Source organism: Pelodiscus sinensis, chromosome 6 (assembly GCF_049634645.1).
Source record: "Pelodiscus sinensis isolate JC-2024 chromosome 6, ASM4963464v1, whole genome shotgun sequence".
NCBI lineage: Eukaryota > Metazoa > Chordata > Testudines > Trionychidae > Pelodiscus > Pelodiscus sinensis.
In genome coordinates, this window is record NC_134716.1 from 116,312,837 (window position 1) to 117,466,269 (window position 1,153,433).

General features: G+C 45.5%; 3 protein-coding genes, 1 long non-coding RNA gene and 1 other non-coding gene across 17 annotated transcripts; 4 read left to right on the forward strand and 1 right to left on the reverse strand.

The window, feature by feature from the left end:
• Positions 1-63,692: 63,692 nt before the first annotated feature.
• CTIF (cap binding complex dependent translation initiation factor) lies at positions 63,693-483,962 on the reverse strand. 8 transcript variants are annotated; one of them, XM_075932695.1, is made up of 14 exons: positions 483,833-483,917; positions 464,155-464,224; positions 452,970-453,052; positions 288,214-288,426; positions 271,024-271,146; positions 262,723-262,796; positions 260,840-260,944; positions 256,191-256,266; positions 200,788-200,864; positions 147,248-147,692; positions 145,422-145,751; positions 84,073-84,228; positions 68,429-68,482; positions 63,693-66,527 (listed from the first exon to the last, which is right to left on the reverse strand). In XM_075932695.1, exons 4-14 carry the CDS (start codon positions 288,391-288,393, stop codon positions 66,312-66,314), a joined length of 1,836 nt encoding a protein of 611 aa, XP_075788810.1. In that variant the 5' UTR covers positions 288,394-288,426; positions 452,970-453,052; positions 464,155-464,224; positions 483,833-483,917; the 3' UTR covers positions 63,693-66,311. The 8 variants fall into 8 exon arrangements, with proteins under 8 accessions (XP_075788810.1, XP_075788811.1, XP_006136807.2 ...); XM_075932696.1 differs by lacking the exon at positions 464,155-464,224 and having other exon boundaries at positions 483,833-483,962; XM_006136745.3 differs by lacking the exons at positions 452,970-453,052; positions 464,155-464,224; positions 483,833-483,917 and adding an exon at positions 384,239-384,425.
• Positions 428,872-428,944, forward strand: TRNAT-UGU (transfer RNA threonine (anticodon UGU)). The gene has a single exon. It is a non-coding gene; the product is annotated as a tRNA-Thr (tRNA).
• A 1,183-nt stretch (positions 483,963-485,145) lies between the features above and the next one.
• On the forward strand, positions 485,146-805,393 carry ZBTB7C (zinc finger and BTB domain containing 7C). 5 transcript variants are annotated; one of them, XM_075932699.1, is made up of 5 exons: positions 485,146-485,481; positions 646,703-646,835; positions 653,169-653,230; positions 787,820-789,016; positions 800,258-805,393. In XM_075932699.1, the coding sequence occupies exons 4-5, from the start codon at positions 787,836-787,838 to the stop codon at positions 800,892-800,894; spliced, it is 1,818 nt and encodes a 605-aa protein (XP_075788814.1). In that variant the 5' UTR covers positions 485,146-485,481; positions 646,703-646,835; positions 653,169-653,230; positions 787,820-787,835; the 3' UTR covers positions 800,895-805,393. The 5 variants fall into 5 exon arrangements, with proteins under 5 accessions (XP_075788814.1, XP_075788812.1, XP_075788815.1 ...); XM_075932698.1 differs by lacking the exon at positions 485,146-485,481 and adding an exon at positions 630,961-631,407; XM_075932697.1 differs by lacking the exon at positions 646,703-646,835.
• Positions 805,394-852,663: 47,270 nt separating this feature from the next.
• Positions 852,664-942,547, forward strand: SMAD2 (SMAD family member 2). 2 transcript variants are annotated; one of them, XM_075932702.1, is made up of 12 exons: positions 852,667-852,733; positions 868,415-868,608; positions 880,407-880,692; positions 919,362-919,451; positions 920,532-920,725; positions 921,914-922,048; positions 925,550-925,624; positions 931,126-931,179; positions 932,932-933,144; positions 934,704-934,841; positions 935,001-935,145; positions 940,643-942,547. In XM_075932702.1, exons 2-12 carry the CDS (start codon positions 868,572-868,574, stop codon positions 940,764-940,766), a joined length of 1,491 nt encoding a protein of 496 aa, XP_075788817.1. In that variant the 5' UTR covers positions 852,667-852,733; positions 868,415-868,571; the 3' UTR covers positions 940,767-942,547. The 2 variants fall into 2 exon arrangements, with proteins under 2 accessions (XP_075788818.1, XP_075788817.1); XM_075932703.1 differs by lacking the exon at positions 919,362-919,451 and having other exon boundaries at positions 852,664-852,733.
• A 25,925-nt stretch (positions 942,548-968,472) lies between these two features.
• Positions 968,473-987,292, forward strand: LOC112543665 (uncharacterized). Its single transcript, XR_012904526.1, has 3 exons — positions 968,473-969,100; positions 978,587-978,679; positions 985,299-987,292. It is a non-coding gene; the product is annotated as an uncharacterized LOC112543665 (long non-coding RNA).
• The last annotated feature ends 166,141 nt before the right edge of the window (positions 987,293-1,153,433 follow it).

Consider the following 1,153,433-nt stretch of genomic DNA (forward strand, 5'->3'; position numbering starts at 1 on the left):
TGCCTAGGTAGACCATAAGCTCTTTGGGAGAGGGACCATCAAACAAGGACTCTGGCTGTACAGCACCTTGCACAGTGAATCCTTAGGCACAATTGGGGCTCCTGGCACAAATGGGGCTGTTTTAATACACATCAATAACAACAACCTCAACAGCTTGAGCTCCTGGCCATAAACTTATGGAGATTAAGGCCCCAAGAGGCCATTTGATCAGTGACTCTGCCATCCTGTTTTTCACAGTCCATTAAATTTCACCCAATTACCCCTGCATTGAGCCCAATAATTTGTCGGACTGTAGCATGCTGTCCAGAAAGGCATCTAGTCTGGAGCTGAAGATATCCTCCACTTCCCTTGCTCATTTGTTCCACTGGTTAATCACCCTCGTTGTTACAAATGAATGCCTCTGAATTCAGCTGGCTTCCGCTTTCAGCCAATGGTTCTAGTTCTGCCTCTCTCTGCTAAATTTAGTCCTTGGTATTTTCTTCCCATGAAGGTATTTATATTCTGTAATGAAGTCACCTCTCAATCTTCCTTACAATAAGCTAAGCAGACTCTCACTTCGTCATTTTTTCCGGGCCTCACATCATTTTTGTGGCTGTTTGCTGCCCTCACCAATATTTTATAGTCCTTTTTAGAATGAGATCAGGAGAAATGGATTTAGTAGTCCAGTATCGGTCTCACAGTGCTATGTACAGAGGTAAAACCACCTTCCCATTCCTCTATCTTAAATGCGTTCTTTTTTCCAAAACATGCACTGGGATTCCAGCTACATCTAGACTACAGGCTTCTTTCGGAAAAAGCTTTTTTTTTTGGAAGAGATCTTCCAAAAAAATTTTCTTCTGAAAGAGAGCGTCTTCACTGAAAAAGTGCATCGAAAAAGTGATCTGTTCTTTCGAAAGAGAGTATCCACACTGACTGGACGCTGTCTCGCATGTAAGCTGTGATTGCTATGGATGGAATGGCTACCAGGGCACCTGTGCTTTTTCCTCTTTCCTCTTCTTCCGAAAGAGCTCCCTCTTCCCTGTCCACACTTGCCTTTTTGCGAAAGAGCTGTTTCGCAAAAAGGCTGCTTCCTCGTAGAATGAGGATTACCAATGCCGGAAAACCCCCTCTGTTCTTTCGATTTTCTTGTGGAAGAACGCAATTGCAGTGTGGACGTTCCTCAAGTTTTGTCGGAAAAACAACTGTTTTTCCAACAAAACTTTGTAATAGACATACCCTCCATGTGGCATTGTTTGTCCACTGTGATTCAGCAAGATCTATTGGATCGCTCTCCACCGGGCAAAACGTGGGTATCTCTGCAAGACAGCGACAGGAAATACTTCCCTTTGTTAGTGTACGGTATCTATTCTAGAGATTACAATCAGGTCTTTCCGGATGTATTTATACAAACATTGCACGACTGTCAGAGGTGTAAGTGGGCTGGTGCGGCACACTGGTAAGAACCAGCTGCCAGACCAGCGTGCACACGGGCGACTTTTTGCTCCCCTCTGTTGGCAGTCCTGCTGGTAGGGTCTGGCAGTGCTGCTGCGGCAGCACTTCACTGCTCCTTTTACCTGGGGGCAGCAGCGGGGGCCATGGGCTCTTCAAATCACCACCAGAGCTCCAGCACCCTCTGCTGCCTCTGTTGCAGCCCCAGAATTCCTGGCTGCCAGCCATGGAGGACTGGCTGCGGTGTGTGTCTTCCCCAGCCCCTCCCCTTCTGCCTGAGGCTCCACCCCCTCTGGGGTCCCAGAGCTGCCCACCCCACTAAGGACACCAGGCCTGGTGCAGGGCACACTGGTAAGTCTGGCGTCCACTTAAACCCCTGCCACCTGCATATTAAAGAGGAAAGCTGAGTGCCTTCTAAGGGTAATATTCCACGTTACTGAGGTCTAAAAAAGAACTGTTGTTTTGTTGTTATTGCTGCTGCTGTTTGTGAAACCCACACTCCAAAAGAGAGACTGTGGCACCCTTTCCTACAAGGCAGCAGGGAGGTGACATGCACTTCCAGTGCAGACTTGCCTCCAAGTTTGCTAAAACCACGTCCTATTAATCTATGTAATTATGTCCTGGCTCTAAACAACCCTGTCAACAAGTTTAAACACGGGGAGAACTGGAATATCCAAAGCTGGCGTGTTGCATACTGAACATCCCTCAAGCCTACGGTTCCCCATTGCGGTTATGTCTCACAAAATCCACTGTGTCCCTACGTCGAATTCCAGACAGGGCCAAATCTCACTCTCAATTCCTCCAGAGTAATTTCACCCTTTTCAATGGACTAATTTAGATCATAAGCTTCCTTTTGTGCCCTCCAGGCCCAGCCAGGAAAAAGAAAATTCACTCTTTCTGATTCTACCCTTTTTCATTCTTTTTTCTTCATCCTCCTTCTATGTTGTAAGTAATTAGAAGTAAATGAAAATAATTGAGGGGCCTCAATTGTTTTGTTGTCTAACTTTTTTTCACAGACGACTTGAAAATTGCTGAGGGTCTCGGTGGACAACTTAATGATCTTTCCAAATATTCTTTGTACCATTAGGTAGCTATTGTACAGTGCTTTGGATAAGAGCACTTTATTAAAATAAACATCTCCATGGCCGCGGAGGACAGCTTCAGGTGCCCCCGTGACCCTGCGTTGGCTGGCCTGCAGAAGTGGGCAAAGACCTACATGTGCGCTACCTAAAAATGAGGGGGGGGGGCACAGTTCCATCAGCCATGTGCCGGGCTCACTGGCTGCTCTTCCCCTGGACTGCAGGCAGCCGCCACTAACCAGGTGGCAGGCAGCAGCATGAACACAGGCTAGAAGGCTTCAGAGGGGTGCTGGGGACCTACACCGCGAGCAGCCGGAGAGAAGTGGGGCTTTCCCTCTTCAAAGTGCCGCTTTTCTCCTGCCGGCTGTGCGGCTGCCCCGTGCTCCTCTGTAGCCTTCCAACCTGTGTTCGTGCTGCTCACCACCTTCTTCCGGCTGTCCCGAAGCTGCAGCCTCCCTGCTCTCCTGTCCCACCCCTAGCCCTCTCTGCAGAGGGACTGTCCACCCCCATAGGACAGCTGCCCCCTGCGTGGGGGGTGTTGCTGATCCCAGTGCTGGATAGCTCAGCCATGGGGTCCCGTATCGCTGGGGAGGGGGCGGGGGGAGCCGTGCCAGGGCACGGTATGCTTCATTGTAAATCTGCCCCTGGCTTGGAGGGCTGGGCAGGCCCAGCGCTGTGCTGTGGGTGGTACTGCGGGCTGCCCCCTCTGCCTAAGGCCCTGTTCCTTCCTGGGGGGTGCAGAGCTGGCTCCCCCACACCTTGCCTAGGGGGCCTACAGAAGCTGTCAGACCCCCAGTAAATAGTTGGTAAATACTTGAGGGGCAGTAACAATAAAGAAAGAGGAATACAGCCGGAGAGTTAAAGACAAGATACTGACTAATGGCCTGAATGGGCCCAATGCCAAACCCAGGACTTTGAAAAAAAGGTGGAAGCAGATCAAGATACAGAGGTGAATCCCTTGGTTGGACCCTGAATCTAAAAGCAGAACATAAGAACGGCCATACTGGGTCAGACCAAAGGTCCCTGTAGTTCAGTGTCCTGTCTTGTGATGGTGGACAATGCCAGGCACCCCAGAGGGAATGAACAGAACAGGGAATCATCCATGATCTATCACCTGTCACCATTCCCAGCTTCTGGCAAACAGAAGCTAGGGATACCATTCCTGCCCAATAGCCATTGCTGGACCAGCCAAGTGGGAACTCTGAATGCAGCCCTCCCAACACGTTCATGCATTTTTAGAAAGCTTGGATCTGGATCTAAACATCGAAGCCTGGGCCCTTCTCTCCCTGCAACTAGAGAAGGGGAAACTGGAATTAGATACTGGAGAATTTTAGCCTGTGGGGTCACTTAAACAGTAGGACTATATAAGCCAGGGACATCACTGAAACTCCATAGCTAGCAGTGCTCAGGACAAAATGAGATGTAAAACTCGGTGGAAACAGCACAGAAAGCTTCTTGCTGTGCTTGTGGGCTACTGGACTAGATGGTCCACGAGGTCCCGCTCAGCACTAATGTAACATTGGCAGATCCCAGTCACCTGGGGAACAGAATCAAACCTGGGCCCTCTGGAGCTTAGTTCATGAGCCTCAAACCAGCTGCTTGCTAGCTAAGGCACTAGAGCAGACTCGTTATTCTCTCTGTAAGTGGTCTCAGTGGCATAAGATGGGACAGTGCACCACCCCTAGGAAGTGTGTGGGTTAGGCTATGTCTATACTACAGAACTTTTCTGGGATACTGGAAGTATCCCGGAAAAGCTATGCCATGTCCAGGGAACACGTCCGCTTTTTTGGAAGAGTTTTTGAAAAAACGGATGTGTTCTTTCAGCATCCCTGTATGAAGAAGAAGAAATGTGTCGGAAGAGGAGGTTTTTCCGAAATTTGGCCCCGTGTAGACGGGCCAAATTTCGGAAAAGCCTCTTCCAAAAAAAGCAGAAAAAGATACACCAATTGTGGTTCGCAATTGGTGCATCTTTTTCTGACTTTTCTTTGCAGTCTAGACTAAGGCCCACCAATACAAGTCTCAATTGTTTAGCCCTGTGCAATACTGAGGGCTCATCTACACTTAAAATGCTGCAACAGTGCTACCAGTGAAGATACTCACTATGGCAGGGGTGAGCAATAATTTCTGAAGGGGAGCCACTGCATAAATTTCTGAGGTGGTCCCAGGCTACCCCGGAAGGGGCAGGGTCTCGGGTGGATGGGGCAGAGACAGGAAGCTTCCCGTGCTCCCCTGCATTCAGACCCTGATTGGTCTGGGGGTGGGAGAGTGCCTGCAGTTTTCCCCCCACCCTGCCAGGGGTACACAGTGCCTAGAGAGAACTACCAGCTGTTATGCAGATCTGGCAGTTCCCTCTAGGTGCCACACATCCCGGCATCAGGAGGAGACTTCATGTGCCACCCCGCTTCCAGGCCAGTCAGGGATGGGGGCATGGAATAGCGTGAAATATCTTGGCTCCCACAGTCAGGGGCGTGTGGGGCCTACAAGGAACTGCCAGCTGTTTTGAACAGCTGGCGGTTGCATCTGGTTCCACACACACCTGGTGGGAGGAGGAAACTTCACGCGTTCCCTTGTCTCCAGGTCTCAACTGGCCTGGGGTGGGGTGGCGGAGCGCAGGGTGACTATGGGCCAGATCAACCAGCTTGGCAAGCTGTATCTAGCCTGTGGAGGTTGTCTTACCCACCCCTGCCTTATGCCTTCATAAGGTCTTCTCCATCTCATGGAAAACCGTAGCTCATGGGAGAATTCTCCTGTCAACCTAGTGCTGTCTACATTGACGGTTAGGTCGGTTTAACTACATTGTTCAGGGCTGTGGGTTACACTGACAGTTTCTTTATGTAGGCCAGGCTTAAGACTGAATGGGAAAGCATCAGAGGCAACGACAAACAGTCGCAATCACTCAAAGGTACTAAAGAAACCCTGCAACCAGACAGAGAAACGCCTGTTTCCTGTATAACAGCATGTGGAGAAAGATACTCACATCCATTCACTGAGGAAATCACTTGTAGCATGTGTGGGACATTGATCAATGCTTGGATCCTGGTTTGTTTGAAAGCAGTCAGCTCTGCAAAAGACCAAACTTCTGAGGAGCAGGGGAAATCGACTTGTAGACAAAGGTTTGCATTTTGTGTTACAACCACTTATTTCCACCCCTCTCTTATTTCTAGGTAAACCGTTAGACTAGGGCTACTCAACTTTGGAAGCCCCAGGAGCCACAATGATACTCACAGCACATGCTGAGGGCTGCAACGGAAGGCATATACATGCAAATATGTATGCAAATATATGCAAATAGGTTCTTTTACACTATGGGCACGAATACAAAGATTAAGCCTTAAGCTGTGGTGCTGGACCCAAACGTGGCCAAAGTGAGCCAGTCAGCCCCTCCAGGTTCTGCCACAAGGCTAAGCAGCCAGCAATTCCCACAATGCCCGGCGCTTCCGGCACCTCCTACCTGGGGTCTAGAAACACCGACACCCTTTAGCCGCCTGTTCCAGCCAGCCCATGGACTTGCCTGGGAGATCCCTCGCCGTTGTGGAGGCCATGTTCAAAGGATCCCACCCACAGGCCATGTGTTGAGCCCTGCGTAAACCCAAACCACACTGCGAACTGCAAACAAACAGGCCGCGTGTTGTGTAGTGTTGCTTTAGACTTACTTGAATAGACCTTATTTTGAGTTACGGTGAGAACTCACAGGTGCTGTGTGGTTGACGGGAGCAGTGGCGTCAGCTAAAACCGGTAAACTGAGGGACAGTGCAATTTTGCATGCAGAGGATCTTCACCAAAAAGCAGCTGCAGAAAACAGGTCTATACCTTCAATGAGGTAACAGCAAGGGACACCATTACAATAGAAAAGATCGAAGGGATGCTATTTCCATTCTTAGGTCACACATCCATTGGCAGTATATGGGGATACAGAAAACACTTCCTCTAACCACACTGCAAATTTTAGCCCATCAGAGCAAGTTTCCCTTGCACCTGCTTCACAGGCCAGGCAGAAGATCTTCCCTAAGCTTCATTTTAGCCATTTTGTTTTAATTAGCAGCACTTACGAGTCATTTGTCAGTGACCGATTTTCTTCCCCACTCCCAGCAGCTGCTGGACTAAATGAAAATTCATTAAATTTCATGTCCTGATACTAATGAATCAATTTTTTTGCCGCTCTCATTGCAGTCAGTGTATCAGATTTATTTCATTAATCAGCAAAGTCACTGTTCATCCTCCTTCAACCAACATATCGGCCTAGGGCTAAGAGAAGGGATTCTCCAATCTGGCTTCCATGGGACCAATGCAACACTCAAACTAGGTGCTACTAAAGGTTTGTTAATCGTTTTATTGCTGGGGGAAGGTAGAGTTTGTGCATGGTCCTGGAAACACCTGTCCTCTGTACATCCATAGACCTGGTGCAGAGTGGGCAGCAAGTAGTACAAAATTCTCAACAGCCTGCCACTAAGAAGGCATCCGCTGGAATTGAAAGGACTGCCTCTCATAGAGATAAAATTGTGCATTTCTCCAGGAGCACCGTCCATGAGAGGCACTCAAAGCTCTCTACTAATACCAGCAAGTTTAGCTTCATAAAAGTCCTGTTGGGAAGGAGGGTAAATGTTTTTAGCCCCACATAGTTCAACTGAGGCAGGGAGTGGGTAAGTGTCTTGCTCACGCACACACAGGAAGCCAATGTTGGAGCTGGGAGAGGGCCTGATCCCAAACCAACTGAAATCAATAGGCATCTTTCCATTGATTTCAACAGGCTGGTAATATAGATCAGAGCCCAGACCTGTGACTTCACCACACAAGCATTCTCCCTCTAGTGTAAGAGGTTAACTTAGGTGCCAAAGCCCATACTGCCTTTTTGTTTCTTACTGAGGTTGAAAATTCAAAAGACTAGGTTGGTAGTGATGGGTTTTTTTGTGATTTGGCAACTTGTTCTGTAGAACCTGTTCTAAAATTAACAATTCATTTCACAGACAACTCAGAGACCAAAGGGTCAACTAATTATGGAGATTTATGAAGGCAAAGAAGAGAGTCTTCAAAAGCATTTTCCTTTAATGTGGTGGTGAATTGGAATCCACTCCAGTAGATTTGTTTTTATCATCAGTGTTAGACCAACATAGTCTACTTTGAATCCCATCCATGGTGTTTAGCTGCTCTGTAGCCTCATGACAATGGAATAGTCAACCTTTGTCTTTGATATGACACTCTCCTTGACGTCTCCAAGCTACTGATAGTAATAATTTCTGCATTGCTTTGACTATGCAAAATATTACTACAGGTTGGGCCTCCCTGATCTGGCCCCCTCGGGTCTTGATTGATCCCGGATGAGGGATTTTGCCAGACCTGGGGAGGTCATTTCAGACTCCCCTGCTGCTGGTCCACCCTGCTGCCAATCCACCCTGCCCTAATCCCCCCCGCCCCGCACTGGCTCCCATGGGCAGCCCATTGAGCCACATGCCAATTCCTGCCCCCTCACCCTGCAACCCAACTGAGCTGCATGCCTGCAGCCCAGCTAAGCCCTGCACTGTCACCTGGCCCCCCCAGCCGCAGCCCAGCTGAGCCGTTTGCCAAAGTTGTTGGCTCCCTCCACACCCCCCCTTCAACCACTGCATCGCACCGGGATCCTGGCCTCCCCACCCTTTGCAGCACGCTGGGACTTTCTGATCCTGGAACATCTGTGGTTCTCCTGGACCACAGATGTTGCCAGTCAAGAGAGTCCTGGTTTATAGAGGTGCAGCCTGTATTTAATACTGTTTTGGTTAAGTGATAACATAAAGAATGAAGGGTTAACTCAATGAGCTTTTGACACAGAATCCCATTATAGTGCCCTAGGACACAGCTATCTTGTACCTTGTTAATTAAAAGCCTACGGAAGGAAGAGACTAATGCCCCAATAAAGCTAGTGATTCCTAGGGGAAATTTAACGCTATACACTAGCGTTAGGCAAATAATAAATTACTGGGTTTGCTTGAAATTCCAAAAATAAAAATAAAAACACAAAAACAGAACCTCAAATCCAGCTGAGACTGAACTGGAGAAAAAAATTCTTGAAAATTTTGGCAAATCAAAAATTGTTTTGGATTATGTCAAACAAAACACATTCAATTTCGAGCATCTTGTAATTGCCTTGTATTTTTTTAAATGGCATGGAAGATACATCAAAACAAAAAGTTGTTGACAACTGAAGAAAATCAAGACCTCCCATTTAAAAAATTTCAGAACAAAACATTTCAACTTTTTCAGATTTTTGTTGTTGTTGTTGCTGACATGAGCAATTTGGTCCAAATGGCACAAATTCTACAAAATATTGTACTTTTCACCAAAAAAAGTTGCTGCTGAAAAACTTGGCTTGGCTTTGCTGTTCACACCTGGCTTGTCTGTCTCCATTCATGGGGTTCAAGGCTGAGTATTTATTCTGACACACCAATTTCCAATCTCACTGAAATGTGCCTCTTAAGAGTTGCTCCACAAAAAAAACCAAAGATGAACAGGGCAGTGCTGATCCTGTGTGTTTGGCTGAAAATAACAGACTTAATTTTGAGCTGTTGTGAGATGGCTGATTAGGCAGCAGTCTTCTGTATGCTCCAAAACTTATGCTTAATGGTGAACTCTGGCCCTTTACAGGAGTTCAGTTTGACAGACAGAGGCAGCTGGACCAGCTGAATTGGCCTCCTTGTCCTTATCTCCTTCCTCCACCTTATCTATTTCCACTAGAAATTGGATTTGAAACATGTGCCTCTAGATTGAAGCAGGGAGCTACTGTACCATCTTGCTACTCAAAATGAGCCTCGGATGAGGGCTGCTGATAACATCATACTGTTTCCTGGAAACAGAGCACTTGGGCAAGGACTCGTAGAAACAACTGCTTGCAGACACGGAGAAAGCTGAGATCGGAGCGATAAAAGCATTTTGCAGCAGTGGGCTCGTAATCTGCTTGCAAAATAAGCCGAGAATCATCGACTTGGATTGGGGCCAGCAAGCACCTACCTCCTATCTGACACTTCCGAGACATAACAAAACAGAAAAAGAGAGACACCAACAACCTGAGATGACCCTGAGAAACGGATACAGGCAAGGAGATGAACGGGAAGGCCAGGTGATGCTTTCATTGAAAACGTCTGCTCCTGGGCACGCATCTTCAATTTCTGCATCATTAATAATGCTGAGGAACTTACAAAGAGACTCTAATGCAGAAGCCTGAGGTCCTTCAAGGAACAAATGCATCTGGGTCACAGCTGACCATGCAACTAAACAGAGCAAGGAAACGAAAAAAAATTAGCAACACGTAATAAAGTAGGCACATTTTATATGGATGATATGCCCTTATAGGAGACATTAGCATCCCTGGAAGATCCACACATATGGGGGCCACTCTGAGGATATGCAGGGGACATCTACAGTGCACACGTCTTTCAGAGGTGTGCAGATTATGCGTCCAGGGAGAACCTCCAACACGAGTTTAAGTAGCACCCTAGACGGTGAGGAACAGAGGACAGACACACCTGAAAGTACCGAAGTACATGCTTTACAGGGTTCTCTACTTGCCCAAGCCATTCCTCCCTGTCTAGCGGGGTTCTGTCTCTCTGCCTCTCCACTGCTGGAGCCATTCCCCATTGGAGGGAAAGACTCTGCCAGGGGGAAAGGCACTGGCAGACAGTGGGGCTGAGCCATTCCCCACTGCATAAGAGCATAAGAACGGCCGTACTGGGTCAGACCAAAGGTCCATCTAGCCCAGTAGCCTGTCTGCCGACAGTGGCCAGCACCAGGTGCCCCAGAGAGAGTGGACCAAAGACAATGCTCAAGCGATTTTTCTCCTGCCATCCCTCTCCAGCCTCTGACAAACAGAGGCCAGGGTCACCATTTCTATCCCCTGGCTAATAGCCTTTTATGGACCTAACCTCCATGAAATTATCTAGCTTCTCTTTAAACTCTATTATAGTCCTAGCCTTCACAGCCTCCTCTGGCAAGGAGTTCCACAGGTTGACTACACACTGTGTGAAGAAGAACTTTCTTTTATTAGTTTTAAACCTACTACCCATTAATTTCATTTGGTGTCCTCTAGTTCTTCTATTATGTGAACTAATAAATAACTTTTCTTTATCAGCCCTCTCCACACCACTCATGATTTTATATACCTCTATCATATCCCCCCTCAGTCTCCTCTTTTCTAAACTGAAAAGTCCCAGTCGCTTTAACCTCTCCTCATATGGGACCCATTCCAAACCCCTAATCATTTTAGTTGCCCTTTTCTGAACCCTTTCCAAGGCCACTGCCTCTCCCCTGCCAGAACCTTTTGCTGACACATGTAGTTACAGGCAGCAATGTAGACACAGCCTGTTTCTCATTTCAGCACTCAGATACATATGCTACACCAGAGCTGGCACTAGGCCTAAGTAGGCTCAGTGGGGTAGCAAATAGGAGATGGGGGGTCAGTTGCCCCCGGGTGCCATGCTGGGGGGCAATTTAGTTCCCCTCCACTCCCCCTGTCATCCTTCAGCTTGCCTGCTCCTCCTCCGCCTACCGGTGGCAGCTGGAACCTCCTCCCCACTCCTCCGCCCCCAGCCTGCCCCTCCTCCATCTCCACCGGCGGGTTAGTGTGTGCGAGGGCCCGGCCCCAACTGGAGGAGGTGGGGGATGACATGGTACAAGCTCCCCCCTCTCTTCCCAGGGTTGGGCTCAGATGGGCACCAGGTTTGGGGTGGGAGGCGTGTGTGCAAATTTTGCCTCTGCCCCTGGGCGCATAACACCCTCGCTACACCTCTGAGCACAAGCAGCTTAAGGGGCCCCATATTTGCTTTTGCAGTACGAGTTCTCGGTGGTGGGCCCAAACGTATTTTTGCCTAGGGCTCCCCATGGGTTGGTACTGCCTCTGCCCCCCGGGCGACAAGTGTCATAGACAACAGGAGGTGACTCCCCAATCAGCCTAGTGCAACCCAGCCCTTGCTCGAGCCCCAGACAAGGTGCCCTCCTGCTGTTCCCTGTGCTCTGCTTTGGCTGGCCCAGGCTGGCTGGGACTGGCTGGCCTGCCACAGGCAAGGGACTTGGGATGTCTTGTCCTGGGGTCATACTGCTCACCCAGTGCTCAGACTGTGCTGCCCAGTGCTCTGGGGCTGGGGCGCAGCGCCCACACAGTCCAGGATCTTGAGGTGCAACTAGGAGCTATAGGGAGAGCCGCTGCTTTTGCTGCTACCTCTCCCCATGGAGTTAACGCTCCCCCTTGCAGTGCCCAGCTCTTTGCTGCTGCCTCTCTACACAGAGCTGGGAGCTGCAAGGAGGAGCCACTGTGGATAAGAGCGGCGTGGGGTGCCTGCACAGTGTGTGACTCAAGCTGGGTGGGGGGAACTTTTAAATTGTGCTCCCCCTCCCACTTTCAGCAGGAAACAGACAGACGTCGCTATCCCCACTGTCCTGACACAGGGCAGAAGACTGGAGCCTCCCCGCTCCCTTCCATTCTGGTAGGCAGAGAAGTGGGAAGGCTTGGGGGGAGCCATGAGCTGCACGTTGACTGTAAAAGGGCCCCTGCAGTTTGACCACCCCTACTACAGAGAGAGAAACCCTAAGCAAAGTCATTTCATACACCCGTGTCCTGCATGAGTCAGATTGGAAGTGACACTAAATCCAAGACCTACGTCTACACATAAAACCCTACATGGCACCACTCCAGCACTTCCATGTAGGCACTAGCTATACCGACGGGCGGGCTTCTCCCATTATTGTACGTAATCTCTCTCCTCAAGAGGCTGCTAGGGTTGATGGAAGTATTCTATCTATAGGGATTCACCTTAACTACATCATGGAGGTAGTCATCACCTTAACTACAAAATGGTGGTCGACCTAATGTTCAGCACAGACCTCCCAAAATTACCACAGCTTTGTTGACTTATGCTGACTAGGTTTCATGGGGTTTGGAGCATGTCCAGCAGCGAGGGAAAGATCAGGATGCCAAATTGATTCCTGGTGACTTCATTGGAGCTACTTGAATTCAGCCCTAGGCTCTTGGATTTTCTGACCAGTTTATTGTGGGTCCTTAGGGAAAATTGCTTTTGGCAAGTCTTATTTTCTGAGGAAAAAAAAGAAAAGAAAAATCAGACTCCTCACTGACATAATCACAGAATCTGGATGTAGATAAGGCCTTAAGCTCCTCCGTGCCCAAGTCAGTTTTGAAAATGGGAATTACCACTTTTGAAAATCCCACCAAGTTAACCACATCTAAGAGTGTGGGTCATCAGTAGCTCTGAAGACAGCGTACCACAACTTCCTTTTCTGTGAAAGGGAACTAGCAACACTGACCTCCCAGAGGGGTCAAGCCTAGTTGGAGATCCCCAGAGGAGAGGTTCTGTAGAAGAGCAGGATGTTACTAGATTGCACGTCTTGTAGATTCTACGGGCAGGGTTCATTGTACACGTCATGGGCTCCATTCCCCTCACGAGCTCTACTGCCAAACTGCCTTCCCCATCTCCTCTATTTCAGGAACTTCCTACGTGTCCCAACCTATCCCCTGCCAGGAACTGTATTTGCCACTCCCCCATATCATGCCCCACCCAAACAAGGAGTTTTGTGCCCTCTCATGTGCTTCTCCCCATTCCAAGACCCCCATTTTCCCCAGGGCCTCCATTCCATTCTTCCTTTCCCCTATACCAGGGTCACTTCATCACACTATCACCACCAGGTGCCCCATTCACATCATTTCCATCTTTCCCTGCCCCCTTGCCAGGGGCTCTGTGTGTGATTCTATTCCCTTCTTTCTTTGCACATCCCTTCCTGCAGGCTTTCGGTGTGACCCCATTTCCTAAAGTAGAGTGCTCTAATCTACCTCCCTTCCAGGGGTTCTCGTGTGCCCTATTCCCCCCCTGCCTAGAGACATCTTCTCCCCCAGAGCTGTTCTTATCTGGAACAGAAATGATCCACAGTGGCAACATGTTAAAGAGGAGCTGGGGGTATTGTTATGATGAACACATTAACGGTTACCCTCAACCAGTTATTTAACCTATAGACAATTGCAGAGGTGCTTGCAGGGGAGGCTGTGCTAATCAGATGGCAGGAGCTCCACCCCCCTCCCCCTTTTCAGTTTTCCAATATTCCCAAAAGAGTATAAGGCTCCTAGGAAATTTTGGAGTTCCTCAAATGGTGTGTTCAAAAGTTATCACGTGATAGCCAGAGAAATGCAACTGAGTTGAGTGTAAAGTCCTTCACAATCTCAGGCAATGTGTTTTGCACTGAGCAATCAGGTGAATTGAAAGAAGAAACTACAGGCATGAAATTACGTATGTTCGTCCATCATCTTTAACTAAGTAGGAAATGTGTCATAGTCTGAAGCCAGTCTAAAAAGAATCTGTCACCCAAGTGCTTCCACTCCAGGAATGAGTATGCTCTATATTCCCTATGTCACTATTGCACTCTTCTTTGTTAACATTAGTGTACCCTTTTCAGTCAGCTTTCTAATAAATGCTGGGTAATCTAGGAAGTGAAGTAACTGCACTACATCACACATTTTTTCCAGGAAGAGAGATTTTGAACTCAGACATTTTCAGAAAAGCAATGCCTAGGAAATGATGCAAACTCAGAATTTATCTGACCAATGGTGCCTCAGGTTAAAAAAAAACCTTCCTGACCCTTGCAGGTGATCAGTTGAAGCTCCGAAGCATGAGATTTGATTGTAGTCACTGACTTAGTGCTGAGCTACAAGAGTTGTGAGCATGAGGGGAATGCTGGCAATTCTATTCTCCTGAACAATCCATGGATCATCCAGCCATAACCCTGCTGCCCCCACTTCACACACAAGGCATGGAATGTCTCCTAGAAGCTGGATTAAAGCATATCTTTTTTTAAAACTAGCTACTCTTGTCTTTACTCTTGGTGGTTGGTTTGAATGTAGACCAGGGCAGTCATCCAGGGGCTATGGAAGTTCCTTAAAATTAGGGGGGGTACTTGTGCCCAAACCATGGCCTGCCTGCTGCTCCTTCACCCCAAGACCTCAGCTTAGCACCACCTCTCCCCCTCAAAACTCCACCCCCTACTTGCTCTTCTCTTCCCACTGGCCCATCACTCACCGTTATGGCTCATCAAAAGTGGCGAGTCTAGCCCTCCCACTTTTAGAAGTGATGGGGCTATTACTGCTTGGCATCCTGTGATCTGGAGCTCCTGGTCATGTTATTATCATCCAGTAGCTATTCAGTTAACGTTGTGAAATGAAATTGGTGGAGCACATTTCTGGCCCTCAATCAATAGTGCAACATCATCACAAAAGCCATCACCACAATTGGCAGACACTGGTTGCCAGTTGATAGTCACTGGCAACTGCATAAGCATCTGATGCAGATGGGGAAGGAGAGGCCAGAGTTATCTAGCTTCCTCTTGCTGCTCCCTCCTGGTCGACAAAAAAGCAGGCTGACAGGCGCTGCGCTATATGGTAGATAATAAACAGGGGACTTCATTTTTCCAGGGCTGTTAATTTGATACCATTCACAAGCTGTAAATTCACATTGCCATGAATTTTAATGGTGGTGAGAATGGAAACACATTAAATGTGAGCAAAAAGTTCACCCTGGAACATTTCTGCTTTTAAACAGACTTTTTTTTTTTTTTGCCATTGAGGCCAATATATGATGACAGGAAGAGACGTGGATACACTGTTAAGCACATAGCACACAGCTTCCCCAGCAGTTCTAGTTACCTTCATGGTCTGAGCTTCTGTGCTGTGCTCCCAGAGAGAAGGAGGAGAGACAAGGACCATGCCCTGGGGAAATTCTATGCTCCTGGAAGCACAGTGCTGGCCCCTCGATGCTGTTGTGGCCTGGGATGGGGACAGGATCTGTCCAGTGGCGTGTCACATGAGTGTAGGTGCTGAGCGGATTGCAGGATGAAGGCAATGGTAGACAGCTTCTGTACGAAAATCACCTGGCTGGCTCTTCTGTAGCATTTTTCCTCAGTAGACCTCAAAGCTAATGTATTTTTCCTTCCCACACCCCTGGGAGATAGGCAAATGCTGTAATCCCCTCTGACGGGTAGGGAACAGAGGCACAAAGAAACCTAAGGGTACATCTTCACTACAGAGGAAGATTGAAGCTGCTGCTGTCCATCTTCCAGGGTTTGAATTAGCGGTCCAGTTAAGACAGCTAATTCGAAGTGAGAAGGGCACTCTGGTTGATGCTGGTAGTCCTGTTTTCATGAGCAGTAAGGGAAGTCGAGGGAAGAGTGTTCTTCCTTCAACCTCCCACAGTGTAGACAGCGCCAAAAGCCGAGTTAAGTTACTTTGACTTCAGCTACGCAATTAACATAGTTGAAGTTGCGAATCTTAATTTGATTTTGTCCTGTGTGGACATACCTCTTATGACTTGCCCAAGATCACATAGTAAGGCCTTAGCAGACCAGGGTTCTGAGCCTAGGTCTGCTAAGGCCAATGTTTTCTCTATTTTTTTCCACTCATGTACAGAATAAATTTTATTACATGCACTGAGGCATGTGTGAATGTGCACCACCAGTAAGAACACATGCTGCTGGCTGTGGGCATTGTGGGAGCTTTGGTGATCAGCTGGGAAGCATTTGAATCTCTCCTGGGTGGCCATGCAATTGCCTTGCATACAGGAAACACTGGTCCCAATCAACTCCCCTTCCTCCTTCAGTGAACAGAAAGAGGCAACTAGGAAGTGAGGGCAGCAACAAAAAGGGGCAATTGAAGAGGAAAATCCTGGGGCAGTAAAGGAGGGCAAGAGACCAGCAGCAAAGAGTGGGAAGGAAAAAGGCATCATTAGAGGAGTTGAGAGCAGGTCTGGGGAGGAGGCAACTACCCTAAGGAATATGAATATGTATCAGTGAGGGGTTCTGGTGTCAACCTAAAGTACTAGAGCTTGAGAGGAACGACTGTGGGTTTCCTATGAGTAGCCAGTGTGCCGTCCCTGCTGCTTCATTTCTCCTGCAAACACAGGCTTTTCTCCGAGGAGTCGCAATTCACCTGCTACGGGAAACATGCAAGTTGCACCTGTCACAACACAGAACCCACACGGTGAAATGGAGCATACTTAATCCGCCCGCATTCCACGCTGCTGCTGGAGACAAACGCCAGGGGAACGGGAAGGATGCTGAGCCTTGCCGACAGCGTAAAGATGTTCTTCTTAGCTGCCAACCAACAACAAGCACGGCCCTGCTGCGGGGGGAGGCAGGTTGATTCAGAGAGAAACTGACACTTCATGGCAGATCTTCTGTGGAGAGGCAGCGCAGTATCCCTTCCCCCCTTCCCTCATTTATTAGCATGAGGGATTTGTCTGCTGGCCTGCCGACAGGGGTGGGGAAGTAGGAGGGGAGGAAGAATGGGGGCAATTGTCACAGTGCCTGGGGGGGGCAATTGTCACAGTGCCTGGTGATACAAAGAGGTACGGGGCCCCTTTGAATCGCCACTGGAGTGCTGCTCTGTGTGGCCCTGAGGGCTGGCTGCCCCGGCCCCACCTTTCCACTCCAGGCCTTGCCCTTTCTCTGGGTGAGGTCCCCCCACAACTTTCCCTGAGTCTTGCGGTGCCTGTATGTCTGGATGAAGGCAGGAGCCTCCTCTCTGATGAGCTGCCCCTACTCCTGCTCTTGAAATTACGCTCCTCCCTTTGTGATCTCATCATCTCCATAGCAACCCTACGAAACATGGCTCCAAAGTGGGGAGACTACGCAAGGGGGCAGATGTGCTTTTAAAAAGAAAGGGGGAGGGCCACGGTGCAAAGGAGGAAGAACAGGCCTGTGAATCAGAACAGGGAAGCTCCAGTCTCAGATCTGCTGGCTAGTGACTCTCTGAGTGACCTCGACCACGTCATTTACCACATTGTGTCTCAGTTCCCCTATCTGTAAAATCGAGGCAATGATAGACGGTTAGTTCACGAGGTGTGAATACCAGAACGAGTCACAGTGTTCCTGTAACAGTCTCACTTAATGCTGTTCACAGAGGAAATACCACCTGCCTACTCCTACTGGAGATGCCCCAGTTTATACTACTCAGGATTCGCCCTCTTGGCTACAGCTTTGCGCTGGGAATTCCTATTCCACTGGTTTACTAAGACCCCTGAGTACTTTTCAGTGTCACTGCATTCCAGGATACAGACCCCATGTTACAAGTGTGACCAATTATTATTGTTAATTTTATGACTACTATTGTTATTTATTCCCATAGCACCTAAGAGCCCAGCCCCATTCATGGCCCAGGACCCCATTATGCAAGGTGCTATACAAACACAGAACAAGGCTTCTGTTCTCAAGCGCTTACCCTGTAAATACAAGGCTAGCAATAACAGCTGGATGCAAATAGATGGGGGGAGCAGTGTTCCCTGTAAGCTAAGCACTTGTGCAGCTACTCAGGAAAGATTCAAATACCACCCAGCTGATTAGCAAAGCACCCACAGCTAGGGTTTGTTTCTACCGGTGGTGCACATTCGTGCATGCCTCGGTGCACATGAAAAAATTATTCTTCACACATATGCAAAAAATCCACACGTGGATGAACGATTAGAAGGAACATTGCAAGGGAGTACAAAGAAATAGTAAGACCATATGGATCAGCACAGCAGCCTACCCGTCATCAAGTTATTCATAAACCTACATTCTTTGTTCCTGGTTGTATGACCTTGTAACTGGCTGTATTAAAACTCACACGAATCAAAGGCATTCATCATATCAAGCAAACCAGGCTGGCTTTTCCTCCTCATTGTTTACCACTCTACCAGTTATTATGCCATCTGCACATTTTATCAGCAATTATTTTATATTTTCTTACAGATTATTGATAGATGTTGAATAGCATCAGGCTGAAAATAGATCCTTGCAGGACTGCACAAGAAAACCCCTAGTTGGCTGATGAGTTCCCATTTGCAATTGCTTTTTGCAATTTAACAGTTATTCAGTTTTTAGTCCAGTGGTCACCAACCAGTAGATCGGTTGGCATATCTTGGAGTCTCTGATAGGTGACCTTGAGAGGTTTGGCCAAGAGGTTATCAATCCCAGCATTTCAGATACCCTTCCCCTCCCCCAACTGCCGCACATCTCCTGCCCTTTGCTTTGGAGCTGTCCCCTCGGGAGTCTCTGCTTGCTGTGCTGGGCAGGGAAGGAAGAAGGGGCGGTGATGTCAAGGTGCCCCCCTCCCACCCTGTATCTCCACAGAGCAGAGAAGGGGCACAACAGGACTTGGGATGGAGTTTTCTGGCTGCTTTTGGGAGTGATGCAGGGCCAGGACAGGGGTGAGTCTGCCTTAGCCCCACTGCACCACCACCCAAGAGCCACCTGAGGTAAGACCAGCTGGTGCCCACATCCCAAAACCCTACCCCAGTCATGAACCCCCCTCCTGTACCCCAAGTCCCTGCCCCAGCCCTGAGCACCCCTGCATCCAAACACCCTCCCACAGCCTGCACCTAGAACCCCCTCTGACACTCCAAATGCCTGCCCCAAGCACAGCTCAGAGCCCCTCTCACACTCCAAATCCCTTAATCCAAGACCAGAGCCCGCACCCCAACCCTCTGCCCCAGACTAGTGAAAGTGAGAGAGGGCGGGAGAGGGAGGGAGGGAGGATGGAATGAGCAGGGTTAGGGGCCTCACAGGAGCACAAAGGAGGCGGGGCAAGGGTGTTTGGGTTTGAGGTAGATCTTGGATTGCAACTTAAACTAAAAAAGTGATTTCGTGCTTAAAAAGGTTGGAGACCCCTGTTTTAATCCATTTAATATGGTCTACATATAACTCTGCCTAGGAAGCTTGTAAAGGGTGAGTGCCCTACCCAGCTATCACGACATAAGACAATAACTAAGCCACGCTGCCTGTAACTCACTGATGGTTCTGGTTATGAAATCATGGTTTTACTTGTTGTGTGGATGAGCCCTACAAAATAGTTGCTTCACCTCCCAGACCCGAAATTCCAATTTGTTCACTCCAATGACCTGGAAAGACAAGCAAAACAGCCACCTCAGGGAACACCTTGAGAGCAGCCCAAACTGGTACCAAGAGGAATATGTTGTTTTCATTATACATGATAGATGCAGCCAAAGAATGTCTCCAGATGAGGGAGGTTCAGCTCCACCCAGACCCGGACTTAGGGCCAGGTGAACAAGTTGGTTGCCTTGGGCCCTGCGTCTTCAGGGCTCTGCGCTGCCTGATGCCCGCCCACCTGGCCACTTGCTCTCTGCCCTACCTGGGAGCCACCCAGCCACATGGTGCAGCCAATCACAGAGACAAACTTTGCCAGCCCCCGCCCTCCTTCTCCCTCCCACAGGCACCATGGGGAGGCACTGGGCTCCGGCCCCACAACTCCACAAAAAGGAAGAGACAGAGATGGCCAGTGGCCCATCTTGTGACTGCTTGCAACAGACCCCTGCCCACACCTGGAGCCTGCCCTGTGGAGGGGATGCCCTGGTCAGGTAGAAGAGATTATACCCAGTCTGGGATTATCCCTGTTTAGGGGGCAGAGTGAGGAGAAGAGAAACCCTGCTCCACTGAGAGAATCCTCCCCAATGTCCTGTAATATGATGGGGGGGGTCTCTCACATAAGAGACAGGAATAGGAGAGTGAGACCCCAGAATCTCACACATGGTGTAAACTTACACCAGCTTACTGAAACACGGAGTTGACACAATCATCTTCAACTGTATTGAAAATGCTCTCAAGTCAGAAAATTGTGCAATAACCTCCAAAACAAACAAACAAACAAACAAACAAACAAAAAATACCTTCAATACAAGTCTTTAACTCTGTTAGACGCTGGGAGTACTGACCTGATGTTTTAATAGAGGCTGTCAAATAAATTCCATTTGGGGCTTCTATTGGAAGTTTTATGGTAGTGTATAATGACATCATAGTGAACAGTAAAAGCATGGCAGATGACATTGAAATAGACACCAGTTAAAATGGGAGAGGGCCTTTAAACTTTGCCATCCATGTGCAGAATAAATTTTTATAAGCACTCAGGCATGTGTGAATGTGCACCAAAGTAGAAACAGAGCCTAGTGGTGGGCGTTCTGTTCTCCTGAGCAGCTGTACAAGTGCTTAACTTACAGGGAACACTGAATGTCATTCTCAGTCTCCAAGGAGTGGGAGTGTAAACTAGCAGCTGACGCTGTTATGGGTCACAGAAAAGCACAATGGGCAGGACTGAATGGAACTGGAGTGCTGATGAGGAAGTTGTGTCAGGCGTACCCCATCCAGGGAATAGGATGTCACATGTACTAGCAAACTAGAAAGGGGCATCAGGTCTGATCACAGGGCACATGATAATTTGTGGTTTAACATTCACCCACAACAGTGTTTTCAAAGGACCTAGACAGACAGACAGGCAGGAAATTTGCAGTTCACACGTACCTTCCTTCTGAGTACTGTTACACCACTTGACAGCCTTGGAGAAGGACTAAGTTTAATTATTTTCCTTCAGCTTCACTAACGCACTGGAGAGTTTGTAATGTGCTCGGGACATGCTGTGGTCCCTAATGTCAGCAATCTCTGGGCCTGATCTTGTCAATCCTTACTCATAAGAGTAGTTATTACTCAGCTAATCTGTCCCACTGAAGGCTAAGGGTTTGCAATTTCTGGCTCTATATTAGGACTGTTTGCTAAATATAAGACCCTTTCACATCACCCACACAGTCTGCAGCCTTGGGCCAAATTCCACTCTCAGCAGCGCTGGTTTAAAACTGGAAACACTCCACTGACATTAGTGAAGTTGCCCCAGGTACAAAAATGGTGTCACTGATAGCAGGATAGGGCCAACTATTTGTGTTAGGGTTTAAGCTCTGAACAATACAACATTTTATACAAAGTGAGAAGTAAGAATAGAATTTTTTAGAGGGAAAGCAGGTAGCATACCTACAAGAGCATATACAGAATTCCCTGCATTGACACTACGTGCCAGATTTTGCTCATTTTACTCACACAAGCACTCCAATAGATTTAATAGGATCATTTGCATAAGAAATCTGATCAGGATTTGCTCTGTTATGGCTGTAACATCAGCAAGTTCACGTGCAATGTCTTAATGGTACCACATGTACCACATGAAACTTGTCCTTTAAATCAGCTTCTGTACCTAATGATTGGAAGACAGCTAATGTGATGCCAATATTTAAAAAGGGCTCTAGAGGTGATCCTGGCAATTACAGACCGGTAAATCTAATGTCAGTACCAGGCAAATTAGTAAAGAATAAAATTGTCAGACACATGGATGAACATAATTTATTGGGGAAAAGTCAACATGGTTTCCATAAAGGGAACTCGTGCCTTACTAATCTACTAGAGTTCTTTGAAAGGGTCAACAAACATGTGGACAAGGGGGGGAGGTGTCCAGTAGGTATAGTGTATTTAGATTTCCAGAAAGCCTTTGACAAGGTACCTCACTAAAGGTTTTTAAGTAAAGTAAGTTGTCAAGAGAAAAGGGGGAAGGTCCTCTCATGGATTGATAACTGGTTAAAAGAGAGAAAACATAGGGTAGAAATAAATGGTAAGTTTTCAGAATGGAGAGAGGTAACTAGTGGTGTCCTCCAAGGGTCTGTACTAGAACCAATCCTATTCAACCTATTTATAAATGATCTAGAGAAAGGGGTAAACAGTGAAGTGGCCAAATTTGCAGATGATACTAAACTGCTCAAGGTAGTTAAGACCAAAGCAGACTGTGAAGTGATTGGGCAACAAAATGGAAAATGAAATTTAATGTTGGTAAATGTAAAGCAAAGCACATTGGAAAAAATAATCCCAACTATACATACAATATGATAGGGCCTAATTTAGTGATAACTATTCAAGAGAGAGATTTTGGAGTCATTGTGGATAATTGTCTGAAAAACATCCACTCAATGTGCAGCGGCAGTCAAAAAAGCAAAAAGAATGTTAGGCATAATTGAAAAAGGGATAGAGAATAATACAGAGAACATCTTATTGCCTCTTTATAAAACCATGGTACGCCCACATCTTGAATGCTGCATATAGATGTGGTTGCCTCATCTCAAAAAAGATACCTTGGCATAGGAAAAGATTCAGAAAAGGGCAACAAAAATGATTAGAGGTTTAGAATGGGTCCCATATGAAGAGATTAAAAAGACTTGGACTTTTCATCTTAGAAAAGATGAGACTAAGGGAAGATATGATAGAGGTCTATACAATCATGACAGTTGTGGAAAAAATGAATAAGGAAAAGTTATTTACTTGTTCCCATAACATAAGAACTAGGGGGTCACCAAATGAAATGAATAGCTAGCAGGTTTTAAACAAACAAAAGAAGTTTTTCTTCACAGAGCGCACCATCAGCCTGTGGAACTCCTTGCCAGAGGCTGTTGTGAAAACCAGGACTTTAACAGGCTTCAAGAAAGGACTAGATACATTCATGAAGGTTAGGTCCATTGATGGCTATCAGCCAGGGTCAGTAGGTATGATGTCCCTAGCCTCTGTCAAAAGCTGGGAATGGGTGACGGGAAAGGGATTGTTTGAAGATTCCCTGTTGTGTTCACTCCCTCTGGGGCATCTGACATTAGCCACTGTCAGAAGACAGGATCCTGAGGTAGGTGGAGCTTTGATCTGACTCAGTATGGCTGTTTCTATGTTCTTATGGAATTTAATTTCACCAGACTGTACATACAGCATGTTACCAGTTAAGCCAAAGATTCTCAGTTTGTGTGGGTTGAAACTCCGCTGAATAGGGTCACATGAGCATCCTACCCTTCACTCCCTCCAGGATGGGGTACTGGCTGGGTGGAAGGGGATTTCTGAGGGGGACCCACTATGCAAAAGCTCAAGAACACTTGCACTAGTCTATAAACAAATGTCTCACATGATGATGTAGCAAAAGGATCTCAACCACAATTAATGTTTATTTCCATAGCAGTTTGCTTCAGATAGAAGTTCTGGGAAAACACTTAAAAAAGCAGGAGTGGGGTGGGGGAGAGTATGTGTGCGTGTGTGTGTGGGGGGGGATGAAGGGCAGTTGGAGTGACATGTATAATCTGCCTCCTGAATCAGGCTGTGGATCTTGACAGAAAACAGTCTCTCAGGAGTTTTGAGGTCTGACTGATTCCTGTAGAACCAGAAATATTACGAGAAGAGCCACTTTTGCAGCATTCTAGCACCTCCACCTCAGGAAGTAGAGGTGCAGCAAAACAACAAAAAGAATGAGTTTAAAAAACCCTTCAGCCCTCAAAAACAAAGTGAACTCTCTTCTGAACCTCAAAATAAATAAATAGCCTGCAGACAGCTAACTAACTAACTAAACAATTGTAGCTTACAGTTCAGCCTCGTTCCAATTTTATTCAAAGTTTAATATTATTCAAATTTGGATTCAAATTCTCATAAAAAAGTACTCCCGTGTTCTACTGTTACTCCTACTATACTGTAAGAGTTGCAACTTTCAGCAGTACCTGATCTGACTTGCATCAGTCCAAATCTGGAGTGCTGCCTTTAAAGGCTATGGAGCAACACTATTATAAAACCAGTGTGAGTGTTGAATCTGGCCCTGTGCATCTTACAACAGAAAGGAATAGCTGTTGACTACAGACTACAGTATACCAGAGTAACAGAATGAGTGAGCCACTTGCAGTGACTTTTTTGTACAGCCGCTCCCCGAGTTGCAAACGGTCGAGTTACGACCGTTCACACTTACGACCAAAGCTCCCAAGGAGCGGTCGTAAAGGCAGTCCCCGAGTCTCGAACGCGACCCACGCTTACGAACAGCGCAGTCAAGTGTAACTCAATGGGGTCCGAGTTACAAACAGATCGAGTTACGGCCAAGTGTTTGGTCCGTAACTCGTTCGTAACTCGTAGAGAGGCTGTATGTTGTCTTGTTTTGGAGCATTGCTATGGAAAGTTCTATAGCAGGGGTGAGGGACCTTTTTGGGGTTGGGGGCTATTGACCCACAGAAAATCAGTTGAGGCTGCACACAAGTGAAATGTAAAAACCCTCCAAAAGACAAAGAAAGAAAGAACCCACCTTTCTGACATGGCCCCGACTGAGAAGAAAAAAGAAACTCCCCCACATTCTCCTCACATGCCAGTGCCTGGGGGGGGGGGGGGCAGGCTAGTAGATTTTGTGGGTGAAAAGCCTCCAGGCAGCACTTTAATGCACCAGCTGGGAGGAAGGGGAGCGGCAGTGCACAGAGCCACTTCTTCCCCGCCTCCGCCAGGCAGAGCCTGTGAGTCGCATCCAGCACAGGCACTCCAGCCCCACAGGGGGATCTGTGGGGTGGGATGTGGGGCTGGAGTGCCAGCATGGGCTCTCCAGTCCTTGGGCAGAAGCCCCAACTCCCAAGCCTTGCACCTCGTAGGACAGATCCAGGCAAGCTGGGGGCCAAATGTGGCCCCTTGGCCTTAGGTGCACCATCCCTGTTCTCTAGTAATGAACATGGACTAAGAACAAGGTCTGTGCTATGTGCTAAATGGAGATATCTTGGTTCACCAGGTGATCTTAGGGACCTCACAAAGGGTCCTGTGGTAGTTTTAAGAAACAGAGAAATCAGAAGGATAGCCTCAGTGAAGTGGTCTCTCATAAGTCCCTATTGGCTCCGTAGCCCTCAAGGGGATGAGAAGGAGGGACTAATGGAAGAATGGTGATGAGGGACTCTGTGCCGATTTTCTCCTCATGCCACTTCCTGCAGTATGTGAAACATCTCAGCCATCAACGGCCCCTACAACACAGAACTGTAGCCCCAGCCCAGAGCCATAGAGATAAACAAAGATTTTTATCTGCAAGCAAGTTATAAACACTCTCGACTGTGCTAAGGTCAGCTCAGGGTTCACCACCTCCCTGGAGGCTACGGGTCTATCAGAGATCTCCGCCGTCAGCCCGCCCAGACCATGTGAGATAGGCAGAGACTAAAGCAGATACTAGATATAATTCTCTGCCATCGTCAGCACATCCTGTAACGCACTGCATCTCAAAGATTCATCTCAAAGGAGCCACCATAGGCCCACTCCCATTCACGGATTCTCATCTGACTTGACTGCTCCTGCTCTGTAGCCCCTTCTACAATTTGTTTCATGAAAGTGACACCACCTTCAAACACAGTGAGCCACAGCTGTGCTTGGCAGTGTTCTGTGCTTTGCCTGGCCCGGTTGTTTTTGTGTGCCGTGCTTGGGGCACTCCTGTGACTATAACATTGTCAGTGTGGCTATGTAATTGTGCAGTGCTTGCTGTACATCTATGATTGTTACACTCAGTTTGCCACTGGCTCTGTGAATTGTGTTACACTGTGCCGTAACAAGTAGGTGCTTTCAGAACTGTGAGGCACTCTGCAGCATCTGTCGCGCACTGATACAATTCACTTATTTCCCACATAATAGAAATTGTATTCGGTAACAAAAGCACCGCAAAGAAAAACCAGTGCAATTTTAAAGCAAACACATTAAAAGCATAGTACATCAATGGAACAGAATAAATTCAAGGAAAAGAACATGCTCATTTTACCTATGCATACCGCAACAGTGGCTTTCACAGGGCAGTGTATGGGAAACTGTCGTTGTCCTCGTCCCTCTGGATGGAGCGGTAGGAGTATGATGCAGCTAGGGTTGCCAGATGGTTGAAAAAAAAAAACACCGGGAAAAAATTTTCTTGGGGGAGGGAGGGAGACCAAAGTTGTTGAGCAAAAAAAAAAAAAAATTTAAATTAAACAGCATTAAAAAACATGTCCCCTTTAAGAGTTAGTGCAAGGATAGGAACAGGGGAGAAGTTGAGCACTAAGACCCAGAGGAAGCATTTCTTCCCATAGGTCTTTTGGCCGGCAGCCATTTCGAGTCAGGAGCCTTGGCTGGGGTCAGGGGGATGGGGGCCAGAGGGAATGAGGGGGAGGGGCAGGTACTGAGTGTTTGTAGGGTTGACAGGTGCCTGGGATTTTCGTCTCCTGGCCAGGGAAAAATTCAGAAAATACTGGATGTTTTAGGTGCCCGGTATTCTCTGAATTTTTTTTACCAGACAGGAGGTGAAAATACCAGACTGTCTGGGTGAATACCGGACACCTGGCAACTCTAGATGCAGCCCCTGGTGCCTTGTGGAACATTGGAGGTGCATTGTAGGGGTCTGTGATGGAGTTCTCCCTAGGTGGCAAAGAGAAGCAAACATGGGTTGCTGAATCTGTAGGTCCACAAGAGTCTGCAGCAGTTATGTTTGCTGCTGGAGAAGGCCCCCTCATACCCTGCATCTCCCTCTCCTTTTCCTGATGGGATTTTCCTGATCAGCTGTTTGTTGGCTCAGCGCGGCAACCATGTAAATTTAAATGAAGCCGCGATCATTTAAATTGCGGCTTCATTTGCCTTTGCCAAAAAAACAAATCTACATGGCTCCGTCGACGGAGCCATGTAGTTTAGACGTACCCTAGGGGATGATCTCAGAAAACTATATTGCACTGGGCGGGACAGAGGAGGGAATCATTCCTCTAACCCAGCGGTGCGCAACCCGAGGGTCGTGACCCCCTTGGGGGTTGAGGCTGTCTTCCTGGGGGGGTTGCAGTACTGGGCTGTCCGCCATTTTGTTTTCCTGGCTCAATGCCTGACATACGCACAGTGGGGGGAGTGGCAGGGGAGCAGACTGGTGGTTTAAATTAAAGTGGCCACAGCAAAATGTTCCTGGAGTTTTACCCTGGGGGTTGCAAATTAAAAAAGTTTGAGCACCACTGGTTAAGCTTTTAAATGTAGACCAGTCCTTAAGATGAGATTCCGGCCCCACCGAAGTCAGTGGCAACACTCTAATTCAGTTTCATAGGGTCAGAATTTCATTCTGTGTTCTCTCCAACTCCTTTTTCTTGTTTCCTTCAGGAGCAGGAATGAGCCATGCTTTCCTATTGGGGTTTTCCTCATGAGCTGGAGCTCCTATTGCTCCCACATGGTAATAAATCCTGTATGGATTGCATAGGCTTCCAGCTAGAAAATATGATACCACTGGAATTCTGTATATTGTTCTCAAGTGATATCTTTTATGGCTCAGATCCAACTCCCTGTAAAGTCAATGTACTTCAATGGGAATTGGATTGGACTTTATGTGAATTACTGTAATGATCCCTAGGAAGGAAGAATTAATCCCCATTCTTCCAATACATCATTGACAAGGATTTACAGCTGAGATAAAATTATGACTTTAGATAAAGACAAAATACATGGGCGTATTTGAGTAACTATTGTAAAAACAACCCTGATACAACAGTGAAGAGTGGTAGATCAGTGCTGGTAATAACAACATCACAGTAATAAAATCAGACTATTTTGATTTCTCCCCCTTAATTTATCACTGGAAAGAGCAGGTTTCATCTTTATTCTGTAGCACTGTTTGGAAAATCAGCTTTTACGAAGCAAGCAGTGTACACTGACATTCTTTTTCCACCTCATTTTTATTCATTAAAAAACACAGAGCTTCAAAATAGGGATTGATTTCAAGCAATAGCTGCAAAATATTGCCCTTAGGGTAGAAGTTATCTTGGTTGCAAAATAATACACAAACTAAATTTCACAAGCTCTGTAATTTTTCCTCTCCCCAGGGCAATATTTTATAATGATGGTCCTCAAGCCAATTTTTCATAATACAAAATGTTCCGGTACCACAAAGTTTATTTTTTCCATAATCTGCCTTCTTCCACCACACCTATGAATCTCTTTCCCACTCTAACTTCAGCATGATTTTCTTCAGACCCTCATTTTTCTCAACGTGGTTTGTTAAACCAGGATCCCCATTTCTTCCTCTGAAACGTGTGTTTAACCTAAAGATTCAATAATACCCAGCACCCAGAAAGTTTTCCATTATTCACTATGGTTTGAAGACACCATTAGAAGGAAAGTTTGATTATCCCCATTTTAAAAATGGGAGAAACTGAGGCCCAAAAGTCTAGTTACTTAATTGAGATCACAGAAAAAGTTGGTCAAAACCAGAATTAGGATTCAGGAGTTCTATATTTCTAGTCCTGTTCTCAAACCCACTCTGTCTTATGTCTCTAAAATTCACAAAACACTTAAACTAACAACAAGTGATTTTAAGCTATATAGAGCAGCTGTTGAGAGCACCACTTTGTTAAGGGTTCCCATTTCAAGTGAAATTTTCTGGTCTTACAATTCTGTCATAATAATTAATGTCACAATTATGAAAATACTGAGGATAATGTCTAGACGTGCTACAGATGCACAGATGCATCACTGCAGAAGCACTGCTGCAGTGCTGTAGTATAAGCAAGTACTACAGGATGTCTTCTGTCACTGTAATAAATCCCTGTTTCTAGAGATGGTAGCTAGGGTGATGGAAGGATTCTTCTGTCACCTGAGCGCTGTCTACATTGGTAGGTTGACTTAATTACATCTCCTAGGGATATGAAGTTTTCACCCTCCATGAGCAATGTAATTAGGTCGACCTAACTTTCTAGTGTAGACTAGCCTTCGCACACAGGAGCAATCTACAGAAGTAGATCCATGTGTGCAAAATTACTCATGGATTATGTTTGTAAAGGCTTGTCTTTGCTGAGAAGACACATTAGTATAGCAGCAACTTTCTGAGGAGTGAAAAATACACACCATTGAGAGACATAGGGAAGCCGACTGAAATTGCGGTGTAGACTGCACTACATTAAAAGATGCATTCTTCCCTCCACTTACCTACCACATCTCCAGGAGGTTGATTACCTACAGTAATGGGAGGGGTTCTCCTGCCCCTGTAGGAAGTGTTGACAGTCCCACAGCTGTGCTGCTGTAATCTGTTAAGTGTAGCCATAGATTTGGTATTCATAGGACTGAGGCTTAGACTATAAACTCTGTGGAACAGGGACTGGCTTGTTGTTCTATGTACAGCACCTGGCACAGTGCAGTCCTGGTCTATGATTAGAGCTTCTAAGTGCCACTGCTATAAATACTAAATAATAATATAAAGGGGGACTATCATGCTAAGCATCAAGGGCCTTATGAGAAGACATCTGTGTCTTAATGAAAAAATGAGATTCAGGTCTCGAGTATTTAATAAAAACATCCTTGCCAGGAACAGCTACGGAAAGGAATTTTGAAACATTCAGTGACCTTTAAATGCTCTCGCTAGCAGCCTAAGCAAACATACACTTGGTTTTAGTACTGGCCAGCGTTCCCTGTAAGCTGAGTGCTTGGGCGGCCACCCAAGAGAGATTTAAATGCCACTTACCTGATTAGCAGAGCACCCACAGCACACAGCCAGCAGCACCTATTTCTACTGGTGATGCGCATCTGCATGTCTCTGTGCCCATAACAAAATTTATTCCACTCATTAATGGAAAAAATTAGAGGAAACACAGGTACCAGTAGAGATGTGTAGAGGACTTGGTACGTGGAGATGTTTCTTTTCACAGCTTTTGGTTACAGATGCTTACTTCATCTGGACCTTCCTGGGTATAATATGATTTATTTATGGTGTTAGCAGCAGTTCCAAAATTACTAATTAATTCAGCACTTTGTTTTCTTCAAATCAAAGTTTAATCTGGAAAGTGGCCCTCTAGAAAATGATTGGAAATTTTAGAGGCACACGAAGACAATGTTATTCTGAGTACAGAGTAAACGTGGAAGATGATTGTTCCTACTTCTTCCCTCGCTCTGTGACCTTATCTGCCCAGTGTATTTTTGCTAGCTGCCTTTATGCTAGCAAACCTCTGCATGAATTCTGGGTCAAACAAATGTTTTAGTATCATATGATCCAAATACATTTATTTGGGATCTGATCTGAAGTATGATTTTGAAGGGATGGTTCTTCTGAGGTTCTCTCGTGGCAGAGCTGTCTGAAGAGACTGGGGGATTGTGGAAAGTGGCACCAGCAGTTCCCACCAAGACACCAAGAAAAGAAAGAGTCAGATATAATTTTTGCATTTTAACTCTTTCTATGCCATCGAGATTTTAACCAGTTACAAGGTTTTCCTCAGAAAAAGTCAGGGCACATGGCACACAGTTCTCCCTCTCTTACCCATGCTGTATGAGGAAACTAACAGGGTCACATGCAAGTTGGCTTAGGTCCCATGTTTGGCTCTGTTGCAATAAATCCATGGCTACCCATGACACTACACGTGCCATGGCCCTACAGAATGACATAGCAACAGCCAGGTGAGAACTCAGATGATCCATCTCTGAATCCCAGTCTCCACATACTAAAGGAGAATCTTCACTGGAGAATCGCACATGGCCTATGACATGCAGCTGAGCAATTCAGATTCCTTTCAACAGTGCATGGTGATAGTTACATATGCACACTAGTCATTTCAATTACAAAGCCTATATATTTGCCTCCAACAGTCAGCAACTTGGGGTATAACCAGATGGCATGAAAGAGGATTTCTGTCTGCATACAATGTGTCCAACATATACCAGACACATTAGGATTAATAGCATGTTATCCAAACAGGATATATTCAATGCAGATCTTGATTTTGTAGTGCAATTCCACCGAGGACAAAGAAATGAAGCGAAGTCCATCCTCAAGCTCCTAAGTCCAGTTCTAGCCAGATGTTCCTCTCCCAGTGACTCATAAATTGCTGCTTACCCAATTTAAATCCAGCTAACGAGAGCTTTTTTAAAAAACAAACTTGAAAATTTGACCTTTCCCCTCTCTATTTCTCAATTTCTCCATTTGTGATGGGGGGAATAATACATCCCTTTGCCAGGAGTGTTGAGCCTCTCAGATAATATAAATTCAAAGCACTATTAATTTATTATTTATCATTATTATGATCATTATCATTATCATTCATAATAATAATAATAATAATAATAATAATAATAATAATAATAATAATAATAATATTTCCTGCTACATAAAACTCAGAGGTCTGATTTGTGCAGTAGATTATTTATCAATGACAGGGAGCATCCGTAGCCCTCTGCACCAATCAGAAGTGTGAGTAATCTTCATTCATGCAGCCACAATGGCTCCTTTGCCACATCCCTCTTTAAAGCTTCATGATTCTGCTTCCCTTGGAATGGAATGCACTTTGCAAAGCATTGTGAGGGGCTCACCTAGTGCAGCTGGGAATGGGAGCCAAGATTTCTGACATCCAGAGAGTGACGACAGAAGGGAATTAATTGGACGCAGTTGGCTCATTCGTCCTACAGACCATGGCATGGTGATGAATCCACTCGCTTGGACTGGAGCCTGAGAACAGAACAGACACACAAAGCTAATCTGAGCAGTCTGTCTTGCCTTGCCCATCTGAGCACAGTGCCCTTGCTCATGGAAGTGGCGGGGAGGGGAGGGAGCTATTGCTCTGTATGCTTTGATGAAGCACAGCAGGGTATATCTACGGCCATGGAGACCTACCGGTATGTCTTTTTGGGTGGCTCCTGTGTGTTGTGTTTTAAAAGGATGGCACTCTAGGATTTCTATCTGGACTTCCTCATTCATGAGTGCACAAAAGGTCCTATAAAGCAGAAGTGGCAGAGAGACAGGCCCACGAACCAAATATGCCCCAGCCAGGCCCGGCCTTTGGGCAAGGCGAGCGAGGCAGTCACCTTGGGCCCCACGCATGCAGGGCCCCACAGCTCCGCGCAGTCAGGGCCCCACTCCGCCCAGCTCCTGGCCCCGCCCACACTGCCGGAAGCCGCACGGCTGTACAGCTCAGCATGCTGCCTTGGGCCCTGCACACTCTTTGGCCAGGCCTGGCCCCAGCTGTTTTAACCCAAGTCCCATGACTATCTTTAAAGAGCCAAGGTGGGTGAGATAATATATAGACCAACTTCTGTGGGGGAAAGAGACAAGCTTTCAAGCGGCACAGAGGGTAATATCCTGGTATGAACATGGCTCCAACTGCACTGCAACAACTCTCTTCAACACAGAGATGTGTCTCACAAAGACCAAACCTCTGAGCACAGGAAGATCGTAGGTTTTTATGGGCTAGACTGCCATGTTAAAGATGAGGTGTGCTCTGGGGTGGATAGTCATTTTTATCTGAGGTTTAATAATTAGTGTTAGTTGAGCACTTTGAATATGGAGAGTGATAGATATCATGTGAAACAGATCAGGATTGATGATGTCTGGCAAGTTACCCACATGGCCTCCCACTGGGCATAGTCTGAGCATCCCTACTGTCAAGTCAGTATTAGTGTTGTTGTTATTATTTATTTGTATTACTGTGTGCCTAGGAGCTCTAGTCATGGATATGATTGCACTAGCATGAAGTCCAAGAAAGTCCAGTGAAGTGACTCAGGTGCAATTCAGAATCTGGCTCAGCATCTTTGAAATGTTTTAATTACGGCCAAAGACAAGGTGGACGAAGAACTTTCCAATTGAAAGAAAATGCCAGTTTTCATTAAAATAAGTGTTGAATGAAAACGTCTGCCTGGCGCTGGTCACTGCTGCCTGACAGCTGTTCATTGCCACGATTGCACCTCTCCCACGATGCACTGCAATCTTCCCTCCTGTGGCATCAGGGAGGTCACATGACTGTGGTGCATCAGCGGAGATGGAGTCCAGGCTCCATGTATGGCATTGCAGCACCATAGGCAGATGCAGTTTGATATGGCATTGACTCAAAACAAAAGTGCTTGCTTGGGTTCGCCACACCAAAACATAACTGTGACAGATTGGGTCACAGAAAACCTCTTGAGACTGTCACTTGATGGGCTCATCATACCACTGAGCCTGCCTACTTGCTTTCTGGGGCTCCTCACTTCCCTGTCCTGCTGAGCCAGAAGCTCTGGTCTCCCCCAGCAAAGGCACAACGTTGAGGTCACAGCCCCCTGGCAGAGTAACACAAACATTGAACAAGCTCAGTTCTGAGTCTTGAAACAGCACCCTGATGCTTAGCCCCAGTGGGATCAGAATCCCAAATAAATCCGTCTTACTTTGTATAAAAGTTTCATACAGAGAAAGCTCATAAAGTTCACTCCCTTTATCAATGAAAGGGAGATATGCACAACTGTTGTTCCTCCCTCAGGCAACAATTATTACACTGGGTTGGTTATTAAACAAAAGTGATTTCATGACCTATAAAAAAGTAGGATTTAAGTGGTTGTAAGTGATGACAGACTGATCAAAGGAAGTGACTAAGCTAAAATAAAACAAAATGTGCCAGCTAAGATTAAAACTGTAAGAAACTTTTTACATACAATTTCTTACCCTAACAGTAGTTTTAATGATCTTTTCTCTCAAGCGAGGCAGCTTCCTAATTTGGTCTCAGTCCTTCCCACTGTTCAGTCTTAGATGTGTCATCTGGGTGGTAAGCAGAGGCTGTCTTCCAACTGCCAACTTCCCCTTTGTTTGGTTCTCTGCCTATAAATAGATTTTGCCCAAGGTGGGAATCCTTTGTGTTCAGCTTCAAGCCTTTCACGCCCCTATGGAAAAGTGCAAAATGGTTTCCAAAATCTGGTGACCTGGCCTCATGTCTTGACAGGACTAACAATAGTACCGTCTTTCAGAAAAAACAAGACTATGTACAGATCATTGGTTTGAGCACTGGGCCATTAAATTCTTTAAGTACCACTAATGGCTTTTATTATAAGACCTAGATTAATAAATGGGTTTACCCTTCATATTTCCAACTTAACATACAAGAATGAAACAGGTACACAAATATAATATATACATTCAGTGGATTACAAGCTTTTCAGTGAGAGATTACATGCCAGATTTTGCAAAAAGCATATTTGAGTTATGCATATTCATACTCAAAAACACATTTCCTTAAAAATATGAGGGCACAACCTCACAAAAACATTCAGTGTTATTGGAACAATTTGTGTAATGGGTGTGCTGAACCTAAGCTAGTGAGCAGACCATGAGTGGCTCTCCTTCATCTCAAGATTGTTGCAACCAAGACGGTCTCCTGGACAAGGGTAGTTTTGCTAACTGTACTTGCGCACCTGGAAATTGCAAGATGTGTTGATTGAACCATAGCTGTGCTTTGATTGTATGCAGAGGGAGCACATGGCTCTCACAGTCAGTGTTGTGTGCAATCAGCAACCCCCTCATTTCACATGCCCTTGCTTTACATGCGTATCATTAATACCAGTAGGAAAAAAACGGTATGAAGGGAAACCAGTGGAATCTGGCAATCTTGTACCTGGGCAACAGTAACCTGTTTCAGGGGCCACACTTAGAACCCCAATGGGCTGCATGTGGCCCACGGGCCACAAGCTGCCCATCACTCCTGTATATGATGGAAACACCTTCACATTAGAGGGTGTAGCATCACGCCTTGTTCCAGGAACCCCGAAAACATTCCAAAAATTTGTAATTCAGAGATGTCTACATTTTTCATTCCATGGAAAGGTTCAGAATTTCAACATTTCCTCCCAGTTCAGGACAAAAATAAAGACCAACATTTGGAAGAAAAGAGTTTGCATGAGTCCTGCCCAGCTCTACGGCTGTGTCTAGACTGGCAAATTTTTCTGCAAAATCATTTGATTTTGCGGAAAAACTTGCCAGCTGTCTACACTGGCCGCTTGAATTTCCGGAAAAGCACTGACGATCTCATGTAAGATTGTCAGTGATTTTCCGGAAATACTATGCTGCTCCCGTTTGGACAAAAGTCTTTTTCCGAAAGACTTTTGCGCAAAAGGGCCAGTGTAAACAGCACAGTGTTTTCCGCAAAAAAGCCCTGATTGCGAAAATGGCGATCGGGACTTTTTTGCGGAAAACCGCATCTAAATTGGCCACGGACGCTTTTCCATAAAAAGTGCTTTTGCGGAAAAGCATCCTGCCAGTGAAGACGTAGCCTGCGTGTTTTGTGAATAAAGAGTACTTCAGCCATTTGTGCTGCAAATCTAACCTTTTCCCAGCATTCCTATATACAGAGACACACAGATACAAATACTGTGAGCCAATTCCTCAGCTGATGTAATTCCATATATCTGCATCGACTTCAATGGTCTTCCCCTAATTTACCTCAGCTGAGAAGCTCGGCGGTATGTTTTCTGTGTTTTCATAGATACATAATTTATTACTATTATGGCATTTTAATTGGTCTGTGCAGTATCCTGCCTGTCTTGGCTGAGAGAAAACATGTTTAGCAAATTATTAATATATTATTATATACTTTAAAATACCCAGTAATTATGTTCATGAGGAACCAATGCAAAAATCAGGAGAGAGTTGATCTCTTGCAAGCCTTACACAGTGCAAGTTTAATTGATCACATTGAACTTGACACTCTTTGAAATCACTGACAGCACTTCCCACTGGCTTTGATGGGTAGGAGTAGCAGTAGAAGAGGACCCGAGTAATGCTGATCTAAGAATTTTTGCTTTAAGGGCATTAATATCGTTAGATTGAGACTTTTAGTTTCTAGTTTGGTTTGGATGAAGTAGAACCACACCACCAGCTGGAAATTCTCCAGTGGGTCATTTCCCTCCTGTTTACTATTTTGTTTCTTTCAAGTTTGACAGATCAGAGTGATGCAGGTTAGAGTTTATGGCAAAAACGTTTTCAAGACAAAGTCTGTGACCCACTCACCACTGCCAGCTATTTCACACAGAGCCATCATTGCTCCAGATCAGCCACAGCAAAGTAGAACTTGGCAAAACTTTTCCAACTGAATGTTTTTTCCATCTGGAAGTGGCAATTTGATTACATAGAAATAGTTTTAGGGAAACATATAGCTTTTTTTCCCACATTTTAACAGGAAATTATCAAAATATTTAGTTTAAAAAAAGTTGAAATGCTTTGTTTCAGCTGAGTTTTGGCTTTAAATACTATATTAATTGTAATAATATCAAATAAAATGTTTTAACTTTTATATTATAAATTGAAATGATAATGTCAAAAATAAAACTTTTTGATCTTATCAAACCTAAACATTGTGGTAAAGTTGAAATGAAATATTTCAGAATATTTCATTTAATAAACCCCCCTCAGATTTTGACTTCTCTTTCTGGTTTAGAACAAAACAAAATTTGAAATCTTAGGAATTTCCTGGAAATTCCATTTTTCTATCAGCTGTACTGCTGAATTATTATAACCGGATAGCTAACTAGCTTGCAAGATTGATTTAAAACATCACCTAAGGGTATAATTCTCTACTGCCTTGCATTTTATGCCTGTACAAAGTGAGAACAAAGTGCTGCAATTGTATGTTTTGCATAGGTGTAAATTACAATATAAAAAGCAAGAGACCGAGAAATCAAACTCTCTCGCTCCATCTAGTCTTTAAAGTGCTACATAGTCCTGTATTTTGCTCCATCTAGGTTTTCCTAAGGTCTAGCTCAGCAGTAAGCTCCAGCAAAAGTCATCCATCTACAGCAAAGGATCAAAATGGGCAGCAGCAATGCATGCTTGTTCACACAGCCTAGCCAGGATACCTCACTCCTCTGTCCTGGAGGAACGTGTGATAGGGTCCATCAGCCTTTATTTTTGCATTCCATCTTTGGACAATCCATGGAGGCTGCCAAGAACACATCAGCTAGGATGGAAACATGCCTTCCTGGGCTCAGACCCACCAAACCCATTTCACACCCTGATACACAGAAGGCCATTGTATAAATCTCAGCCTAGTGTAAAGATTAATTTCTAGTCTTTCCCCTCATGGTTCTGTCTCATATGTCATAGGGTTCAAATAGAAGATGCCAACCGTCTCTCTCCTTACTGACAATGAGTAGTGTTATTTATTGGGCAGCACCTAGAGGCCACCTATCTGGGACTCATTGTGCTAGGTACTGTATGTACATCTATGGAAAAGATGGACACTGCCTTAGAGAGCTTATCAACTAAATAAATTAATATAATGTATTTACTATCAAGTGGGTTTAGCAAAATCCATATTCAAGAACTCTCAAAGAGTTTGTTTGACCAGCTTATGCAGTGGGACTATTTTGACATGTCTCTGGAATAAATATAATGGAGCTATTCTCATTATAACCCACTGGCTTAAAGTCCACGTGAGGCTCTAAGAAGGCCTACAGGCCCCCAAAATGATTTGCACGAAAGGCTTTTGTTTATTGCTGGCTCTGCTTGGGGTAGTTAATTGTGGGTTCTGCGCATTCCATCTGTGAGGGATTAAAAAAGCAAAACAAAAAACAGTCCTCAGCTAGTCATATAAACACAGCTGTACACCCTGGCGAACATACCCACTCTGACAATATACAATCTTTGCTGGAGCACCCAGGAGGCGTTGCCAGTACGCACTTTCTGTCTCTCTTACGTATAACCCTTCCTCTTGGTTGGGGTATCACTTACTTAGCATCATAAACATATATGGTGCTGTATATATAGCCAAACTATGCCCTCACTGGAATCAATCTTGCTTTTTCTATGGACAGGATTTAACCCAAAGAGTAAGACAAGTTCCTTACCCCATAGCTCTTACAATGGAGATAAGATAAAGATGAGATAAGAGCCTCGACTCAGCTGTTCACAGTGTTCCAGCTCTGCGAGGGACAGGGAGGAGCAGGCAATTTACACACTCTGAAAGTGCTGGAAGGGAGGGGGAGGAGCAGGTAAGTGCAGGGCTTTGGTACTCCACTGTGTGAGAGGTGCCTGGGGGAGCAGGGAAACCATTGGGGTCATTAGCCCCCAGATAGAACCCCCAGTGGGCCATGGGCTGCCTGTGGCCCATTGAGGTGAAGAAGGGCCACTCATGCGCCCATTCACCATTCCTAGTTCATAGAATCATAGAACACTAGAACTGGAAGGGACATCAAGAGGTCATTGAGTCCAGTCCTCTTCCCTTACGGCAGGACCAAATACTATCTAGATAATCCCTGACAGATGTCTGTCCAACCTGCTCTTAAATATCTCCAGTGATGGAGATTCCACAACCTTCCTAGGCAATTTAGTCCAGTGTTTAACCACCCTGACAGTTAGGAAGTTTTTCCTAATGTCCAACCTAAACCTCCCTTGCTGCAATTTAAGCCTGTTGCTTCTTGTTTTATCATTAGAGGCCAAGGAAAACAATTTTTCTCCCTCCTCCTTGTAACACCCTTTAGCTACTTGAAAACTACTATCATGTTCCCGCTCAGTCTTCTCTTTTCTAAACTAAACAAGCCCATTTCTTTCCATCTTCCCTCGTAGGTCATGTTTTCTAGACCTTTAATCATTCTTGTTGCTCTTCTCTGGACCTTCTCTAATTTCTCCACATCTTCCTTGAAATGTGGTGCCCAGAACTGGACACAATACTCCAACTGAGGCCTAATCAATGCAGAGTAGAGCGGAAGAATGACTTCTCGTGTCTTCCTCACAACACTCCTGTTAATGCATCCCAGAATCATGTTTGCTTTTTTTTTTGGCAACAATGTCACATGGTTGACTCAGAATTAGCTTGTGGTCCACTATGACCCCTAGATCTCTTTCTACAGTACTCCCTCCTAGACAATCACTTCTCATTCTGTATGTGATTGCTCATCCCTGCTCTAAGGACTGTGCTGTCTCAGTGGCAGGCAGCAATTTTGTTCCACTCTCAGAAGAAATTCTTCCAGAATCCCAGTGTGGCTTCCGACCATTCCGAGGAACAGTGGACTTGATCTTCATCGCTTGGCAATGGCAAGAAAAATGTCGTGAACAAAATCAAGCATATACATGAGTTTCATCAACCAGACCAAGGCGTTCGATTCAATCAGTCGTAGCACCCTGTGGACCATTCTCTCAAAGATTGGTTGCCCCCCAAAATTTGTCACCATCCTGAGGCTGCTTCATGACATTAGGACTGCTACAGTGCTGAGTAACAACGGATCCCGAAGCAACCCTTTTGAGGTCAAAACGGGAGTCAAACAAGGCTGCGTCATTGCTCCAGCACTGTTCTGCATCTTCATCACTATGACCCTTCATCTCATTGACAGCAAGCTTCCAGATGGCATTAAGATTGCCTTCAGAACTAATGGGAAGCTTTTCAACCTCAGGAGACTGAAGGCCAAAAGCAAGACCTCCACGACTTTGATAACGGAGCTCCAGTATGTGGATGACAATATGGGCACGGCTCTTTCACCAATAGCTCTTCAGACCATCTTAAGAGCTTTTACTGAAGCGTACGAGAATCTTGGCCTCACACAGAACATCAAAAAGACCAAGGTGCTCCATCAACCCTCACCAATGGGACAATCTCATGTACCACCTATCAAAGTCAATGGAGAACTGCTGGAAAACGTGGAGCATTTCCCGTATCTTGGTTGTCATTTCTCTGCCGAAGTTGACGTTGACACGGAAATCCAGCATTGCCTGAGCTGCGCAAGCTCTGCTTTTGCCTGCCTGAGACAAAGGGTCTTTGAGAACTGGGACATCAGTGTCAAGACAAAGCCCCTTGGGTACCGTGCAGTGATTGTTCCAACACTGCTATACGCATGTGAAACCTGGACAACATATAAGTGTCACATGACAGCACTTGAACAATATCATCAAGCTGCTTCAGGAGAATCCTAAATATCCCTTGGGAGGATAGGCGCACAAACACTAATGTCCTGGAAGAGTCAAACATGACCAGCATCGAAACTATCATCATCTACTAACAACTTCTCTGGACTGGTCATGTGGTCCAGATGCCTGATCAGTGCTTCCCAAAACAGATTTTGTTTTCTGAGCTGAAAGAAGGACGGAGGAGTGCTGGGGGCCAGAGGAAGCAATTTAAGGACATGTTGAAGGCAAATATGAAAAAGTGTGGCATCGGTGTGACACCTGGGAGAACTTTGCCTGGGACCATCGCCAGTGGAGAGCGGTAATCCATGAGGAGCTGGTGCAATTTGAGAGGTCCCGCCATAACGCAGACAAGGAGAGAAGGAGAAAAGAGTGGCAAAGACTGCCCTGCATCCTTCCAATAGCCACCAGCACCTTCCCCTTCTGTGATAAGACCTGTGGCTCCAGAATTGGGCTGGTTAGCCATCTACAGATCCACAAATAGGAGGGTGACAGGAAAACGTCCCTACCCAGAGGGACTACTAAGGAGGTGGCACAAGGAAGAACTTTGCACCACAGTTCGGAGGGTTGAGGAACCAAATGGAGCATCCTTGAATCAGGGCTTGTGACTGGTAAACGTCAGCATGGAGGTCCAGGTTGCTGGTTCAGATATCTCAGAATGGGATCCTAAGTGGGATCCTTCAGGCCTCCTGTTGGTTTGCCAGATAAGCTGTAATGGTGATGGACCAATTACCCTTTCGTAACACAGGGGGATGCAGCAGAAAATCCATTCTGAAGGTGCCTGGGAAGGCGTTGCTTCTTCTTTCCTCCTATCTGCTGTGGAGGTGATGATACCTCACCCTCGTGCAAAGATCTCCATCCTATGCAGGTGGGAAGCCAGTGCTCTGCTAGGCAGTGGAGCTTCATGTCTTCCCTAGGTTTGTGATACTTCAGGCAAAACATAAATCAGAGGACATTCAGGTTAAATGAAAATCCGAGGAAACCTGGGGAATGAATTTGGGATGCAGCCTCAAGGATTCGTTGTTTCTCTGGAAGATGGAATAAGGCAGATCGGGCATAAGGATCTCAAGCTCACCTCCCCTGCTGGCCAAGGTGAGAACTGTGAAAAATACCTTCACCGGTAAGAGCAATAGAGAGCAGGAGGCCAAAGCTTCAAAAGGCAGCGGGCACCAGGTTCAGGTCCCCTGCTTGTGCTGGCCTTTACGCTACTGGGAATGTTCTCACTACACTTGTTAAAAATATTATTCTTGTGGGGTAGGTGACAATCAAGCAGTTTTCCACCTGGGTGTGGAAGGCGTTAGAGATGGCTAAATGTACTCACAGTGAACGGAGCGAGAGCCTGAAGTGCTCCACAATAGTGAAATAAAGGGACTATTAGTGGAAGTGCTCAGGAATAAAGGGACTTCTGGCCTCCTCTGGAGGTAATTGACGCGCATGGTGCCCTAGGGAAAAATACTTCCATTTGTCACCGTAGCCCTTCCTCATACATTCTGGTACTGAGCAGGACAGCCTGGACCTCCAGCAAACAGGATTCATTAATCCCACTGACGATCTGGAATCCAGGCTGTCAGAAGGAGGGATGCCAGGTTGGGATGGCTGGTTCCGCCTCTGTTCTGCTACAGTCGGCTCAGCAACATTTTGGAGTGGATGCAGGAGTGGCAGGCCATGTGAAGACCCCTCATGAACTAGAATGGTCTCCGCCACTAAGGAGATGTTAAGATTCCCCTTGCCTTGTCTATCCAGATGTTCCTATGGATGCTTAGGAAGAGAGGAACAGGAGGAAAGGAAACATCAGTGGATCACATCACCGCTCTAGGAAGGCATTCCCCTGGGAGAAGCATCCCAGTGCTTTCTGAAAGCAGAAAACTTGGCACTTCTTGTTTGGCTGAGGGACAAAGAGGTCTCAAGATGGGACTCCGCACTGGCAAAATACCTGCAGGATCAGTGGTGAGCAGAGCTCTAACTTGTGGTCCCTGTGAGTCTATTTGCTAGAGAGCTCTTTGCCCTAATATGTGCACTACCGAGAGAGTGATGTGGGAGGCACCAATTCCCCAGCTGTACTGTCTCCCTGCAGAGTGGTGTGGACCTTGCTCCCCCCTCTTTGTTTGTATAACAAACAGCAAGCTCATTGTCTGATGGGATTTGGGCATGAGTGGATCAGAGGAAAGGCAGGAAGTGGTAGCATGCTCTGCATGCAGCTCTTAGCTGGAGAAGGTTGATGTGGACTATGGACCCTTGCAAGAGTTGAATGATCCTGAACTTCATGATGGCCCAGGTGTGCTCCCCAACTTCGAAGAGACGTGTCTCTACTGAGTGTTCCTGTGGGTGGGTGTCTTCTCCCAGCAGGTGAGAAAGGTCCAGATGCTGGAAGGAAGTGAGATTCTTGTCCAAGGAGTCCCTGTTCAGAACATAGATCTATCTCCGCCACGCAGCTGATCAGGAGCAACAGGAGGTAAGTCTGTTCCCTAACCCTGCACCCCAATTCCCTGCCACATCCCTGAACCCCCAAGCCTCAGAGCCCCCTCCTGCACTCAAGTCAAAAGATATAATTGTGTTGGGTCACAAGCATCAACAATTTGCTTTAACTGGGTCACGAGAAAAAAAATTGGCAAACCACTGCCTTAGAGGCATGAAAAGTCTAAAGGGGTGAACCATGTACTGGGGTTGGGGTGGATTTGCCAACACTGGCAATTTCAAAATCAAGACTGTATGTTTTTCTCAATCATCTAGGAATGATTTGGGGGAAGTTTATGGGAAGTGTTATACAGGAAGGCAGCTTATATGATCACTTCTGGCCTTGGAATCGAAGCGCCTATAGAAGTGCTATGAGCTCCCTGTAAAACACGAGAATTTTCTGTGTGCGGGGTGGGTTTTGATATGAAAATAAGCATCCTTTAAATGAAGAATTGCAAACCAGTTGTCAGCATTCAGGGAGAAGATTATACCTGCGAGGGTAATCCCTCTGACTCTTGAGTAGCGTATGAAAATGCTGAACTGCCTGAAATTCAAGATGGTTCCCCAGCCTCGTGTCTTTTGGGAGATTAGGAAATAGTTGGAGCAAAACCTGTGTGGAGGAGATGCCATCTCTCTCATCCCCAGCTGAATCGGGGATTCTACTTCCTGCTTGAGAATCCTCTTGCAACAAGAGTTCCTGTAAAGAGAAGGGGATGGGAGTTTTGGGAAGGGATAGAGAGGAATTTGGTTGAGATGAAATCTGGAAGTTAGATTTTGGAAGGAAATGGGCCAGGTGATCAGTGGAGGTGGGGGTGGAGACTGGCTGTGTTGGGACTGGTTGATGGCTTTCACAAATTCTATCAAAATGTCTTCTTTGTAGGCAAGGTGATCTGGAGAGGGGATGGTAGTGGGGCAGTATATCTGCCACACTGTACCCTCTGCCGTTCTCTCGGTTGTTCATAGAGCCTCTGATTATAGAATGCCTGTGCTAACTAGGTAATCTGTTTTCATCTAGAATAGCCTGGAATTGGGACTGCTTTTCTATGGCAATTTATTGATGAACTTTGGTAGCTTGTTGCAGTTAATAAAGTTGTGCTTAGACACAAGTGCCAGGTTAGCGACTGGAGAGACTAACAAAAATATATAGGATCATGAGCTGTCATGGGTAAGACCCACTTCATCGTAGGAGTCTGAAGACAGACTTGCTAAATATTTTCCAAATGACTCAGGTTTCATTCTAAACATCAGAGCGATGAATTCTGCATAGCTGTACCATCGCAACTTGAATTTGTCCAATTCAGGGCTTGGGCTGGATGACCTCTCGAGGTCCCTTCCAGTCCTATGATTTTCTAATTCACTCTGGGCACATCTGTGAATGATGCTGAAATGCCCAGTGCAGCTTCCTCTCTGTCCTTGAAATGAGAAAAAGCTGTTAACAAATCCAGCCCCAGAGAAAGGAACCCACAGAGCGAGGGATCCCACATGGTGCCACATTTGTTTAACGCTCTCTTTTAACTTTTGCCAAAGCAACAATCATTTAAGCTACGTTTCGGCTCACCAGCACGGCAACAATGTCATTACATCGAGCACGAGCTTGCTTTGTCACTTCAACAGGATTTATCTTGGCTAGCCAGGCTGCATGAGCACCAGCCTTCATGCATTATTAAGGGTTGAGCTGAAAAGTGACTGAGCCCTGATTTGTAAATGTGTCACATTGAAAAAGGCCAAGTTTGGATTGCCATGATTCAGGGGCTGCTGGTATTGGTAGTCCAGGTTTTTGGACTGCAACTAGGAAGTCATAAAAATGTTTCCAAATCTTGACATTTCTTATTTGCACCAATGATTATTTAAGGCCAATTCAAACTAGTGATGTCCTAGAGATCATAAGATTAGGAGGGATGGGATGAAACTGAGGAAAGGAAAGGTTAGAGTCCCCACATGGAAAACTTCCCTTTGGCCAGTTCAGATAATGGAATATTCCCCCTCACAGGGAGTAGTTGGAGGCCTCCTCAGATAAAGCACTAGAAAGTGTCCTGAAGGAGAAAGGCCTGTGTTTATGGGAAGGCCAAGCATACTGAGGTGTCCTCTGTTTTTATAAGCAGTTTTGTGCCTGCAAATAATTGCGCCTGCATTTCTATGCTGGAAGATCAGACAGATGCGTCACAACAGTCGCTGATAGTCACAGATTATTTGGGCACAAGATGACACCCGTTGAAAGGGAGGCCAGATGGAGGCCTGGCAGCAAATCTGCTCCAATGGGTCTTGTCAGTCTCTAGCTTTCTATTTTATCATCTTGATTTTCCTTAGAATTCAGAGCACTACCCAGGTGTGTATGCATTGAGTTATATCGCACTCATAACCATGGCAGCTGAGTGACTCTGCTGTTAGTAATGCACATCTAAATGTGTCTAGAGATTGTCTGGCCTTCTGACCCAGAGAGATCGAGAGTGCCAATGCCATTGTCTGCTTGGCCTATAGAGGCCTCTTTTATTCCTTTGCTATAAAGAAGTCCCAGGCTTGCATTCATGTTTCAGTATATACTTTGATGGGCTATTTCACATGGCACATTTTATTGTTTCTTTGGGGCAGAAGGGAGCCGATTTTGAATGTATCTAATTTTTGTAAGATAGTTTAAAAAAATCTGCATACTTAAGGTGGCTGTTTTGGTATAGAAGGATTCAATTCCCATAGAGCTTGTGAAAAAATAAAATGTAATTGAAATTCAAAATTTTGTCAACATTTGACAGATTTCAACCTGGATTACAAAATGTACATAAAGTGCTATCATGTCCCCTGTTTCTTTTCAAAATTTCATTTTGTGTCAAAATTTCAAAATTATTATTTTTTAACAAGCTCTGCATGGATTGAAACAGCTTGAAATCAGGAAATGGGAAATCAGGTTTAGGGTGTCAAACTTTATGGTTCTTATTATGTTGCTCCTATCTTTGGACAGTTCATCCTTGCCTGGGTTAGATAAATGTCTATCAGGGATGGTCTAGACAGTATTTGGTCCTGCCATGAGGGCAGGGGACTGGACTCGATGACCTCTCGAGGTCCCTTCCAGTCCTAATATTCTATGATCCTATGATCCTATACCCAGTGAAATGTAGGGCTTTAAACCCATCAGCTGACATGGCACTGATTTAGTCATGGTCAAAATGCCCAGGGAATTTAATGGGAGTCTTTCTGCTAACTTGGATCAGATCCTTAGGACTTGTTGTTTATAAGAATCCCATCAACGGCCGGGTGGAGAAGAGAGGTTGGTGGTGGTGGTGGGGGGGGAACGACTGATTGTTGCATCTGTTATCAGCTTTAAATGTTGTAGAATGCCCATATGCCCAGGATGGGAGTCTCAGGAGCGAACGATGAGTAAATGAAGGAACACAAACAACTACAGACAAAAGTCCCTCCCCCTCCCCCCCATCTGTCTCCTGGAGTCAGGGCAGCTTTCATGGGAAGGAATGAAAAGATTTTAATAGTTCAGTGGCTTACCCTCTGAAACTCCTTGTATAGCACAGGAGCGGATGGATATCTTCATGACGCTACTGACAAGGCAATACTGCACTCTGTCTTAAATAGTACACGTTTCAGGTTTAATTCCTGCATTTCTCCTCTCATGTCCTGGGCTGATAGGAGCTCAGAAGTTCTGCTCTAAGGAGGGTTCCCAATCATGCTGCAGTCCTGGCACTCATCGATGATCTGTCGGTATCTGGTCTCTAGTCCTCCTCGACTGGGTGGAGTAATAGCACCTGAGGGTTGGGGTAGTAAGGATGGACAATAAGGACTCTAGGAAAGAAGTTTCATCTTGGGGATCTATCTGTCTGTCTGACCTCAGAACATATGGGGGACCACCTCTTTTGCTGGTGAATGTGGTGTAGGTAGCTATGTAACTAAAGTGAGTTTGTTTTGTATACTTTACCTTGACATTTCTAGGCTATCTTCCCACGAGCAATAAGTGGGGCATAGCTGATATAGCATATAACTGAGAAGAGACACATGAAGAATCTACTTTTGTCCTGGTTCTCTTTAGTGTAAAATAAAGACTTGTCAAAGTGGACTCCTCCCCAGTGCAAACCCCATTTTAGATGTGCTAATCATTCCCCTCCTCCAAAGAAACTGCTGTGTAGGAATATGTCAACCAGGCTGGAAGTATTTGCTGCTCTGTGTACGCATGGAAAAACAGCAGCCTGTGCTTCTTGCTCCTCGTACATCATGAAATAGCCCATCAATGAGAGAGGAGCAGGGATGCTCACAACCAGCCAGTAGTTGGATTTAGCCTTGACAAGGGGACCTGTGAAGGGGCAAATCGCTTTTGAGTTTCCCTCAATGATGAGGTTTTTGAGGTTCCCTCACAGAAGAAAATGGTGGTCTGGATCTCAAAGCCCGGCACCTCTCTGCCTATTAGAGACACACTAACTGTGGCTGACCCTGAGGCCTTCTCAAAAGGGGGATCCACTTCTGGCTGTATTACATTCCCTGAGATATACAGGGGACAATGTGCTTCCCTCAGCCATACTCCTGGACTATTTATATTAGAGCTGCCATCTTGGTGACACACCAGGGATTGAACAGGCGACCCCACCCACCCACCCAGGGCAAAAAAGCGTAGCTCAGGCGATAGCAGCTCATCTGCTGGCCAGGGCTGGAATAAACACTCCTTTCTGCATCTCAGAAATAAAGGGGGGGGTCCTATGAAAACACTCCCCAGTGGGTTATTTCCCAGCCCTCTCTGCATTGCTGTGAAAGTGCTTGAGTCTGTTTTCTGCAGGAGAGTGGGAAATCTGTGCACAGGGAGCCCTCCAGTACTACGGAGGCATCCCTTAGGCCGCTCCCATGCGTGCACTGAGACAAATCAGCCCAGCTCGTGAAGTCTGACAGGACCACAGTACAAATACCTGAGAATGAAGACAACGGGGAGGAGTCTGCTCAGAGGCACCTTTCCCTTCTTAGGGCCTGAATGGGTGAGCTGTTCCAGGAGGCTCTGCATGAACAATATGCTGAAACTACATGAGGTAAAACATGCCTAGAGGCCTGAAACTCGCAGCCAGCTCCAGCCCTTTCAAATCTGATTCAGTGCTTTATCGCCACTGTGTTGCAATGGTTTCCTGGCTGCTGACCCAATGCTAGGTTAAGAGTCTCAGAAGGATAGCCATGTTACTCGGTAACTTTAAAAACGAGTAGCCCTGTGGCACCTTAGAGACTATATATATATATATATATATATATATGAGCTTTTGTGGGCAAAAGCCACTTTTTCAGATGAGATTGTCTTGACTGGAGGGAAAAAAGGGGGACCCTCAGAGTAAGGAGGGAGAGCTAGGTTGTGGGTAGCCAGCTCTCCCAGCCTGAACGCCATTGGTGCAAGCAGTGCCCGGTCGTCCATTCGGGAGAGTAGGCTACTAGGTAGGCGAAGGGCTGCAGCTGCAAGCTGGCTGCTGCTTCTGCTTATGGGTGTGTGTGGAGGAAGCCGACCAACTCATGATTTCCTTCAAGTGACTGTGCTCAGAAACTGCATTATTGTCCTGCACCATGGGGTACAAGTCCATGAATGTCCTCCATTTGTCTCAGGGAGAAGAGGCGGAGGGGATGGAATAGGAGAGAAATGTCTCTACAAGCCACATTAAACATGATCATAAAAAAGGAGGGTCTTTTTCCAGAGGACTCTACTGCACTTACCTGAAAACGCTGTCATGGATCCCTCCCTCCAGCCACACCATTGTCCCCTTGGTAGGGGCTGCTGCAAAGACGTCTGGCTTGCTGGGAAAAAGCAAAAGGAAGAAGCAAAGCACCAAGGCTGTTGGCCATTTATTCATTAGGCCTGGAACCTGGGCAGCTTGGTTCTGATCTTTGCTACACTGTGAATGTTTCGCTTCAGAGAAGCGGTGCTGCCTGCTGGTTTAAGCAGCCCTGGGTCTTGCTCCCAGTTTTGCCACAGACTCTCTTCTGCGAGTCATGTAGCCTGTTACAAGGGGATAATAGCACTGGAGCTGCTGTGAGATGTAATGCTTAGAAGTCTAGTGATAGCCCCGTGTCCTGGAATCCCCAAGGGTAGGAACGCTGAGGGACAAGGCTAGTTTGGCGGGGGAGAGAGAGACAAGGTGTCATTTTACGCCAAGTGTAAAACTCTAGGGTGATGTTACGGGGCTCATTCAGACTAGCAGGGGGGTCTGTCATCAATTGCCCTGTAACTTGGATGCCTTTATGCCAATGCTGCAGCCCTGACACCAGTAGCCAGCCCAGTAGCATAGAGGTCTCTCCCTGGCATCCACCAACCTTGTCACTTCCTTGCAAGATGACTCCAAAAGCCTGTTCCATCCCGAGTCGCCCCAAATCAACCTACCGTGGGCAGCAGGTATTGTAGGCCATGGAAGGCTAAGCCTCCCCTAACTCAGGCCATGGCTCTGCTCACACACTGTCCCCTCTCTTGCTCTCTTCTCCTATGAAGCTGACAGAGGCTCTGCTCCAGCTAACAGCCAGGGGTGGCTGGCCAGAGGAGGGGTGAGCTGGGGTGGTATTGGGCTTGGTACTTGGGTTGGCCCGCATGGCTGACGTGGGCTAGCTGGCGGCGTGGCATAGCTGAGGCAGGCAGCTGGGGGCCCCTCTGGCCATGGGGGTGAGAGGGAAGTTGGGGACTCTAGCCATGGGGGAGGAGGCCTTGGGGCTCTCACAGAAGGGGGCAGAGCCTTAGGCAGAAGGGAGGCAGGGGCTAGCCTCCTAAAAGAGGGGGTCCACCTGCCACCCATGCTTTTCCATGACAACCAGACCCTTTTCTTAACAACCAGACCCTGGGAATTTTCCCATCTGGTTTGTCACCCCAGAAGGCACAAAACCCTACACACCAGCTTGCTTGAGGCCACACTCCACACAGTTTGCACACCAGAAATCTGTTTGGGGTAAAATAAATAAACGGTTTATTCAATAGAAAACTGACAGATTCAAAGCTGAAAGAGCCAGGGAAGCAAACACATACAAGATACACAGAAAACAAACCCAAAGACACTACTTCTGGCTTTACATACTCACATTAGATCAAAACCTTCCTTTACTAATACAAGTTACCTCTGAACAGTTTCCCATTCTTCCAGCCTTTCGAAGTGACTGTCCCTCAGTTTCTGGATAGATTTCACTTCAAATCCTTTCCCCTGTAAGAAGGGTTTTCAGCCTTTTTCCTCAGTTACTACAGATATTCTAAGTGGGGAAAGCTCCATTTTTGGAGGAACAAATGACAGGACTATTCAGCACTTTAAAGACTAACAAGATGGTTTATTAGGTGATGAGCTTTCGTGGGCCAGACCCACTTCCTCAGATCAATATGCGAAAGAAAATTGGCACGACCATATATACCAAAGTGATACAATAAAAAAAAAAAGTGAACACATATAAAATTGACGAATCAGATTTAAGATTGTATCACTTTGGTATATATGGTTGTGCCAATTTTCTTCCACATATTGATCTGAGGAAGTGGGTCTGGCCCACGAAAGCTCATCACCTAATAAACCATCTTGTTAGTCTTTAAAGTGCAGCATCGTCCTGTCCTTTGTTTCAGCTAGACCAGACTAACACGGCTGCATCTCTATCACTATTCTTGGAGGAGACTGGGATTTTCTTTCTGGTTTCAGGTTACTTCAGTGTTTTCCCATTCATTTTGATGCCCCATCATTTGTCTTTGCCTGGTTCCTACGATGCTACATGCTCACAGCTTGCGGAGGCAGTCCCCCTCCCCCTGCCCCCGTCTGGCTGCCCACCTCCCTGCTGTGAATGCTCCAACACCATTCATGAGCACAGTTTTACATACACACAAGTACATACATTCATAACCACGGTATGCACACACATCGCTTAGAGGCCATCAAGTCCAGCACATCAGAAGCTTTCATAGAGGACCTTACTTCACATATTTACATACCCAATAACATTGCAAATGATCAGTTGATTCAACTGCTTACTCTTTAAGGTTCAACCCTCTCTTCCTTCCTAGGTGGACGTTGGACCCTGAATGTTACTTCTCACCCCACTGCAGTGAATGGCAAAATTCCCCTTGACCACCGTGGGGCCAGGACATCACTCGGGTTTTTATGAAAAAGAGTTATCAAGTTGGCAGGAGAATGGGACCGGTGCTGTGGTAGCTAGGTGTGATTTTGGCTTGGGAGGGTTCATATGTGTAGGCAGGAGGGGGTCTTGCTGAGGAAGGGTGGCCTTTTGTACAGGTTTTGCTGTATATTTAATGTCTGGATCCCTTCCCCATATTCTGCTGAGACCCTGCAGAGCTCAGCGGAAACTGTGATGTGGCTCTGGAGCTCCAGAGCTGAATGCAGGGGAAGTTTTTCAAAGCCAACGTGGGGATTTTGCCACCCAACTCCCATGACATTTCAATGTGTCTAAATCTCCCGCAATGGCTCTGACAATCTTCAGTTGGGTGCCTGCTCCTGCTCACGTTGAAATCAATGAAAAAACTCCCAGAGACTTTCACGGGATGGGGATCAGGCCCTGGACATAGAATCATGGAACACTAGAATGGGAAGGGACCTCGAGAGGTCATCGAGTCCAGTCCCCTGTCCTCACGGCAGGATCAATCACTGTCTAGATCATGTCTGAAGTGCTTTGTCCCATCTTGATTCCTCAGCAGGCAGCACTGGGACGTGATGAGCAACGGGAGCTACTGCGGTGCCAAAGCAGTTAGGGCTGGATTTACAAAGAGGTTTAGGCACCTAAGCCCAACTTCTAGGTACCACTGACATTCTCGAGACCCCCATTCTGCAGCTGCCTGACGCCATAGGTGCCTACACTTCCATTCTCGGGCAGGCACAATGCCACCTACATCCCACTGATGCCCCAGAGCTGGCAGCTCTAGGGCAAGCCAGAGCACTACCCTGCCCGAGACACCTGAGACTGAAGCCATGAGCTGAGCAATTCTACAGAATTGGGCCCTGCACAAAAGAGAGTGGAGGGAGGAGAGCGAGAGCACGAGCGAGAGAGAGACAGTGTCCTTAGAGTACCCCATAGCCCAGTGGTTAGGGTACTTACTGGGTAGGGAAGAGATCCAGGTTAGAATGCCTGTTCTTACTGATTTGGGGCAGAATTCGACCCTATAGCCCAGGGGAGCACCTGAACCACCAAGGTGTCTTTCTGGTTAAAGCTGTTCAATTTGTGTAAATATTTGAGGATTTGAGTGTAAGACCCACCCCTCTTTCCTCTGCATTTCACTCCTGTCTAGTTAGGCAGAGCCCTGCTCAGTTTGCTGCCTCTGAGAATCCCTTTAAGTGGCTAACTCTCCCCATACAAGGCATTGTGTGTGGGGGAGCTCTGGATGCCTAACAGCATGGATCTTAGGGGCTAGGCCTTGCAATGCCTAAGTACCTCTGTGAGTCTAGTCCCTTCCCCACTCCCAGCTAGGCTCCACCAGCCGAAAAATAAAAGGGTGCAGCTTGCACCTGCATTACTACGGTTAGTGCAATCGCTGGGAATCCATCAAGCTGTAGTTTACATGGGAGCTGGTTAGCCAATGAGGTCTATGCACTGGTATGTATAGACTGGTTAGTCTATGCACAGAAGTTGCAACTCTTTACACAGACCAGAATAGTTACAGCAGCACAACCCTCTTATCAGGATGCGGTTATATGTAGAACGTTATAGCTGGTCCAGTATAAAAGGGGAATACGTTGCAGCAATGCAAGACACCTTTACACCAATATCACTGTGCACACGGAGGGTGTGTGCTCTAGTACAGGTTGAACCTCTCTAGACCAGCACCGTAGGGACCTGACCAATGCTGAACTAGAAAATCTGCCAAATCAAGGGAGGTCAATACTGTGTAGCAGCACTGCCAATATTTCCACTGCTTATTGGGTTCTTAGAAGACATTTAGGGGTAAATTAGAGCTAAATAACAGCACAGAACACGGAGAGCCAGGATGGGTGAGTGTGAACAAACTTTATGGGACTGCAGAAAACTTGGCCACACCCATGATAAGTGGATGTCCAGCTAACTACAATCATGACAGCCCAGTGAATGCCAGACTAGAGGTTCTACCTGTATAACTGTATTATTAAAACAATTACCACCCCTCCCCAACCAACATGGTTATACCATTAGAAGAAGGTATGCATAGGCCTAATTGGTTGTCATTTACTACTCTTTAAATTATTTCAGGACAAGTCTCTGTGTGGATACTATTTCACATTGTGTGTCTTATTTCAATTTAAATGGTGCCTATCTTTTTCTGACCTAAGTTACATTAAACATAACTCTCTTAGAAGCAGGAATGGATCCACTGAAAGGAAAGTATGAGTAACTGCTGATTTAGTATTTTTCTGCTCACCGATGAATTGAAATAGTAACAATATAAGGGTGTCTACATGGGGGCTTTCACCAGTTTAACTAAGGTGGCCTACATACCATTTATACCAGTTTAGTTAAACCTATATGCATACATAGTTTGACTTATATTATTTAAACTTTTTTCTGATTTAAACTAAGCCTCCTTTAAACAGAATCAGGAGTGCCCACCTAAGGGTCTGCACCTGCACAAAATCCCACCTCACAGGTGCAATTCTGTAGCTAAGCAAGCCTTCAAGTGGCTTTTAAACTATTTTAATTAAACAGGTGCAACATATTTGTGTGGACAAGGCACTAGGAGGGAGGAAGGACATAAAGAGATGTGAAATTCATTATGGCAGCAACCAAATAACCCTGAAAAATCAACCCAACAACCTGACAGCGGGGGTCTCATGCAGCCCAGAGCACATTGTGCCTGTGCTCTCTGAGCACTTCACAGTCCCAAATTATCAACAGCAAAATATCTCATTTTCCCTTGCTTGCTGCCTTACATCAAGCGGTCTTAAAGGAGTGGATCTCTACCTTTTGGGACTGAGGACCCTAACCCTGGAGGGCCCCCTGCAATCCAGGAAATAGCTTTAGGGCAAGAAGAATCTGGATTACTGAGTATTCCCTACCCATCACAGGTAGTATGCCCATTCTTGTGGTAAGGCCTGAATTAGTACACCAGCGTTGCTCAGGTTGGGCCCAGCCTCCCTGACAGGCAAGTGGATGGGCACAGTGTGTCAATGGCATTCTGACCCAAGCATGGGGTTGTGGCACCACTCACTGAAATTTGGTCTGACGGGGTGAGAGAGAGGTGGCTGGACCACTGCAACCCTGAGCACGTAGCCACAATGCTCAGAGCGGGGAGCCGAGAACCAGTCCTGTGGGACAGGAGCCACTGCTGTGCGGTGAGTGTGGGCAGGCTGTGCACGCCCCTCCACAGCTCTCCTTTAAGCTTCCTTCTTTCCCTGGGGGCAGGTCCCACCTCACCCCACAGCCCAGGCCTCCCCTACGACCCTTTGATGCGTTCCGGTGACTCGGTTTTGGGTCCTGCCCCCTGGGTTGCGAAACTCTGCCTGAAAGAACTTGGCAAACATTAGCAGAGCCTCACAATCCCTCCCACCCGCTTCACTCCCCACTTTGCCAAGGGATATTCTCAGATGCGGAGATCAGCCTCAGGTAGCAAATCAGTGGGAGGGCCACTGCAGAAACCCAACTTCCTGTCCCCTGAGCCCTCCCTGCCTTGTGTGGCATCTCCCTCCTTCGCTCTACGTCTCGGGACCCCCCCACAGCACAGAGCCTTGTGCAAAGGAGCGGAGAGCCGGGTATCGTGCTGAGCACTGCAATGACAGTAATGCACGGGGCCACAGAGCAAGAAGAGATTTTACTGGAAAGAGGAAAGGAAATTGCATCTTTAATAATTTACTTGGGCAGTTCAGAGGGAGCCAGGTTGGTGGTATCAGCGCATTCAGAAAATCCCACCATCTGTTCCTGGGAATCTTGCTGGCTCCACTGTCCAGCCAGAAAGACCACAGGGGGCTCCATTTTCTCATTAAAAAGGGACAGTGGATACTCAGTGGTGTCTAGACCAGGGTGAAAGGTTAAAACACAGTAATCCCTGGAACCTGTTAAACTGATCTCCCCTAGAAAAAAAGAAAAAAGAAAATCAATGCAACCGTAACGGAGGTAGGCAGCTAAGAAGCACTGCTCTGGAAGTGTGTGAATTTAATAACTCCCGCATTGGACTGAGTACCTTGCCTTCTGTGCACGTTATTAATGATGCGTTGGGTCGGTAGTTTTCAGTGGGATCATCTCTACCCTCCTGGGTAACACAGGCTTACAACTTCCCAACAATGATTCCTAAAACTGATCTTTAGAAAAACAGCCAGTCCTGATTTAAAAATTGCCAGTGATGGAGAATTCAACACAGCCATTGATAACTTTTCCAGTGTCTAATTAACCGCCCCGTTAGACAGTTAGGCCTTATTTCCAGTCTGACTTCCTCTAGCTTCAGCTTCGAGCCATGTGGGTGTTTATAGGTTTTCTTGCTAGCTTGAAGAGCCCTTTACTAAATATAGGCTCCCCATTTAGGTACTTACAGACTGTGATCAATTCACCCATTAGCCTTCTCTTCGGTAAACTACATAGATTCAGCTCATCGAGTCTAGCACAAGAAGGCAGGATTTCTAACCCTTTCATCATTCTCATGGCTCTTCTCTGAACTCTCTCCAATTTACCAACATCTTTCTAGAGCTACGGACAACAGAGCAAGAAACAGGATTCAAGCAGCGGTCAAACCAGTGCCATAGAGAGAGGTAAGATAACTAGAGTGTCCTTTTTATGCATCCCAGGATTGCACTAGCTCTTTGGGTCCCAGCATTGCACTGGGAGCTCACCTATAGCCAATTAGCTGCCTCCACCCCCAAATCTTTTTCAGAATTGCTGCTTTTAGGATAGAGTTCCCCATTGGGTAAGTCTGGCCCACTTTGTTCCTAAGATGTATACAAGTTACATTTAGTCATATTAAAATGCATATTGACTGCGTGCAAGCAGTTTATCAAGCGATCTAGATTGTTCTGTATCAGGGACCCATGTTCTTCCTTATTTACTACTCCCATCAAGTCCCAGGGGGGAAAGGGCCAATTGCCCTGGGGTCCCAACAATACAAAAGTGTCCACCACAGTCCCAAGCCCTTTAAATCACTGCCGGAGCGCTGTGTGGTGCACTCTGGGTAGCACCGAGGGCTGCCTGAGGGAGGCATGCCTCTCTCTGGACAATGCTGAGGGCTGCCTAGCCTTGCCTTGCCCCTCCCCTTCTGCCTGAGGCCCCGCCCCTTCTGGGGTGCATGAAGAAAGGTCTCTCCATCTTGCCCCAGGCTCTGGCAAGGCTTTCAGCAAGGCTGATTGTCACACATTTTGTGTCATCTCGTCTTAATCAGTGATGGTTTTATGTTTTCTTCCAGGTCACTGGTAAAAATGAACCAGCTTTTAATCTATTTAATGTGGGCCAGATTAATTTTATGTTGTTATATTTTTAATCAGAATGGCAAGTGGTACAAACTTCCAAGCTTTTTACAGAAATCTAACATCACCACTGTGAATCCTTACAGCCAGCTTTGTACATTTGCACCAGTTGTAATTCCAGGGCAGAGCTGGGGCCATGCTGCACAGTTTGTCTCAGAAACGGAACTTTCCCACCACTAGGGCATATCTGGATCCTTGTTTTACCAATTAAGACTTTGGGGCCTTACCCTCAAAGGAGCACTGGGAATTCCAATAGAAGCCAATGGGAGATGTGGATGTTCCATGTAAACGGCCCTTAATTTGGGCCTCATCTCCAGTGAGGTTAAGTGACTGTTCTATAGGAAACCAGCAGTACTGGATAAACTGTGGATGCTGAATTATTCTGTGTGAGGGACAAGGGGGAGGGGTTTATTTTTTGTAGAGCTGAGACATGAAACAAGTGAAGAACAGGAACACTATGAAAACAAAACATTCCCTCCCCCCCGCAAAAATGTGGCAAAATAAGGAGGCAATGGAAGTTTCTAAACATTGATTTCAATATTTATTCTGTGATTAATATCACAATTCACCATAATAGTTGCACTATTTGTCATCCATTTTGATGAAACCATAATATAATAAAAATGATAGTTTCAGCAAGTGAGTTTTTGCATATATTAAAATGCAGACTTTTACAATAGCAACAAAAATGTGCAAACCCCTCCCCAAAGTAACAAAACAAAACAAACCCTTATACTGAGGTATTTAGTCATGCTATCAATTTCAACAGAAGCAGGGGAAAAGAATCTAATGGTGATAGCTTTGGATGCCCCTGCGCTGTTTTTTTGGGACCAGATCAGTAGCAGAACCCGAAGACTGGGCCTGATCCAATGCCCACTAAAGTGAAATACAGTCTTTGCATTGACTTCAGTGGATGCTACATGGACTTTAGCAGCCCAAACTTGTTCCCACTGAGCCCAATGGCAAAACCGTAATGACTTTAATGGGAGGATCCAACCTTCTAAAGCCTGATCATGTGAAAGGCGAGCACCCTCAATTTTCTATTCAAAGCCCGCATAGGGCACAGGATACAGCCCTCAGAGAGGAGCACATAACAGGGCGATCAATGCAATCAAAGACATGCAGCACAGCCTGCTGTACCAAACAATAAAGGAAGGAAAAAAATAATCCCTCCTTTAAGTTTCTAATCAGACAACTATTTTTAAAAACATCGTCCTTTTCTTCCATACTTAGTTCCAAGCTCAACAAAATAAACATCTTAGTAGACCACCAGAACTGATATCACATATCAACAGAGAAATGGTGAAATGTTAGGCTTTAAACATTTATTACTCAGATCAGATGATGTATTTTATAGCATACAGTGGTTCTGGATGTTCTATAAACAAGACTGAATTGCCATAAAGAGTTATCTTCGTTGTCTTAACAGTCTAGGAAAAGCTGAAAATGATGGTGTTTTTCTCCCCTAGTACAAATATCTAGCCTTTTCCTCCCCCCCACAATATTTTTCCTTTTCTCTTTTTAAAAAAGCGCTTAGTTTAACAGGATAAGTGATTAAATTTTCAAACACAATAAATACATTTTAAAAAATCATTGTTAGCACGACCATGTACTGAAGGAAACCACAACTCCCTTTGCTTTTGACACTGAACTTCGAAAGCTTTAGTGTTTTTTCTTCTGGAGATCAAAAAAGGATCTAACTAATAATAACAACAACTATTAGTGTAAATCTATAGAACACTCAGAGGGGGAATAAAAATCAAGTTTAAGATTTTGAAACTTGCAAGTGAGCGGTGTTTGTAAAAATAAGGCTAAGCTTTAATAGGAAAATAAATCACAGGGGCTTCTGACAATTTTTCTTTCAAAGTCATTCATCACGCCAAGAATAGATTTAAAGTAATATCCTCCAGGGAAAATGGGAGAACCAAGCATATCATTTTCTTCACTGCTCTCCTCCCTTTTTGTATTTCACCTTTCATATAAATGATGTCTTCTCCAAACAGTGGTGAAATCCCTCACGGGAAAACACACAAGACACTTTGTGGAAAACTAAAACCTTCAATTCGGAAATGATTTCACTAGGAACTAGCCTAATCTCATGCCATACAGATTCTGGGAACATGGCTAACCATTTTGAGACCACAAGTCTGTTCTTCATTTGAGCTTCTCTTTCCCCCTTCATCCTCCATGGAAATTTAGTTACTGTAACTTGGAGAAAACATTTTGTGCCTGTGCAACATCACCTCAGGGATTTCTTAACGGCTCTTCTCCTCCTGGATCTTCACACAGTGAGGAGATATCGTCTCAGGGCAGAGGGAAAAATTCAATGATGTATGGAAGAAGGGCCAGATTCTGAGCTGGTGTGAACCGATACAGCTTGAATGAAGCTACTCTGACTCACATCAGCTGATGATCTGACCTAACATTTCTAAATGGACTTCCCTCTGCCCTTTGATTTTATTTTAAAGGAACGATTTTTAAAATTTACTTTTATTGAGAAAACAAAGGTTGAAACAGGCCAATAATTAATGAAAAGATAGAAAGGGATTCTCATGTTCATTCAAAGGGTAATTCGATGTGCACTAATGGGCTACGTCTACACTAGAGAGCTGAGAGTGGCATAGACCTCTTGTGTAGCCACTCTATGCCAATGGGAGAGAGTTCTGCTGCCCACCTAATTAACCACCCCCAATGAGCAAGCTCTCCAGCCGACATAACAGTGTGCACATGACCACTTATTCTGGCAAAACTTACGTCACTTGGGCAATGTCTAGACTGCAGGCTTCTTTCGGAAGCAGCTTTTCCGGAAGAGATCTTCCGAAAAAACTTCTTCAGAAAGAGAGTGTCTACACAGCAAAACCACATTGAAAAAGTGATCTGCTTTTTCGAAAGAGAGCATCCACACTGAATGGATGCTATCTTGCATTTAAGCTGTAATTACTATGGATGAAGTGGCCACCAGGGCACCTGTGATTTTTCCTCTTTCCTCTTCTTGCGAAAGAACTCCCTCTTCCCCATCCACACACGCCTTTTTCCGAAAGAGCTCTTTCAGAAAAAGGCTTCTTCCTTGTAGAAAGAGGTTTACCAATGTCGGAAAACCCCCTCTGTTCTTTCATTTTTTTTCAAAAGAACATGATTGCAGTGTGGATGTGAGTGAGGTTTTTCGGAAAAACGGCTGTTTTTCTGAAAAAACTCTGCAGTGTAGACATACGTTTGGTGGTGGTGGTGGTGGTGTGCTTTTTCAGATCCCTGAGCAACAAAAATTTTGCTGACTTTTGTACTAGTGTAGACGTGGCCTTAATAATTACTGGCTTTGGTGACTGTAAATAATGGAACAACCAAACACACTCACCTGGATTTCTATACTTAGCCTTACTATGAATTTGTGAAAATATTAAAGAAAACAGATGACTTCACAATGCTGCTTTAAAGACATATCTAGTGAACCTATACTATGGGTTCTAGTTGTATCTAAGTCCCACTGCTTTGCTGATGACTTCCCACCACAGAGCATCTTATAGAATGTATATCATACATACTGGTGGTACTGGTGATGCTTTCACATTCACACGGTAGACAGTCTCTTGCTTTGAAAAACTTGGAAACGTAAACTGGTGACCGCTCTGACGGCATGTCTACCCTAGGAAACTATAACTAAATAACTAAAATCAATTTAATAACTCCTAAAATAACAGTATCGAAATAGCGTGTCCACACTACAGGGAAGCCTTGAAATTATTCCAAGGCAGGCTCCATTAATGTGGATGCACTACCTTGACATAGTGCTCCAGGAAGCACTGGGGACTAATTGGTTCAAAGTACTCTGGGGAGTAGTTATTTCGAAATAGCAGCACTGACGTGTCCACACTACTGCAATTTTGAAATAAATATTTCAAAATTAGCCTTATTTCCCTAGGAAAGCAGGAGTTCAGATTTAGAAATAAGCGTCCATTTTTTAAAAATAACGGCCTTGGTAGTGTGGATACTCTGCTTATTAATTCAACCTAAGGGGGGTTACTTTGAAATAAAGCTTCCCTCGTGTAGACCATTTTAAATTACAAAGCAGTTAATGACGGAATGAACATACTTTAATTGTCAGATACAAATCACAAATCATTGAAAGATGGATCTTACATCACGAGAAGGTCTCACTATTCAAATAAGACTGGGGTGAAATCTCCGGGCTACAGAACAAAGTAACAGGCCAAATCCATTAAGCCTGTGTATCTGAGTACATGACTGCAACTAGAAGGCAATCTCGATTAAAGGAAAACTGAATAACCCCCGTTGGCTGGTGGTAGGGAAGCATTTGAGCAGAGTTACTGTCATGTGGCTTGGCTTTGCCATTTAGTACTCCAAGAAAACTCCCTGTTATTAGGTGAAAATTCAAGTCTTAGAAATGCAATTTTCAATTCTCCTCTGGGTTCTTCTCCCCCTCCCCTCTTCCTTTGATACATTCAGAAGTCATTTTGAAAATGCTGTAGATTAAGATTATGCCAGGTGAAAGACAGGAGCCACAAAAGTTGGCATGCATACTAGGAGAGCTGGGAATAGGTGCTATAGATTATGGTTACCAGAAGTCTCAGTTAGATCACTTGTACATTTCCTCTTAAGGCGCTGGTGCCTGTAAATTAGGGGTTGTTTTTCTTTAAAAAAAAAAAAAAAACCCACCACAAAACAAAATAAAAGATCACTTTAACATTCTTTGACCCAGTCTGAAAAAGTAACAGCAGCAAGTAGCAACCAAAAGCTGCTTACGTAATTATTCTGATTGGCTGTGGACGTTAGAAAACAATCAGTCAACGGTGAACAAGCCAAATACCTGAAGCTTCTATCCCATTAGATCAACCTTGAAGAATTTGGTTTTCCATCTTTAGCATGATCTCAAAAAGGTGAGGAATAAGGTTGGTAAATGTTCATGACAATTCTGTGAGGCTGCACTAAATCTTGTCTTAAGCAGCTGCATCTTTCACTCCCCAAGGGGGCAAGGTATCAGAGGGCAAACACCTTATGGAGGGTTTAGATTCAAAGGCTACAACTCTGAATCTTAACACTGCTGGGCTTTGTTGCTTAATATATAAAGTTCAATCTCTCACAGATTCTCACTATAAACCATTGCTATCCTTACTATGACACATTGAGGTACTCCAAGTGGTAGTTTTCAGAAGGCTAATCTCCCATCATCCCCAGACTGTTTCTGGAACTTAGGGTACGTCTACACTACAACGTTAATTCGAACTAACTTAGTTCGAATTAGTTAATTCGAACTAAGCTAATTCGAACTAACGCGTCTAGAACTAAAAACTAGTTCGAATTAGCGTTTTGCTAATTCGAACTAGCAAGTCCACATTGAGTGGACCCTGAACAGGGCTTAAGGATGGCCGGAAGCAGTGCCGGCAGGGCATCAGAGGAGGACTTAGAGCGTGGAGATGCTGTCTCAGGCTAGCCGAGGGCTGCGCTTAAAGGGTCCCGACCCCCACCCCGGACACACAGTTCTAAGGGGTGCCCCGCTTGCAAAGAAGTTCTGGCTTGGAGTGCCCGGAGTACCCACACTGGGCACATCACACCACTCGGCCATCAGCCCGGCTGCACTTGCCGCAGGCTGCCATCTGGGGAGAGGAGGCAATCGGGGGGCTGCAGGAGAGCTTCCACCCCCAGAAGCCCGCAGAGCCAGCCCAGTCCTCCCCATCGGGGGCTCGTACCCCATTCCTCCCTCACCTCCTTCCACTTACCCTTCCCTAGCCCCCCTTCTTATTGATGTACAAAATAAAGATAACGTTTCTTCCAACATTGACTCTGTCTTTATTGAACAAAACTGGGGGAGACTGGGAAAAGGAGGTGGGAGAGGGGAAGAGAAAGGCTGGGAGAGGGGAGGGCAACTAACATGATCAGGGGTTGGGAACAGGTCCCAGATGAAGAGAGGCTACAGAGACTGGGACTGTTCAGCTTAGACAAGAGGAGACGGAGGGGGGACAGGATAGAGGTCTCTAAAAGCAGGGGTTGGGTGGAGAGGGTGCATTCAGAAAAGTTCTTCATGAGTTCCCATAAAGAAGGACTAGAGGACACCAAAGGAAAGGAATGGGTAGCAGGCTTCAAACTAGTAAGAGACAGTTGTTCTTCACAAAGCAAATAGTTAACCTGTGAAACTCCTTTCTGCAGGAGGCTGTGACGGCTACAACTAGAACAGAGTTTAAAGGGAAGTGAGATCAAGTCATGGAGGTTGGGTCCATGGAGTAGTCTTAGCCAGGGGGTAGGAGTGGTGTCCCTGCCCAAAGTTTGTGGAAGGCTGGAGAGGAATGGCACGAGACAAATGGCTTGTTCACTGTCTTCGGTCCATCCCCTCCAGGGTCCCTAGGGTTGGCCGCTGTCGGCAGACAGGCTACTGGGCTAGATGGACCTTTGGTCTGACCCAGGACGGCCATTGTAAGCTCAGGGCTCAGGGTTGGGGGTCTCAGTGGACCACCTTGATTTTCAAGCACACCTGCTCCTGGGTGGCCAGGCTGGCAGCTCTCCTGCCCTAGACGGCCACTTTCCTGTGCCTAGTGCGGAGATCGTGGACGAGGTCCACGATGTCCGCACTAGTCCAGGAAGGTGCCCGCCTCTTGCGGTCCAGGGCAAGCTCCCGGGAGCCGCCAGCCTGGTCCCAGGAAGAGGGGGTGGGCTGGGGGACATCGGGTGGGTGGCTCTGTGCCGTGCCAGGTGCAGGGTCTGCTGGCTGGGTGGTGGCAGGCTTGCACCTGGCACGGGCATCGTAGCCATCCCGTGCCTCTTTAAGGGGTCCGGGGCCGGGAGGGGGACATAGAGTTTCCCTGGTGTTGGCCAGAGTGGCCACCAGGGAAAGCTGGGGAGGGCTAGCCTCCCACTAGTTCGAATTAAGGGGCTACACACCCCTTAATTCGAACTAGCTAGTTCGAACTAGGCTTAATCCTCGTAAAATGAGGTTTTCCTAGTTCGAACTAAGCGCTCCGCTAGTTCGATTCAAATTCGAACTAGCGGAGCGCTAGTGTAGCGGCTATGAATGTTAGTTCGAACTAACGTCCGTTAGTTCGAACTAACATTGTAGTGTAAACATACCCTTAGAGATCAATCTTTCCAGAGAAGTCCAGGGCATTAGGCAGTTTTTTATAGCTGAATCAAGGTCTTCTCTCTCTTTCTTGGACACGCACTGTTGAGGTTCCTGTTTCCTGCTGTTTCCCCTTGCTTTGTGTGCACCTCAGAAAAGACCTAAGCAGAGACATTTCAAATTCTTGTGAACCATAAAACAAATCTCCTCTCTTCTTGTGGTATTTTCTCAGTTGGAAATGTCTGCCCTCAAACTTGGCTTCCTGGAAATAATTTTTCCTCAAGTAACACGACAGATTTGTTTTTCTCTTTCACCTCCATAAAACATACGGAACATCCAAAAAAAGATCCGGACCAAATCTTTGCTCGCATCTATAAGCAGGCAGCAATTAAACCTACTGGTAAAGGAGACAGCTCCAAGTTGTGGATTTTGAATCCAGATCTGCAATGCATCAATGCTAGTGGGTATCTGGATTTGGGGGTTTTGTGTTTGGGTCTCATATTTAAACAGGAGCTGGACTCCAGTTTCATGGTGCCATAGGTGAGTTTGCCATATTCATACCTCTCATTACCAGAGAAAAGGGAAGAACAAAAGAAAAGTGGAAAAAATGGGAATATACTACATTTTTAAGCACTGATGAGTAGCCCTAATCACAAACTGCCTTTTGGAAAAGAGCTAGTGAGTGTTACAAACACTAAAACAGATTTTCCAAGTGAGTTTCTGAGACCTGCTGCAACAAGGAAATCAGGCCGATATGATATAAAAATATTAACGGTCAGATCTACCCAACATTGGTAGCTATATTCGGATCGCAGGTGCCTGGCAGGAGGGTTATGTACTGCAGCTTCCTTCTCTCATCTACCACTGAAATAAGTGCTGAACAAATAAAGGGAATTTTCTACCCCCTAATTTTGTTAGACTTCATCAAGTAAGCACCAGAAGTGATTTAATAAATAAAAGCATCCATACAGAAACAACTACTAAGCCATGGCATCATGTCCTGGTCACCATACAGGAAATGAGGTAATGGCCTGCCAGTCCCTCTTTACCAGTACAAAGCTACTGAAATAAGTAACTTTTGAGCATGTTTCAAATACTGGGCTTGAACAGATCTCCTTTTCCAGAAAAAGAAACGGACATTAGTCACAGGCTCCATAGATCAGGTTGTTACTCAGCCCCCAAATGATAAATATTGTGTTTATGTAGATCTCTCCCAAGTCTCCAGCCTTACACAATACATTAAAGCCTGCAAATTGCTAAGCACCCACAAATCCCGCTGGCGTCACAGGGAATTAAAGCCATGCCCCTCTCTAGGATTGCCCCCTCAGGAAGAGTTCAGTAGGGAGCTCGGCTCTTCTGAGGAATGACAGATTTGCCACAGAATACTTCACAAAATAAAAGAATCACATGTTTAGAAGCTGTAGTTTCTCTGCCAAAACTTTAATGTGCTTCAGACCTAATACTTGTTTTATGACGGACAGGCATCCATCTCTGTCTAACAGCACGTTGCATGCTTACTGCTCACCTTCCCTGATCCAGTCAAGTTACTGGCCTCACTTCCCACACTAGACTGATCTGCCTTAGGGGCAGTTTGCACACACTCCTCAGCATTGCCGACACTTCAGTGCCTGGGTGCGAGCACTGTTGAGAGCACTAGAGTCAACGGAGCACTAGTGCTTTGAAGCACCTGTATCACCTAATCCAGTTTGGATCTGGTCACGTGAACACAGAGCTTAAATTGTTGATACCAGCCTCTCGACACAGGCTCCCCATGTTTTTCACACCAGTGAAACGGCACTAATGTCAAATATGATGGGACATGTAGATGTGGTGGCTGCCACCTATGCCAAGATGCTGGAGACTGAACAGGGCACCTCCAGAGCTTAAAAAGTATGAGCTGTGACAACTTGCGCTACAGAATCAAACCTCTCTAGCTGGGGCTGTAACAGACTCATCTTGTCTGTGCATTGGACATGGAGGTGAGGGACCAGTAATGCACCTCACCAGAGGAGTTACATCCTTCCTCTGATCCATGGAAGCTCATCCTCATTGTTGGAGGCCCACAAGAGTCTGAATTTCAGACAAGGTTTCCTCTGTGTGACAGCTGCCATCCTGTCTGACCCACCAGGAATGGAATCAGAGATGGCCAGAGCTAAAAGCATGAGTTGCTACAGTTTGAACGAAAAGTCCCTAGCTAGGACTGTACCAGACTCATAGCCTCTGAATTGCACACAGAGGGGGAACAGTAACACACACATCAGTGGATTATATAGATAAGGCCAGTGAGATGCACTGTGGCTTCTTTCTCATGCTCCCTCTACCTGCATCGCTAGCCATTTGCATTGCCTTCTCTTTACTCTTCATTTAGTGGAAAGAAAAAACTCTCTCTGACCCACCTCCATATCAGAGGCTGTATTAGTGACATTGACTAATCAGACTCTGCTTCCCGGCAAAGCAAAAGACAGGGACAGTCTCCTTCCTAGTTCCACATCTACACAATGCAAACCGAGAGACACTGGTTAGGAAAGTTTAGTTAATTAGAAGCCAAACAAACTATAGTTTTGGCTTTTCTTTTTTCCTTTCCAATGCCAAATACTTGTCACCTTCTATTTACCGATTTCAGAAGAAGAACTTCAAGTCTTAACTTTTCCCTCTCCCCGTCTATTATTAGGCCCAACCATAAGGGACCTGGTTTAAATGTATAATTACAATGTGACAGTAATTACAATAAAGCACTCTTTAAACGAACAAACAAACAAAATTACAAAAAATAATGGATTATAGTTTAGTGGATGAGGAATACTGCGTCTTTAACAGCAAACAGCTGCAAAATGCCTGTGTTTCTTAAGAGTTACCAGCTCAAAGCGGACATTTTTCAATTACCTTAAGAGGTTACTGGCAAGAAGACTGTGGCTATGATACTTCTAAAGTAGCTTTTGGATATTTTTTTAACTTCTCCTTCCAATTTAATATCCTTGTGCCACCCATTCAAGCACTCACATTATAATGTTATTTTCATGTTTCAAAGTTGATAGCAATTGTCCATTTTAAAAAAGACCTAATAAAACAACAACAAAGAAAAATGAAAACCCAGTGCAAATAAAAAAACTCATTGTGTGAAGTCCTAATCTAAAATCAGGTGTTGGAGGGGATGCGAGGATGGGGGAGGTTGGGGAGAATAAAATGCTGAAGACCAGAGGAGAAAAAAATAATGAAAGCTTCGCTTTGACAAAAGCCGTCAATTACCGGCGTCTGGTGTGGAACGTGTCTTTCTTTGTCCTCCCAAGACATCTGCTGTGTGTTGTCTCCTGCCAGTTGGCTGGTGCAAGCCAAGAGAATGGCGTGAAAACAATGCTAGCCTGCACTTCCACTTGCTTTTCAGCTTCTCCGTGTTCTTTCTAAAGCCAAACAATGACACGGCGGGATGCGCGGCTGCATGAGCAATGATTTAATAAAAGAAACCTGAAACAAAAACTCAGCAGGAAAGAGGGGTGGCCCTCCGCAACACAGCTGAAAAGAAACATGCTCCCCCGCCCCCCAAACTCATGAACATATTCTTAAGCATGCTGGGGTTTGTCTTCTTAGGTATTTTCTCATAAAGGTTCTTGCTTCTCTCTCCAGTAGCTGATCAATTTGTAGTACAGTTCCTTCCTGTTTCCTTTTAAGGTGCATGTCTTCTTTCTGCTCCCTTCCATTCCCACCTCCCCGTGGTCTCAGGCTGTCAGTTTCTGGATTGTCTTGTTGTAGTACTGTGTGATGGTGGGCATCAAGGGGTTCCAGTTGTTGGCATGCAACTCAATGACCTCGAGGAGGAGGGACCGTGTCAGCATGGACTCCGAGGGGCACAGCATCTTGTCACGTGCTATTGCCAGCAGCTCTGTCATCATCTCAGGCAGCTGCTCCTCCAGCAGCCGGCCTGTGCTTTGCAGCTGTCAAGAGAGAAGGGTGGAAAGTTGCATGTTAAAGTGCAAGTCACCACTCCGGTGCTTATTTTTGTTCAGTTTTAAAACTATCCTGGTTGCAACTATGGTGTCAGCTAGGGCTTGTCATGCGTGTGTGCGCGTGCGTGTGTGTGTGTGCATGCACGCACGCTCAAAGGAACTATAAAGCTCCATTAATCACAGCAATGCTACCACAATCCCTTGGGGTATGTCTACACTACCCCCCTAGTTCGAACTAGGGGGGGTAATGAAGTCATACGGAGTTGCAAATGAAGCCCGGGATTTGAATTTCCTGGGCTTCATTTGCATAAAGCCAGCCGGCGCCATTTTTAAATGCCGGCTAGTTCGGACCCTGTGCACCTCGTGGAATGAGGTGTACAGTTAGTTCGGATTAGGAAGCCTAATCCGAACTAGCTAGTCCGTGCCGCGTGTAGCCGCGCGGCACGGGGTCCGAACTAGCCAGCATTTAAAAATGGCGCTGGCTGGCTTTATGCAAATGAAGCCCGGGAAATTCAAATCCCGGGCTTCATTTGCAACTCCGTATGACTACATTACCCCCCCTAGTTCGAACTAGGGGGGTAGTGTAGACATACCCTTGCTTTGTGGAGACCCTTCTGGAATGCTATTCCGCTGGCACCCATGTTTGTAAATTATTAAAAGAGGAGGAAAGTTCAGAAGTGGATGCAGACAGACACTCCCTCTGAAAAAGTGATGTTGGCTGCAGAGAACAGTGGAAGAGCCACAGACAGTCTGCTGTTTGCTGTCATGTAACAACTGGAGGGCTTGTGGAGGCTACATTAAACAGCATTTAGTTACAGAGAGAAAATATTTACATAGTAGGGCTGATGTTCAAAAGTGCAGCCACCCTTTCTGGAGGCAAAGCCCTCACCTGCAGTTAGCATCTGCAACTGAGATACGAGTGTAAATCTTGAGACCTTGCAAGCTGAATTACTTGGGAATGGGTGCAAATGTGACATAGTATGTTGTGCTAAGAAAGCCTACAAATGTAGCCTGTGAACTCAACTATAAGAAAGTTTATGAAGTGTCACAATAACCTTGGACAATAAAAGTTGATGGGAAAAGAGGCAAAAGCGATGCAAAGACTGAATAGGTCCAAACTAGGCCCACTGATGTAACTCAAGACCATGCCCGGGAAACCAAAAACCGCAATGGTCGATAAATGAAGCAAAATTGGTGTGTTGGAAATTAGGTCTAAATGGTGTAGAAAATAAAAAGGGGATGGGCTGTTATACCCATCACTCCCCTCTGGGTCTTCAGAAAGAGACTGTGGGGAGAAAAAGCTGGCTGCCGCGATGTTGGCTGACTGAAAGATGAGAGAAGGGGAAAGAGAGAGCTTTACCAATGTGGCTGCCACCCCCGCCATTTCCTGGCACCTACTTCATCCGAATCTTGAGAGATGTCCTGACTAGGGATGTAAAGGGTTAACTGATTAACCGGTTACCCAGTCAGCATCACCCTTACTGGTCAACAGCTTGGCTGGACCCACCGCACTGTGCCACGGGCTACAGCAGCCTCCTGTGGTGCAGTGGGACCCCAGGGGGATGTGGGTAGCAGGAGCTTGGTTTCACATCTTAGATTGGGTCATGCGGTGCACACGGTGCACACGGCAGTGAGGCTGCACTTGTGGTCCCTCTTGAGAACTTTTTGTTTTTGCAATGTCTCTCAAATAAACCAACAAGTTAAAATATATATAAAAGAGGGTCGAATTCTGCACGGCTGTTTGCTGTTTGCCCTTCTATCACCATTTCGCCTTGCACAGCACAAGTGCAAAGGGGGAGCTGTAAACAGTATTGTTCTGATTTTACAAGCACTGGGCACAGGTGTAAACAACGACACAAGAAAATCTGAAGTCCCAGCCCCCTCCATACCTCCATGGAACAGCAAAGGACAGCATCTTCTTTCACATCCTGAGATTGCAACAACTGAAAGAGAGGAGGGACAAAAAAGAGTCGCTGGTTATTAAAGCATGCCCTGTTTCTACTCCATTACAATCGCCCCCCAACAGACTGCTCCTTCCCTCCTGTGTTTGCTTTACCTACAGCCACAGGGGAAAACAAGGAAAGAAGTCTCTGGTATGAATGAAGACTCAGAGAATCAAGCATAGAATGCAGCATTTCCTATGATGAGATCAAGGAAGCGGAGCAGCACATACGTAATAGATGGTAACTCCTATGAAAAATTTTAAGTATGTAATGGTGGTTTTTATGATGAAGATGATTGTACACGAGGAAACGTGCTGAGTCCCCTCACTCATTTCACATACTTAGGCTACTACTAAATAGCCGTCATGTGAACATTTTCAGCCATTAGTCTGGACAGCAAGTGAAGCAGTAACTAGAAGCGAAGGGCCCTCTATGCACTTTCCAAATGAGAAAGCACAGAAGCATAAGAGTTTGCATCCTGAGCCTGATGGTCACCTTCAGAGCTGTTTTTCTGAAAACAACTTTGCAGAAGAACATCATTTCCTACACACACGATTCTATTTCCATCATGTTGATTTCACGCTCATGTAATTTCACTGACTCCCAACTTCACCCACTTGTAGAATCACTCCCAGTTGTGGAGAACTGAACTCACAACTGTGTCTTAGACCACAACTTCCTCCTCAGTCACTAGTGCTTAGCAAAGATAGTAAAGTGGGTTTTCACCGAACCCTGTCACAGGGGTGATGGGACTGGGGGAGTATCCACTAAATGGAAATGTTGAGGTGGGGGAGAATCTATGTTCCCACCTTCCTCCCCCAAACTTTTTGGCCCCTGCTACTCTCACTGAGGCAGGAGAGGAACGGGACAGGAGTGACTGACTGCAGCAGCTCTGGCAACGCATAGGACGGGGCAGGCAATAAGCAGCTGGTGGGACGGTTTGATGCTGCTGACCAATGGAAGCTAAGGGTAGAGGCGCGGACCAGAAAGGGAGGGCTCTCAGGGTATGTCTAGACTGCATCCCTCTGTCAGCAGAGGAATACAGATTAGGCAGTTTGACATTGCAAATGAGGCAGGGATTTAAATATCCCATGCCTAATTTGCATAAAAATGGCCACCACGTTTTGCCGACTCAGCATTTTGTTGACAAAAAGAGGCAGTCTAGAGAGGGATCTGTTGAGAAAGAAAGCCTTTCTCGACAGATCCTGCAAACCTCCTTGCAGGAGGCATAAGGGATCTATCAAAAAAGGCTTTCTTTCTCGACAGATCCCCCTCTAGACTGCCACTTTTTGCTGACAAAGTGCTGAGTCAGCAAAACGTGGTGGCCATTTTTATGCAAATTAGACAAGGGATATTTAAATCCCTACCTCATTTGCAATGTTGACCTGCCAAATTTGCATCCCTCTGCCAGCAGAGGGATGCAATCTAGACATACCCTCAGTTACTACAGGGAATTCTTTCCTGGTGTCTGGCTGTTGGGTCTTTCCAAACATGCTCCAGGTCTGACTGACTGACATGTCTGCGGTCAGGAAGGGACTTGGCGGAGTCCTGATTGGAAGAGACCCTGGGATCTTTTTCCCCCTTCCCTGTAGCTTGGGGCACAGGTCACTTGCAGGCTTAAACTAGTGTAAATGGTGGATTCACTTTAAATCATGATCTGAGGATTTTAGTAACTCGTTTCAAGATTAGGGGCCTATTACAGGAGCGGGTGGGTGAGTTCTGTGGCCTGCAACATACAGGAGGTCAGACTAGAGGACCACATCCATCCCTTCTGGCCTTAAAGCTTCTGTTTCTAAGAGCTGGTAGCTCAGGAAATCCAAGGGTTAGGAAGGACATTTTGGGCCCATCTGCACTGACCTCCCAGCTGCCTTCAAAGACCAGATTTATACCTGGCTTCTGCTAAACCTGTTTACCACATTGAAGAGAGTCAGACAGTTAGCTGGTCAGTGTGATGTGGGTCGGACCACAGTTGGCCTTGCGGTCAGACCAATGGACTTGAGACTCAGCCGGCAATCTGGATTTAATTCCTGGTTTGATTGTGGGCATGTCACTGAGGGTAAGATTTTCAAAAATGCTGTATCAGCCCAAATCTGTGTCCAGGGAAAGTCAATGGGAAAACTGCTGTCAGCAAGAGCCAAGTTATGCCAGTGCTGAGCACCAGCCTTGATCGCTCTGTGCCTCAGAAATGGGGATAACCATTCTTCCCTGCCTTATAGGACTCCTGAAGTGTTTGTGAGGTGCCACAGAGACGGGGCCCAGACATGCATGTAGGCAGACAGACTCTAGTGCCTGCTTTTAAACACTGTTTTGGCCCCATCTACTCAGCTGACTTCAAAGTGTTGTAAATCGGTCTAGTGGGAACTGTGTTTAAAGCCAGCTGATAAACATGGCCGTGAGGCCAGTCAAAACACAGCCGCTAGATAGGTGGGAAGGAACAGCACAGACACGGAGCAAAGGTAGTGATGAACGGGGACTCTTTAAATGCTGATCTATGGAGAAGGGACAGAGGGGACAAGAATTAGAGAGGGGACTCTTCCCACCTGCTATCATAACAAGCTAATAAGAAACATGGAGCATTTACGGCCTCCTCGCGAGATATATTTTCAAAAGTATTTTCATGGACTTAGGAGGGAGTGCAAGGATTCCGAGATGCAGTAGTTTAGCCACGTTATGTCCTGTCTGCGCTGGGGTCTGGACTGTGCTAGATAAATCCATTTCAGCAATGGGTGATTTGTGTAGCATAGACAAGGCTGAATTCCTCTCAGGCCGCCTTAGATGGCTGCACATGAATCTCCCCTCCAACAGAAATAACAGATCTCTAAGCTACTCCTCAAACCTAAGGAGGCTAAATTGGCTGACACAGCTCACATTTGCTTGCTAGGGCTACTGACTGGTTAGGTCTATGCACGTTGGGGCGGTAGGGCTCAGGACCAGGGATTTTGTTATTTGGCCAGTGATTTTGTAACCCTTGTCAAATGAATGGTATTCTGATGCTCCCTAAGCAGCTCTCTGTCTTCCTGGGTATCCTAGGCATAGGAGAAGAGACCATGGGGCTGGCGCCCCTGCTACACTGCACCTCCCAGTGGGTCCTGAGCATAGGCAGGATGGTACATCTGTCAACAATCATGTTACCCTTGTTGCCTGCTTGACCCTTGGAGATCTCTTCTGTGTCTACCCTTTGCTCCAAAGCCCCATCCCAGGAGTGCATACGAATCCCCATAGCATGTGGGACACCCTGTCCACAGGAAATCCCGTCAGCAGGAGTCACATGCATGCATCAGAGTACACAGTTTGACCCTGAAGCGATAAAGTGTGCACCATTCCACTGCAGCTGGAATTGCAACTTTGAAGTGTCTGACTTTTGGGTGATTAAAATCTCAATCTACTTAATTGCATTTGAAGTTTAATGTATTTTATCCAACTGTATTATATATGCCTATTATGTAAGCACCCCTCCTACTTTATAATTATAGTCTATATTTAACCATTTATAACTCACACACGGTATATGCTACGTTTGCAGAAATACTGCCACAGAAATCAGTCTGTCATTTCAAAACAGGCACTCACATCTTTCAGGACAGCTACAAAATGCAGAAGGAGGTTAACAGAGTACAAGACACAGTAATGGTGAGGAGGCGCAAGAGGCAGACAACACCACAGGTGAGAGGAGATTCACTTCTCTGGCTAATCTGGACCAGCTGGAGGGGTTAATAACATTGTGTACTATGAACATTTTTAATTCAATAATTTCTGGTGCTAACAGCTTTGTAGAATGGAAGGAGAAACACCAAGAGCTCTCGTTTAGATCGCTGGAAGGGAAGGCTTCTGATTCCAAATTTCTGTGCTCCTCTGACACATACAGCATATGCCAATCTGTTTCGGAAGGTCTGGTAGGTTTCAAGGTGTTACAGGTTTTCATAAACAAATGAAAATACATTTTATAGGCTCTATGCCTGGAAATAATGTGTGTTGTGCAGCAATAGTGATTCTATGGGAGCTGTACTGCATTTTTCCTTGAGAATTCATTAATTTTTCGCGCGCCAGAAGTAAAAGTGCACAATTTCCTTTACAAAGTAGTCCAGGAAAAGATGCCTTACAACCACTGACAAGTTTTTGTATGGCAAAGAAGCAAAAGCAGATTATGTGCCTGGCATGTGGCGATGACAAAATGCCACTTGTGCCAACGGCATGCAAGCAGCCTTGAGTCCATGCTGGCATTTTTATCACCCACTTTGGGGCAAGTCAACCTATTTCTTTCAGAACCTGAAAGCACATCTACACTAGGGGTTGTACCTTTCAACAAAGGAATCTAACATGACTTACAAATGCAGCTAACATCCTCCCATTCCCCTGTGAGGTAAGGAAGTATTATTATTTCCATGTTACAGAGGTAAACTGAGGCACAGAGAAGTTAAATGTCCTGCTCAGTGTTATCTGAGACACTAGCACTGGCACCATGAACAGACTCTATGAACCTTGACATGCAGTCTCATGTTTTATCACTAGAACACATTCCATGAACATTTAAACACACTGTTTAATTCCATTCATTCTGTGAAACACAGCAGGAACAGTTTGAAGTACAGAGGCATTAACTATACACTGCATGCTTATTGACATTACTGATGAAGGCAGAGTGCTAATTACTAGAACTGTGTAAAATATTTAATCAAAAGAAAAAAAATCACCATTAGCCACATAGCTTCTATTATCACACAATGGGCTTGGTTAGGAATGTGAGTAATCAAATACTCAACTACCCGATAAGTCTAAATTTACTGGGTAGTTGAGTTGAGGTCTTGACTACTCACTTTCCACGCTCTTTGCTGCCTCTGTATCTGAGGCAGCAAGGACGGGGGTGATAGGAGTGGAGTCGGTGCTGAGGAAAGCTGGCTTAAAAGCTGGTTCCCCACAGCACTGTCTCCATGGTGCCACCTGCCCCAGAGGGGAAATGGGGGGGAGGGGATGGACGGCGGGCAGGGGGGAGGAAAAGGGGGAGAGGAGGAGAGGGGAGGCTGCCACTAAGACAACCATGAATGTTTCAGCATGTTTCAAAATGATGTATATTGTGGAGGTGAAATTGACTGAACTCAATGATACTTCTGTTGGTTCCCCAAAAGGCTGAGCCTCCCTCGTGCTCAGCAGCTCTAGCAAATGCCACGTAGGATGTGTCTACACTAAATCTGGGATCAAGCCGCCCAGTCTTGGTCCACAGACTTTTGGTAGGGCTCATGCTAGTGCTTTATCAGCCCACAGCTCAATGTTAAAACAACATGCATGCAGCTCTTGTGAGTGCACTAGTGCAAGCCCTGCTAACACAAGTCTGAGGGGCCCAGACTGGGACACTCCTTCCCAGATGCAATACAGCCACAACCATGACTCTACTTTTATGGAAGAGGGGCTGCCCTTTGTGTGCTCACTCCAAGCCAGTCAGGGGAACCCTTTTTCCGCCTCCCACCCCAAAAACTCTAGCGATCTGTCATTTTTCCAGGGGCCATTTGCCTAGTGACCGTTGGAAGGCCTTACAGAGCATGCCTGTGCCCTGATTTCTGAGAGCCAGTTGTGCACGAGGGAGGATCACGTACTTAACTGGGCCAATGAGATTTGTTACAATGCCATCTCCAGCTGTTATTGTCACAAGGAAAACAGACCACTGGGAGGGCGGGGGGGTATGTGTGTGGGGGAGGGGGAAACTGCACAGTGCAAACCAGGATGCAGGGGATGAGTGACCAGCAAACATCCTAACAGCAAGTCCAGTTTGAAGACCTTCACGGACTGTCTCCATGCGGGATCAACTTGGAAATTTACCAAGGCATCAGAAGAGCCTGCTCCTTGCTCTCATGGAAGCCAGAGTTAATCTGCCATTAAATTCAATGGGAACTGGATCAAACCCAATCCCTCTGATGGGATATTTGACTCGGTGCTAAGGCTGAGAGCTAAGAAAGGTTCAGTGGTCTGGGGGCTTAGCGCTTCTGAGGGAAAATGGGACCACTGGGAACCACTGTATCTCTGAGGTCCATGGTCTTGTGTTGTCATAGGAACTGCCCCGATCTCCCCCAACACCAGCGGCAGCAGGTCCCCAGAGTAAAGCGACTCATGAGTTTCCTATGAGGCCGCAGAACAAATCACGGTGGCCCCACCTTGGCCTGCAAGACATTCCTGAAACTCGTAAGAGAGCATGGAGCTAGGGCTGGTGAATGGGGGCAGGCCGGGGGCTGGTTACATGTTGCCTCTTCTGCCTACCACTGGCACTTCACATGCTCCCCCTCTCACCATCCTCTCCCTTCTGTGTTCCTTCACCCCCTCAGCCCCACTGCTGTTTGTCTGCCCCCGGGAGGGCACATCCCAGCACCGTGCAAAGAACCAGCCCCTGGTCAGATCATTCAGCTCACCAACAGCCTGGATCAGGGGGGACTGGTGAGGAGGGACACAGGCGGCCCGGGACACATGACCGCCCCTGGGGACGTGCCAGGACAACATCCCCTCTGCCCCTGGCCCTCCTTCACCTGCCCCTGCTTCCCCCTCTCCCCGCTCCTCTTCTTCCCCCAACCCCCTCCACTGAGCAGTGTGACCCAGGGACTACCAGAGCGAGGGATGTGGCACCGACAGCAGGGATCTGGCCCCCCTGCACTCATCGGCAGTGGCAAAGTCGAGCAACTCAGCCCTAGCTTGCTCTGCTCCTCTGGCCACCTCGCTTTGCTTCCTGCCCGTGCACTCTGCCCCTCCCCTAAGCAGCGTGGCCTGGAGAGAAGTGAGCTGGAGTCGCATTGCTCCACTCCCCTCACTACTGACAGTGAGTGTGTGTATGTGTGGGGGGGACGGATCCTGTTGTGGGCTCCAGGCCCCACTGCTAAGCCCCTGGGATGCCCCCGGGCTATGGCTGCTGGTTGCCCCTGGCTGCTTCTGCCGGTGGCACTGGGAGCCTGTGCAGAGCTCCAGGACAAAGTGGTTCTGGAGGAGGAAGGTTTTTGAATTGGAAAGATTTTAATAGGTATTGACTAGCATTCTGGAGGCGAGATGTGAAAATCTAAACCACTGCCGCTAGCAGCCATAGAGAGGTGAATTGTGACACTGGGATTTCATGGTTGCTCTATCTACATTCGTTATGATCAGTACTAGATGCTAAAAATCAGGCTCTGTAAGGTCACAGTTAGCTAATCAAAGTGCACGTCGTGGAAGCAGACCGACAACAATTGCTGTCTCTTAAGCTGCCGGGCTGCAATATCTGATGCCCCTTCCTTGACCGCTTCCCACAGCCTTCCAGCGCTGTTTAAAAATGTCTCTTAAAATGCACTGCTGTGTCAGGGAGACAGGGACAAGTCTCAAGGGACCCTCACTGTTAACAGAAAGTGGCATGAAAAACATTAAAGTTTGAAGACATCTCCGCTAGGAGCTGGGCTGTGGCATTCACGCCACGGAGAATAAGATCTGAGACACAGGGTGAGCAGCTGGTCAAAGGGGAAAGCCGGGACACATGCTGCTGAGGTGGAGAGAATTCTGGAGACTGGGCGGGGGAAAACGAGGGAGAAAGGTGAGCAGAGAAAGGTTTGTCCGGGGAGGAAAGGAATGAAGTAGTTCATTCCCCATGCGTCAGCCAAGTCGCCTCTTTTCTCTTTCCTCACACGCAGAATAAAAACCAGGTCCTCCATGCCTCCCTTATTACACCTTTTAGTCTTTTTTTTCCAGGGGCCAGTCTATTCACTGTATCCGCAGGCCCAGCTCGGCTGTATCTGTGAATCTCTACTGCTCCAATCCGCTCGTCTTTCTTTCCCATGTCTAGATTTTACATTCTCCTCCTCTTCTTCCCCTGTTCTTACATCTTCGGTGCTTTTTTCTCCTTTTCCTCACATGATCATCCCTCCCTTCTTGTTCCTCCTCTCAGCCCCACTCCCAGCCCTCAATCTGCTCCCCCTTTGCCATTTTCCCTGTGGAGCTCTCACTGACGCCCCCCCCCCACAGGGAGCGTCAAACCCATTAACCCCCCCCCCCCCCATTCATTCCTTTGTTTCTCTCCTTTCCTCTTAGAAACAGCCTTCCTTTTGTCTCCATGTCTGGTGCTCCCCCTCATGGGGAGAAGCCAGTATCTGCCCACCAAGGCAGAACGGGGCAGAAGTGCAGCTCATGACATGGAATAACCGAAAAGTGACCTGCTGAGGGCAGGAAGCAGGGTAGTGACAGTTCTGGTGGGAGAACAGCCTCTGAGGTGCATTAACAGTCAGCCTGCTATCAGTTTCACTGGCCAGAAGCTTTGTCAGGCAGTCAAAGGCCACAGAGATTTAGAGGAACTGGGACAAAACACGAGTTTTATAAACAGATGGGGATACCAGGAATAGCTCTGAAAGAGACAGTGCTGATTTTCAGACACAAGCCACCCTACAGAGGCTAAATGCAAACAAACAGATACAGCACAAATCTATTTCCTCCCCCTTCGGATGAAAGTGTCTGATTTTTCTCCCCTACATGTGGATCGTTTTCTTCCCGACATAAGGCCTGATTGTGACCTCAAGCATTATGGGGTGCCTCTCTATTGAGGTGCACGGCATAACTGGTGTAAAAGCAATGTGAAGTAAGAATCACACTCTGCCCCATGTCTTCAATGCTACAATACACAGAGGCAAATTCTATCTCAGTTTATTACTAGAAGAACAATCTTAAAATTATACCATCTTATTATATTGACAAGGATCCTCATTACTTTCAAAGGGTTGATTTTTTTTCTAAATGTGAAAGATTAAAACAACAACAACAACAACAACAACAAAGACAACCCAACACTTGAACAGCTGCAATTTTCTTCTCCAAACAGCTTCGCCCTCTAAGCTCTTCTGACAGAAGTTGGGAAGGTTCTTCCCCTAGTCTTCCTCTAAGAAAGACAGTGAAAAAATGGTGGAATGGAATGGAATGACGACGGTGCTACCTCCCCACTCCCAAAGACAAGTGCCGGTGTGAACAGCGCGTCACGCTCTCCTGCTAACAACGTGAACACTGCTCATTGGGGGTGGAAGTATTTTGTCAACAAAAGACCTACAAACAGCGGCTCTACGCGGCCCAATTTGTAAAGACATGGCTGTGTTGACGTGGCCGTGTCACTAAAAGCAGGGTAGTGTAGACAAAGCCTTGGTAATGGCACTCCTTGCCCGGAGAGAAAAGAACAAGGCAAACCTGACTGTGTTCAGACTGAAATGTAAGACAACCTGAGAGAAAACCTTTTGCTAGGAACCTTTCCCACCCACCCACACAGGCGCCTCCTCCTGCTGCCCTTGGAACATTCACACATACCCTGCAGCCTAGGGGGATGGATGGGAAGAAAATATTTTCATTTATTTATTATTTGAACTTTTGTGCTTCATTATAATGTTGTCTGGTGCCTGTCGCATGCTCCTTAGATTGGACATTTCCTACAGCCCTCCAAAGTTCCCTTTTAATCTTTTCCATCCATATGCAGAATAATTTTTTTTATGTGCACCCAGGCATGTGCACCACCATGAGACACAAACCTAGATGAGGGCGCTCTTCTAATCAGCTGGGTGGCATTTGAATCTCTCTTGAGTGGCCACACAAGTGCACAGTTTACAGGGAACACTGCAGCTCTCCTTGTTTTTATCTGCAAAATGCCCTCTTCCCTCCTTCAAATCTACTTCTTCGAACGATCCTTTCCATCTTCTCAATAAATCCCGCACCAGCCCAACCCTCATCGTTGTCTGAGGTCCTTTCTTACATTTGCCTTGTCCACTTTAGACTGTCAGCTCTTCTGTAGCGTACGTGTTTTTCATCCTGGTTTGTAAAGTGCTTTGGAAATTCCCTGGGCTGTGTAACAGATTTTTTTTGTAACAACAATAAATAAAAACGATCAGAGGTAAGAACTCGGAAGGTGTTACTCTGAACAACATGTAATACTCCTAGCCCCAAGCAGAGAGAGCCCCACTTCTCTTTTCCTTTTCTGGAGCCCAAACAACCCCAACTGAGATGATGCATAGTGAAAAAGTGTGGCTTATTTGCTACTGTAGAAGTCCATTTTCCTCTTGTTGAGAAAGGCTGCTTTGGTGACCTCTGAGTCATCCGTCCTCCTCATTAGCCAGCAGCAGGAATTCTTTCAGACTGGCCCACCCAGTACCAATGTCATCAGCCTCCCTCTGCCATACTCACACCCCCTCCCCACCCATTCTGTCTAGCCTAGCATAAGCTTAGGCCATTACTGAAGGTAATGCTTTTATTGGGGGAGGAAAGGAAGGGAGCTACAGAGAGGAAGCCTCCCTGGGGGAAGGGAAATGACATTCCTGCCACAGCCATCATACAACATTCCCCTTCCTCTTGCCCCTCCCTTGGTGACCTCTGGCTCAGTCTTCCGAAGCTATGAAGGAAAAGCGGGGTGTGGGGAGGAGAGGTTAAGATGCAAGAAGAGCTGAAAGCACCATGAGACAAAGATCTTAGCTTGTCTCCAGTGATCTTTACAAAGGACTACAATGTAAAGGAACTGGGTGGAGGAGAAAAAGCAAGCACAAGTATTTGAAGGGTGTCATCAAACAGGAGGGCGAATCATAGAGCCAGTATGGACCACTGGATCATCTGGACTGACCTCCTCTCTAGCACAGGCCACCAAACCCACCCACACTCATGTTCCAAATCCAACAAATGAAACCAGACCAACGTATTACACCCCTAGTATGTGCCACAGGCAGAGAATAGGAGGGGCCAAGGTGCACCACTGCCCAAGACCCCCTCCACGGCAGGAAAGCAATTAAGTGAGATATAATCCTGGCATGTGACCCCCCACCTACATGGTGCAGATAAACCCTCCATGGTTACTGCTTATCTGAGCTGGGGGACATGCCATCTCAACCCCACATGGTGCCATCTGTCAGACCCATGGCTGGATTTACACCTTGTGCTCCCTTAGGCACAGTATCTTCAGTGCCCCCTCTGCCTACAGCTGACCTTCGTGTTGCACACAACGAGAAGTCCTGTGGCACCTTAGGGTGAGTCTACACTGCACTGTAGCTCAGAATAAGATACATAATTTGAGCTACGCAAAGTGCGTATCTTATTTTGATCTCATTTCAAAATAGCTTATTTCGTAATTTCGAAATAACCCGCTATTCTGAAACGTCCCTTACTCCTCGTGGAATGAGGTTTACAGGGACATCAGAATAGCGAGCCCGAAATAACGTAGCCTCTAAGACTAATGGATTTATTTGGGCATAAGCTTTAGTGGGCAAAACCCCACTTTGTCAGATGCATGGAGTGGAAATTCCAGAGGCAGTCATAAATATATAGACTGTATTGTGGATCCAGACTAACATGACTACCCCTCTGATACATGTTGCACACAGTTTTAGAGAGGTAAAGTGCCCTAGACCCTGGTCAGACCCCAGCATGTGAGCAAGAACTGAGCACCTGAGAGACACTGCTCAATACCATCTCAGACCCCTACCAGTCACATCTCCAGTCATGGTCATTTCTGATACTTCTGAGGAAGGAGATGAGACAAAACAAAACAAAACAAAACTACCTCCCCACACTCTCCAAGGGGGAACAAGCAGGAGAGATGGGGCAAGGTAACACAAAGGAAAATTTCAGATGAATATCAGGGAGAGTATTAGGCTGTGAAAGTGTCTCTCGGGGAAGTGGTATAATTCCCATGTTCTCAGGACATTCCAAACCGGACAGAGCACCAGAGAAAACACACTACTGTATTGGGAACAGTCGTGCACTGGTGGGAAAAGTGAAAGATCAGGCTACTTTTTTGACTAAGCAGAAGGAAATGCAATATGCAAAGAACATGAAAAGCACAGAAGATTTAAACAGTCCTGCCACTTGTAAGAATTCAAGCTGTGATGGTTAACACAGGCCAGGTTAACACAGGCTGTCAGAGACACTTAGATCTGCCTTTCATTGCCTGAGCTACTCTGATCTGGCTTTATCTTCAAAGAGATCTGAAAAGGGTAGAATGTCCCGGAGGGAAGAAATGATGCCGGCATAGCATCACCTCCCCCTGGAAATCCACAAATGCCATTTCTGCTCCCACTGTTGGACCCAACAGGTCCTGGGTACTGGGAAGGGGACAAGATGCTCCTTCAGGGAAGAAGATGCCTTTCCAGGGTATGCATCCTGCTGACCAAGCAGATCTCTCTTCATCTGGCTTCCAACATCGCTAACCCTCCTGTGGAGCTCCAACTGGAGCTGCTACCGAGCAGCATGAGATCTGGGCTGAATGGGAGCAGGAGCCCCACAAGAGCACAGCAGGGCAGCTGTAAATTAAGGACCACTACAGCTTGCATAATGCCACGGGGTCCCAGTAACCAGCCAGGCGCTGGTGATCTGTTTAGGGTCACCACCTCTTGAAAACGCCAACTGGGTGAGGCCATTCTCATGAGTTCGTCCTGCAAGACAAGGTTAGAAACGGGACTGAGAACAACCACAGCTGTTCATTGCCTTCCAAGAGAAAGTAAAGCGCAGAGACTGGCCTGTTTGGGCAGATTCGCTTGCTAGGATGCCACAGTGCTGGCAGTGAGCTGCACAGCCTGGAAAACCCTAGGTCGGGAGGGAGAGAGATGTGGGTCTCTACCTAAGAGAGGTGACAGCTGATAAGCCAGAAGCCTGAGAGTGTCTGATCTCGAGGGACCACAATGGGGGAACACGGGGCAGCTGCCCTGAACTGTCACACTATTTAATAATTTGTTCTGGTGCGTCGTCAATTTGTAAGACCTAATAATAGGGTTATATGGAATAGCCAGCATGGATTTGTCAAGAACAAATCATGCCCAACCAATCTGATTTCCCTCTTTAGCATGGTTACTGACCTAGTGGAGAGGGAGAAGCAGTAGCTGTGATTTTTTCACATATTGTATGTGAGTCAACAATTTGAGTCAACAAATGTGAACTGGCATGTCATATGTAAGACATGGAAGGTAACTGTGCTGTTCTACTCTGAATAGGAGGAGCCTTACCTGAAGTAATGTGCCCTAGATCTGGCACCAAGCATTAGGAAAGATGTGGACAAATCAGAGAGAGTCCAGATGAAAGCCATAAAAATGATAAAAGGTTTAGAAAACCTAACCTAGGAGGAAAGGTTAAATAAACTGGGCATGTTTAATCTTGAGAGAAGAAAATTTAGAGAGGACCTGATAACAATCTTCAAACATGTTAAGAGTAGCATGAAAGGGACTGTAATCAATTGTTCTCCAGATGCATTGAAGGTAGGATAAGAAATAATCAGCTTAATCTGCAGCAAGGAAGATTTAGGTTAGATGTGAGGAAAAACTTTTCAGCTAAAAGAATAGCGAAGCACTGGAGCAGATTACCAAGGGAGCTTGTGGAATCCCTTCCACGGAGATCTTTGCGAAAAAGGTTGGACAAACACCATCAAGGATGCTCTAGGTTTACTTGGTCGGTCCCACCTCAGCACTGGTGGCCTCTGAAGATCCCTTCCAGCCCTGCATTACTATGATTAACATCACATGGGGGATGTTGTCTAGTGGTTGAGGGAACATTGTCTAATTTGTGTCACAAGTGTGACTCAGTGGAGAATAGGTGATAAACATTTTCCTCTGTGCTGATGCATAGAGGATATGAATTGGTACAGGCCCCATAAGAGTAGCCTTAGAAGTCGTGTTTTTAGCTCTCAATGTCCCCGGGTCAATTCCCAGTGTGTTGATTAAGATGGCAGATATTGTAGAGCAGTCATGAGGGAGTAGGATGGCAGAACCAGACTTAAAGGCTTTCCTAGTTTATAATAATGACTCACTTAATTTCTCCGTGCCTCAGTTTACTCATCTCTCCACTTACTAGGGTGTTGTGACGAGTTTAATGTTTACAACATGTCCTGGCACGTGCAGATAAAAGTTGCTATGTAAACACAAAATAATTACTCTTAGTGCTTCTGTTTTTTGCTGCTATGTTTTTGCTTCACGGGCAGAACTTATCTTGCTGCCAGTTGTTTAGCTCTGTTGTCGTATGGGACTACAGAGACACAACTGGTAAAATCGAAATTCACAGCTCCTCTAAAGGGGCCATAAGACTGCTTTTCCTAAGAATGTCATTTACAAGAAGCAGAAGGTATAAAAGAACAATTCTCCAACCAATTTAAAAGCTCTCCCTTTCCCTTCAACATTTAGATAACATTTTAACACTTTACCTTATTTTTGTATTTGCAAATCTGAGGCTTCTGCCAAAATCATTAAAGGTCAGGGTTCCACCATGCTTTCTATCAATCCCCCATCTCATTTCTTCACTCAGCACACAGTCAATCTGGAACTCCTTGCCAGAGGATGTGGTGAGGGCTAGGACTTTGACGGGGTTCAAAGGAGAGCTAGATAGATTCATGGAGGTTAGGTCCATCAGTGGCTATTAGCCAGGATGGGTAGGAATGGTGTCCCTAGCCTCTGTTTCCCCGGAGGTGGGTGAATCACATGGGGATTACCTGTTGTGTCCCCTCTCTCTGGAGCATCTGGTATTGGCCACTGTCGGCAGACAGGATACTGGGCTGGATGGACCGTTGGTCTGACCCAGGATGGCCGTTCTTATGTTCATTTACTTCACAGATGTCAGTGTTGTCTAGCCGATCACACATTAGCCTGGAGAGTCTGGAGACTGGGGCACTGATCCTACTGCTACCACAAACCTGCTGTGTGACCTTAAGCAAGTTTCTTCATTTATCTGAGCCTTTTTTCCCTCCCACCTTTTGTCTGTCTTGACTATTTGGACGTCAGATTCCCCAGGGCAGGGACTGTCTCTTCTTATAAACTATGTGGTATTACCCCAGCAATGGGCCACCAAAGCTAGACAGTGGTTGCATGAGTGACCCTCCTTTTTCTCAGTGGGCTGAAAGATTAACATAACGAAGACGTTCTCCCAGCATGAGGTAGTTTTGCTAACTGCACTCATGTAGCTAGAGGTCACTGGGGGCGCTGACTGAACCGTAGCAGTGCTTTGATTGGATGCAGAGGGAGCACATGGTTCTCACTGTCAGCGCTGTGAGCAATCAGCATGCTCCTCACTTGACCTACCCCGGCTTTACATGTGTGCCACTTTAGTGATACCATTAGGAAAAAAACTACATGGCTAGAAATTAGCGTGGGCAACAGTAAACAAAATTCCTTGCAAGCCACACATAGAACCTGGTGGGCTACATGCGGTCGGCAGCCTGCAGGTTGCCCACCACTAGTTTATACAGGGTCCTCCACGATACAGCCCTGATCTTGACTGGGATTGCTAGGTGCTACTGTAATATAATATAGATTAAAAACCAATACCTCATTCTTGCTTTCCTTAATCTCTGCTCTCTCTGAGGTAATTCTGCATGTCCTATTCCCGTGTGGTTTGGAATTGGGTATTATTTCCTTTCAGAACGAACACTTTTTGTACAGCTGGATTTTGCATATTTGGTGTTCTTAAGGATGGGGGTGGGGATGTCTCGGGACTCTGAGCTTTAATTCAAAGGACAGAAGGATACAAAAGCTCACCCAAGAATGGAATAATTCAAAGGGATAGATAGAAGAGGGAAAATGTTAATAAATGAAAAGAGAGAATAAAAACCTTGGACACTCAACAGCCTGGCCAAATACATAGGTGGAAAACAGAGTTATTACCTCCCTGAGGCAAGTATAAATGGGACAGACAAGGACTCGGAAGGGCTCCCCAGTGTTGCTCCTCATGGTGCCGAAGACTTCGCAGAGAAAGGTGATGAACCCCAACCAACGCTCCACGTCACGCTGCTGCAGCTCCTCCCGCATTGTGAAATCTTTCTGCAAGGGGGACAGACAACAGGCAGCATCAGCAAAACCACATCACACTAGAAGAGGCAACGGCTGTGTAGGGAGGGAATTAAGAAAAGAGGAAATTGAAACGAGGGGGAGAGAGAGCAAGAGAGACAGACTGACCCTTTAGTAATGAGCATGCTGATTACTCAAAGTTCAGTGGCTGAGATTTCAACACAGCATAAAGCAGGTACTGTAGAAATAGCAGCAGCAGCTGCACAATGCAACAGAAACAATTTCCCTTTGGCCTGAAACAAAATACAGGACTATGTAGCACTTTAAAGACTAACAAGATGGTTTATTAGATGATGAGCTTTCGTGGGCCAGACCCACTTCCTCAGATCAAATAGTGGAAGAAAATAGTCACAACCATATATACCAAAGGATACAACTAAAAAAATGAACACATATGAAAAGGACAAATCACATTTCAGAACAGAAGGGGGATGCGGGGTGGGGTGGGGGGAGGTAAATGTCTGTGAGTTAATGGTATTAGAGGTGATAATTGGGGAAGCTATCTTTGTAATGGGTAAGATAGTTAGCGTCTTTGTTGAGACCGATGCATAGAGTGTCGAATTTTAGCATGAATGGCAGTTCAGAGAATTCCCTTTCAAGTGCAGATTTAAAAGGCTTCTGAAGCAGAATGCAGGTAATTAAGTCGTTGAAACAGTTTCTTTTCTGGTTGAAATGACAAGAAACTGTTTTTTCTTTGTGATCCTGTCTAATATCTGTTTTGTGGGCATTGATCCTTTGGCGAAGTGTCTTAGACTTTTGTCCAATGTACATAGCAGACGGACACTTTCGGCACATGATAGCATAAATTATACTTCTGGATGCGCAGGAATATGTATTCTTGATCTTATAACTCACTTGGTTAGGTCCAATAATGGTATCAGCAGAGTGAATATGTGGACAAAGCTGGCAACGGGGTTTGTTGCAAGGGAAGGTACCAGGGTTGATATTAGTGTGGTATGTCCTGTGGCTGTTGGTAAGAATCATCTTGAGGTTAGGTGGTTGTCTATAGGAGACCATGAGTCTGTCTCCCAGAGCCTCTTGGAGTTTAGTATCCTGTTCCAGTATAGGCTGTAGTTTATTGATAAATGTGTTGGACAGGTTTAAGTTGGGGGCTGTAGGTGATGACAAGTGGTGTTCTATTGTTGGTTTTCTTGGGTCTGTCTTGAAGTAGATGGTTTCTAGGTATTCATCTGGCTCTTTCCATTTGCTTTTTTATTTCTCCGGGTGGGTAGTTGAGGTTTATAAATGCTTGGTAGAGATCCTGAAGTTTCTGGTCTCTGTCAGTGGGATTAGAGCAGATGCGGTTGTATTGAAGGGCTTGGCTATAGACGATGGATCGTATGGTGTATGCTGGATGGGAGCTGGAAGCATGTAGGTAACTGTATGAGTCAGTGGGTTTTCTGTAGAGGGTGGTGTCTAATTTTCCATTGTTGATTTGTACTGTGGTGTCCAGGAAATGGATCTCTTGTGTAGAATGGTCCAGGCTGAGGTTGATGGTGGGGTGTAGGTTGTTGAAATCTCTGTGGAATGTCTCCAGTGTTTCTTGGCCATGCGTCCAGATCATAAAAATGTCATTGATGTAGCTTAAGTAGAGAAGGGGTAAAAGGGGACAGGAGTTGAGGAAACATTCTAGGTCAGCCATAAAGATATTAGCATACTGTGGGGCCATGCGTGTACCCATGGCTGTGCTGCTGATCTGGAGGTATAAGTTGTTCTCAAACTGGAAATAGTTGTGGGTGAGAACGAAGTTACATAGGTCTGCTATCAGGTTGGCAGCGGTGTCCTCTGGGATAGTGTTTCTAATTGCTTGTAATCCATCTTCATGTGGGATGTTGGTGTATAGAGCTTCTACATCCATGGTGGCAAGGATGGTGTTATTGGGGAGGTTATCGATGTTTTGTAGTTTCCTTAGGAAGTCTGTAGTGTCTCGGAGATAGCTGGGGCTGTTGGTTGTGTAGGGTTTGAGGAGAGAGTCTACATAGCTGGATAGACCAGTAGTGAGCGTGCCAATACCAGAGATGATGGGACGTCCTGGGTGTCCAGGTTTATGGATCTTGGGAAGCAGATAGAACAATCCTGGTCGGGGGGTCAGAAGGTGTTTCTGTGTGGATTTGTTCCCGAGTAGCTGTAGGGAGGCTTTTAAGGAGACAGTGTAGTTTCTTTTGGCCTGTCTGTAACATATGTGAGTGTTCAATATGCAAAAGAAGGGGGCTGGTTTAACAGGTGTGGCAAACACAAAAGGCACAAAAGCATGAGAGGGATAGCTGAGATAGTCTGTAATTGGAAAAATGTAAAAAACAATCAATAGTCTTGCAGCACCTTAAAGATTAACAAAACATGTACAGTAAAACTCCAATTGTCCGCTTCCCCAAGTCCGCCGCTCGTCAGTTTCAGCAGCGGCAGCGGAGGACTTGGGGAAGCAGCGGAGCAGAGCAGCTAGGGTGCTGCCGGGTTGGTCCCGCAGCGCCACCCCTCACCTCTCTGCTTGGCGATAACTACTGCAGTCTGGGGGGTGGGGAGCCTGCTCCCCTCCTGGAAACTCTCGGCGGTGGCGTGGGGCTTCCTCCGCCTTCCTGCAAAATGGCGGAGGGTTTGTCCCTTGCCACGCTGTTCCCCGCCCACCCCCCAGCTGGACGCAGTGTGGGTCCTGGCTGGAGTACCTCCCGATACTCCAGCATATCCGATAAACCAGCACCACCTAGGTTCCAAAGGTGCTGGATTATCAGAAGTCTACTGTAGATGGTATCACGCGCTTTTGTGGACACAGCCCACTTCTTCAGATGAATGGAACATTACAAGTCCAGATCCAAGAATAAATAAGGGAAGGGGTGGAGGAAAGGATGGGGGAAAAGGAGCCATAGAGGCAGCATACTTCTGCCTGACTTTTTTTCTCAAGGGAACTCATATCAGCACAGATAAGTTCAGTCTGTCTACGCCTTTCTCAGAGTTAGCACCAAAAGGGACCACGTTCTCCCCTGCACTGGGACTAGGGCTTTCTTGGGCTGCTGGTGAGTCCTGCCTGCTGCAACTGTTCCTTGGCACCCTCTAAATTACAGCAGGGGACTGGCCTGCTGCCCGCCTGGATGAAGACCAGGAGAGTACAATGTTGGCATTCAAATGTCCCTCCCTCCTGTGTCATACTGTTGCCACAACCAAGGATTGTGGGAATTACACAACTCCAGAAGCAAGGTCAGGATCAGATGCACAGTGAGTTATGTGTCTCTCCCCCGGCCCGCTAGTCTAATTCATAACAGAAATGGTGGCTGCCCAAAGCAAAGACAGCAAGAACAGAGACGTCTGGGAGACGGGGAAGAAAAGAATGACAGAGAAAAACGAAAACACAACCAAACAAATTTGGTCCTTTACTTTTACAGAGATGAAATAATAAATTATGATCCTATGATCCAAGTGTACATAGTGTTCAGGACCAGGGGCTATTTCCCCAACTCCTTTTCGATGTTACAGCAGCTCATTTCAAGAACTATCATACCACTCTGCTTATTTCCACTCTTAATGGTTATAACTGAATCAACATAATGCAGGAAAACATTACAAAACAAGGCTATTTTCAAGTATAACATAAAACATTACAGGCGAAGTATGTGTTGAATGTGTGTGCCGCTCCATATATAATATCTAGCAACTAAAATGCTAATGAAGGATCTTTTCGACATCAGCTTATTCCTATTGACGAAAACTAAAAGGCTATATCTACTCTACAGGGTTTTTGCGCAAAGACCCGCAGAGCATCCACACCTCAAACGTGTTTTTACGCAAGAAAATTTACAATAAAATGGCAGAACAGAGGGCTTTTTGCGGTGTAGGTATACCTCTTTCTATGAGGCATAACTCCTTTTTGCGCAAGAGTTATTGTGCAAAAAGGTATGTATGGACACAGAACAGGGGTTTCTTGCGCAAAAAGAGCCTATCAGAAAAAGCACCGGTGCTCTGATGGCTATTCTGTGAATGGCCATCAGAGCTTTCTTGCGCAAGAACGTCCATGCAGTGTGGACACTCTCTTGCGCAAAAGCACATCGCTATTGCGATGTGCTTTTGAGGTGTGGGGGTGCTTTTGCACAAGAAGTTTTTGCAGATTTCTTCTGCAAAAAGCTTCTTGCGCAAAAACCCTGCAGTGCAGACAAAGCCAAAAAGATGTTCTGTTGCACCCAGTGCTCTCATCTGCAGCTGCAAAATATCGAGATGGAGCTGTTCGTAAAAGCTCTCCTCTAGTGGTGGGTAGGCCACCAAGAGATTGATGAGTTCGCTACAGCCTTGGTTCTTTCCTCTCAGGCAGTAGAGGATAATTCATTAATATCCAAAGATCCCAGGTTTTATGTCCACTGCCAACAGCCCATCCCGAAGCGTCGGCATTACAGCAGCCTAGGTCTTAGGTTCTCTTCCAGTTCCGTAACATCCGGAAACACTCCTATGTCACAGTCTCTGTAGGCAATGATATTTTTGAAGTGTGCCATTTCCATGAGGTTATTTAATGGCTTGTTCTGGAGCTTTCTCTCCACTTTCAGTTAAAAAAATATATTGACAGAACAGAAATGTCAGAGCAACTATTGAGCAATTAAAAACAAAAACACAAGCATTTGGCCACAGGCCTGGACGTCTAAACCACTTCCCTTTGAAACTGGATCACTCCACTATCCCTCCTTTCTCCAGAGAAAGGCAGAGCATGGTCCAGACTGCACCTCCGAGCCCCTGTAATGCTTACAGCTTTGTGCTGAGGTAGAGAGGTTTCTTTGATGTTCTTAGCTTTCAATGCTTCCTCCAGCAAGACGACGCCAGTTCCATGAAGGCAGGGACTTTTTCAAGACTTGGGGGTCCCTCTGCAAGAGCCTGACATCTCTCCGTAGTAACGTCTGTTCCACTCCCAGGTCAGTCTATCCCTTGGAGGCTTAGAGGCATGTCTCCCTGGTATGAGGATGAGCTGTACTGCAGCAGGGGCAGCTCTACTCTACATAGCCTGAGTTCCTCCTAGGACCTAATCCTCTCCCATCCCTTTTTGGGAGTACAGGCTCTACTTTCACATGGGGCCTACACCGCCCAGGTTCACTATGTGTATGGCGTAGCAAAGGAAGGCTCCTTGCACTCCCATTATCTCTTTACACTGCCAAGCAGCCGGACTAGTTCAATCTTTAGCATTTTGCTGCAGGATCTCACACACCTTCCACCAACCCCAATGTCTTCCTCTTCAAATCCAGAGACTCCAATGTAAACCACAGTTTCCTGCCTTACCATGTTTACTGAGGCACTGATATTTCCTGCATGGGACTACATCAATCCAGATTGAAAGCCATTGAAAGTGTAAAGATTCCCAAGACATTCTGGGAAATTCTTAGCTGCTTGGGTCACCTGCATGAACTTGGGCACTGTGATTTAGATAGCAAAGCCAAAAAAGGCTCAATGCAAGAACGGGGGTAAAAAGAGCCACATGTATATTCCACTCCCCTGTGGATTCACCTTGAGAGATGCACTGGCTCTATTCACAAACTTAATTTTGTATTTTTAAACTTCCTTAAGTAGACAGTCCCTCTATCAACCTTAAAAACCATAAAACACCTAGGCTGGGATACCATACAGTTTAAATTAGAAATTCCAGGAGATTTATGTCTTGATTGTGTCAGGAGAAGTAGGTTTGTTGCCAGCTCAAACACTTCAAGCTGAAAATACACCTTTCCTTATTTACTGAAAGGAATTCACAGCGGATTACTGGGAAACTGCAAGGAGAGATAGGATTCAGTTTTGGAAGCGTGCAGAAAACACCCAAGGGCCATTGCACAAAGAATCCTTCCTTCAAATTCCTGCTTAACACACTCTCTTTCTGCAAAGCCTTTGTGAGAAACTTCTCCAAATAAATTCATTACAAAAATACAAACACATGCTCTGCTTTGAGATTCACTCTGGCTGTGTCTACATTGGCATCCCTTTCCGGAAAAGGGATGCTAATGAGACGAGTCGGAATTGCAAATCCGCGGGGGATTTAAATATCCCCCGCGGCATTTGCATTTACATGGCTGCCGCTTTTTTCCGGCTTGGGGATACTTGAAAGTAGGAATAAGAAATCCTCCAGAAAAGGCTTTATTTTCCGGAGAATCACGTCTAGACTGGCGCTTTTCTCCGGCTTATCCCCAAGCCGGAAAAAAGCAGCAGCCATGTAAATGCAAATGCCGCGGGGGATATTTAAATCCCCCGCGGATTTGCAATTGCGATGTATCTCATTAGCATCCCTTTTCCGGAAAGGGATGCCAATGTAGACACAGCCTCTGACTATTACTGGATAGCTCTGAACTGTGGTATCTATCTTTGTAGACTGTAATTTCTGTGAAGCAGAAACATCTTTTCTTCTTTATCAAGGGCACAAAAATAATTGGGCCAGGCCTAAAATAGTTTGGTCATAGACTGCCTTTGATTTATAGCAAAGCTGCCATTGGGACAGTTGAGCAAAGATGGAGATGGTTAAAACATTGGTCCAGCACTAAGGAGACCTGGTTTCCAATCACAGCTTTTTCACTGCTTGCTGAGTGACCTTGAGCAAGTCACCTCACTGCTGTGTGCCTCATGCAAGGGGACTGTTAGCCCCTTACTAAAACTCAGTGGGAGTTTTTGATTGGCCAGCTCTCAGTACCAAAAAGTCCATGAGAAATCAGGGCCCTGAGACTGACAGTCCCCAGGGACAATGCGAAGAGGCTAACACTCCAGGTCAGCCTGATTGACAGGTTGGACAGAGCAATGAGGGAATTAGGAGGCCTGGTACCCTCCTCCATTTGAGCTGGGATTTTCTGGGTCTCTGAGTCAAAGCGGGAGAGCTAAGAAGAGCAGTAAGGAGTGCAAGCTGTGCTGAGGAGCAGACCTGCAGTGACAGAACCAAAGGCCCACACAGCCCAAAGAGCGCAGACCTTGTGGTGAGAAGCCAGGGGCGGCCCGTGGCTATAGGCCGACTCGGCCATCCCCTAGGGCGCCACCTTCAACGGCTCTTGATGATGGCGTCACCCCATTGACAGCCCATTGACGGCCGTGCAGGCGGGGGCGCTGATCACGCGTTCCGCCTGGGGCACCAGCTGCCGCAGCCCACTTCAGGCCGCTTCTGTGAGAAGCAGACCTGCAGTGACAGAGCCAGAGGCCCACACAGTCCACAGAGCACAGACCCTGTGCTAAGAAGCAGACCTGCAGTGACCAGAGCCAAAGGGGTCAGAGAAGCAACTCAAGGAGCTGGAGGCTGGCAAAGCAGCATAGTCTGGAGCTGGGTCCAGTAAAGGGGGGAAAAGAGGCTCTGGGCAGGGAGATGCCACCCACCAAGAGGCCCTGCAGGCCAGACTTGGAGAGGGATTGTAAATCCAACTGGGAGAGGGGTCCTGCCACCTAGAGCCTGAAGTCCTGTGGTCATTACCAGAGCAAGTGTGTCCAACCTGCAGCCCCCCCTGCAGCACAGCCAGGGCCTGAGAGAGAGCCCTGGGATCTATAAGGAACAGACTGTACTGTCCTTACACTCTGCAAACTGCTGTTTGTGATATCCCCATGCTACAGAGTGAGGCTGTGTGTTCTCTTTTAACCTTTCTCATGTTTTCCTTATTCTTTTCTTTTTAATCAGTTGCTGTTTAATAAATTGCATTTGCTTTGAACTGTATGTAATGATCACTGGGTCAAGAAAGCATCCAGTGTGAAGAGAGCACCCCAGAGTGGCCACACCCTAGCCCCCTGCCCTAAGTGACTACGAGGTCAGGAATTCAGCCCCAGAAAACCTGGGCCCAGCTGTGTTGGGATTTCGAGGACTCTGCTACTCAGGAGAGTGGAAGGGGAGCCCTCAGGGTCAGGGATGCCTTTGGGCAAAGGAAGTGGGAGCAGGGACTCAGATCCTTTTGCTGGTCCATTTCACCGGGGTAGTATAGAAGCCAGGAAAGTTCCCCACAATAGCGGGACCATTCCCCTGCTTACACTCAGTTTCTCCATCTGTAAGATGGACATAATAATACTACCTTCCTTAGTAAGGCACTTTGGGATCTACGGATGACAAGTGCTAAATAAGAGCTAGGGCTGATGATGAAGACCAAGGTTGATGAAGATCCTTCTGAAGTAAATAAACTTGTATAAGTAGTTACTACTGCTTTCCGCAGTAGGAGGGAATGGAGGGAATGATTCAGGATACTTAATTCAGTAGCGATTTCTATCCCTGGTTTATCTGGGATTTGCATGCACAATTGCACTGCTTGTTTAAGCTGTAAAAAACCTGGCCTGAAAAGTGTAATCGTTATGCTTCAGAGTCATCCACCATTTAGATGAGGTTCCTCCTCCAGAGCTCACACTTCCCTTAGACCTATTTCATATTTCAGGGACACCGTTTGGTTCTGCCTATTCTACAGCTTTAAACCAGAGTAATTAGGTCCCCTCATTGTTGGCCTACACATAGCCTCAGTCAGACAAACAAAAAAAGTAATTTTCAATTTCACCTACTCTCTAATGAACTCTCCCAATAAAACCTGCACAGACTCATTGGCCTGATTTGCATCCTTTGCTCTGGAGAAGATCGAAAGTGGCACAGGCGAGTTTGGGAAACTCTGCGTGGCACGTACCAGCACTATACCTTGTACCCATACAGTATTGTTCTTCTAAGCCAGGGCTGAGCAAAATATGGCCAGGAGGCCGAATCTGGCCCGCCAAGCCACCAGATCTGGACCGCGGATCCCCCTGCTGGGATCCTCAGGCACACAGCTGCTGCGAGTTAAAACTCAGTCCCTGCAGCTCTCTGATCTGCAGGAAGGGGAGGCTTTGTGCGATGTCCTCAGCTCCTATTGGCCAGAAACAACCGGCCAATAAAAACTGACCTCAGATGGGAGCTGAGAGATTGGCCTTGAGAGACTGGGGCAGTGCAAGGCTCTTCCCCTATCCTGAGCTGAGAGCCATGTGGAGGGGGCAGCCTGTATTTTCAAGCGCGCTGTGGCTGCAACAGGCTGGGAGCCCAGCCTACCTTGAGAGTGCTGCAGCCTGCTGGCCAGCAGACACTTAGGTAAACTCCTCCCAACCAAAGCCTGGCTCTGGCACCCCAGCCCCTCCTACAACCCCTAGTCCCTTCCCTAGGTCACCATCCAAACCCTCTGCACCCCCTTTCCCAGGTCACAACTCCCTCCCTGACCCTGTACCTCCTCCTACACCCCTCCCCCGAATCCTCTCCTGCACCCACACCCCCTCCCTGACCTTACACCCCAATTCCCTGACCCAGGTCACAAGCCCCTCCTCCACCCAAACCCCCTCTCAGACCCCACGCCATCTCCTGCACCCCAATCCCTCACCCGGTGTGCCCTTCTGCACCCAACTGTAATCTCAACCCTGCACCCCCTCCACAGAAAAGTGCGGCCCTTGACTACTTACCAAAATCTTGGAGTGGCCCCAACAACAAAAGTTATTGCCCACCCATGTTCTAAATGTTGACAGTGTGTGGCTGTGACAGAAATAAAACTCCGCTGTCCCAAGGAGCAAGCAAAGCCCATACAATCAGCAGAGCCTCTTGTGCAGAAAAGCAGCTGCAAGCTTTCCTGTAACTATGGTCTGGCAACACTGCAGCCACTCAACACCAGGACCTATCGGTTTCAAAAAGCATCCAGCGCTTTCATGAGAGCAAATCCCTTGTTCCAAGGGACACAGGAAGCCTCACTGGATCACTGCTGATTCGTTTCCCACCCGTAAGAGCCCACATCAGCATCTCATGCCCTCCTCCACCTAGGAAGGCGAGGGAGCTCTTTTGGACCACAATCAGCCATCAGTCCCATTTGTCGAGAGTACAGCCAGCCTCCAAGCCACAATCCACATGGCAAGCAGCTGTCGCTGAAACACTCAAATGAGAACTAATGTGCTAAGTCAGTGCGGCTACCTTTTCCAGCTGTTCTGTTATTCTAATGGAAGCGTCCCTGCTGACACTGCCTTTACGGAACCCATCTTAAAAACCCCATAGTGCTTTTAAAATCAATTTCTTCTACCACTTGTTTTTAGCAAGGAGGTCTGCCTTGGGCCTGTGACTGCATCGGTGTGCAGGGCAAACTGCAGGGCAAAGTATGCAGTTGGCATGCAAATAAATGCTACTTCTTAATGCTTAAGTAGCACGTCTCTTCTTCTGTGCACTTTAGTAACATTCAGGGATTCATCTTGTTATGGGCTCCCAGATACCAGACCAGTTAAGGGTTCTTTCATCAGCATTTCCAAAGTTTAAAGCAAGATTGCAAGCAATGTTTGATGGAGAAGGATAACTAGCATGAGAGCAAAATGTTTGTTTTTATTTATGTGGAGCCTATAAGCCCAGTTCTGTTTATACTGGTGTAAATCTCAAGCAACTCCCCTGGAGATAGTATGAGTTTACACTGGTGTAACTGAGCAGAACTATCTGTGTAAGGAAGTATCAGAGGGGTAGCCGTGTTAGTCTGAATCTGCAAAAGCGACGAGGAGTCCTGTGGCACCTTATAGACTAACTGAAGTGTAGGAGCATAAGCTTTCGTGGGCAAAGACCCACTTCGTCAGACCCACTTCGAAGTGGGTCTTTGCCCACGAAAGCTTATGCTCCTACACTTCAGTTAGTCTATAAGGTGCCACAGGACTCCTCGTCGCTTGTGTAAGGAAAACTCTATTTGCTCATAGGAAAATGAGAACATTTCTGGAGGCTCTCTTGTCTCTCATCTGCAAGGTTAAGTATAAGAGATTTAAGTCTTCACTGTGATGTTTCTGTATCTTTCAGTACAAGCCATTCTTCACTCTACCAGTAAGCAATATATATTGATATACAGAGAGCAGTATACACTTATATACACCTGGGCTGTGTCTAGACTGGCCAGTTTTTCCAGAAAATCATCCGCTTTTCCGGAAAACTTGCCAGCTGTCTACACTGGCCGCTTGAATTTCCGCAAAAGCACTGACTTCCTACTGTAAGAGATCAGTGCTTTTTGCGGAAATACTATGCTGCTCCCGTTCGGGCAAAAGTTCCTTTTGTGCAAAAGTTTTGCGCAAAAGGGCCAGTGTAGACAGCTCAGATTTGTTTTCCGCAAAAAAGCCCCGATCACGAAAATGGTGATTGGGGCTTTTTTGCGCAAAACCGCGTCTAGATTGGCCACGGACACTTTTCTGCAAAAAGTGCTTTTGCGGAAAAGTTTCCGTGCCAATCTAGACGCTCTTTTCCAAAAATGCTTTTAACGGAAAACTTTTCCGTTAAAAGCATTTCCGGAAAATCATGCCAGTCTAGACGTAGCCATTGGGAAGATGTCAAAAAAGAGCCAATTCCTACACTTTAGCCCAGGGCTACTCAACTTTGGAAGCCCCCGGGACCACAATGATACTCACAGTCACAGCACATGCAGAGGGCTGCAACTTAAGTGTAGCTGCATATACATGCAAATATATGCAAATAGCTTCTTTCACACTGACGGGCATGACTACAAAGATTAAGGCAAGACTACACAACACACAGGCACCATTTTAAGTCAGTTCTGCTGATATTAATAAAATGGAATATTTATCTGATTTCCACCCATGGGTACATCTAGACTACAGGTTTTTGTCAACAAAGCTTCTGTCGACAAAGAGCGTCTAGACTATAGCCAGTTCTGTTGACAAAGCAAGCCACTTTGTCAACATGAGAGTGTAGACGCAAAGGACAGTGTAGATGCAATAACGCCTTCTGTTGACAGAACTCTGTCGACACAAAGCATTATTCCTCGAAGAATGAGGTTTACCGCCATCGACAAAACTGCCGAGTTCTGTCGACATTATGTCGCTAGAACTCGGTGGTAGTGTAGACGCAGGTATAGTTTTGTCGACAAAAGGTCACTGTTGTCAACAAAACCCTGCAGTCTAGACATACCTATATGACAGCACTTTTAATAAGCAATGACAGTCCAGGAATTTAACTGCAAAAATGCGTATCAACGGAAGACCATTATATTGACTACTTTTTTGTTTTAGCTCCCACCTGTGGGTTGCAAATAAATGGGCCGCATGTGGCCGGCGGGCCGCGTGTTGAGTAGCCCTGCTCTAGCCTATATAGACATGCCTTTTCACACAATGCACTTTTCAAAGATCCATGCAACTTTAAAATCTACATTCCTAGCTTGACAAGATTTTTTTTTTTGTAATAATAATAATAAAAAAAAACCCGTCCTAATTCTGTCAAATCCTATTTCTTCTCTCAGGCACTGCAAGGCACATCCATTTTAGAGAGCCGGTTTTGGCAAAGTCGGGTCTGATTGTTAAAACTGAATACAGGCAGTCCCCGACTTACGTGGATCCGACTTATGTCGGATCCGCACTTGCGAACGGGGCTTTCTCGCCCCAGAGGTCGAGGTAGCGGATTGCTACCTGCGAGCTCCGGGGCGAGAAAGCCCCGTTCGTAAGCTGCTCCGGTGCCCCTGGTCTGCTGGAGACCGTCTCCAGCAGACCAGGGGCACCGGGCGGGTTCCCGCGCTTCTGAGGCTTTGCCAGAGCAAAGCCTCAGAAGCGCGGGAACCGCTGCTGCTGCCGCTTGAGACCCGGTGCCTGTGGTCTGCTGGGGACGGTCCCCAGCAGACCACAGGCACCGGGACCCAAGCGGCAGCAGCGGGCGGGTTCCCGCGCTTCTGAGGCTTTGCCAGAGCAAAGCCTCAGAAGCGCAGGGAACCGCCGCTGCTGCCGCTTGAGACCCGGTGCCTGTGGTCTGCTGAGGACGGTCCCCAGCAGACCACAGGCACTGGGACTGAAGCCGCAGCCGCAGCCGCAGGGGGGAGGGGTCCCGCGCCTCTGAGACTTTGCCAGAGCAAAGCCTCAGAGGCGCGGCACCCCGCTGCCGCTGCTGCTCTGCTCCCAGTGTCCCTGGTCTGCTGAGGGGGGGGGGGGGGGGGGCGGATAGTGTGCCCCCCCCAGCAGGCCAGGCTTTTGTTTTGGACCCTGGAGCAGAGTAGCTGGGGCGCTGCGGATTGGTCCTGCAGCACCCGCTCTGGGCACTACTGGACCAACCCGGCAGCACCCCAGCTGCTCTGCCCCAGGTCCTGATTCAGCCGCTGCTGGTCAGTTTCAGCAGTGGCTGAATCAGAACGCCTGGGGCAGAGCAGCTGGGGTGCTGCTGGGTTGGTCCAGTAGCGCCGAGGGGTGCTACTGGAGCAACCCAGCAGCACCCCAGCTGCTCTGCCCCAGGCGTCCCCAAGTCAGCCACTGCTGAAACTGACCAGCGCTGACTACAGGAAGCCCGAGGCAGAGTTGCTCTGCCCCAGGCTTCCTGGAATCAGCGCTCATCAGTTTCAGCAGCAGCTGACTTGGGGAAGCTTGGGGTTCTTAAGTTGAATCTGTATGTAAGTCAGAACTGGCGGTCAGTTTCAGCAGCGGTTGAATCTGGACGCCAGTTCCGACTTACATACAGATTCAACTTAAGAACAAACCTACAGTTCCTATCTTGTACGTAACCCGGGGACTGCCTGTAAGTGCTGATTTAATGTGAACTAAATTAGGGTTTAGACTGGATTTGGTTGCTGACCTATACTCTGCAACCCTTTTACCGGATCAGGATCATGGGACTTCTTTTCAGATCTGCATGTGAAAGAAGATGAAGATATCCCACCACTGAATCCTCATTCTGGTTCAGAGAAACCAGGTCCCAGGCATTTCCAAGCCCTGGAATGTGTTTGACAGTATTTAGCATGCCGCCAGAATGCTTTGGACACCTGAGGATTAGAGGCAGCAGTGACATCCACCAATGGATGGAGAAACCTGCCCCAAATTCCATAAGCACTAAATTAGCGGAATGCATTATTTGTATCAAATTAGTCACTCGGCTCTGTTTATCACAAAGTGTCCTCCACACACACGCTAAGCGTTTATGTGACATTGTGTCCACACAACTTTATTTAATGCAGCATTTTCTGTCTGTGCGGTGCCTCATAACGCTTTCTGCTGCTAAATAATAAATGGCATCTGAGATGGAAATCCAAGAGGGAGAGAGAGCTTAGTGTGCAGACTGGAGATGAGCTGGTGAGGTCAACGAGGAGTTGAGGTGCAGGGAGATTGTTTCAGGCTACATTAGAGAAGGCTCTCACATCACCCATGTGCAAGGAGCTGGAATTAATCCTTCATAGATTTTAAAATACATTACAAGTAGGCGCCAAGTTTTTCAAGCATGACTGCCTAAAGTTAGACACCAAATAGCTGACCTGAACTTTCAAGTGTGTTGAATGCCAGCAGTTTCCATTGGCTTTTCTGGCTTATCCCCATGTTGACTTTCTGCTCCCGTTCCATATGCACAACTGGAGAGAATAATTCCATAGCACACAGGGCTGCTTAACCTGTCAAACCCCTTGTGTAGTCTCTATGCTGGGCTTAAATGGCATGGAGCTTCTAGTGCCTATGCGAATCTGGCCCTTACACTGCAGCATTCACTAGCAGCATGGCATTTATGAGGATGAACAAAACATCACACTGCAGACATTGGGAGAGAAGGACATCATGCCATTCAGATTGTAAAAAACAACTTAACTGGCCACAAAATTCCCAACAAGCAAAACAACTGCATTACAGGAGCACATAGGGCTTCCTTTGAAATGTAGCTCCATTGTGCTAGGAATGTATGAATGCAACAGTCTCACTAGACAAGACCAAAGAACAGTGGGAAGTGGAGCAGAGACACAATGACTTGACCAGGGTCATCCAGCATGTCAGTGGCAGAGCTGAGAATAGACCCTGTCCCCCTGCCCCACCCCTTCGACTCCATCCAGCACCCTAACCATAACTGCTCTTATGTGCTATGCATTAGCTCTGCTGGAAGAATGGGCCCTCAAAACAATGGGTGTGGAGTGTGCCATGAAAACATCATTCTAAAGCGGAACAAAAGAGGTGTAGAACTCAGGAGGCTCAGATACACACTGACTGTTACAATGAAACAATGGAAGCATACTGTCCTCCTCCAATAAAATTTAATTTACCGCACGAATGCTTTCTTAATGATGAAAAAATAACCTCTGGGAAGCAGATTGGCTTGTCCCGCATGTTCAGGTTGGGATATCAGCACAACGCGCAAGTTATCTTTCATCAGCTTGACTATATTTTTAAATGCAAACTGTATTATGACTCTGAAGATGTCTTGGACTCCAGATAGTCCAAATACGTGTACCAGATTGCTTTCCTCCAACGCCCACAGCTTAAAATACATCCTATTTATACCAGGTAGCAGGTTTGCTTTTACATACCCCTGTGAACTGGAGAAAACATTGCTACAAAACCATGAAGCGAATGGGGAAGAGGTTCCAGATTAGAAGGAAGAACCCCGATAAGGCAAATTATATAGTTCTCTACCTACACTACAGAGGTATGAACAAGATGCCTCAAAATCCAAGCCAACAATGCATTTCATTACCTTTGGCTAACAGTGGCTGTCCTGCCAAGGGTGCTCAAAAGGGACAAAAAGCATAAGGAGGTGCCCTCGCTTTCTTGGACTTCCTGTGGACAAAGACTGGGAGAAGTTAGCATAGCTGGCAGAGCTGGCCTCTCCATAGGACCAGAGAAGGAAGATTCCTTAAAGGTGTCTGAGTCTCCAGCCAGGCCAATCTTTCATGACCAGGAAGGAACGTTGCAACATCTTTTAATACGGTTCCCAAATAGTCTTGTTCGGTGCCCAGTAACTCCCTGCCGAGTTACTGAATCAGCACCAACTTGGAGGGTAAAAGTTTACAGTGGCTTCAAAAGGAGGGTTAATTTAAGCATCGGCACTTATAAAGGAAAAAAATAAATCGCACATTTGAGCTTGTTGCTTGTTGTGGTCTCAACACATGGCTCTTCCTCTGGCAGCAACGCTGTTTGCTCACTTATTGGCATGGAAGCAGGAAATACTGAGTCAGAAATGCTGTGTAAAAACCCCACAGGGCTTCGATATCACGGTGATAGGCAGTATATACAGACTTGAGAGAGTGTTCTAAATACTTGATCTTATTGCCAATGTGCAGCAAAAGGTTGGAGCCTTAAATGGCTGGTTGGAAAGTGTCCGCGATATATAAAACAGCTCTGAGGAGAGAACTGGCTGAGCTAGCAAGGACGGTATCCACCCTTTGTTATTTTCACCTCCACTACTGATCGCTATTAAAAACCGTTTCCAGTTATTACAGCTCCCTCCCACTGCTTTCCAAAAGAAACCCTCTTCAGACATTTACTGAGGCAAACGCCGCTCTGTATTCCTCCAATCCCACCCCACCACTGGATGCTGATGGACTTCATCTATTATGGACAGAAGCACCTAGGGATCTTAACCAAGATTCAGGCACTGTCGTAAGTAGTCCCGGCCCTGGAGAGCTTACAGTCAAAACAGGCAAAGGGCGTGCAAAAGGACATATCTCCATTTTACAGAGGCAGCGAGTGAGCTGCCCAAGCCCACACACTGGGGCTATGTCTAGACTGCAAGCCTCTTTCGAAAGAGCGCGTCTAGACTGCACGTTGAACTTTCGAAAAAGCGGCTTGCTTTTTCGAAAGAAAGCATCCAGTGAGTCTGGATGCTCTCTTTCGAAGAAGCCCTATTTACATTGAAGAACGCCTTCTTTCGAAAGAGGAACTTTCGAAAGAAGGTGTTCTTCCTCGTGAAATGAGGTTTACCGCCATCGAAAGAAAAGCCGCGTTCTTTCGATTTAATTTCGAAAGAACGCGGCTTGAGTCTGGACGCAGGGGAAGTTTTTTCGGAAAAAGGCTACTTTTCCCGAAAAAACCCCTGAGTCTGGACACAGCCAGAGTGTGTAATGGAGAAGGAAACTGAACCCAGCTCTCCTGAGTTCCAGCCCAGTGCCTTAACTACCAGGTCATTCTTCCTGGCTCTCTCAGGACAACCCTTCCCCCTTCCTCAGTCAATCACACAAATAGACACGCTAGCTCTCCAATCCTTCACACAATGGTGTCCTGTGACTCAGAAGAGGAACAGATGATCCTAAGTGCCTCTGCGTGTAGGCATCTGTTAGTTCTGAGAGGCAGGGCAGATCACTGACAGTGTGTCCCAATGTCTGAGCCATAAAGTCCCTCAAAGGATTCTGGAACCTCCTACTCTCCAAGGGTAAACCACAAAAACAGGTCTACCTGCCGGATGGCATCATGGAAAAGCTAGACTCTCAAGTGGAGGGATGAGGGCCAGGCCAGGATGGTGGTGTCATAGAGTCCTAGGGTTGGAAGAGACCTTAGGAGGCCATTGAGTCCAAACTTCTGCCCAAAGCAGGCAGGTGTACTTCAAAGCACAGCCTGCTGCCAGCCGCACATTGAAAATGAGATCAACAGGGAGTCCCCACCTCTCCCTCCCAAGTCGTAAACAGAGATAGGTAATGGCTTCAGAGTCTTTCACCTCTAAGCTGGCACTTCAAATCCAGGCTAGATGGGAAGTAACTGAAAGCAGTGGCCACCAGAGGCCTCTTTGTTGGTGTGTAAGTGACTTTCCTGGCTTTAGTCTGGGTCTCAGTGAACAAGTGCCACTTGTAAGACCAAGCTGTATTTGGATCATGGAAAACCTCCCTTGAACCTGAAAAGCTGGCTCCACTGGCTCATGGTTAACATACACAATGGTTTTGCTGTACTCACTCTCTGGATCAACCCAAGACATTAGTCAATGGGGCCATTAATCTGTTTGCTTCACCACTTGCCCCCCAAATTTCATACAGAAAATACAGAGGAGGAGGAAAGAGGTGCCACTTATTTTGATGAGCAAAACTTGCATCAGCAGCTTACCAGGTGCCTGCTCCTTCGGCATTCACATATTGCAAAAGGCCAAGCCTGTCGAGTCACTGTAGTTATTTTGCTTAAAAAGCAGAAGAGAGCAGCAAGGAGGGGGAGGGGATTGCTCTTTTGAAAGTTCCCTGCCACCTTGGAGCCAACCGAGTGGCAGGGGAGACTTTCAGGCTTTTTTAGACTGTAAAAACAGGTCTACAAAAATATATAAATCTACTCTTCTGTTCTGCAAGAGTAACCAAAATGACAAATGCAGTATTTAGAGAGGGGCTGTAATCTGATGGGGGAAGAGAGTAGAGAAAAGGGAGAGCACCAGTTTATTCATCTTAATTTTTTTTCTTAAAGTTACGCAGCAACCAGAGGGGAGCCGAGACTGGATTTATTTGTGGACGTTGCTTTCGCCCTTGCAACCGCGGATGGATTTTCTATCCTTAGTTTTGTGGGGGCTTGGAGTGCAAGTGATGAGTCATATTAAAATTCCAGGCTTCGGAGAGCACTGTGCCATTCCTGTCCCAGGGATTATTAGCACTCTAGAGCAAAAGGATAAACAGGGTTGGATGGGGAGCCTGGACGAGAGAGAAAAGCCACTGTAACTTAACGATTAGGGAAGCCAAATCAGAATAAATCACCATCTCAGAAATAGAGCAGCTTTATTTACAGATGGAGCAACTGTGGTCTAGTAGACAGATCATAGGAACGGGAGGCAGGAGACCTGAGTTTTATTTTCAGCTGTATCTTGGACTCCCTGTACAAGCATGGCACCTATGTGCCTTAGTTTCCCCTTCTGTAAAATGGGACTATTACTATGCCCATGAAGTGCTTCGGGACTTATGAATGGAGAGTTTAACATAAAGACATGTTATTATTAGCCCCTCAGTAAAGGAGAGTTATTGAAAACTTGGTGCAGGAAAACAATCAAAACTTCTGGGTGCTGTTCTGAACCTCAACTTTGCATTTTCTCACCATTCCTATTATGTTTCACTCCACCAGACTTTCAGCACTGTGTTTCCCCTAAGCTATAATTACATTTACATTGTCACACAGTTTCCTCTCTTCTCCTCTTAGCGTATGTTCCATCTGCTTTGGCAGGACCTGCAAGAGTAAGCAGCTGCCTTTCATGCGTACCTTTCAGCACCATCCCCACCCCTGTACTCTGCGTTCCTACAGCGCCTTCCAGCCAAGGATCTCTAAGCACTTTCTGAACATTAATGAATGAAGCTTGACAACTACCCTATGAGCTGGCAAATAGCACCAGCATTAGTTTTCAGAGGAAGAGAGGTCTGAGGCGACTTGCCCACAGTCACACAGCTGGGACTACAACCACGGTCTCAGGCAGCTATGACCAGAGGCAGATATGAAAGAAGATCCCGAGGAACAACCTGATGATATGTTCAGCCCCCTTAGCATCATCAGATGGCAGGACAGAAGAGGATTATGGGATTCCTACCAAGGTGCTCTTCATTGACCTTGCTTGTAGGCACCATCTTTGCTATCTGCCTCGGGTTAGTTAGTGTCTAATAAATATGAACCTGCTGGAAGGGAAAAGGAGTTTTCTTCCTCTTCCACACACGCCAGGGCTCCTGAGCAGTATTGAAGGGCGAGCGCTCTGCTTTGTTAGCCTTTCCCAGAACATTTACTGCAGAGAGAAGAGAAGTTCTTCACTCCTCTACTCCTGGCTGAGGTCTCTACTAAACAATCTCTCCACCCCCCAGTCCTTTTCCTCTTGTGACTAATTCCACTGCTTGCCCCTGCCCACGCTCAGAGCTTTCCTTAGCAGCACAAAGCCAATGCATTCCTTTTGCAACTTTGTGGCTACGCGGAGGACAGGGAAGCAGTGACCCGTCTTGTCAGTTTCATTCTGCATGGGGTTGGGAAAGCTACGAACACCAGCTGTCTACAGGCTCAGGAAAACAGCACGCGGTCAGGAGACACCGAGATCAAAATTCAGGATTTTTCCTATTACCGAAATGCTGTGAATTCTCCAGAAGCGGCTTGCTTAGGGCTTGTCCACATTTGAAGCACTACACTGGCACGGCTGCAGCACTCCAATTGTGCTCCTGTAGTGCTTTAGTGTAGCCACTGCACTGACAGGAGGGGTTCTTCAATCGGCATAAATAATCCGTCAAGAGGCATAACAGAATTCTTCCATGGACTTAGCGCTGTCCACAGCGGGGCTTAGCTGTTTCACCACATCACTCAGGGATGTGGATTTTTCAGATCCCTGAGTGATGTGGCTATGCTGACCTAAGTTGCCATTAAGGACCAGCCATTAAAATCCCATGGTCACCAAAGGAATCTTCCAACTGGGATGCGGACTTTTAGGGTGTGTCTAAACTACATGCCTCCGTCGACGGAGGCATGTAGATTAGACAGATCGGCAGAGGGAAATGAAGCCGCGATTAAAATAATCGCGGCTTCATTTAAATTTAAATGGCTGCCCCGCTCTGCCGATCAGCTGTTTGTCGGCAGATCGGGGCAGTCTGGACGCGCCGCGTCGACAAAGAAGCTTTTCTTGATCGGCACAGGTATGCCTAGTGAAACCAGGTTTACCTGTGCCGATCAAGAAAGGCTTCTTTGTCGACGCGGTGCGTCCAGACTGCCCCGATTTGCCGACAAACAGCTGATCGGCAGAGCGGGGCAGCCATTTAAATTTAAATGAAGCCGCGATTATTTTAATCGCGGCTTCATTTCCCTCTGCCGATCTGTCTAATCTACATGCCTCCGTCGACGGAGGCATGTAGTTTAGACGTCCCCTTAAAGTCCTGCCTGTACAGGACACTTTGCTCAGCGAAGAAATGTTACTTGCTCGTCTCCATTGCACATGGCTATGAGTAGGGTGAGGGTGGGTAGGAGGCCAAGGTTAGAAGCTCTAAGATATAGCTCCTGACTCTGCCAAAGGACCAAATTTTCAAAACCATGCATTAACTTTAGTTTTTTCAATTGTCTAGGTGCCTTGAGACACTAAGGGCCTGATTTTCAGAGATACAGTGACTGAACTCAATGGCAGTTGTGGGTACAGGCATCCAGATGTCTCTTGGGCAGGGGTGGCCAATAATTTTTGAAAGGGCGTCACTTCACAAATTTCTGAAGTGGCTGTGGGCCGCCCTGGAACAGGCAGAAGGGGTGGGGTCAGGGCAAGGAGGGTTCCCGTGCTCCCCTGCCCACAATCCCTGATCACCCTGGGAGCGAGGGTAGCATGTGAATTCTTTGGTCCCGCCCCTCAGTGCCTAGAATGAACCACCAGTGATTTTGAAGAGCTGGCAGTTCCTTCTGGTGCTGCGTAGGGATGTTAAATATCGGTTAACTGAATAGTTGAGTAACCTCATGAATTCTTATCGGTTACTCCACTATTCGATAGTCCCCCAGGGTGGGGCCAGCAGCCAATAAGCTCTGGCCCCACTCCTGAGGTGCCCCCTGCCACCCTGCCTCTGTACCGGTTTAAAAACCAGCTCCCTTCGCAGATCAGTTGTCTTTTGCCCCATGCTGCTGCCTCTGATACAGAGGCAGCAGAGTGGGGTAGCAGCATCCCCTGTCCGGGAGGGCTGAGAACCTGGACACAGTGCAAACAGGAACTGAGTTGGGTTGCCTGCCCGCCTAGCTCCTAATACACTTTAAATGCAGAGCTGCAGCAGAAGTAGGTCCTGGAACTGGCGTGAGCCAGGACTGAGCCGGGCTGCCTGCCCGCCTGGCTCCTAATACACTTTAAATGCAGAGCCACAGCGAGGGTAGATCACAGACCCAGCGCGAGCCAGGACTGAGATGGGCAGCTGACCAGCCTGCTAAAAAATGTATTGGTGGGGAGGAGGGCAATGTTTGTAGTCTATAGCATTAACCGATAAGCCGCTTTTCTGAGTGGTGTGCAGAGGCTGGCAAGCCAGGGAGTCTGCCTAAGGATATTTGCTGCCTCTGCGGGCTGGATCCAATCGTTTGGCGGGCCAGATCCAGCCCACGGAAGGCGTTTTGCCCACCCTTGCTACTGGGGCACTCTAACATTGAGGTCTCAAATTTAGTGGACACAAGTAAATTTTGGTCGTAACCTCTCTGTGTCTCTGTTCAGCTGTAAACTGGGGATTATGACAATTATCCACCTCACCTGGCATGATTCATTAATGTTCCCGAATTCTCTGAGAAGAGTGCACAGCCAGCTGGTTAATTATTAATTTTACAATACTTGAGTGGGAATATAAAAAATGGATGTTCCAATACAAAAGTGTTGGCATTAACCTCCCAGTGCCAGAGATCCAGAAGCCCTCTCACTCTCAGATGAATAAGAGAACAGGGCAGACACAATCTGGGTAAGAAGACCAGTAAATACCAGGTATCGTGCTAAGGTGTTAAAATTCTAAACAAAATCTCCCCCAATGACCCTCTCTCTGAAACTATGTAGATGGTCTGCAAAGGGACTCTTATATGGGCAAGGAATCCAAAGAAAAAGCAGGAAAAGGGAAAAGACCTAAGCCCCATGCAAATCAGCTTGTATTCGCAAAAACAACAAGGGTTTTCGCCCATGAAAGCTTATTTCCAAATAAATTTGTTAGTCTTTCAGGTGCCATAGGACTCCTCATTGTTTATGCAAATCACAGATTCTCTATTGTTTTTCTTTCAGTTGCAGTCAAATCTGAAAAAGAACACATCACTCAGGGGTGGGAAGAAATTGTGGTTAGCTTGGGCATTGTTACAATCCCTGTTTCAGCTGCAAAATATTAGCATCTGTAGTAAGTGACAAAAGCAGATAAATTATAGCGAGAGGTACTCTTCAGACTGTTTTAAAAGAAAGATAATGCATGGAGAGTTATTGCTATAGCAATTCTTTGGAAACAGATAGTTAATCGCTGAGAGAAGGGTGGGACTCCTCTTCTAATTGAGTTCATATTGACTGAATGGAAAAATCTTTTTCCATTCTTTAAAAAAAATTTCTCCACCCAATTTTGCCACCTCATAGAAAGAGAGTGCGTAATTCCCTCCCCCTCCCCGTTTTTATTTGCTCTTATCCCCCGCTTTCCAGGTCCTGGATTAAGTTAATACAAATTCTTGTCATATTCCAACTACTGGGGAGAAGGCAGGAGTGCTTTTGGAAGTTCAAGATGAACTGTCCTTTCCTAGTTCCTTGTATAATGTAGGCAGAGCGGTGCCATCTTCCCCACATACCTTTGCCAATCTTGACCTACAAGATGCCCCTATTATTTCCTTTTCTGGGCTCTTCACAAGTACAGATGGGTAATGATGTCCAAATGTCCTGTACACTAAGGGTACGTCTACACAGCAAGGCTAAAGTCGAATTAAGCTATGCTATGCAACTTCAGCTACGTCAATTGCGTAGCTTGAGTCAAAATAGCTTAATTCGTTTTTTTGGCGCTGTCTAGACAGCAGGAAGTCGAAGGAAGAACACTCTTCTTTCAATTTCCCTTACTCCTCATGAAATGAGGTTAACGGGAGTCAGTTAGAAGTCCTCCAGCTCGACATTATTTCACAATAAAGGCTTGTAGTGTAGACACACATAACATCAGAATAACATCAACAATGCTGCTGTGTAGACATACCCTCGGTGATGAGAGCCATTTCTAAAATGGAACAGGTAGCAGCCTTTAAATCAACCAAGGGTGCGTGGGAGGCTGCAGTGCTTAATTTGTAATCAAAGAGATGTCATAGAATCATAGAACACTAAAACTGGAAGGGACCTCAAGAGGTCATCGAGTCCAGTCCCCTGCCCTCACAGCAGGACCCAGTACCATCTAGACCATGCCTGACAAATGTCTATCTAACTTGCTCTTAAATGTCTCCAGAGACGTTGGGCTCAAGCAATTAGGACCTGGGGCAGCAAGCCCAGAAGTGCCACACTATGGACTACCAAGGTTAACACAAATTAAACACTAGGAAGCTGGCTTTGAAAAACAGTGATATACTCCCTTAAAATGCAGGCCCATGTCAGAAACAGCAGTGGAGACCTTGAAATGATGAGACAGACAGAGGGAGGAAAACACGTCTGATTTCTTGGGGATGGAGGCAAACAAGGATCTAAAATCAGTTCTGTTACTAGAAACTGAATAGAATGGAAAGATAACCTCTGGAGAAGGACGAGACCAGCAAACGAGACTGGACTACAGGCGTCCAGAGGTGAAAGTAGACACCGTGTCACTTAAACTGCCTCTATTTAGGATTACTCCACTATATAATTAAACTGTCCAACTGTTATATTCCACTCCCTGCACCCATCCACTTAAAGTATAATTACAATATCACAGCAGTCACCTTTGTGATGAGCTGTAAAACAGGGGTCATGACCACTGGTGTTCATAGAAAGAACATTTCATAGAAGTAAGGCCGCTATTTGGGACATGTTTAATTTACCTAAAATCCTTCCAAGAGTTTCAGCTGGATTCTTCTTCACCTTGCCTGCCATAAAATATGGTAGGTATAACAAATAGCTGCCATGTTCCACCCTAGTGGTGGCTGCTTTTCAACTTAGGGGACAATTACTCATAAAACAATGTGGCTATGTCTAGACTGGCATGATTTTCCGCAAATGCTTTTCACGGAAAAGTTTTTCCGTGAAAAGCATTTGCGGAAAAGAGCGTCTAGATTGGCACGGACGCTTTTCCTCAAAAGCACTTTTTGCAGAAAAGCATCCATGCCAATCTAGACACGGTTTTGTGCAAGAAAGCCCTGATCGCCATTTTCATGATCGGGGCTTTTTTGCGCAAAACAATACCGCGTTGTCTACACTGGCCCTCTTGCACAAAAGCATTTGAGCAAGAGGGCTTTTGCCTGAACGGGAGCAGCACAGCATTTCCTCAAGAACACTGACAATCTTACATGAGATCATCAGTGTTCTTGCGGAAATTCAAGCGGCCAGTGTAGACAGCTGGCAAAACTTTTTTTTTTTGCGGAAAAACTTGCCAGTCTAGACACAGCCCGTGGGTGAAAATGCTGTTATAAAAATGAGATATGGTTATGATAGTTGATATTTCTAAGGAAGAATGCAGATGTATTAATGATACTGATAAATAAATACAAATGCACAAGGATTTTTCTCTCTCTTTCCCTTGAGGTATTACCTTTATTTTATGGCCACGTAATATAGCCATAACCCACTCTGGTACAGCATTTTGAAAGATAACACTGATAGCACAGCAGCCCCTTGGTTTGCATTTTGGAAGAAAACCCGCCTTATCAATATAGGTTTTGTGCCTGGAGCCTGTATTTGAAACTCTAGAAAGCCATATAAGACAAGTCTACACTGTAGTGTGAAAAGTCAGCCTGTTGCCAGATGCAACACAGAAATGTACAGATATTTCAAAAGGTTGGGGCATGTATGAGGCATGGTGGTGGTGGGGGGGGGGAGGAGGAGGAGTGGAAGGCTGAGAGGAGGGAGCAGAAAGCATTTCTGACTTAGGACATGACAGTTCCGTCAGGTTCATAAGTGCTTCCTAATGTGCTCACAAAAACGCCAGGACAGCTTCGTAAGAAGCTGCGAGTTCTCAGCAGTAGGTGACAAAAGGAACTCGGGAAGGGGCTGCACTCAAAAGAAACTCCCCCAATGCTTTTTAACAAGCAACCAGAGCTTCTTTGGGCCAAGCTGGGAGTGTCTTGCCAAACTGGGGTGGACGTCAAACAGCAGGACTCAGTAATCCACAATGGCGACACACATAATCAAGGTAATTAGAGAGGCTCCACTGAATGAATGATTGCACAGGCTGCTTCTGCAGCCCTGCAGATCTCCGCTGCTCTTATTCTGACCCTATTGCTCACAGTTGCACAGAATTTTTCTCCACTGGGGTTGGATCATTGCCCCAAACTGCATCTCTGACATCCCTACTTTAATCCTTTGTACCTTTCACTTGTACCTTCTTCTGCCCCCTCAGCATGCAGATTACACTTAGACCCCTTATGCACTTCAGTAGAAGTAGGTGCAGGAGTCCAAACAAAGCAACAGTCCAGCATCTAGGAGGAGCTTAGAGGAGACCCAGCTGATCCCCATGAAATTGGTGAGCTAAGGGAAGCAGCTAGAGGAGTTGGCACAGCTGTCATTTGTACATCAGGTATACCATGTCCTGGGTATCCCCAAAGCCCAAGGAGTGACCACAGGCAAGAGGGCATCTATGTCCTATCTACACAGGGCAAGCTGAATGAGGTGTTTTTCTTTCCAACACGGGGGCCTTGGAATATCCCTCCATGCCTCTGTCATCTGCTACTATGCACCCTCTACATGGGACTACATACCAAACCCACTTAGAAGCCTCAACTAGTGTACAACGTCATGAGCTCTTCATTAAGTGCATCTTCCCAACAGCAGCATATTACTGCTAATGCCCATGGGTCAGCACGGACTCCTGACAAGTGAGAATTCAAGGTGCTCCTTTAACCCTCTAATGCCCTCTCTCATTTGGGACTTGTCACTGGCAGGATCTCTCCTTTGGAAATCCAGGTAGCTGCTTGGACTGGGTTCCTCTCACTACCAACAGGAGAGACCTGCTGGCAGGGCATTCTCTGAGAGGGATCCTTAGCCTTATAATTCATTCACCACGTATGCCCAGCCCTGCTAATTTCCCAGGCACACTGTCAAGCCCACCTTCTCCAGACACTCAGGGAGGGCTAGAGAGGGCATGTGATTTTCCTGGGAGGAGTCCACTTGATGGCATGTCCTTGCTTTAGAGTGATCCATTGTATTTGAGATTTATTGCGACAAGACATCTGTGTCAGGGTTTGGGGTGGGATCATTTCAAATGACCTTATATACTTGTTCATTGGCCCATTTGCGCATAAGCTGACCCCTCAAGACGAATAAATAAAAATGGCAAATTGCTATAATCCTTTCATAAGCGGCCCCTATATTTCAGTCGTTGGCAAACTTTGGTTCCCGGCTCATCAAGATAAGCTGACCTGGAGCATCTGCAGGCATGAAGCCCTGCAGCTCCCAGTGTCTGTAATTCACCATTCCTGGCCAACAGGAGCAGTGGGAAGTGGTGGCTAGTATGTCCCTTCAGCCTGAGCCGCTTCCTGCTTCTCCCACGGCAAATCGCAGAGTCTGGAAGCTGAGAGCTCCATGCCTGTGGATACTGCAGGTACACAAAACGTCCCGGCGTGCCAGAGGCTAGCGCTGATAGGCTGGGGACTGATGTTTACCAGCCCCTGATCTACGATGCCAGCGTAGACCCGTAGACAAGCTGACCCCCCCCACTCTTTGATGCATCACTTTTTGCCAAAAAGTTTGTCTTATGCACAAGTATATTGTAATTATGTGGAGGTGAGGCAATGTGGGCTGGAGTAAGGGCCTCTGCAGTTACCCCTGGGCATGGTCAGTATAGGTGCTAGGGGAGAGCCCTGCCTTCAACCCACTGTCTGTCAGTAACCAGAGAGACAGGTGAAGCCCTCGGCTCCTGTTTCTCTCTCTTGCACTCCCGCCTGCCTGTCGCTGCCTCTTCTGAGCACCGAGTTCCTTGCCGGCATTTGCTGGCACACACGGCCCTGAGAAATACCATTGCAGAGCTCTCCCAGTGACAGCCATTCATCAGCAGGCAAATACAAATCCCACCGGAGTTCTCCGTCCCCTTTCCTAGCCCCTCTATGCCTGGCGATCCTGAGAATTTCATCACCCCACCAAGGTTGCTCAGGCTGTCCGGAGGGGCAAGGGGCCAGTGGTGGGTCTCAGGAATCCCAGACTTACAATCTAGGGAAGCAGAGAGCTCTGCAGGCATTTGTCAGCACACTGCATTCTTTTTCCTTAAGCTTCACACATGCAATGTGTCCCCTCCATAAGGCGGAGGTGCCAGGGAGTCTACAGGGTGCAGCCAAATCAGCAAGAAGAGCCAGGGAGAGAGAAGGCAGCTATATGTTTGCACTTGTCACAGGGTTTTCCCCTTGAGCCCCCTGTTGCTGTGACCCAGGGACCTAACCAAATGACAGGGTCTCCAAAGGTCAAAACCCCAGCGAGTGGGGAAAGAGGTGGAGCACTTGGCGCTTTAAGGGGTGACTCACTCCGGATTTATGCCTGCTGAACGTTGGATGGTTTTAAATAGCTTGCCCCCTGCCCCCCCTCGACCCGTGCTCCTGTCAGCTGAGAGGCAAACTTGCCTCTGATTCGGAATTATTTGAACTCGTGTTTTCTCCTGGTGTTGCCTTTCTCCCTCACATGGACTCTTGACGTCAGGCAACCCGACGTCACCAGCGGAGGGCCTGATCCTCAGAGGTGCTGATCAGTGTTCCTGCTAAGATTTTCCATCCGTAAGTAGAGTGAGTTTTGTCTTGTGCACCAATATTGAAGTCAAGCACGCTTGTTCGGCTATGTGGCACCCAAGTTACTAACAAATATCTTTTATATATATTCGTAAACTGTCAGGGGCGGATGAGAGTGCCGCAGGGCCCTGGGCAGCGCCGCGGGCAGCACAATTTTGCTGCCCCCCCCCGGACACGGCGCATGCACCGTGGCGCCATAGTGCATGCGTGGGGCTTCTGCAAGTGCGGGGGCCGGGGCAGCCACCCCGCTCGCCCTGCCCCAAATCCGGTGCTGTAAACCGTTATGGAAGAAAGAATACTAAAACAAGGGAAAATTAACAAGTTGTGTGACTTTAAATGTTTAATATGAAGCCAAATAAAAATAAAATTAATATTGCAAAATTTTCAGTAGCCAACTTCCTCTGTTTATAGCCCTCTCCCGGACTCTCCCCGAGCTCGGCTTCCTTCTCAATTAAATCTGACTCTCCTTTCAGGGGACTATGTTAGTTGGCTTTTCAGACTAACATTTCTGAGCGGGTGTAGGAAAAACTCTCCATTGCACACCTAGACAACAGCTTATTGAATATTCCTCCCCATTCACATTGTGTCTCAAGGCTAGATTTCATTTTGGATCAGAGGTGAAGACAATCCCAAGTGCTCCAGATTTCTTTCCTGAGGTAATATTTGCATACATGCTCATAAGATACCCCAAACAACTAAGTGCAGACAAGCCCAAAGCGCGTCACCTTCCCATCAACCAACCACTTCTGGGGGGACAGGTTTCTGGAAAAATAAAGCAGCGCTCAATAAGGTTTTTCATAGCTGTGGTCCCCTGTTGTTCCATAGGCAAGTCCCTGATTCCCCAAGCCAGGTCAGTCACTTCACCCATCTCTCATGCTGTAGTTAGTATCTGATGCCTGTTCAACAAGTGGGCACTTCACCCCTACTGTTCTCTGCGGGTTTTTATTCTCCTGAAGAGAAGGGTCTTTCTTATACCAGCTACCCCAGTCTCCCTTCAGTTCCAGCGCTGCAACGGTACCCAGCTCTTTGGTGTGGCCATGTTTCCCTGTCTCTGTCTCTATCCATGGGGGAAGACAAACTCCCCCATGGATAGAGGGATCACTAACAGGGATCCTGCTCCTGGCCTTCTCTGTGTTTGGAATCTTTGGGTGCCTCATTTGGCTGCTGCTGCATCACACGCAGGGTATGTCTACACTACAAAGTTATTCGAAATAACAGCAGTTCTTTCGAATTAACTTTAGTGGCTGTCTACACATACAAACCGCTATTTAGAAATACATTCAAAATAGTGGAGCCCTTATTTCGAATTTGGTAAACCTCATTCTACGAGGAATAACACCAAATTCGAAATAGCTATTTTGAATTAAGTGCTGTGTAGACACTTAATTCGAAATAGGGGGGGCTCCACTATTTCGAATTTATTTCGAAATAGCGGTTTGTATGTGTAGACAGCTACTAAAGTTAATTTGAAAGAATTAGCCCTGGTGGCCACTCTAGGCACAACTAGGAAAACTTACTCTCCTCTCCCCCAGCCCCAGAGCCATTAAAGAGGTAGACCCTGGCCACAGAGCCTGTGCCAGCTCCAAGCCTGTCAGCCCATATTCAGCAGTGGCCACTGATAGCCTGCCCTCCACTGCTCCCCAGGAGCAGTCTGCCAGCTTCCAGGAGCCTGACAGGGGTTGGAGAAGGCGGGTGCCTTCCTGATCCAGGGTGGAGATCAAGGACCTTATTCAGGTTTGGGGGGATGCCCCCAACTTCCATGATCTCAGCACTAGATGGAGGAACACGGCCTTCTATGGTAGGATAGCTGCCAGCCTGGCCACCAAAAGCCACATGTGAACCCAGAAGCAGGTCTGCATGAAAGTCAGGTTGGTCAGGTGAGACCCCCAACCCTGAGTGTCCTCTGCCCGTTTTCCCTTTTACTTCCCCCTTCCAGCTCCGTCCTCCCAGGTTTCCCCCACCCCTCTCCCACCCTCTCTCTTCCTCTTTCCCACCTACTTTTCCCAGTCTCCCCAGAGGCCCGTCCCCCCCCCCCCCAGTTTTGTTCAATAAACCCAGTTTCTATTTTTGAACATACGTGTCTTTTATTTGACATCAGGAAGGGGGCTAGGGAGGGGTAAGTGGAAGGACGTGAAGGAGAAATGGGGCATGAGCCCCCAGTGGGGAGGACTGGGGAGGCTCCGAGGGCTCCGAGAGGTGGACGCTTTCCCTCAGGGACTCCTGGATCCTGACAGCCCCCCAATGAACCCCCCAGATGGCAGCCTGCAGCAAGTGCAGCCGGGCTGATGGCAACGACCTCACGAGATGCACCAGCGTGCCCAGGGGCAGCTCTGGCTCCATGTGGCTGAGTGCTGTGGTGTCCTGAGTGCAGGCACTCAGGGCACTCCAAGATAAGACTGCTTTGCTGTCCCTCATCGAGGTAGACAAGCAAGCAGAGAACCCTGAGAACTGTCTGTCCGGGCTGGGGGTAGGGTCCCTTTAAGCACAGAGCTCAGTTAGCCTCAGGCAGCAGCCCCACACACTACATCCTAACCTGATGCCCTGCTGGCACTGGTTCTGGCCAGCCTTAACTTCAGTTCAGGGTCCACTCAGTGTGGACGCACTATTTCGAAATAGCAAAGTACTATTTTGAAATAGCTTTTGTGTATAGATGCATTATTTTGAATTAGCTTAATTCGAATTAACTATTTTGAATTAAGTTAATTCGAAATAGCACTGTAGTGTAGACATACTCGCATAGAGCAGTAACTGGGAGGGGTATGTTATTTCCCTGCACAGGATAACTCGTTATAGGAACTTTGCCTCTTGGAAAGGAGCTGGAGCAATTTGTGTCCAACATCCCACTAAGCAGATGCAAATTGATTCACAGGTTAGGGATGCAGATAACTGGTTTCACTACTGTATATCTCTTGACAGCTTCCCCTACTCCAAAGAATGAGCTAGACGGCTGTATCTGTTACTGACCCCATTCAATGTAAGGGCTCCATCCTGTTCATACTTTGTGCCTGAGCATGCTCCTTGCTAGGGTGAGCAGTTCCACCGGCTTCACTGCAGCCCTGCGTGTGATCAGAGGCACCCAGAGTTGCACTGTGCAGCTGCAGACAGGCTGAGAAGGGTGGGAGCCAGCTGAAGTTTGCCAGCAGGCTACATTCTTTTTTTAAGCTTCACACATGAAGTGCGGCCTCTCTATAAGGCGGAGGTGCCAAGGAGTCTATGGGGAGCAGCCAAGTTTGCAAAGAGAGACGTAAGAGGAACTAAAACCGAGGAGAGGCAGGTGCATGTGGGGGCTGAAAGCGTGTGTGCGCATGCGTGCTGCAGTTTCCCCTCCCTCAACATTTTAACATTTTGTTGAGCCACTTGTGACACCGGAAATGTAACTTGCATTTGAAAATAGGTTGCCTCCATTAAAAAGTCAACATCTCTAAAACTAAAATAAGATAAAAAAGCAGTAACCAAGCCCATGTAGAATTTGGAATAGTGCCTCTGATTTATGCAACCTCAATCTTAGGAAAGGTTCCATAATTAAATTGTTTTTTCCATACTTCAGAGGTAAAGGATGAAAGAACTACAGAGATGTGTGGGTCTACATGAAGAGAGAATGTCTCACTCAAGTCTTCTGTCTCCTTCCCTCTGATGGCCTCTCCCACAGGACATGAGAAGAAAACACAACAACTTACATTCCTCTTTCAAGGCTGTCCACCTTGCATGCCAGCAGCAGAAATTCGAACCAATCCATGTTACATTTTGTTCTCATTTCCAAACATTAAGTACGCATACCCATGCAGTGTACTAATGTGGCCACACACAAAGAATCATGTAGAACAGACTCCCATCTCTTGGCTGAGTAGCAAATACTGTGCGTCTTTCTATAGCCCGGTCTCACACAACAATCTGCAAATCCCAAAAGAGGTGTTGAAAATCATTTCATGATTGAAGACTGCGCTGGAGCACACACAGGGCTTCCAGGCCAACTCATTCTTTTCACAGCACTCAAGAGCCAGTATTTCTCTGCAACTAGATTTACAATTTGCCCATTTTGTGCACCAAATCAATGTGGGGCTCTCCATCTACTTGCCAGTTTCATGGTGGGGGAGGGAGGATGGTTTTCCCACTCTACGTACAAAATATAACAATCAAACATAAGAGGGGATCGAATAGGAGGAGACAGAGTTAACAGAATCTAAGCCAGAGAGATTCATGGCACCAGGGATTTGTGTAAAGTTTCATACTGGAACCCTTTTCTAAATTCTTTTGGTCATGAAATGATAGAGGGGAGGAAAAACATTGCAACTATTTAGTCTGCAGGGGAGGTGGCTGTGGCCCAGCACTCTGACTATAGTGTTGCTCAGCAAGCATTTGAGAAAGGACTTTAACAGATGACTCTGTGCTCCTGCCACCTCTTTAGGCTCTGTCTATACTTACAAGTGTAAAACGCTACTGAGGCAGGGCTTTCAGCGCACCAGTGCTAGGAGAGAGTTCTTCCAGCGCTCTAGATAATCCACCTCCACAAGGGGAGCAGCTAACAGCGCTGGAAGCCTGTTCACACTGGCACTTAACAGCGCTGTAACAAAAAGTTACAGTGCAGTAACTTGCCAGTGTAGACAAGCCCTCAGTGTCCCACTGACGCTGCTGACCTACCTGATTGTTCAACATTTATTTGTTTTATTTAGTCAAAATATTTTTACCCTGCCTCTCTATTTAAAATATTCAAGGTGGCATGCACAATTTTAAAAACACAATACAGTGAAACCTTTGTTATCCAGCACTCTGTTAACCAGAAAACTTTGTTAACCGGCATTGCCCCCAGCCACAGTACTGTCACACCTTCAGGCGCACAGGCCTGGCTTGGTTTACCATGATTGGCTTCACAGTTTTTTATTTAAGAAGTACTAATTATCTTTAACTCAAAATAGAAATGTGAGACCAACTGCCTCACATGACAAAACTACCAATATTAAAAACATGAGTTTTACTATTATTGTCCATTGTTTTTTTCTAGGTTGACGGGACCCTTAGATAACTGGAATTTTTAGATAACCGAACGCCCTAATCCCCGAGTGTGCTGGATAACACAGGTTTTACTGTATAAATATATATCAAAAAATTAAAATACGAGACCCCAGGTGGACATAAAACCTGCTAAGACATCTCAAGAGGAGAGACACACACACACAGACTCAAAGACCAATAAAAGCACAAGTAAAAAGGTTGGTTTTAGCCTGGCACAGAAACAATGCTAATGTTGGTGCCATGCGAATATCCCGGGGTAAAGAATTCCACAGCATGGGAGCAAAAGCTGAGAAGGCTCTGTTCCGTGTAGATGTTAATTTTATCTCCACAAGTGGAGGAACACGGAGCAGAGCCTCTCCAGCTGACCTCAATCCCTGGGCAGGTTGATATGGGAGAAGATGGTCCTTCAGGTATCCCAGACCCAATCCATTAGGGTTTTATAGGTCATAACCCAGATCTTAAATTGTGCCTGGAAACATACTGGAAGCCAGTGCAGCTGCCAAAGCACCGGCATAATGTACTCCGTATAACGAGTATTAGTTAAAACTCGAGCAGCTGCTTTCTGGAGCAGTTGAAGTTTCTGAAGGCTCTTCAGAAGCAGCCCCATATAAAGCGCATTGTAATAATCCAATCAGGATGTAACAAGAGCATGGATCACTGTGGCCAAGTCATGCTTATTGAGGAAGGGTCGCAGCTGGCGGATCAGCCAGGAGGACTCCCAAACTGAGTACCTGTTCTTTCAGGGGTAGCGTAACCCCGTCCAGAACAGGTACCACACCACATTCCTGAACAGATGGACTCCGGATCCACAGGGCCTCAGTCTTATCTGGATTCAGCTTCAGCGTCTATTGACTTGTCAACAGGCACAAGTTCTATCATTAGTGCTCCTTGCTAATGATGCAACTGGGGATACTGTGAGGGACAACCGTTGCCAATTTTGGCTGGATGTAATTCCTGGAGATTTCATCACATGACATAACCTTTAATTAAAACTCCGGTCATCTGAAGAAGTGGGCTGTGCCTACAAAAGCTCATGATACCATCTACATGTTTTGTCAGTCTATAAAGTGCTACCAGACCATTTGTTGTTTTTTCCCATACAGACTAACTCGGCTACCCCCTGAAGCTTTCATTCTTTAATTCCTGGAGACTCCAGGCCAGTCCTGGTGGGTTTGCAGATTCCTGGCCCAAAAGCTCTGCCCCACCCTACCAGGACCCCTGCATCCTGCAATAACTGGGAGGACAGGAGTGTGGAGAGAGCTCCATGGAGCCCTGCTGTCATGGGAGGGAGTGGACAGCACCTTTACTGTGGAGCAGCAGAGGGCTCCCTGCACTGCTGCTCCCGTTTCCTCACTTATCCAAATAAAATCCGTGTCCTGCCACTCTCCATCTAACCAGGAGAATACTGCAGTGTATTGTGTTAGAATGATGTTTCCTTACCAGTTTTACAAACTGCATACCTAGAAAGGGGCAGATCTGGGTTACAGTCTCTTAAGAACGGTGCCCGGGAAACGCTAAGCCAAGCGGAAAACCCTCCGATTACTATAAGACAATGAATTTTAAAAATCTCATTTACTTTTCCCCGCCGATGCTAACTGTTCACTCGATGTGTTTCAGCCGGTTGGAGGGTCAAGCCTAACTAGTTCATTTTGCTCACTTCATGCAGTCCGCGGTTTCACTTTGTGGTGCTCCTGCACAAGCACCGCGTAGCTGTGTCAGGGATCTCCACGCCTGGCAAGGAGAGCTTTCCAGAGGCTCCCCCACTCCGGAGGCTGTGTGGGTGAAAGGGAGCACATGCAAAGTTAATAATATTGATGCCAGGAATAGGAGGGGCACCGAGGTGATTCCATTACTTGCAGCATGTTCTGTTAATCCAGAGGATATATTGCAAAGTGAAAGCAGCATCACACTATGCTTTGTTTCCTTCTCCCTCTAAAGAAGCCTTTGTGTCCTCAGAGCTGAGGTGTCGTACTTCCCACTATTTCATAGGCTATTTGCTATCCAGGCAATGTTTCCTCTAATTTTTTCCATCCATGTCAGGATTTTTTTCCATCTATGTATGGAATAAACTTTATTCTGTGCACTAAGGCACGTGCAAATGTGCACTACCTGTAGAAATAAAAAGCCTAGCTGTGGGGGCACTTAGCCAATTAGCTGGGGCAGCATTTGAATCTCTCCTAAGCTGCACAAGTGCACTGCTTACAGAGAAAACTGTATCCAGGTACAGACGTCACCCTGTCATGCCACAGGAAGAGTTTTCATATATATGAGAGTGAGAGAGAGAGAGAGAGAGAGAGAGGCTCCTTGGTTTAGATCTTTTCAGGCCAGACTTTTAGCCTGGAACAAATTATTGTGTCTAATTTATAATGACTAAAGAATAGGTTGCCAGAGGAAATGTTGAAAGATCATTAGCTACAGCAGGACTGAATACAGTAATTCCTCATTTAACACTATAGATACATTTCAGAAAATGACCGTGTTAAGTGAAAACGTGTTATGCGGGGTCAATTTTCCCATTGAAAATAATGGAAAAGGTGAGAGTTGCATTTCAAGCGGTGGTGGTCTGTTGGGACCGGGACATAAGGTTGGGGGAGAAAGGGGCCTGGGTTACAGCAGGGAGGGAAGGTGTTTGGCTCTGGGGAAGGGAAGGAAAGGAGAAGGGAGGGGGATTAGGTTGGGAGTATGCCCGTGACGGGTCTGCCGGGACCCGCACTGCGTCTGGCGAGGGGGGGTCGCCGGGGAACGGCGCGGTGAGTGGCGAACCCTTCACCGCTTTGCAGGGAGGCGGGGGAAGCCCCACGCAGCCACTGCCACCGGGCTGGCTGGGGAAACCCAGCTGACGGCCTGCAAGTGGGGGCAGAGAAGAGGGGGCAAGGCGTCCGGCGAGGGGGAGTCAAGGGGGAATGGCGCAGCGAGCGGCGAACCCTCCGCTGCTTTGAAGGGAGGCAGGGAAAGTCCCGTGCAGCCACCGGCAATGGGCCGGTTGGGGAAATCGTGTTATTCCGGGGACGGTCGTGTTATTCAAAGAATGTTCCCTAAAAAAAAAAAAATCATGCTATTGCGAAAACGTGTTAAGCGGGCACATGTTAAATGAGGAATTACTGTACTTTAAAAACAATATTTTTGGAAATACATGCAATAATGCAGGGAGTGAAAGGAGTCTCTAGTCCATGTAAAATGTTAATTTGCACTTAATTTTATTTTTTAAGACAAGAGGACATTAAAAAACTGCAGTGCCACTATGGGACAGACACTTACAAACTATATGGAGGAAAGACTCTCTATGTGGGGAGTTCAGCCATTCCTAGTCTAGACTGGCTCTTCCAGCAATCCCTGCAGTATAGTGCCACCTACAGGGCAGTCTGCATCTAGCTGAATAGAACAACCCACATACCAGATAAAGTGTTCAGACTTACAGGCTACGTCTAGACTGGCATGATTTTCTACAAATGCTTTTAACGGAAAAGTTTTCCATTAAAAGCATTTTTGGAAAAGAGCGTCTAGATTGGCACAGACGCTTTTCCACAAAAGCACTTTTTGCAGAAAAGCATCCATGCCAATCTAGACGCGCTTTTCCGCAAAAAAGCCCCGATCGCCATTTTCGCGATTGAGGATTTTTTGCGGAAAACAAATCTGAGCTGTCTACACTGGCTCTTTTGCGCAAAAGCTTTGCGCAAAAGGGACTTTTGCATGAACGGGAGCAGAATAGTATTTCCGCAAGAAGCATTGATTTCTTACAGTAGGAAGTCAGTGCTTTTGCGGAAATTCAAGTGGCCAGTATAGACAGCTGGCAAGTTTTTCCGGAAAAGCAGCTGATTTTCCAGAAAAACTGGCCAGTCTAGACACAGCCACAATGCCTTGGGCAGGTCATGTCAACTCTTAAAGGAAAAGAACCTACACAGCTGGTTAGGAAGAAATATTAGAATGCTTTAAAAAAAAAAAACCCAACAAGATCAAACTAAAGGGATGAGGAAACGGATACGTCCTTTCTGGTGCAGATGCTTGAGGGCATAAAACCACTCTCACGTGTTCGGTGCTTCACACTACCAGAGATGCTTGCAACATTCCTTGTGATGTAGGTTGGCATTATTATTCCCATTTTATGGATTGGGAAATGGACACGGATGGGCTAAGGACTGCTCAAGGTCACTGAGGGAATCACTTTCAGAATTAGGAGTCAGCCGTGTCCTGGCTCCTAATATCTTCCCCTCCCTTTTCTCTATGTTCCTTTTCCAAACCTCCGATTTTTCGAACCTTTGTAAATTAGCCCCAGAAGGCCAGATTCTGTTGAAACAAGAGGCTTAAAGCAGAGGATGGGGGAGAGAAGAACTTGTCTTCTAGCTGAATGAAAATGGGATTGACAATTGTTAAAGTCAGACAAATGCATTCAATGAACTAATGGGTTTAAAGCCTTTTTTTTTTTTTTTTTTTTAAAGGGAATGGAATCAAAAGGAAAGACTCTCTATCCCTTTTGGTGCTGGTTCTTATTGCAGTCTCGACACTAGTGAGGGGCAACCTAGGCTAGTGAGTGGGCCGAATGAGCGGCCCTCCAGCTCAGTGATTGTCGTAACCAAGACAGTCTCCCAGGATAGGATAGCTTTGCTACCTGCGCTTGTGTACTTAGAATTTGTGGGGTGTGCCAGCTGAACCAGAGCAGTGCTTTGATTGGATGCAGAGGGAGCACAAAACTCTCACAATGTTGTGTGCCATCAGCACCCACCTCACTTCGTGTGCCCTTCCTTTAAGTGTGTATCACTTTTGTAACACCGTCAGGAAAAAACCTACGTGGATGGAAACCAGTGGAATCAGGCAACCCTGCACGTGAGCAGTGGTAAACAACGTCTTGTGGGCCATACACAGAGCATCGATGGGTCCTTGGGTGACAGGTTGCCCACTACTGCTCTAGGCCAAATTCACTTTCCACAGAAGTCAATGAACCCCCAATCAATTTCAGTGGGAGAGGATTTGGCTCTCTGAGCACCGAATAGATGCTCTACAGTACTGACATGTCTGATCTAGAGGTGAGCAGGTGTCTTTTTCCCGCCAGTAAATTAGACAACTGAGTAACTAACTAGACATTTAGAAGAACCACTAGTGTGTGCCAAAACATGGACTATGTCTTAAAAGAGGCTGGGGGTGGGGGATTCAATACTGTAATTAAACGAAAGAACTCTCTAATTAAAATCTGAGTAATGTTTAATTTCAGTTTGCAATGCACATCCTTAAAGCAACTGGGGGCCTAATTATTTGTTACATCTCACCATACCCAGCTGAGTCAGTTACGATCCACTGAGATGCACTTTGTGTCTGATCCTTCAGATTAACTTCTAGGCTCAGCATTGTCTACAGAAGAGCTTTCAGTCCATCAGAGCTAGAGATCGGTGACTTTCAGCACAAGGCTCTTTAGTTTTGAGTGATACCAAACTAGCACCACCAAGCCAGTCAAGGCCCAGGTAATGACTTACTGGCAGTTAGCTAGTGGTTAAAGCCATAGGCACAAGATCATGTAACATGAATGCAGGTAAATAATGGGGAAATATGGCTGAATTATCTTTATTTGGAAAAGTAGCATTTGAGCAGTGGGAGCTGCCCCCGGAGATGTCACAGGGGTCAGGCCTGTGCACCCAGTAGAAGGTACCACTTCACTATTCCATGCCTTCTACAGTCCGTCCCAGCTGGTCTCCAAACAAGTGGCGCCAACTTACCACGGCCATGCAGCGGAAAGCACCTGCAAACAGTTTTAGCGGGTTGTGCTCATGCAGGCAGGATCCTGGCAACGCAGACTGACAGGAAAACGGAGCGGAGAAAGACTTGCCAGCCTGATCAGCAGCGGTGCTGACTCAAAATGTGGCAAATCAGAACTACTGGGCAACCAGTAGTAAAATGGCCAGCTCATACTGGAAACAGCCACTTCGCTGTGGAGTGCTGATGCCATCCATTCCTTTGAAAGAACATTGGGGAGGCCCTGCTTTGGGCTGCTTGGACTGGTCTGGAAGAGAGTTCATGAACCTGACGAGCACGCCAGTTAGCCCTAAGTAGAGGTATATGCTGTGCCAATCTCAGCGTGCAAGGCCTGGGATATTGCAACAGCAGCATTAGCCCTGCCATTTGTTCAGGAGGTCCCCTTTTGATTCAGAAATTCCACAGACTATCAGGGATGGAGGCAAGAGCCACGTACGGTTGAAAAACCTTGCTATGAAAAAACCTTCTTCAATGGACGGTAGAGAAAAAAGTTGTGAATCTCTCTTCAGGCTAAAGTTTGTTGTGGATTGGGAGGGGAAACCATTTGGTCTGATTCAACTCTTGGAGAGGCATTACTACAAATCCAGGATGAATCTGAGACTTGGTATTGCAGCAATAGACATTTGTGTTATTCATTTATCTGCATGCCCCACTATACTGCTCAGCAAAGCCAGAGCAGGGCGGAAGCATGAAATATCCCATATCACTCTGTTCCCAAACAGAAAAGACACCCCTCCATCCTGGCAGACTTTTGCTCGTCATCCAGTGGCCATTGATTGCTGGATTTTTTTCCCTCTATCAGTACATACTTGGTTCTCAACTTGCAGACTGCAGGCCACTTGTGCCCGAACAGCACACTGTTGCAGCCCATAAGCTATCCCCAGGGCCACACAGGTTGTATATTTATTCTGTGGATGGAGCCCACACAATAGATAGTGCTGCAGCCTACATTGGTAAACAAAGTTGAGAACCACTGGGCTAAATGGAAACAACATGCCCCCAACACAAACCACTCCTACAACACATTCTCTTTGCTCCTCCCTTACCCTGTCATCAGGCAAATTGGACTTTAAGAATTGCCTGCTCCCATGCCCTTTGGGATTTTCCTAGATCTTGTCTACAGTGGGGTTTTTGTCACCAGCGTAGCTGTGCCCACGCAAGCCCAGACCACATGCACAGTTTGCCCTGGTCCAGCTGATTCCAGTTTCAAACCAGCTGAACATAAATGGTGTCTACACTAGCAGGACTGCTGGTGCCTAATGTGCAGACTAGTTTGATGCTAGGCAAACAAAGTTTGAGTCAGTGGCCTGTTTGCATTATACTCTTTTAATTGTCTCTCTGCATATAGTTTATGCATACTCCCCTCTAGTCTTTAAAGTGCTACATAGTCCTGTATTTTGTTTCAGCTACACCAGACTAACACGGCTACATTTCTATCACCCCTCTACCAGGCGCTGGAAGGCAGAGGCTAGTGCAGCATATTTCCCAGGCAGTAAGGCTGGTCTGTGGAATTTCCCCACCATACAATCCTTCTGTTTACAGTTCCTTGTGGTGTCAGGGCTCTGCAGAGATAGCTGCCCATACAAACGCTCACCGCCCCAGCCCAGATTTGCAGATAAGCATGTCAGCTAGCACCTCAGGCCAAGAGAGGCCCCTTTCACCACAGCCCATTACAACAGCTTTCCCAGGCCCAAGGAAAGGAAAGCATTTGAAAGCAATTACATCAGGGGCATTCTGGGTTGGAAATAGCACTGTGCTTTCAGCAACCACTTGAAATGCATTGGGGATGCTGTGTTTTTGGATAAGGAGAGGAGGCGTAAAATCTCTCTGCACCCTTGCTCCTCAGGATAAGACCCAGGTGACAGGGGAATTTATAGTTTCAACACACACATGGAAGCAGCAAACAACTCACCCTGCACTGCCCAATGCCAGGTGAAGGGATAAGCTGAGGGACAGGTGGGGTGGGGGAGGGAGAACAAGTGCTTTCTGGCATTAGCCTTCTGGTGCCAGGAGCCGGGATTTCCCAACAATGCAGACGCCAATGTCCGTAAAACCTCTAAACTTCAAGCAGTTCTAGCAGAGTGACATGGATTTAAGCTGGAACGCTCAGGAGCAGATGGTCGGACAGACTAATGCATTAGACTGGCTGAGTCCCTGACCTGGCAAGCGCACACGCTCTGGCCTAGGCTAGGATGTGTGCCTTTTGAATGAAAATGGATCCTCGCTCTGCATCAATCCAAGAAAGTCCCCTTAAACACCTCTTCTCTCTCCGTACCCCTGTGCTCTGAGGGATCTCCGAATAGGAACGATTTTGTGCCTGTGTAACAGAGATCTTTTGATGGCTCTTTACAAAATAACTTCTTAACCTTCAACTCAGGAAAGGGGCTGGGAGTGCAAGTGGCTTCACGCAATTTTTATGCTACATTGTCCCTGCCTAAAATCCTGGGGCTGCCAGTCAGAAGGTGCAATTTAAAGCAGCCTCACAGCAGCACTAAACCGTACTGTGGCTATGATGACAACTGTGGATTGGCTGAATGCAGCAGCCCCCAAGCCCTGCCCTCTGACTAGGACAGTGGTCCCCAACCTTTGTAAGCATGAGATCGCTTTTTGAATTTAAGTGCAATCCAGGATCTACCTCAAACCCAAACACCCTTGCTCCACTTCCTTCCCACCCCTTCTTGGAGGCCCCAACCCTGCTCATCCTCCCTCTTCCATCCTCACTCACTTTTATCAGGCTGGGGGCAGGGACTTACGCTGCAGGAGAGGTTCAGGGCTGGGGCTAGGGTTTGGAATGCAGGCTCCAGCTGGGCACTGCTTACCACAGGTAGCTTCTGGGTGGTGGTGCAGGTGGATAAGGCAGGCTCACCCTATCCTGGCCCTGCACCACTCCCAAAAGCAGCCAGCAAACTCTCTCCATCCCTACCCCTCCTCTGCTCTGTGGAGATGGGTACAAAGTGGAGGGATGGGCACCCTGATATCAGCACCCCCCCTTTTTCCCGTGCCCTGCACAACAAGCAGGAGGCTGCCAGGAGTGAGGGGCAACCACGGCAGAGGGCAGGAGTAGTATGGCAGTGCTGAAGGGCAGATGAAGGGCCGGCACTTGATAGCCTCCCAGCCAAACCTGTCAGGATCACCTGTCAAAGTATCCAAGATCTACCAGTAGATCCTGATTTACTGGTTTGTGACCACTGAACTAGGAGCTGGGAGAGGACCTGCTTAGCCTGCCTCAGGGCACCTGTAGATTCCTCCATACCAGGGCAATCCTCAGGTAGCCTGACCCTCTGACTTTTCATTCTTGATGGGGGAGGAGGGAGCGGGGCGGGGGGAGAGTGGAGGTAGAAGCAGGTGAGGGAGGAGAGGAGATAGGCAGGGTCTGTCCCGACATACATTTTCCCATAGAAGAACTAAATTCTAGGCGGCGGTTCACCATAATCAGAATTACAGTAATCTTCTCAAGACTGCTGGGGCTTGCACTCCAGTTTACACTGCACCCGGGTTGACTGCACACAGCTGCCACTACACGCCCAGATGCTCTGCAATTCTGTCTGGGTCCTTTACAGAAACAATAGGTTACCCAGAAAAAAATCCCACAAAGTGAGGAAGAGAAAGTTTCTGCTAGGAAAGGGGAGCAGCACATGGCTTGCTGTGCACATTCATTCTGAGCCTTGGGAGACCACTCATTTTTAACTCCTCAGAGGACTGATAACAATTCATGGTTGGAGTCTGCCTGGATCCCGATACAATAAGTATCAGCAGCCACCAATCAGATGCACTCCCACTGAGAGGCATCAAAGTAGTGGCACTGAAGGGAACTGATAAATCTCACGACACCCCGCAGCTGACCGATATACATTCCCAGTTCACTGGGTCCCCTTCCTTGAAGAACAACAGATTTGGTGTGTATGCAAAGGCTACATGTTTAAGACAATTTACTACAGGTTGGACCTCCCTGGTCCGGCACCCTCGGGACCTGACTGGATTCTGCCGGGCCACGAGAGGTCATTTCTGGATCCCTGCCACTGGCCTGTCCTGCTGGCCTCCCAGCTAGCTTCCCACCTCCTGCAGGCCCCACTGTCCTACCGACCTGGGTGGGCAGCCATCGCTACGGTGGCTCCAGGACCCACCGAGCTACTGTGGCTCCCAGTCCCACTGGGCAGCCACAGCTGGGACTCCCAATCTCCCCAGGCAGCCCCATTGTCACACGCTGGGTGGAGCCGCCATCAGCTCACTGCGGGCAGCTCACTGCCCTGCTGGTCCCACTGGGATCCTTGCCGCTGGCTCTCCACCAGGACTCTCTGGTCCTGCAATATCCGTGCTGGACCATGGATGTTGCCGGACCAGAGAATCCCGGTTAAGAAAGTTTCAACCTGTACATAGCAAGTGTGCTATTATACTAATAGCACACTTGCTATTTAGGGTTGGTCCTGCTTTGGGCTGGACTCAACCTCCTGAATCTTTTTCAGCCCTGGTATTCTATGATCAATAAACAAAAAGAGGAAGGTCCCCGAGTAGCTGCTGTATGATCTGGCATGTTAATAACTGCAGATTATACAAGCATAACCAGTAAAAAAAAAAGGTCTTAAACACACAAATGGAGAGAGAGAGAGAGAGAGAGAGAGAGAAAGAGAGAGAGAGAGAGTTATTACACACGAACATTTACTCATGATCCTTAATACAGGCATCTGAGCAATTATTAAACCTTCTACAGAATAAACAGATTTTTATCATTATACTTAATGATTCCTAGTACTTCTATAGCACTTTGCATCTTCAAAGCACTGACCGACATCCCCATTTTATAGGAAGATGCATGGAGACACGGAGAGATTTAGTAAAACTTTCTCAAGGCTACAAAATGCATCAGTCTCAGATCTGGGCCCTTATCCTCTTCATTCATACACAAATAACTCGTGGCTTGTTCTTCTTCAGACTGGAAATGGAGCTAGAAGAATGCATAATCCATTTAAAGGATTTCTTTTATTTATAGAGGAGAGGAGAGACCCTGAGGTTTCTTTTCTTGACAAGGCCGAGGTGGGAGCAGTGGACTATAAATCATTTGGCAGCGCATTCAGTTCAACACAAGCCTATCATTCTTTTGGATCTGAAAGCCCTTCCCGCAACTTGGATGTTCTGATCTATCCACAATTCACCCTCCACAATACACCTGTATCAGAAATTAAACATTTCCCTCGTCGGGCAGCTGGATCAGATGGATTCCAACCACCGTCCTGCTACTCCTTAAACCTGAACCAAACAGCATGGGATGGTACAGAGAGACTGCTAGTCTCATAAGAGTCATTTTGTGGATTGTCCCACTATGCAGGACATTTCTGGAACAGTCAAATTTAGGTTCAGCACAGATGCTCCAAACCCACGGGCCCCCCGCAGCTTGTGTTTTTTCCACCCTCTGGTTCAATTGCTGTTTGTCTCCCTGGTGCCCTCCACTAACACCCCATGTTTATCCCCACTAGCCTCAGAAACCGTCTAGGTACATTATTACATAATGCCAAAGCTTTTTTTCCATGCTGCTCAGCCACTGCCAGTTTTTCCATTCACCGACCCAGCAGGTACGCGCCCTGTTCCTGCTGCCAGGCATGCCTGTGCTAGGCCGAGAGTCCCTGCTAACTTGCGTGGTTTGAATTCCCTCATCTGACTGACTGCGCAGGAATCGATCTTACACACAGCCTTCCCCTCCTGCTCCTTCCCCCCCACACTCGTAATGGAAAGGATCTACAAACTGACTGTGCCGCTTGTACAGTCAGAGAGGTGCCACTGCTCCGCTTACAAAGAGGAAAGTTTAAACCATGCAGCTTGACATTTAATACGGGGTTCTCCAATAACCCACTTATCTGCCTGGGACCCGTTTCAGAGCAGCTCCTGTAACGTTAACAAACACAGCAAAGCCTGTCAAGTATTATTACTATCAGGAGATATGCAAAGACTACGGCTTGGCCAGACTGGCGGGGAACAGTGGAACATTCCCAGGGCTGAGTGAAGCTACTCCAGAGCCGGCCATATAACAGTAATTGATTTTAAACTCTCATCTTCACCTGCCGGGTCAGGCAGGCAGCCAGAACTGCCTCCCCCGCTCTCATTCCTCCCAAGTGGAATTTTGATCACTGCAGACGTTTGGACCCTGGCTACTATGCAGTGTGGAATAAACACCCTGTTACAGAATTACAACATGTCTTCAGAGACGCATCAACAAGTACCTGACAGCAGGCCCTGTGGTTCAGAGGAAACAAAAAATGGGAACTTACCCTCTTCTCCCATCTTTTTCTAATTTTAAATTTGAGTGAATAAGATTTGTCCATGCTGACCACTGACTCAGCACAGTGGCTTCTCCGAGCAAATCTAAACAAGCTCACATGCTTCCCGGAACCATTCATGTGTAAATTCCTTTCTCTGCACTCAGACAGCTATGCAGACATAACGGCCTGATTCAGCTCTCCCCTCCACTACTGACTCTGGGGGGAGCTAGTCCTGATGAATGTCAGCACATGCAAGCTCAGAGTCAGGCCCGATGAAACAGATGAATAAACTAGTTGGTAGGCTGCACAATTTGCAAAACAATATAAAAATCATAGAATTGAATCGTAGAATCATTGGAGCGGAAGGAACCTCGACACGTCATCAAGTCCAGTCCTCTGCATGGGGACCAAGCACCATTTAGATCGCCGGTTTTGAAACCTGGGTCGCAGGCCCATCTGGGTAAGCCCACAGTGCTTCGTTCATTCAAGCGTCTGTAGCCACGGAGCCTCACAGCTGTTTCAGCCAAGAGGAGCTGTGGGAAGCAGTGTGGCCCAGGGCCGCTGCTTCCAGAAGCTCCCCATGGCTGGAAATAGCGAACCACAACCAAAGGGAGCAATTTTTTTAATCATCTTGACCTTTCCCAGCTGCAAAGAAAACGAAATTATATTTGCAACATGAGAACAACATGAGTGCTTTGCACTTACAAAGCAACTTTCACCTTGGGATCTCAGAGGTTTACAAAAGGAGAGTCATTATTATCATCTCCATTAGGTGTGGAAACGAAGGCACCCAATGTCTGAAAACTTACGCGTGCCCCTCTAAAGCCAGTGTTTCCACTTACACAGGACCAGTATGTTCAACCCACCAGAACCTCTAGAGACAAGGACATCTACCTCTATGTCACGGAGGATCTCTACCTAATCAAAGCAATCTAGAGCTGAGCTGATTACAGTAGAAAGGGACCGATTATTTAGCGGTCTGAGCAACAGGCTGGGAGTCAGGATGTGTGTGGTGAAATCCCAGCCCTATTTTGAAGTCAATGGGAGTTTTGCCACAAAACATGATAGGGCCCAAATTGCATTCCTGAATTCTAATCTCTCTGCTCCTGGTTGTGTGAGTTTAGGCAAGTCACTCAGTCACTATGTGACTCTGTTTTCCCATCTGTAAAGTGAGAAGTATAATGTCGGCTCGCTCTCATAAAGCCCTCTGGGATCTACAGATGAAAAGCACTGTATCAGTGATAATTTTTAGTGTAACAGGCTATTTCTGCACACACATCTGCACCCGCGGGGGAGATTCTTAGGCTATTACAGCAGATGATCCTTCTGCAAATTATTATCTTGCTGTTCATCGTAACCTTTTACTGAAAAAGAAGTGTAGTGTAGACATAGCCTAAGAGGCTCATATTTTTTAATGCTGTGGGATCTCTAGTTGAAGAAACCTCTGACATATGGGCAACAGCTTTTCATAGACAGCTCTCATTACTGAACTGCCATACCGTGTTTCCAGTATGTGGAGAGGGCAATTGTCATCCTCTACTTAAATGAAGTGAATTAAAAAGAAACCAATGGCTGGACATTTGGATTCCTGTTACATGTCAGTGCTATGGGTTAGGTCCTCATTCCAAGCTGCATTTTGGTTCTCCCATCTTCACTTCTTTCAAATTTCGAACAACTACTCATTCCTTATTTGGAACATTTAAAAGGCAACATGCTGCTTTTAAACGGTGTCTGAGGAACTTACATTGTCCCTATTAACACCTATACTAGGTGGGCCTTCAGGTGCAGTGCCGACTCGGGTACTGGGACAACTATTATAGAAGCAGTTGCAATTCAGCAGCATGTCCTACCTTTTAGACTGATCCTCACAAAACCTCTGAACCAGGGGTGGGGAACTTCAGGCCTGGGGGCCGGATGCGGCCCCTGGCTTTCCTGGATCCAGCTCCTGAGACTCATACCCCCCCTCCCCAGGACAGGGGAGCCCATACTGTGCTCCAGTCCCACCGCTACCCCACCAAGGGGCTGGAGCACACAAATCTACTAGGCCCCCCCCCCATGTGTGAGGGGAATGTGGGGAGCGTCTTTCTCCCTCTCAGTCAGGGTCCACATCGGTGAGCGTTTTTTGGTTTTTTTGCTTCTCACTTGTGTGCGGTCCCTGACTGGTTTTTCTGTGGGTGGGCAGCCCCCGACCCAAAAAAGGTTCCCCATTCCTGCCCTAAACACTCTCCCAAATATATAGTAGATAAGGTATTAGCATTCCATCTTGTGCTAGTTTACCCACCGACTTTACTGTCAATGGAAGAGTTTGTTTTACTTCCCCATAGTCTCTCCCCAGGATCTGTTGCCCTGAAGTTATCAGATACAGTGGAATCCACTGAAACACAGTATCTTTTAATATATTATATGGAAAATGAATTAAAAAAGAGGCCAATGTTCATTAAAACAAGGATAAGATACAGGAATAAACCTACAGCGTGAAGACATTTTCAGGGTTTCAAGAGATAAAAACCACGATAATTACTTTCTGCCTCTCAAAAATGTGCCGTGTTTGTGAAAGACATTAGATGGGATAAATAAAAGAATTACGTGGCCTGCCATGGACAAAGTACATTCTGGGCCGTGGCACCTCCCCCACACATCAAAGCTGATGTTTCACAATCCTGATCATAATCTTTATTCCTTGGCTTTTCCATCTCACTCATCTTCATAATATTAGAGCAGCTCACAAAACAGCCATTAATTTAGCCCCAGGTGGACAATTATCATCATCATCACCCCATTTTATGGATGGGGAAACTGAGGAATGGAGAGCCACTAATTTACTGAAGGTCACACAGCAACAAGTTTGATTCTCCACCTTGTGCAATCCTTTACACTGGCATGAGACGGGTTTTACCATACCAATCAGCCTGGCTGTTCCAAAAGGCAGGGATCAGCCAAGTTCAATGTCCATGGCTGAGATGAGGACAGAGCGATCATCTACCCATTCCCAGACCTGTGTCTGAACCACAGACCATCCTGCTGCTCTCAAGGAGTATGGTCAGAACTAGGGGATGGGAGGAAGACTGTCCTGTTTCCATGCTCTCTCAGCCATTGCTCCTCTTGGGTTATACCAGTCAGCAAAATGGACTGCTGACATGCATCTTCCAGGCACTGTACTCAGAACACCATATACTTCACAAAAAGTGCTTTCAGTGAATACCTCATATAAGCAATGGCTTGGTTTAACAGAGGGGTCAATGGTTTGACTGAATAGGGTTTTCGGGTGTATACTTGAAATAGCTCTGCTACCACGACCCAGAAATTTATTTCTAAATGCAGGGACATACCACATTTTGAATCTGACTGGATTCACGTAACCTTTCCGCAGCAGGCTGGCTGTGTCGATCTGTGTGCATAGATGTGTATTTTTTTTAAAGGTATCACATCCTTCTGTTTGATGTGTTGTTGGGAACCGTTGCTAAGGAAAGCAGTGTACAATTACAGCCACGGTGATGTCCACTCTAATAATATACTTTGCTATGCATAGTTCAGATGCAGACACCTCTCTGCTATAAAGAGCATACAGATTTCAACAGAGGAATACTCTAACTTATGTTACAGGCCCAAGGTTTGCAGTAGATCTAGTTTTCAAAGTGCGGGGGCTGCGTAAGCCTGAGTTTAAAACTATGACAAGCAAAATTCTCTTGTGGGAGACAAATCACCCACAGACTAGGAGACAAAGCAAACACATACACAAGCTCTGAAATGTCTTTCAATTAACTCTCCCTCTCCAATACTCTTTAGGTACAATGCTGGTACAACATCTCCTGGAGGCAAAACCTAGGGTCAGCCATGGAGTCTTCTCCTACTTTCAATCTCCTTGTTACAGCATGTTTTCTTCTACTATGGAGAGCATTTGCCTATTTCCCCTGCATTGGGATCTTATGTTTTGGAGAAGACCCTTATTATGGAAAAAGAACTCGTATCAATTCATTTTGTTTAGCAGAATTACTGCTTCTGAGGAAGGAAGATGATATTAGAACTCTGAAGGATAACCTGTACTAAAGGCCAACAAAAGTCTCTAATCCGTAACTCCAGCGTCAATGTTACATGATCTGTTATGTCTCAGAAGGGTAGCCGTGTTAGTCTGTATCTGCAGAAACAACGAGAAGTCCCTGAGACATCTTAAGGACTAACAGATTTATATGGGCATAAGCTTTCATGGATAAAAACCATTTCGTTCAATGCAAGATGGAAGAACTGGACTCTGCTGTGTTTCTGCACGATCTGTTATGTGTGTTGAAAAGACACACTCCAAAACAAAGCCTCAGCCAAATAAAACTCTCCACTGTACACACAATTATCTCCTTGTGGAAAGAATGAACCACAGGTGACAGAAGGGAATCATGACACTGTGTGGTCTATCCAAAGGTGATCCGCTGCTGGGCAAATAGAACTACTTATCATAGAGAATACAGTGTGCTCTGCATAAATGCATTTACTTCTATTTGCAGCTTGGGTGGAAGAATCAAGGTGACAAGGAATGACACCTACCCTGTGTTGAGTGGGGTTCAGCCCCATGGTGATGACAAACCACAAAAGTTGGCAATGCATCCTACGGCTGCACGCGTCTTTATGTAGAAACACAAATACCACAGATTAGAAGGCCTAGAACAGAATGCAAAGCTTCATGGCTCACAGAGGCCCAATTCATGTTGCATCACATGCTGGGACCTGCCCCACGTCCCTAGTAAAGATGAAGGCAGATGCAGATTGCTCCATTTTGTGCCATGGTAGCCCCCTCTGTTGGGTGATATTTTGATGACTCTCATTTAACCCATTTCACTCCTCTAAGAATTTCACTGATTTAAAAACAAAGAACAAGAATGCTGTATCCAGAAATAGCCACATTTCCCCAAGGACAATCAGGCATCCGTTGCATTATTTTGTTTTACATGTGCCACTGAAGTGCCTTTAAAAGTCAACATCATCCAGATTCAAGAGCAAAAACTGGATTCACAGCCAAAATGCAGGGCGGGCAAAATCCAAAGCACAGCTTTCCCGAGACAGTCAGTCCCTGTATTTCACATTAAGACAGCTGCTACTTTAGACACTGGTTCATTTGCAGCCAGGGTAATTAAGTCAGAATATCTGTATGTCTGCCAAGGGAGATACTCCTCAGAGGTGCTGTCTTGGGGGTGGGGGTGGATTGTGGCGTCTTTGTGCCACCGAACTGGCATATGTTTCAGGATCAAAAAAGTCTCACGAGATAAGCTATGAACATGAGCAGTTCCTGAAGTGAAATCTAAGCAGGTCCCTCTACTAAGGCACGTGCTTGTCAACAGCTAAAAATAAAAAAGGAGCCAGGTTGAAAAGACAAAACCACATTTGTTCATTAAGCAGTACTCTTAGAACTTTAGCTGCTCTGTGCCTGCTTTTATCTCACAAGGATCAGCTGAGGTTTAGGGACATGATCAATATACATTGACCAATGCTCAGAGGGCAGCTCAGTGGGTTAACACTCTAATCTGTTAGATCCTCTGGTTCAGGTCTGGGGGTTGCAGGGCTGGCCGAGCTGCAGAGATCTCAATTTGCAGTCAGTTGTTCCTGACAGAGAGGGACAAACAAATCCACACAGCTCCTTCAAAACAGGAGCATCTGTTGGGACCATATGTGAGGGGCTTGATCTGAAGTTATCGGGTCTGCCTTTGCGGTCAGTGGCCAATAGTATTCAGAGGATGAGTGGGCATGTTTATCCCTATTTATCACACCCTTGTACAAAGACTCTGGGGTTTGGCCATGTACAGCTAGCAGAGCTCTTTACACTTTGGGATAAGCTTGGTCCAAAAAGTGTTACTGACAAATAAGTCCAGGTCTAGATCAGGCATTTTAGAATAGTTATCAATGAATTGTAAAAAATAACGTGTGGGATGTGATTTGGAAACACTGGTATCTTGGGGGCTGGAGATGGTCAGAACTCCTGTGTTGGATTCTGTTTGCAACTGATTTCTTGTGTCTCTTTGTGCAAGACATTTAGTCCTCTGTGCTTCTATTTCCAATATGGTTATTAGGTGCCTTACAAATCACACAGAGCGTGGGAAGGCTTCCTGTGTGTAAAGCACTTTGGAACTGTAGTTACTACGTTCCTACTTAATAGCATATTGGGCTGTCAAGCGATTAAAAAATTATTCACAATTCATCCCACTGCTAAACAATAATAGATTACCATTTATTTCTACCATTTATTTCAATATTTTTGGATGTTTTCTACATTTTCAAATATATTGATATCAATTACACAGTGTATAGTGCTTGCTTTCCATTGTTTTTTATTACAAATATTTGCACTCTAAAAACCAAAAGAAACAGCATTTTTCATTCCCTCATAACAAGTACTGTAGTGCAATCATGAAAACTAAACTTACAAATGCAGACTTGTGTACAAAAAATAACTGCATTCAAAAATAAAACAATGTAAAGCTTTAGAGCCTAGAAGTCCATTCAGTCCTACATTTTGTTCAGCCAGGCGCTCAGACCAACACATTTGATTGCAATTTGCAAGTGATTATGCTGCTCACTTCTTGTTTTCAATGCCACCTGAAAGGCGGCACCACGGAGCAAGTGCTGGAGGGTATCAGGTTTTAAGCTGACTGTACCCAGCACCAGCTCCTGCTTCCCCCCACTTGCTGTCTCTGATACAGAGGCGGGAGGGGCAATGCAAGTAGTTGAGAAGAGTAACCGGTAAGCCTAGGCTTATCCGTTAATCATCTATTCGACTAATCATTTACATTCCTATCTAAAACAAGACAATCCTGTCATCTGTTCAAAGTTTCACCACCATTTAAACTGATTCAGGGCCTCTCTCTACCTGCTCACACTACTTCTTTAACCATCCCTAATCTGAAGGATGGGAAATCACTTACAACAAGTAACTACAATACTGGTCACAAAGTAAATCCCTGAGGCTACGTCTACACTGGCATGATTTTCCAGAAATGCTTTTAACTGAAAAGTTTTCCGTTAAAAGCATTTTCGGAAAAGCACGTCTAGATTGGCAGGACGCTTTTCTGCACAAGCACTTTTTGCGGAAAAGCGTCCATGGCCAAGCTAGACGCGCTTTTCCGCAAAAAAAGCCCTGATCGCTATTTTCGCGATCGGGGCTTTTTTGCGGAAAACAAATCTCTGCTGTCTACACTGGTCCTTTTGCGCAAAAGTTTTTCGGAAAAAGACTTTTGCCCGAACGGGAGCAGCATATTATTTCCGCAAAAGCACTGACAATTTTACATGAGATCATCAGTGCTTTTGCAGAAATTCAAGCGGCCAGTGTAGACAGCTGGCAAGTTTTTCCAGAAAAGCGCCTGCGTTTCTGGAAAAACTGGCCAGTCTAGACACAGCCTGTGTGTGTTAATGCATCACGTTTAGCCATAAACATAAGCTCAATAATTTTTCAGTTGTGGTAACAACAAATAAAAAATGATGGATGCCTTCCTTGAGCTACTGTCAGTTGCTGAGTTTTATAAGTCTCAAAAATGAGTTTAAATGTTTCCTGGTCTTGCTGTATGAGAACAAAGGGACCAATCCTGCCAGTTGTTGTGCACATCTTATCTTAGAAGCTGCCAAGTGTCTTCAACTCCCAGTGACCCAGCAACTTGCAGCATCTGATCCAAAAAGATGAAGGGTCTAATCCAAAGCCTGCAGAAGGCAATGGAAAGACTCCCATTGACTTTGATGGGGTCTGGATCCAGTCTATTCCTTAGAATACCCGCTTTCTTCTCCCCACAAAAATCACTGCTGGAGGCAGGTTCTGTGATGAATAATGCAGAAAACTTGTCACACAGAATCCCTGAGTCGCCCCACCCGAAGTATTTCTGTTGACTGGATTAGAGGCACATCTGTCAGTCATTGACACCTGATGTCAGCTGGGCAGCTGTTTCCTTGTGGAAGAAGATCTGAGATTTTTTTATCTCCTTTTGGACCACTGGCCCTCACGCTGAACTCCACTTCATCACAGGAGAGAACCTGACTGAAAATAGCTGGTGCCAGCTCTGATTGCCTCTGACTTTACCAGAAGGACGTGCAGCATAGCACACAAGACGGATATCCTCTCCTTGGCTCTGTGCATTCGCCTATGTGGGTGTTCCAAGCAGCGCTCACAAACCCCACAGGCAGAGGCAGGATTCATAGCGACAGGAGCAGAGACAATTCTGGATGTGAACCCAAGCTGGCTGCCAGGCTGGAAAGGAAAAGGCTGGCTGGAAAGGAGGATTGTGCAGCTTTCAGAAATATTACGTTTAACTATCAGAGCCTTGATTTTCAGAAATTCTACGTTCTCTCTATTCTATTCTAAGTCAATGGGAGCTGCAGATGTAGGCCTCACAGCTGGTCTTCAGATTTTTTTTTAAAATGAGCCTGCAAAATTATTATCTAGCCTCTACCTATGCTACCGCTGTCACTATGATCAGCCCTGTCACTGACAGCTGAGATCATCTTAGAACTCTCCAAGGGAAGGGGCCCATAGCCACGGGCCAGATTCAAGACTAACGCAGTATCGCGGAGGTACTGTGTGTGCTGTTGTTTCTGATCACAGTACACGTTATTCCTGGGGGTGGGAGCTGAGCCCAGGGCAGCGTCTTGCTTATATTCCTGCCATATTGCAAAGAATTATTAGTACTTAAAAAAATAATTTTCTGCTCCCAAATGGTTTATTTTAAACACAGCGAGAAAAGAAGAGTGTTTGTGAAACTGGACTTTGAAAGAAACTCATTTAGGACCCTCATGGTGAGCTGATACTGCCTTGTAAGAGATCTACAGTGAAATTCTGGCTCCATTAAGGCAATAAAAAACACCCATTGACTTCTGTGTGCAGCATAACCAAGGCTGGTGAGAGCCATGGTGTAACTGGGGGGCTGCTGTTGCACGCAGGCTGTGGCTTGCATGCTAGGAAGCGGTTTATGAGAGGCCCAGGCAGGAGCTATAGAGCAGGGCATTGTCAGGCACTTAAGGTCGCAGCGCACAGGTGACACAGCCCCCCACTAATCTGGGTTGTATCCCGGTACATCACAACCCCACAGCAATGGCCAGGGGAGCCAACAGCTTCGCTGGGCCCCTGGGCAAGGAGTGGGGGGGCCCCGGCTCTGTGCTCCCGGGAGAGGCAGTAGTGGCAGTGGCAGCTGGGAGTCCTGGGTCCTTTTGAAACTCTGGGTCCTGGGGTAACTGCCCCCTTTTTTCTCTCTCCTATCAGCAGGCCTGGCCATTGCCAGGGGGCCAAGTTGAAAGGATGGGTCACCTGTCTACATCCCTCCTTCAGTTGCAGGCTCCCCCCAGTCTTCAGAATGGGGTGTGGCCCAGAATGCAGACAGCCTCTTTACCCTCCAAAAGTTCCCCCAGACATGAGACCTACAGAAAGAGTCTCTCCAAATCAAGTTCAAATACAATCCTAGGATCAGTGGGGCCGACAGCCACCATGGGCCTCAGGGAAAGGCGTGGGGAGGCCCGGCTCCATGCCCCCAAGTGGGGTGTACCCTTGGGCGGAAGGGGTGGTTCTGAGGGCAGTAAATCCTCAGAGTGTGGCGCTGGGCTCTCGCCCCAACCCCTCACCGCTGCACAGAGCAGCACTCCCTTGGCAATTCAAAGGGACCCAAGGCTTCGGCCACCACCACGGCCACAGTGGCAGTAGTGGTGGCCAGTAGCTTCGGGCTCCTTTGAAATTCCAGGCCCCTGTGCAATTGCCCCTGTTATCCCTGCGGCTGGTGGGCCTGCAGTTTCCACCAGTCCTGATGATTGTAGCAGCTTCCCTGGCTGCTGGAGTGTTCAACAATGCCAGAGTCTATGTTTGTACTACAGTAGCCCTTCTGCCAGGTAGTGCCGGCAGCACCCAGGGCTGGGTTCAATATCTAGGGGTTCCTTTTCATCCATCCAACACAGAACTGGCTCGAGTGCCTACCCAGTAACCTGGAAAATTCACACACACCGCTGGGAGCCTCTGGGAGGCAATGCTTCCCCACTCGCAAGCAGAGACTGAGCGTAGAAAAGAAACTTTTAATAAAAGAGGAGAGAAGTGACGTGCAATTAATTTGGGAACACACCACAGAGAGTTCATACCCAACTCACGAGTAAACATCCCAGCTCGAGTAGGTTGGGCAATGTCCTTTGGCTCTCAGGCTCACAAGTCCAGCAACGTAAGTGTCCCATTCGCTGCCCAACCCTTCTCTGCACCCAACTCACAGTTGCTGCCCTTGGTCAGGGCAGAGCAGAGCTCAGCGGTGATCTGCAGAGTTCACCTCTCATCCTGTGAGTGGGAGGGTGCGATAGGAGGCATCTCACCCACCCCGTACGTCACTAGCCATCCAGCTGCTCCCTGCTCTCTGGTGCTCCTTTGCTGGCCACTTGCCGCTGCTCCCGCCAGACGCCCGCCGCTGCTCCCACCAGCTGCTGCTCCTACTGCCTGCCTGCCAGCCACTCCTCCCAGCTGCTGCTCCTGCCAACCTGTGATGGATTTGGCTTTGGGTCAAACCTAATGATTTCAGCTCTTTGTGATTTCAGCTTCTCAGTGATTTCAGGTCTTGGCCCGCAGCATAGTCCAGCCAAAAGATTTCAACATCCACTGGAATAATTTAACATAATAAAGAGACTCCTTATAGAGTCTGTTTTAGTTCTATCATTAGAACAAGGGATGGGGGGAGGGCAGAGAAACAGGCTGAACCAGTTTTACAGCTCACTGCATGTAGCCCTTTACCCCAGTCAACTTCACAGAGTTTGGAAGAGGAAGCCTTGTCCATCTGGGATTCTTTACAATGACAGTGTCTCTCCTTTGAACTGAGCTAAGCACAGTGGCTGTGTCTACATTGGCATCCCTTTCTGGAAAAGGGATGCTAATGAGACACTTCGGAATTGCAAATCTGCGGGGGATTTAAATATCCCCCACGGCATTTGAATTTACATGGCTGCCGCTTTTTTCTGGCTTGGGGTTTTTGCCGGAGAAAAGCGCCAGTGTAGATGCGATTTTCTGGAAAATAAACCCTTTTCCAGGAGATCCCTTATTCCTACTTGAAAGGGCTTATTTTCTGGAAAATCGCGTCTACACTGGTGCTTTTCTCCGGCAAAAACCCCAAGCCGGAAAAAAGCGGCAGCCATGTAAATGCAAATGCCGCGGGGGATATTTAAATCCCCCGCGGATTTGCAATTCTGAAGTGTCTCATTAGCATCCCTTTTCTGGAAAGGGATGCCAACATAGACACAGCCAGTCTGCTTTTCTGCATTTCCAATAACTGCAAGCATTGGTGGTCATATTTTACAATTCCTACATTTAAGGTTAGCATGGTTTATGACCCCACAACAGCCAAATTGGTTACAATAGACAAAATATCATTCTAAGAATTGGATATCTAGCAGGCCTAAGCAATTGAGTGAACTACAGGCAGTCCCCGGGTTACGTACAAGATAGGGACTGTAGGTTTGTTCTTAAGTTGAATTTGTATGTAAGTCGGAACTGGTACATATTGTAGGGGAAATTCTAGCCAAACATTTCTCCAGAGCTCAGTTTTATTCTCCCACACCTCACTTCCCTCGGTCCTTTATTCTCAAGCTGAGGTGTCTGTTGAGAAAAGCCACTCCGCGTCTCCCTGGTCTGCTTGGTGGGGGGGCGCTAGCTTCACGTCTCCCTGGTCTGCTGGGGGGAAGCAGCTAGTGCGGGGTTGCCTCACCCCGTTTGTAAGTAGGGATCCGATGTAAGTCGGATCCATGTAACCCGGGGACTGCCTGTATATTTACATAACCACACATGGGATTTCTTTCCCATTCCAGCTTGAACTGTATTTACATAACAATAGTTGAATACCTAGGTCTAAGCAACAGAATGAACCACACCTGGGATTCCTTTCCCATTCCAGCTGGCTGTAATAGAAGCATTGATTCAGACCCTGTTTACACTACATATAGGCTCTTAGAGAAACATGAATGATCCAGTTTCCCATTTACAGCTCTGGGGATAGTAAATCACTGACCCTCGCTGAGAAGTCCCCACAGATCATGTTTAGGATTTCAATTAGTTCTGTCTCCAGAGGTGTCGAGAGTTTGGGTCAGGTTTGTTGGGTAAGAGTTGTTAAATATCAGAACATGAACGTTTTAGGGATTTGCTCATTTAGTTTAATCCTGGATGTGGCTGCCAGAAAAGACTGAAAAATTTCATGGGAAAGAGTCATTCATAAGTGCCCCTGAAGGAATCTCATCTGCTGTTGAGTTAGGTGCTAGAGTCTCATGGGCTTGCTGAATATTTTATACCAGCATTTTAGGCTACCTCCTCCTCTTGCTTATGATCAGGGCTCTGAGTTATTTGCTGGGATTTTTTACTCAAAATCATGGACTGCTTGTGGATTTTGTTTTGAGGAAAGAATATTTTTTCTTCTGTTTTTTAGCCTTGGCGATAATCTCTATGGCAAGTTCAGCCTTTGGTGATTCTTGGGAGTCAAGTTTTGCAAGAGGAAGCATGGACTTGTGATTAAGGCACTGGGTTGGAACATGTGTCCCTGGGACAACTCACTTCAGTCTTCTGTGTCCCAGAGCCCTGGTAGTAAAATGGAGACTATGACTTTGCCTTTTCCCCCGCCCAAGGTCTCTCTCGTATATTTAGACTATAAATTCTGTGAGACAAAGCTCGGCATGGTCCCTAACATTACTACTAATCAGCTACACCTTATTTCTTCCCAGCCTGACTAGCACTGCTTCCTCAAATTCCTGCTCTTGATGCTTCCATCTTGACCAGTGGGATATACTCCACACTGCAAGGACATACAGCAGCACAGTCACCTCACATCCCCTAGGGCAAAAACCAGAGCAAGAAGGGAAACAAAAATCACAAGAAAAAAGATATATAAAAAAAACCCCAATATGACTCAAGGGAAAATTCAAATATTCAAAGGATCAGCGATTCCCATATGCCTGTGCTCAGCTTGGGTACGAGAAAGTAATGGAAAGAAGAAGCAAGCCCATAAATTGTTTCTGATATAATGCCAGTTGTTGATAGTCTATGCAACTTCTGAAGCCACAAAAACTCACCTGAGAAAAACTGGAAGTTTCCTCATTCAATAGCTGAAAGTAGGGACTGGTACATAATGATACAGTGAGGGAGCATGGACTGCAGCTTAAAGCAAGTTCTGGGTTTCAGGACTGCTGGGTCCTAATCTCAGCTCCATTATAGAGTAAGATATCACAGTACTAGCACTGTCACGAACTTGCTGCATGACCGTAGATGAGTTAGTTGCACTCCATGGCAACATCCCTCACTAAGTTTAATTAGTTACATATTTGTGGAAGTGTCTTGAGATCCTTGAATGATACTTAACAACATGCAAGCGCAGACCGTGATCCCAATCCCCCACCATTGGAGTGAGCTACAAAACAAACTCCTTGAACAGCACTTGCGCATTATATAAATGACCTTGCTGCTGGAACATGTACATTTACAAGGGGATAAATAAGGACACAGTTTAACATCAGCTTATCTAGCTATAGAAGTTGCAGGTGACACATTACACTCTCTCTCCTTCTCTTATTCCTTCAGACTCCTCCTCACTCTGAGATTTGTTCATCAACAATCCAGTCTTAGGTATAATTCTCATTATACATGCCTGCCTTCTCACTGACCCGGAGTTGTGAAAGCAAAGTCTCTTTTCTTCTAAATCCATTGGAAAACAAGAATCATCGCTTAAAGCTTTGTGTGATGGAATTTCTCTGTTACTATAGTCAAGACTTCCCCATCTGTTAGCATGAGCAGGAAACAAGTGCTGGGTCTACAAGTTAATTTTCATGTTTACCATGTTAATATAACAGATACTTAATACAGAAAACAATATACAGGAGCTTCATCCCATTGAATGATTTCTGTTGGCAGCTTCAAAGATGTGGGGCAGATTCCTTCCGTGTGCAATTTCCTTTCTTCAGCAACATAGTTTCATGAGAGCTGCTAGTTCCTGAGATCTGGTTGAGCACAGGGTGAACCAAAAAGGGACAGGCAGCTTACTAAATAGATTTTTTTAAATTTGTACTTAATATTGCACCTTCTAATGTGAAAGTGCCTCACACGAGTTAACTGGGGAACAACAAAACAAGCAGGTAGGTAAGTCGGTATTATTATTCCCAGTTCACATACCTCCAAGTATTTCACTCCAGCAAGTCAATGCAAATGGGAAATTGAAGTTCAGCAAGACATAGTGACTTGCCCAAGGTCAGCTCATGAGTTGGTAGCACAGCAAAACCCAGGAGCCATGACCCCTCATCTCCAGGCATTGGCTAGAATTCTACCCAACTCCCATGTAAACAGCATGTTCATCTCACTGGAAACCTCCCAACTCAGAAAAATCACAAAGAAAGATTCAGCTCCACAGAACCCTTATTTTCCATAACAAAAGACAAGAAGCAAATGGATAAGAGGGAGGAAACTTCCAGGATACTCCCCCACTCAAAATACTGGAGAAGAGCTCTTCTCCAGGGCTATGTCTAGACTGCAAGCCTCTTTCGAAAGAGAGCGTCTAGACTGCACGCGGAACTTTCGAAAGAGCAAGCCGCTTTTTCGAAAGAAAGCACCCAGTGAGTCTGGATGCTCTCTTTTGAAGAAGCCCTATTTACATTCAAGAACGCCTTCTTTCGAAAGAAGCACTTTTGAAAGAAGGCGTTCTTCCTCGTGAAATGAGATTTACCGCCGTCAAAAGAAAAGTCGCGTTCTTTCGATTTAATTTCGAAAGAACGCGGCTGCAGTCTAGACGCAGGTGAAGTTTTTTCGGAAAAAGGCTACTTTTCCCGAAAAAACCCCTGAGTCTGGACACAGCCCAGTACTCCAGTGATCTACAGGAGCCAGTCATTAGCTTCACTCATTCACGCCAGCTGAGCATCTGGCCTACTGCACAGCAGAAGAGCCAACAGCAGACAATCCAAAAACGACGGTTACTAATCTTGAGAAAGAACCTCTAATGTTAAAGAGCAAAGGTGGGAGCTAGAACTCCTCAGTTATATTCCTGGCTCTGCCAATTGGTCACTTTTCTGAGCCTCATCTGAAAAATGAGGATGATATGGCAGGACACCAAAGGAGCTGAAGCCCTGGGGTTTGAAGTTGATGCCTGATTATCCTTAAGCTCATAATATCAAGTATGCACAGTTCTTAACGCAATAAGAAGCCACCCTTGTTATACAATCTTGTTCCTTAGGAAACTGGCCAGAAGTATCCCAACCGTCATGCAGAATGAATACACTTTTGCCCCCATCTTTATTAGAAGATCATCACCATGAACTGACTGACGCCCGTCCACACTGGAGTATAGTACTCGAAAGGACAGCATTCTCCTGCATTTGTTTCTTGGAACACAAGCACCACCACCGTAGGTTAGTGAAAAATCAGCTAGTGACACAAATCCCACCAGATAAGGATACCAGCTTCAGGCCCCAGAGGTCAGATGCAGGGGAGCGACTATCTGCCTCAAGCATCATGCTGGACTCAGGCATGAGATAGGCCACCTAAAAGCCTGTCTGAGCCAATAATGTGCTTGGCCCAGGTAGAAATGTAGATGCCTGGGGGTCTTTTACAGGTAAAATGTGGGGGCCGAGTGAGTTCAGGGTCAGGCAAGTTGACGGTTCTGTGGATTTCAGCAGAACATTCTGGGCTTCGGGTACCTTTAGAGATCTTGGCCTTCATCTCCCTGAGCCTCACCTTCCAGTCTGTAAATGGGATAATGAGCCTTCCTGTCTCCTCCTGGGCCTGTCTTGTCTATTAGACCTTAAGGTCTTCAGGCCAGGGACTGCCTAGGTCCACTCCCAGCACACAGACTCGGATGTTGGTCCAAGGCTGTTGGTGCTATCGTAGTAGTAAACACTAAACAATAATCTCAACTGCTGGGGAGTCGCGAAAGCAGAGAGGTCATTTCTGACGCACTAAGGATTCAAACCTTTTAGAGCATTAGGGGTTAAAGCTAGGTGGAGATTGTGCCGGGGGATGAGCATTTGTTAAACCGAGCTTTTAAAATAGAAGGGGAGTGAGAGATGGATATTAACCGGATGGTGCCTATAAAATTATATCGGTCAGTCGTAACCATGAAACACTTGTATAAACAAACAGAAAAACCATTGCCCTCTTCCCACTTACACTTTTCTTTTCTATAATTAATTGGGCAAGAATGGAACTTGGGAAAAGCTCAACTATGGTCAGAATTCCTGGACTTCTTTCTAGTAATAATAACACACTGGGAGCAGCTGCAACTATCTAATTACCTGCAGCATGTTGAGAAGCAGGCTTCGGAACTTGGTCCCTTCCACCATGAAGAGCGCCATTTTGTCACAGAGCTTGGCGGCCGTGGAGGCGAAGCTGCGGTCTGTCACCGCTTTCTGGTAAATGGTCTTGACTATCTCGCCCAGCATCTCCTCCGAGTTGGTGGAGTTCTGGGCCTCCTCCATGAAGGTGGTGAGCTTGGAGTCCACGTCACTACTGTTGTTCCTCATGCTGTTGAGGATTTCAATTAATTTGTCCATTTTGTTCTTTTGGGGATTGGTCGCCTCCACCGGCACTTCGTCCTGGTCCGTGAAAAGGGAAAGACAAGGCATCTGTTACACAAGGAAAAAACAGACATATCAGCCCTTGTTCTCTCACAGAAAACAGAGGGGAGGGGGTGATGGGAGTCATACAATCAGATCTAAAACTATGCATGTTCTACGGGTACACTGGTCTGAGGTCAGGACTGGGAGGGCTAATTACTGCTCTGAAAGGGACTCCAATGCAAATCACATCACATCTCAGTGGCTCAACATCCCCATGGGGTAGATATACCTCTGTACCTCAGAGGAGTGACATTTGCCTGTGAGCCAGGTTTGCCTGCAGAGAAAAGCTAGAGCATGTTGACTCAACATGACTCTGCTTCCCCACCCAGAAAGACCCAGGTCACACTGGGTATATGGAGACATTAGTGTATTGCAATAAACTTACAATAAAAATCCGGCTTCCTCCAGGATGCACCTGGATGGATTATCTATTAAAACCCTCAAAAAATTGAAACTGTCTCCAAAGAGAATTCTCATCCATCATTTGGGCACAATAGTTTTGTTGTTGCTGAGTGTTCAAGGGAAGGGGGAAAGAAAAGGTGCTTTTAGAATCATAGAATCATAGAGCTGGAAGAGACCTCAGAAGGTCATCAAGTTCAGTCCCCTGCTCTAGGCAGGACCAATCCCAACTAAATCAATCCAGCCAGGGCTCTGTCAAGCCGAGACTTAAACACCTCTAGGGATGGAGATTCCACCACCTCCCCAGGTAACCCATTCCAATGCTTCACCACCCTCCTAGGGAAATAGTTTTTCCTAATATCCAATCTAGACCACTCTCACTGTAACTTGAGACCATTGCTCCTTGTTCTGCCGTCCGTTGCTACTGTGAACAGCCTTTCTCCATCCTCCTTGGAACCTCCCTTCAGGAAGCTGAAGGCTGCTATCAAATTCCCCCTCACTCTTCTCTTCTGTAGACTAAACAAACCCAAATCCCTCAGTCTCTCCTCATAGGAGGCATAAGGGATCTGTCAAAAAAGGCTTTGTTTCTCGACAGATCTCCCTCTAGACTGCCGCTTTTTGCCAACAAAGTGCCTAGTCGGCAAAAGGTGGCGGCCATTTTTATGCAAATTAGGCATGGGATATTTAAATCCCTGTCTCATTTGCAATGTCGACCTGCCTAATCTGCATCCCTCTGCTGACAGAGGGATGCAGTCTAGACATACCCAGAGGGTGCTGGACTAGAGAAAGTTCAACCTGCAGTGTTTTTTGCAGGTTGGAGTCCACAATCTCTCCTTGCAAACTTTATCTTAACATGAACCCCATACAACTGGCCTGGTGCAATTAGATCAAGAAACTCAGCAGCGTGCCACCCACCAGAAGAACTACAAAAACCCAGCCACCCCACAACACCAGAAGTAGTGTTGACTTTAAGAGATGAGACAGTAAATTTGGGTGTGCTCAGGAACAAGGCCCCTTGTTACTTTGCCACATGTAGGTGTGTGAAATGATCGACGTCTGGGCTTTTTATGAAGGGAAATTCAGCTCTTAAGAGGGAATAGTACCTTTTCTTTTAGCCTCCTTCGCAGTCTGTCTTTGGAAGACTGAAGCAAATTGACCTTGGGCCTTTCCCCACTGCGCTCATGAACACTGTCTCTCCGCTTGGTTTCTGGCTCCTGAATGTACTGCTGAGACTGTCTGTCCACGACCTCTGTACTCCGGTGCATCTCCAGGGGGATGTGCACCGTGCAGACGGAGGCATCCTCGATTTTCAAATTCTCAGTCTCTTTGGCATTTCTGTGCGTTTCCTTGTCGTTGGGCGAGTGCTTCTGGTTGTGGTGCCATCGCCGGTTTTGGCTGTAGCCATGGTGGCTTTGCCTCCCTGAGGAGTGAGGTGCTTGGCCTCCCTGGTAGAGTTTCTGGTGTTCCCTGTTGTGTTTGGCAGGCCCTTGCTGATGATCCGTGTGCTGCTGCTGCGCTTTGTTTCCTCCAGGAGGCCTTGGTTGTCTCCTGAAAACACAAATGGAAAAGTCAGCGTGCTCAAGCCCCTCACCTTTGCTGACGTTTATCTGCACCTGGAGCATGACAAAATTGGCCACAACAGCTCCCAGAAGAAGAGCTTTTCCATTGGGGTAATTTGGGGCAATGAGTATTTCTCTGATCATTACTGATAGAGAGAATGATTTACTGGAGAGCTGCTCAGCTGTGTAAAGTAACACAGCAAGCCATTCAATTGGGACACCTTAAAAAACGATCCCGAACAATTATAATCCAGCCATCTTCACATTATCCAAGCCTGCAACGCACCCTCAATACATCCGTGAATCCCTCGATCAGTGGTCCCCAACGCGGTGCCCATGGGCGCTATGGCACCCACCGGGGCATTTATGTGTGCCCGCCTAGTTGGGGTTGCGACGCAGGATGGTTGGGGGAGGACGGGCCGCATGCGCTGTCGGGTCGATCTTGTGCCATGATGGGATGTGGGGAAGTGGCGGCAGCAGGAGAAACTGCTGGGGAGCACGGTGGGGAAGCCACGGGTGCAGGGTGGCCGGTCTGGGGTGTCTGGCGCCAGCGCCGGCGCACTTGGCACGGGGCCAGCCGGCCGGGCGATGCAGTGGGATGACATCACCCACCGGTGTGGTGCCCACCACACAAAAAGGTTGGGGACCACTGTCCTGGATGATCACCCAACAACTGTCTTTTATGTGGTTTCGGTGCCCCTGACGGACCTTTCCCTGGGGCCTTGCTGCAGGGAGCTAGACAGCGTTAGCAATCTCTTGTGTGTCCTTAGCATTGTTCTCACATTGCTATTCCTCCCCCCCCCCCAATTTCTGTCTGTCCTCCCTCACTGGAGTCAGCTGCTTCCTCTTGCTCTCTGGCACCTGCCCATGACTGTCCCAAACAAATCCCTAAGCCTAGTAATTGTATTTGTCTTAAAATACAAATAGGTTTTATTGACAGCTTACAGAAATGGAGAGAAAAAGTATGAAATCCAAAGGAACGTGAGAGAAAACACAACGAGACGAGGGATTCTCAAACCTCACTGCATTGTGACCACCTTCCAACAACAAAAATGACTATGTGACCCGAGGAAGGGGAACAAAGACTGAACCCTACCACTCCGGATTGGGGAAGGGACAAAAGTCAAAGCCCAAGGGATTCAGCTCCATATGGGCCTGTAAGCTGAGCTTGTCGCCCTGGGCCCCAGCAAGTCAGTCAGCCCTAGCAACTCTATTAAAATGGGGCTGTGACCCACTTTGGGGTCCTGGCCCCCAGTTCGAGAACCACTGAACTAGACAAGTGCTGCAGAATGTGTTTATGTGGAGGAAAGGTTGTTCCAGTGGTCAGATTCCCAGCCTCCGCCTTGGGAGGCTGGGTTCAAGTCCCTGCCTTTGCCACAGACTTCCCATGTGACTGTGGCAAGTCATTTACCCTCTCTGTGCCCCAGTCCCCATCTGTAAAATGGAGTTAATGGCACTCCCCTACCTCACAGAGACACTGGGAGGATAAATACATTATAGAACAGGGGTGGGCAAAAGGGCCTCCGCAGGCCGGAGCCGGCCTGCCAAGTGGGTTGATCCAGCCTGTGGAGGCCCTGTGACACTTCCTCCCACCATGCGAGGAGCATGCCGTGCTTTGAAGAGCTGCGTGTTCCTCGCAGGGCGGGGGTAGGGCCGGAGGAGGCTTTGGGTGCTCCCCCCACCCCCAGGCCAATCAGGGCCTGGGGGCAGGGGAGCTGCGCGACGCTTCCTTTGCCCTGCCCCGGTCCTGTGAGGAGTGCATGGCACATCAAAGTGCCACGTGCTTCTCGCACGGTGGGAGGAGCCTTCGAGCACTCCCTCGCCCCCAGGCCCTAACTGGCCTGGGGGCAGGAGGAGTGCTGAAAGCCTCCTCCCGCCCTACCCCCGCCCTGCAAAGAGCACACGGCATGGTCTGTGGGTGGGGTAGCCAATCATGGTCTGTGGGTGGGATAGCCCAGAAGCGTACTGGCCTCACCCCTCCAGTTTAGGCCCCGCCCCTTTGGGGCAGCCCAGGCGCACTTCAAAACTTTTTGCAGTGGCCCCCAGCCAAAAATTATTGCCCACCCTGTTACAGAATAAGGGATCCAATACTACAATAATGGACCCCAGACAAGACAGCTAACCCTAGGCGTGAGTAAATAAATAGCTTTATGACACTTGAGAAATCAGTTCGAACTAGGGAGGCTAATGTAGGCATTCAAACTTGCAAATGAAGCCCAGGATTTAAATATCCCAGGCTTCATTTGCATGTTCCTGGGCAGGCGCCATTTTTAAATTCCCTTAGTTCGAACTGACTGCCCACAGCTACACGCGGCAGTCAGAACTTAATCCAAAGTAAGTCCTTAGTTCGGATTAACTGTTACTCCTCCTGCAATGAGGTGTAGCTGTGGACAGTCAGTTCGGACTAAGGGTATTTAAAAATGGTGCCTGCCCAGGTACATGCAAATGAAGGCTGGGATATTTAAGTCCCGGGCTTCATTTGCAAGTTCGAATGCCTACATTAGCCTCCCTAGTTCGAACTAGGGGGCTAGTGTAGACCATACCCCCAGTGTATCTGCTCCCTGTCCACTGGGTCTGCATTTCAGCACTGACTTTGCGGGGTAAGCCACCTGGCTGGAGATAGTCTGTGTGACTCACATCTCACTTCGAAAGTCTTCCCTCTTATAGGGAAGAGCTCTGTGCGTCTTCCCAACAAATCAGGAGAGAAGTTACTTTGCCATCCAAGATGGCACAAACCTGACACACATCTCTGAACTTCCTCCAAGAAGCTGGGCTGGATTTTCGAGAGATTTGGGTGGCCGAGTCTCAGTGAATGTCTAATTGCTTTGGTCCCTTTTGAAGAAGTCCATCCTTGTTGCTATGTCGGTTTAGCAGTCCAGTCTAGAACAAAGCTCTACCGAACGGTGGCTTCTCCCACCCTCTGCAGTAAAAATGTCTCTTTGGCTAGAAGCCAGGCAAGGAACCGATCTTGGGAAAATCTAGTTCCATACATTTCTGACAAAAGAAATTTTGGCTAAACCCCTGCACTGTTCTACCAGCTCTGAGTTCTTTACACTGTTCTTGCTCAGGTTGGAAGTTTTAAAAATGTAACAGAAGTTGCTAAAACTCAGCAGCAAGAGACAAAATTAGAAAAGAAAAACTAACAAGTGTCAAATCCAACACCTGCCTGCCAACTCACCCTCTATAGGTCTTATCTTCAGCAAAGCCTCAACAGTTTTCACTCTGTGCCCTACAAAACACACTCCCGTTTCTAAATATTTCAATAGCATTTTCTCCCCAGATGCTCCTATTTATAGCATTAACATGCTGGCATGTTTGTACGGCAACACTTGCTGAACATTAGCAGGTTCCTGTGAGGGCTCGGGGAGGAACAAAAGAGTGTCAAATGTGTCAAGCTTCTGCTCATTCCTCACATAACCCCTGTTACGTTACGTTACGTTACGTTACGTTACGTTACAGTTGAGTTATTTACTTTCCAGTGAAAAAGGAGGGAGTCATTATTGGCTCAGGCCAAAGAGACACGTTTTGCCTTTCTACAGAACATGCCATCCAAAGCTTTAAAGACACAGCCATTGTGTCTTGCAACACCCTTGTGATGTAGAGGAGAACCTATACCAACATTTTATCCACATGGGGAAACTGAGTCCCAGAGAGCTATGGTGGACATGTACCCAGACACATATGGAAGTAAATGTTCACAAATGACCTGCCCAAGCTAATGGGAAGGGGAGCCATTAATACAACCCACAATCCAGGCTCTTAGCCCCTTGCTCCAACTACGACGTTAGATTACGTGTCTCCGTGAAATGGTAAAACAGATGAAGTTCTATTCCATCTATCTACTTGGGCCACAGTCTGCATTTGCTTTAGTATAGCAAATGTATTTGCCGTGGGATGTTTTCCACAAGCAGACACGGTTATCCTAAACAAACAAACAAAAAAGTGTGTGCCTGTTACATTGGAAAGTGAGGCCATTTTCCCCTTGCTCCTTTCTAGAGGAAGCTAAAACTTGAGGAAATTCCTGCCAGCAGATGCAGCCAAAGGGTATCTCGCATTCTCCATCTGAACTTGGACATTTCGTATTTCCAAACAGGCTGTCAAGACAAGATTATCAGTGTTTGCAACGCACACAAAAAAATGGAGGAAGTTTAAAAGCCTTTTTTCATATGAAAGGATAGCATCCTATGACCTGCTTGGTTTTCCATTGCTTTAAACTAGGTTATCTTCAAGGCAACAGGGGGGAATGGAGTTTAAAGAGATGCATAGGAATTTTAAAAAGTATATCACATTGCATCCAAATCCCATTTAGAGGTTGTGAGCCTTTTACAAGGGTTATTTCCTTTACCACACTCTTGATTATCCAGACATCTGTGTGTCTTATCTAATCTGACTCTCTCCTCCAGTTGATTTGCTCACCCAGTCGGCTTCCCCACGGCAGTAACATGTGAGGTCACCAGTGCTAGGTTGAGAATGCATCATGATGGGAGGAGCAGATGGTTCTAAAAAGGAGAAGAGCCTCTATTTGCAGTTCTGTCCTCTTAAAACAGCGGTTCCCAACCTTTTCCAGATGGGGACCCATTTTGGCAATTCAGGAAGACTTGGTGACCCAAGGCAATTCAAAAATGGGGGGAAGAAGGGGGGCAGAGTCACCTGGGGAGACACTTGGCGACCCTTTTGAAATGTAATGGTGATGCATATTTGGGTCCCGACCCATAGGTTGGAAAACCCTGCTTTAAAACAAGATACCCTGGAGCCCTGGATTGTGCTAGCTTGCATGCAGGACTGCACAGGGCTAGCAGTAAAAACAGCAGCAGTTCTCAGCATAACCACTGTCCTTTTAACATTTGCTACTTTGTTTAAAAAGCATGCTGGATTGGCAATGTAAAATTCAGCAATTTTCAGCAGGGATGGAGTGTCACAATCTGCACTGACAAAAAGAGAGGGGTTGTAGGTAGTAGGGCAGCCATAACATTCATGAAACTGGCTTGTAATGTTAAGTGCCTTTAGCCTTCTTTCTAGGCCCTCGGCAGGGTGGATCCTTTAACTGTTCATTGTCAGTTTTCCCAAGGGAAAGAATTCTATAAAGAACATGCAATTTTGAGTGTAAGTATTAGCTGAAAGTCAAGGAAACATTTTTGCCTTGACTTTTATTACAGCAAAGATTTTTGTTTGCAAACAGATGTTTTACATGTAATTTAAATGGTTTTTTTATTACCTGGGTCATTCCCCTGCAATATTTGCAACCCAGACTCAGGAACTTCAGACTGCTTCATAAGAACCAGAAATAGAAAGGAAAACTAACCACTTAAATAAGGGGTGAGCAAGACACCTTCTGCGGGCAAGATCCAGCCCGCCAAGCCATTGCATCCAGTCTGTGGCCGCCCTGCCACTCCCCGGCCTCCAGGCCAATCAAGACCTGGGGACGAGGGAGCACGCAAAGTCTCCTCCGCTCACCAGAGGCAAAGACTCCATGCACTTCCCCACCCCCAGGCCAACCAGAGTATGCGGGCAGGGGAGCATGTGAAGTCTGCTGGCCCCACCACTTCTGCCTGAGTGCCCGTCCCTTCTCAGGTGACCCGTGACCACTTCCAAAATTCTGGAGGCCCCCCCCCAAATTATTGCCTACCCCGACTTAAACTCAGACGTTCAAGTTCAGGGAACTGTAAAGCAATCAAGAATGAAAGTAAGTTAGGGTATGTCTACACTACAGAGTTAGTTCGAACTAACTTTCATAGGCGCTACACTAGCGCTCCGCTAGTTCGAACTTAATTCGAACTAGCGGAGCACTTAGTTCGAACTAGGAAAACCTCATTTTATGAGGATTAAGCCTAGTTTGAACTAGCTAGTTCAAATTAAGGGTTGTGTAGCCCCTTAATTCAAACTAGTGGGAGGTTAGCCCTCCCCAGGTTTCCCTGGTGGCCACTCTGGCCAACACCAGGGAAACTCTACTGCCCCCCTCCCGGCCCCGGACTCCTTAAAGGGCCACGGGCTGGCTACGGTGCCCGTGCCAGGTGCAAGCCTGCCAGCACCCAGCCAGCAGACCCTGCACCTGGCACGGCTCAAGCCAGCCACCCGATGCCCCCCAGCCCTCCCCCTCTTCCCGGGACCAGGCTGGCGGCTCCCGGGAGCTTGCCCGGGACCGCAAGAGGCGGGCACCCGCCTGGGCTAGTGCGGACATCGTGGACCTCGTCCACGATCTCCGCACTAGGCACAGGAAAGTAGCCATCTAGGGCAGGAGAGCTGCCAGCCTGGCCACCCAGGAGCAGGTGTGCATGAAAATTAAGGGGGTCCACTGAGACCCCTGACGCTGAGCCCTGAGCTTACAATGGCCATCCTGGGTCAGACCAAAGGTCCATCTAGCCCAGTAGCCTGTCTGCCGACAGCGGCCAACCCTAGAGACCCAGGAGGGGATGGACCGAAGACAGTGACCAAGCCATTTGTCTCGTGCCATCCCTCTCCAGCCTTCCACAAACCTTGGGCAGGGACACCACTCCTACCCCCTGGCTAATACCACTCCATGGACCCAACCTCCATGACTTGATCTCACTTCCCTTTAAACTCTGTTCTAGTTCTATCCTTCACAGCCTCCTGCAGCAAGGAGTTCCACAGGTTGACTCTTTGCTTTGTGAAGAACAACTTTCTGTTACTAGTTTGAAGCCTGCTACCCATTCCTTTCCTTTGGGCTGTGTCCAGACTCCATGCCTCCGTCGACGGAGGCATGTAGATTAGCCAGATCGGAAGAGGGAAATGAAGCCGCGATTAAAATAATCGCGGCTTCATTTAAATTTAAATGGCTGCCCCGATCTGCCGATCAGCTGTTTGTCGGCAGATCGGGAGAGTCTGGACGCGATGCCCCGACAAAGAAGCCTTTCTTCATCGACACAGGTAAACCTGGTTTCACGAGGCTTACCTGTGTCGATGAAGAAAGGCTTCTTTGTCGGGGCATCGCGTCCAGACTCTCCCGATCTGCCGACAAACAGCTGATCGGCAGATCGGGGCAGCCATTTAAATTTAAATGAAGCCGCGATTATTTTAATCGCGGCTTCATTTCCCTCTTCCGATCTGGCTAATCTACATGCCTCCGTCGACGGAGGCATGGAGTCTGGACACAGCCTTGGTGTCCTCTAGTCCTTCTTTATGGGAACTAATGAAGAACTTTTCTGTATGCACCCTCTCCACCCAACTCTTGCTTTTAGAGACCTCTATCCTGTCCCCCCTCCGTCTCCTCTTTTCTAAGCTGAAAAGTCCCAGTTTCTTTAGCCTCTCTTCATATGGGACCTGTTCCCAACCCCTGATCACTGTAGTTGCCCTCCCCTCTCCCACCCTCTCTCTTCCCCTCTCCCACCTCCTTTTCCCAGTCTCCCCCAGTTTTGTTCAATAAAGACAGATTCCATTTTTGACCACAATTGTCCTTTATTCTGTACATCAAGAAAAGTAGCTAGTGAAGGGTAAGTGGAAGGAGGTGAGGGAGGAATGGGGTACGAGCCCCCGATGGGGAGGACTGGGCTGGCTCTGCGGGCTTCTGGGGGTGGAAGCTCTCCTGCAGCCCCCCAATTGCCCGCTCTCCCCAGATGGCAGCCTGCGGAAAGTGCAGCCGGTCTGATGGCCAAGTGCTGTGATGTGCCCAGTGTGGGTACTCCGGGCACTCCAAGCCAGGACTGGTTTGCAAGCAGGGCACCCTTGAGAACTGTCTGTCCGGGGTGGGGGTCGGGTCCCTTTAAGTGCAGCCCTTGGCTAGCCTGAGACAGCATCTCCATGCTCTAAGTCCTCCTCTGATGCCCTGCCGGCACTGCTTCCGGCCATCCTTAAGCCCAGTTCAGGGTCCGCTTAATGTGGACATGCTAGTTCGAATTAGCAAAACGCTAATTCGAACTAGTTTTTAGTTCTAGACGCGTTAGTTCGAATTAGCTTAGTTCGAATTAACTAATTCGAACTAAGTTAGTTCGAATTAGCGCTGTAGTGTAGACGTACCCTCTGATATCTAACACTCTTTCAATTTTAACCATATATTGAATTACAAGTAACCTAGATAAAAATACTTTTAACTCATTTTTATATTAACATTGTCCTGTTAATGGTTAAGTTTAGCTCTCAAGTAATTCTTTATATATTTACAAAACAATGTATAACTGTATTCATTAATGGAATCAAATAAATATTATGGAGCCTTGTGTGGAGGATGTATTTCTGTAAAATGATTGTAACTTACAGCAAACAGGAAAGTTTGCCCCGGTTTTCCTCTCCTCCTTTTTATTTCCTTTCCCATTCAGTTTGAAAAAAAAATAAATGAATGTCTCAAACTTAAATTCAGTGGTCTGAGACTAAACACAAATTCTTTCCATTGCCATTGAGAACAAATCTGTTCTTCCTACATTTAGCCAAATATAAGCCTTCAGTCTTCATGGTTAAGAGCCAGTTGGCCTCGGAAAGTAGCTTGAACTAATGCAGGTGCCAAGGAATACAGCTGTGATGGGCAGACTGGTTTGGCAGACAAATATGGGGACTGTTTAGCCACTGACGATTGTAATATATTTGTGAATGGCCACTTCCTTCGTCAGAGCACATTTAGCGGATCAGTGCAAATTTGTTCTAGGAAAAGTAAAATAAATTGCTATGTGAAATGTTTTAAATAACCGGTGTTATTTATCCAGACAGGGATTGGTGTGTAAGGATGTGGATGACACTGAATTCTGGAGAGGGGATTATTTGCAGAACTAGGACAAAAACAATAACAAAATGCAATCTTATTGGTTTCCTGCTACAAGAAGTGTGTTTCTCTCCCCCTTTACATATATGAACATTTCTTCTGAATGGGTCTGGAAATTTTAGAATATTAGAAAAATGTCTCTCATTTAAGATGCAGTTTTGGGCTGCAACAATAAAGCAGATACATGAAAGGCCACTCAGGATCATCAATCTGACAGTTAAAAAGACAATATTCATCTGGCAAGCAGCTGAACAAACACTAATGAAATTTGCAAAGAGCGTCACCAATTATGGCTGAAAACACTGTCATTAAACCAGTAAGGAAAAAAGTTTACAGAAAATAAAGAGGCAAAGGAAAGAAAATGTCAGACAAAAGCAAAGCTATTGACTTGGCAACAAGCAGAAGCAGGGAAACTGTTCAGCATTCAGGCAAACATGGAGAGATTGTAATGAGTCCCATCTCTTTGCAAAACAGCCCAGACAAAGAGGAAAGATGTCTGGGTTAAAACTAGAATGGGGGATTCTTTAAGTGATGGATAGCTGTTCATAAAACTCAGTAAAGAAGCTCCAGAATCAAATGAATGGTTAATAAAAATGCACAGGGGGGGCTTGGTCCTCCTCCTATGCAGTCAATTGGCAAAGTCCCATTGGCTTCTATGATGTAGGATTAGGGCCAGAGCTTTCATTCACAGATTCATATTGATAGCGTTTAAAGGACAAAAGGGAGCATTAGAACATCTAGTTTCACTGCTTGTAAATCAGAAGCCATTAAATATCACCCAGTTGCCCTAAAATTGAGCCCAGTTTGGCTAACACATACCTTGTGTTTGGTTAAAACATCATTTCTGAAAGGTACCCAGTCTGTGTGTGAAGATATGAAGAGATGGAGAAGCCACCGCTTCCTTTGATAATTTGTTCTGATTGATTGATCACTATCACCATTAACCCTCTTCTCCCCCTCCACCCCCGGTGTCTATGTACAATGTGAATGTATCTGGCTTGGCCTTCCAGACACTAGTTCTTAGGTCTTTTTCTGCTAGATTAAGGAGCCCTTTTCTCCCTGTGAAGATACTTATATGCTGCCCTACCCAAGAAGATCATCCTTCCTCTCTCCACTTTTGGATGCCATACATTCCAGAGAAAAGATCTACCCTCAGATGAGATCTGGCATGAACAACTTCTAGGAAATCATTTCCTGCTGGAGAAACTCGGGGACAAATGAAAACTGTACTTACAAGTGGAAGTAACTTCAACCTTACCTGGAGAGTGACTACCACACCATAATAACTGCACTAACCCGTTTACCTGATCTCTGGTAAATCAGATGTTTTGACACACTGAAGTTCTCTCTTCAGTGAATTTGCCCCAACGTAACTAATCAGTGTAGTAATACATGTAAAACCCAACGACAGGTGTATTGCACCATGGTAAAGAGGAAATAACACCACTGCAGATTAACCAGTTAATATTTCAAAGTACGTGGCCCCAGTGTAAGTCTGCTTTGTGCCAGTGCAACATGTCTACATTACCCCAGCACACCAGTGCACATTATAGCTACAAAAAGGTGCATGCTTTCCTAGGCTGTGTCTAGACTACATGCCTCTGTCGTCAGAGGCATGTAGATTAGACACATAGGCAAAGTCAAATGAAGCCGCGATTTAAATGATCGCGGCTTCATTTAAATTTACATGGCTGCCGCGCTGAGCCGACAAACACCTGATCAGCTGTTTGTCCGCTCAGCGCGCTAGTCTGGACACTCCCCTGCCGACATCAAAGCCCTTTGTCGACAGCCCCGTTATTCCTCATGGAATGAGGAGTAATGGTAGTTCGAACTAGGAAGCCTAGTTTGAACTACCTAGTTCGTGCCGCCTGTAGCCGCGCGGCACGGGGTTCGAACCAGCCGGGATTTAAAAATGGCGGCGCCCGGCTTATGCAAATGAAGCCCGGGAAATTCAAATCCCGGGCTTCATTTGCAAGTGCGGTATGCCTACATTACCCTCCTACTTCGAAATAGGAGGGTAGTGTAGACATACCCTCAGTAAGTAGGCAAGTAGCTGACTACCTGATAAACCTAAGTTTATCAGGTAGTTGAGTCAACTACTTGCTACCTCCCCCCTATGCTGCCTCAGTATCAGAGGCAGCAAGGGGGGGGAGGGAAACAGGAGCCAGTGCTGGGGGGAGGTGGCTTTAAAGCCAGTTCACCCCAGTACCATCTCTGCGGTGCCAACTCTCCCCCCTGCTGCTGCCTCTATCAGGGAGGCTGCCATGAAGCAGCCTCTGCCTGTAGCGAGTCCAAACTCATGGCGGGCAGAGGCTGCTCCGGCAGCAGCCCGTTTGTGGCAGCAACCCCTGTCCATGAGGGATCCCAGATCCCCCTGGGACCCGCCGCAAACAGTGGCTGCTGGACCCGGTTTGAGCTGGGACTGAGCAAGCCCGGTTCAGCCCTGGCTAACGCCAGTCCAGTATCGCTGCAACTCTGCATTTTAAATGTAGCAGGAGCCGGGCTGTCTGCACGCCTGACTCCTATTACACTTAAACTGCAGAGCCGCAGCGGAGCTCGCTCCTGGACCAGCACGAGCCAGCACAGAATGCCTTCCCTTATTGACTAATCGTGTAGTCGATACACATTGTAATGACTACACAATTAGTCAATTGCCCGCCTCTTAACATCTTTTGGGAAAGTGTGGGATGCTTACTGAATGAGCAACCTAGTGACAAGATGATGTGGGAAAAGCTGAAATACTCAATTCTTTTTTTGCTTCACTCATCACACACAAGCTCAGCTCAAGACTGCTGTACTGGTTAGCACAGTATGGGGAGAGGTGAGAAGCCCGCAGCAGTGAAAGAACAGGTTAAGGACTATTTAGAAAAGAGGGACATGCACAAGTCCATTGGGCTGGATTTAATGTATCTGAGGGTGCATTGGGCTGGATTTAATGCATCTGAGGGTGTTTACTGATGTGGTTGCAGAGCAATTGGCCATTTTTTAAAGAGGTTAGTGTTGCCTCTTTGTATCCCACCTCAGTGTCCGTTAAAGTGCTGCATTGCAGAGACTTCCCCTCTGGCTGGAGAGAAAGGATTACTAGGTCATGCTGTGCCATGTGTTGATCATGGACCATTCTTCTGGGAAAACTCAAATTCATATTCTTTGCAACACTGCAGTGTATTTCCCCGAGACTCCATCTGTTCCCTAGCCTGAGTGACCCGATAAAACATCAGCTCCCACAAAGGCTATGTCTAGACTGCAAGCCTCTTTCGAAAGAGGCTCTTTCGAAAGCATCTTTCGAAAGAGCCTCTTTAGAAAGAGAGCGTCTAGACTGCACGGAGAAATTTCAAAAAAGCGGCTTGCTTTTTCGAAAGAAAGCATCCAGTGAGTCTGGATGCTCTCTTTTGAAGAAGCCCTATTTACATTGAAGAACGCCTTCTTTTGAAAGAGGAACTTTTGAAAGAAGGCGTTCTTCCTCGTAAATTGAGGTTTACCGCCATCGAAAGAAAAGCCGCGTTCTTTCGAATTAATTTCGAAAGAACGCGGCTTGAGTCTGGACGCAGGGGAAGTTTTTTCGGGAAAAGGCTACTTTTCCTGAAAAAACCCCTGAGTCTGGACACAGCCAAAGAGACACACCAGAGCCATCCAACAAACGAAAATATAGGAATTGCTAAACGCCATTTGGAAAATACCTTTCTTGTGTTCTTACCCAGGCAATGTTTATTTTGCTATTTAAGGCTTGAGCACTAATGGCTGCATTGTGCCTTGAGAGGCTGCCCAGCGCTCCATGGACTAAGTTACCCTAATGCATTTCCTTTTGAGGCAATCCAGCTCAGAACGAATATCAACCCCAGACAGAATTGCCCCTTCAACCCTGCTTAAGAAAATGCTTCTGTTAATGCAGCCACGTATGCAGCAGTTTGGTGCAGTTATTCTTTACAGAGCGATTTTATGGTTCCCTGGAAACGGAATAACTGTGTACACTTGGTCCTCGAGTTGAAAAAAGGAAAAATAATAAGGACAGTATGATGGCCTGTTTTCCCTTTATTTTTTTGGCTTTAACGTCATGTAACTATTTTCCCTTTAAGGGTCAAATCTTGCTTCAGCACAAGTCCCTGACAGAGCTCCCATTCACTTCAATGGCACTAGGATTTGGGATATAAATCAATATGTCAACTAAAGAGACATGCAGAGTTACAGGCTAATTGAATAAGTATGAAAGCTGACAGAATCCTTGTAAGCTTAAGCTAAGCTTAAAATACAATGTTCCTTTAAGATGGCACATTTTCATTTGTACCGTTGCCCTACACTGATTTTTTAATTAATGTATTCTACTCTCCGGGGGACCCTCCACACACAAATCTAAGACTCCAGCAGTCTCAGCAATTACCAGAATGTCACTCAAAAATATACAGGATGCTTGTAAGTTTCAACATGAGGTTTGTGTAACTCACCCACCTACTGGGTGTGGGTTGCTGTCCCATGTAGTGGCGCTCAGACCACTTACAGAGAAAAAGAATGAGTCTGCTCTACAGCCTTAGCGGAGAGGCAGCTGGCTTTATAACTCAAGCTATAGAGCCTCGTGCACTAAGCTCTTAAGCGGTCCCAGGTTCAGTTCTATAGGTCAGTGTTACATTGCTCCCAAAAAAAGGTGGGGCCAGAAGACGTACTGGTGGGGAAACCCCTTCCCCCATACGAACGTGCACAGCTGCGATCTAAAACACAAATGCTGTGCCCCATCTGCCTTGCCTCACATCCCCTTAGCTACAGGAGTATTCTGAAGGCTCACCCCATTTGTCTGGCATGTGGAAAGCCCCGGACAATCAATGGGTGTGTTTTCATAGTGACTGCATGGCCATTTGGTCAGGAAATTCCCATTAACTCTAGTCAGAGTTAAGCAGCTTTGTCTCTGAAAAAGCATTTTGGAAATTTAACCTACAATGCACACCAACTCTTTTGGAGGAGAACACCAACATCCTGACCATTTACTTACCCACCCTGTGAGCTCTTCGGAACAGCGAATGTCTTCTTCTGTGCATCTGAACAACACCTAGCACAATGGGGTCCTGAACAATGATTGGGGCTCCTGGGCACTACCCCAAAACAAATAATAATACTTGCAGGTACTGGTGATCCCAGGAACATTTTTGCAAGAATTAGAGCATTCATGCTACTTTCCTGCCCAAATTCCAACATTTTTTCTACAACTGTTCTGTGGTTTTGAGTAAAGCATCTCTCCCTTTCTTTCTCAGAATACTGTATAGTTGTGTTCTGTGCTGTAGTTGGTTACACAACAACAATTTGTCTATGGCTAGATCCAGAGCAGAGAGCAAACTTACATTAATCCTTGTTTCAGGGCAAATAGCGTCTCCTTCCACCTCTATAAGTCTTCTTGTGGGAGGCCAGCTTTAGTATGGCCAGTTTTGAGAATGGAAAGAGGTAAATAATGGTGTTTCTCGGGACTGTGGTGGGATCAGTCTTATTCAACACATTCACAAATGAACTGAAAAAGGGGGCAAACAGCGAGGGGGCAAAATTTGCAGATGATACAAAGTTATTCAAGATAGCTAACCCTCAAACAGACTGCCAAGAGGTATAAAAGGATCTCATGAAACTGTGTGACTGGCAACATCATGGCAGATGAAATACATTGATGATAAATGCCAAGTAGTGCACACTGGAAAACATAATCCCAACTACACATATAAAATGATGTAGTCTAAATTATCCGTTATCACTTAAGAAAGAGATCTGGGAGACATTATGGATAGCTCTCTGAAAACATCTGCTCAATGTGCAACAGGCGGTCAAAAAAGTGAACAGAGTGTTGGGAATCATTAAGAAAAGGATAAATAAAACAGAAAGTATATCGTGTCTGTATAAATTCATGATATGCCCACGTCTTGAATACTGTGTATAGACAAGATTATCCCATCTTAAAAAAACACCACCACATACTGGAACAGAAAAGGGCAACAAAATGATGAGGGGGTATGGAACGGCTTCTGTATGAAGTGAGATTAATAAGAATGGGACCTTTTATCTTGGAAAAGTGACAACCAGGTGGGGAGCTATGATAAAGGCCTATAAAATCATGACTGGTGTGGAGAAAGTAAATAAGGAAGTGTTATTTACTCCATCTCTTAACTAGGGGCCACCAAATAAATTAATAGGCAGTTCATTTTAAAACAAACAAAAGGAAGTATTTCTTTACACAATGCACACTCAACCTATGGAACTCTTCGCTGGTTGTTTGCACCCAAGCAAATTCTGTCTGAAATACTTATATGGCCCCGATTTCCACAGGATCTGAGCATCTCACAGGTTTTAATGTATTGATTCTCAAAATACTCCTGTGAGGGGCAGCAGTATAAGTGCCCCATTGTATAGACAGAAATAACAGTACAGGCAGTCCCCGGGTTACGTACAAGATAGGGACTGTAGGTTTGTTCTTAAGTTGAATCTGTATGTAAGTCGAAACTGGCGTCCAGATTCAGCCGCTGCTGAAACTGATCAGTTTCAACAGCGGCTGAATCGGGACGCCAGTTCTGACTTACATACAGATTCAACTTAAGAACCCCAGGCATCCCCAAGTCAGCTGCTGCTGAAACTGATCAGCGGCCGATTCCAGGAAGCCCGGGGCAGAGGCTTCCTGTAGTCAGCCGCTGGTCAGTTTCAGCAGCGGCTGACTTGGGGACGCCTGGGGCAGAGCAGCTGGGGTGCTGCTGGGTTGGTCCAGTAGCGCCGCTGCTCCTCGGCGCTACTGGACCAACCCAGCAGCACCCAAGCTGCTCTGCCCCAGGCGTCCTGATTCAGCCGCTGCTGAAACTGACCAGCAGTGGCTGAATCAGGACGCCTGGGGCAGAGCAGCTGGGGTGCTGCCGGGTTGGTCCAGTAGCGCCCAGAGCGGCGCTACGGGACCAACCAGCAGCGCCCCAGCTGCTGTACCACAGGCGTCCGGAGCAAAGCTGTGGAGCACGGGGGCAGCGGGACAGCCCAGATGCGCCGTGGCTGTCCTGTCCACTGCCCACGTGCTCCGCCGTTTTGCTTCCTCTCCCTGGTCTGCTGGAGACCAGGGAGACGGCCCTGTTCGTAACTGTGGAGCCGACATAAGTCGGATCCGCGTAACTCGGGGACTGCCTGTATTCAAAAACGAGCTGGAGAAGTTCATCGAGGATAGCTGCATCAATGGCTGTTAACCAGGATTGGCAGGGCGGTGTCCTAGCCTCTGTTTGCCAGAAGCTGGGAATGGATGACAGGGAATGGATCACTGTTCTATTTATTCCCTCTGGGGCACTGGCCACTGTAAGAAGACAGGGTACTGGACTAGATGGTCTGACCCAGTATGGCTGTTCTTATATTCTTAACAATGTGTTTACTGTTCATCAGGCATTCCTATTAATGGGGATGAAAAGCCCGCCATGGGGACATTTTTATGGTTAAAGATGGTTTAACCTATCTGATGAGGTTTCTCCACTCCCCCACCTTCTCCCAACCTTTAGGGCTTTTCTGAAAATGTCTAGTATAATTTTGGTTGAGTGGGGAAAGGAAAGAAGGTGAAAGGGAAGAATTTTTAATTTTTTTTCTATCAAGAGCCATCAATATAAGAGTAAATGTTATGGCATCTATGATACCAATGGGGCAAGATGCTTTCTCCATTATCACTCTGTTAGCTACCTCAATAAGGCTTTCCAGAAAAGAAAGAATCAGAAAGAAGCAGAGACCCTTAAATATCCTCTTGAACAAAGTGATTTCTCTTGGCCCAGATTTTGTGAATTAACTGTTTCACTCAGCATGAAATCTGAAGGGAACCCATCTCCAGCAAAGGAGGTGACCCCTTGACAACAGAAATAATACAACTCCCCTGAGATGTATGATTAATCTAGTTCTTTTGAAGGGGAAACATCTAGGCTTGCCAACCTCTTCCATATCTTGATAAATCAATTAGCTTAACTCTGGCACTGCTGGGCATAACATCCTTTTATTCCCGCAGAACAACACGGGATACCTAAACAGTCTTCTCCCTGCAGCAGTTGTGATTAATTGGCAAGATCTGGCCTCAATACAATACTGTTCCCTGCTGTGCTGCATTATTTGCTTAGGCCCCTGTCCCAAGTAATGTCAGGCACATGCAGAAACATTTACAGGATTAGGGCTTTGGGGTTAAATCCTGCTTCACTGGAGTCACTGGCAGGTTTGCTATAAATTTCAGTAGGAGCAGGCCCTTAATTTCCATTCTAGAGGATGTGACATTTCACCAAACATTGCCCTTGGCACCCAAGCAAATTCTGTCTCAAGTACTTACATGGCCCCAATAACCATAGTATCTGAGCATCTCATAGGTTTTAATGTATTGATTCACAGAATACTGCTGTGAGGGACAGCAGTACAACTGCCCCATTTTACAGATGGAAAACTGAGGAAGAGAGAGGCTAAGTGGCCCAAGGAAGTCTGTGGCAGAGAAGGGAATAATCCTGAATCTCTCAAGCACGAGCAACCCATAGTTCATCCTTCCTTTCTAGCTCCATCTTCGTTTTAAGCAATGTTATCGTGGACATTGAATGCTACTTCCAGGATGCAGTTTATTAAAGACCAGCTCTGGCTGCTTGATATTTTTGTTACTGATCAGAATGGAAACATTCACATGAGCTTGATGGTTCCACAGCTTTTAATCAAAATCTCAATACCCAGCGAAAAGGCAACCACAGACACGAACTATGAGGAACTGAATGAACTTCTGTTCACTCTTTCCTTTGGCTTCCCCCACCAGTGGTTTTGGTTGGCTAGGGTTCCATTTTTGTTTGCCTTCTTATCGCATGAGAAACACCACAAGGAAACGCTAACTTATGACTTCAAAAATGAAAACGTTTGTTCGTTAGTTATATATATTCATTTTCATTAAGAGATTCACACACACAAAGTACCTCTCACCTCAAACTGCTTTCATGGACTCTCAACGAGGAGTCCTGTGGCACCTCAAAGACAAACAGATTTATTTGGGCATAAGCTTTTGTGGGTAAAAACCACTTTGTCAGATGCATCTGTTACAGTCTTTAAGCCCTGGCTGCATAGCTTAATTCGACTTTTGCCCTGTTGTGCAGAAGTGCCCTTAGTTATTATAAAACCCCCAAACATACATCTGCTATAGGAAAGTGTAATACACCTTTTAAGGCTGACATCTGAAGACCTGTTAGGGTTGATAATTTAATATGCTGCAAAAGGTGGCTTAGATTTTGGTAGTACCCATACTGAGGTTGGTGTTTTCAAACACAGGCAAGTACAAATACTGTGTGTCCTTCTCTCACATCACTTCTCAGCTTCAATTCCAACTCCCTTATGCCCCTTCCTCCATATTAATCAGCAGTTTACTTAATGAAGTAAGTCAGTGAAATAGACAACTAGGTAGGCTATGGGCTACATCCAGTGATCATCAAAGATAATAGACATGCCACCATTGATTTAAAAGGGGTACTGGATTTGACCCACTGGATCTGATTCGGCAAAGCCCTTCAGCACATAATTATGATCACTGAAGTCAAATGGGATTATCCACGTGCTTAAATGAGTGACTGAATTGAGGCCTTAGTCTTCTAGGGTATGTCTACACTACCCCGCTTGTTCGAACTAGCGGGGTAATGTATGCATACCGAACTTGCTAATGAAGCCCAGGATTTGAATTTCCCGGGCTTCATTACCATAAAGCCGGCGCCGCCATTTTTAAAAGCCGGCTAGTGCGAACCCCGTGCCGCGCGGCTACACGCGGCACGGGGTTCGCACTAGCCGGCTTTTAAAAATGGCGGCGCCGGCTTTATGGTAATGAAGCCCGGGAAATTCAAATCCTGGGCTTCATTAGCAAGTTCGGTATGCATACATTACCCCGCTAGTTCGAACTAGCGGGGTAGTGTAGACATACCCCTAGTCTCTCATAAGAATCATGAAAGTGAATCTTGAGGCAGGATTTAAACAAAGTGGGTGCAGCTGCTTTGCAGACCAGCTCAGGGATGGGTCCCAAGTACAGATAACATGAAAGATGGAAAAAAAAAATTTCTAAATGCTTTGCTTGGTTTTTCACAACTTGTTCAGGATGCCCAGGTGTGACCCTCTTCCTAGACACATTGCCTGCTGCCAGCTTGAAAGCCATCCCTGCCTTTTGTGTGTGTGTGTGTGTGTGTGTGTGTGTGTGTGTGTGTGTGTGTGTGTGTGTGTGTCAAATAAGCTGAAGTAGTTAAATATCTAATTTAGAACATGCTTATCAATGGTTGCATTAGTGAACTGCAAGCGCTCTTACTCAGAGTTATGTTTTGACCATTTGGGCTTTAAGAAATGTAATAGCAAATACTTTCAGAATGCCTTAAAAAGAGCATGTGATCCAAGTGAAAACCACTTCTTTCTAACAGTGGTTATTTAACCACAGTACGCACTGACTAAACGGGGGTCTTGGACTACTGCCGAAAATGTGAATTTAATTAAAATTTATATTATTTTACTATTCTACAATAAAAGAGCTCCCATCGCAAGCTCTAAGAACCCTTTAAAAGCTTTTAATTTACCCAAAGTCCAAATGATCCTGTAAAAGAGAGAGATAAAATTTAACTTAAACTCCTAGCAACATATACACACAGAATCCCAACCAGACTACATATCATCACCCCCAGCCCTACCCATCACCTTATGTCCTAAATAGTCTGGATAAAAATCCCACCCACTGCCCTTTTGTTACAGCTGTTTTTATTTAGATCTCCATGACTCTTTGACCCGCAGGCAAGAGACATCCGACTGTATGTTTTTTCCATAACCTATTTATACCAATGCTTTTTAGTCAACAAACATTGTATTTCCCTCAGCAGCCCATGCAAGCTTCAGCAGGACCTCCTAGCGGCTGTCCAGACATGTGAATTAATTCTGATCCCACAGCCAACAATTATTTCCGACTCAACATGTTTGTAAAATATCAGTCCAAATAGTGAAGATGCTTTTGAGCTACACCTGCCCGCATATGACGGTGGCCCATTGTAAGCACATTAAATGAACTCATATTGATAGAGCATAATATAGTACGTGAGGGTTATAGGATTGGGAGTCAGGACTCTTGGCTTCTAAGACCTATTCTTAGGAGTCATTTATTGTTCTCGTTCTTGGGAGTGAAAAATGAAGCCAAAGTGAAATCAGTTCTGTTGGTTAAAAGCAAAAAAGTAAAAATTTCATTCATGCCTTGATAATTGATGAGCCTAAAACAAGACATTACCAGACTTGGAGCAGATATTCCACATCTTCATGCCTGTTAATGACCTCTGCCTCTTCCCACTCAATCTTGGGAACATCTTTGCAGACAAATCCAGCTCCGGCATTCATAAGAACGAATGCAATAAAACCAATTAAAAATATTCACTAATCGTGTTTGCTTAACTCTTTGTTTGCTTATATAGGAAACCACATTATGGGGGGTGGAAAAACAAGCGATTTTTATGCCAAGTGAGATATCAGTTCCGTAGAATAGATGTCATATTTTAATACTAATATTTTGGGCAGAGACTCAGAGTGGGAATGGAAAGTATTTCCAGTGCCATGACTTCTTTATTTTGCAAACATCAGTTGCTAACTGGGGTCAGACAGAAATACTGTTCAGAAATAAGAGCCCAAAACAACTCAAGCTGTCAGCTTCTCCACAGTAAACATGCCCTGAGGCACTGAGAAGATCCTACAGGTTGCTGACTCTTAGGTCTCCTGTGTCTAGACTATGCTCCACTGCCCAGCATATTAAGGAATTGTTTTAAACAGTGTGCTAGAAAATTGATGTCAGGTGAGACTATTGCACAGGATGTGAATTGGCTAGGACAGATTTTGAAAAGTTTGGAGGCTGTTCTTGAGGTTTTTGTTTTAAATGGTAAAACCACTTTTATCTTACAAAAAGTCATGCTCTGCCCACAGCTGTGTTAGCTGAACAGGTTTGTAAACGGCCTCCTAACTACTGCAGATGGTCTTCAGCTCACTTCTCAACTGCATAAAGCAGCTTCCAAACTACTGTAGCCTCATTTGTCCTGCGTACCCCAAGTTTCACCTCACTTGAAAATCCGACAAAAAGGCCAGTGTCACAGCACACTATTACTGAAAAATAGCTGATCTTCTCTATTTTACCATACAATTATAAAATAAAACAATTGGAATACAAATATCGTATTTACATTTCAATGTATAAGGTATAGGGAGGTAAAATCCAGTTCCATTGGCTAACTTGTTTAACTGGGTAACTGATTAAAGTGGGTGAGGGGGAGACCATTCCAGCCTGGCTGGAATGCCCCCCACCGCTAGGCTTGAACACCCCTCCCTCTGGAGCAGCCCCTGTCCAAGGTGGGCCCCCCCAAAAGGCTGGAACAGCTCTCTACCCCTCACAGGCAGGGAGCTGCTCCAGCCCCACAGGTTAACTGGTTAAACCTTCACATTCCTAATATGGTATATAGAGCAGAATAAACAAGTCAGTGTAAGCAAATTTGAATTTGTATTGATTTGTACTTGTATTTTTATATACTGAGTTGTAAAACGAGACTGTCTAAATATGTTGATGTACCCTCTGGTTATCTCTGTGTGCCCCTTAAAGGAACACTTCTTAGGAACACAAAGATCCCCTGGCCCCCAAACACAACATTTGGGCTTGATCTTCCATGACTCACATGCAGGGTGTGGCATCTACAATCTGACAACAGACCAAAAGGTCGGCTTAAGGTACACCACTCCAGCTACGTAAAGAATGTAGCTGGAGTCAACATACCTTAAGCCAGTGGTCACCACCCTGTCGATCGTGATAGACCGGTCGATTGTGGCGTCTCCAAGAGTCAATCTTCAGTTCAGTCTGGACTGCGTGCCTGCACACAATAAATTTTAGGTCTGCCCTCCTCATTTGCGGACTAGCACACATAGAACAGAAGGTGAGTGGTGGTGGGAACTTGGTGGGTTCTGCTGGGGCACCCTCGGCATCTGAATGCCATGGCTAGCTAGCCGTGCCACTGCCCCTCTTTGCTCCAGCCCTGGTGGAGTGCGGCACAGTGCCTGCCCCTCTTTGCTGCGGCTGGAGCCGGGGTGTGGTGAAGTTGTCCCTGCTAGGTTCCAGCTCCGGGGGACTATATACTGACTGGCAGGGAGAAGTGTACATTTGCCTGTTTTTGACCCTTTGCTTTCATGATTTATTTATTCACACTAGTGAACCCGTGGACTTATTCTATAATTATTGGATAAAGCTAAAATTTTTAATTCAAACAGCTGTTAAAGCTTTCTTCAGTCTGACCATGACAATTCTACCACCACACTGTACCAACACACAAATACCACACATTTGGTAATTAGTGCTATCTTGCCTTTTATTTTAGCTATACATCCCTGGCTAGCGATAACAATGAGTGACGAACCTGGGCCATCTAAGAAACCAAAAATGTACAACCTACATGTGGAATGTACAAGATAAGAGCATATACAACATTATTCTAGGAGTAGATCTTAGGGGTAGATTTTGGGTTGCATATAAATTCAAAAAGTGATCTTGAGCTGAAAAAGGCCATCTTCACTGTAGGAAGTTGTCAGGAGCAAACTCTCCCATTGGCTTTCCTTACCCCTTATGACTGCTAGGAGTACTGGTGCCAACTAGGGCTGCTCTCAGAGTTTGATTTTTTTGGTCTTTACTAGACCTGCTAAATCGAATCCAGAAGATCAATCTCTAGCACAAGAGACGTGGCTTTGCACAAGAAGAAATCATGTAGCCAGTCAGTTAAAGTGCCATGGAATTTTTCTGAATCAACCAGGTTTCATTTATGGGTCCACCTTACAAAATCACATATGAAGTTCTAGGTTCTGTCAAACCTTCTTTACCCTCTACCTAAGAGACTAAGAAGGGAAATCTCTTGTCCAGAAGAGGCTGATCTTTAAAATAAACAGTAACAGAGACTTTAATTTAAAATGGATGTCTACAAGAAGACTTGATCTATTAGTGAAGATCCTTCATTATGATTTCACTGCCCTGTATTCCTGTGCATCTTTCATCCCGCAGTATCTTCGTAGAAATTACAAACTGCAATCAGAATTTATGTGCAAGTCAAACCTCCTAATGCTAATTTAACGCTTGTCTAAGTAGGGATATCCAGGAAAATTAATCTGAAATAACAGAGGGTATGAATTTGAAGTGGATTAGTTAAATCACATGGAACCTCTATGTCAGTGGTTCTCAAAATTGTTGGCCTGTGGCCCTCCTGGCTCAATGCAAGCCTTTCTGCAGACCCCCAGTTGCTAATGGAAACTTGCCATTAATTATGCCCGAGCCATTTTGCTAGTGCTGCAGCTAGGGAGAATGGTTTAATTTAACCTGTAAGAAAGGAAATATTAATTTAAATTACTAAACAGATTAAGCATTTTAACGTTCTCATGTTAGTTTAGCAAACTTCATTTTAAATAAAATAAAATATTAATTTATGTCCAACACAAAAGGTTTCAATGTTGTCTTTATTTATGGCAGGCGTAGAGACCTTTTTTGGGTTGGGGGCCACTGACCCACAGAAAAATCAGTTGAGGATCACACAAGTGAGAAGCAAAATAACCCCTTCAAAAAACCCCAAACCTCACAGGTGTGGCCCCAAACTGAGACACTTCACTCCTCTGGTGCTCCAGCCCCACAGGGTGGGGGGGAAGAACAGGGAGGACTGAGGTTCAGGGTTTCCCATATGCCAGATTTACTCTTCTGGGGTTCCGGGGTTAGTGGATTTTATGGACAACCCGATGCTCTGGGGGACGAGGGGGACACAAAAAAGAGGGGTTCAGTATGTGGGACAGGGCTGCCAACGAGTGGGATAGGGATGGGGTGCAGGATCTGAAAGGGGATGGGGTGCAGGAGGGCGTGAGAGTGTAAGATCTGCATGGGAGATAGGGCGCAGGACCAGTCTGGGAGTAGGGTGTCTGGCCAGGAGGGAGGGGGCAAGAGCAAGGGAAGGTGCAGTGTGTGGCCAGGAGGGAGGTGCAGGAGCAAGGGTGGGTGCAAGAATAGTTTGGGGGTAGATTGTCTGGCCAGGGGGGAGGGTGCTAGAGCAGAGTCTCAGTGGAGGAGGTGAGTTGAGGGGTGGGGTGCAGGTTCTGAACATAAGGGGAAGAGTGGCACTTACCTACCCTCACACCCCACGCTGCTCTCAGGCATCGTGTCCCAAGCATGACTTCCTGCTGCTCCCATTGGCCGGGTACGTCCAGGCCGTGCATCCATGCTGCTGTTCCCCCAGCCGGGGAAGAGGAAGTGACAGCATGTGGAGCCACTTCTGGCTTGACTTCTTTCCCATGAGCTGGGTCTGGCAGGGAGGTTAAGGGCTTTCTTCCCCTTCCCCCCAGCTCCTGCGGGAAGCAGTGAGTGCCAGTGCAGGCTCCCTGCTGTGTGGGGAGGGAGGGAGTGAGGGAAGAAACGGGAAGGGGGCTGAGCTTGAGCCGCGGACGACCTGGAAGGCGGCCGTGGATCGCTGGTGGTCCACGGACCACAATTTGAGAACCACTGCTCTATGTGAACACCCTCATTCAGAAACAAAATGAATTAAACAATCATATAAACACCCCTTTAAATCTGAATAGCAGAATCCACCCAGGGATTTAATATGGTTTAGCTAATCCACTTTAAAATTCACACTTTTAGTTAATTCAGATTAATTTTCCAGGTTGCCCCCTTGTAGACAAGCCCATAGACTCTTACAGTCAGATTCCTTTAGAACTTCTTACTGGTATTCTTTCTCTCCCAATCCCTACAGGAGTTTAAATTGCCACAACTTTCATTCTAAGAAGCTGGGAGGTGTACAAAAGGTAGCTCCTTTCTCACCAGTTACAGTACATCATAGTAATGCAACTGAAAGAGGAGAAGAAAGGAAAACAACTTATTATGTAAGTGTAAAAAATAAGAGGCTATGTATTTATACACCTGTTATTATATACTAAAAGTCCTTCTGTACTGAGGTCCTGATCAGCTACAGACAATAATTGCCATGAATTAAATGGACACATACAGGAAACACTCCAGAGAGACAGCCACTGTGGGTACAAGGTCAATTTCTTTCAGCAGATGAAGCCATATTGTATCATTTCTGCATTTCCTTCTCTCAAGCGTGATTGGCTAAAACAGCATCACATGACCATTTATAGTCTGAACTACCAGTCACTAATCCAGCAGTTTTTCAGGGTAGCACCGTGATACAGAGGATAGTATGATGGACTAGCAGTCAGGAGAGAAAGGGTTTATTACTGGCTCTTTCACTGAGCTGCTGTGTGACCATGGATGAAGTCACTTCACCTTTATTTTGTCTCGGTTTTCTCTCAGTTGGGGATAGCAGCACCAACCCATCTTTGAAAAGCATGTTGAGGTCTAAGAACGAACAGCACCATATTATCATTTGAACTTCAGAGAGCTGTATAAATTAAGAGAAAACTAATCATTGTGACTCTGGAAGAATTTCATAGAATCGTAGAATCCTAGGGCTGGAAGAGAACTCAGGAAGCCCCCTGTCTAAAGCAGGGCCAACCCTAACTAAATCATCCCAGCCAGGGCTTTGTCAAGCTAGGACGTAAAAACGTTTAGGGATGGAGATTCCACCACCTCCCTAGGTAACCCATTCCACTACTTTACCACCCTCTTAGGGAAATAGTTTTTCATAATATCCAACCTAGACCTCCCCCCCTGTAAGCTTAAGACCATTGCTCCTTCTTCCGCCATCTGTCAACACTGAGAACAGCCTCTCTCCATCCATCCTCTTTGGAACCTCCCTTCAGAAAGTTGAATGCTGCTGTCAAATCCCCCCTCACTCTTCTCTTCTGCAGACTAAATAAGCCCAAATCCCTCAGCCTCTCCTTGTAGGTCATGTGCTCCAGCCCTCTAATCATTTTTCTTGCCTCTGCTGGACCCTATCCAATGTGTCCACATCCTTTCTATAGTGGGGGGCTCAGAACTGGACACAGTACTTCAGATGTGGCCTCACCAGTGCCGAATAAAAGGGAATAATAACTTATCTCAATCTGTTGGAAATGCTGCTCCTAATGCACCCTAATATGCCATTAGCCTTCTTGGCTACAAAGACACACTGTTGACACATATCCAGCTTCTCACCCACCGTAAGGACCCCCAGGTCCTTTTCTGCTGAACTGCTGTTCAGCCACTTGGTCCCCAGCCTGTAACAATGCTTGGGATTCTTCCATCCCAAGTTCAAGATTCTGCACTTGTCCTTGTTGAACCTCATCAGATTTCTTTTGGCCCAATTTGTCTAGGTCACTGTGGACCCTATCCCTGCCCTCCAACGTATCTACCTCTCCCCTTAGCTTAGTGTCATCCGCAAACTTGCTGAGGGTGCAATCCATCCCCTCATCCAGGTCATGAATAAAGATGTTGAACAAAACTGGCCCTAGATCTGATCCTTGGGGCACTCTGATTGAAACCGACTGCCAGCTAGACATTGAGCCATTGATCACTACCCGTTGGGCCCGACAATCTAGCCAGCTTTCCAGCCACCTTACAGTCCATATATCCAATCCATACTTCCTTAACTTGCTGGCAAGAATATTGTGGAAGACTGTATCAAAACTTTGCTAAAGTTAAGGTATACCACATCCACCAACTTCCCCGTGTCCACAGAGCCAGTTTTCCTGCCTTCTTCATGTAGTTTCCTCTGGATCAATTTACCTTGGGTCCCACATAAGGTCTTGTCTACAGTACGAGAGTATTGCTGGTTTACCATCCAAACCCTCTAGCATGGACACAATTATACTGGTATAAAAGCACTTATACTAGTCTATCTTACACCAGTTCCTTTCGCTAACTTAAGCCATACCTGTATAAACAGCTACCTGTATAAACAGATACCAATATATCTGTGCCCACACAAGGGCTTATACAGAAAAATATCTGTCAATTAAACAAACAAAAAAGGTAAAAACCAGCCCCTTAACCAGCTTACCTATGAGAGGCCCAAGAGAAGTATGTGATTTTGCAAACTGCTCTAAGTGCCCACGGGGCTTTCACAGTGAAAACCTGATGACCCTTTGGAGCCGCCTTGTTTAGCAGCAGCGCAGGCCAGTTGTAAGGCAGTAACTTTAATGAATTCCTTGCTTCTGGAACTTCTGGAAGCAATTTTTCACTGTCTGGTCTGGTGGCTCTCCAACAACTCCAGCTTCCTCTGCTAGTTACCTCCAGCTGCCATGGGAATCTTCTCCCCATCTTCTAGCGTCCCTGCTAGTCGGTCTTTGAAAAACACATTCTTGTGGTTTATAGTGTCACAAAAACAAAAATCCATCCTTCTCCCACACAGCAATTTATCCTGTCTGAATGAACATGCATACATGCACGTGCATGATACAATTGCTTTATGTGGGTCATAGTCTCATGTGGAAAAAATACACTAAACCCATATTGTACTCCTGAGGTTGGCAGCTCAAGAAAATTAATTTAGTAAGATAATACTGTGCCAATAAAAATGTTATAGCTCCTCAAGGTCTGTGGCACCAAAGACAGTCGAAGGAGAAGAAGCATCTATATATTTCTAAATCACTTCTAACCAACAGCTTAGATGATACAATATTTATGTTCACCCTTAGGCACAAGGTGGTTGTAGCTGTGACCACAAACTGTGCTCGTTCGGGATGGATAAAAGGAGGTAACAAGCACTGATCTTACATGCTGAGCTGTACATACACACATTAGAGTGTCTCTATTTTTATGTTTGAAGCTTCTCAAGTATAAACACTTACTGTTGAAGAACTCTCATCGTGAGGAACAAACACTTTGATAAGTAGTTCTTTATTTTCTTCCTGAGAATGACAACCCTCAATTTACTCCGATTTCCCACGGTAAGGCACTTATTTCTGAAGATGTTTCATTAACATGATGGCTTCTATAAACACAACTTGTCTTTGACCAACAGTTCAAAGTTTTTAAATCTCCAAGCAGAGAAGTAATTATTAGAACAATGAGGCTATAATTAGTTGATTTCAGTTGTTTAAAAACACTTTTACCAGAGTGCTCTGCATCTCTAAATTCTCATATTATCTATGTAGATTCTTGTGTTGGCACCCATTACCATAGTACTTAAACAAAGGTATATTTACGTCTTTCTTTAAAAGCTCTGGGGTCCTGGATCTGTTTCTGATTAGGGGTGTGTCTAAACCACCTGGCTCCATCGATGGAGCCATGTAAATTAGGCTGATTGGCAAAGGGAAATGAAGCCGCGATTTAAATAATCGCGGCTTCATTTAAATTTAAATGGCTTCCACGCTGAGCCGACTGATCAGCTGTTTGTCGGCTCACGCGCTAGTCTGGACGCTCCCGTGCCGACCCTTTATCGACCTCCCCGTTATGGCTCGTAGGATGAGGTTTACCGGGGAAGTCAATAAAGGGCTTTCATGTCGGCGCGGGAGCGTCTAGACTAGCACGCTGAGCCAACAAACAGCTGATCAGCTGTTTGTCGGCTCAGTGCAGCAGCCATTTAAATTTAAATGAAGCCGCGATTATTTAAATAGTAGTTTAGACATACCCTAGGGGTCCAGAGTTGTCAGAATCTACCTCAAGACACAATACTGATCCCACGTTAGTGTAAAGGGCAGATTCCTCCTGTCTCTGGCAAATTTCCTGTACGTTTCCTGGAGGGGGTTCTCTCACTAGTTCACACCTCCTGCTTTCCACTTGCATCAACGGCTGTGAAATCTCTTGATGGGTTCCAGCTCCAGCAGTGCCCTTTGGACAACCAGTGACATCATTTACAATGGCGTCAAACAACCTCTTTAGTCAGCATCTTCCTCTCTTGGCAACTCCCAACCGACATGTTTGTCTGCATCAACTAGCGCCATTTTGTAATGCCTTTCCCTCCCACTCCCTATGAGGTTCAGTCCAACCTACAAAGGTCTACTATTGGGTGGCAGCAGGGGTCCTTGTGGTTCTGTCTCTAGAGGTGCTGAGATGGAAGGTTTCTTCTGTCCAAACTGGAAATGGGCAGCCTAGTTGCCCAACCAGACTAGTGGCCCTTTCTGATCTGTAGTGGTCAATTTGGTCTGGTTCTTACTCAGCCCTTATTACTGTATGGCCCCTGGGGTTTACACAAGCTCCTGGAATGGGGTTAGCCACAGCACAATTCTTTCTGGGTTAGGAGAGGTGGGCACAAACCTGTGTGTTAAAGTGGAGGTCTGAGGTGCATAGCTGAGGTCTAGATCTTACCAACCTGGGACTATTAATAGTTGTGTTCCCATAGCACTGAGGAACCCCCTCCGCCCTTTGCCTTCTCTCAAGATTGTCGCCTAGAGCAGGAAACAGATTCTTCCTGCTGGCTGGAGAGGCAGGTGGATTGGTGAACACAAATAATGAAGAGTCAGGCAGATTCCTGTAAAGTGCTTCCTAGAAAAGCTGCTAAACAGTGGTCAGGAGCAGCCATCTGCTCCCCTACAAGTGAGGTGGCTCTGGGGTGAGATGGAGAGAGAGGACTGGGCACTATGCCACTAGCTCACACTGTCGGGGGACAAAGGTTGGGGGGGAAGTCAGGTCACATATTCTCCCTAGAGGTGTTTAAGTCCCGGCTTGACAAAGCCCTGGCTGGGATGATTTAGTTGGGGTTGGTCCTGCTTTGGGCAGGGGTCTGGACTCAATAACCTCCTGAGGTCTCTTCCAGCGCTAGAATTCTGTGATTCTTCACCTTCCTAATTCAGCAGGGATTTTTTTACATGTATAATTAACTATTAATAGCCCCCAGGGACTGAGGAAAGTTACTAAACCTGTCTGATAACTTTTGTTTCCAGGGAAAGTGGGATAAAAGACATAGCAGGCCTTATAAAAAACACTTGTAGCTTTTACAGGGCAATTCCAAGTCCCTACTATCCTGCCTCCATCTAAATACCACTTAAAATGAATGAACCCATGTACAGTAAAGATTCAAGAAATGGATCCCAGCGACCTGTAGGATCCAAACAGATGCTACATGTAGATAATCAAGTCCAAGTACAGATTGGCACCGCACACCATGTAAGACCCGGTTCTGGGACCTCTCACTTATATCTGCGTCTCTTCCTTCTTGGCCCACACAGGCTATGCTCCGTCACGCTTTATGCTCTTCCACCAGCAGAAAAGGACAGCTACAAATCTGCTTCTGAGAGATGCTGAGGTGCTCCTCATTCCCCATGCACAGTCTGAGCAGGGCACCCATGGGGCAGAAAGGTAGCTGGGAGAGGTGCCTTTATTGCAAAATAAATATATAATGAGGCTTCCAGACCATGTTTTAATGTATCCATGTGTAACCGCCACCAGGTGGATTTGAACCTGGGCTCTCTAGAGCTGTGTATAGGAGCCTCTACCCTCTGAGCTAAAAGCCAGCTGGCTCCCAGCCCATGCTGTAGAGGTCTCTTGACCTTAACTGTTACTGTGGTCTAGGTGCCACTGCATGGTAACCACAGTAGGTGTGTGGGTTACACATGCATCTAAAAACACATTTTATTTTGTTAGCAGGGGTTTTATTATGTCTGAGGCTGCAGGGAACAGCAGAGAGTCTTTATTTATGTGTGCCCAGCTAGGAGATTATAAACTTTCCTCTGTTTCCAATGTGGGTCTTACCCCGATTATCCATGTCTTCTTATCAGCAATAAACTGGTGATAATAAACTTATCAGGGCAATTGTCCATACTTGAGGCTACACCCAGAAGACCAGCCTGCAGCTGCAGGTAGTGGAGTGTCACTGCTTCCGTCTTTATGCATTTGCGCACATTGCACCTGCAGACTGTAGTTTGCACTGGTACAAAACAGTGTTGAGATGCTCAGAGACCACAGTGCTGGATGCCGAATAGATAACACCTCTCATCTATTACATCCCTTCCTGGTGGGCACAGTGGTCATCTTTATGCAGAAAGCTTGAATCAAATTTCAGAGGGACTGGCTGGCTGATACAGTGAGATGAGCCTTATCTGTGCGAGTGCAGTGCAAAGTCAACTCTGGTCAAGAGTGGGGAACAGCCTCATTTGAATCCCATGGAAGTGTTCTCGGTCAGAAAGCAGTTTGGTGTTCGCAGGCTAGTCACTACGTGACCAAAGGAGAGCCGGTGTCATTCTCCAATGGCCAGAGCTATGGATCTGGATGTCAGGAGCCCCAGGTTCCCTACTTGCAGATGTATCAGCTCAGACAAGAGATATGGGCTTGAGGCAGGAATCCATGTGTAAAATTCTATGGCTTGTGTTATGCAGGAAGTCAGACTAGATTATCACAATGGTAAGTCTCTGATGCTATTTCCAACTCTAACTTTCTGTCTGACTTCAGCCAGGGTTCCCCTTCCCATGTCTCCGTTTCTCCACACAGCTTTTACTGCTCTGCACTACTGTAATATAGGTCACAATCACAAAGTACCACCCCATGTCTGCATCATCAGCGTCCCTCTTGGCAGTCCTCACTCAACTGGCCTGGAGAATGAACTACATTCTCAGGCATGCATGTGGGTCTGCCCGGTCAAGGGGGAGGCATGAGGAGACACTTGCATCATGGCAGCCATGCTCTACCTGCTCAGTGGATAAGTCTCTGGCTCTGCATATCCAGTTCTTTTCCCTTAAAAATAGAAGAAAAAAATCAAGTCCCCCCACCCTTTCCTTTGAGATCGTCCTCTTTCCCTTGTTGTGACCCAGTCATTTAAAGCCTACACGAAAGAGTTCATGGTTCTAAAACAGGAAAGTCATAGGCCAAAGCTCTGAAATTTGGTTAAAATACAAACGTAGGCTCCTAAATAAAAGTGGCCCAATCTGCAGAGGTACTGAGCATCTACAATACCCACTAACAGGGCCAGATTAACAAAGGGGCTCTAGGGCCTGCAGCCCTGGGCCCCATGATAAGGAGAGGCCCCACAAAAAGACCTCTAGGACACCAAAAGTTCAGATCTTTTTGCTAGGTCCCTTTAGCCTGGCATGGAGGGAGGATGTGGTTCTATATGCCATGTCGCTGTGAAAGTTGGGGGAAGCGCTGTCCCTGTGCTGCCCTCAACTGCAGGCTCTGCCCTGAAGCTCCCATTGGCCAGGAATCCCAGCCAATGGGATCTGCAGGGGCGGTACCTGGAGGTGAGCGCAGGGCAGAGCGGTGCACACTGAGCTATGTGCTTTACTCCCTCTCCCCCCACCAAAGGGGAACTGCTCAGGTAAGAGCCCCACACCCCATCCCCTTGGCCTAGCTGAGTCCCCTTCTGCACCTAAAGTCCTAACTCTCTAGACCCCATGCCCCAACCCAGAGCAACCCTCCCTCACCCTGACTCTTGCTGAGCCCCCTTCCATATTCCAAACCCTTTGCCCCCAGCCTGGAGCCTCCTTCTACACCCCAAATGCTTTATCCTCAACATCACCCACTGCCCCTCCTGCACCTACTCTCCTGCCTCAACCTGCAGCCCCCTCCTTATTTTTGATGCCACCCTGGAGCCTGGGGGGGGGGCTCAAAATGTAATAGTCCCAGACCCCCAGAAGAGTTAATCCAGTCCTGTCCACTGATCTCTATAAGTCAAGCCATTTTTATTCTGGAGCCAAAATATAGATTTCTGAGATTACCCTTAAACATGTAGGTTTCAATACTTGGACCTTTGTCTTTAACATTTGGTTTAGTAGCATTATTCTGTGAGAAGTAATACTGTACCAAAATAGCACCTAGTTCACTGAACATCCTCTTCCCTCTGCCCCACAAAAAATCCTGTGAATATGTGGCCCTGCAAGAACAAAAGATATTTTTCTTTATTGTTCCAAGAGCTCCTTCTTTCTGAAGAACCCGGAATATAAAGATGGAAACACAAATATGTCCGTGCTATAAACTTTATTAACTATTTCCATTTCACTTTCCCAGCTGAAGAGATTTGCCTTATTGACCGTTGAGAACAGATTTCTGTGGCTTTTTCAGAATTTCACAGCATTAAAAATGACATATTAATGTCAGCTGTAAAACATGCTCACTTTCACATTCACCAAGAATAACGTGCTATCTTGAAATCTACTGCTAGTGACATTCCTATTGCTATTTATACTCCTGAATTAAGTGCTACCACTTGTTCATGAATAGAACAGTATGGCAGCAGCACTACAAATAGTGCAACTTTAAAGATAGCATGAAAATTTCATGAAACAGGCCTTTAATGCCAACTCATTACAAAGTGATTGGAAATAAATAAACCACACAAAGCTATTATATAGAGGGGAGACCAGGCTTTTCTAACTGAGCTTATCAATATCTTCATCACAAAGCCCAACTGTCTCAGAAGGAAAAGCATCCTTTTAATATTAGCATCATGTCACTTATCTGCTGAAATAAAGGGTTTTATTTTAACATCTACCATTTGAATACAACTTTACAGATTGAAATACTAAGGCAACAGAGTTAAATTATACCTATGACCAGACAGGGAAAAAAGAAGTCCAAGAGGTGTAGGCCAAGAGAATAAGTTGGGGTTTTTTTTAAATGAAGATTTTCTAAAATGCAGATTTGATCATGTGAAGAGAAGCACAAAGTCAGCATCAGATTGTGAGCGATGCAGAGTGGAAGACTCACAAACCAAAAGATGCACCACTATCCACAACTGTTAATTATTAAAAACAACAAGCAGTTCTGTGGCACCTACACTATAGACTTTATAGTGGTGCAACTGTGCTGCTACAAGGTCTCTTGTGTAGCCACTTGATGACAACAGGAGAGAACTCTTCTTTGATAATTAAACCACTCCCAATAACTGGTGTGCTTTTCTCCCCCTACAATCAACTGACAAAAGTACTAGTGTAGTACTTTTTCGTAAAAGGGATGCAAATTAGACGTATCGCAATTGCTAATGAAGCGGGGATTTAAATCTCCCCCGCTTCATTAGCATAAAAATGGCTGCCGCTTTTTTTCGGCACGGAGCTTTGCCGGAGAAAAGCGCCAATCTAGACGCTGATCTTTCGGAAAATAAAGCCTTTTCCGAAAGATCCCTTATCCCTTATTTTAAGAGGGATAAGGGATCTTTCAGAAGAGGCTTTATTTTCCGAAAGATCCGCATCTAGACTGGCGCTTTTTTCCGGCAAAGCTCCGTGCCGAAAAAAAGCGGCAGCCATTTTTATGCTAATGAAGCGGGGGAGATTTAAATCCCCGCTTCATTAGCAATTGTGATACGTCTAATATGCATCCCTTTTACGAAAAAGGGATGCAATCTAGACGTAGCCAGGGTGTGCCTAGACTACAGGGTTTTGTTGACAAAAGTGAACTTTTGTCAACAAACCTATACCTGCGTCTACACTGCTGCTGAGTTCTGTCGACATAACGTCGATAGAACTCAGCAGTTTTGTCGATGGCTGAGTCATTCTACGAGGAATAATGCCTTTTGTCGACAGAGTTCGTTATTGCATCTACACTGTCCTTTGCGTCTACACTGTCATGTCGACAAAGCAAGCCGCTTTGTCGACAGAACTGGCTGTAGTCTAGACGCTCTTTGTCGACAGAAGCTTTGTCGACAGTATCTGTCGACAAAACTTCTGTCGACAAAAGCCTGTAGTCTAGAAGTACCCATAGAGACTAACAAATTTATTAGGTTGTGAGATTTTGAGAGTAAAGCCCACTTCATCAGATGAGTTGGAGTGGAAGTTAGTTTTACCCATGAAAGCTGATGATACTGTATATTTTGGTTAGTCTCTATAGTGCCACAGAACTGCCTTTTGTTTTTTAAGTTACAGACTAACACGGGTACCTCTCTGAGACTTGTTAATTATTAAATGAGAATTGGAGCATGGTTTTACAATTCATTCATAGGAAATTACCAGGGTCCTATGTTCTATTCTTGACTGCCACTGACTTCATGTGTCACTTTCTGGAAGTCACATGACTCCTATGACCCTCAGTTTCCCATTTATTGATATTTATTCACCACAAGATGGTGCTGTGAAGACTAATGACTTCATATTTACAAAGGACTCAAAATCCTTGGCCAGAAGATGCTAGAGTAGCGAAAAGGCTATTATCTTGCTTTTTTTAAAAAAAATATTATTTTAAAAGGGACATGTTCAACTTGAAATCTAGTCAATTTAACAAATACTTTCTGCTCCTGTATCAGCCCCATTGGTCTTCCCTGCTAATATTTGTGGGTTGGTTTACAGTATCCCTGCTATTATGTGAAAGATCCATGCAAACAAAAGAGGGAAACTTAACTGGTTGACTATTCAAGGGAACTAGTGAAATAGACTATACATAATTGCTGGCAAATGCACAAAACAAACACACACAAAAAGGAGGGCTGCATTCCTGGCAGTCTCTTTTTGGTTATAGTGATCATGGGTATTAATGTTTATTATTAGAGGTAAAAGAGTGTTCATTAAGAAATGTGACTTTTTTTTATAAGTGGATGGTGTCTCTATGAATGTGTGTATGGCATGGTTGGAGAGTGGGGGTAATTATTTGCATGTTTCATAATAAAACTATGAAGTATGCATACATGGTATTTGTGCACACTATTTGGCTAAACTGGCACCCCTGCCATGAATGCAACAGGCATGGATTTAGCATGGGTCTGGTGATAGTGATGACAGATACCTTCTCGAGTATCATGACTGTTGCTGCAGTGGATACACTGAGCGTCTGAGAATAAGGATGAGCCCTGTTGTCTCTGCCAAGGCTGTATCTGTAGGGCTTCCAGGAAGGGGTTGGTATGTACATCTATAGACACATGGCAGGGCAATGGAAGCTGTTACAAAGACTGGCGTGCTTAGTCCATTGTCTTGCTGAAGAGCTCCATCCCATGGATAGTGTCTTGGATCACGCTCACTACTCCAAATGCTAATGGCGGCACAACCCCTGATTTTGGGGCTGTGCTGGAAACATCCCAGGACTGCCTGCAGGGCTATTTTGGGGACAATTGGGCCTTTTTAAATCTCTGTTAATCTCTTTTAAGTCCTCCCTAGTGCCTTGCGGTGCTTTCGACACAAAGAGAGTTATCCTATCCCAGGTCAGGAAATTATATTTGTCCTGCAGTTGCAAAGAGGCAGACAAATAAGCTTGCACCTGATGAAGTGCAGTTCTTTGGAGGCCTTGCCCTCTGGCAAGTCTTTTGTAAATTTCTATTTCTGCTGCACTGTTGAGGGTCGGTGTGGGAGAAAAAGCACGTGGAGCTCCACAGAAGTAGCTGATGATACTTCTCTACGCGTTTAGAAGGGGCTGGACCGTGGCCAAGATTTGCCAGAGTCCCATGGTTGGTTCTAGCATGCCCTCATTGATGGGGAGAACTACACTGGCTGGGGATGGTGCAGTCACAATGCCAAAGTATTAATTTCTCTTGTATGATTTCTGCTTTGGAATGTAGTTGTGACACTTTCTCGGGCCACCAAAAACAATGGTAATTGACTGAGCCCCCTCTGTGTCAAGTGGGAGAGATTTGCTGGTGCTAAACTGGGTGATATCTCTCTATCCTTCCAATCTGTTAGCCACCCCACACAAAATTTCTCAGGACTCTGACACCCTTTAACTTTGCCCCGCTGTTAACGCTTGCTGCACCCCAGTTCCTGAGCCTCTGGTAGAGCTGTCCCCTGGACACTGGTCACTCACAGAAATGATCAAGTCTGTGATCTCTACAGAGACATCATACACTCCAGCTTGTTTGATTCAGCTAAGAGTTCATTCTTCCTTAATATTACAGCATGGAAGTCTACTTATGATACAACCAAAAAAATGTATTAGCAGAGACAGAGATTTAACTAATTCTGAGTAAGGTCAGTAGAAACAGATATGGTTACAAACAAACGTGTAACATGCTACTTAGGGTATGTCTACACTACAGCGCTAATTCGAACTAAGCTAAACTAACGCATCTAGAACTAAAAACTAGTTCGAAATAGCGTTTTGCTAATTCGAACTAGCATGTCCACATTAAGTGGACCCTGAACCGGGTTAAGGATGGCCGGAAGCAGTGCCAGCAGGGCATCAGAGGAGGACTTAGAGCGTGGAGATGCTGTCTCAGGCTAGCCGAGGGCTGTGCTTAAAAGGTCCCGACCCTCACCCCGGACAGACAGTTCTCAGGGGTGCCCCGCTTGCAAAGCAGTCCTAGCTTGGATTGCCCGGAGTACCCACACTGGGCACATCACAACACTCGGCCATCAGACCGGCTGCACTTGCCGCAGGCTGCCATCTGGGGAGAGGGTGCAATTGGGGGGGCTGCAGGAGAGCTTCCACCCCCAGAAGCCCGCAGAGCCAGCCCAGTCCTCCCCATCGGGGGCTCGTACCCCATTCCTCCCTCACCTCCTTCCACTTACCCTTCCCTAGCCCCTCTTCTTGATGTACAAAATAAAGGACAATTATGTTGAAAAATGGAATCTGTCTTTATTGAACAAAACTGGGGGAGATTGGGAAAAGGAGGTGGGAGAGGGGAAGAGAGAGGCTGGGAGAGAGGAGGGCAACTACAATGATCAGGGGTTGGGAACAGGTCCCATATGAAGAGAGGCTAAAGAGACTGGGACTTTTCAGCTTAGAAAAGAGGAGACGGAAGGGGGACAGGATAGAGGTCTCTAAAAGCAGGAGTGGGGTGGAGAGGGTGCATACAGAAAAGTTCTTCATTAGTTCCCATAAAGAAGGACTAGAGGACACCAAAGGAAAGGAATGGGTAGCAGGCTTCAAACTAGTAACAGAAAGTTGTCTGGATTTGATCATTTCTCAAGGTCCCTTCCAGCCCTACATTTCTAAGATCCCATGTCCCTGGAGAGGAATCTTGACTGTCTGGTAAAAGTGTCTCTTGGTCTCATACTTGGCACCGTGGGGTAGCACTGTTGTCTTGGCTGGCTTACTGAACACTGCTTCAGTCTGAGAAGTCCTGTCCTTAAAGGAATGATGCCTCTTTCTCCTCCCCATAGGAGAGTGTCCCTTGATGTTCAGAGCCATGTTTTGGCTCTGCTCGGCCCTGCTTCTCAGTCTCTTTTGTGCTAGAGAGTCAGAGCTGGCTCCACTGATGAGTGTTGCCATTTCAGTCTCTCAGCTGATGCGGAAAACCCGGAACTCAAGTGGTCACTATTGTCGTGGCCACCGACAATTTTGGGTTAGCACAGGAACATGAGGCAGCTCAGGGTCCATGTGAGACCCTAGTGAACACTGCCAGAAAAAAGAATCTGATCGATTGTGTCTAAGGCAAGGCTTCTCAAACTTTATTGCCATACAGTCCTCTTCTCCCGACAAAAATTACTGCACGACCCCAAGAAGGGGAACCGAAGCCTAAATCTGCACCACCTTGGGCAGAGAGGCCAAAGCCCAAATTCTTCAGCCCTGTGCAAAGGTTTGTAACTTGAGCCCCACACCCAGAGCTGGGGCCAAAGCCTGACCCCCATTGCTCAGGGCTGAAACCCTAGGACTATAGTTTCAGCGGTAGGCTTGGGCTTTAGCTTCATCCTTGGGTCCCATCAAGTTTAACAAAAGCTTAGTGACTGCACTGAGATGGGGATGTGATCCACTTTGGGTTCCAATCCACAGTTTGATAACCGCTGGTCTAAAGTGAATGCCCACCAGCAGTGGAATCCACATTGGCATTCTCAAAGAACAATACCTATTCTTAAATCCTTAAATCAATTGTGTGCATACGTGCATGAAACCAGGATTGTGAAAAATGAATGTTAAGCTGGGGATTATTGATTGGAATCATTTTACTTTCCATAAAGTGCTATCATAAAACCCTGAGTTTATACAACACACCATTATGCATCTATTGAGATGTCTACGTAGAATATTTTGCGAGTTGTATGCAAGCCTTTCAACCAGCAGTAGCAAGAGAGAAAAACAACCTGAAAAAGAGACCTGATGTCATAAAGTATATCTGCAGCTTGGCAACTTGGGCTGAATTTAGTCTAAAGGACAGGGAGCATTACAATCACCAAGGTCACAAAAAATTAGAATAAAAATTCTTGTGTTGTACAGCTTTTATGTAATGACAAGGTCACTTTTAGCATAGAGGTGATAACCCAACCATCTGTGAAACGCACTGGGCTCTTTGCTTCCATGGGCTCTTGGCACAGAACAAGGCAAACAATGAAAGGAAAGGATCTGATTTTCTTAAATGAATACAAGTTAACCCCTTTCTTGCCACCACCTCAGAATGTGGGGGAGTAAGTTTTGGAAAAAGTAATATTTACTGAATAGTAACGTTCACCCATACAGTCCCGGGACTGGCTGAAAATCCAACAGATCTCGTTGATCAAGCAAAAGGCCCTGTATGTCTTTTCATCTTGTACCATGCTAATTCTGCTACCATTTTATAGATGTAATTTCAGAGACCGCAAACATTTATATAGGTACATTTTCTCTGTATCTCAAGATAGACAGCTCCTTAAACTGTCATTAATGTCAGACAAATGACTTTAAACTTGGCATCTTCCTTTGCGGCTCCTTTCATTGATAACGTTTTATATCTGCTAGCAGTGCAGTGGCTATGCCAAGCTAGAAGAGCAAGCTGGATTCTATTGCCCATCATGAACCACCACAAAACCACCAGCTAAGTTCTTATCATGAAATCTTTTACTCTGGATGGTTGTTTTCCAGATAGTAAGAATACCACTTGATGTATAGATCATAAGCGATGTTGCCACTATTGGCAATTAGAAAAAAAAAGACATCTCTTGGCTTGAAAATTGATCAGATTCAATATAGAAATATACTGACAAGACGCAAAACATGGAACATCACAAACTATTTTAATTAACCACCCATTAAAATGAACCCGAACGCTGGAGCCAGGAGAAAGAGAGTCCATGGGAATGGGGATTAGATTTATGCCAACAAACCTACATGAATTTATCATAATAGTATATGCATAGGTTTAGGCTCACTATAGTACTAGAACAAAATGCAGATTGCCTTCTTGCTCACAGAAAGATCACAATATTCTTATGCCATCTAGCTTGTTCTTTTCGGCCATGTGTTCATTTGAAAAAAAATTTAAAAACAACCAATAGTCTTGCAGAACCCTAAAGACTAACAAAACATGTAGATGGTATCATGAGCTTTCGTGGGCACAACCCACTTCTTCAGATGAAAAGCACATGGTACCATCTACCTGTTTTGTTAGTCTAAGGTGCTGCAAGACTATTTCTTGTTTTTTAAGCATTTCCAGTTACAGACTAACTTGGCTACCCCTCTGAAACTTTTGTTCATTTGAAGACATGCATGTTTACCGCTGCCCTGTAGAGCCTCTTTCTGCCTGTTCATTGCTGTAGCCACATCTCCATTCATGACCACTGGGAACCGGTCAGCCTTATTATTCCAGGCTACCTTTTGTTACACTATGAACATACCAAGATGGGTCTATGGTTCTGCAAATCCAGAACTGCCTTTGGCAGTAGTCTGATGCTTAGAAGGAAGGGAGCAAAAAGTGGAATGCAAATGCACCTGGCCAATTGTGGAGTACTGCATGGGTGTAGAGAAGGAGGGCTCATTCCTGATCCCTGCTACACGCAGCTTAGCCCTGGAATTACTCCGATGTTCCCTTGAGCACAACAAATGTGATTATTAGCTAAAAATGATGCAGACTCTTCATAAATCCAGCAGCAGTATTGGATTCTGTGACCTGTGGCAGCAAAATGAACAGAGTACACAAGTATCTGATGTGTGAAGAAGCATTTCCTTTTCATTGTTTTAATTTACTCTCTCATTAACTTTACTGGGTGATCGGCATGACCTTTTATTAGCAGACGGTGAAAAACAAAGAAAGCTGTTTTCACAATGCATTGTCATCATTTTACAATCCCTCAATGAAGTCTCCACTTACATCACCTAGGCCTAGAGCTCCACCTCTATGCCCTTCTAGGTTGTCTGTATCTAACTTTTCCACTTACTGTTCCAGCTCCTCTGTCTCTTCCCGTTGTTTACCACACACACACTGCTTGCTTAATTCCCCCCTGCAGCTGCCCAGTACTTATTAATTTTTACTCTACAGCATTTATGGTGCAAATGGCACTTCCTGTCATAGTTATTGCACAGTAAATTGATCTAGTGGCCTTTATGGTATTTCCAAAGGAAACAGTTCAGGAATAATGTCCCTCGCGGTGTCTCCACTGAAAATACTTTACAAAGGGAGTTTGCCACAAGAGGAAAAGCAGCATAATCATTCGAGTTATTATCGTAGGCAGTTGAGTGTCCCTCAGGGTCTGTAAAAGTCTGACATAGAAATAGGTCAGAGCTCCTTCCCTCTTCACCAGAGCTGATGTAGGATCTCAGACATTCACAGCCTGACTCAAAGCCTACGGATTTCCAATGGGCTTTGGATCGGGCCCAGTCACTCTGCAGAGGCTAATCAGAACATATTCAATAACGATTGTTTAACAGGACTGTGTACTTCTAGAGCTGCATGGATGTCCATAGTACACACAACCACATATCCTTTCTTCGCCCCCCACACAACCATGCTACCAAAGTGGACACAAAGTGGATCAGCAGCAGCTTACAAATCACTCATATTTCAGAATGAGGCAACACTCTCTGGCAGTCACCTGGGGTTTTAATGGGAAAAAAGGATATCACACACCCTCCAGTCTGAAATGAATTACTAGGTGGGTACGTCTACACTGTGGAGCTATTTCAGGATACCAGAAGTATCTTGAAATAGCTATTCCATGTCGATTGAAACAGCCCATTATTTCGAAATAGATTGCAAAATAACTTTCAAAATAGATTTTGAAATAACAGGTGGCTTATTCCGACATCCCGGTAAACCTTCATTCCACAAGGGTTGGGGAATTTTGGAATAGTTTTATTTTGAAATTTGGCACTATGTACATCACACCCAATTACGAAATAAACTATTTCAAACTACACTACACAATTTGCATAGCTTATTCCGAGCTAAGGCTGCTCTACAGACGCACCCTAAATGTAAAGCCAAGTTAGCCACAACAAAAAAACTGGGACAATAAAAGGGAAAACTTAACTGAATTACAGGCAGTCCCCGAGTTACGCAGATCCGACTTATGTCGGATCCGCACTTACGAACGGGGCTTTCTCGCCCCGGAGCTCGCAGGCAGCGGGACCGCCCAGAGCACAGTGGTCCCGCCACCTCGACCTCCGGGGCGAGAAAAGCTGCTCCGGGTGCCCCTGGTCTGCTGGTGCCCCTGGTCCCCAGCAGACCAGGGGCACCGGGAGCAAAGCGGCTTTGCTCCCCGTGTCCCTGGTCTGCTGGAGGGGGGGGCCGCAGTTAGTGTGCCCCTTCCCTCTCCAGCAGACCAGGCTTTTGTTGTGGACCCTGGGGTAGAGCAGCTGGGGTGCTGCCGGGTTGGTCCTGCAGGGACCTACCTGGCAGCCCAGCTGTTCTGTCCCAGGCTCGAGATTCAGCCACTGTTGAAACTGATCAGTGGCTGATTCCAGGAAGCTGGGGGCAGAGCAATTCTGACTCCGGCTTCCTGTAGTCAGCCCCTGGTCAGTTTCAGCAGCAGCGGCTGAATCTGGAGCCAGTTCCGACTTACATACAAATTCAGCTTAAGAACAAACCCATAGTCCCTATCTTGTACGTAACCCGGGGACTGCCTGTACTGAAAATTCCCTATCAAAGGCAACTGTTATTCAGGACAGCTGTTTTAGATACTGGAAAGCAACAGGGAAAGGTAAAGAATCACATCACTCTCACTCCTTAAGGAAATAAAACTATAGGATTTCTCATCATCCAGAGGCCACTCTTGGGAGATCCTTAGGACAGTACTGTTTGGCCTCTCTGGTATCTGTTCTGTCACCCTCTGGCTATATTGACACTTTTAAGTGAACATTTGATGACACACACAAATGCAGGGCGTACATGACAAGTTGAATGAATCTTGTGTAGGAGGCCTGGCAACCAGCATGTAAACTCCTGCTTCAGAGAGGCAGATCTGGCCCTTTGGGTCTCTGGTTGCCTTGAAATCCAGAAGGGCTAAATGGACAGGAAGAATGCCTGGAAAGGATTGTTAGCCAACAGAGCTACTTAGCATCCTGCCGCTTGTTTCCAAGAATGCAGTAGAAAGGGGACATTAATGAAATCAGAGGAAGTCCAAAGGATTCAAAGCTTTCATTCAGAAAAGAAGCAGAAGCCTCTTGAGAAGAAGTGATGAGTTGCTTTCCAGTGAAAGAGTAACTTTTGTGCCAGACCTTTAAAGCCTATTTATTTTTCAATAGGTGGTATCTGCCTCTATGCCATTGCCACAAATGAGAGAGACAGTTGCCCCCATACTTGCAGCTTCAGATACTCAATGTACTGGCCAATGCAGAGGCTGAACTGACATAGCATTCTCTTGCCATCAAGGAAAAACAAATCTCTTGGCTTCAAGAACTCTAACAATTGTCCCATAATCCCCATGCCTCCAGCTCCATTCTCCTTTCACCACAGGAAAAGCAAAGCATAAATCTGTCAGCCTCTTTTTAAGTGTCCAGAGCCCACCAGCAGTAATGGATAATAGCATCGATGCCTATGCAGGTTACTTACATGACACGCATTACCAGGGTACCTTAACACCTCACAGTCTTTGCTGTATTTATCTTCACAACACCCCCATCTGGCAAAGCAGTGCTAGTCTTTAATTAGCTCTGCATATTCACATGCTGCTGCTTGGTGCTGTCCAATTCCATTTATCCCCATTTTAAAGATGGGGAACTGAGGCACAGAGAAATTAAGTTTGCTGCAGAACAAGGACCTAAACCCACGTCTCTCAGTTCCTATACTAGTGCCCAAACCACTGGGCTATCCTTCTTCTTCTAAGCACAGATGTCTGTTAAGGCTTGTTTGTGCAGCACTGAACCCTGGCCACACAGATTATTTCAATGGGAGTTCTTACTCAGCAATACAGGAGCATTTCACTCAGTATGAACTTTTAAAAATTAAATTAATGCCAAATAGAAAAAGCACAATCTTTCTGTTTAACAGAATCTGTACTGAAGAACCAGATTCCTCCACTTAATTTTATCATCCCAACTAAAAGCTGCATTATTGTTCAGACAGATTCCAAGGAAGATGGACATGCAAGAAACATTTCAAACCCTGACAGATGTCACCATGGATTTTATGAATAGAAGCACTTCTCTTTTCTAAACTAAACAAACTTGGGTCAGGAATGATTTAGATGGTGCTTGGTCCTGTTGTGAGTGTAGATGACTAGACTTGATAAACTCTCGATGTCCCTTCCACTTCCAGTATTCCATTGTTCTAGAACAAAATTAAAATCAAACTATGGAGAAGTCCCCCAAATAACTGGTAGGATATCTAGCAGAGCTACTTAAGAACCTAAGAACTACCATACTGGATGAGATCAAAGGTCTATCTAACCCAGTCTCCTGTCTTCTCACAGTGTCCAAAGCCAAGTGCTTCAAAGGGAATTAATAGAATAGGCAACCATCAAGGGATGCATATTCTGCCACCCATTTCCAGCTTCTGGCAAAGTGAGACTAAGAATATGATAGAGTCCTATAAAATCATGACTGGTGTGGAGAAAATGAATCAGGAAGTGTTATTTACCCCTTCTCATAACACAAGAATTAGGGGTCACCAAATGAAATTAATAGACAGCAGGTTTAAAACAAGCAAAAGGAAGTATTTTGTCATACAACACACAGTCAGCCTGTGGAACTCTGTCAGAGGATGTTGTGAAGGTCCAGGCTATAACAAGGTTAAAAAAAGAACTAGATAAATTCATGGAGGATAAGTCCAACAGTGGCTATTAAGGAGGATGGGCAGGGATAGTGTCCCTAGCTAATGAATACAAGAAAACACTATTTAAAAATTCCCCAATATTCTTATGGTTCATCATTACAAATGCATTTCTCCTCAGCTGGTCCAGTGACAGAATTAGCTCAGTGCTCCACTAACCCAGAAGACCAAGTATCTGGCATGAACTCTGCTGCCTTGGCTAGCCCTTGCTGAGAGGAAAATTACCAAAAAAACCCAGACCATTCTCCTCCATGAAATGAATGCTATCCCCACAGTGCTCACTTGTTCAGGTCCACGCTGGCAGATAACCGACAGCAGCTGTTTTTCTGAAAAAACTTTGCTGTGTGGACACACTCTAGCTGACCATGTAATTACAGATTGCAATGAATGCACAAGGGGGGAGACAACTATAAATATGGCGTTTTCCAACTTTTTGTAAAAAATGAGAAAAAGGGAAATTATTTTCACCTTTTGCTACTATTTTTCTCCGGAGAAAAATGGAGAAAGTTAGACTCCTTAAAATGAGAGAGAGGGATTTTTTTCAAAACTTTCAACACAACATTTTAAAAATTCTGTTCCAAATGGAGTAGAAAAATGACAGATTCTGGCAAAAAAAATCCCCTTCTCTCACAAAAACATACTTTTTCTATGAAAATTAGTGTTTGTTATCTACCTCTCCCCCTGTTTTTTTATAATGTTATTGTCCAGTTACTAATTTGGCACATTGACAATATTTTCCTAAAGAAAGCATGTGTGAGAAAGAAAGTGACACTTTTTAAATAGGCTGTAATTCAGCCAAAACTGAATCATACTTCCCGGGTCAAAAAAAAGGAGTCATATTGCTAACCCCAAGTCTTTGTAATTCAGGGCTGCAATTAATGGAGGAGGCAGAACTTATTTTATAGGGAGAGTGTTAGACAAAGTCCATATATGGGTTGCTATCAGCTCCTCATACAAAAAAATAACCTTGAAGGCTAAAAATATCCAGCGTAGTGGGGCCAGGAGAATCCTTGGATTTATGAAATAAACAATTCATTGTGTCCAGCGCTGGTCTTAGAATTCCAAGCACAAGTCTGATAACTTCCTCCTAATGGCCGTTTATCAACATGACAGAAAAAACCCCACCACGTAATTTGTCATTTTTGCTCAAACAAGGCAGGCAGCAGACAGGAACAGCAGGCAGCATGTCAGCCAGAGTGGAGGGAAACTGCGTGGGAAGACTGCACTGCACCTGAATGCAATATGCCTGGCTCCAATTGGTGCTATTAGTTCACTTTCAAGAGGACAGGAAATCACGCAGAAAACAGAATTTAATCCAGGCCACCAAAAACAAACAAACAAACAAACAAACAAACAAAAACAGCTCATGTCAGGGTTGTGGGACCAAACTTATTTCTTTCAAAGAATTCCCTTCCACCCCTGCATTTCCCCTTATATGTGTCAATTCCACAAACCACCACCATCCTTGCTTCCACGTTCCTCTTTAAGAGCTCAATGAAGTCAATGGGACATTGGTTCAGGCCCTTCGACTTGTTTCTTCTGTGATGCCCATCAAAATGATCCAACCCAAGCATGACAAATCCTTCTAGGTTATTCCTTCCTGTGAGCTTCCTAAGATGTCCTACCTTGTCTGTGTCTGTCTACGAGGCTGTTATCTCCTGCCCTTGAGTTTATGTTCTGAACAGTGCAGAGCTCACACTGTTAGGGTACGTCTACACTACAACGTTAATTCGAACTAACTTAGTTCGAATTAGTTAATTCGAACTAACGGATCCAGACTAAAAAACTAGTTCGAATTAGCATTTTGCTAATTCGAACTAGCATGTCCACATTAAGTGGACCCTGAACCGGGGTTAAGGATGGCCGGAAGCAGTGCCGGCAGGGCATCAGAATAGGACTTAGAGCGTGGAGCTGCTGTCTCAGGTTAGCCGAGGGCTGTGCTTAAAGGGACCCGACCCCCACCCCCGACAGACAGTTCTCAGGGGTGCCCCGCTTGCAAAGGGGTGCCCCGCTTGGATTGCCCGGACTACCCACACTGGGCACATCACAGCACTCGGCCATCAGACCGGCTGCACTTGCCGCAGGCTGCCATCTGGGGAGAGAGGGCAGTTGGGGGGCTGCAGGAGAGCTTCCACCCCCAGAAGCCAGCAGAGCCAGCACAGTCCTCCCCATCGGGGGCGCGTACCCCATTCCTCCCTCACCTCCTTCCACTTACCCTTCCCTAGCCCCCCTTCCTGATGTACAAAATAAAGAAAACGTGTGGTCAAGTATAGAATCTCTCTTTATTGAACAAAACTGGGGGAGACTGGGAAAAGGAGGTGGGAGAGGGGAAGAGAGAGGGTGGGAGAGGGGAGGGCAACTAAAATGATCAGAGGTTTGGAACAGGTCCCATATGAAGAGAGGCTAAAGAGACTGGGACTTTTCAGCTTAGAAAAGAGGAGACGGAGGGGGGATAGGATAGAGGTCTCTAAAAGCATGAGTGGGGTGGAGAGGGTGCATACAGAAAAGTTCTTCATTAGTTCCCATAAAGAAGGACTAGAGGACACCAAAAGAAAGGAATGGGTAGCAGGCTTTAAACTAGTAACAGAAAGTTGTTCTTCAGAAAGCAAAGAGTCAACCTGTGGAACTCCTTGCTGCAGGAGGCTGTGAAGGATAGAACTAGAACAGAGTTTAAAGAGAAGTGAGATAAAGTGATGGAGGTTGGGTCTATGGAGTGGCATTAGCCAGGGGGTAGGAGTGGTGTCCCTGCCCAAAGTTTGTGGAAGGCTGGAGAGGGATGGCACGAGACAAATGTCTTGGTCACTGTCTTCGGTCCATCCCTTCCAGGGTCCCTAGGGTTGGCCGCTGTCGGCAGACAGGCTACTGAGATAGATGGACCTTTGGTCTGACCCAGTATGGCCATTGTAAGCTCAGGGTCGGGGGTCTCAGTGGACCACCTTGATTTTCATGCAAACCTGCTCCTGGGTGGCCAGGCTGGCAGCTCCCCTGCCCTAGACGGCCACTTCCCTGTGCCTAGTGCCGAGGTCATGGACGAGGTCCATGATATCCGCACTAGCCCAGGTGGGGGCCCGCCTCTTGTGGTCCTGGGCAAGCTCCCGGGAGCCGCCAGCCTGGTCCTGGGAAGAGGGGGAGGGCTGGGGGGCATCGGGTGGCTGTCTCGAGCCGTGCCAGGTGCAGGGTCTGCTAGCTGGGTGCTGGCAGGCTTGCACCTGGCACGGGCACCGTAGCCAGCCCGTGCCCCTTTAAGGGGTCCGGGGCCGGGAGGGGGGCAATAGAGTTTCCCTGGTGTTGGCCAGAGTGGCCACCAGGGAAAGCTGGGGAGGGCTAGCCTCCCACTAGTTCGAATTAAGGGGCTACACAGCCCTTAATTCGAACTAGTAAATTCGAACTAGGTTTAATCCTTGTGGAATGAGGATTACCTAGTTCGAACTAAGCGCTCCGCTAGTTCGAATTAAATTCGAACTAACAGAGCGCTAGTGTAGCGCCTATCAAAGTTAGTTCGAACTAACGGACGTTAGTTCGAACTAACTTTGTAGTGTAGACATACCCATAGTGTTTAATGGAGCAAATCCAGCTCATCTTCCACATGCCAAGTAGCCACTCTTACCAAGTAGGGTGTGTCCCCTACTCATGGTCCCACAGATAAAGCTGTTTCACACTACTTTTACGTTGTATCAAAATAAAGGCAACTGTAGAATAGGTATCAAATGCTTTCTCAGCTGTCACTTAGGTGGATCTGGGAGGGGAATGTGAGCTTGATTTTTCAAGGCTAGGTCTTTTCTGCACCCAGACAACGTTTAAACAGATGCCAAGACTTCCCAACAGTTTCACTAGCAGTGGCAATAAAATGCCTCCTCTACTGGTTGTACAGCAGAGGGATACTGAGCCCTCCGCATTACCCTATTCCATAACCAGTAAATGAATCTTATATATCCACCAACAAAATGCCTGGACTGATAAGATAACTACACAGCAATGAAGTGTGAATATCTTTGCAACCAGTTCTATGTTCCCATATAATCTGGCAAATACACTGCAAACAGTTTGTTTAATTGATTTTTTTAAACTCCCAGTCTACCATGTTTTTCCACACAAAATAACCATTTTGAGACCCTCACTTACTGCAGATCAATTGTATAGAAGGAGCGCTCTCTTCGGGGCATCATTAGCAACATTAAAATGATGAGTAGCTAAGGCTTCCATTTTATTTCGCGACACACTGAGAAGTGAGATGGTTCTAGAGTATACAGGCTGTTTATATGAAACCGCTGATAGCATGAGTCTAGCCATATGGTGGGAGAGCATGTGTCAGTGGCTAGGGCCAGCCAGCCATTAAAGTCTGGGGGATTAGTCCAGGCCCTCTCAGTCTAAACAGTTTGCTGAGAGGTGCTGATGGGAGAATCAATACAGTTTCACTTGTTCTCCTCCCTTCGTTGGAACACATTGCTTCAGTGCTCAGGACTGATCACTGCCTAAGCTCTAGTAGGAGACAGACTGAGAGAGGTTTACTGAGGACCGCCATCCCCATCAGTGGGGCTCCAGCCATGGCAGCAGTTCCATTCAGACTGTAGATACGCTTCAGGTAGAACAGTAAGCACTATAGGGAACACAACAAGGCCAGGTAAAGTAATATAAGGATGCTGTGGCATCTAGGGGTCCCTGTCTGGATCATAATCCCAGCCAAGACTTCCTTGAGGGAGTTCGTCTGAAAAATCTGCTCTCCTGCACCATGCACTCAGGTGGCTCTCTCCTTTCAGCTGCTCTCTCCACACCTCTCAAGCTCTTGCAGATGAAGCAAGCTGGGAATGACCGAGATCATGGCAGCTCATTAACCCTTGCCCAGCCAGTGTGGTGTCTGTACCCCATCACACGCTCAGACAGTTGTTTCAAGCATTCTACAATGAAGATTAAAAGTGCACTTTCCAAATTCAAGGGCACTGTCTGTCACAGTCCCTTACAAGTGTTTTACTCACACTGAAGGTCTGAACTTCTCTATCCCCATGCACAGCACATGTTACCTTCCCTTCACAGATGGGGAAATTGAGGGTCAAAAAGGTAAACAGAAAATTGATGGAAGAGCTGAGACAGGAAATCAATTCCAGGCTCCTCAGTCATGCACTGTGAATATAACACCTAACCTAATCTAATTCAATTCTAGGAATTTCTATATGCACCGTCACATCATCTTCTCAAGATGGCACTGCCTGCCTCCCAGAATATTGGGTCACTGTTCAACAAGCGACTGGAAGTTTGTCCTGAAATAACTCCTAATAAACCCCACCACCCTCAGCCTATGTTCCTACAGCTAGTAGCAGGGTTGGTCCTCTAGCAAGGTTCTTAGTACACTTTAAAATTCTGGTGTTTGGGGATGCACTAAGAAAATGTCCTGTAAATACCATAATCTTATTATGAAGTCATCTTTTTTTCTATAAGGAGAAGGGGAAAATCAGATTCAGTCTAACAGAAAAAGGGATGGGCCAAAGCATTAGGAACTAGAGGGGGTGGGTTAAATTGCATCAATCTCAATCCCTGAAGTCACGAACCAAAAAGCCTTGTGTGGCTACCAGATTGTGGGATGGTGTATTTTGCGGGGAATCACACGATGGCCACATCTGAGAGTTCAACTTACTTTTTCAACTTACTCTTTCAAGCATTTGCGTATTTGTTTTTTAAAGGGGCTGAAATGAACTGTTGTCCCTCCTCCCTATGGATCTGACTCCCCATGTTGCGTTATTGACTGAAATTTAAAGTGCCCCAGTGGATTTCTTGCTTTTGTCCTAATTCAATATACATGGTCCATTGCTCCGTTAATCTAGCATGAATAACATACATTATAAATGTCTTTGTAATTCACAGGTTATCAGATCGTCTCTTGGGATATTTATCACAGTTCCTTTGTAAAACCTTGGACTAGGCTGCATATATTATCTATATTTTATCTCACTATGCGGTCTTCCAACAAGGCAGTTTCACCTGCTATCAGTTCTTGTCATCTGTGGGGAGGAGGGCAGAATGCACTCATGAAAGCTAAATGCTTATGTGTGCTGACAGCTTATCCAGGGTAATCTGAACAGAGCAGGAAGAAAAAGAAACACCTCTAATGTGACTGTTTTACAGCTGCACAACAGGCTAAATGATCAGCTGGATAAATGGAACTACACATGTTTACACCAGCTAAAGACTGGCCCAACAGTTGTAAGTACTGTACAGAGGCACAGAACTGTCACCATTTCAAAGGCTTCTTTAACAGTGATGGCTTGTAATAATGCTGAATGGTTCCTATCCTGAGCTGCAGAAAACCTTCAGAAAGACAGACAGTTTTACACAGCCATAGCCTTTTACATAGGTGTAAAAGAAGGAAAATCAGGCCCACATTCGGATTCAAGAAGGCCCATTTTATCTGAGTCCCACTCACATGGCAACGGCGCAGCCATATCGTGTTATAACTTCATGTGACTTAGTTCAGCCACTTGTTATTCTGCTCAGTGCTGGAATTAGTGGATGAAATGTTTGTAACCTGAGATATGCACAAGGCTCTTCATTTTTGGTATTTACCAACTTTCCTCATTTGTTTTTCAAATCCCTCCCCCCCCCCCCCCCCCCCCGGATTTTGAAAGATCAGTATTCAGATTTGATTGATTTTCACCCAAATTTTGGCTTGTTTGGAACCTGGGAATTTTGTTTGCAGCAGAAGCAGAGTGAAGTCTCCAGCTCCCTGCATGCCAATCACTGCAGCTCTTGCTTCCTCTTCCTCCCCCACTACACAAAGGAAGCAGAGAGGGATGCACTGAAGGGCTGGGCTCAAGAGGAGAGCAGATGGCTGCACTCAGTAAGGACTGCCCCCCTCCCTCCAGGCAGAGCCGCCTCCTAAGCTGGTTCTTCACTACGGTCCTGCCACTAACTCAGCATGGTGGGGGAGTGAGACAGGCAAGGAGCTGGGTCTCAGCAGCTGAAACCACCTAATCACTGCAGCAGCAGGCCTGCAGGGAATGAGTACTTCCTCATGTGCTTCATCATGAGTACACCCCACTGCCCTCCATGGAGTGCCGGGCAGGCTCTCTCCACCTCTCCTCCTGCCCTTCAAGTTCACACATCACTGGAAAATCCAGACCCTAGTTTCTACTGAATAACACAATTTATCACCATAACTTTGTACCACCGGCATCCTTCGCAATACTCTTCATGACCGTCCTTAGTTATTCACACTGCTTTTACCTCTTGGCTTCATTACAGCAATGAGATACACCTGGGCACAAAACCATCAGCACACAGGAAACGCTAGCTAGTACAGAGAGCACAACACATCAGTCCATTGCTCTGTCTGCTGGCTTTCCATAGACTTTCAAAGAAGGTCAGGCTCTTGGTCTTTATCTGCAATGTGTTCTCTGGCTTGGGTCCAGGGTACTATAAGACTATCTTGAAAGCTCTAGGACGAAGACCACAGCTGACAACTTTGTTTCTCTGGCCCAATGGAACTCTCAACAATAAGAATAAAGCTTGTTTGTGCCAGAGATGGAACTTTCCCCGGGGTTGCTCCGAGACTGTGGAAGGAACAGGCTGTAGGCCCCAGGATCGAAGGACCATCACAAACCTCACCCCTTTCCGTTTCTAGAACAAGGCACATTTCTTTGACCTTGCTTTCTCTGACAGTGGACATGCTTCTCTCTCTGGGGAAAGAGGTGGGAGAACAAACTGCACGTGACAGATGTGCAGCCACGTTATTTAATGCACAGCTGGAAGGCGCTGTAGTACTATGATGCTGAGATCAGTATAAAACACTTATACCGAATAGAACAGAACTGAAAAAACAGAAATCGAAAATACCACTTGCGTGTGCAACATGAACACATTAAGATGAACCCCTGCATTTCCTGATTTGTTTTGAAATGTGAGTTTATTTATTATTTTAAATCTAAATAAATAAAATTTAAATAAAGATGCCTATCCAAGGCTTTTGGTGTTCACTATCGTGACACAATAAATACAATTACATTAAATCTCCGTAGCTTTAAAATGATCAGTTCCACAGGAACTCAAACCAGCCGTCCGGTCACCTATTCCCCTTTTGATGTGTGCATACTGCAGTTATACTCCAGGGCTCAGGCTGTGGAATTATAAAATTGCAGTGTAAGTGTTTCGGCTTGGCCTGGAACCTGCCTGTATTCTGGGACACCACAAAGGGCTCCAGCCTGAGCCCAAACTTGTACCCAAACTTACAGCCCCATAGCCTGAGCCCTGCAAGCCTGAATCAGCTGACACAGGTCAGCTGTAAGCATTTTCATTATCTAGGATGCCCACCCCTCAAGCCCTCTCAAAAAATCCGGATTCTTTTGCAGAGTGCCAGAAAGACAGCAAATTCAGACTCTCCCGCACTTGGGGGAACAAGTTCTCCAGTCTCAACACTCTCACAGAAAACATCTCACCAGTTGCCGCTTCTCTTTCATAAAAAGGGGGATCCGGCTAGCTAACCACAGCTGTGACAGTATGGTACAGGGAGAAGGGTAGTCTGCCAGGTAGGGTATCCCAGACCTTTTAGGGCTTAATTAGGTCACACGACCAACACCTTAACCTCCACTTAGAAGCCCAGGGGTAGCCAGTGCAGATCCCAGCTCACTGGTGTCATAATGTAGCATTTTTCATGCAATAAATATTTCAGCTAAACACAATGTAATTGAAAAACAACATTCAAAGCAGTGGGGAGAAGAGCTGCAGGAGAAGTAAAAAAAAGGTCAAAGACATGTTGGACAGATCTCTCCTACCTCCGGTCGTTTCTCCTTCTTCTGAATAATTTTTTGGTGTGTGCAATTTCAGCTTCATGTGGCAATGGATGATAACCCTGGTAAAAAGAGGGGGGGAAAACACAATTGTGAAATGTGAGAACTAGGAGGCAGTGATGTTTAAGTAGTCAGAACAGGGTACGGTGTTCGAGTCCCGTTCCATGGATGCGGCTAAACAACATATAGCTTTTTAAAGAGACAAGGAGTGAGATAGAAGAGCTTTGCGTCACTCGAAAGCTTATCTCTCTCACCAATAGAAACTGGTCCACTAAAAGATATTTCCTCTCCCAGCCTGTCTCTCTAATATCCTGGGACTGAAACAGCTACAACGACACATGTGCTGCTCCTTGTCAGTCCTATACAATATGAAAATTGGTAGAACAGATTAAATCTTATAAATGCCTCTCTCCCTCAACTTGCAGATCTGTAAAACCATGCAAAGGCACAATTATTTCAGGTTCTGAGGCGAGTTAATCTAAGCCATCTGAAACACTCAGATGAATATTGTTCACCAACACACATTTAAGAGACTGTTATTAATGGCACCCGATATCTTATTCACTGGGAATTCGGATGCTCATGCCACTGACATACCATTTTTACCACTCTGCTGCTATGCTTTCATGACAAGACATCCACTCTTTTTTATTTTAAACTCAGCAGTAAAAATTTACAACATTTCTCTGGAAACATGAGGAACTAAATTTAGCCGACAGAGCACTGGCATGGGGGTTCAGCATCAGGGTGACATCTTGTGCAACTTCACGAGTGACACTGTCCTCCTCCCGTCCCCACAACTTCATTTTCAGATTATGGTTCCTTGGAAGACAGCAATACTTCTCTCTCTGTGCCCTAATCCACTCCCCACATGCTTCTGTGATAGGTTAACTTCCACATGAACTGCAGATGCTGTATACTACAAGACAATGCAGACATCACCCTTGTAACTCCTTACAGCACCTACTATCTGGGATAACTAGTTAGGGAGACTGTGTCGCTTAGCTATCAGAACAAGCCACTCAGAATCAGCACACTCCTAGGCTCTATTTCCTGGCACCCCACTTATTCACTCTTTTAGCACAAGCAAGTCAATACCCAAGTTATATACTTAGTGCTCACAAAGCATTTTTCCATCCTCACAGTGCTTTACCGTCATTAATTCATCTAGACAACACCTCTCTCCCATAGGGACAAATTATCCCCATTAAACAGATGGGGAAACAACGAGGGCCGTCAATCAACCTGCGTTAATGCCTGCAATTAACACAGGACAGGATTAACGCATTCTTTTTTTAATGCGTTAATGCTGCACTGCCCCTTGGAAGTGCCAAGCGGAGCTGGGAATCAGCTGCAGTCCCCAGCTGACCCCCTGCTCCGCTGTTGCAAAGCCCCTTTGAAGTGCAGGAGCAGAACTTTGCAACACGGAGCCGGGGATCTGCTGGAGTACCCAGCTGATCCCAGGCTCCTAATGCACTGCCCCTTTAAGGTGACAAAACGGCACTTCACAAGGGCAGTACCCAGCTGATCCCCGGTTTCGTGCTGCAAAGTCACTTTGAAGTGCTGCTCCGACACTTCAAAGGGGTTTTTCAACAGTGGAGCCGGGGATCTGCTGGAGTCCCCAGCTGAACCCAGGCTCCTCATGGCTGCCCCTTGGAAACGCCGCTCCAGCTGATCTCAGGCTCCATGCAGTCCTGCCCCATTGAAACGCCACTACGGCGTTTCAAAGGGGAGGTGCATGCGATTAAATTTTTAATCACTTGACAGCCCTAGAAACAACCAATGCACAGGCTGATAAGTGATTTGCTCAGCCAAGTTAATGGAAGAGCTGGGATTATAACCCAGGGTCCTGACTCTCAATTCTGTCCCCTATCCAGTAGACTACGCTGTGCTTGCTTGTTGACTCAATTTGCCCATGGGAATATGGGGATGACTTTACTTACTTTCCTCCTAGGGGTATTGTGAGGCTTCATTAATGCTCGCAGAGAGCTTTGAGGTTCTTGGATGAAAGGCACTATCCCACAAAGTGTTATTTATTTTCTTTGATCTACAAAGCCATGATAACCACCAAAGGCAGTAAAAATCTTTTATTTATGCACTAAATACTTCCCAGGCTGGCAATAAAAACTCTGTAAAAATTACTCTATTTCCATAACAATCCATCTTTTCCGCTGAGTTACAGTCTCTGCCTCAAAACTAGTGAATTACCACGTATGAGAGGCTACCAGAAAATGACATGCATATGGGAACAGTATATCTCAGCATGCAACCACTTTTTGTTACACTGGCATGACACCACACACCTACCACACTTCACCAAGTGCCCTTTCTCCCAACACATCCTTAAAATTATTAGAGTTTACTTAATAGCAACAACACTTTGAGAAAGAGCCTCATAGGAGGCTAAAGAATTGCAATTTTTTAATGAACATTAATGAATTTAGCCTCACAACCTGCCTGTGAGCTAGGCCAGCATCTTAGCATCATGCATTTTATGATAATCAGGAGTGTTATGATAATCAGGTCTGAGCACTTGGGTAACACAGTCCGGAGAACTTCATCAAGTGGTACTAACTTTTGTTTGAGCTACAGTACTTGTTTAAGAAAGACATCCTGTCCTAATCTGAAGGCTTCACATGAGGAAGAATCTATCACATCTGTAGGTAAATTATTCCAAAATGTTTACACTTTGGCTGCGTCTAGACTGGCATGATTTTGCGGAAATACTTTTAACGGAAAAGTTTTTCCATTAAAAGTATTTCCACAAAAGAGCGTTTAGATCGGCACGGATGCTTTTGCACAAAAGCATCCATGCCCAGTATAGACACGCTTTTGCGCAAGAAAGCTCTGATGGCCATTTTAGCCATTGGGCTTTCTTGCACAAAAAAGTAAGGTCCTGTCTACAATGGCCCTCTTGCGCAAATATTCTTTTTTTGCGCAAAATCTTGCCAGTCTAGACGCACGCTTTGAGTTTGCCTAGCTTCAATTTCCAGCATTAAGATCATGTTATGTGTCTGTCTGCTAGATTAAAGAATCCGCTGCTACATATTCCTTATGTAGCTATAGCTCACATGAAAGTCATACAATCACAGACTCATAGAATCATGGAATTGGAAGAGTCCTCAGGAGGTCACTGAATCCAACCCCCTTCCCAAAGCAGGACCAACCCTACATTATTCCAGCCAGGGCTTTGTCAAGACAGGACTTAAAAACCTCTAGGGATGAAGATTCCACCACCTCCCTAGGTAACACATTCCAGTGCTTCACCACCCTCATAGTGAAATAGTTTTTCTTAATATCTAACCTAGATCTCCCACACTGTAACTTAAGACCATTGCTCCTTGTTCTGCCCTCCATCACTACTGAGAACAGCCTCTCTCCATCCTCTTTGGAACCTCCCTTCAGGAAGCTGAACGCTTCTGTCAAATCCCCCCTCACTCTTCTCTTCTGCAGATTAAGTAAGCCCAAATCCCTCTGTCACTCCTTGTAGGTCATGTGCTCCAGCCCCCCTAATCATTTTGATTGCCCTCTGCTGGACCCTCTCCAATGTGTCCACATCCTTTCTATAGTGGGGGGAGGGCCCAGAATTGGACGCAATACTCTAGATGTGGCCTCACCAGTTTCGAATAAAGGGGAATAATAACTTATCTAGATCTGCTGGCAATGTTCCTTCTAATGCACCCTAATATAATATTAGCCTTCTTGGCTAGAAGGGCACACTGTTGCCTCCTATCCAACTTCTCACCCACTGTAAGGACCCCCAGCTGACTTACTGCTTAGCCAGTTGGTTCCCAGCCTGTAACAGTGCTTGGGATTCTTCTGTGCCAAGTTCAAGATTCTGCACTTGTCCTTGTTGAACCTCATCAGATTTCTTTTGGCCCAATCCTCCAATTTGTCTAAGTCACTCTGGACCCTATCCCTATCCTCCAACATATCTTCCTCTCCCTCTAGGTTGGTGTCATCCACAAACTTGCTGAGGGTGCAATCCATCCCCTCGTCCAGGTTATTAATAAAGATGTTGAACAAAATCAACCCTAGAACTGATTCTTGGGGCACTCTGCTTAAAACCACTGACAGCCAGCCATCGGACCATTGATCACTACCCATTGAGCCCGACAATCTAGCCAGCTTTCCAGCCACCATACAGTGTATTTAAACAATCCATACTTCCTTAACTTGCTGGCAAGAATATTGTGGGAGACTGTATCAAAAGCTTTGCTAAAGTCAAGGTATATCACATCCACCGACTTCCCCATGTCCACAGAGCCAGTTCCCGCATCATAGAAGCTAATCAGGTTGGTCAGGCATGACTTGCTCTTGGTGATCCATATTGACTATTCCTGATCACTTTCCCCTCCTCCAAGTGCCTCAAAACTGATTCCTTGAGGAATTACAGGCATCTTGATACAGGCTAATGTGCCTGTAGAAATCTTTCTTGTTACCCTTCACATCCATTGCTAGTTGCAATTCCAATTGTGCTTTCGTCTTTCTGATTGCTCCCCTGTATTCTCGAGCATACTCTTCCCTAGTCATCTGACCAAGTTTCCACTTTTTATACACTTCCTTTTTGTGTTTAAGCTCGCCAAGGATTTCCCTGGTAAGCCTCCCTGGTCGTTTACCACATTTGCTTTTCTTAGTGTGCATCAAGATGATTTGTTCCTGTGCCTTCAATAAGGCTTCTTGAAAATACTGCCAGCTCTCCTGGACTCCTTTCCCCTTCATGTTAGTGTCCCAGGGGATCCTGAACATCAGTTCTGTAAGGGAGTCAAAGTCTGCTTTTCTGAAGTCCAGGATGTATATTTTGCTGCTCTCCTTCTTTCTTCCTTTGGTCAGGATCCTGAACTCGACCATCTCATGATCACTGCTGCTGCCCAGGTTACCACCCACATCTACTTCTCCTACTAGCTAAGTCATTTCTTAACCTCCTCTTTCATCATTTTCCGGACTGAGACACTGATGGAGAAACAGGTTACATGACTCAGCCCAGGTATAAGTAAATTTGAGGAAGATCTAGGGCAAGAAACCGTTTCCCCAATTTCCTATTATGTATTTAACCACACGATCTTCTCTCCTTTCTTGAAATCCATATCAAGATGCCCGTAATACACAGATGTCACAATCTCCGCTACAACATACAAGTAGTGACAATATGTGTTGCTAAAACCCAACATGAGATGACCCTGTGTTTGTTTGCCAGCAGATTAACCTTGGACCAATGGGGCTGCTGTGTAATTCAACAAAGTAAAACATCATGGTGTTCTGCAGTAACTTGCCATAAGGCCATTCACGTAGCATCACAAATACCGTACTATTCATGCTTGCTAGATCTTGCCTCAACTCCACACAGCACACCACTGATTAAAGGGAAAAATACTTTGCTGACAAACCCTGTAGAAAGGCAGCAGTGCTGTGAAGTTTGAGGACTTTACACTATGGCAATTATATAAAACTCAGATTAATGGAGGCAAACAGTTAATATTCCTCTCTGGCAAGTACAAAGCCTCATAATCCAATTTCTGCAGGATTTAAAAGTTTTCATTAAATATTTAAGACTCCAGCCCTTCCAAATGTAAACTCAGCATAAACTGCTGCACTGCTGCATGTCTTCCTCCTCACATGGCAGCTCCACTGTTCCTTAGGACTTTGCCAACCAGCAGTACAGCGACATTAACAAAACTCTGGTCATAGCGTGACATGCGTAAGACAGAACAATGACATTTGAGGGGGCCTTTTATTCTACAAAGGATCTGGACATGTCTAGAGTGGAGAAAATTCTAAGTCCCTCTGGCTGTGTCTAGACTGGCAAGTTTTTCCGCAAAATCACATGATTTTGCGGAAAAACTTGCCACCTGTCTACATTGGCCACTTGAATTTCTGCAAGAACATTGACAATCTCATGTAAGATTGTCAGTGTTCTTGCGGAAATACTGTGCTGCTCCCATTCGGGCAAAAGCCCTCTTGCACAAATCATTTGCGCAAGAGGGCCAGTGTAAACAGCACAGTACTGTTTTCCACAAAAAAGCCCTGATCGTGAAAATGGCGATCGCGACTTTTTTGCGGAAAAACGAGTCTAGATTGGCCCCGGACGCTTTTCCGCAAAAAGTGCTTTTGCGGAAAAGCATCCTGCCAATCTAGACGTGCTTTTCCGAAAATGCTTTTAACGGAAAACTTTTCCATTAAAAGCATTTTTGGAAAATCATGTCAGTGTAGGCGTAGCCTCACAGGACACAGAATCCCTTTCTCATGGGGCACAACTCCTGTTTCTAGACCTAGTCATGAGACTTTTATGTTTTCTTGGGGAGGAGGAAGAGAGAAAGCCACTGCCCTGATTGTACCTATTCTAGGTCTCTAGCAGGGCTAATTTTGAGGAAAGAAAAATCTAGTATGGGGTGGGAGAAAGGGCACTATAGCAGGCTAATTTTTTTTTTAAAAAAACAATAACTGGCAGTAGCTGCTCAGATATCTGGAATGTTAGAATAATTCTTGGACAGATGGTTTAGTGAACAGTCAAAAGGTGCATAATTTATCTGATGGTACACCATTTATCAGATGGCCATTGTGTGTGGCACACTCATATTTTTACACACAAACACATGTTCATGTACTTGTTTTTAAGGTGACTTTTCTGATGAAAACCTAGAACTAATGCATAGTTTTCCAGAAAACAAGGCAGGCCCATTTTTGGTAATCACACCTAATTGGGCGCACTCTTCCCATTCAGTATGAAGATGCAACTGACTGATGGGTAGCCAAATGGGCAAGTTTAGCAAAGCAGTGGACCAGGCAGGCAAACACTCTGTATTGTCTGCTATAAGAAAATCGGGATAGGAGGAGACCAGGTTAGTTTACAATCTCAAGGTGAGCACATCAGTGAGTCAGTGGCTTCTCTGGTGGTCAGTAAGCAGCATGTGCTGGTCCACACAACAGTTTCAAAAAAAGGGGTTGGTTCAGTTCCTCTCAGGCCACAGAGTAGCTGCCATCGAAACTAACAAGCAGCCCCTACTGCTGCTGGACAAAGTGATTTTTTCATAGCCTGTTCTCATATATAATTTTAGATAAGATAAACATGTGTAACCTAGTGTGATTACTGAGCAATGCAAGTGGCACCTAGACCACAGCAACAGTTAAGATCAAGAGAACTCTACAGCATGGGCTGGGAGCCAGCTGACTTTTAGCTCAGTGGGTAGAGGCTCCTATACTCAGCTCCAGAGGTCCCAGGTTCAAACCTGCCCGGTGGCGGTTACACATGCACACAGTAAGAGGGTGTTCTGTCCCCTTTAAAGATAGTGGGCATCTGGGGCCAGTCAATGCTATCCCAAGGCTTGGCTCCCTGAGAAGAGCAGGTGTGTACTGACACACAGTTCCCTTAGGAATCTGGTGCACTGATGTTCTTTTGGGTCAAGTGGCAGTCTCATGACCAGCCACCATGTACATAAGACAAATCTATAACTTAGCTTAGCAGAATAAAGATCATACCCCAGAGTTCCCAAGCAGAGGACTTAGGAGAGAGACCTGTAAGGCGTACAGTCTGCTGAGAGAGAAACCCAACTAAGAGGCCTACAAAGGATTGTGGAGCTCTGGCTGGGGGGTTGGAGGGACACTCTAAGGGAAATGAAGCCCTGGCAAAGGATGGGTAAGACATTTGAGCCTGGAGGGAAGACTGTAAAAGTGCTGAAGCTCACTGTAAATTGGAAGGGCTAATGGAGCCTAAGGAAGAGGGGTGGCAGGTTACGAGCATTATTTTATGGTAATTAACCAGACCCAGAAGGGGAGCAGTATTGTAAAGACAGCAGGTGTGGTGCTTTGATTGATCTGAGATAGGAAGGGAAACTGAGGCAGGAGACGGGTCTGAGGATGGACTACGTGAACCACGGCTATGTACAGAGGCATGCGTGCGCACACACGTCTGTCTGCATTTTAATCACATCATGAATCTGAGCAAATCTTAACTCCCAACAGCCCACACATCTGAGAAATGGGACAGCTTTCTATGTTGACACAGAACCATTTACATACCAAGTCCCATAAAGAGAATAAATAAAATCTTTCAAGAACATGCTGACATTCGGCAGCAGCCGTGAAATCTGCCTCTTCTCTCCTCCCTCCCGCACCCAGCAAACCACACTCAATGCTGCATTGTCAGACTCATGAACTTATTAACTCAGGTTACCCTGGTTACTTGTTTGGGAAAGACTTAATGAAGTGGGGGTGGGAACATTTAAAGCCACTCTTACGGCATGTGTTGTTCCAGCATTTGCAGGCTTCATGTTCCGTAATGTCTGCATGGGAAATTACACTAATTCAACCACTCCTTCTGTCCATTTCACTTACAATGGTAAATCACAGGAAGAAAAATAGAATAAGCCAATTATGCCATCTACCTTCATGAAGTTAACATAGCCTGTCTGATTCCAGGGGCTCAGTCAAGGGACTCCTAAAAGCTACTTCCTTACAAATTAAATGGTCTTAACTCAGCCATATCTGATTACCATCCCCAATCTACCTTATTGAAACCTCAAGTGTAAATTTATTCTGTGGTGGATGGTTTTGACAAGGTGGTATACCGGGCATATTGCAGATCTGGTTGAAATTTAAGAGGATGTGAAAGGTCAGTTTTTGACATTTTGCCCCTCTACTGTTAGGGTCCATTTTACTCATTATGGTTTTCAGATGTGTGTTTTCCTGTGGGAGAAAAAAAGAGGTGCCTTAAATTATTACTGATGTCTTTTCACACCCATGAGAATTATGACAAAAAGGTGGTGAATTAACCAAGTAGCATCTTAGTTTAAAAAAGCCACATTGGAACCAGAACAGCAGAAAAGAGCAAGAGAAATAGCAAGGCTTGTCAGCAAAAATTATTGATGCTGAAAAATCATTTGGCATTACAAAGGTATTATTGGATGCGAGCTTTATTTCAGTGATATTTTTACCCCTTTCCTGCTCCATGCAAAGAGACATTTTACCTCTCAGCTTTTCATAAAGAAATGGCTGCAGAAGGCTGGAACTAAACAGGTGGGTTAAATCTACAGTAGATCCTAGTAGTCTTGCTCATTTTATTTGTACACAAGCCTCAGGTTGTCTTTTTTATTTTACTTTGAAGACATTGTCGTTGTTATTACAGAGGCTAGCAATAAAAAATCATCAGCTGTAAGCCAGTACAAAAAAAGCCACAGTTCCAGGACTGACCTAAAAATATAAACAAACCTGAACTGACACAGAAATTCATGAAACGTGCAAAAAAGGTGTTAATCTGACTACAAAAGGGCAGGTCCTGGACATGATAAAACCACAGCTATATTTATTTATTGAGATTTTACTTGTGAATGTTGCTCTCTCGGCCTTTACAGAATTTAAAGCAACATTCAGTACCAAAATAATTCTACCCAGTAACTAACATTTGTCGAACTCCCATGTGAAAGTCATAGCTCAACCTCTTCCCACTCCATCTCCTCCCTTAAACATCCTAGTCATCTTCTCACCAAAGCACTGTAAAGTACATCAACTCTACATTGACATGAGGCTCAGGAAACAGAAATGCACTGTGCAAGGAGAATACACATAATTCAAGAGTAAAATCGCAACCAATTCTAGCGACACTACATATGACTCTTTAATCAACATTGCAAAATTGTAACAAAAATGTATTTGTGATCATACACGCTACTCACTCACTTTAGCTACTCAAGTGGGTAGGGCTTTGTTTGTGGTTGGAATTTGGAACAGCACCATATGCTCCCTCCCACACCAGTTTGACCCTGATCGCCTTCCCTCCGATTTACATGATCAAGGCCAATACTTTTCAAAGCAAAGAATAACTATTGTTTGTGTTTTGGCTGGAGATAGTTCCTTGGAGACTACCTGCTATTCCCTCCTCCCATTCCAGGAATTTCCACAGCACTCAGCCTTTCATTCGCTTATGAATGTTACAGAAGGGGATTTTTTTTCCCCTGAAGAAGATGGCAGTGTCACAGCTCAAACCCTTGACCTGATTCATATGCCACAGGGTAGTACCAAACAATGACAGGAAGCCACAAATAAACTATTTCCCTTCTATGAAAATTCAGATGATAAATGTATTCCTTCAAATTCCAAAGTGTTCATTTTTTTGTGGGAAGGTGTCTAGAGTAATACAGTTGCTTCTGTATAAGGAATCAACCGGTTTTCTTCACTTCACTGAACTGGAAATCGAAGGGATAAGCCACCATAAATGGACCACAAAGCGTTGCAAAAATGCTCTGATCCAGCAAAAGAAGAAGCTGAATTGTCAGAGCACCTTCACTAAAATAGGACCCCTCCCTTCCACCAAGACCATTATAAACTGGATGACTTCTTAATCCAGCTAATCAACCTTCTCCCAACTTTACTGCTAGGTATGGGGCTAGATCAGAGACCAGGACAGAGTTTCCAAATCTTCACAAGAACTGGAACAGAGCTTAGGAAATCTGCAGCTGTCTTAGAAAAACCAGGAGCTGCCTCCATCTTCACTGCTGAAAGCCTTACAAACTCTGCAACAGCCAATGCAGAAGTTGATAAGCTGTCCAGCTGTCCAGTGGAGCTCAGAGGCATGGTAACAGGATGTGATGTGCATGCCTATTGACTGGCTCTTCATCCAAATGAGATGGCTGGGAAGCTGCTCCTTGAGAGATGTTCTGATTTAGAGGATTTCCTGGTTAACCACTTCCCTATTAAGTGGAATATACTGTAAATGTGCATTTACCGCTAAAGGCGAAGAGACATATAAAACAACAGTAATGTTTAGCTGCAGCAGGAATGCAGTTTTTAGTTTCAACAGGGGAACGTCTCTTTAAGGCACAGGAAAGCTAAGAGGGAGGTTACAGAATGTACAGTGGCTCTATAATGACCATTTTCATGGTATATATAAATAAAACTCTCTCTAGTGCGCTAAGGTATTATACATGGAACCATTTCAACACATGGCCCTACTCTCCCCGTTTGCCCTAAAGAATCAGTGCTTTTCTGGGGAGCCACAATGAAGCATTCAGCTTGGAAGCCACATGGATTTTGCAAGCTGACTGCTAGGGACAATTTATGTCCACCTTTCACCAAACTCCAGGGCTGTGTCTACACTGGGCCACTTATTCTGGAAAATCAGCCGCTTTTCCGGAATAAGCTGCGAGCTGTCTACACTGGCCCTTGAATTTCCGGAAAAGCAACAATGCTCTACTGTACAAAATCAGCCGCTATTCCTGAAAAACTATTCTGCTCCCGCTTGGGCATAAGTCCTTATTCCGGAACACTGTTCCGGAAAAGGGCCAGTGTAGACAGCCCAGTAGTCTTTTCCGGAAACAAGCCCCGATCGCGAAAATGGCGACTGGGGCTCTTTTCCGGAAAAGCGCGTCTACATTGGCCACAGACGCTTTTCCGGAAAAGCAGCCTGCCAATGTAGACGCTCCTTTTCCGGAAAAACTGAAAACGGAATAGTATTCCGTTTTAAGCATTTCTGGAAATTCATGCCAGTGTAGACACAACCCAGTAGTATTAATGCCTTGCAAACTGTACAGTACACCCATAGAGATCAGGTCACTGCATCCCACTAGTGCAGGGGTGGGGAACCTTTCTTGAGTCGGGGGCCACTGACTCACAGAAAAATCAGTCGGGGGCTGCACAAAGTGAGAAGCACAAAACCCAACCAAACCCTCACTAACATAGCCCTGACCGAGAAGGAGAAAGACACTCCACATATTCCCTGCACACACCAGAGCCTGGGGGGCCCAGGCTAGTAAATTTTGTGTGCTCCAGTCCCATTGGGGGTCAGCGGGGGATGGAGTGCTAGAGTGGGCTCCCTGATGCTGGGCAAGGAGCCCTGAGCTTCGGAGCAGGATCCAGACAAGTGTGGGCCTCATCAGACCCCCAGGTCTTAGGTCCCCTGCACTGTGAATCACACAAGCCAAATTAATGGCAGGAGCCTCTCTACGCAACATTGCTGAGGAGGCAGCATGAAGAACAAATCTGCAATTAACAATTTAGGGATCATTGGACAGGCAAAATATAATAGCCCCTCACAAGAACTCTCGTGCAAAAAGGAGTTATGCCTTATAGAAGGAGGTATACCTACACAGCAAAAAGCCCTCTGTTCTGTTGATTGACTGTAGATTTTCTTGTGCAAAAACGTGCTTGAGGTGTGGACGCTCTGCAGGTTTTTGCACAAAAACAGCAGTTTTTGCACAAAAACCCTGTAGTGTAGACAGAGTACAATTCAGATGTATTAAAACTTTAAAAATCCAGAATGTCTATGGTCCCATACCAAGAACTGCCACTGGAAACCTCTTACAAGTGCTGGCTGCCATGCGCATCACAACACATGGCCTACAGAGGTTCCCAAGTCTAAAACAAAGGAAAACTACACCAACTCCAATCAGAAAAGTGAGGTATTAATGCTCTGGAAATGGACTATTGGAGTCTCTTCTTTGTTGTACAGAAACAGGACTCTGCAGAGGGGTCTCATACTTCATAAAGTACCATAGGAAGAATATAAATAGACAAAAGAAATCCTGCTTTGTTACAAGTATCTACAAATGCAAAATCTGACTTAGGAAACACAGAGTTTTTTTTCCCAGGTTACAGAAAAATGGGAACAATACCTCACGAGTGGAAGTAACTGTAATTGTTTTAACTGATGTTATTTTAGTGTTGTTTACATTTATTGTTTATTTGTATGCGTTTCCTTTACTCACGTCATGCTCAAAAACAGACTTTACTACCGGTGTAACTGCTCTGTCTACAAATAGACCTGCACGTTCAATAGATAAGGATTCAACCACTGCAGTGCTGCTTGCAGCCATTCAAATGCACCATGTTAGAGAACTAGAGTTTCTTCCAGGCAGTCAGGTCTTTGTAATACCATGATGCTGGTTTGAATGATGCTCAGGTCACCAATGGCCAAAGTTCATTACTTTCCAAAAGCTGTTTTGTGGCCTGTTTAAAATGCATTTTCATGTCAACCAGCACTTCTTCGAAGGTATTTGCATGACAGGCACCTGGGAGCATTCAGCCAGAAGGTGTGTGGGTTATGCACTGCACCCTCCAGTAGCCCTTCTGGCCCCAGCACCATCCGTCTCTGTGGGAAGTCCTGCTGATCTACTCCTTCCCTGCCTCCCGGTGCCTCCCTCTGCCTGAAAGATAGGACCCGGGAGGGAATGGGAGAATCAAGGACATGTCATGCATGGGGGTAGGGGAAAGAGACAGGATGGGGGCTTGAAGGAAGGGGTGGGACTGGCCGTGGGACCCGGAGTAGGTCGAGCACCCCCCCCAGCTAGGGCAAAAGTCAGCGCCTATGCTCAGTCAGGCATGAGACCTAGGGTTAAGTGGACCATGTAGCCTGAGCTCTGCTGCTACAGGTTGGACCACCCTGGTCCGGCAGCCTCGGGATCTGCCCAGGATGAAGGATTTTGCTGGACCATGGGAGGGCATTTCTGGCCCCCCTGCCACTAGTCTCCTCAATTCTGGCCCAGCCTGCTGGCCTCCCGGCTGGCTGCTCACCTGCTGCAAGCTTTGCTACCCTGCTGACCCCTGTGGGCAGCAGTGCACTGGGCTCTTGGCTTCCCTGGGCAGTCGCACGCTACTGCTCTGGGCCCCCCGGACAGCAGAGTGCTGGGGCTCTTGGCCCCACTGGGTAGCCGTGTGCCAGGGCTCTCCCCATGCAGCTGCACACCGCCACTACAGGACCCACCAGGCCGCTACGGTGGCAGTGGCTTCCAGCACCACTGGGCAGTTGCCACCACTGCTGTAGCTCCCAGCCCCAGCAGACAGCCACATGCAGGGTCTCCCAGCCCCACTGGGCAGCTCCTTTGCTGTGCAGTGTGTGACTCCACCGGCAACTTGCTGTCGGCCTCGCAGGGCTTCCTGTAGCTGACCCACCACTGGGACTCTCTCTGGTTCTGCAACGTCCCTGCCGGACCATCGAAGTTGCCGGACCAGAAAGTCCTGGTTTAGAGAGCTTCAACCGGTACTTCTAGAGACGGTCCGTTATGGGGTGGGCCACCACTGCAAGTGGGGAGACCCAAGGGGTAAGAGAGTGGTGCAAGACTAAATGGGTACTTTGTATTCATTTCCTTTAACTCCCAAGGGAAATGGGAGGGTAGAAACCAACGGCAAGGTGTGCTCTGGAAATGTGGTTTCTCCTTCCCTTGGAGCATGAGGGTTTACCTTAGGGTAGAGACGGGCAAGATGCAGCCAGTAGGCCAGACCCAGCACTCCAAGCCGCCAGATCTGACCAATGGCCACCTTGCCAGGCCCCTTAAAACCCTCTGGCATCCTACACCACTTCAAAGAGCTGGCTGCTCTGTGCTCTGCACACTAGGGAGGGAGGGGAATGCTTCACGCGCTGCTCCCATCCCTAGCAAAATCTCTCAGCTCACTTTGGCCAGTTTTCAGCCAATAGGAGCTGAGAAATGTTGCCGGTGGCAGGGTCAGTGTGTGAAGCTTCCTCCTGTATCCCCCTTGCTTCCTCTGCTGGAGCACAGCCAGCTGGAGCAGCGAGCCCAGCAGCCTGGGACTGCAGCAGACAGGCCTGGAGCTTGCTTCAGGTTCCTGCAGGGCTGCTGGCTGGGAACCGCCTAGGTATGCACTTCCTAGCCATAGCCTGCCTCTCGCACCCACCTCCTCTTTCCCCCCCAACTTCCTTCCCTAGGTTACTACCCCCTCCTGCCCCAAACTCTCTGTACCCTTTCGTGCACCTCCTCCAGGTCACAACTCCCTCCTAGATCTTGCTCCCTCTCTTACACCTCTCCCACAGGCCAGAATCTTCTTCTGCACCTATATCCCCTCCCCCAACACTGCACCCCAATCTCCTGCCCCAGGTTACCACCCAAACCCTCTGCACCATCTTCCCCCAGGTCACAACTCCCTCCCATACCCTTCACCCTTTCCTATACCCCTCTTCCATGCCAGAATCCTCTCCTGCACCCATATCCCCTCCCAGACTCTGCACCCCAAGGCTCTATCTACAGATCATAACCCCCTTCTTCACTCAACTCCCTCTCAGACCCCACACCTTCTCCCGCACCCCAGTCCTCTATCCCAAGTAGGGATGTAAGCGACTAGTCGACTATCCAATAAGTATATGCTTAACCGATATTCAGCTAGTGACTTGACCAGTTGCCCGCCCCCCCCCCTTTGCTGCTTCTATCAGAGAGAGGCAGTGAGGGGGGGATAGCAGGAGCCAATGCTGGGGTGAACCGGCTTAAAAGCTGTTTCCCTGCAGCACCATCTCCATGGGAGGGGAGGACAGGGGGAAACTGAAGTGCCCCATGCTCCCTGCTTTCGAAATGTACAAGAGCTCCAGGGGGCTTGAGTTCCCTGCTGGAGCTTAGTTTAAGCAGAAGTCTGCTCTATCTTTGGAAGACCTAGCTAATCTGGCCTAAACAGAGGCCAGCTCCAGCCTTGAAAGACAGAGTACAGCTTCAAAGAGGCTAGTCTGCAAAGGCCTTGCTAAACAATGGGCAGTTTATTCCAACTCTTAGCAGGGGGTAGGGAGAATTACTTAAAATGGGAGCTACAATGCTATGATGTTAGTATGGGAATATTTTTCATGTAAGTTATTTTAGTTCCTCTGGGATCTAAAATTACTTACAGTATGATTTCCCTGTACTTTTAGTGTTCCTGGGTTGGTTTGGGTTGTTGTTGTTTTTTTGCCTCTGACTCCTTCATGGTATTTGAGCCAATGACCCACAGTTCACACCCTTCACATCACTGTAGATAAAGGACTTCAATCTCCTCAGTTTTCAATCTGGCCTTTCTCAGCAGCATACTCAGAGTAGTGAGCGGAGCTTACATCACCATTCATAGTTTTTTAAGTTAATTCACTGGTGTACCACCATATTGGACCTTAGTGTAGAAGCTGACACAATGAGAAGAAGCGCGTGCTTACTAAAATAAGAGGGGAGATTATCTTTCATTCTTGCTTGCTTTAGAACAATATTTCAGCACATGCATTTAGTGCTGATCAAAAGGGGCTAGACGGTTAACTCAAATATTTTATCAAGCCTACCTGTGCCCTACAGAAATCCCCTCACCCTGGAAAAGCCTTATAAATTTCATAAAGAATGAGGACTTCCCTAAAATAATATTAAAACTAACCTCCAGTTGATATCAGTGGACTTTGAACCAACCTCCGAATCATCCTCCATGTTCAAGACAGTAATGCCTATTAAATCCTATTGATTTGGGGCCCTAATGAATACCACAGGACTTTTCCATTGGCACAATATCAGCAGAGCCCTGCATGGATACAAAATTTGTGTCTGCATCCAGATATGTATTCGCAAAAATGAGCCGCGGATATTTGCATCCACATCCACAGGATGCATGGATTTGAAGGGTTCTACACAGAAAATTTATATCCACATTTGCATCTATTTCTGCAAAAAAATAAGTTGCGGATACCCCTGGATATAAAGTGGGTATCTGTGGATTTGCAGGGCACTCAACATCAGCTTTCACTGGATGTGGTCACTCCAATTTTTTTATTCAGCTTTTTGCTCCCAAGACTGCAAAGATTTGAGAAACTTCATCGAAGTCTCTTTTGGTTTCATCCTCATCCAACAAACCCCTTTTCAAATGTGTGCACTCAGACACATTCCCCCATCTTGGTTAGGCTGGAGTTCTGTACTATCGAACTTTCAGTTCACAGAATCCATGTATTTCTCAGTGAAGGCTGCAGCATTCACACTTAGGGGGAAGTCACTTATTAGCTGAGCAACTACTAAATTACCATAAAAACAACATTACAAAGTTCACGCTCTCCTTTCAGCATGAATGAATGTGGTGAGATTGACTGAAGGTGTTTGCAGCACTATCAATAGTTAGCACTCCTAAGGCACCTTCCAGCTGAGAATCTCCACATGCTATATAGACATTAATAAATTAAGCCTAAGACCCAAGGAAGCAGATCTGAAGGGTTTCATTATGTATTTTCCTGCTCTGATGTCTGGCAGGGAAAACAGGCAAGCTTTTCTTTAGAGGCAGGGAGATGTGCTTGAGGAGGGTCCTCAATGCTTGATTGGTCTCCTGTCCTGCTCAATGAATAGAGCTGCTGTTGTCAAAACATCTATTCCAGTTCAGGTGAGCAAGAGCAATCCCTAGAACCCACTATGGCCATAATCCTGTACCATGGAAATCCATGGGAATTTTTCTGCCAACTTTAATGGAAGCAATATCAGGCCCCTGAAGATCCATGCTCTCATGCTGCCAATGGCCTAAGCAAAATACAGAATTGGGGGCAGGTCATTATGCAATTCTTTAGGCTCCCTTACCAGTTAAGCCAGCTCACAGTCCCCTCTCTGAAGACCGAGTCAAGTCTTTCTTCCTGGAATTTTCTGTCCATGTCTCAAGCAAATCTTTCTGACGCTTTCTTTCCCTTCTCCAATCCCTGATTACCCAACATTGGGCAGCAGAGGTAAAGCAAAGGACTATCTTCCAAACTTATCTGCTAAACCCAGGGATCAGAAAAATCTGACAGGACCCCTAAGCAACGTTCCCTCTAATCTTTTCCATCACAGGCAGATTTTTTCCATCCATGTGCAGAATAAATTTTGTTATTTGCATTGAGGTGTGTGAATGTGCACCACCAGTAGAAAGAAACCTAGCTGTGGGCACTCTGCTAATCAGCTGGGTGACATTTAAATCTCTCCTGAGTGGCCACACAAGCGCCCAGCTTATAGGGAACACTGCCCCCAAGGGTTGAATTTTTCCACCCCTCTTTGACCAGGCTTTCTTCTTTGGGAAAAGTGTAGGAAACCTTTATACAAGGCATCACCTTTTCTGTTTGCCAGAAGAATCCTTTTGGGCTTTGATCCGAAGCACACAGCCAGAAGACATGAGCACTGAGAGTATCTTTACTGAAGATGGTTTACCACAGGGTGTGGTATAGCTGGTGAGGGCACATGCAAGGGTGGATACAGCTGCTTGTTGAACATATCTGTTTCCACCCCGGGATGTTCCTGTCATGCTTCAAAAGCAAAGATTCCTCTGTTTTTAAATGCAGGAGCAAATACAAGAAACACAACAGCCAAAATAGTGCACTTTTCACAGTGACTAAATTGCATCACACTGTATGCTATTTACTATCCCAAGAGCATTCCAACAAACATTAGTGTGACCAACCACCCTCCTACATGTACCTGGGTTGAAAGCCTGAGAGACAAGTCTCCTCATTTCCTAGCCTCAGTCCAGGCTAACAGTCTCGAAGAAACCAACTAGAATGTGTTGGTGGGAATTTGTTGGTTTATTCATAACTCTTTTTACCATATTTCTTAAAGAAAATCACTACTGATATCACTTTAATGGCAGCATTAAAGACTGAAAATCTGCTGTTTACTCCAAAAGCAGATGCAGTAGCAGCACAAGCTTTCCTTAGTGCCATCCCACAATCTTGACCACCCTGAGGGGTGAGAAGTTAGCTCATTCTCAATGGACCAACCAATCTGCTGAGTCTGCCCCTTGGCACCACTTTTGTGATCCACTAGAAACTGGGCTGAATGTTCACTGTAAGCTGTGCATTTGTGTAGCCACTGAGAAGAGAGTCAAATGCTGTCCAGGTGATTGACAGACACCCACACTTAGTTTTTTTGTTTCTTCTGGTGGTTCACACTGGCATGCATTTGGCGCACCCAAAAAGTTTATTCCGCACATGGACAACAAAAATTCCACACGTGAATGGAAAAAAATGAGAGGCAACATTGAGGCCCCTCCTCTCAATTCACTTCACACAGGACTCCAAATTGCCTCAGGTAGTAATGCCCATATGGGTCAGAGACACCAAGCGATTTATTTAAAGCGAATCTGTGGCAGGTCTGGGATCTAAACTCAAGTCTCCCAATCCCAAGTTCCATTCCAGTGAACCTTAGCCATAGGGGCAGTTTTCCTATTCATACAGCAGCAGCATTAAATAAGGTAGCCAATAACTTAAAGCAATTATAGGCTTCTTGGTTCACATGCTCCCTTCACCGATCATCGCTAGCCACACCACCAGGCCAAGATGCTAAAGGCATGTTTGGATCCTCTCTCCAGTCTGCACTTTCAGTGCGAATGAAAACATCCTGTGAGTCTGAATGACTGAGGCTGTGCTTCCTGAAATAAATAAATAAATAAATAAAATCTTATGTCTGTGTGGCTGTCTGTCTCTGTGTTTGGCAACTCTCTTTCCTTATCAACACCAAAAACATTCCTTTAAGAGCCAGGGATTCTTGCCAGGCAGAACACCACACTACAAGCACAGCCACCTCCTACCCCCTCTATCAAACCAAAACAACAAAAGCCAGGCTCTTCCTACAGTCAAGGAAAAAATAGATTTCCCACCAGCTATGAAAAGCTAGAGGTTAATATAAATTCCATGGCTTTGAGGGGGAAATGGAGCTGCATTCAAAGACTCAATGGCTAACCACGTTTCCTTCGTCTGGCAACTGGAAGCTCCGCGAGCAGAGTTATTGAGGAAATTAGATGAGGGCTATATTTGTTCCAGCTGCAGTTTTCCCTTAACCCCTTGAAGTGGTGTTTCCCAAAGAAGGATTTCATTTTTAATGCTTGCTTTTCATTTTCATTCATGCAATGCTAAAACTATTTGTTTTAATCGCTGTCATTCATGAATTAAAAACAAAAAAGCGCTTCACCATAAAAAAGCACAATCTGGATGAATTGAGGATGGGAGGAGTCTAAGAAAAGAAATTTCAAGAATAAAATTATAAAAGGAAAGGGAGATAAAGCACACAAAAAAATTACCACCAGAATCTTTCTTGCTTTTAAATGTTAAATGCAGCCATGCAAAACTGCTATGAATGTTACCAGCCAGGTCATGAAATCTTTCCCCCCCACTCACGTTCAAATGCTGAGAAAATGAATGATATTTCACTCCTGCAATATTTTTTTTATTCATCTCAAGTGAGAGAGCATATTTTTTCAAGTTTGTATTTGTGACACACATCTGAGATCAGTCGATGTCTTTAGAACAACTAAATACCTAATGACTAAAATATTATGTCGGAAGGATTAGACTGTGATGAATAAACCTCAGTGATTTCACCACACACACCCTTCTCTCCCAGAGGAAAAAAATATTTTCGATTGCGAACGATCAAAATGTACACATAGGCAAAGCAAGAAAAATGCTGCTTGAGAACTATTAGAATAGACTTTGGCTTAAAGAATATTTAATTTGTACATTTTGACATGGAATGTTGACAACTGTGTTTTAATGGTTATAAAAACCGTTCACATTTTGAATCTCAATATCTGCTGTCATTAAATAATTATTGTCTGATCTAAACATTGCCTCACACTCCTCCCATAATTTTATGCAACTGTGAAAATTTAAATAAATTAAACTAGGGAAAAATGATCAAAACAAGCATCAATATTATCTATCAATAGTATAAAAATTTTAAAAAAATCTAATTTCACCAAGCCTAAAAATATTTTGTTTAGCTTCTATGAGCTCTTTCAAGGCTAGCATCTAGCATCTTGTACAATGCCAGATATGTCACTAATATTTAATAATAATAAACAAATTGGGGATATCTAAGCAGCTTTCAGTATCATAGAATCATAGAATCATAGAATAATAGGACTGGAAGGGACCTCAAGAGGTCATCGATTCCAGCCCCCCACCCTCAAGGCAGGACCAAGCTCCATCTACACCATCCCTGACAGATGTCTATCCAACCTGTTCTTAAATATCTCCAGAGAGGGAGATTCCACCACCTCCCTTGGCAATTTATTCCAATATTTGACCACCCTTACAGTTAGGAATTTTTTCCTAATGTCCAATCTAAACCTCCCCTGCTGCACTTTAAGCCCATTACTCCTTGTCCTGTCCTCAGAAACCAAGAGGAACAAATTTTCTCCTTCCTCCTTGTGACACCCTTTTAGATATTTGAAAACCGCTATCATGTCCCCCCTTAATCTTCTTTTTTCCAAACTAAACAAGCCCAGTTCATAAAGCCTGGCTTCATAGGTCATGTTCTCTAAACCTTTAATCATTCTTGTCGCTCTTCTCTGTACCACTACCTTTGTCTAAGGACAGTGCCCTTACTCATGTGGAGTAGTATCTTACTCTGCAACTGGACTATCATACAGTAAAATACTACTTTACATGAATCTGGCCCTAAATCCGTTACTCATTTAGGCCACAATCTAACTAAGGGTATGTCTACACTACCCCGCTAGTTCGAACTAGCGGGGTAATGTATGCATACCGCACTTGCAAATGAAGCCCGGGATTTGAATTTCCCGGGCTTCATTTGCATAAGCGGGGCTCCGCCATTTTAAAATCCCCGCTGCTTCGAACCCCGTGCAGCGCGGCTACACGGGGCTCGAACTAGGTGGTTCGGACTAGGGTGCCTATTCCGAACTACCGGTACATCTCATTTCACGAGGAGTAACGGTAGTTCGGAATAGGAACCTAGTCCGAACTACCTAGTTCGAGCCCCGTGTAGCCGTGCTGCACGGGGTTCGAAGCAGCGGGGATTTAAAAATGGCGGAGCCCCGCTTATGCAAATGAAGCCTGGGAAATTCAAATCCCGGGCTTCATTTGCAAGTGCGGTATGCCTACATTACCCTCCTAGTTCGAACTAGGAGGGTAGTGTAGACATACCCTAAGCATTTAAGCACATGCTTAAATTTAAGCATGTTAGTAAACAGATTGAATTCAATGGGACTAATCATGGACTTAAAGTTAAGCACGTGCTTCACATTTTACTTGATCAGGCCTTTTGGTATGCCAAGTTTAAAATATAACTTGTAAGAATATCTGATTTGTAGCTATCTTCCCCAACTACAAAACCAGCTGAGAACCTGATTTAAAAGGAAGCGTCTCTCGATCACAGGCACGCTATGTCTCTCTGTAATTATACCTGCATGTAAAATACCTTCCTGAAATCCCCACCCAAACAAAACCTTAAAAAGGAAACAATGGAAATGCTTGATGTTTCCACGAGGAAAACATTCTAAGCAGTGACAAAAGGGGCACGTACGATTGGGCTGATGTCCATTCTTACTGTTCCCAAACCAGACTTGTTTCCACAATATCGAACAGCCTGGAGAGACACCTATTTATCACATACCTGATTTTTTAAGCCAGAAGCTTCCTCATCCCTCAATTCCTAGCATGTATTCAAATCTCACCATAAAATTCTGCAAAGCCTTCCAGCACTGACAGAAAGAGCATCTTGATGGATAGAGGGGGAAAGCCTCACAATGTGAACTCCATGAAGCAAACAACTCCTCATTTCTGTTCCTCGTGGAAAAACTGGGCACCCAGAGCCAATCTGGCACCAGCTCCTACTGGCTTTTATTGTAAGGAACTGAGGGCACCTCTCAGAGCCAGATCCCAACTAAAGGAGCTGTATACACCCCTCCTTTGTCCTCTCTGCCCTGTCTTATTCAGCATGGCCTGTCATTTTGATTTGTGATTAGTATTTCACAGCATCTCTATGGGCACTGGTGCTGGGCCTATTGTACCAGGTACTGTACAGATAATCCCTACCCCACCTACACTTTAGACTAGACAGAGAGAAGGTGGACGAATGCGATAAAGCAGGCAAGCAGAAGATGCAGAGAATGAAATTTTGACAGTGATTTCAATGGGGCCAGGATTTCACGCACACGTGTGAAGGACCACACACACCAATGGCACCACAGAAATAAAAATCAAGTTATTTTGACAAACCAATCTATAATGATGGCTGGGTTACTGGATCCAGATCTCAAAGAGGTCCATTTTATTGGCTATTTTCTCAGACAAGTGGGAGGTCACTGATTTCTACCGCGGAATGTAAAATGCTGAAAGGAATTTAGCTACTAAGACACTTTTCTTTCAGTCAGATCTCCTATCATGAGAGGTGCTTCAGACCTAATATAAATAGGTCCAGATCCTTTAGCAGAAAGAATGTGTCTTAATTTGTACACTACCACAAGACATCACCAGTAAGAGCTGTGCATTTCTCATGGAGATGGTTTTCTTTTTGCAGTAAAACTTCATAGTAAATCATTGGCAAATGTAAAGGCTTCTACTTTTTTACCCAAAATGCTTTAAATGGCAAAGCAAATCAACTCCACAAAGCACTACAATGTGAAGGAGGGTTTTTTAAAACAAGGTATTTACATTTAGTAATCTAAAGGGTAACTGATAATATGGGAAAGGGATTTTTCTCCCCAACAAAAGATACAGGTCAAGATTTTGAAAAACAACAAGTGATTTAGTGTGCCAAATTTTCTCGCTGAGCATCTACCCTCTGAAAATTGGTCCCTTTTATAGGGACCCAAAATCATAGTCACTTTGCAGAATCGTGGCCTGATAGTATCCTTTAATGCAAATGGAAGATAAAGTTACCAACAGAACATTATAGCAAAGAACTAACATTGTTATTAGAAAGAAATTTATAGGAAGTGTCATTATAGAGGTTCTTGCAGGTTGCATGTAGACAAGCATGGGGGAGTCATTCATGATAGCAATGACTGCCAACACAACCCCGAGAGTACCAACAGGCAGGTATGTTAAGGCATAATCAATACAAACCTAGGCCTGTATTGACAGGGACCTGGGTTCTCACAGCTTTGCTGGAGCCAAGTTCAGTTTACCCCGTGACACACAGCAGCTTCTCAGAGCACTTGCAGAATGGGAGGAGGGAGGTTTGTATATGTGTGTAGTGGGGGGAAATAAGAGAAGTTGCCATGGTGCTTTGCAGAACATGTCAGATTGCACGTACTTAAGAGGATAGCGGCTTACTTCTCGTCAGTGAGGATAAGCCCTTTAATGGTCACTTCCCCCACCAAAGCAGAGCTGATCCTCAGGAAAGTCCTTTAGTGCGAGGAAATCCTGACCACTAGCACCAAGGTGTTATCAACATAGCAAGACGATAGTGGCAGCTGGATCAGACACATGGTGGTCACCTTTGTATTTATGCTTCTAATCAGATCTAGAGTCCACTCCAGGTCCTGTTTCCACACCTCCACTTTGAGATATAATCAAGCAATAAAGCACTACCTAGTCATTGTGATAAAAGAGCAGATATTTTCTAGGGTAATTTTACAAGCACAATCCTCTTCTCTGTGGCTATTTAATAAACTCTTCAATCCAGGTTGTGCTTAACAAATGGGGAAAGGTTTTTTCCTCCTCTCTACACAATGCTAGCTTTAAAAGAAGACTAAAGAGAAAGCCCTAATGCAAAGCCCCATATACCATGACACTAACAGTTACACACGTGCAGAGCCTTTCATCTTCAAAGCACTTCCACATATTAGTTAGGGGCTGCAGCATGTAGATTATGGTGTTTCTCTGTGAATCTCGTGTAGTCATCAAGCAATCATCAAGAATGTCCTCCCAGCCAATTCTGGCTGATGCCTCTCCATGAGCAATAACAGCTTTTCCAGGTGTAGGCCAGGCAGCCACTTACATGACATCAGTCAAACTGGACACCTGCCAACCACCTTACAATAGGAGGAGTTTACTCTCCTCTTGATCAATCTGTTCCTGTAAGTGCTACAGAAACAAACTCTTTTCTACTGTGTTCCGCTGCTGCTTCTGTGAAGCTCCCTACATGTACAACCACTTAGAAATACCAATGTCCTGCCAGATCCCACTACGAGTATGTAATGATTGTTGGAGGCAGCCTCACGTATGGGATGCAGGGTAGAACTCCAGCAGTTAACAGGCATCATAAACACACCCTGAGAGCAGAACTGTTCCCTGCTATCGTGGGTGTTCAATCACAAAACAAAGAGTGAAGAGACGATGGACTGAGCAAAAAAGGATACTACTAAGACATTCCTCATCTGAATAAGTGTCCCCTCCAGGTGAGGCGATAAGGAAGAATAACGGTAGAGTACTGTGGAAGAAGCTGCAACTTCTGTCCAATAGAAGATCATCACTAATAACTGGACAGATGCATTATAAGAGCCCGGGGCATTATATGAGAAATGTAAAGACTATCAAAAAGTTGCTTTGGTACCTTTCATAAGCACTAGCTTTACACCAGAACAGTAGAAAAATTCAAGGGAATGATGCTTTGTCTTGTGTAACACAGATTATAAATTTCACTGTGTGACTCCAGACTCTAAGAAACTTTCTATGTCATGTCACATGTGTTACTAGAACTCTCCTAGGGCCCTGCAGAAGCAGAGGTAGCCTGGGATATTTGCACATACCCCTCACAATGGAAGGAAGAGGGTGTAGGAGGGAGGATCATACTGCTGACCCCTTTATTGTTCTTGGGCCAGAAGAAAGCTTCCTCCTGGCTTAAGAACCTCTGTGCTGAAAAAGTTTTCCAGCCACGGAGAGTCATACAGAGTCACAGTTTTCCCCCCCTCCCTGTCGGTCAAGCGACTGGGAGTCACAGGGTTGTGATCCATTCACAAATACCTGCTGCACATCACGTAGTCTTTCCCCCCCGCTGCAGGGCAAGGCGCTGAGACCCAAGCAAACTAAAATAAACCATTTTCTCCAAAGATTTGAAAAAGAAAGGAAGAAAGGACCTCGCTCCCAGACTGACGCCTCTAGCGAGCATGTGTGTGGGGAAATGAGACGACAATATGAAAAACAAAACAAAAAACAGCAAATTCTGCTAATGAGGAATAAATGGAGGATTTCCAAAAAAACACAACAATCCACCAATATATAACAAGGTTTAACTGAGAGTCATAGGGGTCACACGATGCAGTAGACTGGAAAAACCAAAGTGCAATGTAGCCTTTTAATTGTTAAACCAACCATTAAAAACTAACATAGAAAAACGATATTGGAATTGTAAAACAAGGTAGCTGCTCACACACTAATGGGCTTATTTTTGTCCCCTTGGTCTTTCTGAAAGGCCCATCAGCTAACTTTCCATTTCTCCCCTTTCATATTTCTGGTCAGTGATCTATTTAGTCTAGATGAATCTGGGGTCAGTCCTGGCCTCCTCCTCACTTGGACAGATGGGCTCTTGCTGCTGTGAACTTTGAAATACGTCTACACTAAAAGTAGAACAGTATTAAAGGACTCAGATACCACACAATAGCGCTAGGATGTGGTGAACAGTCCATTCCACTTTGTACAGATCCTAGCTCCTGAATCAATGCCATTTCAAGAGACTTAAAACACAGTGAGATCCAATTCACAGTCCAGAATGAAACAATGCCGTGTCTCTGTTGAAGCCGGTTACATCAAACACAATTCTGCTTGTAGTGTAGATGGGCTCTCAAGCTGTCCATATTGGGGACACAGGAACCACTCTCAGGTACTAACGTCTCAGTCAGCTTTTATTATCAGTGGATGTTATTTACAGAAGAGCCTTCTGCATTCAGATCTATTTTTATATTATCTTGGGTAAATCTGCTGGAAGCTTGTCCAGTCAACAGTCTGGTAAAGCAACCTATCCTACACACTCAAGTAACCCCTGGTTCTAAACAGTCTTCTACCTGAAGTGGCATTAGACCCAGAAGAAATCGCTTTGTAAATCTCTTTAGTACAAACAAGATCCTAAGATCCCGTTTATGCGGGAGTTCAAACAGAAAGGAGCAGCCACATTTAATCTCGGCTCCTAATAAACCAGTCCCCATGACTGTTTACCTAGGATGAGTGGACGGGGACAAACCAAACTAGAAACATGTTAGAAAGCACATTCTAGCACAAACTATGTATTAAGACTGGTAAAGCCTGATGTAGCAAGTTACGAACATGTCCGTTATAAACAGAAAACATTCCGTATTATTTCTGCAGGTATAGCTTGTGATGCCGTTTATTAGCATTTTGCCATTGAATCCTACTTCACCTCTTCTTCTATTCTTAAGAGTAGAATTAAGTGTTCAAGAGCTTGTCTGCATGGCCAATCAGTGAGCAGCAAGGCAAACTGTGAATCTACAGCATGATAGCCTTCCAGCACTAACTTGATATGTGGACCCTAAAAGTTCAGCAGTAAGCTCTGATCTACTCCTGTTTCAAACCGCATATGTCAAAGCACACTATGGAACTGCAGCGGGATCCCGATGGTAAGCCAGTGCACTGTAGATTGCAACACACGCAACATTCCTATGTAGATCAACCACCACCATTAGCCACCTGCAACAATGGCAGTACAGTGTTACTGTACCTACAAAGAACCAGTATTCTTAAGATGAATGAATATGAGAACAGACATTCACTGGAGTAATGAGAAAACAATTGCTTTGTTTACTAATCTTATTTGAGGTGAAGGCTTAGTTCAGAGAACAAGACCCAATGGCACATGGATTGGTAACAGGATACAGAAGAGCAATGTTCCCTCTAATTTTTTCAATTCATGTGCAGAATAAATTTTGTTATGTGCACCAAAGCACGTACAGATCTGCAACACCAATAAAAATACATGCTGCTAGCTGTGGGAGACTGTGGATGCTCTGTTAATCAGCTGGGTGGTATTTGAATCTCTTCACATGGGAGGCCACCCAAGTGCTCAGCTTACAGGGAACACAGCAGTAGAGAGGATTTCATCTGTAAATTACTGGTTCAAATTAAGTCCAGATCACTAGTAAGTTTTTTCATTATCATCTAGCAACTGTATTTTGGCCATAGTCCTGTTCCTACTGAATTATTATTTGTACATAGCACTTCAGAGTGCTGCACAAACAAAAACCAAAAAAGAGCTTGCAACGTAAGTGTAAGACAAGAAACAGATGGATATAGACAGATGATGGAGTACTAGGAAACAATGAAACAATACTGGCTACCAAATCAGGCAGAGATCTCTGCATCCCAGAAATCTGTCAAGATTTTTTGTGGGAATCATGGAAAAGGAGCAATTTAAGAAGGGTTCTGAAGTGAAGAGATGTCAGCATCATTAGCAAGGCTGGCAGTATTTAACCATGGCTAGCTTTAGGGAATAATGGCATCTACATCTGTGATCAAGTGAGATTTGAAGGTTCTTTTCCTTTAACTTGAACGCAAGGATCACAAGCAGCTAGCATCTTGTAGGATACGTGGGTGTTCCCTCAGTCCAGAATCCTCCCCCGCGATAAACATACATATATACACTGTCTGGAAAAGTTGCCTAAATAGAATACACAATGAGACTGAAATAATCAAGGCGGCCACAAAAGCAGGAAGAAATGCAGCTTGATGATCCTCTAGAGGTTTCACTGCTCACACATTACACAAATAAAAAGCAACAATGAACAATTTCTTCTTGGTTGTATTAGTACCAGCAGGTGAAAGGGCTCTGGGGTTCAAGAATCTGCCATTAGGGGCATCAGCCATCACTGTTGCTCATGACTGGAATGCAGGGTTGGTGGGTCATAGTGAGAACCTTTTTAACAGGCTGAACCAAAAGTTTCTATTTCACAGTCTTACTTGATGGCAGGAGTACGTAGCTCTGGACTAACTGAATTCAATCTTGCAATAAGATGAGGAATTACTGAAGCAAAGATGGGATGCACAACACAATAATACACAAAGATATGAAACACAGACTACGTCTAGATTGCAGGCTTCTTTCGGAAGAAGCTCTTCCAGAAGAGATCTTCCAAAAAAAATCTTCGAAAGAGAGCATCCACAACAGCAAAAGTGCATCGAAAAAGCGATCTGCTTTTTTGAAAGATAGCGTTGGATGCTATCTTGCATTTAAGCTGTGATTACTTTGGACGGAATGGCCACCAGGGCACCTCTGCTTTTTCCTCTTTCCTCTTCTTTCGAAAGAAACTTCCTCTTCCCCGCCCACACAAGTCCTTTTCCAAAAGAGCTCTTTCAGGAAAAGACTTCTTCCTCGTAGAAAGAGATTTACCAATGTCGGAAAAAACCCTCTGTTCCTTCGATTTTTTGTCAAAAGAACACGATGCAGCGTGGACATAAATGAAGGTTTTGTTTCTGAAAAACGGCCGTTTTTCAAAAAAAACCTCTGTAGTGTAAACATAGCCACAGCAGTGTATAATGATAACTAGAGAAAGAAGCCCATATCAGGTTAGCAACGTAGCCCAGTACTCTAGAAGACCAGAGTCAGAGGTTCTAGTCCTATCTCTGCTATTGATGTGCTGGGACTTGTTGGAAAAGTCACTTCCCTTATCTGGACCTGAGTTTCCTATTCTTTTATATAGCTAGAGCTTTGCTAATATTGTAGGGCACCCCATGTATTAAACACATTTATATACAAGTGCCCAAATACTACACAGATGGACTCAGGGTAGTAACAACTTACGTATACTAACCTCAATTCAAATGTTTAGTCTCCTAATTCAGCGTTTGAAATTTCAAAGAAGAGATGCATAGACTTTTTTAATTGACTGCCTTATACTTTCATGCTCATGTTTGAATGACCTATTGTGTCTGAAAAAGACAATCAAAAGAAAGGTATACAAGTTGAACCTTTCTAGTTAGGCACTCTGGTCCAGCAGTATCTGTGATCCGGCATGATTACAGCTAGCCACATGCCCACCTGTGATGGGGGTGGCCAAGTTTCCCACAGTCCTATAAAGTTTGTTTACAGCCACCAATTCTGGTTCTCAGTGTTCTGTGCTGTTATTTAGCTCTAATTTACCCCTAAACGTCTTCTAAGAGCCCAGTAAGCAGTGGAAGTGTTGATAATACTGCTAGACAATATGGATCTCCCATGGTCTGGTAAATTCTCTGGTTCAGCACTGGTTAGGTCCTGAGTGCCAGACTAGAAAGATTCAACCTGTACTATATACTTTTAAACAGAGATGAAAGTAAGGTGGTGCACACCGATGCATTGCTCCGACAAAAGCTGGCTGGGGGACAGGGACCTGTCCATCAGCCAGGTAAGGTAACCCAGCCCTTGGGGGCCACCCCTACTCTCTCCCCTCCACTTCCAGCCCCCTGCCCTCACTTCTGCAGTCCAGTCCCTTGCCCTGATTTCTGCACCCCAACACTCTGCCCAGAGCCCCCTGCACTACACCCCATACTTAAATTTCTTACAAGCACTGTCATATTGCAACCACTGCACCACCTGACCTCAGATCCCCATCCCTGGGGGGCAGGTTGTGATAGGACAGTACTTGAAAGAAATGTAAGTTACTTTCACCCCTGATTTTAAAATATGTTTAGTTGAAAATAAAATAAGAATGTGTAAGATCTCATTCCAACTTCCATGGTACAGACAAAAATTTAGGGACAATCTTTATCTTCTTTGAGTTCCACAAACCCCTCCCCCCCCCCAAAAAAAAAGACACAGAGGTGAAATGAAGTGATACATTTTCCAGTTATGGGACAATCTCTCCCAGTAAAATACCTTGCATTATAATAAACATTTATCCAGCTACTGAATACATACATATTATACATATGGGGCTCGTCTACACTGGCCCCTTTTCCGGAAGGGGCATGTAAATTTCACCAGTCGTCGTAGGGAAATCCGCGGGGGATTTAAATATCCCCCGCGGCATTTAAATAAAAATGTCCGCCGCTTTTTTCCGGCTTTTAAAAAAGCCGGAAAAGAGCGTCTACACTGGCCCCGATCCTCCGGAAAAAGTGCCCTTTTCCGGAGGGTCTTATTCCTACCTATTCCTTTGAAGTAGGAATAAGACCCTCCGGAAAAGGGCACTTTTTCCGGAGGATCGGGGCCAGTGTAGACGCTCTTTTCCGGCTTTTTTAAAAGCCGGAAAAAAGCGGCGGACATTTTTATTTAAATGCCGCGGGGGATATTTAAATCCCCCGCGGATTTCCCTACGACGACTGGTGAAATTTACATGCCCCTTCCGGAAAAGGGGCCAGTGTAGACGTAGCCATGATGGCTATGTTTACACAGTAGCATTATTTTGGAATAATTGATGTTATTCCAAAATAACACAGTCCACGACTACACACAAGCAGTTATTTCGAAATAATGTCAAAATAATGTTGAGCTGGAGGACTGTTTACTCCAACTCCTGTAACCCTCATTTTATGAGGAGTAAGGGAAATCAGAGGAAGAGTGCGCTCTTTCTTGAAATAACTGCTGTGTAGACTGCGCCAAAAGCCGAAATAAGCTATTTCAACTTAAGCTACACAATTAGTGTAGCTCAAGTTGCGTAGCTTATTTCGAGTTTAGCCCTGCTATGTAGACGTGTCCATACATATACTCATATCTCCTTTCGCCTGCATATCACATTTAAGTACAGGACATAAGTGGATTTACTTATGGGCTGGCAACAGACAGGAAACATGAGTTTTAAGAACTTCTGGTCTCCTTTTTTGTATCACTTGTTATTTTCATAACAGCAGAGGAAACACTTAGCAAAAGCGGGGGGTAGGAAGGGTTTTGCTGGCTGAAGATTAATTTTAAATCTTATGGGAAATGGTTTACCCGTTATTCTGTCAGATAAGAGATGTGACATTAGCAAAAGTTTAACATAAGAACTCAGCTCCTTTGTAAAAGAGGGTCTGATTTTAAAAAGAGGATGTACAAAGAGGGGAAAATGGCTTGAGACTTTTTTGGCTCTTCTATAACGTATTTAAAAAGCCCAAAAGTCTTTTTTGTTTGTGTTTTACTTATTACAAATTCATGATTTTCATCAAAGACTCTACTGGACAACTGGGAGGATTATGACATTGGAGATGTCATTCAAGGAGATTGCTTAAAAAAGGAACTGGAGTTTGAATCAGCCTTGTCAAAACTCAGATTTCTGTTTGCTTTTATTAGCTTTTTAACTCAAATACCGAGACATATTTGGGAGAAAAGATTTTTTTTTTTTTTTTTTTTTTTAAGATTCAACATCATTGTCCCTGAAGGCCAAGAAAGACATCTCAGATTAATAACTCTTCTAGGTAAAGAAGGGAAAATAAAATATCCAACATTCTTGATATTTCTAAAAGAAAAAAAGAAGCAGTTTATTTGGGGTAGGAAGCTGGAGGAAGATGAAGCAAACCTTCTGTCTTTTCTCTAAAAATTAAAAAATTGCAAAAAACCCACCTTTTTTTCTTTTGAAACACACCTATAAGTTGGAGAGGGAAAAAATGATTTCTTCTTTCATAAGGAAACAATCATACTTACGAGTCAGTATTTAATTTGAGACAATTTTTTAAAGTTTCCTATACAGGCAGTGCCCGGGTTACGTACAAGATAGGGACTGTAGGTTTGTTCTTAAGTTGAATCTGTATGTAAGTCGGAACTGAATCTGGACGCCAGTTCTGACTTACATACAGATTCAACTTAAGAACCCCAGGCGTCCCCAAGTCAGCTGCTGCTGAAACTGATCAGCGGCTGATTCCAGGAAGCCCCGTGGCAGGGGCTTCCTGTAGTCAGCCACTGGTCAGTTTCAGCAGCGGCTGACTTGGGGACGCCTGGGGCAGAGCAGCTGGGGTGCTGCTGGGTTGGTCCAGTAGCGCCAAGGAGCGGTGCTGCGGGACCAACCAGCAGCGCCCCACCTGCTCTACCACAGGCCCGGGGCTTTGCTCCACGTCTCCCTGGTCTGCTGAGGGGGGGGGGCACTAGCTGCGCCCCCCCCCCCCCCCAGCAGACCAGGGACACGGGGAGCAAAGCCGCAGCGGTGGCGGGGTGCCGCGCCTCTGAGGCTTTGCTCTGGCAAAGCCTCAGAGGCGCGGGACCCCTCCGCCTCCCGGCTTTGCTCCAGGAGACGGTCCCCAGCAAACCAGAGGCACCGGGAGCAAAGCGGCAGCGGCGGCGGAGTCCCGTGCCTCTGAGGCTTTGCCAGAGCAAAGCCTCAGAGGCGCGGGACCCCTCTGCCTCCCCGGCTTTGCTCCAGGTGTCCCTGGTCTGCTGGAGACTGTCCCCAGCAGATCAGGGGCACCCGGAGCAGCTTTTCTCGACCCGGAGGTCGAGGTGGCGGGACCGCTGTGCTCTGGGCGGTCCCGCTGCCTGCGAGCTCCGGGGCGAGAAAGCCCCGTTCCTAAGTGCGGATCCGACATAAGTCGGATCCGCGTAACTCGGGGACTGCCTGTATCTGCAGAATTGTACTGAATAGGCCATTCCTCATGCTCATTCCCAAGTCATCTCATTTCTCAAGAATGCCCCAAGTGTGGCAAAAGCTACTTGTGGACTTCTAAAGTGTGACCCAAAGCAGTCCTTGCCTTAGAGAATGGCCTGTGAAAATGGTCAGGACATGCAAATCTCTGGTGACTAATCCTCATCTCCTCCCTCCCCACTTCCTGGAGGACCCTGGCCATGAAAAACATCAGCCAACTCGGACTGTCACTACTCTGCTGTCACTTCCCACAGAGCCCCACTTCTCAGTCACATCTTTTTTCTCTTCTCCAGTTCCTTTGATTCCCCTTTTTCAGCCAATGTTCAGGCTCCTTCTTGGTTTATCCTAAGCAATTCACCAATAAGATGTGGACCGACCCCCAAATTCTGGCAGCAAACACCCCTAATCTCTGTGGCTAGGCTCATCCATGGAAAGGAAGGATGATGAAGCCGTGAGGATACTAGAGTGGGGTATAGGAAACATGGGTTCAATTCCAGACTCTAGATACAGATCATGCAGTGTCTGGCTACTTGGGTAACGTTTTCAAAAGCAGGTAAGTTGCATTTTCAAAAGAGTAGTAGACACATTTCAGTGAAAGTCAAAAAAATGAGGAATCCTGTGCCATATTAAAGACTAAGGGCTTAATTGCGTAGCTTAAGTCAAAACAGCTTATTCCGACTTTTGGCACTGTCTATACTAAGGATGTTAAAATGTGGTTATCAGGCTAATTGTATAGTCGATACAATTTGTATCGACTATACAATTAGTCAATAAACGCTGCTCAAAGTCCCCCGTGCTGCAGCTCTACATTTTAAATGTAGTAAGAGCCCCTTGGCTCTTACATTTAAAATGCAGAGGTGCAGCGATCAGTGCGAGCTGGGACTACTCGGTCCTGGCTAGCACTGAGACCAGCAGCCTGATTGCAGCGGACAGCTCTGCTGCCCCTGGCTGCGGCCAGCCCTGTCTGCCATAAACAGGGATTACTTGGCAGCAACAGTCCCTGTCCATGTGGTGGGGGGAAGCTACCCACTGGGACCCCTGCAAACAGGGGCTGCTTTGCAGCTGTGTGCTCTATCCCCTCACTGCTACCTCTGATAGAGGAAGCGGGATGGGGGCAGCCAGAATCCTGAAGACGGCTCCTGTCCCCCCCACTTTTTGCCTCTCTCGGAGAGAGGCGGCAAAGGGGGGGGGGGGGAGCAACTAGTCGAGTCACTACTTGACTATCCGATAAGCATTTGCTCATCAAATAGTTGACTAATCACTTACATCCCTAGTCTACACAGCAGTTATTTCAAGATCGATCACTCTTCCCCTATCTTCCCTTACTCCTCATACAATGAGGGTTACAGGAGTCAGAATAAGCAGTCCTCCAGCTTGACTTGTCAAAATAACTGCTTGTGTATAGACACGGACTATGTTATTCCAAAATAATGCTGCTGTGTAGACATAGCCCAACAGATGGATTTGGGCATAAGCTTTCCTGGGCAAAACCCCACTTCATCAGATCTAACAAAAGTGGGTTCCAGCCCATGAAAACTTATGCCCAAATAAATCTGTTAGTCTTTAGGGTGCCACGGGACTTGTTTTTGCTGATACAGACTAACATGGCTACCTCTCTGATAAATGAAAGTTAAGGGCACTAAAACACCGAACTCACTTGAACACTCTTGAAATGTTTACTTTTAGTATCTCTGGCCCAGATTCTGAAAGGTACTTAAGTGCCTAACTCCCATATACGTTAATAGGTGTTAGGCAGCTTGAGGATATGGCTACCCTGGGCCTCAGTTTCCCATCTCTGTAAGGAGGAGAATAGTACTGCCCTATCTCAGAGGACTGTAGGGAGAATTAATACAGTAAAGACTGAGGTGCTCAGATATTACAACAATAGGAACCATAGAAAGATCTAGTATTTTAATCCTGTGTCATCCATATGGCCCAATCTGCTTTGCTCAGCAGAGCGACTCACCCCATTTCCCACAAAATTCTAATCAGTTTCATCCCAAAATTCAGACAGAGACAGAAATACTTCTCCCGTCCTCCTGACCCCTGGATCTAGTGACCTCTATGTCCCACTATGCAGTTCACAAGCCTGTGTTTGGATGCATGATGGGAGGTAGTCTGAGGTCAGCTGAAATGAGTTAAGTGGGAACAGAGAGTGGCATGACCCTGGTTCAGGATGCATACGGAAATGTAGCAACCATACACAGTATATTTTAGTATTTGGAAAAAGTGACAAAGTCAGCCTCTGGTACTGCTTCCCCTGTGCCTAGCTTTGTTTAACCATGGGGAGGCCACAGTGCAAAAGGCCTACAAGTCCTTCCAGGGAAATGCTGCAGTGCCCTCTAGTGCTGAGAGATTGCCACGTAACGTTCTGTGTCCTTACACCAGCCAGATTAGTCACAGGTTAGAGTGACTCCACATGGCTACAGTTCACACAGGCCCTCCTTTCAAATTGATTCACGTGCCTTTGCCCCCTACGTTCCGCTTTCTGCTTCATGTGCCTTTGCTCCTTAAGTTTGCCTTTCTGCTTTAAATGCAGCCCAAAACTCTGAATCTAGGCTATGGCTTTACCTGGAATTCCCCACCCCTCCTTTCTCAGCCAACAGGCCGCAGGCTTTCCTTCCCTTCCCTTTTACTGTCCTCCATGGACAGTAAGGACAATGACCTGCAACCTAACTCTCAATTACGATGTGTTCAGGGTGGTGTCTGGGGGTATGTCTAGACTACAGGCTTTTGTCGACAGAAGTTTTGTTGACAGACACTGTCAACAAAGAGCATCTAGACTACATCCAGTTCTGTCGACAAAGCAAGTCGTTTTGTCGACATGAGAGTGTAGATGCAAAGGACAGTGTAGATGCAATAACGCCTTTTGTTGACAGAACTCTATCAACAAAAGGCGTTATTCCTCGGAGAATGAGGTTTACAGCCGTCGACAAAACTGCTGAGTTCTGTCGACATTATGTTGACAGAACTCAGTGGCATGTAGACGCAGGTATAGTTTTGTCGACAAAAGTCCACTTTTGTCAACAAAACCCTGTAGTCTAGACACACCCCAGCTGACTACATCCTCCTGGATCTAGTGGAAGCCAGTAGGCCTAGTCTGATTTTCGGGGGGCAACCAGGGCAATCTCTCTCTTGCCCTACCAACTCCACTCTTGCTCAGAAGCATCAGGACTCAGACAGTTCCAATGCTGTCCTTATCATAGCCCATGGCCGGAGACTTCCCAGATTACACACTGGGGTCCCCACACTAGCACCCAAATAGTTAGAAAACAGCCAGCTGCTGAAGTCTGGGCCTGCTGTGAGGAGGGACAAGCTGCTTAGAACAGAACTGAATGTCCAGTGAACCTCTATGTGCTCAGGGGTGGCCTACTAGATAGTGCATAGGATCAGGAGATTAGGGTTCTATTCCTGATTCTAGCCCTGGCTTGCTAGGTGACTGTGAGCAAGTTGGCTTTCGTGTCTATAAGACACCGATGATACCAACCTCATTTATAAAACAAGAAGACACCTACTGATTGAAAGCACTCTAAAAGAGCTAAGTATTATTACAGGTTTCTCAGAACTACAACCCTTAAACCACAGAGGGTGGACTGGACTGGCTCCATGAGCCAGAACCTATTAATGGTGGTATTCATACCATCTTGAGCTATGGAACATACAATACATTCCCTCCTACTTTGTGGAAAACCTTCAAAATACGAGCCAGGCATAACTAATGGAGTGCTGAGTCAGCTGGCAGCCAGAAACGATAGATCTCAGGTATATGAACTGCTCCTATTGCTGTAAATAGGTGGGTGTCACTGAACCTCAACAATAGCTACCTGAATGTTAAGTGTATTGATTATTTATTTCCCTGATGTTTGCTAAAGGGGACCCAGCAGTGTTCTGTATCTGCAAGATTTCAAAGCGATCACTTTGCAAATATGCCTCCAAAAATGAGGGTAAAATAAAACCCACACTTTGAAGTTTTCAATTATTACTGCTGTTGAGAGCTAGGTTAAACTTTGTTGTTCGTTACGTTAAAACCTCACTGAAATGGATGAGTATGAACACATCCTTCATTTAAGACAGCAATAAAAGGCAGGTAAAGGGCCCTACCAAAAACAAAACATAATGGAGTCTGCTTAGACTGCACCATGTGGTTAGCTATTAGATACTGTTCTGAACAGCTTGGGGATGGGGGTGGTTGAGGAAAACAAAACTGGAGGGAAAAAAACTCAGAGACACTCAAAGGAAGAGCAAGAAAGTCAAGCAGCACCTCTGTAAAAATGGTGTGGTCCTTGAAGGAGCCCAAAGAGAGGTTCTGGGACTGAGGTGCTGGTTGAAAGAAGCTGGGGTTGAAAAACTAAAAGAACTACTCCTGATTTTGGTTCCTCCTGCATTCGGAAAAACAGGGATTGTTACATTCCTTGAAAATAAGATTACCCCTAATGAAAATAACATATTCCTTTATTGGATTCTACTCTCCACTGGAAAAACCTGCAAGACCCCAAACTTTGACTGGCTGGTTGGTTTGAAAAGGGGCCTCATAGTTACCATTTCTATTGAGGGAGCACAAGGTTGGTTCTTGTAACATTTTCTGCAGATTTGGGATAAAGAATGAGCTAACCTCCTCCCTGCCCCCTCTTCTTTATTTATTTGGCCCACATACTGTGGTTTTACAACAGGGATGGTCAATTATTTCTTGTAAAGGTCCAAATTTCTTGAGCAAGGTGTGGTCAAGGTCCAGACTCCAGAGAAAAGACTTTTCACATCACAGTAACACCACCGCCACCACCATCATGGGTGAGTTTATACTACAAAATTAAGTAGACCTAAATTAAGCTGGTGTTAAGCCACTGCCGTAATTACTGAATACCCACATTCTGATCCCTCTGTTGGTGACATATGTCCCTACCAGGTACTCTTCCTTTGTACAACTGATAGTCTGGGGTGCTTGGAAACTTGGAGCCCCGTAGCATAGGGTTCTGGGAGCCTGGAGTCATGCACTTACTTAGCCTGTGGCTGTCTTTGACAGCCCGAGCCGTCTGTAAGTATAAGTAAAGAAAAAGATTTTGCAGTCCATTCAAAAGTGTCTGGCAGGCCGGATTTGTCCCAGGGGCCACCTATTGACTTTCCATGATTACAACAAGTCCTGTATGCAGTTTAATAAACAAGTATGGAAGAGACCCTCTCACTACAGGCTAAAAACAGCAAAAGTTACCATTTTTTGCACCTCGAATAAGCCATGATGTTATATTTCATAGAATCATAGAATAATAGGACTGGAAGGGACCTCGAGAGGTCATCGAGTCCAGCCCCCCGCCCTCAAGGCAGGACCAAGCTCCGTCTACACCACCCCTGACAGATGTCTATCTAACCTGTTCTTAAATATCTCCAGAGAGGGAGATTCCACCACCTCCCTTGGCAATTTATTCCAATATTTGACCACCCTGACAGTTAGGAATTTTTTCCTAATGTCCAATCTAAACCTCCCCTGCTGCACTTTAAGCCCATTACTCCTTGTCCTGTCCTCAGAAACCAAGAGGAACAAATTTTCTCCTTCCTCCTTGTGACACCCTTTTAGATATTTGAAAACCGCTATCATGTTTATCATTTGAAAACCCCTTAATCTTCTTTTTTCCAAACTAAACAAGCCCAGTTCATGAAGCCTGGCTTCATAGGTCATGTTCTCTAAACCTTTAATCATTCTTGTCGCTCTTCTCTGTACCCTTTCCAATTTCTCCACATCTTTCTTGAAATGTGGCACCCAGAACTGGACACAGTACTCCAGCTGAGGCCTAACTAGTGCAGAGTAGAGCGGCAGAATGACTTCACGAGTTTTGCACTAGTTAGGCCTCAGCTGGAGTACTGTGTCCAGCAAGTCACATAGTCTGGAGTACTATGTGATGCAAGTCACATAGTTCAACTGTATACATCATAGCCAATGCTTCTGTTCCCTTGCAAAAATATTCAAGTTCATGAAGGCAAGTAAACTCTGTGACCTGAAAACCACACTCATCCATGACTTCTCTTTTTTTAACGTTCCAGAGACAGCAACGGAACAAGCAGCTTCATCTACCTTGACCTGTAAATGACCTGACCTCTGATTTAGCAGCTGCCCTCTCATTAAAGGGGTCAGAGATGATTAAGCCAGTCTATTCACTGAGCCCTCAGCTTCTCCCATATAGCTCCTCATTGACAGTGAAGGTAAATGGCATGTAGGTAGGCTTGACAGAATTCTATGTTTTTAATAACATTTTAATGGATAATGTTTATTGACGCTTTCCCTGCATTTTTAGCTATTTAAATTTTCATAATTATAGGAAATTATGGGGAGGAGAATGTCAAACAATAATTATTTCATGACACTCCCCAGTCAGTTCTTTAGTAGCATAATTCTTACCTTTCGTCTGTAAATTTAGATCTTCATCAATGGAAATATTTGTGTGTTGGTTTGCATACGTGCGGTAAAATCACTTACTGACATTTACAGATAAAAAAATCAAATCTTTCCAAACTTAAATATTGGTGGGTGGTGAAAAGCTCACCCCCTAATTGAAAGTCACAAAATAGCAAAATACATTTCACTTGGCAGGGGAGATGTGACTTGCAGTACAGTCCTTTGGTGATGTACATTGTGACCCATATTCAATACAGCTTGGCTTTCTGACAGGGACTTTCCAGTCATTTTAGTGGCTACAGGATGGGAAAGACCCTGGGTATATGAGAAGATAGCTTTGTTAGACTGAAATGCCATATGCTGAGTCAAATTCAGTGGGGACATAAACCAGCACAAAATTACAGAGTAGACGTAAATCAGTCAGACAACTGGGACCAGTTTTAACCTAGAGTAGCTTGCTCTAATATGGCAGTAAGTGGGTGTGCAAAAGAAGAATGACTCATAAACCAAAGGAAGGGAGGTTTGGCATCAGAGGAGTAATTGTTAGAAATTGCTGTACGAGATTGGGTCAGTGGTCCATCTAGTCTAGTACCCTGTCTCTATCCTAACCGGGCTAGTTCCAGATGCTGAGAGACAGATGACAGAATCCCCAGTAATAGACAATGAAGAAATAATCTGTCCAGGCCCGGCCAAAGAGTTCACGGGGCCCAGCACGCTGTTTTTGGCTGAGCCGCATGGGCATGCGGCTCCCAGTCAGGGCAGCAAGTTGGGGCTGGGAGCGGGGCAGTGAGCTGGGCCCTGAATGCGCAGGGCCCAAGGCAACCACCTCACTCGCCTTGCCCAAAGGCCAGGCCTGAATCTGTCCCTGGGAAGCTGCATGGGAGGGGATTGCTTCAGCAATTCAATGGCAGATCTGTTTACAGCAGATCTCAATTTCACCAAACACCTCTTAGAATCACAGACTACTAGAACTGGAAGGACTTTGTGAGATCAAGTCCAGTCCCCTGCCCTCATGGCAGGGCCGTACACCAGCTAGATCATCCCTGATAGATGTCTATCCAACCTGCTGTTAAATATCTCCGGAGTTGGAGATTCCATAACCTCCCTGGGCAATTTATTCCAGTGTTTAACCACCCTGACAGTTTAAAAGTTTTTCCTTATGCTCAGCCTAAACCTCCCTTGCTGCAATTTAAGCCCATTGCTTCTTGTCCTATCATCAGAGACCAAGAGGAACAATTTTGTCCCTCCTATTTGTAACACCCTTTTAGATGCTTGAGAACTGCTATTATGTCCCCTCTCAGTCTTCTCTTTTGTAAACAAAACAAGCCTAATTCTTTCAGTCTTCCCACATAGATCATTTTTCCTAGGCCTTTAATCATGTTTGTTGCTCTTCTCTGTACTTTCCCCAATTTTTCGAAATCTTTCTTGAAATGTAGTGTCCAGACCTGGATGCAACACTCCAATTGAGGCCTAATCAGTGCAAAGTAGAGCAGAAGAATGACTTCTCGTGTCTTGCTCACAACACTCCTGCTTTTTTTTTTTTTTTTTTGCAACACTGTCACACTGATGACTCATATTTAGCTGGTGGTCCACTATGACCCCTAGACCAGGGGTTCCCAAACTTTTTGACACGGGGACCAGTAAATCTATTCACGAACTTTTGGAGGACCAGTAATGTTCATTTGTATATTTGCATGTTCATTAATCAAATGATGAATATTCAAATAGGTTGTTTCTGGTCCTCCCAAATCTCCCAGTGCCAGCTTTAGCAAAGCTTTTGATATGGTCACCCACAATATTCTTGCCAGAAAGTTAAGAAATGTGGATTGGATAAATGGGCTGTAAGACAGACAGAAAGCTGGTTAGACCAGGGTTTCCCAAACTTTTTACTTTAATTGGAACCCTTTTTTTCAGTTCTGCTTTTTGTAGCCCCAAAATATAAACACATGAAAAACAATCTGAAGAAATACCAGACATATAACATGTCTGGTATTTTCTCAGTACGTAAGTTGCATTATTACTAGATGTATCAGTTTGTAGTTTCGAACTGCCTGGCTGGTAAATGTGCTCAGGCTGCATAAGTGCGTCTACCAGCCAGATAGCTCGCAACTACTTGGGGGGGGGGGGGGGGAGACAGTAGAATCCCTGTGCCGGACTAACTTGTGCTTTGTGCTTGAGGGGGAGGACGGAATGGGTCAGTCCCGATTCATTCCTCCCCCCTGCTTCCCTTGCTGCACCTCTGGCCAGACCCACTTCCCCCAACTCCCTCCTGGGCAATCAGTTCTTTCCCGCTTCTCCTCCCAATCTACTTTGGCCAGCCCTGCTGCCTGCGTCCAGTCCTCCTTCCAGCGGCCGCTTCTCCCACCCCGCCCACATCTTCCCCGGACAGCTCCCTGCCCCCAAACTCACACACACACACACACACACACACCGGCAGCCCTGCTTCCACCAGCTCCCCAATCTGCTCCCGGTGGCCAGCTCTCCCCTCCTCCTCACCGCAGAATCCCCTGGCACCTGCACTTCCTGGTGCCTCCCTTTGTCCTCTTTTTCCCTAATACCCACGTCCTCACCAGTCTCTGCCCCATTCCCCTCCGCCCCTCTGTGCCCTCACACACGATTTGCTCCATCCTGACCTTTCTCATGCCCCCCCATTCTTTCATGCCTTCTCCCAGCATCCCCCCTCCCGCCCTTTCCCTCATGGTCTGCACTTGGCCCCCTGGCATTTGTCTCTCTCTACTGCACCCCTGTCCCTGGGTGCCTTTCCCTCCCCCCCGCCCAAGCCCCTTCTCCTCCCTCCCCTGCCGCCGCCGCACGAGCCGGTTCCCCACCTTCTCCTTGCACGCTGCGGGGCCGGGGTCCACGCTCAGGCCCCGGAGGCCAAACCCGGAGCCAGACAGACCCCGCCACCTGCCTCCCGTGGGTTTCAAAACCCCGGGCCGTGTCGTCACGTGCAACGCCGCGCATGGGCAGCAGGGACGTCCGGGGCTGAGGGGGACGCTCTGGGGGCGGGGAGGAGGACGCGCGGGGCCCGCTCCAGGCGGAGTCGGGGAGAGACCCAGCTCTACATAGCGCTGAGCAGGGCCCCGGTTCTTAACTTGCCGGCACTTCCAGGTGCAGGGGCGTGGGGTCCGATTCGACCGAATGGGTCGAATCGGCTTAAGGGCCGGCAGCCGCCAGGCACGCTGAGGCCCAGCATTTTTTTTCCGCGGCCCGGTACCGGGCCCCGGACCATAGTTTGGGAAACGCTGCCCTAGACCCTTTTCTGCAGTACTCCTTCCTAGACAGACACTTCCCATTCTGTATGTGTGAAACGGATTGTTCCTTCCTAAGTGGAGTACTTTGCATTTGTCCTTATTAAACTTCATCCTAATCACCTCAGACCATTTCTCTAGTTTGTCCATATCATTTTGAATTATGACCCTATCCTCCAAAGCACTTGCAACTCCCTGCCACCTTGATATCATCTGCAAACTTAATAATTGTACTCTCTATGGGTATGTTTACACTACAGCGCAAATTCAAACTAACTTAGTTCGAATTAGTTAATTCGAACTAAGCTAATTCGAACTAACGCATCCAGACTAAAAAACTAGTTCGAATTAGCATTTTGCTAATTCGAACTAGCATGTCCACATTAAGTGGACCCTGAAGCGGGGTTAAGGATGGCTGGAAGCAGTGCCGGCAGGGCATCAGATGAGGACTTAGAGCGTGGAGCTGCTGCCTCAGGCTAGCCGAGGGCTGTGCTTAAAGGGACCCGACCCCCACCCCGGACAGACAGTTCTCAGGGGTGCCCCGCTTGCAAAGCAGTCCTGGCTTGGAGTGCCCTGAGTACCCACACTGGGCACATCACAGCACTCGGCCATCAGACCGGCTGCACTTGCCGCAGGCTGCCATCTGGGGAGAGGGGGCATTTGGGGGTTGCAGGAGAGCTTCCACCCCCAGAAGCCCGCAGAGCCAGCCCAGTCCTCCCCATCGGGGGCTCGTACCCCATTCCTCCCTCACCTCCTTCCACTTACCCTTCCCTAGCCCCCTTTCCTGATGTACAAAATAAAGAAAACGTGTGGTCAAAAATAGAATCTCTCTTTATTGAACAAAACTGGGGGAGACTGGGAAAAGGAGGTGGGAGAGGGAAAGAGAGAGGGTGGGAGACGGGAGGGCAACTACAATGATGAGGGGTTTGGAACAGGTCCCATATGAAGAGAGGCTAAAGAGACTGGGACTTTTCAGTTTAGAAAAGAGGAGACTGAGGGGGGATAGGATAGAGATCTATAAAAGCATGAGTGGAGAGGGTGCATAAAGAAAAGTTCTTCATTAGTTCCCATAATAGAAGGACTAGAGGACACCAAATGAAATGAATGGGTAACAGGCTTCAAACTAATAACAGAAAGTTCTTCTTCACAAAGCCACGATGTCCGCACTAGACCAGGCGGGTGCCCGCCTCTTGCAGTCCCGGGCAAGCTCCCGGGAGCTGCCAGCCTGGTCCCGGGAAGAGGGGGAGGGCTGAGGGGCATCGGGTGGCTGGCTCGAGCTGTGCCAGGTGCAGGGTCTGCTAGCTGGGTGCTGGCAGGCTTGCACCTGGCACGGGCACCGTAGCCAGCCCGTGCCCCTTTAAGGGGCCCGGGGCTGGGAGGGGGCAATAGAGTTTCCCTGGTGTTGGCCCGAGTGGCCACCATGGAAAGCTGGGGAGGGCTAGCCTCCCACTAGTTCGAATTAAGGGGCTACACACCCCTTAATTCGAACTAGTAAGTTCGAACTAGGCTTAGTCCTCGTACAATGAGGTTTACCTAGTTCGAACTAGCGGAGCGCTAGTGTAGCGCCTATCAAAGTTAATTCGAACTAACGAACGTTAGTTCGAATTAACTTTGTAGTGTAGACATACCCTATGTCATCATCTAAATCGCGAATGAAAATATTGAACAGAACAAAACAGACCCCTGTGGAACCCCACTTGTTATGCCCTTCCAGCATGATTGTGAACCATTAATAACTACTCTATGAGAATGGTTATGCAGCCAGTTATGCATGCACCTTATAGTAGCCCTATCTAAGTTATATTTGCCTAGTTTATTGAGAAGAAGGTCATGTGAGATGTTATCAAATGCTTTATTAAAGTCTAGGTATGTTACGTCGACTGCTTCTCCCTCATCCACAAGACTTGTTCTCCTATCAAATAAATCTATCAGATTAGTTTGACATGATTTGTTACAAATCCACGCTAGGTGTTACCTATCACCTTATTATCTTCCAGGTGTTTGCAGATGAATTCCTTAATTACTTGCTCCATTATCTTACCTGGCCCAGAAGTTAAACTAACTGGTCTGTTAGTTTCCTTCATCTGACAATTTTTATATTTTTCCTCCTTTGTAAGACAGGCTGCAGTTCACCACGCAGACCTTACCTGATCCGTGTTTTACCCCTCTCAGGAATGCTTTACTGCTCCTGCTCTTTCATTTAAGAATGGTGTGCTATCTAGGCAGGACTATGAATTCGCAGCTATGAATGGTGTACCATAGACTTCCAATCTATTTGAAAGGACTTATGTGTCCAATCTATTCTAAAGGAGTGTGTGTCCTTACAATAATCAGCTAGCTTAGTACAGGCAAGCATGTTTCCCCCCCAGAGGCTGGCTGCAGCACTGTTAGTGACAGCTAACAATTATTCCCTTCGCTCACCCACAAGCATAATCCATTGTTTTTAGGTTCTTATACCACACTTATTACCCTGGCTCCAGAGCACACATACTCAGGTGGCTCTAGGAGCAGGCACTGCCAGTTGTACCACTCAGCAGTATGACCTTTGTGATCCAAGCTCCTGCATCCTCCCCCTCATCACACTTGGCAGGTGTAAAGGCAGCTAGGAGTGCACTGCTGGGAGAGGTTGCCTACGGCAACCACTGGCTGAAGGTGAAGCTAGCTTGCAGGAGAATGCTGCACAGGGGCATGTTGCTTAGCAACTTCAGGCAGCCAAGATACCTAATCAGGAACTATCCAGTTGTAATTGGGAAAGGGATGGGGTGAGCTAGAGTTAGTGGCACTGAAAGCAAGGAACAGGAAAGAACTACCTGGGGTTGGAAGCCCTTTGAGGTAAAAGTAAAGGCCCGTGGTGGCCAGGGGGAAATCAGGAGAACAGTATTCCAAGCGACGTGTGCTGTACAGAGAGGAAGAGGTTCAAGGACTCTGAAGCAATCAGCGCTACACTGATAAAATTATGTTATCCACTGCCTCTCCATGAGCATTGCCTACCTGCTCCAAAGAGATCTGTGCCCAGACCCTGACATGCCCTGCCTCATGGAAGGAAAGAAATCTGCATTGTTCACTAGTGAGACCTCCATGCCAGCATGGCACACACGTAACTTTTCACGACGAGCAGTGTCACTCCACTAGGGTGGCAGCACGGGGAACCCTAGTGCAGACAGCAGTGTGGGTGTTTTAACCACCATGCCACCTAACCCTGGTTTGAGCAAATCTAAATGACATGGTGGTTGAACTTCCAGCAGCACCTCGTCTACACTAGCGCTCCTACAGTGCTGCTGCTTATCCAGCTCCACTGGTGGTAACTAATGGGATTCTACAGGAAAAGTCTGGCATACACGAGACCTTAGTTGCTGCTTCTTTAATGTAGCAACAGCCGTCACTGATAGTTTTACAGCAAAAGGGTTTGTAGCTCTCAGGCCAGATCTAGCAGACTGGTGTCCATATCACAAGACCCACTACCACAATGGTTATCTTCACTGGCAGCCTGTTGGGAGGGCAAGGACTAAATGCATAAGAGAGTAAACCAATCACTTGTCCCTACATGTAGTCCCTCCAATCAGGGTTGAGATGTGATGGATACTCTCACTCTGACCTGTTCTAAACGCACAACGGCTGTTAGTTTAACGCTGCTCATGAAGGCAAAGATTGATTTTTTAAAAAGGAACATAAGGAGCATAAGGAATTCCCCTCTTCTGGTGCAGCTGGGCCATAGTTCCTTACCCAGTAAGGAAGCTGAATGGCAGCTGTATTCATTAACTGTCTGTGCAGAAGTGAGACAACCCTCATAATACTCAAGGCAACTTCCAAAAAGTCAGAAAAGGGAAGTTACTTAACGGACTGTCACTATTCATTAGCTACACTAACAGAACTAATGATAAACTTAGAAATATTTATATTTGAAGGCCAGGATTGGGCTGAAGAGAAAGGAGAAAGGCTGAACACAGGAGGAGTCTGCTTGGGTGATGCCAAGATAAAACGGAACCATTGAGACAGTTGGTCCATCCCATCATGAGAACCTTTTTTGAGGAGCAGGAGGAGAGCAGGATGTAGACATGAATGAGCGGACGCTGCTTGCAAGAATTCTCCAGTCTCAAGTGCATGCGTACCCCATCGCACAATACTCATAAGGTATGTCTACACTTGCACCCTATTTCGAACTAGGGATGCAAATGTAGGCATTTGAAATAGTCAGTGAAGCCGGGATTTACATATCCCGCACTTCATTAGCATAATCTCAGCTGCGCGCTATTCCGAACACCAGCTGATTTGAAAGTGAAAGTGCGCTCCAGGCTGCGTTAGTTCGAATCAAACAACTTGGTCCGAACTAACATTACATGAGGAGTCTAGACTACATGGCTCCGTCGACGGAGCCATGTAAAATAGTTTACTCGGCATAGTCAAAGAAGCGGGGATTTAAATAATCCCCGCTTCATTAATATAAAAATGGCCACCGCACTGTGCTGACAATCAGCTGATCCAGCATAGTGTGGCAGTCTAGATACGGCGCAGTCGACAAGGGAAGCCTTTGTCGACCGCTCCGGTAAACAAGGTGCAGTCGACAAAGGCTTCTATTGTTGACTGCACCGCGTCTAGACTGCTGCACTGTGCCGGATCAGCTGATCGTCGGCACAGCACGGCGGCCATTTTTATTTTAATGAAGTGGGGATTATTTAAATCCCCTCATACCCACAATGATTAGTCATTCAGACACTGAGCCAGATTACATCAAATTCATGCTGATACCTAATGTTTACCACACATTATAAAGCGAAGCAAAACACACACATCTACTGAGATATGTGAAGTACTGTACTTCTTAGATCATAAAATAAGTTAACCATTTACTGGAGATTTAAAAGTGTATGTGGATACACTGGGGAAGATCTGTAGGTGGGAGTTCGACCAACCTTAAGCCAGCAAACATCCAAAATGCCAGCTGTGTAATTCTCTTGATCCTTCCGGCATTTTCTATAAAAGCTTTCAAACCCTCCCCCAGAATACTTGCCATAAAACATTGTACTTTACTCTTGTAACACTGGCAGGTCAGGTGCTAGCTCTTACCAAGTCGGGAGGCATTAGATAAGAACAAACAAACTTATAGCTGGAGACCAGACCAGTTCACTTTTCTGTTAGTATTGCTCAGAATAAGTATTAATCTTATGAGAATGTGTTTAGTGCTTAGATTCTATAGAGTTTTTACAAGTTGCTGCATCTTACTTGTAGTTGTGAAAAGTTAAATCCTAGTGAGGAAAATAGAAAGGAACATAAACTCTATCAAATGAAGTGTAAAAATATAATTAGTCCAAAAAGGAATTTGAAGAACAGCTAACCAAAAACTCAAAAAATAACAGCAATTTTTTAAGTACATCAGAAGCAGGAAGTACTGCTAAACAACTAGTGGAGCCACTGGGCAATTGAGATGCTAAAGGAGCACTCAAGGATAATATGGTCATTGCAATGAAATTAAATGCATTTTGTGCATCGGTCTTCATGGCTGAGGATGTGAGGGAGATTCCCAAACCTGAGCCATTCTTTATACTAGGGAAGTTAAATATTAGTCAATTGAATAGTCAATTAACCTCATGAAATCTTATTGGTTACTCGACTATTCTATAGTCCCCAGGGGTGGGGCTGGCAGCCAATGAGTGCCAGCCCCACTCGTGAGGAGCTTCCTGCCACTCCACGCTGCTGCCTCGGTACCAGAGGCAGCAGCGCGGGATGTCAGGTGGGAGCTGGTCCGCAAGAGGAGCCAGTTTAAAAATCAGCCCCCCTCGCAGACCAGCTGCCTGTTGCCCCACACTGATGCCTCTGATATAGAGGCAGCAGCACAGGATGGCAGCAGCCCCTATTCAGGAGAGGAGGGAAAGGCTGAGCTCCCAGACCCAGCATGAGCCAGAACTGAGTCAGGCTACCTGCCTGCCTGGCTCCCAATACACTTTAAATGCAGAGTTGCAGCAGAGGTAGGTCAAGGACCTGGTGTGAGCCAGATCCTAGCCAGGCTGCTGGCCAGTCTGCTAAAATATTTACTGGAAAATGTGTGTTTGTGTGGGGAGTGGGAATGCTTGTAGTCTATGGCATTAACCAATAAGCTTTTGCTTATCAGTTATTGGACTACACTATTACGTCCCTACTTTGTACATGACAATTCTGAGGAACTGTCTCCGAATGAGGTGTCATTAGAGGAGGTTTTGGAACAAAATTAAACAGTAATAAGTCAGCAGGAGCAGATGGCATTCACCCAAAAGTTCACATTTGAGTTCCTTCAGAAATTGCAGAACCACTGATCATGGTTTGTAACCTATCCTTCAAATCATTTTTTGCACCAAATGATTGGAAGAAAGCTAATGTGATGCCAATTTTTAAAAAGGGCTCTAGAGATTATCCTGACAATTACAGACTGGTAAATCCAACTTCAGTACTGGGCAAATTGGTTGAAACCATAATATGGAAAAGAATTGTCAGACATATAGATGAACATAATTTGTTGGGGGAAAAGTCAACATGGTTTCTGTAAACCATGGGAAAGGGAAATTGTGCCTCACTAATTTACTAGAATTCTTTGAGAGGGTCAAAATGTGGACTAGAAGGATCCAGTGAATAGTGTACTTAGATTTTCAGAAAGCCTTTGACAAGGTCCCTCACCAAAGGTTCTTAAGCAACGTAAGCAGTCATGGAATAAGAGGGAAGATCTTCTCATGGATTGATAACTGGTTAAAAGATAGGAAACAAATGGTAGGAACAAGGATGCAGATGTGGTCACCTTATCTCAGAAAAGATATTTTAGTACTGGAAAACGTTCAGAAACAGGGCAGCAAAAAAGAGCATGCAACAGCTGCCACATGAGTTGAGATTAAGAAGACTGGGACTTTTCAGCTTGGAAAAGAGATGACTAAGGGGGGATATGATAAAGGTCTATAAAATCGTGAAGTGTGGGAAAAGTAAAGATGGAAAAGTTATTTACTTTCTCTCATCACCAAAGAACTGGGGGTCACCAAATGGAATCATTTGGTAGTAGTTTTAAAACAAACAAAAGCAAGTATTTCTTCACACAACGTATAGTCAACTTGTAGACCTTCTTGCCAGAGGATGCTGTAAGACCAGGACTTTAACAGAGTTAAAAAAGAATGAGATTAAAAAAAAAAGATTGAGGACAAGTCCATCAATGGCCATTAGCGAGAATGGACAGGAATGACGTTCCTAGTCCCTGTTTGTCAACATGGTTGACAGGATCATTTGACGATTACCTGTTCTGTTTATTCCCTCTGGGGAACCTGGTATTGGCTACTGTCAGGAGACAGGATACTGGTCCTTTGGTTTGATCCAGTATGGTCGTTCTTATGTACTGTCTATATGCCATGCTATAAGGAAACATGTAAGCTTTGTGAAATTGAAAATGTTTGCTCTAAACTTGTGAACACAGATGGGAAAAGTGCTCTGCCTCATCTATCCAGGAGAACAATCAAAATCAGATGGGCCACCAAGAAACATCACAATGCAAAGGCATGGTGAATGGCCCGAATGTACCTTGGAAATCCTATGTGCAAGAAAGGTTCTCCTATGGACTTGGAAGGCAAATGAAAGAAATAAAATTAAAGACACAGGAAAAACTGTCATCTCTTTGCTCTTTGAATTCTCAATGGGGCCAGAGATACTAAATTGAAGCCAGAGATCCAAGAGAGTTACCCTTGGGTCCGCCTGAAAGACTTTTTGAATTGACAGATCACTGCAACTCTGAAACTTAGGATTCAAATTGCAACTAATTTGTGAGCATATGTTTGCTTGTTTTAATTTGTTAATAACTAATTTATTTTTCCTCGTTAATCTTTAGATAATTTATTACAGGATTAGTCACAGATGTTGTCAGGGTATCAACAGATCTCTTGGGACTGGAAGTATTCTGAATAGTTTGTGATTTTTTTGGTCTAAGTGACCATTTTATCACTAAATCCAGACTGCTTAGGTGGCAAGATAGACTAGAGAATCTAAAGAGATAGTCTGTGAGTCCATGCTAAGACTATTATAGTGAACCAGGAGTTCACATTTGTCACTAACTTGGTGAAATCTCATTATAGAACACACCACCACTTTGGGTTGTCTGCTCTGAAACAGACACTCACAGTCACAAGCCACTTCAGAGGGCACATGCAGCACTGTAATGCATTCTAAGCTATCAGCTTGTTGGCTGCTCTCACAAAAAGTGACGATTAAGAGGCAAGATTAAGTTTCTGAAATTGTCTTGTAATTTTTGGGATGGGAAAAAACTTAGCCCACCTATATAAATATACACACAGAGAATCATAGAAATCTAGGACTGCAAGGGACCTGGAGAGCTCTTCTAGTTCAGTCCTCTGCACTCACGGCAGAAGCAAGTAGTTTAAACTCCCCTCTCCCCAATTATAAGGACATATAGTATTGCTGATCTTCCCTCCAATGACTCAAAATCATCATAGTTCTATTAACAGGCACAGGTGGCTCTCCACTGGAGTGGTGCTTTCAGACACAAAATTTACGTGAGAGGATCTTTGCTTCATGGCTGAGCAGACAGAAAATGTTACGGTCCCCTTTGCCTAAACCACAACAGACAGTGCAGTTTCCCTTTTTTAAAAAAATAGGGGAACTGAAAGAAATTTGCCTCTTGCCTGATTATTTTAACATTGCGAGTTGCTGTGAGAGTCTCTATCACTGGTTTCTAGAATGTGCACCAACAAACATAATTTGCGCACACAATGATATAGCTTATAACCCACTGCCATCTAATGGCAGCAAAAAAAAATGTCACGGCACATCTACATTGGAACTGGAGAACTATACTTTGCTACGTTTCTGTTTGGAAACAAAGGGCCTGTGTGCTGGAACAGTACACTTTGTCACAGTATGGTGTTAGATAATCATCTACCTCTTTGTACTCAGTTTCCACATTGAGGAACAGGTAATCAGACTTCACCAGGGTGTTTCAATTATTGGAACTATATACCACTTTGAGGATTTCTAGTCATATTATACAGCACCTTTCTCACTAGCACCAATGCCTGCCATGACATGCGACTTTTAAAGTATACCAGGCCAGGAAGACATTTAGCTGCTAATCACTATTTGCAATGCTGTCCCTTTAAAATCCCTTGATAGTTCAGAACTGCTCCTGCCTCACTGAAGTCATCTTCTAAACTCCCAAACTCTTCAGCAGGAGCAGGATTCAGTTTAGACTTCTAATCATCCCCTGCCCCCTTCTGCTCCCTAATCCAGCGCCTGATGCCTGAAGCAAGGACTGATTCCTCACCATATTCTTTGCTCCTGTCTAAGGAATGTGATGTAAAATGATATTTTACAGACAACTCTGCATTCTAAGAATATGATGTTCTTTCAAGCCTCACTGCTCTGGTTATTGCAAAGTTCCCTCTTGAAGATTGCATAGTTATATTTCTTATTGCTACTCATATAGTTTCTTCTCTTGCACTATTTGTAACTTTGATTTGTGAGCCAGAGACAAAAATGACTTGCTCAGGGAAGTTAGGAACTCCCTTGATCCAGTCTTGGGTCTGCAACTCACTTGCTGGGACCTTGGACAAAATCACCTAACCTCAGTGATACAGTCTGCATATCTGTGAAATAGGCATAAAATCATTGTATGCTATTTGTAAGTCACTTCTGTATTTACTCACCAACTCCTTAGAGAGAAAACTTTATGTGTTGGGTCACCAATATTTCAAACAGAATTAGGTCAGGAAAGTTATCAACAAGGGACAAAGTGTGTGAAAGATCCAGGGAACCTTGGCAAGGTTTAACTCCAGTTTTTCTAGAACCCAGTAAAACACAGCCCTGCTGTGAAGGAAGTGGTCAAAACACATTTTAAATGCATTTATATTACAAGACAAGCTTTGAAAAATGTTTATTTCTGTTAATTTAGAGGGATTGTGCCATTCTTGTTCTTTTATGAAGTAAAAAAATTGCACTGAATTGTGGGGTTTTGTTGTTGTTGTAGAGAAAGTGGACAAACCTCTGCCTATGGACCAGCACCTTCCCTGAGAGGAGAGCGACACTGAGAGCAAGAAAAGATGGCCTCTTTGTGCTTTAATCAGGTTGGTATTCATTTGGTTAACTTCTAGATTGCCCAGGTTTCACCACTGGCAGAATTCAGTCAGCTGAGATCACTGCCATCAGTGATAACCATTTCCAGGGTCCCCAAACTTCCCATGCATTTGCCAATGGATGGGAAAGCACAGCACATTCTACATACTCCTGCCTCAGGCTAAGCGCCACACCTGATGATATTTCCATGTCAGGCAAGTCATTTGGTCTCTTTGCCTCTGTCAAAGCAGCTGACAAATGAGGTAAAAACTAAATGGGTGACGAAAACCGGACACTGCATCCGAGCTGAGCTGCTCTGGGCAAACTCGGCACCCAAAAACCAGGCAATAAAAATGTGAGTCCTGTGAACAGAGACTATTTACCTACTTTCAAAACATATTTTTCCCCCAAAGACTATTGACTTTTAAAAGGCATGTTGGTGCCTAAGTCACTTGATTTTTGAAAATTTCACCTTCTGTCATCACAAATGGAGTATTACCCACAACCCATCAGATTTCTACAACAAAAGGCCAATGTTGCCTCTAATTTTTTCCAAACATGTGTGGAATAAATTTAGTTATGTGCACCGAGGCACGTGCGGATGTACATCACTGATAGAAACACATGCTGCCAACTGTGGGCACTCTGCTAATCAGCTAGAAGGCACCTGAATCTCTCCTGTGGGGCCTCCCAAGTGCTCAGCTTACCAGAAATACTGCACAAGACATACCCAATTGTTCTTTGTTCTTAGTAGTCTCTCCAAAGTGCTAGACACTGTACAAATGAGAAGGAACACTCTTATCTGTGTTAATCTTACTCTTTTACTTGCTACAAACATTATTGTTCATCTTTTAAAAAAAAAGATGGATTGTTAACAAAAGCAGCAGATCAGCATGGCCCTAAACTGAAAAAAGACAGAAAAAAAACCCCTAACTTAAATCTATCTGCACTGTTGAGAACAAATTTTAAAGAGCACATAGTACCCTGCTTTGGTCATGTCCTAATGTAAATGTCCACAAGGTGGCAGAATGCACCATCACTCAAACCTTAATCTAACCTATTCTTCTGAGTGGGAGTGGTATACGTATTTCGATTTCAGAGCAAAAGGTGAGGATATTGGAGCAAAGGAAAGGAAAATTACCCAAGAAAACTGTCAATGCAGACTTTTTCTTAGTTCATCTTTGTTCTGTTTTCTAAGCCTATTCTAATAGATACTGCCAAACAAATGCAGATGTCTTTTGTGATATCTCCTGCATAAACCAGAGATGGGCTCTTCCAGCAGAACTTAAGATCCTGAATATCTCAAAAGATCCACAGTGTTCGGATCTCAAGTGCACAAAAGCCAGCACACTTGGCACAGACTGGGAGCCCCACACCTCTTGTGGAGACAGGCAGGCAGGTTGTAAAAGGGAGCCTATCTGGCACAAGGCCTTGGGATGCACCTAGCAGATAGGGGCCCCCAACATGAGGTGGGGAAGGGGCTCATACACAGACATTACATTATCCCAGAGGGTGCTTGACCGCCACTCTGCCTCAGGCCCTGCCCACACTCCACCCTTCCCCTAAGCTGCCACCCCCACCCTGCCTCTTCCTACCCCACCCTTGCACCTTCCCACTCTCTCTGCCCCCATTCTACCCCTCCCCATGTGTGCCCCACTCTTACTTAACTCCCCTCCACCCCTGCCCTGTGCCTCCTGCATACCACTAAACAGTTGATCCACTGGGAGGGAGAGAGAGGTGCAGATGGGTGGGACAGCCAAGAGGTGGGAAGGCTGAAGGGAGGGAGAGCAGCTGATGAGTGGTATTGCCGATAGGTGCTGAGCACCTGTTTCTTTTTTCCCCGCAGGTGCTCCAGCCATGCAGCACCCACACAGCTGGTGCCTATGGGTGAGCTAACACCTACCTTCCAGGTTCATAAATCGCACTGGGGCTTAAGCAGGAGCAAGGTGTCCAGGGGCTTAGACGGAGGCACCAGCGCACATGCTCAGAGGCAGTAACACAGGCACCAACGGGAATGTTTGCCCGGGACATTTTGGTACTAAGTGAGTTTAGGCACCCACAGGATTTGGCAGGAGTTTGGGGATCTCAGTGGAGCCTAAAACTGGGACATAGGCTGCTAACACCACCGTAGGTGCCTAAGTCTGGAGTTGAGGTGGCAAAGGTTTTGCAAATCTAACCTGATATTCCTAATCATTTAAAACCAGAGAGTGATAAATAGCAAACCAGTCATCACTGGTGCTGCATGAACACATTCAAATCTAGTTAACTATGATATATTAGGCTTACACCAGCTGCCGGTAAGTATTTCACTTGTCAACACTGCACGCGAGCAATTCACAGCAATAACTGCACAGCTCTTAGCTTCCATATGCACAGGTGACAATACATCCATAGATAAGCAAGTCTTTGAAATAAACATAATAGCCTACTAGTCTGCCTACAGGCAAAACGAATACACAAAATTAAACACTTATACTAGGTGGTTATGATGGGTCTTCGACTGAATAACAAGTCAGGACCCCAAATAACGTATCAAAAGTCATGTCTCAATAAAGCCATTATTAACCTGAAAGCTTTCTCCCCACTTACCACAAAGGCTGCTAAAATGGGGACTTAGGTGCTTCTATGAATCCTGTGTTCCTTAGCTGTCAAAATCAGCCACCAAATGGAGACAAAAGCAGCATATCTACCCGAACACATGACTTATATTTACAACAGAAAGTGCAAGAGATGGGGCCATCTTCATCAGCAATGCGAACAAATGGAAACCAGCAATCTATCAGCAATATGGTGTCACCAAAACATACCTGCCAGACGGGAAGGACTTTCTCGATGTCGTTCAGGTTGATTCCATCTCCTTCCTCATGCTTCCCTTTTCCAAGCCTGGGCCAGCAACAAAAAACAAAGCCAATGGTTATTTGCTTCTGTGTGCATGAATGTTTTTTGCATGAGCAACCTTGGAGCAGCTATCTTTATCCCTCATGTTTCCTTGTGTCTTGTTAATTCCCAGCACTATGTCTGTGGTGTTTTTCTTTTTTCTTTTTTTTTTTTTTTAAAGAACAGAATGGGAAATAAGGTTAAAAGAAGAGCTTGGAAAACTGCTGAGTTTGAGTACAATGGGAGATTCACACATGGAGCACCTTTATCTCTCACTGAATGTTCACTGTCCATCCTCTGCAGACATATAAGCCACTGTGGTTTTTCAAAACCCATCACCATTTATCTGCATTTCCTCTCTTTGCTATTTCAGTTTAATGAAACGTCCCAAGTGTACCGGTTGGGTGCAGAAAGGAGCTCAGGGTATGGGATTGGGGGGGGAGGGGGGAGAGCAGTGTCTGGGACAGAGTTTGGTTGAAAGAGGTGGTTGTAGCTAATGTTCCCTCTAATCTTTTCCATCCGTGTGCAGATTTTTTCCATCCATGCATGGAATAAAATTTTACATGCACCAAGCCCTGTACAAATGTGCACCACCAGTAGAAACAAAAAACCTAGCTATGGACACCATGCTAATCAGCTGGACAGCATTTGAATCTCCCTGGGGTACTTTACAGGGTGTACAGCTTATAGGGAACACTGGCGGTGATCTGGGGCAGGAGACTGAGGTGAGGGAGGGGGTACAGGTTCTGGAAAGGGGTATGAGTGCAGGAGAGGTTTCTGACCTGGGGCAAGGGTGTAGAAGGAGAGTTGTGACCTGGGGTGGAGGTGAAGAGGTTTGGATTGTGACTTAGAGCAGGAAGGGGTTGTGACCTGAGGCAGGGAACTGGGGTACAGGAGGAGGTGCAGGGTTTGGGGGATTGGGTGCAGGAGAGGATTCTGATCTGGGGGAGGGATATAAATAGGGGCTGCAGGGTCTGGGAGGGAGTTGTGGCCTGGTGCAGGGCTGCAGGATGGGGTGCCCCAGGGCAGGATGTTGAGAGGAGGGAGGGGATGGGGTGCCAGATGCAGGTTCTTGCCAGGAGGTGCTTACCTTAAGTAGCTCCCTGCCAGCAGGACCCTTGGGCAGGTCCCCTGCTTGTCGCATTCCCGCTGCATGCCATGCAAAGTGGTCGGCGGTCAGCTGCAGGAGTCATGTGTGTCTGTGTGGCGTGTGCCATGAGAGAAGGGAGGCTCTGTACACTGCCTGCACTGCAAGCACAGCCCAGACAACTTTCATTGGCCAGTTTCCACGCAGGGCCTGGGACAGGGAGCCCCAAGAGTGGCTGCTGCTGCTCCATGTGGGGCCAAGCAGCCGGGGAAAAGGGGGGCCCTGGGAGCAGCTACCACTCAGTGTGGGGTCAGGCAGCCAGGGGCAAGGAGCCCCAAGAGTGGCAGAGCCTTTCTCTGTCACAGACCCACAGAAAAATCATTTGGGGGCCACACAAGTAAGAAGCAAAAAAACTCCTCCAAAACCCCCCATCAGTCATATGGCCCCCAACTAAGACACCTCACTCTTCTGGCGCTCCAGCCCCACAAGGGGAAGGGACAGGGAAGACTGAGGTTCAGGGCTGCCCAAAGGCCAGATTTACTTTTCTAGGGTTACAAAGTTAGTGGATTTTGTGGACCCCCATAGGCTATGAGGTAGGGACAAAAATGAGGGGTTCAATGTGTGGAACAGGGCTGCCAGTGAGGGGGACAGGGATGCAGGAGGGCAGGAGGTGGGGTGCAGGACAGGGTGAGGAGGACAGAGTCTGGAAGGCAGCAGGAGAGGGTGTAGAGTACGAGAGGGAGTTTGGCGGTAGGAGGGAGTTGGTGGAGCAACGCAAAAAAGGTGAGAGGGTAAGAACTCAGCCAAATAGCTAGTTGGGGAGGGAGGCAAAGAAGTGGGGAGTAAAGGAAAAAGTGCAGCTTCTGCAAAGTAAAATTGTATCCCCCCCCTCTGCTCCAGCCTCGCTACCCTCATCCCCATGATCCCCACCAGCCTGATTCCCCTGCAGCATCCCATGTCCCTCAGTACAACCCCTGCCCCCTCCCATCCTGCCCCCGAATCCTCCTCCTGTGCCCCCAGTGCACTCTCCAGCAGGGCAGCAGCACAGGGACCTGCAGCCCTCTGGGAGCAGCGCTGGGGGTGAGGAGAAGTGGGGGGGCAGAGTGTCTTCCCTGCCCAGCCCAGTCCCTTGCCTGCAGGAACTAACAACTGTGGTTTGTAACCTATCCTTTAAATCAGCTTCTGTACCTAATGACTGGAAGATAGCGAACGTGATACCAATATTTAAAAAGGGCTCTAGAGGTGATACTGGCAATTAAAGAACAGTAACTCTAATGTCAATACCGAGCAAATTAGTTGAAACCATAGTGAAGAATAAAATTGTCACTGACATGGATGAACATAATTTGTTGGGAGAAAGTCAACATGGTTTCTGCCTTACTAATCTGCTAGAGTTCTTTGAGGGGATCAACACACATGTGGACAAGGGGTGGTCTAGTGGATAGAGTATATTTAGATTTCCAGAAAGCCTTTGACAAGGTCCCTCACCAAATGCTTTTAAGTAAAGTAAGTTATCATGGGATAAGAGGGGAATGTCCTTTCATGGATTGATAACTGGTTAAAAGTCAGGAAATAAAGGGTAGGAATAAATGGTAAGTTTTCCGAGCGGAGAGAGGTAAATAGTGGGGTCTCCCAAGGATCTGTCCTGGGACTAATCTTATTCAACTTATTTATAAACGATCTAGAGAAAGGGGTAAACTGTGAGGTGGCAACATTTGCAGATGATACCAAACTGCTCAAGATAGTTAAGACCAAAGCAGACTGTGAAGAGCTTCAAAAAGATCTCACCAAACTAAGCAATGGGGCGACAAAATGGCTAATGACATTTAATGCTGATACATTTAAAGTAATGCACATTGGAAAAAATAATCCCAACTATATATACACAATATGATGGGGACTAATTTAGCTACAACTACTTGAGAGAGATCTTGAAGTCATTGTAGATAGTTCTTTGAAAAACATCCACTCGGTGTGCACAGGCAGTCAAAAAAGTAAACAGAATGTTAGGAATCATTAAAAATGGGATAGAGAATAAGACATAGAATATCTTATTGCCTCTATATAAAAGCATGGTACGCCCACATGTTGAATACTGTGTACAAATGTGGTCACTTCATCTCAAAAAAGACATCTTGTCACTGGAAAAGGTTCAGAAAAGGGCAGCAAAAATTATTAGGGATTTGGAACAGATCCCATAGGAAGAGAGATTAAAAGGACTTGGGCTTTTCAGCTTAGAAAAGAGGAGACTAAGGAGGAATATGACAGAGGTCCATAAAATTACGACTGGTGTGGAAAAAGTGAACAAGGAAAAGTTATTTACTTATTCTCACAATATAAGAACTAGAGGTCACCAAATGAAATTAATTCGCAGCAGGTTTAAAACAAACAAAATGAAATTTTTCTTCACCCAGTGCACAGTCAACCTGTGGAACTCCTTGCCAGAGGATGTGGTAAAGACTAGGACTTTAACAGGGTTCAAGAGCTAGATAGGTTCATGGAGATTAGGTCCATCAATACCTATTAGCCAGGATAGGTAGGAATGGTGCCCCGAGCTTCTGTTTCTCGAGGTAGGTGACAGGGGAGGGATCATGTGATGATTACCTGTTGTGTTCCCTCCCTCTGGGGCATCTGGTATTGGCCACACTTGTCAGACAAGATACTGGGCTGTATGGACCTTTGGTCTGAACCAGTATGGCCGTTCTTAGGACTGAATGGTTGGGAGAGAGAGGAAAGACCACCCACATTAAGATCTGGCGACCTCTCAATTTTCGGAAATCTCGGGCACTGACTTCTTTCTATACCACAGTGTAAAAGCATTCAGATTGTGTAAATGCCTAGGACAGAGCAGAATGGTTTAATAATATACACAGGTTTATGGCTAGGCGAAATAGGATGAAATTATGGTCAGGAAATTTTATGACGAATATTTTCATGTTCCACTATCATGTAATCTACACACCTACGGGGTGTGGTTCACTGTCCCATGCTTACAGACCGAAAGAATGAGTGTGCTCTACAGCCTTAGTGGAGAGCCAGCTGGCTTTTTGCTCAAGCGGTAGAAGCTGATGAATTAAGCGCCAGAGGTCCCAGATTCGGTTCCATCTCTCGGCATTACAATAGCACCATTAAAGATTTGCTAGGGGAAAAGGTGGAAGCCTTGTCACTTTTTAAACCAGAGATGGACCCAAGTCAGAAAATAGAGATCTTAGTCCTTCCTATAGTTAAAGAGTGTTTGAACCAAAAGGATTTAGCTTGGCCCCACACCTGGTCAAAGCAATATAAAAGCTCATAGAGGGAACAGTTCCACGTTAGCCTGCCACCCCAGGAGAGGATCCAAGCTTCCACCTGAAATTTCTAATATCTGCCATGTGAGCTAGGCATGCTTCCTCACCCTGAGGCCATGCACGGCTCAGGAACTGTGCCACCAAACCAGAACTCTTCCAGAACACACACACCCACACTTAAAGAAGATGATGTCGTGGTACTTACCCTTCTCTGTCTATGTGTGGGAGCGGGTGTTTAGGGGTGTTCCGGAGCTTCCTGTGAAACTGTGTGAAGTCCAACTTTTCAGGCTGTAAATCCCAGGTTGCACCACTGGGGGGAGGGGAGGGAGAAGACAAATAACACACTATAAATCAAATGTGTTCGTATTGGAAAGAGAATATCATATACTTGCCCTTTATTTTCCAAAGGCTATTGTTTCAAGAGACATTGTTTCTGCTTCCAGCCGCCCCTGACCAGGCCCCCACAACTTTTATACTGCCACACTTAACCGCCCTAAATAAAAACGTTAGGTGCTGCACCTACACCTTCTAAGCTGCACAAGCTCTTAGCCTTGGAAAAGTTCCCCTCAGTCTTTCGTTGCAGCAGCTAGACTGGTCCATGCAATAGACCAGGGGTGGGCAAAAGGGCCTTCGTGGGCCTGATCTGTCCTGCCAAGTGGGTGCATCTGGCCCACGGAGGCCCTGCCGCTCTCCTGCCCCCAGGCCAATTAGGGCATGGGGGCAGGGGGAAGCACACGAAATTTCCTCCACCATGCCAGGAGCATGCGGTACTTTGAAGTGCCGTGAGCTCCTGGCAGGGTTGGAGGAAACTTTGCGTGCTCCACCACCCCCAAGCCTTGATTGGCCTTGGGGTGGGAGGAGCATGCGAAGTTTCCCCCACCCTGCCCATGCCCTGCGAGGAGTGTGTGGCACTTAGAAGTACAGAGCGTTCTTGGCGGGGGGGAGGAGGCTTCTCGTGCTCCCTCTCCCCCAGACCCTGATTGGCCTGGGGATGAGGGAGCACGGGAAGTCTCTTCCCACTGCTAACGGTATGGTGCTTAGTGGGAAGGGGGGGGCAAATGGGCTCCCCCACCCCCAACCAATCATGGTCTGCGGGTGGGGAAGCCCAAAGCATCCTGGCCCCGCCCTTTCCATTTGAGACCCCGCCCCTTCCGGAGCAGCCCGGGGCTACTTCAAAAATGTTTGAAGTGGTCCCCGGCAAAAAATTATTGCCAACCCCCGCAGTAGACAGAGACACCCTCTTAAGCAGCCTCATCTGTTGCTTGGAAGCTCCCTGCTGGAATGTGCATTACATAAGCTGGGGCATGGATCAAGTGCCAAGGAGGAACTCTCCCTCCGGAAACTGAAGCCTGTAGTGCCCTATGGATGGGCACAACATGGAGCGCAAAGCTGTGAGGAAACGTTTATTGTATTGTTTTCAGCTTCTGAGGTTGATTGGGGCAAAGAACCCTCATGGCCCATGTGCTGGAAGGGAAACTGAAGCTCCTGCCACTACTGGTAGTGCAAAATGCACGAGCGCACTGCCAGTATATAGACAAACAACTGGATTCTCCCAAGTCCTTGAGAGGTTATTTGGTTTTGTATGTCAGGATTCCTCGACAGATAAGCCCATGCCAACACTGCCACTGGAGGTGTGATTGCAGCTCAGGTAGCCAGCACAATCAAAAATAGCAAGGAAGACATGGAGCCTGGACCATAGTGCAAGCTAGCAATAGGAGTATGTACCTAAGGTTCTGGGATGGCTTGTATGCCACCAAATCTTCCCTGGTATTTTTAGTCAGGCTGGCATGGGTATCCCTCCACATCATGCAATCTCACCTCCACACACATACCTTTAAATTAGTCAAATTAGTGCACTTTTCAGATGCTGAGTATGCAAACAATACCACCAACCTCCTTCAGTTTGAACACCAGCATAATGATGCATGTTATACATAGGACCCGGAACTGGACTGGGGGAGAGGAGGAGGAAGTATGACATTCGTTTCCAAGTTGCAATGCTTACTTGTTTGTGGAAGAGCCCTGAGAAGAGGTCTAAATAAGGTCATATTCCATGTGTCTTGTAAAATGACTTTTAAATGAGATTACCTGAAGGAATCAAAGGTATTGGCTGCCCAGATATCTGTCCCCAACATGTCCAGGGAGTTGTCTTTGTTGCCATTCTAAAAAGGAGGGGAAAGAATTGTTATTCTTGAGGAGTTGTGATGAGCTTCCTGACCTGACATGTAACTTTGCCACTGAGTACTCGCAAGGCTCTTCTTCTGAGTGAAATACACACTACAGGTTCAACCTCTCTAGTCTGGTATCCCCCAGGATCTGACTGGTACTGAACCAGAGAATTTGCCAGACCACCGGAGGTCAATATTGTCTAGCAGCATTACCAACACTTCCACTGCTCACTGGGCTCTTAGAAGACATTTAGACTTAAATAAAAGCTAGAACACTGAGAGCCAAGACTGGTGACTATAAACAAACTTTATGGAACTGCAGGAAAACTGGCCTCAACCATGATAACTGGACATCCGGCTAACTAAAATCATGCTGGACCATGGATGTTGCTGGACTAGAGAGGTTCAACCTGTACAATGAACAGCATTCTGGGTGGGTCTCTCATTTCCCTGATTGCTTCTTAAGAACAGGGTCAGACAAAAGATCCATCTAGCCCGGTATTCTGTCTTTCAACAGTGGCCAATGCCAGTACTGTATAGGTAATACTATAGGTAATTGTGAAGTGATCTATTCACTGTGGGCCACTCCCAGCTTCCGATAGAGACTATAAACAGCATTCCTTCCCATCCTGGTTCATAGGTATTGATGAACCTATCCTCCATGAATTTATCTATTCACTGCCTTTCTGCACACCCATCACAGTGGGAACCTCAATCATATCCCCCTCCCCTTTTGTCGTCTCTTTTCCACACTGAAAAAAGTCACAGTCTCATGGATCTCTCCTCATCTGGAAGCTGTTCCGTACCCTTAAACATGTTCTTGGCCCTGTTCTGAACCTCTTCCAGTTCCAATATGTCTTTGTTGAGATGGAGCAACCACATCTGCACACGATATTCAAGATCTAGGCATATCATGGGTTTATATAGAAGCAACATGATATTTTCTGTCTTCTTCTCTATCCCTTTCTTAATTATTCCCAACATTCTGTTCTTGTTTTTGACCACCACTGCCAGAGCTGTCCTATCCAGAGGACAAACGAGGCTTTTGGGGATCCCCTTGGTGGTTTCCCCAGCCATTCTTTGGATGAGAGGGACAGGGGATTACAGAGGCTTGGTGCGGCGGCAGCAAGGGGTCACCTCATCTCCACTCACTACACAAGTGGCAGGAGCTGGAGTGGCCTGGCAGCCTACTCTGCCCCAGCCCGCCGCCTTCTCCTGGCCTGCTGCATGACTTCTCAGCAGCAGTACGAAGCAGAGCACCCCCACGCCCAGCATTCCTATTCCCGGCACCAAGGGTTTGGATGAGGGGTTGCCCCAAGTACCATGCCCCCCTCAAGATGGCCCTGGCTTCATAAAGATTCCAAGATCTCCTTCTTGAGTGCTAACACCTAATTTAGACCCCATCATTTTATATGTATAAATGGGTTCATGTTTTCCAATGTGCATTACTTTGTTTTAATCAACATTAAATTTCATCTACCATTTTGTTGCCCAGTCACACAGTTTTGAAACATCTTCTTCTAGGTCGAGACAATTATCGGGAGTAATTTTGTATCATCTGCATTTTGCCTCCTCACTATTTACCCCTTTTTCCAGATCATTTACAAATTTGTTAAATAGGACTGATCCCAGTTCAGAGGCCTGGGGGACATCACTATTAACCTCTCTCCACTCTGAAAACTGACCATTTCCTAACTTTCATTTCCTATCTTTTATCAAGTTACCAATCCAGGAGAGGTCCTTCCCTCTTATCCCATGACCGCTTAACTTATTTAAGAGCCTTTGGTGCAGGACTTTGTTCAAAGATATTCTGAAAATAAAATACACTATATCCACATGCTTGATAACCACTAAAGCATTCTAGTAGATTGGTAAGGCATGATTTCCCTTTCTGTAACCATGTTGACTCTTCACCAACAAATTATGTTCATCTATGTGTCAGACACTCTTGTTCCTTACTATACTTTCAGCCAGTTTGCAAGGTACTGATGTCAGACTTACCAGCCTAAAAGAGCTTACCGGTCTATAAGGGGTCACTTCTGGAGGCCTTTTTAAAAAATTAGCTATCTTCCAATCATTTGGTACAGAAGCTTATTTAAATTATAGGTTACAAACCACAGTTAGTAGCTCTGCAATTTCACATTTGAGTTCCTTCAGAACTCGAGTGAATACCATCTGGTCCTAATGACTTATGACTGTTAAATATATCTGTTTGTTTATAAACCTCCTTTAATGTCACCTCAGTCTGGCTACATCTAGACTACAAGCCTCTTTCGAAAAGGAGCGTCTAGACTGCAACCAGTATTTTCGAAAAAGCAAGCCACTTTTTCGAAAGAGAGCACCCAGGCAGTCTGGATGCTCTCTTTCGAAAAAGCACAGTTTGCATTACATAGCGCCTTTTTCCGAAAGAGCACTTTTGAAAAAAGGTATTATTCCTCATAAAATGAGGTTTTCTGCGGTTGAAAAAAACTGTTGCCTTCTTTTGATTTACTTTTGAAGAAACGCGGCAGCAGTCTAGATGTAGGGGAAGTTTTTTTGAAAAAAGGCCACTTTTTTCGAAAAAACCCTGTAGTCTAGACACACCCTCTGTGTCGTTCCTCAGATTTGTCACCTAAGAAGGGTCAGGCTTGGGAATCTCCCTAACACCCTCAGCTGTGAAATTGGATGCAAAAAAATCATTTATTTCTCTGCAATGGACTTATTGTCCTTCAATGCCCCTTTAGCATCTCAATCATTCTGGGGCCCTACAGTTTGTTTAGCTGGCTTCCTACTCCTCATGGACTTATAACTATTTTGCTGTTACTTTTTAAATCTTTGGCTAGCTGTTCTTCAAATTTTTTTTTTGGCACTTCTAGTTATATTTTTATACTTCATTTTCCACAGTTTATGTTCCCTCCTATTTTCCTCACTAGGATTTAACTTCCACTTTTTAAAGGATGCCTTTTTGCCTCTCACTGCTTCTTTCTAACTTTGTTATTTAGCCACAGTGGTACTTTTTTGGTTCTCTGTTTTTTAATTTGGGGTACACATTCAAGTTGAGCCTCTATCATGGTGTCTTTGAAACATTTCCATGCAGCTTTTGGCTCTGTTCCTTTTAATTTCTATTTAACTAATCTCCTTGTTTTTGTGTAGTTTTCTTTTCTACATTTAAATGCTACAGTGCAGGGCTGTTCTCAAGATGTTATACACACACACACACACACACACACACACACATACATTCCGGAAAAGCAGCCGCTTTTCCGGAATAAGCTGCGAGCTGTCTACACTGGCCGCTTGCTTTTCCGGAAAAGCAACGACGATCTACTGTACAAAATCAGCCGCTATTCTGGAAAAACTATTCTGCTCCCGCTCGGGCATAAGTCCTTACTCCAGAACACTGTTCCGGAAAAGGGCCAGTGTAGACAGCCCAGTAGTCTTTTCCGGAAAAAAGCCCCGATCGCGAAAATGACGCTCAGGGCTCTTTTCCGGAAAAGCGCGTCTACATTGGCCACAGACGCTTTTCCGGAAAAAGGGCTTTTCCGGAAAAGCAGCCTGCCAATGTAGGCGCTCCTTTTCCGGAAAAACTGAAAACAGAATAGTATTCTGTTTTAAGCATTTCCGGAAAAAGGTGCCAGTGTAGACGTAGCCACAGAGTGTGTATGTGGTGCCACAGGACTAAGGTGCCACAGGACTTATTCATAGTTTTTAAAGTTACAGACTAACACGGCTACCTCCTGAGACTTAATTGTATTATAGTCACTATTACCTTGCGTTCCAGTTATATTCACCTCTTGGACCAGATTCCATGCTCCACTTAGAACTAAATCAAGAATATCTTCCCACTGCTGGGGTCAGAAAGAGTGGGAAAGGGAGCTGCGTGAGTCATGTGCAGAAGGGACAAGAGACAGAACTTGGAAGTGAGGGAAATAAATCAGAAAAAGGAGCCGTGGAAGTGGAAGGAAAGGAGTGAAACAAAATCCTCTCACCACTCATCTCTAACTACACTATCACTAACAACCAGCCTTACTAACTAATCCTAAACAAACTGCTGTAGAAACTGTCAATAGTAGACACGAGAGCTACAAGTACGAGATTCCCAAACCAGTACATAAAGTTTAATGTAGACCACTCTATAAGGGGTCTTGTTGCCCCTTGATGGAATAGTACACCACACTCAGAAAGTGTGTAAGTTACACCAGAAATTCAACCCAATGGGTTCTTTGGGTCAAGAATTCTCAGTACAGAAGACATAGTTTGCAACATGAATGCCAGTACAAAGTAGTCTGATAGCCTATCATGGAAGCTCAGTTCATGATTTTAGGATGATCAGCTGTCAAAAGGAGACACGCTCCTTCCCTTTTCCAAGCAGTCAGAACCAATCCTATGAAATCGCATATTTGTCTCATTCTATTTCGTATCAGAAATACACTATCATGATTGAAGTAATCGGGTTTATGGCCAGAAAGAGCTAAAAGATCATCTCATCTGACTCTATTCTCAAAACTCTGTGTGCACAAATTCAGGGTGGACCAAATTTACATCAATCAATTTACATCAATGTGAAAGTCACAGCACATATGCCCATATAAACACAGCGATGGAACAAGCAAACGAATAGCTATGAGACTAACTATTCATGCATGCAATTGCAATAAATTTGACCAAATAAACTAGACATTTAAAATGCACCCAAAGTTTTTTTAATCAAATTTTAAAATTTAAATTAAATACAAATTCTTTCTAAAACTTACTATGAAATTATAACCTGTGTTAAAGGCCAAAACTTATGATCTATTATGTCATCTATATCAAAGAAAAACAATAATGTTAAGCAGTATATAAGAATGGCCATGCTGGGTAAGACCAATTGTCCATCAAGCCCAGTATCTTGTCTTCCAAAGGTGGCCAATGCCAGGTGCTTCAAAGAGAATGGACAGAGCAGGGCAGTTATTGATTCATCCACCTCATGTCATTCAGTCCAGCTTCTGACAGTCAGATGTTTAGAGACACCTGAATTATGGGGTTGTGTCCTTAGTGATCCTAGCTAATAGCCATCGGTGGACCTATCCTCCGTGAACTTACCTATTTCTATTTAGAACTCAGTTCTATTATTGGTCTTCACAACTACCCTGGCCACCAGTTCCACAAGTTGACTGTATATTATGTGAAGTACAGTACTTCCTTTGGTTTGTTTTAAACATGATGCCTATTAATTTAATTGGGCGATTGCTGGTTCTTGTGTTATATGAAGAGACAAACAACACTTCCCTATTCACCATCTCCATATTGTTCATGGTTTTATAAGATCCTATCATATCTCCCTTTAGTCGTCTCTTTTCTTCATAAGAACAGCCATAGTGGGTCACATCAAAGCCCATCTACCTCAATACCCCATCTTTTGACAGGGACCAATGCCAGGTACCCCATAGGGAATGAACAGAACAGGCAATTACCAAAAGATCCACCCCTGCTGCCCACTCCCAGCCTCTGGTAAACAGGCTGGGGACACCATCCCTGCCCATCTTGGCTAATAGCCATTGATCTATTCGAAGCCAAACAGTCCCAATGTTTCTAATCTCGCCTCATATGGAAGCTATGCCATATCCCTAATCATTTTAACTGTACTTCTCTGTACCTTTTCAAATTCTATTTTTTTTTTTAAATGGTGAAGACCAAAACAGAATGCAGGATTCAATGGAGTTCTGTAATTTTATTATCTACCCTTCTTCCCAATGGTTCCTAACATTGTTAGCTTTTTTGACTGCCACTGCACACTGAGTAGATATTTTCAGAGAACTATCCACGATGACTCAAAAATCTCTTTCTTGAGTAGTAACAGCTAGTTTAGACCCCATCATTTTGTATCCATACTTGAGATTATTTTTTCCAATTTGTATAATTTTGCACTTACCAATGCTGAATTTCATCTGCCACTTTGTTGCCTAGTCACCCAGTTTTGTGAGATCCCTTTGTAATTCTTAGAAATCAGATTTTGATCTCTTAAAGAGCTTTTGTCTTAATTTTGTATTGTCTGAAAACTTTGGCACTTCACAGTTCACCCCCCTTTTCCCGACCATTTATAAATATGTTGAACAGCACTGACCCCAGCATACATCCTTTGGGGACTTCTCTAATTATTTCTCTTTACTGTGTAAACTGAGCATTTATTTCCTATATTTTAAGTAGTTACTGATCCATGAGTGGGCCTTACCTCTTATCCCATTACTGCTTACTTTGCTTAAGAGCTTTACTGAGGAACCTTGTCAAAGACCTTCTGAAAGTCCAAGCACACTAAATTCTCTGGATCATCCTTGTTCACATGCTTGAAGACTCTGCTTAAAGAATTCTAATGGACTGGTGAGGCATGATTCCCCTTTACAACAGTTATATTGAATTTTCCACAGTATAGTGTGTTCATCCACGTGTATGACTGAAACTATTGTAAAGAACAGAACAATCATTTTTTCTGATGCTGAAGTTAGGCTAACTGGCCTGTAACTGCCCAGGTTCATCTCTGGAGCCCCTTTTAAAAAATTGGTATTACATTAGCTATCCTTCGTCCTCTGGTACAAAGGCTGATTTAAGAGATAGGTTACATACCCCAGTTAGTAGTTCTGCACTTTCATATTTGAGTTTCTTCAGAACTCTTGCGTGAATATCATCTGGTCCTGGAGACTTATTACTGCTTTATCAATTTGTTCCAAAACTGCCTCCAATGGCACTGCAGTTTGGGACAGGTCCTTAGATTTGTCACGTAAAGAGAATGGCTCAGGTATGGGGCTCTCCCTCACATCCTCTGAAGTGAAGACTGATGCAAAAAGTTTGTTTAACTTCTCCGCAACAGCCTTGTTTGCTGCCACAGTTTTAAAGCAAGTCAAACCAAGAAGTCACTGATTAAACACCTGGAACTAGTTTATTGAAGTGCTAACCCAGCTGTGACTACCGGTTGCAGGTATGTAGAGAATATATTTTTTAAATTTCAGTTTATTCATCTAATTCAGTTCAATGATTATATTTCATTCAAAGTGAAGGAATTAATTGGGTTTGGAAAAATAGCAAAGCTTGTTTTCTGCTTCTATTCTATAAATAATAATTAAGTGTGAGGATGAGAGCTACTAATTCTAAAGCCTGAAGGACACGAGGACCTGAAACAATTAGTTCAATTCACTAGCTACAGATAATGCTTCCCTTATTTAATCCATCAGTTGGTTTTATGTATTCAGAACATTTTAAAATGCTTTTTGTGTAATTGTAAATGAATTACAATTTCCAGCCAAAGAGAGATTGACAGAAATTGAGTAAAATCTAATAAGAAATGAATCATTCACCATTTTCTGATATAACACAAATGTAAATATAATGTGAATAAATAAATGCATATTAAACTACATAACTGCTTAAATAAATATGTATAAATACAGTGTATCACATGGTTAGCAAAAAACAGTATCAAACTTAGCATCAAGGCTATATTTAGTTGCAAATCAACTTTATTAATAGGTACCAATCAGTGAGAAACAAACTTTTTTAGGAAAATAATTGAAAAGCACACATGCAAAACAAGACTAAGATTGATTTAAATCAAGGTTCTTGACTTGCTGATTTAAATCGCTTAGATAAGTACTGCATGTAAAATTGATGTACTTTCCTATTACCATAAATAGGGTAAACAATTGACTGAGTTTTAACCTTCCCAGTCTCTTAAAAACAAGGATTATCCGGGGTACCATGCTAGGTTCTATGTCTTTAGCACCTGGCAAGTTTCCCATGGATAAGAGCCTTTACCACACAGCCTTACCAGTTGTCCATTGACCACCAAATGTGCTGTAGCTCCCATGGGCCTCCAAAACAGGAACTGAGCCTGGAACCAGACCTCAGCATCTGTCACTGATTGGTTGCACATTTTGACTTTTAATGGTGATCTGCAAAAATCTTTTTAAAGCCACCTCTATAAAACCCCAAAACTAAAGCACTACCAGATTTCAAGCACAAATGAATTCCCTCTAAATTAAACCAACCAGCAGCAAACTTATTTCCCCACATTAAGGCACTCACTACTACTAAAAAGTAGCCTTGAAATGTAGAGAACAGAGACATACATTCCAACCAGGTCTTTAGCAGTTGGAATAGATACATGCACACACAGTCATTAAAAGAAAAAGTCCATGATTAATAGCAAGCGGAGCACATGATTTCAGCATTCCTCAATTGGCTTTCACCAATCACTGCCAGTTTATACCTTGGTTGAATGACTGAACTGGCTGCTTCTCCCTTGGCTGTCAGACCTTGATCCAGACCCAGGCCTGGAGCCTGAACTAGGCCGGGATCCTGAACTGCCACTGCTGCTGTGATCCCAATCTTCCTAGAAACAACAAACAGCTCACTTTAGTCAGGTGCAACTTAATTTCTGCCCTAACGAAAAATGCCGACCTAATACACAGAGTCTTGTGCAGTCGAAGTCTCGTAAGGAAGGCACTACAAGCCAAAAATTCCCAGGAATGTGTGGCACAGCCCACAGTATACTCGGTTGCTTTAAATAAGTCCTTGAACATCTTTGGACCAAATTCTGCCGTTATTTACACACTGTGCAACCCAATCAACTACAACGGGGCTGGCTGATGTTTGAGTCAAGTCAGGATTTGGCCTTTCATACCTCAGTTCCCATATCTATAAAAGCAGGATAATAATGCTTGTGTCCCTTATTGTCATGAGGACTAATGAATGTTTATTCAGCAACACAATGTACTACGTCACTACTTAGTATAAGTTACAAAAAAAAAAAAAAACCCCCACACACACACCACCCCAATATAAACTTATCTAGTGCATTTTCTTCTTTCTCCATTTATTTCTTGGACACTCAGACTTTACGTGCTCACCCACTTTGAAAAAATCTAGGCTCCACCTCTGGATTGTATTAAACCATGGTCACTATTTTCATCTGTGAAACAATTGTTCCAAATGTGCTATCTTTATCATCATTATGACTATAATGTCAAAGAACTGGTAGGTTTCTGGGCGTGCCAGGGACAAGAGGAATCATTACAAATTAGAATAACCGACATGGTCACACATTTACCCACAGAAACCTGGAAGGGGATTTTTTTCAGGGTAATGGGGGAAGGGGAAAATGTCTGCAGGCTAACGTCTTACAGGGCTTCCCAAGGTTTGCTTTGAAAAGGCCTTTGAAGTGGGTAAATATGCAAAAAAGATTATGTAGTGCAGAATGCTGAACTCTGTAAAGTGTTTTCAGAAACTGGAAAATAAAATGAGGCATTTGCACTAGAAAAAAGATGTTAAAGAGGGCTTTGGAGAAATACTGACTGGGGCTACTGAAGTCTTAATTCATCATAGGCTGTCCGTGCACTAAGAGGAGAGAGAGGCACTTTTACCTTTAAGAACCAACAGGACAGCAGGTACAGGCGCCTGTCCTTTGGCACTCAGGCATGATGGATACAGTTTCTAATCTGGCACAATTGTATCAATTAGGAGGGCGATTGTTTCTAGTGTAGATGCTGTCATAGCGGTATGCAAGTGCCTTTCACCAGTCTACCTCATTCCTATTCTTGCACAGGAATAAGCTGTACCAGAATAAGCACATATACAAGTGTGCCCACATTAAATGGGTATAGTTAAATGGATACAACTTTGGCATGTAGACAAGTCCTATCCTATCCTAACCTAGCAAGGCCTCCATAGCCTGTGCCTGGAGAGTATGTTTGTTCCTTATTCATTAAACAAACAGTACTTTGCTTAAATGCTGTTACAATTTAGACTTGACTGCAGCTGTGGAAAACAAGAGTTGACCCTCCACCTCCAGAATTGGAAGGCATGGCCCTCAGAGGAAAAAAAGCAAACAAGCAAGGTGAACAGGTTCTGACGTCATAAGGAGATGGGCTGAGGACTCTGCCCAGGGATGTTCCACAGACAGAAAACAGATAGAGACCTGTACTGACACCGAGTGAGGCCTCTGGCTTTCAAAGCACCTAAAACCTTAGGTAACTTCCACTGTATGTCACCTGGGACTTAGCTAATTTCTGCTATTTGGGAGAAGGCTGGTTGGGAATGCTAATCAGAAATAGTAAGGACGAGCGAAAACACTGTCAGGTGACCAAGCTAGGATGGAGTAAACACATTTATGGAGCAAACTGCCAAGGATACAGCAAGGTGGCAGCTGTACAAAATGGTTAGAGACTATGATGCATGCAGATATCTACAGAACTCAGAAGAAACTCATTTTGTCTGGGGAGAGCTTAAGCAGAAACAAAGGCTATGAGTAGAACAGGGTGAAATTATTTACCAAAACTGCTCCCATTCTCCCAAAAACCACAGATTTGGGTTGACCAAAACATTTGGTGAATTTGAGTCTATTTCAACAAACCGTTCCTGTAAAAAAAAAAAAATCAAACCAAACCAAACCAAACCAAACAACCCCTCAAACTTGAAACAAACAATTCTGAAAAAAAAAATCTAATCTAAACAATTCAGTTTGATATTTCTTAAACTAAAGCATTGTGCCTTTTTGTTTTGAAATTACTATTAGACTTTCTTTTTAATTATTTTTAGAGGAGAAAATACTGGAAATTAAAACAATGTTTCATTTTTATCAACAAGATTTTATTCCCCATTTTTTGGAGTTGCCAACAAACAGAAAACTCCATTATTCACATAGAACTTAATAGGGCAAGAACTGTGGACTTCGCTCCTATGTTCTCAGAACCAGGGCTACAGCAGCAGATGAGAACGTCTTTGGAATGTAGGCGTCCAGTTAGACAAATGCCAAAGAGAGCAAATCCTACATTCTGTTAGCACTGGCTTTTGAAGTCTTTAAAAATCATGGACTGCGCACTGGTGGCAATCCTACTGATGCTTATGAGGTCATATTCTGGGATAACATCTGAAAACCAGGAAGTACTTAAAGGATTTGAGAGATAAGAAAAACATTTTACTGTACCTCTGTAGAATTCCATTTCTGTGCTGAATACCCCCACTCTCAACAGTATGTAGTGCTACTTTAAGGGTATGCCTATACTACCAAGTTTTATTGACAAAACTTATGTCGACATAAGTTGTAAGGGAGTAAGGGATGTAAGGGAGTAGTCAACTAGTCGATTATGTGATAAGCCTAGGCCCTAGGCTAATCAGGTAGTCGACTACTTGCATTCCTGTCCCCCTTGCTGCCTCTGTATCAATCCCTGTCGCGAGGAACCCCTGTCTTTGGGGGGGGGGGTCCAGCTTTCTCGACTGCTCCCCCTCTAGACTACCGCTTTTTGCTGACAAAGTGCTGAGTCAGCAAAATGCGGTGGCCATTTTAATGCAAATTAGGCGCAGGATATTTAAATACCTGCCTCATTTGCGATGCTGACCTGTCTAATCTGCATTTCTCTGCCAACAGAGGGATGCAGTCTAGACATACCCTATGATTAAGTGTCCTCACTTTCCTATTATTTGTCTGTATGATCTCTGTCTGGTTTGTAACGGTTTCTGTCAGCTGTATAATTAATTTTGCTAGGTGTAAATCAATTAAAGTGGTGGGGTAGGATTGGCTAGGTAATTCTGTTGTGATTGGTTAGTAAGATTATACTAAAATAATTGGTTACGGTATAGCTAAGCAGGACTCAGGTTTCACTATATAAACTGGGGTCCAACAGGAGACCAGAAGAAGAGCAGAAGGAAAGAAGCAAAAGGCTGGAAGAAGACCAAAGGGAAACAAGGAACACCAAGAAGAAAGGGGAAGACCTGGAAGAACTACTCACCTCCAAGACACAGTCTAAGACTAGAGCTGCCAGGACCCCTCTGCACAACCCTGACGTGCAGCAGCTAGGATCCAGAGAGAGACTGACCTTGCCTGGCCAACAGGGGAAGTTTGCCTGTATCAGGATTGGTGAGCATGACTGTGCTTAGTATGTGTATACTGCTTGCGTGGGAATTGTCAATAAATAGAAATAAGGATATTACTGTGTGAGGCTCTTTCAGTGATTAAAGATCCAGAAAAACCTGCAGGAAGTTACGCCCTGAGCCCCAGAAATTGGGTAAGGTGAGCCCTAGGAACTGGCTAACGGTGTATGTACCTAAAGTGTGGAAGGGATAAAGCATTTTGTGCAGGGTAACACCTGGCTGACGTGGGGCTGGCGGAGGCAGGAGGCCGGAATCCCCAGCAGCAACGGGACAGCCAGGCAGCTCTGGAATCCTCAGGAACACTCTGTGGCAGCAGGACAGGCAGCAGCCAAGCAGTCCCTGCCAGGAACCCCGGGAGAACTTGGGACAGCAGGCGAGCAGCAGGGTGGGAAGCCGTGCCGGGCCAGCTTTAGTGAGCCCCAGGGAGAGGAGCTGTGGAATGGGACAGCCAGAGGGGAAACACTGACCTCCCCTTGTCCAACAAACTCGCTGGTCCAGGACAGCTCAGGTCCAACCTGTAGAAAGCCATTCTTTGAACCAGACACCCTAACAAGAGAAGGGGAAGTTTCTAAAAAAGAATGTCTCTGTTCATAGGGGCAACTGCAGATAGTTTTAAATTGCCCACAGATAATTGGTCTTAAAAGAGCCAACACAGCCCCTCCCCAAAAACCTATGTGGCAAAACCTATGTGAAGCCAGGTGAATGGGAAAACTGTTGCACAGCAAGGAGAGAAAAGGCCTTGGGGAAAAAGAAGGCTGGAAATAAAGGTACATTGTCTCCTGGCCTGCTGACAGGGGGTCCAAAGGGGGAAGTTGTCCTGGAGCTGGGCAATTCAAAAGGGTCTAGCGCTCCCAGCTGCTGCCAATGGCACTGCAAGGGAGTTTTCAGACAGAGCGTCTGCACCTGGGGTGTGTGCCTAGAAGCCAAGAGTCAGAGAGAGGCAGCACCTAAACCTCCCCTGCCAAAGTTACAGTACAGTGGCCCGGTGATCTTCCAGGAGTGGGAGCTCACCTGGGTTGTAACCTTATGGACACATGACAGTGATAGCCATGTGATCTTTTGCAGAACTATGTGATAAACGTATTTATCACCCGCCTTTGCCTGTCTCATTTGCCCTCTGCCATCTCTGCTGGGACCACTTCTAACATTCCAAGCCATTCAATAGCTTCCAAACAGCCACCAACCTCATTTTATTTTATAAATTGACTTTGCTACAAAAAATAATTCCTGCCTGGCTTCAAATGTAAGTTCCTTCCCCCCGCCCCCCCCCTCAACATATTAGTCCGAAACTCAGGCTAGGCAATAGAGTTTATTCTGGATCAGTGACAAGGTTAGCAGTCAAATATATTGTTGATCTTTCACATGTATAAACAGGATAGGTGTCCCTTTAATGCAATGAACCAAACTAGCTCTGAATATCAGGCTTTCCACCATCAGTACTGTCAATCCTAAATTAGGGATGTAATAGTGTAGTCAATTAACTGATTAACCGATAAGCAAAAGCTTATAAGTCAATGCTATAGACTACACGCATTTCCCCCCTCCCACTTGCCAGTAATTTTTTTTTAGCAGGCTGGCCAGCAGCCCAGCTCAGCCCTGGCTTGTGCTGGGTCTGGGACCTTTCCCTTCTGCAGCTCTGCATTTAAAGTGTATTAGGAACCAGGTGGGTAGGCAATCTGGCTCAGTTCCGGCTCACGCCGGATCTGAGAGCTCAGACAGGCAGCCGGTCCGCGAAGGCAGCTGATTTTTAAACTGGCTCCCCTCATGCACCAGCTCCCACCTGGCACCCCACGCTGCTGCCTCTGATAGAGAGGCAGCAGTGCGGAGTGGCAGGGGGCTCCTCAGGAGTGGGGCCGGAGCATACTGGCTGCCGGCCCTGCCCCCTGGGGACAACAGAATAGTTGTGTAACTGATACGAATTCATGAGATTAATTGACTGTTCAATTAACTGATACTTAACATCCCTACCCTAAATATTTTTTAAAAAATCAGGAGTCAGCCCTCTCCCAAAACCATGAGATCATCTTTACAATCACAAGTTCTTAAAATTGTATTCACATTCTTTCATGCTGCATTCCCTGTCAGTTCCTGGCCTGGGCCAGAAAAGCTAATGATTTAATAAGCCTGTCAAGAAGATGAAGAACTGCCTTCTGCTTTTTGGGTCTCTAGATTACATTTTTAAGCTTTTTTGTGCAACCACAAGCACTAGAAATTCTTTTAACAAGGGGGGCGGGTGGTAGAAAGAGAGAGTCTCATCTAATAACAGTAGGCTAAGAGCTGGAGCTTTAAGAAAACATCAGATATCGCGAGACTGATGATGAGATCGCAGTTACATGCATATGCCACTATATATTTTCGTGGTTTCTAAAATGTACTAGTTATATGGAGATATACCTATCTCACAGAACTGGAAGGGACCTCAAGTTGAGTCCAGTCCCCTGCCCTCATGGCAGGACCAAGTATCATCCCTGACAGATTTGCCCCAGATCCCTAAATGTCCCCCTCAAGGATTGAACTCACAAGTCTGAGTTTAGCAGGCTAATGCTCAAACCACTGAGCTCTCCCTCGCCTGATGGAGCACTCTGAAAACTAGGAGTCCAACTATACAAGCCACAATGGGTGTCTGTTTTCACAAAATGAAAACTACCACTATTTTAGAATAAAATGCTGAACTCTCAAACATTTCTAAAATATTTTCCTGTGAACATGTGACGTACATGATATATTTTGATATAAAGATTTTATTGGCACTCACTTGAGATGATCTGCATAACTCATTGTTACACCACTCTCCTGAGACAGGATAATTTTGCTAACTGCCCTTGTGCACCTAGAAATTGTAGGTGTGCCGACTGAACCATAGCAGTGCTTGAAGGGATGCAGAGGATGCCATGGCTCCCACTGTCAATGTTATATGCACTCAGCATGCACCTCACTTCATGTGCCCGTGCTTTACATGCGTGTCATTTTAGTAATACCGGTAGGAAAAACAGTATATAGATGGAAACCAGCAGATTCTGACAATCCTGTGCATAGGCAATGGTAAACGGGCCACACGTAGAACTCCCACGGGTTGCATGTGTCCCACTGATCATTGTCCATCACTGTTCTAGTGGCTACCAAATCAAGTCAGTCCCTCCCGCCAAAGGACAGTCTAGCTTTATGACAGACGCAACAGGTGGCATCCAGCACATTTTAGCACCATAAGTAGCATAGGTTATACCTCCCTAAACTGGGACTCTGTGGTCTGGCTGCTGGACCACGGAGGTTCCTGGACCACAGAACCCAGGGACAGGGAAGTCTGGCAGCACGACCAGGGAGCTCCGACCCCAGGAAGCCCTGGCCGGCTAGTGGCAGCCAGGGAGTTCCAGCCCTGGAAAGGTCAGAGGTGGCAAGGGGGGCTGGAGCCTGGCAGCAGCAGAGCTGGTCTGGTGGTTCAAACTCAGGGGCAACAGAGCTGGGCACAGGCTAGAAGGAGCGAGCAGCAGGGAGGGCGGTGGGCTGGAAGGCCAGTGGCAGGGGTCTGCTTCCCCTGGTCTGGCAAATCCCCTCATTCAGGACCAGTCAGGTCCTGAGAGTGCTGGACCAGGGTCCAACCTGTAGTCATTTCGCCTTCTGGAGTGAAGAGGCAATCCTAAATTTGTACCAACAAACCCCCATACAAGAACCATTTCACACACAGTTGCCAGTCCTTCCATGTATGAACGCTTCTGTTGCACTTTTAAAAATACGTAGTCTCAGAAGCCTTTCCACTTAATGAATTTCTCTCAAAAATACATCAAAGAGTTCCTCTTTGCAAGAGTCCTCACCAGTGGAATACAAATAAAGTATTTTAAATAATCTTCCCAGTAGGCCTTTTCTTTACAATTTTTTTCCAACTGAAAAAGATTTAAATTATTATATTAGCTAATCTTTCCTCATTTACATTGGATATGTGTCGCAAAGACGACATTTTACATACAAAATGCAGGACAATGTAGCACTTTAAAGACTAACAAGATGGTTTATTAGATGATGAGCTTTCGTGGGCCAGACCCACTTCTTCAGATCAAATAGTGGAAGAAAATAGTCACAACCATATATACCAAAGGATACAATTAAAAAAAAATGAACACATATGAAAAGGACAAATCACATTTCAGAACAGGAGGGGGATGCGGGGGGAGGGGGAAGGAAGGAAGGTAAGTGTCTGTGAATTGATGATATTAGAGGTGGGGAGAGTGGGATGTTTGTGAGCTAATGGTATTAGAGGTGATAATTGGGGAAGCTATCTTGGTAATGGGTAACAGAGCTGGCCCCAGACTAACACGGCTACATTTCTATCACTATTTTACATACAGTGATGTAGTAGTTTTCACCCTTGAGGCTCCCAGGGTGCTATACATACTATAAGGAGATCATTTAGCTCACCACTCAAATACAGCGGCTGTTTGGAAGGGCCCAGAAACATGCAGCAAACTAGGTCAGGAAGTGAGGGCGATATTCAACTGAAACTGCAGGGGGAATTTTAGATAAGCAGAACGCAATTATCTGATTGGCTCAGGCCAAGAACACACCAGGAGTTAACCTGAAAATGTTAATGAGCTCTTTAATAATTATAAGCAGGAAAAGTCTTAGGCCAGATTTGCCACTGCCTTTACACTCTGCGTTGTCACTTACATCTGTACAGAGGATGGGTGCAAAATGATACCGACTCAGAATTCTCCAGGCACACCAATGGCTGTTTACTACCTTTTTGCACAGGGGTTACACAAGATGCATGACAATGGAGAGCCAGGCTCTTCACAGCTTTTCCAGCAGTACTCTGCCCCCCTGGAGACACACTGGGGATCAGGTTTTCAAAATATATGTAGGTACCTAAAGATGTTGTTAGATGGCTAGTGGAATTCTCATGGACATATAGGTGCCTAATCTGCTTTGGCACTTCTGAAAATCCCCGTGGGCCCCTATCTACATCATTAGTCATCTAATGCCTTTGAAAATCTGTCTCTGTATTTCTACCAACTCAGAGGAAAGAGAGCCACCTATTGCGTGAAAACACCTTAAACTATTCTGGGTTTTCCTTCAAGGTCTCCCATCTCCAAGGCAGAGCTTTCTTGTCTGAGATCTCACAGATAAAAAACAGATTAGAGAAAATGCACATTTGCATAGGGATTAAGGCACATCTAAATATTTAGTTCAATTTTTTTTCCAACACAGAGCATTTCTATGAAAATGGAATTTGCAGTAGGAGAGGCTCATTTTCAACATTTTTTCCAACTAACAAAAACTTGGAAGAGTACTGATTTCTTTCATTTTTTCAATAATCCCCTCCAACAGTTTAAGAGAAATGTCTATGTTAATATCAACGTTTTTTAATGGGAAATAAACATTTCCTGGTCATGTCACATAGGGTGTGTCTAGACTACATGCCTCCTTCGACGGAGGCATGTAGATTAGCGAGATCGGAAGAGGGAAATGAAGCCGCGATTAAAATAATCGCGGCTTCATTTAAATTTAAATGGCTGCCCCGATCTGCCGATCAGCTGTTTGTCGGCAGATCGGGGGAGTCTGGACGCGATGCCCCGACAAAGAAGCCTTTCTTCATCGACACAGGTAAGCCTCGTGAAACCAGGTTTACCTGTGTCGATGAAGAAAGGCTTCTTTGTCGGGGCATCGCGTCCAGACTCCCCCGATCTGCCGACAAACAGCTGATCGGCAGATCGGGGCAGCCATTTAAATTTAAATGAAGCCGCGATTATTTTAATCGCGGCTTCATTTCCCTCTTCCGATCTCGCTAATCTACATGCCTCCGTCGAAGGAGGCATGTAGTCTAGACACACCCATAGTGATTTGTATTTCACGTTTAAAACCTACATCTTAGGAATTAATGTTTAAAATGCTGACAGCTACATGTAAAAAAAAATAAAAAAAATCAACAGCCAGCAACAACTACGAGCGGAGCACAATCCTCATGATAACTTCTTAGAAAAAAACTTGCAGATCTTTTTCAGCACCAGGGAAAATTTGTCACTAATAATTAAAACAAACTGGGGAGAGGGACCACTATTAGCTCTACTGCAGGCAGGGAGAGAACCCAAAACGTAACAGGAGCAGATCAGAAAGGACGACTTGGACATGTGTGTGAATGTTATTTGTTTATACAAAACAAGATCACTACTGGAATAGGTCAAAAAGCTTTACCACCATCCACAAAATGACAAAGCACAAAGCAGATGAAATATGTGCTGATGGATACAAAAGAGAAATGTATTCCTTGTAATGACCTACTGCTCCCCACACTCCACTCTACTCACAGCCCTTCATGTCAGCCCATCAGCTGAACCAGACATGCCAGTTGCTATTCATGTGCTGGGGAAGCCAACCTGAGAAAGTAGTACCCTGTTAATATTCTCAGCAGTCCTAGTAGTGTAATGACATCAGCAAGACCTGAATTAGAATTGCGAGCTAGCTGCACTAGCATTCAGAGCAGATTCAAATGAGAGAGGTGAAAAGAAAACATATATCGCACCAGGGAATCGCTGCTAAATATTTCAGAGACTCCAGAAGGCAGCAGATCAAAGTTACCATACACTGAATTATAGTTATGTTTACCACCTTCAGAGGTTTTTATCAGTGTCTGTAGCTAAGTCTTTGGATGGTGTCTCTTCATGCTGTAAGCTTGTAGTAGGCTATAATACTCTAGCACCCCCTTGGGGACAGGATGAGCACTGTTTATGACTTGGAGTCCAGGGTACACTCTCTGGCTGTGATGCTCAAGGTCTCTGACCCATTGTGTGGGTCAGCACCAATATCCTCTCCCAAACCTCAACCCTCTGCCCAAGCCCAGTAAAAGTGACTGAGGATGGGGAAGAGTGAGTGACGGAAATGGGGGGGCGGGATGGAGCGAAAGGGGCAGGACTTTGGGGAAGCGGGTGGGGGGCCTCAGGGAAGGGACAGGATAGATCTTGGATTGCCCTTAAATTCCAAAATTGATCTTGGGCATAAAAAGTTTCGGGGCCACGGCCCTAATGGATACAGCTTTATTAGCTCTTCCCCATATACAGCTTGAATACAGGCAGCCCTCGCTGTAAGTCCAAGATATGTTCTAAAAAACTTGAACTTACAGCAAAACAACTTAAATCAGGGAATTTTTTCCCTGTGGCTGACTTCCATTTGTACAAACTGTTTTTATTTGGGGGAGGGGGGCGGGTTGAGCGCAACTTAAGAACAAGAAATGGGAGGACATATAAGACATCACCAGTTCCTAAAAGCATCGACTGTGGTGTGGAACGAATTAATACTGTGCAATTGATAGTGGGGACATCCTGTACCTGAAGAAGGAGCTGAACGGAAGGACAAGAGCCAGCATCACATTACTGGACGGTAATCAGAGAATCACCATCCAATGCCCTGTTGAGCCCAGTTTGGGAACTAAGGCTGTGTCTAGACTACATGCCTTTGTCGGCAGAGGCATGTAGATTAGACAGATCAGCAAAGGTAAATGAAGCCGTGATTTAAATGATCGCGGCTTCATTTACATTTACATGGCTGCCACGCTGAGCCGACAAACAGCTGATCAGCTGTTTGTCGGCTTGCCGCTAGACTGGACATTTCCCCTGTCGACATCAAAGCCCTTTGTCGGCAGCCCCGTTATTCCTCGTGGAATGAGGTTTACCGGGGCTGCCGACAAAGGGCTTTGATGTCGACAGGGGGAACGTCCAGACTAGCGCGCGAGCCGACAAACAGCTGATCAGCTGTTTGTCGGCTCAGCGCGGCAGCCATGTAAATGTAAATGAAGCCGCGATCATTTAAATCGCGGCTTCATTTGCCTTTGCTGAACAAACAAATCTACATGCCTCTGCCAACAGAGGCATGTAGTTTAGATGTACCCTAAGTGGTTTATACAGGATTGGCTGATGCTGGAGAAATCTTTGCTTTTTAACTATGAATTCAACCTCAGCTGCTATTTTCCAGTCTCTTTGTTCTTGTAATGCATACACACTCATTTTACATCATACCATATGTGAAATGTTGCAGTCCCACAAGACCCTTATTTCCAAGACCCTTTTAGCTGGTGAGGAGTGATGCCCATGGGGAACTGCCAGCAGGAGAGATGTATTTATTTAACCATATGCCTAAACCAGGGGAGGGCAATAATTTTTGAAGGGGACTACTTCATTAATTTCAAAAGTGATCGTGAGCCACCTCAGAAGGGGCGGGGTCTTGGGTGGAAGGGGCGGGCTGAATGAGTGATCTGAAGATTTCCACTGAGTCTGACTGTGCCTTAGTATTTATAACGAGGCTAGTAAGGTTCCCCATCTAGTCTGCTGTGTCCCATTTGAACCAAACGGGCTTGTTGAGGCTGTGTGTATCAGCACAGGCACACACAAAATGGATTTTGTAAGCTCTTGCGACAGGGTGAATGAACTCCGTATTACTGTTCGTCTTTGACCAGAATAAGACTTCCCCAACTCTGCTGCTTAATTGTCTGTTCAGAGTGCCCTTCGTGTATCTTTTCCAGCATTGGCTTCCAAACAGTCTGGGAACTCCTGTTTTTAAATCTTTCTTGAGTATGCCCAGAACTGTTGAAACAAAATACAGGACTATGTAGCACTTTAAAGACTAACAAGATGGTTTATTAGATGATGAGCTTTCGTGGGCCAGACCCACTTCCTCAGATCAAATAGTGGAAGAAAATAGTCACAGATCAAATAGTGGAAGAAAATGTGACTATTTTCTTCCACTATTTGATCTGAGGAAGTGGGTCTGGCCCACAAAAGCTCATCATCTAATAAACCATCTTGTTAGGCTTTAAAGTGCTACATAGTCCTGTATTTTGTTTTAGCTACACCAGACTAACACGGCTACATTTCTATCACAGAACTGTTGAAAACTCATTGTATAATGCAAATGCTCAGGTCAGAAGCATTGATTTCGCTATCCACTACTTATACCTTGTAATGTTTTCCCATCCTTAGCTACTTGCTCCTGATAGCTTACCCTACACTTTTCGAAACACTTGATGCCTTTCTCACCTTCACTTGTACCACTTGATTATGACACACTATTTTAGAAACTATCCAGAAAGAGTGATACCTGCAGTTACCATCATATCTGCTGAAGTCAAACACATTAAAACCATTTTTGCAAGTCATAGATTTTGAAGGCTTATAATAATTGACTTGAGCTCCCTAAGCTACTATTTGCTCTTCCCAAGCCTCATTTCTAGCCCTCTGACTCACCCTCTCTTCTTCTCTTATGTGTTTGAGTTTTTCAGATCAGCTTGCTGTTTGTTTTGCGTGTGTGGCATGCAGAGAAATCAGAAAGTACTGCTGGTGTTTGGGTGGTTTAAATGGTCCTGTCTGAACCATGTACCTGGCAGAATGTGTCTAGGCTTTTGAAAATGTCAATTTAGTGTTTAGCCTGGCCCTGATACTGCCATCTTGAAAGCTACGCATCTAAAACATTTAGGCTAGGTCTACCCTGCAGAATTCTTGAGCAAGAATGGCCGTTCTTGAGCAAAAACTTTCAGAGCGTCCACACTACAAGCCCATTCTTGAGCAAGAAAGTTTACAGTAGATCGTCAGAAGAGAGGGCTTTTTGCGCAAGAGTTATTCCTCTCCCCACGAGGAATAAGCCTTTTTGCGCAAGAGCTCTTGCGCAAAAAGGCTAGTGTGGATGGGAACAGGGGTTTCTTGCGCAAGAAAGCCCTATGGCTAAAATGGCCATCAGAGCTTTCTTACACAAGAGAGCATCCACGCTGCCATGGACACTCTTGCGTAAAAGCACATGGCAGTGTGGACGTGCTCTTGCGCAAGAACTTTTGCATAAATTCTCTAAGGCTACATCTACACTGCAGGCTTCTTGTGCAAGTGCCAGCCCCAGTTCCCAATATTAGCCCCAACCCCAGAGCCCCAGTGCCAGTCCTGCCCCCATATGCCCCTCACTACTACCCCCGCCCCAGAGCCCCTCAGAGCCAGCCCCCCCAGAAGCCCCACTATCAGTTCACCACCTTTTAGAGCCTCCACCCCCAGAAGCCCTTAGCACTAGCTCCACCTCTGGTACCGCCAGTGCCTGCCCCACCCTTTCACCTAGCCCTGTGCTTTCTCCCAGCCACCAGCTCAGCACTGCTGCCCGGGTCGCGGCTCTTCTGTGTCTGGGAGAAGACCTCACCCCTCCCAGCACTAGTTGGCTGAGAGGTAGGGCAGGAGATGCTTCTCCCAACAGCCGTGGCAGGAAGGGAGGCGCTGGGTGGTGTACCTGAGCCCTGGCCCCCAGAGCTGCCGTGGCCCAGCAGCCAGTGGCTCTAGCCTAGTGCCGGTCCATGGACCAGCGGTTAAGTTCCTTGGGCACAGCAGAAAAACTAAATACAAGCTCCCCACAGGCAGCGGAACTACAAGATCAAGTCTTTATATGGTGACTGGAAGACTCAGACAGCAGAGCAGTTAAAGGTGGGAATAGGTCTTCTATTCCATCCCTCTGCCAGTGTGGGGATTCCTCCTGCGAGTATACTCACCCATATAGCCAACGGGTTATTTATATTAAAACAAATAAATAAAATAATAAAAAATATAATGCAACATTAAAATAAATTATAAATATTATTCGTATTAAATCAAAACAAAAATCTTTGGCACACATATTGTATTTTTGTCTTGTGTTCGTACAGCGCCAAGCACCTAGGTCCAGGAAAAGGGTTCCTAAGAGCTAATGCAAGATAAAAATAATGGTTGTAACAGACGGACCCAACCACAGCTTGACCTTGGTGTATTCAATATCTAGACCCAAACCTAGGTCTGGAATTGGATGCTAAGATCCACTTTAGATGGTCACAGATGGCAGTACCGTTAGTCAAAGATATGATCTTTGAGGCAGGGACTGCACCTGCATATTAGGGGTGTTAATTATCGTTTAAAATGTGGACCGGTTAAATGGTAGGTCCAACTGGTTAACCTTGGAGCAGCTGACAAGAGAGGCAGGAGGCTGCTCCAGTCCAGCCAGACCATCAGTTAACTGGTTACCCATAGGCATCATCCAGTAAGGTAACCGGTTAACACTTTATATCCCTATTGCATAGTGTCTTAGGTACTTCCAATGGCCCCCTCACCATTGCGTCTGAAAGCCTCACACTTTCCCATGCATTTATCTACACAGCATCCCTGTGAAGCTCCTGTTGTGCAGATGGGGAACTGACACACAGACTAATTTGCATAAGATCATACAGGCAATCTGTGACACAGCAGAGACTTGAACCCAGGTTAGTCTAGCACCTAACCACTAGACCATCCTTCCTCTCTAAACGTATCTCTGCCATTTTACATGTTTAGAATGTGCCTCACCTGGGGTAGCTTCCTAAGACAACCTACAAGTTCACTCAGGAGATAGCTCTTGGTTTTCACGACATTCAGCCCAAATTGCCCATTTTGAAAAGTTACATCCCATTATTTCTAGTTGCACCCCTTTCACTGACCGTTCCAAACCACTCCCTCCATAGAGAATCCCCTCTCCTAAGGGCCTTCACACCTCCCCCAAACCAAAAATGTATTCAGAGTTACAGCAAAAAGTGTCAATTTTGCAAAAAGCTCACAGGTCACTGGATAAGCAGCAGCCACCCACATCCATGCATGGAATTTCTGGGCCGTTTGCTGCCTTTGGTAATGAAACAGCTTGCTCCCAAATATCAGCGGGAGCCACCCTTAGGCTATGTCTATACTATACGGTTTTTCTGCAAAAATGGCTGTTTTTGTCCATACCCTCAAGCCCGTTTTTGCGCAGGAAAATTTACAGTAAAATGGCAGAACAGAGGGCTTTTTGTGGTAGAATTATTCCTCTTCCCACAAGGAATAACTCCTTTTTGTGCTACAGCTTCTGTGCAAAAAGGCATGTGTGGATGCTCCGCAGGGGTTTCTTGCACAAAAAGAGCTTATCAGAAAAAGCACTGGTGCTCTGATGGGCATTCTGTGAATGGCACTCAGAACTTTCTTGCGCAAGTGCGTCCATGCCATGTGGAGGCTCTCTTGTGCAAGAGCACATCGCTTTTGCAATGTGCTTTTGAGGTGTGGATGCACTTTTGCACAAGAAGTTTTTGCAGAAGATCTCCCACAAAAAGCTTCTTGCACAAAAACCCTGCAGTGTAGACAAAGCCTTAGAATCAAGGCAGCACAGGCCTTTAGGTTCTAACAAGCACTTCTCAACTGCTCAGCGCATCCCCTCGCTTAATACCCCCCAGCCCAGTTATTGCAACACATCCCATTCTGACTGGTGAAATCCATATGAGGCACCGGCTCCTGTGTTTTTGCTGGTGGTGCCGTGTGGAGGGGCAAAAAGGGAATTGCACAGAGCTATGCACACCCACAAGAGACTGCTCTCGTCTTTGCAAAACGATTGCTTTCTTGGCCCGTCAGCTACCAGCAGTACACTTGCATTACAGAGCAGTCACGCATTGCTCACAATGCCCTCAGATTTCCACTCTGTCTTCCTCCCAAGCAGATTTTCTTCTCCCTCCCACCAGCAGGAACAACTATTTCCAATCTCCGTTCATCAAAGCAGAAACTGCAGACATGTATGCCCAGGAAGCTGGTCTTGCTGAGAAGACGGAATTTCTCTTCTTTTCAACTTCAAACTCAGAGGTGTTTCTACAGAAGCTAAAACAATGAGGATGCTTATGGCACCTTAAAGACAGAGGGTACGTCTACACTAACTCGTTAGTTTGAGCTAGGTAGTGTAATTAGGGCAAGCAGAGTTGCAAATGAAGCCCCCGATTTAAATATCCCGGGCTTCATTTGCATGTTCCCAGGCGCCACCATTTTTAAATCCCCCTTAGTCCGAACTCCGTGCCAGTGGCTACACGCGGCACGGAGTAGGTAGTTTGAATTAAAGATCCTAATTCGAACTACCGTTACTCCTCATCCCACCAGGAGTACCAGTAGTTCGAATTAGGATCTTTAATTCTGACTACCTATTCCGTGCCGCATGTATCCGCGGGCATGGAGTTCGGACTAAGGGGGATTTAAAAATGGCGGCACCCGGGAACATGCAAATGAAGCCCGGGATATTTAAATCCCGGGTTTCATTTGCAACTCCGCTTGCTCTAATTACCCTACCTAGCTCGAACTAACGAGCTAGTGTAGATGTACCCTAACTGATTTATTTAGGCCTAAGTTTTTGCAGGCAAAGACCCACTTTGTCAGAGGCATCAAAGTGGGTCTTTGCCTACCGAAGCTTATGCCCAAATAAATCCATTAGTCAGTAAGGTGCCCCAGGACTCCTCATTATTTTTGCAGATACAGCTACCCCTCTGATACATAAAACATTAGGGTTATTTTGGGAACATCTGATGAAAAGCGTAATTGACAAAAAGATCTTTATTAGCCGTCGCAAAGAGTAAGAATCTGCCCCTGCACTATCCCCCAGATGTTATGCTAACAAGACCTGCAGGTGCCTGCTTATCTATGCGTTCAACCTGGAGGGTCCATCTCCTAGAGCACAGGATACCACAACATGGTAATCCCACATTTTAGCTTAACTCCTCATGTTCAGTCACACTAACCTGTGAGAGGTTGGACTGCGTTTTCTCACTCTCCCCGTCCCCTTCTGTTTTGTCAGTCAGCAAACCTTGGACTTGGTACTCAAGGACGTAGCTGTCAATGAACCTCTCCAGCTCTTCGATTTCCTGAGATCGGCTACTCCCTGCCTCAGAAGAGGCAGATGCCACAGAGGAGTTTTCCATCACTCCAGGGAAGAAGCTGAGAATAGAGGGGGCCTTGAAAAGAGAGAAGATACAAATTAATTTCTTGTCCTTTATCTACACGTGTGCCAAGTAAAATACTTTACATACATACACACAATCACATATAACATGAGCATCCTTTAGCTCACAAACATGAGCGTCCATATTCTAAAACACCTACTAAATAAAGAAAAAGGTCCAGTTACAGAAGGAGCATACCAAGACCCCAGCAGACTGGTTAGTGCTTACAGGAGCATTCAACAAAAGGCACCGTGCTTACAATTACACTATCTTCCAAAGGCTGGGCTAAAAGAGAACAGAAGCCTTCATAATACTCATATCTTTCCCTCACAAGAGCTCAAGTGGCAGACACAAATATTCTAAAGCAGGAGATGAAGACTTCTATTCTCCATAACCGGGCAGTGAAAGATACCCTGGTCTGAGACTGCTCTTTGCAGCTAAACTAGTACCAAAGAAGGGCTGCTAGAAAGGGAGAAACAATGACAGTTACAAATTCCAATACAGAACAAAGAAACTGAAGGAAAAAGGCTAGAAATGCTTCCCACCCTTTTCCTACCAGAAAGCTGAAAACAGCCACACCCCTGCACCTGTTTTGTACAGCATGTAAACCAGTATGTATTACAAAGAGATCCAAGGGAAGGAATACCGACAAAGATTTAAATGTAAACTTCTCATTAAAACATCTTCTCCTGTTAGGCTCTATGTATAGTAGAACAGAAGCGAGGAAGAGACTGCCATTACTATTCTAGGTGCACTGATGTCAGGTGAACAACAGGGCATCAGGTCACAGCTGGGAATGACACACAGGAAAGTGAGGAGTCCAAGCAGAGCACAGATAATGAAAGGAACCTCTAGCATAGCGGTACAAAACAAAATGCTGTTTCAGCATCTGTGCCTGCAAGTGGAACAGCCAGATCAAAGGTGCACCGAGTGGAACAGAACAGAAAGGTCAACCTAAGTTCTATTTTGCATGTTTTTGGCAGATAAAAATTTAACTTGGGGATGGGGGGGACAAAATTTCTTCATCAGTTCATTTCCTGAAAACCACAGAGGAAAGCAGTGAATGGGTTGGATCTCATTACTCTCAGTCTGAACTAACACACCAGAGAGGCACTCAGAGGTGAGCGATTTACTGCTGTCTTCAGAGAAAGAACACACAATCCCCTTTACATGTAAAACCTTGTTCAGTGGTAAAGATACTTTTATCCCTGGGATGAGCTAGAATGGTGCTGAATAGTGTAGCCAATGGAAGCAGGCTACTTAGCTCCACTCAAAAAATCAAGCCTTCATGTTATACATTGTGGGGCATACAATACATTTACCCTTTTGGACAATGCCCCTCCAGTTAGAGCCTGACTTGAAAATCCCACAAGGAAACCTTGGATTTAATTTGAGGTTGGTGCAACTCATTTACAAAATCATTCCTGAGTTTGCTAATTCATAGACAGGGGCTATAACTGTTCTAAAGGAGCTGCTAATTCCATAGCCCTTCATTTTCACCCAGGGAAATATGCTGCTTCCCTGCCTTTAAGTCTGTCTTTGTGATTGAAACATTTGCCAAACAGGACAGACTCAGAGAAATGCAGAGGTCCTCTAGTCACTCCAATGTTGAGGCAGGATTAAATATGCTTAGACCATGACCAACAGATGTTAGTGTAAACTGTTCTTGAAACCATCCAGTGATGGGGATTCCACAACCTTTTTTAGATGGTATGTTCCAGTGCTTAATTACTATTATAATTAGAAAGCTTCTTCTAATATCTAACCTAAATCTTCTATGCTACAAGCTAAACCAATCACTTCTTGCCCTACACTCACAGGACAAAAAGAACAGTTGATTACGGTCCTCTTTTTGGCAACAATATTTGAGGACACTCATGTCCCCCTTCAGCCTTCATTTGTCTATATTAAACGTGTCAAATACTATCAATTTTCCTTATAGGTCAGAATTTCTAAGCCTTTTGTAAGTTTTGTCGCTGTCCTCTGGGGACTCTCTTCAATTTGTCAACATCTTTCTTAAAGTGTGGTGTCCAAAACTGTTCTCCAGACCTCCACTGGAGGTCTCACCAGGGGGTGTCAAGCAGGACAATCATCTTTCAGGTCTTACATGTGACACTCCTATGATCACACTCCAGAATCAGATTAGCTACTGAAATTTTGTTTGTAATTGGTGGGTGCCACAGTGGTGCACACCCGAAGAAGTGCACAAGACAAAACTCACTCCACTCACGGATGGGAAATCTTAGAGGGAACTCCTTTCAAAAGTGGGAGCTTCAGTAACTACAAGTGATTTAATTTTTGAATCTCCTCCTCAAGCATGTCTAGCAGCTCCCTGTGCACTGATGGCATGTGGGTGAGCATTCGTCCCACGTGGATTAAGACGAACGGCACTATCTATCAGCAGCAGCTTTGATGATCTCTTATTCAAGTATTGAACCTGTCTGCCCTCAGAGGATCATAGCAATAACTGTCTTTTTGCTTCACAAATTATATGAGGCTATATCACAGTATTAGAAACAATACTAAACCAATGGATAATTAACAAGGTGCATGACCCTGAGATACAGGAATCAGGGCAGGGAATGGGAGTTATTGGGGGGCTCAGGCCAGGGGGGTACAAGATTCAGCGCAGGGGGGAGCTCACGAGGAGGGGCTGAGAGGTTGAGGAGGTGGCAACTCCCCACTGGGGGGAGGCTGGAGCTTGGCTGCCCATTCCTCCAGCAGTTCCTTGCAGGGGGTGCACCCAGGACTGGGCTGCCTGACCCCCCAGAAGCTGCTTACTGGGGGGAAGCAGAGCTGGGCTGCCCAACCCCAGCCAGCCCGCACCTCTTTGTGGGAGGAAGGGCTGGGGCTGGGCTGCCCGGCTCCCTCAACCAGTGGGTGAGGAAGAAGCTGAGGCTGTGTTGCCCAGCACTCCAAGCCAGCTGGCTGGCAGCTCCTGGGGTAAACGGGCCCGGGCTGCTGGATAGCAGCCGCCCACCTGGCCAGTACTGGAAAGTGAGTGGTGGTGAGTGCTGTTGCACAGCCCTGCAGGTGAGGTGGGCGGGTGTGAAATTTCTTGTGCACATGAAATCTCTTGTGCACAGCCAGCAGCTTAGCAGGAACCCTGATAGAGGGATGCACACACAATTCAAGCTTTGTAAGAGACTTAACATTTCATTGTCTCGCCGTGCTGCCCTGCCCCATTTTATTCAGTAAATGAAAAAAACCCTTCACAGCCCACAATTTTCCTTTATCAAATTACTGCATGGCAAGTATTTGGAGGGCTGAGTTTTAATCCCCTGAAAACCTGGGGTTATAAATGGAAAGATGACAGAGCTTAGCTCTAGTGTTACTAGCAGGTGCCATTCTAATTATTTTAAAGGCCTCTTGCCTAACAGCCACAACTTGCATTTACATAGTTCATTTATCACAAAGGATCTGAAAGCCCCTTACAAAATAAAACTGATGTATGTTACAAATTACTTGCAAGAGTCTCTTCACACCCCACTGAAACACAACCACCTGTGGCGCAGAAGGTGGCAGATGTTTAAACAGCTCTCAGCAATACCTATGTGTGATGAGAAATGACGGCAATTACCATCTCCAATTGCAACTGCACAAAGACTTGTATGAAGAATGTAGTGACTTGAAATGGAATATAGCTAGGCCACATGGACTATCTTCACTCCTATGAAAACAGTAGTGGGATATTTCTAAACAAGAAATGGTCAGAACATCTGTGTTGCATTTCCACCAAAGCACAATACCTGCTGTAGTAAAACGCCCTGTCCTATCTGCCTGGGTCACTGACTTAAGAGAGAACTGAATCAATCATTGTTGATAATACTTTGTGCCATTGAAGGAGTGACCAGAGCAGATTCTGCTTAGCTTGCAAACTATTGCTGAATTCACCGTATGGAATTGCATGCCTGCAGCTAGTTAAGCACACAGTATGGTCTACTATATCTTTTCAAGTTCCAGTCTCCAGAGATCCTTCACAAATAAAAAGAGAAACAGGACAGGGCTGACAAAGATACTACTTGTGAGGAAAATGCCTTGAAGACTCAAACACAAATACAGGCAGTCCCCGACTTACGCGGATCCGACTTATGTCGGATCCGCACTTACGAACGGGGCTTTCTCGCCCCGGAGGTCGAGGTAGCGGATTGCTACCTGCGACCTCCGGGGCGAGAAAGTCCCGTTCGTAAGCTGCTCCGGTGCCCCTGGTCTGCTGGAGACGGTCTCCAGCAGACCAGGGGCACCGGGCGGGTTCCCGCGCTTCTGAGGCTTTGCCAGAGCAAAGCCTCAGAAGCGCGGGAACCGCCGCTGCTGCCGCTTGAGATCCGGTGCCTGTGGTCTGCTGGGGACCGTCCCCAGCAGACCACAGGCACCGGGACTGAAGCCGCAGCCGCGGGGGGGGAGGGGGAGAGTGTCCCGCGCCTCTGAGACTTTGCCAGAGCAAAGCCTCAGAGGCGCGGCACCCCGCTGCCGCTGCTGCTCTGCTCCCCGTGTCCCTGGTCTGCTGGGGGGGGGGGGGGTGTGCGGATAGTGTGCCCCCCCAGAAGACCAGGCTTTTGTTTTGGACCCTGGAGCAGAGCAGCTGGGGCGCTGCGGATTGGTCCTGCAGCACCCGCTCTGGGCACTACTGGACCAACCCGGCAGCACCCCAGCTGCTCTGCCCCAGGTCCTGATTCAGCCTCTGCTGGTCAGTTTCAGCAGTGGCTGAAACAGGACGCCTGGGGCAGAGCAGCTGGGGTGCTGCTGGGTTGGTCCAGTAGCGCCAAGGCTCCAGGCTTCCTGGAATCAGCGCTCATCAGTTTCAGCAGCAGCTGACTTGGGGAAGCTTGGGGTTCTTAAGTTGAATCTGTATGTAAATCAGAACTGGCGGTCAGTTTCAGCAGCGGCTGAATCTGGACGCCAGTTCCGACTTACATACAGATTCAACTTAAGAACAAACCTACAGTCCCTATCTTGTATGTAACCCGGGGACTGCCTGTAGCTCTTAAGAGCAAATATGTACAGCTCTCAAAAACATTGCAATATTCACTATCAAGCATTACGCAGCCCAAAGAACAATCAAAACCCAAGCCAGACCAGCTAAAGCAGAAAAGTTGAAAGCACACAAGTCAACCACTATGGGTATGTCTACAACTGCACCCTCTTTCAAGAGAGGGATGCAAATGAAGACATTCGACATTGCAAATGAAGCCGGGATTTAAATATTCATTTGCATATTTGCGTTATAGCGCTATTTCAAAATAACAGAGGCTGTTAAGATGCAGTTATTTCGAGAGAAAACCCTTCTCTCGAAATAACTGGTAAACCTCATTGCATGAGGAATAAGGGTTATTTCGAGAGAAGGTTTTTCTCTCGAAATAACCGCATTTTAACAGCATCTGTTATTTTGAAATAGTGCTAGGGCCAGGGCAAGCAGACAGTGAAGGCCTGGCCACATGTGCCCCGCTCGGGCTTCGGCCACTCGCCCTGCTCTGCCCCCTCGGGTTGCAGCGCCCACACAGTGCCCACCTGGGACAAAGCCCCGGCAACTGACAGGCTCTGGTCCCTGCCCGCGAGCCCAGTGGGCTGCTGCCGCCGGTGCGCAGGGCTCAGCACCCAGCCACACCGGCTCGGCTACCAGAGCCCACGGGGTGTGGCTGGGCTCTCCGAGCACCAAGCCCAGCCAGCGGCCCTGCCCCCACCTGTTCAGCACACACAAAGCCCCAAACGCCGCAAGCCCAGCCTAGGGCTCTGCACCGCGCTGCCGGCAGCATCGGCCCAACTCGCCACAGGAAACCCACCGGCGGAGCCCCGCCAATCTGGCTAATGCAGAGAACCTGCATCTCCCAGAGCCCAGCCTAGTCGCATCAAGCTTGCCTGGTCGCTGCCCTCTGCCCACCCAGGTTTCAGTCCTTAACTCCTGGCCCAGTGCTGGGTAGGCCTGGGCGCATACCCAACGGCCATGCATGAGTGGGGCTCGCGGGAGAGCGGTACCAGCCCGGCACGTGGAATGGTTGAGAGCGGAGCTCTGGCTAAGCCACCCCCAGAGCAGACGGCTCGTCCTGGGTCCTAGGCGGGAGGTGGGGCAGGGAAATGCAAGTCAAGTACTCGACTGACTACCCGATAAGCCTACTCGACTCCTCTCTTTGGGTACATCTACACTAGCCCCCTAGATCGATCTAGGGAGGCTAATGAGGGCGACCGAAATTGCAAATCAAGCTCGGGATTTAAATATCCCGCGCTCGATTTGCATGTTCCCGGCCGGTCGCCATTTTGACTAGCCCGAAGTAACTGCCCGCGTCTACACGCGGCAGTGAAACGGGATTCCAAATTAAAGCCCTTATATCGAATTAGCTGGTAAACCTCATTGCAGGAGGAATAACAGCTAATTCGATTAAGGGGCTTTAAATCAGAATCCCATTTCACGGCCTGCGGAGGCCCTGCCGCTCCTCCACCCCCAGGTCAATTAGTACCTGGGAGCAGGGGAGCACACGGTGCTTTGAAGCGCCATGTGCTGTTCATGGGGTGAAAGGAGACATCCTGCGCTCCCTCATGCCCAAGCCCTAATTGGCCTGGGAGCTGGGGGAGCAGGCGAAACTTCCTCCCACTCTGCGAGGAGCAGGTGTAGGGTGGGAGGAGGCTTTGCAGGCTCCCCTGTCCACAAGCCCTGATTGGCCTGGGGGAGGGGAGCGTGTGAAGCTTCTTCCCATCCTACCAGGGGTGCCTAGTGAGAAGGGGGGGCAAAGAGGTTCCCCCACCCTCAGACCAATCATGGTCTGGGGAAGCCCAGAAGCATCCTTACCCCACCCCTTCCAATTTAGGCCCAACCCCTTCTGGGGCTGCCTAAATTTTTAAAGTGGCCCCTGGACAAAAATTATTGCCCACCCCTGATGTAAGGTTTCCGCAACTGAAACATCTTTTAGTTTTGTATAAACTTAAAAGCACGATTTGTTAGTCTATAAAGTGCTACCAGACCTTTTGTTGTTTTTTAAGTTCATGCTATACAGACTAACTCGGCTACTCCCTGAAAGTTTTTGTTTCGTGTTGGTCAAGTGCGTCATGCAGGCTCCTGTCCACAACTGACGTTTGTACGTGCAAGAGAGATAAGTGTTAATAATCATACACCTGTCATCTCTTTCTAATCCATCTTCCCCTCCTTGCAACATGTATTTTAGTACAGGCAGTCCCCGGGTTACGTACAAGATAGGGACTGTAGGTTTGTTCTTAAGTTGAATTTGTATGTAAGTCGGAACTGGTACATATTGTAGGGGAAACTCTAGCCAAACATTTCTCCAGAGCTCAGTTTTATTCTCCCACACCTCACTTTCCTCAGTCCTTTATTCTCAAGCTGAGGTGTCTGTTGAGAAAAGCCGCTCCGCGTCTCCCTGGTCTGCTGGGGGGTGGGGGGGGGTGGCGCTAGCTTCGCGTCTCCCTTGTCTGCTGGGGGGAAGCAGCTAGTGCGAGGTTGCCTCACCCCGTTTGTAAGTAGGGATCCGATGTAAGTCGGATCCGATGTAAGTCAGATCCATGTAACCCGGGGACTGCCTGTATGTGTTTAATGTCCGGGCATAGCCAGCCAGCCAGCCTTCTCATGTGTTCCACTAGGGGGAACATGGAAGCAGCATCAGTAAGTCCACTTAGCAAGCCTTTTGAGTGGCTGCTGAAAAACAGGGCTGAGAGAGGAGAGAGGCCAGACAGAGAAAGTGCCCCAGGGTCCCATCCCCAGCTAGGCTGTCTCAATACTTGCACCTAAGTGGAGGAGGATGAAGAGCAACTAGGCTAAGCAGGAGGCTGAAGGGAAGAAGAGGACAAGACATAGGCTATGTCTACATTGTGGGGGTTTTCCGAGATACCTCTGGTATCCTGGAAAAACCCCGCTGCATCCAGGAAACATGTTTGCTCTTCCGCTTTTTTTCCATGGAAGCGCAGATGCGCTCTTTTGGGGAGCCCTGTAAACCTCATTCTATGAGGAATAAAGGCTCCTCCAAAAGAGGAGGCTTTTCCTCCATTTGGCTCTGTCTAGACAGGGACAAATGGAGGAAAAGCCTCTTCCGGAAAAGCAATCAGAAAAAGCTATGCAAATTTTTTTGTGTTGGTTTTTTTTTTTGTTGTTGTTTTGGAAAAATCCTATAGTGTAGACCTAGCCATAGAGAATCCAAGCAGGAAAAGACAAGGGGTAGAGGAGGAACCACCCACGGGGACTTTGCAAGGGGATGCAAAGCAGGAGAATTAAGGTGGAGTGAATTATGACAAAGATAGAGGAGGTATTTAAAAAACATTTTCCCACTCCCCTCACCTTGGGAAAGGGGATCCAAACCCTCCCTCCACACCCAGAGGATGTTCTGGCATTTACTTTCTCTCCCTCCCAAAGTCTCGTATTGCAGCCATCCCCATGGTTCCGGAACCGCCAGAGAGTTGCTGTGCTGCAAAGTGGCAAGAGATGCTGAGTCCCACTAAGTCCGAGCAGCCACTTGGATTTCTCTGCTTCTGCCACAGTCCTGGCTAATCCATCTCCATCTCCCTGGTCATTAGGCCAAGAAAGCTGCCGCCTTAGCAATCCCATTGGCTACTATGAAAAATCCCATTTAATTAGTTAACCAGTTAAAAGTTAAGTTTAACTGATTACCTGATTAAATGGGGGAGGTGAACAGGGCAGCCGTTCCAGCCCGCTGGCTGGAGTGCCCCCCGACTTGTTGTGGCCAGACTGGAGCAGCCCCCATGCTGTGGTTTGGGCCGCTCCAGCCCTGCGGGGCTGCTAGCTCCCAACCTACGCGGGCTCGTGGGCTGTGAGTTGGCTGCCCTTCCTCCGCCCCCCGACTACCACTTCTGTTCCCCCCCCCCACATGCAAGGCTGTAGACTCGCATGGGGGGCTTCTCCTGGTTAATGCTTAAAGGTGATGCTTACTGGGTAACCGGTTACCTGTTCACATCCCTATTGGCCAGCTCTTTCTGCTTTCTCTGGCTGATTTCTTTTGCCATCACTCCATGCTCCAGCTCAGCATATAACAAACCAAACCAAACTCTAGCACATGGCTGTTCTCCAAACCTAGCATGTAGCAAACCACTGCACTCTTGCTTCCCTGCGCCTATCAGCAGCTTGATTACAGTTACGATGTCCGCAATAATGACAGGCGCTAATGGCAGTATCACCATCAACCTTACCCTGTCTCTGCACCAAAAACAAATAAACTGTTTGTAACATGTCAGAAACAAACAGCAATTTCTTACCAGCCAGTAACATACAACTGAATGCAATCAGGCAGCCCTGTGCTGAGTTCATTTTCCATACGGGAATGCCAAGTGGAAACAGCCACCAGAACAGAATAATTTCTGTTGCTTAGCAGGTGGGTGGAAGTGCTTGGCAGTGCAATAGAAATGTTAAACACTCGCAGCTGGTGGGGGGAGAGGGATTAAATTAAAGAGGACGTAAACCTCCTGTGGTTTATACTGGACAGCCTACCCGCGAACAAAATCATAAAACAACTTAACACTTCCATCGCACTCTATGGCCTTGTCTTCACCAAGAGATTTACTGGAGTTGTAACTAAATGCTGGGCCGCATTCTAGTCCTGTCCATAAACCCACCCTAATTTTAGACCAGTGGTGCTTTTAACTTCAGTCTCTAACCCCAAAGGAGCTACAAACTAAAACCTCAGCAAGCAAAACTCATCAGGTGCTAACAGTGGGGCTCACAGTCACTGCAGGCCCCGGAACAGGTGTTGTGGGGGTCTCAAGCAGTCAGCCATTAGAGTGTTCCCCGCCCCCAGAGCCTTATAAAGTGGCATTACGGTGGAAATTCAAAGGGGCCCAGAGCTTGCGGCTGCAGTCAGAAGCTCCAGGCCCTGTTGAATTGCCGGGACCCAGGACAATTGCCCCTTCTTCCCTCCCATCTCACAACAGCAGTCCTAATATGCTTGCTCTGTAGTGCAGATATAGGCTAGCACCACTAGTTTTTCCATACTTGCCCACAATTCCTCCTCCCCCCCCCTCCCCTGCCCCGCAAAACAGCCGTGGCGGGGCCCTTTGTGGTGCAGGAGCTGCGAGCCGGAAGGGGAGGGTCCCTTATGGCTGCTTCTGCCCCCCCCCCACAAGCCTGGACCTGGACAATGGCAGCTGCGGGAACCTACCAGTCCCTAAGCACATGGCCAGGCAGCTCCTGTGGAAGAAACGGGAGAGCAGCGTGTATCTGGCTGGTAAGTGTCCAGCCTCCCCAGCTACTCCCACTCTGACACCTTACCCACAGAACTCTCCTCCCAGACCCTGCACCCCAATCCCCTGCCCTGAAGTGCAATCCAAACCCCTGGGCTGACCCCTTCCCCACCAGTAAAATACCTGGTATTTTCAGTTTCTCATCTGGAAAGCCACTTGGGACATTCTTCCTCTGCCATGTGGAAGGGAGTGTGAAATTTAAAGGTGCCATGATTTTTTTGGGGGGGGGGGGGGGGGGGGAATAGGGTGCTTTTTTTTGCTTAACATTTGGACATCCCCCCTTTTTATTAATGCAGAATTTTGTTTAAAAATGAATTACAATATAATTAAAATAAAAATGATCAAACTTCTATCAAATTTACCCAATTCACATTTAATATGAAAATAGCCTTCAATTTCACATTTGATGCCTTTTTTCTAATTTTTCTCCAAAGGGGAGCCCGCGAAATTACGCTGCCCTGGCCCTGCAAAACTTTCATCTGCCCCAACTGATACTACCGTTTTATCGTGCTTTGCGATTTATTATTTTTATAACATTTTGCCCAAAATGAGTGGTTCAAATAAAAGACAGCGTACGTATTATTTCAACGCAGAGTGGAAAGAAACCTATTGTTTTATTGACAATAAAGGGAAACGTGTTTGCTTATTGTGCAGTGGTACTGTTGCAGTGCCAAAAAAACATAATGTTGAACACCATTTCCAAACTAATCACGGCTCTTTTGACATTAGCCATCCACCTAAAAATTGAGAAAGAAGAAAATTAATCAGCTCAAATCAAACCTATCTGCCCAGCAATCTGTTTTCACTAGACAAGTAGTAAAGTCTAAAAGTGCTACTATTGCTTCCTTTAAAATTGCTCATCTGCTCGCAAAGAAGAAAAAACTCTTTCAAGATGGAGAATTGTTGAAGGAAGCATTTTTGACTGGTGCTGATTGCCTGTTTCAAGGATTTTCTAACAAGCATGAGATTTTGTCGGCAATACAAGACTTGCAGTTATCAGACAACACAGTTACGAGGAGAATACATGCAATTTCAAGCAACATGCAAACTCAGCTAAAGGATGACTTGGAAATATGTGACTGGTTTTCACTGCAGTTCAATGAGTCGACAGATATATCAGATACAGCGCAGTTGGCAGTTATGGTGAGGATGGTATTTAGTGACTTCACTGTAAAAGAAGAGCTACTAAAAGTATTGCCTATGAAAGGGCGAACAAAGGGTGAGGACATCTATAATTTATTCAAATCATACGCAACATCAATTAGTATGCTACTACACAAGCTGTCTGCGATCACCACTGATGGGGCACCAGCAGTGATGGGCTGCACCAATGGATTCATTGCACTCTGCAAGAAGGATGAATCCTTTCCAAAATGTATGTCTTATTGCATTATCCACCAAGAAGCTTTGTGCATCAAAGTTCTTTCTTTTCAACATGTCATGAATGTCGTTATTAAAATAATTAACTCTATCCAAGAGAAACCTTTGCAACACTGACTTTTTAAGGCCCTGTTGGAAGATATTGATGAACCGTTAATAACTACTCTCTGAGAATGGTTATCCAGCCAGTTATGCATGCACCTTATAGTAGCCCCATCTAGATTGTATTTCCCTCATTTATTGATAAGAAGATCATGGGAGACCGTGTCAAGTGCCTTACTAAAGTCTAAGTATATTTATGTTCAAATTAATCTGTTAGTCTTTAAGGTTCTACAGGATTCTTCGTTGTTTTGCAGATACAGACTAAGATGGCTACTCCCCCTCGCCCGGCGACTTGTCCAATGAGACAGTTTTGTGGAAGCTCTATGCCAGCATGACTTTTGCAGGTACAGCTTTCTAGTGAAAATGTCCTGAGTTAACTCAGGCAAGGTCACCTTCAGAAGAAGTGGACTTGTCTTTTAAAACAAAACAACAAGGAGGAGGAAACGATACTGGTCCAGTCTGATTTGCTTTGATATTCTTCCACCGCTCACCTCCTGACACACTAAGCTTATGGTTGTCACTGCAGTATGACAGCTGCTTGGCTTCTGTCATGTTATTGATGGTAATGCATCCCTGAGCAGCAAAAACCATACACAGGAACGAAGGATGATGGCATCCATAAAACCCAAAGCCAGCCGTGGGAACATAAATATCCAAAAAGTCAGATCAAGAATAAAATGTGCAGTACGCCTCAATGCAAAGCTGAATTAGAAATGAGTCAAAGACAGAAGCTCAGAGTTTACATTTTGATTTTTTAAATCTTGTACCCTTGTTATATATTGGCTGAGGCAACAAATCCAGATTGTATGCAGAAGGCTTTGGTGCCTCTCATGGGTGTCTTATGATGACTAGATGGCAGGACTGGCTACCCCCTCTTATATTTTTGTTTTAAATAAAAATTAATTCTGCAGTTTGTCCAATTATGTAGACTAACATTGTATTTGAGATAGGTAGATCTTCTCATTCTGTAAGATGCTTAATCATTTAAAAAAGGCACAGAACTAATTAGTTATTTCTGGAAACCTGCTAGATTAGACCAGTCATTCTCAACTCTTTCTCTACTACAGTAAACTTCCAATAATCCAGCACCTTTAGGACCCGGGGGTGCCGGATTATCAGATATGCTGGACTATCAGAAGGGGGAGCTATGAGGGGTCTGGGGTGGAGATGGGGGGATGCCACCCCAGACCCCTCATAGCCCCCCCCTTCCGATAGTCCGGCTATGCCCTAGGCGTCCCCGATTTAGCCGCTGCTGGTCAGTTTCAGTAGCGGCTGAATCAGGGACTCCTGCAGCAGAGCAGCTAGAGCTGCTCTTGGGGTGCCTGGACAAAGCAGCAGGGATGCTGCCAGATTGGTCCCGTAGCGCCGAGGGGCAGCGCTACGGGACCAACCCGGCAGCACCCCAGCTGCTCTACCCCAGGTGTCCGGATTCAGCCGCTGCTGAAACTGACCAGCCTCAGTTTAAACTGGTGCCCTGTGTCTATGCTAGGGATTTGCAGCTTCACTCATGGAGCAACCCATATAAGAAAAACAAAACAAAACCTAGCCCAGACCCCAAAGGCCCCAACAGGAGAGCATATAAGCACAGGGATAGTTTTAGTGACATATCTAAGGAGCATTGCCTGTGATGCAAAGATTATTCTAACCTACTTACCTGCACTTGGAAGGATTCCAAGTGTTGTAAGACCTGAGCCCAGAGGCAAGAATGCTACCAAATGAGCTATGTTGATACCTTGAATATCATAAGGTTATTTACTGAAAAAAAAAATTACATTTGCTTCTACACGTGCATCCCTCTTACCACTGAAACAAGACCCAGAAAGAAAAGGAGTCAGTAGATTGCATAATGCACACAAGCTTCTAAAACCATGACCTGTGCAATTAAGCATGTGGCCTGTATTTGGCATTGCTAGCAAAGAGAAGGATCTGCTTGCAGAGAATTTGGTATTTACGTAGCACCTAGCGTCCTGCTAAACTGGCATAACACCTTCTGACTGGGCGCAATGCCATCTGCCAAGTGAGGAAAGAGTTCAGACAGCCAAAGCTCAGGTATATGCACAGAATCTCAACGCCACAGTAACAGAAAACAAGCAAGTTGAGTAGCCTACTCACGGCCACAGTGCCTCTTGTAGTGCGCTCAGGAAGGAAGAAAGGTAAGTGTGTAGGGTGAGGTTTCGAACGGTGAATCAGAAAATCTGTCCCACGGCGGACAGAGTCGGGATGCCTTTACATGTAAAATATTTAAGCCACAACTCTCTTCCACAGAGATCTCAGTGAAAACTGCTCTGCGATAGCAAATTCCATAGGACAAGAAGGATTTCAGTGACCTGTCAAAGCGGTGCGGAGGTCCAGTAAAAATCTCTCAAATAACTCACTATGGTGCGCTACCAGTCTGGATGCTCATACAATGTCACGTCTAGGGAGTCCTTCCCATAGCGAAGGAACTTCACACTGGAAGAGACTTTCATTGATATAAAAAAGCCATTAGCTTCCCTGATGTCTTTACTCCCTTACTTAGGGTATGTCTACACTACAAAGTTAATTCGAACTAACGGACATTAGTTTGAATTAACTTTCATAGGCGCTACACTAGCGCTCCGCTAGTTCGAACTTAATTCGAACTAGCGGAGTGCTTAGTTCGAACTAGGTAATCCTCGTTGTACGAGGACTAAGCCTAGTTCGAACTTACTAGTTCGAATTAAGGGGTGTGTAGCCACTTAATTTGAACTAGTGGGAGGCTAGCCCTCCCCAGCTTTCCCTGGTGGCCACTCTGGCCAACACCAGGGAAACTCTATTGCCCCCCTCCCGGCCCCGGACCCCTTAAAGGGCACGGGCTGGCTACGGTGCCCGTGCCAGGTGCAAGCCTGCCAGCACCCAGCGAGCAGACCTTGCACCTGGCACGGCTCGAGCCAGCCACCCGATGCCCCCCAGCCCTCCCCCTCTTCTCGGGACCAGGCTGGCGGCTCCTGGGAGCTTGCCCAGGACCGCAAGAGACGGGCACCTGCCTGGTCCAGTGCAGACATCATGGACCTCGTCCACGACCTCCGCACTAGGCACAGGAAAGCGGCTGTCTAGGGTAGGAGAGCTGCCAGCCTGGCCACCCAGGAGCAGGTTTGCATGAAAATCAAGGGGGTCCACTGAGACCCCCGACCCTGAGCCCTGAGCTTAGAATGGCCATACTGGGTTAGACCAAAGGTCCATCTAGCCCAGTAGCTTGTCTGCCGACAGCAGCCAACCCTAGGGACCTTGGAGGGGATGGACCGAAGACAGTGACCAAGACATTTGTCTCGTGCCATCCCTCTCCAGCCTTCCACAAACTTCGGGCACTCCTACCCCCTGGTAATACCACTCCATGGACCCAACCTCCATGAATTGATCTAGCTTCTCTTTAAACTCTGTTCTAGTTCTAGCCTTCACAGCCTCCTGCAGCAAGGAGTTCCACAGGTTGACTATTTGCTTTGTGAAGAAGAACTTTCTGTTGTTAGTTTGAAGCCTGCTACCCATTCCTTTCCTTTGGTGTCCTCTAGTCCTTCTATTATGGGAACTAATGAAGAACTTTTCTGTATGCACCCTCTCCACCCCACTTGTGCTTTTATAGACCTCTATCATATCCCCCCTCCATCTCCTCTTTTCTAAGCTGAAAAGTCCCAGTCTCTTTAGCCTCTCTTCATATGGGACCTGTTCCAAACCCCTCATCATTGTAGTTGCCCTCCCCTCTCTCTTCCCCTCTCCCACCTCCTTTTCCCAGTCTCCCCCAGTTTTGTTCAATAAAGAGAGATTCTATTTTTGAACACAATTGTCCTTTATTTTGTACATCAGGAAGGGGGGCTAGGGAGGGGTAAGTGGAAGGAGGTGAGGGAGGAATGGGGTACGAGCCCCCGATGGGGAGGACTGGGCTGGCTCTGCGGGCTTCTGGGGGTGGAAGCTCTCCTGCAGCCCCCAAATTGCCCCCTCTCCCCAGATGGCAGCCTGCGGCAAGTGCAGCCGGTCTGATGGCCGAGTGCTGTGATGTGCCCAGTGTGGGTACTCCGGGCAATCCAAGCCAGGACTGGTTTGCAAGTGGGGCACCCCTGAGAACTGTCTGTCCGGGGTGGGGGTCGGGTCCCTTTAAGCACAGCCCTCGGCTAGCCTGAGACAGCAGCTCCACGCTCTAAGTCCTCATCTGATGCCCTGCCGGCACTGCTTCCGGCCATCCTTAACCCCGGTTCAGGGTCCACTCTGTGTGGACATGCTAGTTCGAATTAGCAAAACGCTAATTCGAACTAGTTTTTTAGTCTGGATGCGTTAGTTCGAATTAGCTTAGTTCGAATTAACTAATTTGAACTATGTTAGTTCGAATTAGTGCTGTAGTGTAGACATACCCCCAGATATTTGTGCTAGGATCTGAGCATGTTTCTCAACAGCCTGGCTCCTCTGCCAGGTGGGAAGCAGTGACCTTGTGTTTAGGACATGTGTTATCAAGAAAGATGACCAAAAAAAATACACAATGTTGCATCACAAATTCATCATCCCGACTTCAGCACTGAGGAGCAAGGCCATTGTGTGTTGTTATTGTTTGCATTGCAGCTGCTACAGCCCCAGCCATAGAGCACAGCTTACTGTCACAAGAATAGAGGTATTAGTTCCATATCCTGATCAAATTTAGCAAGCTACTATTATTACACCAACCTAATATCCCTGGAGCCTCAGGTAAATTCATTTTTTTTAATTCTAAGCTTTTGTGTCATATACTGTGACCCTTTAAACGACCTCCTCGTGGAACGAGGCATACCGGGGAGGTCGACAAATGCCTTTGATGTTGACCGCGGCGCGTCCAGACTACATCGCTGAGCCAACAAACAGCTGATCGTCACAGCGTGGCAGCCATTTTAATTTAAATGAAGCGGTGATTATTTAAATCGCGGCTTCATTTGGGTATGTCTAGTAAACTAATCTACATGGCTCTGGTGACAGAACCATGTAGTCTAGACATACCCAAAGAAATCAACTCATTCTCCACTTGAAGACCATGGCCAACCACTGGACACCTCAGGCATCTAACTTTCTAACACAAGGATGTTCAGTCCATGCAGGAGACAGAACTCTCTCAGGGGACAATCCAAGGCTGGGGAATGAACTCCCTCAGTGACTAAGGGCCACCATAAACCTCATCACCTTCCACTCCAAGCACAAAAAGCATTTCTTGGACCTGCCTCTCCAACATCAACACAGACCAGACCACCTTGCCCCAGGACCCGCAATGGCTGTCGGTCCTGTTGGCCATGTCAGTAAATACACTACTGGAAAGTGCTCAGACATGATAATGAGGACAGTATACTATATAGAACTGAATAGTAATTTATATATAGCCTATAAAGCTTCTTCAGCGTTTCCAGATGGTAGGTAGCGTATACATCAAGTTACAATTATTCAATGGTGTATTTTGAAAGAAATTTTGAAACTGGCCAGGAAAGAAAATTACCATCCCATTTGATATTTCAATTTATAGCTAAATTAAAATGTTTGCTATTTGCATATTTATTCACCTATATGGACACATTTGAGAAGAGAAAAAACAAAGCACAATTCAATATTGTGCATTCCTCCAGCCAAAGAAAACATTTTATGAAACTGAACAAGTGGCAGAAATGTAGCATTACACACCCCCTCCCTCATACACACATGCTTTTCAAGAGCTCCTCTCCAAAGCTGCAGTGCCTGTCCTTTGAGATCTGAAAACTACCATGAGCACATTCTGTTCACAGCAGCAGCCTGGGTAATAGATTATGCTTAAAAAAATATTTACAACACACCTACCCAGAGAGGCTGATTTGAAAAATATTCTTTCTCCAAAAGGAGTCCAAATACAGTGCCTTAGTAAGAAGGCCCCAAACTCCTGTGTGTTCAGAGGGAGGGCAGCTAGCATTGTGAACAACAGCACTTTCCCCAGAGTCGCTGTAAAACTGACAATTCTTGGCAGTTTCGCTCTGCTCATAGGGCAGCTACACTTTTTGCAAATGCAAAGTAGGACTATGAGCACGGGTGACATTTAAGGACCGCTCGTGGTGCAGAAATCCTAAATTCAAGCAGAGCTCTGCAAAAGCAGAATTTATTCTGCATTCCAGCATTATATTGTATATTGCCCAAAGAGGAGTACAGCATAATAAATGCTGCTGTGTATGGACCAAATCATTATTGCAAGTCTGCAATCGAACATTGTGACCACGTGCTTATGCACCAGCTCCAGCCAGCATATACTCTCTTTTTCAAATAAACAAAGGGAGACCATTACCAGAAACTAAATCTTTTCTTTAAAGGCACTCAGGCAACATAATGGCCACTTGTGGTGTGAAAAGCCCCGTAATCCTAAAAGACACATCCAACTCCAGTTGAGATGTCAACATGCTGAAGTAATCCGTACAGTAGGTCACTGACACAGGGGAGGGGGTGGACTGAATGAAACCAGGTCACGTGATCAGAGGCAAGACAAGCACCCTCAGCAACTAATCCCCTCTAAACCATTCCTACAGTCGGCTGGCAAACAGGATTTTTGTGCCTGCACAGAGACATCCTACTAGAATTCAGAATACATACCACAGCTGCGAGCCAAGCAAAATTGCATAGCTGCAGCCCCGCCTGTGTGTCTTTCACATCCAAAAATGTGCACACACCCCATTAACTATTATCTTCCCACCAAAAAGAAAGGAGGTATCCGAACCAACGCTGAGCTGAGGTGAAGCCAGGAAGAGCACTGCATGAATCTTGCAAACAAAACTCTTTGGAGGATGACCGGATAACAAGAGTGAAAAATCAGGGTGGAGGTGGGAGGTGGTAGGCGCCCATGTTAGACAAGCCCTAAATACCAAGACTGTTCTTTTAAAATTTGACTTTGTCCTCATCCACAACTATTTCTAACTTGGGGACAATTTATATCTTCAAGTCAGCTGCACAGCTATGGGCACCTGAATGGCCCCACAATCTGCCAACATCTTTATGATGAACCTTGAACAATGTTTTCTCAGCTCTCGCACCTAATACTCTTACTCTACTTACTCTACATTGACAACATCATCAAATGGACCCACGGGAAGGAGACCCTTGAATTTCAAAGGGATTTCAACAACTTTCACCCCACCATCAACCTCAGTCTGAACCAGTCCATACAAGAGATCCATGTCTTTGACACTACAGTACAATTACATGATGGCCACATTTCCACCACCTTGTACCGGAAACCTACCGACCGTTATACTTACCTACATACCTCCAGCTTCCATCCAAGACACATTTCCCAATCAATTGTTTATAGCCAGGCCCCAAGATACAACCAGATTTGCTCCAGTCCCACAGACAGACACAAAACACCTACAGGTAGCGATGTGAATGACGAGACGATTTGCATATCGGATAGTTGACACACTGGTCAACTAGTCGCTTCCCCACCCTTGTTGCCTTTATCAGAAAGAAGCAGTGGGGGGGGGGGAAGGGGAAGAGGGTGCTTCATAGTGGCAGCGCCACATGGAGCCTGGGATCTGACGCTTTGAAATGCCGCAGGCAGCCCGTGGGGACAAGCCAATCCTCATCTACAGCAACCCCCTAACCTGAAACAAATTCTTTCCATCATCCACACAGCACACCTCCATCATTCTCACCCAGGAACCCACCCCTGCAATAAACACTGGCGCTAACTCTGTCCACACATCAATACAAGTGACACCATCACAGGGCCTAACCACATAAACAACCAAATCAGAGGCTCACACAACTGCACATCCACTAATGGGATACATGCCCCTCTGCCATGTATACTGGCCAAACTGGACAGCGTCAACAACAAAGGATTAGTGGACACAAGCCAGATATTTGAAAAGGAAATACACAGAAACTAGTTGGGGAACATTTTAACTTGCCCGGGCACACTCTCATGGCTCTCAAAATGACTATTCTTACAAAGCAATTTAAAAAAAAAACAGCTGGAGAGAGAAACTGCCGAACTTGCCTTCATTTGCAAATTTGACACCTTTAAATCAAGGTCTGAACAAAGACATGAACTGGATGGGCCACTCTATTCAACATCATAATGACATCAAAAGGTATGTATTGGGCACTTACAACCCACTCTATTAGCCTCATTTAGCACAGACATGCTAATTGACACAGGGTTTTTTTCTCCTTCCCTTTCCCTCCCCGCATCCCCTTTTTTCTGATATTTATTTGCACTCTATTCATCTGAAGAAGTGGATTGTGCCCACAAAAGTGGGTTGTGCCCATGATACCATCTACATTTTGGTTAGCCTAATTTTAAAGGAAAAAATTTAAACAACGAATGATCTTGCAGCACCTTAGGGTATGTCTACACTACATGGCTCCGTCGATGGAGCCACGTAGATGAGCTTTGTAGACATAGCAAAATGAAGCGGCGATTTAAATAATCGCCACTTCATTTACATCAAAACGGCTGCTGGGCTGTGCTGATCAGCTGTTTGTCAGCTCAGCGCAGTAGTCTGGACGCTCGGCGGTTGACATCTAAAGCCTTTGTCGACCGCCCCGTTATGCCTCGTGGGAGGGAACACTGCAGTCAGGTATTTCTCTGATGCAGTTTTGTTGACAAAGCACGTACAGTACTAAGCCATGTCTACATAGCAAGCAGACACCCGCAGCTGTCCCATGGTAGCCGACTCAGACTTATGGGGTTCAGACTGAAGCGTAGGTTAGGACCCTCCAGGGTGGGAGAGCCTGGGTTCTAGCCCAAGCCCAGCACTCTACACAGCAACAAAACAGCCACACAAGCCCGAGCCCACAAGCCCCAGTTAGCTAGCACAGGCCAGCTGCACATTTTTATTTACTGTGTAGACTTAGAGGAGGTCCTGTCTCCCCAGAAGCAGGAGGAATCAAATAGCAAGGAACCGCTTCTTTTGTTCCCAACACTAAGCACTCTCTTTTCAGCCTGCAACTCTGCTCCAAAAACCTCTCCCCTGATTTCTTCCAGGGCTATAAGCTGTACTTTCAGCTGCTCCTGGTCTCGGTGATGCATTCAATATCTAGTTCAGTGTTTCTCAACCTTTTTTTTTTTTTTTTTTTTTAAACCAAGTACCCTTTTAAAAATATATTATAAGTACCCCTAGTACCTACAGTTTTCAGACACACATTGCAACACATTTGTTTAACAACTTAATAGTAGCTGGGTGGGCGATGAAATTTTTGGGTGTAAAAAGTACACAAAGAATAAAGTGTTATAAAAAAATTCAGTTTTCTCCAAATTTCAGTTGTGTTGACGTACCCCAGACTTCTCTCGAGTACCCCTAAGTGTACTCATACCACTGGTTGAGAAACACTGATCTGGTTTGTGCCACACATCAGTTCCCCAAGCCTTTTGGGATCCCTTTAGGACAAAAACTGTTCTTTAAATGCAATATTTTATCACTCTACCAGACTTCCACCAAAAACATCCATTTACTTTGGGACTGCTCATCGTTACACCCTTTGCAGGAAGCTCTGATGCAGACTGATGGTTTTATTTACCCAGAGAGCTCAGAGTACACTCATTCTTTGCTGTCCTTGAATGAGAGAGAATTTATTGCTGAAGCCAGAATGACTGAAAATCTCTATGTACCCAAACAATAAATTGGGCACCAGCCCAAATTGTCTCAAATGGCCCCCTCTTGACACCCTAAATCAAGTCAGTCCGGGGCTTCTTGGCTAAGAGTGCCAGCAAGTGTATCCATCATTAGTTACATGCACACTTATCCTTGGTCTGATGCTTAGAGATGGCACCTCATTTCACACAGGCAACAACTTTTACTCAGCTGACCCAAGTAGATTGGAATGGGCAGCCAAAAGCAATGTTCAAGCAGCACAATGACAAATGGAATATAAAAGACTAGACAGGGGTCAAGACTGTTGTCAATGCCTTCAGCCACACACTTTCTGATACTGTGTTGTCAACCAAGCAGAGGATGAGAGACAACAAAACATGGCAGGCCTAATCCTGCTGTTCTGGCATGTCCCAGAGTCTCACTGCAGCACACAAGTATACAAGAAATGAAGGTCACAGAGGGGTAGCCATGTTAGTCTGTAACTTTAAAAACAACAAGTAGTCTAGTGGCACCTGCATTCTACACTGCATGTATGTCTACCCTGCATTACTCTTTCAGGAGAGGAATGCAAATGCAGTGGAGCCAAATTGCAAATAAGCGCAAATTTGAATTTCCTGCACTTCATTTGCATAATTGCGTCCGGGCGCTATTTCGAAATACCCTATTTCGAAAAAAGAAATACTGTCTAGACGCGGTTATTTCAAAAGAAAACCCTTCTTTCCAAATAACTCTTAAACCTCATTTTATAAGGAGTAAGGGTTATTTCGAAAGAAGGGTTTTCATTTGAAATAACCGCATCTAGACAGCATTTCTTATAGTGGGAAATTAAAATCCGCGCTTCATTTGCAATTTGGCTCAGCTGCATTTGCATTCCTCTCTCGAAAGAGGAATGCAGCGTAGACATACCCTTAAAGTAACAAAAATATATATAGCATCATGAGCTTTTGTCAGCAAAGCCCACTTCCTCCCACTCAAGCTCATCAGAGGAAGTATGTTTTGCCCATAAAAGCTCATGATACCATATATATATATATGTTAGTCTCTAAGGGTGTGTCTAGACTACAGGGTTTTGTCGACAAAAGTGGACTTTTGTCAACAAAACTATACCTGCGTCCACACTACCGCTGAGTTCTGTCGACATAACGTCGACAGAACTCAGCAGTTTTGTCGACGCTGGTAAACCTCATTTTACGAGGCATAATGCCTTCTGTCGACAGAGTTTCTGTCAACAGAAGATGTTATTGCATGTAAACTGTCCTTTGCGTCTACACTACCATCTCGACAAAGCAGTTTGCTTTGTCGACAGAACTCAATGTAGTCTAGACGCTCTTTGTCGACAGAAGTTTTGTCGATAGTATCTGTCGACAAAACTTCTGTCGACAGAAGCCTGTAGTCTAGGCGTACCCTTAGGGTGTGTCTACACAGCAGGGCTTAACACAAAATAAGCTACACAAATTGAGTCTCAATAGCTTATTTCAAAATTGGGAGTGTCTACACAGCACTTATTTCAACATAGAGCACTCTTCCTCCGACTTCCCTTACTCCTAGTACAAATGAGGGTTACAGGAGTCGGAGTAAGAAGTCCTCCAGCTTGATGGTATTTCAACATTATTTCAAAATAACTGCCTGCTGTGTAGATGTGGGCTAAGTTATTTCGAAATAATGTTGTTGTGTAGATGTACCCTAGGATGCCACAGGACTACTCGTTTTTCAAGAAATTAAAGATCAGGCTTGTGGGCTTCATCCAGTTTCTGGTAGCTGTTCTGAGCACATGACTGATTAAAAATAATCACAGGGGCAGACATCATCACAGCTGCGAAAGAAATTCAAAGGACAATGCCACTGACCAGCGAGGTATTTTAGACGTCTCACTGTGCTTCCTAGCATCCTGCTGTTCATTTGTTAATGTACTAGCAGGTGAGAATGGGACTGAACGAGACCGGAACAGACAGCTGCCTTCACTTTATCATCCACTCAGTCTTTGAGTGTATCTACGCCAGGAGAACATGTCAGCATTTTAAAAGCACTGATGCAAGTCTACCCAGGATGAATGCTATAGTGAAGACAGAAGTGCATGAGTCTTGAGTTTTGTCAGAAGAGGTCTAGATGCCAGAGTTATAAAAATCCCTGGTTGCACATACTCTCGGAGGCAAGGCACAGTCTGCCTCTCCACTGCCGCGAAGTTCATGTATTTACGTGCACCTGTGCAAAAGACGCCTGCCCTCCCCCCACCCCCAACTCTGAAGGGATGCAGAGAGTCAGCATAGACAGCCCAAAATATCTTACTCAGTGGAGCCATTAGAACCAAAAAGTTAGAGATCAGCACTTCGATTCAAAACACCCTCCTTTTCCAGAAAGTTCTGAGAGTTACCCAAACACAACCCTCGGCTGGATGTGGCTTTTATTATCCAGCCAGAGCTGGCTGAAATCCATCAAATAGCTCTGGTGACGTTTTTGGAAGATGCTACAAAGAACCACAGAAGAGGCTTCTGGGAGGGAAATTTCAGGCTGCTCACTCCTTGCCGGGTGGCCTTCGAACACCAGCACCATACAGCATTTGGTCTACATGTGCGTGCATGTGCACTTTGACCCAAATTCTAGGCAGATTGACACCCCTGCTGTAACGCCACATGTTGATCTGGACACAAGTCAGAAAAAGAATGTGGCCCATCACATATTTATGCTGCACTCTTTCCAAGAAGCGGAGGGTGGAGGGAAGAGGAGAGGTAGGCAAAATAATAACCCAGAGTCCTACAGCAGGGCTCTCAACTTTTTTCTTTCCGAGGCCCCCTTTCCCCGACATGCTATAAAAATTCCATGGCCTGGATGTACCACCACAACTGCTCTTCAGTAGATTAAAAGTCAGGGCCAGCATGAGGGAGTAGATAGCAGAGCAATTAGTTACCTAAAGCCCCACACCACAGGGGCTAAGTTGCTCTGGCCTACGGGCTCAGGCTACATATGTAAGAAAGGCACTGGGCAGGATGGACCTTTGGTCTGACCCAGTATGGCCGTTCTTACGGCTTCAGCCCTGGACAGCGAAGCTCAGAACTCAGCTTCCTTCCCTGGGCCCCAGTGATTCTAATGCCAGCCCTGCTCTCTGAGGGCATGTCTACACTACCACCCTAGTTCGAACTAGGGTGGTAATGTAGGTAACTGGAGTTGCAAATGAAGCCCGGGATTTGAATTTCCCGCGCTTCATTTGCATAAAGCCGGGCGCGCCATTTTTAAATGTCCACTAGTGCGGACTCCATGCCGTGCGGCTACACGCGGCACGGACTAGGTAGTTCGGACTAGGCTTTAAAAATGGCGGCGCCCAGCTTTATGCAAATGAAGCCCGGGAAATTCAAATCCCGGGCTTCATTTGCAACTCCGGTGTCCTACATTACCACCCTAGTTCGAACTAGGGTGGTAGTGTAGACATACCCTGAATTATTTTGGCGGATGCCCTGAAACTTGCCCCAGTCCTCTGTTTGAGAACCCATGTTCTACAGTGACACCTCACCTCTTCCAAGGGGCCTATGGAGATTACAGGCCTCAGCACGCAATGGTCCCATTGGATTGTTCATATTTGTATTATGTCAACACCTCAGGGCCCTAACTAGGCTCAAAGACACAATTTGCTGGGCACGGAAGGAAAAAAAAAAAGCACACACACAGGCAGGGATTTCCTCTGCAGCTGCCATAAATCTGCACAACAAGCAGCTGCTTTCACATATTTCTCTGCAGGTATAAGAAATAACCTAGGGGGGGCTGAAGGAAGAGCAGAACACAGGATCCCTCAAGATAAAGAAGCTGCAAGCATTTGTGTTGCTAGATTAATTGCCCAAGAGATCCCTGATTTTGATTAATCAGAAGAAAATGAAGCAGCTCAGTTGAAGAAACTTGTGGATGGGAGACTAGGAGAGAGGCTTTTATTAATTAAAACCTTGTATAAATGACAAAGGCTGTAATGCTTTCTACTTCAGCAAAGTTGGTATTTCAACTAGCTGGTTAAGGGAACAGTGTGTCCCTGCAACAAGTCTGGGAGATCTCACTGTATTAAAGATATGTGTTATTGTGGTCCACGGACAGCATGTAATTCTTGGAGGAAGGCGACGGCAAACTTCCAGCAAAATAGGAACAGTTGGGAGGGGCACGGTTGTTTGATTAGGCAAATTCACTCAGGTTGTACCAGCATCACTACGCACCATTGGTGCTGGCTTCCTCCTTGCTCCTTCCTGCACAGCTCCAGGCCCTGCCTCCTACTCCACCCCTTGTACCAAGCCCCCACCCAGCTCTGGTCCTACCCCACCTCTTCTCACCAGTTCCGCCCCTTCCCCCAAGTGAGCTCCCTCACTGCTCTTCCAGCTCCCTCCCAGCACTTCCTGCATGCCACAGAACAGCTGATCACAGGTGAGAGGGAAGGGGAGGAGGTGCTCAGCTGGGGAACAGGAGCTGGCTGCTGGTGAGTGCTCAGCACTTGATGATTTTTTCCCTGTGCATGCTACCCGGTCAATCTGGATTCTCCAGAGACCTACAGACAAAAAAGAACTTTTGGTGGAACTGACTCCGAGCTTGGTTTCTGATCCAGCAAGCAGACAAAACCTTCTATCCCAAGGGCTGGAAGGACTTTGACCTACTATGGCCCACGTGCAACTAATGGGACATCTCTGGAAAGCTCTTAACGTGTATAGCAACTTTTATTGTTTTTTCATGTTTACTCTGCAATGCGGTCGCTTTAAGAACCAACGTGCTCGCTGATAAAGGGCTGCGTGGTAATTCCTGATTGTTGGCAGTACGCCATGAAGAGAAAGCAAAGCACAGATGCTGGCCTACTGGGAATCCCACAGTGCAAGCAGGAAACTACAGTCTGGAAAACTGCCAGTCAGGAGGGGTTGAGACACAGGTCTTTACCCCCAGGGAGGTGACCTCTTTGGATTCAAGAGCCTGATGAGCCACCCTGGAGGGACCACCATGAGGGAACAAAGCGGTGCCCTGAACTGTGCCAGTCACCCTTTTAACGTCAGTGCTTGGGTCCTCTGCAATCTCTGACCCCCAGAAAAGGAACCACTGGCCAGTTATTCAGGGTATTGGGGCATCAAGGACCATCCCAACTATGCCTGGCACCCTTCTTGCCACCCTCCCAACAATCCTGGTGCCACCACTCTCAAAGTACCTCCAATACCTCTGCACCCCGAGCCAGACCGCTTTGCTTTCCCACTATGCACTTTTAAACCCAGACACTCTGCTAACCGGTGAGATGTACCTAATGCAGCTCAGGATTCAGTGCAGGATAAATCACAGGCCAACACAGAATCAGAGTAGGAACAACATCCCTCAAGAGAACGAAGCCAGACACTGCTTGTTATTTTATAAAGTCTGGTGATGCAAATAGATTGGGGGGTGGGGGAGGACGGCTCTACCCTCAGAAAGGGGGGACTCCACCATCCCCCCTTTCCCTCTTCATCACCTGATAAACTGTAAAGCAAGCAGGTGAGCAGTTCAGACTTCACAGCCCAAATGGCAGTTTTTGGGTAGAACTATTGCCCTTGGAAAAAGACACATCCTGCGGCCCAGCTGGGATTTATAACCCACAAAACAAGAGCTGTGCAAGAGGCACAGACGTTTGCCATTCCGATGACAAGTCACCTTTACTGGTTCCATCTATAAAGGTGGTTCTTACACCTGCATAGACTCAGAATTTCTGCTTTGAGTTTGGAAAGGAGAAGGGGGGCTAGATACAGAATCAGAGCCTAGAGCTGGGTGTAAGAGCTGGGCCCTACTTCTATGATGAGCTGAGTCCAACTCCCAGATCCATATGCTCTTTTATTTCTTGGGGAGGTGAAGTTCAAAATCCAAATTCTAGGGCTCATACTCATCTCTGGTCACCAAGAGAGCCATGAAACCAAGTCACTGCTGGATCCAGGCTGTAGAACCTCATGGATCACTGGTCCCATCTGATAGTCAATCGCGTATTCCTATGTCAAGGCAAAATACTCTCCATCAGAAGACTACATGAAAGAAAGAGAACCAGACTACCAATCTGTTCCTCCTCTCCCCCTGCCACCAATTCATAGATGCCAAAGTCTGTCCTCCTGCCACGCAACTTCCCCAATATAATTCCTAGAGAAGACCTTTGAGAAAAATATCCCAACTTCAATTAAAAATTGCCATTGATGGTGAATCCACCACAACTCTTGGTAAACTATTTCAATGGTTCATCACCTTCACTGTTAAAAATGTATACCTTGTATCCAGTGCAATTTGTCTAGCTTCAACTACCAAACAATGGATCATGTTATACCTTTCACAGCTAGACTGGCAAGCCCATTATCAAGTACCCTAGACAGGTCACCCTTAAACCTTCTTTGTGTTAAGCTAAATAATTCACCTTCTTGAGTCTATAAGACGTTTCATGCACACCACTGTGCTCATTCTCCTCTCTTAGGGATGGGGAAAACGTTTTAGCAGCTTTTTTTGCTACCCAGGAAGAAAACTCACAATAAGCTCATGGTAAAGAACAAACATGCAAACAGTCATTGAGACTTGGCACCCCATACACTAACCACTAAGTTGAAATCCAGACTGAAGAGACTGGCTGGAATTCCTTCCACCACTCAATTCAACTTCTAGAGTCCTCCTACAGCTTGACTAGAATAGGAAACACTTTGCAAAAATACTGAGCTGCATGTGGATGATGTGCGTGAAATGACTGCAAGTCTCCATGTAAAATATGCACAGTTCCTTCTAGGACACACTGCAGAGCAAAGCTTTGCAAAAGTATCCACCTGCCCCATGTGGAGGATGGCAGATACCTGAAACAGAGCTGGGAACCCAAAACTTTGCTGCATTTTAGGCATTATGGGGACTGTAAGCAAGTGTACACTGCAAAATAATGTCAATATAAGTTACATCAACATACAGGCAGCACGGTAATTAAATCGCTTTTGCACATCCACACTACACAACTTAGGTCAGCAGTGCATATCCTCATCAGGAATGCACGCACCAATTGAACTATCAGGGTGGAGCATTGTGGGATAGCTTTGGAAAGGCAGCAATCGTTGATGTCAGCAATGCAGCATCTGACACTGTGTCAACCTAATTACAGTACTTCAACCTAACACTACGCCTCTAGCGGATGTAGCGCTAAGCCAGTGTACTGGATGAGTTGCATTGGTTAGAGGCACATTTTAGTGTAGACCCAGAGTTTGGTGATGTAAGCTGTTGTATAGATGAGGCCTGTGTCAGCTTTGATGGGAGAAAAAGAGAAGCGCTTCTTATTTCATTATGCTCTATTGTGGGTCTGTCTCTACCTTTCACTCTTGGTCTCATACTTAGAAAGTATGCTCATTGAGGCAGGGACTGTGTTTTTAGTCTGTGTATGTACAGCACTTAGCTCAGTGGGATCCTGAACTAAGACCGGGGCTCCTTGGTGCTATGATAATACAAATAATTAAATGAACTCTCAATATATCCAGTGGAAAAGGAACGAATGTCAATTATTTTGGAGCGAAATGTAACCATACATAAAAAACTATTTGCCTTTATTTCCTTTCCATTTACAATAAAAGGGCCTCCGTACGCAAGGGTCTGGAGTGCCCACTCACCTTGTTAAAATTACAGACCAAACATGAATTTCAATCATTTCACCCCTTCCGCCTTGTCATAGCTCTAACCCATAATAAAAACATCATGACTGCGTCTAGACTGGCAAGTTTTTCCGCAAAAGCAATTGCTTTTGCGGAAAAACTTGCCAGCTGTCTACACTGGCCGCTTGAATTTCCACAAGAACACCGACGATCTCATGTAAGATTGTCAGCGTTCTTGCAGAAATGCTGTGCTGCTCCCGTTCGGGCAAAAGCCCTCTTGCGTAAGATGTTTTTGCGCAAGAGGGCCAGTGTAGACAACACGGTATTGTTTTGCGCAAAAAAGCCCCAGTCGCGAAAATGGCGATCAGGGCTTTCTTGCGCAAAACTGCGTCTAGATTGGCACGGACGCTTTTCCGCAAAAAGTGCTTTTGTGGAAAAGCATCTGTGCCAATCTAGACACTCTTTTCCACTAATGCTTTTAACGGAAAAACTTTTCCGTTTAAAGCATTTACGGAAAATCATGCCAGTCTAGACGTAGCCCATCAGTGTTTGCTATTCAATAGCCATTTCTTAATATTACAGTGTCAGGATTGAGAGAGAACCTACCCACTCCTATCAGAGGTTTGCCTCTAGAATGCCAGAAATGCTGAGAGGACTTGACAATAGAAACAAAACTATAAATGCAAAATCATCCAGACTGGCAAATTAGGATGAGCATCCATCTGGAACAAAGGCAACTGAATGTGCAGAATCTTTCTGATTCAGGAGCCTAAAGTTAGGCAGGCAGGCACTTCATTTAAACAGGTTTACAATTATATGTAAATCTCAAGAAAAAAATATTTATCCTTTTCCCTCATTAAATACTAAACAAATTAATCCCCTGCAGGTATTTCAGATGAAACAACTAGTCCACAGGCTTCCCTGTGTGGAACTCTGAATATCGTGTGTGTGTTCGGTATTTTTTTGTTAAACCGTCTGGCAACCCTAGTTCAATGCCTCCAGGTTTGTGTGCTAAAGCAATAGGTGCTCTACAGTCAGGTGCACAAACAAGCGTGAAGCAAAACCAAAACTCACTGACCTGGCTTCCAACAAGCTCAGGACTTCCCTCAGCAGCGGAGACAGTTCATGTGTGTGGGAAGCCCTGAGGTTCACCATGGGCTGGATCCAAGTACGCCAGAGGCCGGCCCAGAGCACATGTCACAGGTTCCCCCAACCCTGTTCTACAGGAACCCAGCCCCAGACGCAGGTTGTGACTGCTGAGCGGAGCTGATCTGGAGACTGACCTACTTCATATTTTATGAGCATTTCTGAGTGAACAAAAACCATTACCCGGTAATTAAAACTGAGTTTACAAGTCCAAGGGGCTCAGAGAGATTTCTTTCCATCTCAGCAGTTCTTTTTGGCACAGTTCAGGAGGAGACTGCCTTTTGGGTCAGGCTAATCGAAACGCTGACTGCAGATCAGGCGTGTTTACAAAACACAGCCATGACCCGCGTGCTTTGCACACTGCCTGGATTCCATACAATCCCATGAATCTCGGCACACATCCCAATGCCACATAAGACTCTCCCATGCTCTCTCTTATTCTGCCAACCACCCCTGAGGCTGCTTATATCTGAGCCCGCACAGTATGACACCCCTTCTCTGCTCCCTATGGGGACCCCTCTCTGTGAGCCCAGATAGTAGACAGTGTGTCTAGTTCTTCTGTACTCCTTCCATCCACCGATCCCCAATGCTATTGGGAAGGGAGCTAAGAGATTGGGTGCTGCATTAGGTGGGACCCAGGAGACTTGGGTTTGATTCCTGGCACTGCCACAGGCCTGCTGGGTGATCATGGGCAGGTTGTTTTTTTCTCCTCATGCCTCAGTCTCCCTACACGTAAAATAGGGATAATGACAGTGACCTCCTTTCTAAAGAGTTCCAAGATCTAAAGATGAACATACCAGGTATTGCTACTGATAACAACAAGGGGAGATGAATGCGCAGAGGCAGGGGGAAGAAAAGTGAAGTCAAGGGGGACAGAGTAGGAAGGAAGAGGTGAATTATGGGGCATACTGTGAGTAAGAGGGCAACGAGAAATGGGTGAGAGCAGTGATGGTCGTCTTTTCATTTTTTGTCTCTTGTTCGGAGTCCACCTCCACCACTGTGCCGCTTTGTCTGAATTCAGCATCCCCTAATGCCGTGGTCACCAACCAGTAGATCAGGATCTACCGGTAGATCTCGGAGGCTCTAAGAGTAGCTCTTGAGCCCTCTCTGAACTGCGCGCTTGCGCAGTACATTTACATTAGATTTCCTCATTTGAGGAGCAGCTACTCACCGAGCACCAGCACAGGTGAGTAGCTGCGAGGAATGGTGGGAATTTTTTTTTGAAGTAGCAGTATAAGGATTGGGGATAGCAAGTGATAGAGAGGAGGAGAAGAGAGAGGGCGGGGCTTCAAGAAAGGGGCGAGGCAGTAGATCTTGGCTTGATCTGTCATTTGAAAAGTGATCTTGGGTGTAAAAAGGTTGGAGACCACTGCCCTAATGCAACACTAGGAAGCAGAATTTCCTTTAAAAAAATAAATAAATAAATAAAAAGCAAGTCCCGTTTATAGCTGTTATTAAGGCAGGATTTTGATCTAATGATCAGAGTGGAAGGCTGGGTCCTATATGCAATGCTGCCCCACACTTAATTACACCCCTAAGCAAGTCACTTATACTTTGTGCCTCAGCGTCCCCATGTATAAAACGGCATCATGCAATAAATATCATAACGGATAATCTAAATCAGCAATGGGCAACCTAGGCTAATGAGTGGGCCACGTGAATGACCCTCCGTTGCAGTGGGCTGCAAGACTGTGGTAACCAAGGCGGTCTCCCAGCACAAGGTAATTTTGCTGACTGCACTTGCATTCCTAGAATTTGTGGGGTGTGATGACTGAACCACAGCAGCGCTTTGACTGGGCGCAACAGGAGCACATGGCTCTCATAGTCCATGTGTGCTATCGGCACCCACCCCACTTCACGTGCCCTTGCTTTACACGCAGGTCACATTAATAATACCTGTAGGAAAAACAACACTGATAGAAACCAGCAGAATGTGGCAACCCTGCACATGGGCAACAGTAAACTAAATGTCTCCTGGACCACACACAGAACCGCGATGGGCCTCATGCAGCTGAAGGGCCACAGATTGTCCACTACTGCCCTAAATTCTTTGGAGGGAAGGGACTGGCTATTTGTTAGCACTAAGGGGTCCTGTCCAGGATTGGGGCACTTGGATGCCACCTGGTTGGAACTGTGATGCATTTGGAGCAGCTCTGTGGTAGTTGGTGAATGCTGTCAGTTGGTCTGGTGATGTTAACTGCCTGAATACATTGGGTGAACTCCACAGAGGGCCACCTCAGAAAACAGACATGAAGGAACAGATTGATTCAAGGTAAACTACCTCCCAGCAAACACTTGAGAATTAGCTGTTACGGGACAATGCCAGAACTATTAGTGATGGTTATTTTGCCTCCTCTCCAACCAGCCTACAAAATGGGTTTAGAGCAGGTCAGGAAAAGTCCCACAAGCACCGATGGCCAAAAGAACTCTAGCTGGATAAAAAGGGTTCTCTCAAAAAAGGTGGATAGTTGCTTGGGGGGGAACCAGACAAACACAGGGCCCTGCTGACGTCTGAATAAGTGAGATTTGTCTGTGTTACCATCTGGGGATGGTACTATTGTTTCAAGGTAAAACCAATATATTCAGATTGATTTTTATGGCCCTTTTTTCCCCCTAAAAGCTTAGTACCGACAGTTAAAATAAATCTGTTTTAAAAGTCTGTCTGGTCACTGTATTCATCCATGGTCACAGACTCCTAGAAGGAAGAGCCACAGATGCCCAAATTCAGTTGGATCTGCTGGGCAAGTGTGATTGATTCAGAGGGAAGAAGCGTGACATTGCACCTCAGGAAAGATACAGGCTCGAGGCCTGACGCTTGAGAGCATGCGCTCCAAGAGACCAGTAAGGGAACCAAGGCATATAGTGATAATAATTTAGGCAGTAGGGGGAGGAATTGTAAGGCTAATATTTGTTTAAAGTCCTTTGATATCTCTGGGTGGCCAAAGATACAGACACAGACATTATTATCCTATGTGAAATCAATGGCATCAGCCATGACAGAGCATGTTTAACAATCTGGAGATTTGAGCAGACCCTATTTCAGTTGCTAAGATGAGACATTCCTGTACACATCAGTATGTCGGCCTGCTCAGATGCTTACAAGGTCACTGTGCTCCTCTACACGCACAGAGACACTTTCCTAGAAAGCTCTAAACCTTCACCCTCATCCCTGTGTATTTATTAGTCATTGCCCATGGGAGGCAAAGTAGGAGGGTTCTGAGAAGTGTCTGACCAACCAGATCCCACCTTTAGAAAAAGCAGCTCTCAAAGTCTTGATGCTTGGGCCCCTCTCCAATTCCATACAGAATGAACAAAGCTAGGGTTCAATCTAAGCAAGCAGGGGAGAGAAGATCTAACTCCACTCGGGGAAGAATCACTCACCATGCCTGAGTTTTATATACCTTGCAACCACACCTTATGACAAGCATCTTAAAGAACCCTGACTATTTGTGCTTTACTGGAGGCAGCATTGGACTGGGACTCCGGAGAGTTGGGGGGGGGGGGGTCTATTCCTGCCTTGGGTGAGGCACGGCACTCTTCTATGCCTCAGTTTCCTCACCTGTAAGTTGGGGATAAGGATTTTGACTTCCTTTGTTAAGATCTACTTGCTTCTTTGCTTTGAGATCTATTGGTCATATCTAGGTCAGTGGTGGGCAATAACTGTCCCATGGACTGGAGATGGTTCACCACGGTTAGCCCCTGGTGGCCCACTGCATGTACCTGTGACTCCACTAGCACGGTAGCTCACAGTTCCCAATGGTGGCGGATCGCCGTTCCTGGCCAGTGGGAACTGCGGGAAGTGGCACAGACTAGGACATAGCTTCCTGCAGCTCCCATTGGCCGGGAAAGGTGATCGGCAGTAACGGGAGCTTCCAGGAGCCATACCTACAGAAGTGCAGGTAAAGAAAGTGCCAGCAGCCTGCCAGGGGCTAACCCTGACAAAGCCGCATCTGACTTATTGCCTACCGCAATCTAGGTATTATCATCAAGCTAACTTGGTCTCTTACATTAGACCCTCTTCAATCTAGCAAGCAAAGATCCAATGGGAATACAGTGAGGCTATTCAAACTGGATAGGACAATTAAAAAATCCCAGAAAGGGTAATTAGCCATTAGCGCCTTTTACTAAGGGAAGTGGTAAATTCACCATCCCTTGGAGCCTTTAAATGTAGATTGGGCTGTTACGCTACATGCTTCAGTTTGAACACACGTTATTAGGGCTAGGGAAGAATAATTCCCTGCACTGCCGAAAAAAAATCACATTCTGTGGCCTGGGCTATGTAGGATGTTAAGGCAGGAGGGGGAGGAGAAGAGAAAGAGGGAGCAAGGCAGGAGGGGGAGGAGGAGGAGGAGAAGAGAGAGTGAGAGGCAGGAGGGGGGGAGAAGAGAAAGAGAGCGAGGCAGGAGGGGGAGGAGGAGGAGAAGAGAAAGGGGGAGGAGAAGAGAAAGAGAGACAGGAAAAACGCTCCAATTTTTTTTTCTTACAATGTAAGCGGACATATATAAACAGCTCTTTACAACTACATTTTCTTAAAAAAAATTAGCAGTAATTGAATTGCGCTCCCCGCTGTCAACTTTTTCTGGGCAAGCAAACGTTTTCATAGGTAGGAGTTCCGAGGGATATGAAAAATTATTTTAGGGGTTCCTCCATGGGAAAAAGGTTGGGGTTCACTGAGTTAAGACTATCGGGGCGAGGGGCCTTTCTAGCTTTAAAGTCTGGGATTGAAGAACCAGAGCTTATCTAGAGAACAGAGGCTCAAAAGGAGGATTTACAGGATAAATTAAATTATATGAACGGTCAAGAAAACAAATTCACACCAAACCTCTGCTCACAGCATGTGCTTTGAGATGTTACATTAAGCAAGTTGGAACTATGCTATACATAAATGGTGTTATGGAATTAGTGAATGGTGTGCTGGCCAGCATACCAATTACCAGGGATGTTAAAAAGCAGTTAATTAGGTAACCGTCTAACCAATAAAAAAATCCTATTGGTTATATACTGTGAGCTCTGAAATATAAAGCTGCCACCCCATGCTGCTGGTCTGTATCAGAGCCCCCAGGATGGCAGCCAGCTCCCTAGGAGCGGGACCAGCAGCCAGTGTGTGCTGGGAGCTAGCTCCTGGCTTCACTCCTGGAGAGCTTGCTGTGCTACGGGCTCTGCAGTAGAAACTTTATACTGCAAAGCCAGCAGCGCGGGGTGGCAGCCAGCTCTGGCAGCCGGTGTGTGCCGTGAGTCAACTTTTAAGCCAGCTCCCAGCATGTACTGGCTCCGGCTCCCAATCCCACTCCTGGCCCTACTCCCAGGGAGCTGGCTGCCAGTCTGTGGGCTCTGATACAGACCAGCAGCATAGGGTGGAAGCCTGCTCCTCAGGAGTGGGACAGAGAGCCATCAAGTAACTGTTACAGAAACTGATAAGCTCATGCTGCCAATTGCTATTGTTTCATAGAATCATAGAATACTAGGACTGGAAGGGACCTCGAGAGGTCATCGAGTCCAGTCCCCTGCCTTCATGGCAGGACAAAATACTGTCTAGACCATCCCTGATAGACATTTATCTAACCTACTCTTAAATATCTCCCCAGATGGAGATTCCACAACCTCTCTGGGCAATTTATTCCAGTGTTTAACTACCCTGACAGTTAGGAACTTTTTCCTAATGTCCAACCTAAACCTCCCTTGCTGCAGTTTAAGCCCATTGCTTCTTGTTCTATCCCCAGAGGCCAAGATGAACAAGTTTTCTCCCTCCTCCTTAGGACACCCTTTTAGATACCTGAAAATGGCTATCATGTCCCCTCAATCTTCTCTTTTCTAAACTAAACAAACCCAATTCCTTCAGCCTTCCCTCTTAGGTCATGTTCTCTAGACCTTTGCTCTTCTCTGGACCCTCTCCAATTGCTCCACATCTTTCTTGAAATGCGGTGCCCAGAACTGAACACAATACTTCAATTGAGGCCTAACCAGCGCAGAGTAGAGCGGAAGAATGACTTCTCGGATCTTGCTCACAACACACCTGTTAATGCATCCCAGAATCATGTTTGCTTTCTTTGCAACAGCATCACACTGCTGACTCAGTCAGCTTGTGGTCCACTATGACCCCTAGATCCCTTTCTGCCGTACTCCTTCCCAGACAATCGCTTCCCATGCTGTATGTATGAAACTGATTGTTCCTTCCTAAGTGGAGCACTTTGCATTTGTCTTTATTAAACGTCATCCTATTTACCTCAGACCATTTCTCCAATTTGTTCAGGTCATTTTGAATTATGACCCTATTCTCCAGATTAGTCGCAACCCCTCCCAGCTTGGTATCATCTGCAAACTTAATAAGCGTACTTTCTATACCAATATCTAAATCGTTGATGAAGATATTGAACAGAGCCAGTCCCAAAACAGACCCCTGCGGAACCCCACTTGTTATGCCTTTCCAGCAGGATTGTGAACCATTAATAACTACTCTGAGTATGGTTATCCAGCCAATTACGCACCCACCTTATAGAAGCCCTATCTAAGTTGTATTTACCTAGTTTATTGATAAGAATATCATGCAAGACCGTATCAAATGCCTTACTAAAGTCTAGGTAAGCAGTCTTGTCTCACCTCAACTGGATGTTGGGTTTTTTAGTGTTCTTGAAGGCACTCAAGCTCACACACAGAATGAAAAATGCTTCCAGTCTTTTGGCCTGTTTATGCTCATTTGGTGAGTGTGATACAACCTCATGATGGAGGAGATTTTATATCACTTCTTTCCCCTGAAGCTCAAAGCGTGCTCTCAAAGCCAAAACACTTTAATATTTTTTAAATAATACAGGCAGTCCCCGGGTTACATACAAGATAGGGACTGTAGGTTTGTTCTTAAGTTGAATCTGTATGTAAGTCAGAACTGGCATCCAGATTCAGCCGCTGCTGAAATTGACCGCCAGTTCTGACTTACATACCGAATCAACTTAAGAACCCCAGGCGTCCCCAAGTCAGCTGCTGCTGAAACTGATCAGCAGCTGATTCCAGGAAGCCCGGGGCAGAGCAACTCTGCCTCGGGCTTCCTGTAGTCAGCGCTGGTCAGTTTCAGCAGAAGCTGACTTGGGGATGCCTGGGGCAGAGCAGCTGGGGTGCTGCTGGGTTGCTCCAGTAGCGCCGCTCCTCGGTGCTACTGGACCAACCCAGCAGCACCCCATCTGCTCTGCCCCAGGGTCCAAAACAAAAGCCTGGTCTGCTGGGGGGGGGGCACACTAGCTGCCCCCCCCAGCAGACCAGGGACACGGGGAGCAGAGCCGCAGCGGCAGCGGGGTGCCGCGCCTCTGAGGCTTTGCTCTGGCAAAGTCTCTGAGGCGCGGGACCCCGCAGCGGCTGCAGCTTCAGTCCCGGTGCCTGTGGTCTGCTGGGGACAGTCCCCAGCAGACCACAGGCACCCGGACTGAAGCCGCAGCCGCGGGGGGGTCCCGTGCCTCTGAGGCTTTGCCAGAGCAAAGCCTCAGAGGCGCGGGGAACCGCCGCTGCTGCCGCTTCAGTCCCGGTGCCTGTGGTCTGCTGGGGACGGTCCCCAGCAGACCACAGGCACCGGGACTGAAGCGGCAGCAGCGGCGGTTCCCTGCACTTCTGAGGCTTTGCTCTGGCAAAGCCTCAGAAGCACGGGAACCCGCCCGGTGCCCCTGGTCTGCTGGGGACGGTCTCCAGCAGACCAGGGGCACCGGAGCAGTTTACGAACGGGGCTTTCTCGCCCCGGAGCTCGCAGGTAGCAATCCGCCACCTTGACCTCCGGGGCGAGAAAGCCCCGTTCGTAAATGCGGATCCGACATAAGTCGGATCCGCGTAAGTCGGGGACTGCCTGTAATCAGCCCCTGGGGTTAACATTAAAAGTTACAGTCCCCTTCCCAAGAATGTAGATCTTTTTTTTTCTTCTTCCTCTGAAAAACCAAGATAATTGAAAGAGGCAGTCTGATGAGCTTCCCTATCCAAAATGCCAAGAAGAGTGTAGGCAGGTACAATGCAAGATTCCCTACCCACCTCATCCAGTGCAGTTCAACCCTCATTACTGCAGGTCTGGCTCAGAGAAGATCAGTCTGTTGACAGTGCACAGTATTTTCCTCTAGTGTACAGAAAGGCACATGGTGCTCAGTTAAGATTCGCCTACTTCATTCCACGTGTGACCTCAGTAGCAGGTGAGTCCACCTCCGCTGAGGGGAAAGGCTAATGCATTAAGCTGCTGTAGTACTCGACCCTTCTGCAGCATGTCAGAATCTGACCATCATGCCACTTTTAATTCTGCTTCGATTAGCACGGTGATTAATTTTAGCAATGGTGCACTGATTGGTGTTGGCTGTGCTCAGTTATAATAGGCCACCCTGCCTAATCCTCACAGCAATGCATGGCAGCAGATGGCTTGGGGTGAATGATTGCAGAATTTAATGGAGAATGAAACTGTTCAGCTCTGCCTGTGAAGCAAACACACCCAAGTTCTCAGGACTGGCGCTTACTGACACCCTCGTAAGAATTAAAACAGCCCCATGCAAAAATGTTTTATTAACACAAATAAAAGCTTTGTTTAGCAGCAGTTAAGGTTGCATCAGGACTCACCCCATTCAGCCAAATCCTTAAGAGCACAGAAATAAAAAGTGAAAGTGAAAAACTGGCAGCATTCCTCAGCACCTTCACATCACCTACACTGCTGTGGATACCACGTAAACCAATCTTATCCATGTCCAACGACACCAAAAAGCAATAGGGGCTGGAGAGGCATTTGTGTAGTTAGGCACTACAATTGTAAGTATGGTCACTCCTGGTTACTGTGTCCTGGGAAAAAAGTAACATAGGATAGATGATCAAAAATACTCAGGAACCAACAGCTCCCTCTCTGACATTTCCAGTAAGAATTTGCAAATTAAACAAACAACAAGCAAAAAATCAAATATTAGCAAAAGCGCATCGAGATTCTCACACAGCAATTGATTCAGAAGTGGTTTGGTGTGCGCCCCATCCTAGCTTTTTTTTTTTTTTTCGATCAACAGAAGGTTGATTAGTCAGAAGGGTAGAAAGGCCCTGATTCAGCATCTAAAATACCACACCTCTGTGTGACACAGTCATACCCAACTAACCTGCTATGTAGACAACATTATGCTGATTGGAGAAGCTTTCCCATCCAAGTAGGAACAGGTATAGTAAAGCACAGCTGGCCCGCTGTACACGAAGACACACACCTTGGCTGTGTCTACATTGGCATCCCTTTCCGGAAAAGGGATGCTAATGAGACACTTTGGAATAGCAAAATCCGCGGGGGATTTAAATATCCCCCGCGGTATTTGCATTAACATGGCTGCCGCTTTTTTCCGGCTTGGGGATAAGCCGGAGAAAAGCGGCAGTCTAGACGTGATTCTCCGGAAAATAAACCCTTTTCCGGAGGATCTTTTATTCCTACTTTCAAGTATTTACTTTCAAGTATTTACTTTCAATATTTACTTTCAAGTAGGAATAAAAGATCCTCCGGAAAAGGGTTTATTTTCCGGAGAATCACGTCTAGACTGCCGCTTTTCTCCGGCTTATCCCCAAGCCGGAAAAAAGCGGCAGCCATGTTAATGCAAATACCGCGGGGGATATTTAAATCCCCCGCGGATTTTGCTATTCCAAAGTGTCTCATTAGCATCCCTTTTCCGGAAAGGGATGCCAATGTAGACACAGCTCTTTAGTCTGGTGGTGGGCACGTGTAATGCTAACAGACACTGGCTGTCTCTTGTTGGGATCAAACCTGACACCTGTGGAGCTAAATGCACGAGCCTCTCTACTTCATGAGCTAGAAGCCAAGTGGTTCTTAGCTAACACAGTAGCAGACTCACTATTCTGTAAGTGGTCCCAGGGCCACTAGAGGGAATAGGGCACCATGCCCAGAACGTGTATGGGTTAAGAGACCATTGTCTACCAGCTGACCAATATGGTCTCTTTGTGCGCTTGTACTTGTCTATATTCATCTGTTGTCCAGCTTTTATACTTTAACTGTAAGCTCCTCGGGGCACGCACTGCCTTCCTTTTGTTCTGTATTTGCACAATAAGGTTCTGATCCATCAGTAGGGCTCCAAGGCACTACAGTCATACAAATAATACTTTGTGCTGCCTGGCTGAAACATTTATTTAGTGCAGAGTAATGGGCATTCATACAGCATAATGAAGTGGCCACCGAAGCCTCAACACAGATTGGACAAAGGCTGATGCAGAGCCATTGCTTCTGGAATATTTACTCTGGCCATGTCAAACAATGAAAACCACACTCTGCTAATTGTATTGTTTATTCTCTTTCACATACACACACATTCACACTGTTCATTGGCCTTCGTGTCAAGTTTTACAGGACAAGAAAAAAAGTGAACAGTTTAGAACTGTATCGTGGTGCTCTTTTTAAAAATGATCGAATCCCAGCAATCCCCATGTTTCTATCCTGATCCAATACCAATCCAATACCAATCAAGGGGTTTGCAATAAGAAAGTCTGATGGTAGGGCCTGTTTCTGCCAAATCAATGGGGCTACTTACAGTTTGTAAAATTGGAATTAAAAACCATGGTAATCTTGCAAGATTGGGACCTTACTGTCTTTCAGAGAGAATCGACGACAATTCTGAGAGGGAATGTGCAATGAGAAATTTAAGAGACTGTGACACTCAGGCATTAGCCTCTAAAGTTTTAGAATTTTAAACGCGGGGGGGAGGGAGGAGTTGTTTTGTTTTATCCTCAGTAGAGCAGAAAAGTCAGATGAGGTGCTCCCATTATGCGCACTGGCTGGAAGTGTGTCAGAGTATCCATTCACTCTCAACAGTATTGCTTTTATTTCTGGTGCTTTCAATTCACTTTAACATGTTGCAAACTCCTACATCTTGCAATAATGTAAATCAAAGCCTCTGAAAGAGGCACAGCCTATATTTGTGTTTAGTAGATTAGACTAGTTTGCCTTCTGCTTACTGAAGACTGATGCATTAGAATGGAAGACATTCCACTTTACCTCGCCCCTAAACGAACCATTATTAAAAATGAAAGCATCTGGGCAGTGAATGAGAGTCATTCATAGCAGCTAGTCAGGTCAGCAGGAGGGCGCTAAGGAATGCTGTGAAAAAAATCTAAGTTGTATCAGAGTTACTTTTCTGGTAGGTGGCAAACTACAAAGAATATACCGGACACATGGGATAATCCAGCTACATTAACAGGTTATGTCTGGGTCAATAAATTATTCCCATTACTCCCAAGGAAATCCATGACTGCACCTTGCTATACATCTTACACTGTGGCATGCATAAGTGGGTGAATGTGGACTTTTTTTAAACAATTAAAAACATAGATAAAATTGCAGCTTTGAGAAACTAGGAAAGCGCCCTGGGAAAAATATCTGTCTGAAACTCACTCACCCACACCCACACCATTGGTTTTCAATCAGTAGTTTGTGGACCCTTGAAGGGGTGGGAAATATTTTTGGAAGGGGGGGGCCACTTCACAAATTTCAGAAGTGGCTATGGATCGACTCAGAAGGGGGTGGGGCCTCCAGCAGAAGGGGCAGGGTTGAGAATTATCCTGCTGAGTACGGTGATCTAACTGACTGATACCGTATTTTCCGGCGTATAAGACGACTGGGCGTATAAGACGACCCCCTAATTTTCCAGTTAAAACATAGGTTTTGGCCTATACTCGCCGTATAAGACTACCCCCCCCTTCTGAGGCAACACCATTTAATAACTTCAGATTTTATTTAAATCATTTTAATTAAAATGGTTTTGACTTGCAGGTACTTAAAATCCTTCAAAATCCTCATCATGTTCATCCTCTGACATCATAAGTTCATCAATGACATCTTGTGGTACATTTGTAAGACAGTCATCATGTGGATCTAATTCCGAATCGGATGTAGTGGCTTCAGCTTTGGCTTCCCCTTCGTCTTGCCACAAGAAGTCGTCCTCCATACCATCCAAAGAATTTGATATGCCACACTTCTTGAAAGACTTGATTACTGTTTCTGCACCAATATCATTCCAGGCTTTTATGACAAAGTTACACAAAACATCCAATTGTGGCGCACGCATGTTTCCTCCTTTTGTGAATGACTTTTCGCCGCTAACCATCCACTCATTCCACTGTTCTCGAATGCGATCTTTAAATGACTTGTTTAGGCACACATCCAGTGGCTGTACCAATGATGTCAATCCTGCAGGAATAACTGCCGCATCTGTGTTTATTCTTGCCAGCCTTTTCTTTGTGCTGGTAGTTAAATGAGCCCTGAACATATCCCACACCAGTAGGCTACGTTCTTGACGAAGTCCACCTGGTCGCCTACTCCATACATTATCAAGCCATAGCTTTACCGTTTCTTCATCTATCCAGCCTTTTTCATTCACATGCACAAAAACTCCAACAGGGAACTTGATTTTCGGCATTGTTTTTCTTTTAAAAATAATCATTGGTCTTAGTTTGGCGCCATCAGCTGTACATGCTAGTACCACTGTAAAACTGGACTTCTCACGTCCTGTTGTTTTAATTAACACTGTTTTTGCACCTTTTGGATTAACAGTTTTATTTCCAACCATATCAAAATTCATAGGAGTTTCATCCATATTTCCGATCTGACTTAACGCATAGCCATGTTTCTTGCGCTGTTGTATTACATATCGATGGAAAAGACTTACTTTTCCGTCGAGATCTGCAGGTAATTTTTGTGCAGTTTTGGTCTTTTGCCTCAGTACCAGATTATGCCTTTCCAAGAACCTAGTACACCAGGATACAGTGGCCTTAAATCCTTTGCTGTGATCTGGGTTAGATTTGCCCCACTGAAGTGCAAACATACGTATTTTGTTTCGTGTCACTACATAACCATTTTGACGATGCTCATGCACCATGTCTGCTACGTGCTTTTCAAGTTCTGACCAATGTGGGGTGCCTCTTCTTAATGCACACTTACTACTTGGCATACTCTTTAATGCATCTTCATTTGCTTTCCAGTCTCGGACCATCTTTTCTGTTACTCCATATTGCCTTGCAGCAGCACAGTTATTATGTTCCTTGGCAAACTTTACAACTTTCAGCTTAAAACTGGCTTCAAATTTCCTTCTTCTTGTTGGAGCCATGATGGGGTCTTTTCTACCACCCACTTACAGATCGTGGCCGTACCCCCGCCGGGCGCCAGGGGGCGTGGCCGTTCGCCCGCCGGGCGCCAGGGGGCGGGGACACTTGCGCGCCGGGGGGCGGCCCCCCCCCATAGCCACGCGCCCGGGGCCGGTGCTCCCCCCGCCAAGCGCCGAGCGCCCGGGGCCGGCGTTCCCCCCACCAAGCGCCGAGCGCCCGGGGCCGGCGTTCCCCCCGCCAAGCGCCGAGCGCCCGGGGCCGGTGTTCCCCCTGCCAAGCGCCGCGCGCCCGGGGCTGGCGCTCCCCCCGCCAAGCGCCGCGCACCCGGGGCCGGCGCTCACCGTGTGCCATGTGCCCGGGGCCAGCCCCGAGCACCGCATTGGGGACCACGGACATACAGTATCAGCACAGGTACGTTCTATACCCGGCGTATAAGACAACCCCCGATTTTTGGGGGATGTTTTTTAGTGTAAAAAGTCGTCTTATACGCCGGAAAATACGGTATTCTAAATCATACCACTAATGAATTCAACAGACACAGCCCAAAACACTAGTTTAATGCTGACAATTCCATATAACGAATACAATATTTAAAAAACAGTTATATCTTTATCAGGACAGCAAACAGATTGGTTAGCATTCCAACCAGAGCAATCAGCAATGTAAACACTAGTCTGAAACAATGAAATGAAATGCATACAGCAACAGATAATCTGAGAAAAGTTTTAATCTTGTTTTTGCTGATGAAACCACCCATTCCACAACACTCAAGTCAGCCTCCTCTATTACAAGCATGTAGTAGTGGGTGCTTTATCTAGAAACCCTATGGACTTTAGAGCTATTTGTTTATTTGCAACACACCAAATAATACCAGGCTAGTTGAGTGAAATCTACACAGCAGAACCTTTTATCTAAGAGGTGCAATTACCTCATCAACTTCTCTCATTTGCTTTTCCAAACAGTGCAGTCTCCTGACCACCACTGTGCTGTCAGGCTTCTGTGGTACTTTTCCAGCCAAACCAATCACTTAACTTTGGTTTAAGGCTCCACCCCACCAAAACATGCTGAGGGCCGGAACTTAAGTGTGGCCACATTTATATGCAAATAGCTTTTCACACTGACGGGCATGAATACAAAGATTAAGGCAAGACTACACAACACATGGGCCCCATTTAAGTTAGTTCTGCTGATATTAATAAAAAGCAATATTTACCCAATTTCCACCCATATGACAGCACTTTTAATGAGCAATGAAAGTCCAGGAATGTAACTACTAAAACGCATATCAACAGAAGACCATTACACAGACTACCTTTTTGTTCTGGTTCCCACCCATGGCCTGCAAACAAACGGGCCATGTGTTGAGTAACCCTGCTCTATGGCCTTAGCCAGCTGGCTTTTAGCTCAAGCTGTAGCGGTTTATGCACTAAGCTCCAGAGGTCCCAAGTTCGGTTCTGCCTATCAGTGTTACGCTTGCAGAGATACCAACGGTTCTTTTGCATGAACTTCAAAGCTGAATTGCAGCAGCTTTTCCCACTTCCTGTCTCTGGCCCTCCCTTGTGGATAAAGAGGAGATAGATACACTTAGTGGCTCAGCTGAACTGGAGACAATCCCAACACATGGGCCCCTAAATCACTGAATCAAGCCGTACAGCTGAAAACAGATTTCAAAGTTTTCTTCCTGATTCACTAAATCAGCTCTCCCCACCAATTACGCTGGAGGTGCTAATCTAAAACAGCAAAGAAGATGAGACAGTGTCACTCAGCAGCTGAGGACAGAGCCAGGAATGCTTTTAAACATTGTACCGGGAGGATCTTAGCAAAAAGGACAAGACAACAGCCCTGAGCCACAGGTATCAGAGATACCCCTTCTCGCTGGTATGCCTATAAAAAATGGATCATAAATTCATCATCTGTCTTAAGGACAGATGGCATCATCAGTGATCATCTGGTGTGACCTCCTGCATAAGCCAAGCCACAGAATTTCACCAGCAATTCCTTCATCGAGTCCATAATTCATGGCTGAGCTAGAGCGTAACATGTTAAGAGACACTTTGTCTTGATTCGCTGGCTGGAAGAGTGCGGATGAAATGGAGCAATGACAGACACATGGGCCATGTCTACTCTTTTGCAAGATGCACAGTCCTTAACTAGAGTTGCCAACTTTGGTCGGACATATTCCTGGAGGTTTCATCGTATGACAAGCTTTAATTAAAGATTAATCTTTAATTCCCGGAGACAGGACAGTTCTGGAGACTTGGCAATCCTATTGTTAATGCTGGTTCAGCTCCACCAGGTGCAGCAGTGTGGGGAGTCCCATGGTAGGCTGGCCACTGCCTGTCACTCCGCAGTATCACAGAATCACAGAAGATATGGGCTAAAAGAGTCAGGAGATCATCTAGCCCAATCCCCTACCTGAAGCAGGGCCAACTCCAACTGCCGAAATATATCAAAGGCAGCTGAAATACCAGCAGCCTGGTTACACTAGAGCTCCTGCCATTGGGACAACTGCTGGAGCTGCACTAGGGCTAGCAACAAGGGGATGTTTTAAGGGGAAAAAAAATCTCATGCAAACTGGTGAGCGGCTAGAACAAATCCCCTACTGCGCCCAATCCATAAAGGACAGGCTTTTGTTACAGCCCCCTCGAGAGCGCTTTAGTCCTTTACTACAAGATGGAGAAACTCATAGGTTTAGCTCTATGAGTTCCCAATGTAATTCCCGGCAGATGGCAGCCATCACTAAGGCTGGTCAGGAAATAGTCAAGTGCAGGTTTTTCAGAAGACAATGCAGATTTGTTGAACTGGAAACTTTTCATGGGAAGGTGCCAGTTTCAACAGAACTATGGAATTACTGGTCGTTACTGGGAGGGAGGAGCAGAAATAAAAGTCCCCCCTCCCCCTCCAAAAAACCCCCACATAACCAATAGCCTGGTTGTTAGGGCATTCATTAGGGACTTGAATTTTGGTCCCCCACATCCCTTGTAATGTTTGGCAACTGGCTAGTTTGGGGTGGGGTGTCTTTGGCCAGTTTTTTCAATGAAAAACTTAGAAAGGTCCTGGGCCTTGTCATGTTGTACAATGAGAAACTTTTCAGTACAGGCAGTCCCCGACTTACGCGGATCCGACTTATGTCGGATCCGCACTTACGAACGGGGCTTTCTCGCCCCGGAAGTCGGGGCGAGAAAGCCCCGTTCGTAAGCTGCTCCGGTGCCCCTGGTCTGCTGGAGACCGTCTCCAGCAGACCAGGGGCACCGGGCGGGTTCCCGCACTTCTGAGGCTTTGCCAGAGCAAAGCCTCAGAGGCGCGGGGAACCGCCGCTGCTGCCGCTTCAATCTGGGTGCCTGTGGTCTGCTGGGGACGGTCCCCAGCAGACCACAGGCTCCCGGACTGAAGCCGCAGCCGCGGCGGGGTCCCTCCCTCTGAGGCTTTGCCAGAGCAAAGCCTCAGAGGCTCTGCTCCCCGTGTCCCTGGTCTGCTGGGGAGGGGAGGGCGCAGCTAGTGTGCTCCCCTCCCCCCCCAGCAGACCAGACTTTTGTTTTGGACTCTGGGGCAGAGCAGCTGGGGCGCTGCCGATTGGTCCTGCAGCGCCCGCTCTGGGCACTACTGGACCAACCCGGCAGCACCCCAGCTGCTCTGCCCCAGGTCCTGATTCAGCCGCTGCTGGTCAGTTTCAGCAGCGGCTGAATCAGGACGCCTGGGGCAGAGCAGCTGGGGTGCTGCTGGGTTGGTCCAGTAGCGCCGAGGAGCAGTGGTACTGGAGCAACCCAGCAGCACCCCAGCTGCTCTGCCCCAGGCGTCCCCAAGTCAGCTTCTGCTGAAACTGACCAGCGCTGACTACAGGAAGCCCCAGGCAGAGTTGCTCTGCCCCGGGCTTCCTGGAATCAGCTGCTGATCAGTTTCAGCAGCAGCTGACTTGGGGACGCCTGGGGTTCTTAAGTTGATTCTGTATGTAAGTCAGAACTGGCGGTCAGTTTCAGCAGTGTCTGAATCTGGACGCCAGTTCCGACTTACATACAGATTCAACTTAAGAACAAACCTACAGTCCCTATCTTGTACGTAACCCGGGGACTGCCTGTATTTCTAAACTTTCTTCAAGACTGGAAAACCATTTCCTGCCCAGCTCTAGCCTTCACCATCCCAAGGCTCAAAGACTTATATCCCATTCCTTCTATCACCATTACTCGCCCAGGCACTTACCAGGTCACTCATACTTAGCTCCTAAATTTCTCTTTTGGATCAGTCCCCAGAACACACATTAACTGCTAGTCTCTGAACTCCCTGCTGATTATCACCAACTATCATTAGAAATGAATAGCTGGGATTCCATGTTTATTTAGAATCAAAATACACTATGTCTTAATTAGCTAATCAAATGCTAGTTTCTCAGCTGACATTCCTCCTACATTTAATCAATGTATATACAAAAGATCAAATGTGTTCCAACTGTAATTACATACCTAGGTCCATGTCTACACTACAGAGAATATCAAAGAAGCTGCAGTCAATCTTCCAGGGTTCAGATTAGCAGGTCTAGTGAAGACATACTAATCTGAACTGAGAGGGTGCTCCTGTCGATGCCAGTAGTTCAGTTCCTATGAGGAATAAGGGAAGTCGAAGGGAGTATAACTGTTGACCTCCACTGAACCAAAAATTCGAGCACCAAAATTCGAGTTAAGATAATTGTGTTGCTTAAGTCAAAGTAACTAGGGATATTAAATATTGGTTAATTGAATAGTCGAGTAACCTCATGAATTCTTATCTGTTAATCGACTGTTCTATAGTCCCTGGGGGTGGGGCCAGCAGCCACTGTTATCAGGAGGCAGCAGAACAGGGTGCCAGGTAGGAGCTGGTCTGTGAGGGGAGCCAGTTTAAAAACCAGCTCCCCTTGTGGACCAGCTGCCTGTCGCCCAGTACTGCTGCCTCTGATAAAGAGGCAGCAGCATGGGATGGTAGCAGCCCCTGTCTAAGGGGGATCTGAGCTCCCTGACCGGTGTGAGCCAGAACTGGGCTGGACTGCCTGCCTGCCTGGCTCCTACTACACTTTAAATGCAGAGGCACAGCAGGGGTAGGTTCTGGACCCAGCATGAGCCCGAACTGAGCCGGGCTGCTGGCCAGCCTGCTAAAAAATTTACTGGCAGGAGCGGGGGAGGGAAATGCATGTAGTCTATAGCGTTAACCTATAAGCTTTTGCTTATCAATTAATCGGTTAATCGACTACACTATTATATCCCTACAATTAATGTAGCTGAAGTTGCGTATCTTAATTCGAACTTATCTCTTAGTGTAGACCAGGTCTAGGAGAATAGTGCTATTGGTATTCATTCATGATTCTTTGTGTGACCTGAAAAGGAAAGAGCACAAATCGGGATGGCTGAATACAATGAAAGAAGGCTGGAATAAAGTGATGAAATTAAGAGCAGATGCTGGAACGGGAAGTACTGGGTGTACTGCTACACTCTCTGGCTTGAAATATTAATAACAACCCAACTGCATGTTTTCTCTTCAGCATCCCCACTATAAAAACTATTCCAGCACCTCTGAAATTAAATGAACTATTTAGATTGACATTTATTAGCCTGAGTAATAATCACCCAAGGAAAGTGACAGAAGTCCCATTGCCTGGTGCATTTCAAGTTAAACTGGAAAAAAACACCAGTAACAACAACAGTAGTGGCAGGGGATAGATCAAATAACTTAACAGGTCTCGCTTCACAATTAGGGGCGAAGCTACTAGATAATCTTAATTATACGTTTTGCTAACTTACTCCATTACAGAAGAAACATATATTGGACAACAAAGGCCTTGGGGTATTTGTCTACACGGCAAAGTTATTTTGAAATAACTTTACCAGCATCTACGCAGCCAAACCGCTATTTCAAAATTAAATCGAAATAGTGGAGGGCTTATTTTGAAATTGGTAAACCTCATTCCATGAGGAATAGCGCCAATTTTGAAATTGCTATTTCGAAATAAGCGCTGTGTAGACGCTTATTTTGAAATAGGAGGCCTCTAGGCCTTCCCAGGGTGCCCTGGTGGCCACTCTGGGCACAACCAAGAAAACTCTTCTCCCTCTCCCCCTCGAAGTCCTTAAAGGGGTAGATTCTGGCCACAGTGCCTGTGCCAGCTCCAAGCCTGCCAGCCCAGAGCCAGCAGTCACTGCACCTGACCCAGTGGCCCCAGCATGAGCCAGGCAGCCAGGCTCCCCAGGAGCAGTCTGCCAGCTCCCAGAAGCCTGCCAGGGACTGGAAAAGGCAGGCACCTTCCTGGTCCAGTGCGGAGATCAGAGACCTAATTCAGGTTTGGGGGGATGCCTCCAACATCCATGATCTCTGCACTAAATGGAGGAATGCAACTGTCCACGGGCAGATGGCTGCCAGCCTGGCCACCAAAGGCCACATGTGAACCCAGGAGCAGGTTCGCATGAAAATAAAGGAGCTGCAGCAGGCATATGCCAGGTCCACAGGGGGCAGCTCCCAACCAGGGGCAGACCTAGACCCCTGCCCCTATTTTGATGCCATGGACTGCATTCTGGGGGGCAGGACAGTCTGTGCCCCCCCAGGTGGTCATCGCCCCTCGGGCAGAGTTTGCTGCCTCCTGCTGCTTCAGCCCCTGCTGCCTCCCCGGTTACCGCTCCTCCTCCCACTCCCACTTCTTCCTTCCCATACCCCCAGGGATGCAGAGGCCCCCCCCCCCATCCTCCCTCCTCTCCTCTCCCACTTTCTTTCCCCAGTCTCACCTCAATGTCATTCCCCCTCCTCCCCCAAGTTTTGTTCAATAAAGAGGCTTTGTTGTAATGAACACGTATCTTTTACTGTACAGAAGGAAGGGGGATTAGGGAGGGGTAAGTGGAAGGACGTGAGGGAGGAATGAGACACAAGCCCCCAGTGGGGCAGACCAGGGAGACTGTTACTGCCTGCATAACGTGCTTCTAGGCTCGCAGCAACACATCCAGGAGAAGCACCAGAGTGACCAGGGGCAGCCCCGGCTCCATGCTGCAGAGTGCTGTGGTGTCCTGAGTGACGGCAACCAGAACATGCAGAGAAAAAAATGCTTTGCTGTCCCTCAGCCAGGTAGGCAAGCAAGCAGGGAAACTTTAGAATCAGCTGTTTGGGGGTGAGGGGCCTTTGAGCACAGGTCTCAGATAGCCTCAGGCAGCAGCCACACAAGGTAACTCCTAACCTGATGCCCTGCCAGAACCGGTTCTAGTTGGCCTTAAATGTGATTCAGCGTCCTATCAGTGTGGACGCGCTATTTCAAAATAGCAAAATGCTATTGCAAAATAAGATATTTCGAAATAACGCTGGAATGTAGACATACCCTTGTAGATTTATGATTTCACTGGATTGTTTTAAAATATAAAAACGGATCTCCTAAGAGAAGCGGGGAAAACACAAACAATGTTGCTAAAATATTTCCAAATTATCACCAACTTTCAGACATTTTACTGCACCTCACCTATACCAAGCCAATATTTACAGTAGCTGCTGAGCAACCTCCAGTCAAGAAGACTGTCGCAATATTAGCCTGTATCTTATCTCCAAACAAGCTGAAAGAACAACATACAGTAAAGCTTTTGAAGATATTAGATTTGCACACATCTCTGAGATATTCTAGGGGTCACTACTTGATCAAGAAGGTAAACCAGTGCCTGTTCCATCCCCGCTATAAGAAATGTGGATGTGTTTAATTTAAGGGGAAAAGGCATTATGGCCTGGCAAATTTCAAGATTTGTGTCTGGGGATATTTATCTTCAAGAAAAGGCGTTAGAAGCCCCTCAACCTACAAGCACAGACTAAAACACTCAATTGTGTCGAGTCAGGATTTGATATTATAGTATGTCTCTTGTAGGCCCATTCTAACCATTCCTTGTAAAGCCTTAGGCGCCTCAGTCATGGACCAGAAACCCATTGTGCGAGGTGCTGTACAAAACCACAAGAGACAGTCCCTGCCCCAAAGAGCTTACAAGAGGAACGGTGCAATAAATGCTAAGTATTATTACTTCATTTCTTTGAGCATCCCAGAAACTCCCTCCATTCTCTCTTCAAACAAATGAGGGTGGGTTTGGAAGCATGCCAGGTAATCTTCCAGGCTGAGAGAACAGTCAGCTTGTAACTAATTCCCTTTTTTAAAAAAAGCACAGTAATCGTCAAGCAGACACCGTACAATAATTTAACAGAATCCTCTAGATTCTAGAGTTTAGAACAATGGTTGTGTACCCCTGGAGGTAGGCAGGGACCTTTTAGGGGGCACATCAACTCTCTAGATATTTGCCTCATTTTAAAACAGGCTTTATAAAAAGCACTGACAAAATCCATACAAACGAAAATGTCATTCAGTGACTTGTTTATGCTGCGGATAGCCTGAACTGAAAGTACAATATTTATATTCCAATTGATTTTCTAAATGAGGTTACAATGAGAAAGTCAGGAATATGTCAGTGATAGCGTGCTGAGACACTTGTGTGGCTTTTAGGTCTGATTTTGTAAGGAACAGTTATTAAGTGAAGTGAATCTTCAGAGTACGCAAGACAAATCAGACGCCTGAGAGAGGCACGGTGCTCTGGAAAGGTTAACAGCCTCTGCTCCAGAACGACCAGGCTCCAGCATAGGCTGCTCTTACTGTCAGACCTTCTAAGAACAAGCTGCGTGCTTCCGCAGCTTTCTTTGGCAGCAACTCCACCAGCCCCTCTGCCTGCAGCACAATGGAGGATAGTCCGAGCCCTCTCTCAACGCCTTGCTTGCAGGGTGTATGAAATTCAACCCCACTTTCTAAACTAAGAAAGCAACAAGCAAGGCCATGGGATGACTCAGGAAAAGAAGGGTCAAGTGGGGCCTGGAATTTAGACCAGAGCTTTCCCAGTGAGGGAAAATGTTTAAAGCAGATGGTTCTCCCCTCTCCGCACTGCCCCATCAAAACACCTTGCAGCTGCTCCGCATAACAGGTTGGACCTCCCAAAACGGGGAGTCCCTCATCTGGCAACATCCATGGTCCAGTAGGACCACAGGTGTTCCTGGACCAGGGAGTCCTGGCTGGCATCTCCAGTGACAAGAGGGCTGGTGGCTTCTAACCCAGTGGGGCTGAAGCCAGTGCTGGAGCCCCAGTAGTGCAACAGGGGCCGCAGCAGCCCCAGTACCAGGGCCAGGGATGTAGCAGTCGCAGTAGAGGGGCTGGGACCAGAGATGCAGCAGACATGGCAGCTCCGATAGCGGGGCCTGGGCCAGAAACACAGCAGCCCCGATAACGGGGCCAGAGCAGTTACATCAGCCCTGGTAGCGGGGCTAGAGCCAGGGCAGTACGGCAGGGGAGTAGCTGGGGCTGGCAGCAGAGAGGGAAAGTCGTCTGGGGAGCTGGTAGCAGGGAACCTCCTCTGGTCCAGGAAATTCCCTCACTGGGGACTGGTCAGGTCCCTAGGGTGCAGGACCAGAGAGGTCCAACCTGTACAACAATAGCTTTTGTATGCAAAAAACATGCAGATCACCAATTCCTTTTCATTAGATCTGTATGCAAATTGGGCACCCAAAAATCCCTGGTCATTTGGTTAAACCTCAATCAGTGTGTGTCTACATAGCATGTGCATCTGTACATTATTTCAATAGATCCTCTAGCACGGGGCTACTCAACACATGGCCCATGGGCTGCATGCGGCCCACAGCGCATTTGTTTCTGGCCTGCGGCGTGGTTCGGATTTACACGGGGCTCAACACACGGGTGGGAGCCAAACAAAAAAGTAGTCAACATACTGGTCTTCTGTTGATACGTGTTTTAGTAGTTAAATTCCTGGACTGTCATTGCCCATTAAACGTGCTGTCACATGGGTGGAGATCAGGTAAATATTGCATTTTATTAATATCAGCAGAACTGACTTAAATGGGGCCTGCGTGTTGTGTAGTCTTGCCTCAATCTTTGTATTCATGCCTGTCAGTGTGAAAAAAGTTATTTGCATATATATCTGCATAGATATGCACCCACACTTAAGTTGAGGCTCTCGGCATGTGCTGAGAGTATCACTGTGGTCCCCGAGGCTTTCAAAGTTGAATAGCCCTGAGCTAGCACATGAACCTTCTTGTCAGCTTAGTACCTTCATCAGAGCAAAACGTGCAGATTAAACAGAATCTTACTCAACAAACAAGGCATAAGCAACTAGAGGTGGACAACAGAAAACATAAGGCAAACTCAGGGAGGAAGGACTGTACAAGTGACATGGAAGAGGAGAGACTGATTTACTTCTTCCCCAGTGCCCAAAACACAAAGGAGTGCACAGGAAAACACTTCATCTACCACCAGATGTGGTGGAATCAAATTTCCCTCAGAGGAGGAAGAGCAGTGGAGGTAAGAGAGGTTGAAAGGGAACAAACAAAAGAGATAGCATCGCTCTATCTAGCAGCATGCCACCAAATCAAGATCGGATATTAAAGGCACTGGGTGGCAAACTCCAAGACACTGCAAAGTCATAGCCTAGCAGGCAGATGCTTCCTGTCTTGTTTCTATCTCTGACAGAGACCTGAGTCTCTGACCCTGCTACATTCTGGCAATCTTCAAACAGCTCATCACCTCCAGAGAGTATTTTGAATTGCAGATTACAGTGGAGTATGCAGTGCTGCCCTCTCTTCTCCATGCAGCATCCTCACTTTGGACAGCTGTCAAGGTGGCCATGCAGTGAACAAAGTCCAGACAATGGTGGGGAATAAAACGACACCACTTTGTCGAAGCAAAGAATGATCATTCAATGGCTTTCATTATGGCTCAGGCAAGTGAAGCAGCTGGGCTGGCCGCTCCTTGCTCTACAGCCGTTTGTGGAAGCCCTACAGGGGATCCACCCAGATGCCTCCCAAATACTAACACTTGATGTAGCCTGGCCCAAAAGGACACTACAATCCTACATAAACACATCCCCAGGCAATCTCCCTCTGCTTGCCTCCGGGTCTCAGTACGCCTCCTCTGTACTTACACTTTTCTGGAAGGACAGCGCTTGTATAGACATGAACATACACAGTCCTGCCTACTGATAAAGGCTCATCCCAATTTCTGAAAACCTTGGCTGCGTCTAGCTTGGCGTGATTTTCCAGAAATGCTTTTAACAGAAAAGTTTTCCGTTAAATGTATTTTCGGAACATAGCGTCTAGATTGGCATTGATGCTTTTCCGCAAAAGAACTTTTGCAGAAAAGCGTCTGTGCCAATCTAGACGCACTTTTCTGCAAAAAAGCCCCAATCGCCATTTTCGCGATCGGGGCTTTTTTGTGGAAAACAAATCTGAGCTGTCTACACTGGCCCTTTTGCACCAAAGCTTTGCGCAAAAGGGACTTTTGCCTGAACGGGAGCAGAATAGTATTTCTGCAAGAAGCACTGATTTCTTACAGTAGGAAGTCAGTGCTTTTGAGGAAATTCAAGCAGCCAGTGTAGACAGCTGGCAAGTTTTTCCAGAAAAGCGGCTGATTTTCCGGAAAAACTGGCCAGTCTAGACACTTCTGTCTCCGGCATGACGTAACCCACTCCAAGTCCCTTAGGAATAGAACTCAGTTGCAGTAACTGCCCCTCAATCCTTCTAGCCTGAACCACAGAGCTAACAGCTTGGGGTCAAATCTCTAAGAAAGACCTTTTGGATTAGAATGCGATGCCACGTTCTGTTCCTTTGCCTCCACAAGAGGCCATGGCAGGGAGGAATCATCCTAATAGGCTCAAAAGGTGGAATATGGCTCCTGCCACAAACCAACCAGGCGCCTGAATCAGCGAGAAAGGGTTACTTCCTCCTACTTCATCACAGGCCACAAGTCTTTTCAGTGTGTCGAGTCCTGGCCTGGCAGGCCTGGGAACTGCGCACAGCCCTGAAATCCAATCCCTACAGAGAACCGCAAATAGCAATGCCACCAGGAGACTTCAAGAAAGCTTTTACTATTTGCAAAAGGACATACCTCCTCTCAAGCAAATGGTGCCAGTCACAATTCTGGGGAAAAGAGGGAACGGATTGATACGTGTAATTCATGTCACAATGCTTTTTTTATTTGGTCTAAGGTGAAATCTGTGCAATTTCACAGGTTTAATGAAGTTTCGTTACATTCACTGGAGGAGATCATGTTCTCCCTGCTGAGATATCGGCGCATGAAAACAAACCTGAGGCAGTTGTCACATTAAAAGGCAGCCTTTGTTTTGAACTGACTGTCTGACTCAGCACAATTCTAGCTCATAGCACCAAGACCAATAACAGGGGACAAGCAAAGAACAACCATTTTCCACTGCAGACCATGAATCCTTGTGGATTTTTATTGCTAATGCAGTCACAGATAGACAATTCCTAGAGGCATTTCATTCAGAAAATCCTTCTTTATGTCTCAGTCCATCTCCTAGAAAGGGCTGCCTGAAAAATAGCTCCTAAAAGACTGCTAAGGGACAGAACGAGAGAAGAAACAGGAACAAGTGTACCTCTTATTTTCACAGAATCTGGATTAGCTTTTCTTCACCCAGATTCCCCGAAAGAAAAAACTGCATCTCCTATGCCAGACAGTTAACACATGACCCAATTTGGCTTCCCAGTCTTTGGAGTAACATCAGCAAGAAAACACAGTAGACATACACACCCCTAATTCAGGACAACAAAAAGTTGAGGCTTTGGCTGTGCCATCAACTCACTGGGTGGCCTTGGGCTATTCACTAAGGCTTCTAAATAACTTAAATATCAGGCCCTAGTTCCCACTGATTTCCTAAGGACCAGGGGCCAGATGCGGCCACCAGCTTGCCCAGATCCCACCCCCGAGGTTAGGGCTCCCCTACAGCATTGGGGAGCCCATGCTGGTGCTCCAGCCCCCTTGCCACTCCACTGAAGGGCTGGAGCACACAAAAATCTACTTGCCTGGACTCCCCCTAGGCTCTGGTGTGCGTGGGGAACGTGGGGAGTGCCTTTTTGCTTCTCAGGTGGGGGCCACGTCACTGAGGGGTTCCTCCCCCCTTTTTTCCTTCTCACTTGTATGCAGCCTCCGACTGATTTTTCGGTGGGTCAGCAGCCCCTGACCCGAAAACGGTTCCCCACCCCACTATATATCTTTAAAATCATGGGCCACAGTAACTCTGTGTCAGAGTTTCCCCCTCTGTCCAGATGGAAATGATAATACTTAGTGGCTACTTGTAATCACTGCCAACTGGCAATGAACTGCACATAAATTATTTTGGGTTCTTCTGCCTGTTTCTATGTTTGCATGTATCATCCACTTTTATGTCTTCCCTTTTACACTCTAAGGTCTTGGGGCGTTGGCTGTCAATTTCTCTACAACATCAGAAATGCCACAGTGACTCAGACCAATGATCCATCTAGCCCCACATCCTGTCTCCAACAGTGTCCTATACCACAGCTTCAGAAAGAATGTAAGATCAGGACATTTTTGAAGAGATCCACTTGTCTTCCTCTCTCAGTTTCTGGCAATAAGAGGTTTAGGGTCATCCCGAGCAAGGGCTTACATCCTGAATCATGTTAATGAACCTAACCTTCATTAAATTATCTAGCTATTTTTTTGAACTCCTGTTCTATTTTTGGTTACCACAGCATCCCTTGGCAATGAGTTCCACAGGTTAATCATGTGAAAAAGTCTGCCCCTTGTTTGTATTCAACCTGCTGCCTATTAGTTTCATCGGGTGACCCCTGGCTTGTATTGTAGAAAGGGTAAATAACACTTCTCTAATCACTTTCTTCACATCAGTCATGATTTTATAGACCTCTATCATGTCCTCCTTTAAGCTCTTCTCTAAGCTGAACAGCCCTTTTTAGCAGGCCTGGGTAGCATCTGGCCCGATACACCATCGGATCCAATCTGCAGACCACTCTGCTGGGTCCCTCAGGTATGCAGCTGCTGTGGTTTAAAGCACAGTCCCTGCAGCTCTCTGCTCTGCAGGGATGGGGGGAGGCTTTGTGTGATCTCCCTGTCCGCATCCCAATCCTCAGCTCCTATAGGCTGGAAACAACCAGCCAATAGGAGCTGAGAGATTGGCATGGAGTATGGGGGCAGCACAAGCCTCTTTCCCTTCCAGGAGCTGAGAGCCACATGGAGGGAACAAGCCTGCAGTTTAAAGTGATCTGGGGCTACAGCAGGCAGGGAGCCTAGCCAGCCTTGTGGGTGCTACAGGGCTGCTGGCTTAGGTAAATGCCTCCCAGTCAGAGCCTGCCTCTGGCACCCGTGCCCCTCCCGCACCCCAACTTCCTCCCCCAGGTCACCATCCAAATTCTCTGCACTCCCCTGCCCTAGGTCACAATTCCCTCCCAGACCCTATACTCCCTCCTATACTCCTCCCCCAGGCCAGAATCCTCTCCTGCACCCAAACACCCTCCCAGACCCTGCACCCCAATCCCCTGCACCAGGTCACCATCCAAACCCTCTGCAGTCTGCACCCCCTTTTTCCCTTCTCCCAGGTCACAATTCCTTCCCAGACTTTGCATTCCCTCCTAGAGACTCTCCCCCAGGCCAGAATCTTCTTTTGCACCCACACTCCCTCCCTGACACTACACCCCAATTCCTGACCCAGGTCACAACTCCTCCTTCACCCAACCTCCCTCTCAGACCTCACACCGTCTCCTACACCCCAGTCCCTAACCCCATGTGCCCGTCTGCACCCAACCTCCACCCTAAGCCCTGCATCCCCTCCACAGAAAAGTGCGGCCCATGACCACTTTCCAAAAACTTGGAGTGCCCCCCCCCACCAAAAATATTGCCCCTGCTTTTTAGTCGCTGCCCACATGGAAGCTGTCCCATATCCATGCTCTGGCTTTGAGTTCCACTACATCATTTTTGAGATGAGATGACTAAAACTGGAGGCCCATTCAAGGTATGAGGATACCATGGTTATATATAAATGGCATTCGAATATTTTCTGTCCCTTTCCTAACCATTCCTAACATTCTCTTCTCTCTTTTCAACACTGCTGTGCACTTCACTACCTTGAAGAGTTTTGTATCACCCGTAAATGTTGCCGCTTCACAGTTCACTCCCTTTTCCAGAGCGTTTATGAATAAGCTAAACAGCAGAGGTCCCCATAAAGACCCTTGGGAACCTTGCTGCTTGCCCTTTGTTTTCTGTCTCTGCGGCTGGGGCTGTGCCTCCAGCCCTCCAGGGACCAAATAGGCTGCCCACACGCCAGCGTTGGGGGAGGCCGTCTGCCACCCACATTGCCCCAGCAGCCTGTGTTCCCCATGCTCTTTTCACCTAGGCTGTGTCTACACTGCACCCTTTTCCGGAAAAGGGATGCAGATTAGACCAGTCGGAATTGCAAATCCGCGGGGGATTTAAATATCCCCCGCGGCATTTGCATTTACATGGCTGCCGCTTTTTTCCAGCTTGGGGATAAGCCGGAGAAAAGCGCCAGTCTAGACGTGATTGAAAGTAGGAATAAGAGATCCTCCGGAAAAGGGTTTATTTTCTGGAGAATCACGTCTAGACTGGCGCTTTTCTCCGGCTTATCCCCAAGCCGGAAAAAAGCAGCAGCCATGTAAAGACAGAGGCTGGTTCACAGAAGTCTCCCCTGCCCCCACCCTGGCGCTGCTGCCTCTATTGGAACCCTCTGTCATTCCCCTACATTTTGTACCCTTGTATTACCAAGTCCCATTATAATCTTTTCACCAAGCTTCTGAAATGCCTAGAACAATATCCTTTATTAATGGCAGACACTTTAGTTCACTAATCTTGTACTGAGACTTCCAGCATTTGTATATAAGTATTGATACATTTCTTCAATATTCAGTTTCTTGCCTTCATGCATTATTTTTAAATGGGGCTGTTTTATTATTGACTGTTCACTAGCTCCTACCTATACATGACCAACTTCTGTCCTAGGACAGAGTACCCCCTGTAAAACCTCTCCCCTAAGCAAGGTTTCTGCTTAAACCACGTGCTCCTCACACATGTGGGCTCTTTCTTACATGCCAGCAGTCTAGTTTTGTTTTGGTTAAGGCAGACCCCATCGTTCCAATTAAGGATGTTAAATTTCCATTAATTAACTAATCAAATAGTCGATGGGATTTCTATTGACTATTCGATTAGTTGATAAGGACTAGTGCGGCATTCCGCCTTTGAAATGTACAAGAGCCCCAGGAGGGGCTCTTGTACCTTTCAAAGTTGGAACATCGCTGCTGCACCCCTGCCCCCTCCCACAAAGCCAGCTTCCAAGCTGGCTCCCCTCCTCTCCTCCCCCCCCACCCCACTGTCTCTTTGTGATAGAGGCAGCAAGCAGGGGAAGCGACTGGTCGACTAGCATGTAGACTATCTAATAAGCTTTTGCTTATTGGATAGTTGACTAGTCGATTAGTCACTTACATCCCTATTTCCAGTGCAGGCTACTCCTTTCCCATAAGGTTTCCCAGTGCCTAAGTAACCTAAATTCCTCCCCTCTACATCACAACCCTATTCACCCATTGAAGCTCTGCAATTCTGCCTGTTTAACTGGCCCTGCCCGTTAACTGGAAGCATTTCAAAGAATGCTACTATGGAGGTCCTGCACTTTAATCTCTTATCTAAAAGCCAACATTTGGTTTCCAAGACCTCTCTCCCCTTATGTCACTGGTATCTACACGTGAGCTCCTAGGCAACAGCTTCTTCCCAGCACTAGACATCTCATGAGACACTCCCTTTGCACCTGATGGCAGGCACTTTACCATGTGGCTCTCCCGGTAATCACAAACCCAGATAGCTGTATTTCCCATAATTCAATCCCCCACTCCTATTACCTGTCTGTTCCTAATAACTGGGGTCCCTGCCCCTGAGTATGTGAGGGTATCAAGAGCTCATCAGAAAGGTGGATCAATGGGATCACTGATCTCCACTCCAACTTAATGCTCTCCTGCCTCAAGAATTCGTCTTCCTGAACAGAGCAGAGGTCGCGGGACAGAAGATGGACCCACTCTATTATGTTCCTGGAAGTCAGTTCTGTGTGCCTCTCCATCTCCTTTTGCTCCACCGGTACATACAGGAGGCCCTCACCTTACGACGGCCTGAGTTACGACCCCCCGCACTTACGGGGGCAATTTTCCGTAAATGCAGAAGGGCCAAAACCCCCCGACTTATGTCCTCAGCCCCATATTTACGATGGCGTATGACGCCTGTTGTAAATGCAGAATCGAGTTACGATGCCCCCGGCTTGCGACGTGATCTCCAGAACCGATCGCGTCGCAAGTCGGGGGCAGCCTGTACTCAGACTTGGAGGGACACATTGGTACAGCGCTCAGCAGGTTGGATTGAAGGCACTAGAGCCATGTACCGTATTTTCCGGCGTATAAGACGACTGGGCGTATAAGACAACCCCCTAATTTTCCAGTTTTTGGCCTATACTCGCCGTATAAGACTACCCCCCCTTCTGAGGCAACACTATTTAATAACATCAGATTTGATTTAAATCATTTTAATTAAAATGGTTTTGACTTGCAGGTACTTAAAATCCTTCAAAATCCTCATCATGTTCATCCTCTGACATCATAAGTTCATCAATGACATCTTGTGGTACATTTGTAAGACAGTCATCATGTGGATCTAATTCCGAATCGGATGGTGTGGTTTCAGCTTTGGCTTCCCCTTCGTCTTGCCACAAGAAGTCGTCCTCCATACCATCCAAAGAATTTGATATGCCACACTTCTTGAAAGACTTGATTACTGTTTCTGCACCAATATCATTCCAGGCTTTTATGACAAAGTTACACAAAACATCCAATTGTGGCGCACGCATGTTTCCTCCTTTTGTGAATGACTTTTCGCCGCTAACCATCCACTCATTCCACTGTTCTCGAATGCGATCTTTAAATGACTTGTTTAGGCACACATCCAGTGGCTGTACCAATGATGTCAATCCTGCAGGAATAACTGCCGCATCTGTGTTTATTCTTGCCAGCCTTTTCTTTGTGCTGGTAGTTAAATGAGCCCTGAACATATCCCACACCAGTAGGCTACGTTCTTGACGAAGTCCACCTGGTCGCCTACTCCATACATTATCAAGCCATAGCTTTACCCCTTCTTCATCCATCCAGCCTTTTTCATTCACATGTACAAAAACTCCAACAGGGAACTTGATTTTCGGCATTGTTTTTCTTTTAAAAATAATCATTGGTCTTAGTTTGGCGCCATCAGCTGTACATGCTAGTACCACTGTAAAACTGGACTTCTCACGTCCTGTTGTTTTAATTAACACTGTTTTTGTACCTTTTGGATTAACAGTTTTATTTCCAACCATATCAAAATTCATAGGAGTTTCATCCATATTTCCGATCTGACTTAACGCATAGCCATGTTTCTTGCGCTGTTGTATTACATATCGATGGAAAAGACTTACTTTTCCGTCGAGATCTGTAGGTAATTTTTGTGCAATTTTGGTCTTTTGCCTCAGTACCAGATTATGCCTTTCCATGAACCTAGTACACCAGGATACAGTGGCCTTAAATCCTTTGCTGTGATCTGGGTTAGATTTGCCCCACTGAAGTGAAAACATACGTATTTTGTTTCGTGTCACTACATAACCATTTTGACGATGCTCATGCACCATGTCTGCTACGTGCTTTTCAAGTTCTGACCAATGTGGGGTGCCTCTTCTTAATGCACACTTACTACTTGGCATACTCTTTAATGCATCTTCATTTGCTTTCCAGTCTCGGACCATCTTTTCTGTTACTCCATATTGCCTTGCAGCAGCACAGTTATTATGTTCCTTGGCAAACTTTACAACTTTCAGCTTAAAACTGGCTTCAAATTTCCTTCTTCTTGTTGGAGCCATGATGGGGTCTTTTCTACCCACCCACTTACAGAAGGTTGGAGACCACTGCTTTAGACCTACTGAATAGTTACAGGGCTTCCAATAGGGTTACAGAAAAGCCATATTGTTATAGAGAACCTTTCCAGACCAAGGACAGCAGGATCCAGTAGCACAGACAAAGATAGGTAAATACAACTGCAAATAGACTCAAACCCTCAATCTTTTGATCCAAAGTCACACACCTTGTCTTTTAGGCCATGCAGTCCTCCCCAGGCAAGCGCCGCGCGCCCGGTGCCGGCGCTCCCCGCGCCACGTGCCCGGGACCGGCGCTCCCCAGGCAAGCGCCGGGCGCCCGGGGCCGGCGCTCACCGTGCGCCACGTGCCTGGGGCCAGCCCCAAGCACCGTGTCAGGAACCAGGTACGTATGCGTGGCGCATAACACGACCCCCCCATTTTTGGGGGATTTTTTTAGTGTAAAAGGTCGTGTTATACGCCGGAAAATACGGTAAATGTTAGTATCATTATTTAACTCTCTCAGCAGATGTGTTGGAAGGTTGGGTTAATGTTTGTACAACACTGTCCAAATGTAAATGGTATTATGTCATTAACTACTCTCTGCAGTTATGTTGTGGCTAGTTTTTCATTAGACCCCATCTCTTCTCTTTAGCTTCCTAAATGTCACTCAAAGACCAGGGACAATGGTTCCCACTAAGCTGTGTGGCCATGCAGCTACCTAATAAGGGCTGCATCCCCAAAAGCCATGCTCTGTGCCAGAGCTTCCTGGTGGGGGCAGGAGGGAAGGAACCTCTGAGCTGTCATTCCTTCCCCCACGGCTGGAGCCACTTCACTGCAAGCATGGGGAAGCCCTGTCCCCACAGCTCCCATTGGCTGGAAATCACAACCATTGGGAGCTGCGGGGAGCAGTCCCTGCAAGTGAGCATGGGGTAGCACTGAGCCACCTGTTCCCTCCACCACTACATGGGGGCTGCTCCAGTTCAACACCCTGCATCCCAATCCCCTTCCCCAAGGTCCCTCCTGCACCTTATCTCCTGCCCAAATGCTGCACTAGGGATGTCAACATGTAGTCCACTACACAATTATCCGAGAAGCCTGAGCTTATCAGTTAATCCTATTGACACACACACTCCCCCTCTCCTCTCCCCGCTTGCTACCTCTGTATCAGAGGCAGCTGTTAGAGAAAAGAAACTGCTCCCCCAGTAAAAAAGTTTGGCCAGGCGGCTCTTGCTATAGTGGGCTGTAGCACTCCTTGAGAGAAACCGGCCGCACCCTTCCTGCATACCATTGCCTTTAGAAAAAGGGAAGGTGTGAAAAGGGGAAAATAGCCTCAGACTCTCCCACCCTTCACCTTGGCGTGAGAACTGCGGGGCTTACCAGGTCGCATGAAACCTGCACAGTTTCGGCCCAACCCCTGGGACACAGACCCCCCCCACTCCCCACTTGGTGACCGTTGGGCCATATATGATAATATGCAAGCGCAGGAAAGCGATGTGCAGATTTGGGGATAAATACCCATCGCACAGTTCGCTCTAAGAGGTCTTCGCAACACACGTACCACTGTGCGTGTGCCTTCTCGTATACTTCAAAGCGCTGCCAGCCTGATCAACCGACCAGCCACCTCCCCCGACTCTCAGGCGTAACCAAGGCCTTCGCAACCGACCCGATATCTGTGAAATGTTCCATGTGCTGTGTAAGTTGGTATGTATGATTTGATTTTTTCTTGTTGTATAAGCTTAGTCTTGCAGTTGTTTTGGGTAGTACATAGAGTTTGTAGTTATCACTGTTATTTAATTAGTGTAGCTGGATATTTTAAGATTAGAGACTATTCCCCTTGCCATTCCCATCCTTATATCTGACATGTTTAACTAGAAATCATAGAATAAATATAATAAATACTGTAAATTCATTATTAACACGGTCTATTAAAAATCTTAGAATAAATATTATAAATTCACCACTGTCATAAATAAATATTTTTTATTTGATAAAACTGTCCACCTGGTTCTGTCCTTCCCCCCTTGGGTATTCATCATCGGACCTGTGATTCTCGCGACAGCAGCCAGGGTGGGGAGGCAGGAGATGATACACATGGGGACCTGGTTTTTAAGCTGGCTCGCTGCGTATGCAGGCTCCACAGAGCTGCCTGCCCTCCGCTTGCTGCCTCCCACAAAGCACGGCTCCCCACAAGCACCCAGTTCCAACCTGCCCCCGCCCATGAACACATGTAACCGTTAAAATTTCACGTTTACTCAAAATTTCAAATTTCAAGTTTCCTCAAATACCCAATAGATAATATCCCAACTCCGCACTCCCACCTCCTGCCCTCAGCCCGCTTAAACACTCCCAACCCCATGGCCCCAGCCTAAAGCCCCATCCTGCACCTCATTCCCACATACTCAGCCACAGCTCTCAGCCCCCCAATCCTGAGCCCCCTCCCACCAAGGATCATCCATATGAATGGTGTTATGTGTACCAATATGGAGGGAAAATTAGAGGGAACAGTCCCTGGGACAACTTTATATCTGCACACCCCTCTGTGAAACACTGGGGGTATGTCTACACTACAGCGCTAATTCGAACTAACGCATCTAGAACTAAAAACTAGTTTGAATTAGCGTTTTGCTAATTCGAACTAGCATGTCCACATTAAGTGGACCCTGAACTGAGGTTAAGGATGGCCGGAAGCAGTGCCAGCAGGGCATCAGATGAGGACTTAGAGCATGGAGCTGCTGTCTCAGGCTAGCCCAGGGCTGTGCTTAAAGGGACCCGACCCCCACCCCGGACAGACAGTTCTCAGGGGTGCCCCGCTTGCAAAGCAGTCCTGGCTTGGAGTGCCCTGAGTGCCCACACTGGGCACATCACACCACTCGGCCATCAGACCGGCTGCACTTGCCGCAGGCTGCCATCTGGGGAGAGGGGCCAATTGGGGGGCTGGAGGAGAGCTTCCACCCCCAGAAGCCCACAGAGCCAGCCCAGTCCTCCCCATCGGGGGCTCGTACCCCATTCCTCCCTCACCTCCTTCCACTTACCCTTCCCTAGCCCCTCTTCCTCATGTACAAAATAAAGAAAACGTGTGTTCAAAAATAGAATCTCTCTTTATTGAACAAAACTCGGCGAGACTGGGAAAAGGAGGTGGGAGAGAGGGTGGGAGAGGGGAGGGCAACTAAAATGATCAGAGGTTTGGAAGAGGTCCCATATGAAGAGAGGCTAAAGAGACTGGGACTTTTCAGTTTAGAAAAGAGGAGACTAAGGGTATGTCTACACTACCCCGCTAGTTCGAACTAGCGGGGTAATGTAGGCATACCGCACTTGCTAATGAAGCCCGGGATTTGAATTTCCCGGGCTTCATTAGCATAAGCGGGGAGCCGCCATTTTTAAATCCCCGCTGCTTCGAATCCCGTGTAGCGCGGCTACACGGGGCTCGAACTAGGTAGTTCGGACTAGGGTGCCTATTCCGAACTACCGTTACTCCTTGTGAAACGAGGTGTACCGGTAGTTCGGAATAGGCACCCTAGTCCGAACTACCTAGTTCGAGCCCCGTGTAGCCGCGCTACACGGGGTTCGAAGCAGCGGGGATTTAAAAATGGCGGCTCCCCGCTTATGCTAATGAAGCCCGGGAAATTCAAATCCCGGGCTTCATTAGCAAGTGCGGTATGCCTACATTACCCTCCTAGTTCGAACTAAGAGGGTAGTGTAGACATACCCTGAGGGGGGATAGGATAGAGGTCTATAAAAGCATGAGTGGGGTGGAGAGGGTGCATACAGAAAAGTTCTTCATTAGTTCCCATAATAGAAGGACTAGAGGACACCAAAGGAAAGGAATGGGTAGCAGGCTTCAAACTAGTAACAGAAAGTTGTTCTTCACAAAGCAAAGAGTCAACCTGTGGAATTCCTTGCTTCAGGAAGCTGTGAAGGCTAGAACTAGAACAGAGTTTAAAGAGAAGTGAGATAAAGTCATGGAGGTTGGGTCCATGGAGTGGTATTAGCCAGGGGGTAGGAGTGGTGTCCCTGCCCAAAGTTTGTGGAATGCTGGAGAGGGATGGCACGAGACAAATGGCTTGGTCACTGTCGTCGGTCCATCCCCTCCAGGGTCCCTAGGGTTGGCCGCTGTCGGCAGACAGGCTACTGGGCTAGATGGACCTTTGGTCTGACCCAGTACGGCCATTGTAAGCTCAGGGCTCAGGGTCGGGGGGTCTCAGTGGACCACCTTGATTTTCATGCACACCTGCTCCTGGGTGGCCAGGCTGGCAGCTCTCCTGCCCTAGACGGCCACTTTCCTGTGCCTAGTGTGGAGGTCGTGGACAAGGTCCACTATGTCCGCACTAGCCCAGGCGGGTGCCCGCCTCTTGCAGTCCTGGGCAAGCTCCTGGGAGCCGCCAGCCTGGTCCCGGGAAGAGGGGGAGGGCTGGGGGGCATCGGGTGGCTGGCTCGAGCCGTGCCAGGTGCAGGGTCTGCTGGCTGGGTGCTGGCAGGCTTGCACCTGGCACGGGCATTGTAGCCAGCCCGTGCCCCTTTAAGGGGTCCGGAGCCGGGAGGGGGGCAATAGAGTTTCCCTGGTGTTGGCCAGAGTGGCCACCAGGGAAAGCTGGGGAGGGCTAGCCTCCCACTAGTTCGAATTAAGGGGCTACACACCCCTTAATTCGAACTAGTAAGTTCGAACTAGGCTTAGTCCTCGTACAATGAGGTTTACCTAGTTCGAACTAAGCGCTCCGCTAGTTCGAATTAAGTTCGAACTAGCGGAGCGCTAGTGTAGCGCCTATCAACGTTAATTCGAACTAACGTCCATTCTAGAACTAACATTCAATGAGGAGTAACGGTAGTTCGAATTAGGAGCTTTAATTCAAACTACCTACTCCGTTCCGCGTGTAGCTGCGGGCACGGAGTTCAGACTAAGGGGGATTTAAAAATGGCGGCGCCTGGGAACATGCAAATGAAGCCCGCGATATTTAAATCCCGGGCTTCATTTGCAACTCCGCTTGCCCTGATTACCCTACCTAGCTCGAACTAATGAGCTAGTATAGATGTACCCTGAGCTCTTTAGGGCAGGTTTCCTTCTATGTATATGTACAGCACTTAACAAAATGTATTGTCTGTATTACTGTAGCCCTTAGCCTTTATTCTGGGTCAGGGCCCCATTCCACCAAAGTGATGTTCCTTATCTCAGCTGAGGCTTCTTGGAGCCACCATATACAAAGAGTAAATGATGATTGAGAGGTACGGTAAAGAAATTAATTAAAGCTAGACTCCAGCAGTGATCCTTGTTAACAGTGAGTAGTCCTGTGGCACCTTAGGCTATGTCTAGACTGCAGGCTTCTTTCGAAAGATGCTCTTTCGAAAGCATCTTTCGAAAGATTGCGTCTAGACTGCAGGCGGATCTTTCGAAAGAAAAATCCGCTTTTTCGAAAGAGAGCACCCAGCGAGTCTGGATGCTCTCTTTCGAAGACGGCCTCTTTACATTGAAGAACGCCTTCCTTCGAAAGAGGAACTTTCAAAGGAAGGCGTTCTTCCTCGTGAAACGAGGTTTACCGCCATCGAAAGAAAAGCCGCGTTCTTTCAAAATAATTTCGAAAGAACGCGGCTTGAGTCTGGACGCAGGGGAAGTTTTTTCGGGAAAAGGCTACTTTTCCCGAAAAAACCCCTGAGTCTGGACACGGCCTTAGAGACTAACAAAAATCTATAGTATCATGAGCTTTCATGGGCAAGACCCATTTCACCAGGTGAGTTATTAAACAGGTGCATTATCAGCTACAATAAGCTCTTTCCTCCATATGGGATACTACAATTTACTCTCTCCAGCTCTTCGTTTCCATTCCATAGTAGAGCCTCTTTTCATCCCATGAGCTCTAGACTGCCTGAATTCAGTGTTCAAGTTAAGATTTCACGAGACACGTTATTAAGTGAGTCTATGAAAAACTCAATACAGTCCGGCCGTGCTCAGACTCTAGACTGCTGTTTCATGTTATCCAGGATAAAGATAGAAAAACAGAGCAATCAAGAGGCTTCTTGTGATTTCCATTCTAGAAGTCATCCCTCCTTCCTTCTGTAATGCAGCAAAGTGGTATTGTTAAAATTCCTCCCTCAGAGCTCTACAGCCAGGAAGGAGCTGGATTTCTAGAGGGACTTTGGTACAAACTCAGAAAAGCAAGGCAGGAATAGCAGCCTTGTATTTTGTGGTCTGAATAAAACCATATATTATTGGTCTAGCACAAGATTTATGATTCCAGTTAAATGGCTATGCTTGGACTGAGAGCAGCCATCCTAGAAGCAAAGCATTAGGAGCAAGCTCTGCAAATGTTAATCAAATGTATTTAATACCTATTAAATTGCACCACTGTTGTTTAACACAGAGTCAACATCCTCACATGGTTTTACTGTGTCCGCAGTGTGGTGGGGGGAATTCGGAGGGGCTCAGCAAGGGGAAAGGAAATAGGTCAGTTCCTTTATTTGAAAGCAGACAGATGCTCAACACGATCCTGCTAGACCACTGCATCACAATGAGGCACAAACTACCACACAGCACACGCCAGGGCTAGAAAAGGCTTTGGTTTCACAAAAGTGGGCAGGTTTTGTTTTAAATGGGAGGCACCATGGGGGGAAAAATGTTTCCAGAAAAGGGATCTGTCTCCTCACTTTGCCTCCCGAGTTCCAGGCACTTTTTGGCTGTGGCAAAGCCTCGGAGGAGGGGGAGGGGCTGGAGAGCATGCTGGAGATGCCCCAGATGACATCAGTCAACTGGGTGAAGAAGTGGCTGAAGTGGGGAGGGGCAGGATTGGCTTTCAGGGCTGGGCAGAGAACAAAGCACTCCTCACACAGGGCAGCCTCTCCCCTGCCAGCCCCCGGGGGGCTGCGAGGGATCTGGCAGCCAAAGGAACGAAAGGCTTAATGTGGAGACATCCGCTGAAACATGCCTTCAGTCTGGAGGTGAGGCACTGACTCCTCCATGCATGATGGAGCTGCAGCGTACTCAGGAACACGTTGAGGGAGGGGCATATTGGAAAGAACGGGGGATGGTAAATTAGGGGGCTGGTCCACCAGCCAGGCAAGGAAAGCAAACTCCATGCCCACTCCTTTGTAAGGTCAATTCTTCAGGCACTGTGTATGGGTGATTATAACCCTCGCAAACACGACACATATGAAGTGGCTGTTCCTAATCGCCACAGAAACTGGTACAATAAAAAGATAATTACCTCATCCACCTTGTATCTCTGATATCCTGGGACCCACATGGTTACAGCTACCCTGCATGCTAATTCCCACAAGCACTTCTAGCCTCCAGGAGCCAAAGGATTAGAGGGACTCCTTCTCCCACTGCCTTCTCCCACCGCCCCCTGAACTCAGCTTCCTCTTCCTTACGTATCCGGTCCTGAAGGCGAGCTGTGCACGGCTGGAGAGCCTGTCTCTCTTGCTGACACAAGTTGGTCCAATAAAAGGTACTGGCTCACCCTCCTTGTCTCAGTGAAGTGATAGGTAGAGATTTCTTAACCCTTTCCAGACAGCATCTCTACTAAGTGTACCTACATCTTATGCAAAACTTTTTATTCATAGCTCTCAAAGTGCTTTACAAAGGAGATCTGGATCATTCTCTCAATTTTGTGAATGGGGAAACTGAGGTATGGCAGTATGGAGAGGTGAACTGACTTGCCAAAGGTCACCCAGCAGGCCAGTGGCAAAGCTGAGAAGAACCTAGGTCTCCTGAGCCCCAATCCAGTGCCAGCTCCATCAAACCAGACTCGTGACAGTGATATTTTACATTTGCAAAATGTAGGTTGAATAAACGGTGTCTGTAAATTTACCTGCCTCTCCCTCTCTCTGTTAGTTTCCACACTTCAGAACACATGGGGTTTGGTTTGGTTTGAACTGTGACAATCTTTGGTGACATCCACTGTTTTCACCCCGGTGGGGTTTTGTTTGATGGGGTGACTTTTCATGATGGCTTTGCTGTGAAGACAACACAGTGTGTTTGTTTTCCTCGTAATCTCTCTGGGATGAAGCACCGCAGGCGTTGCTGCGGGCCTTAGCTGAGATCTGGGGACAGCACCCTGCCTCCCCTCTGTACCTCATGCGCTGTGTAGAGGCCCCATGTTCATTTCAGGCAGCATGCCCTCCAGGCACTGTTCCTAAGGTATCTATCTCCCTGCTGAGTTTCTAAGGTCTACAGGGAGGTTTGTTTATCAGGAGATAAAGTAGTGACAGAAGTTGAACTTAAGGGTGAAAAAACAAGCTGGGGAAAAGGAGCAACAACAGCAGAGAAGAGGGCCTAGAGGAACAAAGGAAGAATCTGGGTTCTCTCTGCTCCCTGCCTCCTCTCATGCTTCCTACAGGACCTCCTTTCTGCTCTTCAGCTTCCCCTTTGCCCTCATGCCTTCCCCATTTCCTTCCTCTCTCTGGCTGTGCCTAGACTACATGCCTCTGTCGTCAGAGGCATGTAGATTAGACACATAGGCAAAGTCATATGAAGCGCGCTAGTCTGGACGCTCCCCTGTCGACATCAAAGCCCTTTGTCGGCAGCCTCGTTATTCCTCATGGGATGAGGTTTACCGGGGCTGCCGACAAAGGGCTTTGATGTCGACAGGGGAGCATCCAGACTAGCGCGCTGAGCGGACAAACAGCTGATCAGCTGTTTGTCGGTTCAGCGCGGCAGCCATGTAAATTTAAATGAAGCCGCAATCATTTAAATCGCGGCTTCATTTGACTTTGCCAAAACAACAAATCTACATGGCTCCATCGACGGAGCCATGTAGTTTAGACGTACCCTCAGAGGCTACCAAACGAAGGCCTGCAGCCCCACTGGTTGCTTCCCCAGCGCTGGTTCTCCTCAGCTCCCACTACTTCTTCCCAGGCCAGCCTCTACCAAAGCAGACTGATATAAGGAGGAAGGGTCTCTTCTAGGGGTTGCTACAACAATACAAGAAGGAGAGGAAACAGCAGCTACCATCAAGCTTTGGAGCCAGTAGTACCGCTGAAGCTGCCAGCAGGAGAGGCATCTGCAGAACTCTCTGGGAGGAGGAAATGAAGGAACTGGACACCACATGCAGTGGAGGAGGAAATGAAGCAGCAGAAAATATCAAGCAATAAGTATTCCCGTACAGGGAAGGAGGAAGAGAGGAAAGATCAGTGGCAGAGCAACACCTACCAGGATGTGGAGACTGAGAGGAACACAGCAGATGGGAGGAAGGGGTGAAAATCCCTTGTTCAATAACACATACAGCCTGAGAACTGCCAGGAAGGTGGTGAGCTGCTATTACCGCTCCGCACAGAGTGCATGTGTGTTACCTATCTTTCCTACCCTCCACCTGACCCACTTGTTCTCATCCACCTGTTAGATCTTGTCTGTAGCTCCTAAGGACAGGGAAGGTCATTTTCTGATTGTACAATATGCGGCATAATGGTGCCCAAGCTGACAGAGGCCAGTAGGCACTGCCACATTGGTAGTTATTTGTCCTACTGCAGCCTTTGAGAGCCCCAGTTGTGGGTCTGGACCCCATCATGCCAAGTGCTGTACAAAAACAGAACCAAACGTTGCACCCTGCCCCAGAGAGCTTACTGCTTAGATACTATTATACTTGTGGACTAAGAAGAGCAAAAGGAGATGGAGATCATAACTTTTACCATATCACCACAATAAAGACAGTTAAAATACAGACATTGTAATAATACTTTAACGCCCAAGCGCTGCATGCACCCAAAGGGCAGCACTTTCAACAATCGTGAACAGGCAGGTGAGGTCCACTAGACCGACAATCCCCTTATGATGAATGGGGGGGAAGGAGAAATACCCTTTTCTGGTCATTCCAACCATTCAGTTAACTAAGTTCTTTCGCAGTAGTTTACTCTTGGGACCTAGCCCTAACTGTCTTGCCTGTAACAGTCAGACAGTGGGTCCTAAAGAGTCCCCAGGAATGCGAGGTAAGCAGCAGGTGAGTTGGGAGGAGGCCAGGAAAACAGAGTGGATAGAAAGAGTGGATTTTTTTATCTGAAATCAGTGGCCTTGCTGTTCCTGACGTTGTGTAATCTGAGCAGAGCTGGAAGGACATGTGAGAAGAACAGGGAATGTTTAGTCAGATGTGATCAGATCATTTTATTTTATTTTGAGGTTTGCTGGTCTTCCTCATGTTGAGCACATGTGACTACCCCCTTACACTGTAACATTCCAAACTGAATGCCATGGAAGCAAATGTATGTGTTTTAAGCCATTTTTATTTTGTTCAGTTGCTCTGACACACCTAGCAGCCAAGTAATGTTTCACAAAGTATGTTTTCTTTGTTTTCTTAATTAAAAAACAAAACAAAAAAAACTCCACACTTTTAAGACCATAATCTGATTCCTTTGTCCTAGAAGGTAGGAGGTTATGAGTGCACATGCCTAAGACTGCAAAGCCAAACACTAAGAAAAATTAGTTTTAAAGTTTGCTCCAGAGGGAAAGTTAAAAGATCTTGATGGTACCCTACAGGATGAAATTCCCAAATGCACCTTCTTGGGTTCTACAATGGAGTTTGCATGTGGGTAGTGGTGAGGGCAGCCATACCAATCTGTAACCTTTTTTTCATCTGAGGAAGTGGGTCTGGCCCACGAAAGCTCATCATCTAATAAACCATCTTGTTAGTCTTTAAAGTGCTACATTGTCCTGCATTTTGCTTCAGCTACCCCAGACTAACACGGCTACATCTCTATCACTATTCTATGTAACCTTGGGGAATTTTAACACAAGCTTTTAGTGACAAGGTATTTTTAAGGTCTCCTGTTTCCCACCTTCTGCACCCCAAGTGCCAGAGTGGGGAACAGCCTTACCAGCCTTTACTAACAGTAGTCGGTGCTTGGAGAGGCTGCGGGAACAGCAGCCCCAGTAAATATGCATCCCTGTGGGCCTTCTAAGAACTGTATCAGCCACTGGGTTACCTTTGCAAGGGCAGGAATAAATGCCCAGATGCCTGCTTTTTAAGAAGGATGGAGGCGGAGAAAATGTGTGAGGGGGGAGCATGTGGAATACAGGGCTTGCTATACAGCACATAGATTTTATTTCCCCAAACTTGTGTTTAATTTAAAAAGCATGCCAGGATTTGAAAGACATTGTCCACCACAAAATAATCATAGGGCAGATACATCACAAATAAACACACATTAGTGTGGCTAGAGCTCAACCCATGACATGCAGTGTGGTTTTCCAAATCATCTACAATAATATTGGAGTGTGGTTATCTGCAAGTGCTGCTTCAGGAAGACCCTGGAATAACAGTCTCCTGAATCTTGGTGGAACTGACAGCCCAGACGCTGCTAATGGGCCTTTCAGCTCACCATGCCAAGTCCTTCTGAAGGTCATTCTCTCCTGGCCAATTAAAGACGGGCACAACAGGAACAAATCCACCAGCATATACGGCAATTTAACCACTCCAACATAATTCTGGAGCATGCACGGGACAGAGTGAAATACGGAGCCTAAAGAATTAGGTGACTGGGAGTGGTCATTGTGCGTCTAAGGTCTGGTGTAATAGAGTTAAAAACAAAGTCTCCTTGTTCGTTCAAACGTACGTGCAGTCGGGCATGCTTGCAGGTTAACCCAGGATGAAAAGGGGCTGGATGGATGATTACCTGTTGTGTTCACTTCCTCTGGGGCATCTGGCATTGGCCACAGTCGGAAGACATGATACTCAGCTAGACGGACATTTGGTCTGACCCAGTATGGTGGTTCTTATATAGGGAAGAAAAGACTCCTTCTCTGGGGGGTGCTAACGCTACTCAGTTGGTTGTTGCAATTTTTCAAATAATTTTGATCCAGTCAGTCATTGGAAATAGTTAAAAAGCCGGATATAGTTTACTAGATGTCAGGGGACATAAACATAGGAACAATGGGGGTTGTATTCCTCACAGTAAAACCACATATCTGAACAGTTGCAGTTTACAACTAAATAATCCTTCGAAGCCAGGATTTCCCTGCCTTCATAACGGAGCCCCCTATGGTAAAATGAACCAAATCATGACCTCCCTGCATCCCCACCTTGTGTTGTGAAAGGCCTGCATGCCTGATTTTATACAATCCACAAGTGTCCTTCACACCCCACTTCCCTCAAAAAAAAAGGGGGATGTAGATCTTCATAATAGGATGTTTCCTCTCCTTTCTGATGTGCTTTGATGAGCAGAGAGATAGTAAGAAGCAAGGACAATAAAAATACCATTACTGGCATCTGAATTAGCAGCATCCATAAAATGGGCCTGCTCAACACCTCACAGCGATGGTTTCAGGCTCTCTGAAAACTCAGGCAGACACTGCATCCATTAGGGTCAGCGTTTGAAGGGTTTCTTCACCATCATAACAGACTTATTTCATAGAAGAAAAAAAACTCTGAGAGACTGTCTGTGCCCCATGCCCAGCAAGTCCTAAGCAGCAGCCCTTGTTCCCCAGTTTGGGGAACACACCTTCACTAAATAAAACCAAGTCTTGCATATGGGTGCAGCATATAGAAACACATTTACAAACAAATATTGTAGGTATGTTCTTAGAGACAGACCTAGTGCTGAGGGCACTAACAGCTCAGGTAAGGAAGTAGTGAGCCTTACAAATTGAAGCTAATCTTGACTTACATAAACAAGCAAGTTTGATAATATTAGACAAAAGTAGAGCTTTAATGATCGATATCAAGTTCTCCCCAAATGACAGCTGCTTCTTTTTATAGAAAAGTTAGTGAAACAGCATTTAAAGGTTAAAGTTAAGAAAGGATTGTGACTTTTTTTGCTTCTAAATAATGCATAAATAAAGCCTGAAATATGTTCCCCCCCCCCCCCCCCCCCCCACTTGGTTCTTTTTTAGCAGTTCAGGCCTTGTCAAGCTTTGGGAGACTCTTGCGCTGCTGGGGATTAAGTGCTATAATGACATTGCAAAAGACTGAAAGCTTAGCCATTAGGAAGGAAAGGATTTAAATCAGGCTGTTTAAAACCTAGTGATGTGGCAGATTCTCCCATCACTTGGGGTCTTAACATCACAAAGTATCATTAAAAATATTCTATAGTTCAAACGGGAGTTATGCGTTTGATGCAGAAACTACTGGAGTATGTTTGCAGGACTGCAGAAGGTCAGATTAGACATGCACAATGGCTCCTTCTGGCACTAAAAGCTGTGAATCTATGAAACACTTTATCTTCTGTGTATTTTTGCTAATAACCTTTTAAGTTAGGTGTCTAGTTAACACAAAGGAAAACCAATGAATAGTCCTGGGGCTCCCTTAGCCTGGTCTATGTGAAGACCTTAGTCCAAAATCACGCTCCCCACAAACTCTGAATTAGTATATGGTGCGTCCACACTACCAAACCTGTTACTTCAGAATAACGGTCCACGGAATTCCAACTTTGCACTCTGGCTTTTTATCAGGAATGATGCTAATTCCAAACTTGTAAGTTTGAAATAACGTTAGTGTGGACGCTTCGATGCCACTAATTCAACCTATTTGGCCTCTGGGCACAGCTCCCCGGAGTGCTTTCTGGGGCTCCAAGTCCAAGGGAATGCGTTCACATTAACCGAGCCTGTCTTGGACTAATGTTGATTCTTCTCCATAGTGAGACCATACAAGTTCGAATTTGTAACTTGGGGAGTTCTTAAGTCAAATTTGGTAATTTTGAAATAATTTCCTAGTGTAGACGTGGCCTTAGAGACTCACAAATAGATATAGATATTTGTGAGTCTCTAAGGTGCCACAGGACTACTCAATTTTAAAGTTACATATTAACATGGCTCCCACTCAGATTTTTAAACATACCACAGTTCTGAACATTTATGATAGCTCTACTTATGCCTTTCCTAAGGCTTGCGAGAACTCACAGTACACTCCTCCTGATATTCCCAAAGAGTCTTCCGGAAAAGCCACGTAACAGAGCACTCAGCATTCCTGATATTCCTCCGGTAAAGTCAAGCAGAAAAAACCCCTCTCACTGAGTTCTTCTCATTTCAAGAGTTCTTTATATTAGGGATGTTAAATATCGGTTAATTGAATAGTTGATTAACCTCATGAATTCTTATCAGTTACTTAACTATTCTATAGTTCCCGGGGATGGGGATGGCAACCAGTGCATTCCAGCCCCACTCACAAGGAGCTCCCTGCCACTCCATGCTGCTGCCTCTGTATCAGAGGCAGCAGTGCAGGGTGCCAGGCGGGAGCTGATCTGCAAGGGGAGCCTGTTTAAAAACCAGCTCCCTTCACGGACCAGCTGCCTGTTGCCCTGCTCTGCTGCCTCTAATACAGAGCCAACAGTGTGGGGTGGCAGCAGCCCCTGCCCAGGGAGGGGTCTCAGCTCCCAGACACAGCACAAGCCAGAACTGAGCTGGTCTGCCTGTCCATCAGGCTCCTAATTAGAGGTGTGAAGGACTAGTCAACTAGTTGCTTCCCTCCCCCCCCCCCCACTTGCTGCCTCTATCAGAAAGATGCAGCAAGGGGGTGGGGGAGAGGAAGGGGTACTTGAAAGTGGCAGCACTGTTTGAAGCCTGGGGCCAGACCCCGGGGTCTACATGGCACTGCCATTTTGAAAAGCTGCATGCAGCCCGCGGCCAGTTGGGGTATCCGCAAGCTGCACGTGGTGTTTCAAAGCAGCAGTGCCATGCAGAGCCTGGGGTCAGCAGGGGAGTCCCCAGCTGATCGCAGGCTCCACGCAATGCTTTCACTTTTGAAGTGGCGGCCTCCTCCGCACTTCAAAGGCAGGGGCACCCTATCAACTAATCGAATAGTCGATGCAAAATGCATCGACTATTCGATTAGTCAATTACCCAAAACTTAACATCCTTACTCCTAATGCACTTTAAATGCTGAGCCGCAGCAGGTATAGGTCCCGGACCCAGAGCAAGCCGGGACTGAGGCAGGCTACTGGACAGCCTGCTAAAAAATTACTGGCGGGGGGGGAGGGGGGGGGGAAATGTGTGTAGTCTTTAGCACTAACCAATACACTTTTTAAAAAAAATCAATTAATCAACTACTCTATTACATCCCTACTTTATATATCATACAGAAGTGCAAAACAAAAAACAGATCTAATTTTCAATAAATGTCTGTCATGAAGGCAAGAATTTCATCCATAACATTCTCCCCAATGGCAATACAAAAGCAAAGATTAAAAAAAAATCCCAGCCAGGTCCTGAAAACCTAGAGCGCTGGATAGTGATATAAAGGAGTACGTCGACTAGTCAACTACCTATAAGCCTATGCTTTCTGGGACTCTGTTCACTGTTTGCTTTGTTATGCTGTATGTGATTCTACTGTCCTGTGCTGCTCTGTAGAGAGAGACAGAGAGAGAGAGAGAGAGAGAGAGAGAGAGAAAATGTAGCACCCAGTGAGGGATGGGGTCCTTGGGGGAGCCTATGCTTATTGGGTAGTCGAGTCGAGTACTCCTCACATTCCCCCGCTCCTTGCTGCCTCTATATATGAGGCAGCAAGATGGGGGGAGGAGGGAAGCAGGAGCCAGTGCTAAGGGAGCCGGGTTCACCACAGCACCGTCTCTGCAGTGCCACCCCATCCCCCACCCCCAGTGCCTCTATCAGAGGCGGGGAAGGAGGGGCTGCTGCCGTGAAGCACCCCGTCCGCAGCAACCCAGCTGGGCAGGCAGCCGGCTCCGTTCCGGCTTGCGCTGAGTGCAGGACAAAACCCTGCTGCAGCTGTGCAATTTAAAATGCAGTAGGAGGCGGGGGGACAGGCTGCCCAGCTCCTACTACCTTTTAAATTGCACAGCCACAGTGGGGTTTGGTCCCACACCTGGTGTGAACTAATCCAGTAGCTCATAAAAATCCTATCAACAACTTAATTAGTTAAATACCTGCATTTTAACATCCCTAGTGCAGGAGCAGTAACACTGAAGGGTTCCTCCTGGGAATTGTGGGGTGTTTCAAGCAAGGGCCTGCGAGTCCGCAACCCCTTGGGAACAGCAGGGAGATGGCCGATACCCATCTCCTGAGGAGGGACAGTCGAGCTGTGAAAGGAGAGAAGGATGAAGATCGGAGGGTTCAGCAAGGCCCAGATAATTGCCCAGCTGAAAGAGAATGATTCCCCCATGGAGCTGGATCCAGTCCCAGCTGGGAGAAGCCAGACAGCTCCAGGGTCTGCACAACAACTGCAAGGGCCCAGCGCCAAGCTGCTGAGATAGAGGCTGCTCCTGCAGGACTGTGACATGGGGGGAAGGGGGGTTTGTGTTAAGGACAGAGCCAAGTCCTGACTGATGCTCTGGCACGGAAAGAGGAGGCTGAACTTCCCCAGGCCACTGGCTGAATGACCCTGCTCAGTTCGGTCTTGAAGGGGGGAGAGATGTGACGTAGGGAGGGACCGTGTTCACTGTTTGCTTTGTTCTGCTGTATGTGATTCTACAGTCCTATGATGCTCTGGAGAGAGAGAGACAGAGACAGAGAGAGAGAGTATTTGCATGCGTTCGCAGTGCCCAGTGAGGGATGGGATCCTTGGGGGAGTACTCCTGAGGGAAGGCACATAGGGAATGGCCCAGTCCGGCCCGGCCCCCTTTACAGAACAGAGTTTGTTCTTATGTCATGCTAGATGTCGTAGAGGTGATGCCTATAGAAAACCTGGCAACTGTTAAGCAGTGGGTGTGCTGAGCCCCTTGCTGTCCAACTATTATTCGTTATGCTACTCCAGCTACCTTGTTGTCTCCCTCCTTATGTTTAGATTGTCAACTCTTTGGAACAGGGACTGCCTTTTTGTTGTTTTTCTAATCTAGGATTACAGTACTAGGAGTGGCAACAATACAAATAACAACAGCGACAACAATAATAATAAACAAAGGTCCACTAAAGACACATATGAGAAAGCCTAAGGAAACTGTCCACTAAAAAAAAACCTCATGCCACACTTCTGAACATTTATGATAGCTCTGTTAAAGAAATTACACCTAAAATAATCCTGTTCAACTTATTCATAAATGATCTGGAGAAAGGGGTAAGCAGTGAGGTGGTAAAGTTTTCAGATGATACTAAACTGTTTAGGATAGTCAAGATAGAAGCAGACTGTGAAGAACTTCAAAAAGATCTCACCAGACTGAGTGATTGGGCAACAAAATGGCAAATGAAATTTAATGTGGATAAGTGTAAAGTAATGCACATCGGGAAAAATAACCTCAACTATACGTACAGTATGATGAGGGCTAATTTGGCTACGACAAATCGGGAAAGAGATCTTGGAGTTATCGTGGACAGTTCTCTGAAACTTCCACACAGTGTGCAGCAGCAGTCAAGAAGGCAAATAGGATGTTAGGAATTATTAAGAAAGGGATAGAAAATAAGACACAGAATATCTTACTGCGCTTGTATAAAACTATGGTACGCCCACATCTTGAATACTGTGTACAGATGTGGTCTTCTCACCTCAAAAAAGATATTTTGGCCTTGGAAAGGGTTCCGAAAAGGGCAACTAAAATGATTAGGGGTTTGGAACGGGTCCCATATGAGGAGAGGTTAAAGCGACTGGGACTTTTCATTTTAGAAGAGAGGAGACTAAGGGGGGATATGATAGAGGTATATAAAATCATGAGTGGTGTGGAGAGGGTGAATATAGAAAAGTTATTTATTAGTTCCTATAATAGAAGAACTAGAGGACACAAATGAAATTAATGGGGAGCAGGTTTAAAACTAATAAAAGAAAGTTCTTCTTCACACAGCGTGTAGTCAACCTGTGGAACTCCTTGCCAGAGGAGGCTGTGAAGGCTAGGACTATAATAGGGTATGTCTACACTACCCCGCTAGTTCGAACTAGCGGGGTAATGTATGCATACCGAACTTGCTAATGAAGCCCGGGATTTGAAAGTGGAACGAGGTGTACAGATAGTTCGGAATAGCTAGCTAGTTCGAACTATCTAGCCCGTGCCGCGTGTAGCCGCGCGGCACGGGGTTCGCACTAGCCGGCTTTTAAAAATGGCGGCGCCGGCTTTATGCTAATGAAGCCCGGGAAATTCAAATCCCGGGCTTCATTAGCAAGTTCGGTATGCATACATTACCCCGCTAGTTCGAACTAGCGGAGTAGTGTAGACATACCCATAGAGTTTAAAGAAAAGCTAGATAATTTCATGGAGGCTAGGTCCATAAAAGGCTATTAGCCAGGGGATAAAATGGTGTCCCTGGCCTCTGTTTGTCAGAGGCTGTAGAAGGATGGCAGGAGACAAATCGCTTGATCATTGTCTTCGGTCCACCCCCTCTGGGGCACCTGGTGCTGGCCATTGTTGGCAGACAGGCTACTGGACTAGATGAACCTTTGGTCTGACCCAGTACGGCCATTTGTATGTTCTTATGTAAGATAACAAGAAGTGAAAGACTTTATAGAAAAAAATACTACAATGATAGCACCAAGATTGGGGGCTCATTGTTGAAATTACCTATTATTTCTTCAGTTCGGGAATGGCTGCATTGCAGCTGGAAGCATGCCTCCCAGCCCGGGTAAACAGACTTGTGCTAGCAGGGTGACACGGCGCGTTGGGTTTTCCCATTTCCTGCACCCCCATAATGGCACAGACAGACTCCACCGGCCAGTAGAACAGAGGGAGTTTATTGCTTCTCCAGGATACAGCACAGCACAGATGTAATCTGGTTACAGGGCAGGCCTAGGATGCCTCAGCCCCCGTTGAGATGGGGGAGCCTGGGCCCCTAAATCCCAGCCTGTTGCCTAGGCTGCTTCCTCCATGATACCAGCGAGAAACCTAACTCATTTCCAGCCCTGCCCTCAGCCAGGGCTCCACTCCCCTTCTTCCCACTGTTCCGCTCCCTGGGAGATAACTGGTCAGACAGGTTTGAAGCCCCCTTGCATAATGACTCATCCCCTGCCGTGCTGCAGCCAGCAGCCAGTGGAGGTCACTCACAATCCAAGCCTAGCAAACAGCAAGGTACCCACACTATGTCACAGCAGGGCTCCTGTTAAGCATGCTAAAAATGATTGTGTGTGCCCACTACAGCGGCTGGAGCTAGCTACCTGATTGACCTCAGATGCAGAAGGCAAAGTGGGCTTGATCTCAGGGAGGCTACTAAAGCTTCCTCCAGTGCTGCAATGTTCACACAGCTATTTATAGAGAGCCGGCAGGAGCCCCACTAACACAGGTTTGTCTATCCAGGCTGGGAGACTCACCTCTATCTGCAGTGTAGACATACCCTCTGTTTGTGTGGAGTCAGCTCCTTTTACACATTTTAACCGGTCATTCTTTCTTTCCAAAGCCAGAAGTGAACAGATTATGGACTGACATCTTCCATTGGCCCTTTCCAAAGGACATGGTCCTCTTAATACCTCATCATTTTTTTAAAACATTACTCCGAATAATTCCAGGGACCAGATCCTACATCTGCCCCTAATTTCTTCTGCCAAGGAGCTGTGGTTTTGCAATTATGTTTTTCCTCTCTTTTTTTAAATAAAGCGTTTCTGCATGAAAGACCCACATCAAAAGGTACAGGAGAAACAGACAATGCATGAAAAGCTGCCAAACACACAGAAGAAATTGAAGGAAAGCAGTTGCAACTTCCAGCATGTTCCTGCAATTTAGCCACCTCATGCACTGTTATCCTTATGAGTGGAGGGGGGGCGCGAAGAGAAAGTCAGACTGTCCCTTTAAATGACTTCTCCACGCCCTGTTACACAATCTTTAAAACACATCAGCTGCTAGCCTCAAAACCGAAACAATAGATCGCATTTACCAGGCTTTCAAAGCAAAATGTTTACTGCAGAATTACAACCTTCTTTAAAAAAAATCTAGTCACTTTAGAGGCATTTGATAACTTTCATCACTGCACAGAAGCATACAAAGAATCTCCAAAAGCCTCACAACACAAACCTCCATATTTGACCATAAAGCTTTCAGATGAAGAACTGCTGCAATATTACAGACATAAATTACCAGATTAGTTTCCCCAATCTTCAAACCAGAGAAGAATTTAATCTACCATCTGCCTCCAAGCTCATCAGCTATCTATGCTATTCCATATTTCCCAAAGCGCATACTTCGGTTTATACCCATAGGAGACATGGCCCATTGATTTCTATGGAGCCAGCATTTCACCTATGTTCCTTTCTTATAGTGTTAAGTCAGGCAGACAAATAACACACATGGAAACTTGTTTCTATTTGTAGCATCCAACAGAGTCGCAACATGGAAAAGTTCCCTCTTTCTTTTCCTCTCTCACATACAGACATCAAAGATGGTACTTTAATTGCAACATTGAGACACTTAAACCTAATCCTCTCTTAATAAACACGGGTGCTGTCTTATTGCTTCATTACTCTCAAAGGATACTATGGTCCATGAATCTCTGACTCACTTGCAAGAATTTGCTTCTGGCAAACTGACTTCCACTGCCTCCCTTTGCCAAAAAAACAAGAACACAAGAGTACTAGTTTCCTGTGAGTCAGAAAAGGCTTTCCTCCTCACAGGGACAAACTGTAAAGTGAGGAGCACAAGGGGAAAGAGACCACAAAACAAAAATACGCAAAAGAATGCTTCCAAAACTTTTGGAAGAAAGCAGGAGTCTGATATAGCAAGACCACAAGGTAGGCCCAGGGGATATAGGAATACAGGTACCCACGGAAAGTCACTAAGATGCTTTTGAAAAATCCTCTCCATATATTTTCAAGTGCGGCCACTGTTTTTAGGTGCCCAAACAGAGACACCCTACATCTGTGTTTACAGAAGTCCCAAGCACCCCAGTATTCTCCATTGCAGTCACCCAAACTTTATGTCACCCCCAAAGCAGAAGCCACTTTGGCCTCACTCACAACCTAAATTGAGAAGTACAAACAATAGGAAGGGGGAGTAACAGTTTAAGTTTCTCCGTGGAATACTGAAAGGAAAGAGTACGTGATCGACTGAGCAAGTAGGCAGGAAGGGGGTGTGTAATCAAAGAAAGTTTCATAGCAGTCCGGTGGGAGATCTACAGAGATCTACTGCAGTGACTACTTGTTCCTTTTTCAGCATTGACTACAAGGAATCTCAATAATAAAGAGGAACATAAGAGAAAAGAGAAAAAAGTCATGGCAAAATCATCATAAAAGCCTTAAAAATAAAAAACAAAAACTACCTTTTCATGACACAAGATCTCCCTTCAAACCAGCTCTTAAAAGTGTGTATTCATAGAAAAGGCAAATTATTACAAGCTGGGCATTCAAAGCAACCTTCTAAAACTGCCAGGAAAGTAACTAACCTAGGTATAAAGCAACACACACCTTGAGGATTAAAATGAGACAAAACACGTCATCTGGTTATAAACAGATGTCCACTATTCACTGCAGATGAGCAGGGGAGTAGAAGTTTTGCAAGGCTGATCAAGTTACAGTCCCCAAATCCAGCAGGTGTCATTCAATAGCACTGATCTGTCACAAAAGCACAACTTCTACCATAAGAACTCCAGGACGGGAGTTAAGAGACCTGGGTTCTAGTCTCTGCTCTCTCACCAACCTGCTGCATCACTCTGGGCAAGACACTCCACTTCTGTGCCTCAGTTTCCTAAACTGCAAAATGGGACTAACGATACATTCCTTAGTAAAATGTGTTAGGTTGGTGGGGAAACATTATATGCTTTATGTATGAGCTACATACAATTAATAATTTTTGGAAGACAAAATGACATTGGCTACATCCCTCTAAGACTGGAATTCTGCTACCAGTCAAGTCTGCTTTCAATTTTCATATGTACCTGCCCAAACTGCCACCTGCTTATTAGTGAAAGAACATCTCTAAACACGACATTTAGTAAGAATGTGCACATCGCCGGTTTGGCTTTGAAAGTGGACTACTGCCTGCATACTTGCACATGCAGGCTAGGGATGTAAGCGGCTACTCAAGTACCTGGGTGGCTCTTACTACATTTAAAATGCAGAGCCGCAGCAGACCCGTAGCCAGCGCAAGCCGGCACTGCTCAGTCCCGGCTTACGCTGGCTTTGGGAGCTATACCCTCTGCATCTCTGTATTTTAAATGTAGTAGGAGCCAGGCTGTCTACACTCCCAGTTCCTACGACATTTCAACTGCAGAGCCCCACCAGGGGTAGTGAGCACCTTCCCTTATTGATTAATCATGTAGTCAAACTGTATCGACTAAACAATTAGCAAATTACCTATGTGTTAACATCCTTAATGCAAGCATGTTAGATGCAGAAAGTGCACAGGAAAGCAGGAAATGTAAACACCCAGGCTGTGTCTACACTTGGCCACTTATTCCAGAAAATCAGCCGCTTTTCTGGAATAAGCTGCGAGCTGTCTACACTGGCCCTTGAATTTCTGGAAAAGCAACGATGCTCTACTGTACAAAATCAGCCGCTATTCTGGAAAAACTATTCTGCTCCCGCTCGGGCATAAGTCCTTATTCCGGAACACTGTTCCAGAAAAGGGCCAGTGTAGACAGCCCAGTAGTCTTTTCCGGAAAAAAGCCCTGATCGTGAAAATGACGATCGGGGCTCTTTTCCGGAAAAGCACGTCTACATTGGCCACAGACGCTTTTCCAGAAAAAGGGCTTTTCCGGAAAAGCAGCCTGCCAATGTAGACGCTCCTTTTCCGGAAAAACTGAAAACGGAATAGTATTCCGTTTTAAGCATTTCCGGAAATTCATGCCAGTGTAGACACAGCCCCACAGAGAGAAGCAATTGCTTTTTCATACACAGAGACCATTTCACTCAATAGACCTGGCCCATGCAATTAGTAATCAAGTGCTTACTCATACAAGATGAGCCCTTGCACAAGTGGCATAGTGGTGAAGTCTCGCTGAAAATGCTTCATACAAAACCAACCCAATGAGCTCCACTGGTGTTTTATAGTTCAAATACTGTTAAAAGTTACAATCAGCAATGGCCACAACTTACACAGGGATGTGATTATGAAAGCTGATGTCAAACCACACACTTCTTTATGAATTTTCTGTATTTGCTTGGGAAACTTGGACTCCTGCAGTCACTAAGCTTTCCATGCCACATACATGCAATATTTAGACTGAGAGGAATCTAATGTGGAAATGTCTAGTGACGTGTGAGAGGGAAAGCAGAGAATGAGAAAAACAAACACATTTCAGTTGTATGCTGCTTTTCATGGTTGCAGAACTCTAAGCTAGGACTGCTGGAGTGTAGCTCTACTCCCAGTTCTGCCCTGGCCATGCAAGACAACTTGTAAATCCCCAGTTTCTCCATCTGATTAGCAAGAATATAGTCCTTACCAACTGCAGGGCCTGTCTATGCTAAGGAGAAGATCGACGCTCACGTAGACTTGTAAATCAAACACTGAGGGCAGTCCCCAGTGGCATCTGGCACTTCTCATTCTGTGTGGAGTAAGGGAAGCTGACAGGAGCATGTGCTCCCATCAGCCTTCCACTGTGTGGATGCCACCATGACTCAGTTTAAGGTAAGGCAAAATGCGTAGCTGGAGTTGCACGCCTTAAAATCAACTTGCCTGGAGGGGCAAGCTGCTTGCATGAGCCGATATGTGCATGGAGCTGGCTTCCCACATATACCAGTTCCCGCCTCCCCTCCCCCCCATGATACAGAAGCAGCAAGGGGGGAGATGCGTGTAGTCAATTGGATTAACCAATAAGTCCAGGTTTATCGGTTAATGGGGTATTCGACCACACTATGATATCCCTACTGATTATATGAATGAGATATTGCAATCATGTTCAAAACAGAGGACAATGCAGTGCACTTCTATAGAGCATTTCAATGGAGTATCTCAAAGCTCTCTACGCATGCTAACTACCCAAGGCTCTCAATACCCCCGTAAATCAGATGAGGACTGCTTCTCCTACCAATGAAATGCAGGCACCGCTGGACAGCACTACGTGGCAGTTGAAATATTATCAATTTGGAGTGGTGGGAAGGAATTAGTTTTCTGTCTGGAAAAGTAACTTGCCTCCAATAGTTACATGTCCCATCAAAGATTAACATATTTGAAAGAAAACAATGGAAAATCCTATATTCTAATATATTTACTCTGTGTATAGACAAGTTTGCTGTTTCCCTTGCATAGTCAGTTTACTCCTTGCTGGGAAACCACTTATAAACATCAACAAGGGAGAAAAAAGCTCTTGGTATCTTATTTCAGAGAATGTATTTAAAAAAAAAAACACTCAGGACATGCTGAATTAAAGCACTTAAAAAAAATCAGATTAACAGGGTCCCTTTAAAAGAAGAGGAGAAGAATTCCACAGAAACTGCAGGAGGAGTTGAGAGGTAGATTTCAATTATCCAAAGTGGAACTGATTCCTAGGTTAAAACACTCTCACGAATTATAGTTCTTGCAGGAGTAACCACCAAAAATGGACAGGACCTCAGTTTTACCTAGATGACTGCACTCCTCAACAGCACAGCCTCTCACACTATCAGACAGAGCACCCCCTACTCATCAATGACAAGGTTTGCAAGATTACATTCATTTACTGTTGTTGAGAAAATGTTTCTCAAGTAAGATGCTTGGGCCATGAGTTTACACAGAAACCAAACTCTGATGTTTTATTACACATTAAATTCCCAGCTTTCACAATTTCCAAAATAACCTTCCCAACGTAACTGAGGCTGTATTGTGGGGTGTAAACTACCCCCAACACACACACTTCATTTTAATTCATTATTGATTTTGAAACCTAATGAGCATGCATAAATATCAATATTGCTAATCATTTCACTGCGGATCAGCTTAGCAGAAAAAAAAAGATAATGTACTTCAGTAATAGAGATGTAGCCGTGTTAGTCTGGTCTAGCTGAAACAAAAGACAGGACTATGTAGCACTTTAAAGACTAACAAGATGGTTTATTAGGTGATGAGCTTTCGTGGGCCAGACCTACAATTTGATCTGAGGAAGTGGGTCTGGCCCACGAAAGCTCATCACCTAATAAACCATCTTGTTAGTCTTTAAAGTGCTACATAGTCCTGTCTTGTGTTTCATAATGTACTTCAGTCCTTCATTACTGGACTTTAAACATACCTGAATCTACAGTAGGATAGCTAGTCGGCAAGACCGACAGTCAGTCGTGTCAACTTCACTTTGCTCCTGCTTAGGAAGGCAGAGAGCAAGGGCAGGTACTGGAGTTACAAGGGAAGGGCACCCAAAATTAGAGACTGGAGGAGAAAGTTAGATTAGTGGAGACTTGCCCATGCAGCAGCCAGAAGGATGGAAGAAGGTAATGGTAACGGAAACACTCCTCCCCAAAAACTAGGGATGTTAGAAAGTGGTTATTTTAATAATTGTGTAACTACTAAAGAATTCAGTGGTTCCACGGTTATTTGATGCCCCAGGGGCAAGGCTGGCAGCCAGTGTGCTCCCAACTCCACTCACGGGGAGCCCCCTGCTGGCTCTGTAATCAGACTCACCGCAGACAGAGGCTGCTCCATTGGAAAAAAGTAGCCTTTTTTCGAAAAAACTTCACCTGCGTCTAGACTGCAGCCGCGTTCTTTCGAAATTAAATCAAAAGAACGCGGCTTTTCTTTCGACGGCGGTAAACCTCATTGCACGAGGAAGAACGCCTTCTTTCGAAAGTTCCTCTTTCGAAAGAAGGCGTTCTTGAATGTAAATAGGGCTTCTTCGAAAGAGAGCATCCAGACTCACTGGGTGCTTTCTTTCGAAAAAGCAAGCCGCTTTTTCGAAAGTTCCGCGTGCAGTCTAGACGCTCTCTTTCGAAAGAGGCTTGCAGTCTAGACATAGCCATAGAAAGAGAGAGCGCAAGGAAAAGAGCTTGTTTTTCCCTTCCAGCAGTGTGAGCTGAGGAACAGACAGCAAGACAGAGTGCAACAAGATCACAGAACAGCATCTTGCTAGGAAGCCAGCCACCTTACTGCAACTGGCAGCGGGACTTAGTACCTTACTGCTGTCCCACTCCATACTTGGTATCAATCTTCGGCTATAGCTACTACCTGGTACATTGTCAAGCTCTGCTCACCACTTTGTGCAACAACTTGGAAATTCCCTACAAGATTCCCATCCAATTAGTGACCAGCCCAACCCTTCTTATCAAATAAACTGCAGTTTCAGGTGCAATAGCTGTGTATTTAACTGCTCTCACAGAGGCCTTACTGAATTCTGACCTTAGCCATATATCCGTGCATGGTCCAAGCAGAGCCAATGCTGGCCCATGGGAGCTTGCATTCCAACGTAGAGTTTTAAATACAAACACAAGCTGAGTTCATTCCCTAACGCACACACCATATTAGTACTTCAGTCAAGTGCCGCATGATCAGACCTCTCTACACAAGTTCTACAGAGGGCCTGGGGATATGAAATTCAGTTCATGGCTTCTGCTTCTGGGTCTCCACAGCTGAGATTTTGGATCCGGATGGAACCTTTCACAGTCCTTGGGGGGGAGGGGAGGTTAAAAACACACTAATTTGTTTTAGATGACATGTTAAAACTATTTGAAGATGCCTAAAATCACAGCCAGAGCTGAAATCAACCCAATACATCATTCAAGAATCCCTCAGCCTATGTAGTCAAGTATCAGAGGGGTAGCCATGTTAGTCTGAATCTGCAAAAGTGATGAGGAATCCTGTGGCACTTTATAGACTAAGGCTGTGTCTAGACTGGCAAGTTTTTCCGCAAAAACAGTTGCTTTTGCGGAAAAACTTGCCAGCTGTCTACACTGGCCACTTAAATTTCCGCAAGAACACTGACGAACTCATGTAAGAAATCAGTGCTTCTTGCAGAAATACTATGCTGCTCCCATTCGGGCAAAAGTCCTTTTGCGCAAAAGCTTTTGCACAAAAGGGCCAGTGTAGACAGCTCAGATTTGTTTTATGCAAAAAAGCCCCAATTGCGAAAATGGCGATCGGGGCTTTCTTGCGCAAAACCGCGTCTAGATTGGCACAGATGCTTTTCTGCAAAAAGTGCTTTTGCGGAAAAGCGTCCGTGCCAATCTAGACACTCTTTTCCACAAATGCTTTTCACAGAAAATTTTTCAGTGAAAAGCATTTACGGAAAATCATGCCAGTCTAGACGTAGCCTAACAGATTTATTAGAGCATAAGCTTTCGTGAGCAAAGACTCACTTCATGCATCTGACGAAGTGGGTCTTTGCCCACGAAAGCTTATGCTCCAATAAATCTGTTAGTCTATAAGATGCCACAGGACTCATCGCTTCAGCTCACGTAGGCTCTTTCCTAGCACTCAGAGACAGTCTCAGCTGATGTAAGTGACATAGTCAATGCAGCTACTCAGTAACACCTCCCAAGACACACCACAGTTTTTAAGACCAGAAGGAACCACCAAATCATCTAACCTGCTGTTGCTGCTGCTGCTGCCTTCAAAACTGGCCTCCCAACCAGCAACCACAACTTTCCGGCTGCCCAGTTACAAAGGCAGCACAGAAGTAGGGGGTGGGCAACGCCGCAGTCCCCACCTCCACAATAGCCTTGTGACACCCTTTTAGGTCAGGATCCCAATCTTGAGACCTACTGACTTACGGGTTTTATGTATTTATATTTTGAAATACCTATTCGTGATGTACAACCACACTGTGAAATTTACCATTAAAATATTTGGAACTGTGAAATCCAAGATTTTTAATGTGCTATGATGGTGACATTTACAAAAATGGACCGTGAATTAAGTTGGGCCTTACCTATAACCTATTCAAAAAGGCTCAAGTGGGCAAAAGGGAAGGGAGAGTTCCCCTGTATGTCAAAAATTGCATTACCTTGTTCTCAGGGGAAAAAAAGATCCTGAATGCTTATGGATCCATGTCCTAACAGATAAAGCAAAAGATGGAATATTATTTGGTGTCTGCTACAGCCCAAATCACACTAGAGTATAAAATAACCAACTTCCTTAGGCACCTATCTGTGATGTGTAGGGAAAAAGTGTGTGATCATGGGGGACTTTAAATTGAGCAATATATACTGGAGGTCTCATGCTGCCAGTACAAAAATATCCATGAAATATCTAAACTTTATAGATGACAATTTCCTAAATAAAAAAATGTAGCTGCCAACATGGGGGAATTCTACTCAAGACCTTGTGTTAACAGATAAAAAGGAATTGATCACAGAACTAAAATTTAATGGTAGTGTAGGTACAAGTGATCATGACTTGCTCACATTTGGGCTGTGTCTACACTGGGCCACTTATTCTGGAAAATCAGCCACTTTTCCGGAATAAGCTGCGAGCAGTCTACACTGGCCCTTGCATTTCTGGAAAAGCAACGACTCTCTACTGTACAAAATCAGCCGCTATTCCAGAAAAACTATTCTGCTCCCGCTCAGGCATAAGTCCTTATTCCGGAACACTGTTTCCGGCCACAGACGCTTTTCCGGAAAAAGGGCTTTTCCGGAAAAGCAGACTGCCAATGTAGACGCTCCTTTTCCGGAAAAACTGAAAACAGAATAGTATTCCGTTTTAAGCATTTCCGGAAATTCATGCCAGTGAGGACACAGCCTTGTAATGTCCAAACAGATTAAAGTTCAGACTAGTGATATGTAATAATATATACTCACTTTGTGTTTCGATAGTGGCAATTTTACAAAACTGAAACAGTTATGCACCACAACAGCTGGGAGGAAAAATTTAATCAGAAACATGTTAATTATATTTGGAAATAATTTAAGAACACCTTACCAGATGCCTATAAAGCCACAATTCCACAAATGAGGAAGAAGGCTATGCTGATTAAAAAATCAACTGGTTTAGAAGGGAAGTGAACATATCTGTAAAAAATAAAAAACAAGCATAACAAATGGAAGAAAAGGGAAGCTGATAGTAACGAACACAAATCAGAAGTCAACAATTGCAGAAAATTGAGAAAAGGAGCTAAGGGTATGTCTACTCTACCCCCCTAGTTCGAACTAGGGGGGGTAATGTAGTCATACAGAGTTGCAAATGAGGCCCGGGATTTGAATTTCCCGGGCTTCATTTGCATAAAGCCGGCCGGAGCCATTTTTAAATGCCGGCTAGTTCGGACCCCGTGCCTCATTTGCTTCATTTGCAATCCCGGGCTTCATTTGCAACTCCGTATGACTACATTACCCCCCCTAGTTCGAACTAGGGGGGTAGTGTAGACATACCCTAAGGTACATAAGAAAAAAACTGTATGACTAGCAAACTTAAAGATAATAAGAAGTTTTGGCATTATATTACAAACAAAAAGAATTCTGACAATAGTACTGGCCCATTGCTAGATGAAAATGTTAGAATTATCAATAACTGGAAGATTTACATGGTGTTGCTCAGATCCTTAACTCAATCATTTTTGTTTTTTTTCCACTTAAACCATTGCTCCGGGGTGGGGCAGGCAGGGTATGCAGGCTGTCATGGGAAGAGGGGACTACCCCAGCCATCTCTCACAGCAGCAGGTTGGGACCAGGTGAGCAGTTTCAGCAAGCACGGCCAGCAGAGGGGTGCATGACCCCTGGCTAGGGCAGGTCTAGGTTCATTGTCCTCAGACAGATTGAGGAATGGAGCAAACGGCACTTTCCCCTTGCTGCCTCACAAAGGGGAACAGCCAGCAATACGAAGGGGGGGAGGAGCTGCAGATCCCCACCCTCCCTATGGGATGCTGGGGGGCAGGGAGGCTCGGGATTGAGGGCACCCCAGCCAACATCCTTCACCTGCCTGGTGACTCTGTTTCTTTTCTGCATGGTTTTATGCATTCCCTTATGAATGGGAAGCTGTTCCAATCAAACACTTACCTTGCTTTAAGTTATGGTAAGAGGAAGCTATATACCAAATTTGGTGGTCCTAACTCTCACTGGAACAGACAGAGTCGCTCTCTCACAGACTCTCTCTCTCAAATATATAGTAGATAATGCAGAAAAGGCAGATGTAGTCAATAGATATTTCTGTCTTGTATTGGGGGGGGGGGGGGGGAAACAGATGATAAAGTCCCATCATATAGTCAGAACTCTTTTTCCATTCCACTTGTGTCTCTAGAACAGTGATGCACAACCCATGGGTCGGTTGCAGCTGCCTTCCTGGGAGGGTCGCAGTGCTCGGATCCAGCCGGCCATTTTTCCTGGCTTCCCAGCTCAGGGCCTGATGTACACGAGGTGGAGGTGGGGGAGTGGCAGGAGAGCAGCACGACAATTAAAGGAGCTGCTTTCTTTTCTTTTTTTTGCTCAACCAATGGGGGTCGCGAATGAAAAAAGGTTGCGCACCACTGCTCTAGAGGATGTAAACAGAAGATACTAAAATAAGACACTTTAATATGAGCAGGGCCAGATAATGCGCATCCAAGAGCTTTAAGAGAACTGGATTAGGATCTTCCTGGTTCGCCTACAAATGTCTACACTGCATAACTTATTTCGATCTTATTTCAAAATAGCTTATTTCATAATTTGGCATTGTCTAAACAGCATCAAATTTCAAAACAATCCACTATTCCGAAATGCCCCTTAACCTCATTCCACGAGGAGTTTCAGGGATGTTGGAATAGCGAACCCGTTATATTTCGAAATAACGGGATTGCCATGAAGATGTGGGATAGCTATTTCAGGATACTCCGGTATCCTAAAATAGCGTTGAAATGTAAACGTAGTCATAATGTTGATTTTCCAATTCATCTTGAGGCACTGAGCAATCTCCAGAAAGCTGGAAGAAAGCTAATGTTGTGCCAACGTTTAAAAAGTGAAAACAGGATAACCTACGTTATGATAGGCCTGTTAGCCTTACATTGATAGAAGGCAAGATAATGGAGCACTTAACAAGGGACTAACGGGGGATAAAATCATTAATGTAAATCAACATGGGTTTATAGAAGACAGATCATCAAATTAACCTGATACCTTTTTTCTATGAGATTATATGTTTGGTTAATAAAAATAATAGACATAATATATTTATACTTCTTTAGGCATTTGATCCAATGCTGCATGATATTTTGAATAAAAAACTGGAATGATATAAAATTAACATCACACACATTACATGGATTAAAAACTAACTGATAGGTCTCAAAATGTAACTGTAAAAAGGAATCATCATTGAGTGGGTCTGTTTCCTGTGGGATCCTACGCTACTGAATAGCTTTATTAATGATCTGTAAGAAAACAAATTAATCACTGATAAAGTTGCTGATGACACAAAAATTGGGCGAGTGGTAAACAATACAAAAAAGACAGATTACTGATTAAACAATCTGGATTGCTCAGCAAATTGGGTGCAAGCAAACAATATGTATTAAGGATTAAATGTAAATGTATGCATTTGGGAACAAAGAATGTAGGCTGGGGGGCTTATTACCTGGGAAGCAGTGACCCAAAGAGATTTGGGGGCTGGGGTGGATAATCATCTGAACATAAACTCTTTGACTGATGATGCTATGGCCTAAACTGCTAATGTGATCCTTGGGTGCATAAATTGGGCAATCTGGAGTAGAGAGGCTATTTTACCCCCTAATTTGGCACTGGTGTGATGCTCCTGGAGTCCTGTGCTCAGTTCTGGTGCCCAAAATTAATTCAACAAGGATGTTGATTAACTGGAGAGAGTTCAGGGGAGAGCCAGGAGAATGAGCAAAGAATTAGAAAAATGCTTTGTAGGACCAGACTGAAGGAGCTCAATCTATTTAGCTAACAGAGAAGATTGAAGAGATACTAGATTTCAGTTTGAAAGTAGAGACATGGGAACAAATCCTTACTAATTGGCTCGTCTGTCAAGCAGAGAAAGGTACAGAATAGAGACCTAAGGAACAGAAAAACATTAGCCATGTAACCGATTAAAATGCTATCGGTTACACGGTTAAACTTTTTAGGGGATGAAGCAATAAGGAGGGAAGGGTCATCGCCCCTCAGAGCAGGCTCCACTCCTCTCCCAAGGCTGTGCCCCTATCTGTGCAAATGGAAATAATGCTGTGCAAAGTGCAACCAAAAGTGCAAGTCATTGAGAACCCAAGGGGTCTTCTTTCCTGCCTCTCCCAGACAGTAGGAAAGGCGTTCTTGTACAGAAAGCATGGGACTGGGAGCCAGGGCACTCTGAGCTCTGGGCCAAGTCACCAGTTGTCTGTGCTTCTGCTTCGCCACCCCTAAAAGGCGGAGAATGAGCTGGAGGCCTGCGCAGAGAGCAGTGAGATGGTAGGGAGAGACGTGCAGAGTCCTGCTACATTTTATTCTTCTTCCCCAAATCACATCTAGCCTCCCCCCTCGTACAAAGCCAGCACCCTGGAGGCTATAGCTGTTGGGACCCATCTCACCGCAGGCATTCCAGGGTCCTCGGGCAGCACCTCCCCCACCCCCTGCAGGGAGCCGAGGGCTACGGGGGGGACGCAGGGGCACTCAGTGCCGGGCGGGAGCATCTCCGAAGCAGGGACAGAGGGTGGCAGACAGGAGAGAGCAGGACCCGGCGGTGCAGCTGTACGCGCCTCGCCTCTCACTGCAGCCGCCGCCAGCTGCTGTGTCACTTCCCCGGGCCCTTGCGGGGCTGCTGAGCATTTGGCTCCCCCCAGGCTCCAAGTCTCCGGCTCTTGGCAGGGGGGAGCGGGGAGGAGGCGGCAGACAGGGGGTCCCCCCAGCCACCCAGAAGTGCCAGAACCCAGGCAGCCGGGACCGCGCCCAAATCCGGTTCGGGCGGCGACAGCTCATTCATCCAGGCGCAGGTGGCAAGCACCCTGGGGGCAAGTTGTGCAGCAGGGGCTGGCTGGCTTCACCCCCCTTCTCCAATTCCTACAGCTTAGCCCGGATAACACACGAGGGCCGGGCCGAGAGAGAGGGCTTGGGGCGGGAAGGGGCTGACAAAAAGCCACCGAGGCGGCTCCAAATCCGCACCCAGAATTGCACTGCGTGTGCCGGCAGACTTGCAGCCAGAATTGCACTGCGTGTGCCGGCGGGCGAGCCAGGAACGCGGCGGCTGCGAATTGGGATCCACTTCCGAATCCCAGCGAACGCGCCCACATTCCATGAGGCAGCACTTCGATGTATTCATTCCTAAATAATGCCAGACGCGTAACAAGAGAAAGCCCAATGAGGATCGCTCTGTTCACACGCCGCTTAATTTTACGATACGAATAGGCTCCGAATGGAATGGAGAAAAACGAAGAGCTTTGCAGCACAATCTGAAGTCGCTTAATTCTAGGCACACACACACACACACTAAAGCAGTTGTGTGCAAGTGAAAGAGGAAAGGGTTACAATCCCCTCCCCCTCAAAAAAAAAACACCCAAAAAATCCTATATCAGGAGAGAGACACAAGAACCCGAGGACGCATCATCAAACAACAACAACAAGCTTCTATCAATCAGACACGCTTCTGGAACAAACAGTATTATAGGAAACAATCGCCCCCCTCCCCCCCATACATTGCTCCCGATTATAGTGGGGGGGGGGGGCTCGTTTATCTAAGCATTCTTTCAATACAGCTCTCACCGCGCTCAAGCTACGTGCCTTCATCCCCCGAGTCTAGTGCCAGACGGATTCTGAGTGATGCCTCAACACAAACACCCCGTCCTGATAGATCCAGGAAGCCCAATTGACCATTCATGCTCCCCTACCCCACCACAGCCCGCAATGGGAGTTCCCCGACAGCGGGGGAAGGGAAGGGGGGAGATCGGTCTAGACAACATGCAATCAACACACATCCACGCAAGGATGCGGGGGGAGGGGGGAGAATCACATGGGAGAGGGATAAAAATGAAAGCAAAGTACATGCCGCTGTGGCCTAGGAAGAAGCAAGGGAACAGGACCCTGACTAATCACAGCGCTGGACACAAAGCCTCCAGTCTGCCCTTTTGAATTCGTAGGGGAGGGGGGGGGGCGGCAAATTGCAACCAGCTGCACGCTGGCCACCACTACTGCGACCCAATGCCGCAAAAGGAAGCTTCACAACAAAGGGAAAACACACCCCTCCCTGGAACACAAACATGACAGTGACAACATGGTTTGCAGCCCGCAGCTCTAAGCTCTTCCCTGCCACCAAAACACTGAACTGCCCTTTCGCCTGTGCTCCCAGCCTGAAAAACAGCTTGTCTGGCGCGGGGAAGACAGATGGAAAGAAGAAAAAAAACAAGCTCCCAGACAGTTGCAATGGTGCGTGTGTTTTACAGTTCCCAGCTATTAGGTGGCTTTTTCCTGGCAATCTGCACAGACACACACAAAACAAGCACAAGTGCAAATCCCCATACAAACCAACCACTCCCCAGCTAGAGATGATCTTGATTTACCTTGCTGGCCGTCCAAGGCTAGGGGAGAGCGTGGCCTGGCTGGGGGAAGGGGATCCTGATGTCAGATTCCTGCCTTTAGGTTCATGAGTCCTGCCTTGATGAAGGAGGTTTAACTGCCCAGTGCACAGCAGGAGAAAAACCCGGCTCTGACACAGGCAAAGAGAATGCAGGAATGTGACGTCTCAGCTCCTCCTAAAGACCCACGTGTATAGACTTTAAAAGAAAGGGACACGCTCGGCATGCTGGGAAATGTAGTTCCACTCTTTATCCTCTGGTTCTGGACATGGGAGTTGCTCCCCATCTGGGTAGGAAGAGTTTGGCTTGTATCGCTTTCGAGGTCAAAGCCCATTTGAAGTGGAACAAGGAAATTCTCTTGCATTAAGGCTCCCATTCCTCCCCAACACACACACTCCTGAAAACTCGGCAAATAAAGCACTGAAGATCCATATACAAAAGGCAACAAACCTTCACTGGTCAAGAGAAACTGTAGTTAAATGGACTGTTTCAACTGTAGGATTCTTGGGACTGGGATCTAATCTCTTCTTCTTTCTTTGTAAGACATGCAAGCAAATGTGTAATGCAACGTGTAATGTATACAGAATTATCACTTATATTGTATTACTGCTTTTGTGCTGTACGCTCATATCTCACTCCAAGAGTGTTTATACTTTGATAGCTTGTAAACTCTTTGAGGATGCCGCAGACCTGCCAAAAGGGTTGGGATGTGGGGGGAGAAAGGGGGTCAAAGGAGGCAGTTGCACTGGGGCCGGGCGATTCAAAGGAGTTTGGGGCTCCCGGCTGCCAGCACTGCTATTGTGGCTGTGGTAGCGGCTGGAGTCATGGGCCCTTTAAATCCCTGCTGGAGTGCCACACTGGGTCTGAGGTGTGTGGGAGGGGAGGGGCAGCATCCTAGTCCGGGCTGTGCTGAGAGTGGCTGTCCAGGCCCTGCCCCTTTCGTCTGAGGTCCCATACTTTCTGAGGGTGCAGAACTGGGCCCCCCATACACCTTTCCTAGAGTCCTGGGGGACGAAGACTGTTTTTAGAGATTACTAATAATTATAACAGACTGCTTTAGTCTTTCGGGCAGAGACTATCTTACTAAAAGGCCAGCACTTTTTCCATACAATAACAACAGTATAGAACGCAACACTTCCAAAAACACTTTGCATGCCGTGATTGGTGCAGCATGGTGTCACGGCGTGTTGAGGTCTCCCCAACTTCTGCACCCCCGTAGTGGCACGAACAGACTCCGCCAGCCAGTAGAATAGAGGGAGTTTATTGCTTCTCCAGGGTAAAGCACAACATAGATGTAATCTGATCACAGTAACCAGGGCTAGGAGGCCTCAACCTCCCCCCTTGAGATGGGGGGAGACCGGGTCCCCTTCAAATCTAGGCCCCTCCCTAGTCTGTTCTCCTCCTGCTTCCCCAACCCCAACTGCCTCCCTCCCAGGCCCTGCCCCCCAGCCAGGTGTTGGTCTCTGCCTTCCTCCCTTTGTCTCTCTCCCTGGGAGGCTGAGCCTGGGTTCATACACATTTGGGAGAGTCAGTGAGAATCTCACATCACAGCACAGGGGGTGGGGAGAGCACCGGGTTACAGAGCAGACAGCACCCTCACTACGCCACACATGGATACTAAGGGACCTGCCCAAGGTCACAGAAGAAATCAGTGGCAAAGCCAAGCCAGCACCTCTTTCACGACTTTGCCCTTCAGGTGTAGCGCTGAGTATAGGTAGACCAAACCTGTGATTTTAGGCATTGTTAGAAAGTGGAGAGCCAACCCCAGCTGCTGCTGCTTATGGCTAGAGGTCATAGAAGCTCAGCAGAGGAGCTGTCTCAAAGTTGTTACCAGCTGGTAGGGAGCCTGCAGTTGCTCAAGTACAGGGCTGGCAGCAGACTTCACTGGTCCTTGAAAAATATGCAGGAGCGGAGTCTTGGCTCTGGGCCCCAAGGAAGGGGCAGAGCCTCAGGAAGAAGTGGGGGTTAGGGACAGCCAGCTCTCAGCACTGTCTGGACTACACTGTGTGGGGTCCAGTGGTAATGTAAAGGGCCCAGAGTTTTGGGTCCTTTTAAATCACTGGGCCCCAGAGCAACCCCTTTAGTCCCCTTCCCCCTGTTGGCAACTCTGCTCAATTGCTACCAGCAGTAGCCTTGGCAATTATGCCTCCTATTGTGAACTTGGTTTGGCCTCCCAAAATGGGTGTGATAGGTAACAGTACTATAACCTGTCCTGTGGCACAATGGAGAGATGGTATTCCATCTTTCAGCCAATTGGGGACGCAGTTGATAAGTGGGACAGTTACAGCACAACACAACCCTTTTGACTTCAATTGGGGTCTGTCATTAGGGAATCAATAGCTGGGTCACAGCCTAACTTTTTGTACCTTTATCTCCCATCTTTAAAATATGGCATAACACTACTCCCTTTCTTCCACCTTCTGCCTCTCTTGTCTCTGTAGAGAGCAAGCCCTTTGAGGCAAAGGCCCTCTCCTAGTATATGTTTGAACAGGGCCTAGATAAAAACAGGCCCTGCGTTCAGCTAGGGTTGGTATGCACTACCCTGATGTAAACAACAGTATTGGCTTACAATAATACATTGGGCAATAGTAACTAAAACGTTTTAAAACAAAGTCACTTTATTTTTATTTAATTATAATTAAAATAATTAATATACAAAACATTTTAAATTAAAAAACAGAACTTACGCTTTTTCAGATGTTCAGATGAATTTTACATATTCTTTGGCCCTACTTTAAACAGCTTTGAAATGTTTTCTTAGGCATTCAAATCCATTCTCTTTCTGCCCTCCCTCTGATTTTCTAGATGACTGTTTACCATCTGATTGTTCCTTTCTTAGTTATATTTAAGACACTTTAAACTTTTCTTACTTTGCAGTTCTCTTTAACATGCACCTGAATAAATATATAAAGCTAGCAAACATAAAAGTCTCTTTCAGGAAGAATTGACACCATACATGAACTCATCTAGCTGGCCTTTAAAAATAATAATTTTATTTGAGAGTGAAATTGGATTCAAAAGATTTCTCCCTGCTGTGCTTTATTTTTGACCATATTGTACATAGCCTTTCCTAGGCATGTTGCCATGACAACCTTAGATTCACCGGAGGGTGTCTATAAATCGGCGAAGTCATTGTTAATTTAGTTCTGGATTTTTAGTTTAGTGTTTTAGGCAAGAAGAACTGCTCAGATTTTAATATTTTTGTCCAAAATCAGTTTAATTATTAAGCCATCACCAGAAGCATCATTTGGTTGAAAACTGAGTTGGCATTTATCTTGTTAAGAGGGAGCTCATTGGAGTGGACAATGACTGTACCCAAGATCCTATATTCACAGGCCATTATACCGGCTATAGTGGAACACCAACAGACCGTGATTGTCAGCAGCTGGGATCAGACCTGGAACCTCTGTAGCTTAATGCATTAGCCTCTACAGCATGAGCTAAAAGACACATGCCACTGAGACAACACTCTAATGGACTCATTAATCTCTAGCTCAGTGGTTCTCAAACATTCGTATTGGTGACCTCTTTCATACAGCAAGCCTATGAGTTTGACCCTCCCTTTTTTATATTTAGCACTATTTTAAATGCTGTAGGCAAAGCAGCGTTTGAGGGTGGAGGCTGACAGCTTGTGACCATCACATAAAAAACCTGGTGACTCCCTAGGGGGTCATGACTCCCAGTTTGAGAACCTCAGCTAGCTGCCACTAGAGGGGGACAGAGTGCCAAATCAGCTGTTACGGTTATGAGTTACAATAGCATTCATAGCCTTCAGCTCTACAAATCAAACATCAGGAATGGTAACACACGTAAACCTGCAGTGGAACATTTTAACCTACCTGGACATGCAAGAATGGATTTGCAAGTAGCTCATGATCCTATATGTTTGTTAGTCCCTAAGTGCCACAGGACCACTCTTTGTTTATAAAAATCCAAGAGTGGACAAGGCAAGTGTGTTTTTAACTTGTGTTATCTAGTTGAGGTAAACTCTAGATTGTGGTGGTGGCTGTTACAAATACAACTTTTTTCCTAGTTAAAGACAACGTCTCAACAGCTTCTACTTAGTTACATGCCTAAATGTGGATTTAGGAGTCTTTTTGTAGTCTTCCCATTTTGATAATCATGGGCCACGCAAGTAGCTTTATTGGCATGAGCAGTTTTGTTGAGTTCATTGGGACAGTTAGTCACTTGCATGAGTATGTGCAGAGTCAAGACTTAAAGCAGAACCCACGACAGCTAAGATGGCAGAAGGATCCTATGCATACCTCAGCTTTGTAATATTACTGTCTTGACATGGCTAGAACACAATTCAGTCTGGCCTGCACAGACAAAACCAAACTGTGTCATAACGTGATTTGGGACACAACTGTGTTGTGGATGGGTTCCCTACCATCTAGTGAAATCAAGGCCCTATTCAACATTTATGTGAAATTGCTTGGAGATATCAAAATGCCAGGGGCTACTATACTATACTATAGCTCAACCACATCCATCTCAGAGACTGCTGAATCTTGGCTGTTCCAGTGTCTGAAGGAAATGTACCTGGATGCAAGGAAGCTGATACAAGTTAAACCCAGGGAAGATGGAGGTTTCTATTCATTATTTACAGTATATAATGCACAATTGTAAGGAACTTCAATTTCCATTAATACCAGTGGAACTACAGTTAAGAAAAGGGGCACCATCTACTTCATAAGACTGGAAAAAAACATACTTGAATAGTCATTTTATCTTGTGCATTTGAAGCTTGCCAGGACTATCTCCTTGGTGATGTTCTTTTCATAGTCGATCCTGGCAGTGGGGAGATGACATCTTTAAAGGAACTGTAAGCTGTTGCTTAGTCTTGTCAGGCCCTTAGCAAGACACAAAGCAACATGTACTTTTGCTGGCTGCTACTGCACTGTCAGAACGTTATGGTGGGGGGAGCTGGAAGATCCCATCATGATAAACATTATTTGTGAAAAGCAGAACATGGGGAGTTCCTGGTCCTCTTATCTCCATGGAAAAGGGGCCATGGCTGTTTCACATACCATGTGCTGCTGGGTACTAATATGAGCTGACTCCATGCTTGTTTAACTGAAGTGGCTCTTTAGTACAGCAGCTATATACTTGCATTGAGCAGTTAAGTATTATGGTGAAAGATACTATAGAAAAACTTGAAAGCCCAAGAGATCATTAATCCAGTTGGTTTGTAGTTTATTGGAAGCTGTATGGAGGAAATAAAAGATTTCCTGTAAAAAACCAAGACTGGAGACAGAGGACTTCTCTGTTCCTCTTAAACCCCCAACAGAACTTCACCAAGTGGCTCTGCCCTCCTCTTTCCTTCAGTCAGGATTGGTTAGAATACCCATCGTGAGTTTGTTCACGTCACGGATTAAGAGAACATTGTGCACATGTGCACAATAGTCCACCTGTCGCTGCCAGTGCAAATCACAAATGGTAAGTTAGCCTTCCGGTGCCAATGATACAGATGGAGGAACTGTGGCATAGAAGGGTGCTGTGACTTGCCCAGGGTTACACAAGAAGTTTCTGGCATGAGAATAGAACCAAGGCCTCTTGCCAAACAGTCTTGAATGTGACCTTCCATATGATCCCTCTGCACATTAATCAAGCTTCAGAAAGGGCCACTCCCAGGCAAAGACTGAATTACGCTGGTGAGAGGAAATGATGGCACAGCCTCACTTTGGAAATGTGATGCACAGGGGCAGAGCTACATGCTCCATTTTAAATGTATTTTTAGAAGGACATTTGCATCCAGGGTGATGGATGGTGCCAGGACTATTTTCAAGCCAGTACTGGATTCACTGGCACAGGGTCAAAGCCTGAAATAGAGGATGGGTCTGTTCTCCTGAAGAGCCAACTCTCTCCAAGCTGTCATGCTGGCATGATTCTAATTTAATTTCTGATAACGCTGGCTTTTGCAAATCCTCTCTTGCAATTGTTGTCGTCCTCACTCATGAAAATTGAGTATTACACTTATCAGCTTTAGTACTCTTAGCACAAATCCCTGAAGAGAGAGACACTTGATTTCCTTCCACTACAAACTTAGCTGGTCAGTTAAAAGGACTCACTTTGTTCTGCAATAGCATTTGAAGTTTGACACGCACACATCCGTAAGGCTTTTTGCGCTGTGCTTTCCACTGATGCAGAGAGACTAGTTATTGTCTAAATGGGGAGAACTAGTTATTGTCTAAATGGGGAGAATGCTGTCCCCGACGCTGTCCCAGACAATTCGACACGAACCAAGACGAGAACTAGGATACGTCATCCATGGTCAACTGACCGACGGAGGCCAACAACAAGGGGAGAACTAACTGTGTGCTAGGGGATTGCTGCAAGAAGCAGATGATGGAAGGTCACAGGAATTCTACAGTCAATCAGATCAGACCAAAGGCCTAGTTAGGCAAGAATCCTGCAAGCAAAGATATGGCTTCTCCTGGGATAAAACAGCTCCATGAGCACATTTCTCATATCCCCATTCAGGTAAAGCTCCCAACAAAATCGCCGAGCATTTAGCTTGAATGAGGACTGCTCCTCTCTTTTAATACGAGTGAGTGACTGTGGACCTGCTTCTGCTCTCCCTCCCACCGAAAGCCCACTGGAACCGACAGCAGTTAGCGACAGGAATGCCAGGAAATGGTATGATGTTCAATCAGCGTGCAGCTGGTGCAAGAGCAGAACGTTGTTGTAAGAATGAAGGCTTCTGCTCTGTTTCACTGTGATTTTGATGGAGGAAACAGGCTGAAAGAGAAGACTACTAAGGCTGTTCCCAATCAGGCAGAAGTGCCAGGGAACTGAAATCATACCAGGTATAAATCAGAGGGCCATAACAGCACTTTAGCTTTCTGAAGCATTACTGTTCCTACGATGCCTGGCACTTGCCATATTCTTTCCTTGCAAGTTTTGAGTATGTTCCGCTTAGCCTAAGCTCTCTGTGCCTAGGCCGAGAGACTACAGCCTACAGCGTTCTCCCAGGCTGTGTCTAGGCTGGCCAGTTTTTCCGGAAAATCAGCCGCTTTTCCGGAAAAACTTGCCAGCTGTCTACACTGGCTGCTTGAATTTCCGCAAAAGCACTGACTTCCTACTGTAAGAAATCAGTGCTCTTTGCGGAAATACTATGCTGCTCCCGTTCGGGCAAAAGTCCCTTTTGCGCAAAAGGGACAGTGTAGACAGCTGAGATTTGTTTTCTGCAAAAATGCCCCGATCGCGAAAATGGCGATTGGGGCTTTTTTGCGGAAAAGCGCGACTTGATTGGCACGGGCGCTTTTCCGCAAAAAGTGCTTTTGCGGAAAAGCGTCCGTACCAATCTAGACGCGCTTTTCCGAAAATGCTTTTAACGGAAAACTTTTCTGTTAAAAGCATTTCCAGAAAATCATGCCAGTCTAGACGTAGCCCCAGTGTTACTGCTGGCCACTTAACCCCTTTCCTCTCTAGGGTGGGGACTTTAATGTGGTAGTGCCCGTGGGATCATAAAACTTCGTGGGCACAGCCCACTTCTTCAGATGACCAGAGTTTTGGAAGTCTGGAACCAAGATTGAATAAGGGAAAGGGGGAGGGAAGGGGGAAGAAAAAAAAATTGGAAGGGTGGGGGGAAGAGGACATTGGATAGATAAGTTTCAAAGGGATAGCCCAGACAATCTGTAAAAAGAAAAACTCAAAAAACAACAAATAGTCTATTAGCATCTTAAAGACTAAATAGTTAAGAGGCTAATAATAACCATTAGTTTGCACTAGGAAAGGAAGAGTACTAACACCAGATTCTACACAGACATCAAGAACCATTGGCACCTTCATTGTTTGGTTGATTGATAATGTGCGAGCCATCTGATATCCCGATTTAGACCATTTGCACAAGAATTAAACTTGAGAATGAAGTGGAGTTCCAATCCTTCTCTGTGTATTTGGCTTGTGGAATTGGTCTGAAACAAAACAGCAAATTGTAGATCCCTTAATGAGTGTCCAGGCAGGTTAAAGTACGAGGTATTTATATCTCAGTCATTGTTTCATTTCCTGTTCCTCCTTTGACTGAGTTCCATGCCATCAGGATACTATCAAACAGGTAAACTGAGGTGCACATGATGTTCCTAACAAATTCATACAGCTCTCTCCCTTATAATACCAAGACATTTCATAGCCTGTTCCCTTAGCAGCTAGTTTTGGACAAATGTCAAAGACCCACACTGCATGCTCGCTTTACTGTACATGGAGTAGACTTTGGAAATGAATAGGAATTGTTTGTTTTTATTTTTAACTCAAGTAACTTGAAACTGGACTTGGCAATGCTGTCTAGAACATAGTGCAGGGAACAATCCTGCATTGGCAGAGGAACAGACTTATGACCAAATCGGTCTCGTGATTTTTTACAGACTATTCCACATGGTCTTTTCTTTGGACAGACTGTAACTGACAGGCAGGAAGGCTCCACTCTGCTCCTCTGAGGAAGTGGATTTATACATGAAAGCTCATGATACTATATATATTTGTTAGTCTCTAAGGCTACGTCTAGACTGCAAGCCTCTTTCGAAAGAGGCTTTTTCGAAAGATACTTTCGAAAAAGCCTCTTTCGAAAAAGAGCATCTAGACTGAAACCAGTACTTTCGAAAAAGCAAGACGCTTTTTCGAAAAAGAGCACCCAGGCAGTCTGGATGCTCTCTTTTGAAAAAGCACAGTTTGCATGACATAGCACCTTTTTTCGAAAGAGCACTTTCAAAAAAAGGCGTTATTCCTCGTGAAATGAGGAGTACCACCATTGAAAGAAAAGCCACATTCTTTCGATTTAATTTCGAAAGAACGCGGCTGTAGTCTAGACGCAGGTGAAGTTTTTTCGAAAAAAGGCTACTTTTTTCGAAAAAACCCTGCAGTCTAGACACAGCCTAAGGTACTACAGGACTATTCTTTTTTAAAAGTTATAGACTAACACAGCTATCCCTCTGAAAGGCATGGGCTATTGCATCCAATCCCAGTTGTGGCTGTGACACCTCTCCTCGTTATCGTATGGGTGAAATACACAAGTATCCCCTGTCCTAATATTTCACTCATCTTTCATTCCCTCTTCTTTCATTATCTTTTGTTTCCTCTTCCACCGCCACCAACTGCTCTACCAGTGAGAAAAGTCAATTAATTCCATGTGCCTGCCACACCTATGTGAGCCCTGTGAGTTCACTGCTATCTCCCACTTGATGTAGGAGCATACAGACTCCCATTCATAGGAAAGTTCTGGGTGCACATTGCCGGGAGAATAGCACCCCTCCTCCTACTGAGGACTGGTTGTTTTTCAAAGCCACTGGCACTGAAAATGCAGCAGAGGAATTTGCAGGTTTAAGAGGGCTCCAAATCAAATGCAATGCACAGCAGCAAAAATAGAAATGTGGTTGGCTATTTGTCTCCAGCTCTCCTGCCAGTATGACAAGTGGAGAGAGTTTGTCCTGAACCTCCTTATTTCCCCTGTGGAATAAAATAAATCTCATCCAACCTGAGTGTGAAAATATCTATTTAAAAATGTGTCAGTAGAACCTGCCTTCATCCCTGCAGAAGGGCTGAGATGAAAACAGTTCTGTTGCTATTGGTCTGCTTATTGTACCTACATTCACAATCAGAAACCATTTGAACTGGAAATACAGGGCTTAGTTCCCTGTGCTCCTGCCCCACTGCAAAGTCCCTGGGCCCAATCTTCAGGTGTGTAAACAAATGGGGTGCGTCTAGACTGGCAAAATTTTGTGCAAAAGCGGCCACTTTTGCGCAAAAACTTGCCAGCTGTCTACACTGGCCACTTGAATTTGCGCAACAGTACTGACTTTGTAATGTACAAAATCAGTGCTTCTTGCACAAATACTTTCACACTCCCGCTCGGGAAAAAGCCCTCTTGCGCAAGAATACTTGCACAAGAGGGCCAGTGTAGACAGGGAAGAACTGTTTTGCGCAAAAAAGCCCCGATGGCTAAAATGGCGATCGGGGCTTTCTTGCATAAAATCACGTCTAGACTGGCCACAGATTCTTTTGCGCAAAAGCACTTTTTGTGCAAAAGCATCCGTGCCAATCTAGACGCGCTTTTGCGGAAATACCTTTAACAGAAAAACTTTTCCATTAAAAGTATTTCCGCAAAATCATGCCAGTCTAGATGCAGCCCTGTGGTTCCACTGACTTTTCAGTGGAGCTATGCTCATACACACCTGCTAAGGGTCTGGTTTACTGAGTGTGAAATGCAACCATTGTGAACTTGCAATTCTGTAACAGACTCCTCAAAGTGCAGAGCAGCTGGGAACGGGCCAAATCTTTGGCCCAACTAAGTTTAGGAACTTGCGATTCATGCAGTCATTTCAGCCTTTAAAATGGGGTTTCCAAGCTCAAGCTGAAAAATAAGATTCAATCCAAGCCATTTAATGTCATCACCAATGGAACTATCCCTTTCGGACTGTCCACATGAGCACTTAATGCACACATCAGTCTTTCAAGGACTGGACCGTAATTTGCTATAGTTTCACATTATCCAGCATTTTCTCACTAAACAGCCTGAACACGAAATCACCAAACCCGAGGCGGACATCTTCCAGTTCTGTACTGATCAAAAGTGAAAGCATCATTCTCATCTGCCATGTGCTGCTCAGGGCACATTTCCAGGTTTTCCGGAATCACGATTCCTCTCCAGAGTTCTGTCTGCTTTCAGTATTGAACGAGGCAGGAGCAAGATGGAGTACTGACATCTTTGCTAGAGCCGCTGACATGACCACACGGGTGTCAGCCCACAAATTCTTACATTCCTGCTATTAGTTGTAGAAGTGTTTCACAACCTATCAATGTGGGGGTAGGGAGGGAGAAATTATTATAGAATCATAGAACCATAGAGCTGGAAGAGACCTCAGAAGGTCATTAAGTCCAGCCCCCTGCTCTAGGCAGGACCAATCCCACTAAATCAACCCGGCCAGGGCTTTGTCAAGCTGAGACTTAAACACCTCTAGGGATGGAGACTCCACTACTTCCCTAGGTAACCCATTCCAGTGCTTCACCACCCTCCTAGTGAAATAGTTCTTCCTAATATCCAATCTGGATGTCTCCCACCGCAACTTGAGCCATTGCTCCTTGTTCTGCCATCTGTCACTACTGAGAACAGCCTCTCTCCATCCTCTTTGGAACCTCCCTTCAGGAAGTTGAAGGCTGCTATCAAATCCCCCCTCACTCTTCGCTTCTGCAGACTAAACAGATCCAAGTCCCTCAGCCTCTCCTCATAAGTCATATGCTCCAGCCCCCTAATCATTTTGGTTGCCCACCACTAGACCCTCTCCAATGCGTCCACATCCTTTTTGTAGTGGGGGGCCCAGAACTGTACACAATACTCCAGATGTGGCCTGACCAGAGCCAAATAAAGGGGAATAATGACATCTCTGGATCTGCTGGCAATGCTCCTCTTAATGCAACCTAATATGCCATTAGCCTTCTTGGCTACAAGGGCACACTGTTGACTCATATCCAGCTTCTCATCCACTGTAACCCCCAGGTCCTCGTTCCACGAGGAGTACAGGTAGTTCGGAATAGGAAGCCTAATCCGAACTACCTAATTCGTGCCGCGTGTAGCCGCAGGCACGGAGTCCGAACTAGCGGACATTTAAAAATGGCGGCACCCAGCAACATGCAAATGAAGCCCGGGAAATTCAAATCCCGGGCTTCATTTGCAACTCCGGTTGACTACATTAACACCGTAGTTCGAACTAGGGTGGTAGTGTAGACATACCCTTATAGACTAACTGAAGTGTTGGAGCATAAGCTTTCGTGGGCAAAGACCCACTTCGTCAGATGCATGTCAAGCTTTTGCTCCTACACTTCAGTTAATCTATAAGGTGCCACAGGACTCCTCGCTGCTTTTGCAGATTCAGACTAACATGGCTACCCCTCTGATACTTTCAAATAGATAGTAGATTATTATTATGTTATCATTTCAATTGGTTAATAACATAGTAAAAGCATCCTGACTGGTCCATAACTTAGACTAGTTAATAATAAAACACACAGTGACTTATTATCTTGTGTTGCAAAGAGCTTCAGGGCAGGAGACATGCTGAGGAGCAGCTTGTGGCTCTCAGGCCTCAGTCTGTGTATCAGGGCTAGAGACTCAGGCATATTCAAAACACAGGTTGCTAGAGCTGATGGGAAAGCACCCACCGGATGCTAGCTTGGGTGTCAGAGCGGTATTTTAGAACTCCAGTTGTCAGCTCTTTGGGATGGGGATGATCTGTTCTGTGTTTGTACAGCACTTAGCAGAGTGGGCTGCTAGGCCATGATGGGAGCTTTTATGCACGACCACAGCAAACATAAATACTAATGACTCTGTATGCAGGCTGAACCCATGCTACTCCTGTAAAAGATGAAGCCATGTTTGGAATGGAACAACAGTGTTATAGCCAGCAAGGTGGTTATTTTGAGAGCAAGTTAAACCTTGACTGACATTCTTGTTGGAAGCGCAAGCATTCTGAGGTGAGAAAGCTTTGTCGGGTGCTGGTGTGCTCCTGTTCCAGAGCAATACAAAGGCCTCTTCCTCTGCTCCCTCACCATCATTATTGTGCTTGCTTTGTAGCAGCAGAACCCTCAATGCTTCTAAATTCTGTTTCTTCTTACCCAGCCTGCCACATGGAGGGGAGGAAGAGGCAGAGCAGACTCTGAGTGGATCCTACCTGGTCCAATCTCCTTGAGCAAACCCTTGGTGCTCCTTTTTGGGATTCACTGTAAAGAGCAGCATGCACTATCTACATTTGTGGTCAACAACCTGTTGATCGTGATCAACTGGTTGATCCGGAGGCCCAACCAGTTGGTCGCGAGGCTTTCGGGGGCCCCCCTCACTGCTGCCCACCCCCAAGATGAATGCTGCGCTGATGCTACCTCCAGGAACAATGGAGGTAGCGCAGGCTTCCTGCGGGGTGGGGGGGAGTTCTACAGCTGGGCACCAGGTCCCAGAAGTGCGTGGGCTGCTCTTCCTTCCCCCCCCCACCAACAGCCGGCGTGGTACCTAAAATGCCGGTCCGTCACGCACTGGGGACTTTGTTCCTCTGCTGTCTTCCTGCATGTGGGGGAGCCGGTGGAGGTCCAGGACAGTGCCAGCTCTGGCTGCTCCATCAGCGCACACTGCCCTGGGGAGCAGACGAGCAAGGCGCACACTGCCCAAGCAGTTGGGGCTAGCACAGTCCAGGTCTCCCCCTCCGTCCCCAGCGCAGGAAGGCAGCAGGGGAATAAAGTCCCCAGTGCACTGGCTCCAGCTGCTTGGGCAGCACGCGCTGCCGTGGGGAGTGAAGGAGCAAGGCGCACGCTACCTGAGTGGTTGGGGCTAGCACCATCCGGGACTCCTCCTGCCCCCATTTCTCTCCCCCCCCCCGCACCCTCACCCGCAGGAAGGCATCAGGTGCATGACGGACCAGTGTTTCAGGTACCACACTCCTGTTTGGGGGACAGGGGAACAGCCCACACACTTCCTGGGCTTTGGTGCGCAGCTGCAGGATCCCCAGGTACCGGTCCCTATCTCCTCCCCGCACCCAGACCCCCACAAGTACCCTGCCCCAGCACCCACCGGCACCCTGTCCCTTGCCCTGGCACTCTGCCCCAGCACCCATTGGCACCCTGTCCTCTGCCCAAGCACCCACTGGCACCCTGCCCCAGCACGCATTGGCACCCTGCCCCAATACCCACCGGCACCCTGTCCCCTGCCCCAGGCCTCTGCCTTAGCACCCATTGGCACCCTGTCCCCTGCCCCAGAATCCTGTCCCCTGCCACAGCACCCTGTCCCCTACCCCCACCGGCACAGTTGGGGCCACATTAGTGAAGCTTGAGGAGTTTGGAGGGGTTGTGTTTTTGTATCTCACTTGTGTGGCCCCAACTGACTTTTTTGTGGGTCAGTGACCCCTGTCTCAAAGCAAGTTCCCTGCCCCTCTCATAAATAAAGACAATGCTGAAACCTTTTGTGTTTGACATATTTTATTTAAAAATGAAGCTTGGCCAACAAGCCCCCAATTGGGGCCAAGCCCTCATCTGGCCACAGCATCATAACACTCCTGTACCCTCCACTCCCACCGCAAATCTGAGCCTATTGTACACTGGAACCCCCTTTCCTGAGCCTCTCACATCCCCAAACTCCTGCACCCCCACATCCTCTGTCTTCTGCCACAACACTCAGGCACCATTCACACACTGCAAATCTGTGTCCTGAGCCCATCATACTCACAGCCTCCTTGCCCTGAGCCCCTCACACACCTCAACCCAAACTCCTGCACCCTCACATCCATAAGCCTGTGGCTTGCTCAGCACCCCAACCCTCCACCTGAGCCCAACACTCCCCAGTCTGGAGCCCCCTCCCTGAGCCAGCATCCCCTTCTCCACATCCTCCTGTAGCCAAATTCCCTCTCAGAGCTTTCACCTCTCACCCTTTCCTACTCCTAAATCCCTCATTCCCACCCCAGAGCCTGCACCTCCTGTCTCAACCCAGTGAGGCTAGACTTCAGGAGCTTTTCCGGCAAACACGCTCTTTTGGCAGCCCCTGTATGCCTCGTTCCACGAGGAATGAGGGGGCTTCCAAAAGAAGGGTTTTTTCCAAACATTTGACCCAGTCTAGATAGGCCAAATGTCGGAAAAATTTCTTCCAACAGAAGGACTGAAAAAAGCGCAGTGTAGCCGTATCCTGAGAGTGTATAAGGGCCGGGGATAGCAAGTGATGGAGAGAAGGGGAACAGAGAGGGCGGAGCCTCAAGGAAGGGATGGGGTAGATCTTGGCTTGTCCTGACATTTAAAAAGTGATCTTGGGTGTAAAAAGGTTGGAGACCACTGATCTATATCCTGGTGTCTGGAAAGGGGCAACAAAGGGCAGGCAGGTGGAACTGGGTGCAATGCATGGTGGAGGACACATGTCATGGGACCAGAGTCCCTTGGAGTCTGGGTGCTAATAGGGAGGGGAGTTGGCATCCAATGCAGGGGCCTGGCCTTCCCACACTCAGCAGCTGCAATGGGAGAAGCGGAGCTAGGCAGCCCAGCTGGCTCTGCTCCTCTGGCCACATCGCTCCGCAGGCTTCCTCTGAACTCATCAGCAGGAAGTGGAGCAGAGTGAGAGGGGACTGCCTTGTTCTCCTTCCTATGCTGCTGCTGTGAGTTTGGGGGAGCCCTAGTGCTGGACCCCTAGTCCCACTTGTCCTCCTGGCCACATAGCTTGGGGGGGGGGGGGAATGGGGGAAAAAGCAGGGTGGAGCAAAGGTGGGGAAGAGGTGGGGGGAGCAGAGGCCTGGGGAGGAGGGAGGTAGTCCCGGCCCTTCCCAGGCTCAGGGAGGTGGTGGTCCCATGGCAGTTGTCCCCCGTGTCTGCCCTCACCAGTCACCCCTGGATGGAGCAATGACAGCCATGGAATGAAGGAAGTCCCACTGTACTGAGAATGTTTCCCTATCAAGGGGAAAATGGGTGCAGAGACTGGACCCAGCTCTCCCACCAGGAAGGGTTGTTCGTGGGACAAAGGACTGTAGGCTGAGGGTGTGTGCTGCATTGGATGGAATTACACCAAGACCGGATGTGTTACGTCTAATTGTGAATTATTCCCATGTCCACTCTTATTCCACAGTGGAAATAAAAGGTTTAATTTAATTTTATTTATAATTTATCCTAATGAAAAGGGGACTAGTAACACAATTAAGCAGGCTCTTCAGAGAGTTGCTGCTTCTTTGAAAGAAAACTAATCAGTAAAGACCTGCCTTGGGCCATGATATAATATCATTTCCAGCAGATAATCTTTAATTTGTCCATAATAGATCCAGGGTTTGATGTTAGGCTTTGTATTCATGCAGTATAGAGTCTCTGAACTTTGGTTACTAACTTCAAAGTACTGGAGCACAGAATAAGCTTTTCCTTTTGAAAGCCACACTGTTTTCCTACACAATCCCCATGTTTCCCACTAAAACGCCACTATGTTAATTGTTTTTTCCCTGTTCTTCAGCTCTTGCTATGAAAGGCTCTACATTTTTGCTATATAATCTTTAAAAAAACCACTGTGTTTTTCACCCCAGCTGTGGTTCCATTTCAATGCAGGGCAAAGTGATTCCTATTATAAGCAGCTATCTCATTCTAGCTAACACTACAAAACTGTTTCCATTTAAAGCCCGTTTTTCTGTGAGTTCAAAACTTTCTGGCACATTCACCTGGTTGGTCTTTGCCCAAGAGAGCTTTCTTTTTGCAGAGGAGGGAGAACATTTGAGCAAAGTTTCTTTCACCATTGGGAATACTACAGTATTGCCATCCTCACCGTGTGTTTGAAAATCATGAGACTGGCTTAAATATAAAGGGATTCAAGGAGAGATAATAATACGCGTCTTGGCTTGTGATTCCTGACACTTTAGGATGCAGCGAGATTATAATTTCAAGCTTTTCTCCATGTCAGCAAAGGCTAGAAATGTACATTTGTTATTTAAAGGAAAACAGCATGAGCGCCTCACTCTCTTAATTCCAATAGATGGAGGAGGCTATACGAAAAAAAACCAAGGGTACATCTAGACTACAGGCTTCTGTCGATAGAAGTTTTGTCGACAGATACTGTCGACAAAACTTCTGTCGACAAAGAGCGTCTAGACTACATTGAGTTCTGTAGACAAAGCAAGCTGCTTTGTCGACATGGTAGTGTAGACGCAAAGGACAGTTTACATTCAATAACACCTTCTGTCGACAGAAACTCTGTCGACAGAAGGCGTTATGCCTCGTAAAATGAGGTTTACCAGCGTCGACAAAACTGCTGAGTTCTGTCGACGTTATGTCGACAGAACTCAGCGGTAGTGTAGACGCAGGTATAGTTTTGTCGACAAAAGTCCACTTTTGTCGACAAAACTCTGTAGTCTAGACACACCCCAAATGTCCCGAGACTCAGTAAAAATCTCAAGAGTTGGCAGCTCTGATGGCGAGGACAAATAGAGCATTTTGTCTTATTTTAAAGAAAAGAATTCGGAACCCTTTCCCTTAGTATGGATACTTTTAGTAGGGATGGGACTCTAGAAAGGGCTGCACTTTAACATTTCAGCCACAGAAACAGGCCTCAAAGAGCTGCATGTGCTTTGCTAGGTCTGAAGAAACTGGTTTTGAAGTATAAGGCTGAACAATTGGAAAGGGAATATTCAGGGCCAATGAAATCCCTGCAAGTCTTTCCACTGATTTCAATGGGCTTTGGATCAGGTCTTTAGTATGGAGAGGACAGAGCGTTATGAAAACTGACCACCATTAATGTTAAACCCATGTGCTAAACCCATGTGCTAAGCATGAGGGGTATGACTGGTCTGGGCTTCTTTACCTACTCCCACTATAGGAACAATCCCCAAACTGAATTAGTCCATCACGCTTGTGCTTTTTGACTTCACCGAGTTTGTTGCCTGGTGGGTCTGTTAAGTGGGGGATGCTGTGTCTCTACTTCTGCTTCTTCTTTGCCCCAACTGCTCAAACCTCCCAATATAAGACCAACCCTGGGAATGCATTCTTCCACATTCTTCCTTCATTCTGCCATGTTTACCCACACGTTTGTTCTCTGTTGTAGCAAAAGACTGAAGAAGTCTAGCTCTGTGATGCAGACCTAATAAAAGGTTAAAACATGAGTTGGTCACAGTCTACATAGAGAAGAGATTTCTGATAGTAGAGGACATAATTTTTTAGCAAAAAAACACATAATAATATCCAGTGGCTAGAAGGTGAAGCTAGACAAATTTAAACTCAAATTAAGGTGAGCATTTTTAACAGAGAGGACAATTAACCATGGGAACAACTTATTTAGAGGTGTTTTGGATTCTCCATCACTTGAAATCTTTAAATCAAGATTGGTATCTTTCTAGTATCTGCAGGTTAACCCTGTAGTGTAGACATAACACTTAGGCAGCATGGGGGGGAAGCAACTAGTTGAGTCACTAGTCAACTATTTGTTTACCTCCCTAGTCTTGACAGAGGCATTATTGTTAATTAAGTACAGGCAGTCCCCGACTTACGCGGATCCGACTTACGTCGGATCCGCACTTACGAACGGGGCTTTCTCGCCCCGGAGGTCGAGGTAGCGGATTGCTACCTGCGAGCTCCGGGGCAAGAAAGCCCCGTTCGTAAGCTGCTCCGGTGCCCCTGGTCTGCTGGAGACCGTCTCCAGCAGACCAGGGGCACCGGGCGGGTTCCCGCGCTTCTGAGGCTTTGCCAGAGCAAAGCCTCAGAAACGCGGGGAACTGCCGCTGCTGCCGCTTGAGACCCGGTGCCTGTGGTCTGCTGGGGACGGTCCCCAGCAGACCACAGGCACCAGGTCTCAAGCGGCAGCAGCGGCTCTGCTCCCCTCTGCCGCTGCGGCTCTGCTCCCCGTGTCCCTGGTCTGCTGGGGGGGGGGGCGCGGATAGTGTGCCCCCCCCCCCCCAGCAGACCAGGCTTTTGTTTTGGATCCTGGAGCAGAGCAGCTGGGGCGCTGCCGATTGGTCCTGCAGCACCCGCTCTGGGCACTACTGGACCAACCCGGCAGCACCCCAGCTGCTCTGCCCCAGGTCCTGATTCAGCCGCTGCTGGTCAGTTTCAGCAGTGGCTGAATCAGGACGCCTGGGGCAGAGCAGCTGGGGTGCTGCTGGGTTGGTCCAGTAGCGCCGAGGGGTGCTACTGGAGTAACCCAGCTGCTCTGCCCCAGGAGTCCCCAAGTCAGCCGCTGCTGAAACTGACCAGCGCTGACTACAGGAAGCCCGAGGCAGAGTTGCTCTGCCCCAGGCTTCCTGGAATCAGTGCTCATCAGTTTCAGCAGCAGCTGACTTGGGGAAGCTTGGGGTTCTTAAGTTGAATCTGTATGTAAGTCAGAACTGGCGGTCAGTTTCAGCAGCAGCTGACTTGGGGACGCTTGGGGTTCTTAAGTTGAATCTGTATGTAAGTCAGAACTGGCGGTCAGTTTCAGCAGCAGCTGAATCTGGACGCCAGTTCCGACTTACATACAGATTCAACTTAAGAACAAACCTACAGTCCCTATCTTGTACGTAACCCGGGGACTGCCTGTATATTGTAAAATACACAAGGTGTGCATTGAAGCCAAGTCAACATTTCACAAATTTAGCTTCTCTTGCAATGTCTAGCTTTGATTGCGTGATTACATAACCGTTTGCTGTGGGAGCTAAAGTATTTAAAGCAATGTGTATGTACAGTGACAGTTGCTGGGTGAAGGCTGAGGTTGTTTCTTTCCTGTGCCTCTTCTCAGATCTATAGCATTAGATTGCTGCACATCCACGTCTTTACTCTCAGCTGCCTGGCTCTCCTGGGGCTATGGGGTTTGGTAGATGTGATAGCCAGTTACATAAATAAATTACTGCAGGGAAACATGACGTATTTATAAGCTGAAACAAAATACAGGACTATGTAGCACTTTAAAGACTAACAAGATGGTTTATTAGATGATGAGCTTTCGTGGGCCAGACCCACTTCCTCAGATCAAATAGTGGAAGAAAATAGTCACAACCATATATACCAAAGGATACAATTAAAAAAAATGAACACATATGAAAAGGACAAATCACATTTCAGAAAAGAAGGGGGATGCGGGGGGGGGGGGGGGGGGAGGAAGGTAAATGTCTGTGAGTTAATGGTATTAGAGGTGATAATTGGGGAAGCTATCTTTGTAATGGGTAAGGTAGTTGGTGTCTTTGTTGAGCCCCCCACGGTGAGTGTCGAATTTTAGCATGAATGACAGTTCAGAGGATTCCCTTTCAAGTGCAGATTTGAAAGTCTTCTGGAGTAGGATGCAGGTGATTAGGTCGCTGAGACAGTGTCCTTTCTGGTTGAAATGACAAGAAACTGTTTTTTCTTTGTGATCCTGTCTAATATCTGTTTTGTGGGCATTGATCCTTTGGCGAAGTGTCTGAGACGTTTGTCCAATGTACATAGCAGACGGACACTTTCGGCACATGATAGCATAAATTGTATCCTTTGGTATATATGGTTGTGACTATTTTCTTCCCCTATTTGATCTGAGGAAGTAGGTCTGGCCCATGAAAGCTCATCATCTAATAAACCATCTTGTTAGTCTTTAAAGTGCTACATAGTCCTGTATTTTGTTTCAGCTACACCAGACTAACACGGCTACATTTGTATTTATAAGCCACTTGCCTTTTACAGCCCTGTATACAACTGTAGGGAACAGATAATATTTTTATGCTATTAGATACTGGTGAACATAGACATTTTCTGTTGTCCTTGTGCATGTGGAAAGTAAGAAAAGATCAGCACGGCTAGTGGTGGGACACAACAGGAGTGAATCCACACAGGATGGGCCTTGATCTTGCCTCACCTGAATACCAGCTACTGTAACAAACCCATCTTCACTTGCCCACACTGAGCCAGGCCTGGGGCCTTTGTCCTTGGGCTATAATACAGACCCCTACCACTTTGGAGTTGTGGGAGAACTCTTCTAGCTAGGAGGCTCTTCACTTAGACTACAGGACAAGGCCATGCACATACAACAGCAGAGGAACAGATTGTGATACTTCTTCTCATCTTAAGGAGTATCTTACTCCTTGAACATCCCCATTGATGAGTCATCTGGCCCAAGGCAAGTCTATGACATTCAACTGGCACTGAAAAAGGCCTCTCTACAGAGTGTGTAGTGATTCTTGGTACAGCTTCGTAGCACTGTAGAAATACCACAGCTCAGTGTGTTCCCTTATCTGTGTCCTCCTCTGAGGCTTCAGTCCCTCTCCCCTGGCCTCAGGCCCCATAGCAGGGCACCAGCCCTTTGAAACCTAGTTCAACTCTTCCTGTTCTCCAATCCCAATGTCATATTCCTTCCAGGCCTGGTAGAAAGACTAAGCACTAGAGGAGCCTGGGACTTCCAGGAGCACAAGGGGACAGGTACCGGGGGGGGGGGGGGGGTCTGTACTACCTCCCCCAGCAGTCTTACGGACTTCTGATCCTATTCCTGGGGCAGCTTCCTATCAGTCTGCTGCAGAGACAGGGTAGCCCTCAGCTTGTCTGTCAGCCACTCCCTTCTGCCTGGGCTGCAGCCTCTCAGCCCAACTGCTGCTGGTCAACCAACTCGCCGCAGCTGGGAAGGATGTTACTCTGTCCCTTAATGGCTGCGGCAAAGTGGCTCTTACACCCCCTCTTGCATCCCCACAACCAGGCCTGCTGCGAGGAGGGGCAAAGAGGATAGTTGCCCCAGGGCCTGGTGAGTCAAAGGAGCCCGGGGGTCCCAGCTGCTGCCCAAGGCTCTTTCCATCAGAGTGCCATGCCCCTTCTCTGGGCAGTGCTAAGGGCGCGTGCTGCACTCCAGGCGGTCCTCCCAACTGCCTGGGGCTGGCATGGGGTGCTCTGGGAGGTGCTCAGGGTTGGATGCTGTCATGGCTCCTTCCCCACTCTAGCATGATAAATGCAGAAGTGGGGGCCAGCAAGTGTACCCAAAGGCCTTATCTACCAGGCTTTGGTATAAAACTTCCCCCAAAATCTTAAAAACCTAGATCTTGGGAATAAAACTTCCGCTGCCAGCACCCAAATATTGCTAAAGAAATCAGGGGGAAGATCATTTGGGAAATCTCACCCATATTATAAAAATCAGGACACTCAAGTAACCAGTGCCAGGTTAATAAAAAGAAAGAACTTTTATTATTACAACAATATTCCTGTTATAAGCATAATGACTAGATAGGAAGGTAACAAAATATACTCATGGAGAAACTCCATGGGCCTAGAACTTAGTTACAAAGAAAAGCCAAAACATCTTTTAAACAGTGCCAGACATCAGATCCCATACCCAACCCTTAAAACAATAAAGCCTAACGAAACTACCTAAACTTTACCCTACTTACAGAAAATGAAGAATGGTGTCTTGGAGAGAGAGAGAGACGTGCTTGTCCCTCTCTGTAGCTGCAGAGAGCACACCCAGAGAGACAAAAAGGGAGAAAGGAAAAAACCCAAATTCCTTTGTCCCAGTTTGAAAGTCCCACCTACATTCCTACTGGTCACTCCACCTGGCTAGATGTAGTTAACCCCTTAATCCCCAGGCTGCTGGCTAACCCTCATAATCATGACAGATGCCCCAAGCCCTGCCCCTTCCATCGAGTCCCCGCCCCCACACATTGTCCAGGAACCCATGGAGGCTGTCGGTGCCCCTGCCAACAATCATTGTGTCTCTGGCGATGGCTGAGAGAACAGGGGTGCTCCATGCCTCTCATTCCCAGCCCAGCTGCTGCTACTCACGCCATCATGCAAAGGCATTTCAGCCAAGCGTACAGTAAGTCCTCCCCTAACGCCATCCTGGTTAACATGTTTCATCGTTACGTTGCTTATCTGTTGAGCACAGGCTGTTCTTGCGCAAAAACTTGCTGGGTGTCTACACTGCACACATGTTCTTGCGCAAGTAAATTTACAGTCTAGTGTTGGAAAACAGGGCTTCTTCTGGAAGAGTTATTCTTCTCCCCACGAGGAATAAGCCCTCTTGCGCAAGAGCTCTTGCGCAAGAGGGCAGTGTAGACAGGCAACATGAATTTCTTGCTCAAGAAACCCCTATGCTAAAATGGTCTTCAGATCTTTGTTGCGCAAGAGAGCATCCACACTGCCATAGACGCTCTTGCACAAAAGCACATCTCTTGCACAAAAGCACATGCCGGTGTAGACACACTCTTGTAGAAGACTTTTTGCGCAAAAACTCTTCTGCAAAACAGTTCTTGAGCAAGGAGCTGCCAGTGTAGACGTAGCCAGTGTGTGTGAGTGTGTGTCTCTCACCACCACCCACTGGCACTGTGCAGCCATGTACGTACTGTCCCAAAGAGTGGCGCACTCCAGCAGTTTAGCGTGGGCTCGTTATACTCTTCAGTTTCTGCAGGGAAGTGTTTGCAGCCACTACCTTTCCCCACTTCTGCCTCAGTCCATGCTGCCTTGTAGCGTGTGAGGCTACATTAACAGCAACGTGTTAACCCTTGAGGGCTCAGTCAAGTGATAGCTCATCATTTAGTACCAAAGACATTCCCAGGAAATATTGCACCCTCGGACTCCACCAACTCAACCAAGCTTCAGAATCATCATTGCTGTGTACAGTATTAAATTGTTTAAAACATCTACTCTATTTGTATACACTGGCTTTTGTCTGCTAAAACATTTCCCTGGAACCTAATCTCCCTCCCCTTTAACAATATTTTTTATGGGGAAATTCGATTCCTTTAACATTGTTTTGCTTAACATAGCATTGTTCAGGAAAATAACTACAGTGTAAAATGAGGAGTTACTGTAGTGGACTAGATAAAGGCATTTCTTAGTATATCAGAATAAATATATTTGAGAAAGCTGCCAACTATGCAAATTGCTGGAGATAAGTGTTGAAATCACTTTGGTTATTTCTGTAGTCATTAGTGTGGATTGATGAATAGAGGGGCGTAAAGTGTGAAGTTCCATTTTAAAGGGCTCAAACCTACTACAAGTAAATCTGCTATCTGTATTCACCCAAAAATCTGGCGTTTGAGCCGTGCAGATTGAGTAGATGAAAGGGATACAGCATTAACTTTGTATTGGATTGAGTGTTCACATGCAAATAATATGTCACACAGAAAATGTTTCAAAAACTTCAGCTGAGCTACTCAAAATAGGCTCCCCATAAGGTTGAGGCATTGGTAGTTGTGTCCTCTGGTGTCACTTCCCAGCATTCTCAGAGCATGACACAAAGGCATCAGGACAGCACACAGTCCAGAGCACGGATTAATCTAGCGGGGATTCCACAGAAGCATTTGAAAGAGATAAATCAGTTGTTTGAAGTCGACTAACACAGGACCGCTTTGGCCCAGATGCTCAAAGGTTTCTAGATGTCTTACTCCCAAAGTTACCCCTTTTATAGCTCTACTGAGAGCACCGACTTGTAGAATGCATTCGTTTATACAGGTCTGAACCACACCCCTCCCCTCCCCCAGGGATAAGAGCAGGCTATCATTGCACAGCTGCTTCTCAAAAAGGGACCCGTTAGCCCCCGTGCCTTTGTTCCATAGCCAGACTCACTCCAGTTGTGATGATAAAGGCAATCTGACACCCCGCTGAGACCAGCCTGCTGGAGAACAACAGCCCTTTACTTGGCTTATTCATCTGGAGAAATAAGCAGCAGCATCATTCCAAAATGCCCCTGCTTTAGAGCTGGCAGAACTAAACCCAGGATCCCCACTGGGAACCCAGCAGATGCTGTCTAGTATCCTGCACCCATTTACCCGGCAGAAGAAACATGTTTAGGTAGACAGCCTGAGGATTTCAGAGTGTTCTTACTAAAAGGGGAGAGCCCAGCAATGTCACATCTTTTCCCTCCTTTTCTCCTATCTTCCATCTTCCAATTATCAGAGGAGCTGACAGCCACCCCAGGCCCCTAAGCAAGGTGGAGGGGAGGACCCCAGCTCTGTGCTCCCAGAAGGGGTATGGCCTGAAGCAAAAGGGCAGGGCTGAGGACAGCCAGCCCTTAGCATTACCCGGCCCCTACCCCAGCGCTGCCTGGAGCACACCATGCAGCACCTCCACCTCCTCAGGCAGCCCTAAGAGCTGCCTGGAGCATCACAGCAGCCCTCCAGTGACAATTTAAAGGGCCTGAAGCTTTGGGCACCACCATTGCCGCTTTCTCCTACCCCCATCAGTGTGTCTGCATATTATCATGCCTTTATTGCTCCTTGTCATGACCATGAGGGTTAGCCAGAAGCCTGGGGACTAAGGGGTTAATTATGTCCCTTACCTAAGCCAGGTAGAGTCAGCCAATAGGAATGCAGGTAGGAATTTCAAACTGAGACAAAGGAATTTTTGAGTTTTTTCCTCTTTTGTCCCTGGGCAGTTTTGCTCTCCAACTAGTGAGGGGAACAGACAGAATGTCTCCCTCCAAGAAGAGACTCTTCACTATCTGTAAGTAGGGTAAAGTTTAGATAAATCCATTAGGTTTTATTGTTTTATTGTTTGGGAAACGGGATCTGATGTCTGTGCATTTAAAAAAGTGGGTTTTTGCTCTCTTTTGTAATTAAGTCCTGGCCCATGGTGGGGTTCCTCCCCATGAGTATATCAATTTGTGACTTTTCCAGCTAGTCATTATGCTTGCAACAGGAATATCGTGGTGATAATAAAAGTTCTTTCTCTTTTCTTTTTATTAACCTGGTATTGGTTAATTGTTGTGTCCTGGTTTTTACTTTAGGAGTGAGATTTCCCAAGTGATCTCTCCCTTGATTTTTTCTTATCATTACTTGGGGCGTGGCAGTGGATTTTATCCCCAAAATCTAGGTTTTTAAGATTTTCAGGGGGAAGTTTATACCAAAGCCTGGAAAGATAAGGTTTTGGGGTACTTTTGCGGGCCCCCACTTCTGCATTCATCGTGCCATAGTGGGGAAGGAGCCATGACACTCCTCCACTTTTCTCTCCATCATTCATGCATCCTGCTTGCAGGAAGAGAGAGCTTAATCGTGAATGAGGGAATCAGAGAGGGCTAAGGAGCTGTTTTGATACTCTGCACAGGCCTCCCCCAGCACCAAGGTATCCTCTGTACCAGGAGCTGGAGACAAAGCAGGGAGGACAAAGCTGTGTCAGCAAAGGGGGTGATCAAATTACTCCCCGCCCCCACAAGATCAGCTCAGGGGCCAGTTTGTAACTCCTCAGTGAGTCCAGCTCTTGCAGCTACACACTGCTCTCTGTTTGGGCTGGATTATCAACTTTTGAAGAGGGCCCACTGGCTGGGCTTCTCCCACTTCCCATAACCTAACACAGTTCACCCTTCGGGAGAGGGTCCTGAAGTGCATCTTTTGCCAACCCTTTGTGATCGCATCTACCTGCCTACACATTTCCTCTCACACAGGCGTTTCCACCTCCAAATGTCCATAGCTGGTTAGAATCCTCTCTTAGCCACCTCAGCCCCCTGTCATTTCTCAGGCTTTTCCTTGAAAGCCCTCCCTTTCATCACGAGCTCTCTTGTCACGGGGTCTCCACAGATACGTTCCAGAGCAGTAGTCAGAGGGCATATTGCCTTTGGGGAAGCTGCTGCTTTCAGCACCACGCCAACCATCTCAGGGCAGGACTATGCTATCGGGGGGGAGGGGGGGGATGTTGGCGTAAGTTACGCAATTCCACCTCCATAACTAATGTAGCTGGAGTCGACGTACCTTTAGCCGAGCTTAGTGCCATCCTCATTATGGGAGGCTGATGGGAGGAATGCTCCCGTCAACTTCCCTTACTCCTCATGACAACGAAGGGGGTGCCCTCAGCATCCCCGCCAGGCCCACTAAATTGAACGCTGGAAGATCAATCACTGCAGCGTCAATCCTCCTGCTAAGGTAATACATACATGCCCTGTAGAGGCCAGGGTTTTATAGGCTGCTCCTCTCATGAGGTGTGACTCAGGGCACCGCCCTACTGCTCAACAGAGTTACTCCTCCCTCCCTCGCCCGCCACCGACTCCTTACATGGGCTAAGTGCTGGGTTCCTGGCTGTGCCACCTGGTGTCAGCACCCACAGCGACTTTTCTCCATGTCTGGGGCACAGGGGTACTGTCCTTTGGGCACACAATGAATACTCCTCACAGCAGTACACAGGAAACAAACACCAAATGAAATCTACAGTCAAAAGTGATACAGCAAAGGGGAGACAGGAACCAAGCAAGGAAAGGGTGAAGGTTAACTACTAAATACTAAAACCTTCATATAGTAAATTCTCCACCTCCCACTAGTCTCAGCCATTCCATGACCCCGACTCCCTCTCCGGGTGGATGGAACACATAGGGTGAGTCCAAAAATGCATGCAGCACTGCACCAGGATGATGGCTGGCTGGCGTACAGAGAACAAACAGGGTCCTTGTGACATCGTGGGGTGGGCAGTATACTCTTGTAGCCCTGGGTCCACTCTGGTTGCTGTGTTGTGCTGTGGGTGACCCCTACTGGTCTGTGTCTGTAAGCACAGCCCAGCACGGTTGGCGGGGGGGGGGGGGGGGTCCCTGTGGGCAGTGCATATAGACCATGACTAGCAACTTCAGACCTGGCCAGGGAAAGGGGTTTAAACAAAGGAAGAGGTGTGGATATCTGGGGGGTTGAGTGTTCTGTGGTTTTGCAAAGGGGCAGTCTGAGCATGGGGAAGCATGGAGGAAGCAGACTAAAACCAGTATAGGGAGCTCAGGGGCCTATTGACTCCTTTCCCCCAAGGGAACTAGGGCTGTCAGCCTATGCCCATATGCCTACATTGAGCATGTATCTCTGAGAAGCAATAAACCCTCTCTATTCTACTGGCTGGTGGAGTCACATCTTGCTGCGGACGGGGTGCAGGGTCTGGGTTCCCCAACGCGCCGTCACAGTCCTTGTGCCACGTTTTTGCTCCTGGCCAGAGTCCTCCCCTAACTCCTTGGCCTGGAGCCCAGTGAACGGCCAGCACTGAGTTGGATCTCTGCAGGGCTGCCATGGTTTGACCTCCTGCTCTACAAACCACCTCCGTTCAAACTTCCCCCTTGTGAGGTGCCGGGAGCTAATCGGACTCCCTAGGCAGGAGCTAAGAGAGAAGCAGAAGAAACACAGACAGCCCAAACTGAAACTAAACCGACCCCCATGGGTCCAGTGGGGCAAGTTAGCCAGCATGGTCAGGCACGCTGTACCAGCAAGACATTTACTGTCTGCACATCATACTGGAAAGACACTTTTCAGAACTGCAGAGCTCTCCTGGGAAAGACAATTGTTTAACTTCTAATGGTACTTAAGACCGCCAAGCACATTTGCAATAGTAAAACAAGAGCAAGGGAAATAAGCTCTACAGATAACTCAAATCTAAACCCCAAAGTTTAGAGACATTTTCTTGGGTCTCAGAATCTGAGGCATGATTCAGCAACAAGTCAGAGGGTGTAGCTGCTTAATTGTCCTTGCTGCACAAAACTTTGGGCAAATGCCACACTACTAAGAATGGGAGAGGAGAGAAAATAAGATGGAACATTCTGACATCCAGGCAGGGACTATAGGGAAGTTATCAATATCCAGGAGTAAAGAATTGCTTTACCCTCCAGATCCCCTCCTTCAGTGATTTGTCAGGGGCTGGTACTAACAAACCTTGGCATCTCAGAACCTCTCAGGATCAGATCTATTTTTCAGGGGCTACGTCTACACTGGCATGAATTTCCGAAAATGCTTTTAACGGAAAAGTTTTCCGTTAAAAGCATTTTCGGAAAAGAACGTCTAGTTTGGCAGGATGCTTTTCCGCAAAAGCACTTTTTGCAGAAAAGCATCCATGGCCAATCTAGACACAGTTTTCTGCAAAAAAGCCCCGATCGCCATTTTCGCGATCGGGGCTTTTTTGCAGAAAACAATACTATGCTGTCTACACTGGCCCTTTTGCGCAAAAGTCTTTCGGAAAAAGACTTTTGCCTGAACGGGAGCAGCATAGTATTTCCGGAAAAGCACTGATGATTTTACAGGAGATCGTCAGTGCTCTTCCGGAAATTTAAGCGGCCAGTGTAGACAACTGGCAAGTTATTCTGCAAAATCATCTGATTTTGCGGAAAAACTTGCCAGTCTAGACACAGCCAGGGTGTCTAGACTGCAGAGTTTTTCCAAGAACGCATCTGCTCTTCCAAAATGTTTTTTGGAAGAGGAGATGAATTTTTTTTGGCATCCCTGTAAACCTCATTTTACAAGAAAGAAGTGATGTTCCAAAAAAGTGGTTTTTTCCAACATTTGACCCAGTGTAGATGGGCCAAATGTTGGAAAAGCCTCTTCTGGAAAAAGATACGCAAATTGTGAACCGAAGTTTGCCTATCTTTTTCCGCTTCTTTTTTTGGAAGAACTGTGGAGTCTATACCCAGCCTTAGAAACCTAGATGACATGCAAAGCTATTTGGTGTGGGGATAACAGTCTGTTTTTCTACAGCACAACAGAATTTAATCTGTATTTCAGATGGTTCCCTCCCCCCCCCCTTCTCTTTGCATAAAAAAAAATCAAATCCATGGATTTGAGTGTCTGGATTTGTTGCGTACCTATAGAACCTTAATGACTGTGATGACATTTTAGGCATGCTCTATTGGAAGGAAAGTGAAATCTTTCAGCTCTAGTTTGGAGACCAGGAAAAGAATTTCCCAAGCTACATTTTACAGGCATATCTGGACAGGTTTCAGCTGAAGATTGATCACAGACATGCTTAGGTTGACAGAAATCAGGGGAAGGACTGTGTGCAAAAGTGCCTAGCAAATCACTATGAATAAGCTTTATACTGCAAGGAACTATTTCTTGACCTTGTAATACTTGACCTACGCCTTGCATTTGCATGCCACAGTTGCACCCGTGTTTTAAATTATAAGGGTCAGTTGCAACACCTGAGAGCAAGTCATTAGCACAGATCTGGTGCAAGAGTTTACAGAGGCAGTTCCACCAGTTCTACTGGGTTTAACCCCCACCCCACAATGCTGTGCCTCACATCTGAAAAATACTCTAAAAATCCCTGTATTGAACTGGAAAGAATAGAGCAAGGTTTAAATACCAGCTGTCAATACAGCAGTGCTGCAATCAAAGCAGTGACAGTGGAAACTTTAAAGAAAAAAAAATTAGCCTATAGACATAGGCCCTCTGGGTAAAGCCTCCAAAAGGGTGACGTTGACATAATCATCAGTTTCTGTAACATGTTATTACTCCAATGACGCTGGGTGTAAAAGCTTGGTTTCTTTCAGGGATTATGGCCAGATTGTCCAAACCTGACTCCCATTGAAATTAATGGAAGACAAGAGCCCAAATACTTCTATGGATCTGGGCCTTTCTGCTCTCCACTCTAACCAGAGACATTTAAAAAAAATAAAAGTATAAATAGGAAATTATGTTTCTTTCACTCACTTCAAAGTTTCAGTTTAAGGAACTTGGTTCACATGCTCTAGCTTCCACAAGCACAGAGAGTGGAGTAGGGACTAGATAACCTCCTAAGGTCCCTTCCACCCCCACCTAATTCTATGTAGGGTTGCCAGATAGTTTCACAAAAAATACCAAACATGGCTGAGCAAAATTGGTTGAGCAAAAAAACCCTCAAAACAACCGCACAAAAACAGAGTCACGGTTGCCACGTTTTTTTCACACCCCTAAGCAACAGAGATCCATGCGTAAGCCTGGCCTAAGTATATGTATAGCACCAAGCACATGGGGGCCCTGCTCTTGGTTGGAACTTCTGGAATGCAGGTTCTATTGCTGCTGTATAAAACACTGAAAACTACACATTCCACAATCTACAAAGTTACAACCCAAATAGACAAATCTAAGTGCAGTGGATGTCAGAGCAAAGCTCTATCATGGTAAGTAAGCCAGATGTGTAAAACAGGTAAAGAAAGTTCCACAGGCTTAATTAGGCTAGTGGAAATCTTTCCAGGTGTTTGTTTTTCCCATTCTGGTGTCAGCTAAGTTAGAGGAAATTGAATAAGACTCAGCTCTAAGAGACTGAATTTTGAAAACACTCCCCCACTACACACAGATTTGAGGGAAATCACCACAAACCTTAAGTCTTGTCTCCATTTACTGGAGGATCAGTGCTCCACGATTGATCTTCCAGAGTTTGATTTGGTGGGTCTATAAAGACCCATTAAATTGAATGCTGAGGGCACCCCAGTTGACCACAGTACTCCTCACTGTCACGAGGAGTAAAGGAAGTTGACAGGAGTGTTTCTCCCATCTCCCTCCCACTGTGGGGACAAAATTGATGCAAGGTACATCAACTTCAGCTACGCAATTCACATAGCTGGAGTTGCATATCTTGCATTTATTTTCTCCGTCAGTGTAGACTTAGCCTTCGTCACCTGATTACTTCCTGAGTCTGGCCTATGTAACAATGACATTGAAATGAGCAATCGCCGCTCCTGTGTAGAGCTGCAGGAGCTAGTCATAGCAAGTCATGGATCCAAAGGATTGGATTTTTTTTTTTCTATTTTCAAATGACCCACAGACAGACCTTGCTTTTTTACTAGCTTTGTCATTAGCAGAGTTGTCTGAACACTCGGACAAGTTGGTGAAAGTGCCTTCAACTCCCAGTGAAATCAGTGGAAGGTGAGGGGGCTCAGCACCAGACAGGCCGAGGTCCTTAACACAAACAGAATTTAGCCTCTGGTGCATTCCCGAGCTATTCAGCTCATCTGGGAGTTCGCCTACTCACTCTGCCGACTCCGATGGTATTGTTTTTACTGGATGAAGTTTTTAAACAAGTGTGAAGTCAGAACATTTAAGATGGCTGCACAAAAATATGCACTTTCCTGATCTTTTTGCAAACAGACAAAGCAAGTTCTCAGCTTTTTTTTTTTCTCCCTCCCCCAAGCGGTCATCTGTGACAGTTTCTTGCTTGCCCTGATTTATATACAAGGGCAAGGAGTTCTGCTCCTTGTATTCATCACCTGGTTTAAAACATCATACTATGGTCTGATCTCCCTCACTCACATGTACAGCAAAGGCAAACATTGGGGCCTTGCTGCACAGTTGGCAACATACCGTTCCCCTGCCTTACCATATTATCTGCTTCTTATTCCCTGGCTTCCAATGTGACCCTGACAAGCACAGTCCAGCTTGCAAAAGAACTGCAGTGGCAGCTGATAAGAATTAGCCTTTTTCTATTTTGCAAAAGAAGTCTGAGAAATAAGACAACTAAAGAACCACTGAGGGAGGAGGGAACCACACCAGCAATACATCCATAGTTCTACCACAGCACAATGCTGAACATTCCTAGACACGCTGAAGTACTGGCAGTACCATTCTCTTCGAAGGCCTGGTCTATACTATAGGGGAAGGTCGAAGGAAGACACGTAACTCCAGCTATGTACATTATTTAGCTGGAGTTGATGTATCTTAAATCCCCATCCACACAGCAGGAAGTCGATGGCAGCATCGATCTTCTGTGTAGTGTAGACGCGCCCTAAGGGTCTTACTGCATCCTTCTCCTTGTCCACCCCTGCCTTAGTTAAAGTATTGCGACTAGTTTTATCATAGCAGTGCCCCAGTCACATAAATCATTTGTCAAATATATTGGTTACTATTTGCACAGGTCCTACAGCGAGGATATTAGTAAAAAAGGGCTATTAAAAAGCTATCATGAGTAGTTTATTCTACTACTTTCAATTATTTTATTTAACAAATCCAAGCCCATAGCGTTTGTTTCATTTGCTCAGGCGCTGCAGCAAAGCTAATGCCACCAAGCATTTGACTCATCTTCATTAACAGAGGATACAGAATTTAGCTCCCTCAAGCTTGGGAGGAAGTCCGAGGAGAATCCATCAGTAGGGGTACGTCTAAACTACATGGCTCCGTCGACGGAGCCATGTAGATTTGTTTGTTTGGCAAAGGGAAATGAAGCCGCGATTTAAATAATCGTGGCTTCATTTAAATTTACATGGCTGCTGCGCTGAGCCGACAAAGAACTGATCAGCTGTTTGTCGGCTCAGCGCGCTAGTCTGGACGCTCCCCTGCCGACATGAAAGCCTTTATCGACCTCCCTGGTAAACCTCATCCTACCAGGCATAACGGGGAGGTCGATAAAGGGCTTTCAGGTCGGCAGGGGAGCGTCCAGACTAGCGCGCTGAGCGGACAAACAGCTGATCAGCTCTTTGTCGGCTCAGCGCGGCAGCCATGTAAATTTAAATGAAGCCGCAATTATTTAAATTGCGGCTTCATTTCCCTTTGCCTACAACCCTCATCTACATGGCTCCGTCGATGGAGCCATGTAGTTTAGACACAGCCTAGATCTGAGCACTGCAGAGTCATAAGCACACAGTTAAAGTAGATGGCAGTGGCACGCCTCGTTGTTGCCATATCCCCTTCACATTGAAAAGTGTGTACATTTCGTTTGCTCCTTTTCCATTTGTAATGCAAACCTCAAGATTAGCAATGATAAGCCTCCGGTCTCAAAACACTATTGTCTTCGCTTGCTTTGGCTGTCAGCTAAGCCGCTCAGCAATAACCTCCCCACATGTCCTGTAAGCAGGTTATTTTCTGCCAGCTGGAACGTTTAATATTTAATGGCCTTATCCTGTTTGAACATTGGGTTAATTGGGATTTGCTCTCCCAGATGTTGGGCTCCTCTGCTCTTTGAGTCACTGCTGATGGATCAAACTCAGCGCTGGTGTAAGCAGATGACTTGAGAGGTTACATTTTGGCAAGGAGTGGGCACTAGTAGCCAGCTCAGCCTCTTTTATTTTATACTAAAAACCAGGTGGTCATCTGTAATGTTATCTGTCAGTTTGTGCTATGGTAGCTCCTAAAGTCTGGTTGACTCCAGTGTACTAGCCACTACGCAAACATTATGGTAAGAGATAGGCCCTGCCCTAGTCAGCTTACAGTCTAGGAAGACTAGACAGACTAAGGGGAGGAAGGGAAACAGAGGCACAGATCTGCTAGGACAGGGGTGGGGAACCTTTTTTGGGTCGGAGGCCACTGACCCACAGAAAAATCAGTCGGAGGCCACACATAAAAAACCCTCACCAATGTGGCACCCAACTGAGAAGGAGAAAGACACTCCCCACATTCCCCTCGCACACCAGAATCTGGGGGTGGGGTGCAGCCCACTAGATTTTGTGTGCTCCAGCCCTGTGGTGGGGCAGCATGGGACTGGAGCCAGTACAGGCTCCCCAATGCAGGGGAGGGCCTAAGCCTCAGGGGTTTGATCCAGGCAAGCGGGGGGCCACCTAGGCCTGAGGTTCCCCACCCCTGCGCTAGGAGAACACAATGACAAGCCAACACAGAGCAGCTCTGTGCTAGCCCAGCACTCAGACTAGCAACTGACAGGCCACAGGAAGGGAGTCCCAGAGCTGGGTGATTTGCAAAAGGTCTGGGATAGCATTTTCTTGGGGGGGGGGGGGGGGGGGGGGGGAGGAGAGAGAAAGTTACTTACTAAGAGAAAAATGTTTCCTTTCTCTCAGACCTGTGTAACACCAGCAAAGCATGGCATGGGACACCAGGAGGATTGGCAGATACGATTAGGGCAGGGGTTCTCAAACTGCGGGTCCCCACTCTCCGGGAGGTCATGAGCAACTTGGGGGAGGGAGGTCACGGCATCACAAAGTTTGAGAACACCTGGATTAGGGTAGGAAGGAACCTCAGGAGGGTCATCTAGTCCAACCCCCTCAAAGCAGGACCAACCCCCACTACATCATTCCAACCAGGGCTTTTTCAAGCTGGGACTTAAAAGCGTTTAAGGATGGAGATTCCCCCACTTCCCTCGGGAACCCATTCCAGTGCTTCACCACCTTCCTGGTGAAATAGTTTTTCCTAGTTTCCAACCTAGGACCCCCCCCCCCCCCCCCCCCCACTGCAACTTGAGACCATTGCTCCTCCTTCTGTCACTTGACACTGCTGAGAACAGCCTCTCTCCATCCTATTTGGAACTCCCCTTTCAGGCAGGCCTGCTGATGGGAGGGCAAAGGATCAACTTCCCCACGGCCTAGCGATTCAAAAGGACCTGGGGCTTCTGACCGCCACCGTTGCTACGACAACAGTGGCTGGAACTCGGGGACCTTTACATTACTGCTGCAGCCCTGCCCAGCAAGCGGGTGGGGAGCTGCGGCACTGAGGGCTAGTTGTCCTGGCCCAGCCCCTTCCACTCAAGGTCCTTCCCCTTCTAGGACCAGGACCCCTCCCCCCCTTGCCCAGGAGCCCAATGAATCTGTCGGCTTCCCTGGTTGAAGGCTGCTATCAAATCCTCCCCTATTCTGCTCTTCTTTTTGAAGACTAAATAAGCCCAGTTCCCTCAGTCTCTCCTCATGGTTCATGTGTCCCATCCCCGGATCATTTTCATTGTCTGCTGCCAGGCTCTCTCCAATTTGCCCACATTCTTCCTATAGTGGGGAGCCCAAAACTGGACCCAAAACTCCAGATGTGGCCTCACCAGCGCCAAACAGAGGGAAATGATCACCTCCCTCAATCTGCTGGCAATGCTCCTACTAATGCAGCCCAATGTGCCATTCGCTTTCTTGTCAACAAGGGTGCACTGTTGACTCATACTCAGCTTCTCCTCTCCTGTAATCCCCGTGCATAGCTGGGCATGGTTCAGCTAGCTGGTTCGTCTCCTCTGGCACCAGCTGCTGCGGCCCTGTAGTTGTTTACTTGGGAATCAGCCCTCCAACCAAGTCATGCGTTGTCCCACAAAACAATAGTGCAGTGATTTTATGCCAGGTCTTTTGCCTAGCTATGGGATCAATGGTCCTTACATCCTTTATATCAGGATGATTTTCATGCCATCTTCCTCACTTGTTGGTAGGGAAACCACAGACCCCTTCTCCTGCACTCTGGTAGTAAGTAGCTAAAGTGGCTTCCTCATACTCCTTGCTGGAAATAGGTAAATGCTATTTATTCCTTCTCATAACATAAGAACGAGGGGTGGTCACTCCATGAAATTAATAGGCAGCAGGTTTAAAGCAAATAAAAGAAAGTATTGCTTCACAAAAAAAAACAAACAAAAAAAAAAACCACACAGTTAACCTATGGAACTCCCTGTCGGAGGATGTTATAAAGGCCAAGACTGAACAGGGTGCAAACAAGAACTAAATAAACTCACGGTGGATAGGCCCATCAATGGCTTTCAGCCAGGATGGGCAGGAATCGTGTGCTTAGCCTCTGTTTGTCAGAAACTGGGAGCTGAGTGACAGGGAAAGAACCACTAGAATATTACTGTTCTGATCATTACCTCTAGGGCACCTGGCATTGGCCACTGTTGGAAGACAGGATACTGGGCTAGATGGACATTTAGTGTGACCCAGGATGGCTGGTCTTATACGTCCCTCCACTACTTCTTACCTCAGTCTGTTTCTAGGCCAGTGGTTCTCAAACATTTTGGCCCGCAGCTCACCCCGCTCAATGCAAACCTGTGGACCACCAGCTAACCATCCATGATGACAAAATGCCTTTGTTTATCTCTAAATACCTTATACACTAAATTATTCATATTAGGCTACTGGAGCTATAACATAAGGGGACGTATAGAACTGGTAAGAAAGGAAATAATAATCAAAATAATTAAACAGATTAAGCACTTTAACTTTCTCATGCTATCTTACCAAACTTCCTGTTAAATAAAGTAAAATATTAATGTATGTCCAAAACAAAAGATTCTAATGCTGTCTTTATTTATGACATGGGAGGGGAACCTTTTTCAGGTCAGAGGCCACTGATCCTCAGAAAAATCAGTCAGGGGCCACATAAAAAAGAGCGGCAATCTCCCCCCAAAAGCAAAAAAACAAAACAAAACAAAAAAAAAAACCTCACAGATGTGAGGAATGAGACACCTCGCTCCCCTGGTGCTCCAGCCCCACAGGGGAAGAGGGCAGGGAGGACCAAGCTTCAGGGCTTCCTACAGTCCAGATTAACTCTTCTGGGATCCTGTGCTTAGTAGATTGTGACCCCCCCCCCAGGCTCTGGGGTGGGACCAAAACTGAGGGGTTCAGTGTGTGGGAGGGGGCTGCCAGGAAGTGGGTGTAAGAGGGGGTGGGGGTTCTGGGTGGGAGGTAGGGTGCTGGAGTGGGTTGAGAGTGGGGGTCTGGCTGGGAATTTGAGTTCAGGAGGAGCTGAGGGTGAAAGGTCTGGCCAGGAGTTTGGGTGCAGAAACTGACTGGGAATAGGGTTTCTGGCCAGGGGAGAGGGTGAAGGAGTAGACTTTGGTAGGATCTCTGGCCAGGAAGGGGGTGGTGGTGCAGGAACAAGCTGGGAGTGCAAGGTCTCAGCAGGAGGCTATGTGAGGGGGTCGGGGTGTGAGGTCTACGCATGATGGGGGGTACTTACCTGGATTCTCGTCCCTGCTGCTTTCAAATGCCACTCCAGGCATTGTGTCCCAGGTGCTGGCTCCTGCTGTTCCCATTGACTATGAGTCTGGCCAATGGTCTCCGTGGGGAAAGCCTCCAGGCAGCGCGTCCGTGCATTGCTGTTCCTCCAGCTGGGGGGAGGGGCTGCATGCAGAGCCACTTGTTCCCCTCGCAATCCAGATCCAGCAGTGAGGCTCGGGGCTTTCTCCCCTACCCGCATCAAGAAGCTGGTGGCAGCACTCCAGCCTCTGGGGGAGGGGAGAGTGCAGAGGCTGGACCGCTAGCACAGGCTAGCCATTGCAGGGGGTGGGCAGATGAGCCTACAGCCATGGCCTACTTGCAAGGTGTCTGTGGACCACTAGTGGTTGACAGATTGCAGTTTGTGAACCACTGCTCTTGGGTTCTCCCCTCCACAGAACTCTTTCCTACATTTACCAGACAACACCTCTCTCCCTGGAGATCCCATCCTTTTCTGTCTCTTCCAGGGTCCCTGTGTCCATCTCTCCCCAAGAACGTGGATATAGGGGCTTTTTGGCACAATAGGAGCTCACTCCATTCATAGCCTCTCTCCTATTCACCCTTCTCAGGAGCATATTCCCAAGCCTTCTTCCAGCTCCCTACTATCCTTACTTCTCTTCAGTTGTCATTCAGCCACCTGGCTCCTCCCCAGCTGGGTCTAATGCTAAATTGAGCATGGCCCACCCTCCAGATGCAAGGAGGAGCCATGATTTGTGCTCTGGCTCCACTTAATTCTTTCTCTGCAAGGGTAGAGTATACAGAGACATTTTGGGCCAAAGAAATGGTCACTATATTCTAGCTGGCAATATGGAACGTATTCCACAGGCAAAGAGGTGGCAGAATACCTTGCTCAGTGCACACAAGGGAGGTACAAACAGCAAAGCACAATTACATTTTTAATCTGGCAAATTCCCAGGAATATTCGAGGTCCTAGCCCAATGCTGGTGAAAATTCACAGCTTCATCTTGGTCGTGCTCCATGCAATTGTGTGCCTCACCCACATTATCAGTGCTTAGACCCTACAAGATAAGATTTTCAGTGGTGACTTTTGATTTTGAGTGCCCAGCTTGGAACCCCCAGGAACTCAGCATGTCCTGAAAATCAGCTCTTGATACTGCCTTGGGTCAGGCAGCCTCTGAAAATGACACATTCAAAACTACTTGGGACTTTTAACAACTAGGCAGCTGTTGGAGTACTTTAATAGAATTATCTCTAGCCTAGTCTACATGTGCATTGATTCACACAGATTGTCTTCAATGTGGCACAAACCCAGAGCCTTCAGCATCCACCTTATAAGCCTGGCTCTGCAAGAGTCAGCTGATGGCAGAGTCTCAGGGGCCATAAAAAGGCCTGCTCTTTGGGTGCTATAGCACCAACCTCTGTCCCAGATCAGGACTGCTGTGTATGTCTGCAGCAGTGGTTCCTAAATCCCAGCAATGTGGTGCCTAAATCACTGTGACATTAAAATAAGACCTAAAAGAGTACCTTGCTGCCTCCATGAAGGATGTAGATAGGCAGGAGACACAACTGCTCATTTCAGGCCAAGTATGTGTCCATGTAATTAAGCACACAGTAATTTTCTTAACTATGGCCAGCTGACTGATACAACAGATATCCAGCTCAGACTCTTGAATTCCCCTTTGTGCAGTTTGATGCACAGAGCCCACAGCTAAACCAGTGCAGAGATGCCCTCTCGTGGCCACTGTAATGTATTCCCAGCCTCCAAGATCATGTAAAAATGTAGCCGTGCAAGACCATAAATCAGGGTTTGAAGACGAAAAAAAAAGAACAAGTGACTGTTACAGCTTAAACAGCCATGTATGAAAGTAGTGTTTATGAGTGGTAGGTAATTCAAAGGGTAAGCCTACACTTAATGACATCCCAAACCCTAGAAAGTAGGCAACTTTAATGGGAGTTTAACATATTGGCGAGCTGTGATGGATGTCGTGTACATGCATCTGCCTTATACACAGGATGGATGGGGATTTGAGGACCATGCTAAAGTCTGAACTAGCTGACTACTCACTTTCAGACTATCTAGGGCTTGGGATTTATTTGAAGCACAACCTTACTTTGAATTTCCTGGCTCTCTAGTGCCCAGATACCTGGTCAGCTTTGGGCTCCACTTTGCTAGATTCTGTACCACACACAGGAACAGAGGGCCCCTGTTCCAGAGAGTTTATATACCTATGAAAATAAATCTGCTGCCTCGGTTTCCATAGGTAGAAGTGCTTACCGCAATGGGCTCCATTCCCCATTGGTGGCTTCGGAGAGAAGGGATGGGCTTGTCATTAAAGGGGTAATGTGGGGACTCAGGAGCTCTAGGTTTAGTTCCTTGCTGTACCATGGAGGCCAAGTGATCTTGGCCACCTATAAAGCAAGGATAATACCCCTCGTGTCTATCGGGAAGGGAATGCCTTTTTTCCAAAGTGTTTGTACAGCACCTAGCAACACGGGGCCTCAGTTTTGCTTAGACCCTGAGGGATAGTCAGTTAGTATTTGCTAAGATCCATATTGCTCAGTCAAGATAGAGTCAAGTCTAGATTTTAAAGAAAAACTGACAATAATAAATAAAAATATTTCGAGGACCATTCAAAATTATTTTGCAGTCGGGTTTTGGCCCGCGGGCTGCCTATTGACTACCCGGATGATGTTGTAGTACATCTAGAAAGGGTTAACATTAACAGTGATGCTTTATTAGGGTTTTGGGTGATGTTCTCTATAATTTTTTATGTCTGTGTGTGGAATGACTTTCAAGATGTGCACCAATGTGGAGGTATTGTATAATTTAACAAAAGTCATTCTGCATAGGGGAAGGGGATGGCACTGAGGAGCTGGGTTGCAAGATGGGGTTCAGGCATGGGGCAGAGTTCTTTGACAGTGCCGGGACTTTTAATTCTTCCCGCTTGTTTCCCACACTTCTTGCGTTCATGTCCAGACACAGAGCTGGATTAAGACCTTTAGAGGCCCTAACCACTGAAAAGATTATGGTGCCCCTGCATAGGTAATTCAAAATAAAAACAATACTATAACCATAAAATCTCTTCTTTTTTTTTGGTGCCCCTGCTTTGCTGGTGCCCTAAGCACATGCTTAGTCTGCCTATTGGGTAATCCAGCCCTGACACTTTAGATAACTAGCTAATTGCCCTACTTTCTCAGTATGAATCAAGGGACCTCCTCTGTTGCACCTTCCTCCTTGAGTTTCTTCCCAGTATCCCACTTCCCCAATTACCTTAGGGTTTAGGTCACCATCCCCTGATGTACCTAGTTTAAAGCCCTCCTTAGCAGGTTTGCAAGCCTGCCTGCAAAGATGCTCTTCCCTCTCTTCGTTAGGTGAAAACCATCTCTTCCTAGCAATCCTTGTGTCCAGAACAGCATCTCATGGTTGAAGAATCCAAAGCCCTCTCACTGACTCCATCTGTACAACCATGCACTTATTTCCTAAATTCGATGACCCCTACATGGGCCTTTTTCTTCAAGAGGGAGGATGGATGAGAACCCAGCTTGCACCTCAAATCTGACCCGCTCAAGGTCATTCTTCACAGTTGTCATCAGGCAGGTGTTCCGATGGGTTCCTGATAGGCCTTCTTCTCCGTCAATGATGATAAACTTCCGGCTGCGTGTGTGCGTGTGCTCCTTTGTCTAACATGTTAGCCATGCACAATTAGTCAAGACGACAGACTCTGAGAGCCCCCAGAGACCATAAATCAGATAAGGATCGAAAGTGCCTGGCCAGGTTTATTGCCAAGCAAGGTACAATAGCAGTTGTTGGTGAACAGATTCGCTGTTGTGCCACTCATATGAATGCCATGATAATGGACTAACACCTAATCAATACTATGGATCCAGCATTGCTCCCTCGGTCAGCCGATGAACACCCTTTGGGGTACACTTTTATACACAGGAACAAACAAGTTACATATCACTCCTAATGTATCAGGTTGCTGCCCTTTGTTGCCTAGTTACCAACCCTTACAAAGAGGGGTTCAATTACTAGCCATCATGCTGTCAATTTAGACCCTGTATTGAATCTGGGTCGGTATGTGTGTTATTTGTGGGGGGGGGGGGGGGGTTGTTGGTACCAACATGTTTCTTAACGAGGTGTTCTGTTACGACACCTCTGGAATGTGATTACAGCCTGTGCCTAGCACTTCTTCGGTATGTTGCTGTAATGTCAGCCCTGTCCTTGCTAACTTCTGTGAGCAGGGCCTGCCCCTTGCTCACAGCTGAACTCTGTTTTATATTAGCAAAGTTTTGATCCTTGCTGTCTAGGCCTCAGGCCTCATATCCGCCCTGTGACACACGGGGTTATATTTTCAGGCTCTCATCTTACTACAGCAGGATCATTGTGGAGAAGTAGGAAGGGGTATGATCCGAGGGTGTGATCAGTCTCACTCCAGGCAATCAGTTGCACTTCTCGGGTTTCCCAGTCTGGACAGCAGATGAATGACTCCATCCCTGTAGGAGGGAGACCCCAACTATCACCACCTATCTCCTTCTCTTGGGAGCAATGGCCGTGGCACCCCCATCCCTAAGACTATGCATCCTATTCCTTCGGGTAGATGGGGTCTCCTTCTGATTCCTTCCCCTCAGGGGTCTCTTCCAAAGCATTCTCCACTGTAGTACATGTGCAGAAAGCCTGAGAATTGTTACTTACCTCTACCTGGGTTGGAGATACCTGGGTTGCTTTTCTTTTCCTGGAGGTTGCATCCTGCCAACTTTCTTCCATGTTCTGCACTGCCCTCTCTGGTTCTTCGGCATGCTGTGCCTGCAGAAACACGCGCTGACGTCTATCCAGAAAGACTTTATTATTTCCTGCTTTGTGTGGGCCGGTATCCAGCCAGAGGTGATCCTTGCAGGTGCAGCTGCACTGAGGTGGGTGGGCTTGACTCAGCCTGGCTTGACAGCCCAGTGGGTTGAGAATTGGTGTTGGAAAGCCGGGTGGGTAGGGTAGGTGTCCGTGGAGCCTTGCTGCTAGGGCAACTTTTCAGGCCTGTTGGCCTGCGTGGATTGTTGGAGGCAGCTTTCCTTTCAGAGGCTGTGCTGTGGCCAAAGGACTAAAAGCCAGCTGCCTCCTTCTAGGAGAGTAGACACTTATCAGAAGTGGGGATCAACTATCATCTAAGCCCAACACTGTAAAAACTCATCCATTCTGGTGAATCCTGAGGGATGCCGGCCCACACTAAAGGGCTACGTCTACACTGGCCCCTTTTCCGGAAGGGGCATGTAAATTTCATGAGTCGTCGTAGGGAAATCCGCGGGGGATTTAAATATCCCCCGCGGCATTTAAATAAAAATGTCCGCCGCTTTTTTCCGGCTTTTAAAAAAGCCGGAAAAGAGCGTCTAGACTGGCCCCGATCCTCCGGAAAAAGCGCCCTTTTCCGGAGGGTCTTATTCCTACTTCGAAGTAGGAATAAGACCCTCCGGAAAAGGGCGCTTTTTCCGGAGGATCGGGGCCAGTCTAGACGCTCTTTTCCGGCTTTTTTAAAAGCCGGAAAAAAGCGGCGGACATTTTTATTTAAATGCCGCGGGGGATATTTAAATCCCCCGCGGATTTCCCTACGACGACTCATGAAATTTACATGCCCCTTCCGGAAAAGGGGCCAGTGTAGACGAGCCCCTCCTGTCTTAACTCCTTGCTCTGGATGTAGTAGCTTCCAAATTCTCATCCCTCTTCCAAGGGAGTGAGTGCCTTTTCCCTGAAAGGGGCCTGTGTAGAAATCCACCTGATGGGGCAGAGATGATTTTGGATGTAAGGGAAACTCGGGGGAGTTGTTTGTGGCTCAAAAGAGCAATGTTTCTTTACAACCCAGGAAAGGTGAATTGCTGCTTAAAGAAGCTTCTAAGGAAGAGAATCCTCCAGGTATTTTTGCTAGCATTTTGGTGTGGCTGGAGGGAGTGAAAGGGATTTGATTTAAGAACAAAGGTCTGCCTGTAAAAGGCAGCAGTTTATTCGATAAGACACTTGTTTCAGTTCCTAACAGCTAACATTTTTCTGTTCAAAATGACTCTACTGACTTGGGTTTAGAAAGTTCCAGTGTGGACATTTTTTAAGAGGTTTCATATGGACTGAAAGATGAAGTGGAAACAGCCAGAGAACGGGAATAGCCCTGGGATGACCCAGTGGCTGTGTCTAAGCAGCTTACTGAGAGGACAGTGTTGTTGGGACAGGAATGCTTCCAGGTTGATTCTGGAAGTGGCTAGTGTGTGTCTCAGGTTCAGAAGAAAGATTGGAAAACCAAGTATGCAAAGTAGAAAAGCTGTGTGGTTAATCTCTCTAGAATGCAGGAGATGGCAGGTAAACTCCTATCTCTAGACACTGTACACTTGTAATCTCTCATTGAACTTCACATTTGATTCCATGTGGAAGCAGAAGTTAGTGATGGAAGGAGAAAAAATCTGTAAATCTAGCATGCCAGTAATAGTAAATGGTGTCTCCTTTTGGACAAAGACCAGCCTTGGAATTAGTAGCAATTAAGAAAGCAGAGGAAAATATTAGTGTCTGTGATATAGTTGTTACCTGACTGACTGGGGGTAGAAAGACTCCGTCCTCGCTGTGAGCAAAGAGGACATACCCTTCCAGCACATTGACTCTGTTGAGCAAGGGACACCAGGATAGAATCATACATCACTAGAAATGGAAGGGACCTCGAGAGGTCATCGAGTCCAGTCCCCTGCCCTCACGGCAGGACCCAGTACCATCTAGACCATCTTTGATAGATGTCCATCTAATCTACTCTTAAATATCTCCAGAGATGGAGATTCCACAATCTCCTGAGGCAATTTATTCCAGTGTTTAATCACTCTGACAGTTAGGAAGTTTTTCCTAATGTCCAGCCTAAACCTCCCTTGCTACAGTTTAAGCCCATTGCTTCTTGTCCTATCCTCAGAGGCCAAGGAGAACAATTTTTCTCCCTCCTCTTTGTAACACCCTTTTAGATACCTAAAAACCACTATCATGTCCCCCCTCAGTCTTCTCCTTTCCAAACTAAACAAGCCCAGTTCTTTCAGTCTTCCTTCATAGGTCAGGTTGCTCTTCTCTGGACTTTCTCCAATTTCTCCACATCTTTCTTGAAATGTGGTGCCCAGAACTGGACACAATACTTCAATTGAGGCCTAACCAGTGCAGAGTAGAGTGGAAGAATGACTTCTCATGTCTGGCTCACAACACTTCTGTTAATGTATCCCAGGATCATGTTTGGTTTTTTGCCACAGTGTCACACTGTTGACTCCTGTTTAGCTTGTGGTCCACTATGATCCCTAGATCCCTTTCTGCAGTACGCTTTCCTAGACAGACACGTCCCATTCTGTATGTGTGAAACAGATTGTTCCTTCCCAAGTGGAGTACTTTGCATTTGTCCTGATTTAACTTCATCCTGTTTACCTCAGACCATTTCTCCAGTTTGTCCAGATCATTTTGAATTATGACCCTGTCCTCCAAAGCACTTGCAACCCCTTTTATCTCCGTATTATCTGCACACTTAATAAGTGTACTCTTTATGCCAATATCTAAATCATTGATGAAGATTTTGAACAGAACCGGTCTCAGTGGAGCCTGGCTGCCGGGACAACTTTTCAGGCTTGTTGGCCTTTGTGTATGGTGGGAGGCAGCTTGTGTTTTAGAGGCTGTGCTGTGGCAAAGAACAGCTGCCTCCTTCCAGGAGAGTAGGCTCTTATCAGAAATGGGGATTGAGCCTATACAAACAAACACCTACTAAAACTTAAACCCAAGGTTGTTGCTGCTCAGCCATTCTGGCAAGCCCAGAAGGCTGAATGCTCTGTCCAGAAGATAATCAACTTCTTTAGAAGTCCTCATTGACTCGGCAGGCTTAATCCTGTGAGGCTGGTGGGTATAGCATTACTTATCTAGGGATGGACTCACAGAATAGGGGCCCACTAACTTGGCTCCATAGCTCAGTGGTTAGAGCATTGGTCTTGTAAACCAAGGGTCGTGAGTTCAAATCTCACTGGGGCCTTGACAGCAGTGGGTCTGTGCTTTCCTTTCTGTGAGGTGCTTGGCTTCCCTTTAGGCATTTACTAATTTGAGGACAGGGAGATCACAAGCTGCGTGTAAGCACACCAGACTGTTTCTGTGAAATAGAAGCAGCAAGCTGCAAACTTCTGCCAGCTGGTCAAAGGGCAGCAGCAGGCAGGCTCCTGCCAGAAGCACTTCAGTCCAGTGTATTTTGGTGAGTACGCCAAAGAGTGCTTCACCGGCTGCACCCAAACAGCCTCCCGCATGTCTTTTGAAGAACTACCCAAGGAAGTGTGCCTCAACAGGTCTCAGAAAATACTTTGCTTGTGTACCACATGCGTTTGGCTAGCTGTGGTGGGAGGTGAAACTGGATCACCTCAGTCAAAGGCTGGGAAAATCTCCAAGCCCAAAGCAAAGACGTGGAATTGTTCTTGCCGCACCTAGTACCCTTCCGGACTTGACAGATTGCCTATTTACCAACAGACGGGAGGATGGGATCCTAGGGTCTCCCAGCCCAAGACCCACAGGTTAGCCTCCAGAGGCTGGCTCCCAAGCCTCATGGTCTCCCACAACTTGATTACTAAGCCTTCCGCCACAGCTTTTCTTGCCAGGAAGCAGCATCTCCACTGAGGTCCAGCTTTAGGGGAGAGCCCCTCTGGCAAGAGGCCACCAGGTCAAGCCATTGGGTGTTATGAGCTGCTTCTCCCATGAGTACGGGGAGACAGCTAGCGAGGGTTGCCCTGCCCGGTCCAATGCCCCTGTGGGCTGCCCAGGGGAAAGCCAACAGAGAAAAGGTGAGAAGAAAGGAGGTATTTGGAGGCTCTTTTTTCCAGGGTCACCATACCCATTGGAATGGGGAGCCATGGGAGGGAACCCAATGCAATCCTGCACTGAGAGCACCTTCGCCATCCCCCCCAAAGCGCTGCTCGGAGCAGAGCCGTTGGAGAAAGAGAGACAGTCTTGGCTCAAGGGTGCAGCTTCCACAGGCGGCATCGAGGCCGCTGATCTGCTACTCACGAAAACCTGACTGAAAGGTGAGACTTTTCCAAAGGCTTCAGAGCCAGCTTCCCCACGAACATGAGGTGTGCTCCGAGTGAGTGGCCTCTCCCTTCCAGCCACGGAGCCCTCCTGACACAAAGGACTGTTCTTGTCCAGTCCAGCCCAGCCAGGTGCTGTGTGAGAAACTGACCGTGCAGGTGATCTTGGGATGGTGAAGGTGGAGGCACAGACTTTGGGAACCTTCTACTTACAGCTGCCTGGCTTTTCTTCCCAGACCTGGTCCTGGATTATGATGTGCTATGATGTGTCCTGAACCATGGTGCGCCTGGCTTTTGTTCCCAGCCTGGGATGCACCTGGTTGTTCTTCCCAGTCCTGTGCCTGGACTATGATGTACACTGGAAAGAAAATCCAGCCCATTGCTCTATTCTGGGATCTGGTGCAGAGACCCTCCACCCAGCAGTTCTGACCTTTCTGTTCCTTCCCCAGACTGCTTCCTACAACTCCTGGTTGCACTCCTTGTTCTGGATGGAGGAGCCTCCAAATCCTCATCCCTCTACCAAGGGAGCATGTGCCTTTTCCCAGCAGCAGCAGCAGCATCCCCTCTGTGTTGCCAGCTTCATGGCATTAGAAGGCCTGTCCATGTCCCAGCTGAGACTGCTCCTTCTCAAGCTCTGATCCCTGGTTCTTCCTCCAGGCACAGACGATGGTGTTCAGAGAACTACCTGGCCACCTGAAGCCTTCTTGCTCTCGGCGACTGCCCAAAGCCTCAGGCTCTGCAGCCACCATCAGATGCATAAGGTCATGCCACAAATTTATGGTAGAGAGCTCAGGCTTGTGTGAGGTGCAAGAGCCAACAGGAGAAGTGGCAGGCACTTAAGAGTTCGCAGAGCAGCACACTGGCCGCAGTGATATTCGGAGCCATGCAGGTACGTGGAACGTGAGCCCACTGCCTTCGTTTCTCTCACATACCAGGGCTCCCTGGAAGCTCTCTCAGGGAACCTGGAATCCTTTGGGCCTTCTGAAAGGATCATGCTCAGTGTGGGCCGGCATCTAGTCCTTGCAGATGCAATGGCACTGAGGTGGGTTGGCTCAGCAACTCTGAGGATAGAGAATTGGTCTTGGAAAGCAGGGCCGGGAGGGTAGGTCTCAGTGGAGCCTGGCTGCTGGGGCAACTTTTCAGGCTTGTTGGTTTTTGTGGATTGTTGGAGGCAGCTTGCCTTTTAGAGACTGTGATGTGGCAAAGGACTAAAAGACAGATGCCTCTTCCCAGGAGAATAAGTGCTTGCTAGAAGTAGGGAGTGAACCCACTCAACTATCCGAGTACAAAGCCACCAGCTGAACTGCTCAGCCATCCTGGCAAACACTGAATGGTAAGTTAATCATCCCCACCCAGAAGATGATTGGCTTCTTTGGCAGTCCTCATTGAGCCTGTGAAAGTCTTAGGTGTAGCATCAATTACCTAGGGATGGACAGCCAGAACAGCTACCTATCAGCTTGACTCCATAGCTCAGGGGTTAACATGCTGGCCTTATATACCAGGGGTTGTGAGTTCAAATCTCATTAGGGCTGCCACAGCTGTTTATAGATGTATCCCTTCCATGAGGTACTTTTCTTGTCTTTAAGCATTTATTAATTTGGGGACAGGGTGACCACAAGCTGCATGTGAGCATGCCAGATGTCTTTGCTAGATAGAGGCAGCAAACTGAAAAGGGCAGCAACAGGGCTAGATAGAGGCAGCAACAAGCTCCTGCTAGAAGTGGCTAAGGCCCTTTGGGGCTTCAATCCAGCATGCATTCTGTTGAGTACGACAGGGTATGTCTACACTACAAAGTTAGTTCGAACTAACGGACGTTAGTTCGAACTAACTTTAATAGGTGCTACACTAGCGCTCCGCTAGTTCGAATTTGAATCGAACTAGCGGAGCGCTTAGTTCGAACTAGGTAAACCTCATTTTACGAGGACTAACGCCTAGTTCGAACTAGCTAGTTCGAACTAAGGGCTGTGTAGCCCTTTAGTTCGAACTAGTGGGAGGCTAGCCCTCCCCAGGTTTCCCTGGTGGCCACTCTGGCCAACACCAGGGAAACTCTATGCCCCCCTCCCGGCTCCGGACCCCTTAAAGGGGCACGGGCTGGCTACGGTGCCCGTGCCAGGTGCAAGCCTGCCAGCACCCAGCTAGCAGACCCTGCACCTGGCACGGCACAGAGCCACCCACCCGATGCCCCCCAGCCCACCCCCTCTTGCCGGGACCAGGCTGGCGGCTCCTGGGAGCTTGCCCTGGACCGCAAGAGGCGGGCACCTTCCTGGGCTAGTGCGGACATTGTGGACCTCGTCCACGATCTCCGCACTAGGCACAGGAAAGTGGCCGTCTAGGGCAGGAGAGCTGCCAGCCTGGCCACCCAGGACCAGGTGTGCATGAAAATCAAGGGGGTCCACTGAGACCCCCGACACTGAGCCCTGAGCTTACAATGGCCGTACTGGGTCAGACCAAAGGTCCATCTAGCCCGGTAGCCTGTCTGCCAACAGCGGCCAACCCTAGGGACCCTGGAGGGGATGGACCGAAGACAATGACCAAGCCATTTGTCTCGTGCCATCCCTCTCCAGCCTTCCACAAACTTTGGGCAGGGACACCACTCCTACCCTCTGGCTAATAGGACTCCATGGACCCAACCTCCATGACTTGATCTCACTTCCCTTTCAACTCTGTTCTAGTTGTAGACTTCACAGCCTCCTGCAGCAAGGAGTTCCACAGGTTAACTATTTGCTTTGTGAAGAAGAAGAACAACTTTCTCTTACTAGTTTCAAGCCTGCTACCCATTCCTTTCCTTTGGTGTCCTCTAGTCCTTCTTTATGGGAACTCAGGAAGAACTTTTCTGAATGCACCCTCTCCGCCCAACCCCTGCTTTTAGAGACCTCTATCCTGTCCCCCCTCCGTCTCCTCTTTTCTAAGCTGAACAGTCCCAGTCTCTGTAGCCTTTCTTCATCTGGGACCTGTTCCCAACCCCTGATCATGTTAGTTGCCCTCCCCTCTCCCAGCCTTTCTCTTCCCCTCTCCCACCTCCTTTTCCCAGTCTCCCCCAGTTTTTTTCAATAAAGACAGAGTCAATGTTGGAAGAAACGTTATCTTTATTTTGTACATCAATAAGAAGGGGGGCTAGGGAAGGGTAAGTGGAAGGAGGTGAGGGAGGAATGGGGTACGAGCCCCCGATGGGGAGGACTGGGCTGGCTCTGCGGGCTTCTGGGGGTGGAAGCTCTCCTGCAGCCCCCCAATTACTCCCTCTCCCCAGATGGCAGCCTGCGGCAAGTGCAGCCGGGCTGATGGCCGAGTGGTGTGATGTGCCCAGTGTGGGCACTCAGGGCACTCCAAGCCAGAACTTCTTTGCAAGCGGGGCACCCCTTAGAACTGTGTGTCCGGGGTGGGGGTCGGGACCCTTTAAGCGCAGCCCTCGGCTAGCCTGAGACAGCATCTCCATGCTCTAAGTCCTCCTTTTATGCCCTGCTGGCACTGCTTCCGGCCATCCTTAAGCCCTGTTCAGAGTCCACTCAATGTGGACTTACTAGTTCGAACTAGCAAAACGCTAGTTCGAACTAGTTTTTAGTTCTAGATGCGTTAGTTCGAACTAGCGCTGTAGTGTAGACGTACCCACAGAGAGTGCTTCACCCACCACACCCAAAGAGCTTCCAGTGTGCTCTGGCTTTGAAGAGCTACCCAAGGAAATGCATCTCAGGAGGGCTCAGAAAATGCTTTGCTTGTGTACCACGTGTATTTGGCTAGCTGTGGCGTGGCAGGCCAGCCTGGGAGCTTAGGGTATGTCTGCACTACATTCCTTTTTCAAGAGAGGAATGCAGATGCAGCTGAGTGAAATTGCAAATGAAGCGCAGACTTGAATGTCCCGCGCTTCATCTGCATAATCGCATCCGGACGCTTTTTCAAAACACCCTATTTTAAGATAAAAAACGCCGTGTATTTCGAGAACCAACCCTTCTTTCAAAATAACCCTTACTCCTTATAAAATGAGGTTTAACGGCTATTTCAAAAGAAGGGTTTGTTCTCAAAATAACGGCATCTACACAGCGTTTTTTATCTCGAAATAGGGTATTTCGAAAAAGCAGCCGGACGCGATTATGCAAATGAAGTGCAGGAAATTCAAATCCACGCTTCATTTGCAATTTCACTCAGCTGCATCTGCATTCCTCTCTTGAAAGAGGAATACCCTTAGAGTCAAGGGGAGGCGAAACTAGTTCACCTTGGTCAGAGTTTGGGGGAAAATCTCAAAGCCCAAAGCAAAGATGTAGAATTGCTCTTGCTGCTCCTAGCACCCTTCCGGGCTTGACACACTGCCTATTTACAGGCAGTCCCCGACTTACGCGGATCCGACTTATGTCGGATCCGCACTTACGAACGGAGCTTTCTCGCCCCGGAAGTCGGGGCGAGAAAGCCCCGTTCGTAAGCTGCTCCGGTGCCCCTGGTCTGCTGGAGACCGTCTCCAGCAGACCAGGGGCACCGGGCGGGTTCCTGCGCTTCTGAGGCTTTGCCAGAGCAAAGCCTCAGAAGCGCGGGAACCGCTGCTGCTGCCCCTTGAGACCCGGTGCCTGTGGTCTGCTGGGGACGGTCCCCAGCAGACCACAGGCCCCCGGACTGAAGCCGCAGCCGCGGGGGGGTCCCGCGCCTCTGAGGCTTTGCCAGAGCAAAGCCTCAGAGGCGCGGGGAACCGCCGCTGCTGCCGCTTTGACTGAAGAGCCCTTCTTCCTTGTGGCACGAGGAAGACAGGGCTTCCAAAGAGCACATCTGCTCTTCTGCAAAAAATGTCGGAAGAGCAGACATGTTCCCTGGAGTTTTTGACACAGTGCCTGGACTCCATAGTCTAGACATAGCCTGGAAGTCCTTGCTGAGCCTGCAGCCTTGAGCCTGTGTGGATGGTGGGCATCACTTACCTAGGGATAGAGAGATGGTAGTAGAGCCCACCCCCATAGCACAGGGGTTGGGCGCCTTGTAAACCAACAGTCATGCATTCAAATCTCACAGGGGCCTCAACAACTGTTTACAGATGTGGCTTTGGTCTCCTTTCTGTGAGGTGCTTGGCTTCCCTTGAAGCACTTACTAATTTGGGGACAGGGAAACCACAAGCAGCTTGTCAGCACACCAGATGTCTTTGCTAAATAGAAGCAGGGAGCTGCAGGCTTGTGCCAGCTGGTCAAAGGGCAGCAGCAGGGAGCAACATCTGCTTTAGGGGAGAACCTGGCTGGCAGAATTCTGAGGGGGCTTCATTCCTGTGCACTATCCCCCAGCCTATTTTGGTGAGTATGCGAAAAAGTGCCTCATCTGAAACAGCCTCCAGCGTGCTCTGGCTTTCAGGGCTGACATAATTTATTACTCAGCACCAGCTAATGTGATTACAGGCAGCAAAAAATACCACTCCGTCTGCTGAATAGCTAGCAAATCTAAGCACAGCAGGAGCAAACTGTATTTAGATAGACACACCCAGGGTCTCTCCCCTCTTCCAGCTAGCTACCAGGGCAGAGCCTGCTTACACTTACATTGAAGTCAGTGACAAAACTGCCATTGACTTCAAGGGAAAGATGACATTGTGCCAGGTGGGAAGCAGGGAGGGCGGGTAAGAGGGAGATCAGGTAAGCGCTGCCTGCACTGCACAGTTGACACGTTTTATAAAGAGGGCCTGAGAGTGCATGTCATGGCTGGAGGGACTCTAGACGGGGTGGGCTTCAGAGGTGAAGTTTGCATGGCACCCTGGATCAGAGAGGCCGCTCTGGGCTTGGGAGAAAACACAAGAGTGCTTCTTGGGGGATCCAGACGGGGTTTGAAGGAACATGGGTTAGCAGGACCCAGAGTCTGAGCAATAGGGAGTTACAAGATACACGCAGGGGTTGAGCTCCAAAACTGTGACCCTAAATGTCAACCCTCTGCTGCTAATGGCCAAGGCACCTCTCTTCCCACAGGTGCTGTCTGCATTCCGTAGTTTAAAAATACCCCAGGAGGATTTCTTCTAAACCCCCAGGTTGCGTATCAAATGATTTTGATTTTTCATATATAAAGAAGTTCAAGATACAGGCACTGCCTTGTGACCAGAGCATCTGGCAACCCACTGCCCAGTGTACCTGAGCCATTTTGTTCTCTTAAAGACCTGAACCCGAAAGCCGTGTACACTCAGAATTCAAGGGAACCAGGCCCTCCACTGCTGGGAGGCTGTCACACCAGCTATGTACATTTATACCAGTTGAGGATTAGACCAAGTGCATGGAAGGATCTCTCATGTATTTCTACGGCTATGGTTACACTAGGAAATTATTTTGTTTAAAAAAAATATCTCCCAAAGTAACTATGTTGAAATAGCACTATACCGCTTCACAAGCAAGAGTTATTATTTCAAAATAACAAGCCCTTTATTTCAAAATAACAGGCTTGATAGTGTGAATACTCGCCTTATTATTTCGAAACTAGCCAATTAGCCCGTCATAAAATGGGATTTTCAGGTCTTCTTTCCTGAGTACTCTCGCTCCGTCTCTCTCTCTCTCTCTCTCCTCCTACTGCCTACCCCCTCTCTCTCAGCTCTCCTCCACCTCCTGCCTCTCTCTCCGTCTCTTTCTTTCTTTTCTCTCCCTCCTGCCTCTCACTCTCCCTTTCTCTTCTCCTCCTTCTCCTGACTCTCTCTTCCCTCCATCTCTCCCCGCCTCCCTTCCTCTTCCCCTTCTCTCCCACCGTGGCGCTTGGCTGAGTGCTGCCTGCTCAGCCGGGCTGCTGCAAGAGAGGGGGGTGGGGCAGTGACGTACACAGCTGGGGGCGGGGCCGTGTACATCACCGCCCTCTCTTCCCCTCCCACCGCGGGGGAGCCCAAACAGCCCCCTGTGCTGCTGGCTCCCCCGGCGGCCCAGCTGAGGGGCGCAGCACTCAGCTGAGTGCCACAGCGGGAGGGGAAGGGGGCGGTGACGTACACGGCCCTGCCCCCTGTCTGTGTACATCCTGCCCCACCTCCTTCCCCTCCCTCCTTGGCAGCTTGGCTGAGTCTTGCACACTCAGCCAGGCCGCCACGGAGGGAGGGGAAGGGGGCGGGGTGGTGACGTACATGGCCAGGGGGTGGGGCTGTCTACGTCACCGCACCCCCTTCCCCTCTCCCGCGGTGGCCCGGCTGAAGGGCGCATCACTTAGCGCCACGGCGGGAGGAGGAAGGGGGGGCGGTGATGTACAGGGCCCTGCCCCCTGGCCGTGTACGTCACCACCCCGCCCCCCTTCCCGTCCCACCAGGGCTCAGTTGAGCGGTGCAACGCCGGGGCTAGGGTTGACAGGTGTCCAGTTTTCTACTGGACAGTCTGGTATTTGCACCGTCTGTCCAGTAGAAAAATGCAGAAAATACCGGACACGTGCAATGTCTGGTATTTTGTGAATTTTTGGCTGGGCGCCAGAGGGAAGCCTGGTGGGGGCGGGGGAGCAACCGGGAGGCAGAGCGCGATTGGCTTTGGGAGCCCTGTGGTTGCATGCAAAAGCCGGGTGGGGCGGGGGCCGAGACTTCCATCCACCCCACCCCCCGTCAGACCCGCCCAGCTTTTGCACGGGACCAGAGGCTCCCAGCACCAATCATGGCCCGTCTCCCGGCTGGGAGCCTCTGGTTGTGAGCAGAAGCCGGGCAGGGGCAGTGGCTCCCAGCCCCGCCCCCACCAGGCTTCTGCTGGCAAGTAAAGGGAGCGCCTGCCGGGGGTGCAGCCAGAAGGACTCCGGCTGTGGCCAGTGGCTGCACCTCCCACCCCCCTCGCCAGGTCTGCTTCCCACCCCGCTACCTCTGTCCCCCCCATCCTTCCCTCTAGCCCCACAGCCCCCGATCCCCCCCAGCTCTGCTTCCCGCCCCCTCTCCCTGCCGGCCAGCCCCACGGCCACCGGAGACCCCCCCGCCAGTGCTGCTTCCTGCCCCCCTTCAGGCCAGCCCCGCCCTCTTCCCTCCCTCCATGGCGTGCTCAGCTGGGAGCACTCAGCTGGACCCCGGTGGGGGAGCAAGTGGCGGCAAGCGGCCGTTTGGGGTCCACGCTCCCCACGTGTGGGGAACGCAGACCCCAAACGGCCGCTTGCCGTTGCTAGCTCCCTTGCCGGGGCCCAGCTGAGCGGCGCAGTGCGCCACGGAGGGAGGGGAAGGGGGGCGGGGTGCTGATGTACACGGCCGGGGGCGTGGCTGTGTACGTCAGCATTACAGACACACAGACAATGGGCTACTATATATATGATAAGGGGGGTTATTTCGAAATAACTCCCTAGTGTAGACATGCCCTAAAAGACCTATGTAGAAATACAAGCACCTGGCTATTATGATTTTATTATGATTGGGGCAAGGACTAGATCCCCCTCTGCACATGGGACCAGCCCTGAGCACTTACTGGGTTAAACAGCTCATTGGTGCAAACCTTGTTTTAGTTAGTGCTGCCTCAAAAGCAGTTTTCTTGGTGTTAACACTATTTGGATATAGCAGACAGTGCACTGACTGGTCTGCGGTAGTTCACGCTGGATGCCTTGCTCAGTGCAATCACAATAGCCTGAGTCCCACATTGAGGGAAGCCCGTAGGATCTCACTGTAAAAATAAGTCAAGCAGGGCTTCAGAAACAGGCCAAGCTAAGAAGCTCCCCAATTTATGAATGTTATTTAGGACCTGACTAATAACCCTTCAGATGTCTCATATGTCTCATTATTTCCACCAGATTAAAGCGGATTGTCAGTTCTCAGCTATTATTAAGGAAGGTTATTATTATAGACCCTGGGGATGTTCCATTCTGCAGCTCAGGCAAGATTATTATTTGTACTCTAGGGGTGCCTCGGAGGCCCAGTTTGGAGCAGTAGCCCATGGTGCTAAGTGCGGTACAAGTAGCGAACAAAAAGACTGCCCATGCCTCAGGAGTTTAGGGTATGTCTGTACAGCGGTGCTATTTCAGGGTACATCTGGTATCCCCAAATAGCGTTTTCCACATCTTAACAGGGCACCAGTTATTTCAAAATGCAGTCAAAATAATGTGCTTGCTATTCCGATGTTCCAGTAAACCTCATTCCATGAGGATTAAGAAACTTGTCAGAATAGCAGTCTATTTCGAAATTTGGTGCTGTGTAGCTCAAATAGCGTAGCTTATTTCCAGCTAGTGCTGCTGTATAGACATACCCTTAATATATAACAAGAGACAACAGATAGAGACACACAGATGGGATAGTGCAACTAAACAGTGACTCAGTACTGATCAGCATGGCAGGCAGTGGTCCTAGCAAACAGCAGCTTAAGCCTTGTCAAGTTTTTGTAGCAAAAGGGGAGTTCTGAGGAAGGCTGCAGGAGGGCAGTTAGTTTGGTGGATATTTACTGGGAATACTTTCAAAGCATATGGGGCATCACAGCAGGAAACACAAATGAGTTCAGCAGGGTGTGACGTATTTGGGGGCTATTTTGTAATAATTCCTGGATGACAGAAATTGGCTATTAGGGTGGACTGTACAAGTTTAACTAAGTTGGAGTCTGTGTGGAAAGACTGACAAGCAGGAAAGGAATGAAAGCCACCCCTTGGCAAATACTTCAGAGCTGGTAAGGGTTAGTGGCACTCCTCTACAAACACGTCAGAGCTAGTAAGGGACAATGCCAGAAAGCTTAGCTTACATTCTGCCTACATCTCCAGCCAACTTACAAAACTGGCTTTGACCAGGACAGAACTCGACCTGTGACCACTAGAACTAGCAGGGTTTAAAAGGACACTGGAGCAAGTTCTTTTGGGAGACCCAGACGGAGACAGACACTGGGGATGGAGGAGGTAGACCTGCCTACACCACCATTGTAGGAGGACAAGCCTTTAGACTCTGTTCAGACTGTTCTTTTAAAATCCTTTTTTTCCTCAATAAGCTTGGTTCTTGCTGTTAAAACAAACAGCTCTTTGGCTGCAGAAGACTGTGCGGTCATTGCACACCACCTGTCGCCTGCATCTGTCCACAAGGATGCTGCCTCTTCCACCTAGGGTTACCAGATAGACCCCCCCCAAAAAACTGGACACACTGGCTGGCCGGGAGGAAGGGGAATGGGTGGGAAGCAGAGCTGGGGGGAGGGTTGGAGGTCAGGGGCCACGAGGCTATCCGGGAGGAAAGGGGCCTGGAGGAAAAGTGGGTAGGAAGCAGAGCTGGCGGGGGAGAGGGAGCAGTGCAGCAGCACTGGCCGGGGGAGATCAGGAAGAGGAACGGGCAGGCGGGAAGCAGAGCAGGGGGCGGTGCAAAGGGGCTGGCCGAGGGAGATCAGGAGGAGAAGTGGGGGAGAACCGGCTGGCTGGGAAGGGAGGGGGGTGTGAGCAAATCGGCCAGCGCAGAGTGGGACTGACCCGGGTACTTGCAGATCCCGGGGCGCTGCCTGTCCTGTGCAGGCTCCCGGCGACGCACGAGTGAGGAGGAGGCTTCCCCTCCTCCTCACACTCAACCAACTGAGGGCTCCCAGCAGCAATCGTGGCCCCGCCTCCCAGCTGGGACTCCCAGCCACTCCCGCCGCCTACGTCAGGCTTCCATCCGGTGCGCAGCCGGAAAAATCAGAAAATACTGGACATTGCACGTGTCTGGTATTGTCTGATTTTTTTTTACCGGACAGAGAGCACAAATACCGGACTGTCCGGTACAATACCAGACACCTGGCAACCCTACTTGCACCCCTGGCCAGGGGTTTAGAGCTGGCTGCCAGTGTGCTTGCTGCTGTGGAGGGCTCAGGGGGAGCACTGGGGTCTGCTATGGCAGCAGGGAAGGCCGGGCAGAGTGCTAGTGTGTAGCAAGGTGTGAACTGGGCCTGCATCGTGCCACAAGCACTTTCCCTTCTGCCTGCAGCTTTACAGGCTGCAGGGGAAGGGAAACTATAGAGTTGTGAGGGGTGTGGACAGAGTGGCCACCAGGGCAGCTGTGAGACGTCCTGGAGGCCAATTATTTTGAAATAAGCACAGCTGCACTGTTTACACACACCCTATTTCAAAACAGCGATTGCAAAATAGGCGTTATTCCTTGTGAAATGAGGGTTTATTATTTCGGAATAAGAAGCCTGTTATTTTGAAACAGTTTCAAAATACTGGGCTTGCTGTGTGGACACTCACCTTGTTATTTTGAAATCAATCTGTAGAAATATTGATGATTAGCACTGATACTCTATTAAGACGAATAGGGCACTTTGCACCTCTCAAAGTTACATTTTAAGCTGCCTGCAGATTCAGACAACAGTGCATCAGTTTAACACAGAGTTTAGACTATGGGCTTGTCCACTGCAGCTGTGCTGTAGACACCACTCATTCAATGGCCTAGGTAATTTGCCTCCCTGAGAGGCAGTAGATAGGTCACAATTAGGATTCTTCTGTCAACCTAGCACTGTCTACACTTGGGTAGGTCGGCTTAATTATGTTGCTCAGGGGTGTGGAGTGATCACATAGCGAGGCTAATGTCAATTCCAAGTGCAGAACAGTCCTGTGTCTATAGGGCCCCTGTTGGAAAGGGAACTGACTACATTAACACAAAGTATATGTTAGTTTATACCAGCAACATCCACATGGGGGAGTTACAGCACAGCATGTTGTGTATGCTGCAGAGCACATCCCCTACTCTGACCTGGGAGGCTATGGAGACAAGCCCCTATGATGCTGCAGCACAGTTCTGTGGTGAGGTGTGGATTCTGCAGCAAATTCCATAGCTGTGGATTTGGACTCCAGGAAACCTTTTCAGTATTTATACACTTCCTACAGTTTTGCATATTTCCTAGCACTAACATTCATCCACAACTTGCAAGAAGGAAAAGCACTGGGCAAACCCCTGTAAAAGTGTGGGGATGAGAGATACGGATTATGAACCTCCATTTCCCTACAACCGTCCCACTCCAACCTGCCCCCCTTCCCACTCTGCTGCCTTCTCTCTCAGCTACCAAAAGAAAGAGAAAAAACTCTAATAGGCTCCAACAGGGCTGCTCCCTTTTGGCTATATGAAAGCACGGGGGAAAAAACAGTCTCATAGCTGACAGCTGAAGCAGACTCAAGCTGCATGTAGCTATTTGGGAGCCTATGTAATATGCAAATCCCCTTGCATCAAAATAACAGCACCTCAGAACCTCATTAATCATTTTGTTATCAAACCCTGGGTCCGCTGATTGGAGGGGGAGAGGGAGAGCCAAAGGGGGTAACTGTCCCTAGGCTGGCATTTCAAAGTGGCTTGGGGCTCCTGGCCGCCACTTATGGTACTGTAGCAGTGGGGTGCCCTGAGTCCCAGGTCCTTTAACTCACCACCCGAGCCCTGTACTGGAGAGCCCCAAGCAGCATGCATGGGACGCTCTGAGGTGGTGGTGAGGAAGCACAGTCCCAGCAGTGCTGAGGGCTAGCCCCACCCCTTCCAGCCAATGCCCCGCTCCTTCCATCCAAGCACAGAGTGGGGCCACCCACAACTTGCTCAGGGGCCCCACAAGTCTGTCGGCTTGCCTGGGCTGCTCAGAGGTTGCCAGCACAGCAGCTAAGGGAAGGTTCCAAAAGGGGGGGGTTGATATTGCTAAGGAAGAAAATAGTGCATCATGGGCACCTGCCTTCTGCGATCTGTCTGAGGTGCTTACGTGGCCTCCATTACTATAGTAACGTATTATTTTCCCTCCCAAGAACCCTGTGAGTTAGGAAAGTGCAGTTATCCCCATTTTACAGGTGTGGAACCGAGGGACAGAGAGGCTAGGGCACAGATCCTCAATGGTTCTTACCTTCCACTGGATTCAGTGGAAATTAGGAGCCTAAATACCTCTGAGGATCTGGGCTCAAGTGACTTGCCCACGGTCACACAGGAAATCTGTGGCACAGCAGAGAATTTAAGTCTGGTCTCCTCAGTTCCAGGCTAGACCTGGACCAGTTTTACTCTTCTGGCAGGCATTTAAACACGAGGAAAAGAAAGGTGAAACAGTCCTCGTATCAGTGGTCCCAAGCCCTCCATGGTTTATTTCAAACGATACATAAGGCTACATCTAGATTGCATCCCTTTTTCGTAAAAGGGATGCAAATTAGACGTATCGCAATTGCTAATGAAGCGGGGATTTAAATCTCCCCCGCTTCATTAGCATAAAAATGGCTGCCGCTTTTTTTCGGCGCGGAGCTTTGCCAGAAAAAAGCGCCAGTCTAGACACGGAACTTTCAGAAAATAAAGCCTTTTCCGAAAGATCCCTTATCCCTTATTTTAAGAGGGATAAGGGATCTTTCAGAAAAGGCTTTATTTTCCGAAAGATCTGCATCTAGACTGGCGCTTTTTTCCGGCAAAGCTCCATGCCAAAAAAAAGCGGCAGCCATTTTTATGCTAATGAAGCGGGAGAGATTTAAATCTCCGCTTCATTAGCAATTGCGATATGTCTAATTTGCATCCCTTTTACGAAAAAGGGATGCAATCTAGACGTAGCCAAATGTGTGCAAGAAACACAATGGGTACAGCTTTCAAAAGAACCTACATGACTTAGGAGTCCAAAGCCCAACGATTCTCAATAAAACTTAAGCTCCTAAGTTACTACTTCTCCTTCTGAAAATTTTACCCACTGGTGAGGTTTTGCTCAGTCCTACAGGAAATGAATATGACTGTGGTTGCAGAGGATTGCATAAGATACTTTCTACGCCACAAAAGAAAATTTTAGGGACTTTTTTTGTATGCATTAATGTAATGCTGAGGAAAGATATCAGATACTGTCTGGACTACTCACTGCTTTCTGCTCTGCATTTAATGATTTGTGAAAGATGCTTAGATACTAGTATGAGGAGCGCTATAAATGTGTACACACACAGCTCCAAGAGTGAAATCCTCCATTTATACACACAACAGGTACAAAAGTTAGCAGCAGCAATGCAAACTTATCCACAAAGTCCTCCAACCAATGTATGCCAAGCCCGACCTGGAGGAAATAAGTCTCCACGTCCATTCCGTCACTGCTATTGCTGCTTATAACCAGCTGGGGCAGCCAATACTGGCTTTTATGATATGGACACGAGTCCATTTGGAAGCAGACTCACATCACCAAGACCATCTATCAGATGATAAATTTCAGTCAGTACTGCACTGGATTTAAAGCAGAAACCTAAATGTTCTTTGTCCCATTAAAAAAAGGCCATCCAGATCCTGTTATGTCCAAATTACATTAACTAGCAGGGGCTGTCATCCACTCAAGTTGTTTGGCTTTAGCTGCCGGTTGCCTCTTGTCATTCACTGATACTATAAGTTGATTGGAGCTGGGACTGTCTTTTTACTTTCTTCTATGCAGCAGCTGCCACAGCAGAACCTTAATTCCTGACAGACCTCTGGGCTCTGCAGTGATGCATAAACACATAAATGTAGTGAAGCAGTAAGTGCAAGGAGATATTGTACAATAATAGGTTTTGTGGGTACCACTGAGAGGGTCAAATCAGGGCAAATTGCTTAGAAACAGGGCTACTTACAGCCCAAGACTGGGGCTCCTCCTCTATTAGGCACCAAACCAGTCACAAAGAACACTTCAGCTGCCACACTGGCCAGCAACAAGTCACACAAGCAACCCCTTTAGACACTCCAACTTTACCCGTGCCTCAATCAGTACCACACCTTACACAGAGGAGAGGTTATGAAAACCAGTCTCCACAAATCTGAACGGGTTATTCCCATCACAAGGATCAGCCACATTTCCAGGTCCATTTATACCTTAGATCTTACTCAAAAAAGCACGCTGTGACAATCCTTTAGAATCTAAAATCTAAAGGTTTATTAAAAGCAAGAAAGAAAAGGTTGAGAGTAGAATTGTTAAAGAAATTACATTACATACACCAATCCCAAAGTTCCTGGTGCCAGTTTGTAGCAAATAATAATGATGTAATAAACTGGTATTTTAAAAGTCTCTGGAATACATCCTTTGTTAGGATGGGTCAACAAACCTTCTGGGCCCTTTGTTCATAGCAAAGATGCGTCTGAAGTGATGAGTTGGAATGAAGACAAATGGAGGAGCTTCTACGGTCCTTTTTATGACCTTGCCCATGTGGAAGGAAATCCATTGTTCTCGCTGTGTGAGGGTACCTCCCAAAATGGAGTTTGTCACATTATCAAGTCACCTGTCCATGCATAATTCAATCCGTTTTATGCAAGCGGTCATGGCGTACCTACTTGACTGCAGGTTTGCAGCAGAATTGCTCAGAAGACTATTAGCCACACTTGAGGCCCATTGTCAGAGGAGTAATGCGATTCACTCTGTTGCCACCCTTCACAATAGGTGAGCGATGCCTGTTGCAGTCTCTCAGAAGCAAACATGTGAAATACCAGTACAGAGCCCACACTCATAACGTCACATACAAAAATCACACAGGTATATGAATGGTATAAACAGAATTAGCAAAGCATAAGCATTCAATTAACATCTCGCTTTGCACAGAAATTGGGGCAAACACACAACAGGGCATGCAACAATGATCCACGTGTTCATATTAAAATCCAGTAACATCACAGATATAAAAAACAATGTCTTTTAGAAGTATTCAGCAAGGAGTAAAGTGTGCACAGGAGACAGGGTTCCCTATGGAGCTTAACAATAGCAGACATGTTTTGCTACATTTCAGAGATAATTATTGTTGTGACATGTGCACATTTATGAAGCGCAAAAACAATACTTTCACTTTGCAAATATGAAGACACATCTCTTTTCTAGAAAAAAAAAAAGCCCAATGAAATCAGAACTCAAGACAATGAGTCCATCTCATTGCAAAGGATGAGAGCACTTTAAAAAAAAATCAAAGAAAAGCTGCAGAAATCTTCCCAGTATAAACTCCTGCTCTATGTATTGATCCATAGGAAGAGAGGGCGGCCCTGATATAGTCTCGTTCTAACCAAGGTAGAATTAGTATAATTAAGGTACTGCTGTGGTAGGGAAAATGTTGACCATGTTACATTGGGGAGGGAGAGCAAATGCCCTGGAGGTGTTAACAGACTAGCAAGCCTAGTGGCAGCTGCAAGTTGCTGGTCTCCACCAAGCCCAGTTTCATAACAAATGGGGACTTATTCTGGGGTGACCTGTATGAAACAAGTTGACCTGGCTCTGGTTTTAGTGGGCTGTTGTCCAGCCAACTAATTGCACAGCTTGGCTTCTACATTGGTGAAGAAGTGACTGAGGGCACATCTACGCAGCAGGGCTAAAGCCAAAATAAGCTACACAATTTGAGCTACGTCAATTGCATAACTTAAGTCGAAATAGCTTATTTTGGCTTTTGGCGCTGTCTACACAGCAGGAAGTCCGAGAGAGAGAGCACTCTTCCTTCTACTTCCCTTACTCCTTGTACAATGAGGATTACAGGAGTCGGAGTAAGACCTCCAGCTCGACATTATGTCGACATTATGTTGAAGTAATGGCTGGCTGTGTAGATGTGGACTATGTTATTTCGGAATAATGGCAGTTATTCCAAAGTAACACTGCTGTGTAGACGTACCCTGAGTGCTTTAGAAGCGTTCCCGGAATGCTCACAGTTCAGGGCAGCTGCTCCTAAATTCCTCCTCCATCATCCACCAAAGGCAATCACTGTAAAAGCTCTTTGCTCCTCAGCCTTCACTTCTCTTGGGTGGAGACCCATGTCTCTTTGCCAGGCTGTGTAGTTCCCTGCCTACATCCTAATATTCCTTGCAAGCCAGACTGCCTAGATAGGCCAGTCCCTGCCGTTGGCTTTCACTATGAAGGCTGTGAGCAATGTAATTGCCAGCAGTTATTAGATACCACACAGCTCTTTGTAAGCAAGCACATTTATTCTTAAACAGAAAGCATTACATAAAAGACATGTTAAAAACAACACAGAAACCCTACACACATGCAAATAAGCCTGCCAGAGCTCACCCATAAATTCCAACAAAAGGTCTGGGATGAATCAGTCCTTCAAACCTAACAAAGGGATTTTTCTGTGGCTACAAGTTCAGAACAGTCCTGCACAGAACAGTGACTTCCCTGAATAGTTCAGTTTTAACTTCTACATCTGGGGCCAGGGCTGGCCTTAAGCCGATTCGGCCGAATTGGGCCCCGCGCCTAAGGGGGCTCCGCACCCCGGAACCGCCAACGAGTTACAGAACCGGGGGCCCTGCTCCAGCAATATGTGGAGCTGGGTCTCTCCCCCAGCTCTGTCTGGAGCAGGTCCCGGACCCTCCCTGCCGGCCCCCCCGCGTGTCCTCCCTCAGCCCTGGACCGTCCCTGCCGTGTGCGGCTCAGTGCGGCTCCCCCTCGCCGGCTGCTGCTGCTGCCGCCATGCGCATTGCAGATGGGTAGGGAGGACGCCTGGACAAGACGTGACGTCACGGCCCGGGATTTTAAAACTCCTTGGAGGCACGTTGCGGGGCTGCCTCCGGGTTCGGCCTCCGGGGCCTGAGTGCAGACTCTGGCCCCACAACGTGGAAGGCAGAAGGTAGGGCGGGGGCGGGGGAAGAGGGGAAGGGGCTTGGGTGGAGGAAGGGGTGGAACGGGCTTGGGCGGAAGGGGAGGGAGCAGGGAAGGTGCTTGGGCGAAGGAGTTTGGGGGGAGGGGGAAGAAAGGGGAAGGCATCAAGAGACAGGGTGGAGGAGAGACAAATGGCAAGGGGCCAAGTGAAGACAATGAGGGAAAGGGCAGGAGGGGAGGTGTCAGTGGGAGGGGGGACAGGGTGATGCTGGGAGAGGAGAGGAGAGGAGAGGGGAAGGGCATTGGGGGATAGAGGGGAAGGGGGAGGGGAGGTGCTGGGAGAAGGCTTGAAAGAAAGGGTGGGCATGAGAAAAGTGGGGATGGAGCAAGTCATGTGTGAGGGCACAGAAGGGTAGGAGGGGAACGGAGCAGAGGATGGTGAGGGGGAGGGCATCAGGGAAAAAGAGGGCAAAGGGGACAGGGGCAGTAAGGGAAGGAGGAGGCACCAGGAGGGTGCAGGGCTAAGGGAAGGCGCAGGTGCCAGGGGATTCTGGGGTGAAGCAGAACGGCAGACACCTGCAGGGTAGGGACCAGCACCAGAGGAGAGAGGCAGGGCAGGTGTGTAGAGGGAGGTGTTAGAAGAGGGGTAGCTCACATGATCAGAGTGGAGCTACTGGGGGAGTGGACACAGGGGGGAGAGAAGGGCTGGTGGAGGGGGGCAGGTCACAGGAGGGCTGAGGGCAGTGAGAAGGGCAGGAGTCAGGACAGCAGAGGCGGGTGAGGAGTTGGGGCACAGCAGGCACCAGGGGAGATGATGGAGCAAGGAGAGGAGACATGGCAGCAGAGAGAAAAGGTAAAGTTTTATAAAATATTTATTAATAACTTGATATGCTGCCCACGGCCAGTTTGTTTGCGCCCCGTGGTGCAGTTTGGGTTTATGTGGGGATCAACACATGACCGGCGAGTGGGAGCCAAAACAAAAAAGTAGTCAGTGTAATGATCTTCTGTTGATATGTGTTTTCGTAGTTAAATTCTTGGACTGTCATTGCTCATGAAAAGTGCTGTCACATGGGTAGAAATCGGGTAAATATTGCATTTTATTAATATCAGCAGAACTGACTTAAATGGGGCCTGTGTGTTGTGTAGTCTTGCCTTAATCTTTGTATTCATGCCTGTCAGTGTGAGAGAAGCTATTTGTATATATTTGCTTGCATATGCAACCACACTTAAGTTGGGGCCCTCAGCATGTTCTGTAAGTATCAGTGTGGCCCCTGGGGCTTCCAAAGTTGAGTTGCCCTAGCTCATCCCTGACAGGTGTCTGTCTAACCTGGTCTTAATTATCTCCAGTGATGGAGATTCCACAATCTCACTAGGCAATTTATTCCAGTGTTTAACCACCCTGACAGGCAGGAAGTTTTTCCTAATGTCCAATCTAACCCCCCCCCCCCTTGCTGCAATTTAAGCCCATTGCTTCTTGTCCTAACCTCAGAGGTCAAGCAGAACATTTTTTTCCTCTTCCTTATGATATTCTTTTAGATACTTGAAAGCTGCTCTCATGTCCCTTTTTGGTCTTCTCTTTTCCAAGGTAAACAAGGACAATTTCTTCAGCCTTGCCTCATATCTCATGTTCTCTAGACCTTTCATCATTTGTGTTGATCTTCTCTGGACTTTCTCCAGTTTCCCCACATTTCCAGAAATGTGGTGCCCAGAACTGGCCATGATACTCCAGCTGGGGCCTAATGTAGATGGCTCATTTCCTGCCTACGGGACGTGAGACTGGTGAGTTAATTTCCAATCCTCCTGTTTATTCTTTTCCTAAGCCAGGAGGACACAGTAGTTCTGATGGGGGCTCTGCAAGAAGGTAGCCCGCACTGCCCCCTGCCTGAAATCCTGTGCAGTTGTTAAACAGTTGTCCAGCCCACCCTAGAGGCAACTGCATTTCAGCGTGCCTGAAGCAACACTGCACCAGAATTCACTTAAGAGTTGGAGAATGAAATGTTGTTATCCATATTGTATGATTAAAAGGTAAAAGACCTGAACTTAATATGACCTGGCTTAGGGTCTACCATAACTTGAACACTAAGCAGAGGATAGTGAGTCACATCTAACTGAAAGTCACAGAAGATGGAAACTGGTTTTATTTCTGGTGGTGTAGAGTCTATTTGGGAGTCCTCAATTATATCTGACACTTTACATCCAGTGTTTAAAGGCAGAGCTGACTAGAATCAATTGAGAGTCCTTGTCTTGTCTCAGTGATCGCTTGAGCAAAAATCATTGATAAAATCTTGTGTAGACTGACCTTGGACTCAACATGCAGGCAATATGTGTTGAAGGGCAGTGCAAGGAGGCAATGGTGGTGAGATACCATCTTACCTAGTGTAATCAGTGGTGCTGAAATCACTAAGGACTGGAATTTGACTACAGAACTGACACTTTCTTAACAAAGACTCCATTTTTGCTATTTAAAAAGTAAATCAATGTAACAGAAAACTGCAACGTTCTCTGGTAACTTTTTAAAAATCAAACTTTAAACTTTATTGAAAAGATTGGATAGTTTGCAATTGAAAATATTTGACCTACACTTAAGGCAACTGATTTAATTTTGTGTAAAATATTGCATAATAAAGGATGGCATTTTTTTGGAAAATGTTCAACTATATTGATATACATTTTGATCAGATCTACTTCTGATGTGATATTTGTGAGTGGTTGTGGTTTTTTTTGTGGGGGTGCTTTTTTAATTTTTGCTCAACAAAAAATCCTGCGTGGCAGGGCCCCACCAAAACGGTTTGAATTGGGCCCCGCACTTCGTAAAGCTGGCCCTGTCTGGGGCCTTGCATTTTCAGATTCTCGGCCCACAATGGGCTCCTCCTTCAAGGCATAGCTTCAACTTTTGCATTCACCTCACCATACAGATCCCAGGAAAAGCACTCAACACTGTTTGCCCCCTCCCGCCAAAGTCCATTCTTGTTTGGCCTATTGTTGAATGCCATTCTTGGACATTCACAATGATTCCTAGGGTTCCCATCCCATCTGCCACCTAGAGAAGTTACATATAATCCCAGCACACATTACTTCCTATACAATGAACTCCAAAGATATTTGAACTAAGTTAATTAAGGTTTTCCAAGAATATTGCAGAAAATTGCCACAGATGTCCAAAAAGCCAGCTCTCATGTTGGATGTGGCCTGTGAAGAAATGGACACTTTCTGGGACTGACAGGACAGTACCTTTCACCAGCACTAAATTATTACACAGATGCATTGACATCAAACAGTTGCCTAGAAAAGCCACAGCAGTTAGCATAAAGGACATAACCTGGAAGAGGGGACAGGGTTGGAGCACCTTGAGCCCCAGAGATTCCCAGCAGCCAAAATTTCCCCTTCTGGCTATCGCCCACCTGTGTAGCTGACAGAAGTTTCTCAGTGGCTCTTTATTTATGTAAAGGGTGGAGCCAGCCCAAGACTGGGGTGTGCGCAAAAAGTGTGTCTACTCCAGCTTGACTTGCCCTGAGAGTGCCTTGGCCAAGACAGCAAATCAAGGCAGTTCAGATTCCCAGCCCCTCACCACACACCAAATAAGGGGAAAAGGTTTTGTCAGAGCCCTTTCTTAAAATACTGGTAGTATCCGACTGTGACAGCTGTGCGCATTTAGGGAAGGCAAGTCACGCAGGATTGGGTCCCCTACATATTTCTGCCATTGTCTTTTTTTCCTTTTAACCAACTCTTCACCCCTCTGGCTTCCTGCATGTCCTAGGACCAGCATCTGCTTCCACTAACATCAATATCAGTGCTCTAATGGGAGCAGGAGCAAGGTCCCAATGGGTAGACAGCTCTGCTGCTCCTAGTGTTTTGTTCGCATTTGTGGGAACAGAAGTGGGGGGAAGCCCTGCCTGCATAGCTGTGTTTTCTTCCCTGTCCCACACCTGTCTGTGTTCTTTGTTTTTACTTATGTCTTCTTATTTTTTTAACCTAATGAATAGGGCTGAATGAGTCTTTCCGTTGTAAGACACTTGCTTGAGGCCACAAGAAAAGAACCACAACACTTTCAAGTAAGGATGCTTTTAGTTTTCATGACCGCTTTTCTAACAATGAGCTATGCGTGCTCTGATCAAGATCAATTAATGAAACACGAGAACAAAGGTTCGATAAACACACCACAATATGCTGGCAGGCAGCACAGAAACATATCCACTCACCTGAAGGTCATACTGCAGCCAGGGCTACACTGTGTTTGTAATAAGGGCAAACCTACAAATGAGCAATCTTCTCTGTGCTTTGGGAAATGCTCCTGAAGCTCAGAGTTGAATAAACCCTCCCCAGAGGCATGGTCCAAAGCCTACTGAAGTCAATGAGAGACTTTCTATCAACTTGAGTGGGATTTAACAACCAGGATCCAAGGTTGTTACTAAGCAGCAGCACAGAGGCACTTAGGGTATGTCTAGACTACATGACTCCGTCGACGGAGCCATGTAAACTAGTTTACCCGACATAGTCAATGAAGCGGGGATTTAAATAATCCCCGCTTCATTAAAATAAAAATGGCCACCACGCTGTGCCAACAATCAGCTGGTCCGGCACAGCGTGGCAGTCAAGATGCGGATCGGTCGACAAGGGAAGCCTTTGTCAACCGCTCCGGTAAACCTCGTTTCACGAAGCATAACGGAGCGGTAGACAAAGGCTTCCCTTGTCGACCAATCCGTGTCTAGACTGCCAGATCAGCTGATTGTCGGCACAGCGCGATGGCCATTTTTATTTTAATGAAGCGGGGATTATTTAAAGCCCCGCTTTATTGAGTATGTTGGGTAAACTAGTTTACATGGCTCTATCGATGGAGCCATGTAGTCTAGACATACCCCTAGGCAATGGTAGCACAGCATCTGCAGAAGACACGCTGCCAAAGGCAGGGAGGGACATAAGAATGAGACCAAAGGTCCATTTAGCCCAGTATCCTATCTGCCGATAGTGGCCAATGCCAGGTGCTTCAGAGGGAATGAACAGAACAGGTAACGATCAAGTGATCCATTCCCACTCGCCCATTCACAGCCCTGACAAAACAGAGACTAAGGGCCCATCCTTGCCCATCCTGGCTAATAGTCCTTGATGACCTATCCCCCATGAATGTATCTAGCTCATGTTTGAACTCCTCTTATAGTCGTGACCTTCATAACATCCTCTGGAAAGGAGTTCCAGGGGTGGACTCTGAGTTGTACTTCCTTTTGTTTGTTTAAAACCTGCTGCCTATTAGTTTCATTGGGTACCTCCTAGTCCTTGTGTTATGAGGAGTACATATTAATTCCTTATTTACTTTCTCCACACCACTCCTTGATTTTATAAACCTTTATCACATCTGTTCTTAGTGATCTCTTTTCCAAGCTGAAAAGACTGACTTTTATTAATCCCTTCTCCTATGGAAGCCACTCCATACCCTAATCATTTTTGTTGCCCTTTTCTGAACCTTTTCCAATCCCAATACGTTTTTTGACACGGGGCAACCAGATCTGCATGCAGTATTCAAGATGTGGGCATACCGTGAATTTCTATGGAGGCAATATGATATTTTCTCTCATTAACTACCCCTTTCCAATGATTCTCAACATTCTGGTTGCTTTTTTGACAAGTAGAGATGTGTGCTAATAACATGGATGTGGGTACTTATGGCTCTTACCTAATGGTCGGGGGGCAGCAAAGCCTTCCTCTGGTTTCACCTGCTGTACTTCAGTACCAAAGTGACAGGTGCCTTCGAGATGCCTAAAATTGGTAAGAAGACATAGCACTAGGATTATTTTATATAGTATTCATCTATTTATGAAATGCCATAGTAATAACCTTGTACAGGCTGAACAACAGAATCGCAAAACTAACATTTCTTTAAAATTGCAACTGGGTCTCCTTACAGATATTTTGGAAATGCCAGAACTGTTCACTGGAGCTTTTAAAGAGGTCTTATAAGATGAACAACAAAATATGCTGAAAGGTTACCCTCAAAATAGCTAAGGACCTTGATCATCTGTATGAGATGTGCAGCTCTCCTATGGCTTATGTAAAAGGCAGTGTTCCAAAAGGTCAGAAAGGTAATTAAAGAGACAAAAGACCAACTCTTCCCAACATAAAAGCAGGCACTCGGTCTAAACATTTGTCTGTCAGATTGTATCTCCTTAGGCTTATTAAAAATTAAGCTTTTTTTTTAAGGTCTCAATCACAAAGAGTGCAAAGTGCAAGTACAATAAGAATTACTTAGAAAACTATTCTATTTTAGTGATAAAAAACTTTGAAAAGCAAACTGCTTTGTTACAATACTGTTGTAGTAAAAGACCTTAGACCAGATTCTCCAGCAATGTTAACCAATTTTAACGGGCTATTTTACAAGTTTATAGCTGCTGTGCATGACGGGAGCAATGCCAAAGTGGCCAGAAGAAACTAATGAATCTGGCTCACTATGTATAGTATCCAGGGGAGGGAAAAGATATGACCTGTGCATGCTGTGATAGGGGAAGAGGAGAGAGAGAGCAAGAGCAGGGGAGGCAGACTGAGCACAGCTGCTTCAGCAGTGTTACTAAGTATGGTCAGCACAAACCAAACACCAAAAGAAGAGAAGGGGGAACCAACCGCATCCGCCCTCTCCCAACCAGTTTTCCCTCTAAGATTTTCCATCCTTGGGGAGGAATGGAATTTCTTTTGGGTGGGTTGAAATTACTTATGTGCAACACCAATATGGAGGTAGTGTGTGGATGTGCACTCACCAGTACAAATACAAACCATAGGTATAAATATATATTTTAAATAGTCCATTGGTGTGAAAGAAAACATATTAAAACAAGGGATAATTAACAAAGAGAAGTGCTTATTATTATTTAATATGAAATCAAATAAAAAGAAAATTAACACTACCCTTAGTTGAAGAAGTGGGTTGCGCCCACAGAAGTTCATGATACTATTTATATATTTTTGTTAGCTTAAGATGCTACAGGACCATTGTTGGTTTTTTAGTTACAGACTAACACGGCTACTCCTCTGAGACGTTGGAGTCCATGTATCTTCATCCTTTCTAACAGATAGATACATGTTTTAAAGATCTTGCAAATAAGGTTTCATCCTACAAAATAGCTAGCATCCCACCTAGTACTTATGACCTCTGACACATAAAAGCCAGAACTTTACCAGATAGCAAATATCTGGCCTTAACGCAATACAGTTTACCATGTATTAATCAGGGCATGTCTAAACTACATTCCTCTTCCGAAAGAGGAATGTAAATGAGCTCAATCGAAAATGCAAATGAAGCGTGTATTTATAAATCTTGCGCTTCGTTTGCATAATCATGAGAGCGCTTTTTTGAAAAAGGGTTTTTTGAAAAAGAAACTGCCATCTAGACGGGGTTCTATAAAAAAACCCACCCTTTTTTGAAAGAACCTGTACTACTGAAAAAAAATGAGGTGTATGGATTCTTTCGAAAAAGGGCTTTTTTTCCCCCGAAAGAACCCCATCTAGACTGCAGCTTCTTTTTCAAAAAACCCTTTTTTGAAAAAGCGCTCTCATGCTATTCTGCAAATGAAGTGCGAAATTTGTAAATCCACGCTTCATCTGCATTTTCGATCAGGCTCATTTACATTCCTCTTTGGGAAGAGGAATGTAGTTTAGACATAGCCTTAGTAACACAGGATTTTAAAAAATCATTAAGATCAGAGTTTTAGATATCTGCAACTCTCAAAAAAATTCTGTTAAAAAAATCTTTGTCTTTCTTATCTTAAGCCATTAACATAGGGGTGGGCAATAATTTTTGATGTGGGGGGTGGCACTTTGGTAAGTGGTCAAGGTCTGCACTCTTCCGTTATATTAATGGAGGAGGTGCAGGGGTTTGGGATAGACGTTGGGTGCAGAAGGGAGATTGGGATATGGGATTGGTGTGTAGGATCTGGGAGGGAGTTTGGGTGAAGTAGGGGATCATGACCTGGAGCAATGGACTGCGGTGAGGAGGGGGTGCAGGGCCTGGGAGGGAGTGACCTGGGGCAGGAGTGCAGGGATTTGGGCTGTGACCAGGGATAGCAGATTGGGGTGCAAGGTCTGAGAGGGGATTGTGACCTGAGGAGGAGTGTAAGAGGGGATGCAGTGTCTGGGAAGGTGTATGAGGCCTGGAGCAGGGGTGCAGAAGGTTTGGGTTACATGGGGTAGGAGGGCAGAAGGGGGATAGGGGGTAAAGGAGGGGGAGGCTGGAGGTTACCTGGCCCCCAGCCAGCAGCCCATCAGGTTCCTTAGCCAAGGTCCCTGCCTTCCAGCCCCTGTACATGCTCAGGGGAGCTGTAGGAGCCATGTTTATTGTTCTGAACTGAATGCTGTGAGCCATGGGGATGAGGGAGGAAGGACGCGTCTCATCCTGCCTGTCCTGCAAACAGGCAGCTGCTAGTGGTTGAAACTGGCCAATGTGAGCTATTGGGGGCAGGGGCAGCATGAGAAGCCTGTCTCCCCTCCTTCCAGGGACTCAGCATTCACAAACACACACATGGCCCTGCATCTGGCTTTCCGGAATGCCAAGCTGGTGCAGGGCAGGCAGGGAGCTGGCTGAGGCTTTCACAGCCAGATCAGACAGCAGCAGCTTCTGCTCCTCTGAGAAGGTGAATGCACCTTCTCCCCTTCCCAGCCAATCAGCTGAGCTCCCTGCCTACGTGGGGAGCTCTGAACCTCTGTAGGGCTCAGAAAAGGGCTGTGTGCCCACGCGGGCACACAGCTTACAGGGAACCTTGCCTCCCCCCCCCACATCTCTATCGAAGGTCTACCACAGCACTGGAAAACTCTGCTGGTTTTGGCAGACAACTTAACAGTTAGCTGATAAGAGCACTGTATCTAATTCCTATATAAAAGAAAGAAAATTAAATAAATATATTAGACTCGCTCAGCTCTAAAATTAACATGTTCTGACATCTTGTGGACAGTCACTTAAGGGACACTAGTTAGCCTTAAAATGTTAATGTCTAGTCTTACTATGTTACTAACTCTGGGAAGAAAGAGACCCTGTCAGGACTCCTGGGCATGCTCTCAGCTCTGGAAGGAAAGTGGGGTCTATAGAGTTAGAGCAAGGGGGCATGTACATTTCAGCTCTATACAAAAACATCAGAATGCCATATTGGGTCAGATCAAAGGTCCTTCTAGACCTGTATTCTATCTTCCAACACTGGCCAATGCCAGGTGCTTCAGAAGGAATAAACAGAACATGCAATTATCATGATCCATCCTGTCACTCATTCCCAGCTTCTGGAAAACAGAAGCTAGGAACACCATTCCTGCTCATTCTGGCTAGTTGTCATTGATGGACCCAGCCTCCTTGAACTTATTTTGTTTTTATTGGAATCCTGTTATAGTGTGGCATTTCCACCATCTCCTGGCAAAGAGTTCCACAAGTTGACCATGAAAAAAATAATGCATTCTGTTTGTTTTAAATCTGCTGCCTATACATTTAATTGGTCAGCTTCTTGTGTTATGTTAGTGAAGGAATGAATAACATTTCCTTATTGTATTTTTCCTCACCATTCATGATTTTCTAGACCTCCGACATATCCCTCCACCCTTTAATCATTTTTTTTCAAGATGAAAAGTTTTAGTCTTGTTAATCTCTCCTCATATGGAAACTGTTCCTTACCCCTAATCATTTCCGTTGCCCTTTCTGTACCTTTTCCAAATTCAATATATCTTTTTTTAGATGGAGTGACCAGCTCTGTATACAGTATTCAAGATGTGGCACACAATGATTTTATATAGCGGCAATATGGTATTTTGTCTTATCTATTCCTTTCCTAATGATTCCCAATATTCTGTTAGCTTCTTAGTTTTTAGATTGCGACTGCATGTTGAGTAGATGTTTTCAGGAAACTACCCACAAAGATTCCAAGATCTCTTTCTTGAGTGATAACAGGTATTTTAGACACCATCACTTTTTTCTCTATAGTTAGGATTATATTCTTCCATGTGCATTACTTTGCACTTATTAACACTGAATTCCATATGCCTTTGTATTGCCCTGTCACCCAGCTTTGTGAGATCTCTTTGTAACTCTTTCCAGTCAGCTTTGGATTAGTCATTGTTCACCCCTTTTTCAAGAGCATTTAAGAGAAGTTTAACAGAAGAGATCCAAATGCAGATTCCTGCAGCACAACACTCATTCCTACACTTTCCCCCGTATTTTTTAAGTGGGGTACCCAGCAATGTTTTCATGATGATTTAATGATCCTTCAATTACCTGAATAACTCACCTTTTGTTATTCTTAATCACCCTGCCCCTCCCACTTTTTATAACAAATTCCCTGCCCCAAAGGCAAAGCTGCAAGCAACCCAAACTGTTGCATTTAAGAACTGCCTCTGGAGTCAGGGCCAGGGCTGGATTAAGCGGGGGGGGGGGGGGGGGGGGGGAGGAGGGGGCTAGCAGAGAAGCTGCCCAGGGCGCCAACCTATGGGGGGTGCCTGATTGAAGTGGTAAGGGGTGCCGCACGCCCAGGGATGTGGCGCCCCTTACCATGTTAATCAGGCGCTGCGTGCCTCGGGGCAGGGCCACACATGCGCCGCGCGCCCGCTGCCCGGGGCGCAAATATGGATCGGTCCGGCACTGGTCAGGGCATGCAGCTTTAAGCAGACCTCAACATGAAATCCAGGGATTCAAACTCAGGAGGAGGGGGTTACTGCTCTCCAAGCTCCTATAAATGGTGCCCCTGCATGTATCAAATAAGAAATGGGAATGCCTGATTTGTGTTCCAGGGTGACAGACTGACAATGGGGGAGGGATTCTCTGTTGTGCTAGACAGGCTGGAAAACAGATGGATCTGGCCAGCTGAGAAGTCTCCCGGCATGATGAAGGAACTCCCATCTAGTTCAAAACCAGCCTATCTGGTTCCGGCAGCACCTGCCAGCTGGTCCCGAAATAGCAGATGTATCCAGAGCTGGGACAGAAGTGCACTGCACTCTGGCTATGATCAGCTGTTGCACAGTGCCTGAGAAAACGTGGCCCTGTGGAGAATCTTGGCTTGTGTTTGTGACCAGACACAGTGTCATCCTCCACCCCATCCTTCCTCCTCCCCATTAACCATATTCTATTGGATCAACCCACACTATTAATTCGCAAGAACAAATCTGGGTCTCTAGTCTTAGCTGCTTCCTCTCCCCTCCCTACATATCCTCCATGGTATTTGATTGTGCCTGCTGACTGTAGTTGTCACATACTTTCCCTCACATCCAGGAAGGCAGATGAGTAATAAGACCATCCATGGAACTGTGCCAGTTCCTTTCTGTGCATGAGCTGACGAGGGACTCTCTGGACTGTTGTGCTACACTCCTTTTCTCCTGGAGGCTCATCCTCATTCATGTCACAGGACAGCCAATCTTTCCTGGCCCAGAGCCAGGAGTCTGTTCCAAGCTCAGACTTCCTTGGTAGCCTGCTGACTTGGGGATATTGTTCGTTATCATTTCCCTCAAAGCCAGGTCACGTCCATTCCTACACTAGATGGTTGGAGCCCTTTTGGCAGCTACGTTAAATGTCAGTCATCAAAGAGAATGATCCTTGTGTCAATGCCAGAGAGTTTCAGATGCTGTTTCCTCTGGAATCTCAATTGCCAGGAAATTGCTACATTCCCAGGGCTAGATTCTCAGCTGGTGTAATTCAGTGGACCTCCATGCTACTGATTTGCACCAGTTGAAAATCTGGCTCTTTTTCTGCGTGAACTGAGAATGAATTCAGCTGCCATGTCAGCTCAGGGAAGTTATTGTGGGAAATCCATTATGTGTGCGTGAATCTATGTAGGTTCTTCTAAGGTGGCCATGGGCATCCTCTCAGCTGGTGCTGCTCCACTGACTTCAGCTGTTACTATGCAGATTTACACAGGTCTAGGATATGGCTCCATGACGATAGCATCTAGTCACCTCACCTGCATAACACTCGACAAGGCAGGGAACGGTAACAGATTTAGTAACTGACTTTGCTCAGGTCAGTAGGTGTTTCTTGGCTTATCTCAGACATCCCCTAAATAATGGGGCTTGCTCGCAGATGGGAACAAGCCCTATTTCAATTATAACAGAGGAAGTTCGGAATGTTTATGTGCTTTCTGCCTCTGGGAGAAAGGGAAGTTGTTTTTAAAAGAGCATCAGCAAGAAGACAGATGCCTCTGTACTTTCTGGATGCCTTTCTGTTTATTCAACTCGTACGGCCTCGGCCTGCTTGGGGTAACCCATCCAGAAGCACACTGTCAGGTCATGTGATGGAAGTACTATCCCCATAACACGGTGTGGCTCACCGCGGCAACGCCTCCTGCTGGTCATTCAGTGCGGGAGCCCCCCCTTCCAGCCGGTGTCTCACCTACTGTTACCTGCATATGTGTTAATGGTTCAGCCTCTGACATTAGGACCTGTGTGCCACCCTCCCCTCTGGATATTGCCCTGCTGCAGTGCCCCCACACTCTGGAGTTCTCCTCAGAGACTCTCCAAGCCCCAATATCCACGTTGCCTCACTGCCAGCTGTCATCTAGTCCCATTTCAGGACAGACATCCCATCATAATCCCCATTTTACATCTGGGGAAACTGAGGCACAGAGCGATTGCAGTTAGAATTTTTGAAAGCTTACATCTTCTGTGCTCTCCAAAAAGGGCTCACTGAGGAGTCAGAAGATTTTCGAAACAGCTTCTTAGCTGTGCCCAAGATCCACGAGAGAGCTGGGGGCTGACTGCCAGACGGTAAAGGTATTTAGGCACCTTAAGACATAAGTCCCTGGTGTGATTTTTCAGAAGCACCTAGACCTTTTTGAAAATACCCCTTGGTCCCCATGGGCATTTTCAAGCACTTAAATGCCTTTAAAATCTATTTGGAAAATTTAATTCCATGATTTTTTATAATTAAAATTGAAAACTTTTTTTTAATAAATTTGTATATTTTTACTATAATTTTTACTTTTTTTTTTATTGCAGGTCAATAGTAGTAGCACATTGCTGGACATCCTCATGTTAGCCTAGAATCATTTTTCAACAGCAGGATAGACAAACATCTGCTCCTCTAATTAGCATAAGAAGTGTCTGCTCAAACTGTCAAAGAGCTAAATTGTTTCATAATGTTACAAAGAGATAACACAGAGCCCTACCTATAATATGGCATGTCAGCAGTACATAACATGGCATGTCTTGGCATCTCAGTGTATCTTGCTACTACTGATATATCATGTGACTAAGTAATATAAAAATGAAAAAATAAAGTTAATGTAAAAAATGAAAATTGCTTCAAAATGAATTTTAAAAAAAATTAAACTCTTCGGAAACAAAAAACATTTGGAATTTCTTTTTCACATGAAGTCTTGAAAATATTTGGATTTGTTGCCATTCAGAATAAGAACATTTAAGTTCCACGCAAAATGAAAATTTGGGGTTTTGACACACCCTTCCCTCTGCCCCTTCCTCTGCCCCCGTACTCGGGTAGGTACTGCTGCTCTAGTCATGTAAAGATCATGACTAGACAAGGGGGCACAAGACCTGTTATGCAGGACCTGGTCACTTACTGGCTGCTCTGCGTCACCCACTCCAAACTGATTGCCAGCAGCCCCCAATCTTTATCCCTTGAGAGAGGGTAAAGGAGAAACTGAATTAATCTGACAAAGAGCAAAGAGTTTTTTCAAAGTGATTTTGGGCTAGACGAGGCCATGGAGGTAACATTAGACTCCCCAGAGACAGGACAGAGTGGAAGGGAGGAGAGATGGAATGGGAGGATTCAGACTAGAGCAGGGTTGGAATGGGAGGATTCAGACTAGAGCCATCACAAACCCATAGTCATAGACTTTAAGGCTACAAGGGACCATTGTTGTTATCTAGTCTTACCTTCTGCACATCACAGGCCACAGACCCTCCCCAACCCTCCTATAATAGACCCATAATTTCTGGCTGAGTTACTGAAGCCCTGAAATAATGATTTAAAGTAGCGATGAGCCACCATGAGAGGCCCTCCTTCATCTCCGTGGGCCACAGCTGTCTTCAGCCCACCTGTGGCCACGGACACCCCGTCTGCCCCCCTACTCTATGCACCAGGGCACTGAAGCCCTGCACTTCCTACACCCCGCTCCCTTCCCTCACTTTTGGAAGGAATTGGGATACCAGAGGTATCTCAAAAAAACTCCGAATCCAGGGAACGCATTTGCTCTTCCACTTTTTTTTGCAGAAGAGCAAACACGCTCTTTCGGAAGCAACTGCGTTCCTCGTTCCACGAGGAAAAAGGGGACTTCCAAAAAAGAGAGATTTTTTTCCAAAATTTGGCCCAGTCTAGATGGGCCAGATTTTGGAAAAGCCTCTTCCAACAAAAGTATCAGAAAAAGATATGCAAAATACGGAGTGCGTTTTGCGTATTTTTTTCCAATAGAACCTCGCAGTCTAGCTGTACCCTCAGTCTTGGAGGATGCTTTTGGCCCCACTATTCCCTTTGGATGGCTGTTCCTGAACTTCATTCCTCCTGGCTAGAAACCTTTGCTCAATTTCAACGAAAACTTGTCAATGGCCAGTTTATCATCACTGGTGTTTAACTTAAATAACTCCTCTCCTTTGTTGGTATTTATTTCTCTGATATATTTATAGCGAGCAATCAGATCTCCCCCAGCTTAGTTTGGTTGGACTAAACAAACTAAGCATCTTGAGTCTCCTCTTGTAGGTAAGTTTTGCATTTGTCTGATCATCCTAGCAGTCATCTGCACCTGCTCCAGTTTGAATTCATTTCTTTTAAAACACTGGAGACCAAAACTGCACCAGTATTCCAGATGAGATCTCACCAGTGCTTTATATAATGGTAATAACACTTCCTATTTCTAATGGCAATGCCTCATGTAATGCAGCCTAAGGCTGCATTAGCCTTTTTAATGTCTCATCACAGTAGTGGCTCAGTCACACTGTGATAGGCCAATACATTTCAGGTCTTTCTCCTTCTCCTGCTGCGTCCAGCTATACATCTCCACCCAACAGCAAAAATTCTTGTTATTAGTCCAGAAGTGCATGACCTTGTACTTTACACCATTAATTTCATCTCATTTCTATTACTCCAGTTTTCATGATCATTCAGATCTTCTTCTACGATATTCTGCAAAAGCGGCGAGGAGACCTGTGGCACCTTATAGACTAACTGAAGTGGTCTTTGCCCACGAAAGCTTATGCTCCAACACTTCAGTTAGTCTATAAGGTGTCACAGGACTCCTCGCCGCTTTTGCAGATTCAGACTAACACGGCTACCCCTCTGATATGATATTCTGGTCCTCTTCCATACTAGAAATTCCTCCCAAATTTGTGTCATCTGCAAATTTTATTAGCACATTCCCACTTTTGTGCGAGGCCTATTGATGAAAATATTAAATACTACTGGTTCCAAGACCAATCACTGAGGAATTCTACTAGTAACCTTTCTCCAGCCTTTCAGTATGACTTGTACTCTCCTCTTTAACCAGTTCCTAATCTACTTTTAAATTCTCATATTAATCCCTGTTTTATCCAATTTAGCTAACAATTACTCATGTGGAACTGTATCGAATGACTCACTGAAATCCATGTAGATTAGATGTACATTTCCTTTGTCTAAAAATCAGTTATCTTCTCAACGAAAGAAATCAGACTGGTCTGGCACTGTCAAATTTTTATAAAACCATGTTGTATTTTATCCTAATGTCTATATCCTTAACAACTTTCTCTTTCAAAATGTGTTCAAAGAGCTTACATACAATTGAGGTCAAACTAATAGGCCAGTAGTTTCCTGGATCACTCCCTCCCCTCCCCCCCAACACACTTCCTAAAAACAAGCATTATATTAGCAATTCTCCAGTCCTAGGATATAGCCCCCAAGCTTATGGAGTCTTTAAAAATCTATGGGCCAGTTCCTTTAATATTCTTGGATATTATTATTTTTTAATATTCCTTTAATATAATTGGAGATTATCAGGGCCTGCAGAGACAGAGGAGAAGCCAGTACATGCCATATAAAGTCTGTGAACCAAGGAGGATTTAAAAAAAAATACCTTGTTTCATCTCTGGTGTAAATCTGTCAAAGACAATGAACATAGGGACATCCATACTGAATCAGACTTGGTTCAACTGTCCAGTATCCTGTCTCCAATAGTGGCCAACACCCACTATAGGGTAATCTGTCCCAAGCAAAGATCTCATTCTAATCCCTAATAGCAAGAGATTGGATTTAGCCCCGAAACATGAAGTTTTATCCCCCTCCTTTTGCTAGCATTAACTGTTACTATAAAAATACCATTAAAAGAATGTTAAGGTTGTAAAATCAGTAGTGGTCCTGTTGAAAAAAATTAGTATGCGATCATGTAATTAAAGACTGTATCATAATGCATATGCACAAGGGGGTTCAAATTAAATGTACACAAGCAACATTCATTCTGGCATTTACTAGTTTTTTTACTGCTTGACTTGCAACATTAACATTCTTTTAATGTAATTTTAATGCAATTTCCTAAATATTAAAAAAAAACAAAAATTCCATTATGTAGAATCATATTGATCCCTAGTTCAGACCTTTAGGGCCATACTACAGAGCTCTACAATATGAGTTAATTTAGTAAGTGGCAGCTGTAGTAGACTGCCATCCGCTATGGGGACCAGTCCTAGAGGAATGGGACAACATGGTCATGAATAATGACCAGTACTGTGGAATAGCTGATAAAGAAGTTGGATGAGTACTGTGATTCCAGACAGAGGTGACCACAGAATCATTTGTTTCTTAGTTTCAGATGAAAAAAAGTAAGCAGGAACAGATACTTATGTGACAGAGCTGAGAACTCTGCCATCCACACACAACTTTGGAGACATTCATGATTCCATAATTAAAGACCGGAAAGGATTCCTACCTGGCTTGCACCAAAAAATCCTCTCAGGGATTAGACAATAGCTTCCTATGAGGAGCAGTCTGCTGCAGTCCTGCAGAGGAACAATGGACCACACATACAAACAGTTAGGAGATGCCAAACTAAGCATGTAGCCCTCAACAACAAAGGAGCTAGGGACTTGAGGGTAGCAGGGTAGCAGGTCTGGGTCCAACCATCAAATTGCCAAACAGAACAATGACACAAGGCTACAGTCCAAACAGCAGCAGGATAAGGTGGCCATCAAGGTGTCTCAAGAATAGAGAACAGTTGCATTTAGTCCATAGTGATTTTTTAAACTAAATGTAGTGCTAATAACCACATCTATAAAGACTACCAAAACATTGAAAGCTTACTCACAATTCTGAGAGAGACTATTGTTGATATTTATGTCTTTTTCTAGCATCATTCAGAATTTTTTGTTTCCCAGGAAATGAAAGCACATGTCTTTGCATTCTTCTGAAAAATTAATGCAGGACTAGAGCTTTGCTTTTACCCTGTTCACCTCCAGTCTGTTCCTCACATTGCTCCAAGCGGTGGTCATCCTTGAAAAAACCTATTCTGTGTGAGCATTACTGCATGGTAATGAGAATATGTAGGAGCTAATTATCGTCATGGTCTTGAAGGGTATTTGGGTTTGCTGAAAAGTTTCTAATACCTCTTCTCACTCATCTGGCAGTCTTTCATTTCAAGAGAGCATATAACACATTCCACAATGGCAAATTCGTCATACAGCATATCTATGTAAATCTCTTTAGGACTTGGAAGCCTGGCCTGTATCACAAAATTCTTCAAAGGGCACAGCATTTGCAAGGTCTAATTTGGACACTTTACTATGAAATCTGTTTTCAGAGAAGTCATATCTGACACTTAAGCATATTTCGGCTCTTTCATAAACATTTAGAAAATCACTCTCACGTTTCTTAGCCACAACTTGTATTAATTGCTTTAGTCTGATATTCACAGCAAACCCAAAAACCGTGTCTTGAATACTTCTCCCATGTTGCTCATAGATTTCAGTCATTAGCTCATACACTGGGATGACACTGAATGACTTGGCCTCTAAAGCTTCAGTACAGTCTGTGAATAATTTCATAGCGTGAATGAGAAAGTAAAACTCAGCCAATTCACTGGCATTTTCCTCATCGCTGAAACATTTCCACAGTTTTTTGGGGGCACTCATCCTTACATAAACTCTGAAAGTAACTTGACATAACTTTCCAGTGTTTCAACAACCGGTCAACTGGCCCCAAGCTCTGCATTTAAAATGTAGTAAAAGTGGGGTGCGCAGGCAGCCTGGCTCAGTCACGGCTCATGCCAGTCGGGGTCCAAACCTGGCTGTGGCTCTGCAGTTTAAAATGCAGTAGGAACCAAGGCAACTTGATTAATACCCGCCTCTTAACATCCCTGTCCCAAGCTGGAGCTCTCCCATTTATACGGGCGCTAGGGCCCTGAACCTGCAAAGAAGATCCTTGTCAATGTTGAAGACAAGGAGATATCTGTGCCGAGTTAATTGCAGGATCAGGGCCAATATGGCTATTTAATAGCCTGATGTAGGCTTCATGGAAATTCTGACCTCCATGTAGTCAATGACAAAACTGCTGACATTAATGGGCTCAGGATTTCACCCCACAATTCCTAACTTATGCACCCATCTTTGAACTATGGGCCTACAATGTGTTTGAGTTATTAGCTTAATTAGATAATGGCATTATAGTGCCTTACACTTAAGAAGGAATACACCTATTAGGTGTATAGGATTTTACAACAAAACCATAATCACAACCAGATTTAAATCATTACATATGAAACAGATGCCTAATTCACTAACCACACAGCTTTAGCAGCATCGAGGAATCTGCTGGAGTTAAATTAGCCACCAGAGGGAGATCACAGTATTCCATGAAGGCAAGAGAAACACGGGAAGCTACCAAGCAAACATCAGAGCTTCAAAATTCATAGCCCATTAAGGGAGAAAGATTTAACCAACGCCATAAACTGACATGCAGCTGATATGCTGAGTGAAGAGCTTTCCTCCAGCACTAATTCTGTTTGTAGTGTGGTCTTGAGCAAGTCTATTTGCATTTGAACCACTGGAAAATCCAGAGTATACCCTGGTGCCACGTATTACATGCATTTTATTTAACAACATGCACGTATATCAGCCAAAACTTGAGGTCCTCACTCATGCAAAACCCTCACAAGTTTCTGTGGGACCTGAGGACTTAGCCCTATATTCTTGTCTAGGGGTATTCGTTATTTAGCTATGGTCCAAACCATGCCCATCATTCTAGGATATCATGTATCACTCTGACCACTCAGATCAGCAGATATAGGTTTAGAACACATCTGGTTGTGCCAGGGGTGGCAGTTTTGCAACCATTTTGGCGGTGCCCAGGAAGCCCAGCACTCACACCCCTCCCCCACTCAAACTCTCCCACCACCACCACCACCCGCTGCCTAAGGCTCTGAGAAGAAATTTGGGTGGGGGACAGGTGTGGGCTCTGGGAGGAAGTTTGGGTGCTGGGTGCAGGCTCTGGACTGAAGCAGGGAATTGGGGGGCAGGCTCTGGGAGGGAGTTTGGATACAGGAAATACAAGGGGTGGAGCTCTGGAGCCTTTGGGTGCAGGTGGGAGTCCAGTGTGCCAGGAATGTGGGTGCAGAGCAGGGTGAGAAGTGCAGGCTCTGAGATGGAATCTGGGTGCTGGCTCTGGTCTGGGACAGGGAGTGGGGGTGCTGGGTGCAGGCACCACAAGGAAGTTTGGGGGCTAGAGGGCGAGGGAGGTTGAGGACAGGGGCATGAGGGGTGAAGGCTCTAGAAGGAGTGAGGAGCACAAGAGGGACAGCGGGGTGATTGGGGGTGCCACACTTATCTGGGAACACCTCCCTTTAGCAACACCTCCTGGGGGGGTAGGAGTCTCCAGAGGCTGCTGCCCCTGCACATTTCCCCCCTTCTGTCCCGTGTGTTCCCCTCTGCCACCCCCTGTATCCCCTCCTGCACATCCCTATTAGTAGAGGGGTCTGTTCCATCCACACTTGCCTACAGCATTATGACTAGTAATAGCAATTGTTGCTTTTGGTACAATCCACAGTGCTTTTAACTAGCTAGCAGACGCTCCCCATTGGCCATCTTTATTATTTTCTCTTAAGCATACGTCCTCAGGCCCAGGAATCTGCTAAATTTATCCTCTGTGCTATGCCTGAACTGAAATGCACAGGGTAAGCAGGGGTATTTTTAATTGTAGGTAAACCTCATCTACAAACAACCTCTCATTTCATGACTATAGATGGTACATTTTCCAGGCCAGCTGAAATCAAAACCCGTGCTTTCCTTCCGCAAGCCCCAAACGACTGTTTTCTCCTGATTCTTTTGGTGCCTGTGTAAGTAGGATGTCACTTGGCAAGGAAATTAACTGCACAGGAGACCTGGGGAAGGACGTGGCCCATAGCTTCAAGCATTTTGCTCACGCTGGAGATAAAGCCAGGGAGGTTTATATGCCTAAAGCTACATGGCTCATGCAAATGCCAGAGTCACAGGAAGTGCGAGGCTCTAAGGACAAATAAAATGTCAAAAAGCTAAGCTATTTTTCTGCTAGGTTCACAAAACCACATGGCATACAAATGAAAACGAGCCATCTGGTCAATCTTTCTGAGATCTTAAATTAAGCATCTGGAGTCAGCTATACCAATGCAACCCAACTGGCACTATTCATAGGCAAAACACACATACATGCTATCAGCAGCAGAGATGTGGCTGTTATGAAATAAGCTTCAGTAATTCTGGGCCCATATACACTCTCAGGCATGTCTACACTAGGAAATTATTTTGAAATAACTTATTTCAAAATAATAACTCCTGAAATAACGATTTCGAAATAGCATGTCTACACTACAGGGAAGCCTCAAAACTAGTCCGAGGCAGGGTCCCTTAGAGCACATCTACACAGCAGGGCTAAAGACGAAATAAGCTATGCAATGTGAGCTACGTCAATTGCATAACGTAAGTCGAAATAGCTTATTTCGGCATTTGGCGCTGTCTACACAACACGAAATCTGAGGAAGAGCACTCTTCCTCCAACTTCCCTTACTCCTTGTAAAATAAGGGTTACAGAAGTCGGAGTAAGTAGTCCTCCAGCTCGACATTATTTTGACATTATGTTGAAATAACTGCTTGTAGTGGAGACATGGACTGTGTTATTTTGGAATATCGTTAGTTATTCTGAAATAACACTGCTGTGTAGACGTGTCCTTAATGTGGATGTGCTACCTCGACTTAGACCCCAAGAGGACTTGGGGAGTAATTACTTTGCATGACTGGGGAATAGTTATTTCAAAATAGCAGTAGTGAAGTGTCCACACTACCGCTATTTCGAAATAACTATTTTGAAAGAAGTATTATTCCTTGTGGAAAGCAGGAGTTATTAGTTTGGTAGAACCAGCTCCTTATTTTGAAATAAAGGGCTTGGTAGTGTGGACACTCCACTTGTTATTTCAAAATAAGGGGAGTTATTTTGCAATCAGTCCCTAGTGTAGACTAGGGCTCCGTGAGGTGTTCTACTGTTTAATTCACATCACCCCACCCCTCTGGTCAGGTAGTTTCAGAACTGAGATCCTGTCCATTCTCTTCTATTTATGTTTTTGTATTATAACCACCAGCATACGTGCCGCACTGCATCTGTCTGAACTCTCTGAATAAATACTTGGCTCTACTGAAGTTAATGGGAGTTTTGTCATTAGCTTCAGGGCAGCCAGGATTTTATCCCTGGTTTTCCTGGTTCTTTCATCCTGTCTAAGGACATGCTGCCATTATTATTAATGTATTAATGTGCCTGTGACAGGGCACGCGCTCTGCACTGGCCCTGTAAGGGCAAAATCCAGGCCTGCAGCAGGGGGTGGAAGTAAAGACCCAGCTGAGGCTGTTCTAGCTAATGAGGGCCCAACTGGGGGCTATATAAAGGGGAGTAGTCTCTCACCTGGGGGGAAAGCAGCAAGGGGCTGGCAGCTGAGGAAGCAGGAGGCTCTCAGGAGCTAGAGCAATGCTGGGGCAGCAAGGCAGGGCTAGGGTTGCTCTAGCCAAGCGAGCTCCCAGGCTGTAGGGCCTGGAGCAAGGCCCGAGGCTAGGAGGGCTGTAGCGAGGCAGTCCTGGTAAGTGGGGGTGGTAGGTCCACATCCCGTCGCCGGTGATGAGCGGTCCTTACAGACTGCAGTTTGCCCTGAGACGGGCTAGATGAAGACTGGTAGTGGGTCACTGAAGCAGCCCCCCAACAGTGCCATATGAAGACCCAGATGGAATTGGGGCCAACAGTGCTGAATCCCGTGCCCAGAAGTTTACAATATAAACAGACAAGACAAAGGGAGCATTATTATTCCATGGCATGGAAGAGGATTTGAGGCACAGAAAGTTTAAGTGACTTGCTCAAGGTCACATGCAGAATCGATGGCAAACAAAGAGATTGAAGACACATCTTCTAAATCACAACCCAGTGATTTAACCACAAGCCCATCCTTCTGCTGTGCTTTTTCTCTCTCCCCTAATTTTCCAATAGCCAGGTGTCTATCCCCCCTCCTCGAGGGCCTGATTCTAACCTCTCTTGCACTCCAGTAAATCAGGAGTAATTCCACTGATGTCAGGTAAGGGAGAAAAGAATATAAGTTATCAATGGAGAGTTCTTCATGATTTACCGATACATACATAAATAAATACATAAAAATCAGTTTTGTTCCTTGTTGAACTGTCATATCCAGAGCAAAATCAATTACTGGGCTCTTTGAGTAAAGCAAATAATGTTATAATGGAAAGGGAAAGGCCATTAGATTTCTTGGCAGAATCCCACATTTGAACTGTGAGCGCTTAAACTGGCAGCATACCATGTTTAGAAAGGCAGACATTTTAGGAACAGCGATCTGTGTCTGTAGTGGAGATAGCTATACAAATTCAGGGGTCATCCTCTTCCTCCTGCTTGGGTAGGGAGCAATGATTACAAATGTAAATCTAGATTCATAGCCAGCACATTGTCAGTGCAGTGAGGTGGTGAATATCCTTCAGGTCCCTGGCGAAGTAATGAAGGGGACACGGATGTGATGTGTTCCATCGTTTATGCATGTTGATCACAGTTGCATACAGGCATTTGCTTCATTTTCCATTTAAAGGGAGTTTGTCCACCTCTTCCAGGGGCTGTCCTGATGCGATTCAGTCTCCACCGGACTTTCCTTGTCAGGATCAATGACAAGCAGTATCGATGCTCCACGTGGTGCTCCATTAAATCTTGGCATCAAAGGTGAGAGTAAAGGTCCCATCTCAGCCCCACAGAGGGTTGCGGGATTTTAATCTGGTCTTTGGTGGGTTCTGTAGCTCACCATGCAACGCGAGACTCATGTTGGCATTGATGTGGTTGAGAAAGCGAGATCTCTGAGCAGCTCTTCTAGTCTTGTGGTCACTGCTGGTTGGTTGAGTTCAACTGAGTCAATCCTGGGGAACTCCCAGTCGATTGCAATCGGCACTCGGCAGGCTCCCTGCTTGTCCCAGCCCCATGCCACCAGCCCTTTCCTGGGAGTGGCCAGCTTGGCTCCATTACCCTGTGTGTGTGGAGAGGGAGACAGGGGGGCTGCTAGCAAGCACTGCTCCCATTGGCTGGAAACAGGGAACTCTGGCCAATGGGAGCAGATAGGCACAGTGCTGGCAGAAAGGGGAAGAGTGTGGAGCCATGTGGCCTCCATCGCCATTCCCAGGGCTATAGGGGCATGTTGGCCCCTTGTGGGAAGTGACGTGGGGCCAGGGCAGGCAGGCAGCTTGCCTCTGCCTCACTCCGTCATCAACTGGGAGCCACTAGTGGTACATGCCACCCAGCAGGAGGCTGCGCACCAACCCGCACACCCCTCTTGGGGCCAGCACCCTATACCTGCTCCAGCATCTCAAACCCCAGCCCTGCCCCCTCCCAGAGCCAGACCCTGCAGCCCCTCCTGCAACCCAAGCCCTAGCCCTGAGCTCCAAGCCACCTCCTAGAGCCAGAACTAAAAAACACCCCAACCTTGATCACCCTCTCAGAGCCCCATATCCCCTCCTGAACCTTTTCCTGTGCCTCAATTTGCTGGCTCAAACCTGACCCCTCCCCAGAGCCAACACCCACATTCCCTCCCAAACCCCATCTCCATGACCCAGCCTGGTAAAAGTGAGTGAGGATGAGCAAGCTATGGGGAGCGGGGGATGGAGTGAGTGGGGCAGGGCTTCGTGGAACCCTCAGGTAAGAGGGAGGATAAATCTTGGGTTGCCCTAGTGACCCTGAGCATCAAAAAGTTGGGGACCACTGCTCTCATCTATGAAGCCTGTGTAATACATGAAATAGTACCAGGAGCCAGGGGAGTTGATTTGAGCATCCCTACCTGGTACTCATCATGTTATTGATAGGGATGTGAAAGTGTAAACGTGTAAATGGTTAATCTTCACGGTTATACCCCCCCTCCCCCCCACACACACTGTCTTTGTATCAGAGGCAGTAGTGGGGAGGTTGAAGGCGGGAGCCACTGCTTGCAGGAAGCTGGCTTTTAAGTGCCGGTCCCCACTCATGCTGCTGGTTCTGATACAGAGGCAGCTAGGGGAGAGGACAGGCAGTTCCGTGGGATCCACCTGCTCTCCACATGTAAACATGTAACATGTTTACCTAAAAACCTGAATTTTAACATCCCTAGTTATTGAGTCGTCTATCAAGGAGTTTAGAATAACTTCTGCGAGACTACACAGGTGCATGGTATTCTGCTGCAGAATATACCAATGCAACTGCTGTGGTTCATCAGCTCTGTGGACTGCAGCCCCTTAATGTTCTGGCCAATTTCCTGATAAGTGCAACATGAGACCTGACCTTATCGTGGGTGTTCTTGTCAAAAGGTGAAACTCTGATCCAGTGTAATGCAAAGACAATTTGGGGTTAGCCTTGTGGATGATTACTGCAGAACTGAGTTTGGTATTAGCCATTTCATTGATCAGACGGGAAGTAGTCACCATGTGTGTTTTTTTCTCCGATTAAGCTTAAGTTTCCAGCATTGGAAATAATCAGCCATTGTGCTAAGACTTTGGGTTAGCGTGCAGCTGATAGTCTGGAGGCTTGTACGCTGAACAACTAGGGCAACGTCATCCACATACTCCAGACATGCATCTGACAAAGTGGGTCTTTGCCCACGAAAGCTTATGCTCCAATACATCTGTTAGTCTGTAAGGTGCCACAGGACTCCTTGTCACTCACACATATTCCATATGTGAATTTCCTTGTCTCCATGACTGAGTATCTCCAGTGTACTGATTAAAAAGCATCAGGGTCAGGATGGAGCCCTGAGGAATGCCTGAGCTAAGAGTTCTTAGTCTACTGACCTGGCCATGAAGGGGTACCTGAAATCAGGGTCCCTGGTCATTGCCACCATGAGGCTTATAATTTGCTGGCAGTGAGTGGCATGGTATATGTAGGGGGGGGGGGGAGGCACTGTCTCCAGTCTGTGTTGTATACTGAGGACAAATCAACAAGGGTGATCCCTGTGTTCAATTTATGTTGGAAACCTATCTCAGTGGAATCAGGGTATGTCTACACTGCAGCGTTTTCCTGGAAATATGGCCGTTTTTCCGGAAAACGCAATTCTTACGTCCAAACTGCCATTGTGTGCTTTCGACAGAATATTCTGCCAGTCAAACGGGTGTCCTTTGCATGCACTTGTTATGGTGAAAATCATCAGGGCCAAAGGTGGGAACTAGTGCGCAGGGTAGCTAGCAAAGCTTCTCCAGCAGGGCTTGAAGAAACCTCCCCACGAGGCTTGCAGAGGAGCGGCATCACAACCAGCACTCCCCCTCCATGGAGGAAACTGGCTGGTGAATCATCACAGCCGAAGATCCCATGGGAAGCAAGACTAAGAGGAAAAACAACTGAAGAGAGTTGGCAGTTTTTCAAATGGACATTATTAAGGACCCCAAGCAAACTATTCCGCTGCGTAGGAAAGATAGAAAGTATGGCAAAAGACCTCCTTGGCTTAACCAGGAGATCTTGCATGATCTAAAAATCAAAGAGGAGTCGTATAAAACGTGGGAACTAGGTCAAATTACAAGCAAACATCGCAAGAATGCAGGCGCAAGAATAGAAAGGCGAAGGCACAGACCAAGATCAATCTAGTTAGAGACATAAAGGGTAACAAGAAGATAATCTACAAATATATTAGAAACAAGAGGAAGACCAAGGACAGAGTAGGCACATTGCTCAGTGAAGAGCAAGGAACAAAAACAGGAACTTGGAAATGGCAGAGATGCGTAATAACTTCTTTGTTTCGGTTTTTGCCTAGAAGACAAGGGTGACGGGATGCCTAACATAGTGAATGCTAGTGGAAATGGGGTAGTTTTAGGAGTTAAAATAAAAAAAAACAAGTTAAAAATTACTTAGAAAAGTTAGATTTCTTCAAGTCACCAGGGCCTGATGAAATGCATACTAGAATATTCAAGGAGGTGATAAAGGAGGAATCTGAGCCTTTAGCTATCATCTTTGAAAAGTCATGGAAGGCGGGAGAGATTCCAGAAGACTGGAAAATGGCAAATATAATGCCCATCTAGAAAAAGGGAAATAAGAACAACCCAGGAAACTACAGACCAGTTTAACTTCTGTGCCAAGGAAGATAATGGTAAGAGTAATTAAGGAAGTCATCTGCAAACAACTGGAAGATAAGAAGGTGAACAGCCAGCATGAATTTGTAAAGAACCAATCATGTCAAACCAGTCTGATAACTTTCTTTGATAGGATAACAAATCTTGTGGACAAGGGAAAAGCGGTGGATGTGGTATACTTAGACTTTAATAAGGCATTTGATATGATCTTGCATGACCTTATCTATAAACTAGGAAATACAACATAGATGGGGCTACTATAAATGGGTGCATAACTGGCTGGATAACCATTCTTAGAGAAAAACAACCAATGGTCTGGTAGCACTTTCTAGACTAACAAAACATGTAGATGATATCATGAGCTTTTGTGGGCACAGCCCACTTCTTCAGATGACTGTGCCCTCGAAAGCTCATGATACCATCTACATGTTTTGTTAGTCTGTTACAGAAAAAAAACAACAAATGGTCTGGTAGCACTTTATAGACTAACTCGGCTACCCCCTGAAGCTTCATTCTCAAAGAGTAGTTATTAATGGTTCACAATCATGCTGGAAGGGCATAAAAAGTGGGGATTTGCAGGGGTCTGTTTTGGGGCCAGTTCTGTTCAATATCTTCATCAGTGAGTTAAATGAAGACATAGAGAATACAATTATTAAGTTTGCAGATAATAGGGAGGGGTTGCAAGTGCTTTGGAGGATAGGGTCATAATTCAAAATGATCTGGACAAACTGGAGAAATGGTCTGAGGTTAACAGGATGAAGTTTAATAAAGACAAATGCAAAGTACTCCACTTAGAAGGAATAATCTGTTTCACACATACAGAATGGGAGGGGTCTGTCTAGGAAGGAGTACTGCTGACAGGGATCCAGGGGTCATAGTGCACCACAAGCTAAATATGAGTCAACAGTGTGACACTGTGGCAAAAAAAGCAAACATGATTCTGGGATTTTGTGGTGACCTTGAGGCTTTTTTTTCCACCGCCTCCGCCTCTGAGAATATTTCCAAACCACCAATCAGTCTGACCTACTAGATTCCCCCTATCAACACCAAAGGAAAAATAATTCTATATGAACTCCCCCTGATGATCGGAATTACAATCTGGATTTCTATATACAAAGCTTCCGCAACAATGCACAGACTGACATTATTCACAAACGACAACAAGCGACACACAATCTCAGCCGTGCTGAACACTATGCCATCCAGAGTCTCAAAAACAACCTGGACATTATAATCAAACCAGCTGACAAAGGGGGTGCTGTGTTTATTATGAATAAGGCCGACTATAACCAGGAGGCAACCAGACAACTCTCCAACACCACATTTTACAAACCTCTCTCCTCTGATCCCACCTCGGAATACCAAAAGAAACTACACTGTCTCCTTAAAGGCCTCCCTACAGCTACTCGGAAACAAATCCACACAGAAACACCATCTGAACTCCAACCAGGATTGTTCTATCTGCTTCCCAAAATCCATAAACCTGGACACCCCGGACGTCCCATCATCTCAGGTATCGTCATGCTCACTACTGGTTTATCCAGCTATGTAGACTCTCTTCTCAAACCCTACGCAACCAACACCCCCAGCTATCTCCGAGATACTACTGACTTCCTAAGGAAACTACAAAACATCGATAACCTCCCCGATAACACCATCCTTGCTACCATGGACGTAGAAGCTCTATACACCAACATCCCACATGAAGACGGATTACAAGCAATTAGAAACACTATCCCAGAGGACACCACTACTGCCAATCTGATAGCAGACCTATGTAACTTTGTTCTCACCCACAATTATTTCCAGTTTGAGAACAACTTATACCTCCAGATCAGCGGCACAGCCATGGGTACACGCATGGCCCCACAATACGCTAATACCTTTATGGCTGACTTAGAACAACGTTTCCTCAGCTCCCGTCCCCTTTTACCCCTTCTCTACTTACGCTACATCGATGACATCTTTATGATCTGGACGCATGGCCAAGAAACACTGGAGACATTCCACAGAGATTTCAACAACCTATACCTCACCATCAATCTCAGCCTGGACTATTCTACACGAGAGATCCATTTCCTGGATACCACAGTACAAATCACCAATGGAAAATTAGACACCACTCTCTACAGAAAACCCACCGACTCATACAGTTACCTACATGCCTCCAGCTCCCATCCAGAATACACCATACGATCCATCGTCTATAGCCAAGCCCTTCGATACAACCGCATCTTCTCTAATCCCACTGACAGAGACCAGAAACTTCAGGATCTCTACCAATCATTTATAACCTACCTACCCGGAGAAATAAAAAAACAAAATTGAAAGAGCCAGATGAATACCTAGAAACCATCTACTTCAAGACAGACCCAAGAAAACCAACAATAGAACACCACTTATCATCACCTACACCTTGGTGCCCTAGGCGACCGCCTAGTTCGCCTTTATGTACAGGCCGCCCCTGATTGTGTCCAGTTCTGGGCACTACATTTCAAGGAAGATGTGGAGAAATTGGAGAAGGTGCAGAGGAGAGAAAAAAAAAAAAAAAGATTAAAGGCCTAGAGAGCATGGGCTGTGAGGGAAGACCTGAAATAATTGGGCTTGTTTAGTTTAGCAAAGAGAAGACCGAGAGGAAACATGATAGCATTTTTCAAGTATCTAAAAGAGTGTTAAAACGAGGAAGGACAAAAATTGTTCTTCTTGGCCTCTGATGATAGGACAAGAAGCAATGGGCTTAAATTGCAGCAAGGGAGATTTAAGTTCAACATTAGGAAAAACTTCCTGTCAGAGTGGTTAAACACTGGAATAAATTGCACAGGGAGGCTGTGGAATCTCCATCACTGGAGATATTTAAGAGCAGGTTGGACAAACATCTATTAGGGATGATCTAGATCAGAGCTACTTAACACATGGCCCGCGGGCTGCATGCGGCCTGTGGACCATTCGTTTCTAGCCCACGATGTGGTTTCGGTTTATGCGGGGCTCAACATGTCGCCTGTAGGTGGGATGCTTTGAACATGACCTACACTGGGAACATGCTCCACAATGGCGAGGCGTCTCTCAGGTGGGATGAGTATTGAAAGATGCAAGAGGACAGGCTGGCTGGAACAGACAGGTACAGAGTGTCGGCATTTCTAGCCCCCAGGGAGGAGGTGCTGGGCGCGCCAGGGCATTGTGGGAAGTGCTAGCTGCTTAGCCCTGTGGGCAGAGCCTGAGAGGTGCTGACTAGCTCACACTGGCCACCTTTGGGTCTGGCGCCATGGCTGGGCAGCCCTGCCTCCATCCTGCACGGAGCAATGGACTCCCGCCTGGGAACATCAGCCCTGCTGGGAATCCAGGACAGGGCTCTCGGGCACCTGTCCTGTTTTGCCTCCCATGTCTGGCCTGACTCATCTAGCTCCCCATCCACCGCAGACTGGAGCACTCTGGCTTGGAAACTTTTCTTTTTATAGTAAAATCACTCCAAGAAACGCACAACCTGAAGCTCCAGTCTAAGCACCCAAAACACTGGTATAGAATTTTCTTTTTAATAAGAAGCATTAAAAATGGCAACAAAGAAGAGACATTTGTTGGATGAACACAGGGTTTTCAACACTGGTTGGGAGATGGAATTCGCTTTTGCAGAGAGAAATGGAACACCAATGTGTCTTCTTTGTCAATAGACTATTGCTGAGTTAAAGAAAACAAACCTGCAATGGCACCATGAATCTTGTCATCCTGAGTTCAAAGATTTGTATCCACCTGACAGCAATTTAGGAAAACTAAGATATGATCCTTACTGGAAGTTTACCGTATTTAACAAGAGGTGTTCTGTTTGTAATTGTGAAGCTAAAACAAAAAAGTAGTCAAGATAATGGTCTTCTGTTGATATGCGTTTTAGTAGCTAAATTCATGGACTGTCATTGCTCATTAAAAGTGGTGTCATATAGGTGGAAATTGGATAAATATTGCATTGTATTAATATCAGCAGAACTGACTTAAATGGGGCCTGCATGTTGTGTTGTCTTGCCTTAATCTTTGTATTCATGCCTGTCAGCATGAAAGAAGCTATTTGCATATATTTGCATATATATTTGCATGTATATGCAACCACACTTAAGTTGTGGCCTTCAGCATGTGCTGTGAGTATCATTGTGGCCCCTGGGGCTTCCAAAGTTGAGTAGCCCTGATCTAGATGGTGCTTGGTCCTGCCGTGAGGGCAGGGGATTGGACTTGATAATCTCTTTAGGTCCCCTCCAGTTCTAGTATTCTATGATTCTATCCACTAGTCCTGTCTCCCAATCCTTGAGACTCAGGGGACACTGGCAGAACAGATATTCATGACGTATAGAATTGGTGGTGTCCCCAAATCCTTCGGGCACTCGTCTGCACTAGCGGAAGAGACTCAGGATTTGACCCTCCAGTTCTTTCCAATGGGAAACCCAATATCTCAATCCCAGGATCCATTCCTATACTATTTATATATGGAAGATTTCCATTTAAATCAGTGGGAGTTTTGTCCAGGTGAGGCATGCAGGATCAGATCCCTAGATGAGATAATTAAATGATTGATATTAGCAGTACTGCAGTAGTACCCAAAGCCACAGACAGGATTAGGGCCCCACTGTGGTAAGTGCAGAAGATGTACTCTCGAGAAAAACTACTAAAAAACAGTGATACTAAATTTCACTGTAAAATATGAGGGAATCTTGTTTTCTGGCCCAATAGTGCTGGAAAATATCTTGGAAACTTCCTGGATTTTGATTTAGACATGAAAAACCCCCACAACAATTGTTGATATGAAGGATGGAGTAAGTAGCAACTGCTTACTGTTAAAGTTCAGGGCACTTTTGTATGATTCATCATGTGCTTACTTCTCTCTCAAAGTGTGGGGTGGGGAGGAAGAGAGCAGAAAAGAGCGGAAGAGAGGGAAGAGGAAGGGAGGAAATTGATGACATTCAGAGTTACCAGATGAAAGGCAATGTAGGTTACCTTCTGACTGTGATTTGGCTACATTTCAAATGAAAAACAAACAAACAGACAAAACTGCTGTCAGATGCTCACTACTTCTTCCCCTTGCAGGAGAAACAAATGAGAACAGGTTGAACTTCTGTAGTCCGGCACCATCTGTGCCAAACCAGAGAATTTGCCAAATCACAGGAGGTCACTATTGTCTAGCAGTATTACCAACTTTTCCACTGCTTACTGGGCTCTTAGAAGACATTTAGGGGTAAATTAGAGCTAAATAACAAGCACAGAACACTGAGAACCAGGACTGGTAGCTGTTATCAAATTGAATGGAACTGCAGAAAACTTGGCCACACCCATAAGTGGACATCTGGTGAACTAAAAACATGCCGGACCATGGATGTTGCCAGACTACAGAGTTCTGGATTAGAGAGGTTCAACCTGTACTTGAACCTGGTTCAACCTGTACTTGAACCTGGTTCAACCTGTACTTGAACCTGGTTCAACAAGAGGAGGGACAGTATTGATTTATCACTATTCTCTTTTTAAAGAATAAACAGGATTTATTTTATTTATCTATTTTCTGAGAGCCTCCCCTGCAGGAAGTTGAAGAGCAGCCCAGGAATTCTGCAAGAGTTATCTCATTGAGGCTTCAGGGGTGCCATTAACATCTGCGAAGGATGCAGGAAGTGTATCCTCCCGCTCTTAAGGTCCATGGAAAAGGACATGCCTGGCTCCCATGGAAGATATTTTTCTCCATGCAGCTGTTCTGGCTCTCTGAACCTCCTTTGCCAGCACAATAAAGAATCCTCACGCCAGGGAGCAGGAGCTGCAAAAGAAACTCTGCGGGAACTCATGCTGCTCAAACACTCCTAATACCCAATGAGATTTCACAGCAAAAATCCATAAGGTCAGCAGGGGATAATGCGGATTCCCTTGCTCTGCAACTTTGCATATCATTCTAGATCTACATGCATAGAGCTAATTGAGGAGAATCCCTGAGAGTCACCTGCTGACAAAGAGATAATGTTACTATAGTGCAGTGGCTCCCCTGCCAGCAGGGACCTGGGGTATTTCATGGTCTTCTACGTGTTTGAAGGCTTCTTTACGGGCAGTGCAGCTTGTCCATCTTTCAGGGTAGTGAAACGCACAGCTCATTACTCACGGTGAAATTCAACACAGCTAGCTGACCAGAGAATGGAAATGGACTAGAAACCTTTGTGTTTGCAGCAGTTTGGGACACTAAACCAAGAAACCCAGGAAACCCTTACAGAAATTGTGTCAGAAAAAGTTAGTTGGGTAGAGGGTGATAATACGGTCAAACATATTTTGGGGCGGGGGACATGGAAGGGAGGAGAATGATTTACACTAAAGAACAATACCAACCCAATAACAAATGGGTATAAACTGGCCATGAAGAAATTCAGGCTGGAATTTAGTACATTTCTAAATATCAGCGGTAAGGGTGTGCACAGGAATGAAGACGGAGGTGTAGACGGAGCTTGGTCCTGCCTTGAGGGCGGGGGGCTGGACTTGATGACCTCTTGAGGTCCCTTCCAGTCCTATTATTCTATGATTCTATGAATATTCTAATATTTTATGAATATTTTGCCACTTTTGGAAAGATGGATGAGCTGCATCCTTCCCCCAAAGTATGACTGCCTCTTCTGGCATATGGAGGAACTGACTCTTTCTCCTCCTCCACACCAGGTGGAGGAACTGCCTTCCATCATATCCCCCCAGCAGGGCCAACAGACTCACCAGTCCACTGGGAAAGTAAGGGGCCCCTGCTCTGCACCCCTGGAAGGAGCGGAGCCTCAGGAGAAAAGGGCGGGACTGGGGCTAGGCAGTCCTCAGCACTTCCTGGGAAGCACCTTATCTGTGCCGCTCCTGGACAGCCCTTAGTGTTGCTCAGAACGCACAGCTCAGTCCTCCAGCAGTGATTTAAAGGGACTGGGGCTCTGGCTGCCACTGCTGCCATAGTTGAGGCTGCCGGGAGCTCTGGGCCCTTTTTTATTGCTGGGTTCTGGGGCAGTTGCCCCCTTTCTCCCCATCCCCTCACCCAGATTGACGGAGCTGGGTCTCCCTCCTTCCCCACAAAGCCCCTGGACCATGGAGCTGGTTCTCCTGCCATGGCCCTGGGTCTTGGCCAGAGGAACTTGCTTCCTCTGCTCTGACCCCAGAGGAGTTTTGTGCCTCTGCTGTTTGGGGACATTTCCCTGCTTGACCCCCTTGCCCGGAGCAAGAGGAGTGATGTTCTGGTGCAACCTTCCCTTAGGAGGCATGAGGGCAAACAAGCTAACAAGTTTTAAGATACAGCTTGGTAAATGTGTGTGGGGGATTACATGGCAGGATTGCCAACCACAGCAAGGAACTGAATGCAAAGACCCAGAAGGGCTCTTCCAGGCCAACATGTCTATGCACCTAACCAAAAGACAGCAATGTGCTACTATGTTCACTCATCCCTATCTTTGGCACAGGTGTTGTGGAACAGAAGGGGTCTTATGTGGAGCCTAAGTCTTCTCCCAGTACTGGTAGCACCCCTCTCAACATGGCTACATTCATATAATTTTCATTCCTAGGCTCTTTCCTCCTCACTTTTATGTTTCCGTTTCTATTCTCTCTGCCTCTCTTCCCTGCCATCTGTTTAGTGAACTTACTCCTGGCATAGTATCCAGCTGCCCCACTGTGCCCAGGCAAAATTCCCACTTGAGCATTCCTGGAGTGAAAATCGTAAGGTCAATTTTCTTATTGTCTAACACTTACATTGCAGTGAATCCTGGAAATCACAAGCAAATCAGTTTCATTGTGCTAGGCGCTGTACAAACATACTGTCAATGGCAGAGCACACCTCAAAGAACTTACAGGCTGAAAAGAAAAGACAACAGGAGGATGAGAGAAACAAGTGAGAGGGGAGAGGTGAAGAAGAGTGGCCAGGAGAACAGCTTTGTTCTTGCACAGTTTACATGCACAAATCTTAGTCTCTCAGTTCCAGCCAATCCCAACGTTGTCACCTGCAAATCCATTACCAGAGACTATTTCCCTGTGCACTATGGCAAAGCGATTAGAAGGAGAATAACATGATGGCTTTACAGATGCTGGCAGGCAGTTTTTCCCCAGGCAGAAAGGGCAGCATAGAATCATAGAATAGTAGAACTCGAAGGGACCTTGAGAGGTCATCAAGTCCAGTCTCCTGCAGTCATGGCAGGACCAAGCACCATCTAGATCCGTGGTGTTCAACAGGTTAACCACTAATCACAAGTGGCTATCTGGCCAGTTGAGTGTGGCTAGTTCACTAGCTTCAGAACTGGTTGGACACCATGGATCTAGATCATCCCTGACCAGGCCTGCTGACAGGGGGTGGGGGAGCAAAATGGGCAGTTGTCTGGGGCCAGCGATTCAAAGGGGTCCGGGGCTCCTGGCGACTGTGGCCTTGGCAGTGGCTGTAGCCCTGGACTCTTTAAATTGCCATCAGAGAACTGCACTGGACACTCCATGTGGCTGAGGTGGGGTGGGCATGCTGTTGTCTGGGTGGTACTGAGGGTTGGCAGTCCTTGGCCCTGCTCCTTCCAGCCACTCCAGGGCACGAAGCTGCCCTCCCTACTCCCCACCTTGCCCGGATCCCTGGTTGCTGGTGGTCCTGCTGTCCCAGACAATGTTTAGTTAACCTGTTCTTAAAAATCTCCAGTGGTGGAGATACCACAACCTCCTTAGGCAATTTAGTCCAGTGCTTAACCACCCTGACAGGAAGACTTTCCTAATGTCCAACCTAAACCTCCCTTGCTGCAATTTAAGCCCAATGCTTCTTGTCTTATCCTCAGACGTAAAGGAGAATAATTTTTCTCCCTCTTCCTCATAACACTCTTTTAGGTACTTGAAAACTGCTATTATGCTCAGTCTTCTCTTTCCCAGACTAAACAAACCCAGCAACCCCACTGAACCAGTTCTTTCAATCTTCCCTCATACCTCATGTTTTCTAGACCTTAAATCATTTTTGTTGCTCTTCTCTGGACCGTCATTAATTCGTCTACATCTTTCCTGAAACATGATGCCCTGCACTGGACAAAATACTCCAGCTGAGGCCTGAGCAATTCAGAATAGAGGGGAAGAATGATGTCTCCTCTCTTGCTTATAACACTCTTGTAAACACATCCCAGAGTGATGTTTGCTTTTTTGGCACACCATTGACTCCTATTTAGCTTGTGGGCCATGATGACCCCTAGATCCTTTTCTGCAGTGCTCCTTCCCAAACAGTCACTTCCTATTTTCTTTGTGTCTAGACTACAGAGTTTTTTCGAAAAAAGTCGCCATTTTTTAAAAAAAACTTCCCCTGCATCTAGACTGCTGCCGCAGTCTTTTGAAATTAAATCAAAAGAATGCGGCAGCTTTTTCGACCGCGGAAAACCATACTTTATGAGGAAGAATGCCTTTTTTCGAAAGTGCTCTTTCCTATTTGATCTGAGGAAGTGGGTCTGGCCCACGAAAGCTCATCACCTAATAAACCATCTTCTTAGTCTTTAAAGTGCTACATAGTCCAGTTTTTTCTTTCAAAAAAAGACGTTCTTGAATGCAAACAGGGCTATTTTGAAACAGAGCATCCAGACTGTCTGGGTGCTCTCTTTTGAAAAAGTGGCTTGCTTTTTCGAAAGTACTGGTTGTAGTGGACGCTCTTTTTTGAAAGAGGCTTTTTCAAAAGTATCTTTCGAAAAAAGCCTCTTTCGAAAGAGGATTGCAGTCTAGTTGCATGGAACTGATTGGTCCTTCCTCGGGGGCGCAGTTTGCAATTATCCTTACTTTAAGGGCTAAGCCCCACTACTAGGTACAGCAACAAAGCAGCCAGGAGTTCTGGAATTTGAACCCAGGCTTGTTCACCTCTAAGCATGAGCCATGCCCTCCACCAATAAAGCACGGGGGGAAGAAGCCGGCAAGCCTGGGTGGGAGAAGGAAGACGGGAGCCAGCTATGACAGAGCAGCAAGGACAGAGAGAGGGAGGCTAAGCTGAGAAGGGCTTTGAAGGTCAGGACTAGATAAGAAACTTGTGCTTGACACGTGCGAAGGCTCCAAGCCCCCAGGGTTACCCACCTCGGTCTGGCTCTGTGCAGGCCGCGCTGGCTGCAAGGGGACCCCGGTGCGCGGCTGGTTTGCAGCAGACTGGAGACCAGCGGCTGGGCGCACGGCGGCTCCCCCCGGGGCACTGCCAGGCCAGCCACTCATTCATCTTGGCTCCGCCTTCGCTTTCTCCCACGCTTGGCCCCCATCCGCGGCCCCTGATTGGCTCCTTCCCGCGTCAGTCGGCCGGAGTTTATTTGGTCGCGTGGACCTGTCAAGTCCGGCTGAGGCGGGGAGGCTGGATGTGGCTTGACCGGCCCTCCCTGCTCCCACGTGGCAGGCGGGCTGGCACCAGCAGGCAGCGCCTCCCAGGCCAGGTCTCCCGCAGCTTGCGAGCCGGGCTGGGGCAGCGGAAAGCCTGAATCAGCGCAGCCCAGGGATCCATCCCGCGGCGCTGGGCGCTGAACTAGGAAGCTCCTGCTGCTTGGCCTGAATCAGTGGGGATTTCCCCTGTGCTGCTCCCTGCATGGGGAGCAAACGGGGCCTCCCTCCCGCTGGGCGGGGAAGCCCTCGGTTTGAAATGCCTGGGGAGCCTCCCCTTGTTGATATCAATCAGCGGTGCAATGCTTGGGAGAGTCTCCCCCACTACTGCCCTTCCCCGTGGAATGCAATGCACGGGGCGCAGGTTCCTAAACGAAATGCAAGGGGACCCCTCCCCTCGTTGCCATCAATTAGCAGTGCAATCCTTGGGAGAGCCCCCACCTCCCGTGCAGTTCACAGGAACCCAGGCTCCCAAAAGAAACCTTGCGTGGCGCGCATCACAGCGAGGATTAAGGGAACCCCAGGCGCGCAGCGACTCAAAGGGACCCTCGTCACTACGCAGTGGTTGAGGGAGGTTCCCTCGCCACCCGCCCAGCGGGCAGTGGAAACATGGGAGCCCCTGCCAAGTGTGTGCCCGGGGCTACGGGACTCCCCCGGCTCTGCTGGTTGTTTCCTGCCTTGACAGTGCGGCTGGCACACGTTCCACCAAACCTTCCACGGGGCAAAGGCGGCGCCGGGCAAACTTTTGGAACGCAGCCCAGCCGGTGGGCGTGCGCCCCGCCTGGGACCCGGGCTTGGCAGAGCGGCACCCCCAGGCTGTGGCGTGCCCCAATCTGGCGCGCCTGGGAGGAGGGGGAAGGAGAAGAAGCATCCAGCCTCCTCCGGGCCTGGAAGGGGCAGGGGTGGACGGCGCCTCCCCGTCCAATCTCTCCCAGCAACAGTTTGAATCGAGCCATATAAAGGGAAGAGTGTGCCGAGGAGACACGCCGAGTGCATGTGTGAGAGGGGGGAGGAAGAGCGGGGGGGAGGGAGGGAGCAGGCTACAGACATCCGGGCCCTTTGCACATTCCAGTCCCACAGCCCTGTGCAGCCACCACCTCCGGGAGCCGCTGCCAGCCGCCAGCAGAGCGAGCCCGGCACGGCTCGAGCCCCGCGGTGCAGCAGCTGCTCGACGCTGCCAGCCCGGCCGGAGCTGCAGCTGGTGCCGGCTGCGCGGCGGGGAGACGCTGACAGCTGAGCCGGTGCCGCCTCCAGGAGACGCTGACAGCCGCGGCAGCTGGGCGCCAAGTGAGGCGGGGGCGCTGCGCCCGCAGCTGGGCAGCGGGCGGAGGAGCCTTCAACCCCCCCGCCACTCCTGCCAGGTTTGTTCCCCGGCTGCGCTCTGCGCGCTGCGCGCGTTCCCCAAACCACCTGCCCGCCGCTCTGTCCCGCCCGCGGGTGCGGAGCTGCTGCCCGCCAGGGGGATGCTGCCATGCGGGAGGAGGCTGGCGTGGTGATTTCAGGTCCTTGGGGGAGGGCGCTGGGCTGGCATTAGCGGAGAGGAACGGGAGGCAGGAGCTTGCTGCTGGGAGCAGGGGAGATGCAGGGTGGGTGGGTGGATGGGGGAGCCTTTGCAGAGCAATCAGACAGGTGGTTTCATTGGGAAGTTTTCCTGTAGTTTGCGTGGAAACCCCAGTTTCCCTAAGTCTGCCTGGCATTCGGAGGCGATTTCCTGCTCTGTCCTATTGGCGTTTATTTATTTAGCGAGGCTGTGGCCGAAGCTATGGAGCTTGCCCGCAGCTGGGCAGTGGCACAGCAGCGCCTTGGGCTGATGATGGCTAGTGGGAAGGTGGGGATGAAGTGCTGAGGAAGGGAGAGAGGACAAAGCGTTCAGCACGTCCGTGGGGTCCAAGGCACCCAACAGGCTGTAAACATTGGCAACTTATTACATTTTACAGCACAAGTTTAGAATTTGATCCATACTTGTTTTCAGTGCAGACGCCTTGATGGACACTTAAAATGTGTAGTGGCTGGTTAAGTGAAAAAAATACAGAACTAAGGAATTGCTTTAACCAGTCTCTCAGCTTAAACACCACACACTAAAGCAAATCCCACCTGCCCTTACCTATGCTGTTAATAACATCATCAATTTTAAAATCTGACTGGCTATTACTTTTTTAGTTAGTTCTACTTGTAGGAGCTTATGTTCTAGCATAGTCCTGTAATGTTTTGGTAGCAAACACTGGGAAAGAGGTGTGTGTATGTATGTTTAAACCGTATTTATACTGGGGTGTTTTTAAAAACATGGAAATATTTCTGTTGCTCTTAGCTTCTGTAAATTCTTGTTTTTACAAAACCTAATTTTTTTGCCAGATTTTGATCTTGTCACTTACTGTGTATCTTTAAAGCATCCACAATATTGATGCCACAGTTAGGACTAAAATGAAAAGATACATATTTTCTTTCTCTGCTTTGCTCCATAAGTTGATGTGAATGTTAAAAGAAACCCATCAAAACTTTGCTAATGCAATGTGCTTTTGTACTTACAACAAATGGAACAGGCTCTGACTGTAAATTCGTATCCAGGAGGGAAAAGCTGGGCTTGTGGTTAAGACACTGAATGTGACTCAGGAGGCTTAGGTTTAGTTCCCTGCTCTTCCTGTGTGACCTTGGACTTGCTTCATTTTCAGTGCCTCAGTTCCTTCTCTGAAAATGGGTTTAATAAATATTTCCTTACCTCTTGGGCATGCTGCAAAGATAAATCTATTATTTGTGAGGCACTCTGAGGAGGTTGTGTAATTAGATACAACTGAAACTGCATTTCCCTCTTATCCTTTATAGACAAAGAAATGTCATGGAATGGAAATCTTCCTAGGGAACTATAAGAGACCGTTGAAGTCTTTACATTCTTGTTTTGTTTGGGATCAAACTTGCAGTCATTGTTCATGGAGGTTAAGAACTTCTAGGTCAGTGATGAGAGCTGCCTTGAGACCTTCTGGAACAGAATACTGTGTCTGGGGAGTAGGGAGAAACTTGACACCTAGACTTTACTGTGCAAAAATTTACTCCTAAGCAAAGCCCTTTAGAAGGAAGTCTTGCCGTTTCAGTACTCCAGCGGGGATTGAGGAATGTGTCAGCCTCATGGATTTGTTTATTATTGGCACTGATGTTAACTCCAAAGTTTTGGACACCTTTCCGGATTCCTTTTTGCAGTAGTTTAGAAACTTGCAAATGAAGAAAGATGGGGTTACCCTTTCCCAGGGCTATTGTAGCTATAGCTTACGTTGTAGCTAACAACATGAAAATATAAAAGAATAATAATCCAACACATAAGTAAAACAACAGGAAACATTATTCTCACCTAAAGATTATCAAACTACATTGCAGACCCTGAATCACAGATAACAGAGAAGGCAGAGGACTCTTAGGATGTTATGGTGTCAATCTCCCAGCTGCCTGAAAGTACACCTTGCAGTATTCTTGAGTATTTTCCTGGGGATTCAGACAGCAAGGAAGGAAGCCAAAGACTGGATTCAAGCCAACTAGCTAGAAGATGCACCTTTTTTTAGCAGTGCAGGTAACTAACCATTGGAAGCAGGTTGTCAGAGCATGTGGTGTGTTCTGGATTTCTTGGGATCATTAAATCAAGACTGGAAGTCTTTCTGAAAGATACATTCTAGTTCAAGTAGACCTTATAGGCTAGATGCATAACATAGGCTGTGGAATTTCACCCAGTGATTCTTGTAAGCGGTCAGGTTAGATGATCACAGTGGTCCCTTGTAGCTTTAACTCTATGATGTTCTCTTCCTTCTCCCTCCCCCACCCCCAGCTCAATTTGCAGTCTTTATTGAGATGATACTCCTGCTGAAGCTGCTGGTAAGACTACTTAATTTAATAGCTCTTATGCTCAAGTAAATATAACGCTGAATGAGAATGTCTGTATCAGTTAATATAGCTTCCTATGAGCATCCTGTAACTTACAACATGTTCTTTTACTACTTGCAAATGACACTGTCTTCCTATTTTATGCCCTCCAATTTTGTGTTTATGGGGAGGTATCTCTCTTGCAGCAGATTGCTGCCATGAATTGTCTATCACATTTCTCTTACTCATCCTCTCAGCACTAATTTCACAAACTCTCTTTGCAGTGGAGAGGGCCCAATCCTTCTCCCACTGAAACCCACTGCAAGAATACCTTGACTTCAGTGGGAACAGGACGGGTACCTCCTTTTGTTTATTGGTGGCTTCTCAAATTCTCTGCAGGCACAGCGGACTCATGGTAGAACTCCAGAGGTGCACCGCCCCTTAGTGCCCTGCCAAAATTATATTTTCTAAATGGGGTGCTCCTTCATTCCCCCTCTCTGCCCCTCTAGCTGGCCATCCCTGCATCCCCTTCCCTTGCAGGCACCAGTAACTTATGCCTGCAGGCCAAATGCTTTCTTCTGGTCGTGAGAGGGGAGGCTGAATCCATAGATCTGAATTGGGAGGCAGAGGGAGGGAGCAAAAGCTGCAGGATATTCCCCCTGAATAAGGACAAGCCTCTTTGTGGGAGCTTATGGGGCTCCAGCCAAATGGGTAAGGTGGGAACTAGGGATGTAAAAACCTGTTTAATCAGTTAACCTGTTAACCATTATGTTTAACCAATTAACTGACTAAGTGAGCTCCTGAGGACCCAGTAAGTCTGATGCATTCACATTCCTAGTGGAGACTGGCTGGAGCAAAAAGGAATAGGGATGTTAAATATCGGTTAATTGAATAGTCAAGTAATCTCATGAATTCTTATTGGTTACTCGACTATTCTATAGTCCCTGGGTGTGTGGCTAACAGCCAGTGCACTCCGGCCTCACTCCTGAAGAGCCCTCTGCCAATCCATGGGGTGCCAGATGGGAGCTGGTCTGTGAGGGGAGCCAGTTTAAAAACCAGCTCCCCTTGCAGATTGGCTACCTGTCACTCAGTGCTGCTGCCTCTTTATCAGAGGCAGCAGTACGGGGTGGCAGCAGCCCCTATCGAAGAGATGCCTGAGTGCCCAGACCTGGTCCGAGCCGGTACTGAGCTGGGCTGCTGTCCGTGCAGCTCCTAATACACTTCAAATGCAGAGCCACAGCAGGGGTAGGGCCTGGCCCCAGCATGAGCTAGGACTGAGAAGGGCTGCCTGCCTGTCTGCTAAAAAATTTACTGGTGGGGGGAGGGAAATGCGTGTAGTCTATAGCGTTAACCTATAAGCTTTTGCTTATCGGTTAATCAAGTACACTATTATATCCCTAAAAAGGAATAAGAGGGGCAACTGCATGCCACTCTATTCTTCTCCCTCTTCAAGCTCCCAGGCCACACCTGGTGCTTGGTACAGGTACTAATGCAGTGGCTTACCTGAGATCTGCATGGGTCTAATTGCATTACCCACCAACTCAGACTGTCAGCAGGTGGGATTGAACCTGGGACCTTAGGGGCTAACACCATGAGCCTCTGCTGCATGAGCTGAAAGCCTCTTAGCAAATAGCGTAGAGCAGCCTTTGCTTTCCCTGGCAGGTTCAGTGCCTATGGGTTACATAATTAAGATTGCTGCCAGAACATCTTCTGCAGGGGAGTGTCCTGGTGTCCATGGGGAAGTAAGGGAAGCTCCAACTGAGCCAAAGTCCATAGCTACATTTACCCAGGATGTTTAATGGAAAGTGCTCCTAGGCTATAAAATATTAAGTGACTAGAGCAGGGATACAGCTGTGGCTCATTACATGGCAGGACCCAGGATACAAACTTATTAGTTCCCTCTTGACCTGTAATTGGATCCATATGGGTGGAACGGCCAGAGGAGTGCTGCAGGGGCACCAGGGCCCTCCTGTTTAGATGTGAGTGCTGGATTGCGGACATGAATGGCAAATTCTTTGGGGCAGTAACTTTAGGTGACATCCTGGATTCACTGAAGTCAAAGAGAGTTTTGCTACTGACTTCAGTAAGGCCAGGATTTCACTCCTTGTCTCAGGTACTGGGTATACGTACAGCATCTAGCATCATGAGGCCCCTAATGGAATCTTTGAGCACTAGTGTAATACCAGTATCACTATTTTACTAAAAAGAGGAAAGGATTGGCTGGGAAGTGAGGAAAAGACTGGAGTGGACTCCCGTTGGACAGTGAATGCACAGCCCTACTCTACCCTGGAAAGGAGTGGGGAATTTGGTGGGCAGTTTCCAGGGCTGCTGAGGAGGGACCTGGCCTTTGACAGGCCTGGTTGTGTTAGCAATGACCAGGATGGACAGGCAATGGTTAAAATAGATTGGAACAGGAGTGGGAACTCTTAGGCTGCATCTAGACTGGCATGATTTCGCTCAAATACTTTTGCGCAAAAGCATCCGTGCCAGTGTAGACGCTCTCTTGCACAAGAAAGCGCCGATGACCATTTTAGCCATCAGGCTTTCTTGCGCAAGAAATTAACTTGCTTGTCTACACTGGCCCTCTTGCGCAAGAATACTTGTGCAAGAGGGCTTATCCCTGAGCGGGAGCATCAAAGTATTTGCACAAGAACCACTGATTTTGTACAGTACAAAGTCAGTATTCTTGTGCAAATACTTGCGGCCAGTGTAGGCAGGCAGCAAGATTTTGTGCAAAAGCAGCTGCTTTTGCACAAAATCTTGCCAGTCTAGATGCACCCTTAGTGCACCAGCCACTCAACTGGGGGAGCTGGGCAGAAGCTCAGCCTACACATGCCTGATGTTACCCCCAGGGGCAGATTTGCTCCCTTCTGGCATGCCGATGGGGGTGAGGGGAAGGCAAAGAGTGCAGCTACCCTAGGGCCCCGTGATTCTAAAGGACCTGGGGCTCCCGTTGGTGCCCAGAGCCCCAGGCTTTTTAAACTGCCGCTGAAGCGGCATGCTCTGACCAGCTCTACGGGCTATTGGTGGGAGTGCACCACACCCTGGGTAGTGCTGAGGCTGTGGGGGGTGGCTAGTACAGTGCACTTGCTGCCCCAGCTTCACCTCTTTTGCCCGACGGCCCGTCCTTCCAGGAGCTCATAGCTGCCCCTCCTTATATAGCGGCCTGGTTTCCCCCTTGCTCCCCGCTCGATTCCCCTTACTTTAACCTGCTGTATACTAAGAAATATTATTCTTTACTTTTGGCTTTACTATTAAGCCTGAAGAAAGAGGGGTTTTTTTTTAATGTAAATATTACAGGCCATACTATGCCATTGATTTTTTTTTTAAGTCAAACTCCCCACTGAAATCATTAAAGCTTAAAAATTGATGGTACAATATGGTCTTTTATTAGCAACATAACTTTTAATCAACACGAAAGGACAGAGTCTAAGCTCAGATTTGTGTTCCACATCTCTGCAATGCTCAGACAATGCCCCCTCCTCCGCACAGCTGCTCCATCTACCTGTCAACACTGCTTTACCAGGCTATTCTTTACGAAAACATAAAGAAGAGAATCAATTCTGTGAGGTTCCCTTTTCTAGTCTCCTCTTTGAAGGCCCTAGAATGTGGAGAAAGGGGTCTATGTATTGTTTTAAACCAAAAATAGTTAACGTTCACTGTAGTGGTGAGTTATTCGTTATGGCTCTCGCTGCTTGTGCAGAGACAGTTTCTGGAATGAACGAGCTTGCTATTTTAGTAACAGTAGCATTTTCCTCAAGGGAATCCCTCAGGGTTGGCCATTATCGTGTGGTACTGTAACTTGGAAAAACGATGGCTTAGTTTACCCTTAACAGGTAGATACAGGCAGTCCCCGGGTTACGTACAAGATAGGGACTGTAGGTTTGTTCTTAAGTTGAATCTGTATGTAAGTCGGAACTGGCGTCCAGATTCAGCCGCTGCTGAAACTGATCAGTTTCAACAGTGGCTGAATCTGGACGCCAGTTCTGACTTACATACAGATTCAACTTAAGAACCCCAGGCATCCCCAAGTCAGCTGCTGCTGAAACTGATCAGCGGCTGATTCCAGGAAGCCCGGGGCAGGGGCTTCCTGTAGTCAGCCACTGGTCATTTTCAGCAGCTGCTGACTAGGGGACACCTGGGGCAGAGCAGCTGGGGTGCTGCTGGGTTGGTCCAGTGGCACCCAGAGCGGCGCTACGGGACCAACCGGCAGCGCCCCAGCTGCTGTACCACAGGCGTCCGGAGCAAAGCCGCGGAGCACGGGGGCAGCGGGACAGCCCAGACGCGCTGTGGCTATCCTGCTGCCCTCGGGCTCCGTGGCTTTGCTCTGCTTTGCTCCCCGTCCCCCTGGTCTGCAGACCAGGGGGACGGGGAGCAAAGCGGCGGAACACGCGGGCAGCGGGACAGGCCAGACGCGCCGTGGCTATCCTGCTGCCCTCGGGCTCCGTGGCTTTGCTCTGCTCTGCTCCCCGTCCCCCAGGTCTGCAGACCAGGGGGAGGGGGAGCAGAGTAGAGCAGAGCGGCGGAACGCGCGGCCAGCTGACAGCCCAGCCGCGTCTGGGCTGTCAGCTGGCCGCGCGTTCCGCCGCTCTGCTTCCCCCCCCCCCCATGGTTTGCAGACCAGGGGGAGGGGGAGCAGAGCGGAGCAGAGCAGAGCGGCAGAACGCGCGGCCAGCTGACAGCCCAGACGCATCTGGGCTGTCAGCTGGCCGCGTGCTCCGCTCTGCCCCCCCCCCTGCAGATCAGGGGGAGGGGGAGCAGAGCGGAGCACAGCAGAGCGGCGGAACGCGCTGCCAGCTGACAGCCCAGACGCTTCTGGGCTGTCAGCTGGCCGCGTGCTCCGCTCTGCTCCCCCTCCCCCTGGTCTGCAGACCAGGGGGAGGGGGAGCAGAGCGGAGCAGAGCAGAGCAGACGCGTCTGGGCTGTCAGCTGGCCTCGCGTTCCGCCCCGCCGCTTTGCTTCCTCTCCCTGGTCTGCTCGAGACCAGGGAGAGGAAGTGCCCCGTTCGTAACTGCGGATCCGACGTAAGTCGGATCCGCGTAACTCGGGGACTGCCTGTATATATTAGTGCCACTTCTCAGCTGAGATCATGAAGGTTGAGTGTTGTGAACTATTGTGATTTATTGAGTGCTGTGAGCCTGAAATGTATTTTTTTCTAATCTCATAATTTCTGAGGTGGAGCGATTGTAATCCTGAGAGTCACATAGCTGGTGGGTGACAGAGTGGGGATTAGAAATCATGAAGACCAGGTACTAATTTGCTGTGTGGCCTTGGCCAAGTCATTGCTACTTGCTGTCTCAGTTTCTTTAGCTGCAGAAAGTGTGTGTTGTTCATAGAATTGAGTTCCTGGCCCCCAGTGCTACAGTTACATTAGTGCTGCACAGTTTTCTTGTCCTACCACCTGAGATGGCTCATGAACCCCACTGTTTTCAGGGTTCCTATTCTTCTACCAAGGGGAGTGGTAGTGGAATACCTGCACCTTCAAATTTCTTACAGCTTCCTGCCCATCCCTGGTCTCCCCTAGCGGGCATAACAAAATCCACCCTCTTGAAGCAGCCATTCTCTCAAACCAGGGATTGCACGAGGGACTTGATCTCCCCACTTGGACAGAAGCGCTAGTTCCAGGCCTAACCTGCAGCTGGGGAAAATCTTGCTCCTCCCGGTGGACCATGGATGTGCTGCTGGAGCACTCGTCCCAAAGGAGAGTGCTGTTACTCTGAAGATAGCTGTTTCCAGGCTAGCCTCTGGGCTGTTTGGAACTGAAGATCACTAGTAGGACTAGATCATGCTCAGCACCCTTAACTCTCTCTCTTGTTGGTGGGAGCTGAGAGGGCTCAGCACTTCTCAGGATGAGAGTCTCGGTTTGCCATCTCTACAGAATTCCTGTCAATTCTTGTCCCTTTATTAGCATTTAGCCCTGAGCACAGGGACTGATAATAACCAGTGTTCCCTCTCTTCTTTTTTCCATCCATGTGCAAAATAAATTTTGTTTTGTGCACTGAGTCATGTGTGGCTGTGCATCACCAGTAGAAACACATGCTGCTGGCCATGGGTGTTCTGCTAATCAGCTGGTAGGCATTTGAATCTCTCCTGGGTGGCCACCTGAGTGTTCAGTTTACAGGGAACACTGCTGATAATTCTGATCTGCCTGAGCCAAGCAGGACAACATGAGGTAAAGCATAATGGCTTTATGCACTGACTGTCAGCCAGAGGCCAGCTTGGCTCCTGGTGCTGCTTAAAGCAGAGGTTGCTTAGGAAGAATGTGGTGCCAATAAAGTAAATCTTGCTTACTCCTGTGAGTAACCCTTACTCATAATGGCTATGTCTACACTGCAGGCTTCTTGTGCAAGAACTTTTTGCACAATCCAAGAGCGCGTCCACACTGCCATGTGGTTTTTGCGCAAGAGCATCCATGGCAGTGTGGATGCGCTCTTGAGCAAGAAAGCTCTCATAGCCATTTTAGACATAGGGGTTTCTTGTTCAAGAAACCTCTGTTCCCGTCCACACTAGCCTTTTTGCGCAAGAGGTCTTGCGCAAAATGGCTTATTCCTTGTGGGGAGAGGAATAACAGTTGCACAAAAAGCCCTCTCTTCTGACGATCTACTGTAAACTTTCTTGCTCAAGAGCGGGCTTGTCATGCGGATGCTCTGCAAGTTTTTGCGCAAGAACGGCTGTTGTTGTGCAAGAAGCCTGCAGTATAGACTTAGCCAGAAAGGGGTCTGGGACTGCTTGGGGGAATAAGTATCTTTTCACAAGGCTAAGGCTTTCAGGATTGGGACCTATGTGAGAAATTCCTCCTTCAGAATGGACGAATGCACACAGCATAAAATCCGGGGGCTATTTCATTGGGGATAGTTACATGGCCTGACAATCTGTAATTATAGGAGAATACATCAAAGTGGGAAATAAGGTGTGACAATGAGGGTAATTAACCACTGGAAGAACTTACCAAGGGCAGCAGTGGATTCTCCAGCACTGTCAATTTTAAAATAAAAATTCGAGAAACAGGGATTGTATTGGGGGAGATCTCTGGTCTGTGTTTTGCAGGAGGTCAGGCTAGATCAGGATGGGCAATAATTTTCGTAAGGCGGCTGTTTAATGAATTTTGGTACCTGGTCGTGGGCCAGCTCCACCCTCCACCCCGGAAGGGGTAGAACCTGGGAAAGAGGGGGCAGGACTGGGGACTAGCCTCCCCCCAGTGTTGTCTGGGGCCCAAGGCTTTGAAGTAAAAACACAGTAAAGGGCTCACGACTACCGGCCTCACTGCTACCGCGTTGTCTGGCTGCTATTTAAAGGGCTTGCAGCTTCAGCCCCTGACAGAGTAGTGCCACAACCTTGAGCCATTTAAATAGGATCCTTCTGCCTGAGGCGCTGCCTGGAAATTTGGTGTTAATGGACAGCAGGATATAAACAGAAAGTGGCCAGATGCAGTCTGCCAGCCAGATCAAAGTGTTAGGCAGGCGGGATCCAGGCCTGGGCTAGATGATCACATTGCTCCTATTTGATCTTGGAATCTGAATCACACTCTTGTTACTGATGTAACCCCTCCTGTTGGCTAGCCCAGTGGGAGGTTATTCAGCATAGGGGAAGCTTGTGACTTCTTACACCACTGTGGGGGGAGGGCTAGGCCTGAGGCTGCTTGGTGTGCTCTGCGTTGTGTGTGTGTGTGTGAGTGCACCTCAGACCAGACCCACTCCAACAAATCACCAGGAACAGGCTTTATTCTGTAAAAAACATAGAACAGGAAAACAGTTCAGCAGCCCCCTTCTCTCAGCATGCAGCCTGTGTGCTGCTTCTAACACCGTCCTTGCTGAGACCCTGCTGGGGGCAGAGAGCACATCCTGGAAGGAACCAGGAAGTTCTCCCAACATGCCGCAGTTTGTAGTCCACAACTTGTAGTTCCCAGGGCTGCTGCTGAAACACACTGGACCTTGGGCTACACTGAAAATGGCAAAGCCATAAAGCAAAAATGGGTCTTGCATAAGCTAGGCCGTCTAGAAAACGAATGAAAAGTAGGGAGATGGCTTAATTGGAGTGACTGTCTCTTATCTGGGTGGTAGGTAAATCTCTTAATAGTGTTCCTGCACATTTTACAAACAGTAAGAAATACAAAATAAAGGTCCTGAAGTTGAGATTTTTTTTTATCATGACATATTTAGGACTGCTAGTTCTATAGCCATAGCACCGGGGTGAGTGACAAAGGAGTGATTAACTTTACAGGCCTGCAAACACACATCTTTATTCACTAATCAGCATGGAAAGAGGTCAGAAAGAGATTTTCAAAAAAACATAACATAAGAACGGCCATACGGGGTCAGATCAAAGGTGCATCTAGCCCAGAATCCTGTCTGCCAACAGTGGCCAATGCCAGATGTCTCAGAGGGAGTGAACAGAACAGGTCATCATCAATGGATCCCAGTCCTGTTGTCCATTTCCAGCCTTGGAAACAGCGGCTAGGGACGCCATTCCTACCCAGCCTGGCTAATAGCCATTGATCGACCTAACTTCCATGAATATATATTGACTTTGAATGGGAGATGGGCACTTAAATTCTTTAGGTGACCATGGAAATCGGATTCTGTCATAAGGAAATGACAGAATGAATTCTCCAAGCACTTGTCACTGCTCTGTACCCGGAAAGTTACATGATTTCCTGCCCACTCTTCAGATTCTTGCTGCAAACAAAGTTTCTTAGCTGTAGTTATAATAAGCCAGAGATTTTACATGTCTTGTCTAAAATCTGCTGACAAAGGAACATTTGAAGATAAAGCGAAACTGAGAATTTTAGAAATGAGGCCGAAGACCATAATCACTTTCAGCTACTTTTAAAGTTTCAACGCCCACATTTGAAAACATGGCTGCCTACAGTTAAGCACCTAAATCCAGATTCAGGCTTCTAAATAAAAGTGGCCTGATTTCTTTTCCTAGGTGCTAAGCACTCCCAGCTCCTAAGGAACCCAGTGAGAACGGTGGGTGCTCACACCTTTGAAAATCAGGCCATTTACATTTAGGTGCCTACACGTGGCTTTCAAAGCCTAAAGTTAAGCACCTACATTTGATATTTTTGTTTCGTGTATCCTCTTTTCCTGCCAGACCTTTGTCACATTCGCAGTGTCACCATTCTCCAGCACCTGTCATTTAGATGAGGTTCACCGGTACAGACGTTTAGTGATGTACCAGGTGCATTCAACTAGAAGCACCTACAGCCATTGTTTTATTATGTGGTTGCACAGCGGCTGGCACAACTGAATCCTGACCCATGACTGTAGCTCCCAGGTGCTAGGGTAATACAACAATCAATAATAATAATACTTTATTGCAGTAAAATGGTCAGCTCTACTCTAGCTTACTTCACATGGGTTCTATGAGCCTTCATTAGTCATTGTGAAGTATTTGGGATGCTCAGGTATACCATGCTATGTGCATGAAAAATATTATGGAAATAATCCAGGAAGAAAGCAAAGCCTTTTAAAGGCCTGGTCCAAGACCCACTGAAATCCATGGAAGGATACCTATTGCCTTTGGTAGGTGTTGGATTACTTTGGATGTTTACACTGTAAAACCCAACCCCCTTAAAAAAATACTTGTGGCAAAGAGTCTCAGAACCTGGGCCTGTGGACTTGGGCTTCCAGGGTTTGTTGTTATGGTGCTAAAAATAGTTGTGTAGCTCTTGCTGCTCCAGCTGGAGCATGGGCTCTGAAACCTGTCAAGGAGGGTGGGTCTCAGATCTTGAACTCTAGCCCAAGAGGGAATCTCTCTCTCTTTGCCGCTGTATTTAGCAGGCACAGCATGAGCCTCAATCTGTTGACCAGGCCCTGAGACTCACTCTCACAGGTATGGTGGGGTTTGTCTGGTTTTGGTTTTGCAGTGTAGATGTGTCTTACCTTCAATGTGAACATTACCAGGCAATGGGAAGGAGGAAAACCCTTTGATCATTAGGAAGTTACAGCATTATGGACTGGCATGTGTGATTCCATGACAGAGTGCTAGGCAAAAGCATCTGAACCAGCACTCTACTCACTACAGCTAAATTAGTTACTCCAGAGGCAACCTTGTTATGAAGAGCTGTGCCTAATTGATAGGCTGGGAGAGCTAAAAAGACCTTTAGGGGATGATATAAAAGGCATAGGAAGGAAATGGGATGGGAGGAAACTGAGAGATTACTCATCTCTGCTTACTTCAGGAGTGAAAGACTTCCTAGCTATGCTGGGTCCCTGGACAAGGGGTGTGGGTAGCTCTGGGGTCCTGGAAGGGGCGGGGCAGAGCCAGGGTAGCCAGCCCTGACTGAGGCGCATTGCCCTGCCCCCCAGCCCTTAGAGCCACCATAGTGGTGGTGGTGGCAGCGGCCGGAGCCCCAGACCCTTTAGAATTGCTGGCCCTGGGGGCTAATGCTCCCTTTGCACCCTTTTGTTGGCAGGCCTAGGTGTACGGCTGTAAGTATAAGGCTGCATAGTGTACAAGGGTTCTGGAAACCAGTGTAGTCAAATAAATTGCACAGGGTGTTTTACCAGCAAAAAGGTCTCTGAGGTGCTTGTGAACACGAGCAGGGGCAGGAGCGAGCAGGCCCTGCCACACGCTGCTATAATGCATTGTTTGTTTTTTCATTGATTTGTTTTAAATTAAATCACACTAACTCTCCTAACAAAATAAAGAATTGGCCTTAGCCTGCATTCTTTCCATAAATGCCACTCCTACTGAAGGCGCTGGGAATTCAGCATGCTTTTGGACAACAAGACCTAGTCAGTGTATTTCAGTTCTTTGTACTGTACTTCCACAGTGCTTACTATTTGAGAATCTCAAAGTGCTTTGCAAGCATTAGGTATCGAGCCAGATCTCCTGATTTATCCTGAGTCTTGCAACATTTTCTGGGTTTTCATATTAATGGGAATATGAAAATTTCAGCTTTTTTTTTTTTAAATTTTGTATCCTATAAAGAAAATCTTGAAAACATCACCCTAATGCATCTCAAAGGTATACAAAATACAAGGTGGAAAGATCATATCCTATTAACATTTCTTGGTTTTCTTAAGTTAATTTCATTATTGTTGGATGCTTGCGTTTAGCAATACTGCATTAGTAAACTGCAATCATAACTCTTTCAGGCATTATGATAGCCATTTTATAGACTGGGAAGACCTGGATACAATGGTGTTAAAAGGGCTTCATTTAGTGAGGTGCTGAATGTCCTCAACATCTCACTTAGGGTAGAAAATCTTAGTACTTGAATTTAAATGCCTAAATATGGATTTAGACACCTAAATACAAGTGGCTAGAGTCTCAAAACTACTTATGTGTAGGTACCAAAATGTGGAGGTAGGAGTCTAACTTCTGGCTCATGTATTTTTTAAATTTTCCCTGAAGTGATTTGCCTAGGCAGGGTATCGAAGAGCTAGAAATGGAAGCCACACCACAGGACACCCCAGCCTATGTTTTTACCACTAGACCACTCTTTGCCAGTTAGAACTTGTCTGCATTTTAAATGATACAACAGCACAGCTTTGCTGCTGCAATGCATCATTTTAGATACTGCCTATGCCAAAAGCAGGGATTCTCTTGTCATTCATTGTAGGGGTAATCTACCTTCCTGAGAGGCAGAAGCTAGTTTGATGGGAGAATTCTTCTATCAGCTAAGCACAATCTATATGGGACTTAGGTTGGTTTATCTACACCACTCAGGGGTGGGTTTTTTTCACACCCTCCAGTGACATAACTATGCCAATCCAATATTCTAAAGGAGACCAGGCCTGAATGAAGAGTTGCTGTTCTCCTCTCCCATAAACACAAATGAAGACCAACCTCACACATATTATTTTCTCCAGGAAAGATTCTTGTAAGCTACTATTTTAGGTACCTTGTTTGTTTGTTTGTTTGTTTGTTTGTTTTTCAAACGAGATAAGTTTTCATTGTGTTTGTAAAGCTCTGGGGTTTCCTTTCGCCTCCCCGTCCTGGATGGCCACAGACTCTGGCTATAAAAAAGGGAAGGTTCCATCCAGGAAGTATTAGAATATAAAAGGAAATATTTCAGTTCTCTAATGAATGAAGCTTGGCAAGTTTAGAGAGGATATGGAGAGAAAGGGGAGGGAGGAGTGGCAGGTGTGTTTGGAGGGAAGGGCGTGCCATCAAATGTATTTTAAGCTCTGGAAGTTGAGTGCCACTGATTTTACCGCACTTTGCAGAAAAAAGATTTGGTTGTTTTATTTTTTTTTAATCTCCTTGTGACACACTTTAAGAAACACTAGTCATTCTTTTAACTTGTATCAACTCATTACATTAATTAGAGCTTAGTTTGTCTCTTGTGCTTTTTCAAGGGCGAGGCCCAAGATTTATGGAACAAAGAGCTCTTGCCTTAGAGAACACAAGTTTGCATTTTTGTAGGCAGTAGTGTTTGTGGGAAATACGCTAATTTGTAAAGCTGCCCGCTTCCTCTGCTGGATCATGGGGAAGTGGCTACAAAAGACCTACAAAGGGAGACTTCAAAGAGCAAGATGAAATGTGGAGCTCAGCTGGAGAGGGGAGGTTTGGGGTTCAGGAACTGCTGCTAGTGAAGATGATGAGAAAACTCCAAGGGAGCAGGATTTTGACCCGACCGCTTTTGTTAAAGAAAAACTGTATAGAGGAAGCCAAATGGAGTTCAGGATGCTCAGCACCTTGCAAACCCAGGCCCAAAGAAATAGGGAACCAGCCTGTTTTTTCTTGGAGTAGGAGAATTGCTTCAGGTGTTTAACTCTTTAATGTTCCAGATCTGCAATGAGGCACTTTGATGCCCATCTAAACAGACAAAAACCGAACCCGAAGGGGGGATGTGGCCAATATGGAAATAAGCAGGACTTTGGGGAGAGATTCTCTAGTGTGCAGAAAGCAATTCTCCGCATGGGTATATAGCAGGAGAGCCTCTTTTTCAGTGACCAGGTTTGCAGAGCATCTTACAGAAGGTGGACTTATATTCTTGTATTGTGCTTGTCATGATGCTGGAGCTGTTACAACACACACTTTCTGTGTGCTGGTACAATGACGAAGTACAAACATCCCAATGTTACAAGACTTTGGGGCAGTCTGACTCACCACTCAACCAGTGGTACAAGTATCCTTAGGGGTACTCGAGAGAAGTATGTCAACACAACTGAAATTTGGAGACAACTGAATTTTTACAGCACTTTATCATTTTTTCATTTTTTACACCCAAAAATTTCGTCACCTGCCCAGCTACGATTAAGTTGTTTACAAAAATGTGTTGTAATGGTAGAAAAAAATTGTGCCTGAAAACTCTAGGTACTGGGGATACTTATTTTTTTTTTTTTTTTTTGAAAAAGCGGTACTTTATAAAAAAAAAAAAAGAGGTTGAGAAACACTCTACTAGTGGACACAGCACTGATTTTATGAATCATCTGAAAGTTTTCACCTTCTGCAGCATAGTGACCCCTGCAGGGGCATTGGCTTTCTGGGAGCCTGTGTGGACTGGTGCTGTATTATGTATGGGGTAGTGTCATTTGGTACTGAATCATAGGGTAAAATGCTGCCTTCTGAACTGCCATCACCACTTCCTACAACTCTTGGGGTTTCCCCATACAGCTGCACATCTGATTTACCTCTGCTTAGCTTGTGCAGCACTCTTGCAGCCTCCATAGTATGTCTGATTAGTTGTCTTGTAAACAGGGCAACTGTGCAGTTTGAAACAGCCCTTAGCAGCCAGTCTAACCTACATACAGTATGTGGGAGGGTATGTGATTGTATTTAATGCCCGGTTCACTTAGGGCAAGTCTATACTAGAAACACTACAGCACCACTGTGGAACTGTAATGTAGACACACAGTGGTGGAAGGAGGTTCTTCCATCACTGTAGTAAATCCACCTCTCTAAGGGTATGTCTAGACTACAGGCTTTTGTCGACAGAAGTTTTGTTGACAGATACTGTCAGTAAAGCTTCTGTTAACAAAGAGCGTCTAGACTACATCCAGTTCTGTCAACAAAGCAAGCCCCTTTGTCGACATGACAGTGTAGACGCAAAGGACAGTGTATATGCAATAATGCCTTCTGCCGACAGACCTCTGTCGACAAAAGGCGTTATTCCTCGTAGAATGAGGTTTACAGCAGTCGACAAAACTGTTGAGTTCTGTCAATGTTATGTCAACAGAACTCAGCGGCAGTGTAGACGCAGGCATAGTTTTGTCGACAAAAGTCCACTTTTGTTGACAAAACCCTGTAGTCTAGACACACCCTAAGAGGCAATAGCTATGTTGATGGGGAAATGTGACTGGTTTCTGCACTGGGGTGTAGGTTGGCTTAATTATATTTTATATGGTGCGAAAATGTTCACCTTAAATTTGCATTTCCTTTTTTATGGCTATTTGATTGTAGTATTTTCTAGCCCAATGTATTAATTTTTATTTTACACTTGCACTTCGATATGGAGGGAAGGGAGACAGCTAAGTGTGAATGCATAACTTCTGGGGTTAAACATTAACGGTGTTCTACTCTAGAAGCAGTTGTAGGAATATTGGGTGGATTCTTGTTCTGTAAACCATTCATAGTGTGATTTGGGATCTCTTGCTGTATAAGTCCAAATTACTTGGTTCTGCTTTCAAATACAAGCTGCTGCGTAATCACATAAGGAAGTAGTGATTCTCCCCCCATTATGTTATAATAGCCTCATAAAGATACAGACAGACTTGATGGTATTAATGGGGATCATGTGATCAGTTGCATATCCTTACAGAGAAGGTTAAAAGAGTTAATTTATAACTCTTATAAAACAACCTGATCAAAAAGGCCAGGAAAGAGAAGACTATTTTGTGTGGGTTTTTTTCATTGTATATTTTTTTTACATGGGCTGGCTTGATGATAAACACAAGATTAAAATGAAAACCCCAAAGTAAAAATAACAAGGGTGGGCAGGAACACAGTGACCTCAAATAGACCATAAATGGGCTTGAGGTTAAAGTCCCAAAGGGCCTGAGACACGAAAGTCTGTAACTGTTTACAGTTTCAGGATTATATTTCCTCTCTTGGCTTCCAGAAGCCAGTCTCTGTGACATAAAGAAAAAACATTCTGTATATTCATTGTCACTTTTAAACATGCTGATTGTCAATGAAATAGAGAAGAAGAGAAACATGACTGATGATAGTCACTTAAGTTGCTCAGTAGGGATTTGTAGCTGCGTTGGCATTATTACTGCAGTGTTGTCTGCCAGCATGCTGTAGTTGCGAGCTGTCAGCCTTTCCATTATAAATCGCTGTTTTCAGATGTTCAGAACCCGATGGCAAATTTTCTCTCCAGGCTGAAATCTCGTAGAGGAGGCCTCAGTCTGCTATCAGATTTCAAATAAAAAAGGATGGGTCATTTTTAAGTTATATAAATACAAAAGTCAAAGGACTTCGTACATCCTGCTAGTATTTCTCAAGTGAATTGACTCAGATCAGTGGTGACTAGTGAACAGGATTTAAACCAGTGTAATGGATTTTGCTGCTCTTGGTTTTTTATACTTCTTTTAAATGAAACTTTTCAGGCAGGCAACCCCTTCTCAGCAAATGCATTGAAAAGTAGTGAGCTGTGAGATGGTACTTAATTTTCATTCCATTTTCATTCCTCATTTTAACTAGTAACTCCATTTCTTTAGAGATTTTTTTTACTATCATATTTCAAATTTTGGGTCTGTAACTTGTATGTAGAAACCAGATTTTGAATGCTGTTTAAATAATTATTAGCAAAAATGATCAGGAATGCAGTTACCTTAAGAATCAAAGCCAGTAACCATTTAGGCCATCAGAGGAGAGAAATCACATGCAAACTCAATCGTCCCCATCCCCAGAGCTGCCAGATTATGCATAATCTAGCAAATAAAAATCTTTAAAGGATTTCTCAGAGGAAGAAGCATTTAGATCCTCTTTCAGATTTTCAACAGCAACTACCTTAAGCTTTTACAATTTTTCTAGTGTTCTTATCTTAAGTAAACAAAACAAAAAATAAACCCCAAATCCACCCCTCAAACAGTCTAAAATAACCCAGGGGTATGTCTACGCTACAAGATAAGGTTGAATTAAGATACACAACTTCAGCTACGTTAATTACTGCAGGAAGTAACACTGCAGGAAGCTGAAGGGAGAACAGTCTCCCTTTAATTTCCCTTATTCCTTGTGGAAGCAGAACTACTGGCATCAGTCGGAATGCTCCTCGCAGTTCAGATTAGTGTGTCTTCACTAGACCTGATCATTCAAACCCTGGAAGATCAACAGTGGCAGTTTTGATCTTCTATGTAATACAGACATACCCCAAGAGATTAAATGTGAGAAAGTATGTTCTTGTGATAAGTGACTGGGCTGGGAGATGTAGGTTCAAACTGCAACTCTGCCAGAGTTTCCATATGTGACTTGGGCAAGTTATTTAGGGTAACATGTTCAAAATGTCTACATGATTTAGAAACCACAAAACTTTAACTCTTAATTTTTATGGGTCTCAATTCCTCATCTGCAAAGTGGGGATAATCTTATTTCCTCTCTTATACCCTTTGTCTGTCTTTCTAATTCATATTGTAAGCTCTTTGGGGCAGAGACCCTATCCATATGTATGTAGAATTCCCAGCACAATGGGGCCCTCTGCTCATTTGTGAAATACTGTATGGGTATGTCTACACTGCATCCCTAGTTCGGACTAGGGATGTAAATGGAGACGATCAAAGTAGTTAACAAAGCGGGGATTTAAATATCCTGTGCTCCATTAACATGATCTCGCCGGCGCGCTAGTTCGAATCACGGCTGATTCGAACCAGGAAGTGCGTGCCGGGACGCGTTAGTTCGGACTAAAGCCCTTAGTCCGAACTAATGTTACTCCTCATTTTTTGACGTACCCTATGCTACAGTGATATTGTTAATAGCAATAGTAATAGCTGGGGAAAATATGCTTCTTAAGCCCCAATCTTAGAGAATTCTACTTGAAAAAAAATGTAATGGTCTTGACTTGTTGCTTCGGTGAGATCCGGGTGGAAATGTGTCTGTCTTCCTTAGTAAAATACCAGTTTTTTTACTCTACTACTGCTGTCAACAAAAGGAAAAGTAGAGAAATTAAATCCAAATCTCCGCAGAATATTTTTCATTCATATCCATTTGAGGGAACCAGAGGGTTATATTCTTTGTAACCTCATGAATGGTTCAACTTTAAAATCAAGTAGCAGCCTCCTTGCATTTCATCTGGAGTTTCTTCAGAGCCCCATGCTCAGTATAAATACCTGATCCTGCAGTCTCTATGAAAAACATCCATTGAATATAGTGGGAGTTTGAGCAAGGGCCACAGATAAGGACACTGCATTTGCATCATATATTCTTTTGTTCTTTTACTTAGAACCACGCTATTGTAACTGGGTACAAACAACAGCATTTTACACATGTAGGCCCTGATCCTGCTATCTGATCTGCCTTCACAGACCCCATGTCCCTGCCTGCTCAGAGACCTACTGAACTGAGTGGGACTCTCTTGGGGTCAGCTCTCAGGAGTGTGGCTATAGGTACTTGATTTTAGCGTGCTACTGCAAAATACATAGGGCCAGAGTCTCTGCTGGTGTAAATTGATGTAGCTCTGTTGACTTCAGAAGAGTTATGCAAATTTACACCAGCTAAGGATTCTAGCCCATAAATACTGTCATTTGCAGTAATAATTAATTTTGGATGCAAGTATTTGTGGGAGCAGAACTGTGCCGGCAAGAGAGAGAGCTGAGCTTTTGGAGCCAGACTGTCAAGGCTTCACCAATCACAGTTGGCACTAGATCTTCCCAAAGTGCTCAGCAGCTTTGCAACACTAATATTCAGTTTTTTAAACAGCTGTGCACTCCACATCTGGATCTCTTTTGACAATCTGGCCATTTCCAGCAGTGCCTAAAAGGGAGCCGAGCTCTTCTGAATATCTGGTCACTTGGAGCGCAGCAGCAAAGGCCTAGCTACCAACTGCTGCTTCAGCTGCGTGCATAATGATTTTTGCTAACTCAGGAGTTTAATTCCTCGCAACCAAAACAGCCCAACAAATGTATGGTGTTGAAAACCATACCCGCTTCCTCTAGGCGATCTCATAATTGAGTACATTGGGTTGCTTTCTTTCCTTAAGCCATACCCGTGACAGTTAACGTGATAGGAATGGTGTTTATCATATTACCCCCACTTGAAGTGGAGGCGTTGCTGTGAAACAAGACGGAACCTTAAACAACGTTTGCATTAATGGTTTTCATCCTCGTAACCAAGCTGAACTGAGGTCTGGTTGGCATTGGGGACTTCTGCTATTTTAAAGCAATGCATAAAGCTTGTGCTGAGCACCATGCAGTATCATTCGTTATTTCTTCCTTCCCTTGTGCATGCCATTCAATGGGCAACTGCAGAATGTTACCAGAATAGCCAGACCATATGTTCAGATGTCGCTTTCCTTGGCTATTACCAGGCAGTTTGGATGAAGAATTTGTTCCTGGGAGTTGTGGCCCAATGGCAAAAGCACATATTTATTTAAAAGAAAAAGCAGAGAAGGAAGTTAAAGTAACCTTCCAGTCTTGAACTAGTTTCCTGTGTTATGCGTTTTTTTGAAAGAATTGGCAGAGCACGCCAGGGGAAATCTGCTGTAACTTTCCATTCTTGCTGCCCATTGTCCTGCCCGTGGATACAAGATAAAGGGAACTTGGGATGAGGTAGGGGTTAGGGTGGGGAACTGTTGGTAGAAATATGGGGAGATAATACTTCTATTAACCCCCTGAGGCTTATCCTACAACACTGTCCAGTTATGGGCAGGTATATCTCATGTGTGTCACACACACCATTTGTTTTTCAGGTTTGTACATTTTTAAATGAGGATTATTTAGGTTGAAATTAATTCATTTGCCTTCTCAAGACATCGTACTCCCATGAGCAGCAGGAAGCCTAATACCATGGTGCTCCATGAAGGAGATACGAAACTGAGAAGAGATGGCTACTATGACCTTCATTGTATGCACCAAACAAACCACAACCCTTCCTTTCCTTCCTTTCTCCTAGGCCAGTGGTCACCAACCAGTAGCTCGGGATCTACTAGATGTTGGAATTGTTGACAGGTGGTCCTGAGAGGTTTGTCCGGGAGGCTATCAAGTGCTGGCACTTCATCCACCCCTTTTGCCTTGGAGCTGCCCCTCACCCCCAGGAGCCTCCTGCTTGCTGTGCAGGGCATGGGAAGAAGGCAGGGGGCTGATGTCAGGGTTCCCCTCCTCCCATCCTGTACCCCATCTCCACAGAGCGGGGGGGGAGGGGGAGAGAGTTTGCTGGCAGCTTTTGGGAGTGGTGCAGGACCACAGTAGGGATGAGCCTGCCTTAGCCTCCTGCACCACTATCCAGAAGCCACCTGTGGTAAGCGGTGCCCAGCTGGAGCCCACATTCCAAATCCCAGTTCTGGACCCCTCCTGCTCCCCAGCCCTAGCCCTGAGTCCCCCTGCCCCCAAACTCCCTCCCTGAGCCCCCTCCTGCACCTCAACTCCCTGCCCCAGGCTCAGCTCAGAGCCCCTCCCATCCTCCAAATCCTTTAGCCCAAGATCAGTGTCTGCATGCCCCTCCCCTGCACCCCAACCCTCTGCTTCCAGCCTGATAAAAGTGAGCGAGGATGGGGAAGGGAGGAAGGAGAGAGCAGGGGCGGGGCCTCAAAAGGGGCGGGAAGGAGGCGGGGCAAGAGGGATTGGGTTTGAGGTAGATCCTTGATTGTACTTAAATTCAGAAAGTGATCTCATGCTTTAAAAGGGTGGAGACCACTGTCCATAGACCAAGAGGGCAACCTTGGAGAATGAGTGAGATCTGTAGGTTGGGTAGGGTGGGGTTGGTGTGTTCCATTTCCCCTCAAACCTTTGGGGCAAAATGACACAGTCTGCAGTCTGTAGTCCAGCTTTCCCCTCTGTATTATTAATTCCCTCTTGAGTCCCTGAGGCCAGGGGCTAGAGAGAGCCAGTGGCAATGGGTTTTTGAATGGGTAGGCTTTGTCTTTGGTAGATCGCCCAGGCTGCTCTCAGTGGATCCCTTGCTTCAGTGGGCTTAGCCCCTGGCCTGTTCCCCAGATGTACTCTGCTCCTGCGGAGAGCAGTCCAGGGCCACAGTAGAAGAGAAATCCATTGCTATTGGCACCTTGGGATTTTCAGCCACTTTCTTACCTCAGCCCCTGTGTTTCAGCAGCACGCAGGATTAATTTTGTCCAATAATGAGCCTCGTCTGATGCACCTCAAACTATTGCTGTGATTTTGGCCTTCTTCCCTTTTGTGTGTCACCTCCACCTCCTGGTTGCCAGGCAACCCTGTTGCTGTTAATGGCCCGTAGTCAATATATAGGTCTCTCACTCCCCCGTCCATACCCTGTACCTCTCAAAACCAGAAAAATGGCCCATGCTAGATTCCAGCTGTCTTTGAGGAGCTCTGCTCTGAGAGGTGCAGAGAACCTTTGTGGCAAGCAGAGGTGACTCCTCTAGCTGGCCAGGATATGAAATAACTTACCTCTTTGGGAGTCACTTGCTGACCTTGGGCCACATGTTATGTCTCTTCTGGGTTTTCCCTCATGGGGCTTTGGCAATGGCAGGCACTTTGTCTGCCTGCACCTACTGATGTCCTGAGATCCGGCTGGAATTTTGAGCTCCTACAAGGAGAGGAACATCCATCTCTACATAGCTCCCTTGGCTCTTCCCTGCCTCCTTGGGAATGATGGAACCATGCAGGGAGCAGTAACTTGTAGGCCAGTTTTCACTTAGAGCTGTTTACACCTGAGAAGAGTGTACCACAAAAGAACAGTTGTTTCATGTCTCTTTCCCGTACTCTCTAACGGTATGTCTACACTACCACCCTAGTTCGGACTAGGGTGGTTAATGTAGGCATTTGAACTTGCAAATGAAGCCCAGGATTTGAATTTCCTGGGCTTCTTGCAAATGAAGCCCAGGATTTGAATTTCCCGGGCTTCATTTGCATGTTGCCGGGCGCCGCCATTTTTAAATGTCCGCTAGTTCGGACTCCGTGACCGCGGCTACACGCGGCACGAACTAGATAGTTCGGATTAGGCTTCCTATTCCGAACTACCGTTACTCCTCGTGGAACTTGAAGGAATAAGGGATCTTCCGGAAAAGGGTTTATTTTCCGCAAGATCCCGTCTAGACTGGCGCTTTTCTCCGGCAAAACCCCGAGCCGGAAAAAAGTGGCAGCCATGTTCATGAAAATGCCGCAGGGGATATTTAAATCCCCCGCAGCATTTGCAATTCTGAAGTGTCTCATTAGCATCCCTTTTCCGGAAAAGGGTGCCAATGTAGACACAGCCATGGAGTCTGTGGGGGGCTTTTTCTGAGGCCAGGTTTACACTGCACCTGGAAGGTTGAGGTAAGGAACGCAGTTCCAGCTACGTAAAATACATAGCTGGAGTCAGCTTACCTTAAGCCAAACTTGGCACTGTCTCCACAGAGAATGATCAACTGGAGCAAATGCTTCCCTTATTCCTCACCATTGTGAGGAATACCTGCACCAACTGGAACTGCCCTCAGTGTTTAATTTAGCGGATCTTAACTAGACCCACTAAATCGAATGCCAGAAAACCGATATCCAGTGCAGTAAGTATAGACATGGACTGAGTAAGGGCTGTAAAATCAGGGCTAGAGAGGGAAGTAAGAACAAGGTTGCTACCTGTCCAGAGTCAATGGGGATGTTGTGTCTGTTTCTGACAATGATGGAGCACACAAATACACTCACTATAAACAAGTACATAAGAACATAAGAATGGCTGTTCTGGGTCAGACCAAAGGTCCATCTAGCTCAGTAGCCTATCTGCCGACAGTGGCCAACGCCAGGTGCCCCGTAGGGGGTGGACCGAAGACAATGATCAAGCGATTTGTCTCGTGCCATCCATCTCCTGTGTCTTACAAACAGAGGCCAGGGACACCATTCCTACCCCCTACCTAACCTCCATGAATTTATCTAGCTTCTTTTTAAACTCTCTTATAGTTCTAGCCTTCACAGCCTCCTCTGGCAAGGAGTTCCACAATAGTTTCACAGTTATTGCAAGGAGTAGCAATAACTCTTTGCATTTCTAGAGCATCGTTCAGTTGAGTGTTCCTAACCTCTTCCCAAATATCCGTTAAGTCTGCTGGAACAGTTTACCAGGGGATGTGGTGGAGCCTTCATCATATGATCTCTTTTAAATCAAAATCACATTTTTCTAAAAAAAATACAACTAGCTCAGTGACAAGATATCGGCTCAGTGCAGGAATCACTACATGAAGTTCTCTGGCATATATTCTGTACCCTATGAAACAGAAAAATATGTGTTGCCCATCTTACAGATGAAAACCAGGACACAGAGGGCACGGGATTTTTCCAAGGCTACAAAGTGGTCAGGTCTTCAGGCTAGGAACAGAACCTAGAAATAATTCCTTAATCAAACCAATCAAATAATTTATCTTAATAAAAATAATCTTTCCTTGAGAGTCATGGGTTTGAATTTACTGAAAATGCATGCCTGTATTAGCCAACTGCATGCCCATTCATAATAACTGCATATGCAGATTAGGTGCCCAATTTGCATTTATTCTGCATATGCATTGCACGATTTATCCTGATACATACAAACACTCTGTGATATCAGCAGTCACCAAAAAAGAGGAAAAAAATGGTTCTCCTGAATTCTGAAACATGTTGACCTACTGAAACACACAGGGATGAAAATGAGCCCATTTCTCCATAGGATTTGCACAGCCATTCACTTCCTCCCCATGGAGTAACTCATATATAACTGATGACCCGTAGGGAGAACTGTGACACTCATGAGAGATCCCCAAATGTTTCTCATTATTTAGGGAATGCTGGTCATCTTGTATTACGATATATAAAAGGGAGTCTGGAGGGAGAACAGAAGAGGCTCCTCTGAGTCTGTTAAGTGGTCACTAGCTCTTTTAATTTATGCTCAGAATAAGCACTGGAAACGGCATAGGTCATGCATGGTTCATCCTGGCCTTTTTTGTTTGTCCAAAGGAGCAGCAGTTATGCAACTTTTACTTTTTATATGCTCCAGGACTCTTAGTTATTGATTTACTCTTGAGAGTTTACACTAGGTGTAGACTATAATTCTCTGTTATCATTTGCAGATCGTTGCATTCTGAGGCTTTTCTTTTGTAGGAGTCAGGGCTGCTCAAATGGGCTTTAAAATATTCCCCTGCCTTCTAATTACCTACTGCACTTCCATTTGTATGGAATAATGGACGGGGTAGTGCTCAACAGTGATGTTTTGACTGGGCCACGGTTGGGTTGTGCAGGTTGTCCCAAACAACGCCATTAAACCCTTTCTGCCAGCTCTGAGCCATCATATACAATGGGCGTGCCACCAACTTTACAGAGAACATTTTAGAAATTTGTCAGTGAATTTGGATGTCTTATTGGTTCAGTTTCCCCGAGAAGGCCAAAAGTCTTTGTGGAGTGAGTCTAACTTTACAGGCTTGGAAGGAAAGGGAAATTAAACATTCTGAACTCAGTTAAAAAGAGCTAAAATGCCTAAAATAGCTTTTCTGTATATAATGATGTTGTGGTTTTTAGGTCAAATATTTGGAACCTACTACGGCTGGAAGAGGCGAGGCAGGAGTGGGGCCTGAGATGAAGGCAGCGGGGCGGGGACGGGATGGACAATTCCAGGCCCTGCATCCCCCTAAGAATGACCCTGCTTAGGGGTGTGAGGCATAATGACCTTACCCCCGGTGAAGTCAGCACAATGTCGATGGGAGGACTTTCCCCATCAACATAACTACTGCCTTTCACAGAGGTGGATTAACTACGGCATCAAGAAAAGCTCTCCTGTCGGCGGAGTAGCTGCACAGCAGTGTTTTAATTTAAGTGTAGACTTGCACGTAGGCTCCTGAGCTATCTTTGAAATTTTACCCAGGGTAGAAACTCTCTGAGGCTCTGTGCTCCATGTATAGAATCATAGAACACTAGAACTGGAAGGGACCTTGAGAGAACATCAAGTCCAGTCCCCTGCCCTCACGGCAGGACCAAGCACTGTCTAGATCATCCCTGATAGATGTCTGTCCAACCTGCTCTTAACTATCTCGTGATGGAGATTCCCCAACCTCCCTAGGCAATTTATTCCAGTTGTTAACTACCCTGACAGGAAATTTTTCCTAATGTTCAACCTAAACCTCCCTTTCTGCAACTTAAGCCCATTGCTACTTGTCCTATCATCAGAAGCCAAGGGGAACAATTTTTGTCCCTCCTCGTTGTAACACCCTTTGAGATACTTGATCATGTGGATAATAGAGGGGTGGAGACAGTGGCGGCCCATGAGGCTAGGCAAACTAGGCAGTTGCCTAGGCCACCGCTGGCCCAGGCGCCTGATGATGACGTCACGGGGTGCCGGGGCGCCCCGTAATTACATCACAGCTATTGACGGCCGTGCAGGCAGGGGCGCCGATCGCGCCTTCTGCCTGGGGCACCAGCTGCTGCAGCCGGCCTCAGGCCATTCCTGGGTGGAGAAAATAAACACACTGAAGATTGTGAGGTGCTCAGACACTCCAATAATGGGAGCCATAGATGGACAGATAAATAGATACTTGGTGCAGATCTTGATTCCATTTACTTCTTCCAGTGAGGGCTGCAGTCCATTCAGGAAGCAGCAGGGATGGGCTGCACAACCTGCTGCAGGACAGAGTGGTTGTGGGCCTTCGTTGGGTCCACCTCTGCCATGCCACAGACTTCAGTGGAGCTGGTTCAGTCCAGTTGAGGGCTGGGCTCAGCTGACACCCCGCTCTGTGGAATGCAGTGCAGGATCTGTGCTGTCACACAACAGAGCCAGTGAGGGGATGTGGGGGATCTGTCATGATTTGTGTGTTACAGGAAGTTGTGTCTAATTCAGGCTCATACTCAGACTGAACACAGGTGCTTGGTTAAGTCTCTGGAAAGGTTTCAAGTCTGAGTGTTGTCACGTGTGAGCATTTGGGGTGAGGGGCGGTGGAGAAAGCATGACAGCTATAACTGGGAGCAACCACAGGGTTCTTGGGTCAGTTGTGGAGTGTCACAGCAATACTGAATAGGCAACCCAGTTTCGTAGCCCTCACTCATACACATGGTCCCATTGATTGGACTGTGATGACTCGTAAGAGCAGGAGCTAAAGGATCAGGCCTTTTGATAAGGGCATTATTTATCTCTGCTAGGGTGAAGTGCAACTTCAGGTTGTTGTGGCCTGTTGTGATTCATTCTCAGAGAAAGCCAGGAGGTGTTTTCAGTGCTGTGCTTCCTTGAAGGGTCACACTGGGTGAGGGCAGCTTTATGATCTATCCCATAGGATCCTGGCTGTTGGTGACTGCAGCAGAAAGATGCACTAATTGGGGGCATTTCCACCTATTTTACAGGGCCGCTACCCCTGCCAGTGACCCCAGAAGTTGGAGGTGTTTGCAGATAAACCTTTTTGAATCTCAGCACCCACTGTCTACTGTGGGGTCGGCACACCTGCACAAACACTAGAATGAATTTGGGTCAAGTCGAGATTGGATGTTTTTCTAACTAGTGTGAACAGGAGTTAATTCAGGGAGGTCCTATGGTCCTATGGAGGAGGTCCTATGGCCTTTCTTATACAGGTCAGAATAGATGGTCACAACGGTCCATTCTGGATTTACAATCTATAAATCTGTATATATGCTGATGACTACTGAGTTTTTTGAACCAGGATTTTTGAGATTAAGTGTGATCAGCACAGGCTCTGCTGATGATGTTCCCTTGTCTGGTTAAAACCTTTTCACTTTGTTTCCCACTCCCAAATCTGCTGTTAGCAGATGAAGAACATAGGATTGTGTGCCTTTATCTTTTTCAAAAAATGATTCGGTGTCTTTGCTTGAGATTCTCAGCCACAAACAAAGTATCTGTGGGCTGCTTAAAAAAAAAGGCACCTCTCTTGCTTGATAAGGCACCTCTCTTGCTTGATATGAAAGAAGTGGGGGAGGGGGAACCACACACCAATTCAATGTCAGCGGCGAAGGCCCAGAAGTGCCTGACATCAGCTCTAGTTTCAGTGCCCATCACTCCCACTGTCTAGAGGAAGCAAGTGACATTTCCTGTATTTAAGCTTTCAGACCAAATAATTGCAGAATCGTGTTTTTGGAACTCAGATGCAGAGCACAACCCCTGCCGGGTGTAAGTCTTGGTGGAATCTTACCAGGGGTGAATTTGGCCCACGAAATTGTCATGTCGTTTTCGTGAGCTAAAATTCATCTCCTTGTGTAATCTCTTTTGAATTGCCTTTCTGATGAAGCAGGAGATGCTTGGAATTCGTCTGTGAACAGTTGTTTAGTTTTGGTTCCTATGGGGTCTTGTTTTTAATAACATGTGCCTTCCCACAGTAATGGGGATTCCAGCTCTCTGCATCTCACAGTGGGAATGAATTTCTGCTCTTTCTCCTGCCAGCCCTATGACTTTGACTTATAAGTAAACTAGAAGATTTACCTGGCATTGCTCGGGTCCTTTAGGGCAGGGGGCGCTGCGAGGGGGTGGTGGGTGCAGGAGTCAGGGCAGGGACTTGGAGATGTGGGGGGCTCAGGACAAAGGGTGATAGTACAGGAGTCAGGGGAGAGGTGGAGGGCTCAGGGTAGGGGACGGCAGGTGTGGGAGGATTCAGAGCAGGGGGTGCAGGAGTCATGCCAGTGGAACTTTAGCCAGGGGTTTGGAAGGACAGGGAGGGTTTATTGGGGCCACCAGTGATGATGAGGATGGCGCTGCTTCTGTGGCAGGCTTCCCTGCTCAGCTTCCCACAGCATCACCTCACATGAAGGGGGGAGCTGGGGCAAGCCTGCCTGGCCCCCCAGTGGCTCCTTGCTGGGGGAGGGGGCTGGGCCTGGGCTGCCCAGCACCTCTTCACGGGGAGAATGGGAGAGATGGGGCTGTGCTGCCTGGCCCACCTGTAACTCCTCGGGGGGGCGGGCCAGGCTGCTGGCTGCCAGGGCTCCCTCCCATCCAGCACTAAGGCTGAGGGCCAGGAGGGAGGAGTTTGGAGACGGGGGGGGGGGCACTTACCTGGGCTGGTGGCTGACATTATGGAGAGCCCTAGCTTCAGCTGACCACTCCCTTCCTGGTGTGGCCATCCCTCTGTGGTCACTGCAGTATAACTGTCCCCCACACTCCCTGCTCTCCATGGTCCTTGGGGATAGTCCCTCCTATCAGCCCCTCCCTTTCCATATTATGGAAAATAATCGCATTCCAAGCACATTCTATTTTCCTGGCACAACCAAACCCTGACCTTGCTTTGAGTTAGGATAAAAGGAAGCTGCACACCAAATTTGGTGGTCCTAGCTCTTGCCTTTTAGGGGGAGACCTTGAAGAAATGGACTCGCAACAGTGGGATGGACTTGTGAACAGGCAGACCAACAAACTCTCTAAAATAGATACAATTACACCTACATCTAACTCCTGCTTATTATCACTGTTACAATGAGGCCAGAAGGAAAAAGGCTGTGGTAATGAAAGAGAGAGGTGACCAAGACAGGGAATAGCATTATAGCAGTGGGGGTAGTAAGGGCAGGGTGAGATTTTGCTCTATAAAGAAAATGTGGCAGGCTGGTAGGAGGACAGGAAATGAAAGAGTGAGGTCAAAGGAACAGGAGATGGGGGAGAACAAGGGAATGGTAAAGGGAGGTGACAAAGGAGAATTGGGAAGAAGAATATGAAGTTTTGTTTTGGGGGAGGTTAGAGCAAGGTATCATGTGAGAGACAGCTGAGGGTGCGGGACTGAGCAGAGGGGTGGCAGCTGGGAGAGGAGAGCTGATCATGAGAATCATCTGTGTAGAAGAGACAGCTGAAACCATGGAGGAAGAGCAGACTGCAAAGAGAGAGAGAGCAGAAGAAGAGGATGATGCTGAAGACACATGCCTTAGGGGAAGAGGAACAGCTACCACTGGGGATGCTGATGGAGCCATCGCCAAGGTGAGAGTAGAATCTGGAGAGCATAGGACCAGGGAAGCCAAGGGGAGTGGGAGTATACTGCAACTGCTGTGTCTAGGGCAAGCGAGAGACCAGAACCAGTGAGAATAGAGAAGAGCTCAGTTGCCTCAGCTAGGAAGAGAGTACTGGAGACTCTGGAGGGAGGAGGAGAGGAGCCAGGCTGCAGGGGAGTGAACCAGGAGATGCTGTGGGAGCAGACACACATTTTAGGATGGTGGCAGCGACAGGAAGTGGGGAATAGGATAGCACCGGGAGACTGAAGGAAGCAAGGTTGTGGCTAGAGGGTAAAGGAGCCAAGCGGATGCAGCGAGACAGATAATAAAGGAGAGATGGAGCAAAGGAAGTGCAGAAGGGGGAGGATTAGAGCTCTGAAGACAGGCTGTGCAGGGAAATGCAGAGGGTAGTTAGAGGACTTAGGGTCTGAGATGGAGAGAGGGTGGGACTGAGGTCAAAGGTCAGGGAGGGGAGGTCAAGGAGATTTCCTAATGTTTTGCTCTGTAATAAGATAGGCAAGATCTGGGGGAAGGAGGGGTGTGGAGGAGTAGCTTGGCTGGGAGGAAGGTTTCTGAGAGGACAAGAGGATGCTGCCCAAAGAATAGAGCTGCAGTGACAAACCCCAGAGAGATGGGTGGGGGGCAACCCTGTGCACTCACAGTATTGGTGAAACATGCCTCGGTGAGCTTCTGCCGTATTTGTGATCCAAGGAGAGATGCGATTGGCTTGTGTGGCTGCTGGGCACAGTTACATGCTTCTACTTCCTAGTGCACCCGTCAGCACAGAGGAGTCCCCCTGCATCAGCCATCAGCTCTTGCCAGCTGTGCATCAGGGAGTAGCCAGGGTATAGCTGCAGGTGTGACCCCGCTATGAGCTAGCAAGCAGGAGGAAGGAAACTGGATGTCAGGGAGCTCAGGAAGGCAGGATCCACCCCAGAATTTCCTCTGCTCCTCAAGCTCACACAGCTGAGCCTGATGCTCTACCACCCACCATATAGATTCACAAACGAGTCGGGTCCCTCTCCCAGACATTGTAATATGGGCTTAAAAATCATAAGGTTTAAAATAAGGATGTTGAAAAGAGGGTAACTGACTAATTGTGCAGTCGATACAATTTGTATCGAGTACGTGATTAGTCAATAAAGGGCCCTGCTGCCACTCTGCAGTTTAAATATAGTAGAAGCCGGACACGCAGTCAGACTGGCTCCTACTACATTTAAACTGTAGATCCTCAGAGGGGGTAGGTCAGGACTTGGCGTGAGCTAGGACTGAGCAGTCCTGATTCCCGCCAGGTCCTGGACCACTGCACCTCTGCCTCCTCTGCCCCGTCCCCCACACCGAGGAGACGGTGCTGGGGGGAACCTGCTTCTCCCCCCTGTACTGCAGAGGCGGGGGAAGGAGGAGTGAGTAGTTGAGTAGTGACTTGACTAATCGCTTACATCCCTAGTTTAAAACTAACAACTCTTGTCTCCTTTTCATTTTCTTTTTGACTTCGGGGCTTTTCTGGGTCACATTTTTAGAACCCTTCAAATTTGCAGACATCTCCTTTACACTCGTGGATATCTTCATCTGTGGATGTTAATGTGGATATCCGCACCTTATTTTGCAGGTGCAGAGGTGGATACAAATTTTGTATCTAGAACCTTGCAAATTTGTGGATATCCACTTTATATCCCTGGATATCAGTGGATATCAGTGCAGATACCTGCAGTTCATTTTTGCAGCTATGATGAGGATGCAGATACAAATTTTCCGTGCAGGACTCTACACATTTTAAAGTCTTTCTGTGCAATTAGAAGGGCTGGAGACCTTTTTTTTAATGGAAGATGCAATTCCTTAATCATCCCTGGACTCCAGGAGCTGGGGCTTTAAGAAAGACACTAAATGTTGCAAGACTCAGCAGCCCTGCCAATGTTCATTGCCTCAGCACCGGGAGACCCTCTTCTTAGTGCAGAGCTGCTTCAATGCATGGAGATCCCAGCTCCTAGTAGAGCAAGGTCAGCTGTATTGGGCCCAGCTTATTTGCTTTTGATGAAGTGTGAAGGGCTCACTTGGCTTGGCTTCTGTGCAGCTGCCACAGCTTTTGGCACTGTGAAATGCTGTGGAGCTGGAGACATGTATTGGTCAATAATATAATGGATGTTTAATGTACAACTAGAAGAATCAGTTACAGAGAGTTCTCAGGGATGATTTCTAACAAACGGCAAAGAAGCAGCAGCACTCTCCTATGGAGGCCAGAGCGGGTGGAGGATGGCTGTAAAATTATATAACCAGACCCTTGTGCAAACATGAACCTAGTGGCACATATTGACTGGTATCCCTCCATCCTCGTATGCAGGAGGCAGCTGCACACAGAACACTGAGCCAGAATAATCCATGTGGGGTTTTGTTTTTCTGGACCCTTGTAATCTTACCGTTGACAAAAGCAGGCTAGTGCGGTAAGTCATTTCCTTTCCAGCAAGCATTCAGCGTGCCACCCCTGGGCTCTGCCTCCCCCACCCCCACGCCCTTTTGCACAGATTGCTCCTTGTTCCATGTTCTGTACCACCCAGGGCTTCCTTTCCAAGTTTTCTCACACCCTGCTATATTTGTGTAGAAGAAAGTTTTAAAGTCACAAAGCCTGGTAGCTGAGCACACGAGAGGGTCCTCTTGAAAACAAGCTTGATTCTCCACGGAGCTCAGGCATGGTGTGTGTGTATGTGGGGGGGATGACGGGGCATTTAGTGTTTCTGCTATTTTGTGGTCTTCTCCTGTTCTATACATTTAATTTCTTAACTTTTACCATCTCATCTTTATGTGTGAGAAGGGTGTCAGAATCAGAGCACAGAAGACCTCAGACCTTTGCATATCCCCAGAACAGATGTGATGCAAACTTCCTCACTCTGTACAAAAGGAGCAACCTGATATGCAGATGAGGATCATTCAGTTTCCATGGTCCTGTCTGATTTTGGTCTGTTTTCTAACATTGCCAGGTATAGTGGTGCTATTGCCCAATCTCAATCACCGAGAAATCAGAATTCAGATCCAGGTCCTGATTTGACCCCCATTTGCTCTCTCTCCCATTTGGGTTTTTAGATCCAGAGTTTGGCATGGGCAGAACTCCAGTGAGAGCAGATTTTAAGTCACCAACTCATTTCACTAAGGTCATCATTGAATATCTCTTGTTCATTACTGACTGAGCCTGGAATTAAATGTGTGGACGACTTTTTGATTGAATTCTGTATCTAACGTGTAATACAATGTAGACTGTTCCAGTGTCTGTCTGAGTTCGTACTATTCATATATGGCACTACTGTTATTACTCTTTCTTACTCTTTTACTCTTAGTCACTCTTTAAGTTGTGTATTGTATAGATGAAAAGGCACAAGATAATTTCTTCACATCCGATAAAGGCTTATTGCAAAACTCCTGTGCTGGAATATCAGTGGCCTATACTCTGAATTTCCACTAAAGTGGTAGACAGTGTTATTGGTTACTGAATTATTTAGCTGCACGGCTACCTTTACCAGTAACAAAAATGAACATTTAACTTGCAATTGTCTCAGCTGGGAAACAAATATAGGGCACTGCAAACCCAGTGAAATACAGTAGTGAAATAATTCTTCAGAGTCTATATTTTAAAAGGGCTCATAGTTATTTTGTGAATGGAGAAATCATGCAGCGGAAGGCATATACTAGCAATCTATTAATTGCTGCCTTTAGAATTTGTAGTTAGACAGCCTGAAATTTGTACCCTTTTAGAAAGAGATAAAATAAATCAATTCTGGCTTCCAGACAACTAAAGCCTGATCATGCTCCTTTGGAAATCAGTGAACATCTCTTCAATGCAGAGTTAACTCAAGTTTTAACTCAAGTATATCCCCTAACTCAAGTCCCATTCTCAAAATCCATAACTCAAGTGCAGAGGGTGCTTTTCACTCGAGTTGGGTGTTCTGAGAGGGGGCATAGGCCACAGCTGACCATTATTATTATTATTATTATTATTAGTCCTCTTCGCTCCTGATGGAGCATAAGGTGCCAACGAATCTTCTCCAGTCTTCACAGTCCTGAGAAAGCCAGCTGACTTCTTCCCAGGTTGTGCCCTTCCTTTTCATGTCCTCCGCCACAGTCGTCCTCCAGGTGGCCAATGGCCTCCCTCTTTTACGCTTTCCAGGTGGAGTCCATCTGAGTGCCATAGGAGGGAGTCTTGTTTCGCTCATCCGAAGGACTTGTCCCAGCCATCTCCAACATCTCTGCTTGATCTCGTCCACAACATTGTTGATGCCAGAGCGTTGGCTTATCTCCTTGTTGGTAACATGCTGTTCCCAGCGGACTCTGAGGACATGATGAAGGCACCATCCTTCAAAGCCTCTGAGTCTGCTCTCAATTTTCTTGTTAGTCCTCCAAGTCTCTACGGCATACAGCAGGACTGAGCGCACATTTGACCTATAGATCTTCAGTTTAGTCCTGGTCTGCAACAGTGATGACTTCCAAATGTTGTTAAGCTTTTGGAAGGCTTGCGCTGCCAGGGCAATTCTAGCGGAGATCTCTTTGTCGATGTTGCTGTCTGCCGAGATGTAACTGCCGAGATACCTGAAGTCATTTACTTCCTCTAACTCTTCACCCATGACGGTGGTTTTATCGGTATTAGTTGTCCTCAGTTTCATCACGTTGGTCTTGCCAGGGTGAATTCTGAGCCCAACGCTTCTGGCTGTCTGGTCAACAACATCGGTCTTTTCTTGGATGTCCTGCTGATCATGCGCAAGAAGCGCCAGGTCATCTGCGAAGTCGCAGTCCTCAAGCCGAGCAGTCGGTCCCCATAGCATTCCCCTTGATCTGCCCTCAGTGGCTCTGCGCATCACCCAGTCGATGACCACAAGGAAGATAACAGGTGAGATTACACAGCCCTGTCTGACCCCTGTCTTCACGTGAAACCAGTCACTCTGCTGTCCTTCATGTCGCACACAGCATTGATTCTCAGCGTACAGGTCCTTCAGGATGTTAATGACCTTCTCAGGGAACCCATATGCTTGTAGAATCCTCCAGAGTGAGGGGTGGTGGATGCTATCAAATGCCTTCTCAAAATCAATGAATATCTTTGACCATCATAGATTTATAAAATTGTAGGACTACAAGGGACCTTGAAAGCCATCTGGTCCAGTCCCCTGCACTCATGGCAGGACCAACTGCCTTCTAGACCATCCCTGACAGTTGTCTAAGCTGTTCTTAAAAATCCCCAGTGATGGAGATTTCACAAACTCTGTAGGCAATTTATTCCAATGCTTAACCACTCTGACAGTTAGGAAGCTTTTCCTAATAATGTCCAACCTAACCCTCTCTTGCTGCCCGTTGCTTCTTATCCTATCATCAGAAGTTAAAGAGAACAAATTTTCTCCCTTCTCCTTATAACAACCTGATATAGACTTGAAAACTCTTACCTTTTCTCCTCTCAGTCTTTGTAACTCCAGAATAAACAAACTGAATTTTTTCAAACTCCCCTCATAGCTCTTGTTTTCTAGACCTTTAATCTATTTTGTTGCTTTTTTCTGGACTTTCTCTAACTTGTTCTCATCGTTCCTAAAATGCGGTGCCCAGAATTGGACACAGTACCCCAGCTGAGGCCTAACTAGCATGGAGTAGAGTGGAAAAATTATTCATTGTGTCTTGTTCACAACACGCCTGTTAATGCATCCCAGAATCACATTTGCTTTCTTTGCAACAGGTTCACACTGTTGACTCATATTCAGCTTATGGTCCACTATGACCCCTAGATCCCTTTCTGTAGTACTCCATCTTAGACAGACGCTTCCCATTCTGTATGTGTGCTTCCCATTCTGTATGTGTGAAACAGATTGTTCCTTCCTAAGTGGAGTACTTTGCATTTGTCCTTGTTGAATTTCATCCCATTTACCTCAGACCATTTCTCTACTTTGTCCAGATCATCTTGAATTATGACCCTATCCTCGAAAGCACTTGCGTCCTCTCCCAGTATTGAGAGAAGTTTTCTTGTTGTTGACAACTAACATTAACTCAGCAATGAGCCAGAACTGTCATTCATCTCAAGCAGTTTCAATCCTACCCTGCTATGCAGCTTCTTCTGTCCTTTCAGTGTCTCTGTGTGCAGAACTACAGTGTGGGGTTTGCTCTGAATTGGACTAAGAAATTTTCTCCTCCAGCTGCCGACATTGGTGCTCATGTGGCACGAGGGCAGTATATGAAGTGGCTGCACCTCTCAAACAATTCTGCACTGTGCTGTTGACCCTATTCTCTTTTAATTAAAATGTGAAGATAAATAACTTTTGCTCAGGCATGTGGGGGGAAAAGGAAATGAAGGTCATTTGTACATTGGGCTGCTGTCAGCCTCAAGTTAGACTCCCTCAAGAGTCATTTGTCCTGGATGTTAACCTACTTCCAGCTACAGTACACATGGCAATCACCTTGAGACAAAAGAGCTTTTTCCATTTTTAGTCTTTTGTTTGTGTGAGACAGATAAATCTACACTCAACTCAGGATGTGTTGTCCACAGACTGAGAGAGGAGGTGTGGGGAGGCTTGGAGGAAGATATTAAGAGCTGTTTTAGCCATGTTGGGTTTGAGCTGACCCCTGGACATCCAGAAGGAGATGTAATTATAATGTTAATACGTAGGTAGCTGCGGAGCCCCAGGCTTGGGGGAATGAATCCAGGGGCATACACTTCCTGTGGTATCTGACTGCAACATGCCCAGACCCAGGGTGTGGAAAGGATGAAGCCCAATCTAGCCCTCAGTAAAGACACTGAAAACTAAATTAATGTTAAGTGGAAAGCAGTCTGGTAGTGTTTAATTTCTAGCATTGTCAGTGCTATTTTGCTTTGGTCCCACCCAAACGCTATGTGCTGGCAAAGTGAGATTTACTACCGTTCTTTTTCTGAAATAAAGCAAGCCCATTTTTGCTGCCAGTTACTCTGCTGTAACTCCATTGACTTCAGATTTATGTGGGTGTAATTAAGAGCAGACTCTGACCCCATGTTGCAGAACTTTCCATTTACACCTCTTGGGTAAAATTACTCTTCCTGTGTGGCGTTAGGCCGATGGCTGGTGTGGTTATAAAATGTATTTATCTCTTAATGCTGAATAAATGTGAGCTTTCAAATAAACTGCCACGACCTAGAGCATTCATGACATCCTGAATGAGTGATATATAAAAACAATCACAATTAACTTCAAAGCACAGACGAGTTAATTAGTTTTAAATCACTCTTCACTGACACCTGGGATCAGAAGCTACTGCTTTTCTTCGTATCAAGTCAGCTGCGACTTTTAATAATAATGATATTTTTAATCCTAACTTGTGACATGTAAATTACAACAGAGATCAAATCTGCATGTATTGCAAGGTAGAAGGCCCAAAAGAATCACCTATTCCAGGGCATTCTTTTTATTAAACCAAGCAAAGTATACCAAAAGAGCAAATTGCTTGGCACTGTTCCTGTTTCTATCACCTGCACTTTTGTGGCACTGTCATAACATGAATGCTCTTAGGTCATCAATACCACAATGAAAAGGAATCTTATCCTGGCAGATTTCTGGGGCTGTAAAGGCCGGTGGCATGACACACAGGCTGGCTTAATTAATTCCACTCTGATTGCCTTAGCTCTGCATTTTCACCCACTGAGCCCTATTCTGAAATGTATGTTGTGTGGATGCACCTATTCTGCAGCAGGCCTGAAAAGAACCGACATTTCCACATGATCATTTCTATATGCATAATGGATACAGACAGCAGGGATGTTAATGTTAGGTTAGAGCAGTTCCCCACCTGCCCCCATGCAGGAAGGGGGCTGCTCCAGCCCCGCAGGGCCCACTGCAGGCAGGGGCTGCTCTAGCTTTCCAGTTGGAGCAGACCCTGTCCATGGTGGGCACAGCCTCCGCTCCCTCCCTCTCCCCCGGCACTGCAGATTACATGCTGGCTCCCCAGGAGTGGAAGTAGGCAACAGGAAGGTTTAGCCCTTGGACAAGAACAGTAATATTACCTAGTTCTTGTGTAGCGCTTCTCATCAGTAGGTCATGTTGCTGAGGTTATGTGGGAGATTTGGTGCAGCTAGCCCAGGTGGGCAGATAAGAGGCAAAAAACCCCAAGAACATTAGAGTTTGGGTTCAAGCTGGGATTCAGGGATGAGCAAAAAGGAGATCACAGGAGCAGGATTGTAGGATTTCAAAATGCCAAGGTGAGCTGGGCTGAGACAAAAAGGATCATGGAAATATGGCATTCGCCTTTAAAAAAATAAACAGAACACATCAGCCTGCCCTGTTTGCTTAGTACTGCTTTTCTTTCCATATTAGTATGTTGAGTAATAATAATGAGGGTTGCTTACCTTCCAGGATTGTCCTGGAGTCTCTAGGAATTGAAGATTGATCTTTAATTAAAGTTTATGTCATGTAACGAAATGACCAGGAATGCCTGCAAGCAAAACTGGTGCCCTTAAGCATAACAGTAATGCAGCCTTACCGTCTCACCCTCCACAAGCGGCTTGTTTTGTTGGGCAGCCATTGTGGCAGAAGGTAGGGGAGTAGGTTCTGTGCCTCGACTGCTGGTAGATTTTCATGGCTGTCACAAGAGCAATGCTGTGATCAATGGGAACTTGACGTGAGTTGCTGAGTTGCCTGGGGGACAAGAAGCAACAAGAAGGCAGTGATGGGAGAAAATGGAATGAAGGAATGAAACGGCACGTGTAAGGGGAGGAGAATGGATGAAGAGAATTAGGATATTTTAGATTAAAAGGTGAATGCTTTGGGCCAGCTCCTGGTCGCAGCTGAGGCTCACTTGCACTGAGGCTCACTGAGATTCCCCTGCCATATGGGAATTCCTGGGCAGTACAGGAATGGTATAATGATGCATGCCCATTGGGTATGAGATTTGGCAAAGGAAAAGGGCATATGACCATTGTGCCTTGCTTATTCCTAGATGCTGGAAGAACCCCACCTGGTCTACTGACAGCTGGTGTAAGACCGGTCAGTCCTGAGTCTGCTCTGTCTTGTATTGGAGACGAGGGCACCTGCTTATACTTGTCATCGAGTTGGGGAGTGATCAAGGTGGTTTAGTGTATCATGGACCTGTCTTGAACACACCCAGTTTAGGGATTGGGTACGGAGTGGGCCTTTTTCTTTAAATCTTACTGGTGACATAACACAGAAAAACCCAGCGTGATTAAAATCCAGTCATCTGGGTGACTCAATGGTTTTTGATAATGTGTGAAAAACCTTAAACCACATTTTGGTTATTCTTCCTGCAGAGCTAACTCAGGGTATGTCTACACTACAAAGTTAATTCGAACTAATGGACGTTAGTTCGAATTAACTTTGATAGGCGCTACACTAGCGCTCCGCTAGTTCGAACTTAATTCGAACTAGCGGAGTGCTTAGTTCGAACTAGGTAAACCTCATTGTACGAGGACTAAGCCTAGTTCGAACTTACTAGTTCGAATTAAGGGGTGTGTAGCCCCTTAATTCGAACTAGTGGGAGGTTAGCCCTCCCCAGCTTTCCCTGGTGGCCACTCTGGCCAACACCAGGGAAACTCTATTGCCCCCCTCCCGGCCCCGGATCCCTTAAAGGGGCATGGGCTGGCTATGATGCCCGTGCCAGGTACAAGCCTGCCAGCACCCAGCCAGCAGATCCTGCACCTGGCACGGCTCGAGCCAGCCACCCGATGCCCCCTAGCCCTCCCCCTCTTCCCGGGACCAGGCTGGCGGCTCCCGGGAGCTTGCCCAGGACCGCAAGAGGCGGGCACCCGCCTGGTCCAGTGCAGACATCGTGGACCTCGTCCACGACCTCCACACTAAGCACAGGAAAGCGGCCGTTTAGGGCAGGAGAGCTGCCAGCCTGGCCACCCAGGAGCAGGTTTGCATGAAAATCAAGGTGGTCCACTGAGACCCCCGACCCTGAGTCCTGAGCTTACAATGGCCGTACTGGGTCAGACCAAAGGTCCATCTATCCCAGTAGCCTGTCTGCCGACAGCAGCCAACCCTAGGGACCCTGGAGGGGATGGACCAAAGACAGTGACCAAGCCATTTGTCTTGTGCCATCCCTCTCCAGCCTTCCACAAACTTCGGGCAGGGACACCACTCTTACCCCCTGGCTAATATCACTCCATGGACCCAACCTCCATGAATTGATCTCACTTCTCTTTAAACTCTGTTCTAGTTCTAGCCTTCACAGCCTCCTGCAGCAAGGAGTTCCACAGGTTGACTCTTTGCTTTGTGAAGAAGAACTTTCTGTTACTAGTTTGAAGCCTGCTACCCATTCCTTTCCTTTGGTGTCCTCTAGTCCTTCTATTATGGGAACTAATGAAGAACTTTTCTGTATGCACCCTCTCCACCCCACTCGTGCTTTTATAGACCTCTATCATATCCCTCCTCCATCTCCTCTTTTCTAAGCTGAAAAGTCCCAGTCTCTTTAGCCTCTCTTCATATGGGACCTGTTCCAAACCCCTGATCATTGTAGTTGCCCTCCCGTTTCGCACCCTCTCTCTTCCCCTCTCCCACCTCCTTTCCCCTGTCTCCCAAGAGGTTAATCCCCCCCCCCAGTTTTGTTCAATAAAGAGAGTTTCTATTTTTCAACACACGTGTCCTTTATTTTGTACATCAGGAAGGGGGGCAAGGGAGGGGTACGTGGAAGGAGGAGAGGGAGGAATGGGGTATGATCCCCCGATGGGGAGGACTGGGGTGGCTCTGCAGACTCCTCGGGGTTGAAGCTCTCCTCCAGCCCCCCAATTGACCCCCCCCCCCCCGGATGGCAGCCTGCAGCAAGTGCAGCCGTGCTGATGGCCGAGTGCTGTGATGTGCCCAGTGTGGGTACTCAGGGCACTCCAAGCCAGGACTGCTTTGCAAGCGGGGAACCCCTGAGAACTATCTGTCTGGGGATGGGGGTCGGGTCCCTTTAAGCACAGCCCTTGGCTAGCCTGAGGCAGCAGCTCCACGCTCTAAGTCCTACTCTGATGCCCTGCTGGCGCTGCTTCCGGCCATCCTTAACCTCGGTTCAGGGTCCACTCAGTGTGGACATGCTAGTTCAAATTAGCAAAACGCTAATTCGAACTAGTTTTTAAGTATGGATGTGCTAATTCGAATTAGCTTAGTTCGAATTAGTGCTGTAGTGTAGACATACCCTCGGGGATCAGCGCCGGGGTCTGAGCACCCAGGTTAGCCCAGGTGTGAGCAGCCTGCAAAGTCCCCTACTGGAGTTACAGTGCCCTCACTGGCACTGTGCTCACCCATGTATTGCTGGGACTTCTGAGGGCACATCTCATGGTTCTTGGCCCTGAGGTGAGGTGAGGTGAGGTGCTCTCTTAATCTTTCCCGGTGAATTGGGGGGAAGACTGTCCTTCTCAGCACACTGCGGAATTGTGGGAAAGCACTGGAGGACTACCAGAATGCAAATGCTTTAGCCTGCATCCTCACTGCAAGTGGGTCAGTTACTAGCCTGCCTCATTTGGTCTTTAATTTACATTCCCTTCTGGGCCAGCTAGTCTGGATATACAGTACCGACATGCTTTGGGTGAGAGAGTTTTGTGTGTGGACAGTATGTGGGTGAGGGCAACACTTGAGTATTAGCCAAAGTTAACTCTGCAATGAAATCATTTTATACACTTGCTTCCAGGCAAGTCACCTTAAACTCACAAGCCTCAACAGGAACCAGGCCAGGTTCCTTACTGTGCATCTCTTGGCACTAGACTCCTGTCTTAATAACTGTAAAAATCAGGGTTGCCAAGGTCTTTCTGTTGCTATAGTGAGATTAGATAGCACAGGGCTTCTGAATTCTGCCTTCCCCTATGCTGACGAAAAACACAATCAGTTTGCTTTGCTTTGCCAATAAGATTTTCCCAAATAGTGACTCCTAACTGCACCTGAAATACATACTACATGCCTTTGTCTGTCTTAGTATTTTAAAAAATTCTTATAGAGGAATTTTCCCCTTGAATCAATTTAAGATTCTCTCTCAGGCTGTAATGAGTTTACAGGTACAAATTGTGAAGTTAGAGTATTTACGGATATTCGTCTTTATATATACGTCAAGCCAGCAAAATGCTTCCTTCCTCTCTGGGTAAATTAGAGAGCTCTGCGTTAGTCCAATCAGCAGGCTGCACTTGGACACAGCTTTGCCTTTCACGTAGGGGCGTGGTGCGGAGATGATTGATGAAATGAACTGGAGTGCTCTGAATCTGGTGAGACTGCAGGATTGTGGGGAGGGAGGATGCTATTGAAATCAAGAGCTGAAGGGTTTTCAGGGAGAAGATCTAGGCACAGTTCTTATTGTATGACATTACCAGCTGTTTGTTGTCTAATGCACATCATCAATAATGGGTTATGGCTTCTGATCCCAGGATCAGCCAAGCGTAAGACACAATTTTATTTTAATTTTCGTGGTGGATCTGACAACTTTCCATTTTGTGTATTTAATAGTAACTCAGGTGAGATTCCCGCAATGCAGGATGATAGTAAATAAGAGCCAGAGGTATTTTTCCTGTTGGTGCTGGAGATGTTCTTCACAAAGGTTCGAGATTGAACCATGTATGACTCTGGTACTAACTGGAGTGAGACAAATAATCTACCCCAACTTCTGTGACTGCAGAGGACCTACTGTCATTCTGCTGTGTGTGTGCATGGAGAGTACTGCATGATTTCTATGCTCAGTGCGGTGCTTGGGTTCAGTGCATTCCGTGCAGTCCTCACAGGGATCCCAACTCTCTACAGGGATATCCTTGCATCTTTGTTTAGGGTGGTTTGGGGGAAGAACAAGCACTGGAGTTGTGCATGTGGTCACTATTGCTCCCCAAGGAGAAGAGAAACACTGGGGGCTCCTCAGGGCTGCACTAGTGTCTTCAGGCTGGCTCTATTTCAGCTTTGTGACTCAAAGAAAAAGGTCTCCTTGCCCCAGGCCTTATGGAGGATCCCCTTATTCAAAGTCCCTCTAGTCAGGTTTGGTAAAGGGGGCATGGGAGGATTTGCCTGGAAGATATAGGTCTCCGGTTCCAACGCGAAGCATTGCTTTGAGTTTGACAGTCTCCCCATGTCTTGGGGCACAGAAATGGACTGACGGAGATGCCCATTTTTGCAGCGTTCACTTGAGGTTTGGGATGCGGTTCTAAGGACTTAATTTTCTGACTGGGATGGAAGGAGTCGATGTTTAAGTCATACAAAAATGTTCTGTGCTTACTAAGTGGAGGGAGACACTGTTGGTGAGGGATGAGCTAAACACAGTGGGCTGGAGACATCTCAGTAATTTAAGAAAGAGGCTCTCAATGTTTCCAGATTACTGTGCCCCTTTCATAAATCTGATTTGTCTTAAATACCTCAAATTTCACTTCACTTAATCTGCAGCCAAGGAGACTTAGGTAGATATTAGGGAAACGTTTCTAACAATATGTGTAGTTAAGCACTGCAGTAGGCTTCCAAGGGAGGTTTATAGAGATGGGTTGGACAAACACCTGTCAGGAATTGTATAGGTTTATTTGATTCTGCCTCAACACAGGGGCTGGATTTTAATGACCTCTTGAGTGCCATCCAGCCCTGTATTTTTATGATTCTGTTATTTCCAAATAAAATTGTATCTGTTTTTAAGAAATGGTTTCTTCAACAACAAAAATTAAAAATGTCAATGCAAAGCATATTCTCTACACGAACCAAAACCCCTTAGTTGAAAACTCCATTTTCCATCAAAAAACATTTTTGACAGAAGTTTTCCAACCATCCCTATTTATTCTGTGTCTGACACATCTCACCTGTGTAACCATATTTAATCTCTTTGCCTCGGTAACCCCATTTGTAAAATGGGCCTGTACTTCTGCCATCTGCCTTTACTTTTGTTGATGCATGAGATTATCATGGATTTTTTTTTTCATGCACTGAAAGGGTTTTATTGCAGCCAGTTGCACAGGCTTCAGGACCACTGAATCCAGATAAACACAGATCCCAACCTTAGCATGGATCGCACCACTGTTTTTCTCAGTGCTTCCCTTCCTGACTCATAGTGGTGCTCTAAACACACTGGGTTAACATATTTTTTGTTAGAACTGTCATGACTTAATCTTATCATCATTCGGTGGCAGTGACTAAATGGCTCTAAGTAGGTTAAACCGTAATCGCTCGCATGAGCTCTGTTAAAAGGTTACGTCCTGTTGGTAAATGTCATGCCCATGAAGTCCAATTAAGGCTGATATTTATGCGATTGCACTCTCTCATCCCAAATGATTATTGCTTTTAGAAGTGACCGAGGGCTTGTTCCTGCTCCCACTGAAATCCAGCTATTTTGGAAGCTGCAAGATTAGGCCCCAGACATATCATCTTTTCAGATTTCTGGGCATTTTATGAGCTGCTTTGCTGTCCTTTTTTCTACAGCTGGTTTCTACCGTTTTCTCTTGCATTGCAGCTGTCACAACAAACTTACTTGGATTAAGAGAACATGGAACTTTTGAGGAAGCAGTTTTCACTTACAAACAGTTAAGTCCAAAGAGAGAAGCTTAGCTAAATATTCCCTTGGAGAAGACACATGATCTAAGACCTATCCTGGCATCTGAGCCCCTTGTAGCCATAAATGAACTCTTTCCTCACAACCAGCACCCCACTGGGGAGGGAAATATTAGCCTTGCTTTGAGTGAGGAGCTGCTGAAGCATCATGTACAATAAGAGCAACACTTTCAAAAGTGCCTACATCCCTTTTGGGAAAGTGACAAAGAGCCAGATTTGGGATTTGGGTGCCTAAAGAGGTAGATAGGCCCCTAATAGTAGTCACAAGAGTGCCTAAATCCCCTTGGTTTCAATGGGAGATTGATGCCTAACCTACTTAGGCTCTTCTGTAAATCACAGTAGCCTGAATATCTTTGATCATCTGGCCCTAAGTAGCCAGAACCTCATTGACAGTCAAGGGGTATTAGTGGCATAACTGTTTCACTTACTTTTCAATAGGGCTACGTCTAGACTGCAAGCCTCTTTCGAAAGAGGCTTTTTCGAAAAATACTTTCGAAAAAGCCTCTTTCGAAAAAGAGCATCTAGACTGCAAGCAATACTTTCAAAAAAGCAAGCCTCTTTTTCGAAAGAGAGCACTTAGGCAGTCTGGATGCTCTCTTTCGAAAAAGCCCTGTTTGCATTCAAGAACACCTTTTTTCGAAAGAGCACTTTCGAAAAAAGGCGTTCTTCCTCGTGAAATGAGGCTTTCCGCCGTCGAAAGAAAAGCCGTGTTCTTTCGATTTAATTTCGAAAGAACGCGGCTGTAGTCTAGACGCAGGGAAGTTTTTTCGAAAAAAGGCTACTTTTTTCAAAAAAAACCTCGAGTCTGGACACAGCCTAGAGGACTGAGGCACTTTTGAAAACATTCTCCTAAATCATCCAAGAAGTTTGTAGCCAGGTATAGAACCCAGACCAGGGATAGAACCCAGACTCCCAGCACCCTAACTACTAGCCAACCCTTCTTAGTGCAGCTGGACCCCGGTGGGCACTATACTCCTGGTACCCGGCACGGCGCGCTCCCCGAGGTGGGCTGAGGTTGTGAAATATGGGTAAGGAAAACTAGGCTGTGATAAATATGGCCTAGAGAAGAAATAGGAATCTCTCTACCCTGGGAAGATTTTATCCTGCTCCCCTCTGTAGCATCCATGGATTATGTACAGAAACAGGCAACAATGGGAAATCGACCAGGGACCTTCAGTGCAGAACCCCCAGGCCCCTAGCACTGAGCCAAGGCAGACAGCAGGCTGTGGGGAGATAATATTCTGTTGTAGTCACAGGGACCAACCATTCCATGGGGCTGTGATCATGTGCTCTAGGGGTTCAATCCAATGCCCACTAAAGTCAATGGACAGATTCCCATTGATGTTAATGGATGCTGGATTGGGCTCTAAGCCAGTATATTAAGCAAAGTCACATTAAAACTGTCCTGGATGTATTAATAATTAGACGTAAGATGCCCTGACTTCCCTGAAGTCAGATATTTGAATGATTCTCTTTTGTTCAGTCTCTGAAATGCTGGTAGAAAAATATAAACTATGACTGCTCTGTCCTGTGTTGCATGTTTCCCGCAAACAATTTCCTGAGTTGCAGTTGGCAGAGTTAGAGGATTCATGGCAGCTTGTGATGGCCTGTTCACGCCGCACCACTCCTGAAGAGGTTAAGGTGGCTCAGAAGAGACTAATTAATGTAGTGGGCTGCACCTGGGGGAGTCTTAGGCTTGACTGACAAGCACTAATTGAAGATGGAACCCATCTTGAGCAAGAGTGGGGGGGGGGGGGTTGTGTAGAGCAAAGAGGTGAGATCAGAAGGGGCTGTAAGTCAGATATCTGCAATCATTTTCTGGGCCCAGGGAGGAGAGAAAGGGGAGGTACTGGGATCCTAACCCTACAGCAAAGCTGTACCCAGAGGGTGGAGAGGAAAGCTTCAGGTGCCAGGAGTAGGAAGAGTCCCAGTGCACTGGTAGCAAGCAAGGGCTGGTATCCTGCAGATTTTGACGTGGATTGTTTGGTTAGTGGGCTGGAACCGGGAATGGTATGTGGGCCTGAGATCCTCTGCTGGCCACTGGGAAAGTGGCTGGGTTTTGAAAGGGAAGACAGCCAGCAATGGGACTCGAACAGCTGGCCGGGTGAGAGATTCTGGAAGAGGAAAACTGTATAGTGACCTGGCCAATGGGCCTCGCTATGAAGAGAAATCACTGTGACTAGCAGAGAGCAAGAGGAGCTGTAGCACCAGTGACCAAAGGAAGGAGGCATCTGACTGGATAGAGCTAATCCCTAGATGCAGCCACAGAGGGCTGCTTCCCCCCCCCCCCCCCCAGTAATTGAACCCCAACACACCGAGGGAGTGAGAAACTGAGGAGCAGAAGGTAGGTGAGAAGGTAGGTGCTCTCAGGTGAGGTCTAGTTGTATGGCTACCTTTTATGTTAAGAGAGTTTATGTGCTTTGTGGATGAGTTGGAGAGGGTGGCGGGGGTGAAGCCTCTCCCACCAGAAGTGATGAGAAAGAATGTGATGGGGAGGCCAGTATGAGATACCCAGTGGGAAGGAGAGTAGAGCGAGATGGGATACAAGTCCACACAGTGGCACAATCCTGTGGATTTTTCAAAGCAAGTAGAACGGTTCGTAACTGGCTTATGAAATGAATGAGCAAGTGAGCCTTTGGATTGTAGCAGGAATCAGCCTAGCAGTCCTTAATCTTGTTTACAATTGATAAACTACTCTAATCTACTAAATATGAGTATGGTAACTCCTGCATTCTTCTTAATGTTATGGAGAGGAGCATTGACTTATGGTGTTTACATGCAAATTTTCTTTGACTTGTTAATTCCTTAGAGTTTCATTTAAGTTATCTTTTTTTTAAAAGCCTTCCATTATCACTCTGGCCTGATGGAGTTGTTTCTTACGCAGCTCACAGAGCACTGCAAACAGTCGGAGCACTTCTTGATTGTTCAAATGTTATGAACCACATCCTACAACATGTCAAGCTTATTCTTCTGGCTGTTAAACCTAATGTTATACCTCCTAACGAGCACTCATACCAGGAGGCATACATTATGCATGCCCACAACATGTTCACCCTGTTAGTTTGGTACATAGAAAAGTCATTGATGGAGACTTAGGGGGGCCAGTAGCATTCCTGGAATCTTGAGGTGAAGAACTGAATTTGTTTTTTTGTTTTTTTGTAAACTTCTAAGTTTAGAACCTGAGCAGTAAAACATCATCTCTGTGCATCTAGACTAGCCAAACCCCAGATTTCATAAAAAAGTTACGGTATATCTTAAAATTGACATTTGCTTATATATTTTTAATCCTTCAAGATTTTGAGCAGGGCATGATACATTACTACTTCCTGTGAGTCAGAGTTTAACTAGCCTTTGTGTGCTTTAATCTGTTCTAGTTGCCTAAAGGAAGTATAGAACAATTTCTGAGTTTAGTTTTCTGTGCTAAACCCGACTTTGAGCTGAGTGCTTCTCTGATTAATTGAACTTTAAGATCCCAGAAATTCCAGACTCTGCGTGTGAATCTGTGTGTATTTAACAGAGTTGTAAGAGAAGTGATCACACCCTTGTTAGCTGTGATCCAGACACACAGATTGTAGCACAAATGCGGTGAGCTGGGGGCGGGGGTAAGATCAGCGGCTATAAATTGTCACACTCTATCAGCGTACACCATCTGAGAATCTAATCTGGAATATCAGTGCAAATATGGAACTCTGCACTAAGTTTATACTGAACCTTAAATTGCGGTGCTAGCAGAATTTGGGTCAATGACTATCAGCACCATCACTATACAAAATGAAAACCTTTCAAGCGAGGATGTGTGGCAGCACCTCCAGCACCTATGACAGCGATGGGCAATAACCTGTGGGCCAAATGCAGTTCTTCAGGACTAGCCCCTGGCAGGCTGCCTCTGCTATATTTATCTGCGCCTCTGCAGGTATGGGATTTTGTAGCTCCCTGGCCATGGATCCATTCCAGGCCAACGGGAGATGCAGGAAGCAGTGTCCAGGGCCACACCACTTTCTGCAGCTCCCATTGGTCGAGAATGGTGATCCACTGCCAATGGGAATTGCAATCTTCCATACCTGCAGAAGCAGAGCTGCAGGTAAAGAAACCAGCAGCCACCCGCTAAGGGCTAACCCTGGTGAACCATCTCCATTTTATTGCCCACCCTGACTTCTGATCTTAGAAACTATTGTTTTGAGAACACTAAAAAGACCTACACATAGTTAAAACTACCTCCATTTCATTAGCTGATGAATTGTTTGTCTAATTTAGAGTGAATCTCAGATGGATATCTGTGTTAGTCTGTATCTGTAAAAACAACGAGGAGTCTTGTGGCACCTTAGGCCATGTCTACGCTACGTGGAAGATCAACACTGCTGCAGTTGATCTGGGATTCGATGTAATGGGTCTAATGAAGACCCGCTAAATCAAACTCAGAGGGCGACCCCGTTGGTGCCAGTACTCCTGCTCCTCACAAGGAGTAAGGGAAGCCTCTAGGAGCGTTTACTCCCGTCGGCCTCCTGCTGTGGAAACTCAGTTTAAGTTATATCAACTCCAGCTACATTAGTTATATCGCTGGAGTTGCATATCTTAATTCAACCTTCCACTGTAGTGTAGACCAGGCCTTAGAGACTAACAGATTAATTTGGGCAGAAGCTTTCATGGGCCAAAACCACTTTGTCAGATGCAGCACATAACCCTCATACACATTCATTTTTTATATTTAGAACGTAAACTTGGTTCGAGGACCATGTCTTTCTGTTTTGTACAGGACCAAGTAAGCTGATGATGCTCAGCGAATAGTGATAATTTGATGAGGCAAAATTCTGCTTAGGCAAATCTGTGAACAGCCATGTCTACAATATGACAACAGCAGCAAATCAGATTAGTGCAGGTGTGTGTAGAGATACTGTTAAAAAGTAGAAAGGACATAATGATGTCAGAATTAACCTGTTACAGAGTCACCACAAAACTGTGTTGGCACAGCTTTTGGGAAACAGAAGAACATTGTAGCACCAGGATGGGGAAGAGGTGTGGCCTCAAATGGAAGAGGGGGCCAGGATGCTTCCAGACTTCCACACCCCTAGATCATAATTGGTCTGGGGGTGGGGGAGCCCCTTTGTCCCTCCTTCCCACTAAGCACCCATGCCCCTGGCGGTAGGAGGACATTTCCCGTGCTCTCCCATCCCCAGGCCAATCAGGGCTTGGGGGCGGAGGGAGCACACGAAGCTTCCTCTGCCTTGCAAGGAGCATGTGGCATCAGGCCTGGGGGCGGGAGGAGTGTGTAAAGCTTCCTCCGCCCTGCAAGGAGCATGTGGCTCCAGGCCTGGGGTCGGGAGGAGCGTGCAAAGCTTCCTATGCCCTGCAAGGAGCATGCGGCACCAGGCCTGGGGGCAGGAGGAGCACGTGAAGTTTCCTCTGTCCTACCCCTGCCCTGCAAGGAGCATGTGGCACTTAGAAGTGCCACGTGCTTCTTGCAGGGCAGAGGAGGCTTTGAGCGCTTCCCCCTGCTCCCAGACAATAATTGGCCTGGGGTCAGGGGAAGAGGCAGGGCCTCCCCTGGCTGGATCAACCCACTTGCAGGCCAGATCCGGCCCATGGAGGCCCTTTTGCCCATCCCTGTTGTAGCATCTGATGCAAAACAGAGTCAAAATTCTCATACTGCAATGAAACAATCCTCTTCCCTTCCCCCAGCAAAAAAACCCTCATAGACACCATATTTCCATCATTCTATATTGAAGGCATAAATACGGAATAGCAACAACATTTCACAGCCCACTAGTAAATGGTAAATCCTAGTGGGATACATTCATTATGGAAGGAGCTAGAAACAAATGGTTTTATGTGCTCCTCTACAATATAATTTTGATCCTGCTTACTGCTATAAACAACCCCAGGGATGGGCAATATTTGCTCTGGCTCATCTTATTGTAGCAGTTTTAAAATGTAACTTAATGTAGTGGGCCTGTACTTTATTCCCCAACACTAATCTGTGTGGCTGTGCTGAATGCATACTTGACAATTTAGTTTGCACAAGGGTAATCCCATCAGTGCAGGACCTAGTGCCATATTATTTTGCATTTGCATTTATTTAGGTGGTGATTTAGCTTCAAATTTTCAGATTCTTATTCATTGTAAATGTAATATTCTAGAAAATAGTGAACAATATATTTCTTATTTAATCATGGAATCATAGAATGCTAGAACTGGAAGGGACCTCGAGAGATCAAGTCCAGTCCCCTGCCCTCACAGCAGGACCAAGCATCGTCTAGATCATCCCTGACAGATGTCTGTCTAACCTGCTCTTAAATATCTCCATGATGGAGATTTCACAACCTCCCTAGGCAATTTATTCCAATGTTTAACCACCCTGACAGTTAAGAAGTTTTTCCTAATGTCCAGCCTAAATTTCCCTTGCTGCAATTTAAGCCCATTGCTTCTTGTCCTGTCACTAGAGGTCAAGGAGAATAATTTTTGTCCCTTCTCTTTGACATGCTTTAGGTACTTGAAAGCTGCTATCATGTCCCCTTTCAGTCTTCTCCTTTCCAAACCAAACAAGCCCACTTCTTTCAGTCTTCCCTCAGCTCATGTTCTCTAGACCTTGAATCATTCTTGTTGCTCTTCTCTGACCCTCCCCAGTTTCTCCACATCTTTCTTGAAATGTGGTGCCCAGAACTGGACACAATACTCCAACAGCACAGAGTAGAGTGGAAGAATTATTTCTCATGTCTTCCTTGCAACACTCCTGTTAATGCGTCCCAGAATCATGTTCCCTGGTTTTGCAACAGTGTCACACTGACTCAAATTTAGCTTGTGGTCCTCCTAGATCCCTTTCCACACTATTCCTTCCTAGGCAGTCATTTCCCAATTTTGGTGTGTATTTAATGGATTGTTTCTTCCTAAGTGGAGCACTTTGCATTTGTCCTTATAAAACTTCATCCTGTTTACCTCTGACCATTTCTCCAGTTTGTCCAGATCATTTTGAATTATGACCCTATCCTCCAAAACACTTGCAACCCCTCCCACCTTGGTATCATCATTAATAAATCATTAGTTTTGCTTATGATTTATGTCACACTTCAATAGGATGGTAACTGGAATTTAAACATACAACAACATATACATTTTATTTTTATTAAACTAAACAAGCCCTTAATGCAGCATGTGTCCCATTGTGCCATATTTATGAAGTTTTGACCTCAAAAATGAAATTTTCTTTTTCTCCCAATTCTTTCATTACCTGTAATACAGCCTTTAACTCAGGTTTTTTATAGAAGCTCAGGTATTCAGTATATTTATTATTTTAAAGACCATATGATAAATTTCGGCTTTAACTTATTTCATATTTAAATTTAGATTTCATTTTAAGCAAGTTTATTTTTAAACATTAAATTAATTGTAACTTAAATAACAAAACAAAAAACCAGCTTTTTTAAAAATCACTTTTCATCCTTCCTGCTTCAGTAGGGGCTCTGCATTTATTTTTCTGGCTCTGCTAAATGGAAGACCTATTAAAATAGTTTTTTGGAAAATTCATAGGGTGGGGAATCAAAACGCTATGAAAATTTGACTGGTGTAAATGTTCTTCAGTATGAACATTTCCAGGCTACATCTACATGCAGCACTATTTCAGGATACTGGAGGTAACCCGAAATAACTATTCTGCATCTTTTGAGCACACCCGTTATTTCAAAATGTAACGGGCTCTCTATTCTGACGTCCTAGTAAACCTTATTCCATATAGAGTAAGGCACGTTTCGGAATAGGATTGATTTAAAAATAAGTGCTGTGTAGACCGCACCAAATTTTGAAATTGACTCGAAATAAGTTACGCAATGTGGAGCTACGGGTGCAGTGTAGATGCATCCCCAGAGAGTAATTATCAGTTGTTTAGAGTCAAGCTGGAAGGGCATAAGGAGTAGAGTTCCACAGAGGTCAGTTCTGGGTCTGGTTCTGTTCCATGACTTCATCAATTATTTAGATATTGGCCTAGAGAGTACACTGGTAAAGCTTGATGATACCACCAAGCTGGGAAGGGTTGCAAGTGTTTTGGAGGATAGGATGAAAATTCAAAATGATCTGGACAAACTGGAGAAATGGTCTGAAGTAAATAATGGTCTGAAATCCAATAATGACAAATACAAAGTACTCCATGTAGGAAGAAACAATCCATTAAATACACACCAACATTGGGAAATGACTGCCTAGGAATGAATAGTGTGAAAGGGATCTAAGGGTCATAGTGGACCACAAGGTAAATATGAATTAATAGTGTAACACTATTGCAAAAAAATCCAAACACACACACACACCATTTTGGGATGCATTAACAGGAATGTTGTAAGCAAGACTTGAGAGGCAATTCTTCTGCTGTACTACACACTGATTAAGCCAAAACTGGAGTATTGTGTCCAGTTCTGGGTGCCACATTTCAGGAAAGATGTGGACCAAATTGGAGAAAGTTCAGAGAAGAACAACAAAAATGATTAAAGGTGTAGAAAACCTGAGCTGTGAGAGAAATAACTGAAATATTTGATTTGTTTAGTCTAGAAAAGACAAGATTTAGTGGGAACATGAGAAGTATAAGAACTATCTTTAATTACATGTTCATACTGTGCACACCACAAGGGAGCCCCGGTACTGGTTGGGCTGCTGGTATTACAAACAATTAAGAATGTGTTTCCGTAGAGTCCAACTAATCCCCAAACCGATAGGACACTTTTTATTGTTTTGCAAAAATTCTGTACCACTTGAAAGATTTAAACATCTGGAAGCTTCCTCCTGACATATAAGCCTTCATCATCCACGCTCAGCCCACCCAGTGTGCACTTCCCATTCAAACTCCAACATTTCCTCTGAAGAACCTTGGCAAAAATATATGCAAAGGGCAAAATAACAAACGGCTGGAGTTTTATCATCGTCTTGTCCTTAGTCAAAGGATCATAGAAGGTTGTTGTTTTGACCTTTGCATGTATTTTTGCAAATTTTATTGAGAGTTAATGAGAAATTTGGCTGGGTTATGTAAATCAGATGGAATGAAATAAAGTGCTGAGGGACTATATGTAGGCTTGGGAGAACTCAATTTGTGTTTGTTTTTATCATTTTGACTGATTAACAACATTTTAAGCATTTTTTTTCCCCAACTTTTTCAATTTAAATGATCATAGCCTGCAAAGTTATAGAGGGCCAGACAATTATTTAATGAAATAGATTTTGAGATACAAATCAGCATCACATAACGAAGCATATGAAGTAGAGAACCTTAAGTCAAACTTAAGTTATCAGCAGCGTTTTTCTTACTTTACCTCTGTGTAGCTTTAACTTATTATTGATGAAAATACTTTTTCATCCCCTTGTATGTGTACAGTGAAATCAACATTAATTAAAAACCTAATCTTTCCAACTCTAATTATGTCACAATCAGGGACTAGTTGGCTCTTTTATTGTAGCAGGCAAGCAGTGTCCTCCTATGAGTGTGAACCATTGTCAAGTGGTGTTGATTGTGCAGGGAGAAGTTAATATGATCCTGCTATGACTCGCTGGTATAGGAGGCTTGTAATTCTGCCTGGATAAAAAGGAGATGGGAATGGTGCTTTACAGAACAAGAGGGATCTAAGGTGTGAGGTGAGCAGTCATGAGGGGGGAGCTCTCAGAGCAGCTAAGTCTAGGGAAAAGCTTGAGCTGAATTTAGTTAATTTCTGTTAAGTGGGGCAAAATACCATGAAGGGGGTGACTTTTGAGTGCTTAGTAGATGAACTATGTTTAAAGGAGTGGTGGAAAAGGCTCAGATTCTGAAAGGGGGATGATTTTTCTCCTTATTAAACTTAATACTGATATTGCTAGCAGTAGTTTTCTGAATCTGCATCTTTTTTGGGAGGGGGTAATGAGGGTGGTCTTGTGATTAAGATGCTGAACTGGGACTTAAAGTGTGTCTTCAGTTCATCACTCTGGTACAAACTCTTTTTTGATCTTGTTACTTAGGCCCTAGCCCTGCAAGCTCTTGGGCACATGCCCGACTTGAAGCACATGAATACCCCCATACGGGACAGCTTAGGTGCCTAAAGTAAAGTATGTGCACAAACATTTGCAGAACTGGTGTCTTAGTCTCTTTGCTCTCAATTCCTATCTGTAAAATGGGGAAAGCATTTCCTTTGTCTGTTGTGTTTATTTAGATTGTAAACTTGTTGGGGGCAGGGATTATCAATACTATGTTTGTACAGCACCTAGCATGATAGGACCTCCAATAATAACAAATTAATAGTAACTGTGACAAATCATAACATTAACCTCCACCCATTCACTGTGTTCTTGCTTAGTTGTTCTTATTGGGATATGACTTTGTAAATTATTAATTTCAGACTTTGCCATTTCCATAGCCAGAAACATTCACAACCCAAAGAAAGTCAGAGAGCTCACACTACCGGGCTTTGATAAAGAGCAATGGAGGAATGATCAAACAGAGGTAGGGAAGGACAAGGTGCATTTGAACAAGCTAATAGCAACAATGGTCTAAGGAGCCAAAAGTGGATTTCAAAAAACGAAACGATAATTCTTCTAACTCAAAAGTATGTGGGAACCACTGGCATGGGGTGCATCTAGAAAGGGAACAAAGAAACCTACATACCCTGTGTCAGGGCCGTTTCCCCACTCTGACACTTGAGTGCAGAAGGTGGGGGCCCGCAAAAAACCTTAAATACCCTGCCTCTGTAAGCTCTGTTTACAAAAAAAAAAAAAAAAAAAAAAAAAATCCCCAAATGCACGGGCTCTGGAAACCAGGCTGCCACGATCAAGTAATTTAGACCCTGAAAAAACCAGGAAGGAATAGTTGAATTTCTTCCCCACGGGTACCCCAAGCTCTTTTGCTCTAAAAGAGCTTGAAAAAAGCACAGAAAGCAAACTATTTCTGACAGCTGACCTGTCAGGCTAGGCAGACACACATACAGACCTCCCGTTACCTTCCAGGACACAGGAATCAAATCATTGCTTTAAAAGGGGGGATTTTATTAACAAAACAAAAATATATACTTGATAAAGCCTACTTGATTGCTAGGTGTTATAGAACTAAGAAAAGAACAGATCAAAACACAAAGAACAGTCTCTTTGGGCTATAGCACAAATATGGTGAGTGGGGAAGGGGAGGCACATGGAATTCACACTGAGAAGTTTAACCAAACAACCGAAACAAAGAAAAATACCCTGATTGCAACTAAGTATACATTTTCCCTTTATTTACTCATGATCTCTTCATGGTTCAGTCTACTTCCATGCCCTGAATTCCTTGGTGGCATGGTAGTCCTGCCTGGGATTAAGTCATTCTGTCTCCTAACTTCTGGCTTTAACTCACATACAAAGAGAGCAGACAAGGTATCTACAGGTGGCCCCCAACATACGACTGCCCGAATTCCGACCCCCCCCCCCCACTTACAACCATTTTTGTAAGCGTGGAAGGGGTCGGAAACCCCCGACTTATGTCCTCGGCCCACATTTATGATGGCACTTGTCGTAAATGTGGGTTCAAGTTATGACGCCCCCGATTTGCAACGCTTTCCCTGGAACCAATCATGTCGCAAGTCGGGTGCCTCCTGTATATACAATTCAAATTACAGCACGGTTGATAATTGGTATATCCCAGAAGAAGATATACCATTGGTTCTTCTGGTCCCCTGACAACACCTTTAACTACCTGAGTTTAACCCTTTAGTCACCAAGAGCTGTCCAGCACTCCTCCTATCCATCAGGTCTGAAACAGTCCTCACCTGGTCCTCTGCCCAGCAGAACACACACACCTGTGATTAACTATGTGAGTAGTCCTAGTGGTTTCATCTGGATCTGGGCCATGAATCAGGTCCTTGATGAATCACCATGGTAGCGAAGCACCAGTGTTCTGTATAGTGGCTAGAAATGTCAAGAAGGCACAAGAGTCTTTTTTTTTTAGACAGTTGCTTATTTTAAATTTTAATAAAGAAATGTATTCTTTTGAAAGAACAAACCAGAACTACTCTTCCCCCACACCCTTTCCATTTCTTCCCCTCCTTTCCGTTTCCGCCTCACATCTCCTCCTGTTTCCTCCTTCCCATCAGAATCCACTCCCTATTAAATAACTCACCCTATTCCATTTTTAGGGACATGTGTATATATTTGTGCATATTTAATATTAGTACGGATCCAAGAAATTAGTATGGATCCATTTAAAAAGTTTACAGTATTGAAAATATGAATTAAAGCAACTGATATTACTAGCACTGTAAACTGGCTGGAGTTATAGGGAAGGGAACATAAGCAGCAACATGCAGAAGGACAGCCATGAGGCACTCCTTGTTAAAACTTTGTTATACAGCTGAAATGTAGATTGGAGTTGTTTTCATGCCGCTGATATATTTCCCCAATCCCTGCCTTCTCCTTCCATGCATTTTTACAGCTGGGACATGGGATTTGTCACTTACTAAGGGGAAGGTTGGGTTGTTTTGTTTTGTTTGTGTTTTTGTTTTTTTGAAGTAGCCTGTTAAAATGCTGGCAGCACATCTCTTGGTGTTAATTACTCTTAAAAGTTAGTGATTCAAATTCTACTGTCAATTACAAGGGAACAACGCCCATTGACTTCAACAGGAGTGTTACTCATTTATGGTAACAGAGGGATTTTTATCTCCTATTCCAAGCATAATTCCTAGCTTGTCTCATGTCCAAAACTTTGAAACAAGATATTTACAATCCATCCTTCCTTCTGGTAGATTATGATTTTTAGTAAATAACAGCGTACATAGATCTCTCTCATATCTCACCTCGCCACCGTATGGGTGTGTCTACATTGTACCCATCGCTCGAAATAAGCTACGTAATTTGAGCTACACAAATTGCATAGCTTATTGGAGTTAATTTTGAAATAGTGCTGTGTTTACACAGTGCCAAATTTTGAAATAGAGCACTATTCTGAAACATACCTTCGTCCTTGTGAAATGAGGTTTACAGGGGTGTTGGAATAGTGAGCCCATTATATTTCAAAGTAACGGATTTGCTCAGAAGACGCAGAATAGCTATTTCGGGATACTGGAAATATCCCGAAATAGTTCCGCAGTGTAGACATGGTAGACTTCAGGATCCTGACCAAAGGAAGAAAAGAGAGTAGTAAAATACACACCTTGAACTTCAGAAAAGCAGATTTCGACTCCCTTGGGCAGGGGGCTAGACTTGATGACCTTCTGAGGTCTCTTCCAGCTCTATGGTTCTATGATTCTATGACATAGCCTGTGATGGCCATGTTTTGTGCACATAGTCCACGGTAGAGAAAAGAAATGCCAAGTGAGCTAAAAGCTGACTGTTATCCTGAACAGCTAGTTCCCACAGAAACAAGTCAGCTGGCCAATTTTCAGCAATAACCGAAGACATCAAAAAAACAACACTTGGAAATTTGGCTTTGCATATATACCCTATGCCTTTCACATGCAGCACAGAGTTGTGTTGCAATGTATGGGTCTCTCTTTAGGACAGTGCAAACTGTATACAAATGACAAGAACCTGCCAGCCAGTGGAGGAAATACTGCTTCTCAAGAGACTTGAGTTGTACACTGTGGCTTATAAGTCATAGTACATACTGGCCTGTAAGCATTTTGTCTGTGTGAAACCATATCACAGCTTAGAAATAGTAAGGGCAGGTATAATATAGTCAGAGGAGAAAGGAAATGGAAACACCTTGTGTTCTTTGTTATATACATGTGTACACATGCTAGAGTTACTTGGTGAATGGGGGAAAATAATTGTTTAATCAGGAGATCTATGAAGCCAGCACCGTCCTCTGTTTTTTTTTGTTTTGTTTTTTGTACAGGACCTTGCACAATGGGGTCCTGATCCTGCTTGGAGATTTGGGGAGCTGCTGTAATATAAATACATTATAGTCGTTAGCTATAGGCTTGTGCAAGTATTTCCCTGTAGAATTCCTTAGTTTAAATTTTTGACTGTGAAACTAGTCTGTGAAACTAGTCCAGAGAGAGAATAATGGGTTAGGGCTAAGTTCTGATATCCATTGACCCAATGCATTTGAAATAATGCCTTCAAAGTCAGTGCTGAATTGTTATTAATTGGAGTTACAGAATTGCAAGAGAGACTCAGTTCTGAGATCTCAGCAGCTCCATGGCAGTCACTGGCGATCTCCATAGCATGTAATGAGGATCCGGATCTGGCCCAAAGGGTGGCAAATGCCTCTAAGTCTACTTGTCTCTCAAACAGCCAGCTCTCTTCCCCTTTGTAATAAATCAGACCCAGCCTCTGAGATCATTCTTGAAGAATTGCATAGCAGTTGTTTGATATATGGACAGTAAGTTGTAAGCAGTTCCCAGTATTCTGTGAAATACAGGGTACATGTACATGAATGAAATATTTGGCTGGCGAAAAGTAATTTTAACTGTCCTGTTTTCTGCTTGTCTGTTAAGTGAGTAGAGTGCCATCCAATGTTAGCATGGATACAAGGTTCCAGGACGAGATTTACTCCTGGTGAACAAGAAACTGACTCTATTGTCCTCGGGAAAGGTTGTAAGAGTGGAGGAAGCATGCCATTGCTGTGCTCCCCATCTTTCTGTGTCCCTTCTGCATGCTAACTTAGTTTGCTTCCAGATAGCAAACACTATCTCTAGAGGAAAACTTTGTTTCCTGTTTGTCTTCTGCAGAAATGTTCCACCAGTTGACAATCAGTCAACATCTGTAGATGGGGCCAGAATGCAAACTATTGAGAACCCTCAATTCCTACTGCTTGCAATGGGAGGAACTCGTAGAGGCAGGCTCTTAAAATGGGTACAGTTAGGCAGCGCCTCATGATGTAGTATATTCACTATTCAATGATTTATATTTGGTGAAGCCAGCGCTCAGATGAGCTGGAAAATTTGCACTGAGGGAAGGAGATTCTATCTGCAAAAGAACAAACATTTTGCACAGTTTCTCACATTTCCCTCTAGCCTTCGTTTCTGAGTGTGCATGTGTGATTAGAAAGATTCCCTCTTCCTTTCACTCTGGCTGTTGGCCCCATGACAATACATTTGCAAGTGTTCCTCCCATGGCTGTGATCGACTTCCCAACCAGCTGCAGTCATCAGAAACAAGCATACACCATGACTCCTGTGCCATAGCATGTGCAGTTTTACTCTCCTGCAAGGCAATGTTTGTCATGATGAGTGGCAGGTGCCTTCTTAATTTGTCATCTAGTTTCTCTGGGCAGGCTTACACTGCAACTAGACATCCGTGGCTGTCCTGTGTCGGCCAATTCAGGTTCGGACTAAGGTGCTGTTTAATTGTGGTGTAGACATTCAGGCTCATACTGCATCTTGAACTTTGTGACCCTCACCTCTCAGGGTCCTAGCACCTGGTCTTTGCCAGATGCTACAAATAAGCTACAGGTTCCCAGCCAATGAGTGCAAATGACAGCTGGGTTGCACTCCTAGCTCTAGTAGACCCCAAGACTGGAGTTCTGTCCCTGGACTGCCCATGTGGTCCCTTATCACCCCACTACATCGGGTCTATAACTTTAAAGCAAAGCCCCATATCAGTTGCACTGACTCTTTTTCTACCTCAAGATTAGCTAGACTGTGAGTCCTGCATGTGTGGCCTTCCCTATAATCAAAATAACAGTGTATAGATACATGTGATAGCAATGGACCATAATTAAAATAACTGCCAGAAAAATACAAAGGTAAAGTGCATAGGGCCTAATCCATCTCTTTTTAAAACACACCAAAAAAATGGATGGGCCCCTAAAAAAAAAAAAAAAAAATCCTTGGAGACTCTTTTTTTGTAACTTGTAGCTCATTTTCAAGGCAGGATACTGTGTGAGTAACATCTTTAAGTCCTTTTCTTTCCTTCTTTTACAGGGTAGGGACTTAGAGGGTATGTCTACAGTGAATGCTTATTTTGAAATAAGTTATTCTGAAATAGCTTATTTCGAAATAGCACATCTACACTGCAGGGAAGCCTTGAAATTGGTCTGAGGCAGGTTTCCGTAATGTAGACGTGTTATCTTGATTTAGAACCCCAGGAGGCACGGTGGAGGAATAACTTAGAATGGTCCTGGTGAGGGTCTATTTCTAAATAGCAGCAGGGGAACATGCGTTATTTCGAAATAGCTATTTTGGAATAGGCGTTATTCCTCGTAGAATGAGGTTTACAGATTTCAGAATAAGCTGTCTATTTTGAAATAATTTCAAAATAATGGAATGGCTGTATAGATATTCACATTATTTCGAAATAATGGTGCAGTGTAGACATACCCAGAGTCACAAAAGAGGGATAGTCCAGTGGTTATGGCACTAGCTTAAGACTTGGGGAAACCTAAATTTAAGTCCCTGCTCCACAATACATTTCCTGTGTGACCTTAGCAGATTGCTGAGTATTTCTATGCCTTAGTTCCTAATTTGTAAAATAGGGATCCTAGCACACCTCTACCTCATAATGGGTGCCACGTAAGAGACAAAGACAGGTAAAGCTATCATAGAGAGAATGAACTAAAACAAATCTGTATCCATCCCAGAGCCATGTGCTTTTGCTATGCAATTTGAATAACCTAACATCATTTGAGAGGAATTTTCCTTCCTATCATGTTGAGGAGATGGAAGGAGCAGGGAGATACACTACATTCCTTTCAGTGCAGTAGGGAATGCAGACATTTATTTTATTTTTGATATTAAAGACATATTTTAAAGAAGTGTCAACCTGGGAGTTGTCAATTTTATGATAAAAAAAAAAAGTCGTTTTTGCTTCCATCCACTCCCAAGGGTGGTTTAAAGAGCAGCAAAGAAGAATTCGTCATGGGTTAGCAACCGAGTGTTTAATTTGATTATTTGGAAAGAGATGTGCTCTGTGCTTTGTTAGTTAATGGTCAGTCTCTAAATTCCCACTAGATTGAGATCTGTGCTTTTGGCAGTGTCATTGTGTATTATTGCTGGAAAACATTGTTTGGTTTACTCTTTCCAGTAGATTTAGTTTCCAATTGATACAAGAAGCAGGAAACACTAAGGCTACATCTAGACTGGCAAGATTTAGTGCAAATACTCTAAATGCAAGAGTTTTTGCGTGAGAGTATTTGAGCAAGAGAGCATCTATACTGGCATGTGCCTTTGCGCAAAAGATTTGCTTTTGCGCAAAAGCATCCGTGCCAGTGTAGACACTATTGCGCAAGAAAGCTCCGATGGCCATTTTAGCCATCGGGCTTTCTTGCGCAAGTAATTGATGTTACCTGTCTACACTGGCCTCTTGCGCAAGAACACTTGCACAAGAGGACTTATCCCTGAGCGGGAGCGTCAGAGTATTTACACAAGAAGCACTGATTTCATACAGTAGAACGTCAGTGTTCTTGCGCAAATACTCGCGGCCAGTGTAGACAGGCGGCAAGATTTTGGGCAAAAGCGGCCGCGTTTGCACTAAATCTTGCCAATGTAGACACCGCCTAAGGGCAAAATTCTCCCTAAGGCTATGTCTAGACTGCAAGCCTCTTTCGAAAGAGGCTTTTTCGAAAGATACTTTCGAAAAAGCCTCTTTCGAAAGAGAGCGTCTAGACTGCACACGGAACTTTCGAAAAAGCAAGCCGCTTTTTCGAAAGAAAGCAGCAAGTGAGTCTGGATGCTCTCTTTCTAAAAAGCCCTGTTTGCTTTCAAGAACGCCTTTTTTCGAAAGAGCACTTTCGAAAAAAGGCGTTCTTCCTCGTGGAATTAGGTTTACCGCCGTCGAAAGAAAAGCCGCATTCTTTCGATTTAATTTCGAAAGAACGCGGCTGCAGTCTAGACGCAGGTGACGTTTTTTCGAAAAAAAGCTACTTTTTTCGAAAAAACCCCTCAGTCTGGACACAGCCTAAGTGATCTGTGCACCTCTGAGATTTCTAATGAATATTCTGCACTCCTTCCCCAGGTGAGCTGTGTAGGGACTGCGTGGCACATTCCATGTCCAAAATCAGACACCACATGCACTTTAGCCCATGCTTAAATCCCATTGAAATCCAAGTTCAGCTTAATCCTGTGCCCACATGGTTTGCTGAATCAGAGCTTGGAAGAGGTTTTGTTAAATTATCAAGAATCACAAGAGACTTTTCATCCAAAAATGAAGAGATCAGAACTGTGCCTGGCACAGAGCGAGAGAGACCATGTTGTATTGCGTAGTGTTTCGCTGCCAAATCAGGAATGGATCAAACCCCAAATGTGTAGGGGTAGATCCTAAGTTTGTGCAAGCTGTCACTGCTCTGTCAATGGAGCTTTGGTTTACAGCAGCTGAAGATCTGATGTACTCCCTAGTGCTATCCAGCGTGCATTGTACTTACCTCTGACACATGCAGGTTTAGGGGAACAGGGTGGCGTGTCTCTTTTTTACACTTTGGCAACACTTGTGTAGTGTTTGGTGACGGAAGCTGAATTAAATAGTGTATGGGATATATCATAAAGAGCTGCACTAGGAATCTAAAAGAATATTTTTTAAAAAATTAACCACGTAACAGATAAAAACTCCTATCAGTTACATGGTTAACCATGGGGTTTAGTTGCCAGCTGCCAGCCCCATAGGGAGGTGCAGTGGGCATGGCTGGACTGGAGCAGCCCTCCCCACCTCCCTCCTGCAGTGTACTGGGGTGCGGGTTGCTCTGGCCGGACCAGGTGCCAGTTAACCCAGTTACCAGTAAGCATCACCCGGCATGCATCATCCCTAATCTGCACCATAATTCCAAGAAGGGAAATCTTGGAACTTTGTCATATGAAGAGTATAGTGAATTTGGGACCCAACTCAGTGCAGCCCAATTCTTTATTTTTTGCATTCTGGCAGTGCCCATCATGTAGCTTCGGGCCCCATGATGCTTGGTACTGTACAAGCAAAGAATAAAAGGTAGTCCCTGCTTTGGATAGCTTACCTTGTAAACAGTCTGACAGATGAACAGCGAAAAAGCAAATTGATACAACCCTTTCCGGTTTTCCCTTTCTCTTAAAAAAACAAGAACATTTTCTCTAGGCCTTTCTGGAGGTCAAACGTCTTCATAGCCCTTGCTCAGCTGCACCTGGATTCATTCCCATTTCTGCAGTGATTAATTGGATCCTTTTATTTTCCTTCTTTTCATTCAACTCTTATTCTCCTTTAAAAAAAAAAAAAAAAAAAAAAAAAAAAAAAAAAGTACTGCTGTATTATCAGATTACCCCCCCCTCCAGGTGTGTTCCTTAGTAGAGTTCTGTGGGACTGATCCTGTGAGGTGCTGAGTGCCTTCAATAAAAACGGAGTGGTCAGCATCCCACAAGAGGTACTCCAGATCACATGGAACCAGGCCTTTGCATTGCTTTTTTTTCCGGACTTCCAAATTCTTTCAATTTGTGATAGAAATGAAGAATTGAATGGAATGAAAGAGGTGCTAGAGTTCAAGATATTATATGCCAGGGCTCAAGCAATTTTTTTATTTTTTATTTTTTTACTTTCATAACTGAAGTGGCAAGCCTAGGCACAAACTGAGCCCTGGATCCACCAATAATCCCCACATCCTTTTCAGGCTATTCCTTAACCCTGTTATCCAATAGCTGCTTACGAGCTGATTAATAATTTGTTCCAGTTTTAAAGTATAGCCTGATCTATACTTCCTGGAGTCCTTTTTGTTCCCTTTATTAAAGATGGATACATGTTTGCCAGTTCCCAGTCCTCTCAGACCTCCACCTATCCTCTGAAGTCTCAAGATAATAGCTAATGGCACCAAAATTGCTTCAGCTATTTCCTTGAGTACCATAGGTTGAATTTCATCAGGCCTTGCTAATTTGAATAATCTAATTACCTTAAATATTCTTGTTCTTTCCCTATCTTTGGCTTGCATTCCTTCCCCCTTGTTGTTAATATTAATTTGCACTGAGTATCTGGTTACCACTAATCTTTTTAGAGAAGGTTAAGCAAACTGAGGTGTTGAATCCCTATATTTCTTTATGTCATCCATGGGCTACTTTTGGAGGGGGAGTTTCTGAGTATATCTCATGTAGATTCTGGGACAGGTGAGAAGGCTGTATGTGGAGTCCAGGGAGACTACTGAGGAAGCTGGGTAGCACTTGGGGCCCAGGAAAAGCTTCTTCCAGATGAGCGACTAGATCCTGAGGCAGACTTTTCTGGCAGCTTGCTAGACACTGTGTGGCTGCAGCTGGTCCATAAGTCCTCTGGACAGGTGGGAGAAAAGAGGCTGCAGCTAACCTGGGACTCCTCAGGTCAGGTGGCAGGGTCTCAGAGCTCCAGCTGCAGGGGAGAAAGGTTAGGGGTCTCAGGGCTTCAGCACAGGTGAGGAAAGGAGGTCTCTAGGCTTCAGCTATGGGAGCATGTGTGGATGGAAGGGGCAGAGCCAGGGGGAACTCCACCCACCACACATGATATCATCAGTTATGAACTCTCCTTCCATGCTAAGTAGAGGACTATGGCTTTCTTCACCTCACTTCTAATGTATTTACAGAACCTCTTTTTGGTGCCTTTTATGTCCCTTGGTAGGTGCAACTCACTTTGTGCCTTAGTCTCTCTTTGTCCCCAGATGGTTGTGCTGCTCTTTCTCCTTCTTAGCAACGTGTCCATGTTTCCACTTTAGGGAGGATTTCTCTCTGATTTCTCTCTGATTTTCAGGGTCATTAAAGAGCTCCTGATGAAGTCATGTGGGCTTCTTACTAGTGTTCCTATCCTTCCTTCATATCAGGATGGTTTCCATTTGTGCCATTAATGTCATCTCATTGAGAAAACTGACAGCCCTCCTAAATACCATTTTTCCTTAGATTTTCTTCAATTTCTGCCTGTTGGTCAGAATCAAGTCTAAAATGGCTGTCTCCTATGGTTACTTTTTCCACTTTCTGGAACTAAAAGCTGTCCCTACATATTCCAAGAACGGATTGGAAATTTTTTTAGTTTTGCGGTATTATTTTTCCCAGCTGATATCTCGATAGTTACAACCCCTATTAGTACCAGGTCTTGGATGCTTCTGTTATGCCTGTTTTTCCTAGACATGATATGCCCCTCTGTACCAATATTCCAGTCATCAGTCTTATCCCACCAAGTCTTATTTAATCTTTTTATTACTGACCTGGGCACCAAAAGTGGGAGTGTGCTAATAAAGTTTGTGGGTGACACAAAGTTGGAAGGTATTGCTAATTCAGTAAAGGATCAGGATATCATACAAGAAGATCTAGATGATCTTGTAAATTGGAGTAATATCAATAGGATGAAATTTAATAGTGAGAAGTGTAAGATTATGCATTTAGGGTATGTCTACACTACAGCGCTAATTCGAACTAACTTAGCGTTAATTCGAACACTACAGCGTTAATTCGAACTAAGCTAATTCGAACTAATGCATCTAGAACTAAAAACTAGTTCGAATTAGCATTTTGCTAATTCGAACTAGCATGTCCACATTAAGTGGACCCTGAACCGGGGTTAAGGATGGCCGGAAGCAGCGCCGGCAGGGCATCAGATGAGGACTTAGAGCGTGGAGCTGCTGTCTCAGGCTAGCCGAGGGCTGTGCTTAAAGGGACCCGACCCCCACCTTGGACAGACAGTTCTCAGGGGTGCCCTGCTTGCAAAGCAGTCCTGGCTTGGAGTGCCCTGAGTGCCCACACTGGGCACATCACAGCACTTGGCCATCAGACCGGCTGCACTTGCCGCAGGCTGCCATCTGGGGAGAGGGAGCAATTGGGGGGCTGCAGGAGAGCTTCCACCCCCAGAAGCCCGCAGAGCCAGCCCAGTCCTCCCCATCGGGGGCTCGTACCCTATTCCTCCCTCACCTCCTTCCACTTACCCTTCCATAGCCCCCCTTCCTGATGTACAAAATAAAGAAAACGTGTGGTCAAAAATAGAATCTCTCTTTATTGACCAAAACTCGGGGAGGCTGGGAAAAGGAGGTGGGAGAGGGGAAGAGAGAGGCTGGGAGAGGGGAGGGCAACTAACATGATCAGAGGTTTGGAACAGGTCCCATATGAAGAGAGGCTAAAGAGACTGGGACTTTTCAGTTTAGAAAAGAGGAGGGGGGACAGGATAGAGGTCTATAAAAGCACAAGTGGAGTGGAGAGGGTGCATACAGAAAAGTTCTTCATTAGTTCCCATAATAGAAGGACTAGAGGACACCAAAGGAAAGGAATGGGTAGCAGGCTTCAAACTAGTAACAGAAAGTTCTTCTTCACAAAGCAGAGTCAACCTGTGGAATTCCTTGCTGCAGGAGGCTGTGAAGGCTAGAACTAGAACAGAGTTTAAAGAGAAGTGAGATAAAGTGATGGAGGTTGGGTCCATGGAATGGTATTAGCCAGGTGGTAGGAGTGGTGTCCCTGCCCAAAGTTTGTGGAAGGCTGGAGAGGGATGGCACGAGACAAATGGCTTGGTCACTGTCTTCGGTCCATCCCCTCCAGGGTCCCTAGGGTTGGCCGCTGTCGGCAGACAGGCTACTGGGCTAGATGGACCTTTGGTCTGACCCAGTATGGCCATTGTAAGCTCAGGACTCAGGGTCGGGGGTCTCAGTGGACCACCTTGATTTTCATGCACACCTGCTCCTGGGTGGCCAGGCTGGCAGCTCTCCTACCCTAGACGGCTACTTTCCTGTGCCTAGTGCGGAGGTCGTGGACAAGGTCCACGATGTCCACACTAGACCAGGTGGGTGCCCGCCTCTTGCGGTCCCGGGCAAGCTCCCGGGAGCCGCCAGCCTTGTCCTGGGAAGAGGGAGAGGGCTGGGGGGCATCGGGTGGCTGGCTCAAGCCGTGCCAGGTGCAGGGTCTGCTAGCTGGGTGCTGGTAGGCTTGCACCTGGCATGGGCATCATAGCCAGCCCATGCCCCTTTAAGGGGTCCAGGGCCGGGAGGGGGGCAATAGAGTTTCCCTGGTGTTGGCTGGGGAGGGCTAGCCTCCCACTAGTTCGAATTAAGGGGCCATACACCCCTTAATTCGAACTAGTAAGTTCGAACTAGGCTTAGTCCTCGTAGAATGAGGTTTACCTAGTTTGAACTAAGTGCTCTGCTAGTTCGAATTAAGTTCGAACTAGCGGAGCGCTAGTGTAGCGCCTATCAAAGTTAATTCGAACTAACGTCTGTTAGTTCGAATTAATTTTGTAGTGTAGACATACCCTTTGGGATTAATAACAAGAATTTTAATTATAAGCTGGGGACACATCAGTTGGAAGTGACAGTAGAGGAGAAGGACATAGGAGTCCTGGTTGACCACAGGATGACTGAGCTGCCAATGTGACATGGCCGTGAAAAAGGCTAATATGGTCTTGGGATGCATTAGGCGAGGTATTTCCAGTAGAGATAAGGAGGTGTTAGTGCCGTTATACAAGGCATTGGTGAGACCCCATTTGGAATACTGTGTGCAGTTCTGGTCTCCCATGTTTTAGAAGGATGAATTCAAACAGGAACAGGTACAAAGAAGGGCCACTAGGATGATTCGAGGAATGGAAAACCTGTCTTATGAAAGGAGACTCAGGGAGCTTGGCTTGTTTACCTGGGCCAAAAGAAGGTTGAGGGGAGACATGATTGCTCTCTTTAAATCAGAGAGTTGTTGTTAACGGTGCTAAATCCTGCTGGAAAGGGATAACAAGTGGAGTTCCGCAAGGGTCTGTTTTGGGACCTGTACTGTTCAATATCTTCATCAATGATGTAGATATTGGGATAGAGAGTACGCTTATTAAGTTTGCAGATGATACCAAACTGGGTGGGGTTGCAACTTCTTTGGAGGATAGGGACATAATTCAAAATGACCTTAGCAAGTTAGAGAAATGGTCAGAGGTAAACAGGATGAGGTTTAATAAAGAGAAATGCAAAGTGCTCCACTTAGGAAGGAACAATCAGTTCCATACATACAAGATGGGAAGCGACTGTCTAGGAAGGAGCATGGCGGAAAGGGATCTAGAGGTCATAGTGGACCACAAGTTGAATATGAATCAACAGTGTGATGCTGCTGCAAAAAAACCAAATATGATTCTAGGCTGTATCAACAGGTGTGTTGTAAGCAAATCTCGTGAAGTCATTCTGCCGCTCTACTCTGCACTAGTTAGGCCTCAGCTGGAGTACTGTGTCCAGTTCTGGGCGCCACATTTCAAGAAAGATGTGGCGAAATTAGAGAAGTTCCAGAAAAGAGCAACAAGAATGATTAAAGGTCTAGAGAACATGACCTATGAAGCCAGGCTTCATGAACTGGGCTTGTTTAGTTTGGAAAAAAGAAAATTAAGGGGGGACATGATAGCGGTTTTCAAATATCTAAAAGGGTGTCACAAGGAGGAAGGAGAAAATTTGTTCCTCTTGGTTTCTGAGGACAGGACAAGGAGTAATGGGCTTAAAGTGCAGCAAGGGAGGTTTAGATTGGACATTAGGAAAAAATTCCTAACAGTCAGGGTGGTCAAATATTGGAATAAATTGCCAAGGGAGGTGGTGGAATCTCCCTCTCTGGAGATATTTAAGAACAGGTTAGATAGACATCTGTCAGGGATGGTGTAGACAGAGCTTGGTCCTGCCTTGAGGGCGGGGGGCTGGACTCGATGACCTCTCGAGGTCCCTTCCAGTCCTATGATTCTATGAAATATATTAGGGTACGTCTAGACTACCGCTTTTTGTCGACGGAAGTTTTGTCGACAGATACTGTCGACAAAACTTCCGTCGACAAAGAGCGTCCAGACACATTGAGTTCTGTCGACAAAGCAAGATGCTTTGTCGACAGAACTCCGTAGTCTGGACGCAATGTTACAGGCAATAACACCTTCTGTCGACAGAGTTCTGTCGACAGAAGGTGTTATGCTTCGTAAAATGAGGTATACCAGCGTCGACAAAACTGCTGAGTTCTGTCGACGTTATGTCGACAGAACTCAGCAGTTTTGTCGACGCTGGTATAGTTTTGTCGACAAAAGTCCACTTTTGTCGACAAAACTAGGTAGTCTAGACACACCCTTAGAGGGGTAAATACTAGGGAGGTGGAGGAATTATTTAAGCTCAATATCAATGTGGACATAAGAACAAATGGATATAAACTGGCTACCAGGAAGTTTAGACTCAAAATTAGATGGAGGTTTTTAACCATTAGAGGAGTGAAGTTCTGGAACAGCCTTCCAATGGAAGTAGTGGGGGCAAAAGACCTATCTGGCTTCAAGATTAAGCTAGATGGGTTTATGAAGAGATGGTTTGATGGGATAACATGATCTTGGCAACTAATTGACCTTTCATTATCAGTGGTAAATAGGCCAATGGTGGTATAATAGGAGTTACTATAAAGAACTTTTCCTGGGTGTCTGGCTGATGAGTCTTGCCCACATTCTCAGGGTTTAGCTGATCTCCATATTTAGAGTTGGGAAGGAATTTTCCTCCAGGGTAGATTGGCAGAGGCCCTGGAGGTTTTTCGCCTTCCTCTATAGCATGGGGCACGGATCACTTGCTGGAGGATTCTCTGTATCTTGGGGTCTTTAAACCATCATTTGAAGACTTCAATATCTGAGATATAGGTGAGAGGATTATTCCAGGAGTAGGTGGGTGAGATTCTGTGGCCTGCATTGTGCAGGAGGTCAGACTAGACGATCATGGTGGTCCCTTCTGACCTTCAAGTTTATAAGTCTATGAGTAAGTCCGACACCAATTAAGTCATAATTTAGCTTGTGTTCTGATACTTCCAGTTCTTCCTGTTTATTTCCCATACTTCTTCTATAAACACCTACGATATTAAGCATATTTCCTTTGGCTGCTCTTATGATGATATTGTAATTTTTCATGTCTTCCCATTTCTCCCTCAATATTTAGCCTTCTGTTAAGATCACCTTTTTGGTGTTTACCTGTGAGCTTTTGTCACCTGTGGGCTCATGACACAAATATCCCTAATTTTCAGTTTCAGAATGGAAACCCATTCTGATCCCTGGCAGATGTTTTAGGAAATAAACAGGGAAACACTCCACGACATGGAAACGTAATGTGCTTTCTGTTACATTTTATGGTTCTCTCCTTACTGATAGAGGAAGTTCAGCATTGCTTGGAGGAAGAAATACAATTAAATCCTTGTGCTAGTTCCCATTATGCATAAGATACATTCATTTTGGTGCAGATTACTTGCTGAACTTCCATTGATGCTATGAGGAGGAAAAGGAATTTCATGTGTTTTTTACACCAGTACCACAGTGTAGCTACAGAGTGAATAAAAATACTAATGCAAATGGCAAATACCCTATTAGAGCCCACTGATATGCTATTAAGGCCTGGGGCCATTTTTTCTTTAGATGAAATCTTAACAGGTCTCATTAAGTAATACTAGTGATGTCATACATTTATAGCACCTTTAATTTCAAAGTGCTTTACAAACTGCATCAGGAATCTCTTCATTCACCACCTAAAATAGTCACTTTAGGGAGCATAGCAGGTTGACTCTTTAAATCGTTCCTCGTGGAAATAGTCCCGTTGAAGTCAGTAATATTACTTATATGAATGAGGACTGAGTAAAGATTTATTGCATGTAGTCCGCACAGCACAGGAAGTGCAGGATAATACTCCATTCAACTGAAATTATGAGGGGAATGATACCTAAGCAGAATACCTACCCAAATTAAAATCTGTGCAAGATGTCAGGATTAGTACCTGATCTCTTGCTAAGAGCCATGGAACTGTCATTACCACAAGGGGACATGATTTCCTTTTTTACATCTTACCCTTAAAAGGCAGTACCTCCATCAGAGCATAGCCTACTTGGATGACAGCCTGGTGCATTAGTATCTCAACTCATGCATGTTGATTCAGTGCTGTCATTTCCTGCACTACATTGAGTTTTCTGTTGGAGACACTTGGCTGAGAACTGCCCGGGTCTGACCCTCTACAGCTAGAAAAACCTCGTGAGTTCTGTGGCATCACTGACCAGACAAGATCAGCAGTTGTACCCAAAAAGTATTCCATTCCTGGGGACTGTGTGTCTTCGACTAGCTCCTTATTTTATGCAGACATTAATTCTTAACTAGTTTAATGGCCAACTTAGCTTTGTAGACATTTTGTTTAACTGTAGGAGTAGATTTCACCTGTCCTCCCACAGTATTGACCAGGAACTAAGGCTTGGCGGTTATCTATCAGTGGAAGGGCATTGGCCAAAGACTGAAAATATTTGAGGAGGAGAGATTCAAAGGGAAGAAATCTATTCTCTGTCTCCACCATCCAAAAAGAAGCTGTAGAGAGATCCAAAAGAAAGAAAAGAGGAAGACAGGAGAGAGAAAGCAGACCTACATCTACACTCTGTAAAGATTCAATTGCATAAATTATTCTTCATTGCCAACTCCTAAAAGCACTGTTGCCATGTTGCATTATGCCTGACTCATTCCGCTCCAGAGGTAGCTGCACTTAAATGGTGGATGATACAATTAGTGCAGACATTGGGGCAAATTCTGAACTGACCTGCATCTAGTGTGGCCCCAGGAAACAGGGATCACAGGACGAGGAGTAAATCAGAAAAGAATGGACCCCACAGCCTGTGGAGCACCTTGCTGTAAAAGCTGCTACATAAACATGGACGTTACTCTTAGTGCTTGGCTCAGTGCACAACCTTTAGTGGCACAATTTGGAGTGGGGAGAAGAGATGTCTCAATGTGTCAGATCTCTGCAAGCTTGATCAAAAGCCTCATTGCAAGAAGCAGGCCTGTTTTCTTATTGTCTCAGACCCTTACTTAGAAAACTGGGTGAAGGGACGTGCCTGTGGCTGGAATGTCCATTGTTCCCATTTTCATCACTGGTGCAATGGGCTTTCAGTCAAGGAAAATTACAGTATTAAGTAGAGTTGTTGACTCGAGTCCCACAACTTGAACTCGAGTCCGACTTAAGTCGCCCAGGTGACTCGACTTGAGACTCGACTCGGGTTCATTGTTTGTGACTTGAGACTTGACTTGAGACTTGCTAATTTTGTTAAATCAACTTGGTGAAAAAATGGTCCGAAAATGCCGATATTGATGGCTTGTACAAAAGTAACTTGACATTTTTTAAATTAAGACTTGAGACTCGACTTGGGACTTGACTCAAAAGTGACTTTAGGGACTCAACTTGAACTGTAGTGACTTGAGACTCGACTTGGACTTGACAATGACGACTTGAAGACAACACTGGTATTAAGAAACACTTAGGGTACGTCTAGACTACAGGGTTTTGTCGACAGAAGTTTTGTCGACAGTATCTGTCGACAAAACTTCTGTCGACAAAGAGCGTCTAGACACATTCCGTTCTGTTGACAAAGCAAGCTACTTTGTCGACAAAACCCTGTAGTCTAGACACAACCCTATATGCAATAATACCTTCTGTAGACAGAACTCTGTCGACAGAAGGTGTTATGCCTCGTAAAATGAGGTTTTCCAGCGTCGACGTTATGTCGACAGAACTCAGCAGTAGTGTTGACAAAACTCTGTAGTCTAGACACACCCTTAGTGCTATCACAGCGAGGCCAAAATGGGGAATGGACATTGAGATTAGGGCTCGCCATTTAGATCTCCTGCAGTGAGGGAAGAGTTAGGATTTTGGAGTAAGTCTTTGGGCCAGATTCTAATACCCATAACTCATAGTCTGTAGCCCCACTGAAATCAAGCCAACAGGGTGGAACGCAGAATCCCCACCCTGCAAATCTTCTAGTCTGTTCCCAACCTGTCACATGGTGTTTGGGTACTGACTGAGATCACAGACAGAGGTTGCTAAATAATAGCCTTCATTGCCATTGCTGGACTGTTCCCATCACTCAAAAACCTTCAAAATTAGTCAGGGGTCGGTGTATGGGGCGGCGTGGGGGAGGAGGAATTATTGAAAAACTATAGATATCATATATGATTGCTAGCAAACAAAGAAGCTTCTGACTTCCTCTGCTGTGCAAATGCTGAGACAGTTTTTTTTATTTTCCCTGTGCCTTCAAATCTGGTGATTAATATTACAATTATTTCCCACCAATGACAGTAGTGTATTATGAGTGAGCCTCATGTCAAAATAAATTGAGAGGTTATTTTCAGGTCATAGGCCTCTTCCCTTTCTATATAAATATCTTTTCACAGGGTGGAACTATTTGCAAAGCTGAGACGTTTCCAATGTTTGGGGTTTAAGGGCATGGACAGAGACAGATCAATTACAAGCACACAGAGGATTTACAAAATGGGTTCTCAGCCTGGATATCGTGGCTACCCCTAATGTGCCCTTCCAGTATTGCTAGATGGGAAGGGGATCCAAGGTAAGTAAGGAACTGGTTGAGAGCCACAATTTAAAACATAGCAGGGTGCAGGAGTGGGGTAATCCAACATAACCCTATGAAGTGTGAAGTTCCTAAAAGTAAGATTTCATGGAAAGGAGATGCATCTAATCTACTTTTAGCTTTAGTATGTTTCTGCTTCTTCCAGTGACCAGGGCTGTAAGGTAGAGATCATAGACTTGACCCTCCATGGGGCAGGGTATTGCATGTATCAGTGCAAGGTGAAATTTGATGAGCAGCAGGAACTTAATCCTATATTAATGAGATGTGCAGTTGCCAAGTTACTCCCATCTAGTAGCAGGAAGGTCAGGAAAGTAACATGTAGCTAAATCCCTCTTGCATGCCGAGGGCTGCATTTGAGTCCAGACATGCCTGTTCTTTTCACACACCCTACTGTTATTCTCTATGCACAAACTTATGAGTATGGGAGAGGGTCCATATAAAGCTTGAGACTCACTCCTGTGTAGAGTAGAGGATAATTCATAAGTTTCCACATGCACTTCCAGCTGTGCCTTCCACAGTAACTTGCAGAAACTAGGCGTACAAATTGAGCCACCTTTCTACCAAAGTGGTTTTAAGCCCCAAAATGGAGGGCTTTGGGGCAAAATTGGAACATTTTAAAAAAGCTTCAACTTTTGGCAAAAAGACATTGTTTTGATAAAGCTAAAATGTCCCGTTTCAACATTTTCAGAACTGAATGTTTCAATTTTTTGTTTCAAAATGACATTGAGGCAATTTGAATATAAAGTTGAAATTGGAGCAAACTGTTTCCATTTTATCAAAATGAAACAGTTCAGTTGACCCAAAATTATTTTAATTCTTTTTGTGGGAAACTTTCTTTGTTCTGTTGTGGAACAGAAAATGTTTTTAAATTACAGAAATTTCCCACAAAATGGAAAACCTGGTTCCTTGATAACTAATTAAAAGGAAGGCCTAAATATGTGACTGAAGCAGAATTCAGTCCTTTGAAAGGGTCCATCTTGAGTCAGGAAATCTTAAATAATATGCTGAAATACTGAACTTTTCCCTTTTGTACTTATATGGCCTCATAAAGTGGACCCTTCAAGGTGCCCCCTGGTGGCCACTGGGCAGCCATGAACACAGTCATTCACCTCAGTTTCCTTTCATGGATCCCCAAACAAACTCCACATTGGGTTGTTTTTTTCTGTCCCATCACAGCAACCCTGCTTGTGGGAATGATATAGTAACTTAAAGGTCATAACTAAACACAAGATTTCCCTTCAGCACAGCCCAAACTCCCCTGGTACAGTCCGGGTTCCTTAGAAAGCTTCTGCCAGCCTATCCTAGCTGGAGCCAGTTTCTGGGTCTTCACAGCAAGAACCTCACTAGTTTCACTACAGCCTCCTGAGCTTCCCCCTCACAGCAGCCACTTCCTGTTCTTTATAGGAAATAGCCTGATTCCCCTCAGGCGGGGTGCATTCCCCTCAAGCCACCGTGTTACAGATCCTCAGTGTCAGTGCTTGGACCTTGCAGTCTTGAAAGTATTTATCCTCCCAGTGTTCCTGTGAGGTGGCTGTTATCTCTTTTCAGAAAAAGGAGAGACTTGGTCACTTGCCCTGGTCACATAAGGAGTCTGTGGCAATGAAAGGAACCTGAACCTTAGCCTAGTGCCCTAACCACTGTGCAATGCTTCCTTTCAATCCCAAGGCTTCCCAGATGTCTGGGAGAGTCCTTCTCCTCTGTTTATCAGCTCAGTCTGTTTGCATTAATTCCTCTTGATGTCTATTCACGGAGACCTTTGAAGGAGCAAGACTTTAAAGTGGGCTGACGGGACGGCCAGGTCGTAGGAAGAGGTTGATCACTACACAGGCAGAATGCCTGTCAGTAGAAGACACCAAGCCAGGATGGGGGAGAGCTGCTACACTAGACTTGGCCACAAGGTGGTGCAACCAGTTGAGTCAACCCCTTCACACCTTCCCACATGCTTCAAGAATGATTGTAAACAATTCACACTCCTTCCTGTGGATCGAGTTCAGGGGACTGCTAAATAAAATGAAACTCATCAAGTGCTAGTCTGTGGCAAACCTTAATTATCTCATGTAGTTTAGGGCCTGATCCAGCTTCTCTTTGAATTCTCACTGATGTTATTGAGAGATGGTCGGGTCACTAGTTACTGCCTTTAGAGAGAAATGCTTGATTTGTTTTTTCCATAGCTTCTGGGCTACAGGATGCTTACGCTGGAAGCCTGGAGTTCAAAATCGTAATAGAGATGGGAAAGACCTATCGATCTTTGAGCGTTTTCCCCACACCCTGCCTCCTTGGCTAGTCTTATTCAGTATGTTTCCTGGCACTTTGTCTAGCATCATTTTAAACAGCTAAGTGATGGGATATGCATGACTTCCCTTGGAAGAATATTCCACTATCTAATAGAGCAGGCTCGGACATTTCCCCTCCATATTCAGCCTAAATTTTACTCTGGTTATTCTCATCTGAGTTTTCCCTGTTATGCCCCTGAGCTTGAGATGGGAGAAGTCAGGATCCAGAATCTAAACTATGGCTCATAAGTGTTCTCTTATGGAAAAAGCCTATAAAATGCAATGGGAGAAACCAACCCACTCATAGAGAAAGGTACTAGGGTTCTACAGAATGACTCTTTTAGGATCCATGCTCTGTTAAAGAAATTCTTTCTGTTGTGTATTTTTTATAACTATCTTTTGGAATTCTACTACTGGAATATAATTCTATAGGATGGTCCAAAAACTTGTAGAAAAGTCATCATGCTCCATGGAATTCTATAGGGCTTTTCCCCAGAGGTGGCTGCAACATGTACATCAGCATATGGAATTGCGGAACAAGCATGCTTGGGCAAAAGAGAAGAGAGGTCTGTAACTTGTTCACTTTGTCTTAATTTAAGAGGCAAGCTGCAAAACCTCATCCAAACGTGAATCAGAGTAGGATAGTACCAGAGGTGGCTAGATAGGGAAGTGCACTAGTGATGTAGTCTAAACACCAGATTTCTGGTGCCTCCGGGCAATTTTAGAATGGCATCAGGAACCTCTGGATGAATATTCTTCACAGCTTGAGGCATCAGCTTTCAGCTAAAGCAGAGGTTTGAGAACAGCCATCTGTGGAGGTGGCATCCGATTGCTATTTGCTTCTTTAATTGCTAAGAGCTCAGTTGCACCATTTTAGGCACAGCCTTGAGTAGGTAACAGCAGCTGGGTCAAAATATTTAACCTCCTTGCCTTGGTTTCCTCCTCCATCAGATGGAGGCAACAGTACCTCCCAGGGCCCTTGTGAGTACTAACTCAGTAGGGGAGCTCTCCTTTGCTCCCATTGAATCCAGTGATGGATCTCTCCTTGATACCAGTGGTGTTCAGAGAGAGCCCAGTGCTTAATGCTCTGGAGTGCGAAGGTGTCACATATTGGGGGTTCAGTTCAGGCTAGTAAGGGGTTGTCACTATCTGCCTTGTAAACCTGGGAGCTTTAAATGCTCTGCTGCTTTGTGTCACGACTCTGACACCAGCAGACAAGCATGCAATTCCCTGAGTGTCCAGGTGTTGTATTCTGCCCACAGCAGCCTGCCTACAACACAACAGTCCCATTGTGGCCTCCACTGGCCTTGGTTACTACCCCACGTGCACCCTCAGTCCCAAATGTCCTGAACACCATCTGCCCTGTAACATCCATCCCGCTGCTGGAACATTCAGGGGAATAATAAGGTCTGTTGCTCCTTTTAAAGAGATAAGAGTGCAGCAGCTGGTTACTTTAACTGGAGTTAACAATCTCTTCCATTCCAAACCAGTGCAGGGTTAGTTCAGATTAAAAGTAAAACAAATGTATTAACAAAGAGGTTAATACAATACACTTTCTAATGGCTACGACTTTGCTCAATAAGATACAGCCTTGGTTCAAGAGAAATTTCTTACCAAACACTTTTTTCCAACCATGGCTGAATTTCTCTCAGCCAGGACCTTCCGCAGAAGTACAAGATTCTAGTTTTCCTTGTCTTCCTTTGGGAAAAGATTTTTCCTAATCAGATTTCTCACCTATATGCAGTTCCAGAGAATTCAACCTCCTTGGTTGAAGGATCTCTTTTTTTGAGCTTGCAAGAGCTCTGTATCTCTCCAGTGATGGAGGCCAAGGTAGCTTCTTCTCTCTTCCCTTGCAGCTTCCCCATCTCACTGTTTTCCCCCCCTCCCCAAACTCAGAGTGGCCTCATGCTGCTCTTCACATCTGGTGGTTGTACTTCCCAGCTCCTTGCTGATGTCTAAGTAAATAAGGCCTCCATTGTTTTTGGTCACACTTTAGTTTAATTTCATTGGCAACAGATAGGTAGCTGCTCTCCCTCCTGTCTAGGTGAGTACTTGTTTCTCCCTTCATTTGGTCACAGACTTTAAACCATAATAGCAGTGAGTTTTCATAACTCCTGATGTAGAGCTAATACTTACATTCACAATGATATTTATTACCCAAGTATCATTAGCTTTCATAACAGACGCTCTTTGGTGCTCTGTTATAATGCAGCAATATTGTACAGTCAGTTGATTAAATTATGTATCATTTGAGATTCAGACTCCCTGTCTTTATAGCCCAGTAAGCCATTGAAATCTCTTCTCAGATGAAGATGCTTTTCTCCTGGGAAGAGATGTCATGTGTTCTGGTGAAGATTCATGCTGGGTTCCTCCCCTACTGATGATGATTGAGTCATTACCTCCTCCCCTTGTTAGCTGGATGGCTTTGTTTTACCTTTTATGTAAATGAACCTTCATTGTCTCAATGTGATGACCAGGTTGGTCAGGCATGCAAACACATTCCCTTGTGTAGGGGCAGATTGGCTTTATGCATTGCTTGCCAACACATAATTCTATCATATACACAACTCCTTGTCTGAACCTTGTGCATATATCACACAAGAATATTCGTGATCAATGACATATATTACAGGGTGTGTATATATAATGACAACAGTGTGTTAGTATAGTAAGTATGTCAGGCCTGACAAGAGTTGCTGACACAGACTAGTAAACCACAAATGGGCTTCTGTGTTGAGAAAGTGTGATTTATTTCCCCATTCCCAAGAGTTCTTCATGTTGTGCTACCTCTGCTTCCACTCAGCTGAATGAGAGTTTTGTCAGTGACTTCAGTGGGAGCAGAGCTAGCCCAATGTTGGGGGCCTTTGAAAATTCTGCCTGGTAAATGTTAATGGAATGCTAGCTTACTGCGAGTGAGAATACTGAAAGCAGGTGCCAAGAAGATATTGAGCCAGGTCTGCTCAAATGACGTCAGTCTCACATGGGCTTTATAAAAAAAAAGGTCTACGTTCAAATAAATAAGGCAAAACTGAAACAAAGGCCAAGGATACGTGAGTTGGGCGTTTCTCTTCACCTCGCATTTTTGGCTGACTTGCTTTTATTTTTCCAGCCGACTCCTGAGCATTTATGCACTCTCCAACTAGATTTAACAAGCACGAAATCAGGACTTTTAAAAACCTGGTTGCTTATCACACGTATCTGCTTCTAAAGAGGCTTTCATGACTAGAAGTTATGCAAAAGTGTGGCTGCTTTTCAAAGAAGACTTAAGGCTAAGTTCTTTCACTTTCCCACTTCACTCAATAAGGCCTTAATTCTGCACGCTCTTAAGCATGTGCTTAACTTGCTCATCATGTAAATATTCACATTGACTTCTCGTTTGCTTAAGGTTAAGTACATGCCAAAGAGTTTGGGGGAATCTGGATCTAACTTTCCAAACTTCTGATTTAGCAAGGCACTTAAGCATGTGCTTAACTTTTTAAGTGGAAGAATACACCACTGATGTCAGCGAAGCAACTCGTGCTTAAATTTAAGCACGTGCTTAGCTGTATTTAAAGGCTAACTGTGGAGGACAGAATTTTCTATATAAAATGCCTGTATAATTGTGACCTTTTGAGCATTCTCCTAATTTATACTTTCCAGATATAGTAATACAGTATTTGTCCTGAATGAGTGCTAGCTTGTTTAGCTGAAAAAAATCACTTGTGTCTATTTTGAGTGCTTGTGATTCTTTTTTTCTTTATACAGTGCAGATGGTGTGTGCCATTTAACAGTACGACTCAGGAAAGTGCCACCAAACATTTGCTTGGTTATTCCTACATGTTGGCACAGCAGAACTTTCAGAAGCTTGCCCGTATGTGGGGAAACAAGCTTTCTGTTTCTCGTCCGCAGGGACTGTACACTGTAAACAGTCTCACTTTTTTTTTTTTTAAGTGACTTGCCTTTCTGGGCTGCTGGATGTATCCAGGACTTGATCCAAAGCTCGTTCATGTCAGTGGTGAAACTCCCAACCTGTGCCTACACAAACCTATGGATCAAGCCTCTTAACACAGGTGGAGAGATCTGCACTAGAAAAATAGCTTCTGAAGCTTAGGGAAGGGGGTGGGTTTCAGAGCCTGAACACCCGGATGAGCTGCATGTTCAAAGGGCCATCTCTCTGCACAGCGATTTTTGGCATGCTAGCCTGAGCCCCACTAGCTTGAATCTGACCTGAACTTGAAGGTCTGCTTCCCTCCCTACAAAGTGCTGTGTAGATAAAACTGACTTTAGTGGGCTTTGGATCAGATCCATATTTAATGAAATGCTCTGTAATCCTTGGGGATAAATTGTACTATGTAGGATACTTACAAATAACTAATATTTGTAACTAATATTAATATTCTGTTAATGCAGAATAGTATTTAGCCCATAATAAATCATATCTTGTATTCCTAAAGCGCCATTTATCCTGACATGTCCCAAAGCACTTCATAAATTGCATCCATGCAAATCACCCTTTCAATTTCCAGCTGTTGAGCTTAGTCCTATAATAGTATTTTCGTTGGGTGTCTTTTTGTAGCTCCTAAGAGCCCTAGTTTGGAGTAGGAGAGCTTGCACTCTAAGTACAATTGCTGGGGCCAATACATACGTAACCCAGTGGTTAGTATGTGCTGTATGACAGGGGCATGGCTCTTCAGCTCAAGCAGTAGCAGCTCATTCTTCTAACTCTAGAAGCTCACAGTTCAGTCTCTGGTGAACCACATGCTCATCTCCTCCCACTGTCTCCTCCATGGTCGGTGCAAACCCCCAGCAATGGCCTTTGCTCAGAGGACCTACCACCCAGCAGCTGAGGCGGTGAAGTAGCAACTAGTGCCCTTGGCATGACTCGTGTCCATGTTTAAGCCTGTAGAACTGGTCAGTAACATGTTCCCTGGCTTCTTCCTTTCCCTGCCCTAGCCCATGCTGCTTCCTTCTCGCCTGCAGAGGGGATGACTGGAGAGGAACACTGCACCATACTGTGACATTTCCATTTATTAACACTGGGCCAGATTCTCTCCCCCTGTTCCGGTCTTCACTGCCCAGCTTTTTTTCAGTCTGTGCAGCTGCCATAAAAAAGCTGAACCAGCCCAAAAGAGATGGTACATGAGGAACAGGAAAGGATTTGCCAGGATCAGGTGCGCCCCACTATTGCTCAAAGGCTGTCGTGTCCCTTGGATACCGTGTTAAGTGGTACAAGCAAGAGCAGCCCCTGTGCTCCTCTAAGACATGCTGGGCTTGGAACATCTTGAGAATCAGCATCCATGACCTGTTCCCTGATTGCCCTCCCTTGCACTATGCTGCTTAGAGCACAGGAAGGAATCTGGGCCACCGAGTCTCATTCTGACATCACAAACCGAGTCCTGTAGGAGCAGAGTGTGGGGACAATTTAGCCCATGGTTTCTTCAGCTGGGCAAAAAGCTGTTTGGAACTAAAATCTTCAGCAATGCACAAGAATCCCCTTCGACTGTATTGTCCGTGCAACTCTGGCTCACTGAGCAACCCAGCAACACCCAGAGCAAAGCGAGAATGAGGCAGGGTATAAAAATGCTGTTCAGGTTCAGCTATAAATTAGCCTCTGCATTCTGCCTTTCAGCCTGGAGTGATTTCCAGATTCATAATGTACCTCGCCAGGAAGCGTGGAGCCCAGAGGTGTTTTAACCTTCATTTTGGAATGACCAATCTGGCAGCTTCAGTCGCTCTCAAGTGGCAACCTTAGGCTCCTGTAGAGATAACGGCTCAGGTAATCACACAGGTCCGAAACTGTGCGCCACCTTATGTCATCAGGGCAATTTGAAAATCAATTTGATGTCTGTCAGGGAGGCGGCATGGCTCCCACAGGACCAGAGTGACATGCTGGGTCCACTCATTAGAATTCAGGGGGCAGCATTTTGTGCAAGCCAGAGGCTGGTGCAGTGTCTTTCTGGGAAAGTCATAAAAATAAAGCATTACAATCATCTCCCCTAATTAAAGGCAACAGTAACAGGGACCGCAGCCCCAGCCTGTTACACAGCTGGATTCTGGTAAAGAGAAGTGCTAGCCACAGAAGTGCTGTGATGAGCAAATAAGATAAGCAGATGCTGCTGCCCCCTCATTTCTAACACTGGCGTGGGGAGGGGGGCTCTTTGAACAGTGGTTTAGTCAAGCACTTAGAAGATTTGAGGTCAAAGTCTGACATGGCTAGTGATGAATTTGAAGGCAATGGAGGAAGAGCAGCAAACGTTATGAGTAGGCTGCATGGTTTGACTCATGAGGAAAGATTAAAAAGGGTAAATGCCTCTGTTGTGGATAAGTGACAGTAACAGGGGCGTAATTGCAGACTATGGATACTGGAGGTATAAGAACCAAAGATAAAGAGAGGTTGATTAGAGTGGGGGAGAGGAGAAATATGAGGAGTAAGGGGATGAATTTAAGCAAAAGAAAGTACAAGTTCAGCTTCTGAATGGAGATCAGTGGTTTGTATTCATTAGGCCACTTCTACATCACTAGCTCTCACGTCCTCCCCATTTATCACCCTCTGTTTTCAGTATACCAATTACCTAAGAAAGGACTGTATTTTCTTCTCATGGATACTGGGCAATTACAGAATAACTCCATTAATTGCGAAGAAATTGTAGTGTAACTGACATCAGAATTGGATTCCCCCAGGACCAAATCTTTTGGAAAAAACAGGCCTGTCTTTTGTAACACTTAGGCTACGTCTACACTGGCACCCTTTTCCGGAAATGCTTAAAACGGAACAGTTTTCTGTTATAAGTATTTCCGGAAAAAGCGCGTCTACATTGGCAGGATGCTTTTCTAGAAAAGCACTTTTTCCAGAAAAGCGTCCATGGCCAATCTAGACGCGCTTTTCCGCAAAAAAGCCCCGATCGTCATTTTCACAATCAGGGCTTTTTTGCGGAAAACACTATTGTGCTGTCTACACTGGCCCTTTTCCGGAACGGGAGCAGCATAGTTTTCCCAGAAAAGCACTGATGATTTTACAGTAGATCGTCAGTGCTTTTCCGGAAATTCAAGGGGCCAGTGTAGATAGCTGGCAAGTTATTCTGGAAAAACGGCTGATTTTCCGGAATAAGTGGCCAGTGTAGACACAGCCTTATTGTAAAGGAGGGTGTGAAACATATGTTCCATGTATTCATATTCAGGATAGTCAAATCTCAGTCAGTACATTTCTAGTCTTGTGGGTTGAAAGAGTTAACCTTACAAATGTGAGTGCTGTTGATGCAGTGTCATCTTCCTGAGTCTGCAGGCAGCCTGAGATGATATGGAAAGTGTGAACTCACCTGCCCCCTCTTGGTCTTATTGGGATGCCAGTGCTTTAACTCCCTTTTATATCATTAACTCTTTCCACACTAGTATTTGTAGCAGGGGAAAGAGTGGCTGAATTTTCTATAGCTCTATTAATTTTGCATGGCTCACTCTCAGGGGGTACGTCTAGACTACAGGACAAAGTTGAGTTAAGATATGCAACTTCCGCTATGTTGATTGTGTAGCTGAAGTCGAAGTAGCTTAAATTGGCTTTTGGCACTGTCTACACTGTAGAAAGTTGAAGAGAGAACACTCTTCCTTCGACTGCCCTTACTCCTGTAAAAGCAGAGTTATGGGCATCGATTGGAGTGCCCTCTCACTTCAAATTAGCGTGTCTTCACTAGACCACTAATTCGAACCCTGGAAGATCGTCAGCAGCAGCTTCGATCTTCCTCTGTAGTGTAGATGTACCCTGAGTTCTCAGCATGAGACAGAGGCATCTGATTTTGAGAGCTGCTTGCCAGTTGCAGCTCATGGTGATTTCAGATAGAGTAGGGGGTAATCAGTACCCCTGGAAATCAGCTCCTTAAAAGTGTTTCCATATCACACACAGCATATGTTACATCAACCTAGGGCAGGTTACGCAAAGGTTTTTTGCACTGGTTTAAACTGAATACTTAAAATAGTCTAAGCCACATCTAAACTAGGTTAGCATAATCCAGTAATTTCCTGAATTCAACTAACCAAGTATAAGTACTGCATTTTTAGGGGTTTGAAATCAATATAAAATTGATTTAGTTGCACTAGTGCAAATTTTCTAATAAAGCCCTGAGACCACCTTGCACACATGTTCCAAAATGAAACTTACACAGCATTACACATTGCTCCTGGATATGACCCGTTTGACCCAACACTGAAATTAGATCCTCACTTTTATGAAAAATAAAATAAAAGGAGCTGCGCTGTTTCCTGCTGCACTTTCATTTTCTTCTTGGTGCTGTCGAAGCAATGTTTGCTAGGGCCCCTGCCCACTTTTATTTCAGTTCATAACGTGTAATTGTGTTCAGGGCCAAATATAGGGAATGGAATTCTAGGGTGGGCTCTCTGCCTGTCACACAACAAAGCCTCAGAAAGGGTGTTGCCTCCTTTCAACATCCTCCTCCATAACCACTTGATCTGGTTGCGTGGTAACCCAGTGATCGTGCACAATTTACCTTCCCCACCCTCCTCCCTTTCAACCCCCAGTCACCGCAACTGGCCTGATTTAGCCGCTGAGGCTCTCTGGTTAATGTCAGATCAGCAAATGATGTTTGTTGCGTTCTGTGTTTCCTGGTCGAGTTTGGGGGGGAGGAGGGGCAAAAGGAAAAAGTGTTCAGAAATATGGAACAATCTACTTGCTTCATGATTGCACTCACTTCTCTGCTGATGTGTAGCGGTATGTGGGACTAGAGAAGAGACCGTGCTAATGTTCTGCAAGTTCAGAATGCAGGGAACGCCTTTGGAAAGGCAAGCAGTGAGTTAGGAGTTTAATAACTGCTGTGTTGACACAGAAAGTCATTCTCTCTGCAGAAGCAAACTGACTCTGAGGCAGAATGCATGTGGCAATGCTATTCCGTTCTCATTTCTAAAGTGCCCTTTACCATAGTTTGTAAGGACCTGATCCTGTACATATGCATGCTACTAATCTTATCTCTGTAGCCATCCTGTGGTTTTTGAGGGAGTAAAGTTACTCATGTGCATGTTGACACTCACTCAGGGCCCAGTGCTATGTAACTACACTCACAGGCGTACCCACAGCTATGTATGTACTCAACAGCTCAGCTAGGAGAATAATCCTATACACGTGCCCAAGTAATTCTGGGATTTGGGGCTGGCATTTCAAAGGGCCTGAGCATGTTAAGTGCCCAACTCCCACTGAAAGCCAATGAGAATTGGGCACCTAATCCTTTCCTAGATCCCTTTGAAAATCCCTGTCTTGATAGCGAAAGCTGCTCCAACAACTTATTGTAGGTGTAAGGAAGAAAGCTGGGTTTCATTCATGTACCAGAGCAGAGAGGCACTAACTCCATGGGTGCTCCAGGCCTCAAGTACCCACAAAGAAAGGGGGGCTGCTGAGCACCCACACAGCTGGATGAATCTTTTGTGGATTCTGGCACCCCCCATTTCGCTCTGTCTTGAGGCTCCACCCCTGCTTGGCCTCTTCCCATTGAGGCCGTGCCCCTACTCAGTCTCTGTTCCACAAGGTCCCACCCTTTGCTCATCCAGGAGAGGAAGGGTGGAGAGGAGCATGCACCAGTAAAAACAAAAGGCAGCTCCTGTGCCAGAGGACTCGGTTCTGGAAATTGTGTGGATAACAAGTGTACAGCGTGCAAAATAGAGCCGGGATCTACCATCTCAGAGCAGGGAATGAGCAATCCGGGTTCCATTCCAGGCCATGCCACGCATTTGCTCTGTGACCTCTGGACCATTAACTGAATTTCTCTGCACCTCAGTTTTCCCCTTTGGAAAAATGGGAATAATAATACCCACGGCACAGGGCTGTAACAGGCCGTGGCTCATTACTGTTTGTAAAGGTGCCGGAGGGAATAAATAGATAGTTCATTATTAATGATTAGATGATATTACTGTTTATTGGTGTTAAGATTTGCCGGGAGCAAAATTTTCCCCCCAGCGTGTTGTGTTACTCATAGTGATTGCCGATGGGAATTGTTTGAATAACAAGAGCAGACAAGGAGCCTGCAAAGTGTTTAAAGCCGGGGGGGAAATAAGACAAAATTGTACCAAACCTGGCAAAGCAGCGTTAATGACATTCTACAGCAGGCAGTGGTAGGACACCTCGACAGTCAGCAATATGAACGTGGGCGCTTAAGACAGCAGTGTCCTTCTGTGGGGGGGGCAACTGGAAGTCTTGAGGTAGGGGCACTATCCAAGTTTGAAGCTTCAAATGTGTTGGTAGGTGTGGGAGAGGGGGAGGGAGGGAAGAGATTCCTCATAGGCCTGTGATGTTGCTGTGATAACCACAACTTTCCACTGTCAAGCAGAGTGACCAGCAAGTCTGTCGGCTACTCAAAGGAAACCTATATCTAGGGCTGCACGGAGAGTGTGAGAGCCCCCAGCCTCCTTTAATGGAGGTTAGCTCACTGGCCCTGCCCCCCTCATGCACTGAAGGGCTCCCCCCACACAGCGGCAGGAGGAGCCCTGGCTGAACCACCCTGACCCCCCAGGCCACTGGCTGCCCTGAACACCAGCCCATCCCCTGGTCCATGGCCCGGCCTAAGTCCTGCTGTGACCCCTGGGCTGACAGCCCAACCTGAGCCCCCACCAGCGTCAGGGAAGACAGGGAGCAAGGCCAGACCCTCAGAGCAGAGTGTGGGCGGGGCCTAACCCTGGGTTTGGGGAGGCTGAGTCTCACCTGGCCTATTCTACCCACCACCCATGCTAGGAGTGGTGAGACTCTCCACTTGGAAACATATTCTCGGGAGAGCTGCTGCTCCAGTTGGGAAACCTCTGTGCCTTGTTTGTGCCGCGGGGCGTCGTTACACATGCTGGTGAGAGAACTGTGCGACGGATACCGTGCTATCTGCAGTAGTGCCTTTCTGCCCCATGGCTTGGGGCCCCTATTCCTCCATCTGTTTATCCTCACGTTTCTGAGGTGCCTGAAATGTTAGCCTCCTGGCTGCTGCTCAACTGGCCTCATTTTTCCTGTGCCTTTTCTGGCTGCTCGGCCTTCTTTCTCCTGCATAGAGGCTGACTGTTCGCCATTTCTTAGTGCTGTCCCCTTGCATCCTCTGAGGTTCCTACTTATTCCCTGCTTCTGTTTGCCCACCTACCTGACCAACCCCAGTGCTCCCTGAGTTCTGCAAGTAGCAGAGGTACTCTACCTCTGGGCTTGGAGGAAGCTTGCCGTTTTTCATTGTAGTTTTTTTCAGTCTGTTACAGACCAAGGACTCGAGCTGCAAAATTCAGATTCAGGTTTCAAAAGCCTCAAAGTTCCAGGGTATGTGGATCTAGGGTTTTGGTTCAGGCCTAGATTCAAGTACACAATGACACTTGATGTTCCTTCCCTGGACCTCAGTAGGAAGCAAAGCCTCAGAACTAGAACTATGCAAAATGTCTGCCTTACAGGCCGGGAACCCACAGAAGTCATGGGGCTTTGGGTTTGCTGGCAAGTCATTCAGATCAGCTTTGTAGGACAGTGCAGGATCTCTACCTGAACAGCGAGGGGTTCTGAAATCTGGGTCTGTCTATGGTTTCCTGTTTAGATTCAAAACCAGGTGAAATGTTCTAGTTTAATTAATTTTGCTTTGAGTTTTCAGATTCCATCAAACAAGACTCAGAGATAAATTTGAGGGATGAAGAGGTGCATGCTTGGACACTAGCCCCCATGGATGGAACCTGAGTTGGGCATAGCCTATCCCCTTAGGAGGTAGAACTGCTGTGATTTGCACAGCTGTGCTCAGAATCCCTCAATGAGTGACAGCAGGATCCCCTCCTCTCTATGCCCCAAACCCCCAAATCAGCATGAGTCAGACCCCACTCCCTCCTATGGTCAGATGCCTTTCTGATTAAGGGGATCCTTGTTGCACAAAGGTGCTGTATATTCTGATAAAGATGCTATGTATTCTGCTACTCCTCTTTATTCCCTTACGTTCCAAAGGCTACATGACTGGCAATTCCATAAAACTCCATTGGAATCCTTCAGCTGATCTTTGGGAGTTCTAACTGGCTGACCAGTAATCCCCTAACCTGGAGCCAAACACACCCATCCAATGATCTGTCCCCAAACGTAGCTGTTACGTGGAGGCAGTTGAAAATGTTCAGCTAGAATTTCCCCTAGCTTGGCTCTGTTTCTTACGAAGGAGAGAGAGGCTTAGTCTACACTACAGGGTTTTTGTGCTAGAAGCCTTTTGTGGAAGAGTTCTTGCACAAAAACTTCTTGTGCAAAAGCGCATCCAGACCTCAAAGCTCATTGCAAAAGTGATGTGCTTTTGCACAAGAGAACATCCACACTGCATGGACACTCTTGCACAAGAAAGCTCTGATGGCCATTCGCAGAATGGCCATCAGAACACCTGTGCTTTTTTCAATAGGAGTTTCTTCCGCAAAAACCCCTCCGGAGAGTCCACACCTGCCTTTTTCCACAAGAGCTGTAGCGTAAAAAGGAGTTATTCCTCGTGGGGAGAGGAATAACTCTACTGGCAAAAGCCCTCTGTTTTGCCAATTTTCTTGTGCAAAAATGCGCTTGAGGTGTGGACGCTCCGCCGGTTTTTGCACCAAAACCTTGTAGTGGAGACAGAGCCAGAAACTCCACCCTCTTGTGTCCATCAGAGCCACTCTGCAGAATGAATCATGGATGTGGAAGTCACTGCTTCTCCTTCGCATTGTGGTGAGCATGCTCCGTCCCAGGGCCTGTCTATTGGGTGTTTTTGACATTTGCCTCTCCCTACAGGAGCATATTGGTGGTGCCGGGGCAGTCTCTTACACAGCAGTGGGGAGGTGTAATTCACAGATCTGGATAGACAGAGATGTGCTAATTCTGCTTGAATGAGCACCTAACAGTAGTAGTGTGACTGTTATAGCACGGGCCGCTGCTCAGGTCAGCCACCTAGTGTATTCCTTCCCATCCCTTGTCTACATACTTGGGGACTAGCCCAAACTGCCACCTGTGGTGCTGTGGCACTAACTTGAGCCGAGCTTGTGTGTGTGTGTGTCCATCTCCCCCACTGGAAATCACATCCCTCAGTTCCTGTGCAGATGGTTCCCGCTTGATAATTGAGGTTTAGGATTCCTAGTCTCAGACTTTCCTCCTATCTTTAAGTCCAGCTCACCAGCTGGCACTGCTTGCCCTATGCTCTGGTTTTTAACGTCTCCTGTGAGGTGTAGTTGGTGCGGGTACTCAGTACCTCCTGTCTCCTATTCTGCATAGTAAACTGGATGCCATGCCGGTAGGGGAAGCTGAACACAAGCTTCCCCTAATAAAAATATCAAGTCCTAAAGAGTCTCTTTGCTGATACCCAGTGTTCAGGGCTGGAATAGATCCCTTCACTTTCAGACCGGGGGGGTTGTTGATTAAGTTGGTTCCCCAACTGCCAATTAGTGGGATTTTCAGACACACTCAGCACTGCCTTAGCTAATACAGAAACAGAGGGAGTCCTAAAAAACGTGGAACCCTATGATGACATTTTAAAACCATCCCTTTCTGGAATAGAATCAACTTACACAGGGCTGAATACAAGGCACTTGTCACCATTGAGTAAGGAGGGTAAGATCTCTGGGAAGGCTGATCAATTAGGGTTGTCCCCTCTCTTCTCCATTTCCCCCTCAGCAAAGGCTTTGTCCCATTGGACCTACACCTAGGTGTGGGGGGAGGACAGTGAGTGAAGACAAAGGTTAGTTGGGTTCAGAGATTCTTACCACTCTGAGCCATGTGGCGATGCTACAGCTCCCACTCTCCACCAGCACTCATGGAGCTAGAATACTGCCCAGTTATGGATCTTGTTTCCATCAGAAGAGGTGCAACTGCAGGGCCTTGTTGGCCAGTTGCTGCCATCTTTGGGCCACTGCAGAGAAAACCAAGGAGAGGGGAGACTGAAAGGAAAAGGAAACCCAGAGGACATTTTAATAAAACAATTGGCCATAGAGTTTCTATTGCCAGGAATAAATCAGCAGTAGGTAGTTCAGAGGGAGGCAAAGTCTCACCTGGCAGGTGAACCTTAGGCTGCCCGGCCTCAGTAAGTGCATTGCTTGTCAGTGAAAACAGAAACACCAAAAATTGACTGGCAGGGAATGACAGTAAAAAAATGCACATGTCACAAAAAAGGGCTAGATCAGCTGGAAATTTAGCGTTGTCTTTCCTTCTCAAGAGCCTCTGGGTTACAGGAGCACTTCTATTAGAGCAGTAGTTCTCAGTAGTTCTCAACATTTTTGTTTTGTTTTGGTTTTTTTGTTTTTTCACGGATCACTTCGAAATTGCTGAGGGTCTTGGTGGACAACTTAATATCTTTCCAAATGTTGTTTGTACCATTCGCTAACTATGGTAAAGTGCTTTGAATCAAAGTGCTATATAAAATAATAATTAACTGAATAATAATTAACTATCCCTCTTGCATGCATATTATCGGCACACATAGCTCAGCTTTAAGGTGCTAAACCAGTGGCCAAGTTTCCTGTGGTCCCATAAAGCTGTTTACAGCCTCCAGTCCTGGCTTTGTGTTCTGTGCTGTTAGTTTGCTCTCATTTACCCCTAAAGGTCTTCTAAGAGTCCAGTAAGCAGTGACAGTGTTGGTACCGTAATTTAGTGAATATAACCCGCGGGTTATATTCGTTTTTACAAACCCCGCACCCCAACTACAGGGTATACTTGAGTGCCGGGTATACAACACTTTTTTTTTTACACACCAGCTCACCGCCCGGTTCCTGTGCAGCCTCCAGCCTCCAAGCAATGAGCGCTCCCCCTCCTGGTTCCTGCACAGCCTCCAGCCTCCGGGCAGGGAAGTGCTCACCACCCGATTCCTCCGCAGCCATAGGAAGGGGCAGGGGGAGCGCTCATCCGGCTGTGCAGGAACCAGGCAGTGAGTGCTCCCCTGCCTGGAGGCTGACGGCTGCACAGGAACCGGGTAGTGAGTGGCTGGCTAATTTCCCCCCTCCTTCCCCCCTACACCATAAATATACCCCTGGCATCCCACGGGTTATACTCGTGTGCAGGGTATACAAGATTTTTTTAACTCAAAGCAAAAACCGTGGGGTATATTCGGGTGCGGGGAATATTCGCTAAAAGACGGTAATGCTGCTAGACATTTCTCTGGTTTGACACTGGTCAGCTCCTGAGGGTGCTGGACCAGAGAGGTTCAACCTGTAGTTTGTTATGGATATTTTAAATGAGTGTTTACCCAGGCTGTTCAAATGCAACACAGCCCTGTAGAAACAGGCAAAGTTCTCTTGTTTTCACATTGTGCATGTCCCCATCTCAAAAACTCACAGTGGATTCTTGAGAATTTCAGTAGGAATCTGCAGACGCTACTTGAAAAGTTTAAAGAATGTCAAAGTGAATGATCACTGTGCCATGGGTTTTTGAACCATCCTATTCTTTTTCTCTCTCAAATTCTATAAGAAGATTAAAAACACCTAGGCCGTGTCCACACTCAGTACCCTTTTTTCGAAAGAACTTCTCCTGCATCCAGACTCAAGCCGCGTTCTTTCGAAATTATTTCGAAAGAACGCGGCTTTTCTTTCAATGGCGGTAAACCTCGTTTCACGAGGAAGAACGCCTTCCTTCGAAAGTTCCTCTTTCGAAGGAAGGCGTTCTTCAATGTAAAGAGGCCGTCTTCGAAAGAGAGCATCCAGACTCGCTGGGTGCTCTCTTTCGAAAAAGCGGATTTCCTCTATCGAAAGATCCGCCTGCAGTCTAGACACAGCCCTAGAGAGTGGTGCCATCTTCTATGAAGTTCTATATTTTCACATAAAGTTTTCACTTACAGATGGTATCACTGAGAACCCGATTGTGTGGCTGCCTCTACAGTGGCAGAATTGACTCACCACCAGAGCACAGCTAAACGCCAAAGTGTTAAAAATACCTGTGTACTATCTACACCACAGTTGCCCTGGTAGCCACCACTAGCGCAGCTGCATAAGTGGTGAATTACCCGAGGTAGATTCAGACTTCTCATATCTATAAACTGTAATACAATCTACAGCCCGTGGCATATTGCATGTGTTATTGACTTGCAATACAATAGGAGATGGTCTAGTGGTGAGGGCATTGAATTAGGATTCTGGACCCGTCCCTGTAGTGTGACCTCACTCAAGTCAATTCACCTCTTTGTGGCTCTCTTTTTTCTCTATCCTTTGTCCACTAGACTGTAAGCTATTTGGGACAGGGCTTGTCTCTCACTATGTGCACATGAATGGCCCAGCCCGGCGGTCTCTGATTTCCATTGAGCCTCTAGGTGTTGCTATAACCCAGACAATAAATAACAAAATTAAGTCAGAATATCTCTGATTTTGAAGATTTAAGATGACCCCTAGGTATTGTCTGAATATTTAGGGGCACAATTTAAGTGGGATACTGCTTTCCCCCCTCCAGCTAGATTTAAATGAGACCACTTCCAGAGCATTGATAGCTCAGGATTGTAGGGGACCTGTGCTGATTATTTTAAAAGTTTGTAGGACTCTCCGATCCATCCTATTCCTTCCAGCTCCTAAATTGCTGCTAAAAAGGCAGAACTGGCCAAACAGCAGTAGCTTTCTATATTTTGATCTTGTAGTTTTGATGTGATTTCATAGAAAATAAATGCTGTGTCCTTAAGGATTGGTCCGCAGCTAAGTATAAGGGTATGTAACTCCACCCTGCAGTTTTGTTAGAACTGAGGCTTTTTTGGGGAGGAGGCGGGAGTGGTGGATTGCCTCCCTCCCCTTCATCTCAACCATGAAATAACCAAAGTTTTAAAATAATGGTCTTTTATCATGCAGGCAGAGTTATTCTACCTACTTGTCACCCACAGAAAGCTAAAAGAGCAGGACCTAGCGGAAATCAAATCTCACCTTCATCTGTGTATTGTGCTCCCTTATCTGTCCCTTATGCAGCTATTGTTATAAAAGAGTTTACCAGAATATGTTGCTGTACTTAAAAACATCTCTCAGAATATTACAGACTGTTATCACTCAACTGTGCTGACGATAGGTAAAGCAGGTATATCGGTTCTCGGCTTGCCGGTGAATTATCTCTGAGCAGCTAGCTCTACGGTAGAGACAGACACTTTAAACTAGAATTGTGTATATTGGTAAAAGGTGTGGAGCTGGTGTCAGTGTATTTTCAAACAGTGTGCTTAATGGTTTAGTCAATTCAATCATCTATCGTTTTGTTATTGAAAGAGCTATTAATTCCCCCTTCTGTTCCATTCTTCTTCAGTAAGAATCTGTTTGCCGATTTATCAGCTGTCTTTTAAAAGTCTCAGAGGTGTAGCCTCAATGCATCTAATGAAGTGGGTTCCAGACCATGAAAGCTTATGCCCAAATAAATCTGTTATAGTCTTTATTGTGCCATAGGACTCCTTCCTGTTTTATTTTTTAAAGTGATGTTTGCTCTGATGTTCACTCACCTGCTTTTTAATTTTGCTCATTTTGTACAGAGTGGATTTCTCTTGATTAAACAAAAAGGTACTGCGGGACTAGAGACTAGAAAGGGCAACCTCCTGCCATTTCCCCTCCCCCCCACCCCCCAGTACTATTTTGGTAACAGCAAATTATGCATTCTACAAATTACCCATTGGTAATTTTGTATCTTATGTATCTGTCTGTTACCATATAACAGTGTTCTGCCTTCAGATGGCCACTAATATATTTAAACTTACACTTCACAGATTGTTAGGCATCTTATTAGAAAGGACTTGGGGCTTAGGTTGGTTCTTGAATAGCTGGCAACTTAGAGAGAGAGAAAAATGGGGGGGGGGGCTATCTATTTCGTCTGTAAAGAAACTTCTTCTACTAGACTAGAAAAACAGGTTAAAACTGAGTATCTACAGACTATCTACAGACAGTGAGGCATTTCATCTGAATACCTTGATATACACATTAAATTACATTTGAGAATTTACTGCACTAAAATTCTAATTGACTCTAGCATTTTAATGCTTAAGAGGTTTTCAGCCAAAAGTAATAAAAAGTAATAATTTTCATTTTTTTATTTTGGTTTCAGAAGCTAGAAAAACCCAAGATACATTATTTCACTTGCATGCATGCTCTCACTCACACACATGCAGTAACATAACAGATCCATTTCAGTAAATTTTCGAAGTTGTAATATCTAGATGACTTCAAATAGCAAATGTCTAAATTGGGCTTCAAAGAACATAGGAATTGCCCTTCCTCTCTCCTCCCTCCCCCTCCAACCTTTCTCAGTACAATACAGACTGGAAGCTCATCTCCACCCCACCTGTACCCCACCAGTCCATTTAGCTTGGTTCTCTATTTCCCACGATCCATCACCACATGATCAGTGGTCATCCAGATTGGTACCTTGCCCTCATCTCTCTCTCCTGTCAGACCAATGGTCCATCTAGGCTGATACCCTGTCTTCAACAGAGACAAGTACAAGATGCTTTAGACAAACATACGCCTAGGTTTTGTTGTGAGACATGAGGCTGAATGTTAAGGCCTACGTTTTCCAGAAAGACTACTCATCTTAGGTGCTTCCATTTCTGGGTGTTAAACTTGTGACCTGATTTCCAGAGTCACCAAGCAGCTCCCATCAAGTTCACATAGAGCTGTGGCTATTCAGCACTGTTGAGAATCAGGCCCAACCTGTGTCAAGTGTCAAACTCAAAAATGGAGACTCTGGGAATGAAATTGTAGCCTTATATTAAAGCTGGGTGGGGAAAAAATGAAATTTCAAAAGATCTTCCTTTGCCAAATTGGGACAAAGGAAAATTTCAAGAATTTTCAAACTCTGAATCTGAAGAAAAAATCAGTTCTGGTCGAACAGAATGTTTTGTTTTGACTTTGACCCTTTTTATTTATTTTTTTATAGTAAATGAAAAATTTGGAAGTGAAAAAACAGAACTTTTCATTTAAAAATGTGACATTTCATTGATAACTTCAAAACAATTGTATTCCATTTTTTTTTCACCTTTTCCTGAAAAAAAATTGGTTTCAAAGAATCAACATTGTTTCTGATGGAAAAAAAATAGTAAGTTGAATAACTCTGTTCCCGCTGCACTGTAAATGGCGTCATATACCTCTGGACTTAGCTTACTCCTTACCATATATCTTTGCTTTTATAAACAACAAGGGGGTAGGTAGAACTATGGTAATATGGTTACTAAATCCTGAGCCAAGTGACCATGCTCTTCAGAGCCAGACTTCCACTCCTATGAACTTCATTTAATTGATTTAAATTTATATTGATGCAGATAAAAGATTCTCCCAGTTTCTAGGCACTTCTCCTAGTTTCTAGGCACTCTTGCCATCAGAAGATGATACAGTCATCACTTCAGATTCAAGCTGTTTGGACTATGGAAATGGGATGTCTCTTGAAACCATCCTGAGAGGTGTTACAAGCATACCAGCTATGAGTCTCCAGAACAGATGTCGTCTTGTTCCACTTTCACACCACCTGTGGTTTCCTTTCCAGCTTCCCCCGATCCACCTTCACAGACCACATCACATTTTTAAAAGGAAAACCACATACGCTTTGCAGGCACAAGAGAGAACAGGAGAGAAGGGGTTGTTTTTTCCCCTGTCATTTTCGTTCACATTATAGGCACCTTTTGCCTTGGTGTTTCTATGTTCAAGAAAATGTCTCGTTGTTGTTTCCCTAGTGCTCTCCCCCTCATCATGTCTGGGCTTTTTACTTTCCCTCATCTTCTCTCTTTTAGCAGTTATCTGTGCTTACCAGAGAGGTCAGCCATTTTACTAACTGTTTTGGGAGAAACCAATACTGTGGTCTCGTGCCATGCTGAGCACCCACATGGTGATCTAGGCATGGCTCTGCATTTACAAACTGTATTAAGGCTGAATTCAAAGGCAAGGAGAATCCTAGGTCCCTACCTTTTGTTCAATAAAATCAATGATCCTTCAGTCATCAGGACTTGCTCAGAAGATGTTATTTACATGGCTTCTTCTGATTTTAAAACTCATGTGCTCACAAGATTATTGGCTATGGGATTGGTCTGTGGGATTTGGATACTAAATCCAAAAACAATCCCCAAAATTATAACAGTGCTTGGAGAAAGCACTTACCTATTTTTTGTGTCTTTCTTACTGGTTCCCGCAGAGTTTGGCAATCTCTTTAGAGTGCTGTTATTTCTTCCAGTGGTTAACATAAATGCTCTGAAAATGGTTAATGGCTGCTGTGCTTCACAAGGATTTTGAAGCATTTGGAGACCCTCCAGGTGGTCTCTCTATCACACCCATCACCATAACATCCTCATCCATTTTTTATTATGACGAACATTTCTATTGCGGCAGCACCTAGAGGACAAAACGTCATCTGCACAGGGCCCCATTGTGGTAGTCATTTCCTGCCCCCAAAGGTCTTACAGGCTAGAAGAAAAGATGTAACAGGTAGATTTGAGACAAGCATGTTGTGGATGGGGGGTATATAGGTTGGTGACGCTCAGGTATTACTCTTATTCCATTTAGAAACGTGAATTTTTTTTTACATGTCTGATGCATCTTTTCAATACTCACGAATAAACTACAGCTAGATCCTGCAGGGCAGACCAGACCCAGTGTTAGCAAATCTAGCCTCAGGGACTCTCTCCTGCTCAGGGGAGTCAGTGGTGGAGCTGAGCTGGTGCAGTGGCTCCTAAGCCCCCCTTATTCCTGTGGCAGTGGTGTTTTTGCTCAGGGTCTGGCAAGGGAATCCTTGGCTGCTGCAATGGCCTCTTGAGACTCATGAAATTGAAAGCAACTCTCAGGCATGTGCTGGAGAACCAGCCCAGTGACCAATAGGCCTGGGATTAGAAAGGTCCAGAGGAGATATAAACTCACTGTGGTGGGAGGAATCTTGCCTCCTAGCAGATGGGCATGGTGCTACTGATCTCACAAAGTGGGTTTCCGATGGCTCCACCCTTCAGCCACAGGTTCAAGTCCCATGGATAGAGGGAAGAGAACACCAGCTCACTCGCAGCTGCTCCTGACACGTAGGCTGGCAGGATCTACTCAGAACAGCCTTTTCAAGACCACATCGAGCAAAGTCCTGGGGGCAACGGTCCCATGCCTGAGTGTGGCAAACAGGGATGCTATATTCAGCAGCTAAGGAGATGGCGTGGCACATACTAGGCACTGTGATAGACCTACCACTAAGGCTGCGTAAGGGCCTGCTTTGCCATGGGAGCCACAGCAAAGAGACAGAATTCTCCATTGCCGTGTGTTGGTTTGGCAAGGGTAGATCCATCGGAGCTGCGCTTGTGGTAGCCAGCCAGCCAAGAAATGAAAGCCTGGAGGAGGGGCTGCCACATCAAACGACCCAGGGCAATTTGGGGCTTGCATCAGGAATCTGCAGCCTGTTGGAGAAAATGTTGGCGGGGACTCTGCAAGGATTCCTGGGGCCAGAGTATCAGCTGGTATAAAGTGGGCTAGTTCTGTGACAGTAGTGGAAGGACGCTGCTTGACACCAGACCGGGATCCGGCCCGCACCGGGGTTGATATTTAGAATTTATCACTCTGTCCATCATTGTCAGAAAACAATGAAGAGCGGAATCAGCTTCTACCAGGCTTCTACCAGGCTGGTCGGGTTGGTTGGCACAGGGAAATCTAAACCAGGTTTCCTAGTGCATGGAGTGCATGCAGACAGCCATACCACGGCTGAGGGTGGCTGTGTGTTTGCCCCACCCGTGCCCTGCCGGTGGAGGTGACTTCCATACAATCCAAGCAGCTGCATGAGGGGAATGTGCTACTACATGGGGGCAGTGAATCACACCCAGTATTCCTCTTAAAATCAGGAATAAGGGATCTTCCGGAAAAGGATTTAAAAGCCCCGAGCCGGAAAAAAGTGGCAGCCATGTTCATGCAAATACCGCGGGGGGGTATTTAAATCCCCCACGGCATTTGCAATTCCGACTTGTCTCATTAGCATCCCTTTTCCAGAAAAGGGTGCCAATGTAGACGCAGCCTAGGTGTGTGGGTTATATGCGCACGCACGTGTGCCTTGGGCTGGGAGGATGTGCCTGTGCGAGTGAGAATGTGTGACTGGGAATGGCAGAACTCATTTAGAAACTCAAGTAAGCCCCACTCTTCCCTGGTGACTCAGAATGAAATTAACTTGGCTCTGTCCTGCCCATTGTTCCTAGCCATCATGTTAAGTGCTGTGAAGCCCCTTATATCGGCTTCTGTCTGTTCCCAATTAATAATCCCAGGAGCATGAGCTGGTTCAATTGTACAGCGTTTGCTCTAACAGCTATCAGCATTCACTGAGCTGTGGAGCAGCCACTTTGCAGAACAATAGGACAATCAGCACCGCTGCAGTCTCAAGTGCTCATATCCTGGCCTTGAAGTGGCAGAAGAAGAATTAACAGGGATAATAGTTTGACCGGTTAGGTTAATTGATTCCAGGAGAAAGCCTTGATGTAAGATCAGGGCTACAGGGGTGGGAACCAGGGAAACAGAGATGACCCCAGCTTGCAGAATTGGGATGTAGATTTTAATTGCCTCGGAGTAGGGGCCTATTCACAGCAGGGGTTTTGGTTGCACGCATTATTCTGGAGACGGGGAGCAGCAGAGACAGTCAGAGCCAGACGTGGGTTTGAATTCTGTGCCCTATCAAAGTCTGGGAGGGTATGTCTACACTACCGCCCTAGTTCAAACTAGTGGGGTAATGTAGGCATACCACACTTGCAAATGAAGCCCGGGATTTGAATTTGCCGGGCTTCATTTGCATAAGCCGGCCGGCGCCATTTTTAAATGCCGGCTCGTTCGAACCCCGTGCCGCGCGGCTACATGCGGCACGGGCTAGATAGTTCGAACTAGCAAGCCATTCCGCACTATCTGTACGCCTCGTGGAACGTGGAACGAGGCGTACAGATAGTGCGGAATGGCTTGCTAGTTCGAACTATCTGTACGCCTCGTGGAACGTGGAACGAGGCGTACAGATAGTGCGGAATGGCTTGCTAGTTCGAACTATCTAGCCCGTGCCGCATGTAGCCGCGCGGCACGGGGTTCGAACGAGCCGGCGTTTAAAAATGGCGCCGGCCGGCTTATGCAAATGAAGCCCGGGAAATTCAAATCCCGGGCTTCATTTGCAAGTGCGGTATGCCTACATTACCACCCTAGTTCGAACTAGCGGGGTAGTGTAGACATACCCGGAGAGTTTGGCTGCCAGGGCACATCTCCAGAGCAGTGGTTCTCTAGCTGTGGATCAGGACCCAACATGGGTCGCAGCTCCATTTTAATGGGGTAGCCAGGGCTGGCTTAGAGGCCCACAGCCAAAGACAATACTCCAGCCCCTCTGCCTTCAGCAGAAGCCTGAGGGTTTCAGCTCCGTGTGTTGGGACTCGGGTTCCTCACGCAGCCTTTGTGCTGGGTCGATGAGCCAGCACCAATCCAGTGCGGAACGCTGATTGGTGAGAGCACGGCCAGGTTCATGGCAGCAGGGTGTGAATCATGAGGTAGCTTGACTGTCAGGGGTGTAGGCCCTAGAATATGACTTTGAACAAAGGCCAGTCATTATGAGTCAGATTGTTGCTAGTCCATGTAGGGGAGCACATCTGGGGGGAGCCTTCCTCCTTCTTCATAGTCTTTGCGAGAGCCATCCTCACGCTCGGCCTTTGGAGATGCAAGGGGGCTGCTCTCTTCATGAGTCAGTTGGGGATGGGTCTATTCCCTCTGCATCTTGGGACAACTGGAGAGCAATTCACATGTAATAAGGATGAAGTTTCAATGAGCAATGTCCTGGGGGATTCCCAGGGCTAGAAGTCAGTGTGTGTCTGGAAAACAACTTTTTCCAGTCAGATAACACTCCTCTGTGTAGCCCTGAGATACAACCCTTTTTCCTGGTGTAGGAGGGACTATTACCCATCCTGTGCCTCTGGCCAGTTGTGAGGGACCATAGATCTCAACCATGGGCCCACACATCAAGCAATCGCCTCCAACTAGTGCAAAGATGGGCAATAATTTTAGACTGGCGGCTACTTCACTAATTTTTGAAGTGGCCCCGGGCTGCCCTGGAAGGGGTGGGGCCTCTGGTGGAAGGGGTGGGGTCAGGATACTTCCTGTTCCCCCTCCCACAGACCCTGATTGGCCTGGGGGTGGGGGAGCAGGTGAAGTCTCTGCCCCTGCCCTCCCACACCTAGGGAGAACTGCCAGCTGTCAACTGGGGGTGGGGGCAGCTCACGAAGTCTCCTCCTGCCCCCACAAGGGGGCAGGAGGAGACTTCGTGAGCTGCCCCCACCCCCAGTCCAATCAGAGCCTGGGGGAAGGAGAAGCACACAAAGTGTCTCGCTCCCTACCTCTGCCTGCAAGGGGCATGCGGCCCTTGCAGGGTGGGGGCAGGGAGCAAGAGACTTTGCACGCTTTTCCCTCCCCCCACGCCCTGATTGGTCTGGGAGCAGGGGAGAGGCAGGGCATCCATGAGTCAGATACACCCACTTGGTGGTCCAGATCCAGCCCACGGGGGGCTCTTAGCCCACCCCTGACCTAGTGGCTCACCCATACAACTGGAGAAGAGGGCTAGCCAAGCTTTAGCTCAGAAAGAGCCCTGTCCACAAAGCTCCTGATTGGGGGAGCTATCCCCACCGATTGGCTGGGATGTACTACTTAACCAGAAAGAGGTACAGGAGCTACTATGGACCCTACCCTCTTGCCAGACTCCAGAGCCCTCCTTTCTTTCTAATCCCAGACCCCTGTCTGCCCTGGCTCCTGCTTTGTAGCCTCACTCCAGATCCCTGCTTTTACGCCCTGACTGGCTCTGACCTATAGCTTGGCACCTGCCTCTTGACGCCTGCTCCTGACTCTAACCATTAGGCATAGATGTCCATGCCCCCGAGTCCCCGCACCGGGTTAGTTTTGTGGGAAAACAATTTGTGGCTGAAAAGAAGTTATTTATTTATAAGTGTAATACATAATATTGAGCTTAACAATGGCTTTGAAGTGGCCATTCTGGTTTCTTAGTCTCCTTTCCACCGTGTTGCCCTCCCCTGTTCTGTGATGACAGCATGGGCTTAGCTCTTCTGAGAGTTCATCCTTTGGGCTACTAGGCCAGTCCCCACTTAATTTAATTAAGACTCTGCCCCAGGCCCCAGTGACACCATTGATCAAATATAAGGTCCTTTGCTCTTCCTCCTCTGGTCCCAATTCCAGCTTCAGATGTGTTTCCCCTTCCCTCTGCTCTTCCAATCCTCTTAATGAAACTGCATGACACTTACAAGTCCCTGTGGTGCTTATGTTACTTGCTTCAGCCTTTCCCTATCAATCCTCTACTCCGCCCTGTTTTCTGAGTCACATGCCATTCTGCCTTCAAAGTTCCCATTGTCTGTTGGCTGGCCGGAGCCAAGAGCATGCAGAAGCTACCCAAATGATGCTGTACTGTGTGTGGTGGCAGTCTCTGCAGTTTATTAAAACTATGAAGCTTTTGTGATTCCGGTCAAAATGGGGAAGGAAAATTCGATTTACTTGAATGGAAAAGCAGAAGGTGTCGTACCATGAAGGCTTGAAGCTGCTGGCTTCTGCCTGTGGAAAAGCAAGTGTTAGAGGCTATGTCTAGACTGCAAGCCTCTTTTGAAAGAGGCTTTTTCGAAAGATACTTTTGAAAAAGCCTCTTTCAAAAAAGAGCGTCTAGACTACAAATGGTGCTTTCGACAAAGCAAGCCACTTTTTCGAAAGAGAGCACTCAGGCAGTCTGGATGAAGTGTGGGATGATTTAAACAGGAATCATCCAGCAGGGTATGTCTACACTAGCCCCCTCGTTCGAACTAGGGAGGCTAATGAGGGCGACCGAAATTGCAAATGAAGCATGGGATTTAAATATCCCGCGCTTCATTAGCATGTTCCCGGGTGATCGCCATTTTGGAAATTGACTAGCCCGGAAGAACTGCCCGTGTCTACACGCAGCAGTGAAACAGGAGTTCACAGTAAGCCCTTAACTCGAATTAGCTGTTACTCCTCCTGTAATGAGGTTTACCAGCTAATTAGAGTTAAGTGGTTACTTCGAACTCCCATTTCACTGCCATGTGTAGACGTGGGCAGTTACTCCGGGCTAGTTAATTTCCCAAATGGCGACCGCCCGGGAACATGCTAATGAAGCGCGGGATATTTAAATCCCATGCTTCATTTGCAATTTCGGTCGCCCTCATTAGCCTCCCTAGTTCGAACGAGGGGGCTAGTGTAGACATACCCTGCTGGATGATTCCTGTTTAATGCTCCAGAAGAAGGTGAAGAAACCCACCTGAGATTTGCACCAAAGGGCACAGTCCTCCTTGCCACAGCTCTGTGGGCACAGATTGCCCTGTAGCCTGGAGAGGACATTCTGCTGTCCACGAATCATGGTAAGATAGACCATGGTGCTCTGCTTTGCTCGAACACGACGGGGCCCAGGGAGGTCAGCGAGGCTGCAGCTGCACCGATCCCAGGCCAAATCTTTCTCTGTGCAGGCACTCCACAGCAGTGGCTGGTACAGAGTAGTCTTCAAGGGAAAATATGAGCTGTCTTCCCCGTAGTCTGTGTCCTCAGGCTCAAAGCAGGGAGCAGGACTGAGCCCAATGAATGGGAAATTACTTCACCCTCCCCCCATTTGATTCATCCTGTGCATGTGAGCCGGTATCACAATGGTTAAGTATTTAGCTCTGTTGTTATCCTAAGAGAATAAAGTTTCTGTCTCCTATGTGTTTATTGTGCTTGTTAGAAAATCATCGCCTCTTAAGTATCCTTTAGTGCTCTTGCCAAGATGCCGGCTAAAGTGTAAAAACATCCCGAGAAGTCAGCCCATTGCTATGGGAACTATTGGTTAACATTGTAAAGTACATACTGAACAAAGAGTAACAGCTTTTATTTATTGGCAGTTCTCTTTTAAAATAGATTCAGGTTTTAATTTTAACTTCCCATTATTCATTTAGAAGCTGGTTTCTTCGGACCACAGGACAGACTATAGCAAATTGGACTAGATCAGTGTTGTGTGAAACTTAAGGCCTGGGGGCTTGCCTGGATCCGGCCCCTGAGGCTCGGGGCTCCCACCTCAGCATTGGTGAGCCCACACTGTCCAGAATAGTGTGTCTGCTAGTGACCCCATACTGGATGCTGCAGAGGAAGGTGCAAGAAACCCCATAAGAGAGAGCTGTGTAATTACCAAAACGGAAGTTTTCTTCTTATCCCCATAATTTGCTGGTTGGTTATGTCCTGAAGCTCATATTCTATTTTTTAAAAAATTCTGTCCAATGTAGCTATTAGAGATGTCCAGGGAACCAAACTATACTTCTGCAGAAAATGTCAAGGTTTTCGAACAGTTTTCATTGTGAAAGGGAATAAACCCCGCAAAACTCCTTATTTTCCATGGTAGTGATATTCTGCAGTGTTTTATTTTGGAAATGCCAAAACATGCCCACAAGTATGAAATATGATCTGGTGTTTCCCAGAATGAAATGTGCTCCTCAGGATCCTGGAAGCTCTGGAATCCACTGCTCCAGAGGAAACCAAGTCTGAATTCTGTCAAGAATATTGTGGAAAACTACACGTTTCCATTAATGTTTCAATTTTGAGGAATCATTTTCTGAGGGAGAAATGTGTAATCAGAAACTTTCCTACTAGCTGCAATGCCTATGAATATTCTCATGTAATACTATAATATTCTCCTGAGCCATGCTTGTTATGAAAACTTCTAAGCTCTTAGCTTCAACATCTTGTGGCAGTGAGTTTCACTGGTTATTAATATGCATTGTGGTTTTTTTTAAGTATTTCCTTTTATCAGGTTTCGCTTTGTTGCCTTTTAGTTCCACAGGATAGTCTCTTTGTTCTTGTCCTTAGAATTGCCTGATTTACCTTTTCTAGACTGCTAATTATTTTAGATACCCTCTCATTTGTCACCTGTCTAAACTAAACTGTCTCTTCCTGACCCTGCCCATTTTTCTTACTCTCTCATGAACTCCTCTATATCTACTGTATCTTTTTTTGAGAAGGGGCCACCAGGATTGTATGCTCAGTTCCAGGTGCAGCTGTGGCATTGATGTATATAAGGACACTAGCAGTGTTTTCTGTCTCATTCCCTAATTATTTGCTCTTTTGACTGCATTGAGCTGGGAGTTTTAACTGTACTGTCTGCTGTGGTATTTTTTTTCTTTTTTCTGAGTGGTTGCAGATAATTTAGAAAGCAGCAGTGTGTAGGCGGGGTTCAAAGGATCCGTTCCCCTGGGAATTGCCTGGCCTTGGTCAACATTAAATTTAATCGGCCATCATGCTGCCTAGTTGCTTAGCATTGCTGGGTCCCTCTGGAGCTATTCGCAGCTTTCCCTAACCTTGAAGACTGGAACATTATTAAACACTGCTAGGCACCAGTTTCAGTTAAGGATAGAAGAAGAAAGATAGCATGCAAAGGATCTGTTTGTTTAAACTGCTTTTCTTTAGGGGGAATGGTCACCTTGTCGGCACCCAGAAATAAGTCTTGGCCAAATCACTGCATCCCCTAGAAAAGTCCATGGGGTGGGATCAGAGGGAGGAAGAATCTTCAAAGTGCTCTTCATTGCTAGGTCGTTCTATCTAGGGGTGAGGTTTGCCCCCTGTGGAATAAGGTTCACGCCCCACAACCTACAACAACCTGTGAATCTCAAGAGATCTGTCTGGCTCTTCTGTGTCTCTCACGGGCACCAGGATCCCCTATCCACTGTTGGCCTTCCTGGCAGCATGACTCCACTGGAGTTGTGCTATCAGGGTATGCCCCACTACTCTGAGACAACAGGTCCAGTGGATTCACGCTACACATGGGCAGAGCTGGTCTTAGAGGCGGGCAAGCCGTGTGGTCACCTGGAGCCACCATTTTCAAGGGGCTGCTGACAGAGCCCGAGGGAAGCCCGTTCGGGACATGTGGCAGTTAAAGGGGCTGCAATCGCATTTTGGCTCCTTTTTTGCTTGACAAATTTTGACCGGCAGTCGCTTGGGGCTCTGCCAGTTGGTTTGGACTGGCCCTGACCATGGGACCTGGGTGGGATAAAATGATTCAGCCGTGTAGCGGGAGTCACTTAAAAGCTAATAGAGTCTCCAGCAGTATCAGCTGTCTCTCCTGGAATCCCTGTGAGGTTGGCTGGCATCAAAGTGGGTCCCACTAGCTCCATTCCCTTTTCCCTTCCCCCATGTGAGTTTCAGCCCAGGCAGCTCTTGTTCATGGGAAGGGTGATGTGGTGGAGCTGGCTAAGATCCCCCCAATGCACTGCACTCTCTGTTCAGAAACAGGATGATCACTGTGTGAAATTTCTCCTTTGCGCGTGGATCATGGGGATGTTGTCTAGGCCATTATAAATAATTAATACGACTATGAGGAATGTAGATTGGATCAGAAAGGCAACAATTTGCCCTCTTGGTAACTAAGAAATAAATGTTTCCTTGCCCATTTCATCATTTCCTGTTTGACAAGAGTTCCCTTCCTTATGTTTCCTTTGGGACACAAAACAAGTCCCTCATTCACTTGCTTATGTGTCAAATAGGACATGGGCAAAGAGGTCAGTGTGAAAAGGTTGGGAGATAATTTGTGCTTCCTTTGATGGCTGGGGTACTAGGTCCATGGAAGTGTACACAAAATAGGTCCTACAAAAAGAGTGACTGGGTTTTTTTCTCTCTCTCTGAAAGAATAAATAAATATTTAGGGCAAAGTTTTTGAAAGTAACTAGTGATTTTTGGGTGGCCAGCTAGAAGGGCCCTGATTTTTCAGAGGACAGGTTTTTAAGCCCACTCTGGAAACCAGGCCCTTTTCAGGTCCTTGGGTAGATGTTCCCAAAACTGAGGCACCTAGAATCACTAGTCCCTTTTGAAAATCTTAGATGCTGGAGTAGTAACATGGTTATCAAGACGTTAACTCAGTATAATGGGTTGGAGCTATGGCCCACTTTTCCCTTTGGGTATGTCTACACTGTAAGCATTCGAACTTGCAAATGAAGCCCGGGATATTGAAATTCCAGGCTTTATTTGCATGTTCCTGGGCGCCGCCATTTTTAAATGCCCCATAGTTCGAACTACCTGCCCAGGGCTACACGCGGCATGGACTAGGTAGTTCCAATTAAAGCTCCTAATTCGAACTACCATTATTCCTCCTGCAAGGTAACGGTAAACAAAATGTCTTGTGGGGCCACACATATAACCCTGATGGGCCATTTGCAGCCCATGGGCTGCAGGTTGCCCATGACTGGTTTAACCTTCACTTCAGTTGTGAGCTCTTTGGGGCAGGGACTGCCTCTGTGTTCTGTGTCTGTACAGGACCTGGCACACACGAGTCCTGGTCCAAGACTGGCAGTCCTAGGTGCTCTTGCAATACAAATAATGAATCTCACTAATTAATAATGCTGTTGATTTCAAGGGGGGAGGCGCAGCACCATCAATACTAAGAGCTTTGGATAAATCCTGTTCTGTGTCTCTCTTTAAAATTTGTGAAATATAAAATGCCTGGTAGTCACCTTGTATGACCCTGGTGTCACCAGCTCTTCTGGTATTGTCATGAGTCTTGAAAGATTTGGTTTTTTTCTTAAAGTCCCAATTCTTGGAGTCATGTGCAAACCCAAATCTTGGCCTCTTTTATTTATTTTTTATTTATTTATTTTTACTTTCTTTATTTTATTGATTGATTTATTTTATTTCTAGCCCTCAAACTTGTTGTTGAAAAATTGGAAGTTGGATACCTCTCCTGACACGCACCGTACCGTTATGAACTGCTGATGGTATTTAAGCCAATCTCATGATTTTTTGGAGGAAAGGAGATTTTTGAACACTTGTGGGTTGGCCTGGACATACCACAACTCAGCCCATTGATTCCTACCCCTTTCCTCAGCTCAGCTTGACATTTTGAGCCTTGTTTTGGCCTTATGGCTGACAAGCAGCTCAAGTCAGTGCAGGGAGATCATTCACCCTTCAGTTTTCTACCTAGGCAGGGCAGATGGATTGTTTTTCTGCAATGACATTTTTATATTGAGAAATTGAATGTTTCCTTCAGGTGCCTGGGTTGGGGAGCCCTGAAAAGCAGAGCGTGTGATGGTTCTAATTACAGTCGTGGAGAGGCTAAGTGCTGCAGACAGTCAGGAATTTCTACCTTTTCAGATATACTTGAAAAGAAATAGCCTTCTTCATGCATTCAAAGCAGAAGCCCCGCCAGCCAGACGCTCTTTAGATCTCTGCTTAAGTTAATACTTCATCTTTGAAAATGTCCAGAATGCAGCAAATTAGCCAGAATGTCTTAAATTGGGGGTCCAACAAATTGTGGGTGTGCCCCTGCTGTGCTTGCCAATTCCCCTTTCCTAGGCTGGATGTATGCAAACTAACACTAACACTATCAGTGGCATGCATAATAGTAGGAATCATATACACTTTATAGCAGTGTGCAGAGGCTCCAATAGGGTCTCATAATGAGGAAGGATGGGCTTGTGGGTAAACCAAGGGGTTGGGACTCAAGCTATTTGGGTTCAGTTCCCTGTTCTGTCACAGACTCGCTGGGTACATCTACACATCCAGAAGTAAAAAGCCCTCTGGCAGTGAGTCTCAGAGCCCCATCAGTAGATTTGGGCATCTGTTGTGTAGACAGAGCTAGGGGAGGAGGATGGAATTCAGATCCCAAGGTGCAATCCAAGTCGAAACAGCTAAATCAGGGGTGAGCAAGAGAGCTTCTGCAGGCCAGATCTGGGCCACCAAGAGGGTTGATCTGGCCCGCAGACACCCTGCTGCTCCCCTGCCCCCAGGCCAATGAAGGCCTCCACCGCCACCAGGGTCACGTGGAACTTAGAGTGAACCGCTAATGCACACTCCTTGCAGGGCAGGAGCTGGGAGCAAGAGACTTCGTACGCTCTCCCACCCCCTGGCCCTGATTCACCTGATTCAAAGTCTTCTCCTGCCTCCAGGGGGTAGGTTCCTAGAAGGAATGGCTGGGAGTTCTCTCTAGGAGGGGGCAAGACGCTCCCTCACCCCCAGGCCAATCAGGGTCTGTGGGCAGGAGAGCACGGATGTGTCCTGGCTCCGCCACTTCCAAGGCTACTGCACACACAGTAGATATATCTGCAGATGGTGCACATGCGATGGTAATCTGGCCCCATTAAGCTATATTGTGTGATAATCTCATTTCTTAGGGCATGTCCACACAGCAGAGCTAAAGCCGAAATAGGCTGCATAACTTCAGCTACGTCAATTGTGTAGCTTAGATAAAAATAGCTTATTTTGGCTTTTGGCACTGTCTACACAGCAGGAAGTCCGAGGAACAGCACTCTTCCTCTGACTTCCTTTACTCCTCTACTCCTTGTACAATGAGGGTTACAGGAGTCGGAGTCAGAAATCTTCTAGACAGGTATTTCCCTACACCCTCATACCCCCATGAATTTCCTCAACACTCCCCCCCCCCTTTTGTGAAGTAGTTACATGCCAATTTAGTGATTGTTTGGAAATTTGAATTGAACTTGAAACATTAATACACATTTTAAAAGCATCTACAGTGTATGATAAGATATAGAAAAAAGTATACTAGATTTGAAAAGTATGAGCACAGACTAGCTTCCTTATACAGCTGTTGTTTTTTATGACAATGTCAGTGCATTCATTTTGGTGATGTTGGCCAACCTCATAATTTCAAATTATGATTTGTAAGCAAAGTCAAAATGAGCTCTTCCTGACAACTAGTGATGAGCTGGGGGATGGAGGGAAAGGCTTCAGGACCAGATTGTATTTACATTCACACCTAATCTACCTAGGTATCCAGCAAACAGAGCTGTGTTGCCCAAGTGATAGATTTTGGCTGGGGTTGGGTTACAAATCACTTGAATGCAGAGGGGGGTGGGGTGGAAATGAAATGTTGTTGTTCTTATTGTATGAGTAAAGGGCAGTGGAACTGTACTTAACCTGTACTGATTGAAGGCATCAAGAGAGAGGGTGGGGACAGGTGTTTTGCTTGATGGTCTGTCTGAGTCACAAGTACTGTTTGACCTGCCCCTATCCACTGTTTAAAGACAGAGCTGATTAGGCTCCATCTATAGTCTTTTGTTTTGTTAAGTGACCACTACAGCTGAAATCTCTGATAATCAGATCTAAGTGCTTAGTCCTGCTGTGGGGACAGTGTTTCTGTGGGTACAGTGTTTTTGTGTTAGAGACAGCTCAGACTGCACTAGCAGGGAGGTTCCCCCACTGAGAGCTCAGCTGAAATCACTTGAGGTGGAACCTCAAGAGCCCAACTCACAGAGGTCACAGTGGCAGGTGGCAGCAGAAGATGACAGCGCAGGAGTGAACAGAGCGATGGAGTGAACGGTGGCACAACGAACAACAGTGGCCAGAGCGAACAGTGAGCAGCTGGAGGAACAAGCAAGGTGCCTTCTTGCCCCCCAGCTGGGAGGTGTACTCACGTGAAAGCACCTCTGAACTCTGAGTCTCCACTGACCAAGGACAACACCGGTGAGTGGGGTGAGGTGGAAGGAAAAATGAGGGGCATGTTAAATAAACATTTGTTTGTTGGACTCTATTTTAGTGACTTTGCTCCAGAATGCTAGATTTGTGACTGGGAATGGAAACTTATATAAATGTGTTTCCTAGTAGGCCAAGATTTTTAAAATGCATTATTTGCCAACGTTGTCATCTCACATCGTTACTATCTTGAGAGGTCATTATGTTGGGGAGTTTCTGTACTAATCATTTTTATTATGTTATAATTAATTTTTACATAAGAATGGTCATACTGGGTCAGACCAGTGGTCCATATAGCCCGGTATCCTGTCTTCCGACAGTGGTCAAGGCCAGGTGCTTCAGAGGGAATGAACAGAACAGGTAATCAAGTGATCCATACTCTGTTGCCCATTCCCAGCTTCTGGTAACAGGCTAAGGACACTCAGAGCATGGTATTGCATCCCTCCCCATCCTGGCTAATAGCCACTGATGGACCTATTCTCCAGGAATTTATCTAGTTATTTTTTTAATCCTGTTATAGTTTTGGTCTTCACAGCATCCCCTGGCACAGAGTTCCACGGGTTGATTTTATGTTGTGTGAAGAAGTACTTCCTTTTGTTTTTTTAAAACCTGCTGCCTATTAATTTCATTGGGTGGCTGCTAGTTCTTGTGTTATGTGAAGGATTAAATAACATTTCCTTATTCACTTTCTTCACACCAGTCAAGATTTTATAGACCCCTTATCATAATCCCCCTTAGTCATCTCTTTTCTAAGCTGAAAATTCCCAGTCATTTTAATCTCTCCTCTTGTTTCATTCCCCTAATCATTTTCGTTGCCCATCTCTGTACCTTTTTCCAATTCCAATATAACTTTTTAGGGATGGGCTGACCAGATCTGCACACAGTATTCAAGGTGTGCATGTACCATGGATTTATATAGAGGCAATATGATATTTTCTGTTATGTGTTTTGGTGTATTTTGCATTATCCTTATGTAAAATTTGCATTGTCCTAACTAAACATTTAATTTATTCATATCTCTTTTATATGTTTCAGGTCAAAGTGAAAATGAAAAGACAAAAAAAATACAACAATTTTTCCACTCAAAGGCCTTAAAAACTAACCAAGGTGAAGAACACATCAAGAACCAAGAATATATCAGCATGTCATCGGAAGGGTCAAGTGGTGTATCTACATGCGACCAGCCCGAAGCACAAATACAGCTACCTACTGAAGAAACAGTGTCTCCAAAACCTAAAGGCAATTCCTGATGTTTGTCGATAAAAGTGTTCCCATTTATTGAAGTTACAAAAGATGGCTACTGGTGCACGAAGGCCTACTGGTGCACGAAAAAAGCCTACGAAGAAGGAAAGCTTTCCAATGCTATAACTGGTAAAAGTGGGGGAGCTTGGTTTGTCAGACCGATCAGCAAAGCCAATGCTGACCAACTATGTGAAAAGGCCGCAAAACACCAGGCCTCTGGACTGCATCAACATGCAGAAAGCTTTATAAGCCCACTTTCAAAGCCAATTTTAGAAGTACTTAATGAGTCTGTTAAGAATGCTGGAGACACAACACAATTTATGCGAACAAACATGGCTGTGGCATCATACTTTCTATTTAAGCAAGAGATACCACACACTACAAGCTGGAGGCCAATGTTAAGTGCATTGTCACTTGTTCATCCTGAAGTTGAACACTGGTTCCGAACAAAACCAGCAAATGCTAACTATCTGAAACTCAACTGACTGGCTAGAAGCATGCAATGCAACAGTGAAAGACTCAACAGTTGAAAAAGTGAAGGACTCTCTTACCACATTCAAAAAATTTGCATACATGGCTGATGAATTCACCGATGCAAATAGGCATCAAGTATTAAGTCATTGTGTATGTTATCTTGATGTCAGTGGTAGGCCAGTAGATGCATTTCTAGATGTCCAAGTTATAGCAAACACATCGGCTGCCTCTGTGACAACCCACACCTTAGAAGAGTTGAATGCTTGTCATTTGGACCCCAAACAGATGGTTGCTTGTGCATCTGATGGAGCTGCAAACTTATCTGGAGGACATGGTGCAGTACAAGCTTTGCTCAGAGAAAAGTGTAACCCTAATCTCTCCTATACACACTGCAGAGGCCATCTACTCCAACTAGCATTAGTATGAACTGCAGAATCTTCAAAAGACATTTAAAAAGCTATACATTTAATGTCTTCATTATATTCTTTTTTCAGTAAGAGTCCAAAAAGACGGAATATCTTGGAAAATATAGAAGATACACTGGGACTGAATTTCAAATTAGTCCATCCTGGGAAAACCTGCTGGTTTTCTCATGAGTGATCCTTGACTGTTGTCTTAAAACTACTCCAGCCGTTATTACTGGCTTTGGAAAGTATCTACCAAGATGGGATGGATCTAAGTAGTGAGGCTGGTGGATTACTTTTGCTACTACGTTCAGAGAAGACTATTGCAATTCTCTCTCGTAAATCTACTGTTGAAACCATTTGGGTCATTAAACAATGCCATCGAGGCATCTGCTACAACAGTAGTAGATCTTTGTCCAGCAACAGAAGCTACATTTGGATTAATCAGAGATCTATCCATTGAAAAAGTACTGGAAGAAGCAAAGATTTCAGTCTAGAAGTTGACTAATGAAGGCATTTATATTGAATCCTTAAGTGACAAGGATAAGAAGTGTTGAAGACAACTGAAAAAGTACACAGACTTGATTCTTAAAAATGTACCACAATGACTTCTAGGTTCTACTCAACCTCTGTGTAGCTTTTACAGATGCCTGTCCTATAAAACACCGACAGTTGAGTGGAGTGAGGCACTACCAGCAATGCGGCTGCCATTTGTACAGAACAGAATAGAGAATTTGAACACAGAGTGGAATATCATGCGACGAACGAATGAAGATTTGACTTCAACTTCTTTTTTATCATCACTAGTGGCTTGACCAGATCTTTGTGCTATGTTTCCTGGGATGAAAGAAATAGGAATTCATCTCTTGCTCCTCCCAGTCACAATAGCTACAGCTGAGCATTCTTTTTCATCATTGAATAGAATTTTGTGTTCTGCAAGAAGTCACCTTCTGCCTGATCATGTGAATGAACTAATGAGCATATCAACTGAAGGAATGGAAGTGCTGGACACACAAGAAGTCACCAAAGATGAACACATTGTATTTGAGAAGTTCATTAACAGAGTTGTGCAAAATTATAACAAGAAACTAAGAAAGATGTAGATGTAGTGCTTCAAAGAAGGCTTGTGTAGCCAACTTCAATTTGTGTGATTTTAAAACATGAGTTAAATCTAATAAAATGGTCATGAAACATTTGTCAGTTTTTACTATTGTGCCATACAGCCCACCTTCACCCTCACTGTTTCACCCCTCATCGGCGCTGACCACTCTGCGTAAATTCGAAACCCCCCCCCCCATTTCAATTCCTGGGGAAAACACTGCTTCCAGCTCGACATTATTTTGATATTATGTCAAAATACCTGCTTGTAGTGTAGATGTGGACTATGTTGTTTCGGAATAATGCAGTTATTCAGAAATAATGCTGTTGTTTACATGTACCCATAGGCTATGTCTATGCTGCAGGCATCTTGCACAGGAGATGTGCTTTTGCGCATGAGTGTCCATGGGAGTGGAGCAGGCCGGAGCTGGGTCACTCAGCTTCCTGTCGCTGCCAGTGAGTTGGGGGAGGAGGGTAACTCCTACTGCTGACACCAGGCTCCTGCTAATCCTGAAATGTCCCAGGGAGGTGGGTCAAACTGTCCATAAAAAAGGACAGCTCTGGCCATTGGCTACTGGCCACTTGCCCCTCCCCCCCATGACATTGGGGGCCACGGCACCCTTCATGCTCCCCCCCTCATTGCCCTGCACCACTGGAATAATCATTGGGTGTTTAAAGGGATTCTCCTGGGAGTCTAGGGCTATGTCTACACAGCAGAGTTATTTCGGGATCATTGACATTTTTCAGAAATAGAATAGTGTGTGTCTACACTGCAAGCCTTTATTTTGAAATACTGTCGAGCTGGAGGACTTCTTACTCTGACACATGGTAACCCTCATTTCTAGAGGAGTAAAGGGAAGTCAAAGGAAGAGTGTTCTTCCTTCGACTTCCTGCTGTGTAGACAGCGCCAAAAGTTGAATTAAGCTATTTTGACTTCAGCTACGCAATTGACGTAGCTGAAGTTATGAAGCTTAATTCAAGTTTAGCCCTGCTGAGTGTGTAGTCATACCCTGGGAGTCTTTGCAACCACTGAACTCTTCAGAAAGGCTGGCTTTTCTGTCACACAGGGCATATGGTAGTCACATTGCTTCCTGCTCTAGTGGAAGGTGCTAAGATACCATGGTGATGAGGGCAACATAAGAATCCAAGCAGAAGTGAAGAGAATAGCCGGGGAAGAAACTCTGACACATTCACTGTGAGTGTGCAGTATCAGAGGGGTAGCCGTGTTAGTCTTAATCTGCAAAAGCGGCGAGGAGTCCTGTGGCACCTTATAGACTAACTGAAGTATACACTTCAGTTAGTCTATAAGGTGCCACAGGACTCCTCGCCGCTTTTGTGAGTGTGCAGTATACCGTGTGCAGTTCGCAATGTGTAAATCCCATTCCAGTGCACAAAAGTGCCCATGGGCCCTGGATAATAACATACTCTTGTTTCCTAACATCTTGTAAGCTGCAAAATGTGTATGGGGATTGCTGTTTGGATTGCAGTATCATCCTTGGTATTATGGCCCCTTTATGCTAGGTGCTGTACAAACCTATAACAAGGAGATAATCCCTGCCCCAGGGGATTTACACTCCAAGACAAAGGAGAACAGCTGGAGACAACAAACTGACGTAGCACAAAGAAACAATGACACCAAACAAGTCAGAATGAAAAGCTGTGATCATGGAGCAAACACATGGTAATATATAGTACTGCAAGGCAAGCTACTGTATATTTAAGCGTGGTAAGGAAAAATGCACAATATTCAATTGTTTTATTGTAAATAGTGTAAAATCATGTAAGTAAGGGGCTAAGGGATACACCCTAGGGAAGAGTTAACATTGCTCATAAGCAACCTTATCTCTGAGATTTCCTAACTCAGAAAGGCTCCATCATGCAATTTTAATGTTGTTCTAATGGTGTTTTTTATGGATATATTGTAGTAATTGCCAATAATTGATCATTTAAAATATATTTTATATTCTAAATCCCAGAAGAGTGAAAACTGAACTTTGCACAATCACTCTGTGTTCTGTTTTTCATCCGTCATCAACATGTTGTCTGTGTGTTTGATTTCTCAGTCCTAAGAGTGCTATAAGGCAATATTGTTTGCATGGAAAAAATAGCACTGTGTGTCCGCCACTTGAGTTATGTTTTCTTAGTCCAATCAAGGGTGAAAACATCTTTAATAGCCACCAGTGAGAAGTAGCTTACAGCTCCTCAGCTGTATAGATCAAGGAGTAGTGCCGAACTACCTTTTTCAGAGGATTAAGTGGTGGATTAATGAGAATGGGGAAGAGTTGGTATAGTCAATATTTTGATTTTGAAGGACAGCTTAAAAGCACAGACTTGCTCACAGTTAACATTCAAGATGTAGGTATTTTAGGGAGGCTGTGAAAGGTTGTGATCTAAGGGCTGAATATTTTACTGTAATAACCAGGTTTATCTGAGTTTTTCTTAGCTGTAACTGTGGACGAGCATCTCAACATTTTGGCATTGAGAGGATTTCATTCAGCACACAAGAACCCTACGCATAGGGGTGTTATGTGACAGCAGTAAGAGCAGAAATGGTTTTACTAGAATGTATGGTTTATTGAAATTTAGCCTAGGGGAGGAATAGAAATACCTCCTGGGCCAAATCCTGTTCTCGTGTCACTCCAAGGACTATGTAAGGGATGCATTTGGCCCATGACATGGATTAGGGTAGGTCATGCTTTGCTCGGGGGTTGGACTCAATGACCTCTTGAGGTCTCTTCCAGCCCTATGATTCTATGACACTAAGACTTTGTCTACACTGCAGGGTTTTTGCACAAGAAGCTTTTAGCAGAAGAGATCTTCCACAAAAACTTCTTGAGCAAAAGCACATCCACACCTCAAAAGCACATTGCAAAACCAATGTGCTTTTGTGCAGGAGAGCGTCCACACTGCATGGATGCTCTTGCGCAAGAAAGCTCTGATTGACATTAGCAGAATGGCCATCAGAGCACCAGTGCTTTTTCTGATAGGCTCTTTTTGTGCAAGAAGCCCCTGCAGAGCATCCACACATGCCTTCTTGTGCAAGAGCTGTAGTGCAAAAAGGAGTTATTCCTCGTGGGCAGAGGAATAACTCTACCAGCAAAAGCCCTCTGTCCTGTCAATTTACTGTTTTTTTTTTTTAGGCGGGGAGTGTTTGCACAAAAACGCGCTTGAAGTGTGGATGCTCCACTGGTTTTTTGCGCAAAAACTTTGTAGTATATACATACATAGCCTAAGAGCTAAGGCTGGGATTTCCAAAGGAGCCAAAGGGAAGTGGGTACACAATTCCTGTAAAATTTCAATGGGTGTGGTTACCTAATTTCCTTAGGGTCCTTTGAAAATTCCAGGCTAAATCTTGTCTCTGTACATGGGACATGTTGGCTACGTCTACACTGGCCCCTTTTCCGAAAGGGGCATGCTAATTTTACAGGTCGTAATAGGGAAATCCGCGGGGGATTTAAATATCCCCCGCGGCATTTAAATAAAAATGTCCGCCGCTTTTTCCCGGCTTTTAGAAAAGCCAGAAAAGAGCGTCTACACTGGCCCCGATCCTCCGGAAAAAAGCCCTTTGAAGTAGGAATAAGAGATCCTCCGGAAAAGGGCTTTTTTCTGGAGGATCAGGGCCAGTGTAGACGCTCTTTTCCGGCTTTTCTAAAAGCCGGAAAAAAGCGGCGGACATTTTTATTTAAATGCTGCAGGGGATATTTAAATCCCCCGCGGATTTCCCTATTACGACCTGTAAAATTAGCATGCCCCTTTCGGAAAAGGGGCCAGTGTAGACGTAGCCCTTGTGTGTCCTGACAGCCAGGCTTCCCTGGGATCATTCTGGGACAAAGAAATTCTCAGACTGTGCTGGGCAGCCACTATGCCTGGCCAATGCAAGGGGCGAGTAAGCTGCCAAAGGGATCCACCTAGCAGCTGATCCACCATGCAGTTCTTTGTTCCCTATTCCATGATAAGGATAGCATGGGTATCCCCCACAGGACAGAGCTCTGAGTGCTTAACCCAGTCAGGTTCCTCAAACTCTGCCCTCTGCTCACAGCATTGCCTTTGTTCCTGTTGTATCTTGCTAGTTGCAGATATCTCCCCTGGTTTGTTTTGGTAGGTTTGTTCTTAACTGGTTCCTATAGCAGAGAGTCCAGGAACTGCAATTCCCAGGATGGACCAGAAGGGAGAAGCCAGAGAGGACAAGGAAAGGATAAATGGGAGCTCTGGGAAAGACTGAGGGGAATTAACTTCACTTTTGAATCTTCCTTAGAGGGGTTCAAGGGCAACACAAATGCACAAGTGTAAAACTCTCCAGCCTTAGGCAGCTTGCTGAGGAGAGCAATTTAAAGGGGCAATTCCTGTTTTTTTCCATAATACTCCTTTTCCCCACCTGGCACGTTCCTCTGCCATTCTGAGTACCCCAGTTTGCTTCTACACCTATTATCATGATACAAGGCCCACCTCCACCGTTCTTCATGTCTACCTCAGAAGATCCTTCGTTCCCATAGGAACCATGGAAGTCTTTACTTCTCTTACTATATGCTTGTTATAGATCCTTCTGCTCACACTCCAGAAGAGTGGAATGCCCAACTGCTTCATTGCTTTGGTCTTGAAGGGCAATGAATCTTCAAGCATCTCCTTCCTGTTAAGCCTTGCTACGCAAGATGTGACTTTGTATTATACTCCTCTGAGCCCCAGATGATCATTTTCAGGGCTTGACAAACGGTGGCGACACCTACTTTCCAGCCCCGCACTGCTCATGCACAAGACCTGCATGGCGCATGCACACGCCACCAGTGAACGGGGCGACCGGCTGAAATCTGCTTGCCACAGGAGAGTAGATTCAGTGATTTGTCAAGCCCTGATCATTTTAATCATTTGATAAATGTTGCCAACCCCTTCAAGTTCTGTTCTTGGCTAGAGAGGCCTCATGCTGAGCCCACTGAGCACGATGCAGCTGCATTAGGCTGAGTGCAGCCTATGAATTTGAAATGAATAGGGGTCTAATTGTCATAAAAACAACCAGTTCCAAGATTTGCGAAGGACTCTTCATGAGGAAAGGCCGTGCCATAGAGACAATCATAGCAACCATCCTTCGAGTTGTAAATGTCATCCACTGTGCTAAGTCACTTTCCACAACATCAGCCTGTGCAGATTAATGCAAACCAATACAAGACAGCAACCCACAAAACTCATACGCCTACACACTCGGTGCCTCAACTTTCCTATGCGTCACATTGCTCCAGTGCTACACCTGTGGTGACAGAAGGCAGACTTTCCAAGGGTGTCCTTCTAAGAAATCAGTATGCAAGAAGGGCAACAGAAAAGGACAGGTTGCCATCTGTGGTGTATCTGGAGCTCTCACAGATGAGGATGGTGGCCAACTGGATCCTGAGGGTGTTCTGAATGTGACAAGAAATCACTGAGCACTCCATGCTGCCAAGTGCACGTCAGCAGCCATGAGATGAGGATCTTAGCAGATTTTGGTTCATCTTGCACTGTAATTCTTAACCAGCTCTACTCTGTGCTCCCAATCTATGGTGCATCCTCCAGAGTTATACCCCAGAGGTATAGGCACCAAATTACTAAGATTCTACGGGGTGCTCGAACCCCCACACCACGCCCCTCTCCAAGCTTCTGCTTTTTCCTGTCCCCTTTGCCCTCCCCCAGCGCCAGATCCAGTGAAAGTCATTAGTGACATACCAGAGCATGACAATAAAGACACATTTTGATCCTTTCTCGGATTGTGCAAATACAATTCTAAATTTGTACAGCAATATGCTATGAGAGTAATTCATTTGTGTCACCTCCAGAAAAGGATGTGAGGTTTGAATGGGATAAAGCATGGAAACACAGCTTCAACGAGAAGAAATATGCATTTTCCATCAGCGCAGCTCTTACCAGCTTGATTTTTGAGAAGCATATGGTTGTCAGAGCAGATGCTCATGAATGTGACCTTAGTGCTGTCTTGATCCAGCTAAAAAGTAGATGAGCAGTCACCATTACATTCACCCCCAGAACTCTGACTAATCCATCAAAATATTGTGTTGCTAAGAAAGACGCTCTAGCATGTTTCTAAGCAGTAAGATGTTTCATAACCTACCTGGGTTAGGAGATTTATCTGAATATCTGTTCACAAACCTTTTCTGCTCTATTCACCACATGAGGTTCTGGAGAAGCAATACTAATAATTGCCAAATGGACCACCAAACTAATTAACTGAGTCTGGAAATCAATGTATCTTCCATGTGCCAAGAACATCACTCTAGATTGTCCCTCTCACCTGCCCATGCCTTATCATGAGGGTGCAATCAAGATCAAGAAGAGATTATCATTGCACGGAGCTTTGCTACAACTCAAGGATACCAAAATACATACATCCATATATACACACATCATATGAGCTGCCCTTTGTAAATTACTGGATTTTGAGAATTGACCATTTTGTTATGTGTACACTTCTGGGACAATTATTTATGCACCTGCACATGAAAAACATCTGGGACAAGACTTCTTGTGGCTAAGGATGGACAAGTACAAATGAAGAAATAAGAATTTCACGGCTTGTGCTAGTAATACTAAGTCAGAAAATACCTTTAGCATCCCTCTCACACCAGTAAACTAGTCCAACTGTGCATGGAAGAAACTGACCCTTGGCATAATGGGACCATTTAAAGAGCAGCCTGTTCCACAAAGGTTTGCCATAGTTACTTATGGTAGACTATCAAAAGTGTCCAGAAGTTACATTCCTTAGAAAGGTTACCTCTGAAATCATGATTAAGTTCATGTGTAAACCTTCCCTTGGGAAGGATTTCCTAAGGAGTTGGTATCAGACAATGAAATGCAACAGACATATGCTGAAAATGTAACACTACCTTAGTAGCAAAGTATCAAACACAAAACTGTTTCTTTATACCATCTGGGAGTTAATGGTCTAGTTGAGAGAGTAAACAGGTTACTAAAAGAAAGTTTGCAACTTACTAGGTTGCAAATGAGACCACGGAAAGCACCTTTACATGGAACACTGCTTGCTAATAGGACCACTTACCACTCAACAACAGGAGTATCACCCTTTGAACTGTTAAGAAGATTCAACACCAATATATGACTTACAACCTGTCAAGGGGTTATATGTTCTCCTTTTTAAACCAAACCTTCTGATGGCATTATTTGTGAATATGTTGAGAACAAGCATGAGAAATACAGATAGTGTGTAGATTGTAAGAAAGGTGATAAACCTCAAGTTTCGAATTGGAGATTTTGTTTATGTGAAGCTGTCACACAGAGTCCCATTGTTTTACCTTATCGATAAGGCAGGATTTTGAGAACAGTTTTGTGTAACTGGTAGTTTCCCAGGCCAGCATCCTTGCTCCACCAAGGGTCCCTGAATGCTTCCTATGGTTCACAGGATTAGCCATTTTGAGAGCCAGGCCATGGAGGGATAGAGAAGAGAGAGGGACAGGAAAGACTGAAGGACAGAGAGGAGAGATGTGGAAGTGGAGAAGAGAGATGATTCCATGAGCCAATTTCTTTCAGTTATCCACTGAATGTAAACCTTGGATGACCTTGGGTGTAATTTATTCCTTTGTGTGGAGAAGATCTTAAGTGTGGTAAATCCATTGATTTTAACATCTGATGATCTGTCGATCTGTCTTATTATTTTAGGAGGGGTTTTTATGTTCATATAATCATATCCATACATGTAAGTGGTATATTTTGAAGCTATAGGGACAAGCTGGTTCTCAAATTAAATTATTTCTATATCTGAAGAAATGCTGTTGACTTCAGTGGCGTTACATGGGATTGATGCACCTGTTTCATTTTTCCATTGATGTTAAATTGCTAATCACTGTTGATTAACCTGTGGAAGAAAACAATGTCCTAACTTAGTGTTGGTGAGCAACAAGCCCAGAGGCAGTTTAGTACGAGCAATTGCATGGGAAGGGTCTGCAGTCTAGGCAGATCTTCAAAAAACAAAACAATTAAAGCCAATATATATACTTTCCCGTTGCATATAATAACAATAAACAATTATTTTCCTTTCCATAATAATTTCCTTCAGACGCCACCTTATCTCGGGATTCTCACTAGAGTCCGCATTTCATTCTTATCTTTTAGTGCGAAGCAGAGAAGCGTTTCTTTAGAAATTTCACTCTTGCATTGTCAGGCCTAAACGTGAACCTGACTTTTCTCAAACTGAGCCTGACTCTTGCTTTGCTACTGACCAACCTAAGATGACTACACACAAGTCCCTTATCCTCTTTCCCTGCTTCCACAAACCTTTTGAACACTACAGCCCAGGTTTTCAACTGGTGTAAATCAGCACAGTTCAAAGGAGCTTTGCCAGTTCACACCAGGCAACGATCAGGGCCTACAACTCTATCGTACTCATGACCTTCCTTTTTGTCAAATGTCCATCATGACTTAGCGCATCTATCACAGTTGGTATGGACCCCCAAATTAGTGCAAGATCTGTACACTGCAATCTGTGGGTCACCCAAAGAGATTAATTAAATGAGGAGCCATTCCTGATCAGCAGTTCAGCCGGTACAACTTTTTAAAAAGTCAATTACATTAGTTTGGAATCAATAACTTTACTAAAAAAATAAAATAAAACTATTCTAATACCCCAGCACATAACATATTCACAGTGGGAATATGCAGAATTTTTACTCTCTCTCTCTCTCTCTCTCTCTCTCTCTCTTTTAAAAATTACTTTTGTGATTTTTTTTTAATAAAGCTAGTAGTGGTGAAATTTCTCATAGTGGAGTTGGAAAAACACCATGGCAACCATTAAAAACTCATCAGCCTTACTGAAGATAAATAGATTTAGGACATCTCATTATCTGTAGTATCCCTTTGTACTCTTCTACACTTAGCCTTGCAAATACCTTACATATTACAAATCCTGAGGTTTACTACTGTAATTATATACTCAGTTATCTAAGCCAATTGGGCAAGTTTTAAAGGCTATCCTTATACCTTTTGGGTAAGTTTTTTTTTAAAAACATCCTAGCTCTCTGCATTATAAATGAAAGCTCCTGTGTTAATTCTAATACCAATAAACCTTCCATGTTTGCCCGTATAAAAATGCTACTGCATTAATTCCTAGCAGGTTACTCCAGAGAACTGAGCTATCACTTTGAAATGGTGCATTTTTCTCTAAATTAAAAAAATAATGTAAAGAAAGTTTTTGGAAATTGGAAAGCAGTAAGAATGAAGAGATTTGCTAGGCTTCTATTTCGAGCAGTAGCACGACAGCTAGCAATTGTACTAACCAGTCAAGGGAGGGGGGGGGGGGGAAGAGGGAGATATCTGCCCGTAAATAGGTACTAAATGTCCATTTCTATATTCACACCTATAGCATGATGGCACCTTTCTCTGCACAAAACCCACCATGGGCCTGATTCTATTTTCTCGTGGTTCTTGGTGCCAGTGGGATTAGCCCCAATCTGCACTAGCAGAAGAGGGAATAGAATTAGGCTCTGGATCTCTGGGGAGGGGAAGGCCATTCAGGAACTGGTTTTGGTATAGGCACTGTAAGTAGTAAAACCAGGGTTGCAATCATAGTTGGGTGGCTGCCCAAGCACAGATTCAGATTGCGGTTCCCCACCCTCTCCGCGCAAGTAGTCCTGCGTTGTCATGGTTCCCTTTCCATGCCCTTCCTTTTATGTCACCCTCCCAAAATGCCATCCTCATTATGTCACTCCTTACTGCACCCTGGTGACATGCCACCCGCCTAACCCCGTCACTCCCCACACTGGAGGTGACTCCTTCCCCTATCCTTTCCCCACCTCTGCCTGTGGCTGTCTTCACGCCTCACCTCCCACTCCTTCCACTCCCTTGCTTACCATATATGTTACTGACGTTGTGATTGCTGGCCAGTGACCTGGGTGAGGGTGGTCCTTGGAAGAAGCTCAGACAATGCTCCTTAGACTGACTCACAGCTCTCCCTTTCACTCGGAGAGGTTTGGGAGTGGGAGAAATTCCAGGGGAAAGTCAATGAAAAAAGAACTGTATGTGCTGCTTCCACTCCTGTACACCTAACCCAACCTTTTCGCTGGGGGGCAGGTAGCAGCTTGATCTGGAAAGTTATGGCTCTGATTCTAGGATGCTCTCATGATGAGAATTTTCCTTTGCTGTCCCGTGTAATCCATGAGTATCCTAACACCTGTTGCAACTTGTACTTGGTACCTGGCCAGAGGCAGAGATGTAAAGTGGGAGAAGGAGTAGAGTTTAGTCCTTTACTTCACCAAGAATCCAGGTGGCACAAGAGGTCCTTGACTGCTTTCTTCACATCGGGGATGGAAAGGGAGGGAGTGGGGGCATTCACTTTTCTAGGCTATGTCTACACTGCCACCCTAGTTCGAACTAGGGTGGCTAATGTAGGCATTCGAAGTTGCAAATGAAGCCCGGGATTTAAATATCCCGGGCTTCATTTGCATCTTGCCGGGCGCCGCCATTTTTAAATCCCCGTTAGTGCGGACTCCGTGCCTGCAGCTACACGCAGCACGCAGTAGGCAGTTTGAATTAGGCTCTCTAATTCGAACTACCGGTACACCTCGTTCCACGAGGAGTAACATACCCCTATTAAGTCTCAGAGGGGTAGCCATGTTAGTCTGTAAGGGTATGTCTACACTACAGCGCTAATTCGAACTAACTTAGTTCGAATTAGTTAATTCAAACTAAGCTAATTCGAATTAACACATCCAGACTACAAAACTAGTTCGAATTAGCGTTTTGCTAATTCGAACTAGCATGTCCACACAGAGTGGACCCTGAACCAGGGTTAAGGATGGCCGGAAGCAGTGCCGGCAGGGCATCAGATGAGGACTTAAAGTGTGGAGCTGCTGTCTCAGGCTAGCCGAGGGCTGTGCTTAAAGGGACCCGACCCCCACCCTGGACAGACAGTTCTCAGGGGTGCCCCGCTTGCAAAGCAGTCCTGGCTTGGATTGCCCGGAGTACCCACACTGGGCACATCACAGCAGTCGGCCATCAGACTGGCTGCACTTGCTGCAGGCTGCCATCTGGGGAGAGGGGTCAATTGGGGGGCTGCAGGAGAGCTTCCACCCCCAGAAGCCCGCAGAGCCAGCCCAGTCCTCCCCATCGGGGGCTCGTACCCCATTCCTCCCTCACCTCCTTCCACTTACCCCTCCCTAGCCCCGCTTCCTGATGTACAAAATAAAGGACAATTGTGTTCAAAAATAGAATCTCTCTTTATTGAACAAAACTGGGGGAGACTGGGAAAAGGAGGTGGGAGAGGGGAAGAGAGAGGCTGGGAGAGGGGAGGGCAACTACAATGATGAGGGGTTTGGAACAGGTCCCATATGAAGAGAGGCTAAAGAGACTGGGACTTTTCAGCTTAGAAAAGAGGAGACGGAGAGGGGGTATGATAGAAGTCTATAAAAGCATGAGTGGGGTGGAGAGGGTGCATACAGAAAAGTTCTTCATGAGTTCCCATAAAGAAGGACTAGAGGACACCAAAGGAAAGGAATGGGTAGCAGGCTTCAAACTAATAACAGAAAGTTCTTCTTCACAAAGCAAAGAGTCAACCTGTGGAACTCCTTGCTGCAGGAGGCTGTGAAGGCTACAACTAGAACAGAGTTTAAAGAGAAGTGAGATCAAGTCATGGAGGTTGGGTCCATGGAGTGGTATTAGCCAAGGGGTAGGAGTGGTGTCCCTGCCCAAAGTTTGTGGAAGGCTGGAGAGGGATGGCACGAGAAAAATGGCTTGGTCACTGTCTTCGGTCCATCCCCTCCAGGGTTCCTAGGGTCGGCTGCTGTCGGCAGACAGGCTACTGGGCTAGATGGACCTTTGGTCTGACCCAGTACGGCCATTGTAAGCTCAGGACTCAGGGTCGGGGGTCTCAGTGGACCACCTTGATTTTCATGCAAACCTGCTTCTGGGTGGCCAGGCTGGCAGCTCTCCTGCCCTAGACGGCCACTTTCCTGTGCCTAGTGCGGAGATCGTGGACGAGGTCCACGATGTCTGCACTGGACTAGGCAGGTGCCCGCCTCTTGCGGTCCAGGGCAAGCTCCCGGGAGCTGCCAGCCTGGTCCCAGGAAGAGGGGGAGGGCTGGGGGGCATCGGGTGGCTGGCTCGAGCCGTGCCAGGTGCAGGGTCTGCTGGCTGGGTGCTGGCAGGCTTGCACCTGGCACGGGCATCGTAACCAGCCCGTGCCCCTTTAAGGGCTCCGGGGCCGGGAGGGGGGCAATACAGTTTCCCTGGTGTTGGCTACACACCCCTTAATTTGAACTAGTAAGTTCGAACTAGGCTTAATCCTCGTGGAATGAGGTTTACCTAGTTCGAACTAAGCGCTCCGCTAGTTCGAATTAAGTTTGAACTAACGGAGCACTAGTGTAGCGCCTATCAAAGTTAATTCGAACTAACGTCCGTTGGTTCGAATTAACTTTGTAGTGTAGACATATCCTAACTTTAAAACAGCGAGTATTCCTGTGGCACCTTAGAGACTAACAAAAATATGTACAATCACGAGCTTTCAAGGGCAAACCCCACTTCTTCAGATGAGCTGGAGTGGAAAAATGGGAAACCCTGAATTCATAACAGAAAAAGAAAGGAGAGAAAAATACCTGTCGATTGTAGTACCTATGCTAACGAGGCTAATTGAGTGGGCTGGAAGTGTCCCATACTTAGCTTTTGATGTAAATGAGGTGTTAAATGTATGGAAATCTGGCTTTATAATGGCACATCAAGTTAATGTCTTTGTTCAAGACCAAGGAAACAGTGTCAAATTTGCATAGGAAGGTCAATTCTGCACTCTCTGTAATTGGCTTGTGAAATTCCTTTGTAAAAGAATGGCTACTTTTAGATCCATGATTGAGTGCCCTTATGCCTGGGTGAGAGAGATTGATGTTTGCGCTGCATATGGAGGTGAACATTTCTGTAACAGGGTCCAGGTATGCAAACCCATGTCACATTGATCGCTGCCAGTTTAGCTAACCTGCCTTTTCACTGCTCTGAAGCAGAGGGATTAGCCCACCGCAAAGGTTCAGAGGACCAGCCTTTGTGCACTCATCATCGGTGTAGGACGTTAATGCCCATGTATTGTACTGTTCTGTGTGGCAAAGATACATGGAGACAATCCAAACCTGTGTTGCTCGAGCAGGAAGTGGAATAGAGGAAAACAGGATGTGGCAATCTGGTGAGCTCAGTGTTCCTCTGAATGCTGCGACTGCGCGGATATAAGGACAGTGCCAGGTTACACATCCTAGGTTAAAAAAGCATTGTGTCTGATCACCACCACCCTTCTGTGGAAATACCTGGGGCAGGAAGCCTGTGGAGAGGGAGGGAATCACCAGCGTATTCTTCTTGCAGCGCTTCTTTCATGTCCTTCCAGGGGTGGAAGTGGGGGGAAGAGCAGACTGTTTGCTTCTCAAATCCCTTCCCCTTGGAAAATAAGAAGGGGGACTGGCTACTCAGAGTGCTGGGGATCTCCATCCATGCAGAAGCACCAGCGCAATACTCCCCTTTCTGTCAAGTGTACTGGGCTTCCCTAAGCATGATGCTTCCCTTCAGTGATGCTTCACTAACTAAGTCTCCTATCTGGGTAAGATAGGAAGGGCACCACCCCTCATCCAAGACAGGCCCTGACCCCACAGCCTCCCCACTGGCCACAGTTCTCCATCACTGATCAATGGGAGCTGCAGGAGCAGGGTCTGCAGGCAAGGAGACAGCACATGGAGACCCCCTGTGCTGACCCTCCCAGGAGCCGCAGGGACATGCCAGCCACCTCCAAGACCACAACCACCATCACGACAATTACTCCGGACGTATGACCCCATCACCACAGGATCTGAGGGCTTGACAACCTTCACCGGATTTCTCCGCATCACACCCCAGGCAAGGCTGTTATTTCCGGAGGACAGCTGGGGAGCTCAAGGCACAGTGAGATGGAGTGACTTCCACTAAGTCACACAAGCAGTATGATGGAGCAGAGAACTGAATCCAGGTTCTATGCCCTAGCCACTTCCTCTTATGGCCTCTCTGAAGGGGAGACAAAGGAAGGTTCCTGAGCTTCTTTTATAGAAACTCAGGCACAGTCTGTACTGAGTAATTTTCTTTCATATTCTTTGTGGAACAGCCACAGACCTTTGACTCTGTTAGTTCCTGTGCAAATAAAACATCCCTGGATTAGTGTTATTTATATAGTATGAATTCAGCATTCACAAAAGGTGCCTGCTTAGCAGCTCTGAAGACAGACAATAGCATCTGTACAGTCTGGGTAGTTGCATGGAAGTTTTCCTTATGTTGTCTCTCTCCGCTATTTCTCGAATGCCAGAATGGGTCTCAACCCTGAGCCAGAGAGACCACCTTACGACTAAGAAACGTCTTTAATCTCTTTGGCCTATTTGATTCTAGGCCTCTCTTCTCAAGTGGCCAGTGAAGGAGCCAACTGATGTAGCTGTTAATGTGTGTTTTATCATCACTTCTCTGTTAGTAGGGCAAATTCATGGCTTATTTTGGTCAATTTCACAGTCATAGGATTTTAGGAGCCATACATATTCATGATTTCAGCTATTTAAATCTGAAATTTCAGTGTTGTAATTGTAGGGGTCCTGACCAAAAAAGGAGTGGGGGAAAGGAGATCTCAAGGTCACTGTAGGTGAAATTGCAGTATTGCTACCCTTACTTCTGCAAAGCTGGCTGGGAGCCCAACTCTGAAGGCAGAGCCACCAGCAGCAGCAGCACAGAACTAAGGGTGGCATGGTATAGTACTGCCACCCTTCTGTACTGCTGCTGGCAACTGGGTGCCTGGCCAACAGCTGTGCTCCTTGACTGCCTAGCTCTGAAGGCCAGCAGCACAGAAGTAAGGGTGGCAATACTATGACCCGCCCCCCCTTAAAATAATCCTGGGACCTCCCTGCAATTCCTGTTTTGATCAGGGCCCCCAATTTGAGAAATGTTGATCTCTGAGCAATCTGTATACTGTAGTCTCAAATCACACAAAAGCACCAGATTTTATGGGGCGGGGGGGAGACCAGATGTCATGGTCCACGCTGTATTTTTCATGGCCATGAATTTGGTAGGGCCCTATCTATTAGGGACTGAACTAAGACCACCAGTTTGCTTTGCCTAAAAGCTAATTCTGCAAATTGTTGAGTCTTTCCAGAGATACTAATATCAGTGGAAACTGAGAGCTCTGAACCCCATGTAGGAGGCACTTAGCATGTCTCAGGATCAGATCCTCAGCAGGATTCTATTCTATTCTATTCTATTCTATTCTATTTATTAATTATTGGGTGGAATCCTATGCTGTGTTATGCAAGAAATCAGATTAGATGATCATGGTAGTCCATTCTAACTTTAAAACCTGTGAATCTATTCTATTTAGGTTCAAATCGTCCAACCAGCACTAAGTAAATTAGTGCCTCAGTTACTACTGACTTCAGCTGTTTCACACCTATTGACCCATACGTGAAAAGCTCCAGAATTCATCCTACCAGGACTCTGAAACAGCTGCTTCATGGCATAAGAAATTTTGCACTAGTGGTTGGCTCAAAGGGCTGGATCCTGATTCTGAGTTCACTCACTGTGTTATTCCGTATAACAAATCTTCTGCCCACTAATTCACCTGGAAATTGGTTAAGCTTAGGTTGACTCTAAAAATCAGATGCAGTCCATGAATGGAACTTTCCCGGCTAACTGCATTCCATTTCTCAATGCTGTCACACTGTAGATCAGTGATTTGATGTTTAATGTTCCAAGTTACAACCTCAACACCATCCAAAAGAATAAAATTAATCCTTTAGGGTATGTCTACACTACCACCCTAGTTCGAAGTAGGGTGGTTAATGTAGTCATACGGATTTGCAAATGAAGCCGGGGATTTGAATTTCCCGGGCTTCATTTGCATAAAGCCGGACGCCGCCATTTTTAAATGTCCGCTAGTGCAGACTCCTCCGTGAAACGAGGAGTAATGGTAGTTCAGACTAGGAAGCCTAGTCCGAACTACCTAGTCCGTGCTGCGTGTAGCCGCGCGGCACGGAGTCCGCACTAGCGGACATTTAAAAATGGCGGCGCCCGGCTTTATGCAAATGAAGCCCGGGAAATTCAAATCCCCAGCTTCATTTGCAACTCCGTATGACTACATTAACCACCTTAGTTCGAACTAGGGCGGTAGTGTAGACATACCCTTACTTCCAGAGTGGGAATTTCTTGATCACCACTCTGGCAGTGTTCCCATGCATCCTGTTTAGCAAAGAGCACTTAACTTTGAGAAAGCTGTAAAAACATGTTTTTAAAAATTATTTTACGCCATCAAAAACCATCCAAGGCTCAGTGTGTTAGCTGTCTCTGCAGAGGAACCCTGTGAGATTCTGCATATTCAGAAGAGTGCGGGACCCACAATTAGAGGCCAGATTTTCAGAATATGATTGGAAGAGGAGACTAAAGGGGTTCTATGATAGAGATTTATAAAATCATCACTGATGTGGAAAAAGTGAATAAAGAAAAGTTAGTTATTTATTCCCGCAATATAAGAACTAGGGGTCACCAAATGAAATTAATAGGCAGCAGGTTTAAAAGAAACAAAAGGAAGTTTTTCTTCACTCAGGCTATATCTACACTGCGGGTTTTTTGTGGAAGAGGACATGCAAATAGCAAGCTCATTTGCATATCTTTTACCAATTCTTTTTGAGGAAGAAGTTTTGCTGCTAAAAAGCCCCCTGTAGACGGGGCCATTTGTCAGTAAAAAACCCTTTTTTGCACGATCCTGTATACCTCGTTTTTTGATAGTAAGGGATCTTGTGGAAAAAGGCTTTTTTCCCGACAAATGGTCGTCTACACGGGGCTTTTTAGCAGCAAAACCTCTTCCACAAAAAAGAATCGGAAGAAGATATGCAAATGAGCATACCATGCAAACCCGCAATGTAGACACAGCCTCAGTGGACAGTCAACCTGTGGAACTCCTTGCCAGAGGATGTTGTGAAGACTATAACTTTAACAGGGTTCAAACAAGAGCTAAATAGATTCATGGAGGTTAGGTCCATCAATGGCTATTAGCCAGGAGAGGTAGGAATGGTATCCCTAGCCTCTGTTTGTCTAGAAATGGATAACAGGAGAGGGATCATATGAAGATTACCTGTTGTGTTCCTTCTCTCCAGGGCATCTGGTATTGGCCACTCTCGGCAGACAAGATACTGAGCTAGATGGACTGTTGGTCTGACCCAGTGTGGCCGTTCTTATATTCTTATGGTAGAGGCAGTCTTCTTGGCAAAAGGCACTGTGATGACATCACCAGTTGTATGGATTCCTCCCAGTATCAGAAACAGGAAATGATCTCATTTAGGCACCACAACGTGGCTAGATCCTTAAAAGGGGTCTGTAGGCTGGTCATGTGGTAAGCAAAGACAAAGTTTTGCCAGTAAGGGAAAGGGAGAGTCATGTGACCTCTTTATGTGAGGTTCCCTCCTCCCCCCACATGACTCTACTTCGTCCCCAACCCAGGACCCGCATGCTCTTCCCTTCCCCATCCCATCCCACCCCACGTTACCTGGAGGAGGAGGTGCTCAGGGCAGTATGGTAGATGGAAAGGAGACAGTGGAGAAAGGATCAGAACCTCCCAACTCTGCACAGAGATGCTGCACCTGTGTACGGGGCAGGGAAAAGACAGAGCAAAACTCCCAGCGGCCACTGCTGCCCTTCTGCAGAGCTGCCGTGTCTAAGGGCTGGGGGAGGGGAAGCTGGTGGTTCTGCTCCCTTCCCTGTTGGGAGGGGCAGCCCCTTCAGGTGGGGGAAAGGAGCAGATCCCCCCGCCCCCCTGCCCATAGACACAGCAGATCCGTAGAAGGGTAGAGGACCGACAGCCATGCCTGAAAGGAGATGCGGGGGAGAGGGACAGCTGGCTCCTCCTCCTGTTTTATTCTGGTACTCATCATACCAGCTAAAATAGCTTGGTGGTATGGCATACCAGAGTGTACCATCTTACTTGCAATACGGGGGGTGAGCCTATGTTTGGGTGCCTAAATGGGAGCTGAGTTATCTAGCCCGGACTCTCACTCACCCTGATTTTTTCTTAAAAATCTCTTAGGTGCACAGATGGACATGAGAATATAGAGGGGCCAGTTCCACCTTGCTTTGCACCCTGTACATCTCCACTAATACCAGATTACTCCAGCGGGAATTCTGCATCAAAAAATTACTAAATTTGCAAGCTTATATTTTAAAATTCTGCAAAATTCTGCATATTTCATTTGTCAGAATAACACAATGTAATCGTTCCAGCTTCAATTATTTTGGCAATTTATTTCAAAGTAGCTGTCAGCAAATAAATCTGTAGCAATACAGACAACAAAAAAGATCCAGGAAATGTTTTTTGACAGATTCCTTACTAGGCATATTATTACAAAACTGATTCATTTAAACAACAGTACAAAACTGTAGTTCCCACACCCCTCAGAGGCAATGCAGACGCTTGGGGGAAGTCAAGGGTAAGGGAGGAGCTGAGGGAGAGGGAAGTAATTACTGGGAACAAGTGAGCATGTGGACTTGGAGAGTTGTTTGGCATAGGTGGGAGAAGTATGGAATAGGTATTTTGTGGGTGAGGAGGGATTGTTATGCAACCTCCCCCATACAGACCCTGGCTGACCCCTAGCCTATCTCATTGTCAGGCACATCTGTCTCTGCCCCCATGTGTCCCTGCATCCTGTCTCCCCATTTCCATGTGCCCCTGCATGCACACTTTCATTCACCCCTACTCCAGTCTGTCCCCCCACTAGCCCTTCTGAACCCCAGTCTGTGATCCCCAGCAGCCTCATGTACCCCATGCTGTTGGTCCCCCCCCCCCTCCATGTACCTCATGCCTCCTATCCTAGCCTCACTATGAGAAGGCAGCCCCTTTTCTTCATCTGAAGTTGGGGCTACTCCTTCTAGGGAATGGCTGTTTTGGTGCCACAATGGCCCCTGGTGGGTGAAAGGAGTAACCACAGCATCTTGTCAGCAGAATGTATTATCTGCTGGGAAAAAAAATTCTGCATGGCATGTGAATTCTGCACATGCACAGTGGCACAAAATTCCCCCAAAAGGATTATCAGTTGGGCTGCCTGGGTTATGTGCATAGACAGAATTTGGTCCAGAGTTCTTTCCCTTTGGTGGTCCAGATTCTGCCTTACACCTCAGTGACCCCAAAGCAAAAAAGTCCACTGTAAACTGAAGCTAACTCTAAGGGCCTGATTCTGAAAAGTGCTGACCCTTTATGCAAAAATCCAATTGAATTTAATAGGATTGGTACTAACAGGGTGCTACAGAAATTGCTCTGAAACCCAACTGAATTTAAGAGAGAATGAAGTTCTTTCTGTAGGGTATTTAGGTTTCAAACATCCAATAGAATTGTATAGCAGGTGAATCTGCCTCTATTAAATTCCATATGATGGTTAACTTTAAAAGTCTGTAGAAGGCTATCATATCTATTATATTCTGGGGTGGGGAGAGATTTCCATAAGAGGAAGATTAATTAAAGCAACTTCCCATTACCTTCGGTGGAAATTGTAGGTGTTCAGCATGTATCAGGATGGGCCCTTATTTTAGGAGACAAGAAGAAATACTATCACAACTGGATGAAATGGATAATGTATAACCTTGGTACTGGCTTCACAATCCTAGACTGGCATCCATCAGTACCACAAGACTGGTCCTATTCCAGCACAACAATGTATAGGCAGTCCCCGGGTTACGTACAAGATAGGGACTGTAGGTTTGTTCTTAAGTTGAATTTGTATGTAAGTCGGAACTGGTACATATTGTAGGGGAAACTCTAGCCAAACATTTCTCCAGAGCTCAGTTTTATTCTCCCACACCTCACTTCCCTCAGTCCTTTATTCTCAAGCTGAGGTGTCTGCTGAGAAAAGCCGCTCCGCGTCTCCCTGGTCTGCTGGGGGGGGGCGCTAGCTTCACGTCTCCCTGGTCTGCTGGGGGGAAGCAGCTAGTGCGGGGTTGCCTCACCCCGTTTGTAAGTAGGGATCCGATGTAAGGATGTAGGGATCCGGGGACTGCCTGTATAGTGACATTTCCAGGATCAGGGGTTGAGGGTTTTGACTGGGCTGTGTCCTGTTTTGGCAGTCCTTTTGCTACAGATGCTACGCACTGTGCTGTTTATAAAAAAAGAAACGACAGCTCACTCCCTTGGTAAATCATAGTGGGGACCGGGGTGTGAGGACGTAGCTTCCTTCATAGGAGCCTTGCTACAGTTTCCCGTGTGAAGAGAAGAGATTAATTTACATTGAAAAGGACCAAGCAGGGAAAGAGGAGGGGTCGAGAAGGAAGAAAGGGCGTGAGTCTTTATTAAGCAGCAGCATTGCAATTAGCTATTCCTTTACATCCCCTTTTGGTCTTGGGATTTTTCTTGAATTAAACAAGCAACTAAATTCATTCTCTCTGTGTTTTTAATGCAGCTCTCAAAGCTTTGAACATAATTGACACAAAGATGTCGGAGGTCAGATGGTGGTTTTCCAGTTGCCTGCTTTATTAGGATGTTGCAACACAAGTCTCCTAGAAGAGAGAATAAACCACTGAACATCTCCTCCCCCTGTGCATGCACAGACTGTTGATCTGCATTCGGTTAGGGAAAGCCCCTGCAAGGAGTAGTTTATGCACCATTTGAACATCGAATTAAGCTCTAGGGCACTCTTAATTCAAAATGAGTGGCCACATGAAAGGTGTGCACCAATTTAACTAAATCGGTTTCTCATCCAGTTTTGTTCAAAAGGTGCAACTTTGTAGCCCTCAGTGAGATCAGAACTAGGCCCCATATATTCAGGATGAAGGGTTAAGAAAATCAGTTTGATATTGAGATAGCATGTGCGCATCTCCAATTCTTATCTCATGTACATGGTCAGAAATCTGGAGTATATACACCCCTATAAAAGTGATCAGAATTGGCTCCTTTTACTGGAAATGGGTTCTTATGACTCACTGTTCCTTAGTTATGAGCCTCAGCTGGAATACACCGGCCACAGCTCCATGGACAAGGTTAGGAGCTGGCCCTGTGTTTCCAGCACTGCTGAAACAAGCAGAAATGATGCCAATTCAATGAGAACTCATTTGGGCCTCAGCTCTGCACTGTGGGGTAGGTGTGGAGGTGCACAACTCCTGTGGGAACACTAGGAGGCACAATATCTCCAGGAGATTTTGGCTGGGTAATACCTGCTGCTTACTGCTACACTCCTTAGGTTGGTACAGTGTGCATTCCTCCTCACAGTTGGCCACGGTCCCTCCCTTTTCAGTGCTAGCCTGGGTTAATACCAGAGTGAGGGTTTAATTGAAGGAAGCACCCGAGAAGAGAGTGGAAAGAGAATCAACTTGTACCTTCTCCTGCACTGGCAAAAGACTAGACCACACCCTTCTCCTCATTTATTTATGAAAGCAAAAGTGACTACATGTTGCACAGTGTTAGCAGAGTGAGGGGCTAGCCTCACATTGATTCATGTACCTTCAGGGCTTTTAATGAGCTGTGCGACGTGACAAGACATTCAAAATTCTCCTGCTGAGTGGAAACCGAATAGAGGGCATTAGTCAACCTTTTCCTACCCTCTCACATGGAACAAGCATTCTGAGAGATCCACAGTAACTGGACCTCCAACTCTGCGTCTCAGAATCCTTCATGAATTGTCTTTGAGATTTCAACACAGCTGATTATTCCTCAATTTGTTATAACCTGAAAATAAAGACAGATAAAGGCAAAATGTTCTGGGAAGAATGCCAAGCCAAAGGCATTAAATTATTAAGTGATCTGTATCTGGATAATAGATTTACGCCCTTTAACTACTTTTAGGGAAAAATATATAATGTTTTCAAGACCAGTTTGGGAATTTCTTTAAAAACAGAGCCATCCCTTCCTTTTTATTTTATTGCTATAATAATAATAAAAAAACTTAATGAAACCATATAGGAGAATATAGTCTGCAGATTTCTATATAGGAATTGGAAATTAACAATGTGAAATGATCAACATATTTTTTAAAGGCACTTTACAAGTCACTGTATATTGGAAAAGGTACAACTATCCATCAAAGCAAGGCTAGGGATAAAATAATTAGAAATCACACAACCATAACAAGGGAAGATTAGTGCTAAAATTAGAAGCCGTAAAGTTGGTTTTGGATTATATTGGAATCTGAGCAGAGAGTTCAATTATATGGCATTATTTAAGAGAAGGCAGAGCATGAGGTATGAATTGTCCAGTTTTTGGTTGTGTTAGGATAAAAGTGCTATTGACTCTTTTGTTTGAGATGATCTGAGGCAATACTGTTTGAAATCCTGTATTGCAATCTAAGGGCTTGTCTTCACTTACCAGGAGATTGACGCAGTGCAGATTGATCTCTCCATGTTTGATTTAGCGGGTCTAGAAAAGACCCGCTAAATCAGTTGTCACCAACCAGTAGATTGGGATTTATGGTGATCCTGACTGGTTTGGCCAGGAAGCTATCAAGCGCTGGCACTTCAGTTGCCTCTCAACCCACTGTCATGCTGCTTCTGCCCTCTGCCTTGGAGCTGCAAACTTGGGAGCCTCCTGCTTGCTGTGCAGGGTGTGGGAGGTAGGGGGGGGCGGGGGTTTGGGCTGATGTTAAGGTGTGCCTCCTCTCCCCACTTCTCAATGCAAATCTCTGACACGCTCACATACTGTCTCTGTCATTCTCACAAACACACACTGTCCTTCACTCCTCTTTCCTGACCCAACACATGTTACTTCTTTTACTCTTTTACTGCTTGCAAAGTGGGTTGGTTTTGGTTTTTCACTGGTCTGTGCATTTCATCATTTTCATTTCTCCCTTTTCTTAAATTTAATTCTTTGAGTAGCGAGTTCTAAAATGCCTACCTGGAGTAATTATCCCTGTGGCAATTGCTGATCCTGGAAGTGGCTGGCATGTCCCTGCAGCCCCCGAGAAAGGCAGAGTGGGGGTCTCCACATGCTCTCCTTGCCTGCAGACACCGCTCCTGCAGCTCCCATTGTTCAATAATGGGGAACTATGGCCAGTAGAAGATGTGGGCTCCATGCCTGTAGGTGAGGGGCAGCACATGGCGCCATGGAGCCACTGCTGTACATGCCAGCTGCTCTCAGGAGTGGTGCAAGGCCAGGACAGGAGTAAGCCTGCCTTAACCCCACTGCTCCACCACCCGGAAACTCTCTCAGGCTATGTCTAAACTACTCTTCCAAAAGAGGAATGTAAATGAGCCTGATCGAAAATGTAAATGAAGCGCGTGAGAGCACTTTTTCGAAAAAGAAACCGCAGTCTTTTTCGAAAGAACCCATACACCTCATTTTTTCAGGATGTATGTTGTGTTGACTCCAGCTATGCTATTTTTGTAACTGGAGTTACATATCTGAGGTCAACTTTCTCCCCTAGGCCGTGTCCAGACTCAGGGGTTTTTTCGGGAAAAGTAGCCTTTTCCTGAAAAAACTTCCCCTGCGTCCAGACTCAAGCCGCGTTCTTTCGAAATTATTTCGAAAGAACGCAGCTTTTCTTTCGATGGCGGTAAACCTCATTTCACGAGGAAGAACGCCTTCTTTCGAAAGTTCCTCTTTCGAAAGAAGGCGTTCTTCAATGTAAAGAAGCCGTCTTCGAAAGAGAGCATCCAGACTCGCTGGGTGCTCTCTTTCGAAAAAGCGGATTTCTCTTTCGAAAGATCCGCCTGCAGTCTAGACGCGATCTTTCGAAAGAGGCTCTTTCGAAAGATGCTTTCGAAAGAGCCTCTTTCGAAAGAAGCCTGCAGTCTAGACATAGCCCTAGTATAGACCTGACCTCATAGTTTTCCAACATTTGGGTTTGAAGGGAGGTAGAATGGTCTTTCTTGGCCTCAGGAGGGCTAGGGTCAATGTGTGGCTCTGCCATAAATTTCCTGTGTAACCTTGGGCAAGTCACTTACTCGCTTTGTGCTAACGTTTCCTCTCTGTGAAGGGTGATGATGGTAATACACTCTCTCTCCCACCTATTGTGTACCTTTGAGCAGGAACTGCCTCTTATGTTTGAACAGTGTTTAACACAGCTATGTCCCGGAAGCCAGTTGTGGTTTCTGGATGCTAATGTAAATGCTGCTACTAGTAATGAGGCAACTTCCACTTACGTTGGTTTTATACTCATGACGTAAGTGAAGCTATATCTGATTAACATGAGTGCCAGTGGGTTTAGGAGGAGGCCTATTGACTGGTCTCATTGGGTGTGTCTAGACTACATGCCTCCTTCGACGGAGGCATGTAGATTAGCCAGATCGGAAGAGGGAAATGAAGCCGCGATTAAAATAATCGTGGCTTCATTTAAATTTAAATGGCTGCCCCGATCTGCCGATCAGCTGTTTGTCGGCAGATCGGGGCAGTCTGGACGCGACGCGCCGACAAAGAAGCCTTTCTTCATCGGCACAGGTAAACCTGGTTTCACGAGGCTTACCTGTGCCAATGAAGAAAGGCTTCTTTGTCGGCGCGTCGCGTCCAGACTGCCCCGATCTGCCGACAAACAGCTGATCGGCAGATCGGGGCAGCCATTTAAATTTAAATGAAGCCGCGATTATTTTAATCGCGGCTTCATTTCCCTCTTCCGATCTGGCTAATCTACATGCCTCCGTCGAAGGAGGCATGTAGTCTAGACACACCCATAGAGAGCTCTACAGAATGTTTCCTGTTTCAGAGAGTTTCCTGCTTCTCCCAGCTGAATCCTATAGGAGGAGTGTGATGTAGTGTCAGTACGTTGCTGGGCGCTATGCTTGGGCTGTGGATGACCCCTAGTGGCCTCTGTAAGCATGGCCCAGCAGGGGGCACCTTGAGGTGACAGTGACAGAACTGGTCCAACTGGTAAAGGGAAGGGACGGAACAAAGGAAGTGAGTGTTGGGGGAAGGGCCAGTGCTGGGCTGGAACCATGCAGGAGACAGACTAAAGAGGGGGCTGGGAGTCTAGGGGCACAGGCACCCCATCTCAAGGGGTCTGAGGCATCCTGGCCCTGACTCCTGTAGCCACACCACGTCTATGCTGGGCTGTATCCTGGAGATGCAATAAACCCTCTCTATTCTACTGGCTGGTGGAGTCTGTTCTTGCTGCTATGGGGCTGTAGGATCGGAGGAACCCCGACTTGCCATCACACGGAACCTTTATTTTTTGAGTAATACAAAACATTTCATAGACTGTAGATGAAGCCAGAAGGAAATATAGTGATCATCCTCAAAACACCGGGCATGGAACTTCCCCCAAAACAATTCCTCAGGCAGATCTTTTAGAATAAAAAACTCCACGGTTGATTTTAAAGGTGCCAGTGAGAGCAAATGCACTATGCCTCTGGGTAAGTTATTCCAATGGTTAATGACTCTCATCCTCAAAAATGTATAGCCTGCTTCCAGTCTGACTTTGCCTAGCTTTGGCTGGGAAATTAGGTATACATTTTAACAGGAGGATAGGCACCCTGCTCTGGGATTTGTATTTCAATGTGTCTTTGCTATTTAAGATCATGTCAGGTAAAGATCACAGAATTCAAAGTAGCTATAAGGTGAAAAGTCCCTCTTCATTGCTTCCGGTGTAATTTCTTTTAATCTTTATACCCTTGTACCTCTCCTTGTTTATACACTGGGCAGTGGCACTAATTTTCTAGCACTGGGAGGGGAAGATAGATTGGGAGGGGTGCAAGGAAGTAAGGAAAAGCTGCCAACTGGCATGATGCAGAAGCTAAAATCATAGCCTCCCAGTTCCAAAGTTAAATAAAAATCAGCAAAGAAATGCATGAAATTTGAATCTCCAGCAACTGTTACTCATGGCTTGTTTTTCAGAGTGCCGAGTCTCTCTCTCTCTCACACACACACACGCACGCACGCGCTTGCTTTGCATGCGCAGTTATTGCAACTGCCTGTGCGGTCTAGGCATTTGAACATACAACTGAGGATGGTGGACCCATCTAGGAATGTCAGTGGCTGCTTTGCAATCCTAGTCCTCATTCATAAGCATATAAATTTGAAGTAGGTGAATACTCCCACTAATTTCAGAATTCACCAAAACCGCTAAGTAGATTTATTATTCATTGGCTTCAATGGGACGGCTCACTTGCCGTATCTTCATGCTTTGCTAGGTCAAATCCTTATGCTCTAAAAGGTGGACACATAGGCTATGTCTAGACTACACCTGTCTGTCAACAAAGAGATGTAGATTAGGCACGTCAAAATTGCTAATGAAGCAGGGATTTAAATATCCCGCACTTCATTAGCATAAACATGGCCGTTGCTATTTTTTCAAAACGGAGCTTTTTCGAAAAAAACCCGGCAGTCTAGATGTGGATCTGTTGAAAATAAACCCTTTTTCGACAGATCCTATATTCTTCAAAAAATGAGGTGTACAGGATCTGTTGAAAAAGGGTTTATTTATTTCTAGCCATAGCAGACAGGGTGCAATTGGGAAAACTGGAGATGGGGAAGAATTAATAGAATAGTTTTGAGGTGAGAGAATTTTTTTTTAAATAAAAGTGAGCATCTAACACTACTCTGAGCTAGTGTAACTCAGGGGAATAGAATCAGATTACTCCTGATTTACACCAGCACAGGTGAGAGGAGAACTGCCCCAATAATCTGACTTCTTAGGGGCCCTGTGGAAATTGTGAGTGTACAGCTGGATTGCCCAAGATCCGAGTCAGAGCACAAGGCACACTATTACCGAGCACCAACAGCATGCTTGGCACTGAGCAAATAGACAGGGGGAGCGAGAGCCATTCCATCAGGCTTTCAGACCCTGACCACACAGTTCAGACCCAGGACCTGTGTAAAGCATTGTATAATGGAGTTTTGCAGAGGTGGCGGTTGAAAAGACTTGCGTGAAACATCTTGTTTTTGAATAAAACCGCTGAGGCTCAACTCCAGCCAGTGGGTCAGCTGTAGATTTCAGGGAGTTCAGCATGTGAGCATCTGAGGGTCCACATGGGATTTAAACATTGTTCTGAAAGTCAGAATGAGTTAGCGCCGGGCCTGCTCCTGTATTACCCATGCACTATAATAATAATAAATAATAATTAGTCATTGCTATTGACCCTGAGTCTCCATTGCCCTGCACCTTGTGTAGTCATTTACACTAGTGCAGTATAAGTGTAAAACAGGGATAAAGTGATGCCATTGTTACACCCACTTTGCACTGCAGTAAAACAATTAAAAATCAAGCTCATTGTGGTTAGTGGCTAATTATAGCCACACTGCAGGATTGAGGCCATTGTTACCTTCTGTCTTAGTGTAGTTTCCATTATTGTGTGTGACTCATTAGTGTACACGCTGGATGTACGTTTGTAGGTAAAATGGAGCACGGATAAGTGCCCATGCTCTATTGCACAGTGAATAAGCCACTGACCTGATGCTAACTGCCACGGCAGAGGACGTGTTTTTTGTTTTGTGCATCATCTTTAATGGGGAGGGAGGGCAGGGGAACATATTAGCTACATGGTCGCTAAGCACGAAGCAGTTGCTCTTGGCAAGGGGATGATAAAATGAGATCCAAAACACAGACTGGTTTGGAACAAGGGCGTGTGTAATGCATGTCTGCTGGCCTGCGAGGTTGTTAGAGAAACAGAAGGGGAGTTCCTGCGTCAGTGGGGAGGAGAGTAGGGCTTTGTCCGGTCTGGCTGTGGTAAAGCCTTCTACACCAGCGTTGTGATTTATTTATTTGTTCTGGTTCACGAGAACTTGCCTTTCTCCAGGACTGGCCCTCGGACTGTATGTTTCTGATGAGAAAATCGTCTGTTTCCAAATGGAGAGCGATAGCTGCCGCCAAACCTCCCCAAGCCAGCTCCCCTCTCCGCACTAATAGCTTACCCACGTTCAGTCTCTACAAGCTACCCACTAAGCAAAAGCCTTGCGAAACCTGGAAAGTCAACAAACTCAGGTCCTGCTGGGCCATGGCAGAGACACAAGGCCCAGAATCTAGGCTCTCTACTGGCTATGCCTTTAGAGCTGCCTCCTCCCATTTAAAACAGGTGATAGTTAACTGGAGCATAACAGTTTGATCCAGTGACCCAGGAGGACAGAAGTAGTGCTCACTGTAAGGTACCCAGGACCCAGCATTCTTAGGGTGCTTTCCATTAAAACCATTGAATTGCAATGGACTGGACACCTGTGCAGAATTTGAGATGCTGATGTGATGTGTGCCATGGGAGATACCATGAGAAGCTAGAGGCACTGCGCACCAGCTACAATCCGCATGTGGTGGTGGCAACACACCGCTGTGAGTGTTATTTGTTGGGTCTGCACTGACTGTCTTGATGTGTGGGTCTTGGGTAAAGCTCTGCAGTGTGCTTGGAGGTCATCATGCTCCAGCCCTCTCTACCTGTTGGCTTACTGTCATCAGCTGTAAGTGGGGCACCTTGAAGCCCAGCTCAGATAGAAGACTCCACGCTGGGGCCCTGATTGTTGGAACAGCAGAGATGCTGACCAGCCTGCTCTCTTTATTAAAGCTAGAAGGAGGCTCCGCCCTGCTTCAGACTGCTCACCCGGTGCCACCTGGTGCTGTCTCCTAACCCTGACTTTCTGGTTGGACTCTGACTTGGTCTCTTCCTGGGATCTCACTCTTGGTTCCTGAGTTCAGCTCCTGGTTCTGATCCATGGCAGCCTTGCATGAGCCATTAGGCCCAGCCACCTGTCTCCTGGCCCTGACACTGACCAGGAGCTGTGTCCAAGACGCATGAATCGAGACAGTCAGTGCAGGCCCAACAAATGGTCTTTCTGTGGGACATGGCTCTAATGACGGCCCCTGTTGTGGACGGGCTAGATGGTGGCTGTCCCCTAAGCAAATCTACAAGGAGAAGGACACTCTTCCCCTGCTCTCTTGCACCCTCCAGCAGAACTCAGCTATTGAGTTACACAGAAGAATCAGGCCCTATCTGATAGCAACACTAGACCATGTAAAACCATGGACATTTGTTTTCATGAGTTCTGGATGCAGTCACATACTTTTCAAGCGGCTTACCATCATGCAGGCACAGCAACAAGTGACGGTACAAGCAATCTCCCTCATGCTCTTTAACCCATCCTGCTTTGCTCTGAGTGCACATTCAGAGGTGATGGTCCTTGCTGTAAACCGATCAACTTTTCCCTTGGGTGGAAGAGAGGAGAAGGTGCTAAGCGCAGAGCCCAAGTATATACTGACAACCATTAGGAAGAGATGGACAATTCAGATTATGGTTAAGCTACAGATGAGGTGATAGAGTCATGGTCATCTGCATCCTAAATCTTGTAAGGGCACTTGCTAGCTCACAATATAGACTGGATCAAAATAGAACTGGAAAATAGTCACATTCCAGCTGTAGATCATAGTCATCAAAGCCCAAGATATGTGTGTCAAGTGGTGACTTTAATTTGCTGTATAAGTACCGTCACAACGAAAAAACATGAGATAGTAAAAGGCTCTTTAATGTACTAGAGAAAGGTGAAATAGGAGTCAATGGGTGCCAGTTTAAAGCCAGATAAATTCAAACTGGAAACGGCAAATTTTTTTAACACTGTGGGGGTATGTCTACACTACCCTCCTAGTTCGAACTAGGAACTCATTTCACGAGGAGTAACAGTAGTTCGAACTAGGAAGCCTAGTTCGAACTACCTAGTTTGTGCCCTTTGTAGCCGCGCTGCACGGGGTTCAAACCAGCGGGGTTTTAAAAATGGCGGCTCCCCGCTTATGCAAATGAAGCCCGGGAAATTCAAATCCCGGGCTTCATTTGCAAGTGCGGTATGCCTACATTACCCCGCTAGTTCGAACTAGTGGGGTAGTGTAGACATACCCAGAGTGATTAAACAGTGGAGCATGTATCAAGGGAAGGAGTACTTTCTCCATCTTCAAGTCAAGACGGGATGCCTTTCTGGAAGATACACTTTATCCAAACACAAATTATGGGGCTTAACACAGGAGTAACTGGGTGATATTACTGGTTGTCGCTGATATACAGGAAGTCAGATTAGATGACCTAATGATCCCTTTTAGCCTTAAAGTCTAAGGGTATGTCTACACTACAATGTTAGTTCGAACTAACGGACGTTAGTTCGAACTAACATTCATAGCCGCTACACTAGTGCTCTGCTAGTTTGAATTTGAATCGAACTAACGGAGCGCTTAGTTCGAACTAGGTAATCCTCATTTTATGGGGATTAAGCCTAGTTCGAACTAGCTAGTTCGAATTAAGGGGTGTGTAGCCCCTTCATTCGAACTAGTGGGAGGCTAGCCCTCCCCAGGTTTCCCTGGTGGCCACTCTGGCCAACACCAGGGAAACTCTATGCCCCCCTCCTGGCCCCGGACCTCTTAAAGGGGCACGGGCTGGCTACGGTGCCCGTGCCAGGTGCAAGCCTGCCAGCACCCAGCCAGCAGACCCTGCACCTGGCATGGATCGAGCCACCCACCCGATGTCCCCCAGCCCACCCCCTCTTCCCGGGACCAGGCTGGCGGCTCCCGGGAGCTTGCCCTGGACCGCAAGAGGCGGGCACCTTCCTGGGCTAGTGCGGACATCGTGGACCTCGTCCACAATCTCCGCACTAGGCACAGGAAAGTGGCCGTCTAGGCCAGGAGAGCTGCCAGCCTGGCCACCCAGGAGCAGGTGTGCATGAAAATCAAGGGGGTCCACTGAGACCCCCGACCCTGAGCCCTGAGCTTACAATGGCCGTCCTGGGTCAGACCAAAGGTCCATCTAGCCCAGTAGCCTGTCTGCCGACAGCGGCCAACCCTAGGGACCCTGGAGGGAATGGACCGAAGACACTGACCAAGCCATTTGTCTCGTGCCATCCCTCTCCAGCCTTCCACAAACCTTGGGCAGGGACACCACTCCTACCCCCTGGCTAATAGCACTCCATGGACCCAACCTCCATGACTTGATCTCACTTCCCTTTCAACTCTGTTCTAGTTGTAGCCTTCACAGCCTCCTGCAGCAAGGAGTTCCACAGGTTAACTCTTTGCTTTGGGAAGAAGAACTTTCTGTTACTAGTTTGAAGCCTGCTACCCATTCCTTTCCTTTGGTGTCCTCTAGTCCTTCTTTATGGGAACTCATGAAGAACTTTTATGAATGCACCCTCTCCACCCAACCCCTGCTTTTAGAGACCTCTATCCTGTCCCCGCTCCATCTCCTCTTTTCTAAGCTGAACAGTCCAAGTCTCTGTAGCCTCTCTTCATCTGGGACCTGTTCCCAACCCCTGATCATGTTAGTTGCCCTCCCCTCTCCCAGCCTTTCTCTTCCCCTCTCCCACCTCCTTTTCCCAGTCTCCCCCAGTATTGTTCAATAAAGACAGAGTCAATGTTGGAAGAAACGTTATCTTTATTTTGTACATCAATAAGAAGGGGGGCTAGAGAAGGGTAAGTGGAAGGAGGTGAGGGAGGAATGGGGTACGAGCCCCCGATGGGGAGGACTGGGCTGGCTCTGCGGGCTTCTGGGGGTGGAAGCTCTCCTGCAGCCCCCCGATTGCCCCCTCTCCCCAGATGGCAGCCTGCGGCAAGTGCAGCCGGTCTGATGGCCGAGTGCTGTGATGTGCCCAGTGTGGGTAGTCCGGGCAATCCAAGCCAGGACTGCTTTGCAAGCGGGGCACCCCTTAGAACTGTCTGTCCGGGGTGGGGGTCGGGACCCTTTAAGCGTAGCCCTCGGCTAGCCTGAGACAGCATCTCCACGCTCTAAGTCCTCCTCTGATGCCCTGCCGGCACTGCTTCCGGTCATTCTTAAGCCCTGTTCAGAGTCCACTCAATGTGGACTTGCTAGTTCGAATTAGCAAAACGCTAATTCGAACTAGTTTTTAGTTCTAGACGCGTTAGTTCGAATTAGCTTAGTTCGAATTAACTAATTCGAACTAAGTTAGTTCGAATTAGCGCTCTAGTGTAGACGTACCCTCAGTATCTATGAATATGCATGTGCACTCCCATTTTGCCATAGCGTGGCTCTTTTATACACTTGCATTATAGAGTTAAGTTTGAAATACACTTGAAAGAGTGTTTCTGCTAAGTGATGCCAAAACTACTCCAATGAAATATTTGTGGCTTTTCAAAAAGGGGTATGGCAAAACTTTGCTAATTCAAACTAATGACTCCCTGCAGAATACTGAATTTTGGGAACCACTGTATACCTTCACGAGATACAGACAAAAGAGGCATGACAAAACACACCGTATTGTAATATCAAACAGAGCAGAACTTGATCTTATGGAACACCTTTCATATTCAGAGTATTTCAAAGCACTTTACAAAGTAATGAGCTGAATACTGACTGTGTGGCCAAATGGAGCATTCATTATGTGCTTAACAATAGCTCACACACATCCCTTTAGAGGAAAACCTGTTTCACAGAGAGGGAATATTGGACATGGCAGTTATCCAGAACACCTTATTTTAAAAAAAATACCATTAGCTCATGCATTGGACAGTCATCAGAGATGGTCAGAATGGGCCTCAATGTAATGCATGCCCTCACTGCTATACATGGGTATCTCTATGCCTGCATACCACTGAACACAAATGGATCATTGTAAACATCCTGGTGTGAGGGGCTTAGCTGTGACTGTTACAAAGTTGCATTGTGTCTATAACAGGGTTGGGATGAAGGTAAAGAGTTTTTGCTAGAGTGGATGTGTCTGAGAGACTGTAGTTGATGCATGTAATATCAATATTTAAATAGGCAGATGAGATGCTGAGAATGGACAACTGAGGATAGTTGGATCACTCGATGGTTTAAATTGCAGCAAGAAAGGTTTAGGTTGGACAGTAGAAAAAAATCCCAACTACCAAGGTAATTAAACACTGAATAAATTGCCTCTGGTGGTTGTTGAATCTCCATCATTGGAGATTTTTAAGAGCAGGTTATATGGCCAGCTGTCAGGGATGGGCTAGATGGTGCTTGATCCTTCAATGAGTGTAGGGGACTTGACTTAATGACCTCGCAAGGATCCTTCCTGTTCTGTGATTCCCTGTTCTGTTCATTCTCTATGAAGTACTTGCCCACAGCCCAGAAAGAAGGCTGATTAGAACACCTGCTGCCAGTTAAGGCCTATAGGCCCACTGTAAAAACCCTTCCCTCAGGCAAAGCAGGGGAGGAAGAAAAGGGACGGACCAGAGGAGAGAGACTGAGTGGAAGACAAACCCAGAAGGCAGCATGTTAACCGGGCCTGTTACAATCAAGACACCAGGAAAGAGGTACCCAGGGAGTGGTTGGGGAGGTGGCTTAGGAGGGGCCTCTATTCAGTGGGGCAAGGGCCAAGCCTCAGAGCCCCACTCGGGGCTACCTCATAGGGCCCTGGGCTGGAACCCAGAGCAAGTAGGTGGGACAAGGTTCCCCCCAACCCTCTTCCTGGTTGGTGGGCTGCCAGTAAGGAGCGGGGGTACCCTTGCCTTCTCAGCAGTGGTAGGGACACAGCGAGCCAGTGAGGCACATATAAAGACCCTGCCAGGAAGCACAGGATCCGGGGGGGTTAGCCCAGACTTGCCACATAATGCACAAATGCATGCCTTCCTCCTTTTATTCCCATGCAGGTTTGCACAACAGCTTCTTTGGCTTAACTCATAGGTGTATTCATCATCTGTGCTCATTTATCAGTAGCCTTGCAAACCAGAGCCTGGTACTGCAGTTCAATGGTGCAGCTCAGCCCTCAAAGGGAGGGACATTAGCTCTGCAAGCTTATTTTGGAACAAGCTATAGCATCCACACCACAGGGAAGTCTCAAATTAGTCCGAGGCAGGCTTCCCTATGTGGACATGCTATCTCGATTTAGAGCCCCAGGAGGCAGGGGAAGGAATAACTTAGAATGGCCCTGGCGAGGAGCTATTTCGATATAGCAGCAGTGGAGTGTCCATGTACACCCTCTCCTAACTTGCTTTTCGGAAGAGGCCTTATTCCTCGTGGAATGAGGTTTATCAACGTCGGAAAAAGCCATCCACTATTTCAATTTTCTTTCGAAATAATACAACGGCTGTGTAGGTGTTAGTATTGTTTTTCTGGAATAACGGCCGTTTTTCCGGAATAATGGTGCCATGCCACGCACCCTTGGAGACTAACAAAAATACGCAGAATAATGAGCTTTTGTGGGAAAAACCTACTTCCTCAGATGAATTGGAGTGGAAAGAGCAGAAACCAAGATAGATATAGATGTAACAGCAAGAAGTACCTGTCAATTGCAGGATGTAATTGTTAATTGCATCTGTTCATCTACACAGCTTCTTCCTAGAACCCTGGTGTGACCGGAAGCCCAGGGACCTCACAGCTTCATTGCTGGGATGGATTAGCATTGTGCTCACTCTGTGACAAATCTCCAAGCAGGAAGAGATGCAGGAACCAGACAAACTGGTCCAAAGTCTGCATTTCCATCACTGCTCAGTCTCCATTTTCAGGCAGCCGGTGCTCACCGAGAGGCGGGGATAAGAGTGTGCCCTGTAGCCAAAGCTGTCTGCTGTGCTGTCATCCTGGAGCAGGGGATTTCCAGGGAACTTAGTGCTGGAGAGACGTCTGGTAGTACCTCTCCAGTGGAGCCATGCTGCCAAGGAGCTCTGTGGGGTGTGGTATCTCTAAGAAATGGTGAAGCTACCTCCTATGAGATGCTACACAAACTCAGCTTCCATTGACAAGTTAAAAATTACTTAGAAAAGTTAGATGTCTTCAAGTCAGCAGGGCCTGATGAAATGCATCCTAGGAAACTCAAGGAGCTGATAGCTAAAGGCTCAGATACCTCCTCTATCTCATTTGAAAAGTCATGGAAGTCAGAAGAGATTCCAGAAGGCAAATACCAGTGCCCTTCTATAAAAAGGGATATAAGAACAAACCAGGAAACTACAGACCAGTCAGTTTAACTTCTGTGCTAGGAAAGATAATGGAGCAAGTAATTAAGGAATTAATTTGCAAACACCTGGAAGATAATAAGGTGATAGGTAACAGCCAGCATGGATTTGTAAAGAACAAATCATGCCAAACCAACCTGATAGCTTTCTTTGATAGGATAATGAGTCTTGTGGATCCAGGAGAAGCGATGGATGTGGTATACCTAGACTTTAGTAAGGCATTTGATACAGACTCGCATAACTTTCTTATCAATAAACTAGGCAAATATAACCTAGATGGGGCTAATATAAGGTGGGTGCATAACTGGCTGCATAACTGTTCTCGGAGAATAATTATTAACGGTTCACAATCACGCTGGAAGGGCATAACAAGAGGGATTATGCAGGTGTCTGTTTTGGGACCAGTTCTGTTGAATATCTTCAACGATTTAGATGATGGCATAGAGAGTACGCTTATTAAGTTTGCAGATGATACCAAGCTGGGACGGGTTGCAACTGCTTTGTAGGATAGGATCATAATTCAAAGTGATCTGGAGAAAGGATCTGAGATAAATAGGATGAAGTTTAATAAGGACATTAGGAAAAGCTTCCTAACGGTCAGTGTGGTTAAACACGAGAATAAATTGCCCAGGGAGGTTGTGGAATCTCCATCACTGGAGATATTTAAGAGCAAGTTGGACAGACATCTATTAGGGATGATATAGACCGTGATTGGCCCTGCCATGAGGGCAGGGGATTGGACTTGATGACCTCTCGAGGTCCCTTCCAGTTCTAGTGTTGTACAATTCTATGACTAATTGGCAATTTGGGGGCGGGGGCAGAGGGGAGACACAGGACTGGGTCTCAAATGTAGTTCTGGGACGTGGAACTGCAGCGGGTTGGTAGAATGCATACCTTGCTCTGTCATGACTGCTCGCAGTGCTGGGCAAAATCAGGCGGTGTAAAGGCCTCCTTCTGGAAGGAGGGCAGGCACTAGTCAAATCAACCAGAAAGGTTTTGGATGTGGGGAAATGCACATTAATGCAGCAACCAAAAGCTGCCCATCAGGGAACAAGAGGGAAATAGAAATGTACACGGGGGTCACACAGATGTGTCTGCATCCTGCAGAGAACTTTGCCCAAGACTGCAGCACCTTGGACAGGCCTGCACTGTCTGCCTTGCCATCGAGGGGTACATCTCCTGTGGCGTGAATACACCTGTGGGTAACCTGCCCTGTACTTCTCCACAGTCTAGAGAAGGAGACTATCACCATGAAATCTTCACACTGTTGAAGTAATAACAATGACATTCATATCACCGACAAGCTTCCCCACACCCTTGTGTTGGAATCATTATTCCTCTGCCTGCCCTCTGACAGGGGAGTACAAAGGGGGCAATTACTCCAGGTCCCAGCAATTCAAAGGGGCTGGGACTCCCTGCTGCTGGCACCCCAGGCCTTTTAAATCACTGCCAGAGCTCCATGCAGTGTGTTCCATGCAGCTCTTAGGGCTGCCTGGGGAAGTGGAGGCACCACGTGCTCTGGGAGTCTGTGAGGGCTGGAAAGGATGGCACTCAGGGCTGGCTGCCCCTCTTCCTTCTAAGGCCCTGCCCCTTCTGGGAGCATGAAATTGGGCCCACCCACGCTTTGCCCAGGGGCCCACAGAGGCGGTCGTCTCCCCTGTTCCTTGGGCTGCAAGAAAAATGGGGGGCTGCAGTTTTCTTGTGAAATACAGCTTTTTCCACATGCCGCAACTTTTTATGGTGGCCACAAATTTGAGTGAGTTGCCTTCCAACCTGACGTTCGGAGTCACAAGGCCATAGGGATTTGGTCCAGCCATCCCTACATCTTGCTGGTCTTCAAGGGCCGTGTGGAACACTCAGTGTTTCTTCTGTGTTGCTGCCCTGCTTTGGGAGGCAGGCTCTCTTCAATAGAAGAAGGTGCTGGAACTTAGGTGGGTGTGTGTGTGTACCCAGGGTTGGCGTTCCTTGTAGGAGCACCTGGGGTAGTTTCCTGTTTTCAGCAGGAAGCGGGTAATGGTCCATGAACCTATATAACAACAGAAAGAGTGAAAAGGATCTGCTGTCTACACAGTATTTTCTTACCGTTTCCATTGTATATACATGAATCCTGTGTATTTGTTTTGGATTTTTTATGGAACTGGAACTGACCTCACCAAAACCACAACGTCAACAAATAGTGGCCACAACTTGCTCACAGCCTTAATTGTTCCTTTTTTACAGGTCAGGAGGGAAAACACAGAAAGATAAAGTGATTTGGCCAATGTCACCTAGTGGGTCGGGGGCAGAGTGGAGACTAAACCCTGTTCATTACTGGCTCCTAGTTCCCTTCTTCCCACCACTGTCCAGCACTCCAGAGAGACTAAAACAGTGGGCTCCAACCTTTTTAACCACAAGATCACTTTTTCAATTAAAGTGCAATGTAAGATCTACCTCAACCCAAATACCTTGCACTGCTTCCTTCCCACCCCTCTTTGAGGCCCTGCCCCTGCTCAGAGGCCTCACCCTGCTCAGAGGCCTCACCCTGCTCACTGCATCCCACTTCATCCCTCATCCTCACTTCCTTCATCAGGCTGGGTTAGGGGTGGGGTGCAGGCTCTGGTCTTGCGCCAAGGAGTTTGGAGTGTGAGAGGGGCTCTGGGCTTAGCCCAGGGTGGGGATTCAAGGTGCAGGCTCTGGGAATTTGTGTGCAGGGGGACTCATATCTGGGGCAGGAGGTTGGGTGCAGGAGGAGGTTCAGGGCTGGGATGGGTTCAGAAAGCAGGCTCTGGCTGGGCATCATTTAACTGAGACAGCTTCCAGTTGGTGGAGCAGTGGGGTTAAGGCAGGCTTACTCCTGCCCTGGCCCTGCACCACTCCTGAGAGCAGCTGGCATGTACAGCAGTGGCTCCATGATGCCATGTGCTGCCCCTCACCTACAGGCACTGAGCCCACAGCTTCTACTGTCCACGGTTCCCTGTTACTCATCAATGAGAGCTGCAGGCAAAGAGAGCATGTGGGGACCCCCTGCTCTGCCTCTCTCAGGGGCTGCAGGGACATGCCAGCTAAATCCAGGAGTAGCAATTACCACAGGGATAATGACTCCAGCCACTTCAGGTTCGGCATTTTAAAACTCGCTACTCAAGGAATTAAATGTAAGTGTAAGAGAGAAATGAAAATGATGAAATGCACTGGTCAAAACCCAAAACTAACCCACTTTCAAGCAGTAACAGAAGTAACCACAACCCCCCATGTACGTGTTGGGTTGGGAGAGGAGGACAATGTGTGTTTGTGAGAATGACAGAGTGACAGAGATTTTGCAGTGCTAAGCTCCCTCCATCCTCTTCTCTCTGTGTGGAGACAGGGTATAGGAGTTGGCGGAGGGAAGCAGAGCCTGTTGGGCTACCGCTTGGGGCGCCCCATTGTAGGGGGCGGTGTGCGGGGCTGCCGGGCTGGGCGGGAGCGGCACTGCACATGCTCCGCGTGCCCAGGGTGCTGCCACACATGCGCCGCGTGCCCAGAGGCGGGGCCACGCATGCGCCCCACTCTGGGGGCAGTGCCACGCATGCCCTGGGTGCCCGGGGGCGAGGAACACCGCACACCCGGGGGCGGAGCCACGCATGTGTTGCGCTCCCAGGAGTGGTGCCACGCTCCTGGGGCGCGTGAATGCCTCGTGCCAGCCATGGAGGGAAGACACCCCAACCTCAGTGAGCCAAAGTATTAATGATGCATATGCAAGATTCTATGGAAATGACCTTTTTCAGCAGCATACTGAACAGCTGCCGCATGGGATCCTTTGAACATGTGCAAGAGGGCACCAGATCTTTGTCACTAGGGTCTCAGAAGGAATGCATTATTGGGCCAGCTCCTCATCTGGTATAAATCTATGTCCCTTGATATTAGTGATGCTACATCCCCCGTTCTCACTGCTGAGAACCTCAGACCATATTGGAACCTCCTGCTAATCATTACTTAGGCTATGTAGTACCTTGAGATGAGCCTTCTCATTAGAAGGCAGGGGCGGCCCGTCCATATAGACGAACTAGGTGGTCGCCTAGGGCGCCAAGTTAAATGGGGTGCCAAATGGTGGCGCAATATCATTGAGGGATTTGGAGGTGGGGGCGCCGATTGCATGGTTCTCCTAGGGTGCCAGTTGCTGGCAGCTAGTCTAGGGCCACCACTGTTAGGAAGCACACCACAAACTGTTTTCCATGAGACTTTAGCAATGTATTTCCTTATGTACGAACTGAAATTACTTATGTCTCTAATTCTTTACAGCTAATTTAATTCTTCTTCCTCCACTCACTCTCTGCAGTATCTGAAGTGGAGAAATACTTTTTTCAACTGGATTTGGTTCAGTTACATTTTCCTGTGTATGAAGGGTTTCTTAGGGTCCTGATAGCTGTTTCTGTTCTGTAAGTTGTCACTGACAGGTACCTTTTTCCTATGGACTGACTTCCATCCTGCTGTGTTTCCTAACATCCCACAAACATATGGCTTCCTTGAGAGCCTTACTATGACAGGTCCACAACTGATTATTAGATGAGACTTTTCTGATTGTTCCCTATGTAAGGAATATGTATCTGTCTATCGGAAGATAGAACAAGCTAAAGGGAGCATAAGGAATGGTTTAGATTTGATAGATTTATCTTCACGAGTGACAAGAGAGATAACTCACCTGTAATTATGTCACTCATAAATTATCCTTCTGGTGTCTCTTCAAGAGTGAAGGTTAATGCTATGCCATTGCTGACCCGCATTTTATCTTTAGAATTTATATAACTTCTCATGCCTCTTTGGCAATGCTTTTTAATTGCTGGATAAGGGGTATTTATCTATTTTCTTGTGATGAACAGCTGCCCAGTTGTTGTCCATCTATCACCTGTGATCGGCTCCTGTTTTGTTTACTTTAAAACCAGAAATGAAGAATTATTCTATGAAATGTTGGAAGGGGGCGGTGTTTTACTCTCACCTGTCACTGCGGTATCTGAACACCTTCCATGGAAAATGGATTGGCAGGAATGAGATCCCTAGTGGGATTCATGGGATCTCTAACTCTTCTCCCTGTTCAGAGTATAAAATCAGTGCTTGGGGTGCAGTTGGTTTGTTTCTTAAAGTCTGTAAAGGCCCTTGAAGGCTCCTGCACAGTGCAAGTGGCAGCCAAAGTGCCTGGGACCTGACAGATACATGGGAGAAGCCAGTGCAGAGAAAATATCCTCAGATCGCAACATGTAGAAGCATTGGGCAGCTAGAAAGCAAAACTAACCTCAGCCCAGGCTTCCAGAAAATCTACCCAACAAACATAACTCGAATGGAAGAGAGGGAGTGAATCTGAAAGCAAAATCACTAATAGCAAAAAAAAAAAAAAAAAAAAAAATCAATAAATCTCACATTTGAAAATAAAAGGCAACTAACAGAAGGGACAATTATACAGTATCAGATAGCGACACAACCTGAATTCCAGCAGGATAGGAAATATGGAGCAAAAACCACTCAGGTGCTTCTAGATACAGATAAGGAAAGCAATTCCCATTTACCCGCAGAAATAAAGAAGAGGTCCTGATAAAACACTCCATGCCTGGATTGGATTAGGATTCTTGCTGTGAAAATTCATTACCAGCATGCAAAAGAATGAATATCTTGCAGCAGAGCTAAACTGACTACAAAACAACATTCATCTGGGGAAGAGCTGATTTGTTCAGAATAAATAGATTTCTTTCAAAAGGAGTGGGGGGAGTGCATCCATGGAAAACCTGTATCTCTGCCCTGACATTTATTATGCAAACAAGTGCACACCTCTCCAAAACCCGAAAGATTAGGACACTTCCAAATAGTGAATATAGCTGCTCAAAGTAACTTTGGGGCCAGGTTGTGATATGACTCACGGTGCTTTATTCCACAAGTAATTATCGACTTTAGTGGGACTTCTCGTGGGGTGAGGTACTATTCAACATGAACAGGTGTATTGCAAGCTGACCCTTTATACTGCAAGTTCCTTTAAAACAGATCCAGAACAGCAGCAGGCTAGAATGTTCATGTGTGTGTATATGTGTGTGTGTGTGCGTGCGCGCATGCGCACACACATATAAGCTTATTTTTTGGTAATCTTTTGGGGCAACATAACCTACTTTTTATAACTTTGGCCCAGATTTTTAAAGGTATTTTGGTGCCTACCCAGGCACATAGGCTCCTCTGAAAATACTAGCTGTCTGTCTACCTAAAAAAAATCTGGCCCTTAGCCCTTACTAAGGCAAATTTACCACTGAATGGGGTAAATTTGAATGGGGAATTTTACTTCAGTAAGAGCTTTTCCCACAGTCCATGCCAGGGGGGAGCAAAGGAGCAGTTGCCCTGGGGCCCAGTGAATCAAAGGGGCCCAGGGTTCCTGGCAGCTGCCACTGATACAGCCCTGGGCCTTTTAAATTGCTGCTGGAGCACCATGTGGCTCTAAAGGCTGGGGGGAAGGGCTGGGTGCCTATGGCCCTCCTCCTTCTACATGAGGCCCCGCCCCTTCCAGGGTGCAGAGCCGGACATCTTGCCCAGGGGCTCACTCCCCACAGTGGTGGGATGTAACCTTTAATCTCCTTTTCCTGCTCAGCACTGGGGACTACGGAACTGATCTTGTACTCTTGATGTACTTCAGCAGACACCTGTGACTGCATAAAGCCCCGTTGAAGACAATAGGCATCTGCCCACTGCATCAAATTGTAGGACTGTCTTTTATGGTGTTCCAGGCATAATAATGAGAGGCGGGCAGAGTGTATGAACATCTCATAGTGATTACCGTGGGATAAGCTGTCGGGGGGATAAAGGGGAAATGGGATATGCATGTAAATAAAATGGGTCTGGACATCTTAAACTCAAAACTCTGGTCATCTGAAGAAGTGGGCTGTGCCCATGAAAGCTCATGATCCCATCTACATGTTTTGTTAGTCTATAAAGTGCTACCAGACTATTTGTTGTTTTTTAAGTTTATCCTGTACAGACTAACTCGGCTACCCCTCTGAACCTTATTTTACTTTATTTATCCATTTGCATGAACAAAAGTTCTGGCCCCACTGAAACCCCCATTGACTTCCGTGGGCCAAGACTGCACTGAAGATTTTGAGCAGAAAGCTTGGGACAAACAAGCTTTCCCTACCCTTCTGACCCCCACACACAAAAAAATCAGCTTTGTGCATGCCGTGAGGTCACCTGTGTCACCAAATGGAACAGTTTGCATACATAACAACTCGCATGTTGTGCATCTTCTTCACCTTCAAGAGCTAAACACAGAGGAAACGTCACTAGTCTCTGGCCACAACTTGGCTGTTCTTTTTATTTATTAATTGTGTTTATTATGGTAATGACTAAGGCCCAGTCAAGATGGCACCCCGTTGTGCTAGGTGCTGTACAGACACATAGTAATAGGCGGTCTCTGCCCCCAAAGAGCTTAGAAAGCTTGTCTCACTTCGCCCTTCCAGTCCTTATCACAGGACTGCACAAACCTCTTCAGATCATAAAGTGGAAGAATAGGACTGAAGTCTCTTGAACAATGAGGACTGTGAATGTCAGAGGCTGGTTACAGGCTGTGGGAAGGAAAAAGCCTTGCACATTCTTTTTTGGCTAACAGAGGAGCCTCTCGGATTGGTTTGGGACTGCTGGTTTTTGTTTTCCATCTGCTGTGTTTAGTCAGTGCACGGGGCCTACATTGCTCCCCAGCATGGGTTCCCTCTTGTACTTCTCCATCACTGCTCTGCTAATGGGATCTGACTTGATGGCTTTGAATGTTTAAATGAATTAAATACAGCTGCTAGGAAAATATAAGTAACCTGACGGCACCGTGGCTCCTTAGTCGACATTATAATTACAGCAGCACTTGCCTGAGAATGCCGTGCTCGCTGGCTTGTTTTTAAAATCACTCCAAACCTGCCCTTTGATCAATTGCTTCATCCCCTTTTCTCCCTTCTCCTCTTCCTCATTCAGTGTCTAACTCTTCTCCCTTCCTCACTCCTCTGTCTCCTCACTGCTCCTTAACCAGGTACCTAGGTGGGTGGGTTAGCTACCCTGATTGGTCACAAAGAGTGAAACATGGCAAATCTCCTCTCACAATCTGGGGCTGAACGGATACCCTGGATCTCCTCCATTAGTGCTGAGTGTGTTGCCCTCTAGTTTAAATAACAATAATAACAATACCTGTCTCTTCGACAGCACTTTCCATCAGTAGATCTCAAAGCCCATCACAGTCTTTCATGTATTTATCCTCACTTCACTATCCTGTGAAGTAGAGAAGTGCTATTATCAGCATCTTCTTCCTCTATATTGTACATACGGTAGTTTGAAGCTGACAGCAATCCCATTGAGAATTGAAGAATTAAGTATACACTCCACAAAGCCAAATCCCATACAGTTTTGCATCTGTCATGGAAACTGGACTGCTAGAGAGAATTATCTGAAAGTATGCTGCTCCTCCTACCATTTCAGCCCAAATCACTTCACACTAGTTCACAGTTTTACATGATTCCTTTTGAAACATTTACACAGGAAGCATTTACACAGGAAGCAACGCTAGCAGCTTAATGATCTTCCCTAGTCAGTCACTGTGTTGCATCCCCGTTTAAAAGAATGGACAATGCCCACTAAGAATCATAGAACACTAGAACGGAAGGAACCTCGAGAAACCAAGTCCAATCCCCTACCCTCAAGGCAGGACTAAGCAATGTCTATATCATTCCTGATAGATGTCTGTCCAACTTGCTCTTAAATATCTCCAGAGATGGAGATTACACAGTCTTCCTAGGCAACTTATTCCAGTGTTTAACCACCCTGACAGTTAGAAAGTTTTTCCTAATGTCCAAAATAAATCTCCCTTTCTGCAGTTTAAGCCCATTGCTTCTTATCCTATCCTCAGAGGCCAAAGAGAACAATTTTTCCCCCTCCTCCCTGTGATACCCTTTTAGATACCTGAAAACTGCTATCATATCCCCTCTCAGTCTTCCCTTTCCAAACTAAACAAGTTAAGATCCTTCAGCTTTGCCTCATAGCTCATGTTTTCTAGACTTTTAATCATTCTTGTTGCTCTTTTCTGGAACTTCTCTAATTTCGCCACATCTTTCTTGAAATGTGGTGCCTAGAACTGGACACAATACTCTAGTCGAGGCCTAATCAGTGCAGAATAGAGCGGAAGAATGACTTCTCGTGTCTTGCTCATAACACTCTTCTTAATGCATCCCAGAATCATGTTTGCTTTTTTTGCAACAGTGTCACACTGTTGACTCATATTTAGCTTGTGGTGCACTATGACCCCTGGATTCCTGTCAGCAGTACTCCTTCCTAGACAGTCGCTGCCCATTCTGTATGTGTGAAACTGACCGTTCCTAAATGGACTACTTTGTCCTAATTAAACTTCATCCTATTTACCTCAGACCATTTCTCGTAAGGGTCAGAGGAGTTACATTTCCACAAGAACCACAGAAGATGTTTGCAATCAAGCCCCAGGTCAAGAAACTCATGGCTGGTTTCTTGTATATGATTCACTGAAAGATCTATTAAAATGTGAACTTTTGGAGCAGATTTTCACTCAGTGAGACGAATTAGGGTTGCATATCAGAACCCAGAGTGGAGTTCAAGCTGGAGAATTTCAAACACTCTACAACTAGGGCTGTGGAGTGGGGGTGTTTGGCAGGATTTTTATTCAGCTCCACCCCCAATGTGAAGTTTCAATACAAAGGGATTAAGTGTGTGCTTATCTTCCCTAGTTACATCCCCTTTGGCATCTTAGACTGGTGCTTGAGGCCTGCTAGACAGGTAATCTGGAACATAGTTCTGACTTAATGGACTGCAGGAGCCGTGGCTGATTAATAGTGTGGATGTGCTTGTCCAATTCTAAGGATGCTTCTAGTCTACTATATATTTGAGAGTGTTTATCTGTGTCTGAGTGAATGAGTAAATGAGTCTGTGTGTCTATTAGTTTGTTCAAGAACCCCTCCTACACAGTAAGAACCAGGGTCACCAAATTTGGTATGAATTTTCATCTTATCACAACTTACAGTAATTTGGTTGTGCCAGGATAATGGGATGTGCTTGGGATGTGATTGTTTCTCATAATATGGAAAGGAGGGATCTGCTAGCAGGGATAGTTGTACTGTATAATGACCACAGGGGCAGCAAGGGGCCAGCGATGGGGACCAGGACAGCAGAAACTCCATTGGGGCAGTAGGGGACAGTGGTGGAGAAGGGAACAGCTGTCTATTATATATTTGAGAGAGTTTGTGTGTCAGTCCTCCAGCTGGGGAACATGCACTTCTCCCCAGGCTGTGCCTCCTGTAGCTGCAGGGGCTATGGAGAGGCACTTCTCACCTGGCTCAAGATGCTACAGTGAGAGAGGGCTGTCCCCAGGGCTCTGTCCCCAGGGCAGCCTGCCTTCTGAACCGCTCATCCCCTAGCCCCACCAGAGCAATGATTCAAATTAAGAAAAACAAAAATTAAATGAGTTAAGGACCCGAGCAATTCCAGGTAAATCTTCTAGTATACAGATAAGTATCATTACACTTGTGCGGGTGGTGATTGCAATGAGCAGACTTCTGGTTGTAATGATCAGATCTCTGCTCCCATACATTGTCTGCAGCATCAATCTCTGCTTATATTTGATCTGTTGACATATATCTGCCTTGAGTTGTTAAAAAATTGTCTATGCACTCAGTCTGAAGCACTGAACTGAGTGCGTATGATTGGAGCTGTAAACTTTATGAGATCTGCAGATTATGGTAAAATTTAAATTGGCTTGCCAATTGGGCTACTTTTATAAAAGAGAGTCATTCTGATGTCTTGCAGAATGCAACATGGTAATTTTCACTATTATGTCGATGCTATCCACATTAAGGAACAAAGCAGGTGCTCCTTGCAAGACTGGTTTTAATGCATTCAATTTTTATAGTTCATACACTATTATCTAGTGACTTTTCCTATTGGCTGTCCCTTTCCTTGAATTATGATTGTTTGCTTATTTCTGCGGTGGGAGTGCTGAGACATTCTGTTCGGTTTAGGGCTTTGTTGTTCTAAGCATCATATAAAAACACAGGAAGAAATTATCTCTAACAACCCATGGCTCCAATCCTGCAATCGATAGCAGACTGCTATGCCTGTCTGAACCCCTATCACTTCAGCTGGGCTCCACTTAGATGTAGTAGTTGTAGGAACAAAGCCTAAGAAATAAATCAGTAATAAATTCCCATAAATGTCTGGGGTAAAATGCAGAGATCTGTTAGAAAGATAAAGAATAATACCTAAGGTATTATAAATAAATGACCAAATAACAGTGCATATTAGAATTAATTTTCAGAACTATTTTTGAAGTTGGATTTTGAGAAGGTTACTTAGGGTTCAGCATCCAACCTGTACCTTAAACTGTGTCACTGCACTGTCTGGATGATGACTTCCTGTTTTATTGCTAATTATTATTCATTGCTGCCAGTCCTTCACTATTCATAACTCTGATAATAAGACTCTCGATTTCCATTGCAAAGAGTAACCCTGCGTTGGCAGAGGGCTGGTGAATATGACATAGTCGGTCTTTTACAGTCCGTATGCAGCAGCAATCAAAAAAGCTAACAGAATGTTAGGAACCATTTGGAAAGGGACAGATAATAAGACAAGTAAATATCATAATGCCACTATATAAATCTGTGGTTTACACCTACGCCTGGAATGCAGAGTGCAGTTCTGGTCACCCCATCTCAAAAAAAGATATATTAGAAATGGAAAAGATATAGAGGAAGGGCAGCAAAAATGATGAGGGGTATCGAACAGCTTCCAGATGAGGAGAGATTAATAAGAAAGGGGACCGTTCAGCTTGGAAATGGGATGACTAAAGGGGGATATGATAGAGGTCTATAAAATTGTGAATGATGTAAAGAAAAGGAATAAGGAACTATTATTTACCCCTTCACATAACGCCAGGCCAATCCTGGAGAGCTGGCAACCAATGTTCCCTTTAAGCATTTCCATGCATGTTGAGAATAAATTTGTATGTGCACCAAGACAGGTGCAAATGTGCACCACCAATAGAAACACAAAACCTAGCTGTGCTAATAGGCTGAGCGGCATTTGAAGCTCTTCTGAGTGGCCACACAAGCACAGCTTACAGGGAACACTGCTGGCAAACTTAGACACAACCCTATGCTCTGGGTGTCCCTCAGCTCTGACCGCAGATGCTGGGACTGAAGGATAAAAGATAGATCACTTGGTAATTCCCTCTGAAGCATTTGAAATTGGTCATTGTCAGAAAACAGGATACTGGGCTAGATAGACCATTGGTCTGTCCCAGTATGGCCGTTCTTATGTTTTTAGGATGCTCATCACAGTAGTAGCTGAATGGCAATTCTGAACATGAACTCTTTATCCTAAAGAGAATAATTGGGCTTTTCTTTGGCCACATCTACATGGAAGTTCAAATTAAGATATATATCTCCAGTTACATTAATCGCGTCACTGGAGTTGACATACCTTAATTTGAACTTTGGCGCCATCTCCCCAGCAGGAAGTTGACGGGATTAAACTAGACCCACTAAATCAAACGCCAGAAGATCAACCACCACAGTTGGATCTCTGTGTAAGCATAGACACGGCCTTATTGTTTCACTTGGGCCAGGATTTTACCCCCGTGGCAACTTTCTTTCTGTAAAAGTCTTGTTGTGTTTGCCTTTAACTCCCTACATTGCTAGCAGGTGCGAAGTTTGCTGGGACATGGTTAAGTGGGTTCTGCTGATTCACTAGTGATGGTGACTCCTTCTGTCATCTGGCTAGCAGTGACTTTACAGAGAGCATGGATATGGGACATAGGGAAAGCAGGGCTGAGGAAAGGACCCCAGGGACAAGCTGTGCCTGAGGGAAAAGTTTGAGCTGAATTCTGTCACCGTGGAGATTTCTTGGCTAATGAAGCCAAACCCCAAGAAAGTGCCTTTGTGTTTGTTGGCTTTAAGACAGCAATTCCCATAACTGGCAATGTCAGGGAAGATGAAAAAAAATGATTTTAAAAGTGTTGAGCAACTAAAATGAGTAGATGGTTGTAACGGTAATGAGCAGAATGGAGACACTCTTAGCCAGCCTGTACCAGCATCTGCTTTCCAGTTCAACAAAAGGTGTTAATCCAATAGCTGTTCAGTAATGCTGTCTAGCCAGGAGAGGTTTATTTAACAGATAGGAAAAATATCTCTGTCAGGGAGTGATTTGCGTGGTTTCTCTGGGTGGAAGTAAGTCCTCCAGTTTCTCATTATCAGAGTAGCTCTTGAATTATAACATTAGCCAATGCACCCACACATATTGCAATAATGCTCCATGTGTTTGTGTATGCATGCTGTTGTCCTTTGCTAGATTAAATCAGCATTGTTCAGTTGTGTGTCAGGCCTTTTACTGCAAATACCTGACGAAGATCCTCCTTTAAATCAAGTAGGGGTCTTTGTATCTGGAGCAGGAGAATCTGAATTTTATTCCTTCTGGTGCCAGGAGACTCCAGATTACCCACATCCTGCAGCATAGCAACAGGCATGACACCTACACAGCTGTAAACTTTTTTGTGTATTGAAACAGAGCCTCTCCTCTACTTCCCAGTTCTTAAATTAATGACTTAAAGTTCCATGTCTTAATATACTCATCAGCCGGAGATGGTCAGATAGAGATAGATAGAGAGCCCCCTTGTCTTTTGCAGGTTTTTGCAGTGGCAGCTCCTTCCAGCTATTCACGTCAGGTGGGGCATGGATCCATGGGCCAGTGCTCTTGAAAAGTCTCTGAGAAGAACCCTTGAGTGTGCCAACCCGTTAGGGTTACGCTCTCTCATTAAGGTAAGGCACTTGATTTTACCACCCTGGGAGTGCGTCTAGACTACACCTCTCTGTCGACAGAGGGATGCAAATCAAGCACATCGAAATTGCTAATGAAGCCAGGATTTAAATATTCCTGGCTTCATTAGCATAAACATGGCCACCGTTTTTTTTTAAACAGATTTTTAAAAAAAAAAAAAGCAGTCTAGGCACGGATCTGTCGAAAATAAACCCTTTTTGACAGATCCTGTAGTCCTCAAAAAATGAGGTTTACAGGATCTGTTGAAAAAGGCTTTATTTTTGACAGATCTGCGCCTAACCTTTTTTTTCCCGAAAAAACTCCATTTTGATGTGCTTGATTTATGCCGTATTTATGCCAGTGAGGTGTGGGATATTTAAATCCCAGCTTCATTAGCAATTTTGACGAGCTTGATTTGCATCCCTCTGTCGACAGAGGGATGCAGTCTAGACATAGCCTGGGAGTGGTGTCATGGACCTTGAGTGACCCTGCTTCACATTGTAAGCTTCCTTCAATGAGTCCACTTGAGTTGGACACCTGAGAGTGACTTGTACACCCAAAAGGGAACCCTGCACCCCCACCTGCCCCAAACTGCAGTAACTCCTAGCCAGCATGGCGAAAGCTGCAGGGTTCATTAGCTCCTGGTGCACAGAATAGAAAGTCCTTGGTTGGCACAAAGAACAAAATGTTACAGTGTGGTCCATCTCAGCTAGGATTGCCAGGTGTCTGGTATTCACCCGGACTGTCTGGTATTTTCGCCTCCTGTCCGGTAAAAATATTCAGAGAATATCAGACACCTAAAATGTCCGGTATTTTCTGATTTTTTCCCCTCCGGCCAACAGGTGAAAATGCCGGGCACCTGGCAACCCTACAAACGCTCATCGCCTGGCCTCCCCCCACCCTCAAGTCCCCTCCTGGCTCCCAACACCCCCAGCCCCCGACCTCAGCCCCCATGCTTACCTGGTTCTGTAAGGCTGCTGCATAAAATGGCAGCTGACCAAGGGGAAGCAATGCTTCCCCTGGGTCTTAGTGCTCAACTTTTCCCCTGTTCCTATCCCTGCACTCACTTTTAAAGGGGACATGCTGTTTTATTTAATTTTTTTTTTTTTTTTTGCTTAAGTCTTTTTTTGCTCAACAATTTTGGTCTCCCCCCCCCCTTTTTTTTCCTTCAACAGAATTTTTTCCCAGTGTTTTTTTTGTTTTTGGGGGGGAGGGTATTCGTTATTTTTGTTTCAACCATCTGGCAACCCTAATCTCAGCCCAGAGCTCAGCGCCCTCTGGTCCCTTATTCCCCAGACCAGGAGAGTCTTTCCCCCCTTCCAATACCTCCACACTCACTGCACCCCACTGCCCCTGTCCTTTGTTCTTGTTCCCTGACAAACACAGTCACGTGGCCCTCCTTCTCAGCCCTTTGTTCTCCAGCTGGTCAAACATGGCTGCCTTCTTACGGCAGGATAGGTGATCCATGGCTGTTAGCTGCTAAGTGCCAAATGTCCTGCCACTTGCAGTGGCATTGTCTGCTTTGCTCAGACTCCCCCATGGACATGGGGCCAAGGCCTCAGATAGGCAGGCATCAGTCGCACCTGGGTAAACAACCTTTCCCCACCACCTACTTAGCCGTGCATAGGGGAAACTGAGGCATAGACAATATTCATGCAAAATATTGCAGATGATTCCCGGTCTGGCACACCAGGCGGAAGGGCACAGAGCTCAGCGTGCTAATGAGAGGCAAAGTCTTCCCTTATAGCAATTCTGTGCTAGGAAGCATAAATTCATGGGACATCTGCCGTGACATGTTAATGAGGCATTCAGAGTCAAAAGAGGTTAATTAGAAACCTGACTCTATGTCCAGTAGGAGGTGTTTGGTTCATCCAGAATTCAGCCCAGCTAGCTAAAAGGGAAACTTGTGGCTACAAGAAAAGCCACAATACAGCCCAGTTGTTAGGCCTTATCATCTCTTTCAGACTCTGGGGAATACAAGAAGAGAACACGTTTCTGGATTGGCTCAAAGCAAATGGCCTCCCATTCTGGAAGGACAGCAGGAAGCAGTGCCTCTTTTGTTCTGCTGGCTGTGCTCTAGTCTGGTAGTTATGCGGAGAGGGTGATGATTTGTTTGCTGTCTTCAGAAAATGTCCCGATCTGCTCTTGAAACGCAGGTCGCTTGTCACGCCTATTTAGAATGGAACCATCATGCACCACAGCCTCTTGTGTAGCCCAGCACATTATGTTGACTCTCCTAGGAGGCTCCTTCTGGACTACAATTGGTGACCCTGGACTTTGTTGCAAACCATGTTGTCTGAGGGGACTGTATCTGGGACCTTCATCAGCAAATATAGAGGTCCCCATCTCCAAAATAGAAAGGAGAATTCTATTGGGGTGTTATCGTTGCTGTTGTCAGCCACTAGAGGAAAACCTGACTTTGATCAAACCAATGGGAATTTTCAGTCAGGCTAGGATTTCACCCAATGATCTCATACGCCAAACCAGTCCGTTGCAGGTACCCACTGACTTCAGTGGGAGATTTGCCTGACTAGGGACTGCAGGGATAAGACCTGTGGTTATGTTGACAATGGACCACATTAAGCTTTTTGCCCCTTTGTTGTTGACTTTCTGCTATTTAGCACCAAATGAGCCATTTAGTCCAGAGCAGAGTGGTTACTCATCAGCTAATGATCTGAACTGGGGCTGGGGCTAGGAAAGGAGGTCAGGCTTTAAGTGCACAAGGTCAGAAGAGCTCCAGAGTCTCAAAAGCAAACAGCATCATTAGTGACAGAAAAGGCTCGCTTTTGCTGTGCGATTATACCACTGGCTTTGCAGTCTGTACTGTGAGATCACTGAACACAGTGCAGCCAAGGGGATGTTGCACAAACCTCTGTGCAATATAAAAGTTACCTGTGACTGCAGGCATTGCTTACTGTGTAAATAAATGTCATTATTTAAGACCTGAGCTGTGTGACAAAGGCAAATACAGCACACTGAAGGGGTTCTGTTCCCTTTTCACTACTTGAACTTGTGTAAACTATAATTATTGCACACATTTAATATTTTTTTAAAATACTTGAAGCCCCTTATTTGTTTATTTGGGTACATTAGCCTACTTGTAGATTTGAAGAGAAAATGGAATTGGCACCATTTCATAACACAATGTCCCATAGAGGCTGGTTCAGGATTCCAATAGAAGAGGAAGGAGGAAACCAACCAGGAAATGCACATAAGCAGTCTCAGGCTACATCTAGATTTCTAGATCTTCCAGAAAAGCTTATTTCGAAAGAGAGCGTCCACGCAGCAAAAGCACAATGAAAAAGAGATCTGCTTTTTCGAAAGATAGCATCCCCATTGATCGGACGTTATCTCGCATTTAAGTTGTGATTAGTATGGACGGAGTGGCCACCAGGGCCCCCGTATTATTTCCTGGAGTCTTCTTCTTTCGAAAGAACTCCCTCTTCTGCATCCACACATGATTTTTTTCCGAGAAAGCTTTTTTGGAAAAAGGCTTCTTCCTCATAGAAAGAAGTTTACTGCTGTCGGAAAAACCTCTCCATTCTTTCGACTTTCTATTAAAAGAACTCAATGGCAGTCTGGACGCAAGTATTGTTTTTCTGGAAAAGCAGCTGTTTTTCCAGAGAAATGCTGTAGTGTAGATTCACCCAGTAGTTTGTTGTCTCCACCGTTGACTGAGACTCCAGCTGTAAATGACTACTTAGAGCCATCATCTTTTATGTTTTGTTGGCATCTTCTAATTTAAAATTTAGCAAATATGAAAAAATCAAATTTTATCTGCCTATGTCAAATGTAAACAACTAGATTAAGCACAGTGCATGACTATTTTCTGTTATTTGAATGACTCCAACTCTGCCGCATTCTGCTAGATCCTAGAGAAACACCAATTGTGTTGTATCTTCGTTGACTGTTGAAAATCCACTGTTTAAAAAAAATATATCTTCCTGTTCAAATCCAAATTTCAGGCCATGTTAAGCTGAAGACTTAAGCCTATCTGGATTCTTCATCAATTTCTAGTTTCTAATCAGTTTTGCTTTCACTGCTGCCACAGTGTTGCTAGGTTTGAGTTCCACAAAACAGTGTACTGTAGCAAGTAGTAAACTCAAAAGATTTTTCCATGAGAAAAAATTATTTGGTTTGTTTTAGTGAAGATGTTTGTGTTCTGACCAGGCCAGATATTGAAAAGGTGATTAAAAAAATGTGCTTTCAGAAGTGCACCTATGGTTGTGCATGCAAATCAGGTAAATGCACATGCAATGTGCCAATTAGGCAAAACACTGAAGCTCTGATTCAGGGAAACACTGACACATATGAAAGCAGTGGGATATCAGCACATATTTCAAATGAAGATAATACAGTTACCCACTCTGTTCCAAATACTATGTGGTTGGCTCATTCCAGTGCTACATTTCTATGACTTCCACTTCAGCACAACTACCGTCCACTTAGAATCCCTTGAATTAAAGTGTGCCACATTTTAGACTCTGTATATTCCATTAGTTAATCTAGCATCTTAGATACCTGTCTAATCTGATCTAATTACCCTGTCTCTGTGGCATGTAGGTGCTTTGTTCTCTGTTTTGAAATAGACAGTCAATATCTTGATAATGTAGGAGTGCAATGTTTGCAAGTTATTGCTGCACTGTTAGCTGCTATTGAACCATGTTTTGCTTTTTCTTATCTTCACTATGGTATTATTAAAACAAAGGCAATCATGAACGTAAACTACCTGGCTTATACCCACACAATGGCAGATATAGTCACTGATGAAATACTACATTTAAATAATGGTAAGCAACATTTTGTTTAGCAAACCAGAGTATTCAAAATTAAACAAGATGTAAGTGGTGGCTTGACCATTTGCTAATGTGTCCGACTGGTGAATATGTTCAAAAGCTTCAGCGGGTAGCCAAGTTAGTCTGTACAGGATACACTTAAAAAACAACACATAGTCTGGTAGCACTTTAAAGACTAACAAAACATGTAGATGGTACCATGAGCTTTCGTGGGCACAGCCCACTTCTTCAGATGACTGTGCCCATGAAAGCTCATGATACCATCTACATGTTTTGTTAGTCTTCAAAGTGCTACCAGACTGTTTGTTGTTGGTGAATAAGTGTTACAGATTCTCTTGTGTGGCTGATCTGTGCCGTACAGGAGTCTATTACAGCCCCAGACAGGCTAGATGAATGTATAGCAGCTTAGCTGAGAGCCAGTTGGCTTTTAGCTCATGTGGTAAAGGCTCATACACTAATGTCCAGAGGTCCTCAGTTTGATTCCGTCTGCAGATGACTGGAGTCTGTTGACGTTACAAGTGGGGGCTCACTGAGGCTACGACTAGACTGCAGTGTTAAATTGGAAAAAGAAATGCAATTTGTGGTATACAAATTGGATATCTTTTTCTAATTTACTTTTGAAAGAGGCTTTTCCAAAATTTGGCGGGTCTACATGGCTCCAAATTTTGGAAAAAAGTGCTCTTTCAACACATCCCTTATGCCTCATAGAACCAGATTTCTAGGGATGGTGAAAGAGGGCGTCCGCTTCGACGGTGTTGCTTTTCCGGGATACCAGAAGTCTAGACGTAGCCTGGGAGAATGAGTCTGCTCTACAGCCCTTGCTGAGAGCCAACCGGCTTTTAGCTCATGCAGTAGAGGCTCATGCACTAAGCTCCAGAGGTCCCAGGTTGGGGCTGTGTGTATATGTTACTCTGTGGTTTGCTGGTATTTCATATACACAAAGTCCCATACAGTTCAGAATCCATAAGGCCCTTACATGCAACACAGCCTTCACATTGAAGTGAACATAGTTCCAAGTGTGTGAGTGTATTTGCACACTTTGATATTCTCTGACCCCAGACTATTAGGGTGCAGCTAATGTTCCAGGAGATGCCAGACCAGTTTAGGCAGCACCTCTGAGTCCATTGTGTGGTTCTGCTAAGTAATTTCATGCTACAGAACAACAGGTATAGTAGTGGAACACAAAGAAGGGTAAGATGCAGGGGAATCAGCTGATCTGGACATTGTAAGCATGATCCATGAGGCAATGGATATGAAATTGTGCTATACCTTTACAGTAAAAAAGTGAGTTCATGAAGCTGGGGTATGTGTTGAGAGGGTCTCAGGCCTGGTTCTGGTTGTCAGTCCCAATATGCTGGTGTAAATCAGCCAGTAGAGCTAAACCAGTTTACATCATAATCAGGCCTTCATCCTTAGCCAGATTCCCAGGCTACTTGCAGAGTGAAGTGCTACTCAAGGGAACCAAGGAAAGGCAGGTTGTGGCCATCAGGCTGAGATCTTCAACTGGTCTGATTTTTTCCCCCTCTTTTAATTTTTCAGGAGATGGTCCAGGGTGCACAGGGAACATCTGTCTGAGATTTGAAACGGAGACAAGAGGAATTGTGAGTATAAATTCCTGCTACTCTGAGGTTGTTTACCTGCAAGAAGAGTTAGGGGATTTAGGAAACAGGGTTTACCAGAAAAATGTTACTGTTCTGACTTTTTAGCCTTTCTTGGGGCCTGATCTTGCAAGGCACGAAGCATCTCCTCTGAAATGCTGAGCACCATCAGCCACTATGGGCCTCAGTAAGACTCGAGGGTGTGCAGCGACTGCCAGTCTGGGAAACTGATGAGTCAGTAGAAGCCTAAACCCCTCCAAAAAAGAACAAAATATTTTTTTTAAAATGTATGGTGACGGAACTGCAACATGTTGCTTTCCATCAGTCTGTTGAGAAGATTATCGTGCTTTATAGATGCCTGTATTTCCTTTTATGTTGTCACCCTATCTGTAAGAAGCAGAAACAGATATTTTACCATCTATCTAGATCTATGTTATGCCAAAGGATTTCTGCTTAACACTTTGATGAATGACTTGCAATTTCCTCATGCCTGGCTCCCTAATGCAGACCTGCCTGGTGACAGAGAACCCAACATTCACTGACAGAACAAAAGGACATCAGGGCTACGTCTACACTGGCCCCTTTTCCGAAAGGGGCATGCTAATTTTAAACTTCAGAATAGGGAAATCCGCGGGGGATTTAAATATCCCCCGCGGGATTTAAATAAAGATGTCCGCCGCTTTTTTCCGGCTTGTAGATAAGCCGGAAAAAAGCATCTAGACTGGCCCGATCCTCCGGAATAAAGCCTTATTCCGGAGGATCTCTTATTCCTACTTTGTAGGACGCTTTTTTCCGGCTTATCTAGACGCTTTTTTCCGGCTTATCTACAAGCCGGAAAAAAGCAGCGGACATCTTTATTTAAATCCCGTGGGGGATATTTAAATCCCCCGTGGATTTCCCTATTCTGAAGTTTAAAATTAGCATGCCCCTTTCGGAAAAGGGGCCAGTGTAGACGTAGCCCAGATGTTTATGATTTAAATGAGCTGAAGAGTATGGGGGAGATCCCCCAGTGGTGTAAGTTGGTTCCAATCCATTGATCTGAGCTACTCTGATTTGTATCAGCTACTGCTCAGACTTTGTGTCATCACACAGCCGGGTTGCTGACTCTGTTGCTTGTATGGGATGAATCCTGAGAAGTACTGAGCCCTCTCTGAGCACCTTGATAACAATTGGCCAGGTCCTATTGTCCTTTGTTCAGGCCTCATTATGCCAGTGTTACACATGTTGTGAAATGCCTTCATTCCTGGAGTAGTCCCACGGGGTTAGACTGGTTCCTATACCACATGGCTGCCCAGGGGCATAAGAGAGAGTAAGAACTCCCCTTGCATACCTGCAGGAGCTGCTTGCACCTGGGGTCTGGGTGTGGACAAGTAAGTGAGTGCTGTTTAGAAATGACAGTGCCTTGAACTGCCCCTCCATCCAAGCACAAGTAGGCAAGAGAGGTATGGAATGGTGTCAGGGCTGCAGCGAGCTGGTGCAGAGGGCTTACTGGTATATAGGCCAAAAGCAAATTCCTACCTACCCACCTCCTCTCCTCTGAGTAATCTCTGGGATGTTCCTTGGCAGTGCAGGAAGGTGGGTGTGGCATAACCTAGCCCAGTAAATAAAGAATTAATGGTCATGAGTAAGGGAGGGGGCAAAACTGGGCCCTGGGCTTTTCTTCAAGCAATCTCCATACTGAAGAAAATGGGAGTGGGTCTAATGCCAAGAGCCCCGCAGGTCCCATCTGCGGAAATACCTATGAGGAGTGTCTTGGGCGGGGGGTAGAGGAGGAAGAAGCTTTGCCAGGATCTTGTTCTGGGTTTTTCTGGATTGTGCCAACCAGGGCGGAGTTTTCCAGTTTGCTTCAGATTGGATAGAGGTCTTGCCCTTAGCCTCACGGATCCCCTCGGACCAGATCCACAAGTGCCTTGGGCCATCCATGAGGGAGAGCTCAGGATCTGGCTGAGAGACATAGCAAGAGTTGTGGCGGATGCTCAGAACCTGTCAGGATTTGGCCTGGTTTGTCCTCTGTTGCACATACTCGAGTCAGGTCTCTAGACCTTTTCTGCATTTTTCCTTTCTCCTCCTGCGTGTGCTCAGCTCTTCCCCAGTTGCCTTATGATGTGTGACGAGCTGGTTACTCCCTCTCCTGTATTGCTAATGACAATACTAAAATAAGTTTTAACTCACATTCTTGCACTGTCCCCACCATTGCACACCTCCCAGTAGTTTGGTACAGGATGTTCATCCTGACCCTTCACTCCAAGTGCTCCCGCCTCCATTCAAAGCCACGCCGACTAGTATGAACTCTGAGCTATGTTTTGTGAAGGACTAGGCCGAACGATTTAATAAAATCCAAAGAGGTCCATCTACCACTTGCCCTTCCTCCGCAACATGACAGTTTTTACTAAAAGGAGGCAGACCTGAAGCTTGCCTGGCAAGCTCTGTTCTTTAACTCCACTTCTTCTGTTGTTGGTGGCTATAGAGGGGGATGCCCGTCTCCCATTTCCACCTATTATGGCTGCTTTGGAGCTAAGAAGTTGGATAACGCCATCCACCTCTTGGTGCACGTCCTCTCACGAATCTGAGCCCTGCCCTGCTGTATCAAAATCCTGGCGTTGGAAGGTCCTGAATTCTTACAGACAAGGAAGAAAGTAGCAGGGCCTGGTTTGTCTCTTCTGACACCAGCATATCATTCTGAAACTAGTGTCACCCTGCTGCCAAGCAGTAGCCAATGGTGTCCACCACCTTGGAAGTTGGCTTCCCAGGATGGAGAAAACAGTGACTTGGAGTCTGGGTAACTAAGGGTATGTCTAGACTACATGCCTCTGGCAACAGAGGCATGTAAATTAGACTACCCAACGTAGTCAATGAAGCCGGGATTTAAATATCCCCGGCTTCATTAAAATAAAAATGGCCACCGTGCTGTGATCATCGGCACAGCATGCAAGTTAAGACACGGATCAGTTGACAAAGGAAGCTTTTGTTGACCACTCCTGTAAACCTTGTTTTACGAGGCATAAGGGAGCGGTCGACAAAGGCTTCCCTTGTCGACCAATCCGCGTCTTGACTCTCGTGCTGTGCCGACAATCAGCTGAGCCGGCACAGCACGGCGGCCATTTTTATTTTAATGAAGCCAGGGATATTTAAATCCAGGCTTCACTGACTATGGGCGCATGGGGGGCGGGGCCGCGCATGCGCCGTGCACCCAGGGCGAAGCTGCGCATGTGTCGCGCGCACCGCTGCCCTGGGCGCAGGAATGCCGTGAGCCGGCCCTGGGTGGGGCCCACATAGCACACTTCAGGTAGCTCTGAGGGAGAGCTGAGAGAAGAGAAGGGCAATTCCGAGTGCTCTGGGCAGTGCTGAGCAATAGCTGGTCTCAGCCTCAGCCCTTCTGGGAGTGCAGAGCCTGCCTCCGCCCCTTCGCCCAGGGGCCCGGGAAGCCTGCCAGCTCCCACCCCGGTCCCAGACATGTGAAGGTAAATGAATTAATAGACGTGAGGCTCATATACCACAATTTGAGACCTTATATGAGAACCTAGATAGAGAGGCAAGAGCCTCAGAGGGACGAAGCTGATTTATGCTAGTTGAGGCCGTGTCCCTTAGCTGAAATCGGCAACCAGAAATCATAAAATCCTGAGCGTGGGTTCATCCTATTAAACATACATTTATACTGTAGTTAGTGTTAAATTAATGGCATTCGTTGGCATATTTGACTTGGATACTGTTTAATGATTTACTGAACTATCCACCAGTCTTTATAATCATCTCATGAGCCTTTCTTGGGTTTCCATGTGTTTACTTTGCCTGGGGTCTTCAAATCTCCCCAACTAGATTTTTTTCTCCTGCAACCCTGTTCATATTCCCCCCTCCCCCCCCCCCCCCCGCCTTCTCAAAAGGAGCCATTTTAGTCTCCTTACAATTTACACAGACATTTCAGTAAGCTGTGACACAATCTTTCTGCTGATGGGTATGTGATCTGGCCTGTCTCAGCTCCTGCTATTATTTTTTTGGTGGAGTCCCCATGAGAAGTAAAACTCTAATTTGCTGCAAAGAAATAGAATCGTTATCTAGACTGAAATAATTTCTTTTTCCAAGCCCACAAACTGATAAAACATCAAATTGGTGGAGTTTTCTTATCAGCTCATAGAATTTGTAGGACACAAAATAATGACCTGTCAGCTTGCCTCGAGCGGGCCTGTTCTGTAGCTCTGCACCAGTCACGCAGACCCTACACAAAATGTAGGACAAAATCTAGCGCTGTCTTGATGGTATTTTAATAAGGGTATTTAAGAGGACTTCTGATAAGCCTCACAACTAGATGGGTAATGTGAGAGCTGAGATTTTATTACAGCCCCTTATTATGTTGGTACCTTTAGGCTACTGTATTTACACTAGAATCTGCACTTATGCTAAGTTTAAGGTAGCCATATATCTTGGGTGTTCAGGACTTGCTAACTAGAGAGAAATATGCTGGCTTGAGTTACTAAAGCTGTTACTTTTCAATTTGGTTACAGACTGGCAGCTCATAACCCAGTTTCAGGTTTGACCACTATTAGCACCCGATCCTGCAAACTTCCAGTCCAAACTTTTGTCCACTCATTTAGACTATATTCGTTTTGGGGAGCCCAACATCAAGGGCCTAATTTTTATGGGTGCAGATGGACACACAACTTCGTTTGAAGTTAATAGATGCTCCAAATGTTCGGCCAAATCCAGAGAGAATCAGGTTTAAAACTGAAGTCTCTTAAATTAACAGATGTAATTGAACCATTGCTCATTAACTGGCCTGTATAGAAGTCAGTCTTCCATGAGTGAGGACCATACACTCAAGAGAGAGTTTGCAGGATCAGGCCCTCCTGATGTGTGTTTGGATCTGATACCATTGTGAAAGACAGGCTTGGCTACTGATCATTGATACGCTGGTGCAAAACAGCTCATCCCCTTTTACACAGATCTGTTTGAAAGGGGACTACATTAACGTGACCTAGTAACATTTCATTTGCACTCGCACGGTCTCCACTGTTGAGTTACATGGCAACACTTCAGTGCATGCTGCAGCTCACTCTTCCATCATCCGTGTTGCAGGGTTATATAGACATGCCTAAAGGAATCATCTCCTTGGCAAAACAGCTGGCAATGGTTTCAAGACATCCGATCTCATTTGTATCAATCTAGGCATGTCTGAGATGGATGTACATACCCACACTAGCTTGTCCTGAGCTAGCATGACTAAAAATATCACTAGTGATAGAAATGTAGCCGTGTTAGTCTGGTGTAGCTGAAACAAAATACAGGACTATGTAGCACTTTAAAGACTAACAAGATAGTTTATTAGATGATGAGCTTTCGTGGACCAGACCCACTTCCTCAGATCAAATAGTGGAAGAAAATAGTCACAACCATATATACCAAAGGATACAATTAAAAAAAAAGAACACATATGAAAAGGACAAATGAAATTTCAGAACAGAAGGGGTATGTGGGGGTGGGGGGAGAAGGTAAATGTCTGTGAGCTAATGGTCGACACTCTACGCGTAGGTCTCAACAAAGACCCCAGTTATCTTACCCATTACAAAGATAGCTTCCCCAATTATCACCTCTAATACCATTAGCTCACAGACATTTACCTCCCTTCCCCCCCCCCCCCCCCCGCATCCTCCTTCTGTTCTGAAATTTGATTTGTCCTTTTCATATGTGTTCTTTTTTTTTAATTGTATCCTTTGGTATATATGGTTGTGACAATTTTCTTCCACTATTTGATCTGAGGAAGTGGGTCTGGCCCACGAAAGCTCATCATCTAATAAACCATCATGTTAGTCTTTAAAGTGCTACATAGTAAAAGTATCACTGTAGTTGTGGTGCCACTGGCTTCGTTGCAAGCTATACAAGCACAGCAGAGACCTTAGGAATGGACGCATATTGCTAGCCTGCACTGAGCCCGTACAACTGGGTTCCACTGTTCTTTTTAGCCTTGTTAGTACAGCTAAAGCTATGCCTACCTGTCCTGCAATGGACCTCAGATAGCAGTGCAAGGCATACCAGGGAAGGTGAGATCCTACATAGGGAAGCTCAAGGCGAGTGGTACCACGCAGTGGTACATGTCGATGGGGGTGGTTCTGGAATATGCACTTGGTGTAGACTCTTGGGGAATTCTAGAGCCACCAGATGGCACTTTCTGCATAAAGCCTGGGGGCCAATGTCAGTAGGAGAGAAGCCCTCTCTCCAATCCTCACCATCCTGCAGGGTCAGTCCCTAACAGAAAGGCTCCCCTCTAATTAGACTCCTTTATCCAGCTGAGACATACTGCGTTGGGCTGGAATTTCACCCCTATACTTCAAGATTATTTTAAGAAAAGTGCCTAGCCCTGATCTGCAAATATCTTAACCTCCCCCCCCCCCCCCTTTAAGTTGACAGTCAGATACGTTTTCTGAATTTCCCTTGAAGTACTTGTTGTTTCCTGGTGGCATATAGAGCCCCATACTGCTGAGCACTGTATATTGCATAGTGGAAGACAACCCCTGCCCTAGTAAGCTTGCAGAGTAAACAGACAAGACTGGGGAAGTATTATTGTCCTCATTTCACAGATAGAGGCACTCAGGGTACATCTGTACTGCTGTGCCATTGAGTCTCAGGGCTGGCTCTACTGACTTGGGCCCACGGCATTGCAGACAAGCTTAGAAAGGCAGTGTAGACAAGCCTACTCAGGCTCTGAAATCCAGTGAGAGGGGAAGGTCTCAGAGCCCAAGTGGGACCCTCTATGCTGCTGTTTTTAGTACCGTAGCAAAAGTCCTGCAAGACCCCCCTAGGTAATACTGTTGATCGGTTGAATGCGCTCTGAGACTTACTTCAGTGAGTTTGTTTTTGTTGACTATGTAAATGTTCCCTTAGCCAAAGAGAGATCAAGTAACTTTCCACACATCAGAGGCCTTCTCCTGTCCCAGGTCCTCTAAGTCCCAGGCTTGTGCCTTAACCACAAGGCCATCCTACCTCTTGCACTGCTCCGTCTGAGATTAAGGATGTGGCCTAGCATTGAATATGATGGCAGAACTTCCTTTGACCTCCATGATTATGCCCTCACGTAGGGAGGGCAACGTGCAAAAATCTAGTTAACAAAAGAAAACAAATTTAGGTTGGACAGGCCTTTGCCTCCCGCTGTGAATTACTCCAACCCCGAACCTAGGCAAAAGCACTAGGCAAAGCAAAAAAGAAAAGCAACTCTGGAAAGGGTCAGTTCTTGCTGCTCGGTTGGTCAGCTGTCTATAGATCCAATTTCTGCAGTTTTCTGTGGCATGGCAGGCCCTAGGTAACACCTGACTGAATAGAACTGTAAGTGTTTAAACTGTATTGATGGACACAGATGTTTTATCCTATGTGCCTGAGATTTCAGCCTGTCAGACATGAAGCAGGTCAAGATTCTTATGTCATTGTGTGTATTACAGAGAAGAGAACAGAATACGCTTGATAAAAGTGCAGACTTAAAAGAGACTCTTCTTTAGGCATGAAACTTTCAAGTTGCACAATGCATCAAAGAGCCTTAGTCCGTACATTGAAAGGGGCAAAAGACATTGCCTAATATTTTGATAGAATGACTAATAAGCACTTAGAGTGTCTGGAAGCTAATTTAGAAGTACAGATTGCACTGTGTGCTCCAGTCTGAACCTCTCCCCAAAAGAGTCCCTAGCGAAAGAAAATGCATTTGGAGACCAAGTTTTCTCCCTTTAAATGCCCCCCTTTTTGAATGTCTCCTGGTAAGAGTTACTTATGAAAAGATTAAATAAAGTCTGTGCTAGAAGCAGCGTGTTTCAAAAGAAACTCTAGCGCCAGTAGGGATTCCACTTCATTTCCTTTCTCCACCCATTTTTGTTCCTTAAATATTGAAAGTATTGCATGCAATGTACAGTAATAGGGTCCTTAGGATGCAGAGGCATATATTAGCATGCAAGGGTGGGGGCAGGTTCTTATTTGTCTTAGACATTTCATTCTTAGGGAATGGGGAGGTGTCTTGGGGGGTGAAGGGGAGGGAATCACTCTTTCTGCATGGTCTTAGCTTTTGTTCCAGAGGAGGCGCCATTGTTTTGTTCAGACATGGTACAGGATAACCTGTTGCTCTTTGCAGCAGGAGTTGAAAATCTTGCACAAAGCTGAAGGTACCAATTATGTTGCAGGTGTTGCTGTCGTGCAGAAAATGTCTTTTAAACAAGAAACTGTTCCAAGGATCCTTACTAGGGGAAGCATTCTGCACCTGTGGTACCCAGCAATATAATGGCATGGTAGGTGAGGCTGGCCCTTCTGCAACAGCCCATACAATCCAGAGGGGCTGAGTGGAGCCTGAGTGGGGTTTGTGTAGGCCTGAATTTCACCTTATGTCAGGAGACTTAGGGCCCAATCCAGCATCACTGAAGTCAATGGGAGTCTCCGCACTGACATCAGTGGGATTTGGATTGAGCCTTAACACACCGGAGCTTGAAGTCATTGAGCCTTTTTTTTCAGTGGCACTGAAGGAGGCAGAATCTGGACCTTAAAATGAGGGGGGATAGAGCCCTTCTTTCCCGAACCCTTAAAAATAGCTCACTTCAGGTTGGGTGTCACATCCCTGAGAGCCAAATCCCATGAGATGCTGAATTTCCTGATCGCCCATAATAGTATGAACCTGGGAGCGCCATGCCTCTCCAGGGTCACCAGGCCTCACAGGGTCAATGCTTGAGAGATGCACGGATGGAATCTGCAGTATCACCAACTAGAATGTTGTGTTAATGTTGAGACGTGAGCTAGGTGACCCGGTGGGTGGGTTAAGGCAGGGGTGGGCAATAATGTTTGATGGGGGGCCACTCCAAGCATTTGGAAAGTGGTTGAGGGCCGCACTCTTTCATGATATTAATGGAGGAAGTGCAGGGTCTGGGATAGGGTTGGGTGCAGAAGGGAGCTTGGGGTAAAGGAGAGAGTTTGGGTAAAGAAGGCGGTTATGACCTGGGGCACTGAACTGGGGTGCAGGGGTTGTGGATTGTGACCTAGGGCAGAGAATTGGGGTACACCAGGGGGTACAGGGATTTGGGTTGTGATCTGGGGCAGCAGATTGGGGTGCCGGATATGGGAGGGATATGGGTACAGGAGGCAGAGGATTTGGGTATGTGGAGTAGGGGGCAGGAGTGGGGGGCAGCGGACTGGAGACATGAGGGGCTGGGGTGCCAGAGGCAGAGTTTGGCCAGGAGAATTACCAGCCAGCAGCCCGTTCCTGAATCAGCCTCTCTGCCAGCCACTGTTGCCTCTTAGCTGCATGGCAGCACAGCTTCACAGGTAATTAATCAGCCCCACTCAGTCAGCTCAGTGCCCTGAGCCTCTGACTGGGTGGAGCTGATTAATCACCTGTGAAGCTGTGCTGCCGTGCAGCTTAGAGGGAACATTACTGCCTGCCCTGCCCCCACACAGGCAACAGCCATGTGCTCTGGAGCCCCTTGTGCTTCATGGCTGCCTGTTATTGAAACAGGCAGCTCCCATTCTCCAGTTTCTAGCCAGAAACAGGCCAATGGGATTGTGCTGGGAGCAGGAGCAGCTCCTAAAGCTTTCCCCTACACCCTCCAGCATTTTTAAAGAAAAAATTCCCTGTAGCCACATTTCTGAGTGGTGTATGGGTGGGGTGAAGCAAGCCTGAGGCTCCCATAGCGTCCGTAGGCTGGATCCGGTGGCTTCGCAGGCCGGATCTGGCCCACAGGCCTTATTTTGCCCAGGCCTGGGTTAAGGGCTGGCTGAGGGCATTAAGGAGATTATCATGTTGGGGCTGCCTATTGGAAATTGGATGAGATTGGTAATGAGGGGAAGCCGCTAGTAAACATAAGAACTAGGGATTACCAAATGAAATTAATAGGTTGCAGGTTTAAAACAAAAAAAAGGAAGTATTTCTTCACCCAATGCACAGTCAACCTGTGGAACTCCTTGCCAGAGGAAGTTGTGAAGGCCATGGATTTAACAGAGTTCAGAAAATAACTAGATAGATTCATGGAGGACTGGTCCATCGATGGCTATTAGCCAGGATGGGCAGGAATGGTGCCCCTAGCTTCTGTTGTCATAAGCTGGGAATAGGTGACAGGAGAGGGATTACTTGATGACTCTCTGTTCTGTTCATTCCCTCTGGGGCACCTGGCAGTGGTCTCTGCCGGCAGACAGGATACTGGGCTAGATGGACCTGTGGCCTGACCCCAGTCTGGCTGTCCGTATGCTACCCAAAGGCTCTGTTGGCCCCTGGGAAGTAGGCTACTGCCGGCCTTCCTCCACATTCCACTGGACGTGACAAAACCACCCCAAGTGCCCCAGCCTGGTTGACAGCAGGGAGACGCGGCGTGAACTAACCTCTCACCTCGGCGGGTGGGAGTTGAGATGCATTCGGGCTGCCCCAGGGGAGAAGCTCGCGTTCCTGCTGGGGGAGCGCAGGGCATCCATCTCCCAGATTGTCAGTGAGGCCTCTTCCACGAGCCTTTGCAAATATATCATGAAAAGTGTCTAGGGAAGAGGAGCAGAACAAAAAGGACAAGCACGGCAGGCAGGCTTCCTATCTCCCCATCAGCAAACAGGCAGGGCAAAGAGGCTGCATAATTGTCCCACCCGGGCAAGCCACAAAAATATCAAGGAAAAGTGGAAAGTCGGTTAGCTGGGTTTCTGTCCCCCCCTTTGCCTTGCAGAACAAGGGGCTGCTCCGAGCCAGCTCCATTTCCTGCTGCCCTCACTTGTCACATCAAACTTTATTTTTACCATCTGTGGAGACATAGTTAAATTTTAGTGCTCACTTATCTCCTTCTCCCCCAGGCCACAATTAATTGAGGCCAGGAGGCAGGCAGGGCTGCTCAGGCAATATTTACAAGAAGAAGGGAATATTAATGGGTCACTTGTGGATGGGGGGAGCTGCTGCAGGTGGGAGGTGACAGTTGGCAAGGGAGGAAATCTTTGGAACCTTGCACAGACCCCACCGAGTGATTAAAATCTCTGAGAAGGAGGCTTTTTATAGTAAGGAATTAAAACCTGCTCCCCACATGAAAATCCTAGGGCTGGGTCTCTTGTTTCTCTGGGACTCTTTCAGTGGCTGGGTGTAGCCGCAAGCCTGTGATGTGAAAGAACACAGAGCCCGTGGGGGTGAATGGCAAAGAAGCTAGAGGGGACTTTCAGAGTTATAAACTCCTCCGATGCTGCAAAACTTGAACTTAGGAGCTCAGGAGGAAATGACAGCTGCTCCTCTCCCTGCTCAACCTGGCAGCAGTGTTCAGCTGATTATTATTATTATTTAAAGAGACAAGATGGGGGAAGTAATAGCTTGTATTGGACCAACTTCTGCTGGGGTGAGAGAGAAGCTTTTTGAGTCACAGAGAGCTCTTCTGAGACAGGTACTTAGAGTGACAGGGCTAAATACAGGGAGTTAATACATGTTGCAAGGGGCCATTGAAAATGAAGTGGACTATTAACACCCCTGCAGTCAGAGAAAAAGGAGGGCTAGTGGTTTACAGACTGTTGTGATGAGACATAAAACCAGGATCTCTACTGAGGCCATGAATTTTAGTGTCTAGCGAAGTTACGAACTTATGCTTCCAGCTGCATCTTTTAAGGATGAGGACAGAAGTGTCCAATGTGGAGTGATCATTTTGTGAAAAGTGTTTGCGCTCCCTCTCCCTCCCCCCATGATTGGGTGGCTCTGCCTTTTGCTATTCCTTTGCATGAGTTCAGCTGAAAGTGGAGGGGTGGTGTTGTTTCACCCACACTGCTCTTACTCAAAAAACAGGACTATGTAGCACTTTAAAGACTAACAAGATGGTTAATTAGGTGATGAGATTTCGTGGGACAGACCCACTTCCTCAGATCAAATAGTGGAATTGGGTCTGGCCCACGAAAGCTCATCACTTAATTAACCATCTTGTTAGTCTTTAAAGTGCTTCATAGTCCTGTTTTTTGTTTCAGCTACACCAGACTAACACGGCTACATTTCTATCACTGCTCTTACTCAGGCATTCAATGCGCTGGAGGAGGCACGCCACATCTTGTGATACAGCATGCATAGAACCCACAGACCTTGAAGGATGTTGATCATCAGACCAATGGAGGTTTTGCACCTCATGTTTAGCGGTGTCTGGGGCTACTTTGAGTTAGTGTGCCCTGGTCTGTGAGTAGTTTGCTTTGGGTGATGTCTTTGGTGAGGGGGGAGAGGGTATTTAAAGGCCAGAAGATGGGGGTCAGAGAAGATTTCTTTTAGGATGAGATCCTCATCAAGTAAAGATTGCAATTATTTGATGATACCTGGATATGGCTTCCAGTGCATGGTGGTAAATGACAACTTGGGGGGAGTAGTTGTTATTTACCGGGCAGGTTCGAACCTGGGAACTGTGGGTATGTCTAGACTGCATCCCTCTGTCGGCAGAGGGATGCAGATCAGGCAGGTCGACATTGCAATGAGGCAGGGATTTAAATATCCCTCACCTAATTTGCATAAAAATGGCCTCCGCGTTTTGCCGACTCAGCACTTTGTTGGCAAAAAGCGGCAGTCTAGAGGGGGATCTGTCGAGAAAGAAAGCCTTTTTTGACAGATCCCTTATGCCTCCTGCGAGGAGGTTTACAGGATGGGATTGTGAACCACACTAGGTATGTGGGTTACGAAGTCACTGGATTTTATTTTTTTTTGTATTGAAGTGGAAAACTCCTAAGGGAGTTAAGTGCCTAAATTAGGACTTGGTGACTAACTCCTTTATGAAGTTTCAGGGGGTAGCCAAGTTAGTCTGTTACAGAAAAAAGATCTCCAAGTAGCTGTCTTGTCACAAACCAGTTCTACAAGCCATATCCACAGGGAAGCATTGGAATTAGAGTTCATCCGCAAATTCAATTCACATGCTAATGGACTCAATAGTGATGAAAGCTGGTTGGGACACTACCAATTTCACAACCATTGAAGGTACAAACAGCTCTCTGGGTACGTCTACACTACCACCCTAGTTCGAACTAGGGTGGTTAATGTAGGCAACCAGAGTTGCAAATGAAGCCCGGGATTTGAATTTCCCAGGCTTCATTTGCATGTTGCCGGGCGCCGCCATTTTTAAATGCCAGCTAGTTCGGACTCCGTGCCCGCGGCTACACGCGGCACGGACTAGGTAGTTCGGAATAGGCTTCCTATTCCGAACTATCTGTACACCTCGTTCCACGAGGAGTACAGGTAGATCGGAATAGGAAGCCTATTCCGAACTACCTAGTCCGTGCCGCGTGTAACCGTGGGCAAGGAGTCCACACTAGCTGGCATTTAAAAATGGCGGCGCCCGGCAACATGCAAATGAAGCCCGGGAAATTCAAATTCCGGGCTTCATTTGCAAGTTCGTATGACTACATTAACCACCCTACTTCGAACTAAACTCTGTGTTGCATCCTTCCTGACATGGGAATCTATCTATTGACTTTGATTTTTATCTGCTTCGGTTTAACTATCCAATCTTCAGATACTTACTGATGCTCTGTCTCCCACCCCCCTCTTTTTTTTTTCACCTTCCTCCCTCCCCTTCCCCTCTCCTATTTATTTCGGGTGTACACATCTCAAGCTCATAACTCTGGTCATCTGAAGAAATGGGCTGTGCCCACTAACGCTCATGATACCATCTACATGTTTTGTTAGTCTATAAAGTGCTACCAGACCATTTGTTGTTTTTTAACTCCTTTATGGTCCTTTGTCCTTGCTCTGTCTCCGAGGGAACATCTACACAGTAGCACATAGTTCAAAATAAGCTTCGCAATTTGATATATGCAAATTGTGTAGCTTATTTCAAAATCGAGCGCTATTCCGACGAGTCCTTTACTCCTCGTGCAACAAGTTTTACGGGATGTCGGAATAACAAACCTGTTAGTTTGAATGTATTTCGAAATAACGGACTTACTGCTAAGATGCACAGAACATTATTTTGGGAAAACAGATATTATCCTGAAATAGTGCTGCTGTGTATATGTACCCCAAAAGAGCTCATGGCCCCTGGGATAGGCAATGGTTACCATTCTCTCAGGGGAACATAAGTGGCCTATTCCAGGATGAGATTTACTTCTCTGGTGGAATGTTATTGTTTGGTGAAGGCAATTTTAAATGTATTGAGATGAGACTCAGCAGGTCTAGGTCCCACCATGCTGTGTGCTGTACATACAGAGGGTATGTCTACACTACAGAGTTTTGTCGGAAAAATGGCCATTGAACGTCCACACTACAATTGTGTTCTTCTGCAAGAAAATCGAAAGAACAGAGGGGTTTTTCCGACATTGGTAATCCTCATTCTACGAGGAAGAAGCCTTTTTGCGCAAGAGCTCTTTCGCAAAAATGTGTGTGAGGACAGGGAAGAGGGAGTTGTTTCGGAAGAAGAGGAAAGAGGAAAAAGCACAGATGCCCTGGTAGCTATCCCATCCATAGCAATCACAGCTTACCTGTGAGAGAGTGTCCATTCAGTCTGGATGCTCTCTTTCAAAAAAGCAGATCGCTTTGTCAATCACTTTTGCAGTGAAGATGCTCTCTTTCAGAAGAAGTTTTTTTGGAAGATCTCTAGACTTAGCCAGAGAGTGAATGGTAGTCCCTGCTGATGTTCCCTGTAAGCTGTGTGCTTGAGCAGCCACTCAGGAGAGATTCAAATGCCACCCAGCTGATTAGCAGAGTGCCCACTGCTGTTTTTTGTTTCAGCTTGTGGGGCACATTTACACATGCCTTGGTGCACATAAAAATTAATTCCACACAATGATGGAAAAAATCAGAGAGAAGGAAAAGATCAAAGAGAATGCTGGTCCCTGCCACAAAGAGCTTATGCCTTATGTATGAAATACAAGACCCAAGAGATGGATGGGATGAACAAATTTACAAGGTAGGTGGTAGCGGGAACTAGGGGAACACTTAGCTAAGCAAGAGCAAAATCCCAGTTTGCCACCTGCCAAGCTGTTATCAGATGGGTTTCCTATGCAAAATTTAAGGGACAAAGGAGTTCAGGAGAGCTAATAGTTTTTCATGGAGCCCCTATTAAAGGCATAACTGCAAACCATCCCAGTGTGAATTAAAAATAGGAATTAAAAATAAGAGACTAAGATGAGTCTATCAGGAGCTCTTTATGACCTGCAGATCAAAAGGGAATGCTACAAAAAGTGGAAACATGGTTGAATTGCCAAAGTGGAGTACAGAACACTGTCACAAGCATGTACGGATAAAACCTGAAAGACTAAGATACAGATTGAGTTACATATAGCAAGGGACATGAAAGATGAGAAGAGTTTCTTTAAATACATAAGGAACAAGAGAAAGACAAAGGAAAGCATAGATCCTCTGTTTAGCAGGAAAGGAGAGCTAAGAACTCATGACATCAAGAAGGCTGAGATGTTTAATGACTATTTTGCTTCAATCTTCAGTAAAAAGGTTAATGGTGACTAGATACCCAACACAGTATTAACAAGGAGGAGGAAGGAATTCAAGCCAAAATAGGGGAAAGACGAGTAAAGAATATTTAGGTAAGTGAAATGTATTGAAGTTTCAGAACCTGATGAAATTTTTTCTAGGATACTTAAGGACAGAAGTGAGAATAAGGTGGTGCACCTGTCTGGCAAGAAAGAGCCGGCTGGAGCTGGGGCACTGCACTTTAGAAGAAGGTTTGGCGCACTCCCAGCCAGCCTCCTGCTGGTTCCCAAGATGTTCCTGCAGGCTGGTGCGCTAAGGAGCGGGCAACCGGTTAGGTGAAAGGAGCACAGCTAAGGGTGCACTGTAGGAGGTTTAAAGACCATAGGGTATGTCTACACTAAAGCGTTATTTCGAAATATCTAATTTCGAAATAGTTAATTTGAAATAAGTTATTTCGAAATAACACATCTACACACAAAATGCATTTTGAAATAGCGTTTTGCTGTTTCAAAATAGCGCATCCACACTGAGTGGACGCTGAATTGCATTTAAGGCCGGCTAGAACCAGTTCCAGCAGGGCATCAGGTCAGGAGTTACTTTGTATGGCTGCTACCTGGGGCTATTTGAGGCCTGTGCTTAAAGGGACCCTCCCAGACAACCAGTTCTCAGGTTTCCCTGCTTGCTTGCCTACCTCGATGAGGGACAGCAAAGCATTTTGTCTCTGCGCGCTCTGATTGCCCTTACTCGGGACACCACAGCACTCTGCAACATGGAGCCAGAGCTGCCCCTGGGCACTCTGGTGCTTCTCTTTGATGTGTTGCTGTGAGTCTGGCTGCACTTTCTGCAGGCTGCCATCCGGGAGGTCTGTCAGGGGGCTGTCAATATCCAGGAAGCCCTGCGAGAGAGCTTCCACCCTGAGAACTAAGAGCCTCCCTGGTCTGCCCCACTGGGGGCTTGTGCCTCATTCCTCCCTTACGTCCTTCCACTTACCTCTCCCTAGCCACCCCTTCCTGATATCAAATAAAATACATGAATTTTCATGAACACAATCTCTCTTTATTTAACAAACCTGGAGCGGGGTGGGAGGAGAGAATGAAACTCTGGTGACACTGGGGAAAGGAGGCGGGAGAGGGGAGAAGAGAAGAAGGGAGAGGAGAGGGGGAAACCTGGGAGGAGGGAGCTGAAAGGGAGAAGCAAGGGGAAGAAGGGGGAGGGGAAGCTCGGCTCAGGGTTGGGGGAGTCTCGCCAGATCAACTGATTTTCATGTGAACCTGCTCCTGGGTTCACATGTGGCCTTTGGTGGCCAGGCTGGCAGCTATCCTGCCATAGACGGCTGCGTTCCTCTGTCTAGTGCGAAGATCATGGACGTTGTGGGCATCCCCCCAAAACCTGAATAAGGTCCATGATCTCCACCCTGGACCAGGAAGGCGCCCACCTTCTCCAGGCCCTCGCAGGCTCCTGGGAGCTTGCAGACTGCCCCTGGGGAGAGCTAGAGGGCTGCCTGCTAGTGGCTTGCTGGCTCATGTTTTGGGGCCACTGGGTCAGGGGCAGTGACTGCTGCCTCTGGGCTGGCAGGCTTGGAGCTGACACAGGCACTATGGCAAGAGTCATCCCCTTTAAGAGCTCCAGGGAGGAGGGGAGGGAGAGGAGTGTTCTTGGTTGAGGCTGGAGTGGCCACCAGGGCACCCTGGGAAGGCTGGAGGCCCCCTATTTTGAAGTAAATGTCTACACAGCACTTATATCGAAATAGCTATTTCAAATCTGGCATTATTCCTTGTGGAATGAGGTTTACCAAATTCAAAATAAGTGCTCCGCTATTTCGAATTAAATTTGAAATAGTGATTTGGCTGTGTAGACACTAGTAAAGTTATTTTGAAATAATGGCTGTTATTTCGAAATAACTTTGCTGGGTAGACACACCCGTACCGATTTGTGATGCTGGGAACACAGGACCTTTGCCTACAAGACTGTAAAACAATTTGCTGTAGAGGGGATCCCAGCTGCAAAGTTTGGATCCAGAGAAGTGTCCATGTTGGAGGCTGGATCAGGCCCTTCTCCAGTTTCCAGACTGCTTTTATAATGGTGTGAAGGAGCTCAAGCTGAGATTTCCAAAGATGCCTAAGGGAGTTAGGCGCCTATGTTGGGACTTGGGTGACTAACCCCTTTATGGGTTGTCCTTGCTCTGTCTCCAACAAAGCTCTCAGACTCTGGGTTAGGGAGAAATTCACCCTTGTGCAAAAAGTCAGCTTAAAAGTGAGTCTTTGTGGCCAAACCCCCCCGCTTGGAAATTGGCTTTTACTGGAAACTTGGAAATATTTAGCACAAAACCTCAGACTAACCATCCCCCCAGAATTAGGCCTGACCTAAGATTTCCCTGTAGAACCTCCCTGTTTCTGCTCTCTGGTTCCATCTTCCTGGATAGGTGCTCTCTCTCTTCCCCGCTACCCTTTATATTCTGCATGGAGTTAACAAACTGCTTCTGCCAAAACGAGTTAGCAGGACTTCAGCATCTTTGTGCTGGGTGTGTCCTCTCAAAGAGCCAGGAGCGCAGAGCGGAGGGTAGGTATCTCAAGCAGCGACAAGAACAGAGGAGTGAGCAAACACTCCCCACATCCCCTGTATTACAGCTCGTGGTACAAAGACTAACTCAATGTTGGGAGCTCTCAGCCAGCCGGTTCTCTTTCTCTCTGCCTCCACACAGTCGCAGAAGCAACATATTCAGTTTTCATCTTTACAGAGCAAGGATGAGCGCCCCTCGCTGTAGTGTCTGAGTGGTAGTAGCCGATTATTATGGGAAATTAAATCCCGTCTGGGGTGACTCCAGGGTACAGAATAGAACTATACAGGAAATAGTTGTGGAACCTCCTAGATCAAAGCCACCGTGGCACCCTTAGCACCGTAAAACCACATAAATATCCAGAGGATTAGTCCGCCATCTATTTAGTGTAGATAAGGAAGCTTTGCCAGCCCAAGAGCTGAGTCTTTCCAGTAGTTTGTGTTTTTGCATAGCTCTAAAACAGCGGTGGGCAAACTGCGGCTCACCGGCCACATGTAGTCCATCAAGGTTCTATCTGTGGGCCGTGAGACATTTTGTTCACGGTTGCCCACGCATAGGCTTGCCTGATTGTGCTGGTTTCTGGCCTCATAATTTTTTCCCACCGGTGTTACTAAAGTGACACGCATGTAAATCCAAGTCACATGCAGTGAGGTGCGTGCTGATGGCACGCAACATTGACGGTGAGAGTCATGCGCTCGTCTGCATCCAATCAAAGCACGGCTGTGGTTCAATTGGCACATCCAGCAACTTCTAGGTACGCAAGCGCAGTCAGCAAAATTACTCTCTCCCGGGAGATTGCCTTAGTTATGACAATCTTGTGGCCCACTGAGATGGAAGGCCATTCCTGCAGCCCATTCACTAGACTGGCTTACCCATCACTGCTCTAGAATATAATGTCCCGCAAAAGCAAGTGAAGGGATGGGGGTTAATTTCTGCAGATGTACTGAGAATCATTTCCTTTCCACACTGTCAGGTCCCAGGGCTGATCACATTTTTTAATAAGACATTTGTGGCAAGTCCTTGCAAAACTACATATGTCCTGTCTTTCTGAACCAGAATTAATCCATAGGTCCTGGAATCTAGCATTGGTCTGGGTATTTTGTTTCAAATGTATTCAGGGCCCGCTCCAAAGCTCACGGAAGTCAGTGGAGAAGTGAAACAAAACCTACATCTCACTGTTTATTGTTGACGACAAGTGAATCTTACTCTCTGAACTTTCAGACACCAGGGCTGAGCAGGGGTGCCGTTTCCCTCTCAGGCTGGCCAGTGGCACAATTGTCAATACCAGGGTTAGGTATGTTATGAAGAGGAATCCTTACTTACGTACACTAGGGAGATTAGTGCTAGCGCCAAAGGTTGGTAAACACTGTCCGCTCCTGTTTGGGGCTGGAGCGCTGAAGGAAGATCCTGCTAAGAGGATCACAGTGAAGGAAGCTGGGGTCTGAAGTCATTGTGTTTTATAGAATCGTAGAGTCCTAGGGCTGGAAGAGACCTTAGGAGGTCATCGAGTCCAGCCCCCTGCCCAAAGCAGGACCAATCCCAACTAATTGATTCTGTAATGGTTTTCCGGGTTGGACAACTCAGTTAGGATTGTATTCTTCAAAAGCTCTTTTGATCACTCAGTATTTAGCGCAGGGTGAGAAAGAGCAGCCTCCAGGAAAGACCTGCAACATTGGGGGGATGATTACAGGTCTGGTAGCCACATTAACGTGTCTAGTGCCCGTACTGGCTTTGTGGGCAGGAGTGCAGTTTATTACCTCTGTTTGTCCAGGGTGAAGAGGAGTTTGATTAGCCTGCTGGTGACCACAGAAATCAGTCTTCTAATGTTCCCAGCTGGGAAAGGGGACCTTGTGGCAAAGGGGAAGGGCCACCAGGAAACAATGTACAGAGGCCTATCTATTACCAGTAGGCATAGTCCAAGGAGATTTAAGCTAAGGCTGGAGTTCGAGGCTGATTTGCATGCAATGACTTGAATATCAGCACTGCTGAGTGCCTGTTGAACCCAGCTGCAGGGGCTCAGCATTTTCTCATCTCAGGCCAATCTGATCTATTGGCGCTTTACAATCCAGCCTGAGTAGCTGGGCTGACTGGGATGCAGGGGAGGTTCTGAATTGTGACTCAATCACAGTTCAAGTTCTGGCTTTTCCATCTGTGCCCACTCAGCTGTGTCACTGGTGCGCCGGGGATTGGACTCTAGACTCTACCCATTTCCCACCCCTATCTGCTCACAGCCAGACTGCTTGTGCATATTTCTCTTATTTTCCTGGATAATCACACTGTCGTGTGGTTCGATTTATTTTAGATCCAAGGGAAACCAGGACACTCCTGGGAAACTTAACCACTTTCTTATTTATTGCAAGCTTTAAGCAGTTAATACAGTTGTTTGTTTTACAAGCCTTAAAAACAATTACTATACAATTTAAACCTTAAACACTATAAATTCTAAAGCAATTAATACAGCACAAAGCAATGCAAAAGCAATTAATAGAAGAACTACTATAATACAATAATAAAGCCTAATTCACTAAGGGTACGTCTACACTTGCTCCCTAGTTCGAGCTAGGGATGCAAATGTAGCCGACCGAAATTGCTAATGAAGCAGGGATTTACATATCCCATCCTTCATTAGCATAATCTTGCCCACGTGCTATTCCGATTGCTATCTGATTCGAACCAGGAAATGTGCCACGTTAGTTCGAATCAAACCTCACAGAATGAGGAGTAACGTTAGCTTGAACCAAGAGATTTGATTCGAACTAACGCATCCCAGAGCGCACTTCCTGGTTCGAATCAGCTGTTAAGCGGAGTAACGCAGGGGCGAGATTATGCTAATGAAGCGTGGGATATTTAAATCCCCACTTCATTAGCAATTTCGGTCAGCTGCATTTGCATCCCTAGCTCAAACTAGGGAGCAAGTGTAGACGTACCCTTACACTTCACCCATATGCTACCTACGGTTCCAGGCAGGAGGTAGTGGTTCCTTTTCTCCCCCTGCAACAGAATGCCATGCACTGGGTCACCAGTGTGAAGGGCCTACCGTATATTCTGGCATACAAGATGACTTTTGATGTTAAAAAACATCCCCCAAAAATCGGGGGTCATCTTGTACGCCGGGTATACATCCCAGGCGTGCCTGGGCTGCCCCCACCCCCCCGCCGGCTTCCCCCGAGGCTTTGCAAAGCTGCTGCGGCTTTGCTCCCGGTGCCTCTGGTCTGCTGGGGACCGTCTCCAACAGACCAGGGACACCGGGAGCAAAGGAGGCGGAGGGGCGCTGGGGTATAAGATGAAACCCTATCTTTTAATTAAAAAATTAGGGGGTCGTCTTATACGCCCAGTCGCCCTATACGCCGGAAAATACGGTATTTACTTCTAGTTACATTGAGCAGGATCTATGGTCAATCTTGCCCTTTCCCTCACATCGATATAGCAAAGTGAGACTTGGTCGTTCTAATAATATTTACCAATTGATTCTGTATTGTGTAGGATACCTAAAATGCCCAATGCCCCTATTTGGAGTACATCCTGCTCAGGATGTTCTGCTCGGTGCGTAGTTGACAGTTGTATGGCTGCATCTGTAATTTTTGCTTCAGTACAAGGTTGCTTGTCTTGTGTTCTTGATCCAGTTCTATGATTCTATGATAAGGGGATGGGCTGATGAGAGAATATGATCTTGGTAACTAATTGACCATTCATTTTCAGTGGGAAATATGTCAATGGAGGGATGATAGGAGTTACTATAGAGAATTTCTGGGTGTCTGGCTGGTGAGTCTTGCCCACATGCTCAGGGTTTAGCTGATCGCCATATTTGGGGTTGGGAAGGAATTTTCCAGGGTAGATTGGCAGAGGCCCTGGAGGTTTTTCGCCTTCCTCTGTAGCATGGGGCGCAGATCACAGCTGGAGGACTCTCTACATCTTGGAACCCTGCATCTTGGGACCTTCAAAGTATTTGAAGGCTTCAATATCGGAGATATAGGTGAGAGGATTATTCTAAGAGGGGTGGGTGAGATTCTGTGGCCTGCACTGTGCAGGGGGTCAGACTAGATCATCATAATGGTCCCTTCTGACCTTAAAGTCTATGAATCTATGTGGTCTCACATACCATGCTTAATCTGCATTGTTATTCAAAACATTCCTGCCTCTCACAGCTTCTCCCTCCCAAACCATGCCTGTGTGCTTATGTGCACCAGACTTGAGACAGGCCTGGGTTTTGCTTTTTAGAGATCCGCACTGTAGACAAGGCAGACATCACTGTTTATTGTCAAGGCAGGGTAGTCCAGGCTCCCCTACATAACACAAAAGGAATCTCTGTATCTGTGTGAGCCTGCATCTGTCCATCATTCTCTAGTCTATCTTGTGATCCGACGTCTACCAATGTAACTCACCAAGCTTCTATTGACTTTCATAGGTCAGAATCAAGCCCCATGTGTATGCCTATTACATTCTTTTTATTTAAAATGTTGCTAACTCAATAGCAGAACTGATCAAAGTTTCTTCATTCAAATAGTTTTTCTCTCACGAAAAATGCTTCCAAACTAAAACGAAAGTTTTCCCCTCAAAATGGGGGGGGGGGGGGGGGGGGGGGAGGGGAATTGACATTAAAAAAAGGCTGGGTTTTTTTCAGTGTTCAATAAAATATTTCAAGTTCTTGATATTTAACTTTTGCAATTAGCACTTTTTTTTTAAACTGAAAACTGATTTTCTGTTTGTTACTGAAAATGTTGTTCAGAAATCAGACACTATTGTGGTTTGGGTTTTTCATTGATATTTTTGCCCATGCCCTACCTGTGGAAAACCCTGTGTCAGGAATTATTTGGAAATATGGTGTTCATCTAGGCAATCTGTGTAGGTTGTGCCTTTATATATCTTGTGATGATCCAGTGATGGCAACGCATGCCTTGTGACCTTGACAGTTACTGTAATTCTTTCTTTGCTGGGTTATCACAGATGATGATCCATTTACAGCTCATGCAGAATGTGGCTTCATGACCACTCTTCGTCCTTTATGCGTTCTTTATGCTGGCTGCCTGTTCAGTGGCAGATTCAGTTTTAATTGGCCTGACTGGTTTATAAAGGTCTGAATATGACTGACTCCAGTTATATCTGAGACCTCCTCCTTGACCCTTCATTTGGTATACTCATATACCACTTAAATACTACCTGGTATTTAGAGGCACCACCATCGTATTGGAAGTCAGAGATAATCAAGCATCTGCTACAACAGGGTGGACAGCAAGGAACTCCTCAAACTCAACTCATTCCATATCTCCCCTCTTTCATTAAACTCTTAAAACCTTTTTTTTTTCCCAAGGGGAGTTTTGAAAAGGCAACTGCTGTTGCTGTGTTATCGTTTGGGGTGGGGACTGATTTGTTTATCCATCTTGTTTGTAATTTGGTAATGCGTTTTCATTAATTAATGAGAAATTGTTTTATGCTTGCTATTCAGTACCTGGGGTGCCTCTGTTGAGTGGAAGTGGTGCTTCTTCTTCTTCTTCTTCTTCTTCTTCTTCTTCTTATTATTATTATTATTATTATTATTTTATTATTATTTCTGAAATGATTTTTTAAAACCCTGTGAAAAACAAGTGGCCTTCTTTGATCAGCTTTGCTCTTTAGGCTTTTGTTTGGTGAGGTTTGATTATTCCAGAATAAATATAGACTTTGAGAGCTCCAATCTCCATTTTCCTGCACATTGGAAGAAGCTCCATTTCAAAATGGGAGGAGAATATCCTCTTATACTTAAAAAAAATAATTAATTTTGACCAATTATGAAAGGTATTCATGTCCTGGTGCAAATGCTAGTAATTATCTTGTGGGTTTTACAATCCCATGCTTGATTTGTCTTGGTGCTGCAGAAGATGTAAATATCCCTATATTATTGCCTATTATAAGTGAGTTTTGGAAGATGGTTTCAGTCGCATAGTCCATCTAAAACAGTGGGTAAATGCTATTTGAAACACTGTTAAAATACAATTGCTCACTGATTTACACACTGAAGGAAGTGTCCTTTTGCTAGGAGCTGTGAGCTGAATAAAAAGCTTTTCAAGTGGTGCTTTTACTAAATAGATAATGGAATGGCATTTTATTTTCTGCTTTAATCCATTATGTCAGTGTACGGCAACATATCCAGCTGATAGATTTTAAGATACCAGAGCCAAACAGTCAAACCACTTCCTTTTTTATTTCTCTAAAGCAAATTTTGGTTTGGGACAGGCCCCAGGAAACACAAATTGTCAGCAGCAGAAGGGTGAGATCATGTGCAACTCTGAATTGCAGTGTAGTGGGGGGCTCCTATCCTCCTTTCGGAGGGGCCTCAGCTCATCGGGAAAGAGCAGTTTGCACCATGTGACCCATTCAGTCTCTGTTCTCTCTACAGTCATGGCCAATGAAGGGGCCAACTGTGATCTCTCTATCATGGAACTGGGCTGAGAACCTCCTGCTCGTGTCATGGTAGAGCTTGTTGATGTCTCTTAAGCCCTGATCTAGCCGCATACTTAACATTATGTGAGTATTTTAGTCCTCGGCTGGCCTTTTAGCCTCTCTATGCCTGAGTTCCCCACCTATAAAGTGGGGATGCTACTCAACTACCTCCCAGGGATGCTGCGAGAATAATTTCCATCACGATGTTGCACTGCTCAGTTACTATGGTAATGGGGCCTGGAACGCAGATAGGCAGATGCTAGTCAGCCATCACAAACCTCTTTTGGATTTGAACTGGTGAGAAAAGGCTTCTATATGTATTTACCAATCCCCCGAGCCACTTGCTCTCCCACTTTTGTTCTGTAACATCTGTTATTTTTAGCTCCAGGCATTATCATCACTGGTTGCTGCGAATTGCACATCATGCTTAGCACGGGTCACCAAGGCCATAAGTGTGATGTACCTAGGCACTGCATTTCTGACCGCCCACCCCCAAGCGAGTTTTTGTTGCAGAAGCAAGGTTGTGCAGGTAGCTTCTAACGCACAGTAATGAGGTTAGGCGCATTCTCCTGTGTTAGTGTTGCAGCTTTTCCCAGAAACTCTAAACTATGGAGAACAGAGAGAATGATCTTTTCTAAGTGCCATTCTGGATCGCCTGTAATTGTAAGCAGTGTCTCTGCTCAGAGGAGTCCAGAGAACAGTTGGCTGCTGGGTCTGGAAAGAAACAAGAAACTTTGGGAAAAGGGGCATCAATCCTGTTGAAGCTCATCCTTACTAATTCATTGTTTCCATCAAAAAACCCACCACATCGCTGCTTTCTGAATGAACCCAGTGTCTGTGCCTCTGAAAAAAACTTGGTCCAGTGAAAAATAAGAGCTGCTCCTGTCTCGTGTCTAGTCTGAAATGCTTTTTTTCTTTAACTTGCATCTGTGACCCAGCTGTACTGTAATATCTTATTTGTATGTATATACACACATATGCTTATAATCCCTGTTAAACACAGTTGTCCAAGGGCCTGATCCTGCAGCCTTCAGGACTATTGAAGTCAGATGAACTGATCATGTAAGGAAAGGCGACTTAGTGTATACATTTTTCAGGATCAGGCCCAGAGAGCTCTACACAGAGAGCTGATCATAAGCCAAAGAGAACAGGAAAGTTTTGAGGAGAGATTTAAAGAGGGGAAGTGACTCAGTAGCTTGGCGGAAAGTGAAGATGGAGGAAGGGAGGGTGGAGGAAAAAAGTTCCAGATAGACGGGGGTGGCAGGAATGGGAGGGCAGCCTGAATAAAAGATGGCCCCTCCCACTGCTGCAGGGTTTGGGGGGGACAGATTGGAAGATCAGTGTGTGTGAGAAGTGGGGGAGAAGACTGTGACGTTGAGGAGGCTCCCCATAACGATCCTTTTCATAGCGTGGGTGGACCCCATCTTAATAGGGAGAGTGCCTCCTCCTCCATTCACAGTCACATAACATCCTCGGGCCAGCCTCAGCCATCGCTTGGACGGAAAAGCAGTTTTAGAAAAGCACTTAATGTATTTGAGCTGTCTTCTAATGCAGTTAAGCAGCTGGAAATGAGGAGAACTGGCACCATGTCAGTAACCATCTCTGCAAGGACTGTCCGCAGATGAAGGGCAACGAGAATAATTATGGGCCTGGAAAAACTCGCATGAAAAAAAAACTGAAAAGATTGGGGTTGTTTACCTTAGAAAGGAAACAAGTAAGTGCGTATAAAATAAAAAATGGTCTAGAGAAGGTTGGTTGGGAGCCTCTGTTCTTCCTGTCTCATACCGTAGGAACAAGGGGACCTTTGATGAAATGGAAAGGCAGCAAATTCAATGCTCATCACAGAAAGTACTTCTTCACTCACCATGTAATCAGAATGGGGAACTCACTGCCACAAGATGCCATTAAATCCAAGAATTTATAAGGCAACAATCCAGAGTTGTTAATGACTGCAGAGAGAGTTTTGGAAGGGGTACTAACTCATGCTTCAGGGTTTACACTGATTTCTAACTGTTAAGGATTAGGATGAGAACTTCATGGGGTAACTTATCCCACATCCACTGAGGCATTTCTTGCACCTTTCCCTAAAGCACGTGGTGTTGGCAAAAATGCCAGATTAGATGGACTAATGGTCTGATGCAATGTTTCCTATAAGCTGAGTGCTTAGTCAGGTGACCAGGAGAGATTCCCGTGCTGTCCATATGATTAGCAGAGCACCTACAACCAGCAGCATGTGTTTCTATTAGTGGTGCACATCTGCACGTGTTGCGGTGCATATAATAAAATTTATCCCACACACAATGGGAAAAAAAATAGAGGGAACACTGGTCTGATACATGTATTGCAATTCCTATTTTTCCTCACTGTGCAGGCTCCAAGCTGCCTGCAGATATGAATGAGAGAACCTCAGCTGCCAAGAATTCTGAAAATCAGGAAGGTAGTTTTGAAGTGGACAGTTTTGAAGTGGACTCTGGGATGGATAGGAAGCCAACAAAAAGGAACAGAGATAACTCCTGCACTGAGAGAGTAATCTGGCCAAAGCAGTTGGGACACACTGAAGATTAGACAAGATAAAATGTACAACAGAAAGGCCACATAATGAGGAACTGTAGTAATCAAGGTGAAAGAAGATTAAAGCACGAGTAATGTTGCAGCAGAGACAGGCTCAAGGGAAAGAGAAAGTCTGGCAGCGCTCCAGAGGTGATAATAGGCAGATTAACTGACCAAAGAGAGGTGGGAGAATAAAATAAAATAATTTTGGAGGTCAGGAACGACTTCAACAGTTTGGGCTTTGAAGCAAAGTTAAAATCTGAACTAATGAGGTAGGGACGTGGGACAAAAATGTGATTTGTATTAAATATATAGATTTTTAAAAGTATTTAAAATGTTACATTTGAAACCCCCAAAATCTGGAGCTGAGATCTACAGGTTGCACAGTGGCTGGTATGGTTGGGGTATTTTTTGTTTAGAGATAAGCTTGGACCAAAAACCAGTCATCTGAACTTTGGGACCATTCTGAGCCAGATCTGAATTGTGCAACTGTATGAGGGACCTGAACCAGAACCTGGAACCCATGATGTGCCAATCCATATGCAAATGTTGTGACTGGGACTGATCTCTAGGGCTACGTCTAGACTACACCTCTCTGTCGACAGAGAGATGTAGATTAGGCACGTGGAACTTGCTAATGAAGCAGGGATTTAAATATCCTGTGCTTCATTAGCATAAACACTTTTATTTGAAACGGAGCTTTTTTGAAAAAAAAAGGCAGTTTAGATGCGGATCTGTTGAGAAATAAAGCCTTTTTCGAAAGATCCTGTAAACCTCATTTTTTGAGGAATACAGGATCTTTCGAAAAAGGCTTTATTTTTTGTTAGATCCGCATCTAGATTGCCATTTTTTCGAAAAAGCTCCATTTTGAAAAAAAGCGATGGCCATGTTTATGCTAATGAAGCACGGGATATTTAAATCCCTGCTTCATTAGCAATTTTGACGTGCCTAATCTATATCGCTCTGTCGACAGAGAGGTGTAGTCTAGAGACAGACAAGGTCTCCTAGGGTGTGTCTAGACTACATGCCTCCTTCGACGGAGGCATGTAGATTAGCCAGATCGGAAGAGGGAAATGAAGCCGCGATTAAAATAATCGCGGCTTCATTTAAATTTAAATGGCTGCCCCGATCTGCCGATCAGCTGTTTGTCGGCAGATCGGGGGAGTCTGGACGCGATGCCCCGACAAAGAAGCCTTTCTTCATCGACACAGGTAAGCCTCGTGAAACCAGGCTTACCTGTGTCGATGAAGAAAGGCTTCTTTGTCGGGGCATCGCGTCCAGACTCCCCCGATCTGCCGACAAACAGCTGATCGGCAGATCGGGGCAGCCATTTAAATTTAAATGAAGCCGCGATTATTTTAATCGCGGCTTCATTTCCCTCTTCCGATCTGGCTAATCTACATGCCTCCGTCGAAGGAGGCATGTAGTCTAGACACACCCCTAGTTAGCAGAGAAGACACTTCAGACCATTACTCACTTGTGTCTGGGGGATAGTTTGGGAGTTTTTTTTTTCTTTCTTTTTTCTTACTGCCACTAGAGTGTAGTGGGGCAGCTGTCCAGCTCTGTGCCTGGCAAACAGTGTGTTGCCTAGAACAGCATGAGGGCCTGATCTGAGGAAACAGATGTGCCCACTGCAAGGCAAAGTGATGCAGTAGGAACAAAGTGAGGTTGGGTAGAAGGCAGCAGTCACTGAGAGCCCGATGACATGATGATAAATGCCGGCTGTAGGCTTGATCAACTTCTATCAGAAGTACTAGGAATGAAGAAAAAGGCTGTTTTATTTTAAGATGTACAGGGATTTACTTTCTCCAGCTTAAATGTAGATCTTTCTTCTCTTATTGGCAACCCCTTTTGGGAATAGATTTTGCCAGAAAGAGATGGAAGATCGAGACACTAGGATTTAGGAGACCTTCACACTAATGGTTGCTTTGCTACAGATTTCCTTTGTTATCTTGGGCAAGTTCCTTAACATCTGTAATGCTTTCCTACCTCACAGAAGTGCTGTAAGGATGAACTATGTTGTGAAGTGCTTAGATCCTGTGGTAATGAGCCATATATGTATCTTGATAGATTTGGTAGCCTTATTCCAAATGCTACGAACTGACCCTATCAAGGCCCAGATGCCCCTTAAACAGCTGGTCTTCTTCCCAGACTGGCTCCTTCTGTCCTGGTGATTGTTAAAAAAAAAAAACAACCTCTCCCTCTATCTGCATCCAAAATGCAGTTGCAAAGGTTAACAGAATGACAGAAGAAAGTAGCTCCCTTTAATGAGACTCCTTAGGCTACTGTAATTTTGAAATAGCAAACTGATCCAGCACATTTGATTCCAATAGCTGCAGGTTAAAAAGGTGGCTGCAGATTTGATCCAAATATAGTCTCTGCCTGCTGGGGGCTCTTTTATTGTGAAATGTTAGACCCTTGTGGACCTTATAATTAAAAATCCAATCAGTGGTTCAGAGTGCTGACAGCTTAGGATTTGATCAGACCATTGGCCATCAAACTTGGTTTTCTACTTATAGAAGCTGACAACTCCTAATGTTACAGAAGCAACTGACACACTTCTCCTGCCGTTCCTGCTTCATGCTCCTTACCAACACTGCGATAGATAGGTTAAGAAAAAGATTCACTCACGAACTGACTCATGAAAGTGGCTTCCCCTTATTTAGTCTCCATACGTATAAACGTTATTGGTCATAAAATGGGCCAATCCTTTGGGAAATCTAAAATCCGCAATATTGGTGAGTAGTTGTTTGGTGAAGAATCATTTCTGTGTATTTGTTGTTATTAGTTTAATCCAGTAACCGCTTAGGGTATGTCTACACTACAAAGTTAGTTCGAACTAACTTTCATAGGCGCTACACTAGCGCTCCGTAAGTTCGAATTTAATTCGAACTAATGGAGCGCTTAGTTCGAACTAGGTAATCCTCATTCCACAAGGATTAAGCCTAGTTCGAACTAGCTAGTTTGAATTAAGGGGTGTGTAGCCCCTTAATTCGAACTAGTGGGAGGCTAGCCCTCCCCAGCTTTCCCTGGTGGCCACTCTGGCCAACACCAGGGAAACTCTAGTGCCCCCCTCCCGGCCCCGGACCCCTTAAAGGGGCACTGGCTGGCTACGGTGCCCGTGCCAGGTGCAAGCTTGCCAGCACCCAGCCAGCAGACCCTGCACCTGGCACGGATCGAGCCACCCATCCGATGCCCCCCAGCCCTCCCCCTCTTCCCGGGACCAGGCTGGCGGCTCCCGGGAGCTTGCCCGGGACCGCAAGAGGCGGGCCCCCGCCTGGGCTACTACGGACATCGTGGACCTCATCCATGATCTCCGCACTAGGCATAGGAAAGTGGCCGGCTTGGGCAGGAGAGCTGCCAGCCTGGCCACCCAGGAGCAGGTGTGCAAGAGAATCAAGGGGGTCCACTGAGACCCCCGACCCTGAGCCCTGAGCTTACAATGGCCGTCCTGGGTCAGACCAAAGGTCCATCTAGCCCAGTAGCCTGTCTGCCGACAGCGGCCAACCCTAGGGACCCTGGAGGGGATGGACCGAAGACAGTGACCAAGCCATTTGTCTCGTGCCATCCCTCTCCAGCCTTCCACAAACCTTGGGCAGGAACACCACTCCTACCCCCTAGCTAATACCACTCCATGGACCCAACCTCCATGACTTGATCTCACTTCCCTTTAAACTCTGTTCCAGTTCTAGCCTTCACAGCCTCCTGCAGCAAGGAGTTCCACAGGTTGACTCTTTGCTTTGTGAAGAAGAACTTTCTGTTACTAGTTTGAAGCCTGCTACCCATTCCTTTCCTTTGGTGTCCTCTAGTCCTTCTTTATGGAACTAATGAAGAAGTTTTCTGTATGCACCCTCTCCACCCAACTCCTGCTTTTAGAGACCTCTATCCTGTCCCCCCTCCGTCTCCTCTTTTCTAAGCTGAAAAGTCCCAGTCTCTTTAGCCTCTCTTCATATGGGACCTGTTCCCAACCCCTGATCATTTTAGTTGCCCTCCCCTCTCCCAGCCTCTCTCTTCCCCTCTCCCACCTCCTTTTCCCAGTCTCCCCCAGTTTTGTTCAATAAAGACAGATTCTGTTTTGGAAGACACGTTATCTTTATTTTGTACATCAAGAAGAGGGGCTAGGGAAGGGTAAGTGGAAGGAGGTGAGGGAGGAATGGGGCACGAGCCCCCGATGGGGAGGACTGGGCTGGCTCTGCGGGCTTCTGGGGGTGGAAGCTCTCCTGCAGCCCCCCGATTGCCCCCTCTCCCCAGATGGCAGCCTGCGGTAAGTGCAGCCGGGCTGATGGCCGAGTGCTGTGATGTGCCCAGTGTGGGCACTCAGGGCACTCCAAGCCAGGACTGCTTTGCAAGCGGGGAACCCTGAGAACTGTCTGTCCGGGGTGTGGGTCGGGACCCTTTAAGCACAGCCCTCTGCTAGCCTGAGACAGCATCTCCACACTCTAAGTCCTCCTCTGATGCCCTGCCGGCACTGCTTCCGGCCATCCTTAACCCCGCTTCAGGGTCCACTTAATGCGGACGCGCTAGTTCGAATTAGCAAAATGCTAATTTGAACTAGTTTTTAGTTCTAGCTGCGTTAGTTCGAATTAGCTTAGTTCGAATTAACTAATTCGAACTAAGTTAGTTCGAATTAGCGCTGTAGTGTAGACATAGCCTGACTCTTTTGATAGCCATGCCGGGCTCTTGGGCAAAGTGTGTGGGGGGGGCCATCACTGTGCTCCCCGATGGGGTAGGCCCTTGGGTGGAAGGGGCAGGGTAGGCCAGAGTGTGCTCTGCCAGCCCCTCTCAGTCCTTAGAGCCGCCTGGAGTGCAGCGTGTGGCAGTCTGGTGGCAATTTAAAGAATCTTTAGTTCTCTTCTCTGAACGTTTTCAGGCTTTGATGTCACTTTCTTAAGAGGAGACAGAACTGGGTAGAAGGTTCCAGATGAGGGCGTGGCTGGCTGCACTGTCATCATAACCCTCCTTCTTTAAATGGCTTTTCTTTATTACAGTTTTCTTCAAAGCATTACAGGCTATTTAATTTTGGTAATACCCGGCACTTTCATGCAGCTTCATGGGTTCAAGCACTGTACATCCAACTGTCAACAAAGCAGTGACCTCCAGCTCTCAGACCCATATACTATCTTAGCTCCTCATAATTTTTAACCAGTTCATCCTTCCAACACCCTTGCAAGGTAGGGTATTGCTTTTACCACCATTTTACAGAGAAGGAACAAAGAAACAAGTAAGGCCCTGAAAATAATGGGAGTTAGGCACCTAAATAGTTTTGAAAATCTGGGTCTACATGACTTGTCCAAGGTCACACAAGAAGTCTGTAGTAGAGCAAGGAACTGGTTTCCCAGAGTCCCATGGAAACACGCTAACCACTGGACAATCCTTCCTCCTTGTTTCACAGATGGAAAAAAAAACCCCTGCGCACAGAAATTAAGGGGTTTGCTCACGTTCACACAGTGAGCAAGGGACAGAGTCAGAAATAGATTCTAAACTGAGCCCCCTACTGTATCTACTAGACTCTGCTGTTTCTCACTGTGAAGGACGAGACGTTCTTCAGCAATTCCATAGTAATGCTACTTTATCTTGTCACTTTTTTCATCTAAGGATCTCAATTCTCTTTACAAACATAATGAACTTAACTTCCAAACATATCTCTGCAGTACATTGTAAATAAGTATTATTCTAATATGAAGGGTGGGAACAGGGAAACGGAGGCACAACAGTGTAAGAGATTTGCCCAAGGCCACATTGTGAGTTATTGGTGGCATCATCCAGATGTCCTCACTTCCTCTGTGCCTTACTCACAGGACCTTCCTTTGTCTCTCTCTCTGGTAGATTTGATTCATGGCACCAAACTGCTTTTTCTAAAGCTCACGGCTAGGCCCACTGATGAAGCGAGGGCAGCAAAGGGGGCAGCTGCCCTGGGTTCCAGTGATTCTAAAGGGCCCAGGGCTCCCGGCCACTGCTGCTACTCCGGCAGAGATGGCGGCCAAAGCCCCAGGCCCTTTAAATCCCTTCCAGAGCCTGGAGCACTGTGTGGCGTGTTCCAGGAAGCTCTAAGGCAATGTTTCCCAATTGGTGCTCCACGGAACACTGGGGTTGGAAAGGAAGAGTTCCGTGAAGAGCCGGCACTCCCCCGCTCCCTCTTAAAGAGACGGTAGGGGCTTTTTTTTTTTTGCTTGACGAAACTTGGCGTGGGCCTAGGGACTCCGTGGCCAAATAAAATTGGGAAACACTGCTCTAAGGGGTGGAGGGCACTGGCTTAGTGTGCTCTGGTGTTTTCCTTTCCAGGAGCATGGAGCCACCTTCTTCCTTCCCCCTTCCCTCCCCACACACACACACTTTGCTCAGGGGCCTGTCATGGCTGTCAGCTCCCCTGCTGCAGGCAATAACAAGAGATGTGTCATTGTAGTGGAACCGGGGCAAAAAACTCTGATCACTTCTCGGAAAGTGGAACGGGACATTTGAAAGAATCCTCCCTCCAATAGACTGGCTGGAGTGGGAGAGCCAAACCTCTGCTGTGGTTACAGTGCTGAGTATTTGCTGAATCTGGACTCCTGTCAAAATAGAGAAAACCCCAGATCAGTTATGTATGGTGTAAAGTAATTGACAAGAGATAGAGCCTATTCCTCCCTCTGATGGTCAGGTATTAGAATGAACTCCTGTGTGGTTTGTAAGATCTTGACCCAAAGACATCTCACAAAAGTGGGGGAAACAGATGAGAAATGTAGCAGTAACGTGCATCAAGCATGCATCCAATTGTCCTTTAGTTTCTCTCCTTGCCATTGCTGTGTCCAGTATCTCACAAGTGGAGGAGTTTTTGAATAAGTTAGTTTGGAGCAGCGGGGTAAGATGATAAGAGCCGGCATATGTACAGCACGATACTGTTACCTTCTACTGCATATGCCAGCAAAGGAATGGGGGCTGCTGCTTCTTTGAATAAAAATGGCAAATTGGGAATTTAAAAATCAAATTAGAGCACAGAGGAGCTCAATAAATTGTTGGGGCTATAGACAAGCGCAGGAGTGAAATGGATTCATTAAAATACAAATTATTTAAGAGACCCTCCTGGAATGCTATTATGCAGCATGTCAGTGACTCATTTTCATTTCACTGAGACGAGGCTACAGTTTTGCACACACATGATGAATGAGCACTTTTTGCTGCTTTTTTTGAAACGTGGCACAATATATGCAGTTAGCACTGTAGTGTCTTTCATGCTGTTAAAATCAGCCCTCAAGGAGCAATCAGAGTGAAATCTTGAGGGAGCACCTCACATGGACAACAAAGTCAAGTGTAGGAAAAAAGTAACTACCGTCTAGTTCCCCAGAGATTGTTAGGTCCTCAGCTGTCGTCTGCCTCGCTACTATGCAGTCAAGGTGGAACAGACAGACTTGTTGGATCCCTGAGCAAGATCAGGGGAGGCAGGCCCAGCTCTGCGTTCCCAGAAGGGGTGGGGCGGGGACAGCCAGGACCTCAGCACTGCCTGGAGCACACTGTGCTGCCCCCTCCCACCCTGCCTGGAGAGTGCCACGTGGTGCTCTGGCGGTGATTTAAAGAGCCCAGGGATTGCTGCTACCGCCACTCCTGCGGTAGCAGCAGTAGCTGAGAGCCTTGGGCCCTTTAGATTCGCCAGTCTCTGGGGCAACTGCCCTCTTCCTGCCCACCCTCCGTTGGAGGGCCTGTATACAGTAGGTTTCCATCGCTTTCAAGCAATGCAGCGTTGCTTCCTTGCACCCCGCTCTGGCTTCCCCCTGTGTCGGATTCCCCTGAAGTGAGGGTTATGCTTTGTGGGCCAGATTCTGCACTCAGTGACAACTGCGTATATCCAGCCATTCCACAGAAGTCAACAGATTTATCTCAGAATTAGGCCCTGCGTAAACAGGTGCCTACCCTTAATCTCATAAAACTAGGGGCACCACTCCTAGGCTTTAAAGCAGCGGTTCTCAAACTTTTTGGGCTCTGGAGCCGTTTACATGAGTAAAAATTTATGCGGAGCCCCAGCAGTCCACGGATGGTATGTGTTGTACCTATCGATGTTTCCAGTTTGACCACCTTGCGGCGCCCCTGGAGATGTCTTGCGGAGCCCTGAGGCTCTGCGGAGCACAGTTTGAGAAACACTGCTTTAAAGGAAGGCGTCTGCTTCAGTATCTAAAATATACTTTAGTCAAACAGGATATTGGGTTCAGCACAGAAGTACTGATGCTGTTCTGTGATCTGTACCACACTGGAGGTCAGACCACATGATTTAATGGCCTGTGAATCGACTGTGCTGAATTGGAGCCTTCCACAGCAGCTTCTGATTGTAATATAAATCCTGTACTCTTTAGGCCTCATACTCCAGTCTGCGGGTATGTTGCCAGAGTAAGGACAGTAAGATAAGAGGCCCTTGTCTCCTTTATATTGTTTGCTCTAGTTCAGTAGTCCAATCCCTGCCTAGAACAGAGGGGAAAATGTTCCGTCTCCTAAAGCGTTAATTGCAGCTGAATGAAGTTGCAGCTGGCTCTCCTGCACCGCGGCCGGTGGAGAGATTGGAGCTTTAGCTGTGTGAAAATGTGTAGGAGAGGCTAAGAAAAACATTCCGGCCTAAGCAGAGATTGGGGTGGGGGTGCAGGCTGGGTTGGAGGGGGAGAGCACAAGAAGAAAGTTGAGGTAATATCTTTTTTAGTGTTTGTGGTTACATCGCATTCCTGAATCTTCCTTCTCATGAATTAGGCTATGGGGACTGGCACAGAAAGAAGAGGTGGGGTAAGCCAGTCCAAACCGGCCTGGCAGCAAAAGGGGCGTTTTCTTGGCATGGCTTTCACCAAGCATCCTGGCACTGTGAACCCTCTCAGAACCTCATATAAAACTCAAGTATTTAAAGGGACACCATCAAGTTAATGTCAAAGATCTTTTTTAAAAAATCCTGAAAAACCAACAAATTATTTTTCTATTTCTTTAATTGGGGAGGGCAACCATTTTTAAAATTAATTTAGATTTGCAGTGTTTACAAACAATCCTACAGTGGTGCGTGAGGACCAGCAAAAGGTGAAACAGACTTGTTTATTCTCCTTGGCTAAAGCGGAGAGAAAAGCGCAGTGGGATTTTAACCTGATTTTCAATGGCAAGAATATTTAAGGAGCAGAGCATTTTTCCACCAGCACATCTCAAAAGGCTAGATTTTTGCTACCATAATGCAGGCTGACTCATAACTCATCCCGTTGGAACCCACGAGACCAGTCCTGAAATTAGCCACTGCTCAGCCTGTGTTTGGATATTGTAGTGGGGCCCAGTGGGTTTCACAGCAGTGGGAAAGCATGATCACCCTCACTTTGTGGGCGGGGAAATGGAAGTACAGAGAGGTTCAGGCCACAATTTTCAGAAGTAGCAACTGATTTTTGGGTGTCTCAGTTTGGGGGGCTTTTAACTTGGAGGGAGCATCCAAAACAAGAGAAAACCAACAACAGCAGCCACTTTAAAGATGTCTTCATGGCTTGCTCAAGGCCAGAGGGAGTTTCGCGACAGGCAGGCCTGTTCATGGGGAAAGGAGAGGAGGGCGGGGCAAAGAGGGCGATTGCCCTGGGGCCCAGTGATTCTAAAGGGCCGAGGGCTCCATCTGTCATAGTGGCAGCAACTGGCAGTCCTAGGGCCTTTAAAAAGCCACCAGAGAGCCGCACATTCCAGAGCCCCACACCACACGCTTTGGGCAGCCCTGAGGGCCGGCGGGAGAGGCAGTGCCACACTGGGCAGGGCTGAAGGGGCTGGCTGCCCCAGCCCTGTCCCTTGTAGCCGAGGTCCCACCCTTTCTGTCAGTTCTCCTGGGGATAGGATGATGAAATGTGTGGCAGGATGAAGTCAAAAGGGACTTCTTTCCTCTGAGGATGAGATGGGTTCCCTGTAATGTCTTGTCATCAGATGAGAGTTTGATTTAATGCCTTGTCTTCTCCTGAATTCAGCGCTGACAATACATTCCAATGCTGTGCTCCAGCGTGGGGTGTAGATGGGGCCTCTTTGGGTTAAACATCCGGGAGCTGAATGTCCCTCCAAGTAGCCCTAGAGTCAGAATTTCAACAGAGAGTTTTTAGCGATTGCTTAGCAGCAAAGTCCCATGTACAGGCAAGGAGATGCTCTTAGCCAGAGTTCATATCCGGAGCATCAGAAAGTTGCACGGAGCCCTTGGTGAACTCATAATGCTTGAGGACACGGCTCAGAAGGCACATAGAATTCTGAACAGCCCTTAAAAATGCCAGCGCATGAAAAATACATTTGAGGCCAATTCACCTCTGGTGTAACTTCATTGGCTTCAGTGGAAGAACAGGAGTGATGAATGAACATAGGAATAATTAATGGTTTGAATTTCTGCAGAGCTTTTCTCCAAGGCCTTTGCTAGCATCAGCTAATTAAGTGACACCGCCTGAGCTGGGCAAACCTGCAGAGTTCAGTTTGTGAGCCAAGCCTTACTCGCTGGCATACAGAGGTGGCAAGTGAGTCCACCCCTATCCTGAGTCCTCCATGAGAACATCCCATCCACCTTCCTCCTCTCCTCTGGCACATACTAGGTCTGTAATAGCTGTTATTGGCCACTGTCAGAAGTCAGGACACTGGGCTAGATGGTCCTTTGGTCAGACCCAGTAGAGCCATTCTTATGTTCTTGACACCCCCTCCCTTCCAATGAACCTGGGCACAGTAGCCCTCATTAAATAGAGAGGGTACCATTTGGCTGCTTTCTGTCTTAGTGGTGGGAGGATTCAGAGCTGGGGCCGCTCTATATGCACACATACAAACATCCCCACCGCCCTTCTCTCTCTCTCTGGGTATGTCTACACTACCCTCCTAGTTCGAACTAGGAGGGTAATGTATGCATACCGCACTTGCTAATGAAGCCCGGAATTTGAATTTCCCGGGCTTCATTAGCATAAGCGGGGAGCCGCCATTTTTAAATCCCCGCTGCTTCGAACCCCGTGTAGCACGGCTACACGGGGCTCGAACTAGGTAGTTCGGACTAGGGTGCCTATTCCGAACTACCGGTACACCTCGTTTCACGAGGAGTAACGGTAGTTCGGAATAGGACCCTAGTCTGAACTACCTAGTTCGAGCCCCGTGTAGCCGCGCTACACGGGGTTCGAAGCAGCGGGGATTTAAAAATGGCGGCTCCCCGCTTATGCTAATGAAGCCTGGGAAATTCAAATCCCGGGCTTCATTAGCAAGTGCGGTATGCATACATTACCCCGCTAGTTCGAACTAGCGGGGTAGTGTAGACATACCCTCTCTCTTTCTCTTTGCCTCCAAGGGTCTTCTGGGGACATGAACTTAACTTGCACCTCCATCTCCCACTGCAGCGGTGCAGTCCTGAGCACCAGGGACAGGACATGTTTCATGGGGATTTATTGAGGGAGCTGAGGAACCATCAAGAGTTGAGAAAAGAAGATTGGGGGAGGGGCTTAAGTCTTCAAATATGTACAAGGTGTTCAAAAGTGGCCAGTGATCAATTGGTCTCCATGTCCACCAAGTATAGGACAAGAAGGAATCTGCTTAGTTTGCACCAAGGAAGATTTAAGTTAGGTAGTAGGGAAAGCTTTCTAACTATAAAGATAGCTAAGCAGTGCAACAGTTACCAGGCAAGGTTATGGGATCCTGGCCATTGGAAGTTTGAAGAATAGGCTAGGACAGACACCTGTCTGGGATGCTTTTGGTATACTAAAGCTATGCCTACACTACAAGCTAAGGGTGATTCCCCCTGCTCGTGTGCACATGCTCGTGCTAGCTCCCATCAATTTAGCATGAGTTATAATAGCGGTGTCTGCCCAAGTAGCCTTTCCTTTCCTTGGTAGGTGGGGATTGTTAGCTACTGGAGATTGGAGGTGAGGGAATTTGGTCCATGTAGGGAGTAAGCAGGATGGAGCCCTGTATCCTCATGGTTAAAAAGAAAGACACCTCAAGAACTAGATTTGAACTCTCCATTGACATAGTCTGCCAAACTCAATCTAATGGCCTGTGTATCATCACCTTGCGTTAGAGAGAAAATGTCCAAGCAAGTGGAACATGTGTCGGCAACAGACATGTTTTGCCTCCGTCTTCAGAACCTGCCTACCATTGGTTTGGCGCTGCCTTTGGTCTATTACCAGTGCTTTCACTCAAAAGATAGAGGCTCATACTGATAGGGTTCATGCATGTAGGGTTGTTTATATTTAGATCCCTGCCACCCTCCTGCCGCAGGAGTCCTGCGGCAGGCGGGTTGCCTGGCAGCTTGTTCCTTTGAGGCCGAATACTTGGTTTCTGTTTTCAAGGCTGTCTTAGCAAGAGAAGGAGCTCCGAACTTAACTGTTTAGGAAACTGAGCTATTCCTTCTCTTTAGAGCAGTGGTTCCCAACTGCTGGTCCGTGAACCCCTGTCTGCCGGATCATGGCACATTGCCAGGCCACGCCCCCTGCGTTCATTTAGTTCCACCCCTGGGATTCCCAGGGAATTCCCTTCCTGCTCACTTCAGCATGCAGCAACAGGGTGGCTACGTCTACATTGGCCCCTTTTCCGGAAGGAGCATGTTAATTTCAGAGATCGTAATAGGGAAATCCGCGGGGGATTTAAATATCCCCCGCGGCATTTAAATAAAAATGTCCGCCGCTTTTTTCCGGCTTTTAGAAAAGCTGGAAAAAAGCGGCGGACATTTTTATTTAAATGCCGCGGGGGATATTTAAATCCCCCGCGGATTTCCCTACTACGATAGTTGAAATTAACATGCCCCTTCCGGAAAAGGAGCCAGTGTAGACGAGCCCGGTGAGTGGAGCAGCTGGTAGTTAGGTGTGCTGTGGCTGGAGCCCTACTGGGGCCGCCTCACTGTGGCCCCAATTCCAGCTCCAGCAACTGCTACATGGCCAGGCTGGTGGGGCCAAGCGCTGGGTGAAGGGCAGCTCATCTTGCAACCTCATTCTCCTCCCTCCCCGCTCAGCAGGAGCCTGCCCCTGACCTCCAGCTGCTCCCAGCCAGCAGGTGCTCACATTATTACCATGCATTATTAAGTGCATAGGAAAATATGAATGTGCAGAATATGTTAGTACTGCCTCTGTAATTCTGGTGCAATTGAGGCAAAGGTTTGAACTGGAGAATACTCTTTAACAAGTATTAGCAACTATTTTATTGTTTTTTTAAAAAATGTATGTGTGTGCAGCAGTTTTTCAAATTCTTGTTAACCATCATGTCTCCCTCCTTTGATTTGCCTGAGATTCCATGGACTAAAATCACTATAATGAATATGCAAACATGGAATAAGCTAATTACCATCACAAATATGCAAATATTTCAGTGCCGGTCTAATGACAGTTTTGAATGAGTTTTCTGGTCCGCAGTATAAAAAAGGTTGGGAAGTACTGCTTTAGAGGGTCTGTGGGCACTGGCTTCATGAGCCCCAAAAGATGATCTGGGCACAATATAAGTCATAAATCATAATCCAGTGAAATGATCTGCTCATGAGATGTCATTCAGAAAGCAAAGAAGTGAACGTAAAGTCTTTTGTAGTGTCTCTGAGCCTGCAGGAACTGGGCTGGATTTCTCCAGGAGCAATTGCATTTTAATTGCATTTTGACTTTCCAGCTTGCTCCCTTTTAATCACCACGGTACAGTTCAGTGGCTCCCACCCATCCCGGGAAGGTGAAACTAGCAAGATTGGAGGTACTGTCTGAACGAAGTCACCCAAAGGGCTGGCTGCCAGGGTGGTTGTCCAAGATTTAGACTGCACTTTTAAATTATGGACTCTGAGCACCAGAACTTAACCATGCCTTAAATGTGATGGAGCAGGCATAGCCCATAGGAAACTATATTCTAAGAGCTAGTCTAAACCCAGGGATAAAGATTAACTAAATGATCGGTGTTTATACTATATATAGTGTACACTTCATGCAAGCTGTGCTAATATGACATCCAGACAGTATTCTCATATTTCCATCCATTGCCAAACCATGCTGGGAGAAATGTTAAGACTTGACATAATTTTGTTAGCAACTCTTCATAATGCATTACATTAAAATGAGGATCTGAAAAACTCACCTTATAGTGGGAAAGTAAAGAAGCTCAAACAATATCATTTACCTAAGAGAAGGTTAAGAGGTGACTTGATCATGGTCTACAAGAGCCTATATGGAGAAGAGAGCTAGTTGGCAAAGGCACAATGAGATCTTGTGGCTGGAAGCTGAAGCTAGAGAAATTCAAACTGGAAATAAGATGCAAATATCGAGGGCCATGTCTACACTAGGGAAGTATTTCGAAATTACTAAATTTGACTTAATAACTCCCAATTTAACAAATTTGAAAGAGTGTGCCCACACTACAGACAAGCCTCGAAATTAGTCTGAGGCAGGCTCCATTAAGGTGGACACACTACCTAAGACTTAGAGCCCCAGGAAGCATTGGGGAGTAATTAGGTCAAATTACTCTGGGGAGAAATTATTTTGAAATAGCGGCATCAGGGCATCTACACTACTGTTATTTCAAAATAACTATTTCAGAATTAGCGTTACTCCTGATGAAAAGCAGGAATACAGATTTCTAATTCCGCAGCCTGTTCTTTTGAAACAATGGGCTTGATAGTGTGGACGCTTCGCTTATAAATTTGACCTTGGAGGGATTGTTTGGAAATAAAGTCCTAGTGAAGATCAGGGCTAGGAGTGAGGGTCATTAACCATTAAAGCAATTTATCATTCGCCATCATCTAAATTCTTTACATCTACATGGGATTATTATTATTTATTTGTATTATTGCAGCATTAAGGAGCCCCAGTCATGGATCAGGTCCCCACTGTGCTGGACAAACATGGGACAGGAGGATTATATGTTTCTGAAAGAGATGCTCTTGTTCAAGCAGAAGTTGTGAGCTGGATGCAAAAATTACTGGGTGAGGTTCTTGGGCTGTATTATACAGGAAGGAGTGGCCGAGGCCAGCTGCGGCAGCTGGCACCCTAGGTGGAAGGCGCGATTGGCGCCCCCGCCTGCATGGCCGTCAATGGCCATGACATCATCATTGGGCACCCGGGCAGGCGGCACCCTAGGCAACTGCTTAGTTTGCCTAGGCTCACGGGCCACCCTATACAGGAGGTCAGATTAGATGATCATCATGGAACCTTCTGACTTTAAAATCTGTGTCTCCATGAGTAAAATAAGTCTGTGTTTTATATAGAAGATTTCCTGCAAACTGAATCCCAAATCACTGTCAAAAGTTAACTAATAATACAAGTTAAATATTTAAATACTGAATAACACAGGGGCATTAAGACCTATCGACAAGGGAGGAAAGATATTTTCAGATGATATTTGAAAAGATGTGAAGGGTTTTTGAGGCACAGGAAAGTAAAGATTGAAGAGGAGAATGTTCTTGCAACAACAGAAGGAAAATTGTGGCTATCTAGTATATTGAATATTGGTAGGCTTTGAAGGATTAGATTTGTATCTGTAATTATTGGTAAATGATTTCATTGCACATACACAAACCAACAAAAATTTCCATTGATGATGATGAATTTTACAGATAGGCAATGTCAGAAAAAATGCTGCTTGAGAATTTATTTGAGTTAGGATATTTGCTTTGTATATTTTGACATGAGAGGTGGACCATTTGTGTTTTAATGGTTATAAAGCTTTACATTTCTGAATCTCTAAATGGCATTCACAGTCATTACATAATGATTGTCTGCCTCCCTGTTTTCTGAACCCCCTTATAATCTCTCACGTGTGTGAAAATTAAAATTGATACACACAAAAATTAAAAATCCCTAAAGCCCATAATTTGGTGCAACTCTGAAAATCTAAACGGATAAAAATAAAAAAGCTTAAAAACAAGCATTGATACTAGCCACTGAAATTATAAAAGAATAAAAATAGGACAGCTATTCCGATTATATAATGCTGTTGGAAAAAGAGGAGATAAAAGTCTGGATCTTTCCAAGGGAAAAAGAAATGACCCAAGATGTCAATTTCAGCTGAAAGCACATACAAGTTCAACATTTTCATTTTTCACATTGTATGTTCTAGCAGTTTGCCGGGCAGTTCGTCAGGGTCAGGGAACAGATAATGAATCTGCAGAAATGCAGCTATTTGTATAGCTGAGCCCATTAGAGCTAAGAATCTGTCAGCTTTTCCATATGAAAGGGCATTTTTCACAGGGTTGTGGCTGGGACATAAATAGTTTCATTTCAGATAGCAACACAGTAAGTTCTCAGCCTCTGAGCACTTTTTAAACATGATATTGAGAAGGAAATCACATCGATCATATTTTTAATATAGGAGAAGCAAATGACACGTTTGCCTATAGCCATTAACATGAAATTCTGCAGATATCTGTGGCCTAATCCAAAGCTCATGCAGGTCAGTGGGAGTCTTTCCATTTATTTCAGCAAGTTTGGATCAGGTCCTTTTTTTCCATAATAGGGAATAGCTGCTGCTTGTGTACTGAGTCACACCGTCTGGGCCTGAGCATAGGAGTTGTAGCTAGAGACTCCGGAGCTCTTATTTGAAATCTGATACTGATTCCCCTTGGGAAAGTCACTTAAAGTTGGATTGTCCTTGCATGGAGAGGGTGGAGTGGGGAGAAAAAGCAAGGAGCTACCCTCTGTAAGGGAGTTGGGATTCATGCACTATGCCATATTTCAGAGGTGCATATAACAGTTAACTGGGAACAGGAGGGCTCCCTTATAGAAGCTGCAATATTGTTCAGTCCATTGACAGGAAGGAAGATCTTTTGGCTAAGGCACTAGCCGTGGGATTTAGGAGACGGGAGATCAATTTCTGGTGCTCCTGTAGCTTTACTAGTCTAGCTGATCATAATATATGAAGAGGGGAGGAATTTCCCCCCAGGTCAGATTGGCAGAGACCTGAGGGCAGAATGTGGCGAGGGTCACTTGCCAGGATTATCCGGCTATATCTCTTTTAATCAGAGCTGGCGCTAAGTATCAGCAGGCTGAGCAATTGCTTAGGGCCCCAGGCAGCTCAGGGGGGGCCCATATTAATTATTAATATGTGTTGGGACCCGATATTCCATTGTAGGGCCCCGAGTGGGTTAGTATTGGCACTGCCCTTGTGGCAGGAGCCCAGGGCAGCAGTGTACCTCTCCACTTGCTATTCTTGGCCTGGGGCACATGATAGTTTAGTCTCCTGTGGGTCTGTATTATGCAGGAGGTCAGATTAGATGATCACCATGGTACCTTCTGAGCTGAAAATCTCTGTCTCCTTGAATAAAATAACCCTGTGGTGTATAGAGAAGATTTCCTGCCAACTGAACTGTAATACTGCGGTGTAAATTCACTTGCTGGGTTTGCTGTGCGGGTGCTGGGTAGTGCTATACAGGAGGTCAGAGAAGAGCAGTGGTTTTTAAAGTACAGACTAAGAGTGTTGGGTCGCGGAATGTCAGGTACTAGGTCACTTTGCTGTAGGGTAACCAGGTGACCAGCAGGGGTGCTAATGCAGGTCTCCCACCTTTTCTGGCCAATGGGAGCTTGGGGGTGGTGCCTATATAACCCACACACCTGGGCTATGCCTACACTCGTGGCTTCTTGCGTGAGAAGTACGCAAATGAGGCTAAGCATGGAATATCGCCGAGCCTCATTTGCATACCTAATGAGCCGCAATTTTTGCAGAAGAGGCTCTTGCGCCAGAAGGAGCTGTCTATACTGCCCCTTCTCGCGCAAGAAAACCCCGGTAGTCCTAGCGCCCACCGGATCTAGCCCTGCCGCCCGGGAGCATGCTCAGCAGAGACGCTGCGGCGGCGGACTCTCTGCAAGAATTTTTCTGAGGACCGGTAATTTTTTTTTAAGGACCGGTACCAGGCCGCGGACCACACTTTGGGAAACGCTGCTCTAAAAAAAGAGAAAAAATACTTTAAGCTTTAAAAACAAGCAGAAAGAATTTACTGCTGCCTTAAGGAACTGATAATCTTGCATATAATTAAGCAATTTATCCAGTATTTATATATGTCTTCATTTAAGCAGCTATGTGTGCATTGGTTTGATTTGTTGGGAGCAGCAGTTGTCACCACCTTTCTCTGAGATACAGAGCTCACACTGTTATCCCAATGCTTTTTGAGCTCTAATTGCAACTCCACGCAATGACATGAGCACATTACGCAATGCAGGGATTCACCACGGCTTCACATGTGCTGGGTCATTTGTGGAGAGGGGAAAGAGGTGTAGCTTAAGGATTAATTTAATTTGTGGTGCACAGACTTTGCAATGTATCAATGCCCAGAGTTCCTCGTGCTGCCACGTTGGGCATCCTGAAGTGTGCAACACATAACTTGGCTGTGGAATAATGACTGTGCGTCAGGGCCCTTGTAAAGGGGGATGTGCTGACCTCAGGCTGTGCACTCTGACCCCAATTTGGGAAAGCACTTAAGCTCATATTTAACTTTGAAATGAACGAGGTTTACAGGGACGTCAGAATAGCGCACCCATTATTTCGAAATAACTTTCGAAATAATAGGAGCGCGGTCAAGACACAGAAAACACTATTTCGAGATACTGGAAGTATCTCGAAATAGCGCCACTGTCTAGATGCACTCTAAATGACCACAGTTCCAGTGACCACAGTGGAGTTTTATTCATCTACACCTGAGATTCTGGTATTCAAGAAAAAGTACTTTGAGATCCCTTAGGATAAATCTGGTTTACGTCTATTACAACTTGGAATAATACCCCCTTTAAAATCTTTTAAACTCCAGCTAGGTTATTTAATAAGCACTTAATTGCCTTAAAAAGGATTTTTGCTCGTTTGTTATAGTCCTTGTTTTTTGGTTGAGAATGGTTTAGCAGCAGGTGACTCAGATTCTGCATATAAATCTCATATGGATGCCACAGAGAATAATCTTCTATGACTCAGAATAGATAGCTTCTAATTCTGGAACTTGTTGGAAATGGCTCTTGATACTGCAAAACATATGGTTATTATGAAAAACTGGTCCTTAAGACCTACCTCTTCTCCAGTGCCCACAAAAAGGGAACCAATAATAAAGTTTTTTTAAAATATAAGACAAAAATCAGCCACTGTCAATTGAATTGCCAGTATATGGACATGCCAAACTGTGTGACTAAATGAACACTCTTTTATTGGCTTTGTCCATTCTCTTCTCCACATCTCCTCCCTCCTGTGGCTTCTTTTCACTTGTTGTATCCCATCTAAAATTAGGCTCAGCTCCTTCAAGCACTTGCATATCTGCTTGACTTTATTACCAAGAATAATCCCAATGAAATTGCAATGGAATAACTCATAGTATTGAAACTGAGTATGTGCATAAAGTGTTCACAGATCACTGACTTAGAGTTCACAGATTTTGGGAAAGGGAGCTTCTATTTCCATTTCAGTAGAAATTTCAATAGCATTTTTTATTTAAAAAGTCACCAAAATTAGTGAAAAAATGAAATGAAATTAAAAAGTTCATCAGAATTTCACTCAAACATATAGTTACATTTTGAACAAATTACATTTTTCTTTGAAAAATTTCAATCAGCTGTGGAAAAGTGTTACTTTTAAAATTGAAAGCATTACTTTCTCTCTTAAAGTAATACTTGCAATACTTTCAATACTTCGTTACTGTTTTCTAGCTGTCAAAAGATAGAGATTATTCAGAAAGTGGGGAAAACCCTTGAATTGTCAAATAAAAAGTTATAACAATTAAAATAATCCCTAGTTGAAAAGCTTGGGAGACTTTTTTATCTTTTTTTTTCACAACAAATTATTTCCAAAAACAAATTTAACAAAACAACATCAAACAAAATTGTGGAAAACCAAAAATTTCAGAAAGCAGTTTTTTCAGGTTCTCCTTTCCCCTTACAATTTTTTTATTTTGAACAATTCAAGAAAAAATGTTTTTGAAAAAAGCATTTCCACAAAAAGATTTTAATTTTTGGCAAAACCCAATTTTTCAATTAAACGCAGCTTCCTTACGTAATTTTCAGTCAAATGTAATCTGCTGCTGATGTGCATGGGGATGCAAATAAACTTCAATTCTAGGACTGCACTGACATTACTGAGAATTTCAGCCTTTTATATTACTTCTCTAGTTTTAGTAGACTATATTACTTTCCTAAGTGCTATTTCTTATGCGAACGAACCACCTGTAGATAGAGTCTGGCAGTGCACTTTGCTTCTTCCTTCTACTACTGTATTCCCTGCCATGTTAGAAGTAGTTAAGTATCGTGTAAAAGTCCTTTATAGATTGGAAGACTGGTTCATTCTAAGTAGGGCTGCTTGTAAAAATGAGAAATCAATTTTCTGAAAAAATCCAAGTTTCCATTTTTCAGGATTCAAAATTGACCCATTTTCTCTACTATGTGCTATTTTTGCAGTATCTTTTATCATAATCGCTTTAGAGATTTTTCATTTGCCAGCCCCTCTGTTTTCAGGAAGAAATGCAAATGAAACATTTTGGAAGTGATTTTGATAAAAATATTGGTAAGCACATTGATAAAAATATCAATTAAAACATAATGTAAAATGTCATGGAAAACAGAGAAAATTTCAGTAAAATAACGTTTTATTAACAGGTCAGAGGAAAAGGCCATTTATGACAAAAAAGTTTTTTGTGCAAAAAACATTGACCAGCTCTAATTTGGAGCATACCTACTCTGCCCTGTGTTGCTTCACCTACTCCGACTCCCCATCTCAAACCTGACTTCTCACTTTTGTCTAGCAAATGACCCCTATTCTAGGGATGTATAACCCTGTTTAATCAGTTAACTGGTTAAATGTTATGTTTAACAGGTTAACTGCTTAACTGGGATCCCTACCCCAGTCTAGCTGACTTTGGCCACAGCTGCCAGTACTTAAGAGGAAGGTGAGACTAGCTTCCTCTTCATTCTGCTTTTGTCTGTCCAAAGTAGAACAGACAACACAGTGCATATAAGGGGTCACATTCTCCACTCTTGTAACTCCACTGGGATTGTGCCAGGAGGGAAGTTGGTTCAGTGAGCTTGACCCTGCATTGTTTGCACACCCCACACTCTCATTAGAAATCAGTGTGGATATGGAGTGTACAAGAGGGTGTTTGGCTTTGGTGAGCAGGTGCTGGGTGGTGGTGGCTTGTGATACAGGCAGGTCAGACTAGAGGATGTGATGGTCCCTTCTGGTCTAAAAATCTAAGCTTTATTACCCTGCAGGAAAAACAGTGGTTGGCAATTTCTGTTCCTCTCCATTGCAAGGCTGGCATTTACTGGATAATGCCCAAGATTTGCTTTTGCCTTATCTGGGGCCACACGTATTGTTAGCACTGACTTCACTTATTAATTTACCAGTCACTCCCTAGAAACCCGGTAGTCAGAGAAATTGCAGATAGTGGTTTGGGTGTGGGGATGGAAGCTGTCTCATTTTTTCTCTAAATACAGAGGGCATACAGTAAGTACTTCAAACATCAAATTGTTCTAAGTAGCAGCCTCCTCAAATCAGTGCTTTGAAAGTAGCTGTGTTGCCATCTGGCAATTTGACACTTGGTTTCACCTCTTATATTAGAAGACTCGCCCTGTATGACATTTTTAATTAGACTAAGACTGTGATTTGGTGGCGGGAAATTATATAATTTTATAGTGAAAACCAGCATGAAGTAGTGTATATTGGTACTCCTGTGTTTTAAAAATATCTTCCAAAGAAAAGCAGTATCTCCTTGTCATCATAATACTTTGGGATAGAGGGAAAAGTTTGATTTTCCCCGGTAAGTCTAACATCAGTACCAGATAAATTAGTTGAAACTATAGTAAAGAATAAAATTGTCTGACACATAGATGAACATAATTTGTTGGGGGAAAGTCAGCATGGTTTCTGTAAAGGGAAATCATGCCTTACTAATCTGTTAGAGTTCTTTGAGGGGTTCGACAAACATGTGGACAAGGAGGATCCAGTGGATCCAGTATACCTAGATTTCCAGAAAGCCTTTGACAAGGTCCCTCACCAAAGGCTCTTAAGTAAAGTAAATTGTCATGGGATAAGAGGGAAGGTCCTTTCATGGATTTATAACTGGTTAAAGGACAGGAAACAAAGCATAGGAATAAATGGTAAGTTTTCAGAGTAAATAGAGGTAACAAGGAGGGTCCCCCAAGGGTCTGTTCTGGGACCAATCCTATTCAACTTATTTATAAATGATCTAGAGAAAGATGTATAAAATGAGGTGGCAAAATTTGCAGCTGATACCAAACTGTTCAAGATAGTTAAGACCAAAGCAGACTGTGAAGAGCTTCAAAAAGATCTCACAAAACTAAGTGATTGGGCAACAAAATGGCAAATGAAATTTAATGTTGATAAACGTAAAGTAATGCACATTGGAAAAAATAATCCCAACTATACATACAATATGACGGGGACTAATTTAACTACTACTAAGAGAGAGATCTTGGAGTCATTGTGGATAGTTACATAAGAATGGCCATACTAGGTCAGACCAAAGGTCCATCTAGCCCACTACCCTGTCTGCCGACAGTGGCCAATACCAGATATTCCAGAGGGAGGGATCACGACAGGTAATCCTAAGGTAATCAACAGGTGATCCCTCCCCTGTCATCCACCTCCAGAGAAACAAAGACTAGGGATACCATTCCTACCCATCCTGGTTAATAGCCATTGATGGACCTAACCTCCATGAATGTAATTATTCAGATGTTCTCTGAAAACATCCACTCAGTGTGCAGCAGCAGTAAGAAAAAAAATAGTATATTAGGAATCATTAAAAAAGGGGATAGAGAATAAGACAGAGAATCTTATTGCCTCTGGATAAAACCATGATACGCCCACATCTTGAATACTGCATACAGATGTGGTTGCTTCATCTCAAAAAAGATATATTGGCATTGGAAAAGGTTCAGAAAAGGGCAATGAAATGATTAGGGGTGTAGAAGGCACCCCATATAAAGAGAGATTAAAAAGACTTGGACTTTTCATCTTAGAAAAGAGGAGACTAAGGGGGGATATGATAGAGGTCTCTAAAATAAAGACTGATATAGAAAAAGTGAATAAGAAAAAGTAATTTACTTATTCCCACAATGTAAGAACTAGGGGTCACCAAATGAAATTAATAGGCAGCAGGTTTAAAACAAACAAAAGGAAGTTTTTCCTCACTGAGGGTACATCTAGACTACATGCCTCCAGCGACAGAGGCATGTAGATTAGGCTACCCGGCATAGGAAAATGAAGAGGCGATTTAAATAATCACCGCTTCATTTAAATTTAAAGGGCTGCCGCGTTGAGCTGATCAGCTGTTTGTCAGCTCAGCGCGGTAGTCTGGACGCTCCGCGGTCAACATCAAAGGCATTTGTCGACCTCCCAAGTAAACCTCATCCCATGACCCCTGGCTGCGTGCCAGCGGCTGTAGCCGGGTCGCGCATGCGCCATGCGCCGCAGGGGTGGGCCTGCGCACCCTAGGGGGGTGGGCCCGCTCCCCACAGGTGGGCCTGCGCATGCGCCGTGTGCCCGGGGGTGGCACCACGTGCCCACGCCCGGGGTGCCAGAATACCTCGGGCCAGCCCTGGCACTTGGCATTGGGCATTGTCAGAATACTGTGCTACATGGACCTTTCTCGGTAGTGACAGATGACAAGGGTTCCATCCTGAAAAGCCTTGCACAGGTGAACAGCAAATAGATCCTTTCTAGATACCAGAGGCAATGTGGCCTAGTGGCTAAGGTACTGGCTGGAGAGTCAGAAGATAAGATTAAAGATTTATTCCTGACTCTGTCACTGATCTGTTGTGTGCCTTTGTGAAAGCTGCTTCACCTCATTTTACCTTTGCTTTCCTCCCTCTTTGTCTATCTTGTTTATTTAGATTGTAAGCCATCCAGTGCAGACCTGTCTCTTATTATGCATTTGTTCTATTGGGTCTAGTCTCAGCTGAGGCCTGTAGGTGATACTGTGTGTTGGGTTTAGTACGCAGGGGCTAACTGCCTCTGATGTACAGGCGGTCAGGCCAGATGTAGGGTTGCCAGGTGTCTGGTTTTGAACTGGACAGTCCAGTATTTGAGCTTTCTTTTCAGGGAAAAAAATTGAGAAAATATAAATGAGAAAATATAAATGTCCGGTATTTTCTAAATAAGATGTAATATAGATTGTGATGTAATGTCAAGTGTATCCAGTATTTTTGTTGAAACCATCTGGCAACCCTGCCCAGATGGTCTCTTTTATCCTTAAATCCTATGAAGCTGTGATACAAATAAATAATAATAACGGAGCAGGTTCTCCTCTCACACGGGTGTAAATCAGGAGTGATTCTTGTGAGCAGGAAGGCAGACTCTAGGGTTGCCAACATTGTATTTCAAAATAAAGGGCTGTTTTCTTAGTGCGTCCACCCCACCCCGCCTCCCACTATTATTACCATTATTATTTTCATCATCGCTGTTACTAATACAATAATAATTAATATGCACTAAGTACCTACATTTGCCAAGGGTATTTCTCGCTGCTTTTTGCAGCACTCGGCAACTTCTGATCTTGTTGTATAGAGATGGAAAAAATAAGGGAGGTCCAATGGGCCTGCTCACATAAGTCTACATCACCTGAGCAAAACCATTCCGGGTGGGTGCCTAATTCATCAGAACAGAGCTGATGCAGGACAGCCCTTGGCATGAATGAATATTATTCTGTGGTGGCTTTTGAACCCTGGACACAAATGTGGATTTCTGATTGTCTGTTGGTGATACACTCCTTCGTGAATAGTGCCCTGAAAATGCGTATGTCTAATTGTTTCTCTCTCTCTCTCTTTCTGTCTTTCACTTGACTATAAATAAATTCCCTTAATGGCTCAGAGAAACTCCAGGCTGTGCACGTGGAGGGGATTACTGTATCTACTGGTGGTTAAAGTCTTGTAGTCTCCCACGTTGTGCCTTACCCATCGCCTGACTTGTGAGATAATCACCCTGACCAATACTGCCCGTTGGGTTTTATTAACTAAATAAAACTTCATTTGTGTGCTTCTTGCCTTTGTTTTCTTTCCTATTCTGCAAATTAATGCACAGTACTTGATGCTTTAAGTGATATCCAGATCCTTCTAAAAAGAGGTGAAAACATTGACTCCTAACAGTTTTGCTTCATTTCAGCAAGTTTCACCATTGAAAATGGACCAAACCAAACAAAAACCAGAAACCCCATCCAGAGAACTCTGATCTTAGATTCTGAACTGGTGTAAATGAGTTAACTCCTTGGAGCCATATCAGATTAAAATAGGGGAGGATCTGTCCCAAAGAGTGTCTGTCATTAATGGTATGCTACATCTTTAAACATCAAGCTTTTTAAAACAGAGACTGTTTCAAAGGAACTTAATTTACTTGTTTTGAAACTGAAGCATGAAAAGCTACGGGTAAAATTGGTACATGTCCCACACGCTGGTTAGACCTTAATAGTACAGGTGGACAGCGAAGGCTCATTGCCAAATACTTTTGGTTTAGAGGGAGTGGTGGGAGTGAATTCTCATAACCGCTCCTTGCAAGGCTTAACTTTCCTCACACAAATCAATGACAATCTCCACTCTGCTGCAGACACCCTCGGAGCAACGTTACCAGTTTCCCATTAAAACCAAGCGGCGAGTTTTATGAGAGACTACACAAGGTGGGGGGAAAGGGAGAATACACGAGGAGAAAAAGGTGGGTTGGACACTGTTACCTTTCCACACTGTGGCGGGTTTCCAACCAAAAGATCTGATTTTCCTTGCAGTGTTTGTGGTTTATTTAATCAAGGGAAAGCAGCCTGAATTTCATGTGCTCCGGCTTATCTAGTTTGTTTCAAAAAGATCTCCAGTGTGCCTAGAGCTCTGTAGCATGTTTCGGTTGCTGTCCTCTGTTATGATCTATCACTGCTTACAAGGATTTTAATTAGTATTCAAACCAGAACCTGCAATTCTCTTTGTGATTTACTTGTGCAGCTCCTTGACTCTTTACCAGGCGTGGAAATCTTGGCTCCACATAAAGACAGATATAATGCAGAGTGTCTCAATTTGTGTGGCTTTAACAAGTCTGGTTCAGATTTTTTTTATCAGTGTTAAAAGGAATCTTTTTGCTTCTCCTGTTGGTTAGGCAGGTGGGTTCTGAGCACAGGAAAAATGTGTAAAATAATTGACATTCTTATTTTGTTTGTATTAATTTTTGTAGCAACTTTTGCTTGTTTGACATTACTGAGGGAAAAAATCCTATAAAATCTTTGAAATGTCTTAGTAAACTGAATAGTTATAGAATAATTGTCAAGTGCTTATTCGGAATGTAATCATTATACAACTGGTTGGTACAGTTTTAGTGAGGTTCAAACTGATCTGCTTTCTGTTGTTTGTGCAGAAAGCAGTAATTGTGTGTGGGAAACAAGAAGTACTTTATCCTAAAACCTTGAGTCATCCCTATTTGGAAACTCAGGTTAAAAAGCTGGTGAGTGTCTGTATGGATCTTTTTGCTTCTTTTTCAACTAGTCCAATGCTTATATGCCTCCAATGTGGTGTTACAGAGTCAACTTTGTCGTTATTGTTTATTTTGTAAGTGCAAGTGAAAGTGCTGTTTTGATGGTTCAAAATTCCTCCTAAATCCTAGTAACAGGAATAGCTATACCAGACTTTGTGATGAGAGTAATTCCCATAGCTAAGAGATACCTAACGTTCTATATGTCTGCATGATTTCTTGCTTATTATATTTGAGATGGTCTTATTTAAAGCAGGACTTGGCTATTTAAAGGTTTTATTTGCACTACTCATTGATCTTTGAGTTCTTTTGTCTCTTTCATATGGTCTGTGCTTTTAAAGACACAAACCAGTTCAGAAATGTCTTAGTTATATGATTGTGCAGAGAAATAGAATTTGTTCTGCTTCTGTATAAGCACAATACTGCTATAGTCTAATCCCTCTAGTTATACTATTACAGGGGAATGAAAATGGTTGTGATAATTTTTTTTTCTTTATTGGATTATGGGGCTATTAGTGACTTGTACCATGGTAACGGGGCAATTATATATTTTGTCTGTGCCAGTACACCTCAGCGATTACAGATCTTTTCTAAGCAGAGCTACCAGTGTGTGGTTTTGTGAAGTGAATGAATGCCCATTAGGGTATAGTTATGAAACTGACTTTGATGGTATAAATTTTACCAAGTCAAATTTGAATCCAGGTCCCTGGAAATGAAGATTTCAATAATGATGAAATTCCCTGTTGAAAAAATCGTTCTTGAGTTCTGATCCCAGACTCATTACACCATGAGAAAATCCTCAACTGGGATAAATTGGCATAATTCAATATGCTCCCTATGAGAATTTACCCCAGCTGAAAATTTGCCACAGACCGTCGTGGGCAAGTCATTCTTCTATGTGCATCAGTTTCCCCTTCTGTGAGATGTAGATAATAATAAGTACTGACCTATTTCACAGGGACATTAAGAGGATGAATAAGATAGTCAATGTAAGAGTGCAGCGTTACTATTGAAAAACTGGTGCTTTTGGGACATCTGGCTCCGTCCCCACATGGGGGTTGCTTACTTGCCCAGCAGTGACTTATCATGAGTTGAACTGTGCATATCCAAACACCTGGTATAGACTTACTTACTACAAGAGGCAGCAGCCATGAGAGTCCTAGAATATACAAATCAGCTCATATAATTAGATTTGTGTATTAGCTAATGCAGTTCAGATTGAGCAGGTCAGTTTTCCCAGTTGTCCTGGGCCTCAACCATATCAATTCCAACCTCTAATTAGATGCAGTTGGTGTAGTTCAAAGCAGAATTGCTCATTACCTTTGTACCCGTGTTACAAATATACATGTCATTTGGGGACACATGAAACAATACTAGCACTTAGTGTTCCGTGCCTGAGCTTACAAACTCTTTTTCATATAAACAGTCTTTGCCAATGAAAATAGTCTCCATGAAATAAATGGGACTAAGCCCCTTGTGCTGGGGACCATCTTTTGCGTTTGTACAGTACAATAAAGTTCTGGTCCATGACGGGCTCATAGGTGCTGCAGTAATACAGGTAATAGCAACAATAATATTCACTGCTCCTGTGAAGAAGGGTTTGCAAGATCAGGCCTTTATCTTTTGCTTTCCATGCCTATTTCTTTTCTTAGGGCAAGTCAACACTACAAAGCTAAGTTCACTTAAGTTACATCTATGTACAGCCACTGCAGTAATTGCATCACTTTTGTACATCCACACGATTCTCCTTGTGTCAGCACTGGCAGTGCATGTCCTCACCAGGAGTGCTTGGACCGATGGAATTGGCAGTCAGGGGGTTATGGGATGGCTTCTGAAAGGCAGCAACAGTCCATGTCAGCAACTCAGGGCATGTCTACACTACACGGAATATCGACGCTGCTGTGGTTGAACTTCCAGCTTTTGTTTTAGTGGGTGTAGTATAGACCTGCTAGATTAAACTCAAAGGGCACCCCCATCGGCACTGGTACTCCTGCTTCTCAGGAGGAATAAGGGAAGCAGACAAGAGCTTTTGCTCCCATTGGCCTCCTGCTGCGTGGATGGTGCAGAAATGTGATGTAAGATATGTCAACTCTAGTTAATTTACACAGCAAGAGTTGTGTATCTTACTTCGACTTTCCCATGTAGTATAGACCAGGCCTCATTATCTGACATTGACATTGTGTCGACCTAACTCCGTAGACTTAAGAACTACGCCTCTCGCAGTGGTGGGGTTATTAAGTCACTGTAGTTGGCGAGAGCTACATTTTAGAGTCTACGCCTGCTGAGAGAGGTTGATGTAAGCTGACTTATGTGGACCTAATTCTGCAAGGTAGTGGTGGAAATGGCTAATCAAGGTGCCAGACAGTGAAGATTTGGCCCTACATGTTTAAGCACTTTATGAATATTTAATCATGTAAGGGTACAATTTTCCATGGACTCCTACGGGAGTCTAACTCCCTTTGAAAATCCTACCCTACAAACAGATATAAATGATAGTTTGCATTCATATATATATGTATATAAAACTAGAAAATTTACTGGGTGTTGCTCGGGTCCTTAACTCAATTTTTGTTTTTTGGAAAATGAAATGAACATGTACATGCTTAATTTAAATCATTGCTCTGGGGTGGCACTGAGGGGTTCAGGATGCAGGCTGCCTCCCGAGAGAGGACAACCCCAGCCCACCCTCACTACAGCAGCTTGGGGCCAGGTGAGAAGCGCCTCTCCATAGCTGCTGCAGCTCCAGAGGCCACAGCCGGTAGAGGAGTACCTGTCCCCTAGTTGGGGCAGGTCCAGGTTTGTCTGCGACCTGCACTCCCCAGCCAGAGTGAGGAATGCAGCAAACTGTGCACTTTCCCCTCACTCCCCGACAAAGAGGAACAGCCAGCAATGTTCCTGAATGACCTGGGGGAGGGGCGCTTCAGTCCCCTCCCACTCTGCTTAAAGGGAGCCTGGGGGTGGGAGGCTGGGGACTGGGGCAGTTAGGGTTGCCAAATGGTTTTAACAAAAATACCGGGCACACTTGACATTACATCACAATCTACATTACATTTTATTTAGAAAATACTGGACATTTATATTTTCTCAATTTGTTTCCCGAATAGAAAGCTAAAATTCTGGATTTCCAGTTCAAAACTGGACACCTGGCAACCCTACGGGCAGTCCCAAAGCGGGGTGCCCACAGTCATCCCCTTTCACCTACCTAGTGATTCTCTTTTCTGTGTGGTTTTATGAGAAGCAATCCTATTCTAATCACATCCCATTTTCCTGGCACAACCAAACCCGACCTTGCTTTTAAGTTATGATAAGAAGAAGCTGTATACTGAATTTGGTGGTCCTAGAACAAAGAGGCAAAACCACAGACACACAGAAAAACAGACAAACTCTCTCAAATATATAGATGTAATAAATGGGAAGGCATTGAACTCTTTTTAAAGCAAAGAAGGTCCTCTCTGAGATTTCGTAGTCACTGTACTATTCCAAAAACATGTCACCAGTGTAAAGGCTTTCAGAATGCAAGAGTCTCACAAATCAACTAACAGATAACATTAAAGATAACAGAGGGTTATAGACTAGGTCTAGCCTTAAAAACCTAGATGTGTGATGATTTTAGCAAACATTGTTAAGTCTGATGTACTGAAATCTCTTGATATTGTAACCCAGTGTTTCTCAACCTTTTTTTTATATATAAAGTATCCCTTTAAAAAAAAGTAAGTATCCCCAGTACCTACAGTTTTCAGACACACAATTTTTTTCTACCGTTGCAACGCATTTGTTTAAATAACTTAATCATAGCCGGGCAGGCGATGAAATTTTTGGGTGTAAAAAGTACAAAAATAATAAAATACTGTAAAACTTAAAACAAAAATTCAGTTTTCTCCAAATTTCAGTTATGTTGACATACGCGCCAGACTTCTATCGAGTACTCCTAAGGGTACTCGTACCACTGATTGAGAAACACTGTTTTAACCTGTCCCTGTTTTGCTGGGTTCTCAGTTCCATTCTAGCACAGGGAACTCTGAGTGATTTTAAAAATTATTGGCAATAAATATTTTGGGTTGTTTTGCTTGAGAGCCATCCTTTAGAATTACTGAGCATTTTACATGTTTCACTGAATCTGTCCCTAAAATGAATTGAAGTAGCAGAGTGGTAAATTTTGGCTTTAATTTGAAAGGTCTAATCCTGTAAGACTAATTCAAGAGAGAAACTCCATTCGCTCAGCTGAGTAAGGATCATTCAAGTGACTAAGTTACAGAATGCAGCCTTAATGCTGCTAATAAACATGGGCTTTATTTTGCATGGACAACCCAACTCCTGTTACAAGGGTAATTTTAGCCAGCACATTGGCTGTCGGTAGATCAGGTGCACTTCATTATAAATTCAATGATGGCAAGAAAGTTTGATTTTTCCCCCTTTCCTTTTAAATATAAAGATTAATACAGGGAAAAGGTGAGTCAACATATAGCAGGGACCCTTCTGTGTATACAGTAATTACACAGGTGTATAATTGTACAGAAATGCTTGCTGTGTTTGTTCTGATCCAGCTACGCAACAATGCAGGTTTAGGCAGTGAGATAGCTGGATGGTTTATTTTCTTTTGGCAGTGAGCTTTAGAGATGAATAGAGGGAGGGGATCTGGTGATGGCTACTTCTGCCCAGAGCAATTGGGAGGCTCTTTCAGATTAGTCAGCGCTCTTTTTATTTCTTCCTCTGTACTCCATAGTAACTTTCACTTTTAAAAAAAATCACTCCAGTGCACAACTTACCTAACAATGGATTTCGCTCCTCATCTCTGGTTGGTTTCTGATAACTGTAAGCTCTTTCCAGAGCAAGCCCCTCTCCCGTGTGTGAGAGGATAAAGGGTCCTGTGCCCTCAGCTCAGCTCTGTGAGTCAGAGACTAGAAATGTGTCAGGGCTGCAGGGTTTGGTTCAGATGGGGGTTTGCAGGGCAGAGAACAAACAGTGAAGCTCTATTGGGTGGGTCAAGTTGTGAGAACTCCAGTCCCTACCTCACTCCTTGGTTTACCTCCAGCTGCATCCCGGGCACCAACACTCTTGTTGGGATCCTGATTGCTGCTGCCTGTTGTGTTGGGGGCATTCCCTTTCCTGCTGCTTCCTGCTTAGCAGTGCTTGGATGGCAGGGGGCGTTTCTCTGCAGTCCCCCCAGCTACCACGCTACCCATAATTTACGGCTCCTTCAAACTGTCAGAGCTGTAAAAAGTCAGACCGCTGCTTCTGTCCTAGTGCTTGCCAGGTGCTGAAGAAAAGAGGGCACGTTTGACTTTGGGGGGGCTCTGAACAGGGTGCCTGTGTGTATGGGTAGAGGATCAGACTTCACCCCAACATGCTTTAAAAGTTCCACAGGCCAGCAGTGCCGTGGCAACTGGTTTTCTGTTTATTAAAACCAGGGCCAGTGTCAGAGGGTAACAAGCTGGGCGATTGCCTAGGACCCCCAGGAAGCTACATTGCTCAGACTTTGGCTACAGTCCCACAGGGCATGTTTCAGGTCCCCAGGCTCCTGCTCCATGCAGTGCGGCATCAGATTTCTGCCCCCCCCCCCCAGCTACTCTAGTGTTGGCCCTGCTTGGCAGCTCCCCTAAAATCTGGCTCACGGCCCCCCAGAGAGTTCCAGGCCCCTGCTTGAGAAGCACTGTTCTAGACTTCTCAGGAGACTCTGAGAATTTGGCCAGGAGTCAAAGGCTCTCTCTGATGGACTGTCCTCCTTTCCCTCCCTACTCCCACCCTCAAAATATACACGTTTGGGGAGTTGCCACCTATTGCCCATTGACGACCCCACCCTAGGAGGTGGAGGAGACCACAGGGTTGGCCCAAAGACAATAAGCATAGAAATCCTGACTCTTACTGGGAGGAGACAGGGTGGAGGGATGGAGGTTTGCCAGCTTTCCAGCTATGCAAACAGTCCACACCCACGTTAGCTGAACTTTCTGTTTATCCTCCCAAAAGCCCATCCCCATGGTATCTGGGCACCTGTTGCAAAAGTGGGTTGAGGTTCTGTGAGTATGTCCCACCTGCATCCTAGACTTGGTTTGAATGGGGCGTTTAGCTCTGCTAGGAGCTCCTGAGTTCTAATCTTGACTCTGACATTGCCCTTGTGGCATAGGAGAAGTCACTTAAGCCTCCCTTCCTTCAAGTCCTGACAAGAGCTAGGTAGAGCATATGCTGCGAAAGCCGCTTAATATGGTAATTCTAATCATCTCGCTGCAGTGTGAATAAAAACTGATGATTTGGAAGGGGGAATTAAAATGGATTTTTAATATTTAAATTGCTTTCTTACTTAAATTGGATTTTTAATGTTGTTTAACTTAAAATGTTTTTCTTTTTAAAAATAAACTGGTTTGAAATGAAATCTGAATGTAATACAATATACGTTAAGGTGAAAAATGTGTTGTAATCTCTTAAAATGCTTAAATAAAAAATAAAGGTGACGAATCTACAGATCTCTTTCAAAAATGTGTAGTTAAAGGCTTGTTTTCTGTACAAAGAAAGCATGGGGGGGCTGTCAAATTCTTAAGGGCAAGCTTTATAAATATGGCACAATAAGTCACTTATTGTATTAATGGCTTGGTCCTGTGGGTGACCTAAGGTCTGTGCTCCTGGGTACAGGAGACTTGCAAAGTCATGCAGGCAGGGTAACTTGGCCTCTCACTTGAGGAGCTGCCACCTCGTGTACCTCAGCAGGATCCACCATTGAGGCCATCTGGGTGGTCTCACTCCTATTTTATAGCTTCTCCCTACCTGAGCTCTGATTGGCTTGCTTCTCAACTGATGAATATTTATGACTCCTCATACACCATGAAAAGTTATTTTCTAGTTCATGGGAAAACACTGATCTGCTTTACCTTGCTTCTGCATGGTAAAGAAAGTAAATAAAGAAGTGTTATTTACTTCTTTGCATAACACAAATCTAGTGGTCACCAAATGAAATTAATAGGCAACAGATTTAAAACAAGCAAAAGGAAGCATTTCTTCACACAACACACAGTCAACCTGTGGAACTCCTTGCCAGAGGATGTTGTGAAGGCCAGGATTATAACAGGGTTCAAAAAAGAACTAGATACATTCATGGAGGATAAGGCCATCAATGGTTATTAGACAGCATGGGTAGGGAGAGTGTCCATAGCCTCTTTTTGCCAGGGGCTGGGAGTGGCTGGCAGGGAATGGATCACTTGTGGATTTCCTGGCACTGGCCGCTTTTGGAAAACAGCACACTGGGTTAGCTGGACCTTTGGTCTTACCCGATATGGCTAGTAAATGGACTTACTCTGGCTCCTTGCATGCACAGAGGACAGAAAGACAGAAATCCATGAGTTTTTGAATTGCCTTTCTCTGTCTCTAAATAAATATAATACTGCTGTACAAAAGGCATGTCGGTTACACAAGCAGAAATCTTGGACTGTTGCTAGTTCTTTTGTTTTCTTGGGGTGGGACGGGGGATTTATGTAACAAGGGAAAATGAGCCATATGTGCAACGCTGGTGTCAAAGCAGGACACGGTGGGAAGAAGAAGCAGAATTCTTCAAGGTGCTGCCTTTAATCTTGATTTCAACACCTGGAAACTGAAGGAAGAAACCCTGCCATGGCTGCAGGTCATAAAAAAGACCCTATGTAGGAATATTTTCAACAAATTCCTGTACCTCTGGGTAAAAAGAAACCTGTGCCAAATATCATAGTGCAACAAAGAAATGGAAGATCTGGTTGTAAGAATGAAACAACATTATTAAAAATGCTGCTCAGAAAGCAATAGCTTTGAAGAAGATGAAATGGACAAGACTGAACAACCTGGATCAATGGGTTAGTAAACTTATTTTTGCACCATTTTTATGGACTGCCTGCTATGTCTTCCTATCCTAGTAAATTATCATTTTGATTATGGTCACATATTTGTGTTTGAAGTAGGTGACTTACCTATGAATTTCAAAATGATTGTGTTACAATATAATTGGTATGTTAGTTGTTGAAGTATTTATCAAATCCATTTTTACTGCTGGACTTCTGAGATGATTTTTTATTGCTCAATATAATCAAACATCCTAACTTAACATTTCCTGTTTAAAAGTAAAGTTCTGTTAGGCAATTATGAATTTTAACTTTTTTGTTTAAATTTCAAACTGCTTAGTGTGTTCCTAGAAAGGAAGTTTTAAATATGTTTTAGCTATTCCCTGTGATTTATTATTTTCTCTAGAAAACTGGCTTTAGAATAAATTGTGTAATTCAAACAGAGGCACAAACAGCTGCAGTAGAAGGAATCTTTCATTTACCATCTCTTTTCTTACAGCAAAGTTTACTGAGTAATATTTTGTGAGTGAAAGTGACCTCTTTTACCATTTTGTTTCAAGTGCCAGTGTAGACATACAGGTTTCTGAATATCCATTATCTATAGTGTCCGCTCTCACTGCTGCAACTAAACATATTTTGTATAGTAAATTATCTGTATTTTTTTAAAACAATTTCTTCATCGCCCAATAAAATCATAGATGCGTTTGTAATGAAAACCAGCAAATTCCAGCAAGACTCCATAGATGAAAAAAGATTGCACAATTCACTTATGCAACAAATTCTCCTTTTTGTCTTGTTAGGAACAAACCATTTCATTGACATGGTTCAATCATTACAACTTTACACTCCCCCCAGCAGAGCAGATACTGCTGAAAGGTTGCTGGATAAAGTGTCTGAGATGGAAATTGAACTGCGTGCAAAAGACACTGATGGAAAATTCAGTAATCTGAGTCTTGATGAGTGGACCAATATACACAACAATCCAGTAATATATGCTGGTATGATAGTAGAAAATGGGGTTGGCTACATTATGGAAAAGATACATCAGGAGAGGCCCATGCGCCTGAATGCTAAAAAGAAGTAGCAATAAAAGCTATAACAATTTGTGAGCAAAATTTCAAGTATATAAGGTGCAGTAAGCTTTGTCGCAGACAATGCTAGAAATGAACACAGATGAAAAAAGTCTAAAAGATAATGAAGGGAACCTGAAACTTATAATATATGGGTATGCTGCATCTTTTACCCAAAGACTTAAGTGCAACTCTAGGAATAAAGGAAAATATTGTTGGAATTGCAAAATACTTTGTAAGAAGCACTTTGCTTCCCATTCACTGAAAACAGCAGGAGGACACAAACTAATTCTTCCCCCAAGATGTATGGTGGAATTCAGTGGTAGACTGCTTTGAGCTGTTTATTAAGAACCTGCCTATTCTGATGAAAATACATGAAGAAAATTGTGACAAAATAGACAGAACTATCACAGCCAAAGTAGTCAACATCAGGCTAAAGAGAACTGTAGAAAATACATTGAATACACTGAAATCTATTTCCATGGCCTCAGACAAATAGAAAGGTTGCTGCTGGAGTGCTGATGCGGTTGAAATGTGGAAAGAACTTCAAGAGACAGTAAAGAAAGAAATACCCAACAACGAAGTTAAGTTGCAGGCAGTAAAGAAGTGGATGGATCAAACATTTATTCCACCTAATTTTCTTGCCAATATTCTCAACCCAAAGTACCAGTGTAGATGCCTAACCGCTGAAGAACAATATGCTTCTATGACACGGGGATCTAATAATCACCCATCAATCATGCCATGCCTAATAAATTGCAATGCTGAAGATGAGCCATCCAAGTAGTACATGTTTGCTGATCCTGGTTCCACAGGACTGATGGACGTCACTAGCTGAGCATACTGGAACCATAGTTGATGAAGTGCTAAACCAGTGTTTCTCAGCAGTAGTGTCTTCTACTGCAGGCACAAAAGATGTGCAAAGTTGAGAAAGTCAGTCGGGAGTTGAAAAAGTAGAATCACTTGTTTTTCTCCTCCATTAATGAATACAAGTGAGGATGGAGGGGATGAGCTTGAGTAGATTTATAAATCTGAAGGACAGCCTGGGTAATGTAGGAGACCATTGTCTCATTTTCAAGAGACTTATGCACGTAGGAACTTAAGCTCTGGTCACTATCCCTTTAGGCATATTTGAAATTTTTGCCTGACTGATCTGAAATATCAGTTTAATTCAGTGAGTACAGTTAATCTCTTGGTTCTTTCAATAAATCATTTAGTTGTAAATGTGATACATTTATGTATCTGAAATATTTAATGCGGTTTTGTTTAATAAAAATAAATGTTACCTGCTTAGTGTGTTTAATTGAATTCCTGTTACCATCCTAATGCAGCTTGACACAAATCATGAGCAGTAAGCTAATTATCTAGTAAACCAGCAAATGTATCAGTCAGCATTTTTGACTATATAAAAATGTACATGGAATAAGAATCGGAAAACACTAAGCTATATAATTGCTTAAATAAACCTATATAGTTATAGCGCACCCTCCTAGGCAACAAAAAGATGTACCAGATCTAATGTACAGGTTATAAATCAATATGTCACTCTAATGTTTATATTAGTCAATTTAGAAAATAATTGAAGTATAGCCAGAAAAGTTGATCAAAACTGATGATTTAAGTCAAGCTTTGTACATGGTGATTTAAATCACTGATTTAAATTGCTTTTATTTAAATTAGTCCTCCCGTCCTCACTGCCACCTTGGGCGCCCCACAGCTGTTTGCCAAATCCACCTGTTGTTTCTTGTCTCACATTTCAATCAGAAGCTTGTTGAAGGAGGAACTGTCTTTTCCTTGTGTATTTGCACAGTGTGTGGCTCAATGGGAACTCTGAGTGCTAGCACAATACAAAGATTTATTCTGATTAATAATGTTGTTAACTGAAATCTGGCCTCTTTTAGGGACAGATGAAACTCAATGTCGGGACGTACAAAGTAATGCACGTTGGACAAAATAATCCTAACTATATGTACAAAATGATGGGGTCTAAATTAGCTTCTTCTCAAGAAAGAGACCTTGAAGTCATAGTGGTTAAGTCTCTGAAAACATCTGTTCTATGTACAGTTGCAGTCAACAAATCAAACAGAAAGTTAGGAATCATTAGGAAAGGGGTAGAAAATAAGACAACATCATAATGCCACTATCTATGTCCATGGTGTGCTCACAGCTTGCATACTGCGTGCAGTTGTGGTTACAAAAAAGTTATAGGAGAATTGGAAAAGGTGCAGAGAGGGGCAATGAAAATGATAAGGACTACAGAACAGTTTCCATACAAGAAGAGATTAAAAGGCTGGTACTGTTTATTTTAGCAAAGAGACAGTTAAGGGATTATATAATGAGGCCTATACAGTTATCAGTGGTGTGAAGAAAGTGGATAGGGAAGTATTATTTATCCATTCTCATAAGACAAAATCCAGGAGTCACTCAATGAAATAGACAGTCAATATGTGGAACTCCTTGCCAGGGGATGTTGTGAAAACAAAAGTATAACTGGATGCAAAAGAGGATTAAACAAGTTTGTGAAAGATAGGTCCATCAATGGCTATTAGCCAAGAAGGTCAGGGATGCAACTCCATGTTCAGGGTGTCCCTAAATCACTGACTGCCTGTAGCTGGCACTGAATGATAGGGGATGGATTACTTAGAATTGCCCTTTTCTGTTCATTCCCTCTGAAACATCTGGCACTGGCCACTGTTGGATGATCCGATACTGGTCTAGATGGAGCCAGTGTTGCCTATTTTATGTTCTGATGAGGGTTAATTAGTCTGTGTCTGCACCATGCTTTGGCGGTGAAGAGCACCCTAAATACTAAATATCATTACTGGTAAGTGAACCTGTGGCAAAAGCTTTGCAACCTGTTGTATGTTAGATGCCCAAAGCCATATCAAGGCAAGTTTATAGCTAACAGTTGCTTCTCTTCTGTCTCACTTGGCTGATTGAGGGTGTCATCTGATGTATGACTAGAGAGTGAGAACCATGCCACGCAATTGAGCAACAGCGGCACATCCAGAACATGCGAGGCTATGTGCTTGATCACCCAAGAGATACAGACGCCATTGATTTCTCCGACAGGACATTTTCCTGTGTGATTGGCCTTTACCTTTCTCTCCAGCCACTCTCGAAAAATGCCATTGTCCTGTGATTGAAGGCCTGAAAGGGCAAAGGAGTGGCAAGTGGCACACTATAGCTAAAGTAATAGAAATGTAGCCTATAGCTAAAGGGCAGGCCTAGAAGCCAGGAGACACAGGGTTCATTTCTGGCTCTCACAGATTTTCCCTCTGTGACTTTGGCCAGGTCCTGAAATCTCCCCATGCCAGGAGACAGAGTCCCATGCTGAATTTCGTGTTGCAAATAGCACCTTGAGAGAAAGTCCACAGGGCATGGCCAGAACCTAGAATTTAGACTTGGGTTCCAGTCTGTGCTGGACACTTGCCCTCTTGGGTTCCCAAAGTGTAAAACGGGGCATTTTCCTACATCACGGAACAGTTGTGAGGATAAATTCACTGCAGATTGTGAGGTGCTCAAATAGTTCAGTTACGGGAGCCATCCAAGGGCCTTTGATGGATAGTGTTTGTGACTCATGACCAAACTCCTGATTTCTGGGAAGGGGTTTGTAATTCATAGGTTCTCACCTCAAAATTTGACTGAACATGTTTTCAGCATATTGGGTTTTTTTGTTGTGTTGTTTTTGTTTGCTTTTTTGTTTTTATGATCAGAGTGTCAAAAAATGAGAGAACTTTTGTGAGTGAATATTTTTGTGGAAAAATGTGTCCCTTTTTTTCTCAATAGATTTCTAAATTAGATCTTTCCTAGCGCCTCTATTTGCCAATGGCTCTCCTCACAGTAGAGATGACCAGTTTGTGTAGTCTGGCCTGTATATCACAGGCTACCAAGTGCACCCAGCACCCTCGCGGAAATATCATCCTCAGAACCTGATTGCTGTGGGTTTCACCGTGTAAAGGGGACAGTCTGGGTTAGTGTAATTCCTCTGGATTTTCAGCCATGTAACTGAAAGCAGAATCTGACCCAATACAATGTTGAGTCACATATCACTTGCAAGTAAACCATGAGGTTTTGGAAGCCCTATTCTACAGATCTCTGGTAGCTGAAATTTTGTTCTGGCTTCTGGATTTGAAATTCACTTCTAAACAACATTCATTTTTTCAGAACCCTGATTTTATAGTGAGATCCCTGGAAACCTTAATAACATTAAGTTTACTTGCATGGAAAAAATATGCCTGAATAGTTCTTTTTCCTCAGATTGCTGTTAGCATCTCAGGTGTTAAGAGCTAATTTAGTTTCTGTAATTACCATAAATATTTTCAGTGGCCTACGGTCATAACTGTTCCCAGTGGACACCTGCTCCCAGTTGACAAATAGTGAAACTCCACCTCATCTGGCACAAACGGAGAGTCACAACAGAGGGCCCAAGGACTGGATGGACATAGAGACCTGACGATCCCCCTGACCTTTTGGATTGGTCCCTCTGATTTGTCTGTGTGGTTCATTGCCTCAGGGGCGGATGAAGGTTTTGTGGGGCCCAGGGCAGCACAATTTCATGGGGCCCCCCCTTTGACACAGTGCATGCGCAGGGCCTCTTGAAGTGCGGGGCCTGGGGCAGCCTCCCCGCTCGCCCTGCCCTATATCCTGCCTGCCAGTCCTTCTGGAGGAGCTGAAATTGCCCAGAACCTTGCAGGAGGTGCTCAGGACCTTGCATGAGTGGATCCAAAGAGTCCTAGAATGACATGTGAAGCAGCCAGTTGGGAGCAGTTTGAATGGATTTCTTTCAACAGAGCTCAATTATAAACATTCCCCTCCCACCCTGAGCTTTATCAAAAATGCTTTGAACTGTGGTTTTTGTTCTGCCACCCTCACTCCGCCTTATTGTGGGAATAGTAGCAGATTAAAGCACTTCTCAGCATGACTCAGAACTTGGGCCCTATCTTTAGTGATACCAGAGGGCAGTGTAGTCCAGCGATTAGCATTTGAAATCTTAAGAGTCTGTTCCCAGCTCAGCTACTGACCTATTGCTTGGCCTTGGGCAAGCTTGTAGATTTTAAGGTCATTGTGACCACCTGGTCTGCTGGCATACACAGCAGAGTCAATAGAATTTTGCCCGGTGGTTCCTGCATCATGCCCATCATATCTGGCAGAGCTGTAAGAAGGAGAACATCTCATTTTGATTTAAAAACGTCAAGTGGTGGACAAGCCATCCAACTCTTTGGTAGTTAGTTCCAATGATTAATTATCCTCATTGTAAAAAAAAAAAAGTCCCTTTTTTCTAGTCTTAATATGCCTAGAGCCCTCTTCTAAATAAAAAAAAATCTCATTGAGACTTGGTTTACCTTGCCTATAAAGTCAGTCTAATATCTACTTTTGAGGATGTTGTACAGCTGGAAAGGGGCTTTGAGATCCTTTTGAAGAAAAGTGGTAAAGCAAATGCCCAGTGTGATGATATTAAAAAAGAGCTGTACATTTCTGGCAGATTTTTTTTTACATTTATTGTAGCAGAGAAGCAGGATCGTTTGTAATATTCTAACCTTTCATCTGCACGCAGGCACTTTCAAAACACTTTTGTTGCAATTAATTATAGTGTAATTAAACCAGAGTGATGATGCTAACTGGGGGCAAAATCTTGTGAAACAAAATAGTGCTTGGGTTGATTTTGTAATTGCTCTGGGTTCCCCAGATACAAATTAGAGTGTCAGGATTTTTAATTTATGGGAGAAGCATATACACAAATAATTTAGGGTGAGGCTGCTGCTCGATCTGTGTGCCTCTGCAAGGAAGCAATGAATGAAGAGCTCCTCCTTTCCCCTTCCCTCCCTGCACGAGCTACCCATGTTGGTCCTATGCTGCTAGGTTACTGCTCTTTCTGTGCAAATCAGGAGGGCGCAGGTGGCAGGGGGACAGGAAATGACCAAGATTTAACTCCATCCTCCCAGCCCACAATGCATTGAACAGTGCAGCCGAACCAGCACAGAGTGGGAGGTAATCCACTCCTAGTCACAAATTACTCCTCTGCCCATGAAGCAAGAGGGAGCTGGGCACTGAATTGGGACTCTGTGTTGCATTTGGATCCCTCGTCTGTTTCTCCGTGGCACTGTTCCTACCTACGCTGCAGGCAGTGCAGCTATGCATTCTTGCTTACACAGGGCAGGTAGCACTGTTTAAGCCTCAGAAAATATCTTCTCTTACTGCAGGGTGGATAAAATACGACCCACAAGCCAGGTCACACTAACTTTTCTCTCCAACCTGCTATGACTCCCAGCAATTGAGGAAACTATTGGAACAGGGTTCAGCAACCTGTGGCTCCAAAGTTGCATGTGGCTCTTTGGCTGCCCCCTCATGAGCTCCAGGTTGCTAAAAGTTCCACCGCGCAGCAGGGCGCTTCTGGCCCCACACTGGCTGCTACTGGCATGTTTCTGCACGCCCCAGGCAGAGAGGTGGGAAGAGATGGCTCCATGCTGTGCCCCCACCCTCAGCACCATCCTCACATCTCCCATTGGCCGGAAACTGGTCAATGGGAGCTGTTTGTGGGCACAGGCAGAGAATTGATGTCTCCACCCCACAATGGGTATGCAGAGACATACCAGCAGCAGCCGGCTGCTTCCAGGTACATTGTGGGGCCATGGCATACAGGTGCCCTACCTGAGTCCTACACCGCCAGCTGGGAGTTGCCTGTGGTAAGTGCCTCCCAGCCAGAGCCTGCACCTCCCACTCCCTCCCACATCCCAACCTCCCCATCCTGCACCAAACTCTCTCCCAGAGCCCGCTGTCTTCACCTTCTCCTGCACCCCAATCTCCTATCCCAGTCGGGAGCTCTTGCTGCACCCAAACTCCCAGAGCCTGCACCCCTTCATCAAAATAGTAGAAATGTGTGGCCAGTGACAACTTACCAACATTCGTGGAATCCCTTCCCCCCCCCCAAAAGTTATTGCCCATCCCTTCAAAAAGTTCCCCGGTGACGCACCAGCAGAGGTTCAGCTAAAATGGTTTACTACTCCTTCAAGTGGATGACTGCACTTAATTTGTATCCATCTATGGGGTGGAGCAGTGATAAAGCAGAGCTGTGGCGCACTGAGTCATCAATTACAGGTGATCTGCCAAGGGAATAAAAAGAGGTAGTTCCCTTTTTTGCTTCTTTAAGGAGGACTGAGAGCTTTATTTTAAAGGATCTTTCCCTCTTGGCTATAGAATCTTTTACCATATATCAGGTTTTGTCTTCCCTGGTTTTGACGGGGGTCTCCTTGGAGGCTTAGCGAAATAGAGTGGGCACTTTCTCAGCTTTAATTAAAAGGCCTGGAGTTTTGACTTTTGAACTAGGAGATATTTCCTCCCAACTGTTAATAAGACATTTGAGTTAGATAAGTTGTAACGAAAGCAAACAAGACACAGAGTTTACAGGATTGCCAGCTTTAAGTGTTTCAAAATTATGAGTCACATCCTTAGAAATCATGAGATTTGTTTAAAAGCCATGAGATTTAACAAATAATACTTTATGGGCTCTTTTTATTTGCCTTTGAGCATTGGAACATTCAAGGTTTATATTTTCAAGCTTTTCTTTTCACTCTTGAAGGCTAAAAACCTACTTTTTTTTTTTTTGCTGAAAGCTGAAATTTTCAGGTAAAAATGTGATTCTGGCAGCTGAGGTCTCAAAAAACACCAAATATCATGTGATTCACAATTACACTGCAAGAACCAGGGACACTGAGTTTAAATCAGTGAACGTAAAAATAACTTCCCATTTCAGTTGCTCAGGTTTTACTTCCTTTGCCCCAATGATGTCAGAATGTTGCTGGTTCTGCAGTCATCTGTAGAGTCTCCCCAGGGGAAAAACACCTGACATTTTTGATTAAGCGGACAAAGAAGAACACAAGTGTATGTCCCCCTTTGTGGAAATAATCTTTTGTCGAGGAAAAGGGATAAAGCAATCCAGGCATTTGGTAATGGGTCTCCAAAACCTTTCACTTCCAGGCCACCAATTCCAGTGTAAACTAGGTCAGCTGTGATTAAAACCTATTGCTGGCTAGTGACTGGAAGATGTTCATGATCTTCGTCCTATTGTAGGTGACCACAGCACTGAGTTCCCTCTACCCCCATGATTAATACTGAGTCATAGACGCAGCTTGGCAAAGAGTCCTAGGTCTGAATGAACTCAGAGGCTGACCTCACCACTCACCCTAGAGGTGTTAGCGAGGCAGTGGGAAGATGCTTATAGTGCCTGTGTCTGCATTGTACTCACTCTGTGTGCAAATGGAGACCCTGAGTCTCCAGGGCTGACAACCTGGCACCTGTTCTGAATACTAAATCTACGACACGAATATAAAGCCCTTACACTGATTAATGTGAGCCCGTGATGCTCTTATCCTGGTTTCAAAGTAATTGTCTCTCTTGTCCACAATTTTCTCTCCTTACATTTCACTGCATATTTATTAGGCTTTGTGAGGCTATCTGTAGCCACATTAAACCAATTTACTCCTTGAAATGTCTGACCTTTGATCTGCCAGCCGGCTCCTTTCAGAGCCAGTAGAAGAGCCTTTAATAATGTGCCACATGAAAGGCTGGCTGTGGATTCTGTCAATTTCAAAACCGGGTCTGGTTAGTAAGTATTGGATGAATCATGCATTTCCTAGCAATCATCCCCAGTGTTTTTGTGCTACGAGGGTATTTTCCATCTCTTTCTGGTAACTTAAAGCCCCTTGTGATCTCATGTAACATAAAACGAATAACCAGTCCAAATGCTGGTGCATGTCTGCCTATATACAATATATATCATTCAAGCAGTTTGCTAATCATAGAATCATAGGGGGTCATCAAGTCCAGCCCCCTGCCCAAAGCAGGACCAATCCCAACTAAATCAACCCATCCAGGGTTTTGTCAAGCTGAGACGTAAAAACGTCTAGGGATGAAGATTCCACCACCTCCCTAGGTAACTCATTCTGGTACTTCAGCATCCCTAGTGAAATAGTTTTTCTTAATATCCAGCCTAGACCTCCCCCACTGTAACTTGAGACCATTGCTCCTTGTTCTGCCATCTGTCACCACTGAGAACAGCCTCTCTCCATCCTCTTTGGAACCTCCCTTCAGTAAGTTGAAGGCTGCTATCAAAATCCCTTCAGCTAGTTCCAGTTGTAACATAAAGGGACCCTTTCAGAGGAGGTCGAGGAGCATGGTGCATTGTTCTTTAATGGTTAAGTGTGTGGCATGGTCACGTTGCATTTAAGACTATTTCCTCAGCATAAGTTCTGGGAGACCTTGGTCACTGCCCCATCCCGTTAGACCCTGCAGCCAGCCGCAGTTCTTAGCCTGCCCAGCAATGCTGGGAAATGCAGAAGAGGGATGAGGCTGTGGCAAATGATGGTACCATAATAACCATTGGTAGATCTCAGAGCACTTTACAAAGGAGGTAAGTACCATTATTCCCATCTGTAGGGTGGGCACAGGGCCTTGTGTGACTTGCTGAAGATCGTACATCAAGCCAGGGGAAGAGCCAGGCATATAATTAATGCCTCCTGAGCTTCAGGCCACTTCTCTATCCACTACATCACACTGCCTCCTCATGACCATTCAGAATCCTTGGGTTTCTAAGGGCAACAGTGTGCTACAGGGGCAGGCCTGCCAATAGGGGTTGGGGGGGGCGGACGGAGAGAGCAAAGTGAGCAACTGTCCCAGGGCCCAGTGATTCAAAAGGGCCCGGGGTTCCCCCTTCTGCCTGAGGCCCCACCCCTCTCAGGAGTGCAGAGCCATCTCCCCCCTCCTTGTCCAGGAGCCCGGCAAGTCTGTCGTCCCCCCCCCAAAGGGGGCATAAAAGGGAAGGGGCTCTTTGTAACCACTCCTTCCCTTGGGAAGAGTCAAGGGGCATTATTTAGAGATTCATATTTGTATAACTCAGGCCATAAAACATCCTCGAAGTAATTCCTTGAACAGATTTTTTAGCAAAACATCCCATCTTGACATAAACATTGTCAGTAATGGAGACTTCACCAGAACCCCGGTAAAGTGTTCCAATGATGCATTACCCTCCCTGTCTAAAACTTACGGCTTCCTTCCAGCTGTGGATTTGTCTAGCCTCAGTGTCTAGCAGCTGGACCGTGTTCTACCTTTCGCTGCTAGATTGGCCTCAACTCTTTGGAGTAGGGACTGTAAGCCCGCGTTTCTGTTATCCTGCACCTTTTGCAGTCATTCACGTCCCTGCAGATTGGGGTAAAACACCATTCCATAGCAAGGATGGCTTCTGGTGCTCATTTTGCACTGGTTTGAACCGTGGGGGTGACAGGCTTGCTGGGCCCATAGGCAAGGTGAGAGAGCCTGCTCTGGGCCCCTAGAAGAGGTGGGGCCTCAGGTGGAAGGGGTGGGGCTAGGCTTAGGCAGCCGTCTGGGCTGCCTGGGGTTTGCCGTCTGGTGCTCCGACAGTGATTTAAAGGGCTCAGGGGGCTGCCACTGTAGCAGCAGGAGTGGCTGGAAGGTCCAGGCCCTTGTGTCTCACTAGATTCTGGGGCAGTTGCCCCGCTTGCCTCCCCTCCCTACCCTACAGCAGCAGTCCTGATTTGAATGACTACACAATATGTAGGGCAATGGAGACTCAGCCCCCCCCAGTCTTATATATTTGTACAGCACCTAGCACAAAGGGAGCCAGCTTCTCACTGGGGCTTCTGGGTGTAACCTCAATGCAAATACATGATAAATGGCAACAGGAGGAGACGGCAACACGGAAGGGATGGGGACGGGGTAGGAAGAAGGGAAGGACTATAAGATCACTGTATCAGTGTCACAGATCTACAGCCTATTGAAAGGGTTAATATTAAGGACTAAATGTTCAGCTGTGCCAACCAGAACTCCCTGCAGTCCTGGGGGCAGCTGAGTGCCAGTTCGGCTCCTGGCGAAAACTACAGCAGCCACAGAGCCTTAGGGCTACTCTGACTTGCATAAGCTCAGGGACTGTTTTGCACACAGACAGTGCATCTAGGATCCAGCTTTCGTTGTCTTGATTTGATTGGAGCTAGAAGATCACAAGCTTGTTTTCACCCCTGCTGCTGCGGGACAGAAACAGTCCCAGCTCACCATTTTCTCTGCATGGAGGTGGGTATAATAGGCCAAGGACAGCTCTCTCTTCCCTGTCTGCAGCTGCTGCTATAGGGTACTGGGCTGGGGCTGCTCCAGCCCCGGGCCTGACCACGTGGTTGGGGGTATGTGACAGGGTACAGTCACAGAAGGCCCCTTGGGGTACTTCCCGGGGTGCTGACAGAGCCGCTGCCATTCACCTTCCTGTTCTCTGGGGTTTCTCACCACCCTGTTCTGCTGGGCTGGCTCCCTGGTCTCCCTCAGCCAAGGCACAGAGTTGAGATCACCACCCCCAGAGGAGCCATACAGACACTGAAACTCTTCAGGTCTAAGGAAAATGCAGTTTGGGGCCCAGCTTCCTGGGATACTTCTCCCAAATGGGATCAGAACCCCAATGAATTATTTAGGTAAGCCCCCTTTAACTATCAAGGGAGGGTGTACACACTGATTTTTCTCCCAGGTAACAATCATTTACACTGGGCTTGATAGTAAATAAAAATGATTGTATTAAGTACAAGCAGTAGGATTTAAGTGGTTATAAGTGAGAACAGGCAGAGCAAAGTAGATTACACATTTAAAATAAGAGAAAATGCTCAGCTACTTTTAACACTAAAACCTCAGTACAAACTTATTACAAACTCACCTGAAAAGTGTTCCTATTCCAGCTAAGCCTCCAAACCAGGAAGTCTTATTTTCCCTGAGGTCTTTAGTTATTCTTTGGGGTGTGCCATGCCAGCCAAGGACAAAGAAACTCCTATTGTTTTATAGATACCACTTTTCCATGAATAATTACTTGTTCCACCCCTACCAGTTTGGGTGGACATTTGACTTCCTAAGACCAACCACTGCTAAGATTTATAGAATAAAAGAGGGTGTTTACAGTTGGTCATCTAGACAGAGGGCATGTCTAAACTACATCCCTCTTTCAAAAAAGAGAAGTAAATTAGACATATCGAAATTGCAAATGAAGCCGGATTTGAATTTCCCATGCTTCATTTGCATAATGGTGTCCGCACGTTCTTTTGAAAATGGGTATTTCGAAAGTGAAACTACCATCTAGATGCAGTTCTTTAGCAAGAAAAACCCTTTTTTAAAAAATCCTGTAAACCTCATTTTTTGAGGCATACAGGATCTTTTGAAAAAGGGTTTTTCTTTCTAAAGAACCATGTCTAGATAGCGGTTTCACTTTCAAAATACCCATTTTCAAAAGAACGCGTGGTGGCTATTATGCAACTGAAGCAAGAGAAATTCAAACCACAGCTTCATTTGCAATTTTGATGTGTCTAATTTACGTCCCTCTTTCGAAAGAGGGATGTAGTCTAGACATAGCCTGGGGGTAACACTCTTGATGGCTTTCATTTGCACATTTAAAAGCATAAACCATTCCATATAGCTAACTTTACACATAGTAATGATACATACACAATAAGATATACAGACCAAGCGGATTAAGACATTAAGATTGATATGTTGCATGAGGCAATTTATCCCACTCATCTTTGAGTTATGTATATTTATGTCCATAAGTCCATTTAATCAAGCATGGGGGGAGGGAGAACGGTGTCGGCCTGCTGGAGCCAGCCCAAGGCTCTTCTGGAAGTGTGGAGGGATCAGGCTAGGGGTGGGGCCTTGTGTGGAAGGGGCGGAGCCCTGGCGCTAGCCTCCCAGAGAAGGGGGTCCACCCGCCACCCATAGCTCCCTGGAACTTTTATCTCCCAGAGTGGAACATGGCTATGTGTTTGCTTGCAAAGACATTTGTGAGTTTGCATGGCAGTTGGGTATGCTTGGAACCAATGAAGATTCTTAGGACCATACACTCCAGCCTGCATCTATGGCTTCCTTGTGTCTGAAGGTGGAGAGACCACAAAAAAAAAAAAAAACCCACCCTTTCCTTTGAAATGCACAGTGGGTCCCATTCTGCTCTTGAACTCCACTTGGCCTCAGCAGGGTGTTTCTTTCAATGGTCAGTCACACCTATCATTATGGCATATTTATGAAAGAGAGGGGAGCAGCATCTGCAGCTTTTCTTCACACACCCTCAGCTTCCTGCACCAGTGACTGAAAAATCCTTGTCTGGTGTCAATCCACCCCGCCCTCATCACTACCACTTCCTGGTGTGCTATGTGGAGAGTGCTGATTAGCTTTGGTCCTCTAAGGCTGGCACTGTGTTTTTTCCTTGGCTCTGGAACTTTTGATTGCAGCCTGGTCAGTGGTTTTGATCATGCTTTGAAAGGATGTCTCTGAAGCACCCACGTTCTGTTACATAAAAAGGAGATCAATATTGATCCTGTGGAAATCAGCTGTGAAACTGGTTCAATTTCAGCAAGTGCAGGAAGGAGCTAGGAAGTTTAATCCCAGCTGTTAAGGTTTCTAACACCTGCTTGGACCTCCCGTACAACACACTATGTGACAACAAATTGTACAGCAACTCCATTTCACTCCATGTGGTGCCACATAACAGGTGGTCATTTGAAAGTGAACTTGGGGGAGGGCAAATATATCTCAGAAGTGGCCTTGTCCTGCCTTTGAAATACTTTGACATTTATTTTTCACTTCTGCTTGTCATCTCTTCCATGGGACCGTAGCTGTGATTTGCTTTTACAACATGATGGCAAAGCTCTGATCAATTCAAAATGCATTTGAATGCGGGAGTCTCCTCCGTCTCATTTCATCTTACAGCCATGGCCTCTTGCATTCCATATGGGGAGGGACTTACCCCTGCCATCTCTAGCTAGCAGAATACCACAGCATCAGAGCAGAAGAGACATACCGTGTTTCAGGGGGAGGGAGCCATCTGGACAGTTTCTAGCACATCTGTGCTGACCGATGTCATTCTGCCAGGGCCTGATTTCCCATCCTCTAGGATGCAAGTTAAGAAATTATGGTAATGTCTGCAATCAACATAGGAAGTGGAAGGGAGGGGGAATGAAAAGCAAGCGAGCTTGGAAATCCTGGAAAGAGGCTAATTCCCTCACCTAGGCATGCTTTTAGAAATGTGTGAGTTCTAATCCTAAAATGGTTAATTTGGGAGGCCATGTCCTCAGTTTGTTTGTCAGCATCTAGCCTAGGAAATGAACAGAATATTGATGGCAAATTACTAAGTAGACTGCACATGGACATGCACTTGAAATAAATGGGGGTAGGCTGTTCAAGACGGATTGGAGAGGGGCCCAAGCTGCCGAATCCAGCTAGACCCGGATCTGAATTTTCTAAGCTTAGAGGGCTCTTTGGATCCAGGGTGCTTGTTCGGGCCCACTACAGCTTGAGACTGAGCTCTCTCTTGTGTTTATAGAGCGCCACATGGTCCAGAAGCCAGACCACTGGGGCCAGAGCTGACAGGGAGGCACAGAGTTTATACTCTGATGGTTCTGCTTCCTGACATATCTCTGGTAACTGTATGGAGATTCAGACAGGTTGTGGGCATGACCTGTGACATGTTCTGCATGGGGAGCAAACCACAAAACAAGACACGAGAAAACCATGGAAACAAGACACAAGAAGTCATTCTTCTGCTCTACTCTGCGCTGGTTAGGCCTCAATTGGAGTATTGTGTCCAGTTCTGGGCACCACATTTCAAGAAAGATGTGGAGAAATTGGAGACGGTCCAGAGAAGAGCAACAAGAATGATTAAAGGTCTAGAGAACATGACCTATGAAGGAAGACTGAAAGAACTGGGCTTGTTTAGTTTGGAAAGGAGGAGACTGAGAGGGGACATGATAGTGGTTTTTAGGTATCCAAAAGGGTGTCACAAGGAGACGGGAGACAAATTATTCTCCTTGGCCTCTGAGGATAGGACAAGAAGCAATGGGCTTAAACTGTAGCAAGGGAGGTTTAGGTTGGATATTAGGAAAAACTTCCTAACTATCAGGGTGGTCAAACACTGGAATAAATTGCCTAGGGAGGTTGTGGAATCTCCATCTCTGGAGATATTTAAGAGCAGGTTAGATAGACATCTATCAGGGATGGTCTAGATGGTGCTGGGTCCTGCCATGAGGGACTGGACTCGATGACCTCTTGAGATCTCTTCCAGTTCTAGTGTTCTATGATGCTATGATTCTATTCTCCCACCCGAAACAGATGTAAGGGAGAAACTCTATGGCTACGTCTACACTGGCCCCTTTTCCGGAAGGGGCATGTAAATTTCATGAGTCGTCGTAGGGAAATCCGCAGGGGATTTAATTTTAAATTTAATTTTAGATTTAATTTTAAATTTAAATTTTATTTAAATGCCGCGGGGGATATTTAAATCCCCCGCGGATTTCCCTACGACGACTCATAAAATTTACATGCCCCTTCCGGAAAAGGGGCCAGTGTAGACGTAGCCTATGAGGGGTTCCTCACGCAAATGTTGTCCGGTGTTAAAGTCTGATTTACTTTCCCATTTTAATGCTGACCATTTACTTCCTGTGTTCGTCTCAGCTTGGCCAATGGAAACAAACTGATCACTGTGATTGGTGAGTCTGCTCAGTTTCAAGTCGATTTTACTCTCAGCTTTCATAAAGTTTAAGGCCAGAAGGGATCACTTGATCATCTAGTTGGACCTTCTGTACATCATGGGTGGATATATTTCACCCACTTACCTCCGTATTGAGCCCAGTGATGTGTACCAAGCTTTTCTTGTTCAAACCCAGTGTTTGGGTTGCAAACACACACAGCAGGGAAGGTTTGACTAAACAAAACGCTCAGGCTGCATCTAGACTAGCATGATTTTGCGCAAAAGCAGCTGCTTTTGCGCAAAATCTTGCTGCCTGTCTACACTGGCCACGAGTATTTGTGCAAGAACACTGACTTTGTAATGTACAAAATCAGTGGTTCTTGCGCAAATACTCTGACGCTCCCGCTCAGGGATAAACCCTCTTGCGCAAGTATTCTTGCGCAAGAGGGCCATCGGAGCTTTCTTGCGCAACAGAGCGTCTACACTGGCACGGATGCTTTTGCGCAAAAGCAAATCTTTTCTGCAAAGGCACATGCCAGTATAGACGCTCTCTTGCGCAAATCCTTTTAACGGAAAAACTTTTCCGTTAAAAGTATTTGCGCAAAATCATGCCAGTCCAGACGTAGCCTCATTGTTGCGATGTCTCACAATCTGCCCCATATCAAGGGACATTTCATTCGGTCTTACAGTTTGTAAAAGTTGCTTTGTACAAAAGCCTAGGTTTTGGGACAGATTTTGTCTTTGACCATCTTCTGTAGCAATCTGTGCATTTGTTTACATCCAGCTTTTCCTGAAGTGATGCCCTACTATTGCTTTAGTTCTTTTCATTTATATTTGAAGTCAAGGTGGCTCTGAACTGTCACCCTGGACCTGAACTCTGGGTTTGATTCTCTACTCGCTTACACTGGTGTAAAGCACAAGTGACTCCACTGAAGCCAATCGCAAAGCAGGTGGAAAATGCTCCCACATTAGAATTCTCCACTCACCTTGGTAGTAGAATTTTAGCTTTCACTCTGCACAGTTAAAAGGCAACAGAAGAGGGAAGGTGTTGGAGAATGAGGCCCAGTGGGTACTATACAGCAGTGTATGCAAGGAGGAGAATCAGATCCACTTGCGTGAATCAGGGACCCAGGATTAGGTCCAGGGTGTATGAGTAAGACACACAGAATTGTGTGGGAGTAAGGGACACAGGATTGGGCCCCAGACATAGGAGTAAGAGATGCGGTATTGAGACTTGATTCTCTTACCTAACCATAAAAAGACTCATCCTATGTAATGGAAAAAATGTCAACTGTATACACAGAAGAAGGGTATGTCTACACTACCCTCCTAGTTCGAACTAGCGGGGTAATGTAGGCATACCGCACTTGCAAATGAAGCCCGGGATTTGAATTTCCCGGGCTTCATTTGCATAAGCGGGGCGCCGCCATTTTTAAAACCCCGCTGGTTCGAACCCCGTGCAGCGCGGCTACATGGGGCACGAACTAGGTAGTTCGAACTAGGCTTCCTAGTTCGAACTACCGTTACTCCTCATTTCATTGAGCAAGCACATTTCACGAGGAGTAACGGTAGTTCGAACTAGGCTTCCTAGTTCGAACTACCTAGTTCGTGCCCCGTGTAGCCGCGCTGCACGGGGTTCGAACCAGCGGGGTTTTAAAAATGGCGGCTCCCCGCTTATGCAAATGAAGCCCGGGAAATTCAAACCCCGGGCTTCATTTGCAAGTGCGGTATGCCTACATTACCCCGCTAGTTCGAACTAGGAGGGTAGTGTAGACATACCCTAAAAGACAAAGGAAGAGGAACTTTGCCTACATTTTTCTTTGTTATCCATTCAGGGTCTGATTCAAAGATGAATGGGGTCCAGGTCAAAAGTTTTGCCACGCACCTCAGCAGTCTTTGGATCATAACCTTAGGACTTGGACATTTAATTCCCGTAGGCGCCCCAGAGAATGCGAGCCTCAAAGGACAGACTGCAGACTGGGCTCCAAACAACCTCGGGCTCCACTCAGCTGCCTACAAAGTCTGCAGGAGTTTGGCCATTGATTTCAGTGGCAGCAGCAGGGCACCCCAAAGTCATAGCCAGAGTCAGTCCTTGCAGCGGCAAAGTGCAGAGGGTTTTGTGAGCACAGCAGCGATATTTCTCCGGCGCCACGGATGCTCGGTCACAGCGCCTCGGCTGAAATGAGCATCATCTCACGCCTTGCCAGGCCGCCTCTGCAAAGGTAGATTTGGTTTCTGTTGGTGAAAGGTTAATAGCACAGTGAACCTAGCAGAAAGAGGCCCACAGCTAATTACAGTTGTCTTTGGGGTGAGAGCGGCAGTGGCCGTACAATTATCTCCCCCTGGAGGCGGTCACAGCGGAGCTGAGTGCCACAACGCTTTATTCTTACCTCCAGAGTAACTGGCAGGGGGCTTCCTTCTGCTTTTCTCCCTGTGCCTGAAAGACACAAAAATCTAAAGAATGGGCCACAGGGCCCCCTCACTGCACAACATGGGGGTGCTGGGAAGCCAAGAGGAGAAGACTAATGGAGCACCCCTCCACAGCAGCAGAGAACCCTTGGACAAAGCCGCCTTGTGGTTGTGGCTCTGCAGCTGTGGGCAGGAGCCAGGAAGCTGCCTTTTAGCAGAGGAGACTTGTAGATGACCTATACTCCACTCAGAGTACAGGGGTTTAAGAAGTAAGAAGCAGCTTTTCTAGCAGCAGAATTGACATGGGAGTTAATCCCCTGCCTGGACCGGCATTATCTTTCCCACATAAGCATCTGTCTGTCTGCACCCACTGGAGGGGGAGGTTGCAGGTATGGCAGAGGGCGCTAACGGCATCAGTCAATCATGCTGTGAGGAAAGATGAGGCTGTGGGCACTGGGGAGGCAGGGCTTGGAACCCACAGATGTGCACTCCAGTTTCCCCATGGGTCCTTGAGCTAGGCACAGCTTGAGGGACACGGAACTGGCCCCCTTCTGTGAGGCTGCAAATCCCCTCCCTTCTAAGCACAAGGTGCAGCGGCAAAAGCCAGCACCAGCGTTCTCAGGCTGTAGCAAGCACAGTCGTTGGCTGGTTTCTCCCGACGGGGAGGCATGTGGCCCAGCGACATTGCCTCCATTTTCTAAAGGGATTAGGAGAGTTAATTAATGGAGAGTTAATTAACATTAATTAACTGACGTGCCCGGCCCTACCATCAAAATAAAACAAGAGCATCTTGCGACTCTAGCAGCTGTTTGTAGCTCTTAACCTGATTGAAACGTCATGGGCTGCAGTAAGCCAAGAGCGGTGAGACCTATGAAATGACGTCTGTCAGGAACAACATGCTGGGTGGTTAGATTAGCAAGGCTAAGCTGGGAACAGCAGTTTAGTCAAGAGCAGAGCCTCTTCTGGTGAGGCAATGAGATTGCCAAATGCATGTGTAATGCTAACAGGCGGAACTGAACCTGGGACCTCTGGAGCGTGGTGCATGAGCCCCTACAGCTTGAGTTAAAAGCCAGCTGATTCTCAGCTAAGGCTGTAGAGCGAACACATTTTTTGGCTCTGTAAGTGGTCTAAGTACCACTACATGGAGCAGTACACCACACCCCGTTGGTATGTTGGTTACACATGGTCTGAGTTCAGTGTGGCAGTTTCCCACCACCACTCTGTGGCAGAAGGGGGAATGGCAGGAGATGAATTGTTTTCCGTAGGAATTTACTGAGAAGAGCTGCAGTAATAATAAAGGAATATTTACCGTGCGGCAATGCGTGACCTAGGTTAATGAGTGGGCCAACTGAATGGCCCTTCTTCATCTCAGTGGGCCTAAGACTATAAGCAAGACAGTCTCCTGAGATAGGGTGGTTTTGCTAACTGCACTTGCGTACCTAGAATTTGCAGGGTGAGCCAATTGAATCGTAGTGATGTTTTGATTGGCTACAGGGCGAGCGCACGGCAGCACGGTCAGTGTTGTGTGCAGTCAGCACGTAGCTCACCTCATGTGCATGTCTCTTTAGAAATATCAGTATGATAAAAACTACCTGGACAGCAACTAGCGAAATCAGACAACCCTGCACATGGTCAACCGTAAACAAATGTCCCGCAGGCCACACACACAACCCTGATGGGCCGTATGCAGCCCAAATGCCCCAGGTTGTCCACTGGGGAGCCATGTAGTCTAGACATACCCCCTGTGTGTTCATACCCATTACTCTTAAAGCTGGATTCACGTCACTCGGCCTACCTTCTGTCTGTAGTAAGGACATCTACCCTTTGCAAAGGCAATTAAGGCTTCACTCGGTGTTTCACCAGAAATCCCAAAATACTGAATCACATTTGTCCCTGGTGAAACATGTTGGTGGGTGAGGTGGCGCTGGGAGAAATTGCCTTTTCGGCAGAGCAGAGTTCAGGGAGTGGGAAGCTGATGGTGGAGGGATTCTCACTCTCGCCTCTTTCTGGGGACCTCTAATCCCCCTTGCCTACTCCAGGGAGCAGTGGTTGTTCCTTGGGCATGTGCCTAAGAATGCTGAGTGCTTCTGGAATAGGCCCAGGGGAGGCCCTGGCCAGCCTCCTAGGGTATGTCTACTCTGCACACTAAGACCAGGTTCTGGCTCAGGTTTGTGCCAAGGCCCCATTCTGTGCACACACAGATCAGTTTGACTCAGGTCAGCAAGCTCTCCAGACCCAGGCCTTGTCTACACTGTGGGTACGTCTAGACTACAGGGTTTTGTCGACAGAAGTTTTGTCGACAGATACTGTCGACAAAGCTTCTGTCGACAAAGAGCGTCTACACTACATTCAGTTCTGTCAACAAAGCAAGCTGCTTTGTCGACATGGCAGTGTAGACGCACGGACAGTTTACATGCAATAACACCTTCTGTCGACAGAACTCTGTTGACAGAACTCAGCAGTAGTGTAGACGCAGGTATAGTTTTGTTGACAAAAGTTCACTTTTGTTGACAAAACTCTGTAGTCTAGACACACCCTGTGTGACAGATCACCACTGAAGGAATTGATCCACTGGCCATCAATTTATTGTGCTCTCCGAACGCACTCCCATCGACAATAGTATTTCACCAACATGAACACAGTAGCTGGCACTGATGGGAGAGCAGCTCCTGCCGAACGTATCAGACACAAGGCTCCATAATGAGTATGTCAACTTGAGTTACACTGTTTCTATAGCTGAAGTAGATTGATGGCGTCGGTAAGTATAGACAAGGTCCTAGATTTTAGGAGCCTGCTGGAGAAGTGGGGGACCAGACCCCAAGTCCCACTGTGACTTAGTTCCAAGCTCTGCCATTTCACAGTATAGATGCGTTCAAGCCACAGATCCGAGTCAGACAGTCTCCGTTGCATTCGCCACCTCTGAGACCCAGGTCCAACCATGGTAAACTTAGGCTTACATCAGCCATGGACATAGAGCCACCAAGTCTACAAGTCCGGGTCCCACAGACACAGGTTTACAATTGAGCGTGGGCATATCCCTAGTGCTTCAGGATCAAGAAAAAATGCAAGTGATGCAAATCTGCTCTGGGTTTGATCGGGGAAGGAGCGGAGAAGGGGAGTAAAGCATTTCCCACCCCTAAAATAGGACCCAAGCACTGCTTCATACTGCTGCAGCTTTGATCCATGCTAGCAGTGATGCTTCTTCTGGTTGTCTCTGTGCATCTCCTGAGACTATTTTTTACTGCACCTACTCCTCCCTCCCCACCTCCCTTTGGCTGATGCCTTCAAAGATTCTTCTACCATAATCCTTCTGAGCTGTTCAGCATGACCTCTGTTCTACCATAATCCTCCTATTCAGCATGACCTCTGTTCAACATAGTGGACCAGATTCAGAAGTGAAGCGCTAACAAGTCAATTAGAGCAGCTGGGTGTCCACATTGAGTGCCACCCCCCAAATCAGTAGATAGGTGTAGAAAGATCTAAGTGAGCCTGAGGTGGAAGACAGCTGGTGTTTTTCAGTGCACAATGACAGCACAAAACAGTTTATGAGAGGAAGTCAAGCAGAATCTCACATCCAATCAAAACTTCCAGTGGATTTGGGTCGGCAGAATATAATTATAGTACTGGAATGTGGCCAGTCCAGCTGCCGATATAAAATTCCTTTTATTGTCTTTCATGCAGATAATGGACCAGATCTTCCATTGGTGTAAATCACTACGTCTGAAGTCAATAGATGCCAGTTAAACCCAGCTGGCGTCTGGCCAGTGTGCTTAATGTCCTCCAGCTACAGTGGTCACTAGTTAGCTATGTAAGAGCACGGAAGGGAGGATGGGTCATGTGGTTAGATCTTGGGAGACCAGGTTTTATGCCCTGCTTCCTTTAGGATCTTGGGCGAGTCAGTTAGCCTCTCTGTGCCTCAGTTCCCGATCTGTAAAATGGGGATAATATAATCCTCCTATCTCACTGGGGGGTGGTGAGAATAAATACATTAAAGGGTATGAGATGCTCAAGATGCTATGGTCATGAGACCAATATAAAGACTTTTGAAAGACAGGTGACCTCTGTTAACTCTATGTAAATCTCCTATAACAAAAATATGCTTTCCAAGACTGATTCCATTGAATTGGTTATAGGTCATCTACAAGGGCCTATTCTTTATTTTGAAAAATACCATTGCAGCTATTTCCTCAGGATGTGGGATTCACCTTGTGTTTGTAATGCAAGACAGAGTCATTTTAACTTTCTGTATTGGTTTGTCAGCATTGTTTGTGAAGATATGAATAAAATTAGTAGAAAGAGAAAATGCTTTCCTAGGATACTAAAATGGGTTATAGAACTTAACCAAATAACTGTAACAAATACTATTTCAGCCCCCACTCAGCAAAGCACTAAACCACAGGCTTAACTTAAGTATGTGAGTTTAATTTACTTCAGTGAGACTATTTAGATACTTACATTTAAGCATGTTCTTAAGTGCTTTGCCGAATCAGGGCTTTTGCACAGACCTGATGAGGCCAGGAGAAAAATATTTGGGTGTTGCTTTCAATATGTTAGCCACGCAGGTTCATGAATGGAAACATGCATGAATGTGAGTGCAGTCAGGGCATTTGCACACTCATTGGGAATGACTGTGCACTGCCCATATATCCACAGTGCTCCCTTGGGTGTGCAAATTGCCAGTTGCACTGGTAATGTTGATGAGTGGAATGTGTGCATATTAGGTGTGCAATACGTGTGGGTCGCATGCTTAACCAATGGAAAATGAGGCCCTCAGGGACTGCGTTATGATGTTGCTCTGCACATGTGCTATTGCCACTTTCCTGACTTTCATGGCGATTGATCATTTGTAGACACGATACAAGAAAAATATTTGGGAAGGGTAAAAATAATGCTTTATGGACAGGAGCAAACCCTTTCTCTGAGGAGACCAGATCTAACTTATGTGGTTTCAAATTAAGTTGACATAGGAATCCTAAAAGCTGCAGCCTATACTTCACCCATTTCTCTCCTCACTATCATTAAAACTGAAGCGTCTTGCCTGGATCTAGCATTTTGCCTTTCCTTAAGAGCAACTAATCTTTTAGAACCATTTTCTGTTGCTATCTTGAGACGATCTAAAGCCTTCTCCTCTGTGTAGTGAAATACAATGCCTGTCTGAAGCAGCTCCACAGCCGCTTCATTTTCCACAAAGACAGAAGGAAAATAACAGCTTAACAAATCTGCCCTGTCTGAATTTCCCTGACTCCAATTCGCTGCTATCATTTTGAGTGCACCACTTTTCTTCCTAGCTACCCGCCTATTGCAGGGAGATGGCAAGAAGCCTTTATTGTTTGCGGAACAATTCCCTGCAATCTGCTGTTTGCTATTTATTTTGGGCTCCTTCAGTCCTTTTTACTTGCCGCTACTTATTTTTACTTCTCTCCCAAGATCTGGTCTTTTCAGACTGGTTTTGTTTTTTTTGTTGTTATGCTACTTTTTGCTGTACATTCTTACTATCCTCCCTCCTGAACTGAGGCTGTAAAAGGGATGACTTTCAGTTGCAAGCCTCTTCACCTTTTCCCCCTTTCCTGAAGCCAATCTCCACGGGCTGTCTGGGATTCCCTGGTAGTTTATTGCTTTCCTCCCTAAAGTAAAAAATGGTTTGATTTCATGAAAATTCAAAACTCCCAGTGATGTCAATGGATACCATGAAGTTTCTGCTCGTGTTTGTTGCTTATCCATATTCTGGCAAAATCCCATTGACTTCACTGAATTCTAGAAATTTATCAGTGAACGGTCTACAGAACTGGACCTGTTGTTTTTGGTCTTGCTCTGGTCTATGCAGAGGCCCAGCAGAAGATGATCTTATAGTTAACACAGTGAATTGTGACTCTGATGTAATTTCATTTCCTGGCACTATTTGAACACGGGGAGTGGGCGAGCATAAGCCCACCCACTTCTAAAGCCTCTCCCCCAGCCTAGTGGAAGGGACAGTTAGACCCAGGCCCAACTGATTTTGGGGGACAAATGATGAAAAAAGGTTAGGGTGTGTGAGTCTACCTCTAGCTTGGACAATTTGTGTATCTCTCTGTGCTTCCGTTCCTCATCTGTACAATGGAGATAGTATTGTCTGCCCTTTGTCTGTCATGTTTATTTAGATTGTAAGTTCCTAGGAGCATAGATTATTTTCTGTTGTGGGTTTTGTATTTCTACACTGTCCAGCACAATGAGGCCCATCCTAATTTGTTTCCTTTAGGTTCTACAGCAATATACACGCTACTTAAAGCTACCTTTATTCCTACTACTAAGGTTGTGTCTAGCTCCTGTTATCTTAATCAATCGCTGTAGAATTAAAATCCTCCCCTCCCCGACCATAATCCAGATTCTGGGAATTCTTGCAAGATGCTCTCATCTGTGCACACATTTCCTGATCTCTTTGTGTTAACTGTCCTGAAGGGATTTTCTGACTGCCCCCATTGTTCTGAACTTCTCTCCGAATTATCCCTGCTGCACCAGCCACAAACATGATTGAATTTGTTTCTGCAGACTCCATCTGCCTTGCTAAAAAGGCGACACACGCACCTCTTGTTTTGCGTTGGTCAGCTTTGACTCTTGGTATTTTCAGCCTTCAATTATTTTCCTTGACCATGTCTGCTGTTCCAATAATATCCTTCTGAGATTTGGAAACATAGAACTACAGTTCAGCAGCCTTTCGTTACCTGTGCTGATTGGAATGTACACCACCAGCCCTTTCTCCTCTGCTTTACCCAGGCACGGAGGGCCTCCAGTATCAGACCTACTGCCTCCTACATAATTAAACTGGAATTTGGACAGATCCTCTGTCAACTCCTCTTTTTCCTCATCGCTAGATGTTACTTTTCATCTTCGGGTGAATTCATATTTAAGCAGCAAATCTGGTTTTTTTTACCATCCATGGATGATTTAGAATCCTAGACATGAAAATATTCTATTGAGGATTTTTTTCCTCCTTCTAAGACATATTTTCTGCTGCAGGTATAATCCTGGAGCTGCCAGTTTAATTAGTGTTTTCGTGAGCATCACTTTGTAATTACATTGTATTTTAGGGGGAAAATATCAAGATCTTTCTTAATATTAAACTGATCCTTTTCCCATTATCTTCTAATAACAAAGAGATTCTCCTCTCTTTATCTCTTAATAACAAACAGATTCTGCTTCTATTCCCCCTTCATGCTAAATGGGATTGTGCCTCTATTATTCCTGAATAGCAAATTCTGCTCCCACTGATGTAAGTGGAGATAGATTTAGGCCTAAACAACATATGATATTGGGGCTGGGATCTTGTCTGGATGTCTGCAAAGTGTACTACAAGTGTGTGGTGCTGTATATAATCATAATACAAAATAAATTGTAAATTATTTTTCCATACTTTTAGTTTTGCAAATGATGAAAATATTGCCTCTCAGATTCATAGAAATGTCAGGCTGGAAGGGACCAGTTAGTCCATCTCCCCTGTGGAGCGAGGACTAAGAATACCTAGACCATCCCTAACAAACGTTTGTCTAATCTGTTCTGAAAAAACCTCCAGTGATGGGGATGCTGCAACCTCCCTTGGTAATCTGATTATCTATCCTTCTAATTGGAATGTTTTCTAAATCTCCTTCATGGCCAGGCCCACTGACGGGAGGCAAAGGAAGCAATTGCCCAGGGCCCAGCAATTCAAAGAGGCATGGGGCTCCAGACGCCACAACCGCTGCTGCTGCCAAAATACTGCACCTGGCACCCACGCGGCTCCAAAGACCGGGATGAGGGGGCATGCCACGCTCCAGTCACCACTGAGGACTGACTGCTCCACCCCCTCCACCCAAGGGCCTGCCCCATCCAGGTGCACAGAGCCACTGCACTGTCTTGCCCGGGGGCCCCTGGTCGCTGTCAACCCCACCGCTCACCACAGACTAAGCTCAATTCTTCTTCTTCTATCTTAAGTGGACATGAAGGACAGGACAATGGATCCTTCTCCTCTATATAACAGCCATTGGCATATTTGAAGACAGGTATCAAGTCCCTCCTCAGCCTTTTTTCTCAAGACTAAATATATACCTGGGTCACTTTTTCCTCATAGATCAGGTTTTCTAAATCCTTTGTTATTTTAGTTTCTTTCCTCCAGATTCTCTGCAATTTGACTGGATAAAGTACTTTCGTTGAGCCCTCATCAGTGCCTAGTAGAGCAGAACAATGTCTAAACAGCCCTTTGTTCCCAAAACATAATTAGGCTTCCTTCACGGAATAAAAAAATTGCATAAAATACTGAAATTGTTTAGATTTGATCCAAAGTAGGTTCAAATTAAGACACATCTTCAGAGTTTTTTAAATGCATCTGAAAATGTTGATGTTGTCTGGGCTTAGGCAAAGTCTTTGTTGGTTCTTAAACGGGGCTAGATTTTCATTGTAGTAGGAGATTTTGGGTGTATGCTGATCATTTTAGAATGCCCACTCCCTGAGGCTTGAGGTGTGACGTTGTCAATTGCCTCACAGTGCAGTTATGGGTGTGTTATTACATTATAGCTGGACACCAATGTTCCTTTCAATGTTTTTCATCCATGTGCAGAATAAATGTTGTTATGTGCATTGAGACATGTGTGGATGTGCACCACCCGTAGAAACACACGCTGCAGGCTGTGGGCACTATGGGCACTCTGCTAATCATCTGGGTAGCATCTGAATCTTCTGGGTGGCCTTCCAAGCATTCAGCATACAGAGAACACTGGCTGGACACCTTGCCATGTCTCACTATATTTTATGAAAGATGGGCCTGGACCAAAATTCCCATTCCACACAGCCCTAAAGTTTTGAGGAATCCAGATCTGCACCCAATTGAGCAACTCAGATGTATCTCTGCTTTTATATGGAATCTCTGTTGCAAACACCACACACAAAAGCCTCACATATTCTACCATAGAGGAAAATCAAGTACATCTCTACCCCATAGTGGGAGCTGAAGGTGCCTTATTACATCTCCCCTGTGAAGCAAGGAGTTGGTTCCATCTAAAATGCTTCTTGGGGAGTTGGATTCCCTACAGCAATGGGAGAACCTCTCCCATGGCTGCCGTAAGCATTTACATTGAAGCACTGCAGTGGGATTTTAAGTGCAGACACAGCCTAAGTAACCTCAGAGGTGTCTTTTTGAGAAAAGAATCCACAATGTCCATTAGGAACTTAGCTGGCGCTGTTGATTTTAAGCGAAGGGCATTTAGATGACCAAGCCTAGCAGGGTGGTTTCTATCATTACGTGGAAAACTAGCAATGGGAGCCTTATTCTCAGGACTTGAGTTGGACTTGCAACGTGCACAGTCTTTGTGCTGGCTTTCTGCATGGGGGTGAATTTCACTTCGATTGAGACATCTCTGACACTGTCTCATTGTGTGGCCTTAAGTAAGTTACCTACCCTGCCTACCTCATTTTCCTTGCCTTTAATGTGGGGATAATGATACTTACCTATCTGTCTCATTAAAATATTGTGAGCATTTATTACTTGTGCTTGCAAAGTGCTTTGAACCTGTCAGGCGCTGTGCCAGTGCTGTGTGGTATTAATGAATTGAAGGACTATCAGTTGAATAGGGACTGTTCCTGCAAAATATGCCTTGGGGCTTGTGTCTGACCTGAAACTGGGGCCAGAAGAGACCACAGAGATCATCCAGTTTGACTTCTTGCATGAGTACACATTACTTCATTGCCACTAAGGTCTCATGCATCATTGTCTTAAAATTCTTCGGAGATGAGACCTCAACCATCCTTGCTAACAGAGGCGGATATAGGGCAGGGCGAGCGGGGCGGCCGCCCCGGACCCCACGCTTCAAGAAGCCCCGCGCATGCGCCGTGGCGCCACCACGCATGTGCCATGGCAAAGGGGGGCCCCGCGAAATTGTGCTGCCCTGGGCCCCGCAAAATGGTCATCTGCCCCTGCTTGCTAATCCATTCCTATATCTGGTTGCCCTCCAAGAGATACTTTTTAATGTCCAGACTCTTTCTTCTTTACTGCTTACCACCCAATTCTGACTCTGCAGATGATTTTATTAGACTAATTTTTAAGCCGTGTGCGGGAATGTATTTAAATGAAATGCATCCAAGGCAAATTTATGTAAAAGTCTTCACCTTCTCTGTGCACATGATTGAATGGGGGGGGCTAGAGAAGCAACCCCCTTATTAAAATTATATCATTTCTCTCTCAGATAGGAACCAGGGATGTTTTAATGACTGGGCTCGTTAGACGACTTTCCACTTAAAGTGTCTGTCTGGCAATTAAGGCTGAAAAAAGTATGACTGATGACCACACCTACGGTGACTTAATGGGGAGTCTGAAGGCTGATCTTATTATCACACTGATACAGTCTGTGATAAAAAAGAATTTAAGATACTCTCCTGAGATTTATTCTCCCATTAAGAAGTAGCCAGTAGAAGGTTAAGAGTACTTGTAAGGTCAAAACTGAGCAGAGTACAATAATAAATACTTGGGAGCAGTAGGGTCTGTTGGATGGTCCATGGGACAAGGATTTGTGAGACTTGGCTCCTATTTACTCACTGGCTGTGCTGGGTGCCCTTGGGCAAATCATTTCCTTTCTATTTTGCCTCCCTCCACCTGTCTAATCTAATAGACCAGTGTTTCTTAAACTGTGTTCTGTGGCACACCAGTGTGCCGCGAGGCAGTCAGAGGTGTGCCAAGGAGAACAACAGAATTCAAATTCAAAATGGCCACCCTTAAAGGGGCAAGTGACTTTTTTTTTTTTTTTTTTTTGCTCAAGAAAAAATTCTTGGTGTTCCTTGTTAAAAAAAAATGATTGTTTGGTGTTCCTCAGTCTTAAAAAGTTTAAATAACACTGTAATAGATGATAAGCTGTTTGAGGCAAAGGTTCTGTTTGAGTGCCTCGCACAATGGAGCCCTGATCTCACTACTATAATATAAAGAATGTCAGCAAGTGCTCACAGAGTGAAAAGTGCAGCACTCAGAGTCCTGGCCAGGCAGGATTCCAGGTAAAGAATTTTGCATGTGTACCTGTTGCTCCACTGGCAGGAATTGCTGTGCAGAATACATACAAAAGCTCCCCACCTGTCATAAATCCATCCGGATAGCTCTGTTAACATCAGGTTGATTGGCACCATGTGAGGATGAAGCCTGAGAGTTTTGTTTTGCCTCATGGGCAGAGCCTGGAAGAATCTAGTTCGATGTGAATTGTTACAGATTGTCCTGTGTTGACCCTTCTAAAGGCCACATGACTAGCATGGTCAAGGAAGGAGGAAATCTATTTATTACCTTTGTGTCTTTATATGGATTTTTTTTTTTTTTAAAGGTTGCCAAACTTTACATATGTAAAAAATATGCAACCACTGCTAAATGGAACTGATAGGATTTGCCCAGAAAACTACTTATTTGCATTCAAAGAAAGGAAAAGGGTTTGAATTGTATGAAAAACCTTCCTCATTGAGCAAATTTTTAATGGTCAGAGTCAGTTCCCTTTAATTTTTCCATCTATGTTTAAAATAAATGTTGTTATGTGCACCAAAGCATGTGTGGATGTGCCACCAGTAGAAACACTTGGTGCTGGCTGTGGGTGGGTGTGGGTGCTCTGCTAATCACCTGGGTGGCACGTGAATCTCTCGTTGGTGGCTGCCCAAGTGCTCAGCTTACACTGGTCAGAATGGAGAGGGGTGGCTGGAATTCAAACCAGGGCCATTTGCAGAGAGGAAGGAATGAAATAGTAAAGTAGCAGCATTCCCCTCTTAATACCGTTTTCTGAGTCCCTCAGCCATTCCCCTGCCAGCCACACCCTCTTGAAGTTCTGAGCAATGAACTCCCTCCTAAAGTTCCTGTTTTCCCTTTAGTTCCTTCTTTTCGCCCACAAGATTTTTCCAGTGCAGTTCTCCACCTAGCTCAGTAGGGAAGACCGTGACTTCCTCAAGATCCTCAACCTCACTTGGCCAAAGGTATCTCTTCCGTGCATTGATCTGGTCCACCACTCTCAGCGCCTTCGTCTCTTGCCAGCCATTGCGCAAAAGGCTTGGGGGTCAACTGTTCAGAATCACCCAAGTCACATTGAAGCCTCAGCCTCATTGAAAGGCAGTGGGATCTAGTTGCCGGAGTGCCTACGTCTCATCTGAGTATGGGAGTTAGGCTACTAAACCACTTAAGAACTTCTGAAAATTTGAAGCGAGACCCTTTGTAAGGTAGCGTGATAATTACACTTATTATAGGAACTGGACAGCCACTAACTGACTAATCTACGCAGCACTTGGGTGTGTTATTATTCCATATTCCAGAAACAGACACTGAAGAAGAGGGTTAAAGGCTAAATTATTTAAGTGCCATTGGCTATAATGCCAATTACCATTATGGGCAGAACTGATCAAAGAAAGCTAGAACCCTCTGATGGATCCAGGATATGGTTGTGAAAATGAATTTTAGACAGTGTCTGTTCCTCCCAAAAAACCAAACCCTGCCCACTCCAGCCAAGATGGGGACTACAAGTTGACCGAGCAGGAAATTTTGGGAGTTCTTCTGTTAAAACCCAGCTCCCAATAGCAAAACTTCCATCAACTTCAGTGGGGGCATATTTCTCATTTGAATCATAGATTCATAGATTCCAAGGCCAGAAAGGACCATTGTGATCATGGCATCTGAGCTCCTGGATAGCATGAGCCATAGAACTTCTTCACAATAATTCCTAAAGTAGATTTTTGAGGAAAACCAGCCAGTGTTGATTTTAAAAGTGCCAGGGATGAAAAATTGCCAGCGATGGAGACTCCAATGGAAAAATGTGCTCCATTTATGGGTGAGATTAGCAGAAAAGGAAAAGTTGCTAGACTGACTGTACCAGGCAAGTGCACTCTCAGGATGACAAAGTCAGTGCCCCGTAGTCAACATCCATGCAAGGACTTTGCCTGCTTGTCTGATGATCTGCCTTCTCTGTGATCTAGAAGAAAAATAGCTTATATGGTCCCACTGAGAGGGTTAACCCGAGAGTTAGTTTTCATGTCAGAGATATTTGTTCCTGAAGGCCAGGATGGGAGTAAGACTGCCAAAGTCATTGTACATTGGCTGGTAGGTCTTGGAGGACATCCCATTGTAGCAATTTTAACACATTCCTGGGCAGTGTCCAATTTAAACCAGAGACACAGTTGTCAGCCGACGGTCAGGGCAGTGAGTCCCTTATGACCGGCTGAAGTTCTTTTAAATTGTGCTTGGTTCTGTTACAGCAACTGAAGGAGTCAGGTTAAAGCTTAAACAGTTACTATTTTATTGTTACAGGGTAAACTTAGTTGTTAAATGTTACTACTGTGTTACAGATAACATAGCCACTACAAAGGACAGGACAGAAATTACACTAATAAGTCACTTACAGGAACCATGCAACTCTTTTTGGTTCTCTGAGCTCTTATTAAATGCATGCAAAATAGACACATAGCAGGTATATATTCTCACCCCTGCGTTCCAGACTTGGCATGGCCAGCGTCTTTCTCTCAATCTCTCGGGAAGAAGTAGGGCGAGGTTGGGCGTCCCACAGACCTTGGGAGACAATCAATACCTGCCAGCAGGTATAGATGATTGGAGCTCAAATGGGGTGGGCAGCGGAACCTCTTTTTATACCCCTTGGGTCAGGTAGGCTTCTTCCTGGTCTCAAGTGGCCAATTAGGAAAAATGGCTTTGAACACCAAGTTCCCCACGAAGGGTGCAAAGCATAATTCACACCTGGGAAAATGCAGACAATGGGCACCTCTGGTATTTGATGGGCGAAGATTCCTCTCCTGGGACAGTGCAGGCGTGTCAATTACTGGTACTAGTCATCATGGCGACGGGAGGCCCCGGGTCGTCAGCTAGCCCATTTACTGTCTGATTTCTGTTTATGGTAGAGTCAGGGACAGGCAGCACACCTGTGTTCCCAGGGCATCAAAGGCTGACTGCCTTTCTCTTGCTCTCTGGGGGGGGGGGGGAACAAGATGGGGTTTGTGTCTGGCTACAACAGTGTTGGATGTTTTATTTCCCTGAGACAAACAAAATCCAAAGACCATTCCAAAAGGCTGGAGCCTGATGCACTGAAGCTCTGTGTACGCATCATCACGCAGGCGTCCCACCTTGGGGTGGTTGCCACATGGCTGTCAATGATTTTAAAACCATATTGGTGGTCGTTTGAATGGCCCAGGGGGCTGGGCCGGGCCAGGCCTACCCTTTGGGCTTAGTAGCTCATGGTTCCAATCCATTCCAGAGCTAAATGAAGGAAGCTGGATCGTTTCTCTGCACCTCTCCACCTCAGCTTTCTTTGTGCCAAATTAGGATTGGGAATGTATGAAAATGGACAACACAAACATTTCTACAAACATTAAATAATCAGACCTGGAAGTGTCGGGTTTGTGTCTTTTGTGGCATCTATGTGAAGCTGACTGTCTTCACCTTTGAGGCGCTGCATATTTCCCCTCTGTTCTCACATCTTTTTCCTTGATCCTTACACACTTCTAATCTCATTTTACTGCCCCCTTCATTTTTCCCACCCTGCTCTTGGTCTTCATTTATGCTGTGTTTGAAACAGTCATTTCTTATCCACTGGGCAGCTTCTCTGGGTACATCTACACTAGGTCTAGTGAAGACACACAAATTCGAACTGAGAGGGGCCCGCCGGTTGATGGCAGTAGTCCTGCTTTCACGAGGAGTAAGGGAAGTAGAAGGAAAAGTGTTCTCCCTTCAACTTCCTCCAGTGTGGACAGCGCCAATAGTCGAGTTAAGGTACTTCGACTTCAGCTATGCAATTAACATAGCTGAAGTTGTATCTCTTAATTTGACCTTATCCCATCGTGTAGACATACCCCCTCTCCTCCTGGCAACTCTTCCTTAGGAAACAACTCTTCTAGAAAGTCTTCATATGGTTTTCTTCACCAAGCTCTTTACCTGAACTCCTTCCTACCTTTTATCTCTCTACGTCTTAATTGTCTCCCATCTCTCTTTGACTGTTCTTGTCTCTGGAAGATCTTCAGGGCAAGGAACACATCTTACTCTCTGATGGTAATGTGCCATATTTGCACTTACAACATTGTGTGAGTTGGTGTCTCCTCCCACTCAAGTCAACAGAAGCCGGACTGAGTTATAATTAACAACTGTATTACCTGTCTGTTAATGATAGGGCTTGAGAACTATTTGTGGCCTGACTGGTGATAAGGACTAACATATGTCTGTCCTCCCCCACTATAGCTTCACCTTCTCTTATGCCTGTTTACCCAAGCCTGCTCTTCCTTTTTCTTTAGGCTATATCTACGCTACACCATTTTCAGAAAAAGCTACGCAAATTGAAAAATGCAATTTGCGTAGCTTTTTCCGCTTCTTTTTTCGGAGGAGACTTTTCCGACATTTGGCCCGTCTACACTGGGCCAAATATTGGGAAAAAATCCTTTTCCAGAACATCCCTTCTTCCTCGTAAAACAAGGTTTACAGGGATACCAAAAAAGTTCATCTGCTCTTCTGAAAAAAATTTCGGAAGAGCAGACGCATTCCCTGGATGCGGCAGAGTTTTTCCGGGATACTGGATGTATCCTGGAAAAACTCTGTAGTGTAGACATAGCCTCAGACTGTAACATCTTTAAAGCAGGAAATGCCTTTTTGCTGTGTTTGTACAGCACCCAGCAGACCATGAGGCCCTGACTAGGCATTATTGCAGTATACATAATAAATGACAGTAATCATAGCTAAATGGACATTTCAGGAAGCCTTGGGTTGAATTACTGGCTCAGCCACGGACACCTTGTGTGCCCTTGGCCAAATTCCTTAATCCACCCTGTATCCGAGTTCCCTGTCTGCAATATGGGAATAATACTGTTCTGCTTCACAGTATTGATTGTGAGGCAATGCTGGCCAGATAAGTATATGGACTGGTGAGTACTATAGAAAACCCTCAGATAAACTGCAGCACCCTACTTCCCTCAGTAGTGTGTGGGGACTGTCATTACACATGGTGTAAATGTAAATAGAAGATTTCTGTTCTCCGCATTGTCAGTCCATCACCTTTCACAAGCTCTGAACACAAAAGCAGTAACAAGAAAATAAAAGAAACATTGTAGCCTAGAAAGCTATTCTGTGTATTTCACAATTATATAAATTATACCCTTCTCTTCCCTTTTAATCACTGGGCATGTAAAATGAGCTTGCAGCAGAATCAGATCTTCTCCATTAAAGTTTGAGAGCAGAAATACACGCCCCGTCTGCCTGTTTAGCAAGCAGCACAGTGTAACAGCATTTTTCTAAAAATCTACAGCAAGATTTTTCTCTTTCAGGGCTGGTCATGCCTTTTATTTTCCATCAAAGAGAAAAAATGTATTTTCACAATTGGCCTTACCTTTATTACCTCAGCAATCACTGAAAACATTTACTTGGTGCTTCCAGACTCTGTGTGGATGCTCTGATATGCCCATGTGCACTAGATAAAGCTGGAAAGAGAAGACAGTAAAAACTGAGTTAGGGCTCCATTGTGGCTGCTGGAGGTGCCAGGTCTCTGAACTTGGAGAGAGGCATAGGCACTAGCTGGCAGGAATTTATTATTCTTGTTGTATATTATTTATTTGTATTACAGTTGCATCTCAGGATTCACGAATGCTAACCTACGGCATCTCCCATCCAGGCTAAACAAAACATTTGTTCTTCCTCTGCACCTACCAGGTGTGTTACCTTTTTTCTCATCTTTGTCTGTCTGGTATTTGTAAATTCTTTGGGACTAGGATTGGCTTTCTCGGCATTAGATACAGAAATTTATATGCTATTGGCATCTGACACATTCTACGTCTTCTATGGTTGCTCATATTGCTGCTAATGAAAATTGTAACCCGCTGCTGAGTAGGTGTTACCAATCCCCATCTGTGCTGATCTGCATAGGCCAGGAGTCTGAAAGCATTGAGTCTTTAGCCGAAACTGTGGCAGCTCATGCTTTTAGCTTTGGAAGTCTCTCGTTCAGCTCTCAGTGGGGTGGCTACTCATGCATTCCTAGCACACGGGACATCCCAGACTTTCCAGGATTAGGTTCACCTCCTGCAGTGCGACCCCACTGTCCCCAGATGTGCCCTGGCATGCACAGTACATACATGGTCACGCTGCATGGAGGACACTGTAGTGCGTATCTTTCTATCCCCACTGGCATGACTGCACATGAGCATCGTGCTTGTTCTTCAAAATGGCATTCCCCTGTTTATATGGACAAAATCTTATCCTGGGTTATTCAGTACTGGACAGAGCACAAAACACCCCAAAAAAAGAATTTCCGTGGTCTAAAGGCGTGCTCATCCTTAGTATACTGACTCAGGATATGTCTACACTACAGAGTTTTGTTGGAAAAAAGGCCACACTGCAATTGCATTCTTCGACAAGAACATTGAAAGAGCAGAGGGGTTTTTCTGGCATAAGTAATCCTCATTCTATGAGGAAGAAGCCTTTTTGCAAAAGAGCTCTTCCACAAAAAGGCGTGTGTGGATGAGGAAGAGGGAGTTCTTTCGGAAGAAGAGGAAAGAGGAAAAAGCACAGATGCCCTGGTGGCCATTCTGTCCATAGCAATCATAGCTTACATGCGAGAGTGTCCATTCAATCTGAACGCTCTTTTTCAGTGTGGACACTCTTTTTCGGAAGAAGTGTTTTCGGAAGATCTCTTCCGAAAAATTATTCTTCTGAAGGAAGCCTGTAGTCTAGTCTTAGCCTCAGATGGTGGCCTTACAGAATTAATAGTTCATCTGTGGCAGTTCAGGACGCAGGATGCTCTGCTTAGGGGTGTGATAGAGATGTAGCCATGTTAGTCTGGTGTAGCTGAAACAAAATACAGGACTATGTAGGGGTGGACTGCTTAGGGGTGAGCATTCAAGTTTCTTTTAAAGAACTCAAACTCCATTTTTACAGGAATTTTTTTGAGATCAGGATCAACTTAATTCAAGTTTGGAATGGACAAGTATGATGAGTCAGCAGTTGTGTATATAATCCCTGAATTTGTGGAGACAGTTTGCATGACTGATTATACCTTCCAATGCACAGAGGTGCACAAGTTACTTCATGGGTTAAGGGTACAAATGTGAAGATTGAATGTACAAAGGGGAGGTTGTGGTACACACCCATTTTTCCCTATGGTAAGATAGCCTGCACTAATTCAGATTTAGCCCCAAAGAGCTTTCCCATGTCTTTCTTTCTCATTGGTCACTTGATAATGAGTAGGATGTCTTCCTGTCACCCTCTATTTGTGGATTCGTTGATGGCTGACCAGCCCGATTCTGGAGCCGCAGGTCTTATCACAGAAGGGGTAGGTGCTGGTGGCTATTGGATTTCTGCATCAGTGTCAACTTTGGCGGAGAGATGACTTCCAAGGTACGGGAAATGCTCCATGTTTTCCAGCAGTTCTCTGCTGACTTTAATAGATGGTACATGAGATTTTCCCGTTGGCGAGGGTTGATGGAGCACCTTGGTCTTTTTGATGTTCAGTGTGAGGCTGAGATTCTCATATGCTTCAGTAAAGGCGCTTAAGATGGTGAAAGACCAGCAACTATATTGTCATCCACGTACTGGAGCTCCATGATCGAAGTCGTGGAGGTCTTGCTTTTGGCCTTCAATCTCCTGAGGTTGAAAAGCTTCCCATTCATGCATTCTTCACACCATCTGGAAGCTTGCTGTCAATGAGATGGAGGGTCATGGCAATGAAGATGCAGAACAGCACTGGGCAATGATGCAGTCTTGTTTGACTCCCATTTTGACCTCAACGGGGTTGCTTCGGGAACTGTTGTTACTCAGCACTGTGGCAGCCATATTGTCATGAAGCAGCCTCAGGATGCTGACGGATGGTCCACAGGGTGCTACGATTGATTGAATTGAATGCCTTGGTCAGGTCGATGAAACTCACGTATAAAGCTTCATTTTGTTCACAACATTTTTCTTGCAATTGCCGAGCGGTGAAGATCATGTCCACTATTCCTCAGAATGGTCCGACTGTGAGGCATCCCAAAAAATGGTCGGTTTCCCATATCTATTTTCCATAGGTCTGTGTATTATTGTGGAATGATGTAAGACTTGTGCAAAGTAGTAGTTTCCTTATCTTCTGCAGATAGGAGTGTCTGTCCTCCTTTTTAAAATAAGTAGAGCACTACGTGGATATGTATCTGCATCCATATTTGTAAATGCAAAAATGAGCTGTGGATATCTGCATTGACATCCGTGGATGTGGATACCTGTGGATAAAAGCAGATATGCACAGATTTGCAGGGTTCTAGATACAAAATTTGTATCCGCATCCATATTCGCAAAACAGAACTGGATATCTGCATCCCCATCTGCAGATGCAGATACATGAATATAAAGTGGGTATCCACAGATTTGCAGGGCTCTAAAATAGGAACTCATTCAATGGTATTCAAAGCAGAAGGAATGTAAAGGGTCAGGCCTGTATGTTTTTATCTACAGGCACAGAGATTTACACATGCACTCCCACTGCCGTTAAAGTGCCCAGCTGGAAGTGTAAATCAGATTCCACTATATTAGACTCCATATATTCCAGAGTGCTCAAGTGAGACACCAAAAAAGATACACTAATGGTTTTGCTTTGGCTTTTAAAGGCTGAATTTGGTCAAATAAAAAGTTTAGTTACCCTTCCAATGCTTCAATATAGAAGAGGCTTTTTTATCACCTGGAGCAAGAAGCTATTTGGTTTGATGTAGATTCAACTTTTATTTTTAAGTATAACATGAAAATACAGCAGAGGAAACCACCTTAAAATACACCGAGAAATGCAGTGGTGAATAAAGCATTCAGTCTTGTGTGCAGTCTGCATTCAGGGCACACAAAATAGACACACAAGCGCAGCACTGAGGAATGTATGTGTATTTAACTACACTATGTATTTTCATATATCAGCTGCTTTTAAAAAGCTGGGGAAAGACCTGAAGTCATGCAGCCAAGATAACTTGCCAGCAACTGTGTTCATTTCCTACTCAACCTTTTCATTTGGGAGGTGGGTTGGAAAGCAGCCTTACCTGATGACCTGACAAAACCTATGCAAATAAGCCTTCCAAAGATCCTGCTACTTCAGGAAATGGTGGGGAACCATACCCAATGAAATATCTCCTGCTTCTCTGGAGCTGGATGGGCAGTTTCCTCTCCCAGTCCCTCTAAAAATACTGCTCTAGACAGAGGAGGCTACTGTGAAAAGACCTGATTCAGTACTCATTGTCCCAAGTGGTCATTGCATTGGGCCTTTTATCCCTAATTGAGTGGGCCCCAAGGATTGGGGTTGGCCTGCCCGCCCTTAACCCCTGCCACTGCTTTTTAGTCAGTGTCCAGAAATGCCTGTTAGAGACAAACATCACAACACTGCTCTTGGTCACACTTTTGCAACCTCATTAGTGATGTACAGGTGCAGGTGAGAGCAGAACTTGGCCAACAGCTTACCTAAGGCCATGTCTCCTCTTGCCGGAGGATCATAAGAACATAAGAACGGCCGTACTGGGTCAGACCAAAGGTCCATCTAGCCCAGTAGCCTGTCTGCCAACAATGGCCAGCACCAGGTGCCCCAGAGAGGGTGGACCAAAGACAATGATCAAGCGATTTGTCTCCTGCCATCCTTCTCCAGCCTCTGACAAACAGAGGCCAGGGACACCATTTCTATCCCCTGGCTAATAGCCATTTAGGGACCTAACCTCCATGAAATTATCTGGCTTCTCTTTAAACTCTGTTATAGTCCTAGCCTTCACAGCCTCCTCTGGCAAGGAGTTCCACAGGTTGACTACACGCTGTGTGAAGAAGAACTTTCTTTTATAAACCTGCTACCCATTAATTTCATTTGGTGTCCTCTAGTTCTTCTATTTAGGGAACTAAAAAATAACTTTTCTTTATCTGCCCTCTCCACACCACTTATGATTTTATATACCTCTATCATACCCCTCCCTCAGTCTCCTCTTTTCTAAACTGAAAAGTCCCAGTCGCTTTAACCTCTCCTCATATGGGACCCGTTCCAAACCACTAATCATTTTAGTTGCCCTTTTCTGAACCCTTTCCAAGGCCAAAATATCTTTTTTGAGGTGAGGATACCACATCTGTATACAGTATTCAAGTACCATAGTTTTCTACAGGGGCAGTAAGATATTCTGTGTCTTATTTTCTATCCCTTTTTTTTTATCGACACTCTGGCGATCAATCCTCCGGGGTAGTGGGCCTAGTAAACACCTGCTAAATCAAACACTGAGGGCATTGGCACCGGTACTCCTTGCTGTTGCAAGGAATAAGGGAAGTTAACATGAGCATTTCTCCCATTGGCCTTCCATTGTGAGGCATCCCAAAAAAAACCCCGGTGTAATTCACGTATCTGGAGTTGAGTATCTTGCATCAATTTTCTCTGCCTGTGTAGATCTGGCCTATAAGAGTCTTCTAAGCCACTGACTGTGTAACACTCCCAGGGAGAACTGGGAACATCCCTGTCCAAAATCATGGGGCTCTGCTGCTTAAGTTTGAGGACCGAGGCTGATTCAACAGGTTACTTAAGCCAGGTGCGGGACTAAATGCCGTTCTCTTGTTCCTGCCCTTCTGAATTCAGTGGGAGTGTTGTCCTGAACGTTGGTGGGAGCAAGCTCTTAGTTTACATGCACAAATTCTGAAGTTGCTCAGGGTCTTGGATATTGCATAGGAGGCAGAGGGCAAGAGAGGCTATCAAAGGTATATGGGAGATGTATATTGCTCTGTGACAGATCACCTAGTTCCACAGCTTCTCACACATTTATGCAGTTTGTCACATGAATATCCCCTCTTCATCTGTGGTGTGGCTGGGGGTATGTTATAGTATAGGATGATTTGAGTTTTGCAGAGACAAAGAGAGGGAGATTGGACCAACTTCCGTTGGTTAGAGAGACAAGTTATTGAGCTTCTCCTTGAGGTCTGGAAAAGGTACTCAGAGGCTAAGTACCCTGTAGCACAGGGGCTCAAGGCACCCACCCAAGGTGGATAGGAGGGCTGTTCCATCCCTCACCTAGCCCAGCCTCCAGCCTGCCATAGCCAAGAGAGGGGTGGCCTGAACCCAGGACCTGTCCCCAGCTCAAACACTGTCGCAGCCTTGGCAACCTGGCCTGGAGCCCCCTGCTGCAACCTGGCCCTAGAGTCCCTCTGGCTCAGCCTGGCTTCGGAGACCACCTGCCTCGGCCTGGCACTGGAGCTCCCCTTCTGTGGCCCAGCTCCAGAGCCCCCGGCCTTGGCTTGGCCCCAGAGCCCCCCTTGCTGCAGCCAGAGCAGCCTGGCCCCAGAGCCCCTGCTCACAGCCCAACATCTCACCCTCTGCCCCAGCCCCACACCAGAGCCCTTGCAACCCAACTCTCTGTCCCATCTCTGAGCCCCTCAACCCCAGCCCCACCTACAGCCTGCGCCCCAGCCGGAGCCCTCACGCTCCAGCACCCCAACACTCCGCCCCAGGTCTGAGCCCCTTCCCGCACTCAGAACCCCTGGAACCCACCCCCACCACATGAATGTTGTTATGTGCACCAATAGGACTTGCTTGGTCCTGCCGTGAGTAAAGGAGACTGGACTTGATGATCTCTCAAGGTCCCTTCCAGTTCTATGATTCTATGACTATGAAGGTGATATGTTCCACATCACCACCATATTGGTGCACATAACAAAATTCATTCCACAAAGGGGTGGGAAATATTAGACGGAACGCTGCTCAGAGGTCAGGTCGAAACTATACACTTAGCCCAGACTGACAGTAGGGTGTTATTTTGAAATAACCCCCTCTTAGGTCGAATTTATAAGCGAAGAGTCCACACTTCGAAGCCCGTTATTGCTGTTTATGTTGAAATCTGTACTCCTGTTTTCCTTGGGGAATAAAGCTAATTTCGAAATAGTTATTTCGAAATAGTGTGAATATGGACATTCCAGTGCCACTATTTCGAAATAGCTCATCTCCATAATAATTTGAAGAAGTTACTCCCCAGTGCTTCCTGGGGCTCAAAGTCCAAGGTAGTGCATCCACGTTAACAGAGCCTGCCTCAGACTAATTTTGAGGCTTCCCTGGAGTGGGGACACTGTTTTGATTTTATAGAATCAGGAATTATTAAGTTGAATTTAGTCATTTTGAAATAATTTCCCAGTGTAGACATGCCCTTACTGTGGTAAAATGCACACCCTAGAGTGATTTAGTTATACTGAATCTAACTCACCAACATAGCTACCACGTTGTGCAGAGGTAGACTTACTAAGCCAATGGGAGATCCCTCTCCCATCGGCTTAGCACATCTTCACAAGATGTAAATTTCTGGTGAAGACCCACCCTGGACAGATGTCACAGCTAAATGCAAGGTGGAACAGATTGCTTAGTATGTATAGTTAACACCTATTTCAAGGAGCCTTTCAAGCGAGTGGGGAGAAAGGTGGCTGGGGAGGAGTGGGTTAGTGAGCTGTAGATTGTTGTAATAAGCCATAAGTCCGGTGTTTCTGTTCTATGATTTTTAGTTTCTAGCAAAGGCTCGTATTTTACAGATATTATGCAGATTTCTTACGAGGACTGAGAGGCCAGAGACAGAATGATATCTTTGAGGAAAGTATTCACACACAGCCGATAGGGTGTTTTGGTCTTTTATCATTTTTCTGTGCGAGTTCATTTGAGAGTGTAGTGATTTTGTCTGGTTTCAGCCAGATGGCTGTTATGGGGGCATGTGGCACACTGGGGGTGTGTCTAAACTACATGGCTATGTCGACAGAGCCATGTAAAGTAGCTTACTCGACATAATCAATGAAGTGGAGATTTAAATAATCCCCGCTTTATTAAAATAAAAATGGCTGCTGCGCTGTGCCGACAATCAGCTGATGCGGCAGTCTAGATGCAGCGCAGTCGACAAGGGAAGCCTTTGTCGACCGCTCTGGTAAACCTGGGAGCCATGTAGTCTAGACACATCCTGGGTGAGGTACACTACATGTGGTAACTGTGTGTAGGAATCTGGAAAAGCGTGTTAGGTGTGAGTGTGGGTGTAATCATTGTCGCAGTGGACGTACATCTGCAGGTTTTGCATCTGGCAGTGTCTGGTGCTTGTTTGAGTTAGTGTCTCCTGGTCTGTGGGGAACTTATTTCTCATGATGAGCTTGAAGAGGTTGGGCTTGTTTGAAGCTCAGAAGAGGAAGGGACAAGGAAGATTTCTCTCAGGATGTAGTGCCCATCAAGGATGGGTTGCCACTGTTTGGTTTTACCCCCATATGGGATCCAGTGTGAGGTGGTAGGCGACTATTAGCGGTGTGCAAGCAGAGGACACTTTATGCTTGTGCTGAAGCAGGTTCGAGGTATTTGGGTGGTTCATGCCATGATCCGAAATACTTCTCTGGTAGAGAGTCCTTGCTTGCTGAAAACTGTTTTAAGAGATTTACACATGTACTTCCACTGCCATTAAAGTTGCCTGCTGGCCATGAAAATCAGATTCCACTATATTACACTCAGTATATTCCAAAGCGCTCATCTGTGACATCAAAAAAGATACACTGACGGTTTTGCTTTGGCTAAGTTGTATATCCTGGACTTTCTCCTCACAGCTCATTCAGTAGTTTCTAAGTGTCTGGTTGTGGATCACAGATTTCCTGGTGGGTTTTGCATGCTTACTGGGTTGTGAAGGTCTGTATGGTTATGTATGGGGTTTTTTTGTATATAGTTATCTGTAAATTCCAATTGCTGAAACTGATTGTGATGTCTAGGCAATTGATGCCTAGGGTGGAAGTGTTACAGGGAGAGTTTAATGGATGGGTGATGGCTGTTGAAATTATGATGGAATCTGAGTTTTGCACATGTATATGTATATGTATAAGTATATGTATATGTATATAATGGTGTGTGTATATACATATAATCAAATACCCACACACATTACATACAAATATACTGTACCCATAGAACAATTCTCTAATAGTTGTTATTTGTTCTATAAACATACACCCAGAATTGCACTCTGCACTATTGGGAAGCATTGAAAGAATTCAGGACTTTTTTCAGGGTACATTAAGTGAGGTTTATGGCTAGTGCATGTATTTGTAGCGTGCAGCCTGTCCTCAGATATATGGATATCACTCCCATTGATAGACCTCACATGAATCAAAGGGTAGGGTTTGCATATTTATACAGGATGGACCTTCCTGGTCCAGGACTCTTGGGACCTGACTGGTTCTGAACAAGGGGATTTGCCAGACCAGGGGAGGTTCCCTGTCATTAGCCTCCTAGCCCCCTGCCCCTCCCTACTGACAGCTGTTTACAGCCTGCGCCTGGCCCCACTAGCCCCCTGCTGCTGGTCTGGCCTGGCCAGGGTTCCCTGGAGCAGGAGTTCTCTGCTGTGCGGCTGGGGCTGCTCCCCACTGGGCTGCCAGCTGCTTCTGGAGCCAGGTGGGATGAATGGGGCCAGCGGGGGATTCAAGCTTATCAGATAGTCGACTAGTCACTTATTTCCCTATAGGTGTCCCAGAGAGATGACATCTCAGGTGCCAGCAACCTAGAGGGGTGCCCTCACCGGATCATAGATAGAGAATACAGCAGTTGCCAAGAACTGTGACAGGTATAACTTCCGTATGTTCAGTTACACTGGTGTAAACGCAGAGCGACTTCATTTAAAGCACTCACTCCATATTTGCACCACAGTAACTGAAAACAAAATTGAGCCAGAAGAAAGTGCATATTACATCAGTTTAAATGCCTTTAGACTGGCTGGGTCAGATTCTGACCATCATTCGTGTAAATCTGGAGTGCCTCCATTGATCGCAAGACTCACTTGCCCATCCCCTCTGAATCTGGCCTGAAGACACCCAAGTAATTCCCACTTCCCCCTACAACCTCTTATTGTAAAGTCCTTTGTGAGCCATTCAAATTGATTTTGTGTGTATATTTATGTTGTGGTGTTGCACATGTGATTTCATCTGACATTGTAGTGACAGTGTGGTGAGTTCCAAATGTAGCGGTTAATAGAACTGATAGGGGGAAAAATAAAAAAGCCTTTATCTTCGCTGGCTCTGTGTGTCATGGGAAGAATCCAGAGAATATTCAGACACCATCAGCAGTTCGAGGGTTCCATCTGGAAACTGCCTGGGATTCAATATATGTCAAAATAAATCAACCAGGCTGTCTCTGGGCTCTACACAGTCAGGCAGCTCTTTTATCTGTAAGGGTGGATTCTTCTAAAATACCGAGAGCATGTTTCTTGCTTTCTTGCACTCAAGAACCGTGGTGTGAAGGGCCCATGGTGATCTTCTCTCTGCTTATAGCATGGACTGGAAGGAAGGACTGCAAGTTAAATACAAACTTCAGCCAAGTTAATTTTTTTATGCCACTGGTTTACAATCCCATATTTAAGGATCATTTGCCAATTCCATTATAAGCCTCATTTACAGCTCAGCTGTTCTAAATCGAATCGAGCTGAAAGTTGGCATATGCTAGTTGTCAGCTGGGGTGCAGACTGGCCGGCTTTTAAAAATGGTTTGAATGGCTTAGGGGCCTGATCCTGCAGTACCCTACTCACGTAAGTAATCCTTCCTCATGTGAGTAATCCTACTGATTTTCAATTTCTTGTTTGAGTCAGGGATGCAAGATCAGGGCCTTAGATTTATTTCCCCTTCCTCCCCCACCCACTTCACAATCAGTTCTAGATTAACTAAAAATAATTCTCAGGGTGCGTTTTCTTCTTGATGGTCAATAGTTGTGTGTCTAGTGCTATCCACACTTTGTGGTGTGAGTAATCCTCACTTACATGAGTAGTCTCGTTGAATGAAAGGAACTGCTCCAATTGCAGAACTGGGGCTAAAAGAACAGCTCTGCTACACTTTTGGCCTTCTGTGTCTAGGCATCCAAATCGGAGCTTTCCTCAAAGGAGCAGTCAAGACAGAACTGAGATAAAAACTGACCGATTATCGTTAGAAACAACGAGCAGTCCTGTGGCACCTTAGAGACTCACAGAGATATTAGGACATGAGCTTTCACGAATATAGCACTGTCAGTCTGGGAATGGATTAACGTTTGCCCCTTAAGAGAGGGACTTGTCCGTTGGGCCTTCATCCACTATACAGGCAGTCCCCGGGTTACGTACAAGATAGGGACTGTAGGTTTGTTCTTAAGCTGAATTTGTATGTAAGTTGGAACTGGTACATATTGTAGGGGAAACTCTAGCCAAACATTTCTCCAGAGCTCAGTTTTATTCTCCCACACCTCACTTCCCTCAGTCCTTTATTCTCAAGCTGAGGTGTCTGCTGAGAAAAGCCGCTCCGCGTCTCCCTGGCCTGCTGGGGGGGTGGCACTAGCTTCGTGTCTCCCTGGTCTGCTGGGGGGAAGCAGCTAGTGCGGGGTTGCCTCACCCCGTTTGTAAGTAGGGATCCGATGTAAGTTGGATCCATGTAACCCGGGGACTGCCTGTATGTGATTACAAGAAAATATTGCATCTACCAATAGACAGGCCAGGATCTGCAAGTTGGTGGCCCGCAGAGAGCTCATTGTTTGGTCTATTGTGGCAATGGCAGCAGCCAGTGGTGGTGCTGGGTGGTGCTAACGGGCTGGCAAGGGGAAGCTAGCCCCACCCCTTCTCCTGAGGCCCTGCCCCTTCTGGGAGCACAGAGCTACCCTCCCCACCTTGCCCAGGAGTCTGGCAATTCTTTTGGCACCCCGGTCTGTGTATATACAAATTATAAAGAATAGTGACACCATCCCCAGGCTGTGGGTGGTTATGGGGATCTGTCAGCATTTCCATTAGAAACCCCACGTGCAAGGGGGTTACAAGCATTGTGCTCCTCACTGACATTTGCAGATGAGGTGTGATTCTGGGATCCCATTGCTTGGCTGGAAAATGGCCTGGATTGTTGTTCCTATTAAAAGTGGGTGGAAAATAGATGTTAACACATTATTACCAATGACTCTCTATCCTGGATTTGTATAGCATCCGTACTGCATCCTGTGAATTGTCAGCAGGACTACTTGCATGTGGAAGGATACTCATATGACTATAAAAGTTTTTTGTATCAGGTCCAGTGTGGATTTCTCCTCCATGCCTGTGAATAATTCACATGAGTTTCATGAGTTAATTGCATTTTAAATGAAAAAAAAAAAAAAAAACTAGAGAACCTGTGACAGGGAGATTTAAACTACAGAGGACCCAGAATGAAAGCCCTATTTCCATACATCCCCAGCCATGGAAGCCGTTTTGCATCCATCTCTTGCTGCAAATAGACCTGTTCCAGGTCTAAACTGTGTTTAACATTGCAATGTGCTGCAACAAAACCCTGAGCTAAGATATCCCCAAACTTTGGGGATCTTCAAATCCAGATGCAAAAGTTGTGCCTGACTGCAGTTTTCAGGATGATTCTAAGTGTGTCAAACCTGTTATCTCCTTTACATAATGCCCATGCAAGTCCAGAGGGCTGCTGTTCTGATCTAAAACGCTGACTTTCATACACATAGGCTTTGTCTGCATGGGAAAACTGGCATAGCTATTGCAGAATAAATCATCCTGCTGTAGCTATTCCAGAGTACTGCCGGCATGGATACTTTATTCTGAAATAAAAGTCACTTTATTTCAAAATAGAGTGCCCTCATGGGATGCTTATCTCGATTACATCTGCTATAACTAAGCTAGTCAATTTCCCATATAAACAAGGCCTGAGATGACATTCAAAAAAAAAAAAAAAAAAGAAACAACTGAACAAAATCCAAAGGGAACCAAGCAGAAAAAATGTTGTTTTGTGGCAACAGAGGGACACGGTGAACTCTGCAAACAGAGTTAGCATTTTGACCCGCATTAGTGCCCATGTGTCTTTAAAACCTAAAATCAAAAATGTAATGAAGTCACACAAGCAACTGAGTATATAGTGAGAGGTAAGAGTCCTGAGCTAGGCTGCAATATCAATCTTGGATCACTAGTCTCAGCTGTGAATGCCCTGGCTTCTGTGAATTTCAAACAGCACCTCACAGGAGTGAGCTAGTTATCTTCCTTTTGCAGATCGATTAACTGAGGCACAAAGAAGCATCATAAAGATCATAGAACCATAGGCTTGGAAGAGACATCAGGAGGTTGTCAAGTCCAACCCCTTGCTCAGAGCAGGACCAACCCCAACTCAATCATCTCAAGCAGGGCTTTGTCAAGCCTAGTTTTAAAAAATTCTGAGGATGCAGAGTCGCCATACCCCGGAGAACCTAATTTAAAGCCTTCCTCACTAAGTTAGCAAGCCTGCCTGTGAAGAGGCTCTTTCCTCTTTTCATTAGGTGGTTCCCATCACTTGCTAGCTACTCTTCTTCCTGGAACAACATCTCAAGGTCGAAGAATCCAAAACCCTCTCTCCGACACCACCTGTGCAACCACACATGTATCTCCATAATTTGATGGCCTCTACCTGGGCCTTTTTGGGGTAGGCAGGACCATCACATGTGACTGTGAATCAACGGCAGAATGGTTGGTAAAACCCAGGTATCCAAATACTTCCTCGGGCAGTGCCTCTGCAGCCCATCTCATCCCTCTTTATGAGCACCACATGGATCAGATACCCTGTAAGCATGAAGATTTTGAGAGCTAGAAGTTCCAGCATTTCATCCTCTCCCCTGTCTTCAGTGGTGCAAATGGCCCAACAGCAAGGCTACAAAGCTAAGCTCTGAGGTTCCCCCCTGCTTAGCGTGTGTTCTGTGTCCCCAATCCACAAAGGCTGAGAGTCTGTCACAGCCTTTAGCTCAAGCTGGAGTGGTTCATGCTTGATGGAGATCTCTAGTACAAGCCTCAGTGTGCTGGCCATGGGAATGGGAGTGACCATCCCACCTACATCCCCCTTGTAAAGCCAAACAGACACCAGCTTGTATAGGACCTGGTTCCACTCTTACGTATAACGTTACAAATTAGAAGTGACTCCTTGAGGTCACGTGGGTGTGAGATTAGAATCAGGCCGTTGCTACTTTTAAAGGGGAGTCGCCCATCACTGGGTGGGAAGGAAGAATTGTCGGGGAAGGCTGAGTAGGAATAATGGGATGAAAAGAAGCAAGTGAAAACAACGGGAAAACTTTCCTGATAGTACGATCAAAAAGATTTCCCTTCCGAGGAAAGTGTGGGGGTCCCTGAAGCTGGACTTGTTCAGATGCTTGAAAGAGGAAAGGTCTGCAGTGGATTACGTATCGGGGGTGACGTGGATGCATTTTTAAATTCCATGATTAAGGAGCTGCATTTCTCCTTCTTGCCTGTCTCTATCTGCCCCTGATCCCATATTAAGCCTGAGTAAACAGTGCACAGCTTTCTGTTTGCATTGGTTCCTGCCCCCCACACCCAGCACCTCCTTCTTCTTGGTGACTCAGGCTGACGGACTGTGAGCAGCCGCCATGACGCAAACCCATCTGTTTCTGATTTAATGTGTTAACACTCCGATCCTTTTATTTTTGCTCCTGGAGACCTTCGCTGAGCATCTTTCTCTTCTAAGATTTTTTTCCTTTCCTTTTTCTTTGGCCCAGGCGTTATTTTAGAATGGAGTTTTTATGAAGCCTGGTGACACGCTGGCCCGGCAAGCTGTCCACATTCCCTTGGTCCTGTCCATTCTGGAGGGATGTGAGCCAAACCAGTTTTCCATGGTTACACTGGGCACATCCTGTAATGTTTTCTGTCAGGAAGTAAAGCTACCCAGTGCATGCTGCTAAATAGGATATTTGTGTTATTATTATTCCATTTCCTCTTTTTTGGCTCTGAAGAGAGAAAAAGCCAGGGAGAGAGAGAGAGCCCTCCTTTCACACAGTTCTGAAATCAAACTGGACTTTGAAGGCACGGGGCAGCTTGATGTGAGCAAAACCCAGTTTTTACCCCTGTGTGCCTGCTCCACAGAGGGTTTGAGTGTGTTACTGACCTTTCCTAAAGAGCCTGGAAGTTTAGTCAAGCTAAACGACTGATGCTATCTGCAAAGGCTCCTGATTCTGTCTGGTAGTGACACAAACATGCCTTTCCCCACCATATGCAGCTGGTCACTAGGGGCACATCTACACAGCAGGGCCAAAGTCGAATTAAGCTACACAACTTCAGCTACGTCAATTGCGTAACTGAAGTCTAAATAGTTTAACTCGGCTTTTGGCACTGTCTGCACAGCAGGAGCTTGAAGGAAGAACACTCATCCTTCGACTTTCCTTACCCCTTGTGAAATGAGGATTACAGGAGTCGGAGTAAGAAGTCCTCCAGCTCGACATTATTTCGAAATAATGGCTTGCTGTGGAGACATGCATTTTGTTCTTTCGAAATAATGCTGCTGTGTACACGTACCCGAGGACAGCTAGCACATCCCCTACTGCTCACCCTGTGCGCAGAGCTTCTCTAGAGTTCTGCTGAGAGACATGCAGCCTGGCCCTTTTGCCCACTGGCCCCATTTCTGCTGTATTAGCAGCTTTGTGAACCTGCCCTCAGATCTTCCCGACTTTGATCTCGCTTGTGTCCTTTCAAATCCGCAATCATTTAATTGGAGACACCGGTCTCTCTCCAGCATGGATGAAATAAGGGTAAGGGGTGACCAGTCTACTGAGGGGCAGGTACAGTGGTCAGGTAAGCAGGGGGTCAGGTATTGTGAAAACGTACCACCCGTTGTTTCAAGGCCTACCTTGTGGTTTTGTGCATTTTCAGATACTTGAGGAACAAACCTGGACCATGAATTGGGACAGTTCATTTTTTCTAAAAATGTAACTCCCTGGTCAAGTAGCTGAGGATTTTCTCTCTTCCCCCACCCCACCCCACCCCACCCTCCACAGACTATTACACGGGAGGAGACATGCATCACATAGCATGTGAGTTAGGGATGTAAGCGACTAGTCAACTATCTGATAAGCAAGTGCTTATCACATATTCAACTAGTGACTTGACTAGTCGCTTTGCCCCCTCCCCCTGGCTGCCTTTATCAAAGAGAGGTAGCAAGTTGGGGGGAGCAGGATCTGGTGCTGTGGGGAGCCGGCTTAAAAGCTGGCTCCCCCCAGCACTGTCTCCGTGGGGAGAAGTGGCAGGGGCATAGCGGGGAACTGGCAGCGCTTCCACCTTCGAAATGTGGCAAGAGCAGGGCTCTTGTTACACTTCAAAAGCAGAACCTTTGCGGGGAGCCTGGAGTGAGCTGGGGAGCACGGGTCCCCCACTGGCCGTCCTCCCCGCAGCGCTTCTGCCTTTGAAACGTAGCAAGAGCCGCCAGGGCTCTTGCCACATTTCAAAGGCAGAGGTGCCCTTATCGACTAATAGCCCTAATCGACTAATCGATTACATTGACTATTCGATTAGTTGTTTAATCTAAATTTAACATCCTTAGTGTGAGTTTTCATGAATGTGGATGCTCTGAATAAATGGAAGCTCAGTTACACAGTGCATGACGTACACCCTCTCCCAGAGGATTTTGTATGTCATCAACTGCTGTGCTTTCGTTATGCAAGCATGGGCTTTCTATCCGTACAGATTTTGTGGTGCTGTTTGACTCATTTAAGGTTTAAACTACTTTTGGGTATGTCTACACTACAAAATTAGTTTGAACTAACGGACGTAAGTTCGAACTAACTTTCATAGGCGCTACACTAGCACTCCGCTAGTTGGAACTTAATTTGAACTAGCGGAGCGCTTAGTTCGAACTAGGAAAACCTCATTTTACCAGGATTAAGCCTAGTTTGAACTAGCTAGTTCGAATTAAGGGGTGTGTAGCCCCTTAATTTGAACTAGTGGGAGGCTAGCCCTCCCCAGGTTTCCCTGGTGGCCACTCTGGCCAACACCAGGGAAACTCTATGCCCCCCTCCCGGCCCCGGACCCCTTAAAGGGGCATGGGCTGGCTACGGTGCCCGTGCCAGGTGCAAGCCTGCCAGCACCCAGCCAGCAGACCCTGCACCTGGCACGGATCGAGCCACCCACCTGATGTCCCCCAGCCCTCTCCCTCTTCCTGGGACCAAGCTGGCGGCTCCCAGGAGCTTGCCTGGGACCGCAAGAGGCGGGCACCTCATCCACGACCTCCGCACTAGGCACAGGAAAGTGGCCGGCTAGGGCAGGATAGCTGCCAGCCTGGCCACCCAGGAGCAGGTGTGCATGAAAATCAAGGTGGTCCACTGAGACCCCCGACCCTGAGCCCTGAGCTTACAATGGCCGTCCTGGGTCAGACCAAAGGTCCATCTAGCCCAGTAGCCTGTCTGCCGACAGCGGCCAACCCTAGGGACCCTGGAGGGGATGGACCGAAGACAGTGACCAAGCCATTTGTCTCGTGCCATCCCTCTCCAGCCTTCCACAAACCTTGGGCAGGGACACCACTCCTACCCCCTGGCTAATAGCACTCCATGGACCCAACCTCCATGACTTGATCTCACTTCCCTTTAAACTCTGTTCCAGTTGTAGCCTTCACAGCCTCCTGCAGCAAGGAGTTCCACAGGTTGACTCTTTGCTTTGTGAGGAACAACTTTCTGTTACTAGTTTGAAGCCTGCTACCCATTCCTTTCCTTTGGTGTCCTCTAGTCCTTCTTTATGGGAACTAAGGAAGAACTTTTCTGTATGCACCCTCTCCACCCAACTCCTGCTTTTAGAGACCTCTATCCTGTCCCCCCTCCGTCTCCTCTTTTCTAAGCTGAAAAGTCCCAGTCTCTTTAGCCTCTCTTCATATGGGACCTGTTCCCAACCCCTGAGCATTGTAGTTGCCCTCCCTTCTCCCACCCTCTCTCTTCCCCTCTCCCACCTCCTTTTCCCAGTCTCCCCCAGTTTTGTTCAATAAAGACAGATTCCATTTTTGAACACAATTGTCCTTTATTTTGTACATCAAGAAGAGGGGCTAGGGAAGGGTAAGTGGAAGGAGGTGAGGGAGGAATGGGGTATGCGCCCCCGATGGGGAGGATTGGGCTGGCTCTGCTGGCTTCTGGGGGTGGAAGCTCTCCTGCAGCCCCCCAATTTCCCCCTCTCCCCAGATGGCAGCCTGCGGCAAGTGCAGCTGGTCTGATGGCCGAGTGCTGTGATGTGCCCAGTGTGGGTACTCCGGGCAATCCAAGCCAGGACTGCTTTGCAAGCGGGACACCCCTGAGAACTGTCTGTCTGGGGTGGGGGTCGGGACCCTTTAAGCACAGCCCTCGGCTAGCCTGAGACAGCATCTCCACGCTCTAAGTCCTCCTCTGATGCCCTGCCGGCACTGCTTCCGGCCATCCTTAAGCCTGGTTCAGGGTCCACTTAATGTGGACATGCTAGTTCGAATTAGCAAAACGCTAGTCTGGATCCGTTAGTTCGAATTAGCTTAACTAATTCGAACTAAGTTAGTTCGAATTAACGTTGTAGTGTAGACGTACCCTTTGACTCTATGCTTTCTTTCAAATATAATGCCACTCCCCTATCAGCACAACCAATTCTGCCTTTCTCGCATATTTTATGCCTTGGTATCGCCATGTCCCGTTGATTATCATCCTTTCCCAAGTTGTGCTGCCTTTCATATCAATATCTTCATTTAATTGAAGTTCCCTCATCTTAGCATTCAGACTTTTAGCACTGGCATGTAACCCCTTATACTATTTGCCAGTATTTAGTTGTGTGCCTTTGTGTCATTTTTGCTAATATTTTTGAATGGGATCTTTTACATTTAACCCTTCCTCTTCAGTTACTGCCTTCATCAACATCTGTCTTCTCATTACTAGGATATAGAGTATCCCCTTTAATAAATCCTCCACTGAGAGATTTCTTTGTCCTGACTGGGTGCTCTTCTACACCTGGGCCACTTCCCCCAGCCTTTGGTTAAAAACTCTTCTATGACTTTTTTAATTTTACATGCCAGAAATCTGGTTCCATTGCAATTTGGGTGGAGCCCATCTTTCCTGTAGAAGCTCCTTCTTTCTCCAAAAGACTCCCCAGTTCCTACTCAACTTAAATCCCTCCTCCCTTCACCATTGTGTCATTAAAATGTTGAGACTCTGCAGTTCTGCCTCGGGGAGTTGACTTTGGCTATTGGCAGAAAAAGCCCTTTGGATGGATGTGACTATGACCAGCAAATGCTGAATCCAGTCATCACTGACCCTGACTCCTCCAATTGGGATTTATTAATTTTATGCCTTTTCTTGTGAGTAGATGCAGCCTCTGAAGCGCTATGTGGAATCTGACTGTAATATCCCTGTATCTCCATTAATTGTTCCTCTTTTCCTGTGTATGCTTGGTACCATTTATCTGCCTGACCGCCCTTTGCCAAAACATTGTTTAGCACTTTCAGTGTCCCTTGCAAAGCAGATCTCGGATGCCATCCAGCTGTGTAATGCAAGTGACCCACAGGCAGTGATTTCAGAGATGTATATAAACTCAGAAACTAGCAAGAGAGCGGGGTAATGGAAGCAAACCTGTAGGATGGAGCCAACTCGAAAAAATAAACCTTCAATTATGGAAGGCATTGAAGTGTACAGGATTGCGGCTGGATTATCTCAGCCTTGCATTCTTCCAGTGGAACTTCTGAGTAAGAGGGAGAGCCAAGGAACTAGGTCCTGGAGTCTGGCAAAGCTACGCTCAGCACAGGGCAGGCGGCCTTGTGGCACCTTTATGCTACTCATGGGGTCGTAACTTAGGGCAACCTTAGTTTGCCCAATAACAACATAAGTAGAGCAGCTTTAATTGTTCCAGCTTGTAACAGCCCCCAGCGTACTGCTGCAGACATACTGTCTAGTATTAAGCCAGCTTGTTACCACCTACAGATTTCCCCATGTAAGGCAATATTCCCTCTAATTGTTTTCCATCCATGTGTAGCATAAGTAATCTTATGTGCACCAAGGAATGTGCAGATGTGCACCACCAGTAGAAACACATGCTACCAGCTGTGGGTACTGTGGACATCCTGCTAATCAGCTGGGCGGCATTTGAATCTCTCCTGGGTGGCCGCCAAAGTGCTCAGCTAACAGGGAACATTGATGGAAGGTGAATCCCCAGTTAGCTGTTTAAAATATGCCTCTGGACTGATGAAAAGGAGATGGGGACAGAGCAGGTGATCTGACCCGAAATAGTCATAACATCCACTCCAACTTTATTATATATTGATTCCCTTTGGTTGTAATGATTGTTCATGAAAAATTTAGGTAAAGGCAAAGGTACGCCGTCATGGGTGCCTGCAAGATTTTCAGACAATAGTCTGAAAGTGAGAGGCACACTAGACGAATGCTAATTGGAATTGAACATATAAATCTCCATGCACGGACGAAGGAACAGACATCAATAAAAATAAATAGAAACGTAAGTCACTTTTGCAAAATGCATGACCTTTACTCAAATAAACTCAACTCGGGGCCAGGTCCTGTTGGTTGCTAAGCGCCTCCTAAATCTGGCTGCAGCCAATGGCGACTGGGGCCCTCGGAACTCTTCAATGCCAGACCAGCCTCTTGCAAAATCAGGCCCTTTTTGGGTGAGTTGAGCAGATCTGGGCTCATAATTTGCTGTTCTCCTGATTTTATCTTCAGATAACCTATGGCCTTAATGGTTGCAAAGAAACACATTGATGGCATATACTGTGTGCGCTTCTATATCACACCAGCTCATTTGCAGGTGAGAGTCATTTGTATGTAATGTTGTTTCATCATCACTTTAACTAGCCTTTAAGGATTCCAAAAGATGAATTTATGAAGGACATAGCAGATATATTTGTCTCTGTGCCTTAGTGGATGAATGAGTGGCATTTGTAATCACTATTTGTCTTCTTTAACAAATAGTTCTCCTAATACTTCCAAGGTGCTGTTATAATAGAAAATCTAGATCTTCTTCAATATTGACATGCCTTTTGCCTTCTCTACATGTATAATTTTTCTATGAAGTTAGAAAACTGTATTGAATCATAGGCATTAAAACTGAAAAGCAATTAACAATGTCATCCTTTGGATGAGAGATACAGTCAAAGCTCTGACCAACTGCGTTCATTGGAGGTCACCCGTGCTTTTCAAACTCACATGCTCACCCCACTGTCCTATTCTAATTCCAGTTTGGGTAATTACATTCTGCATATCTACATTTCTCCGTGGAATTATAGATAAACAGACTACCTTTCTTCATTTCCTGTCCTAAACTGCAATGCATTGCTGTTGTGCATGGTAATAAAGCTGCATACTCTGCTGCAGAGGTGGCTGCATTTCAGTGGCAGGATGAAAACATAAGGCAGTCTTATAAATAGCATATACTTATGTTGGGTTATATGATCAGAGTTGCTTACAGTAGATAGCAAATATTGCTTCTCAGTGTTTACTTCTTAACATGTCCTGACTTTTAAATACCTGATTCTATAACCTTAATAACGATGTTCTTTTAACATAGCTTTTGTATGTATATATGCTTTTGGGTGGAGTGTGTGCATGTGTGTAATAGTAAAGTGAGGTTCTACTCTGTAAAGTGACCATGTTAAAACAGTACCGTGGGCATCCATGTTGTTTGTATGTCAGTTATTTCCATATCAAATATGTGTTTTTGAATGCACTGCCTGGCAACTCTAGCTAGTCTATAACGGTCCATGTAGGTTCATCCCTGGGTGCATCATCACCTATGGTAAAAGTCAAGCAGGCTAAATGATGCCTTCAGTGATAACAGTACAAGCTTTGTACTTTCACTGTATTTGCAGAGCTGTCACTGGACCATAGCAAGCCATTCTGTTGATGGTGCACAGAAACAGTGTGCACAATGATGATGATGTGCAAGAACCAATTCACCATTGCAATAACTTGCCTAGGAACATGGTGGATTCTCCATTGCTTGCAATCATTGAGTGAACAGGAAAGCATAAAAAAGATATACAGTAGCTTAAACTGAATTGATGGGCTTGATGCAGGAGTTACTGAGTAAACTTTTGTGATCTGTATTATGTAGGAGGACAGCTGAGATGTCCATAATGGCCCCTTCTGCCCATAAAATTGACCAATCTGTGACAGAAAGAATCAAATCCAGCTTGCTTGCTGTCTCTCTCTCAGTCATGTTGGCTCTGTGGGGCTAACAGGATTAAAATATAATACACGTTATTTTAGTCTTAATGTCTCTAGGTTGGATTCTGAAGAGAGGCATGAAGAAGCAAGGGTTGAGGGAGACAGTGCCAGATTTCCATAGTAACTTTTTAGAGTTGACTTTAAAAGCCTGTACTCTAGCTATGCTGGGCGTTCCTATCTGGTGAATACCTAGCCTTCCTGTAAAGTGAATTTAAAGCTTAGGAGAAAGGCCAGGCAGAAGGCATTTGAAAGTGAAGGAGAGGTCTGACATAGACAGACACAGTATAATCTCATCCACACAGCTCTACCAATATGCTTAACCCTAACATCTCCCTGAGCCGCTCAAATCAATGGTGCTAATTAACGATGGAAGTTTTTGTGAGGTGACCACGCCTATTAATTATTATGATTATTGCATCAGTGTCCATCGGTCCCAGTCACATAGGAAAACAGCATTCCACCCCAAAGAGTTACCAGATATGGCTACACACTTGACTCTGTGTGGTTGGACCCACATACAGTGGGGCTGTGTATGGGTACAGAGGGCAGCTGTGAGATATTGGTCACAGGACTGAGACTTCAGCAACTACCCTTTGGCGGCCAGACGCATTCTATACCTGCAATGGGGAAAGTTCTCAATCTGTTTCTCACCTTCTACAGATATAGAATGTGTCCGGTAGTCAAAGACTAGGTGCTGAAGTCTGAAGGTTAAGAAAAAGAAAATGGAGACAACCACCTCATCAGCTGACCCGATGTTTTCTCTTCCTTTCCTTCAAAGGCATCATTTCATATATCTTCATTTCCTCTTCTCCACCCACCCCGTCGGTAAAGGCTCTGAGCCAAACACTAAAATTCATTTTGTTTGACCTAAATAATCGGGTGGATGAGCCATGAGTTTATTACATCCTACGTAGGGGGAAAAAAAGATGAACTGGTCTTTGAGGGGGAGGCTGGACTATATTATTACAGTTTCTTTAGTCTGCTCTCTTCCTACCCAGCAATAAAACTTTGTGGTAGCATATCTAGCAATGTGCTGATTTAAATGCAGCCTCCCTCAGCCCCTCCCCCCCATCTCTGTATTTTTGATCAATCCCTTTAAAAATCTGATTCTTATGCTGTGAGGGAGACGATGTTTTATCCCATTTCTTTTCTGTCAGCGGGTAAGCGAAAAACAGGCAGGTAGCGCTTTCTGCACCACCTTCTTGCCTTAAGGGAAAACCAGTAGGAATTAGGGTGGGTGGTTTTAATAATAGGTTATCCTAGAGACAAGATGTTCAGAAGAGAGGTGTGCTCAAGGAAATATTTGCCGTTTGGGGGGATTTTTTTAATAACTTCTGAATATCTTTCATGGTGTGTGTTTTAAAATTCCAAGCTACTTTTCTGTAAGGCAAGAGATGCATTTTGGGAGGGTGTAGAAAGCAAAGGGCAGAGGGAGCTTTGTCATTTTAGCTTTTGAAGGGCAGAGGGCCAGCTTTACCTCTGGTGTCGATCAGTGTTGCTCCATGCCGTGACACCTGTTTATACCCAGTGACAATCTGGCCCACATTTATGAAAACTGTCATCCAAAGATCGTTCATATCACTTCAGTGGCAACTGTTTTCATAGTGTTATAATAATTATCCAAAGCAATGCACCTTTGTACTTGTGTTTAGCCCTATTTGTTCAGAGGGGCAAACTGAGGCAGGAGAGGTGAACTGACTTGCCTAAGGGCACCCAGGAAATCACTGGCAGAACAAGGAATAGATCTCCAGAATTCTATTTCCCGCCATCCTGGACAACAGCATAGCTAATCTAAAAGTGATGACCAGGAATTATTAAGCTGCAGTCAACATATCTCTTAGGCCAGATCTGCAGTATACCTGGAAGGTTGGGTTAAGGTACAGAATTCCAGCTACGTAAAGTATGTAGCTAGAATCAGTTTACCTTAAGCCACCTTGGTGCTGTCTTCATAGAGGGAGGTGCTTCCCTTCACGAGGAGTACAAGCACTGACCAGAGTTGCCCTCAGCATTCCATTTAGCAGGTCTTAACTAGGCCCACTAAATCAAACACTGGAAGATCAATCCCCAGCATGGCAAGTGGAGACATAGCCTTAGAAAGTGACTGTTGCAGTTTGACAGATTAGCCTACTCTTGCATTCATGTCTTAATTGCCTCATTACCACAATGAACAAATACAAAATCATACCTTTGTAGGCTGATAGGTGTAGCAGGGAGTGAAGCAAAGGGACAGGCCAAGTAGAGAAACAACCTAGTCTGCTCAGAGAACAACAGAAGGAGAAGCATTCAGAAAGTCCATCCACTTCTGCATCTAGCAGTCAGTTTCAACGCTGGAGGAAAGGCTTTGGAATGAGAGGCAGAGCTAGGGCGACTGAACTGCTGCTATTATTATTTATGAGGCACAACCAGTGTCCACAACATTGCACAGTGAAGGAAGATGAACTTAGAGCAGCTTCCTACCCCTAGGAGCTAGGAAGACAGCAGCAGCAGCATGCAAGCTAAAGCCAGGGTGAGGAAGGTACATTCTAAGCCTAGTGCTTTGCCAGATTGGTGGGATTCAGGTTTGTTTGTTTGTTTGTTTGTTTTGGTTTTTAAAACCATGTGTCTATATCTGGGGTTTTAGACCTGCATGCAACTTGCTGAGGCCGTATTTCTAATTCTTACTCACTGAGAATGATTGATGGTGTATAGGACAGTGGCATGACTCAGCAGCAGAAACCCTAGTCAGCAATGTTTTCTCCTCAGGAGAGGTTATTTAATGAGGAAAGCAAAGGAAGTGAATATGAGCAAACAAAAAAGAAACTCCTCCTCTGAAGTTGGGGATTCATTCCAGATCTCTGACTTCTGGGTCTGGCCCATAATCTTTCCTCTGGAATTCTCACCACTGTCTCTCCCAAGCAGCCAAGGGATAACCCTTCCCTTTAGCACTGGCATATGGAGCGGCTGCAAGGTAGCTGAGTTTATCCCTGTGGTGAACAATGTGCAGCGCAAGGGCCTTATGCAGCTCATTGGGATTCTATGTGGGGCCCATGAGACATTTTGTTTACCGTGGCCCACACAAAGGTTGCCAATTTTGCTCGTTTCTGTCCACGTAGGTTTGGGTTTTTTTCCTACCGGCATTACTAAAGTGATAGGCACTTAAAGCAAGGGCGTGTGAAGTGAGGTGCGTGCTGATTGCTCATAACTCTGACGGTGAGAGCCCTGTGCTCCCTCTGCATCCAATGAAAGCACTGTTCTGGTTCAGCTGGAGATTCTAAGTACACAAGCACAGTTAGCAAAGCTACCATATCCTGGGAGACCATCTTGGTTACAACAATCTTGCGGCCCACTGAGATGGAGGGCCACTCACGTAGCCCACTCACTAGCCTAGGTTGCCTCTCCCTGGTTTATCTCTTTGTTCTGTCAGGACCATACAGAGTCAGGCTGCATCTAGACTGGCATGATTTTGCGCAAATACTTTTAACAGAAGGGTTTTTCCGTTAAAAGTATTTGCGCAAGAGAGTGTCTATACTGGCATGTGCCTTTGCGTAAAAGATTTGCTTTTGCGCAAAAGTATCCGTGCCAGTGTAGACGCTCTGTTGCGCAAGAAAGCTCCGATGGCCATTTTAGCCATCGGGCTTTCTTGCGCAAGAAATTGATGTACCTCTCTACACTGGCCTCTTGCGCAAAAACACTCGCGCAAGAGGACTTATCCCCGAGCGGGAGCGTCAGAATATTTGCGCAAGAAGCACTGATTTTGTACATTACAACATCAGTGTTCTTGCGCAAATACTCGTGGCCAGTGTAGACAGGCGGCAAGATTTTGCGCAAAAGCAACTGCTTTTGCGCAAAATCTTGCCAATGTAGACACAGCCCCAGTGTGACAAGGATTGGGTGGAATTTAGGTCCAAAATGACCGATCATTTGCTTCCACTGAAAAATGATTTGTTCTTATATTTGGAGAAAGTTTTGATGCTTTTGACTTAGCAATACATGGTGGAGAAGGTCAGAGGTGGGAAGAAATCACAGAAAACTTTCATTTTTGCCAGGAAATGTCATTTTGACACTTCTCACAGATACTGTCAGACTCTTTAATATGCTGAACAGCATTCAGAATGAGTGTGTGTTGTGGCCAGTGGCTAACATCTCACTCTGCTGGTGGTTTTGCTTTGCTGCACATAATGTATTCCGTAGAATGTGGTCTCGTGGAGGAATAGTCACTGGCGGAAGAACGTCTCATGACAAACTGGTTTCCATCTAATTGCCATTTTCTCAATAAAAAATGCTCCCCGAATGAAACAGCTGTCAGCACTCACAGGATCTGAGGGGTAAAATTATAGCAAACAAGAAGACAGGAAATATAAATTTGGAAAAGGGAATTCTTGGACAATTTGCTTGCAAAAAAAATGTTCTGAATTATAATAATATTACGTGCAAACATGCTATTAAGTTTGAAAATTGCAAACTTCCGGCAAAGGATCATGCCGTTAGAATTTTAACCATTGTGTACTTAAAGAGGCAGCATTGAGATTCAGTTTTGATCCTGCCTTGCCTAGACAGGATGGATGGTAGAGAAGCAGAATTTGGGCAGGTATGAAGATAGAGAAAAAAGAAAAATTCCCCAGTCTCAGGTATTTTGAGGATGAACTCAACGGGATGCTGTGTGATGTTTTTATACCTTGCCTATTCTTTGGGTTGGAGCAGACGGGCAAAATGGAAAGAAGCAGGACTCACCAGCCATGGTACGCTGATGAGAAGTCTTATATACTGCCTGTCAGCTTTGACAGTGCTCCTGAGCCAAGGAAAGCCATTGCTGCAGCTTTTAGCTGCTAACCGGTGCTGTGCATTGTATTTGAATTGCTCCTGGTAGCCTTTTATCTCTGCCTCATTTCTGGCTTTCTAGGATGTATACCCTGGAGATGGTGAAGATGAGGAAGAAGATAACAAAGGAGAATGCTGAGGTGGTGCTGTTTCGCCTTGTGCTGCTCACAGGGAGTTAGTTACACATAGCTGCTTCTAGTCATCCCACAGATTAGCCCAAACCAACTCAGCACTGAACTTTGAGGAACAACCCTCAGCCCTGCTTGTCAAAACCCCAAGCTTTGCGAAAATTCAGAGCCAGGTTTGAAATCTGACAGAGCAGAACAAGCCAACAGCTACCTGGGACTTTTGCACATCAGGGTACTCTGAACCTCTAGGTAATACCTAGAATAGAACTCATATCCTCCTTTTTCTAATACAGCCCCTTGTCACTTGACCTCAATGGGACCTCAGTCATAAGAACGGCCAAACTGGGTCAGACCAAAGGTCCATCTAGACCAGTATCCTGTCTGCCGGCAGTAGCCAGCACCAGATGCCCCAGAGGGAGGGATCACAACAGGTAATCCCCATGTGATCCTCCCCTGTCACCCACCTCCAAAGAAATAGAGGCTAGGGATACCATTCCTACCTCTCCTGTCTAATAGCCATTGATGGACCTAACCTGCATGAATCTATATAGCTCTGTTTTGAATCCTGTTAAAGTTCTAGCCTTCACCACAACCTCTGGCAAGGAGTTCCACAGGTTGACTGTGCTGAGTGAGGAAAAACTTCCTTTTGTTTGTTTTAAACCTGCTGCCTATTAATTTGATTTGGTGACCCTTAGTTCTTATATTGTGGGAATAAATAACGTTTCCTTATTCACTTTTTCCATACCAGTCATTATTTTATAGACCTCTATCATATCCCCTCCTTAGTCTCCTCTTTTCTAAACTGAAAAAAGTCTTTTTAATCTCTCTGCATATGGGACCTGTTCCAAACCCCTAATCATTTTGTTGCCTTTTTCTGAACCTTTTCCGATGCCAATATATCTTTTTTTGAGATGAGGCGACCACATCTGTACACAGTATTCAATATGTGGGCGTACCATGGTTTTATATAGAGGCAATAAGATATTTTCTGTCTTATTATCTATCCCTTTTTTAATGACTCCTAACATTTTATTTGCTTTTTTCACTGCCGCTGCACACTGAGTGGATGTTTTCAGAGAACTATCCACAATGACTCCAAGATCTCTCTCTTGAGTAGTTGTAGCCAAATTAGACACCATCATATTGTATATATAGTTGAGATTATGTTTTCCAATGTGCATTACTTTACATTTATCAACATTAAATTTAATTTGCCATTTTGTTGCCCAATCACTTAGTTTGGTAAGATCTTTTTGAAGCTCTTCACAGTCTGCTTTGGTCTTAACTATCTTGAGCAGTTTGGTACCATCTGCAAATTTTGACACCTTACTGTTTACCCCTTTCTCTAGATCATTTATAAATAAGTTGAATAGGATGGGTCCCAGGACAGACCATTGTGGGACTGCACTAGTTACTAGTTACTCTGTCCACTCAGAAAATTTACCATTTATTCCTACTCTTTGTTTCCTGTCTTTTAACTAGCTATCAATCCACGAAAGGACCTTCCCTCTTATCCCATGACAACTTACTTTACTTAAGAGCCTTTGGTGAAGGACATGATAGTGGTTTTCAAATATCTAAAAGGGTGTCACAAGAAGGAAGGCGAAAATTTGTTCCTCTTGGTTTCTGAGGACAGGACAAGGAGTAATGGGCTTAAAGTGCAGCAGGGGAGGTTTAGACTGGACATTAGGAAAAAATTCCTGTCAGGGTGGTCAAATATTGGAATAAATTGCCAAGGGAGGTGGTGGAATCTCCCTCTCTGGAGATATTTAAGAACAGGTTAGATAGACATCTGTCAGGGATGGTGTAGACGGAGCTTGATCCTGCCTTGAGGGCGGGGGGCTGGACTGGATAACCTCTCGAGGTCCCTTCCAGTCCTATTATTCTATGATTCTATGATTCTATGAAGGACCTTGTCAAAGGCTTTCTGGAAATCTAAGTATACTATATCCATTGGATTCCCCCTTGTCCACATATTTGTTGATTCCCTCATAGAACTCTAGGGATATGTCTACACTAGCCCCGTAGTTCGGTCAAAGGAGGCTAATGAGGGCGACCGAAATTGCAAATGAAGCATGGGATTTAAATATCCCACGCTTCATTAGCATGTTCCCAGCCGGTCGCCATTTTAGAAATTGACTAGCCCTAAATCCATTTAACTGTTAAACCTCATTGTAGGAGGAATAACAGCTAATTAGATTTAGGGCTTTAATTCGGAATCCCATTTCACTGCCACGTGTAGACGCGGGCAGTTACTTTGGGCTAGTCAATTTCTAAAATGGCGACCGGCCAGGAACATGCTAATGAAGCGTGGGATATTTAAATCCCGTGCTTCATTTGCAATTTCGGTTGCCCTCATTAGCCTCCCTAGATCAAACTAGGGGGCTAGTGTAGACATATCCTGGCCTAGCAGATTAATAAGTCATGATTTCCCTTTACATAAACCATGTTGACTTTCTCCCAACAAATTATATTCATCTATCTGTCGTTACTTTAGTTTCAACTAATTTGCCCGGTACTGACATTAGACTTACCGATCTGTAGTGGCCAGGATCACCTCTAGAGCCCTTTTTAAATATTGGCGTCACATTAGTATCTTCCAATCACTAGGTATAGAAGCTGATTTAAAGGGTAGGTTACAAATCACAGTTAATAGTTCTGCAATTTTCCATTTGAGTTCTTTCAGAATGCCATCCAGTCCCAGTGACTTGGTACTGTTAAGTTTATCAATTTGTTCTAAAACCTCTTCTAAAGACACCTCAATCTGGGACAATTCCTCAGCTTTGTCACCTAAAAGGAATGGCTCAGATTTGGGAATCTCCCAATATCCTCAGCCATGAAGACTGAAGCAAAGAATTTATTTAGCTTCTCCACTATGACTTTATCATCTTTGAGGGCTCCTTTAGCATCTCAATTGTCCAAAGGCCCCACTGGTTATTTAGCTGGCTTCCTGCTTCTGATGTACTTAAAAAATATTTTACTATTACTTTTTGAGTTTTTGGCTAGCTGTTCTTCAAACTCCTTTTTGGATTTTCTTATTATATTTTTATACTTAATTTGACAAAGTTTATGGTCCTTTCTATTTTCCTCACTAGGATTTGACTTTCACTTTTTAAAGTTATCTTTTTATCTATCATTGCTTCTTTTACCTGGTTGTTAAGCCACAGTGACACTTTTTTGGTTCTCTTATTGACTTTTTTAATTTGTGGTATACATTTAAGTTGGGCCTCTATTATGGTGTCTTTGAAAAGTTTCCAAACATCTTGCAGAGATTTTACTTTTGTCACTGTACCTTTTAATTTCTGTTTAACTAAGTTCCTCATTTTTGTGTAGTTCCCCTTTCTGAAATTAAATGCCACAGTGTTGTACTGCTGAGGTGTTTTTCCCATCACAGGGATGTTAAATTGTATTACATTATGGTCACTATTTCCAAGTGGTCCAGTTATATTTATCTCTTGAACCAGATCCTGCACTTCACTTAGGAGTAAATCAGGACTAGCCTCTCCCTTTGTGGGTTCCAGAACCAGCTGCTCCAAGAAGCAGTCATTTAACATATCAAGCAATTTTATCTCTGCATCCTGTCCTGAGGTGACGTGTACCCAGTCATTATGGGGATAGTTGAAATCCCCCACTATTATTGAATTTTTAAATTTGATAGCCTCTCTAATCTCCCTTAGCATTTCATAGTCACTATGGGTATATCTACACTAGACCCATAGTTCGAACTAGGGAAGCTAATGTAGGCATTCGAAGTTGCAAATAAAGCCCGGGATATTTAAATCCCAGGCTTCATTTGCAACTTTGAATGCCTACATTAGCCTCCCTAGTTCGAACTAGGGGGTTAGTGTAGACATACCCTATGACTGTCCTTATCAGGTGGTCAATAGTATATCCCTACAGCTATATTCTTATTACTGGAGTATGGAATTACTATCTATAGTGATTCTATGGAACATTTTGGCTCATTTAAGATTTTTACTTCAGAAAAAATCATGGGATTGGCTGCGCTTTCACAAATATAGTTTCTAGGGTGTGGCTGGGGTAGGTTTAAAATCATCGGCTTGGCTGGAGTCCTGCCGGCTGAAAGGAGAGACAATCATTAAATTTTACAGCCAGCACTGCTTGTGTTTGTGTGGCTGGGTGTGTGGGTGCAGGGTGGGAGGAGTTTGACTTCTACTGCTGTAAAGGTGGTACAACAGTCCCTTTGTTGTTTTGTTTGCTGTACAGGGATATGAGACATGGCTGATCAATGCCGATTTGATTCATTAGAGGGCAGCAGACTCAAACACACTAGCCAGTTCATTCTTCAGCCTCCTTGAAACAAAAGTGATAGTATAAATTTTCTTAACATAAGTAAGGTAACGGACCAGTTCCAAGTGCCCTTTTACAACACTCAGCAATTTAGTCATCTGTGATTTACCAGGCACCATTAACAATGAATGTACAGTCTTGCAGAACACAAGCGGGATATCTCATAATCACCTATTAAGCAAACTCTGCAGAATAACCCAGACTTCCATTTCACCTCACAGAGTCTAGACCATTTCTACCATTACTACTTTGGCAGGGAAGAAACGTTCCTGTTGTCTAATATTAACATTAGTAAATGTTGATGTTTTTTGTATTATTTCTTTTTAAATAATCCAAATGCTAAGACGACATTTCTCTCTCTTTCTCTCTGGGGTCTCCTTTTTGTGCACTGTTGTTTTTTTAATAGAATACTTTGCGGTGGAGAGTCAAAAGTTAATAGGAGGAGGGGGAAGCAAGCAATCAAAAGAAAATCTTCTAGAGTGCAGATTGCAACGCTATGATTGTCAGTGCCAAGACATGGGCTTGGCTGCGCTTTCACAAATATAGTTTCTAGGGTGTGGCTGGGGTAGGTTTACAATCATTGGCTTGGCCGGAGTTCTGCCTGCTGAAAGGAGAGACAATCGCTAGATTTCACCGCCAGCACTGCCTGTGTTTGTGTGGCAGGGTGGGTGGGTGCGGGGTGGGGGGAGGTTGACTTCTACTACTGTAAAAGTGATACAAGAGGATCCCAAGCCAAAGCACGCCTCATTTGGAAAGCTTTGGAACCTAAGGGCAGATTAATGGCCTATGGGCTTTCCCATGGCAGGCTTGAATTTCAGACCTAAGCCAGATCAAACTGACCCGAAATGATTTCCAACCTGACAGCAGCAGTTTCACAGATGGCTCAGGTAGTCTCCACCCAGCTACCTCTTAAATCTGAATTTTAAAATCCCCCAAGCCATTATGAATGCTAGGCTCTGAGGCAGCAGACTTTGATTTTGGAGAGGCCCAGAATGTAGAGCAGATGTGGCGAAAGGTACTTTGACAGCCAGGGAAGATTGAAGGTCTGCCTGGCATTCAGCGTCCTGCCCATGAGAGTATTACTGCCGACCTTGCTTGGAGATGAAGCCTCTTTGCACCACTCCTAATGCCCACGGACACCTTTAGAACAGTAAAGCACAGAGTAACACAAATGCAGTTAACCACAGGAGATGAGATGGCTCCTGCTAAGGCGCCTTTACAAAATCTGGATCCAGTATAAAATAAATACTGCCGTGCACTTGTTTAGCACCTTCCAGCTTGAGGTTTATAGTGTGTTTTACAAAGATGGAGAGGTATCCTTAGGGAAATTTGTGTAACAGGGGCACAGAGAGTAAGGACCCTCTTTTCAGACTTGGCTATGCTTTTGATCTACAAGGCATCTACATAAGTGGACTAATTTTCAGAGCTTCTACAACTACCATGACATTGGCCACCTTTGTCCTAAGGCCCAGATCCTCATAGGCAGGGTTGTCAACTGAAAGAGAGGGGAGCGGCTGCCCTAGGGCCCAGTGATTTAAAAGGGCCTGGGCTCCTGCTGCAGCAGCTGGAGCCCTGGGCCCTTGAAATCATCACCAGAGCCCCACATGGCATGCTGCGGGTTGGGTGGCCAGGTGTCCGGAATTCACCCGAACAGTCTGGTATTTTCACCTCCTGTTCGGTAAAAAAACTTCAGAGAATACCGGACACTTGAGATGTCCAGTATTTTCTGATTTTTCCCCCGGCCAGGAAGCGAAAATGCTGGGCACCTGGCAACCCTACAAACACTCAGCGCCCAGCCTCCCCCTCGCTCCGAACCTCTCCTGGCCCCCAGCACCTCCAGCCCCCATGCTTACCTGGTTCCGCAAGGCTGCCGACATAAAATGGCTGCCGGCAAAAAGACCTAGGAGAAGCAATGCTTCTCCTGGGTCTTAGTGCTCAATGGCTCTCCTGTTCCTATCCCTGCACTCACGCTTTAAAGGGGACATGCTGTTTTAATGATGTTTTATTTTAATTTTTTTTTCCTCTTAATAAGTCTTAAAATCCTTTTTTTCCCTCAACTGCTATGGTCTCCCCTGCCTTTTTTTTTCCCCTTCAACAGAATTTTTTCCCAGTGGTTTGTTTTTTTTTGGGGGGGGGCGCATGTTCGGTAGTTTTGTTTCAACCATCTGGCAACCCTAGCTCCAGGCACTCCTAAAGAACTGGCTGGCAGAGGCTACTCCCAGCACTGTTACTTCTTCAGGGACAGCCAGGCCCCCTCCTACATTGTGCAAGAATCCAGCATATCTCTCCACAGCCCTGCCTTAGGTGCCTAACTCCCATGGGAGGATTGGGGCCTAAGTGACTTCCCAAGGTCACACAGAAAGTTGGTGGTAGAATGGAGAATGGAGACCAGGTCTCCTGGGTCCCAATGCACTAACCACGCTGCCAGGTAGCAAAGTGATGCTGGGTGTCTGAAACTGTGGCCAGTAGCAGCAGCTGCTACCTGCACTCGCTTAGCTCCCTTTAATCTGAGTTACTTGCATTCTTGCAGGAGTCAGCCAGAAATCAGTTTTGTGAAGCACCTCAAGGTGCTAAGAGGAGCCTTGCTCTAGCTAGGCAAAGAATATATTTTTACTTTTGAGATTCGGGGATGGTAGACCCCAAACCTTGCTCATATGAATGGCCGCAATGGGGTTTGGCCCTTTTTGCTACAAGCCATTCTTCAGGGCCTAGGGATCCCTTGATGGCAATGCACCTGTTTACCAGGGAGAAAATGTAATTCTGTGACACGTAATCATTATAGAATTATGCTTTTAGAAGCTGAGCTTTTGTTGTAATAAAATGATGAATGAGTATTGAGCACTCTTGTAAATAGAGTATTTGGAGATACCAGTTAGAGCTTAATTGGAATGCAGTTATTTTAAGCAGCCAACTCACTATTTTTACAATGCTATAATTTTCTATTATAAAATGTATTTTTCTGTTAAACTCCACGTAATCAGTTTTTGGTCTTTCTCTCCCACTTCCTTTGTGTGTGCACTTTCATTTCTTTAAAGGGGTGACATTCATAGTTTGGAATATATGCTGAGGCTGCTGATTCTATTTTTGGATCTGTTATTCTTGGAGAAAACACCCTTTAATTGGGGTGGGGGTGTGTGAAAGAGACAGGAATAGGAGGGGAGCTCTAGGAAGGAAAGCGTTTCACTGAAAGCATCAACTTCAGACCCTTCCAGCTTCTGTCAGTTCCCCCTGGGGCATGAGACTCTTAAGGTCATTTCTAGGATTGGTGTTCTGTATAACAGTGCAGAGTTGCAAAACTGTCGAACTACCAGGCTGGATTAGAGAGCTATTTCTACAAACGTTATACATTTATTTATTTTTTAAATTATGTGGCTCCCCTTCTACTCTCCCAGGATCCTAAAGTGTTATCAGCATTCCTACATGCTTTCAGTAAAGCAGAAATGGAATGAAGCTTAAGAGAAATGCAATGTTAAAATAAATGAAATCTAGTCTCTTTCCTAAAAAGCGAGTTATAACAAGTTTCAGGTACAACATCTGTCTCTCCTTCCCCCTGCTAACTTTTATAGTTTTGCAATTACATTTTCTCTATCCTTTAATTGTTTCTCTCTCTCTCTCTCTCTCTCTTGCTGCTACATAAAAGACCTGCACAAATAGGGAAAACTGATGGATTGTCCAGGAAAAACAGTGAGACTTACTACACAGAGTGTCTTGAAATAAACCGAGTAAACAACCTGAAATAGGTTTTTCCAATTTCTTTCAGCTACAGTAATCTTAGTGGTTACCAGTTGTAGGTGAAAAAAAATTAGACAAGTGTGATTTTTTTTAAGATGATGGTGTCTCTTTAAAGCAAAACTTTAAAATGTAATGGGGCAAAAGAAATTTCATTACCTGTAATTGTTATTAGCATGCAAATTCCTGAGAAGGAAGCCATATCTTCACAACCTTCTTAAAAACTATAATTATCATACACCTGTTTGAATAACTTGGCAGATTCACTTTTGTTTAATGGCAATTTTGTAGCATGTCATATAGGCTCTATTATTGGGTTAATTATGAGGAAAGTTAATTAGCTGAACATGGCTACACACAGAACTGTGTAACAAAGCAATTTCTTACAAAAAACAGCCATGGATCTGTCTGGATCATACAAACATCATGGAATTTCAGACAAGAACCCTTATTTTTCAGATGTACAACACGAGCCTCTGTCATTTGAGCTAACGAGCCCTCTTGTAGCACTTGATGATATTAACTCCTGTTTTCTCTTTTTGCCCAGCCTCTTCAGAGCAAAATCACTTATTCACTCATACATATGATATGCCAGTGTGTTGCAAGCATCACTTTCATCCTTTAAATCAAGATTGGAGATCCTTCTAAAAGAGTAGCTCTAGCTCAAACAGAAGTTATGGGGCTGATACAGAAATTCGTTTGTGAGATTCTATGGCCTGGGTGACACAGAAGGTCAGATTACAAGATCATAATTGTCCCATTTGGCCTTAAAATCTATTAACCAGAAAGCAGGGCACCTAGATTTTATTTCCGGCTCTGACAAGTTGCTGTATGATCTTGGGCGTCACCCTCACTGTTCTTCAGTTTCCCTGTTTGTAAAACTGGGACAAGGGTAGCAGCGTTGTGTGTCTCATGCCACTGATGCTTTTAAAGGCTTTTGGGATTCCAGGAGAGAAGATGTGTCAGCACTGCACAGTTCCTGGCTGGTGCAGAGGTAACTTACATACCTACTGGGTATAGTTCACTGTCCCACGCACGGGCACTTAGACCACTTACAGAGAGAGAGCGCGAGTGAATGAATGAATGAATTTGCTTTATAGCCTTAGCTGAGAGCCCGCTGGCTTTTAGCTCAAACATTAGAGGCTCATGCACTAAGCGCCAGAGGCCCCGGGTTTGGTCCCATCTGTTGGCGTTACACTGGTGCACCCCTCCCTGCGACTCATGTCATCAGTGCTGTTTTGCTAACTAGCAAAAGAGCTTTTCCGGTAGCTGAGGGGCAGGGGCCTGTGCTCTTTGAGACAGATGGAACTCAAGTCTATCCCCACTGCTGCCAAGAGGCTTCATTTGGCCACAGCTTGGTGACAACAGTGAAGTGCTCTGAGGTTACAGATTTTGCAGTGAGAGTTTAGCACTCTCCCAACAGTGCTTTCCTATGGACTGGCCGTTTTTGGCAATGGCTTTTCTTTCATGGACAAAGAACAGCCCCGCATATAAACAAGAGTTTGGGAGGATGTGAGGGATTTGCCTGCTCCAAAACAGGCCTTGGAGAGCAGGCTGGCTGGCACTAGGAAGGAACTGAGGGCTGGAGGTGGTCCAGAGGCAGCTGTTGTGTGCTTAGCAGTGGTGTCATCATTTTCTCAAGGCCTTGGCTTGCCTGCTCCCACATAGTAACCACCAAACACTGGCTTGGGCCTGGGGCTGGACAAAGAGGGGAGAGATAACCACAAGGTCTCACTGGTTATTGATCCCCCCTGGGTGGGAGGAGGAAAGCAGCATTGCATGAGAATTCCCCTCCTTAGGGGAAGACACGCTGGGAGTCTGATCCCTGGGTTCACATCCCGAAAAGCAATGTTTGGTCAAGGTTACGGGTGGCCGGATCCAGCTGTCCTTCCTCAGGCAAAGCCAACAGTTTTGGCTGGGCCACAGCTGCCCAGGCTTTTGCTAACCAATTTAAGCCAACGTGAGGAGAAGGCAGAAGGCCCAGCAGCTTCTTTGATTGCCGAGTGCTCCCCTCTGCCCTCCCAGCCTCAGCCTCACCCTCTCAGCTGTGTAGCGCTAGGAGCACAAGGTGCTGTGCTGAGTTGGAGTGACAGCCAGCAGGGACCCTCGTGCTCCACAGGGCAGCTGAAGAGGCGGTCAACCTAGCAGAGAGCTAAGGGGGAAACACTAATGAGGATGGAACAGGGTGGTGATAGAAAGCAGGGAGGGAAGAAGAGGAATTTCAAGGCTGGCTGGCTGGAGGTGGAAGAAGAGACAAGGAGGTAAGGAACAGGTTGCAAGAGAAATCCAGTGACACGAGCAGTCAGTGCAGGCAGGATGGGAAAAGTGCCTGGAGGAAACCTCCAATTCACCCGCATTTCTACAGCTGTCCAGCAACAAGGGAGTGGGACAGCAGTTCCCCAGATTGTCTTCCCCTGCCTGTGCTTGGAAATATTGCCTGAGTGACTGAAAGGTTGGGGCCTTGGGAATGAAGGAGCATTAACTCTCTCTCTGTTTCTCAAGTTTCTAAAGGGTTAATAGCATCAAAGTGATTCTGGTTGTTTTATACATCTTTTCTGCATGTGACAGTGTTACTATATCTTGAGCCCGCTGGAGGAAGTGTCTCCTATTTTCTAGGATAGTGCAAGTCCAGGCTCTATTGGAACCATTTGAAAGAGGAAATCTCTGACAGATAACACTCTGAGGAACCTATTCATATCAGGTTTTCAGTTTGGCGTGTAGGTTTTTTTCTCCCAAATGCCCTTTTGAAACACAAGCTGCATAGGGGGAGGTGACAAAGGCCTTGGAACAGTAGCAGAGAGGCTTTGATAACACTCTGGGAGAGAGATGTGGCCATCACTCCAAATAGAAAAGCTTTATCCCCATTGATGCTGCAACTCTGATCTGAGTTCCTTGATTCTAAGTTGGTTCTAAGCAGGGTGCATGCCCACAAGCCACTTAGCTAACCCTCAGTTACTATCGAGGGCAACTAATCATGCTGCACCTTTGCCAGTGGGCAAAGCAGGTGCATGGATGTTCACCTGTATACACTGTAGGTGATGGGATTGCTTAACTGGGTTTGCTGCTTAGCCAGTTGGTCAGTCCTCCTTTCTCCCAGCTATTTGTTCGGTAGGACATCCCAAATGTGTGTCTGTTTGCTCTCCTTGTGTAGTCCATTGGATTGTCTATCCCATGCCTGGGCAGTATGGGATAGCTGACTGTGAAGGCTCAGTAATGGTGAGTGTTACAGTGCTAATAACACTGCATGTGAGGAAGAAAACTGGTGACACCATGCTGGTCATTGCATCCCGGGCATGCTTTTGTTATTCCTATTTATTCAGATAGCTACATAAATAGTCATATTGCTTAGCAAAACACAAAGAGCTTAGCATGTAATTCAGGCAACACAAACACAGGCAAGAAATTGGGACTGGGAGGGTATGGGAGACATCGCTGGGGAGAAATCAGTGGGAAGGGATTGGAAGTGGAGGAGGAGAGGGGAAACAAAGGGAAAGAGGACTGGGAGAAGGAAGTGGCGAGTACAGGGGGAAGTGGAAACCAGATCATGGAGGGCTGTGAAGATCCTGACTCTCAGATAGCAGGTAGGGAGCAGTGGAAGCAGATGATTTTGTGAGCAGCCTTTTGGAGAGAGGAGAAGTGAGAAGTGGGGAAGCAAGAGAGAAGAAGAGGTGACTATGGCATAATCAGCTTTACAGACACTAAGATATCTGCTCCCTAATTCCTTGCTGTCTGTATTTTGTTTTAGGGCTCTAAATGAGAATATGGCCAATGGCATTGAAGATCTTATTGGGATCCCATTCCCAAACCACAGCAGTGAAGTCCTTTGCGGTTTAAATGAACAGCGGCACGATGGTCTACTCTGCGACGTCATCCTCATTGTCCAGGACCAGGAGTACAGGACCCACCGGTCTGTCCTTGCAGCCTGCAGCAAGTACTTTAAAAAACTCTTCACTACTGGCACTTTAACAGACCAGCCCTGTGTTTATGAGATTGACTTTGTCAAGCCTGAAGCACTTTCTGCTATCCTAGAGTTTGCCTACACGTCAACCCTCACCATCACCGCCTCGAACGTCAAGCACATCCTCAATGCGGCCAAGATGCTGGAAATCCAGTGCATTATCAATGTATGCCTAGAAATCATGGAGCCCGACAGAGAAGCCGAAGAGGAAGATGATAAAGAGGAGGAAGATGAGGATGATGACGACGATGAGGATGATGAGGAAGAGGAGGAGGAGGAGGAAGAAGTGGAAGATTTTGTGAATCGGGAGAACCTACCAGATGTCCAAGAAGTACGCTGTCACCAAAGCCCTTCAAAGTCAGACCTTACTGAGGAAGCCTACACAGAAACACCTACAGACTTCCCAAACCATTACCCAGCCAATAGCTCTGCCAGCCACTTGGGCATGATACGAGACTTTTCCATCGAGTCCTTACTAAGGGAAAATTTGTACCCTAAAACAAACATTCCAGAAAGGAGGCCAGCCCTATCTCCCTTCCCACCAGGCTTCTTTCCCCACCTGTGGCATGGAAATTTCAGTTCCTTTTCCCCATTAGAAGAGCAGCAAGTGGACAATGGCCCTTTGGACCTGGTGATCAAAAAGAGGAAGATTAAAGAGGAAGAGAAGGAGGAGCTCCCTCCAGCCCCTTTCCCTAATGACTTCTTCAAGGACATGTTTGCGGGCACTCCGGGAGGTCATTTAGAGCACATTAAGGCGGAGAACGACTACAGTGCTTATCTCAACTTTCTAAGTGCCACCCACCTGGGAGGAATGTTTCCTCCATGGCCCCTGGAAGAAGAAAGGAAGATAAAGCCTAAGGCATCTCAGCAGTGTCCCATCTGTAACAAAGTCATCATGGGAGCAGGGAAGTTGCCACGGCACATGAGAACCCACACGGGAGAAAAGCCATACATGTGCACTATCTGTGAAGTTCGCTTTACCAGGTGTGCAGCGGGTAGTATTGCTGGATTTCGCAATGCAGCAATAAAAGGGGGCCAACACCCTAATAAAGCGCTGGTGGATTTATCGAATCCAGCCCTACAGGTTGTTAGTCATAAATGCTATTTACAGCAGCTGCTTCCTGTGTGTGAGCCTATGGCACGCTAGGGCCTTAAGCAGAAGAGGAGAAAGATCTCAGCAAAGCAGCTCCATAGAAACACAGGCATTTAAGGCATGTTGCCTTTGATTACAGAATAAAGTGAATATCAAGGAAACAGGGCTGTCACAAATCCCGCTGATGTCAATGGAAAGACTCCCATTGATCTTAATGGGTTTGGGATCTGCCTCTGGTTATCTATAGGGGTTTGTCTAGACTACAGGGTTTTGTCGACAAAAGTGGACTTTTGTCGACAAAACTATACCTGCGTCTACGCTACCGCCGAGTTCTGTTGACATAACGTCAATAGAACTCAACAGTGGTAAACCTCATTCTACAAGGAATAATGCCTTTTGTCGACAGAGTTCTGTCGATAGAAGGCGTTATTGCATCTACACTGTCCTTTGCGTCTACACCCATGTTGACAAAGCGGCTTGCTTTGTCAACAGAACTGGATGTAGTCTAGATGCTCTTTGTCGACAGAAGCTTTGTTGACAGTATCTGTTGACAAAGCCTCTGTCGACAAAAGCCTGTAGTCTAGACGTACCCCAAGATAGCTACTAACTAGTCAAGAGTGTAAATAACAGCATATAACATTTTCCCGCCAGGTTATTGTTTGCTGATGTGGAATCTACTGGGGAAGCACTGCAGAAACAAGTGTGTGACCAAGGTCGCTGAAACAAATCAATGGATGTTTCTGGCTAAAAGGTTTTTGGCTATCTGGATAATCTAGAAACTGATCCAAAACTTACTGAAATCAATGGGAGTCTTTGTGTTGATTTAGTGGAGTTTGGATCAGGACCCTATTTTCTTGTACTTCCCCAGGAAGCCTTGTTTATACATTATGTCAGAAAGCATGCTAATTGGAACCAGATTAAACATGATTATGGCTTGGGTGTGGACCACAGCCAGCTACCACATGTTCAAACACGACTGTCCTTGTCCATACGAAGGCTGAAATTATGCTGATTGTAACATTGTTTGCTGTGATGTTGTGGCTGTGATGGTCGTAGGAAAGAAAGAAGGTAGGTGAGGTAATATCTTTTATTGGACTAACTTTCTGTTTGGGGGAGAGATAAGCTTTTGAGCTTACATAGACGGACTTCTTCCTAAACCTGAAGAAGAGCTGTGTGTAGCTAGAAAGCTTGTCTCTTTCGCCAACAGAAGTTGGTCCAATAAAAGATATTATCCCACCCACCTTCTCTCTCTAATTATAACATGTTACTTACCAGGTTTTCTAACAGGGTGCATGTTTCCAGTGGAGAAAAGGATGAAATCAGCAAAGACTGGGTGCACACCCTTTGCACCTTGACGTCAACAAGTCCCTAGGAAGATATAAATGAATGGGGAGTGGGGAATAAGGCCCTTTGTGCTCTAAGTCGGTGACACAGAATTGATGCTGCACCATGCAGCTCTTCTCTGAAAAGCTTCGCAAATTAAATCCATGAGCAGAGGAAATACATTCCTGGATCTGTTCTTGCTGGGCATAATTAATATCTCACAAGTAGAATCTTTACCATAATAACGCTTTCTGACAAGAGGATGGTATTTCAGCTTCTGCTGTGAGGGAGAGAAATCTCTGTTAGGCTCTGGCAAGTGTGCTGTTTGAAAATAACATGAACAGTCAAAAGAGCAGAGTGCCTGACAATGGGCAGATACCTGGTGTGCATCAACACTCAGCCTGCCTTTCCTTCCTTTGTCCCTGTGCTAATATTCAAATGCAGGCTATCAGAGGGGAAGGTAAGGCTGTGCTCCCTGGTGCTTTGCTTGGCTAAGAACCGGCTGCGCTCCGGCAAGAGCTGGCTGGGGCACTCTGCTTGTAAAGGAGCTGGCTGGGGGCGCTGTAGAGGACGCATGTGCACTCCCAGCCAGGTTTGTGAGAAGGGCTGGTGGCGGCAGCTGCCCCCATCTGGTTGTGGCGACCTGGCTCCGGCCTCCACCTGACAGCCGCAGTCTATCCCCAGCCACCATGCTCCTGGGGCAGACCCTGCAGCTGGCCCCAGTGACCCTGCCCTGGTAGCCCAGCTCGGGCTCCAGCTCCAGCTCCTGCCCGGCAGCCCAGCCCTGGCATTGGTGGCCCACCTCAGGTTTCGGCGGCGGTAGCACAGTTCTGGCCATGGCAGCCTAGCCAACAAGGCCTCAATCAGGGCTCTGCTCCTATCTGGCTGCAGTGACCACTCCCTGGCCCCAATCCTGAAGCAGGCCCTGTGATCCGGCCCCCATCTGGCTGCAGGAACAGCTGGCGGCAAACTGCCCTTTTCCCGCTGCAGTGGGGCGTAGACGGGGAGGCCACGATCCATCCGTGGCAATCCTGGCCTGGCCTCTCTTCCAGCAGCCCCATCCCAGCCAAGTAAAGTAACCCTGCCCCAGGGCTCTCACACATAAATACTTCCCACTTCCAGCCCCCTGCCCTAGCTCTGGAACCCCCCCACACCCTAGCCCCTTGCCCTGAGTCCCTCAAACACCCCAGCCCTGACTTCTGAACCCCCCACATCCCCAGCCCCCTGCCTTGAGTACCTCATATACCCCGACCCTGACTCCTGTACCCCTACATCCCCAGTCCTCTTCCCTAACACTCCTGAATCCCCCATACCCCAACCCTGTGCCCTGAACCCCTCATACACCCCAGCCCTGACTCCTGAACCACTGCACACCCCAACCTCCTGCCCTGAGCCCTTTATACATCTGACCCCCCCCGCCCTGAGCCCCTCATACACTCCAACCCTGACTCCTGCACCCCCCATGTCCCTAGCCCCCCATCTCCCCCGTACCTAATCCCCTGCCCTGAGCCCCCATACACTCCAACCCTGAATCCTGCACCCCCCATGTCCCCAGCCCCCCACCTCCCCCATACCTAATCCCCTGCCCTGAGCCCCTCATACATTCCAACCCTGATTCCTGTACCCCCATGTCCCCAGCCCCCCATACCTAATCCCCTGCCCTGAGCCCCTCATACACTCCAACCCTGAATCCTGCACCCCCCATGTCCCCAGCCCCCCACCTCCCCCATACCTAATCCCCTGCCCTGAGCCCCTCATACATTCCAACCCTGATTCCTGTACCCCCATGTCCCCAGCCCCCCCATACCTAATCCCCTGCCCTGAGCCCCTCATACACTCCAACCCTGATTCCTGCACCCCCCATGTCCCCAGCCACCCCACATCCCCCATACGTAATCCCTTGCCCTGAGCCCCCTGCTCTTCACCCCACACTTAAATTTCTTACAGGTATTGTTGTATCGCAATCCCCACCCCTACCCCCGGTATAAGGCCCCCCTCCAAGGGGGGCAGGTTGTGATGGAATAGTACCTGTAAGAAATTTAAGTTACGTTCACCCCTGAAAATAAATGCCCATGCCATGCTGCATTTACACAGCTGATACTGCACTCAGCTGGGTTGCACATTGCCCCTCTGGCCAGTGTTGGCAACATGGTCTGGCTAACCCTGACATTTAAAGGGAAGGCTGATTGCCTGTGTTAATTGATGAGTCCGGGTCATTGTTCCTGCTGTTGGTGTCACCCCATCCCTATTTACATGTCAGTGCTACTGAACAATGTTGAATTAGCACTGGACACATACCGCTTCCATTTAGCTACAAAATAGGGAGCAATAATGCGAACTTCCCCAATGTGCTCTACAAATATGCCACACCCCTGTCTTGCCAGGACTGTTTACATTTTCAGGCCCAGTGTTTGGCCAGGCTCTTGTTTAGACCACTATCACTAATGCCACTTGCTACCAGGTATGGTTGCACTGGTGCTGTGGATAGCTAAGACCTCAGACACACCTCACATGCACCATCCGACATAACTTGCTCTTGTATAGCATTAACTCATGATCCTATATATTTTTGTTAATCTCTAAAGTTCCACAGGACTACTCGTTGCTTTCATCTCTATTATTTATGGTACCATAGCATGTGGGAGCCCCAGTCATGGACCAGCACTGTGCAAGGTGCTGTACCAACCATAAATCTCAAAGCACTTTACAAAGGTGGTCAGGATTGTTGTCCCCATTTTACAGATGGGGAAACAGAGGTGAAGTGGCTTGCCCAAGGTCACCTCACAGGCCTGCAGCTGAGTAGGGAATAGAAGCTATGGATTCTGCATCCCAGTTATAGTGCTCTGACCACTAGTCGGGTGGAACCGACAGCCAGCCACAAAGAAGCTCCATATTGCTTCCCCTTCCACACCTCTCCCCAAACTCGCACCTGTCTGCAGCCAACTGTAAGAGTCTCAGTGACAATTGATCCTAACTGGTATGCTGTAGCTTGCGGCAGCTTATGTGCCATCCCGGGCGCTTTGTTCATGGAGAAGATACTACCTTAGAAAAACATTCTGGGACAAATTCTGATCTGGGATGCTCTTGCGGTTCTCCCTTGATGCCAGTGGGAGCTAAGCATACAGACGAGACAGAATTTGTCCCTTCAGTGAGCAATTCCCGTAAAATGAGACATGACACTTAATGGTCTCTTTATTGTTATTAATCATTTATAGTGTGGTAGCAATTAGAGGGCTCAGCCAAGTCCAGGTCCCAGCATGCTGCATGCACTTAAATATGGATGTAGCTTTTCCAGAAGTTGTGGGGTGAGATTTTCAAAAGTGCTTAGCATTGATCTGACTTTGCTCTCATAGAAGACCAGGATTGCCGGGGCCGGGGGGGGGGGGGGGGAGATTTAAATTGCTGCCAGGACATGCTGAGGGCTGGCTGGGGGAGGCCTGGCATGGTCTGGGTGGTGCTGAGGACTGGCTGACCCTAGGCCTGTCCCTTCTGCCCAAGACTCCGCCCCTTCCCAGGTAGGGTTGCCAGGTGTCCAGTATTGACCCAGACAGTCCGGTATTTTCACCTCCTGTTCATTAAAAAAATTCAGAAAATACCGGATATCTAAAATGTCCGATATTTTCTGATTTTTTCCCCAGCCAAGAGGCGAAAATCCCGGGTGCTTACCTGGTTCCGCAGGGGAACTGTCCGGCCCAGAGCAGAAAGACAAGATGGCGGACAGCTGTGAACAGCTTGTTAGGGCCAAAAAGCCTCTAAAGCATTTCTTAAAGGGGCCACATTTTTTTTTAATTTTTAATTTTTTAAATTTTTTTTGCTTAATAACTCTCGGGGTCCTTTGTTTTTGCTCAACAGCGTTGGTCTCCCCCTTTTTTCCTCAACAGAATGTTTTCCCCAGTCATTTCTTTTTGTGGGGAGGGGGATGTTCGGTATTTTTGGTTAAACCATCTGGCAACCCTATTCCCAGGGCCCAGAGCCAAGGCCTCACACACGCATATTGCCCAGGCCCCTGCTATGTCTGTCACCAGCCCTGTGGAAGACAATGGGAGCTTTCCCATTGATAACAGAAGGTACGTCTACACTAGCCCCCAGTTCGATCTAGGGAGGCTAATGTGGGCAACCGAAATTGCAAATGAAGTGCGGGATTTAAATATCCCGCGCTTCATTAGTAAGTTCCTGGCTGGTCGCCATTTTAGAAATTGACTAGCCCAAAGTAACTGCCCGCGTCTACATGCGGCAGTGAAACGGGATTCCAAATTAAAGCCCTAAATCGAATTAGCTGTGAAACCTCATTCCAGGAGGAATAACAGCTAATTCGATTTAGGGCTTTAATTCGGAATCCCGTTTCACTGCCGCGTGTAGACGCGGGCAGTTACTTCGGGCTAGTAAATTTCTAAAATGACGACCGGCCGGGAACATACTAATGAAGCGCAGGATATTTAAATCTTGCACTTCGTTTGCAATTTCAGTCGCCCTCATTAGCCTCCCTAGATCGAACTAGGGGGCTAGTGAGACATACGCAGAGAGAGTTAGGTCAATGCAGGGTGTTTTCCACCAACTGCAGTGGGCAGAGGATTAGGCCAGGACTGAGTGCTTTTGCAAATCTCACCTGTCCTTTTAAAGGTGAAAGGTAGATTTCAATTTGGACCTGATTCTGAACACCCTCTGAATGTATGACTCTCATTGAACTCAGGACTTGGGCCCTAACTGTTTTCTTATGTTGTACTCTGCACACTAATACAGACAAGTTCAGAAGATATTAAATCCAGACATACTGAGACTGCTTTGGTTTTGTACAACTGATCCAGAACCCGGTTATCCCAAGTTCATAGTTCAAAGGGGCTTGGATGAATGGTTCTGATTCTGTACCACTGCAGCATAAGAGTTCTGTATTACACATTCTGCTTTCACACACAGATTTTCTCTATTACATGGCTTCTAAATTAATATCCAAGAAGCAGAAAGTAACTAAAGGAGTAACAAAGAAAGTCCAGCAAAACTAAAGCCCCGATCCTACCTAGAATTATGCTGGCATGTAAATTTACCGCACTTTGATTGCTGTTCATATGAATTAAGTTCACAGGCCTAAATTTTTGCAGGATCTGCCCCAAGATCATACTATCTAATCACAACACTAAAGGCTTTCCCTCCCCCTCTGATTCACTAAATAAAGCGGGTATTTAAAAGCCTTGAGATATTTGTAAAGAATTTTAAAACAGCTTTAACTCATGCAGGTGGTTTGTTTTTTTGGGGTTTTTTTTTTGGTCTGTTACAAAGAAAGCAAGGTGTGTTTTCAGTGGAATATTGGCTTAATGTTGACCGATTGTAATTACTTTTTAAACCTAGATTACAGTGGGTGTGATGCCCACGAATGATTCTTGCGATTCCTAACAGACATCTGCCACCTGGTGCTGTAGAATTCAGGGAACACTGCAGAACTCAGAGACTCTCCTCCAGCTAAAGAATAGATTAAGCCCCCGATTCTACAGCTGGATCTACGACCCCTTGTTCCTGTGTAAATCTGATTGCAAGGAACAGGGCTAATTAATAGGACATTTGTTGTTTAAAAGGAAGATCGCCTAGTCTCTAGTCTGGTTTTTTAAGGTTTGAAGGTGGGGAGAAAACTGCCAAAGTGTTAGCTGTCCCATTTGCAGAATTATTGTAGCCATGTTGCTCCCAGCAAGGCACACGGTTTTCAAGGACAGACTTTTCAAGCCAGAAAAACCCCTGTTTTAATCTGTTGTTATTAATGGTGGTGTGGCAGCAAACAAGGCCCTACTGTGCGAGGTGCTGTATACACAACCAGGTAGACACGTTTCTGTCCCAAAGAATTTATGTAACTTAAGCCCGCAGTTCTTCAAAGACTCATGCTTAACTTTACATACTGAGTATTCCCATTGACTTCAAAGGGTACTATTCACAGGCAAACCCTTCTATAAGTCTGTGCAGGACTGGGGCCTCTTTTAAACAAGGGTGCACCCAGCGAGTGTGACAAACCAAAGAGGGAGAAGCTTCAGGGGGTAGCGGAGTTAGTCTATACAGGAAAAACAACAAATGGTCTGCTAGCACTTTATAGACTAACAAAACCATCTACATGTTTTGTTAGTCTATAAAGTGCTAGCAGACCAAAAAGGGAGAGGGTGTCTAAGAAAGGTAAGATCATGGGGTTCCATAAGTTACGTTTGTGCATCTCTTAATGCTTCCAAATCATCTGAAAGTGCTTTAAAAAAAAAGGAAGTTGATAATTTTTGTTAAAAAATAGAAAAATAATCCTGTAAACCCCCCGTACTGTATAAAACTCTGGCTTCTATTCAAAGCTGTTAGGGTATCAGTTTTGGTTGGATGTAGTCCTGTAGATTATTCACATGACAGTCTTGCATTAAAGATTAATCTTTAATTCCATGAGACTCCAGGCCAATCCTGGAGGGTTGGCAACCACAACAGCTGTCCATAATATTCTCCTGTAATTGTAGAGGTGTTTCACAATCACATTGTGTTAAATGATCCAGATTGTGTCTTGCAGAAAGTTGTTCATAATGTTCTGAATCAATTGTGCCTGTATCTATATTATGCAATTATAGCATCCAAGAAAAGGGTTAGAGTTAGGGTTAGCCTATAAAATTATATATTTTTTAAAGTGTATTATTTTAAAATTATATTGTGTTGTAGGAGTATCGATGACATTTGAACCTAATTGATATGTGGTTGTTTGTTACTGTTGCCTGATACTTCCCAAAATAGGACCCCATTTTCAATTGTTTATAACTTTGCACAACTTTAAACACTCGAGGTGAAGTTTTCCATGCTGGAAGTCTGCCTCAGGCAGCTTTGAAAAAATGTCAGCCGAATGATCCAGCCATTTCTGAGAATGAGGCTAGGGAAAAATACATTTTTTTGCTATTTTAAGAAATTCCGATGACCTTTTCTTTGCAAAGCTCTAGTGTCCCTGGGCTTTGGAGGAGGGATTTGAAATTTGGCATTTTTGTCAGGGATGTGCGTTTTGCCTTCCCCATGAAAATCTACCCCAATTTGGCCAAGCTACGAGCCTCTGAAAAATAGAAATGTATATGTGATCGGTAGCTAAATTTCCCAAAAGATACCATCCACCAGGGCGCAACAGGACTGTGAAGGGCTGAGCATCTGAACTGAAAACAGGGAGCTTTTCTCTCCTGTGCTCTCAGTGACCCTCTCTGCTAGGCAGAGGAGGAAGTTGCCTGATTCAAATGCAAATGAGACAAGAGTTGGCCCTGCAGGAGAGCTGAGGGACAGATTGGGAGAACCCTGCAAATCTGTGGATATCCACTTTATATCCATGGGTATCCACATCTGCAGATGTCAGTACAGCTATCCGCAGCTTATTTTTGTGGATACTGATGCGGATGAGGATAAAAATTTTGTATCCGTGTAGAGTTCTATAGATTGGGACAAGAAGCTGGAAGTAGAGGAGACACTGGAGGCTGGTGGGAGTGTGGAAGAGAGGGAAACAGACAGGGAGTTGGGAGGGAGGGGACTGGGACTGTGGTCAAGGAGATTGGGGCTGAGATGGTGAATGTGGGAGACAGAGAGACAGATCAGATGAGGGACAGTGAGGGGAAGACTGAGACTATCTGGGCACAGGAGCTATGAAGGTGGGAGGAGCTGGGAATGGCTTGGCAAGGAGACTGGGAGTAGGGTGAGATAAAAAATCCAGAGCGGTGAGACTAGCCTGGCTGGGCACGGAGAATGGGGCCAGGATGAGAAGCCTGAGGGCGGAGACTGCGACTGGCTAGGACAAGGAGCTGAGGTAGAGGGTGAACAGGACTAGCACAGGGACTTGTTGGAGGGAACTGGGCAGAAGGGGTCACCCTTAGTGGGGAAAGGGCAGAAGAGTTTGTGACCACTGGAACGCACTGCCCTCCAGAGACTAGACGGGAACCTAAGATTCCCCTGCTGTCAGCAAAAATCTGTGAAACCCAGGCAAAGAAGCCCATAGCTCTGTAGTGCCGGTCCATGCGAGGATGATAACTGACTACCAGGGGCCTCACTTGCAAGGGACAAAAAGAGCAACTACCCTTCCAACTTTGGTTTGCCCCTGATTTTCCATAGGTCTATATGCTCTTATTTTGTGCCCCCTCACATCTGATAATATAGTCACATACATGTTCTATATACATAAGTTTGACCCCCTCCCTCTCTCTGAGAATTTTTCTGAAATGACGCCCCTGCCAATTACGGCTCTCAATTACTCTGTTAGCTCAGACAACCTTAATTCTGGCATTTCCTAATTTTCTGGGTGCTTGACTTTGCAGCCTTAATAATGTTCTTTTAATGTCATGTTTTTGTTTGAATATATAAATATAATTTAAATCTTCATCACGTTACACACATTTTAGATAAATAAAAGCAAAAGGATTTCAGAAATCAGATTTACTTTCTACTCCTATGCAGTTTGTTTACTTTCTGCCTTTCTCTCCCTTTGGCCAATTTAAATGGGCTACACAGCTTCCCCTTCTAGGATCTTAAGTTATGCTGCAAACATTGCAGGAGAATTATTCATTTTTTAAAAATCAATGGAATTTTTTAAAAATCATGGAAATGTTTCTGTTGGTCTTAGATTTTTTCAAAGGATATATTTTTCTTTTAACAAATAAATGTCATTTGGATAATACATCCAATAGGCACTTTTAAAAATCTTCTCTGAATTCTAACTTTGGAGCTGCACAATATCCATTTAATTTAAATCATGTATATGGCAAATTGTAAATCCTTGTGCAAGCACCTGGAATATCACTGTAAACAGCTAGTGCTAAATGTAAATATCCTATTGTACAACAATCTCAGAATCTTAAACTGAATCATATTAAAAAGCAAGCTCATGAGACACCTAGTGGTCATTAGGAGTATAACAGGAAGGGATGATTTAGCACCAAATTATATTTTACCAAGATGCATTAATTAGCAATGCCAGTCTCACCAAGGTCAGTTTTAGCCATGTTGGTCCCAGGATAATGGACAGACCAGCAGGGTGAGATTATATTTTTACTGGGCCAATTTCTGTTAGTGAGAAAGACATGCTTTTGAGAGTAGCTCGAAAACTTGTCTCTCAACAATGGAGGTTGTTCCAGTAAAAGATAAACTATCTTTGATTATAGGAAAGGATTTTTTTTTGTTTTTGTTTTAATCAAACAATTTATTTTGAAGGTGTAGGGACCGGATGCAGGACCTGAAAGTAGAAGGATGTGATTGTGGGGCTGTAGCAGAACATGCAATACTTAGAAAACATTAAGTGCAAAGTACATTTTGGAACAACACAAGAAAGGCAGAATTTCATAGACAGAGTTGATGGTAACAGGGTAGAGTCAAACCTTTCATCTGTTGCATGTGCCATGCTAGAGAGCCCGGGGGGACTGAACCTGGGACTGTGGGGTTTTAAAGCCTCTACTCCTTGAACTAAAAGACTCTGTAAGCTAAAGTTGCAGTAGGTGCATCAATATGTAGCCAAACCACTGCTAGAAGGGGAGAGAGCATTGCATCCTTTAAAAGGATGCAGGTACTATACTGCAAGCTTAGCCAGCCCTGCTAGCCACAGCAGAGGAGCTTGGGTCATGCATCTGATGAAGTGTTTTTACCTACAAAAGTTTATGCCTAAATAAATCTGTTAGTCTTTAAAGTGCCACAGGATTCCTTGTTGTTTTTGCAGTTACAGACTAACATGGATAACCCTCTGAGACCAAAAAAAAAAAAAAAAAAGTTAAAGCTGGGGCTTAGAGTAACAGCACCTTTAAGCATTTATGCTCAAGTGACAACAGGTGACTTTGACTTTTGTTTTGTAGGCAGGACAAGCTAAAAATCCACATGCGGAAACATACAGGAGAAAGGCCATACCTCTGCATCCACTGCAACGCCAAATTCGTGCACAACTATGACCTGAAGAACCACATGCGCATTCACACGGGCGTCCGACCTTACCAGTGCGAATTCTGCTACAAGAGTTTCACTCGCTCCGACCACCTCCACCGCCACATCAAGCGACAGAGCTGTCGAATATCCAGGCCCAGGAGAGGGCGCAAGCCTGCAGCCTGGAGGGCGGCCAGCTTACTGTTTGCACAGAACGGCCAGTCAAATGAGAAAGGTTTCATGATGCCTCCGACTCTGGAGGAGATGAGCAGCCATCTCGGCACCACAGCCGTGTGCCTTCCAGGCCCCAGCCACAAGCACTTCATGAGTGGGGCCAAGAACTCGCTAAACTTGCAAGATCTAGAGAGCCAGTTTGAAGAAACCCAAATGAAGCTGTTTGGGAGGACACACTTGGACATGGAAAGGAACGGGGGCATCTTTACCTTTGCCCTGGGCCATAACGAGACCATCTCAGCACGGCCATACTTCCCTCTCCCGGACCCCTGGAGCACAGGGTTCAATGGATTGCCTGGACTAAACCATGTAGCCCCAATTTCTGAGGCTAGCAATTAAACCAATTCAACCCATCCATTGGGTGTGGTACATTCTGTACCATTCTTATAGAGTGAATGACTCCCTCTGATTCCTGCCTGCTGTCTCCCATCATCTCACGCCAAATAAATGATTGGTTGCCCATGTGAATCTAGACTGTGCTGCAGCGCTACACCCAAACAAACAACGGACGTTATTCCGAGTGAAGTGCTGCTGTTGATATTAGTCTGTGACTGATGCTTACACTAGGAAATGGGGTTTGAGTGCATCAGTGGCTCCACCAGCAACAGTCTGCTGTCGGTGTCCCTTTAGACCATTTGTACAGCGCTTGGCATATCAGCTGACAAGCTTGTCGCCTCCCAACACTAGAGCTTCCCCTTAGCTCTCGGAATCCAATTTTGAGGGAGTGGGAAGGGTCAAGCTTCCGGCTGCAGGCTGCTGGTCTTTTGAATGCTTCTGAAAGCCATGGGCCTTAGTGTGGAGGCCACGACAGCACGTCAGAAGGAGATTTCCATGACTTTCCAGATGGTCAGCTTGAACATCAATGAAGATGGGAAACCATTTTTTTTTTTGTCACTTCTAAATTCCTTGGTGCTTTTGGGTATAAGAATTGTGTTTTTAACCCCGTAATCAAATGACAAAAACAGTCTGAAAGAGCCAGATTCTTAGCTGGTGCAAATGAATGCCGCACTGTGCAGCTATGGTGATTTACTGCAGCTGAAGGTCTGGTCTCGGGTCTTTCACAATTACTAGCAAATGTCCCTTGACTGAGTTCTGCGCATACAAAGACCCTGCTGTACAGGATCACCTGGGAAAAGGATTCGGATATTGCTCCGAGGATCCTGATTGAAAATGATTATTCTAGAGAGTCCCCAATACAAGACTGTCACTGCATGCTAGTAGAAATCATGTTTCAGCATTTGTCAGCTCAGAAATACAGAGCTTATAACAACGTGCTTCTTATTTCACCTTTTACACAGTGGTGATAACTTCATATTAAGAGTCTGCTGCTGTTAGTTTGATGCTAATACAGAGACTGGTTTAAGTTTAACCAAGGTTTGAAAATGTAAATTTTAAAAACTAGGGTGTGTTCTCTCTTCTTTTTATTGTTACCTTTTGGGTTTAGCAGAATCAAAGGGAAGCAGAGGACCACCTTTTTTTTTTTTAATTTCAGTTCATTCATCAAAGGTGCTGCTCTTCAGTCACAATTCAATGAGGGGGTCTCTCTACTGGAGCACTGACATTGCTACATCCAGAGGACAAAATGAGTAGCCTTTTCGGAGTCATTCTCACATATGATTCCCTTTGTCAAGAAGCACTTCAAGCCTAAATAGCTCCTCTCTGCTTTGAGAACACATTTTAAAAAATTACCCTGATGAACTGCCTGACAGGAGTTTTCCCTCTTCCCTTCCCCCCAAAAATAAATTCAGAGATTCTCTGTGAAATGAACAGGGGGACTGGAAAGAAAACGTTTTAAAACTGCATCAGACTTTTTTTTGTATATGTACCGACTTCTTATACAAACTACATTTTGCAGACAACTGGTTATTTCAGGTGTTTTTGTCTACGATTTGGAGTCTTGTAAAGTATCCAAAGATGCTGAGTACTGTATAATCTACAAGAACTTGAAGCAAGGTGTGGTTTTGTTTTTAATTTTGTTGTTTTTGTTTTTTTGTTTTTATTTTTTTTCCTGTTTGTCTGTGGGGCAAAAACCTTTGGAAGTTTTCTATTTATAACTATTTTTATGTGATTGCTTTATGTACAAAAAGAGAAAGGGAAAAAAAAGATTCACAAACAAGTTTGCCTTAGTTAATCATGGGACAATCATCCTTAACTTTTGTTGACCCTATAGATTTTTTAAAAAGACAAGCTACTTTTGCATATTTATTAAACAGTATTAATTGAGTCTCTTAAATTATGAGCAGGACTTGGTTCTTGTGTGTGTGTGGAAAACATTGGAAAGATAAGTCCCAGAAGTTCAACCAATGGCAAGTATTTACAGCAACATTTAAATGCCAGTTTGTTTGCAGAATTATACAAATTTGGCTGTGTCCAAAGGCTTTTTGTAAGATAGTCACTCCTTATTTAATTGTCTAACTACAATGTTTATGGTTAGCAGAAACCATTGCTCTTATTATTTACAATAAGTAAGAAGTTAAGGTTGATTTTCCCCGAATGAGCTCATTTTGGTTATATGTAGCTGGCTGAGATCATTTCATGGTGGGAGGAATATAACAGACTCTATCTCTGCCTTGCAGTTTCTTTACATTTCAATGTTGTGCAGTGATGTCAGGCCACAGGTATATATATACAGGTGGAGGGAAACATTAGAGTGAGCAACTCACTGTGCGTTCCCCATGACTTTTCCATAACTCTGCACTGCTCTCCTAATCATGAACTGCATGTCAATTGTGTCTGTCAATTAAATTCTTTTCAGCTGTTTCTGGAGAGTCAGAGGCTGATGGCATTTATAGCAGTGTGATTCTGTTAGTTGCAATAAAGTCCCTTCTGATTTCAACTGGTGTGAGATCTGAATCCAGCCCTTTGCCTGGACAGGAAATAGGTTTGAGGACATTCTCTCTGAACTATTGATGAGGTGTAGAGTGACCAGATAGCAAGTGTCAAAAAGTGGGACCTTTATTCAGGGATCGGGGGAAAGGCAATATAGTTGCGTATCTAAGAAAAAAATCCCTAATGTCAGAATGGTCCCAATAATATTGGGATGTCTGGTCATGCTAGTGAGGTAGCATCTTCTTCCACTTCTCACCATTGTTATTATGGCCCAGATAATAAAGGTACTTAAGCATATGCCTAACTTTACACATGTAGTATAGTCTTGTTGACTTCATGGCCTATCATTCTTGTCACAGCTAAAAAACGATATAGCTCTCAATTTTTTAGAAAAAGCCAGAAACCTGAAAAATGGGACTAAGACATTAAAAGTCTAAAACCAACAGAGTGTTTGACATTCCTCATAAGAGCAGTGACTAGAAATCATACAGAAAACCACATATAACTCTGTCCAACTGGTAGAGCCCCAGTTGAATCACCTTGAGACACCAGATGTTTGAGTAGCCGGATATTCAGTTAATAAGGTGAAAGGATAAGTGCTAAGTGCTGGTCAAATTTCCCAGTTGGCCACAAACTCCTAAAAAAAGCATGCAGTAATTTCATTCAGGCAGCCATCCTCCTCAGTACCAGAAAGATATCGATAAACTGGTTGATAAGTCATACACACAAAACATATTAGCACTATAGTTACACAATATAATGGGACATCATTCTAGCATAATATGTCTACACTGCCGCTGGGATTGTGTTTCCCAGCCCGGGTAGACAGATATGCTCTACTTGAGCTACTGCTCAGAAAGTAGCAGCATAGAAATTGTGTCACAGACTAGCCACCCGAATCCAAGTCTGCTCAGCTCCCCAGGTCTATACTGAGTCTGTGCTGAAAGGCCCAGGCTATTTTTAGCACACTAGCTCATGCAGAGCTAGCGCATGTCTGTCTCCCCGAGCTGGGAGTCACGCTTCCGGCAGCAGTATAAACATACCCATCCCAACCTTAAAGTCTATGAGTCTCGTGAGGCCGCGGTTTTTAAAAGCAGGTGCTGCAAAGAGAGAGGGAGCCAGTTCTGCCAACTTCTGAGCACTCTCCACTACTTTTGTAAGCCTGATAATGGTAATGTCATCATATTTCTTTTGTCTCTGTGAAAAGGCAAAAGAGAGAACTTACCTGCAGAATGTTTCATTCTGTACAGACAGGAGTTTCTCATGAGCCCCCACAAATGGGCAGGGACAGTTGGAGAGTGAGAGCAACTCTGCCACCAGGCCACTTCCCCGTTGGCTGGGTAGAATAGTTGGCCGGGTGCATGAAGGTAGAGAGCTACTGCACAGACAATGGTGAAGGAACCAATGTTTCCAACGCTCATTCTTTTATCATGTGTCTCAAGATAGTTGGTGTTTTACTTGAAGCCCCAGCTCCTGGAGTCAGGTGATTGCAGGAGTCTCTCGGCTTGCATCAAAACCGCAAGTTTGTAGTGTTCAGGCTTGCAGAGAAAAGTGTCAAAATGTCCTTGCCTACAAGGCTCAGAAACCAGAGAGTAAAAGTCCCCACCTTCTAGCATTCTTTGAAAATCCTGTGCTTTTTAAACCAAATTTGTGATTTTGGGGGCTGGTGGAGGAGGCTGATGGAAAGGTTCAAAAATGTAATTCAGGCTAAGCTTAAATATGCTTACTGTGTGCTTTCCCACGCTCTCTTCCCCTTGAAAAATGTGACCTCCTTACAGCGCAGTGTATAATACCTGTGGCCTGGAAATGCCTTTTTAATTGTTTTTTTTATGTGTTGAACCAATGTTTTACTTGACTTGCACTAATTGCTGTAGAGCAGTATATTGTTAGATTTCTTAGGTCTGATTTATTTTTGGTTGTAACCCTATTGGCTAATGAGGTGGCAGTCCTACAAACATACCTGTTGCACATTTTACACCCCTGGACAAAATAAAATATAACCTGAAACACCCAGTATCCTAGATAAGTCTGAATGTAGCCACATTGCATCCCAATGCCCCAGTCAGCACCATGGAACATTCCGCTTCCTTTTGCAGAGCAACTCAACACCCAGCAACACCTAGGGCTTGAGCTTGCAAGTCCTTACTTAGGGTACAGCCTCCCATGAAGGTGCAATAGATGCTCCTATGTGGGCTTCAATAGCCTTAAGGGTTAAGCTAAGTCCTCTACATTGAGGGTTTGTCTACGCTTAAAATACTGCAGCCATGCTGCTGTTGTGCTTCAGCAAAGATGCTACCTATGCTGACAGGAGAGTTTCACCCATTGGCATAGGTAATCTCTATCCATCTTCCTGAGAGGCTGTAGTTTTGACTTAGCATGGTCTGCACTGGCAGATAGGTCGGTATAACTGCGTTGCTTAGTGGTATGGATTTTCCACCCCCTGACTGATGTAACTGTATCAACATAAGTTGCTAGGGTAAGACCAGACCTCACTAGGGGTATGTCTAGAATACATGCCTCTGCCCACAGAGAAATGTAAAATAGGCTACCCGACATAGTCAGTGAAGCGGGGATTTAAATATCCCCGGCTTCATTAAAATAAAAATGGCCGCCGCGCTGTGCCGGCTCAGCTGATCGTCGGCACAGCGCGCGAGTCAAGATGCGGATCAGTCAACAAGGGAAGCCTTTGTCGACCGCTCCTGTAAACCTAGGAGGATGGTGAAGCACTGGAATGGGTAGTTTTGAGAGTTGGTTAGAGGTTTTTAAGAAGAGGCTTGACAAAGCTCCAGCTGGAATGATTTAGTTGGGGTTGATCCTGCTTTGAGCGGGAGTTTCAATTAGGTGACCTCCTGAGGTCTCTTCCAACCCTAATCTTCTATGACTCTATGATCATAAATCCCAAACTCCCTGCAGATCCAAGCCCCTATTCAGAAAACAAACCTTATTCTGCAAAGCATCGAAGCATGCACTGAATGGAAGTCCCACTCCCATCCTCATGTGTACAGGACACAAAAGGTTTGGGTGGAGGCAAGAACTGGTGTTTCTGAGAGAACTTAAGCACCAGCCTCATGTTCCTCAGGCACTCAGACTCAGTTTTGTAACAGCTAGGCGTTGCAACGAGAGTGGCACAAGATTTTGCAGACAAAACTTTTTTTTCACAAACAAATGCAATTTAGGATCAACTAAAACATTTCAGGCAGTCATACTGAATTCGCCGAATTGGTGCAATAAAAAAAAAATCAGTAAATTTTTAAAAAATTGAAACATTTTGTTTCTACATTGTCTAAAGGAAAAGCTTCCAATTTTCCGTATCAGTGATTTTCTGGTCAAATTTTACTTCAATTTTATTTTGTAAAGGTTAAAACAAATCTAGAAAAGTAAAAGAAACACATTTTTCCCTCCTTTTTCAGTTTGCCTAAACCATTGAAAAACATTCATCTTTAAATCCAACAAACTCTGCATCTTGGCAGGGGTTAGATTGTGTGAAGTCCCATCTAAGCCACATTATGATGTCAGGGATTTTTGGTTTTGAATGTTTCAATTTTTTCAGAGCAAAGCGCCAGTCTCTAGGACTTGGATGCCAGAGCAACTTTGGCTCCAAAGTGCATAAGTTGCTTTTGAAAATGACTTAGGATAGGCTCCCAAGTCTGAATGGCACAATACCTAAATACCTTTAAAAATCTAGGCCAACGCTCCTTGCTACCTCTTGAGGCTGATGCCTCTTGCTACTAGGCAGGAGAAATTTGGCAGTTGCCTAGCAGTGCTCTCATGAATGCAGGCTCAGAATGCCCTGCATTCCATCTTCAGCACAACACTGTTTACTATGCTCTTCTGCTCCCAACATACTGCCCCCCGCCCCCACCCATGCTGCACAGGATCAAGCTCTTACTGAAGTCCTGGGTCTGTTTTAACGACGGTTTAAGGTTGGTCTACACTTGTGGCAATGTGGGGGTTCTCAAGCCTTATTTTTTCTGAGGTAGGGTTGCCAAGGGTCCAGTTTTGGACTGGAACACCTGGTTGAAAAGGGATCCTGGCAGCTCCGGTCAGCACTGCTGACCAAGCCATTAAAAGTCTGGTCAGTGGCGCGAAGACAGGCTTCCTGCCTGCGCTGGCTCCGTGTGGCTCCTGTAAGTGGCTGGAATTTCCCTCCAGCTCCTAGGTGGAGCATGGCCATGAGGACTCTGAATGCTGCCCCTCAAGGGCCGGCTCTGCAGCTCCCATTGGCTGGGAACCCCAACCCATGGGAGCTGTGAGGGTAGTGCCTGCAGATGGGGCAGCGTGGGAGTCAGAGGGAAAAGCCAGACACTTCTGGGAGCTGCCTGAGGTAAGTGCCATCTGCAACCTGCACCCCTTGCCCCCTCCTGCCCCTCAACCCCCTGCCTGAGTTCCATCCTGCATTCAAACTCCCGGAGTCTGTACCTCTCACCTCCTGCCACATCCAAATCCCTGCCTCAGCCCTGAACTTCCCTCATCACTCAAACTCCCTCCCAGAACCCACATTCCCTCTGAGACGCCAAACTCCTCAGTCCCAGCCCAGGGCCCACACCATGCACCCTTTCATTCCCTGCCCCACCTCAAAGCTTGCACCCTTAGTGGAACCTTTACCCTCTCTCAATGCCCTACTGGAGTCCAGAGGCCCTATTGCACCCTGAACCCTTCATTTCTGGCCCAACCCCAGAGCCCACCCTCCTAGCTCAGAGTCCATACCTCTTAGAATCATAGAATCATAGAATACTAGGACTGGAAGGGACCTCGAGAGGTCATCGAGTCTAGTCCTCGGCCCTCATGGCAGGACCAAATACTGTCTAGACCATCCCTGATAAACATTTATCTAACGTACTCTTAAATATCTCCACTGATGGAGATTCCACAACCTCCCTGGGAAATGTATTCCAGTGTTTGACCACCCTGACAGTTAGGAACTTTTTCCTAATGTCCAACCTAAACCTCTCTTGCTGCACTTTAAGCCCATTGCTTCTTGTCCTATCCTCAGAGGCCAAGATGAACAAGTTTTCTCCGTCCTCCTTACGACAGCCTTTTAGATACCTGAAAACGGCTATCATGTCCCCCCTCAGTCTTCTCTTTTCCAAACTAAACAAACCCAATTCTTTCAGCCTTCCCTCATAGGTCATGTTCTCTAGACCTTCAATCATTCTTGTTGTTCTTCTCTGGACCCTCTCCAATTTCTCCACATCTTTCTTGAAATGAGGTGCCCAGAACTGGACACAATACTCCAACTGAGGCCTAACTAGCGCAGAGTAGAGCGGAAGAATGACTTCTCGTGTCTTGCTCACAACACACCTGTTAATGCATACATGGTATACCCACACCCTCACCACAGGCATAAATAGCAGAGTATCCAGGGAGGCACTGCTCATGCCAGAACCTGACCGGATGTTCCCTTCATGTCTCTCTGCATCCTGCAAGCAGCACCTCCCCTGTCTATGCTGCTCTTTTAAGCCATGTAATGTCCTGTCGCTTCCTCGCTGCCTCCTCTCCGCCACAGCCTTTCCCGCGTGGATGCAGCATACCTTTTCCTAGGGCATCACTGTATGTAGCCACACAGACATACCCAACATGCTACCACCAGCCCATAGATGAGGTTGCAGTCCTCACTAACCCAGTGTGGCTCTTTATCCGATTTCCAGAAGAACAGAGTTATTGAAAAGCAAACAGAATTCCCCCTAGGGATTCAGCCCATTTTTGTTTGGATCTAAAATGTCGACATAGGTGCAGTTTTGTTTCCTCCCCTTCTCCTTTTCTTAAAAGAAGTGAAATTTCCTTGGGCGACAAAGTGACGTTACCCTTTGATTTGTAATTTCTAGGGCAGTTTTTGTGCGCACAACAGAGGCTAAGCCTGCAAGGGCTATTCTGCCACATTCCCACCTGCTGAGTAGGACCTGGCACTTGCAGAAGTGCTTTTGAAATCAGTAGGGCTATTTGTGGACTCCAGCCCTACTCACATCTGGAAGGGAGGCCGGGTTTGCGGTATGAGGAGCTGGAATTCAGAACAAACTCAGAACTTCGGCCTGCTAGGCTCAAACATTCCAGGAAAAATTCTACCCTGGCATGAAAACATGAGTGACATTGCAAATGGTTTTGAACGCTGGATTCCATCACACGTATGAAAAAGCTAGCCTGTCACCATAGAAAAGAGAATGCCACAGTACAAGCAGGGACAGGTATCATGGTGGATCGAGCTATTTACAGTCTATTCCCAGGAACCCTGATCAGGTGCTGTGCAAACACAACTGAAGAGACAACACTTGCTAAGCTATCTCCAACGTGACAGGTAGTGTTGCCTAATGACAGCATAGTCCAGGCCACTCCGGCTCCTGCCACTGTGGAGAATGTCGTGGGTACGACCCCTGCTGCCTCCGTGCTAGGCCTCCCATAAACCCCAGGCCACATTGCTTAGGGATGGGGATGGAGTCAGGGTAGGGGCTGGGCATGGGGGTAGATCGATGGCAAGGGGGAGTTGCCCCCAACCCTATGCCTCTGCCTCTGGGTTGGGGGGGACAGGCTAAGGACCTGTGCTGTCCTTGAGATAACCCTGCTGTCCAGTCAGTCAGTGGCAAAAAGGTTGCCTGCAGCACTGACTTTTGGAAGTGCAAAATGCCAGTCAACAGCTGAGATGAGGTGGCTGAGTGGTTAAGGCAATGGATTACTAATCAGGTGTGTTCTGCAGGCATTGGTTCTGCAGGTGTGTTCTTCATTGTGTGCTTTGGCCGCTCTGTCCTGGAGAGCTCAGCTTAGTGAGTCCTCCCTGCTCATGTGGGGGCAATACAGCTCCTTTTCCACCTGCTGGCCAGGGTATGGAGCAGGGATATGTCTGGCCATGCTCAGTGCTTTGCAGATTTGGCCTCTTCTCTTACACCTTCTCCTCCTTTCCAGCTGCCACTTTCCCATAGTGACCCCTGGCTGGATTTGTTCCCTCTCCTCAGGGCTGTCTTGTGCATTCCCTGACATTTTCTTGCTTCTCCAGCCTGTTCACAGTAAAAGCAAGGTCCAAAACAACATTATGAGTCTCTACCCTATTTACTTCACATTCTGCTAACAATGGCCAGTCGATAGCCATTGTTCTTGTCTCCACATTGTCACTTTGCCCATATCATTATTACTGTGACACAAGAGGAACCTGTAGCTTCAAAGATTGTCACAAAGCTTTGCCTTTCCAATTCCTACCTTAGGCCCGAGCATGGTACAAAGCAGACAAGAAGAGGCAGCTTCCCCTGGTTACCAGCTCTCCCAGGCACTAGCCAAATGACTCACGCTTTGTTCTCTAGCATGGAGAGGCTCGGAGAGCTAGAGGCCGCCTGTCAGCTGGGAGCACACACAGGGTGGCAGAGAGACTGGAAACTGGGGAGGGGCTGCTACAACCCAAGCTGAGGTGGCATCAGGCCCATCCCTCCCCCTCAGACCAGGAAATCGAACAAACATGACCAGAAGCGCAACCCTGAGCTCAGACAGCTCCTTTCCCAGGACTCCGCGGGCTTGTTCCTGACAACACAGAGGCCTTTCCTGTGCCAGGCCTGAGGCTCTGCTTGGGGGAAGGGAAGGTGCTGGCCATGGCCCCATGCTGTCCTCCAGATGGCCCTGCTGTCTAGCCAACTAGTGGCAAAAAGAGTCCCTGCAGCACTGGCTTTTGGAAGCGTGAAATAGCCTCCACTCAATGAGATGAAATAGCTGAGTGGTTAAAGTGATGGGTTCCTAATCCCATGTGTTCTGCCTGTGTGGGTTTGAATCCCATCCTCACTGCAATGTTTAGAGGTGCCGTCCTGGACAGGTGAGTGCCCCCTGCTGCTTAGTTCACACAAATCCTTGCTTGTGATACAGCTCCCTTTGGCTGCTGACAAATTCATACTTTCCCCCCCATAAGCCAGACCAGTCAAATCCCAGCCTGAGGGTAACTCTATCTCAGGTGTCTGGGAAGGGTTGAAATAGTGTATAACAGATATGCTTTTAGCTGCAGCTCACCAGCAATCATTTCCACGTCTGACCTGTCTCTGAAGTATCCTCAAAGAAAACAACGGGGTTGTGGGTTCTGCAGAATACTACTGTCTCCCCATCTCTCCCCTCCCCCCCCCACTCACAATGGATGGGAGGCAGGGAGAAAAAATCCTTGTTCATCAGTGTTTCCCTATATAAATCATAGACACGATCTTGGCTAACAAGTGAGCTTGTTACTTGGCACACAGGGAGTTAAAACAGCAGCTGGCAAGCTGCTCCCTGGGCTTCAGAACGGACAGCTCTCCGTTCATGCCCAACAAAAAACTCATGAGCACAAATATGAATCTGTCCCTAACCTTTAAACATGCCTTCCCAATTAGGCTGCTAGGCAGCAGACCCGGCACTCTGTGCACAGCTGCTGCAGATTAACTCTGGGATGATGGCTGAAGCTGCTAATCAAAACTTCAGAGGGGAATGGATTTTTTCCACCTTAGCTTTTTGACTCATCTCCACATATTGTTCTCTCTACCTTTGTGGCTTGTTTTAATGTCTCCACCAGTAAACTGTCCGAAAAGATTTCATTCTTCTCTTTACTCGGTACTAGCGCATGGTCCTTAGGGAAGGTCTCAGGACAGCTGTGTGCATGAGTAGGCGGCGGCGGGAAGGGGAGGTGCAAAGTCCCCTCCCCTTCCCAGATTCATACCAGGACTGCTTGCTCTTCCCCTTCCTGTCAGGGAGGGAGAGCAAAATGCACAGCTCATCTGCCCTCTGCAACTCCCCAACCAGAATGAGGCATGCAGCAAACTGTGTACTTTCACCTCGCTCCCTGCAATGTACCTGTTGGAACCTGGGGAGGTGAGCTTCAGCCCCCCTAATTGTCCTTAAGGGCACCGGGGGGGGGAGAGAGGAGGGTGGAAGGCTTGGGCAGTCCCACATGGAGAGGGGAGGGTGTACCCCAGCCACCGTCTGCCTGGTGATTCTGTCTCTTTATGAAAAGCAATCCCATTCCAGGCACATCCCATTTTCCTGGCACAATTAAACCCTGCCCTTGCTTTAAGTAATGACAGGAGGAAGCTGTATGCCAAGGTTGGTGATCCTAGTTCTTACTGTTTTGGAAGATTTCTTGAACAAATAGACAGACGCTCTCTCAAACATATAGTACCGGGTTTGGCAACCTATGGCTCATGAGCCATAGATGGCTCACTTAGGAGCCAAATATGGCTCACGGCTCAAGCTCAGCCCCCCTCAATTCCCACCTCAATGGGGAGCCCACGCTGGCGCTACATCTTTGTGCACTTTGCAAGATTTTAGCCAGTGCCGGCTTCCTGCGGGGGTGGAGAAAGCCCGAAGCCTCACTGTGTGATCAGGGAAAAAGCTGGAGCACACGCTCCCCCTCCCCCTCCCCCAGCTGGAGGAACAAAGCAGTGCACAGACTTGCTGCCTGCAGGCTTTTCCCGCTGCTCCATTGGCCAGACTCCAGCCAATGGAGCAGCAGGAAGCCATGTCTGGGACAGGGAGCCTGAGAGCCACATGGGAGGCAAAGGCAGACCTGGCCGTCATCTTGCCCACAAGGACTTGCTACTGCCAAGGCTGAGTCCCCACTGCGCACTTGCATTCGCCAGAGAGCCCCGTGGGGCCACTGGAGTCCGTCATCGGTGTGAGCACCCTCTTCCTGGTGCCGGCGGGCTGGACTCCCTGCGCTCCTTGTGAGGCGTGGCCTCCAGTCCACACTCATCTCTTGGGCTGCTAACTTATTCCGTGACCTCTGTGGAGCAATGGATGGCTGCCATGTGAGAGTAACTGTTACAGTGAATAAACCCTGTAACAGACAATGGGAAAAAAATAAATGCTAGCCAGGCACTGCACCATCCCCCCTTCCTCCCCAGCTGAGATCCTTCACCCATCTGTGTCGAGATCCTGCACCCCTAGTTTGCTCCTGCCCCCTGCCTCTGGCCAGACACCCACCCCCACCCTCTTCTGCCCATCCTCCCTGGCCAAACACCCACAGCCTGTTCCTGCACCTACCTCCCACTCAGATCCTGCACCCCTGTCCCTATCCCACTCGCTAACCACTCTGTCCTGCACACTGGATCCCTTATTTTTGGCCCCACCCCAGAGTCTAGGGAGGGCCCGCAAAATCCACTAACTCTGGAACCCCAGCAGAGTTAATCTGGCCTGAGGCCTTGAACCTCAGTCCTCCCTGTCCTTTCCCTTCCCACATGGGCCTGAAGCACTAGGGGAGTGAGGTGTCTCAGTTGGGGGCCACATCAGTGAAGGTTGGGGGGGTTGGCCTAGGTTCATTAATTAACCGTGTACAAGAGTACACCGTTCACATCCCTATTGTTAACAGGAAGCCAGCTGTCCATAGGTCAATCTCGTTATTCAAATGTTGTCCACACCATGATGAAGTTTGGAAAGCATGTGCACAAATGCTTTTCCATAATATTAGTGACTGTGAATCCACTGTTCAAGTGTTTAGTGGAAAGTTATTTCGGCTTAGTACACAAAAACATGACTAACCAAATTATTTGCTGGCCAAAGGCATGACCCTTGCTGGCAGTGGCAGAGAAAGATTACAAGCCCTGAAGATGCTGGTTGGTAGGGAAATAGAACAAATAAAATAAACCAGCAAAACTAAACAACCCAATAAATCACATATCAGAATCATCATGAATGAAACCTTGACAACGGGGGGTAAACAACTTCCACTTAATACAGTAAAAGACCAGTGAAGGAGAAGAGTGATGTGGCAAGAACAGATGATGACTGAAGAAGTGGCCCTGCAGGGAGGCAAAATGAGGTGTGAGGAAACCTGGAGAGAAGATGTTAGTGATAGTCAAGGGGAGAGCAGGCTAAATGGATAGATCAGGGTTTATTAGCAGGGATGAAAGTGACGGAATGGATTTTTAGCAACAGAGGAAGTCAGAATTCTTCCGTCATGAATAGCAGTGGAAGAGGGGGAGTATGCATGTGACTTGCAATCCGGGAGAAGAAATAAACAGCACAAAGCCAGTGGGCCTGATTCTCCCATATTTTCCACCTGGTTTAGTTATGTATTTTGGAGAAAAGTTGTTATACATTCACTACAAACTCAGAACGGAAACATGTCACTGTCCCGTTTTGTTGTTTGTGGATAACAACACAACTGTAAGGCGGGGGAAAACATCTTGTTAGTCTTTAAAGTGCTACATAGTCCTGTATTTTGTTTCATAGTCAAATGAGTTTATCTTCATCTCTTCTTAATGTTGTCCTCAGAGGAGTTTTTCCTATAACCAAGAACTCCAGTTGCCACCAAGAAGGTGTATAATGGAGGTCAAGAGGAGAGAAAAGGGAACCCAGTGAGAAGCAAAGTCACAGTGCACTCAAAAGGATTTTGCAAGGATTGTGTGCAGAGGAAAGAGGCATGTCGGAAGGTAGTGCAACAGTCTTGGGAAATAATCTAAATACCTACATGAAAGTGCTAAGTGAGGTACTTTGCACTCGTCTTTTTTGAATTTCATCTTGTTGATTTCAGACCAGTTCTCCAATTGTCAATTGTCAAGGTTATTTTGAATTCTAATCCTGTCCTCCAAAGTCCTCAAAACCTCACCTATCTTAAGGCCATCCACAAAAATGCATAAACATACTCTTCTCTCTCCATTATACAAGACATCAATACAAATATTGAATAGTACTGTAGTCTTTTCTACACATCCTCCCAGTTTGACAGTAAACCATTGATAACTATTCTTTCAACCAGTTGTGTATCCATTTTATAGTAATTTCATCTAGACCACATTTCCTCCTTTATGAAAATCTCAAGTGGGACCCTGTGAAATACCTTTCCATCTGTTAGGCCAGTAAGCCTGTGGAAAAAGGAAATTAGATTGATTTGGCATGATTATTTCTTGATAAATTCCTGTTGTCTATTACTTAACACCCTATTATCCTCTAAGCACTTACAAATTGATTGATAAATTATGCCAGTATTTTTTTCCCAGGTCCTCTTTTAAAAGATGAGCACTATGTTTGCCCTTCTCTAGTCCTCTGGAATCTCACCTCTCTTCCATTTCTTGCAGACAGTAGCTAACAGTTCCCAGACTTTTTCAGCTAATACCTTAAATATGCTATGGCATGGTGTCAACTCCATGGGTGCTCCAGGGCTGGTGCACACGGAAAGAAAAATTATCAGGTGCTCAGCAACCATCAGCAGCCAAGTTTCCTTCCCCACCTCCAGAACCCAGCACCTTTTCACCAGCCTGCAGGCCTGCAAATCTATTTCACCCCTCCCTCCCAGAGCTTCCCACCTGCTAAATAGCTGTTTTGCAGAATTCAGGATGCTCCAGGAAGGAGCGGGAGGAGCAGGGATCCAGTGCACTCAGATGAGGTACAGGAAGAAGCAGAGCGGGGGCTTGAGGAAGGAGTGGATTGGGGCAGAGTGGGGGCTTGGAGGAAGGAGTGGGGACAGGTATTTGGGGGATGAGGTGGAGGTGAAACATGGCCTGGAACACAGAGGGAAGGTGTCAAGCACCACTAGAGTAGAGAGGAAGTTGGTGCCTATGACATAGGGTGAAATTTGTGAGGCCCTGGTGACTAATATTTTATCTAAATAGATTTTAGTCTGATCAACTTTGCCTTCTTGTACTCTGAAATGAAACAGGAACAAACTAATAGGCATGTATTTGTGTCTGTCAGCTGATCCTTTATTTCACAAAGGGAAAAAACATAATGGAAGTAAGACACCATAGCTTCAAAGCCAAGCTGGGATGGCAATAGGTGCTAACCTTTGAAGAGTATTACAGGGGAGGTGTTTTCAATGATCTAAAAAGGTAAAACATTTGGTTTTGCCTGAACAGAAAAATCCGTTAGTAACTCTTTTCTAAACAAAATGAGGACAGTGAGTGGGGGACATAAGAATTCATAGTGGAAAGTATCTGCATCCCTGAAGGAATAAAAACCCCTTTATTTTGGCTGATTAAGGGAATCCTATTTTGGGGAGCTATTATTAAGTGAAGTTAAGTGTTTCAGAGATATGCCCTTAAAATGCAAGGCCAGCATTTCTAGCTGGTCAGAATATTTCTGACCAAATGGTTTTCCATCCGAAAATGATGATTCGTTAAAACGTAAATGTTTTGCAGAAACATATAGCCTGCTATAAAATTTTTCTTGACAGAAGCAGGAGAGGGGACACAATAACTATAGAACAGTGTTTCTCAACCTTTTTTTTTTTTATAAAGTATCCCTTTTAAAAAAAATTATAAGTATCCCATTTACCTACAGTTTTCAGCCACACAAAATTTTTTTCTACCGTTGCAAAGCATTTTTTTAAACAACTTAATCATAGCCGGGCAGGCTATGAAATTTTTGGGTGTAAAAAGTACAAAATAATAAAACGCTGTAAAACTTTAAACAAAAATTCAGTTTTCTCCAAATTTCAGTTGTGTTGACGTACCCCCCAGACTTCTCTTGAGTACCAACGGTACTCGTACCACTGATTGAGAAACAGTGCTCTAGAACAGCTCATTCAAATAAGATCAGAATGGAATGTTTTGACTTTTCTATTTTAAAATGTGTTGGTCTCAATTTAAAAAAATACATTATATTTTTAACATTTCAAAACTGAAACGCTTGGATCAGAAACTTCTTTCTGACTTTTATTTTGGGGGAAAATTTGATTTTTTTTGTTCCCTTTTGGAATGGAATTGTTAAATATTCAACAAAATGGAAAATCTGGTTCCTGTCCAGTTCTGGTCAGCATTATTATCCTCATTCTGTGGATGGAAAAACTAAAGGAGAGAGCTTAATGATTTGCCCAGCTACCAAGGGTATTAGAATGCCTAAGAGGTGGAATTTTTACAAGTATGTGGCCTAACTCTGCTCCCAGGGAAGCCAATGGTGCTCTTGAAAATCCCACTTAATTTAGTGCAGTTTATAACGTTATAGATATGGGGGAAAAAACAGGTTAGAACAACACTGCCTGAGAGATCTTCACAAGTTATGCAATTTGTATTTGGAACTGTTCAGGCACCCTTTTATAACATGTTATTCAGATATTTATGCCATGCGGCCTAAGGATTTATGGGGTGGGAATTTTGGGTACATTTACACGTTAATTGTGTAGCTGAAGTTGAAGTAGTTTAACTCGGCTTTTGGTGCTGTCTACACTGCAGGAAGTCAAGGAAGAATACGCTTCCTTTGCCTTCCCTTACTCCTTGTGAAAGCAGGGTTGCCGATATTAACCGGAGTGCCTCTCTCACTTAGAATTAGCTGTCTTAGATAGACCGCTAATTTGAACCCTGGAGGATTGACAGTGGCAGCTTCCATCTCCTCTGTAGTGTAGACGTACCTTTCTGCTCCCATCTGTGGGCGAACAGGGTTAAGAATGGCTACAGAAATCTTCATTTGCATAAGCTTTCTACCCAGGATTTATCCAGTGAAACTTTGACAGTCACAATAACCTACTCAGAATTGGTAGAGTAGTAGGACTGAAAAATAGAGGGTGAAAAGTGCACCCTTACAGTAAGGCATGTATCCCTAGTCACTGGTTCCCTTCCAGTGAGACTCTTGTCTAGAAATTTACTTGGAGGACTTCTTTAAAAAATTGCAGAAAATAACAGCAGAGAAGCTGAGTGTACTTTGAGGTCCTGTTGTATGGATATTAGTTTCAGAGGCCAAAAGAATAAAAGGTGTTTATAAATTTTTATAGCTGTTTCATGCTAAATAATGAAAGTAGACTTGGAGTTATTTAAACATAGGCTTTGGTTTTACTCAATTATTTGACAAACACTTTAAAAAACCATTTAAATTAGAAGTTTATTCACAAGAAAGAATAAGATATCTGAACGGACATTTATATTGAAACTGGGGAAATGAGTATGCAAAACAAAGAGTCAAAATTTTTACAGCTTTTGTCCTTTTGGAGACAAAATATCTGTTTCTCATTTTCAGAACAATCTTTGATAAAAAGGAAAGGGTTAATTTTTCTCTTATTCCTGATGCATAGAGAGCATTTAATTATTCTGTTGTTGATAAATTGACAGACACAAGGTAGAAGAGAGGCAGGATAGCAACAGTGGATGAAATACAGCTTTTTTTGGAACACTGGATCGCTGGTTAGTTACAAGTGGATGATTTTGGTTGGCCAATCAACCATGACATCTGTTGCTTAGATCCTGGTTACAGTCTGATTAGGGATGTCACCTAATCTGCCTTGTTTAAGGAGAAAAGAGCCAGCTTGGATGAATACAGCATAACTGACTTCAGCATTTAGTGACAAGCCAAGAAAGTGTGAGAGAGGATAGAATGGGGAGGGGCAGAAAATAGCACAAGAAGAAAAGGGAAACCAGTGCAGGACGTGCATCTGCAGTGGTGGTCATTAGAAATTCCCTGTGATGGCTGAATACTAAAGGTCACGATAAATGTTGTGATTTTCAGCACGTGGTGGTGAAAACAAAGTTCTTTGAAAAAAAAGACATTGTGAGTTCTTCTCACTCTCTCATTTCTGATTCTATCCCATCTCCCAAACTAGCAGTACAGCAATTCGTTGGCAGGATGTTTTGTTGAGAGGAAAGTCAGCTGGCCTTAAACTCACTCAAAGTATCTTTTTAATGAACCCAAAGGGGGGAAAAGTGGGCATCACAATTAATTGTCCTTCTTATTTTGTCCACCAATTAGGCCCAATATCCATAAGGTCAATTTTAGTCTATTAACTTCCAGTTCCATATCTTTTGTTTGGACGAAGTATAATTTCAACAGTCCTTGGATTATATCAGAGTAGCTTTTTTGGTTTAGACTAATCCAGCTTCTTTGTCTGGTTTTCTGTACTTGCTACAACATTCAACAGCATTAACAACTCAACCTATATTTTCATGGTTATTGTAACATCTTATGAATGTTTACATACTATTTAACATTGGAGTTCACAAGAACGGGGGATGCTTTGTTGCCTCAATAGTCACAACAGTCCCTCCTGACTGGCCATTTAATAAAGCTGAATAGTTGGAGCCTCAGGACTGGATTAGGCAACCCTTTCCAAGTAATTGGAAACTGGCCTGCCTGAGGACTCTGGGGCTGATATCCATTGACCCCACATTGGCATGGGGATTAGTAGAAGGGAAAGAGGAAAGTGACAAACTAAAGGAACATTTGCCTATTGGATAAGGGCCAAGGTAATGGGCTACTCCCAAAGTTACTCTGAGGGCAGGCAGTATCTCATTTGTCATTCATTGCTACTGTGTTCTTGTTTCCTCTCACAAAGCCTTTTCTCCTTTCATACACAGACTCAGGGCTTGCCTACACTACAGATGCAAGGCTGAGTCAGGCTGCTGCTGCTGAAGTGCTGTCATTTAGATGTTTCCTACGCTGACAGAAATGGTTTTCCCATAGATATAGTTAATTCATCCCTCAGAGGCAGTGTCACAATTCAGAGCAACTGTATCTGTATTTCCTCTCAATGGTCAAGCAAGGACAACCACTCTCAGGTATCCAGGTGCTGCTTCTCTTAGGCTGAAACCCACAGCTGACTGCCTCTTGACCAGGAAGTGTCCTGGCTGAAGAGTTAACTGTTTTCACTGTGTTACTCCCAGCAAAGACAGTCTATTAAACACACCTGCTTCGCAGACCGACAACACTCATTGCTACAGATCTACGTTATCACATGGTTGGTTCTTTCTAAATCAGGGATGGGGAACGAAAGGCCTGAGGGCCAGATGCAGCCCCTGACTTGCCTGCATCTGGCTCCTGAGGCTCAGGGATCCCCCATCCCAGCACTGGGTCTCCCTCTCCAGACCCACCACCACCCTATTGCAGGACTGGAGCACACAAAAATCTACTAACCTGGGCCCCCCTAGGCTCTGGTATATGAGGGGAATGTGAGGAGTGTCTTCCTTCTTCTCATTTGGGGTCCTCGGGGGCCACATAATTGAGGGTTTGTTTGGGTTTTACTGCCACTTGTGTGCAGCCCCCGATTGATTTTTCTCTGGGTCAGTGGCCTCCAGCCCAGAAAAGGTTCCCCACCCCGTTCTAAACTTATTCTTAGGTCACAAACCATTACAGAGAAAATAGATACCCATGCTAATAAGCTTACCAGAGTTTGTTCCTGCTCCCGAGACATTGGCTGAAGAAGTCTGTCAGCTCTCCACTCTGGGGGTTCCTGGTGGTTACAAGTTAATCACAGTTGCAGCTCAGACCGAACATCCAGTCTTACAGGGCCTCCGTAGGCCAAGGTCTTCCAATCATTCCTGAAGGACTGGAGCGCTCTGTGGCCCAGAGATTCTGTCTATTGGCTGGATCAAGAAAAAGACCTCATTGATCGTGGTAACTCCTAATCACCTTTCTTACAGAAACCTTCAGTTTAGTTGAAACCTCATCAGCATGTCCCCTTTTCTCTGAACTCCCCAAACATTCTCCTACATGCTTCTGGGATCAGTTTATAACAATCATAATCTTCACCGTTCTGTCTTCCCATAAAGGGTGAAAATTTCAGGCCTTCATCCCAGACAACGGGGAAGCCAGGTATTTTACCATGTATTTTACCGTCATACCCTATTTCAAAAGCATATCCATGTCATCTCCGTCCCTAAAAGAAGGAGGTAATCTGGAGCCTGCAACACTTTGTGGAGCAAATACCTAAGGACTAGTTTCACCTACTGATCAATGATTCTGCTGGTGCTGTTTCTCCATCTGATAGGCTTTGTCTACACTGCGGGGGTTTTGCGCAAAAAGCTTTTTGCAGAAGAGATGTTCCGCAAAAACTTTTTGCACAAAAGTGCATCCACACCTCAAAAGCGCATCGCAAAAGCGATGTGCTTTTGTGCAAGAGAGCGTCCACACGGCGTGGACACTCTTGCACAAGAAAGCTTTGATGGCCATTCGCAGAATGGCCATCAGAGCGCCTGTGCTTTTTCTGATAGGCTCTTTTTGTGCAAGAAACCCCTGTTGGGTGTCCACCCACACCTTTTTGTGCAAGAACTCTTGCTCCAAAAGGAGTTATTCCTGTTAGAAAGAGGTATACTTGCACTGCAAAAATCCCTCTGTTCTGCCATTTTACTGTAAATTTTCTTGTGCAAAAACGTGTTTGAAGTGTGGACGCTTCGCAGGTTTTTGCACAAAAATGGCTGGTTTTGCACAAAAACCCTGTAATGCAGACATAGCCATATTGATGCTCCCTGTCCCTTTCTCCCTCTTCATGCTAACGCTGCTCCTCTTTCTTTCCTCTTGCATTCTGATACTGCTGGCAGGGGCGGCCTGTGCCTATAGGCAAACTAGGCAGCCACGTAGGGTGCCAAGTTGCACGGGGTGCCAAATTCCAAACCCTTCCCCTTCCATTTCCCATTCCCTTTCTGGTGCCTTACCTGGAGCACGGCTTCCCTGCGCCCAGGAGGGGGGTAAGTCCTGGGGGAGGAGGAACGCGGGGGGGGGGGGGAGAGACGCCGATTGCATGGTTTGCCTAGGGCACCAGTTACTGGCACCTAGTCTAGGGCCGCCCCTGACTGCTGGTTCCAATCTGTAAGATGCTGGATTTCCAGAAACAGGATCCCTCTCCAGCTGCAGCTCTTCCTGCTTCAGCTGTCGAGCTGTCCCCCACTAATGTTGCAGTCGAGTGTATGGTCTGGTTGGAACCTAGTTACTGCATCTGTCAGCCTCTTCCCTCTTTCTTTCCAGGGCATTAGCTCCAAGACTCACCCCTCAGCCAATAACCCAATCCGCAGGACTCGCTGCCAGCAGGTTTGAGGTTCTTTACAAACCAGGACCGTCATTCCTCAACAGGTCATTAAAATACAGCAAATTTACTAGCTGCGATTTCATCCCGTCCTCAGCATTAATCTGCCTTTCTCTGCGTAACTAAGACAGATGCTTTTTCTTCAGCTGTTCATTATGTACTTTCCCATTGTTTCACTATTCCTTTCCTGAAAAGACTATGGCGAACTTTGTGCTTTTCCTTCTGGAGTCCTTACTTTCAAGGTTTCTCAGCACACATGCAATTCAAACAGTTACAGATTCCACACACACTGCAACCAGAGAGTAGCTAGGCTGACAGAAGAATTCTTTTGTTGACATAGCCATGTCTTGACTGAGTGGTTCGGAGGGAGAGAGGCTGACCTAAATACGGTGCTCAGTGGTGTATAGAATTGTACAACCATAGAATACTAGAACTGGAAGGGATCTCGAGAGGTCATCAAGTTCAGTCCCCTGCCTCATATTTTCTAATATCTAATTTTTCAATATAGACCCATGCTTAGCCTTTATAAGCGGGGGATAGGGTTGCCAGATGGTTTCAACAAAAATACTGGATACGCTTGACATTACATCACAATCAACATTACATCTTATTTAGAAAATACAGGCAGTCCCCGAGTTACGCGGATCCGCACTTACGAACGGGGCTTTCTCGCCCCAGAGCTCGCAGGCAGCGGGACCGCCCAGAGCACAGCGGTCCCGCCACCTTGACCTCCGGGGCGAGAAAAGCTGCTCCGGGTGCCCCTGGTCTGCCGGGGAGACGGAGGGGTCCCGCACCTCTGAGGCTTTGCTCTGGCAAAGCCTCAGAGGCACGTGACTCCGCCGCCGCTGCGGCTTTGCTCCCGGTGTCCCTGGTCTGCTGGAGACGGTCCCCAGCAGACCAGAGGCACCGGGAGCAAAGCCGGGGAGGCGGAGGGGTCTCGCGCCTCTGAGGTGCGGCACCCTGCCGCCGCTGCCGCTTTGCTCCCGGTGCCCCTGGTCTGCTGGGGACTGTCTCCAGCAGACCAGGGACACCTGGAGAAAAGCCGGGGAGGCGGAGGGGTCCCGCGCCTCTGAGGCTTTGCCAGAGCAAAGCCTCAGAGGCGTGGCACCACGCCGCCGCTGCGGCTTTGCTCCCCATGTCCCTGGTCTGCTGGGGAGGGGCGCAGCTAGTGCGCCCCCCCCAGCAGACCAGGCTTTTGTTGTGGACCCTGGGGGGTAGAGCAGCTGGGGTGCTGCCGGGTTGGTCCTGCAGGGACCTACCTGGCAGCCCAGCTGTTCTGTCCCAGGCTCGAGATTCAGCCGCTGTTGAAACTGATCAGTGGCTGATTCCAGGAAGCTGGGGGCAGAGCAATTCTGCCTCCAGCTTCCTGTAGTCAGCCCCTGGTCAGTTTCAGCAGTAGCGGCTGAATCTGGAGCCAGTTCCGACTTACACACAAATTCAACTTAAGAACAAACCTATAGTCCCTATCTTGTACGTAACCCGGGGACTGCCTGTACTGGACATTTATATTTTCTCAGTTATAGTTTCTCAATTTGTTTCCTGAACAGAAAGCTCAAATACTGGACTGTCCGGTTTAAAACCGGACACCTGGCAAACCTAGAGGGGGAGTGTCATCAATTAAGGGTGTCTTGGGAAAGGGGATAGTGATCACAAAAATTCTGGGTGGGATCTTGAGCCAGTGGTGTCTGTTAGCCTTAAAAGGGACACCTCGCCCCCCCCCCCCCCCCCCCCCCCCCCGTAAGAACGTGGCCTTTGTTATTGCTGGCAGAAGGATTGCAAAAGCATTAGGGGCCAGTCTTTGAAGAAAGTAGAATCTTGCAATGCCACATCCTTGCCACACAAAGGCAGTGTTTTCAGCACCCAAGAAGTAAGCCTATATACTGTAGTAGGCAGCTTGCAAAGGGAAAAAACAGGGTTGTGCCATTTTCCCCGCTTCATGATGAAATATTTTAAAAAGTTGTGCATTTTTTGTTATTGTTTTATTTTACTCGTTCAGATCTGAGCTGGGGACTGGTTTTGATTCAGACTCTTTGGGGTCTGTTGAACCCTTGTGAATTGAAATACTAGGGTGAAAGAGGAGCCTCAAAGACATTCTCCAGTGGGCATTGGTCCCAGTCACAGCCACCTGTCAAGCTGCATGAGTGGCCAAAGTCTAGACCATGTAGACGCTAAACTTTTGCTGGTATAGTATGGAGGGTGAGGGAAGTGATTCTTGATTTCTGTTTACTTACAGTATTTCTGGACCAACAAAAGCCCCAGTGTGGATGTATTTATACTAGCTTAAAAGTGCAAGTGAGGAAGCAGTAGGACCTGTAAGCCAGTATTAACAGGTTTATATTAGGAATGTTTGCTGGTATCATTCTACAGGTTTAGCTATACTGGCAACCTTGTTATAGGATACATCAGAAAAGGCACAATTTTTGTAGTCAGGACAAGCTCCACCAGGGCAAATTGCAGCTTTCCCAGTCTACACTTGGGGTTGGCACTGGCGCAGCTACGTTCAAAAGCTAACTGCTGCATAAGACAAGTCCTCAGATTCAACAGGCTTTGACTGTGGTTTGCGGGGAGCTCCCAATCCACATTGCTGAAGCTCCCAGCAGAATCAGGAATAAATCTTCACATTCCGGACATAGCTAACTACCAAAAGGGGCGGAAAAAAATCCGACCCCATTTTTAAAAACAATTACAAAACAGTTTGGGTCTGTTTTGCCCATCACGTGATCTCTTCTTTTTCTTCTTCTTCTTCTTCTTCATCCAAGTCCTCTGGTTTGGCCAACTTGCACTTGGCAGAAGTGGTTGAATGCTGTCACTGCGCTCTCCTTTCCTCTGAGGTATCATCAGAACGGCCAGGGGGCCTGGTGAGCCCTAAGCTCTGACTTGTGCGGGAAGGTAAAAGCTTTCATGGTTATGATACTGCTCAGAGATTGCTGGAATGCACCATCTTTCCATTGGAATCCCCTCCCTGGAAGCTGACAGACTCTCTGGGCCACTAGGCAAGGTGGGGGAAGGGGAGACACCTTCACTCCCCAGAAGGGCTTCAGGCAGAAGGAGCGGGGCTGGGGCTAGCCTCTCCCAGGCAGCCCTTAGCACTGCCCGGAGCACACCACCTGGGGCTCCAGCCGTTGCCGTTGTAGCAATGGCGGCAGCTGAGAGCACAAGGCCCTTTTGAAACCTTAGGTCCCAGGGTAGTTGCTTCCTTTGTTCTCCTCTCCCCCCCCCCCCCCATTGGAGGACCTCGCGGTGACTATGGCAGCTGGGCATTTTCCCTCCCACACACACCATGGGAGGGAACTGGGCAGCTGCATGGAATAAAGAGTCTTGAACTTGTGTCAGGACCTGACCTCCAAACTCACTCCCTGTGGGGCTCCCAAACCCTTTGTCCCATTTCCTTCCACTTCCCGGGTCTCCTTTCCTGACTCTCTCTTCCCTCAGAGACTTTAAGTCCCAATTAGTGAACTCTTTAAGCACAACAATTTTCCTGTCCTTGAATACCTGTGTAAGCTAACAACATGCCCAGGAGACGTTGACCCTAATTAGAAAAGAATAGGTCATGGATTTGTTGACAGAGAAATTGCAGTTGGACAGTAAGATTAAATAGGGTCAAGACATGAAGCTGTTCCCCTCCCAGTTAGCCTCCCAGGCTGAGATAGAGATAAGTCACAACGTTCTGATCTTGTGCAAAGTTTGGGAATGTTCAGACTGGAGAACCTGGTGCTCAGACACATGTATGAGCACAGGCAGATATGCTAGCAGCTGTAGTACTGCTTGCCTGAGCCATCACTAAGCATACAAAGACCTTCACGCTCGCAGAAGGGAGAGCATTCTTACCTATGCTGTGGCTAGTTTCAATGGTAGGCACCTTCCTGAGCAAGGGGGATATAATTGCATGAGCTGCGCTAACCCAGAAGCAGTCACAGGAAGCATTATGCCACGGGCACACTCACTCTCTTGTTTGCTCCTGGGGTAATTTTCTGCTTTCATACACTGACCTTAAATTACTATCCCCCATTGGGGTGGTTTCCATGCTCTGACTCAACCTCATTTACTTGCTGGCCAACGTTTCACGCATTGACCACCTCACCTGCTTAGAAGGGGGATAAGCAGTTGAATAGTTCCAGTGACTCAAATGCCCCAGGTTCTGGTTTCCATTGGTATCTTCTTTGATTAGAATCATAGAATAGAGTCATAGAATTCTAGAACTCGAAGGGACCTCGAGAGGTCATCAAGTCCAGTCCCCTGACCTCATGGCAGGAACAAGCATCATCTAGATCAGTGGCCACCAACCTTTGGAGCCTTTGGAAGGTGATCCTGACTGGTTTGGCCGGGAGGCTATCAAATGCCAGCACTTCGTCTGCTCCTCTAAGCACTGCTGTGCTGCTCCTGCCCTCTGCCTTGAAGATGCCCCATAACCCCTGGAGCCTCCTGTTTGCTGTGCAGGGCACAAGAAGAAGAGGAAGAGGGGTGCTGATGTCAGGGTGTCCCTCCCTCCACACTGTACTACATCTCCACAGAGCAAAGGGGGGCAGAGATGGAGGGAGTTTGCTGGCTGCTTTTGGGAGTGGTGCAGGGCCAGGGTAGGCTGAGCCTGCCTTATCCACCTGCACCACCAGCCAGAAGCCACCTGTGGTAAGTGGTGCTTAGATGGAGCCCACATTCCAAACCCCATCCCCAGTCCTGAATCCCTCCTGCATCCCAAACCACTGCCCCCAGCCTACAAAAGTGAGTGAGGATTGGGGAGGGAGGATGGAGTGGGCAGGGGCGGGGCCTTGGAGAAGGGGCGGGAAGGAGGCGGGAAAGAGTGTTTGGGTTTGAGGTAGATCCTGGATTGCACTTAAATTCAAAAAGTGATCTCATGCTTAAAAAGGTTGGAGACCACTGATCTAGATTATCCACGACTGATTGGTCTCATACTCAAAGTCAGAATCTAGCCGGGAAAGAGAAGGTGTGAAAATAAATTTGGGAAGTAAGGTATTGCTTAATGTAGCAGTAGCAGAATTGAGCCATTCATGTGTTTAAAGCTCTTCGAAGAATTCAGCTCTTTGGGGAGCAGGGACTGCCTTTTGATGTGGGTTTGTACAGCATATAGCACAATGGGGCCCTGATCCATGACTGAGGCCTTCACAATACCAATGATTAACAGCTCTAATCTATTTGCTAGATATTATTTTTTTTAAAAGACTTTTCTTGATAAGCAGAACCATAGTACAAACAAATTTGTTACACTTCTAAAATGATAGAATAGGGAAAAAATTAAATGTCCATCTGAGCTGACAGCTTCAGCGTCAAGTGTCAGACTTCAGCAACTTGAAAAGGCCAAGATATTAAATCCACAAATCAGGGTCGGAAAGATGAGTACAGGTTTGGGTTATATTAGAACCACTCCACATAGTGAGGTTTACAATATCCAATGTCAAAGGTTAATGTAAATTTTTCTTTTAATCAGCAAGGATGAGAGATTGCTAAATTTAAACAGTTAAAATTGTCACAATTTAAAATAATGTTCCAAGGAAAGGCAGTGAAAAATAAATCTATCCTGAATGGCAGAGAGAGAAAAATAAAGTAATCACTTATCCAAATCATAATTTCATTCATCGTTATTAGATGGCTTTAAATTGCTTGCTCACTCGGGATTAGCGGCTTGATGTAAATGACTAAAATCCTCTTTACAATCCTGAATCGTTAAATCCTTGGCTATTTCTCCATTATTATGCTTTGTTACTGATCCATCTCTATGTTCAGGACTTAATCTCAATTCTTTTGCAAATGAATTCTTCTTTTCACTTAAACACAATTGAATTCTTTTTTTCTCTTAGACACAATTGCATACTTTCTGGTTACACTACACAGACATTCCTTTCACTTAAAACAAAAACATCTCAGAGGCAAACACTTATGCACACTTCATGTTTACTCACTTGATTAGCAAGGATAAGAGATGGATGGTATTTTGATGAGTCTACTATTATGAAAAAAGCAGGTCCTTAGGTGTTTACAGTCTTGAGGCCAAACCAATTGATGCCATAAATGATATTCTTGCATGTTCTCCATTCATTTCAGCTGTGTTGTCAACAATGGTACATAGCAAAAGAATGGAACTAGCAGGAGGAAATCATTAGTCCTCACTTAAGCACATTCTTAATCCTTTGCTAAACTGGCTCCCTAGGTTCTGATCCTGAAGGGAAAGGCATCTATTGACTTCAGTGTTGCGCCATCTTAGATATTTAAAATTCTTTCATGCAGTATAATCACAATTTTCATTGATGTTGCTGTTTGCCCTATCGATTCTCAGAAGTAGAGCCCAGGTCTGCAGAGCCTAGGATAGCTAACATGCCCATGTACCAGGAAGCCACATAACATAGCTCCAAGGAGCTCTGTGGATATTAGGTGCCACAGGACATACCAAATGGTTCAGAGCGACAGAACCTTGTGACCTTCTGATTGGCCCACACTCACTCTTTAGCTCTGCAGGGTGGCTAGGATTGCCAGGTGTCTGGTTTTTTACCAGAACACACATTCAAAAAGGGATCCTGGTGGTCCTGGACAGCACTAGTGACAAGCCATTCAAAGTCTGGTTGGTGGCACAGCAGGGCTAAGGCAGGCTCCCTTGCCTGCCCTGGGTCCTCATGGCTCCCAGGAAGCAACCAGCATGTCCTGCAGCCCAGAGGTGGAGGAGTGATCAGGGAAGTGCAGTGTTCTGCCCCAGCCCTCAGTGCCTTCTCTACAGCTCCCATTGTCTCTTCAGGAACCATGGCCAATGGGAGCTGCAGGCATGGGCAGTGCGTAGAGCCCTAGGAGCTGAATATGTAGTCACTTCCAGGAGCCTGCCTTAGCTCCACTATGCTGTTGACCAAGAGCCACCTGAGGTAAGCGCCACCCAGTTGGAGCCTGTGTCCCAATCCCCCTCCCTCACTCCAGCCTCCTACCCAAGCCCAGTAAAATTGAGTGTGGGTGGGGGAAAGCAAGAGATGATGGGGGTGTGTGTGGAAGGGGCAGAGTAGAGCCTTGGAGAAAGGGTAGGACAGGAGTGTTTGGTCTACTTCCCTCCCGCTGACCAGGCCAGGGTGAGACTAGTGGCCTGTTTTCAAGCTGGAGAAGTGCTGGATTGGCCCCTCACCTCACTGGAGCAGGACAGCTTGGTGTTAATTAAGACTATGAATCAGTCATGGGTATTTCTAGCAAAAGTCATGGGCCAGTCAGGGGCTATAAACAAAAATTCATGGCCCCTGGCCTATCCATGACGCTTACTAAAAATACCCATGATTAAATCGTAGTCCTAATTAACAGCAAGATTTACACTGTAAATATGCCTGACTAAATCTTGGGAGGGGGACTTTTGGGTAAGGCCCCACAGAGGCTACTGCATGGAGTGTGGGGCAGGGCCAGAAGCACCAGCTGCTAGGGGCTGCTGAGTAGCAGCTGCTCCAGCCATCCCCCAGGACAGATACTCAGGCAGTCCCTGGGACTAGCTGCACCAGCCACTGCTCAGGTGATTCCCGGGGCCAGCTGTGCCAGCTGCTGCTTGAGCAATCCCCAGGGTCAGCTTCTCTAGTAGAAGCCGCTGCAGTTGGCTGCAGAGCCATCTGACCTGCTGGTTGCAGAGCCACTCCAGGAGTGGCCAAGGTGTCTGTCTCCAGCCCTGGGGTCAGCTGTGCCGGCCGCTGCAGAAGTCACAGAGATTGTGGGAAGTCACAGAATCTGTGACTTCTGCGACCTCCATGACAGTCACGGAGTCCTAGTTTTAATCAACTCCTGCAAACATTTTCTGCAATTTGCTCAGCAGACGCTGCACTATGAAGACCCCTTTCCTGGTCTGTCCAATAGTCACCCCTAGTCATCCTGGTCCAGGGCATGAGTATAATCCATGCTATCCTCCACTTTAAACTGAAGAGGGGAAAACTGTATTACTGAATAGATTGGGGCTTTGTTTCTGAAGAGTGATCCTGGGAGACTGTTTCCCATAGCCATGGCTGTCCTGGTAAAAACAGTTTCCTCGGGACAAACCAGACCTAGTGCCAGTCCTGAGGAATGGTGCTTCTGAAGGTAAGGAGTAATGTAAGGATCCACAGGACATGAACTGGAGCACTTGTAATTAACATTCTCACAGCATCGCAAGGAGGTCATGCAGCACCTTCTACAAGGAACATGGTGGACAGTGGGCACCACAGGAAGTACTAATCAAAGTATCCAGAGTGACAGCACCCTATGGCCTTTTGTTTGGCCCGTGCTCACTATTTAACCCCGAGGGGTGGCCCAGGAAATTCTCTGGACGCCCATGTAAGCTTCTGACTTCTGGTGACAGACCTTGCCTCGTTCATTGATTTCCCCAGTCTGACCCTGTCTTTCTAGTGATTACTCTGATCCCTTCATGCTGGCTACCACCTCATGAACATCCTTGACTTGGTAAAACCACCCCAGCTGTGATATAGGACAAACTGCTTGTGTCCCAGACCCTTATGCTTGTGCTCTTAGCATTGGCCATGCAAATAAACAGGTGAGCTTTGCTTATTTTTTTAAATGCCTGGATTCTAATAATTTTTGCTTTCTATTTCTTGTGCCCTAGAATTGTAATTTAATGCTACATTTACAAACTGTGAAGAGAACTGTTTTTAAAGACTACTTCTGGAATAAAAACAACCATGAAAAGACTTTAAAAAAAACTAAATTTGGACCAATTGTGACTTGACAGCTCTCCATTTAATAGCTTGAATAGTACCACCTTAACCCAGCTCTGCCACATTGTCTCTGGCTAATAGAGAGCTTTGCTTGTTGTCAGACTGAGGGATGTATGAAGAAAAGGGAAGGAACAAGGGGAATGCCTGCATTCCATGGAATGTCTAGTCAGGGATACCAGGCCAAATCCAAAGATGCTTAATCTGGCCTACCACCATTAAGCTAATGGAGCTATATATGCTGACATACAGCAGCGAAGGAGCTAGCCTTTACTGGGATGGGCGTTAACTTTAAATATGGCTGGGGAAATACAGTGCCTAAAAAAATCTGCATACAACATTTTAAAATTCTTCATATTTTATTTCTTAAAATAATACAATATAATCACACCAGTTTCAATTATTTTGGTAATTTATTTCAAAATACAGGTCAGTGAGTATGTCTGTGACCACAGGAAAAAGGAGCCAGGGAATGGTTTGGACAAATAGATTCCTGCTAGTCATTAATGCAGAATTTTGAATAATAATTCATGTAAATGTTTCTGCCTAGTGTAGAAATGTTTCTTGCACTTTTCAGAAGCAGTCTGAAGGCTTGGGAGAGTAAGGGAAGCAGGGACGTAACAATGAGCCTGAAGGGTTCTTGGGAGAAGTTGGAGAGTTTCCCCCATGCAGTCTTCCCCATTCAGTCAGGCACATTTACCCCATCCCCATGTGTTCCTGCACCCCACTCAGCCAGCACCATCTTTTCCAGCCCGCAAAAGCCCCATGATTCCCCCCATCCACATGTGACTCTACATTCCCACTCCCATTCAGCTGTTGCCTCAGTGCTGTCACCCCTCTAGTGCCTGTGCTTCTGCTGCCCAGTCTGTCCTCCTCACTAGCCCTTTTGAACCCCAATGTGTATCACTCCCCAACAATCCTATCTGCTATATCCCATACCTCCTGACCTGGTCATGTGGCACTGTGAGGAGCTGGCAGTTCTTAAAGGAGGTAATTCTAGAGGCTCAGCATCACCTCTATCCTGATGCAAAGGAAAGATGAGAAGTGCCACCGGAGGCCAATGTGGCTGCACAAGGAGCTTGTTAGCTATCTAAAACCCAAAAGGGATACATACAGAAAATGGAAGGAAGGGCATGTCACCAAGTAAATATACATGGGAATGGTATAAGCGTAAAGGGACAAAGCATAAGAACATAAGGCAAAGAATGAGTTATTGGTGGTAATGAGTTAGAGACTCCAAAAGGATGGTCTTCAAATATGTGAGACAAAAAAGAAAGATCAGGGATGGTAAAGGAAGATGACACGATGCAGAGCTGCTTATTGTCTACTTTGCTTCAGTCTTCTCACAAAAAATAAGTGATTAGATGGCTATCAAAGTTACTGTAGGCAATAAAGGAGTAGAGATTCAGCTTGGGATAAGTCAAGAATATGTCAGATCTTCTGACCAGTTTGAATTAATTCAAATCAGCAGGGCCAAATGCTAGCCACCTGCTGGTACTAAAGGAATTAACTGAAGAAATTACAGAGCCACTGGCAATAATATTTGCAAACTTATACATGACAGGAGAGGTCATGGAAGGCTGGAGAAGAGCTAACTTGGGATCATGTCTACACAGCAGGGCAAAAGTAGAATTAAGCTACGCAACTTCAGCGACATCAATTGCGTAGATGAAGTTACAATAGTACTCCAGCTCTCCATTATTTTGAAATAATGGCTTGCTGTGTGGACACACTCTTTGTTATTTTGGAATAACATCAGTTATTCCAAAATAATGCTGCTGTGTGCCCATCTTTTAAAAAGGAGGAAAGACGAGGCTGGGGAATGGTAGACTAGATAGCCTATCAATCACTAGGAAGCTACTAGGGCAATGTATAAAATACTCAATTTGTGAATACTCGGAGAATGAAGGGATGATCACTAATAGCTAACATGGATTTACCAAGAGCAAATAATGCTTGATTTGCTTCTTTGCCTGGATAACTGATTTGGTGGATGGGGGAAACAGGGGGAGCATAATATACCTGGACTTCCACAAGGCTTTTGACATAATCCCACATGACATTCTGATAAGTAAACTAGAGAAATGAGAGCTTGACAAAACTACCGTGAAGTAGATAAATAATTTGGTTAAACAGTCAGAGAGTAACTATTAATGGAATGATGTTGCATTCCTCAGGGATCTGTTTTTGGTCCAGTATTATTCAACATCTTTATTAATGATCAGGATGTAGTTAGAGAGAGCATACTGATCAAGTTTGCAGATGATACAAAGCTAGAGGGGGGTGCCAATACTCTGGAGGAAAAAAATAAAATTCAGAGGGATCTGTATAAATAGGAGAACTGGGCTATAGAAAACAAAACAAAATTCAGGATGGTCAAATGTAAGGAATTACACGTAGAGAAGAAAAACCAAATGCACATATACAGAATGGGGGAAAACTGGCTTGACAGCAACACTGCTGAGAAGGATCTAGCAGTTGTAGTGGATCACAACCTGAATAGGAGTCAGCCATGAGATGCTATTGCAAACAAAGCAAATGCAATTTTAGGTTGCATTAACAGAGGCATAGCATGCAAGTTTGAGGATGTATAGTACTACTCTACTCAGTGCTGATTAACACTCAGCTGGAGCCTATGTCCAATTTTGGTCACTGTTACATAGAAAAGGATATAGAGAAACTGGGAAGGACCCAGAGGTGAGCAACAGAGATGATCAAAGGGATGAGATTTGTACCAACTGAGGGAAAGCTAAAGGAAAAGAGGAGATTAAGTGTGTGTGTGGGGGGGAGGGGGTATTGGATAGCAGTTTCAGAAACTTGAAAAGCTGCCATAATAAAGATGGAGAAAAGTTGTTCTCTTTTGCCACAGAGCAGGACAGGAGGCAATTGGTTCAAACTTCAGCATATCAAATTTAGATTAAATCTCAGGAAAAACTTCCTAACTCTGAGAATAGTGGAACAATGGAACAGATGCCTCCGGAAGCTTCTTCGCTGGAGGTGTTCAAAAGGAGGTTGGATAGCCATCTGTCTTGGATGGTTTAGACACAATACATCCTGCATCTGGGCAGAGAGTTAAACTAGATGACCCTTTTGGTCATTACTAACCCTATGATTCTAAAAAATAGCCCAGTGAGAGAGAAGGGGAGCATATAATGAGTTTATTCCTAGAAAACAAGTGTGCTAGAAAATGGTTAGCTGTTTCAATGGTCAACTTAAAAAGAGACTCACTTGGCATTCCTCCTTAGAACTCCTATGAACAGCGGCTATCATTTTTACAAATCTTTTCTGTCATGACTGGATTTCCAGCTATTGCCTCATTTCACTGAAATGTTCTTTACTCAATTGGCATTTTGTGCTTGTGGAATATGTTTGGTCAGATTTCCCTACCCATGCAGAAATAAGGCTAGTTAAGTAAAGACAAGTGATTAAGCCGTAAGTGGGCTTTAATCCTCCTTAATCACATTTAAAGCACTGGTGGTTGGATATAAGATTAGAACGATTAACAGGCGGACACTAGAGCATATAATTTCTTTAGCTAACAAACACTGCTGTTTTTATTTAAATGTGGACTCCTAGGGTGTGTCTACACTACAGGATTTTGTCGACAAAAGTTGGCTTTTGTCGACAAAACTATACCTGCATCTACACTACCGCCGCATTCTGTCAACAATAAGTCGACAGAACGCAGCAGTTTTGTCGACAGTGGTAAACCTCATTTTATGAGGAATAACGCCTTTTTTCGAAAGTACTCTAGAAAAAAGGCGCTATTGCATGGAAACTGTGCTTTTTCGAAAGAGAGTGTCTAGACTCTCTTTTGAAAAAGTGGCGTGCTTTTTCGACAATACTGATCATAGTCTAGATGCTCTTTTTCAACAGAGGCTTTGTCGACAGTATCTGTCGACAAAGCCTCGATCGACAAAGGCATGCAGTCTAGACGTACCCTTACTGCGTAGAAACTAAATACAGACTAGAGTGATAATCCACTCCACCATCCTACCTCAACTCAAACATCCTGGGGTGTTGTAGGCAGTGGCAACTCCCTTCCACTCAGGGAACACCAACGGCAACATTCTGACTGGTGCCCGGTTGAAGGAGAGGAAGATTTCCTGGAGAACTCTCACTTCAGTGCTCTCACGGATGGGCAGTTGTAATATGGCCTTAGGTTGATGGAAAAATTCACAATCTGTGTAAGTCAAAGAATTTTATTCAGGACGTTTCATCCTGCAGGATCACAGAACACTTAATTAACTGAACAGCATTACGGAAAGGCAGGCAGCTTTGAGGTGGAGGGCAGGAAACAGGTGGATAACTGGCACATAGGATGTTACATAAGCATGACAGGAAAGGAGACTTTGGCTAGAGGTTCTTGGCCAAATGCCTATAAAGAATGCCACAATGTTTTATGGGGACACATGACCACCTTTTAGAAAGTCTTATACAGGAGACTCACAATCAACTTCCTGGTATTCAGCAGAACTGGTTGGAATATCTTTTTTGCCTAAATTTTTCAAGTTTAACACTCAATTACTTGTTATAGAGGGGATGAGGGATTGAATTAAGCCACTAGGATTTTAACTTGTGATTCTAGGGAATGTAATATATATGCTTAGTGTAACACAGATCGGCAGAATTAACCTGGGACCTCTGGAGTTTAGTGCATGAATCTCTACCACATGAGCTCAAAGCCAGTTAAGGTTAGTTAAGGTTGCAGAGCAGACTCATTATACTCTCTGTAAGTGATCTCCGTGCCACTATACCAGTGGTCCCCAACACGGTGCCTGCAGGTGCCATGGCGCCCGCGGGGGCATTTGTGTGCGCCCACCAAGTGCTCGGGGCTGGCCTGGCCCTGGGCACGTGGCGCATGCATGGTGCTGGAGCCAGCTCCGGGCACATGGCTGGCTGCGGGTGCGCAGCGCTTGGGGGGGGAGAGTGCCGGCCCCGGGCGCGTGGCACTTGCAGGGGGCGCTGGCCCCGGGCGCACGGCGCTTAGAGGGGGTGCCAGCCCCGGGCACGTGGTGCTTGGGGGGGGGCACTGGCCCCGGGCACGCGGCTATGGGGGGGGCCCTGCCCCCAGGCGCATGGCTATGTGGGGGGCCCTGCCACCGGGTATGCGGCTATGGGGGGCCCCGCCCCCGGGCGCGCAAGGGGGAGCCCCGCCCCCAGGCCCGCAAGTGTCCCCGCCCTCTGGCACCCGGCGGGCGAATGGCCACGCCCCCTGGTGCCCGGCAGCCTCAAATCGTTGGGGACCACTGCACTATACCATGGGAAAGTACACCACACCCAGGAGGAGCATGCGTTCCATCATTTCATGATGAGTAAGGGATGTTGGGGAAAGCATGTTCCATTTCGAAATAACGTTTGTGTAGACAGCACCAAAAGTTGAAATAGGCTAATTCAACTTAAGCTACACAATTAGTATAGCTCAAGTTGCGTATCGTATTTTGAGTTTAGCCCTCCTGAGTTGACGTGCCCTAGTAAACCTTTCCAAAGGACCTTGGATTACTTACAAAAGAGAGATGAATTATAGGATACTAGGAGAGGAATCAGGGGAGTTGTTTACTTAAGCCTAAATCTGAAAATTCCAGTCGATTCTGGTAAGGATTCCAAAATATCCTGTGAGAAAAATCACTGAGGGTACATCTACACTAGCCCCCTAGTTCGAACTAGGGAGGCTAATGAGGGCGACCGAAATTGCTAATGAAGTGTGGGATTTAAATATCCTGTGCTTGATTAGCATATTCCTGGCCTGTCACCATTTTGGAAACTGACTAGCCCGAAGTAACTGCCCACGTCTATATGAGGCAGAGAAGCGGGATTCCGAGATAAACCCCTTAGTTCGAATTAACTGTTACTCCTCGTGGAAGCTAGGGGGCAGAATATTTTAAATGGGATATTTGTCTAGAATGTTGTGTGGTTAGATTGAAAAAAGTTTGGGAAGTTGGGAGTGGAGCACAATGATTCACAAGGTTAGTGTCTTAAACTGGAATGAACAAAATGTATGGCTGCATTCCTTTGGTATAGCTATTCCATACAAGTTATAATAGAAAGTAAAATAAATCCAGAAATTTTTTTTATGCCTAGAGAAGGGCTAACTCTGGCCTTTGCCATGGAGGCTGCCTCTAGTTCCCCTGATCTTCCATATCCACAGGTTTGTACACTCTCTCAGGCAATGGCTCTTTAATGTAGTTCCTATAACTTAAAGCCCAGAAACCTTTCTGGTGATTCCTTTTATGGTCTTGAAAAAATAAGCTTCCCTGATGTTGTTCCATCTGCGACTCCAATCAGGCACGTCACTGTTCATGATTTTTAGCTATGTCAGTCACTGCTGTATTACTGTACTCATTAAAGGGCAATAAAAAGGCAGATATAGGGGGACAGCCTTTTCCTTATTGAATGTTAAATAATTTTTGAAACTTTTCTGGCAGTTCAAGCCTCTACTTCCTTCTCCCCTTCTCTGATGACAGAGACCCTTTGAAGATATTGTAGAGCTGAGGAAGAAACCAATGACCTGTTTCATAGGTGACTTGCGATAGCACTTGTGAAGTGCACCACCCAACTGTGTCCCCTGCCAAAATGTTAATGGCTAAATGGGGTCCCCCTCCTCATGCCCCCTCCTCTGGGTGCACATCCCCTCCCCCCCCCCAAAAAAAGCAGTTGCCTAGGAGCTGTTTCAAAACAGCTGTTTCTCCAAGCAACTAAACTTCATTTCCAGATCAGAGGGAGTGTAAAATACCTTAACTCTGCCTCTGAATTTATCTAGCAGCAGGAGACCATTATCTACTGACATTATCTGTTAAATAACTGCAAAATACTTGTTCATACCCACAAAACATGCAGTCTTAGAATCTTCTGCAAGTCTGAGCTTTTTCCCTAGATGGACATAAGAAAACAACCCAAAACATCTTAAAGGGACTGAATGAAGTCACTCCCAACTGAAAACATTGTCCCCACCACTATCACAAGTAAACTTTGAGAAGATGACTGGAAGAGATTAGAGAAAAATAGTTTTCTGTTTTGCATGTTGTTCCCTTTGTGCATTTCACAGGACTTCATTGTGCCTAGACAATTCCAGAGTTTAGCTGATGAGCAGTTGTTTTGCTTTCCTGAATGCTTCCTGCAACAATTACATATAGGCTGTGTCTACATTGGCATGATCTGTCTGTCTACACTGGCCGTGAGTTCTTGCACAAGAACACTGACGTTCTAATGTATGAAATCAGTGTGCAAGAACTCTGATGCTTCCGCTCAGGAATAAGCCCTTTTGCACAACTGTTCTTATGCAAGAGGCCAGTGTAGACAGGCAACATGAATTACTTGCACAAGAAAGCCCTATGGTTAAAATGGCCATCAGAGCTTTCTTGCGCAAGAGAGCGTCTACACTGGCATGGATGCTCTTGCGCAAAAGCACATGCCAATGTAGATGCTCTCTTCTGGAAGAGTTTTTGCACAAAAACTCTTGCGCTAAAGAGTTTTTGTGCAAGATCATGCCAGTGTAGACGTAGCCATACTGTTCTGCAGATTCTGCAAGACATGTTAATCAGTAAAAGAGATAGCACGACTGAAAAGAATCAGCAGGCAACATCTCTGTTCAGCGGGAAAGGAGATACCCCCACCACATCTGTTGGTATTGCTGCTGGACCTGCCCAGTAGCCAGAGTAAAGACAATTCCATACTAAAAAGCTTGGGCGGTGAAAAACCTGCACATCTGAGCGACATAGTTAAGTTGATCTAATTCAGTATTTCTCAACCAGAGGTCTGAGTACCCTTAGGGGTATTCGAGAGAAGTCTGGGGGGTACGTCAACACAACTGAAATTTGGAGAAAATGGAATTTTGTTTTAAGTTTTACAGCGTTTTATTATTTTTGTACGTTTTACACCCAAAAATTTCATTGCCCGATGAAGTTGTTTAAAAAAATGTGTTGCAATGGTAGAAAAAAAAATGTTGTGTCTGAAAACTGTAGGTACTGGAGGTACTTATATACAGGGCTCGCTAAGTGGCGGTGAGCCCCGCTTGCCAACTGCGTGGTTTCGCGCCGTTCTGCGCTCTGCGCATGCGCAGATCGCTTTGCGCCAGCTCTTCCGGGTCGTAATCTACTCGCCATGGTGAGTAGATTACATTATTTGTTGAGCCCTGCTTATATATATATATTTTAAAGGGGGTACTTTATAAAAAAAAGGTTGAGAAACACTGGTCTAATCCATGGCATAGAAGGCCCTAGTTTGACTGAAGAGTTCTTCATGCTCTGTCTATCCTCCAAAATTATGTCGACCTAACTTATACTGATATACAGCCAGCACAGTTTGATATACAGCCATCACAACTAGTACGTTTCTTGTGTGTGTGCACACTTGTATTGATTTTAGTCTCTGTGTGGAGCATTGTGGGATGGCGCCTGAAAGCCAGTAACAGTCGATGCAAGCAATGCAGTATCTATCGGCTGGTGTTACTAAATCAGTGCAGAGCAGTGGTGTAGCTAGGAGAGGAAAAATGAGTGAGCCCAGTTTTCAGGTGGGTGGGCAATGATGGGGGGGAGAGGAATGGAGGGCCTGGGGGGACAGGAAGGATCAAGTATTTAGGAGGGATCCAGTGTCCTGGGGAGGTGAGGGATCTGGTGTTCTGGGGTGAGGGTGCAGAAGGGATCTGGGGCCCTGGCAAAAGGGGGCAGGAGAAATGGGGGGGGCCTGCCTCCCCCCCACCAGGAGCACACAGGCTGCAGGGTGCACCATGAGGCAGAGGGGCACCCCACAGGCTCTTGAACTTCACCCAATCCCAGCTCAATGTCCACTCTCCTGCCAGCATGTTGTGTGCTGCGGTCCCAGTTTCCAGGCCCAGTGCTAGCCCTGGCCAGACCCATGAGGCATGCCTCCCATGGCAAGAGGGGCCAGGATGAATGGGGGAGAGGGGCAGGAAGGGGGAGGGGTGCAGAGGAGACTGTGGGCTCTGAGGAGAGGGACAGAAAGGGGAGAGGGTGCAGAAGGAATCTGGGGCCCGAGCAAGAGTAATGGGGGACCTGCTTCCCTACAACCCTCTTATTGCTCAGCAAACAGCCCTGACACATCACTCTCCTGCCAGGGTACTGCACGCTGCTACCCCAGTTTCCAGCCCCAGCACTAGACGTGCCCAGATCTTCCCCATCATGAGGCACAGACCCTACAGAGGGGCTCACCGCCACTTGGCGAGCCCTGATGATACCAACTACAAGTTTTGTTAGTTTATAAAGTGCTACCAGACCATTTGTTTTTCAAGTGTACTCTGTACAGACTAACTTGGCTACCCCCTGAAGCTTCTTCATTAGAGGTCATTGCTCTGTATCGTCTTTAAGTCTATTTCTCTTTGCTTTGTGTGAAGTGTACATCTTCCAACTATTGAAATGCTTCCAACATTTATAGCTGTTTCTTTGTTTGCTGGTCTAGCATCTATTAATGACTTGATTTAGTCTAATTCTGATTGCTGCATGCAATGTAGTTGTAGTGGTATTGGTCCCAGGATAATAGGCAGGATGGATGAAGTGCTATATTTCAGATGGGTAGCAGAGTCACTCTGTAGTCACAAAAACAATGAAGAGTCCTGTGGCACCTCATTGTTTTTCTTTTATTGGACACTTTTCACAGAGTGGTCATTGTATATCTGACTTCTTAGTTCTCATCTTCATCAGAAATCTGTACAAAAGTTGTAAGTAGACGAGCCTGGGAGCTTAAATTGATAACTCTGCTAGCCACTAAAAATCATTGACTGAATGGAGTCACTGGATTTATCACATAACAATCCATATAACTCACTAACTGCAGAGGTGTTAATGGGCCAGTCTGCCTTGAATGATCTCTTAGAATATGTGCTAACTACCTATGCTAAACAATTTGTTCTACCTTGCATTTAGCTCTGAATACCTGGCTGTGTGGCTCAAATGCTTGTCTCTCTCACCATCAGAAGCTGATCCAATAAAAGACCTTACCTCACCCACCTTGTCTCTGATTGTTGCAGCAGATATGTTCTTGGCTTCATTATCTTTGGTGCCTAAAACTATATAATCTTTAATAAGTCTGTCTGCAAGTCTGCCAAATTTGCATGAGGAGGCTAACTAGCATGGATTGGGTGTGCATGGGTCTATAGTTTCAGTTTGGAAAATACACTTATCATCTTATATCAGCAAAGGACTGAATGCACAAAAAAGTTAAGCATTCAAGTCCCTATATGCGCAAAAGAAGTTAGGCATCTGGTCTCCTATATATGTTGCCTTTTTGGCTCTCCAGCAATGCACAAAACTCCTGCCCAATCTCTATATGTACCTAAACTTACTTAGCAGCTAAACTTTCAAGGTAAAAATTCATTGGATACAGGGCTGGCTAGTGCCTGTGTGGGAGGGGGTGCAGGGAAGGCCACCCAGAGGGGTAGGAGGATGTGGGGATACCCCATTTAGCAATTAAAATTTTGGTGGGGGCATATGGAGATGGTGCGCCTCGTGAGTGCTACTATGAGTCACATATGCCTGAGAGCTTATGTTTCCATATCTGGGCATAAACATTGCTGCTTCCCTGTGGCCTTTATATACCTATCTTTGCCTAACTCCCAGAGTGTATCATGGAGCAGGGGAATATAGGCCTTCAGCCACCTAACACGCAGGGCCTGATCTGGTAGGAGTGCTCAGACAATTTATCCATAGTAGAAGGATAAATTCATAAAGTCACAGGGCCAGAAAGACAATACTCTGTAATACAGGGAATAGGGCACCCTGATGGGAGGTGCCTAAACAGGGGTGAAAATAGCTTCAATTTCTTACAGATACTGTATTATCACAACCTGCTCCATCTTGGGGGGGGGGGGGGGGGGGGGAGGGGACACTCAAAGGTGGAGAGAAGGTTGTGATACCACAGTACCTGTAAGAAATGTAAGTGTGGGGTAAAGTGAGGGGGGTTGAGGGCAGCAGGTTAGGGTGTGAGGGGTGCAAGAAACAGGACTGAGGGCTGGGGATGTATGGGAGTGCAGGAGTCAGAGTTGGAGTGTATTAGGGGCTTAGGGCAGGAGCTTGGGGGGTGCAGGAGACAGGTGTGTAGAGGGAGAATGTGTGTATGGAGACTTAACTTACTTGGCCCAAACCAGGCCATTGCCTCCAGTCCCTCCTGTGGCATATGCAGAACAGACCGTGGGGCCTAGCCCAGGGCTGGAACTGGTCCACTGGAGGTGGACAGGGGCTGATTCTGTGCCCTACCCCCAAGAAGGAGTGAGGCTGGGGCTGGGCCACCATGGTAGGAGTGGGGCAGCAGCCACATGGGGGTAAGACCGTGGGGCCTGACCGATGATCAGGGATGGGGTCGGGCTGTCGCAGGCCAAGTCCACCTCTTTCCCCTCCCACCACTTGCAGAAGTGAGGCCATGACCCGGCTGCTGCAGCAGGAGCTGGGCCGCCGCCAGCCCCTCCTGCAGCAGAGCGGGGCCAGGGCCTTGCTGCCATAGCCATGGCCCGGCCAGACCAGAGTCAATTCCATGCCCCACCCCTCAGCAGGAACAGGGCCAGGCACCGTGGCCAGGTGAGAGCTGCTGCCAGCCCCTCCCAGTAGCCCAGCTGGAAGCGTGCACGCATCTTCCAGAGTACGCCCCCAGCCGGCCCCTTTAAATTGCCTGCCTGCATCCTGTAGAGCAGCACACCCCAACTGGCTCTTGTTGGAGTGCTGGCTGCTCTTACTGGACCTGTGGACCAGGGCGCGCCTTCTTACTTTCACCTCTGTGCCTAACTGAAAAGAGTGTTCCTGGCTGAGAGTCACTGTGCTAACCTAGCTACAGGGAAACTGCTGACCGGAGGGGCTGATTGGAAATTGTGGGCCACTTCTTGGAGGGCAGAATCTGTGACAAAATGCTTTGAGGTGTCCACACTGCATGTTTGTCAATAGCATGGGGAGGGGAAAAGAAAAAAAGTCCTTTGAGGTTTTTTTATCAGTGAAAACACCCATTTTTCACAACAAAATTCACATTGCAGTGTGCACGCTCATGCACTTTTGTCAACAAAAGGCGCTTTTCCTTGACAAACTTGCCAGTGTAGACAAGCCCTGGGTGCGCATAGACTGGCAAGATTTTGCACAAAAGCACCCGCTTTTGCTCAAAAACTTGCCAGCTGTCTACACTGGCCGCTTGAACTTGCGCAAATACTTTCACGCTCCCGCTTGGGGAAAAAGCCCTCTTGCGCAAGAATACTTGCTCAAGAGGGCCAGTGTAGACAGCGAAGAACTATTTTGCGCAAAAAAGCCCCAATGGCTAAAATGGTGATCGGGGCTTTCTTGCGCAAAATTGCGTCTAGACTGGCCATGGACGCTTTTGTGCAAAAGCACTTTTTTCTGTTAAAAATATTTCCGCAAACTCATGCCAGTCTAGACGCAGCTCCTGAGTTTATATCAGAGAAAGTTAAGAGGTGACTCGTTCATGGTCAACAAGTACTCGTGTGCTGAAAACTCTTGAATCTAGCAGAAAAAGACATGCTCCAATGGTTCAATGCAGAAGCTAGATGAATTCTTCACAGAAATAAGGTGCACATTTTTAATGGTGTGGTTAATTAACCATTGGAACAACTTACCAGAGGGAAGTGGTACACTTTCTATCACATGAAGTCTTTACATTAAGATAGAAGAACTAACAGCATCTAGCTGGGGCTGTAATATGCTCAAATAATGCAGGGAAGATATTTTTGTGGGTCTTTGAATTCTCACTGGATGGTCTCCAGATCTTGTGCCCAGGTCCACACGGTGTTTTAAATGACACTGTTTAAGTGATCATTCTAAGCAATGTATTCTTGGAAATTGCTGGTGTTTGAAAAATAAACAAACACAAAAGCTGCAACTAAAGTTTTGTATACTACTAATAATATAAAAGAAACAGCACAAAGAATTCTAAACAATTCACAAGCTATGTACAGTACACAAAAATCAATTCCATCCACCTCAACTACCAGTCTGTCCCAGATGGTATAGAAAATTGGGGTAAATCTAATTACGACTAATCCATAAAAACATATGCTTAATTAGCATAGTTTATTTTACACACTATAAAATAGAAATAGAGTATATTGCAATAACTGACTGATCACAGCATAAATTGGATTATTCTGATCCTTCCGACTGAGGCAGAAGCTATTCCTTTATCATATAGACTTAATTGTAACTATTAATTAATTTCAAGTCACTGAAGGGAGCAATAGAAAAGTAATAAAGATGTGATAAAGATTAATCAAGCTGAAACTCCGATCATGCCAAGATTGATGCATATGCTTAATTTTGTGCAGTGGGTAGTCACACTGACTTCAGCAGAACTAGTTATGCATGTGCGTTAAACATGCATAATTATTTGCAGTATTGAGGCCTAATATTATTTCACAAGAGATGCTATTTGTCCCATAGGCCCTAGCTACACACAAATTTGTACTGATTTATTTAGATTTAGGAAAACCAGTGCAACCCCCTATGTAGAGTGAAATGTTTAACAGTGGTTTTATGTTGGTTTAGCTTTAGCAGAAACCAGTTTCTTGCTGACTTAAGCTAAATCAAAATAAATTGTTTAAATTGATTTAAAGTGTCCACACATGCTGTTGCATTGGTTTCACAAAATACGGTTGAATTACCTTTAGTTAATCCAGTATAAATGTGTGTGTAGATGTGGTCTTAGGAACTAAGTTATCTACATATCTTAAATTGGTCATGTTAATTTACCCATGAGAATTTTACAGTAAGAATGGTAAAGGTGAATAAATATACAGAGTTTTTAAAAGATATATTATGCATTTCTTTTAATGGATGCCATCTTTTACAGATATTGTATAACTGTTAGTCTAATAATTTGATAGTCACCACTTTTTTTAGGGCTTATTGTGCATTGTTAGGCTCTGGCTGGTTTATATTTCAGAACTTTAATAAAGTAAGTCTGTCTTCTAAATACATAAAATAATCATGATGCAATTATTTAAATTAAAAATTTTATTTGTTATTAATACATTATTATATTGTGCTATTTATGTGTATGTAGTGCATTATAGATAAGTGAAAGGCATGCTTTTTTAATCTCAGGGTGCAATCCTGCCAAAACGTATACAGGTATGTAACATTACATCTTTCTACTACATATTTGAGACTAGTTGGACTTACCCGGCGTTGCTTGGGAAACCGGAGGAACAAAATTTAGAAAATTTAGGAAAGGAGGGGACCCTGATCCAGGGGACCCCCAAAGCCATAGACCCTGGAGGCTGATGGCTCCTGGCCCACACCTGACCCTCTGAGAGCAGCAGGAACCTCCTCCCCCTAGGACCAAGCAGCCAGCCCCCAGGAGAACAGTACACAGTCATGCGGCCAGTAGCAAGGGGACTTTTCTTTGCAAGGTGGGCTCAGGGATCCACCCATGCACCGCACTCCCGGGACTGGCACTGCAACTGGTGCCCATATCCTATGCGCCCAGGAGTGGGGCTATCACCGCCCATGCGCTGCATGCCTGGAGCTGGCACCTGTGCCACGCACCCAGGAGCCGACAGCGCCCATGCACCGCACACTTGATGGTGGGGCCGCCCATGTGCTGTGCGCCCGGGGCCGGCGCCGCCCCTATGCTGCGTGCCCAGGTTGGCGCCGCCCATACGCTGCAAGCCCGGGGCCGGCTCAGCCCTCGCACTGCTCACCCGGGGGCGGAGCTGCCCATGTGCTGCGCGCCCGGGGCTGGCACCACCCCTATGCCGCGTGTCCGGGTCGGCGCCGCCGATACTCTGTAAGCCCGGGGCCGGCACAGCCCTTGCGCCACGTACCCGGGAGTGGGGCTACCTAAGCGCCGCACACCCGGGGCCAGCGCCGCCCATGCGCCCAGGGGCCGGCTCCGATCACTTGGCGGGCGCACAGAAATGGACCAGCGGGTGCCCTGGTGCCCACGGGCACCGCGTTGGGGACCACTGGTGTACTGCATAACATATGTGAGGCAAAGTGGGGGAAGCAGTTACCAGAATAGAGGTGGAGCAGCACTATCTGAATTTGAGCAGCTAGACATCAGGGCTGTTGCAAGAGCCTAGGGAAAAGCTATGCATTTGAAAGAAGTTTCAAAGGTTTGTTTACACCAGTCCTGGGCAAAATATGGCCCGTTAAGCCACCAGATCCGGCCTGTGGACACTGTGGGGAGCCCCAGGCAGACTCCCTGCTTGCTGTACCCCAGCTGCACGCTGCTCAGAAAAGCAGCTGCCAGGAGTTTCCCTTTTAAAACTGTGATAGAGATGTAGCCGTGTTAGTCTGGGGTAGCTGAAACAAAATGCAGGACAATGTAGCACTTTAAAGACTAACATGATGGTTTATTAGATGATGAGCTTTCGTGGGCCAGACCCACTTCCTCAGATCAAATAGTGGAAGAAAGTACTCACAACCATATATACCAAAGGATACAATAAAAAAAAAAAAAGAACAAATATGAAAAGGACAAATCACATTGCAGAACAGGAGGGGGATGCAGGGTGGGGGGGGGGGGGAGGAAGGAAGGTATGTCCTTTTCATATTTGTTCATTTTTTTTATGGTGTCCTTTGGTATCCTGTGACTATTTTCTTCCACTATTTGATCTGAGGAAGTGGGTCTGGCCCACGAAAGCTCATCATCTAATAAACCATCTTGTTAGTCTTTAAAGTGCTACATTGTCCTGCATTTTCCTTTTAAAACTGTGAGCCTCAATGGGAGGGGGGAAGGCTTCTGGTGCTGTCCCCGCCTCCAGCACAATCCCGTTGGCCAGTTTTTGGCCAGAAACTGGCCAATGGGAACTGCCTGTTTGAATAACAGGCTGCACATGAAGCACCATGCTCCCTTTCCCAGCTCATAGTTATTCACATATGCACATGGCCCTGCAGCCTGTGTGAGGGCAGGGCAGGGCAGGCTTCCTTCCTGCCTGATAAATGTGATGGCCAGGAGTCACCAAGGTAAGTCTCGTGCCAGAGCCTGTCTCTGGCACCCCAGCCTCTCCCTTTTCCAACCCTCTGCCCCCAACTCTTGCCCCCCTACTCCACATACCGAAACCCTCTGCCCTCCTCTTTTATCCATATACGCAAGCTCTCAGTGGTCAGCCCCTTATTTGTCCACTCAGCCACTTCTCTGAATTAAAGTTACTTTAAATCATCTAATGAGTATTGGCTAGTCCAGTGCCCCAGGTCACAACTACCTCCTTCACCCAAACTCCCTCCCAGACCGCACTCTCCCTCCTGTACCCCAATCCCTTATCCCAAGCTCCTCTCTGCACCCAACCTCCATCCCAGACTCCGCACTTTCATTAATATAATCAAAGAGTGTGGCCTTCAACCACTTTCCAAAATTTTGGAGTGGCCCCCAATCAAAAATTATTGCCCACCTCTGGTTTACAGTCAACTACAGTCATGTTCTGCCATGAGGTATTATCTGTCATGTGTTCCGTAAATTATGTACTATTTGATTTTTTTGCCATGAGTATCTATTCTGTTGTGCCTGCTGGAAGTTATAAACACTGCCGGGCCCAGAGCTTTGTCTGCCACTATGAATTCTGTGGTGCTTGCAGTACACTTATAAATATGACTGGGAGTTTTTCAGAGGCTATGAAATTTCTCAAAAGATAAGTTCATTGAGAGGAAAAATTAGTGCACAAAATCAAAGTGCAAACACACATACGATGGCTTTGGCACCTCAGGAAAAAGAGTGGCCTGGTCCCTCTATCAGACTAGGGGAAAACAGGAAGCAGGAGAGGATAGAGTGTAGGTGAGGCCACACTTTGTTGTTCAGGGAGGCTCAGCCCACCATGGCCTGTGTCTGAAGAGAATGTTGCCTATGTCTGAAGTTGTCTGAAGATGCTAGAGGGGTCTGTGATGGACTCCCCCACTCCCATGCTTTATGAACTGGACTCATGGACAGGAATATACATATCTCAAAAGTGTTTTGAGCAAATCATTTTGTGTAACCCATCAATCTTTATGTCACGATCCACTGGTTCTCTTTATCTTACTCTGTTGTATGTATCATTTGTGTGTGTAAAATTAGACACAGGGAGTGGGGAATAATTGGTGAGTTTCAAATGTATGAATGAGAGACATGGAAGGGGTTACCCTTAACTGTTAAACTATCTCTTTTGTCCTTCAGCCTGAGCAGTGGTTGGTAGGGAGGGGCCTCAATCCTTTAACAAAAAGAATAGGAAAGGAGAGGCCTTGGTCTTTTTTGCTGAGCTGCACCTGGAGGAAGGAGCCGGAGACCCCAGGGTGGGGAAGAGAGCCCTGGTTTAGAGTGGCAGCTGGAAAAGAGGTTTTAGGGTGAGTTTAAGTTTGCACTGAGGTTTCAGTGGAGAATTAGCCAAGCGGTTTTGTTTCTTTTGATTTGTAACCTACTTTGCTCTGCCTACTTTCACTTATTACTACTTAAATCCTACTGCTTCAACTTAATAAAACCATTTTTATTTTCTCTCAAACCCAGTATAAGCGATTGTTACCGGGGGGGAGGGGGTCAACCAGTGTGTGCATTCCCCCTTTCATTGCTAAAGGGGGCTGACCTAATTCTTTGGGGTTTGATCCCGTCTGGGGAGTGATATCCCAGGTGGCTGGGCCCTAACCTGGATTCTCCTTGGACCTGAAGTGGTTCAGTGTCTGTACTGCTTCTCGGTGGGGCAGGGACCTCAGCTCGGGGCCTTGGCTGGGGGAGTCCAGCGGAGCTGGCCCAGCAGGACCTGGTGGTGAGGAGCCCCAGAGAGCAGGAAGGCGAGTGGCAGTGGCTGTGTCAGCACCCCAGAAGGCACCCCTGAGGGGTTATCTGTGACTACACCTCATCACAGGATCACTGCCAAGTATGGCATGCAGCTCATTGTAAAAACAGCAGGTGTGCTGGTAGCAACAAACTTGCTCTCCTTCACCTTGTGGTATGCCATGCAAAGTTCTTTTGCTTTCATGCAGCACTGCTGATGAACCCTGTTATTCCCCTTTGCCAGCACCCCTTGTGCAATCTATTTGCACAAGTCTATATTTCTATTGTTCTTCTCTCCACAGTGCCAGAAGACCTAACATTTCTTCCCTGCTTCAGGCAGAACTGCATCTTGTACCACTGCCATTGTTATGGCATTATAGCGATGCTAATACAGTTTCCATCTGGTAGATATACCTTTAACATTTAGAGCAAACTACCTGTGTCACTCAGGGATTTGGAAAATTCACACCACCAGTTGCTATAGTTAAGCTGACCCAATGCAAGTGTAGATGTAACTAGGTCAGTGGAAGAATCCTTTTGTGAATCCATACAATCACGTCACCTTGGTGAAGACCTGCCCTTAGTCTTTGAGAAGGAACATGCCAAATTAACTGCGTCTAAAGCAGGGGTGGGCAAAAGGGCCTCCACAGGCTGGATCCGGTCTGCGGAGGCCCTGCTGCTCCCTCGCCCCCAGGTGAATTAGGGTCTTGGGGTGGGGGAGCACCTGAAGCCTTCTCTGCTCTGTCCCTGCCCTGCAAGCAGCACATGGCGATTCAAAGCGCTGCACGCTGCTCGCAGGGCAGAAGCAGAGCAGAGAAGCCTTTGTGTGCTCCCCCCCCTCCGCCCCCAGGCCTTAATTGGCTTGGGTGCGGGGGGAGAGGGGGTGCATGAAGCCTCCTCCCACCCTGCCAGCAGCATGTGGTGCTTTGAAGCGCTGCACGCTGCTCGCGGTGGAGGGAGGAGGCTTCTTGCGCTCCCTGGCCCCCAGGCCAATCAGGGCCTGGGGAACCGTGTGAAGCTTCCTTTCCCCTGCCCTGGCCCTAACAGGAGCCCACGGCACCTTGCAGGGTGAGAGGAGGCTTACCTGCGCTCCCTTGCCCCCAGGCCCTGATTGGCCTCGGGGTGGGGCAGCATGCCAAGCCTCTTCCAGGACATGGGAGCATAGTGGGAAGGGGGGGCAAAGGGGCTCCCTGACCCCCCAGACCAATTTTGGTCTGGGGGTGGGTAGACCCAGCCCTTCCTGTTTAAGCTCTGCCCCTTCTGGGGGCCCGGGGCTACTTCAAAAATTTTTGAAGTGGCCCCTGGGCAAAAATTATTGCCCACACCTGGGCTGTGTCTAGACTGGCCAGTTTTTCCGAAAAATCAGCCGCTTTTCCGGAAAAACTTGCCAGCTGTCTACACTGGCCGCTTGAATTTCCGCAAAAGCACTGACTTCCTACTGTAAGAAATCAGTGTTTTCTGCGGAAATACTATGCTACTCCCGTTCGGGCAAAAGTCCCTTTTGCGCAAAACTTTTGCACAAAAGGGCCAGTGTAGACAGCTGAGATTTGTTTTGTGCAAAAAAGCCCCAATCATGAAAATGGCGATCGGGGCTTTTTTGCGCAAAAGCTCATCTAGATTGGCCACGGACGCTTTTCTGCAAAAAAGTGCTTTTGTGGAAAAGTGTCCGTGCCAATCCAGACGCTCTTTTCTAAAAATGCTTTTAACGAAAAACTTTTCCGTTAAAAGCATTTCAGGAAAAGCATGCCAGTCTAGATGTAGCCCTGGTGTAGAGCTTCAGAGGAATAGCCTAGTTAGTCTGTAATTGGAAAAACTTAAAAAACAACAAATAGCCTAGTAGCACCATAAAGACTAATAAACCATAGATGGTATCATGCGCTTTCGTGGGCACAACCCACTTCCTCAGATGAACAACTTCTAGTATGGCTCTGCATGACATTCAAGCAGTTGCATCACGTATAGAAGTTTGTGACACTGACATTGCTTTGTAAAAGAGCTGGTTCTTTACCTCAAATAGTAGAGACTCTTTATATCTCTACATACCAAGTTCATCCTCACATATGACCCATACAGGGATGTTTCTACATTTTAGCTATGCTGTTTGTAATCATTAGATCACAATCTGCTCCCAGTGCCAGGAATGGAAACAGTAACAGCATGCTTTCCTTCCACCCCCAAGTCAGTTCCTCCCAGAGCTGAAATAGCAGACTCTGTGGGGGATCTATAGGTGTGAATTTAAATGCCAAACACATGATTAGAGATTAAATGCCAAACACATCATTAGGGCAAATTTGTTTCCTGTCCAAATATATTTTTGAACTTTCAAGTTTTCCCATTCTGCACTGGGACAAAACTGAAATTTTGATGTATAAAAATATACGTTAGACAGAGAACCCAAAGTATTCACTAGCATAATGGTTATGGCCCTCATCTCATAAAACCAAGGTTGACATCTCTGATTTATGGATTTACCTGAGATATCCAAGATCTGAGTGCAGGTGCCTTAATCTCCTGGCTATTAGCTATTCAGGGGTGGGTCTGTTTCAGTCTCTTCTGTTTGAGCTGTTCCAGTTTGTACAAGCAATTACATATTGAGGATGTAGCCAGAGCAATTGACTTTATAGCCTCATGGTGAGGGTACTCCCATAAGTGTAGGAGAATTAGGTTCCCTCCACTGGTTCAATGAATAGTAGTAGTCACTGTGGATTATCGTACTATGATCTCACTTTGGTTGTTTGATTGGCATGCTGGTATTGGTGGCTTATGCTATACAGGAGCGGGCCTTGACTTTAATATTTAGCTTTTGTAGTTGGTTAATGAGAGCTCTCTTTAAGAGCAGGGTGTACCAGACTTTGAGAGCAGTCTGTGGGAGACTTTGCCTGTTTGTCCAGCGTCAGACCCTCCCTGTGTATGCAAGCTTACAAAAGGTCAAAATTTAAATTAATACATTTATCTTTCAAGACAGAAAGGTTCATTCATGAAGGCATTGCATTTGGGTTTATGGGGGGAGAGACCATACACATTCAGGCATTATTAATTAGTTGTAGAGCCTTTCACCTGTAGCTTCCTAATGTAAATCTTGTCCAACATACATTATATTATTTAATGTAATTTAATCCAGATTCAGAAAGGGGTGCACTCCCTTCTGGATACCAAGAATAGCCACGATTATCCTACTCAGAGGGTTAACCGTGTTAGTCGTTTTTCAAGATTATCATATTTAATGACAAATACAGGGATGTTAAACCTCACGTTGTGGGGGCTGTACCAGTCTTAAATGGAGAGTAGGATGAGGAAGAGGGCAGATTATTGCACTCTGCCAAGAGTGGGAGATTTACACCTCCAGCATCTGGCTGCGTGCAGCAGCAGAGACGAGATGGATCGGGCATTGCAATGCCCGCGCTCCGAGGTGGTCCCTAGCTGAGTGGAGTTGGCTGAATCCTGATTCCCTCTCCTGCAGGGCGCTTGTATGTCCCTGTGGGACCGCCCGTGGGTGATGCATTTGCACGCTCGCCACCTCGCGGGGCGCTGGATGGGACGCTGGAGGGCTGCCTGCGGAGGGGCCATGTAGCTGCCAGCGTGGTGGGCTCCCGGAGCGAGGGCAGGGGCCACGAGGATGGGCACTTGCCACAGGTCTGTGAGGTGCTGTGGCCCTGGTACCACAGGTGTGTGTGGAGGGGGGGGGGGGGGAGATTGTAAAGCAGATGAGAGCCCCCCCCCACTGCACTGAATCTGGGGGGGTGCTTGGGGGAGGCTTTTAACCCGTGCATGGTCCCTCATTTAACCCTTGGCCGGGTCATGCTGCAGGGGGAGGCGTGTGGGATGGGAGGTGGTTGGACTAGTGACGGGGAAGGACGGGACTATTTCTCGCTGCTGGAATCCGCTGCCGCGCGGAAGGCGACTACTTTCTTAAGCGAACTCAGCGGCCGCTTGGCGGAAGGATCGGCGCTCTCCCCCCTGCCTTTTTTTTTTTTTTTTTTTTTTATTCGCTCGCCTTCCTGCGCCACCTCCCCCGGCGGGGAGCGACACAAGTGTCGGCCAATCAGCGAGTGCCGTGGCCCTCGCGCGGATCACGCTCTCCGTCGCGAGGACTCCACCACGGCGTTTCTCGCCGATTGGGTGGCAGGCGCGCCAATCGCTTGGCTGGGCGGGACGTAGCCTTCGTTTAGCCATTCGCCGCCCGCTCTCCTCACAACTGACCCAAGGCAGAGCCAATCAGGGGGGGGCTTGCGGCGTGCGCCGCCTCGCCTTCGTTAACCAATGGCGGGCGGAGTGGGCGGCGGCAAAGAGGAAGCCAGCGAGAGGGAGAGGAGGAGGAGGTGGTAGCGGCGTAGCTAGGCGAAGAGGTTGGTCTCTGGGCGGCTTTGGCATCGGCCGGGCCGGGGTGGCCAGTCCCGGCGGGTGCTGCCTGTGTGTGGGGGGAGGGATACGCGCCGGCCTAGGCAGCGCCCCCCCCCCCTTTGTTGTGGGAGGCGGTGGCTGTGGGGGAGGCTCGCGTGAGGGGGGGCGAGGTTTGGGGCGGAGGCTCAGGCCGGCGGGGAGTGGGGGGTTGGTGCTGGGCCCGAGTCTCTCTCGCCTCTTCCCTAGTGGGGGTGAGCGGCCGGGTCAGGGCTGCTCACCCTCCCGGCTTGGTCGGGAGTCTCCCGGAATCAGCACCAGTCTCCCGGGGACGGGGGGGAAAGCGACCCTGGAGGCTGTGATGGGGCGTTCCACGGCAGTGGCGTGACATCCCCTTTTTGGGGGTGCGGGGGGGGGGGTCGCCTGGAATAGCTTCAGTGGGGTTGGCAGTCCTAGGCCGGGCCCTGCTCTCAGGATATAAATAGGAGGGGTGGCTGGGTGGGCCCGTGGCAGCTTCTCTCTGGGGACCGATGGTGTGGGGTTAGAGGTGGGCGTATTACTACTTCGCTGCCCACCCCACCCTCCTTTGGAAAAACTCGATCTTAGACTTTCCCGAAGAGCTTCACACAGATTAAAAGTGGAAAACTACTGCCTGAGAGAGAGCCAGTATTGTCTAAAATTGTGAGCTGAAAATAGGGGGAGGGAAAGTGATTCAGCCTTAACTTCAGTGAGTGTTCCTAGGGGGTTAACCCTCCCTCACCTGTTGGCAGCCAGTGACTGCTCATCCTCTTCATTCTCCTGTAACTGAACTGTATGGATGTAAGCAAGCATCATACCCAGTGGGTGCTATAATTGATGCACTGTAATGACTGCAAATAGCGATTGTTTTAGCAATTTTGCAAAACTTTCACTTGTAGTGCTGTGTGTAGCATATGTGTGAGGAAAAACAGCTGAGTGAATTCATTAGTTCATAGTCTGTAGGACGGTTGTTTGAGATCCAGTTTCAAATGTAGAATACCTTGTTTTCAGTTCATGTTGGCTTGTGAAGCAGGAGAGTACCATGGTTGTAGCTTTTAGAAAAGAGTTTTTAACAGTTAAGAGCTGCTTTTAACTGCAGCCAAATTCTGTTTCTGTTCTGTGGATGACTGGAAACTCTTAAACTCCCCTCAGTGAGTGCTGAGATGTACATATCACTCATGCAATTTATTTCAGATTATAGTAAGCAGTTCCTGAGTATACAAATAATGATGATATATTTTGTATCAAAAAGCTTACAGTAAGATAAGCCAGTTAGATTTTTGCATTTGTTTAGTGTATCTTTAAAATCTTAAACTTCTGCCTTCTTAACAAAATAGGCTGCAGTGAGGACAGCTTGATTATACTGCCAACTGTTTAAAATTGACAGACTGTTAATTGTGGGGTGGTTATAGTAGCAAATTTAGCAAAATGCACGTTTTTTTGCTTTGCATGTGTAAAGTAAAAATGAGAAACTTTCCATCCAATAAGATTCCAGTTTGTAATGATTTGTAGGCTTTCCTTCACATATTTTTGTTTCTCCTCTCAAGTTGTATTTAGCTCTTTAGCTTTTCAGTGTATCTTAACATGTTACTTTCACAAAATTATCTGCCTTTAAGTATCAAGGGAGGTAAAAAAATCAGTTGGAGACATTACTCTGCTTATCTTAAACTGTGAAGCTTGCTATCTTGGTGTTAACTTCATCATGAGGTTACCTCCAGTGGCTCTGCAATTTAAAAATGCAGTGGGGTCAGGGGATAGGCTGCCTGGCTCTTACTGCCTTTTAAAGTTGCAGTGGGGTTTGGTCCTAGTGAGAGCCTGGACTGAGCGGGGCTGCCTTTTCCTGGCTGGCTTCTACTTAATTCGGCAGGCAACCCTGCTTAGTCGCTGCTAGTCCAGGATCTGGGAGTAACCCGCTGCGGATGTCAATGGTTAACTGGTGGACATCACACTTATTGGGCGATGCTTATCAGTTACCAGTTAACCAGTGGCCCAGCAAGGCCAGAGCAGCTCCTGCCTGTCCAGAGCAGCCCGTTTAAGTGATTAACCAGTTAAATGGTATGTTTAACTGATTAAATGCTGTTTTACATCCCTACTTGGAAGTGCAGATCAAAAATGGTGTGCTGAAATTTAAACTGAGTTGTCTTGTCCTCTCTATCAAGAATTAAAGATGTTGTATGTCAAATTTATAGTAGGAATAATCAATTCTAGCAAAGTTTATAAGGTCATAGGGTAATTGAAAAGCTTACATTTGTAAGAGTTCAGTTCTGTCTAAATTGACGTCTTTCTTTTCTTTCTAACTCCAACCTCCCCAACACCCGCTTTGTTGATTTAATTTGCTCATACAAAGAGAATTTCCAAAGTAAAGGCCCTGCTGGATCTTTTTCAATCCTCTTATGTCAGCTCGATCTTTCCAAAGTGCTGAGCACCTGTAGTTACCATTGAATTTAATTGGAGCTTACAAATGTTCAGTATTGCTGAAAGTTTGAGAGATGTAAACTTTTCTCATCTCTTATCAAAAGAAAGGCTTGAACAAACCTTGCAACATGTCTGAAGGGTGATGAGTTTGAGCGCTGTACCAGAGGGAGAAGAGATTTCCAAATTCTTTCTAAAAACAGTGCAGGATAAAACTTGAGTTATTGTACAAATATTTTAGGTTTTCAGATGTATTAACACTGTCTTAATGGGCTGTATATGTAAATTCTCTAATTGAAAGCATCCATTTATAGGACTGAGTTGCTAAGTGAGTTGTAAATTCTGCTTTTCTGATTGGATGTAATGACTTGTCAACTGTGCTTAGAGGCAAACAATACCTAAGCTTACTTTGCCAAAATATTTGTAACTGTTAATTTGTTAAACAGAATTGCTGCAGGTCATGTGATGGGATTAGCGTGTGGTGGTGGGTTTTTTTTTTTCAGTAGTACCAAGAGTACAGACAGTCCTGTGTTCAGTACTCCTTGCTAGAAGAAACTGAGTAAGCATAGGTAGTAATTCTGAAAGTTGAAAAGCGCTGCTTTCTTTGACACATCCCTGGAAAAAGTACCCTACATAAGCTAAGGTTTTATTCCTTTTTGATGTTTTACTATGGTTTATTGATAACTGACAGTAACACTGATTATACTGTGTCCTACAACAGCTGGCAGTTAAGGGATTTTTTTTCTTGCTATCTGAACAGGTTCAGCTTAACCTGGAACATAACACTCTAATGGCTGAAGACTTAAGTTTAGGGTAGTGTGTGTTGGTGGGGAGGACTTTTTCTCTTTTATAAGATAAATCATAAACTTCATTACTTTCTCTGTATCCTGTAACTAGATGTTAGAACGTGTCTTGCATGTTCACTTGATTACTCCTGAAATTTTTCATTGGTTACACTCGAGCATGTAGGCATGACTATGCTTTCACATCTGTAATAGCTGCTTGCGTTTCTAATATATTTAGAATGAAGATATCAAGTGTTACAAGAATTTGGCTCATAGAATGGGTGATAAGGAAAACAAGCTGTCTTGATTTTCAAAGAAACAGTAACAAGACAGGGATGTCTTGAACCCCACATAGAGTGGAGAGTTTAACTCAGGGATGGGCAATAATTTTTGGTGGGGACCACTCCAAGACTTTGGTAAATGGTTAAGGACTGCATTTTTCTGTGGAGAGGGTGTGGCGTATAGGATGGAGGCTGGGTACAGAAGGGCACAGGGAGTAAGGGACAGGGGTGCAGTGGATAGTGTGGGGTCTGAAAGGCTGTTTGGGTGAAGGAGGGGATTGTGACCTGGTGCAGGGTCTGGTAGGGTGCTTGGGTGCAAGAGAGGATTCTGGCCTGGGGGAGGGGTGTAGGATGGGCTACTGCATCTGGGAAGGAGTTGTGACTTGGTGCACAGGGCTTGGATGGTCACCTGGGGGAGGGTGTTGAAGTGTGGGAGGGACAGGGATTGCCAGGGGCAGGCTCTGGCTGGGAGGCACTTAGCTAAGCATCTTCCAACCTGCAGCACCCCCAAGGCATGCCAGGCTCACTGACTGTTGCACCCTCAGGCAGCTTGAAAATACAGGCTGTTCCCCAATCCAGAGTTGAGAGCTACCTGGATAGAAGAGGCTTATGCTGCACCCTCTTCTCTTCCCCTGTTCCCCCCCCCCCCAAGACGCGCCCCCCTCCCCGCGCCTCCAGGCCAATCTCTCATCTCCGATTGGCTGGCTGTTTCCAGCCAATAGGAGCAGAGAGTGGCTGATGTCAGTTTTTTATTGGCTGGCTGTTTCTGGCTAATAGGTGCTGAGGATTGGGCTGGGGGTGAGGAAATCACTGGAAGCTTCCCCCATCCTGCAGAGCAGAGAAACATAGGGACTGCACTTCAAACTGCAGCAGCTATATGCCAGAGGATCCTGGCAGGGTGGTCCTTGGCCCAGATCCAGCCCTTGGGCTGTATTTTGCCCAGCCCTTGCTTAACTTTGACACTTTTTAAGGCTTTAGAGGCATGTACGTATTACATAAGTTTGCAGCATGTCAGGAAGATCAAGATATTAATGAAGAATGTCTTTGAAGAGATATAGTAGGGTTGAGATTGACTTGCCACAGTAGTTTCCTGAGGCACCAATTAGAGCTGCAACCCACAATGTGCCAGGAGATCTGGCACAGGAGTATTTGCTTTGGGTCCTTGGTCAAGTCACTTAAGCCAAAAGTATAGTTGGACCATCTCTTAACAGGAAATGCAGAATGTGCTTTGAGACTTTCACAGGAGTTACAAAAGTCCAATGTTTCTAATAATAAACAAGTTTTTGGGAGGTATAGTTAATGCTCCATTGTATAAGAATTAGGGATGTAATAGTGTATCCAGTTAAATGAATAATACTCCTGCCTACATGTATACTCCCCCTCCCAGATGCTTCTCTCTCCCCTCTCCCAGCTCTGCAAGAGAATTTTTTTTCGTGGGCTGGCTAGCTGGGACTGAGCCAGCCTACCTGCCTGCCTACTCCTTAGGTACTTTCAGGCAGAGCCACTTGCATCCCTACCCAGTAAGTGAGTAGTTGACTACCCGATAAACATAGGCTTATTGGGTAGTCAAGTGGCTACTCAATTAGTTGCTTCTCCCAGTATGCAGCAAGGGGGTGGGCAAGCAGCAGGAGCCAGCTTGCCAGTTCTCCCCAGCACAGTGTGGGTGCGTCTAGACTGGCAAGATTTGCACAAAAGCGCCTGCTTTTGCACAAAAACTTGCCAGCTGTCTACATTGGCTGCTGGCTTGAATTTGCGCAAGAGCACTGACGTTCTACTGTAAGTATTCAGTGCTTCTTGCGCAAATACTTGGACGCTCTGGCTCAGAGATAAGCCCTCTTGTGCAAGAATACTTGCACAATAGGGCCAGCGTAGACAGGCACCTTAATTTTTTGCGCAAGAAAGCCCGATGGCTAAAATGGCCATTGAAGCTTTCCTGCGCAAAAGCACGTCTATACTGGGCACAGATGCTTTTGCGCAAAAGCATCCGTGCCAATCTAGATGCTGTTTTGCAGAAATACTTTTAACGGAAAAGTTTTTCCGTTAAAAGTATTTCTGCAAAATCATGCCAGTCTAGATGCAGCCCCTCTGTGGTGCTGGGTAGAGATGTTAAGAATTGGTTACTTAACTAATTGAGCAGCCAATGGAAATTTCATCTGCTAGTTGATGGGGTGGGGGAGGAGAGATTGCTCCTGCTGTGGCTCTGCACTTTAGCCTTGTTTCTTTTTTCTTGGCCCTTCCAGTCTGGGAGCACTGTTAAACAATAAAGGAGCAGCTGAATAAGTAGGGAGGGCTGGCTGCTTACTCGGCTCCCCAGACCTCAGTCGCCAGCCCTGTCCATTTCCCCTTTACCTTGCAAGCTCTGTGGGGAAAAAATCCCTATTGAGAGAACCAGGCAGAGAAGCGACGAGGAGTCCTGTGGCACCTTATAGACTAACTGAAGTGTAGGAGCATAAGCTTTCGTGGGCAAAGACCCACTTCGTCAGATGCATGTCAGGTCTTGCCCACGAAGTGGGTCTTTGCCCACGAAAGCTTATGCTCCTACACTTCAGTTAGTCTATAAGGTGCCACAGGACTCCTCGTCACTTTTGCAGATTCAGACTAACACGGCTACCCCTCTGATACTAGGCAGAGAAGAAAGATTCGAGCTACTGTGGGCTGGGGCAGGTTGGCTCCCTTTGCCTGTTCCTCTTTTGTCACGCTGTTCCCTTCCCTCCCTGTGCTTCTCCTGGCAGGTACAAACCCAGCATCCCTGATCAGTCTTGGTGGTGGTGGTGGTGAGATACTGACCCACTGGACTTGCAAATCTGCCACTCATGGCTTGCTTGCTGCCTGTAACTTCTGAACTGTGACCACCTACTTCTGTGCAGACTTTGCTGTGAGCAAGCCTGGGGGAGCAAACAGTGGGGGGGTCGGCTTGTTTCCAACACGGGCAAACAAACTGACCTGTGTGGATTTGGTTATCCAGGTGCAGTCAGTAACTGAAAAATTGCAGCAAGTGTGAGGAACCGAAGAAAGCCCTTCACTTGCCAGACTGAGGGGGAAGATCAGGCTATTCATTCTGAGGATGTAGGTTTCCTCGGGATGCCCAGGCCTGGCTTCTAATTCAGTTCATTCTAATTTGCATTATGATATTCTGCATGCATGTTTAAAATAGAGCAACTTTGGGAAACTGATGCTGGGGCCACTTTGCATGACAATCTGCTTCTCCCCACCAAGCCTGTGGGAGCTGGAAGGAAAGTTGGGCACTGTTCAATGCAGCCATTAATAAAAACTACATGGGGGTGGCAGAGGCAGGAGGAGACAGCCCTCTGAGAGCAGCCAGACACCTGAGAGCTAGCCAGGTGCTAGAGAAGGGGAAGGATGCAGAGGGGAAGATGATGGGTGAGAGAATGCCTGGGGTGGAGTGCTTTGGGGTGCCTAGCTAGGGTGCAGGGACCAAACCTGCATTGCATGGTCCCCTCCATGCTGTGTGGCTAGCTGCACGGGTGCAAAGATGTGGGCAGCATAGAGCTTGTAACCTCACTCCTGGTGTAACTTATATTGAGCCTGTGCTTATTGACTGGCATGCCTTCTCCCCACTGCAGTTATGCTGCCTGAACCTGGGGAATAAACATCCTGGGGACATGGGGCGGCAGCACCACAGAGACTGTGCTGGGGGGAACTGGCTTTTAAGCTGTCTTTTCCAGCACTGGCTCCTGCTTTTCTCCCTTTTGCTGCCTCTGATCTAGGAAGGAAGACAGCAAGGGGGGAAGGGAAGTGAGTAGTTGACTTGAGTATTGATAAACCTAAACACTTGACTACTTGCTTGCATCCCTAGTGTGAGGTGGAGAGGGGCAGAGAAGGCATAGAAGCAGTGGTGCCAGGTGTGGCACAAGCTGGGGCTGAATCCCACTGTGGCTCTGCATGTCCAATGTAGTAAGAGCATGGCAGGCTCTTATTACATTTGAAGTGCAGCACTGCAGTGGAAGTGCCCCCATGGACTACATTGCATTGGCTACTTGATTAGTTAATTAACCAAGACTTAACATCCCTGTTACTGGGTAATCAAGGAAAAGTGTCATCTACATGGTTAGTGAATTACACAATATAATATCCCTAATAGGAATGCAAAATTCACACTTAAACATGGGCAGTTGCAAGTGCCACCAAAACAGAATCATTCCTTTAAGGTTAACTGTAAGTAAAACTGCCTTCAGAGCTGGAGGGGACCCTGCCTTAACCTTCATCAGCTGATGTAAAAGCTGAGCAGGGTTCTGGGGCTGTGCCCATTAACTATCCAGATGGTGCTGCTAACCAGATGGTGCTTGTTGGGAGGAGAGCAGCTTTAGGGACACTCCCCATTGCTGACCTAATTGGCTCAAGAGCTGAACTGGGGCTGGAACTAAGAGGGGAGGATGTGAAGCTGTTACACCTGCCCAGAATGTGAGGACAGGGGGAGGGAGCTGAAGTTTTTGCTTAGAACATCAGTCTGTCCTTGCATGTGTAGTTGCTGTTCAAAACCTATTTAGCCAGGCTGAGCTTTTCCTGATGCCATGAATTAGTGTTGTATTGGCTCATGCTCACTTCACCTCTCCTTTATTGCATATGTGAACTAGGGATTTAAAAAGGTGTTTAATTAGGTAACTGTGTAATAGGAATGTTGAAATGTGTGTAACTGTGCAACTCAGCAGTAATGTAGTTACATGCGGGGCGGCATTCAGCTCCTGCTTGTCCCCCTGTGCTGCTGCCTCTGTATCAGAGATAGTAGCATAGGACAGCAGGCAGCTTCCCAAGAGCCAGTGTGGGCCAGGAGCTGACTTATGTGCGGGAAGCCAGCTCAAACCAGGAGCCTGTGTATAACCATAAATGTTAACCAGTGTGCTCAGGCTCATTGGTTAACCATGTACATGTTTACACTTTCACATCCTTACTGTTTAACCGCTAAGATTTTTTAGTGGTTACATTTGCTGCAGCCTCTGCCGTATAAAATCCAATTCTCCATGTGCACCAGCCACCTTTGTGCTTCTGCCTCTGATACAGAGGCAGGGAGTGGGCAGAGCAGACTTCTGCCCTTTGTGTAACCACTGAAATTTTCAGCAATTACATGGTTACTTAATTACAGGCATCTTAACATCTCTCCCTCCAATGTTGCATTATCTAGTAGTGCTTCTCTCACTGACAGTTACTACAGATCTTGAGGCCAGAGTAGCTGAATTGATTTAGACTTGGTTACATTAGAATAGTTCTCAGCCTTTTCAGACTACTGTATCCCTTTCAGAGGTCTAATTTGTATTGTATACCCAACCTTAAGTGAGTTGAAACTACTTGCTTACAAAATCAGACAGAAGAACACAAGTGTCAGAGCACTATTACTCAAGTTGTTTACTTTCTCACTTTTTACCACAAAACTTACCATTACATGGTAAAAATGAGGTAATTTTATTAATAAACACTTTCTAGACATTCAGGTATTTACAGCCATTGTCCTAAAGGTCTTTTGCATGTCAGCTATAGGTGTCCCTCTTCATCTTCTGTGATTGGTTGTTGCCAGGTCCTTGACTTTAACACCTGTATAATTATACATCCGCACAACAGAATAAACTGAAGTTTAGAATAGCAGACTTGACTTCAAACTTGTGATATAGAAGTACCACAGTTAGCAGCTTTTAGTCTGCACTGTTAATTCATGTACACATTAGAAAGCTGCTAGATAAAACTAGCTTGAACACTACTTTCAAGATGGATAATTTACCTCGAGTAGGCAAACTCCTGGTAACTTGGTTTTACAGCAGATAGCCTTGAGGAATGCTTGTTACTGCGGAAGCATGCAGAGTGTTTCTAGGTCTTGCCTATGCAGGAACATGGTCTTTTATCCTTACATTGTAATTTCCTGGCTGTCTACACTGCAAAGGAATACTCAGACTCAACAATGACCCTGAGTCATTTGAGTTGGGCTCACAGCGCTTGGGCACTGGAGCTAAAAATGACAGTGTAAATGGTATCCGAGGCAGGGGCCAATGCTCACATAAAAGCTGTCTCCTCGTGTGCACCAGCACCTGTGGAGCCACCTTCCCTCACCCTCTGGGCATGCAAAATTGTACCCACTGAAATTTTCAGCCGGTACATGTTTACCAAAACAAATGTTAACATCCCTAGTTAAAAATAGCTCTGTCTTCTAAGGCTGAAGCATGAGCTCTGAAACACATCAAGGGGGAAGTATCTCAGCACCTGGACTGCAGTATTATGCAGGTCATTAGTTGCATTTTTCAATCAACTGTGAAATGGTTGAGTTTTAGATGTGTGGACATAAGTGAGATTCTTTGGAGAGAAGCTTTATGAAATTTTCTTGGAGGTGGGGAACCTTCATTGTTATGAACTGCTGACCCTCAGAAAAATCAGATTGGGGGGGGGGGGGGGGAAGCATATGTAAGAAAAACAAATAAAATAAAGTAACCTGACCTGAAGCGGTCCCTGACTGAGGAGAGACATTTCCCTCACATACCAGAGTCTTGAGGAGCCCATGCTAGTAGATTTTTTTTTTTTTTGTGCTCCAGTCCTGTGGGGGGCAAAGGGGGGGAGGTTTGCTGGAGCACCAGTGCAGGCCCCCTAATGCTGGGGAGAGCCCTAAGCCTCAGGGGCTGGATCTGGCCCTCAGGCCTTAGGTTCCCCGCCCAGGCTTAGGGTGGTAGTTGGAGCATTGCACTTCAAGGTGGGGTGAGTAGTTGAAAGTGATGCCTAGATCATGAGCAAATGACAGACTGACATCAACAGTGACTGTATAGAATGAGACTGCATTAAAAGGAAATATCAGACCTTCTATTTTAAACCATATTTAAGATGACAACAGGACTTCAAGGAGAGAGTGCTGACAAGGGATTGGCAGTGGGTTGGCATATAGCACGCAGGGCAATATCTGGGGAGGTGATGCAGGGCCTGAGAACCCTCAACCTTTTCCTGCTCCTGATCCCTTGTTTCCGGAGTGACACCAGGAGCCAGCAGAGTGCGGCTGGTTATGCTGCCACTGATCCCAGGTCCCCCTGAAGCACAAGGCACCCCAATGCATTGGACTCGGGGATCTCCCCGAAGCATCCAGTGGACAGGATGGTGGGGGTAGTAGACTTGAATAATTAGCATAATAAACATTATTATGTATGTGGCTTGATGAGAGTACTCAGCAGGGTGAATTGTGAAGTGGCAGTGATCTAGAACAGAGCCCTATGGATTCCACGTGAACCAATGTAAAAGGGAACAGAATAAAACTTATAGTTGAGTTTTTGCCAGAATAATCATCAGCACAGTATGGGATCTGCATCCATATTGTTACTTTTATTTGCATCGGTTTTCCAGACACAGTTGTGCAATTCTTTACTTGTGGCTTCTTGCTTGGAATGTGAGTGAGTGATCCAAATAGGAATTAAACGTAACTTTTGGAGAATGACATATAAGATATCTGGATCAGAATTTGATGGCTCTATTCCAGAATTTGCAGAACTTTTGTCGATAACCATACTTCGAATTCCTTTGAACATTTTAACATATCAGAAGGGGAATTTCTGAAAGCTTGGTCTCAGCCAAAAGATGACTTTTTTATTTTTAAATTTGCAGACTTTCAGCCATTTTGATGGTAGTAAATATACTTCCCCCCCCCCCCCCCCCTTTACTGCAAGTTCCTTGTTTGCATCCCTCCTATCAGAGTTGAGTTCTGTGATGTAAGACTTCATGTGTTGACCTCTGCTTTGTGGTGTATTTGCTGAATTTGAGGGAGAGTATAACTTTAAAGATGTTGGTTGAGTATATTAAAAATGATTTTAAATCAGGATCTGTTTTAATGCTCATGCCCTACTTTTGTCACACTTCTGTGCTTTGTATAAAAAACAAGGCAGGTCACAGATGGAATAACTTGCAAGTAGGGATGTGAAAGTGGTGTAACTGTTGTACATGGTTAACTGATGAGCCTGGGCACTCATGTGCATGATTACACGTAGCCCCCTGATCCCTGTATCAGCGTTTGGGGGGGGGGGAAGGTGTGGGGAGGCAGGAGCCAACTTGAATGCTGGCTCCCTGCATGTACGGGCTCCCAAGAAGATAACTCCACGCACACGCTAAATGCATTAACATGCCTACTTACAAGTAGACAAACTGTTTTACTGAAACACCAGGAGGCTGCATCCCTGCTCACTGCACTCATCAACATCCCCTGTTGGAGGGTGGAGGGGAGAATAGGCAATCCTGGCTCCCTGGACACCTCCCCCCCCCCCCCCCCCCCCCCCCCCCCCCCCCCGCCCAGTACTTTCTCCCAATGCAGGTTCCACCGCTGGCACAATAGATCAGCTGTTTTAAAACACCAGCAGTGCCCGCCATGTGGTGTCTGCTGAAGCTTCATCAAGCCTCTGTGCAGTGGCTTAGGAGGCTGGGATTGTGACGAAATGGGGGTGCTGTCTGCTCTGTGACCCAGGGTCCCCCTGAACTGTGGGAGATTCTCACTGACTCTCCCAAATGTGTATTAACCCAGGCTCAGCCTCCCAGGGAGGGAGACAAAGGAAGGAGGGTGGAGACCAACACCTGGCTGGGGGACAGGGCTGTAAGAGGGTTTTTAGTTTTCTGTCTGGTATCATGGAGGAAGCAGCCTAAGCAATGAGCTGAGATTTTAGGGGCCCAGTCTCCCCTATCTCAAGGGGGGCTGAGGCATCCTAGGCCTGCCCTGTAACCAGATGACACCTATGCTGTGCTGTATCCTGGAGAAGCAATAAACTCCCTTCATTCTACTGGCTGGCAGAGTCTGTGCCACTACGGGGGTGCAGGAGCCGGGGGAACCCTGATGTGCTGCCACAGGGGTGTACCCCAGCCCTCCTGCCCCCCTGTATGGGTCCTGCCACGGCACCTCCCCCATGTGAATCCCACTTGCAGGCACCCCAATCAGCTGTTTTTTAAAATGGCAGCTGCCCTCCCATGTGGTGGCTGCTGGAGCTTCAGTCAACCACTGTACAGTTGTTCAGAGGGCCAGGGTGTACCCCAGTACCCACCCTGATCATGGGCTTCACCGCCACCTGCCCACTCACCATGTGGTCCTTCCCCCTTTCCACACAAGCCCAGCAGCAGCTTACTTGTAAAGTGTAAGGAAGGTGAGGGCTTCTGTTGAGGCATTAGCCATATTTATATCTCTTTTGAGCTTATGGCTCATGAGCCATAGGTTGCCGACCCCATTATGGGGTTAGTAGCAGGGAGGAAGGAGGCTCGGTGGCTGAGAGGGGAAGGGCTGTGGGACACAGTGATGTGATGACATCACTCTGTCTTCCTGCAGGGAAGAACTTTTTTATAGGTCTAGTAAGACAACTGAGCTCTGACCTAATACAGTTTCTTGATCCTGTGATAGCATTGCTCTACAAATGATATATCTTGATGGCAAACACTGCGGTAATGGTTACCCATTTCAAAAAGGATGTTTCAAAGTTGGGGAAAGCTTCCTAGAAGAGCAACAAGAATGATTAGGGACCTGGAAAACTTTTTATGAAGAGATGGAACATACTGGGTTTGTTGCCTTATGGGCCCATAAGAGCATGTAGATAGTGAACAAACTACCTACCTTCAATTCAGTCCTGTTATGTAACATAAGAACAAGGGGACATTTGAGTGACCTTGAAAGGGAGGTACATTGGTTTAAATCAAAGCAATAAAAATTGATTTTGATTTAAATCTGCAAGCAAGAAACCTTGATGAAAATTGTTGATTTCAGTCTCATTTTGCATGTGTACTATTGTATTTTCCCTAAAGCGTGGTATTGATTTGCAGCTGAATACAGCCATCATGCTTAAGGAGAGAGAGTATTGGGTAATGGGGACAATACACACATAGATTTAACTTATTTTTTTCAGATTATTAACTTTTTAAATAAATAGTGAATGGTTTCTTTTTTTTATTGTGGCTTGTCAGGCTCTACTTCTGTGGTGTCCAATCAGTTCTGAAGCAAACTAACCACACTCAACCAGCCAAATCAAAATGCTAGCCACGTGTCTGATAACAGTAACGCTCAAATATATGGAAAAAACCCTTAAACATTATATAATGTAGCATATTAAAGTTTATCAAAGCTATGGTTTGCATAGCTAGCTAACTGGCATAACAAGAGATGTAGCTAGTGAATTGAACAGATGGTTTATGGTGGTCATGTTCTAGTTAATCTTACCATCACACCAATTTTTATGCATATGTTGGAGGGGGAAAACAAGATTTCCTGTCTTTTTAAGATCCCTATTGGCTTCTTAACTTTGAACAAATTAGTCATTGAATTGAACCAGTTGAATAAACTGAAATGAAGAGTTTCTCCTAGCACCTTCAGTAGAATCTATACTTGGCAAAAAAAGCTATATTAGTACTTCCACAAGCTTTAGTTCCTGGTGCTTAGCCTGTAACTCCCAGCAATTCAGTGGTTTTACTTCAGCAGTGAACATGTTCAATATTATCTGTCTAGTACATTCAGGCATCAACTTGAATTGTCAGCAGTATTCCCTCTAAGCTGCCTGACAGCACAGCTTTAATCAGCCCCACCTAGTCGGCTCTGTGCTCTGGAGTCCTGTGCTTCTGAGTGGGCGGGGCTGGCTAATCACCTGTAAAGCTGTGCTGCCCTGTGGCTTAGAGGGAACACAGTTTCCTTTGTTTAATGGGTTTTAAAAAGTCTGTATTTAGTTCAAACACAGGTCATTTGTACCATATACTCTTACTCAAGCTGCTGAAAGATGGTAAATTAAAAAATGTTCAAAGGAAATTTCATAAAATTTGTAAATACACTGGAACTCCCTACTGATTGGAGCCATATTTGAATGTCAGTTATAGATACGTCTTGAAATGAATATAATACCTCATGCTTCAAAGTTTAACACTATTAAGTGTTTAGAATGTGACCATCATGGGAGTCAGATGATCCATTATGGTTCGACACATCATTATGGACAACCTGAATATTGCCCACTCTGCTGCCACAGCCATCCAGGAGCTCATGCATCCACAATCTTTCTCTGACCACTTCATAGATAGGGGGTGGTAGCCATACCTCCCCACTTTTCCTTCCATGGCTCAGCAGTCTGAACATGAGGAAGGTAAATTATCTGAAATGGAAGAGCAGCCACCAGATAATTCACCGACTGATAACTCTTCGTTATCGCCTGTGAAGCAGTTATCCCTGGTGATCAATCTCCCCCAGATGACTTGAAGCAGTTTCAGGATCTGTTTCTCCTGACTAGCAGCTACTCTTACAGTTAACTGAGGTGCAAGAAAAACATTGACTTCTTAAAAACCTTCAGCCCTCACAGCAGGCTGCCGATGAGATTTGGCAGACCCCAGCATCAGTGCCTCCAACCAACCAGCATGCAGATGAAGTACTTTGTCCCTCCAAAGGGAATTGACTTTGTTTTCCCATCCACGACCTAACTCGTTAGAGATAGACCCTGCTCAACAAAGATCCAAGCTTCCACACTATAAAACACCACTGTGGATAAGGAGAACAAGCGCATGGATCTCTTCAGCAGAAAACTTTACTCTTCGTCGACCCTGCTTCTCTGTATAGCTAACTATGCAGTGCTGCTGTCAAACAACAATTTTGATAATTATACCAAGCTCACTACCTGCTAGACTCAGAGGCCAATACTGAAATTCATTATACAAGAAGGGTAGGCTTTGTCAAGGATGGCCCTTCAAATAGCTTTGGATATGGTCAATATAGCAGCTCAAGCTATGGCAACATGGCTAGTTATGAGAGCCTACAATCCGCCGGGATCCCTCACAAGCTATAAACGAAAGTGGAGGATCTCCTTTTAGTAAGCAAAAGCTGTTTGCTGAAAAGACCGATGAGGTCTTGCATTCGAGTAAAGGCTTGAATGACCTCCACAGCTTTCCTTCAGGGAATCCCCCTCAGAGACATTTGCCAAGTGGCTATATGTTCCACCAATGACACCTTTATGACACATTACGCTATCTCTCAGGCTCAAGTTAAGGAAACTACTGTGGCTTCTACTGTGATCAAGTCATGAGTCTGAGGTTCAACTTCCATGTGCTCTTGAGTACTGCTACAGTCACCAACAGTGGAGCACCCTCTGGCACATTACTCAGAGGAGAGAGTTACTCACCTGTGCAGTAACGACTGTTCTTAGACATGTGTGCCTGTGGGTGTTCCGCAACCCACCCTCCTCCCCACTTCGAAGCTTGTTGTTGTATCTTTCAGATATCCAGGTGGACTCGAGGTACTGGCAAGGCTGGACCCCACACATGAAGGTGCGAACGGCACGAGGCGTGAGCTGCACATGTATGGTCCAGCTGACTTCTGCTGATGACTCTAATCTGCAGTGCTGGGATGTCCCGATACCAACAGTGGAGCACCCATGGGGACACACATCTTGAACAGTTGTTACTGCACAGGTGAGCAACTTCCTCTTCCCACCTCTGATGGGCATGCCCAGTGTATTTGTTATTTGGGGCAAGATCATTCTCCAAAGAGCGGTTAACATTGTAAGAAGCTCTCTGCAAGGTCTTTGAAAGCAAAAGCGCTGCAGTTACAACACCTCACAATGGAGAAGGTAGAGAGGCCAGCCTTGGAACCAGTATCCCAGGCCTCTCTAACCCATACCCCACCAACACAGCTTCTGACCAAGTGTCATGTGCACCAAGGGATCCTCCTGCCAAGAAAACAGCTAAGAGAAAGCATACCTCACCCTCTACAGACAGGCCACCCAAAATGTTGTTCTCCTCAGCTGAAGTCTTCCTCAACCCCCAAGGTACAGGGTTTAGGGGATGTTCAGGCACCAGGGAAGTCTAGTACAGACAAACCCCAAGGGGCAGTGTCCTCAAGATATACAACCTGCGGTTTCAGTACTGAAGCCAAAGACAGCCCCTGCGCGGTGGGTACCAGCTGAGACCATCAGTACCCAAATCACCACATCAGGCTAAGGGCCGACTGGAACCACTGGTACAGATGTCGATCAAGTCAGTTCTGGCACTGATCACATTGAAGGCACAGGGTGATACGGCACTGCAATGAATTCAGCCTTCCACACTAGTGGCACTGGTCTTGCCTCCTCCAAGGCCATTTACCACTCGAGCTGACGTTCGTGTGGGTACTAATGCTACACCTACTCTGGGGGGCCCAGGCAAACTGGATACATCATCAAGCTTGGCCCCTCTCTTCTCCACTGATAATGAGGATGAGGAAGAAATCTCCTTTTCCCCACGACAGTTGTTCCTGAAGCCATCCTCACAGTTGCAGCAACAGCAGAGCTGACCCTGGTTCCCTCCCTCCCCACTTCCATCCCTGACAAGGTTGTGGGATCCCTGGAGCTCCCTGAAAGCTCAAACACCAGCACCTCAATTGACAGCAGTAGCAAGACCTCAGGCAGTGTCTCCTAAGCCATCTGCATCCACCAGATCCAACATTACACAGGAGGTGATAGAAGATCTGGAGGGGACACAAGAGGAAGACACCTTGCCTTCTCCACATATATCATTGTCTTCTGACAAGTCAATAATGCTGCCACTGCCAACAGTGGGCAACAAGTCTTTTCAAGAGTGGCTGATTCCCTCAACATGTCCCTGGTTGAGGTTTGAGGTTCAGCGCAAGTTGATGGACATTTTACAGGTTTCCCCATAGTCTACAATAGCCTTGCTGGTCAACGATGCCATGCTGGACCCTTCAAAGATTTTGTAGCAAACACCAGTCTTATTTCCCCACCCTGAAAAAGGACTGACAGGTAGTAGTACTATGTTCCTTTCCTAGAGGCTGAATTATTGTTTACAAACTCTCTCATGGATGCAGCCCATACCAAGGGCAAGCAGACCCAATATAAATCCACTCCTTATGACAAAGAATGGAAGAAACTAGACATTTTTGGGTAGGAAATGATACTCCTCAGCATTTCTCCAGATCAGGTTAGCGAATTATTCAGCATTACTAGCAAAACACATATACCACCATTTTGAGGAGACTAAAACCTTTATTGAACAGTTAGCTGCCTGAGGACTAAAATCTTCATTCAAGTTTAGCATAGATGGAGTTCTCATAGGAAAAACAACACTGCAAGCATGATCTGCTCCCCAAGATCTTTGGCCACATCAGTCTTCATGTGTTGGGTCTCCTGGCTGCACCTCTCTGGATTCCTGAGGGACGTGCAGAACACTGAGGACCTACCCTTCGAGGGACAGAAGCTTTGTTTCTGCCACCATAGACACTTCACTGCATTTGCTCAAGGACTCGCATGCTACATGCCCAAGGTTTTTAATGTATGTTCCTCAGCCCGAAAAGAAATTGAACTGCCTCTACACACCACATAGCAGAGCATCATCGTACTCCTCCCAGAATAGTTATGACATCAGCAGAGGCAACAGAAGTGGAGGCAGCCTCAGGAGCAACCCACCACGTCCCAGGCTATGTCTACACTGCGGATTTGTTGCACAAGAAGCTTTTTGTGGAAGAGATCTTCTGCAAAAACCTCTTAAGCAAAAGCTCGTCCACACTACAAAAGCGATGCACTTTTGTGCAAGAGTGGCCACACTGCATGGGTGCTCTTGTACAAGAAAACTCTGATTGCCATTAACAGAATGGTCAGCAGGGCACCTGTCTTTTTTTCTGGCAGGCTCTTTTTGTGAAAGACACCCCTGTTGAGTGTCCACTCTCACCTTTTAGCACAAGAACTCTTGTGCACAAAAGTTATTCCTCATAGAAAGAGGTATACCTATGCCGCAAAAAACCCTATGTTCTTCTGTTCTACTGTAAACTCTTGCACAAAAACACTTGATGTGTGGCTGCTGCATGGGGTTTTATGCAAAAACCCTGTAGTGTGGACATAGCCTCAGTCCTCCAGCTGTAGGGAGATGTTTTGAACATCTGGTCGAGGGTTCAACATCATTTCCATCAGTACTGGTTCAACCTTTCTACCATGCATGGTCCAGGATTACAACAGATGGACCTTAGCAGTCATAGCAAAAGGCCTCATGCTTCCCTGCCTTACTTTTTCTCCACTCCAAACCCCTTATGCGTCCCTCTTCAGGGACCCCTCTCACAAGTCTCTGCTCCCAACAGGAGATTCACAAACTACTCCAGATGGGGGAAATAGAGCTCATACCAGCACTTCAGAGACGAAAGGGCTTTTACTTCAGGTATTTTTCTCACTCTAAAAAAGTCAAGGGGTTGGAGACCCATCCTGGACTTACACAGGCTGAACAGGTACTTAAAGGCAACAATTCAGCATAGTAACCCTAGCAAAGATAATTCTGGCTCTGGAAAAAGGCAAGTGGATGTTATGTCTCAACCTACAGGATGCTTATTTTCATACAGAAAACTTCTGACTCTCTAAAGGATCAACAATATCCATACAGAGTCCTACTCTTTGGCCTATCCTCAGTTCTCCAAGATCCTCACTCTGGCAGGAGCTCATCTAAGAATCAGGAATAGTCATTTTCCCTTACCTAGATAACTGCCTGATAGAAGTAGCTCCTACGGAACACACGGCCATTCAGTACACCGCAGAATCAATTCATTTGTTCAGCACTCAGGGCCTTCAGATGAACATGCACACTTCACACTTTACCCCATCTCACAAATTGGAGTTCATAGGCACCGTATTGGATTGTGTACAAGCTCAGGCACAACTACCTATACTAGGGTTCCACGCGTTGGCCATACTAGCAGACGGTTATGGATAGCCCTGCAGTATCTGCCAGACAGTGCCTGCAACTTCTTGGTCATATGTCTGCACATGCCATGCCTGCAGGAATGGCTTCACACATGCTTTCGGCCTCACAATCACCCTTTATGCAAACTGCTGAGTCCTAACAAGGTCAGGGAATCCCTCAAATGGTGGTTGCAGTCCAACAATCTCTGCTCGGGAGTCCCCTTTCAACAAACATCCCCATCTATGCATAACTACAGATGCTTCCCTAGAGGTTGGGATGCATGCATCAATGGCTCCAGCACCTAGGGAAGATGGACCCCTTCAGAATCAGGCTTCCGCTTCCGCATCCACATCCTAGAACCCCTGTGGTAAGATGAGCATGCAAGTACTTCTCTTAATTCAGGGAAAGTCCATGAGAGTTCTCACAGATAACACCTCTTGCATGTTTTACATAAATTGGCAAGGGTGAGGGGGGGAAACGGGTCGTACGATCTTGGCAAGGAAGCCACAGCGCTGCAGCAGTGGAGCATTGTCAGATCAGCATATCTCCCAGGCAATCAAAAGGTCACTGCAGACCAACTGAACTGTATATTTCATCAAAAGTATGAGAGGAGATAGCGTGCGCTCCCCCCCCCCCCATCCTCTACATACTGTACTCCAGAGAGGGTCTTTGCAGAAATAGACTTATTCACCATATCCCACAATACCAAATGCCCCAGGTATTGCTCCAGAGCGGGGTTGGGCGAGAGTTCCATGGGAGATGCCATGATGATCAGCTGGTCTTACAATCTCCTATCCACCTCCCAACCCATGCCCCTCCTCAGAAAAGTTATACAAAAAAGAAAACTAGCCAGTGCCAGAGTAGTCACAATAGCACCTGCATGGCCCAGGAAAACCTGGTTCCCTTACCTGTCCCAACTGTCTGTCTGCTCCTCTAATTCCTCTTCCACAATGGTCAGACCTCCTATCTCAGGACTGGGTTTTCCATCCTGATGTCTAGTAGTTACATCTCAAGGCCTGGCTCCTCCAAGGCTCCTTATGCAGGACCTCACCTGTTCGGAGAATGCCATATTGTATTCTCCTTGTAACAGTTCATGAGAAGAAGAAAGGCCATTTGCAGAAATGGCACCATTTCTCTTAAGTGGGACACCCACAGAGCTCTTCAGCTTCAGACATAGCTGGTGATGGTCTTGGAGTACCTTCTTTCATTAAAGAAACAGAACCTTTCAAATTCATTGATAAAAGTCCACTTATGCTCACTAGAAATAGCCGCTGACAAATTTTTTTTTTTTTCACGGAATTTTTAAAGGGACTCTAAGATCTTTCCACCCATAAGACTGATGTTGAAATTCAAGATGGCACTCTTGTCCTTAACACCTTGACCTGCTCTGTTTGAGTGGATGGTGACATGCTCCTTGTCACCTTTCTATGAAAGTGGCTTTCTTGCTTGCTATCACGACAGCCAGAAGGGTCAGTGAGTTTGCTGCGTTTGTGGTGGATCTGCCATTCACAAACTACAAAGACAAGGTCATGCTAAGACCACACCCTAAATTTTTCTCAAAGGTAGTGTTGCAGTTCCACCTCAACGTACCTATATACTTACCTGTTTTCCACCAAAAGCCTTATCCTGATGCTAATTGAGGCACAACTCCACTCTTTGGATGTTTGGGAGATTTGTTCTATCTAGGTAAAAACAAACAGTTTAGATGCTTCTCCCTGTTTCCATAGCAGATTGCTACAAAGGGCACACGATCTTGAAACAGGCTTTCAGAATTGATAACAAATTGTATTAAAGCTTGCTATGACATCTGTAAGGTGGCACTACTGATTCATTTGCAAGCACGCTCCATGGCCTTCCTCTGTAAAATGCCCATTGTGGACGTTTGTAGGGCTGCAACATGGGCTTCTGCGCATAAGTTTACAAAACACTCTACAGTAGATACTTACACTGTGAAGCATATCAGGTTTGGGGTGGCAGTTCTCTCTGACACCCACTGGTCAGGCCCAAAGCCTATCCTTCCAGATTCTTACAGTACTGCTCTAGAGTCACCTCTAATGGAGTGTACATGGGTGTTTCTTGAAGAAAAGAGAGGCTACTCACCTTGTGCAGTAGCTGGTGTTCTTCGAGATGGGGTATTGGAGCACCCACAGGGACACCTCCCTCCCATCTCCTCTCTGCTTTGGAGTTCACATCTCTCTGTGGTAAAGAAGGAACTGAGGGACAGCTGACGGCTTGCGCACGTGTCGGCACATTTACTGCAGCATGGGTGGTGCCGCGTGTGTGTGGTGGCACCTGGGGGAAATGCTGCTAAAAAGTTCCCTTATACGCGCAAGAGCGCTAAGACACCTACAGTGGAGCACCCACAGGGACACCCCTCTCAAACTCCAGTTACTGCATAATGTGAGGAACCTCTTTTCTTAGTTTGGCCTTCTTTATTCTGCACCTAAGTGCCCAGTTCTATGGAATTTTTTTTTAATGTCAAATGAGTTCAGTCTTCATTGGAGCTAGATTTCCAGTTGAATGGCTTTATCATAATCCAGGAAGGAGGTAGTTTTGCAAAATTAGTGCTATCATTTCAGATCAAGACTAGACTAATAAAGAACATTTTTCCTCTATTCTCCTAGTTTCATATACAGCCGGTCCCTGAGTTGCGAATGGTTAATTTACGACCATTCACAGTTATTACCAAAGCTGTCGTAAATGGTGGACCCAGAGTTACGAATGTGATCTGTGCTTACTAACAGCACGGTTGTGTGTAACTCTACGGGGTTCGACTTACGAACGAACTGAGTTATGACCGATTGCTTGGTCCATAACTGGTTCGTAAGTCGGGAAGAGTCTGTATACTTTTCATACAGAGTTCAGTGTGTACAAGCCGAAGTTTGAAGACCGAGTTCTCTTCAAATACATTTGTTTAACCCAGTGATGTCAGCAAAACTAGTCAATGATACTTGTGTAATTCAAATAAATTAGAAAATTATAATCTTAAGTGTTGGGAAATTGCTTTTAGTGAATATTCACTGGGTTAGAATTGTGAACAATGTTACATTTAAAAACCATGCATATTCAGTGAAAGCAACAGTTCTCCATATCTTCATAAAGTTTTTTTTCTAAATTTGAGATGTGAAGCTCTCATGTTTGAAGCATAAGAAATCAAATAATGGTAGCTCACATGGTACAAATCTTGTTTTTAAGTAAAATCAGTCTTCCCTTCTAGGGAGAGGGTGTGCATGCAAGTGCTGGTTGAGGCTAGGGATGTAAGCAACTACTCATGCTCTCTCCCCACCTGTATCAGAGGCAGAAAGGTGGGAGGGAGCAGGAGCTGGTGCTGGGGGAAGTCGGCTTAAGCTGGTTCCCCCCCCCCAGCATTCTCTCCAGGGTGGGGGCAAGAGAGGCAGAGCTGCAGCAATCCAAGTCACGCAAACCAGGAAGGCTCAGTCCCAGCTTGTGTTACCCTGTTAGCTGCATCTCTGCACTTTAAATGTAGTAAGAACCCAGCGGCTTTTGCTACATTTAAAATGCTGAGCTACAGTGGCAGTAGCGAGTGCTTCCTCTTATTTACTGAGTAGTTGATGGATATTCCATCAAGTACTTGATTAGCTAATTAACAGTTAATCTACATCCCCCCCCAACTAAGGATATAGATGATCTTAAATCAGTTCACTAAGTCAGAGGTTTTTTTGGTGGGGAGGAGCCAGGAGGAAATGCTGAAGTCTCAAAGGTCTCTGAAATAAGTAAACATGGTTGAAGGATTTGAGGCTTGGCACTGGTGAAGTGGTTTGCTGAAGTTCAAACAGGTCCCTACTGAGAACACAATTAGAAACCTGCTTCTGACTCTCTTCAGTCCTGTGGTTTATTCACAAGACCGCTGTCCTTAAAGTCACACTGGCCAGTGTTTTCCCCCAAACTGAAGTTGGTTCTGTGTTTATATGGGGTTGTCCAAAATTTTTGTATTTGTTACAGTTAGTTAAGAATTATTTACAATGGTTAAGACTCTGAAACGTATGCCTGGCTTAAATACCCTGCCTGATGCTGTTTGATGATTTTGTATTGGCACTTCCAGTCTTGCAGCTATATAAACCCACAGACATCCTGTTGACTTCTTTCTGAACGGATAGTGGATATCAGATGAAAGACCATATGATGCAAAAATAAATCTAACTACTTGTGTTGCAAACTCCAGTGGACAAAAGATTCGATTACATGCAAATAAGGTTCTTGGTATCCTTACTGAATTTTGAAAGACACCATTGCCATATTTAGACACTTCAGATAGCTCTGGTTTTCTGCAAGCTATATTTCCCCCTTATAAAGCAGTCTTAAAAAAGACTTCAAATTGACAACATCTCTTGTGCAGATAAACCAGGGTGGAACCAGACTGCTGGCACTAAACATTAAAAAGGCCGTAGAGCAGTTTTTAAACTAAGAGATGGGGGAAAGCCGATTGATGCGGAGATGCACGTAATTCAGAGGGAGACTTCTCTTAGAGGAGAATCCATTGATAGAGATTCTCTAAGTGGTAGTCAGAAAGAGAAGAGGGGAGAGGGCAAACCATAGGCCAGAGCAGACAAACAACCGCATACAAAGGAATCCAATGCATCAGGGAAGGGCAGACAAATAAGCAGTGGCAAACTTTTAAAGTTCTTCTACACAAATGCTAGGAGTCTGACTAATAAGATGGGTGAACTAGAGTACCTTGTATTAAATGAGGAGATTGACATAATAGGCATCACTGAAACCTGGTGGAATGAGGAAAATCTGTGGGACACAATCATACCGGGATATAAAATATATAGAAAGGATAGAGCAGGCCGGGTGGGTGGCGGAGTGGTACTGTATGTGAAAGATAATGTAGAATCAAATGAAATAAAAATATTAAGTGAATCAACATGTTCAATAGAATCGCTATGGATAGTAATTCCATGCTCCAATAATAAGAAATTAGCAGTAGGGATATATTACCGACCACCTGACTAGGACAGCGATACTGACATTGAAATGATAAGGGAGATTAGAGAGGCTACCAAAATAAAGAACTCTATAATAATGGGGGATTTTAATTACCCCCATATTGACTGGATACATGTCACCTCAGGAAGAGAAGCAGAGATAAAATTTCTCAATGGCTTAAATGACTGCTTCTTGGAGCACTTGGTGCAGGAACCCACAAGGGGAGAGGCAATTCTCGATTTAGTCCTGAGTGGAGTGCAGGATCAGGTCCAGGATATAACCGTTACAGGACCACTTGGGAATAGTGACCATAATATAATAACATTCAACATTCCTGTGGTGGGAAGAACACCAGCAGTCCAGCATCCTGGCATTTAATTTCAAAAAGGGGAATTACACAAATATGAGGAGGTTAGTTAAACAGAAATGAAAAGGCACAGTGACTAGAGCCAAATCCCTGAAAGCTGCATGGAAACTTTTTAAAGACACCATAATAGAGGCCCAACTTAAATGTATGCCCCAAATTAAAAAACATAGCAAGAGACCTAAAAAAGAATCACCGTGGCTTAACCACCATGTAAAAGAAGTAGTGAGGGACAAAAAGGTATCTTTTAAGAAGTGGAAGTCCAATCCTAGTGAGATAGATAGGAACATAAACACTCAAATCAAGTGTAAAACTGTAATAAGAAAAGCAAAAAAAGATTTTGAGGGACAGCTAGCCAAAAACTCAAAAAGAAATAACAAAATGTTTAAGTACATTAGAAGCAGGAAGCCTGCTAAAAGACCTGTGGGTCCCCTAGATGATCGAGCTATAAAAGGAGCAATCAAGGATGATAAAGCCATTGCGGAGAAACTAAATGATTTCTTTGCTTCAGTCTTCACGGCTGAGGACGTTGGGGAGATTCCTGAATCTGCACCGTCCTTTGTGGGTGATGAATCTGAGGAACTGTCCCAGATTGAGGTGTCATTAGAGGAGGTTTTGGAACAAATAAAAAAACTTAATGTTAACAAATCTCCGGGACCGGATGGCATTCATCCAAGGGTTCTAAAAGAACTTAAATGGGAAATTGCTGAGCTATTATCTGTGGTTTGTAACCTATCCTTTAAATCGGCTTCCGTACCTAATGACTGGAAGGCAGCCAACGTGACACCAATATTTAAAAAGGGCTCTAGAGGTGATCCTGGCAATTACAGACCGGTAAGCCTAACTCCAGTACCGGGCAAATTAGTCGAAACAATAGTAAAGAATAAAATTGTGAAGCATGTAGAAGAACATAATTTGTTGGACAAAAGTCAACATGGTTTCTGTAAAGGGAAATCCTGTCTTACTAATCTATTAGAGTTCTTTGAAGGGGTTAAACATGCGGACAAGGGGGATCCAGTGGATATAGTCTACTTGGATTTTCAGAAAGCCTTTGACAAGGTCCCTCACCAAAGGCTATTGTGTAAATTACATGGCCATGGGATAAGAGGGAAGGTCCTTTCTTGGATTGAGAACTGGTTAAAAGACAGGAAACAAAGGGTAGGAATAAATGGTAAATTTTCAGATTGGAGAGGGGTAACTAGTGGTGTCCCCCAAGGGTCAGTCCTGGGACCAATCCTTTTCAACTTATTCATAAATGATCTGGAGAAAAGGGTAAGCAGTGAGGTGGTAAAGTTTGCAGTTGATACAAAACTGTTTAGGAAAGTCAAGACAGAAGCAGACTGTGAGGGACTCCAAGAAGATCTCACCAAACCGAGTGATTGGGCAACAAAATGGCAAATGAAATTTAATGTGGATAAGTGTAAAGTAATGCACATCGGGAAAAATAACCTCAACTATACGTACAGTATGATGGGGGGTAATTTGGCTATGACAGATCAGGAAAGAGTTCTTGGAGGTATAGTGAACAGTTCTTTGAAAACTTCCACACAGTGTGCAGCAGCGGGCAAACAGGATGCTAGGAATTATTAAGAAAGGGATAGAAAATAAGACACAGAATATCTTACTGCCCCTGTATAAAACTATGGTACGCCCACATCTTGAATACTGTGTACAGATGTGGTCTCCTCACCTCAAAAAAGATATTTTGGCCTTGGAAAGGGTTCAGAAAAGGGCAACTAAAATGATTAGGGGTTTGGAACGGGTCCCATATGAGGATAGGTTAAAGCGACTGGGACTTTTCAGTTTAGAAAAGAGGAGACTGAGGGGGGATTTGATAGAGGTCTATAAAATCGTGAGTGGTGTGGAGAGGGCCGATAAAGAAAAGTTATTTATTAGTTCCCTAAATAGAAGAACTAGAGGACATCAAATGAAATTAATGGGTAGCAGGTTTAAAACTAATAAAAGTTCTTCTTCACACAGCGTGTAATCAAGCTGTGGAACTCCTTGCCAGAGGAGGCTGTGAAGGCTAGGACTATAACAGAGTTTAAAGAGAAGCTAGATAACTTCATGGAGGTTAGGTCCATAAAAGGCTATTAGGCAGGGCATAAAATGGTGTCCTTGGCCTCTGTCTGACAGAGGCTGGAGAGGGGGGCAGGAGACAAATTGCTTGATCATTGTCTTCAGTCCACCCTCTCTGGGGCACCTGGTAGACAGGATACTGGGCTAGATGGACCTTTGGTCTGACCCAGTACGGCCGTTCTTATGTTATGTTCTTAAATGTGGTAGCTATTTAAATACTCTGGTATGGCAGCCATAGCCAGCTAAAGAGTTGGCAGACTTCTTCCTGCAACAGTGATCCAGTGACATGTCCAAGTCTATGAATTAAACTAGTTATGTCTTACTCCAAGGTATACAAAATGTGCAAAATTGCTGTCAAACTTATCAACACTTAAAGTATAATCAGTTAATTGAGTTTGTATAACTTACTCTGTTTCAGAGGATTATTTTAGTAGAATTTAGATGAGTCTCACCTTTTAAACTCACTGTATTTGCTAGGGATGTCCATGTTCAACCTGTGGCAGCTGGAGCAGCCCCCTGTCTTATGTTGGGCCCCGACTACTCTGGCCTCCAGAGCAGCCTCTGTCCATGGCAGACCCCCTTCCCCCCCGCCCGTGGAAGACACTGCTCAGAGAGAATAGCAGCTTCAACCTCCTTATCTTCCCTTTAATCGGTTAACTGGTGAAACAGGATTTTACATCTCTAGTATTTACCTTTAAAATAAATGGCTTAACTTTGTTTTAAAAAGTGATCAACAAGCAGTATCACAAGTGGGAAACTATAGATCTGATGCAAAACCAAACTGATTGCTGCACTAATCAGACTGTTACAGAACTGACACTTCTCTGTTAAACTCATGCCTTTTTTAAATTGCTTAGGTTTAGAACTCTTACAATGCAGTGTAAAAATGCCATACATTGTGTGGGTTTGAAGGGAGAGTATGGGTGAGATGCTACCACTTGCATATTGGAAGAAGGGAAACTTGTTACCTGGCTGGAATCTAGTCTGTGAAGCTAACAAAGTTAATGCTGCCATCTAGTTAAGAAAACTGAAATGTTTTTTGTTCTTTAGGGACCTTCTAGAATGCCTTGTAAGTTCTGCTGCATCAGGAAGTAAAGAGTTTTACCAGTCACCTACCCTGCTAAACTAATTGCTAATGTATCCTTCTTCATTTCCCTAGATTGGACACAGCAGCTAACTAATTGGACACAGTGTGCTGTATCTGAGAACATGTCCTCCATATTGCCATTCACACCACCAGTAGTGAAGAGACTGCTGGGGTGGAAGAAGTCAGCTGGTGGTTCTGGAGGGGCTGGTGGTGGTGAGCAGAATGGCCAAGAGGAAAAATGGTGTGAGAAGGCCGTGAAAAGCTTAGTCAAGAAACTCAAGAAAACAGGACAACTAGATGAGCTTGAGAAAGCAATCACCACTCAGAACTGCAATACAAAATGTGTTACAATACCAAGGTAAGTGCTGTCTGGTTTGAAATTATTTCAAATGGTTTAACAAATGACTGATCAAACACCTATTTTAAGTCGTACCTATAGGAAGTATTAACTGTTTAAATAACATGCTTCAAAATATTTAACTTTGAAATCTAGTGGCTTAACTTGGTCTCTCAGTACTTATTTTAAAACTTAGTTGAACAATGTTCTTCATAAAGTCTCTAGATCTTCAATAGGACAAATATTTTAAAACATGCCAATTACAATTACTGTCTTGATTCCCATTTTTGCAGAATGGTACAGTGAACTGTTGGTAGCATTTTCTTTCTGATTCAGTTAACAGCCCTGGAGGGCTCTACAGAACCTGTACTTCCAGTGTAAAATCGTATGTTTTTCCTTGGTCAACACTTCAGTCAGCTACTTACTTATGTGTAAAGGTCATCTTTAAATATATGGTAAACTCATATCAGCCTGCAGCCCTCCATCCTTCCTTGGATGGGAAATCTTATGTCCTGAAGCATTTTGCTATGAGAATAACTTACTGTATACTTTATTCTTTGTTAGCTGTTAAGGAAAGCAGTTATTAACTTGACATACATATCTGTGCTTTATATTGCTGTATAGGTGAAATGACTTGCATTTCCTCCCTTTTGAGTTTCTCAGCTTTGCTTACAGCAGTTGCTGCATGAAAGGATCACATTTTGTTGTAGATATTACTCTGGCCTACTATAGATCTATATTATGCATAATACCACTGAGGCATGTGCATTGTTTTCATTAAACTCTTTATTGAAACTTAAATATGGGAACGTTCACAGATATCTTGTTTTTCTTGCTCTGAAAAACTTACTACAGATTATTATGAAATGGGAAGTCTGTAGGCACATAAGCTATTTTAAGACCAAGCTGCTAAAGCAAGTGTGTTGCTCCTGTTTAAGTGTTGAATTCTGTTCAATTAGGGTTCATGCAGTAGATATAAACTTAAAATTGTGTAACACCATAATGCACAGCAGAACTCTGCCTGTTAATACAAGGCTTTCAAATTTCAAGCATAGATTATAGCTATTAATATAGAATACCTTTTATATCCCTTGTTGCATATGGCAAACCTTTTGGGAAAGATACTCCCCTTTTTTTAGTACTACTGTTACTTTTCTTCCCTGCATCAGCTCACTTCTGTGGACTTGATTTCCACCCCCTTCATCATGCACTCTAGTCGAAATGAAATTAAATATGTATTGTAGTCACAAAGTGGTGTTTTTTGGCTTTAATAGATGTGGATAGAATTCACACCAGGGTTCTTGTAGGATGTCTGTTTGCAAACTGGGGATTTGCTAATACTTGGGGAAACTTCCTCTTGAACTAGCTTGCATTTTCTAGCAGTGGCTTTATGTACTTTTGTGCAAGATGACAATTATAAATAGCATATCAACTTTATCACTGCATTGCTTAGGTTGTGTTTATTCCCCATTCTCTTGTCTTCCCCAACAGGGTGCATAGGGTAGTAACTGAAATTAATTTGTTCAGCCGTGCAAGTCTGCTGATATCCACTTTGTATTCATGGTATCAGCATGCATAGATGTGGCTGCAGATATCCGCAGCTCATTCTTGTAGATACCAATTTTGTATCTGCATAGGGTTCTATTAATCAGTGCTTATTGAAATTCCATAGTAACACTGTGTAAAATATATAGGCAGGGGCCAGCAACCTTTCTGAAGTGGCGTGCCAAGATTTAACCCTCCTGCCCTGGGCCATGCTGCCCTCCCAGGAGGGCAAGGAGACGGGTGGGGGGGAGAGGGGAGCTGTCCACGGCATGTCCCATGGACCACCTGGGTCAATGCAAACCTTTCCACAGTTTGCCAGTTGCTAATGGAAACTCACTGTTAATTACATAATTATGCCCATACTATTTTGCTAGTGCTGCAGCTGGGGAGAACAGTTTAATTTAAATTATTAAATAGATTAACATTAAATTATTAAATGTAATTATTTAATAAATATTTTTAAAGAGAGCTAGCTAGATTCATGGAGGTTAGGTCCATCAATGGCTATCAGCCAGGAGGGTAGGAATCAGGTCCCTAGCTTCTGTTTGTCTGGAAATGGGTGATAGGGGAGGGATCATATGAGGATTACCTGTTGTGTTCCCTCCCTCCGGGGCATCTGGTATTGGCCACTGTAGGCAGACAGGATACTGGGCTGGATGGACTGTTGGTCTGCTCCAGTATGGCCATTCTTAAGTTCTTCTTAAACTAACATGAGAAAATTAAAATACTTATCAAAATTCATTTTAAATAAAGTAAAATTATGTCAAACACACAAGGTTTCACTGTTTTCTTTATGGTGGAGTGGGGAACCTCTTTTGGGTCAGGGGTCACTGACCTACAGAAAATCAGTTGAAGACCACACAAGTGAGAAGCAGAAAAAACTCCCCCAACCCTCACTGATGAGACCCTCAACTGAAACACCTCACGGGTCTGGCACTCCAGTCCTCCCTGGCCCTTTCCTTCCCTCACCCTGTGGGGGCTGAAGTTCAGGGCTTTCCAATAGGCCAGATTCACTTTTTTGGGGTTCCAGAGTTAATGGATTTTGTGAGCCCACCTCAGAGCCTAAGGGGAAACAAATGAGGGAGTTTGATGTGCAGAACAGGTTGGGAATGCTTGACGGGGTGAGGAGGGCAGGGTCTGGAAGGGAGTTTGGCAGTAGGAGAGGATGTGGGGTGGAGGTATGAGAGGGAGTTTGGTGGGAAGGAGTCGGGGAGAGTAGTGAGAGGGTGAGTGCTGCCAAATAGCTAGTGGAGAGGAGGCAAAGGTGTGGGGAGTAAAAGGAAAGTGTATCTTCTGCAAAGTAAAACTTTAACCCCCTCACATCTGCCCTCTGCTCTATCCTCGCTCCTCTCAGCCCCATTATTTTCCCCAGCCTGATCCTCTGCATTGCCCCATGCCCCTCAGTGCAGCCTCTTTCCCCTCCCATCCTGCCCCCATATCCCTGTGGGGAAGGGGAAAGTCTCTTCCTTGCCTGGACCAACCCTTTGCCTGCATGCTGTGACTCCAGGGCTGGAGCAGGAAGAGACCAGGTGCAGATGGGTGCTGGGGAAGGGGCTCCCTGACGCAGCACACATCCTGTGGGGAGCAGCCCTGTGTACCATTGTGTATTGGCTGCCCAGCCCTGTGCCCTCCCTGTAGCCAGGAAGAGGAGGAGTTAATCCCTATAGCTCCTGGGAGCTGCACTTCTCTCCTCTTTCCCCCCCCCCCCCCCCCAAACCCCTCCAAGCAGGAAGCCAGCTCTAGCCTGCAGCTGCATGGCTGCGGCTGAAGCTGCAGCACAAGTTCCTGGCTGCAGGGGAGAGGGGTGGGGCTGAGCTTCTGCCCTTTGTGCCATGGGAAATAGGCTCGCGTGCCAGGGGTTGCTTACCCCTGTATACAGGTATAGCAAAATACACTCTGCTGGTAGGGAGTAGCATTATACTATATTTGACCATTATTGGGTGTTCTGTTTTTGTAGCCTCTCTAATCTCTGGGAACACTTGAGACACCTTCAGGGTCAGGTGATCACTAGAATATTCCTACTGCTATACTAGTGTGTGCATGTGACTTCTAAATAGAGATTTTGGCACAGTTTGATTCATTTAAGATTAACTGAAAAAAAATGTGGGATTTCAGTACAGGCAGTCCCCGGGTTACGTACAAGATAGGGACAGTAGGTTTGTTCTTAAGTTGAATTTGTATGTAAGTCGGAACTGGTACATATTATAGGGGAAACTCTCTAGCCAAACATTTCTCCAGAGCTCAGTTTTATTCTCCCACACCTTACTTCCCTCAGTCCTTTATTCTCAAGCTGAGGTGTCTGCTGAGAAAAGCCGCTCCGCGTCTCCCTGGTCTGCTGGGGGGAAGCAGCTAGCGCGGGGTTGCCTCACCCCGTTTGTAAGTAGGGATCCGATGTAAGTCGGATCCATGTAACCCCGGGGACTGCCTGTATTCCCTTATTGACCATGTAAATATCACCTTAGGTCAGGATGCAGTAAAGACCATTAATGACTTGGCACAGCTAGTCCTGGAACCCAGAAGAGGACTAAACTGAGAATTGCTCTCCTAAGTGGAGCCTGGGGTCTGGGTCAAGAGATGAAGATAGTTGTTATTACTGAATTGTGCAGCTATATTGTAATTACAGGCAGTCCCCGGGTTACGTACAAGATAGGGACTGTGGGTTTGTTCTTAAGTTGAATTTGTATGCAAGTCGGAACTGGCTTCCAGATTCAGCCACTGCTGAAACTGACCAGCGGCTGACTACAGGAAGCCCGAGGCAGAGTTGCTGTGCCCCGGGCTTCCTGGAATCAGCCGCCGATCTGTTTCAACAGCAGCTGAATCTGGACGCCTAGGACAGAGCAGTTGGGGTGCTGCCGGGTAGGTCCCCGCAGGGGTGGCGCTGCGGGGACCAACCGGGCAGCACCCCAGCTGCTCTGCTCCAGGTGTCCCCAAGTCAGCCGCTGCTGAAACTGATGAGCGGCTGGTTCCAGGAAGCCTGGGGCAGAGCAACTCTGCCTCGGGCTTCCTGTAGTCAGCCGCTGGTCAGTTTAAGCAGCGGCTGACTTGGGGACACCTGGAGCAGAGCAGCTGGGGTGCTGCCCGGTTGGTCCAGTAGCGCCGAGAAGCGGCGCTGCAGGACCAACCAGTAGCCCCAGCTGCTCTACCCCAGGCGAGAAAAGTCTGGTCTGCTGGGGGGCGCACTAGCTGCGCCCCCCAGCAGACCAGGGAAACCCGGACGGCGGGACTGTGGAGATGCGCCGCGGTCCCACCCGCATCCTCCCCAGCTTTGCTCCGTGTCTCCCTGGTCTACTGGGGGGTCTCCAGGAAGACGAGGAGCAAAGCTGCGGAGGGGCTCGGGCAGCGGGGCAGCCCAGGCGCGCCTGGGCTGCCTGGCTGCCCGAGCCCCTCCGCGGCTTTGCAAAGCCTCGGGGGAAGCTTTGCTCCGTGTCTTCCTGGTCTGCAGACCAGGGAGATGCGGAGCAGCTTTTCTCGGCCCGGAGTACACGGGCGGCGGGACCACGAGGTCCCGCAGTCCGTGTCCTCCGGGGTGAGAAAAGCCCCGTTCGTAAATGCGGATCCGCGTAAGTCGGGGACTGCCTGTAAACATCCTTGGAGGAGAAGATTTAGCACAAAAAGGGAACTGCCAAAAATGAGGATTTTAGTTGAATAGAAATTAAAGTAAAATGTCTGAACTGCATGAAAATGTCTTAAGAATCATTTAATAGAGATTCAAACTATATAGCTTTTTTTTTTTTTTAAATTTAGAGTAAAAGGTGGCTGGAAGCAAAGACATCCTTTAAAAATTGGACCCCAAATCCTACTGAGGAAAATAGAAAGGAACGTGAACTCTGGCACTTCAAGTGTGAAGGCATAAGTAGGCAGGCAAAAAGTAATTTGAAGAGCAGCTAGCAAGAGACACAACTACCGGCAATTTTTTTTCCTAAGCATATCAGAAGCAAGAAGACTGCTGAACAGTGAGTGGGGCACTACACAATTGAGGTGCTCAAGGAAGACAAGACCTTTATAGAGAAACAGAATGAATTTTTTCCATCAATTTTCACAGCAGAATATGTAGGAAAGATTCTTCCTCCCCAACCCCTGAGCCACTTTTTAGGTGACAAATCTGAGGAGCAGTCCCAGATTGAAGTGTTGACTAGATGAGATTTTGGAACAAATTAAAGTAATAAAGCACTAAGATCAGATGATTTTTTTCACCCAAGAGTTCTGAAGGAATTCAAATATGAAATTGCGGTACTGACAATGCTGGTACGTAACCTATTTAAATCAGCTTAGGTACCAGCTGATTTGAGAATAACTAATCTGATTTATTAAAGTTCAAGATGATCCTGGCAATTAAAAGCCAGTAGGCTTCACTTCATCACCTGGCAGATCAGTGGAAACTGATAAAGCAGAATTATCAGACGCACACATGACCACAATATGTTAGAAGGGTTGGCGTTGCTCTCGTTCCTGGGCGTCATGCTTCACCAATCTTAAAAGGGTGATCCAACGGGTATCGTGGACTTTGGTTTTCAGAAGACCTTGATAAAAGGCTCTTCACCAAAGGTTCTTAACCAAAGTAAGCAGTCATGGGATAAGAGGGGAAGGATTTATCATGGTTTGGAAACAAAGGATAGGAATGTCCATTCTCAGAATGTAGAGAGGTAAATAGCAAGGGTACCCTGAGGATCTGTACTGGGGCCAATGCTGTGAAACATATCGATAAATGATCTGGAAAAGAGGATGAACTTTGAGGTGGGGAAGTTTGCAGATACAAAATTACTTGTTACAAAGGGATCCCAAAACTGGGTGACAAAACAGTGGATGAAATTCAGAGTTGGTATATGCAAAATAGTGAACTATGGCAAATATAAACCCAGCTATAAATGCATAATGGTCTAAATTTGCTGTTACTACTCAAAGAGATCCTGGCGTCATTATGGATGTTTCTATGAAAGCATCTATGAAAGCATCTGGTTAATATGCAGCATCAATCAAAGAAGCTAACAATGTTAGGAACCATTAGGAAAGGGATAGGTAAGACAAATATAAATGTATGGGATGAACACATTTTGAATACTGCATGCAGTTGTGATTGCCCCTTATCAAAAACATATTAAAATTGGAGAATGGTGAAGAGAAGGAAAACCAAAATCATGAGGGGTATAGAAAATCTTCTCCAAGGAAAGATTAAAAATACTGCTAATGGAGCTAATCTTGGAAAAGATAATTAAGGGCAGGTATGATGGGGGAAGTGTCTACAAAATGATTGAATGGTGTGAAGATAGGGAAGTGGTATTTACTTCACATAACTAGGGCTTACTCAACGAAATTAATAGGCAACAGAGTTAAAATAAAGAAATCTTCCCACAACACTGTCAACCTGTGGAACTCATTGACCGGGAATGTTGTGAAAGCTGAAACTATACCTAGTTTCAAAAAAGAATTGAGTTCATGGAAGATCGGTCAGTCTGTGGCTTAGCCAAGATGGTCTGAAATGCAACCTCGTGCTCTGAGAGTCCCTAAACCTCTAACTGCCAGAAGTTGGGACAGGATAACAGGGTATGGATCACCTGATGATTGCCCTTTGTATCTAGCACTGGCTAGTGCTAGAAAAGAGGGAACTGGGTTAGATAGACGGTGTTCTGACCCAGTGTGTCTATTCCGATGTTCTTCAATCTGTTCCCTTATGCAGTTGTCAAGTCAAACTGAAGTGCAATTTCTGTATTGCTGTTCACCTAGCATATTCGGAAAGTCCCAGATCTGTTCTTGACTATACTGCTTCTGTGCTGCTGACTTGCCCTAGCACATCAACTCAGAACATGCAGTGCACTCAGACTGTTATTTGCTTGTCTCTATTTAAAAAAAAAAAAAAAGACTGATGCCAATAAGTGCTTGATCCCTTCCGATTATCTTAAGAGTCAGAATCTAGAACCCAGACAGCGCTTTTAGTCTTCTCTATTTCTGTGTAGTTTTCTAAAACCTAGCTCTGAGAGATACTTTTGGCCTCTTCATTTCTGGCCCTAGAAAATTGCAGGCTCCTTTTCCTGATGTCTTTGACTATCTTTTAAGCCTCCAAAAAAGGACTACCCCTCAGTTTCATCAGTTAATCTCATGGCAGTTACGCTTTCCATGATAAACTGCATACCTCCATTTTCACTCACCTTGCTGTGGAATTCTTCCAAAACTTCTCTCCAGAGAAACACACCTGCTCCCCTCAAGGAATATGGGCATAGTCATTCAGAGCCTTATGGAAAATCCCTTTGAACTTCTAGCCACCTGTTCCCTTTCTACACATTCCTTGTGACTGTCACATTGGCAAGGTGAAATTTGTACTAATGGCTTGCCCTCTGTTTACTATAGTCTCCAAAGACAAGGTCACTGATACCGCATTCTAAATTCCTGTTAAAGGTGATCTCCTCTTTCCACCTCAACAAGCCTTTATGCCTTCCTACATTTTATTCCGAACCCTACAAAAGCCCATTAGAGGCTAAGCTCCATACTCTTGACATGAGACATTATCCTTGAAAAGAACTAAAATTTCCTGCAAACTTCCAAGACTTTCCTATCCATTACAAACTAATACAAAGGTATGGCTGTTTCAAAGCCATGCTGATACAGGTGAATATCAAACTGCATGAGGTCCTGCCATTGAGCCTAGGATCTCAAAGTCCCTGAGGGCATCTGGGTTCACTGTATGCACGTCCGCAAGGTACCTATGGCGGACATATGCAAAAAAGTTACATGAGCATGTCATCCTACATTTGCCAAACATTATGCAGTTTGTCGCAGATACCACAATATTTGCTTTACTGTCTACTGCTACCAGTGACTCCACTCCAAAGTCCCCCGAGCCATAGATGCACTGTTTGCCAGTCAGCTAGATAACCTTCAGGGACATCACTTACTGCACAAGGTGAGTAACCTTCTCTTCAACAGGTTATTTGAGAGGTGTTTCCCTGTGGGTGCTTCACTACCTGCCCTTTCCCCCTTTGACTTATGGAGCTCTATAGTAGAGAAGGAAATGGAGTCAGGAGTTCCACATCCCAAACTGATTTTGGGCAATACGGAGAGACACTTCTAATACCAAAAGTGTCAATTTGGGTACCATGAGTACAAGTTCTCCAAACACCATAGGTAGTAACTGGGGTAGTTGTTCACACCTCCTGTTGTGATCTTGTTAATGTTATTTCAGAAACTAATGTGACCAGCCAAGTCAAAGCAGTCATCAGTCCTGTCCTCTCACTCAGACAGCTGACAGATTCATAACACGATTGTAAAAAATGTTTGAAGACCGCAATTCAGGACATCTAGTGGTTCTCCTTACGACTGGATGAAACTACAAATGCACACCTTCTGCCCAACTTAAGATTTGTTGAGTTGGAAAGTTTTGATGTCGGAGGAGTTCATTGCTGTCCACTAACAGGATGCGTTTCAGGAAGGAAACTGGAGCCTTCCAAAAATGTGTTCTTGCAGTTAGACTAGACCGGTGTTGCCAACTAATAAGCCTTAGTTTTTTAAAACCATAAGACTTTCTTGAGGAATTCAGTGTGTTTGTTTTTTTAAAAACTTATGTTTTTGTGCAAACTTTACCACCTCACTGCTTGCCCCTTTCTCCAGATCGCTTACGAATAAGTTGAACAGGATTGGTCCCAGGACTGACCTTTGGGGGATACCACTAGTTATCCCTCTCCAATCTGAAAATGTACCATGTATTCCTATCCTTTGTTTCCAGTCTTAACCAGTTCTCAATCCAAGAAAGGACCTTCCCTCTTATCCCATGGCCATGTAATTTACACAATAGCCTTTGGTGAGGGACCTTGTCAAAGGCTTTCTGAAAATCCAAGTAGACTATATCTACTGGATCCCCCTTGTCCGCATGTTTAACCCCTTCAAAGAACTCTAATAGATTAGTAAGACAGGATTTCCCTTTACAGAAACCATGTTGACTTTTGTCCAACAAATTATGTTCTTCTACATGCTTCACAATTTTATTCTTTACTATTGTTTCGACTAATTTGCCCGGTACTGAAGTTAGACATACCGGACTGTAATTGCCAGGATCGCCTCTAGAGCCCTTTTTAAATATTGGTGTCACGTTGGCTACCTTCTAGTCATTAGGTACGGCAGCCGATTTAAAGGATAGGTTACAAACCACAGATAATAGCTCAGCAATTTCCCATTTAAGTTCTTTTAGAACCCTTGGATGAATGCCATCTGGTCCCGGAGATTTGTTAACATTAAGTTTTTCTATTTGTTCCAAAACCTCCTCTAATGACACTTCAATCCAGGACAGTTCTTCAGATTCATCACCCACAAAGGATGGTGCAGATTCAGGAATCTCTCCAACGTCCTCAGCCGTGAAGACTGAAGCAAAGAAATAATTTAGTTTCTCCGCAATGGCTTTATCGTCCTTGATTTGCTCCTTTTATAGCTCGATCATCTAGGGGACCCACAGATCTTTTAGCAGGCTTCCTGCTTCTAATGTACTTAAACATTTTTATTTCTTTTTGAGTTTTTGGCTAGCTGTTCCTCAATCTTTTTTTGCTTTTCTTATTACATGTTTACACTTGATTTGACAGTGTTTATGTTCCTTTCTATTTATCTCACTAGGATTGGACTTCCACTTTTTAAAAGATACCTTTTTGTCCCTCACTGCTTCTTTTACATGGTGGTTAAGCCACGGTGACACTTTTTGAGGTCTCTTGCTATGTTTTTTAATTTGGGGTATACATTTAAGTTGGGCCTCTATTATGGTGTCTTTAAAAAGTTTCCATGCAGCTTTCGGGGATTTGGCTCTAGTCACTGTGCCTTTCAATTTGTTTAACTAACCTCCTCATTTTTGTGTAATTCCCCTTTTTGAAATTGAATGCCAGGGTGCTGGACTGCTGGTGTTCTTCCCACCACAGGAATGTTGAATGTTATTCTATTATGGTCACTATTCCCAAGCGGTCCTGTAACGGTTATATCCTGGACCTGATCCTGCACTCCACTCAGGACTAAATCGAGAATTGCCTCTCCCCTTGTGGGTTCCTGCACTAGCTGCTCCAAGAAGCAGTCATTTAAGCCATTGAGAAATTTTATCTCTGCTTCTGTTCCTGAAGTGACATGTGTCCAGTCAATATGGGGGTAATTAAAATCCCCCATTATTATAGAGTTCTTTATTTTGGTAGCCTCTCTAATCTCCCTCAGCATTTCTATGTTAGTATCGCTGTCCTGGTCAGGTGGTCGGTAATATATCCCTACTGCTAATTTCTTATTATTGGAGCATGGAATTTCTATCCATAGCGATTCTATGGAACATGTTGATTCACTTAATACTTTTATTTCATTTGATTCTACATTATCTTTCACATACAGTGCCACTCCGCCACCCACCTGGCCTGCTCTATCCTTTCTATATATTTTATATCCCGGTATGATTGTGTCCCACAGATTTTCCTCATTCCACCAGGTTTCAGTGATGCCTATCTCCTCATTTAATACGAGGTACTCTAGTTCACCCATCTTATTAGTCAGACTCCTAGCATTTGTGTACAAGCACTTTAAAAATTTGCCACTGCTTATTTGTCTGCCCTTCCCTGATGCATTGGATTCCTTTGTATGCGGTTGTTTGTCAGCTCTGGCCCATGGTTTGCCCTCTCCCCTCCTCTCTTTCCGATTACAGCTTAGAGAATCTCTATCAATGGATTCTCCTCTAAGAGAAGTCTCTCTCCGATTTACGTGCATCTCCGCACCAATCGGCTTTCCCCCATCTCTTAGTTTAAAAAATGCTCTACGGCCTTATTAATGTTTAGTGCCAGCAGTCTGGTTCCACCCTGGTTTAGGTGGAGCCCATCCTTCCTGTATAGGCTCCCCCTGTCCCAAAAGTGTCCCCAGTTCCTAATAAATCTAAACCCCTCTTCCCTACACCATCGTCTCATCCACGCATTGAGACTCTGAAGCTTAGCCTGCCTACCTGGCCCTGCGTGTGGAACTGGAAGCATTTCCGAAAATGCCACCATAGAGGTCCTGGATTTCAGTCTTTCCTAGCAGCCTGAATTTGGCCTCCAGGACATCTCTCCTACCCTTCCCTACGTCATTGGTACCTACATGTACCATGACCACCCGCTCCTCCCCAGCACTACACATAAGTCTATCTAGATGCCTTGAGAGATCCGCAACCTTCGCACCAGGCAGGCAAGTGACCATATGGTTCTCCCGGTCATCACAAACCCAACTATCTATGTTTCTAACGATCAAATCACCCACTACTAACACCTGCCTCTTCCTAACTGGCATTCCCTCCCCATCAGAGGTATCCTCAGTGCGAGAGGATACCGCAACATCCTCTGGGAGGAGGGTCCCAACTACGGGATGGTTTCCCTCTGCTCCCATTAAATACTCTGTTCCCTTGAGACTTTCATCCTCCTTAAGAGCACTGGGGCTCTCAGACTGGAGGTGGGATAGTACTACAGTGTCCCGGAAAGTCTCATCAACATAGCTCTCTACCTCCCTTAGCTCCTCCAGTTCAGCCACCCTGTCCTCCAAAGCCCGAACTCGGTCTGATGGTCAGGAGCTCCTTGCAACGGGTGCACACATACGCCACCCGCCCACAGGGCAGGTAATCATACATGTTACACTCGACGCAATAAACAGGATAGCCCCCATTCTGCTGCTGGGCTTCTGTCTCCATGTTTGTAATGAATAAGTGTAAGTACAAACTAGGATTCTTTTTAAACTTCTGGAGTATAGATTATTCTAAGAGTTAGGTTTTAAAGAAGGACACAAAGTCACTAGTGCCCTCTCCAAACTCTCTCTAAACTCCCTCTCCAAACTCTCCTGTTACTGGTTGCGCTCTCCCTGGTCGCTGAGTCACAGGCTTCAAAGTAATGGAGATTGCCTATCTCCTAGAGCTGGAAGGTCATTGAGTCCAGTCCCCTGCCTTCACAGCAGGACCAACTACCATCCCTGACAAATATTTGCCCCAAATGGCCTCCACAAGGATTGAACTCACAACCCTGGGTTTAGCATGCCAATGCTCAAACCACTGAGCTATCCCTCCCCCGAAGCTCCTTGGGGGAAATTGAATGAATTATTACACATTTGTGGGTTGGGGTGGGGGTGTGTGTGATATGGCAGATTCCATTGCTGTAAAATTACATAGGCCACAGGGCTTTGACATGAATAGAGTACTTGACACCTCTCTGGACCTGTTTCTGGCTTTTTTTTCTGGTGTGTGGAAAAAACATTGCGTTGGTTTACAATCAGTTGATGTCTATAGCCCTTCTAGTAGTAAAGAGAACTTCAAATCTTTTCCCTTTAAATTTAAGCATAAGAAAGGGAGCAGGTTGCTCATTCCCCAATGTGATGAAGTGGGGATTGTATTCACTGTTATGTTGCATGTGAGTTCTTCTGTCCTACAATAACCATGTGCATGTGCCTCAGTTTCCTGGGCCACTGCACTAATACCTGTATGGTGAGGATTTTGGGGGTAATTCTTTCACTGAGGGAGGTGACCCTTAGACTAGGGGTCAGCAACCTTTCCAAAGTGGCATGCCAAGAGTTAATGTTCCTGGCCTGGGCAATACTGCTCTCCTGGGAGAGAGTCTCTCCACCATGCATCCTGTAGACCACCTGGGTTAATGCAAACTTTTCTGTGGACTACCAGTTGCTAATGGAAATTCTCTGTTAATTACATAATTACACCTGAGGCATTTTGCTAGTGCTACAGCTGGGGAAAATGGTTTAATTTGAATTATTAAACAGATTAAGTGTTAACTCATGTTTATCATACTTCATTTTAAATAAAGTATTATGTCCAACACACAAGGTTTCAATGTTTTTCTTTATGGCAGGGGTGGGAAACCTTTTTTTTTTGGTTGGGGTGAGGGAGGTAAGTATGTTAAATTTAGATTAATTAGTTAATTGAATAGCTGATGCAATTTGAGTATCATGAGCATCAGTACGTAGTTGTGTACTGCCTGGCTGGTAGACATGCTCACATTGCGTGAGCGTGTCTATCAGCCAGGCAGTACGCAACAATGCAGTAGAGAGAAGGGGGGCGGGGCAGGACGGAATGGAATCCGAGGGGCCAGATTTGCCTGTGCGCCCCTCTGGAAGTGTGCACGGGACAGGCAGCACCGTGGGATCTGCATGTACCCGGGTCAGCTCTGCTCTCTACTGGCCAGTTTCCCCCTGCCCGGTCAGCCCTGCTTCATGCCAGCTGGGCTCCCCCAGTAGGCCTTGCTCCCCTCCTGGCCAGTCTCTCCCTCCCCACCCCCCAAAAGTTCTGAGATCCATGTGTCCGATATTTTTTGAAACCCTTCTGGTTACACTAGCCAGAGTGAGATGAGTATGCTGGAGGCCACAGCTATACACAGACACTTGGAATGTGACCAGTGTGTTCAGTGGCTGTTTGAGCAGTCCAGGTTTAGAGTTACAGCAGCAAAGCAGTGAGAGTTACCCCAGGTTACAGGACAGATGACACAACCTCTCTCTGGTTTGGATTGCACCCCGAATGTGACAACATCTACAAGTGTGGAGTGGACCTCAGGTAGGAACACTATGCAATCTTTTATGTGAGGTTTTGCCTTCTATAATTGCCGGGAAGCTTAAATTCTGAACTTGTGTCCATTATAGATCCAGGACCTTGCAAAGTGTGTGTGAGTGGGAGGTGGAGTGGGGAGGCATCGTAGAGCCTAGACTCCTGCATGAGCTCAAATGGTTACACTGCCTTTAAAACAACCCCTTAGCCTTAGTCCTGCAAACCTGAGCTGGTTGGTCATTGCCAGATAAGTGTCTATGTATACATTGCAGTGTTCCTCACAGTAAACTTCCACTTCAGTAGCACCCTTTTCTCAATGGAGACTAGGGACATTAAAATGTGTTTGTAAATGTGTATTTCCTGAAACTTTCAGTGGTAACATGTTTATATGCTGGGGGAGAGAGAGGTGGGAGCCCGTTGCCTAAAAGCACAGGCTCATTGGTTAACTGTGTTCTCAACTACATTGGCACATCCTTAGTTGAAACCTGCCCCATATCATTCCAGAAGCCTAGACCTTGTGACGAAGAGTGCTTCCATTTTGTATAGACAACACTATATGGTTTCACTACATGCTGGAATTTCAGTCTAAGGCAGAAGTCAAAAGACAGAAGAGAAAGCAGACTGCTTACAATCAAAGTGGAGTTTGTAGTCCTTTTATATAGGTACTGTGGATGTAAATGCTTATCTGGTAAGCATAATGCTTACTTGATAGACAACCAGTGAACCAGGCTCAGTGGCAGGAACCTGAACAAGTAGGCTGGGGCAGGGAGGCCCCGAATGGGTTATGGGTAGGGAGCGCTCCAGCCCGGCTAAGCCTACCACACTGTTTCATTTAACCAGTTAACTGATTAACTGCAATTTTAAGTCTTAATAGGTACATAGGATTTTGCTTATTAAAAAACTAAGTTGTACATAGTCCCTCCCCCCTCTCCCCCGTCATCACGTCCATCTATTGCAGAGGTTCCTAGTATTCAGTCAGCTTTCCCTGTGTTATCCTGCAGGAAGGATAGACTTTACTCTAACAGCCTCTGACAAGAAGTCAGAAATTGTAAAGGAAAAGAACAGGAGGCATAATGAGTAGATACCACTAAATGTCAAAGTTCAAAACTGCATCTGGAGGGATGATAGGAGTTGACTTGAAGAAATTCATGGTGTCAGTATCTTCAGTTTGCTCTGCCTTCTGCACTTGTGCTATAGTTTTGTTTTCAAGCTCAGTCTTGGTTGACCCTCAGGAGGGGGCGAGGATGTGTTGTGTCCAAGGTTCACTGTGTGGGAACGCCTAGTGTTAAATTTTGTTTTAAAAAATTTTTTGTTTTTTGTGTGTGTGTGTGTGTGTGTGTAATATATATATATATATATATATTAAATTTTTTTTTTAATATATAGCAGCGGGGCACTGCTGGCATTTGATGGCATAGATCAAATTACTGGATGTACAGTCAAATGACCCTTTGATTTTGTGGCTTATGTTTGCTCCAGTGACGAATTCGTCAGTGTAGATATGTGGGCAGAGTTGGCATCTTTTTTGGTTGCAGGGCTGGGTTCCTGGAGGTTTATGTTGTGGCTGTTTGGCATGGTTATCAGAATACATTTCAGGATAGGGGGTTTCTGTAAGCAAGAATAAGCTTTTCTCCCTAAGGCCTCAGAGTGAGGGATCATTTTCCAAGATGGGTTGTAGATCGTGTTTTAATATGTTGGAGGGGTCTCCCCAAATTCAATTCACATGCAAATGGACTCAATTGTGATATGGGCTGGTGGGAACTCTACCTACTTAATAACCACTGAAGGTGCTAACAGCTCCCAGGGTGGTAACCTTCCTGTTTTAGGTATCTATCTATTGACTGATTTTTATCTGCTTAGGTTTAAGTACCTATTCTCCAGATACTTAATGATGCTCTGTCTCCCGCTCCCCTCCCTTTTTCTTTCTCTCCCCTCTCCTATTTATTTTGAGTTTCCATATCCCCAACTCATAACTCTAATCATCTGAAGAAGTGGGTTGTGCCCACGAAATCTCATGATACCATCTACATGTTTTGTTAGTCTATAAAGTGCTACCAGACCATTTGTTGTTTTTTCTGTAACAGGCTAACTCAGCTACCCCCTGAAATTACAGTTTAAAGTTAAAGCTTCATGTGACATCACTGTTGAGGTAATCCTGCCCCCCCCCCCCCCCCCCCCATGTTAGTGTTAAACTATCAGGCTGAAATCTGCCCATTTTAAGATTCTGGTATCTAGGAAGTCATGTGATCTAACCACAGCATCTGCTGCTGAGTAATAGACTTTCCAAGGCCAGAAAAAGCCAGTGTGGTTACCTAGTCCAGTGTACTGTACCCCATTAAGGAGTCTGATTTTCATCTTGCGTATCCCTGAGTTTCACTTCATTTAAACTACTTACTTAAAATCAGACACAAGTACAAAAGTGTCACAGCACACTATACCTGAAATTGCTTGCTTTCTCATTTTCTCATAATTATAGAATTAGAATATAAATATAAATATTGTATTTCAGTTAAGTAAGACTTCACTAGTGCCTTTTAGTTAGCCTATTCTAAAACTAGGAAAATATCTAGCTGAGTTGATAGTACTCCTGGAAGACCTCTGCAAACCAAGAGGAATGTTACTTTGGTTGAGAGCCATTGATTTAGTCTGACCTCCTTTGTAATGCAGATGAGCGATTTCTCAAGCTGGTGTACCAAATGAACGAAAAGACATTTGCAATGAAGTTTAATTGATATGCCAATATATTGTAAATCTGAGTTAGCATTTAGCTGTCTTACCTTGCACTGTTCATATAAAAGAACTTTGTCAGAGGAAGCAAGGGTCTGATATTTCATAGTGAAAGGTTAGGCCAGAGGTGGACAATAACTTTTGACTGGGGCCACTTCAGAAATTTTTTGAAGCGGCCGTGGGTTGCCCTGGAAGGCGCAGGGCCTCAGGCGGAAAGGCCAGGGCCAGGACACTTCCGGGCTTCCCCACCGACAGACCCGGATTGGTCAGGGGGTGGGGGAAGCGCACAAAGACTTTGCCACTCTTCTTCTCTCCCCCTCCCTCCCAGCTGGAGGTTACCTATAGGTACCCATGCCTGTGGCAATGGGAGACTTTGCATGCTTCCCGCTTCTGTCCCCAGGTCAGTTGGGGCCTGGGGAGGGAGAGCATGTGAAGTCTCTTGTTCCCTGTCCCCACCCTGCAAGGGAGCGCCATGCTTAGTCAGCTGCCAGCTGAGCAGCAGCTGGTACAGGCAGTCCCCGACTTAAGTGGGTCCGACAACTTACGAACGGGGCTTTTCTCGCCCTGGAGCTTGCGGGCGGCGGGACTGCCCAGAGCGCAGCGGTCCCGCCACCGCGTCCTCTGGGGTGAGAAAAGCTGCTCCGGGTCTCCCTGGTGTGCTGGGGGGGACTCCCCAGCACAGCAGGGAGACCCGAGCAAAGCCGCACAGGCCGCGGGACCCCGCTGCCCATGCGGCTTTGCTCCTTTGCCCCGGAGCAAAGCCGCACAGGCCGCGGGGTCCCCCGCCTCTGTGGCTTTGCTCCTGTCTCCCTGCTGTGCACAGCAGGGAGACAGGAGCAAAGCTGCAGAGGCGGGGGACCCCGCCGCCTGTGTGGCTTTGCTCCGGTCTCCCTGCTGTGCTGGGGGGGACTCCCCCAGCACAGCAGGGAGACGGGAGCAGAGCCGCAGAGGCGGCAGGACCTCTGCGCCTCCATGGCTTTGCTCGGGTCTCCCTGGTCTGCTGGGGGGGGGGGGGAAGGGACACAGCTAGTGCGCGCCCCCCCCCCCCCCCCCCCCAGCAGACCAGGCTTTTGTTGCGGAACGCCTGGGGTACAGCAGCTGGGGTGCTGCCGGGTTGGTCCTGCGGGGATCTACCCGGCAGTGCCCCAGCTGTTCTGTCCCAGGAGTCCAGATTCAGCCGCTGTTGAAACTGATCAGCGGCTGATTCCAGGAAGCCCGGGGGCAGAGCAACTCTGCCTAGGGCTTCCTGTAGTCAGCAGCTGATCAGTTTCAGCAGCGGCTGAATCTGGAGCCAGTTCCGACTTACATACAAATTCAACTTAAGAACAAACCTACAGTCCCTATCTTGTACGTAACCCGGGGACTGCCTGTAGTTGACTTTGTGCTGAGCCCCTTGCCGGGGGGAGGGGAGGGGGGAAGGGAATTCACACGCTTGCCCCTTACCCCAGGCCAATCAGGGCTTGGGGATGGGAGGAAGCACGCAAAGTCTTCTCCCTCCCTGCCTCCACCCTGCAAGGAGCGTGTGATGCTTAGAAGCTCTGATTGGCCTGGGGGCGGGGGGGAGTGGCAGGCCCTTTGCAGTCCACTTGGATGGACAGTATAGAGGCCCTTTTGCCCACCTCTGGATTAGGCCATTCTTTTGCCTCAAAGGCAAAATACCAGTTACTGTTTAAGAGGCTTCAGAGTATTATTGCTGCTTCTGCCTCCCATGACTTGGAGTTGCTTGTAAAGGGAGCACTCTCCTATTTGAAGAACTCAAAACTTTCCCCCCAACTTAGAATTTTATCTGGAGAGATGAGAATAGACAGTGTTTTCACATTACTAAGGCTTTGTCAACACATTTAAAGCACAGCCACGGCGGCCCTTGAAACTAAGCACAAGCACAGAGAGATCGCCCATTGCTCTATATAAATCACTTTCACAAGGGGAGCAGCTAACAGCACTAGGAACACAGTTCCTATCATGGTGGCCTGGTTCACACTGATGCTTTACAGGTCTGTAAATTTCTGTGCTCACTGATTTTTTTCACTCCCCTAAGCCAGAAAGTTACAGCGCTCTTAAGTGCCAGTATAAACTTAGCCTCCAAAAGGGTGGTCAGACAGGAGAAACAACACTTGACTGACAAGATGGCCTACTGGAAAATATAAAAATTCATGTCTTTCAGTACAGATAAATGCTTGGAAGTGTCTAGGTCAGTGGTCACCAACCAGTAGATTGGGATCTACTGGTAGATCTTGGAGCCTCTGAGAGGTAATCTTGACTAGTTTGGCCAAGAAACTATTAAGTGCTGGCACTTCAGCTGCCCTCCCCCCCTCCCCCCACACACTGCCTCGCAACTCCTTACCTTTGCCTTGGAGCTGCCTCCCACACCCCTAGGAGCCTCCTGCTTTCTGGGCAGGGCAGGGAAGGGAGGAGAGAGGCACACCTCTCCCACCCGGTATCCTTATCACTACAGAGCAGAGAGGGGGCATATTGGGTCTTGGGATGAAGAATGCTGGCTGCTTTGGGGAGTGGTGCAGGGCCAGGACAGGGAGCCTGCCCTAGCCTCACTGCACCATCACCCAGCAGCCACCTGAGGTAAGCAGGACCCAGTCGGAGCCCACATCCTGAAACCCTATCCCAGTCATGAACCCCCTCTTACATCCCAGGCTCCTGCCCCAGCCCCAAGCACCCCTGCACCCAAACACCCTCCCAGAGCCTGCACCTAGAACCCCCTCCTACATCCCAACTGTCAGCCCCAAGGTCAGGTCAGAGCCCCTCTCGCACTCCAAATCCCTTAATCCAAGACCACAGCCCACACCCCAACTCATTGCTGCTGCCTGGTGAAAGGGAGGGAGGTTGGGGGAGGGAGGGAGAATGGAGTGAGCAGGGGCGGGGTCTCGGAGAAGGGGTATAAAGGAGGCGGGGCAAAGGTATTTGGGTTTGAGGTAGCTCTTGGATTGCGCTTAAATTAAAAAAGTGATCTCATGCTTAAAAAGGTTGGAGACCACTGGCTAGGTATACGAAAACAAATCACTTGTGATGCCATTAGTGACAAGTGTCTTCCTAACACATGCTAGTGGAGGGAGTTGTACTCTAGCTAGGAAGAAGTGTAAGTGCAGCTTCAAACTGTGACCAATGTAAGGTCAATTTTTCACTCAGAAGTTGGCTGTCAAATTGTGCTTTAAAAACCATACAGGAGCTCCAAATTAACTCATAAATAACTTTATTTTGTTGTAGTTTAGGGTTAGATCTTTATATTCAATGTGTATCTACACTAAATTAGTACCTGTATCATAGGCCAAGTGAATGGTTGAGGCTGATACGAAGACATTTGTGTATACAGGATTCTAGTGTTCACACTACTGCCATGAAAACTAGCTGCTCAAATTGTCATGATACCATGACACGAACTCTTAAGCATTAACTATGCTAATGCATTTGCTTTTGCTTGTATGGTTGCTAGGGATCTTAGAGGTGGGTAATTGGCTAATCATGGAGTTGATACAATTTGTTGATACAAATTGTTGATACAATTTGTATCAACTCCACAATTAGTCAATAAGGAAATATACTCTGTCCTGGCTTGCGCCAATCCAGGAGCTACTCCTGCTGCAGCTCTGCAGTTTATATGTAGTAAGACAGTGGTCTCCAACCTTTTTACACTCACGATCACTTTTTAAATGACCGACCAAGCCAAGATCTACTGCCCCGCCCCTTCCTTGAAGCTCCGCCCTCTCTCTGCTCCTCCTCTCCATCACTTGCTATTCCCAATCCCCTTATACTGCTACTTTAAAAAAAAAAATCCCACCATTCCTTGCAGCTACTCACCTGTGCAGTTGCTTGGTGAGTAGCTGCTCCTCAAATGAGGAAATTTAATGTAAATGTACTGCGCAGGTGTGCAGTTCAGAGAGGGCTCAAGAGCTACTCTTAGAGCCTCCGAGATCTACCAGTAGATCGCGATCTGCTGGTTGGTGACCACGGTAGTAAGAGCTGGGGGCACAGGCAGCTTGACTCTTACTACTTTCAAAATCAGACACACAGCGGGGATAGTACACAGACCCGGTACGAACTGGAATCAGGGAGTCCTGGCTCATGCTGTATCCAGGACCACTGCAGCTCTGTATTTTAAATGTAGTAAGAACTGCTCCTGGGGTTGGGAGCTTGCTCTGGGGCTGCGCCACAGACAGGGTCTGCTGCTGGAGCAGCCTTTGTGTGAGGTGAGCCTCTGGCTGCCTCAGGTAGAAGCTGCTTCGTGGCAGTCTTCCCTCCCCCCACTACCTCTGCTGCCTCTGGTAGAGGCAACAGTGAAGGAGGGAGAGCACCTTGGAGATGGTACTGGAGAAAACTAGCTTTTAAGCAGTCTCTCTCTCTTGCCACCCCCCCCCCCCCCCATTGCTGCCTCTTGATAGAGGCAGCAAGGGTTGGGGGGAGGGAGTAGTCGAGTACTCCACTCAATGCCTGATAAGCCTATGCTTTTTCGGGTAATTGTGTATTTGAGTGCTCAACGACTCACTCACATCCCTAGAGGATGCATTGAAAAATGTTAGTGTTTTATAATATCTTCCCAACTCTGTAGCTCCACGAATGTGAGAGCTAGTCCAGGGCTGGGCAAAATGCAGCCCACGATCTGGATCTCCTAACACTTTGATCTGGCCCATGGAATACATCTAGCCGTTTCTTTCAGTATCCTGCTGCCCATGCCACTGAATTTACAGGTGATGGCTCTGGCAGCAGGATCCTGTTTAAATGGCTCATGGTCATGGCGCTTCCCTGGCAGGGGCTGGAGCAACAAGCCTTTTAAATAGCTGCAGCAACCCTGAGTGGCTGTCAGGCAACATGGTAGAGGCAAAGCCAGGAGCCATTTGCTATGTTTTTAATTCAAAGCCTCTAGCCACAGAACTCTTGAGGGAGGCTAGTTGCCAGCCCCTGCCCTTCCAGAAAGAGGGAAACTGGCCCATGACCACATAACACAATTAAGTGGCCCCCTTGCAAAAATTATTGCCCACCCCAGGACTAGCCTATACTAGAAGTGCTGTCAGGGAGCAGCACCTATGCAGCTGCACCACTGCAACACCTCAGAGAAAGACCTGCTGATGGGAAAGAGCTCTCCCATTGGCACAATAAATCTGCCTCCCCGAGGAGGGAATGCACTGGCAGGAGAGCGTCTCCTGCCAACTTTACTGTTGTCCACACTGGTGCATAAGTTGATGTAACTTGTGTTTGAGGAGGGTGGCTTATTCACATCCCTGGATGATGTAAGTGGTAGTGTAGACCTGGCCTCAGGCTAAAAGCAGTTGTAATGTAAAAAAGGCACTGATACTTGCAATACTGATATTGTAAAGGCACCAATGATTCAGGCTTGTAAAATCTATGCTTTTAAAAATTATCTCCACTATCTAATTTTGTTTATAGCAAACTTTGAGTAAGTCTACACTAGGGATGTAAGTGACTAGTCAGCTGTTCTGGGGGAATGGGGGGCATCTGGGAACTGGCAGTGCTTCCACCTTTGAAATCTAGCATGAGGAGAGCTCTTGCTACATTTCAAAAGCAGAAGTGCCACGGGAGCAGGGGGTGAGCAGGAGACTCAAGCAGTCCCCTGCTGGCCTCCTGCTCCTCCCTCCCCCCACGCTTCCACCTTCGAAATATAGCAAGAGCTGGTAGGGCTCTTGCTACATTTCAGTAGTGGAAGTGCCCTTATTGACTGACTAAATAGTCAATGCAAATTGCATTGACTATTGGATTAGTTGATTAATCTAAATGTAACATCTTTAGTCTACATTGCCACTTAGCCAAAAAGTTAGAGCATAGTTCAGGGAGTATGGAACCCTCCTTCCTGACTGCAGCAAATTATAGCAGTATAAATCACCACTGTAAATGGGCTCTCAGCACTGGGTCGCGCTCCCAGTCCTATTAGCTACTCGCCTCATGGAGGTGATCATGCTGTGGCCATACTTGCACTTTAAAGTGTGGTGTTAGAAGTGTATTCAAAAGTATTAGAATACTGACTGCATTTAAAAAAAACAAACAAAAAAAAAAACCTGTGTTCACTGGACTGTTACTTGCTACCACTGCAATATCCACTGATGGAAAACTTGAAAGTTCATTGAACGCCTATTATCTTGAAAGACTTAAATCTGTTTTCCTGTCATTTAGCATTGTGTGAAAGAGGTCAGCAGGATATAAAAGAACAATTATGAGCGGCTATGTGTCCGCAGCTCATTGTATCTTTCTAAGTAGTATAAGAACAATCAGGTTGGGGAAATACTGCTTGAAAGAATGCAGCATAGTAATGTGAATTCAGAGTTCACACAGAAGCCAATCCAGAAAGTTTGTGTAGGTGTTTCTGTTTATATTCTTCAGCACCAATTTAAGAACTAAAAGTTGTTACTGGTTTAGGTTTTGTGTTTAAGTATTTCCCTTTAATTGTAGAAAAAGAAAATTAGGGCACTTCATTGTTAACCAGTGAGGGGCAGTCCTGTGGATAGTGCCACCCCCCAATCAATATCTCCTTGTCTTCCTTGCCTCCTGGCAAGGGTGGAGGTGGGGAGCTGAAGCCTAGGAGGGCAAGTCTGCTCTTTTTGTGGGTGGTACCATGAAGTGGGCAGCCACGATGCTCCCCCTGATCTTTTGCTGGTGCCAGCACTTGGAGCTCATTTGGGCTGCTCATGCAGTTAGACCCCTCACTGCATACCCTAGATTTCTCTTATGTGCACCCTGAGCAATTTTTTCCCCATCTTTCTGAACTGAGGTTACTCCTTTTGTATGATGATTTTGGTTACATCCTTCCCCTCCAGATAAGCTGGGTAGCCTGCTGAGTTAGGGAGTGGAAGAGCCACTCCCTTCCCAGGCCTTGCTATATGGAGCTTCACCAGGCCCTACCCTTCCCCCATAAGTCAAACTACAACTATGCCCAAACCCAAGAGCCCTCTGGGACAGAAGTCTGGAACCTCCAGTGGCTGAAGCCCAGAGTTCTGAGAGGGGACCCATCTTCTAGGCCCTGGAGTTTTAAGTTGTGGGGGTGGTGCTCAAAAGAAAAAGGATAGCTGTCTGTTAGGAAATAGATTTAAAGTTACCTGAAAAGTAGTACTTAGTTTGAGCTAAGTGCTAATGCAGGGGTTTTCATTAGTTTGGTTAAAAGCCACAGGTATTCTAGGACTGTCATTGATCTGAGAAGTAACTATATTTCCTCTTCCTGTTGGTTTGAAGTGCTCTCCCACCTCCTAAATTTAGTCTAAATGAACTAATTTATAATCAGTGACACAGGCTTTTAATTCTTCTATACAGGGAGAAGGTTCACCAAATGACATTTGGAATCTTTGTTCAATGGCTGATGGCCTCCCACTAAAATACAAAAGCCCAGTCCCATAACCACCTGGTGATATGCTGAAAAGGCAATACCTACTTTGGAAGTTTAGCAAGGACTCAGTTGAGCAGATGACTAAGATGCCACTTCTAAAAGGACTCTAAATGCATTTCCAAAAAAGTACAAATTGTGGATGCTATTTTAAGCATTTAGGTAGTCCTCATCACTATAATTCTGTGATATTCAGACAGGAATGTAGTCTACTCCAACCTTGTGAGATAGGAACGTATTACCCTCACTTCTAGAGATACAGAATTTGAGGACTAAACTAATTGACTTGGCTAAGGCTACCAAGGATGTCTGTGGCAGAACAAGAATTGAATCTAGATCTCTGAAATCCAGCTCATGACCTTAGCCTCAATGCCATCCTTCCTACCCTGTCTTAGTATAGCTGGGGAGAGGGGATCAAAGTTCCTTTGTTTCTAGGAGTATCTGGTGGTTAGAAATAAAGTAAAGTAGCTCTCTGACTTGATCTTTCACTAGCTACTAGGAACTCGATAGGAGCTGTCCCGACTGTTGGGATCAGAGCACAGAAAATGTCCCTAGCAAATGGAAAATGGCATTAGGTATGGTGTCTCTTGTAGCAGTTCTATGCTACATGAAGTTCACTTATACTTGTAAATAAAATGTTTATAACCTCTAGATAGGAAAAATAGGTAAGAACATGAATTAAATTTATACTATCTGGCATTTTGGGGCACGGTGGCGTTTTTTTGTATTGTGGAAACTGATCTAACTAGTGTTCCATTTTCTTACAACTCCCATGTCAATAACACACGTGTTTTCAAAGGTACGGGTATTCCTTTGAGCAAGGCTGAAGCCATGTGTAACTGTCTTTTGTAATGGCAATTATAAGGGAAGTTGATAACTCAGGGGACATTTTATCACACAGTACATCGCTCATTGTTTAAGGCAGGAGTGAGAAACGTAAGGTCTAGGGGACAGATGCGGTCCCCAGCTTGCCTGGATCTGCCCCCTGGGGTTCAGGGCTCTTCCACCCCAGCATTGGAGAGCCCATGCTGGCAGTCCAGCCCCTGCTGCCTCACACCTGACCCCCTCCCCACTCATGTGGGTTAGCGGCTCTGACCCAAAAAGGCCCCCTACCTCTTGTTTAAGGCAATCTTTCTCTGCTTTACTTTCTAGATGGCACAAACTTCATTTGGGTACAAATATGTCCCATAAAGATTAATTGCATGCTTTTTTCAGAGATTGACTTCTTCAGGTTGTCTGACATTCATTGTTTTCTGGAACAAAAAAATATGAAGACACATGCAGATGCTGGTGGTCTTTATGGGAAACTAGAAGCACCATACCCAGTCCCACAAACTCATTTTGAATACTTTCTCATATGATGAGGTGGCTGAGCTTTTACTTGGAGCAACAAGCAGATTCAACACGATACGGTTGGAACAATGACAGTAGTTCTAGCTTGGCAGGAAAGGTGATTGCTGGACTCTGTTTAGGATTCTCTCTTTAAGAACATAAGAATGGCCATACTGGGTCAGACCAAAGGTCCATCTAGACCAGTAGTCTATCTGCCGACAGTGGCCAGTGCCAGGTGCCCCGGAGGGGGTGGATCGAAGACCATGATCAAGTGACTTGTCTCATGCCATCCATCTCCAGCCTCTGACAAACAGAGGCCAAGGACACCATTTTATCCCCTGGCTAATAGCCTTTTATGGACCTAACCTCCATGAAATTATCTAGCTTCTCTTTAAACTCTGTTATAGTCTTAGCCTTCACAGCCTCCTCTGGCAAGGAGTTCCACAGGTTGACTACACGCTGTGTGAAGAAGAACTTTCTTTTATTAGTTTTAAACCTGCTACCCATTAATTTCATTTGGTGTCCTATAGTTCTTCTATTTAGGGAACTAATAAATAACTTTTCTTTATTCACCCTCTCCACACCACTTATGATTTTATATACCTCTCTCATATCCGCCTCCACTCTCCTCTCTTCCAAACTGAAAAGTCCCAGTCACTTTAGCCTCTCCATGTGTGACCCATTCCAAACCCCTGATCATTTTAGTTGTCCTTTTTTGAACCCTTTCCAAGGCCAAAATATCTTTTTTGAGGTGAGGAGACCACATCTGTATACAGTATTCAAGATGTGGGCGTACCATAGTTTTATACAGGGGCAGTAAGATATTCTGTGTCTTATTTTCTATCCCTTTCTTAATTCCTAGCATATTTGCCTTTTTGACTGTGCTGCACACTGTGTGGAAATTTTCAGAGCATTATCCACGATACCTCCAAGATCTTTCCTGATTTGTCATAGCCAAATTAGCCCCCATCATACTGTACGTATATTATAGTTTGGGTTTTTTCCAATGTGCATTATTTACACTTATCCACATTAAATTTCATTTGCCATTTTGTTGCCCAATCAGTGAGATCTTTTTGAAGTTCTTCAGTCTTCTTCTGTCTTGACTATTTTAAACCGCTTAGTATCATCTGCAAACTTTACCACCTCACTGCTTGCCCCTTTCTCCAGATCGCTTACGAATAAGTTGAAAAGGATTGGTCCCAGGACTGACCCTTGGGGGATACCACTAGTTACCCCTCTCCATTCTGAAAATGTACCATTTATTCCTACCCTTTGTTTCCAGTCTTAACCAGTTCTCAATCCAAGAAAGGACCTTCCCTCTTATCCCATGGCCATGTAATTTACACAAGAGCCTTTGGTGAGGGACCTTGTCAAAGGCTTTCTGAAAATCTAAGTAGACTATATCTACTGGATCCCCCTTGTCTGCATGTTTAACCCCTTCAAGGAACTCTAATAGATTAGTAGACATGATTTCCCTTTATAGAAATTTGTCCAACAAATTGTTCTTCTACGTGCCTGACAATTTTATTCTTTACTATTGTTTCAACTAATTTTCCCATTACTGAAGTTAGGCTTACCGCTCTGTAATTGCCAGGATCGCCTCTAGAGCCCTTTTAAAATATTGGTGTCACGTTAACTATCTTCCAGTCATTAGGTACAGAAGCCAATTTTAAAGGATCGGTTACAAACCACGGATAATAGTTGAGCAATTTCCCATTTCAGTTCTTTTAGAACCCTTGGATGAATGCCATCCGGTCCCGGTGATTTGTTAACGTTGTTTTTTTTTCTTCTGTTTGTTCCAAAACCTCCTCTAATGACACTTCAGTCCAGAACAGTTCCTCAGATTCATCACCCACAAAGGACGGTGCAGATTTGGGAATCTCCCTAACATCCTCAGCCGTGAAGACTGAAGCAAAGAAATCATTTAGTTTCTCCGCAATGGCTTCATCATCCTTGATTGTTCCTTTTGTATCTCGATAGTCTAGGGGACCCACTGGTTTTTTAGCAGGCTTCCTGCTTCTAATGTGCTTAAAAAACATTTTGCTATTGCTTTTTGAGTGTTTGGCTAGCTGTTCCTCAATCTTTTTTGCTTTTCTTATTACATTTTAACATGTGATTTGACAGTGTTTATGTTCCTTTCTATTTATCTCACTAGGATTGGACTTCTACTTCTTGAAAGATGCCTTTTTGTGTCTCTGCTTCTTTTACATTGTGGTTAAGCCACGACTACCTTTTTTTTTTTTTTTTTTTTTTTTTTTTTAAAGGTCTCTTACTATGTTTTTTAATTTGGGATATGCATTTAAGTTGGGCCTCTATTATGGTGTCTTTAAAAAGTTTCCATGCAGCTTGCAGGGATTTGGCTGTAGTCACTGTGCCTTTTAATTTCTGTTTACACAAAAATGAGGTGGTTAGTTAATTCCCCTTTTTGAAATTGAATGCCAGAGTTCTTGACTGGAATGTTAAATGTTATTCTATTATGGTCACTATTCCCAAGCGGTCCTGTAATAGTTATCTCCTGGACCTGATCCTGCGCTCCACTCAGGACTAAATCGAGAATTGCCTCTCCCCTTGTGGGTTCCTGTACCAGCTGCTCCAAGAAGCACCTAGCGGCGCTCTTGGATAGAGTGGAAGCACCATGTAGAAAGTGACAATTGACTGGGAGAATGTTGATAGTGCACTGAGTGGACCAGTGGGTTAGAAGAGGAAGCAGAAGATACTAGGCATTGTATGAGGATATCTACTATCAGATAGCAAGAAGTGAGAGGGTGGTCCAGCTGTGTTTTTGGAAGGAGTTCAGATAGTTGGTTCTACACTCTGCATATGCAGCCTTTTATTTAAGTGGGCTGATTTTGCACCGTGTTTTTGGAGTAGTCCATTCTGGAGTTCTTTTGCTCTCCAGTAGCTTCTTCAGTTCGTAATATTCTTTCTCCATCTCTCTCTCTCACATCAGGCATCTACCAAACTCCTTGTTCCATTCAGTCTTTCCCCCTTCCCCCTCCACGCTTGGCATACCCCATGGTGACCTCCCTTTCAGCTGGATGGGTTGCTGAGCAATGACTAATTTAAAAAAAAAATTATAAAGGTATATTGAGATAAAGGTAGGGATTTATACCTAGTAACAATTTTGTTTTCTTGCTATATGCTTGATTTCTTTTTAAAAAAATACACTGAGTACTATGGATGAAGTATTCATTGTATATCCTTTAACCGATATGAGGAACCAGGAAATATAATTACTATTAGGGATGTAAAAGGTTAACCGGTAAGGGATAAAGCAGCTCCCCGCCTGCTCTGTGCAGGGGCGCGCTCCAGCCCTGCCTGGACTGTTGGAGTAGCCTGTCTCCTCTCTCCTTCCCCTGCAGGTTACATGCCCGCACCCTGGGAGCGGGCCAGCAGTAGCTGCTGTCCTGGGGAGCTGACTGCAGGACCCACAGTGAAGTCTCCTCCCTGGGAGCAGGACTGGAAGAAGCCCTGGCCCACTACTGGGGAGGCAGATTTGCTACAGCTCTGCAGTATCCTGCTCTCTGGGAGTGGACCTGGCAGGGGCTACTGGCCCCACTCCTGGGGAGCTAGCTGTCATCTGCAGCCTGCAGCAAAGCCTCCTTGGTGTGGGCTGGTCCCACATCCAGGGAGGCTTTGCTGCGGGAGCTGCAGTATAACTTGTAACAGTTATAGTTCAGAGCCTGCAGTGGTGTGTAAGCATGTAACAGCTAGGAATTTTAGTGGTTACATGGCTACGTTTTTACACTGCTCTTGGCATCTATCTGTTCTTTGTGGAATTAAATTTTATTATCTTACTATTTAATGTATGAAAATAGGCCTGAACAGACTTTCCATGCAAGAGATGTTGTTGTCTGTGACTCAGGGATTTATAAATCTTGTGGGACACCAGTTGGTTATGGTTACTGTCTTCTCAGCTCTTCGGAGTTTTATAACAAACTCAAATCAAATTCTCCAGCATTGCAATCAAATTTTGGAGCAGTGAAGTGATAGAGTAAATACAGCAAACTAATCAGCTTTTCCATTTCTGACAGATGTCTTCTCCCATGCCTCACATTGATCTCCTCCGCAAAGTTCTGTGTGGCTGTTTGCTTACAGCTAGTAACTGTTAATTGAAATAAAGTGATAGCTACAAGCCTTCTTTATTCTACTACTGGAGTAATATAGGACTTCCATGTCCCAACTCATTATAGAGAGTGTGAATTCTAATGTCCTTACCATCTCTGGCCAGTGAGGACCCTTCAGAGAAGAGTGGAATGAGAACTTTAACAAGCTGTTGTTTTTCAATTCTGTGTCTACTATTTAAAAGGAGAGAGAGGGTACTACTGGGTTAACTGTTAACTTATTTTTATTTTCATTGCTGCTCCAACACTATAGATGCAGATGTGTGGACAAGCAGACTAGACTCACGCTGGTGGAGAGGCATGAATATAATGTTTGGGAAAAGTCAGAGCCTGCAAAAACTATTCTTGATTACATGGGATGTAAAAGACTAGTCGACAATCAGATAAGCATTTGCTTATCGGATAGTCTTTTGACCACTCAATATCCCTGCCCTTGCTACCTGTATATGAGAGGCAGCAAAGGAGGCGGGGGGGGAGAAAGGGGGGGATACTTCAAAGTGGCAGTGCCGCACAGTGGTGCTGCCACTTTGAAACCCAAGGCGGCCGCTGCACAGCTGATACGTGGATCAGCTGTGCGGCGGGCTGCCCCTTTAAATGCAAATTCAATTTAAAGGGGCAGCCCTGGAGCCTGGACTCCCCAGCTGTTTCTGGGGAAATGCCGCAGGGAACCCAGGATCAGCTGGCAAGTCCCTAACTGGCCCCAGGCTCCAGGGCTGCCCCTTTGAATTGGGCAGAGGTGGCATTATAATGGGGTGGCTCACTGCATAGCTGATCCATAGATCAGCTGTGTGGCGGCTGCCCCTCCAAAATGCTGCCTCCGTGCATTTAAAAGGGACAGCTCCTGTGGAGCCTGGGGTTAGCTGAGGATGCCTCTGGTGATCCCAGGCTCCCCGTGGTGGTTGCCTAGAACCCGGGATCAGCTGGGGACTCCTAGTGGCAGGCAGCATAGCATGGAGCTCTGGGTCAAGGGGGGGACTGAGTCCCCTGCTGACCCCGGGCTCCATGGCTTTGAAATGCACAAGATCCCCTGCTGGGGCTTTTGTATATTTTGAAGGAGGCATGTGGAAGTGCCTATCAACTAGTCAGTTAACCACATTTTAACATCCTTATTCTTGAGACGTTTACTGAATGTATAGGTTCAGGATGAACAAAAGGGTCACCTTTAAAGTAGTGATTTAAATGAATAGTCAGCTACCTGGTAAGCCTAGCCTTATTGGGTAGTCAAGTCAACTACTTGTTGTTGTTCTCTGCTCCCTCTCTCCCCCCCCCCCCCCTTCAGCCTCTATCAGTCAGTGAGGCGGGGGGCGCAGGAGCCAGTTTTGGGGAGCTGTCTTAAAGGAGTAGGTGTAGTAGAGGCAAGGTAGGCTGCCATCAAGCAGCGTCTGCCTGTGGCAGACCAAGGCTTTCCCCAAGCAGAGGCTGTCGCATGTCCTGCTGCCTGCATGCTCAGCTCCTCCTACATTCTAAACTACCGAGCCACAGCAGGGGTTGCTCCTGGACCCAGTGCAAGCCAGGACAGCATGCCTTTCTTTATCGACTAATTGTGTAAGCTATTGCCCGCCTCTTAACACCCCTTCTTCAAAGGATACAACAAGCTCAGGCATGATAGTAAATTATGCAGGATTGTTCTAGGTAGAAAAGAAATAAAATGGACAACTCTGTTCTGAAATGAGATTTAACAAATTAGCAATCTGGGTAACAAGCATGCTGGGAAACAAATGACTATAGTTAACCCATTTAACAAATAGAGCCAAAACAGCAACAGAAATAATGCAAAGAGCCACACCAGAATTCTCAAGTGCAAAAAAAGCCCCCAGAACAGATTTGTGGAGCCAAAACAAACAAAAATTAAAAGGAGGCTACCCCTTTAAGATGGCCACCATCTTGGGCGCTATTTTTAAAATCCTGCAGCTCTGACCTGGTAAGCACAGGACCTGGGGGATCTGGCAGGGGGCGGTGGCCACTGCGGGGGCGGGTGGGGGGGGGGGTCTAAGAGCGGCTTCACAAACTACACTTTTGCGAGGCAAGAGCCGCATGCGACTCACGAACTGTGGGTTGGCCATGGCTGGACTGTAGGAATACCAATGGCCTATGTCTGTCCTACTCAATACTTCCACTTCAGCTAAAGAGATCTAGTCCATTGAAGTGTACTTAATTTGCTTGGTATGGTAGCTGTCTTTTAACTTCATATACATATATATGACACTTATAGAAAAGAGGCGTTTATAGCTTTACCTAAAGTTTGTGCTCTGTTCTAATGCCAAAACCACCTCATTCTTGCACCTCTAGCGAATCATGACTAAAGCATAAGATACAGAAATGCTTAAAACCATCAAGTCAAATGCTGCCACCATATCAATCTAGTGATGGCATGTTAATGTTGATTTGGATTGTCGCTTCTGACAGTTTACCCTAGGTTCTTACAGATTTGATATACTGTAAGTGATATTTATGTAATGCCCAAGGACAAATCTGTTAAACTACATGATCACAATCATTGCCTCCCCCAGTACTTTGCCATCGCTTTGGGTGTGTACAAAACATGTCAACGCTATGTTGACTGCAGGCTCTTTTAAAAGTAATAGCAAGATCCAACATCTTTTCTGTCCAGTTATGTGCAGGAAAGTCCTGTGTGCTCACTCCATAATTTGTAGTCTGGAATTGATGTTAAAGTTGTTTCTTAGTAGTCATAGTCTCCTAAATCCCTGCAGGATGGTGGCATGTTCATCACAATTTTTGCATGGTTACTATTGATATGCTAGGAATTACTTCAGCTTTTTTGATCCTACTAATTGCTTTCCCATATTCTCTTTTCCTTCCTTCCTTATTTCTGTTTGTTGCATTCTGTTGGTTATTTCTTCAGCTGGCTTTCAGTCCTGAAGGACTCCTGTTTAAATGGCAAGACATTAGAAAATTGTTTCTACAACCACCTCCCCTTCTAAATTGTATGATCACAACACCAAACACTAGCATGAGCCTTCTCTCAGGATACTTACTAGTTATTACTCATACGCCTGTGTTTATAGCCAGTATATATGCAGATACTTCTGAAAGTACCTGTAATGTTCTGTTGAGCCTTTCAAATGAAAGGCAATATATATAATCTCTCAGCTCTGCACTTGATCACTTTTTTTCCTGGTACAGAGGCAGGTAGGGTATGGCCCTACTAGAATATTTGGATTATGACCTGGTTTTGGAGCCAGATCTACATATGGTCTGTTCATTCCAAAACTTGTATTGGAGTCTGTGGACTCTTGGGTAAGAGCTACTTTTCCACCTCATACTAATTAGGGATGTCATAGTGTAGTCGATTAACTGATCAGAAAAAGCTTAATGCTATAGACTACATGCTCTCTTACCACCCCCCTCCCCCCCCGCCCCCCAGCAGACTGGCCCAGCAGCCCAGCTCAGTTCTGGCTCGTGCCAGGTCTGGGACCTTCCTCACTGTGGCTCTGCATTTAAATCAGTGTTTCTTGAACTGTGTTCCAGGGAACACCGGAGTGCCACGAGGCAGTTGGAGGTGTGCTGTGTAGAACCATTAAAAATGGCCGCCCTTAAAGGGACAGGTGACTTTTTTGCTCAATTACTTCCCTCTGACTTTTTGTGTGTTCCTCATTTAAAAAAAAAATTGTTTGGTGTTCCTCGGTTTTAAAAAGTTTGAGACACTGACTTAAAGTATATTAAGAGCAAGTTGGGCAGGCAGCTTGGCTCAGTTCTGACTTGTGCTGAATCTAGGAGCTCAGACCCTTACCCTAAACGGGCTCCTGCCACCCTGCACTGCTGCCTGTATCAGAGGCAGCAGCATAGGGCGACAGGCAGCCTGTCTGCAAAGGGAGCTTGTTTTTAAACTGGCTCCCCTCACAGGCCAGCTCCCACCTTGCACTGTTGCCTCTCTGGTAGAGAGGCAGCAGCATGGAGTGGCAGGCGGCTACTCAGGAGTGGGGCCGGAGAACACTGGCTACCGGCCCCACTCCTGGGGACTATAGAATATTTGAGTAACCAATAAGAATTCATGAAGTTAATTGACTATTGATATTTAACATCCCTAATACTAATCCCACCTTCCTATACAGGTTATATCCGGTAATGCAAAATGGATTTTTTTAAATATGATGTAGGGCTGTACACCTGCCCACCTCATTAAATGAGAGGAGGCAACTTTTCCCACCTTACCATTATAGGTCAAATCATAACACTCCCCTCTCTTATTCGGTGCTAAATCATTCATGATATTCAAGCCCAAAATGAATCTCTTCCATCCGTTGCTCTCCTACAAGCTGCAGATTGCAATCTCTTTTGACATGATTTGTTCCACTGATGCAGACTAATGGTAGTTTCCCCGTGTCGGAATTTTGCCAATGAGAAGCTTTTCTTTCTTTTCTGGTTACGTTCTTCTTTTACCAGTTCCTCTTGCATTACATTGCAGTGTACCTTTCTCTCTGAAAGAAGCGGGTTTAGCATTCTGTTGCAAATTTATGGAAGATTTGTTGCAATTGTTGGCTTCTTTTGGACAATTTCTTGGCCAGAATAACTTTATTTGGAACTCTGATGTCCACTTAGGAGGAAATGAGGAAGTGGAAAGGCTGAAAGTGGTAATAGAAAGGTGGACACATTTAAAAAAAAAAATCTCACTGCACTGACCACTGTTATTTTTCGTAGTCAGAGGAAGAGGCAGCTTGCAGCTTTTGTAACTCTGGGGAAAGATTCTGATATACAGATATCCTCAAGTGAAAAGTGTATTGGTTTCTGAGTTAAAGAATGGAGATCTTGAGGTGAAGAGGTGTAACAATTATCAACCACGTCTGTTCTCTGCTCAGTTTGGTGGTTTGAGTATAAAAGATCAGATTGTCCATAGTGTGGTTAACCAGATGTTAGACAGGGTAATGTCCCAGGCTGTCCCATGAATTTTGGGTAATGGGATAATTTATCTTAATATGAGGAATATGCTAACCTCTGAGGATGTACTTTCCCTTGCTCCTACTCCAGAATCCTTGGAATTTAAGAGATGTCATGCAATTCAATTTGGCTACCCTCTCTCCATGATGGAGAGTCTCAATTACATGCAGAAGAAGCAGTCCCAGTTTCTTCAAGGAGGACTTTCCATGAAGACTAAAAGATACACTTGGCAAATCTCTAAAATATGGTCAATTTAAAAGCCATGAGGAAACCAGCTCAGCTTCTGCCTGCTTATAGCTACATTTCTGACCAAGGATGACCATGAGGCCTTATCAAAATATTCGTGAGCAGTTATAACATTATATTTAGCCCCCTAGGTGGATATTTTTATTAAGGTACAAGTATGCCTTTTTGTTTTAATTTAAATTCCTTTCCAGGAGATGCATCTGCCTGGATTCTGGTGCTATATTAATTTAAATTTATGCCTCAGATTATAAATAGAGAAGTCCTTCAGTAACTGTAAAGAGAAGATTGGCGTTGACATTGGGGCAATCAGTTTACATAACAGAACTTTAGAAAAACATGGTTCTTAAAGAGGCATCCCCCTGTACCACATGTGATAGCAATTATGGCATTATGACTAACTTGTATCTCTAATCTTATGGGGATGGTGAAGGTGGAGATGGAACCACCATATACCAAAAAGTGAGACCATTCAAATCAAATTAAGTGGCCTAACAAATATGGATCACTAAAGCAGTGCAATGTTTGGCCACAGCTCCTTTGAAACCTTTTAAAACCAAACCAAGACATTATTATAGATGACACCCATAACAAGCTTTATATAATTGGTGTTTAGAATGTTTTATGCCTTCTACAGGAACAACTGTCTTGCAGTCTCCAGTAGTAAAGTAGATTTTGTGGACCAAACCCTGTTCACCAAGACTATAAGCAGTTTTTCATCCAAAAAGTTGAGAGCACTGACACCATAAAAACACTGGGCTGTTCCAGTCTAATCCTGTTTTATTTGTGGGATTGGTTCAACTTTATGGTATTGGAACCAAGAAGGCTAGCAGTTTGGATTATCTTAGATTTTTATTTATCAAGGCTTACTTCAGAATGGTCTTATTTTTAAACCTCTGTTCCAATTAAGAAGATTTTTTATTGTTAATTTATCTAGGTTAAGAGTGAACATTTTAGAATCTTACTGTTTGTTGGAGTGGTGTTTTTTGGTACACCATCTGTTCTGAAATCACTTGGTGGAGCACAAAAAGGGGAAGTCCTCTGGACGCAACTTTGGTGGTATATCAGTATAGGTTTGCTACAGTGAACAGTAATAGATGTGGTAACAATGATCCACTGTATTGATCATACAGGTTGTTTTCAAGCAGGCTCCATCCTTGTAAGCCATGGGTTTCCTTGATTATATTTGATTGTTGGGGCTTTACCCAGTAGTGCTTGGGTCTTTATGTCAATTTTTGTTTTTCTTCATTTTATATCATTGCTGTGAGGTAAGCTGGGGATGAAGAGTTCAATATGTAGGCTGCCCCAAGGAGAGGACAACCCCAGATCTCTCTCTGCAGCAGCTTGGGGCCAGCTGAGAAGCACCTCTCCATGGCTGCTGCAGTTCTAGCAGGCACAACTGGGGGAGAGGTACATATCAGAGTTTGTGTGTCTGTCTTGGGGACAGACTCTCTCCAGTATATAGTAGATAGCTCTCCTGGTCCCTATCTCTGGCCCCTTGCTGCTCCCCCATGGTCATTACACTATAGCTGTCCCTGCTACCTGAGCCCTCCCTTTCTGTTTTATGAGAATCATTTGCATTCCAGACACATCCCATTATCTTGGCCCAAACTCTTTCCTTGCTTTAAATCAGCAGTTCCCAACCTTTTCTAGATGGGGACCCATTTTGACAATTCAGGAAGACTTGGTGACCCAAGGCAATTCAAAAACACAGGGAGGAGGGAGGGCAGAGCCACCTGGGGAGACACTTGGTGACTATTTTGAAATATAATGGCGACCCATATTTGGGTCCCGACTCATAGGTTGGGAAACCCTGCTTTAAATTAAGAGCAAGCTAAATATCAAATTTGGTGGTCCTAGGTCTTACCATTTAGGAGAAGCTCAATAGACCATGAGACCTACTCTCTCAAATATATAGTACATTTGTACTAGAACATCTACATCAGTGGCTTATCCATATATTGTTGGAGTTGGGATGAAAACCCAGTATATCTAAAGCTCACACTGGCATTACCTCGGATCTAAGCCACTGTGTGTCCTGGATCCTGAGTGACATACTCCCTGCATTCTGGATCTGTTGGAAAGATGAAAAACTTGATAACCTTTGATTAAGTATTCTCACTTTTTTTTAAATAAAAGCATCCTTCCCTTCTAGGATGGTGTCTCAGGATTCATTGCAAAATAGAGACCCATATGTGATCAAACTGGAGTGGTGTTTGCCTGACATTAGTTGATGAACACTGTTTTCTGAGCCACTTGAGATGAGCTAATAACTTGATATTCCAAATACTTTTACAGACAAGTCTAAATGGGTACAGAGACTAAAGTTCTGCTTGCATTTATCTGCTCTAAGTAATCCAGTGTAAAGTTTGAAATATTACTGCTGAATTTGAAGGAGCCATATCTCAAAGATGACCAACACCAATTATAAAACCATAAAGACGTCATATGTCACTTAATACCTAGTATGTACTCATAAGTCTTTAGACCCAGGCATCTTGGCCAATCTTTAAAGCAGCAGTGATGCATATTAAAGGTAATGATTTCGCCTGAAAACTGCAGTATTTCATTAGTAGAGTAAGTGATCACAAAATGAAACATGGTTCACTCAAGTTCCTCATCTTGTTGTTTTTTTTCTGTTACCTAGATAATAAAATTTCAATAAATTGAATTAGTTGGTTGTAAAAGGCATGTATGTGAATGATAGCTGTTTGAGTTTATGCAAAATAGAGAACTCCTATACAAACCACTTGTGTAAAAATGCAGCAATTTTATTTTTAAATTGTTTATTAGCACTTACCTTTGACTTAGTATAGAATGTCACACTAATTTTAAGTTACAAGCACAAGCTTTGATACTTAAGGGTTTGGAAATATTGGATTTCTCATGTATGGTAATATTTAAGGGGCATTAACGTCAAAACTACAGCAAACAAACTTCAGACTGTCTTTATAACTGGTGCTTGGCATTTCAAAGCAGTGTGTCCAAACACTGACATTCTCTTTAAGTTTGAGGTGCAAGGTTATTCTGTTTTTATAGATGGGAAAGTAAAATTTTTTAATTCCAAAGGCTGTAGAGCGAATCTGATAGAGCTGGAAGACGGAATAGTTCATTCCCAGAACTATGCTGTCCAGTCTACAACAGCACACTGTCTTCTCTTCACTTAAAACTCTTGTAATTATTATTACACTGGTATGGATCCATCCATTGAAGTCTCAGAACTGATTTAATAAAAAATACTGTCTTTCACAGAATGGTAAGGAAAGGTATTTTCCCCCACCCCTCTACCCAATTTATTTATTGTTTGCGGTCATTAGTTACATTTTAACCCTGAGATGGGCTACTTTGAAGCTATTTTGTCATACTGTTTTTCTTGTCTACGCTGGTAGCAGGAAACGTTATTTTGATATATGCTTTACTTAAGATTACTCACCATTTTCTGTAATTGTCCTAACAAGAAGACAGGTGCTTCTCTGAAACAAGCTGAAGTTTTCTAACTTAGAAAAAGCAGTAAGCTAGCAGATGAGCAGCAATATTAGATTGGTACTGACATGGTGATGTCTAAAAGTTGTTTTCCTTATGCTGTGGCAATTCAAATTAAGATGCACATGGCCTTTCTTTGAATTCCTTAAATAGGTTTATTTAAAAATTGGTTTTAAAGTAAATCTTGTTTCCAGCCAGGTTGAAGTTTTGCGTGTTTTAAGGGACATTACAGCTATGCTGACTACTTCAAGCCAGAGAAATTGTTCACCTTTTAAAAACATTATCATTTACCTTGAGTCACATGTTCCATTTTATTGACCTCCTTCATATAGAAAATAGAGCATTTGTGTTAGGTTTAACTGATATCTAATGCTGTATCTTCTATGTGAAAGGAAGTATTATGTACATTTTTCCATGTTCTACATCATGGTATTTTGAATAACCATGTTTCCATATTCACATCAATTTTTTTGTTTTGTTTTCAATTTATGCACAGCACTTGCTCTGAAATTTGGGGACTGAGTACACCAAATACGATAGATCAGTGGGATACAACAGGCCTTTACAGCTTCTCTGAACAAACCAGGTGAATATGTTGCCCTCTGTCTCATCATAGAGATCTTGTGGGAGGGATTGGCTTTGGAGGGACTGTACAGGGATGCTTTTGCTGTAAATTATACTAAAATGCTTCCTAATTGTCATACGGTATAGCATTCTAAAACAATTGCTTGCCACTATTTCTTTTAAAAGTTCTCAGCTGATGTTTTGACCAATGAAAATTCTAATTCTGGAACATTCTCCTTCCACATGAATGCCATTGAAAGAATGGGAAGAATTGGAAAATGCAAGCGCTAATGTGTTTTGGTGTTTTATAATAGGTAGCACACGTAACTCTTTAGGCCTAACCTTACAAAGTTTTTAAATTGCTTTGTGTGCTAGATATATATTTGAACTAGAAGCACATTGGCTGATCAGTTAGCAAGATTTAAAGAATTATTGTTTAAATTAAATAGGCTTCCATTTTTTCATGTCACCTTTACTTTTTGTATTGAGGTTTGTCTCTCCCATCCCATAACAATCATAAACATCTGCATTTGTGTAAGCTTATGCAGTCTGTCTTAAAACTAGCAAAACACTTTCAACTGGTAGCAAGGTACATGAATACTCAAGAACATAATTAAATTGTACACGTTTACAAGATGTGTTTTGATGCTTTTCGCATTACCGTTGTACTGCCATGTGGATCACCTGAGCAGCTGACTGCTTTGTTCATTTGCAGTCTTCTGGAAAGTACTCTGCTTAAAGCATCCATGCTGTAGCATAGCCCTAAGGAGGGAAGATATTAAGGGAGTGTTAAAGATGTGCATGTCTTGTATGTGTCAAATACACATGAAGTATTCATCTTATGTGCTTAGAGCTGTAATGGCTTTTAATGAACCCCAAACTCATAGGTACTAACTTATTCTAGAGCTTCTCAAGCTACTTTAAAAGTATTACTATTTGAAGTTCTCTAGCAACAGCAGATCAAATATTGTAATCCTATTGTTTTCTCGTGGGGGAGAAAACATTCTTGAAACATTTCCCCCCCTCCCCCCATTACCCAACCTTTTGATTATGATGATTAAGACACAATCTGTAAACATTTTTGAACATCTTCCCTATATAGGTCTCTCGATGGCCGCCTACAAGTATCTCATCGTAAAGGATTACCACATGTTATTTACTGCCGCTTGTGGCGTTGGCCAGATCTTCACAGTCACCATGAACTTAAGGCAATTGAAAACTGTGAATATGCTTTTAATCTTAAAAAGGATGAAGTATGTGTAAACCCATACCACTACCAGAGAGTGGAGACACCAGGTAGGAAGATTTGTCTTAGACTTCTTAAAGATGCTTCACCACAATATTTACTCAGAAAACTCTTAATAGATTAGTTGGAGTCTGTTAGTAATATTTAAGGTGGAAAAAGTCAGCAGAATTGGGTTGTCCATGCTGCGTTGCCAGGAGTGACAAGATTTGAATGAAAACGTAGCATAGATCTTGCAAACTTGAGTAATTTGACTTTTAGGCAACTTTTCAGCCATTGTAATACAGCCGGTGCCCTAGTTACGAACACATCGACTTATGATCGTTTGTATTTATGACTAACCTCCTATATAGCCGGTCCCCGAGTTAAGATCAAAATCCACACTTATGAACAGCGCAGCTGTACGTACGTGAATGTAATCTGACTTACGAACAGATCGAGTTATGACCTAGTGTTTGGTACGTAATTCATTCGTAAGTCAGAGACTGGCTGTATAGTAAATCTTGTAAAAAATCTTTCTTGGATGAGGATGTTAAGTAACGCATAAATAACTAATAGTGTACTCAATATAATGTATATCAAGTACATGGTTAGTTAAGTGGCTGCTGTGGCTCTGCAGTTCAAATGTAGTAGGAGCCAGATCCCATGCTGCACCTCTACTGTTTAAATGTAGTAAGAACCAGGTGGCTCTTACTACATTTAAAAGTCAGAGCTGAAGCACTACTGCACCTCTGCTGCCCTGTCTCCACCGCGGAGACGGTGCTGGGGGGGGGGGGGGGGAGGGAAGGGGACACAGCTTTTAAGTTGGTGCTCCCCTGTCCTCTTGCGCCTCTGATATAGAGGCAGCGGGAGTGGGGGGGATGTGAGTAGTCGAATCAACAAGGTGCGAGGGCAACTACCCGATAAGCCTCGGCTTAAAGACTACTTTTTTACATCCCTAGAATTGGATTGTTTCAAGCTGGTAACCCCCAGTTCATCATGAAAATGTCTGCAATTAGTGTAGTGAAATCACCTGCCTTTACTAAAAACATAAATGACCATGTTCCAACTTGGTTTTTCATAGATCAGTATTATACAGGCGTTTTGCAAATCTGATGCTTCTGATAACTGATTTAGAACTGCTCTGTAATTTGCCTGAGATTTTCAAAACAGCTCAGCCTATCTGAAGATCTGGTGCACATAGCACAGAGAAGTAAAATGGTTTTTACAGGATCTCACTAATATTTTATGTTCTTTCCCAGTTTTGCCTCCTGTACTAGTGCCACGACATACTGAGATTCTAACAGAACTTCCACCTCTTGACGACTATACTCATTCCATTCCTGAAAACACTAACTTTCCAGCTGGAATTGAACCACAGAGCAATTATATACCAGGTAGGATTTTTTAAAGATATTCGGCTTATCTAAGTGTTCAGATAAAAGAACATATCCATATCTTTCTAGTAAACTTCAAAGTGCAGCTTTTTGAAGCTATATATTAACTCTAGTGGAAATATTTATAAATATGCTTTTAGTAAACTAAGCCAGTTTTGTCAATGCAGATAGGACAGCGTATATGTATTATTGGACTGCATGTCTAGGATTTGAGATGCTATTGAGGACAATGGTCTGATTTGATAAATGATCTGGAAAAGGGGCATGATGAACAGTGAAATGTCCAAGTTTGCAGATGATACAAATTTAATATAGTTAGGTCCAAAGTTGAGCGCTAAGAATTATAAAGCAATCTAATACTGCTGGGTGACAAAATGGCAGATGAAATTCATTTTTGCTATGTGCAAAGTAATGCATGTTGGAAAACATAATCCCGCCTGTACATTCAAGGTGACGGTGTCTGAATTGGCTGCTACCACTTAAGAGGCTTAGAGTCACTGTGGATAGTTGTGTGAAAACCACTTTTCATTGAGCGGCTGCCACAACTGCAGATAGTTCTAGTTGCTCTACCTCAATGATATTTTTAGAATTAGAAAAGGTACACAAGGGAAACTCAAATGATTATGGGTATAAAACTGGAAGTAAGGAGAAACTGAAGACTGGGATTGTTGAAGTAAAAAATAGATGACTAGGGATCAAAGGAGAAAAGGACTTGGAGATAAGGTAGAAGTCTATAAACTCATGAATTGTGTGAAGAAAGTAACTAGGGGAAGTGTGGTATGTGCAGGGGTAGATAACAAGAGCGAATATTTACCAAATTAAAGTAATAGGCAGTAGGTTCTTTCACCCAGCACACTGTCAACCAGTGGATCTCATTTGCTAAGGGATATTGTGGAAGCCAGAATTATAACTGTGTTCATAACAGAATTAAGTAAGTTCATGGTTGGAAGATTCAACCCCATGCTGTGGATGTTCCTAAATCTGACTGACACATGGTAGAGCTGGATCATGTGGGCTGTGTGATCAGTCATAGGTGCATGTATTCTAAAATGACTGCATGTGCAAAGACTTCATCTTTCACACTCGGACTAGTAATAAGGATCTTCAATACCAAACTTAAGTTGGCTGTTTTGGACCACTTGGGTGCTAGGTAGAATCTGTGTTCTAAGGCAAAGACCAGGTATAGAATATTTGAATGACAAAAGTTGAAGGTTAGCAACGCAAAATAGGAAAAATGTTTCTTAAAGGGGGGCAGGCCTTTTATTTTGCTTGATGACAACTCTTCCCCCCCCCCCCCCCCCCCCCCACCCACCTCTTTCCCTCCCCTGGCTCTTTGAGCTATATTCACAACTATTTTGGCTCTTTGTCTGTAATGGGTTGGCCACCCCTGACTGCTAACCTTGTAAATATTGCTAGTGATCTGATGTAGTAATGATAGTACAGTTCAGAAAATAGATACCTTGGGTACTTTATTGTGTGCAAGTAGAATCTTTGTTTCTGATATCTACAACTGTGGTCCCATAGAAATAAGAATGTGAGATTTCTAGGATGCATGTTAGCAGTTTATGACTTCACTGTAAATGTAGTTAGTATTTGTCAAAATTTAATTTCAGACTTAGTCTTGTTCGATTCCTTTGATTTCTCCCAAGTGCAATCATAACTAATTCAAGACTTTGAAATCTTTTTTGCAATGCTTATTAAAAAAAGTAGAACTTAACTTTTTACTATTCATTTAATTACAGTTAGGGGTGTTACACATTTAGCAAATGTTTATTTTTGTAACCACTGAAATTCAGTAGTTGCCCCCCTTCCCTACATGTAAATGTGTAAGTGGGAGCTGATGTTCATGGGAAGCCGCTTTTAAGCTGGATCCCTGTAAGCACTGGCTCCCTCCCCCTTCTCACTCTCACATCCCTCCCCCCCCCCCCCCCATACAGAGATGAGGGTGGGGAGGGGGAGAAGAGAGCTCCTCGGAGCCAGTAGGGAGCCCTGGCTTATCAGTTAATTGTGTAAATTACAGCTAACATTCCTAATTACAATGTTAAACATCTCTCCACTACCTCAGTAATGCATCTATTTTTAACAATCAAATACAAATACAATGATTTAAGGTTCATTTTAAGGATGTTAAATTGCGTTTAATCAACTAATCGAATAGTCAATGGAAATTCCTTCAGCTGCTTGATTAGTCGATAAGAGGGGAACTTCAGAGCTGCAGTGGGGTTAGCACCCCAGATGCTAACCCTACTGCAGTTCTGCATTTTTAAATGTAGTAAGAACCGGGCAGCTTTTTCTACCTTTAAAAAGGCAAAAGCGCAGCAGGGGACCTTGCACAAGCTGGGACTCAGCTGTCCTGGCTTATGCCTGGTCCCCCACTGTCTGCCTCCCCCACCCCCAAGGAGATGGTACTGGGGGAACCCTCAGCACTGGCTCCTGTACATCTCCTCCACGCCCCCCCCCCCCCCCCACTGCCTCTGATAGGTGCGGCAGGGAGAGAAGCAACTAGTTGAGTAGTGACTCAACTAGTTGCTTTGAAATTTTTTTTTTTTCTTCTTCTTTCGTTTGTAGACCTTAAAAAGGGAAAGGCATCAGTAGGTACCTTGATAGCAGAAGGCTTGCCCAACTCAAGGATTTCACATAGAAAATGACTGCCTGAAGTGTGGGAGATAATTCTTTCACAGCAGTATAGAAAACATATTGCCAGCCATAGTCGCATGTGGTTTTTTAACTCTTTCCACTCTGAAATTTTAAACCTTGTTTCAGGTATCAAACCCCCTCTACATTTTAAGATGTTACATAAAGAAAAAAAGTTAATTTTTTTTAAGAACTTCAAAGGAAGATAATAAGCATAAGAATTTTGTGGTGTTTTGAAAACAAGTTGGAATTGCTTAGAATCTTACAAAGGAACTGGCATAGATGGGATTGTCAATTGGAAGGTATAGTAGGAGGGAAACAAAAGCTTCTTTTGGATGTTAGAGAGATGAGTGAAACTGTACTGTTGTGGGGAGGCTTGGGGTTCTGTAATGTAAAAAATTCTAACACGGGATTTGGATATCTTTATGGCTACCTTTTTATATGAAGGTGTTTAGCCTCCTGGATGAACTCACCACAGGGCTTCTCACTCATAATTCTAGTAAATATGAAAGTCGCTGATCAATAGTGCAAAATTTTGCAGCTGGCTGAAATGCAAGCATGCTGTAATGTGCTACAAACAAGAGTTGCATATGATGTTATATATACACTTATGCATTGAACACTTGATCTGTGTAAGAAATTATACATAGACAAGATTACACACATTTCACATGAAACACATCCTTAAGGCTAGAAGGTGTTCCAAATGCTGCAGTGACGCACAACACCCACCAATATGAAATCCTAAGTCACTACTCAGAAAATGTATGGCACAGACAGTCTAGGATAAAAATCCTAAACTCAATCTTCGAAGTATTCAATGGGTTAACGCACATAATATTGATAGAACTTGTTTGCTTTTGGTAGAAACACCACCACCAGGATACATCAGTGAAGATGGAGAAACAAGTGACCAGCAGTTGAACCAAAGCATGGATACAGGTAAAAAAATGTTCATCTCTTCCTTATGTGTTCAGAGCGAGGATTTCTAGGTGTGATCATCTAACACAATGGAATGAATTCTTTCAACCATGGTTGTAATGGAGGTCTGACAAGTAGGGTTTCCAGATGGCTGAAACAAAAATACCAACCCCCCCCCCAAAAAAAAACCCACTGGGGAGAAAAATTGGTTGAAAGGAAAAAAAAGGGGGGGGGGGGGGGAGACCAAAGTTGTTGAGCGCAACAAAAAAAAAAAAAAAAAAAAACCATGACACGCTTCATGGGTGGGTGGTGGGGGGGAAGGACCGGCCAGAAAGGGAGCAGTGTTGGCTAGGAGAGGGGGGCAATGGGGCTGGCCATGGGATATCGGGGGAGGGGGGACCGGCCGGGAGTGGGTGGTGCTGTCCCGGGAGTGGGGGGGGGGGGAAGCACAGCTGGGGGGGATTGGGTGGTCAGGGGGAGGGGGGCGGGAAGCAGAGCTGGGGGGGAGGGGGGCATGCGGCGGCACTGGCCGGGGAGATCAGGAAGAGGAACGGGCCAGCGGAAAGCAGAGCTGGGCGGGGGGGGGGGGGGCGGCAGCAGCGCTGGCTGAGAGGAAGGGGGGGCGGGAAGCAGAGCTGGCAGGGGCCGGGAGAGGTGCAGCGGCGCTGGCTGTGGGAGATCAGGAAGAGGAATGGGCTTGCGGAAAGCAGAGCTGGGGGTGAGGGGGTGCAGGGGGGCTCGACGGGGAAGTGAGGAAGGGGAAGTGGGGGGAACTGGCCTGGGAGTGGGGTGAGCAAATTGGCTGGCAGGGAGCGGGACTGACCCAGGCACTTGCTGCCTGTCCTGTGCAGGCTCCTGGCGATGCATGAACAAGGAGGAGGCTTCCCCTCCTTCTCACACAACCGACTGAGAGCTCCTGGCAGCAATCGCAGCCCCGCCTCCCATCTGGGACTCCCAGCCTCTCTGGTATTTTCTGTTTTTTACTGGACAGAGCATGCAAATACCGGACTGTCCGGTACAATACCAGACACCTGGCAACCCGACTGGCAGGCCTACTTTAATTGTAAGCCTAATTGGAAAGTGGGTATAGGTTTATGATTTGTTACAGTGAACTTAATTTAAAAATAAATGGCTTTCTAATGCCACTCAAGGATTGTTTCAGAGTCTGACATACATGAGGAGTAGAAGTAATGGACTAAAATACATATTTCAAAAATTAGACTTAATGTGGCAAAATCAGAATAAACCATTCTTCCCTTCATCTTTTTCTGGAGCCCCTTTAAAAAGAAGCAAGGGGACAGGCGACTTTACCGTCACTGTGGCAGTAGGAAAAGGATTATTGAGACACCCGACCGTAATACTGTGGGGGAACACTTGACTATCATCACTGGAGGACTCAGCTTGATACTTGTGAAATCCTGCTGTCTTGCCGCCCCCCCCCCCCCCCCATTTGTCCTTTTCCATTTTCTATCTTTTGCCTGTCCTGTGTCTTACTCTCTTGACTTTTCATCGGATTGTAAAATTAACTGTGCTGCTTGACACCAGCTTGCTGAGATGGGGTGTTCCAGCTAACTCTGCTTGGCTTGAAAAGGACCAATGAAGAAAAGGGATCTGACTAGACCATCCAGCTGATACTCCTGACTAGGGATGTGAGTTGTGGCCAATCTGCCAATCAAAAACATCTGTTTGAATGAGTAGCTAATTGTCCTGTATCCTGCCCTACATCTACTAAAGCTTTATTCTCTCCTCTCCCCATTTATACTTTCCAGTTTCCTGTCTTGTCTGTTTGTCAAAAGCAGGAAAGGGATGATCATTTGGAATTCAGATTTGTACAACAGAATTTACTTTCTCCTCCCCCATTAAGGAGGTCTTTGGCAGAATGAAAGACTAACAACTATTTTCTTCCACCCTCTTTTTTTTAAAAAAAAAGGCATTGGTAGATTGACTGCTTATTTTGTATCACTGCTCAATATCAGTTTCAATTTGTTTTGCCTTGATTTAAATCTTTTGAATTTATATGTTAATCATTACATTTTTCAGTCTTACAGAATAAATTTTACTCTATTTGCTAGGGTACAAAGCAAGCTGTGGTCTACACCAGCCAAATCTTTAGCCTTGTTTTAAAACTGTTCATCCTTGGACAGTTTCAGGATCATGTTGACACATTTGCTGTTTTGGGTCCTTTATTCCATTTTCATTAAAGAACCACCTTTTCAACAGAAATCATTATGGCGTTCTCATGGTATATACAAGCATGCTGGTACAGTTTCTTTGGACTGCTGAAATTTCCATACCAGTTCTCTCTCCCACTCATTCAAGTACATTTACAGTATTTACAAATGAACATTAGACTATTCCAAGTAGTTTCAGGGATGAATCACTGCAGCATACTTACCAATATCCAGACCATCCTGAAAAGAGCATCTTTGTAGATAATTTTGTTTTAGTTGAAGGAGTTGACACATCCTGCTTTTGTTTCCAGAAGGTTGGGGGGCTGCCTGATTTGCTGCTTTTTTTCTTGTTGTGCTCATCACCCCAGTGTGACAGCCTCAGCAATGAATGTCTTCACAAATACCTCTGATTTAGAGAAGTATTCCCATTAAATAGGGAACTGAGGCAGATATTAAGTGAATTTGGCCAATGTGTTGTGGGAAGACTGGGTAGAACTGAGAGAGAGACTCTGATCTCCCTGGTCCAAGTACATTGCCTTAACTGTAAGATTCCCTGACTGGCTGTCAGACCTCTCCTTAACTTTGCATGATTAGTGCTTGATGCTACCAGTGCTGGTGACAGAATATTTGAAAAATCAATCACTAATCTCATTTGGCCAGTAACAAAGGGCATAAACCTAATCCAGTCTTGCTCTTGTGCTGAGTGGGAGAGAAGAGAATTCTGCATACAGTATTTTAAATCTTTGCGTATTTTATCAAAATAACATAAGATTGCATTTCTCAGTTATTTTGGTAATTTATTTCAAAATACCTTTCAACAATTATGTATTTAGCAATACAGACACCTTTTCCCCTGGGGTTAGCATGTAAAGAAAGCCCTATAATCAGGGCTCGACAAACCGCTGAATCTACTCGCCTGTGGTGAGTAGATTTTAGCCGGTGGCTCCGTGAGCCCTGTTCACCGGCGCTTCGCACATGCGCAGTGCCGGTCTGGTACATGCGCAGTGCGGGGCCGGTGAGTGGCTCTCGCCGGGGTTTGTCAAGCCCTGCCTATAATCTTTCTGGTGCTGGCCCCCCGCCCCCCAACCCCAACAGCCTCGCTGTAGAACAACTCTTAGTTCAAGCATGCACACTGCCTATTCCCCTAGAGATCAGGGATCCAGAGTAGGGATGTAAAAGAGTAGTTGGCTTCTTGCACCCTCTCTCCCCTCCTCCCCCCATCGTCACCTTGCTGCCTCTATATCAGAGGGCGTGGGGAGCAGGAGCTGGTGCTGAGGGAAGCTAGCTTAAAATCCGGTTCGCTCCTCCTTACCCACCCCACCCCCTCCTGTGCTGCTTGCATGATCCCCTCCCCCACCCCCTTGCTGCTGCCTCTGTCAGAGGTGGAGGTGGGGGATAGCAGGGGAGGCTGCTCTGGCAGCAGCCTCTGTCTGGGCTACCTGCACACCCAGCTCTTACTATATTTAAACTGCAAAGCTGCAGCAGGGGCAGCTCCATCTGAGCACCTTCCTTTATTTACTAATCGTGTCATTGAGACAAATTGTATGAAGGACACGATTACCCAACTATCTGCCTCTTTACATCCTTAATCCAGAGCAAGAAATAGCCTGAACTAAGTGCTAAATTTGTTTGGAGTTTCCTGCTTGCTGCCTTTTTCCTTTAGGGTATGACGGGAATGGTAGCTGACAGGAACCCTACCCTCCACTTCCCCTCCTAAACCCACAGCCCCTGTCTTTCCAATTTGTGAGTGTGGCAGCTGGGCTCGGGGGGGGGGGGGGGGGGGGGGCAGTCAAGCAGCTGCTAGTGGTGACCAGCAGCTCTTGCAGTACCTTCTGTAAGAGAGTAGGGATGGTAATATGGCACGGCACAGCACAGAACATTAATTCTCTGCAAATTTTGCATTGCACAATGGTTGCACAAATGCAGATTTCCTTCAGGAATAATTGTGGCCTAGAATATGATGAAATAGCCAACTTCTACAGGCTGGTCCCTTGTTCCTTCTGCTGAAGACTGTCAAGGAAGCTTTTGGTCCACTGAGAATCACTAATCTTCCTCCTTTAACGGCACTTGGTGTCAGTGACACTATTGCTTCAGAACCATTCCATAATCTGAATAACCTTGTCAGTTGTTGCCCTGTGTCTAACCTTTGAATTATATAGAGTTTATTGTTTAAGTAAGCTACTGAAGACTGTCTAGGTCTAAACATTTTTCTACACAGTCCTTCTTGTTTCCTCTTGGACAATATGCACTCAGCACTATTACCTATGAACGAGCAGCTCCATGATAGTAGACTATCATGGTAGGTTGTCTCTCTAAAGTTGGAAGCCTTTCCACTTAAATGGGACTTCAGCTGTTCTAGTCTGGGTACAGACTGTAGTGCCTCACCAGTCCAAGCTTGATGCCTTAGGATACAGGTGAGTAAGATGGGGTCTGTAGGCTGTATCCGGCCTGTCAAGCTGTTTCCTCTAGCCTGCAGCCCCCTGTCGCTCCCTCATATCAGGCCAGTTGAGACCTGGGACGGGGGAGTGTGCGAAGTTTCCTCCTGCCCCCAGGGGCGTGCAGCATCTAAAAGGAACCATCTGCTGTTCAAAATGCTATGTGCCCCTGGTAGTGTGGGGGCAGGGGACAAGAGATTTTGCATGCTCTCCCCATCCCCAGACCAATCATGGTCTGAGTGGGGTAGCATGCAAAGTCTCCTCTCCCTGCCAGGGTGGGCTACACCTATAGAGATCAGCCCCCTTTTGCCCAAGGCCCTACCCTTTCGGAGCTGGCCTGCAGCCACTTTCAAATTTTGTGAAGTGGCCCCTGTCAAATTATTGCCCACTCCTGCTTTAGGGGAAGGCCAACCTGCTAGAAGTTGAAGTTATCTTGTTTTTTTGTCTTTGCCTCTTCCTCTAATTTTGCTTCAGTCCATAGCAGACTGTACAGGAGAGTTCATGTTTCTTTTCTCCATCCTTCTGCATTGGAGGCAGCAGCGCAGGACAGGCAGCCAGTCTGCACGGAGAGCTAGTTTTTAAACTGGCTCCTCTCTTGGACCTGCTCCCACCTGGCACTCTTGCTGCTGCCTATAATACACGTCTCCCTGGAAGTAGGGCTGGATTGCACTGATAGTTTTGTTGTATTAACAAAGCAAAAGTAGAGTCTAAAATGCATATAGACTGTAGTTGGGCAATTATGTCTGTTATTTTAGGCCGGTCCATTTTAGTCTAGAAAACTGGTTGCAAGATATCAGAAGTGTTTGTAGTTCATTGCAAAGAGTAATAGCCTGATATAATGCTAGAGTATGGAAAAGAATGGTCTTCTGTAATGTAAATGAAACACTCAAAATTTTTATCTGAATTATTTCTACAGGATCTCCAGCAGAGTTATCTCCTAGTACACTCTCCCCAGTTAATCATAGTCTGGGTAAGCTAGAAATACTTCACTTTTAATTGCTTTCCTAAATTGTGTGCTTCCTATATGTATTAGTGTAAGACCATGTAAGTCTTCCTTTTCTTTTTGATGTGGGGGAGGAGGGTGAAGGATGGAATCTGTGGCAGAAGTGCTGTCATGGTCTGTTTTCATTAATGGTGTTTTAGCCAAAACTCAAGTTTAATTGCAAAGATGTTAAATATAAATAACTGTGGTACTTTGTTCCCTTGTAACTGCTGGGATCTTCGCAAAGGGAAACAATAGACTGGCTGAGAGTATGCAAGAATGGTGGGAACAAGAAGGGGATTTTACTTACAAGGATACATTATTTCAAGGTGTCGGTAGCTGAAATGTTTCCATATAGGTATAGCTGCCAGGTAATAGGGTCTGCCAGAAATATCTCCAACATTGTGCTAGCTGCCTAGACGTGACTGTTATCATACTGCTACTTTGTTAGTACACCTGCACAATAATGTCGCCTTTGGTCACAAGGGTATATTTCCTCCCACCACCACTGCGTTAAGGAGGATCATCATCTCTCAGCTGTATAGCCGTTTGTGATCCTCTGCAATTCTTCCAGACTTTTGCTTGGCCAGATGTGGGAAGAGGCATGTGGCAGGAAAATCAAAAAGCTGTATTGGGAAGAGCAACCCCATAATATGGAAATAAGAGAAAATAACTGTGGGAGATGATTTGTGAGGTACAAGCAGGGGCAGATGACTGTTTTGCAGGGCCCCGGGCAGCATAACTCCGCGCCCCCCCCCCCTTTGCCACCGCGCATGCGCCGTGACACCATGCACATGCGCGGTGGCGCCATGGCACATGTGCGGGGCTTTTTTAAGCGCGGGGCCCGGGGCGGCCGCCCCGTTCGCCCTGCCCTATATCCGCCCCTGGGTACAAGGGAAGATTTGGATCCTGAAGAATAGGATAGAAAGGGAAAACTAGTGAAAAGCAAAGGTTTCTCCAGAAGACCCTTGTAGCCCTGTACTCGGGATAGAATTGTAAACTAATACTCTTCTGGATTAAAATTTTACCCCAGTGTTTATTTCCTTTATTATAAAAAAATTGCTCAACTCTATTGAGTAAGCATTGTTCCCTCACCTGGAGTAGTAGAGGGTTCAGAAAAGTGAGACATTAAATATGAGTCTGAAGAGATTGATGGGACTGGGCCTATTCTTGAAGATACACACTATGTGATAAAAGGATTTGGGTGTTTTTTTGCATGGAATCTATATTGGGAGGGTCTATTATCTCCTCATAATACAAGGGAAAGAGGATATTTAAACTGAAATAAGTTTTTAAATCAGTAAGGTATTACCCAATCACATGGATAACCGGATTAGCCAATGATAGCTACTTCTCATACTTGAAAATCATAGTCGTAGTGAAGGGCTACTAAAAGCACTTGCTTCAGGACATAACCACCAATAGTTTGAGGCTGGTTTAAGAGGAAACTGTTTGGTTTTTTGTTTGTGGACAGGCTATCCTATACCTAATTTTGTAACGTTTGTTTCTTGTCCCTCAGTGACAGGATACTGGACTCGATAGACAGTGGTCTGATCAGTATAAATTTTTATGTTCCTGTGCAGAACATGATCTATGGAAAATGAAAACTTAGTTACTGATTAATTATAGCTCATGAGCTACAGCCAAGACTAATCAGTTAGAATCAATAAAGATAGATTTTTTTTTTTTAAACATTGGTTTCATTATCACAGGAATGCTCATTCTATCTCTTTTTTTCAGACTTGCAGCCAGTTACTTATTCAGAGCCTGCATTTTGGTGTTCAATAGCATATTATGAACTGAATCAGAGAGTGGGAGAAACCTTCCACGCGTCACAGCCTTCACTGACAGTAGATGGTTTCACAGATCCATCAAATTCAGAAAGATTTTGTTTAGGTTTGCTCTCCAACGTTAACAGAAATGCCACAGTGGAAATGACAAGGCGACACATAGGTATGTTTTCAAATCTTATAATTAATTCTTTAAGAGTAATGACACTTAGCAATAATCACCCAGATTTATTCAGTTAAATTTTGACACAACTTGCATTGAATCAACATAGGAATGGGAAAATATAAAAGCACAACACTAAAGCAGTATTTAAAGTAATACTAGCAGTATTGAACTGTATTGTATTCTTGCCTAGTTTTGGAATGTAAAATGATTATTTACTACTTTCAAATAAAACTGAAACTAGTCTTAACTGTGCTAATTTGACATGATTGTTAAAGATTTCACAGGAACAATTATTGAAGTGTACAGCATATACCATCTTGATTGTGGTCTTCCTTTTGATAGTTGTACCTTGGCGGGAGGAGGAAAGACTTGCAAAACTAAAACTTCCATTTTGCTGGATTCCAGTGTGGATTTTTTGTGAAATTCTTCATGTTGAATCAAAAAGCAATTGTTTAAAAGTTAGTTGTTTTCGAAAACTTTGGATTTTTGGGAACCACCAACATACAATGTAACTGCTCAAGCAAAATGATCACTCGAAAAAAATCCAATTGGGGTTCCCTAGAATAGTGATTCTCAAACTTGTGTTGGTGACCCCTTTCATACAGCAAGCCTTTGTGTGTGACCCCTGCCTTATGAATTAAAACCACTTACTATATTTAATGCTATTATGAATCCTGGAGGATAAGTAGAGTTTGGGTTGGAGGCAGACAGCTCATGACCCCCCTCCATGTAAAAAAACCTCACGATTGAGCCCCTTGTGGGTCATGACCCCTAGTTTCAGAACTCCTACCCTAGAACAATAAATTAACTATTTACTTGCAATTCCATTTTCCAAAAAAAATAAAATCAGTTTTTCATAGTGAGTCTCCTCACTGAATGAGCTATTACATTCGAAATTTGTATTTTGGTTCATACTAAAATTCAGATCTTTTTTTTTCCTAGACAGGAGGGCTAGTTTATATGTAAGTACAAGCAGGAAGGGGCTGTCTTTTTGTAAGACAAATGAACTCCTTTGGTAAATTTGCCAAAGAGCAAGGGTACATTGGGGTAGGATGGGCCAAGAGTCAGTGCAGCGTGAGGAGGGCCCTGGAAGTGTAAGTAGCAGATGATTCATGAGCCTTGTCTTCAGAGTACTTTGCTATGTGCTACTTCAGCTACCACACTCATATTTATGCTAAAATGAACAGAATTAACTTTCTTATTAGATCTGATCTTTTAATTGCAATTGTTGTTTCGAGAAAGCAATCAGAATCCAAACCACTGTCTCAAAGTACTAAATAGATAGAAGGAAGAAAGTCTGTCTTGTTCTTAACAAAGAAATTCTTCTCATTCTAACCAGCATATTCTGGGGTTAGGGGTGGAGGAATTATTCTTAAACCACATCCTGCTCTTGCTACAGGTGTCACCTGGCAATGTAGCCACACTGCAAGGGAAATCTGTTAAGCTGGCATTGCTGAGGAAGAAAAAGTTGGCCCTCCGTGAAATAAAGCAGACTTCTAATATGTTAACCAGTTCAGGTCATGTCCCAAGTGAAGCTTCTATTAATCTTGTTTCAGGAAGGGGAGTGCGTCTGTATTACATTGGTGGGGAAGTTTTTGCCGAGTGCCTAAGTGATAGTGCAATCTTTGTTCAAAGCCCCAATTGTAATCAAAGATATGGCTGGCATCCTGCAACAGTGTGCAAAATTCCACCAGGTAAGAGCGCAAGTACAAGGCATACTAATCAAGAAAGACAGTAAATTGTAATGCATTTTTTGTCTTTTTAACATCTAAAAGTTGGTTCTTCACATTGCCCTTATAGTAAATCCTGCAAATACATATAGGCTGTAGTCTAAACTTGTTTTCTCTTCATAGGATGCAACCTGAAGATCTTTAACAACCAGGAATTTGCTGCTCTTCTGGCTCAATCTGTGAATCAGGGTTTCGAAGCAGTGTATCAACTAACTAGAATGTGTACCATAAGAATGAGTTTTGTTAAAGGATGGGGGGCTGAATACAGGTATGAAACATTAATTGTTACTTTTAAACATTAATCCCCATCTTGAAAGGCAGATTACACTGCCATCAATTATAAGAATACACTGTAAGCAGATAAAAAAGAGAATACAGTTGTTTATATGAGTGTTCTAAAGCCCTTATGGAACAATGCTAATTTGTCTCAAAAGCGGCGAGGAGTCCTGTGACACCTTATAGACTAACTGAAGTATAGGAGCATAAGCTTTCGTGGGCAAAGACCCACTTCGTCAGATGCCCACGAAAGCTTATGCTCCTACACTTCACTTAGTCTATAAGGTGCCACAGGACTCCTCGCCACTTTTGCCGATTCAGACTAACATGGCTACCCCTCTGAATTTGTCTCAAGTAGCTGGAAACCAACTGTTCTGCCAAAAGTGTGATGCTCTGTATATTAGAGTTTACTACTTACATTTGATCGTGTGTACCAAGGTGGTGGAAAGAGTGGTTCCTGCTAGTGACTTTGGAGATTGTTCTGCGATTACTTGCTTTTTTGTGAGATCTACATAAAGCTATTGTCTAGTGCTGCTCTATATGGAATGTGATGAGCTGCTTAGATGTAATCCTGAATTCAAATGGTGGTAATCAGAGATAGGAAAGAGTTTGAAAGTCATTCCAAATTTATTCCCTAACTGTTTTATTCTTTATAATACACTTATTGAAAGTCATTGTGGAAAGCACAACTGTTATGATATGAATGATAACTTTGTGTGTTTGTAGTTAAACTGAACCGTTTTACAAATGGGGAAAGGTTTTTTTTTTAATTTGAATTTATAGAGGAGAGGGGTTTTTATAAAGTACAATATCGGAATTCAAAAGGAATAGTATCTGACATGTATGAGGTAAGAAGCTATAATGGAAAATGGGTGACTGTTTTTAAAAAAAACACCTCAAATGTCTATTGAAATTGTCCGTAGAAAAGAATAGGGAATTGATATATCACACATCTCTGAAGTGTAATTACTGTAAAATGGAATTATTTCAGGCTTAGGCGTATATTTAATGCTGCATAGGTTATACTGATATTTTGTTCCCGTTTGGGTTATTGTGTACATGATACATTGGGTTGGACTAGATGACCTCCTGAGACCCCTTCCAATCCTCTGCTCAGAGCAGGACTAGTCCAATCCAATCATCCCAGCCAGGTCTTTGGGAAGCCAGACCTTTAAACCTCCCAAGGATGGAGATTCTACCATCTCCCTAGGTGCTTCACCACCCTCCTACTGAAATAGTTTTTCCTAATATCCAACCTAGACCTCCCTCACTGCAACTTCAGCCCGTTGCTTCTTGTTCTGCCATACCTCCATATCCGTACAGGTAGCTGAAGTCTGCTGTCAAATCCCCCCTCCAGTCATCTTTTCTGAAGACTACAAAAGCCCAGTTCCCTCTAGGGAGGTGAAGGGTTATCTGTTAAGCATTTGCCTTGCTGTTATGCTTACCTGGGTAACAGGTTAACCAGCGTGGGACTGTTATGGCTTGGCCTGGCTGGAGCAGCCACCCCACCTGCTTCACGGTTTGTATGGGGGGTGGGGGGAGAGAAGAGGGGGAATGCTCTAGCCTGGCTGGGCCAACTGTGCCGCAGGCAGGGGACTGCTCCAGCCCACCCAGAGCAGCTCCCTGCCCATGGCACACCACGGCAGGCCCAGCCAGAGTAGCCCCTCGCCCACAGGATCATGGTTAAGTGTTTAAACATTCTATTTTATCCAGTTAACTTTTTAATTGGGTTTTAGATCCCTAGTTCCGTCTGCCACTCCTTATAAGTCATGCACCTCAGCTCCCTAATCATTTTTGTTCTCCTCTACTGGATTCTTTATTTATCCACATCCTTACTATGGCAAGAGGGGCTAAAATTGGATGCAGTACTCAAGATGTGGCCTCACCAGTGGTGAAAGAGCGGAATAATCATTTCCTTCTGTCTTCTGCCAATGCTCCCACTAACGCAGCCCGTTAGCCTTCTTGGCAACAAGGGCACACTGATTCCATATCCAGCATCTTGTCCACTGTAATCCCCAAGTCCTCTTCTACAGAACTGCCACTTAGCTAGCTGGTCCCCAGTATTTAGCAGTGTATGGGATTCTTTTGTCTTAAGTGCAGCACTTTTTCTTCTTGAACGCCATCAGATTTCTTTTGGCCCAATCCCTCCAATTTGTCTAGGTCACTCTGGACCCTATCCCTACCCTCCAGTGTAACTACCTCTACTTCCAGCTTAGTGTCATCAGCAAACTTTCTGAGGGTGCAACCCAACCCATGATCCAGATCATTAATGAAGATGTTGAACAAAATCAGCCTCAGGACTGACCCATGAGGTACTCTGCTTGATACCGGCTGCCAGCTAGACATTGAGCACCACCCACTGAGTCTGATCTAACTAGCTTTCTGTCCACCTTATAGACTGTTCATCTGATCCATTCTTTTTTTTAACCTTGATGACAAGCATACTGTGGGAGAAGGTGAAGCTTTGCCAAAGTCAAAGCAAATCACACCCACTGCTTTCCCATATCCAGTCCAAGGATGTTAAGAGGCAGGTAATTGACTAATTGTGTAATCGATACGATTTGTATCGACTATATGATTAGTCAGTAAGGGAAGGTGCTTGGCTCTTAATATATTTGGAATTCAGAGCCGCAGCAATCTCGGACTGGTGCAAGCTGGGACTGATCGGTCCCAGCTCACACCACGTCTAGCAGCCCCTGTTTTGTGGTGGGCTGGCCACAGGCAGAACCTGCTCTAGTAGTAGCCCCTGTCCATGGTGGCTGGAGCTGGCTGTGGATACTACCATAGCGGCCTCTGCCTGTGGTGAGCCTTGGCCTACTGTGGGCAGAGACTGCTTTGTGGCAGCCTCCCTCAACACCCCACCTGCCCCCCACCTCGCTGCCTCTGATAGACACAGAAGTATGGAGAGGGAGGGAGCTAGGGGAGTTGGTCTAAAGGCCTGTGTATACTTAAGCAAAATAAAATACAACATAAAAATCAGTATAGATAAGACTATTTTAGAGGTCAAGCTACAGAGAGTCAAAACTTGAAGCATACAGAACTTGATAGAGAGAAGGGTGTTCATAAGGTTGCTGTGGTGTGTGGGTTTTTTTTTTTTTTTTTTAAAGGGTGTGTGTTGAACTTTAGATGCTAATAAACTTTAGGTCTATGTGATCCAGTAGAGTTATTGGGAGAATGGCTTACTGGAAAGGATTCCAGTTTAGTTTCTCTGCATCTGTATATTTGACAGAGAATGTTAAATTCTTGGTGGCATGTGGATAATAAATATGAAGGGGAAGATACCAAGATTATTGAAATACTTCTAGGCAAGATAACTGACTCAGGCCACATCTATACTTACCATGCTGGGGATTGATCTTTTGGCATTCAGTTTAGTGGGGGACCTACTAAATTGAACGCTGAGGGTACCCTCAGTTGACACAGTACTCCTTGATTTGTGAGTAAGGAAAGTCGACTGGACTGCCCCCTGTGGAGAAGCCACCGAGCTTGGCTTAAGGTACATCAATTCTGGCCTATGTTATTTATGTCGGTGTTGTGTATCGTAAGCTGACCTTCGAGGTCTAGAACAGATCTAGCCTTTAATCCCTGTTTAGTAGCAAATTAAGCCATTTCCAGTTTATGGACTAGTTAACTATTTGGGACTATTTGTAAGTAAAAGGAAAAACAGGATTTAATGTGAGTTATTTGCCTTGGAGAAGTCTCTTGGGGTTTTCTGTAATTCTTCAGTAATGGAACTAGGGATGTGAAGGAATAGTCGACTATCTGATAGTTGCCAAACTTGTTGACTAGTTGCTTCCCACCTGCTGCCTCCCTCAGGAAGAGGCAACAGGTGGAGAAGGAAGTACTTCAAAGTGGCAGCACCACGTGGAGCCTGGGGCCAGACCCCGGGCTCCACATGATGCTGCTGCTTTGAAATGCTGCCATGGGAGCCTAGTGCCAGGTTCCTGCAGCAGCAATTCAAAGTTGATGAGGCATCTCCACTGATTCTGGGCTCCATGTGGCACTTTTGCCTTGAAAGTGTAGCAACAGCTCTAGGGCTGTTTGTACACTTCAAAGGTGGAGACACCGTATCAATTAGTCAAATAGTTGATGCTAATCGATTAGTCAGTTACCTGCAATTTAACATCCCTAAATGAAATTGAAGTGGTATGGTTAAGGCAGGAGAATATTTACAGCTATACAGTGTAATCAATGGATCTAATCCTGTAGTCCTAGGTCAGGAAAACTTAGATCTCATGGAGACTGGCCTCCATCCACTTGAGCCTGAGACCTATGAAGTGAAATAAATAAATGCTTCTCTCAGGCAGTGTTCCCTCTAATTTTTACCATCCGTGTGCAGATATTGTCCATCCATATTGGAAATTAATGTCTGGGTACCGAGACATGTTTGAATGTGCAGCATCAGTTGAAACACAGTCAGCTGACTGGCATTTGAATCTCTTGAGTGGCCACATAAGCTCACAGCTTACAGGGAGCATTGTTTCACGTATAAGTACATCCAGTACTATGATACCACTGTTTTTCTCGTACAGAATTTCTTGAGAACATATCTTTGGAATAGCAGGTATCTAAAATAGGAGTGGTGAGGTTTGAGAGATGACAACTTTTAAAGTAAACGAAGCAATGGCAGCATTTCTTTTTTACAGATTTACACATTTAAAAAAAAAAAGCTTGCCATGTGGAAATATATACTTTTAGTAAACTAGGATAATGTAATTTCTTCAAGCAACTTGAAAATTTTACACAATACATTACAGACAAGCTACAGGAAATCAGCACAGATGATGTTTGGTGTTTCTGTAAGATAACATTTGCCCTCTTTAACCACACGCTCAGTTATGATGCGCTTGTTTCTGACAAAATCTAGCACAGCTTCCTTAAATTTTTCTCTGAAGCAACTTTTATAATCATCAGAGCTTACTCTTCTTTTGAGGACAGTATTACTACTACTTAAAACCAGAGAGCTAATATAGCTATTCTTTGTGGATAAAATAATAAAAGTTTGTCAAGTTCTAGTCACATACCTGTGCAAACCTTTTGAAAACAAGGGGATTACTTAAGTTTTTCCGTGTGTGCTTAATGTCCCCTGCAAGACTCTTTAATATTAGTGAGTCTGAGAAGTTAAATATCAGCTTGACTCAAATGTGGTTATCAGGTTGCGTTTGTAGGGTGGACAGTTTTGTTTAAAAAAAAAAAAATCTCTAAGTAAAGCTGATCACTTGCACCCATATTAAACTGGCTTTGTGGCTTTTGCTCCTGTTGTCACATGAGAGCATCATATTAATCTCCTTTTCAGTTAAAGATGTATATTGTACATATTTGCAAAGACTCAGCAAGAAGTTTTGTTGTTGTCCTGCTTGAGGGAGTGTGTTTTTTTGTTTTGTTTTTGTTTTGGACGGTTTCTTTTGGGTGGGGGAAGGAAGGGAGAGGGAACACACCCTTAGTGGCCTCTCAAATCTCTTGGTAACTCCTTTTTTCTTCTTCCCCAGACGGCAAACAGTAACAAGCACTCCTTGCTGGATTGAACTGCATCTGAATGGACCTCTACAATGGTTGGACAAAGTATTGACTCAAATGGGCTCTCCTTCAGTACGCTGCTCCAGCATGTCGTAAAATACCTTCCTTCGTTGCCAGTGGGCTAAATATCAAGTCCATTCAACAGACTTAATATAACAGCTCGTCTGTCTTAGTATTTGTGTGTGGTTCCCATGAACTGTTTACTATTCAAAAAGTTTTTTTTAAAAAAAACAGCACTTGAGGTCTCATCAGTTAAAGCACCTTGTGGATTCTGTTTCCTGTACTCTGAAACTAGATGAAAATTTAGTGTGTAAAAACACCTTCTGAAGGAGGAAGGGACAGTTCTAAAGACTCTTAATGGTGTTTTCATTGGGTGTATAATTGAGTGTCCTAAAGGTTTATCAATAACATGAATAGTTACGTATATGTACAGGTAATGTATCATGATCTCCAATATCACAGTATTGTGCTGTTCTAAATTTTTAGTTCCCTTAAACAGATGTGTGCTCTTTTTAGTTTTGGGCAAACGTCTGATAAAATTGCAAGTTCTCTCTAATCCTATATTCTTTTTATATTTTTTTATATATGCAGGTTTTAAAGTTGTCCTTTAAAAAAAGAAAAGAAAAAAAAGCCGACTTTCCTTATAGAAAAAAGCTTAACTTTTTGCTGCCTTCTTGAAAAATCCCTCTGTTGAAAGGGGAAAGAAATGCCTAAGTTTCATCTCTGAAATCTTAAACACTTTGTATGCTTAATGGGGCCCAAATTGAATTTATATTTATAAATTCTGAGTCTACCTATCACACTAGGAGCCTACTTCTCACTCTCCCCATCCAAAGTAATGCATCTGTTGCTGGCAATGGATGCATTGACACAGCCAGCACTGAGGCGTTTGAATTTTTATTTTGTACTTCAAATCATTGAGAGCAAATACTTTCATGAAATGAAAATTTATAATAGCATTGAATGGACTTATGTAAATCTACAGGCTATTGGCTTACCTCTTACACCTATATTTTAAATATCACTTAAATATTGAGTTTAATTTTGGACCCAAATAACTTTTAAACAGCTTTCCCATGGTCAAACTAGACTTTCCATGTTGGTTTTAAATAGATGCAGCTTTTTAAAATATTTAGTGATGGAATGTAAAATTCTCTGATCTGAGTGACTTTGTAGTTACATACCAGATCATATGCATTCATGAGCCTTGTAAAAGTAGGTGCTTCTGCAAAATCTATAGGATAGTGGTTGCTGAGGTATGACCAGCAAAGGAGGATTTTTAGGTTCTTCAATGCAGTGCATGTTATTGTGAACCCTTGGACACTACATCTGCACCATACTAAAAATATTCTGAATTATATTCTACAAATAAGTCTGGGTTGGGGAAGGGTTGGGAAACTGTATAGAAGGGTTACTCTGACTTGAAAAATATACATCTTACTAACAATCTTATGATCTAGCTGTCTGTCATTCTTTTGTTATTGTGGCAGTAGCAGGATTGCCTTTTGTCTGTTTTTCTCCCCCCCGTTTTCTTTCATTACACTAGTACTGTACTTTGTAAGTACAGCTAGTGATAACTTAGCTTTGAGAACAAAATGTGGCCAGTGTTACAGCTTTTAATCAGTTCATTCTATGAAGATAGTGATGGATATTTTTATGCCAGAATGAACAGGGCATATAAGCAATACCAAAAATTAAGCCTTGAAAAAAGTGGGGCAGGCAATTAAAAAAAAAAAATTGGAAATGCATTTACCAGTTTGTGGTAGTTTTACCAGTAGACTAATGTATTGGTAGAACATGTGAACCTAAGAAAATAAGCTTCATGCGTGTTGCATTTGCCTAATATGTGAATACACTAATAAAAATTCTAATTCTCATGATGGTGTTTTTTATTAATGTTTGACAACAGCCACCTCCTTCACCTGCTTTACTTACTGTATTATCTTATGGAAGAGAACTCATTGAGTCTCAACATACACACTGGCCCAGACTTGCTGTAATTCATGACCTTTCTCCTTCTGGGAGGAAATGAAGTAATGCAGCATTCAAAATGAGTTCAAAAGCAAAATTGCTATCTTATATATTGTGCTGGGCGAGGACTAAATATAAGGTAACCTGAATAAATGGCAGGGGAATTCTCACTGTGACACCAGCTGGATGTTTTAGACAGCTTAAGGTAAATTTTAGGATACTATCTCATTGAACAAGCTGTCATACTTACTCAGATTTTTGTCATCCACTTAGAATTTCTGGATTTCTTTTTAGTCTGCATTTAATGATAAAAGCTTTCCAAGCTGTGAATAAAAGGGAAACTTAGTTACCTTGTGCCAAATACAAATTAGATTAAAATATCTCTTGAAAAAGACAAGTACTAGATCAGAAGTAGCTAAAGAAGAATGACTTTCTGGGTGAAAGACTAAAATTGCACTTAGGGAGCGGTCTGGAACTTGGATAAGCTATGTGACCTGATGCTAAGGTCATTTGCTGTTTGTTTGTATTTTTGTTCCTTCAGCTTTTGTTTATACAACTATTGCTCAATTCATTTTGAACTGCATTATAGGAACACTGATTAGTCTTTTTTTTGTGGGGGGGAGGGTGACATGCTCCCATCCAGTGTACAAGGAATTTATCAGTGGACCTAGGAAGCGGAAATGAAAGCTTAGACTCTCATGTACTCACATGTTTCCAGTAGTTGCAGCTGGCGTTTCAAGGAAAAACATCAAATATCCTGAGAGTCTCAATTTAATTTGTAAGCACCAGCAACACAGCTTTATCTTTGTGCCCTCCCTTTGTATATGCTACATGTATATTGTAAACTTTTCAGCAGGGATTCTCACTGTAGCTTTCTGTAGTGCCTTGCTCAAAGGGGGGGAGAAGAGGGATCTGCTGTCCTTATTGGAACTTCCAGGGGTACATCAATCTAGCCAGTGGATAGCGAGCCTGACAGCATGAGATGACTGGCTTTTGCTCTAAAAATACCCATATAGACAATGCTTTGTAGTTGCAGCTCAGGTTGGGGATTGGGCTTCAGAGCCTGAGAAGCAGCCCAAGCTGCAGCTTCAAATCCCTGTTTACACTGGTATGTGTTGGACCTCCCTGGTCTGGCACCCTTGGGGCTTGATTGGTCCTGGATGAGGAATTTTGCCTGACCCTGGGAGGTCATTTTTGTTCCCCACCACCAGCATCCTCAGCCGTGGCTTGGCTGCCAGCCTTCTGTCCAGCTCCTCCTGCTGCCAGCCCCTCCACACACAGGGCTCTTGGACCTCTAGGACATCCCCACTGCCTCCTGCTCCCTGGGTGGCAGCCTCATGGCCAGGATTCAGCTGTGCTGCTAGGCAGCAGTCCTGCTGCTGGACTCAAGCCCCGCCAGGCAGCAGCAGGAGTGCTCCCACCCCCACCACTGAGCAGCTTAGCTGTTGACCTCCTGGCCCTGATGCTTCCCAGTCCTGCCACCTCCCAGTCCCACTGGGTAGTTGCACCACCCAGTGGCAGCCCAGCTGTTGGGCTCCAGTTCTGCTGGCGGATGAGAGGGGGGGCTGCTGGTCTTGTGGTTGTGCTGCCAGGCGGCAGCCCCACTGCTAGGCTCCTTGCTCTGCTGTCAGCTCCCAGTTAAAATGTTCTTGTTCATATAACCAATGCTGGTATTGTACTACTTACCTTTATCTTGTCTGTCTTCAGATTGTGATTTCCACAAGGTAGGGATGTGCCTTCTGTTTGGAAAGCACCCAGGCTATTGTAGAAGTTACTGGAAAAATCACTGGATCTACAAAAAATGGACCTTGGACTTCAAAACCGAAAACCGTTTTCGATGTTATGTGGTGGTCACATTCAGAATTCCGGACCTGGCATAGGCAATTGCAATAAGAAGGGAGGTTGATAGCCTCTTGGTCATACCACAGTGCTCTTTCTAGTCCATTACAGGATCTTTTGACCTCCTTAGGAGTCTTGAAGTAGCTAGCAAAGAACCGGATTGGCTCCAATTGCTGTTTTCAAACAAATGCCAGCGTGGTGAGGGACAGCTGCTTTTAAAAAGACTGGAATCACACAAGGGTCAGTCTTGTTCCTTCTTTCAATATGCAGCCCTTCTTGAGGTGTGGGTGTGCTTCCAGGTATGTTTCCCTAAAGCCATAAGAAAAGAGCACAGCCAGCAGCTGTGGAGACACCTCCCCCTGCACCAGAGGAGCCAGAAGCAGGAAGTTTTCAGGAAGAGGAGAAACTCTTTTTTGCTTAGAACCTGCCTACGACTTCACATTGGAGGCATCACTGGTGAATTGCTGTCAGAGGTATAACACTGATTTTGCTAGGATGATTCCTGCTCCTTGATAATGAAATAGGGTGCGTTTAGACCAGCATTTCTTAGTGTGTTCTGCCGCAGCACACCAGAGGAAGTCAGAGGTGTGCCACAGAGAACAGAAAAAATTCTGCTCCCCCGCCACCTGCAGAGACTGTAGACCGCTCCTGATGCAGATGCCCCCATCTCCTCCAGCCTGCAGGATGGCCCCTGTCCCATGGGGCCTCTGGTGCTGTGCAGCCTCCTCCCTCTCCACATGTGCAGGTGGCACTTCTATAGTGGCCGCTGCTGCTGGGAGGGGGCGGTGTGACCAGAGCAACTGAAAAGTGAAAGCCACACTCAGAAGGAACTTGAACAATTTGCCAGCCACCCTTATCCCTGGCAGTTGTGTATGCACAAGAGTTGCAATGTCCTGGCTAAATGATCTGAAGGCCATCAGGAATAAAGATCTTCCAGATTTCTGTTCTATGCTAAGAAAATTGACCTAGCGACAGACCTTTGGGGCAGATGCTACAATGGATGCAATGAGATTTCCAATCACGGCCATAGCCTCCTACTTTGCAGCCAGAAACCATCCGGCTTTGCTCTGGAAGGTCAGTCCTCTGGAAAGTACAAATAGACCATTTTTAACAGACTTGTGGGACATGCTATTAGCAGAATTGTAAGTTTCTTACCTGATTATTTTATTTCTCCTTGAGCCCCAGCTCCAGGTGTCCAAGGGGAGGAAAATCACAGCTAGTGATTAGCAAGGTGCATGGCAGAACTGGTGGGGGAGAGAACACCTTCATAATGAGGTAAGAACATGTGCCCGGACTCAGAGGCACTATGAAGCATAGAATATGAAGGTGGGGGGTGAACCAGGTTGGAAACTGGAAAGGGCTAACAGAATTGTCAAAGAGGAGGGATGGGGTTGAAAGAAAGCAGAGGAGAAGGTGGCATAGTTGCTGAAGGAAGCTGAATGGAGTTTTTCTTGCAGCAAGTCTGTGCATTTACCACTTCTGCTCTAGGTTAATCAAATCAGAGCACCTTTTCCAGTACCTGAGCACCTTTTTAACTGGCATGTACTAGTTACAGAATTAACAAAACTTGTCTCTTCAGTGCTAGCAACAGGAATATAGTTCACAAAACAATAACAAACTGAAGCAAATGGAAAACAAATTTACATTTTTCTCACTGGCATACCCAGTCCTGTCTGGGAATGAAAAACCGAAGATACTAGTACAGAAATGGGTAAGTACAGTGAAACTCCAGTGGTCTGGCACTCCTGATGGTCTGGCACCATCTGGAACCCGGAAGTGCTCCGGGCAGCCAGACAATTGGAGCTGCTCTGCCCCCGGCTTCCCCGATTCAGCTGCTGCTGAAACTGACCAGCAGCTGACTCCGGGAAGCCAGGGGAAGAGTAGCTGCTGGTCAGTTTCAGCAGCAGCTGACTTGAGGATGCCTGGGGCAGAGCAGCTGGGGTGCTGCCTGGTTGTTCTCGCAGCACCGAGGGGCGCATCCCCCCACACTCCACCCCAGCCCCTTCATAGCCCCCCTTCCGATAGTATGGCATATCTGATAATTCGGCACCCCCTGGGTCCTAAAGGTGCCGGATTATCGGAAGTTTACTGTATAGTATCTTAAAAACAACTTACACTAATTAAAGAACGTTAAAATAAGTGCAATTGTAATTTGCGAGGGGAGTATAACTTGTTAATGGAAAGGATCTGTGCTCCCCATCGTAAGCAGAGGATTTTCACAAAGCATCCATCCCCAGTAGAGCCCAGTGTGAGGAGAGATCTGGTTACAATCCTGTAGGACCACCGGTCCTGAAGAACAGAATTTTGCTGTTGTTTCTGCTCACCAGAGAGTGCTCAAAACAATACCAGTTCTCAGAATACTTGTCCAAATGAGACTTTTCTCAAGTGTTTCTCTTAACACGAGGTCATCATAGAAATGTAGGACTGAAGGAACCTCAAGATGTTATCTATTCCTGTCTGCTGCATTCAGAAGAAGGCTATGTAATAACTAGACCATTCCTTTCAGGTGTTGTCTAACTATCACATCTTCCCTAGGTAGTTTGTTCCAGTGCTTGCCTACCCTGACACAGGAAGTTTATGCCTAATGTCCAACCTAAATTTTCCTTGCTGCAACTTAAACCCATTGCTGCTTGTTCTGTCCTCAGACTAATGAGAGCAATTTTTCTTCCTCCTTTCATATACTTAAAATTTGTTTATCGTGTCCTCCCTCAGTCTTTCCAGACTAAACAAACCCAGTTTTTGTAATCCTCTTGTACAGGTCATGTTTTCTAGATCATTTTTGTTGCTCTCTTCTAGACTTTCTCCAATTGTTCTACATCTTTCCTGAGATGTGGTGTACAGTATTCCATTCGAGGAATTCTCAGTGTGGAGTAGAGTGGGAGAATTACTACTTGTCTTGCTTCTGGCACTCCTAATATAAACCTTGTTCTGGGATTTAGTTTTGCAGCAGAGTTAAGCTAATGAGTTTAATAGTGTGTGATCCACTGTGACCTTCAGATCCCTTTCCACATTACTCCTCCTCCTGCAGCCATTTCCCATTTTTTGTGTGTTCAACTCTTTGTTCCTTCCTAAGTGGTGTACTTTGCATTTCAACTTACTGAATTTCATCCTATATACTTCAGACCGTTTCTCCAGTTTGTTTAGATCAGTGTTTCCCAATTTTATTTGCCACGGAACCCCTAGGGTTGCCTAAAAAAAAACAACCCCTCCCCGGTGTGATTTGTCAAGCACAAAAAAAAAAAAAAAAAAAAAAAAACCCTGCCGCCGCTTTTTTGTCAGGTGTGGGGGAACCCTGCTGCCGCTTTTTCAAAAGCAAAAAAGATTCCCGACGCAAAAAAGCTCAGTCTCTTTTTTGCTTGATGAAAGCGGGGGTGGGGTTCCTTGTGGAACCCTTACTTTAGAGTCACCAATTGGGAAACACTGGTTTAGATCATGGCAGGCATGGGCATAGTTTGATTCTTGTTTTGCAGGACCAGGCCCGGGGAGGTGACCTCCACCCTGACTCATCTCAGCAGGCCACCCAACCTATCTGGGTTGGGGGGAGGGGTGCAAACAAATTATAATTCAAGGAAAGGGCTCAGCTCAAAGTTTGAAACCACTCAGGGTACAGGGAGGGCATAGTTTGGGTCTGTGCATTGGGAGGCCCTCTTGTGGTTGCAGCTCCCGAGAGCTTAGCTGCCTGGGAAGCAGGTTCCTTCTGCCTGAGTGGCTCTTGCTGTCTGAGCAGTCAAATGGGGTGGGAGCTGAAGAGCAGCTACAATCTTGGGCATCAGGAACATGTTTGTTTTTTACTAGAGTTAAAGAAATATTTCAGGAAAATTTGTCAGAATGCAGTCTTGATGCCACCAAAAAATTTCTCATGACCTAGCTGCTACTCCTGCTGGAACCACTACACTGTATTTGCTGTCTTGTAGACAAGACTGTACAAGGCTCCCTTATCAGAATCTATCTATCCCAATCAGTTGGAGGCCAATGGATAGTTTTGTTCAGTGGCTCTTTGTTCTCACCTCTCCCTCTCTTTCTGTAACTGTTTTGAGATTCCTGATCAGAAAATTGTGCCCTTCTTAACCTTAAGGTATGTAGGCAATGAAGTAAGCATCTACCTACCACACCTAGGTTACATCTAAACTATAATCCTCTAGCGGAAGAGCAAATGCAAATGGAGCGCTCATTTGCATTTCTTTTCCCTTTTGCGCGAGGTTTTTGTGCAAAATCGCTGTGTAGACGGCTCCATTTTTTTGTGCAAAAGTCGCCTTTTGCACAAGAGCTGTTCTTGTCTCTGATAATCTAATTCCTTTCTCTGCAGAAAGTGTGAGCCAGTGATTAGAGCAGGAGGCTGGCAATCAAATTGTCTGTTCTGTTCCTGGCTCTATTTGCTCACTTGGGGACTTTGAACAAATTACTTACCTTGATTGTGCTTCACTTTCTCCATTTTTTTTTTTAAACATGGCATGCACAAAGGCGATGTGAGATTGACTTGAAGAATATGAATGTGGACTGCTTTGGGAGATACTCTGGCACTGCAGAGCACTGTTTGTAAGTTCTTACAATGATCGCCAACAGAATGTTTCCCTTTGCCCATGTAACAGAAAGATGGAGGTCATTCCATTTAACAGTAACTCTAGAGGGGGAAAAAACAGGAAAAGGTTTTGTATTTTTAAAGGAGGAAGTACTAGAGGCCACCACCATTCCCATAGCACACAGGGATTTTCAGGAAACAATCCCATACAACAAAAAAGCCCCAAACTAGCATTAGGCTGTACTTCATTTACTTATTGTGGACTTGGCTTTTCCTATTTATATTTAGTTTGAAGAAAAAATGGCAGTAGCTCCAGCTCATGAAAATTTGGAATGAATTTTTTTTTTTTCAAAAGGGGAAAAACACGTGTAGTTTTTCATTGGCTTTTGCATTGCATCTGTATTTCACGAAGCATGTGCCCTGAAACTTTACAAACATGAAAGGAAGTGTTCATAAGTAAGCTAATACTTACTGGAAGAGGAAGATTTTTCTCTCTGCCACTGTGGTACAGCCTGAACAATACCCTTTGATGCTGTTGGCTAGGAGCTGCTATTATGTCAAACAATTTTTTGATTGTATTTCAACAATTCATTCCAGCACTCAAAGGTCTGATCCGGGCCTATGTAAAAATTGACTTGGCTCAGCCAAAGTTAATGAAGCTGCACCAGCTGAGAACCTGGCCCAAAGTGTTCATAGCTCTTTTTCCCCATTAACATGTATATCTAGTGTAATGCAGTGCTGTTTCTCATTGCATGTGGAAGGGTAAAGTAAATATGCTGAAGGTTTCCTGGGAAATTTACTACACTGCAGAATTATGAAGCCTTGAAATGCACAAATGTTATCAGTGCAGTGTTATAGAAGGGAGAAGCCGTCAAAAGCAGCTCAATGTTAGTCAGGAGAGGTGATTTTAAAAATTCTTGTCAGCTGGGACAAAGTTATGTCTAGGCTTTCAACAGCCTTGACAAGTAGCAACAGCCTGCAGTGAAATTTACATGTGGCAATAGCACATAAAAACGTACTAGCTTTGATGGCAGTAAATTAAAGGAACAGGTTTGATCATAAAGCTCCTGGAAAATAGGAGGCTATCAAAGCAGGCGGGATAATTAGCATAATTACATCACAGCAAATGCAAAGCAGATCATATTAAGGGATATTGTATTGCAGGAGCTCTGCTTCAGCTGGTCGTACGTGTTGAACGAAGGGCTAATAGACTGCTTCAGGGAATAGAGCAGTAAAATCTTGTTATGAATTTGTTTATCAAGAATGCAGAGATAGGAAGGAACAATGAGGGCAGTTAACGGGCTGAATTATTGCTTTTTTAACCTTGCTTTCCCCTGATATTCTTGTCAGTGCTTCAGTAGCCTATTTGATTAGGGGCAAAGGAATAGCAAAAGCCAAGAGAAAAATATATGACCCATCATATAGTCTTCATATAGGTGTAATTCACCCATCATATAGGTGTAATTTATACTCTTAGAAGCTAGGACTCTGCTTATATTGGTGCAACTCCCCTGCTCTTTAAGCTGCCACCTTAATGTTAATGATTTCAACCATCTCTGTACATCCTTACCCTGTTGTGCATAGAAAGCTAATTCCGCCAGCTTATATTCCCCTCCTCTGTTCTGCTTTCTGGGTTGAGCTGTGCTTGTCTCACAAGATGAACTGAGAAGGATCAAACTAGGTCAGATGGGAGAAATCTGAAGGCAATGACAGGATTCTGTACACGACACTGTTCTCTTTGAGTCTTATTGAGCCTGGGACATTTTGCTGCTCGGAGGGGCTCTCTTTCAATGAGATGTAGAACTGAGGCCTTGACAACATGAGATTGCTCAAACAATCTATTTTGAGCAAGCAAAGATGGTTACCCTGTATCAGTGATGGGCAACCTGCGGCCAATAGGCCGCATATGGCTCATTAGGGTGAGCCACGGGCAGGCCCCCAGATAAGCAGTATACCTTGTGTACACAGGTACGGCTACCTGCAGTTCCCGTTGGCTGGGAATGCTGAGCCATGGCCGGGGGGAGTTGCAGGCGGCCATGCCTGCAAACACAAGGTAGATAACATGTCTGTGGTGGCCTGCCAGTGGCTTACCCTGATGAGTCATGTGCAGCCTGTGGGCCACAAATTGTCTACCACTGCCTTATGTGCCTTGACCAGTTGTGTATAATGATGCCATTCTGTAGATCTAAAAAAAAAAAAAGCCTGTTGGAGTATTAAGGAGATGTATTTTCTTTCACTTCCTGTCACAGTTGCTGCCTTCCTTCCTGCAGGTGGCTGCATTTTGATGGTGGGTCAAGTGAAATGTCTAGAGTTTTGTAAACCAGCAGTGTGTTCTAGGGATGTTATACAAACATTTAATAAATGACCTTTCCCCCAAGAGCTTAGTCTTTTAACTCCTATGTTCATAAATCATGCCGTATCTTAAACTTGCTGGCTACGTCTACACTGGCATGATTTTCCAGAAATGCTTTTAACGGAAAAGGTTTTCCGTTAAAAGTATTTCCGGAAACGCGTATCTAGATTGGCAGGACGCTTTTCCGGAAAAGCACTTTTCCTGGAAAAGCGTCCGTGGCCAATCTAGATGTGCTTTTCCGCAAAAAAGCCCCGATCGTCATTTTCGTGATCGGGGCTTTTTTGCGGAAAACACTGCTGTGCTGTCTACACTGGCCCTTTTCCGGAACAGTTTTCCGGAAAAAGACATTTGCCCGAACGGGAGCAGCATAGTTTTTCTGGAAAAGCACTGATGATTTTACATTAGATTGTCAGTGCTTTTCCGGAAATTCAAGCAGCCAGTGTAGACAGCTGGCAAGTTTTTCCGGAAAAGCGTCTGATTTTCCGGAATAACTTGCCAGTGTAGACACAGCCGCTTTGTTCATGGGAAAGCAAACCCAGAGCCAAGGTCAAAGTAATCCACCTCTCCTACCTGAAAGGGTTAAAATCTACAGATATGGGAGGGAAATGGTGGGAATTTAAAAAATAAATGTCTGTAGCTTTCACCTGAGTGAAATGAAATAGCCACATGGTGGCAGCAGAGAATAAGGAATGAAAAGTTCTTTGGTTTTACAATGGACTGGCCCGACATTGGGGCACAAGAAGACCAATGGTTACGTACACACACCTACATTTTTCTTAAATAAAAATAATCCCAGACCTGTGACTTTTACTTCTAATTCTTCCTTGCCTGAAAAGTGAATGGGCTTCGTGAATTGGCTGAGCTCACAATGAGCAGTGGAAACACCACACACAGGATCTCGTCTTGCCAGTAGAGAGAAATAGCTGACTTGGACTACAGCTGTTAAAAGCAGTGGCTGGTAGGTGTTCTTCATATTTTCAGATCTCTCAACAAATCTGCAGCCACCTTAAGGGCTTCACAGTTGTCTGTCCCACGGTGACGGCTCAGAACTTCCAGGTGGCAGTGTGAGTAAAACTCTGCTCCAACAGCATGAGCTCAGAGCAGTTCTGCTCCTGTCCAGCAGAAGGCATTGGTACACATATATGCCAGTCCACTACAATAGCAAGGGTGACTTAAGAGCACACTTGAGGATTTGTTGGGATGCATTAGGCCCATATGGTATAAATTGGGCTCCCCAGCTTTTTAATGCCTTCTAGTGAGAGACTGGAAGAAGTTCATTCTGTTTAGTTGATCAAAAAGACAGAGTTGACGCAATTAGTATCTTAGCACAGTGTTTTCAACCTTTTTGATTCCAAGAATCAGGCTTGCTGCTGCCTTAAACTTTGTCAGGGCAAACTCAGGGACTGGTGCTTGTCCAAGAACCAATCATTGGGAAACTATCTTAAAACACATACTTGAGAGAGAGAACCAAATGGCTTTTAAAAATGTATAACAAGCACCAATGGCTGGCAGCTCAAACTAGATCCAAAGAGTTGCTTGCTCATTGAGTAGAGACCTTGCAGACAAAACCTTGAAAGCCAAGGTTATGTCTGCACATAAAAGATCGCATGTCCGTTTTGTACAGTTCTTAGCCAACATTCCTCCTCCTCAGTTCTTCATTTTTCAGCGAGTGCCAGTATCAATTCATCTTTCCTTTCTCTCAGATGGGAGGGATGCATGATATTCTTTCCAGCAGCTCGTTTCGTCGGTGCCTCTCCCTGCACAAATGAACTGACATAATGTGTGAGTGGCATGTTACACATACTTCCCTTTTGGAGGCCGAGGGCATGTTATACATACTTCCCATTTGGAGGCCTGATTCTCCCCTTGGTTATGCAGCTTTGACCTCAGTGGCAGCAAACCTATGTAGTGGGAGGGAGAATTGGACCCTCAAGATGGCCATTACAGCTTTTGCCGGCCAGCTTGTGGATTCACACCCTCTGCTGGAAATGGAGCACAAGGGCTCAGTAATAATGAAGCCCAGTTTTCTAGCAGCTGGGCAAATGCCAGCCTCAAAGTTATATCTTCACACTGGACTGCCATGTGGTGGGAACAAGACTTTGCCACCCAAGTAAGCTTTTCTGCTCCTTCACTGCATCTATTACTTTCTTCTTGATTATAACTTGTCTGTTTTCTTGTAACGGGGTGGGGAACGTCAGGCCTGGGTGCCGAATGTGGCCCCTGAGGCTCAGAGCTCCCTGTCCTAGTATTGGGTAGCCTGCCTTAATGCTCCAGCCCCCTCTCTCCTGGGGCTGGAGCGCACACAATCTACTAGCCTGAGGCCCCCTAGACTCTGGTGTGCTAGGGGAATATGGGCAGTGTCTTTCTTTCTTCTCAATTTGGAGGCCACATCCGTGAGGGGTTGTTTTGGGTTTTCATGCTTCTCACTTGTGTGCGGCCCCTGACCCAAAAAAGGTTCCCCGTCCCTGTTGTAACAAAATACTTGCCTGTTTATAAATAGATGCATAGCTAGAAATGGGCCTGGATTCTGGAGTAACTATACACCTTTGGGGTGCGTTTACACTGCACATTATGTCTGGAGTCTGACTCGGGTTTGAAATCACACCCTTCTTCCACCCACACACAAATCAGTCTCACTCCAGTCAGCAAACATTCAGAATTTATGTTCTAGGACAGTGGTGGGCAACCTGCAGCCCAAGGGTCGCCTGCAGTCCATTGATGTTCTGTGGCCTTTGAGATGTTTTGGTTACTGTTGCCCATGCACAGGCTTGTCAGACTTCGCTGGTTTTCATCTGCCTAGTTTTTTTTTCCTATTGATCTTACAAAAGTGACACACACTTAAAGGAAGAGTGCGTGAAGTGAGATGCATGCTGATTGCAGACAATATTGCGAGAGGCAGGTGCTCCCTCTGCATGCAATCAAAGCGCTGTTCTGGTTCAATCGGCACACCCCAGAGGTTCTAAGTACGCAAGCACAGTTAGCAAAACTACCCTATCCTGTGAGACCGTCTTGGTTACGACAATCTTGCAGACCACTCACTAGCTTAGGTTGCCCATTGATGTTCTAGAACCAACCAGGGGACTAGGTCAGCGATCAAGCCCTCCTGAGACTCTGGTTCAGGCCTTGTCATTTGGCAGTATGGATGCAGCTCAAACCCCTGACTTGAATCAGGCAGCCTGTATAGCGCTGTATGAACTTATTCGCATAGCTGTGAGACCGGAGTCCAGCAGCTGTAAAGCCAGCTTTACAATGGGCAGAAACAGATCCCTGGGTTTTTTCCTTCTTTACAATGGAGGCACTCTTTATGGTCATGTCTACACTGCACTGGAAATCTGGATTATAGATGTGGACTCAGGGCTTGGCTGTAGTGCTAAAAATAGCAGTATAGATGTTCCTGCTCAGGCTTTGAGAACCGCCCCCTCACAAGGTCTCGGAGTCTAAGCTCCAGCCCAAGCAGGAATGTCACCAGCTGTGCCTGCTTGTTTTTCCCTTTAATATTTTTATTCCCTCTGCTCCTTGTTTCCCACTCCCTTCTCTTTTTCCTCCTCCCTTCTCCCCTATTTATTTTGGGTCTGCATATCCTAAACTCATAACTCCGATCATCTGAAGTGGGCTGTGCCATAAAAGCTCATGATACCGTCGACTTGTTTTTGTTTAGTCTATAAAGTGCTACCAGACCTTTTATTATTCTTGTCTGTGCACGAGTGTGCGATTTGTAAGCCTGAGTCTGTAGACCAAGGCTCGGAGACTCACGATTGGGAGGGGGGAGGGGGCAGGAGTAATGTAGACATACACTTAGTGGGCTGGGCGCTCTGCCCCCTCCACCTGGCAACAAAACATCCCTTGCCACAATGTGGATCATAGCTCAGAAATTATATGTGGGCTACTCTTAGCTTCCTGTGGATGTTACTGTAGGACTGGACCAGAGGGCCTTTCCACCATAGTGGCTGGTTGTTTGTTGAAAGAATACAAAGAGTTCTTGCTAATCTAGGAGTAAAAGCTTTTTCTGCCAACCATGGCACTGTCTGTACCCCTAACTTCCAGGTGAGTTTTTAAACCCTTCAGACAAATCTTTTTGATGGAAACCTACATGTTGGCCTCTGAGTCCTGATTATGTCCTAACTTCACATGTGCTCACTGGGGCACTTATCTAATGTCTCTTAACTTGGGACAGCTTCTGTTTGCTGTTAGGCACACTTGCCAGGATTGAACGTGCTGTGAACAGGGCCTCTGGAGCGAGAGGAAACCTACTGCTTGTGGTTATAGCACTTGGAAGGTTAGAACTGGAGTATACTAGCCCCCTGTGGCCTGTTTCTGGCTGTGGTTCTAGTTGGCCCCTCGGTAGATCTTTTGGGCCATTAGGAAATGCTTGAAAAAGAAGCTGAGTGTGTGTGTGTGTGGGGGGGGGGGGGGGGGGGGGGGGTTGGGGGTAGGAATGGAGGAAGCAATCTAACTACCACAAAGATCTATAACAACCAGCAAGGGACCTCCTAGCGGTAGGAGATAAGGGGAGTTCAGGTAGCACTGAAGAGTCTTTCCCCTTGATCAGAACGATGTCTGAAGCTGGATTGGTATCTTCATAAGGAACCTTTCCTCTGGCTGCTGCTTCAAGTTTACCTTGAAAAAGTCTCCCCCCCCCCCCCCCCCCCCCTTATTCTCTTTTTAATATTTGCTTTATTGTAACTGGCACTAATAGCCAGGTACATGTGCTGAATAAATGCTCGTGGGAAAGTTGAAATCTCTAATGGGGGGGGGGGGGGCACGTTAAACCTTTCAGAAACTATGGGGCAAGCAGGCACTTTCATGCTACTGTCTGGGCCTAGAAGGACCTCCTCTCTTGAGGCAAGCAGGGCTACTTGTGGGGGCTCTTATGTAGTTCTAAAGAATGCCACTAGGTGGTGCTCCCTCTATTCTAGGAGAGGTACTGCTCCCTTTTGTTTTCCTGACACCAGCCATATTCCACATCGTGTTAGTGCATTATAGAAATAAAGTGGGGCACAGCAAATAATGACAGTGAATGTCAAAAAGGCTTAGTCTGCAGCAGCTCCAGCAAGACAAGCAGGGAATGAAAACTTACAATGTCCATCCTCTCCTTACACATACAACTGATGTATTTCAGAGTATAAAAGCAATTTTGGTCATTTACAGGCATCTGATCACTGATGATTAGCCCGCGTCTAAGCACAGCACCATTCTGAATGCTCCCAAGGTTCGTTACAGCGCTGTTCCTCCAAATTCCCTTCTTAATCATACAGAGCTAGGCTGCACAATTCTTTTTTATGCAGACAACGGCTGACTTACTTTCAATGGGATAGCTGAACCAACTCCAGTAAGAGTGCTGCAATCTAGCCTAGGGAGAGAGAACTGTCCATAGTTCTCCAGCACATCTGGAATATTTCAATATGGAGTTTCAGCTCACACATCTATTATTAATTCGTTATTCAGCACCCTAAGGTGTGCTAGGCCCTGTACAAACAGATACCATGATGATTAGTGGGAATGAATAGAACAAACAAGGGTAGGAGTGTTTACAATCTGGCAGTATAAAAACTTGCTACTCTCAGAATGCTGTTTTCACCTTTGCCTGATGCAGGAAGCAAAGGGTGTAATTTCTTCATCAATATCTTCATCAATGGGTGTGAGATTTTTCTTGGTGCAGGCCCAATTTTGTTACTGTTGCTTATATGGAATAGTCTCTTTTACTCTGAGTTTAGTGTGGTTACTTGCTCACTTAAGGCCTTGTCTACATTCCACTGGGGATTGATACTGTAGCAATCGATCCATTGGCCATCGATTTATCATGTCTGCCGTAGATGGGATAAATTGATCTGCAAGAGCTCTCCCATCAACACTGAAACTCCACCAAGACAAGAGTAACCAGTGTTTATGGGAGAGCAGCCCCCGCCGACCTTACTGCATGCAAGCTGCCATGGTGAGTGTGTCAGCTTCAGCTATGCTATTTGCGTGACTTTGAATGGAAAGGGCCAAATTTTCATAGTCCCAGTGAAGCCCCACAAAATGTGTGCACACAAATAGGACCAAAAATGGCAGTCGGGTATTTTGTGTGTATGCACACATGCCAATATGTACACCCAGAAATTGAATTCTCATTTTGGAAGCAGCGCAGTTGTAGTGGTCTCTCTAATATTTTTGGGAGTCTTTGAAAACTAGAGGCAGCATAGATGGTCCAGTGGTTATGGCGCTAAGCTTGGACTTGAGAGATCTTGGTTCCTGCTCTGCCACAACTTCCTGTATGACCTTGGGCAAGACACTTGGTCTCCCTGCGCCTCAGTTCCCTGTCTGTAAAATGGGGATAATAGCAGTGCCCTGCCTCACATGTATGCTGTGTTGATAAATATACACACTAAAGTGTCTGAGGGGTTCAGATATGATGGTGATGGGTGAGTAGCTAGAGGACTAAACATGGGACTGGGAGGTCAGGAATACCTGAGTTCTGCTGCTGACGTGCTGTTTCATGCTGGGCAAATAATTTAGGCCAAAGAATGTGTATGAGAGAAGGAAGTCAACGCTTTCAAACTTGGCTACCCAAAGAAGACATCTAAAGATTGAGGTACTTAATTGAAAGTGGTACAGACTATCAGCGACTTCCATTAATTACTAAGATCAGGCCACTTCTATCTGTGTCTAAGGTAGTGCATGTAGATACCTTATTTCAGATGTGTAAGTAGGCCTTAATTCCTCCCTCCCTCATATTCCCCATCTGCAGCCAAAGATGATATTCATACTTAGCCCGTAGGGGTGTTGGGAGTTCAATTCCTAGCATTTGGAAAGTTCTTTGAGAGCCTTCTATGGAAGGTGGGTTAGAGGACTGATGTATTCACAGAAATGTTAAACAGCACCAATCTTTCTTGGGACTATTTACTTTTGTCTTTCAATGCATTGTAAGTAGTGGCACATGAGAGTAAATTGAACACAATGGATGAAGTGGTGGCCCGAGTGATGTCATTAGCAAAACGCTGGTTGACCTCAAAAGTGAGGGGATTTAACCCAGTGGGAAATTTAAGGGAAAGATCCCTTCCAAATTATCCATCAGATCTCCCTTAATCAAGGCTGAATTGATTAAAAAGGGAACAAAGGGGTTTGGGAGGCAGGAAAACTGTTAACACAGCAAAATATAGGCACAATTTCTGCTCATGATTATACTAGGGTAAACCTAGAGCAAATTCACGGATATTAGAGTGGCTCTGGATTTACATGGGTATATTTAACAGTATTTTCTCTGGCATTTCAATGGGTAATTCACATAAGTAGAAATGAATGCAATTTTGTCCAAAATGCTAACTTACTGCTTTGGTTTTTATTTTTTTCAATGACGCAGATATGCATGGCATTTTTAAGGCAATCCAGTACATGCAGAGGGCTTGGAATTGCAGATTTCAGTTTCTAATATTCATTTTCATTACTTATTTGGGCTACTTTAAAGTGTTGCAACTTTCTAGAAAGATTGTTTTATGTAGGGTTATTGAAGTTGTGACCAAATAAAGCTGAGCAGAACTAGTTTTATATTAACAGTAAAGCACAATAGGTTAAAAAAAATGCCCTAAGCCCTTTTAAATAAGTTTAAATTATTATTTGCATCCTTTGTTTCTACATTGGGAGCAAGCACATAAGTGATGCTTGCCCTATTGCTGCAGATGGCTTGTGAGTTAACCAGGGGTGTATGTATAGAAAAAGCAATATGTGCTGTAACTTTCAGAGGATAAGAATCCCACTGAAAGTTCCTTTAATGGAATTTTGCCATTTTCTCTTAATTTTTTTGACAATGTGATACATTATTACCATTAGTGTAATTTCATTGTTTTCAGCTTTAAAACTAAATCAATCGCAGACACCTAAGGGTTATGAAACCTCAAATGTCTATCCCAAACAATCCTGTTGTTGGTTGGGTTGAGGAAGAAATGACACTGTATGGGCAGGTTACATCATCATTGACCACTAGAGGGTCTCTTGTTCTTTCCTCCGAAGTAAAGCTGGTTGGAAATTTTTTTTATTTTTTTTTAATTGAAAAATGTTGATTTGTGGAAACAATCTGTTATGGGGAAACTAGATCAGGTTTAGTGAATTTCCTGACCTAAAGAAATGTCAGAGCAATTCATAAAATTGTCATTTTGACATGTTCATTACAAAATGCTGGTTTTCTGGTTTAAAACTTTTTCTGTCAGAATAAAAATGCTCCCAATCCAACTAGTTTATAAAGTCTAAATTAGGTTAAAGCACATTTGAAATCATTGAAACACAATTTTGACCCAAAATAACAAACCAAAAAACATTTTTCTAATATTTTTGAGGTTTTGACTATTTGGTCCAATTTGAGGTGGTGGAAAAACCTTTCCTAGTTGCCTTGCCTCAGAGACATCTGCTAGTGACAGGACCCTTGACTAGATGGATCCCCTGGTTTGATCTGGTTTGGTAATTCCTGTCTTCTGTGTGTAGCTAAGACAATGCCAGAGTGGGATACTAGGGAGACAGAACAATGGAAGACCAATATTAGAGGTGCTCATGAAGGTGATGGGCATGGTCTAAGCTCCAAGGGAAATAGATGGTAAAATGAGTAGGATGTGATTTCCCCTCCCCCCCAGGAGAAATACCTATACCTAAGTCTCAGAACTGGAAGGGACCTTGAAAGGTCATTGAGTCCAGTCCCCTGCATTCACAGCAGGACCAAATACCATCCCTGACAGATTTGCCCCAGATCCCTGAATAGCCCCCTTGAGGATTGAACTCACAACTGTGGGTTTTGCAGGCTCTCTCCCCCAGAAAGTATTATAGCAGAATACAGAAAGGAGAAGGCTTTATTTATTTATTTTTGTCCTTGTTACTTCCCCAAAAGGTGGTATAGCAGAATACCTAAGGGACTGAATGAGAGAGGACTGACCTGCACATAGTTGGTATTCTCAAGAGAACCAGAGGAAACGACACTCATGTTCACAACGTACAAATACACAGGGAAGTATTTTCCTATGTATCATGAAGGGCTGAATTCAGCCCCCAAATTATATGCTGGGCATAGATTTCACAGGGGATATGTTGTGCATTTTAAATCAGGTAGAGTTTAGACCCAGGTATGACCAATGTTTTTTCCCTGAGGGCACATCTGATCCCAGCAGGACTGGATAAACCATGTACTTTGCTTATGGGGGAACACCACCACACACACATCACCAATGTAGGTTTAAGAGGAGGAGGGCCATCGTGGTTTGTGGTGGGAGACTCACACTTGCACATTAAATTAAATTAAAATTAGGGGAGATTGCCTATCTCCTAGAACTGGAAGGGATGGTCATCAAGTCTAGTCCCCTGCCTTCACAGCAGGACCAAGTACCATCCCTGACAAGTTTTTGCCCCATCTCCCTAAATGGCCTCCACAGGGATTGAACTCACAACCCTGGGTTTAGCAGGCCAGTGCTCAAACCACTGAGCTATCCTTCCCCCTCACATTATTAGAATGGACTGAAGTGGAGAACTGCACCAGCCCTTTGGAACAGGAGCTTTTGAGAGGTAGGTTGGCTTTCCAGTCCCCACATCTGGCGTCTCCCTCCCCCTGAGGGCAGGACTTGTTGGGACAGAGGGAGGTTGGAGGGGGGCAATTTTCATTGTGGACAGGGCTTCAAAATTCTCTCATCTGGCACTAAATGCCAGTGACTGAGGACTGACTGGTTGGGAGCAGTGTGACGAGCTGGTGAGGACTCTGGCTGGAAAGACAATGTGCTGCTGACAGGAACATTGTATAATGCCGGTCTGAGCTTCCTCATGGATGAGCTGATTCATACTAGGGATGTTAGCAAGCAGTCGATAAGCATAAACTTATCTGGGTAGTTGACTGGACCCAGTGCTGGGGGGGAGCCATCTTAAAAATCAGTTTCCCTCCAGCACCGTTTCCTCTATCAGAGGTAGCGCTGGGGGGGGGCGGCTGCTGGTCTCGGCGCGAGCCGGGACTGAGCAGTCTCAGCTCGTGTTCGTCCGGGATGCTACGCCTCTGCATTTTAAATGTAGTGAGAGCCTAGCAGCAGTGGGTGGTTCCCTGAGCTGGCACAAGCCAGGCTCCTGGAGCTCTGCATAGCGGTCCTTATCGACTAATCATGTAATCGATACAAATTGTATCGACTACATGATTAGCGCAGAGCCTCAATTTAACATCCTTAATTCATATCCTCCTCCATTCAGGCATTGACACTTGAACCAGGTTTTGGCTGCATCTGAATCTGTCCTCTGGCTGAATGGTCAAAACAAACATAAAGTGTCTTGCATACCTGGGCCACCTGGATTTAAGGGAAGGATCAGGCCCATTTAGTTAACATCTCGTGCTCAGATGTTTGTTTGTAGCACGACGATTCTAAATTGTTGCACCTACTTGCATTCTCGGACACTGTAGGAGAATTTGAATAGTGCCCCGAACACACAGTATTAATGATAACCCTCACGCAGGGATGGCCTCTTTGTTCTATGTTTTACAAAGCACTTACCACACTGGAGTGCTGATCCAAGACTCCGTTTACCAGTTCAAAGGTAAAACTTGCTTGGGTTTTGCATTGCTTAATATCTCAAATTTCTTGCATGTCAGAGAGATTTGTGAGGATTTAATTAATCGTTGGGGGCTGAAATCATTTTTAGAATCCCCAAATGAGGCCTAATTCAGAATCTAAATTGCAGGCTGGTTTCTGAATCCAACTCCTTGACTCTGAATTTAGTTGGATTAGAATCCAAGAACCAGACTAAGATTTTGATTCATGTAGTGCTAGAATGCAAACCTCATGCTGGACTGCATTCTAGATTTGAGGCTAGATTAGGCCAGTCTCCACTTTCTTACACTAGCATTTGGCTCTCTGGACCTAGTCTGTCTAGCCTGGCCAGTTACAGGCAAAGTAATTCAGACTCCAGCTGAATTTAAAAAAGAAAATGCTGGTTATTGCTACTAATCTTAGCTTTAAAGATTACACTGAACTTTTGTCCAGGTAGCACTGAGCCATTTATCAGAATAATCTGATTGAAAATGGTATTCCTGTTTATAAGTGCCTGCTCAGTGACCAAGTGATCAGAGTGACAGCACAGTAATGATTCAGTTTCCGATGAAATGTTGACATCAGTAAGTCAGAGCTCAGATAACTTAGAAGTAAAGGCCTTAAGGGCAATGTTGTTTGAAGACCAGAGAAAGCAGAACAAGCTGATTTAAAAGATAAGGTTATTCTGCATTCAAAATAAACCTTTAGCTAATAATACTAAATGGCAACAAAGGAGAACCTGGTCATTTACGGGTAATAAACTATTAATTAGAGCTTGGTCGTAAACTATTCCCGACCTCTGAGTCAAGACAATAACCAATCTTGAATCCTTTGTTTCTTTCTCATAACTCCAGCAGTGTCAAATGTTGGATACAGGTGAGTTGAGTTCTTTTCTCCCTTCGGGAAAGGTGAAGCCAGGTAACTTGAGGATATTCACCAACTTAAAACTAATTAGTTTAAATTAAATTTTCCACTCTGCCAGACCAAGCACAATAAGAGGGATCTTAAGACACAAGAGGCCTTTGGAAAGGGGGAGGGGGTAAGGAAGGAAATAAAAGAATCAGCATGCACTACAGACCTACGCTAGGACTAATTATCTATCGGCCAGATCCTCAGGTAGTGTGAAATCCAGCTGATTCCAATGGAGCAAAGCCCATTTACACCAGCAGAGAATCTGGTCCCTCTTTTTCTTTTTCCCCCTCCTTACCTCTCTTAGCAAATGTCAGCCAAAGGAAAAATAACACTGCTGATCTTTCTATTCGGTGTCAGTCGCATGAAACGCACGGAGGCCAGCAACTCAGCTGTCTACCTATAACAAAAGAGAGCTCAAAGTTGCCTCTTGGTATTTTATGTATCTGGCTTTGGAACCTTCCCGATGAATGAATAAATTAGGAGAGAAGAAATCTACTACTAGACTTCATTCCACTTGCCCTTCATAACCCTACCCGTTCTTCCTTCTTCTCCACATCCTTTGGTCCCCTATCCCTTTACCACTCTGTTCTTCCTTTGACTAACCCTGTCCCACTTTTGCCCCTCTCTGCCCTTGCTCTGTATACTCTTAATGTACCTAGCCAGATGAGCCCTAGAGCACATGGTGATTGTTGAACACGAAAGAAACTATAACTCTTCATAAGCAATAGTTGTACTTCCTAAAGTACAGTATTTGTTTAATGGCTCATTAAACCAAGATAAATAACCCTGAAGTATACATGAAAGGATTTAAACATAATTACACATTCTCCTCTCATTTATGCACGAGTATGTAAGGAGTAATGCCACTGAAGTAAGTACAATTGCATGGAAATAAAACCCAGGTGAGCCTTGGACTCATTGTTCGACAATATGTCCTTTCTGTGTATTGGAATAATTCTAGGCCTGATTCTCAATTTATTTAAGTGGAATAACTCCAATGACATCACTAGAGTTACTTAACTTTACATGGATGTAAGTGGAAATGAGTCTATCCCCTCCCCCCCTTTTTTTTAACTGTCTCAGGAGCTGCTTTAAGTTCACTTAATTCAGATTTGGAATGTCTGAGTTAAGTTTTGTGTGTCTCTTTTTTACATGCAGTCCCTGTTCTGTTTGGCGTTTGTGCATTTCAAGATCTAAAATAACCCCTTGTGATCTTGTACTCTAGCTACCTGAGACAGGCTGTAGGATTTTAGTTAGGGATTCCTGAGTTGACTTATGGTGGATTCTCCAACACTTGAAGTCCTTGTCCTTTGCTAACTAGTCCCAATGGTTAATTAACCTCCATTCTACCCCCTGTTGCAATTATGCAATGCAATTGAAATCTGTGTGGTATTGCAGGGCAGAATTTGCCCCTAAGACTCCAGAGGAGGACTTGGAAAAAAATCAAATTAATCACCTTAAGACCACACTTCTCAAACTGGGGTCCCGACCTCCCGGGGGGTTGCAGCAACTTAGAGGGGGGTTGCAGTATCGCAAAGTTTGAGAACCCCTGCCTTTAGAGATTTATTTCTCCTAAGCCAGGGGTTCTCAAACGTCATTAAACTGCAATCCCCTTTTGACGACAAAATTACTACATGACCCCAGAGGAGAGGGGGCTGGAGCCAGTGTCCCACTGCCCTGGCTGGGGGCAGTGAATGAGGCTGGAGCCCAAGTCTAATGCTGGTCCTATTAAAAGGAGGATGGGATCCACTTTAGGGTCCCAACCCACAACTTCAGAACCACTGACCCAAGGTGAGTGAATTGGAGAGGGGGGAATTCCAGACATGCCTACCAAGTTTTCATCAGGAGGATATTAAGTTTATGCTGTCAGAAAATAATCTGTTAAGCTAATCGTGCTTTGGGTTTGAGACTGTTTCCTAGCATCATCCGAAAGTTCCTGGTTTTACAAATTAAGCAGCCCCTTCCCTTGGAACAGCTGACCAAGACGCATACCTTCACCTGAGTTTGCAGAAAGTCTGAAACAATTGTTCTTAGATGTGTACTGCTGCATTTGTAGCAACACTTGTTAATGCAGATGCAAATGATGTCCCTCTAAACGTCAACATTGATAAGTATTTCACTGTTTATCCAAATGCTTTAAAAAAGAAGAAAATAAGTTCTTAAAGAAGAAAATAAAAATAAACTAACATCAGTGAAAGTTAGTTTACTCACTTTCTTTTCTTTACTTAAATGTGCCAATGGAAAAAAGTCAATTAATGGCATTCTGTAATCAATGTTTTGTGATTATATCATCATTTATTTTAAAGTCCAAAATAAAGTAGTTGTCACTGCTGTATAACGCAGCATTGTAGACAGGCTTCTAGAACTGATGCTAATCTTGATCTTATTTTCAGCTGAATCTTAATGGAAAATGCATATTTTTTGTATGTTGTGGCTCTTCTTACCCTTTTAATCAACTATTCAAATTGTCATAAGCTCTCACTAGTCCAGCAAGGTTTACTTGTGCATTGCTGAGATATTGGTCTTAATGTCCAGTACTAAATTTTTCTTAGGGGATTCTTTGTTTACAAAGAAACTGACTGGGCTAAATTTCTAACCAACCATCACAATTTTTTAAAACATGCAGTGGAAACAGTTCTCCATTCTGTGGCAGTTCTCATTGTCTATTTTTTTGTTTAGGGAAGGACACAAAATAGAACCCTTCCGGCAAATTATTCAATTCAGTGGGACGACCTGGCTGTGTCTCTGATGCTACAGTATCCTAGTGGTGAGAGAGAGAGAGAAGACTTGCTCAGTCAGGTTTTGTTCCTATGCTCACTGAAGTCATTGACTTCAAGGTGCCTTCAATGAGTCCTGCCCATGTATCAGGGTGGGGAATCTTTTTTGTGTTGGGGGCTGCTGACCCATAGAAAAATCACTCTGGGCCACACACAAGAGTGAGAAGAAAAATACATGCATACAAAAAAGGCTACACTGACATGGCCCCCGACTAGGGCCGACCCGAGCCATTTGTGCGCCCCCGGGTGCCTGGTGCATGTGTGGCCCGGTCAGCCTGTAGCTTGGGCTGGCTTTGCCCCCCAACTGAGAAGGAAAAAGACACTCCCCACCAGAGCCTGGGGACCCCAGACTAGTAGATTTTATGTTGTGCAGCCCCACAGGAGGGTGGTGGGGACTACAGTGCCAGGATGGGCTCCCCAATGCTGGAGGGGTGGCGGGGGGAGAAAGCCCTGAGCCCCAGGGGCCAGACTTAGGCAAGCCAGCAACCGCAACTAGCCCCCAGGCCTTAGGTTTCCCTCTCCTGCCATATACTCTACAGGTAAAAGCCGAGATTGGATGCTGAAATGGTGCTGTGCTTGCAGATGTGAGCTGGCTCTGGATGCCTTCTGTAACCCAAACTCCCACTGAATTGAGTGTCTCTGGAAAGCAAGAACACACTCTAGTTTAATACGTAGATCCTAGACACGTTTGACAATCTTCCCTGAAGTCAGAGGTAGGATATAAACATGGTAGATAGACATATGACAAAGCTATTCAGAAGTTGTCATATCCTCTAACTAGAGAGCTTTTAGAAGGGCCAGGAACTCAAAGGCATGCGTCTCCATCCTCTAAGATCCAGCTGTCCAGATCGCAAGTCATTTTTTCTGAATTTCTCGTCCACTTGTCTGTTGGTCTCTCATGTGAGAGATGAAAAGTTCAGAGCTCACCAATGTAATGAGTTACCATTTCCTGCTAATCCAATTGTGCCTCAAAGACCCTTATATGGTCCCCATATAAGTGCACCTCATAATCTGTAATGTACCAGTAGGTAGGGCAGTACTATTAGTCCCATTTGAAGGATGAAGTACAAAGAGTGGTCATGCAGGAAGCTCATGGGCAGAGCTGAAAATTGACCCCAGGACCCCTGCCTATGGCAGTGTCTCCCGTCCTGCAGGACTGAGCATGGCTCCCCGCTCCGCGTGTTGTGACCAGTGCTGTGTGCATGGCATTCCAGTGTCAGGCACATTCTTGTGACGAAAGGGCAGCTTGGCCACATTGGAGGCTGGTGCACAGGATCACAGGTTGGGCCCCCTTGCTTTTATTCTTTCTGTGGATGCAACTGAATCCAGGGATGCGCACTAAAGCCAACCCTGATATTAGGTACATATATAAGGAACTGGATTTTCAAGCGGCAGGTCCCACTGGAGTTCATCTCAACTTCTTTTTAGACACAGATGTGCATATTTAGCTAGGAAATGTAGCAATGATGTTATCAACTTCTTGCTTGCTTGCTTGCTTGGCTGGAAATTTGCTAATGTGAATCATGCAGTCCCATGACCCATCTTTTCTTAAAGTCAGTTGTTTGGACACTGGAGGGTCTCTCTCCGTCCTCTTCAGGATGAGGCGACTTTTTCCCGTGGACCTCAAGAGGGCAGCAGAGAAAAGAAAAGCTGACTTGGCGAGTAGCTACTGTATGTAGTAGGAGCAGCTGCGTTTCCGTATCCAAACACACTTCTCTGTTAGGAGGGTAATTTAGAGCAATTACACCGATTATTATTGCTTTTCTAATTAGTGCTTTTCCTACAGAATTAGCTGAGTGTTTATTAGGAGCCGCTTGTTGCCAATAGCTTAACTGCTTCAGCACCAGTTTTTATCAAATGTTAGTGGGTTTTTATTTTTTTTCTATGGGACTGTTTTTCTTATCTGGTTTCACATAAAAGCACCGATTAAATATTCATTTTGCTTTGTTACATATAGTATTAAATTTTTATGAGCTGTATGTTCTCCTTGAAGTCTGTCTTGGCGTAGATAGCCAAAGACGACCTTAAACTGGAATGCTTTCTGTTTGTTTGCTTGGGTAATATGGTTCTTGCAGGTACTGAAATTTGGGATTGCAAGGAGCCATTGTCAAGGACTGCTGAGTCTGCCTTCAACTCTGGCAGGTTGAATCGCTGCCCCTGCTCATACCCTCTTGCGTGTAGGCTGTGCAGCACAGCGCTGTGAGATGGAGATGGCCTCTCTGCATAAGGTGTTGGATTGGGACTTGCAAGAGCCTAGGCTAGATTCCCGGCTCTGCTACAGGTTTCCTATGTGCCCTTGGGCAAGTTTCTTGGTCTGTTTATCTCAGTAATTCTTCTTTTGTCTATTTTTGATTGCAAGCTGTCCAGGGAAGAGATTCTTTCTTACTGTGTGAGTGGACAGTGCCTAGCACAAGGGGACCCCAGTCTTGGTTGGGACAGTACAAATGTAATAGAAATAACAGCTATGATGACAAACTCTGTGAAATGCCCCCTACAGACCCTGGCAAACGTAATGAGTTAATGAGCTTCTTGTGATTCATGTCCATGGTATATGAAAGTTGCACTCCCATGGATAGGCTCCAGACTGTCGGAATTTCCCCTCCCCCAGGGTTGTAATCCAATCTGTATCCCCTAGGCCAAACAGCAAGTGTGAAAAATTGGGGCAAGCAGTGAGGGGTAATAGGTAGGGCACTGGGGCAAAGTGTGTGTGTGTGTGTGTGTGTGTGTGTGGGAGGGGGGAGCGGGTGGGCGGGGAAGAGGGGAGGCAGCTCTATGCTCCCAGAAAGGGCAGGACCTAGGCCAGAAGGGTGCACCCCCACCCCCGTTAGCATTGTCTAGAATGTGTGGTGCATCGTTACCATGGCAATTTAAAGGGCCTACGGCTCTGGCCACCACTGCTGCCCATTGGTTGGCATGGTAACAGGTGCCTATATAAGAGAGCCCTGAAAATCTGAACATCCTATTTCTGGTGCTTCTACTATGGCCTTGCCTTCACTGGGTTTTACCTCACGTTAACTTGAGCTGAGAACACACTTTTTTCCTCTAGCGAAAGGCCTAACAGGGCAGCTGCAGTTCTTTGGGCTCCGTAAGTTGGTGGAGGCTGCTGGGTGATGAACTGAAAAAGTGCATTGCCTGCTTATCCTGGCTCCCTCCCTCCCTGGCCAGCCGTGCCCGTTTTCTGCATTTGACCAGCTCCAGGCTCGCTGGTAGAGGGGAAGATTTTGGTAACTGGCATCATGGCTCCACATGAGCTCTGTTCTGCTGGCTCTGCTGGAGGGATGGATTTGGGCCCTGGTGTGTGCACCAACTCTGAATTTCCTGGCTGCTGTGGGGTGGAGCGTAAACGCAGGGACCTGGAACAGGACAGGAGGGCGCTAATCAGAAACAAACTATTGCTCAGGTGTTGGGTGAGAATGCAGGGGCCAGTATAGTGCAGGGATTCACTTAGTTCATCGGACAACATCCTATGCTGCTTTCTGGCATCCGTGAGTGGGAGCCAGTCAGAGGCCAGACCTCTCCAAGTGGGAGCTTGCTCTATGGTGAGTTAGGGTTCGCTAGCCTAAGTGGTCTCAACAAATTTTTTGGTAGCCTCAGCTTGTGGTCACCAACTCTTGCTGGTAGCCACACTGACGGCTGAACTTCAACTTTTTCCTAAAATATTTTGGGTTAATTAATAGCACGTCCATGTCATTGTAATCGATTCCTGCTGGTTCTTTCAGATTCAATAATACAAATGTTACTGTGAATATTTGTATGTTTGTTAATATCGGCGAGTCCCAGGGCACATTAAGCCCGGTGTGGAGAGGGGGAGCATAGTGGGATGGGTGTGGGTTGGGGGGGATGTAAGGCCAGGAAGGCAGTGAGGTCCAGGGTGATACACAGGGCCAGTTACTGCTGCCAGGCTCAGTGGCTGGTTCCCGTGACTAGCAGCTGCCACCAGGGAGCATGTCTCAGGGCCAGCACCACATAGCCAGAATTGGGGATTGGACTCGGCTGCCACATGGCCAAGGGTTGAAGCCTGAACTGAAGCCCCGGGGCCAAAGACTGGGGCCATGTATCCCGAGCTGGGGGGCAGCGCCCGAAACCTTGCAGCCAGAGCCTAGCGCTGACACCTGAAGCCCCTTGGCTGGAGCCTTGGTCTGTGAGGCACGGTCCTTAAGTCCCACTGCTGGAGTCTCCTTCCCAACCACCCCAAATCTCATTGCCCCCTGACTCCCAGGTAGAGAACTCATGATGCTCCTGCAGCATTGTGCCCTACATGTCTCCATTCAAGGCTGTGCATCTAGGAGGATCAGAGAGGAAGAAGGGGCCAATGCTCCCCTTTCCCCCCAATCACCTCTCAGGAAGCTGATGTGGCTGCAGGAAACCCCCCTCATTGGTCACATTTGAGAAACATGGCACTAGCCCACGCAGCCTGCTGGTACCAGCAAGCTGAGGGGTAGTGAGTGACTGCAGTCCGAGGACTGTTTGTGATCCATGATCCTCACTTCAGCAACTAAACAGAGTATTTACTGTTGGATCAAATGCATTTAGGGTCACTGCATTAGAGCAGCACAAGTATCCAAGGCAAGCACGTGGTCTGTGTTTCTAACGTTTTTATTTTTGTAAGGTTTCTGTTTTTCATTTTTTCCTCTAAGGTATCGGGGCTTGTAAAATAACTACCTTGCAAAACATTGAACAGAACATAAAATCCACAAGACTGCATCCTACTTTGGGTTTCCAAAAGCTAGCTTTACAATAAATTCCCAGGGATAAGTAGGATAGGAAATACACAAGCTAATATGTGTGTCCACACATAGTAAGCAAAGCTGTTCCCCATATAGTTTAAATAGAGGAAGGTGGAAAGATAAATGAAATTCATAGTCAACAGATCATTTCTTATCTCCCTCATCCCCCTCTTGGGGCAAAGGGTTCAGCGTTTCTGTAGGAAGGAAGCAATGTCTGTGAAGGGGTGGCTGGATGTGAGAATAACCGAAGGACTGTGTGATATTCCACTATGACTATCCAGGATGCATTTTAAAACGTGTGTGGAGCTTAGTGTTTCTGGAACTGGACACATGTTAAATTCATAACTGACGTTCTTGGACACACTTTATTGCACTCACTATTTTGGGGAGGGGGGATTCTGTTTGCCTTCCTTTTATGCTGAAGGCTACTGTAAAAAAGAAAGGTGCTGCCAAAGAGAAATCATAGGTTTGTTATTACAGAATCCTAGACATTCGCTATGGAAAGGATCTCACAGGCTGTCTGGTTTGGTCCGTGGGATCAGAGCAGGGTTCTGCCCTCCCATGGTCTATTTCCTCACCTGCTCCTGAGAGAGGGTAAGCAGGCATGTTGGACCCAATCACTTCAGTGCACCAAAGTCCAGGTGGCTTGGGTGCAGAAGTACAGGAGAGTGTTATTCCCTTGAAAGATGTATAACCCAAATTAGTTTATCTCTGAGGCCCATGAACTGAGGGTTGAACACGTGGAAGCTTTCTCACAAATATAGCATGTATCCTGTACATTTTATTGCCATTTCCCCCACACTGAGCCAAAATGCTATTAAATTATCATGCAATAGCCCAAATACTCCCTCTACAAAGTATTTACCCATCTTTTCTAATAGAAGGCCAGAAATTGTGGCTTTCATGACGAGCTGTCCCCTGGAGTCCTGGACCAGTCCTGTGTGCTGCCTCTGCTCTGTATATGACTATGACTCTTGAAGTGCTGTTGTGGCTGAGTTGGTGCCCAGATATTAGCAAGGCCTGGGAGAAATAATATCGTATATAGAACCTACTTCTGTTGGTGAAAGAGACGAGCTTTTGATCCCCGCAGAGCGCTTCTTCAGGTCAGAAAGACGTGCAGCTCGAAAGTTTATTTTTTTCACCAACAGAAGCTAGTCTGATAAGACATTACCTCACCCACCTTGTTTCTGTGTCTGACAGTTCAAGACAATAACCATAGCCAAAGAACATTTTTATTTGGGGGAGGGAGGATTAACAGTTTTTCACTTATTCCAACAAAAATGTCATGCCTTATTTTTCATTTTTAGGAGGAACTCTGGGTGAAAAACATGAAATAACCATGAAATGGTCTTTGGCCTACAAAAAATGTTTTGATTTAGAAAAATTGAATAAAATTTTGAAAAATGAGGCAGTTGAGAACATTTTCATTTCAAACCCCTCCCTTCCGCACCTCCCAAAGACTCTGAGGTAGCTGAATTTTAGTGGTTTGTATACTGGGTTGACTTAGCAAAATGGTTCACTTGGAGAGTTGTTTGACAGTTTTTCTCCTGGGGATGAGTGAGGCTTCTCACTAGACTTTACTTGAGCTGAGTGTGACCGTACTTCTCTGTGTGCTGGTAACATCAGATGTAGTGATCAGCTCTGCATTGAAACGCACCTCCCAGTTCCTAAGGCATCCCCTTCCCCCTGAAGTGTAAACCTAATATTATGCCATCTTGCTCTGCACAGCATCTGTAAATTTGTGCAGCATAAACTCATGAAATTCACCGTCTCAGTCAGTGTGAAGGGATGTACAAAAGCTTTTTGTCCCAAGTTATAACTGCCACACACTTTTTAGACCAAATTAAACAAGTTTATTAACTACAAAAAGATGCATTTTAAGTGATAAGGGATAGTTAATGGATCAAAGTAGATTTCTGAGCAAATACGTAAAAATGCAATTGAAATACATCATAGTTGTACTGTAATCCTATAATAATTCTATGAAGAATATGGGAAGCAATGTTAGAGTTAATTGTAAAATATTACCCTGATCCTGCTCACTCCGTTCTCTCAAAACAATCAGCTGATTCTCAGGCCTGGATTCTGCTTTTCTCCTCATGCTTTAGCCTCCTATAAAACTTCACCTGCTTGTTGTATTTTATCCTTCCTGCATTCTATGGGAGTACATGTGGGAGGATGGTGTGTTGGCAGAGGGAATTAGACAACAGAGCAGCTAAAGGCAGGGAATACTTGGCCAACATTTTTCAAAGTTTTAAAATGTGGGGGAATGGTGGAAGCTTAAACTTGCTGGCATTTCTCAGACCTGGATCTACCTATTTTTTTTTTCATAGTAAGCTGTTTGCTGTAATTTCCCAGCATCTAATTTATAGACACATACTTCTACTCCTGTGTATTTTTCTCTACTGTAGAATAACTACACTGCAAGACACTTACATAAAATCTGTGGACTTCCAACACTCCAGTCATCTGAAGAAGTGGGTTGTGCCCATGAAAGCTCATGATACCATCTACATGTTTTGTTTAGTCTTTAAGGTGCTACTAGATTATTTGCTGTATTATAATTATGGGTTTCCAAAAGCTAGCTTTTGGAATAAATTCACACAGGTAAGTCGGAGAGGAAATACTCTGGCTAATATGTGTACATGCACACAGTGAGTGAAGCTATTGTCTGAGCATGTGGAAGATAGTAAGAGAACTGAATTTTTATGGCTTCTTGCAGGTCCTATTTTCTACAGGAAAAAGTGGCTAGTTAAAGATGTGAGATGGTGGGGGTTCATTTCAAGGCTGCAGTTTTGAAATGGCTCCATTGGATTTGTATAGTACAGTACAGAATCTTGTAGGGGATTCCGATTTCTGTCATGTCTGGGACCCTTTCGGAATGCTTCTCTGGGACTGGAACCCAGGTTAACATGAGGAAGAAAGACTGTTTTTGAAGGCCATTATATTCTGATTAAAAGGGCATTAGAAGCTTAATGCAGGAACCACTAGGTGAGGTGCTTTGGCGTATGTTATACAGGAGCTCCGACTTGATGCTCACAATGGTCTCTGCTGGTCGTGAAATCTCTGAATGCTGTAGCCTGTTGAACACACATTCTGGGCAGTATCTATTGGTTTGACCTCAGTGTGATAACCCGTGAGGCTATTTTGACACTGGAGACTGAGGGCCTGGTGCTGATCTCACTTGCATTGCTTCAATTCCATTCACTTCAGCGGATTCATTCCTGATTTGCATTGACGGAGCGGAGGGCAGAAGCCAACCCTCAGATGCTGCAGTGGGATTTTCAAAAGTGCTAAGGGAATTTGGATGCTGAGTTTGGGAGGCACTTGGACCCAGAAGGCACCTAAATACCTGTGAGGATCTGGGCCATAAGCACTTTGGACAATATCACCCCAACTCCCAAATTCTGCTTTGACATTGTTTCCAAAGGAAGGAGGATTGCAACCCATTGGTTAGCCCCCTTTTTAAGCATGTGATCATTGCACTAGACACAGGAGAACCTATCCCTGGGATGGGTGTTCTTTCCATAACACGTGTAAATCCCATTAGAAATCAGGGGACTGCGTGGTACAGTCTCTGTAAGAGGCCAATCTTAGCCTATAAAATCCCCAGACTCTGCCACATGTACTGCAGAGTGCTAGTCCACACTAATAATAATAAACTCTGCACTTCTATACCATGTATCTTCTCCTTTGCAAATAAGACAGTAGTATGATGTCTAGGGACTGTCTCCTTATGTTTGTATAGAGCCTAGCCCAGTGGTGTCCTTGCCTCTACCACTGCTGTAGTACAAGTAAGAATCAATGGTGGGTAAGTAGCATTCTCCCCATTTTACACAGGATACAGCCATGGAGAGATTGTAACTGGTCAATCTGCCCATGACAGAGTTGAGACTTAGAAGTCTTGGTTTTAACTTTCAGCATCTCGCTCCAGTGCCTGACAGCTCTTGTCATTTTTTTCCTTTCCCTGGGATAAGTGCAATGGAATCCCCCATTTAGAATAGTTTTTCATTCATAAAGATTCCAAATGTTCTGGGTCAAATTTAGCACAGGAGTAGAGTGCAGCTCCAGGTGAGTCCAGCGGAAGCTGGACATGCTTGCTCCAGAGTAGAATGTGACTGCCAACTGAATTGGATCCATATCTACACTTACCCAAGAATCACTCCTCCAGCAGAAATGCAACCATCTCTTAGGAAGAACCTCAACACCTGTTTTGCTATGCAGGGTGATTGCATGGGTCAGAAGAGGAAGTAAAGAATACCTTCTTCACTGGAAGCGGTAGAAGGGAATCGGAGGAAAAATACAATTTTCCGAGTTGGAATTTGGCCAGGACAACACAGTTAACACCAGGAAAACAAGTGTTAAGAGATCTCTAATAGCCAGCATGGAACAAGGTGTTGATGTTTTGAAGACCAGGACTTTAGTTTTTTCTAACCCTGTTCGATAAATTCATGGAGGTTAGGTCAATACTTATCAGCCAGGCAGGGTAGGAATGGTGTCCCTAGCCTCTGTTTGACAAGGGCTGGAAATGGATGACAGGAGAGGGATCACTTGATTCCCTGTTTCTGTTCACTCCCTCTGCAGCATCTGGCACTGGCTGCTCTTGGAAGACGGGATACTGGGCTAGATGGACCTTTGGTCTGACCCAGTATGGCTGTTATGTCCTTAAGATGCATGTTTTTTATCTTCTGTTAACCACACAATTCTTATCAAGCAAACTCTCTCACTGCATGACAAAAATCCAGGTGAGTGCAAAATAAATGCACTCATGGGAACTGCATTTCATCGCTTCACTGTCGGAGAGCTGTGAAAATCAGACTGGATCCCAGCAGGGTTTGGGCCGTTTATAGGAAACAGACAGGCTTTCTGGCGTGTGTCTTGTGGCTTCATGACATAGAAACAGAAACGCCCCAGCAGATTAAGAACATCCTCTTTTCCCTAAAAGATAATGGGGCGAGGGGTGAATCAAGGAAAATAAAGAGCACAGTCCTTGAATAATTGATGAGCTGCAGACCAATCAATGCTACAGCAGAACAGGGCTAATTAAAGGTTTCTAAGGAATCCCTGTAGTAATTTACTCAAATGTAAGAAGTTCATTCTCTCTTTTTTTCTTCTGTTCTTAGGAATTCCAGTTTTAGGCTTCGACAGTCTCTAACCACTGTTCACTGTCCCCTCCAGGGGGGTGTTTGCTATGGAAATATGCAATTAATATTGCAGTGAGCATAATTGCTAATTATTAAAACAATGTTACCCCCCTTTTTTGTGGCCTACTTTCACGTTTAAAACCATTTAAATAACAGGGAAAAAAAGTTAGGTGCCAGCTGAGTGACAAGGCGGTAGAAGTGTAATCCAAATATGCAAAGCCCAAAAGCCTGTTACCCTTTGCTCTGATACGATCCTACTGCATCAGCCTTAAAAGCCAATATTGCACATTTTGGATACAGGATGCTTCTTGGAATAACCTTGCCACATGCTGAGGAAATGGTTTAAGACACCAGGAATAATCGGGGCCCTGGAACAACTTGTATAACGGGTGGTGGTGTGAGCCATTTTACCAAGCCGTAAATCCCTGTATATAATGGAAACCACTTGAAGCAAAGGGTGCTATATTATCCCCTACATCCCTGTTTCCAGCACCTCTGGGAGAAATCCTAACCTATTTACGGATTAGAATATGTGGAAAGACAGTTGGCCTACATATCTAAATCACCCATCACTGGTATCAAGGTGTTAGTTGTTTTGTATAAAAATATGAATGGCCAGTGATGAGAAACTAACAAGCAGAAGTATATGCTATCATGGGAAACCTGAATCAGGCCAGGCTAGATTCTCAGATGGAGTAATCTGGCATAGCTCCTTTGGACAATGCTGATTTATACCAGCTAAAGATCTGACTGTAGCATTAATCCAGCTCAGTAGATGTGGCTGGTTAATTTACATTTGGTTCTGTCCTACAGAGCTAATGCTCTTGTCTCAATTAGACTCTTAGGTTGCCCAGATTGAAGAGCTGGTGGTGACTTTCCCTGAGATCATCTGGCTGAAGGGAATGGTAGAAACTAGTTTCCCCAATGTCAGTGGACTGAAGTGGAACATTTTTGCTGTCTTCCTCAAGGCCAGCTGGCAAAGGGAGAAGAGGTTGCATTCCAGCGGGCCTCAAGGACAGTGCAAGGTCACTGGCTCCAGCTCAAGAACGGTTTTTCAAGAGTGTGGTAGCTGGCTGGGGCCACCACATGTATACAAGGCAACAAGGAGTAGACAGGCTGCTGCTTGCATTTCCTGTTGGAATTAAAATTCCAGCAGGCATAGCTGGATGTCGCTGGGGATGTGTCTAGACTACTGTACAGGTTTTTTTTGAAAAAAGTAGCCTTTTTTCGAAAAAACCGCCCCTGCGTTTAGACTGCTGTTGCGTTCTTTCGAAAGTAAATCGATAGAATGCGGCAGTTTTTTTTACCTCTGAAAACCTTGTTTTACGAGGAAGAATGCCTTTTTTCGAAAGCGTTCTTTTGAAAAAAGCGCTATGTAATGCAAACTGATTTTTTTTTTCAAAAGAGAGCATCCAGACTGCATGGGTGCTCCCTTTCGAAAAAGCGGCTTGCTTTTGTGAAAGTACTGGTTGTTGATGCTCTTTCGAAAGAGGCTTGAAACCTGGAAGAAGGCTGGCCCTAGGTGTGAGGGGCCTTCTGCAAAGTAAAGTCAGATCCTTCCTGTCTCCACCCACAGCAATGACCATTATTGATTTACCTAGTATTGCTAGAGTTGAGACAGGGCTCTATCGTCCTAGTTGCTGCACTAATGCATAGCAAGATGGGCCCTATCCTAAGGACCCAGCAATCAAAATCTGAGCTAGGCACACGATGGCAGAAAGGAAGGATAATTAGCCCCATTTTACAGCTAAGAAAGTGATTCATCGAGGGATTGTAATATGTCCAACATCACACTAAACAGTCTGAGACTGAGCTGGGAATTGAACCTACAGCTCCTGCATCCACATCCAGTGCTTCAGCTGCAAAACCAAGATGTTGTCCTACTCCCTACATCTCTCTTTAGCTGACTACTGCTACTGCACCGCTTAGCCTTACAGGCTGTGGTGACAACACTTCCTCAACTTTTGAATTTCTGCAGCATCTAAAAATCCTTTCATGGACTGTCATGATCATGGGGGTTAGCCAGCAGCCTGGGAACTAAGGGGTTAACCTTACTGAAGTCAGGTAGATTGAGCCAATAGGAATGTAGGCAGGAATTTCAAACTGGGACAAAGAAATTTTTGGTTTTTCCCTCCTTTGTCCTGGGCAGTTTCTCTCCAGCTACTGAGGGAGTCAGACAGAATGTCTGCCTCCAAGAATAGACTCTTCAGTCTTCTGTAAGCAGGGTAAAGTTTAGATAAATCCATTAGGTTTTATTGTTTTATGGTTTGGGAAATGGGATCTGATCTCTGTGCATTTAAAAATGGGCTTTGCTCTCCTTTGGAACTAAGCTCCTGGCCCATGGTGGGGTTTCCCCGCCAGTATTACTTCGTGACTTTTCCCTCTAGTCATGATGCTTGCAACAGGAATATTGTGGTGATAAAAAAGTTCTCGTTTCTTTTATTAACCTGGTATTGGTTAATTTTTGTGTCCTGGTTTTTACTTTAGGGGTGAGGTTTCCCAAGTGATCTCTCCCCTGGTTTTCTTATCATTACTTGGGTGGTGGCAGTGAAGCTTTTATCCTCAAAATTTAGGTTAAGATTTTGGGGGGAAGATTTTTACCAAAGCCTGGAAAGATAAGGTTTTGGGGTACTTTTGCAGGCCCCCACTTCTGCATTCATCGTGCCAGAGTGGGGAAGGAGCATTGACATGGACCATCAGCCCCACGGTGTAATTAAAGTACAATTCTCCAAGCAGGACGGATAACTGTCATAGGGGAAATGTAGCCTGTGACCTGCTAGTGTGACTCAGGGCCATGGTTGGGATCTTGAAGAAGGGGCTATGGTTGTCAGGTCAGATATTGTGTGTACGGCAAGACTATTGGTAGTCTGGGACCCTATGTGGCTGTATTGATTCCATTGACAAAGCTGTGATTTCATTTGACCTGGTTTCCTGGTGCACTGCATTATTCTACAGCTATTAGGTTGGGAGAAAGTTTGTAGCTAATTCTTGGAGGGCCCTGCTCATGAATGTCTTATTCCTGACCTTTTTCTAGTCTTTCATTACATTCATTGGAATCCTCCTGAAAGCTGGATTTTGGGAAGATGTACATAATACTTAAAATACTTCCAGAGAGATGAACAACACTAACATTATTTCTTTCATCACTATATAGTAACAAGAGCGGGAGGATTGAACTTCACCTCTGAACATGCTGGAAGTGTATTCCTCCGATGTCTGTATGTGCTAAACATCAAACCATAGAACAGTGAGTATCCTTTTCCCTGAAGCAAGCCTGGTGCATGTATAAAGAAGGTTAAAAATGGCCCTCGTGAGTTGGTGAGAGAAAAGCACCCATTTTCTTCCACGCATAAATGAAAGCAAAAATCAACAGACTTATAACAAAACATGAAAGGCTTATGTGTAAGCTGGGCGGCCAGGCTTTGAATGGGTTTCAGGTGGTCTCAGGTGGTTGAAGGTATATCTATAATACAGAAAGCAATTAAAAACCGGTTTTCTATTAACTGGCTTTCTTTGCTCACTGCTTTGATGAAACTGACCTTTCCTTGCCCCGATACTGGAGAAGGCAACAGGTGTTAGGCAGACAAACCCTCACACGCAGATTCAGTGTGGACATTGATTCTCCATCTCTTAGCTTATCTCACTGGCAAAGAATGATACTGCAACCTTTTTTTTCTTTTTGGCTCTAATTATTGTGCTCAGAAGATCCCTTTGAAAGCGTAAAACAGAGTAGATATGGCCCAAAGAACAATAGGCCAAATTTTATTCATAATTCACAGGTACACATTCCATTCATATAACTGCTACAGAAAGCAAAAGTTGGTCCATTTTTAGGAGGTTTAGGCAAATTAATAGCCTCTGTTTCTCTATGAGCCATATTTTACCCTTAAAATTCCCAGAGATGTCAATGTGAGTTTTGCAGCAATATCAAGGATGCACTATGGATCATGGGTCTTTGCTTACCTTTTGCCATTCCCACTTACAGCAGAGTAACTGAGCCTCTGGTAATTTGGAAGAGGGCACTGGTTTCCTTATGAAAAGAGCTGGGAAACGTTCATGTTCAGGCAGGTCAGAAATTACTTCTGTTTTTGAACGTCTTCATTGAATGATTTTCCCCACCCAATTAAATTAATGCACTTACTTTAGAAGGCTGAGTGGCCCGGCCAACGTTTGAATTTGTTTATTAAATAGATGTGGTTGCTCAAACCTTTGTTATTTTCATCCTGGCTGCTTTTAACATCAACAGCAGCAAGAGACAGAGACCAGCTGTGGCATACTACTTTGTATTCCTCTGAGCCACAGTGACTGCTCAATCAGTGGCTCAAACATCCCAATAAGAGGATCATCTCCTCTAGGTAAGAAGGATCCTATCCAGGTGGCTTCTTTGTACTTTGGAAACTAGAAGGCTGGAACTTGGAATGGAACCTCTTATATAAGAACGGCTGTACTGGGTCAGACCGAAGGTCCATCCAACCCGGCACCCTGTCTGCCGACAGTGGCCAATGCCAGTTGTCCCAGAGGGAGTGAACCGAACAGGTAATGATCAAGCCATCTCTCTCCTTGTCAGACTCCTCTACAATGCCCTCTGAATAGTTGCCATTTACATGAGAAGTGTATGAGACATTCCCCGGGATACAATCTGGCCTGATGGAGAGGTGTCCCTATAATTCTCCTTCTTGCACGGTCTCTTACACAGCATTGCTGTGTGAACTACCACAGCTGGTCTATTTGTACACAGCCTTTAGAATGCAAAATTACAAGTGCTTCTAGCTAGCCACTCCTGAACTATATTAGAGTGATACTTGCAAACTCTCAGTCCCAGACTTGTCCCCAGAAATGTGTGTTTTGTACCACCAAACAACTTCCTGGCCAATACAAACTCATAAAAGGTCTGTCATTTTGTTGTTAGAAAACAATATGCATAAACCCTATTACCTCAAATGCAGATTCCTCAACACTCCAGTCCAAATACACTGCTTAGATAATAAACTTGCTTAACTATTTTAACTTGTCATGGGGTTGCACATCCTGTGTAAGTCTGGCCCAGCAGCCCACTCTATACTGTCCCCTGTCTGGGGTAGATATGGCCCAACGGCTGAGTCTACAAATCCCCCTGCCTGGGGCAAATATGGCCCAGTGGCCAAGTCCATAATGCACAAGAATGGCTCCCCTCTCTGGGATGCAAGGGTGGGTGAGGGAGCTTAGGGGGACCCAGGCCCTCCCTCTCCACTGGGTCCTAGCAGCAGAGAGTAGTTCCCACCACTGGCTTGGCAGGGAGTTGCCCCCGAAGCACACCGAGCTCTCTGGAATACCTCCTGCCCTGGGCTGCTTCCAACCCCCATCTGCTGGCTGGCCCCGTCCCCACCTGGGTTGGTGAATACTGCTGTGCTGTCAGCTGCGGTTGGCATGGCTGCTGTAGGTGGCGTGGCAGTGGCGATCAGTGTTGCAGCAGTGGCATTGGACCAGGGCTGGCGCAGTGGCTCTGGCTGATGTGGCAGTGGCTATTGTGGCCCTAGCTGGTGCAGCTGTGGTTCCCCCTGGTCCAGCAGGGGCAGGAGAGCCTTCTCTTTTGGTGGTCATCCCTGACTGAGCTGCTCTACCAGTCTTTATACTGACCCAGCAACTGGAGCATGCCCAGTAGGGCCTGGGGGAGGGGCCTTTTCAGCCCAGCAAATCTGATTAACCCCTCCACTGCTAGTGCGGGTTTAGTACACCCTGTCACATAACTACAAAAAGACAGATTTGAAGCAATTTCAAGTAATAAGGTACGAAAGCCAGAATTGGCTACAAGGAAATAAAAGGGAAAACTCAAACTAATACCCACCTTAACAAATTAAATTTAATTTAAAGCAAAAAAAACCCTTTCTCACCAGGATGCCTCCCCCAGTCCAATGCTGCTGCTTTTGTCTTTCCAAACGTTGATGCTATGAGTAGAGATGAAGGGAGACAGGTGATTTAGGGCCTCCGTTCCTCATTTTATCTTTTCCTCCTCTTTGACACTCAGATGCAGCTGGAGTTCAGGCACCAGCCAGTCTATTTACAGGGAAATCCCCAGCAGTTCCAGTGCCAATATGTAAAGTTTTTGCTCATTTCCTTCTTCCTGCCCAAAAAATGACCACTGAACCAGATGATAGTCTGCTTGATTTTGTTGGCACATGGCTGAGATGTTGTCTCTGGGGAAGTGGTCTGAAGCTATTTTTCTAATCTCAGAACATCTCAGCCACATCGTATAGTAGAATCTTATAACTTTACCTACAGTGTTGACACATGTTACCAGGACAATGATATTCAGCAGGTTGTGTTTTCTAATTTTACAAGGCATACTTTGCACAGAATTTATCACATTCTTGTAAAAAGAATGAAAATAGGAGTGTAGACGGCCATAATAGGCTGTTAGCTCAAGTCTTTGAGATGACCTCAACTGTCAGGGTAAGACCTATAGAAAGAGATTATCCCTTTAATGGCAAGGGCCTCTGTCATTTAGGGCTCTGAAACTCTACAAACATCTTCTGGAAGTCAACCAGTAGCCAATATGTGTGATATGCTTTCTAGATGAGAAATTGCAAGAGTAAAGGATGCAATTTAGTTGCCAAAGGTGGGTAAGAAGTTGTGCTCTTGACAAACCACTGTTACCTGGGAATCCAGAAGCAGCTGCAGATTCTACCCCCTCAAAATTGAGAACCTTAGAAACATGGAAGTATTAATTATTAACAACTATGATTTGTATGGTGGTAGTGGCTAGAAGCCAGCACCCCATTGTACTTGATGTTGAAAACATAACAAAAAGATGGCCAAGCCCAGAAAAACTTTCAATGTAAGAAAATGATAGGCTATGCTCCACTAGCAGGGATGTGGATACTCGTTACAGTGCCTCTGTTTGCTTCTTCTGTGCTACAAGTGGTTTTCTCATTCATGTCTGGACTGACCCTCAACCCAATGTCTATGAGAAACTGACAAATGTTACACCTTCAGCAGAGTCATCAATATGCAGAAGAGACTCTCACCTAGACTTTGGCTATTGGACAGTATAGGCAGGAATGGTGTCCCTAACCCCCATTTGCTGGAAGGTGGGAAGGGTGACAGGGTTTGGAGCATCTGATGATTACCTGCTTTGTTCATTTCCTCTGGGACACTTGACATTAGTGACTGTTACTGGGATACTGGGCTATATATGGACCATGTTCTTATGTCTTCCTTGTTAGTATCCCCTAATAGCCCAAATGCAATTTGAGCAGGAGAAGGAACAAGGAGTAGCACAAAGCTCTGACTGGTTTCCATTGCTCAGCATTTGCATTAAGCAACTGATTGGTTACACAAGGATCTCTCGTGCATGGCTACCATTTGAAATATATGGCAAACAAGAATGGCCAAATCACTTTTTCCTCTTCTACAAAACCTTTTTTTAAATAGATGAATGATAGAAAAAAATAAGAGAACTCCGTTAGCTACAGCCATTTGACCAGCAATGGCCATTTATTTTGGCTAATGTGTTCTCTGATCCTATCTCCATTGTCTGAAGGCTTGGCTCCTTTTGGCCCTTACAAACCTCTGTATCATTACACCTGTCCTATCATGGAGTCCTCCTGTCAGCACTCACAATCCTGAGCTGACTTATATGCCACAGCTGCTCTTAAACTTGTCCCTCTACCATATTTCCAGAACTTGTTTTGTTTGACTAGCTGAGCTGACCGAACTTCTAGCTGGTCCCTTTACCCTCAGGGAGGCTCTTTATTTGCTCCTGCAGCTCCCTGGACTCCTTTATAGTCTGCTTTCGTTCTGAGTCGCAAGATAAATAAGTGGCTTCCCTACCGTTCTGGCAGCTGTTGGCTTAGTCATGTGTGAGGATACCCCTCAGGACAGACATTGAGCCCAGAAACCAGTCCACTGTTCATTTTGTAGTGGATAAACAACTGGGGAGATGGCTTTTGGTCATGGGCATGAGAGATGAGGACACTCCTTTTGTGATGGTCTGCCCACCCCCTTCTCCACCTTGTCATCAGGACTTCCCTAAAATTCCTAGTCCTGGGATCTACCCATGGAAAGTGCCCAGTGAGATAGGTCAAGTAAGAACCTTGGGGTTTGGTCCATTAACTCTCACAGAAGTATTTTCCAAGTACAGTAAACATCCAGGGTTTGGCTCTGATGAAATACTTATAGAATCAGAGAGCTGGAAGAAACCTAAGGAGGGCATCAAGTCCAGCCCCCTGCCCACGGCAGGACTAATCCCAACTAAATCAACCCAACTAGTGCTTTGTCAAGCCAAGACTTAAAAACCTCTTATCCGTATATTCTCCTGGGTTTTACAAATCCAAAAGTCCGAGTGAGACTTTGCCAAGCCTACAGCCCACTTGTGTTGAGTCTGCTTGCATTACTCAAACAATGCTCTGCAAATACAGCATGTCTAATGATATAACAAATAATTGGTTCAGTTGTTTGTTGAATAAATTATTTGCACATGCATATTTCCACTATCCGACCCACTCCAGAGAAAACAGAATAGTATTTGACAAATAAACTACCTGATTTTTTAAATTAGCAAATAGTGGGTGAAGACGTTTAGCTAAAGATGGGGCAATTCCTAGGAACGGTTTGGAAGGGTGAGATGCTAGGGGCTGGTTGGTGTTGTGTTTTTTTTTTTCTGCTGCTGCTGCTGCTGCTGTTGGACAAAGCTAGATCCATGCTCCTTCAAAATGTGCTCCCATATCACACTAACTCCATTCCCTATGCCCTTTTTGCACATCCTCCTTGTATGGAACCCTCCAATGGCAAAACCGCAAATTTCCCCATTCCCGTCTCAGGAGGGCTTATAATCAATCTAGTCAACTGACTTCTTTAGAACACATTCTGGTAGAGATGGACACACAACAAAATCTTGAATTTGAACACTTCCCTCCAAAACAACGAGGCAACCTGTGGCACCTTAAAGACTAATAGATTTATTTAGGCATAAGCTTTCATGGGCAAAGACCCACTTCATCAGTGGTCTTTGCCCATGAAAGCTTATTTCCAATAAATCTGTTGTTCTCTAGCATAGGCCTATCCTAAGTTTGAAGTAAGATATGCAACTCGAGCTACATAAATTGTGTAGCTTAAGTCGAAGTATCTTAAATTGAATTTTGGCACATGCTCTCCCTTCGACTTCCCTTACTCATGGAAGCAGGACTATTGGCATCGATGAGAGTGCTCTCTCAGTTCGAATTAGTGTGTCTTCACTAGATCTGCTAATTCGAACCCCAGAAGATTGATTGGCACCTTTGATCTTGTCTGTAGTATAGACATGGCCTTAGTCTTTAAGGTGCCACAGGACTCCTCGTGGCCTGGTGCAGACACCCCTCTGATGTTTTCCCCCCAAATTTTGTGAAAGGATTCAAATCCAGAAGAGAACTAGGAACCATTGTTGCTGGCCCCATCATAGTTTGAACCAAATGCCTGGGTCCAAAACACCCATGGATTTGTGGGGGGGTGAGAGTGGGGGTGGGAGGGAGGTGGTCAGGCCCATTGGTTCTTTTCAGGAATTAATCCCAGTATTGCAGAGACCTAGAACTTACCAGGCGTCTCATGCAGAATACAGTGCTGACAGGACTGAAAATGCTAGGAACCGACTATGTTCCTGAAGAGTGGCAGATGGTCTAGCAAACTAGACCGTTAATCCAGCCAAATTATGGCAACAGATGTTTGAAGATGTTTGCATTCAAATTCAAACTGTTAGCCCTCTTGGATGAACCATACAGAATGAGGACGTTCACTCTCCTTATTAATTAACAGCAAAAAAAGAAAAAAACCCACAAAGAAAACATTGGTGATTGTGCCAAATTGCTAGAGCATTTTTCACCTGCTGTAATTGAATGCTTGCTTTTCCCCTTCAGGTGCACGGGAGATCTTGCACTGAAGAAGGCCGAGAATCACACCAGTCTCTTTCTCTGCCAGGACGGACATTTTTAAAGGCCACAAAACAGTTAAAACCCATGCTCCTATGTAACAGCAGGCTCCGCTGGAAGAACTGTGAAAGATTGGCGGGTTGTAATGATGTGCACTTGCTCTGTGGAAATGCCCACCAGCCATCTGCAGTGTCCTCTCTGCTACACATAAGGGGGGGTGCAGCATCACCAGGAAGAGGGAGCATTATTGATGCTTTTGCCTCGGGGAGGGAAGCCGATAATGGATGTGGGATATAGGCCGTGCTTTGTCATCAAACGAGGGGCCTGAAAGATGGTGCACTGGAATATTATCAGTCATTCCTTGATCAAGATGTAATACTATCAAGGTCCTTTCTCTCTCTCTCTCTCTCTCTCTCTCTCTCTCTCTGCACTGCTGAGTGCTTTCATATTGGAGGCTGCTGTAGACTTTGACCTTTTGGAGCTAGGATGCTAGGTCCTCCAATTCACTCCCTCTTTTAAGCAATGACCCCCCCCCTCCCCCAAATCTGAAAGCGATGATGTGAACTTCATTTGATCGCACATTCCTGGTCTATAAGGACTCATCTTGAAAAGATCATAATAAAACACAACCCTCGGACTTCCTCCACACACAAGACTCCTATCCTCTCTGCAGCTTTATTTATTATGCGTGTGCATGCACGTGCGTAAATGTTATCTGTACAGTGCTGTTGGCAGGCAAATAAAAAGGGCAGTCTTTGCCTAGAGATTGCCATAGCACAGCCAGAGAGTGCAATCATGGAGTTTTATCACTTCTCACCTGTATTTAGGCAGATCAAATAATTACATTTTTACAGCACTGGGTAATGGCGTGATGCTGCCAAATGAGACCTCCCTCCCAGGGAGCTTAAGCGGCATATTAGCTTTATCACTAGATGACCCATAAAATGGTTGTGCGCCCTTTAGTGATTACCTGGCTTGCTCGACACATCTCTGCGGGGAGGCTATATAAATGTTTGCATTATCTGTTTAATAATGGAAAGGCCCTTTTCATCTGCTTGTGAAATGCAGTGGCTTACCTATTTGTATACCCATTGTACAGAGGAAGGAGTAAATGGAGGTGCAGAGGTATGAATTGTCCTGCCTATGGTTTCTCAGTGAGTGTCAGAGGTGGAACTAGAATCCAGAGCATCTTGACTTTGAAAATCTCAGGCACCCTGTTGATTTAGATGCTGTTTCTAGAATGGTAAGCACTCAGAGTTATTTGTTCCATGGTAACCTTCGTGGAGTATGAGCAGTTCGTTGCATTGCAAATGAAGTTACTCAGATCCTTGTTTCTGTGAAATGAGTGGAGACTGGTTGGGATGGAGATGGAGGAACATAAGAATGGCCATTCTGGGTCAGACCAATGGTCCATCTCGCTCGACAAGATACTGGGCTTCCTACAGGGGCCAGTGCCAGATGTTTCAGAGGGAACGAACAGAACAGGGTAATGATATCCCCTGTTGTTCAGTTCTAGCTTGGATAGTCACAAATTTAGGAACACCCAGAACCTGGGGTTGCTTCCCTAACTACTTTGGCTAATGGCCATTGATGAGCCTATGAACGTACTCAGTTATTTTTTTGAACCTGCTTATAATTTTGGCCTTCACAGTATCTGTTGACAATGAGTTCCACAAGCTGACTGTGTGCTAGGTGAAGTACCTCCTTATGTCCATTGTAAACCCACTGCCTATTAATTTCATTGGATGACAGTTGGTGCTTGTGTCATGAGAAGAGACAAATAACACTTCCCTATTCACTCTCTCCACACCATGCATGATCTTATTATAGACCTCCATCATATTCTCCCTTAGTCATCTCTTTTCAAAAATGAACAGTCCCAGTATTATTAACCTCTTTTCATATATGGAAGCTGTTCCACACCCCTTATCATTTTTGTTTTCCTTCTCTGTACCTTTTCTAATTCTAATACCTTTTTGAGATGAGGCAACTAGAACTGCATGTAGTATTCAAGATGTGGGTGTACAATGGCTTTATATAGTGGCATGATATTTTCCTGACTTAATCTATCCCTTTCCTAATGGTTCTTACCATTCCAATGGCTCTTTAGAGTGCTGCTGAACTTTGAACAGATGTTTTTGGAGAACTATCCACAATGATGTTCCTTCCTGAGTGGGAACAACTAATTTAGACCTCAGCATTTTGTATGTATATTTGGAATTATGTTTTCTAATGTGTGTTACATTGCACTTGCTAACACCCAATTTTGTTGCCTAGTCACCCAGTTTTGTGAGATCCACTTGTGACTCTTGGCAGTTAGCTTTGGACGTAACTATCTCAAGTAGTTTTGTATTCACCGCAAAATTTACCACCCGTTTCCCATATCATTTATGAGTATGTTGAACAGCATTGGTCCCAGGACAAATCCTTGGGGGACTTCACTATTTACTGCTGTTCATTGTGAAAATTGACCGTTTAGTCTGACCCTTTGGGGTTTTTTTTGTCTTTTTTACCTCAGTTGCTTACCTGTGAGAGGACTGTCCCTCCTTACACTGTAATTGCTTACATTGCTTCAGAGCCTTTGTTGAGGGACCTTGTCAAAGGCTTCCTGAAAGTTCCTATACACTATACAAACTGAATCATGCCGGTCCACATGCTTGATGACACCCTCAAAGAATTCTAATAGACTGGTGAGGCACAATTTCCCTTTATAAAAGCTATGTTGACTTTTTCCCCTAACATACTGTGTTCATTTTTGTGTCTGATAATTCTGTTCTAGGGCTCCAAAAGTTTAGGCATCCAAAAATCACTAGCCACTCCTGGAAAATGTGACCTTTATTTTGACAATTATTTCACTCCCCTAACTATGGAATGGTGACAAGGGCTGTCATTGAGCCTGGTGATAAGTAACCATAAATTAGCGTATATAACCCGCACCCGTGTATAACTCACACCCGTACATCACCTGCGGTTTTTCCTAAATGTGTGTGTGTGGTTTTTTTTTTAAAAGGCTAAATTAACCTGCGCACTTGTGTAGTCCGCGGGTTATATACTCTACTTTAAGGTACCTGGTAATTGCTGGCCGGCTTGCAGGGGGGGAGCCACACTTGTGTCCGGGTTCCATGCAGCTACAGCCAGGTGCAACCCACCCTCCTCCGCTAATAATGAAAAATATTATTTAGGAACAATGAACGGAGGTTACTATTGTTCCCACTTCTGCATTTTTTTTCTTATTTTGCAACTGCTGGTGTTTTCTCCGCTCCATTTCATACAACGTTCTTAAGATTTTGTGCTCGTCTTCTCAGGAGTGTGTAAATTCCTTCCATGTCAAATAGATTGGCAACAGAAGTTGGTAATTGGCTTCTTTTATCTGGGTCTTCCACCAATTGTATTCTAGGGCATCTCTGCTTGTAATGAAACAGAGGAGGCAAAAACCAAGCTTTGATATTCTAAAAGCTGGTTTAGGTTATGGCAAAAAAGTATATAAACATATTTAAAGTTTTTATACTTACATATTCTATAGTTGTAACTTCTTTACAAATGTGTATATATGCACACATATCTCTATGTAATCTGTAACTTTTTCTTTTGCTTCATTCACCCAGGTCTGATCAATACCGTAGGGCTGCAATTTGCTTAGATATTTTCAAGAAGCAAATTGCAGAAGGGAAAATAATTTTCACCCTATCTGCAGACTTCATGATGGCTTTTAAGATTAGGGTTATAATCCCTGAGGAAAACCGACAGGTTTCTCCAATTGCAGGTGAAGTGGTCATGTAAAACAGGCATATAGTAGGATAAAAAAGGAGGAAGCACTCATTTTGGTTTAAAATTTACCAGCTACCTGGGTGAACTTGTCAATACTCTGTGGCCCAAATTCTCCGTATGTGATAGTCAGCAGCTGTGTAGCCCAGAGGATCAGGTATGGGAGTGGGTGGCAGGAGACCTGGATTCTGTTCCCAGCTGTGTCACCAACCTGCTCTGGGACCTTGGATCGATCACCTCTCTTTTACCTGGGTTTGTGGTCGGTCTAAGCTCTCTGGGCATAAGGGCTCTGTCTACAGTGCATCGGGTAACAAGCCTCTAGCCAGCACTGTTGGAGGCTTGGGATAACCATGCTGCTGTCTGGGTCCATGTTGCCTTCTGGGTCTGCGCTGAGGCAGCTAGCCCAGAACTCTGCTGGTGCTGCACTATTAACATAACTCTTTTACACATGATAGTATAAATCTGTCTAATCAGGGTGGGCCACTTGCTCCCAGACATACCCAAAGAGGCCCTTGGGTGGAAAAGGAATACAAATGAGTAACAATAGCTAGTCACTGGAGAAACTCTTGATTTACACCAGGGCAAATAAGATAATCTGTCCATAACTGAGAGTTTTAAAGAAGTACCAATAAATACTTAGAGTTGACTGTATAATGGATCCTTACTCATATTAGTTACCTTGGTGGCAGGTGTTCCAGGGCATGGATTTGAAGACTAAATCAGTCTCTCCATGAGGAGATTTATTGCAAGGGTTCTTGTTGAAGCCAAATGAACACCAGTGTTGTAGAAGCTCTTGAAGCTCCATGCAGCTTTATGAACACAATGTGTATAGGTGGCTCCTACATTTCCCTCCCCTCTCCATCTCTCCGCTTCCTTGCTGTGCTTCTCTCATCACCCCTTGAGAAAAACATGTCCTCTGTCTGTGGTGCTAGACTTCAGCGGGCTCAGCTGCATGTCATTTGCTCTGGACTTGGAGCACTTCCCTGAACTTCCTTCATCCTGATGGGAAATCAGCCCCAAAAGCAGCAAGTCAATGTGTGGCTTGGAAGAGCCTCATCCTAGGGCCAGCACAGTGGTGGCCAGCTCATGCAGCTGAACTTTGGGGCTCTCTCCAGGAAGCGCCAAAAGAGCAAGGCACCTTGTGACACCAGGAAACCACTCTCAAGAGCCACTTGGAGCTCTATTAATGGATGCGCCAAGAGCCCCACGGCAGCTAGGTTTTTTATTTTTAACTAATTCTGAAATATCCCTCGTTTCAATCTGCTTCTCTCTTATAAATCACAGTGACATTTCCATTCTCTCTGTGGGGGTGTAATAAGCAGATGCTATGAAGAGTTTACATGGCACTGCAATATATCATCTATCACAACGGATGAACACTGAGCGGATCAAGAGTGAGATTTACTCGCGGGAGCACCCCCCGGAGAGAGATCTCAGGGCTTAGTTAAAGATCATTGTCTCTATTCATCATCTCATCACTGATTTCGGCATCTCTAATCTATATATGATTCCATAGGGAGGGCAGTCTAATAATTAGAGGAACCAGGATTCCTGGGTTCGACTCCCTGCCTTTGGCCACTGATTGGCTGAGTGACCTTGAGCAAGTCCCTTAATGCCCATTGGGGGCTAGCTTAGAGGGTCTGGGAATTGTCTAGGCTGGTGTTTGGCCAAGCCTAAGTTGTCTGAGCGCCTAGTGGCTGGAGTATCCAAGGGGATGGGGTGAGGTGTGTCCTGGTGGAACTGGTACTCTAGCGGGTTCATGACTCACCAGCCTACTGCTGGTCCCACCAGGAATTAGCTCTGACAATTGAGCGTGTTGCCTTCTGGCTGGTGTCTCTCTCCACTCTCCACTCCATTGTCTCTCCGCAGGCCCACGCCACTCCCGGGCCCACCACTTAATTTGCGCCCCCTTCCCGGGGTGTTAGCAGCCCTCAGTCTCACACCAGCCACTGTGGCCAATGGCAGCCAGGGTCTAGCCCCTCACCTCAGGCGCTATAAAGGCCGTGCTCTGTGGTGGCTAGATGTGGCGCAAGAGGGAGGGGTGGGGTACCCACGCCGTCTCACTCCTATGGGTCATAACCAAGGGGCCCTCTGGTGGCAGCCTTGTCCTGCTCTTCTCCTCTCCCGCTTTGCTCCCATTCTCTGGGCCACTTCCCCATGACCATTGCAACTTCTTGTCCCTTGCATTAAGGCCACATCCTGGCAGGGATCAGGCTGGAGCCTACTTTCCTGCTCCACCTAAGGTGCTTCTCCCAGGGAACCAGTCCTGCCCCCTCCCTGGTCAGGAATCAACTGCCCACTGCTTTGCCGAGCAGCTCCTTATAAACAGGGCTGCCCCAGCAAGCTGCCCTCTGCTTTCTTATGAGCCTCTTTCTGATTGGCTGGAGCTATGTGCCACCCCCCCCCCCCCTCTCCTCCAGCTTGTTTTAACCCTCTCCCTGCTGGAATACCAAAGGAATCGTTTCAGAAAAGCCCAAGGAGTTCAAGGGCTGCTCCAGCTATTCGGTGGCATGACTAAGCCAGGTTACGATGCTTAGAGCAGCAGCCCTACGCTGTAAGGAGTATATTCTGACACAGTTAGTACAGAGGAAGGGTTCCTCCCCCACACATGTTGAGAGAGCGAGAGAGACAGATGGGCAGGATTTACCAAACATTTATGGGATTAGTGTGGGGAGGAGGAAAGTTGGAATTAGGGTAAGAGCTAGGAGCACTGACAGGAAGAGGTGGAGAGGCTATTAGAGAAAAGGGAGACAGCACTGTGGATAGGCTGCATTGCAGTACCTGATCGTTTGGGGGCCATATGTTGTGAGAGCTTTTGGAAGAGAGGGTGAGGTTCAGGGGAAGGGAGTTTCCTTTATCTTCTTAATAGGAGACCCATGCAGGGCCTTCCTTAACGTTATAGGTCATAGCGAGGCACAGCCCTTCAGCACCTCTGTGCAAAACTGAATGGGCAGCTAGAGAGGCCATGCTAGTGGAGAGTTGTGTCTTCTCCATCCACACCGGGGTTTGATGTGTACTCAGCATCCTGGCTGCTTTTCAAAGGGCCACCAGCAAGACAGCTCGTACCCCTATCCCTCTCTGTGGACCAAGGAGGAGCAGTGCAGTTGACAGAAGTAGAAAACTTACTATTTCCATGTCCACAATATGGTTATATGTAATGCAAACATGGTGTTAATGGCTCCCAGGGACCAATGAATCCAAGGGAAAGTTTGGATCCAGATCCAAACTTTGCATCTCATAAAAGATAAGGCCAGAAAGGATCACCATGATCAAGTAGTCTGATCTCCTGCCCATCATAGGTCACAGAAATGTGCCCACCCACTCCTGTAATAAAGTTACAACTTCTGGCTTGGTTACTAAAGTCCTGAAATCTTGGTTTAAAGATTTCAAGTGGCAGAATTCATCTCAAGCCTATCTCTAATAGAAAGTGCTTGCCACAAAAGAGAGCCGCCCCGGTAGTGAAATACAGCCTCTGTTTAACTGCATGCTAAAACACGACACAAGAGTGGGTGACTGGGAGGTTAGAACCTCCTGGCTATGAGATACCTACTGTCCATCACTTTGGCCTTCCCCAGAAAGTGAAGGCTTGAAGCTAGGTGACAGTCACTGGCAGTGTGGGATGGGTAAATTGCAATGGTGCTTTACCCGCTTGAGAAAATGTGTGGATTAAAGTTATGTTCTTAAACTTAAGTTTTGTTGTTGTCAAGTGCCATTAGTTTGTCTTTCAATGGCTCTGTGACCTAGTGATGAATTAGCAGTGGTCCCCAAAGCAGTGCCCGCGGGCGCCATAGCATTTGTCTGCCCGCTGAGTGACCGGGGCCAGCCCAAGCCATTCTTGAGTCCTGGGCACGCGGCGCATGAGTGGCTCTGCCCCGGCCACGCAGTGTATGAGCAGCCCCGTCCCCGGGCGCGTGATGCATGCACGGCCCCGCTCCCGGGCGCCCGGCAGCCCCGAAAGGTTGGAGACCACTGAATTCAGGCATTTGTGGACCAAATTTACTTCTTAATGACATGCTTGCAAATGCTACTTTACTCAGTAGCTGTATGCGTGTGTAATGCCGACAGGTGGAACAGAACCTGGTACCTCTGGAGCTTAGTGTAAGAGCCTCTACTGCTTGAGCTAAAAGATGGCTTTCAGTGGGGCAGTTGGCTTTCAGCTAAGGCTGTAGAGCAGACCTGTTATTACCTCTCTGTAAGTGGTCTAAGTGCAACTAGACCTAGTAGCTGTGTGGGTTACACGTGCATAACTAAGGCCAGATCTACACTGGCCTTTACCTACAGCTCGCCTTAAGGTACACAACTCCAGCTATGTAGAATATGTAACTTGAATTGGCTTACTTTAAGCCGAGATTGGTGGCATCACAGCAGGAAGCCAACAGGACCAAATGCTCTGTCAGCTTCACTTACATCTGTGAAGAGCAGGAGTACCAGCCACTGGCGGGATGCCCTCTGAGTTTGATTTAGCGAGTCTTAAGTAGACTCACTAAATAGAACTCTGGAAGATTGATCATGGCAGTGGTGGTCTTCCGTGGTGTGAAGACTTGTCCCAAGGATAAATTTGGGTTATGGTTTTAAATTGAAGGGATGGTTATCTGCTTACTTTTGTGGTTTAAACAGCCTATGAAATTTCCTTAGGATTGCTAATTTAGAAGGTTTTTAGAAATCATGTTTTGACTCTGTTCACTAACCTGACTTGGAAGCAAGCAGTTTTTGCACTTCTAATCTAATCCTGATCTATCAATCTGTACCTTAAACATTCATCCTGCTTTGTGGGATGACTTCTATTGTATAACCCTGAATTGTGGTGGTAAAGTTCCTTCCTTCCTGTGAGAAAGAAAGAATTTTAAAGGACTAGGACACTATTTGTGTATCTACCTTTCTAATATGACCATCCCCATATATATTACATTCTCTCATAGCTCCTAATTTTTCAATTTGCTTTTGTATTTCAAAATTATAGACTTTAAGAGAAATGTCTTTTTAAACGCTATTGTCTCAGTCTTCAGAATACAGGTTGAACCTCTAAAATCTGGGACTCTCTGGTCCAGCAACATCCATGGTCTGGCAGGACCAGAGAGCCCCTGCTGGCCAGGATCAGAAGCACAGCACAGTCTGGGCTGGCAGTGGAGAACGCAGCTCCAGTAGGGTGGCACAGTAAGGAGCATAGCCCTGGCCAGGACTAACAGGCAGGAGCATGGCCCCAGCCGGGGCTAGAAGGTGTGGGGTCAGTGGCCAGGAACGCAGGGAACACAGCCCCAGTCAGGGCTAGCGCTGTACAGAGGGTGCAGCCCCAATTGGGGCTGAAGGTAGCATGGCTGGCAGCTAGAAACTTGGCCCCAGTCAGTGCTGGAATTAACAGAGCCAGCACCTGGGCGCTGTGGCAGGAGCAGCCCAAGGATGGGGCTCGAGGCAGCAGGGCAGCCCCTGTCTGGGGCCGGTGCAGTGTAGGGGAAGGGGTGGCTAGAAGCAGCAGGACAGGCAGTACAGAGCACAGCCCCAGCTGAGAGCAGAACCCTACACCCGGGTAGGGATCCTTGACCACCTCTTGTCCGGCAAAATCTGTGGTTCGGGACCATGCAGGTCCCGAGGGAGCTGGACAAGGGAGGTGAGACCTGTACAACTCTGCCCAAATGCTGCTTAAATCAGAATTCCGGTTTGGCTTTGACAGTTCTCTTGTAACTTCTAACATATGTTGAGAATAATGCATGAAAGCTGTGAAGATCTACCGGAGATGTTAGTGCATGGAATACATTCCTAACTATTTTAGTAATTAAATCCTATATGACTTAAAGTGCTTTTCTCACTGTTAGCACACTGTCATTTTAGGATATTGTCATCATTTTTAACTACCTGTACCAAATACGCAGACTGGTATGTTCTGTGGAACCTGCTAATAGTGAAAGTTTGTTTACATTGAAGTGGAATGAATGACTTCAATGCATATCAAAACCTTTACTGCAATTTTGGATATAGTAAAGCCTTCAAGTACAGTGAAACTGTCCTACCTACTAATCATATTGACCTACAATTCAGCTTGATTTCTAATGATTTGCTGTGCATGGTAAAGTGGACTCAAGTTGTCCAGTCTCAGAGCATAATATCCTTTTTTCTCCCCTGTAGTGGCTTTATTGTAATTGCAATAGAAGGTAAGAGCCAGAAGATATTTCTTTGTAGACGAGACAGTGGTTGTGTTGTTATGGTATATTATGTTACTTTCCATTAGACCAAAAACTTTTCATCTCTAACCCTAGGAGGTGACCTATAGTAAATACAGTGTCTTATTTAGCTTTTGTAAATAGCTCAGCTCTCATGAATGTTTTATAGTGGGGGTAAATATCACATTCCCTTCACTTATTTACATCCGCACAGCATCACAGAAGACTTGTTGGTATTAAATATTAATCGGTAGCTTCAGTGAATCTATGCTTTAGTCAAAAGTGCATTAGGCCACACATCTTTTTAGGCCTCACACATCCAGAAACCACATGATCTTCTGAAGAAGGAGCTGGAAGTGCATTACCAGTGTCTTACCAAAGTGTCTCTCAAGGTGGATGGTCACAGTTTCCACTGGTTGATCACTATGGATGCATCTACCCTGCACCATTATTTCAAGATAACTAGCGTTATTTCGGAATAACAATGTGAGTGTCTACACAGCCATTCCATTATTTCAAAATAATTTCAAAATAACAGACGGCTTGTTCTGGAATCTGTATATCTCATTCTATGATGAAGAACGCCTATTCTGAAATAGGTGTTTTGGAATAAGGCATGTGTAAATGCTCCACTTCTGCTATTTCGAAATAGCCTCTCACCAGGACCATTCTAAGTTATTCCTCCCCATTGCCTCCTGAGGCTCTAAATTGAGATAACACGTCTACGTTAGGGAAGCCTGCCTCGGACTAATTTTGAGGCTTTCCTGCAGTGTAGATATGTTATTTTGAAATAAGCTATTTTGGAATAACTGTTCCAGAATAGCTTATTTCGAAATGGGTACATCTACACTGCACGGCTATGATGCAACAGAAGGATGGGGGAAAAATGCCACAAGCCCTTCACTGTGCCATTTGAGAGGTGAGTGGTGTAAATGCACATGTCCAGTGCATTGGCTTGATCCTGAATTTCTTACACCTCCCAACCCCACCCTCTGTGTAAGGATTTCATAGGTTCATAAAGGCCAAAAACATCCATTAGAGCAGCTAGTCTGGCTTCTGGTCAGTGTTCCCTGTAAGCTATGCACTTGTGTGGCTGCTCAGGAGACAGGTCATGTTTGCCTTCTACCTGAATCAGTGTTAAATTAAAGCACAGGCAAAAAGAGCATTCGTTTTTCCTTTTAAGTACCTGAAGGATAAGATTTTCCATTAGTGATTTTTGGGGTGTTTCCATTTGCAGGGAGCTAAACCTTAAAGGGGACTGCTTGTTAGAGGATGCATGCTTAGCACTTTCTGAAAATCAAGTGCCTTGAAGCTGTCTCAGGTTGCACACCCCAGATCATTAGCTGCCTTTTTTTGTATTGATTTTGACCATTTCTGTTTTAAAAAAAATACTGTTCTGAGATAAGCTTCATATGTGAAACAAGGTGGTGTGTTTTGAACCTGAAAAGTGGAATTTTTCATTTTGAAAAGGTCAGAACAAACTGCCTTGACAATTTCTAAACTTTTTTTTAAATAATTTTTTTAGGTAGAAAAATTTGTAAAAACTGACCCTTTTGCCATGAAAAGTTTTAGTTTTGGATGAACTGGCATTTTCTGATCCAAAACAGTTTTTTCAAAGCTCCTAGTCAACTCTGCTGAAGTAGCCAGGTCCAAATTTAAATATGGGTGACATTTTTAAAAAAATACTCATTGTTAGTCTAGCTTTGGTCTGATGACAGCACCATTAAAAACACTGATCACTGTTGAGAATTCTGTTTTATGATGTTCTTCCCTATGACATGGGATCTCATGGGCTGATCCAACTTCTATTCCAGTCACCAGAATGACTCCCATTGATTGTAGGGAAGCTGGATCGAGATTTTAGGGATTAATTGATTGAACCAAGTGATTCCTACCCCAAATCACAGCACACACGTCCAGGGAGCATGAGTTCACCAGATTTCTGAGTCATCTTCAGGGCTAACCTATGTATATGCAGATAGCTGGATGTGGACCTCAAGGAATAATTTATAATTAACTAGCTGGAGTTACCCGGCATTGCTTGGCAAAATTGATATAACTGAGGTGAGGAGCCTGAGGGGAGGGAGGGGGAAGGGAGCCACGCGCCTGCCGCCAGCGCCCGAATCCACCCTCCGCTGGCCTTAGTGAGCGACTGTCCCAGTCGCTTCTCCCCGCACAGCCAAGCTCCATGCGGTCCTGGGGAGAAGTGTCAGTCTCTCATCTCTTCCCTCCCACATTACCTTAAAACCTTCTCCTGGATGAAAGGTTATCCCATGCAAAGTTTGGTTGCGGTAGCTCTTATAGTGTCCAAGTTATTAAAGCACAAACATTCTCCTTTATATATTATGGATATCTGCAGTGTGGTAACTTCTTATGGAATGTAGTTGTTTATCCCAACCTTTCCATCTTTTTTTTTTTTTCAAAACCATTCTATAGAATTGAATAGAAAATCATATACTTGCTATAGAATTCTATAGTATGGGTGAAAAGCAACAATAGAAAGGATCTCATTGGATCTCATTATCTAGTAATGTAGATCAATATCTGTGGAACCATATTAAATTTTACAGAACCCTCTTGGTTTTATCCTATTAAATTCTCTTGCATAAGGGTTTACTTGATGAATTTTGTTGCTTCTTTTTTTTCCCCCTGCTCATGCTTTGTCCATGATCATTGAAATCTAGGGAAAAAGCATGTTCAGGAGGGTTGTTTTGTTTTGGGGGGAGCTTTTGGAGTAAGAAATGCTCAAGATTAGATACGTTAGACACACCGAAGAGGTTTGCACTGAGATCTTGATTCAGCAATGTACTTAAGCTTACATGCAATTTCCAGCACATGGGCTGCAGTGGCTCTTTTCAGGAGCTTGCTGTTACTGCTCTCAATGACACCAGGTTTCCAGAGATTTCATTGTTGTTGCTTGTGAGTCCTACGGGTGTGAGTGAGTGGAACAGGTCTGCTGAGTGGGGGCAGAGGAAGGGGCAAAGAGAGCAGTTGCTCCAGGGCCCGGTGACTCAAACAGGGCCAGAGCTCCCGGCCACCACCACTGCTGTGGCTGGAGCCTCAGGCCTTTTAAATTGCTGCCAGAGTGCCATGCTTAAGCACAGAGGACAGGCAGTGGAATGGCTTCTTAAGGCATTGATTTTACCTGGAAGATGCATTCTGCCCTAATAAACCCATGAATACCTTGTTTAAGTGGTCTGTGTATAATTTGTATGGGCTGTTCCTCCATCCATCCAACCAGAAGACCAAGCAGATTAAAAATATACAATACAAGAGAAAGTCTTCTCCTTTTAACAATTATGATTTTCTATTGTGGGGCCAGCTCCATTGACTTCAATGGCCAATATTTGGCCAGAAAAACCATCACTACCCTCAAATGATTGCCAAACTCTGAGTGAATTGTGATATAGACATGAGTTTGTCAGTAGTCCAGAGACGCAATATAGTTATTTTAAAGCAACTAACAAGTTTCGCAACATCCATTATGCTCTAGAATAGGCCATTACCAAGGACAAACCTACAAAACAACTAAACTGCATTATAGACCCTTTAAGCCCTTTAAAATTTCCTAACCTCTAAAATCTCCTCTTAGGATCCAGTTATGGCATCACAATGTGAAGCGCTTAATCTCTCCATTAAACCTTTTCACCTATTTCCTCAGCTGCACACAATGTATGTATTTAGACAAAAACAGCAGCTTTTGGAGCCATTAAAGGCTCAGGCCAAAAGTAAAGATGATTTTCTTATGGCTGAAAATGTCTGGCAGCCATGGTGGGAAAAATGCGACATTCTTTTGCTGACCTTTATTTAAGATAACCTGTGAGTGTTGGGATTACAATGTTGTGGCTAAGATTACTGTGGTATTTAAATATTATGCTATTAGCCAAATGCTGGCATACCATAAACCTGTGATAATTGTGCCTCAGTATATGCTGTCTATGTGCTGGTTTTATCTGTCAGATTCAGCTCACAGCTGGTTCTTTAAAATATCCTCTGCCTTGCTTGTAAACAGTTATTTGTATTTACAGTATTGAACAAAATCTTTCTGTTTTTCTTTTGTGACCTCTACACACTTTACTTTAAATGTACGGATCAGTGAAATACCTTCCTATTTAAACCAAATGTATTCTGTTTTCATGAGTGATGTTGAATCTTCATCCAGCCTTTCTAGGGTGCTTCCACGTTCAACAGAAATATATTTCAATGTCTGTGATTTTATTCCATCGTGATTTTTAACGACACAGATCCAAGAACTGGTTTTTTTTTCTTCCCAGGGTCCATTAACAAGAATAAAAAATAAGGCTCTCACATTTCTGTCTTAAGCAAAGGGAGCTGGGTCTTAAGCAAAGGAAGCTGCTATGCTTAGAGGGAACACTGCTCCTGAGTTCCCACTGCATGGCTTAACCACAAGATCACCTCAGCTGTTTGGCTAATGAGAACCCTCAGATCCTATTAGATCACATCCTGAGGTCCCTGTTGACTTTTAATTTATACCTTATTCGACCAGCCTCCCACTGATTAAAGTGACAGATTGCCTGAACAACGACGAAGCCCTTGTTCACATTTACTAGGAGATCGGTGCTGGAAAAGGAGTGGAGAGGGTTTATTTAGTATGTCTAGTAAAGACCTGATAAATCGACTGCTGATCGCACTCTTGTTAACTCCAGTACTCCACCGTTGTGGCAGTAACGATCTAAGATATGTCTACTCCTGCTATACCCATTGCTGGAGTTGTGTATCTTAGTTCAACATTGCCCCATACTGTAGACCTGCCCTAAGTAAGTATCTCAGGGAGCAACATGAGATTAAGATGCTTCAGAATCGAAATGCTCAGCACCCTGCCTAGTGACCTGCCCATGTTATTTATCGAGTGCCGACCAATGGGATGCAATGTGGCCTAATGAATAAACAGTGATGGACTGGTACTTGGGAGGCCTGGGTTATGTGCTTGGTTCTGTCTCTGGCCTGCTGGGTGTCCCAAGGCAAGTCACTGTCTCACTCTGTGCCTCAGTTCCTCTGATCTGTAAAATGGGGATAGCAATACTGACTTCCTTTGTAAAGAACTTAGGGATTGATTGATGAAAAGCATTGTATAAATGCCAGTATTCATGCTATTGTGGTAGGATCAGTACCAGGGAGCTGTATCACAGAACTTCTGCCTTTCCAGGAGTAGGAAGTCAAGATAGTGTTTTTCTTGTAGAAAGCTTGCGGGCAGTGGCTGCTCTGTCCTAGCCTCTGCTGTTCATATTCCGTCTTCTCCTATAGCTCATATTCCCCGTTGTTTGTTAGAATTTTTAGTTGTTTTTTATACTGCTGTGGTCTTAGGATCCAGTTAAACGGAGCCTTATATTAGCCACACTACCTAACAGTGTGACATCTGTGAATGGCTTTCTAATTACACAAATAAATCAGCATGATTGGAAATTCCTCAGATTTTAGTGGGAAGGAAATTTATAGTGATTAAAACCAATTAATTTTGGGTTTCTGTTTATCCAGTGGTCTCGGATGCTTCAGTTTCTACCTGCATTGTCTCAAGGAAGTGGTGTCTGTGAAAGAATAAATTAATTGATTGCTGGACGACATGGTAAGTGTCGAATTTTCCAAGTGAACTTGTTATGCATCTCACATCAGTTGCAGTGTTTCGATTTTAGCATCTGAAAATATCATTCAGGGCTTTTACTAAAGATTCAGACAGACTGAAAGGAATCTTTTTTAATCAAAATAAAGAACCCTTTTTAATTACTCAGACTCCTTCACAGTTGGAGGTAATAATTGTCTTACGTTCTTAAGTAGCACTGTTATTAGCCTTCCCCAGGGCTCTTCTATTTTCCAGAAGTTAGCAACAGTGTCTATGGAATGCCAGGATAGAGGAAGTGTCTGCATCAATATTTCTATGTCTTCAGCGTAAGCCAGAATCTTCAGCGGTGGGAATTAAATGTATTGAGTCAAGCCTCTTGCTTCTGTGCCAACATTTCCAGAATGCCTGTATTCAGGAGCACCCTCAGTAGGCTACAGGAGGCAGGGCATGTTAGTATATAGCGGAGGAATATGTACACCCAGATGTTCAGAAATGCCTGCTTGAAATTGTGCCTGCAAAAATGTGTATGCAGTTTGGCAGTTGTATGGCTAACTACCCTGTGTGCAATTGAGGGGGTTGCAGGTGTAAATTGTACATATGCAGTTCTGTGCTTGTGGCTTGGAAAATCTGGCCTAAATCTAGAAAACAAAATCTCCAGTGGATATGGTGGAACTGCTCTGTGCCCAACACAACTTGCATTCCTACAGATAGTGCCATTGGTTTACTGGGACAGGAGATGAAGTAAGATACCAGCTTTTTGGATGGCCAGTTGTATTGATGCCAATCAGCATGTTGTCAACAGGAAATCCAGTTAATAAGCCAGAGTCAAATTATTTGCTACTCGCAGGTGAGAGAATGCAGATATAGACCATACTGGAAGAAATTTAACTTGTTCCCTTCATTTAAATTCCTCCCTATTTCCAAAATATTCCTCTCAGACTTCTCTGCATTTTATCAGGACATTTTTCAATCGATACATTAAGCCTATGTCTACACTGCTCTGTAAACTCGAAATAAGATACGCAATTTGCACTACACAAATTGCGTAGTTCATTTTTAAATCAAGTGCTATTTCGAGACATCCTTTAATCCTCGTGGAATGAGGGTTACCGGGATGCCGAAATAGTGCGCCCGTTATTTCGAAAACATATTTTGAAATAGCAGGTGGCTTGTGAAGATGCAGGGTACCTATTTCAGGATATCTCTGGTATCCCAAAATAACTTTGATGTGTAGACATACTAAGGGATTAATTCTATAATAGAACCCCAAAGTTACAAACACTAGAGTTACAAACTGGCTGATCAACTACTCCCCTCATTTGAAACCAGATGTATGCCAGCAGCAGCAGCAAAGGGGAAAAATAAAATAGCAAATATAGTACAGACTGTGTTAAATGCAAACTATTAAAGAAATAGAGGGGAATTTAAAAAAAAAAATTGACAAAATAAGGAAACTTTCTGTGCCTGTTTCATTTAAATTAAGATGGTTCAAAGCAGCATTTTTCTTTTGCGTCATAAATTGTTAAGCTGTATGAAGTGAATGTTCAGTTGTAAACTTTTGAAAAAAACCCCATAATGTTTTCTTCAGAGCTTCACCTCCAGTGCAAAGGGGTTTGTAACTCTGAGGTTCTACTGAAATTGTGTTTACTCCAGTTTATGCTGACCTAATATAATTTACTTCAGTGGACTTGCTCCTGATTTACATTAATGTGAGAGCAGAATTAGACACCGAGACTTCAGAGAAAGGAGGGGGGGAGGAAATCTGTTTCTACCGGCATTGAAACCAATCCTTTAATGTGAGAGGATTTGGATTCCACCACCTACGCAACAGTAATCTCTTATTATATTAAACCGTATTGCTAATTGAGCCTGCTTCTTCTCTGTCTGAGGGAGAGAGCTTGGATTTCAGTCAAATTGTCTAAGGGTATTGAACATCTTGGCTGAGGTTATCATTGTTTTACCATTGTCTGATCAGCAGCTATAAGTGGATGGTACGACCAATAAGAGTGTTATTTCCTTGACACATCCAAGGAACCAGCCGAAATCAGCCTTTTAAGAAAGGCAGAACTCAAATATCACAAAGAGAGGAATAATAGAAGATGCATGTTCACAATGGTCAGATTTCTTACTCCAAAGTTTTCCCCACAATTGACCATAATAAAAAATCATGAAGGAAGAGTCCTTAGTGATATAAAACCCTGGTGGGGAGATTACTGTACCAATCTGCATGCCTCATCACAGTCACTCACAACACAGGCTGACAGAAAACTGAGCATGGAGCCAGACCCATAAACCCTGCAAGAGGAAATGGTGCATACTGTTATGAAGATGAAGCCAGGAAAAACACCAAGAGCAGATAACGTGCCAGTAGAATTGTAAAAAGGGAGTGGTGATCATGGAACATAAGAATATAAGAATGGCCATACTGGATCAGACCAACGGTCCATCCAGCCTAGGATCCTGTCTGCCGACAGCGGCCAATACCAGATACTCCAGAGGGATCCTCACATGATTCCCTCCCCTGTCATCCACCTCCAGAAAAACAGAGGGTAAGAACACCATTCCTGCCCATACTGGCTAATTTGCCATTGATGGACCTATCCTCCATGAATCTATCTAACTCTTTTTTGAACCCTATTAAAGTCCTAGCCTTCACCACATCCTCTGGCAAGGAGTTCCACAGGTTGACTGTGCACTGAGCGAAGGAAAACTTCCTTTTGTTTGTTTTAAACCTGTTACCTATTAATTTCATTTGGTGACCCCTAGTTCTTATATTGTGGGAATAAGTAAATAACTTTTCCTTATTCACTTTTTCCACACCAGTCATGATTTTATAGAACTCTATCATACTCCCCTTAGTTTCCTCTTTTCTAAGCTGAAAAGTCCAAGTTTTTTTAGTCTCTCTTCATATGGGACCCATTCCAAACCCCTAATCATTTGTGTTGCCCTTTTCTGAACCTTTTCCAATGTCAATATATCTTTTTTGAGATGAAGCGACCACATATGTACACAGTGTCCAAAATGTGGGTGTACCATAGTTTTATGTAGAGGCAATAAGATATTTTCTGTCTTATTCTCTATCCCTTTTTAAATGATTCCTAATATTGCTTTTTTGACTGCCACTGCACACTGAGTGGATGTTTTCAGAGAACTATCCACAGTGACTCCAAGATCTCTCTTGAGTAGTTGTAGCCAAATTAGTCCCCATCATATTGTATGTATAGCTGGGATTATTTTTTCCAGTGTGCATTACTTGGCATTTATCCACATTACATTTTATTTGCCATTTTGTTGCCCTATTTGGTGAGATCTTTTTGAAGCTCTTCACACTCTGCTTTGGTCTTAACTATCTTGAGCAGTTTGGTATCATCTGCAAATTTTGTCACCTCGCTGTTTACTCCTTTCTCTAGATCATTTATAAATAAGTTGAAGTAGGATGGGTCCCAGGACAGACTCCTGGGGGACACAGAGTGAAGAGCAGCAGGCGTCAGCAAGTGGTTTCCCATGGGATGGGGCATGAGACAAGGGTGTATTCCGTCCCTGAAACTTGTCAACTTCTATGCAGGGTTTATTATGAAACAAGCTCTGAAAAGTTTGGACAAAATGAAAGGAGATGGCATTTCCATTCTCTGACTGTCATTGGCAGGTGTAGCAAAGAACTGTCATTCGCATATGTAAAGCAGTTAAGAGGTGCAACTGACCTCACTTACATTGCTCTTTGCAACAACCATCAATGCAAACCAATGAGTTTACAGACTCCAACATTCAGAGAGTGAGGAATATGGGCTATCTCTGAATAAGGTGAAAACAAGAAGCATCCATGTTGCCATGGTGAACAAAACCCAGAAGCAAGCAGACATCATGTTTATTGGTCAAGCTGCAGATGCAATTCAGTTATCTGGAATCACACATATCCAAGCAAGAGAGCTGTTCCAAGGAAATCAGAAAATTAGTAATGGCTTGCTCAGCCATGGCCTTCTTTGCAAAAATTAGGAAAAGCTGCGGCAACTCAAAACGTACAAAGGTTCAATAGATGAACAGCTAATTTTGTCCATAGTAACTTATGTATGTGACTTGAGGAAAATAAATGTTACTGATGAGGAAAATTTAAACCTTTGAGATGTAGTGCTGTCAAAGACTCTTGCGTGTCTCCTAGATAGAAAAGAAGATGAATGCGTATGCTAGAAATATTATTGAAGGGAACCAGACCCAACTATTGGAAATCAATAGGTGTAAACTTATGTTCTTTGGTCATGTCAAGTGTAGAGATGGAAGCAACCTTGCTAAAGTTATCATGGAATGAATGGCGGCAGGTCATAGGAGGGAATAACAAGCAAACTGGATATATGGTGTGCGGCAGATCACTGGAAAAGCAGTTGCTCTGTGCTCAAAACTAGTGATGGATCAAAAAGGCTTCCATCAATTCTCCTCTGATGTCTGAACATTGGTGATATGAATGCACAGATTTAACATACTTCATTAATAAAACATTCTTGAAAAGTTGAACAAAAATGTATTGGAAACCCTGGGGGCTACTTTAAAGTACTTACGAAAGAGATCTATCTGAGATGATACTTGTAATAGATATTACAACCACAGGCAGTATCTTCGGGGACTATGCTATGTTTTATGTTGAAAGCTTCAAAAAGCCCTGTATTAGAATGGGCCAGACAGTATAAGCTGTGGAATATTCAGAACCCTTTGCACCAATAGGGATATGTGTAGCTGTATGCTCTTGAAGTCAAAAGGAGATAATTAATGCAAAAGCCTAAAGCTGGATTTGAAGCTATCTATTTTTTACAGGCTAGGAGACAAAACAAGGCCTTTGGTATAAAGACCTAGGACTGGTCAACACTTAAGTTGGCTAAGCTACATCAGTCCCCTAACCAACATAGTTATACTTGCCTAACTCCAAGTATAGATGCAGCTATGACGTGGACGATTGTGTGGACTTGTCTATGCTTGAAATGCTACAGCTGTAGCTATGCTACCATAGTGCCTCTGTGTAGACACTACCCATGCTGACGAAGTTCTCCCATCAGTGAAATTAATTCATTTTCCTGAGGAGTGGTAGCTAGACTGATGGAAGATCTAGCACTGTGCACTCCTGAATTAGGTCTGCTTAATTACCTCTCTTAGGGATGTGGATTTTTCACACCCCTGAGTTAGAGCTGGGTTGATTTAACTTTTTAGTCCAGATGAAGTTTTTCTGTCAATAGAACTGCTGCTGTTCAGGGAGATTCCTGCACGAATGGAAAATCCTCTTCTGTTACGGGGGTTATGCACCATGGGGTTATGCAGGCATGGCTACAATGACGTAGCTATGTTGGTAAAGTCCCCATAGTGTAGATATACCTTCAGTTTAAACCGGCTCAGGGCTTTCTTGCTAACTCAGCAGAGGGACATGGACTTCTGTCCAAGGAGATGCCAAGAATATCAAGCTGTCTATGGATATTCCAGGATTTGGTCTAATACAAGATCCTGTCTTGCCTGCTTAAACATAATGCCAACTAAACTGATCAACTGAATTAATTATTGCAATTTTTGTATTGTGTGAGGCTCAATTTAGCTGATGTCTGCTTTAGTTCATGAGATGGGACCAGTTTTCAACATAGCACTCATTTCATACCAATCTATCTGAAGAAGGGCATATGACAAGAATTACTGTAAATCTCAGTATAATTAGATGGAGTTGCTTAGTAGTTTTTCCTATGGGGTGGAATAAGTGTAACATGTAATGGTACACAGTTGTTATATTTGTGATATAACTGATTGCATTAATCTAAAAGGGCTCGTCTTTTAATCCTTTCTCTCCATTTAAAATGTAGATCTAGTTAGAAAAATTCCCATAAAAATGCCATTTTGACAAAAGCCTTCAAAGAAAATTCATCACAATTAATATTATCAGCTGAATATCCCTTTGCTTGCATACACATCAATTTAATTGGATATCTACTTGTTTTAGTATGATGAAAACATGCATATCATGTCCTCTCTGATTTGTCTAAACAAAGTGTATGTTCAAGCTCTATACATATGTTCATGGTGCTAATATTTGTATTTATTATTTCCAAGCCCTTATTTCTTCTAGATTTTTTTAGAAGGGTTGGCCAGTATTGAATACAGTATTTAAGATAAAAGTACCACCTTAGTTTATATAATGATACAGGAATCTTAGTTTCTATAATCCCCAGCGTACATTTTACACAGTATTTTACATATGTCGTGCAGCCTGTATTTATTGGCTTCATGAAGGCAGGATTCCTATTTTTGAAGGATAACCATAAATCTTCTTGCTTCTTGCAATTTACCCTTCTTGCTTTTGTTTTTCTAGCATTTTTTTTAAAGATAGGGGTACACACTTTATCTCTGATTCAGTCATGGCTGCTTAAGAGGCCTCTCTGCTGGCCTAAAGATTTTCATTTCCTCACTTTTGACTTTCTGGGTCATCTTGACTAGTTTCCTTATATTTTAAAATATAAGGAAAATCTCTAAAATTGTGTGCCTGGCATTTGGTATGAATCTTCCCCGGGGGAGTTATTGTTCTTTTACTAAGGGTACGTCTACACAGCAACATTATTGCGAAATAACACTTATTATTTTGAAATAACTTAGTCCGCGTCTACGCAACAGGCAGTTATTTCGAAATAATGTCTAAATACTGTCAAGCTGGAGACTTCTTACTCTGACTCCTGCAATCCTCATTGTATGAGGAGTAAGGGAAGTCAGAGGAAGAGTGCTCTGTTTCAAAATAAGCGCTGTGTAGATGCTCCTGATTTCGAAATAAGCTACACAATTGATGTAGCTCAGTTTGCATAGCTTATTTCAAGTTAAGCCCTGCTGTGTAGATGCATCCTTAGTGATGCAATTATAGTGTGTTTTTAAACTAATTCTTGTGTGTTACTTAGGTCTCTATCTAGAACAGCTCTCTCCTCTTGTGTTCTCTAGAACTAGCAGTTCCAAGAATCCATTGAATAAGAGGTCAATAAATTATTATTTTAGCTTTTTGTTCCCTTGTTACATATGACCAGTTTCTATCTGGACAGTTGAAAATACGAGTTATTACTGCTTTAGTAGATTAGGTTGTCTCTTTGCTCTCCCTTAACATGGTGCACTTTGTCAGTCCCCGTAATACACGAGGTTCGAAGGGATGCCGGAAAGGATGAGACCACAACTGGGGGTTTCAAAAAGCACAAACTGATTTTATTTTGATGGCGCCAGACAATCATCAGAACAAAAATTAAACAGATTGCCAGACAACACAAAACAATTCCCTGAGGCTTTTCTAAATCACAATAATTCCCAATAACTGCCCAGGGGTTAGGAACAGTTGAATTAACACTGGTATTATCCATAGGGCTAACTATTTACACAACTTTATACAAGGAAACAGTAAAAAACCTAAACCACAACTATTTATAAACTAACTTAGTAACTTTTTAGCCACTGTCACTTGGCAAGCAATAAGGACAACTAAAAAATCAATTAGGATAGGGATGATGGGGGGGGGGGGGGGGTGTTATACCAGTTCTGGAGACAGCAGGAACACAAGTACCGGTCACACGCTCATAAACTGTCTCCACTCGGGTCGACCAACTCGGAGTACGCTCAGTAAGACTCAAGAGCGGGGGGTGCAAGGCGTCTGGGTGATCAGGCCAGGCGTTCACTCAATGCGAATCCCCAGTGAGAGAGGGGCTGCCTGCCTGTTTTATTGCCTGTGAACTTATCACCCCATAGGTTGGTTTTTGCTGCAGTGGGTGGAGTAGCAGGCCTGAGCACCAGTCAGCCCACTGGCTGATGTGTTACTGCAATGGGTGGAGCGAGCAGGGGAAGATTATTAATTTACATGCCCTTATATGGAAAACACTCCACCTCACAGACAGAGCCCCCTATACCAGCCTCAGAGGTATTACAGGCTATGGCTCCCTGCGACGGGCAGCCATTTCTGATGTTCTGCCTCGGACACACTTAATACCCAGTAATATATTCCTATGATTTTTGTGTGTCCTTATTACCTGGGTTTGTATCAATGAAGAGTCTGTGGTTTGGGCATTTCCACTTCTAACTTCCCCCCCATTGGCTTCTAAGGAAGCGTTCAGCTATTACGTCATTTACAAACCTATACCACCTAGCTTCATTCTCCAGCAATGAAGGATCCCATTGATTTTTCATTTGTCAGAAATTCTTGTCAGGGACCCCTTCTACTTGCAGGCATACTGGTTCACCTGCTTGTGGTGCTAAGCATGGGGAGAATAGGGTCTAGGTGGGAGGAGGCAGTGACGTGAGGTGGGACAAATAGGAGGCAAGGTGGGGGGAATTTGGGACTTGAAGGGCTGTGGCGGCCAGAGAAAGAGGCAACTTCCCTCGCTCCAGGGCTGTGGCTCATACTGATATTAAAGTATGAACTGTGTGCTTTTATTTATAGAACAAATAAGCATTTGTTATTAGTAAGGATTTTTAAAGTGTGCTTTTATCCAAAGTACTTTTCAGTAGTTAGCTAACAGTACAAACAACATTCGGAAAGCTCATTGAGTGGTCCAAAGAGACCCTCAGCAATTCTTGAGTGGTCTCCGGAGGAAAAAAAAAAAGTTTGAGAATCAGTGCAATAGGGGATGCACTAGGGCCTTGTAGCTACCAGTAGCTGCAATCAGTGCAAATTCCCCAGGACTCAGTGTTACACTGCTTGTATGTTACAGGTATTTTTCATTGGAGAAGTACCCTGTCAAAGTAATATCTTTTTGCATGTACGTTTTAGAATGCTTTTGTGCTAATGTGTTTATATGGTGACTGCAAAAAGCCGGAAGATAAATCTTTCCCAAATCTGATAATCATTTTTTAAAATCTGTGCTCTGCGATTTATGTTGCTGTTTTATTCTCCCCCTAGAAAAAAAGACACCTCCCTTCCACTGCATCAAAGACAGAAATAATAGCTTGTGAGTACTTAAAAGCTTATGGATAGGAAACTTAAAACTGGTCAGATTCAGCCTAAATACCATCAGATTTTCTTGGTTCTCATAAACCTTTAATCAGCTCCTATGGGGCATTTTTGCTAACCATAAAACATGTGATTAGAAGACACATGAACTACTGGAATTATGACAGCGAGATGGGCTTTGACTTTAGTCCGACTTAAGAATGGGATTTTAAGAAACCATTCCACTGATAGGACTAACTGATTGCCCTAGGAAAGGCAGGAGGGAGGGTAAGGCATGTGAAAAGGCTTCCATCCTTGCAAAGAAAAGCCAATCTGTTGGCGTGTGCGCGCGCGCACACACACACACACACACACACACACACACACACACACACACACGCCCTGATCACTACCTTTAAAGCCTTTAATCAGTCCTTAGTTGTCTCCATGACTGACTGTCTTTATCCTCATCCCACTGTACCAGCTAGGGTCTAAGAGGGTCCCTGGAATGAAACTCCCAGAGTAATTGAAATTCACATCCGCAGGTAATCAGGATAAGCCCCATTACAAAACCTGTCTCTTCACTCTGGCCTTCTCACAGTAGGGATTCTAAGGAGCATCTAACAGTGGGATGCAATACCATCCAGTGGACTGAACATAGGGTCTGCAGTCAGGAGACTGGGTTTTTATTCCTAGTCCTGTTACTTCTAAGGCATGTCACTTCCTGTATGTTCCCTCTCACCCTTTGTCTGTTTTGTCTACTTAGCATGCCAGCTCTGTGGGGCGCGACTGGCTTATGGTCTGTGTGGGTCTAGCACAATTGAGGCCCCAGCTGAGAGAAGACACCATGTGCAACCATAATAATAATTGCTAGGAGACAGCCCCCGAGGCTGATCCAACTTAAGAGACTTTAAATTAGGACAGGAATGGAGTTTTGTCCCTCTCTGGTATAATTTATGTAGTTGGATAGATTATATTTTGAGATCAAACAGATAAATATGGGCATAGCTGCATTGGAAATGCTATAGTTGGATTTCACTGTATTAAATTATATGCTGATTTTCAGCTTTTTTTTTTTAAATAACTGAATTTCTTGTACCTGTATGTGAAAGGTGCTGGCTGGGCAGCGCTTTCTAGTGAGAGAACAAGTTGAGTGTGCAAGTGTAACCCTCCGGGGAGTGTGTTTCACAGATCTCCACAGCAAATCTGAAAGTGTTATGTATAACTCCAGGCAAAGAGTTTTAGCTTGAACTGTAGCAGCTCATGCTTTTAGCTCCAGAGGCCCCCCAGTTCAATTGCCTAGTATCAGACAAGATGGAGGCCATCCAACAAACAGGACCAATTCTGGTATGAAATTTTCCTAAGCAGTGTGTTAGACCTATTTTGAAAGGTCAAGATAATTCACTCTGAGTGGTTCAGCTCATGGTCAGCCTATGCAGAGTTCCACCAAGGGAGCCTCATAGTCCCAAATAGCATGGTGTGGCCATCTGTCCCCTGGGAAGTGGTGGAGTGACACCACCCATCCATTCCACATGGACATGAGATGGTTGTGCAGAGCAAATGCAACTTTTGATTTGACAGGTGCTGTTTCTGAGCTTTCTTAAAGTTCTTCATCATCAGCGTGAAGAACAAAACAACCTGTCCACTCTAATAATTTGGTCAATTTTACAGACATGGTCTGTATTGTGATGGATTCTGCATCTTATTGCAGGGTTTGTTGAAGGAAAACTAGTCACTAATGTGAAAAGGCCTCAGAACAGCGGAATGCACTTCTGGAAGGCATCCAGACATTATAGAGACGAGGGAAGTACTTCAAGAAAGTATATAGAATAAAAATAGAAAATACAACACAGTGATATCAGAAGATGGTGAGTTGCCAGCAGGATATTTATCAAGAAGGACTTTCACATTGTACTAAAATAATTGTAGATGATGTTCTATACACACATGCATGCACATGAACACACACACACTTTACACACACACATTCATTCAAGCAAATAACAGCTATTGATAGCTTTCCGGGTTTCTACAATGGGAATGCTGCAAGTACTCTTTGTAGACATTTGGTGGGGGGAATTATAAAGGACAATATTGGACACTCTACTCCTATATTCTCTAAAATAAATTTGTAATCCCTAAAACCATGTCTGCTGGAGGATTACAGTGTGTCCGTGTGATAGGATCTTATCCAGGTTGGAGAACGGCAGAAATGATATAAAAAATTGATATTGCTGGTTACAATATAGAACATTATTGATAAAAACATACTCATAAAAGACCCTTATAATTATATTTTATGACTCAGACCAAGCCACAAAATTCAGAACTGGAACTGGAAACATACTTTGAATGCCCTGAAGTGTATGGGCATTTGGATTCAAGAGCTTGGTTCAACTCTCACAGGCAGAAGTTCACTGCAACATTCATAGCTGGATCTAGATTTGGATTACACTTCCCTCACTCATCAAAGTTTGGGACCGTTTGGCAAATTCAGTTCTCAAAGCTCGGAGTATTCAGACCCAAGAGTCTGGTTTGTCTCCATCTCTAGTTTAAAGTGTGATTCTGGTTTTGAAAACAACAGCCCTCTTTGTGGGTTTCTATATTATCCTCCCACTGACCTTCTGTTTCAGATCTTCTCATTTTACAAGTGAAAAGACAACCTTTTTTTTTAAATCTGCCAGCCCTTCAGATTCCACCAAGGATCTGAATCTTAATTGGCCAGAATCAGGATTATAATGCAGGAGGTCTCAGGAATAGCACTGTGTTCAGGTTACTAGCCCACACTTCTCTGTCTCTGTCTCTGTCTCTCTTGCAGGGTGTTGCTATGCAAGCCTTGGTGTCAGTTCTTGGCATCCAGTGCTTTCTTTTGCAGGTCTTGCTATCATTTGTCTAATTTTGTCAGCAACAATTATCTCCTATCACTGAATAGGAAATAGGCTAAAGAGATTACAGCAGTAATTAGTGGTTTATGGTAGAGGTAGTCAATACACACACAGTTCTTCATTCACGTTGAATGATCAGTCTCACTCGTTATATTTCAAATGCTAGTTAGGTTCAGTGGCCTGCATGAAATGAGTTGCTGGTCTGTAATGAGGTGTTTGAGCCCCACACTGAAGAACTAAAGGGCAACAAGCAACTCTGGGCCCAGAAGGCCCTGCCCTGTCACACCTGATAGGATGCTCAAAAGGGAAGCAGGACTCAAAAGGGAGTGGGCCCCTGTCAAGATGGGGAACAGCGGGCTGGATCTCTGCCAGGGAGAACCTCCTCCGCCGCTTGGGGAGCCCATAAGCAGACTCTACTGTGACTTTGGAGAAGCAGAGGCTGCAGTAGGAAGTCTACTGTCCACCCAAGGCCTCAGATTTGACCTGTTAGTCACAGGGTCCTGTGTTGGAATTTGGTGAAGCAGAGAGGGTCCAGGTTCCCCTACTGTTGGTTCCACAGCCTCTTGCTGCTTAGTGATATTATTGGGTTCAGATACCAATCCCCCCCCCCCGGCATGTCATTCATGTACCAGGTGTACTAGTGCCTACATGGTAATAGCCACCACAATTATCATGATTGGTTGCCTCACCAGAGAGGCCATAGTCAACTAGTCCTTACACTGCCATGCCCTCTTCCATCTGGAGCAAGCCCCTCCATGCCAAAGCTAGATGCATTGGTGCAGCATTGTGAGGGATTTTGCCCCATGTCTGTTATAAAAAGTACCCTTTTTAAGGGTAAGGAATCTCTCACCAAATTTTTAAACTATGTTCACAAATCACGCTGCAGCAGTAGGCCCTGCAGATCAGTAGCAGCATTAAAAATATTGAAAACCTATTTTGTAGCTATCCACCCTGCAAGAGTGAACTAAGTTGTAACGGCAACCTCTCTACTGAATCCTCTGAAAGAATAGATTTTATAGAGCAGAGGAAATCTAAATTTGAATAACCTGGAAAATATGATACCCGAGCTATCTTCTGTCATTGGTATCCCAAGATGCATTGTGTGCCAAGTCAGTGGACGGACTAGTCTTAATTTGGAAAAGTTTTTAGTTTAGTAAAATCTAGCACAATTGCCCTGGAACATGCTTGGGTTCTTTGCAGTAAGATAATGAAACAGGGAGCTAAGTAGCAATTATATGCTACGAGTGCATGGATTTTCTGAGTACTCCACAGAAAAGACACAGGAATGCAGATACAAAGGTACAAAGAGCCGTTGTTCAAATGGGAATGCTTGGGTCACTTGGACTGGAGTCTTCAACTTGCAATGACTTTTAACAGGCAACATCTGACAGTACCAAAGCCCCTTGCAGCCCTGGGTGAAATTATGATAACAAGAGAAAAAAAGCTATTACTGCCACCATGCTTTCATTATGCAAATGATATTAAGATAGGCTGTGCAGATCGCCCGTGGCTATGCTATAATCTCCATGCAGTGATTATAATGTGTCAAACTTAGTCATTTTGATTATGACATGTTAATTACATGCCATCCTCATGCAGACATGAATATTACTCGCAGTCAAACAAAACACAAATTGGGGGCATTGTTTTTTGTTTTGTTTTGGTTTTTTGTTTGAAATTTAGTTGATTAAATAGATTAAAAGATAAAGAGCTACGTAATATTGTAAACTCATTAAATATCGGCAATGAGCTCCTTGGTTGTCTGGCTGGATGATTTTTTTTTTTTTTTTTTTTTAAACCAGCAGATCAGCAGCAGCATTTTTTTTTAATGTCTCAGCAGGGGCAAAATTTAAAAATCTATTTTGTAAAAAAGCCTCCCATATGCAAGTTCTTTTTAAAGCCACAGAATACATGGCGCTGCGAGCATTTTAACTTTGAACCCTTTTGGGGCTGCTAAAGGAAAGGAAAAAGGAACTGCACCTCTGGGAACTTGACAACTAGGCCTCGTCTATATCAGGGAAATGTATTAACCCCTCCACCTCCACTAGTTTTAACACAGCTTCAGGTGAACCAGTGGGAGTCGTGTGGTATAGACAAGGTTTCTGTGGATCTGTTGTTCTCACCGCTGAGTTAGACTAGAATTTTGAATTCATGGCCCAACTCCTAAGAAGGTTGTATCTCCCATGGGTACAAACCCCTCTCTGCTGGTGGAAAGAATTGTTGTTCCAGCGGAATGCAACTGTCATGGAAGGGAGACTACAAGATAACAGAATAACTAAAAAGAGGAACAATTAAACCAGATGGCTAATGTTTTCTGTGTCCCATAGTGTTAGTCTGTTGTTATTGAGCCGAGAGTAGGCTCTCACGCAGAATTGGGTTCCCTTTGTGCTAGGCCCTATGTAAATATATAGGATGAAACGGTCCACGTCCCTAAGAGCTCCAGTCTCAGAAGACAAGACAAGCAAAGGAAGGGGAAAGCGAGAAGCATAGATAGGTAAAATGACTTTCCCAAGGCCTTAGAGTTGCATATAAAACTATAGTTTCCTCATGCACAATGTGACGCTTCATTCACTAGATCACATTCCCTCTGTAATCCCATTTCTCATATACAGCAATGAATACTGGGATTAGGTTAGAGGAGCTATTCCACCTTACACTCTGTCAAAACAATTTCTCTGTAGGACTTCCTGATATTCTTTGCAGAAAAAAAAAGGGTTTTTAAAATACTTTCCTATTGGAAATATGTTTTAAAACACAATTTTGTAGCATGGCACAGTGGAAAATGGAGATGGTTCAATAAAATATGATTAGGGCTGCTAGATTCTTTCCCCAAAAATACCAAACACGGCAGGGAAAAAATGGGTTGAGCAAAAACCAAAAAACCATTGGACCAAAGCTGTTGAGAAAATATATATATATAAATAAAAAATGCAAAAGTGAAATAAGTGTCACTGTACCTTTAAATCCCAGTGCTCCTCCAGCCAGACATGGCAGGGGAGGAATGTCCCTAACAGCTTTTTACATTTTACATGTCTGGTATTTTCTGTTTTTTAAACTGGACAGAGGCTGCAGGTACCGGGCCAATACCGGACACCTGGCAACCCTATCTATGATCAAATGTGTCATTAAATATAGAACTAAATCAGAGACTGAGTATCTCGGTGAGATTCCCAAGAATGAGATATCTAGGTAAGAGCTGAATTGCAGAGACACCTCCATAAATTGAGGGGAGGAGCAGGTGGGAAGCCCTGGCTAAGGAGCAATTCTTAACTAGATTTGTAAATAGCTGGTACTACTGATCATCTGATTAATTTGGAGTAGCAAGCCTCACTAATGGTATTTTCCAAGTACATCCGTGTTCCATCTTTTAGAATGTTAAAAATAAAGTAATTGTCTTTAGTAATTAAATGGTTTGAATTGCTACTTCATTGGCAGGGATCTCATAATTGTTTTTCCTTTTTTTGGACTCACTTTTTGGTAAGTTTGAATGAGAGGATGTATGTGGGTAAAATCCTCACCCATGCTCTGTCTTGTGGAAGTGACTCTCTTGTTCAGCGCATGCTGCTCCTCCTGCTTCATCGTTCAGAAGGCAGACCATGGCTGCCATCCCCATAATGATACTGTTTAGCATCAGGGTTGGCACATGTTGCCCTAGCAGCACCATGTAGTCCAGTGGAAAACGCTTTCCTATCAGATGGGAGGCTTCAGCCTTGGAATGATGCTTAAGCAGGTGTTGGCATCAGGGTGTAAAAGACTGAGTCGTGCACATGGAAGAGGAGTAGACAGGTCAACAATTGGAGCAAGAGAGTAGAAGGCCTGGAGGAAGCAGAGGGATTAACGGGGGGAGAAAAGCCTGGTCATGGAAAAAGAGACAAAAGGTTTTGGCCTACAAGCCCTTAAGTCTGATGCTTATTTTCTGTGTGATCTTGGGCAAGTCACTGAACCAGGCCATCCCCACACCTGTGCTTGGGAGGGTGAATTTGGAATGTTTGTTCAGTCCTTTGAAAAGATTCTGGTCTATTCAAGTCATTACTATTATTATCTGCCCTGCTGTTCCCCCCCAAAGCTCAGAGGGGTAGATGCCCCTATGCAATGGAGTAGACATACCCTGCTGCTCTATTCCGGCTGTTTTCTGCTCAGAGACCATGGGCACGGGCACGTCTCTGGTAAGAGAGACAGGAATGGGCGGAGAAGTGTTTTGGGACAAAAATATTTTCTATAGAATGAAAAGTTAAGTTGAACAGCAAATGTGAAAGAAACGTGCCCACCATAGCATTTACTTTCTTCTGGAGAGGATGGTTTACTGTCTAAACGTTAGCACTGGTCCTCTGCATACTAATGTAACACTCCCATCTTTGCGTGTATGTCCCTGCCAAATTGAAGTTTCTACTTCATGTCTGATAAAGTGGGCTCCAGCACAAAAGCTTTGTTTAAGGTGCCAGAGGACTCCTTGTTGTTTTAGCTTTGAAATATTTACTCTCCCTAGAGCCATCAGTTAAGATCAGACTATGACGACTCTCACCTTGCTTCAGGGAGTTTCTGCCATGGTTATTTTCATTATTTTCTATTGGTTTCTGGTGGACCCACAATGCATAAGGTATGTTCCCAACATCATGAACCACTAAATTGAACTGGTTAAGACCCACTACATTGAACACTGAGGGTGGCTCCAGTTGGTGCTCGTACTCTTCACAATCACAAGGATAAAGGAAGCTGACAGGAGTGTTTGCTCCCACTGGCTTCTCACTGTGAAAATGGCATCAAGTTCAGCTTAAGATCAGCTGACTCCAGCTACATATTTTACGTAGCTGGGTTGTGTACCTTAGCGCGACCTTCCAGATCTAGGGTAGACCTGGCCTAAGGTTATAAAATAAAATCTTATATGATGCTATTGTCTTATTTGAGAGAGCATATAAATCCTGTGGCTAAAGATTGCATCACAAAGCATGTGTACAATGGAGAGTCCAGGGCAAAGGGCAGCATTCAAGTGTGATCTACTCTGAAAAGTCATAATGGAAAATGGCACCATCTTTCTACCGTCTTCAGAGACAGAGCTACAGACCTTGATGACAAGATAGGTTCTAGCCTGGCTTGGAGTGCTTTGCAATCTGCAATGGCACAGTGGCTAGCTGTGCAATGCAGCTGTACATATGGAGTAGCAGTTATTCCACTTAGCAGTGTATTTTTGAATTGTCTCAGGTAGGAGAGGAGCAGGGGTTCATACCCCTCAGTTCCAAACCAGTCTCTTTCGCTTTCATCATTGTCATATCTAGATGCATAGATGTATAAATGTGTACACAGAAGTCACATCTGTGTGTGAAAAATGCATGTTTACATGGGGTGTGTGTGTGTGTGTGTGTGTGTGTGTGTGTGTGTGTGTGTGTGTGTGTGAGAGAGAGAGAGCTGAATTCTGCTTATTCTGCTTACTTCCACCAGCGTAGCCTTTTTGACTGCAATGCCACTGACTCAGCACGGGAACTTGAATTTTCACCTTTCTGTCCAGACAGCAGCTTGTGTCCTATCTCTGGTTATATTCCCTCTTCTGACAATCATAAAGCTAGCCCTGGCACTGTCACAATTTTAGCAGCTCATCTGAGAGTTTGCTGTTTACTTTAAATGCACAAAATAAATTTTAAATAAAATAAAAGGCATTCCTCTAAACATTGTGTTTTTACAGAGGGGCATTTCAAGACAAGTTTTACACAGGTTTAGCCCAGAGGGAAATTAAATTCTACATTTAAATGGAGATTACACACAAAGGAATCCATTAGTTTCAATATTTCTCAGCAGGAGGGTTCAGAGTTATTTAAATAAGTTTAGATATTAAACCTAAAGTAGCCATTAAAGGAATGTGGATTTGTTTGCCTAGTTTTTATAGAAATCTTTTTCTCTCTCCAGTTGACTGAAAAATCCATTGCTTGCATGATGGTGAGTATTTTTAATGTATTAAAAAGGGTGGGGGCATTCAATATAGTACTTCCTTTGAATTTTTAAGCACCAAATTACAGAATATTTATTATAGCTAAATGTCTTCTTTAGGAGAGATTAAACTACAAACCATCTTACTTTGCTTTTTTTTTTCGTTGCCATCCATTCTGTAGAAGAATGCTAATCTAAACACCGACATTAAACCATATTGGCTATGTAAGGCACTTGATTGTCATTGAGATTATTTTAAAAGTTATTTAGGCCCCCGTGTTACATCTTTGCAACTGCATGGAAAATGTTTCACTGTGTTTCTCTTTGCAACATTTCTTTGGGGATTCATAAATATTGATTGTACCGTAAAAAATTGATGGAATCTTGAAAACAGACTGCAGTCTTGGCAGCTAGGGAATTTACTCAATTTTTCTCAATAGCTGCAGTCTATAAAAAGAGGAGATTTTGCAAATTGTTTCTCACCTTGTCTTTTTAGTATTTAATAGCTCTCAATTCGGTAGCTTTCTGAACCATGCACAGTGCATGTTTTCCATCAAAACTGTATCAGGCCTATTCACAGGGAATTTTAAAAGGCAAGGCGGTATGAAAAGGGTTAAACTGACTTCCATGATGGCAGGAGTAAGTTCCATGAATGTGGCAATGTTTGTTATGTTAACTCTTTTTTTTTTATTATTCTCTTAAGTGTTCATGGTCAGATCTGGAAATGGACAAGAAGTCGATTTCAGCTGCTTGATTAAAAAGGATCTTGAAGAGACTCTATAGTGAGTGCTGAAGTTGTAAAAGCAAAATCTTTCAGCTTCACAACACTGTACCTTCCATTAATGGCTGAGAATGTAGAGGCAATGTTCAGATGCATCTGTCCTTTTAGGTATTTTTATGGCCATCATCACTGTCTTATGTAGGTACGAAGTATTGTGAGAAACATTAACATGTATTATCATCACAGCACACTTTTGAAGCAGGGATATGTTAGCCTGCTTTGACAAATGGGGAACTGAGGCATGGAATAAGTGTCTTGAGTCAGGGAGGCCTGGGACAATGCGGGCCAGGAGGCTATTCCCTCTCACTCTTTAACAGCTGCAAAGGCTAGTGATGGGGGGAAAAGGGAAAAGAAAGGTGGAGTGGGCGGGGTCTTAGAGAGGCAGAGATCACATGGGGACAGAGCCTTAGGGAAAAGGGGTGACTCGATGGGCATGGGTGGCCCAGAGTGGGGGGGAGAGGGCATGGTTCAGGCACCAGTGCCCCCCCCCCCCCTCTGTTAGGGAGCTTTTGCCACACCTGTCTTGAACGAGATCACAGAAGGAATCTGTGACCAAACCTGGAATTGAAACCTAGTGCCCTAACCCCCATTCCAGTCTTATGATGGAGGGGGGCTGGTGCCATTTGTTCAACCGACTAAGTGTCAGACTCGCTTGATATCTTTTTTTTTTTTTTTAAACCGAGATTACACGTTTGCTAAATAAAGGTAGTAGTGCAGATGGAATCAAACTGGACTTCTGGAAAGCATTTGACTGGGTACAGCATGGGGCTTGTATAAAACAAAATGAGGACAATATAAAATTAAGATGGCAAATGTTAAATGCATGAAAAGCTGGCTAACTGATAGGACTCCAAATGTAATTGTAAATGGGAAATTAACATTGAGTGGATGCGTTTCCAGTGGAGTCTCACAGGGAGCAGTTCTTGGCCATACGCTATTTGACATTTTTATCCGTGATCTGGAACAGAGCATAAAATGATCACTCATGATGTTTTCAGATGGACACAAATATTGAAAGAGTGGTTAAAAAATTAAAAGGACCAGTCACTGTTGCAGAACAATCTGGATAACTTTGTAAGCTTGGCTCAAATAAACAGTGTGTTTTAATAAGGCTAAATGTAAATGTATACATCTAGGAACAAAGAATGCGAGCCACCTTTACAAGTTGTGAGGGACTCTGTCCTGGGCAGCAGTGACTTAATTTGCAGGTTGGGGTAGAAAATCAGCTGAATTTGAGCTCTCAGTGTGACACTGTATCCAAAAGATCTAACGTTATCCTTGGCTGCATAAAAATGGGAATCTCAAGTAGGAGTACAGAGATTATTTTATTTCTGTATTTGGCACTAGTGTGACTGCAGCTGGAATACTGTGTTTGGTTCCGGTGCCCACAATTTAAGAAGAATGTGGATGATAAACTGGAAAGAGTTCAGAGAAGAGCCATGAGAAGGAGTAAAGGATTAAAATGCATGCCTTAAAACATTGATAATCCAGACAAATGTGGACTGGAAATGAGTAAATTTTTCACAGCAAAGGTGATTAACCACTGGAACAGTTTACTAAAGGTCATGATGGATTCTCCATTAGGAGCAATTTTTAAATCAAGATTAGATGTTTATTAAATAGATCTGCCCAAGTGCAAAATAAATTATTGTGGGGAAGGTCTGTGGCCTAGAGGTCATAGTGGGCGATCACCATGGCCCCTTCTGGTGTGGGAACCTACGAATTTGACTGTCCAAGCCTTTTGGTATAAGTTATAAAGAACAGCACGGTCTCTTGCAATTTTGGGCATGCACTGCAATAGCCAGAGAAGAGTGGAGGTGGTATGTTCCCAGAAGTAGAACAAGAGCCTGGGCTCTACTTTTTGGTTCAGCCATTGATTCACCCTGAATTATTTAGGCCAAAGTCCCCCACTGCGGGAGTATCTAAAGTGAGAGGCAAGTCCATACTGAGGCACTTACCCAAGTAGCCTGATTTTCAGAGGGGGCAAACACTGTTAGGTCTCATGGAAGGGCAGGTGACTTGGGGGCTGTTTGCATCTTGCTGATCCATAGGCCTCTATTCAGCCTCCTTTAGGTATTTGGAACTCACTCTGTCTTAGTGACAGGCTGCCAGCCACTTTAGTAATGAGGCTCAAAGTACAGGCTCAACTTCCTGAAGGGAGGTTCCAAAGAGGATGGAGAGAGGCTGTTCTCAGTAGTGACAGATGGTAGAACAAGGAGCAATGGTCTCAAGTTGTGGTGGGAGAGGTCCAGATTGGATATTAGGAAAAACTATTTCACTAGGAGGGTGGTGAAGCATTGGAATGGGTTACCTAGGGAAGTAGTGGAGTCTCCATCCCTAGAGGTGTTTAAGTCTCGGCTTGACAAAACCCTGGCCGGGTTGATTTAGATGGGATTGGTCCTGCCTAGAGCGGAGGGCTGGACTTGACGACCTTCTGAGGTCTCTTCCAGTTCTATGATTCTATGATAAGGGGATGGTTGGATGAAATAACATGATCTTGGTAACTAATTGACCATTCATTATAGGGAACTTTCTGGGTGTCTGGCTGGTGAGTCTTACCCACATGCTCAGGGTTTAGCTGATCGCCATATTTGGGGTCAGGAAGGAATTTTCCTCCAGGGTAGATTGGCAGAGGCCCTGGAGGTTTTTCGCCTTCCTCTGTAGCATTGGGCACAGATCACAGCTGAAGGACTCTCTGCATGTTGGGGCCTTCAAAGTATTTGAAGGCTTCAATATCTGAGATATAGGTGAGAGGATTATTCTAAGAGGGGTGGGCAAGATTCTGTGGCCTGCACTGTGCAGGGGGTCAGACTAGATGATCATAATGGTCCCTTCTGACCTTAAAGTCTATGAGTCTATGAGTCTCTTGGCATCCTTTGAACACTTGAACTTGGTTACTTTATCTAAGCTCTTCTGTCTGTCTGTCCAACTTCCTTTTCTTCTGCAGAAAGTCAGAGCTTTTCCTGGGTTCTAGAAACAGGGAAGACTCATTCCGATTTCGACCAGCAAAGTCTCCCCATGTTAGGACACAGCCCCAGGACTGCTCTGTCTTCAGGTCATGAACACTTTGTCCAGGATGGGGATAGTTTCCAGTTTTCCGTGGATTATAACTGTCTCTGCAAGTCACAGATAGAGAAGTGACTTCCAGAGAAACCTGGTCCCATGAGTTACATGAGACCAGGTGCTACAAAAGGGTGTTACGAGGCAGAGAGAGAACAATTATTCTCCTTAACCTTTGATGATAGGACAAGAAGCAATGGGCTTAAATTGCAGCAAGGGGGGTTTAGATTGGACAATAGGAAAAACTTCCTTACTGTCAGCCTGGAATAAATTGCCTAGGAAGGTTGTGGAATCTCCATCATTGGAGATATTTAAGAGCAAATTAGACAAACACCTGTCAGGGATGATCTAGATCAGGGTTACTCAACACGTGACCCACAGGCTGCATGTGGCCCATGGCCCGTTTGTTTGCGGCCCACAGTGCGGTTTGGGTTTAGACAGGGCTCAACACACGGCCCGCGGTTGGGATCCTTTGAACATGGCCTCCACTGAATGGCGATGTGTCTCCAAGGCAGGGTGAGCATTGAAAGATGCAAGTGGACAGGCTGGCTGAAACAGGTGGGTACAGGGTGTCGATGTTTCCAGCCCCCAGGGAGGAAGTGCCAGGAGCACCAAGGTATTGTGGGAAGTGCTGGCTGCTTAGCCTTGTGGGTGAAGCCTGAGAGGTACTGACTGGCTCTCACTGGCCACATTTGGGTCAAGTGCTGCAGTTTACGGCTTAATCTTTGTATTCATGCCTGTCAGTGTGAAAAAAGCTATTTGCATATATATTTGCATGTATATGCAACCACATTTAAGTTGCAGCCCTTGGCATGTGCTGTGAGTATCATTGTGGCCCCGGGCCTTTCAAAGTTGAATAGCCCTGATTTAGATGGTGCTTGGTCCTACTGTGAGTGGAAGGAACTGGATTTGATGACCTCTCAAGATCCCTTCCAGTTCTAGTATTCTAGGATTCCATGAATCTATGAGCCTGAATCTGGTGTCTTAAATTTTAGAAGTATCATGACTACCTCTAACAGAAAAGATAATTCTATTAGGGCAATATTTTGGCTATGGGTCCATAGGCACAGCTGCTCTTGACATTACTAGGTTTTGGTCCTATATGCAGCTCTACAAACAGAAACAAAAACGTTGAGCAGATAGCTGTGAATTTGCCTTGTTGCTAATTCAATCAGTGTGTGTTCTAGGGTTCACAAGTGCAACCTGGGAAGCTCCTCTGTGCTAAGTGCTTTATACAGATTGGCAGAAATCCAGGGTTGATGGTGCCAGCTAATTCCAGGGCAGCGAGGGCACTTTCATAGCCAGCTTTCTGGCGAACCGCAGACAGACGTGAGCAGAAATCCCTGATTCACTTTTGCTACATTTCTTGTGTTTTCAAAGGTAGGGCTCTGAAAAAGCGGTCGTTTGAGCTCATGCTTCCAAAGTAGTTGCAGCCCTTTTGCCAGGCGGTGTTGGTGGCAGCAAGGGCTGGGTTCAACTGTCTGAAAATCAGTTTCCTCTTAAAATCAGCAAATGCCATTGTCTGAAGACCCCACATAGGAATACCTCCTCGGGTCCCCTTAAATGGAATATTCCCCACCCCTCACAAGCACTGAGTCTGCACCTGAAACAAGAAAAACTTCTAGTAGGGAAGAGGGGGACAGAGCGTTGACTTGGCAAAACACAGCAACAATGTACATAAATGAGTGACCCTCCCCCCATCACCCACCGGGTGTCTTTGGCAGTAATCCCATAACTCCCAGCTACCAGAGTGAGCATCCAGTAAGTAAATGTCCCTTTCACCTGTCACTTTTCCCTCCTTCCCCACAGCTACAGCCCACTCCCATTTTCCTGTCAGAGGTTAGTCTAGGGTGGGAGTACAGTTCGTGAGCCACCTCCTCTGGTAGCTAGAGGAAGAGATGCCTGCTCCAGTCCTAAGGTTCCATCGCCTAACCCAGCCAGAGGGATTTCAACTTTGTGGGTGCTGGGTTCGAGACCCTAACTGGGGTTCACTCAGTGCTGTTGCTGCCCTCTGAAGCTTCAGCAAAGAGCTGGCTCTCACCACAAAGCTGTCACTGCCCCTTCCTCTGTTTTGTCTTTCATCATGAACTCAAGCTCAATGGTGTATTGAGGACTTCTGAGCCTTTTCCCATCCTTTCTCAGTTCGGTCCCACTACCGCACCAGTGAGTCCCTTAGTGAGGATTTCTGGATAGAAGGGTTATCTATATGAAGCTTTCTTTTGCCATATTTTCCTGGATCACCACTAGCTGGTGGAGGAGAGCTCCTTTGCTCTCTACCTCCATAATATCTGCCTCAGAGCTTCCCTAATGATTCGAGATGAGACCAAGCCACAAGTGCCCCCCCCCCTCTCTCTCTCTCTCTCTCTCTCTCTCTCAGAGATTAGATTCAGCACCTTAAAAATAGCCTCAGAGGGGTAGCCATGTTAGTCTGTAACTGCAAAAACAACCAGGAGTCCTGTGGCATGTAGAGGTATGTCTAGACTACAAGACTCTTTTGAAAGAGATCGTGTAGACAGCCGCAAGAGTTTTGAAAAAGTGATCCGCTTTTTCAAGAAAGAGTACCCAGGAAATCTGGACACTCTCTTTCAAAAAGCCCTGTTTGCGTTCAAGAATGCTTTTTTTCGATAGAGCTCTTTCGAAAAAAGGCGTTCTTCTTAGTAAAAGTAGGTTTACCAATTTCGAAAAAAACCGCTGTGTTCTTTCAATTTAATTTTGAAAACGTGATGGCAGTCTAGATGCAGGTGAAGTTTTTTTCGAAAAAAGGCTACTTTAAAAAAAAAAAATTCCGTAGTCTAGACACACCCTCAGAGACTAACAGATATATTAGGGCATAAGCTTCTGTGGGGAAAAATCCACTTCATCAGATGAATATTAAAAATAAAAATACAGGTTGAACCTTTCTAATCCAGCACACTCTGGTCTGGCAACATCTTTGGTCCAACATGATTTTAGCTAGCTGGATGTCTACTTGTGAAAGGTGTGGCCAAGTTTCCCGTGGTCCATAAAGTTTGTTTACAGCTACCAGTGCTGGCGCTCAGTGTTCTGTTGTTTGGTTCTAATTTACCCCTAAGTGTCTTCAGAGAGAGCCCAATAAGCAGTGGAAGTATTAATGCTGGTCTGGCAAATTCTCTGGTTGAGCACCAGTCAGGTCCCCAGCATGCCAGACTACAGAGATTCAACCTGTAGTGCCTGCTGCAAAGTGCAGACCTAGACACACAATAGTTTCACTAATGTTCTGGGTGCTGAGATCTGGGATTTTGGGTTGGGTTGGCTGCATCATCAATCTCCCTGGCTACGTCTAGACTGGCATGATTTTCTGGAAATGCTTTTAACAGAAAAATTTTCCATTAAAAGCATTTGCAGAAAAGAGTGTCTAGATTGGCATGGACGCTTTTCTGCAAAAGCACTTTTTGCGGAAAAGCATCTGTGGCCAATCTAGACGCGCTTTTTGAGCAAAAAAGCCCCGATTACCATTTTAGCCATCGGGGCTTTTTTGCGCAAAACGGTACTGTGCTGTCTACACTGGCCCTCTTGCGCAAATGATTTGCGCAAGAAGGCTTTTGCCCAAACAGGAGCAGCACAGTATTTCCGCAAGAAGCACTGACCATCTTACATGAGATGGTCAGTGTTCTTGCGGAAATTCAAGCGGCCAGTGTAGATAGCTGGCAAGTTTTTCCGCAAAAGCAGCTGATTTTGTGGAAAAACTGGCCAGTCTAGACACATCCCCTATCTATGCACGTGTCTTAGAGATTTATACAGCACCATACACCATCATACAAGTGCCTGTATCTCTTTTTGGAGCTCTAACTGAAGTTGATGAAAATTACCAGAGCCAGACTGAGTCCAGCGTGTTTTAGGGCACCAGGTGTGCTAATCACGGAACATCATGTTACCTCAGAATGTAATGAACATGGGCTACAAGACAGAAAATCAATCCAGACAGGTTATCCACTGAAGTGAGAAGGGAAATAACTTTAACCCCCCTCCTCCTCCCATATATGGAGCCTTAAACCCAATATACGGAGCCTTAAGCCCAATATAAACCCTTAATCAGGGCTATCTGTCCCCTCTGCAGCACAGGGTCTCCAGCAGTGGAGATGTCAAATTCCTGTAGCTATTTGAATTTCCTACAAAGTGTCACTTTATTGCTCTTGAGATGGAATCCTCGCTTGTGCTTAGAGAGACCCATGAAGTACCTCTTGAGGTACTTCAGGTATCAGGGCATCTGAAGGGAAAAAAAATCACGAGAAGACAGAGTTATCAGCTTAATCATAGGCCACCTGTCACGTAGGTAGGGGAAGGCTGTGACTCCTCAGACAGCCTGCTGTGGCCCTGCTCAGGCTGCTTCCCATGCCACCCACCTCCTGTTTGCCATTCTCCCAGTCCTCAGGCCAGGCAAGCTGCTGTGCTCCACTGCAGGGAATGCTGTCGGGGTTAGGGCTAGGGCAGCCGGGACTTGGGGTGGCTGAGGCTGCCCAGAATTAGAGGGAACCCAGAGCTGCTGGGGCTATGCCATCCAGCACTTGGGATGTGTGTGTGTGTGTGTGTGCGGGGGGTAGGGGGGTGGAGATGCTTGGGCCTCCCCCACACGGCTTGGGACACGGGGGTTGGGGGAGCTGTGCACTGCTTGCCTACCCTGTGTTCAGGGGCTGGGGGCAGAGCCACTTGTCTGTCCTGTGTTCTGAAGCTGTGTGTGCGTGAGGAGGGAAGCATGCTGCCTACTGGACTGCCTACTTCAGGAGTATGGCGGGGTGGATATGGGGAGGAGGGCGCTCTGGCATCTGCTGGGAGAAGGAGGATGGATCCTCGGCTGGAGGTGGGGCTTGCTGGGGGTTCACCTGCTGCCACCCAGCTAACAAATACTTGGCCGGATTTTTCCCCTCAGAGTGCCTGTTATGTGCTATGAAGTATAAACCGCCTGTATGCTAATGTCCACGTCACCCATTTGAAAGCAGACGGCGTTTCCTATTGGCTTTTGAAATCATTCACTGCAGTTAAAAAGGCCTGAAGAGTTTTTCAGGAACCGAAGGCTACAGCGTATTCAGTAAAGAAAGTACCAGCGCGGTGAAGGTTTTCATTCCTTGGGGCCTAGTCTGCTGCTGCTATGAGTGTGCGACTCCCATTAACATTAATGGCAGTTTGGTACACACACGGGCTACAGAAAAAGCCTGTATATACACTGTGCCTACTGTAGTAATGGGATGTAAAATGTGCTTTATGCAGTCAATACTTTAATTTTTTATTGCATGCATATAAATTAGAACGCAAAACTGCACACTTAGGGTCCAATTCTGATCCCATTGAGATCAGTGGGAGTTTTGCCATTGACTTTACTTGGAGCTGTATTAGGCATTGTACTATTATTGTGGGGTGTGGGTTGGCACTAGAGTGAACAATGCCTGCAAATACGTGTCATGTAGAGGGTAGGTCTAAGCCTGAACAGATTTGTATATTATTTCTATGGCAGGAGGTCCGAGAGATAGCCCCCACATCCCCACTTGTGTGAGGTGCCATACAAACACAGAGCAGAAAGACAGCCCCTGCCTCAAAGACCTTGCAATAAGAGGAGAGGCAACAGGACAATATAACAAACAGATGCAGCGCAGGAAGCACGAGGCAAGGTAACAGCGAGTGGGGTTGTGATCAGTGAATAGTGATTTTTAAAGAGATGTCACCAACGCAGATGTTAGGGGGAAATTGCTAAAATAACCCTTTGTTTATCTTACCTTTATTTTCTCTGCCCACTGATTTGCCTCACACACCTGTGGTGTCTTGTTTCTTAGACTGTAAGACTATTGGGGCTGTGTAGCAAAGGGGTGAGGCTGCCCTCAGAGATCCCCGGTCGGAGTTGCTGCCAGCGGGGTGTGCCAGTCACTTTCAGGTGCCACCCTGACCCATTCCTGGATCCCAGCCTAGAGCCACCACCCAAACTCCCTGCCAGAACTCACACCCCCATCTGCATCCCAACCTCTTGCCCCAGCCCAAAGCCAGCACCCAAACTCCCTCTCAGAGCTTGCACCCCAACTTCTTGCCCCAGCCTGAAAGTAAAAGTGGGGGGAGAATGAACAATGGAGGGAGGGAGGGAGAATGGAGTGAGCAGGTGTGGGGCTTTGGCAAAGGGGTAGGACGGGTGTGGCCACAGGGAAGGGGTAGAGTTGGGGTTGAGCAGTTAGACGGTTGGCAACCCCAAATGTCAGGCGGACTGCATCTGCACAGGCATGGCTTATGTGCTTGGGGGTCCATTCTGCCCCGGGGCCTGGAGGCCTGCAAACACCATTCCCCCTTTCAATTCAGTCATCACTGTATCACCTTTTCAATACCAGACTGCAGGAAGCACCTGCTATTCCTTTGAGTATCAACAAATAAATACACAATAGCATGATAACTCCTTGAAGTGTGTGTGTGTGTGTGTGTGTGTGTGTGTGTGTGTTCTTACTCTATTCTTCTTTCCCAACTGATTTTGGTGAATATGAATAATTTATCTCCACGTACAAAATGTTTGGAAATAGACAGGAGAGGTTAAGATGTATTAAATGATTAGCATTTTCTCCCAGAGAAAATGAAGATGAGCTCCTTAAAATACGTTCAGGAGTGCTTTGTCCATCTACCCCTCACTGCCTGAAATTAAGTTTTCATCATTTCCCTTTGGAGACTATGGACAAGTCTATAGTACAGGGCTACACACTGACGCAGCTGCACCAATGCATAATGACTCTGTCTTGGTGAGAAGCGGAAGCAGTGCTAGCATGAGAACATTTTCTGCCAGTATAGTGTTGGTGTGGACGGCACAACATTTGCATTTCTTGGTGGGGGGGGGGGAAATTAGTCTTTTCACACCCCTGAGCGACAGAAGTTATATCAGTTTAGGGCATAGTATAGACCTACCTTCTGCCAGAGTACAATAGATCTGTTACGCTTACTTGAAAGTGAAATCAGCCTTTTGTAGGTAGAAAGGCTGGTGCAGATAAGTGCCTGATCCAAAGCCCATTAAAATTTCCGATGGAAATACTCCCAGAATGAAATCTTGGCCTTATAAACTTCAGTGGCAAAACTCCCATTGACTGAAGTGAAGCCAGGATTCACTGCCAGTCCTTGAATCAAGTTCCAGACCACTAAACTGCATAGATCAGGTCCCAAACATGGGAACTAATTGGAGGAATTGGTGATTATTAGCCAAGAATAACCACCGGATAGAGTGCAGTGTCTAGTAAATGCAGCTCTGCTCTGTGTTGAGAGAGCCGTTTGTACGGTTGTTTTTATAACCTCAACAGTGAGGCAAGCAACAAGAGACTATAAGAACAGAGGGGTCTGTTCCCATCTGCAGAAACCTTCCTCAGTTAATCACTGCTTAACATAGTAGAGACCATTAATGATTCCTTTCAAAGTGCTGGACAAAGCCCCTCATTGTGGTGTAGCTGTGAAGTTTAGGTTTTCCTTAAAGGTGATCAATAATATACTTCATCTACTCAATCCATCATGATGCCATAGTATATGGCCAGAGCGCATTTGAAATTAGCACTCCGTGAGTGCTCTGTACTTTGCTAGACCTTGGTAATGGCATTGGCAGTGATTCTGAGGTTTTGAAGTACAGACCAGGGAAAGCACATCAGAATTGGAATGAATATATTTTGATTTAGCAAAGGAATCTGATCTTAATGCCAGTGTACTTGCTTTTACATCACCTTATGTAACCAGACATTCCAACAGATTGTTTGGTCATAGAACTCTTGGAAAAGTTTATTTCTGTGGTAAAGCACAATTGCTCTTTATAGTAAATTTTCTAGAACTTTGTCCAGTTATCTCTCAGTAACTCAAGAAATGAGGCATACTCCCAAAATAAACTACGAACAATATAATCATGTAAATGTTATTGTTAGGAATATTTTGCTAATATTCAGCCTAAATTTTCCTTGACTGAAAATAATTCTGAAGTTTTAGGGCCAGACTCTCCATTGCTGCTATTCTCTGTGGCTCCAGGGGAGAATCTGGCCCCTAATTGCTTGGTGTACCTTAAATTTAACTCAACTCTTAGGGCAAACTGCCTCTAACACAAGTGTAAACAATGAAGGCAGAGCTTGCAGGGGACAGCACTCACAACAAACTCTGCTCACCTGAATTGTAGCAGATGGTGCCATATGAAGAAAAGTAAATACAGGGATTAGGAAAGAAAGAAATTCACTCCAGCTGCTACTAAAACAAAAACAAACAAGCAAAAACAAAAAACCAACAGCCCTATAACATACAGCAGGGAGAGCTGCTTAAAGGAATTTAACATTGAAGAATGGGAATACCCTGGAACTCTTTTTTGGGGTTGGGCACAGTAAGAGCTGGCCCAGGGGGAAAAGTGATGGTTCTTAAAGCAAAGCCCAAACTTTCAAAGCCTCATGCAATGGCACAACAATGCAAAATGCACATCTGCCAGCTGAGTGCACCAAACATTAACACAGTTCTGTCCTTGGCTAGCATAAACGGGCATAGCTCCATTGATATCAGTGGAGCTACACACTGATGTCCTCCAGGTGAGGATCTGACCCAGTGTTTATATGCCCAGATCAGGCAGTTGTGCGCCTGAATTTCTATTGGCAGATACAGTGGCTCGATTTGCATATCTAAGTACAGAATTTTGTGCCTGCATTCTGATTGGTCTTTCACAGTGAAGGGCTTTTAAAAGATATTCCTCAGTGATTCAAGAATTGTTTCATAGCGTGAGTCTGATCTAGTCACGTCTCTTTTGACTTGGATGTATTTACTCTGGATTGATTGATTTTCCTGCCTTGGGCAGGGGGCTGGACTTGATGACCTCCTGAGGTCTCTTCCAGCTCTATGATTTGCCCATTCTCTCCACGTTGGCTTCCTGCCTTTCTCTCTTTCTTGGTCTGTGGAAGAGCTAGACGCTGCAGCAGGGATCAAGTGTCCTGCTCACTCTGGAGGAGAAGAGGGCTCTGACCAAGAATCCTATTCTCCTCTATCTTCCTCCTGGCCACAAACCTTCCTTTCCACAGCCTCTGCTAATGGTCTCCCAAACTCTCACTGCTTCAGGGTCTGCCTTTGGGACTATAAGTAACCATAAATTTTCTCAATGGCCCTATTTGGTTGCTGATTAAAAAAGGATCTACCCCCAATTGCTTGGATGTGCACAGTGGTGCTGACATTTATACCCTTTGCAAACTAATAAAACAGAATTCATGGCTGGGATTTGTTCCTTACAAAGTTAATTTTAAATAGCAAGGCCAGCTCCTAATCTGTTTTATAATTAGGTGGCCTCAACCCAGCAGGCCCCTTACTCACCATCTTTTCCCTCAGATTCCCTCATCATTTCCTCTCCTACCAGCCTCCTCAGAATTCTTTACAAGAACCCTCCATCTCTCTTCCTGAGACCTTGGAACTTTTCCCATTTATTTCCGTACACTGGTCAGGACCTCTAGGACTCAGAAAAACCTGGGTCCAATTCCCTGTTACGCCATATGTACCCCAATGAACTTGGGTACATTCCTTCATCTCTCAGAGCCTCCATGTCCCATAGTGACATGGGTCATTTCTTACTATGTGTCTATACAGCGCATGACACAGTGGCTCCCCCATCTCTAGGCACTGTGGTGATGGGTATAATAATCATCTCTCGTATCCTTGGCTCCCCCAACCCTTCCCCCCCCACAAAGTTTTCTGTTTAGAATGATCCCGAACATCTGACCAGCATGCTCATTCCTGCCTATGGTTGGAACCCATCCAGCTCATTTTCATGCTAAGCTGCTTGTTTCTGGTTTCTTAATGTACTTTTAAAGTTGCATTAAATAAACAATGGATATAAAATCAAATTAATTATTAGACACTCCATGCTACTTAATTTTAAGGCTCCCATTTCACCAGTATTTCTTGTAAGCAAAACAAGCCTTGCGTGCCAGGATGAAGTGAGGCATTTTAACGCTTAGATATTTTTGTAGTAGGAGACTTACCTAGCATTGCCTGGGTCCTTTAGGGCAGGTGGCTGGCAGTGTGGGGGGCGCAGGAGTCAGGGCAGGGCCTTGGAGATGTGGGAGGAGGCAATGCAGGAGTCTGGGGCTGGGTGTTTGTGTGTAAGGGCTGGGGGGTGAGGGGCTCATGGTGGGGAAGTCCTTTCTGCTGGGGGCCTTTTTTCTCCCCCCTCTGTGCTGCTCCCCCTCCTGGCCACTAAAGGCCTGGCCTCCAGGACTGGGGAGGGTTTGGGGCATGGGGGCTGCTTACCCAGTGTGCTGGCAGGCAAGATGGCAGAGACCCTGCTGGCCACTCTGTTGGTGGTGTGGCTGCCCACAGTAGATATTCTGCAGGATAGCTTTCTCCTGCCCCCAGTGGCTGCTCTCATATAGCATCCCTCCAAGCAGCCTAGCCCCAGCTCCCCTCCCTTTCCATGTAATGGAAAACAGTACCTTTCCTGGGGCTTCTGGTTGACGTGGCACAACCGAACCCTGATGTTGCTTTACGTTATGGTAGGAGGAAGCTGAATATCAAATTTGGCCCTAGCTCTTATCATTTAGGAGGAGTTCTTGAACAGACCGACTCGCACACAGACACACACACTCTAAAAGCTAGCTAGCTAGATAATTAGAGTAAAAAATAAAGAGAGGATAAATATTGGAGCCTTGATCTGCAATGTTATTTGGAAAAGCTATTTGCAATAAGGGCAGGTTTTCGGTTCACTTCTCCGAATTACATAGCGTAGCTAGATTTTTCTACTGCACCCATCAATGTAGTTTTGGAGCAGGTAGACACATGACCATGTTAGGATGGTGTTAGTGGTGGGGAAGTATGTCTCTGCAGTGCCCCTTCGCAGATTGGCCTATTGTCAGGATTAAGACTCTGAGCTATACTTGCTCAGTGCTGCTCTGTTCCACCACAACCCCAGCCCTGCCTCCAGCCTTGTTCCCATCCTGTCCCAGGGTTGCTTCTGCCTCCAAACCAACCCTGCTCCTGCTTTCCCTGACTCCTGCTAATCTAGTTCCAGTCCTTCACTCTGCTTCTGCCTCAGCTCTGGCATTCAAACTTTGACCAGTAGGCTTGATTCCTGTTTTGACTAACTGGCCTGACTACCTACGACCCACTCCACTGACACCAATCCACCCCTCATGATCCAGTCATACTGTCTGGACTTCAAAACAAAAGATTTGTACCAGCAGAATAAAATGATCTGATGTAAAACTTTACATCTATGAGCACGCAGGCAGGCAGTATTGAATACTTTTCCTTGGGAGGAAAATAGCTGGTTACACAGAAGCAATCAGGCGAAACATATATTCCTGTACATATGTATGTCTGGAGGTAAGAAATAGAGAGCTTCTTCTGACAGGTGGTGAGCTACGGAATATACTTTGTGTTAAATTTAGGGATAGCCCTGAGCTGCCATATTTGGATCTGGATCCTGATTCAAAGCTGAGGAGTGTTTCATAGGTTCTTTCTGGCCTTAAAAAAAAAAAAATCTTTCTGATCATTGATTATCTCGTCTGATTGCCTACTTAGGACGTCACTCTGAGTCCTCTATCAAATCCAACTTGTGACTGGACTACAGCATCTCAGTGAGAGAGACACCCAATGCCAAATTAAAGATTCCTCCGGATGAGATTTGTGATTTTTGGTGGCGCCCCATTTACAGTTAAAATTAAGAAGGGGTGCTTAAAGTGTGGTAGATAAAAATGTTGAGAGTACTTCCTTCCAAAATGTCGTAATGATAGTGATGACCAATGTGTCACCGAGTTTTCATCTGAGATCTCATATGGCATTCTTTGGTAAACCCCAATCTACATACTAGACTTAGGAGATATCTGTACCCCTCTGCACCTTCTTGTCCTTGCCATTCAGAGGATCTTGGATCAAGGGCCCGAGCATCATTTTTTCGGGATCATTACAGGGATGTTAAATTTAGTTTAATCAACTAATCGATTAGTCGATGGATTTTCCAGCAACTAGTCGATTAGTTGATAAGCCGGGGAGCCGCAGCGGGATTAGCTCCTGTCCTGGGAGCTAACCTCACTGTGGCTCTGCCTTTTAAATGTGTTAAGAGTGGGCAGGCTCTTAATACATTTAAAAATCAGAAGGGCAGCAGGGGGGACCCAGCACGAGCTGGGACAGCTGATTTCCAGCTTGCTCTGGGTCCCCCATACTGTGCTTCAGCCTTTTAAAATGTATTAAGCACCTTTGTCTGATATTTGACATGTGGTCTATGTGATCATGCTGTTCCTTGCCCTGGTGAAAAATTCCTTTCCCTCCTTGGCCTTATAAAATTTAAAAAGCAGAGGCTCGGTGTCTGAGACTGGGCGTGAGCTGGGAATCAGCTGATTCCCAGCTTGCACCCAATCCCCACTACTCCCCTGCCCCCTGCAGAGCCAGTGCCTTGCACCCCCCCCCATTGCTGTGCCAAGCACCAGCCCTTGCACCCCCCCCCCCCATTGCTGATAGAGGCAGCAAGTCAGGGGGAAGTGATTAGTCGAGGGACTAGTTGACTATCTGATAAGCTTCTTGGATAGTAAAGTAGTTCACTAGTCATTTACATCCCTAGTGCAGTACAAATTTCTAACATGGATCTCCTCTGACACACACTGCTATTTGCAGACTGGTCCAGGTCTTGCAGGGCCTCCAGACCCTGGTAAAGTGTACCCTTTTTAACCTCCCATGTGGGGGCCTTGTAGGGTCATACTCTTGCTTTTGCTGCAGAATTAACTTGTGTTGCCCTTTAACGTGACTCTGGTCCTCACACAAAACCCCATAACTTGAGCGTGGTGGTGCTTTTAACTCAAGTTGTCTGGGACTAGAGGCTGCAGCTTGAGTTAACACATCACATCCTCTACTAGCATGGCTCTTCTGTGATGTTAGTACAGGTGTCTTCTGTGGCTAAGACAATCACGGTTTGCCTTACATGTGCTATTTTGTAGTATGGCCACTCGCATTCAAGGCAGGCTAACTCTAGAGAGTAACTCAAGTGTAGCCAACTTGAATTGCTTCTGCAGTGAAGATGTTGCCCAAGATGAAGAAAAGAGCCCCATAGACATCTAGGCTACGTCTAGATTGAATCCCTTTTTCGGAAAAGGGATGCAAATTAGATGTATCGCAATTGCTAATGAAGCGGGGATTTATATTTCCCCCGCTTTATTAGCATAAAAATGGCTGCCGCTTTTATTCGGCACGGAGCTTTGCCGGAAAAAAGCGCCAGTCTAGATGCTGATCTTGCGGAAAATAAATCCTTTTCCAAAAGATCCCTTATCCCTTATTTTAAGAGGGGTATGTCTTACACTTGCCTGCTGTCTATATTGCACGTGCATTCTTGCACAAGTAAATTTATAGTATAGCGTTGTAAAACAGGGCTTCTTCCGGAAGAGTTATTCCTCTCCCCACGAGGAATAAGCCCTCTTCGGCAAGAGCTCTTCCACAAGAGGCCAGTGTAGACAGGCAACACGAATTTCTTGCCAAGAAATCCTTATGGTTAAAATGGCCATCAGAGCTTTCTTGCGCAAGAGAGCATCCACACTGCCATGGATGCTCTTGCGCAAAAGCACATGCCAGTGTAGACATGCTCTTGTGGAAGACTTTTTGCACAAGAACTCTTCCACAAAACAGTTCTTGAGCAAGAAGCTGCCAGTGTGGACGTAGCCAAAATGTAAGTCAGGAGGACTAAGATATAGGGGCATCCCCTTACCTGGCTCTTTTTTCTGTAGCCACACCCTTTTCCCCATCATACTAGTCGGGGGGATGGGTTTGGGGTATATACTGCTTCTTTGGTTATAAGATTGCCCAAGTCTGGGTAAACCTGGTTTATGGTCATGCATCCCCCCCAAGATCAAAATTTAAACTCTTCGCTTTTTGTCCCCATTTTTTTTAAATCCTTAAAATTGGAGGTCTTGGACCAGTTCTCCAGTCACTCAGTTACACCAGGGGAAATGGTGAGAGGCAATGGAGTCACACCAACATAAAATAGCGTGAGAAGGGAATCAGACTCTCTGACTTCTGCAGGTCTTGGGTTCTTAACTTTCATCCTGCCATTCTATTCTTCGTACATTCTTCTACTGCCCTCATCACCGTAGTGTCGGAGTGCCTTCCAGTAGTGTATTAAGCAACATGACTAACATCTGCTATGTGTGTTTTCTTCATTTTTTTCGCTCTTCACAGGTGAGAGTGTTGTGTGGGCAGTTTACCATTTTGCTTTGGCAGGGTTCTTTTTGTTGTTGCTCTGTTCAAAGATGGCCGTGTTCCATTTGCATTTTCTAACCTAATCCCTTTTATTCTACATTTTAAACTAGCAGGCTTACCTGGTGTTGACTGGGTCCTTCAGGGCAGGGCCTTTGGGGGATGTTTGTGTGGGGGTACTCGAGCCTAGGGAACAGGACATTTCTTCCCCCCCCCCCCATCTGGGGCCTGTTCTTCTCCCCCCCCAAGCCATCCCTCCCAGCCCACGCAGGGCCTGTTCTCCTCGCCACTCTGCCAGAAACCCCCCCAGCTCACCTGGGGCCTGTTCTTCCCCTCACCCTGCCAGGAACCCCACCAGCTCTCCTGAGGCCTGTTCTCTCCCTCTCCAGGCCAGTCCCTCAGCCTTCCCAGGGCTTGTTCTTTTCCTCCCACCCAGCGCTGCAGCCAAGGGCTGAGAGGGGAGAAGGGTTTGGGGCAGGAGGGCTACATACCAGTGTACTGGCAAACAAGTAGGCTTGCCAGATGGTTTAACCCAAAATACTGAACACCCCCCCCCTCCAAAAAAAAAACCACCAGGGGAAAAATTCTGGGGGGGGCAGGGGGAGACCAATGTTGTTGAGGGGAAAAAAAAAAGACCCTGAAAGTTACTAAGCAAAAAAAAAAAAAAAAAAAAAGAAATCCTATATTTAGTAGCCCAGTGTCTGAGAGTCTGTAATGCTGAAATGCTGGCTGTTCCTTCTGGGCGACGCTGTTGCCCAAAATGCTGGCTGTTTCCTCTGGGCGGTGCTGTTGCTGAAATGCTGGCTGTTCCCTCTGCATGGGGAGTATGGAGCCCAAACAGCCGCTTGCTCCCCCGCGGCAGCCCGGCTGAGCGGCGCAGAAGTCAGCCGAGCGCCACAGTGATGTGCGGCATGACAGCGGCTCCAGGCCTTGCCCCCTGGCGGTGAAGGTCACCGCCCCACCCCCCTTCGCCTCCCGCCGTGGCGCTTGGCTGACTTGTGCGCTGCTCAGCCAGGCCGCCGCGTGGGAGCAAGTGGCGCAAGTGACCCCTCATGCAGCATGGGGAGTGGCGCCCGAACGGCCATTTGGGCTCCGCGGTCCCCCAAGTGAGAGGCAGGAGGTGGAGGAAAGGTGAGAGAGAGGGAGAGAGGGAGTGAGAGGCTCAGGAGAGAAGACCAACATGGAGGAGAGACCTGAAAATCCCGTCTTATGATGGGCTAATTGGCTAGTAATAAAATAAAACCACATTAAAACAGCATGGCCCCTTTAAGTGTGAGCGGGGAGTGGTTGAGCACTAAGACCCAGGGAAGGCATTGCTTCCCCTTGCTTCAGGTCTTTTTGCCATCTTGTTTTCTTGATCGAGCCTCCGCGCCCCCCCCCCCCCCCCCCAGGTAAGCAGAAGATCTTGGGCTGTGGGGGGGCGTGGGCCTGGGGCCTGGGCCCAGTTGCTGAGTGTGTCGTAGGGTTGCCAGGTGTCCAGTATTTGTGCCTCAAGTCAGGGGGGAAAAAAAACAGAAAATACCAGACATTTCAGGTGTCCGGTATTTTCTGAATTTTTTTACCAGACAGGAGGTGAAAATACCGGACTGTCCAGGTCAATACCGGACACCTGGCGACCCTACAAGCAAGATAGTGGAGTACCAGCCCTGCTAGCCCCGAGGGGACACTCTTATATGGCATCCCTCCAAAAGCAGCCCCTCCCTTTGCATGTTATGGAAAACTGTCCCTTTCCCCAGGTTTCCGGTCATCTTGGCACTACCAAACCGTGTCCTTGCTTAAAGTTAGGAGAAGAGGAAGCAGCATGCCAAATTTGGTGGTGCCTAGCTCTTACTGTTTAGGAGGAGTTACTTTCTCTAATGTAGATGTACCTCTTCGTCGCTCGTACCTGTTTTTGTGACTCATGCCTGCCAAAAGCTTTAAGTGCCCAGTCTTCTCACAAATTAATGTTTTGTGACCCCTCTGAATTTTTGCTCTACCTTAGATTTGCCCTTTGATGTTGAGAAAATGATACATGTTACACGTATCCAGGTACGAATCAGGATTTGATGACCATTGGCTGTTGTAAATTCCCTTCTCAACATAGAGAATGTGCTTGGAAGGGCTGGATGAGAGAGAATCAGCCCTGATTAAGCAGATGTAAAATGAGTTTTGGCAACTTCCCTTTGAAACAAACAGTGATTTCTTTTTTTCCTCTGAAAGATGGGGAGGATTAGAAACATTAAAAATCAGATGGTAAAGAGGGATTCGGTTGTTAAGCAATGGCGGATAAAGAGTTACACCCTTTTAGTCATTCTTCATGGTGTAACTTCTTCTAGGACCCCCACAAAAAACTTATTAAGCAGCTGCCTGTCATCTCCTTAATAAATAAGAATCTCTTCAGCCTCTTTGTCTCCTTCACCTCTGGGGCCAACCTCCTGTAAACACACTGCCAATTAAACCTCATGTCTAGCAAGGCCAGAACTAATGAAAAGCAATAGAGAATTCACTGCCTTTTAATGAGGAAAACATTGCTTTTTACAGGGAACAATTTATTGGGCCAATTCTCCCCGTCCATCACCCAGGGGAGCCGCTGCCTTTTTTACCTCCTGTTTGTTACTTTGTCAAGTGTGTGTAAAATTGCACACTGAACACAGAGGTGAAGGCTCTGACTCAATTTATGGTGTGACATCTCTGATCTTGCTCTCTGGATCAGTAAGCGATCCTGGCAATGATATGCATAGAAATTAATTACTGTCCCCGCCAGCTATACAGCAGGGCCCTGCCGTTGATAATAGATCAGTTTACAGGAGTTTGTTAAAGGGGCGAGCACGTCTGTTTCTGTTTGCCAACATGCAGACAATGTCAGTTAAGTGCAAACCACCACCATCATTGCAATTCTTTTGTACATACAAAGAGGAGAGAGACGTGCCAGAGTATCCTTGGAAAAGAGAAAGCACAGTTAAACAAATGAAAGGAATGCACTGATTTTTGAACGAGCTAAGTTCCTATTTCCTGTAAGGGCAGGATAATGTAAAGATAACGTGTACTTTTTCAAGCCAAGGTCACCATGCCCATGATCAATATTTATATGAAAAATACCCATGCACATTAAATTGAAATTAAAATACAATGAGTTTGGACAGGTATATTGAATAAACTCTTTTGAGGCTAACTCCTGTGTTGGTGTAGGATGGGTTAGCTCTGTGGATTACTTTGAGCTTTGTTTTTTGAAATTCCATTTTAAAGTATCCCTGTGCTGTTTCTAGTCCAGTTTGCTGCTAGACAGCTGATTTTTGCTAGTCCTGTACATGATGTCTTCAGAAGGTTTTACTTTCACATGGTTCAAAATGTGAAGACACGTCAAGTGCATACAAGGGGACCAAAGTGATTAGTTGTGCTAAAAACAATTATTTTATATAAACACGTGTCTCTAAACAACATGCTTGTTCTCACCTTAATTGATTTCATCACTTCATTTTAGCACTTGAAACAGTGTCTGGGATGCTGGAGGAGAGCCACAAGAATAAGTAATAGAAACATGGATTCAATGGGGAAGAACCCCTCTTCCCCCATCCCCAGAACAACAATCAGCTAACGGACAGGAAAGAAACACCGAGAGGAGATCAAGAATTGCTGGTGGGAAAAGAGGCCATTTTATTCAAGTCAGTGGTTCTTATAACCTGTCCATTCCCAGATCAGGTGGACCCACTGGACAGAGAGAGAGAGAGAACACAGCTGACTTTCAGTGGCCTTGTCAGATGAAGTCAGTGCTGTCTGTGATTCCATGGACTATGGAGACTGATAGGTGAGGTGCTGGGGATTCTCGTCTCCCAATGACTTACAAAGGACTGTGGGAAACCCTGAGTGCTTTTTGAGTGCAGGAGACAGGATGTGTGTTTGACCCCTTTGGGCTGTGGTTGGGGGAATCATGGGTGCTGGACTAAGATGCTGATTCCCACAGCTGGGTGGGGGAAGAAAGTAAAAAACTGAGGGATGCTGTAGTGGGGTGCTCATCTGGCCAGACTGTAGCTTAGCTTTGCTTCAAGACAGTATTGCTTTAAGATACTGAGTAGCTGGCTCCACAGTCTCTTGAAGGAGTTTTTCTTAAATTTCCATTGCTGGGCAGTGAATGGGTAGGAAAAAAATGGACACTGGAGTTTCCTTAGGATTGGGTAAGGGACGAAACAGGCAGGGCTATAGGCAGTAGTAGGAAGGGGTAAATGTTCCATCTGTCCCTTGTCCCAGATGGTGCCGGGTCCTTATGCCTGCAGGATTTCACTATTTTATCCTCTTCTTGGCTGGTTAGATACAGTCCAAAGCTGCTTTTTATGTCCTGCTTCCAAGTCAAGCCTCACTGACAGGAAAATGACGGTCTGTTCTGCAGGAAGTGGTCACCGCAGCAACACCTCACGTGTACTTTACAATGAGGTAAGTGATGAAACTTGCAACATAGCCAGATGCTACCCAATATCATCAAAACGGCAACATGAAAAATGTGTCAGACACGTGGTTCAGTGGAGCTGAGGAAGCTTGCCAAAGCAAATGAAGCAGGGGCTAGTACCTGAGGCAAGGTGTGCCTGTGGTAAGCGTGGTTTGATGAGGTGGCTTGCAGGGTAGCATGCCTCTTAAGGTGGTGTAAAGACCACACAACATGGAGGAAGATTGCTGGCCAGTGACTCTCGTGTGTTGCATTTACTGTTCATTGTGCTGTGACTTTGTGATGTTTTGCATGATGAGAATTAATAAAAAGAAATAAAGCTGCTTGTGCAGGATTGGGTCCCACAGAGTGTTCTCCAATTGATATACAAGCTAGTTGGAGAGGGAAGATAGTCTAAGGCACAAGGGTAGAATTGGGAGATCTGAATTCATGTCCCTATAGTGTCACAAGCTGGGAAGTCATGTACCCTCCTGGTGCCTCAGTTCCTCATCTGTAAAATGGGGATAATGGCATACCTCATAGGAGTCTGGTGAGGATAACTATATTCAAAATTGCTAGGTGCTCAGATAAGGGCCATAGGTGGCCACCAGTGAAACTGGCAGAGCTTCAAGCATTTCCTTAGGAGAATATTCTACACACTAAAATATCTCAGAGAGGGTTCTTTGTCTGATATTTGACCTGTGTGATCATACTGTTTCTTGCCCTGGTGAAAAATTCTTTTCCTTCCTTGGCCTTTACAACTTCAACTATTTTGTGTGTCTGGTTTTTAGATACCCACAACATCTTTTCTTCCTCTTTAACCTATGTCCAAAATGATAGCCACTAACATCCTGAATGATGAAGTTCCTGGAAATAGTATTGACTGATTATTACTGTGGGCTGAAGAGAATCAATACTGCCTTTAACTGACCATAACTGCAGGAGTGACGTGGACTAGATTCGGCCGTATATACTGTCAGTGGCACAAGAGAAGGTGAACAGGGACCATGCAGCGTTTGGACACTTTTAAGGAGGATTTCTAACTAAAAGTGAGCTCTTAGCAAGAATTTGGGCTGACTAAAAATCTTCTCTCGTGACTTCCTCAAGAAGAGCTGAACAAGAGAAGTTGCAGAGAGACAGGTGTTGTAATGACATGGGTCGAAGGGGTGTATCATTTCACTCATACCACCATTAGAGATCATCTGCACATAAGATACAGACAAAAGTGTAAGAACATAAACATAAAAATGGCCATACTAAGTCAGACTAAAGGCCCATCTTGCTCAGTATCCTGTCTTCCAATGCCAGGTGCTTCAGAGGAAATTAACAGAACAATTATCAGGTGACCCATCTCCTGTCATCCATATCCAGCTTCTGGAAGTGAAAGGCTTAGGAAACCCAGAGCAGGAGATGCATCCCTGACCATCATGCCTGGTAGCCATTGAGGGGCCTATTCTCTATAAACTTATTTACAAACAAAAGTTACAAACTTTAGGCCTTCACAACATCCCCTGGCAATGAGTTCCACAGGTGGTGTGTGCATTGTGTGAAGCCCAAGGTGCGAGCCGTACTGGCAAGATACTTTTAGTCAGTACGGAGTACCAGAAAGACTCCCTGTCATTAGTGTTCCAGCCATCCCCAGTATTTCCACTGGCTGCCGCATCTCTGTATACAGGACTAGGCTCTGTGGAATGGCAGTGGAGGGGGAGGCATGAAGTCTCAGTCTTTCTAATCTCTCCTCATATGAAAAAGCTGTTCTGTACCCCTCATCATTTTTTTTTTGTTGTTCTCTGCACCTCTTCCATTTCTAATATCTTTTTTAAGATGGGCTGACCCAAAATGCATGCAGTATTCAAGGTGTGGTCATACTATGAATTTATATAATGTCACGATGACATTTTCTGTCTTGGAGCTTCAGGGGGTGGCAGAGTTAGTCCATTAAAGAAAAAACAACAAATGGTCTGGTAGTGCTTTATAGACTAAAGAAACATGTAGATGGTATCATGAACTTTCGTGGGCACAGCCCGCTTCTTCAGATGAATGGAGCAAGAGGTCCAGAGTTGTAAATAAATACCAAAAAAAGGGCAATGGGCAGGCAAAGACAAGGGAAAACATTGTCAATTAGAGTGTTTGTGCTAAATGAGGCTAATAGAGTGGGCTGTAAATGCCAGATAGTCACCTTTTGATGTCATTAGGGTGTTGAAATGTTAGCTTTTGACTCCTGTTGCTCATTGAGTAGATTTTTTCAGAGAACTATCCACAATGATGCCAAAATCGCTTTCTCGAATGTAACAGCTAATTTAGACATCCCCATTTTGCAGGAATAGTTGAGATTGTTTTCCAATGTGCATTATTTTGTAGCTATCACAATTTAAATTCATTTGCCATTTTGTTGCCCAATCACCCAGCCTGTGAAATCCCTTTATAGCTCTTGCCTGTTTGCTTTGAACGTATCTACCTTGAGTAACTTTCTATCTCCTGCAAATTTTGCCATCTCACTGTTAACCCCTTTTTCCAGATCACTTATGAGTATGTTGAACAGGACAAATCCCAGTATAAATCCCATTGGGACACCATTATTTACCTCTTTTCATAGTGAAAACTAATAATTTAGTGCTTTTATTTCCTGACTTTTTGCAAGTTACTAATCCATGAGAGGGCTTTGTTTCATCCTTTGTTTAAGAGCTTTTGATGAGGGACCATATCAAAGGCTTCCAAAAATGCAAGTACAGCATATCTACTAGATAACCATTGTTCTCGTTTGTTGACCCCCTCAAATAATTCTAATAGATTGGTGAGGCATGTTTTCCCTATATAGAAGCTGTGCTGAATCCTCTCCATCAAATTGTGTTAATTTCTATGTCTGGTATTTATGTTCTTCAGTTTCAATTAATTTGTCTGATACTGAAGTTAAGATTACAGGATCGCCTCTTTTTCTGAAACATTTTCATTTGTAGTACCTGTTGGGAAACTGAAATTTTTCCCGTAAGAAAAATCTTTACATTACATTTCTTTCACTGGAAAAATTAGATTTTTTTTCTGCAGAAAATTTTGAATCAGTTGTTTTGAATTGAAATTTAGAAACAGAATCAACTTAAAATGTCATTTTGCTTGCTTGGTTTTAAATAATGAGACTGGTGTCAATTTAAAACAAAATTCATTTTGAAATTTCCCCCAACAAAAAATATTGTTGCAATGAAACTGCATTTTCTTAGCCAGAAAAATTTCCCCACGCTAAGATTTAGTACTTGTAGTAAGTTCTACATGACCCAAAAATGTGCAATACACTTTAGACAAAATACCAGAAATGTAAATCTATGCTCAAAAGAGTTTACAGTGTAAATAGACCTGACACAGGATCCAAATGCAAGGGGAAATGGGGTAGGGGGACATGGAATTCCCAATGGTTAGGATGCTAGTCTGGGAACTGGGGAATCCTGGCTCAGTCCCCACCTGTGCTCAGAGACACCAGAACTGGAATGGGCCATGGTTCCCCCGGGGTGAAGCAACACAGGCAGGGGCTTTGCAGTGGGGGACTCTTCCTAGTCCTGACTCCTCTCAGTGGCCCCACCCCTACTCTTCCTTTTCCTCTTCCCGTCCAAGGCTCCCTGCCCCGGCCAGGCCAGAAGCCAGAGTTGGACCATGGTAATATCCGCCCAGGGCTCCTCTTGCCCTGGCCAGTGGGCCCAAGAGAAGGCCTCTGGCCTGAGTCCCTGCCCCTTGTGGTATGCTGTCCAGGCGGGTCCAGGACTACCTAAAGCAGTCTGGGCTCCCTGGGCAACTCTTCCCACAGCCTGGCTCTGGCCTTACCATGGGGGAGAGGCCTTGGAGGAAGAGGAGCCTAAGAGGGAGCAGGGCCTCTTGCCCCCTCCCACGTCTACCAAGGTTCTGGTGCTCCTGGATGTGTTCTTGTGTGTGGCCTTGGTATTTCCTTTATTTAAAAAAAAGACACCATGGGGAGGTCGTTTGTAGCATTGAATGAACAGGAGGATGAGCGTTTGTTGTTCGGTGACTAGTCGATGACATTACTTATGTCAGTTAGATAGTGCTGGTAGTACAAATCCAAGAAACATGTGACAGTAGTGCCGCGGGAAGGCTGTCGACTATGGTAATGGAGGCCATATATGTACATAAGGCAGGCAGAAGAGACTAAGGGTATGTCTACTCTACCACCCTAGTTCGAACTAGGGTGCTAATGTAGGCAACCGGAGTTGCAAATGAAGCCCGGGATTTGAATTTCCCGGGCTTCATTTGCATATTGCCGGGCGCCGCCATTTTTAAATGTCCGCTAGTGCGGACTCCTAATCTGAACTACCTAGTCCGTGCCGCGTGTAGCCGCTGGGCACGGAGTCCGCACTAGCGGACATTTAAAAATGGCGGCGCCCGGCAATATGCAAATGAAGCCCGGGAAATTCAAATCCCGGGCTTCATTTGCAACTCTGGTTGCCTACATTAACCACCCTAGTTCGAACTAGGGTGGTAGTGTAGACATACCCTGAGATATATGATGGTGAATTTGGTTTGGTTCCATACATCTCTTGGCCCGGGATTGCGCTTGTGACTTCTGATCCTGTCCTATTGCAGGATGGTTCACTGCCTCAGACTCTTGATGTATTTTGATTTTCTAGGGGTAGGTGATTATTTTATAGGCTAATGTGATGTCAGGCTAAAGGGCAAACTCAGCCTTTGGACATGGAAGTACATCTCACATCGACCAGAGTGGGGGACTATAAAGGCCAGAGTTTGGTCCTTAATAATTGCCTCTTGGTAGAGAAAAGTTAACAATCTAGTCACTGCAGAATTCACACACACACTTTGAAGCGTCTAAAAAAGGGGAGAGGAGGAGTGTGAGATCTTTTCTTTCCTAATGCAACTGTTAGATTTGGCTGCTTAACAATTAAACTTTTCCTTTAGTTGTTGCCCCTATGGACCTTGGCTTTGAATGGCAACCTGAAGTTGTGTTCGCCAGAGCATTGGGCTTACATGATTCAATTAACCTTTAAGGTAGCTGTGGAAGTTGGTACTATAGGAGATCCTTTTGTTAATTGGCAGCCTGACACAGACAATTAAGTTTGATCAGATGAAGAGGGCATCAGGGACGTCATTAGCATACTGTTCCAAAGGCAATGCGGTGCGTAAAAGTTGTTTGATTTCTGCTGAGGAAGAAAGTGGGGGACTAGGCGACCCCTCCATGCATTTAGAGCGTATTAAATATTTCATTTCCCTCGCTCCAAGTGTTAAATGTTTCTAATTTTTTCTCCCCTTTTTGGTTTCTTCCCAGCATATTTTTATTGCAGTGGAATTTGCCAAATGATCTTTTCTCCATTATTAAAACTTTGCATTTCACATGAGGTGCCACATAAAAACCAAGCATAAATATAGACAGATGGAGAGACCGGTTTCAGAGGTGCACCTTCGGTTTGGAAAGGTGTGGAATCATGCCTGCAGTCAGTGGATCGCAAGCAGCTGATGGAACCTCTTGCTGCAGGGAGGTGGAATGCCCTGTTGGATACAGCACTGGCCTGGGGCCCTAGACTCTAGTCCTGCCTTGTGTCCTTCGGCATGTCATTTCCCCTCTTTTTACACTGTAACGCCTGGAGCCAGGCACTCACTCATGCTCAGGAGGGCCGACAGACTTGCCAGCTCCTGGGCAAAGTGGGGGGTAGTGACTCCACATTCCTAGAAGTGGCAGGACCTCAGGCAGAAGGGGCAGGGTTGGAGCAGCAGCCCTCAGTGCTGCCTGGAACACACTGTGCTGCAGCCACCTCCCCGCCCCACACACACACTCAGGAGTCCTCAGAGCTGCCTGGAGCTTGCTGTGTGGTGCTCTGGTGGCAATTTAAAGGACCCAGGACTCCAGCCAATGGTGGCAGCAGCTGGGAACTCTGAACCCTTTTGAACTGCCTGGCCCTGGGGCCGTCACCCCCTTTCCTTTCCCCACTTAGCTCATGCTAAGTCTGTATAGTGCTTGGCACAATAGGGGCCTTGTGTTAGATGGGGCCTCTAAAAATAGCACAATCCGTAATGCTTATGGGTTGGGAGGGACATTGATGGGAAGGAGATGATGCAGCAGAACTATGGATGGAGCTAGGTCACTGGTTTAGGTGCAGTTAAAAGTATAAATCATTGCAGTTTCCTTTGTACCAGTAACTGGTAAAAGCAGTTCTTTTGTTGTACTAGTTTCTCCCCCAGAGTTATGAGAGACACTGGCTAACTTAGTCATAGCCCATGGACTGGATAATGCTGATCACTGCACAGGGAAGGGAAGGAGTGTGGGATAGTGGTTAGATCAAGAGACTAGGAGTCAAGGCTCTGAGGTGAAATTGTGGCCTCATTCAGGCCAATGGGAAAATTACCAGAGACTTCAATGGGATTAAGATTTCACCCCGTGATTCTGCCTGGCTGTGTCACTGACTTGCTGGATTTTGCGTAAGGATTTCCATGTCCTACCTTTGTGGTATGGAAGTAATACTTCTGCCCTTCCTCACAGAGTTGCTGTGAGGTTTCATTCTTGTTTGCATAGTTCTGAGAGATGCCTGCCGTTAGTTGGCTGAAGCTAAATCCTGGTAAGGCAAAGTTGATACTGGAAGGAAGATGGCAGTATTTTGAAGAACGTGCCATGTCCATAATATCCCATCCTCTGTTGAGAGCGTCTGTTCTCAGATCATCAGAATGATTCGCAACCAGTGTTCCCTCTAATTTTTTTCCATCCATGGGTGGAATAAATGTTGGTATGCGCATCCAAGCATGTGCAGATGTGCAGCACCAGGAGAAACACATGCTGCTGTCAATGGGCAGCTGTGGGCACTCTGAATCTCTCCTGGATGGCCACCCAAATGTTCATCCTACAAGCAACAGTGTTTGCAACCATGGGATTCTTTCGCAGTCTTCCCTGTTATAGGACACTGAGGTAGCTACGGCTGCTAAAAACATCTATTATGTCTGGCCAGAAGGTAGAGTCCCATCCTAATAAGTATTGACCTGGCCACCTTGATTCATGCTTTCACATCCTCCTGGAAAAGTGGGTACTTTAAGATCACACAAGGTTACTTATCTCTGCTTGTCTCTCCAGTAGCCAGCCCAGAGACTCCACCTGGTTACTACACCAAAGACTTGCATGTATATCCGTCCTCAAAAGCTACCTTGTGACAAACTGGACCGATGCACAAACAGAAAAACCCTCTCGGGCCTCCTCAGAACTAATAAATATCTGTACCCCGTCCTTACCTATCTCCTCAGCCCTCTGAGTAAAGCCCTGCGAAGCCTTCAAGTGTGACCTTCAGGTTAGCAAATGTCAGCCTTGGAGAATCAATGGGAAGAAGGAAATCCCTTTTCTGCTTGCTTATGTTTACCCTAGTGGATGTCCGTTTTAGTGACCAGCTGGTGTGAACGGCTATGGTACCACATGAGAGAGAGGCTGGTGATGTAGCTGTGTATATCCTCCTTCTCCTATCTTATCACAAAGTGATGCCAGTGTTATGGGACCACCTGCTGAGAAGAAAGAGGTAAAAGAATTGAGTCTAGATGTATGTATAAGCCCAAATGCATGCTTCTTCTCTCCAGTTCCTTTTCCTCCTTGGCCTAGAAGTCTGAGGCTTATGCTTCAGTTCCTCTGCTTGTTCATGCACCGCTTCCAACTCTCTTTCTATGGATAAGAGGAAAGGCAACTAGAAAGGAAAGAGGATAGATGGAGATATATAAATATATATTAGCAAATTCCATCCTAATCTTGCCCAGGCAGGCTCTCCACTGGATCACTAGCCTTGCATAGTAGTGGTAGCAACTGCATTTTTGCATTAGCTTTGCCACATAAGTCATTAATGTGCTCAGACCATTGTGCTGGCCAAAGTGGAACTTGTCTGCTAAGTGAGGCTAAATAATATCTATGGGGTTTTAGCTTTAATCCAATCAGATGACTTCAGCATCCTATTGCTGTGATGCCGGGCAATGGAAACTTAACGACGAGTTGCTGCTTCACTACCAGAACTTTCTGTGTGTGCAGCCCAGCTTATCTAGAACAGTCCCGAGCGTGTGGAAAACAGAAATTAACAAAGTGGCAGAAACCATCGCCTGGAAATACCTTAAATGCCTCACTCATTTTGCAAATGGCAGGTCAATGATTGGGCTGATGACTCTTGGAACTTTTTGCTCTGTGTGCTTCTCTCTGCACCCAGGAGGTCAGATCTTGGGGATTCTTGCCCAGGTGAGACTCTGCAGATATCCCCTTGCCCATGTGGCCCCTTTTGCAACATCATATTCCCCTTCCTTTGCAAAGCTCTCCTCAGTATTGAGGGTTTGTCTGAGATACACATAACCCCTGATTATGTGTCCCCTGATTAACCAAACAGTGAGCATATATGAAGACCTCCCTAGATTGTCTGTGAAGTACTCTCTGTGCTGTGAAATCTGCCTTGTAGGCAGAGAGGGCCCCAGAAATGGCAGGCCACTTCTGACACTGCAACTCCAAAGGAACCGTACTCCCAGGAAACTGGCTAAGGAATTCTGGAGCTAGAGCTTGTGCATAAATGGCTCAGCTACAATAGAACCCTGGAGTTCTATGGGGTTTGGAGATGGAGCCCACTGTTTCTTCCACGAAAAGACTAGCTCCCCTGATGTCAGGATGTGTACGGAGCTACGTGAGGAAAATGCTGAAGAAATTCAACTCTTATGCAACCTTTTCTTGCACAGGGTCTGATTTAAGCAGTAAGAATCCAGTCCCAGAGGAAGGGTGGATTTTCATTGGTTTATGCCAAAATGTGAAAAACGGTGCAAATTCATTTATTTGCTGATGACGTTGATGATTCTGTGTTTGTGCATGAAGATAAACGACATTTTTCCAGAGGCAGCTTCCCTCTGTCTGCCCTAGCAACCAGCTCCACTCTGAGTTTGCTAGGGTCAAAGTAATTCCCACAAAGTGGAATGACACTGGGATTCACAAACTGTAGGATAAATGTGAAATTGAATAATTAGGTACAGAAAAGTAGCCACGTTAATTTGTTTCTGCAAAAACAAAAAAAATATGCTGGTGGCACCTTAAGGCTTGTCTACACTATGGAGCAGATTGACCCTTCAGAAGTTGATCTTCTAGAATTCGAATTAGAGGGTCCAGTGAAGACTCGCTAATTCGAATTGAGAGGGCGCTCCGGTTGGTGCACACAGTCCTGCTCCTCATGAGGAATAAGGGAAGCTGATGGGAGCACGTGCTCCTGATGACCTCCTGCTGTGTGGATGTCTTGAAAACACGATTTAAGATTCTTCAACTCCAGCTATGTAATTAATGTAGCTGGAGTTGCATATCAAGTTGATTTTCCCTTTTAGTGTAGGCCAGGCCTTAAAGACTAACACATTTATTAATTCATATGCTTATGCCTCTTCAAGATGCCACCGGACTCCTTGTTTGTTTTTAAACAATTAGGGTTAGCTTAAAGTTCGTTAAGGAAACACGTTTGTTTTGTAAAGGAAGGCCCTGACTAGCAAGTAGAAGGAAGGCCTCAAAAATAAGGTGTAAAGCCAGAGGAAATGAAGTTGGGAGGCTATCTGGCTCAAAGAATAATTACTGAGATAAGGCAAAGTTTCTAAAAGGAAGGCATCTAACCCATATGGGCGACTGTAGATACTTTGAAATAAAACAAAAAGAATCTGGCTTAAAATGAGTGAACATGGCCCTTCCCAGCCCACACACCTGTGTTAAAGCCTTTGGGAACCCAGATGCAATGGAAAAACAACTGGGCAACAAGTAGGAGGAGAAATAGGCTTTGGGGAGAAAGGTGGACTGAATTTAGACTGGAAATAGGATGAACTATCTCAGAGAGGTTCTAGCAGAAATCAGTAACTAGCAATGACATCATGGCTATGTCTACACTGGCATGATTTTCCGGAAATGCTTTTAACAGAAAAGTTTTCCGTTAAAAGCATTTTCGGAAAAGCGCATCTAGATTGGCAGGACGCTTTTCCGCAAAAGCACTTTTTGAGGAAAAGTGTCTGTGGTCAATATAGACGCGCTTTTCTGCAAAAAAGCCCCGATCGCCATTTTAGCCATCGGGGCTTTTTTTGCATTGTAGATAGCAGAAAACGATAGCACTGTGCTATCTACAATGATTTGCGCAAGAGGGCTTTTGCCCAAACAGGAGCAGCAAAGTATTTCCGCAAGAACACTGACGATCTTACATGAGATCGTCAGTGTTCTTGCGGAAATTCAAGCGGCCAGTGTAGAGAGCTGGCAAGTTTTTCCGCAAAAGCAGATGATTTTGCGGAAAAACTTGCCAGTCTAGACACAGCTCATGTGTTTGTTAAAGAGTATAAAAAAGTAAACTCTTAAAGCATTCATTGCTAATACCTGCCTGACTGCCGTGGAGCAGACCAATATGGGTCTAAGCATCCCTAGGTTTAGGCTGTTTGTAAATACCTTGACTAAAGGCTTGAAAATGTTCTGTTCCTATTTGGTTGTAGTAAATTGCTTTTTAGGGGTATTTAGAACGATTGTATAAATACCATTTGGCCTTGAACTTAATAAAGACCTTTCTGGTTAAATTAAGCCATATCTATACATACAGCAACGCAGTTGTGCTGGTGCAATGTATCTGGTGAAGATGCTCCGGGCCAAAGGAAGAGAGCTCTCCCATCAGTGTAATAAAGTCATCTCTGGGAGCGGCTGAAGCTATGTCAGTGGCAGAAGCTTTCCCACTGATTTAGTACGGTGCATATCACAGCTTATGTCGCTGTAACTTATGTCACTCATGGGGATAGTTTATCATAGCCCTGAGTGTATAAGTTACATCAACATAAGCTGTAGTGTAGACATTGCCTTAGTATTTGGTGGATTCCCATATTCATCTTGATATTTTAAAATATTATTGATGATTCCAACATTTCCTGGGAAAATTGCATAATTAGTTCAACAGCCATGACGTTTCTGCACATTTCATAAAAACAAATATAGATTTTATGAAACTGTTAGGAATTAACTTGGATTTTATGGAAACCCTGGGAAATCAGAAGACATGCCACCTCCCCTGATCGCTTGGAAATACATTTCTTTTTGTGTTTTTTTTTTCATGTGTGAGTTTTGCAAAACACAAACTGGTGAATTACCTACTTAGTCTGAATACAGGCTTGTGGCAGATTTCTCTATCTCTCATGAGAAGAGAAGGGAAGGCACAGGAAATGTGAGTTTCTGCAAAGGGATCTGTTATACAGCTCACGATGCTATAAAAAGTGAAAAAATATGTAATGAACTAAAATGGCTGGAGGACAGACTGTGCCCAGATGCAGTTGTGCCTGTACAGGACCGAGTTCTGCAAGATTCCCCTACTAGAGCCTCCTTTGCATTGCCCTGTTAGGGAGACGGTCCTTAGCACAGCCTTATGTGAGAACAGGGCACATCTCAGCACAAGAACAGAGCCTAATACACAACACCAAGCTGCCTGACCCAAGTTGCTTAGAAGATTCATGTGGAGGGAAATAGAGGCTATAGGACCAAATATGACAGAGGTGTTAACAAGAGCAGAAGTTGGCCCCCGCAGGCTATATTTACTCTTGGCATGAGACGGCACATCTTAGATTGAAGTCACTGGGGGATTGTACTCTCTTCCATCAGGACTGAGTTTGGCCCATAGTGCTTAGCTGCTGAAAAGAATTCTGTTGAACCATAAAGGAATAAATTCTAGAGTTCTATTGGCTGTACAGTTTCATTAATATGACATAACATCTTGGATAGATGATAATTTTATAATACCTTTGCATGCCACTGCTGTTACTACTATGCTGTTTTATGGCAATGTTAATATACAGATGTTGCTTTAATCTGTTTTTTAATTTACTTTGTATATCCCCTATGTACATTTTGTCGCAAGGTAGTTTATTTTGTAGCAGCTCATTTATTTTAAAAGTTATTTTTTCTATATATCACTGCTAGTATGCTAATGACACTTATACATGTGTTGTCTTTAATCTCTTCCCCTAGTTGCCTGATAAAGAACATAGAGATTGCCTGTCTCATGATCTCCCAAGAGCTGATATCTGCTTTATTAAGGGTTTGAGCTGAAGGTTTACTAAATATAGTTTTGCAGTAATCACGCCTTGTTTCTTAACTTTGCTTTGTTTTTTCATCAGTGCTCTCAAGTATCTGTCATGTCCTGTTACATCATTCTTTTTATTATGATCAGTGTTCTCTAGGGGTATGTCTAGACTACATGCCTCTGGTGACAGAGGCATGTAATTAGGCTACCCGACATAGTAAAATGAAGCGGCGATTTAAATAATCGCCGCTTCATTTAAATTTACATGGCTGCCGCGCTGAGCCGACAAACAGCTGATCAGCTGTTTGTCGGCTCAGCGCGATAGTCTGGACGCTCCCCTGCCGACATCAAAGGTATTTGTCGACCACCCAGGTAAACCTCCTGATCAGCTGTTTGTCGGCTCAGCGCGGTAGCCATGTAAATTTAAATGAAGCGGCGATTATTTAAATCGCCGCTTCATTTTACTATATCGGGTAGCCTAATCTACATGCCTCTGTCGCCAGAGGCATGTAGTCTAGATGTACCCTAGGACATGTGTGGCCACTCTCCTTAGCGATAGGGACAGACAGTCAGGTAATGGAAACAGTAGAGGTGGACCTGAATCCAAACCCTGCTTCTCTTGCAAGTTATGGAAGCTATCATCTGAAACTGGGCCTAGGTCTAAAATTAATCTCTGCCAGAGAACGTTGTGAAGATCAGTACTTTAACAGGGTTCCTAAAATAATTGGATAAATTCATGGAGGCAAGGTCCATCAATGGCTGTTAGCCAGGATGGGTAGGAATGGTGTCCCTAGCCTCTGTTTGTCAGAAGCTGGGAATGAGTAATGTGGGATATTTCTTGATGATTACCTGTTCTGTTCATTCCCTCTGGGGCCCCTGGCATTGGCCACTGTCAGCAGATAGGATACTGGGCTAGATGGATCTTTGGTCTGATCCAGTATGGCCATTCTTATATTCGTATGTTCTTATCTCATAAGATAAATCATATGCAAACACCACAGAGTTCTGCGGATGCTCAGGTATTTGGGGTTAGGTACCATATACAATTCTAAGGACTGGATTCTGCCAGATCTTCTCATGTTGAGTAGTGACTTGCTCCTGGAGTTGTCTCATTGAAGACTGTGGGCCTGCATGTGGACTATTATTACCCAGCATGACTAAGCACCGAGAGAAAAAGACTTCTTGCTTCATCATTTTCCTCTGTGGACTCCTCAAGGCACATCTAATGCAGTCCCCAATTTAGCAGGATGCTCACACTTGTGCATTGATTTCAGTGAGGCCACTCACCTGATTAAAGCTAAGCCCTTGCTGAACAGAAGTCTAAATGTTCTATAGATGGCTCTGCTTTTACTACATGCGACGTGGAAATAGCCTAGAAAGCAAGAAAAATTAACTGCTTCCCCTCAGTGCACGCTTAGAATGAATGACCCAAGTGTAATAGCCTTCTAGAGCTTTCTAGTCTCCTTGGGGAGTTTTCCCCACTTCCCTTAAAAATAAATGTATATCAGCAGATGCCTGAATATTTTCCCCATAACTTAGTGGGGCAGAGCTTGAGAAATGCTGCCATAGATGGTTTTATGGTGCCAAAATGTATTTGCTATTTGATGATGTGGGCTTCCGAGGGCCTGCTGTTCTCAATTGTCCATTACATATTAAGGATGGTTATAGCCAAGAAGACTTTTCTATTTATTTGTTCCCTTTTCACTGTGAACTTTATTATGCATGAGCAGCTTGACTGTGATACTTCTTTTGTTTTACATTTTGCATTCATTAAAAACCAGTCATCTGCATATTTTGTGAACCCTTAGGGGTCTCTTCTCCCCTTGATACATGTGTGCTAGACCCATTAGCATCGATGGGAATTAGGAGCACAGGCTGAAGGGAAATATAGACAGCCCCCCTCCTTTAATGCTAAACTAGGATATTAAAAAAAATCATTACAACCTATGCTCACTAAAACAATAAAATAAAAAAACTGACCATCTACAGAGGCACTTTTTACAGCCTAAGACTGTGGTGTAAATTACTGTGGCTTCCCTGATGTCAACAGAGCTATGCCAGTTTGTGCCAGCTGAGAGTTTAATGCTCTATATTTCACCTGCCAAATACAGGCTACATTTTGGTCCATACAGCCTGATTTGTATGGGGATGCAAGTAGACTGAGCACTTGATGTTCGCCTAGAGGAGAGGCAGGACAGTGCTAGCGGCTGTGTGGTGTTGGGAATTGACCGAGAAACTCCCATTTCTTTGTGGGTTGGTAGTTGGAGCACAGGGACCTGGCCTCCTCAGCCCCTCGCCTTGGCATACCCACTTTGGAGTGCTGAAGATTCATGGCCCCCTGGCACTCCGTGACACAACACAGGCAGAAGTGATATGGCTGCCCCTGTAGGGGTGGAAAGGCATACAGCTTCTGCCCACCTCAGAATGGCTAACTTGGGTTTTCTATTAGCCCCAAGGCCCATATTCTGCCATTGCTTTCTGTGCAGACACCATTGGCCCATGGGTGCTTTGTGTCATGACTGATGGTGAAGCATAGGCCACCGGGTTCTTGTAAGGCACTCATACTGCTTTGGGGCTTTAGTACGTTCTCCTCTGCATGCTTTCCATTGAGGCTGAGGTTGCGACTACACTGCAGCGTTTTACTTGCGTTCACACTGCCATTGAGTTCTTTTGACAGAAAGTCGAAAGAGCAGAGGAGTTTTTCTGACATTCTCATTCTCAGAGGAAGAAGCCTTTTTCTGAAAAAGCTTTTTTGGAAAGGTGTGTGTGGATGCAGAAGAGGGAGTTCTTTCAAAAGAAGAGGCCTCCAGGAAATAACACAGGTGCCCTGGTGGCTGCTCTGTTCATGCTAATCACAACTTAAATGCAAGCTAGCGTCCAATCAATGTGGTCGCTATCTTTCAAAAAAGCACATTGCTTTTTCATTGTGCTTTTGCTGTGTGGACGCTCTCTTTTGAAATAAGCTTTTCCAGAAGATCTCTTCCAGAAATTCTTCTTCCAGAAGAAGCTTGCAGTCTAGATGTAGCTGAGAGAGGTCTGGGTGTACATGCAGTAAGCTCCCGTCAGAAAACACTAATGCATTAACAGATTCACAATGGCCCCTTACCTCTGCTGTATAAACTACCTTCAGACTTGAGGCAGTTTGGCCCAGTGCATGCCAGGACTAGTGGAGATCAGCACCCAGGGTGGAGGAGTGAAGTGCAAAGCTGCTCAGGAGGAGGCTAGGGGATTCATGCCTCTCTGTTCCCTTCCATGGCCTTCTGCAGACCCTGTCTCTCCATCTCCCTTTACACGGGGCCTGGATTCAGAACTGGAACTTTGGGACAGAAGAGAGCAGTGTAGCTGCTACAGAAGGAGATGGTTTTGGAACCGGTGGGGAGGGGGTTAACATTTGTTGGGAGACCCCATAAGATGACTTCCTCCTTTCTTGCCTGACAGCTCTACAATGGGTGCGCTCCCTCTCGGTGGGTGGGCTGGCATTTGTCTTGGTCTGTTCCTATTCCCAGTTCCCTCTGCTAAAGGTTGATTCCTACTTCCAAATACTCGGAGCCAAATCAGGAATTAACCTTTGGCTTCCCAGCACTGTGCAGCAGGAGGAGACTCACAAACACACTGACACATTATCCAGTTTCATTAGAGGTGGGCTTGTGTCACTACATTCAGATCAAGAGCTGATACTGTACCAAGGTTAGAGGTGTTTGCATCTGGGTTTTTGTATTTTGCCTCTCACTACCAATGCATAATTCTACGACATAATTGAAGGTGCTAGCATTGAACGACAGCCTCTGTAATCTTGCCTTGGCAGACAGTGATTTCCTTCTCTATATTATTTCTGAAGGCCGGTTTGAGATGAGGTTTTCTAACCAAAAGAGTGTTTGTTTTTTATAAAGCATATATTGGCACTCTATATGTTTAGGTCGGAATGTTGCGCGTGTGTGTGTGTGTGTGTGTGTGTGTGTGTGTGTGTGTGTGTGTGTATCCAACCATATATACTCACACACATATAGGGAATTTATTTTCTGCGTTGTTAAAGCTTTAACGCTACCCTCCGATCACACTGACACAAAGGAAATGCCGCTCAGTTCTTCAAACAGCACATTTTGCCCTGAGCAAAGACACTTTCCCATGCATGGAATGATCTCCCACTGTTTCCCATAAGCGTGCCAGGCTGGCTTGAGAAATAGAATAAAATGCTTTCCACACAACAGCCCCATTCAAGCAATTGAAACAAACGAGGGTTCAGACTGCAGCAGGACAATGCCTTTCGGAACCTTACATTGATATTAGTATTAAGCAATAATTTTGCATTGTTTGTTGTAAGAGCATTATATGCTCTGCGAAGCATTCTTCAGTTAGCCTTATCCTCATAATGTTTGCTGTGAAGACCAAGCTTTTGCTAGTGTATTTGCATACTCCTCAGTGTGTCATATGTCATTGGTTATGGCAAGCTAAGGCACAATAGATACTTTAACAAGTCAACCAGATAACAGGAGGCTATCTTGCCTGGCTAACAGTGGCTGGAGTTGTGGGGGTCAATGTTTTGGGGGGAATGAAGCATTTTATATAGTACAGCTTCCTGGCTATTGTGTCTTTGCTTGCATTACAAAACACTCATCTCAAATTAAGGTAAAAGTTCATACGGTAGCGTTGTTCATCTGTCTAGCAGGAATGGTTTTCCTACTGTTCTATGGCCACCAGACCACCCAATTGAGTTTTCTTCATGTAGTTTTACATCCTAAGTGCTGTACTCACTAGCAGCCCAATCAGATAGGAGGTTCTGGCATAGACCCAAAAACAAAAGACTCATTAGACAGGTGGCAGATGTTAGCACAGTATCTTGCAAGAGCTCAAATTTCAGGCTACTGTAAAATAACCTGGCATAGCGGGCACAGGTTACACTATGTAGATTGAGACAAATTATGACGTCCCAGTAGACTTTACTCAGTTCTTAGGAGGACTTTTCATTTGGCCCATTGGACTCAAATGTTTGTACAGGTTGAACCTTTCTAGTGCAGAGCTCTTTGGTCTGGAAACATTCGTCATCCTGGATGATTTTTGTTAGCAGAATGTCCACTTTTTATGGGTGTGGCCAAGTTTCCCGTGGTCCCATAAGGTTTCTTTATAGCTACCAGTCGTAGCTCTGTGTTCTGTGATATTATTTAGCTCTAATTTACCCAATAATGTTGTCTTAACCACCCAGTAAGCAGGGGAAGTGTTGGTAATGTTGCTAGACAATACTGACTTCCCATGGCCCGGAAAATTCTCTGGTTCAGAACTGATTGCGTCCCGAGGGTGCTGGAGTAGAAAGATTCAACCTGTATCTCTAAAGTCTTTTTCTACCTACAGATAGTTCCATCATATTCTATCCGCTAAGAACTGGGATGATGATTGCCTGCTGAATTAAATCTGTCTATATATTGTCTCCCACTCTTTAATTAGGGGACAATGTTCTTCTAGTTCTAAAGTTGTTGTTTATTGTTGCGATGTGCCTTTACAGAGTTTCTGCATTTCATCCCGGCAATGGTTGCGTTTCAGTCATGAGCAAAGTGACACTACATATAAGAGAGAAGCTCAAACCAAAGCCCTTGGTCCAAACACCCCAAAAACAGAGAATGATCTTACACCACTGAAGTCAATATTAAGTTTTGCAAGAGGCTTTACTGGACTCTCGAGACCAGGTCCCTCATTTGCAAATCATTTTGTACAGAGAATTTAAATCCATTTGGCTTAAAGATGCATGATAAGCCATTCTGTTTATATGGAGTTGGATCTCAGGCCTGGTCTATGGTAGAAAATTAGGTCAGTTTAACTACGTTGCTCAGAGGCATGGAAAATCCACATCGCTGGGTGCTGTAGTTAAACCAATCTAAATCCCTGTCTAGGCAGCACTAGGTTGAAGGATCTTCCACTGACCTAGCTTCTGTCTCTTGGGTTACCTATGCCACTGGGAAAATCCCTCCCATCAGCTTAGGTAATGATTACACTGAAGCGCTACAGTGGTGTAGCGCCGCGAGAGGCTGCTGAGGTGTTTTAAGTGTAGACAAGCCCTCAGTTTTGACTCAGCAGCTTTCAGTAGTAAGTCATTCATGCTCCCATAATGTAGGGGCATTTGTTCCTAACAGTCTGAAACAGGTGGTAAGGGGGATGTGAGGAAGCACAGATTTCCCCTTGTTATAACAAGATTAAGTGATTTCTTTTGAATATAGATGGAGAGCTAGAGGTGCCCTCCTTGTTAACTATTGAGCACACAAGGATTGTTTCTCAAAATATTTATCATTGTTTATCTAAGCAGGCTGGACTAAGCATAACATCCAGCTGAGAAATGGGACCAGATGCCAGAGTGGCCTGTTCTCTGTTCTCATGGATTGGAAACAGTTCCATCAGCAAGAGTTTTGCAAGATTTGACAAGTAAAAATATTGCATCCAAAAATAGAACACTGCATCCTAATGGAAAAATACAGGTTTATGTCATAGGAATTCCTGGGGCAATATTTTGCCATCACTTGGATTTAAGTCCTTGGATTTAAATAAAGTTGCAGTGTGGAAGTGAGGGGAAGACTTTCATTGATTTCAGTGGGAGCTGTATCAGCTGGATGTCTAGAAAGAGGCAAGTGGTGGGTCGTGCCATTGCACATGGTAAAAACAAGAAGATGATTTATGGATATGGGCCTGAAACAAACCCTCAGCACCAAAAACCTTCATATTTTGAAGGAGCTTGAATCTGATCCAGGATCTGTAGTCAAATATTGTAAGTGGACCCTTTATTTAGAAAGGGTCAAACACCCTCCCTTTCAATATTGGCACTCAGATCCTAGGGTAACGGGCACCGTGTTAGAAAGAGACCAGGATAAGTCTTTGAAATTCAGATCCAGACTTAATGTTATAGTGGATGGTTGTATCACTCACCTGGCTAATTAGACTAGCTCAGAACAGGGAGTCACCTACCTGCTTTAAGATCCCTGAAAACAGACCAGAAGACTTGCTTAATTGCTACAGCACCTATTCACCAGGCAACTGTGAAACTGCCACTCTGCAGATGTACAATCAAGGTAAATTCACCAGTTTCCTCCTGTTTTGTGAAATGATCAGAAACCATTGTATCTGAGCTGGTTTCACTGCACATACAGCACTGTCTTTTTACCCAGGGTTTGGATTAACTGAAAGTGAAATTACACCCAGAACAACTATGTTGTAGGATGGTGCTATTATGAGTAGGATACACACGGGGTATTGCTTTGATAATATTACTCACTTTTCCCATTATTATTTATACAGACTCCTTTGCCTGAGGATCTCAAAACACTTTACAGACATTGATTACATTGGAGAGAGGTGCCATTGCCAATAGGTGGTTGGTCCATTCAGGGTATGTGTATTGCTGGTGGAAGCAAGCCTCCCAGATAGATACACTTGGGATATAGCAGCATAGGTAATGCGCCTATGAAACATAATGTTTTTGGACTAGATTTACATGTGACTGTAGCCTATGGCAAAACCTGCGAGGAAGAGGGAAGCAAGATACAAACGTCAGAGAGCCTGAAGGGGATTAGCAGTGACTGTTAGCTCTTACCAGGTAAGGCTTGGGGAGGCGACAGTGAAAATTGTCTGGAATCTAGGGGATAACCCCTAGAACCTATGGAAAGGATTTATGGACTCCTCATATCAAGTGGGAGGCACATCCGAATCCTATCAAAAGGGCTATGGAGGCTGAGCAGATGGCTGGTAGAGTGTCAAACCCTCATGTGCATCAGAGGAAGGTATGGAAGGAAGGGCTCTATTTTGAGTCTTTTGAGACCTCAATAAAGCAAACTCCAGGGCTTGGGGGTGGGCAAAGGATAGTGAGATTATGCTTTAGAACAGGGCTATTCAACACTGCATGCGGCCTGCGACCTGTTTGTAACCCGCGGTGCGGTTTGGGTTTACAATGCAGTTTGTGTTGATATGTGTTTTAGTAGTTACATTCCCAGGCTGTTGTGAAGCCAAAACAAAAAAGTAGTCAATATAATGGTCTTCCTTTGATATGCATTTTAGTAGTTAAATTCCTGGACTGTCATTGCTCATTCAAACTACTATCATATGGGTGGAAATTCAGTAATTTTTGTATTTTATTAATATCAGCAGAACTGACTTAAATGGGGCCTGCGTGTTGTATAGTCTTGCCTTAATCTTTGTATTCATGCTAGTCAGTGTGAAAGAAGTTATTTGCATGTATAGTTGCAGCCTTCGGCATGTGCTGTGAGTATCATTGTAGCCCCCTGGGGCTTCCAAAGTTGAAGCCCTTCTTTAGAACGTCAGTCATTCATGCACAATTAAACCAGTCCCAAAAGGTAAACTGAGGCACAATTGCACCTGGATGCTGGAGAAAAATGGAATGCTCCCACACAGGCTTGCCTATGGGGAGAGGAGTGGGGAAATGGCAGCTGCTCCCGGGTGTGGCGATTTTAAAAGGGTCTGAGGATTCCAGCTGCTGCCATTGCTACAGTGGCAAAAGCAGTGGCCGGAGCCCCGGCCCTTTAAATTTCTGCTGGAGCCTCAGGTGGTGCGTGCTGGGTGGCACTAAAGGTCTGGAAGAGGGAGGTTAGCCTCAGCTCTCCCTCTTCTGCCCAAGGCCCCAACCCTTCCAGGGGCTTGCCCTGGAGTTGTCCTCCACACCCTGCCCAGAGCCTGGCAGAGTGTGTCAGCCACTCTGCTCCCACATCAAGCTTTTTATCACCCCTGTTATACAGCTAGGCACAGCTCAGTGACTTACCCAGGCACTTCCTGTGTGAATTTGGGCAACAGACCCCCAAACTCCTGACTCCCAGGCCTGCATCTTGGCTATAAAGATCATCCTTCTCCCTTGAGTGCTTTAGCCATTCCCACGTGTTGCTCATATCAGCAAAGACTATAGCAAGCTCTTGCTCTGAGCAGTGGCTGGGGCTTGTTGACTCTCTCTGAGAAGGCAGGTTGCTGTTCTCTAGCTTTGCTAGCCTGTACAGTTGCATTTACTGTTTTCAGTCTGTTCATGTGGTAAAACCCCAAAGGTTTACCATGTGTTTGCTTCCGAGTGGGTGTCCATAGACCAACAGCAACAGTAAATCTTCATGATCAAGGCTCGACAAACTATACAATCTACTCACCCATGGTGAGAAGATTTCAGCCGCGTGCCCCATTCATTTGCGGTGTGTGCATGCGCAATGGGGGCTCTTGCACATGTGCGGTACGGGGCTGGCGAGCAGTTTGTCAAGCCCTGATCATGATAGTTGGGAAATCAGACCTGAATCTTGTTTGACTGCTCTTATTGGCTAAGTCTACAATAGCTGAAATGATTAGGGGGCTGGAGCACATGACTTTTGAGGGGAGGCTGAGGGATATGGTCTTGTTAAGTCTACAGGAGAGAAGAGTGAGGGGTGAGTTGATAGCAGCCTTCAGCTTCCTGAAGGGGGGTTCCAAAGAGGATGGAGAGAGGCTGTTCTCAGTAGTGATGGATGGCAGAACAAGGAGCAATTGGCTCAGGTTGCAGTAGGGGAGGTCTAAATTGGATATCAGGAAAAACTATTTCCTTAGCAGGGTGGTGAAGCACTGGAATGGGTTACCTAGAGAGGAGGTGGAATCTCCATCCCTAGAGGTTTTTAAGTCCTAGCTTGACAAAGCCCTGGCTGGATGATTTAGTTGGGGTTGGTCCTGCTTTGGGCAGGGGGTTGGACTTGATGCCCTCTTGAGGTCTCTTCAAGCCATATGGTACTATGATTCTAAGGAATACCATTGAATTAAGATATATAGCTCCAGCTACGTTAATTGTGTAGCTGAAGTCGAAGTATCTTAAACTGAATTTTGGCACTGCCCACACAGCGGGAGGTCGATGGGAGCACACTGTCTTTGACTTCCCTTACTCCTCATAGGAGCAGGACTATTGGGGTTGACAGGAGCACCCTCTTAGTTCACGTTACCATGTCTTCACTAGACCTGTTCATTTGAATCCTGGAAGATTGATTGCGGCAGCTTTGATCTTCTCTGTAGTGAAGACATGGCCTTTCCTTATGAAACCAAAGCCATTCTCCCCTACATATAAAAAAAAGCTTGTTTGTTAGCCAAGGGGTGAAGAAGGGAGAAACTCAAAGAATAAGAAAAATGTCAGAAAGCGAATGAAAAAGCATCCAGAAAACTATAGTGTGATGTAATGTCTTTAAACTGGGATGTTAGTGAAGACTGCTTGGAGGAGAGCACAAAAATTGCAATACACTGTAATTCATGATGATGTAATTATGTTGTTCATGACTATTTGAATAATGATTGCATTTGGGTACCGATGATGCAGCATTTTCAAGAGCAAAATATGAAAGAAGTACATAAATACGCTGAAAATACCCTCCCACCACAACTGGCAGAGCTTCCCATTGGCCAACACATGCACCTCTTCAAAAGCACCCCCAGCAACACCAAAAGTCAGTGTACCTGTGAGGGACATGATCCTACACGCTGCTGTTGGGTGAATAATGATGAAGTGTAACTCTGAATATTTGCTTGTACTGGCTTCATTTGAGCTTTTGACAACTGGGGCATTGGAGACTGTTTAGGCTGTCTCCTTTGTCCAAAAGGTTAGGGTGTGACCTCCAAAGTCCTGTGTCATGCCAACTGCAGCACCTTGAGCCTGCAAAGGCTGGGGATTGGGTTATGGAGAATAATTACTGAAGTGAGAATTGATGAGTGTGTTTGTGGAGGGAGCTGAGGGGATAGTGAATGCAGTTTTCCTGCTATGCAGAGAAATGGAAAGATGCAGTATGCCCCAGATGGAGTTGTGATAAATGGGGTAGTATTCTGTGTTTCCAGGGAGCTCATGTTATTCCCACAGAGCTCTTAGCACAAAATAGCTCATATGCAATACCATGTAGAAAGTTGAGCATATGCTGCAAAAATCACACGTGCTTATTATCTGGTGTATACAAACCAGGTGACCAAGTTGCTTGGGCATCCTTGAATTTGATCTGCTGATTGGATTGTGTGTGACCTGGCCCTGGTGCCACCTTTGAGTTTTCTTTCCATGATCATTTGTGCACGGGAGTTTTACTAGCAGGAATGCTTTCGGGAAGCCAGTGTGAAAAGATGTCAGGTCAAATGTTAACACTCAGAACGTTCATCATTCACACTAGAAACCCGGAACTAAGAGTTGTGCTTGTCCACTCAGGGAATAGAAACATCATATGCCTTATGTGATCAAGCATGACGAATGAGGTCAGCATGGATATTTGAATAACAAGCCACAGAATTTTTAAAAGTGCAGAAAACCTCAATGAATAATTCTGATTCATGATTAAATTTAGGAAAATTTGCCATCTGTGGGTATTTCACAAACAGAAAGAGGCATAAATTATGCATTAGAAATTACCCACTCGGCTCCATTATGCATCCAGAACTTGTATCAAAGTTAGCAGGTATGCAAGTAATGCTACTAGAATCAGGTTTTGGGAGCCCAATTTGCATGCTACTAGAATACAAATATTGAGTAATAATATTCAGAGTGGGAATAGAACACTAGAGGTGTGTCTACACACCACCCAAAACTCAAAATAAGATCCGCAATTTGCGCTAAGTTTATTTCGAGTCTATTTTTAAAAAGGCTATTTCTAAATTTGGCTCTATCTATATAATGTCACATTTCAAAATAACATGTTATTTTGAGCCATCATTTAACCCTCATGCAACAAGGTTTACCGGGATGGCGAAATAGCACGCCTGTTATTTAAAAAATATTTCAAAATAATGGACACATTTCTAAGATGTGGGGTAGCTATTTTGGGATACCTTGGTATCCCGAAATATCTCCGCTGTGAAGACGTGTCTTAGAAGTGATATGCAACAAAAGATGTCTCTGATGTCAATTAAATCAGAGCTCTTGGCTCTTGTAGCTAATGTTCCAGCTATTTATAAACTCTGTATCAAGAATTCCCCTACTTTTTCATAGTGTTGGTTTAGTGTCTCATTGACGTTTCCCTTCTCACTTACGATGGTGTAATCACTACGGCGGCAGCATTTAAATACTATTAGAAAAGCACTGAGTATATATGTGGTTTCTTTAAATAGGATTTAATGTTTGGAAACAGAAAAGAAGCTAGCACCATGTTGTCACCAGTTAGCTCTCTGCAGATCATCAGCCTATGTTCCACACATCCTGGAGGTTGGAGAACCTAGGGTTGGAGAACTTCTGCTTTGTTGTGTTCAGCATTCTTCCTTCATTTCAAAGCTCGTGAAAGAGCATCTGTACCAGTTCTTAGCTCATCAAAGCCCTTTGTAAGATGCACAATAAATCAATCAAGTGCTTTCCCTTTCCCTGGAAAACATCACTTTTGATGGGCTTGAATCAAACTGCCATCTTCACAGTTTAAACATATATGGAGGCCCTTTTCATGCTGACTAAAATATAGTCTAGTCTTAGTTCTTCTGTATTTTCCTGACAACACACTTTATTTTTTAAAAACAGATCCATTTGTATGTCATCCTACATATTTCTACTTTGCTATGCATGCAGCTGGATTGGGACTCATGCCTGTCGCTCCCCATTTCATCCATGTTAATGTCTTATTCAAACCCATCCAGGATGGCAATCTGCCTTAACAAAGAACAATTGTCCTTCCTCACAATATTCAGTGCAATTGTCTGGATTTTAGAACCTTTTAAATGAATGTTCAATAGCAATTTTACATGGAGTCTCGTCTGGAGGCTAGGGGACTCCTGTCTGGATCAGCTCTTTTCCCCATTCAGGCTGTTCCACCTACTGATCAGGAGGTCGAAAGACTTGAAAATCCCTCAGACAGATACCTGCTCCTCTCTCTCCAATTTTCTCCCTGCCTGTTGAGTCTTCATCATCCAGAAAGCAGGGAGAGGATGGGAGAAGCTCAGATCCCCCAACCTGGAAAGTGCTTCCCTCAGCTTCTAGCAGATGAAGAGTTTTGCACCCTTACATTTTCCCTCTGAGTTTGACTTCTGGCTGATTCTTAATTAAACTCATATGATGGAGTCCCTTGGGGGACCAATAGACTATTAGACCATAGCCAGTACAATAATTCCATTGCAGTGGCAGGTTTCTCCAGCCTGCCTTATTTGTCAGTGATGGTTGCATAGTGAAGTGACAGGTTTATTGAAAGAACATTCATGTGTTCTGCTGTTCCCTGAATAGGCATCATAGGTAATTGTTCAGTCAAAGTTGGAGAGTGGGGTTTTGATTATGGAGCTTTGACCCGCATGGTAGTCAACACTCAGACCATGGCTTAACAGGCCTGCTCTGCATCATTTAGAATCATAGAGCTGGAAGAGACCTTAGGAGGTCATCAAGTCCAGCCCCCTGCCCAAGACAGGACCAATCCCAACTTAATCAACCCAACCAGGGCGTTGTTAAGCCAAGACTTAAAAACCTCTAGGGATGGAGATTCCACCACCTCTCTAGACAACCCATTCCAGTACTTCACCGCCCTCCTAGCAAAATAGTTTTTCCTAATATTCAACCTAAACCTCCCGCACTGTAACTTGAGACCATTGCTCCTTGTTCTGCCATCCATCACTTGTAGTGGTTAAGTTTGTGACCGACTCCCTGAACAATCTTTCAGTTCTTTCTGTTTGTTGCTTTGCCATCTTGGACATACGCCTTCCCTGAGACTGTGATAGATTTGGTTAATAATTAAGAGCTTGAGTAAGGTAAGGAATGTTGGCCAGGGAAATAGCTTTTGATCAGATCTGTTGTGTTACACCCTCAGCTTACCCTTAAACTGAGCCATGGGGGGGCGTCAATACAGTGGGAGGTCAATGGAAGCATACACTCCCATCCGTTTCCTTTACTCCTCCTAGAACGAAAAGTACCAGATGCTGGCGGGGGCTACTCTCACCATTCAATGTAGACTCGCTAAATTGAACACTAGACTATCAACCGCTGGAGAGTCAATCTTCTCCCTATTGTAGACATGCCTTCAGTGGGTAGTTGGAAAGGGTTGGCACTAGACCTAATTTTAAGGTATCAAGGCCATTTAAACAATCGATTAACCCTCCATACCTGTTAAAATCAACTCATTCATTACTTTTTAGCACCGTATTAGTTTGAAGTGTTACCATCCCTGAATTTAAAAACTTAATTTCAGAGCCCTATTTACTAAGCCATTGTCACCAAGTCCTGCTATGGAACAATCATGTCGGAATGGAAACAAGGATACTCTATATTGTTTCTACTGACTTCTTTGCCTAATATTGGAATGTTTCCGATGCTGAATAAAAACTGATCTAATGCATATTTGTGTGTGTGTTGGGAGGAGGACGGGGGGAGTTATTTTGTTTTTGCACCACAAACCATAAGGAAGGGGCCTGGAGTATTTTGTATCGCATCCTCCTGGCCCTCAAAGCTTTACTGCAGGTCTGTGCTGTGCCATGCAGTGAACATAATGTGTCCTCCCAGGGACAATTTGCATAAAGGATAAATAAGAGAATCACAATGTGAAGTTTATTCATTTTTAAATCCTGCAGCGTTTGTGATTGAAGGCCCAAGCTCAGATGTTTTCCTGATGTGTACCATTAAGACTCAGGGCTTTGTCTAATGTCTCTTCTGTTACTGCAGGGGGATGTAATGTGCACTATTTCTCCACACTGGAGTATCATTTTCAGTGTATACCTCTCGACTAGGGAGTGAGGAACTGCACGCTGCATTATCTTACACAGGCCTACTCTCTTTAATTTGCTGTAACTGAGCCAGCACATTAAATACAAAACATATTGATGTTCTCTGAGAACCCTTGAGGGTCTTTACCCTTCCTTGTCAGAGGAACTATGCAATCCAGGAGGAAAGAAAAAAGGCATTTTGCCACAGTGAAAATTAGTTGTACTGCTGGCATGCCATAACACTGTTTCCATTTACCTTACTTAGAGGAGAAAGTCTCTGCTAAAGCCATTTTATCTTCTTACTCAAGATTAGGGTCAATGGAAAGAGACCATTTGTTTCGTGGTTATGTTTATACCAAAGACATTAAACAGCATGCTAACTGATTTGCTTAAGACATTCTGATGTTTCCATAGTTGAAATATATTATAGGGGCTAATAGTGACAGCCCAGTGAGTCACGGGGTTTGAAGCGGATTACCTGTGTTAATTGGTATTGGGGAAAATCCAAATGATCATATGCTATGAGTTGGTATTTTTACTTTCCCCAGCCCAGTGATCCACATTCAAACCTGACTTGCCTTAGGTCATAGGTTTGACAGTCTAAGTCCTAATTCCCAGTGCTGCTTGCCCTTGTGTGGGGCCCGATGCTAAAGCAGCAATGTAAATAATCAATGAAACAAGAGAAGACCCCCAGGATCCCACTCATGACTGCCTACAAAGAGGGCAGTTTTGTGCCCCATGACCTAAGAGTGAGGTATAGTGGAACAGCTACAAGATGAAAGAACCTCCCATTCAGCACAGAACTGCTTCCTCATATCAGAGACTGGGCAGCCCTACTGTTCGCGCGTGCGTGTGTGTGTGTGTGTGTGTGTGTGTCCATCCCAGCACCTCTGCTCTGCATGAAGTATCTTAAGTGACATTCTAGAGCAGCGATGCTCAATCTAGGCTGGTGAGTGGACCACCTTAATCCCAGTGGGCTGCCAGATTGTTGCAACCAAGATGGTCTCCTGGGACAGGGTAGTTTTGCTAACTGCCCTTGTGTACCTAGAATTTGTGGGGTGTACAGATTGAACCATAGCAGTGCTTTGATTGGAGGTGCACAGCTCTTAATGTCAATATTGTACAAGACCATTATGCACTTCACTTCATGGCCCTTGCTTTGTATGTGTGTCACTTTAGTAACACCGGTTGGGGAAACTATGTGGACAGAACCTGGCAACCCTGCCAAAAATGTCTGGTGGGCCACACACAGAACCCTGATGGGCCACAGAGTTATAGAGAGTTGTTGCACGCTTTCTTTATATGTGGAAAAACAAATGCTGTAAGCTGATCTCCATTTAGGCCATAACCATCTCACATCAGGGAGCATGTCATCTTCTGTGCATGCCAAAGAAGGCAATTAACAAAAGTTATCATATATATATATATATATATATATATATATATATATATATATATATATATATATATATATATAGTAGCCCAGTGTCTGAGTGTCTGTAACGCTGAAATGCTGGCTGTTCTCTCTGGGGTGCGCTGTTGCCTGAAATGCTGGCTGTTCCTCCTGGGCGGCACTGTTGCTGAAATGCTGGCTGTTCCCACTGGGCAGCCCATGTTACATGGGAAGTACGGGGCCCAAACGGCCTCCTTGCACCGCTTGCTCCCTGGCAGCGGCGCGGCTGAGCAGCGCAGAAGTCAGCTGAGCGCCACGGCGGGAGGAGAAGAGGGGCAGGGCAGTGAAATACATGGCCAGGGGGCGGGGCCTGGCCCTGTATGTCACCACCCCGCACCACTTCATCTCCCGCCGTGGCACTCGGCTGACTTCTGCGCCATTCAGCCGGACTGCCATGGGGGAGCCCAAATGGATGCTTGCTCCCCTGTGCGGCCTGGCTGAGCAGCGCAGAAGTCAGCCGAGCATCATGGCGGAAGGTAAAGGGGAGCGGGGTGGTGACGTGCGGTGTGACAGTGGCTCCAGGCTCCGCCCCTTGGCTGTGAACGTCACCATCCCATCCCCTTCTCCTCCCCCCATGGCGTTCAGCTGACTTCTGCACCGCTCAGCCAGGCCGCCGCGTGGGAGCAAGTGGCGCAAGCGACTGTTTGGGCTCCGCATCCCCCATGCAGCACGGGGAGTAAGTAGCCCAAACAGCCATTTGGGCTCCGCAGTTCCTCGAGTGAGAGGCAGGAGGGGGAGGAGAAGAGAAAGAGACAGACAGAGATAGAGGCAGGAGGCGGAGGAGAGCTGAGAGAGAGGGGGAAGAAGTAGGAGGAGGAGAGAGAGAGACGGAGCGAGAGACCAGAGGCTCAGGAGAGAAGACCGATGTGGAGGAGAGACCTGAAAATCCCGTCTTATAATGGGCTAATTTGCTAGTTAATATATAGTAACTAACTATGCATTCTTGAAGCTACTGGAAAGGTTCTGTATGATTCATAGATAGGTAATTTTTATTCCAGCTAGTAAATTCCTCTTAGAGCATGGGTTCCCAAACTGGGGGGCATGAAGAAATTCCAGGGGGGGGTGCAAGGTGACCCAGCCCCCTCCCCCCCATCAAGTTTTGCTGCCCAGCTAAGTTCCTTTTTTTTTTTTTTTTTGGTTCAACAAGGGTGGGGTTTTTTGGGGGGGGGTGAGGGTTTTTCAAAAATCAGAAAGGGGGTCGTGATGCTGAAAAGTTTGGGAACCACTGACTTAGAGCATTACACAGGCCTTTCAAATGTCCCTTTTTTTGGCTCCAATTGAAGCTAGAGATGGCCTCAAGTTCCCAAATTCAGACCCAGAGTCTAAGCATTGGGAAAGACCCATTTCAGGGTCGTGGAGATGGGGTCAAACCCAGGGTTTTGGTTTGTGCCTCTGCCTGTTAGATATCAATCTAGAGTTCACATCACACTTAGGCTGATGACTTTGATGGCAAAAACTTTTACAAAGCCTGTAAGCTACAGCTCAAGACAGCAGACAAATGGTGCAGCCAAGAATCAGACCGAGAACTTGCCTTTTGTTAAGCTGTCAGTAGTTTTCTTGCACAATGACCTTACTGCAGAAGGTACCACATTCTATAAAATCCATCAGGAACGTGATTTGCAAATACATCAGTTTGCAGGGAGGCAAAAAGAAAAAAACAAAAAACTACACACACACAAACCCAAAGCAGCATTTCTAAGCCTAATATGCGGTGGGGTTTTTTTTTTACCCTCTGAAAGCTCATGTCAGGCTCATTAGGTTACATGGTGATATTTGCCATGGGTAATGTTTATTCCAAATCATTTTATGCAGCTCTAGTCACAATCCTTTAGATCCTGTGCAATCATTTGTTGTCTTTTATATTCGAAATCCTTTGTGTTGCAATGGAATACTAACTTGCCTGCTAGTCCTAGGCTGTATCAAAGGCCGGGCTGCTATACATGGTAAGCTTGTCTCCTTCTCATGCTTTTCACTGTGGGAAAAGACCGATTTATATGAACTATGGCGAAAGAGGAAATAAATGTTTTAACAAACATACATTATGTTAATTTCTGGTACATAGCTTATGTCATTATTAAAATTAGTACTAAGAAACTATATAGCAATTCTTGTTTTTGAATCATTAAAAATTATCATTGCTGCTCCAAGGTGCGCTCTTCCTTTAAATGTTTCATGAGAGTTTACTTTTTCACTGGAAAGTGGGGGCCAGATCTCCATCAGGAGATTCATACCAGCTGAGTGTTTGGTGCCTTGGAGTCTATTCTGTGAAATGACCTTTGAAAAAGCAGTTTCCATCTCCTCTGAAGTTTTCCACGTTGTTGGGTGAATAGATGTTACATATGAATGTGTTAAATTAATTTAATCTTTTTGAGAAAAGACAGCCGTTTTTTCTCAATTTTTTGTTAAAATATTATCCAGCAACTAGTAATGGGTCTTGTGGGTTAATATGTGGTATTTGTACTATTTTAGATGGATCACGTGATTGTGCCTCTGTGCCTTGGTTGGATGGTTGAAATTCTTATAATCCTGTTTCCAGTGTGAATGTTTGTGGTTGTGAATTTGAACTTAATTTTCTGAGATATTTGGAAAAATCCTCTTGCCCTAGTTCACTTGCCTATGCCAACTTATTTGCTGCCCTATTGACAGAAACCAAGCACAAAAAGGGCTATAAGCACAAAAAAAGCAAATTAGGTTAAAGGTTTGAATGAATATTCTTGGGAGACATGTTCCATTATGTGCCCAAGCAGCTAAACACTGTAACTTTTCCTACACTTTGTTACTTCCTTCTACCATCCCCAATTGAATCACTCCTAAATCCAAGGCTTAAATTCAGCTGGAGCTGTTCAGAGTGGAGCTCCAATAAATACTTTTAAACCTACGGGGTGGAAAAACTATTTCACTGGGAGGCTGCTGAAGTACCAGAATGGGTTACCTAGGGAGGTGGTAGAATCTCCATCCCTCGAGTTTTTAAGTCTTGGCTTGACAAAGCCCTGGCTGGGATGATTTAGTTGGGATAGGTTCTTCTTTGGGTAGGGGGCTGGACTCGATGACCTCCTGAGGTCTCTTCCAGTCCTAGGATTCTATGATTCTAAGCCTGAAGACCCAGCTCACCCCAGGAGGCTAAAGCCCCAAGTCATCCCGACCCCACAGCTGAAGCCAGGAGCCTGAATGGGGGTGGGGTTGCCTTCAGGAAATACTGTATAAGAATTTAAACCCTCCATAAACCTGTTTGGATTATAACACATTGTTAAGCCTCTTTTTCCATGGCAGCTGCTCCCTATGCTTGACATTTTATACATATTACAAATTGGAATGCTGAAGAATGGATCTTGGTGGGGAACTGAATGACCTAGGGCATTGGAAGAGTGATCTGAAGACTTTCTCTGAACGGCACTCAGCTATTTGCACCCTGCCATCATTCAGTATGGATGTTGACTTTTTGCTCAGATCCATGCCCAGTGCACAAGAGCCCACATCCCAAAAACTATGCGGACAAGTGACATCACTGGGCTCCCTAGATGGCCATAGGGAGGATTTCAGCTGGTGGGTAGGCTGGCCAACGGTAGAGATGGCTTTTGTCAATGACTATGAAGGCATGTCAGTGGAGTGCCGAGAAAGCTAATGTGGCTGTAATTGCCACTGGGTGGATTTTGAACCTGGTACTTCTGGAGCTTAGTGTAGGAGCCTCTACAGCTTGATTTATAAAGCCAGCTGGCTCTCAGCTTAGGCTGTAGTGCTCCCTTGTTCTTATCTCTCGCTGTAAGTGGTCTAAGTGCCACTACATGACAGTGAACTGCGAACCGCATTAGGGGTACGTCTAGACTACAGGCTTTTGTCAACAGAGGCTTTGTTGACAAACTGTCGACGAAGCCTCTGTCGACTAAGCATCTAGACTACATCCAGTTCTGTTGACAAAGCAAGCCGCTTTGTCAACATGAGTGTGTAGATACAAAGGACAGTGTAGATGCAATAATGCCTTTTGTCGACAGAACTCTGTCAACAAAAGGCATTATTCCTCGTAGAATGAGGTTTACTGCCGTCGACAAAACTGCCACATTCTGTCAACGTTATGTCGACAGAATGCAGCGGTAGTGTAGACACAGGTATAGTTTGGCCGACTAAAGTCCACTTTTGTCAACAAAACCCTTTAGTTTAGACACACCCTAGGTGTGTGGGATACACTGTGCTTTCTCTACAGCCTCCAGTCCTGTCTAACATCAGCTTATTAAAAATGATGATCAAAGAGGTTAATCATAAACCTCAAGGGGTTGAGTGGATTCAGGAGGAGGTATCCAGGAAATCAAAGACAGTTCACTAGTACTAAAGTTATATCATACCCCACAATACAGTGATAAAACACTGACCTGTTTATTTAACATGTACAGAATGCCCATCAGCCTTTAAGCGAGGTCCTACCACATGCCTTGTGGGTGTATTGGGGCCAAAGAGGGTATAATGAGACTCTGTCTTCTATACCAGCAGAAGATCACGTTCTCTTCCTAGCCCTCAGCACAGCATTAGGAAGAGGAAGTGGTTCCTGTGCTAAGCCATATGCTTTGGCTTCAAAGTGACATTAGCAACCATCTGGAGAGCCTGTCCAGCCCCCTGCTAGCTTGTGGGCTTGCTGCATTGAGCAGCACCTGCTCGCTAGGGCAGCACTAAAGGGTGGCTGGCAGTGTGGTTGCTGAAGCCATCCATATGGAATTAGGCTGTGGCTGGCAGGATTCCCAAGGAGGACCCACAAGTCATATTTGTTAATTGCAGGCATCTATGTTGCTTGGATAGATATAAAAACCACAGCTGACTTGACATTCCTCTTCCCTACATTGCATTCCCTCTTGGTGCAAAGCACCACCGAGTCATATCAGATGGGAGTCGCCAGCCAGCAGTCTTCCTCTATATTTTTCAGTCTTCCCACAGCATCCTGTCTTATCAACCACCTCACTGCCAGTGCCTTTTGCATCTGGCACCAGTCCCTGCCACTTCTAGCTTCAGCGACCTTTATCCACTCAGCTGAACTACATGTCCTGCAAGCTAACGTTTTCTTCATGTGCCCACCTTAATAATATCAGATGTCACACTAGTTGTGTTGTAAATTTGGGAAATTGCTTCCTTGTTAGTCACCTCTGAGGGGTAACTACTGCATGGCTATTGCCTGTAGCATTTCAATTCCAAGGCAGACAGCCTCTGCATGTCTGTTTCTGTAATGTCCATGTCTCACGTGCATACGACAAGATGCTGAAGGCAGACTGCAGCAATTGCACACTTCATAGCAATACTTTTTGCTTTTCTAACTCTGACTGTGTCACTGAAGCAGCAGTCGCAAGTCTAACTGTATGTTATAAGTGATGTTTAGCATCCTTTGGAGTCATATTACCCAGGTCTTTGAAGTGTTCAATGCACTCCCATCCCTCTTCGGATAGAGTAGAAATAGTGCCACTTTTTGGACTGAGGGCACCAACCATCTTTCTTTTCATGTGATATCTTTTGACCTAACTACTCAGTTTCCACTGCTACTCTTTGGCTATGTCTACACTGGTGCGATCTTGCGCCAGAGCTAAGCAAATGAGGCTAAGTGTGGAATATCGCCAAGCCTCATTATATAATCCATTTGCATATATAATGAGCCACCATTTTTGTGAAGAGGCTCTTGCGCAAGAAGGAGCTGTCTACACTGCCCCTTCTTGCACAAGAAAAACTCTCTTGCGCAATGCCGCTACGCTGATTATTTTCAGGAATAATGGCATTGCGCAAGAGGGTTTTTCTCGTGAAAAAAGGGGCAGTGTAGACAGCTCCTTCTTGCGCAAGAGCCTCTTCACAAAAATGGTGGCTCATTATATATGCAAATTAGGCTCGGCGATATTCCATGCTTAGCCTCATTTGCATAGCTTGGCACAAGATCGCGCCAGTGTAGACATAGCCTTTCAGTTTTCTAGCAATGTTTACACTTTCTCTGGAGATGATCTGGCAGTGGATCACAGATGACTAATCCTCTTCCCTTGGATTCAACAAATACTCAACCTCTTTTTCTGAGTGATGACAAACAAACTATTCACCTGCATTCACAGCGAGAGAGGCAAGGCAGCGATTCTATGGACTTCATAAGGTGCATCAGGGTCTGTAAAGGGTTCTAGACATAAACAAGAGGGTCCCTCACACAAACAGCACAGCTGGCGCTAGCTCACCTTTTGGTTGGCAGTCTCAGCAGGGAGGCCAACACTTGGGCGGGCTATGGACACTGAACTCCCTTCCCATGCCTAGCAATAGTCCAGCAGCTGAGAATGGTGGTTGAGGGACAGAGGAGCTGACAGCCCCTGTGAGCCCCTGGGCAAGGTGCGTGTGGGGGTGGAAACAGCTTTGTGCTCCCAGAAAAGGGAGCCTTGGATGGAAGGGGTCAGGTCAGGGACAACCAGCCCTTAACACCACCTGGACTGTGACCTACCCTACCTAGCTTTCGGAGCCCCCCAGAACACACATCAGTGTTGACCACAAGCTCCTGGCCATTTTGAATTGCCAGGCCCCAGGGCAACTGCCTCCTTTGCTTTCCTTCTGTTGGCAGGCCTGTTGAAGGGCATTCATGCTGTGAGGAAGCTGGGGCTGCTAATGCCCATGACTTACATGGGAAGCTTTTCAGTTTCCAGGGTTGTCATCTATGGTTACCATTACTGTTTAAAAAAAAATCAAGAGAAATGTAAATATCTTTAAAAATTATTTATTTAAACACAGTTTAAAAAATAAACCAAGACATTATGCAGTGTCATTGGGGTCTGAATTTTGGTCATCCCATAATACTGTTGAGTGCAACTGCAGGCAGACAGCCTGTCTTTCTGCTGTTGCTTAAATTTGTTCTTAAATCAATGGGAGAAGTCTGTGCAACAGATTTACTGTCATAGGCCCAAATAATTAAGATAATGAAGTAAATGTACTATGCAGGCTTGACATAATGTCACAATATTTTGCCGTGTGGTGTAATGTCGAATCATTCATTCACATTTAGGCAAAAAGTTACAGCCTGTCTTAACGTTCATCTTGCATAAGACATCCTTTGGCATAAGGACCCTCTCTTTTGTTGTTTGGATGGCAACTAACACGATGCGGTACTACTCCATGACTGTGACCAATCATAGGCCAGGCATTAACATATTAAAATGCTTTGCACTAAATTATAAATGTATTATAGGGCCAATGCTATTTTTTTTTCCACTTTAAAAGAGGGCGGAACATGAAATTACCCTATTCACAACCCTGGAGACAGAAAATCTTGCTGTTAGTCACAAAACAATCTCACCTGGGCACTGATAGTGCAAGTTTCAATTTCCTCCTTGCAAAATGGGGATAACCATGCCGTATAAACCCAGACAATGAGCTCCCCAGGAGAGGGATGTCTTCGATTACTTGCTGAAACATCCCCTGACAAAATGGATCCTTGAGTGAGACAACAAGGTGCTACCTTAAGACCACATAGTTTCTTCCACGCTATCCTGATGATGTGCCTCAACTGTCTGTGTACTGACCACTTTTAGAAGTGATAGATTATTTCCGTTCTAAGCTCAGTTCAGTCCTTACCATTTGTCTCAGCAGAGGGGCTTACTGGGGTAGTCACTTTGGTGATATGGCTATTTCTTCATTGCAGAGAGTAGACTAAGGGCAGGTCTACGCTCTGGGAGTTACATTAATAGAGTAACACAAATTGATCAGCTTAGATCTGCTTATCATGGGGTCCACCCCATGCTGGGTAGACAGGAAAAAATGCTCCTGTCAACCCCCATTACTCTTCTCATTCTGGTAGAGTACTGGAGTCAACAGGAGAGTGATCAGCGGTCAATTTATTGTCTATACTAGACACGATAAATCAACCCCCTGCTGGATTGATCACTGCCCTGTTGATCCAGCCTAAAGTGAATACATACCCTAAGTCATCCCACCAGGCATGCTCATTTCACATAAGAAAATTCTATCCTGTATAGTCTAACTCTGGATCACCAGCCAAGATTAATCTATGCCAGTTTGCCAGAGCTGAGTGCTGGTACATTTAGGGTTGGCACTTTCTAGCCCTAGCAAGTCTGTTTTGCTGGGTCAGTTATGAATATTAAAAAATACTTGAGCCCCAGCACTACTTTCATTACAAATTAAGCACTGATTGCCAGAGATTCTAAGGACCCCAACAGTCCCATGAACAACCTATTCAAGAACTGGCCCCAAACCATGATGAGCCATTTCTGGGACAGCAGGCAAATGGAAACCGAACAGGAGAGAAGGGAGTTCCAAAGCAGGTTTGCAAAGCTTGTGCCAAGTCATCGGTTTATTAGCTGGAAAAATAATCCTAATAATTATTAATAAAATATGGCTGCATGCAGCCCTAGCAACCTCTGTAGCTTCCCTGGTCCCCTTCCTGTATTCCCAGCAGACGCCTGGAGCTCAGGGGTCAGGCAGATGCAGAATGTGTGTGTGTTTTTGTGCCAGAGTGACTTGTTTGTGCTGTCATCAGGCCGTTGTTTTGGTAAATGGCGAGTTAAACAGATATATCCAAGCGTAAAATCTAAAAAATGTTCCCTGTGGGCGCCTGGGGGGTGTTGTTTGAAATCAACTACATATCAATTGAGCGGCGGCGAGCGGATCCGATGATAAATTCCAGTCCACAGACGCCTTATAAATTACATTTTTTTGTTCACGATCTAGCCTCATCTCGGCTCCCCAGAGGCCCTTCGACAGCGAACTCTGATTGTGTTGGAGAAACGTTTGCTCAGCTTGAGCGATGCCATTAGCATTGCATGTGCCAGTCCTCTCCTTCCCCACCACACCCCCCTTGCGCTCCCCCCTCCCCGTCCCCCCTCTAACAAAATGCAATATGTGCCTGGTAATTTTTCTGTTCATTATCTCATTGTTTTCTGTAAGTACAAGGTTAGATTGAATTACTGCAGGCTCTATTGTCTAGTTGTAATTCTCCTTCCATGCCGTGCTGCTAATGAATGGGCAATTTAGTCAATTCTTTGTAACGGCTTCTTCTGCGCGTCAGCCACTTAATTACTCTGAGCTTTTTTTTCCGACTGCTGCTTTATTGCATGGGAGCTTGTGCTGCTGCCAGGCCTCTGCTAGGGGATCTCCAGCTCCCAAATAAATAAATAAATACATACATAAAATAAAATAACCACCAGGATCATCTTGTTGTTGTCTTCATGCAGCAGCGGCCAGCATGGGCACAGGGGATTCCCCTCCCCCATATGTTTCGTTTGCTTTGTACTTAGCGGTTGTGTTAAGTGGCATGTCCTGATGAAAGCTGTCAGTGTGTAAATTAGGCAAAGTACAGCAGAGGTGAACACATATTTATGCTCAAGGACGAGGGAGACGTTTCAACGAAAACAAAAACGGGTGTGGGTATGTGGACATCCAGTTCCACTGAACTGAATGGCTGGTTAATCCAGATTTTGCTTCAAAAGTGAGAGCAGAATGTGGCCCATTATCCTATGTGTGCCAACGAATCCCATTTATTAAAGAAATAAGCTTTGCTGTGTTTCTGGTGAAAGGAACAGCAAATATTTCCATCTGAAAACAGCATGAGGAATACATTTTTTTTAAAGAAAGCGTTCAATGCCCTCACACAGAGTTGGTTGTTTATTACTGCTAGCAAGAGGAAGTGGCATAGAAAGAGGTTGTATTTTTTTTAAATCCTCTCTGTTTATTAAAATCATTTAACAACATTTAATTATATGATGAAAAGAATAAAAACAAGAGGGCATTATAATAATAAAAAGACCTAGAGGAGAGTGGCTAGAAAAGTAGGCCCTGCTTTTCAGCCAGAATAAATTGTTGACTTCAATGGAGCCATGCCAATTTACACCAGCTGAAAATCTGGCCCATCCAGTTAAATTTCCAGGTAGACTGATTCTGATACATCTTTCTGCATTTAGTGGGCTCTCTGGGTACAGAGTGACTGCAGAATTGGGCCAAATATCAGATAGAAATGGTTGTCAGAGACATTTTAAACCCACTTTGTCTGAGCATTTGACCAAGGCAATAATGGCATATATATATTATACACATTGTAGGCCAGATCCTACAAACCCAAGAAATATATGAACAGTGCAACCCTATTCTGTGTTTTCTATTTTAAGTAATTAAGCATCCTAAATGAGAATTTGCTTTAAATTATCTGGGTTTGTTTAAGGTTATGAATACATTACCACATAAAAGGCATCTTTTTCAATCTCTCGCTATACCCTTCCTCCTAACATTGTTTCTCTTTTTTTTGCTCTTTTTATTGTCTTTGAATCTTTGGATTTTGTTCAATAATTCTAGTAAAGTTACGTTTTGCAGAGCTTTTTCATACCTACAGCCAGAAATGATGTAATACCCCAGTGTACTATATTCATCCTTGTATGGGAAATTCTATATGTTCAGTATCTTAGTATGATCAAAATGTATTAAAAATATACACACATTAAGTGCAACAATAAACTGGTGATATTTCTTCACCATGAGGGTCTCATCAGAGTGGAGCATTTTATTACTTTATGGAAAAAATTAGTATGCAAGGGTTCTAGGGAATGAAAGTAATGTTTAGAACAATTGTAAGTCAATCAAGAAATTCCACTGCTGTTGTAAACATATGAAAACGCAGGATTATAAGCAGTGAAACTTTAAAAAGTGTTTTTAATGGAATTTGCAATGGGACTCATGCTCCTAAACTACTTATGGACAGTTTTACACACTTAAAGATTGATAGGCACCTAGTCGGATTTTACAGAAATCACTCTTGAAAACCCCCACTACACACCTATCTATATCTTTGGTTCTTAAATACTTATGAAAATCTGGCCCTTAGATTCCTTTGAAGTCAAGATACAGTGGGATGAAGAGATTCTGCCACCTTACTCATATTATTCCACAATGCTACTGATTTCAAATGGTAATCTTGCCAGCAAAGGTACTAGCCACCATGAACAAGAGTAACCTATCAGAACCTAAGGAACTGGCTATGAGATGTGGATTTTCCACAAAATAAATATTCAACAAATTTGTTGCCATTTCCCCTAAGGCAACACAGAACCTATGAAGGTAGAGGTGGCTGCAGAATCAGTTAAGAAAGAGAAGGGTTCTACTATATAGGTATAGCAGCTGATCCTCCTCAATCTGAATGTGCTACATTCTGTAATTGAATTTAGGGCGATTTTTTTTTCAGTGAGCGTGCATATTTACCATAGCAATGGCATCACATCAGGTTAACCCCAGAGATGGAAGCTTAGGGGGAAAAGCCATTCCAAAGTGAGTCAATCATCTTCACGTTTTGGGGGACTGGATCTAATCTGTGGCCAGAAGGGCCCCTGGTTCCTCTTCACAGGTTGAGCTATGCAGTGTGGGGCTCAGACATGAAGTGCTTTTGGCTCTAGATTTGCAGCCTTTTTAAAGTAAAGTTGGAGGTGTTTGGTGAAAGCTGCCTATCCCACATTATGACTTAAAAACCGAACACACACTGAGCATATCTGACCACAGCATAAATCCTCAGGCACAGGCATAACACAGACCTTTGAGATTATAATCCAAACAAAACAGTAGTGAACTAAACCACAAGGTTCATATTTGTCTGATATTTTCTGAATTTTGTTTGCCCTTGTATTCAGGTTGCAATTCTCCCCATTCCAACTGGGAAAGCAAAATATCAAGTTTAAATCACTTTTTGTGGCTTCTTTTGTGCAACAGGTCATCATTGGAGATCATCCAGATCCCAATTTTGATTGCATCAAAGTGCAAAGGCATTTGTGATTTTTGGTTTGAGCTCATTCTCTAAGCATTGCAACATGTGAATGGCAAATTTTGGTGGAATCAAAACCTGGACCTGGCTATATCACCCCTCTAAAATGCACAGAAGGCACATTCATGACATTAATTCCTGTGTACATGGACGGGAGCATGCCATGTGGAACAGTTTCTCAGCCTTCGTTCTCCTTGTACACAGCATGTCTCTAGAAGGCTTTTCTCAGGTTGAGAGGGGAAGCACGACACAGACATTCCTTGTATGGCCTGCCACCTTTTCACTCACTTCCACGCCTTTCTGCCAGTATAACCCACACATTAGAGTCAATGTGCGTCTTGCATCCTCATCCACAAAGGATAAGGTTATGTTACCACTCTGACCTAGAGAACTTGGCTATTAATCTCAAGCTGTTAGAAACCTCCATGTACATCTAGGATCCCATATTCAGTCAGTCAGGATGATAGCCAGTATATGGGCAGAGAAGGGTTCACCTGACTCTGTCATTATAATTGGCGCCTTAAGCTAAATTTTACTGTGGTATTCTCTGTTGTCAGCAGAGAAAGATGCTCCAGTTTCTGAAGGTGTTCATACCAGTAGATGTTACTAGTGCTTCCCATCTCCCACTTTCCATCCATACAACTGAAAAAAGACATCTTGTGTTTACAAATGCTTGTTATTTAATAGCCATTTATTTCTATTTCTCTTTACCAAATAGTTAATGAGAGAAAGAGAAGCGGCCCCGGAGAAAACTGGCTTTTCGCAGAACCAGATAGGCTTTTCCCTTGCTTTGTTATAATACTTCATTGGAACTGACACATTGATAGCCACAGTTTTTCTAGGGAAGTGACCTTCATGCTGTCCATCGATTCCCAGTGGCCATCAACTGCTTGCAATTGGAATGACAGGCCAGGTTAAAGGTCAGTCCTTAAATAAAGCTTCTGGATTACTAAAAACCTGAAGTTCCAATGAAAATGGAAATCTGCAGCCTCATTTTATGTGACATGTTACTGCTAATGACACTTCTGGATCTTCAACGACTCCTGCTCCTTACCTCACCTGCACATTTCACTTGATAACCTCTTAAACGGCTTCCCTTTCGACTGCAGCTGAACTGTAACAGGACAAGTTGGGATAGAGAGAAAAGCTAACTCATCGGAATATAGTGCATGTATAAATACCTTAATGGGGCAAAACAGAGCCACTTGAAGAAGTGGATTGTGCCCATGAAAGCTCATGATACAGCTACATTTTTCATTAGTCTCTATGGTGCTGCAGGACTATTTATTAGTTTTTAAGTTTTTTCAGGGCCAGTTAAGACATTTTGGTTTTCAAGTGATGGCCATTCCCTTAATTAAGATTCACAGGAAAAGAATTTTATTTATGTGAAATGTGGGGTTTCATAAATGATATAGAAAAAGGAGTAAACAATGAGGTGGCAAAATTTGTAGGTGATACTAACCCGCTCAACATAGTTAAGACCAAAGCAGACTGTGAATAGCTTCAAAAGGATCTAACAAAACTAGGTGCCTGGGCAACAAAATGGCAAATGAATTTTAATGTTGATAAATGCAAAATAATGCATATTGGAAAACATATTCCCAACTATATGTATAAAATAATAGGGACTAAATTAGCTATTATGACTCGAGAGAGATCACTGTGGATAGTTCTCCGAAAACATCCACTCAATGTGCAGCAGCAGTCAAAAAAGGAAACAATGTTAGGAATCATTAAAAAGTGATAGAGAATAAGACAAGAGAATATATTATTGCCTCTGTCTATATAAATTCATGGTATGCTCGCATCTTGAATTCAGTGTGTAGATATGGTCTTCTCACCTGAAAACAAGATATCTTAGCATTGGAAAAAGTTCAGAAAAGGGCAACAAAAATGATTAGGGGAGTTGGAATGGCTGTCATATAAAGAGAGAGATTAAAAGAGAGAGATTAAAAAGATTAGGAATATTCAGTTTAGACAAACTGAGACAAGGGGGGATATGATAGAGGTCTATCAAATCATGTCTGGTGTGGAGAAAGTGAAATGAAAAATTATTTACTTGCTCCCATAAGACAAGAACTAGGGGCCTAATGAAATTAATAGATAGCTGATTTAAAACAAACAAAAGGAAGTCCTTCTTCACACAACTCAGTCAAACCTGTGGAACTCCTTGCCAAAGGATGTTGCGAAGGCCAGGACATTAATAGGGTTAAAAAAAAGAGCCAGATAAATGTATAGAAGATAGGTCCATCAATTGGTATTAGGAAGGATAGCTAGGAATAGTATTCCTAGCTTCTGTTTCTTTGGAAGTGGGTGACGGGAGGATCACATGGGGATTACCTCTTGTCATCCCTCCCTCTGGGGCATTTGGTATTGGCCGCTGTCAGCAGACAGGATACTGGGCTAGATGGACCTTTGGGCTGACCTAGTATGGCTGTTCTCATGTTTAAAAAGCCTCCAGTAGCAAGTCAGTCTCTTAGAACTTCCATATGTTTCATTTCTTTGGACACTGTTATTGGCTCTTCTGCATTGAGGCAAAACATGTGCCAGTCCTGAGTGCTAGGAGCTTTGTAAGGGGAAATGCCACAACGAGGGAGAGGAAGGATCCTTCCTTGAAGCTGAATTCTGGGGGTACCATTGCAGGGCTGCAGTGCCCTTCTGCACCTACCCCAGTCCAGCAGGAGGAAATGCCTGCCTTGTCCCATCCTGCCCTCAAATGAACTCTCTGACATGCAGACTATTTGTGTGGGCTCCCAGCACCCACCTGATGAATCAGATTAATTCTACCACTGGCAGGTCCTGTGGAGGGTAGGCTCTTGAGAAAAAGTATTGTAAGTGGCGGTGTTTATTTTCCCCCCCCCCGTGAGTCCTCCACATTTTTACTGGAATCCTATGTTGTGCCCCAACCAAGCAGAGCTCCATTTTGGCCTGCCCTCTTAGCATAGACCATTTAGACTGTCTAGCACTAACCGCCCCGTGGTGGATATCTGAAGGGGTCGCAAGAGAGCGAAGCTGGTCAGAAAAGTCCCATCAGCATTGTTTTAAATTATAGTGCGGTTGTTATTTCAGACAATCTCCGGTTTCTGAGCAGCTTTGTTACTGTAATGTCTCCAGTGGAGATTGTCGCTCCATTGTGCAATGCCAGTGGTTCTCAACCAGAGACACATGTATCCCTGCAGGGATATAAAGGTTTTCCGAAGGTACATCAACTCTTCTAGATACTTGCCTAGTTTTACCACAGGCTACATAAAACACACCAATGAAGTCAGTACAAACTAAAATTACACACTGACAGTGACTTATTTATATACTGTATATACTTTATATACTTCTTTGTATATTATACTCTGAAAGGTAAGTACAATATTTATATTCCAGTAGATGCATTTTATAATTATACGGTAAAACTGAAAAAATCAGCAATTTTTCAGAAGTCGTGTGCTCTGACACTTTTTTGTGTCTGGCTTTTTTAAAAACAAGTAGTTTTTAAGTGAAGTGAAACTTCGTGGAATGCAAGATAAACCAGACTTTTGAAAGAAGTACAATTGTCTGAAAAGTCTGAGAGTCACTGTGCCAGGCACTGTGCATGCTCAAAGTAAGAGACAATTCCTGCCCAAAGAGTTTGCAATCTATAGGGCAATATAAGTTTGCAATCTATAGGGCCACTGTCGGCAGACAGTCTACTGGGCTAGATGGACCTATGGTCTGACCCAGTACAGCCATTCTTATGTTCATATGTTCTTATGTTAATATAAGGATATTGCTTCCTTCCAGCTCTGGCGTCACCTTTCTGCCATGCAATTAGCTCCTTGCAACTATCTCCTTGCATAGGCTTTGTCTACACTGCAGGGTTTTTGCACAAGAAGCTTTTTGCGGAAGAGATCTTCCGCAAAATCTTCTTGCGCAAAAACGCATCCACACCTCAAAAGCGCATCGGAAAAGCAATGTGCTTTTGTGCAAGAGAGCGTCCACACTGCATGGACACTCTTGCGCAAGAAAGCTCTGATTGCCATTACTAGAATGCCCATCAGAGCACCTGTACTTTTTCTGATAGGCTCTTTTTGCGCAAGAAACCCCTACAGAGCATCCACGCATGCCTTTTTGCACAAGAGCTAAAGCACAAAAAGGAGTTATTCCTCATGGGGAGAGGAATAACTGTACCAGCAAAAGTCCTCTGACCTATCAATTTACTGTATTTTGTGTGTGCAAAAACACGCTTGAGGTGTGGATGCTCCACTGTTTTTTGTGCAAAAAACGCCGGTTTTGCGCAAAAACCTTGTAGTGTAGACAGCCTAACTCATGGTGTGACCAAACATTTGATTTTCATTTATGCTAAAGTCCCATTAAGTCTCTTTGTAGTCTGAGAGAGACTACATATGGAAATACAGTTGGATAGAAGGGGTGTTTATTCTCCCAACTGCCCAACATATGTGTGCACTTTGGTAGGTGCACAGTTAACAGGGCATGGCCCCAGTGCAAAGGCTGGACAATTAGTGCACCTAAGCCATGCACATTATATTATTATAATCATTATTATTTATTTGTATTACTGTAGTGCCTAGAAATCTTAATCTTGGACCAGGACCCATTGTGCTCGGTGCTGTACAACTATAGAATTCCAGTAGGTGTAAAGCTAAATAAAGACCTCATGACTTTTGTCTTAAGTAGTGTTATTTTATCCATTCCAATAGTCGTCAATCTGCTGAGAAATGGTACCGTAGTGAAAACACATAGCTAGTCAATTTTCACATGTTTCCTGAAAATATTATTGGCACTTTTACAGATCTGCTAGGACATACTGTGTGATCATTGCCCCAGACATTTTATCCAGTGTGTTACTGGAGAACTGGATGGCTCGGGGGATTTACAACAGCCTGTAGAGTCTGGAGGTCACTCTTCTTGCATAGTAGTTCAGTAGTGACCAAAACTCTAATGGCATCAGACAGCTGTTTGGGAATTTGTGTGACATGAGTGGGTGATCTCTGTCTATTTTCTTGTGGGCTAGTGTCCACATAATGAATAATGTAATTGTTGTCCTTGTTGGTAGTCCTAGCAGAGAGGCCAAAGGTTGAATGAGCATGGAGACTGAATTATGCTCTCATTGCTAAAGGTGGTCCCTCCAGGGTAAGGTGGTGGAAAAGGAAGCTAGCCCTGCTGCCGGTATTGTATCTGTTCAGTTGATAAATAGTCTCCAGTCTCCAGCACTGTCAATCTGACACCAGGCACCGGTACTAAATTAATTTAAACAACAACGTGTATCATTGATAGGGTTGGGGACTTTATATTAATGCATATTTATAAAATTTCATTTAATAGCTAGCTATCATTAATTTTATTAAAGTATTTTCAATGCATGTGCACCCAACAGACTGCAGAATAATGGATTTGGAGTATTTACATAGCGATATGTGTTTCTAATAGAGACATATTTTATTATTAGCCTGTAAAATAACTCTTTTGTATAGAAACTACCTGTAATTTCGGTCAGGTAGCCATTTATATAAGTAAATATTCAAAAAGATAGGACAGTCTTACAAAATAACCATTTGGTTCATTTGATTCTTTTTTTAAATCAAGGTCTGTTTCATATTGCAGAGTCAAAGGGAAGCTTTTGTGTTACATTGGTAGAATAGAACTTGTTTCAAACAAGCTTTTTGTTTTGTTTTTTTAAAAGTTGAAAATATTTTCTGTGGCCCAAAAATCAAACCAAATTTCAGCCAGGCACAATTTTTTACAACCAGCATTATCAATTGCACCTGGGTTTCTAATGAAAATGCTGACACAACTTTAACTGTAACAGTACTTGCAGGCAAGCCTGAAAATAAATTAGAGCCACAAATTCAGTATTCTACTGGCATATCAAGTGGTAGCATTTTTTGACTTTTTTTCAGTACAGGTTGAACCTGTCTAGTCCAGCACCTTTGGGACCTGACCAGTGCCGAACCAGAGAATTTGAGGACTATGGGAGGCCAAAATTGTTTAGCAGCATTAGCAACACTTCCACTGCTTACTGGGCTCTTACAAGACATTTAAGGATACCTTAGATCTAAATAGTAATAGAGAGGTAGCCTTGTTAGTCTGATCTTGCTAAAACAAAAGGAAAAACTATGTAGCACTTTAAAGACTAACAAGATGGTTTAATAGGTGATGAGCTTTCGTGGGCCAGACCCACTTCCCCAGATTATATTCTGGAAGAGAATTGGCATGACCATATATATATATACCATATATATATATATACACCAAAGGAATATGAAAAAAGTGAACACATTATTAAACTGATAAATCAGATTTAGTACAGAAGGCGGGGTGAGGGAGAGGGAGGGAGGGAGGAGGAGGAGAATAGCTATTTATGAGTCAATGAATGACTAATTAGTGAGAGGCAGGACTGGTAGCTGTAAATAAACTTTATGGGACCATGGGAAAATTGGCCACACCCATGAAAAGTGGACAATCTGGCTAACTAAAATCATGCTGAACCACAGATGTTACTGGACCAGAGAATGCTGGACTAGAGAGGTTCAACCTATAGTAATTCTGTGTTTTGATTAAAAGTGAATTAACTTGGTGTAGGGCAGTATGAGATATCCAGTAGAGCTAGTTAAACTCTTCATTTGAAATTATATATGTTTGAAATTTACCCTCTTTTTTTTGGTTACCAATCCAACTGTGATGTCCTACCAATGTGTGGACTATGCCTTGACATTCACTAATCCATGCCCCTCAGCTACCAGACCAACAGCAAACACCTCAGTGATTTCTATGGCGGTATGACACTGTACAATGGTGTAGCATGTGGCTGCAGGCAAAGCATTTGTTTGTGACTACACAGGACCATAGAATAATTTCATATTGATGGTCACAGACTGCACCTTAACCCCTGCCAGTCATTTTGCAAATGCATGCCACTGAAGTTCAGAAAAAATGGTGAAAGAATATAGATGGTGTGATAGAACAACTTTAAGAACGCGAGTAATCCCAATGGAGCCACTCATGTTTAAAGTTACACATGCTCACATCCTTTGGATCAGAGTGACCGTGCCTCTATGCATGGAAATATTCATAAATCATGTGTAACAATTCAGCCTGGTCTGTACCTGGGTCCATGCAGTCCAGCCAACAGTGAGTAGTCAGCATCAGCATATCATGTGTAGATCAAGACTCTTTGAATGTCATCAAAGGAAATCTTTTGAAGCTACTTTCCCTACCCATTCCCCAGGAGTTTGAGGTCAGATTTTCCATGAATCTGATGTTCTCTTTGGCCAAATCCAGGAATCCCTAAAATACTTAAAAGTATGGTTCTAAATTGAAAAGGAATTATTGTTGTTTGCATTCCTGTAGCACCTAAAAGCTGAAGCCATAGATCAGGAGTCCAATATCGTCAGTGCTGTACAAACAGAACAACAACAATAAAAGAGGTTCCTGTCTCAAAGATCTTACGATCTATGTGACCCTGTAAAACCTCCACTGTGAAGTTCAGTGTTTGTTGTGGCCTTCCAGAGATTCCAGATTAACAGCACTCAGCATAGTGTTAGCTGGGCAAACAATGAGGGCTTTTGAAAAATGCCACATTCTGTTTGTAAGGCTACCTATGGTTTTCTGAAATTAAAGCTGTGTTTTTTGTTGTCTCCATATTTCACCAGAAACCCTGGTCCAAATGAGGTTTATAATAGATGTAATTGGGGTACAATTGAGGTGTGCAGCTCTGGGGCCTTACAATTCTGGCTGTCCCACCAGAAGGATGGGAAATCTTTTCTTTTATTAGCCAAAATTCTATGTTGTTCAATGCATAACCCAGAGGCACTGAGACCACTGACAAGAGAGAGTGAAGTCTGCTCTACAGCCTTAGCTAAGAGGCGTTAGCCCCTATGGTCCCAGGTTCAACCCCACCTGCTGATGGCGAGGGTCTGTCATCTTTATAAATGGAATTCATATTATAAGGAAATAAATTGTTTTGGAGGAGGGAGAGTAAAAGCTGTTTGCTTTTTGTTGCTCAAAGACTCTGCAGCTAGAACCTAGCAAGCTATTCTGTTGGTGATGTATGAACTATAAAGGAATCTAACTTGCTCTCCTGTAACAATACAGTGTGTGATATAAAAGATTGTTTTGGGGTCACTGAACAGGATTCTTAATACCTGAAGGGGCTAGAACATCTGTTAGGCACTACTTCAGATCCAACCAAGTCTTCCAGCCCCAGTCACTGTAGATCACCACTGAAACCAATGCAACTATACCAGATACTAACTGGGTCTTAAATGGGATTTACAATGGTGCATAGGCTTTGTGTTTGTCCTTTGCACACAGGTGAATTTGAGTCAGAAGAGGCCATTTTGACAAAGTCACTTTTCTGACCATCATCATTTTAAAAGGCAATTGCAAAAGCCAAGTAGAAATAGGAAAGTGTGTGTCCATAAGCCAAACATATTCCTAAGCAAAGACAGCACCATGACAAAATGCATTCCTATGCTATTCTATTAACATATAAATGTTTTCATTTTATCCTTATCTTCTGTACAGAGGGTTCACTCCTCTGAGGTGTTGAAGGCCCTACTTCCATTGGGCCACATCCTTAGCCATTGTAAATTGACACGTCTTCATTATTTCAGTGAAGCTATGCCAGCTGAGGATCTGGTCCATTTACTTTAGAGGGCATGAAGGGCACTTAGTACCTACCAAGTGGCATTCAGCACTAGAGCTGGACAAAATACTGAGAATGAACCTTTTTTTGCACCAAAGAATGCTGATTCAGATGGACCAATCCCTTTTGCAGATTCATGTCCATTTTATCTAATTGTTTTAGTCAAAACCAAACAAAATATTATTCTGAAAATCCCAAGTATTTTATTTTCAAAATGAAATATTTTGACTTTTCAATTTGAAACAACTTTTTCTTTCAAATTTTCTTTAAAATCAATTATATTTTTTAAAATATTTAAAAAAACTCTCATAAACAAAAATAAAAGTTTTGTCTGACTTGAAACAAATTTTGTTTCCATCTTTTTGGTTCTCTGAAAAATTCAGAAAAAAAAAGTTTGGGGTTGATCTGAGACTAATTTCTTTGGTTTAATTTTCAGTTCAGCCACCAAACTGGGCGGTGGAGAAGGGGAGGGCGGGGGGGGGGGGGGGAGAGGGGGAAGGGTTTTCACACAGCACTTTGCATCATCAAGCTTTAAAGCACTGGTAAATATAATAGTCCTGCTAGTATTTTGATTCTGCTCATGCTAGTTTTATACTGGCACAAACCCACTGATTATATCAGCATTATTCCTTCTTTTAACTGGACTGAGGACAGAACAAGCATCTTGCACTGCACAGTAAAGTGCAGGTTGAACCTCTCTAGTCCAGCATGCTCCGGACCTGACAGGTGCCGAAACAGAAAATTTGCCGGACCTAGGAGATCAATATTGTCTAGCAGCCTTACCCACACTTCCATTGCTCACTGGACTCTTAGAAGACATTTGGGGTAAATTGGAGCTAAATAACAGCACAGAGCACTGAGAGCCAGGTCTGATGGCTAGAAACAAACTTTATGGGACCACAGAAAACTTGTCAATACCCATGGTAAGTGGACATCTGGCTAACTAAATCATGTTGGATCATGGATTTTGCTGGATCAAAATTATTCTTTGTTGGAATAAAGAGGTTCAACCTGCAAAGCGTTAGAGGCAGAGCTAAATAAATTTAAGGTGGACATTCCAGGATGTTAACTTGTCTTTTGTGCTGCCTGAGGAAAAGATGTAACTTCAAATAAGAATAAGGCCCTTTTGCTTGTGTTTCTCTTTTTTGGATTGTTTTCTTCACCAAAAAATTTTATGTTTTTTCTCTTAAACTGTCAGAAAAGAATTGTGAATTTAATACTGGATATTTACTTTATGCAGTTGTCTTTCCAAATCACTCTACAATCCAAGGCTTTGGCAAGCTAGAGAGAGTGAGCGAGCAAGAAGTAGTATTTGTAGTAAAACGTGGATAGTCAATAGCATGTGGGAAAACAACTGAAACTGAAAATGGTCCCAAAGGTAATTTGCAAATCTGCTGAAATCCCGAACAAGCTTTGATTTAACCGAAGCTTGAAATGGCTTTTATTTACTGTCTATTGTGGAATAAATGACATCTCATAAACAGGCTTTATCCATTACCACAGAATGGAGATCACTCTGTTAGGGACATTTTATCCTCTTGATATAAAACAAGATATGCGATTGTGTGTTATCACAAATAGAAAAATCAATGCTGAGACACACACCTCTGAAATTTCATTTTCGTGGAGCCCCATTTTCAAACATGTATTCTCTAATAAAAATGTCTCCATAACCAAAGGGGATTGACAGAATACTGAGCAACAAAGAACAATAACAAACAATGAATAAAGTGGCTCTATCCTGAGTCTTTTTGCTGTACATTAGTCACACACTTGCATACATTTCTGAGCACTGAGCAGAGCTCCCACTAGGCAGGAAAGTAAAACAGCTGAATTAGCCTCTCCCTTAAGCATTTTGTGAGGTGCATTCAATGCATTCCAAGTGGTGCTGGAAGTAAGAACTTAGCAATAAATGCTGGCCTGATCCAAAGCCCATTGAAGTTAAAGGAAAGATTCCCTTCATTTCACTGGGGGTTGGATGAGACCATCTACATATAAAGCATTGGTCCCCAACCTTTTGGGACTGCCGGGCGTTGGGGTCGCTCACACGCTGGGCACCCGCGGGTGGGACCACACATGCGCCCGGAGGTGGGGCTGCGCACGTGCCTGGGGGCAGGGCCACCCATACGCTGCATGCCCGGAGCTGGTGTCACCCATGCGCCGCACTCCTGGGGCTGGTGCCACAACTGTGCTGCATGCCCAGGTGTGGGGCCGCCCATACACTGCAAGCCTGGGACCGGGACAGCCCTCGCACTGCTCACCCGGGGGCAGAGCCGCCCATGTGTTGCGCACCTGGGGCCGGCGCTGTTCATGTGTGCCTGGGGGCGGGGGCGGGGTCGGCCCCGATCACTTGGCGAGCACACAGAAATGGCCCGGCGGGTGCCATGGCGCCCGCGGGCACCACGTTGGGGACCACTGATATAAAGAAATCAGAAATAGATTGAAATGACCAGTTTTGCTGCTATTTGATACAAGTTACCTGATCCAAATCTTGCTCACAGGAGTAATAACAATCATGGCTGTCTCTTGACAAGAGTTTCAAACCTCTAGATCTCAAAGTGCTTTAAAGAGGCGGTCATGTTTTATAGATTGGGAAACTGAGGCACCCCATTGATTTCAGTGAGCCTATTTTCATGAGTAAAGTGAGCAAAATTCGATAGCTGGTATATATATTTTTTTCCTGTCCACTTACTGTGACAAAACAAATGTTAATTGTCAGGGGCAGATAACCGTTTTGCAGAGCCCCGGGCAGCATAATTTCACGGGGCCGCCCTTTGCCACAGCGCATGCGCAGTGATGCCATGCGCATGCGCAGGGCTTTTTGAAGCGCGGGGCCTGGGGCGGCCGCCCCGTTCGCCCTGCCCTATATCCACGCCTGTTAATTGTAATAACTATAGCAATGAGGGAAAGATTACATATCTAGAGACAACACCCCACTCTGCACATATTTACATAAGAAAAGTAGGCAAAAACATTTCAGCCACGAGTTTATTTGTGAACTATTCAGAGTGACTGTCTTCTTTATGTGGTGTACAGTTGGTCACCTAATTACAGTATTATAATTACTTCCTGCCTGGGTGAAATAGGAGTATAACAAAGAACCAATAATTAACAGTAAAATTACACATTTATGGGATGGTGTTATTTTTTTCAGTAAATAATTGTTTGCCCCCAGAAATCCTGACATGTAGGAATTTATTAACATTTTCTAAAATAGCAGCAGCAGCAACAGTAGTGTATGGATAGTTACAGACATTTACAAAATAACCCTGCAAATAAAAGTAAAGAGAACCTATCACAGTTACTTCTGAAAACACTAACAAATCTTTTTATTATTATTATTTCATTATTTTATTATTTATTCAACCATTTCTACTTAAAATCCAGACTGGAAAGTCATTAATCTGCTACCTGCTGCAGTTCAATGTTATCATAAAAGCTGCTAAACTTCGAAGTAGGAATAAGATCCTCTGGAAAAGGGCACTTTTTCCGGAGGATCGGGGCCAGTGTAGACGCTCTTTTCCGGCTTTTCTAAAAGCCGGAAAAAAGCAGCGGACATTTTTATTTAAATGCCGCGGGGGATATTTAAATCCCCCGCGGATTTCCCTATTACGATAGCTGAAATTAACATGCCCCTTCCGGAAAAGGGGCCAGTGTAGACGTAGCCCTTGAGTTTGGTTGTGGGGTTATTTTTTGTTTTTTTCCATGACATCATTCTGGATATTCTTGTTTTCCATATACAGCTAGAATTCTGTGGTGAATGTTGTTAAGCTTTTTAGCCTCACTAATAACTTTGTGGCAATGAGTTCCACAGATTAATTGTGGGTTGAGTGAAAGCAGCATTTTCCTGAAAGATCCCTTCATGCTTGGAAACAGGCCCAAATCTGCACCTTTACTCAGGGTGAACAGCTATTTATTCCGTGAGTAGAACATTGAATTTACCGGGACAGTTTGTGAGCAGTGATGGTAGAACTGGGCCTGAAGTTTACATTGAAACTAATTTCATAACCTCTGGATTTTTGTGTCAAGACGTGAAGTATACTGTCCCGGTCTTTTCCTCTGCTGTGGAGAATGCAGACAAATGAAGCTGGGTGAGCCAATCTAATGGTAATTCTGCTCTAAAACAGATGTCAGTATTTAAATAAGGTTTGAATAGGAAGGAAAGGTCTCTTTGGACTTTCCCTTTGACTTGCTTATTGCAACTAGAAATTTGCTGTAGCCCCATTACCTGCCATCTTCTTCCCACAGGAAATTCTCTCTTTGAGAAATGGAAGTCTAGTGGCTGCTTCCCCATCAACACTGGCTTAGTTAATGCATGATTCGGATGGTCAGACCCTTTCCTTTTTAAGGTGGAATACATTTATGGAGGATTCTTTGGCTTAAGGGAGTCCCATCTCAAGATTTCCTCTGTGATTGGGTCAAAATCTGCCCTCTGGCCCCAGGACTGTGAGCAACAATAGTGTCTAGCATATTGATACGTAGCACTCGTGTTTTGGTGACAGCTTCAGGTTGGGAATCCTGTTTGTACTGGCCAAATTAACCAGAGCAGTGTTTCTTAAACTGTGTTCCGTGTGCTGCCAGGCAGTCGAAGGTGTGCCAAAGCGAACAACAGAATTCAAAATGGCCACTCTTAAAGGGGCAGGAGACTTTATTTTTTTTGCTCAATAACTTTACCCGAGCCCTTTTTTTCCCCTCAATAACTTTCCCCCTGACCTTTTTTCCCCTGACACATTTTTTTTCCTCAACAAAAAAATCCTTGGTGTTTCCCATAAAAAAAATTATTGTTTAGTGTTCCTCGGTCTTAAAAAGTTTAAGAAACACTGAACTAGAGGGTTCCAGAGTCAGTCCTATGGCTAGTGGAACCTATGGAAGTGATCTTAGGTGGGACTCTATCCAATTACCTCCATGCAGGTGGCTGCTCTGATCCCTGTCTTCAGAATCTGCCCAGCAGCACTGCTGGTTTCTAGCCTGACCTGTAGCATGGATAGAATTTGCAGGCACTGGTGTGAAAAACTAGTAGGTGAGTAGGTAGCACGGGCCTGATGGTTGGAGACTGAGTCATTATCACTGTACCTTAACTTGCAGACAGCCTGGGTATGTGTGGCCTATGTGTTGACATTCCCCAGATCCCACTAACCTGAAGTATGCGTATCCTATCATGTCATTCACTCTGTGTGTGTGTGTGTGTGTGTGTGTGTGTGTGTGTGTGTGTGTGTGTGTGTGTGTGTGTGTGTGTGTGTGTGAGTGAAGGGGGCTCATTTCACCTCAGACCAGGCCAATGGGTGGTTCTACAATTATTTCCTTCCTTCGTCTCATGGCCAACAGTTCAGCCCAAGGACTGAGCAATAATAACAGTATTTCTGGACTGTGTTGAAGCTGACCCTAGATGCTTATCTCTGTTCCCATTGTCAGCTTAGAGGCGAGGCTGCCATAAAAACCTCTTTCCTGGCTAACAGGGATGCAGCCCTACATATAAGGAATTTTGCCGGTGACACACTCACACAGAGCCCTGTCTCAGGTTTTATGTAGTCCCACAGCTCATCATGTGGTCTCTCTGGACCAGCCTGACTTCCATTTGGTATGAACAAGGTATTGGTCAGTCTGTTATTATTGCAAAGGGAACAGACTCACTATGACAGTCCTGAATACATCAGCTCTTGGAAAAGTTTAGAGGCTGATGAGAGGACATGAGAAACCCACACATTTGGCCTCAACTGTATCTCTGTTTGGCAGGTTCCCAGTCTGGCTCATTTTATTCCAAAGACATTTTGTTCCATTTGCTGTTTGTAACCATCGGTGGGATGTTTTCGCACAGTGCAGCCTTTGCTCTGACACTTACCATCTGTGGGACTGCAGCCAGTGCAAATGAGATGCAGATCTGTAGATTGAATCTCTTGATACAATTCCCGTCATGCATATGGATCAGCCTTCCCAGGTAGGAAAAGCTCAGTATGAGTGGAGAGTATTTAAGGAGCTGCGGCCTGATGGAAAACATTGAAACATATTCTATTTATGCTCGCACCTCCTCTATATTCCATATAGCTTTCCATTCCTTTGTTATCGCTAAGGACATGTCCATGAAAATAGGGGATTTTGTTTTTTAAGCATTCATCTGCTCCAGGTGCTTATTTCTCACCAGAAGTCATAATCTACTGCCTGTAGGACTGCCAAGCAACTGCTGTGTGAAATGAGTGGGCTGTGACAAATGGGCAGATGATCAGTGGTAGGAAGGTCTTGGGGAACTCAAAGTTCAGGTTCAAGTTTAGTTACTTCTGTAAAATCCAGGTTGTATTTGGATGACTTCTTTATGTGGCAAAGTTGTGTGGGAAACAGACATGGAACCAGGCTGTGATGTTTGGCTTCTGACTCAAAGCGCGGAAATGTTTTGGTGCGAAGCCTCCTCCCAGTGCACATAGCAGAGACACAGGGAGCAGCCAATCATTTTGAGCAGCCTGTGACTGCAGCAGGCAGGGACGAGCCTCAGGTTTCTGCAGGGCTGGTGGTCAGGATCTGCCTAATTAAGCACCTCCCAGCCAGAGACTGCTTCTGGCACCCCACCCCGTCCCCTACTTCCTGTCCCATTTCATTCAGACCCTTTCAGTGCTAGCTGGATATTCCCCAAGAAAAGCCTTTTAAAGGACGAGTTGCTATGGGCTAATTCCAGTTATGGCCAGAAAAATAAAGCTGAAGAACTTGCATGCCATTAATATTAGAGATGGGTCCAAACTGGAACACTGGCCCAGACCCCTTTGAACTTTGAGGTAGTTTGGGTTTAGAACTGGATCTGAACTTCTCAGATCAGATCTATCTCTAACGAGGGTGAAACAGCACAGCAAATTCAATCCAACCCTCAACGTGAGTGGAGCTTAGATTTGAATCTGAACTTTGGTAAAGGTTTGGAGAGGGAGAGTATTCAGGTGGACAATAGGGTTTTTGTTCCCTAGCTAAACCAGCGTTGGCGTAACTATCCTGGCCCACTGTCATCCTGTAAACACTTATAGAACATTCTGCAGTCACTTGTTCTGTAGTACAGGTAAGATAGCCCTGGGTATACTAGTTCTGACCCAGTTGTCCCTTTCCTCATTATGACCTTCCATGATTAAACAGCAAGAGCATCCTTTGAAACCAGGATGCTGTTGGTGCAAATAGGGTGCATCTACACAACACAGTAATTTCGAAATAACGGCTGTTATTTTGAAATAACAATGTGAACATCTACACAGCCATTCTGTTATTTTGAAATAATTTTGAAATAATGGACGGCTTATTTTAAAATCTGTAAACCTCATTCCATGAGGAATAATGCCTATTCTGAAATAACTATTTTGGAATAGCAGAAGTGTGGCTGCTCCTCCCAGGATCATTCAATGTCATTACTCCCAAGTGCTTCCTGGGACTCTAAATTGAGGAAGCATGCCCACATTAGGGAAACCTGCCTTGGACTAATTTTGAGGCTTCCGTGTAGGGTAGACGTGCAATTTCGAAATAAGCTATTTCAGAAAAAAAAAATCCGAAATAGCTCATTTTGAAATAAACGTGCTGTGTAGACATACCCTAACAGGGAACACAGGCAAAACAGCACTGAAAATACAGTATGACCATATAAAAGCAGTCACTACTTGTAGCCAGAAAGGAACCCCCCCTTGTAACATCCATTTTTGCTTGCCTGGAGCATGCAGGGCACACAGAACAGAAGGCCCGGATATGGCAGGCTGCAGTGACCGTGAATGGCTGTAAACAGAGATATGCCAATTGCTGACCAAGAGGCTGCCAAGGAGTGTCCTTGACTTAACCCATATTGATACAAACATACAGCCATCCGTGGGGGGAGGAATCTCTCGCCCAGTAAAAAAATGTCTAGTACTCACAATTTAGTTACCTCTCTTGCAAGTGTAAATTAACTTGAAACTTGCTTGTAAGAACTGGTGCCACAAAACGGACCAGTACAATTTGGCCTCTTAGATAAGAAAAAAGATACGGGCCCTCAGGGGTATAAAGATGGGTCCAGCAGCACATTTACTCTGAGTGTCAATCTACCATCTATCTGCTGGTCGGGTTAGGTGTTTGATCTCCTGAGGTTCCAGAGGGGACGCCCACCTCGTATTTGTCTTTCCTAGGAATTGAGAGACCGGTTCTGGCCTGACACGCTGGAGTCGAGAGGCACAGAAAGGGGTAAAAATTGTACCTGGATGTGGTCCTTTGTCTTAAGTGTACACATAGACTTAGAGCTCTTTAAAGATTAAGCTGTCACTTGGTACCATTATTTCTATTTTCTGTCTTTATTTTCTTCGTAACCATTTTTAAAATCTGTATTTGTTGACAGTTAAGAAAGAGAGCAATAGCCATTGTAACCATATGCTTTTATAAGTCTTTTAATAAACCTGTAACTGTTTAAGCTTTAATCTGACTCCTTCAGTTGCTGTAATAGAACTAAGCACAATTTAAAAGAACTTCAGCCGGTCATAAAGGGACAGGCATAGGAAGAACTTGGGCGTTTGGATCTGTGTCACTCCCAGGAGACAGATCCGTTGGGGCACCTTTCAGCCTTTTCCAGGCTGCCCGCTGCAAAGGAACCCTGTGTTCTAGCAGCTAAAATCTAAGGTGTAATAAGCTCTTCCTATATAAAGGGGCGTCTGTTGGCCTGCTGGCCACCCTCTGTGATGGGACCCCGGTCCTAGCAGTAAAGACACGGACGTTAAACCTTTTCTCGGAAACACACACACACACACACTGCCCTGACCGTCGGCTGACACTACTTTAGCACACTTAGGTGTCAGGCGTCCTTTGATATTTAAATGAGATCTTCATCCCTTCATTCTCAAGGATCATGTATATGTGCGTGAGGAGATGTGAGGAGGAAGGATTAGTATGATTAGTCTCAACATGCATCCACAATCCAGAGATGCTCCCTGTTCCTGCTAGAATGCTCAGCTATGAAATAACAAACAATATCCATATTCCAATGGACATAATTAGGCTTCAGAGTGAACATCCGGTTGTGAACAGGGGCAGGTCATACATATCTTTTAGCTTCAGTGGGTCTTCCTGTAGGCTAGGGAACAACACACTGCACTGGTTCACATTCAGTTCTTCTTCACAACCCCAGGGCTAGAAACATAATGGCTTCTTTTAATGAACAAGTACATTTTGTATAACCTACTGGGATTGTGAGAGGCAAGCAGATATGGTGTTAGACTGAGCTCTGACCCACTCTAACTCATATATACTGCATGCAAATGAAGGCATGATTCTCTGGCTATGTCCTTCGCAAAAGGCAGAGTGGGAATGGCTGGGGACGGGTGCCACACTAGTGGCATCCAAGCTACTGATATTATGGGGGACACTACAGGGAGCATAGGCAGCCCAGAATCCACTGAAGGGGCCTGTTATTTTCTGGACACCACAGGCTTCCTTGATGACTGGCATCTCTGTGCCTTGGCCATTCTCTTCTCCCACCAGTCATATCTCTGGCACAAAAGGTTGGAGGGGAACAGTGATCCAACAAGCCAAAGGAAGCAATGTTCCTCCATTAAGCTAATTTGCTTGGACAGAGGAACATTTGGGTAGAAATGTGAGTTGATAGGGGATGGGACTGGGCTGGGATTCAGGAGATGTGGGTTCAACTCCTGATTCAGTCACAGCCTTCCTTTGTGATCCTGTCTCAGCTTCCCATCTGTAAAATGGGGATAATACTTCCCTACTTCGCTAGAGTACTGATGATTGTGAGGGTGCTCAGATACTACTGTGATAGAGCCCTCTCAGCACTCATCGAGACCGTAACCAACACCCCCCCACAATAGAAAGAGAGGGTTTATAAACACTAATCAACTGATGAGATAGTTATACAATCGCCCAAAGAAACCACCATGCACAGGGCTAGCGTGCGTTCTGGATTTAGCAGAGGCTAGGATGCAAAAAAAAATCCCATTTCAGGATTGCTTGAGCTGTCTAGTTTCACTCTTAATGTCATTATCCAGTCGTTCTGACAAGGCTCCTTTTGCACTGGCTGGCTGCATATTGTACTGCTCGCTTCTTTTAAGCTGTTTACTACAGAAAAATGTTTAAGTAGGCTTCAGATACCCCTCAGCAACGGGAAAGAAAAAAGCCTTTACCAAGTATAAACCAGAAGTTGCTGGAGGCAAAGATGCCTTTCAGCAGTTTCAAGCTAAGACTTTCTATTTCCATGTAAAACTATCTGTCGAAAGGTCAGGTTACATTTACAATGAGCAAAGTTTTATAGTCTACACATGCATGAGCACCTGCTTGGAAGATAGTGGAAAAGATTCAATTTACCTTTGGGTGGCAATGCTCAGATTCCCATTTAAAAGTCTAAGACCTCTGATTATTTATTGATGTCTTTCTCTCTTCATAACTGTCTGAATCTTTACTGGGTTGCAAGATGCTACAGAGTGGCCTAAAGGATTTTTTGAATTAAGTTCTTTGGAGTCATTTTCCCTTCAGGTGTTTAACCAATGAGACAGCATCTTGACAGAGACTCTGTTTCATGTATTTATTTATATATTTATTTGTCTAAAATCAAATTAACTGCCAGCTGAGCAGCCATCAAACACTGGGTTATGACATAGTTATGGGATGCTTTATTTTTTATTTACGGGTGGGTGGGGGAAACAACGCGGGAAATAATGCATTGAAACAACTCACATATTACAGTGAATATGCTTCATGTTCCCAAAAGGCAACAACAGAGGAAATTTAATAGCAGGTCTCTATCAATAACCCTTCCTTTCGCCCAGAGAGCACAGAAGTGGCAACTTACCTATTTTCTTTAACTGACAAGAACCAAAGGGACTTTTTCTGAAGATACCTAAAAAGGCAGTGGGTTCTACAAGGTACCGTGGGTAAAGTTCCTCCTCATTTCAATGAGAACAGAAACACAGTCTTTTCTCCACCGTAATATGAGCCATAGGTCAGGAGAAAAAGAGTGAGCACAATTCAGGTTAGGACTTGCATCCTCCTGAACAATCAAGGCCAGTTAAAAGGAAAGGGTCAACCCCTAATCCTAATGAAGACAAAAAGCAACCTCCACTTTGTGAAACTTTATACAGATTGAACCTCTCCAGTCTCGCTGGTCCAGCAACATCCATGGTCCAGCATGATTTTAGTTAGTCGGTTGTGTGCTTATCGGGTGTGTTGCCAAGTTTCTCACGGTCCCATAAAGTTTGTTGACAGCCACCAGTCCTGGCTCTCAGTGTTCTGTGCTGTTATTTAGTGCTAATTAACCTCTACATGTCTTCAAAAAACTTAGCAAACAGTGGAAGTGCTGGTAATCCCACTAACTGTAAGCATGTTATTTATGCTTAATCTCTTTATTTCCTTGTGCCAATACAGTGAAACCATGTAACCCCACTAACACTTTGTCATGAAGAGCTTTGTCATGGAGGTTAGGTCCATAAAAGGCTATTAGCCAGGGGATAAAATGGTGTCCCTGGCCTCTGTTTGTCAGAGGCTGGAGAAGGATGGCAGGAGACAAATTGCTTGATCATTGTCTTTGGTCCACTCTCTCTGGGGCACCTGGTGCTGGCTACTGTCGGCAGACAGGCTACTGGACTAGATGAACCTTTGGTCTGACCCAGTACGGCCGTTCTTATGTTCTTAAGAGCTGATCCGCCTTGGCTAGGCATAGGCTTACATAGGGTGTATCAATACAGTCATACATTATTAAGCAGCATTGCAAGCGCTGTTCCATGTTTGCCTTACTGAAAAAAAAATAGAGACTGACTCACTACGGTATTGACCTCCTGTGATTCTGCAAATTCTTGAGGTTGCCAGACTAGAGGGGTTCAACCTGTAGTATAGTTGGTATAAGATGGTGGAGCTGCTCTTCAAATCAAGATTAGATGCCTTTCAAGGAGACATATTTTAGTTAAACACAAGTTCTTGGGCTCAATATAGGGTAACTAAATGAAATTATGTTGCCTGTGTTATACAGGAGGACAGAGTAGAGGGTCTGATCATCCATTCTGGTCTTAGACTCTCTGAATAGGGCTGGCCTTACCATGAGGCGAACTGAGGCGGCTGCCTCAGGAACCAGACTGTGGGGGAGAGAGGGTGCCACTAGGATCCAGAGAATTGAGACCTTTCAAAGTTTTGGCCCAAGCGAGCGAGCATGGGGATGTCATTTGAGCTCCCTGCCTCAGGTGCCAAAATGTTGTGGGCCGGCCCTGTCTCTGAATCTCTCCCAACCAGGGGCAGCTCATGAGGCTAGGCAGACTAGGCAGTCGCCTAGGGTGCCACTGGCCCAGGTGCCCGATGATGTCACAGGGCACCGGGGCGCCCTATGATTACATCACTGCCATTGACAGCCATGCAGGCGGGGGTGCCGATCGCGCCTTCTGCCTGGGGCACCAGCTGCTGCAGCCGGCTTCGGGCCGCTCCTGCTCCCAACACAAGCAGAACTCCTTGTACTGAGTTTTCACTACTGCTCTGAGGGGGTTTGCCAATGATCGGGGCAGTTTTATTTCCTGTTCGAGCTCATAGGTGAGACAGTTCTCAGCATTCTCTAGAGAGTTGTTGAACTAGTGGATCCTTGAAATCAGGGGTTATCAACGTTTTTCTTTCTGAGCCCCCTTCCTCCCTGAACAAGTTATAAAAGTCTACGTCCCACCTATACCACAATAACTGTTTTTCTGCATATAAAAGCCAGGGCCATCTTCACGGGGGTAGCAAACCAGGCAATTGCCTGCCCCCCATAAAGCTACATTGCTTAGGCTTTGGCGTCAGCCCCAAATGGTGGGGCACAGGGCACTGGGCTTCAGCCCCATGCAGTGGGGTTTCAGTCTTCTGCTGTGCGGTCCAGCAAGTCAACATGCTTGGTGGCCCCCTTGAAATCTGCTTGATCCCTCTATAGAAGGTCCCAAACCCTGGTTGAGAGCCATTTTCTCACCCAAGAAAATGACCCAAAGATCCCAGAGAGAGGGACACCCCAGTTTGGAGACTTAGCAGGAAAAGGAACAGTTTAGGGTGAGTTTCTAATAAGTTTGTACTGAGGTTTTTAGTGCTAGAATTAGCATTTTCTGTTATTTTAAATTTGCAATCTACTTTGCTCTTCCTGTTCTCACTTATTACCATTTAAATCCTACTGCTTGTGCTTAATAAAATCACTTTTATTTACTATCAAGCCCAGTGTAAATATTTGTTACCTGGGGGAGCAACCAGTGTGAACATTCCCCCTTTCATTGTTAAAGGGGGCTTACCTAAATAATTCATTGGGGTTCTGATCCCATTTGGAGAGAGGTATCCCAGGAAGCTGGGACCCAAACTGCATTTTCCTTGGACCTGAAGAGTTTCAGTGTCTGTACGACTCCTCTGGGGGCAGTGATCTCAGCTCTGTGCCTTAACTGGGGGAGACCAGGCAGCTGGCCCAGCAGGACAGAGCAGTGAGAAGCTCCAGAGAGCAGGAAAGTAAGAGGCAGTGGCCTTGCCAACACCCCAGGAAGCATCCCCAATGGATCATCTGTGACCACACCCTGTCACAGTCCCCTCTCAGTCTTCTCTTTTCCAAACTAAACAAACCCAATTCTTTCAGTCTTCCCTCAGAGGTCATGTTTTAACCACGGTTAAACCATTAAACGTGTAGAGATATGCATTGTCCTGTGATATTGTATAGAGCTTTAAAATGCAGTAAAACATCTGTTACAGCTGAGCAAATAGGGCCTGATCTAAAGCCAATAGATTTCCATTGACTTCAATGGGCTTGAATCAGCCCTGTCCTATATATCTTAATAAAGCAATGGCAGGCACACAGCTTTCCCCTAATGAACGATGCAAATAATGTAGTTTGCAAAAAACTAATAAAAAGAGGTTATTGTATGTTTGATGGCTGGATCTCGTTCCCTCCACTCTGCTTGGCTGCTTTCCTCCCTAGATGGGAGGTTAATAGGTATATGCATTAATGTAGTGACCTCTTTATTGACACACTTTCATTTCGCTTCTTCTTAACCACCATGAGAGCAAAACCCAGAAGAACTGTTCAGAGAAGAGTGACTACATTTAGAAAAGTAAAACAAATACCATTACATGGAGTGCACTAAAACCAGGTAATTAGTAAAATGATGTCATGGACACTCTATTATAGAAAGATGCACACTCAGCTAGTGTGTTGAGCTACAGATATTTTCCCCTTTAAGTAGCAGACAAGATATTTACCATCTTAACTCCATCAGAACAATTTTTCTTTTTCCTGGGAGCCATACATACATACATTTAGCAGCTGGTGTTAAGGCTGTAAATATCATCTTTATATAAACATACATCATGCAATATGAAGGGTATTTGTGGATGCCAATTGTTGGTGTAATAAAAGTGGCCAGTTTTGAAAATCAGGCCAATAATCTGAGTTTGGAAATATACATACAACAAGCTTTAATACATAAAACATACATAATTAATATTCAACTCATTTTCAAAACTACAGTATTATCTACCCATCAGATTAAATATATCTTTTTGTGATTTTTTTTTTACTGTGTATAAAAAGTGAGCCAGGTCTAAGGGGACTGTGACAGTTTAGGGTTAGAAAATGCTGGACTTGAATTGAACTCTTCTCACTGAAAGAAAAGTACAAGGAGGTTTATTCACTAGATAACAAATCCCTAAAAGGTTCCATTTTCCTATCCTCATGATCATTGCTATTGATTACATTGTATACTTGAATCTATTTTGCTCAGCTCCTGTTTAATATTTAAGGGACATGAAGAACTGTATCTTGTAATATTTAAGAGGTTAACTTATTGCAGAGAGCTAAAGAAAGGAAATGGTTCCAAATGAGGTGTAACTTTGGCCCTTGTTGATGAACCACAATATACATGTAGAACTATGCACTGTACTGTGTTATAATATAGAGCTTTAAAATGCAGTATAATGTCTATTACAGCGGAGCACAATTCTAGCTCCAGATCTAGATTTCAGGGCTGGGGGGGTTAAATCCAGGAGGTATTTTGTTCACCCTGGTATGGGGGCTAGTCATATATTTTGGATTACAAACATCCACCTATGATGTTGGAGTCTCTGACAATAGCTCTGTCTAACATTCTGGGATTGTGATACATTAGATAGCTACTTCTCACCTGTTTTTAATTGTTTAAAGAAGCACCTCTAAGTAGTTTAAGCCCCAAAGAATCACTCTTTTGTGAATGTAACAATGTTTGTGCTCTGATCTTTCACACAGGTGTTAGAATTAAAAAGAGCCGTCAAAGTCCAATTCTTCATGTCCCCATTAAAAATACATATTTTAGAGAAGCAGCATGAGCCAATAGATCCGGGTGGGCAAGAGAGCCTCCGCAGACTGGATCCGGCCTGCCAAGTGGATTGATCTGGCCTATGGCTGCCCTGCTGCTCCCCTACCCCCAGGGCAATCGAGACCTGGGAACAGGGGAGCGCATGAAGTCTCCTCCCCACCACCAGGGGCATGTGGCGCCTAGAGGGAACCGCCAACTGTTCTGAACTAGCAGTTCCTTCTAAGGTCTGGTGGGCAGGAGGTGTGGGGGGGGGAAGGGAGGCGGGCGGGACAGGGCAAAAACTTCACGTGCCCCCCCACGCTCCCAGGCCAATCAGGGTCTGAGGGCAGGGGCATGGAAGTGTCCTGGCCCTACCCCTTCTGCCCAAGGCCCCGTCCCTTCTGCGGTGGCCTGGGGCCACTTCAGAAATTTGTGAAGTCCCCCCCCTTCTAAAATTATTGCCCAGCTCTGCCTTAGATCATGAATGAGACTGTTTGCAGCTCCACCACTGACTCACTGTGTTATCTGCAACAAGTTCTACAACTCCTCAGTTTATCACGTAGCTGCACAATTAATCACATGGCTATTATCAGCACATGTGGTATATATGTTTGGTGCACACAAATCAGTAAAATATTGGTCTCTGTAAGATCTAAGGTATGCCACGCCCTAATACTATAGTAATTCAGTAGTTCATAATCTTTAACGTAAAACCAATGAGGAATCCTGTGAAGTGTTGAGTGCTTGGATGGCCACCCAGGAGAGATTCCAATGCTGCCCAGATGATTAGCAGAGTGCCCACAGTACGCAGCATGTGTTTCTACTGGTGGTGCACATCTGCACATGCCTCAGTGCATATAACAAAATTTATTCTGCTCATGGATGGAAAAAATTATAAAGAACATTGGTCCTGTGGCACCTTAAAGACAAATAGATGTATTTGTGCATAAGCTTTCATACATGCATCTGATGAAGTGGTTTTTGCCCATGAAAGCTTATGCCCAAATAAATCTGTTAGTCTTTAAGATGCCATGGGACACCTGGTTGCTTTTTCAGATACAGAGTAACACAGCTACTCCTCTGACTCTTTAATGTTTTTGTCCTCGCAACACTTCAGTGAGGTAAAAGAAGTGCTATTATTCCCATTTTACAGAGAGTTAAGTAACTTGTACAAGCCCATCCAGTAAGTTGGAAGCAAAGCAGAGTCTCAAATCCAGGTCTCCCAAGTTGTAAACTAATGTCCTAGACCATCCTTCCTGTCTGTTGGAACTTTGAGATAGGCTGTAACCTCTAAGTTGTTGTGTCTTTTTTTCCTTCTCGGAGACAAGCATGTGAGTAATTAAGCTTATTCTTCCTCTCCCTTTATAACTGACTTGCCCAGCGGGAGTGAGGCTAGTTGTCAGCACAAGATGCTGATTACATAGGGCAAGTCACTTGGAACTACTCTTGTGGTAATAACTGAATATGCTGGTTCTTTGTCCAAACTTAATTAATTAATAAATTAAATGAAAAGGTTTGGATCAACCCAATGGGAAACTTTTTTGAACTGAGAAAAGAAAAGATATATTTGGGGTCACATAAAATGTTTCATTTTGTTTTTTAGAGGGTTTTAAAAATCTAGCTTTTTTAAAATAAAGTCCAAAAAGAAAAAAAAATCTTCAAATTGAGAAATCAAAACATTTCATTTAATAAATGTAAAAAACTAAGGCTACGTCTACATTGGCATGATCTTGCGCAAATACTCTTTAACGCAAGAGTTCTTGCATTAAAGTATTTGTGCAAGAGAGCGTCTACCCTGGCATGTGCCTTTGTGCAAGAGATGTGCTTTTGCGCAAGAGCATCCATGCCTGTGTAGACGTTCTCTTGCTCAAGAAAGCTCCAATGGCCATTTTAGCCATCGGGCTTTCTTGCGCAAAGAAATTCATGTTGCCTGTCTACACTGGACTCTTGCGCAAGAACAGTTGTGCAAGAGGGCTTATTCCTGAGCGGGAGCATCAAAGTTCTTGCACAAGAAGCACTGATTTCACACATTAGAACATCAGTGTTCTTGTGCAAGAACTCCCTGCCTGTGTAGACAGGCAGCATGTTTTTGCGCAAAAGCGGCCGCTTTGGCTCAAGATGGCACCAATGTAGACACAGCCTTCAGGTTTTAATTGGGGGACTGTTTAAGCTGTATTTTTTTCTATCAAAACAGTTCAGCACATTCAACATGAACTTGCGAAATGTTTCAGTTAATCAGTTAAAAAGTGTCGCCTCGCTGTTTGGGAGAGAGTTTTCCAACACGGGTGTCTATAACAAGGCATCAAAACAGGTAGCCTGACATTCAGGGTGGAAAACTTCGGGGACCGATGTTTGAAATGCTTTGCATCCATCACTTTTTACTTCAGTTGCAGCCATGTAAGACAAGCACAGAATGCTCTTGAAGTCTTTTCCTTGTAGATTTTTCTATTGGGAGCCTTAATTAACTGGTGTTTGTAAAAAGAATTTGTGGTGCTTGGATGAAAGACTCTAAATGAAAATCATCAAAAGGAGAAAGGAAATAGATCTAAATCATTCAGTCCATGTCCCTGCCAATGTAGTGCAACATCATTATTATTTCTCATTAATGTAAGTAAACCTCCCAGGCTCCTAATTCTTGGTGCAATATTGCAAAACAATAGGAAATAAAATAACGGCAACATACGAGTTGGATCCTGAGCAGGTGTAATCAAGGTCACTGCACTGACTGCAAAGATCTGGCCCATAATGTTTAATTAATCACCTGAATTATATTGGAAGCTGGCAGTGGCTGGTGCCCGGGAGAAGTGGTAAAGCTTTAGAAGCAATTGCCATAACTGAATGCTAATGGGGCATTCAGGAGCCTGTCCATTCATCCTGTCCTCCATCTCGCATCAAACTGAAGACAGTGCCCAGGCGCCACATTTAGCACCTGCTGTTCCCTCGCATGCCTGCAGCAGAGCCAGCAGGTTTTGCTGTGGCATGTTCTGTGTGGTATGACTCGGGTGTGCCATTCTCAGAATCTCTTTTTAGAATGCCCATTCTGCGTTCATCCCTGGAACAAGCCCCCGGAAGAGTCATTACAGTCTCTTTCATGCTATATGCAATAGGTGCAATTAGATTGCATGTCATCAAGGGAGATCCACGGTCCCGCAGGAGTGAAATAGATTTGCAGTTAGATAGAGCCCTGCCTAGTGAGTTATTGCCTCTTTTTATAGCCATGAGATCACTTAAAAGATAAAGAGAACATTTCATAAAATGCATATGCCTGCCTTCAGTGCCACACCTTCTTTGCATCTGCTTTTTAAGGCGAGCCCACTATAATTATTAAGTGACATGCTCGTATATTTTTTATTTCTATGGGACTGTGTAAGAGCTCCCCTCTGCTGGACCCAAATTGCATATCCCAGGGCAGAGGAGATTTGAAACAATTTCTTCTGCAATCAAATTTTAATTTCAATAGTGCCCATGCTGCAAATGGTATGGATTCAGGGAGATTTGGGAGCTGTTATTTCTTCTGTCTCCTACAGCACAGAAACATTTTAAAGGCACTACACTGTCTCTATGAGACTGACTATAGCAAAATGAATTCCCAGCATATCAAAATCACCATCAGTACAGGACTGTGGGTTTATTTTTGGTCTAAACTAGAATGCCAACGATCACTCGTTCAAGGAAGTTTAAGAAAAGTTCTGTGTCTATATATAACCCCATTTCTAGTAGGCTAGAGAACTGCAGGAAGGAAAGATTGCATGCCAGACCTCCAAAAGCAAATACTAATTCAGCAGTCTAGTCACTCTGTCAAACATTTAGTGTATCAGGGTTGATTGTTCCCTGGTAGGTATAGCTCTGGTATATCCGCCAGGCCTTTTGTCATGTTAACTGCAACCGATCAATGGATTGAGGTCAGGACTTCTGATGTAGGTGCAAGCTTAGAGGGAAAAAAGTCTCAAAGATTCATTTTTTCTCGTCTGGTAGCACTCCGGTCACTTATTTTTTCTCAGTTAGCCTCTGCCGCTCTAAAGTGGATATTGATCAGTGCTTTAATGCAAACCTGTCAAATTAATTTTGCAGAGCTGGGATATGACTGGCCTAAAATTGCTTCTGCATCTGTTCTCTGCAGCAAGCCTATGAATTTTAATCATGACCAGAATGGGCTGTTGGCTTTTTTTGTTAGAAACTTGAATAGGAAAGGTTTAAACTGTAAATGCCATGAAATGATGCTGTTTTGTTCTTTTCAGAAACTCATGTGGCTGAGGTCAAAGAAATTATGATGTCTGCGTATTCTTGTCAGAGGCTCAGGAAGCTTTGTGGATTTTTCTTTTTTTTTCTTTCTTGTGCAAAGCAGAGCAAAGGTATGTGCTGTTCTTGTTAAACATTTTTAGACCAATCAGAAAACAGCAGGCTTCATGTTTTCTGGAATGCCAGATACATTAATATTAATATAAAAATCCCCCCCCCCCCAGTCTCTATTGAATGATCTTATTATTCTTGATAACTTGATCTCAAGGGATGGGATGGGAGAGAAATAAAGATTTTTTTCCACTTGGTAGACTTATAATACAAATAAAATGTTCTTCAGAGAAACTCAAGATGCAATTTAGGGAATTAACAAGGACGGTTGCTGAAGTACAAATCTTGACCAAGAAGAATACAAAAGATTATCAAGATTCTAGGTAGGTGTGTCACTCCATCATGCAAAGCAAGCTATTCATGTACTCTTCATACACAGCCACCACTCAAGTGTACAACTTTATTACTACATGGACAATTTGCAGGGTAACATTTGCAGTTTTGTCAGCATACTCCCTTAGTCACACAGAAAATGTTATATGCATGAGCATGGGTACACACTACCTCAGTACAAGCTTGGAAAGTCCAGCAAGACTGAATCAACTAGTAGCAACATTCTGACCTGATGTTGCACCTTTTGTCTGAGGATCTCCAAGTGCTTCAGAATATTCATTAAACGTTAAAATTCCCGGAAGGTAGGGAAGCATTGTTAACCCTGTTTCAGTGATGGATGAATTGACACATAGACTTAGCCAGTCTTTCTCCTGCTGAGATAACAGGCAAAAGTCCCATTGATGTCAGCAGAGCAGGAGATGGCCAATTCAATGGCCAAATGGGAGAAGAAACTGTTGCACTTGACCAACTAGAACACAGTGCTTTGTACTGCTTCATAGTTGTACCCATAAAATTACTGACTGTCAAGACCTACAATTCTTGCTTCTACTGATGTCCTAATGTTAGGAATCATCAAAAAAGGGATAAAGAATCATATTGCCTCCTATAAATCCATGGTACACCCACATTTTGAATACCATGTGCAGATGAGATCATCTCATCTCAAAAATATATCTTGGCATTGGCTAAAGTTAGAGGTCTATAAAATCATGACTGATGGAAGTTATTTACTTGTTCCCATAACACAAGAACTAGGGGTCACCCAATGAAATTAATAAGAACACTGAAATAAATTGCCTAGGGAAATTGTGGAATCTCCATCACTGGAAATATTTAAGAGCAGGTTAGACAAATATCTATTAGGGATGATCTAGATGGTGCTTGGTTCCTGATGTGAGGGCAGAGGACTGGACTTAATGACCTCTTGATGTCCCTTCCAGTTCTAGTATTCTATGATTCTATGATTAGAGGGCTAAACTCAGCTCCAAGCCCGGGTCTTGGAGTTATTTCAAAATAACTCCCCTTATCATATATATATAGAAGCCCATTGTCTGTGAGGGTACGTCTACACTAGCTCGTTAGTTTGAGCTAGGTAGGCAAACGAGGGCAACCGGAGTTGCAGATGAAGCCCGGGATTTAAATATCCCGGGCTTCATTTGCATGTTCCCCGGTGCCACCATTTTTAAATCCCCCTTGGTCCGAACTCTGTGCCCGCGACTACATGCGGCATGGAGTAGGTAGTTCAAATTAGTTGCTTCATTTGCAACTCCGGTTGCCCTCATTTGCCTACCTAGCTCGAATTAACAAGCTAGTGTAGACATACCCTGAGTCTGTAAAGCTGACGTACATGGCCACGCCCCCTGGCCATGTATGTCAGCGCCCCGCTCCCCTTCCCCTCCCTCCATGGCGGTTCAGCCAGCCCCACGGCTCCCTGGAAACCCCCCTCCGCCAGTGCTGCTTGCCTCCCCCCTTCCTCCGGGCTCCCCCATCCTCTCCTCCAGCCCCACAGCCCCCAATTCCCCCCCAGCTCTGCTTTCCACCCCCCTTCAGGGAGGGGAAAGGGGCATGGCTGGCTGGAAGGGGTGTGGGAAGCAGGGAGCTGTGGAGCTGTGGGGCTGTAGAGGAGGAAGGGGGGAGGGAAACAGCACAGGCGGGGGGCATCTGGGGGGCCGTGGGGCTGGCCGGCAGGAAGAGAGGGTGGGAAGCAGAGCTGGGGAGGTATTGGGGGCTGTGAGGCTGGACGGGAGGAGGGGGTGGGAAGCAGACCTGGTGGGGGGGGGTGCAGCATGGACCCCAAACAGCCCCTTGCCTCTGCTTGCTCCCCCAGTGGGAGCGCCGCTCAGCTCAGCTCAGCTGAGCGGTGCAGCGTGCCATGGAGGGAGAGGAAGGAGGGCGGGGCGCCACACAGGGAAGGGAACGGGGGTGCAGCTGGCCGGAATGGGGGCAGGAAGCAGAGCTGGGGGCGATCGGGGGTTGTGAGGCTGGAGGTGAGGATGGGGAATCCTGGAGGAAGGGGGAAGGGAAGCAGCGCTGGCGCAGGGGAAGTGGAGGGTGACCGGGGGGGCCGTGGGGCTGGCCGGCAGGAAGAGGGGGTGGGAAGCAGAGCTGGGGGAGATCGGAGGCCGTGGGGCCGCTTGCCACCGCTTGCTCCCCAGCCGTGATCCAGCTGAGTGGCACTGGCGCTGCGACACTCAGCTGAGCCGCAGTGGGACGGGAAGGGGGGCGGGGCAGTGATGTACACGGCCAGGGGGCAGGGCCATGTACATCACGGCCCCCCCCTTCCTCCTCCCGCCGTGGCGCTGAGCGGTGCGTCCCTCAGCTGGGCTGCCGCGGGGGGGGGCGGTGATGTAGACAGCCCCGCCCCCTGGCCATGTACGTCACCGCCCCGCCTCCCCCACGGCAGCCTGGCTGAGCGCACAACACTCAGACAAGGTGCCATGGAGGGAGGGGAAGGGGAAGGGGGCGGGGCGGTGACGGACATGGCCAGGGGGCAGGGCCGTGTTCGTCACCGCCCCCTTCCCCCCCTGTTATGGCACTCAGCTGGGCTGCCAGGGGAACCAGCTGCGCAAGGGGCTGTTTGGGCTCCCCTGGGGTGAGAGGGTAAGGGAGGGCGGTGACGTACATGGCCCTGCCCCCTGGCTGTGTACGTCACCGCCCCGCCCCCCTGCCTCGCGGCAGCCCGGCTGAGCAGGCAGCACTCAGCCAAGCGCCACGGCGGGAGAGAAGGGGAAGGGAAAGGGAAAGGGGGACAGGGAGAGATGGAGGGGAGAGAGAGGCAGGAGGAGAAGAGAAAGGGAGAGTCAGAGGCAGGAAGGGGAGAAGAGAAAGAGACGGAGAGAGAGGCAGGAGGAGAGGAGAAGAGAAAGGGAGAGTCAGAGGCAGGAGGGGGAGAAGAGAAAGAAAGAGACGGAGAGAGAGGCAGGAGGTGGAGGAGAGCTGACGGGGGGAGGCAGTAGGAGGAGAGAGAGAGAGAGAGAACGAAAGAGCTCAGGAAAGAAGACCTGAAAATCCCGTCTTATGACAGGCTAATTGGCTAGTTTCGAAATAACAAGCAGAGCGTCCACACTACCAAGCCCATTATTTAAAGATAAGAGTCTCATTATTTTGAAATAATAATTCCTGCTTTACTTGGGAAATAAGCTTATTTCAAAATAGTCATTTCATGAGTTATAATTTTGAAATATATTATTTCAAAATAATTTCTTAGTGTAGACATGTAGACAAGTTAATTACTGCTCCCATTGATTAAAAGTGGCAGGAAAGTATGAGAAAGGAAGAAAGGGATTTTTTTAAATGTTTTAAAATATTTTAACACATCTTTAAAGTTTTACAAGTTTCATGCAACTTTTAAACACCCCTTTTCCTCCTCCTCTAAAACAAGAACTAGCCATGCCTTCGCATCTGTTTGTAGCTGTAATTCCTTGACAAAGTTTGTTGTGTGCTCCTTTCTTGTGAATGATCAACTAAAGGATAAATGACTAATATTGTGACTAGTCACTGAAGCCTAGGATCCAGATCTTCAAAGGTAGTTAGGTTCAAATCCTCACAAATACTAAGTTTAACAGGTTGCTATTGCAGCTGATAGAGTTATTTCTCTAGCTGAAATGGTAGGGGCTTGTGCTGTGGTACTTAAAGGCTAGATTTTTAAAAAGGTATTTAAGGTGCCTAAATCCCTTCACAATTTGTCTGTCACATCTCAGGTTGAAACCATGCATGTGATTTAGACAGTGGGTTCTTGCATAATGTTGAGTTAGTTTTATATTTATTTCTGATCCAAAACTAAGGGTACGTCTACACTGCAAGCTTATTTCGGAAAAAGCTATTCTGGAAGATATCTTCCAGAATAGATTATTTTGAAACAGAGCATCCACACTGCAGGAAAGCCTCAACATTAGTCTGAGGCAGGCTCCCTTAATGTGGACGTGCTATCTCGATTTAGAGCCCTTGGAGGCACTGGGGAGGAATAACTTAGAATGGCCCTGGTGAGGAGCTATTTTGAAATAGCAGCAGTAGAGCATCCAAGCACACCCTCTTCTGAAAGAGCTTTTTCAGAAGAGTCATTATTCCTCGTGGAATGAGGTGTACCAACATTGGAAAAAGCCCTCCGTTATTTCTATTTTCTTTCAAAATAGTGTGTAACCCTTCTGCCGGGTAGGCCCGGCAGCAACCAGGGCCAGGTTCAATATCTAGGGGTCCATCTCACACAGAACCGGCTCGAGCCCCCACCCAGTAACCTGGGAAATTCACACACCCCTGGGTGCCTCTGAGAGGCAATGCTTCCCCACTCGCAAGCACAGAGTCTGAGGCTGTGTCTATATTGGCATGATTTTGCGCAAAAAACTGCTGCCTGTCTACACTGGCGGGGAGTTCTTGAGCAAGAACACTGACGTTCTAATGTATAAAATCAGGGCTTCTTGTGCAAATACTCTGGTGCTCTGCTCAGGGATAAGCCCTCTTGCACAACTGTTCTTGCGCAAGAGGCCAGTGTAGACAGGCAACATGAATTTCATGCGCAAGAAAGCCCGATGGCTAAAATGGCCATCGGCGCTTTCTTGCGCAAGAGAGCATCTACACCGGCATGGATGCTTTTGTGCAAAAGCACATCTCTTGCACAAAGGCACATGCCAGTGTAGACGCTCTCTTGCGCAAATACTTTAACGCAAAAACTCTTGCATTAAAAGTATTTGCGCAAAATCTTGCCAATATAGACATAGTCCAAAAGTTCCCCTGCAAGGTTTTACCTCCCAACTTGGAAAGGGGGCGGGGTGATTGATAGGGGCACCTTACGTGGTCTGAGGTCGATGATGCCACCTCTTCGTAGGGTTCTGCTGCAGTCTTTAACGCGAGCCACTCTGTCACACTCCACCAGCTGTCTCGGTCCGCTCCTACTGGCCGCTCACCGGTCATTCCCACCAGCCGCTCCGCTGATCACCTTCTGCCAATCCCATCGGCCCCTCACTGGTCGTTCCCACTGGCCGCTCTCCTGGTCACCTGCCGCCGCTTTTACCGGCCGCACCACTGGTCGCATGCTGCCACTCCTACCAGCCACTCTGCTGGCTGCCACCACTCCTACCAGCCTCCCACTGGTCATTCCTGCCAGCCGCTTTGCTGGCTGCAACGGGTCTGGCTCCCAGCCAAACCAATGATTTCAGCTCTTTAGCCACCACCTACACTGGCAAAATATTCCAGATTCTACTGGACTAGCAAAAAGACTCCTCATGGAGTCTGCTTTAGGTCTGGCCTTAAAACAAAGGGAATAGGGGCAGGTTGGGCCAGTCTTACAACTCACACCTAGCAGGTGTGAAGCAGGCTGACTCAAGCCCTTTAGCCCTCCCCCCACAGTTTAGTTCACTCAACTCTGGAAGGGGGGAGGCTTGTTCCTCAAAGACCTCTTACAATGATGGTGTCTCTCCTGCAAGCACTGGTGTCACGTTTTACAGTTCCCACATTTAGGGGCAGCATGATTTGTGATCCCCACAACAGCCCCAAATTATTTACAGTACACCACATTCCATTCCAACACTGATCTTCCGTCAGCCCTGGCTGAATTGGATTTATATAGCCACACCTCGGATTCCTTCCTCCTCCTGGCATGAGCTGTATTTACATATCGACAGTTAACAGTTAATTATCTTGCAGAGCTAAACAATTGGGTTATGTCTACACTGGTGGGTTCTTGCACAAGAATCCGCAGAGCGTCCACACTGCCCACCCTCTCTTGCGGAAGAAGATTTACAGTACGGCATGGTAAGAGAGGGCTTCTTGCACAAGAGCTATGCTCTTTTTTAACAGGTGTAAGCCCTCTTGCGCAGGGGCTCTTGTACAAGAGGGCAGTGTGGATGCTCGGCAGGGGTTTCTTGCACAAGAAAGCCCTATGGCTAAAAAGGCCATCGGAGCTTTCTTGCGCAAGAGAGCGTCCACACTGCCATGGGCGCTCTTGCGCAAAAGCACAGCTCGCAAATGGCAGTGTGGACGTTTTCTTGCACAAGAACCCTTGCACAAGATGTTCTTGTGCAAGAAGCCGCCAGTGTATACATAGCCTTCGAGTGAGCATACCCATGCCCAGGGCAGCTCTCTCCTTTTAGCTGGCTGATAATAAGCAGTAGTTCAGCCCCTGCTGAAAAGCGCAATTGGGCTGTGTCTAGACAGGCCAGTTTTTCCGGAAAATCAGCCGCTTTTCCGGAAAAACTTGCCAGCTGTCTACTCTGGACGCTTGAATTTCCGCAAAAGCACTGACTTCCTGCTGTAAGAAATCAGTGCTTCCTGCGGAAATATTATGCTGCTCCCGTTCGGGCAAAAGTCTTTTTCCGAAAGACTTTTGCGCGAAAGGGCCAGTGTAGACAGCAGAGATTTCTTTTCCGCAAAAAAGCCCCGATCGCAAAAATGGCGATCGGGGCTTTTTTGCAGAAAAGCGCATCTGGCCACGGACGCTTTTCCGCAAAAAGTGCTTTTGCGGAAAAGTGTCCTGCCAATCTAGATGCTCTTTTCCGAAAATGCTTTTAATGGAAAACTTTTCCGTTAAAAGCATTTCCAGAAAATCATGCCAGTCTACACGTAGCCTTGCTGTGTATTGTTTTTCCGGAATAGTATTGCTATTATTGTTTTTCCTGAATAATGGCCGTTATGCCAGAATAACGGTGCTGTGTAGACGCACCCTTAGTCACATTCTCATGGTGGAAGCAAACACAGTGATATCTCAACACCGTTTGTTTTGTTCAAAACTTTGTTATACTGGGGGGCAAAGAGTTGTGTGTGATGTTGCGTAAGAGTTCTCTGAAGGTGATGGGTGTGAATAAGAACATAATGGATGGATGTCAGTATTGTAGATACATATGTTTTGTTTCATGTGCAATGGGGTTTAGGTGAGTGCAGATGATATATAGCTGGTAAAACAGATCACGAAGACAAACAATTACAAAGCTGTGATTTTTAAAGCACTTTTCTAATTGATCATGCTGCTCAAAAAAAGCAACAGGCAAGAACCAAGCAACACTGCAAAGTGTCCTATGGAAATTCTCAAAATAACTTTAAAAGAGCCTCTGGAAGGGATCTCAATAGAAAAGAATCCCACCAGTAGTGCCTGTCCAAAGCGCAGATGATTTAAAATGCATGCGATTTAGGCACACGAGTGCAAGCAAAAGAATAACGTAAATCAAAGTATGTAGGTACCTGGACCCCCCAAATCTCATATCTCTGACATAGCTCTGGCCACACGTTTCAGGCCTGATCTGTCCTGCCAGGGAGAGGCCAGACTCTGTCTTTCCCATGCAATGCTTCACAACCGGTCTCCTGCTGGGGAAAGTGCAGTCAATGGGACTGGAACTGTTTATGGTTTCAAGGTATAAGCTGGAGAGCACGGAGGCAGCTTTTACTTCTGCTGATCTGGGATGCTAGGAATCTTTCCCTTGACACACTTCAACGTTGATCTATAAGAACCTCAAGGGGCAGATGAAGCCCATTTCACTCTCTTTGGTGTGTGAGTTATTTATTGTGTATGGGCAGTGATGCTGGCTACTTCGCTTTGATCGGCTCTGTTGTTTGTCTGGAACATTCAGCGATCTTATTGCTGATGCGCCCAGAGGCCACGAGACATCAACACTAATAACATAAAATAAAACTGAATTATTATTATTATTTGAGAGTGGGGAGGGCAATCTGCTTAAAACACAGGGCTGGGCATCAGAATGTTTGGCTTCTACGGGAAGTAACATTGGGCCATTATAAGCCATGATGCGTTATCATTTATAAAGTTCTTTGAGATCCTCCCAACAAAGTCACTGTAGAATGATCGATGCTGACGCCAATAACTATGTTCACCCAGCTCTTACACACCTCTCATATTAGGACTATGGATGTGAATTGCAGCTTTGAATGATGGAAATTGCTTTTTACATGATGATTTACATGCATCTGAAGAAATGGGTCTTTGCCCACGAAAGCTTATGCTCCTACACTTCAGTTAGTCTATAAGGTGTCATAGGACTCCTTGCCGGAAATTGCTTTTGTCACTCCAAAAGGCCAGGGTGAAACTGGAATCAGAGGCAAGTGTCCCATTGACTTTAATGGAGCCAGGATTTTGCTCTAAGACTTCTCAGCACCAGGGGGTGACTTCTTGGAGGTCTCATCTAGTATAATCCAGCATCTACGTGTATGTGGCCCCACACATACTGTGGCTGGTCAAACGAGGGTATGGCTGCTGGCAGGTAGAAAGAAGCATTCCTTTTGCACAAGTGGTAGAGGCTCATGCTTCTAGAACAGGAAGTCCTAGGTTCAGTTACTTTTGACAAACCAGAGGGAGGGAGTCACTACACTAGCAGCTGACTCCAGGCATGGTGAAGACAGGGATTCTTGAAGCACCGATGTATTTGGCATCGAGATACCATGCTAATAAGGACTGCAATAGAAATGCCTAAAGAAAATAGAACTTTGGAGTACGTCTGTGCAGTTGGGGTTCAGGGAGTGGGTTTTCAGTTCTGTGGCAGTGCACATGTTTATTGCAAGTCTTATGTCCTTAGATTTTTATCTTCACTGCCACATTGTTTATGGACCTGTCGGGAGGTCTGTGTCTCTGTTACATCTTAATCTCTGGAAGCCCAAAGTGCTTTGTTCAGGCTCAGGGTAGTCAGAGGCCTCATGTGTAGCAACTTTTTGCATTGTTAACTAAAGCTACACAACAAGAAGGCTAGCACCCTAGACTGGCAGCTGCTAGTATTGACTGGTGTGTGAAGGACTTTGCCAGCCATAGGTGATGTACTCCGGGCTGTAGCCAAAAAGTAACAGGGAGGGATGTGTTTGGCAGAGGGGTACATTGGAGGCATGAAGGAAGTGAAGGGTGATATCCTGGCTTTTTAAAAATCACTCGTGGTCTGTAGAGGGAGCTCCACTGGACAACTATGAGTTTATGTAAAACAAAACAAACAAACAAACAAAAGACAAAACAAGATATAAACACACTCTGTTTCCATGTAGGTCAGGAGAGCTTTTGAAGGGCCCGAATGCTATAATCCTCCTGCCTTGTCGAGTGTAAAATGTTACTGTCAGTGGGCAGAGCAGACATGAAGGGACGGTGAAATGAGAGATGGTTCTATTATATTTCATAGGCGGCTCTATTATATTTCATATATAATTGGTGACATTCCATGCAAACAAGTACAAAGCTTGCTGTTGCCCTTTGACCTCCTGTTACTATAGTGAGTAGAGGTGCTTCAAAGGGTGGTGAACATAAGGCCTGGCTTGTACTGCTTACACCCCGAGTGCTACACACATTGTGGCATTGATGGTTCTGGCTTCTACGGAGCCAGATCCATGTATGAACTGCCATGGGAGTGGCAGCGGGCACCATCATTTGCCTGATCTTCGAGCATGAGTAATGTAATTGCATTGTATATGCCGCATATGTAGGGGATGGATTCAGCATTGGATAGGCACTTCCCTGTAGTTTGACTAGTAGGATGCACGGTTCGAACATGCTTCTAATTCACCACTGAGAGAGTGTGTTGCATTGAATTGTCTCTCTTAAATCAAAGCATTCAATCCAGGTGAAATGTGGGGAGGGAAGAGGGGTAAGGCTGGAAAAAACAAAGTCAGACAATAAAAAAATCAATAGCACTTCCCTATAAAAGAAATTGAGATTTGTGGAATTCACTTCCACTTTCAGACTTGCCAGTCCAGCAAATTCATTTAAGGCTAAATTGAAGACTTATCTTGTAGGCTAGTTTGCCAGTCCCTGCTGCAGTTCCCTTATAGGGCCCTCTGGTCATTATCTCATATAAAACACTCTGCATTGCTTTATATGAGCAGCAGCATAAGGATTTACCTTGTATTGCAGTTCTGAGCGTTATACATTACTGCTTTGTATTCTTGTCTATAGATGTTCATTGGTAGTGCTATGAGCCAGTTAAACAGAAGCCTGGCTCCCATTGCTTTCTTTGTACTCAAGCTTTAATTATTGGCATGTTCTAAGCATGGTGACCTTGGAAGAAGTGAATAGGAATCACATTTGTTCAGGTCACCACAAGAGGAATTCGAGGAGAGTTTGTTCTGTTGCAGTGTCTCCACCTTCCTTTAAGAGAGTATGTGTCTTGTCCTGTTGGCAGGGTGCAGAGGGGTTAGCAAGACCATTGCCTCATCTTATTATTATGCACTTTGCCATTCTCCAATAGCACCTCTGGATGGCCCCAATACAGGAGGAATACTGTGTGTTTGGGGGAGACGCCACATATCATAGAATCATAGGGTTGGAAGAGACTTCAGGAGGCCTTTGAGTCCAATCCCCTGCTGAAAGAAGGACCAATCTCAACTAAATCATCCCAGCCAGGATGATTTCAAGCTGGGGCTTAAAAACCTCTAGGGATGGAGACTCCTCCACCTCCAGCACTTCACCACCCTCCTAGGGAAATAGTTTCCCCTAATATCCAAACTAAACCTCCTCCCTTACAACTTGAGACCATTGCTCCTCATTCTGTCATCTGTCACTGCTGAGAACAGCCTCTCTCCATGGGCTTTGGAACCCCCCTTCAGGTAGTTGAAGGCTGCTATCAAATCTCCTCCCCCCCGCCATCTTCTCTTCTGCAGACTAAATAAGTCCAATTCCCTCAGCCTCTCCGCATAAGTTATGTGCTCCAGCCCCCTAATCATTTTTGTTGCCCTCCGCTGGACTTCCTCTGATGCATCCACCTCCTTTCTGAAATGGGGGTGGAGGAGGGAAGAGGCAGGATTCAGTGCAATTCTCCAAATGTGGCCTCACCAGTGCTGAATAAAGGGGGATAAGCACTTCCCAAGATCTGCTGACAATGTTCCTACTAATGCACCCGACAGGTATGTCTACACTGCAGTGTTTTTTTGGGAAAATGGCCATTTTTCCAAAAAAACTTCACTTACATTCACACTGCAATCACATTATTTCGGGGGGAAAAATCAAAAGAACAGAGGGGTTTTTCTGACTTTGGTAAACCTCTTTCTATGAGGAAGAAGCCTTTTTCCAAAAGAGTTCTTTTAGAAGGTATGTGTGGACAGGGAAGAGGGAGTTCTTTCACAAGAAGAGGAAAGAGGAAAAAGCACAGGTGCCCTGGTGGCCACCTATGGCTTCCACACAAATCAATAGAAAATTTCCCACTTCTATTAATGGTCATTAGATCACCTCGTTTGCATGTGAAATTACTGTGAATAGATGTTCAGATAAGCAGAACTGGACATTAACTAACAGACAACAGGCGAGCAATGGTGCTGTGTGCAAATTAAAGGAACAAAAGCACATGCATTTTGCACATACAGGCAGTCCCCGGGTTACGTTCAAGATAGGGACTGTAGGTTTGTTCTTAAGTTGAATCTGTATGTAAGTCGGAACTGGCATCCAGATTCAGCCGCTGCTGAAACTGATCAGTTTCAACAGCGACTGAATCTGGATGCCAGTTCTGACTTACATACAGATTCAACTTAAGAACCCCAGGCATCCCCAAGTCAGCTGCTGCTGAAACTGATCAGCGGCTGATTCCAGGAAGGGCAGGGGCTTCCTGTAGTCAGCCGCTGGTCAGTTTCAGCAGTGGCTGACTTGGGGACGCCTGGGGCAGAGCAGCTGGGGTGCTGCCGGGTTGGTCCAGTAGTGCCCAGAGCGGCGCTACGGGACCAACCGGCAGCACCCCAGCTGCTGTACCACAGGCGTCCGGAGCAAAGCCGCGGAGCACGGGGGCAGCGGGACAGCCCAGACGCACCGTGGCTGTCCTGCTGCCCTCGGGCTCCGTGGCTTTGCTCTGCTTTGCTCCCCGTCTCCCTGGTCTGCCCACTACCACGTAGGAAGGGCAGAGAGCTTGCTCCCCAATGCAACAAGTCAGCCCAAATCTGCACAGATCTGTGAGATCTATCACAGTCAGGGCCGGATTAAGGGTGGGAGGAGCTAGCCGGGCAGCTGCCCGGGGCCCCAACCTAAGGGGGGGGCACCTGATTGGAAGTTGGAGGGGTGCCGCGCACTCGGGGATGGAGCCATGCATGCGCTGTGCGCCCAGGGCACAACAATGGCTTGGGCCGGCACTGATCACAGCAGCCTTATTAATATGCCAGGTAGCCAACAGACTTTGCTAGCCCTGGGCAGGGAGACTAGCTCTGGGCTTCTGGAAGGGGCAGAGTCTTGGGGGGGAAGCCAGCCCTTCAGGGCCAGCTGGTGCACACCGCCCAGGGCTCCAGAGGTGATTTAAATGCCCGGGGCTTGGGCAGCTGCCATTGAAACAGCAACAGCCAGGAGCCCCAGACTCTCTTAAATTACCAGACCTTGGGGCAGCTGCCCCCTTTCCCACCCACCCCCATTAGCAGGCCTGCCAGTGTGTCAATGGGTCAGCCAAAATCATGACTTTTTGGATCCAATATCAGAGTCAGAAAGCTGACTAGAAATGTTAGCTGGTGACTGCTTGGCTTACTGATCAAAGACCAGTTTCCTCTTAGCCAGTTTATCAAGCAGAAGAGACACTAAAATGAGTGGAACTTGGCCTAGTGCATGCAAGTAAGGTTGTGGGTACCAGATCTATGGCACGTTCCTCTTCTTGGGTGTCACGTGGAAGAGAGCTGCACGGGGAAAAGCTACTGTATATCATTGGGAACAGAAGAGGCTACGTCTAGACTGGCATGATTTTCCGGAAACGCTTTTAACGGAAAAGTTTTCCGTTAAAAGCATTTTCGGAAAAGAGTGTCTAGATTGGCACGGACGTTTTTCCGCAAAAGCACTTTTTTGCGATCGGGGCTTTTTTGCGGAAAACAAATCTGAGCTGTCTACACTGGCCCTTTTGCGCAAAAGTTTTGCGTAAAAGGGACTTTTGCCCAAATGGGAGCAGCATGGTATTTCCGCAAGAAGCACTGATTTCTTACAGTAGGAAGTCAGTGCTTTTGCGGAAATTCAAGCGGCCAGTGTAGACAGCTGGCAAGTTTTTCCGGAAAAGTGGCTGATTTTCCGGAAAAACTGGCCAATCTAGACATAGCCAAGAGAGTAGAGTGGATGCCAGCCATGCTGCTAGCTCAATGGGTATCAACTGGGATGTCATGATACTTCAAATAGCATTAGCACTGATGGAGATACCCCCTCCCTCCCCACTATCTATGGTCACTTCTGTGCAGCTGTGGGGTGCGGGAGGAGTGGGCACCTGGTTCTCAATGTGACATCACAGGAGACGTCTATGAGTCTTTACAATAAGTGACTAACCCCTGTGTATGTGATAGTTACTGCAGGAAAGTTAACCAACTAGTCATGGAGGTGACTTTGGACATCAGTGTCAGCGAAACGACAAAAGAGAGGAGGGCTAGGCTCAGTGGGGATGCTATAGGGCAAATAACCACCTAAGGAATAGGTCAAACCTCTACTATGTCTTCAGGAGAGTTAACTTTAGCTTGTCTGGCTCAGTCATTTTGTGGTTGAGAGCAGAATCTTGATTTGACCTCCTCAAATTGGATGTTCGCTTTAGCCTAGATTTGCAAAGCTATTCGTTAATGCTCACATATAGGGCTGTTTCCTCTAGGGTTTTAAAGAAAAAACTCATTTCAATGTAAAATTCACAGGATCAAATTGAAATGTATTTTGAGAAGAGTTAACGCTACTGATTTTCAGGCTCAGACAATCACTTCCATGTCAGATTGTAATTACATATTTTTTGCATCAGCTGCGTGTGTGGTGTGGAAAAAATGGAAGATAATTCTGTTCCTTTCAATTCTGTCCTTCCATGGAAATTCATAAGACTAAAAGGTAAAAAAAAAATGCATTGGAATCAACCTGCCACTATGACCAAAAGCATTCACTTCTTAAAGACTGCTTCTTATACCAAGTTTTGTTTCATTTTCAGCATTTTGTCATGGGTATTAATAGATATTTGTAATAAAACCACACTGAAAACTTGCATCTCTAAAAACAAGAGCATTAAAAATATTGAAGAGCTGTCCAGTTTTATAATCTCCAAGCAAGAAACACCAGCTTTTGAACTCGGATTAAATTGATAGGAAAGAAAAAGTGGAAGTGGATAAAAGTCAAGTTGCGTAAAATAATTCTTCAAATTAAGTATAATTGTAGCTCACTATTTATATTGTCTCAATAGTGTGATGTTCATGTAGAAACAGGGCTAAGCCAGAAGCTCTGATCTGGACACTTCTAAACCTTAGGGGAGAGGCCAAGGTTCAAAATTGAATCATGGACCCAGATATAGATTTCAAAGTTGGCCCTAACTGTGGTTTGTTCCCATTAATGTAGCATGTAAGGTCCCAAAAAACTAAACACTGTGCTAGACCGGTGAGACCTTGTCTAGACTAGGGAAATTTGTATTTCTATAACTATATCAGGGTGTGTCTAAAGCAAAACAGCTTGGAGCTTCAGTGTAGACATTGTCTACACCAGGCCTGGGCAAAATATGGTCCCTGGGCTGGATCTGGCCTGCCAAGCTGCCAGATCCAGCCCATGGAAGCTGCAGGAAGCCCCAGGCAGGCTGTCTGTTTGCCTCTCCCCTCCCCCCCCCCCCCCCCCCCCCCCCGCTCTGAAACATGGCTGCCAGGTTTTTCTCTTTAAAACATGTGAGCTTGGATGGGAAGGAGGAGGGCTTCAGGCACTGCTCCCACCCCGGCATAATCTCATTGGCCGGTTTCTGGCCAGAAACCAACCAATGGGAGCTGCCTGTTTGATTTACAGGCAGCCATGAAGCACTACACTCCCTCCCCTCCGGGGCTCATAGTTATTCACACATGCAGCCTGTGCAGGGGGTGGGGCAGGCAGAGAGGCTACTTCAGAAATGTGCTGGGCTACTGGCCAGGAGTAACCCAGGTAAGTGTTCTGGTCAGAGCCTGCCTCTGGCACCCCAAGCCCTCCCTTCCCCAACCCTCTGCCCCCCATTCTTGCCCCCACTCATATATCCAAACCCTCTGCCCCCTCCTGCACTCATATCTCCCCAATCTGGTACCCCAATCCCCTGCCCCAGATCACAACCTCCTCCTGCCCTAGGTCACAACCCAAACTCCTGCACCCTAATCCCCTGAACTCCTTCCTGTACTCCAATTTTCTGCACTCCAGATGGCAACCTCTTCCTGCCCTAGGTCACAACCCAACTGCCTGCACCCTAGTCCATTGCCCCAGGTCACAACTGCCTCCTTCATTCAAACTCCCTTCCAGACCATACACTCTCTTCTGTATCCCAATCCCTTACCTACTCTGCTCAAGGGCATGTTTTTTTTTTTCATATTCCTGATCAACACAGTTATGCCAACCTAATTTTCTAGCATAGACCAAACCTTTGCATGGCTATGTTGTGTAAAGCTACAGGACAGTCACACTCTGCTAGTGCTAAAAGGGGCTTGCATGGGTGCAATTTATCCCAGTGGCATATCAGGGTAAGTCTCAGCAGCGCAAGCCCTGTCTTACTCCAGTGCAGCACCTGTAAAATGAAGGTACACCTCACATAGCTAGATTAGTATAGCTACAGTGGGGGCAATTTCCCCAGTATAAGGTCGAAGATGATCTCTTTCACCGGTGTTTTTTTTTAATGGGTTGTTTGAGGACTGAGCCACAGGCCTATTGGCAGATGCTGCAGGTGGTGTTGGAAATCAGGGTTGGGCCTGACGTTTGTCTGTCTTTTCTGGCATTTTTCTGTGACCAGATCACGGTGATTTTCCTGAAAAATGGAAGTTCCCTCTCTGACGACTCTTTGCCCGTTATTTCTGTCCTGGGCGACTCTCGCCCAGTGTGTGGTGTTGATGCCACATCTCTTGATGTTTATTTTGCAGGTGTCTTTAAAGAGATTCCTTTTGGCCTCTTTGTTTCCTTTCTCCTATGGTCGTTTGGACATGCAGTAGTTGTTTTGGTGAGCGTATATCAGGCATGCCACACAGTCCCTGCTACACCTCACCTGGACTGGATAATCAGGGCCTCAACTCTGAAGGTGTTGGCTTCTGATGCTACTGTGAGGATCCTCCCCATTTTATGTTGAGGATCTTCCAAAGAAAGTGATGGTGCTGGCGTTCTGGGTTTTTCAAGTGTTTTCTATGTGTCTCCCAAAACTCATAGCCATAGAGGAGATTATTGCTGCTTTATGAACTAAAAGTCCAGTGCGTGTTTTAATGTCATGATTGCTGAACATCCAGTGGGACAATCTGCAAATGGCAAGCCTGGTGCAGTGGATTCTGTGCTGGATCTTGTCATCTATGTCTGCCTTCTGTGAGAGATGGCTGCCCAAGAAGGCAAAGTATTCTACATTTTCCAGTTCTTCTTGTCACTGTAGATCTCCCTTACTGGGTCTGATGATTGACCAGGGACTAGCTGGTGGAAAACTTTTGTTTTGGTGATGTTCAGAGTTAGCCCGAGGCTTTTGTAAGATTCAGAGAAGCAAGTAAGGGCTATTTGTAAATCCTCCTGTGAGTGTGCAACTACAGCCTGATCGTATGCCTCCTGAAGTTGTTGCTGATATTATATTAGCTCTGGCACAGAGATGAGAAAGGTGGAAGAGACTGCTGTCAGTCTGATAATGCCCTATGGCACACAGTTTTGGGCTAACATTTTAATAGGTGCTAAAAAATGGAGAAAAAGGTGGGTACCACTACACAGTCTTGCTTTACACCTGTTTAGACGACAAAGGACTCAGAGGTAGAACCACTGCACAAAATGGAGGCAGTCATCTGGTTGTGGAGGCATCTTCCAATGGTGATAAATCTGCTTGGGCAACCACACTTTGGCATGATTTTCCACACAGCCTGACAGAAGTGAAGGCTTTGGTCAGATCAAGAAAGACCATAGACAGTTCCTGGTCTTGTTCTTGACCTTTTTCCTGAATCTGCTTGGCTGCAGAAATCATGTTGGGGGTACGTCACATGGTCTGAAGCCACAATGGGACTCTGGAAGTACTTCCTCTGCAAGAGGAAGCAGGCAATTTAATAATAATCTAGCGAGAATCTTCTCAGCAACAGATAGAAGCAGGTGATTTAGTAATATTTTTGCCAGAATTTTCTCAGTAATAGATAAGAGATCAATGTCTCAATAGTTGCCACACTCGGTCCTGTCTCTCTTCTGGACAACGAAGACACTGTTAGCATTAAGTAAGGATTTCTTTGGTTTGCAAGATTCGGAGGAGTAGCAAATGAAGCTTGTTAATCAGTGCTGCTCCCTCGACTTTCAATATGTCAGCTGATATGCTGCCAGGGACATGGTACTTTATTATTCTTCACTTGTGTCACTGCTTGGCAGAGCTCCTCAGGAGTTAGTAGCTTGGCAGGTGTTTCACCTGTATAGATTGGGCCTAAAAGAAAGTCTCTTTCCCAAGGAACTTACAATCTTCTCGTTCTTATTTCTTCTTGTAGGGGCTTACACCCCCTTGAGTAGGCCACAGACCCAGACACAGTGCAAATATAAAGCAAAGGATAAAATTTTTCCCACAGAATTTAGTCTTAAAGTACAAGCCATAGCAAGAAAAGATGTAACGGAAGACAAGGTACATTCCTCCTCCCAACCCACTCCATTGTGAGCTGTTGTAACTGTGCTACGGTTGTGAGGACTGGCTGTCTGCATAAACTTGAGGCATCCATGACATTTTATGTAAATGAGAGATGGTCAATGAAAGAGTCTTCTCTTGCCAAATGAGTGCAAAGTGGATGTAAAATATTACCAAATCAGAGTGGGAGTGTTTTGTGCTTACTCTGTACTGCTGTAAATAACTACACAAAGTGCAGGGAAACTGAGAGCCAGGGTCACAAACTTCAACAATTATTTCATTGGGTCAAATTGACCCTCATTTTGTAACCTACAAAATCCTCAGTTGAGAGATATAATACTTGGGTACAGCAGCTGAAGAAAAGGCACATGTGGCTAATATCATGACTTTACTGTGAAAATATAGTCCTGGAAATCATTGATTTGTTCAGACTGCTAACGCAGGGTGTAATGGGGGAGAAAAGAGTTTATCAGTGTACTGTGTTGTGTTTTTGATGTTCCAAGTCCAAAAGGGATTTTTATATGCACATTATTTCCACAGCCCACTGGAGTCTAACCCAGCAACTCCTCTGTGCGTGGAGCAGCATTTGAAGTCATTAAGAGTTCCATGTGGAGAGAGCCAGAGCTTGTGGGACGATTGTTCAGGATAGAGAGGGAGATACCAGATATCACAGTTTTCTTGCATATGCATCACAAGTCGATATCTGGATTGTTCAGCCATCTAACGGCTGCATTGTTGAGGGTACCCAGGTTTGCAGCACACTCGCTAATTGTGCACTCTGCCTCCACAGGTTTGACTGTCTGCCTCGCTATCCCACAGTCCCATGGTAAAAACTGGGCTAAACCAAATTTCTACATGGTGGCAGACGCTCTGGTCATTCCAGTCAGCAGTTTAATAAGCCTCGTCTAGCATCTGCAGCCCAGATTGCAAGCAGGAAGGGTAAGTTAGGGCTTTTGAGGTTGTCAGCATGCCAGTCCCTCTGACCCAGAATTGGCTTTCTCCTGTGGTGTCCCCTGTGAGCTGTGCAAGACAGAATGCAAACCACAGGCTTGTGTTCCAAGCAAGCTGGATATCACAATGATGGCTGTATTATAAATCCTCATATAGATACACAGGGCACAGCCCAAGCTATGAACGTCCACATGTACAAGCAAAAGCTCACCTGAAGCTTCAGAGGAGAGGGCAAGAGGCACAGGTTGCGGGGGTGGGGAGAATAGTGCAAGTGCTGGCCGAAGGACTCCAGAGGATCAGGGGCCTGTCACAGAACCTGTGCCACTTCTCTCCTGCTGCCGGCTGCACAGCCACTCCCTGCTCCTCTGGGCTATGTCTACACTCACGGCTTCTTGCGCCAGAAATATGCAAATGAGGCTAAGCGTGGACTATCGCTGAGCCTCATTTGCATACCCAACGAGCTGCCATTTTTGCAGAAGAGGTTCTTGCACCAGAAGGAGCTATCTACACTGCCCCTTCTTGCACAAGAAAACCCCTCTTGTGCAATGCCATCACGCCGATTATTTTCAGGAATAATGGCATTGCGCAAGAGGAGTTTTCTTGAGCAAGAAGGGGCCATGTAGACAGCTCCTTCTGGCGCAAGAGGCTCTTCTGCAAAAACGGTGGCTCGGCGATATTCCACGTTTAGCCTCATTTGCATATTTCTGGCGCGAGAAGCCACAAGTGTAGACATAGCCCTGGAGTCCTCCAACCCTTGTTCACCACCTCCTGGTGAGTAGGGGCTGGGGATTGGAACATGGCCCATTTGTAAGTTGGGGACTTCCTATCCTGAGGCTATTAAAGTATTGCAAACCTTTTCAGGTAAGGCAAGTGTCCATAATATTTACCATAAGTTCAGACAGAGCTGACCTTACTCTGAGATGAACTGAGGCGGCCGCCTCAGGTGTCAGACTGCAGAGGGGGGACGCCACTAGGACCCAGAGTGTAGAAAATTGTATCTGCTGCCTGTGCATATGTGGGCATCATTTGAGCTCCCCGCCTCAGGTGCCAAAATGCTGTGGGCCGGCCCTGAGTTCAGAGGAGAATGAAGTAGATCCACATTACTGGATGTAATAGGAAGAGGGCCTGAAACAAACCTTTGTATCAGAGGCCTGGGCTAAAGCAGTGGTCAAAGCTTTGCTGGTATAAACTAAAGTCCAGCTGTGAGCAAGGCAGGACCTACTTTCTTGGCAGGAACCCGGCCGATACTGCAGAAACACACGTTCCTTGGTAGTGTTAGGCACAAGAATACACGTGCAAATGCATTCCACAAGGGCAGTACCAGAGCACCTCGATATCAACACATCCCCCAAAGGTAACAGGAACATGCTGAGTGCCAACCCACCTGAAAGATAAGGTCAGGCTGACAGCATGATGTATTGAGTTGTCTTGATCGAACCAACAAGCACAAGGCAACGGGTGGCACCCAGCACATCGGGGCAACAAGTAACTTGTTTGCATTGCTGTATTAAAAGGTATCACAGAGGGAGGATCTTGGTGTGGCAGAGGGGAGAATGTAAAGTCCGGCCATTTCATTGAGCCAGTCTATTCTCACAAGCATAGATGTGTTAATGCACCTCAGGCCTGCCAATGGGAGGGGGCAAAGGGGCCAACCAATTCTGGTAGCAGCAGCACCTGTCGGTCCAGGCCCTTTAAATCGACACTGAAGTGCCATGCTGCATACTCCAGGTAGCTCTAAGGGCCTCTGGGCAGCACTGAGGGCTGGCTGCCCTTGGCCCCACCCCTTCCTTCCGAGACCCCGCCCCTTACAGGAATGTGGAGTCAGGCTCATGGGGCTGGTGTGGCTGTCAGCTCCTCTAATGTACCTGTAACCATCAAGCCAGGACATTAGCACCATGCTTCGTCAGCAATAAACCTGACCACGCTACCTTGCTAGAAACCGAGTCTGTGGATTTACTGGGCCATTCAATCAGAGCCCGCTGTACAGAGTCAGTACAGCACACAGGAAGAACACACGCACACAGCCAAACATGTGACCCCCCCCTCCCCCCCCCCCCCCGTTCAGATGAATTCAGGCCGTGTTTCTCAGCACAAACACTTGGACAGACTAGACATTGGCGGCTTGTGTCTGCCTGTTAGCCAAATATTGGCTCTTGTGAACACAGCTGCTGCAACAATGAACATGACCCGTCTTTACAACGCATCATTTTAATATTAGCACATCAGACTGGGGAGTCAATAGCAGTTAATTCTTTCTGCCAACAAATTAAATCTTAAGGGCTGTCATTTTTACCAAGCACTGGATAACTGGGATCATTATATGAAAGAAATCAAATTCTTCCACTCCTGCACTTGCCATGCAAAAGAAAGAAAGAAAAAAAGTCTGACCTTATGCTCACTGAAGTCAATGGAAATTTTCTTACACATTTTGCTGGGAGTTGGATCAAGCACTTAATTGCTAAGCATGCCCGAGCCTGATCCAACTCCCACTGAAGCTAAAGGAATAATTCACAAATTGGTCTTCCGATTTCCTGCATACAGACTTTCACAGTATGACAATAATCACACATTGTTTCCCTTTGGTACAGTACTCTTAGATGCACATTGCATTTCATGATGAAAAACAACAATATTTCTTTACACAGAAGGATAAGAACACCTTTTGCAGCTGTGAACCTCAAATGTCTTGAGCAATGTGTATAGCTTATGGTGGGGGGGACAGAGTGGTTGACAGTGCAATATTGTATATAATAACAATTACCAATGACCTCTATTAGGTTGTCCAGTCTCATTAAAGCCAATGCATTTGGTACCTGCCACTGCCAATTTGCCTCAACTGAGGTTTTATTCAGTGGGAGATGATAGAGCTGTAAAGCAATCTTTTTTTCATTTAAATAGTTTAATTGAGGAATGCTATCAGATGTTTCAAAATTTAATGTATACAACAATTTGCTTCCCCTATCTCTTTTCAGAGTTTAGTTTTGAGAAAATGACATCTGATTCTTACAGAAAGAAAGCAATTACATTTTGGCGCCTGCATGCCCGTATTGCATATGTTTTTAAACATAAAAAGAAATTCTTAATATGTAATTGTCAGGTAATAAAAAGGAAAATATTTTACTTTGCATTTATGAAGTAATTTTTCAAAAGCATAAGGGAATTGCATGTTAACAATTTTCGTTTATTATCACACTCCTAATCCTGCACTGTTTCTACAAGTTTAAATTTAAAAGAAAATCTGATGTTCACATATTTTATGATAATAAAGTAATTAGGACAGGAGAAACCACAGAAGTTCTTAAGTTCTTTACAGGCTGTTGCAGGCTACAGGATATGACCCAAGACCCACTAGAAGTCTTTCCTCTGATATCAAAGGACTCCCACTTCCTAACTGAATCTTATCAGGAGCGTCAGTCCTATCTCACATCCCATTGCATATGGGTTTGTCCTACTCCTCCTTGGTTCTACACGTGCTTCCACTGACGTTAATGGATGTTTTGCCAGTATGTTCAATGGGACTAGGACTGTTCCCCTTTTCTGCTGCTTCACCCAAAATAGAAACAAACAGCAGGCCACACTCATTATTGCATCACTCTCATTCCATGCCATATAATTCCACTGAGATTGGATCTAGAGTAACGCAGGGGGTCAAGCCAAAGAAGGAGGGTCTTTGTATCTACTATCCTGTGATGCTGGAAGATGCCAGCTTTTGTCCAGCCTGCAGGCATTAGCTAAGCACAAACAAACTCCTCGATGGAGACCAGACAGCTCAGCGGTATGTTAGTTTTGCTCAACATATGCATCGGTCTTATAAGAATGGATTTAGCGTTTAGGCTCTGTGAATGGCGTGTAAGTTGCTGCGCATGTTAATCTCACTTGTAATGCCAGTGTTCTGGGCTATAATAAAATCCGTACGTTTTGCTTGATAACGTTGAAAATGTTTGCTATGGACATGTGAACCCAGTTGTGATGATCGTCCTCCTGCCCATTCAGAAGTTCTGTTGAAGGCCATCAAGGAACATTGTAAAACAAAGGCTTGGTTAATGGCTCCATTACATCTTAGACATGCTACACGCAAAGTAGCTCATCCTGGGGACTTGGAAGCTGAAAGAAGGAAATAAAGTTTCAGGAAAAATTTCCATCTCTCTTAATTTTTTGAGCTCTGACTGGGCTAGAAGCACCAGTGTTAAAAGCATGTATCAGTAACACTTATTTTGCAATAAATTAAATTTTTTAGGGGTGTGAACCTCCCCCCCCCCCCCAAGTGACATAAATTACACTGTCCTAAACCCTGGCCTGGCCAGCGCTGTGTTGGTAAGAGACATAACAACAGCTAACATAGCTACAAGCACTCTGGCTATGTCTACACTACCAGTTTTGCTGGAAGAGGCAAATGAAGCATTTGCAATGCAAATTATTAGCATTTTCTCACGCTTCATTTGCATAATCTCTTCCGATCTGTTTTTGGTGCAAGGGGTTTTTGCGCAAGAACAAGCAGTGTGGATGTTTCCTTTTTGTGCAAAAACCTGCTTTTGTGCAAGATCGTTATGCGGGAGGTATAATGATCTTGTGCAAAAGGGAATTAGAACATAAGAATGGCCATACTGGGTCAGACCAAAGGTCCATCCAGCCCAATATCCTGTCTGTCAACAGTGGCCAATGCCAGGTGTCCCAGAGGGAGTGAATCGAACAGGTAATGATCACGTGATCTCTCTCCATCTCCATCCTCTGACAAACAGAGGCTAGGTACACCATTTCTTACCCATACTGGCTAATTGCCATTTATGGACTTAACCTCCATGAAGTTATCTAGTTCTCTTTTAAACCCTGTAATAGTCCTAGCTTTCACAACCTCCTCAGGCAAGGAGTTCCACAGATTAACTATGCGCTGTGTGAGAAGAACTTCCTTTTATTTGTTTTAAACCTGCTGCCCAGTAGTTTCATTTGGTGGCCCTCTAGTTCTTATAGTGTGGGAACAAGTAAATAACTTTTCTTTATTCACTTTCTCCACACCACTCATGATTTTACAGACTATCATCATATCCTCCCTCTTTTCCAAGCTGAAAAGTCCCAGGGTTTTTGTGCAAAAAGGAAATGTCCACACTGCTTGTTTTTGTGCAAAAACTCCTTGCCCAAAAACGGATCAGAAGAGATTATGCAAATGAAGCGTGAGAAAATGCTAATCCGTGCTTCATTTCCCTTGCCTCTTCCAGCAAAACTCGTAGTGTAGATGTAGCTTCTGGGAAGTGGAATAATAATGCCAATGGGAGCGCTCGCTCCTGTCGGCATAGAGCAGCTGCAATGGCAGCACCATAGAGGTGCAGCTACATCAATACAGCTTTGCCATCGTAAGTGTTTCTACTATAGACTAGCCCAAAACCAGAGATCCCTAGGGGCTGAAAGACACTTTGAATTGACAGCGCATTTCAGCTCTGTCATGCTTAGGACTGGGATGGCAACTCATTTGTGTGCTTGCTTTAACCAGTAAACAATTCTCTTATTTCCTTTGCTTTGATAAATTTTTAGATCACTGGTCACCAATCAGTAGATGGGGATCCACTGGTAGATCTTGGAGCCTCTGTCAGGTGATCTTGACTGGTTTGGCCAAGAAGTTCCCCTCTCCCCACTGCTGTGCACTTCCTGCCCTTTCCCTTAGAGCTGTCCTCCCTACCACCCCCAGCTTGCTGTGCAGGGCAGCGAAGGGGAGAAGAGAGGGGGTGCTGATGTCTGGGTGTCCCCCCCCCTCCCACCCTGTATCCTAGCTCCACAGAACAGAGTGGGGTACAACAGGTCTTGGGATGGAGGGAGTTTGCTGGATGCTTTTGAGAGTGGTGCAGGGCCAGGACAAGGGTGAGCCTGCCTTAGCCCCACGGCACCACCACCCAGGAGCCACCTGTGGTAAGCAGTGTCCAGCTGCCCCCAGCATCCTGAACCCCTGCTCCAGTCATAAACCCCTCCTGCACCCCAAGTCCCTACCCTAGCCATGCACCCCCCGACCCAAACTCCCTTACAGAGCCTGTACCCTGAACCCCCTCCAGCACCACACCACCTGCCCCAGGCTCAGCTCTGAGCCCCTCTCACACTCCAAATCCCTTAACCCAAGGCCAGAGGCTACACCCCAATCCTCCGCCCCTGCCTGAGGAAAGGAAGGAAGGATGGGGGAGGATGGCTGGAGCCTTGGAGACGGGGCGGGAAGGAGACGGGGCAAAGGTATTTGGGTTTGAGAGAGATCCTGGATTGCACTTCAATTCAATAAAGTGATCTTGTGTTTAAAAAGTTTGGAGATCCCTGCTTTAGAGTGTTTATTCCAGGATTGGCCACGGCCATTGTCTTTGGTATAAGATCTAGGGTACCAATTGATCTGGGGTAAGCAGGCCTGGGAATGGATAGGGCAAAAGGGGCAGTTGACCCAGGGCTCGGTGATTCAAAGGGGTCTGGGATACCTAGCTGCTACTGCGGCTGTGGTGGTGGCCAGAGCCCTGGGCCCTTTAAAGTGCCGCTGGAGTGCCACACTATGTGTTCCGCATGGCTCTGTGGGCTGCAGGGGGCAGTGCTGTGATCCGGTGATACAAGGGCTTGCTGCCCTCAGCCCCACTCCTTCTGCCTAAGCCTCCATCTCTTCTGGGGGTACCCTGACTCCTTGCCCAGAGACCCACAGAAGCTGTCAGCCCTCTTGAGGGGTAAGTGGCTGGTTTCTTGGGAAGCTACCTGACTATGGAGTGGTTTTTGTTCTAAGTGATCATTTACCGCTAAGTCCAGTTTGGCTGGATGGCAAGATAGACAGGCAAATCTAAGGGGCCTGTTTGTGAATCTGGGGTAAGACTGCTCAGGAGTTCATGCTTGTTACCTGCCAGTGCTTATTTAGCTGGGGCATTTTAAAATCTACTGTATATTTGAAAGAGTTGGTCTGTCTGCCTGGCTGGCTGTGAATCTGTTTAGGAACTCCTCCTAAATTGTAAGCGCTCAGACCACCAACTTTGCAATGCATCATTTCAAAACTTAAAGCAAGGCCAGGGTTTGGTTACGCCACTATCACTGCCACCGGGCAGATTCGAACCTGGGACTTCTGGAGCTTCTACTCTTTGAGCTAAAAACCAGCTGGCTCCCACCCCATAAGGTAGAGGTGTCATGGTCTTAGCTGTTGCTGTGGTCTAGGTGCCACTGCATGGGACAGTGAACTGCAGTAGGGCTACGTCTATTCTGCAAGGCTTTTCCGCAAGCGGAAATGCAATTGGAGCGCTCATTTGCATTTCCTCTTTGGATCCCTTTTGCACAAGAGCCATCTACACATGGCTCCTTTTTGTGCAAAAACTCCCTTTTGTGAGGAAGAACGGCTCTTGCGCAAAGGAGGGTTTTTGCGCAAAAAGGAGCCATCTACGCAGCTCTTTTTTGCGCAAAAACTTCTGGCACAAAAGGGATCTGAAGAGGAAATGCAAATGCGAACATGATATATGCAAATGAGCACTCAATTTGCATTTCCTCTTGCAGAAAAACTTTACAGTATAGACATACCCTAGGGCTACGTCTACACTGGCCCCTTTTCCGGAAGGGGCATGTAAATTTCACCAGTCGTCGTAGGGAAATCCGCGGGGGATTTAAATATCCCCCGCGGCATTTAAATAAAAATGTCCGCCGCTTTTTTCCGGCTTTTAAAAAAGCCGGAAAAGAGCGTCTACACTGGCCCCGATCCTCCGGAAAAAGTGCCCTTTTCCGGAGGGTCTTATTCCTACTTATTCCTCCGGAAAAGGGGCCAGTGTAGACGTAGCCTAGGTGTGTGGGTTACACCAGGACAATGGGATGTGCCTGGAATGCAATTATTTCTCATAAAATGGAAAGGGAGGGCTCTGTGAGAAAGGACAATTATACTGTATAACTAGCCAATTAGCCCATCATAAGACGGGATTTTCAGGTCTCTCCTCCATGTCAGTCTTCTCTCCTGAGCCTCCAGTCTCTCGCTCCATCTCTCTCTCTCTCTCTCTCTCCTACTGCTTCCACCTCTCTCTCTCAGCTCTCCTCTGCCTTCTGCCTCTTTCTCCGTCTCTCTCTTTCTCTTCCCCCCCTCCTGCCTCTCACTCTCCCTTTCTCTTCTTCTCCTCCTCCTGCCTCTCACTCTCTCTCCACTCTCCTCTGCCTCTGTCAGGGATGCATGCTTGTCCAGGCCCCGCTCCCTGGGCGTGTACGACACTACTCCGCCCCTTCATCTCCCGCCGTGGCGCTCAGCTGACTTCTGCGCCGCTCAGCCAGACTACCGCGTGGGAGCAAGCAGCACAACCAGCCTCTCTCTCTCTTCTCCTCCTACTGCCTCGCCCAGTCTTCCTCTCTGCTCTCATCCGTCTTCTGCCTCTCTCTCCTCTCTCTCTTTCTCTTCTCCCCCTCCCACCTCTCACTCTGTGTTTCTCGTCTCCTCCTCCTACTGCGTCTCTCTCACTCTCTCTCGCTGTCCTCTGCCTCCTCCGTTCTCCTCTCTGTCTCCTCCACGTCCTGTGTCTGTTCCGCTTTCCTCCTTTTGAATCCAGCACCCTTTCCTGACGTCAGAGACCACTCTCATCCAGGCCCCACCCCCTGGCTGTTCCCTCTGGGCGGCGCTGTTGCCTCCCTCCATGGCACTCAGCTGACTTCTGCTCCGCTCAGCTGGGCCGCCGTGTGGGAGCAAGCAGTGCAAGCAGCTGTTTGAGCCCCGCACTCCCCATGCAGCCCTTCCCCCCCCCCATGCTGCCTGGGGAGCATGGACCCCAAACAGCCACTTGTGCCGCTTGCTCCCACGCGGCAGCCCAGCTGAGCAGCACAGAAGTCAGCCAAGCGCCCTGGCAGGAGGCAACAGCGCCACCCAGAGGGAACAGCCAGCATTTCAGCATTACAGAGTCACAGACATTGGGCTACTATATATATAATGACCACAGAGGGGCAATAAGGGGCCAGAGATTGGAACAGCTATAACGCCATTGGGTCAGCTGGGGGCAGAAGTGGAGAAAGGGACAGCTATCTACTGTATATTTAAGAGAGTTGGTTTGTGTGTGTGTGTGTCGATCTGTGCTTCAACCAGGGGACATGCACCCCTCCTCCTGGATGTGCCCACAGCATCTGCAGTGGCAATGGACAAGCATTTTTCACCTGACCCCAAGCTGCTGTGGTGACGGGGCTGGGGTTGTTCTCTCTCCCCAGGGCAGCCTGCATCCTGAACCCCCAGTCCAACCCCAGAGCAATAATTTAAATAAACAAATAAAAAATTATTTCAATTAAGGACCCAGGCAATGTCAGATAAATCCTCTATTAAATCAGTAAATGGATTATAGAGCAGTGAATACCCTGCTATTTAAATACCCCCCCATGTTTACTTTAAATTAATTATTCTTGCTTCACAAAAACTAACCTAGTTTCTGAGGTCTTACTTCTTCATAGGATGGAGATGGAAGGAGAGTGCTTAGCATTGGACTGGGAGACAGGAGAACTAGCTCTCACATAGGCCTGCTGGTTGATTTTGGGCAAGTTGCAGCCCCTCTCTGGGTCTCAATTTCCCCATTTGTAAAATGTAGACCGTGGCCTCCTTTATAAAGCATTTTGCATATTAGCAGCAGAGTGGGCTGTGAGCCAGAGGAGCAGGGTTCAAGTTCCAATGCTCTGAGAGTACGTCTACACTGCACGCTTATCGGAATAAGGTGTTTCAGAAGAAATATTCCCAATTAGCTTATTTCGAAATAGCGCGGCTACACAGCAAATCCCAGACCCCAGAGCCCACAGTGCCAGCCCTGACCCCTAGAGCCCTCCACCGCTCCACTATCCTCCAGCACCAGTTACTGACCCCAGAGTCCCCTGAACCCAACCCCTCTCCCCCAGTGCCAGCCTCCCACCCTCAGGCCCCCCTATGTCAGGCCCCCATCCCAAACACCTCAGTGCCAGCCTCCCGCCTCTTAGCCCCCCCACCAGACCCTCCAGTACCAGCCTCCTGTTTCCAGAGCCGCATTGCAGCCAACCCTCCCCAGAGTGCTCCCCCAGTGCCAGCCCCCAATATTAGCCCCCATCCCCGAAGCCCTCCAGTGCCAGCACTGCCCCCATAACCCTCCCACTACTAGCTCAGCCTCCAGAGCCCCCCAACTCTAGCCCAGCCCCTGCAGCCCCCAGTATCTGTCCCACCCGCCTCACCTAGCCCTGCACAGCTTCCCGTGTCACAGTGGCGCTGGGGTTGAGATATACCACCTTGCACCTCCCCTCCTGCCATGGCTGTCGGGAGAGGCAGGTTCTGCTCTGCCTTTCAGCCAACCAGCACCGGGCTAGGGCAGGGTCTTCTCCTGGACCTAGAAGAGCACTTCCCTGGGCTCTGGAAGGGACTTGCAGAATGCCTCTATATGGCCCTCCCGCCGGGCAGGAAAGCTCTATTCCACAGCTGTAAGGAGACCCCGCCTCTGCCCAGTACTGGTTGGCTGAGAAGCAGGGCAGGACGCATCTCTCCCAACAGACATGGTGAGAGTGGTGTACCCAAGCTCCCAGAGCCACCACTGCCCGGCAGCCAGAGGTCTGCGGCCTGGCGGTTGGGAACCACTGCCCTAGGTACGCCATTCCAGCTCTTCACCACCCTCCTGGGACGATAGCTGAGCATGCCATACCTGCATGACCAGGGCCCTGACGGTTGAGCTCCCCATGCTGAACTGGTTTCCGATGGATCGGTAGCTGCCGGTGTGGCGAGCGTCCTGAGGGCAGGGGCGAGCCATTCATAGAATCCTAGGACTGGAAGGGACCGTGAGAGGTCATCAAGTCCAGCCCCCCGCCCTCATGGCAGGACCAAATACTGTCTAGACCATCCCTGATAGACATTTATCTAACCTGCTCTTGAATATCTCCAGAGATGGGGATTCCACAACCTCCCTGGACAATTTATTCCAGTGTTTGACCACCCTGACAGTTAGGAACTTTTTCCTAATGTCCAACCTAAACCTCCTTTGCTGCAGTTTAAGCCCATTGCTTCTTGTTCTATCTCCAGAGGCCAAGATGAACACATTTTCTCCCTCCTCCTTATGACATTCTTTTAGATATCTGAAAACTACTATCATGTCCCCCCGCAATCTTCTCTTTTCTAAATTAAACAAACCCAATTCCTTCAGTCTTCCCTCACAGTTCATGTTCTCTAGTCCTTTAATCATTCTCGTTGCTCTTCTCTGGACCCTCTCCAATTTCTCCACATCTTTCTTGAAATGCGGTGCCCAGAACTGAACACAATACTCCAAATATTTACACAGCTCCAGAAAGGTGTCCTTCCGCAGGCGAAAATTCTGGAACCACTGCTGGTCCTCCATAATGAGCCAGTCCCACCAGATGGAACTGATGTCAAGTTGCCAGAACTAGCAGGGTCCAGCTGCATGAACTGTGCCCGCAGAGGTTCTCTGCAATGAGCTGGGGGTTGCGTTCCTGCCGAGCCTGATAGGCAGCCTGCAGAATCTGCGGCAGGAACTGCAGCATGACAGACAGGAGCCGCCGAGTGCTCGGAGTTAGCTCTGGCTCCACGGCTAGAGAGCTGAGGTGTCTGCAGGGATAACCACAGCAAGCAAAGGAATGGGTTTGCTGTCCCTTAATGAGGTAGGCAAAAGCGCATAGCCTGAGACGGGGCTATACAGGGGGATCCTTTTAAGCACTAGCTCCTACAGGCGATGAGGGCCATCCACACCATCCTACTGCACAGGCTCATCAACCTCAATGACGAGAACCCCATTGTCACCGGCTTTGCCGACATAGGCTTCACCAACCGCTGGGGGGAGCTACTGATGGCACCCATATCCCCATCCGGGCCCCCAACCATTGGGCATCCTTATACATCAACTGGAAGGGGTACTTTTCAATGGTCCTGCAGGCTGTCATGGCTTACCATGGACATCTGCGTCGGATAGTCGAAGAAGGGACACGATGTCTGCGTCTTCTGAAATTCCAGCATCTTCCATAAGCTGCACGCCGGCACTTTTTTCCCCAATCGCACCATCAGGCTTGGGGATGTGGACATGCCGACGTACATTGTAGGAGATGCTGCCCACCCTCTGGTTCTCTGGGTAATGAAGCCCTACACTGGACACCTGGACCATGCCGAGGAATGCTTCAATGCCAGGCTCAGCAGGGCCCACATGGTGGTGGAAGGTACCTTCGGGCCTCTGAAAGCGAGGTTCTGTTGCCTCCTCACCTGACTGGATATTGGGGAGTGGAATGTCCCCCAAGTGGTGGCCGCATGCTCTGTCCTTCACAATGTATGTGAAAGGAAGTGGAGACGTTCCTGCCAGGGTGGGGGACAGAGGCTGATGGGCTCAGCAGGACCTTCGAGCACACGCGCACAGCTGTCCTCTGGCAGACCCATCGGGGGCTGTGCGCATCTGGGAGGCCCTGAGGGAGAGTTTCTCACAAGACTCCAGTGACACTCTCCCCTGGGCCGCCCCACTAGGGGCCTGTGCATTGCTCCTCTGTGCCTTTCTTCCTACACCCCTTCTCCTCCCTGCCTCCCCTGCAGAGACAATAAACCACACTTTTTGTGTTGGAAAAAATACATGTTTTTAAAATTAAGGTAGAAGTAATTGGACTGGGGACTGGGAAAAGAACCTGGGAGAGGGGAAGGAGGAGAGGCTCAGGGCTGAGCCTGGGAGTGGCAACTGGCTCTGGTGGTCCCACTGCCTCAGGTGCAGGGATCTCGGAGGCCACAGGGGGAAGGGGAGGGAAGGGTTAGGGAGAGAAGCAGGAAGCGCAGGAGCAGGAGTGGCAGCAGGGGCAGGCACCACGCTGGAGATGAGTGCTTGGTCAGCTGCGCAGATGGTGCAGCCCTGCTCCAGCATCTCCCGCCATGTCTGTCACTGCAGCTCGATGTCCTCCTCCAGTTTCTGGTCCAGGGTGTGCTGCAGGGCTCATGGTGGGGAGATGTGCTCCCACTGGAATTCCTCTGGGTTCTCCTGTGCTGATAGGTCACTTGGGGTCTGGAGGCTGCCCTGGGTGGTGTTGACTACCCCACTCTTGCAGCTAGTCCGGCTGTGGAGAATAAGGAGAGATGGTCAGTCATCCCAGGGGACACTATGCCTGAAGCCTACCCCACATCTCTGAGGAGGTGAATGACCCACCTCTAGAATGCGGTGCAGGTCTGTATAGTAAGGGCAGGTGTGGGGTTCAGCCCTGGAGCAGGAGCTGCGCTCCCTGACCTTGACATAGACCTGGAGGAGCTCCCTGATCTTCATCCGCACCTGCTCCTGCGTGCACATGTGGCCCTTGGGGCCCAGTCTCTCTGCCATCCAGCCATAGATGTGGGCATTCCTGCATGGTGCGGAGATCCTGGAGGTTTGCCTCCTCGCTCCAGACCTCAATGAGGTCCAGGATCTCTGCACCAGACCAGGAAGGTGCGTGCCTCTTTCATCCCCTGGCAGGGTCCTGAAAGCCTGCTACCTGCTCAGCTGGAGACGTGGAGGGCTCAGATGGAGCACGGAGATGGCTCATGGCAGCAATGACAGCCATGCAGGCTGCTGCAAGGTGGCAGAGAAACAGCAGGGCCTGCTGTCTGCCACAAGCCTTTTCCCCAGTGGCTGCAGCTTTAAGGGCTGCAGGGGAAGGGGGACTACAGATTTTTGATGACTGTGGACAAAGTGGCCAGTAGGGCACCTGTGGGAAGGGCTGGAGGCCAATTATTTTAAAATAATGCCAGCCGCCCTGTCTACATATGCACAAGTCCAAAATAGCTGTTTAGGAAGAGGTGTTATTCCTTTTAGAATGAGGTTCACAGAATCTGGCCTAAGCCGCCCATTACTTTGAAATTATTTAGAATTTATATAGAATAACGGGCTTGCTGTGTAGACACACAACGTTATTTTGGAATAACAGCCATTATTCTGAAATAATGCTGCTGTGTTGACGTACCCTCACTGACCAGCTATGGAGTCTAGGGCAACATCCTTCTCCTCCCACCTTTTATTTCTCTTGTCTGTTTAGATGGTGGCTGCCTGGTGGTCAGAGACTGTCTCGCTCCAAGTATCTGCAAAGGGGTTAATGCACTGGAGTGCTGATCTTGTTTGGCGCCCATAGGAGCTACTGTAATGGATATAATAAAGTGGGAATTTCAATGCTGGAGAGATGGATTGGATTGACAATGTTAAAAATAAAGTAACCTATTTTCCACAGAACAGGTACAGCACGTGCTACAGCAGTATAAGCTTCCCTGATCTCCTTGCTAATTGCCTTCCCGTCCCCTCAGTATTTACAAAATACTGATAGCAGCATAAGACACATTTCATAGGATTGGATCCAGAATCAACAGGGCAGATTCTGAGCCTCTCCCTTGCAATTCAAACCTCCACAAATCACAACTGTGTAGATTCAGAATATTCTTGAGGGCTTAAATTGGAGTTAAGAGGTGTAAAGGCTTAGTACCAAGTGTCTGCACATGGGAGGATCTCCCCTTCGATCAACAACCTTGACTCTGCCACCAATGTTTCTTTAATTCTAATTTATAGCGTAGGACATCAAAGGAGGGGAGACAGTAGTTGAAGGAGGAGTTGACCTGGGTAGAACCAGAAGCAGTGTCATTAAATGTGTAGGCTGCCAGATAGATTTGTCGGTACCTCCTGCCTCGGTGCCTCCAGCTGTAAGATGAATGCCCTGTGCACGCATCTCATGTCCCCAGCCGGGATTTTCTATGACTTATTGGTGATGCTTTGTTGGCATTGAGAGCAAAAAGCTTTCAGCTTACTGTTTGAGGTCAAGGTAAAGTGATGTCAATTAGAAGAGGATTACTCAGTCCAATGTAGGTAGATTGGGTAACACTGACAGTCTGAAGAGATGAACCAGTCAGTCATTTTTGGCTGCACAGTTTGGGGTTTGCAGGAATCCTTTTCATTTTTTTTAAACTCTATGCCACTTTCATTGCTCAGCGCTTAAAAAAAATGCAGCTGAATTCTTCAGGTTTTTTTATGTTCATTTTTCTCTTGGTACAATGCCCCAACACTTAGAGATGAAAACACCTTGAGAGGGAGATCCAAGAAGTAAAGGAAACATTCAACCATGTAGCCCAGTGCCCATACAGGACTGATCTTGCCAGAATATTAAGGACTCTGAAGATGTATGTTTCTAGCACTTCCCCAGGGAACTTTATCCACAACAGGGCAAGAATACAGTCTGCACACCACTGAATGCAGGGACAGCAACAGTACCAAGCTCTTGCACAAAGATAAGCGTAAAGGAAGTCACCTTACACTACACACCTACTTCAGACCTTTAAAGGATACTTAATCTGGATCTAAATAAGATGCAGCTAGATGCATCTAGGCCAAAACCTCAGGTCCTTTCTCAGGAAACTATCCACTGATACTAGTGGGAATTTGTCTCTGTAAGAACTGAATAAACCTCAGGTTCTGGCCAAGTGCTGTTTCTGTTGGGCTGTTTCTTTGTTCGCCCAGTGGAAATAGTTCCTTAGTGCTGGGAGCTAAGGGTGTGTCTAGACTATCTAGTTTTGTCGACAAAAGTGGACTTTTGTCGACAAAACTATACCAGCGTCGACAGAACTCAGCAGTTTTGTCGACGCTGGTATACCTCATTTTACGAGGCATAACACCTTCTGTCGACAGAACTCTGTCGACAGAAGGTGTTATTGCCTGTAACATTGCGTCCAGACTATCGAGTTCTGTCGACAAAGCAGCTTGCTTTGTCGACAGAACTCAATGTGTCTGGACGCTCTTTGTCGACGGATGTTTTTTCGACAGTATCTGTCGATAAAACTTCCGTCGACAAAACACGGTAGTCTAGACGTACCCTTAAGAGAGGATGGACTCCAGTGGGATGAGTTAAGGACATGCTCTGGGAGCAGCTCCTAAAAGGAGATGTAACCACTGCAGTATTGCCAACTCAAAGCGTTCCAAAATCATGCATCAGACCTCCAAAAATCGTTATTCTACAACATATATTTGGGAGTTCTTTTAATTCGCCTTCTTGTGTCTGAGCTGATAGAAAGTACTTGGTTCATCTAAATCCAGTTTTCTCCACAGTTGGGTTTAGACACTTTTCTGAATCGGAGCATTGCTCTTTTAAGATTTCTGAAAGAATGATCCACAACTGCTCCCTCTATGATTTTGAAAGGCATGTCAGATTCTTAAACCTTGGGTTGAGTGCTTATAACTATGTTTAAAAATTTCTCATTAAGTGCTTTCTTTATATTTTGCCAAATCTGCAAGTGAAAGTATTGTAGATGTGCTGGGTCATCATCTGAGACTATTATAACATGAAATATATGACAGAATGCAGGTACAAGAGAGCAGGAGACATACAATTCTCCCTCAAGGGTTGTGTCTAGACTGGCCAGTTTTTTCTGGAAAATCAGCCGCTTTTCCGGAAAAACTTGCCAGCTGTCTACACTGGCCACTTGAATTTCCACAAAAGCACTGACGATCTCATGTAAGATTGTCAGTGTTTTTGCGGAAATACCATGCTGCTCCCGTTCAGGCAAAACTTTTGTGCAAAAGGGCCAGTGTAGACAGCCCAGATTTGTTTTCCGCAAAAAAGCCCCGATTGCGAAAATGCGTACGTGCCAAACTAGACGCTCTGTTCCGAAAATGCTTTTAACGGAAAACTTTTCCGTTAAAAGCATTTCCGGAAAATCATGCCAGTCTAGATGTAGCCAAGGAGTTCAGTCACAAATATAAAATAGCACATTAATATTAATTATGTGCATCATCAGCATTGAAGTGTGTCCTCCAGAATGGTGGCCAAGGCATACAAATATTTAGCATAGATATCTAGTATATCAATAACTTGCAATGCTGGGCTAACAAACTGCCATGCAAATATTGATTCTCACTTTCAGGTGACATTTTAAATAAGAAGTGGGCATCGTTATGTCTCATAAATGTAAATGAACTTGTTTCTCTAAATGCAAGAAGTAGAACTGAATGGAGTTATAGGTGCTAAAGTTTACATTGTTTTGGAATGTAGTTATGTAAAAAAAAATCTACATTTGTAAGTGGCACTTCCATGATAAATAGATTGCACTATAATACTTGTATGAGGTGAACTGAAAAATATGACTTTCTTTTGCTTATCATTTTTACAGTGCAAATATTTAGTCAAAAATAATAATATACAGTGTACACTTTGGTACAGCTTTAAGTTGCCTTTCCACTTTGTAATTGAAATCAGTGTATCTGAAAATGTCAAAAAACATCCAAAATATTTAATAATTTTCAATTGATATTCTATTTTTAACAGTGTGATTAAAATGGCAATTAATCACAGTTAATTTTTTGAGTTAATCACAAGCTAACTGTGATTAATTAACGGCTTTAGTGGACATATTATAATTATTTATCCTGCTGAGGGAAAAGGCATTGCAGATGGTGGCCACAAACCCTGACTTAGGGGTATGCCCAAATTTTGCCACTGACTTTAGTGGCATCGGGATTTTAAGTTTCCTATTTTCTACTTTTCCTCTTCATGACAAATGTGAACTTTTTGTGTGGCTCTTTCTGAATGTTTACCATACAATATGCAAGATGCACAATGTAGCTGAGTTAATATTGCTAGAACATCTATAACATTTGAAATTTCCTGGGCCAAATTCTCTGCTGGTGAGTATCCAATATTTTATCTTGAACATTACACCAATACTATGTTTTTTAACTATGTCGATCTGTACATATATTGAAATGTTATACGCATACATAAAGGCCTTCTGTGCACACATAGAAATGGCTCAGGCTACACAAGGAAGAGGTTTTTGATGCAGTTCAATTTTAATCAAATTCAGCAGAACAGTATTTCTAAGCCCTATTTAAAACCCAGATAAAAGCGGAATAGTTTCCTTCTCAGTCTATACCCTCTTACTATTATTATAGCAAAGGAGCAAGTAAAAAGCTCAAAGAAGCCCTTATAATCCCATTGACATTGGCCAGATGCAATCTGCACAGATATTTTAACCTTGCTAAACAGCTGTTTGAAATGTCTTTGGCTTCTATTTCTGGGTTCTAAAGGTCCTGATGAAATGATACCTGAACAAAGTGGGCTATGCCATTGTTTGCTAGCTCTGTCCAGGGTTTCTTAATGGTAATTTAGAATGCTAAGCTTTTGCCCCAGTGTCTGTTATGAGATTTTTAAAAATCTGCTCTAAAGCAAACGAGACAAAAGAGAATGAATGAAATCAAATTGAGTTGTACCAGTAGACAGATGGGACCCTCTTGCTAGCGCAATCTTGCCTATTCATGATTTTCCTCTGTGTGGAGCAAGGTTCTAGTACTTACAACAAAGATAGGAAGGGCACAGTTATGAAGATCTGCCTTACACTTCAGACTTTACATTTATATCTGGCCTGCTGAGAGCTTTTCATCTGAACCTTTCTGTTTTGTTTTGTTATTTTTCTTAAATACGGTAACCAGGGTTCAAGTTAAGGAGGCCGCTGGGCTCTTCTTGATAGAGAAATTTTGGATGCCTCTTTCGTTAAGTGAGGAAGATGGTAGGGTCTTTCAGGCAACACTGTAAACATGGCTGTGGAAAGCAGCCTGCTGCTCTCTCTGAACATATCCTTCGGAGAGAAGTGTACTGTCATGACCTGCCTTATTTAACATTGGTGTCTCTGGATCCCTAGTACTGCCTTTTGACCCCTCTAGTCTTCTCCAGACACTTGCCTGTAATGTCAGTTGATCTTATCTGCTTTTCCTAACCCGATTTTAAAGGCCCTACAGATCTCTTTAAATCATCACTGATTGAGTGCACCTCTGACTGCTGGATTTGACCAAAAACTCATACTTTATTCAATTTTATATGTGTTCATTTTTTTTTATTGTATCACTTTGGTATATATGGTCGTGCCAATTTTCTTCCACATATTGATCTGAGGAAGTGGGTCTGGCCCACGAAAGCTCATCACTTAATAAACCATCTTGTTAGTCTTTAAAGTGCTGCATCGTCCTGTCTTTTGTTTTATTTAACCCAGATTGATATAACACAAGTAGAACAATAATGTTCAGTAACCTTCTGACTCGAATAGGGGCAGCGTAGACTTGTAAGTGCCTTATCTCCTCACAGAGTTGATCCTTCCAGTTCAACCCTCCCAAAGCTCCAAATGAGCAGTCTGGATGGAGTTTCCATCCCATATAGCCAAACTTCTGTGTCTCCATGCACTCAGCAGCATGTGTTCTCTTTGTCCTGTAACATACCTCCTCGGACTGTTTCTCTTAACATTTATTCTATGACAGCATCTGCTATCAAGTAATCTTCAAACCAACACCGTTCCTTCTTCACGTGACTTATGTTTAGAGCATAGAACAGAACTAAGAGATGGGAAGATCTAGGTTTTATTCCCAGCTGTGCCATAGGGTTACTATGTCATGTTGGAGAAGCCACTTGACTTATGCAGTAGTTTACTGGGGGATTAACAGTTAGATACTACATTTCTTGAGGCTTTTTTCATTAATGTTATAAAAGTGTTGAGTGCCTGAGAAAGGAGGTATTGTAGGAATGCAAAGTATTGACACCCTAATCATAATACCCTTCTTTCATATATCTACCTCTTGCTGTACATTTTTTAATGCACTAATTACCAGGATAGCTGGGCTCTGCTTCCCTGCGGCTCCTGCTGCTGCAGGGAGTATGTGATAGAGTGTGACTACTGCTGTCATGCTAGGCCTCTCCCTACGGATCCCAAAGAGGGAGCCCCATTGGGGGCTGTCAGGAAGAGGCAGGGATTGGGGGTTGGTAACAGACAGGTTCCGTTAGCCTGCTGGGAGTTCTGAGCCAAACTGTGCAATTGCTCTGACTGGAAATGGTCTATGGGCTGGGAGTTTGAGACCCCTGAGCTACATTAAAAGAATCTTAAGGTGTGAAAAGTCAAGCATTCAGCTTATGTCATGCAGAAGCAATAGGGCCTGTGCAACCATAATTCAGCTTCCTTGTACACATGCATGATGATACAGTTTGTGATCAGATGTCATTTTTTCTAGAGGACCCTTCCTTATTAAGCATGCAGGATGAACAGTACTGACTGAATGGTCACCTATTTTTATTTATCCCTCCTCATTCAATGTGTGGTGCCATACTTTATTTATGAATGTCAACCAAACCCTGCAGTCATTATCAAATTATTAATTTCTTTAAAGGCGCTCATCACCAAAATGCTTCAATAATGAATTTATCTTCAAAACACTGTAATGAAATTGGGAGGTATTTTTACCCCATTTTACAGAGGGAGAACTGAGGCACAGAGAAATTAAGACCAGAAGTGTCCAGTAATTTTGCGTACCAAATCTGAGACACCTGATTTGTTCCATAAACTTGGCTGCTGCTTTTTTCCAGCTCGGAGCTGTGCGTAGACGGGGATCTTTCGGAAAATAAAGCCTTTTCCGAAAGATCCCTTATTCCCTTTTTTAAGAGGAATAAAGTATCTTTCGGAAAAGGCTTTATTTTCTGAAAGATCCCTGTCTAGACTGGTGCTTTTTTCCGGCAAAGCTCCGAGCCGGAAAAAAGTGGCAGCCATGTTTATGCAAATGAAGCGGGGGGGATTTAAATCCCCGCTTCATTTGCAATTGCGATGTGTCTAATTTGCATCCCTTTTACGGAAAAGGGATGCAGTCTAGACACAGCCTTACAGAATAGCTTATTCCAAAATAACTGTGCAGTGTAGATGTAGCATAAGGGTGCGTCTACACTAGCATTATTTCAAAATAACAATGTGAGTGTCTAAACAGCAATTCCATTATTTCAAAATAACGGGTGTCTTATTCCAACTTATGTAAACCACATTCCATGAGGAATAATTCCTCTTCCGAAATAGCTACTTCGAAGTAGCTGCAGGGTGGACGCTCCACTGCTGCTATTTTGAAATAGCTCCTCATCACCGGGGCCGTTCTAAGTAATTTCTCCTCAGCGCTTCCTGGGGCTCTAAATCGAGATAGGATGCCTACATTAAGGGAGCCTCCTCAGATTAATTTTGAGGCTTCCCTGGAGTGTGGACATTCTATTTTGAAATAAACTATTTCGGAATATATCTTCTGGAATAGCTTATTCTGAAATAAGCATGCCGTATAGACGTACTCTAAGGTATCACAGGATTACTCATTGTTTTTAGCTGACTGTGAGAAAGAGCATTTTCTATTTTAAAAAATGCTTGATTTTACATGTTACACCTTCTTCCTTCTCCAAACAAGTATTTCATTTAATCAAACATATAAAATACAATGTGGGGGGTTACTTTATTTTAAAACGTCATATTCCATCCAGGGGGAAATTTCACTGGTGAGGAAACCAGATAAACAAACAAAACAACTCAACCATCAGGGCTCAAAGAGCCTTCGTTATTTATTTCCACAATTAGCAGCTGAGTTCTGGTGCTGTGCCCAGAGAACTCCTCTCATTTTTCAGTGTGTCACTTTGTGTGCAATATGCTTTTAGGAATTAAGGATTAAGGCTGCTGATTGTGGGTGGTTTATGAAACTTTTTATGGGAAACCATGCAGTGAAACCTTTAGAGAATCAGGCCCATCATTTTAATGGGTTTGTGTTGTATGGGAAACTATTCAATAAGATTTCAAAACAGCACAGAGCATCTTGCTGGAGAAGTTGGATTAATCAGCGATAGTGTTGGCACGGAATGCTGTTATTTTCTGAATTGTTACAAAATCTGAATGGTGTCTGGAATGGGCGGCTGCTGTTCCTTTTTTAAAATAATTTGGAGTGATTGGCTCTCAACTGAGAGGAAAACATCTCCAAATTTATTTATGGCGTAAACATGTTACTATATATATAAACTATACATAAACTCTCCTTGGAAAATGGCTGGCAGATGTACCCAATCCAGGATGCATCCACGCTAGAAATCTGAATATTTATTGTGATCATCTGTAAATCTGAATATATAATGTGATATTTTGTTGTTGAGATTTGTTTCAGAATGCAATGCATTAAAAATAAGATGTAAAAATATGCCATAGAGCAGGGGCGGGAACCTTTTTTGGGTCGGGGGCTGCTGTCCCACAGAAAATCAGTCGGGGGCCACACACAAGTGAGAAGCAAAGTGAGAAGCCCCTGATGGAGAAGGAAAAGGACACTCCTCACATTCATCTCGCGCACCAGAGCCTCGGGAGGGCCCAGGCTAGTAGATTTTGTGTGCTCCAGCGCTGCAGGTGGATGGCAGGGTGGCTGAGTGCCAGCACGGGCTCCCCAATGTGGGAGGAATCCCTGAGCCCCGAGGACTGGATCCAGGCAAGCCGGGAGCACCTCCGCCACATACTCATGTTATATTTACAAAATTGTCAAATGCAATTAACAAATCTGTTGGCATAAATGTTGCTGTTTTTCTTGCCCATCATAAAAACCACACAACCAAAAAAAACAACAAAAAACAAAACCAAAAGGCTCTGAGCAAGTAAAGTTGTGGAAGAAGCCATCCAGAGACAGGGGCAAGATGAGGACTAGTTCAGCTCTCAGTGAAGTCCAAAGTGAGTTTGGTTATTGACATCAGAGGGAGCAAGCAGTCAGACCCAGTGGAAATTAACTGACAAGCAGTACTCCTCAGGATTTGGCTCAATATTTATAACCATGACAAAGGGGAGAGTAATGCACAGATCTACAGTACAGAGCTCAGAAATACAGGAGATGTCAAGCTCACACACAGTCGTTAAAGGTATGGATTGATTGCCTATTGTTACCGTTATAGATTGGTTGAGATTATAAGCATAAATACTGGCACCATCAATTACTCTAAGTGGAGATTTAACTTGCACGATTGAATTTCTCAAGCATTTTTTGTCTTTGCAAATAGTGCAATTTTGTTCTTGTCTCCCAAATTCTGTCCTTTTTTGTGTTCCTTCTGCCAGGTAGAATCCCAGGGGTCAGCAAGCAATCCACACTGATAAATAGGCATTTTATATTACGTAAGGTACTCAAGACAGTCACGCTGCACAATTTTGTCTTCTTACACAACACTTCAGTTTACCTGGAAATATCTTTTTAAAGACCTGAACCTAGCAAGACCTACACCTGCCATAGACTTCTGGGGGACTTGAGGACATGCAGAACTTCACAGGAGATGCTCATCACCTTGCAGGATTGGGCCTGTAAAGCCGCATTTTCAAAGGTGGGTGCCTACACTATGGCACCAAGTTCTGAGTGTAGCTACATAAAGGGGAGATTTTCAAATCCGCCTCATGGGATGTACAATTCTCACTCTAAGGGTGTGTCTAGACTACAGGGTTTTGTCGACAAAAGTGGACTTTTGTCGACAAAACTATACCTGCGTCCACACTGCCTTTGAGTTATGTCGACATAATGTCGACAAAACTCAGCAGTTTTGTTGACGTATGTAAACCTAATTCTATGAGGAATAATGCCTTTTATCGACAGAGTTCTGTCGATAGAAGGTATTATTGCATCTACACTATCCTTTGCGTCCACACTGTTATGTCGACAAAGCAGCTTGCTTTGTCGACAGAACTGGCTGTAGTCTAGACGCTCTTTGTCGACAGAAGCTTTGTCAACAGTATCTGTCGACAAAACTTCTGTCGACAAAACCCTGTGGTCTAGACATACCCTAAATATTTAATGCAGCATGTGGATGTCTAAATCTGGATTTAGGTGCTTCACTTTAAGAAATCCGAGTTTAAAGGTCTGCCCCATGTGACCAAAGAGGGAGATTTTCAAAGGGGCAAACGGCAGTTAGATTCCCAACTCCCACTGACTTTCAACAGGACATGGATGCCTAAATACCTTTGAAAATCTTCCCCAGACGCTTTAAAAAATAAACAGCCAATAGCTTTCTCAAAAACGCTAGGAAAAGCATTGTATGTCGAGCCAAAGGAATGACTCACCCAATAGGTGCATGAATAAAGGATAATAGGACAAGAACAAGAACTGTCTTCCTGAGTGGCCAAAGAAGCCAACTTCCTGTATGGTGCTTAGCCATCAGACACCAGCAACCGGGTGAACTCTGCTACAGATCATCACTTTAGAACAATGGTTCTCAAACTTTGTGACATGCAATCCACCCTGCTCAAGGCAAACCTTTCGGTGGGCCACCAGCCTGCCACCCATAATGACAAAATGCCTTTGCTTATCTCTAAACACCTTAAAGACTAAAGTACTCGTATTAGTCTCTTGGAGCATATAACTGGTAAGAAAGGAAATATTAATCAAAATCATTAAACAGATGAAGCGCTTTAACTTTATCATGTTATTATACCAAACTTCATTTTAAATAAAGTAAAATATTAATTTATGTCCAAAACAAAAGGTTTCAACATTGTTTTTATTTATGGCAGGGGTGTGGAACCTTTTTTGGGTTGGGGGCAACTGACTCACAGAACAATCAGTCGGGCTAAAAAAAAGTTAGACACAAAAACAAAAACAAAAAATCCTGTACCCTCACTGCTGTGGCCCCTAACTGAGACACCTCACTCCCTTGCACTTCAGCCCCATGGGGAGAAGGGAAGAGAGGACAGAGGTTCAGGGATTTCCAGGGGCCAGATTAACTTTTTGGGGTCCCACTATGTTTTGGGGTGGGGCCAAAAATGAGGGGTTTAGTGTGTGGGAGGGGCCGCTGGGGAGCGGGATAAGGATGGGGGTCTGGGCAGGAGGTGGGGTACAGGAGGGGGTAAGAGGATGAGATCTGGGTGGGAGGTAGGGTGCGGAAGCAGGATGTGTGTCTGTCTGGGAGGTTGGGGGCAGGAGCAGGTTGAGGGTGGGGGAGTCTGGGCAGAAGGCGGGATACAGGAGTGGGTTTGAGGTCTGAGCAGGAGGGAGGGTGCAGGTGCAGAAGCAGAGTGTGGGTGTGAGGCTTCGGTGGCTGGGTGTCTGTGTGAAGGAGATAGTGGTATAAGGTCTGAGCATGAGGGGGCTGTAAGTGCTTATCTGGCTCTGCGTGTCCTGCCACTCCCAGGCACTGCCCCCTGCTTCTCCCATTGGCCATGATTCTGAACCAATGGGAGCTATTAAGAACCCCTCCAGCTAAGCAGTTTCCTGCACTATCTTTCCCCCAGAGGTGGGAGGAGGAGCCGAAGCACATGGAGCCGCTTCCTCCCTGCTGCAAGCCACATCTGGCCTGCAAGGCTCAGGGCTAGGGCTGGAACACCAGCACGGTAGGAGCTCCACAGTAGGAGCCAAACTCTGAGTACGCGGCCCATCTGCAAAACAGTTGGGCCCACTAACCACACTTTGAGAACCGCTGCTTTAAAAGGAAGGAGAAAAAAAAATCTGCCAAGGCCTTTAATGGGAATTGTTACACTTAGACGCTATGACAGTGAGGGGCAACCTAGGCTAGTGAGTGGACCGCATGAATGGAGTCACAAAACCAAGATGGTCTCCCAGGATAGGGTAGATTTACTAACTGCACTTGGGAACCTAGAATTTGTGGGGTGTGCCAGTTGAACCCCAGCAGTGCTCTGACTGGCTGCAGCGGGAGTACACAGCTCTCACAGTGTAATAGGCAATCAGCACGCACCTCACGTCACGTGCCCTAGCTGTGTGTGCGTGTCCCTCTAGCAATACCATAGGAAAAATAATGACACAGACAAAATCCAGCACAATCTAGCAAGCCTGCACATAGGCAATGAAAAACAAAATGCCCCGCAGGCCACACATAGAACCCCAATGGGCTGCCCGGGGTCTGGGGCCGCAGGTTGCCCACTTCTGCTCTATGACGATGAATTAATACTGCAATCAATTACTAAATCATGGTGCTGAGCATCTCGAGTGGCTCTTCAGAATGCTCATTGCCAGAAGCCCCTTTCTCTTGCCATTTGCATTGTGCTGTTTTCAATCAGAGG

Coding starts and splice junctions, on each gene's coding strand:
- CTIF (XM_075932692.1), bottom strand. CDS start 327,073: ATGGATAAGATTGGTTTACGTGGTATCCACAGCAGTGTAGGTGATGTG. Junction 262,797..271,023: donor AGTTCAGTCATTCAACCAAG/GTATAAACTGGC, acceptor CCTCCTTTTTAG/AATGGCAACAAAGACAACTC. Junction 147,693..200,787: donor AGAAGGAGAAACGACCGGAG/GTAGGAGAGATC, acceptor TTGTGTTTTCAG/GAGACAACCAAGGCCTCCTG.
- ZBTB7C (XM_075932699.1), top strand. CDS start 787,836: ATGGCCAATGGCATTGAAGATCTTATTGGGATCCCATTCCCAAACCAC. Junction 789,017..800,257: donor TGTGAAGTTCGCTTTACCAG/GTGTGCAGCGGG, acceptor TTTGTTTTGTAG/GCAGGACAAGCTAAAAATCC.
- SMAD2 (XM_075932702.1), top strand. CDS start 868,572: ATGGGGACACACATCTTGAACAGTTGTTACTGCACAG. Junction 920,726..921,913: donor CCAGAGAGTGGAGACACCAG/GTAGGAAGATTT, acceptor GTTCTTTCCCAG/TTTTGCCTCCTGTACTAGTG. Junction 935,146..940,642: donor GGATGGGGGGCTGAATACAG/GTATGAAACATT, acceptor CTTCTTCCCCAG/ACGGCAAACAGTAACAAGCA.